Here is a 1,153,433-nt window from a genome sequence, read left to right on the forward strand (position 1 = left end):
GGCATCACACCGCTCCTGAAGCAGCTGCAGCTTTGTATCTCAGTCTTGGGGGGCTGAGTGTGTGCACACATGTGCACATACTTAGCCCCTGCCAGACTGAGATCGACTGTCAGAGGCTCTGTGATCAACCAGTCAATCGCGATCAACTGGTTGGTGATTACTGGTCTATATGGTTGCAAACTAGTTCAACCTAGGCAGGTTAGACTAACCTGCAAAGATTGAATCAATTCAGGCTCAGGCTTTTTTAATATCTGTCCCTAGCCATATTTAAATCACATGTAGACATATATATATATATATATTTACACGCACACACATACAGAGCCACCACCATGCAGAGGCCTAAGGGATGTGGATGACTATGTAGATGACAGGATGGCACTGATACAGACTTTTTGTTATGAATCAAATAGTGATATCTGAGTAATGCCTAAAAGGCCCCCCATTTCACTATATGTACAAGTTCTGTACATGCTTGTCCTAAACAAGCTTCCCACTTGTTTTGCCATCCATAGAAGAGCAAGAATCTTTTCTCATTCTATAAGAAATGGCCTAATTTGAGCTGTTACTTGCCTAAGGTAGTTGTATCTTTATTTTGGAGGGAGTGTCTGAAGAGCACTTACATAAGGGATAAGATAAAGATTGTGTTTGGGTCCCCACACAGGTTTTGAACCTGTTTGAACTAATAAACCTTGTTTTACTTATATTCCTCATGTCAACTCTAAACAAATAGTTTGTTTAAGATAAATAGTGTAGTTTCTCCATAGCCAGAAGCATACTCAAGGGAAATAAAAGGGACATTGATTGTGTTGATTAGTTTAGTGACTGGGAAGATTTGTTGGTGATAAGTCTAATAGATTGTAAGGTTCAAGCTGCCTTAAGTGTCAGACTGTCTTGGCAAATGATCAAGCTTCTCTGTGATTAAAACCTAAGAAATATTAACTTCTATCAAAGCAAAAATTACTGTCATTGTGTCCCCTGCTAAAAAAAAACTGTTAAAAGGCATTGTGTGTGTGCATGCGCCCAAACAGCATGCAAGAAAAAGATTTCTGTTGCAAATATGCTGGGAAAGGGCAGGTCTGTCTTTTTTTCATATTAGAAATTCAGCTTTTGAGAATGCTAGAAGACTTTTATGTTGAGGCTAGCACCAGTTAAGTTAGATCATAAACACTAAAGCCTGAGCAAGTAAAGTGAGGAGACAGAACTGTAATTTGGTTGTTTTAAAGTCTTTGTCTATGATTTTTAACACTTATGCTGAGTGATCAGTTGGAAGGAAGAATGTATTGTTAAGGATTTATCTTCCCTCCTTCCTTTTAAATGAGGCGAGAGAGAGATCATGAGGGGTTAACCTGAGGCCTGGTCTATAAAAAGACTTGAGAAACTTTCTCACCATCACTGTAGACATTTCAGCTCTAACAACAACAAGGACATTAGGCATGATATAGTGCATATGAGTTGTAGGCTGGGACCATCATCTTATAAATGCTGTGTCCATTAGCTCTGCCCTGGCTTAAATGGCAAAGTGGCTTAAATGGCTAGCTAGAAATTACATTCACGTTGACTATATATATACCACTAGGGGACATCATGACTGCTATAAGAGGTTGGTACTCCAGCAAATATATGTGAACAGCTTGTAGCTGTTCACATATATGAAACATGATGTGCCTGGGTTTAAGATTGACCCATACCACAGTACTCACAAGATAGTTTCACCCATACCACAATATCCAGTCAGAGCATTTTTTTTTCACTCACCACACTTCAGTTTGCATAAACCAAACAAAAAAAAAAGGGACCTGGCTTTGATTTCTCCCACCCTACAAACAACTCAGGAACCATTACTATTGTTGTTATTGTTGTTGCGATGACCATTGTTATAATTATTATTATTATATTATACTAATTAGTATTACTATGGCTATTGTTATTATTCCTATTGATGTTATTACTGCTAGGCATTAATAGTATCACTAATATCACTATGATTTATGCTATTGGCTATTGTTATTATTACTATCATCATTGCTATTATCCTTACTATTGCCATTATTATTGTTATTGCTATTGTTGTTGCTGCTGCTGCTATCATTACTATTACGATTGCTGTCATTGTTGTTGTTGGTATTTATGCTATTATTACTCGTATTATTGCTGTTGTGGTTGTTATTGGCAGCCTCATCATCACTGTCACTACCCGCATGCTTTCCCTGTGGCACTCATTCATTCAGTGGCCAGGGCTGCTGCTTCGACCAAGCTCCGCGCGCCGCAGGCGAGTTGAGGCGGGTTAGATCTCGCCCCGTCGCGGGCTGGGCCGGGCCGGGCCTCTCAGTGTCTCCCGGCAGGAGGCCCCTGCACCCCGGCGGGTGGTCGTCTCCACAGCCCCCTCAGCTGCGCCGGGGATCAGGTATGCACGCACCAGCAGTGGGCCGGCAGTCACAGAGCTCTTTGTTTTTGTTTCTTTCAAAGACTACGCGCGTTTAAAGTTAAACCAGCGGTGCTCTCAGCCATGGCTGTGAATCACGGCGGTTTGCAACCCCGTCCCTCCCCCAGGCAAAGCCTGGCGCACCGTCCAGGCCGTGACTGGGCGAGGGGCCGGTGAGTGCCGGCGGCGCACGAGCGTGCACGACCCGGGGTCGCCGGCAAACTTTGTGCCCTCCCTCCCCGACCCGGGGCCGCATCCGGCGGAGGGGCGGTGAAGGCCGGGGATGCCTTTAGGAGCCGGCGCCAGGCGAGGCGGAGCCGTGCGGGGGGCGGGGGCAGGGCCTGGCCTGCGGGAGCATCGCTGCGGGAGCGGCCGCGCTGAGGTAAGCGACCCCCGGCTGTAGGCGCTGCGCAGGCGGTTGCGGCCCGGGGCGGGGGCGCAAAGTTTGCTCGCGCCCTCTGGCTGCCCCAGGCCCCTGCCCGCAGCCCCAGTCCCTCGCCCGCGGCTCGACTCGTGGTGTGGGCTCGGGGAGCACCCCTCCGCCACCATCGCCCTCGCGGGGAACGAGAGCCTGAGCCCACCCCCAGCGCGGTCACGGCCGGAGGGGCGGCAGGGTATGGGGGGCCTCCTGTGAGCCAGGCCCGAGCGTGGATACTCAGGGAAAGCTATATGAAAGGGAAAGGGAAAGTCCAGTTTCCTCTCTCAGGATAGCAGAGCTGGGAGCCAGGCGAGGAACAGAGGAGCAAGATCTCTCTCACACAGTGTCTCCTTGGTGCCTGGTGCTCCTTGCCCCCCACCCGGTTAGCCAGATTTTTTAAAAAAGGGGCTCGGCTATAGCCTGGGGAAAGGGGCATCTCTGTTGGTGAGCATGGGAGTCAGGGCCTCTGAATCAGACCATCTCCTAGACCTTACATGCTGGAGGCTGCAAGAGAGAGGAGCAGCGGAAATGAAAAACCTTTTCAGGCCCATTCACTCTCACTTTCAGCATCTGCTCCCTGCCACTGCATGACAGCAGACTGGGCAAGAGGGGCTTATGCTCTGATCCAGTTAGTGGCCGTTCTTATTTTTTCTTCCTGGACCTATTTCATAATTACAACTGCACATGAAAATTGGAGCCTCTGCTGTTATGGCGTAATCATAAAGGAACCCGTTAGCTTTACTGACCACCCTGCTCAGTACAAGCCTGTCAATGTGAGAGGGCAACAGCGAAATGGGTAGAACAGGATCTGTGTTTCTGGTGATTTTTTTGTAGGTATGAAATTAATCTTCCACAAGATCATGAAACCTTGTAGTCTCAGTTGGTATGTCCTACATCACAGTGTCCAGCCTGGGAGGCTTTTCAAGACCCACTTTAGCTGCTTTCAAGAATTCAGTGGGGGTGGGGGGGATAATCAGAAAAACTGTTTTCCTTGTCAAAAAGTAAGAAATGGATTATGACCAAATGAGAACATCTTTCACTAGAAAGGGACATAATCCTGGTGTCCCCCACTGGACAGGAGTACTGCACATGCAATTGTTGTAATTAAATCTGCACTTTTCTAAGTAAAGTTTTAACTGAGGGTAGGAGATATGGCCTGGGATCTCAATGGAATGTAAACTAATGTAAAGTCCCCACTAAAATCAACACAGAACTTCTCTCATGTTACAGTGAGTACGGTTTTACTAATCCAGTTGTTCATTTACCGTGAAAACGTAAGCTAGTTGGTCTGAGTGCTAATACAGTATTACAGAAATGAGGGCAAGGAGAACCCTTGCTGGTACTGCTGCTGAACTCTCATTAATGTTGCCCTTTTTGCTGTTTTGTCCTGCCAGCTGTTTTGTGACCCTGGAGAAATTGTGGTGAAACCTACTTCTGTTTTTAAATGATCACTTCTCATTGACTTTCCTCTTGTTTCTTTGTAAATGTACACTGATGAGCTTTACAGGAAGCAAGCTAGAAGGTTAAAGAATGAATGCTCTCTGATTTACAATACAGACATAAAGGGAAGAGGTTGAGCTTTTTACACATTTTATAGTAAGTACAGGTTTAGTCTCAGATCCTGTAACGTATAAGTAACCTATACCCTGCAAGGGGCACTGCTGAAACCCATGAAGCCTCAAGTGGGTGAATGCATACAATACATCTCAGGATGGGGGCCCTCGTCAAAAACATCAAACAAAATGACCTGAAAACAAAACTGAAGTTCCTGAAGGGGAATTGTTGTGGTTCTGCAGCTATAACTGCTGGACAAGAAGGATTTATTGGCATTCTAGTACTACTAAGGTACTTGCTGCTCATTATCATTTGTAATGCATTTATCTTCACAATATACTTGTGAGGAAAGAACATACCGCTATCGCCATTTTTGCAGAAGAGGAACTGAGGCAGAGTGAAACTTTATAACTTTATAAGAAGCCATATGATAAGTGTGTGACTAAGCAAGGACTTCTAGGCTAGGACTCTAAAGATTGAGTTCTCCTTTAAACTACTTTGCCTTTATTGTCTGCTATATCTCCAGTTTCAGAAAAGAGGACATGATGGGGTATAATTTGATTGTGGGGGAAAGCAGTGACATACCCGTGCCCTGCCACTGCCCCTCACTCCCAAGTCACAGCCCCTCCAACCCTGCTGCCCCTTACTCCTGACCCCCAGCCCCCTCCCCCCCAGCTCTGTAATATCTCCTGGCTGCCCTGCCCCTGCCCCTGCAAGCACAGGCACTGGCCCCAGTGCCATTAGCCCGGCCTAGCCATGCAGATCCCTGCTGCCCCCAAAGGGCCCCTCTGTCCCCTTCCTCCACTGGAGGGGCAGGTACCTCTCTCACCCTGCTGCAGCCTCAGTGCCCAGACAGCCCCCCTAGATAGTCCCCAAGCCCTGGTCCTCCAACCCCTGCCCTCCAGACAGTTACCTGCATGCAGCTGCTGGGGCTGCTCCCAGCCCCTTTCCTGTATGTATGTATGTATGGTAACTCTCTTATCTGCCAACCTTTTGCCACTGTGCATGGAGCTTACGACTTGCCTCCTTGCTGTAGGCTGCCGCTCTCTAGCTCCTAGAGCACCCAAGCAGCCTACACTTACCCTTGTCACTGCTCCCAGTATTCTCTACAGTGAGGATAAATGTAGGCATGGTGGGAGGGCTGTGCAGTGGGGTGTAGCAGAAGGGAGGGGTTGCAGAGGACAGGTGCATACTGCTCAGTCCTCCATGCTCAAAAATCAGAGACAAAAAGACTGAGGACAAAGTATTTAAAAAATAGTTGCTGATCATGGATGTTATAGTTGGGAGCTGTGGGCACTTAGCAACTCCGGAAAGGTTCATCTACACTTGGACCATGTTGTCTAATGGAGACAAAAACAGATCCTACATCTCTCAATAGACACCCACATCCTTGGTTTTTTATATTATGATTTAATAAGGTCATGTCATTAAACAGTTATGCATAAGTGTGGGTTCAGACTGTGAATCCTACCTTGGTAGAAAGTAGTAGCTACCTTAAGGAATAGCATATATAGGAATGGCCACCTAACTCCAAGAGGGGGTGAAATTCCAGACCTACACACCTCTTTCATTCTTTCTATTGAATCGCGTATACAGGGGGAGGTGGGGAGAGGGCATATGTCTTGACTGAAAGGTGCATGAGGGTCTTTCTTCCACCTCTAGGTGCACAATGCTGCTTTGCCTCGGTCACACAGTAGGTAAATGGAGAAACCAAATCTTGAGAAAGTTGTGTTCAAGCCCCTGCATCCAGCCTTAGTTTTTAGGAACAAAAACATTTGTTGCCGAACTGTGAGACATTCTAGGTTTTGGACTTGCTGAACTTGTTTGAGAGCTTTGCAGTTGTCCTTTCCCAGGCATATTTTATAAGGTTGCAGCACCTTTGTAGTGGCTAAAGTGGATTCACAGGTTATTCCTGTCAAGAATATCCTGAAACAGTGGGAAAGTGCATATTATTCCAGATAAGTACAGTGTTTGTTCCCCATTTGATAAAAAAATTCAGCCTTGACACCAATTCCTTGCAATATTCAAAAAATGAACTTGTTTTCTTTTATCTCATTGTGTGCTATGTGGCCTGAGGACCATAACCAAAATTGATCAGGAGAAAATGGCATTAGAACAGTGCAACTTATTATTCTTTAGATGTTGATATGTTGTTTTAAAAAAATCTGCATATTAGCCCTATTTCTGCTCTCACAATACTATCTAATAGAATTCAGAACTGTACTAGACATATCACTGTACCATAAACAGGGATGGTTCCTGCTTTGAAAGAGCTTACAGTCTAAAGAGCTGATCCTGTACATGCTTACTTCTACTTACTGTGAATACTGTCACTGAAGTCAGTGAGTTATGATAATAAAATTAAGCATGCGTGCGAGGCTTTGCAGAGTTACTATTACAGAAATGAAACAGAGTGTGTGTGCATGCAGGGGATTTAAGACAGTCAAGGGAACAGGGGAGACAAGCCAATGTAGTAGCAATATTGTTTAAAAAAAAAAGAATTGGCGAGCATTTTCCAATTTTTAGTGAACATTTTCAACAAAACTTTGCTCAGTTCTGCTTTCAAAGGGTGCCTGCACTGCTTGAGGGAACAGAAGTCTGGTAGATTGTTTTCTTATTTTGTTTTCAATATTAAAATAGATTAATATTACAGGCATATTTTTTTTAAGCATGAGGAAGAGCTGGCTTTAGTGCAAGCAAATCAAACGTAAACCACTTTTCACATAATCTTTGACTTGTACCCTAAGAAAAATCGTCTCCTTCACAAGGAAAGTGTTTTCTGAGCAGGACAATTGCAGGCAGGACAAGATGGCCCTTGGCAGTTGCTTCTTTCCACTGTTTTTTGTCCTGTGTAAGTACTAGCATTTGTATGGCAGTGTTTCTTCGAGTTCCTGGTATAAGGATATTCAGTGGAAGGGCAGGCCCAGACACTAGTGCCTGATTTCTGAAGTGTTTAATACTCTGCTTGAAGTTAATAAAAGTGCTTAGCATCTCAGAAAAATCAGGCCCTAAGAATCTGAGGGCATTTGTAGATGTGCTCAGGCGGCAGTGGGGGGAGCTGTGCCAATTGAAAATTAACTAAAAACGCCTGGAGCGTCATGTATATTAGCATCCCCAAGCTGAAAAATGGTGGCAGGTAACTTTGAAATAAAGCTCCTAGAATGAGTTTAGTTCAAAGTGCCCCACCATCATTTTTCAGCTTGGGGACGCTGATACACATAACGCTGGACACTGCTGGAGCATGGTTCTTTCCATGCTCCAGCAGACTCGATTAATTGAGCCTGCTCTGACGCATTGCAGTTACAGCATATCAGCAGCCTCCTTGCTTGTGCGCAAGTGCCCCGAGAGGTCTCTACTCCACAACTATATGGCACAAGCATATTTAAAAATGCCAGATAGTGCCTCTTATTTGCAGATACTCCCAACAGCAGTGACAATGAGCCACTTAGGGCTTGTTCACACTTAGCTTCTGTAACCAATTAATTTGAATTTTGTGTAAAGTGCTGTACATCCACACCCAGGATTGCAGTGAAGCACCTCTCTTTTTAACATATACCAGGGGTCAGCAGCCCCCTGGCATGCATGCCAAGCATGGCATGCAAGGCCATTTTGCTTGGCGCACAACCACCAGCCCAGGCTCTAAGCAGCTGCTGCCAACCACAGAGCCCAGGCTGCTCCTAGCAGGCAGCTGGGAGTCTGTAAGCCCTGCTTCAGGCAGTCTGGGCTCTGTGGGCCAACTGCAGCTGCGAGGCTGCAAACAGCTGCTCCGGCGTGTCAGCACTCCTGCACTTACCAAGATGGATATCGTGGTTTTTCCAGCACTCTGGCCAAAAAATGTTGCCTACCCCTGACATACTGTTACACCCATCTTAGAATCAGGTTTATCTAACCATGGGATGAGTTTACTCACAAGAAAGTAAATTCAGATGCCTGTCCAACCTGAAATAATCATAGGGTATCTACCAGATCCTCCCACTGATCTGCCACCCTTGCTGACTTTGAGTAATCTCTGTATTGTAGTATCCATCCTTCACAGATGTTTAAAAGTTGACATGCAACCAGGTGCTGTCTTGCTGTTCCAGTTTGTAGGATCATTGTTAGAGTCTGGCCTTATATTTCACCATGGCCCCGTGGACTTTGTCTCCCTCTTGGTGGCCAAACTGAACACCACAGTCCCTTGGCATAGATCTACAAACAAGTATCACCGAAACAGCAGCATAGAGGGCACAGACAGGCCACTGTTCAATAGTACAGTAAGGCAAAAACACTTAATCTGGCCTTTAGAAATACTAGCTGCAATAGGAAAACTGCAGCTAGCATAGTGTATGTGGCGAAGCGGGTTTCACTCAGGATAGCCGTCACTGGCCTCCCACCTGCCTCTGGACATGCCACCTGCCTGTCTCACCCATCACGTCTTGTTGGAAAATTAGTGAGTTGTTAGATAAGGCAGGAGGCTGCCCATTTTTCTTTGCACCCTGATATTGGGGGGGGGTGGTATCTGTGCCTCTGTACCACCCCTATACCACAGCCCAAGCATCCAGATGTTATCAGTCACACCAGCCCCCCCACCACCCAGGCTCCAGACTCCTCCCGACAGGACCCTCCTTTGATCCCTCCACTCAGGCGGCTTACGCTGCCTCCATTCAGGCTGCCAAGCTCCTTGTAGCTGTCTCCCCTCTTGGCCGTTGTCCCCACTTGGGACCTGTGGCCGTACACAGGCCCTGGCCTCATCTCCAAGACCAGGCGGGGTCCCAGGCCCACAACTCTGGGGGCCACTCATGGTGGGTACCTGGCCCTTTTGACCTTCTTGGTCCTAGCCCCAGCATGTACCAGGCGAGGGGGTACTCTACCCCCAGCCTCACTAGCCCCACACTCTCTTTGGGTCCCCCTTCTTGGCTGTGGGGAGATGGAGTGACTCACACGACAACTGGTGCTCCAGGGTCTCACAGGGGGCTCTCACTCCCCCCCAGAGCAGCAGGTCATGGTGCTACTCTGAGATCCTCCTTGGGTGGGCTCAGGTGGCCGTAGCCATGCCTGGCCTCCTCTCTCCAATATCCTAACTCACCCGAAGGTGGGAGCTGGGGTTAAGGTGCCCTGACCCACCTTTCACTGGGGTGGTAACTGATCTGGCATTTCCTGGGGGCTCCTGCGCCACTGAGAGCCCCACCAGGCCACCCATTCCTGGCAGGGTGCAGTTTTAAGTTATGCCCAGGACCAGGAGCCAATGTTGTTGCCTGGCCTTTCAGCAGCAAAATGCCCTGTTTATATGGGCAGCCCTGGATCCAAAATGGCTGCCCTCATCAGGCACCTGATGGCTACTAGCTTCAGGCCCTTAAGGTGGCAGGCACCCACAGTGCCCTGCCACAGTACTAACGAAGAGCTGAAATTTGCTTGAGATACCACCACTCACCAACTGCATGCTGTGGACTCCCTGACTAATCATCAAGGCCAGTCTGTCCTTAACCTGGTGAACTTCCAAAGCTTACATAATCACAGAGAACCAAGACCACTCTGAACCACAGCCAGACAATTTGCCTGAAGCTACAGCTGAAGAACCAAAGTTGTAGAGGAAACCAAGTCCAGTAAGTACAGAATGATACATTACAGTGCAACTTTCTCAGAGGTGTTTGTGTACTGTAGAAACACAGCCATATTGATCCACCTACTCTCAGCCTCCACCTATAACAACCTCCCTGCTCAAAACAGCAGCTATATTATGGAGACTTTATAAACTTTCTGTGCTTTGCTTCTACAACTATGCAAGGACGCAAACTGTGAACAGGCTCATGGTGTGCCACCCCATCTACCATAATGCTTATAGGTCTCTCTTACCTGCAGAGTGACTTCCTTGTCTTGCCCTCAACGCGATAAAAGGTGGCAGCACCTACGTTAAACAAGATCTTTGAAGGAAAAACATTTCTTTTAGTACGTATAGAAAAAGAAAAGACAGAAAGTCAAGTTTCCAGATCCTTCAGATGATGTGAACAGCCTGCAGTTGTACATAAATTGTTACTAGCTTGCTTCTGCTTTACTGTCTAGCTAGCCACCAGGCCTTAGAACTTCCCTCTCTAGCCATTCCCTCACTTCACAGGCCCAAACATAAGCCACAAGGATAGACGGATGTTTATGCAACTCCTGGGAAAATGCCCTGGGTATGGAAATTCAAAATCAGGGGGAGAAGGAGGAAGTAATATTTAATCACTGTTGCATGGAGACTACAACTTTATCAGTAACATCTTTTTATTTTCTTTATAGCACCTGCATGAAGAAGAGAGTGAAAGGGAGATGGCTAGAACATCACTGATGTAGCTGCTGAAGATGGTAGAGAGGCCTTCATTAAGTACATGGCCCCAGAAGTCTACTGTCAGTAAAAATTATGATTAAATGCTTACAGTTTCCAGCATGGTATATTCATAGGTATTGTTTTGAAAAATACTAATTATGTCTTAACATTTGTGATTTTATGTCTCAGCATCACACTTATGAAATTCACATGACAGTTGCATGAAAATAAATACTTTGTTACAGAGAACACAAAAATAAGAGCAGGAACCAAATCTGATATCAGCTATGACTAAATCTTTCCATCAGTAGACATATGCAAAACAATGCATACTGCAATCTTGATAAACGCCTTATGCAGAAACATATGCATAGTCCCCAAGTTGTCCTTAAACTAAGTATGAGAAGAATGCATTGCTCACACTGTGCATATGAGTAGGTATGTTATTATTAAAGGACAAGAATCATCTCCAAAAGTGCCCACTTCCCTGCAGAAAGCTCTTTCCTCAGAAAGGTTGTGCAAAGCATAGTAAGATGATGCCATAGCAAGAGATGGCTCTCAGCCCTCAGCTTCAACATTAGGATTGTTCAGTCTTAAACCAGTCTTAGAAATACCATTGGGAAGGAACACTACAATGCACACGGTTTGCTCTGCATATTAACAGAGCAAGCACCAGGGGATGTCTGACCAGTCCAAACATCATTGTGTTGTGCAGCTGGCTAACAATGTTGTACACAGTCCTGGCCTTTGCAATACTTTTTGTGGATCACTTACCATTGACACACAAAACCTGCAAATTTCAAGTGGAGGTGTAAGCTTAAACTGAACTGTCACTGAAATAATTAGCATCTACAAATTGCCATTAGCTGTAGAGTTCAAATTCCTTTGAAATGAATGGGCATATTATTTCTTAGCTTTTCCTTAGCTATTGGAGAAGCTAAGACAATATTGCATTGATTCACATTCGGGGTATGTCTATTCCCAGAATTGCAATTGCAGCACATGTAGGCAAATGTGATCTGTCTAGCTCAGGTGCCAACTGCCGCAAAGCTTCAGTGGTATGAGCTGTGCAAGCCTGCCAGAAATTTTGGGTGATACTTGGGCACCAAACCTGCACTAGAGCCCTTACCATGGCTATGCTACTAGTGTGCAAGCTTGCTAGATGTGCCTGTAGCAATCACACCTCTAGATTGTGGTGCAGGTATAGTCTGAGAAGCGTATTCAAAACCGGAAGGCATATAAAATTGGGGTTTTCTCTGAACATGACTTTCAAAGGCTTTTTCAAGCTGAGGGTATGACCCTTCTTTACATCATACGTAAAGCCTGAAATGTTTTTTTCATTGTATGCTTTTCTTTATATCAGAATTGCAAATCTTGTCTAATAATAGGCATCTGTATGTCTCATGAAACAATAGTTTTGTGCCAAGTGAAGCATCAGCTCGCTAAGCATCTGCAAGCATGGCTGCAGAGCCTGATTTTTGAATGACAATCCTTTTCATACTTATGAAGTTTATATCTAACAGTTCTGAATGTAGTTCAGGGTTGTTCCCAAGGTTTCGTCTTCTCTGTGTGTTCTCTGTTCTCTTCTTTCATCAAAAGCCTTCATTCCATGCTTAATAGACTGTCTTCAGGCACACTGATCCCCTTCAGTCTTTTCCCAGTCACTTGGCTCAATGTTCATTGCCTTCATGAATCTTTTGCAAACATCTTTGAAACAGAGATAAGGACTCCTACATGGTATTCTCTTTGTAAATAGTCATCCATGCATATGATCCTTGGGTATATGGCATTGTCCATTCTCCACATATGATCATCCATTGAAGTTGACATTGAGTGAGAAGAGAATGGATGCTTGGAATGGTGGCGGTCTGGTGCAGTGCCTGAAGACTGGAAGAAGGCCAATGTGTGGTGCCTGTCTTCAAGAAAGGGAGGAAAGTGGATCTGGCTAACTATAGACCCATCAGCCTGACTTCTACTCTGGGAAAGTTCTTAGAAAAGTTTATTAAAGAGGCCATCCTTAATGTACTGGCTGACGCCAACATCCTAAGGGATAGCCAGCATGGGTTTGTTGTGGGTAGGTCTTGCTTGACCAACCTCATTTCCTTCTACAACCAGGCGATCTATCACCTGGACAAGGTAGAAGAGATTGATGTCATATATCTTGATTTCAGAAAAGCCTTCTATCTGGTATCCCATGATCACCTCTTGGCGAAACTGGCCAATTGTGGCCTTGGGTCCACCACAATCTGCTGGCTGGGAAATTGGCTCCGTGGTTGGACCCAGAGGGTTGTAATCGATGGAAGTCAGTCATCATGGTGCCCTGTGACCAGTGGTATCCCCAAGGCTCTGTCCCTGGACCCATATTGTTCAACATCTTCATTAATGATGTGGACATTGGAGTCAGAAGCGGACTGGCCAAGTTCACCGATGACACCAAACTTTGGAGCAAACCATCCACACCAGAAGACAGGTGGGTGATCTAGGCTAACCTCAACAGGCTCAGCAAATGGGTGGACGAGAAACTCATGGTGTTTAACACTGAAAAATGCAAGGTTCTCCACCTTGGGAAGAAAAACTGCCAGCATCCTTATAGGCTTGGCAGTGGTACGCTAGCTAGCACTACGGAAGACAGAGACTTGGGGATCATCATTGACCACAAGATGAACGTGAGCCTGCAATGCGATGCTGTGGCTACTAAAGCCACCAAAATGCTGGCTTGCATCCATAGATGCTTCTCAAGCAAATCCCTGGACGACATTCTCCCCTTGTACTTGGGCTTGGTGAGGTCGCAGCTGGAGTACTGCTTCCAATTTTGGGCTCCACAATTCAAAAAGGATGCGGAGAAGCTTGAGAGTCCAGAGAAGAGCCACGCGCATGATCAGAGGTCAGGAAAGCAGACCTTACGATGACAGGCTGAGAGCCATGGAGCTCTTTAGCCTGGAATCATGTAGGCTCAGGGGTGATCTGATGGCCACCTATAAGTTTATCGGGGTGACCACCCGTTTCTGGGGGAACGTTTGTTCACCAGAGTGCCCCAAGAGATGACGAGGTTGAACAGTCATAAACTACTGCGAGACCGTTTCAGACTGGACATAAGGAAGAATTTCTTTACTGTCTAAGCCCCCAAGGTCTGGAATAGCCTGCCAACGGAGGTGGTTCAGGCACCTACATTGAACGCCTTCAAGAGCAAATTGGATGCTTATCTTGTTGGGATCCTATGACCCCAGCTGACTTCCTGCCCTTTGGGTGGGGGGCTGGACTAGATGATCTTCCGAGGTCCCTTGCAGCCTTAATGTCTATGAAATCTAGCCTGAGTAACTTTGTCCTGCCAAGAAATTCCTAGCATGTGGTGATGGCAGCCTAAGTGGAAACTGTTGAGGTGCATTTCTTGAGTGGAGTTGTAGTCTAGGATGCACTGCTGTACAAAAGGATGTTGATGATGCAAGCATGTTATACTTTGACTTTTGTTGTAATAGTTTGTTGTTGTTCCACACTTGCTTGCTCAGCATGCTTATGGGGTGCAGACAGAAGTGCGGCTCCCAGCTGTAACTCAGAAGGATATTTGCAAAGCATTTTGAGTTACAGTTGCACCAGACTAAATAAAAGTTCACTGTTGGTTCCAGGGGGAAGTCTGCAGCTAGGTTCCCATACCAATGGCCAGGGCTCTCTGCACTGTTTTCAGAATAGAAAGAGGGAAAGACAGCGGAGGGAGCTTGTTCCTGGGGCTCCCCACATGGTGCTGGAGCATGGGGTGGGTGAATTGGAGGCCCCTTCCCCACCTGGGAGGGCTCAGATACAACTGACACACCTTTGTGGGGGGAGGGTTGAAAAATCCCCAGACTGAACTCTCTCTCCTCCCCTTCCCTCATCCCATTCTAAAAACAACAACAGTCTGGTAGCTCTGCAGACACAAGTTACAGAAGATGCGACATTTTGAAATGTCTTTATCTACTACCTCATGCAATGAGGGGTCAAATTTTCACCCAACTGGGCATTTTTTAAGCTGTTTGCAGCTAGGCACTTATGTTTGGTCACAGCTATAAACTGCGTTCTGTGGCCAGATAGGGTGAAAATTGTCACTTCCGTCTATATGTGTGATGCCTGATGCTTTGCTAATATGGGTATTCACTTCAGCCTCAAGTGACGTGGAGCCAAGGTAGATAAATTTACTTACAATATCCAATACATTTTCACCTGCTACTGTCTACTCTGTACTTATTGGAAGTTTCCCTGTATAGCTTGAAAACTGGTAGGATTGTTTTCAGAGGGACCCTGTAAAAGAAACTTGATTAACTGGTTTATTCAGAGCTCTCTAAATGTTGGGTCTGGTAATACTAACTTTTGAAAAAGCCTGGAGGAAAAGACAGACCACTGGTTAGGGGCAAAACTTTGAAGCTGGGAACCCAGGTTTAGTTACTTGCTGACAGAGACTTATTACGTAAACTTGGGCAGCAGTGCAGGACTTGGCTATGCTAATAGATTTTTCTACTTTAACCATACCAATAAGCCTCTCATCAGTGCAAATGCAATTATTCCTATTCTAAAACACTTGTACTTTAGTAGCCAAGCCTTTTCTGGTATAGGAAACAAAATAAGCTAAAGCAGTGCAAGGCACCCTTATCCTGGTGTAACTGCATTTATTCTCTAGAGCTTATAACAGTATTGATAAAAGATCAGATTCCCCAAGAAAAAAAAGTTACACCAGTATAACGTTTCTAAAGGAGACTAGGCTTTTGTTTTCCTGTGCCCTGGTTCCTTATCTGGAAAATGGAAACAGCAACCATTTAGGTGCTCTACTGAGGTGTAGTGAAGTGGTCAGATGCTATTGTAATTGTTGCCCATAGAAGTACCTATGATATTTAGGCAGTTACATTTGTGAAAAAATGTAATAGAAGATATTCTGGTTTTCTGCTACTCTGTCCTCTGTTGATACAAAACCCAGTGCCTTTATGTCCTCTGTTTCTCTCTTCAAGATAAAAATTGTAATATAAAAGCCTAAGTCCGTCTGTCTGTAATGCTTTATTTGCACTCTCTGGCTGATGGAAAGAGCCAATCAGAGTGCTCCAAGCATGGGGGAGCACCACCGTGATTGCAAAGCCATGCTGAGGACTGGACAGTGTGGGGGAGCCGAGGCCAGCAGTGCCAGTCCCTGCAAGAGGCAGAACAGTGGCAGCACGGGGCATTAGGTGGCGGCACTCCATTCCTCCCCCTTCCCGCCCCCCTATCATTCTTGAGGGGCAGTTGGCTAGTAGAGGACATAAAGGCGTTGGGTTTCATATCAGTAGAGGACAGAAGACAACCGGACTGTTCTCTCTGGTGGCCACCCTAATTATAATACAAGCCAGGAGGCCTATTCTTAATTTCTAGTTCCAGTTACCTTGCTATTGAGCTTGTATCACATCCCCATCATTTCCTGGACAGAGCAAGAGAGTATGACTTTTCCTTACACGCCTTTGTTATGACTCTGACTGAGAGTAAGCTATGATAGCACTGCTGATCTTATTGTAATATGACTTTCAGATTTTGTTTTTTCCATGCTAAACCAGTCTTACCTGGAGGTTGTAGGTTGCTTTGTAGGGTTGGATACAGGCTCAGCACTTCCCACAGTCATTTTCACCTTTGTGCTGCTCTTATTTAACACTATTTTACACTGGGTGAAAGACTGCAGGACATTTGAAGACCACTGAGAATCAGGCCCTGAAATTTTCAAACAGCCAAATATTTCTCTTCAAATCAGTAGAGCCTGTCTCAAACAGTTGTTTACTGTGTAAGTGGGTGTTGCTACGTACAACATTTATTCCTCTTAAAATGGAGTCTGTTTAATATTTAAGAATTTTAAATCTATTTTATTAAAATGCCATTCAAAGCAACTCCATTCAGGATTATACAGGTTTACAAGGACTTGTTATTGCCTTTTACAATTTCATATTATAGAGAAAATAGCAAACCCCAGGAGGGGATTCTTATGTCCTCTCTGTAACATTAAGTGATCTTTAGACTTATGAATACTCATTTGTTCTCCATACTTCTACATCTCTGATCAATCTTAGATTATCAAGTAAATTAGGAAATTAAAATATGAAGTTGTCAATGTTTGACATAGCAACATAAAGTTTTTAAATAGTGCTGTAGGTGCTGGTGGGAAAGAAACTCATACAGAAGAGTTTAAAGCTGCTGAGTAAGTCAGTTAGAATTCAGAAGTGTCTGGTTCCCAGTCCTAGGCTTAATATGCAAGATTATGTTGTCTGCTGAATTGAGAGAAGAGTGGGTGTCATGCAAGTGAGACTAAGAAGTCTAAATGTGGTGCAGTCATGTGGATGTCAAAGGCATAAAGGAGAATACAGGTGATCATTGAAGAGAAGCAACATGTTGACACTAGCAGTACAAGAGCTGTGGCTGAGTACACTTATACTATATAACACAGGGCCAGATTATATCCTCAGGCTATTTAGTCATTTGAAAAAATACTTTCTTTAAAAAACACTAAGATGAGCATTAGGTGACCTGCAGTAAAACCTCTTGGGGGTCAAGGTTTTCTTACTGGGCATGTCTACATGAGACCCAGTACACCATTCTACTGTGTGTTACGGCAAAAACCATGCTAATGCAAGGTAGAATTACTGTGCATTAGGATCACTAAAACTCCATGCACTGCACATTGAGTTTAGTACCTGTTATTATGGATACTAAACTTAATGCTTAGTAACTACGGTGCATTAGTACATGTGTAAACATGCCCACTGGTAGGTAAACTAGACATGGTTAGCTGTCAATAGAGTAAAAGTGTGACTTACCAAACTACCTCATGGTTCAGTGTTTTGTCTGTGGGAGGATTTTACAGCAGCATAGCTATCTTGTTAACAATACCTAGTTCTTATATAGTGCTTTCTGAAGGATCTAAGTAGCTTTATCTTTGTAGAATCATAGAAATTAAGGGCTGGAAAGGACCTCAAAAGATCCACTGAGTCCAACCCCCCCTGCTTTGGGCAGTAATACTGCTGAGATCAAATGATCCCAGCACGGTGTTTGTGCAGTGTCCTCTTGGAAGACTTCCAAGGTTGGGGACTGTACCACTTCCTTGGGAAGTCTATTCCAAATTCTGGCCACCCTTACTGTAAAGAAGTTATTCCTTGCAACCAACCTGAAGCCATTCTCTAACAGTTTATGGCCGTTGCTCTTTGTCCTCCCCCGGAAGTACCCAAGTGAACAGTTCTTCTCCTAGCTCCCAATATTCACCCTTTGCATGCTTATAGATGGCCACCAACTCCCCGCTCTTGAAGTTTTCTCTTTACCAAGCTGAATAGTCCCAGATCCCTTAGTTTGTCCTCATAAGGTTTGTCCTCCAGGCCCTTAATCATTCTTGTTGTCCTTCTCTGGACCTTTCAGGATTCTCCACATCTTTTTTGAAAGATGGACACAGTACTCTGGCTGGAGTCTCACCAGCACTGAGTAGAGTGGAAATATTGCTTCCTTATCCATCGGCTAATGCATCCTAGTATGCTTTTAGCTCTTGACTACAGTGTTGCACTGGTGGCTCATATTCATCCTGTGATCAACCATAACCCTGAGGTCCCTTTCAACCATTGTGCTGGCCAGGACATCTCCTCCTAACCTACATGCACGTGGCTGGTTACTTCTCCCCAAATGAAGCACTCTACATTTATACGTATTGAACTGTATCCAGTTCTGCTCTGCCCACCTTTCCAGCTTGTCCAGGTCTGCTTGGATCCACATCCTATCCCCTGGCATAACCTCTTTCCCCCATAACTTAGTATCATCCACAGACTTGGCTAATATGCTTTCCACATTTTCATCTAAATTGTTGATAAAGATGTTGAACAGCACGGGGCCAAGAACCAAACCCTGTGGGACATCACTGGTCACCTCCTGCCAAGACAATACAGAGCCATCCACTAACACTCTCTGGGTTTAACCTCTTTAGTCAGTTCCCCACCTACCTGACCATGGACTCTGCCAGCCCTCAATCCCCCAATTTTTTCTTAGAGCATCATGGGAGACCATATCAAAGACCTTTTTAAAATCCAAGTATATAACATCAACTGCATCTCCCACATCTAAGTGGTTCGATACTTGATCAGGTTAATGATTTCATTTTACAGATGACAAATCAAGGTGTAAGGAGGTCAAGTAACTTGCCCAAAGTCACTGAGCAGCAGAGCGAGAAATAAAGGCCAAGTCCAGAATACTAGTTCAGTGCTGTATCCATTTGGTCACACTACATCCTCGAAGACGCATCTCTTTTACACTGAGGAGAACGTGGCCTCACTGATGCAGTTAATCCTGTTATTTATTGACTTCATTGGAGTTATTCCAGATGTATCACTGTGTAACTGAGAAGAGAATCTGTCCCACGGGACATTCCTTCTGTTGGCCAACCTAACCTAGATCGTTAGATTCTTTTCTTTTTACATACAATTATTAGAAGAAATTTAGAAAATTAGTGTAAACCACTGTCTGAGTTAGATTCCAACTCTTTCATACTTATTTAAAAGTAACTTGCAAAAGGGCAGAGGAAGTACTTCTTGCATTGTTTGTCTTTATTAATGTACAAACAAGGCCTGAAAGGTAGCTTTCAAAGTCACTAGTTTTTATGTTATGTTTTCAAGTCCACTGTAGGCTGCAACACTTCTGTCTTGTGGTATATTTTCACACATGAGATTCAAATAGAACTATTTCAAAAGAGGGATTTTAAGTAAAATTCCTTAAAAACTTTGGTAATGTTAAAGTTATTATGTAGCCATGATGGTCCAGGAAATATGTAAGAAGCAAGGATTTTTGTGGGTGATACCTTTTATTAGGCCAACTGTGTGGTTGGGATAGACCTGAGGACTGTTACCCAGCAGCTTGTCTAGATGTACCCAATACATGCAGTTTGCCTAATAAAAGATACCACCTCCCAAAATTCTTTCCTGATTTTTCTAAATTTAAAACTGAGCAGCTTTGTTTTAATGGAAAAGCAAAAATCCTTTGTCCCCTTTTAAAAAGGGGAATAAAGCTACCAGAGAAGGTAGCTTACCTACATGGTTCTTCTCTTTTTGCTAGACAAGGTTAACGACTCTTGGTTAAATACACTAGTTATTCTCATGCTGGCCTTAGGTTATTTTGTGTGTTAATCCTCAGGACTTGACTTTTTAAAATTATATTTTTTTTGTCTTATAACTTTTCCTAAGAGCTGCTACAACAACAGTTCAACACTCCACTTTCCTAGTAGAGAATAAGCTGTGGCATAACAGGAATGCATTTACTGTAATGTAAAATTGTTTGATATATGTGCTTTTAGCAAAGAATGATTGTATATTTTAACTACTATGGACAGAGTAAGCAAGAGAGCATTCTTAAGATTTTAGACACAGCTGATATGGGGCATATATGCCTATGTAATGTGTATGTTGAATATTAATTTTGTGAATGCAGTATGATATGAAAGACCTTGCTCTGCTTTATGAGAGTATTATAGAAGCAAAGCATATTTTGATTATATTTCAGAAAAATATTCCTGTCAGAACAGGAGGATGGTGGAACAAGCTTCTAGGGAATCTCCTTCACTGGAAATTCTTAAGAAGAGTCTGGATAGGTATTTGCTGAGAAGACTGTAAGAATAGTGCATCCTGTGGGACTTGATGGCCCTAAGTTTCCCTTTTAGTCTTATGCATCTATGATTCAAAAGTCATATTTTGTCTTTGAAAAAACTTATGAACATTTCTTTCCCTTTGCTGCTCTTCCCATTTAAAAACATGCCCATCAGCTGTATTTTATATTTGCATGAAATAAACTGTGCTGCCCACAAGTTTTGAAGTTCCCATAATTTTTAAATTTAAAGTTTAAGCAAATATCAGAAAACCATCATTACACTGAGAGGTGGAGAGCATATCAAAGTTACTCTTTTAGCTCTGTGCAAAAATCATATATTGCAACAACAGCTCAGTGACATAGATCTGTCAAATTCTGCTGGTGGGAAATGACTCGCTGACTGACGCAAAGGTACAGCAGCAGTCATATCCTGTGTAACTCGTGCTGAAGATGGTTGCATGCTGGGTACAGAAGCTACAGAGATAGGTTAATTGCTGAATTACTTGCTATATATGCAGTACGTACACTTTAAGGAAAGATGCGTGTATTCATTTCTGAACATTAAGGCAATTATTTTTTTGGAAATGCTGCTTGGGTATCACAGAGATGGTTAAAAGAGCTGTGCCATTTCCTAAGATGTGTAAAACTCTAAATATTTCAGCTCAGATTCTCAGACGTCTTTATCTGCCACTTAATGTAGAATCGTAGAAAAGCAAAGCTGGAAGTGACCTCGGGGGTCTGTCTTGACCAGCCCTCTGCTTAAGGCAGGATCATCCCTGTCTAAACTATTCTAGTCAAGCGTGACCTCCTCTTAGTAATTTCCCAGAATGAAGACTCACAGGGTGGGGTCTTTAGAGGCAGATGCGATGTCTATAGGGCCCTGTAACCATGCCAGCTTCACTCTGCGGGCACCTTCTAGTCTTGTCTGCCACATCTTGTTCAATAATTGGTGTCTTAATTAGGCAGGAGGCTGCCCATTTCCTGCCCCAATGCCAGAGGGCTTTATCTGTGGCTCCGAAACCTTCCCTAAACCACAGCCCATGCCTTGCAGATGGCATCCACATGATGATCATAACCCACACCACAACTGGTGCTCCAGGGTCTCACAGGGATTCTAACTCCCTCCCTGGAGCAGCAAGTCATTGTGCTCCCTCGCTGTAATTTTTGACTCACATTCAGCCTTCTTGCGGTGGAGGACTTACCAGGGTCAGGACTCACCCCTAACTTCCTGACTGAGCCCTACTATGTGGCCTCAGGCTCAACTACGGCCTCAGGCATCCGAAAACATACCTTGGCTTACTCCGCACACATGGGGTTCCTACTGTGCCCACTCTAGAGCTTTTACACCATGGCCCACCTTGGGGTCTTCTCATCATCCTCATACTCAACTACTCACAGGGCTGGCCCTTGTGCTGCCCTTTAGGCTTACTTCCACTTTGGCCTTCCTCAGCCCCTCTCATGCACAGCCCTTCAGGCCTACTCCTTTTCAACCGTACTCTTTGTGGGGCTACCTACATCTCTGCCCTCTCAGGGCCTTCACAACTATCTCCAGCCATGGGCATCCAGGGTCTTACTCCCCTGAAGACTCAGGTGACCACAGCCATGCCTGGCCTCACTCTTCTACTGGAGTCTTAAACCCCCTAGGGCTCAGGTGGCCATAGCCATGCCTGGCCCTCATACCCACTGAGTTGTGAGGGCTAGGCATTAGTAAAGCACCCCAGCCCACCTTTCTCACTGGGGTGGTAACTGGCCTAGCATTTCCTGGGGTCTCCTGTGCCACCAGGAGCCCCACCAGGCCACCCATCCCCAGCACGGTGTAGTTTTAGGTCATGCCCAGGACCAAGAGCCTCCTAGCCATCCCCATAAGCTCTTGCCCTTAACTCTATGTCAGGAGTGGACAATTTTTTCAGCCAGAGGGCCACTTACCCAGTTTTGGCAGGCTTTCGAGGGCTGCCTGGGTAGCCCCACCTCTTAACAAGTACCCTGCTCCTTGACAGGCAACCTGCCCCGTGGTCACCATCTTGGCACCAGTATCCCAATGTCCCAGGGCCAGCACTGACAGGGCTTAAAGTGGGGCACAGGCTGGCAGGGGTCTGTGGAGCTGGGCTGGGCTGCACCAGCAGGGAGAGGGGGGAGCTAGCTTGGCTCCATAGAGACCCTGCCAGCTGGGACCCCGCGCTCCTGCCACCCTGCTCTAGGTCCCACCAGCACTGGCCCCGGGTCACTGGTGCGGGCCCAGTGTTCCCGCTGGCTCCCGTACCTGCTCACTCCAAGTGCCCCCCAGCCCCTTAGTACAGGCATGAGGCAACGCGCAGCCCTGAACCCCTTCTCGACGGCTGGGAAGAAGCTAGTGCTGAGCATGGGGAAAAGTGGCCCTTGCCTGCCCCATGGCTGGCACTCCCTGCTGCAGGTGCTCGCAGCCCACGTGGGGCTGTCTGGAGCAGGCACAGGCAGCCCCATGCAGGCTGCAAACAGCTACAGCGCAGAGCGCTGGCCATGGGGCAAGTGAGGGGTCACTTTTCCCCATGCTCAGCACCAGCTTGTAACCCGACCCTGCTGCCAGCCTGGGATCCAAGCTGGCTCTGGGCTAGCCCATCGGCAGCAGCAGCTAGGGCCCCCCTCCACCCCTAGCTTGCTGCACTGGCCAGCATTGGCTGCTGCTGGTCGTATGGCGCTTGTGCACTGGGCAGCTCAGAGGCAGTGGTGGCAAACACTGCCTGGTGCAGCAAGCAGGGGGTCCACAGCTGCTGTTGCCACACGCAGCCCCGAGAGGTGAGCCTGGAGCCAGTGCGGGGCCTGGGTTGGCAGTGGGGCCAGCTTACAAGGTGGTGCTGAGCGCAGGGGTGGGGAAAGCGGCCCCTCTCCAGCCCCATGGCCGGCACCCCACGCTGCAGCCACTCACAGCCCACGTGGGGCTGTCTGGAGCAGGCACAGGCAGCCCACGTGGGCTGTGAGTGCCTGCAGTGCGGGGTGCCGGCCATGGGGTGGGGGAGGAGCTGCTTTCCCCCCACACCCCATGGTCAGCTTTTCCCCGGGCCACTTTTCCCAGGGGTCCTCCCTGCCCTTCCCCCCATTCCCCCTTACCTGAGGTTCTGGCCAGGGCAGCTGTGTGGTCCCAGGCCACAAGCCCCTGCAGGGGCTGGGTGGGCCCTGCTGTTGTGGGAGCCCGCCGGGCTTCCCCTGGGTCCTACAGGCTGTATTTTGCCTACCCCTGCAATACGTGCTCCTGGGATATAGGAAACTGTCTAATGACCTTTGAGGATCTGGGTCATCATCCAGTTACATAGATTTCATTGACATTAGGGCTGGAAGGGACCTCGGAAGATCATCATATCCAGCCCCCCACCTGAAGGGCAGGAAGTCGGCTGGGGTCATAGGATCCCAGCAAGATAAGCATCCAATTTACTCTTGAAGGTGTTCAATGTAAGTGCTTGAACCACTTCCGATGGCAGGCTGTTCCAGACCTTGGGGGCTTAGACAGTAAAGAAATTCTTCCTTATGTCTAGCCTGAAACGGTCTTGCAATAGTTTATAACCGTTCGACCTTGTCATCCCTTGGGGCGCTCTGGTGAACAAATGTTCCCCCCAGGAACGGGTGGTTACCCCCTGATAAACTTATAGGTGGCCATCAGATCACCCCTGAGCCTGTGCTTTTCCATGCTGAAGAGCCCCATGGTTCTCAGCCTGTTGTCTTAAGGTGTGTTTTCCTGACCTCTGATCATGCGCATGGCTCTTCTCTGGACTCTCTCAAGCTTCTCCACATCCTTTTTGAATTGTGGAGCCCAAAATTGGATGCAGTACTCCAGCTGCAGCCTCACCAAGGCTGGGTACAAGGGGAAAATGACGTCCAGGGATTTGCTTGAGATGTATCTATGGATGCAAGCCAGCGTTTTAGTTGCTTTACTAGCTGCAGCATCGCATTGCAGGCTCACATTCATCTTGTGGTCAATGATGACCCCCAAGTTCCTTTCATCTGTAGTACTAACCAGCGTAGCACTGCTGAGCCTAAAAGGATGCTGTAGGTTTTTCCTCCCAAGGTGGAGAACCTTGCATTTTCCGATGTTAAACACCATCAGATTATTGTCCGCCCATTTGCTGAGCCTGTCGAGGTCAGCCTGGATCACCCACCTGTCTTCTGGTGTGGATGCTTTGCCTCAAAGTTTGGTGTCATCAGCGAACTTGGCCAGTCCGCTTCTGACTCCAATGTCCACCTCATTAATGAAGATGTTGAACAATATGGGTCCAAGGACAGAGCCTTGGGGACCCCACTGGTCACAGGGCACCATGATGAGTGGCTTCCATCAATTACTACCCTCTGGGTCCAGCCATGGAGCCAATTTCCCAGCTAGCAGATCGTGGTGGACCCAAGGCCACAATTGGCTAGTTTTGCCAAGAAGTGATCATGGGATACCAGATCGGAGGCTTTTTTCACGTCAAGATATATGACATCAGTCTCTTCTCCCTTGTCCAGGTGATAGGTCGCCTGCAACAAACTCATGCTGGCTATCTCTCAGGATGTTGGCGTTGGCCAGTCTATTAAGGATGGCCTCTTTAATAAACTTTTGTAAGATCTTCCCCAGGATAGAATTCAGGCTGATGGGCCTATAGTTATCCGGATCCACTTTCCTCCCTTTCTTGAAGATCGGCACCGCATTGGCCTTCTTCCAGTCTTCAGGCACTACACCAGAGCGCCAGGAGTTTTCAAAGATCCGTGCCAGAGGCTGGGCTATAATGCTAGCCAGCTCCTTGAGTACCTTGGGGTGTAGATTGTCAGGGCCGGCTGACTTGAAGGTATCCAGCCTCTCAAGGTGTTCCTTCACGAGGTCGGCATTGATATGTGGAAGGGGATCTCCCTCACCCGGACCTCTGTCCTGTAGTGGGCATGGGTGTCCCATGGAACTGATGAAAGACCGATGCAAATTACCCATTTAAAAGGTTGGCTTTTTCCTGGGCGTCAGTTGTCAGTTGCCCCATCTGGTTCAGGAGGGGTCCAGTGTCGCCCTTGCTTTTCCTCCAGCTCCCCACATATCTGAAAAAGGACTTTTTATTGTCCTTGATGCTCAAAGCTGGTTGGAGTTCAGTTGCAGCCTTGGCTTTCCTGGTTTGCTCCCTGTAGGACCAGACCAGTGCAGAATAATCCTCCTTGGAGGTGCCACTGACTCTCTTCTTAAGCTATGCATTAGAGATAATATTAATTTATCTAACATTAATAAATACAGGCAGTCCTTGGACTTATGACAGAATTGGTTCCTGAAAACTGCATCTTAAGTTGAAACATTGTGTCTTGGAACGAATTTTCTCATAAGAAACAATGTTATAAATGGGGGATTGGTTCTTGAACCAAGGCCTGATACCCTGCTTTCACCAAAAATACCCCAGAAGTTTACTTAGTCAATTATGGATGAGTAACATAGCTACATTAATGTATTTCTATTGTAAATAGCAATCATATTGATTTGGACGGACTTCTTTGTGGTGACTTCGCTGTACTTTTTGAAGGGCTTTTGGTTGGGCTTTTTGAAGGGTTCTTGGCTGGAGTCTTCTCAGGAGTCTTGGCTGCAGGTTTTTCTGGAGTCTTGTCTGCTTTCTTAAATAAAGTGTCCAAGGAAGTTTGGACAAATGTTCTCCAGGGAGATTGGCGATGTAGCAGACTTGTTCACTGGCATAGCATTGCATCAGATCAAACATTGGTAAGTCGAAACTGACATCATAAAGTTGAAACAGGGTGTCAATTTATAAAAGTTGTAAGAACAAAACATTGTAAATCAAAACATTGTAAGTTGAAGACTGCCTGTACCATGTAAAAACAGCCATAGTAACCATAACTTGAAACATTTCAGTAAGTTTATTTCTGTGCAAAGATTGATCCCAAATGAGACCAGGGAGCAACCAGTGAGCCTCACCCCGATTTTTTGGGATAGGGGCTCCAAACAGCATTAAGTTGGAGTGACAAGAAGTAAAGGAAGCAGAGGCTCCAGGGGATGCCCAATTCTGTGAGACCCTCCCATCTTGCCAGCCTTCCTTTAGCTGGTGGGGCTCCGATGAAACTGCCTGTTATCCCCATTTCCTTCCTTCTCCCCACTCGCTTCCTCCACCCCATTGTCTCATCCCACTTTACTTCTTTCTGGCTAGGGATCAATAGGAGCAACATTAAGAGCAGACAATCTGGGAAAGAGAGAGAGGGCATCCCTGTTCTCTCCCAGAGCAGCCCCTGGTGTTGCCTGAGGGAAGCATCCCCTGCTGGACATGAGACTTCAGGTGATGCTAGAACAAGCATGGCAGGATTGTAAGAGAAACTACTACCACTGCAGGGATGTTTGTCTCTCACTATCAAGATTGTATTTTGCTATAAAAAGTCAGACAATTTCCCTGCATCTCAGATACAGTCAAGGCTCTACCAGTCGGGGCTGGCCCAGGACCTTGAGAGAGCTTGCTTGATAGCACAGTGATCAAATCCCCATTGGTGAGTAGCCTTGAAATTGTAGTGATTAGCAGAGGCAAGGCTGTGGACAGAGAGTACGAAAGCAAAGGGAAAATTGAGTTGGAAGCACATTAGCTCACTCTGGACTGTAGGCCTATGTCTTTAGCAGACGTGTAGGGGTGTGCAGAGCCTGGGGCATATCAGCCTGTACAGGGCCTGTGCGGGGGGGCAGGGTGGCAAGTGGCTGGAGCACAAAGGGAGTGGAAAGTGGCCAGAGTGCAGAGCTAGCAGTGCACAGCAGCCATGCAGGCTGGTTATGCCCTTGGCATGTGCCAATGGTGCTTTCCTCAGGGCCTGTATGGCACTGTCCACGGGGCTCCCCAAAGCACAGGGCCTGGGGCAGCCATCCTGATTCGCCCTCCCAAGGGATGACTGAGCATATGCATCAAGTTTTCTTAAAGTACTAGATCTGGAACGGCCACAAAAAGCAGAGCAGCAGATCAAGCAGAAGGTAGGGAGCAGAGAGCAGACTGGTGGATCTGGCAGGGGGAAGGGATTGGAGTCACTCTCAGAGAGTGTCAAAAGACTAGCCGCAACTGCCAGTTCAGTGCTCCACTGTAGTTCCCTTAAGGAACTAGTCAAAGCACTATCTTAAACATTAGCATTTATTTTCAAGAAGTCACGAGGACAGGAGACATCACAGGGGACTAGAGAGAAGAACAAAGTACTTATACCAGTTCGTAAACAATTAGAGGATGAGATGACAACAAAACAAAGAAAAAACACCAAACAGATTTTTCAAAGATAAATCATATCCATTTAGTCTAATTTATCTCAAATCAGTCTAATTTATTTATTTGGTAGAAATTAGGCTTAGTGGATAAGACAGAAGACTAGATACAATATGCCTTGACTTTATGCCATAACCCTCTCTTGGAGAAATGAAGAAAAACACAAATGTTTGAAAAAACACACTCAAGAAGTAGTTACCAAGGTTTTGAACTGCACTAAGGCAGCATTTCAGTTTACACAGGTGTTTGTACTGGACCCTGTTTGCATTCAGTATTTTTATTAAAGACTTGAACATTGGAACGCAGAGCACACATTAAATGTGCAGATGACACCAGAGGAGAGGAAAGGTTTGCAAGCTCTCTGGAGGACAAGGTCCAAATTTAAAGTAACCTCGATTAACTGGAGAAATAGTTTTCCCCAACATGCTTAAATTCATAAAAGTTGCAAGAAGCTACATTTGAGAAGGAGAAATCAAATGCACAAATATAAAGAAAATTGGGAATAACTGCAGAGGCAGCTATATAGCAGAAAAGGATGTGGGGTTCGTAGTGAATTACAGACTAAATGAGAGTCAACAGCATGACGCAGTTATTAAAAAAAAGGCAAATCTCATTCTGGGATGTATTAAAAGAATGTTACATGTGACACACAAATGGTAATTATTCAAATCTGTTCAGCTGTAGTCAGGTCTCAGCCAGAACAGAGTTCCAGCTGTATAGACAGATAGAAAGGACCATGCCTTAGAGCAGTGGTTCTCAACTTTTTAGACTTGAGGCTTTAAGGCACCTTGTTTGCTTTAAGGCAGCTTGTTTGCTTTAAGGCACCCCTCCATAACTTTTGTAAATTGAGTATCACCCCATTTCAGAAACTAATTTATTTATTGCCATGCTTACCTTCATACACAGAGCACGGAACGGGGGGGCAGAGCTGGGAGATAAGCATGAGTCATGTTTATCTCCTCATCTTCTGGCGTCCTTTAAAAGATCTGGCAGCACCTTACCCTCACCCTGGTTCAGAAACACTGTTTTAAAAATCATAGGCGGCAAGGAAATTAGCAACTGTAGATATATTCTGGGTATGAGCACTTAGGGAGAGGCTTGAGTCAAAATGACACTCAGGTTCAGGTGACACAGGCCTCAGTAACAGGCATATAGGGATTGAGAAAGGAGGTGGTAAAAAAGCAGGAAGTGTAGTAGAAGGCACATATTAAGCAAATGAAACATCAGTAAGGACTTATCTACACTAGTATATTTTACTGCTTTGAGAATACTGATATTAAAAAAAAAAAGAAACAGCATGAAGGTGTGAGGGAGCTCCAAGGGTTAAGTGGCATTTTCACAAATGTTAAAGAAAAGGTAGTATCTTTTCATGTAGAGTTATCATCATTTTTGACTTGCAAGCCTTTTTGTCAGCACTTTTCTTTACCTTTAGCAGTAGTTTGGATCTATGCCTAGAATGAAATGAGAGCCCTAGATTCTTACTGGCGTCATTGAATGTTAAGGGTGTTCACCATCCTGTAAGAGGCGCTTGATACAATGCCTGGCACACTGCCCCTAGATTTTTGTGCTTCCTGAAATATAAGCAGAGGAACATCAAGTGCTTTTTTACTTCTTCAGTCATCAAAAAATGGTTTAGCTTTGTGTTTGCTTGTTTAGCATTATCTGTATAATGAATTGGCCATTAGCTTACGGAAAGGAAAGTTTTTCTCTTTATGAATATTTTGAATAGCTTGCCATTCACAGAATGCCTGCCCTGGGCTTCAGATAAGGAATCTGGGTTGATTTCCCACGCTGTTTCTGTCACTGACTTTTTCATTACAAGTTCAAGTATTGTCAGTGCATGCATGTGCTAAGACACAAATACTTTACAGCATGATACAGTTAAGGCTAGATAGTTTTATGCATAAATATCTGCCTGTCATACCTGGAAATTGGTATATCCAGACTGCCCCCACGTTGTTCTTCATCTGTATTTTATTGTCTCTGACTTTCCCAGTGTATCTTCAGTTTATCCAGCCAACCACTGAGTTCAGAAAACTTCTCCTCTATCACTTCCATTTTTTGCCTCAGCCATGGGAAGATACTGCCTCTGATGTTTTCTTCTAAAGTTATTTTAATTTCAGAGTTCTTGTTCTAAAGAGAAGAAGAGGTTAGTGTGGAAAGATTACAAGAAAGCACAAGATTACAAGATAGCACAAACATAAAACAGGCTTCTTCTGTATTTTTGTTCATCTTTGGCTAGTAATATTTTTGAGCCGCAATTAAAGTTTGAGATAACTGTCCTGTCCACTTCAGTGTTTTTCTACCGTTATTTTTCTCAGTCTAAGAGCTGATATTTAACCATTTAAAACAGAAGACATCTCTGCTCTGGCCCATGGTAAACCTTGCCCCCTTTGAAAATTTTTTTTCATACAAATGTTCATGTCTTCCTCTCCACCCTCTTTTCTTAAGATAATGTACATTTTGGACCTATCTTACTGAACATCTTCACATCTAGCTAACAACTAATTATGTTTACAGACATATAGAAGTATTTTTGTAGGTGAAGTGTGTAGCCCATTTCTTATTCTGTTGAAGGTTCAGGTAGAATTTGTTCTTTGTTAAAATTGCATATTGAACTATTTTCAAGAGTGAACAAGGTGGAAATGTTGTTTATCCGCCAACAAAAATTTCTACTATTTTTCTTAACCGTTTGTTCAGCTTGTATTTACAAGAAATAGATATTTGTGAGGGACATATTTTTTAGATAGGCCTTTGGATTTGCCTTGTCTAGGAGCTCCATTTAATTGGACCTCTGTTAAAAACGCCACTGGCTTCAGTTATGGCAACACACAATTATATTGGTTTGTCTTTTGTCACGCAGGAAGTTTGTGCATTAGTCCCCAGTAAGAAATAATGATAGGACATATATGTAAAGACATGGTTTAGAAGCAAGATTTATTGTTAGTTTTAGCAACTTGACATGAGTTAGTTAACACTTAGAGACACTGCAATCTGCACTTGAATGTCTGTATTAAATATCTTACAATATTTGTGTGCATGCATGTTTGTATGCCCCTACAGATACAGTTGCAGTAAGGTTTGAATCCTGCAATCACTGCCAGTCAAGACTAATCAGCATAAGTAAACTTCACTGCTTAAGTCTTAGCAAACTTGGGATCTAAGACAGTCCCCAAGGTGACTGGCAACTAGAACTACAGAAAACATGTATTTAAACTTACATTATTCCTTTGCCATCTGCACAGTAGAAGAACCTAACTGAATACACAAAATAAGTAACTAAAATGTTGGTATTTATAAAAACCCAAAATCCTTCTGAAAAATGACATTAAATATGTTACAGGTATAACACATATGGAAAGGTGCTGAAAGCAGGAGTTCTAAACATTTGCTATAAGACTGCAACCATGTTTGAATTAACTACATTTCCAGAAGAAATCCATACATAATGAATTAGACATCAATGTAAGTTAGTTACGCAAGATAAGGTACAATGTAATAATGAAGAAGATTGAAAGGTAATGTCAGTCTGAAAGCCAAACGTAAAATACTGCTTTACTAATTTATAAACTGCAATTGTAAGTATTTCCCAATAGTAGTTTGAAGTTGTTCCATATTCTGTTTATATGTGGGAAGAGGAAAATATTTCAATTTATATATCATCTTTTGACTCAGGTAAAAAAATCCCCAGGACTGGCAGTAAAGCTGTTCTACAAACACAATGCACAATAGGCAACAACAAACTAGCCCTTAGCTGTCATTTATAGTTTATTAAAATTGTGAAATGCAAATATGTTGCAGTGATTAATGATCACTGCTGCATACCCTATGAAATTTCACTGCTTATCTGATCCAAAACCCAGTCAGCTTTGGATCAAGTTTCATGTCAGTTATTTGGTTCTACAAAGGCTCGTCCCATCAGTAGGAGAATAATATGAATAACCTCATATCTTCAGCCCCTTGATTATTTTTTGATCCACAGGCCAGACCGTGAGGTCTGGCTGCTTTACACTTGGGAAGGAGGAGAGAATGGTGGCCTAAAGCCATCCTTGCATCAGCTCTGGCAACAAGTGAGCAGTTGAGCTGGCTACACTAGCCCTAGGCAGGTTGATGGTTCTTCTGCCTGATAAATCTTTATTATTCCTGTTACACCAGCTTTCTGGTGTCCTTTTTGTTACTAGAAAGGACATAAAGTGGCCAGAATGGGAGGCAATAATCTTACTGGTAGGAGGGGTGGGAGAAATAGGTGAAGAGGCAGGTGACACACAGGAGCTTCAGGGGATTGAGGGGGCAGCAGGAGCTGAGAAAGAGAAAACCAAAGGATTTACATTTAATGGCAACAGGACACCAACTTAACTTCTTCCACTTTTGTGCCTATGCTTTAGAAGGAGAAGAAGGTTTGGACTTTGCAGTCTCAGCACAACTGTTGGCCTGAAAACTAAATTACTGCAGTAATCTAACAGTTGTTTCATAGAAGGGTAAATTGTTTTGGTTTAGTTTCCACTTGGAGCAGATTGAGTGGACAGGCAGGTTAACAGGAGTGGATCTGCTGATACACGGTGGCCACATCTACACAAGACGCTGACTGTGAAGTAGCGTTGCATGGCAGAAACTGTGACACGATGCTACTGCACAGTAGTCTTGGGCTACTGCTCAGTCAGTGTCACAAAAAAGCTTTTCATTGACACTACTGCACAGTAACTCCAGTTACTGCACATTTAGTATTTGTACAGGCCAACAGCTATATAAACAAGTACTAAATAACTGTGTGGTCAGAGGTTTGTGTCGATGTGGCCAATTAATATCCCTTCACACACACACCCCCACAAACCAGTGTAATTGTTTCATTTGTCCATGCCTTAAGACTCAGCTAGGGAAAACATAAATGAAACCTGCAAGAGAAGTAACTGTACTGTTGATCAAAGCTTTGGGCTGTGGCTCATGTTTTAAAGAAACACAATATTGGATGGGCAGCCTTATAGAATAGAAGCTTTTAGTCTCAGAATAGCAGCAACTCTGCATGGTAGGAAAAAAATAACTTTCCAGTTCAGGTGAGGCAGCTAGAATCAAGCTGAAGTGAATAGAGCAGGAACTTTGTTTTGGTGTTTGCTTATTATACCAGAATCACTTTTTCTTTGCTGGCTAGGGAAGCATTTGTTAAGAATTCTAACAGCCGCTAATTCATTTTGAACAATAATGCTCAACCTTTTTGTCCACTGGGTCCGATTGGCAGTGCCTGGCCTCTCTGTGGCCCAGATCCAGCCGGTGTTTCAGATCCTGTGCCCAGGAACGCATAGCAGGCACAATCTGGCTTCATAAATGAGGGCAGGGGGGAAGCCAGCCCCAGCGCAGCCCAGCAGGGGGAAAGAGCTTGACCCAGGCCCCTAGAGAGGGAAGGGAACATGGCTTGGCCCACCGCCCACCCTGGCCCTCCAGGGTGGGGGGATAGGAGAGGCAAGGGGAAGGGGCCATGGCCAGGCCCCAACCTGGTCCTGTGTGGGAGAGAAGTGGGGTATGGCTCATCTCCAATCTGGAAGTGTGTGTGGGGGGCGGGGGGGACTCAACCCAGTGGGGAAAGAGGCTGCAGTCTGGCTTAGTCCATCATGGGGTTGGGGTTTGGGGATTTGGCAGTGGTGAGAGTGGCTGTATTAATGGCCACTACTTCCTCACCACCAAATTTCCTGACCCATGGGGCGCCCCACAGGCTAGATGCAAAGGCTGCAGCCCGTGGGCCAGAAGTTAAACACCCCGATATGGAAGAATTCTGCTGTGCATGGGCAAATCCTCCACTAGATTTTCAGATCTCTCTTGCATATAACTCTTGTAGTGATGCTGATTCAGGGAGTTAATAAAGCTGTTCTTGTTCTCCAGGAATTGTAATGACTGGTAAGAGGACTTTCTTTTAAATGCAGCTGTCAGCTGAATTCATTCTTTTTTAATCTTGCAGTTAACTATAGCCCAAAAAACTGGAGGCTTGGTTGCTTTGTTGGGGCACTGTTCTATTTGTTTCATGATGCCCCTCAAATGCAATACATAGAAAAGAGAGCAAAATTGTCATCTAAGTCAGAAGTTGTATATGGTGGTAGAATTGGAAATTTTATGGCTCAGCTTTATGTGGTCATGGGAAGCAAATGCCTGCTTAGTTTACATTTTTAGTTTGGACAAGCTAAGGCTGAGTAAGTAGCTGTAGAGAAACAACACAGAGGAGAAATCAGTGCCATAGCTGGTGATAATGTAGAGCAGGGGTTCTCAATTCCCTGGGCGGTGGCCCAGTGGTGGGCCACAGCACAGTCAGCTGCTGGACCAGAAGTGGCCGTGGACCAGCGAACCATGGCCCCCCAAGCGGGGCAGAGAGGCCGCGGCACAGGGTTTGCTCCCACCCCAGGGGTCGGGTATCCTTACCTGTCTTTTGGCTAGAAATTCCAGCCACGTTTGTCTGTGACTGCTGGGCTGCCGTTTGCCAGGCCGCAGCTGCTTTTGGGCTGTAGTTTGCCAGGTCACGGCATAAAAACTTTGGGAACCCCTGATGTACAGTATTCAAAGTAAAGAGATCATTTAAAGAGGCGTTTTCATGTGGGAGCTATCCACACTCACCCCTTGAAACATAAACCTCCTTAGGAAGAACTTGTTGGAAATATTAAATGTTATAATTTTTAAATGAACGGGATTTGTTACTTTGTTTTATCAAATTCAGCTTCAAATCATATGCTGTGGACAAGAAGTGATCCTAGAGTATCTCAGATCTTCGAGTAGCTTAGATCTTTTGAGTAGTCATTCTTCCTGCACACCCCATGGGGCCTACAGACTTCTAAATATGCAAAAGTGTTAGTGTAACACAATACACAGAATACTGAGAGGTGCTGGAGGGCAGTTTACTACTAAAAGAACTATTCTTTCTGCTCAGACTTAAAAATGCTTTATATTATATTACAAAAAGGTGTCTTCTGTCATAGCAGATTTAACATTCTGTACTAGCCTATTTTCTGAGTAAAAAACATACAGGATAGTTTTTTAGTGGTCAGTGTATAATCCTACACATCATTCTCACTTGGTTTTATGAAAAAGTGTCAATTTTAGATGCTTTATTTGGAGATTAATATTACTAATAATCTTAAACTACATTATAGGGAATCCACAGTGTTGTAGAATATGGAAATGGAAATACTAGGCTGGCAATATTTTAACCAAAGTGCCTGCAAACATAGATAAGAAATACTGAGGTCATAGTTTTGTTTTTTGGCAGTTTGTTAACTATTAAAGCCTCTCCACATAAATTTAAACAGAGAGGACAGGTATATTAATTACTACACAATTGAAACAGAGGTTTCTGGCCACACACAAATTATTCAAGTTGCTTTTGTTTTTCAAGTTGCTTAATAGCTCCGTTCTTACAGTAAGGTTAACAAACCAAGTTTGCAGCACTTTCAGTCTTTTACTTACAGCTGGGTCTGATAATGGAACAAGGCTGGCAAGGCTACCCAAGGATCTTAAAGGGGCGCATGCAGTCACCACCCGCATGGAGCTGATGCCAGAGCTGTGGAGCCCGGCACAGCTGTTTGCAGCCTGCCTGCTGCTTGCTGCAGCTGCCCAGAGCCCAGGCTGACTACAAACAGCTGCGCCAGGTTCCAGAGCCCCACCAGCAGCTCAGTGCCATCAGTGTGAGAGAAACCAGGGTTGTGCTGCCTCAGGCCCCCATCATTGTCCCCTCCAAGGAGCACGTGCCGGTACAGAGCTGATGCTGGATTGCTGGGTTGCTTGCAGCAGGGCTTGCAGCTTCCCAGCTGTCTGCTGGGAACAGCCTGGGCTCTGTGGTTGACAGCAGCTACCCAGAGCAGGGGCTGGTGGTGGCATGCCAAGCAAAATGGCCTCGCGTGCCATGCCCAGCATGCATGCCAGGGGTTGCCGACCCCTGCTTTAGACTCATCTGAGTATATGCCTTAACTATTATACTCATAGGTTTTCACTTTCAATTTTTTGTCTGTATTTTTAAGGCCTCTCCAGAATTACCATTTAATTTTATGTTAATATTTTGTTAGAGTGAAGACACCACGTGAACCTCAAAACATTTCACATGCTATGGCTGACCCTATCCGGTGGGCCAGATATCACTGGCAGCGTCTGGTATCTGCAGAAGGCCAGGATGGGAGCAACAGCAGCAGCAAGTCAAGTGACAAGTGCTATCCATCAACTAAAACCACTGGCAAACATAGGATAGTTATTCCCTGCTTGGGACACTTTAAAGAAGAGTATGAAAAGGTATCAAAATTGTACATGAATAACAGAATACGGACTACAAAGTACACTTTATTAAACTTCATACCACGGAACTTGTTTGAACAGTTTCACAGGTAAAGGACTCTTACGAATATTACCTTGAGTTTAGGTTATTTTTGTTTGACATTCATTTATCAATGTGTGCAAGTAGGATTTCTGAACTAACCACCTTTCCTAATTGCTTTTCTGTCAAGTTTGATAACAGCTTTGTAATATGATACAAATCTTTTGAATATCAGTTTGGGGATAACACATTTCTCCAGTTTTGGTATCTCATGCTTCCTTTCACTATTTTGGACTGATGAGATCCAATGAGATCTTTTCAGAGGACTGAAACAGAGCAGTCTGCTGTACCATTTCAGGCACATTTCTTCCCAATGTATTTGGTAGCTGTAGAATACATAAGTGGGGAAGTTGCTTCTCTCTTTCTTGAACTACCCTTCAATCTTGTTTGTAAGCAAGAGGCTTGGTGGTTTGAAGAGCCATGCAAAGGGGAGGTGGAAAAACTCACTAGAAGAGGTTTATGGAGGCCCAGAAGCAGTTATTTCATAATGCTTTAATCTGTAAAAAAAAGTGTGCCTTAAATTATCTTTATATGACTCTACAAAATGTACAGGAAAGGTACAGCTGTAATAATTATGATGATTTATATAAACTGATTCTTCTTCTCTTCTGCATCCTTTGTTACATCAGTTGCTTGTTTTATCCTTTTCCTGTCAGCTAAGACCAGAAGGCATAAATCTTGAGTTGTTTTCCTTCCCTGGTTAAACACAATATAAATGATTTACTTTGTCAACTGGTTTCAAGGAAGGCTGTGAATGAAAAGTTTGCTGTGGTATTGATGTACTTCTGTTCACAGATGAAGCACTATGTATTTTTCAATTGATGCAGAAATATTTCTTTTAAAATAATATTTTGACTATGCAGTATGTGGACAGAGAGCAGAATGCATGATCATAATGCTCCTTTGTTTTCCTTCAACACTAAGCACGATCTGTACCGGTAGTGGGCATATCTGGAGGTGTGAATGCTGTTGTCAATATGGTTGAAACTTCCAGGGAAGTGACTAAGCAAATACGTGTTCATGTTTCTGTATGAGGTCATGGATCTTTTTTCAGGAAATTTAATTAAATACTATTAGTGTAACCATGCCACTTTCAGTGTTGAAGTCAAGGATAAGTCAAGGCTGTCCAATGTCTGACGGTCTCTTGGGTCTGCCTCCTTAGGTGGGGGGCAGGAAGTGGAAGCAAGAGGAAGAAGTGGGAACCCAGAGATCCAGGCCACAGCAGGGGTCGTGGGGAGAGTGCCCAGGCAGGACCCCACATGCTGTGAGTTAATTGCTTGCAGCCTGCCAACTGGATGGCTCTGTTAAACCGATACGGAGACAAGTGTATTTAGCTAAATGTTTACATAATCTGGAACGTAAGAAAGCAATGTCATCTAATAGCATCTAATAGCATAGACAGGTAGTTAGCTGAGTTAGTCTGAAGTCAGATAGAAAGTAGTGTTGGGTGGCACCTTAGGCCACATTCACACAAGTAAGGACATGCGTTTGCTGCAGTACAGATAGTAGTGACACAAATTTGTGCCGCTACTTTGTGCTGCAGTGCTTGTCCCTGCTCAAGTAGTTTGTGTCCCACTACTCCATGTACTATGGGGGTGGGGCTGGCTGGGGCACAGGGTGCCTCAATGTGGGTCTAGCTGGGAGACAGCCCCTAAGCTGAGGCACCCTGTGCCCCAGCCAGCTGGAGAGCAGCACCCTGCTCTGGGGGGGAAATCCTGGCAGCAAATTTTGCCTCAGTGCACAGTTTAATGTGCAACACATATGATGCAGGGTTTAGCGTAGACAAGTGCAGGGTACTGAATCTAGGGAGAAGGAACCAGCAGCAGATCTACAGGCTGGGGAACACCCTTCTCATCAGCACAGAGGTGGAAAGGGATCTTGGAGTCATTGTTGACTCCAGGTTGAACATGAGCCGCCAATGTGAGGAAGCTGTCAGTAAGGCTAACCACACCTTGTCATGCATCCACAGATGCATCACAAGCAGGTCCAGGGAGGTGATCCTCTCCCTATATATATATGTAGCATTGGTCAGGCCACAGTTGGAGTACTGCGTCCAGTTCTGGGTGCCACACTTCAAGAGGGATGTGGACAACATGGAGAGGGTCCAAAGGAGGGCCACTCTCATGATCAGGGGACAGCAGGGTAGGTCATACGAGGAGAGACTAGAGGGCCTGAACGTATTCAACCTCCACAAGAGAAGGCTGACGAGGGGGATCTGGTGGCTGTCTGCAAATTCACCAGAGGGGATCAACAGGGAATAGGAGATGCCCTGTTCCCCCAGACACCGCATGGGGTAACTAGGAATAATGGCCACAAGTTGATAGAGAGCAGGTTCAGGCTGGACATCAGGAGGCATTACTTTATGGTTAGGGTGGCTAGGACCTGGAACCAGCTTCCAAGGGAAGTGGTGCTCGCTCCTACCTTGGGGGTCTTTAAGAGGAGGCTGGGTAGACACCTGATTGGGGTCATATGACCCCAGCATCCATTCCTGCCCAAGCCAGGGGGTTGGGCTTGATGATCTGTTTAGGTCCCTTCTGACCCTAGCTACTATGATACATGTGGTGCACGGTTTAATGTGCAACATGTGGTTTGTGGTGCCATAAAGCAGGTTGCAGTGCCACAAACCACATGTGCCTGTATGTCTGGATCTGTCCATAGAGACTAACTTGTTCAGAAAAGAATAAGATATGACAAAGCATCTGACAAAGTAGGCTGTCCCCTGAAAAAAATTATGACTTCCTGATCAAGTTAGTCTTTAAGATGCCATCCTCTCTTGCCTTCTGTCTAATAGCATGTTGACCTTTGCTGACCATAGGCTACTTACCTTACTTACCTGTAAATAAACAGGCTGTGAGTTTTAGGAACTGTATGGTCTGTGAGGAGCATGTTGTTATGAGATTCTGGGTGCACAGTAAAATCTCAGTTCAGTTTCTGTCTCCTGAAGCTGCATAAATGCCGTGTCTCTTTCTAACACACAGTACAAAACATGTTCTTGTTTTGAAGGTACATAGCAAACTGCTTTAACATCAACTAACGATCACTACCTGGGTTTAATCTCCTTTTTACTTACCTCCTTAACTTCATTTCCCTGCTAATTCTTATATCTCTTCTTTATTCCAGAGCTGCCAATTTGTATTTCCTATTTTTAGTTGTCCTAAACTGGGTCCCACTGGTGGAAGCCTTCCAGAAAGAAATTACAATGCTACCTCTAGTTGTGGTTCTCACAATTATTGCTGTAAAGGATGGCCTTGAGGATTACTCAAAATACAAGTTAGATAAACAGATAAACAATTTATTAACAAAAGTATACAGCAGGTAAGTAACAAGATTCTGTTCCTATTATATTGTTATTGATCAATAATTAAATATATTGATGCATATAAAAATCAGTAAGATTAAACAACCTTCAAAATGGCTTTCTGGATTGACCATGTGGACACATTCTGATTTTAGATTCAGGACAACTTATTTCAGTTTAGCCTACACTGAGTTCAAGTCAAATTAAGCTCAGTTGAAATAAGTCACTCTTAAACCAAGATAACAGAAGAATTCATAGTTACAACACATTTCTAAGAGTGAAAATATTCAAGTTGTAATAACTGGAGACTGGAACAAGAATAAATTCAACAATTAGACAGCTGAAAGCAATTTATGTCCTTTTAATACTTGCATATATTGTGGTGGTACCCACAGTACTACATATCCCCTATACCCCACTTATAGGATAAAAGTTGCCAAAAACTGGTGCCAAGTTGAGAGTGGTTTTGAAAGGATTAATACTGGACTGTACTCTCTCCTGTTCGCTGGAAGAGACAGAGAAACTGGAAGCCTTTTTCCAGCCTAGTTTCTTTGTGAAAAATCCAGCTGTAGGCCACAGCTCTGTAAAACTTTTTTCCTACATAATGTCTTCCAAAAACAAGGTGCATATCTTATTTGGGAGGCATGTGGTATCTAAGAAAATATGGTAATCCTTGTTTCCCATTCTTCTCTGTAGGTAGTTGAATAAATAATATCACATATCATGACAAAACAGTTTGCTTCCATGTACTTTAGTTCAGCTTGGGACTTGTTATAATTTTGAGTACATAGCGTTGAAAAAATGTTAACACTTAAACAGGTTTACCTCTTGCTTGAATCAATTTAGCGTGCATCAGTTAAGGTGCTAAATTAAGTGACATCGATTTAAAATCAATTTAGTTAAGCCAGCGCAAGATACCATTAATGTAGATGGACTAGCGAAGAGTTGCTTAAATCAGTCTCAACCGCTAAAATGGGCATGTATAAATACGCGCTTTAATGTGCATTAGCCTATTTTAATGCATATTGAAGCATCACAAAAAAAACTGTTTTCTTTAGCTAATGCTCATTAAGATAGGCTAATGCGCCTTTTTCTAATACCTCACAATGGAGGTACTAAATTTAATGCACATTACCCAAAGCACATTAATGAATGTGTGGATATGTCCAGTGTTCAGTTGATTGGAATTTTTAGGATCACGTTACAACTGGCAGAAACTTTGCAGTGGCTTTTTGCTAGATTTCAGGAGAGGACTTTTTGTCACTTGTTCTCAGGCCCTTCAAATTTCCTCTTCCTCAAACTATGGAAAGGGAAGATGCCGTCTGGTTACCATTCTTATAATATCTTATAAAGATGAAAACCCACAGTGTAGGATTTTAAAGAAAAGGGAATTTTATTCTTTCAAGATAATTTAAATAAAAACTGGGAATTTATTTGTTAAATTTGAATTCTTCAGTTACAGATGCAATTTTCTCTTCCAGTAGATTCCTCCTAATCTTCTAGCACAGGGGTGGCCAACCTAATAGCCGAGGCAAGTGGCACAGGCAACCTCTCTGTGTGGTACATAGCAGATAGGAGAAGGGCAGGCAGCACAGCAGTGGATTGGGCAGGAGGTGCAGAGCAGGGAGCAGAAAGAGCAGGAGGTGAGGCAGAGAAAGGGAATCAAAGGAGGTACTCAAGGAGGGTACGGGGTTTATTTGTGGCATGTCTACCATAAATCCTGACTTGCTCACTGCTTCAGCCAGTAATTATTACTGCATCACCAAAAAAACCGAATCATAGAATCAGTGAGTCAGAAGGGACCTAGACAGATCATCTAGTCTGACCCCTGCCATGGGCAGGAAGGAGCACTGGGGGTTGCAGGGGTCATAAGACCCCAGCCAGGTGCCTATCCAGTCTCCTTTTGAAGATCTTCAGGGAAGGTGAGAGCACCACCTCTCTGGGAAGCCTATTCCAGGCTCTGGTCACCCTTACAGTGAAGTAGTTCTTCCTAATATCTAACCTAAACCTATCCTCCCTCAGCTTGTGGCCATTGTTCCTGGTGACTCCAAGGGGGGCCCTGGTGAACAGACTTTCCCCGAGTCCCTGCTGCTGGCCCCTGATAAGGTTGTAAGCAGCCACCAGATCCCCCCTCAGTCTCCTCTTGCGGAGACTGAAGAGATTCAGGTCCCTCAGCCTCTTCTCATAGGGCTGGCCACGAAGGCCCTCAGCCACACAAGTGGCCCTCCTCTGGTCCTCTCCAGGTTCTCCACATCCTTCTTGAAGTGCGGCGCCCAGAACTGGACACAGTACTCCAGCTGCGGCCTGACCAGCACCGCATAGAGGGGGAGCAAGACCTGTCTGGACCTGTTAGTGATGCCCCTGTTGATGCACGACAGGGTGCGGTTGGCTCTGCCTGTTGCTTCGTCGCATTGGCGACTCGTATTCATCCTGGAGTCAATCCTGACTCCAAGATCCTTCTCTGCATCTGTGCTGCTGAGAGGGTCAGCCCCTAACCTATAACCATAATGCTGGTTCCGTCTCCTCATGTGCAGCACCCTGCACTTGTCCTTGTTGAACTGCATCCTGTTCAGATCCGCCCACTTCTCTAACCATAATAAGGAATTATGTTTTCAGCCTGAATTCACTAAATAAGCAATGGCTACACTGTTTGTTCTTTTTTTTTAACTGTCATATTCTTACCATCCACTAAACACAGATATTCAACACTGTCAGCATAGTCAAGTTGGTTTTGATAATTTTATGATAGGGAACAGTGTAGGCAAAAAACTCAGGGGAGACAATAATGCTTATGCTTTATTCCACCTCTAGTTATTATTTTGTTACCCTATTATCAGGGAAAAATGCAAAGGTTGTTTCCCTAAAGAGTTCCCATTGAATTCCTTGACCTAAGTCGTTTTCACATCAGATTTAATCATGGGTTTCCTTTCGCTCACTGTATCAGAGGTAGCTCCTTGTACTCATTTCCCTAAAGTCACCCCAGGCTACATCATTCATTTCATTACTTTTCCTTTCATATCTCTTTTGTGCTCTGCAGACCGTCTTTCATCCTGGCTTAAGAATTTAGAATAATCGATAACTTCTTCCTTCACCTGATTCTGCACTGTCTTTTGCATCTTGAGAAGTGGGCATAAATTTTAAATTAGTCAACAATGCTGTAGTGTTTAACAGGTTGGAATAATTAGGACCATGTTACAGTTGGTAGAAGCCTTGGCAATCGCTGCCCCCAATCAACTGAGCAAGCAAAGAATTCTGATTTGGTGAATATTTATATCTACTTTGCACTCACAGCCCCCAGTAAATGGCTGGGAATCACTCATTATCTGTAAAGTCCCCTTTTATCTTTCTATATCCATGTTATTCAGATATCTTTCCCAACTAATTTTTTTCAGGAATTGATCCTTCCAAGAACTCCTCTGTAACCACTTTTAGATGTTTGAGCCCTCTTTATCTTATAGAGTCTTAATTTACACAGTAATTGTGTAAAATGTATGGTGCATTAATATTTCTACAGTTTAATTAAAAAATGTATTAATTTTGGACATAAATATATCTCTGTTCCTGTGAGAAGTAAGGATTTTTTGTTATGATATCACTTATTGCAACCAACATTTGGGAGGGATGTTTGACAAGTTTTCAGGCTCAAAATGCCCTTCCTCATGTGACACAGACACATTTTAAAGCACATCTATCATTAGTGCTAAGAGATACATGCTTTTAATATAGTCTTAATATAGTATTTGCTAGCAGAGCAACATAACACATTTTCAAATTCATGGTATGTTGTGACTTGTCAGAGAATGTAAACATTATCAGAGCTATTAATATTAATGAGTCCTGTAGGGTACGCCTTGAGAATTCTAGACAGGAGCATGACAGAAAAATGGCTAAACAACTTCAGATGTTGGCTGGCGAGTCAATCTAGATTTGCTAGGTTTCATTTCAGAAATAGCACTGTGAAGATTCTTGTTGAGAAGATGCAATGCATCAAGGTGTATAGTTACATTTTGACGCTTATTTGCTTGGGATGCATTATTCCTCCACCAGAAATTAGCGTGGTTTTCACTATGTTCTGCAGCCCTTTTATATAACTGATTTTAGTTGTCAGTAAAATATTTAATTTCATGCTATTTGTGCCCTCTTGCTTCAGGCCTGCATTGTTAAAGATATACTAGCACCAATTTTTATGTATAAATTCTAATAAATGAAGCTTTCTTCTTATTGGGCAGAGGGTTTTTTATTATTGTTATTAAATTTGTACCCAATACTAGTACATAGATTTGACAAGCCAGATAAAACTAGCACATTGGCCGATCTCTTAGGGTAGACCTATCTTCAGCAAAATGTTTTTGCCATTACTAAGGGTAATGTAGCTCATCACCAAAAATGCCTTCTGTCTACACAGAGAGATGCCCACAAACATTCATTCAGGGTGCATATACACATTGCCGTATGGTGACGTAGTGATGTGCAGCGTTGCCAGGCAGCACACTATGATGATGTAGTGATCATGTGTGTCTGCATGTGATCACCGGCTACGTCACCATAGTGGTGTGCTTTCTGGGTATAGCGTGTTGCTGTGGCAGTGAAGCGGTGAAATTTAACCATGTGCTGTGCACATGGCACAGAAGCCACATGTACTGTGCCGTGGCAATTTTTCCATACCGCGACATGTAAATGCCCCCTCAGACAGCAAAATTTGATCCCATCAGACAATAGCAATACTGCCTCCACCTGTACTTATGCAGTTTACATTTGTTCCTCCAGGTCATCCAATGTTGCTTACTCCTCACTTGAAATCCGAATTTTGTTCATAATCCTAATGATGTTCCCAGTAATCAGCTCTGATTATATACAAGGATAGTGGCCTCAGGTGAAAACTAAACAGCAGGCAAAGATGGAAAGTTAATTATTGCTTATGATTGTTTTTCATTCCATAACAATGTCCAATTCTGAAAAGTGCTCAGAGCCATGAACTTTTATAGACTTCACTCTGGGAATTGTAATAGGCTGATGCTGCTTAATGCAGAGGTCAAAGAGATAAAGCAGCAGCATTTGTGTGTGTGCGCATGTGCATGTGTACACATGCACGTCTTTTTCTGACACATAATCACAAATTATTTTTCACTCACTTAAGTCACACAAAACAGGGCATTCTTAAACCAAAATACATGACTACACACAGATTTGCACCGAAGCAGTGAATGGTAGTATACTATATTGTATTTACATACAGTATGGATATTTCCAAGTGGAATTTTATTTTGAACATCAGTGAATTGACAGGTGACTGTTTTAACATATTGATAGGTGCCCATCCAACTAAGAAACAAGAACAGCTGTTCTGAAAGGGTAATTAGGAAAGGAGATTGAAGATTCGCCACTTCATTTTCATAGCTTGAAAGTCACATAATAGGTGAATATTACTTTCTCCTAGGAAATAAAAAACATAGAGCTAAATTCTTTGCTGACTTACATCCTAGGCAATGAATACAATGGTTTAAATTCTCATACAGAATACATTTACCCTAAGTTAATAATGTCTTATGAGCATTGATGGCTTAGAGGCACTTTTGTATATATGGATTTGGACTAAGTATTTTTTTTAACTGTGTATACACTTTGTACTGTAATCATCTACTAACAGTAAGTTCTTTTAGGCAGTAGAATTTTTTATTTTACTTTTTATGTATATTTCAGGAAAGAAAAGAAATACATAGATCAGTGCTGGAAAGATGTGAATGTTGGAGACTTCATTCGACTTTCATGTAATGAAATAATTCCTGCGGATATGGTGCTGTTATATTCTACTGATCCAGACGGGATCTGTCACATCGAAACAGCAGGACTTGACGGAGAGACCAATCTAAAGCAGAGGCAGGTGGTGAGAGGATTTGCAGAGCAGGTACAGTTGTGCATTTTTAATAATTTAAGATACTGTTAGAGTGATGTAGCTGCGATAGTCCAGAAATTATGAGACACAAGGATTCCTTGGGGTGATACTGTTTATTGGACCAACGATGTAGTTGGGATAAAGTTGGATAAGCTATTGAATGCAAGAGGTCTGACATTTGAAAGCTTGTCTAACTTTATCTCAACTACATAGTAAAAGATATCACCCTAAGGAATCCTTGCCTCTTGCATAATAATTTAAGAAAACTGGTGTTCCTTGCCCATGGATTCAATTAAAAAGCTTTCTCATTCATTTCATTAGTTGCTGAAGTGGGGCTTTTCTACACCCAGTTTACATACAAAATAACTTTAGTTTTACTTCTTAGTTACTGTGGGGCAAATTTGTGTGTGGACACACATTTCAGATTTAAGAATGTCTTGTTTTGAGTTACTTTAAGTGAGTAAAAAATAATTTTTTATTATGTTTCACTGTGAATCCCACTGTGGGTATACACATGCCTCAGGCATGTGAAATCAAAGTCTTTTTAAAGAGCAGCATGCTCTGTGCCTCCTTATACACTCTTACAAGAGGGAGGGAAGGTTAGTCATGACCCTCCCTTAGTTCCCTCTAAGTGCCTGTGGCAGTATGACAGAACCTGAACAGTGCTTAACTCACTAAGTTCTTAGCTCTGACTAAGTTCTTTCATATGTCAGAAACCCAGAAAGGTTAGGAAGTTTTATGATGCATATGATTGTTGTGAATATTAACCAATCTGCATGGAATACTTATGTCCCCCCTGTGTACAGCTCCATACATGCACCCTGTACAGAAATTCTGAAACTTTAGGTGTCTAGCCCTGCCTGCTTGTTCTCCAGTGAATTCTTGACTCTGAAAGATAGATACTTTAAGTGGAAAAGGCATCTGCTGTATCTGGTTGATATACGGTTATCTCCTAAGTGCCTTTAATTTTTGGCAAGAACAAGGCACAAATCACACAGTTGACATTTGCTTTTCTACAGTAATGGCTAAAGAGATATTCTGATCCTAAAGGCATGAGCTCTAGAGTATGGGTGTTGAACAAGTCAGTTTTATCTAGTGCCCCATCTAGTAGAAGAATAATAGCAAGGACCAGTGCAGAGAAGACCATGCCAAGAAAATTCCTGGCATTACCCTGGCAACAGAAGTCCCTGGTGATGAAGTCCAACACTAAGAGGGACTGATCTGAAAAGAAACTTAAAATGGGAAGCCAGGACTTCCCAGAAAGACTGACTACCTAAAGATTCAAAATAAAACCAGCTAAACTTGAACTTCTGGTGAAGAGGAGCCATTTTCAGTATAGAAACAAAGACTAACTCTGATCCCAGCTCCAGGAATCAGCTTAGTACTAATACCACTGAAAGAATCAGAAGCATAATTGTACCAAGACACTTACTGGTATCAGTACAGACACTAGCACGAAGAATGCTGAATACTCCCACTACAGCATGGTAATTTTGCCCCACTGAGCTTACTGGTATCCACCATCTCATGCAAGTAAGTCTTGCATTTGAGGAAAAGACCACTTTCTCCATCAGCTTCTCTGATTTATGACAGTCTACCAGAAACAGCTGAACTACAGGAACAACAGCATCCTGCTTCACTACAAGTGGACTTTTCATCTTTGTCTGCCAATTAAGTCCCTAGCACGTACTGATACGTCACTCCTTTGAACACTGCAGATATTCTAGAGATGGAGGCATCTGTCACATTAGAGAAACCTCAATGACTGTTTAACATTCAAAGCTGTTCCTATGCCCACCATGGGTCAGGACATATTATTTGTTCTTTCTTTCTCCTTTTTTTCTAGTCCCCTTGCTGTGGGACATAATGGAAAAACCTACAGTTTCTTTGTAACTTCTGTATTGCAGCTAAACTCCAAGCCCTTCTTAGGATCAACTGACCTATTCACAGCTAGGTCTGATAATGGAATAGGGCTGGCAGCCTGAGGCTCTTAAAAAGGCAGAACATCCTGTTCATATGTTTTCTCTTAGGTGAAGGATTAGAATAGTTTCCTCCATTATTCTCCTTAAGCATTGGTTCTTGGTTCTTGACAGGCAGAATGTATACTTTGAAATTGCTTACTATCCAGTCCATTGAAAACACATGGGAGTCACAGTAGAATATCAATTCACATTCTTTGGACACTTCAGAGGACAAAGGATGCTTATAAAACAGCTGGAAATTAGGACAGCACACTTAAGGGGAAACATAATAGCCATTCATTCACACCCAGATGATAAACTTATCAGGGCATGTATCAGCAAGAGCTTTCTGCAGCCCAGAAGTATCCTTTTCCCTGTTCTCCCAACCAGGACAGGAGAAACCCAAAATACCCAACTTTTAGGTTCACCTCCCCCAAAAGAGATTTAAATCCTGACCTTCCACTTTGTATAAGAGCAACCTAACCACTTTTTATAAGAGGAACACCACATACCAGATGGAGGTAAGAGTGCCTTCCTGTTGAGACTAGAGCCTAGGAAACCAAGAAAGAAAGCATAATGAATACAGGATGAAAATGAGCGAGAGGAAGCCTTACTGTTGTTCAGGGAGGATGATGCTACCCAATCAGGGGAGAAGTCCTTCCTTGTAATGTTGTTCATGCATATTGCATTGCAGTCATTGGGAACACTCCATAAACAGTACTGAGGGCAGACACCAGTCTTCTTTACATGGAGCTTCCCCTGTTTGCAGGTTCTTCTCCAAGAGGCTGGAACAGATACCCAATTTGAACTGTGCAGGCAGCTACACATTAGATAGCTAGTGGGTGAGCTCAGATTTAGCCCCGAGTGCCCAAACTTCTGCTTCAGAAAGGTACTTGGAGCACTAGGCTTCTCATTAGATGCCTTCCTGTCTTCTTCAGGCCTTTTGTTGATTTTTACCTGATTCCCTTGGTAATATCCAAGGTTAGGTGAGATGAGCTTATGAAAACCTTGATGGCTTCCTACTGGCTAAGACATTTCCAGGTGTCTGACCACTTGCACATGTCCTTTTGACTTCCTTTATGTCTTGTGTTATTCAGCCGTGATAACTCAAAGCCACAATCAACCAGCCCTCCCAATCTCATGATGACTTATAATGGCAGCTGAGCTTTACCGATAGAAACTATTCTCAGCAGATTCATAAAATCTTACAGAGCAGGAAAGACATTGTCTATGAAAACTTGCTCCTCCAAATAGAAACAGTTCCTCATATAGGCAGTCCAAAATAATTTGGACCCAGCTGAGGCTCTTATACCAAAAGTCCTTAACTACAGGCCACTGGAATAGGCTAGATTGGCATATAGTTTTTTCAAAGTCCATCTTACAGCAATATCAGTAGACCATGTTCCTATTCAGTTGCATTTAGTATGTTCACATCCTATAGTATCAAGGCTTTTCAAGGGCTTTCTTCATATTACACACGTCCTAGAAATCCAACTCCTGTGTGGAGTCTTACAATATTATCCTCCTGAGCGGATGGAGCCTCAATTGAACTGATCGATACATCACCCTCCCTTTATGATGGTCTTTCTGGTCTGCCATCACCACTGTGCAGGAGGTCAGCTGTTACCTAAATTACAGGTAGATTTGCAGGTTGGCTACTGGTAAAAGAGGCAAGAAACAGGTCTACAGCCTAACCTTTTATTGCTTGTGCCTCAAAACACAAACACTTATCCCCATCCAGATAGCTACCTATGACACACAACATAATTTCTTACCTATACCAGCTGGGGAGACTCAGGCAGGGGAAGAGGGTGGTAGGCAGACTGGCAGCAGGTCTTCTTGAATTTACTGGGTTCAAATTTCCCGCCAGCCTATACCTTAAATTTGTAGAGGTTCATCTTAATATTCTACTAGTGTTCTCTGATAGGTTTTATTTAAAATTCTTTGTTTCACTGAAACCTTTGGAATAGGACTGAGACAGTTTTCTTGTGGACATGAAAGATGTCTATTAGTTGCAATTTAGTTGGGATGTGCCTATGAAGATTACATTTCTGGAAGGAAGGATTCCTTATCTCCTTCCTTCACCATTATGGAATATTACTTGTCATCATCTGTTTTTTTTCTTCTCCAAAATTTACTGTCTTCTGTAAACACAGCTGCTTTGTTTTTACAACTTAAGAATCTTAACTAAAATAGCTCTATTATGGCAAAACAGCAGCTAAGATATGGTTACATCAACTACTATAAGCTAAGCTATCATAGGATATTTGGGTTATTTAATGCATGGTCTTCCTTTATAATGTTCCTTTAAGGCCTTGTGCTCGGTTTCATCACTTGTTTTAGCTGGATATGTTGATTGCATTCTTTACTTTGCTGATCAAGCTGGTTGTCACGTCTGCAAATGTTCACTCCACTGTCACTCAGAAATAGGTTTTGAAGCCTTCTGCTTACACACACTTCTGCAGTTTGGCCTCAGCCCCTTCAATTTGGCAACAGAACCCTGTGTCTGGGCCTTCCTACACATAATTACACAGAAAAGAAGGTCTGAGACCACATCCTAAATTTATCTCTAAGGTGGTCTCTGAGTTCAAACAAAGCCACGCTCAATATAATGAAAGAGAGACTATATACCAGCAATTCTTACCACAGTGCCACACGGTGTTAGCATTGTTAGGTTTTCAAGCATGATTCAAGATAAACCCACAGGTTTCAAATAGAAATTTGTAGTTGTGGCCTTTCTAAGTTATTTGCAATAGAAAAACTGCTCTATTATTTTTATGTAGGCAAAAAAAGAATGAAAACTAAGAACTGCCATTTGCCAAGGAGTGCCTTGAGTTTATCCAAATGTGCCTCCAAACTAAAAAGGTTGAGAATGACTGCTATATATTGTGGACATTCCCAGAGTTTTTCTCCATTATGTAGGGAAGACCAAATGCTTTAGCCTCTGTCATGTCCTTTTTCAGTCTGGCCCCTGATCACTTCTTAGCTATATCTTGCTGAGAAGACAAGCTGAGTCATCATAGAAACTCTTAAGTGGATAAAGTGATGTATCTCCTCCTGTTATTAACAAACTTTTCCCTCAAAATATAAAGGTACACTAAATTGGTTGCATGCAGTGTCTTTCACCTGCTTCAGAAATGTGTCCATATTTGATGCCAGTAAAGTGACTACATGGCATACTGACTTGTTTACATTACTCCTTGACATGGTCACCCGATGTGATGTCAAGCTGAGAACAGCACATCCAGCTCACTCTGATTAATGGGACTGACCACTCATACCCACTCAGAGGGGACATAGTGGGAACTACACTGATACCAACTTAAGTAGAAATAGAAATTAGTTGCTCTACAATAAATATGGTTTTTCTATGTGCTGCACTCCGTGTGCATCCCATGACCCCTGATTCTTGCAGTTCTCAGCAACATGGATTTCAAATTAAAAGGAAACCAAGGGAGATTTGTGGCTTCCCTGACCTTTAAGCCTTATACTTATGGAGTCACAAGGGGCATGTATAGCTTTGATGGACACTGTCATTCAGAAGACTCTAATCTCGCATGAATGATGCACATGTATACCTACACTGAGATCCTCACAGACTGCATGTCCTCCAACATCCACAGTTGCTATAGAGTAAGTAACTGTTTGTTTTTGTAGTTAACCCAAACTAAGGCACTCTTAAACAGTGTTCAGACTTTCACCAAAATAACTACAAGTTTGATAATAATTACAGGTTTGAACCAAAATTGATATAGTTATTTTATTTCCAGTTTGTAGATATACTGCCCCATTCATTATGTAATCACTTATACTTGTACAAAGTATGGATAAAACACTGCAGGATCAGCATGATAGCATTTGACAGCAGGGGTGTCAAAGCCATCTGATCTTGTGGGCCAAACGAGTGGCATGGGGCTGGTCCATGGGCTGAATGAGGCTCATGGAACCCCATCCAGATGCCTGATCCAGGACATGTGGAACCCACTTGGGCCAGTCCTAGATGCCAGCTCAACCATGTGCCGTGGGCAGTACAGCATGGGACCAAGATGCTGTCTATACCCAGTGAGTGCCATGGGTTATGCAGCCCAGAACTGGGACTGGCCCCATCGCCATGGGCAGTGCAGCCTGGGGCCGAGTTCCAGCAAGCACCACAGGTGGCTAGGACCAGTCTGGCACAGGTAGTGGGTCAACAGGGCAGCACTGGGGCCTTTGTGGGCTGGCTACAGGTCATGGGCCATATATTTGATATCCCTGTTTTACAGGATACTTTGCATTAATTTTGCATTAACTTTGCATAAGTAAGCAAGGGACAGGTCCGTGGAGAAGCAGGCCCTATGTGTGTAATTATTTCAGTTTGTAATATGACCAGAGGCATATATCTGAGTCTGAAGGCACCTTTGACAGTAATACAGTGCACACAATCTGTCAGAAAATCCCCAGCAGGCTGCCAAGGTTTGTGCAAACACAAAAATGCTAAGATTTCTGACTTTGACACGTTATGGATTTATATGTTAACTTCAAGCTTGGCATCCTTCTGATTTGGTAAAAAATAATTGTGAGAATTCAAACGTGTTTGAAAGCTTTCATTATGAAAGGCATTTTTAATGAATACTTTGAATTGTAAACTTGTACTTCCTGTATAGACATTCGAATCTTTCTTTCAAGGCAGAAGGCAGTTCAGACTAACAAGGCTAATTGCATCTTTCTTTGAAAAGGCTAATTACCTCTCTTTTTTTTTTAAGAGCAGTGGACTTTTTAGAGAACTCATGAGAAAGGCAATCTGTATAGAAATTGTTCTGTTAGTGGGCCAGATTTTCAGGAGTGCTGAGGGTTCACACATCCATTAACTTCAAGTGAAATTATGGGTGTGTGGTACTTCTGAAAATCAGGTCCAGTATGTTTTTCCTGAGTATTTGCCAGCTTTTATTCCGTATCATTTAGGGTATTTGCTGAACACACCCTTTAATTTTTTTTTATTCTTAAAAGTTCTACTTTTAATTCATTACTTGTACTTCTGTTTTTCATGATGATCATTACTCTGGCACTAATTAAACCTAGTCATACCTAGAAGTTTTATCATTAAACTTTCCTTCTTTTAGCTCAGCCTGCATCCTAGGTGTAATATCAGAAACCATTTAGTTTAAAAACAATTCTAGTTATATAGCATTTTCCATTTCACTTTCATCCATCACTAAAGAAATGCATATGAAAATAAGACCTTTGCTTTTTAAGAGTCCACTCAGTGCTTATTCCTCTTCTTCCCTCCCTCCCTTCTCAAAGATGTCCATGAAGGATCAGCAATATAACTGAAACTTTCCCCGACTTAATTTTGTATAGGCAGTCTTTTCCTTCACTTCGCATTCTAATTTAGAAAAATCCCTGCTTTTATTCCAGGTTGCAGTGCTTGCCAGTATGGACAACTGAAAGGTTTGAAGCTGGATTGTGAAACACCAATACCTGTATCTATGAATTCATTGCTTTTAACTTGCTATACCCCTGACCTGAGTTTTATGTTCTTTTCTGTGACTCCAGGTCTCTGAAATTGATCCAGAAAAATTTTCAAGTAGAATAGAGTGCGAAAGTCCCAGCAATGACCTCAGTAGATTCCGAGGCTTTGTGTAAGTAGGGGTGGGAACTGTTTAAGCTGCACCGTTCATTGTGGCAAATTGTCATTGTTCATTTTTTGAAGGCTTTTTATATTTATCTTAAAGATCACTTGTATTTACATCCCTTTGTCCGAATACATTTGCATCATAGGTTTTCTAGAGGTGGCCAAGCAGACATGGAACCCTAGGAATGTTTCCTGCACAAACAACTTCTGAATGGGGAAGCTCCTTGGCTAGTGTTTATTATAATAAGGTTTTCAAGAACTTCATTCATGCCATAATTCGTTCTGGCACCTCATGTCTTCAAAATAGTTTTTATATCTCTGTTTAAAGATCTGTGATATCTGTGCAATAGCTCTTTCCCTAATATTTGTTCAAAATCATTATCTGATTGGGGAAGCTTCATTGTGTAATGCTGAAAAGCCCAGAACTGAGAACGAAGAAATCTGATCTGTTCCTGATTCTGCCACAGGACTTCTGGGTTACCCTGGGCAAGTTAATCACTTTTGTAAAGGGCACAAGGATTTTTTTGTAAAAAGTACCATATAAGATACAAAAAAAAGAATGCAGCCTATTTGCATTTTAATATTAGAACACTACATTCCTACAGTGGCCCTCCTTACCAGCCTTTTTCACAGTTAAATTTATAAATAGAAGAAAAGTTATAAAAGATCAATCTAAAAATGCACATAGATTTCCTCTAGGCCTATCTCTGTTATAGTTAAACTGTCAGAGGAGCATGCTTATGAAACACTTAAGATTTTACTGTCTAGTATTGACAGGTCTTAATGGTGCATTAGTCATATCGTTTTTGTGTATGCCTGCCTTGGAAAGGGTGGGGCTGTAGAATGTTTTAGGGACATAGCTAACGTATTGTTCAGTAATATCTACATACAAGGTGAAATCATGTTTTAAGAGACTCAGAAGGTGACATGATGTAAGCGGGTTGCCTAGCCTGTTGACTTCTGCAGGTGGGTTTTGCTCCCAGAGGAGCTCCTCAACCAGTCCTCTGAAGTAAAACACAGTCTTTAAAGTTCCAAACAAGCAACAAATAAATAAAACAGAACTCTTCTTCCATGTCCCAGACACTAGGAGAGGAACTCTTTGGCTCTGGCCCTAGTACAACAGCCTGGCCCCTGTAAGCAACAAGCTCTTCAGCCTGCTTCCTTTTTTCTTGTGGACTGTTCCCTCACAGTTTGCGTCCTCTCAGCTCTCTCCTCTGGGCTTTTAAGCTCTCAGCATGTCAAGTGCTGAGTTGTTCTGAACATCTGGTACCCGCAGATATGCCCAGAGGCTGCTCTGACGTACTGTAGTTACAGCATGCCAAAGCAGACTCGATGAATTGTGCTGCTGCTGTGTGCTAATTAGCACACTCTAGCCATCCTCCGAATGTATCTCGTGTATCAGAGTCCCTGTGCTTCACAATGGCAGTGGGGGTGCTTTAACAAAAACTCATTGAATAAGCTTTAGTTAAAGCAACCCCCATCACCATTTTGAAGCACAGGGACACTGATACATGAGATGCTGCACGTGCTATATTTAGAGTGGCTCTTGGAGCTGCTCAAATTAAATCATCGTCCTCTCCCCCAGCCCTCGAACATGTGTAAAAACACCCAATCAGAGCTGCTGGTTCTGAATACTTTGAAAGGTCTGGCCCAGAAAGCTTTTAACATGCTTTGGGGGAGTCCAAGATACATGTGAAGTAAAACTAAATAATTCACTTCTTTTGCAGTGAACATTCAAACAAGGAGAGAGTGGGCCTCAGTAAAGAAAACTTGATAATGCGAGGATGCACAATCAGAAACACAGAAGCTGTTGTGGGCATTGTGGTGTATGCAGGTTAGTGAACCTGGTGGGTTACACAGATTTTCATGGAAACATAATTTCTTCAAGATGTCCTCTTATAGTGTTGCTTACCTACCATAAGAAGTAGTATGGTAACTTAGCAGATAAGTAAAAGACTTGCCTTCAACTGTTAACCAGTCTGGGGATGAACCCCTATGCAGAAGTCACTGCAGATCACATAGAAAACCCCATCTGGCCAGGCTAATTGAAAAAGAAGAGTGGGAAATTGAGTCTTAAATGTTTCGATTGTTATTTTGAATCTAGTACAAGTCAGTTTTAGCTAGAAGAACTGCTAATGGGTGGCTATTCAGCAGGTTATCTGAAATAAGAGTGTTCTGTCTCATAGTTTATACCTGCTGTGCCATCTCAGCTGGGCATGGTGGTCAGTCCAGATCCATGTAGAGAGTTCTCCCATGTCTCTTATCTCTCCCACATAGCAGTTAGCATAAACTGTTGGTAGACTCAGAAGAAAGCCTAAGGAGTGGAATGGGCCTGGAGACTGAATGCTCTTAGACCTTTCAGGGTCTTCACTGTTGCTGCCTTTTCTGTGTCTATTCTGTGACAGAGGACAAACATATCCAGAGCTCCCAATCTGGTACCTTTACCATATACTAATGTTTATGTAGAGAAAAATAATTCAGCTCCAGAGTGCAACTTTCAAGAGCTAGGAGGGAAATTACTGATTTAAGACACACATGGCCACACAAAGACTTATATTTTTGTTCTGTTTTGAGAGCAGAATTAATAAAATGCATTGTCCTAGCAGTTAATTACCTTGGCCAAGAATGCGGTCTGTGTTCAAATACTAATTAATTGATAAATACTAAACATTCACCTTTCTCTTTCTTCAACATATCTGAATTTTGGTTTACCTATCTGCCTGCATGTTACAGGTCATGAAACCAAAGCAATGCTAAACAACAGTGGCCCTCGTTACAAACGCAGTAAATTGGAAAGGAGGCTGAATACTGATGTCCTTTGGTGTGTTCTTCTTCTAATTTTGATGTGTTTAATTGGTGCTTTGGGTAAGTATAGTATACTTTACAAACTAGTACTTTTTTTTCCTGCCAGTTTTACAGGGCTTTATACTTAATGTTGTCAGTCAGCTGGGGTATTAGTATATACCCTCAGTAATCTAGGAAGCCAATTCTTTTACCAACCAATAATTTGTTTAAGAATGGATGTAAGACATAGGACAGGAAAGAACTTCGTATGTCATCTAGTTCAGTCCACTTCTATTGCAGACGTTTATATCATATAACCGGCTTCATAAATTTATCAAGCTCCATCTTAAAACTAATTTTTCTTTCACTCATCCTATCAGAAGACTGTTTCAAAAAAGTGACCTGGAAAACATTAAGTGAATTACTTTCAATAACAATAAACCCATGCCCTGAAAGTTGAAGACTGAGGCTTATCTACACTATAAAATCTGTATGCCAAAAAAGCATTTTCAACTTTAAAACTGTTGTACTGACTGTACGGCTGAGACACTGTTATTCAGATAAATTCTGGAGGCAGAAAAAGTGGTGTTCTTACCAGATACCTCAGAAACTGCCTTCTCTCCCTTATAACATCAAACCAGTTGAGACATATACTGTATTTGAGTTCCTAATCTCTAGTTTAATAGAGAGAAAAGAGGAGGGGTACTATTTCTCTGAAAAGCCTTCAAATCTGGAACATGCTTCTCCAATCAGTCTTCTTTTGATCTAACTGGTAGTGTTCCAGAGCTCATATATTTTTAGCTTTTTCAGGGAAAATGAAATGACAAAGAAGGAAAAGCCCAGTGTGTATGGTTGTGGAGGGTTTTGGTTAAAATCTGAGCTTGCACCCTGAGTCTGAACAGGACATTTTTTATAATAAATCAAAATAAGTAGGTTAGTTAAAATGGCACCTGAAAACTTCAGATTAGATTGAACAGACCTGAGTCTTATATCAGTAGCCCACTTGGATTAGCTGTAACATTTTTTAAGGTTGGATTTTTAAACGTTTCCTGATATAGCCAATTTTATAATTTAGATACAAACTGCTTTGCATGCATATTGTTTTACAAGCTGTTAAGTAGTCTTGGTGGGCTGTTAACCCACTGTTTCCTAAACTAAGGGAGTCATCCAAGCAGGCTAACCCAGGGTTGAGCCTTATTTGTTGTACCCAATATTGTACATCAGATTGTTGATTGGTATATTGTTGATGGATGAATTAAACAGAATTTTGATTGTTGATGGGTTAATTAAGTTTTCAAAGTGTTAACATGTGTGCTGTTGATAAAGCCCAAGAAAATCTGATTCACAGTTTAGAAGAAGACAATGTAGAGAAAAAGCGTTTTTCTTGAGAAAATATAAAAAGATAACATCTGGTAGCTTTAAACACCAGTACATAGTGATTGATACCTGTTCTTCTTTCGAGCGGTTACTGTGATACTCAACTATGGTCCAGCAGACATACAGCTCACTCATTTTCAATTTGTTACCATTTTTAAGGTCATGGCCTTTGGTTAAGTAGCTATTCAGAGATGCCTTTTTTTAATATTCCTGAGCCAGATGGAAAATCAACTCCACCAGCATTGGCAGGATTCTATATGTTTTGGACAATGATCATCTTATTACAGGTAACTTCAGTCTACCTTAAAGAACCTGGGACAATTCTCTTCTCATTTATACTTGTGGAATAACTCCTTTGACTTAATTGGAGTTACTCCAGATAAGCACTGGTGATTTGCACTAGTAATTTGACTTTAAATCATTAGCTGATTAACTAGTTGAATTTAATCCCCTCATTTTATTTTGACAGGTTTTGATCCCTATTTCTTTATATGTTTCCATTGAAATTGTCAAATTGGGGCAGATCTATTTAATTGAGAATGATATTGATTTTTACCATGAGAAAATGGATTCCACTATTCAGTGTCGAGCACTGAATATTGCTGAAGACCTTGGGCAAATCCAGTACATCTTCTCTGACAAGACTGGAACCCTCACTGAAAACAAAATGGTTTTCCGAAGATGCAGCATTGCAGGACATGAATACTGCCATGAGGAAAACAGTAAGAACTAAAACAATGTGTCAGGAGCCAATTATTGTATATCGCTACAGAAAGCAAAAGTTTAAACTGGGTGGGGTACATTTTTGTCCACTAGGCAGCACACATGTACAGTAGTTTGCATTGAAGGGCATATCAGCCAGCCCTATCAGCAGCTATACTTTGCCTAGTATTGACATCCTTACACATATATATGTTATCTCCTATGAGTCTTGTGATCTGTTTACAGGATCCATTATGCTAGTAGTCATGTACAATGCAAAAATATTTAGTGTGCAGTGTAAAGTGTTTTTCTCTCTGACCAAATGAAATCACATTAGTGCATTCTGCTTCTCACCATGTAGTTTTGAAAACTGTGTAATTAAGAAAGTGTGCAAATAACCTGTGCACTTTCCTATGTGACCAGACTCCACACAGCATTTTAGGGTACAAATCCTCAATTCACCAGCATGGCACAGATTTGAAATAATCTTTCTTCATTTTCTGGAGCATTGTTTAGACTTCAGTTCAGCATATACCTATCTTTAAGCATGAGAGTTGTCCCACTGAAATTACTTTGTTAAGTACTTTGCTGACTCAAGGCCCTAATAACATCTCTAGTTTTAATTCACAAGCAATTTCAGTGGAAAGCCTACCAGATGTGTATATTAATTTGATGAATTTTTATTAGGTTTCAAAGACCTGCTGTTCCACTGTAGCTCATTTTGTTTAACATGTTTGTTAACTGCTATATGAAAATAGGTGAAAACACTGTTAACTGATGTTGCAGTAGCCTGTGTACTGAATTTTCAATGCCGTGTGTCCAATATATTAATGAGATGCTGTATATATCTTAAAGTTACTGATTCCAGGGGTGCCTATAAAAACAAAACAAGATTCAACTCTAGGCAGAGCAGGAAATTACATATACTGTAGCCTTAGAGACACTTTTATTTAATTTGTTCAGTGATATATTCTACTATCTAGTTAGATCAGAACAAAAAAATACAGGAATGCAATGAAGTTCACTTACCTGGTGCTTGTACTATTAAGTAATACTGAATGTTATAGAAATATACTATTTAAGCAGTAGGCAAGGCTTATATTCTGCATAAGATTGAGGAGGACTGACGCAAGCTAGATAACAGCAATTAATGATTTGTAATGCAGTATTGGCAATCTAGATTTTACAGTTCATTATGATATACTGCTTGGTGGTCTCACTGACAAAGCTTCCTTCAAAGTCACAGGGACACACTCAATTAGAAGTCCTAACATAATTTCTGCATCTTTTGAGAATCTACTCCACTGTATAGAGTAGATATAGTGATGCAGGTGTTTTCTTTACATTATACATAAAGAAGACATTAAGGAAGAAAGGCAATAGGAGATGTAAAAAAAAAAACTTACAGAATTTTAAACTCCTAAAATAAAATAATATATTTGTGTTTTCAAAAAAAATTGACAGTTGACTACTTAGTACCTGTGCCCTGCTGTTTATTTCATTAATACCTAAAGGTTGCTACTCAAAGATTGAGACCCAGCACTATGCATCTGTTTGTTTGCAGTGTACATTTTGGTTTTTTTAATGTTAGCTCCATAAAATGCCATATGTTAACTATGCTTATGATTAGTTCATACTGTGTTCCCATGATTACAAAACAAGTACCTGGAAACATTTATACCTTGAATTGCTAGAGACTTTGTTTACCTTAACTTTTAACACAAAGATGGGAAGAACCCATAATTCAGTTCAGTTTTTAGAGGGATCTTTATGCAATGCTGCACAGGGTTTTTATTCACATATTTCAGATGGATAGAGTAACACTGCAAACAAGCTCTAGTGGTTTCCTTTGAATATCTGCCATTTTATGCAGACATATACTCTTTGTATATAATCATGTACATGCTCCTTCATTGCCCAATGTAGAAGATGAAAGAGGTGCATAGTAGCAGTGGCTATGCTGTTTATATGATAGTTACTTGGCAATATTTTAAGTCATGTTTCAGGACAACAAGTCCTGAGGACAAAGGAGAAGCAGGTGTGGTATATCTTGACACTAAAAGCTTTTGGTGATGTATCATGTGAAGCAAAGTAAAGAAACCTGGTCTACATTAAATGACTGTAAAGTGAGTGTATAACTGGTTGGAACACTATACCCAAAGAGTAATTATTAATTACTGGCTCATTGCAGAATTGAGATTTGTATTTGGTGAGGAGTGTCTCTGGTATCGTATATTATTCAGTGTTTCCTTTAATAACTTAAATGATGGAAAGAGAGTACATTTGTTATATATGTATGTGGTACCAACCTAGGAGGGATTTCAATCACTTTGGAGAGCAGAATTAGAATGAATAATGATATTAGAAATTTTGGAAATGCTCTGAAATTAATAGGATCCAAGTCAATAAAGACGGGTACAAAATACTACATTTAGATAGGGATAAACAGCTGCACAGATAAAAATGGGAAAAAACTGGCTAGGGAACAGTTCTGCAAAAATGTGTGAATTGCAGCTTGAGACATGAGCCAATATAGTCATACTGCAAACTGGGATTATGCCGATGCATTTGTATGAGACACTTTACTGCGAAGTAGTATAGTTTATTGCACAGTAATTGTGTGTCTACATGTGCACATGGTTACTGCACAGTAAACCTCACTAGTTTTGAGTAAATTTGCTACCTGAAATTGCAAGCCCAGGGACTCCAAGGCCTGTGCTCCGAGATCGCTCAGGAAGAGGGGACTGGGAGATCCTGATCTCCCCATGGTCATGGGGTCAGTGATGGGAGATCAGGATCTCCCAGTGCTGGCACCATGGTGGCAGAGCTAGTGCTGGGTGCTCCCTGCTTCCGGGCCTGGGGAGCCTGTTCCCCACCCAGCTCCACACTTAAAGAGTTGAGCAGGGGGACAAGCTCCCTAGCCTGTTCCCCCCCCAGCTCTATGCTCATGGAGCTGAGCAGGAACATAGCTTCCAAGCCTGTTCTCCACCCAGCTTCACAATCACGGAGCTGAGCAGGAAACAGGTTCTCTGGTCAGGAGCAGGTCCCAGCCACATGCCCCAATCAGGTAATCAAGGTGGGGGGCTTGGAAAGAGCTGCAGGTGTGAGGCAGGTCCCAGCCCCCTGCACCATTCACCAGAGGAGTAGCTTGCAGTGAGCCCCCAACTTCCAGCTAGCTGTCCCACCAGTGGACTGGGGCAGAGGACTAGGACCTGCCCCTCTCCTGCAGCTCTTTCCAAGTTCCCTGCCCCAATCAGGGAGCCAGAGCTGGGAGCTCCCTGCTGCTGGGGCAGGGGGACAATGTCCCTGCCCCAGCAGCAGGCAGCACCCTGGGGGCAGAGTGCAATGTCCCAGCCCTGGCCAGGAGACATATGTCTCCTGGTGCACTGCTCCCTGCCAGCCCCTGAGCTAGCACCCAGGAAGAACCTAGGAAGAACCTAGAGCTGCCCCTGGTAGTGGCCGGGGCCCATTGCAGGGCCGCAGGAAGTGGCAGCAGTTTGCTGCTAGGAGCAGCACATTTGCTCCCGCATCCCTTCATGTATAGACACCTGCCTGGAAGCATTTACTCATGACTAGTTTACTCACAAGTAAACTGATCCCAGGTCAAATGCATGCATAGATGCACCCTCTGGGTGTGTCTGCATGAGATGCTTAATGCGCAGCAGCCTAATAAAAGTGTGCAGTAGCGTGCTGGGCAAAAACCGTGCTAACACACTTCTGCACAGTAGTATTAGGTTACTACATAGTAAGCATCCCTAAAAAAACATATGCTGGCACTATTGTGCAGTAACTACTAGGGCTGTGTGAGATTTTGCCTCCAGTTTTCTTTCAACACTGTTTTGACTTGTTTTGAGGTTTTGAGGTATTGGAAAACAATAAAATCAAAAAAACCCAGATATTGTCGAAACAGTCTCAAAACAAAAACAAGTCAAGTCAAAACGTTTCACCATTTCAACGCTGTTTCGCTGTTTCACCCATAGGCTATAATGGGGAAGGATGAAACAGCCTATAACTTTGTCATTTCTGGCCTGATTTGGATGAATGGTACCCCCTTCTAGGGGCATGAAGTCTACCAAGTTTCAAGGAGATAGGTGTAGGGGGTTTGGGGAAACTGCACCCCAAAGTCTTGAAAGTAAAACTCACGTCACGTGTATGTGTTAAGCCACAGCAAGGTCAAAACTGCAGGCCTGCTAGCCCCAAGTCTGAGAGAATGTATATGTTTTAGTACAACATTTTCCCTTTAGTTTTCAGCATGGCTTCCCTCTTGTGATGAATATGATCAAGGTTTTACTTGCCACAAAAAGAAGGTTTCTGTTTTTCAGTTGTAGAAATTGATCTATCATTTTTCCCCCTTAAACATTTAAGCTTTGGGCAAAATTCACAGAGACCCTTAGAGTCATGTTCACAGTAGCTTTTGTACTTGTGTTCTCAACCTGGTATCATAAACGGGTAAATATCAGGTATATACGAGCTGATGGTCTGCTGCCATAGGCACCACAACTTACAGTCCCCTCCATACTTTTACCACACTCCACCTTACAAAGGTTTTTGCCCCCATTACATTAATTGGAAGGCTGATCCAGAAACTCTCTATTCTGAACCTTCTTATTTCCAGCCTAAGTTCATTCATGGCAGTCTATACCCATTAGTAATTGTAATAATATTGTCCTTTAGTTTAATAGCTTCTCCTTTCCTGATGCATTTATAGCCCTCTCAGCCTTTGTTTTTTTTAAGCTACGTAAGCCAACCTCTTCTAGTCTCCTTTCATATGGTAGGTTCTCTGTTCCGTTGATCATCCTGGTAGCCTTTGTCTCTACCTGTCCCAGTTTTAATTCACCTTTTTGGACATGTACAAACTATTCCTAATGAGGTCTCACTGCTACGTTGTACCCTGTCTCTTCAGATACATCTTAAGATTGCATTTGTCTTTTTGCAGGTGCATCACATTTATGGCTTATACTCATTGGGTGCCAGTTTTCTTTTGCTTTTAATAAAATGCATCATCCATTTTTAAATATACATGCTCAATTCCTTGTTTTAAGTTTGACTTCGGTTTTCCAAGCTTCCAGAGAGTCTGATTTATGGTATTGGACAAAAGATGGATTCTTTTTCATCACTGAACCATGATTTTGTTTGTAATTATCTTTAGCCAAGAGGCTGGAATCCTATCAAGATTTAGAAGGTGAGGATTTAGCAGATGCTCTGTGTAGCTCCTTGAGCCTCATGCCAAAACAGAAGGAGCACAGCTGCAGGACAGCGAATGAGCCTTTGAACAGCAAGTCTTTGAATCAGGCAGCTGCTGGCTGTTCTGCCTCAGGAAGGGAAGATGGAGCCAGTGACATTCCACGCTCAAGACATGTAGCTTTCAGCAGCCCTATTGTAAGTAGAGATTGATGTCATTTGATCTTAAATGTCCAAAATTCCTCATGAAGAAGGAATTAGGGGAGGCTCTGTTCCCCCAGGCACCACCCAGGGTTACTAGGAATAACGTCCACAAATCATTAGAGAGAAGGTTCAGGCTGGACATCAGAAGACATTACTTTACAGTTAGAGCTGCCAGGCTCTGGAATGGATTCCCAAGGGAGGTGGTGCTCTCTCCTACCTTGGGGGTCTTCAAGAGGAGGCTGGACAGACATTTGAATGGGGTGATATGATCCTGGCACCCATTCCTGCCCGGGGCAGGGGATCAGACCTGATGTTCCATTTACAACCCTTCTGACCCTAAGTACTATGATACTGCACGCTCTTGTGGAGGTTGGCTCATGTGTTGTCCTTCAGGCGTACTCCAGTTCAACCCTACTCAACCCACCCCCTGGGGCTGCTCTTCAAACCATCCCACAGCCCTCTTCAACCCCAAGTTACACCCAGTCCTTCAGGCAGTAAAGACATACCCTACTCTGGGCAGGCCTCACTACTGCCCCCTCTCTGGTGCCTCCAGGGTCCCATTCCACTGTGGGGGCTTAGTTGGCCACAGCCATCCCTGGCCCCTCACCTCTGCTGGGGACTTACCCCGCCTAGGGCTCAAGTAGCCATAGCTGTGCCTGACCCTTGTACCCATGGTGTTGTGGGAGCTAGGGGTTATTAAGGCGCCCCAACCCACCTTTCACCAGGGAGGTGAATGGAGGTATTTGGGTGGGGCTGCCTCACCATTGGTAGTCCCGCCAGGCCACCCTTCCCCGGCAGGGTGCAGTTTTAGGTCATGCCCAAGAGCAATGAGGCCTCCTCTGTCCCCATAGCCTCACCTTTACCTCCAGGGTATTCCAGGAGCAGCTCAGCCCAATGTTGCCTTGTTGGCTGCTCAGCTCAGAGTGCTGCTTCTCTGGCCTATGTTTGAAAACGGCCACTGCAATCAGCCACCTGGTGGCTGCCTGCTCCAGCCCTTAAAGTGGCAAGCACCCAAGGCTGTGCTGCCACTATCAGAACATGGACCAGGGACTTGGAAGTTCCAGCAAAGCAGGTTTAGATTGGGTATTCGGAAAACCTTCTTTGCCATTAGAACAATGAGGCAATGGAAAAGAGTGCCCAGGGAAGTTGTGGAATCTCCAGCATTGAAGTTATTCTAGAAGAGGTTGGATAAGCTTTTGTCCTGGGATGATGGATGCATAGCAATGTCTATATTCCACTATGGGTATTTCCCATGCTTCTGGGCTTTTCTGGTTGCCATATGAGGCCAGGAAGGATTTTTCCCCTGCCTGCTGCTCCATGTGTCAGGGGCTTATTTTTCACTTTCCTCAGAAATATTAGGTGTTGGCTGCAATCAAGGCTGGGGATTTTGACTGGGGTGTGCCGAGAGGTTCCTGGCTAGGTTTTGTTCCTCCACTCACGGTCAAACCAACTGTCATATTTGGTGTCAGGAAGAAATTGTGACTCATGATCAGACTGGTACAAACTGTGAGTTTTTGCCTACCTCTGTAACGGGGAGTATAGCCCTTTTTTTTGGATCTCTTGCACATAATTTAACAACCTGTGCAGCAGCATGACATTGGCCACTATGGTCCCTCCTGCTTTACCTGTGGTAGCTTAGGACCGGGTCACAACTGACTCTGTAGTGTTGCTTATAGGTTAGACAAAGACTAGACTTTTCTGTGCTTCTGTGACACTGCATTTTGTCTTATCTGTTTAGCTATGAATTTCTCCCTTGGGCAGAGGATTAGTATTTGCCTCTGTCCCACTTCAATCCTGTTTTAAGACCTGACTAACAGTCACAAAATGCTGAGGATGCCAGGATGCTGCTTCTTTTCTGAAGTGCTCAGCATCTATATAGAGGAAGTTATTTACACTCGTTTAATCCCTCAAATTATAATCTGTAATTGAGGTCACTGAAATTGAGGTCACTGAGATTTATTTGGCAAGTTTTATTCCGTTACCTACACAAGGTGCCAGTAGTAGTGAGGGCAGCAATCATACTATCTTGATGCATACATTTTAATAGCATTCATCAGTGCTGTAAAACCTTGGAATACTGAAAATGTTCCAGGAGCAATATATTAGGCCCTTGGGACCATATGCTAATGAGACACTTTTTTAATCTGATAAACAGGAGACTGATGTGGTACCGGACACACAGCTCTTGGAGAAATTCAGTCACGTTTCCTTTCATTCCTTTGAACAATCGGAAGAAACTGATAGAGAGCAGTCTTTGGAGACAATGTATATCACTGACTTCTTTCTGGCTCTGGCAATCTGTAATACCGTAGTAGTTTCATCCCCTAACCAACCACGTCAAAAGGTAAGAAAAAATTCTGTTACTCTGTGGCCAAAATTTGGGGTGTTGAGGCATATTTATAGTTTTTATTTTGCTCCCTTATAGTACTTCTTTCCATGGAGAGAAGAAAAAGAACTGCCATTTAAAAATGATCATTTTCTCCTTCATTGGTTTGCTGCTTTTGCCAGAAGGAAAAGAACACCTGTATTGTTAAAACTGCACAGCCCAGAAAGCTAATGCATAATATAAACCTAGCAAAGGTTTGCAGTGAGGTAAAGTTTGTCTGGAATACATTTGACTTTCACATATAAATAGTCCGTAACTTTTACAAGAGAGATGCTCTGAGACTAAATTGAATTTTCAGTTTTTATTATGTTCTAGTGATATTAAAATGCCCAATGTTAATACCTCATCCAGAATGAAAAATCTTCACCAAAGAAAACTGTAGCTATACCCTAGCATCATAAGAAAGTTAGGGAGTGCCTGCTTTTCAATTTTTTTACGGTAATAATAATAATAAAACATAGATTTGACACCTAGGATTTGTTGCTGCTCAGCAGCTGTTTTATGGGTAGTACTATCCTCCCTGTAGTAATGATCACTTTATACATCTGATTAGAATTGATCCTTAAAAAAAAAAAGAAGTTAAAATGAGGACAACCTCTGAGTGACCACATTTGAACTTCCTATAAAACCATTTGAACCATGATTGAGCCGAGTGATTACTCTAAATAAATGTTACTTATAAGAACCTTATTTCTCCTGCTAAATTGCGACTTTTCGGTGATTACTCCCATTGTTTATACAGCTTGGATTTTAGTGTTAAAACTGGCCAGCTAAATACATAGTTTGGTCTTTATAGATTTCATGGACACCAGAGCTGGAAGGGACCTCAGAAGATCATAGAGTCCAGCCCCCTGCCCCAGGGGCAGGAAGCCAGCAGGGATCATAGGATCCCAGCAAGATAAATATCCAAATGTCTCTTGAAGGCATTCAAAGTGGGTGCTTGAACCACCTCCAGCAGCAGTCTATTCCAAACCTTGGGAGCTCGGACAGTAAAGAAATTCTTCCTTATGTCCAGCCTGAAACAGTCATGGAGGAGTTTGTAACTGTTTGACCTTGTCATCACCTGGGGTGCTCTGGTGAACAGACATTACCCCAGATCCTGGTGAGCACCCCAATAAACTTATAGGTGGCCACCAGATCACCCCTGAGCCTGCGCTTCTCCAGGCTAAAGAGTCCCATAGCTCTCAGCCTCTCATCATAAGGTCTGTTTTCCTGACCTCTGATTATGCATGTGGTTCTCCTCTGCACTCTCTCAAGCTTCTCCACATCCTTTTTGAATTGTGGAGCCCAAAACTGGACGCAGTACTCCAGCTGCGGCCTCACCAAGGCCGAGTACAATGGGAGAATGATGTCCCGGGATTTGCTTGAGAAACATCTCTGGAGGCAAGCAAGAATTTTGCTTGCTTTACTAGCTGCAGCATCACATTGAGGGCTCATGTTCATCTTGTGGTCAATCATGACCCCCAAGTCCCTTTTGTCTGTAGTGCTAGCCAGTGTAGCACTGCTGAGATCATAAGCATGCTGCAGGTTTTTCTTCCCAAGGTGGAGAACCTTGCATTTTTCGGTGTTAAACACCATCAGGTTCTTGGCCACCCATTTGCTGATCCTGTCAAGGTCTGCCTGGATCACCCTTCTGTCCTCAGGTGTGGATGCTTTACCCCAGAGTTTGGTGTCATCGGCAAACTTAGCCATTCTGCTTCTGACACCAATGTCCACATCATTAATGAAGATGTTAAATAGTATAGGCCCTAGGACAGAGCCTTGGTCACAGCGCACCACGACGATTGACTTCTGTCAACCACCACCCTCTAGGTCCTACAACAGAGCGAATTCCCCAGCCAGCGGATCATGTTGAGGCCGAGGCCACAGTTAGCCAGTTTTGCTAAGAGGTGATCATGGGATACCGGATCGAAGGTTTTTTTAAAGTCAAGGTATATAACGTCAATCTCTTCTCCCTTGTCCAAGTGATAGGTCACCTGGTCGTAAAAGGAAATAAGATTGGTCAAGCAATACTTACCCGCAACAAACCCATGCTGGCTATCCCTCAGGATGTTGCCATCAGCCAGTCTGTTAAGAATCACCTCTTTGATAATCTTTTCTAAGACCTTCCCCAGGATAGAGGTCAGGCTGATGGGCCTGTAGTTAGTCGGATCCACTTTCCTCCCTTTCTTGAAGATGAGAACCATATTGGCCTTCTTCCAACCTTCAGGCACTTCACCAGAGCACCAGAAGTTCTCAAAGATCTGTGCCAGGGCTGAGCTATGATGCTAGCCAACTCAGTACCCTGGCGTGTAAAGTGTCAGGGCTGGCTGATTTGAAGGTATCCAGCCTCTGAAGGTGTTCCTTCATGACATCAGCACTGATGGAGGGTAAGGAATCTCCCTCACCTGGGCCTCCCTGTCCCGTAATGGGCAGGGGCATCCCATGGGACTGGTGAAAAACCAACGCAAAGTACCCATTTAGCAAATTGGCTTTTTCCTGGGCGTTGGTTGTCAGTTGTCCCAGGTAGTTTAGCAGGGGTCCAGTGTTGCCCTTGCTTTTGCTCTGGTTCCCCACATATCTAAAAAAGGACTTTGTATTGTCCTTGATACTTGTAGCTAGTTGGAGTTCTGTCGCAGCCTCGGCTTTCCTGGTTTGCTCCCTGCAGGTCTGGACCAGAGCAGAGTATTCCTCCTTGGTGGTGGATCCAGTCCTGCATCCTTTGTAGATCTTTCTTTTTAGACGCAGGAGGTCTGCTAGTTCCCTGGAGAGCCAAGAGGGCTGCTGTGCCCTTTTTCTGCTTTTCCTCCTAGATGGAATAGACTTTGCTTGTGCATCCAGGATTGCTCCTTTGAGGAGCAACCTCAAAGGGGTCCTGACCTCCCCACCCCTTTGGGTTGTGGCCCTTTAGCTTGTCAAAGTCACCTTTCCTGAAGTCGAGGACTTACGCATTGCTGACTGACTTGTCAGCTTTACGGTGGATGGTCAAGGTGATCAGTTCATGGTCACTGTCACCCAGCTTCCCTTCGATCATTAGGGCGCTGATTAGGTTGTCCCCCGTTGCCAGTACCAAGTCAAGCAGTGCTTTACCTCTTGTTGGCCCGTAGACTTCTTGCCTCAGATAGAGCTCATCCACACATGAGAGAAAGCTTTGCGACCGCTCAGATTTGGCCAAGCGCTCTTCCCACGAGATGTCTGGGTAGTTGAAGTCTTCCATGACAACCATGCACTGGAAGAATGCGGCCTCAGCCAATTCCCTGGCGAACTCCTGGTCAAGCTCTTGATCCCGGGTTGGAGGTCTGTAGCAGACTCCTACCATTGTGTCCCCTGTGCCGTGTTCCCCATGGATTTTAACACAGGGTGTCTCCAGTTGTCCACCCTGGGCACCAATGTCGGTGTGCAGGGATGCGTAGCTTTCCTTGACATAGAGAGCTACACCCCTGCTCCTTTTTTCCACTCGATCCCTCCTGTACAGGGTATAGCCATCTATACCTGTGGCCCAGTCATGGGTAGAGTCCCACCAGGTCTCTGTTATCCCTGTGACATTGTAATTATTTGTGTTAAGCAGGAGGACAAGTTTCTCCTGTTTATTCACCAAGCTCCTGGCATTTGTGTACAGGCAGGCAAGTGTCCCTTTGGGGGCCCTTGCCTTGCCTACAGCTCATTTCAAGGCTGGGGCGGTGGTGGGCTCCCTTAAGTGCCTTGGCCTGTGGGCTTTGCAGGGGTTGCTCAGCGGGCCAGCAGTGACGGTATTCCTCCCATCCCCCAGTAGGCTTAGTTTAATTTATGTTCACAAATGCTCAGTTTGCCTGGACAAATAGATCATTGTAGGCTGTTAATTGTCAGCACTGATGAAACCTTTTGCCCCATTCTCTGATCCTCCTACTAGAGCTCTAGCAACAGCATGGGAGACAGTGTGATCAAGCAGAAATGCAAAAGGGAAATATATTAAGAGAATAAAATATTTCCTTCTTTTCTATACATCTGATAAACAGAAAGAGGGACATAAACCTTCTCCTTTCTCTGGAGGATGCAGTGATAAACTGTATTGGGTTAATGATTTAGGGATTGCCTGCAATTTTACTGAGATGAGTATTGGATTTCTGCTGTGCAAGATACATTTACATGAAGGAATTCCTTGAATATTAGTGCTCATCAGAGACTCATTAGGTTTCTTTTCCTTACCCTGCATTGCACTGAGCCTGCAAAGGGACTCCATACTGAGCCTGTTTTAACCACCTATGTAGTCCAATGGATGATAATGAGTTGGATGCAAGTGAGGACAGAAATGAAGCTAGTTTTGCACTCCCCCCGCCATCTCCCTTCACAGCAACAAAGGAGAATGAGCTTTCTAGAAACTCATTTCTTTGATAAGTCTTTATTCCAAACCTCTTGCTAGTACCTAGAAATTATTAACAGCATACCTAGATAAGCATGCATATGCTATTTACATTTCTGATCAGAGTCTAGTAAACCAAGATAATAGCTCAAGCACCATGTGATATCTGGTTTTTCATGGAGGAGGGTGGAGAGGAAGAAGTAAGAAGGGAAGTGTGCCAAGTGTATAAGTTTGTGTATCCTTAAGTTATTTTTAGCTGCTTGTCACTTTTTGTGGAACAGGTTAGACCTCAAAGGCATCCTTGAAACTAGCAGAAAAGCACAGAAGCCTATTTGCTTTGACTTTATAAAAGATACAAAATATATCTTCCTCATTGTTTTGTTATTAATTCTAACTACTAGTAGTACATCACAACTATATATTAAAATTGGAAAGCATGTAATTTTACATGCTGCACTATTTTACAGTTGATGTTCTTTAAATATAAGTAGCTCTGGGCTGACCAAACTTACTTATGCAGTAATAAGTTATACTAAATCTTGCTAAATAATACTAAATACAATTGAGTAAATATTGCTAAATAATTTCAATGCAACCCCTCCCAGCATTAAAGTTTAAATAGGCTATTTCTTCAGGAAAGAACTCAACTACTCCTTATTGGCATAAAATATCTGTTGCTTTATGAAATAGATTTAGCCTATCTCTGTTTTCACTGATTTTTTAAAAATGTTCTTCTATTGCAGATGAGACTTGCACCCTTAGGTAGAATTCCTATTAAATCCCTTGAGGAAATAAAACAGATGTTCCAGAGATTATCCGTCCGAAGACTAAGCTCATCACCACTTCCAAGTGCAAAAGAATCCTCCTTCTCCGAGAGCTCTAATACTTTTGTGGGCAAACTTTCTATTTTCAGAGTGAAGCTGGCTTCAGCTGCTGCTGAGGGGGTTACCCAAATGGCTAACGTACCCCAGACTGTTGATAGGCAGCAAAGCCCCAAAGTACCTCCCCCTGGAGAACAAGATTCAGTAGATGTAGCTGCAGGCAGCAAAACCTGTGATCCTGAACCGTATCTTGAACAAAGTCCTATAACTATGCTCCGCTATGAGGCCGAAAGCCCAGATGAAGCTGCAATGGTTTATGCTGCCAGAGCTTACAAATGCACTTTACAGACAAGGACTCCTGATCAAGTTACTGTGGATCTGGGTGCTTTAGGCTCTTTAACATTTCAACTTTTGCACATTCTGCCTTTTGATTCAGTGCGAAAAAGAATGTCTGTAGTTGTTAGACATCCTCTCTCCAACAAAGTGGTGATATACACAAAAGGAGCAGACTCAGTCATCATGGACTTGTGCAGCATCCCAACAGGTATCTGCAGAACATCGGTAGTTCTTGTTAGTCTGGTATTTATTAGCCTTTGTTTTTTCTTTCATATTGCAATAATGTAATTGGATAAAAAGCTTTGTGTGATTTATAAAATAAGTTAATAAACAGAGCTGCCTCAATTAAGAGTTCACCTCTTCCTGTGTGATGGACAGCTGATACAGCTGAGAAATATAGAGAAATCAGGGATCAAGTCTTCCATGCAATAAAATATGCAAGAGGTACCTAACTTTAAGAACCTGTATAGATACATTGGAGCCAGTGGAAGTGTCTGCACGTGCTCCCCACAGCACAGTTGTTTCTGCACCATCATTTAGTACTTGCTTTAGGAAGTACTAAATGAAGGCCTAGTAACAGCCATTACTGTGCTGTCCCAGCGGCACATGGTTATTTTTAGCTGCTACGTCACCATAGCTCATCATTACAGTAATGTAGCATTGGCATCACAGTTTGTGGCCGCTGACACTATGTCACTGTAGCAATGACCTACATTGCCATAGCTTGTTGCTACAGTGACATAGCATCACATGTAGACGCCCCCAATAGGATTTTGCACATGCATAATGTTAAGGTACCTGCTTAAAGGCTTTGCTGAATTTGGACCCGTTAGTATGATACTAACACACTTTATTTTTAGTTATTTAAATCTGTTTAGAGTTAGACACTCCCTGGTCTTTATCTGTATGAATCAGTCTTACTTCACATAGAGAAGCTGTAATATTGAATGCTATCACCTGTTGCAGGACTGTCTAACTTCTAAGCAGCTGGGACACTTGTGCTGCACACTATGTGGGTGCCCCCCACAACCCTGCATCACACATCCCACCACTGCTGCCCTGTATGCCCACTCAGCCCTGAGCTCACCCTCAGTTCCCTGTGCCATGCCCTGCTGCATCACACCACCCTGCCCTCTGAAAAGTGCTTAGAAAGCCTGAGAATGGAGGAGGAGCCCGAAGACTCAAGATGCTGTTGCAGCCAGGGCAACAGGAGGGACTGGTGGCTGGGTAGGAGCCTGGAGGCTGTAACTTAACCCCTTGTGGACTACTGTTTGGACAGCCCTGACCTTTCACATCAACTCTGTGTAAAAACAGATCTTGTCCTCCCCTCTGATACTAAGCATATCTGTATTCTGGCTGCAGAGTTCTGCAGCACATTTTTGTGCCAACAGGAAACATTGGCTTCTGTAGAACAGTGGCATAATAGTTATTACCACTGTAGCGGTTAATCTATGCAGTATGGAAAACACCATTTTTATTGAGGGTCAATAAGAGTAAGACAACACAACATCATCCTGTCTATGTACATGAATAGTACATATCTAATTTGGATTTAAATTGGTTTTAAATCAAGGAAAGCTCATATCTAGTTTGGAAAACTAAGGTTTTTTTTTTTAAAAAGTGTTCAGTGTAGCATAACTCCTCGCCCATTGAAATAAGGGGAGTTTGCCATTCATTTCAGTGGCAGATAAGTTAACGCAATACTGAGTTCCTATTTAAATCCTTCCCTTACATTTTTTGCTAGAGTATCCCCTCTTTGCTAACCTCTGACAGGCTTGCACATTCTGACATTCTCTAAACATTCAACCTGAATAATCCTGTGCAAATATTTGTTAACATTGAAGTCAAATTTATTCATTTTTTTAACTTCGCTTTAGCTCTGCTGCTGTAAAATAATGCTAACAAGTGTGTGTCAACAAACTGTGTTTTACTTACTTTGTTATGTTTTGGATGTTTTTAGATGTTCATAGTTCTAAAATGAAACAAAAGAAAATTAAGGCGAGAACTCAGAAACATTTAGATGATTATGCCAGAAGAGGACTGCGCACTTTGTGTATAGCTAAGAGGGTAATCTTTTTGAACAGATTTATTGTTCATGAAATAATATAATTATCTGGATTAGGAGTGTTAGCTAGGAGACTGGCACCATTACTTCTAAACAAGTACATGCACATCAGAACTAGAATTTTAGTTTACTGTAGGTTGATTTCAGGAGATATCAGTAAGTTAACCTGTATTGCTGCATAACCACTAGTGGGTGTCATTGAAAAAGGATAATTAAGCAGGGCTCAGAAATTGTAATGAACAAATAATTAGCTTGGGTTTCTGTGTAAGGCATGTGGGGACTTAGTAGAGTTGGAAAAATGCTCACAAACATATATTTTATTAGACCAACTGTACAATTCGTCTAATAAAAGATATCGCAAAAAATCCTTGCCTCATATATTTCCTGGACCACTGTGGCAAAGCAGCAACACTCCAGCTGTACCCCAAAACATACATCATTTTTTCTGGTTTAAGATTTTAGTCAAACTTAGAATTCAGACAATCTCAGGCCAGTTTTGTAGCTTTGCATATGTAGTTCAGTGATCTGTAGTTTGGGTGTGACTTTGGACGAGATTTTAAGGTGCGTATTTCTTTGTGTTCTGTACTGCCTAAACAGTCTAGCTGTGACATGACAGTGAAATGGAAAGAAAATCTCTGAACTTTGTGACATTCTAGAATTAATTAGAGCCAAGATGTTGAATGCTATATATTTTGTTTCTCTGCATAGGTGATGAGTGATGAAGAGTATGCAGAATGGTTAAATAGTCATTTTTTAGCAGAAACCAGTATTGACAACAGGGAGGAGCTTCTGCTTGAATCTGCCACAAGGTTGGAGACCAAATTAACACTCCTTGGTAGGTAGAAAATGCCTACCCCACTTATGCTTTGCTATGCTAAACTGAATTTGCTTTTAAGGTGCATGTACTAGGAGTCTTTCTATTTATATAAGATTTATTGCTTACTGTTGAATTACCCTAAATCTCTTTGGTAACTATAGGGCTTACTACAAATTCCCTTGAGAATATGTCAAGCCTTTCTGATATTTGTAGTGTGCTTGAGATGAAGCCTATATGACATCTTTCTACCTCAGAATAGACCAGAGCACTTGGGTATTGGCAGCAAAATTATGCACATACTAGAAGGTTGCAGTGCATCATGAATTTGCATGCAAAAACACTTGCTGTTGCACAGACATTCTCTCTACCTTAGCACTCAATCACTGTTGCAGTGCTGGTGTAGTAGCCACAGAGGCACAGTTTGTATCTCTAGACAGTTTGGTAGTACTTGGCAGCCACAGTTCTATGCTAGCATACTAGTTCAGCTATGGAATAATTGGGGAAAAAACTCCAGTATAGATGCATTCAAAGGGGGAGGGAGAAAAATGTCCAAAGGGCTGTAGAAAGCTTAATGACTCCAGGCAACTATACACAAATGATCTTCAAGAAAAGATTAAATACCTGATTATAAGAATGGAAAAGCAGCTGTATTAGGAAGCAGACTAGGAGTGGCCTCTTCCTCCTTCCCATAAATAAGATAGTTGTGTCCAACTTTTAAACTTCTTGTTTTTGTATTTCCAGAACTTGTAGTTGCTTAGCTTTCTGTAGAGTTAAAGGCAATATGGTGCAGGGGCAATGATGGTGTTGGAAACCTTGGCTAGACCCACCCCATCTACAGCCACTGCATAGGTGAGGCACAACAGCAGTTTCTGATATGAGAAGGAACGCAGGCATTTTTGCCTCCTACCTTCTCCAGTGACTGGTATGGAGGAGGCACAGTTCTTTCTGTTGCTCAGATACTGCTTTAGCCAGTATCCATATGTTAAAATCCAAATCTTTCCTCTTGAAATCCTGCCATATTCCATTTAAATGCTACCAGATAGTTTAGTGTTTCCCATCATCACCCTTCCCAAGCTTATCAACTAATTCCTTGTTCCAGGTTAATTTGTTTCTATCTTTCTAATCATTTGGCTTGACCAACCTGCTTTGTATCATAGGTGCCACGGGTATTGAAGATCGCCTGCAGGAGGGTGTTCCTGACACTATAGAGGCGTTACGAAAAGCAGGAATAAAAATCTGGATGCTGACAGGGGATAAGAAAGAGACAGCTGTCAATATAGCATATGCTTGCAGATTATTGGAACCAGATGACCAAGTCTTCACCCTCAAATCACAAAATAGAGTGAGTGGAAAATGAGAAATGTTTTTGCCCGAAATGAGAGGCTACCCTGTTAACACACATGCACACACTCACACCCCAGCATTTTCTAAGACATGAAAACTGAAAAACTGACTCTGATCCATGCAGGAAACATTTTACATAGGTTTTCCAGCAATATAGGTCTTAATACTACCCCTAAAGGATTACTAATTATTTCAATTGAATGTATTGTCTTGTTTCTCTTGGCATTAGGGTAAAAAGTTGACGTACTTTACATATTTATAAAAGCTTGGTGAAAGCTAGAAGTTAAAGCATATTAATATTATAAACACCAGACTAAAATTATTGTCATGGAAATTGTACTGAAAGTAATTTTCCCCTCCTTTGTGTCATATCTTCCTTCAGCCCCACTTGATTAGCATTAATGTGCAAGGAATAATCTCATTAAGTAATATTGCACACAGTCTTTTCATAGAATTAATCCACTTACAATTTTAATGGAGAAAAAATCTCCTCCCTCCCCCCTTTAAAAGATATTTCAGTGGTTTGGTAAATAAAACAGTGTTAAAAAATGCAGCTGCAGTAGGAATCGGGGTTAATCTTGCTTGATAATTGTGCCCTCTGGTGGATGTATATAGCTATCTGTGTTTTGAGTCTCTGTTAGCTATTAAAAAGGATTTTTTTTTAAATAAATGCCAACTGTGGTAGGTAAAGGTGACCTGCAAAGCATGTGTGGGCAGAGGCTGGGAAGGAATTTTATGGAGAAAGATTTTTAATGAAGTTAGGAAAGATTGTTTTTAAAATCTTCCTTTTTCTCTTACTTGTATTTTACAGCAGAAAATCAGGTTGTCTCTACCCTGCAAGTCTCTCTGCAGTAAATAGATAGTTACTGTAACAACCAATTTATGATGGAAGGGGTTTGGTCAGATTTTGTGGAACATGTTTGATATTTATTTTTAGCACTTTTCTGCTTTCTGTGGTTAAATAACAATGTGGATAATGGGTAGAAAGAAATCACATTTTTGCCTTAGTTAAAGCGTTAGCCCTCACAAGAAACTGGCTCTCAAGTCTTCTAGCAGGGCAAGGGCAGACAGAACCTGACACTATCTGGTTTCTTGGTAAAAATGGAAGCAGGCAGAGCTCCCTTTCTGACAGAAAGACTGTTTTTTTAATAAAATGTAAAGTAGCACAAAAATGGCAAAAGGCCAATTCTTTTGGAACCCCTCACTGTGACCAGTATCCTGGATCTGAAATGTATCCATGAGCTTCTCCCTTTCCAGATTAAACACATTGAGAAAACAAACAAGTCATAATTGAGCCTTATTTATATTACCTAATCCTTATTATGATTCTCATGTTTTCATTCACTCATTCCAGTGTACTTCATTGCTTTTCCTCTTCACAGAACAGAATGTATGTCAAGCCATGCTTTTACAAGGTTAAGTAACAGACCCTTACCACAAACAGCACACCATATCCAACGTATTTTAAAAAAATTGGAGAAGATGAAGTCAGGTCACCTCCACACACATAAAGTCCCGTCATAGTAAAAGAAATTACCAATATGTGCAGTTTGTGGCCTTTTGCAAGTGTAATTTATAAACTGGAAGTGGACCTGGTTTCTGGTTATATTAGCCTCACTGCCTTTCTCTATGCCTTTGCCTAGGATGCCTGCGCATTGTTGATGAACAATATTTTAGAAGCTATTCAAAAAAGCATTGATGCCAAAAACAATCACTGTCCCAAACTTGCAAGTGCATCTCCAGGAACCTCCACTCCAACTGCAGAGTTCAGTGCTGGCCTAGTAATTGATGGAAAGACTTTGGAATACACACTGCATGAGAGTCTGCAGAATATTTTCCTGGAGCTCACAGGAAAGTGTCGAGCTGTTGTCTGTTGTCGAGTGACACCCCTACAAAAAAGTGAAGTGGTCAGACTCGTGCGAAACAATCTGAAAGTGATGACATTAGCTGTTGGTGAGTATCATCTCCCTTCACACAAAGTTATCTCTGCTCCACTGAACAATATAATCCAATTTGTTCACCTTCAACGTTCTGTTGTGTACTTTTGTTGCTCTGGCTTATACTCATGTAAGACCAGATTCTCTCTTTGCATAAGCTGATATAAGTCCATTTAGTTAATGGCATTGCACCCATTCTTTCTGCCAAAGGTTTGGCCCTTGAATTAGTTACTGGCAAACTCTTCTTCCTTTGCTCACAAGAACACAGAGAGTGATGTTTAGCCTTGCACCTTTTTGGTATATTTTTTTGTTAGGGGCATGTAATGGGCATTTTTATGCCATTCTCCAGTACAAATCCCATATTGTTCTGCAGGAGAAGTGGGAAAAGATCCAAACTCTCTTATATCTGACTAGCATTAAAAAAAACCTCACTGTTTTTCTGTTCCAGTGTATCAGTTAGTTTCTGAAAAATGTTAAAACTATTATCCAGTTGACAGTGCTTTCATAGGCTACAATATTGATTATAATGATACTCCTCTATATTCTGTACAGTTTTCTGGCATATTTATATTTTTTCACTACTTCCACATACAAGGCAATAGCCAACACAGTTGTTTCAATACTGCATTGAAAATAAGATAGTTTTCCTCTTGAATTTTTCCCTTGGAAGGTGATGGTGCCAATGATGTCAGTATGATCCAAATGGCTGATACTGGAGTAGGAGTCTCCGGCCAAGAAGGCATGCAGGTAGCATACACAAAAACAGCTGCAAATGACTTCGGACTCAATTTTGAATACATTCACAGTTCACCCTTGAGGCTTACACAATACATCAGTACATGGGGGGACTAGTTTGAGCTCACTCTCAGGCATGAATGTTCCTCCAGAAGTAGTCAGAGACTAAATGCTGTAGGGGCTCAAAACACTGAGCAAGGAAGTCTGTTACTCACTTTCTGGAGGACACAACAGTCTAAATTTAAATGGTTTCAGTGGAATTATGTGAGCTTAAGTAAAGGCAAAATGTAGGCTCTTGCACATAAGATGTTTGAGTAGCCCAAAGACGCTCATATCCAAACAGAGAATTGGGTAAGGGATTGCAGTAGTGTAGCATAAAATGCCCCACTGCCCCTTACTTGCCTGCATCTGATGCTCTTTGTATCTGATGTGCCACACATTCAGGAGCTCCTTCTTTTCTGTGTGTGTTTTGCAGGCTGTAATGGCAAGCGATTTTGCAATTTCCCAATTCAGGCACCTCAGGAAGCTATTGCTTGTCCATGGTCACTGGTGCTACACCAGGCTAGCCAACATGATCCTTTACTTTTTCTACAAGAATGTGGTAAGTGGCTTGGGTATATAAGGGAAAAGATACCTTGAGTATGAAAGGATACAATATAACTATTCTTGCTTGGTTTTAATTGTTGATTCCATATTTACTTGAGTAAAAGACAAGGTGCCCCCTCCTCCCCCCTCCCCCTTAACATAGGGAACAAAGCCCCTCATCTTAGAATCAAGTATGAGGTGGCATGGGGCAGGTAGCAGCTCCAGCTCTGGCCCCAGCACTGGGTCAGCACCAACCCCACTACACCTCCCCCACAGCCTCAGGCCCCCACTACCCCATCTCCCACCTACAGTGCTTCTCCCATCCTCCCACTCTTCCCCCCGCACCCACCACATTGGTTCTAGCGCTGACAGAATCCATCCCCACTGTAGCCTGGGGCTTGAGCATGGTCCCAGCCTGGTCCTGTAGCAGTAGCAAGACTTCAAGGGAGAGGAGACAAGGGTTTGGGGACCCAAGGCTGTGGAGGACAGAAGTGGCATGGAGAGGGAAAGAAGGAGGGGGTCAGGGCCTGAAGCTGTGGGGTATAGGCAGCAGGGGGAAAGCTGAATGTCTCCCCCCCACTTGCCCCACAGCCTCCACACTGCTTGCCCCTACCATTTGTCCCCTTACTGCCTGTTTCCCACTGCTCCCTCCACCCTTACTTCCCCCTTACTGCCTTCCCAAGGGCCCCCCACTGCCTGCCTCATTACTGCCCCACCACCGCCTGCCCTACTGTGTGCACCTCCACTGCCTCCCTCATTGTCTGTCCCCCAACTGCCTACAGTAATGGGGGGGGATAAATTTAAGTTAGTTTCTATACACAGAAAATTATAATAATGATATAGATTTTCCATGTATAGAATCTAATTAATGGGTGGGGGATTATTTTAGATTTGAGTAAATACAGTACAGAGCACTTGAAGAAAGTTGTGGACATCAAGTGATTCAGCTTTCAAGTTTCATCAAGAGAGCCTGTGCATCTGCTATGAGTTGAGTTCAGGGCTCCAGTTGCACTTAAAATCAATTAAACAGTGTATGTGTTACTTTGCAGGCATTACCAGCAGGTGGTAATGAGGTGAATATTTTAGTGAGTTACACATGTGGATGACAGGTTTTGAAACATTCAGACATTTACGAATGAGATTATTTTGACAGAACAGTGCTAGCATGTATTTGAAGAGCAACTATGTTTAATTCTAAAATAGTCCATGGATGAGATGTGTCATTTTTGACCAACAAAATCCTTGGCTGTGGGTTTTATCTTATTTATTTATTTATTTGATGTCTTTGAACTTTCAGGCCTACGTGAACCTACTGTTCTGGTACCAGTTCTTCTGTGGGTTTTCCGGAACATCAATGAGTGACTATTGGATTTTAATTCTCTTCAACCTCCTCTTCACTTCTGTGCCACCCATCATTTATGGCATTCTGGATAAAGATGTCTCTGCAGAGCTCCTCATGCAGCTGCCACAGCTTTATGTGACTGGTCAAAACTCTATGGTATGTTAATACTTCGCCTGAAGCAGGTTGAAACCCACAGAATATGAGCATTTTCCATTTTTTCCATTGCTTCATGTTTTTGTTAAGTCAAAACAAACAAGTTCAGAACCATCTTCCATATCTGGAACCATCTAGGCAAAGCTAAGTTATTTTTCAGACCTCCTACACTATACTGTGCTAGTCCTGTAGAGTGAAGAGATGATAAATTTTGGATAAAAGTGTGCTGGATGAATAATCTGTTACAGATGTGTTCTACCTTATTCATATTTATTGAGACAGCTATCAATAAGCACCCTGGAAACTAAGACCCAAATTCTTAAAGGGAGTTTTGCCTACAGGGCTTGAGGTTCTAATAATTTGGGTGGCCCTGGTAATAAGCATGGTATGAGAACATGATTAGAATTTACTGTGCCTTACACAGAATATCCAGATAAATCCTGGGCTCCCTTTTCTCTTTCACCTGTTTCATTTGCTCCTTCACAGGTCCCTCTGTATACACTGTTCTTTATATTTTCCTATGATGAAAATGAGAAAAATGACATTTGTCTGAAAAAATACTATTTTTAATTCAAAATCGGGAATTGTTTGGCCTCTCCCTGATTGCAGCTTTGCTTAGCATGATTTCATAGATTTCATAGACATTAGGGCTGGAAGGGATGTTGGAAGATCATCGAGTCCAGTCCCCTGCCCCAAGGGCAGGGAAGTCAGCTAGCACTGAAGGATCCCAGCAAGATAAGCGTCCAAATACTTCTTAAAGGAGTCCACAGTAGGTGCTTGTACCTGGAGGCAGTCTATTCCAGGCCTTGGGGGCTTGGACAGTAAAGAAGTTTTTCCTTATGTCCAGACTAAAACGGTCTTGGAGGAGTTGGTGACCGCTGAACCTTGTCATCCCTTGGGGTGCTCTGATGAACAGTCGTTCCCCCAGATCCTGATGCGCACCCCAATGCATTTACAGGCTGCCACCAGGTCACCCCTGAGCTTGCACTTCCCCGGGCTGAAGAGTCCCATAGCTCACAGCCTGTCTTCATAAGGCCTATTCTCCTGCCCTCTGATCATGCGTGTGGCTCTCCTCTGGACTCTCAAGCTTCTCCACATCCTTCTTGAATTGTGGAGCCCAGAATTGGATGCAGTACTCCAGCTGCAGTCTCACCAAGGCCAAGTACAGCAGGAGGATGACATCCTGAGATTTACTTGAGAAGCATTTATGGATGCAAGCCAGAGTTTGGTTTGCTTTGCCAGCTGCAACATCACACTGGTGGCTCATGTTCATCTTGTGGTCAATCATGACTCCCAAGTCTCTTTCGGTCATGGTGCTAGCGAACGTAGCATTGCCAAGTCTATTAGCGTGCTCCAGGGTTTTTTTCCCAAGGTCGAGTACATTACATTTGTCGACATTGATTGTCTTCAGGTTTATATATGCTCACCTTTTGAGCCTATCCAAGTCAGCCTGGATCACCAGCCTATCCTCAGGTGCGGACGCTCTACTCTAAAGTTTGGTGTCATTAGCAAACTTGGCCAGTCCACTTCTGACACCAGTATCCACATCGTTGATAAAGACATTAAAGAGAACAGGTCCAAGGCAGAGCCTTGGGGGACACCACTGGTCACTGAGCGCCGTGATGATTCACTTCCGTCAACCAGGAGCACTCAGCATACTATTAGTTCACCAGTTTTCCCACATACGAGGGCTGCAAACATCTTCAGACTGATTGTTCCTGATTCAAATGATGCTCCAGCAGCCTTGTGTCATTGAGCCTTGGAGTTGCTTTATTATGGGACAATATAGGGACATATTTTAAGTCAGTGGAGGGTGGACCAACAAAGGTGCAACGCAAATTAGCCCTGCAGCCTCCATGACTGCTATCTCCTTCCAATGCCTGATCTAATGCTCTGCTTTCTGCTTCCTGCCCTGTCAGCTACTACTGCCTGTGTCCTCCCCACTCTGCCATGTGCCACACACAGAGGCTGTCTGTGTTCCTTGTGGCATATATTGTTTTAAAGTAGTTCCTCCCCAGATATTTCAGTGTTTTACTTAGAATATTTTGTATCATTTGGCTAATCTAGAAATACATTTTGCAAAACCATATAGTCTCTTGAAGGGGTTATCACTGAAATCATTAAGTGGTATCCCACTTCATCTCTTGCTGTATTTGGAGGTTGGCATTTCTGAGTGAAAAGCACAACACACCATATTTCCATACATATCACTTCCCTGCACCCTCCCTTCCCCCCAAATAAATAAATAAGACAAGCACCTTGTTTTTTGGAAGGTAGAATGTAGAATTTTTTTTCCAGGGTCATGGATTAGAGGTGGCTTTTTTTGGAGACAGTGTACTACAAAGTGGCTGCCTACTTTTCGCTCAGCTGGCAAACAGGAGACAGAATCCACCATTAACCGTTTCACAGCCTCCCTTAAGTTTGCAGCAACTTTTGGCTGAGCAGATAGTCAGAAATGAATTCAAGCTATGGTTAATGGGATTAGTTTGTTCTTGAACCCCCAACTCCTTTCCTTGTTTTCTTTGCAGGCCTACTCACCTTTAACTTTCTGGATCACCTTGCTGGATGCCTTTTACCAGAGTATGGTTTGCTTTTTCGTGCCTTACTTTGTAAGTAATGATTTTCAACTATATTTATGCATTTTGATAATTTAACTATTATTTTTAATAAGAATCAATTTGGTTGCCCTGTTTCAAACTCATTTTAAAATAAGTATAATTATTGGAACTGCTTTGAACGTTATGTATATAAAACTAACCAATGTTGCAGCGGTTAGTGCCCTGGTACAATGCAGTATATGATATATTAGGGATATATGCAGAGAATATATCCAACTTCATACATCTCTTATTTTCCAGGCTTATTGTGGTTCAGAAATAGACATCTTTTCTTTTGGAAACCCTCTAAATATAGCAGCTCTCTTCATAATATTGCTTCATCTCCTAATTGAAAGTAAGACTTTGGTAAGTATTTCTTGCATGCTCTATAAAGGGTATAATTTTACCAGAAGGTGTTCAGTACTTAGTACAACTAAGGAAAAGGAAGAAATGTATATATGATATAGAAAAAAACTATTAAGCAATAAATACTGATCATTCTTTCCATGTGAGTAGCAAGTTACTCCTGTCACTGGCCTCATGGGAATACCATATTTTCTTGTGTGGAGCAGAATCCCAAATAACACACATATCTTGTTTTTGGAAAGCAGAACATAGAAAAAAAGAGTTTTCCAGAGTCATGGCTGACTGTGTGACATAGATTAAGTCCTCTGGGGAAGATAGTGTCCAAGAAGTGTGGCATCAGAACCTTCTTAGTGTGGCATACAGTCAGTCTCCTGCAGTGCCACACTCCCTGGATATAAAACATGTTTATGGATGTGCTCTGGGAGTAGGGGGAGAGTGGGGGCATCATACGAGCTTTAGTTAAAGCATTCCTGCTACCATTTTTTAGCGTGGGGACACTGATGCACATGATATTGGAGTCTGCTGGAGTGCAGTAATTACTGTGCTGCAGCAGACTTAATTAATTGAGTCTGCTCCGACGCACTGTAATTACAGTGCTTCAAAGTAGCCTCACTGCACATGTATAAGCACCCTTTATGTTTCTAGGAGGACTTAGTCTATTTAACACAAGGTTAGGCCCTAGACCCTTGCAAAGGGCTATAGCAAGACTGTTAGTTTTTTACTGTAAGTAGTTCTTTATATAAATTCCTGCAAATAAAGTGTTGTTTCTGCATTGCAAGCTTCATCATGATACTAACAACATCTTAGTTGCTGCTTCAGGCATAAGCTATTGTGCTAAGCCAATAGCTATGGCTGTGAGAGAGTAAACACAAAATTCTGCCCCTTCAGCTTGCTGAGCAGATAGAAGTGGCAGCTGTCTTAACAGCTGTATGACATACACAGTGTCCCCAGGAGTGCTTCTTTTTCAGCAAAGAAAAGTGTTTCCTCCCTTAAAACATGCAGCATGGTTTGGTGGGGAGGAAGGGCAAGAGCAGGGGAAGAGCTGTTTTTGTGGAAAGAAGTGCATGTTGTATACAAAAAATACAGTATTCACACAGCGAAAGTTAGCAAGGTCTTGCTCAAAATCTGTACGTAAACATGGAGAACCAGACATTATAACTTCTTTTGCCTTTGTGCTCTCAGCTTTTCCAAAAGGACATAACAAACCATTGATATACTCTGCTTTTACAAATTTCAGTGTCTTGCTTCCCATAGACAACAAAAGTAGATTGTTCATTTTAAGTGCAGGGAACTGATAGCCTGTTGTGTAGCCAAGCTGACAATTCAAAGGTATCTTTCCCTACTAGAATAAAAAAAACCATTATGCCAGAGAACTGTCATTGTAGTTTTTAATTAAATCAGCATTTGCTATAGGATAGTACGTGGGTTAAACCAGATCAGTTTTATATCTTTACATGGCATATATTTCTTAAAATAAACAATGGTGGCCTTATTAACATGTACATTTTCCTGTTTGGCCTAACTGGAGAAAACAGCAATCTGTTCAAAGAGGAAGTTGCAGGGTAGTGATTGTTTATTATTTTTCTATGCATTTACTACAGACTGTTTCTGAAATAGTTTCATAACAGATGAAATGTCAAGTTGATTCGAAAGCTTTTGATGTGAAGATTTGTGCATGTTACTAAGCCTTTTTTCCTCAATAGAGAGGGGCATGATAGGCCTCACAAAATAGCCTTTATTTAGCAAAGCCTGGATGGCATGAATGGCTCCATGCTCTGAATAGCAAAACATTACATAAATAGCCTTTTTTGGCATGTATGGATGTCTGCAAGCTGTCAAACCAGTGACAACATGGTTTCCATAGTAACTAATGTATTCAATTTAAAAAATTGAAACACCCCCCCATTCACAAAAGCATAACAATGATAGACAATTGTTCTATGTCTAATGCAAAATATGCAGTGGTAGTATCATGTGAAAGTTTTATTTCCACTTGTTTGAGAAGGGCATCTCTGATGCCTATGAGTAATGTTGTTATCTGAAGCACATGGCTTTAAAGTCTTCTACCATGGAGTCATGAATTTCCATGATTCCAAGAAAAATCTTTGCTTAAAAATGGATTAAATTACATGGCTACTTGTAAACTATAGAGGGAATGAACTGTTATCTCTAGGAATACTTGAGTTAAAAATCAAGCTTGTCATCTTCTCAAACCAATTTATGATCTCTAATGGAAGACCTGGTAGGGGTGTGTGTAAGTGTGTTTGTGCCTCTGTGTGTGTGTGTGTGTGATGTGTATGCCTATTGACACTTCTCTATTTGTAAGCACTTAGACCTGATTTTTCTTTCTGCCTGTTTCTTTTCCAAATTACAGACTTGGATACATGTGACTGTTATAGTTGGTAGCATCTTACTTTACTTTATCTTTGCACTGACTTTTGGAGCAGCCTGCAAAACCTGCAATCCACCATCAAATCCCTATTGGATCATGCAGAAACACATGACAGACCCAGTGTTTTATCTTGTCTGCATCCTTGCTACTTGTATTGCTCTGATGCCCAGGTACTTTGTTATTTTACAGTTGCAAGTTACTGGTATCAGTTAACTTAAATTTTGTTGAGGCTTTGGTCTTATAAATAGGACCTACTGAAATCGTGATTTCACAGCTCTTGCAAAAACCAGCATTGCCTGTAAAAGCAGGCAGTGCCTGTGAAATTCCCAAATCTGTGGGGGGAAAAAAAACAGAAAGCTTACTGAAAAGAAAATGATGGCTCCCTAGAAGGAGCCAGCTATCCTTGGGGTGCTATGGCAGCTTGCCTGGGGGGAGGGAGAAGAGGGAGCTGCCTACTTGAAGGGTTGCCGGCAAGATGCCTGCTGCCTTCGCCCCTGGCCAGTGGTTGGCTGTGAAAGGGTTGCCTGCCATGCAGCCCTGCTTTGTCCACCAGTTGGTGGCGAGGAACAGGGTTGCATGATGAACAGCCCTTACAGCCAGTCATGGCAAGGGTTGGGTCCACCAGGGCATCTCAGCCAATCGGGGTGGGGAAGGAGGGCTGCTGCACTCCACCCACAAAATGGATGCTGGGCGTATATCCAGCCTGTGAAATCAGCAGACAGCCACCTCAGATTTAATATGTTCCTACCTATAAATCAATCTGGCTTTGTGGAAGAGCTTATACAACAACTAAAAGTATAAAGAATATTGCCCAGCTTATTTATGAAAAAATAGGAGTCACTGTACTAGGGGCCCCTCTAGATGTTACACTTGGGCCATGATTAATCATGCAAACCAACCATAAAGATGTTTCACATACAATGTAGAACATTTTTATGGCTGGTTCATATGGCACTTTAGGTGAAATGTGTGGCACTTTCAGAACTGCCCCAGGGCTGGAGCCAACAATCAGTACCTGGTTTGTTGGCCACATTGGGTCACATTGGGTTGTGGACATTCAATCTTCTATTTGCTAGTGAAGGGCAAACACAAGATCATGATCCCAGGATTCCCCTGCACTGGCAGCTAGAAAGGGCTGTATTAGTATCTGATCCCTGATCCCAAAATTGCATCTTTTCCCATGTAGGCAGGAGACACAATTGTTGGGATTGGGAACCAGAGCCCATGGTGGCTTCAAGTGAACATGTGCCAGGGATCTAGGTAGATGTATGCAAATACAAGGATTTCCATAACAGGCTACAGTCTAAATCCTGCCCTTCAAGTTTAAACCAGAAGATATTTTACACTTTTCAGAGCTCCGAATTAGTCTCCTCTGGCACTTTACTGATAGAAATGTGCACCTGGGAAATTAGGGTGCTTTGAGAATTAGGTTGGAGTTTTGAGGATCTGAATTTTAGACTTAGTCACACACAATCTAATGGCAGTTGAGCACCAAAATCCCCCTTGTGAGTCTCAATCATTGAACCTCAGAACACAGCCTTATCAGCCTGATATTTTTATATGCCTAATAGCCCATGACTGCCAACTTTGACTCAGGTTTTGCAGCTGAATTGGCAGAGGGGGAGATGGGCCTGAAACTGAGGTGTGTAAGAATTTTCCATACTCTTTTCCCCCTGTGCTGTGCCTGCTTCTGCGTGATTGTTTCAGTCCTCAGTTTTGTTTTGTTTTTAATTTAAAAAAAGACTCTTTATGTAACTGCAAGAGCCTTGGAAGAAGAATGTTTTCAACTGACTGACTATTTCAAACACATACATATTCCACTTTTAGGAGTGTATTTTTCATGGTAAATTAAATGCAAAGCATTTAGATTTATAAATGAGGTTCTTTGAGTGCGTTTCAGTCTCCCAGTGCCAACACCCCACAAGAGTTACATCAGCTGTGCCTAATACAGACCCTTTTGTTCACTTAGTTAAGTGATTAAATAGAATTATGTCTGTTTACATCATGGGATAACTGTTACATATACTTTTTTCTTGCTTATTCCTATCAAATCCTACAAGGGGCCTGAAATCCATCACTTTCTGTGACTTTAAACCATGTTCATAATTTTGACGGATTAGGTAGAGACTAAGATTCTCGAAAGGGCTGAAGTTAGTTGAGTACCCATCTTCTACAGAACATCACTGGCAGTGCAGTGTCTACTTTCATTAGGGCCCTTTGAAAATCTTTACCACAATCCCTGATTGAAAACATTCCCCAAGCTAAACCTTCAACAAGGCCAATTTAAAAAATATATTATGCCAAGTTCTGTTCCAGGGTCATGCTTTGGCTTTGGAGTGTGCCTCTAAATCTTTGGATTGTTTAACCTTCAATACCACGCTTATTTACTCTTTTAAGGACCATAACACATGCAACAAAGAGAATTTAAAAGATATTTTGAATACTGTTGCTGGTGTCCCAAATACCTTCCTAGTTATTTTGCAGCTTCATCATGAGTGTTTTCCATTGAAGAACAGAGTGTTTGTACATATTAGGTCTGATTTTCCACAATAGAATCATAGAAAATTAGGGTTGGACCTCAGGAGTTCATCTAGTCCAACCCCCTGCTCAAAGCAGGACCATCCCCAACTAGACCATTCCAGCCAAGGCTTTGTGTAGCCAGGTCTTAAAAACCTCCAAGGATGGAGACTCCACAACCTCTATGTCAAGCACTTTGGAAACTGTTACCCTAACTTGTTCTGATGCAAAATTGTAGTCATCATTATTTGTGTGCGAAAGTATACCAGCAGAGAGAGACTTGTTTTCTAAGCTACTGCAGCCTTGAGATTGCAGGAATATTGCATACTCAGTACAAAGCAGAATGCCCCTTCTCCTGTCTCTAAATGCTGCTGTTCAAGCTTTTTAAGTAGTGCTGAAAACAATTTGAATCTGCTTCTAAAGGACTTATGTGAAACACTGGTTATATTCTAGGTATTTGTTCAGAGTTCTCCAAGGGACGTTGTTTCCTTCTCCGGTACTGAGAGCCAAGCACCTTGACAGACTGACACCTGAGGAGCAGAGGGAAGCAATTAAACAATGGAAAGATGACTGCGTTGTGGCTCATAGAGTTGATTTCCAGGGGACTTCTTTGTGTTCCAGCTCTGTGAAAGATGCTGCATCAGAGAAAAGGCAACACCAGCATGTCAGACATGTTGCCAATGCCTAAGACACCTTTTTCAGACCAGTCCAAGAGACAGTTTAGAAAGGAGGCTTGTTTCCTATCAGGTATTCAAGTATTCAGGATAAGCCTGGGGACAGCTTGAATTGCAAGAAAGCTGCACTTTTGAACTACTAAAAGAAAACCTATTCAGAAGCATTCAGAGCTAATAATGCCTGTGCCAGAGCTCTGGACTTTAGTTTGGAAGATGGCAACATTGAAATTCTTCTAACTAAAGCAGGTGCGACTTCTGCTTTGTGTGAACAGGATGTTGGAACAGATCCTGCAAAACCAGACTGTTAACAATTTAAGAATCCAAGAATAATAACAGTTGTGGTTTGCACTGCTTAGGAGTCTGTGTTTTTGCTTTGTTCCCCTCCCATTAACCCAGGTGAGGCACAGATTGCTTCAGAAGATTTTTTTTTTAAGTATGATAAGTAATTTGTTGAACAAAGATATAAATGGGTAGAAGCATTATACTAAAATCAGCTCTTAAAAAACTCGCACGATCTCTGGTACATGATAGTGCTTGACACAAGTCCCGTTGTGCTCATGGGTGTCAGTTCAGTCTCCCTTCGGTTTCCAGTTAGATCTTTGCCATGACACAAAGTGGAAATAATTAAAATAAGATCTTCCCATTCTACTGAGTCTCTTGCCTGGCCTCAGTCATGCCACTGTGGTGCGCAGCTCTTTCTCACTAATGACTGTGGCCATGAGAGTGTTGCCAACTGCCTGCAAATATCCCAGGATCTGGGAATACCTATGTCAAAAAAAAATCTTTGGTTTCAGATGCCGATGGCAAAAAGGTCAAAAGGCTAACATAACATATTTCGTCATTATAGTTCCGTATCCAACCCCCCCAGCCTAAACGTAAAACACATGCGCAGTCAATCTCGCATGAAACCTAAGAACACACAGAGTCTGTTCACAGTCATGATTGGCAGTCCTATAATTATTCAAACCTGGCCTGTTGTAATAGGCTACGCGGTAAACTATAACTTTGGAAAGATTTCCGCCTTCTGCGGAGACCTCCACACACACCCAGGAGACATAGTCAGTGATTTGGCCAGTCGCTGACCTCTCCCCACCTACGGTAAAAGTGTTCAGGTGTATCCGTTCTGCCAGCTCATTTATTCTTGCCAAGAGCTCACGGAAATCTTCAGATCAAAGTTACCTGTATGCTTTGCTTAAAATCTGCACCACGCAGTTTGTAATCTGTGCAGTGAGAACATCTGCAAGCTGAACTGAACCGCTCAACTTCTCTTTCTACACCGCTCAACCACAACTTCCTCCCTACGCTACAATCTCCTGTAGTGTAAGTAAAAATAAACTTTCTGTATAACCAAGATGCGTTAAACTTCCTGACTCCTCTCACTTACCCATCTACCTAATTACCTTACCCCACCCGCGTCCAGCCAGTCGTGCCGACCCAGGCTCGCAGGTCAAGGGTGCACCGGTCCTCGGATGCGACATGGCGTCACGAATAGGATCCAGGGGAGGCGAAATGGAGTCAGAGTTGATTCGCCACTGCCCGTGGCGTGCAGGAGACCGTGATTGTGCAAGCTCAGACGATCTGTGGGCACACATCGCTTACCACCACAGACGATCTGTGGGCACACATCGCTTACCGCCAAGCAGATGGTCTCGCTAACTCATTAATCACCGGCTATAAGTCTCTTGCCAGAGATAAAGGGGATAAAGGGGGCAGGGAATGGGCCATTCACTTGGCACTGAGCTCCTTCGGATGCGTTATGAGCCGGAAAGGAGTCACCTTCTGGCCCAGAGATGGGGTCGGGAACTTGTCTCTGGCGCGAGTGAAACCTGACCGCGCGGTGAACCCGACACCCGCCCAAGAGTTTGCTCACTGCATCCGGCACGTACGGGAAGGGGGAGAGGACACCCTGCCCGATAAGTTTAACTGTCCAAATTTGTCATCTGATTCACGCGCACACGAAGTGTTAACGCAACTCCAGTAAAACCTTGGAATTAGAGGGTCATACGGTGACAAAATGGACTGGTCCCAAATGGGACAAGGGGAAAATGATTAATGTCTTGTTCCGTACTGTGTCTATCTTGCTGCGTGAGGTTGCGAACTTCGACTCACAGCTGAGTACAGCCAGTAAGAAAGCTGAGGAACTGGTGATAAAATGCAGCACTTCACCACCGCCCAAAGATGGCGCCGAGCAAAAGCAGAAGTCACAATTAGAAAATGGCGCTGAACAAAAGGGGAAGCCAACGCCTGAAAATGGCGTCAACAACAAACAGCCACGCTCTGAAATTGGTGCCGAGCCGAAGAGGAAGCTGTACCCAAGCCTGGAGGAACTGACGGCGAACCACGAGACGTCATCGAATAAAGCCACACCTACCTCTGGGCAGGGCTATCCTCCTGTCACCGCCTCACTGACGAAGAGCGATCTGGCGTCACCAGATGTGATCACGCCTACCCCTTGGCCAGGTCGTCCTCCTACTCCGCCTACCCTAGCAACCGCACCGCCCCCTCCGTATCCAGAGGAACCTGATGGTACATGGCTAATTAAAAGCAGAAGTAAAGCTGATGAAAGGGAACTTATAACTTCAGCTCTCCCTGTCAGCGTAGTCAAGTATACTGCAATGGGGTGGACAGCCCCAGGCCACAATAACAGTCCACACCAGAACTCGAGCAGAAATGAGTGATCTTCGCAAGGAAACGGGAATCCAACCTGACGAAACCCCCATTGTTTGGCTGGGCCGCCTTGTAATAGAAGCAGCAAATGAACTCATCGATGCAGAGGAAGCTATTCACCTCGTTCGAAACACAGCCTGGAGTAGAGGAATAGTTACAGATCCACAATCCGTAACAGCATATGACCAATGGCCACTAGCATTGCCAGCCTTAGTAGTGGACGCAATTATGAGAAAAACATATGTCTGGCATGATGGTGGATCCAAACAACCTAATGCTGTCCATTTGATCCATGCCGTGATTGGAGCATCCTATGCCCAATGGAATCCAGTTACAAACCCTTTGAACCTAACAATATTACAGCAAGCTACAGCGTGGCCCCACTGTTACCTAGAAAACCCAGGCCAAGTCCCCTGCCTCCATCAAGCCGTTGAAGCAGCGTCTGAAGTATATGGAGGCCCACATGAACTAACTGTAAAAATGGTTCTCACTCCATCCATTAACACCCCAGTAACGAATATCTGGGCATTAGTATCCCGACTACGATCAGCAATGACCAGTAAGCCTACCCAAGTTCATGTCACAGCTTACCCAAAGCAAACACCATCACCAGAGAAAAATCGGTCGCCAAAGCACTTCCAGAGCATCGCCTCCACAGAGGTCGCCAGAAGAAAGAACCAGATTCGGATTCCTATTGAACAGCACCAGACTTAACAAAGCCCAACTACAAGCACTAGGGGATGAAGGGCAGAAGCTCCTTGCAGAACAACTAGGCTTTAAATACAACGAGCAGCCAAAAAACAGGACCGGCGGCGTGATACATGAAACTGTTACAAATCATGATACTCGCCCTTATACCACCCTCACTCTCATCGACCCAGCAAATCCTCTCAAGCAAGTGCGTGTGTCATTCCTGCTCGACACAGGGGCCCAAGTCAGTGTAATTACCGCAGATGTTCCTCATCAGGTGACGAAGAAAGTCATCATGATACAAGGCCTGAATGCTGTAAAGCCCACACCTGTAATTAACTTTCTAGTAAAAGGCCATCAAAAGATGTTAACTGGTGTTCTAGGGGGCATCAGCCTCCTAGGCGTTCCTGCAATCCGTGTATTAAAGCTTAAAGAACAAGTACTGCAAGCTCTCCCGCTCACCGTATCACCGGACAACCGCCACCGTCCACCTTTACGCAATGAAACTACTTGGCGATATCAACCTATCCCAACCAAAGCGTCATTACAAGTCTCTCTTCAAACCCTGCTATCCCGATTAGAACAGGAAGGCCGTATTGCACCTGTTTCCGAAAGTATTTATTTATCAGCCGGATGGGGCATAGCTAAGCCAAGACGTCCTGATGAAGCTCGACTTGTTGTCAACTATCGCATGGCGAACAAACATTGTGCATCTCTTATTCAACCGAACATTTCGGACCTTCCTCAACAACTATGCACAATAGCTGAGTACCAGAGTCAACCGTGGGTAGGAGTAACCACTGACATGAAGGATATGTTCTTCTCCATCCCCATCGACGATCACTTGGGAGTACTAAATATGTGTATCGATGGAAAAATGTACAAATGGAATGTTTGTCCTCAAGGCTACTGTAACTCTCCTGCCCTTGCCACTGAAGCCATGAATAAATGTCTCAGTGAATTCAAGCAAAATCAACAGTTCCCAGACGATATTATCCTGTGCAGCTACGTAGATGACATTGCTATTCTCTGTCGGGACAGTTCAACAGTTTCATCTTTAACCCAGCGATTGCTTGAACACCTTACAGCTGCCGGTTGGACAGTAAACCAACGGAAGTCATGCCTCGATCCTTCAGATGACATCACCTTCCTTGGAACCAAGTTTAAAGGCCCATGGAGACAAAATCATAAACCACCAAGGGAGATATTTTCACCATTTACAAACCGTTCTAATAAACCCCCGTCAAAAAAAGAATTCCAACAAATGCTGGGACGTATCAATTGGCTCTGACATTATGTCCAGCCCCAAGGACTCGCAGTGCTTGCCAAGCTTCAAAAGCACATTCGCCAAGCGGGATATTGCTTCCCTTCGAAACCATGGACCTCCAAAGATGACCAAGCCGTCCAAGATCTAATCACACAATGCGAAAACACCAAGCTTCATGCAATCAACCTAAACAACCACTTGACTGTTACTGTTGGCTATACGGATATGCATATTTGGGCGACAGTGCATGACCAACACCATCTTGTTTTAGCTGCTCACTGCACTCTACAAGATGCCCAACACCGCTACGGAACTGTCGGAAAAGTCCTACTCGCATCACAGTTAGCAAAGTCAGTGTCAAAAGGCCATGGAATCATTCTAGGCCCGGGAATGACACTTCTGACACAAATCGACAGTGACCGAGTAAATCCAGAATTTGGTGGCGAACCAAAAACTTGAACCGCTTTAGTCCTTGACCACCAGTACCATTGGTCTGCCTCATGGGAACATTGTGATACACCAGCACCGTGTGAAATTCAAGATCGCCCAATCTTATATGGTATCACAGCACCTGCCTGGATGGTTTCCGATGGAACTACACGACATGGCGGTCTATGTGGCTTCTATTGCCATGCCTGTAAGGAACACGAAATCCTAAAAGCTTTCAAGTCAGCACAGCTAAATGAACTTGTTGCGTTCTGCAGAGTCGTCAGACATTGTCTCGAACGACATAATGGCTGTCAACCAGTTCCCGTCATCGCTGTGGACTCTCAGTTCATTTATAAAATCATCACAGGAAATGGTAATCCAGAACTCTGTATCCGAACTTGGGAAAGCATCTTTGATATGATCACAGCTCTTGACCCACCACCACTCATTAAGCATACCAAGTCGCACCACCCTGACACAGACCCAGTTCATGCCGAAATTGACCAACTACTCCAAGAAGGAAGACAGCCCCAAGTATCTGTCGGTCAAGTAGCCGAATTGTCAGAAAAAAATCCATTCCTTCATTGGCTACATGAACACTGGGGGCATCCCGGAGTAAGTGCTTCCCACAGCCGTTGGTGCAAAGATACGGCTGAACCTCGGTCTGAAGGAACTCTGGACCCGTATAGTCCAAGCTTGTGAACAGTGTGCCAAAGAAAAGAAACACCCTGCTGCAGTAGAGCGAGAAATCTTTGCCAAAGAACACTTTGAACCTGGTAAAGTATGGCAGATTGATTTACTAGGTCCCTTGTCCGGAGCAAGGCGACACCCAAAAGGACTCATTGCTGTTGATCTTGGTACACAACAAGTGCAAGTTATACCACTGCAAAAAAGTACCGGCCCATCAGTCGTCATAGCATTAAGACTGTTAATCGCTCACTGGCAAGCCCCGGAAATCATCCACTCAGATGGAGGACTGCCCTTCACCTCCAAACTTATTAGTAATTTTGCAGCAGCCTTCAATATCCAATGGCATCATCATATCCCGTACCACCCGCAATCCAACAGTGTAGTCGAGCGCACCATTGGTCTTGTCAAAGAAAAAATTCGACTGTTAAACAAAGGTTCCTACACTGGATGGGACACAGTTCTTCCCGACGTCCTCATCAGCCTGAACGCTGACAAATCCTTGTGGGAACATCGGACGCCAGTCCCAGTCAAGCCACGGACACCTAAATTTCTCCCAGGCAAATTAGTTTGGGTTACAACTCTGAACCCAGAAGATAAACACCCAACACCAACCAAAGGCCAAGTTGTTCGCCCTGGACAGTATCCGAACACGTATCGGGTCATCAAGGATGTCAACAGCCCAACAGGACCCCCGTACCTTTTAGTGCATCACAATTGGTTATCTAGGTGCGCTGAGCAAAAAGTTACATGAATTATGTAATATTCTTGATACTGCTGTTTTTGTCATCTTTTGTAGGTAAACACCATGAGACCCATTGCGACCCTCATCATATGCTGTGTCGTGTGTTCCGTCTCATGTATGCTTCAGCACAACTCATTTTTAACGCTGTTGGCTGTTTCTACCACCGAATGCCATAACTTTGAAGAAACCGGAAACTCAACGATAGACTACCGACTCTGTGTCCCGAAACTCACAGCAGTGACGGACACTGGCATTGTCACCCATCTTGGACGACCATCTTCTAGTTTTAATATATCTCACTATCTTAATCTCTTTCGCTGTAATCTCCCTTCAGCAGACGTTTCGGGATTACCTTTTACTATTAGTGCTTTTGTATTTATCCCCACACTTAAATGGCCGTATATCTGTATTGGACCACGTTGTCCTGCCGATACCATTAACTGTTCTACCCCCATAATAACAATTCTTGAGGCACTCAACGTTACCCTAATAACTCTCTTTCACAAATTGCAGATTGTATCTATGTTTTTCAAGTTAATTGGACTGCTGGCTGAAACCGTTCCCTAACAGAGCCAAAAATGCAACACAATATACACATGTTATGTAGTATTCTTCACGCATTATGGCCTCAGTGTCCTACTTATGATCCGCTGAATCCCGAAGAAAACAACCATCCTAACTGTCATAAAACTAACAGTTCAACCCCAGTTTGACTAATAACACCAAATTATCTTGATTACGCTCAACGCCGTAACGGTGCATGCAAGCACTTCAGACCTAAACCTTGTCTGTTTCCCATCCCACGGCCAGGAGTTCTTTATACAGACCTAGCCATTCCTTGTCTTTGGAGTCACTTCAAAAACTCCAATAACTTTACTAAAACGACCATTAAAGAAGACTCACCCTCTTGTAATTACCCCATACCAAATGGATACTTACCCCCCGGTTGGGTTTGGTTTAACCTGAAAACCAATGTTACCAGCATATACCCCGTTCTTACCTCTGATGAAACTCTAACGCCTGTAACCTCCTTGTGGAGCCTAAAAGGACTCCAAGTAGGTCGGAAGAAAACCACCACCACTATTCATAAAAAGTCTAATCTTTCCCATACAAAGCAAGCCTCCCTCACACACGAACAAGTTGATTACGCCTGGACTCTAATGGATTCTTGGGACAAAGTAAGCATTTATTTTCCCTGGACGTATGGATCAAAAATGAATACATTCAAAATTGTTCTTTTAACTGAAACTGTTGCCAACCTTACCAACCTAGTCACTGAAGGGTTCCGAAATATTGACGAGTCATTCAAAAAAGTTCAAGCAGCAGTGTATTATAATCGATTAGGCTTAGATTATCTTTTACTTGAGCATGGAGGCTTATGTGCTATGTTTAAAAATGACTCACATTGTTGCCTTGAATTTACTCCCCAGGATGGAGGTAATTTGACCCAAGTCTTAAATGGTCTTGAAACGTTTTCTGCCCAACTTCAAGAAATGACCACAGAAAAAGATAGTTGGTTAAATGATCTATTCAATTGGTTTGGCTTTGATATCTCCAAATGGTTTTTTCCCATACTTATACCTTTTTCATATTAATAATATTATGTATTTTTTCTTGCTTTTTTAACGTAATCAAAAAACGCATAACCACGCTTTCTGCTTTTGTATATACACGCTTGCCAATTGTTTATGAACTTGACGAGAAAAATGACCAATTCTAAACAATGTTACCAAAGTTGCCATCGGCAAGGGGGCATGTCAAAGAAAAATCTTTGGTTTCAGATGCCGAAGGCAAAAAGGTCATAAGGCTAACATAACATATTTCGTCATTATAATTCTGTATCCAACCCCCCCCAGCCTAAATGTAAAACACATGCGCAGTCAATCTCGCATGAAACCTAAGAACACACAGAGTCTGTTCACAGTCATGATGCACCACACTCGTGGTGCTCTGGTGAGGTACCGGAGGACTGGAAGAGGGCCAACGTGGTCCCCATCTTCAAAAAAGGCAGGAAGGAGGACCTGGGAAACTATAGGCCGGTTAGTCTCACCTTGATCCTAGGCAAGCTGCTCGAGAAAATTATGCTGGCACACATCCAGGAGGGGCCAGCAGGCGACTGCATGCTTAGGGGCAACCAACATGGGTTCATCAGTGGCAGGTCCTGTCAGACCAACCTGGTGGCCTTTTACGATCAGGTCACCAGATCATTAGACGCAGGGGTAGCAGTGGGTATAATCTTCCTGGACTTCCGGAAGGCTTTTGACACTGTCTCTCACCCTGTTCTCATTAAGAAACTGGGGGACTGTGGTATAGACACCCACACAGTTAAATGGGTCGCCAACTGGCTGGTGGGCTGCACCCAGAGGGTGGTAGTGGATGGGTCCTTCTCAACCTGGAAGGACGTGGGCAGTGGGGTCCCCCAGGGCTCGGTCCTCAGGCCCACACTGTTCAACATCATCAGCGATTTGGATGAGGGGGTAAAAAGCACCCTGTTCAAATTTGCTGATGACACCAAGATGTGGGGGGACGTGGGCACATTGGAAGGATGCAACAGGCTACAATCAGACCTAGACAGGTTACAAGGGTGGGCGGACGAGAATAGGATGGGTTTCAACACTGACAAGTGCAAGGTGATGCACCTTGGGAGGAACAACCGGCACCATACCTACAGGTTGGGAAACTCCCCTCTTGTCAGCACGGAGGCGGAAAGGATCTGGGGGTCATCATTGACTCCAAGATGAACATGGGCCAGCAGTGTGGGGAGGCAGTCAGGAAGGCGAACCGCACCTTGGCATGCATCCACAGATACATCTCGAGCAGGTCCAAGGAGGTGATCGTCCCCCTCTGTGTGGCACTGGTCAGGCCACAGCTGGAGTATTGTGTACAGTTCTGGGCGCCACACTTCAAGAGGGATGTGGACAACATGGAGAGGGTCCAGAGGAGGGCCACTCGTATGATCAGGGGACAGCAGGGCAGGCCCTATGAGGACAGGCTGCAGGATCTGAACCTGTTCAGCCTCCAAAAGAGAAGGCTGAGGGGGGATCTTGCGGCCTGTTATAAACTAGTCGGGGGGATCAGCAGGCATTGGGGAAGTCACTGTTTCCCCGAGCACTTCCAGGAGTGACCAGGAATAACAGTCACAAGCTGGCAGAGGGTAGGTTTAGGTTAGATATCAGGAGGCGCTACTTCACAGTCAGGGCAGCTAGGGGCTGGAACCAGCTTCCAAGTGAAGTGGTGCAGGCTCCTACCCTGGGGGTGTTTAAGAGGAGGTTAGATGAACATCTTGCTGGGGTCATTTGACCCCAGTACTCTTTCCTGCCATGGCAGGGGGTCGGACTAGATGATCTGCTCAGGTCCCTTCCGACCCTAGAAACTATGAAACTATGATTAGCAGTCCTATAATTATTCAAACCTGGCCTGTTGTAATAGGCTACACGGTAAACTATAACTTTGGAAAGATTTCCGCCTTCTGCGGAGACCTCCACACACACCCAGGAGACATAGTCAGTGATTTGGCCAGTCGCTGACCTCTCCCCACCTACGGTAAACGTTTTCAGGTGTATCCGTTCTGCCGGCTCATTTATTCTTGCCAAGAGCTCACGGAAATCTTCAGATCAAAGTTACCTGTATGCTTTGCTTAAAATCTGCACCACGCAGTTTGTAATCTGTGCAGTGAAAACATCTGCAAGCTGAACTGAACCGCTCAACTTCTCTTTCTACACCGCACAACTTCCTCCCTATGCTACAATCTCCTGTAGTGTAAGTAAAAATAAACTTTCTGTATAACCAAGATGCGTTAAACTTCCTGACTCCTCTCGCTTACCCATCCACCTAATTACCTTACCCCACCTGCGTCCAGCCGGTCGTGCCGACCCAGGCTCGCAGATCAAGGGTGCACCGGTCCTTGGACGCGACAACGTAAACCTTTCCCTCACCCCTTCATCACTAACCCCTGCAAGGCCATTTTCAGCTGTGCCCACAGAAGCATCCTTCTCTTTTTCATGTCCTTTCTTCCCTGCTCTCATCCTCCCATAGCATCACCCGAGCCCCCTTTTCACATGGATCAAGACTAATTCTCATATATCTGTTAGTTGGCTGACAGACATGTTTATTGTTATGATTTTTCCCTTGGAGAAATTAGTTCTAGCATCATGCCCTTGACTCCTGCAGATACCAACTGGATGACCTCTGGCTTCTGAACCTGATACTGGCCATGATGCTGAGGCACAGGCCTCGCAGCAACCATCCTAAGCCCTCTAACGTTTATTTAAAGTGGCACTTCCCTGTGATCTGAGACAGGAGCCTGGAAGTATGAATGCCTTCACTTCCACACAAGCACTTACAACCAGCAAACTCTTGGGAGGTATAGGGGAAAGGGTGTGGATTCCTGCAACTATTATTTCAAGACCGTATATGGAGATTATGTGCTTTACTGAGTGGAACAGAATCACAAGCAGAGCTTAAGTGGCTGAAGCAGATCCCTTCTCAGCATACGCAGAAGGGAAGAGTTTGTTACACAGGGAGTAGTAGGATCTAAAATCCTCATACATGTCCCCAGATACCACTTACATGGCTAACTTTAGCTTCATAAGCACCAGTTACCTATCTAAGCTGTGGGTGGATTTCTGCTGTTTTAGGATTTATTAATTGCTAGCAGGATAATTCTAAGCCTGGTGCTGTTTTGCAAAAACTGACTGAAGGAGGTTTCTGAAAAATTGTTGCAGGGGAGGGCAGGAAATATGTCAGTAATTCTGACTTCCTGTGGGTGGCTGGAGCTTGGATTGTGGTTGCAGTTTGGTTGGATTATGAAGATAAATAAATCCTACTCTTCCTGATCTATTCAAAATCCAGCTAGACCAGACTTTAATCTCCCTAGCATTGTTTGGGAAAGCTGCCCCCATCGTATTGTCACTGATGAAGTCAATGGTGACAGATTTCCTGGAAAATATTAATGGAGATACATTAAAGGACTCTGCCCCTGTCCCTTCACAGCACCATCATTTTGCTAAGAAAGTCCATCTCCTGTTGCAACTTCAGGAGCCTCTGGGATTGGCAAATTAGGAGGACAGTTATTCTAGAGCATGGGTGTCAAACTCATCCAGCCTGCTGAGTTGGAGAAGGGGGACAGTGTCAGTCTGAGGCATGTGTTGCATGTGGTGCCTCTACTGGAGAAGCCTTATATGCTGGATCTGGTACAGACAGCCCATGTCTGAGGCCAGATCCAATAATGCAGAGCCAGTCTAGCACAGGCACCCCAAGCCAGCCCCATGCCATGTGCAGCCCATGCCAGACAGACTCTGCGTGCTGCATGTACTGGTTCCAGCAAATGCTGCATTGCAGGAGACAGCACCGTAGGTCAGACTGGATCCAGCCTACAAGCCATACTTTTGACACCCCTATTCCAGAGAAGCTTCCCACTAGTTCCAGCAAACCAATGTCTTCTTTGAAAAAGAAAAATAATAGGAGCAATTGTACCTAAAAGCAAACATGCTCTTAGCTTTATCTGTTAGACCTTGGTTTCATGCTTGTTTTCTACCTATGGCTGATTTTTAATAACACACTTACCATTGGAATATGTTCTCATTCAGGAATGTACATAAGCATGTGCACAAGTCAGTTTTTAGTCAAGGGATCTGAAGTTAAGCACTCATTTAAGAGCTCTCCTGTGTAATGAAGTTTTCCTGAATCATGGTCTATCATAAGAAGATTGTTCTACCATAACATTGCCCATTCATTTATATTCTATTGCCTGATTTCTCCTTTCCTCCTACACTGACTCGATATCCTGCACTGTACTGGCCAATGCCACATTTCCTTTTCCTTTAGCTAGTTCCCTATAGCTAGTGATTTGCTTACCCAGTCTCACTGGCAGCCATCTAATCCCTGAAGCCATCCATTCTGTTTTCTGCTCTTCTAAAATAGTAGCTTCGAGTAGACAGCTAGACAGGCTTCTCCTTGGTTCCAGCTGCCTTTACTGTCTCTTCTTTGTAAGAGACAGCCTAGACATCTATAGAGGGTGCTGGAAATGAGGAATAAATCCAGCAGCATGGAACAGATTTGGGAATTAGGTGCCTAAATATCTTTTGGGTCCTAGCAATGGGGCCTGTGGGTGGAGAACCGTGGGCATATGTTTCAGCCCAGGTTGACTAAAATACTGGGGGTTTTTAAGGCACACCAACTCAAATACCTTCTTAGTTATTGTTGCGCAGCTTCATTATGAGCCAACTCATGGAGCAATACAAGAAATTATGACAGTCCACTGGCACCTGTTGAAATAGTTTAATTCACTAACTGTAGCTACTAATAAATTGTTAGCACTGAGCCCATTTTTTGTTCTGTTGCCATCTGAAGGGTTATATTTGCAAATTGCCAAGTATGTGTGTTTATTTTGTGTGCATGTGTCTTTTGGGATGGGGAGGGGGAAGAGCTCTGTCTCTTAACTGAAGCATGAGTTTTCCACTTCACTGATCAACATTACTTTATTCACATCTTTTAAGGCCCCCAGAAGAATTTAAACAAACGCTGTGAGGTCTGAGCTAGCTGCTGCTTATCTGGCATTTAAGGGTATTCTAAGTTCATACAAATTCAGGTCACCACATGTTAGTAGTAACAGTTTTTTAACTGCCTTCTCAGAAGGTAGACAGCAATTAAGAGCAGACCTTTCAAGAAATGAATGGGAAAGTGGTGTCATGGTTAATTCTGTAGCAAGAAAACAGCAACAAATAAAATGATTAGGCCAAGCAATGCCTTGATCCCTTTAAAAATCTGATCTGCCATACAGGACACAAAAAACTTAGAAATCTTTTCCATCAGATAAGGTTTTTTTTAGCCCAAGGCATTTAGTCCCGTGATCAGCATTTATTGTGATAAAGGCAAAGATACAGCATATACATGTTATAAGGAGGCAAATATTGGCCTAGAACAAGACTTTTGTGACTGCTGAATGGTATGATGGGTGGTATAAATAATGCAAGCTGACAAAAACCACTACTGAGACCAAAGCAGGCTTAAGTTTCTTACAAAATGTAGTCAGTTCATCCAGCCTTAGAAAGTACAGATGTGTTTCAATGTAGTAACAGCAATTTCATTTGTAGAAAGCAGGGGCTACACATGTGCTGCCACTGATACTACAGAAGCAGGATCAGACCCCTGGCAGCAATACCCCTGGCATATGTTACAGTTAATCATGTCTTAGTGTTGTTACCCAGCCACATGTTAATGCAATGAATAGCCTGATAAAACAAGAAATAAGCCACAAAGTTATCACACAAAAAATAATTTTGTGACTGGTTCCTATTACCACATTAACTGAACATGTGGTCAGGCTGGGGCTCCTAGCCCTGGGTGCTTCCCTGTGGCTGAGAGTCCCATCAGCTGATCTGGGCTCCCAGCTACCATCAAGGCTAGACACTGTCAGCTGATTGGGGATCCCAGCCTCAGGGGTGTGTGGTGCACCTCCACAGTTGGGACACCAGATCAGCTGACGGGGCTTCTGGCATGGGCTCCCAGCCACAGGAACTTGCTACTTGCCAGTGCAGGGGAAGCTCAGAATCATGATCCTGGGCTCCCCTGTACTGGCAATAAGGTATGTTGGGACCGTATACTCAATCCTACAGTCACACCTCCTGCCATGCACATGTGGTCTGGAAGGAGATACCATTGTGGGGATTGCACCAGATCCCATGGTGCCTTTACTTGCATATCTGCCAGGGGCCCAAGTCTGAAAGCAGGCAGTTGGTCTAACCTCAGATGGGGAAGTTTAGAACTCAGTATGGCAAACCAAGCCCCCATATGTTTATAGCCACATAGTTAAATTGGTACACGTTTCTACTATAGACACCTGAAGACTAGAGACAGAAGTTACACATAAATTGGTTGAAGTCATCAGAAACTGATTTAAACCTGTAAGAGAACAAAACTTCAGTGCACATAAACTAGTTTCAACTGGTTTAAGCTAAACTTGGTTGAATGTAGTATGCTACCTAACTGATTTGGGTCAAACCAGTTTATGAAACTTGTGTCTCAGACCCCTTCCTGGTTCAAGTTAAGTCAGAGTCCTCCCGCATATCCTAGCACGCTTTCCATCCCTGGGCTGGGCTGTGCTGTCTTCTCCAGCAGAGAAGGGTTGGAGAGAGCAGGCACAGACTACATTCCCCTTCTCCCTGCACCACCCCCCCCCCGGGTAAACCATGGAAACTTCTCTTTCCCCTAGTACAGAGCTGCCTGCCTTACTAAAAACTTACTGTTGACTGTAACTGTGGAATACAAATCCCAGAGGAACCTGGAACCAGGAAGAGGAACTGATGAGCCCTGCAGAGTCCTGCTGCTCTGATTCTGGACTGCAAATCCCAGAGACCTCAAGGGCAGTAGGAAAAGGAAGTGAACACGCAGGCCAAGCTAACTACATACCAGAGAGTCATGGTCTAGCACTCCCCCATCTTCTGGTATGTGGCTGCATTTCCTGAATCAAAAGTGCATGACTGTCCAGTTGATTCTCAGTTTAATCTCTGCAGTTTAGACTAACCTGCAAAGACTGAATCAATTCAGCCTCTGGCTTTTTGACTGTCTCTACTTAGCTTAAATGGCCGCATCCAGATGTACAGACATGTGTGGTTTGTGATGCCGCAAACCTCTTTGTGGTGCCACAAACCAAATGCCCAGAACATTAAAATGTGCCTTGCACTGAAAATTTGTAGCACGGGGGCAAATTTTCCTACCAGGAAATCCCAGTAAAGCTTAATTCAGTAACTCACAGGAATCTGATTTCCATGATGTTGACAGAGTCCATGTTACTTTATGTGAACAAAGTTATTTTACAAACAACCTAACCTCATTGAGAAAGGTGCATCTTTAAATGGGATTCCTTTTTAAGATCCTCTAAAAGTCCCTAAGGAAGAATTGCGTTTTACTATTATTATAAATGCACTGTGTTTTTAGTGTATCATTAATACATTAGAATAAAGAGATGCTTTAAGAACAGAAGTATGAGTACTGCTTAGAATTAATACATTTCTAGTGGGATTTCTTTTCTTATGAAATCTAAAGATGCTTCCTTCCTCTCCAGTTATTTTTAAAGCTGTTCCTATAGCAACAATTTTTGGCAGTTAAAGGTCCAACCCATGTACAGTTCTGGGCTGCAAACAATTTGTGCATGTCTTCAACTGTAGTTAAGGCAACACAATACCGTAGCATGGGCATAATTATACCTGTGTAAAGGTGTTTATAGCAGGACAGAAGAATATATTATAACAAAATAAATACTTTTATAATGGTGTAAAATTACATCTGCCCAAAGGCATTGCACAGAAATATCTAAAGTACACAATCTTTCTGTAACATAACCTTAAAAGCCAGTGTTTTCTATGACAACTACTTCCAGAGGAATTATTAACCATCTTACAATTAGAATGTAAGAGATATTAAAAATATTAAAAATACTTTTTTTCCATACAAATACTAGTAATGTAAAAGCTCGCCCTCCCTGGTTTTGTTATAGAACCATGGGATAGTATAAGGGATGTTTTATTGTCAGCATCAACACCCTAGCGGAAGGAATGAGGTTGGTGAATGTAAGAGGCTTTTCTCTATTATAAAAGAAAATTAGCCACAGACATCCAATAAATTTTCCCCAAAATACACATGCACAGTATTTTAAACAATTTAACTAAAAGAAACTTTTCTTACCAGCTATGTCAGTATTTCAGACATCACCACTTCCTTGGGTTTTTTATTGTTTTCCAACAGTAACTCAAGTAGACATGATCTGGATTTTTTAATTTAAAAAATAAACCCTTAAAATTAATTGTTTGAGGTTTCTTTGCGTGGCATAAGTGCACAAAACTCTCTTCCTCTTTTTTGGTAAATCACTCCATTTTGAGATGTGGCTTTAAAAGCTTGTGAATACAAGTAAATCTACCTCCACTTGTATTTTGACCTTCAAAATTAGTATTTCTAGAGCAAATGTTAGAGTTTTACCATAAATATCTGAATAAAGGGAGCTAACCTTAATTTTTGCAGCAGTAGACACAGCCACTATAATATTTCTTAGAACAAAAAAAGTGTTTGCGGATTGGCAAGTCATTTATGCCCTTCATTTAATGGATGTCTCTTCATGACAGCAAGTTTCGTTCTTTACATGGGATATAGTTTGACTGTATTTCAGTCATCCATAGAACTAATCTGGGATTAGCCAGATTTCACCATTGCAACACAGTTTGAACATATGGCACCAATGGCCATCATCTTTTTACCAACTGTCTCACTATAACTTCTGATAGCAGTATGTCTTCATATTTGTTCACTGCTCATACCCCAGTTGTACAAGCAGTAAAACACAGAGGAAATCACTAAAGCCAGTTTTCTGGCCTGGTATATTTATTCTGTGATATTACCGTGAAATGAATAATTACTGCTACCAAAGTATTAGCTTTAGCCTTGCATTCTAATATAAAAATTAACAGCAGCCTTACAGCTTTTCAGTAAACCACAGAAGAGACAGAGTTAATGAAACAACTTGAGTAGATTCAAATCCAAAAATCCAAATAATAAAAGGATGGAAGGATTTCATGTACACAGATACATTTATATAGCAATATCTATTCAGATAAAATTATGGCTAGGGACAGACATTAAAAAAGCCTGAGCTTGAATTGATTCAATTTTTGCAGGTTAGTTTAAACTGACTAGGCTAAATCAGTATGTAACTGAACAGACATGAACAGACATCCCAGAAATACAGGCACATGCCTGTAGTGGCTCAGGCTAGAAGCCAGAGGGTGCTAGAGCAGCCCTCCCTACCCTTCCAAAGTGCTGAGCTGTGGGAGGCGTAGCGAGGCCCTGGCAAGACACTCTGATTAGGGGAGGGTTCCCTGCCCCCCACTTTGACCAGTCCAGCAGGGAATTGATAACTCAGTGTTTATAACCCCATTAAGAAAAAAACAGAGGGACATTACCAGCTACCTGTTGATTCTGCCTTTGTCCTGTCTGCCATAGCACGGACTATAGCCAGCATGTGGTCTGCTAGCTAATGTTGAGAGGTGTCTCTGTAAGGCAGAGGGGATGGGGGGAAATCACTGCTTAGCAGGGAGTGGTGGGAGAGGGAGGAGCAGCCTGCAGTCTCTGCCAGAGCTGCAGCTGAGGAACAGAGGGGAGGGGCCAGCTCTGCTGTGGAGCCCCACCCAGCCCAGAGAGCATGCTAAGATGCTGGGGGAGCCTGGTTTAGCTTAAACAAGCAAGGGGCTTAGGACAGACATTGCATAAACCGGTTTGACCCAAATCATTTAAGCCTGATACTACATCCAACCAGGTTTACCTCAAACCAGTTTCAGCCATTCTAAAACTGGTTTATGTGCACTGAACATCTGTTAGGTTACAGGTTTTAAAAAGTTTCTGATCACTTCAACTGGTTTGTGTATAATGTCTACCCCTAGCCTATATAAGTTTGTTTTCATTTTCAATTTTCCATGAAAGAATTAATCCAAAGTGACTGCAGCTCGTTATACTCAGTCTGCCCATTAATATCCTGTATGGGAAAAGTGTAGTACACATCTATAGTGCTTTCACATCTCTCTTGGGCAGCCAGCATTCTCTGGCATATCCTGTCTACCTGTGCTGCTCAAGCCAAACCTAGGAAAAAGGTGGTGAAGCTACCTCTGCTATTAAGGGCAGAGATCTCAGGATCTGCAGCTGGGGCAGATGTATGGGCAGTTCTCAAGAGCGGTTTCTGAACACTTTATAAGTGATACAGATGTACTCATGTATGTAAACATAGGTTCAGACTACACTGAAGATGTTTAATCAAGACCTGAAAACAATTCAGCATTGCAATGGTTATCAGTGGGGTTGCAAACAACTCCATACATGTATGCAAATCTGGGTTTAGAACTATTGGAAACAAACCCAGCTCAACTGCGCAAAGCTGTCATCTTGCCTCATATCTCTTAATGCATCCCCACCTTTCACTGAGTTCCCAGAAAGAATAAAACCATATTTATTTTAGCTCTCAGACAGTATTTGTAAAATTAATGTCCTTTTTTATTAGTATGACTAGATATAAACACATCTAGCTGGCTCATGTACCATTAATTCTATGTGGAGCTGCAGCTGACAGGAATAAAACAAGAAATGTGTTTATCACCTTACAAGGGGTTACAGTTTGTAGAGAAATGAAGAATAATTCTCACTGTCATAGGTATGAGAATACAAAGGGAGGCAATTAATACATGGGTAGGAGGAATAACTTTGACTTTAGCGTCTACATATAATAGTGTCATGTGCACACATAGAAAAAGCAGTATAAAAATACATTTATAAAATTACAAATATACTCTTTACATGGAATGTTGTGGCAGAAATAGTTGAGGGAAAATACTGCTTCTTTCTAAAGCCATTTAAGATATGGTTCAATACATCCTTTTTCTGTCAAAGATGGTTGCATTCAGTGGTGCCATCAGAGTCTAAGCACAGCTCACCATTTATGTCACTGGGGCAGCTGCTTGAAAACTTGGAGCAGGCAAGGCCCAATTAACTAGTGTGGAAATAATAACATTATTTCAAATAGTATCTCTTGGCAGTGCTCATATATATATGTATGTGTATATACACACACACAAACACACAAAATGGTCCTAAGTGTTTCCGTGCTTTTCACTATTCAAAGCTAACTCTAAGAACATAATTTGGTGAAATTAAAAATCAGGACAGGCTGCTCATGTTACAATAGCATCTTTTCTTTTCAATTAGATAAAAAGAGAAATCTTGTAAATTCTGTACTTCATAAAATGACATGCAGCTCTACTCTCTGCACTACTGTATGTTGGTCAAATGGCCCTTTACAATGCCATGGCCTGATTTTCAGGTGTTTTAAACTAACACGGGTCCTTAAATAAGCTACAACAGTTCCCATCAGTCAGGAATCTAGTCCCATGGGATAAAGATAGAGCAGGGTACTGAAACTATAATTTCCAGACCACCATATTCAAGATGTGGATGTCAGTAATCTACCTCATGTCACAAAGATTAGGTGCAGCCCTCAACTGGAAAAATTTAGAGAAGAGTAAATTCTCTTTTTTTACAGTTTAGGGGAGAGAAATACATATAATTTTCTGTTTCATAAACCCATGATATAAAAAGAAAATGACCATCGAGGCATCAGGTTCTGTTCTTGAAAGTACATCTCTAATTTGATAACAATTTAAATATAGTTTTAAAGCCTGTCACTATATATATATATATATATATATGAATATAGTGGACACAGGTAAAGAGCATTGTCTTTCACTTGTTATTTGAAGTGTATCAAAAAAAGTAATGCTCAATTTTAGAGGTAAATATGTAACTATAGCAGTAATTTGAACTATGCTATTTAATTGGAGTTGACAGCATCTGAAACAACCATTTATCAGCTGTCTAAAGGAACTAACCAGATATATGGGAATTCTACAAAAGACAGATTCTTGAAAAGGTCTCATTATGCTTACATGGGGGCAAGCTAGAGATAGTAGAAATGATAATGTTATTGCAGACCTCAGACTAGATTCACAGAGGGAACTTAAAGGTTGTATCACTGAAACTTAATTTTCAGTGTTCTGAGTGGGATCTGTGTGAGCTAGCCTATAAGAAATGCTTCACCCCTGGAAGATGGAAGTGGCTATCTCCACTTTTGGATTCTCAGCCATTGATCCTCTTCTGCCATTAATTGCTTAGGCCACACAATAGTTCCATGGATAGAGTACTCATTTAAGATAGCAAGAAGACTACTGTCTTATGATATGGAGAGCCCAAGTTCAAATACCCCTTCTATGTGACTAGTTTTGAGCCCAGGATCCTCCACACAGGAGCGTGCTCGATCCACCTTTTCTGTTTTGCATACAAAACATGCATTAAAACAGTAGCATAACTAAGGGTAGGAGAGCAGCACATCTGCCCCAGGCATCAATTTATAGGGAACTGCCAGAATGGTGGCTCCTGGGAAGCCCAGCTGCCAGTAGATGGGAAGTGTGTGTGGTAGCAGCAGCTGCTGCTGGCTGGTGTGTGGGGAGAACATTTCATGGCAGTACCAGCTGGATCTTTTGAGTCTGCAGTAGACTTTTTTGCTCAGCATCTTACCACCACCCCTGTGTTCCCTGGTCTCCACCCAGGGTGCCAATTTTGCTAGTTACACATCTGGCGCGGGCTGGCATCCAAATTTTCCTCCTCGTGTAAGTGCTCTACCTACCCAGCTATGAAATCATTCTCCATCTCAGTCAAAGAATGTTTAGTTATTGAGAAACAACTTAAAGAACAAATTGAAACAACAAAAAGAAATTTAAAAAGCCCAGCCTGTTGGTTAGGGCACTCTTCTGGAAAAGGGGAGATGGGGATTGAAGGCAGTGAAAATTTGAACTGGAGTTTCCCACATTCGAGTTGAGTAATCTAAGCAATTGGATAAAAGGGTGGCAGTGACAACTCATCACCAGTTCATCCCCTGCTGGTAAAGTATGCAGGGGGACACTGATAATGTTTAGGCAAGAGATAGGCTCCAGGCTGCTCAGTGTTATCAAGACTTACGCAGTTCTGTGCCAGCCAAGTGGCAGAAGCTTACTTTACTTGGACAACTCCAGAAGTAGGCAGGTATTCCATTTTAGATTAAGGCAACTAAAGTGGCAGTCTGATGCCTAGATCTCCCTCGCTAGCATAGCTCTTCGGCATCATTGCTGTGAATGTATTGACTTTACTCTTCATTGCAAGAATTGTGGGTGGAAACAGTATGTGCTACTAAGTGGATATTTTTATAGGTTTGCTAATCTGTGCTACAGCTTAATTTAGAGGTCTGAAAGGCAGAAACTGGCCAAATCTTCCTTTAAGCCTTTTTTTGTTGTGCTTAGAATGGTAGCACAACACAGCTAAAGGCGGAGTCAAAGGATTACGAACATATCAAACCTACCCAGAAGGTATCCTCAGTGGCAGAAGTTTACCAGTTCACTTATATTTCATTTTCCACAGCTCCACGTCAATAACACCTAGAGCTCAGAACTGTCCTGAGTTTCTTGCTTGCTAAATCTTGAATATTCAAGAGCTGAAGATCTTCGCCTTCTTCCAGTCAGCACAATTCTACACATCTGGAGTTAGTTTAGTAGAAAGGTGTGGATGTATATTTGTCTTTCAATCCATTCAACAAAGTGTGACACATTGCTATAAACTCCAGGTCCCAAAACTTTTGAAAAGCAGACAGAGCCCCAAGATGTTAAACCAAACAACGTCCAGCGTCCTGCAGGCTGCTCACAAACAAGAGGGCCTCCACTGTCTCCCTGCAATTCAAGAGAAAAATACAGTCTATGGAGGCTGCATGTAATCAGTGTTGTTAAGATGGAGGCTGTGTTTGAGTGTCTAGAGGATGTATGAGTTCAACTTAACTCAGTTGAAAAATCTGGTTTATCAGTTCAACCACATAAGAACATACAAGCTTCTCCAGTAATAGTTTGGTTGCTACATTTATAACAAAACTAGCTGTTCAAGATTCACACCAATTAAAAAAAGTCTTACTTAATTAACAAAAAGTAATTCTTAAGAGGCACCAAACAGCAGATCATAATCCGTTTTAAAGTTTATTGCACCATAAAAATGTATGATTACTTATTTAGACATGGACACTAAGAACATTAATCTATTGCGTCACCTTTGTATTTCAACAAGCATCCTGTACATACATTATTAGACTGTTTTATAAAAAAGAAAAAAAGTCAGTTTCGTGTTTCTACCCAGAAAGTGGCTTACCATACATGAGTCCACAGTGCCAGACTCATAGCCTGCACATAACATCCTGCTGGTGATGGTCTTCATGTCAAAGTATGACTGACATTGTTCTAGGGAAATAATGCGAACTTCTCCTTCTTGCAGTTTAAAAGGCACTGGAAAAAAAAGATTCTGTGTTAATCTGTGTATTGTCTTATAATAATTTATTTAGTGTTGTCTGAGATGGAAACATTTTTCTACTACAGAGACAGAAATATTACTTCAAAAGGGTCTGTTAATAAAAAATGATTAAAGAAACAAGGGTCATGCTCAGTAAGAAAGAATTCCTCCTCAGCTCAGAATACAGGGGAACAGTAGTAGTTTCTGAATGGCCACCAATGGGTATTCAAACTGCTTGAGCCCCAGAGTCAGAGGTGCATGTGTAGGGGGTGTTCAAGTTGTGCTCTGTTACTCACACAGGCATGAGCAGACTGCAGAGCAATCTGCAGGTGGCTGCACTCCCAATCAAGCACAACTGCCTGATTGGGAACAGGGCCAAGCTGTTTCCTATAAAAACAGGGCTCTGAGCAGCATGACCAGTAGTCTGCTGCAAGTAGCTGAGGAGAGTGCATCACCTGGCTGGAGCTGCTGCTCATAATGCCTTGGAGGTAGAGGGAAGGCGCTTTGGGGAAGGTGAAGGCTCCTGGTCCTGAGGCATGACCTAAAACTACACCCTGCTGGGGTTAGATGTGGTGGGGCTGCTTGTGGCAGGGCAGCTTCTAGGAAATGACACTCCTGTGCCCTCCCCAGTGGAGGGTGAGTATGGGTTGCCAGAAAGCCTCACCCACCACTGCCTGGGTGGGTGACCCTATGGAAGGGAAAGGCTAGGGGAGCACACCCTGAAGGCAAAACAAGGGTCCAGGTTCACTGTGAGTCCTGAGGCAGGGCCCAAGTTAGGAAGGGACCTAAGGCATCTTCTAGGCTTACTGCGAGTCCTGAGTTGCATTAAGGAATTAAATGTGAGGCTCCAGAGGGGTAGGCCTCTAAGCCTATAAGGGAGCTAGATGTAAGGCTCCTCAGGCAATGGGATTAAGGGGATTGAGGGGACCAAGAGAATCCTGAGCCGGGCATGGAGACCGAGTAAAAGATAGGCGAGTGGTTACCCCTGAGACAAGGGGATAAGCCAATGATTTGACCGGCCCCAGGATGCCTTCTTGTTACAAGGGGTTAGTGTATGTTCAGTTCAGAGAAATTGCTTTCAAGAGGAGACTGGATAGGCACCTGGCTGGGGTCTTGTGACCCCTGCCACCCCCAGTGCTCCTTCCTGCCCATGGCAGGGGTCAGACTAGATGATCTGTCTAGGTCCCTTCCCACTCATTGATTCTATGATTCGCCTCTACTGGCTAAATCAAGACTGGATTTGATAAAGAGCCTTTAGAAACCCTGTTATAGTGCTTTTAGAATGCATGGAAAGTAGCTTCAAGGCTCCTAAAAAGTAAAATGATCTTGGGGATGGATTTGACACAGTATATCTAAGAATGAGGAGATACAAGATCTCTTAGACCGTTTAGGTGCTAATGCAAGGTTGTTTCCTACCGTAAACCTTTACCATCACTCAAATCTGATGGGAGATTGGAAAGTACTTTCCACTATAGTTTTAACAATATGGAATCAAGATGAATACTTTCAGTTTTACACTTCTTCATAACCTGTTACTTTGAAATCTGTGGCATTAACAACACTGGAAAACACTGTGCTACAGAGGGGCTGGCTGGGGCATAAGGCAGTCCCCACACTGAAGAACTGTCATGCCCTAGCCAGCCCCATCAGCATTTACATCTGCTTTGCTGTGCAGTAAAGAACACCACAGTAAAATAGTACTTGTAATTTACAAGTAGTATTCTACAGCAGAGTTTATTAATTTACTGCAACCTAATAGGACAGCATGTGTTGCTGCTGAGACTTTACTGTAGACCTAGTTAGGCAGCTCTGCAGCAGCTTGCTCAGTGATGTTTACTTCTGTGTTCTGAGCTGTAGAAAATTAATTTTCAGTTATATAAAGGAATGGTTTGACTGATGTTGCATTATGTTTGATATGGCCATGGTAAGTCAAGAGACAGTGGAGGAAGGAAAAAGAGAGGAATCCCAGCCTTCAGACTACTCTCCCCTGTGAAAAGACCTGAAACTCCTGTGGATGAACCCTCTGTGGCTCAAGGATTAGACTCTTAAATCATCTCAAGAACCATCTTCAGTGAGTCATGGTAAAGATCATCCTTGAACTGAGGGCCTGCCACTGCCGATGAAGTGAAATATCATTCAAGAAAATGCTGTGAGTGATCTCATTGTCTGTAGAGCTCAGGATTTACACATTTCCCCTGGTAGTAACTCCAAAAAAAAAGGGAGGAATATTTCCCTATCTAAGGTGCACTAAATAGAATGTGAAAGGACAGCTGGAATATTTTATTTAAGCTGTGTGTGAATTTATTTTATTAATAAAAGATTTTATATAATACAAATTCTACTGTCACAGGACCCTAAAGTTATAAGAAACAAGAAAAAATGTTTCTGTCATAACCACTTATGACTGATAGAATGGGTAGCATCACAAAGCCACAGTGTGACCCTGAAAATTTTGTTGTCAACAAAATACCTATTTCTTGAGCCAACAAAAGAAAGCTTGAGCCTAAAGCCTTGCACTCAACTAAGAGCACGTTCATCTTCTGGTCATTTCACATACTCTCAGGATAGCTTCACATGCTTCTTAATCAGGCCACTGATTAGCCATGACAACATTTCCTCAACAGGAACTATTAGATACTCAGCATTTTTGGAAAACCAGCTATTTTGTCTAAATGCCCAACTATACTGAGTTAGGCTCCTGTTATTGAAAAATTAGGCTCTAAATCACAAAATCATAGATTTTGTATGAATGTTCTGATACATAACAAACCACAACAAGTGTATAATTAAAGGTAGGCAAAATGATTTGAAACTGGAAACAAGTATTTGATCAGGTTAGTAGAAGATTAACACATTCCTCCAAAAATCTGGAAAGAATTCATCTTACTTTTGTTGCCCATGTGTCCCCAGCCTGTGATGTAGCAGTAGGTATCCGGCTCAATCAACTGTTCCCTGCTTGGTAAGCAGACTGGCCTTACATAACTTGTCTCACTGATATCTTCATTTAGTTCTACAATGCTGATATCATAGTCAACCACTGCTCTGTTATACCGTGGATGCAAGATAATAGTCTTCACTAGTCGGGTCTGCATGAAAACTGATGGATGATCCAGATTGCTTATACCAAACACCACTTTCCAAACTGCAGCATTCTCTCTCCTTTGAAAGAAAGGAAAACATTAAATTCAAATAAAAAGTTATTTTAGCCACAGCTGTCTCACAAGTAGTCCTATATAAAAAAAAAAATAGAAATCATACTTTAAGAATCTATGTTAAAAACTAAGATCTGAGCAACAATGCAGAATGAATTTTATTAGTAGGTGTTTAGGATTGTGAATCCAAAAAGATGATAAAGCCAGTAGGGAAATACAAATTGGGACTAAGTGTATTGCTTTCCTCCCAATGAATTTAGGGTCACATCTTCCAAAGTTCATAGGTGCATATCTGCTTTGTTAAGCACCAGTGCCATTCTCAGAACCACTTGTTACCATACCAGTGAGTGTAAGTTTCTCCTGGTGGGTATGTGCAAAGCCATCTAAGTGATGATCTAATAGCTCCCCCGCTCCCCACATCCCCGACAGGTAACAATCTTCTCAGAGCCCTAGTTCAATGCGAAGTCCCACAATAGGTTGCTCCCAGGAACAAGAAACGTAGGTTCTCTCCCACTAGCTAGGGCTACCATCTTAGAGATAAAAAACATGGAATCACGTCTCTATTCTGTATGACCTGGAGTTGAGATATGAACTCACATCTCAGGTGAGTGTCCTAACCACTGGGCTAGACATCAGTCTATATATAGCCCAGTAAAGGATGGGCAAGTATGGCCCATCATGAAATGCAATGGCCTTACCCCAGGATGTGCCAAGTGCCCATTTCCATTTCAATCAAGCTGTTCAGTCAGTATCTTATACTATGAGGCCGTGATAATCCACTACTTTGGTTATTTTTTACTAATTGATTTCTATAAGCCTTTAAAACAACCCAACATTTAACTTTAAAGTTTTTAATGAAGATCTAGCCACTAATGCACACTAAAAAGTCAAGAATCAGAGATTTTTTTATCACATGGGGAGGCCTAGCAGGTCTATGGTGGGAGGGGTGTTGCCCAGATCAGATATGGACTAGCCAGGGTGTTAAAAATAGTTTGGTCAGTGTCAACAGAGATGTAAAAACAGTATAGCCTGGGAACTATGGACTGCTAAGAGTGGCTGGGCTTTCCCAGCCCCAGGGCTGTGCTGTGAATGCATTCAGTAGGCTGAGTTAACCTTTGCTAAGTCAGGTCAACCCCTTTGCTGATCTAAAGTTAGTTCACCTCAGATGAGAACTAATTTTAGATAGGGTGTGCCATTTTAGGGTGACCTAAGCCCTGTGATTGCTTGCACACCAGGGCATTTAGATCACTCTGACCTTGGTGAGAGCTATCTAACTACAATGTTTGTATATACCCCTTGTCGGGTGTGGTCTGAAAATGCCTAAGGCTGAAGATCACTTGTCAGTTTGACTTTTAAACAGTTACCCAAGACTGCATATTTCCATGTTTCCATTTTGATATCTGGATTTTTTTTCATGTGAGGAGGTAAACACAATAGAATCAAGAAAATCAAACCAATTTGAGACGCATAAGAATGGAGCCATAAAAGGATAAGGGCATGAAATCTCATGATTAGAGCTAGTGGTAAGTCACAGGCTCTGTGACTTTCTTGTGGCTTAAAATAAAAAAGAACCCTCAGCATTTACACAACAGACTGAAGAGGGTTTTGTACAACATAGCAAACTTTGCAGACACTGAGGCTTAACCAAAGCTACAGATAAGAAGGAAAACAACAGCTTTTTTTTCCCAGCAGCCAACCAGACTGTGGTTTTTAATCATCTTTTAAGAGTTTTGATTGCAAAATAAAGGCTATTTTCATAAAATAATGAGATACGCAAATGCTGACATTTCAGGCTACAATTATCCTTTTATTCCCATGACTAGTTTGTGACTTTTTTGTATATTTTTCATAACAAACTACTAAGAATATTTATGTTCTAGCATGTCTTACAAGCGTAGAGCAAGGAAAATAAAACAGGCCTGAGCAAGGAAGTTCACAGCTTGAACTTATTGTCCAAAGGCAGGGAAAAATTATTTAGTATTTTAGTTTTGATCTTGGATGCTTTTATACAATGGATTTCAAACCCCAGGGAATACAGCATTTCACTCCAGTAACTGAAGAGTATATGGATGATGTGTTCTACAACATTTCTCCCATCTCAAAGGTCTACGAAGGTATCAAACCCATATTTGTTATAATGCTTTCTGCTGAATGGCTATGATATTCACACTGCAGCCTGGATCACAAGCTTAGCTAAAGTGTTTCTACCTAACAAGTCTTTGGATAAAATAATACATATTCTCCACTTCCAAGAACATATAAAATATTTGTTTTACATTTTTTTTTAATTGAAACAATTTACCATAAAACAACCTAGCAGTTATAAACTGCAACCCCCACCTCCCCATGCATCATTATAACAAGGCAGTATTATCAAACACCTAAGGAAGGAGAATAGCTACTGTCATGTATGAAAGTATACTTTTAAAGAATTTAACAACCTAAAATCTTTTGGCTTATGAATCAATGCCACTATAACACCAGCAGAGGGAGCATAACACATTTCTTGTAAATCCTCAATGAAAGTTTAAGGTTTAAGGTGTGGAAGTTGAATAATCTGTTGTCTTCCCAAAAATTTGGGAATAGTTGGGATCTGGAATGAAAATGCCTTTTTAAATATAACATTCTAGGTACTCCCTTATGTGGTATAGCTCTAATCAGCAATAAATGACCTGCTTCAAATGGTTAAAGTCCTCCTGAAATCTACAGACTGGGAGGTTTCTTTCTACTAGATTGTCTTCTCATTTGTCACTAATGGGTGACACCTCTTACCTGTTGAATTCAAAGGCATTCCAGTGTCGCTGAGATGTTCTTGTAAAGCTGTAGAAACACTACAGCAATGAATGAAAACTACTGAGATGCTGTCAAACTCTATCAACTAACCATGAAGCGAACTTGTGTTTAAATTGTCCCTTTAGATTAAAAAAAAAATCAGTTGTTCACAAGTAATTTACAGAGGCTGTCAGAGCAGGCTGAAAAAGAAAAGCAGCTGCTAACAGAAAGAAAATTATCAGGTAAGAAATGTCTCCTGCTTCACATTTCTCTCCTCACTCATCACTAACAGGAAGTAAGCAGGCAGGGAATCACAGACCTAGATGGAAGATTACAGCAGAATTTTAATTACTACAGCAGAATACAGCTTCCCACCATATAAAGCAGATGCTTTGTAATTTAAGGAATTATTTGGGAACCAACCAAAAGTCCCTCCTACCTAAATGATGCTTCTGTGAAGGAATGGAAAGCTACTTTTTCCAAATACTTTCTTCCCCCATTATTATTAGGTACCTTGTAAAAGGAAATTTGACTTCTTTGCTGAATGATTTGCCAGAAACTGTGCAGGGGGACAGTTATAGGGCACAGAAAGAAAGCACTGCTGAGGAAAAAAGACCCAGCAGAGGTGTAACTGGCATGAACATCACGTGCCCTCTGCAGCTGGGGAGCACAGTGAGTGCCCACAGGCAGCGGCGGCAGCAAGCAGGGAGCTCCTGCAGGCTGCCGCGGCGGTATTGGCAGTGAGGGGGGATGATGAGCGCCAACCAGCGATCAGCAACCAACCGCAGATGCCATTGGGAGCCACTGGCAATCAGTGACCACCCACAGATGCTGGCGGCAAGGGGAGTGGTGATAAGCGGCAACCACCCACAGGTGCTGCCAGCAGTGTTGGTGACAGCCAACCTCAGGGTATGCACAGCCAATCTCAGGGGGTACATGTGCACCTGTGTGCACCCCCTACACATCACCAATGGTAACTGGTAAGATTTTCACCCTGGACCAGTGTTTTCCAAATCTGATGGGTTTATGTCCCACTCCTATGCTCCCCTACTATGGCTGTCACTGCTGCTTCCCTCATTGCCATGTGCTGAGTACCACCAATTCTCCTCACCCTGGCAACAGACAGCAGGGAAAAGAAAGAGAGCAACAGCAGCTACACTGGAGGGTCTGAAATACAGGGCTGTCCCTCAAAAACCCCAAAACCCCCATGCCCCAGAAGCAGCATGGTGTCCTTGTGCCTGGGTGCTGCTCCCACTGCCACAGTGCAGACTCCTGGGGTGGGGGTCCATTCTGGTTGGTGCCTCTGGCTGGTGTCCTGCTCACCCATTCCTAGTTATGTTACAGAGACCCAGCAATGAGTCCCTCAGGTTGGGGAGGTAAAAGAGAAAAGGTTCAAGCCTTGATTTTTCACATAACTTGCTCAGAAAACTTGCTTTTGCATTTCTGGGATCTTACGTTTGCAAGGTTTATCCATAAGCAGGCTGGAAGTGGTTTTCCCTCATGTTCTTGGTTGAGCCTCACCACAATGAGTTAACAGAGTCCAGTGGTATACCTATGTGACTCAAAGCAGAAGGAGCCTGCTCCAGAGGTGCTGTGTCAAAGGAACCTGAGGTTTAGACCCTCAATATCCTGGTGTTTTCACACTTCAGGAAAGGTACAAGAAGCTAAAAGCTGAAGTGAAGTCACTACTGCACAAAAAATAAAGTTATGAAGCAGAAATAAGCAACCCAGGTTTCCTAGTGCCATGACCTGAATGGTGGGGCATAGTCCTGGAGTGTCCATTAACAGCACAGAACCAACTCTGAATTCCACAGGAGAGAGGTGTCACCCATTAGTGATACACAGCAAAAGAAACAGTATAGCAGAAATGTCCTTAAACCCTATCTGGGGGAAAAGCATGCCAATGGATGTGACACAGCTCTGCTTGTCTTTAGAAGCGAAATTAACAGATTGTGGTGCAAAACCAAGTAAAGATGATAAACTTCAAGACCAAACATTGTTTCTTCAAAAAGGTGCTCTGGTTAGCATTAAAAAGCCATTGAGATCTGATCTCAAAGATGCACGTTGGGCACTCTAGTCTTCAAAATCCTTGGGGTATGGAAGCTCAGGTCCCAGAAGGTAGGAATTATTGGTAAATATTGTCTTTTTAATGGTAACAATCATATTGGAGGTAGCATATAATTTTCTTAACATTAGAAAAGGAAACTTCAGTACCTCAAAGAAATATTGAGATTATATTACATACACACACACGTGTGTGTGTGTGTGTGTGTGTGTGTGTGTGTGTGTGTGTGTGTGTGATCACTGTTAAATAGATGTATAACAGTGACTACTGCCCACCTGTTCCTAGCCATTTTTATTTTGGCACTCAGTGAGATTTATCAGTCTATTGCAACTATATGTGACGCATTAAAATGTCATTTAAAGAAGGTGAGATTTTTTTTCTGAGTTTCCCAGCTGAGTCAGAGCTACACCATTTACCCTCCATCAGCATCAGATACCATTTTCAAGCCCATATTATCTGTTGCTTTGGACAAGATCATAACCTATTACTATGCTTATTGGAAGTCTTGATATTTTTGCATGGAAGTTGTTTATCCAAGTAATAATTTGCACATTAATAATAAAACTGATTGAGCGCTGCTCACCCCTCAAAGCAATGGGCTACTGTCAAGACCCATTTCTTTGCAATCAAAACACAGCCACATATGTGCCCACTTGGCTCACTCTGCAGAGAGCACTGCCATGGCCACCGTCCTGGGCGGCTGGTTCTGCCACCAAGGATCCTCTTGTACATACGAGCTGCAGGACGACGGCCACAGTCTAAAAAGAAAGGAATGATAGAGTTCATTATCCAATACTATGATGCAGGCAATGGCCCCCAAAATATGTTCTGGAAAAAAAAAATTGCCAGTGGGTTTGTCCTGGGAAAAATACATAAAAATACAGAACCCGACATTTTAACACCATGCATACCAAGCTAAATTTGTTCCTCATTTCACTTCAGTGGATTTACTTCAAAGATTAACCAATCTGTTCCAGCCAGGTAGATGAAGAAATGAGAAAGAGTAAATTGGAGGAGTTTGCCTTTTTCTGTAAAGTGGAACCACCTGTCTATTCTTGAATAGGGTGATTGTTTTTATAACACACCTGTCAGCCACCATCATACAATAGCCCCCTTATAGTACTGGTCAGAACTGATCCTGAAGGACTAATGGTGGTAAACTCTTGTCCAAGGTTGGAATCCCAAATTGGAGATGTGCACTAGGGCTGTGCGAAGCTTCGGTAGCTGATTCAATTTGGAGGAGATTCAGCCCAATTCGGCAGCTGAATCTCCAAATCCAAATCGAATCAGGAGACCAATTAAAAGGTACAAATTGAATCAGAAGCCTCTCAATCAATTCAGAAGAGATTCAGCCATAGACTAAAGAGGCAGCAGTCCTCACCATGCTGAACACAGCTGCCTCCAGCTGCTAAGTCTGTTGTGGTGGGCAGAGGGGGGAAGGAAGGGGCATGCGGTAGGAGGGAGGGATTGGGAAGGCGGACAGGGAGGCATGGGATGCAAGTTTGGCAGTGGTGGGAGTGGGAACTATGTCCTGCCACTACTTGCCCAGCTGGGGCAGGGGAGGAGGTCTGATGCAGGCACAGCTCGCTCTAGGCATAAAGGGGCAAGCAGCAGCAGGGAAGAGCCCCTGCTCCCAGCGCTGCCATGCCCGCATCCTGTGCTGCCCAGTGCCAGCTGGGCAAACGGCTGTTGCACCTGCATCCTGGGCCCCCTTGCACTGGCTGAGCTGGCAGCAGCAGTGCCAGCAGCAGTGCCAGCATCCTACGCCTCCCTGTGCTGGCTGGGCAAGCAGTGGCAGCACTCACATGCTGTGCCCCCCTACACTGGCTGGGCAAGTAGCAGCAGGGCATCCCAGTCCCACCAATGCCATGCCTGCATCCCACGCTCCCCTGCCCCCCCACCCCCCCACCCTGGCTGAGCAGCTTGTCCCAGTCCCAGCCCCAATCCCTCCCTCCCCCATGACCCTTCCCTTCCCCCTCCGCCCCCTACAACAGATTTACCAACTGGAGGCAACTGTGTCCAGCGTGGTAAGGACTGTTGCCTGTTTAGTCTATGGCCAAATCTCCAAAATGGTGCCAAATCTTTGGATCCGATTCAGCTGAACTGAATTGGGACAGTGATTCGAATCTTCTAATCAAATCACTGCCCCTTCGAATCAGCCAAATCTGAATCCAAAGCAAATACTTGCTGCTTCACACAGGCCTAATGTACACCATATTACTGACTCAGCTGCAGCATACTACATTTGCTTTGCTTATGGAAATTACTAATGGAAAATACCTATTTGCTCATATACAGGGAAAGTTTATTGCAAGTATTTCAAGTGCTCTGTCCTTTCTCCTTTTAAATAATCACCACTTCCTTTGGAAGTTATACCCTCACCTTACAAATGTCACTGACAAGATATTTTTCATTACCCAGTTAGTCAATTACCATTATTTAAATGCTCTTAGCTCTTTCTTTTAGTTCCTTCTTTTAATTCTTGCTTTGGGAGGTGGCAAACTGTATTGCTTTGTTTTCATCCTCTTGTTTAAACTCTGACTGATTTAGAGAGTAAGCTAAAAACATCAGCTTCTGCAGTCCTTTTAGAATCAATCCCCTATGGGAAGATATCCTACTTCTGCACATATACAGGTCAGTTATGAAGAAATAAATTAGCACAATGCCTATTTTCAATCCTTGGCACATTCCTTGATATAACTTCGGAGGCTAGGATGCTTGTGTTGCCTTAAAGTTCTGTGCATGTATTGTGTGTAAGCAGGAAACACCCTAAAAGAGTCATGTGATATGATTTTTCTAGAAATAATAGTTAGTCAATTTGTTCCCTGAACTTAGGTCACACTGTTTAACTAATCTTTCTCATGTCGGGCTAGTTTATTTATTTAAAATGTTCTTCACAAAAGCTTTCCAATGTGGAGAACCTAACCTCATCCCAGCTGAAGAACTGCTGCATTTTCAAACCTATTAAATTTGCACAGTCTGCTGTGCATTTAAATTTGATCTGGACTTCCTTCATTAAGATTCCCTAAACCCTTGACATTCACATTAGCAAGTGGAGCACAGCTTGTATTCCCAAGTCAGGTGCCTATTCTTGACTCATGTCCAACACTGACAAAAGTTTAATTTAATTGCCAGAAACACGGCCACTGACAAGATCAATGCCATGAAGAACTTTATCCTTTTGTCATACTCCAAGTCACAAGGCATTAGGAAGGGGATGATACCAGTGCAAACAATTATTAAAATTGATTCTGAGCCAAGTTCTGATTTCAATCAGTCTAGTGTAAATCCATAGTAACTCCAATAAAAGCAGTGGAGTTACTTCAGACTTAATGCAGGTGTAACTTAATCTGGCACTGTTTCATTGGAATCTATGGATCAAATTATAGATTAAATTATAAGGTCCTTACATGGACAATTTTCACTTATATTCAAGAGAGTTTTCCTTGGTAAGATTTGAAGAATTCTAAAATGTGTAAAATACATATCCTACGAGTCTTACAAAGGGAGAACAAGTGTAGAACAACCCTGCTCCCCTTGAAATCAATAGTAAAACTCTCAATTAATTTACCAGGGCCTAGTCTAGTATCTGCAGCAGACAATAACGTAGCCGAGAGGTGAGAAAAACTGATCATACCAGATGTTGCAGCAAAAAGAGCTAATGCTAAACTAATGAGTGAGCAAAGGTAAACAAAATGTAAGGAGAAATACATATTAAATCTACCTTTTAAAATATATTCAAACACATGTTTAAAATTACATGCCTAGGAGCTCCACGGCAATTTGATTTTGTCTTACCTTCTTTGGTACAAAGAAGAGACACTTTGCTTCTGCTTTGACATGACTGCCTAAATGTCAAAACAAAAACATCATGAAAATCCTATATTGATCACGTTACTTACCATCAGAACTGTTACATCTTCCCAATACAGGTGCACATAAATCAGTTGTTAAAATTAACCCACACAGTATAATGTAACACAACAGCTCCAGAAATTGCCCTGGCTTCCACTTTGTTTCTGGAGGCAATTTAAAACATGAGTTTAGAGCTATAAGACTCTTTATGAGTTGGAGATTACCTCTTTTGGTTTTAACCCAACAGTTAAGCTCAGCTGGGAAGTGAACCTGACAATGCTAACTCTGGGCATCTGAAGGCAGTGTGAGAATTCTCTTTCTACATATAGCTGGAAGATAAAAATCTTTTAACTTTTTAAAATTCAAAAAACATTTTTCATTTTAAAAAAGGAAACTTTTGCCCAAAGAATATTGGTCTTTTGCTGAAAAACCTGAAAGTTTAAAAAAAATTCATGTAAATGAAAAATGTTTGTGTTTTTTTTACAATGAAAATGTTCCAGGGGTGAGAGGAAGAGGGAGGAGATTCACTTCTTGACTATCTTATAGATGTTTCCATTCATGTACCTCCTCATCTCATTGGTTTGATGAGACCTCTCAGAGCATGTAAGTTTAAGTGTATATAGGACTCTGAAGGATCATGGCCAAGTTGTTGCTATATATATTTTCAAATATTTATCTATGTTCCTTGAGAGGTTATGATGGACATATACTGTAGTAATGGGGAAAAAAACATAAGAAATGTTTGGATTCCACAGACAATACCACTTAAAATGTAAACTATTTTTCAACTAAAACTATATTAATGTATAAACTAAAGCAATACATAAATCAATGTTGTGCTCCTATTTTATAATCAGCCTAATTAACAATTATTAGTTAACAATAACTAGTAAAAATATCAACAATGCGGGCATGTGTGGAAAATAGAGAAAAAGAGCAAATGGAGACCAAGGAGCAGAAAAAAAATTTCACTCATGAAAAATAAATATGCCCTAAGCTACCAACATTAGTACAAGCTGTTACAAAGCTGCTTTCCATTGTTAAGTTTGAACAATGCTGCAATAATATTAGTAAATAGTACAAAACTGCATAATGTAATAAAACTGTACTGATGAATATTAATGAGGGCATGCTAACAATTTAAATTTGCATAGTACTTTTGAAACAAAAGGACCTCAATGCATTTCACAAGCAAACAAATACTTAAAATACTGTAATAAATAAATAGCCCATACAGGGCAAACCAATATGGTGCCTACAGATGTTAGGGGCTGCATTCTTAACAGATGGCACTTTATACAAACCACCATGGCTAGGGACAGACATTCAAAACCCTGAGCTTAAATTGATTCAGTCTTTGCAGGTTAGTCTAACCTGGCTAGGCTGAACTAGTTTGTAACCATTCAGACATCCCCTATGGACTGAAACAATGCAGGCACATGCCTGCAGTGGCTCAGGCTAGAAGCCAGAGCTGAGGAGGGGTGTGGCGAGGCCCTGGCAAAACACTCAGATTAGGGAGGGGTCCCCCCATTGCTGTTGATAACAGAGCATTGAGTTACAGAGCAGAGAGTTACACAGGGAGCTGTTAGCATTTAGCACCCATTCAACAAAACAACAGCCTAATTAGTTCAAGCTCTTCTTAAACAATTTTTTTCCAAGGAAGGAATGGAGAGACATTACCAGCTACCTGTTGATTAGTTCCTAAGCCAACACTGTCCTGTCTGCCTTTGTCCCATCTCCCACAGCACAGGCTGTAGCCAGCCAGCATGTGGTATGCTAGCTAATGCTGAGAGGTGTCTGTGTAAAGGAGAGAGCAGGGGGAATCCCTGCTTGAACAGGGAGGTGCGGGGTGTGGGGAGGGCAGCAGGCAGGAGGAAGCCAGGCAGATGCTGCTGTGTCTGCAGTCTCTGCTGAAGCTCCAGCCAGGGACCAGGGTGGGGGCCAGCCCTGCTGGGCTGGAGCAGAGAGCAGAGCCCTGCCCAGGGCTGCACAGCATCTGGGATACTGGGGGACTCTGGTTCAAGTTAAATCAAGAAGGGGGCTAAGACAGACATTGCATAAACCGGTTTGACCCAAATCAGTTAAGTGTGATATTACATTCAACCAGGTTTACCTCAAACCAGTTTCAGCTATTTTCAAACTGGTTTATGTGCACCAAGCATCTGTTCTATTACAAGTTTAAACCAGTTTCTGATTACTTAAACTGTTTTTTATGTAATGTCTGTCCCTAGCCCATGAGTTAAAAGTCCCGCCCCCAACCTAATAGATGTTTGCCTGTTGGGTCAGGGATCGAACCTGCTTACACCGGCCTCGGCCCTCTTGGCCAGCAGGCAGGGATATACCAGCAATCTCCAAAGACACTACCCATTTCCCCAGCCCCCCGCCGCCACCAGCTCTGGGGGAGGGAGCAACATCCAGCTGCTGGCTGTTTTGCCTGGCCTAAGCTGGAAGGGGGTATGGAATGGGTGTCCCCCACCCCCAGCTAGCCTGGCTAGAGTACTGGGGGAGCTGGGCCAGGCCCATGAGGTGAGGGGGTTCTGTTCCCCCCCCCTTCTGGGCAAAAGAGCTGGCAGCCCCATGCTGCTGCCATTCTCATGCAGTCCAGCCACAGATGGAGGGTTGGAGGGAAATAGAGCCCCCTCACCTAATATAGAGTTACCATACATCCAGGTTTTCCCAGACATGTCCTCTTTTGGAGTCTTCTTATGCATGTCCAGGCAGGTTTTTAAAAAAATATATCAGTAAATGTCTGGGATTTTGCTCTGTCTCTACCCAACTTGCCACAGCCAGGAGCTACTTGGGGCCTGGAGCAGGGAGGTCAGGGCGATTGGAGGCTGGGGCATCATGTGGTCTACATGCAGCCCCAACTGCAAGCAGAGGGGAGAGTATGTGTCTGTGTATGTGGTGTGCATATGCGCCTGCCAGTGCTGGAGCTGCAGCAGGGCAGGGACGTGAGAGAGCTGACTGCCCCTCCAATGGGGGACAGGGATGCAGCAGGGACCTGCATGGGCAGCAAGGCTTGTGGGGCGGTGGCAGGGGGCTGCAAGTCGGGAGCGAGGGGCACCAGCAGGGCTGGGATGGGGCAGAGGCTGTGGGTCAGAAGTGAGGGGTATCAGTAGGGACAGTGGGAGTGCTGCAAGTTGAGAGTGAGGGGCACCAGTATGGTCTGGGGAACAAGGTGTTGTTGGTTGGGAGTGAGGGGCAGCAGCAGGGCTGGGGGCCTGTGGCTTGGGAGTGAGGGGCAGGGGGAGGGCATGGGCATATCACTGCCCCCCAACAAACTGCCTCTCCCTCTTCTTCCCCACAATAGGTGTCCTCTTTTCTGAAGCTGGAAATATGGAAACCCTACCCTAATATCCCATCTGAGGTAGCTGCGGGGAGGGAGAGGAGGGGACGACACAAGGCAAGGAGGCTCCATTCCACACTTCCCCTTCCAGCTCAGGTCAATGACAGCTGGGTGCTGCTCCTTTCCCTCCCTCCCCTACTGACAGCTCTCCCCCTTGCATAAAAAATTAACCCTCAAGGGAACACAATTTCCCTAAGGTACTCTACTGTAGAGCACCTTAATCTAGTAGCTGATTTGAGAGGAGTTAATTTTTTCATGATTAGCCATTTTAAAAGCGCTCTACAGCCACGCACATGTGTCATGTCACATCTGTAGAGTGCTTTCAGGGGCCTGATTGCACAAAAAAATGTCACTTGTGTAAGCACTCAGTGTTACACTACTGTTTAAAACAAAAAGGTAAATGCTACTGCTTTTACTAAGCCAGAAAGTAATTTATCTGATGTGAATTTGGCCAGTTTGTATTCTTGGCAAAAAATGACCACCAGCGGTCAGACCTAGGCTGTATATATCATTGCAAGAGCTCTGTCTTAACAGGATGGGTTTTCAAATGTCTTCATGAATATAGGTACTAATCCAGCTTTGGTACAAGTCAGCACAAACCAAGGTTTACCAATATACTATAATATACTTCAATATTTCAAGAGTTTCTTAATAGTTACCATTTTCTACCATGTCTTCTGAGTGACCTGAGACTAATACAGCTAACTACCTACCTCAGCTGTTTTCTAGACATCTACCAAATGTCAGAGATAACTCAAATTTAAGAGTAATTAATGGAAAAGGAATTATATGCCAGAATCTCATAGTAAAAATCTGAACAACAAGCTTTAAGTGTTTCTTTTGAACACTTGAATACTGCCTTTTGAACATATACAAAGTCTGTTTTAAGGAAAGAAGACAGTGGTGTTCAAGCCTTTTTTACTAGCTATATTGTTCCACCAGTGTTATTCTTTCTGTGATGCTTTGAGTCAAATTCAAAGTTAATTTGTACTCCAAGAACCTTATTAATTTAAAAAATGCTACAGCTATTGTACAGTTGAGGGAAATATCTGTCCTTCTACAGCCTGAATATATAGATTGCAAAATTCTGTCCTCAGAGATCCAAGGCTAATATCAGCAAATATATTATGCTGTCCCTTACATATATGTAACTCTGAAGAAAGTTTTGAAAGCAGTTCTCTGGATAAAAGGACTGTGAAATATCATCACTGAGACCAGTCATGCACTTGAGAACAGAATTTCTCTCTAAACATTTTCTCTGATTTGTGCTCCCATAGCCAGTTTCCCAAAAGAGGAAAATATGAGATGAACGTGTGTAAAATGTACACTCTGCTATCATCATTTGTCAAGTTTCTCTCTTCAGAAATACTGATGCCTTCGTTAGCCTCTGCCAGACCTTTAGGCAGCATAGTAAAATGGCATCTGGCATTAGCAACAATACCTGTAAAAGCTATTAAACGTTAGGCTTGCAAGAAGAGTCATTGACAAAATAATGTATTTCTCTCCTTTGGATTATACAGTTTAAGCATTCTTGATATTTGTCCAATCATACAAGTTACTTTCTTGGAGAACAGAAATCAGTATCAGTATTCATAGTTGGATACAGAATCATAGAAAATGGGGGTTGGAAGGTACCTCAGAAGGTCGTCTAGATCAGCATGTCTCAGCCCAGTGGTTCTCAACTTTTTTCTGACTGGGACTCATTTGCAAAGGTCCATGGTCTGTCCCAACCCACACTCCCCTGGCTCTGCTGGAGCTTGACCCCCAGACCCCTGCGCCCTGGGCCATGCTAGGGCCCCTCACTCCCAACCTGCAGCCCCCTCCCCTCCCCACAGCCCTGCCGGAAGGATCCCAGCTGCCCCTGTCCCACTCGAGCAAGGAGTAGAGTGGCTTTAGTGGCCCCAGCTTATGTGAGCGGCAGCAGAGCGAGTCCAGCTCAGCACAGGCTGGAAGGAGGAGGAGGGAGGCTCCTGTGCTGCACCAAGCAGTCTGGTCACGGCCCCTCCCATCCCCTGAGCAGTGTCTTCTAGCTGCCCTGTCCCCATGAGCACAGGCACTGGCCCTGCTGCTGCCAACCTGCCCACACAGCTCTCTCCCCTGCCCCTTCCCCCACTGGAAGGGGAAGGTGCCTTCTCGCTGCCCCTCTGCTCTGCAGCAGTCTTGGCACCTGGGCACATTTCTCCAGTGCCGATTGGCCCAAGCAGCCCCTTGCAGGCTGGAATGCTGTCAAGGCTGCAAGGGGAGACCCATGCTTTCCCACGCTGATTTGTCCGTGACCCTTTCAAATATTCCCACAACCTACTTTTGGGTTGTGACACATGGGCTGAGACATGCTGATCTAGTCCAACCCCTACTCAAAGCAGGACCATCCTCATCTATATCATCTCAGCCAAGGCTTTGTCTACCTCCACCTCAAAGGATGGAGATTCCACAGCCTCTCTGGGTAACCTGTTCCAGTGCTTTACTACTCTCCTAGTGAGAAGGTTTTCCTCATATCTGACCTAAACTTCCCTTGCTGCAACTTGAGATCATTGTTTCTTGTCCTGCTACTTGCCACCGTTAAGAACAGTGTACCTCCACCTTCTTTGTAATTACCCTTTTAGGTAGTTGAAGGCTGCTATTAAATCTCCCCTCAGCCTTCGCTATTAAACCTCCCCTCAGCCCTCTGTTCTCCAGACTAAATAAACCCGGTTCCCTCAGCCTCTCCTCAGAAGTCATGAGCCCCAGCCCTGGAACCATTTTCACTGCCCTCCACTGGACTCTCTCCAATATGTCCACATCTGTTCTGCAGTGGGTGGCCCAATAATTGACACAGTACTCCAGATGTGACCTCACCAGTGTCAAATAGAGGGGAATAATTATTTTCTTCAACCTGCTGGCAACACTCCTACTAATACAGCCCAGTAAGGTGTTAGCCTTCTTGGCAACAAGGGCACACTGTTGGCTCATATTGAGTTTATTGTCCATTGTAACCCCCAGGTCCTTCTACAGTCTGAATACACAGACTGCAAAATTCTGTCCTCAGGGATGCAAGGCTAACTTACTTTGTCATTTTGAATGGGCATACTTCTCATCCTACACTCAACATAGAACATGGCTAATTCTGACAACCCCCAAGGGGGGTTATAGCTATTTTGAGCTATTTGGGGCTGAAGGCCCAAGTGGCTTGTCTGACTTGAGAAGTCTAGTGACAACTGCCATGACTCTGTTATCAACCATTTGCCAAATGCATGGTCAAAAATTATGTTGGCTTATCAGGTTTTCCTTTATTCTTAATTTAAAACTAACAGACATAAATTGTATTCTAACCTTCCCTCAGAGTTAGCTAGGTTCTACTCAACCTCTTATCTTCTGACTCAGGAGATGTCTACACTGCAAGAGAACAGCATATCATAAAAATACTAAATTCGCTTTAAATGAACTAGCTCAGGTACCAGAAGGTGGCTAGCCATAGATAGAGCTAAGCATAAACTAATTGATTCTGCCAAGAAACAAGCTCATTCACAGCAAGCTTTGCTATCTTTCCACTGTACTGCAAATCTTGAGAAGATGCCTTCTTTCCAGGGAACAGATATATTTCTGATTAAATGTTTTGTGAACTTTTCCAGTATTATTTATTACCTGGCTATTGATCCATCAGCTGGCTTTATGAGCTGGCATGACACTTTTTCTTTCAGTTTATGAAGCTGTCATTGTAACCTTTGACAGTTTAGGATATTGTTTCAGTGTCCTGGACCAATATCTTTGATATTGTCCTAGTTAGTTATAGCCTGTCCTCCCGACTTCCAGAAATATTTTCTAGAATTCACCTGTCTGCAAGGGATAAGGAGCAACTGCTTCTTCAACTATTTCTCTCCTCACTAATAGGTAGAATTCTCTTTCATTTGTTCTGGTTCTTAAAAACAGAAATCCTCTTTTATTCCTGAGCCTAATCAGAGAGTGACCTGAGGGGCCTTAGTGTCCCAGAAGGAGGGGTCTTCCAAATGCCCTGAATCTAGAAATGAAACTCCCTCTAGAAGCATAAATCTGAAAGAGGTGTCAAGAAGTGATTCAGTCCAACATGCTACACTGAGGCAGGATCAGGTAAGCCCCGTAAAGGTGTTTAATCTGCTCTTACAAAACTTCCAATGAAGGATATTCCACATTCTTAGATAGTCAGTTCTGATGTTTCACCACCCTAATGGTTAGAAAGGTTTTCCTAATATTCAGTCTAAATCTTTCGCTGCAAATCTGCTGATTTGTTCTTATCCTTTGGGACCATGGCAGACAACTGGTCCTCATTCTTTCAATAACAACGTTTACGTACTAAGAGAATGTTATCATGTGCCCATCCCTCATCTTCGTTGTGAACTAATACTCTGTTCCTGCAATCTTTCCTCAGGGTTCATGTTTTCTAAATCCTTCATCAGTCTTTCTACTCCTCTGGATTCTCCAGTATTTCTTACAGTATGGGACCAAACTTCTGAAACAGCAGTCCAGCTGAGGCCTCACCAACAAGTAGAGTAGAGCAATCATCTCCTATGCTTTATATGAAACACTTCTGTTATAATAACAGAAACAAGGAAAAATAGAGTTGTAAGGGAATTCAGGAGGTCATCCCTCTGCTCAAGGGAAGATTATGCCTGCCCAAATTCTCTGACCTACTCTTAAAAATTTCCTATAGCCATTTTCACCAAATGATTAACTCTTACAAACTAATTAATAATTTGCTCCAGAAACTTTCTAGGGATCAAAGTAAGCTGAACAGTCTGTAATTCTCTGTGTCCTCCTCTGTCCCTTTGCCCTCACCCCTGAAACTTAGGGAATTCCTCTGTCCTCCATTAGATATTTGTAATAACCCTGACTTGCACCCTCCAGAAGTACACTGAGGAAGCCTCTTCTAGGATTGCTTTTCCTTCTGGAGATTTCCATTACAAATGTGTAATGACCTTCCAATGTCCAATTTTTCTTTGGATATTTGGAGAAGGCCAAGGGCAGATCCTTGGGGCTGCAGTAGTGCAGGTACAGCACATAAACAGTGAACATTCTTCCCCCAAGACCTATGGTCTCCACTGTCCATCATAGCTTCTGCACTAGGTGAGCTCTCCACCACACCCCTCAAATCCTGGGTATGTTCCTGAAGGCAGCCTGCAAACTTCCAGTTGGTTAGGCCTGGTTCCACATTAGTCAGTACCATTTCAGAATAGCTCATTATATGAAATCCACCAAGGTATCCAGAACAGCAGATGCTGCAAAGAAAACCTTCCACAAGTGAATTTAACTTATGTTTGGAAGCTGTGGTCTCTCCAAATATAGGAACTCATCTATAGTAGTCCCAGTAAGGGAAACAGATGTTGCTGAAGGCTTTGCCTGATGTCCTTCCCTATTGGTTATTAAGGATCTCCCACAGCAATTGTCTTGTTCTTTTAAGAGTCTAACAGAGGTATCAACTCCCTTCAAAACTTTCTAACCTTTCCTAGACTTGCTCTACTCTCCTCCCTGATGAGGTTGTCCTAATTAGTAGCTACTGTGATAAGCAACCAGCTGGGGAAGATTTTTTCCCAGAGAAGAAGAGAAACAAACAGCAGTTTACTGTAGATGTAGCTTGCAGTCTGACCCTAAGATAGCAACAACTGGGCTTATTATAGCTGCTGAGAACCATGTGAGAGGTAGGAGAGGAGATATAGAAAAAGCATGTAGGGGACTGCAGACCTTTAGGAAATAGTTTTGAGCAGATGAATAGGTTACATTACTTGTTGTTGCAGAGTGAAATAGGCAAATTCTGTAATTAGGAAAAGACCTAGTATAGGCATACTTGTTTCTTTGGAGGCAGAGAATTATGGTAGGATCCTGGAACAATGGCCCAGTCACTGAGGCACTCTCAGATATCAGGTACTCTCTCTCCTGCAAGCTGGAGATGTGGAAACTTTCCCACAACACACACACACAAAGGAAGGACATTGTGCCTCAGAAGCCAGAAATTGTTTTTTGTTTTAAATAACATTTACATTATTACCAGTTTACTCCATATTTGGCATTCCCTGAGATTGGTATATGAAGCACAGAAATGCTAACCAATCCTACAGCAGTGTTTTCTGCAAGCATGACTGCCAAATAAGATTAAAATTGAAATAGACTTTGCAAACTAATGTCTTAGTACTGCAAAGGCACATGCAAGTATTTAACTTTATGCCAGGTGAGCAGTCTGCAAACAAGACTTTGCAGTATTCAGGTCTGAGGACCAACACCTGAAGATCCAACAAATTGCTGAGCTCCTCTGTGAGGTGCTGAGCAAATTTTAAATTAGATTTGATAGTCCATGAATTTTTATAATGCTTCCTTTTTCCACCAGTAACATCTGACCCCTTCCAAATCATGAATGGATGAGAGCTAAAGACATGTGGTTGTCGAATTCTCTTTGTATGGAATCATATTTATTTTTGTAAATGTAGTCATTATTTCATTAGCTAGCCAATGATACTCTGCTTAGAGTTTATCATAAAATGTATAGGCTATGAAAACATGATCAAACAGATAATTAGATTCATGAAGAAGATCCAAAAGGAAACTGAAGATGTTAACTCATTTTAGAATTTTTCTGATTAGTGTTTGGTGTTTGTATGCATGCATAAGCAGATATCTTACACATCCCAAACAAAGATGGGAGGTGCCATCCTCCCTTTCTAAATTCTCATCCACAGCATTGAAATACACATCATCTACATGCATTAGTTTCCTTACCCTTTCACTAGAAGTGCATGTAATGTAGAGGCATTTCTATTCTTCCAGTCTGAGTGCAGTTTTAGCCATTTCTGATGCTGTAGCTCTTCATGTTCTTGTACAATTTCTGTTGTAGGCAGCCCCCTGAAATGAAAAAAAAACCATTCATGAATCTTTAATCAACTGTGACTTTGACTACCCATACATTACATTATGGGAGAGAAAGACACTTTCATTCCTCCCCTGTACTCCAAAGACAGCCAACTGATTTACATGCGATTGAGGGGAAGGGGTTTGGTCAAAGTCATACATCCTAGGATTTTATTACTATTCATGAAAAATTTTCTAACAACTAGGAGCAGGAATGAAGGTGAGAAATGGAAATTTCAAGGGTTTTCGCTGATGGTATAAAATGCATATTTTTATATATGCTTTTTCATTCCTGCTCCATTTGGATTAAAATGTGAATGAGCATATTCAAGATGTTCTATCCATCAAGTTCTTTCCTCACGACTATTTTCCTAAATGTATCATGTATATGATTGTTTGCCTATCAGGACTGATGATTAGATGATGATCCAATTGCATTCATGCTGATCATGGGAACCTCCCCAGGAGAAAATTTTAGCCCAAAATCAAGAATCTCTTCAATGACACACAAGGCTCAATAGAGCCAAGAGTTGGAAATTGTTCAAGTTCAGTTTCTTCTTCTTTGCTCTTAGGGTGAGCAAAACTTTCTGTCTCTAAAGATCTCTGTTTGAAGGCTATTGATACAAAGCCTTCAATCCTCAGGCACAAATTAATGCTATGGTGCTATATATCAAGTGTTGGAACATCAGAAAATCATATATATTTCTCTTGAATTAATTTAGGATTTAGGAAAATAGTGTGATGACACTTAACCTCAAGAAAGATTCCTGTTAACCATTTATATATTGGTTAAATGAGTTCTGTTTATAGTGGGGGATACAGATCAGACATGTAAATAAATATCACGCCACTCCGTCCCAAAATATGAAAGCCTTTTACTGAAGGAAGTAGCAGATTCTCAAGTTAAACACAGCAACATTAAGATTATTCTTAGATTTTGATTTCAAAACTGTTGTTGCACCTGTGTGCTACAATGATAACTGTGTCAATCAATCAATCATAGAGAAGTAAGGCTGGAAGGGACTTCAAGAGATTGTCTAGTCCAACGTGGGACCAAGCCTGCAACCTTATTAGCACCAGGGTTTAACAGAGTTAAACTGTCAAAATAGGTAACTTCCTTGGTATATATATTTCATTGCTGTGAAGTTGACTATCATCAGCCTAAAAACTTGAGAGAAACATGTTTCTGAATATTTCCTATTCATATTTCAGTAGAACTGAATGGAAAATGTGAATTTTTTTGTAATTCCAGACTTTTCCCACTCTACACCAGGACAAAACTGAGTCCCCTTGAAGTAAGAGAGACAGATACTACCAGTCCCAGGATACCCAATAGCCCAGTGGTTGGGGCACTTACCTTGAACACAGCAGGGTCTGGCCCCTGCTGTAATGTATATTTAATTTTATATATATATATATAAAATAGGCTAGTTTCAACAAGAGAGACGTGTCTCAGCATAGCAAGGGCTAGAATGTGGGCTCAAGTCCATACTTTGAACCAGCCGGAGCAGAGAACTCCACTCCTAGGTAAGCATCCCACCACTGGGCCATAGGCTGCTCTGGAATGGGTAGCTCTGTCATTTTGACAGGATATTATATCCTTATTAAAACTGGCACGTACATTCCTATGAAAAGTTGCAGTTTGTATACACTGACAATTTCATATCAAAATTATTTTATTGGAAAATTCCTGACCATACTAGTTGCGAGGTAGTTTTTAAGTTCCCTCTAAAGCTCAGCTACAGCAGTTAACTGAGCCCAGTTCTGAAGTTCAGCCAAATGCTGATTCCCAAGCATTAACCTGAGTAGCCACTTAAGCTACTAAAAATATCCACAAGGTTGGGAGGGGAGAATGAGTGTTAAAAAAGCAGACAGGAAGTAACAGGGTACAGTCAAATCCAAGTCATGCCCCATCTCCTAGGCTAAGTACAGACAGCCAAAACAAAGCCAGAGACTGAATTTATTCAGTCTTTTCAGGTTAGCCAAAGCTGCAAAGATTGAACCAATACCCAAATGAGCAGACAATCACTCTTGAGTCAGGAAATACAGCTGTATACAGCCAAAAGCCAAGAGGTGCTACAGCACAACTCTCTGGCATGTAGCCAGTGTGGGCTGTGTATTCGCTTCCTCTTCCTGCTGCACCTGAGGTTTCTGGGATTTGCAGTCCACAGTCATAGCAGCAGGATTCTGCAGGGTTGCTCATCACTTCCTCTTCTGCCTCAAGGATTTGTAGTCCACAGTTGCAGCCAGTAGGGCAGGGCAGCTCTGTATTTGGGGGAAGGTGAGTTTAACACCCCTCCCTGGCCCCAAACCCCAGCTCAGATTTGCCTGGTGGGGCCAATGAGCTAGCCAGTGAGCCAGCCCTCACTGTGCCAGCTAGGGAGCAAAAAGGCAGGGCCAGACCTGCTCTCTGGAGCAGATGGCACGGCACAGCCCAGCCCAGCCCAGCCCAGCCCAGCCCAGCCCAGGCCTGCAAAGCATGCTAGGTGGGGTTCTCTGATTTAACTCGAACCAGGGAGGGGTCTGGGACACAGTATCATAAACCAGTTTCATAGAATCATAGGGTTAGGGTTGAAAGGGACCTCAGGAGGTCATCTAGCCCAACCCCCTGCTCAAAGCAGGACCATCCTCAACTAGATCCTCTGAGCCAAAGCTTTGTATAGCTGGATTTTGAAAACCTCCAAGGATGGAGCTCCCACTACCTCTCTAGGTAACTTGTTCCAGGGTTTTACTAGCTGCCTATTACCCTACCCTCCTTAAAACCCTGCCCATTAGGAAGAAAATTCTTCCTAATATCTAACCTAAACTTCCCTTGCTGCAGCTTGAGACTGTTGCTCTGTGTTCTGTCATCTGTCACCACTGAGAACAGTGTAGCTCCATCTTCTTTCAAACCCCACATCAGGTAGCTGATACTACATTCAGCTAGGTTTATCTTAAATCAGTTTTGGCCATTTTGGTACTGGTTTATGTGCACTGAACTTCTGTTCTGTTACAAGTTTAAACCAGTTTCTGATCACTTAAATCGGTTTATGTGTAACCTCTGTCCCTAGCCCAGGTCACATATTCTGTAGTACCAGGAAGACAAGGCTATGCTAAGATCTATGTAATATCAGAATACAGTTAAGCCTGCACATTCCCTAGGAATCTTCATAGCAGACAACAGAGCCAACAATTTTACTCCAACTGAAATAGAAGGATAACTGAACTTAATATTTTTTTTAGGAAGGAAGGAAGGATTATTGCTTAGGGCTAAATTCCCTAGTGGTCAAAGAAAACTAAATATTAATGCAGAAAGTATAAACAGAGGAAAAATGTGTTTGGGATATAATTTTCAGGCATCAAAATTGTGAAATTTAAGCCAACACACCTTAAACAAACAAACAGATGTTGCCTAGCCTGAATCTACTAGTAAAAATGGAGTCTTATTTCTTTTTTAAAAAATAAAATACATTTTTGAAAATTCACAAGGTACTTGGAAAGCAGCCTGCTCTCTGACACTGAAACAATGCAATGGGCTATAGCTTTAAGTATTTTAAGAGTGTTGAAATGAGAGGTGAACTCTCCTTTCCCCACAAGACATTACTAAGGTGTCAAGGGTCCAGGGAAAATAACTGGAAAGGAAAATTAAAACCCTGTTGTTATTATTACTGTTATTGTTTAAATGCTGACAATGCACTTAAGAATGATGTTCCCAGTTCAGAAAAGCACTCAAGCATATGTTTAACAATATATTCAAAAGTCCCATCTTACTTTAGTGTCACTGGACACCTATTAGTTAGACACAAAAAAGGAAAAGAGCAAGCACACTGGAACTTAAAAACAGAGATAGATGGTTCTGTACCAGTCATTAGGGGCCCAATCATGCATTCTTTCTGAACTCATAAAGTCAGGGGAAGTGTTGGGAGCATAAGAAATGCAAGATCTGACGCTAAGTGGCACAGAGGGACAATGAAGATGTGTAATAGGCAACGTGTTATATTTCAAAAATGTTGTTCTGGCTTTTCCTGATAAATGGATGTAATAAGAAAACATTATGGATTCTCTAGTTCTGCCAAAAAGGCTTTGAGATATCAAGAAAACATGCAACAGTCAAACTTACATTTGTTCCTTAATAAGGACTTACAAAATGAATGTGGACAGTCTATAATAGCAATGGTTTCTTTTTTATAGTAGATGTTAAGGAAAAAAATCCAATTAAGCCCAAATCAAACCTGAAGGAATAATTTGAAGATTCTAAGAAGCTATTACAAACTAAAAGCCTTTAAAAGTATAAAACATATAGTTGGCCATGCTCCTTAAATTGAAATCAGGTCTAGAAAAGTGTAGCTATTTGGATACATTATATAATCAAACTGATGCACAGTTTAGTTCCTTTTTAATCATCTTGCAGTTTCTAGAGTTTGATTTTATTTTCAAGCAATTGGTTGTGTATCGCTTTCCTTGAAAAATCATGTTTTTCAGATCTATTTCCACAAATAACTATGGAGGCATATGCTATGTTTAAACATATTTGAGTCACCAAGGTTTATGGGAACCCTTCCACGCTCAAGTTTATTAAGACTCTCTGGTTGACAGCTAGGGAGTCCTTTACTTGGAAAGATATAGGTAATATTTCTCAGCTTTACAATTAATCATTTATTAAATGTTCATGGTAGCTCTTATATTAAAAATCAGATTCCTTCATGGAAGAAGGACAAGAGGCAGATTAGTCTGGATAGGCAGGTATACTCCTCCTCATAACATCCACTCTGTGACTGCGAGAGACAGGATTTGGGGCTAGTTGGACCTGTAGTGTGAAGCAGTATGGCATTCCTTAGGTTCTTTGTCCATTTCTGCTGTTCTCACCAGAAAAAGCCAGAATCACACTAACAACTCCTTTATCAGGGCTTGATGATCAGTAAATATAGGGCAGGTATTTCTGAAGCACCTACTGTCATAGTATTACTGAAATGATACCACTTATACCTACCATTCTGTCTACAATGGACATTTTCAAAAATGGCCTAAAAATAAATAATATGGGATACTTACTGTGACTGTTAAAAGTTACTGAAAAGGCAGAATGAGATCTTTTGTTTTAGGGAAACTGCTAGGCCCTTATGGCACGGATCAAAAAAGTTCTTTTTTCAGTCAGAAGCATGCAAAATTGTGTTTTGCAGGCCTCAAAAACAATGCATAGATTTTAAAAATAAAAGTCATGAGGATAATTATTTTTCTTCTAAAAAATTGATATTTATGGTCTGAAAGAAAATCCTTGAAAATCTTTAAGAACAAATTTTGGCCTCAGTTGCAAAACTTGACAACAGTGCCTCTGAGTGCAAGTGGTCTATTCCACTAAACAAAACAAATCACTAGAAATTATGTCAAACTGGCTACTCTGCATCAGACTAATAGAAAGCTGAAAATAGGTTGGAACAGTTCCATTAGATGATATTTACACGTACATGTCTTCAAGCTAGGTAATATCTGTTACACTAATGACTTTGCCCATGAGTCCACTGAATAAGTTGCTATTTTGATATATGTGAATTGCAACATGAAGAAAAGGGTGAACTGCATAAATAGCTCCAGACTACTTGCAACACTCCCATAAAGAAAGATCCAGTAAGACCTATAAAATTAAGAACATACTACATCATGCTCCTTGTAAGGAATGAGTGAGTTTTCCAGGGCTGCTTTTTTAAAAATCTGAACAATAAACCAAATTCTGGATTTTAAAAATGGAAAAGGATGTAGATCATTTCTGATTGGTAAATCTCTCACACTTAGGAATGACATGGTGCTAATTCAAGACTAATTCAAGCCTTTAGTCTGCCTTCAATGTCTGCTTTTTAAGCATATTCCTTTTAAAGTAGCCTGAGAAGTAGTTTCCCTTGATTCACCGACTACAAATTGCTAATAAAGAACTAAACATGTTTTTTGGCAAACCTGTTGTAAGTGCAATCCATATGGAAAGGCTTTCAGCAGGACTGGCAGAATTAACTAGACTCTGAGGTCCTGACCTTGGATCCTGTGTGCTGCATGGCTTATTCCTCAGAGTCTCCTCTGGGCATATTAAACAATTATCACTCCATGATCTACTACCCAGGATGTGCATGGTGGATGCTAACAAGTATCTTTAAAACACTGCATTTTCCTCATTAAAAAGGCTTTTGTGCTGCAAATAGCTTTCTCCTCTTATATCCTCTTACGGTAAATAGAAGTCTCCTCTATTGGTTTTCAATATCTTCTCATTTTCCCCAACACCACGTACATGCACTGTCATATCTTGGTAGTTTTATTTTTGAAGAATCTTCTTTAAATATTTTGCCCAATTCATTATAATTTTGTGGAATGGATTTAATCTAGCATACCTTTCTCCAGATACCAAATATAAAAGAAACACTGCAGAAAAAATTAGACCTAAACCCCATGCAGCCATATGATGGACATGAGTCTATAATTACCACAAATACTGTATGATCTTAATGAGGTGACTGTAGCTTAACTTCATTTTGCTTTTGTAAGGAAAAACCTATTCCAGATTATATTATATAACACACTATTTAACATCATGGTTAAAGGGCACCATCATGCTTTGCATGTGACCAACTTTTTAATCCAGGCTCCTATCCCACAGAGCACACAAGCATACTTTTGCACAGGAAATCAATGGAACTATTCATAAAAATGAAGTGAAAAATATGCTTCAGGTCTTTGTGAGATTGTAGCACCCATTAAAACAGTATGCCCTGATTATTCTCTATGAAGTATCTTTAAAGGGCTATAAGGGCTTTTCTCTCTTTTACTAATGCTTACAAGATCCTTTCAGAGAGAAAAAAATTAGCTGTATAAATAAACAAGCCAAGTTACATAGTGGCATGTCTACACGTGAGCATTTACTTTGCAGTAACTGAAATGACTGCGCAGTAAATATGTCAACTTACCCCAACTTGAGTTTAAATTTGATACCTGCATCAGGCAGGTATCAGATTTACACCTGATTAGTTACTGCACAGTAACACTATGTATGTGGACTGACTTATGACTAACTTTAGTACCAAGTCAGTCCACACACAGTGATAATGCACTTTAGTGCCTGACAAGGTTTTTTGGGTAAATCTGATATCTTTTATTAGACCAACTCAAATAGTTGGAAAAATTCTTTTTTGCAAGCTTTCAGGTTTAAAAACCTTTCATCAGGCTGAGGAAGCATCTGCAGTTGGTGTGTGCTCTTCCTGGATGGAAGGAATAGTAAAGAAGCCAGAGGCTGGTATGCATGCAAGAAAGGCAATCAGTGAAGATGTAAACTGAGGATTCACTGACTGCCTTTCTTATATGCATACCAGCCTCTGGTTTCTTTACTATTCCTTCCATCCAGGAAGAGCACACACCAACTACAGATGCTTCTTCAGCCTGACAAAGGGTATTTTTACCCAAAAGTTTTCTAAAAAGAATTTTTCCAACCATCTGAGTTGGTCTAATAAAAGATATCAGATTTACCCAAATAACCTTGTCTGCCTATATCCTTATAGTGCCAACATGGCTACAACCTACCCCGCTTTAATGCCTGCACATATAAATGCAAGCCTATTCCCATTTACTGCAAAGTTAATTTAAGCCAGCATATAAATGCACGTGTAGACACGGCCACATATGCACAAAGGGTGGAATCCTCAATGCCCTTCTGGCCCTTTCCAGCAAGAAAAAAGATTAGAACAGTCAAAAGTAGGTCTAAAAAATATTAGGCATTTATACACCTACTTTATTGCCCCATGACCCACCAGAGATCCACTGCTTCCAAACAGACTCGATTAATTGAGTCTGCTCACCCACAATTTGAAGTGAACTGTGCTGCGCCATGTGCAGTTGTATAAGCGGTGAAATGCACATAAGTGCGAGAAAATAGTGGCGGTGTGCTTTTGAACTAAAGTACCTCCAGTGTGTTTTAGTTCAAAAGTGTGCCGCTACCATTTTCTCAGGGCTGATGTGCATTTCACTGCTTATACAACTGTAAGCATTGCAGTGCCTGGCACTGAAGCACTTGAATGTATAAAAATGTCCATTAGTTTCAAACGAAGAAACATCTCCCTTTGCACAAACACTACAGAAGCTGTAGCATAACTTGTGGTGGGTAAGTTGGGCACCAGCCCCAGGTGCCATCTTATCTATGGTGTCAGAATGGTGCCTCTCCCCTGGGGGATTTGATAATGATTTTCAAATACAAAAAGAGTTGTCTTTATTTGCTGTGTCCACAGGGGACAGGATAAGAAGAAACAGGCTTAAATTTAAACAAAGGAAATTGAAGTTGGATTTTGGGGAGAACTTTAGCTATGAATGCATTTCAGCATTGGAACAGAATACAGTGGAATCTCCATCCTTCAACATTTTTAAGTTCAGGAAAAATTGCTCATGTAGGTATAATAAATATCCTTAGTAAAGTTGTCAACCTGAAGTAAACTGGAATTTCTGAGCTCCTGACCAATTGGAGTGGCAGCCTAAAGAATACACTGAATCAGTCAGACCTTAGGATGCCCAAAGACACAACTAATGGGTTGTTTTAAACCATAGAAAAGTTTCTATCACTGGTGAAGTGTATAATGTCCACAACTACAGACAATGTTTTCAGATACTGTTTCCATTTTATTATTGACTTTAAAATGATGTTAAGGAACATTGGTTGACTTAAAACCTGAAGGCAAGTCTCCTGCACAAAATTTTCAAGGGCTTCTAAGTGTATAAGTCCCAATTTTTTAAAGAAAAATGGAGTTTGGGATCAAATGTAATCTTACACTGTCTGTAGACTTATGAAGATATTCTACTGTGCTTACTACCAAAGAAACGGAAGACAAATTCCATTTCCTTCTACGACCAGGTGACCTATCACCTGGACAAGGGGGAGGAGATTGATGTCGTATATCTTGATTTTAAAAAAGCCTTCCATCTGGTATCCCATGATCACCTCTTGGCAAAACTGGATAATTGCCTCAACCTCACCATGATCTGCTGGCTGAGGAATTAGCTCCACGGTAGGACCCAGAGGGTGGTGGTTGACAGAAGCCAATAGTCTTGGTGCGCGGTCACCAGTGGGGTCCCTCAAAGCTCTATCCTAGGGCCTATACTGTTTAACATCTTCATCAATGGTGTGGACATTAGTGTCAGAAGCAGACTGGCCAAGTTTGCTAATGACACCAAACTCTGGGCTAAAGCATCCAAACCTGAGGACAGGAGGGTGATCCAGGCAGATCTTGACAGGCTCATGAAATGGGCGGATGAGAACCTGATGGTGTTCAACACCGATAAATGCAAGGTTCTCCACCTAGGGAGAAAAAACCTGCAGCATGCTTATAGAATCGGCAGTGCTACACTGGCTAGCACTATGGATGAAAGGGACTTGGGGGTCATGATTGACCACAAGATGAACATGAGCCTTCAGTGTGATGCTGTGGCTAGTAAAGCAACCAAAACACTGGCTTGCATCCCAGAACATCATTCTCCCATTGTACTCAGCCTTGGTGAGGCCACAGCTGGAGTACTGTGTCCAGTTTTGGGCTCTACAATTCAAAAAGGATGTGGAGAAGCTTGAGAGAGTGCAGAGGAGAGCCACGCGCATGATCAGAGGTCAGGAAAACAGACCTTATGATGAGAGGCTGAGAGTCATGGGACTCTTCAGTTTGGAAAAGCGCAGGCTCAGGGTGATTTGGTGGCCACCTGTAAGTTTATCAGGAGTGCTCATCAGGATCTGGGGGAATGTCTGTTCACCAGAGCACCCCAAGGGATGACAAGATCAAAAGGTCACAAACTGCACCGTGACTGATTTAGGCTAGACATAAGGAAGAACTTCTTTACTGTCTGAGCCCCCAAGGTTTGGAATAGACTGCCACTGGAGGCAGTTCAAGCACCCACTTTGAATGCCTTCATGACACACATGGATGCTTATCTTGCTGGGATCCTATGATCCCTGCTGACTTCCTGCCCCTGGGGCAGGGGGCTGGACTTGATGATCCTCTGGGCTCCCTTCCAGCCCAAATGTCTATGAAATCTATAAACGTCAAGGTATGGGAAAAATTTAATACCATATTAACTGTATTTTATTGTGAGCAGTATCCCATTTGTCACAGGGCACTAAGGTGCCTGCTTCTTTGAGGGAAGACACTGCCTAGAGAGAGGGCCCTAGCAGTCAGGCAGAAACCCCACAAGTGCAGGTTACTGTGGTGGCAGGCTAATGAGGGAATTAGCCTGCACCTGCACCAAGTCAGCTGACCAGAAGAAGGCACACATAAACCCCAGGGCTGGGACTAGAGGGTTAGTTCTCTGACAACAGCCAAGGGGGAAGGAGCTGTCATAGAGGAAACTAACTTGAGATGCTTGACTTCCTGGTCTGCTTCTGGTAGGATTAAGGGGTATAGGAGCTCATAGGTACTGGTGTGGGGGAGGCCCAGTAAATTACGAGAGAAGCTTGCCTTCTAAAAGGGGACAGAGTGTGGATCCTATGTTACAGTTGTGTTGTAGCCCAGGGGCTTGTGCTTTCTGTTGTTATTTAAACCAGTGGACTGAAATGAGGCTACTGGGGAGGAGGAAGCCTTGTTGGGGCACACTACAGTGAGCAGACCCCAGCACCAGAGGGGGTGTGGAGACAGGGTGTGAGCAGACCCCAGCACCAGTGGGTGCAGTTACTGAGGCCAGACTAATCTGAGGCCTCAACACAAGAAGACAAAGTCTACATACCATCTAAGGGGCAGTTTTGGAGTCATGCATCTAGCCTATAAGGCCTGGGGTTATCATAAGGCACCTCCTGAGTGTGGGACCCAATAAAGGGGTCCAGCAATGCACAGAGTTTAGAGGAGACCATCAGGACCGTGGCTGAGCCTCAACTCTATGGCAGTTTCCCAATTAATCACTTATATCAGCAAGACATGGCAGACAAGGTCAGTAGGCACCCATAGGGCAGAGCTGGCACACCATGGCCATCCCAGGGATGGTTGTATCATGACACCATTCTGATACATTTTAACATTAGAGTCCAAAATATTTTTCAACACTCCACATTCTAGTTCCCTTCTGTCTTCAAAGCATAATTCTATTTTCTTAGGTGTTCTATGAAACTGCCCTTGAAACACAAGGCCTTGTTATATACAGAAGCCAAAGATTATTCAGTGTATGTAACAAATGCAAAATAAATCAGATACATTTTAGAATCTGAATAGAATGTTTCTTGATTATAATTTATATTTGAGATGTTTCCCGCTCTGGAACACACACATTTACAGAGGCAACGCCATGTAAGGCTCAGAACTTGAATTTCAAAGCATAATCTCAGGAGAAATTAATTTGAAGTCTGAATGAGGAAAAAATGAAATTTGACATGAAATGAAAACAGGAAATTAAATTAATTAAGAGTAGAGTTGAAAAGCTAGTCAACTGACCAGTCAAATATTGTCAACTGACCTGTCAATTGACTGCATATTTTTGACCAAAGATTATAGCAACTTTATCCCAAAAAAAACCCAACACTTTTTGTAGATTCTTGACAGAAATATGATTTTTTTAATTGTTTTTTTTTTTACATTTCCTAATAGAACATTTGTCCTTTTCCTATGTATTAATTAGACCTATTGGCAACTTGTTTGCAATTTTTGACTGATATTTGACCAGTCAATTGACCAAACTTTATTTCACTGGTCAGTTACCCAAACTTAATTAAAAGTAGTATTTAATCAACTAAAATATTTGTATTAAAGCAACTTTAAGTTTCACGTACAATGCATTTAATTACTATAATATACTATTTCCTGGCTGCTGTCCATTCTATAGGGGTCATAGCAATTTTAATATCACAGTTGCCTTATCCCACAAGAAATCAGGTAAAGTGTCATTATTGTCAGAAAAATGAAATATTCTTAGTATCTCTGTATTCCTACTTCAGCCATATTTTTCTTCACTTGTAAATAATGCTTTGTGATCTTTCAGGTTTAGTAAGTCACTGGAATCATAGGAAAGTAGGCCTGGAAGGGACCTCAGGAGGTCATCTAGTCTAACTCCCTGTTCAAGGTAAGGTCATTCCTATCCCAGTCCTGGACATGTGTCTATCTAACCTCTTCTTAAAAATTCAGAAACAGCCCACTCTCATAACCCATAGAACTGTGCCTGAAATATCAAACATACCCTAACTTGTCAAAGTAAAGCCAGGGACAGGAGTAATTGTTAAAATGTGCTTAAGAGATACAAAGAAGAAGATACATACTAGAATTTTCAGGGCTAGCCTGGGTATTTCTACATAGTGCTATATTGCACTGTGGAGGCATATCCTGAGTGACTTTTCAGGGATCTGATAGGAAGTTTATTGAAAAACAGAAAATTAAGCCCAGGTCTCTCAAATAACTTGATATACCATAACCAAAATACCACCCTTCTTCCTAATTATGTGAAAGTATCATTCTGAGGTATCAGACTAGCAAAACAAATTGAATTGCTAACTAGAAAGGAAGCCATTTGTAAAAAACAAAGACCGTCTAACACAGCGTAACTTCTGGATGTGTATCATGATAGTATTGGTATATATGTCTATGTATGCATGCATACATGACGGATTATGTACAAACTACCTCATATGCATGATTTCTTGTTTATTTGTGACTTTTTAACAGTCTCTTACAGTTACTCAATATCCTTTAAAAAATGTCAACCACAAGTAAAATGGCTGTAAACAGGTTATGAATATACTTAGACTGTAAATTAAAAGATTTATACATGGGATACTTGGTATGTTTTAAATATGTGGAATATTATATAGTCTTAAAGTAGGAACATGTTATGAGCAGTTGCACAGTAATGTTTACTACACATCCTACATGCACCACTTGTTTTTTCACTGCTAGAGGGCCATCAAACAGGCCTGCTGGCATGCTGTGCTGGACTTTATTTTTTCCAATATTCTGGCCAAAACCAGCCAAATGCAAATGAAAGTGCTGACTGGCTGACCATTTTGCTGAGGTGAGGGCACAAATTCCAATCCCTCCTTGGCCTAGCATGAGATCTCCTGTGTAATCAGGAACTCTAGTATCCCAGAATATGATGGAGTGGGGGGATGAGAGATAGTCATGAGCTTCATAAGCAACAATCTATTTTGTTGGATGCTAGGAATGGACTTAATGGGAAGACTATTCCAAAACTTCTCTGGTCTGAAGGGCTATGTCACATGCTTCACCGTGATAGTCCAGATAACAACAAATGTGTTTGTTAGGCCATGCTATCCTTAGTACACGCTATCCTTCTGTATTCATCAGCAGACTATTAAACTTTACCATAATGACATTTATTATCTGATCTTGGCATAGAAGGAAGGGAAACTATCCTGGTCAATTTCCATAGAGCTCCAAAACAGAAATACTTGCATAGAATCTACTTTTTGGAAAACCTGAACAGTAAATTGACTACACTTTTTCAGTACCATTTCATTAGCAAACTTGAATTTCAGAACACACAAAAATACTTTCTCCAGTATCAAGAGAAGCCTATAATGAGGTGTCTACTGTTATGATTCAGCAGGAAATATTCATCTTTAGAAATGTAGCATCTGCAACCTGTGCTGAATGGACCACTGGCTAGACCTGCCTGAGCATACCAACCTAATTAATTCCCTGTCACTGCAGGGACTTCAGAAATCAGTGGCAACTTGCTTTTTCCATTTCTCTACCTGCGGCCTACGATAGACAACCCAAATGTTAATGTCTAAGTCAAATTGTAGGACTTAATATGGGGTATCTGGATGAAATAAAATGATCTTTGATATACAGGATGTCAGATAAGATATTATAGAAAAAGTATAATGATCCCTTCTGGCTTTAAACTCCACAAAATCTAATACTCAAGCTATGGAAATATTTCTAGTCTGGAAACATTTCCAGTCCAAAATGTCTAACATTCTTTTCACGCTCAGGGAAAACATATGTATTGCTGAGAAGAACACTTAACATAACTTGAGTGGTCTAGTCCATTTACTAAAGCTTTCCAAATAATGCTTGGAATTTAAACAATTTTCAACAATGTAATAACACATCACTTTGTTACACTGTGACAAATTGTGGAAAAACACAATGTTCATGGAATTAATATTGGCTGCCAGCCAGGAAAGTGGCCTAAGGGTAGTACCATAGGCACAACAGAATTACCTTTTATGTTGCTCCAACTACTGGAGGTCACATTTAAAATGTTCATGCTTCCAACTATACTGATTTTTTGGAATCTGTCACTTGGAAATGTTATTTGTGTATTATAGATATCATTTGCTAAATTAATCCAACACACTCAATATCTTCATTATTATGTTATTCATTTGCTTCAGATTAATATAAATCTGAACAATTAGAAATATCTGGAAACAGTCAAAAAACACTGCTTTCAAGTTTTAAAGATGACATGGCATGGTACTTTTCATCTGGGAACATGCTACTAAATACAAGTATTATTTCTATCTTCAACAGCTTTATAAAGAAAAATACTGCATGGTACCTATCACAGTAACTGCAAGCTTAAGTTTGAACTTTTGAATCCAACATATATTATTTGCTCTAAAAATAGACAGGAGAGCTACTAAATCAAATTCAGTTATCATAAGCTATTATTAAATAGACTTGCATACACCTGGTGCTTTCTGTATAATGGCGCCATAAGACAGAATTTGTTTAGATCTTTAATTGCTTGAGGGAAAATTACAAAATATTTTCTCTTTAAAATCCCTTTAGGATATAGGTTATTATGAATGTGCATGCACAAGAAAAACCTGTTTTGCTCAATGTTGGTGCCATTCTGAAATGTGAATGTTGTGAGAGAAAATTATACCAATGTTTCCAGACTACATTCTATGTTCTAATAAAATGTACAATCCTTTCCAATTTGTGTCTACTCAAAAAAGGCTATTATCAATATAATATTACCACTCTTTTGGCACAGCCCATCTTACATCTAATAAGTGAAATAATTTCAAGTAGCATGAAATCCTGAAATCTTTATTGCATTATCTAGGCCAGTGTGGGCCAGTCTTTCTGGCAGAAGTGCCACAAATTAACGGCACACCATCCCTAAATGCCACTCTGATCCCATTCTCCTACTTGATCTGATGCTCAGCTTTCTACTCCTTGCCTACTGCTCCCTGACCAAACTGCTGCTCTGCTTCTGCTTCCTGCTCTATCTGCCACCGTGACGTTGGTCCTCTCCTTCAATCCACTGTGACATCCACAATCCATTTGTGACATGCCGCAGGTTGGCCACCTCAATTTCCCTGCCAATGTGGAAAATATTAGTATTGGTGATGTCTTTCCTAGCAGCCCAATTTATAAAAGAATTAAATATACTATATTCATTGAAGTTCTTTCTTTTCAGAATTAGTTCTGGTAAACACATTATATTCCTTGGGCAGCTTCTTTGTTTGTTGGACAATCTTTTGCTGGGACAATGGTGGCTCCAACATTGTAAAAGTTGAAAAATAAAAGAAAACTTCAGATAAATGACAGAACTGTCTCTCAAGGGTATAAAAGAAAAACACAGCTTTTGACTTCAGAACAATTATGAAGAGAAATTAGAATTTCTATTTAATATATTAGAATTACCATATTTTCTCACCCATAACCTGTACCTTTCTCCCCAAAACCAGCTGAGAAAAATTGGGGGGCACATTATATGCAAGGAAGAGAGATCCCCATAGGTACAGATATTTCACAGGGGGTGAAGATGCAGCAGTGTTAACTGCTGCAACTCTGGGAGCCATAGTAATGAACGCTACCACTGCTCCCCACCACTACCACCACTAAATGTCTGGACCTGTGCAGAGTTGCCTATGCCCCCTGTATCTGCATGCTAGATTGGACCAATATGTGGGGCTGGTCTGTGGCCAGACTTGGCATGATAGGTCCAACCTGGCACTTGGCCCCAAAACTGGTGTGCTGGGTCTGACCCTGAGCACTGGCTCTAGGGCTGCAGCTCCAGAGCCAATGCAGGGTCCCAGACTTGATGTGCAGCCATGGAGTCAGAGCATGGGGTTGAACCCAGTATCTGGCTCCACAGCCAGCATGCAGGGTCAGACTCAGCACGCAGTCCTAGATCTGGCATGCTGGTTTCGACCACAGGCCTCATCCAGCATGCGGGGCTGGCCGCAGACTCTCCAGTAGGCTCAGCTCCCTAGCTGCTGTCGCTCACTTAACTTGGTCAAAGATTTTTTTTTCCTTTGGACTCTCCTTTAATCAAAATACATATTTTATGCTGGGGCTTGCTATATGCGAGGGGGAAAATGGTATTATTAGAGGCATGCATGGGACACAAACTGAGTCTTAATCTTAAGTTTTTCAGTCTCATTAAATTGTTACCCACCACTTCAGCAGGCAAGCTGTGGGGAGGAACAATAGGAGAATCAACTAACCCATCTCCTGCTACCACAAAAGTCGTTGTGGTAGTACCAGAGAGCACCATACGATGCACAGCACAGACATGACACTCAGGGGCTCCCCAAGTCCAACTCTCCCAAAAGACATCTCTGGATCTACCCCGGAGTCGACATTCTTATAAAAGAGCTTTGAGACAGCAGAAAACATTTGTCTTACATGCTGCCTCAGAAATGACCTCAGTGGGAAAACCTCACTGAAAGGACAAGAAATTGTAAATTTCCACTTGCATTGTTTCAAGGTCATTGTCCCCACGGGAAGCAGAAATGCATCTTGTCCTTTGGTGAAGAAAGATATGCCATTTCAAACTTCCTGAGATCCAGGGATAAAATGTTGATTCAGAACCCTTTGACCTGAACATTTTTAATGTCTGTACTAGGTAACTCTGTTTAAATCTATAATTATTCATGATTCCTTGTATCAAAATCCATATCCTTTTTGTGTATTATTAACTCCACTTGTAAGGAGACAGACACATATTCTATAACAGAAATCCAGTATATCTTAATCTCTGTAACATTTTTTCTTCAGCAATTTGCTGCAGTTTAGAAATATACAGAGCCCAATAAAAGCAATCCGATTACAAATACTTTCTAGCGACATCGGCTAACCGTCTGGTCACCACAAACAATAAAGGGGTAGGTACTGGAAAAACAACAGGTGCTGGATTGATACTGCAAGCAATGATAGTCTCCCAGCTGCTCTTAACAGTATCAGTCTTAAGATTGCTATGTGAGCACTCATATCTGAAAGTTCAAATTTTGCTTTCATGAAATTTCTTCTATACTTGTTTCAAATTCAGCAAATTGATTTCTTAAAATACCTCCAGAAAGTAAAAACAAAAGGGGCAAGAACATCACCAAGATAAATCCATTTTTTTATTTTGGCAAATATACACAGAACATCTTGAAGTATTCTTCAGAATCTAATTTAAGCTACAGCAAGTTTTAGAGGACCTTTATGATTCAGATGTAACATGAGCACTCAGTTTGGGACTCCAAAAATTTTGCATGACACTTATTATATCCAAAACAACCAGAAAAATAGTTCCTTCATTCAAGCATGATTTAAACAGAACTCTGATTTTTATATGCATATTTGAAAGAGGAGCTGCTTTAAGAAGTGTAACAAAGATGACCTTTATCAACGCAAAGAGATTACTTATGAGCTTTACTGGACCATCAGAAAAAATATATTTAATATTGGTTTTCAAGATTCTGTGATTTATATCTGTCTGCTTCCTGCATTCATCCTTCTTCCATACATATTTAAAACTAGTCATATAAACAATTTGTGGGATTTTACATTTTCTTATATCCTTGATCAGCTCAAGTTGTTGAATAAAATATGAGTTTTGTAATGTGCCTTCATCTTTGCCTTAAGATTTAGCCACAAAAAGCAGTAAAGAGAAGGATCCAGGGACAGATCTCTTGCTACTGCTCTCAGGCACTACAGAGATCTTGACAGTGGTGGCAGGAATGGTCCTGAGGCAGTTTTATTGCCTAATTTCCAGGCTTCCTGCAGTAGGCACAGGTGAACACTAGGGCATGCTTCATAGCAGTACTCTCAGGAGTAGCAACTTTTTATAGCCACATAGATAGCTACTAGAGGCGTGTGAAGCAGGCCATATTTAATTCCAATTCAGCCCGATTCAGAGGACAGTGATTCGATTTGTTGATTGGGATCACTGTCCTGATTCAATTTGGCCGAATCCAAATATGAAGATTGGATGCTGACTTGGAGAATCAATGACTCAGCCATAGACACAGATTTAAATGTTTTTCCTACATACCTTGAGGTACCAGGTGTGGCTCGTGAACGCTGAGATGGCGGGGCAGATGGAGCATCCCGCAGGAGTGCAGGAGGGCCCCCTGTGTGCTTGGCGGCAGACCTGGAAGTGGACCGGAAGTATTTCCGGTCCACTTCTGGATCCACTGCTGAGTACATGGGGGACCGCCCCACCATCTCAGCTTTCGTAAGCTGCCTGGAACCTTAAGTATGTAGAAAAAAACATATAAAGCTGTGTCTATGTCTGAATCATCAAAGCTCTCCGAATCTATTCAGAGGGTTCTGATTCGATTCAGAGAGATTAACTCCTGCTTCAATTCAGATTTAGAGATTCAGCCACTGAATCGGGCCTAACCTCCACCAAATCAAATCAGGAACTGAAGCTTCGCACAGCCCTAACAGCTACTAGGTGAAACAGGATTTGATCCCTTATTAATAATAGACCAACAAATGTCTTCTAGCCTGTTCTAGATGGCAAAAAAGTGGAACTTCACCTCTGGAACATTAATCATGACCAGCAGACTTGATTTTAAATGGATCATAGTATGTCTTCAGATACTAGTCACTAAAACTACCTGCCTACCTAAGACCCTAGATAGATGGAGGGAAATATTACTGTGAAAAAGAAAGGCATCACAGATATTGGCACATTATTCTTCTACTTTTACCTCTTTATAAGAGCATTAGAAACAGAAAAGCTAAAATCCAACTTTTTAGCACAATATTTGATGATAAAACTTAGACAAGAATAATAAGCAGGGAGAAAAACACCACCAGGGTAACCAGTTGGTTCTGAGACAGCAAGGAACTGAGAAGAATAATTTGCATTCCAGAAGACAGCCTGGAATTAAACCTATTAGAAAATCACCACAAAGCTAAAACATGAAGATACCAATTATTTTTAGTATATTTGATTGGGGACAGTGTGGGATAAAATTATTACTAACTAGCAAACAACAAATCTTTTGATATAGCTGGTCAGAAGATTAAGGAGCACTCAGTAGCAGCACAGTCAAGTGTATCTGTACACAAAGATAACATGGTATAGTCCAAACACGGCCACCTTTTTGTCTCACTTTTTAAATTACAGTTGTAGCATGGTGGTTTACAAGTGCCTGAATCAGAATGAGTTTTCACTTGGCAAAAGTTCAAAGAATTCCATCAGCTCTTTCCTCTGGAAGACATTTCTGTACTCAGACTAATCTTGTGCAGGTCACAATGGCCAAGTATCATTCACAGACTCAAGTCAATTCCACCAGCCCAATCATCCTGGGAAATTCATCAATACTACAAACTACTGACCTTACCCTAAACCCATTTGACTGCAGGCCAGTTGGCTTAAATTTTCTTGCCACTCATCAGCACAAACGTGGTAATCAGTAGCTGACCTGTGAATAGTCAGGAATGTCAAGGAGCTCATGTTTTTAGACAGGCTGACTGCAACGAAAAAGAAAAATCACCTAAATATTATTTCATACAGTTGCTATTTTACTTGTCACATTGTAAATAAAAGAATATCCCCCAAAGTGCCTTCTAGTAATTATAACCTACTGGCACTGTTCTTGCCTCTGCTATTTTTTATTTTATTACTGGAAAAGATAGCAGCAGTGGGCAGTAGAATCTAGGTAGCCCTGGTCAAGATGATACATATGACACCAAATAAGAGAGACATCCTGAAGTCTAGAAGGAACTGAACAAGACTGAGTCACTACCACTTTACAGGAAGGGAGTGAAATAACTCAGACTGCCTTGTTCAAGTTTAACAGAAACTTACTCCAGAAGCAGTTTAATTAAAATCATTGAGATTGATGGATGTGTTCTTTCATGTAAGAATTTATATCAGAATGTATATGTATATAATAATGTATATTCCTCCTGGCACAACAGTATCTGAAATGGAATACACAAATGGAAAAAAAAAATCAAGAACTACTGCTTAAGAAAAAAATTAAGGACCATTCTCTGCCATTATTGTTGTCCCTTCTCTCCCTAACCCATGTATTGGGTTTCACACATGGGTGTACACATTAGAAGGCTCGAAAATGGCCAAAAATGCATTTGTGCATTGACATAAATTTGTGCCTTCTCAAGAGCTCTGCTGAAGTATTGGTGTAATTTTTCAAGATACAATATTGTTATTTAAATTTTGTTCCACGCCATTTCTTATTGAATCCTCACATGGATTGTTAAGCATATTCCCTTTGTATTGTCATGTTTTTGTTTTCCTTATCTAAGAATCAGTGGTTCCTCCATCCAGTTACTAAAGGGCAGGTGTTGCTTGGATATATTACTGCATTGACCAAGTAAGTGTGTGCACGCTGTAACCCTAAGCATTATGCATAAAGAATGTTTGGTTCTCAAAACCACAGAATCACACTCTCTTTTACATTAAAATGTAATTTTAAAAAGTAGCTGAATACTTATGAGGCCTGACTAGAAAAATTGATTAGTTCTAGTCATATCTCATATACAGTGGAACCAATTGCCAACTGGTAGAGAGAGGGAACATGGAACAGACCACAACAATCCACAATATCAACAACCCACACCCTGCTTCTCTTCAATACTACAGCTTTTATGAGCATAAAAGCTCATAGAAAAACATGAGAGACTCCTTCCTGGGTGTTGGTACTGTGGGTGGGATGTCAAGCTTCCTATTCTAAGCCTACACCACTAAAGACAAAAGAAATTAGAGGGTGTCTGAGACAAAATCCAAAAAGTACAGAACTGGGAGTTAGTCAGTTCTAGACTTGAATTTCTTCACTATCTGTTTTCCTTCTCCTACAAGTAAAGTTCGTTTGAGAAGTTCACTACAGCTCTACCTTACCATTCTCTGCTCTTCTCCCTCCTCCATCCTTTCCTGCTCCTTGGAATATGCTTATTCTTTCCAGTTAAACTTTCTGTTCCCTTTGCCCACTTTAGGGTTTGTACTTTCTTCCAAGTTCCAGCCTCACCTTGAAAATTAATGTTCTAAAACCCCTAAAATTTCCATCTACAACAATTCCAGCCAGATGTACAAACAACAACTTACCACAGTTCCATTCATCGGAGTTGTCACTGCAGTCTAGATGCCCATCACACCACAGGTCATGGGGCACACACTCATGATTAGCACATTCAAGCTCATCTTTCTTGCAAAATGCTGTCACGACAAATATAAATTTGAAGATGCTTCACTCCAAAAAAGGTATGACTATCAGAAAAAATGCATACTAAGATGGGGTAAAGAGACAAAGGGGACTGGTTCTATATATTAGATCTATATATTAGGGGGATAGACTCAGATACAAAATTGGCTAGGAGGTGGGAAAGATTCTATATATTAGGGGGATAGACTCAGATACAAAATTGGCTAGGAGGTGGGAAAGATTCTGCTGACATAAGAAATGGCTGAACCCCTCCCCGCCAGTTAGAAGCGATCTGTGGGAGGCCAGCGCAGTCCCGAAGGTGGGCACTGGTGTCTGGAAATTGTATAGGTTAGGAATGTGTGATTCAGTGCATTACTACTGGCCTAATTTCACCCATAATCCTATCATTGTAGAATCTGAGTCACTCGCTGTTTGTAAAATGAATCTCTATGTTGTTTTTTTGTGGAATTACACTCAAACCTAACCCAGAGCATGGATATGTCTAACAATCATACAGGCAGTCCTCAACTTATGGCGATTCGCACTTGCGGCGCTCCACTATTTACACCCATTTTATCACTTACGGCACTGGATCCTTGCACTTACAGCACTACAGGGAAATTTACTATGAGAAAAAGAGGGCAGCAAAACAATGATCCCTGGATCAGTTCCTCAAAAAGCCATCAAGTGGCCCTAAGTCTCCCCCAAAAAGTCCTTCTGAATTCCATGACCCTGATGAAGGTGTTTCTTCACCTTCTAATTAAATAACATTTTATGTGATTAGTTACTGAATTGCCCTGTTTAATCGATTTATATACAGTACACTTTAGAAAGCTTTGTACTATAAAGGGTATATCATTTATAGTTGATTTAAATATGGTGTTTATAGTCACTTATATAAAATGTTGGGCATCAGGCCCTTGGTCAGGAATGTAAGCCCCTATTATAACACTGTTTCTATGGGAAAATCAGATTCGACTTGCATTGTTTTGACTTATAGTGCCTTTTCGAGGAATGTAACCCACTGTAAATGCGAGGACTGCTTGTATGGTCTTATGTGGGCAGGTAACTTGTTGCAGTGCAGCTGAATCTGCTGTAACAGTCTCTTGCATCCACTCCATCTCATGGTAAATTGAAGTTAAATGGCAATGGCTTATAACCTTTTATTCAACAACAACCTATTGCACTTTTAGTTTCCCTTATTATGGAATAGGAGCAGACAGATGAAACAGTTATACAGGAGCAGCTGACATCCTTTTACAAGTGGCAAGTCCCCATCCCAGGAAAGCAGTAGGATCATTTCATTTTGCCACAACCCCAGATACTCTGTGAGCCTTAAACAGATATCCCACAGATCCTTTATTCCCCTCTCCCACATAAGAAATTTTGAACCTCCTCGACAGGCAAAGTACTTTGAGTAGATGTGATATCTTTTATTAGACCAACTGAATAGCTGGAAAAAAGTGCTTGGCAAACTTTCGGGTGCAGGCACCTTTCTTCAGGCATAGGGAGTTTTTACTGTTCTGAGACTCCAAGAAATGAGAGAAGCTAAAAGTGTAGTAGGATGTCAGTGAGAATGCAAATAGGTAAAAATTAGAAAGAACCTCCTTGAGACACTTAAAAGCCAAAAGTGTCATCCTCTTCTTTTTCCAGATGTGGAACTGAGTAATAGAGAATCTTGCTCCAGGTCACAGGCGAAGGGTGTAGCCAAACCAGAGACTGATGAGTCTCTTGAATTGAAGTACAGTGTACTAACCACACAAGGTCACCCATCAGCCAGTTCAAATTCAAAAAGGATTTTAAACCTTCCCTGAACCATCACAGAATCCCCAGGAAGGAAATACGTGCAACATCTCTGACTTTCCCTGGTGCACCAGAGCAGATCGGCACAGAAAGGTATAATTACCAAGTATTGTATAATCTTAATTAATCCATCTCAGAGACTTTGGCCCTTTGTTTTCATTCAAATGTTTATATATTTTATTGATTTAGAACAGGGGTTTCAAACTCATCCATCCCTGCAGGCCAGAGAAATGGTGTGGGGCCAGTCTCTGGTCTGGATCAGCCCCGCAGACCAGCCCCACCTTCTGGATCCAACATACGTCTTGCAGTGGCTGGAGCAGGCATTGGATGTGGTGCAGTCCTGCTCCAGCTCTCTGGGGCTGTGCTGCCCTACTCTTGAGACACAAGCTGATATGGACATCATGTGCAGAGCCATCCAATGCACCCTGCATATGGCCTGTGAATCAACTCAGAGACCCACAGACAGCATCAGCTAAATGATAAGGCTCTGCAGGCTGTACCTTTTACATCTGTGGTTTAGAAAGTATCTATCACTCTGCAAGCCAGACATTAACCTACAACATGTTAAAACAGAATTGAGTGTACATGAAAGCACTCATGATGAAAGGCACAAGGGACTATTAATTGATGCTGTCTACAGTGACATAAGCAGCCATGTTCTTTTTAAGCTGGGGACAAAGTAAGCCAGGAAAAAAATCAAGCAAAAGTTAAACCAGAATAAATCTTACATTGTCTCCTAATGAAGCTTCTTAACAGGCTCTGGAGGATCTCCATGGGGAGCCCTCAGCTGAGTAACCTTTTCTGCTATTCCGGTTTAACTCTGCTCCTTACAGCAAAAGTAAGGAAGGTTGATGTAATGATCGAGAACTAGTTTGGGACTCAGAAGACCCAGATTCAATTCCTTGCTCTGTCACAGACTTGCTGTGTGACCTAGGGCAAGTCACTTATTACTCTCTGTGCCTCAATTTCCTGTCTATAAAATAAGGATAAGGAGTTTCTCCTCACTACACCTCTCTGAAATCAGAAGGTAGATTAAAGGCTGTGTGGCTATATTTTAGTAGTATTGGGAGTAATATAAATAGGACTGGTAGAGAATGACTGTTGATCTGAAACACTGCAGTTAATTGCACATACATGTAATGCTTGCACTTATTTCTGTTTCAGAACACTCACATGTTTACAGACTATCTTGATTTGCACCTAGAAACAAGCAAACCAAACAGGTTTGAACACTGAAGCTACACACCCTGTTAGGGAAGAGCCAGTTTATTCTGTTTATGCTACACAACCATTATCCAGGCCTACAAGCTGAGGCTCTGATATGCTTCTATGAGTACTACACTGGGTATCATCATATTTCTCTGATACTCATTGCAACCTTAGCCGCAGCAAAGAAGAGAAGCCAACAGAAACATGGGAAGAAAGGACTCGAGCTGTCAGAGAGCAGAAATATCAAGGGGAACAGAGGCAGACTTGAAAGTTATAGAGTTATAGTGAAGTGTGAGATAATGAAGATCTGAGCAGCTGTTGACCACATGAAGAGAGTTGAGATACAGGGTGAGACAGCGGAGTCAGTAACCAGTGGGAATAAGGAGAAGCCAAGATGATTTAAGTAGAAAGGAGGAGCCAGGCAAGTACGGAAGAAGTAGACAGATGGACCCAGGGAAGCAGAGAGGGCATCAGAGAGGGAGGGGAGCAGAAAAGTGGAGGGTGACAGAGCATACAAGACAAAGAGAGGGACAGTTTGGTATAACAAGGGAAAGGTGCCATTCTGCCCTTAGCGGACATTCTCCAAGAGCTTATCCTGGATTCCAAAATCCTAGCCTCAAAGTGTTCCACAAATTGCAGCATGCATTAACAAGCTGTTGAAGCACTTACAGCAGTTCTTTTCATCCATCTTGTCAGGACAATCTGGAAAGCCATCACAGATCATGGTGTATTTGATGCACAACTTCTTGGCGGGACACTCCCAAAGACCTCTCTCTTTACAGCCTGAACAGAGAGAGCCAGAACTTTTAGTGATTCCATGTTGTGTTGTAGCATCCAGTCTCAATAGCCCTTTTCCACCTCCAAAATATGCTCAATTTGCAAGACACATTCTAAAAGTCATTAATTGATAATTATTGATGAGAAGGGAACAGAAGCAAAATTGTTATGATACAAGCATGTTCAAATGGGCATGGTACAAACAATATTCTACTATTCTTTGACTAGGAACATTCTTACCTTATTCATACCATATATCAATTGCATATTCATATTACACCCATTAATTTAGGACTTTGTGCTACTTCTGAAGTAGGGTTGTAGAAATATTTCTAATCCTGGATCCTGTCAAGTTTTATTCAAAACTAAAAGGACTATGTTCAAAATAGCAAGCTGGACCTTCTAAACCTGAAGGATCCTGGTCCTCAGAACACTTGGACTTCAGTATAATCTGTGTAACAGAGGGCACATCTACACATGCATTTGCTGCAGCCTAGATTTACTGTGCAGTAAATTACTGCAGAGCAAGAGTATTTGGGTGGGTGTCTACACATGTAAGGATTAAGGACCAGATTTGCTCCCAGTTCCTTGCAGCCCTGCAATGAGCCCCGGCCACCACTAGGAGAAGTTCCAGGCTCAACCTGGGTGCTAGCCCCCAGGGACCAGTCTCCTGGCCTGGGGGGGTGGGGGGAGGGCTGCCTGCTGCTGGGGTGGGGACAATGTCCCCCTGTCCCAGCAGCAGGGAGCTCCTGACCTTGGGTCCCCAATCAGTGGCATGGGGCTTAGAAAGAGCTGCAGGGGAGGGGCAAGTCCTAGCCATGCCCCGATCTGCCAGTGAGGCAGGGGTCTGAGACCTACCCCACCCATACAGCTCTTTCCAAGCCCCGTGCCTTGATCACCTGATCAGGGCATGTGGCTGGGACCTGCCCCTGACCAGGGCAGTTCCCGGGAAGCCCCAAGCTACACAGGGAAGTTTGCATGTGCAGCCCAGAGCTGGCTGGGGACTGCCCAAAACGGGACAATCCCCAGGCACCGCTGGGCTGCACTGCTTTCCCACATAGCCTGGGGCTGGCTAGGAACTCTCCTGGTCAGGGACAGGTCCTAGCCAGCTCCAGGCTGGGCAGGGAACTGTCCCCATGTAGGGAGCTCCCAGCTGTGCTCTGTGATCACAATTGCTCACTCCCAGCCCTAGTTCCATGACTGCAGAGCAGGGGCTGATATTAAGCTCCCATCCCCCACTCTGAAATTGTGGAGCAGGGACTGGAAGCTCCCTGCTGCCAGGGCAGGAGGACATTGTCCCCACCTGAGCACACAGGCAGAGGCTGGGAAGCTTGTTCCCTACCCAGTTCTGTAAGCATAGAGCTGGGGGAGGGAACAAGCTTCCCACCCTGCTCCCCCACCAGCTCCTTGCTCACAGAGCTGGGGGAAGAACAGGCTCCCCTTCCCCCACCAGTAAGGAGCTCCTAGTGTCAACTCCATGGTCACAGGGCTCAGGCTGGAAGACCCTTATCTCCCAGCAGCAGCTGCACAATCATGTGGTTTAGGCTTGCAGACCCTTATCTCCCAGCAGTGGCTCCATGACCACCGGGCCGCTGCTGGGAGAAGTCTAAGCTCCATGGTCATGGGGCTCCAATGCTGGGAGATAAGAGTCTCTCAGCCCAATCTCACAATTGCAGTCTCTCAGCCAATCCCACAATCCCCCGCAGTTACGGAGCCACTGCTGGGAGATAAAGTTCTCCCCAGCCTGAGCCCTGCAACCCCGTAGCCACTGCTGGTAGATAAGGGTCTCTCAGCCCCCCGTTCCCTAATCGGGATGGTGGACCGGGGTCTGGGAGATAAAGATCTGGGATCAGGGTGCTTGGAACTCCCTGCTGCCAGGCAGGGGGGCATAGTCTCTGCCTGGGCTCCTGTGGCAGAGTCTATCCCAACAGCAGGCAGCTCCCGGAGGCACGGAGCTATCTCCTGCCCCTGGTGCATGGCCAACCAGGAGCAGATTTTGATCCTGGCCAGGCATCTATATGAGCACTACAGCGCTGTTACTAATGCCAAGTAAATTTATTACTTGCATTTGCAGGTAGCAAATTTACTTGGTATTAGGGAAATTTACTGCGAAGTAAGCATGTGTACATGTAGACACATACTCTAACTTCTCAGTAAACTATCCTACTGGGAAGTTAAGTGTCTTGTGAAGACACACTCAGAATGTAGAAAAAATTTTTCCCAGAAGCACTGATGTAGAAAGAAGAGAAATGTTAGCTGTATTTGGCACACAAACATGCAAAAATTATTTTTGCTTCCAGAAATCTGATATTGTACCATGTCTCAAATGATAATACAGATTCACCGTTGCCAACTGTATGCACCTTCCTGAAGGTTCATCATTATGCAGCTAACACAACCAGTGTCTCCTCCAAGTGACATTAATTAGCTACACCGGTTTCATAATAAATCACAACAAACTCCTGTAAAACTGTGTCAGAGTGTTTTGATGGCAGATTCTTAGCCAAATGCAGCAAATTAAGAATGACATTCATAAAACATTTATCTTTCTTGTTTAATCTACCCTGTTTTCTGTAGGAATAATTAAAGCATTTTATAGCAACACCACAGTTTATGAACAGATAGATTACTTTCTGTTCATAATAGATTACTTACAGTAAAGTCTTGGTGCATCACTGACACAGTAAGACAGAGGGCCCGAATAAAAACAAATGATAATAAGCAAAATCCTGATGATTTACTCTGCTGATATTTATTTTAAAACAATATAGGTCTGGCTGATTTGTTTAATCCAATCAGTAGCTGATCACACTAGTTTTCACCATTAAAGTTAACCCAAGCTCAGACTCAGGTGGTTGGCCCACATGACAAAAACTGGTTTGTTTCTAGGAGGACATCTTTCAATGGACTGGAAGGGATAGTCTGGATTTGGAACTACCACACAGAACTGCAAGTCAGCCAAAGACAGCAGTTACCGAGTCAGCAAAAGGACATATAAGTTTCTAAGATTTGGATGTTAAGAGGTAAACAGATTTATGAAAGAATCATTATCTCATATGGCTACTGAAAGAATTCATTTGGTTTCATCAGTAATGGTAAGCCAGCATGCTGAACAAACAGCATTTCCCCTTCATTTGCATCTTAGGTAGTAAGCTCCATTAATAGTGTTATTAGCTGTATGCAGAAGAATAACTGGCCTTCCTGAGAGGTCAAGCATTGCTGGGAGGAAAATGAGCTTGATTATAATGAAAAGAATGAAGCATTATTAATTTATCCTCATTCTCTTATATTTAGCACTACAGCTTTGGCAATTATTAATGGCTGAAGTGATTATAAGTGGAGCCAAGAAAGCAATGGTCTGAGGCAGGTTATTATCACCACCCACATTAGGGTTAGTTTATGGTCCAGACTCAATTCCAAAGCAAGTGTGACTTTTGGGTTGGAGGTGCCAAGATCTCACAGGCTGAGTGAGATCTCCTATTGAACATATTTTCCCTCCAAAGATACAAGTCTGAGGATAGGGAAGAGGATGAGTAAATATACCTCCCTGCACCCAAAGAGATCTATCTTGTGCCTCCTAATCCCAACCTGGACCTTTGCATTGTAAAGAAGGAGGTGAAATCATAGAGAATTACGGCTGGAAAGAACCTACAGAGGTCATTTAGTCCAACATCCTGCCTGAGGCAGGATCATCCCTATCCTGACCAAATTCAAGGTCAAATTAAAGGTGTTTAATAGTTTAGGCCCAGGCTACATAGAAGATTTCCTGGAGTACCTATACACATGTTCCAATGTGTTCTGATTACAGTGTGTCTGAGCAGACTCAATTAACTGAGTTCTAATTAAAATGCTCCAATGTGCTGCAGTGTCCCTGTATATTCAGCATCCTACACTGAATGAGATTTAGTTAAAGTTCCCCCATGGCCATTTTGAAATGCAGGACACTGAATACATGAGATGTTGTGGTGTTTTAATTAGAGCAGCTCCTAAGAGCTGCTCTAATCCAAATGCCCCCCCTCTTCCCTCTCCAGAGCACATGTATACATATTCCTGAAGTCCTCATGCTGGAGCTGTGGCTGATGATACCTCCACTCCTTCATCGCAAAGGAACTGTCCATTACAAGGAGAAAATTAATCTGTGCAGGAAAAAAATACTTTGTTGGGGTTTTATCTAAGGCTGTGGAATGAATTCCCATGAGATTTACGAATTGCCTCAAATATCACTTTCAGTTCCACGTGCAAGACACAATTCTTTGACCTTGCCTTTAGTAACGATCACGTATAGATCATCAGGCAAGAAAATTAAAAATACATTTTAAAAAATACCTTTAACAAATTTTCCCCTATGACAGGAAAAAGGTAGAAGAAGGAGAAATGAATGCTAGTTACACTGCTTAATGTACTTCTGCAAGGCACTCAGATACTACAGTCCTTGGGACACTGTGTCAATGCATTAATGCTGTTTTTATCTTGAACAGAATAGAGGTGACCCTGCTAGAACAGAAGTTCTGCATGCAAATGTCTAATTTTTTATAAGTTTCTATGGAATAAAAATTTGTTATAACATATTTGTGGTGCTAATGTTTATGGAAATGGAAGTAGGAAAGCTATTCCATTTATACAAATTACATTTCAAATCCTAATTTTGATTGAAGACAGTGATATGTGTACTAGCTCTTCTTTGTTCTCTTTAAAATGTTATGTTAACTAAAATTTGGTTATATTTGGCATACCCATTGAAAACCTGTTGTTATTGGAGTCCTTAGAAATAATAACTATGACATTCTGGAGTCCTTAAGAATAAAGACCTCAGATAAAACATTATAGTAAGAGCGACAGTAACAGAAGGACAATGATGATTTTGAAAACTATTTCCTCCACTTTCATACCACTATTTGACACTATTCTACTACCTAAGGTATGGACAAAGACACATTTGTAACACAGCTTTAAAAAAAGAGGGAGGAGCTGCTGCTTTTACGTGTGTACATGGCCTTATAATATATCATTTATTTTAGACATCTAACATATAATGTATATCTCTATAAATACATCCTCTTTAATCGTAATAAATATTTAAAAAATAATAAATCTATTATATTCTGAACTAGCCACTTACACAAGGAAAGTTCAATGATCTTTGATATTTGTCCTGCACACAAAGAATATGAATGAGCCAGGGACAGCAACTTCTGGAACTCTAAAAGCACTGGCTGTTCTTCAGTAACAACATTATCCATGGTCAATGTAGTGTCACTCTGACAGCTGTAATTTTCTAGCAGAGGCAGTTTTCCATATTTATAGAAGCTGATAAGAATTCTGCTGATTGCCAGTGACATTTTGTCTAGACCAGAAAGAAAATCTTTCTACTAAAGAAATTCATTTTATATATCAAAGCAATATTTCATACTTTAAAGTCCAGGAGTATAAAGTGATTCTGAAAGATGTACAGCTATTATTGTTCTCAGGAATTAAGACCAAGTGGCAACAGATTTTGAACGGAGGCTAATCAAGAAAATTGATTAATATATTTTAAGGGCAGAAGGGATCATTGTGATCATCCTATCTGACCTCATGTGTATCCCAGGAGAACTTTCTTGAATTAATTCCTGTTTGAAGCATAGGAATTTAGGTTGTGCTAGGTCAAAGAGAAAAATAAGAATTGGTATAAGACAGAGGGTACTCAAGTATAAATGCAGGAGTTGGGAGGCCTGTACTCTGTAGAGACCTAGGAAAGTACGTATAACATATGGTATCTCTACCTATCAAAGGTAAGCTTCACTAAGTTGGACTGACTGTTAATCAGAGAAACTGGTGCGCTGTCCAACAACAGTAAACCTTTCGAAGCTTTTGACACTGAGCATGTATCCAGGTTGTGTTTTCTGCATGACCTTTAGGATCTGAAAGACAGATTGCTAGCACTGGCCTTTCAGAACATACTCCAGACTCCAGCAGTCTGTATATCAAAAGCAACAGCAACCAAATAGCACCCAAAAAACACTCCACACACCTTAGAACAATATGAAGTAGAGCACGCAGTTTAGAAAAATATCCAGTCTTGATTTTAAAATTTCTAGTGACACAGATTGCATCACAAGCCTTACAAAATGGTTTCAATGGTTAATTATTTTGCTGTTCAAAACCGTACCTGATAGAAAATTAGTAAATCTGCATTTATCTAGCTTCAACTACCAGGCACTGGATCTGGCTATCCCTTTGTCCGCTAGATGGAAGAGTACTTTATTATCCCTGTACAGTAACTTTCACACTGCGAGGAAGCCACTCCTAAACCTACATTTTTTTAAGCAAAAGCAGTTGAGCTCTTTTGAATCTTTCACTATGGGCATATTTTCCAATCTTTTAGTAATTCTCATAGTTCTTAAATGATTTACAATTCAGTAATACCCTTCTTGAATTAGAGGAATCAGAACTGGACATAGTATCCCAGTTGCAGCTGCACTAATGCCAAATTCTACATCCGTCAGATGTTAATATGGCACGACTGGGATGTGAAGAATGTTATGCCAGATCTCCAAAACTGTGCATCCAGCCATGCCATATGATTTTTGAAAGGGAGCATAAAATTCCTCAGATCCCATTCGCAGAACTGCCAGAGCCAAATCAGTTAGCCAAACCCAGCCCCTGGGGCTGCCCTCCTCCTTGGTCCTCATGATCAATTGTGGCATGGGTCCAAAACACATACCACAAGTTCAATTTAAAATGAGATGTAAACCAGCCACTGGTTTGCCATTTTATTGCACCTTACATTGGCTGAGCATGTGCCATGTTACAATTTATTAATTAACACATTAAGCATATAATAAATGTAACATCTGCCAGGGCCCTGAGATATCACTCCTCTGGATATTCTCCAGTGAATACAACCAAGAATCTACATTAATTGAAAATTAACTGGATCCTTTTCTACCTCCCAAAGGATTTGCTCATTATACCTTTGCCCCAACACATATCCTTGAGTTAAGTATCAAGAATTCTTTTACCATGAAAGAACCCATGAAAGAACCCTGCAATGTATCTGAAAATAACACTTGCAGATATATAAGTGCTATTCTTGTGCCTGCTTCTGCAGTCTGACAGCTGAGAAATAACATTCTTGATATTTGCAGCATAGGAGCTCATTGCAGTCACACAGGTTAGACTCCTATGAGGTCTTCAGCTTAGGTCTGTACATCATAAAAAGAATGTCAATGTGTAAAAACTGAAAAAATAATTTAATAATTTAGCACTTGATTTGCCACTGAATCCAGTTTTACCTTACCGAAACTCCACCTGGAACAACACAATGGGGAATGTTGCCTGCAACACTAGTTTTTTGCTGAGTACTAAATCAATATTCTTTGGGTGCATCTTCATGTTCAGGTATATGACTTAGATACTAACCATTTAGTTTAGTACTTCCTTCATAAAACACTAACTAAATGTGCAGTACCTAAACTTACTGTGCAGTAGCACCAGTGCACAGTTATTTAGTGACACTTACTGTTCATTAGCCTAATAACACTGTGCAGTAGGCTATTAGCATGGTTTTTGCCATGACACACTACTGCACAGTGTTATTAAGCCAATGTGCAGTAAGCGTCTTGTGTAGATGTGCCCAGTGTCAATTCTATAATGGGACTCTCACACTATCAACCTCAAAAATGATGTTGCCCTTCAGAAGGATGGCTGAGGCCTGCATTATTTTTTCAACAAATAATTAGGAAAAAAGACTAATATTTTGATCATTCAGACAGTGTGTTGAACTATATAAAGGACTGGAGCAATGCTCTTTTCTGCCCCTCCAGCTACACTCTTTCCAGTAGGATCTTTTAATGTATTTACCACAGCTGTCCTCGTCACTATCATCCTCACAGTCAGCCTGACCATCACATCTTCTGGAGGCCAGAACACACCTCCCAGAGCGGCATTTGAAATGACTCGGTGAGCACTCTGTCAATAACAACAAACATGCATTATTTAGTGTATTGAAAAGCCAAAATCATTACACAGTCCTTTTTATCATTGTGACTGAGGTTCTGAAAGGCTACAAGACAGGGGAAAAACTGAGGGACACTAATTTGGAACTGTGTAGAACAAGGTTCTCCAACTGGTGGCCCACAGGCCACATGCAGCCCATGAGAGGTTAAGCTTGAGGCCCACAGGCTCCTGCTCAGCTGTTACTTCCATCATTGCTATTGACCCTATGGTGGCCAGGATTTCCAGACTACCCCCTTCCTCCTTTGGTTTTCACTTCCTGCCCCTGTAGGTAGGGCAGGGAGCCACATTCAGTCCCGGGGCGTCCTTTTCACATGTTGCCATCTTTCAAGTTGCAAAGCTCACCACATTATTGGCAGATATTACTAGGCCAAAAACACAGATCCTCAAGTTACTTTACTTGCTAGTGTTGTGTTGTACAAAACAGTGTGTAGTGTACTGAGATAACAAACCACATTTAGTGATTACCTGGGTTCTTTTTTAAGATTATCAAAGTCCTTTAAAAACAGTTACGGATTAATTGACGTATTACCATGGTTATTCTTTATTAAATAGGATTGTCACAAATGCCTTAACTAATATAATGCAAAGGTACATGGATAAGTTATTAGGAGGAAAGCTAGCATGTGAATTTATAGTAAATCAGCTGCTCTGACAACTGCCCATATGGATGCTTTCTTGAGATAAGAATGAAGTAGTTTGCCCTTCAGTAAAAATGACAATCTACCTTACACTTATCACAGGGTAAAAATGTGCACTTGGGCAATTACTAGAGAATAGCTCTAAGCTTAACCTCTAGCTTTCCTATTAGTAATATGTTCATATAGTCATGCCTAAACTCAGCGGGGTCCAACCTTTTTGGCCAGGAATGCCACAATTAAGCCCTGCACCCTCCCATTCTGACCCCTTCCCTTACCTGCTTTGTTGCTCTTTCTGCTCCCTGCACTATCATTGTGCTGCCTGCTCTCTATCTAATCTGCCACATGCCACAAATCTCTCTCTAATCTGCCCATGCCACTTGTGCCTTAGCTCATTTAGCTGCTTGTTAAAAACTTGGCCATTAATTCATTGAAAGCTAGGCAATTTTGCTATTCAATCCTTCCATTACCTGCTTTTATTTTCTGTGATTTTAAACAGTTTCTTAAATACTTTTTATAACCATCTAAAGCACCATACCAAGAAAAGTTACTGATAAAATTAATGTGCTTGAGAAAATACAAATGTCTTCCATTTACTTTTAAAGAAAAGAACTGTGTTAACTAACCCACTTTAAACCCAGCTGTAAAAGTTACTGAGTTCACTAGGCATGCCATTTTGAATTCACAGCCTACTGTTTGGGGAAGTTAAATGATTCAGCATACTGCAGTATCCCTGCCAGCTATAGTTTGTTTACATGGGCAACCTGCCTATATTTCTGGACTCTCAAAAGGCTCTCAAAATCCTAATTTCTTTTGTTTTAGTTTCCTGCAGAAATATATATTACAGCATTTCATTTAAATGTTTCAGGGAAGACTTCTTTCTTCCTAATGAGCACTGGCAACCCATCCAGACCTTCCATCTAGACAATGTGAAATATGAGCAGTGAGTCTGCCTAAGGACAGCTTTGGTAGGAGTGCCTTCCAAAGCAATTAGGTTATTTCTAAAAGAGTAACTAGTATGACAAATCTCTCTTTTGATTTGTTTTACAAGGGTATTTAATTCATAGCATCACTAACAAGATAATAAGGGGGCAGACAGGCAGTCAGCCCAGTAGTGAGGATCTATCTAATTAATTTAGTTATGCAAGTGGACACATACATTTGGAACCCTTTCAACAGGAGAAGTTTCAAACCAGCAGCAGGTGGTATGTTCTCATTCTTATGTGGGAATGAGCTGAGAAGAACTCAAATATAGCAGAACTGGCTCCAGCCCTATTTCATCCAGGTTTAAAGATTGGAGAGGTGCTTTTGCTACATTTGAATCAGACAACAATTAGACTATACCAGTGGCAGCCCTTTTGAAAGAGTTCCAAATGTGTGTTCAGACCCTTAGATGTTATACCTAAATTAAGTCTCTTAGTAAGCACACACAATCTCTGTAAATATTTCACAGTAGCTTTGAGTATACAATTAAAAATATATCAGTTACTGCCTGCCATGGTGGAGAGAGTCACAAGGTAATTTATGCACTTGAAAATAAATGCATTATTATTCCAGAACTGGGTTTATCACTTGGATGTCTCATGCCACAAGTTTGATTTTCCTTCCCTTACATACTACCTTCTAGCTAAGGATGATTGCCTCTCCATCGCATCATATTGCTGCATGGCATAACTTACAGCTGAATTTATCTTCTAGTTTTTTTAGCTTCTCAGTGGGTGTCTACATGTTCATTAATGCACAGTGCCTACTGCAGTTTAAATTTAGTACTTGTATAATCAAGCACTAAATAAATGCACAGTAGGCTGCTGTACTGCACATTAGTCTATTGTATGTTTTTGTGTGATGTTTAATGCACAGTAGACTAATACCACTGTCCATTAGTGTATTAGCATGGTTTTTGCCATGTGCACTAATGCACAGTACTGCTCCTTAAACATCTCACGTAGATGCACCCAGTAGAAACTGTTCATACTAGTTTATAAAAGTGTGCATGTGTGTATTTATAATGGCTAAAGATACAGTTAGTGTGTGTGCATATGTGTGCAACTGCCAAAGAGCCAGTTTGTGTTTGTGTGTAGCTACCAAAAATCCAGTTAGCATGTGTGTGTAACTGCTAAAGGTCCAATTAGTTTATATGTGTGTGTATAACTACCAACGTTCCAGTTAACATGTGTGAGGGTCTGTATGTGTGTGTAACTGCCTAAGACCCAGTTAGCATATGTGTGTGTTACAGTGTGCATGACCATAAGCTGCACCTGACTAGCAGGCCTGGTGGCAATGTGGTGGGACTACTTGTGGCAAGATAGCTTCTATAAAATACCACAATGTTGCAACCTCCAGAGTAGGGCGAATATAGAGTGCCTCAAAACCCTAGTCGCATGCCTTGTGGATATTCCTTGGTTGGAAAAAGGCTAAGGGACATCACCCTGAGAGAAATGTGTCCTCACTGAAGTATTAGGCAGTCAGCAAGGGCTATAATATGTTGCTTTTCAGGAGAAACTACAACCATCAAGGCGCTGAATGTCTGGACTCAGTCTGGCCTTGTATCAATGGTCTAAAGTGGGGGTGGTAGGTCTAGGGCAGCCTCCACTCCTTTATACTCTTGCCTATATGTACACACTGAAGGTCTCGGTGTGATCTATACTGATCAAAATGATATATTTGAGAGAATGGTTACAACATATTCTAGCATGGGAAGCCAGCAGGAGAAAGGAGAAAGCAGGGAGTAGGCTTTGCTATTAAAAATAGCTTACTAATGTTCTTTGCAGACTATTCAATGAAAAAGTTGAGAAAGCAATTTTACATAACTCAGCTACCATGGCTTGGGAAAGCTTAAAAAACTAACATGTACTATCCTGCTATAACAGCGTTTGGCAAAAAATGCATGAAAAATGCAGAATTGATTTGAAGAGCACTCTGAAACCCTTCTACCACTGGTTGAGAACAAAAGAACAGAGCCAACTAACTATAAGAAATCTCCCAACATCATAACCCTGGAAAATCTGAGAAAGGCTCTAAGAGAAATGCAAAAGAAGGCTAAGAGGCATGCCCAAGATCTTCAGCTGAAACATTGTGAAGCTATTCAGAAAGCATTTGAAGCAGGTGATAGCTCTGGAATACACAAAGGCAACAAACAAGGAATTGGTCCAGTCAAGAAGAAAACAGCTTCGCTGAAAGACTTAAATGGAAATGTCATTACTGATAAAAACAACTTGAGCACTGGATTGAACACTATGGAATTCTATACTCAAGTGAGACTGAAATCAAACACAATAAGCTTGAAGGATTACTACAAGTTATGATGGATTTGGACAAAGAGCCTACATTTGAAGATTTGCAGAAAGCCATTAAATCAATTCTTGGATACAAGGCATTCAGCAATGACTGCTTGCCTGCTGAAATCTACAAATGTGCCAATAGCTAATTACTTCGAAAGTATATTAAGTTATACTGCTCTGTTGGAAAGAGGAAGTAGAACTGCAAGATTTCAAAGATGCTCTGTTTGCACAATTATACAGAAACAAAGGAGTGACAATTATAGAGGTATCTTCCTGTTTAACATAATTGGAAAGATTGCCATTTGCATCATGCTCCCTAGGTTGCAATCTCTAGGTGAAACAATCGATTCAGAAAGTCAATACAGTTTTCACTCACGATGCTCCACCATTGGTCAAGCAATTGCAAGAGAAGTGTAGAGAAAAACAAATACCACTGTACATAGCCTTCATCAATCTGATGACAGCCTTCAATACAGTCAACAGACAGAGCTTTTTTTTTCTTTACTGTATCTGAAGAAACTGGGTTATCCCTCCAAACTGCTGAACACCTTTTGCTCATTACATAAAACTATGAAGGCAACTGCAATGTGTGAAAACAAAGAATAAAAGACCTTTGGCATCAACAATTAGGTGAAAAGGGCGTTTCTTAGCCTCTGTGCACATACACTTTTTAACATCTACGTTTCATTCCTGCTTCTTCATACATTCAAGGACAGCAATGATGGCATTTACCTTTAAACCAGACTAGATGGAGGCTTGTTCAACATTGCAAGGTTTACAGTGAAAACCAAGGTGAAAGAACTGGTTCTGAGAGATTTTCTGTTTGCAGATGATGTGGCCTTGGTTGCCCACAGAGAATCTTTTCTGCAAAATCTCTTGAGCTGATTTTCTGGGTCATGCAAGAGCTTCAGGATGGCAATTAGTTTCAAGAAGACTGATCATGTACCAAGAAGGGGAAGAACCAATGCCTGACATCACTCTGGAAGATAAATCTTTTGATGTCATTGAAAGCTTTTGGTACTTGGGTTCTACAGTCAGCAGGGATCTTGACCTTCAGACTGAACTGACTAACAGAACGGGAAAAGCAGCTAAGAATTTTGGTTTATTACAGAAAAGTGCATGGAATAACAGCTAACTATCAGCTAAGGCAAAGATACAAATCTATGAGACTTGTCTGCTGTCATCCCTGCTTTATGGTTTAGAAACATGGGCTACATATGCTAGGCATATCAAGAGACTGAACAGCTTCCACATGAGATGTCTGCTTAAGATTCTGAAAATAAAGTGGGAAGACAGAATACCAAACACAGGGGTACTGGAGAGTACAGGACTGACATACTTAGAAACCACTATCAAGAAATAGCAATGGATCAGCCATTTCAGGAGAATGGGAAGAGACTATATTCCCCAGAACCTTTTGTATAGCAAGATTCAAGACAGCTCTAAAAATTGGGATTGCTTTCTATGGCATTACCATGATGCATGCAATAATTATATGAGGTTGTTCAACATCAACATAGAAAGCTGGAAGGAGTGCACAGAATCCCATCTGATCCGGAGGAAACAGCTGGACCTGGGTGCAGCTCAACATGAAGTGGGTTTGATCCAGAGGATCAAAGCAAAGTGAGAAAGAAGAAAGCAGCACGTTGTAAATTTGGACTGCAACTTAGACAACATATGGATCTGTGAAACTTGTAACAAGCCATGTTACTCTCCAACTGGGCATGTCAGCCACAAATGGATGCACCAGGTATCTGACTAAACCGTTTACATGTACACCAGGATCCAGAGGATATAAACTACTATTACTCTTTCATGTGACCTTCATATTGACCTATGTGCACAAAGCATTTGAAAGAAAAAACATGACCATCTCCCAAGTAACAGTAAATGACACCATGAACTCCTATCTTTCATCCGCAGCACAGCAAGTTTAATAGAATGGGACAAAAGGCTCAGATTTCTACAGTTTGTAATTAGTGCTCAGTTTGGTCAGGCTTAGACAACTATAATTCCAGAGAAGAATAATTAATTCTAGAAGCAGAAATGAATTACTGTAACAGGGTGCTGTTCTAAGTGCCATCTCACAGTAGCAGATGAGTGCTGAAAGACCTACCTCACCCCAAGTGCTGCAGGGAGGGCTCTCTGCACCCTGCCTGGCTGGAGCTGCCGTAGCATAGGCTCCATGGTGGCTGTCATTCTGGTGCCCCCTCTAAATCAGAACCTGGGGCTGGTGCTCCACTCACCCACCCACCCTTAGTTACTCTCCTGGGTAGTTTTACCCTTCCCTGAAATGAAAATTCTTCATTTTCTTATGAGATTCCTTCTACGTAGCTGAATGTAAAAGGAAAGCCCCCCCCAAACTTGATTTTGAATCATTTGTACAGTATATTAGCTTTTATGATAAGTTTTTCAGATCCATCTACATGATATATTGGAATCTAAAGGGAGAGAATAAAAGCATGAACTGAATCAGTAATTTAAGGCAACCTAGGAATTAATATTCAACCTCCAATTGTAAGTATTCAAACAAGTAACCTTCAACATCTTCATCAGGTGTTAGGCAGGTTTGGTTGTCTTGGTTTTCATTTGGAAACTGAGTGCAGTCTGTGTCTTCTGGCCACTGCAAGCCGACAATCCCGAGCACAGACTCACAGCGCTCCTTGGAATGGTCACACAGTGCCCTTGGAGACAAATTAGAAAGAGTGAATAATGCTGCTGGGAAGAAAACGTGCTGTGAGAAGGTTATCAATTATGACTGGAAACTAGGAATCCTAGCTCAGGATCTGAAAATGAAAAAGATTAACTTGTTGATCAGCTTCCTTACCTGGGAAAAAATATTAAAGGTTTCATCGTTGTTTAAGAAAATCACTGTAAAAAAACACTATTGCTTGAATCACATTACAAAGGTCAAAAAATGAGACTGTTGTTCCTTACCAACTGCTCTGAAGGAAATGTCAGAGAAGCCAGTTTTAAAGCCTAAGATAATGAACTCGGTTCTATGCAATGAGAAATTATTTACAAGAATGTATTGAATGAAGCAAGCCAGTAGTACCAGCAATAATAATGCTTTATGTCTACATCTACAACGAGGTTTTTCTCCAGAAATGCTCCAAAGAGCTGCACAACTGTCATTTATATTGTACCAATAAAAGCTATTTCTTCAGGTGCAGAAGTCAGCAGCCTTTGCACACTCCACAGCAACTGAGAGTGAATGTGAGAGAATGCTGTAGGCAGGTTATGGACTTTTAGGGTCTCTTCTGAGATGCACATACAAAATGGAGTACAGTGTCTGCAGCACAGGAAGTTAAAGATTTGAGTTAACCTGAACTTGTGTACAGACAGTCTAGTATTTCAAACATAGAAAACAAGAGACTTTCTAAAGAGTTTGATAAAGCTATGAGGTTTGGGGAAATCATTGCACAGAGTAACATGGGTTTGAGAATGTGGTCAGTTTAGCCACAACAACTTGTATCAGATCTAGCAATAGAAGCAAGAAAAATGTCTTCATTTTGAACTTTTTTTTTCCACCATAGAAATATAGGAATGTGTCATCATATCAGATTAGTTCATCTAGACTAGTATCTAGACTAGTATCGCATCTCTCAAAAATGGCCAGTACCCAACGCTTCAAATAAATAGGAAGAAAAGTCTTTAAGGGAAGTTTCTTCTTAACAACAGACAACTAGTGATTGGTTTACGTCTCAAATTGTGGGTTGATATATTTTTTCTAGCCAGTATAATTGCAGACGATGTTCTTATAATAATGAAACTGTCAAATCCCTTTTTGAATTTTGGGCCATGGGCACATGAACAAACTATTGTGAGATAGATAACAGCAGAGATTTACAGTTTACAGATTTATGGTAACTGCCTGTATGCCCACTCTTCCACTATAGTAAACAAAAGCTAAGCTGTGATAGTTTGCCCCTCTTTCATTAAGGAGTAAGCTATCTTCCATTTACCTTCTGTAAGAGCATGCCCACAGACAACTGCCACAGAGCAGCTAACACATCATAAATCCCCGCCCCCTCGCCCCATTTTTTTTTACCTTGTGTTGACTTGCTTGTGTGCCCATAGACTTATTAAGGATTTTACTCCAGTTATATCTTCTGCAGTGACTTCCACCACAGCTTGAGTTTGTACAGTATCAGGTATAAATGTAGCCTTAGATCTCATTTAATGTTCATTTTGTTTCTCCTGCTGAAGAAGAACAAAATGGAGAGTTCACCTCACAATTTACAGGCTTTTTATCAAGCCATTGCTTATTTGCCTTTTTCTTAAGAAAACAATCCAGATCATTTCAACTTCTCTTTGGATGGATGGCTGCTAATCAATGTCATCACTTCTCCTTCTCCTATGTCTGTATTGGAATTGAGGAACTGAAACTGAACAAACTTATTAAGGTGAGGTGTGTCTTCAGTAGATATGACAGGATAGCATTTTCAACATTGTCATTGGTCCCAAATTTAATTTGGTTTGGGGAGAATTAGAAATAAACAATTAATTTTTTTTCTGCAGCACATCATTCAGCCCTTTGTGTTAATAGTAATAGAGAAGACCAATTCATTACACTTGTATGTATTTGAAAAGAAATTGTAAGAATTGTCAGATATTCTGCAAAAAGATGTAACAATATCAGATGCATGTAGAAGGAGGGCTGAATGTGAGAGGGAACAATAGCAGATTAAGGCAAAGAGACTATTAATGTCTGTCAGACGGCTACAGAAATCTAACTCACTTATGTTATTTGACTGTAACAGGATGTTACCAGCCTGATTCACTTAGAAAAAGAAATACAGAACAAAATGTATTCTCTGCCCATCTGAAGTGGGATGCAGTGGACCATAAATAAATTAATTTTATATGAATGGCCTGAAATAAATTAGCTGTGTCATGGCCTGGCAGTGATCTGTTTCCCTCTAGATTCTCTTTTCCACTAAAAAAAATTGCAAATCACATTTGAACAACTGCCCTACATTGTCCCATGGTTTGTCCTAAATTCCCTTAATTTCTGTTCTGCTTATTTTCTGAAGACAGGCAGGCCAGTGAAAATAATAATAATAATAATAAACCCCCACAAACTGTAAATTTGAAAAGGTTTGGTCTAGTTAGTTGAAACATTGAGCAATTGCTGCCATCCACATCATCTCCCCGCTCTCAAAGCTTCAGCCAAAAAAGATACTTCCCAATTGTTGTCAGCAGTTCCTCAATATGACAATGACAGGTCTTCCAACAAATAGGGAAAGTCATCAGTGAGTCCAAAGGTGACTGAAGAGGACAGTGTGAAATCCACTTATTTAACTGGAGATGTGGCAAATAGTTCCAGGAGGAAGGAGTGGATCCTGGTGATGTCAGGTCATGGCTCTTTCCTTTTGTGTCTCATCTATCTGCCTAGTTAAAATGATCAATGCCTTGTCGTATATCATGGTACCACTGGAGATGATTCGTGCTTGAGTCTCCCAGGTTTTGCTGTTAATATTACATTTCGTCAAATTAGCCTTAGAGATGTCCTTGAATCATTTCTTTTAACCACCTCTAAAGTGGTCACCATTGGTGAATTGGGAATATACAGCCTGTTTCAGAAGCCAGTTGTCAGGCGTACTTATGACTGTGCTGTCCAACATGACTTCAAAGCTAATGGTGTTTGCTTGCGCCAAAATGCTGACATTCATTCTTCAGTCCTTCCAGCTGACATGAAGGATTTTCTGAAGACATCACTGATGCTGGCATTCCAAGGCTTTCAGGTGTTACCAATATGTTATCCAAGTGTCCCATACAACAGGGTAGGAATGACAACAGCCTGGTAGACAAACAGTTTGGTTTGGGTCCTGATGCCATGATCATAAAAGACATGACTTTGGAGATGTCCAAAGACACCACTGGCAGATTATATCGGGTATTGAATATCACTTTCTACACCAGTCTTGTCCAACATGTGGCCCTCCAAGCTGTTTTCTGAGGCCCTAGGTGCTGCGACAAGAAATGAAAGTAAACACTGTACTTTTGTTTCGGGGAGGCAATGTGATACTGCTTCCTGTGAGGTCTTTGAATATGGCTCGCTGGCCCACTGGGTGATAAAAAGTTCATGATCTGGCCCCACATTCAAAAAGGTTGGACACCCCTGTTCTACACTTACTTTTTAGGAAAAGTGGCTTCCCAGGTATGGGAAATACTCAACATTCTCCAAAGACGGTCTTCTAATTGTAAGATGTGGAGGAGTAGCTGGTTGGTTTGGCAGGGTTAGTAAAGTATCTTGTTTTTTGTGAAGTTGGTAGTGAGTCCAAACATACACTTCACAGAAGTAGTCCAGAGTGGCCTGGAGCTATTCTACTGAGTGGACACATACAAATCATCAGCATATTGAAGATCAGTAATGGAAGTTTGTTTATCTTGGATTTAGAAAGTAACTGGTTTATTTTGAAGAGATTCCTGTCCCATGATACTGGATGCTGACTTCAGATGGGAGTCTATCAGCAATGATATGCAAAATAGCCACACTAAAGATAGAAAAGCAGGTTGGTACAATCATGCATCTTTGCTTGACTCTACTTCTAATAATGAAGGGGTCCATTTCCAAGCCTTTATTTAGGATGGCTGCTGTCATGTCATTGCAAAGAAGTCTGATGACGGTAACCAGTTTTGGCAGGAATCCAAATCTCATCAGGACCTTCTATGGGGCTTTCTCTGTTGATTGATTCAAAGGCCTCAGTCAGCTCAGTGAAAGCCACATAAAGATCTCAGTGTTGTTTGCAACATTTTCTCCAGTAGCCTAGCAACAAAGACCATATCTACTGTACTTCCGACTGATCTGAAACCACACTGGGACTCGAGCAGAATCTCCTTGGGAAGAGGAGTGAGTACCACAGTAATTCCTCCAATCTGATCTATCTACAAAGTTCACTGCAGGGTGCTGAAGGAACCAACTGAAGAAATCTCACTGGCAACAATATTTGCAAAGCTATGGATGACAGAAAAACTCTCAGAGAACTGGAGATGGGATAACATAGCACCCATCTTTAAACAAAGGAAAAAAGGTTTCAATATCAACAAAGTTACTGGACCAAATAATAAAACATTCAATCTATAAACATCTAGAGGAGAAAGTGGTGATCACTAGTAGCCAACATGGATGTCTTAAGAACAAATCATGCGAAAACAATTTGATTTCCTTCTTCAGCAGGATAACTTGTTTGGTGGATGAAAGTAATTCAGTGAACATAATATATCTGGATTTTAGTATGACTTTTGATACAATCCCACATGACATTCTCTTGAGTAAATTATGGGCTATGGACTATCCAGTGGTATGCTGGCGTGTAATTAGCTGAATACCAACAAGCAGAAAGACAAAAATGGGAGGGCTTGCAAACACATTGGAGGGTAGAGTTCTACTCTCTAAAGGATCTTGATAACTCAGAGAACATGGCACTAGATAACAACGTGAAATTCAACCACAACAAATGTAAAATGCCAGTTGGGAGTGGGGAGGGGAAATGTACCAAGCTGTAATTGGAGAAACCAGGCTGGCAGTAGCACTGATGAAAAGGATCTTGAGGTTTTGGTGGACCCAAACTTAAAATGAGCAAGCAATGTGACACAGTTACAAAAAAAAATGTAATTTTTATCTGTACTAACGGGAGAATAGCATGTGAGGCTGGAAACAGAGATCATCTATGGAGCACATGATCAGCTATGCTGCAGTAGGTTGCAGCACAACTTGTAGCACTCCACAGATGTTTACAGACATTGCCAGATGCTGAGTCCTGACATGAGGTGCACTGAAGACACACCCAGCCTGTCGTGGAGGCACATCTACAAGCACAAAGGGTAACATTCCCATCAGGGCTCCTCCTGCCTCACCTACAGATGCCCCCTCCCCATGTCAGGGTGCAGAAACATACACTGGGGCAATCCCTCTGCAGCTGGTTTCTCCAGTGCACATCTGCAGGCCCAGAATGAGAAACTCCCTTAGGGGGTCCCCATTCCATGTTTGCAGCCCCTGCCTTGCACTGCTGCCATAAATGTGTGCCACGAGAATTCCTCTGCAGGCTTCCCCAGCACATGTAGAGTTGCTGCGCTCCACCATGGGGCATGTTCTTACAGCTACAGAGCTCCCACTTGTGGTCATTTACCCCAAGTCAGGGTGAAGCCTCAAAGTTCCCTGCATCCCTGGAGATGCCAAGGATACATCTAGGTAAGCAGGAAGCCCCATCTTTCCTCACTGACCCAGACGCACCCCCAGAGATCCCAGGGATGTGTCTGGGTCAGAGGGGAAAATGTGGCAGGAGCTCCCAAGGCTTGAGGGGCCTGATCTGGCCTTGGAATTCTTGGACTGCCCAAGACAGGGCTCCTCGAGCCTGTGGAGCCCCTGCCTGTGGCAGCTGGAGAGTACAGGGAGCTTCAGGCTATCTGCGTTCTTTTGCCATAAGCAAACAGATATCATATATAACTTATCACTACCTTCCATCATGGCCACAAATTTGAATATTAGGAGGCACAGATAGAAGAACAGCTCCTCGTTGTAACTTGTGGTGCTTTGTAGGAAGTTTCCTACAGGAATTCACTGTTGGGTCCGGGTGGTTGGGATCTAGATGCTGGCGGGAATCCAACCGCTATTCAGAGCTGCTGAAAGCCTGTAGCTATGCCCCTAGCAACAACCCTCCCCACTCCTAGCCCTGGCACTGTTTTCAGAATGGGAGTGGGGAAAGGGAATGGAAGGAGCTCATTCTGGGGACTCCTCAGCTGGCACTGGAGTGTGGGCTGAGTGGAGTGGAACCACTGAAAACCCAGAACAAAATTCCTCTGCTTCCTTTCCCCCCTCTCATTCTGAAAACAGCACTGGGGCTAGGAGGTGGCGCAGACACTCTATTTTGGAGCATCTTTATGCAATGAGGGTTCAGATTTTTGGAGGATCAGGCCCTCTTAAAGTGCTCTGCAGCTGTGCACTTCTGTTCAGTCATGCCTGTACACTGCTTTCAGTGGCCAGATCAGGCAAAAACTGTCACTTCTGTCTGACCCTTGTGATGTGACAGAAGGTAGGGATGTTTCTTTTCTTTTGCTCTGTGCTGCCATAAAAATGTTTGTGCTGACACAAAGGTGATGTCTATTTTTACCCTGAAACACAAGAATTCATAGCATCAGTCTACTTTGTACTAGTTAGGCCTCAGCTAGAGTAATGTGCGTAGTTCTGGAACTTCTGTATGGTTTGCACTTAAACTGACCTAACTAGGGATCTGTGTGTCAGGCCTGCACCTGGGCAGATTAAGTTAGATTGGGTGGCCATCTTTAACACAATCTAACCTTCTCCAACCCCCAAACTTCTGGGTGGTTGTTTTTAATGCAATCTAACCTCCCCCAGCTCCTCCTAAATGTCTATACTCTTCTCCCCCAAATAGTATATCCTGCATTTTCACAGGGGGGTTGAAACTGCTGCTCTTTGAGACCTCTTCTACCCCTACGATTCTATATTGCAGTGGAGAAAAACTGCAATCCTCATTGCCAAAGATGGCAGAAAGGTCAAGGGGAAAATGAGTATAAGAGAATGAGGATGATATAAGGAAGCATTTCTGATTATGTAATTGCTTTCTCTATTTGAGATTAAACATGGGACTTCAGTCACAAAGATTTTCAATCTGATTTACACCATGATCATTAAACTCACATAAAAATTACCAAGATATTTCCTTAGTCTCTGAAAATAATATTAAATCTAATACAAGGATTACAGTACACAAAGTGATAGGAACACCTTGAGAAAAGTTTTTCTGTTCAGGCAATGGTCACTGTTAGAACATTCTTTGTGTAACTAACCTGATTGTACAAATGACTAAAATCAGTTAAGACCCATTCACAAATATAAATAGTGTTATTTCCAAGTCTTGGAAAGCCAGTATAATTGGGAAAGCTTTTATAGAGATAGCAGATTTAATCATGCAAAGTGCAGTATAAGAGCACAACTATCTCCAAACATGGCTTAGCATCTTGCAGGATCAAATCCATAATTCAGAAAATATATACTTGTGGAAAAAAGTAAGAATGATGTGATCTGGGTAGAGTTTTTTTTGAGATACAAACCCTCCAGCCATGAAACACTATTTGAAATCAATGGGAATTTGTATACGGATGACTTTAAAGATCAGAGGCATTGTATATTATTCATGTCATCAGAGCAGAGCTAATGCCTCATTAAAGGTGAACAACCTGGCATAGAATTTGAAATGATAATTGGTGAATCAATAAATGGTCTCAACAGAAGTCATCTCAGGTCTTCATAAAACCAGTTCCCACATTTCTCATTACATGAACTGGTTCAAAGACTTTTACCTTTAAAAATTAAAGCATAAAGACCAAAGTAGTTCTAAAAACACCATAAATTAGGTGCCGTTTAAAATAGGGACATATGTTTTATACATAAGAAACAGAATTAAATGCTGACAGTATTATCTAAAGGAGAAAATGGGTATTAATATCATATCAGTATCAACAAACCATATCAATCAAATGGTCATGTTTTATAACAGAAGTAAGGTAACAATGTGAATTTAAGTCATGCCTATAAACTGCACTTTGATTTGGAAAGTTAAACACAAGGAAATATGCATTAGTGTAATGTAGCTTCATATTTACAGGATAAGACAGGTCAAGTACAACTACGGACGTGCATCATTCAAGCCAATTAATCACTGTTATCATTAAGGAAGGATGTGCTTGCTGAAGGCTGAAGCAGAAAATGTCCTAATTCATAGAATTTTCAGAGTAAATATTTTGCCTTTTTAAGAGTTTCAGACTGCAATTAAATGCTTAAAATGAATAGTGTACATGTCTATTCCTTGTATTTAAACCTTGGCTCTGTGGTATGAAACCTTTTTTATTATAGTTTCATAATTATTTGTCCATTCCTCTCTATTTAACTGGGGGCTGGTACATGCTCAGGGCTCCTCCAAACCATCTACTCTGCCAATTTGTGAGCTTAGCTTTACATGAGCAGGTGTGAATGGGCAGGGCTTAATTCTCAGCAGCCTGCCCAAGAACACCCAGAAGTCTGTTTAACCGCTACAACTGTGTCGGAAGTTCTCCAGTTAGTAGTCTCTGTGACTCCAGTCAAATATATCCATTAATTTTCTTCTTCTGTATTGTTAATGACTACAATAAATTCTACAAATCCCAATTTTGACCTCTTGCGCCACCCTAACTTCATAAAATCACTGCTTGCTCTCTAGCATGGAACAGAAAAAATAAATATTTGTGAAAATAAATATACTAATATTAGACTTATAAAGCTTCCTTTTAAAATAATTAAAACACTGATCTAAAACTAGTATTATTACAATTATTTAGATTATGATACTGCACCATATGTCTTAAGTGGACAGCCAGAAATTCACTGTATTGAAGCATATAAAATCTAACCACCTTCCCTTTACTTAAAAATCATTTGACTTTTAATAATTAGAATAACTTTTTTTTTTCCTTTTTTAAAATTTGCCTGGTTTTCACGTACTTGCATGTGGAAATAAAGGTTATGCTTGGTCAAGTCATTTTAATCCTGATCCGCTTCAGTCCCATTCTGTCTCTCCCGCACATGCATTCTTCTAACTTTCCAACTGCCATGTAGCGATGCTTATTTGATAAGGGAACAAGAAATGTCCTTGGTCTGATAGCCTAAGCACATTTAATTTGATACATAAGAATGAACTGAGGTGGCAAAACAGGGCTATATTTCTACATTACTTGCTCTCCAATTTTGGAAAAGTGACAATTGCCTTCAAATCCAGACTTTAATTCATTAGTCTCTGGCTTCCTTTGAATATATAAAGCTCTACTGTTATGAATACTGATACCTATAGCAAAAGGTATTCTTTGCTATATGGTTATATATCCTTTTTATTGGTACAATTCTAATCCAAATTAATGGAATGTGCAAGCCTGTGAATATTCAATATAGAATCTTTTAAAAGGAACAAAACTGCTATTTTTTTAAAATTTCACAAAATAATCACACATATACTAAATGAAATAATGAGGTGTAATTTTTGACTTTGTAAAATATGGGCTAAACCTGTTTCTCCTGAAATCAAAACCAAAATTCCAATTGCTTTCAATGGAAGCAGAGTTGGGCTTTTAAGAAAGATCCATGGGGTGAATGAAGATAGTCAAGAATCCCATTAGGAAGCAGTCATGTTACCTGCAGGGTGGGATACGCTGATTCGTTTGAGGATCACATTTTGGTACCAATATTGTACAGGCAAAAAACATAAGATACTTGTAGCAGTTGGTCTGAACCAAGGCTGGGAAAAGGGAAGATTCCCAGCTGATAGATGCTTCCTTCTGAGTCCTATGGCCCAAGTAGTTTGGGTAACTAGTGTAGTTGTATGGCAGGTTCATGCAGAGTTCCAGGGTAATTGGCTCACATAGACCTTGTGAAAGAAAAGAACATACATTTTGTAAAGTTAGATGAAACAGAACAAAATAATTACAAGCTTCTCATCATTTAATCTGGAAATACTTTCTCTGGCTTACTAAAGTAGGTCTTGCTTTACATCAGGAATAGTGTCAGGGATCTGGTGCAGTGTTATAAAAGTGGCACAAGCTTCTCTAACCTCTAAAAAAAGGTGCAGTTAAAGAAGACTATGCGTCCCAGAACACAATTCTTCAAATGACAGTCTTCATGCATGCAAAGAAAAGAGGCATTGATCGCTACAGTTAGTCAAGTATTCACAGGCTATATATTCGTGTTTAACAACGTCTTCTGTATCCTAACTTCTTGACATTCATTTTGAAAAGGTTACAAATGAGATTATACAGACAACCTTTATTATTTTTGACTAAAATATCATTTAAAAACACAGAAGTTACTGCACAGAACTATCAAAATAAATCTCAGACTGGAAGTGTTTTGCTACAAGTTAATTCCCTTCCCACCCCCCCAAAAAATTATATTTGTTACAGTACACATGAAAGTCTGCATAAGGACTGAGCCCCCTTCTGCCAAACACTATACAATGCATTATAAGAGTCAATGATTTTTCCATAGAGCTAACAATTGAATTAAAATACAAGAAGTAAGCAAAACACAGTAAGCACAAGGAGAACAAGGTACCAACTTCATTTGGATATGTAGACTAGCCAGATGGACTAAATTAACAGTTTTGAGAGTTTTTATAATATAAACTAGCCGCAGGGCTCAGTCCTCGGGTCCGCACTGTTCAACATCTTCATCAGTGACTTGGACAAGGGGGTAAAAAACACCCTGTTCAAATTTGCTGATGACACTAAGATGTGGGGGGATGTGGGCAGGTTAGAAGGGAGGAATAGGCTACAATTGGACCTAGACAGGTTACAGGGATGTGCGGACAAGAATAGGATGGGATTCAACACCGACAAGTGCAAGGTGATGCACCTGGGGAGGAACAATCGGCACCATACCTACACTCTGGGGAACTCCTTTCTCGTCAGTACAGAGGCAGAAAAGGATCTTGGAGTCATCATTGATGCCAAGATGAACATGGGCCAGCAGTGTGGGGCTGAAGTCAGGAAGGCCAACCGCACCTTGTCATGCATCCAGAGATGCATCTCGAGCAGGTCGAAGGAGGTGATCCTCCCCCTCTATGCGGCACTGGTCAGGCCACAGCTGGAGTACTGCGTCCAGTTCTGGGCGCCACACTTCAAGAGGGATGTGGACAGCACGGAGAGGGTCCAGAGGAGGGCCACTCGCATGATCAGGGGGTAGCAGGGCAGGTCCTATGAGGAGAGGCTACGGGACCTGAACCTGTTCAGCCTCCACAAGAGAAGGCTGAGGAGGGATCTAGTTGCCTGTTATAAACTAGTCAGGGGGGATCAGCAGGCATTGGGGGAGTCCCTGTTCCCCCAAGCACTACCAGGAGTGACTAGAAATAATGGTCACAAGCTGGCAGAGGGTAAATTCAGATTAGACATCAGGAGGCGCTACTTCACTGTCAGGGCGGCTAGGATCTGGAAACAACTTCCAAGCGAAGTGGTGCTGGCTTCTACCTTGGGAGTCTTTAAGACAAGGCTAGACAATCACCAGTGTTATTTCCTGCCATGGCAGGGGGTCAGACTTGATGATCTGCTCAGGTCCTTTCCGACCCTACAAACTATGAAACAACTGAGACTGGCTGAAATATAAATATCTCCCATTTAAATGTCCAGAGAACTCCACAGTTTTGTTTTTTCTTATAAGTCCAAAAAAAACTGATTTTCAAAACTAAAAGAAAATTTTAAAAAAATTCAGCTTGCATTATTTTCTTCATTTAGAGTTGAATCAAATTTATATAATTGTATCCAATAATATTTAAAGGCATGGAATTTTTTTCATTAAGAACAAAGAGTCATTAAAAAAAAAATCAATTTTCATCCAAAACTTAAGAACTTTGCTCTTCTCTAAAAACAAATGTGTTAATAACATTGGTCAGCTCAGCCAGCCAACTGGATAGCTATTATTGGTTGCCAATATATTGGGAGGCTTGATATATAACCGGGCCTTACGGAGGGATTTGAAGGAAGAGTCACGTGACTTAACCAACTGATCAACATAGTTAACCAATCTTGCCCGGTCCAAGGGCCAGCTTGCAGTAGGTGTTTCTAAGATCATTTCTTGTTCTCTCTTCATGTGAGTTGAACTTTGGCACGCTGCTTTCATCAAATGATGGGTGTTGGGTTATGAAGTGTAATCTAAAATATTCCTAATGTTAGAGCATGCTATGCTATTTGAGATGTCTTCCTTTCAGTATACACTAGAATGTGTCAACAGTATTTTTAAATGCCTAACTACATGCCACTGAATCCAGAGTTGTTGCTCTTAGAGTCTACCTATTTCTAGCCAAGTCTAGTTGTTTGCTTTCATGTTGACACAGAATACACTGGAACGATAAAAATAACTGTATGTGTTATACTTAAAATTTCAGCAGTAACATAGCAAATGTGGAGATTTTGGTTCATTTCTTATCCTCAACTACAGCTGAACTAATATGATGCTGGAGAAGTTTAAACATAGCTCAGACTTAGAATTGTAATCAGTACATGAAACCACACTCTACAAACCTCTCAAGCCATCATATTTGATTTTCTTATCATATAATATTAACAGTACAATATTCTCTGATAATGTCTATTCATAGCATATAATAAGACTACCAAGAAGAGAAAGTGAAACTAAATTCAGTTCCCTGTCCAGCTTCTATTTAATACTACACTTATCAAAACCAGTCTGGAGGGCCCAGAATAACAAAAGTGCATACAAGTGTTTCTTGGGTTCTGCTCTACATCTATATTAAGGTATAGATGTGTGAACAAACTACTGTGAAGTAAGCTAGAAAGTTTGTTGAACTCAGAGTGCATCAGCTGTTCTATGGTAATTGCCACATGCTTGCATTTATCCAACACTTAATGTAGTGTCATTTATTCTGCTTTCACTAAAGGTTGAGCTACCTGGCATTTCTCATAGGATAAAATGATTAATATGAACAGTTACTACAATAGTTGATGTTACTGTGAGGTAAGCTATTTTCATGTTCATGCGCCCCATAACCTAACTGCCAATTCTCTCTTTACTATCACTGACTTGCTCAAAAACCACTTCACAGTTTAAATGGTTCTTGATTCTTAATCATAATTAGCTGTGGCCAGCCTCTTCTCACTTACTGAAAGTTTTCTCCCTACCTCTGTCTCATTCCCCACACTTGCCCTATTTTCGGTTTCCTTGTGCCCACCTCCCTACACAGATCTCACCAGTTATTTGCATGGCAGGAAGCAGGAGATTTTGTGGGATCCAGCATCAGATACTACCATGACTATTGCTGTTGTAGAAGGAGCCCAGGATCATGATCCTGGACTCCCCCTGCATGAACTCCTGCTGAACAGATGGAAAATTCATCAGATGGCAAGACTTCCATCCGTGGCAATGACACATGTGCTTACAGGACTCCCACCTGTGATAACACTTGGTGCACCCCTGCAACTGGGAGACCATCAACTGGCAGGGCACCTTTTTTTTTTTTTTTTTTACACATGCAAATTAAAGCTGGACAGAAACCAGCTATAAATCTAGTGCATATTTTCCAGCTCTAACTTTATAACTGGTTGGACCTTCTTACGGTGCAATAGCTAATTTGCATGTGTAGCCAGTTTAAACTAAGTGAGAAATTAACCCAGTAATTGCATGATACATGTCATGTGTAGAGGAGGTCTCTGACTACAAAACTCCAAGTACACATCCCCCATCCACATGGTTGTTCACAATCTCCTCCCCTCCACACACCCCAAATTACTTATTTCCCACTCCCCTCAATAACCTACCTCCACACTTTCTATGACTGACAGTGCCCCATCTCTCTCAGAAAGTGGACTTTCCCAAAACATATTCCAACCCCTGACCACTCAATTGAATGTATTCATTTAGTTGCAGTACGTGAACTTTTCTTCACTTATTCCTTATCCATATACATGATGTACTAAGCTTTGTATGAAGCTTTGTATGAGTCTGGGATTCTTTGTGACAAAACCTACAGACATATGCAGGTAGGTTGCAAGTATACACTGGTATGTGCCCTCTAAAATTTTATGCAATACAAATTAAATCTAGGGTAATGGTTAGTATAGCATATTCATATTGTACTATAGGATTCTATCCATCTTCTCTTTACACATATGTAAATCCTGTTGGTTTTCATGTTGTTGGAAGAAATTAAAATTATAAACTGAAAAGACCCAATATCATAAAAAGTGAAGCAAGTGAAGACTAACTTCCTGTATTCAGGAACCTGAGGAAGAATGTCTTAGTTAGAAAGCTAGTTTAACTTTATCGCAACTACACAGACAGTCCAATTAAAGATATCACAGCAAGCAATCCTTGCCTCTTGCAAATTTCTGGACTCTTACAGCTACATCACTCTTACACTATTGTTATATGAATGTAGCATCTCTGTGAGTTCCTTCAAACACAGTCTCTGTGGAAACACATCTAACATTTGCACTATAATTATAAAATGGCATGGCTATATTATGCTGGTGTTGAGGTGATGTTATTGCTATGATGGTCCAGGAGATATACAAGGCAAGAATTCTTGTGGGTGATACCTTTTACTGAACCAACTGCATGGTTGAGATGGGCAAAGGCAAGTTTCCAAGTATCACAGCACCCTTCCTCAGGCCTTTCAGATGGTATGGACAGAGAAGCCACACAAAAAGTACCACACCAGAAAGCTTACCTTTGTCTATCCCAGCCATGAAGTTGGTTCAATAAAAGATGCACCCACGAAAAATTGTGCCTCGTGGCTATATTATGACAGGAGAACAAACTGATTGGAATTTATGGTGCCTGGAGGGAAATCAGTCCATACTAAATGATATAAAACACACCCCAGGCCTGATCAGGAATTGTCCAGCAAAAGAAAATAGTCAGTGTTCCAGTAGGTAGAGCATTCAGTTGGGATATGCAAAATTAAGGTATAGTCCCAGGTCTGATTCAGATAGAGCTGGACATTAACCCAAATCTCCTTTAATCCAAGTCAGTGCTTTTACCATGAGGCCTTTCTGGAGAAGTCTCTCTCAGACTCTCCCATTGAAGCTTTCATTTTGCATTCATTAAACAAGATAGTGAGAGATCCACCACAAAGTAGCCTAATTCAGATCAGGGACTTAAGCTACTTAGCCCAAGTGGACAAGGTTCTATGGGTAAATCTGATATCTTTTATTAGACCAACTAAATAGTAAGAGAACAATTTTTAAGCAAGCTTTCGGGTTCCCAAGTGAGCACTGTAATCAACAAGCTACTCTAGCATTGAAGTGTCTCTTGTGAGAAAAAAAAGAAAATGGACTTGGGTGTCTTCTGATAAAGAATAAGAATTTTTTCAACTATCAGTTTCCATTGGAAACCACTCTCCACTGAGCAGTAATGTAGCCTTTGCTTTCGGTATTTTCCAGAGTCATCATATAGGTGTGTAATGGGGTAGACACCACATTGGCAGGAAAGGGTAACAAGCTTCTGCAGGTCTCATTAGCCCCATTCTGCTACATCTGCAAAAGGGGGCTTGAAGGGCAGGGTTAAGAGCAGAAAACATGGCTGGATTGGATATTGGCCAGGAAAATGGGCAGGCTTCCAGCTCTTATGATGTGCGAGGAAGAGAGTTCTGGCTGTCCCAGAGACATGGGACTACTTGTTGTTATGTATTAACTGTCATGGACTTAAGAAATGGCCACCTGTCACAGCTACCAGAGGAAAGGCAAGCCTGATATGAGGTTCCTTTGGGAATCTGCTACAAGTGCATTCTTGTTCATTCTGGGTAAGACTGATGCAGGTGGTGCTTTGCCTGATGAGGCCAACAGCCAAATGAAGATAGGGATCCAGCAGTGGTTGGCAGTGAGCCCATGGTTGATCTTGTCACAACAGGTCAGATATGTTTCATGCAGTGGTGATAACTATGTCCCTTAAAATTGAACTTGAATAATACAATGCATTGAATAATACAATGCAAAAACATCATACTGATTCAATTTGCAGATGCTCAAATATAGAACTTATAACAAGGGTCTTACATGTAACATCTGAAACTTTTTCAGCCATAGCACATCAAAGTTTTAAGGTTCCTGATGAGCGAAATAGCAGCGGGGAAATGACAGATCGCCTTAAATCAACTATGACTAAACTCAATAAAGCTGAAGTAAAAAGATTTGGGTTTCAGTAGGTAGTATCTTCGCTCAGACACAGGGTCATTGGCACTGAGGCTACCAACACCAGTAACTGGAGAGCAGGGACCACTGCAACTATGCCATCCTAACCTGGGACCAATCATTCCTCTTCGGACTTCAGCCTTTCTTCACATATCACAATTATTCAATCCTGCAAACATTTATGCATGCAAATAACCTGAATGGAACTGCTCAAATAGGTAATGTTGAGTGAGTGCTTACAGGAGCTGGCCATCAAAGAGCAAATGACATTCTTCAAATCTATCTAAACAAGGGAAAAACTAATTTAGGGACTGCCTTTTTTCAGACCTTAGCATCCACAAATCTCTGTGGAGATCAACTGGAAGTGGGGATATGGCCAAAACAAGAACAGTTTGATTTAGTAAAGTTAATGCAATGCCTCATGGTCCCTTTCTCTATTATGATCCAAAGGCCTTGGACTGGAGCAAATTTCCCATGATGCATTACTTCCTCTCAGCATGGGTCCATCATAGAAAATATAGTCTGACCAAGTAGCACAGTTTTTAGAGGATAATAGGCACATGAGACATTGTGGCAGTACTACTGCACTCTTTTGATTAAAAAATCCTTTGTCATTTGTCAGCTACCTCCCCCTCCCACTTTCAGACCAGCTCTAAAAATCTTTCGCTCTACTGGTGGATGCTGGATTTGGTCCATACCAGACATTAAAAAAAGAAAGAAAGAAAGAAAGAAAGATACACTTCTATTACTTCTAATCACTTATGGCATTAAGGACCCGTTTCATATAGAATAAAATAGTCAATTATCAATCAGTAATGCTCTCTAAGGCTATCTAGCAAACACTGCTTAGGCTGCTTGCTGATGTAAAAAAAAGAAAAACAAGCTTTACCCGGAACAAGCAGCATGTTACTTTAACCTGGCTCCACAGCATTTGTATAGATTGGGCGCTTCAGCGGAGACTTTTTCGTGCTTTTATCCAATAGTTGATTCAATCAGCTATGAGATAAAAGCACCAAGAAAAACCCTGCTGAAGCTCCCAACCTATACTGATGTTGGGCAAGCTGAGTCCAACTAACATACCGCCTCTTCTGGGCATGCGCTGGGCTTGGGAGCATGCGGAGTTTAAAGTAAAGTGCCCTTTTGTTTTGTTTTTTCAACATCTGCAAGCAGCCTAATTATGTTCTAGCAATTCTGGATTAAGAATTGAAACTGACATTTCTACATCCCCTGACTTTGTCCTATATGACCTGCCAAAGTCACTAGAATATAGTTATTCATTAAAGCCTAGTCTTGGGGAGTGCTGAATAACTGCAATTCCTATTATCTTCCAGGGATGTGAAGGACACTTGGCACCTTGAATAATCAAAAGGCACAGATTAAAAAACAAGCCAACACACACCACCACAGGTGTCAGGAGGGAACAGAAGATTAATCACCTTACATATAAAAACTGATAGCAGGAGAAAAGGGAAGATAGAAAAGCTATAATAGCTCACATGGGATTGGATTCCCTATGGCTACGGACAGACATTCAAAAAGCCTGAGCCTGAATTGATTCAATCTTTGAAGGTTAGTCTAACTTGGCTACACTGAACTAGTTTGGAACCGCACAGACACCCACTCTGGACTGAGGAAATTCAGGCACATACCTGCACTGGCTCAGGCTAAAAACTGAGCGGTGCTAGAGCAGCCCTCCCTTCCCTTTTATACTGCTGAGCTGAGGGGGGTGTGGCCAGGCCCCAGAAGAATGCTCAGATTAGAGAGGGGTTTAAACCCCACCCTGCCTGCACAGGCTTTTCCTTGCTTGCTGCTCAATGGGCGGGAGTGTTGCAAGACACCAGCCCCTGGCTAGCACGCTGAGGCAAAGCAGGGGTGTGCAGTGTGTGCATCTGTTTCATAGATTTCATAGGCTTCAGGGCTGGAAGGGACCTCAGAAGATCATCCAGTCAAGCCCCCCCGCCCGAAGGGCAGGAAGTCAGCTGGGGTCATAGGATCCCAGCAAGATAAGCATCCAATTTGCTCTTGAAGGTGTTCAATGTAGGTGCTTGAACCACCTCCGATGGCAGGCTGTTCCAGACCTTGGGGGCTCGGACAGTAAAGAAAGTCTTCCTTATGTCCAGCCTGAAATGGTCTCGTAGTAGTTTATGACCATTCGACCTCGTCATCCCTTGGGGTGCTCTAATGAACAAACGTTCCCCCAGATACTGGTGGTCACCCCCGATAAACTTATAGGTGGCCATCAGATCACCCTTGAGCCTGCACTTTTCCAGGCTAAAGAGCCTCATAGATCTCAGCCTGTCGTCGTAAGGTCTGTTTTCCTGACCTCTGATCATGCACGTGGCTCTTCTCTGGACTCTCTCAAGCTTCTCCACATCCTTTTTGAATTGCTAGAGCAGCCCTCCCTTCCTTTGCACATAGATAAGCTGAGTGGGGCATGGCCAGGCCCTGGAAATACACTGTGATGGGGGGTGCGCACGTGTGTGTGTGTGTGTGCGCGCATGTCCCTCTGAACAGCCCAGCAGGGAATGTTTATCACCCTTTAACTCGGCATTTATCAGTCTATTAAGAAAACAGAGGGACATTACCACCTGGCTGTTGATTCTGCCTCTGTTCCATGTGCCACAGCTTGGAGGTAGCCAGCACATGGCCTGCTAGCTAATGCTGAGGTGTCTGTGAGGGACAGGGAATGCCTGCTTAACGGGAGTCGGAGAGGGAGCAGAAGCTAGGTCCACATTTTCAGCCTTTCTTCTAAATTTTTTCTTACCCACAGTATCTGAAAAAGACTCTTACAGGCACACCCCACTCACCCTATTTTAATTTATGCCTGGGGGAACTGTTATACGAGCCCATCATTCATTTACTGCTACAGTATGACTAGCTGCATTTTATCAGTGGGGACCAGTTTGGATTCATTAGTCATGCAATCACAGGTAGCAGGCCAGGCACACCAATAACTGATTAACAATCTCCCAGCAACAACTGTTCAAGGAATTACAAAACACAACAAGTGGCACAAGTGAACGTCTTGACGACAACTCAAGTGAATGCCTGCCAGACCCTGGAGCAGGGTAGAGCAAGAGAGGAAAATATACTAGAAAAAGGATCTCTAGGACCCACCAGACTCTTTTGGCCAGGAAAATAACTTTATCAGCTTGAATAACAAGGAGGAAAAGGACCCAATCTAGACTCAAGGCATGGTGTCATTCCTCCTGGGGTTGGGAGAAATAGGCCAGCAGTTTACACATGGATCATTTTATTTCATTTGTGCATATATTTAATACCCTTTCACTGCACTATAAAGTACTGCAATAGTCACCACAAACTAAGAACAGAGCAAAGAAAATATGTGTGGGAAAAAAAATCTTTAGGTTCAAGAGTCCTTGAGTATGCTAGTACAGTTACATTTTTAGTCACGAACTGGGATGACACATTTGTTTCTGGTTTGGTCTAATCAAAACCATTTCAAAACTTAAATATTAGACATGAAACAAGTAAGAATGAATGAAAATATTCTTTTCTGTATCCTGCAGTGCATCATCATAAAGGCAATGAAAGGGAAAACTACTGGAAGTGTACTCTAGGACAATGGTGTGAAGCACAGGCCAAACTTACTACAGTTTGTCTGGCTGTTCCTCATCTCACAGAGGGAAGAGATGCCACAAGAATCAGGACAGGAAGTACATCTCTGGTCTCCTTCCTGACAAGGAGTTTGACCTGAAGAAAATAAATACAAGCTTATTAACTGTCATGAGTTAGTGAATAAATGATAATGTAGTGGTGAGAAGATGGTCACGAATGTTGCCAGCTCCCTCAGATAATGGAACAAGCACTAATTGCTAGGTATCATCCACATTTCCAGTACTAAAATTATTCCCTGTGGTAATTACAGTGTACAAAGTTTGCACTGGCAAATACAGATAATGCTTTTAAGAACAAAAAAAAATGTCATGTTATCATTTCCTTCCTGCTTCTTTCCCTTTTCTTACTCCAAGGCATTCAATTTAAGCATTCAGGGTGCCTGTAGGCATGTGGGGATGCTGCTCCAATGCACAAATGTAATTACAGTGGATCAAAGTGGACTCAATTACTTGGAGCAGACTCAATTAGTCGAATAAGCTTTAGTTAAAGAGCCTTGGCTGCCATTTTGAAGTGTGGGACACTAAATAGATTTCATAGATTTTATAGATGTTAGGGATGGAAGGGACCTAGGAAGATCATTGAGTCCAGCCCCCTGCCCAAAGAGCAGGAAGTCAGCTGGGGTCATAGGATCCCAACAAGATAAGCATCCAATTTGCTCTTGAAGGTGTTCAATGTAGGTGCTTGAACCACCTCTGCTGGCAGGCTATTCCAGACCCTGGGAGCTCAAACAGCAAAGAAATTCTTCCTTACGTCCAGTCTGAAACGGTCTTATAGTAGTTTATGACCGTTCAATCTCATCATCCCTTGGGGCGCTCTGGTGAACAAACGTTCCCCCAGATACTGGTGGTCACCCCTGATAAACTTATAGGTGGCCATCAGATAACCTCTGAGCCTACACTATTCCAGGCTAAAGAGTCCCATGGCTCTCAGCCTGTCATCATAAGGTCTGTTTTCCTGACCTTTGATCATGCACGTGGCTCTTCTCTGGACTCTCTCAAGCTTCTCCACATCCTTTTTGAATTGTGGAGCCCAGAATTGGATGCAGTACTCCAGCTGCGGCCTCACCAAGGCTGAGTACAAGGGGAGAATGATGTCCTGGGATTTGCTTGAGAAGCATCTATGGATGCAAGCCAGAGTTTTGGCTTGCATCCATACACAAGATGCTGAGGACATTTTAATTAGGGTGGGTTTTGGAGCCACCCTAATTAAAGTGCCCTACCCCCATCCCTCCAGCACGTGTAAATATGACCCAATATTCTGTATTCTGGCTGGTGAGCAAGGAATGCTGCAAGTCGCTCCTGGAACTGTTTGTGGTGAGTAAGCAAGAACGTGAAAGTTGGATTAAAAAAAAGTCTTCTCCCGTCCTGAATATCAAAGCAAAAAAGCCTACTGAAATTATTGTGTGCAGGTGTTCAGCTGGTTTGCTTTTTATTAACAGACAATAAAACACATTCTAATAAAAGAATTGTAGAAGTTTTGCCTGAAGCTTCATTTCCCTGTATTGTCTGGTGAAAAAGTCCAGCAGTCTAGAGTCAGCTATTAAAAAGCCAATGCTAATATGTCATCAAAAAACTTCTGTCAAGTACATTGGTCAGTCAATTATGCTTCCCCTTCCATTTAATTGAGGTGTACCTCCTCCCCAAACCATTAACACTTCTCCTAATAACACAGGTCTGGACTGGCAGTGAAAGTCCCCTATTTTACATCTTTAGCTATCTTGCAAAGGTAATTGGGTTAGCTGTTCTTGATTTGGGGGAATTTTGAATTATTTCCATAGACATTTATCAGTCATCACAACCCCATTGTACCCAACACATACACAGTACAGGAACACCCTTTGCTCCAGTATGAAGTTAAGCATCTTGCCAATGAGGTAGCTAGATTGTTGGTATCTGTTCATCCCTTTTGAAAGTTCACTTCATGATAGATACTGAAGCAAGAGAGATATCTTTTATATCTTTGCCCCTGGTTCTAGAGTATGATATGGTGCACAGTTATAGAAAACAATCCAGTTATAGAATGCAACTTTCCCTGCCTGTCTTATTTTACAAGCATACTTAATTCTAAAAGGAAACTCACAGGGTGGGAAAGCCTTTGGAAGTTATCAAATATCTGTGAATTAAAACATGGTCTAAAGTCTTATCTTGACACCTCCTACCCACCACCCAGCAGAAGACTTTTTCTCAAGTTTTTAGAACACTCCATCTGTTGTATAGGACAAATTCTTTCTAATCATATCATAAACTATTCTGAATCCCTCTAAACACACTCTGACATATCTTCAGAAAGGATTATAAACTCAGTTGTAGGTACTTCTGTATTGGATTTCCATTTGCACAAAAAATGCCAGCAGTAATGTCAACCTATGCCATAATTACATTTCCTTAAGTTATGTAAGGAAAGGGACTGTTTTCTTCATTCAGCAACATGGTAAGACAATATTCAGTGGTAGAGTATATGGATGAAGTAGCAAGGTACTGGCAGCTCTCCCTCACATTTCTATTCTGATTTCACGTATGTGCTCTGTTTGCAGCTAAACCAACAACCCATTTAATTTTAAGCACCAATCTGACTGCCTCTGTTAGGTGAGCATAGACTCCTTGCACTGTATAAAAGCTTCCTTAAATAAAAATACGTTTTACGTTCAATACAATTGTAGTTGCTTACAGCCCCACATGATGTAATTATACACAAAAAGAGGGTTATACCATCGTTCCTCTGAAGAAGTTTCTGCATGATATTGCTATAAAACATGGGTGGATCTAGAATTTTGAAAAGGAGGGTGCAGATGGTGAGGTCCATAATCACATATAAAACAACTCTTATTTTTCTCTAGTTAAAATTAAACTAGAAGCTTCACTAATACATTAGGGGCAATGGGCACTATTAGTCAGTTAAAGACTGAAGGAAGAATAAGTATAACTTCATTGGAATAAGTTAAAAACAATCTGCAAGCCTGTGAAATAGGACCTTCATTACCAGGAACAGCTAGCACACAGCAGAATTGCAGAACAAGGGATAGCTTGATTGGTGGAACATCAAGATCATTAAAAAGAAGAGAGAGCCGTTAACACCTGTGGAATGAAGAGGTTGGAAGGGATCAAGTAGGTTATAATGAACCATGAAATGTATTGACTCCCTCAGTGCTGCCTAACTAGAAATGCTACTACCACTGCCAGGCAGTTGGTTTTAAACATGGGTAGAACAGGAATCAAAGGCTGGTGCAAGTGCACCCCTTCTGGATCTACTCCTGCTATATAATTGAAGGCTTCATTTAAAAAATAGTTCTAGGATGCATGCCTATGAAAGGACTTTGTCACCTAAAGAGAGATATAAGTGGAATCTGCTTAAGGATAAGAGTGCTATGCACAGAAGTCTTATCTAATACCATACGACTTTAAGCATTTGCTGGTAAGGTTATGCTTCTGCCTCTGTCTTGGTGGGGCAATATGGAATGTCCCAATACCTAATTGTGATCCTTAAATTCAGCATTTTTATAGCCAGCTACCATGAGGGGCACAATCTAACAGACATGTTCAGTGCACTCCCAACACACACTTACAGGATTTAGTTCAGCACAAACCACAGCTGCCACTGTGCATGTCACTTACAAACATGTCTGGAAGTGGTGTTTATCTAGTAGCTTAGTAGTTACAGCTGTTGCCTAGAATAAGTGAGATCCTTAGCCTGAGGGGATTTAAATCCACATGTCCCTCCCAGAAGAACTCCTAGCCAGACGGCTGTATTGTCCTGGGGTGGCAATATTCTTTTCTCTTCTTGAAGCTGTGCCACTTTGCAAAAACTTCAGGATTCAGCGGACAAGGGAAAGGAACCTTCTAGCCCAGTGATTAAAGCAGCTACCTAGAAGAGGGAAGACTTGGATCCCAGTCTCTGTTTCAAAGAATATAAGTGTTTTATGCAATGGCCACTTACATTTATGGCCTTTTGCTTGTTTGCCTCTCCCAGCACTGCTCCTTCCCTCTTTCTCTACCACCATTTGTATTCAAATCACTCACTCAGCTTTATACACTGCTCCAAACTTGTCCTTTCATAGCATCTGTTGAAGTGAGTTTGAGTTCACAAAAGCTTATGCTCTCTATCCATCTTATTCAGTAAATCTATAAGGTGCATATCTACCGTGCCCTCTGCCAGAAAGCACAAACCCTTATAACCAATATAAGACACTCCAGTCTGGGAGATAAGTACTCCTTAGAAAATGTGGAGTAATTATACACCCGTATAACTTACATGGGGCACGTCTACATGAGACATTTACTGCTGAGTTAACTCTGCAGTAAAACGTGAGGAACTACCAGTGCGGCCCTATGCAGCTGTAGTAAATTAATAAACGCCACTATAGAATAGTACTTGTCAATACAAGTACTATCCTGCAGCAGCATTATTTACTCAGCTGCAATGCACATGTAGATGATAACGGGACTGGCTGGAGCACGAGGCTGCTTCAGTGTGGGGGGGTTGCTTGCCAGCTAGCCTCCACTGAAGCACCCTCGTGCCCCAGCTAGCCCTGCTGCAGCACATTGAGCTGGGTCAGAGCAGCCCCAGGCTGACAGGCTGAGCCCTGGGTCCCCCTGTTAGCTGGGGTGCACTGACCTGGCTCCATGTGCTACAGTCCCAGGCAGACATGTAAATGTGGGATCTGGGAGCAACAAACTCCAGTGCAAACTATGCAGGAGTTTATTCAGTCAGATTAATAGTAGATGTACCCATGGCATACCAATGGTGTCTCTGCTCCCCTAGGATAAAACTGGACCTCATTTTTCCCCTGGAACAAAGCCTTTTATCCTGGGAACCTACAAACATCCAAGTCCTTTGTTCTGTTTTCAGTGGTTGTGAAATACTGGCAGTAACACTTTTTCCTGGGACAATCTAGCTAATTCAAGTTAATTGCCATTCATTCCAGGGACCAACTGTGTATGGAAAGGGCTATGCTGCTCCTATGTTTTGACTTGAATCAATCAGAACCAACTCAAATGCAATGTTGTTTTTACCCCTTGTCAGCTTCTGCTGGAGTAGCTAGCTGTTTACCAAGCAAACCGCCTCTTCTGTCACCTAGTGGCCAGATACTGTAATAATGCTTTCTGTGGGCAGCTGGCTTGACAGAATTGGTTGCATCTGCTCCTTATTACCTAATAAAATCCAGGGAAAATTATACTGTTGTAATCATGTGACATACCTACATTTTTATTCAGTCTATCCAAGAGAAGGGTGAAAGGAAACTTACACATGGAAAGGATGTTTGACACAGGGGCAGCTTTTTGAAAATCGCTGACAAAGTCATAGCAGGACCAGCTAAAAGTTGAAATTAAATCAAATCATCCTGGAAATAATCTGTAATTTCTTAGCTGTGACACAAGTCAATATTGGAACCATTTATCAGGGAGGTGGCAAACTCACAACCTCACTGCATCTTCAAAATGAGGTTAGATGCCTTCCTAAAAGACACGTTTTGGTCCAGTGCTTGGAAAAAGTCTACAGTTCACGTATGCAGTCTAAATGAGCACGGGGGTCTCCTTGTGGTCTTAGAATCAGACCTTATATCAGGCTGGTGGAAAAGCCTGGGAACACATTCTGCAGCTTGTTTCTCCTTGTACAAATAGCAGTCTGGTTTCTCTGGAAGAATTCAGCTTTAACCCAACTTCTTCTCTAAGCTGTAGGGCAGCAGGGCTCTCAAATGTACGAACTGGAATTCTGTCTGAAGGTTAAACTGTGTGTGCAAAGAGCTGGCAAAGTATCTCCAGTATCACACATGCCCTGATAAAGCAGAAGTTCTGCCAGGCCCAGTGGCGCATTAAGATTTATTGGGACTCTGGGCAAACAGAAAATTGGAGGCCCCCCACCAGGTATACTCTGCATCTGCCAGGGGGCTGCGGTTGGGCCTGCCCAGCCTCCTTGGTGCATCTGGGGTGAGTCAGGCAGCCGAAGTGAAGGTAGTTCCAGCACTAGGTTGCCCCTCCGCCCAGCGGGTGTCATGCAGCCAGAGTTGCAGTCCCCCAGTGCTGCAGGATGGGCCGGGGCCAGCTTTGGGGGGAGGGAGGGGCACGAGCTCCACCCCCCACTGCCTGCCCCGGCTTCTGCTGGCCTGGGTGTGGCAGGATGGGGCTATCCCATCAGTCCCAGTGGTGCTGGTGCTAGAGGTTGCCCATGGGACCTCCTGGCAGCAGATGGCCCCAGGAGGCCAATGCCACCTGCAGGGAGCCCCATGCATGCCCCTAGCCTGGGACTGGCCAGAGGGGAGAAGGCACACTGCCCTGGATGCCTGTGGCTAGGATGTCTGCCTGGACCATGCTGCCCAATTGGCAGGGGCCCCTGGGCTCAGCACCCAGGCCCATGCATTAATCCACCTCTGGCCAAGCCCATACATTAATTTAAAGAGATACTTTTCCAGTGAGTAAAAACAGACAAGAGTTTATAAAAGAAGATCTTCGCTCTGGATCTTCTGCACATCAGACAGATTTCTTCCCCCTGAATATTTAGGGATAAAAAAATGAACAGGGAACATCTTCTTATAATTTAAAGGCATCACAAGTAAATGTTGGGATGGGAAACTTTTAGGCTATTAGCAGATAGTCCAACCACTGATTATGTGAATAAAGGTCTCTTCTTGTTTCCTGATCAGCACCTTACATCTCAGTCATATGTGGGCTATTTACTAACACAAACAAATTTTATTTCTTATAGTCTGACAGAGGCAAAAAGTAGTGAAAGACAGACACCCACATGGATTTTGTTCTGTGTTATGTGTCAATTTTGTCAGCTAAGTTTTCTGTTACTGTGAAGGAATTATTGAAGAGGAAGAATACAGAGTTTGGTGAATACAACAGGGCTATTTTGAAAAACTTCTGCAAACAGAGTTATAAGCTTTAGTTTACCCATTCCCCTTTTTCTGGTCCCTTCCATATTACAGGTGCCAACAAGAGGAACCAAGGGACCTGGAATATAGACTGAATATAGGATACAGCAAACACAAACGGATACTAGATAAAGGAAAAAACAAGGAAAATAAACTGAATGGAGTTGCACATGTAAAAACAGGGCAAAATTTGACCCTAGATTTTTAAAAAGACACAATCAATAAACAGATTTGTTCAATGCAAGTTTGAGGCTACACGGTTCAATGTAATGCTATGCACAGATATCAAAGCTAGCTGTGGGTACCAGAAATGGTACAGCTATGTTAACACAGGTCTATGCCTGTGCTGATTAGCCTTCATTTTTAGCTCCTGCTATATTAACACAAATAAATTATTTCTAGTACCCATGCTACTGCATTGCCTGCATAGACATACCCCCACATTTACCATTTTTAGTGAAGTACGATGCCTTGCAATTTTGGAGGTTTTTTTCCCCCCATTATTTCTTGGAATAGAACATAAGTGGCAATGGGAAAGGCCAGAAGATTCAATAGAGGGAGGAAGGAAAGGAATAAAAAAGTTGAAAAGAGAAACCTGAGTGGAAAGAGGACAGGGATTCGTAAAGATACAAATGCTGTTAGAACTTTCTCACCACAAATTATAATTGGTTGGTGTACTGAAATATCAGTACTACTCTGTTTAGAAAATCAAATGTTGTGCTGCTTGCTCTGGTGCTCCTCTCCCCCACCCCACATCTCCCCAGAGGTAGCATAGATTTGTCAGGAGTACTCCAGAGAAAATTCTGCTTGCAATTTGGGACACTTCTTGTCCCAAAGTCACCCCTAGGTGAAGAAAGTCCAGTTTTCACCCCATATTCCCAACAAGGATTTTTCAGTATGGTGTGGTCACTTGTAACCAGAATTTATTATAAATAAATGCAGCATACCCTTACTGTCACTACAGTTCTCTTCATCGCTTCCATCCTTACAGTCATTATCTCCATCACACTGGAAAGCACTGGGGATGCACTGTCCACTTCTGCACTCCACAAGACCCTGGCTGTGACATGCTTTGGGAAGCAAAAACACAATTCAATCAATTTAGTTTTCTAAAGGTCTCATTTCTCTTAAGCATCATTTTAAAGCTACTATATGCGGAACATGTAGAACTGCTCACTTCCAAGGCTGCCAGGAACTTCCCATTATGAAGGTTCTGTTTTCACATGTGAACAACTGTGCCAAACAGCCCATTTGGGCTGAAATTTTACATGCTATGTGTTTGCCTCAGGCTCAATTCAACACTCAGCTGTTTTCTAGACAAGGATAAGGAAAATACTTATTTTTGTTCGTATTGAAAAATTCCAGTGACATTTCCTTTGAACAGCTGTAGTACCACCAAGGTTTTGAATTTGAGAAGGGACTGGCCTACATTTTATTGGGGAGTTCCTTTTTGCTGTCCCAAAGAAAATCCATCCAAACTTGGCCACGTTACATACCTTTGAAAAATAGTAGTTCCTGCATGTTCAGAAGAGACTTCCTTGATTTAGCAACTAAATTTTCCAAAGTCTGTCTGCACTAGATGTGTTCCAGCCTAGAGCTAAGCATAACTTTCAGTGCTCTGGGATGATGCGGGAGCTGCCAGGCCCTGAACTAAGAGGACAGGAGGGAGCCTATCTAGCCTGTGCTTTCATGTCCACCACCACCACCTCATTCCTTCACACACACACCCTGGAGCCATGTACCCTAGAGAACAAAGTTGCCTGTCTCAATTGCAAAGGGAATAAGAACAGGACCTATGGGAAAGGGACAGGAGAAAAGGATCGAAAGCTAGGGTAGAGTGTCCAAGGCAAGGAGTAGGAAGGAGAGTAGGAATAGAAGTCCAGAAAACTGAGGCTAGGACTTGCTGACCAACGAGACTGGGCCCGAGATAAAAAGCCTAGGGGGTGGTGCCAAGAACTGAATATGTAAGAAGAATGGGACTGAGATTGGGACCAAGTGTCTGGAGTGTAAGAGAGACAGGACTGGTTCCCAGGTCAGAGGAGAGAGAGGTAAAGAGGCAGAAGAGTCTCTGCAATCCCTCCAAAGGCTGAAATGGAACCCAAGATTGCCGAGCCTCACCATTTCACTTCTGTCAGCAAGTACCTGTGAAACCCACTGGCCCACTCCCTTCGTCTGCTCCATGTAGCGTACAACAACCTAGTCCTGTTCTCAGGTACTTTATTTGCTCAACAGAGACCTGTGTGGTGAGCCTAAAATTTCCAAGATTGCTGATAACCTATCTGGGTGTCACTATTACGATGCATAATAGAATTTGGATATTTTTCAGTTGCTTTTTCAAACCTAGAAAAATTACACATAAAACATGTTAAAAGAACATGATGGGTATGAAGTCAAGTACTCAAAAGGTATGAAATGCCAGAATTAAGGATCCCTGTGCAATCTTAATCGGGCTCTCCTTCTGCATATTCAGTATGGTAATTTTAATTATGCGATTGCATAGGCATTTCCTATCGTTACTTATTGAGCTTGGAACCTCCACTTTCCTTAACATATTTTTGGTACATGCAACTTTAGCATTTGTTGCCACAGCAGACAAAGGCCAAAATTATGGCTAGGGACTCACTGTGATTGGAGGTGCTACATAAACATACATGAGGACAATTTAAGATACAAATTTACCTTAGTTGAAGTATTTGAATTATATTGATAATGAACCAGCAAGAAGCAACAACAGAGCAGCTGTAGTTCGTTTGATAGAATTTTTAACAAGGCTTACCAGAGTATATTACCTGCAAAGACATTTGCTGCTTATCAAACTACTTGAAAACATACTAAGCTCAATTTTTTGTCTTTCCATTAATATTCTAAGCTTAACCCTGTTTTAAAAATTATTGGGAGATGCAAGAAATTGCTAACTTACAGCAGTTGACTTCATCTGACTTGTCCATGCAGTCATGGTCCCCATCACATACCCACTGTACTGTTATACATCTCCCCTCTCCACATCGATGTTGTGTTACTGGATCACAGTCTAAGTAAAATGAAGAAATAAGAACAAAAAAGAAATAGGGGGAAATAGTTAATTATTTGATGTTCTAGCAACTGGTCATTTTTTACAAACTTGGGAAGTTTCCCCAGTACAGAAGGTCATTGTATCAGCAGTTATTTCTTACTTACGCACCTGTACCTATGATAGTGAATGTCTTGAATGATGCAAAAACCAAGGCTAATACATTTAGATACTTAAGGTGTCACCTAGTACAAGATTCTAATGGTGACTGCTGTACCACAGAAAAACATTTTCCCCCTTATAATAGTGATTTAAGTTTACAGTAGCAAATGGGAAATATTTTTGTACTCTGTACAAAGCAAAATATTTTTATACTTTATACATAGACTTTTGAAAATTAAATTTAAAGTAGGTCAAGTATTTTCACTGGTAATTTCTACATGGAGACATCTGTATTGCAGAGTATTTGTATTCAAACTGCAATCCAAACAGAATTTCCAAGTGGTCTCCGGAACTGGTTCTCTACCAGTGGCACAGGATATCATTATCTGTCAAGAAATTATGACGACATGAGGTTGACAAACTGAGCAGAAGTTCCAGGACAGTACAAAGAACTGCTATTATTTTGGTAATATTTTAGTTAATTTTTGACATTTGACTCAATTTATAATATTGACTGGAAAAAATAAAAATGATTAGTCAGATGAAAGATTAAACTGAACCTGAAAGAGTAGTATAAGGAATACAATGTTGTCTGACTCTCCGAGGCTCAGTTGGTTCAAGAAAGGGACAACTTCTTGACAACTACTACTGTAGCAGAGTCTTGGGGAAAAGAAAAAACTGCTGGAAGTGCTAGCGATCTCCAACAAGGATTTGGCAGACTCTGTGACCTACATTACAAAGAAAATAGTTCATGATGTTGAAATAATGTTGATGCCCAGAAACTCTGCCAGCAAAAAAAAAAAACTCAAGGGTGAAGGATTTTCAAAGAGAGCTGTTCCAAGTAAAAGATAAGACATATGAGTATGAACATAGATACAGACAACAATGAAAAATGTGAGGCTGCTGTGAGGAAAAGTAGGAGATAATACTGTCTCTGGAAACTCTATTACTTCCTACTAACTGAGATAAAGATATTAGTTGAGAGATAGAATGGACATACCAAATGTTGGTTCCCAAATGGAAGTAGCTAAAAGTTCCCATCAAACAAAGTAATCATCAGTAAACAAAGTAAATTTGTCCCCGTCAAACAAAATATTGTGGATGCAGCTTTCCATTTAGCTACCCTTCTCAGCTAACATGGAAAGAAAATTTCTCCACACACCCACTACAAAACTGCGTAAAAATAAACCAATTTACCATGGACTGCATTCCCTTCTATATTAAATCATTACACTTTGACATGCTACATTTTGGGGGCGGTTTTCATAAACAAGTGCCAACAGGAGTCAGGAGACTTATTTGACTCTTTTATCAGATCTTGTCCACCAGTAATGTCATTTTTTGTCAAACCCTTAGAAAGGGTTAAGTAAATTAATACATTTTATATAAAAAATCCTGAAGTTTAAAAAGTAATCTCTATCAAACTGAGTTTTTACTTCCCTTGTTCTTTTATGTTATTTATTCAAGGAAGTTTTATTTGCTTCCATTCTTTTAAAAATGATTACCAACCACACCAAAGAACCAAGTGCTCAAGACATTGAAGTGGCCAGAATTTTTCTGTAAGAAACTGATTCTGCCAACACAGCTTACAAGGAGTAGCACTGACTTTTACCAGAAAACCAGTGGTAGCAGCTGCAGAGTAAATCCTAGACCCTGTAAACTTGAAAGCCTGTTCCACACTTTAAGTTATACCAGTTCAAACTTTGGTGTAGCTGCAGTTACACCAGAATAAAGATGTACAGAGATATTCCTCTTCCTCTGCAGGCAAATCAGGAAGGTTAACTATAATAGTACAGCTCATACATAACTTTGCTCACATGAGAAATCTCATCAAATGTTTAAGTCATCAGTCTACACATATAAGCAAAGTCACGTACACTATTAAGGTCCCTAGCAGACACGCAAGTGAAGGCATGTGGGGATCTGAGGTGAGATCCTCAATTGCACTTCCTGCCATACCATATGTGCATGGCAAGAAGCATGATTGTAGGCTCCAGCATCAGATCCCAGCACACCTCATTAACTAGTGCAGGGGGAGCCTGGGATTGCAATCCTGAGATCCCCCTACACTGGCAAGTAGCAAGCTCCCACAGTTTGAAGCCCCATCAGCTGATGGGGCTCGCAGTCATGGGAGTGCATGGTATGCTCCTGTGGCTGAGAATCCAGATCAGCTGACTGGGCTCCCAGCCAGGGAGGCACATGGTAAGATCCCACGGCTGGGAGCCTAGATCAGCTGAGGAGGCTCCCAGCCACAGGGGTGCACCCCACACACCTGAGAGCCCAGCCTGGCCAGACATTCAATTCATGACAGAATAGGAATGAGCTGCAAAGTTATTATACATTTTTTGTGTAATAACTTTGTGGCTGATTCCTTATCTGATCGCAACTTTAATTGCATCAGTGTATGGTTGTATAATAAAGATGTGACTGATTAACTGGTTATAAGCATAACGTGCCACAGACCTAAGTGCTTGCAGGATTAGAGCCTATTCCTTTATGTTTATTTGATATAGATATGAATATTGAATTGTTTAACATAGCTAGTATTCATTCTTGAAAAATAAAAACAATAATAATGATAAAAATAAGTAAATAGTTAATAATGGTCAGAGACTTTTTGTCATGTTTTGAATAGATCTGTGGAGGAAGTACCAATGCCAGAGAAGATAAATTTACAGCAACCAATATCCAAGATAATAAAACTTACTAGACAGAACAGAAAGGAAAGCTTCAATATTAGTTGCTTATACAACATAAAGCACAACAGGAATACAGGATGTGTTTGGAGCTAAACTAAATTTCTTAATAAACTTTTATTTTTCCTCCAAAAATGTTTGCCAATTTTTTTATTTTTTTGTTGTGATTAAAATCTTCACTTTTTCATGTTTGGAAAAATAAATAATGATTCAAGGAAAGCTTTTTTTTTCCCTATAGTTGTGAAATATTTTGGTTTCAAACTGTATAAAAATCTTTACTTTCTCTACTGTCTACATTTTTTCTTAGAAAAGTGAGATAAAGTGAAACAGAAGTTAGAAAGCAGTTTGTTCATTAAAAAATAACCTTTTACTTTTGTAAGATGCATTTTAGAGATTAGCATTGTTTTACTTTTTCTGTCTGGCAAAGTCAGAAGATTTTTTTCCAAATTTTCTTTTAAAAAAAAATCATGGAAAAAGCCATTGTTTTTCAATGTCAAAAAAAATTCACTTGGAGTTTTCCCATTAACATCACTATAAGCAGGAGGAGATTCATGAATAGACAGAATCCTGAAAGTCAACAGAGACTGGCATTTTAAGAAGCAGTGAAAGGACAATTGTCAACCAGGGCAATTCTGTTTTGATACCTGAATAAAAAATTCAGCTTTAATATTTGTTGGCATCCATGATATGCAGTCTCTCTAGGTTTCCCTTTGCCTCAGATATGTTCAGCTGAGCTACCCAGAAAGCTATCAACATATCTTGAAGTTCAGAATGAATAGCAAAATCAAAAACTTTTCAATAAATATGCTTCTGATTTTGCATAAAACAAATATTGTGCAAAAATGCCATTCCCTAAAAACACTATGAATTAATGACTTATCTATCCCAACATTTTTAAATTTGTTATGAAACCATGCACATTTTAATCTGTTTTTATTTTCTTAGTAAAGTGGACTCTTTGGGTGCATAACTTTCTGATGCATGCAAGGAAAATCATTTTCAGGCAAATAATTAGGAAAAACAGAGGCATAATGATGTAACTGGGTGCCCGAGGCAGCTACCACACATTGGGTCAATGGAGCCATCCCATAGCTGCTGGCACTCCCAACAGAACTGCAGGGTTGCAGTGACAGCTGACTCCTCTCCCTTTCCCCTGCACGTCGGCATACGGGGCAACTGCCCCAGTCACTCTGCACAAGTTATGCCATTGTAGAAAAGCATGTCACTGCCATTTACCACAGTTTTGTTCATCACTCAGGTCTCCACAGTCGTCATATCCATCACAGACCATGGTGTAATTGAGACATTTTCCTGTGTTACAGTGGAATACATCATCACTGCAGTCTGCAAAACAAGTAGTTTACAGCACATCAACAAAACATGATATTAAGTTCTATTTATATAGTAGCAATGCTGTGAGAGGTTAAACTAAATTATATGCATCAACACAGTGCTTTACGGTAGTAAACACACAGGTCCATTACTATATTCTGTGAACCCCTCGGCTCAGTAAAATTTAATGTGGAAGAGTAAGAAGGATCAAAAACCCTTTGTGGACTTTATTCTTTTGGTCCTGCTCCTTGCTTTCTTCATGTGCGATTGATAGCAATGGAGGGGAAAAAAGAACTTACATCATAGAAAAACTGTGGCATTTATTCCTTTTCGTGCTCCTTTCATCTCCTACACACTGCCAAGCCAATCCAAGGGAGCAATTTGGAAGAAACATCTTTGGACACTAAACTGAGAATAGTCAAAATGTATTCAAGATGTTCAAATAACAAGAGATATCAAGTAACTAAAATATTTATTCTTCAGATAGATTAAATAAGCTAGATAACCAGCTGCCAGATGATTTGGGGGCAAAAAGCATGTAATTTCAACCACCACTTCTGGACTAGTCATGACAAGATTTCATTGTATAACTGTTGTCTGAAGTTCCATCTATGGCAGCAGAGTAGAATGTCTTGCCCAGTCGTTCTCAGTATTTTTAGACTTGAGGCACTCCTTGGAAATACCAGTTCTTAGCATTTACTCATTCCTAATTACAGAAAAAAAATAAGCAATTTTCTGTTGGAAAGAATTTAGACACTATGGAGACACTCAAAACAGATACTATGGAGGTCTATTTTAAATCTCTGGGTTTATCCAGTGAAGGTGTGTACACACCTAACCGCTAATATTGCACGGCACCTCGTGGCACGCGAGATCTCATGGAACTCGAGGGTGCTGCAGCATCCTGACTGAAAAATTACTGGAGCTACCAAATAATACATGTGCTGCAGGACTATGCTCTGCTATGTACTGTACTACTGAAAAAACAAGAGTCTCTGTTCTGTTATGCACTATACCAATAATCAAACATACCACATCACAAAATTCTAATGTGATCAGATGTTCAAGGCAAAAAACTGGGATTGAGGATAAACTGTACAGTCAACCTTCAATAAATAACCGTACCCAATCTCACTGCTTTGGTATGCATTATCATGTGATGTATAAGAATGACACAGAGACATATTTTACTTTTTTATTTTTGCTTTTTTCATTGGAACTCATTATAACAATCAAAGCAATTATCCTTTTCTTATTAATATACTTCCAGTAACCATCCAGAAACTGTGTTCTGAGCATATGATGGCAGAGAACAACAAGTATCATGAGAGCAATAGATTTTCTGATTTCCATAAAACATTGTCATGGTATAAATCTTCTTTCCTCCCAGAAGTGAAAATAAATTGTGTTTACCTGAGTAGTAATTCTTCAATGGAGGTTGAGGAGGAATTGTGTAAGTCTGCCTGGTAAGAAGCAGTAATATCAACCTACTGCTGTTAAGGTGTCACTCATAAGGCTGCATGACCCTCAAGTACTTTAAAATAAACTACCATGAACTCCTGGGGTTAGCTCTGCAGCATACTAACTTGAAATGACACAAAATAATGGGTGAATTATTTTTTTTCATATTTGATGCTAGTACTAAGTTCACCCAAGTGCCTGCCAAATTATAACTCATGGGTAAGAAAAGGATTGAGAGTTAAAATAGAAATGTATTGTTTCTTCAGGTCCTAAGACTTTCCACTTCCAATTAAATAAATCCAGTAACCTTTAAAAATATGACCTACGTTTTGGGGCTCCTTCCATCCCACTGCTGCTAATTGTTTCAGCAGGCTCTCTATATGCCTGAGGTCAGGCATTACACTTTCTCCAGTAAAATGACATTGGCATATAATGTTTTGCTCCTGCAAGTGCCAATATTTTATTAGACCAACTAGATAATTACAAAATGATTTCTCTGTTTGCAAGCTTTTGGGCACATGCACCCTTGCTTAGACACAGGGGAATGCAAAGATTGTAAAATTTCTCCCAGGTGCAAATGAGGTAAATAGGCAACTTTTACTTTTATCTGAGACTATTTTGCATAAAATGAACTTTTCCAACAAGGAGATCTTACACCACCTTTCAGATCTCCTGTGAAATATGAATTTTCATTTTCACCTGGGACAAATTTTACAATCTTTGTATTCTCCTATGCCTGAGGAATGGTGTGCACGTGTCCAAAAGCCTGCAAATAAAAATTTTTTTGCAACCAGCTAGCTGGTTTAATAAAAGATGTTACCTCACCAAGAGTCCTGATTACTTGTGAAATGAAGCATACTTCAAGATTTTTCCAGCACTGCAAAAGCCTCTGGAAGAAGCAGCATCCACCCTCCCAGTATATGCCACAGAGAACTGCTCAATTCTTTATTCACAGATGCAAAACACTACTACCATTTTCCCCTTAGCAGAGGTTGGAAACTCATTACAAATCTTAATTTTCAGACTCTTCACATTATACTTCTTTTGTTCACTTCCATGTTTGACTGTGTTATGCACCACATGGATATTATAGTCTGTTACGGGCAAATAGAGAGTGGGATGCTTTCAAGGGAAAAAATATAGACCAGTTTTTAACTAATGCAATGCCAGTTGCAAAGGACACCGAGTTTTCCACATTCAAGCCGCTATCATGCACTTTTTTCATCTTGTTTCATCAATCTCTGTAAAAAAACAAAAAAACCCAACCCCACCTTCTCCAACACACTGGATAAAGAAAAGTATTGTGTAACTGGTTAAATATTTAAAGTTGCCATTATTTGAAGCAACAGTTGCTTTGGAAAATAATTCATTATCTGAGATTAGTAAAAAGCAGTTTAACTGAAAAGACTGTCAAAACATATTCCACCCTGCTCTCAGATTCTGCATTCCTATAATTAATTCTTTTGATTTAGCTTTGACTTTGAAAGTACTTTGGCTGTCAACTTCACCTCATGGTCAAGTAACGAGTAGCTGTGACGATGCACAACTGCATGCCACGTGCAAACTATTTTGGCAGCAATGACGTTGCTTTCTTCAGGGGTGTCCTCCACTGTGAAATATTTAGCCAAACTGCTGCCAAAATGTTTGGATTCATTGACATGCAATGTTTCTGTGTGTTCCCATGCACCTTGTGTTTAATAAAAGCCACATTGGGCATATGGTTCCTTGAGCAATCTCCAGATCCTGAGGCTTTGCAATTCACTCTCTAAATTCAGGTTCCAATAACAGCTCACTCCTCAAAGAACTTTTCTGTCTCTTTTGTAGCACGTCATTTCCCTTTGTAGTCAAGTGTTTGCTGATGTGCTTTGCTCTTCACTCATGGTCAAATTGATGGGCTCCTGAGCTGTGTTCAGATAAGCACAGATGTTTGGTTCCCTGGGAACAAGTAGCAGCAGTGCACCTTGCACAACAGCTAGTTGTCCCCAGGGAACACCTGTGCCACTTGTGCTTTAGTGTGCAGCAAGTTACCCCCAGGGGCAGTAGGGAAGTCTGTGCTCGCCCCAGCAGCCTTACCAGGGCACAGCAGCAGTGATTCTTCCATGTGGAGTATTGCTCTGGGTGGCCCGGTTCTGCTTTTCAGCGGTCCGCGCTGCCTGTGCATGCACTGCTCCAGTTTTTTTCCCCCGCAGGTTTTTTTGACCCCTGGGTGGTACCTGGCAGGGTGCAGCCTAGTTGGGTGGATCCAGCTGCTGAAAATCTAAGGAAAAGCAGCAGCTGCGAGAAAAGTAGCTTCAGAGGAGGTGCCCTAATCACCTGGGGATGGGGCTGCCACCATCTGGATTGGTCCAACTGGGAAGGAGCTTAGATGCCACAAAGAAGCAGTCCGGAGGGTCACGGGAGGGAACTACTAGAAATTAGGCTGAGAACTAGTAGAAACCTAGAGCTTAAAAGAGTCATAGCTAAAAAGCAGATTATTGTATCTGGAAAAAGAAACCAACTGCAAATAGAGACAAATGAATGTCTCCACAAGGTTTGACCAGAACACAGGACTCACGATCAAAACCTGGCATTCTTCAGATGAAGCAAGGACAAGAAGCAACCTTATCCTAAATCAGCTAAGTGCCCAAACCTAGGAGAGAGGTGGGATTTCAAACAACCCTCTCTTAAGGATTTCCTATTGGTTGGTTTGGGCTTCTCATTCACATTCAACCTGCTGGTTTTTCTGAATCCCATCCTATGTTCAACATAGCATGAGTTCTTCTGGAAATACAGTTTTCAGGAAGTGTGGCATCTCTAGAGGCTATCTGGATAGCCACAGCAGGAACCTCCTGGAATGACACAAGGTCAGCACCAATCTCTTTCTGGTGGGGAGGGATGTGGTGGGCTAGGCAGAAAATTGGGCGGGCTGCACTGTACATCTTCTGGCCAAACACATTTATTCATTTTTTTTTAACAATACCTATTTAAGGTGCCATGCCTCTGTGGGCGGTGGACAGAAGCAGGGCAGGCTCAGCTGTGTAGGGCGGGTGGTGGTTGCTGGAGGCTTGGATAGGGGAAGCACTGGGAGGGGTGGCTAAGGCAAATTTTGGGGTGGCTATAGGCCCCAAAGCACCCACTAGTGCTGCCTCTGGTGTGACAGAACATTACGCAGGCTAGACACAAGAACCTTGGTAGCAAGGCTGCTACCTCTTTACTCTCAATATTTCTTTATATAAGTTCCTGTACACAATAAAGAGTTGTTTGCATACCACAGGCCTCATTGAGATACTACACTAGTCACTGTTTGAACTCACGCACTTTACTCAGGTTTGTGAATTCCATTGCCAGTGCTGGGCAACTAAGTTAGGCATGGGTAACTAGCCCTTATATTTCTTTCTTTCCTTTCTCCACTATTTTCAGTCCTCATGATCAACCTGAAGGGCCTCTGTAATAAGGCTTGGTGTATAGGCTCAGGCAGACCACTCTGTAGCCTGCTTGCTCTTACACTCTCCTGAGAGTTACTTAAATCTGATTTAAGTCAGCTATGAAATGACTGCCCAGAGAAGTTTTCCATCTATTGATTCCTCTGTGAAATCCTATGAAAATATGAACTTTCATTTCTACCCAGGAGAACTTTTACAGTCTTTTCTCCAATGCCTGATGAAAGGTGTTTGTGCCTGAAAGCTTGCAATTAAAGAATTTGTTTGCAAAAATCTTGTTGGTCTAATAAAAGATATCATCTCTACTATGAGTCCTGGTTGCCTTTTCCTCTAGACCAATATGGCTACAACCTGGATACCTTAAATCTGATTTAGCCCTAGTATCAGTGTTACTAGAAAAAGAAAAGGAAATGGTCTCAAAGCTGGGAGAATGTGGTGAGCTTGTAAAGCTTCCCAAGGCTTTTTCACAATATTAATTAATTTCTTCTGACCCCCCCAAATATTTAATTTCTCCACTAGTTTTGCATTATCTAAGAAGTTTAGATCAAAATTTATGGTTTAACATGAAACACTAAACTTAAGGGCATGAAAAAAACCAAAATAATCCAACTATCCTGAATTTTCCAGCCAAGGGTATAGCTAGCTTTTACAGAGTAAAAGGAAGGGAGCTGCTAAATACCAAATATAGAATTAAATGAAAATATGTTAGCTCTGTATATGTTTCATATGAGCAGAAGAGCACCCGGCTGGCTTTATAATTCAAAATATTTGTCTTGAATCCGTAACAGCATGAACAAGCCTGGCAATCCTTTATCTTTCCCCACTGGTTTGTAATTTTGGCTATATCTATTTCTTATTGCTCCTCATGTGAACAAGGCAAAGCCATCTCTTCCTCACAATGGTTCTGTGGGGGTTCTGCATCCTGGCTAAATTTGCTGTTTGATTTTCCTTCATGCCCTAATTTATATTTACATTCATCCTTTCATAGCGGTAGCAATGACATTTAGAGAATGGCACAGCTTGACAACAGCACAGACAGTGTAATTTTAAAAAGGCAGACAGATGTCCTTGCATGACCTGAAATAAGCAAATATGCAAATTTTAAGGTCTTGACATTTTCATCAAGGTATTGGCAGTAATATATTAGACAGCTACATCATTTCAACACAATAACTACCACACTTCACAATCACCACTTGTAATTAGCAGAATTTAATTTTCATTTGGAGATGGTCCAAGCCTCATTTTCATAAAGCAAAAATTAGCTGAATTTTCTTCCTAATCCAAAGCTCCATTAAACCCAATTTTTTTTTTAAAGTTTTACATGAGGCTGGTCAACCCTACCAATTTACCAGCCCTTTGACCATTACAATACTTTGTTTCACTGCTGAAACACAGACCCTTCTATCCCTACTCCCATTCTCAATCTTCAAAGATGATGTTGGGGGTTCTACATTATTCATTTTAAAAAATGCTTAAAAATATATCTACATATTTTTACAAAGTTTAGTTTAAAAAGGGCAACAGCTATCTTACACACTGCAACTTTAGTCTTAATTTACACCAAAGCCAATAGACTACATAGGGTGTAAGTCAAAGCAGTTTAGGAACATGCAACCATAATATTGAAAGTGACCTCCAGGGCTACTAGGATAAGGCCCCTACTATCATAGACACTACATCATATAATGCTTTCTAAAAACTTCTCAAGCTTCACCTTAAAGCAGGAAGACATTTTGCTCCCAGTATACTAACTGGAACGTTGTTCTAGAACCTGACTGCTATATTTAGGAACTTTCATCTAATTTCCAGACTAAATTTATTCCTGGCCAATTTACAACCTTTTTTCCCCCATGCCAATACTGCCCTTTAGTTTAAATAATTGTGTTCTAATCCAGGTGTGTACCCCCAACAAATTTATAAACAACAAACATAGTCCCTTCAAATTTTTGTTTTACTGGGCTAAAGAAGCCAAGTTCTTAGTCTCTTTTCATAATACAGGCTCTTCATTCCCCTGATCATCTTAGTACAGGGGTGGGCAATAATTTTGGGCAGAGGGCCGCTTACTGAGTTTTGGCAAGGCATTGAGGGCCGCATAACAGGCAGCCAGAGGCAGATAAATATTAACTTTTAAAAGTTTTTAGGGGCCCTGCGGGCTGGATAGAATGGCCTGGCGGGCCGCGCCTGGCCATCGGGCCGCAGTTTGCCCACCCCGTCCTAGTAGCTCCAAGCACTTGTTTTAGTTTTAGTTCATGGGATTCCAGTGAGGTCTCCAAGTGAGACACAGTGCCTTGCACAAGCGCATTAAAACTTCCCTATCTGTACTGGAAATACCTCTCCCAATACATACTAGGATCATACTGGCAGCTCATATTGTCCTGTTATCAGTTAACACACTCAGGTCTTTTTCCCCCTCTGCTGTTTCCATCTGATGCACTCTCAACTTCTAGAAGAAGTATTTATTAGTCCCCAAATGCATGACCTTCTATTTTGTACTGTTAACTTTATCCCGGTTTTATTACTGCCATCCTCAAGGGTAAGATATTCCAGTCCTCCTCTGTATTTGTGTTGCCTCCCAAATTTGTGCTACAAGCAAATTTCATCAGCATACTCCTACCATTTGTGTATTCATGAAAATATTAAACAAGATCAATTCTAAAACAGATCTTTCTTGAACGTTCTCCGGTCTGACACATCACCTTTCAAAAGTACACATTGATGTCTTCCCTTAACCCAACTCCTCACTCATTTTTACAGTTACTCTTATTAATACCCAACTTCTTAAGCTTTACTAATAGTTTCCCATTTGGAAAATTCTTTACTGAATGACTGAGACCTGATGCATGCCCTTTGCCTGAAGAATTAATTGTCTCATCAAAGAAATCTTACAAGTTAATCTTAGAAAGTCTACTGATAGTAAAGCTGTGTTGCATATCAATGTGTTTGTCCTCTATTTGCTAAAGCCTTGCACACAAATGCAGTGAAATCTATAATCCTGTAACTATCCTGACCACTTTCTCCCCTCTTAAATACAAATACTATATTGCTATTCTCCAACCATATGGTACCACTCTGCATTTGCTACATTTGTATATTTACTATCAGACCTGGTAGTAAATATGCCATTTCATATTCCAGTTGTTTCAGAATTCTGGGATGAAATTATCCAGTCCCTTCAATCTGAGTGCTTAAATTCCTTGCATTTTGCTTCTACCTTCAATTGTGGAAATTTCCATGGTCTCATTCCCATTTTCCCCTTTGTGTTTGCCTCTGCAGTCAATATTAGTATGCTCATTGCAAACTGAGACAAAGTATTCATTTAGTTTTGGGGCCACACCTAGCTATCCTAATCTATAATCCTTCTGACTGGAAAAAAGTACAGTACCTGACATACAGAATTAAAAAAAAATCAAAGAGATTGGAGGATTTTGCCATAGCCTTAGTATTACGTGCATAATTTATACAGTATAATGGGCATGTCAGAAGGAGCCAGTGAGATAAAAGAAAGATAATGCACTGAACAATAACACACTGATAATTTACCGGAGGCAGGAAACTTGAAATTCTCTTGTATTCACCCTTATCCACCTTTCTTATACCATTCATTTCATGTATCTATATTTCCGATATAAATAATTTGAAACTGTAAAAGTAAAGAGACACTGAAATTGTAAAGTTTATTAAATGTCTGCTCTTACTCTAAATGGATACCACCTGAAAAATATGGTAAAAAACCCATGTTTCACTTCACTTTATGTCCTATGGGATCACCTGAAGCTCTGGTTTGCCATTAATGTAAACAAGCCTGATAAAATTTGCAATTAAATGTAAGTTCTTGGGATACAGACTGCCTTTCATTACACCTTTATATCACTGCCTGGCTCAGTGCAGAATCAGCTGTGGCTAGGGCTTTTGGGTGAGACTGCAACACAACCAACAGCAAAGGACAACTGTGAGAGCTGCCATTTCACCATTAATTTATGGGGTAGGACATCCTTAGCATGTCTACACTGTATGACGACCATGTTAGGGGCACAGCATGCCTTCTCTGTGTGCTTTAAATATGAACTTGATGATACGGTGTGGTGTGGTGCAAACCAGATACCATAAGTTTGCTTTTTCAGCCTTGATGTTGAGAGGCCCTTTCTGCATTGCAAACCGGACTACCCTCTCACCTTTTGAACTTAAGTAGTTCTCAGGAACAGACATTTTTCAAGCAAGTGATCAGGATAGATCAATCCTGGGCAAATACCTTCACCTAGTTAGAGAAATTAGCCAAGCCAGCGACAGGATATGGCTCCTAGGTAGCTAGCAGGCAAGACAATGTCCCTCTATTGCTCCAGCCATTTTTCATTGTTATTTTATTTAGTGAAGGTATACGAGGAAAAAAATTGCACTTTAAAAAATAATAAACATATAGTCTTCTGCTGGATTTAATTATTAACAAGTTTATCTGCTTTCTCTCATATGCTGAAGTAGGCAAAATGTTCTTATGTTTGGGTGGAAAATACATAGTAAAATTTTTAAATCTAAACCTAACTAAACCAATGTATTTTCAATTAAAACAGTAAACAATTTAATAGAACACTGATTTTCATCTTAGTTCTTATAAAAATCTCATATTTCCAAATTCTGCATCTTTTTCTGGTACATAAATTTATATCAGCAGAAACTTAGTGTTTTGAACCTAAGACAGTCCAATGCCTCCCCAAAAGGTGCAGTTAACACATTTTGAAGTCTACTGATTTGAATTCTGATGGGGTGCATTAATTAATTAATTTACAGAAAGCATTCCAGACATCTCGAAGGAAATGCAACCTTCTTTTAGTTTTATAAAGCTTTGTTGTGTCACTGTCTAGACACCCTGAGAACTGATTTCATTACAGTACATTAAATCAAGCAAACTGAAATCCTGCACATCCCCACAGTGAACAACCAAAGGAAAGCTACTTCCACAACAAATTATTAATCACTGTCACCAGAGCCTCATTCCTTCAATTGCAAAGCAAAGGGTCCATCATGTATAGACAAACTTACTTCTCCTTTGAGCCAAGAATAAATGGGCAGGTCTAGAAATGGTCACCAGTGTTTCACTGCTACAAACACTTAAGTTTGTAAGTAACTTTTGCTTATGTGAGTGTTCTTATGGTCTGCAATGGGACTGCTTATGTGAGCAAAATGGCACAAGTTCATGTTTAGATGAGGGTCTAAATCTATTCTGCATGTTATTACTAGCAGATTTTGTTTGCACTTACTGGATGCGTCTACACATGCATTAACATGCTTTAGTTAATGCTCATTAAATCTAGTATCTCTGGGCATTCGTATACATGCTTTCACCACAGTCGCATAAGCGCATGTTGCTGTATAAGTGGTGAAATACACATCAGTGCTGAGAAAATGGTGACGGCATGCTTTTTGAACTAAAACATATCAGAAGTGTTTTAATTCCAAAGTGCACTGCTGCCATTTTCTGTGTGCTGACATCCATTTCACTGCTTATACAACTGCACATGACACAGCGCCATGCACGTCATCTCACGTGTGAAGCAGACTCAATTAATCAAGTCTACTCTGACTCACCGGATCTCTGGCACATCCCAGCACAAAATGTATGTGTATAAATGCCCTCTATTTTGAGATACTAGGAAAATGTGCATTAGCCTGTCTTAATGCATACTAACTAAATAGTATGGGGCACCTATACATGTGCTCCAGGGTGGAGAAGGGAGCGCTATAATTAAAGTGGCTCTTTAAGAGTCGCTCTAATTAAAACACCCACAGCATCACATGCATTCAGCATCCCACACCTCAAAATGGCAGTGGGGAGCTTTAACTAAAGCTTGTTCAATAAGCTATAGTTAAAACATCCCCACTGCCATTTAGAAATGGAGGGATGGTGAATATATGTGATGCAGAGGCTGCTGCAGCACACTAATTAATCTGCTTCACTGTGTGCTAATTAGCATGCAGCCCAGCAGAGCTTCATCACTTGTATAGGTGCCCAGTTTTGAAGTGACACCTTATGTGCCTTAGCTTATTTTAATGTGCATTAACTAAATAGCACAATTTTAGGTGACACCTCCACCCAGTCAGTGATCGGCCACTGATGGACACCCAGAGGCAGGAAGCACCAGTCGCCCATGTCTGGATGTGCCCACATACTGCATCATTTTTACTAACTATAAACTAAGCCTGCATCTGCTACCCAAGGTTTACATTAAATCAAACTTGCCCAAGATAAAATAAGTTTTGGACATTTTAAAATTATGTTAATGTAAAAAGGCTTGCATGTATTGTTCTGGATCCCTGCAGACCCTGGAACACCACAAGACAGCACAAGCAGTTAGAACTTTGTTTAGATGAATTAAATTGTATACTACAAAGTCAGAATATAGCACATATTCTTTTGTTTCTGGTGACATCTTAGATGCATAGTTAATGATGTAATAATTCAAATGACCAGGATCACATCCAGAATTAATGGGATTATTAATACTTTTCATTATTATGCTAGCACTGGCAATGATTCCAGTTATTGCTGAGCTAAGTTTTGCACTTAAAGAAAGACTTGAACCACATCCTTATGGTTGATTATAGTATAACCTCCCCCAAAATTATTGCACTTACCTTAAGTGAAGAACAAAGACAGCCTTTGTCAGATACTATGAATAACTAACTACCTCTAATTTCAGACTAACAGAGTTCAGCTCTCTCTACCTTGGAGTGTCTCTTGAAAAAGAGGATGAAGACAAGTAGAGGAAGGTAAAAAAAAATAATCAAAGGTGTCTTCAAAAATCATTTAAATCTAATCAGAGATTATAAACACACTCACGTATATTGAAATATTGATGGCATGGTATTGCTATAAATAACAGTAACTCTGTTTAGGAAATGTAACTGTTCATTTCTGTATACTAACATGGTTGAATATCCTTTTTCTAAACTCAGGAATTCATGAGTTTGTAATGCTTGTTTTTGGAAGAATTACAACATCCCAGTAATATTTTTATTTTTAAATGTCTATGCTCTCAACCCTTTGACTGATCTTCAGTGGGATTTAGGTTCCTAAACCACTTAAGCACTTTTGAAAGTTTCATCTTACATTAAAATTGACTCAACACTGAGGGAAAAAATTCAAGGGAAAAGATGCATTTCATTACACGAGCTACCAACCTGAAGCCTCACTCCCCTTGGAAACAGGAGATAGCGGCTATCATGTGCTTTTTATGTACAGGCATACCTCGTTTTATTGTGTTTCGCTTTATTGCTCTTCGCAGATACTGCGGTTTTTTACTAATTGAAGGTTTGTGGCAACCCCGCATCTAGCAAGTCTATTGGCGCCATTTTTCCAACAGCATTTGCTCACTTCGCATTTTTTAGCAATAAAGTATTTTTTAATTAAGGTATGTACATTTTTTTTTAGACATAATGCTATTGCACACTTAATAGATTACTATAGTGTAAACATAACTTTTATATGCACTGGAAAACCAAAAAATTCATGTGACTTGCTTTATTGCGATATTCGCTTTATTGCGGTGGTCTGGAACCGAACCCACAATATCTCCGAGGTATGCCTGTATTCACAGGTAAAATTATCTGTAAACATTTTCAGAAGTAACTAGGTGATTTAAGAATTTAAATCTCATTAGTTTATTAGCCTATAATTGGATTGAGGCTCCTAAGACATTTGGTATTGAAAATGTTACCTATAATTTCTCCCTAGGAATCCAGAAGAGGCAAATGATTTTCAGAGAATCTTGAAGTGCACATTTCATATCTTAATCCAAACTTGGTTTTTTCCACAGTTTGAGTTAATTGGAACCCATGTTTTGGCTTGGCTCCATGTGTAGTAACTTCACTGCACACTTACTGTTCACTTACTTCCCCAACCTGACTCATTCTACTTTTAACTAGCATACATTTGTTCAGCTTTTCTACACAAGGTACCAGTTCTAGAATCTCCTCATCTGAAAAGTAAGACATATGCTTGAGTATGGAGATGTATATTATATTGGAGAAGGGAAACAACAAATGAAGATACCCTATATATTCCCTTTTCCATTGTACCCCATAATAAAAATTTATTTTTAAGGTCACACTCAGAGCTGGAGCATAAAACACTTTATAAGACGGTGGTTTTGCATATACTTTAGAACCGATGCTAAGGATTAAAAAAAAGCACACATTGAAAACTTACAAGTTCTTTCTTTATGAAAATTTTCTTTGTGGCAGAGGTTACTCAACTTTAAAAAAAGTCCAAAAATGACTACCAAATTGCCTTGGGTTTTTCTAGAAATCTTAGCTAATGAATTAACTAATGAAATAATTTTTTTAAATATAAAGTTAAAAGTACTAAAAATCCTTTTTGTGGTCAGGTTGGGCAGAGTTAAACACATTCATTAGCACCTGAAATAAATACCAAAAGTTGGTATACGCAAATGCTATGCAAAACTCTCATCCCATTACAATAGCTGACTTTCGTTTCTAGGCTTCCCCAAGAGGGTTCTGTGTTTGTCTCTAGAGAACACTATAAGGTTTAAGTGACATACTGCAGTGGGCCTCGTCGCTCCAGTCATCACAGTCATTGTAACCATTACACTGCAGTTTCCCAGGGATGCAGATTCCACTGGAACACAAGAAGCTCTCATCACCACCACATAGCACTGGAAAGAGAAGAGAAAGTGGGGAGGGAACACAGAATAAGCTTCTCAGATTTTTGTTTTATAAGCAAAATCTGCTTGGGATATATGCTTTACCGTACTTAAACATTCAACTTGCATTTAATTCGTAATCAGAGGTAGGCTAAGAATGTTGAGTTCTTAACCCGTTTCAAGCTTTGATGTTTGGTTGTGAGACTGAATCCAGGCTAGTATTCTGATTCAACAGTGCCAATAAGAGACTTTTTCTGTACGCATAGTTATATGATCCCCTTTTCTATAGGGCAAAGCTCTCACAAACATTGGTGAAATTATTCTCAAAATCCTTGTGTATTAGGAAGGTTATTATCATCACCCTGTTACAGAATGGGAGTGGAGACACTGAGACAACCAAAAGCAACTAAACAAGGCATTTTGGATGGTCCAGTGAGACATCTTAAAAGGGTCAGTTTTTCAGCAGGTGGGTAGTCAGCAGTATCTGAAAAATGAAGTCCCTTTAAGGTATCTTGAGATAGACACTCAGAAATTAAGACAATACAAATCACTAGTCATTTCTTTAAAATCTTGACTTACTGACATGTCCAAGGCCTTTAACAGGTGGTCATGAATATGTTCTGCACAATTTACTCAGCTCTGTTCTGTCTAGACGGATTTATTCTATTCCTAGAGTCTGCATTATATATATTACAACAACAACAACAACAAAAGGAGGGAAGAAAAAATGTATCCTGCACAAGGTTTCTTCCATGGTGATAAGTCCCACTATGTTCCTGTGTGGTTTCACATTTGCAGAATTAATACAGAAGAGATTTATAACTTGATCCCTTACAACCCGATTCACACTTATACTGGATGAATCTACATGCATGCTTTACTGCTCCACACTAAAGTGTTAGTCTACACATACTTTGGTATAGGGTGCAGTAAACTAATTAACTCTGCTGCAAGATAGAACTGTCAGGGACAGTACCATCATATGGCACAGTCATTATGTGCAATCAAATGCATGTGTGGATAGTGACTTCTGGGCACAAATGGTGCTCAGTCAACCCAGCCAGCTGGGAACCAGATGCCCATCTCTGCCAGCCCTCCACCACCTGACACCACCACCCAGAGCACAGGAGTGACACCTCCCCAGCCCCCTGACCTCTGCCAGCCCAGGGCTGCTCCACCCTGGCTCAAACTGCTGCTGTCCTGAGCACGTTTAGATGCTGTGCCCAGGAGCAGTGTACTCTGGCTCAACCCACTCCTGAGTTTATTGCATCATGTTAATTGCACATGTAGATGCACTCACTGAGACCAATGTGATAATTATGAGGACCTGCTTACTTTTTATTTGACCATACTGACAACTGTAAAATTTTTATCTTATCTGGGTTTCTATATGGCAGTCTAAGACCTTCAAGCTTTAAGAGCCATAGAAATAAAAGTATGATTTATTGTGTTCCCTCCCTATTGATTTAGCAATGCATGATTAAATTATATATGAACCTGAAATGAATTGTGGAATCTACTTGATATGGAACAACACACATTTCTTAATACTACCCTGTTACTAACAAAATACCTTTATATTTTAAAATATCTCCTTAAGTGGCATTTCATGCAGCGTTTGTATCCAGACACTGCAACAAATTAGATTCTGAGGACCTGATTCGTCCCTTATTTCTGTTGAATTCAGTGAAACAACATCTCTGTGATAGTGATGCAAAAAAGAAGAGAATTAAATGTGTAATCTCACTAGTTATTCTTTCTTCCTGTACCTAGTACATTAAATAGGTATTGGCTGCTATTTAAATTAGAGCTATGAGTGAATTGGTGTAGAGAATGCAAGAATTTCTGTGCTTTCATGCAAGACTCAAACACAACCTTTTTTCCCCACAGACAATAACATTATTTTAAACCTTATTAGAAAAGGAAGCACTGAAACATCTCGAGAAAATCAGTTCTCATGGCATTTCTAGCCTAATAGAAGCAAATAACCCTGAAAGTCAAAATTTCTATTGCATCTCTGCAAGGCTTCAATGTACTCTGTTGCTTATACTAGGTCCAGTCTCCTCTTGAATACCCCAGGGTAGAGGAGACCACCACCTCCTTTGGAAGCCCATTCCAGATTCTGGCAACCCTTACTGGAAAGAAGTTCTTTCTAATGTCCAACCTAAATCTGTTCTCCATCAATTTTGGGGGGCAATTGTTCCTAGTTACTCTAGTGGGTGCCCTAGTAAACAGAGCATCTCCTATTCCCTGCTGCCCTCCCCTGATGAATTTATAGGCAGCCACAAGATCACCTCTCAGCCTTCTCTTGTGAAGGCTGAAGAGATCTAGGTCCCTCAGTCTCTACTCATAGGGCCTTGCCTGCAGGCCTCTGACTGTATGAGTGGCTTTCCTCTGATCCCTCTCAAGACTCTCCGCATCCCTCTTGAAGTGCAGCACCCAAAACTGGACACAGTGCTCCAACGGCAGCCTGACCAGTGCTGCATAAAGGGGAAGCATCACCTCCCTGGACCCATTTATCATGCATCTGCTAATGCATGATAAAGTGCAGTCAGCATTGTGGATCACTTCATCACATTGACGACTCTTGTTCATCTTGGAGTCAACTATGACTCCAAGATCTCTTTCTGCTGTTGAGAAGGTCATCCCCTAGCCTGTGGGGGGGAGGTGGGGTGTTAGTAGTTCTTTTTGCCCAGGTGCAGCACTTTGCACTTGTCTTTGTTGAACTGCATTCTTTTCTAACTTAACTCTGTAACATAATGGACTATTTGGGATTTGGTCCTGATAAAAGGGATTTGTCTCCATGTTTCATGAGCTAAGGAAAACCAAATGTTGAATATTTCTGACCTCTGTAATCCAGTAGACTTTTGCTTCCAGTGAGGGTCTTTGGATAGACATAAAGGTATAGAGAGGCAACTGACCTCATCGTATCTGCCCCCAAGACATAAAACCTGTAGACACCATTTGAGATCTGCCCTGAAGTAACCCTGGCAGATAGTTTGGGTTTTTGTTTTGCCTCATGTTCCCACTTCCACATCAGTAGTTACAGGCCAGTTTTGTAGAACCAAGAGATTCGGATGGTTCTGGTCTGAGCACTCATTTTAACCAAGCTACTAGCTCTTTTCAGGTAGCAGCTATAGTTTATGGAGTGTCAACTGTGTGACAATATTTTTTATGTATAAAACAAAGAAAAGTTTACAATTTAAGGCCTGCCTCCTGTAACGTGTGCCTGCACCTCTTGAGTTAGAATTTTCTTGATCAAAGCTAATCAACTCCTATAGGTTCAGAAGCTGACCCAAAGCTAGCAAAATTTTGATATGAACTTTTCACATGTGAGGGGTTGTAGATTATCAAAATGTAATATTTTTTATCTACTGTTGAAAACTGCACCCTATTAAGCATCCTGTCCAAACCCCAAATATAAATTGGTATGCACAAAGGTGCATACCAATCTACTGTCGCAGAGCACGCAGGTGCCCTGCTCCTTAGAGCAGAAACAGCTAGGGAGAGAGCCCTAGCAGTGAGTGGGGAGCCCAGCTGCTAGTTACCAGGGCAGCCAGAGTCACAGGTGCTGGTTGCTAGGGCAACCACTGGGGAGTCAGCTGACAAGAAGGGGCAGGGCCTGGCACATATAAACCCCAGGAGTGAGACCAGGAAGGCAGTGCTCTGCTGGCAGCCAAGGGAGAGGCAGCTGTACTGGAGCAAGCAGAGTGGAGGAGCCTGATGGCCCGAGCAGCTCCTGTCTGTTGTTACAGGTAGAGAATTCCCTGGTAGGGATTGAATGAGATTTTTATGTTATAGCCCAGGGGCTTGAGTTTTCTATTTGTAGTTTCATAAGACCAGAGGATGGGGTGAGGCTATTAGGGGTTGGGGGAGGCCACAAAGGGGATCCCCGGCGATGTGGGGACTCCCAGCGCCAGGGAGGACACAGCATTTTTGGGGTAACTTGGCCCCAGCCCCAGAGCAAGGGGGGGCATGAGAAGCCCCAGAGCGAGGGGGGAGCAGCAGAGTGCCAGGAAGGCACAGAACGAGACGGGGCAGTGGAAAGCCCAGGGAAGATGAGGGAAAGGCCAAATTATAACAAGGCATAGATCAAACCATATCAGTATCATCTGTGAGGCTTGGGCTGTGGTGTAGGGGAGGAAAAGGAGCTGCAGATAGCGCCCCCTGGCATCAGGATGAATAAAATGGCCAGCCTCCCACTAATTACATCTATTAATTAATCAATTAAGATCAAGGCATGGCAGGCGAGTAGGCAGGTGGTTGGCCCATAACAGGAGAGTGGAGTCACCTATAGAAAGACTCTAGTAGAGGTACTCCTGTCACAATTACATTTGAGTATGTCAATCAGTACAGGACAATTCATAAAAATGTAGTGTATTTCAGGAGAAATCAATGAACAATTTATTAACTAAAACCTGCTCACTAAAATATGATTAACACATTAGTTGTTAAGCAATACTGTGTCCACTGAAATAATATTACTCTGTGTGTGTGTGTGTGTGTGTGTGTGCGCGCGCGCGCGCACGCACACATATAATGCCACCGAGGAAGAAGTTCAGTTTCAGAATTGCAGAAAACTAGACAGATATAAAACAAAAATAAAGGAAATGCCATAGGTATATCACATTCATAAGTATCAAAAACAAGGACTCCCTGTTCATTATTTCTTGAAGCCATTCTCAGATATGCAGCCTTTCCAAATCTGTTAGCATATCTTAAAGTTTGATGTTATATGGCACAGTATAAAGCAGAAACTGAAATTACAGCACATTCCACCTTTAAAATAGTGGATTTTGATTGACTCATAAAGAGCAATTGAACTTCAAATTTGCTAAGGCATCACATGATAAAATGTCCCTCTGAAGCATTTCACTTTTGAAGACTAGGGTAGACTTGCATTTCACACAAACTATGCTACAAGGAAATTCTGGAAGGAAGCCTTTCAAAACAATAAATCAATCCATGGACATGCACAAAAGAACTTGCAAACATCACTATTAAAACTTAACATTAGCTAACAGTTTCCATACCAGAATAAATTGGATGTAGTCAACACAACAGGGAAAGACTGTGCTATCAGATACCAAGGTATCATGTTAAACTATGCTAAAATGTTGACTTTTTAAATCGCATCTCCTGTACATTAATGGGTTTCACTAATAAGCAACAATTACTTAGTGCAGTACAAATGCTTTCCTGCGCTGTACATTCCAAATTTAGAAAGTATTTCAGGTCAAGTTGATATCACAGAGTATTGTAAAAGGGGTTCACTATATTTGGAAGTAATTAAATAAAACTGAATGATTTATTAAGGAAGACAACTATTAATAGGACTCACAAATCTAGACAATTAGATGAAACTTGATAAATTACCACAAACTAATGGGAAAATATTATTCAAAATTTTACCCAGTAAATTTGACAACTCCTATAACAGAGAGCTATTTGAAAACACTGCTTTGAAACTGGAATGATTCACAATGCCACACATAGGCCCCTATTAGAAAAGTTGTTAAATGCATTGAAAAACAAAGTACATCAAACCTTAATTATTTATAGTTTCCTGCTAAACAGCAGGTTCCCTTGTAAATATTAACCAGACATAACGTGATCTGAAAGATGGAAGTCAGACAGCTATCTTGCAATCAGAGATTCTAAAATGGAACAAACTCAGCATATCTTGTCTTAGGGAGGCTGAAAGTTTCTCAGAAACTCTCATAGAGGAACAATACAGACTGGTAAAAATATATTTGTTTTACTTGGGACACATACCCAATTATAAAACAATTTGTGACTGTTTCAATCCAAAAAAAATTTAGAATAATATCTAACAAGTAAATGACATAGCTCTTTGAAAAGATTCTTGCATCTGTAATCGCATGGATAGTTTCTTTCTTCTGGGAAAAAATAGAAATATCCCGCCAAAAAATCTCTGTAAACCTAACAAGAGTGGTGAAGCATATTTTGTAGTCTGCATTATATTTTACATCCATTATTGTTCTATCAGAATTATAAAACATATAAAAAAATAAAAATCCATTTAGTCCAGGAAACAACCATGGGCAGCTTATGGACATGAATTTTCATTAGAATACAAACTAATTCATATGGGAAAAGGCAAAAAACATGGAAATCAAAGTAAAAGTGATGAAATCTAGAAAACATTCATAACTCATCCAGAAAATGGCTTCAGAATATGAAAAGGAGGAAGATGGAAATAAATTAGTGCCTGGAATAAATCTGAAAAGCTTGTTTCTCTGTTCTCGGTTCTTAACAAAATAAGACATATAAAAACTATGATTTTTACTGCAAGAAAATCATGTTTCATATATATTAATGCATTCATTATTGAATTAATTTATTAAATAAAATGTATTAAGTGTAAAAACTAGAAATTATATTAAATCCTTTTTTCTTTAAATATGACACATTTTTTTTATTTAACTGTCTCAAAGTATTTTGCAAAGGATGGCAAGCTTTTGTTATCTTATTTGCACAGAAGGAAATTAAGAAAAGGAGAGATGAAGTGATGTGTCAAAGGCCAAATAGGAAATCAGTGGCTGAATACAAAGGGCTTTATGGAAGCTGTTTGGTAATTCTAAAACCAAACAGAAAGAGAAGGATTTAGATAACTTCCCCTCTTCTGTTGGAGTTCACCTGCTCACTTCGTAATGCAAAAGCACTGCTGTCAGATAAGACTGCAGGAACTTCTAAAATTGCTCTTGAATAGCAAATGTTTTTGCTTTTGGAAAATCAAATGGCAAGTATCTTTTAAACATTTCCCAGGGACCAATACTCAGATCCCCAGAAAAATCCTCAGACCCATCTCTTGAAGTAAAAAAAAAAAGAATGCTGCAGGTTTAACAATATACTCAGAATACTCTTAAAGATTCAAGAGCCGGGCCAACTATATTGTATAGGTTTCAAAATGGTATCTCCTTTATTGGTTTTGTTTGACATATTTATTTTCTTTAAAAAGAAAAACCAAAAAACCTGAGTGCATCCCGTAGTCTCCCTCACTGCAAAAAAATACTTCTCAGACTAGTAGTTTGAGGACATTTTTGTTCCCTCCACTATATTTCTAATGTTTTGTCCAGATTAGTTTTTATGTCATGAATGATGGAGCTTCCACCACTTCCTTTGGGATTCTATTTTGCAGCTTTATACATTATCTAACCTAAACCTTCTATATTTTAACATTGAACTTTTACTCTTCACCATAACCCAGTGTGCCACATTAAATAATTCCTAACCTTTGTGTTTCAAACATTTGTAGACTGCTACATCTCCATTTTGACATCTCTTAGTCAAGCTATTGATTTTTTTATTTTATTAACCTTTTCTCATAAGTCACTCTTTCTAGGGCTGCTTGTAGACACCATGGGGGTTTAATTTGGTTCATTTCTCCCTAAATTGAAATGGGAGAATTAAACTGAACTAAACCCCTGTACTGTTACACTAGGGTGGGGACCCAATCTTTACATGCCTCTTTGGTGGGGGGGGGGAGGGGGAGAAGCTTCCAGTGGGCGCCACAGGCATGGAGGGAAGCCCCCACCACCACCCCCACAGCTGCGGAAGGAAGTATCAGGCCCCCACGCAGCTCAGGCAGGCTCTGTGGAGGGGGAGTAAAAAAAAAAAAAAAGATCAGGCTCACTTCTTTTTGTTGTTGTTGTTCAGTGGAGCCTACCTGCATAGGTTGCCACCAGGTCCCACAGCCCCTGAGTTGCGTAGGGCCCGCCAAGCCCTAACCACATCGGCTTCCAGGGCCCTGTGCACTCTTGCACTTTGTTAGGTAGCAAACTAAAACACCTCAGAGCTGTTTTATCTTGCTACATACCAAAGTAATTTAAAGTGGAATACAGCACCAAACGTGCAAACCACAATGCCATTGAAGTGGTACAAAAAGGCATTTCAGCCACTTTAAAAGCCAATTTTGTGGCGTGTACAATGGCCCTACGCTCCTCAGTATTCCTGCTGCTCATCTCTGCAGGTTTGTTTGTTTTTTAATTTTGAGTCTTTTTGTTGTGCTTTTATGCATGCATCTGCTGACTTGTGAAGCCCAGAGGTTATGAGTACATAACCCATGTTAGAGAAATTACCACCTTTGCACTGTGACCTTGCAGGCCTCACAGCCCTTCAAGCATGCTAGTCTTCAAACCAGTTTACTACTACTTGTTCTCATTCTTGCTCTTGGTGGGAGGCTCAGTTCCACGTTGCCTTAATTCTGCTTGGCGGAGGGGAAGGCATCCTGTTCATCTTCTCTACTGCTCAGACAGGTCATTTCTTCTGATTCCCTTTTGTCTGGTAGACTGATAGCTGAGGCTTTATTGCCCTTTTGATTTTAGCCTTGCCTCTTGAGGTCCCTTCCAACCCTAATTATCTATGAACCTAGCTCAGTTGTGGGGCTGAAGAGGAAGTAGGAATATATGCAATGTAGTGGCTCAAAAAAGAGTCTGTGCTGAAGAAAACAGCATGCAATGGGCACTTTCATACATCTTGTTTAGATGGGCTGCACCCACCTAGCTTCGTTGTAGGTGCCCATCATATGAGCCATGTATTTTATAGTTATGCTCAATGTTGGCTACATTTAATCAACTTTATAGTCGGTTTCCATTACTGAAAATATGCTGTTTCTGGCAGGATTTTAATGCTAGATAACGTATTTAGTGAGGGTTTTTTGTATGCAAATATAAGGCAAGGGGGTTCCCCCCTCCCCACCATATTTACTGGAGGGAAAACCTCATTTTGTATTTGAGTAAATATGGTACTTTCTGGTTCTACCAGAATTTTTTTTATCCTCAGCTATTAATTGAAACTCTTCTTTATTCATCCTGAGGTAGCTTATTTGAAGCAGATAACCCCAAATACCCCCCGCCAGATTTGTGATAAATTCACTAGACTTGGAGACCAGACCCTGCATAATCTCTAGAGAACTAATACCACAGAGAAAAACATAACAGACGATTATTTTATTGTGTGTAATTCTGGCTTAACTATTTTATTTTTTCTTAGTGACTCTAAGAATATTGTTTTACCAGTTAAGTACAACCATTTTAATAAAAGAATCCTCTTCCTATGAACAAAACCAAATTTCAACTTCACCTTTGGATATTAATATGGTAAAGTTGCCCAGCAGAAGTTTGGATTAATTATCTTACTAAATCATCAGATTGCCAGACAACAGACATCTCTAAACACCATAAGGCTTATTTATTTAGGGTTTAATTTCTAGAATATCACACATTTCCAAAAAACAATTGATTATGATATATTTATATAAGAGCATGCCTTTGCCAGTGAAAACATGATTCTGAAGGTTTTTAACTACATTGCAACTGACAGGTTAATATGTTTTTAATTTAAAACAGGTGCCTAGTGTTTCCTGTCCATTCACTGAGATCTTGCAAGTAAGTCATTATCTGAAGATTTTACAAACAGATGTACTAGGAAAAAAGTAATATTTAATTTATAGAAGAGTAAGATCTATAGGCCCCCAAACAACTTTTTATAAAATGAAAATACTCATTATAATCTTTTGCCATATTTAGTGATTAGGGGAAAAAATCAGTAAGAATTGATTTAGGGTAGTTGTTTCTACCAGCAGACAATCAGAAGTACTACCCAGCTGAATAATTTTGAGAGCATGGAAATAACTTAAAATGAGGGAGCTTTTTGCACGCTAAAACAAACATGAATTGAAGTTAAGGGTTGTTCAGTATTCCCAAACTCAACACTAAATCAAATTAAAGGCTTAGCCTTCCACTATTTACTCTGAGCCAAATCATGCCCTACATAAAAACCTGTAGTGAGGCCAGGAAAACTTCATGAGTTTTAACTGAAGAATTTCCTATACATCATCCTGCTTGTCCTTCCCCCCACATTATCACAGAGTTGTTAGAAAGGGCCAAACCTTGCAAAAGCCATTGTAATATAGCCTGACATAAAACATACCTGGGAGCTAGAGGGAAACAAATCCAGTTACCAGGGTGTGAAGATACCCATTTTTTCACAGGCTATTTTTCTTGCAAGGATGCTTTTAAATGGGATGATTTCCATTATAGGCAAAACTGTCATTGGTTACAGTGGGAAAGCTGACTAAGCAAAGGCAGCTGGATCAAGCAGTGAACTGTTCTTATATAATGAGAGGTCCAAGGAAGGGTACAGATATCACCCACAAGGATTCTTGCCTGTCCCTTAGTCATAGACCATAATGACAACATCACCTCAACACTACCTTCTTGCATGATATTATTCAGAATTAAAACTAAAACCTAAAAACAGTTAAATAATAGAAATGTAATATACACAATTACAAACATCTAATATCATAAGAAAAATGAAAAGGTATAACATTTTGCCCTCATTACTTTATAGATTAAGCATGTATATCCACACAAGCAAGTCACTAATTCTTTGTATAATATATTCAGTTGTTAAAAAGTACCGTGATTGGTAACTGTTGACCTAAACACTCCGTGCACTTGCTGTTTCTGCAAGAAACACTGTAAATCAACTAACTCAATGGCATATAGAAGAAAATCCTCATGTAAATTCTACCCAAGGTCTGTATAACCAAATGCTGGAGATTAGAGAACAGCAGCTCAAAAATAAATATTTTCTGTGAAAGTTTTAAAAAATAACACTTACTTTCATACAAAGTTTTGCATGGGAGTGGAAATTCTATATTTGGAAAAAACTAAAACAGAATATATTAAAATTTTGAAAACAAGAATATGTTTGGGTTTTTTCTATTTTTTTTTCCAAGATTCTTTCATCTTTTTCTTCCCCTTTTCTCTATTACTTGTTTTCTCATTCTTCCCAAAACAGATTAAGATGGAAACAAATAAGAAACACAGAAATACCAGGGGAAGATGCAAATAAAAAGGTGGGGTACTTATAAAACCAAAGCACCACTTCGTTTCTATTTTTCAATTTTAAAAATGATGCAAAAACCAACTGGATTTATTATCAAGTCAAAATGTAAATGCTTCCCACCCTCTTTTTTAACATAGTATGTTGGAAGTCTTGAGAATTTTTCCAGAGTAATGCCAAAGAGCCTGGTTCCTTCCCAGGAAGATTTTGAGTCCATCTCATTGACATCAGTAAGAATGGCTCTGAACAAACACTCGTGCACCAGGGACTTGCATAAAGCTTTGAAACCTAAAATTCTAAATTATAATTTTTTCTCCTGAGATTTGAATCTGAGTTCCAAATTTCTTTCAATAATGTGTGTTTCAAGTTTCGGTTTTGATGCATCATCTACATCTTATTCAGTACATAAAACAGACAATACACCCTTCCCATGCTAGCTCAGTTCTTGTATTTATAACAAATGCTTTTAGCAAACTGGTCTATGCATAAATAGGTCTGCTTAGCTATATCACAGCTTGGTTAGGGTTGGGATACAGTACAGGCAGATAACAAACCGACTGGCTGCCAGTCCAAAGCTATATAAAGAAACAGTAGCTTCTCAGGAGAAAAAATTAACATTTAATCAAGTGACTAACGTGGAACATATATGGCTATGAAATTCTTTTATGCTATATAAGAAATCCTCAATACTTCTGAAAGGACCATGATTGGTCACTATATATATATATATATATATATATATATATATAAAAAATATATATATATCCCACATATTTTATCTCTCTCAGCTTTTAATATACTAGCAATCAATTTTTACTATCGCTTTGCATAAAGACATGCATCCAATTCAAATCAAATCAAATATGTGCATGTACACGTGCACACTCACACGCATGCACACACATACATGTGCGTGCGTGTGCACAGGATGTTTATGAAGTCCTTGTGCAACTTTAAACTTTAATAACTTTGGATGTACCCCATGATAGAAGAAAATTGTAAACAGCAACTGAAAGCATAATTCATTAAGTTTTAACACAATACAGCTCAAATTTCTAGGCTTCAGCATAACGGCCATCTTTCATGATACATCATTCAATCTGATTTTCCACCTCACAGAAAACATTTTCCAGTTGCTTCTGAGTGATTTCATGAATTGCATTTGTGATCCTTACCCTATGCATAGCTTACACTATGCTAAAAAACTTAACAAATTATGCTTTCAATTGCCATTCACAGTTTGCTTCCATCATGTGTATATCCAAAGGTATTAAAGTTTAAAGTTGCACCAGGACTTTATAAACACCCTGTATATATATACACACACATGTTCATGATTTGGATGTATGCCTTTATGCAAAGCCAGATGTATTCCCTCCTCCTCTGCTAACATATATGCCAGTAGGGGCCAACCTTTTTGGCAGATCTGGTACAGATTAAGCCTTGTACTCTCCTCCAGTGCCACTCTGATCCTCTTCCCCTGTCCAATCTGTGACTGCTCTCTGATACCTTCCTGATGTGTTACTCTGCTTTCTACTCCTTGTACTGTGCTCCCTGCCTAATCTGTTGCTTTGCTTTCTGCTACCTGCCTTATCTGCCCCTGTGCTGTCTGCCCCTTTCTGATCTGCCAGGTATCACACACAAAGGTTGTCCATACCACTTGTGACATGCATGCCACAGGCTATCCACCCTAAATATGTGCCATCACTTACTTACAGTGCCCCTCCATTGTCTATATTGGACAGATGAGGCAATGTTTATGTGGAAGGCTGCCCTGACATTAGTTTCAGTAAAACACAAAAGTCTTCAGCAAAGAAGACTTTAACCTCCCTGGAAACTCCATCACTGACCTCAGAGTGCTTTGATCTCTTCAACTCACCTTTGTTTCTCTCAGCAGTGACCCCTTTTTCCCTCCCCCCCCCATTATTTGTATTTAAATGACTTTCTATTTAGCACCCCTATGAATGGAGCGTCATTCATAGTATCTGATGAAGTAGGTTGTAGCCTATAAGAACGTATGCCTCTCTGAAGAAGTTAGTCTATAAGAAGCCACCCTGCCCTGCTTTCTCTATATCAGAAGTTTGTATCATAAATGCCTTACAACTTTAACCCTGGAAAAATCAGCATATTTGTTTCAAAAGATCTTTGTCTTGTTTGCTATCTTAAAAAATCTTTTATTTAATTATGTTTTATTCATGGTTCAGTGTTGAGAATTCTATTAAAATTATCATTTTTCATTCAGTAATATTAAATTATATATTACTTTTTTAAATATGTTAAAATACTTGATTCCATCAGACGTTTTTAGTTGAATGGCATTGATAAGTGTATGGAAAAAGTAACTATAACATGATCTTACCTATTTGGAGATCAGATCATTTAGATCATCAACATAAAATAAAAGGTAATTAAGAAACCCTATGCTCATCTTAAATAGCCAGGACAGTCTTTGTCAGGCAACATACTAGGACTCCGGAGATGTAGGGTCTCTTTCCAGTTGTGAGGATAAAAGCTATCAGTAAATGGGAGTTACTATAAGGGTACATACAGATGTTACATTTAGATTGACAATTAGATCAGGCAAAAAGTGGTGGGCCTGATCAAAGTTAATTCACCGAGGAAATAAACCAACTTAAATCAGGAATGAGTTACCCCAATGCAACGAATGTTTCTACATGTTCAGAGCGCTCTGGTTCTATGCTCTTTCTACCTCCTGACCCTGACTGGGCTCTTCTAGCCCCCCACTCCTCCCATCCCCAGAAAGACAATGCCCCCACTGACCCTCCCCTCTCTCCAAACCCATTACAAAAGAGCTATAAAATAATTCTGCATGAAAACAATGAAACTTTGGAGTTAGGTTGGAATAATTTAAAACTGCAAGATGTGAATAAAATATATTCAAAGACCTCAAAGGGAAGCTCTCAAAAAGCACTTCATCTAGTAATCCGGAACTGGAGAAAGGACCTTTCCTGTGCCTAAGAACAAAAAGCTGAATTTCTGACCATGACCAGCTATGCCATATAGAAAGGCAGTCTTTATTCTCCATATTTCTGATCAACCAGGAGTGCAATGGCTGTATCTAAAACATTGTCCAGAACTGGTCTTACCCAAGCAAGCGAAAGTGTAAGTTTTTTCAAGTGTGGCAAGTATATAGAGCTTCTATTTACCTGAAACAGCATTACAGATGCTGAGGAACTTAGGAAACAACTAGGTTTCCACAGTCCGTCTCCAAGGCCTAGCACATCGGTCCTTCCCGCTGAACTTTGGAAGTAATGAAAAATATCTTTTATAGCACCTTCATGTTTTATAACCAGCTGTTGACAGCAAGAAATATTTTTTATAAAACCTATTTACATATTCTGAATGCCTGGAATATTAAGTCACCATCCCCAAGAAACAAATCAATCTGAAAATTAGTAAATTGATGTATAATCTAATATGGAAAGATATGTTTATAATACAACATTTACATGAATTATTCAAAATTCTCTTTTACAAATTCCCAGGTGCACTCCCCATAAGCAACATATGCTCTTGATTTGAGGATAAAACTTGTACTAAAATTGTATACTATGACAAACACCTAATATAATATGGCATCTTTCTTAACAAATTTACATAATGCCCAGCTTTGTGGTAGCAAGGTGACCAGAATAGAAAAGGCTTTAAAACAGGTTTTGGACTCATTTTTGACATCTAACACAAAACCGAGTAAAGGAACATGTAGGCACATACTACCCTGGGAGAACACTGGAACATGTCAGTAAACATCTATTAAATGCTTCTTTACACTTTCTGAGGCATTTGCTTTGCCTCAGCCTTTATGGCCAGCCAAGTTTGATACCAACTCTACCCTCTCCATACTGGGGGACCATGAACACTAGAATAATACAGAAGTCCACAGACTACCTTCCACTTGGCCTAAAAAACCTGAGCATCTTGTCACATGGGACACCTGCCAAGTTTTACATCTGATCTCACAGTAAGCATTACTGTGCTGTATTAAAATTAAAATGTTTTCTGAGCAGTCACACAGCAACATTTACTATGAATTCAGCCCACTCTCTGGACACGGTTGCAGCCAGCTGTGCCCTGCCTCACACTCCTAGCCACTGTCCACAGCACTGAGCACCACGGTTTGCACATCTGCCTACGCGGACATGCAACCCCCAAGCCTGGAGCCCACACCTTCCCAGCCATGTAGCCAGCACTGCCCAACCTGGGAATGCCTGCCCCTGGCACGCCAAGGCAAAATGAGTCTCTGCTGCTGGTGGTGGGCAAAAGGAGGCATGGTGGTGGGCAAAATGGGCACTGTGCCCAAGAAGCCTTCCCTGCCACTGGATCTGCGGGTAGAGCCAGTCTTGAACTGGCTCTGGTGCAGTATTGAGGCTAGGACTAATGATGAGCTGATTCTCAGCCCCAGCCCCAGAACCACATAGGAGTCTTGAACTTGTGTTATCTCTGTGGTCCAGTCCTATGACAGCTGAGTGTATGTACCTAATATGATCTGAAAATACTCCTTATGTGAAAAAATCATAACTTTACTACAATATGATCATATTTAGCACATTTTACTGCTTGAATGCACAGAAGCTCATATTTTAAGTTCAGTTAGCATGTCCTAAGGATAATGTGTGAAAAGATAGGGGAAGGAAGGAATTGTAAACAAAAGACAGCATCATTATGCTCCTTTCTAAATCCATGGTGCAACCACACTTTGAATACTGTGCCCAGTTTTGGTCCCCACACCTCAAAAAAGATCTAGAAGAACGTACAGAAAAGGGCAACAAGGATGATTAGTGGTATGAAGGGGCTTTCATATGAAGAGAGACTAAAGAGCCTGATCTAGGTCAGGGGAGGGGGAGGGGCAGGCAGGATCAGGGAGCTAACACTATCCATGGAGGGCTTTCATAGATTTCATAGACATCAGGGCTGGAAGGGAGCTCGGGAGATCATCGAGTCCAGCCCCCTGCCCAAAGGGCAGGAAGTCAGCTGGGGTCATAAGATCCCAACAAGATAAGCATCCAATTTATTCTTGAAGGTGTTCAATGTAGGTGCTTGCAGGCTATTCCAGACCTTGGGGGCTCGGACAGTAAAGAAATTCTTCCTTATGTCCAGCCTGAAACGGTCTTGCAGGAGTTTGTGACCGTTTGACCTCGTCATCCCTTGGGGCGCTCTGGTGAACAAACGTTCCCCCAGATCCTGGTGGTCACCCCTGATAAACTTATAGGTGGCCATCAGATCACCCCTGAGCCTACGCTTTTCCAGGCTAAAGAGTCCCATGTCTCTCAGCCTATCATCGTAAGATCTGTTTTCCTGACCTCTGATCATGCGCGTGGCTCTGGTGGGGGGGAGGGGAAATCAGGAGGCTAGTGGGGGGTGGGGCTTGGAAGGATTGGAGTGGGGTTTGGCAGGATCAGAAAGGCTCTCTGATCCTGCCAAACACCCCTGGAGTGCCCCTAGAACCCTAATGTCACCAAACCACTCCTGATCCCACAAATGGCTCCTGGGGCTGGTTTTACTGACCTTCACTAGTGCCAAGTACCCAAATGAAGTAAGCTGGGGTGGGGGCAGGGGCAGAAGTGTGGATCAGGGGGTTGGCAGGATCAGGGAGGCACGCTCCCTCCCAAGGGGCTATCCTGAAACCCCCCCACCCCCAAATAACCCCTCCCAAGGAACCAACCCCCTACCAATCCTGCCTGCCCCTCCCTCCACCTGACTTAATTGATTGGCTCCTAGCACCAGAAAAAACTGGTAAAACCAACACTGCAGCTTGCAGAATATGGGGGTTTGGCAGGCTCAGGGGGAGTTGTCCACATGGAAGTGGACAGGCAGGCTGGGGGACTAAAGACTTACCAGCTTTGCAGGGGGGTGGGGGAGGAAAGGGAGGTAGGAAAAGCATAGCCCCTGGGCTGGAGCCAGTACCTGGGCTTTCCCAGCACCAAGGCTGTGCTAGAAATGTGTACAGACGTTCTGTTAGATTGGTCTAGTTTAGTGTACATCTGAGGTGCACTAAAATTAAATTGGGCCATTTTTTGACTGATCTAACCTTCCTGGAACTTCTATACAATTTGTACTCAGATTGGCCTACGTAGGGATCTAAGTGTAAGATCCGCACATGGGCAAACTAAGCTAGATCAGGTGGTTATTTTTAGCATGATCTAACCTTCCCCTAACCTCCCTGAACATTTGTACCTACCCCATGTGATACAGGCAAGATGCACCTACAGTCTGGCCCAATAAATGACAATTCTTGAGTGCAGACAGAAGTGCAGCTCCCCACTGTAACCAAGAATGTTTTTCAGGAGGTGTTCTGAGTTACAGTGATCCCCTGGAACAACAAGAAGTTCACTGTTGGTTCCAGGAGGGAGGGGAATCTGGCTGCTGGCTGTCAGCCTTCAAGGCTGCAAAGTTGTCAGAATGGGAGTGGGGAAAGGAGCAGAGAGACCCTGTTTTAGGGGTTCCCCAGCCATTGCTAGAGGGTGAGGTGGGTGAACTGAAGGCTATCCCCCACCTTGGGGGGCTCCAATATACCCACCCCACCCTCTCTGCAGGCTGGCAGAGTTCCAACCTGTAAGGGCTTGGGAGGGAGCAGGAGAAGGGCAGTCAAGCAGAGGGCATCATGTGCATGTATATGCACATGGCTGCCAGACAGCCTGGAGAGCAGCTCCCACAGGTAAGTAGTGGGGGGGGGGGGTGGAATTGAGGCCCCATAAGGAGCAAGGAGAGGGAGGGAGAGAGTTAGGCAGCGTGGGGGCTGGGGCCAGGACTGGGGCTGTTGCCCAACCAGGCAGTGCATGGGACTTGGGGCTGCAATGTGCAGCCGCAGGGCCCCGATGCTGAGCAGCACAGGACTGTTGGCGGTTCATCCGGGGGGATTGGGGGCTGTGGCCAGTTTTGCTGCTGCGCACAGTCCCAGGGGCAAAGGGGACCTGTGCCCCCCAGATCTGAGTGGCACAGGGGTGGGGCAGGCTGCCTGCTGTGGGCTCAGGCTTCCACCCTGCTCGCCTCCCTCAGGGCCTCCACAGCCTGCTGCTGCAGGAAACAGCAGGGCATCCAATAAAGTTGCTTGCCACTTCAAGCTCCATGCTGCCTGGCGACATGCTCCCTGCACACGCAGAGGTGTGCACAGGGGCAGAGGGGGTGGTTGCTTGTAATGGACACATCACCAGGGCTTTCCTGCATGGCCCCACTCTGCCCTGCAACTCTGGGAGGCCCTGGGGGAGGGCAGCACAGCAGGAGCCCGAGCCTGCAGTGGGCAACCCATGCCCACCCCTACCCCATGCACAGATCTGAGGGTCATTGGACCCCCCCCCCGGATTGCATGCTGCTGTGAAGAGCTGCGCCCCTGCTCGAACCCACAGCAGGCAGGCAGCAAGGCAGGAGCTGGGCTCTGGTCTACTGCAGCACCCGCCTTCTCCTGCCAGAGGCAGGGGGCTGCAAACCTGGGTCCCTGGCCCCATAGCCCTGGCAGCTGGGGGCTCCCTGCAGCAGGTCTGGGGAGAGCAGGAGCTGTGGGTGAAGGGTGAGGGGTACAAGGAGGGCTAGGGCACTGTGGGGTGAAGTGAAGAGCACAATCAGGGCAAGCGGGCTGTGGCAGGGGAAGTGAGGGGCATGAACAGGGCTGGCAGGGCTGTAGGGGCCTTTCATTTTAATAATGGGGTTTGGAGTGTCTATCAAAGAATTTGCTATTTTTTAATCAGAGAAAACCAGAATCCCTGTTTATTAGTTTCATGCACCCTAATAGGGACACATGTGTACACACTGAGACATTTACTGAGAAGTTAATTAGGCAACTGTGCAGTAAATGTCTCATGTGACGCACCCTGTATTATCTCCCGTCAAGGCAGTATTTTACTACCTTTGTTTTTAAAGCTAATTAATATTAACATTATACATTTACAAACCATCTCTTTCCCTCTCCCACCCATAAAACTAATGCAAGTTTGTAAAAGAAAAATAGTTTTCTTGATTTTAGGGTATCTTTTTCAGTGAAATTGCACTGTATATTCAGAACAAAGTCAAAATTTTGACTAAGAAATACCTGCCCAGAAGCAGCTGCTTTTAGTCACTCCAAGTTTGAAATGCTCTGTTGATTAAATTTATATGGATCCTGACAGGCCAGGCATCAAAGCAAAACTAGTGGGGAGGGCGTCTTCCTTATGCATCAGAACAACAAAAAGATCTAGACTAGTGTGATGTATGATGCTTGGGTTTGAAAACAGTTTGCTTCTGCAGCTTTATGCAGTCATCAGTATCTGTATTAGTGCCTAGGAACCACAGTCACATTCCAGGACCTCTTTATGCTGGGGACTGATACAAACACAGAACAAAAGGACAGTCTGTTGACATTGTCTTATACTTATATCTTGCCCATCTCTCTTAAAAATATTTGGTGTACAGAGGTATCTTGGTATTTTTTTATAGTGCAGTGCCTTGCACAGGACAAGATAATACAATCAGCTGGCAAAATGAAACTTCATAGCAAATAAAACTCAAAGCAGACTCAGATAATTTTAATTGTACTGAGAAAATAATTAGTATTGTTGAACTATAAAGCCGGACACACACATACACACAAACAAATAAGCACCTATATATATATCTATATCTTATATAAGATATACATCTATATATAGATATCTTGTTAAGAAAGAGAGATCTGTGTAAATCCAAGCTTTCAAAAAGGAAGGTGAAAGACATGGGCTGCAGGGTGACTGCATCCCCAGTTCCAGTCTTCCCGTCATCACCAGTTAAGCAGATAGTGCTAAAGGAGCAGCAGCAGGGACATTTAAGTCCTTCAAGCAAGTAAGAATTTTCCCTCCCTCCTTCCCTTCCCCTCTGTGCTCAGAGTTACATCCCCTCCTATCCCATTACTCCTTCCCCTACTGGAGACAGTGGTGGCAGCAGCAGTGGCAATGACAGCAGAAGGCAGATTCCCTTCTCTTAAACTAGCAGTGTATCAAAGCAGCTAAGTGCATGGCACGGTGACTTCTGGTCACCATTGCTGCCACAGTCACAGTTGTGATCACATGACTGTGGCAAAAGCTAGTCCCCCTTTTTCCCCAGTTGGTGCCCAGTTGCCCCTGTCATACCACCCTCAGTATTCCACTACCCTGCTCTGCTCCCAGGTTGGCAGGGAGCACAAGGGGACAGGGCAAGGAGGAGGGACCCACCTGCTGTTGCTGCTGCTGTCTATGGCTGAGCCCTGCTCCATGTGGAGCCCAGCTGGAGCAAGCAGGAGCGGCTCTGGGAGCCCCCCTCTCCCCACCCACCCCCAAAGCAGGCAATGGCAGCTGCAGAAGTGGGCAGGGATGGTGGGGAGGCAAAGGGGGGGAGTAGGGGAGGGAATGTGCTGCTGAGCACAGAGAAGGAAGAGAGGATTTTTACTTGCTTTGGAGACTTAAAAAATAAAGTCCCTAGGTCCTGCTCCCACAGTGGCATCAACTGAAATGGGAGTGTGTCTGTGCCACTGTACAACCTCCCCTTCTGAGATTTGCTTCTGTATATATTTCAGCTATTTGTTTTTTACACAGCCTTAACAAGGTGTATGTAACCAGCATGTGCCTGTCCTGAGCTTTTTAATGTGGAGTTCCAATTAAACACTCTTTATCCAATTAAAACATATTAAAAGCTCCCACGGTGGCATCTTCAAACATATTATAGAGTTCATTCCAATAACTTGTACATTTAGCCCCTTCAGTCCCCTGGGCATTGCTGGAGTCTGTTTATTTGCACAATAATTAAGTCCCACATTTTGCCAAGAAGGGAGCTTATTCAGGCTAACTGCTGTGGTTTTCCGAGTAAAGAATTACTGCAACTTTCCTGACCAAGAAAAAATTAAGAAGATTGCATCTGAATAACAGACTGCTGGGATAATCATAAGGTGAAAAGTTTACAATAGTATATCTTTACAGAATGGAAAATGAAATTCTCCAGGTTAGTTTTAATTATGAAAGTTTCACAGTACTTAACCATCACTCAAAATCCAAATGATCTAGTTGCAAATGCTCTAAATTAAAAAAGGTCTGCACAGATTTGCAAAACTTCATCAATGGTCTTTGCCTGGAGATAAACAGGAAATTGTGCCTTGCTGATCTTACTAGATCCTTCAGCAACCTTTGATGCAGTTGACCACGAGGTGATGATAAAGTGTTTTTACATGACCTGGTGGGTATTCATGGGCTCACTTGAAACTGTTTCTGGTCTTTCCTAGCAGAGAGGTCCCAGAGGGTGGTGATAGGCTAGACAAGACCGGGTCTAGGTAGCTAGGTCTCTAGGAACAAAAGTGAACCAACAGGGAAGGCTTGATGTTAGTAATAATAACCAGAATCCCCAAAAAGCGTCAGAGCTGACAAGGTTCTGTCTCAGGGCAGTCTACACAAAGCAGACACTGTTCCAAGAATGAGCTAAGAAATCAGTCTCCCTAATGGCTCTGAGGTACATATGGACATCATATTACAGTGAAATGAATGCAATAATCATAAATGTGTGTTTAAATTTGGCACAGCATTCTGGACTAACACTAAGGTGAGTGCCTGAAGAGGAGACTAGGATTCAGAGGAAGAGGTTGTGTTACAGATGTACCTAAAGGAAGAAATGACAGACTAAGAGAAGCTCAAAAGAAAAGGGACAGGTATGGGCACAGGAATAGGACACATCAGAGGGGCAGTGAGTGAGGCAGCTCCATAAAGCTAAGGCATCAAGAAGGTGAGTCAGGTTGTGTGGAGCCTGAAAAATGAAGATCTAATGCTTGAATTGTCCATTAAGGGTGATTAAAGGTAATTTAAGAAAGCAGGATATGGGTGAAATAGTGGGGTAGTATGATAATTCTACTGATAATTATATAGATGGTTTATAATATGGAAAAAGATACGGTTTACAAAGCAGGACCAAGAGGATTCCATGTAAGACATTGAGTAGAAAAGTAGAGGAGGAAGATGATTTTGGAGAAAATTTAGAGTGGGAACAGGGGTGGGGCGGGGAACCGGGCAGGGAGGGGAGCCCACCCACTGCTGTCTCTGACTGAACCTGGATTCCCATACATCCCAGCTGGAGCAGCTATAGAGTTCCTCCTTCTGCCCCTGGGTCAGATGGGAACAACAGCAGCAGTGTGCAGGGGGGTGGAGGAATAAGCTGGTGTGTCTCAGTATAGAGGGGAATGTTTAATGTTTCTATTGGATCTAAGCCAGAACTTCAGTCCATAGATTTTCCTCTAATTATAGTGAATTTTGATCATAAGAAAATTTGCAACAAAATGAAGGGCCATGCTGAGAGAATGGGGTCATACTGATTAAATGGGGCCATAAATGGGGTCATGCTGTGGAAAAGTTTGGGAAGCACTGCTATAGGGCATTAGGAGAGACATCTGTAAGCAAAATCAATAATACTAAGAGCTGTCCTGGAATAACCACAAATTGGAAATGCAGGGTGTGTTTTAAAAATGTAAAGCTTTATGTGTACATAAGCGTAGCAAGAAAACACTGAAAACTATTATTGTCTTTGACTTGAATTACATCTGTTGCACAGCTCTTGCCAACCTAGACCTAGTGAAGAACTAAAGTCTCAAGGCCACGCAATTTATATTTACAAATTTTTATCTCTAAAAAGTGTGCAACTTATTTTCTTGCTGCTGGCAAGAGTATGCAATCCCAAGCTAATTTGTTCCTGAAACTTACTGCCATTCTGTTCCTGAGAAATGTTGCTACAAAAATACAATGCAGAAATGAGTAATGCTAACTCTAGGATTCAAAAAGAGGGATGTGGGAGCAGTGACCGGCACACAGGGGTGGCTGCACTCTCCCACTCCCAGCCTCTCCCCCTGAACAAGGGCCAGAAGACCATGAAGCTTGGGACTTTTTTTAATGACCCAAAGCAGACGATAATCTCCCCTTTCCACTCTCCTTTTGTCACTGTCCCTTTCCCTCTCTACTCAGAAAGATGAGACTCACCCAGCCACCACTATCCCAGTTGCTCCTACCTCACTTCAACTGGGGCTGCAGGGCGCAGTTGCATGGGGCTCAGCTGGAGATAGAGGTGGCAGCAGGCAGGTTTCTCTCCCTATGCATGCTCTCTGGTCTGGCAGGGAAGACAGGGGTGGGGCGGGGAACCGGGCAGGGAGGGGAGCCCACCCACTGCTGTCTGCTGTCCCTGACTGGACCTGGATTCCCATACATCCCAGCTGGAGCAGCTATGGAGTTCCTCCTTCTGCCCCTGGGTCAGATGGGAACAACAGCAGCAGTGTGCAGGGGGGTGGAGGAATAAGCTGGTGTGTCTCAGTGTAGAGAGGAAGAAAATGGGTGCTGAGATTTGTATCTACTTTGGGAACTTAAGAAAGTATCCAGCTGCTTTTCCTGAAACAGTGCACCCATGCCATAGCACCCCCTCTGGATCAACCCCAGTGCTGTGTTACTTGGACAAGTACAAGTGATATCAAGACTGCAATAGGAAATGGAAAACAAGCTAAGAGCTTGTCTACATTACAAAATTTTACAGTGCTTAAATACGATCATGAAGAATTAGTTTAGATGACATGGTGCTGAATAAGATTTTTCCTAGATTATACCACTGATTTGGTCTAGCCAGCGCTCTACCCAATAAGTAATTTTTTCAAAACTGTTCAAGCCCATGGAAAGCAGCACAAAAAACCTACATTAGACATCTATAGTCATATCTTGGAAAATAAGCTGAGATCCGAAGAACCCGATTATTATTTTTATTGCCGCATTTATTAAGGCCCACAGGTGCTGCGATGTTAGGCACTGTACAAACAGCCAAAACTCGTTCTACAATGATGAGTTTACAGGATGTGCAGAAACATGGGCATGAAAAGCACCACTTACAGCTGCTGAGCATTGCCTTGGTGCAACTTTAAAAGATATAGACCTATGGGCAAGTGATAACATTGATTAAAAATGAAGCTGGGAGTATGGAAAGGGAAAACCAATCAGTAAGTCGGGTCAAGAAATACATCATCAGAAGACTACAGGTAAGTTTATCAATCTATCTAATGCCTTTGGGGAAAAAATAGTATCCTTTTGAAACCTGCCACCATACCACTATATTACCTCTGCTGCATCCATAATAATCACATCTGTCACACCACTTACTTTTTAAGCCTTTATTCTCCATATAATGCCTAGAAATGAGACTATGTGTATGCACCTTATCTGATCTGGGTTATTTTACTCTTTTCGAGCATGCATTACTCTAGTGCTCCTGCCCTCTATGGAGCACTGAAAATCAGGAGATGAGCAAATAGTTCTCCAATGCAGTGGGAATAAACCAATAACTCTGTGAAAATCAGGCAGTCCTCAGTTCTTGAGTACCTAATTTCCATGAATCGCCTCCCATTATCATCTCTCCTAGGTAGTCCAAGTTTTGATTCCTGTTCCCACGCCCAAGCTGGCTTCCCTGTAGACCTTCTAAAGTCCACAAGACACAGTGCAAACATCAGCGGGTCAGCAGCAGGAGTCGATCTGGAAATATGCTCTCCCCTCAGGTCCAAGTCAACTCAGGCAGCGTTTAACATATCCACAAGAAGGCAACTCTGAAACTGAAACAGGAATATAGGCGTGGAATCTGAGGGGAGCAGGAAGGATGGGAAGTTAAGTGGGGAGAATAACTGGGAAAGGTGGCTACAAAGGAGGGACTGAAAAGACTGGCCTAACACAAAAGCTCTGCAGGTACTGTGAACTGGTGCCACAGTGCTAGGGAATTTACAACTTCATAGTGCTAACCAGGAAGAGGTAAGGTGAAGCCCAGCTGCATATGTTGAACTATATGGACATGCAGCCATTTATAATCGCTACCTGATCAAAGGCTGCCAGTTCAGGACTGTCTCTTTTACAGGTTTCATTGTTTGAAATACAGGAGCATCTATATTTATTGTTGATTTAAAAACATTTTACAGTACATCCTATTTTATTATGAAACAACGCCAGGGCTCTCCCATGAGCTTCATGTTCACAGAAACCAGGGTGCTACATATGCTTTACTTTGCACTTAAATTACTGAAAACCAGTCTCTATTAATATCCTGGCCAGCTTTGACTTGCCAAAGCAAATCAGATGAGGGAGAGGGAGAATTAAAACCACCAAGATTATAACTGAAATATTTTCATGGCTAGGGAGGTGCATTTTCAGACCCACAGGAATCCTATTTAAATATTGTTTTTCCGAGTATATAGAAAAGGTGGAGTATAAGCCTCTAGTGGGAGGAACGACTGATGAAATGGGCCCACACTCCCTAATGTACTCACAACTAATCTACAAAACTAATGTAAATATTTCTTATTTCAAACCTCCACAGCTGAATTTTCACAGCTTTTATTTTTCATATCAGCCAATTTTGCTTTGCAGCCTTTGTGGACACATAGGGTGAAATAACGGAAAATTAAAAAGTAGATATGCTGAATTCCGCTACCATAATATAAGTATGTTTTATGAGCCTAGTCATCAGTGAGAGAGTGCTAGTCTTTTTAAGTGTTGTTTTCCTATGTAACAGTAAGTCCCTTGTCACATTCCCAACTCAAGTAACATTTTCATTTCAAACATTTCTGCACCTTAAATCTGTGGTATTTTTCTGTAATAGCCCAAAAGCTATCGTGACCTCACCATTATTGCACTGTGATATCATGGCGTTGTGTTGTTTGTGCCACTGCTGAGCAGCTATAAAATGGTGATACCATTGTGTTTAGTTAGAAAGTAGCCAGCCTACAAAGTGATACAGTTAGCATTCTCTCTCATGCCTTCTTCAGAGCAGTTGGCAGGGAAGGAAGTGGTAGAGAAAAATCTCTTTTCTGTTCCTTACCTTGTGGCAATTGTGAAATGAAAATGGCTTCTCTGCTCTTTCCATATTTTCCTAGGAGGAAGTTCTACTCTTAGGCAAGGTTTACTCCACAGTAAGGGTAGGCACCCCCTGGCACACGTGCCAGAGCGTGGCACGTGAAGGCATTTTGCTTGACATTTGCACCTCAGGGAAGGGGCCAGGCTGCACTGCCACAACAAGGATCAGGTGCCTGGAGGCTCCCCAACTGTCTGCCCCTGTCATGCCAACATCTTACAAGTTGACGTTGCAGGTGTTTTTGGCACTCTGCCCAAAAATGTTGCCGACCCCTGCTCTACAGACATCTGACAGTCTTCAGCAACTTTGGTCACTGGCACAAAGATGATTCCATCTTAATTGATACAGTTGTGCTGTCAAAAATTCCTATTCTAGGTACAGATATAGCAATGAAACTGAACTTTTGCTGGTATAACTCATTTCACTCCTGTGCATGGTTTTCTGTACTTATACAGAGGGAAGCTTTGAGGGTATAACTGCATCCACACTAGGTACAGCATATTGGTAATACCAAAGTAGTAAACTGCTCCTAATTTACACATAGAAAGAGGAAAGTAAGGCTGAAAGATTGCCTCTTACATGGATATGTTTCTCTGCTAGGTATTTCTCATTATTATAGGCATAAATCAAGGAAATTGGTAACTGCAGGGACCTGCAAAAAGTGATCTGGGTTTCAGGCAGACCAAGCTAATTGCATTTATGTACCATAAGAGAGCACTGAAAAGCAGTAAGAGGCTCCAGAGTAAAATCTGGGGATCACCATTATTAAGTAATAAAAATATAGAGGATATACAATATTCAGACACCATCATCCAGAAAACAAATGAAAAAAAACTTTTTAGGGGCTAGATTCTCTCTCACTGAAACTGATAAGGCTAACAGCCACCTTCCAATACTGCTTAACATAAAAAATAGTTAAGCCCCTCCAAATAACATGAATGTCATCACCAAAAACAAAGATGCCAGCAAGATACATGTGGGTGTAGGGAGAATCTGACTGGGAAACTCTAGAGACCTCTTTCTGTAAATACTGAAGGAAGGAATGGAGAAAATAAGCAGCTGAAAGCCGAGGACACAGGCACAGATGTACTAAGCATGTGACCCTGAAAAAAGCCCACAGAGGGCTTTTAGGTCTGAAAGAGGCTTGGAGCAGCGAACAAACAAAAGTGCCTACAGATGTTTGATTCTTCCTTGTTTAAGGAAACAGAACCTTATGCTTTCTTTAGAAACACAATTGCTTCAAAGAAATACCTGACTCCAATATAAATTTCTCCTCCTAACCACAACAACTCAATAAACTTCAGTCTTTAGTTTAGGTATCTTTTATTGAACCAACTGAATAGCTGGGAGAAGTGTTAGACAAACTTTTGGGCATATGCTACCTTAGTGGTTAGATGTGAACTGGAGAGCTAAGGTAAGGTAGTATATGCCCAAAATCTTGTCTAACACCTTTCCCAGCTATGCAGTTGGTTTAATAAAAGTTATCATAAAAAACCCTCACCTCTCCTACACTTTCTGGGCCATTAAAGCGATTACAGCTCACTAACCCCCCTACAATCTTTAGTTAATTATTTATTTTTAAAAGGGGCAAGAACATAAAGAACATTCAGTGTCGTGTAGGCCCTAAACATTCATCAGACTCTCCATACAAAAGCTGTTTAAATGAACATAAGCATATGCCCAAGCAAGTTTATCTTAGTCTTAAATAGCATCTTAGAGTTGTTAATGATAAACAAAGAGCACTGCAGTTTGCCCAGGTAGAAGCAGTAGCTCATACCAGATGTTTTCCCTAGCTGATGAACAATGAGCTTCCACTACATAATTTACCATCTGATCCACATTTCCTGCTAATCTAACAATCAGGCAGATGCCTTGCAAATTATGGAACATAGAGCATTAGGCACTATTGTATCAGACCTTTCTCTAGCTTTACATGAGCTGAATCTGCATGACTGAAATCTCTGAGATCTTTACAATTGCCTTCAATAGGCTCAGGGTCAGACCCCAAGGGCATATTAAATCCATCACATCAGTCTATGGGATTCAGAAACATGAAAGTAACCAGCAAACTCTGTTGGGTAGATCAGCTAACAGATCAGCTTCACAAGATTTAGAGCTTTTTAAATGTTTCTACTAAACATATTTGTCTAAAAGTCAGGCAAACTTATTTTTGTGTTGACCTCTGGCCTTTCTGTGCCTTGCACATTAAATCAATTATGCTAAAAGTACTGGTATAATCGCATACATTTTCCAGCAGAGCCTCACCCTCATTCAATATGAGAAATAAACTGCTTGGTTAATGAGCTGCTCTGTGCTAGTTTCTTTTTCCATATTTTTAGTGGGTGGTGGTGGCCCTATGTCTTGTATACTAACTACACATTGTTCAAACCCTGACCTGAAGACAGAATTGTAAAATTCCTCATTTCTATGGCATTCTTCACAGTAATATCTGAGTACTTCATAAAATTTGATGAATTTGTCTTGGCAGTGCCTCTGAGATAAGGAGGTAGCATTATTTCAATTTTACACAGAGGAATAGAAGGAACAGAGAGATTAAGTTCAAATGAATCTACTAATTTTGGGAGTCACGTTTCAGATACTCAAACAACACATGATATGTTCAAAACACAGCTCCCATTGACTTCAGTTGTATCTGAAGTGAGTGCTCCACCTTTCAGCAAATAAAGCCCTACTCTCTCAAGCTGGACATGCAGAAAATATGAAACAACCAAAAAGTGACCATGTTATAAAAGTATAAGTTAAGGCATCTGCCCAGCATCATATAAGAATACCAGTTCTCCAGGGCAGCATTCAACTGCCTTGACCAGGAGACCATCCTTTTCTTTTCTGCTACTCTCTGGTCTCAGTCATCCCACACATTCCAACATTTGCAACACAAGAAAAAGGACCCTACAGAAAATATTCTCCTTTACTGCATAACCTTGATTCATTCCCACCACATATCTATCTACTGCAGAAGAATGAAATAAGGGTCCTGTGAAAAAATTACATAAAGGGAAACAATTAAAGTTGTATAGGGAGCTCTGTGGGGATGGGGCGCAGCAGCCCTGCCCATGAGGGAATGCTGCCTGGCCATGGTGGGATGCTGGGCTTGGGGGGCTCCCAGCTTATCCTCTGTGCATGCTGGGAACATTGCAAGCAGGGCAAAGCTGCTCCCCTCCCCCCCACCCCCAGTTGCAGTAGGAGCCCCCCAGGCTCTGGGATCAGCCATCACAGGTGGTGCTCAGGGCCAAGCCAGCTGGGAGCCTGCAGCACAGTGACCCTGCACAGCACCTGCCCTGGCCCAGGCCCCTGAAGGAAGCTGCAGGTGGGCAAGGCCAGTGCCCAAGCAAGCCACTGCAGCTGTGGCAGCTGTTTATGAGAGCTCCTATGGCCAGGCCCTTATACCGGGGGCGGCTCCACCCTCCATGCACTGTGCCCAGCAGGCAAGGGGGCTGAGTCTGGAGTCAGAAGCCCCCGAGCTCTACATCCCACCCCAGCCAGGTGGCATCCCCTTGCAGGCATGGTGGGTTTGCCCCATGTGTAGGCTGCTGGGTGCTGCTGGGCACCCCTACCTGCCATGGCATCTATCTGCCCAAGCCCTGGGCACAGGGCTCATCCACCTGCTGGGAGCCTCCTGTGCAGTGGATCTGGTTCTACGAGAGAGTCTTGGTCTCCTTGTCCTTCCTTCTGGAATCCCTTTCTAAATACTAATATCTTCCTCTCTGTGTTTCCCTCCTCAAACTACCCTCTTCTCATGTCCTTATCCAGCCATTCCTGTCACCCACCAGCCTCCAATCATTCCCTGCTTCAGTTCCCATTTTTAGCCTCCACACCGTCTCCCTTCCTCCACCTCCTCCTTCTCCCTGGCTGCTTATTTCAGTCTCTTTGCTGTTCCAATCCCAATTCTTTCCTTGCATCTCAGGTGCTTGTCAGATCTATCTCTGAATGCCCCATCTCCCCTGAGACTAGCTCCTAGTCCAAGCTTCCTTGCCTCATCAGTCTAGTTTCCCATCTCCCCTATTCTCCTCCCACTCTGTCTCCTAGTCCAGGCTCTTGATTGGACAGTTCTCAGTCCCTCAACATTCAACTAAAACACTGCGCTGCGCTGTCTGAACACCTGCCAGGTAGTAGGTCAAGAACACAGGAGAGGCAGGGTCCTTATTCTTAATTCTGAGATCTGGCAAAGCATGTTTACTCCCATCACATCTAGGAGCTATGAAGAGATGGAACATGATCAGTGCACACAGAACTTAAGCAATTTTATCTGTTCAACTTCAAGACGTCTCTACTGAGCACATGACTTGCAATTTTTCAAAGGTTTATTATCTAGCCAAATTTAGGTACATTTTCACATTCCCTTGGTCAATCTCAAGTTCCTGCTCAAAAGCCTGGGGCCATTAGATCTTTTCAAAGTAAAGATCAAACAGCTTCTTTTTAAATGAGGCAAGTATCTTTGCTTATCCTCATATATATTCAGGTTTAGGTGGCATCTGGCATGGAAAGCTTCAATCCAAAAATTTAAAAAGTTAGTAATAATTTTCCTTATAAATAAAATTTCTGATAATGGAAAGTATCAACCAGCATTAGTAGTAGGTCTTAGTCCAGTCCAGCCAATATGTGTAAGTTCACTCCAGGGATATCTTGGATAAATTTAGCCTACAAAATAAAAAAATATTACACAAAATCTAAAACAGTCCGGTGGTTAAATAGGGACACATACATTGCTTTCCTTTCTCTTGCTGCGGTGAGAAGCAGACCCTCGTAGTGTTGTCATTTTCAGTTTTGTTTTGGAACTGGGAGCATTTGAGGAATTCTGGCCAAGAAGCATTCACCATCCCCAAGACTGGTTCACAACCTTCTTTTGCTGCCTCACAAAATGATCTGCAGGGCAGGAGTCCTCGACTAGAGGAAAGAAGGAAAGAACAAAGACACCAAGAATTATTTTTTTATCAGGGTATGAAATAAATTTCTACTTTTTTCCTTTTTTAAATTAAAAATAAACAAACATTTATAATAAGGTCATATTCAACATGGCAGTACAGGATAAAAGGCAAGTTATCTATAGTTTTAATTATTTATTGAAGGGCCTATTTACCCAGGCTTTGAAACTCCATTTAAATCCAAGTTCAAGGAGTTTCTAACTAAATTCAATCTTGTCCGTGCTGAATAGCTAAAATATGATAAATATGAGGAATGAGGCCATGAAGTTAAATAGTCTTTTAACTTGGCTTTAGAAATTACCTATTAAATAAACAGTTTAAAGAAGGTGCACCAGTCTTTCTTTCTCTCACAATAGGTATACAGATGAATATAAATATAAATATGTATCCCTATTTTATGTTAAATGTATATATGTATAGAACTATTGTCATTTGGCTTCCATCCTTTAAACATTTAATATGCAAATCACAGAAAGAAAAAATTTAAAATAATAAAATAATGGCCTAGTAGGAATTGTAAAATAAACAGAAAATATCTATCATTATATTTATTAATGATCCAGAAAAGGAGGTGATTAGTGAAGTAACAACATCTATAGCTCATTGATAAAAAAGTGCCGAGGAAAGTTTAAAAAATGGTTAATTGGTTCTTGCAGTAATTTTTTAACATGTTACTCATGCATGTAGTTTTGAAGTCCATGCCCAGGCTCTGCTCCGCCGCTGTCACCATCACCTCCAAGCCACCCAGGGGGGCAGAGGACTGCAGGGCAGCCTGGGTGCAGACTCCGAGCTGCTGCAGCAGGAAGGCAGGGCAGGGGGATGAAGGGGACGCACACAGACTCAGGGACATGAGCAGCTGCAGCCTGCATACAACCAGGAACGCAGCCCAGCAGCATGTATAACAATGCCCAGCAGGTAAGTCTATGGAGACAAAGGGGCATGGGGAGAGGGAAGGGGTGGGGGCAGATCAAGGCCCTCAGGGTGAGGGAGGGAGTGGGGCAGGAGCAGGTGGAGGGGATGGGGTCAATGGGGCGCTGGGGTGAGGGCAGGTTGTGGGATGGAGTGCAGGGGGTGTGTGGTTTCCCCACTACTGTGCACGTCCCCAGGGAGGCATGGGAGGCATGTACCCCCCAGATCTGTGCATGGGTTGGACTCAGGCTGGCGCTCTACAACCTGCTGCCCTTGCCCCAGGAGCCACACAATACCATGTTGTACCTCCTGTCACTGGGTGGGCAGGGGATGCATGGTACGACCAATGTGCAGCTCCCACGGCAAAGGCAGCAAGACGGAGAGCCCCAGCCTGCAGCAGGAAGCCACCTCTGCTGCATGCACAAATCTGGGGGGCACATGCCCCCCATGCCTCCCCCAGGGGGGCGCACAGTGATGCAGGTGCACACCCCCCACACACCCCTGGACAAGCCACCCACTGCTCCATCCCATGACCCACCCTGGCTCTGTGGCCTCACTCACCCTAGCCTCTGCCCTTGCCCCACTCCCTCTCTCACTGTGGGGGACTCAATTTGGCCCCCCTTATCTCTTTGTTCTCCCCCTGCTCCTTCCCCTCCACAGACTTACCTGCTGGGTGCTGCATTACACACTGCCAGACTGCATTCCTGTACCATATTTCTAGTTTCAAAAAAGAAGACACCTATGTGCGTGTATGGGGTGGGGTGGTAATATAATTGGAGGGTGGGGAAGGTAGTATGCCCATGCCCTGCCCCTGCCACTCACTCCCAAGCCACAGCTCCCCCAGCCCTGCTTCTGCCTTCACTCCTGACCCAAGGTACCCTGCATCCTCCCAGGGCATGCAGAGACCACCCCTCCCTAGTCTATGAGCCTCACACACATACCCACAGCCCCCCACACCTTGACAAATTCCCACACGCACAAAGCTTATACCCACCCACAACTATACAAAGAACCTGCATAATTTTGCATAATTTTGAGTTTTTCTGCACATAATTTCAGTTTTTAAGCTGTGCAATTAAAATTATGATTAATTGTGAATATTTTTTTTAAATCACACAACAATTTGCAATCAAATTTTTTAATCACTTAACAGACCTAAAAGTAAATCCTGGTTCATATGTCATGCACAATTTACACAATAAAACCAGATCCAGATTAGAAATTAGAGATTATAAATGACCATTCTCTGTACTTCTTACAAACTTAATTTATTGTATGACCTGTAGTATTTACAGTGCTAGTGATGTGGATCAAAATAGTTCAACTTATTAAAATATTGATTATCATCATCAATTACAATAACAACAATAATGCATCACTGACTCTCTAATCAAGACCAAATACCAGCAAGATCCCATAGGTGAAAAAGATCACTTTGTTCATAACCTGCAATTAATTGTTTAAAATAAACATTTAATTTCCTTATTAAACCCAGACTACATGCCACACACTTTCCCCCTGCCTCCTTCTCCCCACCCCCCAAGCAGACACTGGTGTAAGGTTGCTAGATGCTGAGTATGAACCGAAAATTGAACACATGCAGAACCTGAAGGGGAAAAAGTGTTAGTCCTACTTTTGATGGATGGAATAATGGACACTGTGAACAAAAACAGAAGGTAGGGCTGTCTACCTGACACACTGGGAAATTTACAATATTTAAAAAGAGTAGGAAAAGTGTCACTTGCAGTTTGGTCATTGACAATCCTGCAAATGTAGCAAAATTGCGTGTTGGGGTTGGGGTAAAAATCAATAACAGGCTAATAAAGTAAACCTGAAATGTATAAACATATAGTTCCAGTGTCAGTTGATGCATCTTTCAACCAGAGTTTTTTAATAAAGAATAAATTGTTGAAATTATTCCCTTTGATCATATTTACTGAAGAAGGAAGAAAAAAAATCATAACCAACTCTTTTCCCAAGAGGTACTTAGTTGACTGTTTTGACCCATGTATTAAAAGTTATCTTATTCTGATGGCAATTTGTGAAGCAAATCATACCAAAATAATGGAAATATTTCAGCCAAAGGCATCAACAGTAGACTAAAAAGAGTAAGATATACTGAATATGCTGAAACCTAATTCCATTGCTTTGGATAAATTGCAAAAAGCTGTTGATGTTACTGACATCTGGAAAGAAGTCCAAAAAACAATGCAGAAATATCCAACACCAAAAGATATAGACGGATAAAGCTCTTAGCCATCACCTCATTTTCTAATGGCTAATTTTCAACACAAGGTATTAAATTAAATGCCATACTGCTGAAGAGGAAGATGCTGTTCTGATGTGGGTGTCTAATAATTATCCATCTCTCACACCACACCAACCATTATATATTTCCAGGCTAGGGGTGACCCATTCAAGCAATACATGTTTGACACTGAAGTTTTAGACACACTAAAATCACTGAACTGGTGGAAGTCACTGGCTAAGCACATGGACTAAGGGTTGGCTGAAGTCCTAGGACAACTTTTGATGGTGATAGCCTCTCCCCCAAGAGTGGAGAGAGTATTTTCTTCATTTGAACCAGTTCATTCATAGTTGAGAAATCAACTGGGAACAGGAAAAAACAGGAAAGCTTGCTTTCCTTTTCTAATTTATGAATAAAAATGCAGTGGGAGAGTATGAAATCTAGTATCATGAGCAGAAACAATCACGTCAATTAACTAGAGTTAATACTTCCTCTGTTAAATGAAGTATGTCTACTTCGCATTTCACCCTGTTTTACTAAACATTTTTTTCTTATGTAAACAGCAAATTTAGGGAAACATTATTCAAAAAAGATGCTGCTTCAGTGTACTTCATGTGACATGGTGAGCTTTTGTGGGCCTGCTCTAAATTGGTTCCACTCTTTCCTAGAGGTGAGATCCCAGAAGGTGGTGATAGCCAGGTGCTTGCCACTCCCTCACAACCATTCCTGTGGGGTTCCACAGGTTTCCACCTTGTTGCTGCTCCTGTTCAATGTGTACATGAGGTTGCTGGATGAGACTGTGTGGAGATTTGGAGTGAGGTACCATCAGTATGCTGATGACACCCAGCTCTGCCTCTATTACATCTGTCCCAAGGTCCATAGTCTCACTTCTTTCCCAGTGCCTGGCTGCAGTTTGGGAATAGATGTGGATGAACCAATTAAAGCCAAATCCAGGTAAGAAAGGTGATGGTGGTCAGGGTGGGGGAATTGAAATATGCTGATGGAGCTCAGCTTCCTGTTTTCACTCAGATTCACAGGCTTGGAGTACTCCTGGATCCTCTGCTACTACTAAATCTTCAGATGGTGAAAGATGCACCTCATCACTAACACCAAATCCATCTGCTGAGACAGCTGTTGCCCTTTGTGGAAGACCTCCATGCTACCACATGGGAGCTGGATTGTCCAAAGCTGAGTCACCAGCTATGACTTATGGGACATGTACTTGGTTCCCTTGATGATAAAAGGTCTTCCTGCAGGCTCAGGCTCCCCTCTGGCATCTTCTATGGGGCTCCACCTCCCCTACACCTCACCTCTTTCCTCTCAGGTGTTCTGATAGATCACAGGCTGCCTCTGAGCATTTGTCATGGTCAGCTGGGGTGCAGCTGCACAAGGTCCTTCCCACGACCTCTGGCCATGCAGTACTGTAGTTGAAATGAAAAGGCTAAAGCAAACAAAAAAGAATAACTAAAGGTCCCTCAGCTAGGGTGGGGCAGAGCTCCGTTGCCCCTCACTGAGGTGTTCCCTCCTGAAGGTCAGAGTTTTGGGGGGTTTTCCAGCTCCCTTCCTTCTTCTCCCTTCTTTGGCACCCCTCCTTCTCAGAAGCTCTCTGCTAGTGCACTTCTTGTGCGGGCTCTAAATATGGGGGTACTGGGGTGCTGCAATGTACCCACAGCAAGGTCTTTCCCCAATGAGCCTCAGTTTGCTCTTCCCTGCAAGGGCCAGTCTGCGCCCAAGTGAGCTTTGGCTGGGTGAGAGCCACCTGGTCTGGATTCTTCATGTCGGACTGGGGCAGTACCCAGTCAGCAGCTTGCCTTGGCCAGCTCCCCCAACTTACAGGCCTGTCGTGGCATCCATGGCAATGGCCACAGCAACAGTGTCTGTGTTGGTGACGAAGGCTGCGGTGGTGGCAGCACAGGTGTCCGTGCTGGCAGCAGCAGCAGCATCCATGATAATGGCAGCAGTAGTGGCAGCAAGCCTCTGTTGTCACAGGAAGTGTCCGTTCCCAGCTTGGGTGCCCGGTGTCTTCCATACTGGCCCTGGCTCATGGGCAGTCTTTTATGGCATGACCGCTGTGCTATGCCACAATCCAGGCCTTGTTCATTTGCCTGCATGGCAGCAGCTGTGCTGCATGTGGCCCATCCACCTGTGCTGTGGGTATTAGGCAAGTCTGGTGGGGGCTTGCCACAACCTTGCATTCATATTTACATCTACCCACCATCATCCATACCTTCATGGCTTCAAAGCTAAACTATTGCAATGTGTTTTGTGCAACACTACCCTAGAAGACCATTCAGAAGCTGCAGCCAATGCAGAACACAGCAGCCTACCTTATAACAAGCATGAGTCACCAAGACTACATAATTTCAGCGCTCCAGAGTCTGAACTGGCTCCCAATAGCTTTCTGGTTGAAATTCAAGGTGCTTCTATTAACGTATAAGGCCCTAAAAAATCTGAGCCTTACGTGCCTAAGGAAGAGCCATCTCTCTTACACCTCACCATAATCCCAAAGTTCAGTGAAGAGCAACCTCCTGCAAGTACCATCAATGCACCAAGTCCACTTAATGAAAGTATATTGGAGGTTGGTCACAGAAGTTCCTCCTCAGCTCTGGAATTCTTTCCCTTGGGGCCTGCCAAAGGATGAGCCTAGGCATCTTTTAGAAGTGCTATAAGATGTTCCTATTTTGACAGGTGTTTAGCAAACAAAGCAAGGCTGGGATTGTTTACTGGGGTTCTGTTTTATGCTAGTATTCTAGTTACCTTCTAAATTGCTTTGTTCATTCTCCTGTTTTATAAGTTATGCTTCCCTCTTATTGTAAAACACTATGAGCTGGTATTGGGAAGCGCAGCATATACATCAAATAAATAATAAATTTAAGTCAATTCCAGTTTCCATCCAAAATAGCTCGATACACGTCACAAGAAAAAAAATTAATTGTCTAGAAAAGAAAAAAATGCATCTCATCATTTTCTGATATATAAATAAAACATACTGTCCTGTTTAGTAAAAGAAATATTGAATGCAATGGAAAGGCTATGTGTAGCTGCAAATCAATGTGTTAATAACTTTTACCAAACAAGTAGAATTAACTTTTCTCTAGGAAAATAGTTAAATGTACAGATGCAAAAGATCATTATGAATACATTAATTAAATGAAGAAATTCTGTTTGATAATTTAAGGATCACAAAGTCAGCAAATTAAATCATTTTGTTTTAAATTAACCCACTACAGCAACCATAAAGGAATGCTCATTTGTAACTGCATACAATAAATGAGGTGTTTCTTTTTCCTATGCAGGGGCTAACACTATGCACACATTTAAGCAATTATATAGCTTATATATTTAGATTCTTGACTTAAAAATCTATTTTGTAAGAAATAGAAAATGTAAACAATTTCTAATGTACTAGATGCTTAATGCTTATATTTGTTATTTGTGTCAAACTGCTTTTGCATAGCAAATGCAATTCAATTAAACACAGAAAATCAGCTTTGTAAACTGCTTTATGTTAGCTAGATAATATTAAAAGTGCTGATACATACAAACATATCATAACAGGTCCTGCATTTAAAACAAAATGCTTTACTAAAGGAAGCATTATTTATAGTTGGTGAATTGAACTGCTGGTTTATGATTCTATGTTCTTCAAATTTTTAGTAAATCTCAGTGGCTAATTCCTAGTTTTTCTTCTTAATTGGGAAAGAAAAATAAGCTCTAACACTTTTTCAGCTCCCAATCAGCTCCTCAATTCTAAATGAACTGGTAATTGAACTAAACTAAATTGAACAAGTGAAAAGAAGAAAATATATTCTCTGTATGTAAAAAAGAGGCTATAGTTGTCAAAACCCAGCTTATTACATCAAGATGCTTAACCAGGATTTTCTCATTCTAGTGCCCTGATTTGTTTAAAACTTTAATCTTCAATTAGGATGTTTGCTGCCAATTCCTTTTTAGACTAGTCATAGTAAGCATAGACCTTAATATAAGTCAAATATTAAATCAATTAATTTAAGAAATTTGCTGCAAAAGTCATTTTCCTAGCCATTACTTTGACGATATGACCCCTCCCTTTTGCTATCACACCAAACATCAACTTACTTGTTTTCAGTTTCAAGCCCTATTGCATGCTACCTATTACTTTTCACTCGGGACTAAAACATCAGCTTCCTCCTCTTTCTTTGGCAATACCTCACAGTCAAGGATGACTGTCTTCCATGAATGTCTTATCTTTGGGTCCAAAGATAGCTGATGAGGCTGATCCAAGATCAACAGACTCTGTTGCGACTCAGACACGTGTTTGGGTGCAGGGTGGGAGACTCCAACTTCTTGATTCAGTCTGCAACATGCTGTTTCTTCTGCTCCTGTTTTTCCATATCCTGTTGTTGTCTAAGGTTTCAAAGTACAGAAGACTCTTCCTCCATTTGGGATGGTCCTGGGCAATAGTCTCTCACAAGTTGTTGTTAATGCTTCATTTTTCAAAGTTGGCCTTGAAGACCTCCTTGAAGTGCTTTCTCTTCCCTCCTCCTGAGTGTATGCCTTGACTGAGCAGGGAAAATAAAACTTGCTTCAAGAGTCTGGAGTTGGATATCTGGATGATGTGGCCAACCCAATGGGGTTGATGGTGGACTATAATTGCCCCAGTGCTTGTGGTGTTTGCGTGTAAAAGGACACTAACATTGGTGCATCTGCCTCCCCACTGGATTAGAAGGATCTTTCCTAAGTAATGTTGATGGTTTTTCTCTAGTGACTTGAGGTGTCTCCTCTAAATTGTTCACATTTCAGCTCCATACAGTAAAGTGGGGGTCACAACTGCTTGATAAATGATGAGCTTGGTTTTAGATCTGACATCACAATCTTGGAACATCTGTTCCCTCAGGCATCTGGAGGGTGCATTTGCACATTTGAGGTGATGCTGCATTTCTTTGTTGATAGTAACTTCTAACTAATCAGATTTATAAAAAACTCCTATAGGTACGTGGCTGCTTTTTTTCAAGTTTTCTTACACCTGCTGCTGATATTGGCCAACATCAAAGGCAGGGAGCTAGACCAGGTTGACCTCTGGTCTGATCACATGTAAAATCTCTCTCCATTAGAGTATGATCTCAGGTCTTTCTAGGATTAAAAGCAGGTGCCATGTATCCCAGTTGAGAGTAGGCAGTTTCCAAAAGAATAAAATGAAAATATAAACCAATGGCAGAAATATGATATAGCCTTTAATGCTTATGCAGAAACTGTTACTAACTTAGGACCAAGCCCTGTCCATGCTAAGTCATGGGCACATGTGAAATTTCCCCCTAATAGTTACATTCCTAGGAACAAAGAAACATTCCTTTAACAAGCTGATTTCAATCAATTGCAGTCTCTGTTGAAAAATCTTCTGAAGCATGGCTTAGTTCATATAAATGCCTGGCTCAAGATGATCATTCTGCACTATTCCATGATTTCATTACAGTGGTGAAATCATGAGTAAGCTGAGAGTCTACCACAGACACATACCAGTAAACCTTTGTACCTCCTCACTACCACCATGCTAGTAGAAACAACTTCACAGCCACTCAGAACAGCATTAGATCCTTCACCAGTAAAGCAGTTAAAGATCTTATGGCAATGGAGGCAGTGCAGTTTCTCAGTGCAAGATTGATCACATCACCAGAATCAGCCAGAACTGCCCTCTTGCAAAAAGAACGGGAGAAACTAAGCAACAAAACTGTTGAATGGAGCCAGAAAAGAACTACCCTCAGTGAGGAGTTCACATCCATCTCCAACTACAAATGGCATACATGGCAGAGCCTGAACAGACTGAGAAGGGGTCACAGCAGATGCAACTTTCTCTTGAAATCATGGGGCCTCTGCCCAAATGACCAATGTGTTTGTCAAGAGAAGCAAACCATGGATCATCTCCTAAGAAGCCCTGTAGCATCACAATGTACCACACAAGACCAACACCAGAAGCAGTGGCCTGTGCAGAATACTGGGAGCAGACCATATAGAAAGATTGGATTGGAGACATGATGACGAAGAAGTGCACGGTCACACAGTTTATTTGGGGCCCCTAATTAAATCAGGGAATCCCTGAATGGTAGGGTGCAAGTGAAGGGAAGGTGGAGGAGGGCTGGTTAGAAACAGAAGTACACTAATATATTGGTCCATATTGTATTGGCACCAATAAAAAGAAAATTGACATTATTGGCAATCAGCTTTTTTTGGCTGACATACCCGATAATGTCACTGATAAATGCCACATGCATGCATGGCCAGGAATGCAGCCCAGCAGCTTGAAGAGCAGCATCTGGCCAGTAAGTCTGTGGGGGGAAGGAGCATGGGGGAGGGAAAGGGTGTGGGGGGGCAGATTGAGGCCCCCTGGTGAGGGAGGGAGTGGGGCTGGGGCTCATAAAGGGATGCACAGCCAGGCCAGGGCAGGGTGGGGAACAGGACAAAGCCACAGCTCATCCAGGAAGTGTGGGAGGCCAGGAGAGGGGGGCCACTCTCGCTGCTGCACGCATCCCCAGAGGAGACATTGGGGGCATGTGCCCCCCCAGATCTGTGGCCAGAGCAAAGGTGGGCTGCTACTTCATACTTAGGGCTGGGGGCTGCACCAGCCTCTTCCCGGCAGCGGGGCTGGGCCCAAGCTGCACTCAGGGTGGGTAGGAGAGGGGCAGGAAGCAGCGGCGGGTAGGAGCAAGGCTACAGTGAATTTGGGGTGACTGTAGCCCCTCTGTAGCCCCCCCTCACAGCACTGCTGCTGCCAGCCCCACCCCACCTGGCCTGAGTGCAGCCTACCCCTCCCCAAGAGGAACAGACTGACAGTTTCTGGCACCAAGCCTGCAACAGCAGCCTCCCTCACCTCGCACACAGACCCTCTATGACTCCCCTAGGGATGCATGCAGTGGCAGGAACCTCTCCCTGGATCAGCTGTGGCTCCATCTCACTGTGGCTCCATCTCACCCTCTGCCCCTCCCCAGCCTTGCAATGCTGTCCCTGCCCCAGCCCCACTCCCTCACTGCAGGGGCTTTGATCTGCCACCCCCTTCCCCATCCCTCCCCTTTGTCCCTTCCCCACAACAGATTTACACTACTTTCCAAGCTGCCAGGCTACATATCGGCAGTCAAACTGGTATCAGTCCATATGGCTGGTCAATAATCAGCCACTGGTATCAGTCCAAAACATTTTTATCAGTGCACCCCTAGTTAGAGGAGCTGCCATTAAGCATATCCTCTGTCCATGAAAGAGGATATCTAAGGAGCACTGAGGTCTAATTCAGCACAGGCTCTAGAATGGCTCCACAGATGCTCAATAGCTGCGTGAGAGTATTCTTTCCTCTTGTTCTTTTCACAAGAAACCAGTTCAGGTACTAGGGTGAGCACTACAGCAAAGCCTTGCCCTAAATAACTACAAATTTAGGGAACTTTATAGTGTTGAAGGGGAAGATATTGTTAATTATACAAATGGAGTTGTTAATCCCAATTAAGGATCCCACTGTGAAAGGGGTGGAGACTCAGCCCTCACTAACTGTAAGCCGACAGGCCAGCTCTAGTTAGTGAAATATAATTAACTAACAATAAACAACAGACATGATATAAAGGGGTAACAATAGTTATATTATCTAAACAACAGCAATGTAAACAACAACCAGCCAACAAACCCTAATATCAATAACTATACCAACAGCACTATTCAATAGCAACAATAATATAAACCAAAGCAATGCAATGCTATCCCAGAGAGGGCACTATAAGGTGTGTAATACATTACATGTACAGCTTCTCATATGCTTGCTGCCAGCAATCACTGTAGCAGCACCTCTCACACAGACGCACTGAGTCCCAGCAGCAATAACCCAGGCACTCACCAGGCATACTGCAAGCACTCAATCAACAATTAACACTACAGAGGTATCGGTCCCCCAGACCCTCACCCCGCACACACATCCATAAGCACGCAAAGAAGAGTTTGGTCTTCCAGGTCCTCTCACCTCCATGGAGTTACAGTCTCCTGCCCCTCTCTCAGCAAATGTACTAGGTGAAATTGCATGCTGCACACACCAGCACCCACACATAAGGAATACATTCATTCCACAGGAGACTCAGATGCCTCAGATCTGGTCCCTTTTATAACCTTCAGTCACACCACCTCTGTCCATCACACTCTGGAAGAATCATCCTCACAGAGGTATTGTCAATTGTCCATCAATCATCCAAATACCAATCAGAGAAGGTGACAGTTACCATCTTAGCATTTGACACCAATGAAGTTACAGAACACAAAACCCATGTGGGCATGTTCAGACCTCAAAACTGGTCATTACCTCACCATAGGTGAGAAGTTCATCTTCTCTGGAGCCTTCTGGCCCTTGAAGTCACAGAGCATATGCAGTTCTATGTTGACTATTTAACTTCTACTCAAAACTACTAACTGGCCAGGGGATGCACCACTTTGCAGCCTTCAATAGGACATAATCAAAAGAAAAAACAGGCACCTAAAAAGACCTGAGGAAACAGCACTTCCCACCAACTTCACTAGTTTCCATTTGAATGTAAAAGTGGATCTCAGTTGGTCAATTGCATTAAAATATTGTTTTCAGGAGGCCTGCAACCAAGCAGCTACAGTTGGTACCCAAATACTATTAGTCATGAGGCAACTGATGGAAGTTACAAAAAGCTTCCACTGGAGTCCATGCTTTCTTTTTTAGAAATATAAAATGTGTATTAGATGAACATCCCAGATTCCAGGGAGAGATTTTGGATTTCCCCTTTGACCTACTCAGCTGACTTGTCTTACTGAAATCAGTGCAATGGCATTTCTCTACATAGACACTAATTAGATGAATGTGCTGCCAAGTGCCCTTATGTTTACCATGCGTCCTGATTGGTTGCAGAGAAGCTGAAATTAGTGTTGAGATAAATGTTGTCTTTACAGATATTTTGCCAAAGTCATGCTAAGAACTTTTACATAACACTGAATATACTTTACACACTGCAGTTCTGAGGTTATCTCAAATATGAGATAAGAGCCCTTATTGATAAACTTGTCTTGTGGTTCCCAGTGTGACTATCTCTGGTTGGCAGCTTACTTGTTGTTTGGAAATAAGCACTTACATTCTAAAATAGTACCTTTCACTACCAGTTCATGACGTGCTGAAATGCAGAAAGTTTCAACACCATGTAAAAAGGCCTTTCTGACTATACACAGAACAACAACAAATGGCTTCCCCCTGCTGACAGTTAGAACTGCTGGCTATTACTAATCTCTTACTGTTGCCTGCAAGTGGTTCTAGCAGTTAAAGACCCACTATCTAAGCAGTAACACCTTTTTGGATAAAGTCATTCAAAAATAATTTTCCTGCTTCACAAAACCTATTTTTGCAGTGGGAGAAAGGGCACACCAAAGAACTTTTAGAGCCTGAATATGGCTTGGAAAATTCCCTACCTACCTACCTACAAGGATTTGGCAAGACAAGTAGTTATAATTTCCCTGCGAAGACTGTAACCCTGTCGGTTTCCTTTTTAATAATATCTAATATTTTAAAAGAGTTTACTGTGCATGATAATGTCTAGACAAAGTTTCACAGATAAATAGCCCTAGTTGTTCTTCTTTCATATGACTAAAGCAAGCAGCAGCAGAAAAGGTGTGGGTTAATTAAAGTTGTATGTTGAGGTTTGATAGCCAGTTGATGATGTCTGGGCCAGGAAGATGATGACAACCTACTCACGGTCTTCCTTGCTAAGTGCAAAAGCACAACAAACGTCATCACTCCAGGGGCCAAACTTCAATCTTCGAACTCACGGCCACAAATGCAACAGCAACATAATAACCATAATAACTTTCTTAAAACTAACCAGATGAGTATAAAATTATAATCAAGCCCCTAATAAGGATCCATACATACACAGAAATAAATAAGTGAAAATCTAGAAGCAATAGCTTAGCAGACATATATAAATGAGATGCCATGTAAGTAAGCCAGAACTCTGTTTTAATTCTTTTGCTGAACTTAGGCATTTAATTTATAAAGTCTGATCTTTTACATTCCAATTGTAATTTACAATATAAAACTATGATTGAATGGAAGGATAAGTAGCAAGTCTTAATAACAAGACTTTTCATTAACTCATTAACCATGCATTTATCTCACTGGCTTGATGGAACAGGTCTGCTGACTTCAAAATGCAATTTAAAGTCTTTCTGTTCCATTCAGCTTTATCCAGAAAAGGTGAAGGTAGGCTTATTAGGTAAATTTAAACATTTTTTTAAAATCTGTAGCCTATTTATTTCTAGCTAACTCAATTTATATAAAAATAGAGTTTTTTGAACTTTCACACTAAAGGTGCTACAGAAGTACAATATGTTTATATCTGACCTTAGCACCTAGTATCTGAATCTACAACCCTCAAAATGCTTCAACAATATCCCTGCCTTAAATCCATCCTGACAAGTTCTGTCAGGTATTTCTTCTGAGTGGGAAAGAAAATGACATTAAGCCTGGTACACAGTGAGGTGAGTATCTTGATCTTTCCAGGTATTATATATTGGTACAAATTAATCACTGGCATTTCAGTGGACACTATAGGAGAACTACTATAAGGGTGGCTGGATTTATGCACAAAGTATACCTTAAAAGATACATAACAGATGTCTTAAAAGCTTTGTATGATGGGTAACTTTTTTAGAAAATTGACATCAACTGGCAATCATCTCTTTTTGGCTGATAAAGTCACTGATAAATGCCACATGCATGCGTGGCCAGGAGTGCAGCCTGGCAGCATGGAGAGCAGCATCTGGCTAGTAAGTCTGTGGGAGGGAAGTGGCATGGAAGAGGGAAGGGACATGGGGGAGAGGCAGATCGAGGTCCCCTGGTGAGGGGGGGAGTGGGGCTGGAGCTTGGGCAGTGGTTGCACATTCATCTACAAATAAATGATCTTGTCATCTAAATGAATGAAGCATGCATATGGAAAAAAAAGTTTAGTTTCATTTGGTTAGTTTGTGTCTAATTTATGGTCTCTAGGGATGCCTTGACAAAGTAATGTTAGGATTATCTACCAGTTACCATAATATTTGGTCCAACTACAATATTCATTCATGCTTGATCCATAAAGCTAATATTTTGGACAGCAATCAAGTTTACTATGAATATATTTGCTTAACCTCATAAACAATGATTGATCTAAACAACGATTAGTCATCCTCATCTTGATTATTCTGTTTACTACCACTGAGAGAGCAGGCTTTTTAGAAATCAACTGACAAAGCCATTAGAATCTTTTCACCGTGTGTTTGGCCCAATCCAGAACATACAATAAGCTTACACAGGTTCAGGGTACAATTCTACTCCCAGTGGAATTCATGGCAAAACACTCATTACTAACAGAATTTGCAAAGATTTGGGCGTTCATCATAATTCTGTGGTTTGTTATCCCCACACCTTGAGATTCAAAACTCAATGATTTCTTTGTTAACTGCATATAATAGCCCGTCTTTATGAATCACGGGCCACCAACAGGAAAATGGTTTATTATCAGAATAAAAGAAATCCACTTTTAGGGCCCCTCTGCATAGGGTGACTATATGTCCTGGATTGCCCACAAGAATCCTGGATTTTGCAGGCTGTCCCAGCCTGTGGGTGTAAATTGAAGTAAAAGTCCTGGATTTAGATACTGCAGGCACAGGTAGAGGCTGCTGCTGCTCACAGTACTCAGCCTGAATCCTGCTAAGCAGCAGCTGGAGGCTGGGAGGAGGGCAAGCTGAGCTGAGCACCATTCCTCCTGCCTGGGGCAGCAATCAGCTGGGGTGCGGAGGGGTGGGCTGGGAGGTAGGGCCAGAGCCTTGGCTTTGGCACCTGTGCTGGGTGAGCCAGGATCGCCAGTTGCTGCCAGCAGCCTCATGCCCTGCTACTGAGGTCACTACTGCAGCCCGGGCTGCATATGGTTGTCCCAGCCAGCTGCCAACAGGGGAGGCTCCCAGCCAGGTCCAGCCTCTGCATATGGGGGATGGAGCCAAGCCATAGGCCTGTACACTGTCCTGCCCTGCCTTCAGGACTCCTGGGAGCCGCAGGATAGCAGCGGGGGTGTGCATGTGCTTGTGAGTGTGTGCATGCATGTGTGCACATTGTGGTGCCTCCATCCTGGATTTCCTGAACAATTATATGTTCACCCTACATCTACACTTGAAGGTAAAGGTGCAATGGGATCTACTGTGCAATCTGCACATGCATGGCAGAAGGCATGATTGTGGGATCAAGCATTAGATCCCATCACCCCTTATAGCCAGTAGGATCTAATGTGCTTCCCCAGTACCAGCAAGAAGCCCCCTCAGTTGAGGGGCTCCAAGCCATGGGGTCTTCCCACATACCCCTGGGGCTGGGGGATTGCAGCTGCTATGATTCCTTAGCCTTCGCAGTGTGTGAAAACCCCAGAGCTGTGAGATCATGGCTGCTGTGATCCCCCAGCTTTGGGGGTTTCATGAACCCCCAAGGCAGCCGTGCCCCCCACAACTGCCAGTATCCAGCTGGCTCCTGGCACCCAGCATCTGCAGCTGCAAGATGAAAGACTCTGGATCCCTGTGCTGCTAGGATGCAGAGTCAGCAACTGCTAGGGCTGAGAGTCCCCTCAGTTGTAGGATTCCCAGCCCCAGCTGAGCCTGGTGCATCCGTGCAGCTAGAAGTCCAGTTGATGTTTGTGTGATTATTACACTTAGAAAATATAACTATTCAATACACACAGGAGCGCTCAGTGCAGCAGCTCCCTAACTGCAGTCTCTGGAACACTTCACGGTGGTCTGTGCAGAGCTGGCTGCTCATATGGTGCTGTCTTCCCTCCTTGCTTCCAGCTGTCTCTCTTCATTAAAAGAAGCTTAAATATGCATTAAATATTCTCCTAAAGTTACTTTGTCATGTAAGGTAGTACTGGAGTTGCCACAAAGATAATATTCGATTATAGATGGTTTACATGATTGGGGTGGAAAGGATTATGGGTCAATACCCACATTGTCTGTAGGGTGACAGGGTATCAGACTATGAAAAAGTTTGAGAAACTTTGCTTTAGTGATTGTCAGAGTATGGATATCCCAGCTCCACGGAGAAGGAGGAACAGGACTAATACTTGTTCTGTGAACCCAGATAGTCAAAGCTGATGTCATGTTTCTTCAAAAGATTTCAGGTTCCAATGAAGATATAAAAAATAAAATTATGTTGTTACTTTTGCCTTGTCTTCATGATTCCACAAGAGGTCAAACAAAATTTATGGTTGTGAAAATCCTGAGATTAGATAAATGACATCTAAGTGCATTATCAAAAGAAAAACTGGTGCTTGGGGGAAAGTTGAGATTCCAGGCAGAAGGGAAAAAAACATAATTTCCTGATTCTGGTACAAGAGAGATTAGAAATCAGTTCAGGAATACTATTAAGGCTCACACAGAAGTAACAATTTTCACTTAATCTGGCCCCTGATAGTGACCTAACAGAAATGCACAGCTGCAGAGCATTTTACAAAGGCCCAATCCTGTGAAAATATGAATTCTGAAAGGGAGCAGAGGGAGTTCAGTCTGGGATTTTTTCAGCCAGTGCTGGAGGGTGGGGTAGGTGGACTGGAGCTCTCACAAGGTGGAGCAGCTCCAATCCACTCACCCCACCCTCCAGCGCCAGCTGGGAACCCCTAGAACAAGCTCCCGCCATTCCCTTTCCCCATTCCCAGTCTGAAAAGACCACCGGGGCTGGGAGGGAGGAGTGGAGAAGAGGGTCAATGTTTAGGGGAGACCACCTGCAGGCTCACAGCCAGCAGCTACATTCCCCAACCCCACCCCCTTCACACACACCCCAATACAACAGTGAACTTCTGTTGGCTCCGAGGAATCACTGCAACTTATAGCACTTCCTGCAAAGCACTATGGTTACTGCAGGGAGATGCTCTTCTGTCTGTGCCTTTAGGTTTTAAACTCATCTTAACCTGAAAAAGAGAGGCAGGGGTTTCTGATGGAAGATTGCACAGCATTTTCTTCATATATACAAGCAGAAGTGATTTAAAAAATGCCTCCCAACAGAGCTAAAACCACTTGTTTCTAGGTTGCAGCCAAACTCAGTATCTACAAAGGTGAGTGTAAAAAGTGCACTAGAACAGTTTTGCTTTTCTTGTAGCTAAAATTTACAAGAATTCGTATTAACCAAAATGATTGCTTATGTACCTTAGAATCGTATTTGGTTGTAACCAGTAAAAATGAAGGATTCACGCCTGGAGTAAAAGCAAGTTCCCTGGGCAAAGCATACACACCTACCCTGTCAGCTTTCAATTAAATGGCAACTTGGTGAGTCCCAAATGAATTCACAATGTCCCCACAATCAAAAATACCTGGTTAATATACCCTACATATAAACAGTTTTTCTTGTGCAGAGTAGTTAGGTCACTTCAGGCTCCTCCACACATGCAGGTAAAAGGTGCAAAGGGATCCAATGTAGGATCCACATGTGCATGGCAGGAGGTATGACTGTGGGACAGTAAATCAAATCCCATCACATCGTATTGCCAGTACAGGGGTAACCCAAGATGCGGCTCCCAACCACAGGGGTGCTTTTTGCACACCTGGCCCCTCAGGGCTGGTAAATCACATCAGTTGTGGTCTCTCAGCCACAGAGGTACATGGGGACCCCAAAAGCTGGGATCCCTGTCACCCAGGAACTCCCAGGCTCAGGGGTGCACATGGGGCCCCCTAACTACAAAGTCCAGTCAGCTGATGGGGCTCCCAGGCACAGGGGCCCCTGGTCACATGTTCAATTAATGGCAGGATAAGAAGCAGCTTTTGTGGAAGTTATCTTGTGGAATAACTTTGTAACTTATTCCTCTTTCCATCACACTACTAGTTGATTGAAAATGTGGCTGGGTGACCACTTAAGGCATGATTAACTTGTAAAGTATATCTTAAGTAATTTGTAGATGAGGACTTACTGCAAAGACCAACAGCCAAAAGGCTTTGTGTGTATTTTTCCAAAGAGCAAAATCAATGAGACTGCCCATACTGAATAACAAAACTACCCAATTCCAGATGTCTTGTACTGCTAACGCCATTTAATTCAAACATAAAAGTGAATGTGAGAATGTTGTAGCATGCTAATTCACCAGAGCTATTATTCAGTCAGGAGTGAGTTTAAACCAGGACAACTGGCCCTTGGGTAATTTGTGTAGCAAGTGTACCCTTTCTCCCAGGTCGCTTCCTCAAGCAAGCCATTTTAAAGGTATATCTGCCCAAGATCTCTCTCACACATCAAGCAAATTATCGATTCAGATCAGCCTAAAAAAATTTATTCTACACCAGCTAAACTCACCAAGGTGCATAATGAGGATTCCTTTGACTTCTGGAGACAGATTATCGTAGCTTACCTGAAGGCCATTGAGTTTTATAAGACAATATTACTACAGACCATTAGATAAATATGACAAACACTGAGAAGCTGCTGTTTGCAACAGCTCATCAAGCTACACATGGAAACTTCTTAGGTTCTTAAATAACACCAGACACTGTGTTCAGTGCTTCTCCCCAGATGGCATGCCAAGTAGCATCTCCAGGTTTTCATAGTACACTGAACTTCCTTGTACATTTTGGTGTACTGCTTAAGGGCTAACTGCTGGCTTTAGGTGCATTCTCAAGCTAGGTATGTTTGGATTACACCACACTGCCACACCTCTTTCTTATAGTTACTAACCAGCTATCTCCTTGCCTTGTAGGTAGTAATATGCTATTAGGCTTTTACTAACCCTCACTTCACACTGACTTATGTCCTCTGGCCAGCTTATGAGCAAGATAGTGTTAATACTCTACTACTCCTCTCTCCCTTCGTGGAACAGATGGTAAAGTAAGACAATTAACTCTGCTTATGTCTGTGTGTCCACACTTAAAGCCGTCTTACACATTTACAAGAGTCAGGAGTATAGGTTGTAGCCATGTTGGTCTAAGGACATAGACAGACCAGGTTCTTTGGGTGAATCTGATATTTTTTTATTAGACCAACTTAAATAGTTGGAACAAAAATATTTAAGCAAGCTTTTGGATTTAAAAACCCTTCATCAGGCTGAGAAAGTTTCTGCAGTTGGTGTGTGCTCTTCCTGGATAGAATGAAAAGTAAAAAAGGCAGAGGATGGGCTAGTACGCATACAAGATAGGCAGTCATTGAAGATGTAATCTTGTATGCCCAGAGCAGTCATTTTTGATCTTCTGTTTTCTGGTATCTCCAGGAAAGCAGCGACTCCCCCAGGAGAAATTGAATGTCTCAGTGCAACTGAAAGCGCTAATACAAAGAAATGTATCGTTGTCTTTCATGTCAATGAAACCTCCCTGTGGCAAATAGCTCTAGAAAGTGAAATTAGGGATCCTGTCTCCATGGGGTGGTATAGTCAGGAGGCTTGGGGGGACTCAGGGACCCAGCATGGTGCTGCAAAGTAGGAGGGGAGGAAATGTGCTGTGCAGCCCAGTAACATGTGATCCCACCCACTCAGAAGTTGGACAGCCTTGACTTAGACCAGGCTTGTCCAACATAAAGCCCACGGGCTGCCATGCAGCCCGCCAAGCCACTGTATCTGGCCAGCGGTGGCACCACCGCCGCAGAGTGCAGAGCCGTCACCACCACTGCTGAGCGTGGAGCTGCTGCCAGCGTGGAGCCATGGCGAGGCAAGGCAAGGTGGGCAGGGCCAGCTCGCAGGCCCCAGCCAGCAGCGAAGGGAGGGGAACTGCGTACCCCAACAGGGCCAGGCTCATCAGTGAGCCAGGTCCTGCCACCGCTGCCCCGAGGGCTGCGCAGCGCGGGGCTGCCACACCTGATTGGACGAGCTGTGGACAGTACATGCAGCTTCTTCTCTGGCTCCGCCCCTTCCCCCAGCACATGGCCGGGAGAGCTGCAGCATGGCCCACACCCTGCCCACGTGCATGGTGGACAGAGGCACAACATAAGTTGCCGCGCGAAGCTGGGGGTGCCTCAGGGACAGGCGGGGGCTGTGGGGCGCGCAGTTGCCAGAGCTGAGCTGGGCGGGAGGCAGGAAGAGCCTGGCCCAGAGGTGCTCTATGTCCAGCCGCTTCCTTGGTGGTTCAGGTTCTGCTACTGTATCCTGCATGGCTGAGGGTGGGGGTCTACATGCTGCTGGAACAGCCCATGCAGTGAGGGGGTCCTAGGGGCCCACCCCCACAGCATGCAGCCTGTGCAACACATGGTGGTGCCATCTGGGGCCCACAGCCTTGCCAGTTCTGAACAGCCCTGGACTAGCTTATCCTCTTCCACATCTCTACACTATATGCCTACAATTTCTATTTAATTAACCACAATGACCATGATCAAGTTAGTAAAGGATCTCAAGAATAAGCTAGTCAAGGACTGTTCAGATCTTGTGAGGCTGTGGGCCCCAGATAAAACCAGCACAGGCTGCACGCTGTGGGGGTGGGCCCCTAGGACCCCCTCACTGCACGGGCTGCTCCAGCAGCATGCAGACCCCCATCATCAGCCATGCAGGCTACATTTGCAGGACATGGACCACTCCTCCCCCACCACAGGCCTTGCACAGCAGTGGAAGAGGTGGCTGGCCAGGCCCATGCCCTATATATTAACTGCTTGCAGACCACATGTAGACTGTGGGTGACATCCTGGCCCTTTGTGGGCCACATGTGGCCTGCAGGTAGTCAGCTGGGCAGTCCTAATCTAATCCAACTCCCTACACAGAAAAATGATGTCCTATTCCTAAACCATACCAAACATGCATACTTTCTGAAAACTACAACTTGCGTAAGCACATTTCCATACCCATTTCATTGTCATTTCCTGTAACTTCATTGGTGTCAAAGGTCATGTGACATCACTTCCTGATGTGATACCACTTCCTGTGAGGTCTTTGAATATGGCTCGCCAGCCCACTGGGTAATAAAAAGTTTGTGATCCCATCCCACATTCAAAAAGGTTGGACACCCCTGACTTAGACCATTCTGCAATATTACCTAAAAGTATGAGAACTCTCTAAAAATCCTTCAAACCTAGTTGTACAGCCTGATACTGTTCTTAGTTTATTAAATCTCTTACAAAGAGAAAAATCAACATTCTTCAATGTTTTGCTATCCAAAAAATAATAGATTCTTTCAACTATGTGTCTTCCTGTTTTGAGCTTGGTTTACACAAGTTTACTAGAATCCATGGGTAATTCTGAACCAATTTTGCCCTAACAACTCTGGTTAATAGACAAAGGAAAAAAAAAACAGTCTGGTGCAACTAATTAAACAAAATGCATCACTCAATCTCCTAATTCTCTTTCTAAGAACAATGTTTTGCTTAGCTGAAATACATTACAATATTTAAATATTAACAGGAGGTTATGTTTCTTTTCTGTTCTGTTGTGAATAACAGTTTTAATTAGAGTAAACTATTAATAGGTGGTTTGATAAAAAAAACATGTAGATCAGAGGGAAACAGGATGACATAATACCTAGTTGCACAACAATTTATATGAGAGTAACTATAGCTAATGAGGACTATGTAGCATACACACTCCAAAGTAAAATATTAGCCAAATTGTGTCTAAATGCAAAGTGCAAGTTCAAAAAGTGCAAGCAAAAGCTCACAATATAACAAAATCTTTTTTTTCTGTCTCCTTTCCTTCCCTAAATCCCTAAGGCACTGTATTAAAACGGTCAGTATTAAGTCCAGTTTATTATTAAAAATACTTCTCTGCTTGTTAACATTTTATCTTCTTGTTTTGTAACACTCTCTCTCACACACACATACACACACACAAAAACACACTCCCCACATCCTTTCTCTGGTGTGGAAAAGCATTTTATGGTCAATACGTGACCAGGATGATCTTTAAAGCAGTACCCTTGCCTGGTTAGGGCTTAAAAATACCTACAGAGTTTGCAACTTATGGCTGTAAAATAAATTCAGCTTCCACACATGTTGGATCCATAAAATTATTAGAACCACCATGCTAGACTTTTCACTATTTTATATATGCTGGAGTCTTTTTCAGCCAACATTTTAATTTCTTTAGCTACATAAAACAACTATTACAGTGGGGAATAAGCTGAACATGAGCTGGGGAGCTGGGGGGGCTATGTTGCGAAGAAGGCTAACAGGATACCGGGCTGCATTAGTAGGAGTGTTGCCAGCAGATCAAGGGAAGTGATTATTCCTCTCTATTCAGCACTGGTGAGGCCACATCTGGAGTACTGTGTCCAGTTTTGGGCTCCCCGCTACAGAAAGGATGTAGACAAACTGGAGAGAGTCCGATGGCTATGAAAATGGTTAGAGAGCTGGGGCACATGACTTCTGAGGAAGCCCAGCTCCCTCAACCTCTCTTTAGTCTACAGAAGAGAAGACTGAGAGGGGATATGATAGCAGCTTTAACTACCTGAAGGGGGGTTACAAAGAGGATGGTGCTAGACCAGAGGTTGTCAACCGGGGGTACTGAAAAACATCATAGGGGCTATGCAGAACTCCACATGTGTGCATTCAGCTGCAGTGCAGCACTCAGGTGGCCTGGGGCGCAGCCCAGCCATGTGGATAGCAGCTGGGTCCAGCTGGTAAGTTCTGGTGGGAAGGAATGGAGGTGGGGCAGGGGCTGAGCCATGTAGGGGGGTGGAGGGAGCAGCTCCCACTGCTATATGCACCCTGAGAGGGCTGTGTCCCCAGATCTGCATGTGGGGTGGGGCAGGCTGGGGCTGGAGTATTGCCAAGCTCTTCCCAGTGTGGGGCTGGGTCAGGCTGTGCTAAGGGCAGGCGACAGCAGTGCTGGAAGGGAGTTGGAGGGGGCTACGGCCAATTTTGATGTGGCTGCAGTTCCACCTCCTCCATAGTCCCACTCCTGTAGACCCCCACAGTAAGGAAGGGAGTGGGGCTGGAGCAGGAGCTGGTGCCACCCAACTGGGACACAATGTGAGACACAGCCACAGGGAGTGGCAGCTCCTGCTGCTGCAAGTACCCTGGAAGGGCATAGGGGGCATATGCCCCCGGATCTGCATGCGGGGTGCAGGGGGGCTGTTCCCAGTGGGGTGTTGGGCCAGGCTGCACTGGGTGGAGGAGCTGAAGGGGCTCCAGCAAATTCTGGGAAAGCTGCAGCCCCTCCCAGTGCTGCTGCCACCCACCCCGAGTACAGCCCAGACCCCCCACCAGGAACAGCCCAGAGAAGCCCTAGCCTGCCCATGCCCCTCGTGCAGATCCAGGGGCACCCACCCCCCCATGCCTTCCCAGGGTGCATGCAGTGGTGGGAGCCACCACACTCTGCAGCCTCCAGATGAGCCTATGGGAGCAGGGCTATGCAGGTGGGGGGAGGAGCCACTCCAGAATTTGCCATAGCCCTCTCAACCCTCCTCCCAGGGCTGCCACTGCCCATGCTGGCCCAGTCCCCTGCTGGGAAGAACCCAATGCCCCAGCCCTCAACAGCAGTCTGACCACCCCACACACAGATCTGGGGGCACACGCCCCCTCATGCCCTACCAGGGTGTGCACAGAGGTGGGAGTTGCCCCCCACATGGCTCAGTCCTGGTCCCTGCCCCAGCTACACGCCCTCCCCCAGTGCTGGGGCCTCAATCTGCCCCCCCGCCCGAGAACAAGAAAAAAATAAAAGGGTACATAAGCTGAAACTTTGAGAAAGAAGAGATGCACTTGTTAAGGCTGAAGACTGCTGTGCTCGACTGTTCTCAGTGGTGGCAGATAAAGGAACAAGGAGCAATAAATAGTCTCAAGTTGCTGCAGGGGAAGTTTAGGTTAGATATGAGGAAAAACTCTCTCATGAAGAGGGTAGTAAATCACTGGAACAGGTTACCCAGGGAGGTTGTGAAATCTCTATCCTTAGATATTTTTAACACTGGCTAGACAAAGCCTTGGCTGGGATGATCTGGCTGGGGACAGTTCTGCTTTAAGCAGAGGATTGAACTAGATGACTTCCTGGGGTCCCTTCCAATCCTAATTTTTTTTATGATTGTATGACTATATGATATATTCTTGAGTAGTTCTGGATTTTTAAAAATATAGATATTTATTGTACATAGAAGCCATTCTATTTTCCCCTTTAATTAGGAGAGGGAGAAATTAGACATTCAAGAGCAGTCATCTTGCTTTCCCTGATCTGGCCTTCATCTGCACCATTACTGCTACCTGCTGGCACCATAGTGTAGCTAATGTTAAGATGGAAGACTCAATTATAATTCCCTTCTTTTGGTGCTGGTGCCTGGCAACCACAGCAGCCTCCAGCTGCCAGAAGGAGCAATTACAGGATAAGTCCTGTTTAGCCTCAACTGCCATAGGGTAGAGCATATAAAGGTCAGAAAGGAAAATTTAGAAGATACCAGCAACATTTTCTAACTTGTGCTCAACATGTGTGAATTGTGATCTTTCAGAAACTTATAGATGTTGGCAAATTCAGTTAGATTTTTATGGTAACAGCAAAAGGCATATCCCTTAAGGAGGGCCAACATCAAGACCATGCTCCAAAGCTGGAATTGCTAGCACTTCTTCATGGTTGCAAGCATTTTGCTTTTGTGTTTTTTTTTAAATAATAACAATAATAAAAAGAGCAAAGGACGTTTTCCATAGCCTCATTCTCAGAATCAACTGAACCATTTTAGCCTTTGGCAGACAACGAGCATGACAAATTTTGGCCCAAAGAGTTAATGTTTGGCAAAATCATAAGCAGCTTTAAAGTAGAATCCTCTCATGGAAAGCATTAGTTAGCCTCAAGGATAAGTGTTGCTACCAGCACCTTTGTAACATACATTAAACTTACTTGTAATTTGTATTGAACACAGAGAAGATAGGCTAAATAGATCTTTTTGGTTTATTGTTTGAAGTTGAACAATTCTAAAATGGGAATTGCAAGTCAAAGAATGCAGAGTCAGCATTCTCTGGAAACCATGTAATTGTAATCTTTTCATTAGCATATTATCACCCCTGTAAAACCATTATACTATGATAATGAATTTAAGTATGTTTTTAAAATGACATTATTCAGAAGCAGTCGATATTAGAATATTTGTCTTATCCCTGTAGATAGAGATGACACAGTTCAGCATATTACAAACGTGAGAAATTGTTAAAACCTAAGTTTATCTGTTCATTCCTTGAAAATCCAGACTATCTGGGACGTGTCCACATTTCTGACTTCAGTGTAGCATAGAGGTACCCACGCTGGCTTTAAACAAGTTAATTCAGGTACCAGAAGCAGTCTAACCACAGCAGCTAGCAGCTCCACAAAGGTTGGCAATCTTGAGAAAGAGGAATAGATTTTTCTCAGGTTCATATCAAATAATGCAGTGTGAGTACAGAATCCATTTCACAAATCATTTCACAATTAACTCACAGGCTCCTGAGCAGCAGTGGTCTCTATCCTACTCTGCAACCAGACCATGGATAGACTGTCCCACAAGACTTTTTTGCTGCTAATCAGAGCATCAGGGTTTGGGGATGTCACTGGAGCACAAGAGAGAAATATGACACAAATTAAGAACTGAGATAGTTCCAATGCAAAACACAGCTACTTACAATGAGCTTGGGCACCATTAAATTGCAGTAGAACTAGTATGTAGAAAAAACTGGATACACAAATATTAGGGGAAAAAGCTCTTAAACAGTTAGCAAGCAATCTAATCTCTTGTGGGTGGTGGTACCACAGCACTACAAATTCCAAGATCCTCTTGATTTGAGTAATGCAAATGGAAAGAAAACTTATTTTGACTTAGGGCTTTCCCTCACCTTTCTAGATACAGTCTTACACTATATACAAACACAAATTCATTGATGGGGGGAACTTACTATGAGGCACTATTGAGACAAAATGTATTGTTCCTACTGCAAGAAAAGGTATTTTTAAGATGTAGAGGAAGTTGATTTTACTTCTGCTTCACAATCATCTTCAACCTCATTATGTACCTCCCACATATATTTAATTAAACTCCTCTCATTTTGCATCCTACAAACTGACACACATTTCCATGGAAAGAGTCATCTGATAAGATCTCTGCTCAAGAGAAATGAGCAGTACTGTTCCCAGAGATTTCTGAAGAGGGGACAAGGTGAACTATTTGATATCATTATGCTGGCATCATAATAAAAATGTATAGCCAGTGCATAACCAGAGTATATTTAAGTTACTGTATAAACCAAGGGATTCTGAAAATAGGCACTAGCTTTAGCAAAAAATGACTAAAGATTTTAATTCTTTGTTTTGCTCCGTCATTTAACTTCTGTTTTGAGAGGGAGCAGTGCAGACTTTCATCTTAATATGTGTTCTTGCTCTCTCCCTACTCCCTTTCTTCCACTTGACTTTAAAACTGACAGTACTTGCTTCAAGCTGTTCTCTGTGCTAGGAGCTACCGATTTGGAGAAAGAAATTAAAAACAAAAAAAAGTATGTTTATTAATATGGGCCTTGTTCATGCAAGGGAAAATATCACAATAGTCATGGGATAAAGGCAACAAAGGAAAAATGGGGACAGTGCTGGCTCTGAAGTAGTCAGCAGAGGTTAACTCCGGAGGTAAGGGAGTTAGGGAACAGAAAAGTTGCTTAGTTCAGGTTGCTGGGAGCCATATTTCTTTTTTAACATATTATACATAAATATGGTATATACATATGTACATGTAAATATTTGTTACCTGCAAAAAATTAAACAAACATTCCAGGTCCAAAGTTAATAACTCAAAAGCTGAGTAACACTTCTGTGAACTTAATCTGACTTCTTATGTATGTACTGAACACAATACACATTTTAATTACAAGATCAGACCATCTTATTTTTCCCCACAGAACACCAAGCCTCATTTAATGCATACTGAATAACTTACTTTTCAATATTATGTTTTCTTCTCATTCAGTGTGCGATCTCAAGTCTTATTACTTACTACACTCTGGTCGGAAAAATAAATAATTACTGGTTTCTTTTTCTTTCCTGTTCTTTGTCTGTAAGACATCACTCCAGGCAGTGGCATAACTAGGGGTACAAGTGTGCTTGAGGTATGAGCCACATACTTAGAGGGTACCTACCATTGCTGACTGGGCCACTACAGCCACTGCCCCTTCACCGAATCGTAGAAAATGAGGGCTGGAAGGGACCTCAGGAGGTCACCTAGTCCAACCCCCTGAACAGGGCCACCCCCAATTAGATCATCCTTCTTAAAAGCCTCCAAGAATGGAGATTCCACAACCTCCCTCTCTGAGTAACCTGTTCCAGTGCTTTACTAGCCTCCTAGTGAGAAAAATTTTCCTAATATCCAACCTAAATTTCCCCTGCTGCAACTTGAGACCATTGTTCTTTGTTCTGTCATCTGCCACCACTGAGAACAGTCTAGTTCCATCCTCTTTCGAACCCTGCTTCAGGTAGTTGAAGGCTCCTATCAAATCCCTCCTCAGTTTTCTCTTCCCCAAACTAAATAAGCCCAGTTCCCTCAGCCTCTCCTCTTAAGTTATGTAAACTGCTGCTGCTGCTGCTGCTGCTGCTGCTGCTCAAGGGACAGAACTTGCTTGCTATGCCTCTGACCCCAGCATCCAGGTGCTTCAGGCATTAGTGAATTAGTTCTCTCAACACAACTGAAAGGGAGCATCATTCATTTTAAGGCAGCATATTGAGGTAGGGAGAGGTTAAGGTCAAAATATACACTCATTCTGGATGCTCAGTTAAAGGCTGCTGATTTTTCTGAGTATGAAGCACTGTACAGTCCTTTGGATATTCAAAGTACAGCTCCCATTGACCTCAGCCACAGCTGAGTACTTAGTACTTCTGCGCATCAGACCTGACAACCTCAAATCAGGCATCCACATAATGAGAAACACAACATTTGAAGCCCCCTGTAAAAAGGCTGGTTGAGTGACTTGCCAAGCATTTTCCAAGACAACGGTCAGTAGTGAGCAGGAATTCTTGACTTACCTTCCTGCTGCAGGCTTCAAATCCCTGTCCCTCCTCCCCACCAAAATTGTTCAAGGTGCCTGTGCAACAAGGTAAGCATAGGTACATTGGAGCTGGAAGTTGTAGGAGAAGGTGGAAAAGCGCTTCATAGGTCAAAGTGTCTGTCTGCTGTTTGTCCTACAGTCACATTCCTTCCTATAAAGCCTGATAATATTGGAAAAATTAAACAGAGGTAGATCAAGAAGGAGAAGCTGAAAGCATGCAAATCCATGGAAACTCAAGAGCATCTGGATTAGTGTACACAATGTCAATGTAATAGGTTGCTTATGCTTCTGCTATGTGAAAAAAAAAAAACCATGTAACCTATGAATGGACCAAACCCATTCACTATGTGCAGGGCTACTACTTTCTGGACCATTTTTTGTACAGTCTCATTTAATATATAAATCTGATATGGTCAATGGGCTTGTTTCGAACAAAAATGAGCCCAAAGCATTTTTATTATTATTTCCTTTTCCAAGGGATTCAACCAGCATTTATGAAGACTTTGGCCAAAAAAATAAAAAAGTAAGATTCCCTGTGGTGCTATTTAACCTAAAACCTGACTAGGAATGCCTAGGATGGAGCTATTTAGCTTTCCACTGTAAAGCCAACAGCATTTCAGCTCAGTTACATGGCTTAAATGAATGCCACAGGTATACTCTGCATGACCTCTTGAGTCACCTAAACAACCTACAACACATAAAGAAAAAAAACCTAAATAAACTCTTTCCTTCAGGCTTGGATTTATGAGATTGCAACAATAAAATAGGCTGTGAAGATTTTATTTTTCTTAAGGTAAGCTCCTCCCCACCCCACCTTCTTTACAGTAAAGAAAACATTCTGAATTAAAATGCCATCAGGTTTGATTCAAGCAAATTACTCAACCCCTCCCCCCAAGCTTTACATTGACACCCATGGGCGACTGGTGCCTCCTGAATCAGGGGGGCACTTGCCCCCCTCCCAGCAGCCGGTCAGTAACTGGGGGGGGTCCCCCCTCCAGCTGGTCATGCACTGACCTGGGAGCAGCATTCCCTCTCAGCTGGCTCTAAGAGGGAATGCTGCCCGGAAGTGCCAGGATGCGCCCAAAAGGGCCAGCACCCCCACTCCCTGGACAGCACTCTTGGGGGGGCACCAGCGCTCCCACCTGCCCCCCCCCACCTAAGCAGGGAACACCGCTGTGAGGGAGTGAACCAACACTCTCAAGGGGTGTATGTGCACCCCCGTACACCTCCTACGCGTTGCCACTGTTGAGACCAGACATTCTAGTTAATTTGGGAAAAATCTTTTATGCATGGGACATTTTGTAGGAGGTCGGTCCATATTTTTACTAGTCAATTTACCATAAAAGCATGAAGACTTATGTCAACATTTACCTTTTCATAGTTGCAATTTCTAGTTTTAAAACGGGTTAAGAAGCTGGTCTTAAATTTAAGCCATTTCCTTCTATGCGCCTTAAAGTTGTTCTAGATCTCATTTGATATGGTAATACAGTATCATGGGAGAGTTCAGTGGTCTAGTTCAGTAATTTCAGGTATTTGTGTTTACATTTTTCACAGGCTTTTCAATTTGGTTATTTGAGCCCCTCAGGGAGCTGTTAAAGGGGCTCAAATAAACCAAAAGCTGATCTTTTCAACATGTTATATCCTATGTGATTGAAATATTGCAAGAAAACTGTATCTCATGTAATCTTAGTTTAACAAATAGCTCCCTGAGGCATTTAAGAATACATATAAATAAACATACACATAAACAATAAAAAATTGGGGGTCTAAGGTTATCAGTGAATGAAACATTTAAATAATGAATAATCAATTAATGGAATATAATACATTCATATTTTAATAACTAAAATCTAATAAAAAAATTGTTCTCAGAAAATTTTACTTCCTGAATTAAGAAACGGTATATCTCTACTTCAGGAGCAGAAGACTGCCTAAAATAGTGAGAGAGAGCCTTTTTCGGCAAGCCTGCCACAAACTAAGCTCTGCATCTTCTCTGAGTGGCACTCTAATCCCCTTCTGCCTACCCTGTTGCTTTGCTTTCTGCTCCCTGCTTAATCTGCCATGTGCCACACATGGAGGCTGCCTGTGCCACTTATGGCAGTTGTGCTGCAGGTGACCTAAAAAATATGTCTATACCTGCAGTAATTACTAATTCCACAACATTAAAATTAAAAAAAAAAGGTAAATCACCCAGCTTGGGCCCACAAAATAGCAAATAAGTCACCCGATATGAAGATAAACTAAGATTCGGAGCTGGGCTATGATGACTGGTATGCTTAGCAAAACACCAAATATATATTTTTGAAGAAAAGCACCTTTCTGGGTCTTCCCTGCTATTCTGCTATCAGTCACCTATTTCCTCTTGGCACAGCTGCCACGTACAGTAGGCGCACAAGGAGATTCTTATTTTTTGAAACAGGCTCTAAAATATACTGGCATGATTTATGGTATCACATTGGACATTCTGTGTTCAGCCTGATGGGCACAGAGACTGCTGCTGGGACAATTTGCATGAGGAAAATAGCAAACAGCTTAATGAAGCTTATCTTGTATATGCATATATCTCAACAACAGAAACCAATAAAATGGAAACCAGCCTGAAATGCTACCCTTACAGCAGTAAGAAGACAATAGCTGTGACCATGAAAAAGTTGTTTATCTGGCAATTTTTGGACAGTACCTTAATGTGGGTCAATAAACTTCAAATTCTAAACTTCTTAAAAAATTAAAAAATACAAATGCCAAGGCACCATTGCCATAATGTAAACAGATTAGCAACTACTCTGCTAACCTAGTCTTGCAAGAATGTCATCTTCAGCCTAGGAATAAAACAGAAAACTCTTCCCCTACTCTACATGCTTGACTAAGTTATGATCTATACAGTCCTCTGCCATGCCATTCACCTTTGAAAGGCTTGTAAATATCAAGTACTAAATGTAACAGTTTAGGTGATCTGAAAAACATTTTTCTTAAAATTGATTTTACTCCAATTTTTCCTTCTTTATAATAGTATAAAGAAATGTTTTGTCCTTCTATTAACCCTTAAATCAATTATCAAGAATGCTAGCCACAGCCTCCCCTGGTTATACTGGATGATTTTTCTGTACAGGGTGGTTCAGAGATGCATGTTGTGAACCCTCACTCCTTGATTGAAGCAAGGAATCTTTAGATATCATTTCACCCAGGCTAAGGACACACATTCAAACAGCCTGAGCCTGAATTAATTCAATCTTTGCAGGTTAATCTAACCTGGATAAGCTAAATCAGTGTTGTAACCAGACAGACATCCCAGAAATGCAGGAAAATGTCTGCAGTGGCTCAGGCTAGAAACCGAGGGGCACTAAAGCAGCCCTCCCTTCCCCAGGGCTGAGCTGAGGGGGGCATGGCCAAGCCCTGGCAGGACACTATGATTAGTGAGGGGTCCTCCCCCTTGATAACAGAGCATTTATCAGCTCTGTTATCAGCATTTAATACCCCATCAGAAAACAAAGCCTTGCTCATTACAAGCTCTTCTTAAACAGCTTTTTTCCCAAAGGAAGGAATACAGGGACATTACCATCTGAGCCGTTGATTACCTCCAAAAAGCCCTAAGTGGACACAGTCCTATCGGCCTTATACAGCACTAGCTAGCTTACCACATGCTTGCTACAGTCTGTGCTGTAGGAGAGAGGAGGAAGGGATCTCTGCTTAAGCAGCAAGTGGTGAGAGGGGGCCAGGGGGGCACAGGGAAGCCAGCAGACCCTGCTGTGCCTTTAAGTCTCTGCTGGACATCTGGCCAGGGAGCAGAGGGGAGGGGCCAGACAGTATGCCAGGATTATGGGGGTTTCTGGCTTATTTTAAACCAGCAAAGGGTCTGGGACAGACATTGCATAAACCGGTTTGACCCAAATCAGTTAAGTCTGATACTACATTCGACCAGGTGCATCTCAAACTGGTTTAAACCAAATTGGTTTATGTGCACTGAACATCTGTTCTGTTACATCTTTAAACCAGTTTCTGATCACTTAAACCAGTTTGTGTAATGTCTGTTCCTAGTCCCAGGCACTGAATGGGTATATAGTTATACAGGGATTAACATAAAACAATTTTAAACAGACTGAACATCCTATCCCTTCTCATCCGTTCAGTCTTCAGCCTCTTGGCATGTCAGATTAATGGTTCTTGGTATGTCAAATTAATTAGCTCTTTGGCTTTATTGCCTTTCATGATTTCTGATGTAAAAAGAAAGAAAAACACCTCTTTCTTCAACATCCTGGTAGACACCATGTTTCAAAACTAAAAAGGTACACATCTATATTTAATGCCGCTCTTGATTTTTGAGAATTTAAAATATTTTTAAAGGAAAATTGAGTGTAAAAACTACATATGTAATATTAAAGTTGTGTAATTATATAAAAAAAAGACAGACTGATACTTAGATTCTCAGAACATATTAGACAAGTCTTTCTGCATAAATGCTGTTAAATATGCCACAAAAATATCCAAGACATAAATATATTTCTGATTTTTAAGTATATAGAAATAAGTATACTACAAATGTAGAACACAGCTGACTTGCTCTTGCATTAGACGTGGTAACTTGGTTTTCCTGACTTTGTTAAACTGCAATTGAATTCTTCACTCCTTATGCATTTTTATATAGTGTTTGCATACATGCACACATATTTACATATGTCACTCCTTTTGAGCATATAAACACTGGACAAATCTAGTAAAAGAAACCTCTTGATGCATTTCATTAAGAACAGAAGCCCTCGATGCATTGGGATTAGAATCTTATCATAACTGATGACATTATTAGAACAAATTATAAAATTTACAGCGACACTGATTATAATCATACCAAGTTTATTCGAAGAGGATTCTACTGCAGCTAGTTTTGTTTAGCAGAAATGCTAGGGATGTTTTTAACTGGCAAGAATTTTATAACAAAAGGTCACATGGTTAGCTCAGGCCTGCTTTGTTCTGATTAGATATGCAATATTCTACTATGATTGAGTCTAATCACCCACTGATTTTTGGCTCCCAAATACCTGTCATCACCATCACTGATGCACTCAGGAAGAGCCAGGCTACAGCCGAACAGCATGATGTGTTGATAGCAGCTGAGGCGATTGAGATAACTGAAGAACTTGAGAAACTTTTCCATTTCAATGCTTTTGACGATGGAAAGAACTGATGTTAAAGTGGTGTGATTATATGGCAGCATTTGGCACTGGCTGTAAGTGATATTTATGCAGGCACCTGTGAAATCAAAATAATTAAATTTAGAACATACAAATCAATTAAACTATTGTATGGTGGTACTGAGTGTTCACTAGCTAAAATATATTGTATAGAAACAATAACTGTTTCCTATACATAGGGTAATATTAAACAACACAATCAGATCACAGCATGGACATGGAGCAATTTTCTGAGAGTGGAAGAAACCTGGAAAAGTTTGAGTTTAGTTTATACAAGCATCCCAAATTAGCTACTTTCACATTTATCTGACCTTCTTTTCTGCTGGATGAAAAACTGGATGAAAAACTGCATATAATGGTCTCCCTCACAAGATACCTAGTAAAGCTAAGATAGACCGACTATGAAAGCAGCCTCCCCTGTAGCATTTGAACACAAAATCACCTGAAGCAAGGAAGAGAAGCAGCAAAGATTAAGAGTGGAAACAGACATTGCCTTGTGCTACCATAAGATTTTTATGGAAGCATAAGGGCCAAGCAAAGAAATGACCAGGCTCCGTGTTGCACCACAAATGCCCAAAATTTGTGGCCACAAAGGAGACAGTGTTAATTTGTGCCACTATTTAGCAGTCAATGTTTGTTTGCATTAAGGCACAAGAGCACAGGCAGCCCAGCGCTGCTCGTGCTCTCCAGCCTTCCCAGGTCACACCTCCATTGGCTTGAGGGACCCAATCCTGCATGCCCTGGGAATTTCCACACAGGATTGGGCCCCTCAAGCTATAGGAATGCCAGCCTAACGTTCCTCCACTTGAAGACACACCAATTTGACACTCTGGTGCAGTCCTGGGGCTGGGACCACCAAACAACTGACTGGCAATCCCAGCCCCGGGACCACATAGAAGCCAGTTTCCCTTGCTTAAAGAGAAATGCCCCAGGGGCAGAGATGCATCCTGGCACAGCTGATTCATCGCAGTTGGTGATGTCTACTTCTAGCTTAAGGCTAACTGGGTTCTGGCTGTTTCAAGATTTTTGACTTGCTATAAAGCTTCCCCACCCCCATCTCAACCTCACTTCTTAGCCTAACTAGTTCTCCTTTTCTCTATCCTTCACACATGCAGTAGGTTCTCTCCACCGTGAGGCATCAGCATGCTACTATACAGTGTGCTCTCAGGGGGTGCACATGCACCCCCTACACATTGCCCCTGCACATATATATATGTTATACTAACACTTTGATCATTCTATAAGGTGCAAATCAACCCTGCCTTCTACAGTATTAATAGCCAGAGCAGACTTTATTAAAAAGGGGGTATTTTAAGCCCCATTTCTCTTGGATTTTATCATGTCATTTCAGCCACGTAGAGTATATGTGGGTGCCTATGTGAACCTAAGATTCACAGTCGAAATTCTCCCCTGAAGTTTGGTATGTAAGCTGTCTCTTTGGCTAGATTGAGTCACTTTTTTCTTTTTAGGCACAGCTGCTAGTGGTATACTCCTTGTAGAAGATAGCCAAGACAGTTCATAAGAAAAAAAGTGAGAGATCCAGTGCCCATCTCAGCCTGATTGGGATTCATATCCACAGCTCTCACTTTCCAGGAGTGTCCTAACCACCAGACTAGAGGCAGGGCTAGTAGCTGGATTGCTGATACATTTTACACAAAACAACCATTAGATTAAGAAAAAAAAAAGAAGGAAAAAAATCAGAACCAAAACTTCTTTCCCAGCTGAGCTACAGGCATACTCGCACTTTCTCTTTTTCCTGGCTCTATACACCTTGTGTTCTTCTCCAAGCAGTTTCACTGGGAGAGAGGGATGGCACACCCACCACTCCCACTTACAAGGCTACCAACCTGTGGCAAGCAGAAATTAGTTTCACTTAAGTGGACTACCAAGGTGCAGCTAATGCAGCCTGCATGCCAACTTGAGCCCCTGCTCATGTGCAGCCTGCACTAGACAGGCTCCACACACCTGTATAACTATTGGGACATTACAACATATTACCTCCCTCCAGAAATAATATAGGGATAGGGAGACATCTGTGCATCTCTAGAAAGTGATTCTATTTTTATAATGGGGCGGGCATTAACAAGCTCAAAAAGGTTACAGAATTATGCCTATTCAATGGGCAGGTAACTAGTTACTTCCAAGCTGCACTTTGGTTATTCACTAGCCTGTCCTTTTGCCATAACAACAACATGATACATCAGGAAGTTACCAACAGTTTGGAGGTGCACTTCTGATTATGACTCATTGCATTAGAATTACAGTGTGCATATTTGAGTTACTCCCCTTGACACCTAAAATTGCAAAATTCAAAGAAATGGAAGTTCAATTACATAACCAAATAGCTTAGTGTGTTCGAGTCTAAAAGAAGTATAAATGTGACAACAGAGGGATTAATCATTCAGTAAGTATCTTTGGCTGCAAGCTATTAATCACAGAGCATGATTACAGCTGTTGTGTTGTGACATCACCTATCCCAGGTTTCTATAGCACTCAGCACTAAAGTAGATAAATGATTCTCAAGCAAGTTAGATCATCAAGGGTGAAGTGCCTAGTGGGCCCCTTAATCCTTCTGTATTTCTCCCAAGGACTGCACCTCTGTGGTAGGGTCATTTTATCTATATTAATTCTCTAATCTGGCCTTTTACACAAATCAGACTATTAACTTTCATCCATGAATTCCTACACTGAGCCCAGAAACATGCGTTTGAACTGAAGCATGTCTTTGAGACAGGCATGCAGTCTTTATGCTAGATGTTCTTTTACATAGTCAGGAATAGAGCCCCCTACAAGAAAAACCATAGGGAACATGCATCCCAAGGCGAACTGTTCAGAAGTTGCAGAATTCCCCCACCCCACAAAAATTCTCCAGATCTGGAAAGCTCCCATGCACTTGGGGGGGGCAGCAGCCCCACCCAGAATCCCTAGAGCCCACTCCCAGCCCTGACGCAACCTCCTTTGCAGGTCTTCTAAGGGTAACTACGCCCTTTGGTTTTCACGCTATTTCCTCCCTCAAACAGACACAAGGCTTTTTAAAGTATCTTTATCATCAATGAGCCAGAACCAGGAGAAGCACTCCCCCTTTATTGCTTTAGATAGAAACTGAGATAGCGATATAAGAAAGTGATCACGCTACTTTGAGAGGAAAGCACTAGTGACACACAAATAAGGTTTTCAAGTCCTAAATGAAAGCTATGATCCGCCTGCAATGTGCACTAGATAACAAAACAATCCTTCTGCATTCCATGTAGAGAAGCTTCCTAATGTTAAAATCACATTGGCAGGCTATTGATGCCAGTAGGCCAAAAGTATAAAGCCACATGACAAACAAGCATTTATATTTTGTTGGCTGGATGTTTAAGTCATCAAACAATTAGAGAGACAGATCTTTATTTCTTTAATAATATGAGATATTTTATATCCCTACATACTCAGCCTAATGTAGCAGGCTTTTGGGGTTTTTTTGTTTGTTTGTTTGTTTGTTTGGGGGGGGGGGAGGAGGGAGAAGAAGGAGAAGGAATTATCCTAGTGTTCAAGCATGATGGGAAAGGAGCGTACCAGGCTGGTATTTAGGAAGCAAGTTCAATTCCAGTTCAGCTAAACATGTCATGTGACCTTGAGTAAGTCACTAGCTCCTCTGTACTTCAGTACCCAATAATTCCATCCTCAATATAAGAAAAAAAAAAAACTTTTCAAAAAACACTTGAGATCCTGAGACTTGAGTTCTTCATATCGTAAACATTCAGGCTAGTGTAAAAGCAGGAACTTAGGTGCTTTAGAACAAATTATACCAGTACCTTCTTAGCTCACGGGGAACTTGTGAGGCACTTGGAGGCTATATTACAGAAAGCTTTAAAAGTATGCCAATAGAGGAAATGGTCACTTTCACCACAGAAGCACAGGAAGTGTCAACAGTATTAGTTATCCAACTCTGACAAGGATACTATGAGCATGCAAGCCAGAGAAACAGGTTACTATTGTATAGCCAGTATTGCACAGCAACACCTGTCCTCCTATCTCAACAGAGACCTCAAAACCCAGGACATATTCTTTACTAAGGGGCTGTGGCTATGATATGGTTCCCCTACCCAAGATGATCAGGCAATTACAGTCTGACCCCCCTTGAGGGAGCCTCTCTCTAGCATAAGCAATATGCCCAGTTCAAGCACTTTGTGCAGTGGTGCATCCTCACCTAGTGCCCCTCCTCATTACTGGGCACAACATCAGATTTCTGCATGCATCTGGCACTACCTGCTACCTACCACTTCAAGCTTTGCCTTGGTCTACATCTTCTGAGACTCAGTCTTCCCATAAGAGCACATACAGCCCCACCCCTTGCAGGGTTTTAGTATTCTTAAAATTCCAGAGGTCAGCAACAGCATCCCCAAATAATATTAGGGCTTGAAACCATAGCCCCTTCCCTTCCTAGGCTCTTCCTCAAATTAAAGCAAGCCTCCACTTTTCCCCAAAAGTCCCCCAGCAGCACTTATAAACACTCAAGAAATGCAAATCTTAAACAGCTTCCACCACACCAAGCTTCAGCTTCTCGCTCCCCCTGGACCTAACAGACCTACTTCCCTTGAACCATATCCCTATTCCCCAGGACTCACCACTCATTCCACTATCAACTATTCTTCTCCCTAATTCAGAGTTCTCACCTTGACTGATTTTCCTCAGTCCCAAGACAAGTCCTTTGCAGATGTCCCTGCTGATTCAATTATCTGCCCATATCCAGCTGCACCTCTGAGAACTAATTGAATTATCTGGCTCCTGTCAAACCTTCTGTTCTGCAGTGGGATTAACAGACCCTTTTTGTTTCCAAATTTCATGTGCTTCACATTCTCACCAAAAAAAGGCATTGAAAATACCATGAAATGTACTAGGGGCTGTATTATAACTGATTTTACCTGATACTGTGGTCAAGGTCAGCAGTGCAAAGTCACAAATCAGGAATAGATAGATAGATAAACAGACCAATAATCATTTATAGATTTACTGTATTTACTTAAATATAAGACAACAATATTTTGATTCATATATGGAAAATTTATAAATTTGTTAAAATTCTCCAGGTATGAAATCTAATTATTGGAGGCTTGCCTGGAATTGTACCCTCTTATTCCTAGAGCAAGGACAATAAATCTGGGGGGGAGTTAGGTAACCCCCTCCAATTTCTGACCACTGCAGCCTCTTATCTTCTTTACTATCCAACCTTGCTCTCTGTAAGCACATGGAAGTGAGAAATAAACTTAAAAACTTGTCCTTGAAAAAAGCATATGAGTAATGACAAATTACTACAGATACCTAGAGATTTAGCCATGCAGAATAGATACAGGGTGCATCTACACAAGATGCATTAAATGTGTATTAGCCTAATTTCATGTGCATTACAGGCACATGTCTACATGCACATACCCTTAATGCGCATTAAAAATCATGAAATTAAGCTAATTGCACCTGAATTTGATATCTGCAAATGCACATATCAAATTTAGGCACAGTTAAAGTGCATTAATGCACATGTAGCTGCAACCCTGTACTAACTTTAGTACTGGGTCTGCCCAGGCAATAGGGGCACCTGGCAGGGCTGCAAGGACTTGGCACTAACTTTAGTACCAAGTTCCTGCACATGTAGACACCTGTCAAAAATTGCTTAATGCACATTAGTTTAAGGTGCATTAAAATTGTCACACTTAAACACATGTGTAGACATGCCCATATTTTACCTTTTTGAAAACTGCTGCAAGCTTTAGTGCAGGTACTCCATGAATGTACTTTTAAACAGCACTTTTATACTTACAAGTAATATAATTTTTTTTAATTTAAATTTTCCATGGTCAAAGCGAAATCAGTCAAATCAACTCCAAATGCATAAGTCAGTCCAGAATCATAAGTGGCCCTACTACTGGCAAACATCCTCCACCCGTATCTGGGGCTTCAGATGTTCCCAACTCCTTTGGCAGGCATCCTATGTGCAAGCCCAAGACCAGAAGCTTGGGGTTTGGATGCCCCTGAGTTTTGCTTGCCCTCAGCCATATGGCTGTAGAAGCAAACTAGGGAGGAGTCTCCCATTTCCAGAAAGTGGGCATAAAGCCAAGATCTCTCCACTCCAGTGGCAACGCATAGGGGGTGTACAGGGGTACATGTGCACCCCATCACAGCCAGCACTCCCTGCTTAGGCAATGGGCAGGGGGGGACAAGCAGGAGTGCTCGTACCCCCCCTGCAAACGCTGGCTGGGGAGTGGGGGCATGAGGAAAAACACTGCTGGCACTTCTGGGAGCACTGCTAGCACTTCTGGGTGCCCTGCTTACACTTCCAGGTCGGTGTGATCAGTCACTGACTGGCTGCTGGGTAGGTATATGCCCCCCCGACTCAGGAGGCCCCAGTCGCCCATGCTCCCCTCTAGCAGCTAAGTGGGAGATTAAGTATGCATTACCTTTGCAGGTACTACCCCCATGCCAGGAAAGAGATTATCCCTGAGTGTGACTAGGAAAGCCACCTCAATGATCACAGTGTTTCCCCTGCCAGGTAAGCATAAGTACTACATAATCTAATGTAGTACCTATGCTAGCTAATACACAGAGAGTCGACACCGCTCAGCAAGGTGAGAATTCCTGCTTAGCAGGGGGTGGGAGGGGGAGAGGGTGAGAGCAGCTTGCAGTCTCTGCTGAGCACAAGCCAGGGAGCAGAGGGGAGGGGCCAGTTCTGCTGTGGAGCAGAGAGCCTCAACCAGCCCAGAGAGCATGCTGAGATGCTGGAGGTGTCTGGTTTAACTTCAACCAGCAAGGGGTCTGAAACAGATTGCATAAACTGGTTTCAGCCAAATCAGTTAAGTCTGAAACTACATTCAACCAGGTTTCTGTCGAACTAGTTTCAGCCATTTTCAAACTGGTTTATGTGCACTGAACATCTGTTCTGTTACAGGTTTAAACCAGTTTCTGATCAATTAAACCATTACGTGTAATGTCTGTCCCTCACCCAGGGGGTTTGCTAGCATTGCTGTGTCAGATAACTTTTCACACCTTTACCTAACATAACCCTGACAGCAAAATGTAAACAAAACACCATGCAGATTTTCTGTTTGAGGAAAGGCCCTATTAGATTATATACAAAAAGCTGAGAGTGTTTTTTGGTTTTTCAAAATGATGGAGAACATTTTGTAAGGAACATTTTGGACTGCCAGGGGAATATACTAGATAAGCCTTCTCCATCTCCAGTTTCAATGAATATTCCTCTCTCCTTTGGAGCCCTCTGATGCTTTGCCAAAAGCATTCCTTGAGATGACAGTTAGCTAATGGCAAGCATCAGGAAATCCATCTAAAATACACGCACACACAAATCAGAAACTAGGTTTTAAATCAAAACACTTGGAAAAACACCTTAGTCAAAATGATAAGATTACTGCCACTATCATTCTAAAATGAAGGGGAAAACTCCAAGCAATCAGAATGGACCAAAAGGAAGGGGAAAATGAGGTAGTGGTCCAGGAAGAGCTTCAACTCCAGTGCTTTCCCTCTCTAGTAAAGATCCTTTCATTAAAAGATATATGAAGTACATAAGAGTCCAAATAGCATTTATTTACTTTATTTATGGGATCTATATGCTGCTCTTCCCAACTAAGTCTCAAGACAATTTAGAGTAACAGACAGAAACAACACAAAAGAAAATGGAATAGAATATGAAACAAACAATTCCTTAAGCAGTATCCCAGCCTAACCTGGCTTGCTAAATGCCTACCCAAACAGGAATGTCTTACAGCATTTCCAGAACATGTCCAAGCTCAGGTTCTGGCAAGCCTCGAGGAGAAGGGAGTTCCAGGGCTAAGGAGTGAATACTAAACGTGAACTCCCATCTGTTTTTGCCAAGTAAACTTGGCATACTGATAGTACTAGCAGAAGTTTACTCCCAGCTGGTCTGTGGGATCATGATGAGGCACAGGAGACCGAGCAATTGGTAGGAACTTCTGTGTAGGGGAGAGTTTAAGCAGCTCTGTATGCCAGTGGGTCACTTTTGTCTTTCAGCTAAATGAGAATTTTCTTATCTGTTCCACTGGCTGGTGAAGAATAGTCTGACAAAGAGTTTTTCTCCCCTCTCATCTGAAGCATCTAAGATGTAAGCTAGATATTCAGCAATTCTAATTTTAGAAGATTTGAGCTGGAAGGGTCTCAAGTGGGGTTCTCTAGGGCACTATCTGCATCTTGTTCTGTATTACAAATAGAACACAGTAGGATAATGTCATACTAATGCACAAAAATAACAAAGCATCCTACTGGGATGTACAACCAGGAGAGTTGTATGTAAAGCTTATGAAACAATCCCCTTCTTCCAGCTCAACACTGGGAAGGCTTCAGATGAAGCACTGTGACCAGTTGGGTATCTCGTATCAAGAAAGAATTGAACAACTGGGGAAAGTCCAGAGAAGAGAAATGAAAATTATCAAAAGTCCTTTAAGCATGACCCAGGGGGAAGGATTGAAAGAATAAGTTTTGTTTAGTCTAGAGAAGACTGAGGGGAAACATAAGTCACCTCATTCTTCTGCAGAAAGGAAGGTAATAAATTGTTCTCCAAGTCCACTGGGGACTTGAAAAGAAGTAGTGAGCTAAACTGTAGAAAGGGAAATTTAGGTTAAACATAAGGAAAAATCTTTCCAATTGTAAGAATAGTTGAGCACTAAAATATGTTACCTAGCAATATGGAGGAATTACCAGGAATGGTTTAAGGCAGAAGGACACACCAGTTTGCTTCTTTGGATCCCTTCCAGTCCTATTTCTGTGATTCTGTAATATTATATAAAGCACAGACATTACACTGTGTTGTATCCAAGCTACAAACAGGGGAGTTAGCCAATTGGAAGAGCTGTCCTTCATATCAGCCATCAAAAATATTTTTTATTTTAAAAGTGAATGTGTACAACCGAGTATCAAAAACAATGCTTTTTTCTAACTGCTATCCTGTAAATATATGTTGGGATATGCAGCTCAGCTGGGTTCTTTCCCTCTCATATATTATCATGATTAATAACAAATTCTGCTTATTTATATCCATAGAGATCCATTAAAAATGGCAAAAGTAATTGTGTGAGTCATGTGAGAGGGTTCAGATCCTAGCTGTAGTATTATGCCCCTCGCTGATCAGCCACAAAAACCTCAATCTTAGGTATACAAGAACACCAGAATGGACTGGTAGAACACAGGTGTGGCCCTGCTGGGTAACACACAAACACACGGGCAGTCCAGTAAGTTTTGGAATAATTTGTTACACTGCAGAAGCCAACTAAGAAGGAAGCTCTTCTTGATTAATTTACTGCTCACTAACAGAGAGACTGAGAATCTGAAGATGGAAGGCAGCTCAGAAGCAATGATCGTGAAATGACCATTCAACATCCTAAGGAAAGCAGGGAAGGAAAGTAGCAGAATAAAAACACTGAACTTCAGAGAATATACTTTCATAAATACAGAGAACTGGTGGACAGGATCCCAGAGGAAAAAAATCCAGGAGCATTCATTGTTCCTTAAAGAAGCCCCTATTTAGGACACAAAAGCAGAAAATCCAAAGTGAATGGAGGACTGGAAGGACAGCAAGAGACCTGCCTGGCTAAACAGCAAAAACTTCAATGAACTGAAATAAAAAAAATAATACTCTTATAAAGAGCAGAAACTTAGCCATATTACTGAGGGTAAGCATAAGAGTATAACAAGACAACTAGGAAGGCCAAGTCATGAACTGAAATGCCACTAGCAATGGACTAGGCATGTGTACGAAATGAGAGCATTGTAGGCATTGAAACGAGAGCCATATGTGCAAGACACTTTAAAACAGGCTAAATGCTTTTGCACTGCTTTAATGGTGTCAGTGTTTGCACGCTTTGGCGGCGTATTCCACATTAATTCCAGCCGCTGTAGGAAATTCAGTGGCATAATGTGCCTTAAATGACTTGGTGCGCAGCAAATTAAAACTCCTTCAAGGAGTTTTAGTTTGCTGCCCCTACTGCTGCGGAGCAAAGCACCAGGCTCCGTGCAGCTCCATGGCTCCACAGAAAGCCCTGCAGGCAGCCTGACAGCAGCCCAGGAAGGCAGCTCTGCCCAAGAAAAGCAGAGAGCCTGATCTTCTCCCTCCACCTCCCGAAGCCTGCCTGCATGGGAGCCTAGTGCTTCCCTCCATGGCTGCGGTCCCCCCCAGGACTGTCTGAGAGTGGGTGCTGCCTCCACTGTTGTGGAGGCAAACACCAGTTCCCCCTGGCAGCCCAGGGACTGCTCCACCCACTGGCAGCTCGCCCTCCCCTCCCCTCCCCACTGGAGGGGCAGGTAAGTCAGCAGGCTGTGTGCACATTACAGGGGTTTAATCAGCCCCAAATCAAAGTGGTGTCTTTTAAAACCCATTGCTTCAATTTAGGACCCCTATTTCATCTAGACATGCCCAAAACAGCAGGAAGAAAGCATTCTATAAGTATGTCAGAAATAGGAGGAAGACCAAGGAGAGTGTAAGTCTCTTACTGAATGCAGAGGGTAAGTTAATAATAGATGACAAGCAGAAGGCTGAAGTATTTAATCTTTTACTTCAGTCTTCAGGAATCAAATCAGTTATCAGATGATGAGCACAGTTAGCAGCAAGGAAAGGGTAGGCAACAATCAGCATAAAGTAGGGAGAAATGGGTCAGAGATTACTTAAGGAGCGAGCTGGATGTTTTCAAATCATGAGACTGGAGATGCATCCTAGAGTGCACAAGAAATTTGCTGGAATAACTGCAGTGCCATTGGCTGTTATATCTGAGAATTCATGGAGGCCAGGTGAGGTCCTGGATGACTAGAAAAGAGGAAATATTGTGCCCATCTTTAAAAAAGGGAAGAAAAAGGATCTGGGTGATTACAGATCAGTCAGTCTATTTTCAATACCTGGAAAATTATAGAGCGTGTCATTAGGGCCCTACCACACATTCAGATTAAAGCTGGATAGAAACCAGCTATAAAGCTGTTATATACTAGTAGCTGATTGGCCCTTATTATAGCTGGATGGACATTTTTATGGTGTAATAATTACTTTTGCAAGTGTGGCTGGTCTTATTTTTCACATAAGGCCAGCCTAAATTTATTGTGTGATTAACCGGTTAATTGCATAATATATGTAATGTGTGTCGGGGACAGAATAAATCTACTAAGCACCTGGAGAAGAACAAGGTGATCAGTAACAGCCAGGATGGATTTATCAAGAGCACATCATGCCTGACCAATTTAATTTCCTTTTATGACAAGGTAAAACCTTCATGGATGGAGGGTAATAGTGAATGTGATATATCTTGACTTTAATACAGTCTAGACAAAAGCACTGTAAAATGAGTAGATAACTGGTTGGATTACCATGCTCAAAGAGTAGTCACCTGTGGCTCAACACCTCTTCTCATTTAGGCATCAAGTGGGGTTTCCTCGGGGATATATATGTATAACATCTTTATTAATGACTTGAAGTATGGGACTGAGTACATGCCTAGTAAAACTGCAGATGACCACAAGGTGGGTAGCAATGAAACACTTTGGAGGATTCCATTAGGATTCAGAATGATTTTGACAAACTAGACAAAATTATCTGAAATTAGTCAAATAAAATTCAGTAAAGACAAGTGCAAAGTACTTAGGATGGAACAGTCAAGTACACAAAAAACTAATTAGGAAATGACTGGTTAAGCTGCAGTACTGCAGAAAAGTGGATTATAGTGGACCACAAACTGAATATGAGGCAACATAAAAAACCCCCGAAGCAAAACAAAAAACCAATAGCATACTGGGATGTAATAATAGGAGTGTCACCTGAAAGTCAAGGAAAGTGATTCTTCCACTCTATATTCAGAATTGATAAGTTCTCATCTGGAATAATTAGTCCAGTTTTGGGCACTGCACTTCAGGAAAGATGTGGAAAGAATTGGAAAGGGCCCAAGGAAGGCAAAAAAATTAACTGGAGCTCTAGGAAACATAACTTATAAGCAAATGTTGGTAGAAGTAGGATTACTAAGTGCAGTGTTTCCCAACCAGTGTGCCGTGGCACAAAAGTGTGCTGTCAAAAATGAACAGGTGTGCCGCGGAATTTCGCTATGGCAATGAGCTACAATAGGTATGAGGATGGGGAATGCCTTAACAGGTGTGCCATGGAAAATTTGTATTAATGTAAGTGTGCCTTGGGCTGGAGAACATTGGGAGACACTGATTTCGTGTGGAAAAGAGAAGATGGGGGTGGGGATTTGATAACTGTCTTCAAATACATGAAATTATAAAGAGGATGGTGATAAAGTTCTCTGTGACCAAAAGGCACAGGACAAAAAGTACTGGTCTTAATATGCAAAAAGGGAAATGAATGTAACAAGTTGGATTTCTGAAGAAACATTCTTGCTGTGAGTGGTATCACTGGACCAGACTACCCAGAGAGGTTGTGGACTCTCCCTATCCTGGAAGTCTTTAAGTGCAGATTAAACAAACATTTGGCTGGGATAATTTAGATGGGGATGATCTTGCCTTGAGCACGGGAAGGAACTAGATGATATTTCTATTATTCTAACCGGGCTAGATGCTATGTCGTCATACTGACAGGTGACTAACTGTGACATCACCACTACTGAGCAGTAGCAACAAGCTATTGTGCAGTAGTTTGTTGCTACTGTGCGGTAGGGTCAAAAATGAACTGTGCGCCACTGGGGCTGCCCGTTACCAGAGGGTACTGAGCAGTCATTTAGCAAGTACTAAATCACTGTGCGGTACCAACTGCACACATGTAGAGGCACCTCTGTGTACATAACTTGATGTGAAGGCTTGTTATGTTGAGGATGCTTGAGAATGATTTTCAAATCTCATATTGAATTCATCACTTAGAAAAGTCCCCCTTCAATCATCTGATCACTTTCCCATGAAGCTATTAAGAAACTGGCATGGAACCTCACAATAGCATTTTATACAGAACCACACATGAATAAAAAAGAGCCTGTATAATTTCTTGGCCCCACTGAAGCTAATGGCAAAACTCCCATTATTTTCAATGGGGTCAGATTCATATTCTTCACAAAAGGAGGGGAATGACATCCAGGGTAAAGGATTCCTAATGGGTGAGAGGAATTCAGCTCTGGTAGTGACCGCAACAATTCTTCACTGGACTTACTAGGATTTTGATTCATAGACTGCAGTCCATAAATCCCTTAATATCTCTAGACCCTCAGGGTGACATTTCTGCTGAAACCCAAGAAGAGAAGACTGTGTTTGTTCAAACTCTTTAAGTAAAAGCCATATCACTGCAGAGACTGATTGCTCAGGTTGAATCAGTAAAATAATTTGAAAATTTCTCACACTTTCTTTTTAAAAACCTGACAATTGTTACTTTGAAATGCCTGCAGCAGCAATTCTCAAAAGTTATTTGAAACGGAATCTCCTTCCAACAACAATACTTTTTTCACAATCTAAACCCCACATGATTATCTGAAATAAATACAAAGCTGGCAAATGCTCAAGACCTCACTGAAAAGATCTAAACTCCATTTGGATTTATAAAGCCTAGTTTAAGAAATGCTGCTCTATCATATGAAAAGAGCTAAAGAATCCTATTCCTGTTTTAGTCTGTTACTATTCATATCTGAAAGTCTTACATACTTACAAATAGTCAGATCTTAGCTGAAATTTTCTATTTAAAAGAAAAAATACTTCCCCAAATTCATTATCTTCTTCCCAAATTTTAATACTTCATTTGGATTTCCATGACATCCGTACATTTTTCATTCCTGTCAAAAGAGGAGACAGTGAGATTTCCTGGCTTTCTTCCAGCCTTGAATTTCCCAGGGTGCAGATCACTTTGGACCAGATTCTCATTTCAGATGCTTGCTGCATAGCTCAGGAAAAGCCCCCTGCCGTGTGATTTTTCTTGTGGAGCACTGCAGTAAAAGCCACTTGCCTGAGATTAGAATTTATCCTTTGGAGTCACTCAACCAGCAGGGGGATCTGCAAGCTGTTTTATTCCTGAGTTAAAGTATCAGTGTTTAAATCAGCTGTATTACAGTGAAAGAGTAGTTCCTGCAATATTTTTCATATACACTGTAAGATAAAAATGAGCTGAGAATTTCACATTCCAGGATTCACAGAAACTGCAGGCTTCTTCAGAAAAGAAAACTGGTTGATGAGCAAACTTTATCAGGTTAATATTAAACTCTGAATGAATATTCAGGAAGCTTGCAAAGAAGAATTTTTCCAACTATTTGAGTTGGTCTAATAAAAGATTTACCCAAAGAACCTTGTCTATCTATGTCCTTAGACTAACACGGCTACAACCTATACCCCTGAATGCATTTTTATACATTTTTCTGTGTTAGTCATAATAAAGCTGTATATTTGTTCCCTTCTAAAAGACTTATAGCAGAAACTTTAACCCTGCCTTAAATTGTGTGTCACAATCATACTACACTTGTAAGCACTTGCCATTCTGTTACTATTCATATCTGAAACTCTTACATATTTCTGAATACAAAATTCAGTCCAGTTTAACAGAGACTGCCAACACTTGAATAATTAAGAAATAGCACCTTTTATGCTTTTTATGCTTTGGCAGTTGGTTATGGAAAGGGTATACAAACATTTAACTTGAAAAGCATTTGTTTTTAAATATGATCGTGTCACAGAAATGTTTACAAATACACCAACAAAAAGTACACAAAGATAAGAAATACTTTTCTAAAGTGGCTGTATTTTAAATTCATCAGTGTATTTTGCCAGACTTAATCGAGGTGAAGACCTCTTTGAATTGTAAGTGTGGGTATTCACATATTTTTGATTGATCATAGTCATCTTTTGCGAACCCCTCGAACCAAAAGTTGAAAGCCACTGCTCTATATGCAGGTAACAGCACAGAGAGAATTAGGAGTAAGGAATGGAGTTAGCTCCAGTTTCCAAAGAGGAACTAGCTCTTTGAAACTAAGGACCCTGTTACACATTGCACTTTGAGCTGCTCAAATGCTGATCTGTATTAGTGCTAGCTCAACTTTGCAGTAGTCGCACCTTAAGCTAAAACCCTTCTCTGACTGTCCCAAACTTGCATAGCTGTGACCTGCGACTAGAGGGCTGGCGAGTAAGGGCCCAGCTAGGAGCTACAGCTCTGAGTTGCTACTACAGAGCTGGTGAGCCAGGACAGGCTTCTTCCCCTGCTCTAGGTGGGAGGAGGGAGGAGAGAGCTGGGTTGGGGGCCAGGAGAACCATGGGGTTGGGAGATGGAGAGTTAATGGGATGCGGGATGAGTAATGAAATGAAAGATGGAAAGGAAATGGGGGTGGAGGACGTGTGGTGAAACAAAAGACGTTAGCCACTGAAGGATAAAATAAAAAGGAGTTAAAAAACAAATTTAAAAAGAAATAAAGAAGTAAATTAAAGAAGGTCTCATGTTTTAATACTTTGAAATTCGGGTGTTGGGGGTACTGGCTGTGCTTCCTGGGGTGGCTGGGAGGTGGGAGTAGTAAGGGAAAGCACTTTTGGAGGAACAACTACCCCTGCCCCAGGAAGTAAGCCACAGCTCATGTGGACCCAATTTGGCCCCCTGCCATGTTCCTCCTTCCCCCCACTGCCCTTACACCCCACTCCTGGACCTGTCTGTGCCCTGAAACCTAGGTAGCTGGCGTGTGCTCTGCAGGCTGTTTGCATGGGGTTGTACCCTGGGGGTGGGAAGGAAACACCCCTGGGAGTTGGCTTGGTGCTAGAACTGCCTCCTGGGCAGTAGAGTTCAGGGGGTAGAAAGTTTGTCCACACAGAGCAGGAGAGTGGGGGAGGGTCCATAGCATCCTGGGATTCTGGAGGACTACAATTTGGGGTGCACCTCTGTGGAGAATGGCCACATAGTAATGGAACATGAGCTGGATAACATGGATCAGAAATAAACCTGCCCCAAAGTGGTGTAAATTTAAGCCACCTAAAGTGTGCTTAAAATTAGTTGCAGGTGTTAATGTGTAGACAATCCTGGAGTTAAGAGCTCCAGGAGCCACCTAAACTTAATGTGTAACAAGGGTAGGACGTAGGACGTAGGACATAGACATGGGATGGGTGAAGTTGTTTACCACACCCAGTCTATGTTTATGTGGCTTACTTTAAGCCACTTAAAAGTAGCTTGGAAGTGGCACATGCAGCCATTTGCTGCTCCCAGAAGCATCATGGGGAACCCAATCTAAGTAACTCAGGGTGGGAGTAGGGGTAGGCAGGTCTGGGGAGGTTGGTGGATCTGTGGAGGGGAGGGGTGGCAGGTCTGCAGCAGGTCTGGGGGACTGCCCAGACAGGGCAGGGTGAGTAAGAATGCCACAGCCCAAGTGATGGAGCAAATTGCTGAGGTTTCTCATCCCCAGGACAGGGAACACAGGCAAGCATTCATGAGATCTGGTTAACAGTTTCTTAGATCAGGTTAACCCAATCTCGATCTAAGTTATTGCCCCTCCTCATTTGAACTGAGATCAGGTGTACCATTTTCTGGGTGATTCAAGCTGAATGCCCGCACGTTGTATTCTGACCTGTTTGCTTGTTTTTAAATTTTAATTAATTGAACTGTAAGAAGAAAAATGTGACTGAAGAGGATCCCAGGATGGGCAGACAGTGTTGTAGTGTTTATCATTACTTTGCTGCACAGTATTTCTTTAGGATCCTGATACCCTGAAATAGGTAAGGCATACTGTGACCTTCCTGAAGGATGAAGTCATCACTATACCAGACCACTGAAGTGCTGTCATGCCATAAAGTCATGCTTCAAAATGGTGAACCTGCTTTGGAACTTGAACATTAAAAATCTCCAGCTCTCTTCAAATTTAATCTCAATCACTTGTACTGATTTGAACTTGCTCGGTGGCATTTGTACAATCATTTGTACTTTCTTAGTAACAACTTCTCACTTTGTCTCTATGGCTTTTCTGCAGCCATTCTTAATAAGGAAGGTTTGTACCAAGACATGAATCTTACACTGCCATCTGAAAGTAGCAAACTTGGTGGAAAAACCTGCCTATTTTTGCTAAGAAATGCCATGGCTAATGAACTGCCACTAGGAGTAACTAATCCTTAGCCTTAGGACTTCTGTCTGGCAGCAGTTCCTACTTGACTACCATGTCATAGTGAATAGGGGTGAATAAAATAGTGAAGCACTTAAAATGAATAAAAAGTTAATAAGGAGCCAGTGTAGAGTGGGCAGTGCTAGTGGGATGTGTTGTCCTCCATTTACACTGTTATGGTGTATTGAACCAACTCCTACATCATTGTGGGCTTCTGTCCTAGACTCGTCATCATAGAAGTCACACCTGGAGTTGAAGAAGATATTCTCACCATATCAAAGCTAGCATCTAAAAGGAACCTTCAAAAAAGTTTTAAATATATCCGTCAAAAGGTGTCTAGTAAAACAATATGCCAGTTCAGCTATAATTTCAGGTTGACCCCTGTCTGTCTGGTTTTATCAATTATAAAAAGGTACCATAATATCTTGATTATGTGGTCTGGTAAAATCCTCATTTCCTCTAATATTTCCCCTTCAGACACTAGAAAATGTTTGTCTTTCAAACATCTGTCCTACATTTACCATTGTAAATAACAAGACAAAGAAACCATTTCATTTCTTCAGCAATGTCAAGCTCTTAGTGTTTTAAATTATTCCTGCCATCTGTTGGAGACCCCTGCTGTCTCCTTCTCAGACTTCTTTCTTATTCTGTATGTGCTGGAAATTTTTCTTTATATAACTTAACGTCTTATGTAATTTCATTTCCTTTTATTCCCTTTCTCTGCCTCCCCTTCATTTTCTATTTTACAATGTCAACTTTATTCTGTAATTCTTGCAGACCTCTTGTTTTGTATACAGGTATCTTATTTTCAGTTACATTTTGTATCTTCTTGTTCATACACTTTTTCCAATCATAAGGAAGGTTCTGGGTAACATAGGGCCCCTGCAGGCCATGCTAGGAAATCTGGTCATCACACCAGATGACAAAGCTAACATATTTAACAATTTCTTTGCCTCCATTTTCATGAGCAGGGACTGGAACAGCCACCTGCCCGGGCCCCCCTTAAACACCAGAGGAGGCGCACCTAGGCCAAGGGTTCGTGAGGAACTAGTCAGGGAACTTCTGGAGGGGACTGGATGTATTCAAATCAGCTGGTCCGGACAATCTCCACCCCAGAGTGCTGAGGGAATTAGCTGAGGTCATTGCAGGACCTCTGACACAGCTGTACGAGCACTCGTAGTGCTCTGGTGTGGTGCCAGAGGACTGGAAGAGGGCCAACATGTTCCCATCTTCAAAAAGGGGAGGAAGGAGGACCCGGGAAACTATAGGCCCGTTAGTCTTACCTCAATCCTGGGCAAGCTTTTTGAGAGAATTATTCTGGCACATGTCCACGAGGGGCCAGCAGGGGAGATCATGCTTAGGGGCAACCAACACAGGTTCATTAGCAGCAGGTCCTGTCAGACCAACCTGGTGGCCTTCTACGACCAGGTCACCAAATCCTTAGAAGCAGTGGTAGCAGTGACACTGGTCAGGCCGCAGCTGGAATACTGCATCCAGTTCTGGGCACCGCACTTCAAGAGGGATGTGGACAGCATGGAGAGGGTCCAGAGGAGGGCCACTCACATGATCAGGGGGCAGCAGGGCAGGCCTTATGAGGAGAGGCTACGGGACCTGAACCTGTTCAGCCTCCACAAGAGAAGGCTGAGGGGGATCTAGTGGCCTGTTACAAACTAGTCAGAGGGGACCAGCAGGCATTGGGGGAGTCACTGTTCCCCCAAGCACCACCAGGAGTGACCAGGAATAACGGTCACAAGCTGGCAGAGGGTAGGTTTAGGTTAGATATCAGGAGGCGCTACTTCATGGTCAGGGCGGCTAGGATCTGGAACCAACTTCCAAGAAAAGTGGTGCTGGCTCCTACCCTGGGGGTCTTTAAGAGGAGGCTAAATGTACACCTTGCTGAGGTCATTTGACCCCAGTATTCTTTCCTGCCACAGCAGGGGGTTGAACTTGATGATCTGCTCACGTCCCTTCCGACCCTACAAACTATGAAACTATGACTGCTGCTTATACATTTTATCCCAAAACTTTCTATTTATATTACATACTTTTTATTATTCTATTCAATTCAGGTTTCACTGAACACTTGCTGCAGATAAAATGACATAATTATGATTAAAATTATAACTTAGAAACTCCCTACCTACATAAATTATTCAAAAACAAATCACTTATCTAATTTACAATGTACTCTTTCTTGTTTGTTTACTCTTTTTATTCTTATCTTGGAACATAACCTAGAAAATTCCACTTTTGTTGATGGTCAGAAACAAAAACAAAAACATGTCTTTTGCAAGTCTGGGACACTTAACAAGGGAGTTCTTGATTCCCATGTGCATATTAATTAGCTTAGGGCAGGTTAATTGGTCCTGCCACTTGGTTGTGCTAATTAGCATTCCTAAAGTACAACATAGATTTCCTAGGCCACATCAATCGGAAGCAGAACCACGCTTACCATAAAGATATAGCTTTAGGGATATAAAGTGAGACTTGTGACCCATTGTCTCATGCACTGGTATCACAGACGCAAACCCCCTTATTCACTCCCCCGCCAAAAAAAAAGCCCAAAGAGCATCATTCACCTATTGCAGAGGTCCAAAAAAAAGCCAGCAGTTATGTTTATATTATAACCAATTTACTGAACTGTTTGATTCCTGCCAAAATTCTATCCACATATAAACACTGACCCGTTTCCTACTGTGCCTTCAGAAGCAACAAACCTATTGAAATCCCTTAAAACCCTGATACCGATCAAACTGCTGGCCAACAGATGCCTAGAAGTCAGGGCATATGTCACATGTATATGGTCTTCAATTAACTAAAGTGTCTGTAAGGGGCATTCTGACTCACAGTTCAATTTTGCAAGTGTAAATGCTTCACAGATTTCATACACTATGGAAGAACTTTCATGTAAGATGAAGTTACATTTATACAACCTTTTACTAGAAAAAAACTATTTCCTCCTTACTGTTTAGGATTTATACAGCAGAAACAGACCCCTCACAAACAATGCAAACAATGGTTCTCATGCTTCTATATGATTAAGTTAGGTATCCAAATACCAGAACAAGTAAAAGAAATATAGTTAAGGGAGCAATGTTCCCTTTGAATAGGGACCTTCAAATATTTTCCTGTTATGGACCACATCCTAACAGGCCATCAGACAGATTTCCTTTTCTCCCCATTTGTTATTCTGCAGACCATATTTTCTCCCCCTTCTAAATGCATAACAGCCCTGAAGGATCTATAGCAGTTGCTAAGATGGAAAAGTAACATTGAGAAAAGTACTGAATATACATTCAGCTTCTTTTAAATATGATTTAGCAATAGGTACAAGGATTTACTTACACTAGCTTAATGCTTTTCACAGCTGAAGCCATGTATTTAGGGATAACAGGATTGTCACAGCATAAATTTTGCAGTCATACTTTAGTAATCTACCAAATAACCCCAATCATTTGTAGGATTTAGTGATGCGAAACAGGTAACAGATTTTCCTTTGGTGTGCAATTGGAAAAAGACCCTGCTATATCACAAAAGCATTACAAGGTTATAATAGTTAATGCTCTCCTAGGATGTTAGCACTAAAACCTTTGTCTTCAGGTCTTATGTCAATCTTTAACTATTAGGGTTTAGGCTGAAAATTCATGAGGAACAAACAGACACCTACTCTGGTTTTTTTTTAACATTCCTCTAATCTAGGGCCTGCTGCTCTCAGACAGGATAAATGTTTAAATGGAACCCAGGTCAGATTTGTTAAACTGACTCTGTGTCCAATCAGGAATTGATGACTGAAAATTCCTTTTAGAGGTGGGTTGTATTACTTGGCCAATAATTTTCCAGAAATTATGCAAGTTTAGGTTAACATTTTTTTTTTTCAAATTCATGTTGATTTCAGTAAAATGTTTGGTTAAAAGAATAAAAAGAATCCAAAACCACTACTTTGATGCTATTAAAACAAAAAACTAATTCTTTGTAATTCAAGAGAGATGAAATTTAATGTTAAAGTGTAATATTTAAAAAAACTCAGATACTTCCTTTGACCTAAAACATTTTTTCAACTTTTTGTTTTGCCAAAAAATATTTTAAAAAGCATATATATCAAGGGCAGGCAATTATTTCAGCTGGAGGGCCACTTAACATGTTGTGGCCAGCACGGGTATCCCCACCCCTTGACAGGTGCCCTTTCCCCGGGTGGCTGTATTGGAACCAGAAGCCCTAACCCCTGACCTTTGCCATCAAAAGACCCTCGCCTTCCCCTAGAAGTACTTCTTTTGACAAAGGGGTTTGCCATCTTGGAACCACAAAAAAATATATATATTCTAAAAATCAAACATTACAACATATATTATTTTGATTTTAAAAAATATTTGCCCTGATTTATACATGTTTGCTTAGTGTACATAGAGGTGATTGCATAATAACTTAAAATTAAGTCTTAATTTTATATATGAGGAGGTATGGAGGGTGTGGGGGTGTAGGTGGGGGGGTACAGGATTTGCGACTGTGTCCGTGTATGTGTACATGGGGTGTGGATGTGGATGTGGGTGTAGGTGGCTGTGTGGGGTGTGGATGGGTATAGGGTTTGTGGGGTGCTGTGAGGGATGGGGGAAGGTGGCTGTGGCATGTGTGGAGGAGGAGGGAGGCTGCGGTGTGCGTGGGGGGTGGGGGGTGAGAGACCTCCCCCTACAAACTTTCTCCCCCTCCCGCACATGCCTCCCTCATTGCTAGTACTCCACATTTCCAGTTTTTACTTTCAAAAAAAAAAAAAATTCCAGGAATCTGTCAGGGTTTATTTTCCAAACATAAAAACCGGGTTGAAATCAAGATAAAAGGACGAAGGGCGGGGGGCGGGAATTGGTTTAAAATTGGGGAAAATAATAATACGTCCCCGTGGGGGTGAGCGGGGGCGGGAGCAGGCCGGAGCGAGGGGCGAGGGCGCGGCGCCGGGTGGAGGGGCTCTCGCTCGTTGCGGGCGGGCGCGGCGACTGCGGCTCGGCGCCCCCCGGGGGCGGCGGGCTGCGCCGGGCTGTTCCCGGGGGGCGCCCCCACATCTGCGCGCAGGATGAGAGAGGGCTGCTGCTGCAGGCTCTTCCCAGTGCTCGGGGCGGGCAGCAGCCTGCTCCCGTCCGGCACGCAGGTCCGGGGGCACACGCCCCTGGGGAGAGCCCAGCACAGCCCCCGCACCCCCAGGAGCCATGCCCCCCATGACTTTCAGGCCCCCCGCAGCTGGCGTCGGCCGCTCCCAGGGGCACGGAAGCAGGGGCTGGGACGAGTGGGAGCAAGCGACGGCCCGGGGGGCGCGGGGCAGCTTGGCGCACTCGCCCCAGCCCCTGCTGCAGCGGCCCCGGGGCGGCAGAGGCCGGCTGCCTGCAGCTGCTGGGCTGCGCCGTGCCCCTCGCCCCCACCCCCGGGCTGCGCCACGCCGCGGCCGGCCGCTGCGGCAGGGCCGGGCGCGAGCCGGGGCAGGGCCGCAGCGGCGCTGGAGTGGGCGATGCCGGCTGCCTGCAGGTGCGGGGCCGTGCTGGACCCTAACTCCCCTGGGGCTCCGGCTGCCCCCGCCCACCCCAACCCCTGCTGCAGCGGCCCCAGGAACAGCCAGCACCACGGCATGGCACAGCCCAGGGACTGGGGGGAGTGGTGTGTGGCCGCATGCGGGGGATGCGGGGATCCGATCCCGACCCGGCACCCGCACTGGCGCCTCAAGCCCCACCTGCGGTCAGAGCTGGGAGCCCCGCACCCCCAGCCCCGCGGGCCCGTGCAGTGGCCGGGTGCAGTGCCCGCCGCGGGGAGCAGGGCCGCGCTCTCTTGCCGCCCCCCCCGGCTCCCAGCACCCGCGGCAGGGCGCAGCCGGAGCTAGGGGTGCAGCTGGGACCCGCCTAGCCCGGGAGCGAGTCCCGCGGCCCCCCGGCAGAGCCGGGAGCCCCGTGCTCCCAGGCAGTGGCTCCAACCACCCTTCCCCAGCCCCCGTGTGGCCACACCCCCTCTCTGTGTGCAGCTGCTGCCACCCCCCTCCCCCCAGCATCCAGCCGGAAACCTGTGCCCAGGTAACTGGCACTTTTAGCCTACCTGCATGCCCCAGTCATTTCCCACTCTTGCCGGTTAACAGGGATTTTACTGTACCCGGTAAAACTGAGTGAACTGAAAAACAGGTACAAGTCAGTAAAAACCAAGTAACTTCAATAAAAAAAAAATCAGGGAATTTATTGGTGGAAATCGGTAAAAACTGAAAACATGGAACACTACTTATTGTGCACAGCCCTTGCCACTGGCAGCAAGGCCTCGAGCCACTCACGGCCCACGTCAGGTGGAGATTCCCAGTGGTGCTGGCCCCGGCAAGCCCCAGGACTGCACGTGGCCAGGCCACTGGCAGAGAGAGGGGTAAGACCAGCCCAGCTCCACAGAGCCGGCTGCCAGGGCTCCACACTCCTGTCGTTCCACCCTGGGCCCCCTTCGGCACTGGCACAGGCTCCACAATCCCGCTTCCCCCCACCTGCTGCTGGTAACCTGCAGCTTCCTTACCTTCCTGCCTGCCACTGCCCTCCCCACCCACCTGCCCACCGCTCCAGCAGCGCACAGTTCCCAGACGCATGGCCAGGAGTGCAGAATGCAGCAGGAGCCAGCCTGGCCTCCACAGTTCCCAGCTGGCTACTGCTCCGCCATACGGTCTTGGCCAGACACCGGGGAACTGCAGGGTGCCAGACCCAGTCCAGCCTGGCTGGCACCACACGGCTCTTGGCTACATGGCCGGGACGCATGGTGCAACAGAAGCCAACTGAGAAGCATGGAGGCCAGGCCGGGCTGGGCTAGTTTCTGCTGCCTCCTACAGTCCCAGCCATGCAGCCAGAAACTGTGTGGTGCTGGTGAAGCCAGGCTGGCTCCTGCTGCATTGGCAATTCTCCCCCTACCCATTCTTGTCCAAGTTGCCACTCTTGGACAGAGGGAGGGCAGGGGAAGCCCCATGGTCACCGGACCAGAAGCCTCTGCTAGGCAGAAGCTTCTGGTTGACAGCTGGGAGTGGGAGGTGCAGGGGGTGGGTAGGCCTTGCTGTTGCCACCACTGGGTCCTACTGCTGGCTGCTTCTGCCGTTAGCACCTTGTCAGCTTTTAGACAGGCAGCCACTGGCAGGAAATAATTTTCTAAATTTTAGAGGGGCCCCACAGGCCAGATAGAATGGCCCGGCTGGCCCATGGGCAGTATTTTTTGTCCACCCCGCTATATATACATGTAACTGTCATTCTAACAAGTTAATTTAAAGCATATTTGTCACTCCTACGTTACTCTTATGTTATCTCTTATTCCTCTATAACTAGTGAGTTCTTTTGAGGCACATTGGAGATGAAGATCTGCTGCCTGATAGTATCTGGTATACACTTAGGAATAAAACCAGAGAGCACTCTAGCCTACTATCAATTTTTGGCATTCCAAAAATAAGAACTTCCCACTTGTCTGTTTTTTGACAGGAGATGATCAGTAGGACTTCACCTTTCTTTTCCTCCCAGCAGGTTTCTTCTTTAACAGTGATTTGATGGCTTTTATAATTGCATGGTCAGGATCAACTGGGAAGTAGCTGATAAGCTAAAATGGAAGCATGGCTCAACTCCCCATAAAGTACCACCTAGTCGCTGGCTCCCGATAGGGCTTGGGCAGGAGCTAAGGTTCACAGACCAGCTATGTGCAGAAGGCAAAACTGAAAGTGCCTCCAATTTGGGGGAGGGGGGAAAGGGGGGAAATATAGCCTTAAATCCTAGTTTTCCTTAAGCCAGTCGTGAAATTAGTTGTTTTGAGCTGTAATTTGTTCCACATTCTGTTTGGTTTCGTCACATCTTCATTGTAGGTTGGTGTCATAAGGCATGTATGGAGCCACATTTCTAAGAAACTACTGTAGGACACAGAATGAAATGGATCATGGGGCCAGGAAGCTATATCCTACACCAAAGGAGGCTAGACTGCATATTGAAGGTATTCTGAAAGCTTTGTAACAGAAACCAAAACAACCAAAATGACAAGCTAAATGATAATTTCCAAAAGGTACACACACTCAAATGCAAAGCTTAACAAATATGTTCCCAATAAATTAAAATGAGGGCTGGATTATATTTACATTGCTTAATTTAATTATATATGCTTTAATAATTCCCTATTCAAAGACCAATATTTTGTTTAAAAAGATTCGCAGGAAAGGCTTATGGTGTGCTGCAAACAGGACACACCAAATAATCCGTATCTAAACAAAGGGTGGCGAGTCACAGGTAGCAGTGATTGCTCATCCTTCAGCAGCAGCCAAGACTACTTTTGCAATTATGTCCTGTAAAAGATTATGACCTTTCTTTCCATTGCCACCTCACCACCATAACTCATGTCTGTCTTACCTCCAGAGAAGACTAATGTAATGAGGTCTACTTGAGACTGCATGTTAAGTCTCTACAGAAGCTCAACACAATGCTGTAGCCCACATTGTAAGCAGAGCATTTCAAGCACATTCAACCTGTGCTTTGTAATCTGAAATTTCCCACTTTGGTGCGCCCAGGTGGAGTTTAAGATCCTGAGACTGACCTACAAAGCCCTAAATACCTTGAGCTTCTGACTGACCCGTCTTACAAATTGCTTCTTTCCCTTTGGCTATTTGCCACAACTGAGTTTTGCAGAGGCACTTGAGATGGACCCCACCGATATAATTGAAAAGACTCTATTAGCTGGCCAGTTTCTACAAAAAACTTTCCTTTGGAATGCTCTCTCTCTCTCTCGGCCTACAATATCGTAGCTTGTCTGATAGCACCTGTTACAAGATATATATTGCGTAATGTATAATATGACTTACTGACCATATCTCCATGAGACATTTATTGTGGAGTTACCTAATTAGCTCCACTCTAAAGTCTCAGCATCTACATGTGCAGCCCTATTAGGCCGCAGTAAACTAACAAATGCCTCTCTAGGTTAGTGCTTGTACACACAGGTACTATCCTATTTTGGCATTATTTAGAGTACAACCATGCACATGCAGATGCTGACAGGGCTGGCTGGGGCAGAAGGGTACTTCAGTGTGGGGGCTGCCTGCCAGCTAGCGCCACACTGGAGCACCCTCATGGCCCAAACCAGCCCCTCTGCAGCAGGTTTAGCTGGGTTGGAACAGCCCCAGGATGGCAGACTAACCTCTCCCCCCACCCCCGTGAGACCTCTGCCAACTGGGGCTGCTCCAGCCAGTTCAAAGTGCTGCAGTCTTGGGTACACATGCAAATAGCACACCTCGGAGCAATGAACTCTGGGGCAAACTATGCCTGAATTTATTCCATCATGCTAATTGCATGTGTAGATGCACTCATTGGGTTCTTTTTACTTTATGGAACTGCTACCAGATTTCTCAGGTCATTGTGCTTTGTTGGGTTGAATTCCTGAAAGGACTTAGTTATGGCCTAACTCTGATCTTAATGGCTAGATAGACATTCAAAAAGCCTGAGCCTGAATTGATTCAACCTTTGCAAGTTGGTCTAACCTGGCTAGCCTGAACCTGTTTGTAACTGGACAGACGTTCTCTCTGGACTGAGAAAATTCAGGCACATGCCTACAGTGGCTCAGGCTAGAAGCCGGGGGCACTACAGCAGCCCTCCCTTCTCCTGTACAGAACTGAGCTAAGGGGGTCGTGGCCAGACCCCCACAGAACAATCTGATTACAAGGTCTCCATGCACAGTCCCAGGCTTCTCTGTGCTGGCTGCTCAAGGGGTGGGAGTGTTGCCAGCCTCCAGCCCCCTGCTAGCACTCTGAAGCAAGGGAGGGTGAGGGGGAAGGAGGCATGCAGTGCATGCATCTGTTAAGAATATGCAGCTTTTCAATCTCTCTCTCCCTACTTCTTTAAACTGTCTGCAGCAAAATGACAGGTGACCAAGCCAGAAAGGGACTGATAACAGTGATTATCACCTCATCAGCAAAACAACAGACTGTCTCCATTACTTCAAACTCTTCTTAAACAGCTTATCAGCTGACCTGTTTATTAGCAGCAAATAGTCTTAAGCCCTCACTGTGCTGTCTGCCTGTCCCAGTGAAAATGAAGAGACACACACAAAGAGATACCTCTCAGTATCAGCTAGCATACCACGTGCCTAGGGTCTGTGGGGCTGGGATCTGTGCTGTAGGAAATGGGAGGGAGGAAGTGGGAGGGATCCCTGTTTAAGCAACGCACAGTGGTGGGGAGGGAGAAGCCAGGCAGACCCTTTTGTGTCTGCAGTCTCTACCGGAGCTCCAGCCAGGGAGCAGAGGGGAGGGGCCAGCTTTGCTGTGAAGCAGAGAGCTCTGCTCAGCCCAGAGAGCATGCGGAGATGCTGGGGGTGTTTGGTTATCTTAAACCAGCAAGGGGTCTGGGACAGACATTGCATAAACTGGTTTGAGTCAAATCAGTTAAGTCTGATACTACTACAATCAACTAGGTTTATCTCAAACCGGTTTCAGACGTTTTCAAACTGGTTTCAGCCATTTTCAAACTGGTTTATGTGCACTGAACATCTGTTCTATTACAGGTTTAAACCAGTTTCTGATCACTTAAACCAGTTTGTGTGTCATGTCTATCCCTAGCCTGTGAGCCTACAGTAAATTTGTTACTGACTTCACTAAGAGCAGAGTCTGGCCCATGCTGAACACTAAAATCCCACCCCTAATTATCAGACATATTTACAGCATTAAGGGAAGGAAACAACATATTTGGTAAGGAGTATATTAACCATATGGAGAAGGAAATAATACACAGCCTTCCTACAGAGTAACACTCTCTTTTCCAGGGTAAAATTATCGAGGGAAAAACTGTAATAACTCACTTACTACAGAGTATGTTCTTTACCTTAAGCAATTTCATTCCATGGGAGCAGCTTGCTGAAACAGCTTCCCATCCTCTAGTGGTAAGGCCCTGTACTATTGCCCACTGTCAACAACTAGCTTGGAAAAGCTGGTCATATGTCTGCTACTACAAAATGAATTTACTGCAGAAGAAAATCTGGGATAAGTAACTCCATAGTAGTCATGGTCAGTGTTCACATGCTTGGAGAGGTGGCATTTTGATTTTATACATATCAGTAAAACATAATAAAAGTTAAAATGAAGTGCAATATCTCATATTTGGGGGGCTGGAAAAATCATTTACATTCTCTTAAAATATAATTTAGCTACAAAATATCTTTTTATAAGCTAGCGTACATTTAAAAATAAAATCTCATTCTTTCAGATACACTTTGAAATCCCAGCACTGCAAGCTCTATTCTTTGCTCATATGGAGCCTCACCAAAGTCTGGGGTTCTGTTCAGACATAGAGATTGAGTCTACACCAGTTTGCAAGATTGGGGCTTAATGTCTTGCAAATATTCTACAGACTAGGATACACTCTGCTAACGATTCATGAATTATCCTTCAGATCCCTGAATCTTATTTGGCGCTGCTGTTTTGATCCAACGGTATGGCACCTTTTATTTGAAAAAGTTCTAGGGTTTTTCTGGAATCCTTGTACTTGCTCTGCTGACAAGCTCAAATATGATTGTTTGCACTACCAGAAGAACAGAACAGCAAAATGTTTCTCTTCTACTCCTCACATCAACAGAGCTACTAATTGAAATTTAGTGTTCCGCATTTTCAGTTTTTACCGATTTTCACCAATAAATTCCCTGATTTTTTTTATTGAAGTTATTCAGTTTTTACTCCTTTACACCCATTTTTCAGTTCACTCAATTTTACCAGGTACAGTAAAATCCCTGTTAAGTAGCATGAGTGGGGAATGGCTGGGGGGAGCCAGTAAGCTAAAAGTGCCAGTTACCCGAGGTAGTTTCCAGCCAGATTCAGGGGGTGTGGGGGTGTCAGCGGTCAGGATCAGGTCCCCACTCCCCCTGTTCACCACTCCCCCCAGCCCCTGTGCTCTGCTGTGCTGTGCCATGGTGCAGACAAATGGTGGTGGCTGTTCATGGGGCTGCTGCAGCAGGGGTTGGGGTGAGTAGGGACAAGTAGAGCCCCGAGGGGTTCAGGGTGCAGCACATCCAAGCAGCTGCAGGCAGCTGGTGTCAGCCACTCCCAGGGCCACTGCAGCAGGGGCTGGGGTGCGTGGGGACAAACTGCACCAAGCCCCATGCCCCCCGGGGCTCCTCTTGTTCCCACTCACCCCAGCCCCTGCTACAGCGGTCCCAGAAGCAGCCAACACCAGCTGCCTGCACCGCAGCACAGCGCAGCACAGGGGCTGGGGGGAGTAGGGACAAGCAGAGCCTCGAGGGGTTCAGGGCACAGTGCAGCCCAGCAGTGCCCCTCCCCCCACCCCTTCCCTAGTCCCAGCCTTACTCCCTCCCTCCCGCCCTGCTACAGGAATGTATTATTATTTTCCCTGATTTAAACCATTTTTTTTTCCTTTTCTTCCTTTTATCCCAATTTCAACCTGGTTTTTGTGTTTAGAAAATAAACTGAAAAATTCCCAGATTTTTTTTTTTTTAAATAAAAACTGAAAATGTGGAACACTATTGAATTTCTAACTGCTGAATCTGTGTTATTGATGTGCGAGTCAAAAACAATATAGCTTGACCTACAGATCTGAAAGATATGGCAGTCAAGACACCTGTTTCTCCCCCCATGTAAGAAAACAGATATAATCTGGAAGCTCATGCAGGTATAAACAGATGTCTTCTTTGGAGCAGGATCAGTTGTGCCTGGATGTATCCCAGCACAGATGATCAACTTCAGTGACATCTACAGATCTTGTGGGGGTGGCTGTCCCAGAAGGCTGGGGTTCTGCTCCTGCCAGGGTTTCAGGGGCCTTCTCCTGTGCAACAATGGCCCTCAGTGCTGTGCCCCAACTAGGGGTATGTCTGCAACCAAAAAAGATGACATATCAAGCTGCTGCACCCTGATTTGGGATTTGAGGCACAAGTCAGGGTGAGGCAGTACAGTATGTGCCCCAGAGAAGTGGCCTGTCAGGGAATTCCCTAGATGTGCCTCTGCAAATAGGGAAACTCAGGGTTTCCCCACATGCAGAGGCACACCGTGAGTTGGGGCACAGCAGCACAGTACGTTACGGCACAGTGCACCCTGATAGCCCCCTGGCAGGAGTATTCCCAGAGTGCATATCTGCAAACACAGAGGGGAACCACATGTTTGCAGACACATACACCTGGAATTCCTCTGCAGAGGGATTCTGGGGCTACTCAAGATTAATGTCCTGAAGCCCTGGAGGCTCCTTCCCCGACCATAAGCAAACAGACATTGGGCAGAAAAAGGGAACACAAACTATTACTAGGTACGATCGTGCTCACAAATTTGGGCATTTGTGGCACAACAAAGGGATATGACATCTGTTCACTCAGCTTTTATGCTGCCATAAACATTTTGTAGCCTAACAAACAAAGAAAAAACATGATGAAATCTTTCCAGTCGTTGCTTAGAAGACACCGTACTCAAATTATGAACATAATTTGCAGTTTTTAAACTCAGTATTTGTGAATGCTCTGACTTCAGCTGTTCTGCTCAAGACAGGTCTCCCTATTCCTCTCCTGTAATTCAGCTGCTAAGTAGAGAATGCCCCACTCAGTGTTGCCTTTTATTAAATCTTGTTATCTGTGTTAGGTATATCTCTGACAACAAGCAAGTAATTCTATAAACTTAGCCCAAGATTGCTTTTATTACAATTAAGTAGGAATGCATATAACATCTTCTAAATCTATTCAGACAAGAAATATTCTAATTGTCCACTCTGAGAGCAATATTTTATTATTTTATAGGTAGATATCAGTAGTTTCTTTCCTAGGTTTCATTATAAAATATAAAAAAATCAGGCAAGCAAATTTGTGCTTGTACTGGTAAACATTTACAATAAATATTAACAATAAATTAAGCCCTATAAAATTAAGCCATTTTATTACCACCTCAGATGTCCTGTTGCCATAATGTTTTGAAATATAATCCATCTTGATTTCAGACTTTCTATGCAAAATGCCAATATTTCTGAACCAGCAGCTGGTATATATCAATATTTTGGACTTTGTGACTGATTATAGATTTTATCTGTTTACATTAATGATGAACCTCTGTCCATATACTGGCTAACTGTACTTGCTTGTAATCCAGAGTGGATCATGCCAAGACATGAAGCAGACCAATACCAAACGAAAATTGCAGTGTACACAGTTGTCAGAAACAAGTTGAGTCAGTATTGCCAAATTATGTATCTAGTAAACTGATATAACGAGCAAAAAAAAAAATCCAAAGGCAGCAGGATAACCATAATGCATATGGTACTCTAGCATGAACTGCTTGATGACATAGCCAGATAATTCATTTTAAATGTTATTTGAGAGAGAAAAAGATTGATAGGTTTGAAAAGGAAATATGTTAATACAGTTCTCTGACAACTAACTTGGAGAACCTCTGATGTTTGTCCATCCCTCTCCTAAACTGTGTCATAGGCCAAAGCTGGCATGATTTCACATGCAATCTCTTGTTCACCATCAAAAATCAGATTATGAACTGACCATCTGTTTAAACTACAAGCCCCAGAATATAAAATTGTATACCAGATGCCCCAGTGCAAATGGAAAGATATTAGCCCAAGACTGAAAAACACTTTTGTTCTTTAGATGAAAATTAAAGGTGCTACATCTATAATTCTAGAAGCGCACGGATGTCATATAAAGACTGCGGAAATAGGTACAAAGCCAGGTTTCTTCTAATCTGGGAGACTTCTACTCCAAAGAAAAGCAGACTGCCAAAAAGAAAAGGGTTGTAGACACATGTGCAGGTGAAAATGTTAGTGTGAGGGGCGGTGTTACAGTTATGCATTCAGAATAATACATACAGAATATGAAGTCTGTTAAATATATTATATAGAAAATTGTTCCACTAGGGCATATGTAGGTAGATGATAGTCTACAAATGAAATAACCACAGTAAGAGGTCATGAGTTAGTATAAAAAATATAATTGAATTAAAGTCACAAGATTAGATGAAAGAAAATATATAAAAAGATTGACAAACTTACTTAAAATTTTTTAACTGACATTTTGATTTTTTGGCATGTTTCCAAGGGGTTTTTTTTGAGGAGGAAAAATGCCAGATATTAAAAAGGTTAGTAGGTGCCCCCTTTTAAACACAAACTGAAATGAGGAGAAATGTTGTATTCTAGCAAGTTTCAAGGACACAGGTTTTAGCCATGTTGGTCTACAAGCGAAAATATTCAGAATTCTTGGCAGAGGTTGTAACTTTTATTAGACTAACTAAGTAGTTGCAACAAAAAAAAAATCTTTATTTGCAAGCTTTCGGGCTTACGTGCCCTTCCTCAGGCCAAGGAGAATGCACAGATTGTAATATTTCTGCCAGATAGAAATGAAACTTCACATTGCACAGAAGAATAAAAAGATGTTATAGGTTCCCCTGGCTAGAAAAGTTCATTTTATGCAAATTAGGCTCAAATCTATTCCATCAACCTCTCCCCTGTGCAACAGAAAACATCTTACCAAGAAGGAAGAAAAAATTCTATACCCTGCTTGCTATCAGACAACCTGGAGGAAAACACACTGCTTGAACTTTTACCTCCAAAGTTGTCCAAGCTAAGGAAATACAGGTTGGATGAATGGATAAGGTGGATAGAAAACTGGCTGGATCGTCAGGCTCAAAGAGTAGTAATAAATGGCGCAATGTCTACTTGGCAGCAGCTATCAACTGGAGTGCCCCAGGGGCCAGTCCTGGGGCCAGTTTTGTTCCATATCTCCATCAATAACCTGGAAGATGGGATGAAGTGCACCCTCAGCAAGTTTGCAGATGACACAAAGCAGAAGAAAATAATAGATATACTGGAGGGTAGGGCTAGAATTCAGAGAGTCCTCAATAAATTGGAGAATTGGACTAAATAAATTTCATGAGGCTCAATAAGGACAAATGCAAAGTCCTGTTCTTAGGACAGAACAAATCCTATGCACTGGTAAAGGCTGGGGACTGAGTGGCCAGGCAGCAGCTCTGCAGAAAAGGTTCTGGGGGTTACAGTGGACAATAAACTGAAGATAAGCCAACAGTATGCCCTTGTTGCCAAAAAGGTTACCAGCATACTGAGCTGCATAAGTAGAAGCATTGCTAGAAGATCCAGGGAAGTGATTATTTCCCTCTATTCGGTATTGGTGAAGGAAATCTGCAGTAATATGCCCAGTTTTGGGCCCCTCACTAAAAAAATGCATGTGGACACATTGGAGAGAGTCCAGCAGAAGGCAACAAAAATGGTTAGAGGGCTGAGGAACATGACTTATGAGGAGAGGATGAGGGAACCAGGCTTATTTAGTCTGGAGGGCTAGGGACAGAAGTTACACCTAAACTGGTTTAAGTGATCAGAAACTAGTTTAAACCTGTAACAAAACAGAAGCTCAGTCCACATAAACCAGTTTCAAAATGTCTGAAATTGATTTAAGATAAACCTGACTGAACGTAGTATCAGACTTAACTGACTTGCATCAAACTGACTTGCAGTTTACAGAAATTTTTAGTTTCATAGTTTCTAGGGTCGGAAGGGACCTGAGCAGATCATTGTGTCTGACCCCATGCCATGGCAGGAAAGAATACTGGGGTCAAACGACCCCAGCAAGATGAGCATCTAACCTCCTCTTAAACACCCCCAGGGTAGGAGCCTGCACCACTTCTCTTGGAAGCTGGTTCCAGACCCTAGCCGCCCTGACCATGAAGTAGCGCCTCCTGATATCTAACCTAAACCTACCCTCTGCCATCTTGTGACCGTTATTCCTGGTCACTCCTGGTGGTGCTCGGGGGAACAGGGACTCCCCCAATCCCTGCTGATCCCCCCTGACTAGTTTATAACAGGCCACAAGATCCCCCTCAGCCTTCTCTTTTGGAGGCTGAACAGGTTCAGGTCCCATAGCCTCTCCTCATAGGGCCTGCCCTGTTGTCCCCTGATCATATGAGTGGCCCTCCTCTGGACCCTCTCCATGCTGTCCACATCCCTCTTGAAGTGTGGCGCTCAGAACTGGACGCAGTACTCCAGCTGCGGCCTGACCAGTGCCGCATAGAGGGGGAGGATCACCTCTTTGGACCTGCTCGAGATGCATCTGTGGATGCATGACAAGGTGCGGTTGGCCTTCCTAACTGCCTCTCCACACTGCCGGCCCATGTTCATCTTGGAGTCAGTGATGACCCCCAGATCCTTTTCCGCCTCCGTGCTGACAAGAGGGGAGTTCCCTAACCTGTAGGTATGGTGCCGGTTGTTCCTCCCAAGGTGCATCACCTTGCACTTGTCTGTGTTGAAACCCATCCTATCCTCATCCGCCCACCCTTGTAACCTGTCTAGCTCTGATTGTAGCCTATTGCACCCTTCTAGTGCACCCACATCCCCCCACATCTTAGTGTCATCAGCAAACTTGAACAGGGTGCTTTCTACCCCCTCATCCAAGTCACTGATGAAGATGTTGAACAGTGTGGGCCCGAGGACCGAGCCCTGCGGAACCCCACTGCCCACGTCCTTCCAGGTTGAGAAGGACCCATCCACTACCACCCTCTGGGTGCGGCTCTCCAGCCAGTTGGCGACCCATTTGACTGTGTGGGTGTCTACACCACAGCCCCCCAGTTTCTTAATGAGAACAGGGTGAGAGACAGTGTCGAAAGCCTTCCGGAAGTCCAGGAAGACTATGTCCACTGCTACCCCTGCATCTAATGATCTGGTGATCTGATCGTAAAAGGCCACCAGGTTGGTCTGACAGGACCTGCCACTGATGAACCCATGTTGGTTGCCCCTAAGCATGCAGTCCCCTGCTGGCCCCTCCTGGATGTGTGCCAGCATAATTTTCTCGAACAGCTTGCCTAGGATCAAGGTAAGACTAACCAGCCTATAGTTTCCCGGGTTCTCCTTCCTGCCTTTTTTGAAGATGAGGACCACGTTGGCCCTCTGTCCCAGCCCCCTTCCTGGTTTAAGTTAAATCACAGTATCTCAGCATACTTTCCAGCCCTGGGCTAGGCTGGGCTGTCTGCCCCAAGAGCAGATCTGGCCTTGCCCTTTGCTACCTAGCTGGAGAGGTGAGGGCTGGCTGATGGGGGGCCAGGGCAAACCCAGCTGGGGATGCAGCCTAGTCTGCAGAGGTGGGGATTGCCCCCTCCAGACAAACCCCAGATGGGTTCTGGGAGGGGAGTTTGTCACAGGGGCACTGAGGTGCCCTGTGACTTAAAGGATAAGAGGAGAGTTGTCAAGCAGCAGAGCAGCGCAGCTGCGGGTTGCTGTGGCAACCAGCCGGTCAGGTGACCAGAAGGGAGCAGGGCCGGGCCCTTTATAACAGCTCAGGTTGGAGCCTGTGAGCAGTTCCCCTCTGGCCACTGCATGAGCAGGAGCTCTGTGGTGGAGAGCTGAGCAGCAGAGCCTACGGTGGCAGTTTGACTGCTGCAATGATGCGAGGGGAGAGAGAGAGCCCTGAGAAAGGTATCGGTGAAAACCAGCATGGCATGTGGTTTGTGTTATAAGCCGGTGGGCTGTTGCTTGTGTTGTAGCTGCTTGGCTCACGGTTTTGTTATGATTACGCTGGAGGACCAGGTGAGGCTGTAAGGGTGTGAGGAGGCCTCACAGGGGGCTCCCCAGCAGCTTGGGGGGTCCCGGTGCTCAGTGCAGCACAGTGAGTGGTGCTCAGTGCACCACGGTGAGTGGTGCCAGTGGGGCACAGCGGTTGGCGCCGGAGAGGCACGGCAAAGGCCCCGCAGGGGGCAACGGGTGCGGGAGGTGCGGCAAAGGCCCCGCAGGGGGACAACGGGCGCAAGAGGCGCGGCAGAGGCCCTAGGTGGGCCACGTACTAGATCAAGCCACCCCAAGGTGGGTGACAGGTTTCATTGACAGGCACCCAGGACAGGTGCAGGCTAAAGAGTGGTCTGGAGAGTCCCCATACCAGCAGGGGAGCCCTAGGAACCAGAGGGGCCAGGTAAGGCTCCAGCCACCTGAGCCTACCAGGACACACTTAGTAGGACAACCATCATTGGCAGGGGTCAGCAGGGGCCAGGTAAGGCTCTGGCCACCTGAGCCCAATTGGATGGTCACCGTGGACAGGACTCAGAAGGGGCCAGGTAGGGCTTTAGCTGCCTGAGCCCAGTTGATATAGAGGGTTAATCCAGGCAAGGGGGCCACGCCCAGAAGGGGCGCCAGAGAAGGGGCGCGGATTGTGGGTTAGGCCCAGGGGCGCCAAAGAAGGGGCGCTGATTGTGGGTTAGGCCCAGGGGCGCCCGAGAAGGGGCGCTGGCTAGGGGTTAAGCCCAGAGATGCCAGAGAAGGGGCGCTGGTTGTAGGCCAGCCCAGGGGCCGCCAGTAGGGCGCAGGACCAGACAACGTCCAGGAAGAACTGCGAGGCTTGGGGCGTGCTAAAGGGGAGGTAGGAGGCACGCATTGCCCATAAGGCTGGGGTGTTTGTGCACCCCAGTTGACACCGCGCTGGTATCACCTCCATTCCAAGGTGAGAGTAGGCAGCCTCCCTTACTGAACTTATAAGAACAAAGACGTGGCGGGCGAGATGAGGGTGCTGGATCACCGTAATTGACATGGCAGGGGGCGCTAGCGAGATCACGGCCACTCGCAGGCCCCACTCCGTGACAGAGTTAAACACCTTTTCCCCTACTCAAACTTGCTGCTGGCTGCAGCTGTGGGCTATAAATCCCAGAGGCACCTGGAAGCAGGAAGAGAAAGTGATGAACAACCCTGCAGAGTCCTGGTACTGTGATTCTGGACTGCAAATCCCAGAGACCTCAGGCGTAGCAGGAAGAGGAAATGAACATACAGCCAGAGAGCCTTGCTTTGGCCTGGGCCACTGCAGGTTTGTGGCTGAATTACCCAAGTCAAAGGTAAATGCCTATTGACTTCTGTTTCAATTTAATTTGGGTATCTTAGACTAACCTGCAAAGCCTGAATCAATCAGGCTTTTTGACTGTCTGTACTTAGCCCTGAAGATAAGACTAAGGGTGACGATTTCTTTGCCTCTGTCTTCCTAAGTAGGGACCAGTTCAGCCACCTCCCTGCTGGGCCCCCCTCGGGCCCCGGGAGAGACACGCCTGGGCCAGAGGTTAGCGAGGAGTTAGTTAGGGTACTTCTGGAGAGGCTGGACGTGTTCAAGTCCGCTGGTCCGGACGATCTTCACCCTAGGGTTCTACAGGAACTGGCCGAGGTCATTGCGGGACCCCTGGCACGGCTCTATGAGCACTCGTAGTGCTCTGGTGAGGTGCCGGAGGACTGGAAGAGGGCCAATGTGGTCCCTATCTTCAAAAAGGGAAAAAAAGAGGACCCGGGAAATTACAGGCCAGTTAGTCTTACCTCAATCCCGGGTAAGCTCTTTGAAAAAATTATCCTGGCACACATCCAGGAGGGCCTTGCGGGGGAATGCATGCTCAGGGGCAACCAACATGGGTTCATCAGTGGCAGGTCTTGTCAGACCAACCTGGTGGCCTTTTACGATCAGGTCACCAAATCATTAGACGCAGGGGTTGCTGTGGATGTAGTCTTTCTGGACTTCCGGAAGGCTTTCGACACTGTCTCTCACCCTGTCCTCATCAAAAAGCTGGGAGACTGTGGTGTCGATGCCCACACAGTCAAATGGGTCGCCAACTGGTTGGAGGGCCGCACCCAGAGGGTGGTAGTGGATGGGTTCTTCTCGACCTGGAAAGACGTGGGCAGTGGGGTTCCGCAGGGCTCGGTCCTCGGGCCCGCGCTGTTCAACATCTTCATCAGTGACTTGGATGAGGGGGTAGAAAGCACCCTGTTCAAGTTTGCTGATGACACTAAGATGTGGGGGGATGTGGGTGCACTAGAAGGGTGCAATAGGCTACAAGCTGACCTTGACAGGTTGCAACGGTGGGCGGATGAGAATAGGATGGGGTTTAACACTGATAAGTGCAAGGTGTTGCACATGGGGAGGAAGAACCGGCACCACACTTACAGGTTGGGGAACTCCCCTCTTGCCAGCACGGAGACGGAAAAGGATCTTGGAGTCGTCATTGACTCCACGATGAACATGGGCCGGCAGTGTGGGGAGGCAGTCAAGAAGGCCAACCGTACCCTGTCATGCATCCACAGATGCATCTCGAGCAGGTCCAGGGAGGTGATCCTCCCCCTCTATGCGGCACTGGTCAGGCCGCAGCTGGAGTACTGCGTCCAGTTCTGGGCGCCACACTTCAAGAGGGACGTGGACGATATGGAAAGAGTTCAGAGGAGGGCCACTCATATGATCAGGGGTCAGCAGGGCAGGCCTTATGAGGAGAGGCTACGGGACCTGAACCTGTTTAGCCTCCACAAGAGAAGGTTAAGGGGGGACCTTGTGGCCTGCTACAAACTGGTCAGGGGGGATCAGCAGGTATTGGGGGAGTCCCTGTTCCCCCGTGTGCTGCCAGGAGTGACCAGGAATAACGGTCACAAGCTGGCGAAGGGTAGGTTTAGATTAGATATTAGGAGGCGCTACTTCACAGTCAGGGCAGCTAGGGCCTGGAACCGGCTTCCAGGGGAAGTGGTGCAGGCTCCTAGCCTGGGGATTTTTAAAAGGAAGTTAGATGAGCACCTTGCTGGGGTCATCTGACCCCGGTGCTCTTTCCTGCCAAGGTAGGGGGTCGGACTAGATGATCTACCTAGGTCCCTTCCGACTCTAGCTACTATGAAACTATGAGGGGGGATTTAACCAGCTACCTGAATGGTGGTCCCAAAAAGGATGAAGTAAGTATTCTCAGTAGTGGCAGATGACAGAACAAGGAGCAATGGGCTCAAGCTGCAGCAAGGGAAGTCTAGGTAGATATTAGGAAAAACTGTCATGAGGAGAACAATAAAGCACTAGAACAGGCTACCCAGAGAGGTTGTGGAATCTCTACCCTTGGAGATTGTTTAGACCTTGCTAGACAAAGCCTGGGCTAGGATAAAAGAATTCTGCTTTAAGCAGGAGGTTGGATTAGATAGCCTCCTGAGGTCCCTTCTAACCTTAACTTTGTATGATTCTATTATTTTAATTATGTAATGAATAATTAGGTGTTTGGGAACCAATCAGACTACATTTCTGGTTAATACAAAATGTATCTCACAAACCATGTTACTTTTTCCCCTCAATTATGCTAAATTATGCCTACATTCTCATATTAAAAGATAATATTGGAATAGGCAAACTGATCAAAGGCAGGTTTTCCTGCTTCTGAATTCAGAAGGAATTCACTACGTTTCTACTTGTAAATCATGATTTCTGCCACCTCAACTGCAATCTAATTCCAAACTATTAGCAAACAAAAAAAACTCTGAATATTCTAAAAACTATGTTAATGCATTTACTAAGGACAACCATGTTGATGAAAAGTTTCACTTCTTCATTTCTACTATAACATGGGGAACGTTGATTAAACTAAGCTTAATAGATAAATGCTAACCTTTGGAAGGAGAAAAATATACTCGGAAATAAGTATAACACACGACCAATACAAACAAGATAATGATTGTACTACTCTCTATAAGAGTAGCAAGCCCTAGACTGGGACTCTCAACCTGAATTCCACTCCTTTCTCTAACACATTTACATTTAGATGACCATGCTTAGCGCAATCTGCTTGTACACCCAGCCACTTATTCACAGGGCTTAACTCACCCTAAAAATGGCACATACAATCTAAAGTTAGCTCTCGTCAAATGAAAACCAACTTTAGATCGGCATGGACTAGCTTGACCTAGCGAGGGTTAACTTGGCCTACTGAATATTTGCATGCATTCTCCGTACAGCACTGAAGCTAGGAAATCCAGCCACTCTCCACAGCCCCAGGGCTGCACTGTTTTTACCCCCCACTCAACCATGCGATTTTTAGCGCCCCCAAATAAGTGGTTATTTCAGGGTGCTAACCACTGGAACCACCAACTCCCCTACCCACCCCACCGCTGGCACTAATGGTTACCTGCTATTCTGGAGTAGGTCTCTTTTAATATTTCTAGTTGGTGCTGTTCTGTTTTGCATAAAGGAAAAGATATTCACTGAGAAACAAGGAGAGACTGAATCAATAGCATAGTAGTTAGATCACTCATCTGGGATGTGGGGACCCAGATTCAAGCCCCTGGTCTCAACTGGGCAGAGGTTTCTTACATCCCTGATCATCAAGCTAGTGTCAGTTTTGGAGTCACTCTATCTAGCGAGAAATTCCATCTTGGAAAGAGGAAACCTTTCCTGATTAAAGTTCCATCAAACTGTAAAATGTTTTGGTTTTGACAAATTAGCATTTTTAATAAAAAAACAAATTGCCAAAAATTTATCAGCCAGCCCTTGTACTGACTTCCTTTGTCAAATGCTTTGAAAACAAGAACCATGCTATTTGAAAGCCAGAGCTTCTTCCATGTTGTTCTCCTGTGCCATTAAGGAAGCTGGGTCAGTCTAAATTTTTCCTTAATGATTCTATTAACATGAAAACCACAGAAATAAGAGCTAGAAAGGAAGATGCTATGTCTTTGAGATACGAATTAGATATAGTCCAGTGAAATTTAGATAGAGTAGGAGTATTCAGCTTTGAGCTAGATATGGGGCTGTACAGTCAGTGAAGTCTTTTTCACAAGGGAAAGTGTTTTTGCTATTTAGCAGACAGCAAGATAAAGAGAAAAGAAAACAGAACATTCTCAAGCATTTTTTAAATCTAATTCTTTGACTCTGTGTCTTTCTTTCTCAGACATTTTTCTCCCATGCAACCACTCACAGTCTCTTTCCCCTAAGCACCTTTGCAAGAGATGGAATTAAAACTATGTTCACCTGGGTCCCATCAACCGCTACAGCCCTACATAGATTCCCTGCTCATGCCTGGAGAACCTGTAGGCACAACTACTACTAGTAGTAGGCTGTTTCCCCAGATAACTGTCCCAGGGCCTTGTCATGGAGATTCAGAAATTCCTGAAATCCCTGGAGTCAGTGTGGTAGAGGTGATATCTTTTATTAGACCAACTACACAGTTGCAAAAAGGAGGAAAAAGTCTTTATTTGCAGGGTTTGGGGCAAACACACCCTTCCTCAGGCATAGGAGAACGCGAAGATTGTAAAACTTTTCCCAGGCAGAAATGAAAATTTGTATTTCACAGGAGAGCTGAAGGGTGGAGTAAGATCTCCTGGCTGGAAAAGTTCATTTTTCATTTTATGCAAATTAGGCTTGATAAAAGTTGAAATCCCTAGAGGCAAGAATGGTGGAGTTGCAGAGAGCTGAAGATGCATCCTGCAAATATGGATTTTTACCCAGTACTGCAGAGGTCCACAGCATGCCCCACTTCCTTCCCTGCTTTATGCCTTATCCCAGCAGTCAGCAGGGTTTTAGAGCAGCAAGCCACATCAGCCTGGCTCAGGTCCCAGGCAGGCCAATTGTCAGGATCTCTAGATAGTCAGACACAGCCAGGCCAAGCTCTTGAGCTTCCACACCTGACCTGAATCCCTGGCTAATGCAACTGACCCAGTTCTATGTGACTGGATTGCCTGCTGCAAGCACCACTCAGCCCTTTTAAATCCACCTGCAGCCTCAGGCAGCAGGTACACCTTGACAACAGTTACCATCTACTCCAGCAAGCCTCATGTTCATTGCTGTCTCTGGTTCTCCTGGCTTCTGACTCAGTTTCAGGCTTCTTGACCTTGCTCTTGGATCTCCTCTGGAACTTGGTACCAGCTCTCTGATCACTCTGGCTACTGACTTGTTTTTGGCTTTCCCTGACCCTGTTCTTGGGTCTTCCCTGGAATTCAGCATCTGGTGTTCTAATTCTTCTGGCTTCTGACCTCAGCTTGCACCCTGGACTACATCTCTTGGGTATAAGGAAGAAAGAGCAGAGTGGAGTTCCAAGTCTCCCTTGTTCCCCAATTCTGTATCTGGATTTCAGGTTTGAAATCAGAAATCTGCCTACAACTGGCTTACTAAAGCTTACAGTAAATCATGGAGACTTCAGAGATTTCCAGGGAAGCAATGCTGAAAGGAAAAGCAGTGATCAAGGTAGGGAGAGTAGGTGAGCAGAAGGAGTTGATTTTCAGAGGCCTCATGGGAGCTAGGCAGCCAAGAACCATGCAGAACTAATGCTCAGCAGAATCCTTGGCTTTCTTGCCTGTCGTGTTCTGTGGAGTATAGGGATTCTACAGGTTGTTTAGCAACAGAGCTCCCCAGTTCCTAATGCATGGCATATTTGCTTTTAATGTTAAGCTAAATTACAAAAAAGAACTCTATAAACTAGAACTAAGGCTGGCAAGTTATGTAGTAGTAACTTATGGTGGGGGTAGGGAAGCAAAGGAACCTTACAAAATGTTGCATTTACCAATGATCAAGCAAACCAACACAACTGGAAACACAAGTAATTCAGAATTATGATTTGAAGAAACTTTATTTTTGTTGTGTTTTAAAATTTAAAAAAAAACAAAGAAAACATGTTTACTTAATATATCCTGCCATCCCCCTGATCCCTCCCTCCAGGACTAGCTATATTCATATTGCTGCTTTGACTGGTTTGCTGCAGCTACTAAAATAGAGCATAACAAACTCAATTAGAGGGCTCAAGAATTATTCAAAGGAATAACAGTTTATTCCTATATTCCTGAAAGTTTTGGAATGCACAGTTAAGTTGATACAGACCAGCTTCAGCTGTACTACTAGTTCTGTACTAATGTCCTAACAAACCCCCCCTCCCAAAAAGCACACTTATTCTTAAAACACCCTTATCTATCTATAAAAGGTTCATTCTATCAAGAAGTGCAAAAACCTAGAATGCGATATTCTGTTAGCCATATTTCTAGGAAGTCTAGTTTTCTAAACCTGATGATTAAGTATTTCAGTATACTCACAGGGAGTTTGATATAATGTGGTTTATGTTGCAGTTAGTGAGAATTTACCAAGAAGACACCATGACCCAACAAAAAAATGTTTGGACCCTACACTACAAGGCTGGGGACATGCATTCAAAAAGCCTGAGCCTGAATTGATTCAATCTTTTGCAGGTTAATCTAACCTGGCTAGGCTGAACCAGTTTGTAACTGGACAGTCATTGTCTCTGGACTGAGGAAATTCAGGTGCATGCCTGCAGTGGTTCAGGCTAGAAGCTGGGGGACATGAGAGCAGCCCTCCCTTCCCTTGTACAGAACTGAGCTGAGGGGGGTGTGGCCAGGCCACCACAGGACCTCTGATTAGGGAGGTTTGCCTGCACAGTCCCAAGCTTTTCCCCACTGGTTGCTCAAGGGGTGGGAGTGTTGCCAGACCCTAGCCGCCTGCTAGCACTCTGAGGCAAGGGCGGGGGGGGCATGCAGTGCATGTATCTGGTGATGATATGGAGCTTTTCAATCTCCATCTCCCTACTACTACTGCAGCAAACTGACAGGCAAACAAGCCAGCAGGAGGCTGGTAGCAGTGATTATCATCTCATCAGCAAAAGATAGGCACTCTCCATTACTCCAAACTATTAAAAAGCTTACCCGCTGATCTGTTGATTAGCTCCAGATAGCTCTATGCAGTCACTGTGCTGTGTCTCTCTCCAGTTTCACTGGGACAGGAAGACACACTCAGACACCTCTCAGCATTAGCTAGCATACCACATGCCTAGGGGCTGTGGGGCTGGAGTCGGTGGTGTAGGAGACAGGAGGGAGGGGGACTCTCTGCTTAAGCAGTGGGGTGGGGCATGGGGAAGCCAGGCAGACCCTGCTGTGTCTACAAGTCTCTGCCAAGCTCCAGCCAGGGAGCAGAGGGGAGGGGCCAGCTCTTCTGTGGAACAGAGAACTCCACCCAGCCCAGAGAGCATGCCAGGATGCTGGGCATGTCTGGTTTATCTTAAACCAGCAAGGGGTCTGGGACAGGCATTGCATAAACTGGTTTGAGCCAAATCAGTTAAGTCTGACACTACATTCAACCAGGTTTCTCTCAAAACAGTTTCATCCATTTTCATACTGGTTTATGTGTGCTGAACATCTGTTCTGTTACAAGTTTACACCAGTTTCTGATTGCTTAAACTGGTTTATGTGTAATGTCTGTCCCTAGCCCAATGGTCAAAAGTGAGGAAGAGCATGTCAAACACTAAGCATCTGATCTTACTCAATGTTAAGTTGCCAGCTCTAACTTTTTCAGTTTTAGCAGATAAACTTCAGCAATGGCACATAGAGGAAATATTTCATTCCAGATCTGTAATGGGCCATTACATTTCTGTACTTCTCTTCCGTACAGTGATGGTGATCCACAATAACAAAAGAAGCAAATAAATGACCAGTTGGGTACAAGTGTTTGTATACAATTGCATTGTAAATTCATGGAAGAGAAGGCTAGTTTCAGGAAAACAAATTACACCCATTTAGTAAGCAGGCCCACAGTCAGAGTGTTAAATAAGATCTGTGAAAATACCACAGTGCGTAGGACAGAAACAAATCTGTCTCATTGTCTCTTCAGAGGAATTTAGATCTGAAAAAAATTTACAAATAGAAAACAAGAATTATTTGTGATATTAGGTATTTTACTGCTAAAGTTCTTTCAAAAATTCTCAAAGTGGTCTATTACTCATCTTCCATGGACAGATAACAGAACCACCTTTTGCAGAATATTTTCCTGGTTTTGTTTCACTCCAAGAAGAACAAAGAGGATGGAAACAAGTTCTTCTTTGTGGCTCTAGGGTACAGGCCAAAGGGCAACAGTCTCAAACTGCAGAAGAAAAAAGTTAGGCTGGAGATTAAATGGAAGACCTTTCTGACTGTGAGGGTGGTTAAGTACTGGAGCAGGCTACCTAGAGAACACCATGCCTGGAAATTTTCGTGGGCAGTTTACACGGACACTTGACTGGGATGGTTTTTCAGACCTGGCACTGGCCTTTTACAATATCAGCCCGAGCATAAAGACAGTCCCTATGGTTGCCATCGACAGCCCCTGCCTTGAACATCTTAGACACATCATTAATGACTTCCAACCCTTCCTAGAAACAGATAACCATCTCAAAGTATTCATGGGGGACAAATCTGTTCTGGCTAACAAGCAGCTCCTCAATCTCAAATGGCATCTCTCAAGCAACGGGCTCTAACTCCTAGTCTCACCAAGGCAATGGACCCAGATGCCTTCTGTGCCCTAAAATCAACACAGACCACATCATCACTGGACTGAATAACACCGGCTATAACATCTGAGATTCATTCACTTGCCACTCCACCAATTTACACCCTCATCTGCTTACAATGTCCCTGTACTGCCTACTGGACAGACTGGCCAATCGCTACGAAATGAACGAATACCACTTTCACATCAGCTGCAGAAAGACATGCAAACGTGTGGCAGAACTCTTCAGCCTCCCTGGACACTCCCTTGCTGACCAAAAGGTGGTTGTTCTCAAAGACCAAACCTTTAAAACCTGATTTGAATAGGAAATTGTGGAACAAGAAATCCTTCACAGACTGGATTGTTAAGTATGGTTTAAACAGGAACTATAGATTCTTATCCCATGACCTGGATTAGCTTTTGTGACTCCTTTGTTCCTATGGGTTTACTGTTTGTTTGTTTATTTCTTCCAGTACTGCCCCATCTCCCCACTTTTCTCTCCCTCTCTTCTCTCTCCTTCCCTTCTCTTTTGTATTCTGATTTGTCTCCTTCTTATAGTCTGCTTTCTGCACATCCTTTCACAGCATTTGATGAAGTAGCTTCAGCTCACAAAAGCTTATGCTATATATATATATATATATATATATATATATATATTTGGTTAATCTATAGCAAGGGTTCTCAACCAGAGGTACTTGGAAAGGCCCTAGGTACACACAGGTGGGTGGGGAGGAAATATTGGCACCCATCACCCCACACTGCTACCTTGCAGAAGCCATGCTGGGGCAGGGCAAGGGCAGCAGCAACACTTTGTGGGCTACACAGGCATTGCCTGACGGGCTGGACACGGGGGGTGGGGACAGGGAGAAGCTACCTACCACTCTGTGCTGCCACCCCCCTCTGTGTGTGGCCACTGCCACCCCCCACTCTGCATCCAGCCACCACCCCCGCCGCCCGCTCCACGTCCAGCCACATTCCACCCCCCCACACACATGCTCCACATCCAGCCGCCAGGGGTAGCTTATTGAAAACCCCTGGTCTATAAGGTGAACAATCTTCACTGACTTGGGGAGAGAGCCCCCACATCCTTCCAATCCTCCCCCAAGGATCTGCTAGCTCCCCAATCTGCCCACCCCTCCCCCCACCCCAACTTACTTCAGTCAGGCTCCCAGAACCTGTGAACACTAATAAAACTGGCCCTAGGAGTACTATGTGGGACTGGGGCCAGTTCATCAGAATCGGGGGGCTGGGGGGTTGGCAGAGAGGCCCCCCAAGCCCCCACACAGGCCCTGATAGCCCCCTGATCCTCTCAAGCCCTCCCACATATCCTACTTCCCACTGATCTTCCCAACTCCCCCAACCTCATTTATCCTCTGATCCCACTGCAAACCCCATGCTCTCCCAATCCTCTCCAACCCCCTTCCTACTAACCCTCCTCATCCCAATTTATCTTAAATTGGGTGGCCTTTTTTAACTTGATCTAACGTCCCCAAATGTCTGCACATACCCAAGGTTAGAATCTGCAATAACTCAGTTTCGGCCCTGGTAAACATGCACAATTGTCACACTCTGTCAGTTGCAGTCAAAGAAAAAATGATTTAACCTTGAAAGACATTCTGGTCTTTTACTCATCAAGGCTGATTATATGTTCTGGTGAGGAACTGATTCCTTAAAACATGAAATCTACAGGATGAAATTTTGCAAGAATGGGCTTCTAATTCATAGAATTCATGGGTTTAGAAAGCAGTCCAGTCATCATACCAAAGTCTTTTTTGTTTGTTTGTTTTAGTGGTATAATTGTGGAGTAAAATTAAAGATACTCTTACTTTTTTTCAGATCCATTTCTTGCGATGCAGCTGAGTGAGTAGGACTTAATGTTGGTAACACAGACATCCTGTCTGTGATCTGGGTGGAGGTGTCTGTGGACCAAAGAATTTCCTCCACTGTAACAGCAGATGATGACATGTTGTGTTCAGGGGCTTCAGTCAAATTATCATCATCTGTAGATCCAGAATTGAGCCCTGGGGCTTCTGTAACAGTACTCAGTGAAATTTCCTGTAGAGCCTCTCTAAATAAACTGGTATTTTTGTGCATTTTATCAACATGGGATAAAGGGCTTGTGGTCCAGTAGGACTGAGGCATGTTGAGATCCACTGTGGGGGCCACGCCTGAAATATTTTCAACCATATTTGGCAAAGGAATGTCAGACGTTGGGGTGTCACCATTCGTGGCTAGGATATCACTCCCATTTGAATACAAGCAAGTCTTTTCTAACACACCTGGAAGAAAAAAATATTGCAAAAATCATCATCACATTTGCCATGATTATTCCAAAGATTCAAAGGTTTGCTGATTCAAATTAAATTGCTAATCTCCCTCATAACTCATAATAATTATGAAAATTATGTTTTCTCTTTTAAAGTCTCTCAGATCGAATGCAACTACAGTAAGATTTTCCAAAAAGCAAACAAATAAAGTAAATAATAATCATCAAATTAAAGCCTCAATCACTGCATAAGTATCCTAATAACCTACTGTCTAACAAAGATAAATAATCCCTGCAGACTAAAAATATTTTAGCCTTACCCACAATTAAGTCACTGAGCTCAGATTATATAGTGGGGGAGGCATGATGTGTCCTTCATTTAACCATCATTGTAATAATTAGACTAGAAATATTTTTCCTTCCATAGCATCATTACTTGTCCTCCTATTGCCAGCTGAATCTTTTAGAAGGCTACTTTGTAGTTTCATAGAAGATATATTTTTAACTCGGTAACATTGTTTTCTATGTATAGTATTATGCAATTTAAATATCAGTGCTACAAATAGATTCATGGGTTATTTGGCTTTCTTCTCTGGCACTCAAGAGATTGTTTAAAAAAACAGTTTTATATTCAGTATTCAAGACAGTCAACATCACTCCTATCAGTTTGCAGTTTACTAACTTCCATTATATTTACCTTTATGTGTCTGATATTAGAAAATAAGTATTAGTTCATAAATCAAAATATGTAAATTGCTTTCCAACAGAATACTAGTGTACCAAGATGATTACATGGCTCTATATACATCAGAAAATTGAACTCAACAAATAAGAGAATCTGAAGATAATCCATAGTTGTTACAGAAGGATTTAATCATGAAAATGTGTTAATTATACACAGGAAAAACTGAATGTGCTGGAAATTATTAGATATATAAACTAATAACATATATAAAACTAATATTATAATAATGTTATAAATCTAATAATTTCTAGCACATTAGTTTCTAAATTAAATTAAAGTATATATAGTACTTTAATGTTTTGCAAGGAGTTGTGCCTTGCGGCTGTTTCTGTTTAAGAAACGATACCAATATCAATGCACAAATAGAAAAATATACTCCGAGCACATCTATACAAGATGCTATGGTGCCGTAACAACATGCTACAGTGCCACAGCATCTGTTAGCAAAAACTGTGCATCCGCTACTACATTGCTGTAGCAACACGCTCCTTTGCTATATAGCAGCCAAAAATAACTCTGCGCTGCCAGCCGAAAGGAAGTACTAAATGACAGCACAGTAACAACGGGGCCATACGGCCATGTGTAGATGAGCCTCCATTACAAATAATTAAATACAGTTCCTCAACACATCAAATAGTTAATCAGCTGTTCTTCAGCACACCACTAGCAAATATTTGTATTATTTATAGCCACTCTTATTGTCTTTTCACCAAATGCTGGAATGTGACAGTGCTCAGCAGCATGTATTCCACTGAAGAAGTCTTATTTCTGTACAGCTGATTTTACCATTCAGGTATTCTACAGTTTCAAGGTTATGCTGCCTTTTTGATCACACATCATGGCCATTCTTGTTTTTAACTTCGCTAGTTCAAACTGTTTCAGTATCAGTGTAGAGAAGAGAATGGATAATAGCTATGTGACAGCCTGCTGGAATATGGCAGTAGTCTACCTCCAATTCCAAGTTAAAAACAGTTTTCTGATGCATGTTATTACAAAACAGAGAAGTAAATGTGAAAAATGCCTTTCTCTTTACACACAATTGCAACAAGACTTTTCTTGTAAAACTAATATTTAAAGCAAAGGTTTAAAGTGTAGTTTCTTTTAACTAGGCTGTATACAGCAAGAAGGGAAAAAATCCTTTGGTTCTCTTCTCAGTTCTAGTCTTCTTCCTAGAGATCTTTCTTCCTTGACTCACTCAGCCCCTAAGACTACACAAGTCATCACAACTTGTATGCATTGGTACGAATTAAATCTTCATATCTGCTCTTTAAGCTCCTGAACTCAAGGCAAATACTGTGGTTCTTCTGATTCTGTCATTAAATCTCCTTCACAAGCTTTACCTTCACCTGTTCTCCTCCTCACCGCTCTCCCTTGCCACAGAGGGCAAGACATGTGGCAATGGCTATAAATCACAGGAAAGCACATATAGGTCAAACCTCGGGATGTTCAACATCACCTCAGCACTACCAAATCTCAGAAAAAAACTTCTTAACTGGAAGGGCAATCAAATAAGCTGCTAAAGGAAGCTATAGCATCTCCTTCATTGGAGGTTTCAAAAAGAATGGAGAGGTGTCCATTTGAGATGGTTCAGAAATAGTGAATCCTGCATCAGTGAAGACGGTTGGACTAAATGATCGTTATGGTCCTTTCTAACCTTATGATTAATCTCCAGGAACTTCAGCCTTCACACTGATAGGCTTTTTAACTCCCTTTCCATACACCTCTTCACCCTCAATCTAGGATCAATTTTAGCATTCACCAAAATGACAATCTTTGCCAAGTATTGTGCCCTTCTAATCTCTCTGCCACCATCTTCCCTTTTTTCAGTCACCGTGTCTTCTCCACAAAACTCTCCACCTGCCCCACATACGCAATGCATCAATGCCTCAGACTTCTCTACCTCTCTCAGCCCTCTTTTCCCTATCATCCCCTTTACCGGCCTTTCTCTTTCCCTTACACACTTTGGAGTTCAGCTAAATTACATGAAGTCAGACCACACAAGCTTTCGAGTGAAGAGCTAGACAGGAGGTATTTCTTTAAAGACACAACTATAAGTGACCTAAGATTGATTGCATTAATCTAAAAAAACTTGTGGATATCAAAAAGATTGCTAAAAGAAAAAAAGAACCAAAAAGACCAGGAATATGGAAGACTCATTTTCTTAATCTCACTTTAATTGTGTCATTTTAATGGAACAACTGGCATTAACCAGAGAAAAATCTGAAGGGTTATTGGGAAATAACAGGGTTCAGAGGAGAAACTAAGGTTTGAAATTTACCAAAACCTATATTCATTACAGACTCTTTTACTGTTGTTGTTGTTATTTAATATTGTTTACCACTTATAAATTTTTATGCTTCTTTTAGTGAGAGGACCCCAAGAAACATTATACCTGTATTTATGGTATGTAGGGCATGTCCAGACAAAATGCCTCTTACAGCATTTCAAAGGCGTTTGAGACGCCACAAAATGCATGCTGGGAACAAAAAAAAACCATTCCCCACGCTGATGTATTTGCAGTGCAGACTCAGAATTTGGCACCTGAAAATCAAGGTACCAAAATAAAACATGGGTGAAAAAAGCAGGGGAGGGCACAGTAGGGGGCTTTCTCGGTCCTTTCCAAAGCCATGTGCTAGCGGGCCGGGCCAGATCTATTCAGCTTGCACAGAGTCCAGGTCACACAACGCCGCATCGCCGCCAGCTGTGCCTGCAGCCAGACCATAGCTGCACTGGCTGCTGCCACTGGCACCACAGGGGGTGGGAGCAGTGGGGCAGGTGTGCAGTGGTCCTGCTCAAGCCCCTCCAGAAAAACGTGGTGGGACCCAACCCGGCCCAGCCCAGCACAGCCCGCTAGCGCACCGTTACGCTGGACCAGGAGGCACAGCTCCTATGCAAAGGCATGCTGGCTGCATCATCTGGGCTGGGTCAGGCCAGTGGGGTGCATTTTCCGTGAGGCGCAGGTGGCAGTGCACGGCTGCAGCACTGTGCCTACAACAGGCCATGGCGCATCACCGCCTGAGCCTCATGGAAAACGCACCCCACTAACCCAACCCAACCTGACCCGACCCAGGCCGCACAGCTAGCGTGCCTCTGCACAGGAGCTACACGCCCCAGAGCTGTGCCACCCGGTCCTGTGCAAAGGCATAGTAGAAAGCCACACTGGGCCAGGTCCTGCCACACAGCTCCTCCCCGCACACATCGTGGGTCCGGCAGTGCTGCCACTGGAGGCAGGACCTGGCCCAGCATGACACCTGGTCTCTATGAGTGGTGTGGGACCCCAGGCAACAGAACAAGTGGTCTGGGGCTGCCTGAAGGCACACGGCCCCATGCTGCACTGCACCGCACCAAGCTGAGCCAGACCTGCCATGAGCAGCACAAGTGGCACCAGCTTGGGGATGTGCCATGCAGCTGGGGGCTCTGGCTGCAGTGGGCCCTGAGCAGCAATGGCTGCTGCTGCGGGGGTGAGTTGTGGGCCCTGTGGGGAGGGGCTGGGACCCTGAGGGTGGCAGGTGGCTAGGACAGCTGGGACCCTGCAGGGGGGGACTGAGAGCTGGCAGGAGCAGGGGCTGAGACCTGGTGGGGAGGTTGAGGCCCTGTGGGGGGAAGCTGTGGGCCCTGTGGGGGGAGGGGGGCAGTCCATGTGCTCTGCGGAGGGGCTACACCCTGTGGGGGGGCAGGGGACCCACGCCTCCTGAGCAGCCCCCCCACACAGCCGCCCCAAGCCCACAGTCCCCTCACAATCCACCCACAACATACACATCCCCAAAGCCACCCCTAGATGTGCCTCACCCACATAACCAGCCTCAAACCACAAGCCCCATACCCCTGCAAACCTCACCCCCACAAACCCTACACCCATCCACAAACTCCTCCAACCCCTCCGCTCCAAATTGCTTTACACTTGTAAATATATTAATAAAACATTGCCCAAATATATCAATAAAACATTGCCCTCTCTCTATATAGTGGTGTTTCATTTTAATAGCAGAAGAACACTATTTTGGGTATTTTAATGAGAGAATTTGGGCTGCCCAGATGGCAGAGCAGGGGTACCACATCTAGGTCTGGCAGGGACACAGCCTTGGGGCTACAGATCCAAGTGGGGAGAACCTGTCACAGGTGGCAGCAAGTCACAGCCAGGCAGCAGCCCCCACTGCCAGACTGCTGCAGTGGGTAGAGGGTGCAGGAGCCACTCCAAGTCAGAGCTGTTGCAGCAGTCCAGCTGGCACAGGGTGCTAGTGTCCCCATTTATCAGCTGGACCGGCCTCAGAAGCTCCTGGGGACAAGCAGCCCTGAGCTCCTTGCCAGGACATATTTTTGTACTGCTGGGGCCAGCACAGGTGGCTGCAGATCTGGGAGATCTGTTGGGGCAGGGTTATTTTGCCCCAACAGGCACAACTCTCCCCACACCAAAGTGCTTATCCAGGCACATGTGCTGAGGCAAAAATCCCCAGCTCAAATTTCTGCCACTCATGTTTGTGCTACTGCAAGCGCACGTGCCTGCATGTGTGCATGCGCCCTAAGTGTCTGTTTTTCCATCAGTACGTATTCATCATTTTCTAGGAGTTTGGATTTGGAACACTTTGCTGTTGTTTCATTGTTTCACACACAGGTAAAAATTTCCAGCTCCAAATTATCTCAGCAGCAGCAGCCCCTAACAGATCCTTCTAGTCAGACCAGACAAGAAGAATGAATGTGCAGTGATTGTACAATTACAGTAATAATGTGACTTGCTTAAATCTTAGCAAATGCCACCTAGCCTCCTCAAAAATTATTTGTAATTTGTTGTAGGTTTCTTTTACTGTTATTTCTCTCAGACCAAGTAAAGGCATTGCCTCTTGTTAATTATTATAGTACTATGTTTCAGTTTCAGACTTAAGGAACATTAAGTTTAGTCTTTAAAAAAAATAAAAATGTAATTTTTTTCCCCAATGTCTCAGAACTCAAAAATAGCTGAAAGTATATTGTTTACACTCTCCTTCCTCTTTCTTCAGCTTCTGCCTCCCCTTCCTGCTCTGTCAAGAAAGCCATTTTCCAAATAATAAACTAAGCCTGGAAATTGCAACCAAGAAGTGGAATGGATCAAGGAGTTAGGAATTTAAAAGTATTAAAATGATTATTTTTATATATAACATTCAAATGCAGGGTGGGAACATTGCTGATGGACTGAAACCTCTGGCCTAGATAGATGTTTGGACAAGGGAAAAATAAAGTTATTCAACTGCCCTATTCTATTCCCAGTCAGGTTTTACTTCATTCCCAGGTTTAAGTAGAATTCTACAGATTTCTTCTCATCACTTAGCTATATTTTTCTAATACTTACTGATTTTCCTCAAATACTTGCATACTTACTCAATCTTTTTCTCTTTCATATATTCACAATTTCTAGTTCTCATTTTCTCCCTTTCTTAATTGATAGTATAATTGTAAAAGCCACTGTGCTGAGAATAAGTCTAAAGATACTATGCGATATACATGAGAATAGAAAGAAAGACTAGATAGTGGGAGTTAGCATGCCCTCACTCAGTGGCTTTGGATTCCTTAAAGCCTTATTTAAAAGTCCATGGTCCAAACAAAGCAAAAAGCAAAAAATTGTAAAACAAAAAACATAAATTAAGTAAAAAGGAAAGTAAGAAGGTTGGTATCATTGCTGAAACAAAGTAATGGTTCTTGGAATCATATTGTATGTACAGTTCCATATGTCCAAATTGTTGGGTTTATTTTCAACTTGAGCTTTACTTTAGTATTACTGAAGCTTCTAATAATTGCATCTTTTGTTTTATAACTCATTATAAGTTCTTATAAGGATTTTTATTTCTAAATAACTTGGTTATTATGTCAATCTAAATGGAATGCTTAGACATACCCAAACATGCCAAGTTAAACTAGAAGTGGGAGTTAACAAAATAGAGAGGTCTAATGAAGTGGAATCTATGAACTGATCAGATAAACAGAGAAAAGACATAGTTCTTGATTGACTACTGAAAATACTCAGTAGTAAGTAGTCAATAAGGCCCCTGGTGCACGTTATGTCTCTGGCATGATTAAGGTGTTAATCACACCAGAAATAGCAATTGGCCACACATGTTCCTAGAATTTATGGCACCATACAAATCACAAAACTGCCACAAAGATATTACTCAAGAAACCATAACCTGAATGTACAGCATGCCATGCAGGGACTGCCCCAGAGCAGTCCTGATCAGCTAATCAGTGGCTGGCAGGGAATGCCCCAGGACTCAAATCCCAGGGTGGTGCCTGCCAGTTGATGGGAGACCAGGACCTCACAGGGGCTCCAACTCCAGAACTGTTCCAATCAGCTGATCATTGTTTGGCAGGGACTGCCCCAAGGAATCAAACCAATCCCAGGTCAAACCCTAGGGCAGTCTCTGCCAACCAACTGCAGATTGTGACTGCCTCAGAACTCGAGTCCAGGGGCAGTCCTGATTTGCCAATGATCAGCTGATCACTGGCCAGCCTCAGAGACCACAGCAGGGCTCAAATGGGACTGTAGGTGCCTGGAGCCAGCCAACAATCAGCTGATTTTGGAGCACTCAACCTGCCAGTGCAGGGGGAGCCTGGGATCATAATCATCATAATCCCAGGCTTCCCCTGCACTGGCCATATGGAGTGATTGGGATCTGCTTCCAGTCCCATAATCATACTTCCTGCCATATACAGTAAAAGCTCCATTAGCCAGCCCCTTACAAACCGGCATGCTCTATTAACCGGCATGCTGGCTTGTAAGGTAAAGCACAACCGGAAGCGCTTCCAGTTTCTCTGAGCCCCCACAGGCCGGGGCAAAGCAGCCTGTGCAGGGCCTGCCTTCCTGGCTTGTGGGCGCCACGGGGCCTGCAGGAGGGGTGTCACCGCCCCAGATGCGGCGGGAGAAGCGGCGGCCCGACCCAGCAAGGATGCCTGTTCGAGCCGTTGAACTAACCAGCATATTTTGTTATCTGGCATCCCCCAGGCAATGCCAGATAACAGAGCTTTTAGTGTACTTGTGGCATGGCAGGAGATGCAGGTGAGACTGGGGATCAGATCCCACTGTGCTTGTAAGTAAATGTCTGTCAGGGTCCTAAGTCTAATTGGTATCTCTTCAGCATGGCCAGCTCCTATATGGAACTATGCAAAATGAGACACACAGGGCAAAGGCCAGAAGGCAGTTTGAAGGCAGGAATGTGAGGTAGCAATGGCTAATAGTCAATGGGTGGGTGTTGGCCTTTGTGCAGTGTTTAAACTAAAATCTGCCAGGATAGCAGAACTGCTGGGTATTATGGCTCCTTTCAGACTCAGTCACAAATGCAAAGGAACTCAATACTGGGCCTGGACCTTTTGAAATATTTAGATCATTGCAGCACAATTCATTTGGAGAAATGCACTGAGACCATGCAGAACTCAGCACAGAAAGTAGTGGCTGATTAGACAGAATGAGATCCTAACAAGAAGCATATAATCTCCTCCAAGAATTCCAGGGAGAAAAAGTTTCCCAAAAAACCTAATATTGCCCTGTAAGCCCCTAAAAAGCTGTATATTATTGTATATAATGAGACCCAGAATGGCTCCCACTCATTCAGGTGGAGGAGTTTATAAATACTCCTAAAACCACTGTTTTCATAGGGTCCTCCCCTTCTCCTGTGCTTGAGATTAAAGAAGAACCAAGTTTTAAGAGCTCATTGCAGGATTATCGTAGTAGCTCATTTTTGTGCTACATTGGCCAGGGTGGGTGGATGGGATGTGTGTGCACACGTACTAGTGGGGGAGGATAAGTTTGTTTGGGTTTTTTAATTAATATTGCCTTCTGAGGAGTTCATAGACCCAGAGGGTAGGTTGCTTGGTTCAGTTGTGGATTCATTTTGTTATAACTTAGGAATTGTCCAGTTCAGATAATCAGTCGCTAAACAGGTGGTCACTAGGTAGCCTAATTAAATGGTATTCCTATTACCTTGTCATTCTTGCTACAGTGTCCTAGACAACTTAGACTATGTACCTTCCCTAGCATAAATAAATGTAACATAAGCCAAAGAACATGACTTGTACCTCAAGCCCCTGAGTGCACTCTTGCAATCTACAGCAATGTTAACTAATCACTTTGTGTAGCTTAGCCTAGCTATACTGACTCTCCAAGATAAATACTTGTCTCAGCTATTAAGTCAATGTGTTCACATGCCAGACTACCAATTCTCCACTGGAGAACCAAAAAGATCAACTCTTTGTATAGCCCAAGTCAAACATCCATCTTAAAACAACACTTTTCTGGTAAACCGCATTTCCACCACTGCAGATATATTAACAGGGATGGGGACCTAAAATTATTGTAAAAATATCATTTTGCTGAAGGGCATCAAATGCATGCTATTGTGCATGGATACAATATTATATGTTGCTTGTCTGACAAGCAAATTCATTTGATGCGGTTCTGCCAAGTGGTCCTATGACAAAAAAAATTATATCTGAGCTACAAAATCGCTGAAGTATATGGAACCATTCTTTAGGCATGTCACAAGACCTGTCTTCATTTTTATTACATACAGTGATAATACATTAAACAAATACATAGTTGATGATTATCACAGGAGATGGTGGAAGACCACATTAAACAGAGTTTATAGGAAGCAAAATGCTGTATCTATGCACAATTTTAAAGATCCCATTTCTTTGAATCTGTTAATAAACATAAAACTATTTTTGTTGCACTTCAATAAATATCAAACGCTTTTTGTTTAAGGGTTTGCCATTACAAAGCATCTATGACTTTGTGGTATTTTGCCCCATTTAAATTGCTCATATTCAATTCAGAAATGAGTCAATTTTAAATAATAAGCCTCTGAGTAGGTCTAGGATATTTGACATCTCAAAGAAAAAGAATGACAGTTTTCCCTGATTCTTCTGACAAATATGCTTGTTTTCAAGCCAGGAATATTTGCGCAGAATGACACTACTCAAGGAGTAAGGAGCTATTCAATGCAAATAAGGGCTTTTGGACAGCACCCATAATTGTACACGCAATCTTAAATAAAAAATGATTTCCATGTTTTATATTTTAGTCTACTCTAAAGAGCTATTAAAAACCCTTTATTAATAACTGCTCATTTTTCTTGGAACTAATCTAAAAGAAATCCACTTTAAATGGCTTTACTTCTATCCGCTGATATTTTTAGGAGAAAAATGAACTAGTAAATGCAATATGTTCTATTAAAAATGTAAACATACCTATTGAAAGTAAAATGTATTATGTCTGAATTCCAAAAACTCAGTAAATAATGATACAGGAGTTCAGGATCAGGATAGATGCACATACTATAAAGAACCCAGAAAGCTGTTCTAAATAGAGCACTTAATTTTATTTTCTCATTTTGATGGCTTCCAAACTTCTGTCTCTGCTTATTTTTCTGTGTTATGAGTAAGAAGCATTCATACTGTATGATGAACCATAAAGTAAATTCTATCGAGTCTCTCCAGTTAAATTTAACTGTATGAACTGACCCTGTTGGATCATTCTATGAACATCTACCCTCCCTTTAAAAGTTACCTTGCAACTAAACATCCTTCAGGACAACAAGAAAATAAAATCCAATTTTGAGAGATGCCAATTGTTCTCAGTGCCCATTGACATCAATGGGAGTTGTAAGATACCAGCACCACATGATATCCAGCCCTCTGTTGCCTTCAGAGTGAAATTGCTTAGGTAGATCTACAAATCAGCCTATAAGGCTAGGGACAGACATTACATATAAATCAGTTTAAGTGATCAGAAACTGGTTTAAACCTGTAACAGAACAGATGTTCAGTGCATATAAACCAGTTTGAAAATGGCTGAAACCAGTTTGAGATAAACCTGGTTGTATGTAGTAGCAGATTTAACTGATTTGTCTCAAACCAGTTTATGCAGTGTCTGTCCCAGGTCCCTTGCTGGTTTAAGTTAAATCAGAGTCCCCCAGCATCCCAGCATGCTCTCTGGATTGGGCGGAGCTTGCTGCTCCACAGCAGGGCTGGGCCCTCTCCTCTGCTCCCTGGCTGGAGCTTGACACAGACTTGCAGGCACAGCAGGGTCTGCTGGCTTCACCGTGCCCTGCCCCCTGCCCCACTCACTGATGAAGCAAAGATCCCTGCCTCCTCTCGGCCACAACAGGGACCATAGCCAGCATGTGGACTGCTAGCTAATGCCGAGAGGTGTCTGTGTGTGTCTCTCTCTCCAATTTCACTGGGATAGGCAGACAGAACAGTGACCACTTAGGGAGTTTAGAGCTAATTAACAGGTCAGCTAGTAAACTGTTTAAGAAGTTTGAAGTAATGTGGAGAGTGGTTATTGTTTTGCTAATCGGGTGATAAAGACTGTTATCAGCCCCACCACCAACACCACCACCTCTGCTGGTTTGCTCGCCTGTCAGTTTGCTGCAGACAGTATGAGGAAGCAGGGAGGGAGATTGAAAAGCTCCGTATCATCAACTGATGCATGCACTGCACACACATCCCTTGCCTCAGTGCTAGCCCAAGGCTGGGGGCTGGCAACACTCCTGCCCCTTGAGCAGCCAGTGGGGAAAAGCCTGGGAATGTGCAGGCACACAACCCTAATGACAGAGTCCTGCCTGGGCCTGGCCATGCCCCCCTCAGGTCAGCTCCCCGCAGAAGAAAAGGGAGTGCTGCTCTAATGCCCCCCCTCCCCCCCGCTTCTAGCCTGAGCCACTCCAGGCATGTGCCTGAATTTCCTGTCCAGAGAGAATGTCTGTCCTATTACAAACTGGTTCAGCCTAGCCAGGGTAGACTAACCTGAAAAGATTGAATCAATTCAGGCTCAGGCTTTTTGAATGTCTGTCCCTAGCCTAACAGGCTTGAACAAAGAACATTCTCAATTTCCTACTCTTGCTTTCTTCTCTAATTTGACCCAGTCACTCAACAAGCAAAAACTTCAGATTAGTCTAAAAACCAGATTTCCTCCACAGGAATTCCAGCAGGTCACTGCCTCTACTTCAACATGTGAGAACATTTATTGAAAAGCACCCTCCTAACAGATTCACAAATGTGCAGTATGTCTGGCAAGCAATGGAGAGAAGTACAAGCATGGACAAAGAGTGGCAAAATTTTAAAAACTTTAAGAAATACTTTTCTGATTTCTGCAGTGGGGTCTTTAAACTAAATGTGGTCTTTTATGTACAGAATCTAAGAGTATTCTTACATGTGCTGTGGAATGCAGTGCTGAGCACTTTAATAGCGAGCCGTGCTAATTAAAAGTGCCTACGTCTCACTTGTGTCAGAATCCCTGCACTGAAAAGAATGGCAGTGGAACACTTTGAACTAAATCTCACTGAATGTGTTATATTTCAAAGCGTCCCACCACCATTTTTTCAATGCGAGGACACGCGGGAACGCTGATACATGTGACGTGGAAGGCTGCTGGAGTGCATCAATTTCCATGCTCCAGCAGGCTCAATTAATCAAGTCTGCTCTGATGCACTGGGTTTCCAAATATTCATTATGTGGGGTTTTTTGTATGCAGATATTATGATATTATATTACAACATATTATGACCCAATATTTCAAGGTGACTACTGATTTGGGGTGTCTTACTTTGTAGGCATCTTTAAAAGGTTTGATTTAAGAGGGTGAGTACCTAGGACTTCTGAAAATCCTAACATGGCTCAAGTAGGACACTTCAAATTACTAGAATAGATATGTACTTTTCCATCTATTGTTCTTTCCATAAAAGGAAGACTTAGCATATGAACATAGAATAATGGAGCTTGAAGAGGTTTTGTTCTTTCTTCACAAAAGGACTTTTTCATTTCCTTAGAAAAGCAAATCTAACACAGGTGAAAAATCAGAGTTGACAGCCCTGAAAACTTTTAAATACTCCATTTCATCTAGTGATAGATACAGCATTGATTACATGGATGCAATCATTTATACAGAGCAAGTTTACCTACATCTCGCCATAATGTACCTTACCCTGACCTGAAAGAAACACATCTAGCGCTGACCAGGTAATTCATGTGCCTTGCCCATGAAATTCCTGGCTCATCTGCTAAGGGTTCAAGGAAGGGTGCTAGTTAATACTACCAACAACAAATTGATTTCTCTAGTAGGTCTATGTGGAACTGGATTCAAATCATGCACTCATTTCATATACTGTACACACTCATGTCACATCATACCAACGTTACCCTGTAAGAGTCTGTTGCTACTGATCTGTGCTGAATTTCAATTAATAAACTGGACATAGCCTAATTCAACTCTCAGTATGAGTTATGTTATGCTGACCTTCTGCACACTTTAAGGATCTCCCTAGGATTTGTTCATTTATTTCTGTCAGACTTTAAAAGAACCAGCATGGTGTCATCAGTGAACTTAAAACAAAACCACTCTATTTTCTTTAGGAGAAAATAAACTGTAGCAGTCACCATAATTCCAAGCTGTAGGGAAATTCTAAAGGAATCTATGATCAGGCCTTCAGTAGAGGGAGTTAAGTTTGGGAGTCCTTTCTGAGAAATTTTCTTTTATTTTAACATTTTCTCTGTCTTCATAATTTATCTGTTCTTTTATTGTAAGTTTCCCTGATCCTCTTTTGGGGAGAGTGACAAATACATTTAATAAATACATAAAAATAAAACTATGCCTGGTCCAAAGTGCCAGGTCATCTCCTGCTCATGCTGGATTTATGCAGATATAATTCCATTGACATTAGTGGAGTCATCTGATTTTTAACAGTCACATAAAATAAGAACTCCATACCTCTGCCCAAGGGTGGGGAGGTGCTAGATTTCATAGACATCAGGGCTGGAAGGGACCTTGGGAAGTCATCGAGTCCAGCCCCCTGCCCCAATGGCAGGAAGTCAGTTAGGGTCAAAGGATCCCAGCAAGATAAGCATCCAAACACTTCTTAAAGGGGTCCACAGTAGGTGCTTGCACCACCTCTAGAGGGAGCCTATTCCAGGTGTTGGGGGCTCAGACAGTAAAGAAGTTTTCCATTGCATCAAGCCTAAAATGGTCTTGGAGGATTTTGTGACTGTTGATCCTTGTCATCCCTTGTGCCGCTCTGGTGAACAGGTGTTTCCCCAGATCCTGATGCATAACCCTGATGTACTTATAGGCTGCCACCAGGTCACCCCTGAGCTTGTGCTTTTCCCGGCTGAAGAGTCCCGTGGCTCTCAGCCTCTTTTCATAAGGCCTATTTTCCTGCCCTTTGATCATGTGCATGAATGTCCGCTGGACTCTCAAGTTTCTCCACATCCTTCTTGAATTGTGGAGCCCAAAATTGGATGCAGTACTCCAGCTGCTATACAGATACTTTCCCCTAAGGAGGAGATTGAGTGTGACAGACAAATATATCTACTTTCTATCTTCTTTCTCATTCAGTCCAGGGCAAAATATATGAAAGATTCAAATGGGAATCAGGAAAATAAAAGGGAGGTATCACATTTCATAATTGTCTGACTTAACTGATCTTTATCTGCTCCAGCTTGTTGTCATTTTATCAATAGAACTCAAATGTTAATTTTCAATCATTACACTCATTAGTGTAGTGTTTCGGCTTACCCATCACAAGCCAAATGAAAGGACCAGCTCTGACAAAGTCTTGTTGCAAATCACCATTCATAGACAGAGTTGAGGAAACAGATTCATGAATTTGCCAGAACCTTAAGTGCTAGCTAGTTAGATACTATTCAGTTTTATGTCTGCCCATGCTAATTACTTTGATTGTATGACATTTAAGATGGCTAGTATTTTTAGTACAGAAAAATGCAATAATTGTTTATATCTTTCCACACTTCTGCAATTTGAATTGGCAAAATGCTAAATTACAAATATGTAGTTCAAGTATTAAGCCAGGCAGTATCACTGATACAGGTATAGATATACTACTAATTCTCTTTTAATTCTAGAAGTATATTAGACTGAAATTGCAGCATAGTACTCACCTACAAAAGTAAGCAGGATCACCAACAAAAGGATAAGAGCACAGATGCATGGAATCAATATTAGTAGCAAAAGTCGAAGAAACTTGGCCGAAGCCAGCTTCTGAGAGCAACCATCCCCCATGTTATCTTCATCCGTTCCCAAGACCTGAAGCACAGAAGAGCAAAATGTTATAATTTTGGTGTAATTCATTAACTCCATATGATATGTTTAAAGCCTAGCACTACCCAAGGCACCCAACAGCAGTAGCACAAAGTATATGCAATAAATGTATTTAGGTCATAATTGAAAGACAATCCATAAATTTACACTAACCTGTCAACAAATATAAACAAGATACATCAGCCATACATTTGGCTCACACTTTGGTATCTTAGACGTTATAATTCTACCAGTATAACTAAACCTCTCTGCTGAAGTACATGAATGCCTAGGTGTAGATAAATGCATTGAACTCTGAGACATAAAATACAGACCAAATTGTAAACATTGCTTAAAATTGTAAGCAATGCTGCTTACCTTGCCCATGTGTGTAGGGAGTAGTCCTGTTTGAAAATTTAAGAGTTGCTAATTAGTGAACGGGCAAGTCAGTCTTTCCAGATGTATATTATCCAGGAATCTTTTAACCTATTATAAATCCTGTTAAACCCCTCAGTGCTTGTGTACCATGCTGTTTTCTCATCTTCAAAGCACTTTGAACTCCTACTATTTCTCACAGTACAATGCATTTAGTGGAGTCGCATCATACGTGCAGTACAGTGGAGTCGCATCATATGCACATTTAACTTACGCGAATTCAACGATACACGCTTGGCAAAAAATAAATAAAAAAATAACAATTTAAATAGTGCAGGTGATTCCACCCACCATTCCACTCAATGAGCATATGCCTCAGAGTGAGCATGAGATAGAAGATGTGAATCTGCTGTTCCCTCAGTCAGTCTCAGTTCCCGCATGCCTCTCATAGTGTGAGCATCTCATCGCGCTGAGTGTGATTCTAGTGTTTAAAGACACACATTTTTCATACAACAAGGCCCCTAAATGCAAGCTAACTACTTTGTCTGGTGCTCAACCAAAGAAACAGCAATGTGTTCCAACACTGGAGGAAAAACTGGCTGTGTTGGATTTATTGAGAGATGGTATGTCGGCCTCCAACGTGACACATAAATATTTTGACTATACACGATTTTCGCCTTACGCGCTGACTTTAGAACCTAACCCCCCGCATAAGATGTGACTCCACTGTACTCTCTAAAACTGCTATTTTTATTTCCACTATAGAAATTGGAAAAATGAAGAAATAGAAGGTTTAAACCAATTTTCTGAACTCAATGGCACTATTCAAAGTATAAAGTTAAATATATACAAAAAATCTTTGTAGGATTGAAGCTTAAATATGTAGTTAAACTGTCAAACATATATATGAATACAAAGCACCTTGTATGCCAAAACAGAATTCAGGGCTATGCTCCAGTCTACTGGAAAAATACTGTAATTTTTAAACAGCAACACAACAAATTATAAACATGTGTTTAAGAGGAAGATGGAACAGTTGTTCTGAAAAAGTTATTTTCCATTTTAAGTACATAATCCACATTCAAAGAGTATATTAAATGTCTTAATTTGTATTTACTTGCAAGATTCTAAGGAATATACCTCCTTGGCTTGCACTTGCAAGGAATCAGTTAGAAAGGCCAAAGCAGCATTAGAACTCAGGCTGGCAACAAAAATTAAGGACAATAAAAAGTCCTTCTTCATGTATATAGGGAGCAGAAAGAAGGCGTAGAGCAGCATAGGACCCCTACATGATATACAGATAGGAGGAACATAGCAGAGCTCTTCAGTGAGTTTTTTGCTTCTGTATTCTTGAACTCGGATCAACAAATTTCCCAAACGCATTACTGACAGAAGCAGGAGAAACACCAGCCCACCAACTGTCAGTGCCAACCTAGTAAAGAGACACTTGAAGGGGCTGGATGTGTTGAAATCAATGGGACTGGATGAGCTCCATCCAAGGGTGCTGAAAGAATTAGCCAGTGTCATAGCAGAGCCACTGGCACATCTGTTTGAGCAGTCATGGTGCCCAAATGAAGTCCCAGAGGACTGGAAAGGGGCCAATGTGGTCCCTATTTTCAAGAAGTGGAGGAAGGAGGATCCGGGTAACTATAGGCTGGGTAGTCTCACCTCTATCCTTGGGAAAACCCTTGAAAAAATTATCATGGATCACTTTTGTAGGCACCCAGTGGGTAATATAATGCTGAAGGGCAACTGTCACAGGTTCAGAGCAGGTTGATCCTGCCTGACTAACCTGATTTCTTGCTATGACCAGGTTACTAAAAGCTTAGATGCAGAAATGGAGGTAGATGTCATCTACTTGGACTTTAAGAAGGTCTTTGACATGGTATCTCATCCTATTCTTATAAACAAATTGAACAGATGTACCATAGATGACCAGAGGCAATGTGTAGGGGGTGCACCCCCTGAGAGCGCCGGTGCATCTGCTGACTGGCCGCGATTGCCACTTAGGCAATGGGCAGTGGGGGCAGGAGTGCTGGTGCCCCCCCTGCAACCACCAGCTGGGGAGTGGTGCGGCTGTAGTGATCGGACATTGCCACCCCCAGTCAGTGAGATCGGCCGCAGGGGGACCTCCTCCCTGGTCCCTAACTGGTCGCTTGGGGGGCATGTTCCTCCCCTGACTAAAGCAGCACAATTCACCCAAGATGACTAGACAGTCATGTGTGTGGCAAATTGGCTTAAGGGTTGTACCCAGAGAGTGGTGGTGGACAGGTCGGTATCAACCTCAAAAGATGTGGGCAGTGGGGTCCCCCCAAGGCTCAGTCCATTGGGCCAGTGCTGTTCAATATCTTCATCAGTGACCTGGATGAGGGCATGGAAAGCACTCTGTCCAAATGCACAGATGACACCAAACTATGAGGCAAAGCAAACACATTGATGGGAAGAAACCGAATCCAGGCAGACCTGGACAGGTTAGAGAAGTGGGCAGAGAACAATAGGATACAGTTCAATAAGGACAAGTGAAAGGTGCTGCACCTGGAGAGAGGGAATCACAAGCACAATGACCTTCTCAGCAGCACAGTGTCAGAAAGAGATCTCAGAGTCGTTGTTGACTCCAAGACGGATATGAGTCATCAATGTGATGAAGTAATTAGCAGAGCTAACCGCACTTTTTCACGTATTAGTAGGTGCATCACGAACAAGTCCAGGGAGGTGATGCTCCCCCTCTGTGCAGCACTGGTCAGGCTGCAGCTAGAGTACTATGTCCAACTCTGGGTGCCACAATTTAAAAAGGATGTGGACAACCTTGAGAGGGTCCAGAGGAGGGCTACTCATATGGTTAGAGGCCTCCAGTGAAGGCCTTATGAAGAAAAGCTGAGGGACCTGGACATTTTCAACGTCCACAAGAGATGGTTGAGATGGGATCTTGTGTCAGTATACAGATTCACTGGGGTGGGGACAGCAGGGAATAGGAGATGCTCTGTTTACCAGAGCACCCCTTGGAATAACCAGAAACAATAGCCACAAGCTGATGGACAGTAGATTTAGGTTGGACATCAGGAAGAACTCCTTTATGGTTAGGGTCACCAGAATCTGGAACAAGCTTCCAAGGGAGGTGGTGCTCTCCCCTACCTTAGGTGTCTTCAAGAGGAGACTGGACACCTGGACACTTTTTCCTGCCACTGGCAGGGGTCAGACTCAATGATCCTTTGAGGCCCCTTCTGACCCTAGCATGTATGAATCTGTGAATCTATAAATAATACACATTTGATAAGGTCATAGGCAATGTTCCCTCTAAGGAGTAATGATCCATGAGCATGCTGCCTCAGTCCGTGAGCATGCCGCCTTGGTCCGGCGTGGGACACTTATCGAAGGGGACTGGAGGCTGGGGCCTGGGGGCCAGTGGCTGGAGCTGAGAGGATGGAGGCCGGAGGCTGGGGCTGGGGGCCAGAGGCCAGAGGCTGAGGCTGAAGCCAAGAGGCCGGAGGCTAGAGCTGGGGGCCGGGGCCAGAGACTGAAGCTGGAGGTTGGGGGCTGGAGCTGGGAGCTAGATCTAAGAGGCTGGGGGACAGAGGATGGGGGCTGGGGCCAGAGGCTCCAGGCTGGAGGCTGGAGCTGGGGGATGAAGGCTGGGGCTAGGGGCCAGGGGCCGGAGGCTGGAGGCTGAGGCCAGAGTCTGAAGCCAAGGGCCTGGGGGCTGGAGCTGGGGCCAGAGCTGGGGGCTGGAGGCTGGACCCAGGGGTTGGCACAGACTCCGCCAGCTCTGAGAAAGTGCTCCACTTCCCCACATCAGGGCCAAGGAGTGCAGCACTTACCCAGAGCCAGCGGAGCCCGCACCAGGTCCCCGCGCCAGCCTCCATCCTCGCCTTGCCTCACCTCAGTGTTAGAAATGGAGTATTGTTATAATATTGTTAGAAATGGAGTGTTGTTAGAAATGCACAGTTTGCATCTCGCACCTGATAAGAAAAAACACTGCCAAGGACTTTTTTCTTAGCTAGCCTTGCCACAGTTCTTCTTATACTAAATCACAGACTCTTCCCCCGCCTCCCCCTAGCTTTTCTCATGCAGATTACAGAAGCTGGAATTCAACTGACTGTGTCCTTGAAAGGGGGGGGGGTTTAAACTCTTGGTGACCTAAAGAACTTTCTGAGCATGCGCAATTAGCTGATGCATATTTACTTCTCCGCCCTGCATACTTAAGTAGTTAATTATAATGTACATGAGATGGATGTAGTGATGTAACCACACATATGTTTGTATGAAACGGAAATGAGCTGTAAGAGTTCCTGTTTCTGCACACGTGCCCAGGAGGAAGAAGGATAAATACAGCCTGCAAAAATTCCTCAGGGGTTCGGAGTAATCTGAGTCTTTGACTCTGCTCTGACCCTATTTGCAAATACACCTTTTGTGCTGCTAATGAGTGTGTGTCTATGATTTTGGTGGCCTCCAAGAAACGGACCGCAATCTTTTGCAACATCAGGGAGAAGCCACTGCCTGCCCCAGTGAGGCTCCACCAGCTCCAGAACACTGCTCCACTCCCCGGCCCTGACACCACATGCCTCCTCACTCCCCAAGGCCGTATGGGGGAGGGAGCAGTGTCCTGGAACCAGCAGAGCCTCACTTGGGAGCAGAGCACTTCCCCGGAGCCAGCGGAGTCCGCGCCAGGTTCCCACCCCCACTTCTCCTGGTGCGCGGCCTTGAAAAAGCTGTGCATGGCCATGCTTTTAGTTGTACGTGGCTACGCATGCATGCACCTTAGAGGGAACCTTGGTCACAGGATTGTAAAGCTATTAATTTAAGACTGTCTCCCTTAAAGCTGACCTATCAATTGAACGCTTTGAGCAATTATCAAACTTCTTTTTCCAGAAAGTCGGCCATATTGAAGCTGGTCTCTTTTGTACTAGATGCAGGCAGTGACAGGACAAATGCATTCACTACTTGGGCAATATCTCATCTCAAAACAACAGATAGCTGCTCAGAGACTCTAAGGCCCTGGCAGAAATTCAGTCGGTGATCCCAACAGTTGGTAGCTCTCCTGACCAATTATTTGGTAGATCCCAGCATTTCTTGGTAGCTCTCCTGACCAAGAGGCCCTACCCCTGTGTCTTGCAGGGCTAGACTGCCTTGCTAGCTCAGATCGTGGACTTATATGCCTCTCATAGCCCTGTCCCCTTCTAGTCAGGAGACTACCCTGGGCTGCCTTCAGGTGTCTTCTAATTGGTCTCATTGGTGCCCCCTTGCAGTTACTAAGGCAACCTGTAGCAGGTGTGCTCTGCCTAGCCAGCAGTGCTTCCTCTTTGGGCTGCTTCTCTTGTAAAGTAACAGGGGGCACTTCTACCCATGCAAATGCAGCTGGATAGGTTTACATGTGTGCCCATTTCTGAGCAGATTTGTTGCTCCTGAAAGCAGTCTGCTCTTGCCCCCTCTGGCCCTGCACTGGCCCCCTACAGCAGCCAAGAGTTCTAGGATCCCCCCCGGTGCTAGCTCAGGTACTGGCAGGAATCACAGGGTCAAGAGACATCTGTCTCCTGGTGGGGACTAGGAGATTGCTCCCTGCTCCCAGGAGCTCTCTGCTGCTGGGGTGGGCTCCAATAGTGGAGCCCGGGTGGAAACAATGTCCCCCTGCCCTGGCAGCAGGGACCTCTCAGCCACAGCTTCCTGATCAGAGGCAGAGGGCTTGGAAAAAGCTGCAAGGGAGTGTGGCAGAGTACAGGTTGTGCCTGCCACTTTAAGAGGTTTTAGGCAGGCTCTGAGTAGTGGGCAGGTGTGACCTGGGCCAATTCAATAGCCATTGGATTGGAGGAGGGCTGAACAGCCTCAGTATTAGCCCAGGCCCTAGGAACAAAGCTGGCAGTTACACCTAGGGAGCCAGAGAAGCAACATCACTCAGCCTGCAGAGGGCAGCTCCCAGAACATCTGGAAGTTAGGGTAGGAACTATGGGGATAGAGAGGTTCCTGGTGCTACGTAAGACCTGACATTGCACCCTGCTAGGGTTGTATAGTGTGGTGGGGCTGCTTGTGGCAGGGCAGTCTCCAGGAAACGCCACGCCTGTGCCTTCCCAGTGAAAAGCAAGGTTGGGGTGTCATATAACCTCAGCCCCCACAACCTGGTGGATAAACCCATAGAGAAGACAGGCCTGAGAGGGCACGGGGGGGCATGCGCTCCTGGATCTGCATGTGGGGCAATGGCGGACTGATGCTGTGGGCTGGGGCCAGGGGCAGTGCCGGGCTCTTCTGGGAGGGGGGAACTGGCCCAGGGCTGCACTCAGGTTCAATGACAGCAGCACAGGTAGAAGGGCTATGGCAAATTTTGGGGTGGCTTCACCCCCCCACCCCATAGCCCCTCTCGTAGTGCTGCCAGCCCCCCACTGGGTAAAGCCTGGCACCAGCACCAGCCTGCAGAGGCAGCCTGCCCTCACCTCCCTTGCAGATCCAGGGCTACACATCCCCCCCTCCCATGGTGTGCATAGCGGCGGGAGCTGCCACCCCCGCACCCCCGGAATATGCTGCTCATGGCTATGCCCTGCGCTCCACCCCACCCCAGTTGTGCAGTGCCTGCCCCAGGCCCACTTCCTCCCTCACCACAGGGGCCTCAATCTGCCCCCCATTGCCCCTTCCCTCTCCCCACTCCTTCCCGCACAGCAGATTTACCAGCCTGACACTGCTCTTCAAGTCACCCAGTTGCATATCAGCAATCAGATCAGTATCATATCTGGGATGTGACTGAGAGGATTCCACAATTTATCTGGCCCTCCAACCACTACTCTATACTCCTTATCCACGTGGGCACAAATGACACGGCTCGGAGCAATCCCAGCTGGCTCATGAGTGGCTACAGGGCTCTGGGAGTGGGGCTCAGGGGGGTGGCAGCGCAGGTGGTTTTTTCTTCAATCCTTCTGAGTACGGGTCATGGGCAGAGAAGGGAGAGACAGATTGAGGCAGTAAACAGAAGACTACAGTGCTTGGTACCACCATCAAGGCTTCGGCTTCTACAACCACAGTCTCCTCTTTGGAGAGAGAGGCAGTGGTCTGTTGGGAAGAGATGGCTTCCACCTCACTCCACTGGGGAAGAAGCTCTTCTCAGACCCTGGGGGTTTTTAAGAGGAGGTTAGATGAACGTCTTGCTGGGGTTGTTTGACCCCAGTATTCTTTCCTGCCATGGCAGGGGGTCAGACTAGATGATCTGCTCAGGTCCCTTCTGACCCTAGAAACTATGAAACTATGAAACCTTTAGCATCCCCTGCAGTATCAGCCTTCTGAAATTCAACCGAGTCACCTGTACCTTCAAAATACCTGAGCAAAAGCCTTGCCTTGATGAGTTCCCTGTGCAGAACCATTTCTTTCTCCCAGCTGTCATTCATTGTCCTCCACCAGGTGCAATACATCCCATCTCTTTCTTTGCCACCATTCCAAATGTTGCAGCTGCCATCACCAGCACTCCAGCACCACCCACTGCCAATCTCTTCTAAGCCTTCCAGCCAGACCATACTATCATCCTGATCTTGGCCCACAGGCTGAGAAGTTAACTTTTTTTTAAAGAAATGTTTCGTATTCCTAGCCAAATCAGTCAAATCAAGTCCAAATCCATGAGTCAGTCCAGAACCATAAGTGGCCCTCCAACCGGCAAACATCCTTCACCTCCACCCAGGGGCTTCAGATATTTCCAAAGTCTTTTGGCAGGCAACCTATGTGAAGGCCCAAGCCTGAAGGCTTGGGGTTCAGATGCCCCCAAGTTTCACCTGCTGTCAGCCATATGGCTGCAGGAGCAAGCTAGGGAGAAGACTCCTATGTCCATAAAGTGGGCTTTAACCTCCAACACCTCAGTGGTGAGACATTATCTATTGATGAGAAACTACCACAAGGCTAAGCCACTGCTGCCCCAAATGTAGTGCCTAGTGTTCTCAGTTCCTCTCAACATCAACTCTTTTTCAAGTCAAGCGAACCATAACACCAAAAAGATGTTGACTTTCTCTTTACTCTCACAGCTGAGCAGCATCTTTCTTTCCCTTTTCAGCCTGCTGAAAAGAATAATTAAAACAGGGCCATATTACTTTTTAATGACTAGGCAGTATCCACTTTTTCCTACAAAATTAAATTTAGAAAATATGTCCTACGTTATTGTTAATCCATTTTCTTTTCATGTAAATTAAGAGTGCCCACAACATCCTTTTATTTCATGCTGCGTCACTCCTCCAAAGATTAACGGTCAACACCTGGTTCCAGAAAGTCAGGGTAACAAACAACATGTAAAAGTAGTAGAAGAACATGTAAGTTTAGAAATAAGAGGCCTGAAGGGCTGAATTCATAAGACCTGGGTAGTCAAGTCAGTCACTAGGAAGCAAGATTCTGAGCTACTGCTTAATTAATAAGATAGAAATCAGTGAGCCAGGGAGAACTGGACAAACTGGGCACTTGTACATGTGATGTCATTGTTAGAAATGGAATATTGTTAGAAATGGAGTATTGTTAGAAATGCACAGCTTGCATCTTGCGCCTGATAAGAGAGAAACACTGCCAAGGACTTTTCTCCTTGCCCAGCCTTGCCACAGCTCTTCTTATACTAAATCACAGACTCTCCCCCAGCTTCTCCCTAGCCTTTCTCATGCAGATTACAGAAGCTGGAATTCAACTGACTGTGTCCTTGAAAGGGGTGGGTTTTAAACTCTTGGTGACCTATAATAGTCTCTGAGCATGCTCAATTAGCTGATGCATATTTACCTCTCCACCCTGCATACTTAAGTAGTTAATTATAATGTACATGCGATGGATGTAGTGATGTAACCACATATATGTTTGTATGAAATGGAAATGAGCTGTAAGAGTTCCTGTTTCTGCACACGTGCCCAGGAGGAAAAAGATAAATACAGCCTGCAAAAATTCCTTGGTGGATTCAGAGTAATCTGAGTCTTTGACTCTGCTCTGACCCTATTTGCAAATACACCTTTTGTGCCATCTGATGTATGTGTGTCTGTGATTTTAGTGGCCTCCAAGAAACAGACCGCAATTTTTTGCAACATCATTACCACATACACATGATGAAAATGTCACTTTGTGTGGCTTAATGGCATTGCACTGTACACATGCAAGAATTTTCGAGGGTTTAAATGAGTTTGCATCACTGCAAACTAAACTACATCCCAATGTAGTTTAGATTGCAGTGTTGTAAATTGCAATGATGCAGCTGTCAGCACATATACCACCACCACCACCACCACTCGTGGGCCATGGGAGAGGCGGGCAAGCTCCACAGAAGAAAAGATTTAGGCCCCTCTCTGCTTCTGCTTTCATCAGGCTCCTGCAGCCAGCAAGACAGCTGGGGCTGCCCAGAAACAGGCTGGCCTGCCCCGGGACAGCATGGGAAGGCAGCAGGAGGACAGCTGCATTTGCTGGTGGCTGGTGAAGGCAGTAGGGATGGTGCACAGGGAGCTGGAAACCCAGGCAGGCTGCTAGCTGGCCAAGTGCTGCCCCAGCTCAGAGGTACCCAATCCAATTCTTCCCTAAGCCTGTCCAGGCTTCCAGCACCCTGTGCACCATCCCCACCACCTTCCCTAGCCACCAGCAAGCCCAGCCACCTTCCTGCCACCTTCCCATGCTGCCCCAGGGTCAAGCTAGCCTATTCCCAGGTGGCTGCAAGCATCCTGCTGGCTGCAAGACCCTGCTTTCAAGCAGAGGCAGTGAGAAGCCTGATTCTTGCTGTTGTACAGCTGCCCCTCCATGGCTCAGGGGTGAGCTGCCAGAAAGCCAAGAGGCCTGTGAGATATGTGGGCCCTGGTCCTTCCCTCCCCAATGGTGGCATCCCCAAGGCCTGCCCAGACAGGCTGCTAGTGGGCTGAGTGCTGCCCCAGCTTGGAGGTGGCACCTGACCTGATCCAACTGTTCCCTGAGCCCACCCACTGCAAGCCTGTTGAGCGCTGTTCCCCAGATGGGCTCAGGGAACAATTGGATCAGTTTGGGTGGTGCCTGCCTCCAAGCTGGAGCAGCACCCGGCCTGCTAGCAGCCTACTCAGGTGGCCCTGGCAAGCACTGGCACTGCAGAGGGAAGAACTGGGGTCCCCCGCAGGTCAGGGGCCACTCAGCCCACTAGCAGCTCACCACCCCGCCCCCACCCCCCACCGGCCATGGGCAGGCTCCAGCTCCAACAACAACAACAAAAAGAAAAGGAACAGACCCCTCACTGTATCATGATGGAAAAAGTGAAATGATGGATTTCAATTCAAAACCCACCATTTCAGTTTAGGGGATATAGAATAAAACCCAAAGGACTAAACCCCTGTCACACATACAAGCGCCCAATATTCTGAAGAATTAGTGTAATGACAGCAACAAAAGTAGACATTATTTGTCAGGTAAGAACTGTGTTAAACTAGAGTTAAGATTGAGTACACAGGAGTAATTTAAGAATAAAAATATTACATAAATATAATTAAAAAAAACAAAAGTAGAAAACAGAAGTATGAAATTCAGAAGTCGATGTGTTAAATTTGGAAGAAATCCAAACACGTTAACAGATGGAAGTGCACAGACAGGGCCATGCATCGCTTCAATTCCATTCTGTAGTGCTTGCAATAACTATTGAACTATATTTAGCACATTATCCTATTCATAATCTCAGATTAATGATGCACCGATAGAGATTTTGGGGGGCCAATACCAGTAGCCAATATTTAAGGAGGCATATTGGCCGAAACCAATCTGATATCCAATACAGCTGTCTCCAGGTGGTAAGTCCAGTGTGGTGGAAGGGGAGCGGGGAGGGAAAGGTTGTGGGGGGGCAGATCAACACTCCCCACAGCGAGGGAGATGGCAGGGGCAGGCATTGCTCAGGGTGGGGGCAGCTCCCACTACTTCTTGCACCCCAGGAGGGCAGTGGGAGGGGGCATGTGCCTCCGGAGCTGCATGGCGCAGGGTGGGCAGCAGCTGTGGGGTGGAGTTGAAGGCGGCACTTGGGTGGAGGATGGGTGTTCAGCCGGGGCTGCGCCAGGCACTGGGCAGTGGCATGGGGCTCAGAAGACGAGCTGCAACAAAATCTGGGTGGCTGCAGTCTCCTCCCAGCACCACTGGAGCCAGCTCTAAGCCCAGCCCCCAGCAAGAAAAACCCCGCACAGTACTGCCTCCAGCTCCACCTTGCAGCTGCCACCCACACCATGCTGCGCAAATCCACGGGAACAAGCCCCACTGCCCTCCCAGGGTGCAAGCAGTGGCAGGAGCCACCCCCACCCCATGAGCCTTAGCTCCACCCTATGCCCTCCCCACCCACCCTGGGCTGCCCCTACCCCAGCCCCTCCCTCACTGTGGGGAGCCTCGCACAGCACAGGAATTTATTGGCCAAATTATTGGCTCCATAGGGCCAATATCTAATTATAGACAATTTACTTCATATTGGTACCGATCCAGTATTGGACCAATGTATCGGTGCACCTCTATCTCAGATTAAACCTGTTTTTTAAACTACAGGTGACCCTTGCCATTTGTGGGGGATACGTTCTCATATCCCCCCCAAATGGCAAAATCTGCCAATAAGGCACTGTGGTCATGAACGCCATCTGCATTCGTGAACTCAGTGCCACGGGGTGGGGGGGGGCGTGGAAAGAGGGGTGCTCTGGTGATGTCCAGAGCACAGCGGCGGCAGTGGGAGTATGGCTGTGGGAGCCCAGTGGCAGCAAGTGCAGAGCTCCCAAGGAGCTCCTATAAGCGTATTTAAGAAGCAGGTTCGGCATTTGCAAATATTTCAAACCACAAGTGCCGAACCCACAAATAGTGAGGGTTTCCTGTATTAGGATGTTTTCAGCTTTCGTTCCTCAGGGTGTTGTTACAAAAAAGAGTTCTCATGATTTGAGTCCCTTAAACATCATTTTCTTAACATGTTTAAATTTCCATTGCTTTAAGAACTTGTACTTTTGGCAACTTTTAGATCTAATGATGACATGGGAGACAAAAAAAGGGCTTCCTTTCTGCTGTACTGTTTTGAAATGCTGTTTTGTCTGAAGAATAGTTATCTCAGTGAATAATTAGAACAGTGAAAAGGAGGAACACTAACTAAAGACATAACAAAATGTTCTCTAAACAATTAAAAAGTCAGTTCATTTTGTATCCTGTTTCCCACATTAAAAAAAGAACCTGAAAAATATGAAATGCTAAATTCCTGATTCTGAAAATGGGGAGCATAATTATAATATAAAAATAGAATTCTACCATAACAAAATATTTTTACTTTATTGAAATGAACCATTTGAACATTATCAACATGATGAGAATTAAAAAAAAACAATTACTTTTGAATTTTTCTTATCTAAAATTTCACTGAAATCAATACATTGCCATGCAACATTTTGATGAATATGAATTTTACAAGAGAAAACAGATCAATCAACAGTGGGCACCTATACACGAATGCAGAGGCTGCTCCAATATACTGGAATTCCAGACTGTCAGAGCAGGCTCGATTCATAGATTCAAAGACATTAGGGCTGGAAGGGACCTCGGAAGTTCATCGAGTCCAGCCCCCTACCCCAGGGCAGGAAGTCAGCTGGGGTCATAGGATCCCAGCAAGATAAACATCCAAATGTCTTTTGAAGGCATTGAAGGCATTCAAAGTAGGTGCTTGAACCACCTCCGGCAGCAGTCTATTCCAAACCTTGGGGGCTCGGACAGTAAAGAAATTCTTCCTCATGTCTAGCCTGAAACGGTCATGGAGGAGTTTGTAACCATTCAACCTTGTCATCCCTTGGGGCGCTCTAACTCAGCACCACAAGGCATTCCCCCAGATCCTGGTGAGCACCTCTGATAAACTTATAGGTGGCCATCAGATCACCCCTGAGCCTGCGCTTTTCCAGGCTGAAGAGTCCCATGGCTCTCAGCCTCTCATCATAAGGCCTATTTTCCAGACCTCTGATCATGCACATGGCTCCTCTCTGGACTCTCTCAAGCTTCTCCACATCTTTTTTGAATTGTGGAGCCCAAAACTGGACGCAGTACTCCAGCTGCGGCCTTACCAAGGCCAAATACAATGGGAGAATGATGTCCTGGGATTTGCTTGAGAAGCATCTATGGATGCAAGCCAGAGTTTTGGTCGCTTTACTAGATGCAGCATCACATTGAAGGCTCATGTTCATCTTGTAGTCAATCATGATCCCCAAGTCCTTTTCATCTGTAGTGCTAACCAGCATAGCACTGCCGAGTTTATAAGGATGCGGGAGGTTTTTCCTCCCAAGGTGGAGAACCTTGCATTTTTCAGTGTAAAACACCATGCGGTTCTTGTCCGCCCATTTCCTGAGCCTGTCAAGGTCAGCCTAGATCACCCTCCTGTCTTCAGATGTGGACGCTTTATCTCAGAGTTTGGTGTCATCGGCAAACTTGGTCAGTCCCCTTATGATACGGATATCCACATCATTAATGAAGATGTTGAGTAGCATAGGCCCAAGGGCAGAACCTTGAGGGACCCCACTGGTCACAGCGCACCACAATGATTGACTTCCACCAACCACCACCCTCTGGGTCCTACCATGGAGCCAAATCCCCAGCCAGCGAATCGTGGTGAGGCCAAGTCCACAGTTAGACAGTTTTCCTAAGAGGTGATCATGGGATACCAGATCAAGGCTTTTTTGAAGTAAGGATACATGACATCAATCTCTTCTCCTTTGTCCAGGTGATAGGTCACCTGGTCATAAGGAAATGAGATTGGTCAAGCAAGACCTACCCACAACAAACCTATGCTGGCTATCCTTCAGGATGTTGCCATCAGCCAGTCTATTAAGAATGGCCTCATTGATAATCTTTTCTAAGACCTTCCCCAGGTCAGGCTGATGGGCCTGCAGTTTGCTGGATCCACTTTCCTCCCTTTCTTGAAGATAGGCACCACATTGGCCTTCTTCCAACCTTCGGGCACTTCACCAGAGTGCCAGGAGTTCTCAAACATCCATGCCAGGGGCTGAGCTATGATGCTCGCCAGCTCCTTGAGTACCCTGGGGTGTAAATTGTCGGGGACAGCTGACTTGAAGGTGTTCAACCTCTCAAGATGTTCCTTCATGAGGTCAGCATTGATGGAGGGTAAGGAATCTTCCTCACCTGGGCCTCCCTGTCCTGTAATGGGCAGGGGCATCCCGTGGGACTGGTGAAACACCAACGCAAAGTAGCCATTTAGTAAATTGGCTTTTTCCTGGGCATCAGTTGTCAGGTGTCCCATCTGGTTTAGCAGGGGTCCAATGTCGCCCTTGCTTTTCCTCCAGCTCTCCACATATCTAAAAAAGGATTTTTTATTGCTGAAGATTTCCTGATGACACCAGTGCCACAGTCTTTGGTTCACTACCTCAATCCTCCTCTTCCTCCTCATCCCATAGCCTGAAAATAGGAGGATTGATGAAAACATCACCTGTCCCCCAACCCCTTAAGCCCCACTCCCAAATCCGTGTAGCACTTCATGACCTGGCTGGGATTACTCCGAGCCATGTCACTTGTGCCCATATGGATAAGGAGCATAGGGTAGTGGTCAGTGGGCTGGAAGAGCTCGGGGATCTTCTCCATAATGTCTCAGATTCGGGATCCTGAGAAGCAGCAGACTTCCTGGACTAAGGGGTCCAGGCAGCAGATTGCCCCTGCAGTCCCCCTCAGGATGGAGTCTCCCATGACAAACACTTTGCATTTTGTCTTGGGGAGAGTGGGGGCAGTAGCTGCAGTTGAGCCTGTGCTGCCTGTTCATACCTGTTGCAAAGCTCCATTGGGCCTTGGGGCCCTTGACCACCTAAGTCCAACCCCTTGACTGGACAGAATGGGAGGTCCCCAAGTCCTCCTTTGTCCTGGAAGGTGACCGTGGTCTACTGTCCACCTCCAGGGGGAGAAGGGCCTGAAAGTATGAGTTGGTCTCCCGCTCACCATCCCTGATAGCATGCAGTCTCTGGATTGTGGCCTGAAGCTCCTCCAGCTGGTGCGCTGGAGACCCCAAAAGGGAGCAGACTAATTGAGTCTGCTGGAGTGTGGCAATTACATGCTCCAGCAGCCTCCTGCACTTTGTATATCAGCGTCCCTGTACTTAAAAATGGCAGCAGGTGTATTTGAAATGAAGCTCGTTGAATAAGCTTTATTTCAAGTGCTTCCACCACCATTTTGAAGCACAGGGACACTGATAGAGGAGTTGCAGTGGCACTTTAATTAGAGTGGCTCTCAGAGACACCCAGTTAAAATGCTGCCCCCCCAGACCAAGTGTAAAAGTGCCCAAAGGTGTTAGCACTGTAGTGTGCATTCCTTTCTAGGCCCTACTTTGACCTCAGCTCTAGCTTTCCTCAAGCAAATTCCTTTGGGGCTGGCAGAAGACAAGGCAGAGTGGCACCTTAGGGTGTGTACAAACATTCACTGTACCTAGTCTACAATCATGCAACCTACTTTAAGATTCATGATTGAAGACCAGAAGCAGCATGCACAGGCATTCACCAGTGCCAGGAGCTGCACAGGGAACCTGTTTTAAGTAACTTGGGGTAACTAGTGTGTCAGGGCGGGGTAGGTGTTGGAGGGTTTGGTGGGGGGATGATGGGTCTCCAGGAGGAAAGGCCACAGGAGGTTTGTTTGCATGGGGTGAGGGGGTTAGGGAGTTAAAAATAGCACAGTCAGAGTCAGAGGGGTTAGGAAGAGCACAGTCCCAGGGCTAGGGTGAACAGTTGGGCTTTCCCAGTCCTGGGGGTGTGCTCTGAACACATGCAAATATTCACTGGATTCAATTACTGAGTTAAACCATTCCAGGTCTAAATTAGGGTATTTAGATCTACCTAACCCTAATTAGGTCAATCTGTGGGTGTGGACAGACATTTGGGGAAGTTAGGGAGAGGTTAGATTGAGTTAAAAATGGCCACCTGATCTAAAGTAAGTCAGGATGGGGGGGAATCAGGGGGTCAGGGGACAAGTGGAGTCCATGGAAAGAATCGGCATGATTGCGGGGGTTAGCAGGGTGTGTGAGGGGACTGGGCAAAATGGGAGGATTAGGGGGCTACTGGGGTTTGTTGGAGGGATTGGGGGCATCACAGGAGTTAGCAGGGTCCACAGGGAGGTTGGCTGGGTCTGTGAGGGCTTGGCAGGATCAGGGGAGATTGCAGGGTCCACAGGGAAGTTTGGGGGGACAGGAGAGCTCTCTCCCCTATCCCCCAGGATGAGGGACTATTTTTAACCCCCCTATCCCCCCAGCCTGCCTGCCCTTTCCTGCACCCCAGCTTATTTCTCAGTTCCTGACACAGGCAAACACAGCTTGCAGGATGGGAGGTTTGGCAGGCTCGGAGGGTGTTGGCTGGTCTAGGGGGTTGGGGTTTGTCCATCAGGGAGGGAAAGAACTGGGGGTTGGGGGGAGGGTGTTAAAAATAGCCCAGTGCCAGGTGAGGGCAGTAGGAAAAGCATAGACTAGAGCCAGAGGCTGGTCTTTCCCAGCCCCAGGGCTGCTCTGGGAACTGTACAAAAGTTCAGTTAAAACAATGTCCCTGGACCTTATCTAAATTAGACTACCTCTGACATACACTTAACTTAGATCAGGTCGGCTATTTTTAGACCAATGCAACTATCCTGAACTTCTAACTTCACAGTTAGATTTGCACTTAGATTCAATGTCTCTCTTAGTTTAGTATTACACAAGTGCGTTGAGACTAACTATACTTTAAAACAACTCAGAAACTTAAATATATGCAAAGGGAAGTAACTTGTGTCTTAAAAGGAGTTTTCCACCACCAAGACAAAACAGAAGTGCCCCATGATCAGCTCTAGCAGCTTGTGGGTCAAACAGTTTCCAGGATGTTCAGATTAATCTAGAAAGCTCTAGCTGTCTCTGTGGCTACCTAGTTGAAGGACTGCCCTTCTTACTATGCCATATTGCTGCAACTGTGGTCAGCAGAGCAATTAAGCTGTAGGTAATTGCCCTCTAGGTATGTCTACACTGCAGTCCAAAAGGTGTGACTGAAGTATGTATAGACAAACCCAAGCTACATTTAAACTAGCTAACTCAAATAATGAAAGCAACATAACTATCACTGCAGGAAGCTGGAGTGGGCTAGTTGCCCAAATCTTTACTTTGTATCTCAAGCATGTTTTGCAGCCTACTTTAAAGTACAGCCCAAACTGCAAGCAGCTACACCATTACTAGTGCATGAGCTAGTTTAAAGCTGAAGTGGGCATGTCTACCACAAATTATTTGAATTGCACTACAGATCAACCCTTGGTTTAAGAGAAGTAGTTCCTGGTATGACATTTCCTGTGGGACCTAATACTTTGAAATAAATGCATGCTCCATCCCACCCAACTGGAGTCAGGCTACAGCATAGGAACTATCTCTGTTTCCATGGTTTCAGAGGCAAAGATGACCTTGGTGATCAAGGTGAAGAGCATACATTCAGTTGAAGATCTGTGGCTGTGGTTTGTTTCTTTTCAGATCCTCACCATTTTTGGAAGAGGTTGCTGTTTTTTATATCTGGCCGCCCCAAGCCTGCAGGGTGGCAGCAGTGGCAGTGGAGAGGAACCACAGGGCAACCCCAGTGCAAACTCTGGGCAACTGCAGCCAAAAAGGCCCCAGAAGCAGAGAGCATACCCACAGGTAGGTCCTGCTTTTGCCTGGCACCCAGCACTAGCTGATGTCGCTCATCATGGGCAAAACTGATGCTCTCTGTCTCCCCCTTCTTCGTTCCTCCCCTTGTCTCCCCAACTGTCCCACACTTACAGCATGCCCTACAGCTTACTTACACCAGCTCCTGGCCTATGCACTGGAAGCAGCGCCGAGCAGGCATCGGCATCATCTGTGGATGCAGGCATCATCTTCCCCTTGGGACTCAGGGTGTATGCCCAAGCCCCTCCTTGGGATAGAAGGGCAGGCCAGAGACTGAACCTACTGAAGTCACCACCCACACCAGCTCCCCACTCCTCCCCTCCCTGCCTGCAACCCCATCCCACATAGGGAGGTTGGGTGAGCTGTTGTGAGGGCTAGGGGTGCTGCCCTAGCCCATGACAGTTCCCCAAAATGCCCTATGTGGCCTGCAGGCCCAAATAATTGCCTACCCCAGGCAAGGCCTATTCAGTTTAGAAAACAGACGCTTGAGGAAGGACATAATAAGGGTTTACAAAATACTAAATGGTAAAGAGAAAGTAAATAGGGAATTATTTCCTTTCTTTCACTATAAAAGAATGAGAAATCACAAAATGAAACTAGTATGAATACCTTGCTGGGGTTGTTTGATCCCAGTACTCTTTCCTGCCATGGCAAGGGGTCGGACTCAATGATCTGCTCAGGTCCCTTCTGACCCTACAAACTATGAAACTAGTATGAACTAAGTTTACAACTAACAGAAGCAAAAGAGAATTTACTCTCCCTTTCAGCATCCACCCTCTACCACTATAGTTTGACCCAGCATATGGCTGTTCTTATGCTCTAGAAGTTCAACATTTTCTTCAGCTGCAGTCAAGCTAAGCACACCCCTGCTCAGAATGATAGGGTAGATAGGTAGAGCAGCTTTGTCACTCGGGGTGTTATATATGTTAACCACAACCTCCTCTACACTTTTTAAGTGTTAGACGTCATGGGATCAGTTACCTGGAAATACAGATATAACCAGGAATGCTTCAAGTCATAAAATTTGATCCCATTAACTTTTCTATGCCATCTAGGCCTAGGAAGTATTTAAAGAGATAACTAGCTATAATTCTAGACTCTTCCTCTATCTTCAAGGCAGCTAGAAGTAACGGTGGATAATTTGTCACATCTTATAAGCTAAATTAGATCCGTTAACTATATAGATAGGGAACATCCAGCAAAAAAAATTTAAAACAGGGGGTGCATGGAGGGGGCAGGAGAAGGATCTATAGAAGACATGCATATTTTTGCACCAGATTGCAGCTAGTGCTTCATTCCTTTGAACTTTTGCCAGTACTCTTCATTAGCAGAGCTTGAAAAATCCACTCACCCACTCATCAGGAGAGAGTGGGAAGATTTCTCTGGTGATTGCAGGGGCCTAAGCCCTCAATTAATGTAGAATTTATGCTTAAAAATTTCAAAGCCTTATGGTTGCAAAGATAACATTTCAAATGAGAACTGAATGTAAACTGATACCATGCTATTTCCTAAACCTGCAAAGACACACCTCTAGCATCTTCTCTGCTGCCCATAGCTTTGCCAAGCCATGTAGAGTAGCAGTGATGATTCTCTGATCAGCTTCACTGATGGTTGTAAAAACGCTGTAGGCAGAAGACAGACTGGCAAGATTAGTGTCAGTTTCCTATTGCTGCTATTTAGGAATCCTAGAAGAGACAAGTGCTAGAGCTGTTAACCCAAGAAAACAGGCAGGAAGCAATAAAAAAGAATAAAGAGAACAGATTTTGATTCCCCATACTTACAGTGAACAGTGGCCTCAGACAAAGGAGTAAAATAGCAGGGACGCTTCCCCCTGTTCAAATAGGAGTCTGGCTGAGCAGAAGAAACAGAAATTCCCCTCAGACTTTAGATGAGATTATAGCTTTAATAATTTTATACAACGAGCAGCTAGAGCCTAGTATCCTGGTGCTGGTCTGTGAAGAATGTTAGCCTTGGCTGCTTAGAAGCTGGACAGCCCTGATTTATCCCATTTAAATTTCAGGAGCATCCACACAAAGGCGATTCAGGGAGGTGCAAAATTCTACAGGTGGCAAAAATCATTTGCCCTTTATGTTCACAGATTCACAGAAGTTTAGGGCTAGAAGGGACCTTGTGAGATCACTGGGTCCAGCCCCCCTGCTTTGGGCAGGAAAGACCTCAAGGGTCAAATAACCCCAGCAAGGTGTGCATCCAGTCTCCTTTTGAAGATCTCCAGGGTAGGTGCCTGCATCACCCCCACTGGGAGTCTATTCCAGAGTCTAGTCACATAAACTGTGAAGATGTTTTTCCTTATATCCAGTCTGAAACCTGGGAGTTTATGACTGTTGGTCCTGGTTTTCCCCTGGGGCACTTTGGTGAATAGTTGTTCGCCTAGCCCCTGATGTTCCTGATGTTCTAGAATTCTTATTTATTCTTCTCTTAAAAATAAACATTATTCTCCCTGCATAAAGTTTTCTAAATAATAAAAAAAATGGAATTAAGGTATAATATGTCTGATATGTATTGTTAAATTTATACTAATGATTTTTCTGTTTGGAAAATATTGGGTGTGTCTACACGTGCATTAATGTGCCATTGTTACTGCACATAAAGCTTAGTACGTGTAATAACAGGTACTAACACAATACTGCACAGTAGCACCATCAGTCTTTTAGTGACACTATTGTGCAGTAAACTAATTCTACTGCACATTAGCGTATTAGTGTGACTTTTGCTGTGATGTACTAATGAGCAGCAGAATTAGTCTACTGCACATTTAGCACCTTGTGTAGACATGCCCACTGTGATGCAGGAATGGGGCTGATAGCAACAAATCCATCCCAAGGGCAGGCTCTAGTTTAGAGGCAAAGTAATAGCTTCTCTAATTCTAGGAATTAAAAGCCTTGTTATATTCAGTCTGCACCCAGAGATAAACATGAGGTATCAAATGACACACAGGTTGTTAACTTATCTGTAAAGCTAAGAACTAAATAATACACTTTTCACTAGTAAAATCCACCTTTCACTCAGATGTCTTTACTCTCTGATCACTTTGTTTCAGTGGGAAGGACAAAAGAAGGGAACACTTCTGAACTTCAAAGCTGTCTTGACAGAAATTATCTAAAAGGTGATTGGAGAGCAAATCTATTTGCTGCTCTAAGTTAGGTAATAATAAGTTGTTAAAGGAAACTCAAAGTTAAATGTGTTAATAATGTACTTACATTCCTATTTTTTCTTTTTAAAAAGACACTTTCAAAATCTTTGCATTCATATGCAATCCCCAGAGAAAAGAACTTAAGTCCAAAATCACCTGAATGACATCAAGCTGACAAATCATTCTGTCAAAAAAGAAGCTCGTACTATACTTATGGCTTGAGTCAGGAAGTAAAACTATGATTTGAATTCCATCCATGGAAAGCATCCTTCTTCCTCCCATTCACACTTTCTTTAGGATCTACAAACAGCTTATACAAAATCCCCATCATAAGATGAAGAGGAAAGAAAAGAAAACCACCTGGGTGCTTAACCCTTTCAGACTGCTATCAACTGAAATTGTAGATATTCTGATTTCATAGAGATGGGAAAGTTAATACATTTCTAAGCAGTTGCAACACTATCTTCTCTTTTATTTCAGGTTTCTTTGCATGCTCTGGATGTCCTCCTTATACCAGTACATAACAGCTGAGTGACAACTGATTTGTGGCTGAAGACAGGCATTTACTATTTAATACGGTTGCTATTTATACACATTAGAAAGCTGTTGAAACTCAAATGCTGAGAAAAAAAATTACTTACCTGCTCTTCTGTGGTGATTTGAGATGTGTGATCCAAATAGATTCCACTTCTGGTGTGCCCCAACCAGACAGGTACATTAGAGCCTTTTGAATAGCGGTGCCCATTACAGTTGTTCCTACCACTTGTATGATCTTGTATAGGAAGGTGCACAGGCAGAAAGGTCAGAGTAGGCTCAACTGTCCCTCAGTTCCTTCACTACCAACCAAGGCATCCTGGTAATAAAAGAATCTCCAGAAGTGGATAAGGGGGACAGGCACGGAAGCCTGGTAGACAACATCTCAAAGAACCACAGTTACTGAAATTTTTTTCATAGATTTCATAGACATTAGGGCTGGAAGGGACCTCGGAAGATCATTGAGTCCAGCCCCCTGCCCCAGGGGCAGGAAGTCAGCTGGGGTCATAGGATCCCAGCAAGATAAGCATCCAATTTGCTCTTGAAGGTGTTCAATGTAGGTGCTTGAACCGCCTCCAATGGCAAGCTGTTCCAGACCTTGGGAGCTTGGACAGTAAAGAAATTATTTCTTATGTCCAGCCTGAAACAGATTTGTAGTAGTTTACAGCAGCTCGACCTCATCATCCCTTCGGGCGCTCTGGTGAACATACGTTCCCCCAGATCCTGGTGGTCACCCCTGATAAACTTATAGGTGGCCATCAGATCACCCCTGAGCCTGTGCTTTTCCAAGCTAAAGAGCCCCATGGCTCTCAGCCTGTCATCGTAAGGTCTGCTTTCCTGACCTCTGATCATGCACGTGGCTCTTCTCTAGACTCTCTCAAGCTTCTCCACATCATTTTTGAACTGTGGGGCCCAAAACTGGATGCAGTACTCCAGCTGTGGCCTCACCAAGGCCGAGTACAAGGGGAGAATGACGTCCCGGGATTTGCTCGAGAAGCATCTGTGGATGCAAGTCAGTGTTTTGGTCGCTTTACTAGCTGCAGCATCACATTGTAGGCTCATGTTCATCTTGTGGTCAATGATGACCCCCAAGTCTCTTTCTTCCATAGGGCTAACCAGTGTGGCACTGCCAACCCTATAAGGATGCTGCAGGTTTTTCTCAGAGTTCCTTTAATGGAGTCTTTTCTTCTATAAGTGAAATTTCCAGACTTTAGCAAACCCAAGATAAAAACTAAGCTAGCCAGCCAGCTTCCAAACTGTCAGGTACAATAATACTGCACTGGATGCAGGATCTGCCACCTAGCCTATGCAGTTACAACATGTTGAACTGGAAGTGTGGTGAAAGTTTGCATTGAAGTTCAAAACATGAATATACCAGAACTTCCTGAGCCATGTCATTTTCACTGAGACTGTTTCCTGTCTGAATTTCCACAGCTTCCTCGCTATTAGCAAAATAATTGAAGGGTGCTATGGATGATAGTACCAAGTGTTGCAGACCCCCCAGGAGCGCTGGGCACCCACCTGCAGGAGCCAGGGCACTGGCTGTGGGAGACCCTGGCCAACCCCCTCCTCCAGCACTCCCTGCTTCTGCCCACCTACCCCACTGCCCATGCACCCCCTACCCCCTGCCCACTCCCAGCACCACTCTCAGGAAACACACATGTTCAAAACAAAAAGCTTTATTTCCTAAACAGCACCCACCACTTTCCCCCTCCTCCCCAATACACAGAGCCCCTCCCTTCCTCCCCTTTCAATCAACAGAGCCCCTCTACCACCCTCCCCACCCACCAACAATAAAAACCCCACTTACAATCTGAAAACTATTTACAATATATCTGGGTTTCAAGCCCAGAGTGGATGGCTGTGGGGAGGCCTAAGGTGGAGAGCCTGAGGGCAGGTTCCCAGTACCCCAGCCTTGAGACATTTCCTCGCAAGTCCGGGGCTGCAGCAACCCCAGTGGCTGGTGGCCTCATGTACAGCTGGGTCCTTGGGCATGCAGTAGGAGTAAGAGCAGTGGGGCTGGGCCCAGAGGGTTGGCAGCAGGTGCCAGAGGACCTCATCCCAGGCCCAGACAGGGGCCTGCTGCGAGGTGGTGGGCAGGATACAGGGGCTTTGCAGTGCCATGGACAAGGGGGTATGGACACTGCTGCCAGGCCCAGAAGGGTGTCCAGGCACTAGGCACTCCTGCTCCAGGGCCTCCATTTGCACCCACTGGTCCCACTGCACCTGGTCCCATGCCTCCTCCTGAATGACATCCTCCTCCCACCAGGCCAGCTCCCATGCCTCCTGCTCCCCTGCCACTACCACCAGCCACTAGAGTAGGATGGTCTGGTCCCTAGTGTGCTGTTGGTGCAGTTAGCACATCCAGACAGCTCTAGTTGTGGGTGGCAGTAACACAGAGCCTGTAACTCCACGGGGCCTGGTGGGTTCTCCCCCACATCCAGATGTTGGCCCTACAGAGGCAAGAGACTGAAGCCTTTTGTGAGAGTTTCCAGCATTTCAGAGATAAGATGCTCTGCACCAGAGGCCATGTATTGCCTGGCCTCAGATTGGGGTTTGGCCATACACAGGTGCCCAGGGACCATAGCTAGTCTGCTGGACAGGCCCAGGCCCAGGAAGTTGCTGCCCAAGACCCTCATCCTCTGAGGCCAGCAGCCCACTAGGTGCTGGCTACAAGCAGCCTACCTCCCCTGCCCCCTTCCCAGGGCAGGACAGGCCAGGATGCTCCAGACCCTGCTCCCCACCACCACCCACACCTCCCTGAAGGCCAACCGCTCTACTACACTGCCATGCAACCCACGGTGCCCATGCTCAGGGCATGTGGGGCTCCCAAACAACTGGGACTAGGAGCTGGCTGCCCCCTGCAGGGAGGGTAGGGCACATCTCCAGAGAGACACCCTGAGGCCAGCCTCCCCCTGTGCTGCCACTGCACCCCAAGCATGCCCCTGTTGCACGTGCCCCGGGCAGTGTGTGATGAGCTGTTTTGTGCAGCCTGAAGGATGCCCAAGCCACTACACCTTGCTGCTGCTGATTCTCCTCATGCTCCAGGCACACCTGTGCTCCTGGTTCAGGACCCTGAGCTACAGTGGCACAGAGGGCAAGCCCAGCCTGCCCTGCAACCTCCGCTGCTGCCTGGAGGGCTACCTGCAGTGGCACTACATGTCCCCTCCCCCAATGCCAAGGAGGACATCGCTGCCAGCATCAATGCCTTCCTCAGAGTGAGAGGCCTATGCCTAACCTTCTGTGGGGAGGTTCGGCTCAATAATGTTCTGAACTGTGTCCGGCCTCTCTGCATGCTGTGGAGGGGGAACCTGGTGTCAGGGAAGTATAGGTGGGCCAGGCAGGGAGTCAGGGCAGGGACTGGGACCAGGACAGAGGCCCTCCCACCCAGTGTAGGAATTACCACCTGTCTGTGGTTGGCAAGGCTAGCAGTTCAGCGCAGGCCTCCTTGTCGGTGAGGACAACCGGTTGTGCCAGGTGTCCAAAGGCCACAGTGAGTGGCACACTGGTGGCTGGCCAGGGACCCCCCAATGCAGAGAGGAGCTGGTGCTGTCAGCCAGCAGTGATGTTACTGGCTGCTCCTTGTGGCAGGGTCTGAGTCTGAGCGAAGGGCAAGGCAGCCACCGACCAGGGCTCCCAGAGCTGCCAGTGGATGTAGCAGCCAGGGAGGAGGACAGGGCAGGGTGCTGAAGGCCCAAGGCCCATCCTCTAATCACATTTCACCAAAGGGGTCAGGGCAGGGTGGGGGTTCAGGCAGGTTTCCCCTGATGGTGACAGTGGCAGGGGTGTGGCCTGTATCCTGGGGTACCAGAATAGGAACAACTTCTCTAGAGTAGCTCAGGTTGTCACTCTTCCTTTTATTTTTTTAACATGCTAAAAGACTAAAATCTAGCCTAAGCTACACCTTCCTAATAGCTTCACTAAACAACAACTACAGTTAGAAATCAGATAGTTTAGGGAACCACATGTTGCACTCCTTGCTGCCATGGGTGGTAAAAAGAAACCAGGGGTCAGTTGGGCTTGTTTCATCCTTTTGGCCTTCTGGCAGGAGTGCACAGAGACATCCAGAGTGAGAGCAAAGCCCTGGTGCCAGCCAAAAATATCTGAAGTCACAGGGATCAGGTATGCATACACCAGAAGTGGCCAGCCAGTCAAAGAGCTCTTAACTCTTCATTTTTTGCTTTCAAAGACTACGCGCTTTTGAATCTTAACTAACTGGCAGTAGCCGTGCTATCAAGCATTGCTGTGAACTGTGGTGGTTTGCAACCCCTTCCAAATAGCACCTCGCCCCAAGGTGGATCATCTCCCCAAGGCAAAGCCTGGGACACCATCCAAGCCATGCGAAGCGACAGAGCTTTCCTAAATCCGTTTCGGATGAACAAGTCAGTGTTTGCTTTTTCGTCTTCTAATGTGTTAAAACCGTTAATTCTGTTCCTTTCCTGTTTGCTGATTGGAAAAGAAACCTCGGACTGAAAACAATACTTGGAAGGGACCTGGTGCTCCCCGGCAGAACAACAGGAACGCAATCTGCCGCTCTCTGGCACTTAGGGAGAGTCACCGCTAGGACACGGAAGCGCAGTGCTCTTCTCGAAAGGCGCAGCGGGCGGCCAGCCCCTGCACTGTCTCCTTCTGCCCTGCCGTCTCGCAGGGATCCCATATAAAGAACAAGACCACGGGCGGGTCCCGTGCGGCGCTCCGGGGCCGCCCCGCCTTGCCCCGCTCTCGCGGGCCGGCAGAGCAGCGTCCGGCCCGGGGCGAGAGGCGAGCGCTTGCCCGGTTGAAGCCAAGGGGAGGGGGCAGCCCCGGGCGGGGTCCCGGCGCCTCCCGCCGCTGTTTTTGCCGCGGGATTGTTGGCATCCAGAGCCTGCAGCTCGGCGGCCGGGGCCGGGGCCGGGCGGGACCCCGAGCGCGCGGCAGGCAGCGGCGATGTCCTGGCGGGGAGCAGGCGCCGGCCCCTTTCTCCCTGCCCGAGGCCAGGCCGATCCCCCCGCGCCGCCACTCTTGCCCGCGGACGGGCGGGGCGGCAGGGCCACGCTCCTGGGGACTGGAGCGGGGCCGAGGGGTCCAGCTGGGGCCACGTGGGTGGCGAAATCGGCCTTCCAGACTATTCAAGGCCGTGGGCCTAAGGGGAGACGCAGCCCGCCGGCCGCGCGAGCGGCCCCTCGCCCCTCACGCGAGGTCCCGGAGGCGCCGGGGCGAGGTGCGGCACAGGCTGGAGGCGCCCGAAGCGGGGCTACAACAGCACTGACCTCCCGAGTCCACAACTGCGATCTCAACCCGCGCCCCCGTGCATGAGGCAGCTGCCTGCTTCCCTCCTGCCCCCGTGCCCGTCCACGGCTGCTCCAGCTTGGCCCCTCCACTCCCACCTCAGCCCTGTCCCGCCCCACAACCAGATGGTTGTGCGCGGTCTTCAGGAGAGAGGCCGGGACCGTGCCCACGGCAGGCCGGCACCGCCGGACTCCGCTGTGGCCGCGTCTTTCACAACAGACGAAAAGGCTGTGGCGGTGTTTTCCCTCCTGTATAACGCCCTTGCTGCAGAGGGAGACCCGAGTTTCATCCCCACTTCCGTACATGGAAGGGGGGGCAACCCCCGGATTTCCCACTTCACAGAGCAGAGCCCTAGCCAGCAGGCTATGGGATAGGCAGGGCTGGAGTACACCCTACATCACTGGGTAAAACGCATCAACGAGGCTTAGAGCAAGCAGCACCAGCTTAGAGCAAGGTTAATGCCCCAGCAATTAGACTACAGTGTTGCTTATTGGTGTCCCTGTTCCCTGGCCCCATTAATCTCGAATGCTTGGCTGCACAGTTGCCAGGCTTCAGGAAGAGGGGTGGAGAGTGCCCCCACCAAGATGCTCTTTTGGGAGGTGGAAGAGGTGGATCTGAACCTGCACCCCGATCCCGCCATACTACGGAGGAAACTGAATCCACATCTCCCACTTCCCGTGCAATTGTTCTGTATAAAAGGTGAGTGGCATCCCCTTCATCTCATTTTCTGATGCTCCTTAGTTCCTCTCCCTTCACTGTTATGGCTCCATAGTAAAAGGAAGGAAGGAGTCTTGCTCAGTTCCTTCAAAGACCAGCCGTGTGTGCTGGCTCTCAGGATCCCGAGGGGATGGGAGCACCTCCCTGCAGCTCGGCATGAAGAGTCAATGGTCTGGGGAGGATTTCAGACACAACCCTATCCTTGCATTTCCTAGGCAGCTCCCTCTGTGGCGTGTAGGTTTTATGAAGGGTCTTTTTTAGGGACTTAATATAGGCTTCTGGCTTCCACTCTGGACTGCATGCCTAAAGATCAGGTGCTGCTGCACCTAAATTCAAGCTACTCACATCTTTAATTGCATCTGGCCCTGACTCCCTCAAAGCACTACTCCTGGATGACTGCAATATATCAGTAATGTGGAATATGGCATCCCACTTTCGAGGGAAGAAAGATTCAGTCAGAGACACAGTACCTTCCCAGAAACAACAGAGTTTCATTTTCCCAAAACACCAGGCAGAATCTGCATTAAACCTTGGCGTATGATGATCAGGGTGAGTCATCTGCCAGGACTGACCTGGAAACATAGGACTGCTGGTAACATAGGATTGACCTGCCACCGCAGAACTTGAATTTTGGACTGAAGCAAATTCATAATTACCTGATCAGACCTTCTAGGTACCTTCCAGTCTCTTATATCCCTGAGTGGATCCACACGGAAGATGATCTTTACCCTAATGCTGCTGTCTAAATCTGTTAGTCCGGACTGGATTAATTACTGGTCAGTGCTGTGACCAGACTCCTGGCATTTTTCCAAGAGCCACAGGTAAGGTAATGAGAGCAAAGTTGACTGACTTATTTTATAGTTAGTTACTATGGCGGAGCTTTCTCTCCGGCTTAGCCCATCCTTTGATAACATTCAGCACCTGGCCATACAAGTAATGACAAGAGATTATGTGCTTGGCAGAAAGTGGATTCAGTGCAAGAGCAGGACAGCGATATCCACAAAGGAATACAGTGCTAAGCGCTACATCCATTTCTACACGTCCTTTTCAGCTACAAAGTGCACCGCGCTCTATTCATGCGAGTCAGCATTTTTAAGTAAGTTACCAAACTTGCCTGTAGACCCGACTTTCTAGACATATGAATAGACACTGTCCAACAATAAGATATCAAAGTGTCAAATATATATTATCAGTGTTATATTGCTATAGCGCCTCACCTCCAGCAGGATTTCAGACTGTCTTTTATTTGTATTTCCCTATATATGCACTCACCCACATTAGGAATACAGTTACTTTGAGTTCAAACCCATTCTCTGCCAGCAATGTTTTCAGGAAAGAAGTGAATACTTTATTCAACTACAGCCACATGAGGGGCTGAAGAAAAAGGAATACAAAGACTAAAAATAAACTAGATCTCTGGAGTACTCAATAAAAAGCCCCGTGAATTTTTACCTACAGATGACAAAACGTAACCGAAGCTTTCATACACCTGAGATGCAAAAGAGGACTAAAAACTAGACAGGCACATTCCTAGAAAATGGTCCTACCAAGCATTAATAAAACACAAACCTTTTTTTTTCAGGCTGGCAAGGTGAACAAAACAGAGGGGTGGTCCATTGGCTAGAACTGACCATCCAAGTGCGGCTGCAGGGATGTGCTGTGACCTCCCTCCAGATAGAAAAGTTAGACTGGAAGGGAGTGAACTGGCTATAAGGCTAAACGTCTCGGGAGTGGTAAAGGGCGCAAGGAAAGAAGCACAACCGTGTATAAACGACTGTTTCTCTTTTCAAAGTTGTTCTAGTTGGAACGGGTTGTTCTTAACTATCACTCTGTGTACAACTTTACTGCTCCGGAGTCGCACACGGGACATAAACGATACACTCTTCCCCCTTCCCCAGGCCATGCAGAGACTCTTTAACCTTCTAAGTGAACGGCGTATTGTTGTCGGAAACCCCCCAAAACAGTACACTGTATTAACAGGAGTGTCTCACGCAAGTCAGGGGGAAAGAGTCCTCCACTCTATACTGAGCTGGTGAACCCTCCCCTCACCTGGAGAACTATGTCCATTTTCAGCATAACACTTCAAGATAGAGGTCAAGATAGAGGATACATTTGGAGGAGTTCAGAGGAAAGCCTCGAAATTATTAGACGTCTAGGAAATACGATATACAAGAAAAGGTGGGACTGGGATTACTTAGTTTGGTGAAGAGAAGGCAGGGGGCATTTATTAAACCTGCAGCTACAGAAGAGGGCCCTCAGGAAATGGTGAGTGATCAATCAGAGGTTTTTAAGGCCCAGGTAGACAAAAGCCTTGGCTGGGATGATACAGTTGGGCTGGTTCTGCTTTGAGCGGGGGAGCGGACTAGATGACCTCCTGAGTTTCCTTCTAACCCGCATTTTCCATGATCCTAACTATTCCCTGCATCCAGTAATAGGCTGGACTCGGAACAACTGAATACTAAGCAATTACTTTTTGCTCTGAAGGTGGTTAAGTGCTTTCAAGAGCCTGGCCGAGCTCTGTTTTGGGAGCTGGAAGTACAGTTCAAACTGACGCCTGTGCCGGGCGGCTCACAAGAGGGCTGCCGCAGGCGACCCCCCGAGGTCCTTCCCCGTCTCCTCGGTTGATTTGCCACAAGGCTTGAAATACCGCGCGGCGGAGGGTGCCTGGCAGCACGTCGTGCTTTCAGTCGGGAGACCCCAGAAGAAAAACCGAGGGACGCAGCCAGGCTCCCGGCCGAGGTGGTGACAGCACAGAGGCAGCGCGCGGAGCTCGGGCTATTCAGCGGCACATGGTGCCTCCGCCAGCCCGGCCGGGCCGGCACGAGCCGCGCGCTGGACACGGGCTCGGAGCCGGCGCCTTGGCGCGCCGCTCCCCGCTGCGGGGCCAAGGGAGGGCGCCCGGGACCCCTCGACACCAGCCACAGAAGCTTCCTCCTGCCCCCGAGTCGCCCCGCGGAGCCCGGGCAGGGGAGGCAGCCCGGGCCCTTGCCCCCCACCTGCTGCCCCGGCGCCGCCGCCGCGCTCCCCCTGGCCGGGCGCACAGCCCCGGCTCGCCTTACCCGCGCGGGGCCGGCGGAAAGGACCTGCCGGTAGCGCCGCTCCTCGGGCGGCAGAGCGGGGAGCTGCTGCAGGGAGAACATGCTCCAGCCCGGCTGCGGGGCGGGCGAGGGGCGCCGCGTTTTGTGCGCTCGGCCGGCTCCCCCCCGCCCCTCCCCCCGGCACCTCCCCGCCGGGCCGGGCCGCGGGCACGTGCGCGGAGCGGGCGCGAGGGGCTTCGAGCTCCGCTACTGCCCCCGGGCGCGGGGAAAGCCCCAGCACGGCCCCGGGCCCCGATGGACACGGCCCGGCCGGCGCCCAGCTGCCCCGGGGACAGCGGCTCCGCGTCGGGCTGTATGGACACCCCCTCCCCCCATATACACATACACACACACACACACTCTCTCTCTCTCTCTCTGTCTCTCTCTCCGTATGTAGGCGGGGAGGAGGGAGGTCTGGGTGCTTGTGGGTGTCTGGAGAGGGGCCATCTCAGGCTATGGATGCCTACGTGTGTGTTTGGGTCTCAGTCTAGGTGTCCGTGGGTGAGTCTTCGTGTATGTGGGGCTGGGTCTCAGTCTGGGCGTCTGCGTGGGTGTTTGTCTGGCTCCGAGAGATGTGTCTGTATGGTCTGGGGGTCCATGGCACTGTACGGTGGAGCACAGACATTGTTACAGCCACGTTACAGGACACGCCAATTAGGTCTCTAGGATCTGTTTTACCCTCTACTTAGAGGAGAAGAGAAGAAAAGAGAGGAGCATTCTGGGCTCCTGTGGATGGATTATATAGATGGAGAATGTGCTTTCATTTTGCTTGCAAAGACCAACAGGCATCCGTTGCTGTTCAAGAGCAGTTTTAGTGCTACAGCCGTTCCACCCTAAGAAAACCACAGGGGATTAAACCCCAGCAGCCAACCTTACAGCACTAGCTACTGCCCTCACTCCAGCTGCAACCTTGTATAATACTATAAAAATAGACCTAGGAGAGAAATTATATCTCCAGCTCTCTGGCAACCAATACCCTATCTTCAGCCGTCATCAATTTCCCTCTCTTTATGGCAATACCCAGTTTAGTTGTAATCAGTGTGAGACACTGTCTCCATTTCCTGGTTGCAGTACTACACTCATCAAATCATAGGAAAATGCTCCCAGCCCTGTTTTTAAACATGGACAAAAATCTCCCTTACAGAATTAAGATTAAAACAGAACTTGTGCTGCACAAACACTGGGATAAGAACCAGAGATACAAGTGGAATTGGTGACTCTGGGAGTATTAGCAGCAGCCAATTAGGACTGCAGTTCACTGGAATCAGGAATTACATTTAGCATTTAGTCAATACTTGCCCTGTTAGTACTATACAAACTACCTGTTCTTCTGAAACAGCTGGTAACCCCCACTTTACAGATAGGGAAGCTAAAGCAGAGAGGATATGTTCAAAGCCTGTATCAAATTAGGTTAGAATTCTGGATTTTCTGCCCCCCACCCCCATGCTCAGTGCTCCACACCAGTGATGCTCAACATTTTCACCCAATTGGGCCAGATGGACAGTCTGTCCACAGGCCAGATCCATCACTCAGGCAGGCACAGCAGGGCCCCATCCAGCTGTATGGGAGGCAAGGGGCAGTGGGAGATAGGGGGCAGCCCAGGCACAACCCTGTCCCACAGGGGGAAAAAGTCTTGATTGTGGAGGGGGGGCTTCCCCCAGACTTAGGAAGGGGACGTAGCCCAGGTCCAAACCCAAAAGCAGAGCCTGGTTAGGGTATCTGACAGTGGGGAAGGGCAGCCATATCAACTGCCACTGCTCCCTCCCCCACTAAATTTCCCAAGCTGTGGGGGCCCCCCCAAGAGCTGGATGCTATGGCTCTGTAGGCTGCATTTGGCCCACGAACGGGAACCTCTGCTCAAGACCACACTGCCATTCAGGTTGCTGTCTTATAATGATACCAGTTACCTGTACCTGAATTAAAAAGCATCAGAAACAGGTCAACACTTCGGTGGCATATCCTGCATGCCTTCGGACTATACAACACAAATCATATTTTAGCACCAGGATGGTCCCCATAGTTAAAGCTGGCCAAATCTTGTTAATTCAGTTACCAGGCAATATTCATTTAGATTTTCTCTTTAAATTTTATTGTTCAGAAACAAGTGTTTTGCATTCCATTGCTCAGTAGAATGGAAATATGAAATTATTAACTTTACATTTGAGAGGAACTGATATCATTAGCCAGAGAATGCAGATTGAAGTAACTGCCTGAGTCTTACACCTGCACTGAAATCCAGTGTCTGGAATGGCCTGTACACAAGTTTAAGAGGGAAAGATTGGAGTGGAGAAGGTTATCCAAACTAAGGACAAACGAGAATCAGACTGTGCCAAGCCTCTGCGTGTGGGTGTACAGCCTCTTCTCTCAACCCATGCACCACAAAACAGCAGCCATGCCTGTGTGTGAAAACTGGCTAGCACAAGAATATGCTCTGGTGGTATTAGCCACCCTAGAAATAGAGAAGCTGCAAGTTACTTCCCACATCTATGGAAGCTAGACATATTTAGGTTGGCAAAAAGCTCCCACTCCACCCTCTGAAAGGATGGTGCTTCCTGACAATCATGATGCTTTTATTGGGACAGTGCAAGTTTGCCCATCACCCCAAACAGTACACAATTTTAAAGCCCAAACTGAATCCAATGATTGATTGATTGATTGATTGAATGATTTTAGCTTTTGTGCTGTACATAGAAATTTTGCCCTCAATTCTTTAATGCAAGAGGAATGATGGGCTATCTGCATTTAAGTTTCATGTTTGAGTCAGTTGAATGGGTAATGAAAATAGGGTTGATAAGCTCACACTGGCAACAACGAGGCTGAAGACCTTTCATCTCCTCCCATTCCATCCACCAACACTAACATCCTCTTCTCTCCACTCGCTGTTTTGCCAATGCAGCGAAATTAATGCAAATATTTGCAACCTTCAAGTTGCCTGTTATGTTTCTTTCCCTCTATTTTCTTTTTTTATTAAATGGAACCATCCTACTAGCAGGTGTTTAAGCAAACATATAGGTTAATTTTCTTATTGGTAGGAATGGGATATTATAAATTTTTGAGATACAGGACAAGGTGACTTAACAGTACAAAACTGTTTTCTGCAGCATATTCTCCAATACTTTGTCCAACTCTTAAATGACAAGCAATGGAGTTGCTTCCACATCTCTTGGAAGACTCATTCCACAGTTTAATAGATCTCACAGTAAGAATTTTCCCAGTTTAAATATAACATCTGTCTTCCTACTTATAGCTCTGGCATTAACTAAATCGTCAGGAAGAAGGGCCAAAAGAAAACGGTAGTGAGTAGTAAGACACAGCACTGAACAAAATTACACTACTACTTCAATTACAATGTATGTCAAGGAATACTATTTAAAGTTTGCTCCTTTAATGTTCTTACTTGGAAACGCATGAACAAATCTACCAATATATATTTAATTTATTGGATTTTTTTTTATACAGACTATAATGTATGCAATGCTATAGATATGCTTGGCACTTCATGCAAGTGAGAGGTCCTTTGCCCCAAAGAGCTTACAGTCTAAGGATATAATCCCTTAAAATTGCCAAGTAATTCCAATGTTAATGAAAGATAAGGGTGCCTATTCAGAACTGGGTCTACCTTTAGAAGCAGCTTTGCACTTGCATACTGGCTAAGCATACTGAATTTCAAGACACATACTATGTCACTTTTTTTAATGTATGTAAAGTTCCATAATGTAAAGTTCTCAATATTTGTTTTATCACCACATAAATAATGTACCATTTAAATTGTGACAAATACCTAGTTTTAATTCAGTATTTTTCTTACACAGTAATTCTAAGTGATTCAAGTATACAGACTGAAAGATCATAAATGCATTATGTCTGTTTTATTTCCAAATTACCGTTGCAAATAGAAAAGTCTCACCAATCAACATTAAACTATAAGGAATTAACAGAAGGTGAGGATATAAGTGGAACAAAAGCCAGTAATCTAAACTGTGGATTGTTTTAACCCACACACTCCATGGTACAAGAAGCCAGGAATATCTAATTCAACAGGCACTGCTTGTAGTAGGCATACCAACTGAGAGTCCAGATGACTCTAATCCTTTTTTACAATTAAATTATACTTATTATTTTTGACATTTTGTCCATCTTAAGTTTCTCTGCCTCAGTATAGGAATAGTCCTTGCAGTGTGTTTTTCAACCAAGACAATTAAGAAATACAAATATTTAACATGATCAATAAAGATGCCAAATCATTTTCCCTCAAATATTTTTACATCACCTTGCCACAAAATATTCAAAGCAAGGAAACACCAAGGGATCTACTCAAAACATATAACGGAGGGACGGTTTATTTTCAAACAGTTTCTTTAGAGAAAGCAATTTTCTTCACAACAGGAGTGCTAATTGGCAGACAGAAACTTTAGGGTATTTGTTTTAATAAAGAAAGAGCCAAATGTAAACAAATAAAAATGAGCTAATTTCAGGCAAGGTAAAAACTACTTCAGCAAAGCCTCACTTCACATTGATACGATCAGTTCCACAGCAAATAAGAAAGACAGCAGACTACCCTGGTTTAAAGCCAAATCTTTCCCTTTTTTTAGATGCATAAGTGAATTACTAATAAATTGTTACAAGTGCTATTTCCTCATTGAATCAAAGACCAAAGTCTACATTTTCAGGCATGAATCTGGATTAAATCTTCCTCTCATCAGTGCTTTATGAAAATACTGAAGTACTAACCAGGAGAGAATTTTCTTCCCTTATGCCGTGAAATAAATGCATTTAAAAATGAAACCAGTGGAACAAAACAAGAACAGATTTCATAAGTCATTCATACCTAACATATTTTTCATTAACTGTACATACTTGCATTGCTTGCCATATAATGATGACCAGTTGTACATTTTTTTAAATTTCCAGTTAAAAAGTTAGCCAGTTAGAAAAAAATAGTAAGTGCAAACTGAAAACTGCACTGTTTTTCTGCCTCCTCCCACCCCAACATTCTCCAACTGTCAAGCCACAATTATAATTGGATATAAACCACCTTTTCCCATAACGATTACATTACCTTGAATTATAATCCATCCTATGAAAAAGACCAATTTTGAACCTAACTGCAATCCTTACTCACGTAAGTGGTCTCCTGCCCTCAGCGGGACTGATATATGTCTGAGTTATACATCCAGGATGTGGGAACAGGCCCATGCCCTTAGTGGAAGGTTAGGGGGAGAAGGGGTGGGAGAAACTGTTCAATTTAACACTGTTCAATTTCTGCTTTGCTTAAGTATAAGCATCAGAAGTAAAAAATATAGCACAGAGATAGACATCCTATTTCCTAGTTAATTTGTATTTCCTCATCTGAAACAAAGCTATTTCTCATATAATTTTCAAGATTAGTCAACATTTTGAGCATTACAGGTTAACAGCATCCTTCAGTTTACAACAACAAAAAAAACAAACCCCAAAGGCAATGTATTTAAGACCATCCATTAGGTAATGAAATAATGTTAAATGTTTTAAAGGTTAGCTGGACATTTCTAATATGACTAACAAGAACTATTCAAATGGCTTTAGAACTACAGCTGAAAGTTAAGTAACTTTCAGTCCATTTGCACTTTCATACATCTCTACAAAGATTCAAACTTAACATTTCACCTGAACGTTTGCAGATGCTTCATCTTCAGTGTCCCACTATCCATTTTGACTGATAACTTTGGAACAATGAGAAAATGTGCCCTTTTCCCTGGGTAAGACTTCCATTCCATCAGACTGCTTCCCAGGCGATCACTAATCAGCACAAAGTTATACTAAATGCTGCCCTTCAAATAGGTTTGATTTTGAGGCACAGCAAGATAGTATATACAAAGTAATAAAACAAGCCCATTTCACTGCTTGTGATGGATCTAGTTCAAAAGATTTCTTTATGAAGAAAGGTGACATTTCCCCCTCAGATTTTAAGGTTTTGCATTATCATCTGAAATTAGGCGATAGTCTAGAAAATTCATAAATTGTATCTTGAGGCCGTAAGTCACCAAGAAGCACAGAAGTTATTTTCTTTTGTGTGACAAGGTTTAACTAGTTTGAAAGCAAATCAACAGTCTTTTAAAGAGACAAATACTGTGCTGATTTTACTGCAAACAGAACTTGATTCAACTGTATTTTACAAATACCCTAGTATGTAGTAAAGCAACTAAATTAAACTATGCTAATATTATTAAGTAGGGACAATGAGAAATAATACCATATATTAATATAATTTGGTGAAATTGGGCAGGATAATATATGACATGAGCAACTGAATGTACAACTTTATATCATGCTACTTTGTTACTCGGAAGTTTTAATTCACATTTTTGTGCCACTAGTTAAGATCATGATAGGGTTCCTTCCCCACCCCCCTCCATCATGATAACAGTAAGTTGGTAGGAGAAAATATACAACATAACCATGAATCTGAAGCCCAGAGGGCAGGCTAACACTCTAGCAATACTAGTTATCTAATGCCCAAGTGAGGTATATTAAAATAGCCCTAAAGTTATTTCAAAGGTTGTAGGCTATGATCCAGGCAAGTATCACAACAGCAACTCCACATATTGGTAGCATGATGAAATGTTTATATTTTTCCCACACTGATTGCTCAGTTTCTGCTTCATCCCTTCTCCTCTTATTTTTCCGTCGTCCTTTTAACCTGTTTTCAAAAGCTTCCAGTTCAGCCTAATTAAAACAGAAAAAAAAAACCAGAATTAAATATAACACACATTAATATTTTAAACAACAGTGCACATGTTAGTTTATGATAAACTGTTTGTGCTAGGTATATTTCTGTCATAATGCCCTGTTGACATTCATTTGCAGCAACACCTGGTAAGAGCAACCACCTGTTACCAGCAACATTTTCCTGTCCCCATTAAAATTTACCTGAAGTTATCTAAACTAAAATCTTCCAAGTCCTGCCCTCAGCTGAGTCATATTAACAGCTAAACTCTCTGAAGATTCAGTCCTCACTAAACATGCTCAAGCATCTCACCAATCCTACCATGACCATGACTGGACATGTGCCATACCCACAGAATGAATAAGTACACCTTCTTGTGCCCAGGTCTACAGCAGAACGAATCCAGATGCTCTGGATAATGACTGCCCCAGGCCAGAGTGGGGTTGGACCCTGGAACTGAAAGCAGACAACTTGTCTTTTTTGGGGTGCAAATAGACATGGCATTTCTTCCAAGAGAAAGATTTTTGTCCAGGGACTCTACAGAGTGCCAGCCCCATTTGAAGTACCTTGTGAAGTATACGAGATAAAAATGTGCCAGCAGGTTCCAGTGCCTCCCCCGCAATGCTGTGTAGTCTACAAGTTAATTGCAGCTCAGTCAAATTAATTACCAGTCATTCCAGGGGCAAGTCTGTCAGGCTGCATGTTCTCCTTGGCCACCCACCGACAAAGGAGCAACAATACAATTTGTAAGGACATGTGTGGGCAATTCCCTTTCTGTCCCAGGTCCGGATTCATATCGGTTGGGACTACTTCAGAAAAGCCGTCTGTTTACAGCCTATGACTGCACCATGGCAATGTGAAAGAAGCAGCTGATATCTGTGGAGAATGACCTGGGGCAAGGGAAGGCAGTAGAAGATAGCAGACTGAGATAAGGAGCCAGACTGGAGACAGGAGAGACTAGGGAGGGAAACAAAGAGGACTACAAGCCAGCTGATTGAGGGGGAATGGGATCAGACCTGGAATTCAGGACTGGGCAGAGGGAGGGAGAGCGCAAGACTGGAACTAAAAGCAAATATGGGGACAACAAGGGAAGGACTGATGTATTTAACAATCACCTCAGTTTGCGGGGGGCACATTATGACTGGCTGGGCAAACAGACTGAGACAAAGCCTTGGGGAGGGTTAAGGCTCAGTTTAGAAGAGACTGAGGGAGGGAAAGGAAATAAATGCAAGACAATGAGCAGGGGAAAGCTGGGACTGGATGAGCTGCAAACTGGTACAAGAAGTGGGGGGAAGGAAACAAGGGAACTGGAGAGAGAGACAAGGACTGAATACAAGGTGAGGAGTGCAGGATTTAAGATGGTAAACCTAGAAGGGTAAACTAAGTCTGGTTAGGCAAGCAGACTGTACAGGATGAGGAGGAAGGAGATGCTTAAGGAATAGTGACTAACATTGTGTTGGCAAGAGTAGGACCAGGACAAGAAGCCAGAGGCAGGGTTGAGACAGGACTGAGGCACATTGTAGGGGATGTGGTTTTCCCTCTGGAACCTGTAATGGAACTTTGAGAGGCTCACTTTTCTTCTGCCATTAGTAACTGTCAACCCAAAATGTCTCCTCCCCTCTCCTCCCATCCCAGTGCTGGTTCAGAGAGGATGAAAAACTATCACTGCTTTCAGTAGCAATGGAAGGGGCACCAGTTTGTAACTACTTCTTCTTCACCCTGAGAGAGAAATTGTTGGCACTATCCTGATAACATGGAAGACTGAATCTCATGACTGTCAGGCTTGCACCAAGAAACAAAATTAACTTCCACCTCCTTGTCTACCTCCTCTTCCAGAAAAGTCAAACACTTCTGTTGAACAACCACCTGAAGAAGTATAAAGGCCAGTAGATCTATAGCATCTGCAAAGGGCTTCGTACACAATCTGGTTGGATTTACTTCATTTTATTCATAAATTGTGGAGGTCTACCAGACATACTGAACAGAAAATCTGCACAGAAGTTGAAAGTAATTTTAATAACAACAGTAATCATATCTAACGTAATGAGCACTGCATAAAATGTTTATCTGAGTTGTATGGGGAAAAAAGCAGAATGTAATCTAATTCAGGGGTTCCCAAACTGTGGCACACATACCCCAGGAGTATGCAAAACATCTCTGGGGGCTAGACAGGAGAAATTGTATAATGACAGCTTTAATTTTCATTATAATAATAATTGGCATTTAAGGGGTTACAATATAAAGTGTGTGCTAATAGGGATACATGGACAGACAGTAAATCTGGACGGGGGTACACAATAAGAAAAAAATTGGGAACCTGTGCCCTAATTCATGCAATTAAAGATAATTATGCATAAGTGTATTTAAATTATGGTTGCAAGGGAAAATGTAAATCTGACATTTGCTAACTTTTGAAGGCCTAACTTTTCAAATTCAACCATATTGTTTTAAGATCTTTTCTTTTCTGTTTGAAATTCCATAATTTTTCCTTAAAGAATAAAGGTAAAAACAAATGTCATTATGTGCAATTTAAAGACTCCTCAGTTGTAATCAGGGACTGACCTCTCAACACTCATTATTGCTACATAGCCTGTTACACTTGAGCAACTGGACTGGCTATGTTAATGGGCAGCAACAGAAGTCTTGAGCTGAACTGCCAGAAAGAGGAGGCAGATTAGCCACTCCTAAGAACTGAGGAAGCTTTAGCCAAATGTGGTGCCTCTCGGTTGCAAGAGGGGAGGAAGACGTGCTGAAGTCAGTGAGGTCAGAGTGGCTTAACCAGGCTCTCCCCTTCTCCCACCACTGGGAAGATGGGGGACCCCACCCCATGTGACAATATTCCAGAGGTACCATACACGAGGTGTAGGCCATCTCTCTTCCCACATATCCCAAATATTATCATTGGTACAGTGTGTGCCAATTTTGTTTTGGCATCAGCCTCAGAATTTTCATTTTCAGTTATAGTGGCAGGCAAGCAGGAGAGGGAAATAAGAGATTTTAAAGCACCTAGCTGTGCAAAAGCTGAATAGAATTTAACATGAGAAAGAAAAGGCATTTGCACAGCAATCCCACTGACAAATATCAGTCTCCTACAAAATAATGGTGATGCTAGAGTTTCTCAAATAAAAGGTCACAAAATCTTGTAATGCAAAGGTTACAACAGAAGTTGCTACCAGCTCTACATTGAGAAAGCTATTCATGAGCATGCATTAAATACAGTACAATACAAATTCTTTTACCTTGACAGAATAGGAACTAATTATTGCATCATCATGTCTCTGAGGAAAAACATACTGCAGCATACCTTCGAAAGCTTACAGAAGTTGTTTCTGCAATTGTGCTTGCACTTTTTATAAAAGTTTTATAAAATAAAGTTTTAAAAGATCCAAAAAAGCAATTGTATGCAAAAAATACCAAAGCAAATACAATCCATAAAATGAGACTGTCATCATGAAACATGATTTAATTAGCTAAACGCAATTTTAATACAGTTATAAAAGTTTGGTGATATGGCTTTGGCTGTATTCCATTATAAGTCACTTAGAACACAAATACAAATTTTTAGCTGGTGCAATAGATCCTAACTGTTACCAAAGACAGTGGGTATGGAGATGGACTAATCTTTGTACGTGTAAGCGTGCATAAAGTAACAGATTTGCTAAGAGAAATAGGTAACTAGACATTTGTTGGGGAAGCACAAAGAAAGTCATTAGTTGAGAGAAGAAAAGTTGGTACCTGTTGTCTTCGCTTTTCTTCTTCAACAGCAGCTTTGGCTTCTGCTTCTTTTAGCTGTCCAAACCCATACAAAGGACAATGAACAATTAATTTATAGGTTGCTAATTGTAGCAGAAAAGCTTAAAATATCATTTTAGCTTTTTCAACAAAGAGACTCAGCTGAAGACAATATTAACAACAACAAGCCAAACATACTCCTGAAGTGAGCTTCTAATGTACACAGATTGCAAAACATTTGGGCAGAAACGTCATTTTCTTACAAGTTGAGAAAGCATCTTGCACACAATAGATGTTTTGTTTTTTAAACAGAAAGAACTTCTGATTTTAAATATGAACTGAAACAGTCATAAAACACTACCCAGAACAAAACCAAATTTAATTTTTATCCAATAAACACTGGGGGAAAACATCAAAAGTGGTTACTCAATTTGCACTGACTTCCTCTCCTTTCCACTACAGTCTGTGTACAGAAAGACATCCTTGCTCCTTGTCTTTACCAAATATTAATTCATGCTGGGTATTTTAAACCCTCTGAACTGCTGAGTAGCAGTAAGTACAATGTTTCCAAAGAACATTTCATGCTTGGGAAGGACTGTACATAGGCATGGGATTGAAAAATATTAGACTCTATCTTAGGTGCAAAAAAAGTCTCATCATTCAGAAGTCTCCAAACACTATGCCTGTGACCCTCAGGATTTCATTGGGGTAGATAGCAAAGTCCTGGTGGCTCATGGGTCACATGTGGGCTATGAGGGATTTAGTTGTGGCTCCTGGACTGCTGCTTAACTGCTGCTTCCCCATCACTCTGGCTACAATACAGGTAAGATCTCTGGCTCTGGGCTCGCTCTCTCCTCTTCCAGCTACTGCTTCCTACCCTTCTCCCAAGTGCTGGGGCAGTGCCCACACAGAAAAGATGTGTTCAAGGCTGTGTGGTACAAAGGCATCTGCCTGGCACAAAACCTAGGGGCCTGTGGTCCTTGCTGGCGCAGCCCATGGTGCATGCAGCCCCTAGCTTGGAAGTTGGACAACCAGTCATGTCCTATATCAGTCAAATACTACTGTATAGAGTTATATAAGTACACACTATATTAACTACTATCACATTTATTATCTTTTCATATAATGAACTTCTTTTTATAGTACATATCCCATTGTTATAAAATGCATTAAATGCAAAACCTCGGTTCAGTAACAAGGATATAAAATATCAACTAACATTTAAGTAATTTTAAATACGTGCTGAAACCCTGAAAAATGAAATTACAACAAAAAAAAAACCAAATAAGTCTTTATTATAAGCAACAGCAATTCAGTAGCTCCAAGCTCTTTAAAGATGCAATGACATGTTGCAAAAGACTTCTGGAACTTTATTTTCAGTACTACTAGATAAAGTAAAAAAAACGATCAGGAAGTGCAAAAATTAAATAAATATAAAAGGAAAGTTTCTTCAGCTTGAAATCAGTAAGAAACTCACATTACAAACGCAAAGTCACTCTGTCAAAAAGTAGAGGCTTTAGCTTTTGCCAGCTTTTCTTGACAGACAAACCATTTCTAAATGAGACTTTTAGCACTGAAGCAACTTTATTACTACTCCGATAAAATTAAATGCAGATCTGCCTAAATCCCTGAAAGCAAGCACTACATACAGCTTGAAAGTAAGCTTGAATCAATGCACCAATAATTATAAGCTTGTATCCTGGAAGGGACAACTGATACACTAAACATTGTCCACACTAACATAACTTGTCCCAAAAGCTCATAAACTAAAAAGAGTAGAAGACTAAGTGGGGCTCCTGAATTTTCATTCTATAGCACTACTTGTCAACATATATTGAACTGAAATTTAATTAAAAAGACCTTTGTAGAGTTTGACAATATTTTAAAATTGTTAAAGCTTTTTTTGCCAACCTCAGCCATTTTCAAGGATCTTACTAAGCTGCAGAAATGTGGCTAAGCAGAAGACCTCAAAGATTGTTTCTGAGTGACCATGGAGTGAACCTTTGAAGACACAACAACTAGCTTGAACAGGAAAGTAGAGGACACCATCAGCTTGTCTAACTAAACGAGAAATGAGATGCAATTAAACGGAGCACAAAAACAAAATCAAAGCTTCATGTTCTAGCAACTGATGCAACTAAATGTATTACATGTTTTTTGCTATAAATAGATAGATTTTTAAGTTTCTTGATATATTATAAAAAAATAAAGCAGTTTTGTTTACACAAGATGATAAATTTGGGGGAAGAGAAAAACAGAATGAGGGGAGGTAGTATTTCATAATGGTGAAGGAAGGTGTGGCAGCTGAAGCTTATGTCTGTGTGGTGATAGTGCTTGCTGAACGCTCTATGAGGATTAGACCAGGCGTTTCTTGTTGTTTGTTTATGTATGGAGCTGCACGTTGCTGTTAGGAGTTTAATTAAAGCAAAAGATTAGTGAGGCCATGTATGTAGTGAGGCCTTGTATGTAGTGGCACAGTTAAAATTAACCTCATCAGAAAAATGCAATGGCTTGTACTGCTATTGATCAGTCAAAAGAAAAGCTCGTAGTGTAAGAATGTGAGTGGCTATGAGTCAACAGTGTAGCTCAGAAGTTATAAATTGGCTAGCACATCCAGAAAATAGCTGAAGGAAGGAAGATGCAGCATTGTAAGAGAATCTACTAATTTAGAAATAAGCTGCTGTCTTGGATTCAGTGGGCCCGGGGATCTCAAGGAGCCCAAGGACTTTATAGAAGAGGCATACATCAGGCATCAGAGGAGACTGCCGATAAGTTGCCAACACAAATTGTTATCGTCTGTTATTAATATCTTGTTATACTACATGTGGTTGTGTGTTTGTTAAGTCAATAAACCTTTCTTACCTTTTTGCTCCCAACCATTCTTTCAATCCCGAACCTTCCCGCTGGTGGCTAGGACAGAAGAAGGTAAGAAAGAACCCTTCCCTCCACAAATATAAATCCCGACTAACTGACAAAAGTTTCAGTAAATCAAAGACATTTAAATAAAGTAAATCAGAGATCTTTTATGAGAATGTTTATAATCAACCATCTATAAAAATTGGGCATAGGCTGGAGGGAAACTTGGCAAATTCAAGACGACCTGCTGCCAATCTACATGCCACCCTCCTCCCACCTCGAGTCTCCCCAGCCAGTATATGTGAGGATCTATGTAATTCTGTCAGGTAGCCAGATAGATTTTGGATAAGCGTTTGAAGTGAAAGCAAATAAACAGTTGGGCAGTAGACCTGCTTCTGCCTCTTATCAGTGACCAATCTGCAAGGTTATATATATATATATAATCTGGATAACAGCAGAGTGTTGGGGACAACTTCCTGGTGCAAGTGTTGGAAAGGTCACCTACAAGCAGTGCTCTTCTTGACCTGCTGCTCACAAATGGAACAATCAGTGGGGAACGTAGAACTGGAGGCAACTTGGGCAGCAGCAACCACAAGATGAGTTCAGGAAGGAGAACAGCAGAGAAAGGACCTTGAACTTCAGAAATAACAAACTTTCACTCATTCATGGAACTTATGGTCAGGATCCCTCCTCTAGGAAGCTAGTCTGAGTGGGAAAAGAGACCAGGAGAACTGTTTGTATTTTAAAGAAATCTTACTGAGGGCACAGGAATAAACCATCCTGATGCACAGGAAAACTAGCAAGTATGGCAGAAGACAAGCCTGGATTAGCAAGGAACACTTCAATGAGCTAAAAAATATAAATGAAGCTCACAAGAAGTGGAAACTTGGACAAATGTCTAGGAAGCAGTATAACAGTATTGCTTTGGCATGGAGAGTTGGAATCAGAAAAGCAAAAGTGCAACTGGAGTTGCAGCTAGCAAGGGACATGAAGGTTAACAAGAAGGGTTTCTACAAGTATGTCAGTAAGAGGAGGAAGATCAGGGAAATTTTGGGTTCCTTACTTAATGGGGGAAGAAACCTAGTGACAGATGATGTGGGAAAGACCGAAGTACTCAATGACTTTTTTTACCTCAGTCTTTGCAGGCACGGTCAACTCCCAGACCACTGCACTGGCAGCACAGTTTGGGAAGAAGGTGAGCAACCAACAGCAGCAAAAGAACAGGTTAGGGACTACTTAGAAGAGCTGGACGTATACAAGTCCATGGGGCCAGACAGGATGCACTGAAAGGTACTGAGGAAATTGGCCAATGTGACTGCAGACCTACTGGCCATTATCTTGAAAACTTGTGGCAACTGGGAGATGTCCCGGATGACTGGAAAAGGGAAAATATAGTGCCTGTCTTTAAAAAAAAAAAGGGAAGAACAAGGATCCAGGATAACTACAGACCAGTCAGCCTCACCTTGGTCCCTGGAAAATAATGGAGTGGGTCCTCAAAGTATTCATTTCTAAGCACTTGAAGGAGAAGGTGATTATTAGGAACAGTCAGCATGGATTCACCAAGGGCAAGTCATGCCTGACCAATCTATTTGTCTTCTATGAAGAGATGAGTGGCTCTGTGGATGCAGAAGAGCAGTGGATGTGATATACCTTGACTTTAGCAAGGCTTTCGATACAGTCTCCCACAACTTTCTCACAAGCAAGCTATGGAAGTATGGGTTGGATGAATGGGCTGTAAGACAGATAGAAAACTGGCTGGATCACTGGGCTCAGAGGACAGTAGTTAATGGCTCAATGTCTAGTTGGCAGCCAGTATCAAGTGGTGTGCCCCAGGGGTCAGTTTTGTTCAATATCTGCATCAACCACCTGGAATGTGGGACAGATTGCACCTTAGCAAGTTTGCAGATGACACCAAGCAGGGGTAAACAGTAGATACATTGGAGGGGAGAGCTAGTTTTCAGAATGAGTTTGACAAATTGGAGGACTGGACTAAAAGAAATCTCATGAGGTTCAATAAGGACTAAAGCAAAGTCCTGCACTTAGGACAGAACAATATCATGCACTGGCACAGGCTGGGGACTGACTGCAAGCAGCAGCTCTGCAAGAAAGGACCTGGGGGTTACAGTAGACAATAAACTGAATATAAGCCAGCATTGTGTTCTTGTTGCTTAGAAAGCTAATGGCATACTGGGCTGCATTAGTAAGAACATTGGCAGCAGATCAAGGAAAATGATTATTCCCCTTTATTTAGCACTGGTGAAGCCACATCTGGAGTACTGTGTCCAGTTTTGGGAGCCCACTATAAAAAGGATGTAGACAAGTTGGAGAGAGCCCAGCAGAGAGCAATGAAAATGGTTAGGGAGCTGGGGCATTATTCCTTATGAGAAGAGGCTAAGAGGACTGGTCTTTAGTCTGCAGAGGAGAAAACTGAGGAGGGTGGGGATTTGATAGCAGCCATCAACTACCCAAAGGGTGCTTCCAAAGAGGATGAAGCAAGACCAGGGGTGAGCACAATACAGCCTGTGGGCAGCATCGCGTCTGCCAAGGAATTCCATCTGGCCTGCAGAGCCCCTCCATAAATCCTGTTAGCCCTGGCCCTCGCTGCCCCTCTGAAAGCCAGCGCCTCCATGTAGAAGGTGCAGCTCTGGTTGCTAAGCAACCATGCCCCCACCCCAGCCTGGCCTTACCTACCCCCAGCCCCAAGCTAGATGGTGCTGGAGACAAGAAGCCTCTGCTTGGAAGAGGCTTTTGGTTGGCCTCCCCGAGGTTGCTTCCAGCCTGCAAGCGTGAAAGTTTACTTGACTGCCTGACCGGGCCAAGGACTCCTTTTGGAGGGGAAGGGGGTGAGACTACAGGGAGCCGTGTGTTACGGGGCTGGGCTATCCCGACATCACACACTGCATAAACTCACGAGCTGCAGCTATGGGACTGGGTCAGGCTAGCCCCTCACCCTGGCACCACATGCAGCCAGAGCCTCAGCTGGGAGCGCTATGGGGCTGGCCCTGCACGCTGCTACCATGTGCAGCCAGGGACTTGGACAGGAGCTGCATGTTACAGGGCTGGGTGGGGCTGGCCCTGGACGTTGCTGCCACCTGCAGCCGAGGACTTGGGTGGGATCACGGGAGCTGTGCACTATGGGGCTGGCCCCACTTGCTCCCACCACATGAAGCTCCAGGGACTCCAAGAACTATCTCCTGCACACCCCCCGCCCCTCAAGCACCCCTTCCCCAAACGCACCCAAACTCTCCCACGGCCCCCCCCCCCCACATTTCTACCCGCTACCCCCCACCACACCCATACACATACCAACACCCCTCCCACACCCCACACACACACACACCCTTACCCCACCACACCCCCTTACCCCACACACTCAATATACAAGAGTAAGATTGCATTTTAAACTATTATGCAATTGCCTCAGATACACTACACACACAAAAATCAGGACAGACATATTTTTTAAATAAAATTAAAATAAGTTATACTAGATGTTTGATATTTTTAGTATATGATTTTTCCAGTTTCAAGATGGCAATGCCCCCTTCCCAAAAGGAGTACTTCTGGGGCAAGGGGATGGTCTTCCAGTGGCAAAGGCCATAGGCTAGGGGTGGGATATCTGGTCCCAAGATGGCAACCAGTGGGAGAGGCACCTTGGAGCCCTTGACAGCTCACCAGAACTTATTAAGCGGCCCTCCAGCCGAAATAATTGCCTACCCCTGATTTAGACTGTTCTCTGTGGTGGCAGATGACAGAACAAGGAGCAATGGTCTCAAGTTGCAGCAAGGGAAGTTTAGGTTGGATATTAGGAAAAACTCTCTCACTAGGACAGTGGTGAAGCACTGGAATGGGTCACTGACAGAGGTGGTGGAGTCTCCATCCTTGAATGTTTTTAAGACCTGGCTTGACAAAGCCCTGCCTGGAATGATCTAGTTGGGGATGGTCCTGCTTTGAGCAGGGGGCTGGAATAAAGGATTTCCTGAGGTCCCTCCCAACACTAATTTTCTATGGTACTATGAAAACCATTAAAAAAAATCATAGATCTTACACATGCCCATGACAAAATGCAATATACATCATCCAGTGTACCAAATGCCATTGCTGAAACTATACAGACTGAAAATAAATTACCACTGCACTCCAGAATGAACTCAGAGGAAAATCATAAAGGACAGAAACAAATTATCACCAATGAGAAAACACTTATTACAGAACAACCATTCCATCTCTGACTTCACAGCTTGTCACCAATGGAAACCTACACAACGTCTTCAGAAACCTACACAACGTCTTCAGAAGAAAGACAACTTTACTGGATATCAAAACCCACAGATTTAACATAAGACAGTAGTTTCATGGCTTATTATATCTTGTCTGATACCTCTGCTACCCCTTCTGTACTCCAGATGTCACAGTGACACTCTCCCCTTTAAATGTCCTTATTAGATTACTCAACTTTAAACTGTTCTTCCCTTGGCCTATAACCATTTCTGATAACTTCTGTTTCAGTGTGCTGCCAATCTCCCTTTTAAAGTGATCACCTTCATTTACATAATGGGATGAAACAACAATACAGGAGCTGGTACAACCAGATCATTTGTATCCAGTGGTTTGCAACCTGCTTAAGTCATGGACAGTTGTCAAGTAAAGACTAGCAGCCCAGCTGATTGCTATGGCTTTTACTTCAAAGAGTGCCACTTCTCCAACTGGCTCGAGCTCATCAATGGTCCCATGCCCTTCCTGGAGATGTGGTGCCCTTTGAAATAAAAACTGCAATGAACAACTGGAACATCTCAGTGGTTCTTCATAGTTGTTTGCTACAGCTACATATAACCCAGTTACTTTGCATGCCCTCATTTTCATAGGATAAACTTAACCCTACAAAGTATCTGGGTTCTTCTGGATCAAACTGAGGTTGTAGCTACAGATTTCCTGGACCAGAAAAGGCATTTTGTGTCCCAAACCTTATTTAACTTTTTCTTTCAACTATCCAGTTGATCCAATAAAAGGAATTACCAAACAAATCTTGCTTCTCACATACCAAGTCATCCCCAAGTCATCACACATCTCAACCATAACAGTACTATACAAACTGTCTACAAAAAAAAAAAGGAACAAAGTGTGATTTTTTTTTTAAAGGAAAGCCACACTGAAAACAAGCAAACAGACTTGTCAGCCACATGTACTGGAAGTGTGGCATGAAAAAGCTTACTACTACCAAGTCTCTTGATCCTTTACTGCCACCTAATGGTAAGGCGGCAGATCTTGAAATAGCTGAGTTTAAAAGTATACATTCCATGAAGAAAAGGAGCAAAAACAGAGACTTGTATACAGAAATAGAGAGGGTCTCAAAACTATTAGCCTATTGAGGCTCAATTTGAACCAGTGAGAAAAGATTATAAAAAAATGTAGTCTGGTTGCACTTCTGTCTTCTCCACTAAGATAAGGCAGAAGAAGAAAAAAAAAGAAGAGCAGTTTCAAGAAAAAAACATGCATTCAAATCTCAAATTACCTCAAAAGTGCACATTCATTAGACACTATTATGTTGGCTAGTACAGTTAACACATCAGTGATTTTTGGAGACTGATGGTCACCTCTATGATCCCTTATAAATGGCTCAAGTTTTTAATGGGCATGCTGTTCAATCTTGATGTGCTGTACTGAACTATAATTACATGGATTGCACACAATAGGAGTTTAGTCTACCTTGCCATTATTGAGCCATCACAAACTGCGGAATATCACTTAGGAAGGAGAATTTATATAGCACTCTAAAACTTCAAAAAATAGACTAATTCATACTCTTATGAGAGACAGGTACTTGTAGTTTTGTGGCCTTGGGCATGAAAGAACCTATCTGTGATACTACTTGCAGTAAATTCCAGGAGTCCTTGGCTCCTGATTTCGTGTTCAATGCACTAGCAATTCTTCTCTGAAAATTACAATATATGTAAATGGGGTATACGTTCCCTAACATTTTCTTTATAATTTCCTTGTAATGTGTTAAGGTCTAGTATTTTTGTTTTTAAATTTAGGTCACTGAATTAAACCAGACCAAGAACTTGAGTGGCCAGATCACTTGTTGCCACTCAATGACCACTGGAGTTGCCAACACAACAGTATACAACAGTATGTATCTGCATCTTGGCTGGCATACATACAGACACATATTAGCTAAGCCTGCTTTTGTGTATTCCTAAAAAAGAGGTATGCAAGCCCCAACACCTGGTACCCACAGCCATACTTTTGCCACTACGACTTCTGGGAGCATAAACAATGGTTTTCAGTAATCACACCACCTGGCACTTCTCTAAGAATGTTTCCAATGTTCTCTGGGAGAACCTGTCGGCCCTTGTGCAGAAGTGGTTTTAGCAATGAATCACTTTACACAAGGCATTTCGAGCTCTATATGCTCCTCATTTTTGTTCTTTCACTTGGGAACTGAGCTACAGACCTCCTACTTATGGTTTAAATGCTTATTAAGTAGGGTAAATCTTCTGCAAGACTCTGGATGATATTTCAGCAGCTCTTTCTGAACCATGCAGAGGACGGAGGATTTTGAGTGGGTTATACTCATAGTAGAATGGAGACAACACATGCTGCAGATTCCCCATGTACATCTGGTGTGGGATAACTAGCCCATTGAGATGCAAACTGCAGCATTATGAAGATGTTAGATAACCAACAGTAGTTCCACAACTCTCATATGAATAAATGGGCCTTCTTTGTGCTTCCTAGGCCTCTGTGTAAGCTCTCTGTATCAGTGGCAAGGTGCACAAGTGAGAAATGCCCTATACATTCTAGTTGGCATGACTAATCTGACCCTTAAAGACTGCAGGAGTGCTGCTGTTGAATCCATGATGGTCCAGGGAAATTACAAATCAGCAAGATGCATTTACTAATACCTTTTGTTTGACCAACTATATAATTTGGGAAAGATCTCAGGTGAGCTTCTGGGCAAAAAATGCCCTTCTGGGCACAAAAAAGTGGGTACACAAGTGAGAAATGCCCTACCTGACCACAGTCAGTTGCCAGTGCTGCTGGAACTTCATTATCCCATACTTCTAAATCTCTAAGCAGCAAGATTTGCTTAGTAATAACTTTTATTGAACCAAGATATTACTGAGCAAATCTTGCTTCTCAGAGAATGGGCCCCAACAAAGTTTGAGAAGCCTTCAATGATGCTTATGTGCCCACTACTTCTCTACCAGAAAGAACATACAATTATCAGCCGCAAAGAAACTGAACGTCAATTTCAGACAACCCGGCAAAAAAAGGTTTAAGTATATATGTACCAGTTTTAGGCATGTGGTAGACTATGCATTTGGCAGACCAAGTGCAAGGCAGTGCTGTCTACAATACTATTTGGCGTACTGGTATGGTATGCAATTTTTGTTTCTGTGGTGTGCTATGTGCCCTGCAAAACATCTGCCAGATTATACCAAGAATTTCTGAATGAAGTAGTCAATAAAGTGATCGTTTGTAGGCCCTGTACATGCAGCCTACATCATGCCATTGTTGGACTTGGAACAGGTGAGTAATGGAAATAAATGCACCCTCATTTCAGGATGATTTGGGTATAAAAAAAAAAGGAAAGTCATACTGGGTGCATATACATATGCAATTAGCATCATGCAATAAACTTTGGAGCAGTTAGCACCGGAGAAAACTGCTCCTGGGTACAGCATCTGCATGTGTACTCAGGACAGCAATAATCTGAATCAAGGCAGAGCAGCCCCAGGCTGGCAGGGGATACTGGGGAGTCAGCCCAAAGTTCTGGGTGGTGGAAGGGCTTGGCTGGGGCATGAGAGTACAGAACATGCAGAGCCATGTGGCTAGGCAGCGGGCAGCCCCTGCAATTAAGCACCCTCATGCCCCAACCAGAACCTGTCACCATCTATACATGCATTTCAGCACAGTTACCTACTCTTCCATAAGACAGTACTGTCCCCGGCATCACTATCTTACGGCAGAGTTAATTAATTTACTGTACCCTAATACCGGCGCACATGTAGATGGGGATGCTTTACTGCAGAGCTAATTAGTCTACTCTGCAGTAAAGCACATGTGTAGATGCACCCACTGATGAGGAATGTTGTACTGTAACCTTTGCAGCATGCATGTATAAGTTATTGGCCAATAATTTGGTATTTCATATTATTTGGTTCTATGACAATTTAAAACTTTCATAGTTAAAAGCTCCCTAACTCTCCCAAGTACTCACATACCAAAGTCTATTCATTAATAACGTTAAAAGTATATAAAGAAAAAGAAAAATATGAATAAATACAACATTGAAGGCATATCAGCTTTGTTAAGACCAATGCAATCTTTGTACATGTACAAAGTAAAATACATTCCTAATGTACACAAAGTAGGATAACTGAGCATTTCAGACCCTTTTCCTTTCCCCACATTGAGAAGTACTAGTGGCATGAGAATACTGACATTACAATTACACACGCGGCCAGAGAATGTCACTCTCCTAAGAAACTGAAGTCACACTGGCAATATTCTAAATGAGAATCACCTATAGTTAGTAAAGGTCTTGTTCAGAATCCTTAATTACACAGCCAATTAGCGATACTCATCTATCATTTAATGGGTATACATGCACAGTAAGTGCACTGACCTCAGATTTAGTGCAGATTAACCTCAGTGTGAATGAGCTCCCAATTTAGCTGAATGCATTTTCAACCAGCTATTAAGCTGGTTCTATATCCCAAGCACAGCTATTCTAAATAATTGCAATAAATACAAAGCTAACCTTGCAGTGCTTCAAGTAAGCAGGGACAATTCTATCCATACATAGAAACTATGGTTAACATTAAGGCAGTTCCTTCAAAGAGGGTGATAGAGCCTTATCCTGTTTTGAAATCCAGGGTATCACAACTTGAACCAATTCTCCTGACAGAAAGAAGTCAGAGTCCGTGCAGTGAAATCCAACAATCTGCAGGGCTGGGACCTAATTTATTTTCCAAATTTCAAGGATACTATTTCTCATTCTGCAAAAAAATGCATGCTTTCTTTGGGGGATGGGTTTGAACTAAGTTTGCTATAAAATCAACTATATACAGACTCTGAAGCATTTTTCATTCCTCCCACAGATTTTGCCATTGGAAGCCAAATGGTGCTCCACTATTTAAGAGGAAAGAACCAGTTTTACCAACTTCCTGAGATGTACAAGATAAAGGTAGTGTATTATTTTAGCATAGCCAACTAACTAATCAAAGTATAGGCAGTCTGTCTACAGGCTATATGCAAACCTATTATTCCACATTAAACAGAAAGCAATAATCTGAAAAAGCAGCTGTTAAACATGCACATTTGATTTAATTATGTTCTATTTCTTGCTGGTACTGTCTTGAAAAATAATTTTGTGCTCATTTTTTTTCTTGAAGCAGTGAGAATATATTATAACCACAAGAGACACATTACCTCAGATGCTTTCCGTTTCATTTCCTTGCATAATGCGTCACATTCTAGTGAAACCTGGCCTTCTTGTACCTTGCTGCATTGCAATTCCTATAATAGGGAAAAACTACAGATTTAAATCATTTCCTCATATGAAAGTTTAAATTGTAGTTATTTTCATCATAAGACACTGAGAGACAGCTATTTGTTGAAACACAACCATAAAAATAATTATGAGACGCTTTCAAAACTATAATATTGCGCTTATAATTCAGATGCATTTTCATCTCTCACTCTTCCTGATAATAGTAAAGATGACAGCTTGAGTACAACCAAATGTTAACTTTACTCTTCCCTTCCTCCCCTACACTAGATCTTGCTTATCTGTTTACTTAAAAGTAAAAACTCTAATTGCCCTACAGTTAGACTCATGCAGGTCAGATGCCCAGCACTCATACAGAGCACCAATGACTTCAAAATGGAACTCCCGTTGGACTAGACAACACATTCACTGAAGCTGCGGGACAACTGCTGGGTCCAATAAAGAGGCTTCCAAGGAATGCATCTGTGAGATTTGCTACTTGTACAGTCCTTCCACTGACTAAGCAAGGACTTTCCTTGAAAGACACTGTAAAGCTATTTGAGGCTGTATTAACATTTAGCCCCTCCATTCCCTTCTGTGCAGTGACTGCAACTGTCTATAGCCAACAAAAAAAAAAAATCTACAAGCATTCTGTATCCACTTATTTCCCAAAAATATAAAGGCACACAATTATCCACAATGTAAAGCTTGCAAATCTTTAGGAAAACAAAAAGGGATAGCAGGGCTCAGTCTACTAACTTTCCTTTTATTTTTTATTTTTTGTTTTTTTAACATCTTCTGTTACATCTAGGGCACTGCTACAAGTTCAAAAAGAAGCTGGATAAAAACCAACTATAGAGTTGTTAGACATTTGTGAACACTAACTTCACAGCTGGGTGGCTGTTTTTATAGCTGAATAGTCATTTTTATCCTGTGATAATTAGTTTGCATGTGTGGCTGGTCTAAATTTACAGTGCGATTAACCAGTTAATTGTGTAATATATGTAATGTGTAGCAGGGGCCGCAGGGGAACATTTACAAATGTATTTACTTTTTCAAAACTAGTTTTCACAGAGTTTCCAAGCCAAACTGAATGGGCTAAAAGTGCGCACAGTGCTCAGATGAAGGGACAGGTCTATTTGAAACTGATAAAACTACAAATTCGACTGTGATTATGTAAGCAGTTTTGCACCATTCTGATGTCACAAACAAATAATATGCATCTGTATGAAGATGTAGTGTAGGCATCTGAACAAATAATTTAGCCAACACAAAGAAAAACAAACAAACGAGCCAAGTTAAGAGTGTGACCCTATGCTATGCTGGTAGCAGTGTCCTCAAACATACCCCCAGTATGTTACTTGAAGCACCACAGCTACACCTATGCAGTGCTGAAGGCCAGCTAACTGACACAGACCCAGCAGAGCCAATTAGTTGTCTGGCACCATATAGATGCAACTACACTGCTTCCAGTCCGCGGGCTATCTGTTGTTAATCTGCTTGGCACATTTGAGGGTGCTGTTGCAGGTCTAGACAAGGGAGTTAGTCACACACAAGTAGTCAAAATTGAGACCAATCATGATACTTAACCCAATGGAAAGGTTCTCAGCTTTCTAACATATGTGCACATGTGTATACAGGTTTCCCTTGCTTTATGCTGTACATGCATTCCTGGAAAACAGCACATAACTTGAATTCGTGTATAGGGAACCCACTTTACAATGTAACAATAGGGATACGTTCCAAGACCTCGACTGTACTGACCCCCAGACCCATTTCTACCACTTTTACAAGACAATTTTGGTACTCACCAACAGCAGACAGGCAGCTGCCGCTGTGCTTTGCACCCAGCTGCAGCTGCCCTGAGAGTGGCACTGCTGAGTTGTGCTGTGCTGCACCCCCCCGCCCACCTGGTGGCAGGACACATGTGGCATCATGCCACTCCCAGGGCAGTTGCAGCTCCAGAAGCACAGGCACCAGCTGCCCTGAGACGTGGGCTTCCACAACATGGGTCACATAAGAGTGAATTTACTGCACATATAACAATTTTTTGGTATAAAAAGGGTCATCACATAAGAGTGAATTCGTGCATACAGAATCCGCATAAAGCAAAGGAAACCTGTATATGATTCTGGTTCTCTGTTGTTAACTGGAGTCCAAGTGGGAATCTGGCTTAACTCTGAAATGCTAGGGACAGAAGTTATACATAAACTGGTCTAAGTGACTGGAAACTGATTTAAACCTGTAACACAGCAGAAGTTCAGTGCACATAAACTACTTTCAAAATGGCCAAAACCAATTTAAAGATAAACCTAGTTGGATGTAGTATCAGACTTAACTGATTCAGGTTATCTTTTAAACAGGTTATACTTTAGATTCCCACCAGCTGGCATCTGCCTCGCATGGAGGGGAAAGCACCCACCGGGCTTTTTATCCCTCCCCACAGCGGCTTGAGCCTGTCTGGGATCACCCAAACTCCACCCCTCCTCCAGCCATTGCCTCTGAGGGGCAGGAATGCTCTGCCCCCCCCACCCCCATACCAGCCCTCCCAGCCAAGATCTGCCAGGTGCAGAGACGAAAGCACCCACCTAGGGGCTTTTCATCTCCCCGCAGCTCAGAGCCCCACCCCCTCCTCAGCTGTCACCTCGAAGAGGGGTGGGAGGTGAGGGAAAGGAAACGCACCCCCCAGCCCAACAACAGCCCCAGCCGGGGGGGGAGGTAGGGGAGGGAAGTGTGTTCCCACCCCCTGCCCCACCACCACCCCACTTGGAAGCAACAGCTGGGGAAGGAGTGGGGCTGGGGTGATCCCAGCCAGGCTAGAGCTGCAAGGGCTGGAAAGCACCCAGTAGGCGTTTTCCCCTCCATGCTGGGCAGACATTGGCAGGGAGGGCCAGTATGGCGGGGCGCAGTTCCCACAGAGGGCTGGGGGGCTGGGGTGATCCCAGTCTAGCTTGAACTGCAGGGAGCGAAGAGCTCCCTGGTTGGTGCCTTTCCCCCCCCATGGAGCAAAGTCCTTTTTACAAAAGTCCTTTCCATTCCTAGAGAAAAATGTAGCTACTGTAACAACTGATGAAAATTGAATACGAAAAAAATGGACCACCTCTTTTTTCACATTAGCTAATCATGCAATCATGACTATGGTTGAGAAACATCTTAAGTTTCCGTAATATACCTATGCCTCCAGAGACGCACTTTTCTAGACACATTTTAAATACTATGCTGAACTCTTATGCTTCAGACATTTAGGCTGGTTGCACCTGAAAAGTTTTCATTTTTTTTTTTTTTTTTTTGGTCTTAGAAAGTGGGAAAAAAACTCTTTCATTCTTGCCTCTGAGTTTCTACCTTTAGAAACCTAGATAGGAGCTTCTGCTGCTTTCTTTCTAAAAGGAGAATGAAGACAATTTACTCTGAATTTGTGCTTATGGACATTACTGGGTCATTTTTTATGTTGAAGGCATGACGGTTGATTCAAGTCTTTAATTCTTTAAGGTCTTCCTTGTAACTGCATTTTTCTTGTTTTAGGATTCAGGAAATACTGTTGAAATCAGTCTAAGGCATATATCCAGGGCAAAGTGCTTCAATTATTTATGCTACTAATCTTGTACTAGGTGAAGGTAATATTGTTGTTACAGAAAAAACCTGCAACTTTTCAAGTTCTTTGACTTTCAATTGTTTCTATTGATTCTGGAAATTTTGGGGGACCTTGAATATAAAAAGAGATTGCACTTGAATGAAGTGTATATTGAAGAGATGCATGGAAGCCTGGAATAAGGACTTGCATTTTCATTGTGGCTATACTTCAACAGCATTAAAAAATAGCCCAAAAAAGAAAACCAATTTTCTGTTCTTCCACTTCAACAGGGTAAGTTTCTTCAACTTCCGATATGCCATTACATTAATCTGAAGGAACCTAATTTCTGTACTTTTCTAAATGTACCCCAAACCTTTCTCTCTTGTTACACAGCAAGTCTTGAATAAGTTTGGTTTAGATTTAAAAGAATTATCTTTCATTTGGGATCTTCAAATACTTATGCAGGTCAAAAATGCAGCTGTTTTATAACAGTGTTTTAAAAGAGGTAGAAAGAAAATATATGCATGGATGACTTAAGTCTGAAAATGAGTATCAGATTTCCTATTAGAAGCTCTACCTCATGATTCAAGATTTTAGATTGTATTATACAGATGAACTAGTTATGATATCATTTTACTCTAATATATGAACTCAGAAAGATCATCATTATTGTCACTGGACTTGCTATGGCTGCTATTTTGTTTTTAATTCATCTACTTGAACTTTTTCGAACCCATGGTTATCTTTCTCTGCTACCAGTTCAGAAACAGCTTAATTACTTCTCTCATGAAAATTCACAATTGTATGGCATCCTGACAGCTTTTAGTTCAGAGATGCACAACAGGAAATGCACTTGGTTGTTTGAATTAATCCAGCTGCTACTGGTGTCACTGTGAGCCTAACAATGTCTGCAACAGTAATTTGCTGCTACCAGTATCAATTCTCCTGATCAATCTATAAGAAACAGTTTTGGTAGTAAGAAATTTACTGGATTCTGAAGGAGCTCAGGAAAAAAAAATTTTCTTTGGTGTACTCTGTTAGGAAGCACACCTGTCTGATCTACTCCAGGCATTATGTGCCTTATGATCTTGAAAAAGGTTGATTAATAGGACAAAATCTGCAGCCAAAAGCCGCCTCCTGCAAGTACCATCTGTGCACCGAATCTGCTTGGCAAACGACATATGGGAGGTCATTCTCAGTAGTTACTTCTCAGCTTTAGAACTCCCTCCCCTTAGAGGACTGTCTGGACATCTTTCACAAGTGGTTTAAGACTTTATTTGAGAAGGTTTCTAGCAGGTGGGGTTAAGTTTTGGGGTAGTTTCTGGGGAATTTTTAAAGTAATTTATTTTATCTGTTCTTTGCCTTTTATTCCCCTGACCCTTTCTGGGGGAAGGGAGTATAGAAATGAAATAAATAAACGAGACAAGTCTACTGACTTTTGTACAGCTAATGAAAGGGTTTAAAAATCCTTTCTCCAGTCTTTATGTCCATTCTGCAAAATCATAGGATATCGATATCCTGGTTCACCATATCCAGACCCCTGCTTTGCAGGAAATTATACCATATAATACCTTTCATAAAGGTTATGTAACATGACCTTGAAACCAATTAGATTTCTTGCCCTTTACTTCTATTGGAAAGCTGTTCTAGAACTGTGATATTAATCTCCTTCTAATACCAGCCTACATTTATTCAGGGTCAGTTTATATCTATTTGTTCTTGCAGTAGCATTGTCCTAGAAGCTTAAATAGCTCTTCCGTTCTGATGTACTTATAAAAACCATATCCCTTTAGTGTTTGTTTTGCTAGGGGAAATAAGCTAATCTCTTAGACTCCTGGTGAGATAGGCTCTTCCTTCTGTTTCTGCTAATCATAATAATAGCGTCTCTCTGCGCCTATGCCTGTGAAAATTCATCTTACTTGAATGTGGGTGACCACAGTACAAAGTATTCTTACTAGTGACATGTACAAGGACATTAATGGTTCCCTGTCTCTGCTGGAAAAATCTCACTTGTCATCCTGGAATCACATTTGCCTATTTTTTAAGTAGGCACATTATATTGATGACTCACATTTGACTAGGAATTTCCTACATAGCATTGCAGTGCATCATCTAAACATACCAGCAGCCTTTTTTCCACTGCAGCCTCCAACTGATTAATTCTTTTTAACAGTCTTCAAATGCATGAGCTTCTCCTTTGTCCTATTAAATATTCTCTGACTTCTATTATTTCAAACTTCAAGGAGTACCTAATTCTTCCTCTATAGTACTTCAGTCATTCTCCTGCACTGGCAAGGCCTCCAAACTTAATTAGCAAAACTCCCATTTTGTGTCTACATCATTAATAACAATAAACAACATTAAATCCTAAAATATACCCTTGATGAGATTCTTAAAGAGTAAGTACTCCCCATTCAGACCAACAATTCCCTTTTAGTACAAAGTGTCATCTTCACTTTAGGCAAGCAAGGTTCTTTGGGTAGATGTGGTATCTTTTATTAGACCAACTAAATAGCTGGAAAAAAGTTCTTTGCAAGCTTTCTGGCTGCTGAACTCCAAGAGAGTTCTTGGAGAACTCGTAACATCAACAGTCACCCTTTTTCCTGAAAAAGGGTGTTTGTGCCAGAAAGCTTACAGAGAACTTTTCCCAACTATTTAGTTGGCTTAATAAAAGATATCACATCTACCCAAAGAACCTTGCCTGCATATGTCCTTAGACCAACACGGGTACAACCAACACCCCCACCCCACTTTTTCACTTTAGCCAGTTCCTTATCCACCTTGCAGTATCATATTAATCATATTAATCACCGTCTTCCCCGCTTAACTAAATAATTTCTCCTGTGGCACTGTACCAAATGCTTTTCTCCATGGAAACCAGCCACAGCAAAGGCTGCTGGGAAATGGAGCCTGGCCATTGGCCGGATCTGCCATTTTGCCCACCCCTGATTTATACCAAGAATAAACACCACCACATTTGCTTTTAGGACTTCTTTGGGACCTTGGCTGTATAAATGGATTTACAATTCAAAATTTAACAGATGTGCCTAGTCCAGTTTTAACAAAATAGATACTCTCCTAATTTCTGTTAGGAAAAAAATGTACTCCTTCCTCTTAAACTGACATAATTCTGTCCCAGATTATCCCGCTATTCTCCCAGGGGAGTTGCAAAAATCCACGTGAATCTGCAAAAAGAGAACTGCATGAATTACAGTACTTTTAGATTCTAGACAAGCAAGACTTAACATTCTTTAATGAATCCTTGGATTTCAGGAGCCAGATCTTCCACCAATTCAAGCTGTTGTAGAACCAATAAAGTAACTGGAGCTATGCCAATTTGAACCATCCAGAAACCAGGGTGGATTTAACAATACAGTAAAAACTCTCCCGGAAGTACAACCTGGAATTTACCTTTTTAATTCTCTTGCAAGGACATCTGAGTTTAACCTTCTGATTGCAATTTCCTGGACAGTCACCTGGATGGCAAGTATCTTTACATCGATGGCCACAGGGCAACTAAAAAACAAGAAGACCAATTCTCTGCATTACAAATGTTTGCTTTTTGTTACTGACTGCATTTTTAATTCCTTTTAAAACAAAAAAATAGAATGTAAAGTACTATTATTTTTAAGGACTCCATTTTCAAAGATTGATTAAAAGCATACTGGTTAGTTTTTTAAACACATTTTTAGTGAACACAACATGCTTCCAGCACACTGGAAAAAAGTAGGGGAATAACTAAAGATTGAAGGTATGAAATGCACAACAAAAAATCATTCATTAAATGATGAGAGGAAGAAAAAAGAAGAAAAGTTTCTCCTATGCTAATTTTGTACATATTTTAAGAATGTTTCGCACTATAAAGAGGCCAGACATAATACATCATGTCTCCAATTTAAAAAAATATATCTTTACTATGTGTTTTTGAAAGATTACCATATTTTTTATTTTTTCCAAGACAGGAAAGAGAACAACTTTTCTAGCCTAAGTAGAAATACTTTACTATAAACAATTTCAACACCATAATTCAACTGTTTAAGAAGATCCTCATGCTTTTACAGGACAGGGTTTTTATACTAATTATTTAAGTTTATTATTTTAGCAACTTTAAGACATCACTTATTTCTTACGGCACCAATTTGACTGCTTGCAATTTAGGGATGCACACAATACTGAGCTAGACATCAAACAATTAAGAAGAACTGAGAGGAGCTGTTTTGTTTGCAGTAAAGAACTATTTCCCATATCCATTACATGTACATGAAATGTTTGTATACCCCTGTTTTTCATCCTCAGGTACTAGAAACATTTATCAATAATCTAAAATGCTATATTTGATTCAGAAATTTATAAAGGAACTTTAATCCCTGAACTGTTTGAAGACTTATATCAGGAGGTACTTATGGTTTAAAATAAACACTCAGTTGCAGACTGCCATCAAGTGATTAATACCCCTTGGAAAATGTCATGAAAGCCACAACTTTAATATTTAGGATGCATGTTTTTCACATTTACTAGCAACTGGAAATGTATTTATATTGCATTATATACGACTAAAAAACTACAAAAATACTACAATGCATACTATTGTACAAGTAATTAAATTAAGGATTTTTTTTGTAGGTCGGCTAATTCCGGTTCACAGACTTATAAAGGAAATAATAATGAATGACTTACACTGCCCATAGATGGAGAACGTACACTTTGCAGACAGAATTAAAAAACCCACAAATCCAAAAAACACACTTTTCAATGGGATGTTCTACAACAAATACACCTGACACCCCCACAATGTCAGCCATACTGCTACGAATGCATTTATCTTTTTAATGCAGTATATTTTATTCAGGAACACAAGGCTGGAAAGGACATCCTGGATCATCAAGTCAGAAGCTCTGCTACTATAAACAGCATTCTAGCCTGCTCAAGCTTTAACTTCAAAGTTTTTGGTTGTTTTTTTTTTGTTTGTGTTTTTTTTGTGGGTCTTTTAATATATATAATCTATCTATCTATCGATGTTCTAACTGGAAAAGCTGTTCCATTTACAATGTCACTCCTCGATAATAAGCTTCCTTCTGATTTCCAGCCTGAATTCATTCGTGGCCATTTTATGCCTAATTAGTCTTGTGTCAGCATTATCTCTGAGTGTATACCTCTTTTCTCTTTTGCTGCTTACTGCCCTGTAGTATTTGTAGACAGAAATCATATTCCCCCAATTTAATTTTTATTCCTTTTTCTTCAGTCCTCACATTTGTCTGTAAAAATCTGTTCTCAAGTTTTCCATGCTACAGAGGTCAGCACCAGTGTCAGGGACATCAAGTGAAGCCAGTTAGCTATGTCAAATAATTGGTTTCCTTCTCATCCCTGAAAGCTTAGGCAGCTCACTACTGAGCACAACCTTGAAAGAGACATCTGTAGATTATTCTGTAATCTTTAACCAGTAGAGTATCCTCTTCTATTCCTTTTCCTGGAGTTGGAAAACAATCAAGCAACAATATGTTGACTTCATTTGCAAGCCATTATACGTGTCTAGGCCCATCCTGAACTATCAACTCTGGCTTTCTCTCCAAATTGGGAGAATTTATATGAAACACACTTCTTAGATACTGGCAGCATTAACAGGTGGCATGGGCAAAAACCAGCAGAGATTACCCTAGAATGGAGCATCCATATGGTACTGCAATGTACATATTAAGAGTATATACCATTATGCAGCACTGTAATGGAGTATCAGCTGAGGACTATAAAATTTCCTTTTTTTTTCCCCCTTTTCCTCTGGAGGCTGAAAGAGTTCCCCCTGCACAGCTCAGCAGTATCAAGGCAAAGTAGGAAGAAGTATGTCTCCAAAACAAAGAATGAAAAATTTAAAGGAATCTAATCATTTGATGGCGAAGAAACATTTTTAGCTAAATGCTATTCATGAGGAGGTCTGAAAGAAGTGGGTTTGCATACTTAAATAAGAGATAAGAATAAGGTTTCAGTGCTAAATAGGGTTTTTTATTAAGTCTCCTACTGTTGCACTGCCACCAACGCTGCTTCTCGGGTGGAACGACTAATGTAGACAAACCACAAACACTTTAACCAAGATGAGCAGAGTTAAACAACACAATGGTATAAAAAAGCCTTGCCAATGTTAGTAATGCTACTGTCTTTACCAGCAGGGCAGCTGTGCAGTGGGAGATTTGGGGGGGGGGGGGTTGTTTTGTTTCATTTCTTATATGAAAGCTTAGGTATATACACTCAAATCTAACTAGAATACAAAGCCTGTGTTCTTTAGATCCCCTTTCTACTACAGCAAAACCCTGTGGTTCATGATAATGGGACTAAACGCTGCCTTTACCTGACTACTGTAGTTGATGTCAAATGTTTTAAAGGAAAGACACCATAAAAATGCAACTATGGAAATAAGGCTCTAAGAAACTCCTGTCACACAGGCAACCAGTTCAGATCCCACATCCTCATCTCCGTCAGAAGCAAAAAGAGGACTGCTGCACTTCACAGCTCAGACTGAAAAAAGGCCACAGAAGCAGCCTTTTCCATGCACGGACTGGAAGGCACCTCTACGCGCTTGGCACTCATCTTTGGTGATCATTAATTTCATGGGATTTTTCCTCAAGTGCATGACTTGGAAAAAGAGAGATAAAAAGATTTTTTTTAACTATTTTTTAAAAAGAACTATTAATCTGCTAGGTACATCTCCTTATCAAGATTCTCTTACATATGCAAAACAGCTACCATTTATAGACATCCGTTGCCCTCTACCAGTAACTAGAAGACAAATATCCATTTGAAAAGTCTGTCAATAAAATGCAACTGAATGGCATTCAGAAGCCAAATAAAAAGACAGACTTCCTCCTTCAGCCCTACAGGTGGCGGGCCTTCAGTTTAAAGATGAAACAGGACTGTGTGGGAAAGCATATATTATCACTGCTTATGCCAAACTGTTGAGAGAACCAACTCAAGAATTTTTACAAGCACTGCATTCACTTTTAAGAAGAAATATTCAGCAAACCACCTGGATTTTCAAAATATAGTCATTCAACCAGAAATAAATTTTATACTTAGGAGTCATTTTGATTCCCAGAGATGTTCCAGGGATCAAGGACGGTAAAAGGAGCCTGTCCCCTCACAATCGAGTACTTAAGAGAATGAGTTTAGATAAATGTTAATAGCAATGTTAGTTGATATTGAAATACAAATTATATACAAATAAGACAATATATGTAATGCACTTCACAACAAATAATCAATAATTATTGGCAAATTTGTTAATATTTGTAATAGTATATTTAAGATTAATTTTCTGTTAAGTCCTAAAGTCCGAAAAGTCTAACAGGTGGCTACCCCATTAAGGAACAAGACTTTTTACCTAGGTTTAGAAAGTAAGTTTTAAAGAAGCACTTATCTTAGTTCATCTGCAGATGGGTTAGCTATTCAGGAAAAAATCTGGTTCAAGATGGAAGAGCAGTTTCCCAGGTGAACCTGTTTTTAGTCAATTACCTAACTCAACTTCAAAAGTTTTCTAAACAAGGCTAAGGAACAGAGAGCTGTACCAACCAAGCTATACCATAATTAACATAAATATACCAATTTTTAGCCCTTATATAAACTATGTCATGTCCTAAGCCAGATCTAACTGGTATAAAACCACTAAATAAACTCTAAGTGACCTTTAGCTGCCTTCTGACCTTTTTCTCTCACACTTTATAAACTCTTCTCACTTACAATATTTCTCACCTGGTTAATAATATTATTTGTTTCGTCCTCTCCTACCCAAACTCTGCAAGCAAATGCTATACTGTATCGCTATTGAGCAGCTCAGGACCAACTACAGCCAAAAAACAGAAAGAGAAGGTAGGATAGTTTTTTAAAATACAAGGATTATGGTGCTGACAAGTTACACTATATCAAAACATGGTGAATAAAATACAACTAAAAACTTATCTCTGTCATAACAAATACTGACTACACAGAACAGCAAAGCACATTAGTGAACCAATTTAAACAAAGATCTACCTATACGGTTATGAAGCTGCATGCTTAGAAAGGTCTAACTCTGGAAAATATCTTTTTCAGAACTGTCCCAAAACATTTAAAAATGTATTATGCATACAGAATCCGAGTAGTCATTACTGATGGAAAAACTACAGTTTCCTTTAACAGGATATTGGATTATAACTACCAAATAAAGAAAGTACTTCAAAAAGTCTAACTGGCATCTGTGACAGTATAAAAATCCTTGCTGTTCCCTAATGCAGAAAGGAAATCTGGACAAAAAGAGAGAGAGACTATGGAAGTCCTTTGAATATTTTGCACTACTGTAGCCAAAACAAAGTATGGAACCTGGCAAGACCTTATAGTTCCTGTTATATCTTTTAAGGCTCTAGACAATATAATTGTTTTTCATAATTCCCCAAAGTAACAGAAGACTTAAAATTCAGCTGTTATATTATACAGTCTCTTACAAATTTCACCAATCCTGAAGTAAAAAGACAGTAGTGGCTAAAGACTAGCACTTAAGAAATAAAATGCTGCCTTTCGATGAATTGCATTTCATTACTTTATTATTCTAGACTGTGAACTGCAATAAAGGCCATGGACAGGCATTACATTTGGAACAGGAAAAATGCCTTCCTTCTGGCACAAAAAGCCAGCATATAACCATTTAAGTGTTTTTTCTCCAGGAGATAACTGGCTCTTGTGGTTTGAATCATCTCAGGGCTCTGGGAAGGATCCAGCCATGGGCATCATCTTCCCCTCACTAGGCAGGCAACATCGGGGTGACCTGGATTTGGGCACAGGGTGGAGGGCATTTCCCCACAGCTCAACCCATCCTGGGGTCTACTACAGGTCAAGCTGTGCTGCCTACTACCCCTCACATAGACTGGGTTTGCCCTAGTCTGTGCAAGTGGCTGGGGGGCTATTCCCCACAACCTGAACTGACCCAGGGAGAAGTCCACAGCGGCTGCAGAAGAAGCATTGTGGCTGTAACCCTTCTGGAGCTCCAGTCATGGTGAAATGCCCCCAGACCTGGCACAGATGGCAGTCACCCTAGCTCTACAAGAGCGGGAGGTGGGGGCATTCCTCTGCAGCTTGCCCCATCCTGGGATGCCTGGGATAGGTCAAGCCATGCTGCCTCTTCCAGCTACTCGTTGTTTTGCGGGGGAGTCTGCAAGCTACTTATATATGGTTTCGCTCAAGAAGGGGGACCCAAGGAGCTGCCCTCTAGCCCTCCTGTCTGAACAGCTGTGTGACTCTCCACCCAGGGAGCTGGAATGCCTATATAAATGCCAACCCCACAGTTTCACAGTTAGCAGGAATCCAACCTCAATTATTTCACAATGCATTCTATTAATTTCCTGATGAAATGCCCATTGTGAAAACATTTTCCTGCTTCTCCCTCAGCTACTATGTTATCAGCATGCTCTGAACTTTTCATGATATCCTTCAGACAATATTTTCATTTAAATCATTCATCTCCTACTGTCTATTGCAGTATTTCGACAATGTGGCCTGACAAGAAGACTTTCTGCTCTAGAAGAGCTATGTATTACTTTCAGTAATTTAATGTGTTTTAAGTTGTCATGCTTTAAATTTCAAAATTTATCTAAAATTCCTCCAGGACTTCTGTTCCTTTTCCAAGTTCCTACTTGTAGCCTGTTCACTGAAATCATACATAAGATTTTCAATTTCATTCTGAGAAAAAAAATGACAGCCAGGTTTTCAAAGCCTCCAAAGCCATAGAGCCCTATTTGTGCCCATTACCCTTTAACCAGATCACTTAAACCTTGCTACAAAGGGGCCACAATTGGCTTAGTCCCTGCAAATTGCAGAAATTAAATATTCCTAAACTTGATTCTTCAATTTTACACTTGTTTTACTTACTCACACATCTTTTAAAAGCAAACAAACAAGTTACTGAGAAGCAGGGATCCTTATTTTCTCCATTTAAAAATGGCAAATTCATATATATATGAATAGCCGAAGACAGTATGTATGCATGTATGTATGTATCAACTGAGCACAGCGTTTTATTGATATATTTACAATTTTAAAGCAGTTTGGAAGCCTACCAATGCCTCAATCACTAAAGTAAAATAAATTCTAAATACCAGCCCTGCAAGTGCCACTCATTCCCCAACCTCTGTCCCCAACCCTGCTGGTGCCCCGCACTCCCCACCCACAGCCCTGCCCTCCCTCCACCCCAGCCCTGCCAGGGACCCGGGTCGAGTCCCCTGTACCCCGCAGCAGAGTCCAAGCCCCGGCTGCCACCCATGGCCCTGAGTGGGAAGCAGAGTGTAGAGCCCAGCTTCTCCTCCCCTAAAGGTGGCACGGCTGAGGCAGAGCCCATGGGGGATGGCAGGTGCAGGCTGCCCACTATGGGCTTGGGGCTCCCTGTCCTGCTGCCTTCCCCCTGGGGCCTCCACAGCCCAGCAGGCAAGACCTGGTATGGTAAGGCAAAGCAGGACTGGACAAGGAAGTTCCTTGCCCCTGTGAGCCCCACACCACTCTGGCAAGGCACCCCTGCCCACCTGGCAGCAGCAAGGGGCAGAACTCCGCGCTGCCAGAGGGTCAGTCTAACTCATGGCACTTTCTGTGAGGCACCATGAGTTAGACCAGACATCTGTCAGCACCCTTAAACTGGTCTTGTGCAAAGAGTTTGGATTGTTTTCTCCCATACTGACAAACAGGCTAACAACCTGGGTTGCTTTTTATATTAGGCAGAGGAAAAGGTAGGAGAGATTATTCCTTTTTTCTTCTCTGCTACCCTCCTTCTTTGTAAACAAAATAGCAATTTTGTTACATCTAAAGACACCTCCCAATGAAATACATATCTTGCTTTTGGAAAAACTATTTTTTCCAGAATCACAGCTGATTGTGTGACCAAGTAAGTCCTCCTGGGAACACAGAGCACCAAGGAAGTGTGACACCCATAAGTTCCTGATGCGATTTGCCTCATCCAAGCTATCTTCTCAGATGCCATACTTCCTGGATAGTCTAAGTTTCCAGGAGGACAACTTATTGTAGGGCACACAAGATTAGGCTCTAGCCCCTTGCAAAGGCAGTAGAAAGACTGTTAGTTCTTTCCTTAAGTAGTTCTTTATATAAGTTCCTGTAAATAAAGTGTTGTTTCCACATAACAAGCCTCATAAAGATACTACTAACAGCTCACCTGCTGCTTCAGGCACAAGTTACAAGGCTGAGAGAGGTTCATTGCAGGACTTTGCCATATTGGCAGCTGCATGGCACACACACTGTCTCCTGGTATGCCACTTCTCCAGGAAAGAAAGCAGCTTCCCTGCTTAAAATGCACGCTGCAGTGTTTGGGGGGGGGAGGGGAAGGTGTGTGCTGTACGTGAGAAAAATCAGTACCTACCTGTAATCTCCCTGCCTGTATCATCACTGTTTTTTCACTTTGAAAATCTGTATTGCCTATAGTGGGGTATGGGAGGAAGAAATTGCAACACGTAGCCCCCTCCCAGATATTTCCCATGCAAATACCTAAATTTATGAAAACAAGGAATGACAATCCAAAAAAAAAAGAAGGCAGATGAAAAACACTGCTTCCTCAGAAGGCCTGAACAAAGGATTACTTTACCATTGCAGATTACCTCTTTTGGACACTGATTTTGGCAAGAAGTGAGGAGGTCCTTCTCTTTCAAATCAGCACAAGTTATTTTTCTGTTAAAAAGAAAAAAAGAATTTGTAACAAAAAATAAATAAAAAACAAGTCTAGTTATTTAATATTTTTGTACTGTACACAGACATAGCCTCAGTTGCCACAGGTTTTACCCAACAGTAGCTTTCCCAACTAAGACTTATTTAAGAATAGTTTTTACTTTCTGCTGCATAGCAATTTATAATGACCGCAATCTTCACTAGCATTAGCCGCAGGTAGATTGCACTGCTTCAATAATGCAACAAGAAGTTTGCATGGGATATTTAACATATGCAATTCAGAACCTCCATGAGCAGGCATTTATTTTTCTTAATTCACCTCTGAAGCATATGAAACTTCCCCTTATTCCTTTTTTTTAGCCAGGTTTGGAAAGTTTTGTATTAAAGGCCGTCTGGCATTCTTTTCCCCTTTGGATTCATCTGCACCTCACACTGAACATCTTGCATTTCAGATAAAAGTTTGCTCAGGCCATTGATTTTGCTCTGTGGCACTTTTTTTTAACCTTTTTTTTTTTAACCCATTTTGTTGTTTGGAACTCCAGACTTTTACAAAGCATTTTATACTTGCATGCAACTCATTCAGGGACTTGAACGCATTTAATGTCTATTACTGATGACAACCTTCACTGAATAGCTTTAGGCTCTTACAAAGGCAAAGTCCTCAATCACAAATTGCACTTTGAAAGGAAAACCCAAAGTTGTGACACTTGCAGCATGTTCACCACAGCTGCCATACAGCTACCCACAGGAGTTCAAGTAATTCAGTTTTTTGGCCACAGAAACCCTCTTATCACCACCAGCTTTTCTCTGCTTTCCCAGAGGAGACTGTGAATAAGAGGTGGAACTGTCCCATGCTAGAAAGACATATCCATCCCACAAAAGCTATAGACTCAACTAGCGGACGTGGGACTTTTCCCATGCCAGCATGGGAACAAGCACGAGTGGCAGTAGGGTGCTTACATCTGATCTCCCACCCCACCTGCCTCTGGGGTGGGTCATTCCAGTCCGCAGCCAGAAAAGGTTGCCTCCTCTGATCTAGTCAGTAGATTTTTTGATCCAAGAGATACTTAAATCATTTTGATAACTAAAGGCTTTGTCGAAGATGCATTAAAATTTATTAAAAGCTTTTGGGAAAAAACAGCATATCCTAGAGTCCAGTGGGTAATACACCACTGGTTTCCATCTCACTCACAGGCAGTAAAAAGAAACTGAGAGTAGGTTGCACATGCCCCATCCTTCTTACCCTCTTACGAGAGCAGGAGGTGAAATGTGGTGTACATGCACCCCTGACAGACACTTCTAATCACTCAGGTGCTCCCATGGCATCCAAAAGGACACGTACATTAAGAACCATAAATCACAAGATAATTTTGAACTTGCTATTTTTAGTAGTACAAACCAGAATAGAATAACACAAACATATGTGCATCTGACAAAGTAGACTATCGCTTACAAAAGTTCATGCCTCTTCAAACCAGTTAGTCCCCAAGGCATGTGCATCCTGAATGCCCTCTGCCTATATTCAAGAGTTAATATCCCCCCCTCACACCAAGGTTTCCATAGATGTGATTAAATAGTCTCTTTTTGTACTGTGGAGACTTACTGGATGATGGTAGTCTAAATACAGCAGGTAAGAGAACTTTTACAAAGACTGCAAACATCAAGACTGGGGGGTAGGGACCCCTGTAAATTGCACTGGAAGTGCCCCCACAGCAGCTTCTTTAATCTTCCCATTTCACTTCTTGCTCCTCACTGCCCGGTTGGTGGAGGTTTTAAATATGCCACAGATTTTGCTTCCTCATTAATCAGCAGGGCCCCTCCACCGATCAGGAGCAAGGAGGGAAGCAAGCAGCAAAATGAAAAATATTAAAGGAACCACTGCAGGGGGCACTTCCAGCACAATTTATGGCAATCTCTACTGGGGGGAAGTGAGAGGAGAGCAGGGGGAGGGAGAACAGAGCAAGAAAACAGTTTATCCCAGAGATCTCTATAGGAGAAGGGTACAAGTATTGAATAAAAAGACATGCTTTGTGTCAGTAGCTGACAGTAGGTGGGTTATTCGAGTTTTTTTCTTTTACTTCAAAGCTGCCTGTAGTATTAGACAACTGCCTTTTTATCTCTTAAAAAAGAAAATCAAACTGGTGAATGGTAAGGTACAGAGCTACATTTCTCAAACATCTAAACCAGGGCTGTTCTCAGGGTGGACCTGGTCCCCGATGCTGCCTGTGGGTCTCAGACTGGCCCCACACAGGATACAGGATTGGTCTATGAGCCTGACCCAGCCCAGAGACAGGACCCACATGTGTCATATAGCTCACAGGGCTAAATGTGTTTGATACCCTTGACCTAAACCAGGGGTATGCAATTATTTTGGGTGGAGGGCTGCTTAATGAGTTCTGGCAAGCTATCAAGGGCTGCAAGGGTAGCCCCACCCTTGGGATCGCAAATCCTGCCCCCTAACCCCTGACTTTTGCCACCAGAAGTCCCTCCCCTTGCCCCCAGAAGTACTGCTTTTGGGAAGGGGGTTCACCATCTTGGCACTAGAAAAAAAATAAATTGTATACTAAAAATTCAAATGTGGCCAATAACATACTTTAATATTATTTTGTCCTGATTTGTGTGTGCTTGTGTGGTGAATATAGAGGTGATTGTATAATAGTTCAAAAGGAAATCTTATTCTTGTACATTGTAGGGGAGTGTGGAGGGCTGGGGGGCTCTGTGTGTGTGTGTGTGGATGTGGGTGGATGGGTATGAAGGATTTGTGGGTGGAGTGTTTGTGGGAATGTGTGTGTGGCTGGGTATGGGGTTTGTGGAGAGGGAGGGACCTTGGGTATGTAGCAGTGAGCAGAGCTCCCCCCAGAGGCACATGTGTGTGGGGGTGGGCAAGGGGGTGCGTGTGGAGGATGCTGTTAGTGGGTGCGGTGTTTGTGGGGTGTGTGATTGTGTGTGGGAGAGGGTGTGGTTGTGGGGAAGGTTTGCAGGTGGGGGGTGTGCATGGGACACCCTGCACACACCCCCCTGAACCAGTCAGTACCTGCCACTGCCACCCTGCCACAGCCCAAAGCCTGCACACCATTAAGCATCTCCTTGCCGCCGCCAGCAGCGCACAGCCCCAGTGTGCCTCACAACTACTCCAGACTCCCCCCCACCAGAGCAGATTAGCTGGAACCAGAGTATGGCCCTGACCTGGCCCACCCATGCTGCTAATCCATGATGTGTCCTGCCACCTCCTGGGCACGCAGTGGGGCTGGGGCAGCTCCACAGCTGGACTGACTTTCTAGGTAGCCCAGGCAGTGGTGGCTCCTTCCAGCTGCCGCCAGCCACAGCCATGCAGTATCAGCATGGACCTGCACTGCACAGCCCCAACCCCACACACCCCACACCTGCTCTGGGCCCAGAGGTGGCACTAACACAGCACAGATGCAGGGCAACCTCGCATGGGCACCAGGCGGATGTAACAGGAAGTGCCAGCAATGGGAGGGGGAGGGGCCACTTTTACCCTGCACTGAGCAGCAGCTTGTCCCACACTGTTGTGCTGAGCCTAGTACTGAGCCCAAAGCAGGCGAGGAGCACATGGGGTTGGGGCTTTGCAGCGTGGGTCCCCATTGGTACCACAGGGCTAAGGCCAGCGGTGGCAGCAGCTAGAAGGAGCCACCTGCCACCTGGGCTGCCTAGAAAAGCAGCGTGCCCTTTGCTGCATGTCCAAGGGTGGCAGGATGCCCCACAGCTGGATGGTGCCTGTGCCAGGGGACTGAAGGACTCCTTGTGGTTGGACAAAGATCTGCTGTGGGCTGGATCCAGCCCATGGGCTGTATTTTGCCCACCCCGACCTAAACTAATGCTAAACACACATATGCACGCAGAACCAACTAAATACTTTCATAAAGAAAACGAAAGACTTAGCTAATAAAGGGGCAGTCACAGTCTGGTCTCCAACCATAAGCAGTACTGGAAGAATCAAAACTGGATGTCTTTCTAAAAAGACATCTTGTTCCTCAACCAGAAGTTAATAGGCTTGATGCAGCACTTGCTGCAAGAGGTCTTATTACTTATGTTACAAAGGAGGTTCAAACTAGATGACTGTATTTGTTCCTTGTGGTTCTAATGTCTTTGAAAAAGTTTCTACAAACCTCGATAATTACAACTCTGCAATATGTTCTAGTGGAACTTGACTGATTACAATTCAAAAGAGCCTAATTTTCTTTTACAGCTATTTCATCTGGTCTTCTTATTTAATAAAAAAGAAAGAAACAGAATTGGCACAACAGGGACTATAATATTAGTACCAAATAATTAGACATGAGCAATTCATACCAGTAATAATATAAAAAGTTAATGATCTCTAAATCAAAAGTTACAAGCCCAAGAAAATTATTTAAAGCCCAAAAACAAAAACAAAACAAAAACAAAAACCAACAACAACATCAATAAAATAAAATAATAAAGATATGAAACTACATAATTTCTTTTAAAAAGTTACTGCTACTTACAGGATTTACTTTACATGCTGCCCTCTACCTGTTACCTCACTGTAATCAAGGTTAAGTCGCTAAATGAATATCATAATTGTATGATTCTTTCCTCCTAATATACTTACTATATCTGTATTTTAAAACACCTGACTGATGTTTGTATACCTAACATACTCCCATAATAATTCTGGAGATACTTTAAGGTCAGTAAATTAAAAGTTGGACCTATTTTTGTGTCTTACTGAAGAATGACTCAACCATTTAAAAGGCTGTCAGACACAAAATAACTATGGACAACAGTATAGTAACTAACAGGTGGGAGCACCCAATGAGATGGAATAGATTTTTTTTTATTTCTATTTCTTTGCAAGTTTACTCCAGAAGGGTCATAAATTCCCAGCATGACATAAGCTGGAAACCTCCATGCTAATGACTTCTGAGGACTGCTCCACCATGCATTAACAAGTGTTACATTCTGTCTGTGGCTTGAATTAAACAGTCCACTGGTTCCTTCAAGTGCCATTTCCTTTTCCTGAGCAAAAAGTTCAAGTACAAGCATAGGCTAAGATAAAAGCTTAACCCTACAGGGAGCTAAACTAAGGATAATGCTATTTCTGTAGAAACAGTCTCAACAAATACACCATATAATAAGAGCATCCCCAAAAAGCACTTAAGCTAGCAAGTAAAATTGAGAAGTTATCTTCAAAGAAGAATTATAAGATAAGTAATTCTTCCTTCCTTAAAGTTATCACAGTTCTCATTACTAAACACTAAACAGCTTCTGGAAAAGCCAAAAAGAAAACAAAGAATAAATCTGTGCACCGTATTTCACCTCCTGCTCCTGTAAAATGGTAAGAAGGATGGGGCAACTCTAACCTTCAGGTTCTTCTTTCTTACTCTGACAGCAAGCTGAAAATCTTGAAACAATATGTGGGACCATAGAGCAAGCAACCAGAAGATTTTGAGGGGTTTTTTTTTCTTTTTAAAAAGGACAGCAATAAATCTCTTGATGACCTGGAGACAGCAACACAGAAAAGCCTCACTGAAGTAAAAAAAAAAAAGCCAGCTGGACAAAATCTATTTCAAAACAAAAAACCACCCCAAATAAGTAAAAATTTGAAGTAGGAGAATTTGGCCTGTTTTGAAAAAAACAATACTACAGATGCAAATGAACAAAAAAACCCAAAACCCCCGGGAGCCAGTTCCTTCTCTAAGCACAAAATCCATGACATAGATTGTCCCTCACTGTAACATCCCAGCAAAAAATAATATAAGTTTTGCACAAGCTAGGTTACAGCAAAAAATTAATACAATTAAATCTGAATAGTCTCCAAGCCCTCTCAGGCCCGCTTCAAGAAAACCCTTATTGGCTTCAGATACAGAATATGAAAAACAGCACTAACGGGATGACCAGATATATGTATGTTGAATGAATGAGATACACAAAGGTGGAGATAAAACTCAAATAAGTCCATACCATCACCCTATATTAATAAAATCTGGTAAAAAGATAACTTAATCAATAAACTCTAAAGATACTTTGTGAATTCAAATTACTACCAGTCAAATAACAAACAATAAATAAATAATAAAAAACAGCTCAACCAAAGAGGTGAACAGCTCAGGGGAGCAACCAAAGGAAATTCATCAGCCAGCAGTCACAAATGAATAGGCAAGTAAAGGCTCTGCTTCCCCATTCATGCTGCACAGAAGACAGAACATGTCACTGGTTGAAGTCTAATGGGAGTAGACCATCTCATACTGGAAGGCTGTGACTCGAGAGTGATCATACCTATGATCGTAGTAAATGAAATCTTTCAAGTTTTCTAAGAAAAATGTCAATGTCTTAAAAATGGAAAAAGTTCAAAAAGGAGGTTCTCTCACAAGTTTATATTTGTATATAGCATAAGGAACTTATTACAGAACTTTAGTTTTAAAAAGGTCTTTATCAATACTGGTATTTTTGTATAAACACATGTATCCTAAAACTTTGCAAGACAATAACATCCATTTGTGTCAAAAATTCAACCATAGAAATCGTGTCTTTAACACAAAATGAGAGCCTGAATACCACTATATTAAACCGTGATAGTGAATCAGATTTGAAAGTACTGAAACTAAAGTGATATTTGTAATGCTGCTTTTTTTAAAAGGACCTCTTACTGATTATGTAGCCTTCAAATGAAGTTAAAAGAAAAAATGCATTACAAATGCTTCCTGCAAGCAAGTAGCAATATCTGTTTTCAGAACTGATTCCAAGCGTTATCTACTTACATGCACTCAATATACAGGTTTAAGAGTTTGCAGTGACACTTTATTTTCAGCATTTGGATACACGGTGGACACTCCCCAGGATGACATGGCAAGATACATCGGTGAGGACAGCCAGGTGGTCGTGGTTTGCTACACTCCTCTTCACACTGCAGACATTCTGGACCTGCCTAAAACAACAACAATTTTCACTAAGCAGTAGATGTCTGCTGATTGGACAACACTGGTTGACTCTCATATTTAGAAAAAGAAACTTGAGAAAAAGACAGAGCACATGAACAAGGCCATTTGCTTTTCTTCAGCCAGTTAGCCCTTCAGAAAAATAAATACTAAACTATGCTTTAAAGAAAAGAATTGAAGGAATGCCATGAGTGGGAGGTCAAAGACAGTCCTATATCCCCTCCTAGACAAAAAAAAGTCCACTTCAATGTTAACACTCTGGATAACTCCTGCTCAGCTTACTAATTCATTCCATACGAAGAACTACTTTAAATTTCCCTGGTTACAATGTTAAAAGTAATAAGTCAGGGGGTGGCATAATTTAGATTACAACTATAACATTTAACTTCCATTCTCCAACAATAAAGATTATCATGACACAACAGTCTGAAATACATTACATTTATTTTCTACAAAAGCTTCAAATACACGCATAACCACTTGCTGTAGTTTCAGTTCTGTATTCACACACTGATTTGCATAACAGCCTGGTAAATACTGACTTAGTGCTACATTTTAAAAGATACTGGGTGTATCTACATGAGACACTACTGCAGTGTTATTAGGCTACTGCGTCGTTAGTTGCCAGGCAAAACCCATGCTATTAAGCAACAGTAAATTAATGAACATGCAGACATACCCACTGGGCGTCTATACATGTACTGGATCCAGGAGTAGTTCACTTGTGAGTAAACTACTTGTGAGCAAATGCTCCTGGGCAGGAGTCCACAAGTCCAGGGAAGCAGAAGCAGATTTTCTGCTAATGGCAACAAACTCCTGGGGCTCTTTAATGGGGGTGCTAGCCCAGGGGCTGGCAGGGAGCACTGAACCAGGAGACAGCTGTCTCCTGGCCAGGGCTGGGACCCTGCTCCCTGCCCCCAGGCAGCTGCCTGCTGCTGGGGTAGGAGACAACATCCCCCTGCCCGGGAAGGAAGGAGCTCCTGCCCCCAGCTCCCTGATCAGGGACAAGAGATTTGGAAAGAACTGCAGGGGAGGGGCAGGTCCCAGCCTCCTGCCCCTATTTACCAGTGGGGCAGCTAGCAGCAAGCCCTCAGCTGGGTGAGGAACCCCTACCACCTAGCTGCCTCACTGGCAAATCAGGGCAGAGGGCTAGGACCTGCCCCACACCTGCAGTTCTTTCCAAGCCCTGTGCCTCAATCGCCTGATCAGGGCATGTGGCTGGGACCTGCCCCAATGGGGACAGTTCTGAGTGATTGTAGGGCAGAGGCTGGACAGCCTGTTCCCTGCTCAGCTCCACGATCATGCAACTGGGTGAGGAACAGGTTCCCCAGCCCCACCAGCAGGAAGCTCCCAGTGCCAGCTCCACAACCACAGTGCCAGCACTGGGAGATAAGGATCTCCCAGCCTGAGCTTTACTGTAATTAGACTACTTAACTCTGCAGCAGAGTCAACGTCTACAAGTGCACCAGTGTTACAACACAGTAAACTAATGAATTATGCTGTAAGCACCGTCAGGGACAATACTGTATTATGAGGAACTATTTACTGCACTGAAATGCACGTGTAGATGCTGACCAGGGATGTAAATTGCTCCCAGTCAGCCTAGCCAGCCAGGGGCCTGCTCTGCCTCAGCTCAAATTGCTGCTGTCCCAGGCGCACATGTAGAAACTCTGCCTGGGAGCAGTTTACTCTGGCTCAAACTGCTTCAGAGTGTATTGCTTCGCATTAACTGCACGAGTAGATGCACCCACTAAGAACTTGCCTTAGCCCAGTATTCTAGTCTATATTCAAGAATACCAGTAAAGTTCCCAGCCCTAGTCTACAGGACAGTTCACTGCAAAGCAAAATTAAATACATACATGCATCGTTCTGGAAATTTTTCAGGCCCCAATCCTGAGACCAGATTCACACAGATAAGCAGACCTGACTCATCACTGGAACTTCAAAGAGCACAGCACAAATATTTTTTGCACATGATCACAGCCCAATTCTCAACTATTCATAAATTGGTCAAAGCAGAAGTGTGTGCGTCGCTCTTCCATTAGGGCTATTTCCATGAAAAATTTCAACTCTATGCAGCTTACACTTTATGACTGCACAACTAGGCACATAACATTTTTTTCTCCTTTTAAATAGTAAAAGCTGTATTTCATCCTGTTCATACATAGCTAATCTGTTTTTGCTGAAGTTTCTTTTAAAGTGCCAGTTTTGGTTAAGCAAAAATTGTCACCCAAAAAAATTCCATTTCCAGAAAGCCAGAAGCAACTGGAAGCATAATGAAGACAGTTTCATAACTTAATCAAAGCATGTTAAAGCATAGAACAGAACAGATTTACACTATACGTCTCCCCAGCAAAATGTGAAGAAAACTTAAATTTGTAATGGGAAGGTATTGTTCAGTTACAGAATACGTTCCTTGCATATTTTTCTTTCCTTTTTTTAAAAAAGGCTGGCTTGTTAAATCTGTAGTTTAGTTTAATCTGCTAGATAGAACAAAATATGTATGCTGAGGGTCAAGAATGATTTAAAAAATAAACCTGAGAAATGAATTACTGATATCCTACACCATTTGTAATCTCTTTCTCAATAGAATTTTAATCCATTTTGGAAGAAAAAAATATTACATTAACTGAATGTGCATACACCAATAATATTATTAGATTAAAATGTGCTGTTTAGGACTAGGACAAAAAGACTCTGTTTGAGACCTGGAGAATAATCCTTAAAGGTTAAATACTTTTTCTTGTGACTGCTGTAACTAGGTTTAAAAATTATTCCAGTAGGGTTATTTACTTAGCAAATTCTAATCAACTTGAGCACAGAGTCAAGGAAACAGTGGTTTCAATGGTAAAGATAAATCTCATTACTGAATGGTAGCTAGAGACAGATATAAAGCAAAACAAAAAAAAGATCAGTATTGCTTTCATTCACACATTCAATTTTTACATTTAGAAAGAGTGTCATTATGTTGTCAAACTTTTACATTAATATAATTCTAAAATCTCTTAAACTGCATTATGAAAGATTAATGAAAACTCACTTATTGTTTAACAACATCCAATTGACAAAGGAATGGATGTATTTACTTCTATTATTTTCAGAAGCTGGCACCTAGCATAGAGGTTTCTTCTTATTGCCTCTAGCTAGCCATCAAAAAAGAGCACTCTACATTGTATATTTCCTAAATGGCACTCCCCATCTGCTGGCAGGTAGAATATTTGAGATGGACCTAAAGACATGAACATGGAGTAAAAAACGATGGGGCTTTACCATGCATCACATGTAAATACATTCAGACTAAGGAACAGGTGATGCATGGTAAAGCTCCCCCACTCCTTTTTCACTCTGCAGTAAGTTGTTTTTATGTCTATACCTTCCACCTCACAAACCTACGTTAAAATGTAGTTGATAATGTGAAGTCAATGACTGGACTTCTCACCAAAAGATCAATTCGAAGTTGGACTAGTGAAACACAGGCCCGACCTCCACACATTTTCACCAGTGTAACTAGGTGTTATTTTAAAACTGACTGACCCATGTGTGGATGGCTCATGAGTTTAAGTCTGGCTCACATTGGTAAATTATTACTTGTAAGATAAAGTACAATAACCAGCTTGATACCAACAGAAATGTGTTCAAATAAAAGATTTTTGATTTTTACAATCTTCCTCCAAGGTCAAAAGATTCTTTAGTGAAAATACCCTAAATTACTCTTTTAAATGTTAACAACAGGAAATAACACAGCCTAAATTTTGCAAAACATATAATTCAATAGAATTAAAAAAGGGCCACATACAGGCATTATGTTTCTACCAGGAGAATCACCACTCTCCCAGGAGAAAATACAAATATAGAAGTCTTCATTCAATTTCTCCTGGGGGGAAACAAGACACTTGAGAGATTTCCCTTGAGAAAAACTCTCTCATAAAAATGAATACCTATATACTTCCCTCCCGGTCTGGTCCAGAAAAGGACTAGAGCAGTGGGGCAATGCTCCTCATGCTTCCCTAGACTGTGAATCATCCTTGTCTGGGGAAGGTGTGGAGAACAAGGGGGTGGGGATAGGGAGTAAGAGGAGGAGAGGCGCAACTGGCTGCACTGCTCCCTCTCCTGGACAAGATTTCTAATGGTAGAAATTTCTCAAAAGTTTCCACCACCAGAAATGAATGCTTGTTCAAGGCCAAAGTTTTAAATGACTTACTTAAAGTTAAAATAGGAAAGTGGGAACAGAAAGTCCACTGGGATCTTCAATCAAAACCATGAAAATGCAATAAAAAGGGAACTTCCCCCAGTACACACACCTTACCTTCTGCTTGTCAGTGTTACCATTTACACTGGTAACTTTATGACATTCTTTCAAGCAAGTATGATTTCGACAGTCAAGGAGCCGTCCACAAAATCTTTTACAGGAGTAGGGTCCTACAGAGTGACATGGTAATGGACTCACCTAAAAGGTTTAAAAAAGGAAAAAAATAAGTGACTTTAACATGCAGAATTTTGATCTCTTCACATTTTTGTCAAAAAGCTCTAACATAGGAAAAAGTTCAAAATCAAATTTCTTTGTATGGGTGACAAAATTATGCCCATATCCGATGTATATTACATCCGAATGGCTTGCTTCTAATAAAACACTCCATCTATTTTTCTCAGATATTGAAACCCCAAAAAACCACTACTCCTACAAACTGAACTCCATATTGCCTTCCTTCACAGCTATTACAAAGTTAATTGTTACTGTACCTTGGCACGAATGTTAGAAGTGCAGTCATATCTAAGTCTGGCCCAGTTCTAGAATTAAACTACAGAATCTTCTTACACACGTATATATCACTGAAGCCAGTAATATGTAAAAACACAGAATTGTGAAGTGTACAACACCATAGAGAAAATGAAACAAACGTGCTCACCCACATTCAACAGGTCAGCAATATGGCTATAGAATTAGAATTTGAGCTTACCAAATTCTTGTCTTTGCAAACACAATATGTCCATGCACAACACTCTGCAACACTGTTACCTATCCACTAAGAACTGAAGAGTAATGGTCACTTCATGCATACAACTTTTGTTTGTACAACACAGACAACTTTCAATCACCACTTTTGTCAAGGATATAACAGCTAAGGATCATGAAGTTTATATTCTGTTATAAATTCATACATGTTAGGGGCTGGAAGGGACCTCACAAGATCATCGGGTTCAGCCCTCCTGCACTTCGGCAGGAAAGACTGCCGGGGTCAGATGACCCCAGTAAGGTATAGGTCAAGTTATTTTTTAAAGATCTCCAGGGTAGGCGATTGTACCACCTCTGAAAGGATTCTGTTCTAGACCCTAAGCACTCAAATTGTAAATCATATCTATTAACTTATGTGGTGGGGGGCAGAGGGAGGGGGCACATTAGAGAATAAATGGTTCAGAGAGGATCAGGCTTTCATGGGAAACAGCCTACTCATCAAATGTTAGCAGACAAAGTAGGTTATAACTTATGAAAGATTATGCCTAGCTGAACTAGTTAATAGGGGTGTGGCGAAATGGGCCATATTCAATTCGGATTCGGCCCAAATCAGGGACAGTGTTTCGATTACTTGCTTCGGATTGCTGCCCCAATTCGATTCAGCCAAATCCGAATCTGAAGATTTGATGCTGATTCAGAGAATCTGCAATTCGGCCATAAACACACCTTTAAATGTTTTTTCTACATACCTTGAGGTACCAGGCATGGCTCATGAATGCTGAGATGGGGGGGTGGATGGAGCATCCCACAGGAGTGCGCTTGGGGGGCCCCCCACACACCCAGGCAGACCCAGAAGTGGACCAGAAGCTTCCCCAGACCCAGGAGGCACCAGCCAGTGAGCCAAGGGGCGGTGGGGGAGGGCCCTTCATGCTCTCTGGCAGACCAAGAAGTGGACTAGAAGTGCTGCTGGTCCACTTCCAGCCTGCTGTTGAGTGTGCTGGGGACTCCCCCACACTCCATCTGCCCCAGCATCACAGCATTCATGAGCTGCTTGATACCTTGAGGTATGAAGAAAAAACATTTAAAGCTATGTCTATATCCAAATCATTGAATCTTTCCAAATCGATTGAGGGTTCCAATTCAATTCAGCAAGATCAAAGTGTCTCCTGACTTGGTTCGGCGATTCAGCCATCGAATCGAGCTTTGCACATCCCTACTAGTTAAGTTTCTAAGGTTCCACCATGCCCTGCCCTATGCCTGACTTCAGACTAACACAGCTAACTACCACTGTGGGGAGAGGTGGACACACCAGAGGGCACGGAACAACTACAGGTAGACCTGGACAGGTTGGACAAATGAGCAGAAAACAATAGAATGCAATTTAACAAGGAGAAATCCAAAGTGCTGCACCTAGGGAGGAAAAATGTCCAGCACACCTACTGCCTAGGAAGTGACCTGCTCGGCAGCACAGAAGCGGAAAGGGATCTTGGAATCCTAATGGACTCCAAAATGAACATGAGTCGTCAGTGTGACGAAGTCATCAGCAAAGCTAACTGCACTTTATCATGCATCAGCAGATGCATGACAAACAGAACCAAGGAGGTGATACTTCCCCTCTATCGGGCACTGGTCAGACTGCAGTTGGAATACTGCGTCCAGTTTTGGGCGCCACACTTCAAGAGGGATGTGGATAACCTGGAGAGGGTCTAGAGAAGGGCCACTCATATGGTTAAGGGCTTGCAGGCCAAGACCTACAGAGAGAGAGGTTGAGAGGCGACTTTGTGGCTGCCTATAAATTCATCATGGGGGCACAGAACGGAATTGGTGAGGCTCTACTCACCAAGGCACCCCTGGGGTTTACAAGAAATAATGGTCATAAGCTAGCAAAGAGCAGATTTAGACTGGACATTAAAAAGAACTTCTTCACAGTTAGAGTGGCCAAAATCTGGAATGGGCTCCCAAGGGAGGTGGTGCTTTCCCCTACCCTGGGGGTCTTCAAGAGAAGGTTAGATAGGCATCTGGCTGGGGTCATCTGAACCCAGCACTCTTTCCTGCCTATGCAGGGGGTCGGACTCGATGATCTGTTGAGGTCTCTTCTGACCCTAACATTTATAAATCTCCCTCTCTTCATTTAGATGCGTTTCAGGTCCTATGAAAGTCCCACCCCAAACAACTAGGGTCTCTAGTCCCACCCCCAAATACGATTTCAACTGTGTGTAAAATGGTGCTTGCAGAATCTTTATGTGACTCTGAAATCTGGGCAGATTGGAGACAGAACTGAAGACATTCTAAACAAGGAAAGCACCGAGAGGGGAAGGAGGTGATCAGGAACAGCCAACTTGGATTCACCAAGAGCAAGTCATGCCTGGTTCACGGTTAGGTCTCTGCTTAAGATGTAAATCTGTTATTGTCTGGAGGGCCTGGCTCCCCTTCCTCACAGCAAATCCACAAGGGTCCATTTGCCTTGCCATTTAACAACCATGTGGGGTGCTAGTTCTCAGTGATTACTATTCTTCCATCTGTTAGGCTTTGAGCCTCTCCCAAGCAAATGAAACTCATCATTTAGGGAGCAAGACTTGAGAATCATATCATATTATGCACATATAACATACAAGAAATGCCTTTTATATCAAGTACTAGAATGCATATAAACATAAGGATGACATGGTTGAATACCGCTTAACACCACTTATCCTCTGAGATCACACATGCCATATCAAGTTAAAAACAAAACAAAAAACCTCAAGAAAACATGCAAGACATCCCACAAATGCCACAAAAGTTTATGGGATCATAACAGGCACCAAGCTGGGTAGAGTTGCAGACAATCAGGAGGGCAGAGACAGAATCCAGAATGAGCTGGATAAATTGGAGAAATGGTACAAGATCAATTAGATTAAATTCAGCAAAGACAAATCCAGAGGCCTGCAGTTGGGACAACATAATTGCATGCACAAATACAGACAAGGAAAGGACTAGCTAGGCTGTAGTACTGTGGAGAAGGACCTGGTGGTTACAGTGGATAATAAACGGAATATGAGCCAATGGCATGCTCATTACAAAAAAGCCATCATCATACTGGGTTGTATTAATAAGCGTGTCTCTTGCAAATCAAAGGAAGTGTTTCCTCTGCTCTGTTCCACACTGAAGAGGCCACACTGTGGCCAGTTTTGAGCTCTACACATGAAGAAAAAATGTGGACAGATTAGAAGTCCAAGAGAGAGTGAACAAAAAATATTACAGACCTAAGAAGCATGACTTATGAAGAAAGGTTAAAAGAACTAGGTTCTGTAGTCTGGAGAACAGACTTGGGGGGGAGATCTGAACACAGGGTGCTGACAGACACAGTGGGGAACAGGACCCTTCCAAAAAAGGCTTTATGGGAAGCAGCAGCTTGTTAGTTACAACTGGCTCTGCAGTGTCTATATAGATCAGGTGCTTCAGCAGGGATTTTTGGTGCTTTTAACTAAGGCTGATTCAATCAGCAATTACATAATTAGATAAAAGTGCCATAAAAGCCCTGCTGAAGCGCCCTATCTATACAGACCTTCGGCAAGCCAGGTCCAACTGTAAGCAGCCACAGTCTTCAAATACCTGAGAGGTGATTATAAGGAGGATGGAGACAGACTTTTCTCTGTGGCTGCAGAGGAAAGAAGTAAGAACAATGGTCACAAACTGTAGCAGAGGTAATTTGGGTTTGAAATTAGAAATAAATTTCTGACTATGAGGGCAGTCAAACACTGGAGCAGGCTACCTACAAAAGTTGTGGAATCTCCATCTCTGAAAAAATTTCAAAAGCAGGCCTTTGCCTGGGATGGTTTAATCAGGGACGATTCTGCCATGGGCATGGGACTGGGCTAGATGACCGTATGAGGTCCCTTTCAGCCCCAGCTTTCCCATGATCTATGAAAATGAGGAATGCTCTGCTTAATGTTGGGTACAAGTTAATGGCCCAGGACAAGAAACAGAACAGCTTAAAGAAAGCATTCTGCCACAGAAACACTCTAATGGCTGGAAGATAACCTCACTTCTACTGTTGCAAGGATGATGCTTAAAAGTTTATAGCTTCAAGGAAGCTGATGGAATATAAAAAGAAGAAAGCTGATGAGAGCGGGAGGTTGTTTCTAGAAAACGGTTGGGTACAGAAAACAGCAAAGCCCTGTATTTTAAATAAAGATCTACCAGAAGTAAATGGCAGAATAATCGGACTAAAAAGAAAGGAGTAAGACTTTCAATTTCAGAAGCTCATCCCCATCTTCCCTACATGGAAAGCAGATTTGATAGCTGCAGCAGAGCATCTAAAAGACTTGCCTGGACCTGGAAGTAAAATCAAATGCAAAAATATGCGGGAAGAGTAAATACTAAGTGTAACAAAGTATGTAAGCAACAGAAGAGGGTTTTTAACAGTAGTATCCAGTTAATGTTAAGTAAGTAGATGGAACTCCATATCAGAGTAAAAGTAATTCAAGGTAAAGAAAAAGAAAAAAAAAATCACTTTTTTTTTTTAAAGATGGCATAGAAGAACTAACAAACAAAGGCTTTTCAGAACGATACTTTCTTTGCCTTTGTAAACTGTCTTTAGACGATTTACTAAAAATTGAATACTAAGGGAGAAGCAATATGCTAGGGCATAAGACCTAAAGATCCAGAATAGTTTCACATGAACTATGAATAAAAGCATGGTTGTTTTTGTTCATACAGGAAGAAAAAAACATTAAGAATAACTATATTTTACAGGAAAAACTGGACTCTGAAATACCCATTACTGAAATAAAAGCTAACTTAAAAAACAAATAAAACACTTTTAGTAGTTATTTACTGTTTTTAATGTTTAACGAACTGAAAAACCAAAAACTGGACCATCAATTTTTAAAAGATGTGTTCAAGTAACCTGCATAAATCTCTAGTTACAACCACAGATAAACAGCAAAACACAGATTTTTCTCTCATTAAAGGAGAAAACTGCAGGAAACTGTAGGTTTTCCTTTGCAGGCTGGCAGCTTCCAGCCTGAAAGGGGCTGCTTGGGCCTGGGGGCAGCAGGAGGAGAGTGACTGGAGGCAGGAGGAACTGCATGTGTGTGCACATGCAGTGGCCAGCATACAGCCATGCCGGGTGGTTGGAGCAGCCCCAGCAGCTGGATGCTATGGGGGGACAGGGGCAGGAGTTGGAGGGCCAGGGCTTCAGGACAGTCTGGAGGGCAGAGGTGTATGGGGGGTGCCTGCTGGCACTGGGGGAAGTAAGTCCAGGCAAGGGGGCTACAGCAGGGCAGGGGGACTGAGGCAGCACTTGGTACCACTGGCAAGCCCAGCTCCACAGCAGGGGAAGGGGGTGGGAGTCCTTGGGGGGAGACATGGAGCTTTGTGACACAAGCAACAACTGGTGCACCACACACTGCCCCACAACACTGGCTGGGCCTGGGCACGGTGTGGTGCAGTGCGGTGGGAAGGACTGGAAGAGCAGCATGAAGCCAAGTGTGGCTCTGGCCCAGTTCATTCTGACAGCAGCTGGAGGAGGGAGAGGGGCTCTAGGCGGTCTCTGTTCTGCCCATGGTGGCTGCCATTCGTGTAGGTAGTAGCAGACCAAGTCTGGCCCTGGCTGGAGGGAGGAGAAGGGAATGTCTGTGACACTCCCTGGCCTGGGCTGGAGCTCGCACACGGTACCAAGCAGCCTGGCCACAGCCCCCTCCCCAACTGGGCACCATATTCTGACTGTGTGCAGCCACCCCTGTCCCCAAAAGAATGGGTACCAGCTCCCTGTGCCACCCCAAAGGAGTCCCTCCAACTCCCTCCCTGCCACCCCCAAAGGAGTATTTGAGAGACCAGGCAGGGTTGGGGGGGCAGTTTGAGACCCCTTCCAATGAGGCTGGGGAGGGGCAGGGGGCTGCAGGTAGGGAGTGAGGGGCACCAGCAAGCATGTGGGATGGGAGTGATGAGCACTGGCAGGGCTGGGGGGGCTGTGGCTTGGGAGTGAGAGGCACCAGTACAGGCAGGGACAGGATACTGATATATCAAGGCTGCTCAGCACCATGAAACTGTGTGGGGGACAGCAACAACTGGACCTGTGCACTGGTGAGCGAAGGAAGCAGGAGGAGCTCTAATTTTCCATGATAAAAAAACCAAGAATCAAATGCCAAAATATATAGGTATTTAAAATTTAATTTATTATAACTTCTATCCCGGGGAAGATCTTAGAAAAGTTTATTAAATAGGCCATCCTTAATGGACTGGCCAACACAAACATCCTAAGGAATAGCCAGCACAGGTTTGTTGCGGGTAGGTCTTGCTTGATCAATCTCATTTCCTCCTATGACCAGGTGACCTATCACCTGGACAAGGGAGAAAGGATTGATGTCATATATCTTGACTTCAAAAAAGCCCTCAATCTGGTATCCCATGATCACCTCTTGGCGAAACTGGACAATTGTGGCCTTGGGTCCACCATGATCCGCTGGCTGGGAAACTGGCTCCATGGTTGGACCCAGAGGGTAGTAATTGATAGCAGTCACTCATCATGGCGTCCTGTGACCAGTGGGGTTTCCCAAGGCTCTGTCCTTGGACCCATATTGTTCAACATCTTCATTAATGATGTGGACATTGGACTCAGAAGTGGACTGGCCAAGTTCGCCGATGACACCAAACTTTGGGGCAAAGCATCCACGCCAGAAGACAGGAGGGTGATCCAGGCTGACCTGGACAGGCTCAGCAAATGGGCAGACGAGAACCTCATGGTGTTTAACCTGAAAAATGCAAGGTTCTCCACCTTGGGAAGAAAAACCTGAAGCATCCTTATAGGCTCGGCAGCGATACACTGGCTAGCACTATGAAAGAAAGAGACTTGGGGTCATCATTGACCACAAGATGAACATGAGCCTGCAATATGATGCTGCGGCTACTAAAGCGACCAAAATGCTGGCTTGCATCCACAGATGCTTCTCAAGCAAATCCCGGGACATCATTCTCCCCTTGTACTCGGCCTTGGTGAGGTCGCAGCTGGAGTACTGCATCCAATTTTGGGCTCCACAATTCAAAAAGGATGTGGAGAAGCTTGAGAGAGTCCAGAGAAGAGCCACGCGCATGATCAGAAGTCAGGAAAACAGAACTTACTATGACAGGCTGAGAGCCATGGGGCTCTTTAGCCTGGAAAAGCGCAGGCTCAGTGGTGATCTGATGGCCACCTATAAGCTTATCGGGGTGGCCACCAGTTCCTGGGGGAACATTTGTTCACCAGAGTGCCCCAGGGGATGACGAGGCAAAAGGGTTATAAAATCCTGCAAGACTGTTTCAGGCTGGGCATAAGGAAGAAATTCTTTGCTGTTCGAGCCCCCAAGGTCTTGAACAGCCTGCCATCGGAGGTAGTTCAAGCACCTACATTGAACACCTTCAAGAACAAATTGGATGCTTATCTTGCTGGGATCCTATGACCCCAGCTGACTTCCTGCCCTTTGGGCGGGGGGCTGGACTCAATGATCTTCCGAGGTCCCTTCCGGCCCTAATGTCTATGAAATCTATAACGATTGAAGCATTGGTAGGCTCCCAAATTGCTTTAAAATTGTAAGTATATCAATAAAACATGTTCAGCTGATATCTATATATAGTGGCATTTCATTTCAATCATGGAAAAACCTGGATTTGGGGTTTTTTTAACAAAAAAAAATTGGGATATTTGATTAGAGAATTCGCTGTTTTTTAAACAGAGAAAACCAGGATCCCTGGTTATGACAAATTTAGACAGTGACAATTAAACCCTTATAATTTTGGCACTTTCTGAAAAGCCAAACAAATGCCTTGAAGGAATAAAGCACATCTTTAAACCTTGATTAAATGTGTGTCACTGAAATACTATGATAGCATTTTGAAATTATGTTGACTGACATATGGACTATTCAAATATTAATGTAACCAAAGTAATTGACAAATTAAATCTATCTGAAGACATATATGAAACTTCTAAACCAAGTCTGGAATGAAAATTAAAGGTCAAGCCATTTAACACCAGGAAGTATAACAGGCACCAAATATGCAAGATATATGAGATACGATACTCCGGTTAAAGGTATTCTTGGCTTTGTTTCCATTTGCAGCATGCAGACTTTAATTAATGCATCCCAAAAGGACAGACTCCGAACAAACTGTTATTAATTTTCCAGATTCAACCATCAAATGACCTTAGACAACACATACGTCATGCTACACCTATGAGATATGAATTTTTATACCAATCCAAAGTTAAAAGCAAACAACAAGGCATAAGAGCTTTGATTTTGGCTGGCAACTATTATTTGTTAGGTGATTTTATTACTAGAGTATAACCTGACAATTAAAATTGGAATTCAACTTTGGGCTTTTCTATAAGCCTCAACATGAAAAATCTGTTAATTGTTCTTCATGTATTTTAAGACATAAAAATTATAGGAAATTAAATAATTTAAAAGGTAACACTAAGAACAAAGTTGCAAATGTTTAGACTAATATTCCATTATAGCCCAGAGGAAATCTTAATTTAAACTTCAGACTCTGATATTGCCGTATTCATATCATTTGGAAGTAATACTGGTAAAATTGGCTGTCCCAACTGATTGGAGTATTTACTACATATATGCAAAAATATGCAAAGTATATACACACCAGTTCCTCAAATAATTATAAAGGAAGTGCTAAATTGAAATTAAAAAAAAGCATCTATACTAGAGCTTAACATCCAAATAAAAATAATCACTTAAATCCTAAATATGAAAGATGTAGTTTTGATAGCACAAGCATGCAACTGTCAAACAATTTTTCATCATCTTTCTTACACATCTGGGGGGAGGCATCATTTATTTAAAGAGGCAAAGAATCTACAGTATGTGGGGCGGTTGTTTTGTTTTTAATTTTTACTTGAAAAACACATTGGTACAATAATAATAAGGTGCTAAAGCATGAGCTAGAAAGAACTTATGTGTTCTGAATGACACCGGTAGATTGGATTTGAGTTTCTACTGCTGATGGATGCTAGCGTGATAGCAAAATATTACAAATACAGCCATCAAGTGTATTTCTTTAAATTCCAAAAATAACTCATCTGAATATTTAATGTATTAATATACATCAGAAATACAAAAAGTGATATTCCAGATAACAGTCTACTTTCTCCTCTTTCTGTGAACCATTTCAAAGTTTAAGTTATTGCCAAAAGAAAACACTGCACTCTGCTGGTTGCAAGAGTGCAGATTTCATCCACAAGAGTATATGGTACAAATGCATACAAAGCATTTCAATACAAAGACACCCATCACTCCAATGCTCATTGTGGCTTATTTTAGCCTGGGCTATAGTCAGCACTCCCTTGTGACCTGAATGTCACTATTACTAGAGCAGCGGTAGGCAATGTTTTTGGCCAGAGTACTGAAAAACCCACAATGTCTACCTTGTGAGGTGCTGGAGTACCAGCATATCAGAAAAACAAAACTGCAGACAGCCCAGAGCAGCAATTTAAAAAAAAAGAAATTTTTTTAACAATTTCCTTGCACAGTTTATGCAGAGTCCCCCAAATTATGACAGCTAACCTAAAAATTTAAAATCTCAATTTTCTCATTTTATAGAGTCTCTTGTTATTGAACAAATTTGTCCAAAAGCAGTCGTACAAATTGGTAAAGCCTGCAACAAAAACACAACATCAATGAAACATAAGGACTTACTTTCTCAACACCCCTATTCTAAGAAAAGGGAAGGGATAGCAGTTATCCAGAGAAGTACAAGATAAAGAGAAAGGTAGCATTGCTTACGTAGCAGGACAAAAACAAAGTTCCAAGTTAAATGAACCAGACAATATGCAATCAAATACACTTGATAATTGTAAGTGGGTTGGCATACCTCTGGACTAGAGTGCTGGCTTTGCTTTCTTGGGAGCTCCTCAGTAAACACAGTCCTTGTACTAAGCAAGCAAGCAAACAAATTTTTCAGCCCTTCTCCAGGTGGTAGGAGAGGACCTTCTGTTCTTGCCTGTTCCTGGTAGCAAGCTTATAAGGGTTCTAGTCTGCCTCCTGGCCACAAACTGCTCCTTCCTACAGCTTGCCCCCTCTGCTCGCTCCTCTGGGGTTTTAATTGCTAGTGGGAATACTCCCTCATTACTTAACCAGCTACAGCTGGATTTCTACAACAGGGCTGTCTGCTCCTTCATAAAGGGCCAGACAACCCTGCTACAGTAACCCAAGCATTTCATCAAAAGACCAAGATATATAAAATGTGTTTTCATGAGTCAAGAGTTTAAACTTTATTCATTTGTAGATTGTTTGATCAATATTGTATATTTTCTACTATGGTGCTTTAATATTGTCCTAAAATAACTAACAGCACTCATATAAAAGCACTTCATGGATTATAATATACACCCAATTAAAATCAAAATATTTGTTTTTGCCAAAATATGCCACATTAATATTTCTCTTTAGAGTTTGGTTTTTTTTTAATCTCTTAAAACAGGGTTGCCCCATCTTCTCAAAAAATCAGGTACTGTGGAGGAAAATGAAGGAAACACATGCTATGCAAACTTCCTAGGCCCACCACCTGCCACGTGGATTTCCCCAGAACATGGGCTGAATAAGCTCTGCCTCCAGGGCAAGAAAAACAGAAGCCAGAGGAAGGAGGGAAAGCTCAGAAATACAGCAGCATAGGTAGGGGTGGAAGAAGCGGCAGCTGATAAGAGGCTGCAGGCCACAAGTTAACCACTCACCAGCTGCACAAGGGTCATGAGCTGCATGTTGGATAGTCCCGTTTTAAAGAATCAAAACAAAATAAGATGCATTTCATATTTAAGTGTCATAATCATCTCTCTGACTCACCTCATGCTGCCCAAAACACTCCCTGAAAAGGGGGAAAAAAAGAGAGAAAACCAAAAAAGCATTTAAAATACACTCCTTAAAGTAATAAGTATCCAAAGATGCATGTTCAATTCCCATAATCAAACCTGAACTAGCTCAGTACATGCTAGTGCCCAATCAGAAAGTAGCACCACTGTAAAGGCATTCTGTTGCACTCAGCTAAGCAGCTCAACTTTTCTGAGTAACTACACTGCTTCTGGTTCAGGAGCTAGCATGCACAGATGTAGCTGGTGTACATCTGGCCAACACTAAACTGTACTGTGTAGATCGGGGGTGGGTAAAATGCAGCTGGATGCGGCCCACCAGGCCATTCTATCCAGCCCACAGGGCCCCTAAAAAATTTAGAAAATTAATATTAATCTGCCCTGGGTTGCCTGTCATGCAGCCCTCGATGGCTTGCCAAAACTCAGTAAGTGATCCTCTGCCCAACATAACTGCCCACCCCTAGTGCAGACATACACTAAAACAGTATCAGTGTTTTACTGCAGAAAAATATCAATCAATTCATAAATGTGAGCCAAATTCAGAATGCTTCCATCATTGATGCACAAAATTTTTGTATCTCATTCCAATTATCTCAAAATTTAACAGTCACTCAGACGCAGAAACCTCCCTAGATATTACCTACATCAGTCAGAGTGACCATACATTTTAGTAAAGATGTGCCTTAATGCAGCTACTTTAATTCTTTCCTAACTTTTCCTTTCAGCAATATTCTCACCAGGAAAAACACGCTGGTCAGAATACAAGTCCACATCTAAGTCGCTCTTGTAGCATGGCCAATTAAGACACCTCCTAAATGTTCTAACCCCCCAAGTCAGTATCTTGGTCTTTCCAATCCCAGTGTTACTAGCACAAACATGACTCTAACAAATTCATAATGGAATAATGAAAGTCTGGCCTGAATAAAGATAAAGATTTTGGATGCAAGTGCTGAAATAAGTGTAATAATTAACAAAACTAAGTTAACTGGGCAAGAGGCAAGGTTTTTGTGAATTTTTTGGACCACCTGTATAGTCGGAAGATCTGTTACACAAGCTTTCAGGCAGCAAATGTCCTCTGTGTAGAGGCTCTGCATTTGCATGGAGACTTTCCTCTGATTTTTAGCTCAGCCTGCATCTGCCTTTTTCTTAGACCTGAGGAAAGGCACTTGATGCCCAAAAAAGCTCTCCCAACTATAGTTAGTCCAATAAAAGACATTACAAAAACCCTTACCTCTCATATTTCCTGGAGCATCATGCCTACAAAAATCACTCCAACTCTACATTAACTGGGCAGTAATTTTCCATACTCTCCTTAACTTTCCATAAAAATGAGTAGTACTACATTTTTCCTCAACCTTCTCCCTAGCCTCTCATGTTCAAAATATCCGAGCTTCATCAACAGAACAGCACCTGCCAAGCATTTCTAAACACATCTATAAAAATACACTGTGGAATAAAAAGGTAAATATTGTTTAAAGAATTATCCATTTAACCTCTTATAATTATGTTCGTTAAATGGTTAACTAGTAACAAAGCAGAATATGGCAGTTCAGACATACCTGCTGCTGATTAATCATTTAACTTTTCACATCCCTACTGTAGAAGCCCACTGACAAGGTGCATCTGACCCTCTTCTAGTGCTCTAGGCCACATAAAGGATAGCAACTCACCACTGCAAACAATTCACTCATAAATTGAGGATGGAGAGCATATAAAGGGTTTCAGCCCTGATGATGACCTATATGAGTATCAATATGATACCACTATGGAATATTTGATGTTCAGTTTGCTTTTTTAAAAACTTAGGCTTAGTGTGTATGTGACATCCTGTGTTAAAAGTATATTTCATGTTCAGTACTAAGGTTACAAAGATGAGCGCTCGAAGGTTAGGGAAATCCAGAATTAAGGCTGCCTCTACAACCTTAAATTTCCCTTGCATATATTAATAAGGATACAATCTAGTCACATGATCACATAGTTTTTTCAAGAGGGTTCTCACCTCATTCAGTGCACAGGATCAATCTACACTGACATTAGGTCAGAGCTCTGTAGTATTACTTTCTCTGTATTACCTTTGCATTCTTTACTACAGAAGTGAGAAGATGCATTAGAAATAAGACCTGACATTGACATAAGATTAAAGATAGCTTCAAATAAATACTGCCTCTGAGAACTAGATTCTATCACTGCCTACTAGTTCCTACACAGTTATAGGCAAGTCACTTAAAGCAAGCTTTTCACAGGTGGTCACTAATTGTATGCTTCTGATTCTGAATGCTTGACTCAACTTTTAGTACTAACATGCAGGAGTATGTAGAGGCACCTACAACCAGTAATAGTTGTTTCTGAAACATAGGAAATGCTAGCTATAATATCATAGGAATCTGAAGTGCCATACTGGGTCAGATGAATGGTCCACTACCTCAGTATCTTGTCTCTAACAATAGCAAAATCAGATGCTTTAGACGGAGAGCACTGAACAAAGGATGTCTAAAGTGATCCTTCCCCTGTCTATTACTCAGTCTGACATCCCATCACGTATTCTAAAGGAGTGCATCCTAAACATCCCCAAATCAGCCCACAAAACTAACGGATATATTTGATCATCTTTCTTCACCTTCGTTTCCCCATCTGGAGAACAGAGATGGAATCATAGAAAAATTAGGGTTGATAATTTAAATAAGATAATCCCCTTTCATCTCACAAGGATGTTTTCAAAATGCATTCCTCAACGTTAGCCCAACTGAGATCCTACAGTGATGAGAAGCACAGAAAAACTCATGAGAAAATGAATGATTCTTCAAAATAGGGGTTATATAGTGTGCTAAGAAAATGAAGCATGGGGTCACCTGCCAAACAATAAAGAACATGTTAAATAGATGCTTATTAAATGACCACGATCCAACCTGTGCACAGAATGAGGCAGAGGTTCCTGTGGAAAAAAGCATATGCATTTGTGAAATAAAAAGTTATTACAATATACAAGCAGGGAGCCAAAAATCGCTGCTGGCAGCATTTCCTTACTTTTGAGTGATTAAGTTCACAGCCTAATGTTCTCCTAATGTAATTTGTGTGCACGTAAATGTTTATTTCCCATTAGCCCTTTGATAAACTAAGCATACATTTCTATAATGCCTGCCGCTAAAAGAAATTCTCTGCCTTCAGGGAATATTCTATTTTCATTAAAAAATAGACAAGACTATAAAACAAGGTTCTGATGAAATTTTCTATGACAAAAAGCAGTGTATTCACATGCAACAAATTTGATTCACTGTCCCTTGATTCACTATGCAAACAACATTTGTTTTCATACTTACATAGGTATAGGCACCTGACATGGGGGGCAAGGTAATGCAGTCTGAATAAAAGCTGGTTCAGATGGCTGTTCCCAAGGTCCCACAGGCTGATGCTAGGAACAAAATAGACAGTGCATGTCCATCTATTAAAGAATTAGATCACTTGAAATTTTAACAAAACTAAAACCATCTACTTAGCTAAAAATATTTGTAACATTTGGTAAGATCCAAGTTTAATTTGGTCTCATTAATCTACTTTTCTCTTAACTGACAAAATTGTACTTACTAAACAGAAAGGCAATATAAAGGAGACCTATAATTTCATTTCTGATACAGCTAAGAATAGGAACTAAAGCCAAATGGCTTTATATAGCACCTTTAATCACTCATCAATCCTCAAATGCATCTTTCTTCCTAAGGTGTTCAGATGACCAATATAAGAAACACATTAGAGGCCCTAGCATAAGTGCCTGCATCTTGCATACATCTTCCATTATATAAAGATCGGAAATGTAAGTTGTTGCTGTAAATGAGTTCTGGGTTAAGTGTGGCTAAAGCAGAAGGTCCCAAAAGCTTGTTTAGGTGACCGCAATGTGAACCTTTGCAGACAATTAGTTTGGTCAGCAAAGGGAAGAAAGCAACTAACATGCCCAGCTAAACCAGATCAGATGCTTACCAAGCCAGTTTGCTTCACAAGGGCTTCATCATGACAAGACACAGGACAAAAGTGACCACACTTTAATCCCTTCTGGCAGGGCTGACGACATGGAGGGCATGGGCCAAAGTGACAATTGTGTTTCTCTTGGCTAGGATGATGGCAGGTAGGCAGCCGACTGAAGTAAAAATCCAAGAATGAATGCAACTTTGTGAAATAACAAATTACGTTAATTGAGCATTTGTGTGTGTTGACATATGCCTATTACATTTAGACCCAAAGTACAGATACAGTCACACATGACCGGACAAAGAGCCAAGATTCTTTTTCCTTCCAATCCTGAACTGCTAAAGAAAGAGGTCAAATAAAACTGAGTTAAGACAGTCTGTAGATGGGCCTGCTAGTGAGCTGGTTCAAATGTATATTCACATCCCCACACTCTACACAAATCCTGCCTCTGCCAGGATACAAGATTTCAAACCATTCCATATTAAACATATACAAGTTTTAACTCATTCACAATAATTTAGAGCGTTTTACAATTGTTTTGATACTACATCTTGCTGGTTTTTGAGCAAGAAGAAAACTATCAGTAGTCCACATTTTTCAGATACATCAGTCTACTAATCATGAGTATTTTTGAGATGAAGATTTGAGATCTCTACTTCAAAGGTATCTAAAGGCAGCAACACAGTCTTCCCTACATACACAGTAACCATTTTATGAACATGTCTTTGTTTACACCTGAAATCTCTACCTTCCTGCTCCGTCAAAGTCTTCTGCAAGGCATTACAAGATCTCTTCCTTACAGTACTACTCATGATATTTCCCAAACAAGTTAATGAGAGGTAAGCTACAATGCAAATTTACAGCACATCAGCTCTTCCACAATAACTGCCTTTGTTCATCCTCTTACTCACAGGTTGGTACCTTAAGTCTGTCTTCTTTACTAACCTGCACAACTCTCTGCATCTGGGAGGTTTGGTGGTACGTTCTCTGCCACATGGTACCTTTAAAACAGTTTTGCTGCAATTGCATTTCACATCTACTGTTTCTGGACATGGATAGCAACTACCTGAAACAAATATTAATAAAATGAGAGTCTAAATTAGGCACTGGTTCTGAAAATAATAATTAGCATCGTTTTAACTTTTGTAACCTTTGTGACTCAACTGTTTTCTTTACTTTCTTTGAAGAACCATCTGAAGTTAAATTTATATCTTAGCCAATTGAAAGTCTCAAGTACATGCTTGGGCAAATTCAAAATTCTGAAACAACATTAAATTGGGCTAAAGGATGTCATCCTCCCACTCTACTCAGCCCTGGTGAGACCACAACTGGAGTACTGTGTCCAGTTGTGGGTGCAACACTTCAAGAAGGATGTGGAAAAGCTTGAGAGAGTCCAAAAGAAGGCCACACACTTGATTAGAGGCCTGGAGACCAAGACGTACGAGGAGAGGCTGAGGGACTTAGGATTGTTTAGCCTGGAGAAGAGAAGACCTGGGGGGACTTGGTGGCAGCCTATAAATATATCAGGGGTGTACATTAATGCTTTAGGGAGCAACTATTCACCAAGGCCCCCACAGGAGGACAAGAAATAATGGGCACAAACTGACTGAAGATCACTTCAGACTAGACATAGGGAAAAAATTATTGACAAGTTGAGTGCCAAGGGTTTGAAACAGGCTCCCCCCAGAGGTGATACAGTCATCTACCTTGGCGATCTTCAAAAAACATCTTGACATTCATCTTGCTGGGGTCATCTAATCCCACCAGTCTTTCCTGCCTAATGATCTGTAAGGTCCCTTCCAGCCCCTAACAACTATGAAACTCTGAAACTATTCTACAGCTGCATAGCTGCTATACCAGTCAGACACAGTCCAAATTGTATTTTTAAAATGTAAGGCAGTATCAAAAGACAAGTCACCCAAACCAAAAGGCACTTGCAAAACACCATTTCTATTTCACAATGTCACATGCATCTGAAAACAGATCATAACCCTTCATCAATTTCTGAAATGTCAAAATAAAGAGCATCAATTTTCTGACATTTGTAAATACTATTTTACAGCTTTTATCCAGCAGATTCAGCATTTAACTGCCCAACAGCAGATAAGATGATCCTTTTTCACATAAGTTCTCCTCCTCTTTACATTTTTCATGCTGGGAAGTCCCATACATTTCAAAAGTTAAGGTTGAGATCAGCACAGATTAAAATACATGTTAACAAGTTCAAATTTTTATTTGTTTTCTATTTACAGCTCCTCTGTTCATTCTGTTTCTTCATCACGTACCAAATGTTAAGCTTCGTTACTGAATACCTGCTAACATCAATTATTTAAGAAAGCAGATTAAAGACAAGAGAACTCACGTTTTCATTCAATAGCTATGGTATGCCTCATTAAAATTATTTTAAAAGGTTTACTTTAAAAGTGTTAATGTTAGTAAAACTTTATAGATAACCCTGGCTTTTTGAACGGTACTTGAGATAATGTTTCTAGAATCAGGAGTCCTCTCACTGATAGGATATGCAAATACCCAGGCTTTCATACTTTTATATTACCATGTTTTCTGGTGTTTTTTGTTTTGCTTTTTTATAGAAGACAACACTCTATCAAACTGTCTAAATATGAACAAAGTTCTATTTAAAAAATGTACATGAATGGAAATAACTGCCTCCATTCCTACAAAAATCAAATAGACATTTCTTCCAAGTGTTAAAGAGAAACCAATAAGCAATGCCATGCTAATATACTGAACTACTCTGCCAAAGTTTGCTGCTCTTTCCCACTTTTCTTTGGCTCATTAGTACTATGGGCACCAATGCCCTGGTAGTTCCTCTTGGATGCTATCCTAAAAAAGGTTTTCATCATTTCAAAGTCCAAATCCAAGCATATGCTGATTTGCAGGGGAGGAACATGTAGAAGGAGACACTGTTAGCCAGTGGCAGAAAGCTGAATGTGAAAGAACAAATAAAATGTTTTAAAAATGGAAGCAATCTTAAAAGGAAATCGGGCTTATTTTTAGTATGCATACATATGACAAGTTTGAGGCATTTATATCTTAAAAATAGAGAGTATGCTCTAACAACTTGTTTTACACAGTGTATGAATGGCACATGTGATGTATGAAGTTGTGATATGCTAGAACCCAAACAGGTTAATAAGGTCACATGATGAATTGGAGTGTCCTCAGTTATTCTGTGCCTGTCTGTGCCTGTCTGCAATTAAGGATTGATATTATTTAAAGAACTGGCTCCTGCTAGATGCCCAGACCCTTCTTGAATGAAATACACATCCTCTACTCCCAATGAAATCAGTAGCAACAAAGGGCATTTTAACCCCTTTAAAAAATAAACTATACACAAGCTGCAGACAGCACTAAAAACATTTAAACAACAAAAGAGCAATCAAAACAATGAGAAAATGATCTGTAGGCAATCAAATGTTTTGCAATCAACACTACCACTGCTTTTTTTGAACAACCATAGCACCCCTCAGATATTCTGACAAAATATCACAGTTCACATTAGAGTCTGAATTTGCTGACGCATAACCATGCCCATCTTCTTTCCTAAATACACAGTAACTGTCCTATATCAAGCCTGAATGATAGCTGAGCTGAGCTGAGCCTCAGTGCTCTCTGTGGGACACATCACATCCTGAGGTAGTCTGACAAACTGAAAGAAGCTAGACAAATATAAAAGGAATTGCTAAAGCAAGAAAAAGTTGGCCAGGTAATTTTTATTGTTCTTTATCTCTTCCCTTTTTAACTGAGGTTTGAGGATGCTGGAGAAAACTTTTGCTAGTATCCGCCTTAATATAATCGGTAGATATTTTTTGTTTTCATTTACTATATATTCATCTCTAATGACATTAAAAGACAAAAAAGCCCTGCAATTCCTCTAGTGGAATTCACAGAGTCTGTGTTTTAGAACTGACCAAATTGATTTAGTGCGGCACTCTCTACATCACATATTCTCAACCATGGTAGCACAGCCTGGTTAAGGGATGAGGGCTGCTGTGTAATACTGACATTGTTAGGTGTGCAACTACCTACATATATTTCACACGATAAGCCCAGAGATTTCAAATAGGAAATCTATAAAATCCAAAATATCTTGACCTGTTGTGTTCTTTCTGAAAAAAAAGACTCACACTGTTGTTACTCTAGTTTTGTGAGTATTATTATTTTCCATAGCCAAAAAAAAATGTGAAAGCCAAGAGATGGCATTTTCTGAGGGTGACTTGAGTCTAACAAGGTTGATAACAGTCCTGTGCAAATAGGGAAGTATTCGATTTGGAATCAGATTCAGCTGACTTGGAGGACAGTGAATTGATTCGGTGATTCAAATCACTGTCCTCATTCAATTGAGCCTAATCAGAACCGGAGATTCGGCACTGATTCGGAGATTCAGATCCGCCGGGGGAGAGGCAGGCACAGCCAGGCGGCTGCTCCTCCAGCTGTGCCTGCCTCTCCTTGGGTGGTGGAAGCCCCATGGCTGCCCTGCCCAGCCCCATCCCTCGCCTGACCCCAGCCTCCTGGCATATTAAAAAAAAAAACACAAAAAAAACCCTCCTCGCACTCACAGGCTAAAGCAGCAGCGATCAAGTCCTCTGAGTGCTCATGGCAGAGATCCCACATGCAGCATGGGGCTTTGCGGAGCAGCAGGGATCACCCCCCCACACACCCAGCACCTGCATGACAGCTGCCCCATGGTGCAGGTGCAGCACGACTTGGCAGGGTGCCGCGTGCTGTCTGGGTGCTGGGGTGGCTCCAGCATTCACCCAGAGGCCACCAGCGCTCAGCCCCAGCGGCCCCAGCTCCCAGACAGTGCACAGCACCCTGCTGAGCCATGCTGCACCCATGTCATGGGACACCTACCGTGCAGGTGCCAGGCAGGGAAGGTAGGGCGATCCCCGCTGTTGGACACTGCATGGGGGGCTCTGCCACAAGCCTCCGGAGGTCCCAATCACCACTCCTGCAGCCAGAGAGTGAGGGGCTTTTCTTTTTTTTTTTTTTTTAATAGCAGGATGCTGGGGCAAGGCAGGGCAGCCATCGGGGGCAGGGTTGGGCAGGGTGGGGGGCAATCGGACAGCAGGAGCTGTTGGAGGGGCTCTGCCACATGACCCCAGAGCCTGCACAGCTGCTGCTGGAGCCAATGAGTGCAGGGCTTTTTTGTTTTGTTTTGTTTGTGATTCCCGAACTGCTGGGGCCAAGCCAGGGGGGGGGCAGGCCATCAGGAGCAGGGCTGGGGAGGGGATGGGGGTTGATCGGGGTGTGGGGCCTGTGCGGGGGGGGCTCTGCTATGTGGCCCTAGAGCCCCTGCTGCAGCCGGTGAGCACGGGGCTTTTTAAAAAAAAAAGTGTCAAGTCTGGGTTGGGTGGGGGTGGGGGTGGGGATGGGCAGGGCAGCCATGGGGGCTTCTCCTGCAGCTTCCCCCGCCTGTGGAGGGGCAGGCACAGCCGGAGGAGCCGCAGGAGAACCTGCAGCCACCTGGCTGTGCCTGCCTCTCCCCGGCTGATCTGAATCTCTGAATCTCTTCAAATCAATTTGGAGGCTTTGGATTCAATTTGGACCTTGTTATGGGTCTCCTGATTTGGACAATCGGCCACCAAATCAGGCCAAATCTCCTCAAAATCAAATCGGCGGCTGAAGTTTTGCACAGCCCTAGTTGATAACCACTCTTATGTTGGTAAGCCAGTCACATTATGTACATTGAGTGTACAGTCACCTGGGAAAAAGTGAACCTGCAATAACCTAATCAGATATACAATAAGCATCGTTAAACAGTGGGTTAAACAGTGGGTCAAACAAAAGTTACCAAGTAAGAAACTTCTGTACTTTGGTTTTCATTGTACAGACAGACATGATCCAAACAGCACTTCCCAACTCTTCACACTCCCCAAAAAGAGGTATTTATGAAGGGGAGGTATTTCATTAAGTACTAGGCAAAAAGCAAATACAAAGATGACATTCTAATGCCAAGGGGGGGGAAAAAAAAAAAAAGAGAAAAAAAATATTCCATTACATCATCATCAGTACACAGAATCCTTATAGCCATTCTTACCTCTGTGGCAGACTGAAGGACATTTGTGATTTCTACAGCCTAAAGTCCGTCCACATGCTTGATCACAAGGTGGACAGTTTCCAGGACAACACTACAAATGGGGAATGAAGGGGAAGGCAGGAGGGGAACATAAAGAAAAAAACACTGCATAAATACAGTACTTGTATAAACAAGTTTTCAAGTCTGACCTTTTCTTAGAGTACAATTTATGCAAGAAATGAAAGTACAGAAACTGCAGTTCATTTAACCTTCTTCACATCACAGCATGCGTAGAAATAAAAGACCACCTCTAGAACTAGTTGCAGCAATCTGTATTATGCTTCTGAGCACTTACTATAAAAAACCTAGAAAAAACATTTGAAAGCATCTCTTCATACATTAGCAAGGTACAGAACTTCCAGTAAAAAAAAAAAAAGGGCAAAAAACTGTTAAGTTGCTCAATAATGCCTGATTAAACTACTGTACAGTTTTCATGATTTGGACTGTCATTAGCCCAAGCCTGACCAAGCAGTTAGTTTCCAAGTCCTTCTTGTTCTGTACCATACCTCTACCTTCAGCTTTGAGTTCTGATGATCGCTCATTTGGGAATTTGTGGTCCCTTCACTGTGCATGGCCTCAAGTAAAAGAGCATTAAACACTAAACACTGTGCCAAGAATACACAGGGTTTTATAAACAACACACAGTTGGAACCCATGAACAGGAGAAGTACACCCCTGCCTCTCAGCTCAAAGTTTTTTCAAAGAAGGGACAAAGGTTAGTAGTAATAGCCTGGGGTTTGGGTTTTTTTTTTACTCAAGTCCACGTTTAACAGTCATTTTGCTCCTTTCCAATAAACACTAGATCATTGTTAAAATACTTTAAAAGCATGCTCATCACACTTTAAAACATTTTCTTTTACCTCAGTGACAAATTCAACATTTTATAAAGGCAGGTCAAATTGAAAAAAAAAATAGTGTACACGAGGCAAACACACAGACTGGGTTCAAATATTGAAACAGTTCAACACTACATGGTAGCAGTTTCATTCTATCACAGACAGCAGTTTGCAAAATGCAAATATAAGCATACCAGTTCTATTTATGAAAAATGTACCTGTAATACTTAGGGGATAACTAGGCAGACCTAAGATACAGATCCAAAGGAAATGGAGCCCCTTAATCTTTTTTATATTTATTCCATTCTTTAACTGAGACAAGGGAAGGGTAGTCAGGTAACCTAGACTATCCTAATACAAAGTTAGAGTTGCTTGCTTCACGTTTACCCATATTTTATCCGAGCTTTTTTTAAAACTGACCTATAGAGGCAATACATCTACTTCTGTGACTCTGGAGGTATAAAGATAATCTTTTCTCTTTTACTTTCATGGGGTTGTCAGTCTTTCATATCTGAATTAAAGCCTAAGCATCTCATTCCCCGCTCTGCTAGAGGAAAAGGAAGGGTAGGCTCCAGCCAGAGTTAAGCCATGTGACAACACTGTTCTAGTCCTCCAGCGGAGGGAGGAATTAACACCTGAGATTTCAAGAGTTTTTAAAAAAAAAGAGAAAAGAGTTTGAAGAAATATCTGAGAATTCTTATACAGCTTAAAGAAGCAGTTACAGACCTTCACTTTGCCTCAGATCACATTTCAAGAAAATACACAATATAGTTATTGTAATAATTTACTGCATTTAAATCTTTATAGAAATAAAAAGAATCTGTTCCCATTTATCCTGATGAGTTTACTTCGTAGTTTTTAGTTTTAAGAATCAAATTAGCAACAATTTTCTCATTTTCTTTGAAATCAGCCAGTAAAATTGTTACTTGAAACCCCTTGGTTGACCTACCTTAGCACTAAGTTACTCTAAATGCAAAACCTGGAATTGTTTCTATACGTGTTTAATTTGACTTCATGGATCTACACAGAAGATCTAACAGAGGAGGTTTAAAGAGAAAACTGCTCAAACTGATCTTTTTTAAAAATTCTGCTGCAGCTCCCAAGAGTTACATCCTCAATCTGGACAGAAAACAGGAATCCTCAAGTCTCTCTAAAGTACGAACTGGCATCTGTGTACTCCATCTGTGCAGCAATAATTATAGTTGAAAGCTTTCATATTCATATCTACTAGATATCCAAAATTTAAGTGACAACCAGAACAGCAGCTTTGAGCTAATGGATCATGAACACTATTTTTTTACTCATATTATCTACTTTTTCTACTGCAATGATTTCCACTACAATTTATCACTACTGCTATATTGAATGAAAATCACCTGAATCAAATCATACACATCAGTAACATACCTACACAAATTTTAAACACTACGGGATAGCACAACAAAGGAATCTAACATGCTCTTTACCTAGTGACATTGTGCAGAGAGCGCCGAAATACAGCACAAAAAACATTAAGTGTGCTGTATGTTTTCACTATATCACTCTCCATGTACTTGGTATATTCTATCAGAAATTGCCTCTTTACTTTAAAAAAAAGAATGCAGTTAGACTAATATTTGCATTTGCTATCACACTGCTCTTATTAGTGAAGAGGATGACTTTTGGGGGGAGGTGGGAGGAAAAAGAGACAGCCATTAACAATTCACAGAGAAATTTTCAGTTAAAGGTTAGTTAAAATACACTTGACAGGAACTGAAAAATTAAAGATGCTTTAACTGGAGAGCAGTTCCTCGAAACAGACTGATCCACAAAACACAAAGGCACACTTCAATATTAAGGAACTGGTTAATAGATTAGTCCCCAGACAAATAAAAATCACTTCTTAAAAAAGCTGTGGTGGCCTGAGAACTTAAAACAGAGAGCTCTGATGTTTATTCATACCTTCAGGCCAGGTACAGACATTACACTTTTACCAGTGTAAGTGAACAGAAACCAGTCTATACCCATAACAGAACAGAAGTTCAGCACACAAAACCGGTCTATATATGTAACAGAAGTTCAGCACAGAGAATAGTTTAAAATTGGCAGGACCCAGTCTAAGATGTGCCCTCCACCAAAGGGCAAAAGCTACTGATCTAAACTATGCCATTTACAGAAAACCGCATAACTTAGATGGATTCAACTTGAGGCTTTTTGAATGTCTGTACCTAGCCTGAAAGAACATACTTTCAAACAGAAGAAGTATATGTTTTAGAAAATGGATTTCTGGAAGCACAACAAACACGAAGTTGCATTTTTCAACTTTGGAATTTGCCACTGAATCTACCCTATACTGCAGACTTAATTCATTAATTAATCTAGTCCTTTCAGCTAGTTCAAATATAAAACATATGTATATTAAAGCAATATTGCACTCCTGAAACTGCAAATAAAAACCCAGCTCAGAGAGTCTCAGCTGTTCCACTGTATTATAGTTGGTGAGAACTCTGAAACAGCTAATATGCAAAGCCATTAGTGCTGGCTGTAGTGACAGACGTTAAGGATGTTGAAGGGGGCAGCTGTCAAAAGGCAACTGCAAATCAGAATAAACCCCTTCAAAACTTATGAACAACCTCCAACATTTTCCACAAAGAAGGGAAGATGGGAAATGCAACTATTCTCTAGTGCAGAAAGTGTCATTTACTTCTTGGATGTTATAAACAAAACTGGCTGTCCACTCCCTACCAGAGTCACAAAAAGGTCCTCAAAACTTCCATCAAGCTCTATAGACTGCTAACTTCTGCTATGACAAGTAATACAAAGATCTCTGATACACTGGTTTCTTCTTGCATCATTTTACAAACTTATTTCTATACAACACAAAATAAAACAAAAATTCATAAATCAGAACTAAAATTAGAATTTTACCAAGCACTACATAGTTATTTATAGATTATCTTTTACTCCTTACCTTTCTCTTACATTGGTGCTTTTGACAATCACGAATTTTTGTACACTTTGTCTCACATAAATATGGCTTATGGCACGGCATGAGCTTAGTATGCTTTCCACAACGACACTGCTTTTCAACTTCCTGGAGAAAGGGAATAGGGGGAAAGCACACATCCACAACTGGAAACTAAAAAATTTTCAACCAGGAAGCATAAGGAAAACATACAAATATTTATATTAAAATATCATTATGATGAATTATATAAACCTAAGAAGACATGGTCCCTGCTCTTGCCAGCTTGCAATCCAAAGAAACAAGGAACATTCCGAAGGCTTGAGGAGAGGGAATACAAATAATAAAATTAGATAAAAGCCTCTTTATTCCACCACCAAAAGGCAGCATAATGTCAAACAAAAACACGAAGAAATGGCCAAAGCTGCGAATGGCCTTAAAAGAGGACACACACACACACACACACACACACACACACACACACACACACACACACACACACACACACACACACTCTCTTCAGAGAAGTTAAAACAGTAATTGGTAGAAGTCTGCCCACCCCAGTCCCTGAAAAACGGATATGGCCACAACACATTCTTTGGTGATGTCCGTTTTTTTTCTCAATTTAATACAGGGAACCTAGTTCAACAGAACTTTCTCCAACCAAAACAAAATGACTCTCTCAAGTTATAGCTTCTGGCCTAAAATTCACTGTCAACAGTATTAGTATTTGACAATATTAGTGATTTACTCAGGATGTTCAGGTAGACTGCGTGTGCCACTCAACAAGCACTTTCTGGTTAGTTTCCACAGCTACCAATTTAAACTCAAACATGTTAAAATTGTATGCTTGAACTAACCTGTCTACATGTTTCACAAGGACCTCGATGACAGCGCTGTGAACATTTATGAATTCCACATTCTAGGACTTTGTCACAACTATCCCCACAAGTAGGAACATCTTCTGTACAGGGGAAAATAAACTCTAAATAAAAAAAAAAAATTACAAGGAGTTAAGTATCTGAAGAAAAATGTGCTCATCTAGGTGTGCCATCTGACCTGTAATTTGATTCTCTTTCATTTAAAAAGAAAAAGAAAGAAAGAAACTACAGAAATTATGCAAAGATATTGGATTAAGTTTGCACACTCAGTCAAGATCATATGTAATTAAGTCAGTGATAGAAAACTTACGGTCAAACAAATATGCTATATAAAATGAAATCTATTTCTTTGGAACATGCTATGTAAATTGCAGTGCAGATTCACAAATGCCTTGGATAACCATAAGTTGCAAAAAATATTTATAAAACTGAGTAAATATGTTCTGCTTTAACTTTATGTTCCTTAAACGCATCTTATCTTTATGAAGCCTAGTTAATACATCAAACAGATGTGTCCAATATGAGAGTCAGGAAAAAAAAACCCTTACTTGTCTTTTCACATGGACAGGACCGCTTCCCAGTTCGAGGACATTCTCCACAGGAACCAGAATGGCAAACTTGTTCACATGTGTGATTACCACAAGGCAATGTTCTTCTACATACCTAAGAAAGCAATCAAACATCAATGAGTAATTATGACAAAGTGAAGCAACACAAAAATTCAAGATTGTGAAAGGGTGACATTTTTTCCTCAGTATTGGAAAAATACGACAGAGATTAGTAGTCATTAATTTTGATACCATAAACTATAAGTTTACAGCAGTTGGGTGCCATTCTATAACAGCATTCAAGGCTGGCTCTCAAAATTTAAGATATTTATATTCTATAATCTACATCCTCAGTTTTAGGGCTAAACTACAAAAAAAAAATCAAATCTTTAAGAAGTGATAAGGGAAGCTGTCTTCCATTGTCGCTACCACATTCTTATATGCATTTGATACTTATTTAAGAAAATGGCAGAGGTTTATTTCCAGAACCTGTAAATTGCAAAAACAATGAGGATTCAGAAGGTGAAATTAATGTCACAGACAGCACAATTCCAGTGCAGTAAATTAAATTGGGGCTATTAACGTCACAGGTAAATTTGATCCCTGTGATGCATTTTCTTGGATATCACTTCTGCATATAATTTGTTTGTTTGACATACTTTATATAACTGTAAAAAGGCAAAAACCAAGCTTGCTTTAAATCCACAGATATATGAAGCAGCTCATCTTCTTAAAAGATGAGAAATGAGCCAAAAATAACAGCTTTATGAAACATACCTGGTCACACTGCCACAACGGGCTTGCACAAAGTCGTTCTGCTATCTGTCTACCACAAACACATCTTTGTTTACTGACTCGTGGACAAGGTTGACAATTTCCTAAAAAGAAATAATTAAATAAGGGTTTAACTGTGAAAAAGAGAGGCAAGAAACTGGTCAGGTTGGCTTGTTTTTCAAATAGTTCATACAGGCAAGTGCTCACTTCTAATGAATGATGCAAAGCCATTACTCTAAATTGTTTCAGAGCTTAGGTTTACCTGGATGACAAGGGTTCTCACAACTGTGCTGTCCACATGGCAATTTTCGGCCACATGGCAACTGACATGACCATTCTTTGGTACTGCACCTTCGTGGTACAGGCTTAGCCTTCTTGCAATAGCAGGTGGTTGTGACCATCTTCGGGCAAGGAGGACAAGGTCCTAGGTGCAATTAGAAGAAAACAGTAAGATAATTAAGATTTTATTGCTAGCTACAAATTGATCTATGTTCAACAACTTTTAATACCACAACACCCTGCAAATGCTTACTTTCATTTGTTGATTAAAGTTTTAAACCTACAGTCAGAACTGATTTTAAATATGACATTTTTCATGGCTCAGTCAAAACAGTTAATATAATCAAGAGTATGCAATGGATTTACCTGGGTGACAGAGGAGTAGGCATTTATGTCCACAAGGAGGTTTGAACTCCCTCTCACATACTTGGCCACACGAGTGTGGTACTAGCCATGGGTCCAATACTGGATCCTCCACTTTTCCACAGTAACAGTAGTATCTAGTAGGAGTTTCAGATCGCTTGTACTCAAACCTACATTTTGGACTAACAAAGAGAAGGAAAGAAAAAAGAATACAATACCTGTTGTAGTCAGTGATAATAAAGTTACCTTTATAAAAATCACACTAAAGTAGTTGCTACATACTAATTTTTAAAGCACACGTTCATTAGAACAATTTTCTTCAAAAGTCCAAATCCACAATTCCCTTTACAATAACACAGCCCAAACCCTGAAAGCAGTTAGAGTACTATTTACACCTTGAATACCTAAATAATACAAGTTTATTTAAAGGCATTTATGCAAAACTCGACATCTGAAAAGGACTAAAGCAAACATTTAAAATGTAGGAGTCTCACTAGAGCAGATTTCCAAGCTATTCAAAACAAGATTTAGTGATCTTAAAAAGCTGATTCCTCACTGATAAAAAGAAGCATCTGCTTCCCCTCATACTTCCAACTGCCTCATGTTCCCCCCACTGCTCCACTCCCATTTTCCTATAGACAAAGTTACAGCTGCAGGGTACTGGCAACCTAGGAAGCAGTACCTTAATTCTCTTACCTCTGGATTATTTTTTTAATTGTCTGTATCACCTGTTGATATTTCTTAGATCTAATTTTAAATTAGAAACACCTCATCTGACAGACAGATGCATATCTTGGTGGGAAAAATATTTGTACAATACACATACTCCCCAAGAACTGAGTAGAAAGATATAGATGAATAAATTAAGCATTTATGAAGAGCTGGGTGGGACAAGTAGTTTTCTAGCAATCAGTAGGCTTTGAGTAATCTAGTTCCCCAGCTGGCAAAAGCTGGGATAACTGGGATTGCAATTACAAGCTGCTTGCTGGAAACAGGCATGGTTTAGAGAGAGGAGCTACATTTTAGCAAGTAGGCCAAAGTGAGAGTTCTACTGTATTTCTTAATGACTATTTCCTCATATCTCTGTCTGTTTCAGTATACAGTTACCATTTACATCATTTTTGTTGCTTGTATAATAAATCTTTTTGCTATTTTGTATCCTTTACGGATTATATTACATGTAGTTTCAGGACAACTGACAACTACAAACTGCCTCTTCTCCAAAGGAGGAGACCTATACAATTTTACATAAACCAGACAGGGTATGATCCTGAAGATGGAAAAATCTCCTCTGCTAGAGTTGCCAAAACCTGGAGTGAGACAGACAGAGCCAAGGCTTACTTGACTAAGGCTGCTTGCAGATGTTTAAAAAAAACCCAAAAAACACTGTGCTTTATTGGAAGAAGCAGTGTGTTACTTCGACTCCACAGTGTCTGTATAAATCAAGTGCTTCAGCGGGGCTTTTTGGAGCTTTTAGCTAAATCTGATTCAATCAGCTATTAGATAAAAGTGCCACAAAAGCCCCACTAAAGCACCCAAACTGTACAGATGTCAGGCAAGCCAGGTCCAACTAACGTGCTACCTCTTCTGGGCACGCGCATCAAGTTTTTAAGTAAAAACTGTTTTTCTGTTTTAATATCTGCAAGCATTCGAAGATGTTGGCCCAAAAACAAACCTCAGCTTCTTAGTGGTAAAGTAACAGAAGAGTGAAGAGAGGTTTTGAGCTTAAAGGTACCCCAATGGTAATACCAGCACCCCACCTTTCTCACAACTTCCTTATTACAAATTGTGACAGCATAACTTCAAAAAATTCATTTAATGTGATTTTAAAATTTGGACGACACCATTGTTATATTTGCAGCTACAAGTACTGTTACTTTTTAAAATAAATCGGCTTTCAGGTATTCCACAATAAAGGCATCTTTTTATGCCTTATGCATCTTTTTAAGCATAATATTATACACTTACCAAGGCCATGGATAATCCTTCTTCCCAAAATCATCATCTGTCAAGGGAGACGATATGAGAAAAATACTGTCCTTAGCCCACTTTTGGATACAAGGCAGGTGAAATATGCAGAAACAGCCAAAGCAGCTCCAAACCTAAAAAACAAAACAAAACAAAACACATCTGTAAAGAGACGTCACATTTATCACTGATAAAAACATTTATCTTGGGACAAAGTGCAATTGTACAAACATCCACGTCCAATGTCCCAGGATAAATCCTAGAAAAGTTTCATAGTTTCTAGGGTCGGAAGGGACCTGAGCAGATCATCTAGTCCGACCCCCTGCCTTGGCAGGAAAGAATGCTGGGGTCAAACGACCCCAGCAAGATGTTCATCTAACCTCCTCTTAAAAAACCCCAGGGTAGGAGCCTGCACCACTTCTCTTGGAAGTTGGTTCCAGATCCTAGCCGCCCTGACCGTGAAGTAGCGCCTCCTGATATCTAACCTAAACCTACCCTCTGCCAGCTTGTGACCGTTATTCCTGGTCACTCCTGGCGGTGCTTGGGGGAACAGTGACTCCCCCAATGCCTGCTGGTCCCCCCTGACTAGTTTATAACAGGCCACAAGATCCCCGCCTCAGCCTTCTCTTCTGGAGGCTGAACAGGTTCAGGTCCCGTAGCCTCTCCTCATAGGGCCTGCCCTGTTGTCCCCTGATCATACGAGTGGCCCTCCTCTGGACCCTCTCCACGCTGTCCACATCCCTCCTGAAGTGTGGCGCCCAGAACTGGACGCAGTACTCCAACTGCAACCTGACCAGTGTCGCACAGAGGGGGAGGATTACCTCTTTGGACCTGCTCGAGATGCATCTGTGGATGCATGACAAGGTGCAATTGGCCTTCCTAACTGCCTCCCCACACTGCCGGCCCATGTTCATTTTGGAGTCGATGATGACTTCAAAGTTTCCCTGATATGAAGTAGTAACACTTTATCCCATAATACTGCAAAGTATATCTGTAGAGATATCCCAAAATTGCATCACAGAATCAATGCCAGAAAAGTGACACTGAATTCAGCCATTCACTAAACCCCAATAAGAAGGACAACGTGTTTACAAGCCAATCTTGGGATATTATTATTCCAGGACAAACACAAGCAAAACTAATCCAGAGACAAATGCAGTGTCTTTCTCCTACCCACAAAGAAAATATTATGCTTGCTCCAATTTCAAGTCCTGGGAAAAAAAAAGAATTTCTAAAGGGGTACCAACTTGAAATACTGCCAATTAATAAAGACAGAAGAGAATAAATGATGTTTCCACATACTACATATCAAGTTAACTTTGATTCTTTTACTACTACAGCTTCATACTTTCATAAGCTACGTTCCCTCTCCAATTGCTATGTAGATTTTCCTCTTGGTTATAAAAATTTAAATCAAGCAGTAAAAATGTTGAAACTATGCAGAAAGATACTGGAAAATATTTTACCCTTCTCTAATATAAGGTGTTATTTTCAACATTGTTGAAAAAGAGAAAGATTTTCAGACAGACAGATTTGTATTTGTGCAAGTAAATCTTGTGCAGTGTACCCGCAATGTGGGCTGTACACACCTGGCACTCCTCCCAATCAGACTATAAATCTGCCAAGATGGATATTTTATGTTAAGATTGTTAGATCATTTAAAGAACTGTATAAACTGGACTTACTGGATATGTGAAATCCAAATATTAAGCCTGAGTTTCCTTAATTTATCCCGTGACAGACAGTTATTTTAAACCGAGGCTAGGAAAGGCAAAGACTATTTTTCTAATCCCATGACAGACAAAATATTAAAAGTTTGTTCCTTTGGAACCACTAAAAAGGTCAGCAAAAACTCAGTGTGTAATTTCCAACATTAGAATTTAAAGTTTAAAATGTTATTAACATTGGATGGAAAATATTATAGATGCAAAATAAGTATGGTGATTTAAAAAAAATGCTTTTTAATGATTAAAGATTCAAAACAATACTGGGTCAACTGTAGTAAGAGAAATAAAATTTTAAGATCACAAAAAGACTTTGACAGCCCTTATTGTACTCCACAACTACAGACTTAGGTTTGGTAGGCATCTCACTAAACAAATAAATGAGAATGAGTATTTTAAGTTATACAAATAAAATAATTAGCTAAAAATGAAACAATATTTTTTGTAATATTGACTGCCTGTACCACTCTACAAATATTAATCCATGGCTCTTCTAAGACACATGCATTTAAACCTGTAACTTGCTTATTGGGCAAATACATTCAGATTGATAAAAATAATTAAACTGCCTCACAGACCACCGTAAAATACTTACAGCCTGATTTCTTTTAATCGAAGCAATACAAATCAAGCATGTCATAGCTCCAGACTGAAAAGCTTCATTCACATATTGCCTTGTACGTTCCAGTTCACTTGCATCTCCATCTTTAATATACAAAAAAACCCCAAGTTTAGTTGTAAAGCAATCAGCATCATAGATGGCTCACTCTTTATTTCCAAGTAAAAGAAAGCATCATGTGACCATCTTGTAAAATGTAACTACGTAAAGAAAAAAAGCATAATGGTTTTAAAACCTTCTGCCCACTGGGTAACTGGGTATAAATCAAGGGTGGGCCAACTATGGCCCATGGGCCAGATGTGGCCTGCCAAGGAATTTTATGCAGCCCGTGGCAGGTCTCTCAGTGCCACTGGGCCTGGGTGCTGCAGGCAGCCCAGGCCTTGGCATGTGAGGTCACTCCCACTACCCGTAGGCACATGGCAGGTGAGGGTGGCACAGCCAGACTCTCCTTCCCAGCAGCCCCAGCAGTGGCAGCTCCTTCCAGCTGCTGCTGCTGGTGTCACCATCACCACCAGACCCAGACCCACTGCCCGGGCACCTCAACCTGTTTGCCTCCCACCCACTACGTAGAGCACTAGTCAGATCGGGCAGGTGGGGTCTCCATAGAGACTGGCCAGGACCCCATGGGCACGGTGTGCTTAGTCGAGCAGACGGGATGGGGCCACGGGCAAACCAGAAGCAGCGTCCAGAAGTGGGACAGGAGAGTGGGGACAGTGACCACACAGGACCAGGGTCCAGGGCAGAGCAGCAATCCATTCCCTGCATGTCCCTGCCATATGGGGAGCAGATCACGGGTCCGCCCCAGGCCCCCGCCCCGTACTGTCACCACACCATGATCCCAACCACAGCCCTGGCCAGCCCACCCATCCCACTCTCCACCCCATCTGCCCAGCTGACCACACCCTGCCTGCAGGGGTCCCAGGACACTCTCCACAGAGACTCTTCTCATCTACCTGCTTCATCTGGTGCCTCTAGCAGTGGGTGCAGGGCAAGTGGGTGGGCTCAGGGCCGTATAGGCTCAATTGCTCCTGCCCCATCAGCACTGCATCCTCCTCTGCCTGCAACAGCTTATCAAAAGTCCTAAATTGCCCTCCAGCCAAAATAATTGCCCTCCCCCAATTTAAATACACAGCAAGTGCACAGGCTTTTACTTGCAGCTTTGTTTAGCTTCTATGGAGCTAGCAGGTCATCCCTCAACTGCTACTCTTCCTCCTGCTCCCCACCCCACCCTCTCCGCATTCACCCCCAACTTATTCCTCCCTATCGCTCCTTTTTCTGCAAGTGCTTGCCAGAATTCAGTACTTACTATTCCAAGGTAGGCCTTAAATCATACTCTTGTTGTTACCCCCTCCTTCTTGGCCTCTTTCATCCCCATCCAACACAACTCCTTTGCCCAACAAAAAATGAATGTAGGCACATGGAATTAAAGAATGAATGGAAAATAGCAAGATGTTGGGTCTCCCATGCATGAAACCAAGTTGCAAATGTTGTAAGACAATTTAGCAAGGAGGAGGAGTGTGTAAAGGCATTTATTATGTCAAAAGACCATAACTCTCTATTCTGCAGAGATGAATTTATTTCCCCTTCTGTAAAATAAAATATGCTCACCTTAACTGTATGGCTTTCTGCCTAGGTGGCATATGAAACCTTCTAAGGTTTGACCAACAAAGAAAATTAAGCATATTTTTTCAGCAGAGAGATCAGTCATATGCTATGATGAATTAAAATGTCTACAACAAATTCTAAAACATTCTGCAGCTATATTTCACTGCATTCTGCTAACATGTACGACTATATCGAGGACAGGGGTGGGCAATTATTTGGGCTCAAGGGCCACTTAGGGAGTTTTTGTGAGCTGCCATAGGCTGGGTCAGTACGCCTGTTCCCCCCACATAACTCACCAAAACTCCCTAAGTGGCTCTGCTCTACACTCAGCCAGGCAGCTGGGATGGGGCTGTGGCTGGGCAGGGAGTAGAACTTGAGAACAGGACAGGCAGGTGGGAATGGAGTCACAGGGCTGTGACAGCATGGGGTCGGGGCCAGGGCCCCAGAAAGAGCTATGATCCACTCCTCGCATGACCCTGTCTGCAAAACCAGCACCCATTGCAGGGATGTGTGGTCAGCAGATCACAGCTCGGCCCTGCGCCCCAGCTACACGCCGTCACAGCCCTGCAATCCTGCCCTGTGATCCCATCCCCATTTGCCCACAGCACCATCCCAGTGGCTAAAACCCCTTCAAGGGCAGCTGCAGCCTAAAAGCTATATTTTGTCCACCCCGATCTAGAACAACATCAAGAGTATTAGTCCCACTTATATATAGCTTATATAAGTAAATATATAAGTTATGTCTCTAATTATCTGTGTGTATTACAGGAAAGCAGTGCTACTGATGTTTTTTGTATTATAGAGAAACAGTTCATTACATAAAATACTTTACCAGTTTGATTAGTATAGGTTGTGAATGTTTTGGCCAAAATCTGCCCATGTTTTCCATCAATATCATCATCTTCGTCGTCATCATCCTCAGATGAAGAACTATATTGGTCTTCAACAAGCTTTTTTGCTGCAGCTTGATTAGCCTTCTTAATTTCTTCAAATTTCTTCTTTGAAGATAATTCTGTTTAAAAGAATATGAATCTTAATGCCATATTCAATTTTGCATGCTTTCAAGTGTTGTCTACCAGATACAAGTTAAACATTTTCAATAACTGTTTCTTCATTAGTCACTTCAGCATTCCACTGTATACAAGTAATGCATAAGCATATACGCAGTATGACTTGCTTTCATCTGTTTGTCAACATGAACATCTGTATCTTTGGAAACATATCTGTCAATCTTATTGTAAACTAGCCCAAGGCTCTTTTGGGAAGGTCAGCATAGAAATCTATCAAACAAACAGATACTTAAAACTGCTTCTTAAGAACCAGTTTTGCCACATTTTAACCAGATATATCCTATTTAAACAAATCCACTTAGCCCATTCCCACTTCTATTATTTTGATGCAACTTTGGAGACGCATCTATCAGTTTCCGATACCTTTTGAATTGGGATGTTTGACATTCCAACACACCCTTAATATGGTAGTAGATGCCATAGTAGATATAATCACTACATTTGACAACATAAAACCCTTTCCCCCCAGCTGTATACTTAGAATATAATTTCTTAGGACTAATTTATTTGATGTAAAGGGCAACGGTGGAAGCTATTACTCTGCTGAAAAAAAATCTTGCTTCTACATTTCTACAGAGAAAAATTAAATAACAGCTTGTAAACTTGTAACTGTAAGTAGCAGTGGGCTTAATAACAGATACTGCAGGCTTGTAAAAGCAGATGGAAAATCTTCAGACCACCCACCCAGTCTACTGTCAAGCCCCTAAACAGATTTTTCTCTATTGTGTTTGCCAGCATCTTATTAACTTTTCCACCAGTTCCCTTAAAAGACTATACCAGAATCTAACATAGCCTGCTATCAGGAAGTCTTTACTTTAAAATTTCTCTAAAAATCATCACTAAAATTGCAACTGAGCATTCACAAATATGATGCAAACCAGTAGCGACGTGCAGGGGATGTACAGGGTGCACCCCCCTGACTGGCCACACTCACCGCTTAGGCAGGAAGGGCAGGCGGGAGTGCCTCCTCTAAGTGCTGGCTGATTGCTGCAGCTATTCCCAGAAGTGACCGCAGCAACTGGCCACAGTGATTGGCTGTCACAGGATTGGCCACGGGGGCCCCCCTGGGCAGTGAGATTGGCCACAGGAGACCCACCCCTCCAGTCGGAGGGACTGGTCACGGGGGGGGGGGGGGGGGGGGGGGGGGGGGGGGGGGCACGTGCCCCCCTGACTAAGGCAACACCAGCTGCCCATGATGTAAACTCGCAACTTTGAGGTAAAAAATATATATATATCAATTTTACAAACAGGAAAACTAAGGTACAGAATATAATGGCTAGTAAGTGGTTTACAACTACTGCAGCCCCCATGGCACCAATGCTGAGCTAAAAGGCAAGCTAAGGATGTATGAGCTGGATGAATGGACTGTAAGGTAGATAGAAAACTGGCTTGACTTTCCATCTCAGAGGGTAGTAATCAATGGTTCGATGTCTGGTTGGCAGCTGGTATCAAGCGGAGTGCCCCTGGGGCCAATTTTGTTCAATATCTTCATCAACAACCTGGAAGATGGGATGGCGCACACCCTCAGCAAGTTTGCAGATGACACCAAGCAGGAGGGAGTAGTAGATAATACTGGAGAATTGGGCAAGGATTCAGAGAGACCTCGACACATCGGAGGATTAAACCAAAAGAAATCTCATGAAGTTCAATAAGGACAAATGCAAAGTCCTGCACTTAGAAGAATCCCATGCACCAGTACAGGCTGGGGGTTGACTGACCAGGCAGCAGCTCTGCAGAAAAAGACCTGGGAGTTACAGCAGACAATAAGCTGAATATGAGACAACAGTGTGACCTTGTTGCCAAGAAAGCTAATGCCACAGTAGTGTGCTGCACTGATAGAAGTGGTGCCAACAGATCAAGGGAAGTAATTATTTAGCACTGGGAGGCCACATCTGGAGTACTGTGTTCAGTTTTGGGTCTCTCACCACAGAAAGGATGTGGACAAATTGGAGAGAGTCCAGCAGAGGTCAAAGGAAATGGTGGGGGGGCTGGGGGACACAGCTTATGAGGAATGGCTGGGGGAACTGGGCTTATTTAGCCTGGAGAAAAGAAGATTGGGGGGGGATTTAATAGCAGCCTTCAGCTACCTGAAGTGGGGTTCAAAAGAGGATGGAGCTAAACTGTTCTCAGTGGTGGCAGGTGATAGAACAAGGAGCAATGTTCTCAAGTTGCAGCAAGTTTCGGTTAGATATTAGGAAGAATTTTCTCACTAGGAGGGTTGTAAAACTCTGGAACAAGTTACCCAGAGAGGTTGTGGACTCTCCATCCTTGGAGGTTTGTAAGGCCCAGCTGGACAAACCCTTGGCTGCAATGATCTAGCTGGGGTTGATCCTGCTTTGAGCAGGGGGTTGGACTAGATGACCTGAGGTCCCTTCCAACCCTCATTTTCTGCGATTCTATGAGTTGTTCTGTCAACCTCAGGCACTGGACATATAGCACAATGTTCCCAGTGGGATTTCTCTTTTACAACAACATCAGAAGGAGGGGGCAGGCAATGTGCAGCAGCTCTACAGCAGCAGTGCAGTTATTTCCAGATAAGTAACAGATACAATACTATCAGCGCAAATCCAACCCACCACACATGCGCCAAAAAGGGCACAGGCAGCATCTCAGTGTGGTACATGGCAGATCAGGGAGGGGGCTGGTTTAGGGCAGCAGATAGGTCAGGGAGCAGCAGATCAAGCAAAGCACAGCTCAGGGAGCTGAAAGCCGAGCAGCAGATGGAGCAGGGCACAGGGCAGGGAACGGAGAGCCGAGCCCGGAGGGGGCGGGGGAGGGAGCTGTTGCACTCACCGCCGGTCCCCAGGGGGCCGCCGCCGCCGCCGCCTCCTGTCGCGCCCAGCCCCGCCGCTCTGCCCCTCCCCGGCGCGGGCCGGACCCCGCCGCCGCCCGCTGGGCCCTGCGCCCGGCCCCGGCCCCGGCCAGCCTGGCGCCAGGCCGCCTCCATCGCTCGGCCCCGGCCCGGCCAGGCGGCAGCAGGCAGAGCCGGACGCAGCCGCGAGACTTAGCGCTGCCCGGCGACAGCAGGACTACGGCTCCCAGCAGCCCCCGCGCGGACGAATAGTCGAGTCATCAGCTGGGTAGAACAAAGGCGGAAGTGGCTCCTCGAGGGACTACAATCCCCAGCGTGCACCGGGCGCAGCGACGTCACGTGATTTGCTCTGAGCGGGAGGGGAGAACACGCATGCCCAAGGGAGGCGAGCGCCCTGTCCAGGTCCACTCTCCCGCTCGGGGCGGGGCGGCGGGCGGAGCCTGAGCGTTGAGTGACAGCGTGCCCATTGCAGCGCCCTTTGGTGTTGGAGCTGCGGCGGGATGAGCGCCGTGAGGCCCAGTTAGTGCTTTTCAGGGCACGTGACTGCGAGGCGTGAGCTGCTGTTGACCTGAGAGTGTTTGAGAGACCCTGTTGCATCAGCCGGGCAAATTGCAGTTTGCAAAATAAATGTGCACATTGTGTGTTTGACGCGTTTCAAATATAACTTGGCTGTACACACGCCTCAGTAAATACAGAGTCATCATATAAGCAGATGAGACTCTTAAATTCGATAATATCTTTTATTAGACCAGCAAAAGTTATCACATCTACTCAAAGAACCTTGCCTGTTTGTGTCTGTAGGCCAACACGGATGCAACTAAAAACCCTTGCAATGATACAAACATCATGGATTGTATATAATATATAAATATAGGGGAATAAATAAATTATATTTATGAATACAGGTTGTAGCCATATTGATCTGCAGGCAAAAGTAAAAAGATAGCACCTCCTGGAGTCCTGATTACTTTTGCCTGCAGACCAACATAGTTACAAAGTGTATCCATAAATATATAGATATATTTATTCCCCTATATTTATATGCACCTATAGATATAATTATTCACCTATATTTAACCAAACTATCCAGTCGATCTAATAAAAGATATTACCTCCCCAAGAGTTCTGGTTCTATATAATATGAATATATTTTATAAACCTGTATTTATTTATTATATACTATCCATGATATTTATATTATTACTCTATGTTTATTACTGTGTCTATATATATTCTTGATGTTTATTACTCATTTTTATTTCCATTTTGATAATAGTCATTCATACAAAATCTTATGAACGTAAATTTTCACTGTTTAACAGCACCTTTTTTTAGTTGTTATATATTTAATGTAATCATATTTTCAAAATTCTTTTGATCCAGGATCCAGGGTACCAGAACCCCGTGACCATAGTTTTAAATACTCTCTATTTGTTATTCTTGAAGTATTTACTTGTTCTGAGTTGTGGCTAATAAAATATAAAGGACCTAACTGGAGTCTTTTTATTTAGATATTTACATACACCTCGAAAATGTATTACTTATTACCAGATAAAATGTATCACATTTATTTGATTAATAAGTATATTGAGTCGTTAATGTTACTGTACATTTGTTTCTCTAATGCTGTTTTTCTCATGAAAGATATTATATCACCCCTATAAGAATGAAATCACATATAATCTGTGTTGAGTTGATGGGTTAACTGGTTGTTTCATTTGGGGGGAGTGGGGGTTGATTGTTTGCTTTGGATTTTTTTCTCTGTTTGAGAAGACTGTCAAAGTAGTAATGCCCCAAATTTAAATAGGACAAGTCTTTAGCCAGTATCTGGTTGCATCTCAGTAGTTAATATAATAGCAGTACAGTCTGTATTACAGTCATATACAGAATGTTTGCTTTGGAAAGCTTCTTGGTAGGTACATTCAGTGCTTTTGGCAAGTGAGGAAGTTTCGGTGGAATTTGAGTAATCAGAAATGATGCTATAATATCAAATGAAAAAAATGTAAGAAAATCTTGAGTCCCAAATGAAATTGCTGGAGTTTAGGGGGTTTCATTGCCATTCTGTGGGTCAGTCTACACGAGACACTTAACGTGCAGTAAACTAATTCTAATGCACATTAGCACAGACGACAAAAAACCTACAAATACACTAATGCACAGTAGTATTAGTCTACTTATTAAGCGTCACACAAAAAGCATGCTATCACACTAATGCACAGTACAGCAGCCTACTGTGCATTTATTTAGTACTGGATGATACAAGTACTAAATTTATTGCACAGTAGGCACTATGCATTAATGAACATGTAGATGCACCCAGTAAGTTTTAATTATAGGAGCTGCTTTAAAGTAAAATAATGAAAGCTGCTTGCTGTAATAAGCAAGGGAATATAGAAAGTGGACAAAAAGTATTCAGTTTTCAGACTAATAAATAAGGCTGTACTGAGTCATAGAAGAAAACCAATACTGAACAGTTACGTTTACACTCAGATTACAGTAGTAATAAAATTCCTATATCGACTGTAGTTATTGTTATACTGTAAAAGGAACTGTCAGAATTTTAACTGAAAATCTTACGTACCTTACCCTATCAGTCAGCATACAGATTCAAAATATCTTTGCCATTTAAGTGTAACCATTTCAGACGTTTCTCCTCTTTTGTTGATCATTAAATATTTTCTTTTTTCTTAGAATCTCGTGACTATAACACTGAAAGGGATTTTAAGAGCTCATTCACTCCAAGCCCTTGCACTGAAAGAGGATCAAGTAGATCTAAACCAGGCTGGTCCAATTTCTACATTGCTAGGGGCCGCACTACCTATCTGTTGGGCTGCATGCCATGCCAGCTTCACTGGCATGAACCACAGCCCCCACTCTGACCACATGTGGCACAGATGCCCCCCTGCTTTACCACGCCTCATGGGCACTCTGGGACAGGGCCAGGAAGTGGAAGCCAGTGGAGGGAGGGGAGCCCAAAGACTCTGGCTGCCAGTGAAGCTGGACAAATGGAGGGGAGCCTACAGACTACAAATTAATGCCTCATAAGCCACACTCAGTCCATGGGCTGTCACCTGGACAGTCCTAATGTAGACTAACTAACCTAGAAACACTTTTGTCTCTACTGCTTTTAAGACTTAGATGAAGGAAAGTCCTAGCTAGCCTGTTTCAGGGGTTTCACCAAAGTTTTTTTTCTCATATTCAACTTATAACTTCTTTATTGAAAATCATGTAGATTTCTTCCTCTTCTTCTTTCTAGGCATCCTTCAGAAAACAACTGATTGCCATCTTCTTTGTAACAATCTTATGTATTAGAAGATTGTTATGAACCTCTCAGTCTTCTGATTTTCAAATATTAGATTTAAAAAAAATCAACCACTATGTACACTCAGCAAGTTCACTGAAAGCATGTTCAGAAGATGTTTACTACACAGAACAGATAGTGAAAAACAGATTTGTCATACATGGCATTTACTTCAAAAACAAACTTTAAAAATTGCCTCAGTGCTGTGGTTATTTAGGCCATACATCAATTAGATTTTACCTATTAAGCACACATTTCCTAAAAATATTTGAATACCATTGTCACTTCTTTACATTTATGTCATTCTCACTACTAAATTCTAAACGTAAGGATTCTGAAACAAACACCCCAACATTTTTTGGCTCATAAAATTCCAAACCCACATTTGAAAATCAATGAAGAGCAAGTATATGTTTGTAATCAGCCAAACTAGGCACCAATTCTTAATCCTGTAAATACTTCAGACTGCACAAAATTTGACTCATATAAAACATCTCAATAACTTTGGCAGGATCATTCTTGAATAAAATGTTATGGATTTATTGAAATGCTTGTAGGATTGGGAGCTTTAGATACTCAAAAATGAAGCTTGATTTTTATGAGCTACAGTGCCCTAAACATGAAACTTTAAGTATATTCTAAAACTTTGACAGATGATCAATTTGAAAGGAATTTGAAAGGATTTTAATATTGCTAAAGTGTACTTATAAAAAGTTTTATTTCACTCTGCCAGGAAAAAAAACCAAAGACCATTAAACTTAGGTATCCTTGAGCAAATCCATGATTGTAAAAGTCACATAATTAAAGAGTATATAATATTATCTGTCTGAAATACACTAGGGTATGGCATTTCTAACATGAATGTGGCATTTTTGATTTTAAGTGAAAATTTTTTGGTTAAAAAATTTCTGAGATAAAGTATTTGTTTAACAACAGGGGCATCTAGTGGTAATAACTGATATAAATAAAACAAAGAAACACTATAGCTATGACATTAAGATGCCATCTACATATTACATTTATACCACCATTAATGTGTTACTTATGACATAAATGGCAAGGGTGCTACACATGCACCCAATTTAAGGCGCCATAAAATGCCAAACCAACCATAAAAATATTCTACATATAATGTAGAACATTTTGCTGAATACAAAATGCAGAATGTTAAATGTAGAACATTTTTATGGCTGGGTTGTATAGCACCTTAAATTGATTGAAGGTATGGCAGGGCTGGGTCTGAAAATCAGCTGATTGTTAGCCCCAGCACTACACTGGAGTCTATTTAAAATCCCAGTGCTGTCTTAGGGTCAAAGCCAACATCAGTTGATTGTCAGTCCCAGCCCTAGGCTCAAGACTGCACCAGGGCCAGTTCAAGGCCCCTGTGAAGTCCTAGGGCTGGAGCTGACAATCAGCTGTTGTCACCCCTGGCCCTAGACCTGATCCTAGACCTTTGTGGGGCAGGAGGAACCTCAGCACATACTGAATTCCACCCCCTCCTCCCCCACAACTGGCAAGTAGAAAGGAAGTGACTGGGATCTGATCCCCAATCCCAAAATAACACCTCCTGCCACACATGTGCGGCTTGGCAGAAGGTGCCACCAATAGTTTGGGATCAGTGCTCAGATCCTATGGTGCCTTTAAACAAATGTGTGCCAGGTGCCTAAATCTCAGCCTTTACTCACTAACATGCATTAACTAACCATATGGATGATTACACAGTCCGGTGCGTGACAAATTGGCTAGAGGGTCGTACCCAGAGTGGGTTGGTTGGTATCAACCTAGAAGGATGTGGGCAGTGGGGTCCCACACGGCTCAATCCTTGGATCAATACTCTTCAATGTCTTCATCAGTGATTTGGATGAGGGAGTGAAGTGTACTCTGTCCAAGTTTGCAGATGATACAAAACTGTGGGGAGAAGTGGACACACCGGAGGGCAGGGAACACCTACAGGCAGACCTGGACAGGTTGGACAAATGGGCAGAAAACAACAGAATGCAATTTAACGAGGAGAAATCCAAAGTGCTGCACCTAGGGAGGAAAAATATCCAACACACACCTGCTGCCTAGGAAATGACCTGCTCGGCAGCATGGAAGCAGAAAGGGATCTAGGAGTCCAAGATGAACGTGAGTCATCAGTGTGACTAAATCAGATGCATGACAAACAGAACCAAGGAGGTGATACTTCCCCTGTATCGGGCACTGGTCAGACCGCAGTTGGAATACTGCGTCCAGTTTTGGTCACCACACGTTAAGAGGGATGTGGATAACCTGGAGAGGGTCCAGAGAAAAGCCACTTGTATGGTTAAGGGCTTGCAGGCCAAGCCCTGCAAGGACAGACTAGGGCACCTGGACCTCTTCAGCCTCCGTAAGAGAAGGTTGAGAGGCGACCTTGTGGCTGCCTATATATTCATCATGGGGGCGCAGAAGTGAATTGGTGAGGTTCTACTCACCAAGGCGCCCGTGGGGTTTACAAGAAATAATGGCCATAAGCTAGCAGAGAGCAGATTTAGACTGGACATTAGGAAGAACTTCTTCACAGTTAGAGTGGCCAAAATCTGGAATGGGCTCCCAAAGGAGCTGCTCTCCCCTAACCTGGGGGTCTTCAAGAGGAGGTTATATAGGCATCTGGCTGGAGTCATTGGAACCCAGCACTCTTTCCTGCCTATGCAGGGGGTTGGACTTGATCTACTGTGGTCCCTTCCAACCCTAACATCTACGAATCTATGAATCATATAACACTACAACTTGCCTCACTGGCCGCATCCAGACGAGCATGCTCTTGCTTCTTCCCTGTCTCAAACCCCTTTGAGGTGGGGCAGGAGGCACATGTGGGAATGAAAAAATGTTCCCCACACTGCAAGTTTGCAGCCCACGCTGCAAATTAGAGAAAATTGGAGAAAATTAGACCTCTGGATATGGGGTCTAAAAAAACCACTATGTAGAAGAGCGGAGCAAGGCACAGTCCCAGACTGTGCCAGGAGGTCAGTCCTCCAAAAGAGACACTCAGCCAGAGCGTGTCTTTTGTTCTCCTGCTGCCTTGGCCACCAGCACTATCCAAGGTAAGTGTGTGTGGGGGGGGGTTCACGTGTGTGGGTGGGTGAGGGGTGGCAGGGGAATATGAGGGGTTTGGGGAGTGGTAGGGGGGATGTCCCCAGGGCTGCTGGGGGTATGGACGCAGCCCAGCCCCATGCCTCCCAAAGCCCTGTGACCTGCTCTGCTGCAAAGCCAGACTAGCGGGCTGCATGGGGCTGGCCCAGGTCCCGCCATGCGCCACCCTCCCCCTCCCCCCCCAAGGCACAGCAGGGCAGAGGAAGGACCTGGCACGGCATGCAAGGACCGCACGCTGCACCCAGCTGGGTCCTGCTGGCCCTAGGGGCCCTCTGCCGCCCAGCTGAGCTAGGCCCTTGGTGGCAGAACCCAGTGCAGCACGTGGGGACTGCATGCCGGGCCCAGCCAGGTCCTTCCACCCTTGGGGCCCCTCTGCTGCCCGGCCAGGCCATTCTCATGGTGGCAGGACCTGGTGCAGCGCACGGAGACCGTGTGCCACGCCCAGACGGGTCCTGCTGCCATAGGCCCAGCCCGGGCGGGCAGCAAGAGCCACCCAGGGCCAGTAGGACCCGTCTGGGCATGGTGTGCAGTCCCCATGCACTGCAGCGGATCCTGCCACCATGGGAATGGCCCAGCTGGGTGGCAGAGGGGCCCTAAGGAGGACCCAGCTGAGCCTGGCATGCAGTCCTCACATGCCGCACTAGGTCCTGCCACCATGGCCCAGCCTGGCTGGGCAGCAGAGAGTCCCTAGCCATAATTCATGGCTATGTGTGGAATGTATGGTTCAAGAGGCATTCCCAACATCACACAGGTACGCTGTAGGCGAGGCAGGGCCATGATCCAGTTATTTAGGATACTTGGATGTCTCATTTACTAAATACCTTCCAACATTTGCAAATTAGGCAGTCTTTACAGAGAAAACGCCTATTTACTACCATTTTAGTATTCAAAACAGTACATTTTTTCCTAAAATTCATCCTTGGCAATAGTTGAACTGTTTTAGGTAAAACTTTCAAAAGAAAATTGGGCCTGACCTATAGGCATTGAGAAAGGATAATTTCAGTTCAAATAGTTCAAGTATGTGAAAACTGAAAGCACCTGACAACTGGGTCTTAAAATGAAAGTTTTGCAACCTTATCTATAGGTACTACTATCGGCTCTGCCTGTAAAAATTATCACTATGTCCCCCCCACAGCAGATGTCCTTATGTAGTATGAAGACACTGGTTTCACTGTAACTCATCAATCCTTTTGCACCCATTTATCTTAGCCATATGGTCAGGCTTGAAGCTTGACTAAGATAAGGACGTCCATTACCTTAACTTCAAGGGACTTCCACCATTTGCACATCAAATGATTTACTTCCTACAAAACCCAACCTCTATAATAGAATTCTTCCAACCAAGACTGGACATCTGCATTTTGATACAACCATTCCAATATGACAAGTTACAACTCTGGCATTACTGAATAAGCTATACTTCTAATATTGCCTGTGACTATGGAGAAAAGGATCTTAGCCATTTCTCTATGAATGTCTTTCAGTGCCTGGCCCACCTTTGCCAATTACTGGGCACCTCTAATTAGAATCAGGATGCAACTTGCAGCTAGATATATTAGAGAAATGTTCCTAAATATAACATATACCTGTTGCTCTTCAAAATCAATCCCATTCCTGAATAGATCATTTATGATCAAAGCCTGCTGAAGACATAAAGCCGAGCCAATGACCACAGCTACTCATATCAAGCTGATTTCCTGTATACAGGTATATATAGCAGAACAGTATTTTTTTTTGTATCAGTGAGCTGCAAGAAAAATTAGATTTTAACCCAACAAAACTTACTATCCAATTTCTTACAAAAGGTTATATCTGATTCATCATTCTAGTGGTTGATGACAATATCCTTGAAAACACACAACTTTAAATCTAGACAGTCAAGATTCAGGAAATAAGTTCAAGTCACCAGAATGAGTAAAATCATATTCAGTGTTGAAAAGCATTTTCCATGATTCCCAGCTATCACCATTAGATGCAAGTCTCACTGCAAATGTTGAACGATTGTCATTACATAATACTCCAGGGTTAGTTACTGGACTGTATCTTATATATATCTATAGCTATAGATATAGATATATAATCAATAAATATATATTTAATATGCTTATTTGTATACAAGTTATTGTAGTATCATCATATATGATGCATACCTATACAGACTTCAGATAACAAATAAAAATGTTACCAAATATTTCCTTTTCCCCATATTTATATGAGAAGAAAATTATAAAAAATATATATTCTGTAGTATAACTTGACATGGGTGCCAAGTATTACAGTATGTAGATTAAATACATTTGTTGTATAATAATGTTATATAAAGAATAAGCTCATTAGCATTGTCTTCCATAAGTGATACATTATACTCCATCTTTAGCCTTGAATCTTCACCTTTTTTGTTCCTCATGCTTGTCACCTATGTCTGTTGCCTAACAGGAAATGAGAGATGTTGCATAACCAAATAGTTGTTTATAATAAAGAGCGATACCCTGCAAGGATTCAAGTTGAGAGCATGGGAACCCTTGCATGATTTGACTGTAGCTGCCAGCAGCAATCCCCTGTATTTATTCCTGTTTAGAACCTCCAGGTTCTAAGTCTTCTAAATCTGAAAATTCAAGCTCTGTGCTTTGTTTCAGGATTTTCTCAACTTTTGTCAGTCTCTTTTTCAGTTTCTGCTGTCCAGCATCATACTCAGCCAAAAGCCTTGCAAGTTTTGTTTGTAACCTGTCCACTGCCCCTTCAATAAATGTGACCTTCTCATTCACATCTTTTGGATCAGATCCTAAATTTGCAATTTCTAAATCCAGTAGGCCATCCTTCATCAGGATTTGTTTACCCTTCTCTTCCAGCATGGCCTTTGCATCTGGGTACTCTGTTAAAGCCTCCATGAGGTCATCTTTAGAGAGACAAAACAAGTCCGAGTACCCAATGCTTTTAATGTTGGCTGTTCTTCGATTGCCAGCTTTGCTACCTTTGATATTAAGAATGCTAATCTCCCCAAAGTAGCTGCCATCACTAAGAACCACAAATTGTGTAATTCCATCATCAGCTACCACAGCAAGTTTGCCTTCTTTGATAATATACATTTCTCGTCCAATATCCCCCTTCCGGCAAATATAATCTCCAGGACTGTAGACTTGAGGCCGGAGTTTTAAGACTAATTCAACCAACAAGCCAGCTTCACAATCTGCAAAGATCCGGACTTTCTTCAATGTATCCAGATGAACATTGATTGCAATCTCTGCTCTTAATTTATCTGGTAGATACTTCAAAACTTCCCTTTCATCCACTGCCTTTTTATTTGTCCACAGGTAGTCAAACCACTTGATAACTCTTTTTTCCATGTCTTTACTCACATTTCGAAAATGCATATACTGTTTAATGGCATCAATCCTTGCTTGAAACTCTGCTCTGGCTGCATTCATATTGGAAATCATTGAGCCAACATTACCAACAATAGTAGCAAAGATCAGTACTCCAACCAAGAAATCAGCAACTACAAAAAAGTATTCAGAGTCCTTTACAGGAGGAGGTGTTTCACCAATAGTGGTCAATGTTAGTGTTGACCAGTAGAGGCTATATACATATTTTCTAATCAGGCGAGCAAATTCAGGATCAGAAGTGTCAGGATAGACCCAAGTGTCCGCCCCAAATCCAATTGCTTTGGAGATTGAGTAGTAGACACAAGCATTCCAGTGAATAATAATCACAATGTACATGACAAGATTAGAGATCCTGAATATATTTGGGTAGTTTGTCCTTGTTTCTGTTCGCTGAAAGAACTCAAACATACGACCTACTCTAAGCAATCTGTTTAGTCTTAACTCTGGGTAGTTCAGCCCTAACTTGAAGTACAGTAGATCAGTTGGTACGACTGAGAAGAAATCTAGTTTAAATTGTAAAGATGCCTTATATTTCTCTCTGAGTTTATTTTCTTCTCTCACCAACAAGCCTTGCTCCAGGTACCCTAAAATTAAATATAAAATCTTTAAATTATTATTATTATTATTATTACTACTACAACTACTACCATTTTATGGTCTATTCTATTTCATTCTATTATAGGTAAGTGCCAGATCCATCTTGAAAATTATTTAGTCCAGACATCATCAGATGGTACATAAATTCCTTTTTTTAAATCAAGCTGGAAAAATTTGAACAGTTGTTGCAGAGGAGGGGTTTACATGAATTGACTGACTGTAAGTCCCTATATTTAATGTTTGGAAGTTGTTGGGACTAAGTCATAGACCTAAATGACTTGATTAAACAGAGCCATCCAAACTGCATGATCTGGCTGAGGTGTGTGGACCTATAAGCAGATGCAGAAGCCAGGAACCACTCCTCAGGGTGTCAGTATAGCTAGCACTTAATGTTCCCTGAACCCATCCTCTTCCTGCAGCCATTCTGCCTAGTAACCTTACTTGTCCTTTTGAGTAAAAAAGAGGACAGGATATGTGCTTCAGTTTCCAACTAGAAAGCCAGCTATAGGCACCCAGTTTTTAGAAAAATAATCTCGATCCTAATTTCTATAGAAAATAGAGGTAGATCCTTTATGTATAGCAACACTACATCCACAGCACTTTTGTAGACCATTGCTGTAGAACATTCCCTGCTCACCAGCTCCCATTCACAATGGAACAAACTCAGAAATTTGGCACTGAAGCTCCTGTGTGGGTTTAAGCACAGAAATCTTGAGAGAGGTAGTGGGATATACTCTCAGAACAGATTCACTCCTTCATTTCCAGGTTGGGACAAGTAGAGTGGGCACAGGCAGCTGGGGAATGTTTGAGAGTAACACTCTTGGCATGTTTCAGGTCCTATACTAGTTAAGTCCTTAAATTCAGTGAGCATAGATTGCAGCTGCCTTACGCAGTTGGAAAGGTTTACCTGTCCCTTATTGTTTCATAAATTTGTCCAGGTACAGTAATACCTCAGTTAACAAATTCTCTAGGAACAAAGCTCCTTTATAACAAAGTTGGCCATTTTCTTCCAAAAAACCTCCAAACCTGTGGCTTTCTCGTTTTACCAGGAAAAACCTGAAGATTTTGCAATGAGCTCCCTGCAGGCTGGCAGTTCCAGCCTGTAGGGAGCTGGGAGAGAGCGGGAGGAAGGTGGTAAGACAGGGGACGCCACATGTATGTACAGAACATGCATGTGGCCCCAGGCAGCCTGCAGAGCAGCTCCAGCAGGTAACTGGGGGGAAGAAAGGGATTGAGTCCCCTGTAGGCAGGGAGCAGGGCAGGACTGAGGCTGCTGTCCATCTGGACAGGGCTTGGGGCAGCTGCAGGGCCCCAGCAGGGAGTAAGACAGGGCCATGGGTGGCTCATCCGCACACTGCCAGGGGGCAGGAGGAACCTGTGCTCCCCAGTTCTGTATGCAGGGCAGGCATAATCTGCGGGCTCAGGTTCCCACTCTGCTTCCCTCCCCAAGGGCCTCCATAGTCCTGCGGGCACAAGCTGGTGCGGTTGGGGACAATGGGGATGCGCAGGGATCTCTCACCCCTGCAAGCTTCCCCCCGCCCCCACAACATGCTGCCCTGGTGACATACCTCCTGCACGTGCTGCTGCTTTGAGGGGCACAACCCCATGCTATTGCCCTCACTGCAGCCCTGCACGCAGGGGGTGCATTGCCAGGGCAGCACGGGGTGAGCAGCAGTGAGCAGCTTCTCCACATGGCTCAGCTGCTCCCTGCTGTGCCAGAGAGTACCCGTCGGGCTGCGGAAGTCCCAGGGGAGCTCACAGTGAGGAGCTCACAGTGGTGAATAGGCCACTGTGGCCTGCTGCCACTCCATTCAGGCCCACTGTTCCCTGCTGCTCTGCTTCACTCCCCCGGGGCCTCCACAGCCTGGCGGGTGCCACCCGATGTGGCAGGAACCAGCTGAGCCATGCAAAGAAGCTGCTCGCCTCCCTGGTGACACACCTCCTCCACAGAGGCCTCCAGTGACAGCAGTAGTGCGGGGCTGTACCCCGCAAAGCAGTGGCATGTGCAGGACGCACGTTGCCAGGGCAGGGCAGAGCTCACAGTGGTGAGGAGATCCCTGCAAGGCTCCGCTGCTCCCTGCCATGCTGGATTGTGCCCACCGGGCTGCGGAGGCCCTGGGGGAGGGAAGCAGGGTGGGAGCCAGAGCCCGCAGTCTGTGCCTGCCCCACATATGTATCTGGAGGTGCGAAACTCCCCCACCCCCCCAGGAGTGCGCATGATGGTGGGGAGCCACCCAGGTATCTACCCCTGGCAGCTGGGTGCCCCTTCCAGCAGGACTAGGGGAACAGGGGCTGTGGGTGGGGTGTGAGGGACACCACCGAGGCTGTGGGAGTTGTTGGGGCAGAGTGAGAGGCATGAGCATGGCCAGGGGACCTGTGGGGGGCATTTAACTGAGTATTCTAATAAAAGCCTAAATCTGTCTGTCTGTCTGTCTGTCCTTAACACTTTATTTGCAATCTGATTGGCTGACAAACAGCCAATCAGGGTGTGAAGAAGCATTCTGACAGAAGGCAGCCTGCCACCATGATGGTGGGGACACAGGGGATGGAGTAGGGAGGGAGCAAGGCCAGCACAGACGGAAGTGGGGGGTGAGGCCCGCAGGGCTGCCCCCCCCCGGCCTGCTCCCTGCAGGTAACACACAGCAAGGAGAGAATAGGCCCAGGCCCAACACAGAGGGGAGGGGAGCAGGCCCATGTCCAGTGTTGGGGGGAGGGGAGTGGGCCTGGGCCCAGTGCAGACGGGGAGTGGCCAACATGGGGAGAGAACGGGCCCAGGCCCACCGCAGGGGGGAGGGGAGTGGGTCCAGGCCCAAAGTGGGGGAGGGAGAACAGGCCCGAGCAGGGAAAAAGCCGGCCCACTGCAGCGGTCCACCCCCCACTGTGGAGGCCCTGGGGGATGAAAGGAGCAAGCCGCCTCCCCACCTCAAGCCAGGGCCCACTCCTCCTCCACTCCCTCCCCCATGTTGGCCTCTCCCCCACTCCTCCCATCCCTAATTGGGCCCAACATGGGCGGGGGAGAAGCAGGCATCCTGTGGTGTCAGCAGTGACCATGGGGCCAGGGGAGAACTGGGCTTGGGCCTGGGCCAGACATGGGCAGGGAGCAAACGCGAGCTGGGGAAAAGTTGGCCTGCCACGGCAGTTGAGGGGAGGGCAGCCTGGCCCAGCCCAACACGGTAGCTGTGGGGGGCAGGTTCCTCCCTTCCTGTCACTGCTGCGACAGGTCTGGACCCCAAGCAGCAGGAGGGAAGGGGAAGTGGGCCCAGACGGGGTGGGGGCCAGGGCTCCATCCCGCCCGCTTCCTCTCCTCCATCATTCTTGATGGGAAGTTAGCTAGTTCTATATGTATATAAGCCTCAGTCTGTCTATCTATCTGTAATACTTTATTTGCACTCTCATTGGTTTTCTGAAACAACCAGTCAGACTGCTCCAAGAGCATTCTGGACAGGAGGCAGTGGGGGCATCTCACCGCCATGATGGTGGCAACAGAGTGGACAGAGCAGGAGGGTGAGGCCAGCAGCACTGGCCTGGCTCCCCCAGGCCTGCTCCTTGGAGACAGCTGTAGCATGAGGTGCTGGCTGCACAGCACTGGCCTCACCCCCCCACACACATGTCAGAGCGACACTGGCCTTGCCTCCCCACCCCCACCCTGATCCTTGGAGCCAGGGGCCAGAGCACCCCCCCACAACAATACCTGGCAGGGAGGGGGAGACAGCAGGGAAGAGGGGAGGAAGGGAGGGAGGGGAGTGAGAAGGGGAGGGAGGCTTCTTAGTGGCAGTGCCCCAGCCACAGTGACTGCGACCATCACCACAACCACTGCTACCACCGCCACCGTGGGCAAGCTTCCCTCCCTCCCCCATTCTTGGGAGCTGGCAGTATGGCATTGAATGGCACAGGCCCCCACCTGAAGTGGTAGGGGGGAATGGGGGATGAACCGGACACAAAATGACAGGGCTGGGGAGCAGGCCTGGACCCAAAGCAGCAGAGGGGGAAGCGGGGGGAAGCTGGACCCCGACCTGAAGTGGAGGGAACAGCCCTGGATGGAGAGGGGGTGGGCAATGCAGGCTTCTGTCCCCACCTGCCCCCCTCCCATCATGCTTGACAGGCAATTTGCTAGTTTAATGATATTTTCCTACTGTCATGCTCCCCTCCCCCTTCTCTGAAGTCCTGGAATGCATCCCTATGCCTCCTATGTTATTTCTACCTCTGGTAATGAAGTTTCTGAAAACAAAGTGACGTCATGGAACACATCTTCTCCTTAACTGAGGTTTTACTATAGTGTGTCCTGATTTACAGTTCATAGATCATGCTTCTTGCACTTGTTTGGATGAAATTCAGAATGATATTTAGTAATGTGGGAAGTGCAATTTTATGTCTGTTTGCCCTTGGATATCAGCAGAGTCACCACAAAAAAAAGTGATGGAAAAGTCAATCCTCCTCTACTGGGGTTTCTATTATGGAAGTGTAGCTTTACTTTGACTAGATAGCATAGTTTAAGGACAGTGTCGGTGACTTGGGTTTCATGGTACTTTGTCAGCGGAAACTGAAAATCAACATATCCTGGACATAAGCAAAACGATGTTCTTTATATAGGATTTTCACATTCCATTTTACTCCTGTAGGAGCCATGCTTGAGCATAAGTGGTTGGATCATAGCCATCTTTTTCAGGCAAATTCCCAGTTATTTGGACTGGGACCTTCTTTATGGAATATTTAAACGAGGCTGTTTTAAAATATATTACAGATTAATTTATTAAATACATAATATGTAATGCAGTATACCACAGAACATATATAATGTCAAATATGTAGCGTACAATTCCAAAACTAGAGAAGCTGCATTTTCAATCAAATTACTCTTGTTTTGGAAACTCCTTTCTGCTAGAACTTAGGATAAGCATGTAATCTTAAGGCTTATCTCAGTGTGAAGTTCTTACCTGAATAAAGGAATCAGAACTTTTTCATCATAATATAACTACAATGGCAATTTAACTGACAATTTAAAATATATATTATATATATATATATATACACACACACACACACACACATATGTATATGTATGTATGTATAATATATGATTCCATATATTAATATAATACACATATTCCAGGAGACAATCCTTCTTTAATTCTTGTACTTCGCCTAAAATTAGTACACTGCTGGACATTTTAAAGTGCCTAATATAGATATATAAATGTAAGTAGATACCAGTGAGTATATTTACCTGTTCTTGTCCGTATAAACATGTCAGCAAGATAGATAATATCGGAAGAATAATCCAAAAGGAACCACATGGTTAAGTTGTCATTCTGAAGTTCATCAAAGCAGGCTCTAGATAGCAAAAGGGGAGAAACACACACTTGAAATAGACGGCAGCAGTCCCATGAAAGTCAGTGATTGATAGATTGAATGTTCTATATAATCAGAGGCCCTAGAGTTTGCCACTTATTTTACATATTCATTAAAGGTAATCTATCATATTTTATCAAACTTTCAAAACAAAATATGTTATCAAAACTTTATTAACATGAAAACAAATATGAAAAAGTGTAGTTTAAAGTTTTTGAGGAAAAAACATTTAAAGTCCTGCCTTTAAAATAGTTAGAACTTGGATTACATAGGTTTTTAGAAAAACATTTAACAGAAAAAGATTCATTTCAGTAACTATAGGAAGTGCTAGTTGTTATGTTGATAGATAAGCTTGTCTAACCTCTTCTATAAGAGTTTTTCAGTTTATAACTTTCCAGTTTTTTCTAAAATCTGTGCATTTTAGTCACAGAAAACTTAAGACTGAAGAATATGGAAGTATCAGACAAAAATAAAGTTATTCTTAATATTCTTAAAGGTAATTATTGAATTGGACAAAAGGCATGCTAGAAAGAGCCCTCAAAGTTGTGTGCGGCCTTTGTTTCTGAGCAGAAGAGCTTTTCGACTTCAATATCAGCAAAAAAGGTATATATAATAAAATACTGGGCTAATACACTATTTGCATCCATTCTACCCAAAAAACAGAATGCATTCCTTAAGGCAAACAGATATGGGCAACAGACAGCAAGAGAAAAATATGCACAGAGACTAAAATATCACCTAGCAATGATCATGGTCCAGTTGTACATGACAGGCATTGTGATACAGAACAACCAGTTGTAATACATATTTCCTGCTGGGTCAATAATAAAAATGTCTTTCTTCTCCCTGAACAGTAAGCAGAAAGGAAAGGGAGTATTAAGACATAAATAAAAATATGCACATTAAGTAGGTTATAGGTTTTAGGAAACACAAAATTGTTCTTATGAAGAAAGAAGATTAGCTTCCTCACTTAAATTTAGGAAGGACAAGAAATCAGTAGGAGAACATGACTGGGACTAAAAGCTAGTTCACATTGCTAAGGGAAACTGCCAGACCGCAACATAGAGAGATCCCTATACTTTTAACCTTCTTTAAGTAATTTATTTAATACTAAATTAATTATTCTGTCTGATAAATGATCCAAGGCATCTAGGCTTCATTATTCCAGAAAGTAATGATTTTATGGCTACCAGTATTTCAACGTTTTGGACTGATTATGCCTTCATATGCAGAAACTTAACAGGCTGTCACAACAAAGTGGTAAAACATATAAAACACATATGAAAATCAGTTTTGAAATCAGGCAAAGTGCTTTGTATTATTTTCTGTAAGACAGAGGTATTTTTATTTATACTTTCATATACTTGTTTAGTCTTATGAAATGGCAGATTAATTGCCACAATATTTGGCATTTCATGTTTAAAATATGCTGTTTTTAGAATCAATGTTTTGGGCAAGAAAGGGAGCAGAGGCATCATGCTGCTCTTCTGTCTTCCTTTCTCACCCTCTAATTCACGAAAGAAGTAGGAATAAGAGTATCCATATGCAGAATTATCGAAACAGCTCCATGGATTAAGATGTCCTAACAATAACCTGAATCTTCCTTTATTAGGGATATCATACACAGTTGGCTTGCAGAACACCCATGACCATTGATTCAATTCTATATCTAAGGCATTTTTTTAGAAAAATGCAATGCTAATCGGAAAACTTACTCTTCTTTCTTCTTATCTTTGTCTTTATCTTTATTTTTATCTTTTTCTTTATCTTTATTTTTTTCTTTATCTTTTTCTTTAGTTTTGTGTTTTTCCTTTTTTCCCTTGCTTTTTTGTGCATCTGGATCCTTTTTCTTTTTATCTTCAGACTTGCTGGAAAATGAATTAAAATGTATGGTTGTTAAAGAAAAAAACTGAATAGCAACTTGAGAAGGAATTCAGTCTCCTACAATGTAGTATCATTATTACTATATTGTCTCACCTCTTCTTTTCTTTTTTCTTTTTCTTTTTCTCTTCTCTAAGAAGAAAAAAATGTGACACTCATGAGAGGCATGTATTTACTACCAATGGCCTTTGTTGCTAAAATCTGTTGATTTTTGTAAAGCTAATGTTATGCTTACACATTTTAGCTAATGAATAAAACCAAAATCACTGTTTATAGTCTTCAAGAAGAACTACTTTCATTTAATATAATTCACATTACATTGGCCTTATAAATTATCAGACACTGTGCACATTATCTTTACATGTAAGTCATACATATGTAGAATTGGTTATTGAATACTTGTTTGGTAAAAAAATTGCAAGGGAAGGATTAGATATGTTTCTACCCTTATCATTACTATTTATACTAGTAACAACTTTATTTCTCCTTATACTTAAACTGTAAAATACTTACTCATCTTTATTACTGTTGTTGTTAACATTGTAGAGCGCAGTGCCACCATGCATATATGGTTTCCTTGGAAACAGTAAAATACAGTTGTTATATGGTATATGCTGAGTGAGAGGAGACCTGTAAAACAGTCTTCTAATATAAGATTTACATAAGCATGGCTTGGTTAAAGTTCCTTGCAGGTTTATTAATATCCATAATATGAGCTAGGTCCAGTAAAGAGACATGAAAAAACCCACTTGCTATTTTGATTATGTCTATATTTTCCATTATCAGAATTCCAATATTTCTGAAAAGAAAAGAAAGGGATGAGCTAGAACTTTTCAAGTCAACAAGAGTTTTGCTGTTGACTTCTATGAAGCCAGGATTTTATCCATATTATGCCTATATGTGCCTGTCACAGGGCTCTCAGATGCTCTGCAACTGAGAGCAGAAATGGCTTGGGAGAGACCCCTAGTGGTGGGAAAGGGGAAGGACTGCGCAGGTGCTGGTTGCAACCAGGGAAGCCTAGAGCCAGGAAGGGGCGGAGCTTAGCCCTTCTTAAGCCCAGGCAGAAGGCCAGGAGGGCAGTTCCCCTCCAGCAGCCGAGGGAGGAGGAACTCAGCCTGGGCGAGGGGAGAGCTCAGATGGTTGGAACACCCGGTCCCTGCTGGGGGTGGATGAGCTCTCTCTCGGTAAGGAGAGATTTCTATTTTTTTTAGACCAGAATGGTCTAGCTTTTATGTTGTAGCCCGGGACTTTACGTTTGTGTTTTGTTTGACCGGAGGACCGGGTGAGGCTGTAAGGGTGTGAGGAGGCCTCACGGGAGCTCCCCAATAATCTGGGGGTTCCTGGTGCCCAGTGGGCACAGCGAGTGGTGCCAGAGAGGGCACGGCTTTGCTTGGGGCGTGGTGGCCCAGCCCCGGCGTTGGGGGGGCAGCGAGGAGCCCCGGCGTTGTGGGGGCAGCGAGGAGCCCCGAGAGTGAGAAGGGGCGTCGAGGAGCCCTGAAGGCAAACAAAGGGCCGGGACCTAATACCATGGCCCAAGATAGATCACACCAGCACCATCTGTGAGGCTTGGGCTGCGGTGCAGAGGAGGAAAAGGAGCCGCACATGGCGCCCCCTGTCATCGGGGCGCACAAAAATGGGCAGCTTCCCACTAATTCCAAGCATTAATCAATTATAAGCAAGATCAAGGCATGGCAGGCGAGAATAAGCGGGCGGGCGGCCCATTGCAGGAGGGCGGAGCTGCACGTCCGGAGAGGCTCCGAAAGTGGCACTCCTGTTACAGTGCCATTAATGCATAGCAATAAATTCTGCACCTTATTGCTCCAGAGTTTATTGCTCCTGGGAAGCTCCTGGGTGGACCGTTTACATATATACCTGGACTGCAGCACACTGAGCCAAGTTGGAGCAGCCTTGGTTGGCAAAGGACCCAGGGGATCAACCTGCCAGCCCAGGGCTACTCCAGACAGGCTCAATGTGCTGTGGAGGGGCTGGTTTGGGTACAAGGTGCCTCAACATGGGGCTAGCCAGCAGACAGACCCAGCACTGAAGCACCCTCACACCCCAGCCAGCCAGTCGGCGTCTACATGTGTATTGACGTGCACAAAAAAACTCTGCATCAGAGTAGTACTTGTATTTACAAGTACTAGCCTGCTGCAGAGTTTATTAGTTTCCTGTGCCCTAATAGGGTGAATATGTAGATGTTGAGACATTTCCTGTGGAGCTAATAAGTCAGCTCTACAGTAAACATCTCATGTAAATGTGTCCATTGTCTTCCCTAATATATGCCTGAATATCATGGATCCAATTTTTAAATGCAGGTATCTTCATTTGGATATACAGGCTGGCCAATTTTATATGACTATAAACTAACTAAATGCTCAAGTGGGGGAAGGTGTTTTATTTAGGGGTCTGTGTTTGAAGACTGGTCCTTATATGTCAATATTACACCTAATAAAATGGGAGTTTATCAACATTAGATAAAAGAAACTTCAAGCTACCCTATTTTGGCCCCCACCAAAAGGAGATTCTCAACGGTACCCTTTAGCATTGCCCTTTGGCAGGGACTAAGACAGGATGAAGAGGTGTGATTTTTGTTTTATTTTGAACTATGTGTTCTTGTGTGGAAGGAGATGATGAATGGGTTTAGAGACAACCATAGCCCCTTTAGAGCGAAGAGGATGTAGTTTAGAAGGGTCAGTAAGGGGGTGGGGAGGACTTCCCTGTGTGTGAGGCAGGGGAATGAATGGTGATAGGCAGGGATGGAGGGAATAATAGGTCGGGGAGAACTGTTGTTCTCTTTAATGGAAGACTGGACTGGGAAGTGAGGTTGGGTTAAGTGGAAGGGGAGCAAGGTGCTCTATTTGGTCAGAGGTAGGGGAGCAGGAGTGGGTGGGATGGGGTGGGGTGGATTGTTTTTTAATTTGTTGAGTTTTCTTTACCTGGATAGGCCAGCGGGTATTTGTTTGTTCTTATTTTAGTGCTTTATTCTGTTTCTGTATTTATTTTTCTTTTTTATTGTAAGTTGCCCTGAGCCTTTTTGGGAAGGGTGGTCTATAAAACTAATATATAAATTAAATGCGTAAAGAAAGTGAGATACAAAAGAAAACAGATGAAAATACATGTAAGTAGGATCAGCTGGACAGATTCATAGAGTTGATATGCACCCTACAGAAGGAGGGCAGACATCTCATGTTTTCTTCTAACAGATCATCACAGTGATTTTGATCATTATAATTATTGGTCTATCTTAGCTGTGAACTTTGATTTTTTTTCCAGGAAAAAAATCTGGATTTAGGCAACTTTCATCTGAAGTCATTTTCTCCAGCCTTTTAAGGCAACCAAAATGGGAGGTATTCTGAAAATAGCTGGAAGTACTAATTATATATTTTAACTCAGCATAAATTCTTTGTGGAAAAAAACATTACATTGAATCCAAATATTTTTATTTGCTTAAAGGTCCTTTTTAATATCAACTTTATACTTGTAGATGAATGAAATCAGTTGAATTTATAAAAAACAGCCAGATCCAGCTGAAGAGGAGCTGCTAGATTATGGAAAGTTACAGTGGGCTTGTCTACATGAGACATTTATTGAGCAGTAGACTAATTCTACTGCACATTAGCGTGTCATGGTAAAAGCTGTGCTAATGTGCAGTAGAATTAGTCTATTGTTTAGTAAGTGTCACAAAAAGACTGTGTGCTCAGGTGCTGCCTACTGCACATTTAGTAACTCATAAACTTAATGCACAGTAGCAACAGTGCATTAATGTACATGTAGACATGCCCAGTGGTCCCTTGCTCTTCTAGCACTGGGAAAAATTACTGTGTTCAAAAGAACAGTCAGAGCTTATTAGACTACCTGCACATATGTTAGAAGAGAACATTATGGGGTTCAGATGTGGGAAGAGGCATTATGAACTCCTTCAATTGGCTTGTGAATAAAAGAAATCTCCCAACCTCCTCCCAAGAGCCAGATTAATGGAGAATACAGCTCCTTGTCTTCCTCCCCTCTTTTCTTTTCCTCAGTAATGTAACTGAGGGGTAGAAAGGTGCAAAGGCAGCTTGAATGATATCTGAGAAATGTTTCACTCTGGTAACGTTACTATGTTAAGCTAACTACTTCTGACAATTAAAGCTGGGAATATAAAAGATGCTAATTAAAAGCAAAACAACTAGAGTTTATTCTTCTGCTGATATGAACAAATATTTTAAAGTGCTACCAACTTGATATAGATACTACAGTGAAAGGGTAATGCTTCAGAGAGTTTCAATATTTCAATTTTCTGCCTGTTACTTGAACTCCCAGTGGCTCAACTTCAACAGGTGAAAGGAAGATGTCCCCACCTGCCCATTTTATAATCTGATGGTTAGCGCACTCCCTGGTAAGTGGAAGATGAAGGGTTTGAGTCACTTCCAAGTGAGAAAGACCTATAACCTAGGGTAAGAGGTGTGATGACAAGGAGCATGTGCACACATTCATGGGACTTGAACTATGATCAGGGATAACAACTTTAACCTATGATTTTTGTGAGCTAAGCTTTATACATTGGAGTCCCCTTCTCTATATGTAAATTATCTACAAACATTTGTAGATGTGAGGTTCACCTTTGCAAACGATAAAAAAGAGCTTATCAAAATGGAATTTCTAGGGTGAACATGCAAAAATGTTTACTCACTATTTAATTAATCTTATAGGTTCCTATCAACATTCTTGTGAATAAAAATAAACTATCATGACCTTCTGAACATAATCAAAATCAAAGGGTTGTAAATACTAAGAAAGTGGGATTTACTCACTAAAGTTGTTTTTGCAGTATTGACACTGCACAAGTTATGTTATGTTGCTGAATGGGAATGCTTTGAAATGTGATTTGTGTGCACCTTTTTAGCAGTTGAATCCATTTTTAAATAATCCATATAATCTGACAAAGCCTGTCACATTCTACCTTTCTCCTAATGAAAATTTTAAAAATGAGCTTGTTCTGAGGAGAAGAGCGAAGAAAACAACACAAGGATGAATATTGGTCTCTAGATAGTCCCATAGAAATCAATAAAAGCAAAATTTAGTAAGTTTAATTTACCTGCTTTCTCCACTCTCTGTTAGTTCTTTGTCCATGTCTGTGTCTTCTACTGTCACTGTGGGTATGTTTACAAAGGAGTGCTGGGTGTTAATCACACCTACCTTCATGGTTAGACAGATATGGCCTGGGATAAGAGAAAAAGAAGAATTTAAAAATAGAAAAGCCGGTTGGTAATGGGCAAGCATCAAAAGGAATCTCTTCACACTGTCACAAGCTCTCCTATTCGGGACAAAGTAGAAAATGTATAACAGAAATCAGAGATGTGCAATTTAACTACAATAATTTCTTTGCACCTGTATAAATCAGTGCATATCTGGAATATAGGATGTAAAAATCAATATAAAACAGAAAGGCCTCTGCAATAGCTGAAAATAGAACCATTTGACCAAATTAAAATTTAAGAATGTTTTTAAACTATAAAGCAATAATGTAACTTAACTGTAATTCTAAATATTTATATTCATGATCTACAATTACATACAAAAGTACACACCTTCTAAAACATAGTCTCTCGCTACACAATACTTACAGTATAAAAATCTAGCTTTATATAACATACCTTATCCTGTTCTCCTTAAAAGTGTAACTCTCACAGAAGTTGATAGTTTTGTGTATGTCAGCACTATAACTTCAGGGCTGTCTGACTTATCCCTATGAAAGTAGAAACAAAAATGTTAAGTATGAAAATATGATCAGAACTCACCCCTTTACAGTAACAAATTGCAAGGACATTCTAGATGGAGCCTTTCAATAGTCACTTACCCATACCTCGATTCATTCATAAAACTTCCCTTGGTGTTAACAATGGGAAAGTATTTTCTGAATCTAGGTTGATCTCATCTACAAAACACATTGCAACAACCAGACTCAACTAGGAGAGCAAAAACCAGAATCTGAGCCTTGATTCTCTGTCCTCTGACTCTTAAGAATTTGCCAATGGTCAACGTGAAAATTCCAGGTATGGCTGGATTTCAAATTATTTTGAACTGAATCTTGAAAAACCATCAACTTTCTGCTATCCAAGAAACTCCAAACCCGTGGGTCAGCATTGGATGGTTTGGCTTTGGAGTATTCTTTGGGAATACTCCTCGTGGAAAGAAGCAGCCACTTAACTCATCACATAACCTTAGCTAAATAAGGTAGAACCAATTTTTTAAACCAAGTCCCAAAATTTAGACACCTAATTTCATATTTAGGCACCTAAACAAAAGTGGATATTTGTGCCACTGTTGTTCTTAAAGAGAAACTTTCCATTGCTTAGTAGGAATACAGTTCCTACTCAAACTGTAATTAAGTCAAACTATTTCACATTCTACAAGAGGTGGTAGCCAGTGGATCATCACAGTAGTTGATCATTTATTCTTTCTTTTCCATTATTCCAATTCAGAAAGGAACTAAGGGAAAGAAACCAGATAGGCAGGGGCATCCTATACTTTGGAGTATGCTTAAAAGGTACATCCTGGCTGAAAGACTACTGAAATATGACCAGATTCCTAGCCACAGGAAACACTTTGGATCTCCTGTGCTTAAGCTCTTCTGCAACTCTGTATGGGGATGGCAAGTTTTAATGCATGTTAAATTGTAGATTTACCTTTAATTTACAGCTAAGAATTTATTCACCTAAACGTTTACAGTCACCTACCAGTTTAAATGAAATTTCCTTCAGGAAAGGTTTATCAGGTCTACAACTATACTTTTGGTCACGTTTAAGGAAAACCAATAGCTCTATGGTTCAGACATTCATTTGGGAAGTAGTTCACACAACTCCAAATCCTTGCTCTGCCTAATTCAGTTCAGTGGCTTGAAACTTAGCCTCCTATATCCAAGGTGAATATACTTTTCTAGGATGTCTTTCCCTGTTTTAAAAAGGGTTCTGAGTCATCCTGATGCTGAGTGGGAAAATTTTTGCAATTTCAAAAAATTTTGCATTGAGATTGAAAAATAGTTTCCTACCCAGTTGTACTTCAAATCATTTTACCATCTTGCCTTGGGAAAGCTGGCAACTAATAAATGCTAAAAGAGAGATGGCTGGTTGGGCTTCCTGCTTTATTTATGTGTATCTTAGACCGAAACCATCTGACTGTACACATAGCTGAACTGTGTAACTTGGTGTTTCATTCACTTCGATCATCCTTATCATTCTATTACTCGTTAAATTATTTGTTGGATCTTGATTTCAATTAGACTAGAACCTGGATTGTGTTTTCTATGCATTTCTACAACACCAACCACAAGTGTCTCCTGTACTTGACTGAGTCTTCTTGCTGTTATTATAATGCAAATAAAATATAACTTGGGCCTGTATACAAAACTAGAGACTAGTCTTGAGTGTCAGGGCTTGGAAACATGATACAATAACACCAGCATACCTAACTTAAAGGGTGCATCTACACGAGATGCTATGTCACTGTAGCAACGAGCTATGTCAACGTAGTTCATCACTACAGCAACATAGTGTTGGAGGGCACAAACCATGATGCCAACACTATTGCACAGTAGGATCAGAAAAAACACATGCATTGCCAGGACTACACAGTAATGGCTGTTGCTGCACAATCAGGGGCAAATGTACATGTGCCCACAGCATACAAAACACTGATGCGAATTACACCAGTGACTGGAGCAGATGAAGAACCAAGCTCTCCCAGAGTAGCTGCTGCAGTAGGAGCTATCATATCACCTTGCCTGTTCACACTGAGCAAACATCTACACTGGGATAGAAGCAAAGGCAAAACAACTAAAAGGTATAACTTACACAGATGTATTTTACCCCTGATTTTTCTCAGGGAAACTCTACATTAGATTCTAGTAAGTTATATCAGTTGAGGCTATATGCTGTGGGTTCAATCATTGTTTATATGAGCATAATGGTAACTTTGATTATTGTGTTGTGTGTCTAGGCCCTGACTCAGAATTTTGGAAAAAAGTAATTTCTACAGTTGAGTCAAATTATATATGGTAAATTTAAAATAAAAACAAGGTTGCCTTCTTTTCACTTGCACTGGTATAAATAAGGAGTGCCTCTATTGAAATCAATGGATACCTTTTTTAAACTGATGTTGATGGCAGGAGAGTTAAAGTCAGCCTTTTTGCCTGTGAAATATAGAGCAGAATCCTAGCCTCACTAAAGTAGTATAAATATTTAAATTAACCCCAAAGGGAACAGGTTTTCACACCTGATTCTTTCCTGCCAGGACAAAAAATGCTGAGGGAATTTTCCATGCTGGGTTTCATGCTGAAGTTAGGAACAAAACTCGGAAGACTTTAACAGAACCATGATTGGGCCCTTCATATGGGATCACTTAAGTTATCTCAAACACAATCTGGTGCATAGCTGAATAAGAAAGGAAAGAATATAGCTAGGAAGTAGCCTGGAGATTGGGAAACCAAAGATCAATTTGATGCTCTGCACAGACTTGCTAGGCAACCACAGACACATGTGAGGGGCGATTTTATAACAGGGCACTGACAGATATGGAAAAAAATGCCCCCTGCGCTTTACCGGGAAAAGCAGCATGTTAGTTTGACCTGTCTCCACAGCATAGATCGGGCACTTCAGTGGGGCTTTCTGGCGTTTTTAACTAAAACTGATTCAGTGTTTCAGTTCCCTGATTATTAAATGGAGTCAGTTGTACTTTTTTTTTTGCAGAGGTGTTGACTTAATTAGACATTGTGCAATGGCAATAGGCCATAAATCCATTAAATAGATATAGCAATAGTTTTGAACCAGGGTGCTGGGGTGCTTTCAGACCCTTTCAAGGGTGCCAAACAATATTAGCACTGTTAGGTGTCCAAACGTGACCCACAGAAAAAATCCAGAGATTTCAGCCAGGAATCTAGAGTGTCAAAAATATTCTGGCCTGTTGTGTCCTTCTGAATTCTTTGCAAAAGAAAATTGCTGCATTAATTTTCTGTAGTCAAAAACAAGTGCAAATTAAGAGCTGACATTTTCCGAGGGGGCACCTTGAATATAACTGTGGGGAGGGGGCTCATCTAAAAAGGCTGACAGCCACTGAAAGTATCACACAGACATGCAGAAGAGTGACTGACCTGTGCCTAACACACAGAGATTTGCAGTGGGAAAGGTAATTTCTCAGTTAATTAATAAATCATAAACCACAGTGCATTCTATTTATCAAATAATCTCAGCATAAAACAAAAAAGTTTTATATACTTTTTCAAACATGGTGTTAACACTGAGTCAGAGTATGTTGTTCAATGCCTCTCTGAAGAATTTTCAAATGTGTCCACAAGCAAAAATTCAATCAGCTTCTCAGCTTGGAGTTTAAAATACAAAAAACATTTAGCACAGTATGTAGCTGATAGACTTGAAATTGTCAGTGACAAGAAAGTCTTCTCGAAAGATTGGTTTATAACTGTCTGAGTTGCTATGGAAGGCAATAAACTACTGTTGCATGGATTAAGTGCCTTTGCTCTTCCATCTAGTGTGCTATTGGAAATGGAAGAACCACTGCAATGCAAGAGACTTCTTGCTGAAAGATGATATATATGTATTACTGTGTGACATTGAGGACATTATCGCCATAGGACTTATATATTCTGTTGGAGGGATAAGAGATGAAATCATGTTTCCACGGTCAGCCAAATAGGTAATGCACCCAGGCAATGTCGACATTTACTTCATCCCATAAAATAGAAAGATGAAGATTAAATCTCAGGTATTGCTGATTAATCTTCAAGGCCTTATCTATACCATGGTGACAGCAGATCCTAACATCATAGGGCCTGAGCAGGTCTTACCCACCTGCAACCCTAGGCACACTCCAATTCTCAAACGATGCCAACAAAGATGCTATCTCTGTACTTGCATTTGAGCCCTGTCCCTGATGTGGTTGAGACTGGCCAGTAAGGAACAATCCTGGAGCAGCCTCACCAGCATACTTTGAGGTTTAGAGAGTGACAGCAGGTGCAAGTGAGCAGGGTATTATTGGTGGGATATGCCCCCACTGCAGGAACCTTGTAAAAGGTGTGTGGCCCTTTAAAAGAGGCAGACAGACAGCTGTGGGTGATTATTAGCAGGCAATTAAAAGTCCAGGGAGAGAAGGAACAAGCAACTTGAGCTGAGGAAGGAGTGGACTGAAACTCAGAACAGCTCAGCTCTAAAAAGGTCTCTTTTATGATGCCTGAAGAAAAGCTAAAGTGTTGTTTAATGCATCTGTTTGTTAGGATGGTGTAGTATTGCTTTGTGATATGAAGACTGGCTGAGGGACTGACAAAGGAGCAAAGCCAAATAGCAAGGCTGCTTATGGACTATTGTTTGGACCATCAGGACTCCTAGGCCGCATCCAAATGAGCGCAACCATGCTCTATGTGGCACCGCAGACCCTTCTGTGTCACCACACATTGCACATTTAGGCATTTACCGTGCTGCTACCTTGAAGCATGGGCAAGTGGTTTTGATCCCAGGAGATCCCAGGGCCAAAAAAACCCATGCAGAAAAAAAGCAGGGCAGCACACATGGAGGCAGCGTGAGCCACCCAAAACCGGAACTTGGCCTGCCAGAGCTGTAATGCGGCTGCCGGTCAGGCTCCAAGCTGCAGGAGCACCACAGTTGCACTTTCCATAGGCCCCAGGGCCCCAGGCAAGGCTGATGGGGCTAGCATAGTTGCTGCTGGGCCCAGCCTCTCCTACCCCACTCCGAATAACCTGCCGTATGCCAGAGGGCATGCGCATGGACATTCCTCAGGGACAAACTATGGCTGAAGCCCTTAAGGACTGAAACTACTCCGGTTATGTTAGGCAGCTCTACCTCTACGTGTAGGTAGTATGTGGTGGCAAAGCAGTAAAGATTTCTTATTCTGGCTTTTTGTCCTTGTTTGACTCAGCTAAAAACTAGTACTTTTACCTTCAGGCTGGAAAGCCAAAATGGTCACATGATGCTAGCCATATCAGTCCCTGGTGTGCTGTTGCTTCAGGTATTTTAATTATGCTAGCCTATTGAGCTACACAGTTTGGACAGATGTTGGTTTCTCTCTCCCCTCACATGAGTGAGTGCCAGCAGTGGGTAGGGCTGACTGTGGCAGACTCCACCCTGATTCAATTATTCCCTGAAGAAACTACATTAAGATCCTCACTGGTATGAAACAGCTGTGCTCAAAACCAGCCAAAAACTCAGTACAGAATAAAGGCAAAAATATAGTTCACTTATCACAAAGGAAATCTCTTTTCCAACATAATTGGCTTGCTTAGCATGAGCACATTGCCCCCATGCAGGTAATGCTCCCAAGTACCAGCATTGCTGAGTAGGAATCATTTCTTTTGGTTTATTTTTGCCTTTGAGTATTACTTAGATCCACAAATCAAAAACTGACAACAGCTGAAATGCATAAAATGAAGCAATTGAAGAGGAACCTCTTACATCTTATATCTTTACATCCTGAACATAGTGTTTGGGAATACAGTAGCAGGTCTGCATTCCTCCACACAGGATTAATATAATCAAAGACAGAATTCATCGACTAATCTTTACAAGTCTAGCTACAGATCCTACAGACATCTTCCACAATGGATTTTAACCAAGACAGAAGCTTATGTCTGACCACAGGGAAAGGTAAAATATTACTTCAAGGGTTTACCTTTGGTTTGATCTGCTACAGTTATGTCTGGGGCACAGATTTACTATGTCTGACTCCAGTGCCCTCAAACACCATGCAGTTTTTGCACTTTCACCCTGGCTGGAAGTAATGTTGTTGAGTCTGTGGTGCAGAGGGCACGTTAATAAACCCTGATTCATACTAGAGCTATTCAGACCATCCTTAACACCATGTGGATGCAACTATATTGCTTCTGGTCCGAGCTCTAGCACATGTGGAACCACACTGTGTTTGAGGCCCAGCAAATTTGTGATCTAGGGATGTCCTACAGCAATTCTTGTTACATATGTTTTCTATCACAAACTAGATAAATAAAAACACAAATCCAAATCATTTTAGCAGTTGAAAAGCAAAGTCTTGGGCCTGGGATTATGAGTGGTTATGAATTATTTGGCAAGCCACTACCAACATGAGCAGCCACTACTGCGTTTTTTATGGTGATGCCCACAATACCAAGGTCCAAAGTGGTAGAGTTGAGCCCCTCCTTCCTAGTCCTAAGGGTCGCCAACTAGTTAACTACTCATTGCCTATGTGCAATGGTAAGAGGTATGTATTTCTCTTTTCCTGCCAGACGGTATGTTGGATGCCTGACTGAGCAAAGCCAGGTCTAATGCTGTGGTGAACAGGATTTCTCCCTTTGTCTATGTACAGAATGAAATAGAGGGACCTGGAGAGAGTGGTGATATAAAAGACAGTGTGGAAGTGGGCAGGGGAAAGTAGAGATCTGGGGGAAGCTAGGAATGAGAGGTGAGGGCAATGAGATGGGAATCTCAGAGACTCCCGCTCTGAGGAGAGAGGGGATACAGATACACCAAACTTCTGATAAAGGGAGAGACAATATATGGTATGGGGGAGAAATGGGACATCACAATGAACCCCTGTCATGGGAGGAATGAAAAGAATGGGGATGTACACAGAACCCTTCCATGAGATATGCTCACATAGCAAGGAAAATGAAGAACAAAGACGGTGGAGGACATAGGATTTGTACAGGGATGAGGAAGAATTTCCTGAAATCCCTGAAAACAAAGGGGCATGGAAGGGTGGCACACAGGAAGCTTGCAAGGGAGTAGAGGAATACAAGGAGCCTCTGGATTGTGCAATTCAGTTAGCCTACAAAATCTACCACGTGTGTAATCTCTGGCTGTGAAATAGGGTTGCCAATCTTTCTGGATTGGCCGGGAGCGTACCAGAATCAACACTGATCTCCTGGTGACTATTGAAAGCCATCTGGGAGACTGATATTGTAAACAGGTTGAACAATACAATTAATGACATTATATCATGTTGGGGGGAAAAATATCCCGGAATAGCTTCAGTCAGAGTTGGCAACCCTACTGTGAAAGGGTATAAGGACTGCCCAGTAATGACATAGAAAGTTGAGATTCCATATATTCATTGCAGCCAGGACAGTCAAAGAGCAGTGTGGATCAGGCACGCAATTAAGCCTCCTTTTGTGTGATAAGCTTGCAGAGAGGAAGGTAGGGCAAAAGCGGTATTAAGAGAGGCTGTTTTATGCTGCAGTTTTGTTTATGGATCTGTGAGACCCTTAAAAAAGGTAAGGAGGTGGGTGGTACCCAGTAAGAAAAAATAACTCTTTGGGCACCATGCTGGAGCACTTAGCTTGGATTTCTGCAGACATCTGTGCCCAGAATGTTCCTCTGCTGTACAAGAAAACAGAATTTTGTGCCTATTTCTGTAAATAAATGGATCACACCAAGGATTGCTCTGACTCTGTGTCACCAGTTTCTCTTTTAAACAGAACCATCACACAGGATTTTCCACTCCACCTAAACAACAGCTCTGGCTAATATCTTTAAAAAACAGCCAAGGTCAACTGGGTTCAGGGGCCCAATGACACTGAGATTGAAAGTAAAAGGTGGACAATACAGACACTTCAAACTTGCCCTCAAGCATTGGAATTGGGGAGCTTTCAACTGTATAATGCCCCTATGCTACCTGATTCCCTATGCACATACTGCTCCACAGAAAACAGATAGGCCAAAATCTATGGAGGCCCTGTGTGGCATAGGATACATGTTTATATGAGCTGCCTGCCATTTCTGATATTTCACTGGTCCTTACTGTGGAGCAGTAGAGCAACCAACCACATCTGAGCCACTGCTTTTCCAGTCTGATAATAAGGTTGGTGTAAACTTCCCATTACATTGGAACTGAAAGCGTTTGCTGACTTGGACCTCAAGCCACTTGGGTAAGTATGGATACTCAATAAAGCATGCAGGAAAGGGTTGTTTCCTTATGAGTCAACCATTATATATTGAACTAGCCTGCCTTCTCATTCAGTACATGTTGAAGAACCTTTTTGATAATTTCTAAAATTAAAGGACACATTTTTTAGACTCAGAAGCCACAGAACCTTATGCACAAATAGCAGAACTGCATGCCTCCTTTTGAAGCTATATTCCTAGTGTCAGAATGCTAATGTTTGTATGTGGGGGGTGCACTTGGTATGTAATGTAATGTACTTTTTTGTATGTAATGTTTGTATGTAGCATTTACAGGAAAAATCCTGGTTCTTTTGAAATCAGCGAAAAAACTCCCAATAATTCATAGGGCCAAGACCTCCCTGGTGCATATTTTTGCATGTACTGTATCACCAAGAGATTTAAGCAAAATATATTGGTCTAAATGTATTAAATTATAATAATGCAGCTTTTTCATCTCTTGTAGCTACAGTTTTGTTTAAAAATCATATATTATTCATACAATCACTCTGTTTTTTTATTTTATTGTAACCCATTACCAAACACCAAATTCTACAATTTAGGCAAATAGTGCTGATGAACTTTAGCTTTATAAATATTCCATAATTATTATTAGGTCATGTGGATTTTACCAATAATATTAATTTAAATACTGTTTTTAAAAAGATAAGATATTTATAAAAACAGCTTATTTCCCAAACTCTCATTATTTTTAAAACTCTTTTAGAAAAAAATATTTTTTGCAATCTAAAAAGTCTTTACTAAAGAGAACATTTTTGTACACAATTGCAAGGAATAAAAGATTAACATTCAGCTGCTTTGGTTTTTTACCTTGCCCACAAACAATAAACAAAATAATAAATATTCAGCTACATTACAAAAGTACAATGTCATAACAAAATCTTTTGCCCTCTAGAAAAGCAGGGTACATGTAGAATAAAGCAAATTTAAAAAAATAAAATAACACTATTCTAATGATATTGTTACGGTGGATGCTTACCTTTGTAATCTAATTTGATTCTCCTAGTAGTAAATGCAATCCTTTAAATCAGCAACATGCCCACACTGAATAAACACAGCTGCAATGAAAATCCAAACATAATTGGTATTTCACACAATAATTTCCTCATTGCTGTATTCTCAAACGGACAGTCTAATGAGTTGCTCTCACAAGTACTCCAAGGGTAGGACATGGTTATTAGAAGAGGATTTCCTTGACCTAGTGCTGGATTTTGAGATTTAGAGACAGTGACAGTCACCATTATCCCACACCTGAACAGAAGCTTATGAATACTATGAATGTGTACAAGATTTGACAAATACACACTTTGAACATTTTCTGTTCTCATAATAAAATCTCTGTTGGAAACATAATTACATAGCAATATTGTCTGGTGATACATTTGTGGTGTTGTTATTTTTCTTCTGATGGATATCTATATTATTTGTTATAGCTTTTTCACTGGAGTATTTATAGCATCAAAGATAGTATTTTATGGTTTATTTTTTCATACTTTTATCATATCACCTGGACTAGTAAAAACAGGTTTACTCAATTTGTAAACTCCTTAGCTGAACTACCATAGCCTTTGAAACAATATTTTCTTCCCATGTTGATGCTTAAGGAACTGTAAAAAGTTCTTATTCATTTAGTGAAAAAATATTATTGCTCACAGCTTATTTCTTGCCAATGCCAAGGAAAAACTGTTTATTTTAACTATTGGCTGGTAGAGAAAGGTCACTTCAGGTCACCTGGGGAAGGGTACCATGTGCCCTAAAGCTTGTCTAAGGTCTCTCCCAACTCTATAGTTGGCCCAAAACAAGTATAACCTAATTTGCATATTCCTGGACTGTCACATATATAGTACCACTCCAACATAACCATGAAATTAAAATGTCATCTTTTTCTCTCTGTCACAATTAAGTCACAGTTAAAGTCACTCAACTACTTTAACTTTTTTCCACAGAAGGTATAATTATGCAGTCCCCACAATAGAAAGTTCTTGAAGCAGAGAATATATATCTGGAACTTAAAGATAAAAGTCTTCACAAGAATGTAGCAGTTATAATTAAAAAAATAAAAGCCAAAGTATTATAAACCATGCAAGTGCATGGTTATACCTATAGCAAGCCAGACATTATCCCTACAGCAAGTCAAATATACAGACACACAATATAGTCACTCAAAATACCAAATTAAATAAGATGCAAATCATATGCCAAATTCAGTCTTATTTTGTCAGGATATAATGTCTTATTCCAGTAAAACTGAAAATTCAATTCCTATCAAGCACTGAACTACTTTTAACAATGACCCCAACTAAGTTCCCTTTTAAGAGTCAATAGCAGAACTCTCATTGACTTCCGTGGGAGCTGGATTCGTTCTAGAGTCCACATTTTCCCACAGGGATTTTTTTTTTGCATTGTTCTGTATTTCAGTCAAGTAACCTTGACTGATGGGAGGCAGTCACAGCAGTGGATTATTATTTTATTAGTCCAGCTTTAATCTATTTAAATATCTTGCTATGTCAGCTCATCTATAATTCTCTTTAATCCTATTAAGCCTACCCTAGTTAAAAGTTCTCATGAAATGAGATGTTATGCATATTTGCTTTAAGTCATTAGTTTTCATAGAAGGACCCTGCTCTGTAGTCACAAAAGGCACTAGAAACATAAGTTCTGTCCTTTTCTAGTGCTGGTGCTTATTCTACAATGGAAGCAACATTGCGAGAAAAGGCTCCAATAGCTGCTGGCCTACTTAACACGATTTTGTCCAAACCTGCTCTAAGCATGCTTAGATAACATAAACTTAAATGCATAGGAAGCCCCAGAAGTCTTGTCTATGGTGCAATTATTAGTGCTTGCAGCATCTCCAATAATACGTGGTACTGTATCTTTATTTTACTATAAAGGGGGGAAACAGAGACCCCCTGCCTCCTGGGCCCAACCTGGCTCCCCACAAGACCCCAGCATGGGTTGCCAGGCTGGGCGGCATGGTGGGGGGGCTCCACTCCTTTCCCCAACTGAGGCTCTTGACAATGGCAGCCCCACCTGCTGGCCAGAGGCATGCACACAAATGCAGGCTGACTCTGAGTCTCCCAAACCCAACAAGCCTATTGGGTTCAATGATGATCTCACTCATGGTGTTTTGTGTAAAGCACCATGAGTTAGAATGCCTCCCTGACAGGCTGCCTGCACTTGTCTATACGCCCCTGGTCTTCATGCTGTAATTTTGCTAAAGGACTGTGACTGTGGGAGCATCTACACAAGATGCTTTACTGTGCAGTAGAGCAAATTACTGCACAGGAAGTGTCCACATCTACACACGCAGACACTTACTGCACAGTAATTTGCTCTAATCATGAGTAAATTTTCTACTTGGAAATACAAGCTTGTCTGACCCCATGGAGCTTCTCCAACTGCTCTTTGTCTGCCCCAGCCCCTTAAAAGCCTGTGGGGACGTCAGGGCTCTGGGCCACCTGCTGGCCCCAGGCCAGCTACAGTAGCCCACACACGGGAAGCAGGTTTCAGGGATCTTCTGCCCTCCAGTTTCGTTCTGAGCTCGGCTTCCTGAGTGCGCTACGTCTGCCGCAAGCCACGTGGCATCTTGCTGAGCTGCTGCAGTGCTTCATGGAGGATGTTGTTCAGCTGGGGAGCCAGCTCCTAGAGCAGTGGTTCCCAGCCTCAGTAGACTCAAGGTCCCCCTTGGAAAATGCCAGCTCTTGTTTTTTGACTGAGACAAAATAATAGAGCAATTCTTCTGTTGCAAAGAGCTCAAATCCCAGCAGGTGCGAATGCTTTTAATACTCTAGATTCCTATTTGAAATCTCTGGGTTTCTCTTATGCATCGTATTTGCACCGCTATCCATGCTAACGCTGTACGGTACCCCATGGCACTCTTGAAAGGATCTCAAGGCACCCTAGGTGCTGTAGCACTCTGGTTGAGAATGGCTATCCTAGAGGAGAATGGCAGCACAAGGCACTGGGCCTTCTATCCCTTTGATGCTCCTTGGTGACATTTTCAGATTAAATTTTCTTCAGATTTTGGATCTTGGATATTCAGTGTTCCAATGGAAAGTTATTATTTTACATGGAAAGCAGACCTGTCTTGCGAAGGAGAATATGAAGCAGAAACCCCAGATTTTCCCCACTGATCAGCCGTTTCAACTGAAACTAATAAGAGATGAAGCTGATCTGACACCCAACGTGCCACAAACCTCAGAGCGGGCAGGATGAAGCAGAGGAAATGCAGCCACAGCTCAGTACCTGAGTCACTGCATGATCAAACTATCCCAAAGGGGACACAGTGCAACTTGGCTACGTCACAGTTCACTGGCTGGGGAATTGGCTCCGAGGTCGGACCCAGAGAGTGGTAGTTGATGGGAAATCAATCACTGTGGTGTGCTGCGACCAGTGGGGTCCCCCAAGGCTCTGTCTTTGGGCCTGTACTCTTTAACATCTTCATTAATGATGTGGACATTGGGATCAGAAGCGGACTGGCCAAGTTCGCCGATGACACCAAACATTGGGGTAAACTGTCCGCACCTGAGGACAGGTTGGTGATCCAGGCTGACCTTGACAGGCTCAGAACATAGGCAGATGAAAACCTGATGGTGTTCAACACCGAAAAATGCAAAGTACTCCACCTTGGGAAGAAAAATCCACAGCGTATTTATAGGCTTGGCAGTGCTACACTTGCTAGCACCATGGCTGAAAGGGACTTGGGGGTCATGATTGATCACAAGATGAATATGAGCCACCAATGCGATGTCACAACAGGTAAAGCTAGCAAAGCTTTGGCTTGCATCCATAGATGCTTCTCAAACAAATCACAGGATGTCATCCTCCCCCTGTACTCGGCTTTGGTGAGGCCACAGCTGGAGTACTGCATCCAAGTCCAGGCTCCGCACTTCAAAAAGGATGTGGAGAAGCTTGAGAGAGGCCAGAGGAGAGCCACGCGCATGATCAGAGGTCAGGAAAACAGATGAGAGGCTGAGAGCCATGGGACTCTTCAGCCTGGAAAATTGTAGGCTCAGGGCGGGACCCGGTGGCTGCTTATAAGTATATAAGGGGTGAACATCAGGATCTGGGGGAACACCTGTTCACCAGAGTGCCCCAAGGGACGACAAGGTCAAACGGTCACAAACTCCTCCAAGACCGTTTCAGGCTGGACATAAGGAAGAACTTCTTTACTGTCCAAGCCCCCAAGGCCTGGAACAGACTGCCCCTGGAGGTGGTGCAAGCACCTACTCTGGACTCCTTTAAGAAATGTTTGGATGCTTATCTTGCTGGGATCCTGTGACCCCAGCTGACTTCCTGCCTTTGGGCGGGGAGCTGGACTCGATGATCCTCCAGGGTCCCTTCCAGCCCTACTGTCTATGAAAATCTATGAAATCATACTGTGCTTGGTGCTGCAGGAACCTGCCAAGCCTGGCAGCACCCTGGAACATCTGCAGACAGCCTCTGGACACTGGGTCCTGTTCCAGCTGGCTCCAGGCCACCCACAGCAACCTGCCCAGACTCCACCACTGGTGCCCAGCACACCCTTGTCATACACCTGCCTGTTCCATGTCATGTTCCTGTGCTGGATGCTTCAGGCAGCTGCCCAGGCCCACCAGCACCAGCACTGCTGCACAGAGACCCAGCAAGCCATCAAGGGAGCCAGGCTGGCATCCTCCCTGATGCCACACGCCATCTCCTGGGGTCTCAACTAGTCCCAGGAAGAGATCATGGACCTCATCACACTGTGGGGTGAGGCCAAGGTCCTCACCCAGTTTGCACAGAGTGGGTGCTCCAACGCACACCTCTATGAGGGCCTGTCAGGCTGCATGTGGGAGCATGGGCATGACCGGTTGGCACAGTAGCACCACATAACGGTCAAAGCATTGAGGGCCCAGTGGGTCACAGTCACCGACCACAACTGCTGGTCAGGAGCCGCCCGTAAGTCCATGCCCTTTATGCGGCAGCTGAATGACATCCTTGCACCCTGGGACCCTGGCCTGAGCTATGCTGTCTACTCCAACATGGGTGGCCTGCCCAAGCCTCCACTGTGGCCTGGCACCTGAGGTGACACATCACCAGGGGAGGACCCCTTGGGCCACCAGGGGTCTGTCCCACTGAGCTCCCCACCTCTGGCCTCCCCCAGCAACTTTGGGAGCCCGGGCCAGTGCTTGCCCTACCAGCTCCGCATACTCAACCCTGCCCAGGTCAGGCCAGCCAGGGCACCACCAGCTGCCAGCAGTTCCAGCTGCTCCCCAGAGGAAGCTCCTGCCCAGCAGGGAACAACTCAGGATGCTGGGCCTGCCTGCCACACCCACCTGGTAAGCCCTGCAATGGGGGAAAGGCCCTCCCCACCCCTGCCCTGGCCCCTACACCCCTTCCCTGCCTGGTCCACCTGTGCTCCCCCAGGTCCCCGGAGCCCTGCCACAGCATGTACCCTGTGCCCCCGCAGGTAGGCAGGCACAGGCCTCTCAGACACCAAGGAATGCATTGATGCCAGAAGTGATGTCCTCTTTGGCTGCAGGGAGCAGGGACATGCAACCACAGGTAGCCCTCCAGGCTGCAACAGAGGTTGTGGGGCAAGGCGGGCTTTCCCTCCACACCACTGACACTTGTGCCAGGTTCACAGGTATGCCTGAGGCACCATGGCCAGCAGCAGCAGCAGCAGGGCATAGTGGGTCGGGCACCCCTCATTCTATACAAAAAGACCTCACAGCACCCAGGATACTCACAGCAAGGGTGCGGGGGGGGGATGCTGACCCTAGGGCGCCTCCCTGGAGAGGCCCCTTGCAGGGAAGGCAGGGACACCAGCACTGCTGCGTCCCAGTCATTCAGGAGCCTGCCACTTCCCCTGCCCCCGCTCCACACCCAGGAGCCATGGCAAAACCCTAACACTGTGGCTTGTGGAGACAGGGGAGCAGCCAGCCCAAGGCTTCCTGTTCCCCTGTCTTGAGGCACACTGAATCCCAGCCAGCCAGGCAGCAGCTGACTGGGGCACAGAGTGCCTCAGCATGGGGGCTGTTTGCTGGTTAGTCCTGTGATGAGGCACCCTGTGCCCCAGCCAGTCCCCCTTGCAGCACATGGAGCAATGGGACGTGTCCCACTGAAAACCACATGAACCGGTGCGTGCACTGCAGCACAAAGTAGCAGCAGAAATTTTTGCAGCTACTATTTGTGCTGCTGTAAACACATGCCCCTGTTCATGTGGATACAGCCCCTTTGTAGCAGAGGTTGTGAATGTCTCGAGACTATTTTATCAATGCTTGTAGCAGCAAGGCATTGGCCACTGTCATCCCCCTACTTTACCTGTGGCTGGCTAGAGCGTTGTGCCTTATTATAGTGTCAGGTTTGACTATGTAGTTTTATTATTAAGTTAGACAATGGATTTGGATAGGGTGGGCTTGGGTAAGGATGATCCTGCTTCTGGGCTGCTGGACTAGATGACCCTGAAGGTTACCGGCTCTGCTTTTCTATGCTTCTACAAAGCGCACCTGGAAGATTATTTGAAACTACAAATATCCACTCAAGACTGCTTGTCGCAGAGCTCTCAGGTGCCCTGCGACTGAGAGCAGAAACGGCTCGGGAGAGACCCCTAGTGGCAAGAAGGGGGAAGCTCAGCTGCCAGTCACCAGGACTGTGCAGGTGCTGGTTGCTAGGGCAACCAGTGAAACCTAAAGACAGGAAGGGGCGGAGCTTAGCCCTTCTTAAGCCCAGGCAGGTGGCCAGGAGGGTAGTTTCCCTCTGGCGGCCGAGAGAGGAGGAACTCAACCGGTACGAAGGGGAGAACTCTGATGGTGGGAACATCCCCTGCTGCTGCTGGGGTTGGTGTGCTCTCTCTCTGGTAGGGATGGATTCTTATTTGACCAGGACAGCCTAGCTTCTATGTTGTAGCCCAGGGGCTTTGTGTTCTTGTGTTTATTGTTTTGACCAGAGGACCGGGTGAGGCTATTAGGGGTTGGAGGAGGCCTCATAAGGACCCCACAGTAGTGTGGGGGTTCCTGGTGCCAGAGAGGGTGCAGCATTGTTTGGGTGCATTGGCCCCAGCCCTGGAGCCGGGGGGCCAGGGAGAAACCCTGGAGCTGGGGGGCAGGGAGAAGCCCCGGAGATAGGGGGCAGCAAGGAGCCCTAGAGCCAAGAGGGGGGCAGTGAGGAGCCCCGAGTGAAGGGGGCAGCAAGGAAACCTGGAGCAGGCACTGAAGTCCCAGAAGAAGCAGTGCGGGACAAGCTAGAGGGTGCCGGTAGGGGCACTGGCTGTGAGAGGAGCTAGAGGGCGCCGGCGAGGGTGCAGGCTGAGGGACAAGACAGAGAGCGTCCATGTGGTGCAGAGAGTAGGACAGACCTGAACAACATCAGATACATCTGCGAGGCTTGGGCTGTGGTGTAAGGGGAGGAAAGGAACCGCAGACAGTGCCTCAGGCACCAAGACAGAAAACAGGCAGCCTCCCGCTTGATTTAAGATCTTCCAATCAAGCAAATAACAACAAGGCGTGGCAGGCGAAAAGGCAGGCAGTTGGCCCTGGATCAGTGTTGCGGGACCACTAATAGATGGCCCCAAAGAGGCACAACTGTCACACTGCTGTTTATCAGAACTTTACTCCAAGATAAGTACTTGATATGAGCAATTAATGTGATTGATAAAGAGGTACAGCTAGTAAGAAAAAAAATCAGATCAGGAAAATAATGCCCAATGATTCTCAAAGCTTCTGAAAACGATAGAGGTCAAGAGCTGTGAAGCAGCTAAGTCAGGAGAAAAACTAGAGATTGACTTGATAGCCTTTTGTTGTCTTCTATAGATATTTCTATCTGCATCATATACTAGAGCAGGGGTCAGCAACCCCTGGTATGTGTGCCATTAGTGGCAAGCGGAGACATCTTTCCCAGCACGCCGGGAGGCACACAAAGAAATTGGGGGGGTTTGGGTTTTTTTTTTTAAGTTCCTGCTCTGGGCTCTCCTATGCAGCTCTTGGCTGCGGGGGCTGCCTGTCCCTTTTTCAGGCTCTGGGGCCCAGGAGCATGGCCCCCTCCCCTTGCGGGGTCTGCTCCCTACTGGGGTCTCTGGCGCGCCAGCTGGAGGAGCTCCAGGCCACAGTCCAGAGACTGCGTGCCATCAGGGACTGCGAGCAGGTGACCAGGAGATCTCCTACTGCCAGGCCGTTCTCCCCCGGGAGCCGCAGGGGAGAGCTCCGTCTCCCTCCGCGACTAAGGAGGACTCTGGGACCTCCCGCTCTGCCCAGTCAGGGGCATGGACCAAGGTGGTCAAGGGCCCCAAGGCCTGCCGCACCAAGGCCACTGCCCCGCCGGAGCTTAGCAACAGGTTCGCACCTCTTGCAGCCCCAGCAGAGCCCACGCAGTTGCCAGCTCCCGCAGGCAACCCAGCCTCGACCGCAGCTACTGGCCCCGCTCTCCCCAAGACAGAGCGTAAGGTGTTTGTTGTGGGAGACTCCATCCTGCGGGGCACTGAGGGGGCAATCTGCCGCCCCGACCCCTTAGCCCGGGAAGTCTGCTGCTTCCCGGGGGCCCGCATCCGAGACATTGCGAGCATTGCCCGCAGCTCCTCCGGCCCACAGACCACTACCCCATGCTCCTTATTCATGTGGGCACCAATGACACGGCTCGGAGCACCCCCAGCCAGGTCATGAGGCGCTACAGGGAGTTGGGAGCGGGGCTTAGGGGTCTGGGAGCTCAGGTGGTGTTTTCCTCGATCCTCCCAGTCTCGGGCTATGGGCTGAGGAGGGAGAGGAGGATCCACGCGGTGAACCAAAGACTGCGGCGCTGGTGTTATCAGGAAGGCTTTGGCTTCCATGACCACAGCCCGCTCTTTGGAGAGAGAGGCAGCGAGCTGCTGGGAAGAGATGGCCTCCACCTCCCTCCCCTGGGGAGGAGGCTCTTCTCAGCCAGGCTGGCTGACCTGCTCCACCGGGCTTTAAACTAAGCCCGCTGGGGGATGGGGGGACTACTGCCCCTCCTGGCCCGCTGAACGGCCCTTGCAAAGCCAGCGGACCAAGGCACTTAAGGGGGCACTTAAGGGAGCTCACCCCTGCCCCAGCCCTGGCACAATCTGTGGGCAAGGCAAGAGCCCCGAAGGGCACACTTGCCTGCCTGTACACTAATGCCAGGAGCCTGGGCAACAAGCAGGACGAGCAAAGAAATATGATATCATTGGGATAACGGAGACCTGGTGGGACTCCACCCATGACTGGACCACGGGTATAGAGGGCTATACCCTATACAGGAGGGATCGCGTTGGCAAAAGGGACGGGGGTGTAGCTCTCTATGCGAAGGAAAGCTACATGTCCCTGCAAGCTGATGTTGGCGACCGGCATGGACAGCTAGAGACCCTCTGGGTAAAAATTCGTGGGGAATTCGGCACAGGGGACACAACGGTGGGAGTCTACTACAGACCTCCCACTCAAAGTCCCGAGCTTGACCAGGAGTTTGCCCGGGAACTGACTGAGGCCGCTTGCTCCAGGACCTTGGTTGTCATGGGTGACTTCAATTACCTGGACATCTTGTGGGAAGATCACTCATAGATTCATAGATTCATAGATGCTAGGGTCGGAAGGGACCTCAATAGATCATCGAGTCCGACCCCCTGCATAAGCAGGAAAGAGTGCTGGGCCTACATTACCCCAGCTAGATACACATCCAACCTTCTCTTGAATACCCCCAGGGTAGGGGAGAGCACCACCTCCCTTGGGAGCCCGTTCCAGAGCTTGGCCACTCGAACTGTGAAGAAGTTCCTCCTAATATCTAATCTAAATCTGCTCTCCTCCAGCTTGTGGCCATTATTTCTTGTAACCCCCGGGGGCGCCTTGGTGAATAAATACTCACCAATTCCCTTCTGTGCCCCCCTGACGAACTTATAGGCAGCCACCAGGTCGCCTCTCAACCTTCTCTTGCGGAGGCTGAAAAGGTCCAGTTTCTCTAATCTCTCCTCATAGGGCTTGGCCTGCAGGCCCTTAACCATACGAGTGGCCCTTCTCTGGACCCTCTCCAGGTTATCCGCATCTTTCTTGAAGTGCGGCGCCCACAATTGCACGCAGTACTCCAGCTGCGGTCTGACCAGCGCCCGATAGAGGGGAAGTATCACCTCCTTGGACTTATTTGTCATGCATCTGCTGATGCACGATAAAGTGCCATTGGCTTTTCTGATGGTTTCATCACACTGCCGACTCATGTTCATCTTGGAGTCTACTAGGACTCCAAGATCCCTTTCCACTTCCGTGCCACCCAGCAGGTCATTTCCTAGGCTGTAGGTGTGCTGGACATTTTTCCTCCCTAGATGCAGCACTTTGCATTTCTCCTTGTTGAACTGCATTCTGTTGTTTTCTGCCCACTTGTCTAACCTGTCCAGGTCTGCTTGCAGCTGTTCCCTGCCCTCCGGCGTGTCCACTTCGCCCCATAGCTTAGTGTCATCTGCAAACTTGGACAGAGTACATTTCACCCCTTCGTCCAAGTCGCTGATGAAGACATTAAAGAGTATCGGTCCAAGCACTGAGCCCTGCGGGACCCCACTGCCCACACTCTTCCAGGTCGAAACCGACCCATCCACCACAACTCTCTGGGTGCGACCCTCCAGCCAATTCTCCACCCACCGGACTGTGCAGTCATCCAAGTCACAGCCCCTTAACTTGTTCACCAGTATGGGGTGGGATACCGTGTCAAAGGCCTTCCTGAAGTCCAAGTATACGACATCCACCCCTCCTCCTGCGTCGAGGCGTTTTGTGACCTGGTCGTAAAAAGAGACTAGATTGGTCAGGCACGATCTACCTGCCACGAACCCGTGCTGGTTTCCCCTCAGCATAATTTGTCCTGCCAGGCTCTCACAAATGTGAGCCTTGATGATTTTCTCAAAGATTTTGCCAAGGATGGAGGTGAGACTGACTGGCCTATAGTTACCCAGGTCCTCCTTCCTCCCCTTCTTGAAAATGGGAACCACATTGGCCCTTTTCCAGTCCTCCGGGACTTGACCCGTGCGCCACGAGCGTTCAAATATTCCCGCCAGTGGCTCTGCAATGATGTCGGCCAGTGCCTTCAGTACCCTCGGATGGAGCTCATCCGGGCCTGCCGACTTAAAGGCATCCAGTTCCTCCAAGTGACCCTGCACCACCTCAGGGTCCACGCATGGAAGTCTGGTGCCTTGCTGCTGCCTCCCTACACTCCCAGTGAGAGACTTGTCATGCCTCTCACTTAGGAACACTGAGGCGAAGAACTCGTTGAGGAGTTCAGCCTTGTCCCCTCTGTCCGTCACCAATTGTTTCTGCCCATTTAGCAGGGGTCCTATTCCTCCCTGGGCCTTCCTTTTACTCCCTATATATCTAAAAAACAATTTCTTATTGTCTTTTACTTGGGTTGCCATCCTCAGCTCCATGGTAGCTTTGGCCTGTCTAACTGCCTCCCTACAAGCACGAGCAGAAGAGGTATATTCCTCTTTGGTGATCTCTCCCTGTTTCCACTTTTTATGTGCTCCCCTTTTGGCCCTTAGTCTCCCCAGGATTTCTCTGGTCAGCCAGGGAAGCCTCCTGGCCCCTTTCCCTCTTTTACCTCGCACGGGGATCGTCTCGCTTTGTGCGAGAAGGATAGCTTCCTTAAGGCACAGCCACCCTTCTTGGGCTCCCATCATTTCAAAACTACTACTCTGCAGTGCATCCTTCACTAATCGCCTGAGTTTGCTGAAATCAGCTTTCCTAAAGTCCAGCACGTTCACCCTACTGGTTACCTTACCCACTCGACGCCTTATGTTGAATTGTACTTTTAGGTGATCACTGTCCCCCAGATGGCTACCGATCTGTAGGTCCCCTACTATGTCATCCCCCGTTGCCAATACCAGATCCAGTAAGGCATTCCCCCTAGTGGGACCATGTACCTCCTGCGTCAGGTGGAGGTCCTGTACACAGGTTAGAAACCTGTGTGAGCGGTGGGACTTTGCTGTCTGTGTCTCCCAGCAGATGTCCGGGTAGTTTAGGTCCCCCATGACCACCGCCTCTTTAGCTTTTATGGTCTCTGAGAGTTGCCTCAGGAGCCCCAAATCTATTTCTTCCCCTTGATGTGGGGGTCTGTAGCAGACCCCTACCACCAAATCCTTTTCTCCTTGCCCCCCATGTAGCCTAACCCACAGTCCTTCTACTTCCTCATCCTTTGATTCTGTCTTGATGAGGGTTGATGTATATTGCTCCTTAACATAGAGCGCAACCCCTCCCCCCCTTTTCCCCACTCTGTCCTTTCTGTACAATCTATAGCCCTCAATATGTACCGCCCAGTCGTGGGATGGATCCCACCAGGTTTCCGTCAGCCCCACTAAGTCGTAGTCGTTTAGTGCAACCAGGAGCGCTAGTTCATCCTGCTTGTTCCCCATGCTCCTAGCATTAGTATATAGGCACTTGAGCCCTGTGACTGGTGCTTTTGCTACCCCCTCGCTCCAAGTCCTGAAGGGCTTTTTGTCCCTAACCTTCCCGTTCCTTACCTGTGCCGTATTGCTGTCCACCCCCTGCCTTTCACGTTCCCAAAGCTCTCTTTCTTCAGGCTGGGCTGTCCTTGTGGGTGCCACCTGGTTTGGTGGTCCACAGCCTCCCCCACCCTCATCTTCCCCTCCCCCCGACGAGCCTAGTTTAAAGCCCGCCGGAGGAGATCCGCCAACCTGGAAGAAAACACACGCTTACCTTTGGGGGACAGGTGAAGCCCATCCCAGCTGAGCATGTCCCTCGTTGTAATGTGTGGGTCATTGTCCAGGAAGCCAAAGCCTGCCTCGAGACACCACTGCCAAAGCCGCCAGTTGGTCTCTCGGATGCAGTTCTCATGCCGTCTTCCACATCCGTTCACTGGTAGGATGGAAGAGAATACCACCTGTGCACCAAATTCCCTCAGCACGCTGCCGAGAGCCTGGTAGTCCGCCATCAGGTGATCGGGGGTTCTCCTGGCCGCATCATTAGTACCCACATGGACAAGGACCATGGGGTAGTAATCGGTGGGCTTGATCCTGGCCTGGATTACCTCCGTCACATCCTGAATCTTAGCTCCAGGCAGGCAGTAGACCTCTCGTGCTGAAGGGTCCTGGCGACAAATGGGCCCTTCCATACCTCTCAGGATGGAATCGCCTATGACGAGCACGCGTCTCCTCCTCTTCTGGGTCCTCTCAGATCTCTTGATCTGTTTGGAATGTGAAGAATGTGGCATTTCTTCCTGCCCAAGGGTTTCCTCCTCCCTTTCCATCTCCTGCAGAGTCAGCTAAATCTGAGCGGGCGCAAAGCTTTCTCTCATGCGTGGATGACCTCTACCTGACCCAAGAGGTCTATGGGCCAACGAGAGGCAAAGCGCTGCTTGACCTGGTACTGGCTACGGGGGATGACCTAATCGGCGACCTAGTGATCGATGGGAAATTGGGTGACAGCGACCACGAGCTGATCACCTTCACCATCCGCCGTAAAGCTGGCAAGTCAGTCAGCAACACAGAAGTCCTTGACTTCAGAAAAGCCGACTTTGACAAGCTCAAGAGGCTAGTCAGTCAGGCCCTCAGGGACCATGACCCCAGGGAGATGGGAGTTCAAGAAGAGTGGTTGCTTCTCAAGGAAGCGATCCTCAGTGCACAAGCTAAATCTATTCCAACACGGAGGAAAGGCAGCAAGAAGGTACAGCAGCCCCCCTGGCTCTCCAGAGACCTAGCGGACCTACTGTGGCTAAAAAGGAAAGCCTACAAAGGATGGAGGACGGGATTCACCTCCAAGGAGGATTACTCTGCGCTGGTCCAGTCCTGCAGGGAGCAAACCAGGAAAGCCAAGGTTGCAACTGAACTCCAACTAGCTTCAGACATCAAGGACAACAAAAAGTCCTTTTTCAGGTATGTGGGGAGCCAGAGGAAAAGCAAGGGCAATGTTGGACCCCTGCTAAACCAGATGGGTCAACTGACAACTGACGCCCAGGAAAAAGCCAACCTATTAAATAGGTACTTTGCGTCAGTCTTTCATCAGTCACACGGGATGCCCATACCTGCTATGGGACAGGGAAATCTGGGTGAGGGGGATCCCCTACCCTCCATCAATGCTGACCTCGTGAAGGAACACCTTGAGAAGCTGGATACCTTCAAGTCATCTGGCCCTGACAACCTGCACCCCAGGGTATTCAAGGAGCTGGCGAGCATCATAGCCCAGCCCCTGGCACGGGTCTTTGAAAACTCCTGGCGCTCTGGTGTAGTGCCTGAAGACTGGAAGAAGGCCAATGTGGTGCCGATCTTCAAGAAAGGGAGGAGAGTGGATCCAGCTAACTACAGGCCCATTAGCCTGACTTCTATCCTGGGGAAGATCTTAGAAAAGTTTATTAAGGAGGCCATCCTTGAGGGACTGGCCCAGGCTAACATTCTAAGGGACAGCCAGCACGGGTTTGTTGCGGGTAGGTCTTGTTTGACCAATCTCATTTCCTTCTATGACCAGGTGACCTATCACCTGGACAAGGGAGAAGAGATTGATGTCATATATCTTGACTTCAAAAAAGCTTTTGATCTGGTATCCCATGATCACCTCTTGGCCAAACTGGCCAGTTGTGGCCTTGGCTCCACCACGATCCGCTGGCTGGGAAACTGGCTTCGTGGTCGGGCCCAGAGGGTAGTGATTGATGGCAGTCAATCATCATGGTGCCCTGTAACCAGTGGGGTCCCTCAAGGCTCTGTCCTGGGACCCATACTGTTCAACATCTTCATTAATGATGTGGACATTGGAGTTAGGAGTGGACTGGCCAAGTTCGCCGATGACACCAAACTTTGGGGCAAAGCATCCACACCAGAAGATAGGCGGGTGATCCAGGACAAGCTCAGCAAATGGGCAGACGAGAACCTGATGGTGTTTAACACCGAAAAATGCAAGGTTCTCCACCTTGGGAGGAAAAACCTGCAGCACCCTTATAGGCTCGGCAGTGCTACGTTGGTTAGCACTACAGAAGAAAGAGACTTGGGGGTCATCATTGACCACAAGATGAACATGAGCCTCCAATGCGATGCTGCGGCTAGTAAAGCGACCAAAATGCTGGCGTGCATCCATAGATGCTTCTCGAGCAAATCCCGGGACGTCATTCTCCCCTTGTACTCGGCCTTGGTGAGGCCGCAGCTGGAGTACTGCGTCCAGTTTTGGGCTCCACAATTCAAAAAGGATGTGGAGAAGTTTGAGAGAGTCCAGAGGAGAGCCATGCGCATGATCAGAGGTCAGGAAAACAGATCTTACGATGACAGGCTGAGAGCCACGGGACTCTTTAGCCTGGAAAAGCACAGGCTCAGGGGTGATCTGATGGCCACCTATAAGTTTATCAGGGGTGACCACCAGGATCTGGGGGAACATCTGTTCACCAGAGCGCCCCAAGGGATGACGAGGTCGAACGGTCACAAACTCCTGCAAGACCGTTTCAGGCTGGACATAAGGAAGAATTTCTTTACTGTCCGAGCCCCCAAGGTCTGGAACAGTCTGCCAGCGGAGGTGGTTCAAGCACCTACATTGAACACCTTCAAGAGTAAATTGGATGCTTATCTTCCTGGGATCCTATGACCCCAGCTGACTTCCTGCCCTTTGGGCAGGGGGCTGGACTTGATGATCTCCTGAGGTCCCTTCCAGCCCTAATGTCTATGAAATCTATGAAAGTCGCAGCACCGCAGCAGGCCCCGGGGCAGAGCCAGGGGAGGGCAGGCAGGGAGCCTGCCTATGCTCTACTACCCCCACCCCGTGCTCCCAGGCTGCACCCTCCAGCCCGGCTGGCCCCTGGAGGGAGCTGCCCAGGCAAGCAGAGGCCCTGTCCCATGCCGGGCAGCACTGAGGTGCTGAGTGCTGGGGCCTGGCAGTCAGGACAGGGTCTAGGCAGCATGGGGGGAGGCGCCGCGGGCAAGCCAGCCCAGTCAGGCCCTTAGGAAGGTGGGGACTACCCTGGGGCTCGTGGGCTCGAGCTGTGGTGGGCGGGCAGGTAGGGGTGCCCATCGGCACCTGTGGTGGGGCCTGGGCAGCCCACACAGCTCCACAGGGATGGGCCGCAGCCACCTTGTGCACATGGGGATGCTGCCTGGCTGGGGCAGGACGCCATGCTCAGGGGGCTTCCCTCTCCAGGATCAACCTCCCTGCACACTGGGCACAGCACAGGCAGGGCAGAGCCATCCCCGGTGCAGGGGCCTGGCCATGGGAGCCCCCTGGAGCCTGGGAACAGCCACCGCAGCTGCCTCAGCCTGCCCAGTCCTGGCCTTGCCCACTCGCAGCTCCCCTCAAGGGGCCAGGCCTGGGGCAGGCACTGCACAGACCCACTGCTCTGCAGGCTCCTGGCTGGCTCGGCCCTGAGCACTGGCTGCGTCGGCTGTTCCCAGAGCCCAGGGAACAGCCTGTGGCTGCAGCTCCCACTGTACCCAGAACACAGAGACCAACCAGGAGCCCTCTGAGCCTGGCATCCTGCCCCAGCCAGGCAGCATCCCTTTGTGGGCAGGGTGGCTGTGCCCCATGCCCGTGGAGCTGTGCAGACCAGCTGGGCCCCACCTCCAATGCTGCTGGGCCCCCCCACTGTGGCCCAAGTAGCAGAACCGTGGAGCAGCCCCTGCTCCCCGCCTGACACCAGCTCGCTAGGCGAGGACAGTGAGAATAGATTTTGATGGGGCTAGTGACAACATGAGGGAGAACAGTACATACCAAAAAAGAACTCGGTTGAAGGGGTCTGAAGTGGTTCGGGAATAATTATACATTTATTTGGCTACCATCTTCCTGAGATATGTGGGTCACAAAACTATCTTGCCAGCAACTTGCCAAGAACAGTAGTGGAGGGGCATCATAATGAAAAAGCATAAGGCCATCTCTAGTGTGAAAAAATACTAAGCCCAGGTATCCAACAGATTTTTTTCTAGCTCTGCTAGGCTGTATATGTTAAGAATTGTATATGTTACAGTTTTATGTCAAGAAAGGAAAGTAACAGTAAAGAGAGGGAGATCTCCTTCAGTAAAAATGCCTCAATCTTGTAAGCTACGGATATTTATATAGATTTACAAGAAACATCTTTTCAATTAGACAACAAAAACTCATTGAAAATTGAGCTTTCAGTGGAAATTGGCGTTTGTTGTGGGACATCTCAAAATACATGTTGGTATAGCCAATGAAAGATATAAAAGGGCTGAGACAGAGATACACTGGTGAAATGTGTAGTGTTGCAATTCAGTCATCATGTATCTATACTAAGCAGGGCAAGGAATTTGATTCACAGCCATTGCACAGGATATGCTGACTGCCACAAATGACATTTTGGGGGGTTGTGTGGTATCTTGAATGTTTTCTTGTGTTTATTTCATGGTATGGGAGTTTGTACCTCGGTGGTGTCTCAAATCCTTTGCTTATTCCCCCTGCTCTGGGTGTCTCCCTTATTACTCACCTGCCACTCCTTGATGTTCAAAAAGTAAAGAAAAAGAAAAAGGGAGGTGGGAATCTTTTGTTACTAATAGTGATAGAGATCATGCCGCGCTGCCAGCTTAGAGGGAATGCTGGCTTGGAGTTATTTAGGAGGCTAACTGCGGGATATGATCCAAGGATTTGGATGTTCTGTTAGGGCTGGCAGAACCAGCTGGAATGCTGAACTATGGAAGTACTGGCAGGACTCTCAGGAGAACATGGGTGGAGACAAGAAGGTAAGAAACTTTACTTGTCTCTTTGTTCCTTTTGTGACCTGGTTGTAGAAAGCAACCAGGTTGGTCTTGCAGGACCTGCCTCTAATGAACCCATGTTGATTGCCTCTAAGAATAATCTCCCCTGCTGGTCCCTTGCAGATGTGCTCCTGGATAATTTTCTCAAAGAGCTTCCCCAGGACCAAGGTAAGACTAATGGGCCTATAATTTCCTGGGTCCTCTTCCCTCCCTTTTTTGAAAATGGGGACCACACTGGCCCTTTTCCAGTCCTCCTGCACCTTGCCAGAGCACCACAAGCACTCGTAAAGCTGTACCGGGTGTCCCACAATGACTTCTGCCAATTCCCTCAGCACTCTGGGGTGGAGATCATTGGGACCTGCTGACTTGAACATGTCCAGTCCCTCCAGAAGTTCCCTGACTAGGTCCTCGCTGACCCTTGACCATGCTACGCCTCCCCTGGGTCTGTCCAGAAACCCAGTGGGGGGGATGTCCCTGTCCCTGCTCAGGAAAATGGAAGAAAAGAATCTGTTAAAGAGATTAGCTTTGTTGCCAGGTGCTACCACCAGATTACCAAGCGTGTCCTGCAGAGGCCCCATGTTACTTTTTCAGACCTGCATTTTGCATACTGGTTCCTATTTCATCCAGAAGAACACAAAACAACAGCAGACTCTCTCCATACCTGAAAAAGGGTGTTTGTACCCAAACGCTTGCAATTTCTCCAACTATTTATTTGGTCTAATACATGATATCACATCTACCCAAAGCACCAGATTTTAATTGCATTTAAAGTGGTATAATGTGCATCTTATTGTATGTTTTCAGCAGAAATGATAAAGGAGGTAGTACTCAAGGAGCTGGTTAGCATCATAGCCCAGCCCCTGGCTTGAATCTTCAAGAACTCCTGGTGCTCTGGTGAAGTGCCTGAAAATTGGAAGAAGGTCAATGTGGTGCCTATCTTCAAGAAAGGGAGGAAAGTGGATCCGGCAAACTACAGACCCATCAGCCTGACTTCTATCCCACGGAAGGTCTCAGAAAAGATTATTAAAGAGGCCATTCTTAATGGACTGGCCGACGGCAACATCCTGAGGGATAGCCACCACGGACTTGTTGTGGGTAAGTCTTGCTTGGCCAATCTCATTTCCTTTTGTGACCAGGTGACTTATCACCTGGACAAGGGAGAATAGATTGATGCCATATATCTTGACTTCAGAAAAGCCCTCAATCTGGTATCCCATGATCACCTCTTGGCAAAACTGGCCAACTCCAGCCTCAGGTCCACCATGATCCGCTGGCTGGGGAATTGGCTCCTTGGTCAGACCCTGAGGGTGGTGGTTGATGGAAGTCAATTGTCATGGTGCCCTGTGACCAGTGGGGTCCCCCAGGGCTCTGTCCTTGGACCCATATTGTTCAACATCTTCATTAATGATGTGGACATTGGAGTCAAAAGCAGACAGGCAAAGTTTGCCGATGATACCAAACTCTGGGGTAAAGCATCCACACCTGAGGACAGGAGGGTGATCCAGGCTGACCTTGACAGGCTCAGCAAATGGGCAGACAAGAACCTTATGGTGTTTAACACCGAAAAATGCAAGGTTCTCCACCTTGGGAGAAAAAACCTGCAGCATCCTTATAGACTCAGCAGAGCTACGCTGGCTAGCACTATGGATGAAAGGGACTTGGGGGTCATGATTGACCACAAGATGAACATGAGCTTTCAATGTGATGCTGCGGCTAGTAAAGCAAGAAAATGCTGGCTTGCATCCATAGATGCTCTCAAGCAAATCCCAGAAAGTCATTCTCCCCTTGTACTCGGCCTTGGTGAGGCCGCAGCTGGAGTACTGCGTCCAGTTTTGGGCTCCACAATTCAAAAAGGATGTGGAGAAGCTTGAGAGAGTCCAGAGGAGAGCCACGTGCATGATCAGAGGTCAGGAAAACAGACCTTATGATGACAGGCTGAGAGCTATGGGACTCTTAAGCCTAGAAAAGCGCAGGCTCAGGGGTGATCTGATGGCCACCTATAAGCTTATCAGGGTGTTCACCAGAATCTGGGGGAACGATTGTTCACCAGAGCGCCCCAAGGGATGACAAGGTCGAATGGTTATAAACTCCTTCAAGACCATTTCAGGCTGGACTTAAGGAAGAATTTCTTCACTCTCTGAGCTCCCAAGGTCTGGAACAGCCTGCCACTGGAGGTGGTTCAAGCACCTACATTGAACACCTTCAAGAGAAATTTAGATAGTTATCTTGCTGGGATCATGTGACCCCAGCTGACTTCCTGCCCCTGGGGCAGGGGGCTGGACTCAATGATCCTGTGGGGTCCCTTTCAGCCCTAATTTCTATGAAATCTATGTTACTGTTGAGATATGTTATTGCTCATAAATAATATTTATATATGTGTTATTGTTCATTTTATTGTATTGTTTCAGCAAAAGCTGTGAGGGTTTGGGATGGCATGGGTGCAGATGCTAAGGCTCACAGCTACCCACCTAAGAGATCACAAGTTTGAAGCCGCAGCAGAAGCACTCATGGTGTAGCCTGTCAAATTCCAATGAAATCTGTGAATTCTGCTAAATACCTTATCACAAGGATATGAAAAAGCAAGCAAAAACTGTAAATATATTACCACAACTAGTGTTATCTTGGTTTGTAAATTACTCTTACGTAGAACCTCTCTTCCTGACTAGTCTCAAACTCCTTCACAGATGACCATATATGTAATATATACTCTTGACGGGAAACCTTACTTTATATGGTTGTATTGCTTTAAATAGCTGCTGTTTTCTTGCTCAAATTTATTTCTTGCTTGCTTTAACTTCTTAGTATCTTTTTTTTCTCTTCTGGATATCACCTACACAGTCCCTGTAATGATCTGAATCACCAGACTCTCTTCAAAGGACAGTTTCTCTTTTTGCCTCTATAAGTAGATGGCTTCCAACCTGGCTTCTACTACAGTTCTCACACACTAAATATGGTCCACGTGACCCCTTCCTGTAGTTTGCATGGGGAATTATGTAAGTGCCCACTTTTTTTTACAAAACACTACAATAATTATCCAGATAGATACTACAGTATCTTTTGAACAAGATACTTTATATGGAGTCTATGTTATAACCAGGCTTATACTGTAAGAGAAAGTATGAGTTTCTATCCAGGTATTTCAAATTATGTGTTGAAGACTAAATTTAATATTACTAAATGGTACAACTTTTGTAGTTAGGAACTGTTTATGGGCATGATTAAAATTTGCAACATAATTCTCAGCTCTGAGAGACTGTAGTTAGTTGCTTATGAGACTGAATAAGATGGGGTTGCTATATCATACAATTGCATCTTCATGAGTAAGAAAGATCAGAGCACTGGATTTGCATTATGTCACAACACAATTTTGTTATATTTTACCATCATCAATTTCAAACAAGAAAAACAAAATATAGGTTTCTGTCTTTTAAAGTATTGGGTAATAAAGGTGGAAAACATTTAAATATGATTGCATATAGCCAGATAAAGTAGGGTGAATTGTTCTGAAAAGTCTCAGGTGACATTTCTTGAAATTGAGCCTGAGTAATCAAGGTCTTTGCACCTTAACCAGGGGGCCAAGACACAGGGCTGCCGGTGCATCTTCTGTGTACCCACAAACTACAGTTAATGTAGCCATCACTCCTCCATGCCAGTTATGTATGTGTGGAATTTCTTTCTGTGGTATACTTAGGGAACCTGTAGCCCTTCCCCATATTCATTCCCACCAAGACCTGTCGTGCAAGTGTATGCCGTGCCCCTTTAGCTGGTAGCCCTCCTGCATGTGTGCTGTGTCCTCAGTCTCCTGCACACCCCTTGTGAGGCTTGAAGGCCCATCCTGACTTAGAAGAAATTTAAAAATCAAAGTGCAAGCCTGTGATTTCCAGTCTAAAGTTTGGGATTCTTAAGATTTGCCTGTTCCTTAAAAAGGTCACCCATGAAACTACCAGCATCAAGCCCTAGTGTGAAATCCTAGCCCCTTTCAAGTGAACTGATTTCACTGGGGCCAGGCTTGCACCCCTAAGACATGAACAAAGGCAACTGAGGCCCATCCTTGTATTCTCACTGGAGTCCACAGCAGGACTCCAATTCCTAACAGCCACATGCACGTTTTTGGGGTCAGATGCCAGCTCAGCCCCAAACATTCCCCGAGGGGGTGATTCCAAACCCAGATTTTTTTTATTATTACATTTTCTGTATTCCAGGCCAAATCCGCCAAAACAAATTCCAAAGCCGTGAGTCAGCCCAGAACAACAAGTGGCCCTACTACCAGCAAGCATCCTCCATCCCCATCAGATGTTTCCAAATCCTTTGGCAAGCATCCTGCTTGCCCAAGTCCAGAAGCTTGAGGTTTGGGTGCCCCCAAGTTTTGCTTGCCCTCAGCTGTATGACCCAGGAGCAAGCTAGGGAGGAGTCCCCCCTTTCCATACAGCAGGCATAAAGCCAAGACCTTCCCACTCCAGCAGCTAAGCAGGAGGTTTTACTACACATTACCTTGGCAGGTGCTATCCCTGTGCCAGGAGAGTGGTCTTCCCCCGGAGCAACTAGGAAGAACACCTCTGTGGTCACAACGCTTCCCCTGCCAGGCAAGCATAGGACTAGACTTGATCTGAGCCTGCAAGAGGCCCAGATACGAGTCTGTGCTTTGCCGGGGGAGCCCATCCCACCTGGCTGCTTTGGGCCTGGGCTCTGCGCCTTGCCGGCCACAGGGGCTTCTCTGTGTGTGGGAGGGAGGGAGGAAAGGTGGGCGCCTCAGGGCTTGGATGAGGCCCCTCAAGGGGATGCCTGCCTGGAGCGGCCCCCAGCGCCTCAGGGGCCGCGTGCAGCGAGAGGAACACGCCTAGACCCCACCCCCCTTCGCCCCCTGTTGCACAGGCGGGCATAGTTACGTCACAGTGGGCGGGGCGAGCCGGGATTGGCTGCTGCGGCCGAGTGGGAGGGGGCGGCGGGGCAGGTGCCCCTGGTGGGTTCCGCGGTGGGCGCGGGCGGAGCCATGGGGGAGCTCGTGGTGGTGCCGGACCGGGCGCCCTGCCACCGAGGTGGGCTCCCGCGCGGGGGAGAGCTGGACTGGCCCGTGGGGAGGGGCGGAGCCCTCTGCCTTGCGTGGACAGCCCGGGCCGGGCGGAGAGAGCAGCCGCACATCTCCCGCACGGCTGCTCCGCGCCAGCGCTTGGCCCGCTCTTTCTCTCTGCCAGTGTCACGCTGAAGTGGGTGGATGAGCCCAGATCCATTTACAACAGCTGGTTGGCGCTCCGTCCCGGGCGCGTTGGTGCAACTCCGCACTTCCATTAAATGGCAGCGGAAAGCTGGCGGTGCCCGTGGAGCGGGGGGCACCGGCGGGGAGACTCGACTCCAGCACAGCTGGGGAGTCTCCTGGCTTGGTGTTTTAGGAGTTGCCCTTGCAGCCGTTGGGTCAGTGGGGAGTGGGGCTGTCGGCTCCACTGCAATAGAAATAATTTGGTTTTTGGACCTTTTTTGGTGTTTACATATAATTGGCAGGTTTTTTTGTATTGCCTAGCGTGGTAAAGTGGCTAAAACTGACAAACCCTCACAGGTGTTTTGCTCCAACTTCTTATGTGTTGTGTATTGCCAACTTCAAACACATAGGCCAGCTAACCCCTAGTACAGGGCTTCCTTCTGTCAGAGTTGTAGTGGTTTACTTGGTCAGAAGGAGGTGAGAGGGACATCCCCTGTTGGAGCTGATGAAGGGAGTATCCAGCTCTTCTGACTCTGAAAGTAAATTGGAACTGTTTTAGAAGCTGTAAAAAACTTCCAACTAGGTCCTTGTGCTCTTTTACTACAGCTGTTTAGTTTTACTCACCAGACAAGCCTGCCCTTAAACAGGCTTATTTAGTTTTAATGTGCATCTTTAATATAGCTTCCTATTAAAAAAAAAAGAAAAAGAACTAAGGAATGGAGAGTATCCCTACTTGTCCTGTAGTGGCCAAATACCACATATCCTGCAAAGAAAGCAAGATGGCGAATGAGGGAGATGTTTCGCCTTCCCTGGTCAGTGTTTGGAGTGATGTTTAACTAATTCTGAGACATCAGGCAAGGGAAAATTGGTGTAATTTTGGGCCCTTGTTAATAAGGGAGAAGTAAAGTTGGTGGAGACTAAAACGGAAGTGTGGCTTCACTACAGATGTCTCTCATAAGAGTGTCAATCTCTCATCTACAGTCTAGGATAGTATTGCGATAAGCTTAGACCGATGATTGCTTATCTGAAAGTGACCAATGAATTTGGTCCATACTCCTAACTTTTTTTTGCTTCTTACAAAGTGCAAAGAGAGCATGAAAAAATCTTTTTAAAGTAACATTTTCAACTTAAGATACCAGAAATGCCAATTCATATTTCTCTGCATTTGTAGGAAGACTTTATTGAATGACTCGGAGAACTGAATTTGGAGTTTTCTCAGTACTTGAAGATTCAGCACCTCTGCTATTTCAATTCATGTAAAACCTTCATCTATCTGTTAAATATTAACAAAAGCAGATATATAAATATACCTTATGAAAAACTAATCATAATTAATCTGTTTTCACTCAACCTCCTACCCTCTGTTGCTATAGGTTGTGCCAAGATTATAAGTGGAATAAGGCAGCGTTTCTGTTCATGCGATCTGGTGGCACCTTGGGAAAGAAGGATATTTAGGAGGAGTTTTAATTGGGGAAGGATAAAGGAGGAGTTTTAACTCTGTGGAATTTTTCTGAGTGAAGTGGTTGTAAAAAGGAAATATGCAAAACTGTTGGCATAGTAAGATCACATGGCAGGGTAAGATTTCATAGACAGGGCTGGAAGGGACCTCGGAAGATCATCGAATCCAGCCCCCTGCCCCAGTAGCAGGAAGTCAGCTGGGGTCATAGGATCCCAGCAAGATTGATATCCAGTTTGCTCTTGAAGGTGGTCAATGTAGGTGCTTGAACCACCTCTGATGGCAGGCTGTTCCAGACCTTGGAAGCACGGACAGTAAAGAAATTCTTCCTTATGTCCAGCCTGAAACGGTCTTGCGGTAGTTTATGACTGTTCGACCTCGTCATCCCTTGGGGCGCTCTGATGAACAAACGTTCCCCCAGATCCTGGTGGTCATCCCTGATAAACTTATAGGTGGCCATCAGATCACCCCTGAGCCTACGCTTTTCCAGGCGAAAGAGCCCCATGGCTCTCACAGCCTGTCATCGTAAGGTCTGCTTTCCTGGCCTCTGATCATGGCTCTTCTCTGATGTGATAAAATGACCTTGTGCTTACATTTTTAGTGAAATTCAGTTTGTAAAAAATAGAACATCTTGAGTTGCAGCTACTGTAATTCTATACGAAGTGGGTTATCTTGGGTCCACTTACCTCTGGAATGAAGATATTGAAAGCTACTTGTATATTATTGAATGAGAAATAATATAGAAAGCTTTTTTCTTAAATGACCCAGTTCTTCAGGAGCGCTTTACTCATTCCTTTTTTTCCTTTTTTATTCCTGTGACCTTGTTCTTATAACAGTTTTTAAAGCTTTCTACTTTGACTCTATCAGCATAATATTTTTGTTCCTAAGGCAGTGTTTTCCTTTACTGATGGGAAATGCCACTCCTACTGACTCATATCACCCACAAGCTGTACTAAAGATCCTTTTGGCTTTCCTTACCTCTCAACTGCTTGCCAGTATCTCCTTAATTCAAAATGAAGAGCATCCATTTTGATTGTGCATTGTTTTATAATTTAGTTAGCCCTTGGAACTAATCTGAATACATAAGCAGTACATCTGTAAATGGGTATAGCAGTATAACTGCGTTGCACACATTACAATAAACTGTGGCATATAGCTAGCTATCCATTGTCTATGTCAGTGGGTCCCAATCTGTGGTCTGCAGATCCCAGAGGATTCATGAGGCCATGGTCTACAGTCTGTGGGTTGCACAAGGACTCTGAAATCCTTTTCTTCTTTTTCTTTTTTTTTAAACTTGATACACAAACATCACTTTAATGTCTGGAATAAATATTTTACGTTGTAGTTTTGAGCAAACAAGTATACCTGTGAACTGTAACATTTTTGTATGTGTTTTGAGTTTTTGTTTGCAACCTGTAAGATCATGGAATATTTTCCCCTTTCCAAATTTCCTTATCTTATTTGTGATGCTCTCATTTTTTATTTTCTCTCACTTAGGTAAAATAGGCCCTTAAATGACTTGATAAATTTTCTTGCCTGAACCAGAGCTCTCCAATTGGTGGCCCAGAGGTTGCATGTGGCCCTGTGCGGGGGAGAAGGGGATCTGGGCTCTGGACTTCTCCCTCTCTCTTCCAGCTGCTGAAGTCAGGGAGGGCTCTGTGTTGCCTGTGCTGTGTGCATGGCCAGGGGGAGAAGAGCCGGGCTGCCCAGGATGGGCATGTGGTCAGGAATAGAGCCTGACTGTATGAGCTGCCCAAGACAAAGGAATCTAGGAGGGCTTTAATGCATATTAATGTGCATTTGCTATTCAGAAAAATAGAATAGCTCTACTTCATGCTGTTTAACATCCTCTTAATAAACATCCACTAATAAAATGTGATCTGAGTGCAATAAGATGATTTCAGGTTGAAGTGGCAGTCTTACTTAGAAATTCCTTACAGTTATCAGTTTTATCAGAAATTATGACCTATATTTATGGAATGGAAAGTGAGGGTATCAGCAGCTTATCTGTTACTTTTTCAAGCTGAGAAGCCAGAACCTGTGTGGCTCACTCGTTTGCCTAAGAGCAGGCGATATGCTGCAAAAAAGTAGTGTACCCTTTCCTGGTGAAAAACTCCTAGGTAGAGAGACTTTACTGAGAAGAGCTAGAGTGACTGGCATTTGAGGAAGAGCTGTGAGAGTAGAAGAAGCTGAATTGGGGATTTTTAAATTCTATTTCTACTTGATAAATGGACTACGGCATGTTGTAGGATTTAGCATGGTGTGAAAGACACATTTCTCTGTAAAGGCAAGTTGTAGAATCCTTGAGGCTTGAGGAGAGAAAATGAAATGGTACCCCTGTGGTACTGCATTTACCATGAGTTTGTTTGCCATGCGCTTTGCCAATACCTTTTCTATTTCTTCTTTTCCCAGGTGCTGTGCTTTCTTTGGTTTGTCATGACTTTTTTCAAGCGTGGTGCAAGGTCATCAATGTATCAGTGTCTCCGGCTTCTTTCTTCACCTACCCAAATAGACACTCCGATGAAACAAACCTGAGTATTTCCACATCTGCAGAGAACAAATCTAGGCTCTTTGTAGGTGTGGTTTTGGCAATAGGTTCCAGTATTTTTGTTGGTTCCAGCTTTATACTAAAAAAGAAGGCCCTTTTGCAACTGGCTGACAAAGGAATCACCAGAGCTGGTAAGAAATACTTGTTCATCTTTGACAGGAAAAACAAAAACGGTAGTGTGAGTGATGTTGTAGTCATGATGATTCAGCCTGTTGTGAGCGGGAATAATTTCTTAGGGTGATATCTTTTATTAGACCAGCTATGCGGTTTGGATAAAGTTAGACAAGCTTTCAAATTCAGGACTTTCTTCTTGCATTTGAAAGGAAGGTATCTGATCATAGTAAAGTATGTATAGCAAGTTAAGTACAGCATACAGGAGGTGCTGAGAGGCAGACTCGGGGGGAAAAAAAATCAACCTTTTTCATTACTAACGAGTCAGATCAAGCCATTAATTATACATTTAAAAATATGCTTTACAGTGATCAGAAACGTTGTCTGGAATTATTAATGTCCTTGTTAGAAGCATAACCATTATTTTGCAGAGGCTACTAGATTTGAAAATCTCTTGGAAAGGTGGAAATGAGAATATGTGCTATGTCACAAGTATTTGTAAAATGCCGACCATGACTATGTCAAATAACTTTTTATCTGGCACCAAAAGATTTTCATTATATGTCCCTTTCTGTATGAGAGGAGAAAGATTTGGAGACTGTAATAAGTTATAAAAGTAGTTTAAACACACCCAGTTTTTGGAAGTGGGGGATGAGGTATGAGAAGTAACAAATAGTTTTTGTAAAATGAACTACTATCATGAAATCACTGTGAAGAGGCTTGGAGAATGAATACTGGGAAAAACCTAGCTTAAAAAAAAACTATGGTACAAGGAACATCACTATTATAGGGATGACATTTCTTTGAAAAGTACTCAGAGTTGTCCTAATTTGACTCCTATTGAAGTTAGGAGCACAATTATGTCAACATGGAATACTTCTGAAAATACCATCCTAAATTATGTAGCGTTACAGCAGCTTAAATCTTTTGTAGACTTTTGAATTTTTATGTATGATGTTCCACGTAAAATATTGAAATGTACTATTTTGGATGATGATAGAATTTAAAGAAAACAAGTTTTCCAGTATAATGTTTGTATTTTGCTTTTAAAAGTTTGGTTAGCTGTACTTTGTCTTTTGAAATATTTTACTGATCATATTCAGGCTGCAGTTTGGTATACATATACCTGCCTCTGCATATACTTTCCTTTTTAGCAAATGGATAATCTCAATCTGGTCTTATTTGTACCTGGAACTGGTCTTCCATGTATATACTGAAAAAATCCCGTTCAAGACGCAGCCCATTTAACAATAGTATTAAACAGTGCCATTTCCATGAGTTAATCAAAATTTGGTGATATACCTAACCTCCATGTGACATGAATGTTGCATATGCATGTTTAAATTAAATGAATGCTATACTGTACAGAATTTGAAACTTCAGTTGCATCTCTTAATGTCTAAGTGTCTTTTTAGATTCCTTCAATTCTTTTCTTCTAATATTAGTCTACTTTTTTTCCACTTCCCCCAGGGCAAGGTGGATATTCTTACTTGAAGGAATGGCTCTGGTGGGCAGGATTGCTTTCAAGTAAGCTTTGGACAAGAGGAAGAGGGTGAATCTGATCTCTCTTACTCAAACTACATGTAAATAAATCAAAATGCAGTCTTTGAAAAGGTTCTTTACATTTTTAATTTACATTTTCTTCAGGAGAGAAAATTAAGTAAGGATACTTCTTGGCAAAGCCTTTGTGCCAAATTTAATGCTGGTGCGTGTCAGGATTCCTAATCTGTATGAAGTACTTCATTTGCTTTGCAAACCTTTCCACAGCTTTAGTAAATGAAGGGGTTTTGTTAGTAGCACATTAAAGTTCCCTCATTTTTAATAGCGTTGGGGTAGATATCTGGGAATAAAAAGCGGTGCTTTGATGGCAAAGAAGGTATGTGTTTATCTGTTTGTTTTAGTAGTACTTTTTCAAAACTCCTTAATACTGCTTCTATTTAATTGTTTGTTTACAAAAATGATGGATATACTATGAATGGTTCTCTCCACTGCTGCCATTACTGTTGCATCTTAATATACCTATGCAATACTTTGAAAATGGCTGTTTCCTGGATGTTTAACTTTTTATACTGTCTTTATTTTGGTTATTTAGAAGTAGTTCTCAGTAATTCTAAGAATAGTAAATGTAACTTTAAATTCATCATTTGAGTAGTAGTTTAAGTAATAAGAAATTCTTTTACTTGTATTGTCCATCACTTAATATTTATAACCATGCTTTCTATTTTTCCGCAAATATTCTTCTTTTCAGTGGGAATAGGAGAAGCTGCAAACTTCGCTGCATATGCCTTTGCACCTGCAACCTTAATTACCCCACTGGGTGCTTTGAGTGTTCTTATAAGGTTGGTATGAATTGGAAATGCACACTGACACCTTTTACTGTATGCAAAAAAGGACTATGTTTTATTTTATGTAAGAAAGTTGCCTCTTACCGGTAATACTTAAGATATCAAAATTTGGTATACCTGAATTTCTTTGGCTCCCTTGCTTAAAAAATGAATTTATTTGGGGGTACTGCAAGCAGTTCTGTTGCAAAATATTTTTATATGTTCCAACTGTTTTTCCAGCAGTCTGATAAGTAGTTCCAAAATCAGTGCATGTTCATGGTATTAATCACGCTGATGAGCATATTGGTGATAAGTTTTTGGTTTTGTTGTCTCCTAGTGTTTCAAAAATGAATGTTCCCTCTACTTGTTAACAAACAGTAATGAACTCATTTTTAAAAATGCAATAGCATTTCATGTCAAAATGTATTTTTGAAAACACTTTCTTTTAATAGTGAAATTTTTTTATATTACAACCAAATGTTGTCAAAGCTTCTTTTCTAGTCAGCTTTGAGAAAAGGAAATGGAGCTCCTTATTACCATGTTTTAAATGCTTCTCTTGGAAACATGAGCACTTCTTAAAGAATAATTGCCTTTGCCATATGAAGAAATAAATCACTCCAAAGTACTTAGCAGATACCTAATCCAGTCTATCCTTGTCCCACAGGCAATACTGGTTGCAATTATGACAGTTTATCATTAGAGATTTTTAGACTTAAACACCACAGCACATGCTATGTAGTACTAGCCATTACATATCCCTGTTTGAGAAGATTGTCTTGTATAGTAAACAGCTTCTTAGTAAGCCTAGTTCTTATGCTTGAGCTTTTCTTATTACCATATAGAAGTAGGGTCGGAAGGGACCTTGTAGATCTTCAAGTCCGACCCCCTGCCTGGGCAAGAGAAAAACTAGGCTCAAATGACTTGATGCCAGGTAGGCATCAAGCCTCTTCTTAAAGACCCCCAGGGTAGGAGCCAGCACCACTTCCCTTGCAAGTTGGTTCCAGCTCCTAGCCGCCCTGACTGTGAAGTAGTTCTTGCGGATGTCTAATCTAAACCTAGTCTCCAACAACTTGTGGCTGTTATTCCTTGTTATGCCAGGGGGCGCTAGGGGAAGAAAGGTCTCTCCCAAACCCTTCTGGTCCTCCCTAATGATTTTTATACATGGTCACCAGGTCACCCCTCAGCCTTTTCTTGTGAAGGCTGAACAGGTTCAGGTCCCGCAGTCTCCCATTGTAGGGTCTGCCCTGTTGTCCCCAGATTATGCAGGTGGCCCTCCTCTGGACCCTCTCAATGTTGTCCACATCCCTCCTGAAATAGGGCGCACAGAACTGGACACAGTACTCCAGCTGTGGCCTGACCAATGTCGCGTAGAGGGGGAGGATCACCTCCTTGCCCCTACTTGAGATGCACCTGTGGATGCACAACAAGGTCCGGTTAGCCCTGCCGACCGTGACCTCGCATTGTCAGCCCATGTTCATCTTGGAGTCAATAATGACTCCAAGATCCCTTTCTGCCTCTGTGCTTTCAAGAAGGGAGTTTCCCATTCTATAAGTGTACTGCTGTTACTACTGCCCAAGTGCAGCACCCTGCACTTGTCAGTATTGAAACGCATCCTATTTTTGTTAGCCCACCCCTGTAGCCTATCCAGGTTTTGCTGCAGTCTTTCCCTCCCTACTAGCGTGCTCACCTCACCCCAAATTTTGGTATCATCAGCAAATTTAAACAGATTGCTTTTCACCCTGTCGTCCAAATCGCTGATAAAGAAATTGAACAGGACGGGCCCAAGGACCGAGCCCTGAGGGGCTCCGCTGTCCACTTCCCCCCAGGCCGAATATGACCCGTCCACTACCACCCTCTGAGTACAACCCTTCAGGCAATCTGCAGTCCATCTGACTGTGTAGGCATCAATGCCACAGTCGCCTAGTTTTTTAATGAGGATGGGGTGGGAGATGGTGTGAAAGGCCTTGCTGAAGTCCAGAAAGACTATATCTATGGCGACACCTGCATCCAATGCTTTTTTGACCTGATCATAAAAGGCAATCTGGTTGGTCTGACATGACCTGCCCCTAATGAAACCGTGCTAGTTGCCCTTGAGCATCATCCCTGAAGCTGGCCCATCACAGATGTGCTCCTTGATGATCTTCTCAAAGAGTTTCCCTAGAATTGAGGTAAGACTGACGGGCCTATAGTTGCCCGGGTCCTCCCTCCTCCCTTTTTTAAAGATGGGGACCACATTGGCTATCTTCCAATCATCTGGCACCTGGCCTGAGCACCACGAGCACTCGTAAAGCTGTGCCAAGGGCCCTACAATAACCCCTGCTAGCTCCCTCAACACCGTGGGGTGGGGAGCATCTGGACCCACTGATTTGAACACATCTAGCCCCTCCAGAAGCTCTCTAACCCGCTCCTCCCCAACCTGAGGTCTGGAGGTGTTCCCCTCGAGTCCATCTTGCATCACGGTGGGGAAGTCCCAGTCCCTGCACAAGAAAATGGAGGTGAAGATTTGGTTTCTCCTCTGGCGCGACCACCAGATTGCCCAGAAAATCCTACAGGGGCCCCACATTTCCCGGTGCTTTCTTCATCCTCCCTATATATTTGAAAAAGGACTTTTTATAAATCTTTCATCTTGGATGCTAGTCCTAGCTCTATGTCCGCCTTAGCTTTCCTGACAGCCCCCCTACAGGCCCAAGCAGAGGAGGTATACTCCTCTTCGGAGATAGCACCCCCGTTCCACCGGTTGTACGCTGTCTTTTTGGCAATCAGGCATTCCTGGACACCCTTGGTGAGCTAGGGGGGCTTTTGGGCACTCTTGCTCCCCTTGCTTCTTTTTGGGATGGTCACTCCTTGGGCCCTGAGTATCGTCTCCTTAAGGAACAACCACTCATCTTTAGCACTAAGCTCCCCTGCTCTCGAGAACCCCAGTGCTTTTCCCACTAATCTCAACTCATTGAAGATGGCCCTCTTGAAGTCTAGGGCTACTGCCTTGCTGCAGGTCCTTGACACCCTGCGCTGGATGGTGAATTCCAGCAAGCAATAATCGCTATCACCCAGGTGGTCAAGAACCTGGAGGCCCCTTACCAGGTTGTCGCCGCCCATGGCCAGGACCGGGTCCAACAGGGCATTTCCTCTGGTGGGACCGTGCACCGCTTGAATTAAGTGGAGGTCCTGTGTCTCGGCCAGGAACCTCCTGGAATGGTCCGACCTGGCTGACTGTTCCTCCCAGCAGATATCCGGGTAATTTAAATCACCCATGACAACTACATCCCTTGCCTTCAGTACCTCGGCAAGCTGGCCCGAAAATTCCCGGTCCAGCTCCTCCCCTTGGTTGGGGGGTCTGTAGTAGACCCCACCATTAGATCCCTCTGCCCACAGCCCCCTTGTATCTTGACCCAGAGCACTTCCATTTGCCCCTCCTCTGACCCCATTTTGCTGGCCGAGGATATGTATTGCTCCTTGACATAGAGTGCCCCAGCCTCCATTTTGAAACATTGAGAACACTGAATACACATGACACCACGGCTGCTGGAGCATGCTAATTAGCATGCTCCAGCAGACTTGATTAGTCGAGTCTGTCCCAAAATGTTTAATTAGAACACATCGGAGCAAATGTGGGGTACATGAATAGCACAACCTAATGAATTACTTTCTGTATTGCCCAAGTAGTCTGTTAGGGCATCTATACATTTCAAGTTAGTGCTGTACAATATCTTACTAGGGTGTGGGCAGCCACTATACTGACTGAAGAAGAAGGAGCAGTGAGGTTTAAATTCTATGCAGTTACGTAAGCATTGAGTGGATTCATCCAGGGCACTTTAAGAGGGGTAAGAGGAGGGGTGTTTGCTTCTACAATTTGGCCAGGTTTTAAATATTGAAATTGTCAAACTGTTTCTCTAAAAAAAAAATATATATATATATATATATATATATATATCCCCTGGCCATTTCAATTGGGTTATATAATTTTTAGTCCAATAGAAAATATTACTGGGCATGCATTTCAGCAATGGATAAAGCACTTCTAGATGGAGATGTATTTAGATATTGCACTTAGCACTATTGTATTTGAGTGCCAGAAAATCTCTAACCTGCCTAGTAAGAGAGCAGAGATTTCTTTTAAAGCAGTAGTATTTTTCTATGGCAGTAGTTCCCAATCTGTGATGCACATACCACCAGTGGTATGCAGACAACCTGTCAGTGATGCACATAAACAGATTTATTATAATTACTTTATATTTTTAAAAAAATGCTGGTAGTACTTAAGGTTGAACTGAAAAATTTTCTTGTGGTACTTAAGGTTATATTGTTTTAAATTGGTGGTGCACAATCTGTCGGAGGTTTGAGAACCACTGTGCTATGCTCCCCAGATGTTGATGTGCTGTAAGTATACTGCCAAAACAAAGGTATATTTAAAAAACTGGCAGGTGATTATATGTTTTGCTCTTGCTTGGATCACACATGAAAATGATCTTGCTCTAGTCTGAAATGATAAGGTCCAGGGGAATTTCATCCTGCAGCTTTAGATTGTCTTGGCTAGAGCCAATGGAAGAAAAATCTTTCTCAGTCTGGGACCACATATTATTTTATGACTCTCTTTCTGGGGCTTCTGTGTCAGTAATACTTGCCTCTGGACTTCATAGAGCTTTAAAAAGAAGTGACTGGAACAAATATTGCTTTTCCTGACTCTTCAGTTATGGTGGGGAATGCAAAGGAAAGAGACAGGACTTGATAAAAAGTGCTAAATCTTGCCCCATTTTCTGTCTGATCTTCATAAAATTAAGGGGGAAAATGTTTTGCAAAAAAAGTTTCTATTTAAACTGTTTCTTCTTTACATTTGACTTATTTCCCTATCCCCAGTCCAAAGTACCTTCTGAACTGTCATTTTAAACAAAAGTATTTTCACTGTTTTGTAAGGTGCACCTAAATCTGTTCCTTGTATTTTCTTTATCCAGTGCAATACTATCATCTTATTTTTTAAATGAGAAGCTGAATATTCATGGAAAGTTGGGTTGCATTTTAAGTATTTTGGGATCAACAGTGATGGTTATTCACGCACCTGAAGAGGAGGAGGTCACTTCATTAGCAGAAATGGAAATAAAACTACAAGATTCAGGTCTGTTACTTTAACCAACCCTATTTAATTAAAATTTTTGTGTAGAGGATTTCTAAGTATCTTTGCATTCACAGGTGTCAACAAGTATTGGAGGGTTTTACTGAGCTGTATTCTACCACCTCCTGGGTACGTCTACACAAGACACTGACTGCACAGTAACTGAATAATACTGCCCAGTAGCATGTCACAGCACTAACAGTGCTAATACAGTACTGCACAGTATTATTAGGTTACTGCATGGTAGCATCATTTAAGGCATTCACTGGCATACTAAATACACGTGCAATAACCACTGCACAGTAGTGTCTCATGTCAAAACACTCCCCGTTTAGTTTTCCTGCAGTGCAAAGTCAAGTGCAGTATTTCTCTGGCATCTTCTTACTGTAGCATTCCTTGAGGTTAAAATTCAGGCCACCATTGTTAGCAAACAAGACTTACTAAAACACTCTCTTTATATGTGTGCACAGAGAGAAATCTATGTATATGTTGATGCACCCTATGCCAATGTTAAGGTTCAACCTGGTCTGGTGTTTCCAGTCTGCAGATTGGGATGAGTATGCCTGAAGCAGAGAGCTATCTGAGTTGAGATGATCATCTTTAATTTATAATTTATAAATACTATAATGAGTACCCACTGAAAGTGCTATAGAAATATTTTATGGTTAAATCTTCAAAATGCCCCATGAGGTGCTTTAGAATAGATCATGTGAAGGTCATGTATAGCAATGTTCCTTTAGGACCTGCAGAAGAAAGACCTCAGTTCTTTTCTACCAAATATCAGCAAACATACTTTTAATATTTTCTTTGTATGTTTTTGGCATTTTCCAGTAAGCAAGAGTGATGCAATACATCTTAAAAATTGTATTTGAGATTACCTACAATTATTCTAAACTACTATAATTTGACAACCTTTTCCAGCTGCAGGCTGGAATGACCCACCTCAGGTCAGGGGAAAATGGGTGGGCACTATGATTTGCCCTCACCCAGCATTTCTCCCCACAGTGGCAAGGGGAAAACACCCACAGCCAAAGTCCTATGTCCATACGCTGGATCCAAAGGCTCTCTGGGATGGCGCTGACTCATGGGTCGTAGGTTGCCAACCCCTGATATAGATTTAAAAAAACAAACAAACCCTCATATATGGTAGTTAAAAAATGCAAATCTACTGGCTGTCTCTTGTCGTGTCTAATTGCATAAAATGTATAGACCTCCAAAGGACTCATTCGTTCCTGACTGACTAGTTGATCAGGCTTTTGGAGAATAGCAACTTTGGCAGAATTCCTTGTTCTTTCAGGGAGGTGTACAGGGAGCTATTCACCATCAAAATGTATTTGTGTGTGTGTGCGCCTGCGCACTGCAATTGTGAGGGAGAGGGTTAGCGAATTTGACAGATTATGCTGTGGAAGCAAGGATGGCCCAAAATGAGTAAGTGAAAAGTTCAGTCCTGATTTGTTCCACCAAAATGCTGTGAACTTGGTCTAGCTAATGGAAGGAAATGACCTTTGGGGATATGATGGGGCCACCTTCATGTTTTAAAATTGTTTTTGCAAGATTGATAACTTACTGATTGCCTTTTTTTACAAAATAAGGGGAAAAGTATATTTGTAACTTTTCGTGCCTTATACCATCAGAATGTTTTAAACATAAAATAGATGTTTTTCACTTTTTTTCCTCCCCTCCCTTTTTCCAGTGTTTATGGCATTTGCTGCTGTTCTAATGGTCATCTCCATAGTGTTGATTTTTGTTGTGGCTCCGAGGATAGGTCAGACGAATATCCTGGTCTACATCTCAATTTGTTCTGTGATTGGTGCCTTCTCTGTTTCATCCATCAAAGGCCTGGGCATTGCCATTAAAGAGATGCTGGAGCAGAAGCCAGTTTACCTACACCCACTAGTTTATATTTTGGTGGGGACATTGGTGCTGTCAGTCAGTATTCAGATCAATTATCTCAACAAAGCACTGGATGTGTTTAATACATCTTTAGTGACACCTATCTATTATGTATTTTTCACCATGATAGTTGTGACATGCTCCATCATATTGTTCCAAGAATGGAATAGCATGGACCTGGGTGATATCATTGGGACCCTCAGTGGATTTTTTACTATAATCATAGGCATTTTTCTTTTGCATGCTTTTAAAAATACTAATATCTCCTGGAATCAATTGATATCTGCTACCATAAAAGAATCGTCACTGCCACACCATGAATATGAAGCTCATCAGACTTTATTGGAGGACACATATGAGGAGGAGAATACTTTGTTTAATAGAAGACACATACAGGAAGCAATTCACCATTAAAAAATTTAATTACAAGCCAGATCCACTTCAGCCTAACAGAACACAATTTCCGTCTAGCCTTCTCTGCAAAACACTATGAAGTGAGCTAGCATTAGCTACGAAGTGATCTTCTTAGAGAAATAACCAACAGTCACTTTGACATTGTCCATAATGAACAGAAAGCTATGAATTACCGAATGGCACAAATAGAATTATGATGTTGTTGCCACTTATTCCTTGGCCAGGTCCCTAGCAGTATATTTGTTTCTGCAAGGTTTCTACATAGTATGACAACTGGAAATCTTTTTAAGTTGAAGAATTGGAGCATGTACAATTTGTATTAATAAAATATCCTTTTTTTCCTTTCATGATCCACAGTAATAAACAGCTTTACTAAGGTGAAAGACATTTTGCAGTGAAGGCATTAATTTATAGATATAATGATGTTTTCAAAGAGTGATATTCTTAACATTTGCCAAAGTAATTACATGTAACATTCTACTTTTGAAGGCTATCATTTAGTAGATATTCTAAACAACATGCCATCTTCCCCAATTAACATTGCTACAAAGCTGTTAATTTGTTAAATGAAATCTTCATTTGTGACCACCTACCACTGGACCTGGTACAGATAGTATGAAAACTTTTATAAAAATGAGTTATTTGGAAGCTAGTGCCCAATTATATATGTTTGTACCCATTAACTTTTATTTTGCATTATAATTTTATAATTTCATTTTAAGTGAGATATTTTCACCTTATCAAATTCATACACACTTTGCATACCTTCTTCCCTTGAAACTCTGGCCAGGATTTATCAAGAAGTCAAAAGGATTTTTTTAAAATGAAACTCTTCTTGATGGAAATGAAGACATTTGAAATAAAAAGAACAGTCATTTAAAGGAAGGGAAGATATGTGTATAAATAAACCTTTCAAAACGCACAAATCCCTTCCTTCAGAACCAAAAGATGGATGAATTAAAATCTGTATGTGATGCTGTCTGTTCCAAAATGGAGTTATTGGATTAATGCTTTGACTTGGATATGATATTTTCCTTACACCTAAGTTTGTTTCTACTAATTACCTCAACACATTGTCTTCTGCATTGTTGTTGGGTGAAGTCTGTGTTTATGTTCATTTCTGTATCTCTTTCTGCACCCCTAGATTCTACTACTAAATCCACGTAACTACACCTTAAAATCTGTATTTTTTAAATCTGTACTCCTCAGGAAAAGAATCATTTAAGTGTTTGTTAAATGTTCAGAAAATCTGATAAGTGGACAAGCTTAAGATTGACCTTTTATTTTCTTTGAACAAGCCATAAATAAGTTTGTTAATCATTTTGAAAACTATAGCAACATGAATGCAATAGTTAAAAGCAGGACTGTGATATGCAGTTTATATAATGGGTGATCAAAATAAGCAAATACTGTATTTTGTCTATCCCTTATGGTTTACAACTACTTTTATATTTGCCTCACAATTAAATATATTTACTTCATAAAAGTCTACTGTATGCCTTCACGAGCTATTATCTGTGCTACAAGTGTCCCTTAGTTGTTAACTGTGAAACCTGAAAATGACAACTTATCTGTTCACAGATTGCATTTTATTGCACAATTTGCATTTTACTCATTTACATCTCATTACTTGCTATACTCTGAGCCAGAAAATGATTTCAGCCATTCATTTGTGTACATCTTAAATAGGGTTAGGATGCTTAAGCTGTAAAGCACTTCATTACTGTTTTATATTATGGCTCCCTTGAATTCTGAACCACTTGGTCAGATATTAGAATTTAATCCATTCTTTCTTCTTGCTCACAAGTGATGTGGGTGAAACATGCAAAATTTTATGTACTAAAGGAATACCAAGAATCTTCTGCATTTTGGAGAATGAGGCTGTGCTCTTTCGCATGTCATATTTTTATAAAGCAAATCTTTGCGCTGGGGGCCCCAATCAGCTGACTGACACTCTGAGCTTGGGGGTTAACCAGAGGCCTTGATTTCAGTGCGCCCCTGAGGCTAGTAGCAGCAGTCAGCTGATTGACTGGTGCATGGGAAGGCCAGAATCAAGGTTCCCTATAAGCTGCGCAACTGCATGGCCATGCATGATTTAAAATCTTAAGTAAAGGCCAGATAGGGGTATGCATTTTTAAAAAATGCTAGGATTTTTTTGCATATATAAAATCAACTAATTTTTTAACATTCTTCTCCTTATCTGCTTGCTCATCTCATATATTTTTCATAGTTTCTAGGGTCAGAAGGGACCTGAGCAGATCATCGAGTCTGACCCCCTGCTATGGCAGGAAAGAGTACTGGGGTCAAATGACTCCAGCAAGGTGTACATCTAGCCTCCTTTTAAAGACCCCCAGGATAGGAGCCAGCACCACTTCTCTTGGAAGTTGGTTCCAGATCCTAGCTGCCCTGACCGTGGAGTAGCACCTTCTGATGTCTAGCCTAAATCTGCCCTCTGCCAGCTTGTGACTGTTAGTCCTGGTCATTCCTGGCAGTGCTCGGGGGAACAGGGACTCCCCCAATGCCTGCTGGTCCTCCCTGACTAGTTTGTAAATGGCCACTAGATCCCCCCTCAGCCTTCTCTTGTGGAGGCTGAACAGGTTCAGGTCCCATAGAGTCTGCCCTGCTGCCCCCTGATCATGTGAGTGGCTCTCCTCTGGACCCTCTCCATGTTGTCCACATCCCTCTTGAAGCGTGGCGCCCAGAACTGGACGCAGTACTCCAGCTGTGGCCTGACCAGTGCCACATAGAGGGGGAGGATCACCTCCTTGGACCTGCTTGAGATGCATCTGTGGATATGTGACAAGGTGCAGTTGGCCTTCCTGACTGCATCCCCACACTGCTGGCCAATGTTCATCTTGGCATCAATGATGACTCCAAGATCCTTTTCTGCCTCTGTACTGACAAGAAGGGAATTCCCCAGCCTGTAGGTATGGTGCCGGTTGTTTCTCCCCAGGTGCATCACCTTGCACTTGTCAGTGTTGAATCCCATCTTATTTTCATCCGTCCACCTTTGTAACCTGTCTAGGTCCAATTGCAGCCTATTCCTCCCTTCTAGCGTGCCCGCATCCCCCCACATTTTAGTGTCATCAGCAAATTTGAACAGGGTGCTATTTACGCCCTCATCCAAGTCACTGATGAAGATGTTGAACAGTGTGGGCCCGAGGACTGAGTCCTGCGGAACCCCACTGCCCATGTCCTTCCAGGTCGAAAATGACCCATCCACTACCACTCTGGGTGCGGCCCCCCAGCCAGTTGGTGACCCATTTGACTGTGTAAGTGTCGACACCACAGTCCCCCAGTTTCTTAATGTGAACAGCGTGAGAGTGTCAAAGGCCTTCCGAAAGTCCAGGAAGACTAGGTCCACTGCTACCCCTGCATCTAAGGATTTGGTGATCTGGTCATAGAAGGCCACCAGGTTGGTCTGACAGGACCTGCCACTGATGAACCTGTGTTGGTTGCCCCTAAGCATGCAGTCCCCTGTTGGCCCCTCATGGATGTGTGCCAGCACAATTTTCTCAAAAAGCTTGCCCAGGATTGAGGTAAGACTAACTGGCCTATAGTTTCCCGGGTCCTCCTTCCTCCCCTTTTTGAAGATGGGAACCACACTGGCCCTCTTCCAGTCCTCTGGCACCTCTAAAGGCTTTTAGAACAAGTCTTTCCTGTTGGGCCCTCCTAGTTAGCTTAAATTAATGCATGTTGCCATTTCTTATTATGGAAGCTAAGTGTTACTTAAAAATATACATATGTCATATAGCAACTAGGACTGGGTCTGGAACTGTGGCCGCTGTGACCATAGCTGTGTGGGCAGGCTGAGGCCAGAGCAACCATATGCCCTATTACAAGGCTAGGAAACCAGTATTTGTAAGCTGGTAAGTACTTGTATTCAGTTTACATATATGGAATTTATTAGATGTTTCAGGTGATCTCCCTTCCTCACCTCTGTTTATTTTAAAAAAGAAAAAGCCACAAAAACTTGTGGATAAAGTAGAGTTCATATGCAAACAAAATATTTGATACAAAAGTATGGAAATAAAGGTTAAGCCACCTGGATTTTGTAAGTACGTATTTATTTGTATATACTTTATCTGCAGCAATCTCTTTCCACCACCACAGCTACAACACACCAGATACTACGCATCACAGCTTTTAAGTCTGCCTCCCAAGGGTAACTATCTTTGCATCACCACTTTTACCTGCCCTGTCTCTTTTCCAGCAACCCCCTGTCTAATACAACCAGCTACCACACTAAACATCTACAACTGCTGACAGAAGGAAAAGAAACTGGAAAAGGAGCACATGCAAAGAGTAGTGCTTCTCAGCCAGGGTGCCAAGAGATGCTGCATACTATTAGCACTTTTCGGTGTGCAAATACATGATTCACAAGATAAACCCAGAGATTTCAAATAAGAATTCACAGTGTCCAAAACAGTCTGACCTGTGGCCTGAGTTCTTAGAAACAGAAGAATTGCAGAATTATTTTTCTGCACTCACAAAATGAGTGAAAGCTAAGAGCTGGCATTTTCTCTGAGGTGCCTTGAGTCTAAAAATATTGTGAACCATTGGTGTAGAGCGGGGTGTCCAACCTTTTTGAATGTGGGGCCGGATCACAAACTTTTTATCACCCAGTGGGTCGGCGAGCCATATTCAAAAACCTCACAGGAAGTGATATCACAGCAGGAAATGGTATCACAGCGGGAAGTGATGTCACGTGACCTTTGACACCAATGAAGTTGCAGGAAGTGACAATGAAATGGGTCTGGAAATGTGATTTAAAATCCAAAATAAAAACAATATAAAAGCAAGAATTAAATACCAAACACTTGACTAAAATAAGCACTTTTGCTTCTACTCACTTCTCAGTGAATGAAAGAAGCATAATGCAAGTTGACTGATCAAATGTGGAAAAGATATCAGCCAGAGTGGAAACTAATCAAAGCAACAAAATGTGGGCATTTTTGAGAATAATCTTCAAGAAGATTTAATGAATTAATAACTTGTTAGTAACACATCTGCTGCACAGTGTAAAAACAATGTGTACAAGTTACTCTTATTAACTTTCTGAAAACTACAATGAACACTGATTTCTTTAGTGTGATACCTGACATTGTTTTTGCTTGCACAAGTTATCAATATCTGCTGGCACACTTGATATGGTGATGCAGAGTATTCCAGATAAATGTCCATCTGTCAAAAATGATCTTGATTTTTGTTTTTATGTTCTTCATTCTTGACAAAAGCTGTTCACAGCAATACGTGCTGCCAAACAGTGCAATGAACCGAAGTGCATGATTCAATAGATTTGGGAAAGAGTGCCATGTAATATATTTACTATAAAATGTCAGTAGGTCATGTTCTGCAAAAGCTCTCTTCAAGGCACCGTTATTTTGGATGTTAGTTAGTTCCATTTGGAATGTGTCAGCAGCATTGGTGGCATCCGTTCCAAAAGAGTCTGCAAACAGCTTCAACTCATTGCTGTGTTCCCTGAAATCCGCAAATCTTTGTCTGAATTCATCCAGCAGACAGCCAATCAGTGCAGAATACTTGTCATGGTTCACAGTCTCAGCACATCTTGTTAATAGTACTGTGAAATAGGTGACATTCTTTGTATTCAGCTGTATCTGAAACAATTCCAGCTTATGAATGAAGGATTGGATGTGTTCATACAGTCTGTTGACAAACTGATCCTTCCCTTGTAGTTTTATATTCAAATCTGCAAGATACTTGGTGATGTCAACTAGGAATGCCAAGTCATTCAGCCATGCATCATCGTCCATGAAGCTAATATCTTTTCCTTTGTTCATCATGAAGGCTTTACTTTCATCAAGCAGTGACCAGAATCTGGCTAGTGTGGCTGCCCTGCTGAGCCAACGAACTTGGGAGAAATAAATAACATCATCATGGTCTGATCCTATCTCAGCCAGAAATGCTTGGAACTGTCTATGGTTAAGCCCCTTTGACCTTATGAAATTGACTATAGAAATAACCTTTTCTATCACGTTTCATCTCCAGGGCCTTTGCACACAGTAGTTCCTGGTGAATGATGCAGTTATGTGTGACGACATCCTGAGGCGCTGACTTGACCAATAAACTGACAAATCCATTGTGCTTGCCTATCATCGCAGGGACTCCATCAGTTGTTAGACCACAGAGTTTGTCCTCTGGAAGATTGAATTTCAACAAGACACGCTTTACTTCATTGAAAATGTCCTGTCCTGTCGTTTTCCCTTTCAATGGACATAAATCGAGCAGTTCCTCAACAACATGGAATTGTTTGGTTACTCCTGGTACAAAGATTGCCAGATGAGCTGTATCACTCACATCCGTGCTTTCATCAACCCCCAAGCTGTAAAACTGGCAACACTGTGTCTTTTTATCAGTGAAGCTTCAGTGTTGGATGCCATGTTATCTACTCTTCTAGCAACTGTCTGATGTGAAAGGCTGATATTCTCCACCATTGACTGTTTATCAGGGAATACCTCAGATGTAAATATGCCCAAGCAATCTTTCACAAATTCTCCATCAGACAGTGGTTTCCCTCTCTTAGCTATTGCCTCGGATATCAAGAAACTGATCTTGGTTGCTGCCTCAGAATTCTGCCTGGCAGCTTTGAAAAAAGACTGTTTCCCATCCATGCTCTGTGTTAGAGAGTTCACCTGATCAATTCTAATCTGACCCACCAGGCTGTCAAATTTCTTTGCATGTTTTGTACAATAATGTTGCTTCACATTGTACTCCTTGCAGGCAGCTACTTTCTCTTGGCAAGTCAGACACAGGATGTTCCCGTTTTATTCAATAACAAAAAAAAATCAGTGGTCCAACTATCTTTGAAAACTCGACATTCTGCATCATTTTTTCATTTCCTCCGATTCGCCATTTTGTGAGCGTCGTGTAGGCCCCATAGCTAATAGAGCCAACATTCATTTTAGTCATAAAAAAACTAGTTTGGAAGAGACAGGTGAAGTTAAAAACAACTCACCCATTCAAGATCACCATTTTATTACTATGTAATAATACTGTGGTATCAGTATGGACCCCCACCCATCAGGTATAGTCATAATATGTAAGGTACAGCCTGACATGTGCCAAGTGCAACCTCAAATGCCGATGGGGAGTTAGGGCAGGACTTAACCCACTCCTTAACCTACATCCTGCATTTTGATTTCAACCAAGCTAGAACTCTGCCAGCCTGCAGAGAGCTCTTTGCAAAACAATAAAATCCATGGGTTTCTCCAGGAAAATGAAACATCCACAGTTTCCTCTGGCAAAGGGAAATGTCCATGATTTTCTCTATTTTTCCTTGGGAAATGGTAAACCCGGATCCCTGCTAATCAGTCAATGTTTCAATAGGACAACCTGTTTCAATCTATCAAACCCTGTTCCTGTTCACAGAGAGAGTTCCCTCCAAACACTCTCTGCAGGGGCCTTAGGCTGCCAGCCTCCAACATTTTCCTTTCCCTCCCAGCATGCTCAAGGTCTCACTGACTTTACTCACCAAGAACACACATTTGTCCCTTGGTTGGGGGGCAAATCTTAGACCTGTTTCTGCCTTTTTTACCTCAGTCTGGCCTTTTTCTGCTCTATATCCTTGCTGTTCTCTTTTGAGAGTAGATTGTACAGTTGAGTAGATGCAAAAGAGCTCTGCTGCCTTGAACAGTCCCAATCAGCTCCTCTGTGCAGAAGCTGAAGAAATGGACAAGCAATCAACAAAAGTGATTTCCCTTGCTAAAGTCTGTTAGAGGGCTGTAGCTTCTCACTGGTTCCAGCTCGGGGCTCACTCTGAGTGGGGCAGGGCCCCACAGCTCCCACCACCCCAGCTGCAGGTGCCCATGCTGAGCAGCACTCTAGCTGCAGGGGCCCTGCAGTTCTGCAGACTGGACAGGGGGGAGCCCTGGTTCATCAGTGATTCACCCAAAGGCAGAAAGAGACCCTTACCTCATGTATTCACTCCTGCAACCTGTAATATCAGTCCAGCACATTCAGTTATCTCCCAATTAAAAAAGATGCCAACTCCAAATTCAAACCAACTGCTTGTCTCCTCCTCCTCCTCAACAAGGACACTTCCCTCTTCCCTTTCACAGCCCCCTTCTAAGTACCCAGTTCCCAAGGGCCAAGAGAAGAGCAGGGAGGGAGCAGAGCAGAAAGGTGGGGGGTGTCCTGGGTGAGGGGGGCAGGGGTTGTCTGTTTAGTTACTGCCTCCTCCACCTCTTCCATTCCCCATGGGCCGTGTGTCCTCTCCTGCTGTTCTCATCTCCCCTTTCCCCACAGGCAGGGAGAGGATCTCTCCTTTCATTTAATCCTAGCCCTTCCTCTGCCTGTTCTTGGCCCTGGCCTGGTGTTCCTTCCCCAACACTACTGCCTTCTTTCCTCTGATTCGGGGTATCTCCCCAACAGCTCCCTGACCCCTGATGCTGCCTTGTTTCCAGCCCCACTCCTGCTTGCCCCTCTGCCCCATCTCTGCTGTTGAGAGTGGGGCAGTACCAACAGGGGAGACATGCAGAAGGGGAGGGCTTTATGGGAGGAGGGGGCTGAAGTGACATCCGTAAGTTCCCGTGCAGAGCTGGGGGCCCTGGGCCAGGGCTGCGGAGCACAAGGTTGCCGGAGATGGGCTGGGCAGGAGGCAGGAGGAGCCCGGCCCAGAGGGGACAAATGCAGCCTCTGGGCCAGGCTCCTCCTGCCTCCTGCCCAACCTGGCTCTGGCAACCGTGCTCCCCACAGCCCTGGCCCAGCCCTGAGGTGCCCCCAGCTCCGCGCAGGAACTTACCCCATGCCTCCGGCCCCCAGGTGCCCCCAGCTCTGCACGCGGAAACTTACCTCCGTCCACCACGTGTCCACCATGTGCCTCTCTCCACCAGCCACGTGCCAGGGCAAGGGGCGGAGCCGAGGAACAGGCTGGACGTGCTGTCCCCAGCTCGTCTGATCAGGCGCGGCTGGAGCAGCCCCGCACCCTGCAGCCCTCAGGGCAGCGGCGGCAGGACCTGGCTCTGATGAGCCCAGCCCAGCCCTGCGGAAGTAAGCAGCTCCCCTCCCCTCCCCTCACTGCCGGCTGGGGCCCACGGGCCGGCCCTGCCCGCCTCGCCTCGCCTCACCGCTGCCACTGCTGCCGGGGCTTCATGCTCTGCAGTGGCAGTGGCGCCTCAGGCCAGATAAAATGGCTTGGTGGGCCACATGGCAGCCTACGGGCCATATGTTGGACAAGCCTGGTGTAAAGCTTCTAACGTTTTTTTTTCTTTACTTGTATAGTAGGGTGGAATCTGCTAGATCCATATTGGCCTGCAGTGACAAACATGTAGTGAATTATATTAAAAAAAACCAACTAATATCCAATGTACTATTTAAGCACATCACCTTTTTCTCCAGACTGTAGTGTACTGCACCAGTCAATACTGAGTGCTCCATTTTATAAAAAATTCATACTTCATTCCATATGAGTCAATTATAGGAGCAAAAAGTGCTATAGCTAGATAAAAAGTCTTTTAAGAATTGTGGAAGAAAAGAAGGATATCAAGTTTGCTTTGAAACTGAAATGCTTTAAAATTGTATTTGAAAGAACTGCCAGCTTTCCATAGAGGGTAAACTAAGTGATTTTGCACTTAATTATCGCTATGGGTTTTCATTAAATATTATACACTGTTATCATTAAGAGGAGTTATCCATGCTTATGCTAGAATTGAATTTGGTCCAAAGATGCTATTAACTTACAGAGTTCCAACAACTGTAAAGATGTTTTTATTAAGAAGGTAAAATGTAGTGAGTCATGTGGAATTATATCATTCTACAATTTTAAGATTTAAACATTTTTTCTATGGAAAAGTTACTATAATATCAACTATACACATGCATTAACTTAATTACATAATTTAATCACATGCTACAAATATATAGCTTTTTTTTTAGTGCTATGCTCTTTCTCCAAGTTCAGCTTAGAAGCAATCAACTTGTGTAGCCTTAATATTTGTCAATCCATATATACCATGGAAGAAGAAAAACAAAATCACCAATACAGTTGTTATCCACAGGGTACCAAGGACAACAAATATTGGTCACACAAATGCTTTATCTTTTTGCCATGACTTTGCAAAATTTTATTTGTCAGATAAATCCAAAGTTTCCATCTTCTACCTCTTTGGCTTGTCTGCTGGCCATTTTAGATATTCCACAAGAGGAAGTCAGGATCACTGCTGAAGGAAACAAGGGAGCTAGGCACGGATGTAGCAGCAAAAGCTGGAAAAGAGGATAGTAAAACCTTCTGAAGAAGCAAGAAGCAGCTTACTCAAGGTTGTAGTTGTCATTTGGTGCTCTGAAGAAATACAGGAATGAGCTCCATGTGGCAGGTGACGTTATCAGCTATGCAACTTCTACATTGTTCATAACACTGCATTCAGAGTAGGCTTAAGACCTTCTTAAGAACAGCTGTCTCTTCTCCAAGGAGATGAGGCACATTGGCTATGTCTTGTCTCTCTCTAAATGGCTGATCATCTGGTCAATTAGAGTGTATTTGTGATCCTGCATTTAAGAAATGTTCTTCACTTCAAGTGATGGAAATTTGTGTTGTGGTATCAAAGGTTATGTCTTCAAATGCAGCTCACTGCTCTGCAGAGGTTCACTACAGGTACTTAAGTCTCCCTGGTAGCCATCCAGCCCTATCTCCCAGTCTCAGTTATGCTAATTAACAAAATCAGTGGCACTGTTGCAGAATTTAGTATGCCATAAAAAGCAGAAGGTATCATTTAGGGCTCTGTGCCCCAAACCACAGGATAACCTGGCTTCTCCCTTATGGTGTACAAGACTTGATTGCCACAATCCTGGCAATTAACTGCTCGGCATATCTGGACTCAGTTTTAACTGAGTAATGTGGAAGCAAAAAAGCTTAAAAGCCCATTGCCAATCTCCTGATCTATTTTCTTCCAACAGACCAAAACTCTGGTAAACACTAACAATGGAAATTAACTGAATGTGCAAGTCATCAGTATCCAAACCGCTGCTGGGTATACCATAACCAGATAAGACGGATAACTATATCAACCATTCCATGGAGGGCCTTTATGTTAATTCTGTAAAAAATTCATTTGTATGGAACATCGGGTTATCCAGTCTCTGCTATATCTGTGAGGGTTTGTAATAACTCTGCAAAAGCAGGACGGCCTTCAGGTTTCTGAAAAGCAAAGCAGAAAACAAGTTTATATTCAGAGTTTGTAGATTCATAGATGATCTGGTGTAGTAGCAACCTTTTATTAGCACACTATCTAGAACAGTCAGGCATGTACATACGATGAAAGAAAAGCTATACATCTGCCACTTCAAGGAAAACCATGGATTTGGAGATTGGAGTGTTTTCTAAAATACCACCAAGACCACAAGGCATCTTGAAATGTAAATCTATTTCTTAAGCAATATTTATCTCGCCAGAGCACTTGCTGTGATAGGGAAGCACTGTGCCTCTGTGGAACACTGGGAAACATTTAAACAAGGAGGTAAAATAGTCAAATTGACTGATAAATGCAGGAATGGAAGTATTTTATATCTATTGTTGTCAATAATTAAAATAAACTAAAGCTTCTAAGCTTAGCCAGGATACATGAAAACCACATAAAAAATACTAAGTATGTCACTACTGTGTGTATAATTGACCTACTGTCAATGAATTGCCTTTGAGTCTTTATTTGGAATAAAAAACATATTTCACCATACAGAGCAGGAAGTAAGAGAAACAAACCTCATGCCAGCAGCTGTACATGACATTGTACACCGGAAGTGGGGCCAGATATGGTCGATAAAGTCTGTATCCTTCAGAAATCTCACGAACAACTTCGGCATTTGACTTATTGTCAAAAGGCATTTTTCCTTCTGTAAAAACTTCCCACATTAAAACTCCTAGGGGAAAAACCAACAGCAACAACCACAAAACTTAGAACTTTCTAAGTTTACAGAGCTATTTCATGATTTTATGAACAGCAACAAAATAAGCTATATTGGGTCCTGAATATTTCTCCTGAATGAAAATATTTTATTTCTGAACTGAATGGTGATGACCAAACCAAACCAATCCTCATCTAATATAAATCTGCATCACCTTTATTGCAGGTAAGAAGATGACTAAATCCAACTGCCCCAATATCAACAAAGCACTACACCCCATATTCCAAGACTTTCTTACAATTTAGGCATGATTAAAATATGAAACTAACTGATTCAAACTAGAAAACAGGTGGAACCGTGCAGCAAAATAATTTATCAGAGATGTGATTTCTCATGACTTTCTAAATAACACCAAGCAGCTTTTGACAATTGCAATGTGTTACGAATTAAACCAACTCACCAAATGACCACACATCTGATTTGGTGCTGTACTTTTTGAAATGAAAAACCTCAGGAGATGACCATTTGATTGGAAACTTTGCACCTGAAGAGCTGATATACTCATCATCGAGAACGTACCTAAAAGAAAGCAGATAACATATATTTTAACTTCTGTATTGGGTAAATGTTTTAGGTGAAATTTCTCTAGATGGGAAATTTTATGAGTACATACAATTTTTTTTAAAAAATTGTTGTGCCCCTGTCAAAATACCTGTTGTTAAGAATTCTAGACTAGATTAAAGGCAAAGATGCTTTAGCTACTTTTTGATTTTGAACTTCCCAGTTCTTATCCACCCCAGATACTACATAGGTATATCCATGCAGCTTGGGTACTGAAAACAGTATAGCCACATAAAAAGCACACCATCCCACCTGGTTTACTTAGCCCTGCTGAGAAGCAAGATATATTAACCTGGCTAGATTGTCATGCTAGCATGGCTAAGCTGCTTCCAGCACCAGAACTCACTCATTCAGAGCTAGTTCAGATATCTCTACACAGCACTACAACTGCTACATGAACATACCCAAAACATGATTTTTCTTACATTTATACAAGTTTTATAGTGATAAGTAATTCCACTGCTTTTTATAAGGTTAGGCTCATTCTCCATTCATTTGCATAAATATAAACCAGAAGTAATTATCTGTTATCCACAATTTTCTAATGTAGAATTTTACATAAATCCAAGAAGATTATGCAGTTGGGGTAGTATAGAACGGAAGCGGTTCTTTGCCCATTACTGATAGAACTTTGTACTAACCTCTTCTGTCAACAAAATTGTGCATGTTTCCTCACTAGCTAACTGCTTGGGAAGATAACACCGTGCCAGGACTGATTTAAATCTTGGGATTTGGTTGAACAGAACTCCCGTAGCATATTTTCACTACGTCTTTCTAAATAAAACTCTAGACATCCCTTAGAAAATAAGGAAGGTAACATCTCAATAAACTGGAGTCACCAAGATAGGTGAATATTACAAAAAATCTCTCTACTCTTGGAAAGTAAATCAACAACAAATAACTGTCTCTATTAAAAAGGTTTAAACAAAACATTATTCTGTCTTGAAACCGATTTTTGAGGCTTTTTTTGTATCTGACAAATCATGCCAGAGGCCACAGCAAATGAATGATAGACCCTGCCTTGTTCCATGACTAGTGTGAGAGCAGCGAATGTCACTACAGACAAGACTCCAGTCAGAGTTTGTGTCTTGTGTAGGCAACAACCCCGCACTGAATGCTGAAAAGGTAATTCTCTCCGGTCAAACCTGTAGAGGTTGTGCAAACCTCGCCTGGGCTGAAAATCTTTATAACTGACAGTGACAAAAACAACAGGGCCATTTTTTAAGAAGGAGCCTCAATTTGGCCCCTGTGCATGCCAGTATAGTGCACTGAACAACATTTGCATATTTTCTTCCAGTATTAAACTATACAAGTAATTGATAATCTAATAACTATGTGCAAAGGATTAGTGCTCCTGCAGATGCTTGCTCGATGCCATTGCAACCTTACCTGGTGTCTGAGAGAGTCCCCTGAAGCCAGCCCAAGCTTGGCTTCTAGAGCAAGGAAGCAGCCCAAGCTCCCCGGCCTTTTGATCTCCCACCTTCCCCAGTTCTCTGAGGCCCCGACTCAAGGAATGAGCATCTAGTTCCACTCTTCGGTAAAGGCATTTATGGAAGCAAAGACCACCTGGCCAGAGGTTCTCTGTCCCATCCAATGGGGTTAAGCAGCCCCTCTATCCCAACTCTAGCCTTCATGGTCCTGAGCACCCCAAATGCTACTCAGCTGTTCCCTTTCCAGTCTTCCCAGAACTCTTCCACTTCTCTCAGTCCCCAGACTCTTCTGACCAGGAACTGCCAATCTGCTTTTTTCCAGGCTGCTGTCCCACTATCATGTTTATGTCCTGGGTGTTAGGCATCTCATCTTTGTTTATCTCTCAGAAAAGTCATTCAAAATTCTCTTGATGCTAAAGGTACCATTTTGTCTCCTGAATATAGCCAGCCCTTGCACTTAACCTTTCATTCTTTATGCATAGGTTAATGAGGTAAGCTAAGTCCTATACAGTATTATAACAACGTGAACACAGTTAACACAGACATACCACCTGCAGGAACATACCACAAGAAGGAACTCCAGTGGCAGTATGTATAAGCAGAAGAACTGGTACTATTAATTTTATTAGAATCACTGATATAGGGGCTCTTGGAAGAGTATAGTTTTTTGTGCTAGAGGCCTCCACAATTTTGTTAGGCAAGCTCTGCAGCTCCACTATTTCATGACTGGCCCCTCTGGCCATTCCTGTTTCTCATAGTTTGTCAGTTGATCAGAATGAGTTTGGGCTCCAGAGAAAGAGAGAGAGAGAACTAATTTGTTCAGGGAGTGAAGCAGCCAGCGGGTAACCTTTCCTTAACAAGCCAACATTTCCTAGTTAACAGGAATAAAAAGTATGTTGGAATCTTTAGCTTAGCATGCTAAAACTAAGTTGACGTGATTGTCTATGATCTCGCCCCACTTTATTTAGAATTCATTTACCTCTCTTTTTCCAAGTCAGCATGATCTGACCTCCTGTCATTAACAGGAAACCCCCTCTGCTACTGCAAAAGCATACGCGTCTTCCTGCCTCCTGCCCACGCTTCCTGTGTGGGTCTATGAATCTTTTCTGACCTATCTAGCCTATATGGCTTTTAAAGGCCAGCTCCAATATATTAATGCTTTGGTTCTGCTGGTGGGATTTTCCACCTTCTGTTTTGTGCATCTATTTTGTGCATGGAAGTTGGGGGATTTATCTTCTCTCAGCTTCAACCAGCCCACTATCTTAAAATGCTCCCAACTGAATAAAGTGTCATTGAGGTTTATTAATGAACGTGCCACAGCCCTGATAGCAAACTGCTGATACCATACCTGCGGCAATAGTTGATGCTGCTATAGTTTCATAATGAGACCTTTATACGTTCATCTAGAATTAATACATTTCTGTACAGATAAATTCCCCAAACCATCATAGCAAACAATAAGATTAATCCAATCCATAAGTAATATTGATTTAAAACATTTCAGTGGAGTTTAATATTAAATACAGCTATTATATAGAATTTCTGCTTACCTTGCCATTCCAAAGTCAGATATTTTAACTATGTGTTCAGCATTGACTAAACAGTTCCTCGCAGCCTGCAGGAAAACCAGAAACATGTTTGAAATCTGTCCTAAAGCATCCTGATAAAAATGCAAAAACAATTATTCAGAAAAGGTTCATGTGCTTAAATGTCCTCAATGTGTACCTCAAAATACAATCAAATGAAAGCAAAGCTAATGCTTCAAGTCACTGAACTATTTTTTATACTACTAATAATGATGTTTACATTTATATAACACCTCTCAGACCAGCAACATTTACAGTATATTTCACTTACAAAGACAATGCACTGTGCAGAATCTATTCAAACTGAAATCTGTATTGAACACCAGAGTTAGTACCTTATTCTGAATGTGGAAAAAAAACAATAGCCACAGGTGAACAGGAGTCAGGAATTCATGGTTTACCCCTTAGGTATTGGAGCCATGACCATGGACTTGACTATATCCCTTCTTTCTAATTTCAGAGTGACCAAGCCTTAGGATGAACAATTTGCCTGACACGTATTGCACACAATGCAAAGCAAATGGGTAAAAATTCAAAGGATCTCTCCTCAGTTTTGCAAGAAGCCAATAAAGGAAGAAGTGTAAAAAGAAAGAGGTTTCCTACCAGTAGCCAGATAGCACTGAGTCAAAAATAAGGTGGAAACAGAAAATAAATGTCCCCCTCCTGCTCCCTCTCAGCCTAGAAGGGATGATGATGATGGAGGAGGAGAACACTTCGTTAATCTCAGCAACTGGAGAAAATTAGTCTTAGATCTTGGAGAAAATCATCAAGGAGCACATCTGTGGGGGGCCAGCAGGGGAGATCATGCTCAGGGGCAACCAGCATAGGTTCATCAAAGACAGGTCCTGCCTGACCAACCTGATTGCCTTTTATGACCAGGTAACTAAATCCTTGGAGGATGGTGTCGCCATGGACGTAGTCTTTCTAGACTTTAAGAAGGCCTTTGACACTGTCTCTCACCCCATTCTCATCAGTCCTTGGGCCCGCACCGTTTAACATCTTCATCAGTGACTTGGACGAGGGGGTTGAAAGCACATTGTCCAAGTTTGCTGATGACACTAAGATGTGGGGCGAGGTGGGAACACTTGAAGGGATAGAGAGGCTGCAACTGGATTTAGACAGATTACAGAAGTGGGCAGATGAAAATAGGATGGGGTTCAATGTAGACAAATGCAGGGTGCTGCACCTTGGAAGAAGGAATCCACAGCATACATACAGGCTAGGGAGTTCCCCTCTTGAAAGCACAGAGGCAGAAAGGGATCTTGGAGTCATTATTGACTCCAGGATAAACATGAGCCGCCAATGCCAGACCCCAGCCAGCAAGGCCAGCCATACCTTGTCATGCATCCAAAGATGCATCTCAAGCCGGTCCAGAGAGGTGATACTCCCCCTGTATGTGACAATGGTCAGGCTGCAATTGGACTACAGCATCCAGTACTGGGCACCACACTTTAAAAGGGAAGTGGCCAGCCTGGAGAGAGTTCAGAGGAGGGCCACCCGCTTGGTGAAAGGACAGCAGGGCAGGCCCTATGAGAAGAGACTGAGGGACTGAACCTGTTCAGCCTCAGCAAGAGAAGGCTATGGGGGGACCTGGTGGCTGCCTACAAACTCATCAGGAGAGATCATCAGCAAATAGGAAGAGCCCTATTCTCCCCAGCACCACCTGGGGTGACGAGAAACAATGGGAATAAGCTGGTGGAGAATGGGTTTAGGTTAGAGATCAGGAGACAATATTTTACAGTTAGGGTGGCCAAAATCTGGAACCAGCTTCCCAGGGAAGTGGTCCTTGCCCCTACCTTGGGTAAATTTAAAAAGAGGTTAGATGATCACCTGTCTGGGGTCTTGTGAACCCAGCACTCATTCCTGCCTGTGGTAGGGAGTCAGGCTAGATTATCTGTTCAGGTCCCTCCTGACCCTAGCTACTATGAAACTATGAAACAGGTGAGTGAGGTAGCAAGAGAAGGTAGGGGAGCCAGGGGTGGTCAGAGAAAGAGGTTTTGTTGAATAGATTCTCAAAGGGAACATCTACAAGAAACTAAATGCCTGGTGGACTATTTCTACTGCTCATTAACGCATCATGGCAAAAGCCATGCTAATGCACTATTATGCATTAGTGTCATGTGAAAACTGTATTACGAAGCATGAAATTAGTACCTGTTATTACAGGTACTAAACTTAATATGCTGTAATTATGGCACATTAATGAACGTGTAGATGCAGCCAAAGAACCACAGGATAATCTTAGTAGGACATCTTGCTCCTGTTACTGCAGTGTTTATGTTATATCACTGGTTCATTGATACATTTTTATGACACCTCTAGTCAAGTTATCATTCCACCCTGACACTGATTTTCTCTAACTTCACTCTCTCTCTAAGTGGTTTCCAAGTTTTTGTGACTGAGTATCTTTTACTTAAAAGGACGTGTAATGCAGTAATTTCTGTAGACATTAATTACTGCTGCTGAAAAGTCACCAGTTAACAGTAAACATTTACAGTGAGTAGTGTGTGTGTGTGAGTGTGTGTGTGTAGGCAGACAAGGTTCTTCGGGTGAATCTGATACCTTTTATTAGGCCAACTTAAATAGTTAGAAAACATTTTCTTAGTAAGCTTTTGGGTTTAAAAACCCTTTGTCAGGTTGAGGAAGCATCTGTAGTTGGTGTGTGCTCTTCCTGTATGGTATGAATAGTAAAGAGGCCAGAGGCTAGTATGCATGCAAGAAAGGCACTCAACAAGAACACTCCTCCAGAGAGGTAGATTGCACATTTGAAAGAGCCACCCAGATACTATGTGAAGAATTGCTGCAGTATAGAAGGAAACCCCCCACAAATCACACACCACTGATTATGATACATCACCCCTCCTCGAACCCAGATGTGAAATCCTCAAACAATTGCAACCCATACTAGGAGATGCAATTCTTAAAGGGATCTTTCCAGAACCACCCATCCTAGCCTTCAAACAAGCACCGAACCTCGTTAACCTCATCACTAGAAGCAAACTTCCCACGGCCCAAAACACACTGAATAGATCCAGACCATGCCATGACAAGAAATGCAAAACCTGCCAACACATCTCCACCACCCCCACAATTACTACATCCCACAACAGATCCATCACCATTCCTGGACCTTACATCTGCACCTCCAGAAATGTAATATATCTCACCCAATGCACCAAATGCCCTGATGGAAAATATGTAGGAGAGACCAAACAACAAACGCGTACCAGAATGAACGCACACTGGAAATCTGTTAAAGACAAGAATACCCAATTACCTGTGGGGGCACATTTCTCATAAGAAAACCACTCTGTCTCCAGTCTCTCAGTTCTAATCCTCAAAGGGAATTTACAAAACACTTTTCACAGACGAGCCTATGAACTTTACTTCAACCTCCTGGATACAAAAAAACATGGACTAAATATATATATATTGGATTTAGGACACATTATAACTTGCCTGACATCTGACTCTCAGGTACCTCTCCACTATTTACCTGCTACATTCATCCCCCTTTCTTCCCCCGCTCTCCACTCCCAGCCTGTCTCTCACCCACTGACTCCTCAGTTTACATCTTCACTGACTGCCTTTCTTGCATGCATACCAGCCTCTGGCTTCTTTACTATTCCTTCCATCCAAGAAGAGCACACACCAACTGCAGATGCTTCCTCAGCCCGATGAAAGGTTTTTAAAACCGAAAGCTTGCTAAGAAAAAATTTTCAAACTATTTAAGTTGATCTAATAAAAGATATCAGATTCACCCAAAGAAGCTTGTCTGCCTATGTCCTTAGATCAGGGGTTTTCAACTGGGGGTACCCCTGGGGGTACTTGGGATGGCGTCAAGGGGTACTTGGCAGCAGGCACCACCACCACTGGCGGCACTTCTGCTGACAGCACTTACTGCCTTCTCGAACAGCCACCAGGACTACACTGACCCAAAAAGTTTGAAAACCCCTGCCTTAGACCAACACGGCTACAACCTACAGCTGTGTTGGTTTAGGCAGAAGTTTTCAGGGGTGTAAAAGGTTGAAAACCCCTGCCTTAAACCAACACGGCTACAACCTACCCTATATATATACGGGGCTGTAGGTTGCAGCCGTGTTGGTTTAAGGCAGGGGTTTTAAACCTTTTTCACACACACCCACACACACATTAATACTTTAAATTTAATATTACAAAATCCACAAACTATAATAAAGTGAGTGAGCAGCTGAAATTTTGTATTTCCCTGCCAGAATCCAATTAATTAAAATAATACTGTGTTATCTTATTAGGTCCTACAGTGGTTAAACAAGGTACATAAAATACATCACTTGCCCACAAAATGAAATGCCGTGTCTATTTTATCATTACACAGTTCAAATTGCAGGGGAACTGCTATACTTACTAAATCACGGTGAATAAATTTCTTTCTTTCTAAATATACCATCCCTTCACATACATCCTGACACATACTCAACAACGTTTCTTTGTTAAGCTTCCCATGTCTTTGCCGAAGGTAATTGAGCAAACAGCCATTTTCCATGAACTCTGTCACTATGTAGAGAGGCTTGTGCTGTATGCATACTCCGTATAGCTGTACTAGCTTTGGGTGGGACAGTTTCCTGTTGACAAAACACATTTCAGTTAGTAGACATTTGCCACTAACAGGCAAATTACAGTAGTTCTGATTGCTAGAATATTTTTTTAAGTATTTTGCAAAATGTTCCCTTCATTGATAATCCACTGATAATTTATATATACTGTACAAAGTTTGGATCTTTCAATTCAGTTCAACTTCATCCAGGCTATGACTGTATGTAGCTTTGTGGAAGTGAATCTGGAAGAAAATAAAGTTCCCTTCACTCTTTTCTCTTTCCATCTCCTTGTACATGGCCCAGGCTCAGTCCTTGTCTTTAAGTTTCTAAGGCCCCTGACAGATATGAAAATAATGGCACAATTGGGACTGGAATAATTTTATGATGCATCCCAAACACCACACCTCCTGCGATAGTAGACTTCATGGAAGGAGATGCAAGGTTTGGGATGGGACATAAAATTCCTCTAGTCCCAGTCATGCCACTACTGAGCTGCCTCCAGCCAGATATAGCAAACCAAGCAGAAGGTGGCTCTGTTCCTGACCCTGGGCTGCTCTGTTCCAGATCTGGGCTCTCAGAGCCAGTCCAACAATCATCTGATTATCAGATGAGCCCTAGAATTCCTCCACTCCCCCAGTTCAAGACCATACCCCAACAGTCCTGGGTGGGTTCAAAACCTCACACTGCTGGGGTGGGTTAGTTGATTGTCAACCCACTCCAGGACAGCCCAGCTGCATGCATGACTTTGGAATTCATGGGACACCAAGACTCTGGCATTAGAGAGCCATCCTGAGGTCCCTGGGCCTCAGGACATCTACAAATCATGGGTTCAGCCCAGCTCCCTGAAAAATGGCATTTTAAGTGCCTTTCCTTTGACTCCCATGAACTGTATGATAACTGACATCCTAAAGGGAGTAGGGCTATGACCTCACCCTGATGTGCAGCTGCTTACATGAGGGAAATGCAAGAAGCAGGCCTACATTTTCCCAGTATTTGCAGAAACTCTTAACTGGGGATGGCACAATTGTTCTAGGACCAGTTAACAGTGCAAAACAGTCCCTATTCAGCTTTCTCATTCAAAAGAGCATGTGACCTAAAGATGCAATCTCACACCTAGTGTATGTGATGTGTGTACTGTGTAGTTAGTTCAGTTTCCATTGCAAACTCATTGCATAGCTTCCATGCATTGTACAACATCAAGCATATTGGTAGCATTCATTAAATAATGTTATACAAACTTCTAGTAGTGTCAGGTATTCCACCAAGCACAAAGCAGCTGTTGTACTCACATCATCACTTTAGCTTCCTCGATGAAATCATCTTCAGACATTGCACCTTCGTTGATTGCCTTAATGGCAACTTTGACAAGTGCTTTCCATTTACCCAGCTGAACCACTCCAAACTGGCCACGGCCAAGTTCTTTCATACAAGTCAGTTCAGATGGATTTATCTCCCACTTCTCTATAAAAGTGAACCCAATATGTTAAAGTAACAGGGAACATGTCAGATGTCCTAAACCCTAATTATGGTTCAGAAAAAATGCCGCATCTTTAGCATGTATATACAATAAGCCATTGATACTTTTTATCAGTATCAAAAATACCATGAATTTGCTATGAAAACTCAGCAATTCATTCATTTCATAAAATTTGTAAATCAATTATTTCATACATTAAACCAATGGTTTCAGAAGTAAATGCTAATAATTGAATGCAGGAATGCTTGGGGCCTGAAGGTAGGACACTTATCTAGTTATTTAACACACCTTGAAACATTACCATATGTGATGTCTATTACTTCTTCAGTTAATTGACTCCAGCATCATGCATATCAGCATCCCTGCACTGAAAAACAGCGGAGCTTTAGTTAAAGTGCCTCACTGCCATTTTTCAGTGCAAGGACACTGATACACATGATACTTAGGGTGCTTTAATTAGAGTGCTCCTCCCGCCTCCCAAAACACATGTATAAACTCCCTAAACACTAACCGGCATTCTCTGTTGTGCCATCTACACTAATTCTGCCTTACAGAAGTCATTTTTCTATAAAGTATTGAAAATGCTGGTGCTGCCCACATGCACAAGAAGGACAGGCAGATGATCCTACAGGTATATAAACCAAAATTCTTTGTACTGATTTTTTATGCTCTGTGAAATGTCATTCTTATTACTTAAAGTTGCATGGTGAGCAAAGACAATCATGATTACAAATGATATTAATCAAAATTGTATATACTTTCAAACCAGTTCTTATTATCTGGAACATAAACTTGAGTCTCAGGCCTTTTTTCATAAACTGTGAGAAAGTGTAGAAGCAACAGAGTGGGGATGCAGCTAGGCATCTGTGGAAAAGCTCAACTGCAAATGTGCAACTGCCCCAACTCTCCCCCAGCCAGTGTCTGGGATGGTTGCCCCTCACAAGTTATGCCACTGCAGAGACGCAATGGTAGAAATATGAATGAAAGAACGAATGTGACCATTCATTCGAATATGCACATGCATATATTCATTATTGCAGAGATAATTTCTCAATTGCCAACAGGATGGACATGGTTTAAAGTCATAGAGAGACCTAAATCTACCAATACAAAACCTTAAACTTTACCATAACCAAATCCTGCAGTTGCTGGTAAAGAGTTTCCCACTGTTCCAACTGGATATCGGAGGCGTGTGATGAGACCTACAGGAATCAGAATGGCAGTATTCCTTAGACCAGTAAGCTCCTTCACTCTGTCTCCATATTAGATTCCTACACCTAAACACATCTTTGGTGTCCAACCCCACATTTCTTATTCATTCAAAGTGCCTTTATTCTGTATTATTTGTGGATCTTTCAGATGTGTCCTTAGGAATAAGGAGAAATTGAAGAAGAGCATAATCAATACCTTGCTGGGTGGAGTGGGAACTCTGGCATCTTCCAGGACAGACAATTTAATGCTTAGAGGACAAATGCTATAGTTTCCACAAAAAAAATGTAGAATTTTTTTTTGTTTGCTCTTATTTCTATTAGAAATCAGATATTAGGATGACAGTAGTACCTCATGGCTCCAGCAGAAATCAAAGCCAGTCACTATACAAAAATGTAGTAGGCGGCAGTCCCTTTTCAGAGGGATTTCTTTTCAGATTTATAATTTTGTGTTTTAGGGGGATCAGTGTTATTATTGTGGCACTTTTACAATACCTTTTATGGTACCTTTTGAGCCTGATTCTCCAGCTTATTGTACCACATATCTTTCACAACTCTGTCTGACACTGCAGACTCCATCCCACTCCAACAACTGAACAGCCATAGAACCAAAAATGTCATTTCCTTTGGTTTCTTGTTTATTAATCAAAAGATTATTCCAAAATAACCCCATACTGAGCTGTATAACTAAAAGGCTAGTGCCTTTCACCTGTTGATCCTGCTCTTCCACTAATTAGATGCCCTGTTCTACTGAACTTTTACCTGATAAGTACTCCTGATAATATCTCTTCCCTCCTAGTTCACAGCCCTTCTCTATTTAAGCAAACTGTTTTCATTTATATATGGAATAATATGTTTTTGTTCTATATGCTAATTAGCTCAACTTGTATCTGCTTCTGCTTGAGATCTGAGGTAAAGCAGTGTGTGCTGGAAAGCTTCTCAAACCTCTCTCAACTACGCTGTCAGTCCAATAAAAGCAACCACAACAAACCCTAATTTCCTGTTCCTTTTGAAAACCCATTTTATATAAATTTGATTGGCTCATATCGTCCCCAATTTGAGCATGGTACAAATGTATTGATTTGGTACAAAGGATTGCTAAATATTTGAACTTCTTAACAATTCAAAAAAATTGATTACAGAAGAGTTGTTTCTAAGCTGTCAAAATCATATCTGCAATGAAGTGCAAATGTTCACAATAGATTCTTATTGGTTTTTATGTACTTACCTGCTGCATTATGCTGGTGATACTGAACAAGTTCAGGAATAGTTGAAAAAAGATATTCTTTTGCTACATAATACTTTCCTGAATGGTCTTTCTTAATTTGATAATGTCGGATATCTCCATTTTGGCTTCTGAAATTGACAGAACATTGGTTATTTAAAACATGAACCAGATTTGTATAATACAACACTGTCTGATTAAATAATGTTTGGAATGGGAATATACTTTAAAAACTGATTTATGGTTGAGCTAATGTTTACGTAAAAAAATAATCTTTCTCTGAATCTCTCCTTCCACTCTGGGGGGTATAGTCTAGGGTTGCACAGCTAAAGAAATGCATAAAACAAACAAGCCAAAAAAAAAAGAAAAGAAATAGTTGAGCTTTTGAGAACTACGAGGTAGAAAGCAATATATTCTGCTCCTCTTCCCAGACCAAACCATCATTTCACGACCAGTCTGTACCGTTATTAAAACATTTTGACTTTCTAGATGGTAAAGGAGAAGCAGCTACGGATATGATACAGCACTAAGGTGACTATATATATATTCTAGAACAGGCTATTAAATGTGAAGAGCAGATAATGTCTCACTACAGAGCTGCCTGGTGCACTAGGAAAGGGTATGTGGTTTTCTGGCATAAAACATTTAAATTGCAATAAAATCCCATTAAAAAAACTTCAGAACTGGAGGGCAGCTTTTCCCAAGTTATGCTGTCCCCTGATCTAGGAGCTGTCCCTCCACCTCAGCTCACTGGCCAAGGGTTCCCCCACTGTACCCCAGGCTTCACTGTGCCATGCCACCACCTGGGGCAGGCACAGAAAGGGGAACCCAGGGAGTTAGTCTGGAGCTCCTGGCTACCGCTTCAGTCAGAGCAATATAGGGAACAGTGGTTGGGTGGAAGCCCCTCATACGCCGCGTGCAATCCACAAGCCAGACAGCCCTGCTATGCAGTATTATATAGTGCACATGGCCAGGGCACCAACCAAGCAGCTTCTCACAAAGAATTTTAAATAAGACATCCTTTCATGACCTTATCTGAATTCCTAATCAGCAATCACTTACCCTCTAGGTCGTGAATATACAGACAGTGTGAGGGCTCCCTGTTGGCTTGAATCTCTGACAGTAAATGCACCTTCTTTGGACTGAAAAAAATTCAGATTTAGTTTATCTTTTCTTTTGAGCTTGACAGAAAACTTACATGCAACGTGATATTCAATTCATTATGAAATTCTGTGGAATATCTGATAAAGTAACCAAAGAAAACAAAAGAATAGTAACTAGTGACTCTTAAAATAGAATAATATAATTATGTTTCACTCTGTTGCACCAATATAGGTGAGGTCTCCATCTATAGTTTGTTTAAGTCAAAGCTAACAGGTCATACAAACCTATACATATTTGAAGGATTGCAATGCCAAGGAGAAAACATCTCATAAAAATATCTTGGAGTTAAATATATTGGATTATGAAAGCGGTGAAACTGTATCTTAGAGTCATTTAAACGTTAGTCCATGAAAATCCTTTGAAAATATTGTAAAACGGGGAGATGGAGTGGATTATATAAAAAACTTGTGATGTTTAGTGATTCTCTGTATTTTTGTGTGCTTGAAGTACAAGATGCTGTCATGTCCAATCCTGAGAAAAGCTCTGCTAATTCACTGTATAATAGTAATAATCTGAAGTCATGAACAAAGGTACCATTTTGTTAAATTCTGACATAGCACTTTTTGTAGGGATCCCCATTGTTTCACAAAAAATATTAACGTACCACCAATAAAAGTGTGAGAAGGAGCACAGCATGGTACATGATAGCAAGGGAAACATATATTTTAGTTAAGGGCACTAAGCAGACCACTACACTAATAAAAATATAAAGAGGATTTTAATGTTTAAATACAACAAATAGATTACAGCCTTTTGAAGTCTCTTCCAAAGGCACACCCAGTAAACTGCATGGAGCTCAGGTCTTCTAATGCAGAAAATGGAAAACCTAAAAAGGATCTGCTGAGTTATCAACTTCAAGCTCTAGGTACTCAAGATATTTCACATTTGGTACTTACATCACCAAGCCAGCCCTTAATTTTAAAGTACTCTGTCCTAAAACATGCAGAACAGCTTTAGATTTGATCGCTGAAATGTACATGGTGCCTCTCATCATACTGACAGGATCACATTCAGATTACTGGTAATTTATATTTATACATTGACCAAATTACCTTCTGCCGTAGTAGTTCTTCTGCCTGATTTCTGTTTATATTTTTTAAATACCACCTGTAATAAATACCCAAGAAGAGAGTTGATTTATGTGTTGATTTCAAGGTTGTCTTAATAAAATAATAGAGATTCACACCATTTAAGTGACACATCAGAATCATTATAACACTCTTAAACTAAAACCTTAGCTGATAGGCTGTTAAAGTTGTAAGTTAGCATCTGTTAATTTTAAGCCATTTGATTAGATATCTGCAGTTATAATTAATGTAGAAAGATCTGTGAGTGAGGAAATTCAGAGCTAATGATTAAAAATGTTGAAAAATGAAGACATTAAAGATTTATAGTTCAAAAAAGTCTGAATGCCAGACTGAAAATACTTAAAATCCCAACACCAACTTTAATTTTGCCCCTTACTGTCAGTTAACTACCATTACTTAATTGCCTTTCCTTGTGCCTATTTCACAGCCTGTCCAACATACACATTATTTTTAAATCTCCCCAGTAATAGCACAAGGAACTGTGTTCTCATGTCAATACCATAAGTTGTTACAGGGCCACATGCCCCACCTTCTATAAATGGACGTGTTCACAGTTGACTGACTAGTGTGTAAAATAAGTAGTCCTGTAATAGTCCATCTCTAGCTGAAATATTTGGGAATGTTTCTCTTCATCAGTAAATGACTCCAAAATAGGAAGTACTTTCAAAAGTCTGCTGGATAGTAGTTTGTATATACACAACAGGAAAAGAGTAGCGTGTAACAGCACTAGCGTACGGACCCTAACCAATCTAAACCATTCAGAAAGGAGGTGTAATAAACATTTTAGGTATACTTACTCATATGCTTCTAAATTACTTCTCTTGTTCTCAGTTACATAATTGCTGGGAATTAGGCCTTCATTCCTAAAATAAATATAACCAAAAGATTATGATATAATAGGATGTAAAGTATTTATTGGAATTCATTGAGCACAGGCATAGTTTGCAGTCTGTTTTCAGAGGTTCAAACTGGGCAATCTAACTAAAAGATACTTGTAGATTCAGGTTTTTTCAAAATATTTTTCTAGGAAATTCGATGCATTTCCAAGTGAAAACAATAACAAAATTGAATCAGTTTCTAGACTACTTTAAACTAGCCTATGAAATTATCTTGCATATATACAACAGGAAAATAGCTGTAAATAGACAAAGTTCAAGTTTCAATTTCCAGTTCTCATTCACATTTTCACAGTGTAGAAAAGACAAAAGTAATACTTGGAAACATAGCTAGAAACTACCTTAATGGCAGAAGTTTTACCACCCACATTATATATAAGTTCTGTTTCTATAAATTCAGATTGTCATGAAAGAAGATCCCCAAGTTCTGCTTTACACCTGGTGATTTTTTATTTGAATGGCAGATGCTGATAAGCCCTATTTGCAGGAATCATTCCCTGTAATATGAAACTTAGGAAATGAGTACTTGTGATGTTTTGCAACCAATTCTAGAGGACAGACTTTGGTTTACACCTTCAATTTTCAGTATTGCACTGATATTTAGCCAGGTTATCACCAGTTATTTTAATCCCACCATCTAAATGAGTGAGTTACCTTCTCCCAGGATGATTATTTATTGACTGCTGTTATGTTCATCTCTATATAATTAGTAGAGAAAGATATGGTCTATAATCCAAGGGCACATACAGACATTCAGGAAAGTTAGGAGAAGGTTAGATCATATTAAAAATGGCTACCTGATCTAACTTAGTTTGCCCAGGTACTGACCTTACACTTAGATCCCAAGTTAGGTGGACCTAAGTGTGCACAGTACAGAAGTTCAGGACAGTTAGATTAATCTAAAAATAGCTGGTGTGATCCAAGGTAAAAGTACCTCTGAGGTAGCCTAGCTTAGATTGGGTCCAGAGAGACCAACTTACCTTAATTGTACAGTCCCTAGTACATCCCTGAGCCTGGGAAAGCCTAGCTGGTGGCCCAAGCCCTAGGTCTGCACTTTCCCAACCCACTCCCCTGGCACCAGGCTATTTTTAGACTTCACCTGGCCCCCCATTCTCCCCTCCCATTCAGCTACTCCCACCTCCGAGCCCGCGAAACTCCCTGATTCCACAAGCTGCTCCTGGTGCTGGTTTTACCAGTATTTCCTGAGGAAGCCAAGGAAGTAAGTTGGGAGCTGAGAAAGTAAGTTGGGGTGGGGGGAGAAGTGGGCAGGATGAGGGAAATCAGTTCATGGGGGAGCTGTTTGTCTGGGGATGGGGAAGGTCAGGAGGCTAAAAATAGGCCCTTGTCCCTGGGGATGGGGGAGAGAGCCCTGCCATGCCTCCAAGTTCTCCTACAGACCTAGCAAGTCCCCCATATCCTGCTAAACCTTGTGGACCCTGGGGACTCTGCTAGCCCTGCCAATCCCTCCGATTCCCCCTGTGGATCCTGCCAATCCCCCCATGGACCCCACTTGTCCACCTGATCCCACCAGGGACCCAGTTTGTCCCCTGATCTCCCCCACAAATGCTGCCTGTTCCTCCCCCCAGAGACTGCCTGCCCCCCAAAACCACTACAAACCTCCCCACACTAACCTCATCCATCCCAATTTACCTTGGAGTGGGTGACCATTTTTAATTCAATTTAATCTCTCCGAAGCTCCCCAAATGTCTCTTTGCCCCCCCCCCAAGAGACTTCAACCTAATTTAGACAGGCTGCAATTCCGACACACAAAACATTACATGAACATCTAATGATTTGGTCAACAGTTTCATCAGAAGATGCAGGTATGTTGTACCCAAAATACTTTGTTTTAAGAGCTTTTGCAGAATGGGCACCTATACACAAACACTGAGGCTGCTCCAACGTCCTGGAATTCCAGCGCTTTGGAGCAGTCTTGATTAATGGAATCTGCTGGAGCACAGAAATTACCATGCTTCAGCAGCCTTCTGGGTCTCGTGTGTCAGTGTCCCTGCACTTAAAAATGGCAGGGGGGGGGTGGCGCTTGAACTAAAGCTTGAATAAGTGGCCTAAAGCAGGGTTCTGATGGAGCGGAGCAAGCCCAGGGCAGACCACCTATCTTGTTGGTGTGTCCCAAAGCTAAGGGGGCCAGGAACTCTGGGTCCCAAGCCTCAAGCCACTCAGCTGGGGAGTCTGTCAGTGTCAATTGCACTGAAGAGCCTGGAAACCTTCCTTATGACAAGAAATTTTGAAATGTTTTTGGTTTGGTCCAATTCAAAACAAAATCAAATTTCGAGGAAGAAAAAAAGCTAGAAAGAAATTTCCCATAAACTCAAAATAAACATAAATCTATATCTATTGTGTGGGTTATCAATGCAAGACTGAGTGGAGACAGTGTATTTAAAGGAGAGATTTGACTGAAAAACACAGTCATTTATGCAAAATCTTGTCAATTATTCCAGACATAAAGAGAGAGAAGACATGTAGAGCCAGGGGACACAGAGTTGTGAGGGAAGGACCATAAGTGAAGTTCAGATCTCAACTTTTTGAAGGACTTTGACTTCTGGGGTATTGTTTCAGGCCTATCACTAAGAAGTTTTACTGGTTTACATGTCTTGTTTAACAGGATAAAATTTTGCCTGCATGCAAGCATGTACTTCTGACTAATTGCATTGTAAAATGCTCTGTAAACCAAGCAATAAGGACCATATTCTCAAAGGAACTTACCACCCAACAATCCACTTGGCTTTCAAAATCCCATATATTTCTTTTGTTTATCATGGAGTGTGTCTGTGTGTCAGAGCCTTGATTCCTATTATTGTCAGTGAGATTTGCTGTATGCTGGACACTTTTTAATATCTGCCCACTTCATATATGTGCCCAACTGAGAAGTAAACTTAAAAATCTGATCCTAAGCTATCTGCATGTCTCTGTTATTTTTTTTCTGGGAGGAAGACCTTGATATAGCTGAGACAGAATATGCCTTCTTTCTCACCCATTTTGGTCTCTTGCCTTCCACCAGTGTGGATCATACTTCTCAAGGATAATGTATTCTTCTGACTTCCTGAGTGCCAAGTTAGAGGGTCCTTTGGCAAAAAAGTCATAGAGTGCAATGACTGTGATGTTCTCTTCATGTTCTTTTGAAGCCTGGGGAGGTAGTGGAGGCAGCGGCTTCCTCTTGGATTGCTGAACACAATCTCTGTTTTGCTATCAAGAGAACGAAGTATTACTCTTGGGTAAAGTTTCTTTCTGCATTGCTCATTTTATATTATTATTGTTATTGTTATTTCCCTTTTTATTACACTAAAAGAAACTGATCATGGTGGTTATCTCCCTCTGCACAGCGCTATCACCTGATCAGTTGCACTTGCAAAATGTCAACAGAGTACTGGTAACACTTCAGTAACTTACACAAACCAAAGTTTCATTGGAAAGGCAAACACACAGGGGCCAAAATAGATTATTTTCCCCCCACAAATGTGCTTGCAGTCATATTAATGTGGTAGCATGGGTTCTAGAGACAGGACAGGACAGAACAGCTCAGCTGAACTGATGTAAATCAACATAGCTCCATTGAAGCCAGTGGAGTTAAACCAGTGTGGAATCTGGCCATTTATCTGAGGGCACAAAGCAAGTATAAGAAAATTACATACATTCCCAACATATCAACATAAATATAAACACTTTCTTTTGCATGGACTGAAGGCCAGGTTTTGTGCTCATTTACACACTGTAAATAGGAAGGCGTGCTATTGAAATCAATAGCATCAGGCCAAATGAAAGTGATGCCATAATCCGTCCTTTCCTATCTAAGAAAATGCATTACTTCTAAATCATGACACCTTTGAAATGCTATTTAGAGTACTTACATAAAATCTGCAGCACCACAACTTCAAAAGACTTGGTAGGCATTTAGTTACCCCATTGTCTGCACTGCATTGATTCACTATATGGCTTTGGACCAGTCACTTAACCCCTTTATACTTCAGTTTCCTTTGTCCATTAAATATTACTTACTCTGTACTTCTGGGTAGATACATAGGAGAGTTGTTGTGAGGTATCACAATCCAGACTCAATTTTGTTCTCACCGCTCTAATTTTGAAAGACAAAAACAGTGTTTATGTGAATATATATCAAAATTCAGATTAGCTGTGGGAAGGAGAAAGGCATCCATGTTTTTCAAGTTTCATCAGATTTATCAAAAAATGAGGGTTTATATGTAATTATTTTGCAAGGCATATAGCTTTTGATTAGCGGGAAGGTAAAGTATTTGATTTACCTTTTTTGCACTGAACAGCAGCAGCAGCAGCAGCAGAAAACAGATTGGATGGTGTGAGCTGAAAAAAACATTTCCCATATTTTTAGCATTTTTTGGTTACTGAAATGAGGAGTAACATAGGTGCTGGGTTCTAATAGCTGGACTCGCTGTAAAACCTTGGACAAGTCACTGAGGACCTGATTGTGGAGCCCAGAATTGTACAGAGGAGGTATCTACACATGCACTTTATCACACAGTAAACTAATCTACTGCACAGTAAAGCATTACACTCTACACATGCAGGGCTGGTGTAGACTAATTTACAGGCCGTTGAATAGTCCTGTCAGACTCAGATACTATCTGGAAGCAGAGTGAATTACTTCACTTAAACACACATGTAGACAGTGACATCAGGATTAGTTTACTCTAGCTCAAATTGCACTGGAGTTTATTCAGTTGCATTAATTGCATGTGTAGACATACCCAGAATGAAATAAAAGGGGTGAATAAGAGGTGAAGCCAGATATCCAAAGAGAACAACATGTTCCACATCTGTGGAGCAGTCTCAATATCCAGCACAGCTGAGTACTGTCAGTTCTCTACTACAAAGGACATGGCCTTCAGCACTGAAAAAAGATCTAAGGAGGTGTATTAGATAGTTTCCCAAAGAGCAACCATTTTCCAAGTTTAGCTTTCATGTAACACATTCTCTACACAGTGGAGGGAAAGACTGCAGCAAGACCTGGATAGGTTACAGGGGTGGGCTAACAAAAACAGGATGCGTTTCAATACTAACAAGTGCAGGGTGCTGCACTTGGGCAGTAGTAATCAGCACTTATAAGATGGGAAACTCCCTTCTTGAGAGCATAGAGGCAGAAAGGGATCTTGGAGTCATTATTGACTCCAAGATGAACATGGGCCGACAATGCGAGGTCACAGTTGGCAGGGCTAACTGGATCTTGTTGTGCATCCACAGGTGCATCTCAAGCAGGGCCAGGGAGGTAATTATCTCCCTCTACGCGACACTGGTCAGGCCACAGTTGGAGTACTGTGTCCAGTTCTGTGCGCCCCATTTCAGGAGGGATGTGGACAACATTGAAAGGGTCCAGAGGAGGGCCACCTGCATGATCCGGGAACAACAAGGCGGACCCTACAATGAGAGACTGCGGGACCTGAACCTGTTCAGCCTTCACAAGAGAAGGCTGAGGGGGGACCTGGTGACAGTCTATAAACTCACTAGGGGGGACCAGAATGGTTTGGGAGAGACCTTGTTTCCCCTAGCGCCCCCAGGCATAACAAGAAATAATGGACACAAGTTATTGGAGAGTAGGTTTAGATTAGACATCTGCAAGAACTACTTCACAGTTAGGGCGGCTAGGAGCTGGAACCAACTTCCAAGGGAGGTGGTGCTGGCTCCTACCCTGGGGGTCTTTAAGAGGAGGCTAGATGCCTACCTCGCTGGGATCATTTGAGCCCAGTTTTCCTCCTGCCCAGGCAGGGGGTCGGACTTGAAGATCTACAAGGTCCCTTCCGACCCTACTTCTATGATTCTATGATTTTTATTGTGTTCCACTTTAGTTTGTTCCTTTTCTTCCTCCCTCTCCCCTCCTCCATCACCATTTTTGGCTGCTTATTTCCCCAACCCAACCTGGAATGATGATCCTTGTAAAAATTTTGTGTGTAAAAGATTTGGGATGACATATTTCAATTAAGTTTTATCAAACATTATTCTTTATGGAACATAAGTCTAGGGAAGAGAGGATAGTAGTGAAATGCTAGGCTCTTTTGGGAGGCAACTGGCTTGCCACTTATTTACTATATGGTCATGGACAAGTTACTGATATCTTCTCTCTGCTTTGTATTATCCACCTGTAAAATGGAAATAGGACATTGTGAGAATTAACTAATGTTTTTAAACATTAGTTTGGGCATCTCTAGCTATAGCATATAGGTACAATTATTATCATTATTAATAATTCAAGTATAAAAGGCTTAAAACCAAGACTTTTGACAGTTCTTTAAACCAAGAATTTACATCTGACCTCAGGAGGGGAAATCACATTTGTATGATATATTACAACTACTGGATTTATGCAATTCCTTATACACTGGTGGTAAATTGAAGGATACATGAGTGTGAAAAAGACACAAATGGGTCAACAGAAAAAATAGCAGCATCAGAGGTCTGAGCTAGGTTGCTTGGTTGGAATTGCTTGTGTGAGGGCTAGGCAGATGGACTGGGATTGGATGAGTTTTAAGATGTAGAGTCAATTTAAAGCTGGATGTAATCCTGCACAGTAGTACCACAAAGATCATTGAGAATGTCTGTACCCATAGCATTCTAAAAGTTTAAGTTTCTGTAGCATTTCTAGTGAAACCTGAATTTTTTGACCACTAAAGACCTGTGTAATATTTTACTAATTTACTAATCTTGCACTATAAAAAGAAAGGGAAAGATGTCAGACCATCAGGATGATAATATCAAAATTAGTTCTTAGTTGGAAGAGGAAGAGACCCATTATGGTTCATGCTTGTTTTGCTTTGAATATCTGCCCGTGAGGCTTGTGGGGACAATTTCCCTTGACAGTGGCATTCTGTGAAGAGTCTACAGCGTGGGATGTTGATGAGCCTATTTTAATCAGAAGCTCCTATCATAAACAGCTTGATAAAAGTTTCCAGTGACGGCTATGCAAAATATGGATATTGTAAATGCCCACATCAGCTGACAGTAACATTTTTCGGCTAAAGAAGTTAGATAGAAAAGCAAAGGTAATGTGATCTGTTTGTGCATAACTTTACATTGTATGTTAAGTGCTCTCCTAGCCATGTCAACCTGTAGCCTGTTCTGGCAGAGCTAAGCAGGAGGAAAATTCAATTGGTGAGCTGGTAGGTGGCACTCTGCCCTTCCAAGCAGTGCTGAATAAATGTCTGGGAAGGGTCATTTTTAAGGTATGGCCCTTTGAATGAGGTGGCCTAATTATTTTTGGTCAGGAGAGGGTTTATGCTGCTTTTCAAAAGAGCAGGGATGAGTAATTTCTAAATTAGATAATTACATTGTCACTTATCAAGATTTCCTCAGCTGTTTCAATAGGAGATGCAGACACTATGAGATGGCTGTATTGTGTTGCCATGTGCTGTCAGACACACTCTGTTCCATCAAAGAAGGGCCTACTTTTCCATGGTGGGTAAAATAGCCTCTTAGTGTTCCTTACTAACCCCTATGAGATTCAGTCATTTTTACAACTTACTTATCAGAGCTCTTAAGATTGGGCACTGTAGAACTTGTAAGTATTATTAAACCATCATTCTTATGTAGTACTGAATATCTGACTGGAACAACAAATACAGAGGAATTCATTCTGATGCTATAGACCTCTATCAGTGTATAGTGTTTTGATATGAGTAAGGTCTAGACTGTCAATCTACACATTTTCTGACTTAAGTAAAATTCAGTCTCTCTCTGCTAATGATTGGTACTTGAAATTTACTGGGTTAAGAGAAGCCTGCAATAAATTAAGCGATTATAGTAAATTTTATAGATTTTCTAATCATACATTTACTAGGCAGTTTCTTACAGTGCCCATGAATTTGTAAAAAGCAATGGGCTGAATCAGTAGGGGGGAGTTTCACTTGATATATTTTAGATCCCTATTCATACCCGAGCAGAACTTGCATCAAGTTTTGAGCTTTTAACTCAGAACAGGGTTCCTAGTCTTGGCACTGAGAGTCAGAGTGGCCCAAATGACTGGCTTCTGCAGAGAAATGAGCAGATGTGCTAAGGACAGGACAGTTCTGCAGCTGGCCACTCCCTCCCTTCCTCTTATGCTTACCTTTCCTGATTGTGTGCCAGGCTCACAACAAGGGTGAAGGCCTGCTAAACCCCAGATCCTTAGGTGTCTAACCTGCTTTTCCTTTAGATTAACCCAGCAAGGCTGCGAGGGGAACACTGGTGAGTGGGCACTGTCTCCATATATACTGCCCAGGCTTTTGCACCCTGGAGAGGTCACCCCAGCTTCATTTTATCTTTCAAGCAAGGATTATGATCAAGAGCCCAAGGAAAAGACAGTCTCAGTTCTCTGGAGGCAGATCTGTCTCTGCATATCTCTTGATTTAAACAGCTCCATCCTTTGCAGCCTGATTTCTGAAGTCGTTTTGTCTTCATATTGTTCCTTCTTTGAACCCAGTAGTAGTAATAAAGTTGAAAGCTGAATTATTCACATGCCATGTTTCTGTGGAGGAATGCACTGTTTGTTGAGGACAGTATCATGGAATGAGTTCTCAAAGAACCTTTAGTTTTAATTTTAAAAAAAACAGGAATTGAAGTTCTTAGGATATAATCTCATTTTAGTCAACTCCCTTAACCACAATACTGCCCGACTGTACTAAGTTACCTCAAACAAATGCCTATTTAATTTTGTAGAGTTGCCCCTTCCAGGTCACTGGGAAGTTTTTTAATTACACAGTACAAATGATATCACCCTTCTTTCTGACCCTCTTGAAATGAGAACTTTTAGTTCACAAGCCACTAAACCAACAGAATAGCCCATGGCTATTTTGAGATATAATGTTGGGATAAGAAGACTTAACTGATACCTGTAGAACTCAAACCCTCTTTGCAAATGTCAAATTTCTTAGTTCCCTGTGTGAGTAACTAATAGCCTGATTCATGTCACAGTCTCATACCAGCAACACAGGAAGTTATAGTCACCCAGAGCTGCCTTCAGGTATCATAGCAATACTGAATAAAGTGCTACAGGAAGCCTGCACTTCCTGACAGACACATATATAGACTCCCATGGCCATCTACCTCTCATTTTGTACAGCTGGGTTTTTTTTTCCTTTCCAAAGACAGAGAGAGAGAGAGAGAATTTGAAGCAAAAGAACCAACATACCAAAAAAAAAAGCAGATTCTGCTGTGAGCATGTAAATGAGAACAAACTTTGCCCATTATTTTTTATAGCTAAAATATTGTTTCTACATACTTTCTTCCTGGATTCAGGTCATCCATTGAATTCAGTCCAGTCCAGACCCACTGAAATCAATGGAAAGGCTCTCATTGATTTTAGTGGACTGTAGATTAAATCCCTACCAAACTAGAAAAAAAAATTTGTATATGCCAAACAAGTTTGCTGTATAGCAATAAGATATGGACTCAAACCGTTCTTCCCTGCCCCAATTACATTAGTCAAAATATATCATTGCACTTTTTGTTAACCTCGGTGGGCATTTTACATTTTTCCAAAGGGAATACATGAGGTGGCCATTTAAGTTTGCAATATTATAAACTACAGATATCATATGTGACTTTATTGGGTAGAAAATACCTTTACTTCTTTTCCTGCAGAGTGTCTGATCTACAGTCAACTTCTGTTAGGAACTAAATCTGCCTAAAGCTGCTCTGCTGCCAACCTGTTTTTTTGCAACTTCTTCTCTGTGTAGTACAACAGAAAAACATTGTACCATAAGCTATAGAAAAAAATGAATCTCTTAGGCCTTTCTCTTATCACCATGACATGGAAGTGATAGTGACAACATTTCTACCCTTGCTGCCAAAACATCCTTAGCCTATATCCTCGGCATAACTTGACTTAAAATTTACACCAGCTGAAATATGGCCCCTTGACTCCAGAGTTTGTCATGTTGTCATCATGGATGGTGGTGCTGAGAAATGGGTGACAAAAGATACGCTGAGGAATCTTTAGCTTAAATGTCTAACAGCTGCCATTGAACTAACCTGTCTTAGAAAGGAGCTGAAGCTGGCTCTAGCTATGTGGAACAGGAGTCTAGCATGCCAGGTGCCAGAGAAAGGGAGGAAGAAGAAAAGACAGGTTTATGATGGTGATGAAAATAGGTGAGCTGCTTGAAGAGAAAATGCAGAAATGTCCATGAAAACTAAGGGGAAATATAATAGCAATGCAGGAGCCCTTTGTGTTCCTGTTGCTATTACAGGCAACTTTGGTCCTAAAATATTAATCTTATAAAGAGGTTACACAAAATCTGACAACCTAATGATGCCCTTTCAGTTAACAGACCTACCAGGTCCATGGCCAATACACACATATGAATACATGCAATTCCGTTCCATGTCCATTTGTAAACTGCTCTCATTAAGGTGAATTGGGATGTGTCATCAGACAACCAGACAAAACAAAAGTCTAGTTAGAAATGTGTTTTTCTTATCATACATTTTTTATATTTTTGTTTGTCAAGTTTCTAAGGAGGGGTATGTGTGTGTTCATTCCTTCTAAAGCAATGCTAAATTGACAGCTCAGTTGCATTCTGATATCAAACCCTGAACAGTTTACTATTGTGAGCAGGTTGAGCTAGCCACATAAATTGAGTACATTGAGGAATATTAGACTTGCCTACCCCATCTTTACACATCAATGAAAAATCTCACCCTTTTGTAACATAGAGAATCCCCATCAGCTGATCATATATCCCTTAGTATTTATCCAAACTAAAACAGCAGTAAACACTGCCTGTTTGTAAATCAATAATGTAGCGTGCTTGTAAAAAGTATTTTTATAACCAAACTTTGAACTTTCATAAATAAAGCTTACAGGAATATTAGTATTTTTCTTTCAGTTAACTCTTTCTTAAGCTAACCTCTTCATAACCAGAAAGCTAGCTTTCATACCATAAAACTTATGCATTACATCTATGCTCAAAAGGAGATTTAAGGAGAGGCCTTTGGTTCCCATTCCCTGGTATTCCCAATCAATTGAGTTCTCCATCCTTGTACTTGTGAAGGTAGTAGCTTTGCTGAATCCATCATAGCAATTTTGTGATGTACTTTGGAAAGTTATCACCAGGAGTTTTTAACAAATAAAACCTAAAAGTACAAGAAAAAGCCACCTGGACTACGCAGTGATGTTTATACATCTCATTTGTTAGCTAAACTGCTATTACATACAACAGAACATAAAGAACAAAATCCATGGTTCAATTTACTTACAGGTAGAAAGGGTCATGTTTGATCGTCTGCTTGAGTTCAAATAAAAATGCTATCCTTTGTTCTTCAGTTGTTGCCTCAGTAAGACTAAAACCCCTCTAACTGAAAGCCTAGCTTTGATGCGTGGTATGGTACAACACAAGCATCACTTAACCACACCTACTTTCCTGTTTAAGAAGAAAAAAAAAATCACAGGCTAGATATAAATCTCATACCAGTGTAAATTAGGAGTCTATGTGCTGAAGCCCTGTTCCTTGTACCATCAAATTAGTTTTACAACTGAATTATTCAACTGAAATCAATATAATTACTGTGCTGTAAAAGGTGTGAAATTAGAAAGTAGCAAACATGTGCCACTGAGTTTGGAGTAATGTAGGTAGATTTTTGCTCCAGTCTTCAAACGAAATTAAGTTATAATGATAGGTGAAGAAGGAATGAAGTTGGAAAATGCTAACTGATCACATCCAGGAGAAATGGTGAAGATGGCATTTGCCAATTTCTCTTAAAACTAATAAATCAAACCAAAAAAAGTGGACTGAGAAGGAGTGATGGTCTGTTCCAGCAAACCAAATTAATATTTTGACCCATTTTGGGCTAGAAATGGTTCCCCCAAAAGTCAATCAAATTAAATTCAATATGGATAAGTGTAAAGTTCTACCTTTGGGATGGAAGAATTATACATACAAATATAGACTGGAGAATGATGAGCTAGGTTGCAGAAAAGTTGCCAGGGATTATAGGGAACTGTAACCTGAATTTACAGGTGCCGGCGTTACAGTGCAGCAATGCTGACTAAAGTTAGTCCCAAGTCAGTCCACACAAACAGGGTTACTGTACAGTAAGGCAGCTACACGTGCCTTACTGTGCAGTAACTACTTAGGCATAAGTCGCCATAGTTACTGCATAGTATGGGTGTAGACATGTGCCCATACTGCATAATAATTTTTGGTTACTGTGCAGTAACTGTGCATGTGTAGATGCACCCAGTGTGTTATTGTTGAAAAAAAATGAATAGCACACTGGGCTATATTAAGAGGATCATCACTTACAAATCAAAGCAATTCTTCTGCTTTGTTCAGCAGTGATGAGGCCTCACCTAGAACAATGTCCAGTTTAGGCACCACATGTCAAGACAGACATGGACAAATTTGATTCCAGCACAGAGTAACCAAAATGATTAGAGATCTAGGAAACAAACTTGTAAGGAAAGGCTGAAAGAGCCAACATCAGTCAAGTCTCAAAAAAAGAAGACTAAGAGGGAGGGATTTGCTCAATCTTCAAATACCTGAAGGGTGGTTATACATGAGATAGTGATACAGTATTTTCTCTAGCTGCAGGGCACAAGACAAGGAGCAATAGTCTTAAGATGCAGGAAGGAAAAATTAGGTTGGGTATTAGGAAGACCTTCCTCTCAGTAATGGTGAATAAGATTTGGAACAGGCTCCTCAAAGAGTTAGTGGAATCTCCAGCCTTGGAAGTTTTAAACAGCAAATTATACAGATATGTGACGGGGATATTTTAGACAAGTATAATTCTGTAATTGGATTAGATGGCCTCCTGAGGTTCCTTTCAGCCCTACTTCTCTGATTTTAGGTTAGTTGTCATTTCTTAACTTTCTTAACTTCAAGTGGATGACACTGAAGATTTATGATTGTCTGTGTCATCTTCAAGTGGAAGACACTGAAGATTTAGGATTAATTCTGCCTCTGTGCACCCATCTAGTATATTAAATGAGTCAGAGATCCTATGGAAAACATTTTTTTATTAAATCATGTGATACTATCATAACACTCATGCCCTGGAGACAGAATTAGATTTCACTATGAACTAAATTTGATGTTTCCTGAGTTTCACATACTCAAATTTGCAATCCAAATAATTCCCACCCTCCATTCCTTTTAATACAACTTCCTAATTTCTGGTGTATTTTTTTTTCTTATGTTTAAAAGGAAAATGGCATGTATCATTATAAGAGAGGCAAGAATGTATGATACCTTTTATTATATTTTATCATTATACCTGATTACAATCTACTTCATACTCACTGATCTCTCATGACCTCAGGTTTTTGCTGCATCTCTTGTCTATTGGCTACCCGATAGTTTTACGACCTGCTTTTGTTAATATATAGGAGTTTTATACCCAAGCTTTTGTTCCATCTGCTACTTAGCTGTGCTGTGTCTGCTTCTCTCCCAGAGGCCTGAGGGATACTGTGATACCCAAAAGCTTGTCTAAATCTATCCCAAACATGCAATTGGTTCAATAAAAAAACCAAAACCCACCCACAATAGTTCCTACCTCTCACATACTTCCTTGACCATCACTGCTACAACCATTACTTCAACACTACAAAAACATACATCATTGCAACAGCTCTACCATTTTACATCCTCAAATAAGTTTGACAAATGACAAACAAACCTGTAACAGAGTGCTATCACGTGAGCTATAGGACAGCATTAAGCAGCAGATGCTGGATCTTGGGGACTTGCATACGAAGCCTCATTTGGTGTGGTTGCTTGTGCCCCTCCCCTCCCACCACCTCCACCCCCTCTTCAAGAACTGGGGATAAGGTGACACAGGAACCATGTTTTGGATAACAATTAGAGAGGAGTGGTTTACATTCTGTCTTCTAAATACCACCCACAGCTGTTCTGGAGCACTTCAGGGCTTCCCAGTACAAAGAGGAGTAGTGCTGGCACTGCTGTAGTGGTGGAAGAGGTTTGGATCCAAGTCTTTCATACATTTGCGTTGACCTATTTCTTCACGCAGTCTAATTTTTTTTGAGGAACACCAACAAGGAAGAGGAAATATTGTTTCTAGTGTCTATCTCAGTTGAATTGGAACGGAATTTCATGCAATAATAATAAATTAAAAAGTGCTTTTCTAAACTAAAGACCTTTTCCCTGCTCAATCTGGAGACCTGAAGAAAACAATGGATTTTCAAAAATGCTTACAACAATTTTTATAGTGGAAAGCACAAGGCCAACTGATTAGGAATAGCTCCCCTTATAGTTGCTTGATTTAAATGTCCTGGATATGACCGTAAACTGCATCTGACTGGAGGGCCTGGTGGCAACGTGGTGGGATTCCTCATGGTGGGATAGTGTCTATAAAATATCTCAGTGTTGCAACCAGAGTAAGGTGGGCATAGGGAGCCCCAAAACCCTACCCTCCTCCACTGCCTTGCAATTACTCTCTGGGTGGAGAACAGCTAAGGGACAAAACTCTTGACAGAACGGCACCCTTGCTGAGGCATTAGGCAGTCAACAGTAGTCTTATCTCTTGCTTTGGCAGAAACTACAGCCATTAAGGCACTGAATGTCAGGACTCAATCTGGTCTTAGGATTCTGTCTCAATGGTCTCAAGGCAAGATGGTGGGTCTTAGGCAGCCTCCACTCCTCCATACTCTTGCCTAGGTATACGCAAAGGTCTTGGTGTGATGGTTGCAGGACTCTATACAAGCAGATTCATTGGGCACCTGACTAGATCATTTATGCATACACCACGATCCAGAGGATCGATGGTTGCCTACTCTTTGATTTAAAGTTGGGTTGACCTGAAGTTGTCTAAGCAATGAAATCATGTACCTCTATATATTTAGCTTTATTCATCACTGGTGCACTATGCTGAATCAATGGAGTCACACTAGCAAGGAGCTTATCTTATAGATTAATGTAATTTGATAAAATCAATAGCAAAACACTATTCAGGATTCCAAACAAACAGTTATTTGATTTATTATACACATGCTATAACATGGCATTTGCTTTTAAAAAATATTACACTTATTTCAGTCTATGAACAACTGACCAGGGACAGAATGATAAAAACCTTCCAGGTTAACACACTTCCTGGTATCTTGTTATCATTCACAGATGCTATGTGTCACGTTGTATGTGCAAATTACGGTAGGTTGAACCTGTTGTGTCCTAAAATATTCAAGAACCAAACACTTACATTTAATATAAATTAAATGTATATAGTCTATATTTACATTACATACAATATATAATTTAACAGTTAATCAAATGCACTGTTCTATAGTGCAATGAGTCAGTTGTGTTGTATCCTGAAATTTCTCATTATGCTTAGCCTCAGGACAGAGTCTGGGAGTTCTTTCAAAAACTCCCCAAAACATTTTTTGGCATAAAACAAGTTGTGGATCAGTTCTGCAGCAATTTCTTTGACTGTTTCAGTGAGCCAGTAGAATGGGTTGCAGATCATGCTTTTTTATGCACAAATGAAGAAGAAGCCAAGTGGATATCATGGGTTCATGGCATAGGAAGAACATTGTTTCAGTGTATGTCACAAATGTCCATCAGCTGCAATCAGAAATAATATTTCTGGCAAACCACTGGAAACATTCCTGTCAGTAACTGGCCCTTTATGGTAACTGTGCTGAGTTTTTAAGTATGCAGGTAGATACAACAACTACTGACTAGCAGCAAGACTAAATGAAACTCATGGATATGAACACTATATACATGATTTACATTTACTGGATTGCTCTGCATTGGCCACAAGATGTCTGTTCCTCCACCTATCAAGACCAATCTTCCACCTGTTCACCACCCCACTAGGAACTTGTCAGAGAAGGCACAGAGACTTGCCTACAGTGTCTCTGTGCCTTCTCACTGCTACAGCTGAGCATATTGTGCATGTTCCTCTATATTATGTGAGAACCCTTCCTCCATGGAGACTGACCAAATGCTAAGTGATTATCAAAGCTCTGCCTTTCCACAATTTCTTTTCAGCAGCTTGAAGGATTGAGTCCTTAAAAAGGGAAGGAAAATTTGCTGCATTTCTGAATGGAAAGTGGATTCTTTCCTGCCTCAGGGACTTCTTTTCACTCTGCCATTCCTCTTCAGAAAGCATCTTCACTCTCTGCTATCTCGTCAATTATGTGAAGTAAATCTTGAAAGGTAGGGCGTCCCTCTGGTTTCTGGAAATAACAAAAAAAAGGCTTCGTTGTAACTGGCAGGTACTCTGGTCACATCACAATTGTTTTATTTCAATGATAAAATAATATGAACAAATAAAATAAGAAAAACAGATGAATACATGAAAATATTTTGAGGAAAAAACTCATGCCTACTAAAGTTGTTTGTTTGGGGGTTTTTTAAATCCCATTGTGTACAAGTCTATTTCCCAATTATCTGAAATTCAGAACCTTGTGAAAGCTGGGTATAATACAGCATGCTTTTCCTAAAAAATAGGAACCAAAAGGACTATCATACTGGATATGACCTGTGGTCCATCTAGTCTGCTATCCTGTTTGATGAGATCCAGCACCTGATGTTTCAGAGCAGTGGTGTTCAAACTATTAGGGTGGTGGACTGGGTCCCTGTGACCCAGCCGCACTGTGGTAGAGAAGGTGGGGGGAAGAGGGGGAGAGGTGACTGCCAATGTCAGAGGAAGAGAGGGACTGAGAGGAAGAGCATTTACCCCACTCTTTCTGGTAAGAGTGCCTGCTATAAGGGAGGAGAGAGAGAGAGTAGGTATGGAGGGGGATCAGTAGCATGGTGCAGAGCAGTGAAGGGAAAAACACTGGATTGAGCTCCTTGGCACTGATCCCCTGTGCTGTAGGCTGGATCCAGTCTCTTTGGAGATTGGATCCTTGCCATGGGCGGCTTCAGAGCAATATGCAAGAAACTTCTCATTAAGCAGAAGTGGGAAAATCTGTCATTCCCATTAAGCGTGCTCCTAAACATTTAAGTTAGAGATTTTCTTGAGCCCTGAATCTTGAAACTGAATATCATTTCTAAAATGTGTTAGCATTAATTACCAAGTATTGTGGTCATCGTTACAGAGCCTATTACATTATAGGTCTCTTCCACTAGTAAGACACTGTAGTTCAAGTTTTTTCATTAGACTTTATTTGACTTTTAGTTACCCAGCCATCTCTATTAATCATTCAGTTTATTCCCTTGTTGCCTTTATATCCCTACTTGTATCTGGTTCTTTGCCTAATTACCACTCAAGTAATAAATGTGGCTGATCAAACTGTTCCTATCTTGTCACTCCAGCTACTCACTCTTATCCCCATACATGCCACTGCCACCAAAATAATCATCTTCTCAAAATGATCTGACCATGTGATCTTTCTCTTTGATTTCTTTGGTTGGATCTTCAGATACACCATGGGCATAGGCAAGTGTACACTTCAAGCAGTAGTAAAAGCCAAGGGGCAGCTGCTCCTGCTTGAGAGCACCCAGAAACTATTACATTGCAACAGCTACACCAGCGCAAGTAGGGAGCCATTGCCAAACAAATGCAGCAAGACTTCTCCAACTTTAACTCCAGGGTGAAGCAGTGTTGAAGTCGAGCTCTTTTGCAACAGCTATATGAAGGGCGTGTGTATACATGCAACTTATAACAGTGGTTCTCAAAACTTTTCAGGGTCAAGGCACCCCACCACCACTTTTCTGAACATGGTAGCACCTCTGGCTGAGAATCACTGTTAGTGCTGCCTCATCTTACCTGAGTGCTTCTAAGCTGAACTGTGCAACTGTGATGTAATAGCCCCCCACTGCATGGCCTACCCAGGGAGAGCTCTGCCGCGTGTGCGTGTTCCTCCTGCATTAGGGTTTTGCTCAACCTGAGGCAGGCAGGAGCTGAATGTGGACAGCACAGTTTCACCTGCCCCTGTCCCTCAGAAGAGCATTTGGGGGAAGGATCAGAAAGAGCTACACAGCACAAAGCAGCTTTGCTGCCTGCTTTAAGCTGATTAGGGGGCCCGAATGCAGGAGCAGTTTTACCTAGCCACTGCCCCCATAATGCCTCTTATGGGGCCCGTGGCTCCCTGGTTGAAAACAACTCTGCTATAATGTAAGAGCTGCTGTACATCTTGGAGCAACAGTTATTTTCATTCAACTATTCAACTATTTTCCTCACCCTAACGAAGCAGCCAAAGCAGACTGGCATCTAGGAGACAAACTGGCTCAGAGAGGCATGAGATTTTTGTAGGCTAACCAGACACCCTTAAAGGGATTACAGAAATTTCACCTTGTTCTGGACCTTTGATCTTGTATTTTTCTATTTCCTATCCCTCCCATTTTCCAATGTCAGCAACCTAACTGCCATGTTCATCTTTTCCCCCCAAAGTCATCATTTTTTACAGTGCCTCTATGCATAGGATACTCTGTCCATTCTGGTTTCCCAAACCACTGTTCTTCCTGTATTCTGTGACTTTCTAGAGGGGCTAGAAAGGTAGCCTTAGGGCTACCTCAGAAATGACTTAGTTGCCTTTAGAATAAAATGCTGTCAGAATTTTACAGTAAGGAGTCAGGTCCTTCAGCTGGATCAAACTCTTCGGTGAATAAAAATACAGAAATGAACAGAGATATAAAAGAGATACCTCATGCCAGCACATCATCATCACATCGTACACATTCTTACAAGCTAGTTTTGGCCGATACAGACGATGCCCTTGGCTCACCATCGTCACCACTTCGTAGTTTGTGTTCTTCTCAAAGGGCATTTTACCCTCAGTGAATACTTCCCACATTAAAACACCTGGAAAGGCATGAAAAGATTGTCAAGATAGTTAACAAAATTATGACTATAGGCACTCCCACATGTTCACATTAAAGCTGCAGAAACCAGTTTTAAAAATTTATTATACATTTTCAAGCACTAACTTTGTAGATGGTTAGCTCTTTTTATAGCTGGACATTTTATGGTGTGATAATTACTTTGCACATATGGTCAGCCTGAATTTATTGTGCAATTAACCAGTTAATTACATGATAATTACTTTGCATGTGTGGCCAGTCTAAATTTATTGTACAATTAACTACTTAACTTCATAATATATGTGATATGTGGCATGGGCCTTATAACAATGAATTTTCTATTCAAATGGAAAATTGTTGGGATTTGTTGTTATTGTGTTTTTTTCAAGTGTTCTGTGTTCCTATCACTCAGCAAACAAGACTTGCAGTCCTAATTTCAGTACAAATTAGTAATGATTCAGTGATTTCAGTAGAGTAACACCAGCATAAATCTGGGCAAAATAATTTTATTGGTCCTCTCCTAGGACATTTTTTTACTGCAGTGCTAAGGAATGCCGTACCAAATGACCAGACATCTGATTTGCTGCTGAATCGGCTATAGTTGAAGACTTCTGGGGGACACCACTTTACAGGAAATTTAGCACCTGAAGAACTTGTGTACTGATCATCAAGAACATACCTAAAAAAATGAAACAGACAAAACACGTTATATTCTAGTCTGACTCCATTTCTGAAAACATCAATTTCATGCATGCTTGCATTTTAGGAGCTCACGTTGCCACCTAATGGTTAATGTCTCAACATGTAAATAAGTGAAAATTACCAATTTCTTACTCAATAAGCCTGTTTCTCACTATGTTCAAATGCTGCATGGCATGCAAATTGAGGAGAGAAGGATGGAAAAGACCTGGCACAATGCACAAAGTGCCTGTGTACTGACCAATTCCTTCCAGTGACCCACTCCCCAACAGACACCAGGCACCACTTGTAGCAGCCAATGGAGCTGGTGAGAAAATGCAGGGAAATAGAGGAACCGTACTTCCCTGGGACATACTGCCTCCCAGTGTCCTGCTAACGAGATATAGCAGGCATCCCCTGCTTAGAAGGTAAGCTAGCTGGCATAATATGTCATTTCCTTTATTTACAAATACATATATTTATAAATAATTTTCTTTTTTATAATCCTTAACACTGTGGTCTGAATATCACCATCCAAGAGCTGAAGTCCACTGTGCCTCATGTATCAACAATTTCAGAGTCAGTTTATCATAAGGAAAATGGAAAAGGTGAAAACATTATGAAATCATTAATGTTCACTTAAAAAAAATTATTGTCACCAAAAATTTTTGCTCAATCATAGTTTTCCTGGAACTACATAAGCATTAAAGAGAACTTGTATACACAAGACCCACTTCATATATCATTAGTAGTCTCAAAAGTGGTGCAGAACAGAGGATAGAGCCTAGTCTGTATATCGTGTTCAGAGGAAATGGGAACTACAAAAAGCCCCATGTAACTGTTTGGGTACACTTAATATATAAAACATATGATTTTGCTTTTTCCACTTTAAAAAGTGCAAAATAGCCACAAATATTATGTTCATTTAATTTAAAAAATGTATATGCACATACAGACTTAGCCATACCTTGTCATTCCAAAATCAGACACTTTCACCACTCCCGATTCATTCACTAAACAGTTTCTGGCAGCCTGAAAAAGGAATAATTTTATACATCAACGATGAGGAAAAATATAAATAAGGAGGAGCTAAAATGAAATTATATTAGTTGTACATTACATTACATTCTACCATCTCTAAACAAACAGAAATCCCACTAAGTTTTATTGGGCTTCTGTTCAGCTTAAGTTGCATGATTTGGCATTTTTTGCTGTGAAGCCCAATTTGTAATTAATACTGAGAAACAAAACACTGTGTTCTATACACTGTGTTTCTACATGGGAGACCCTCTTCTTTCATAAACATCACACCTAGAAGCACATGACTAGAAGGCATGTCTTGCATCACAGAGGCTAGTCGCCTGCTATTCCAGCCACTTCATTCTTTTGTTTATATCAGCATAGATCAAAGTCAGTCAGAGTTAGAGCTACCCCAATGTAAACCAAAATTTATCTCAGAAATTATGGTAAATAATTTAACCCAGTCTTAGAGTGATGTTGTAGCCATGATGGTCCAGGAATTATGCAAGATGCAAAGGTTTTCTGGGATGATATCTTTTATTGGTTCAACTGCATAATTAGCATAAAATTAGACAAGCTTTTGAATGCATCTGAACTTTAGGCCAACTATGCAGTTAGTTCAAGATATCACCCAAAACATTTTACTTTATCATGTAACTCAGTAAGATTCTATCCATCACTATTTCTCATTCACTGAGCTGTAATTCTGGAGACTCAGTTCTACTCTGGCTTACTCTAGTGCAAGACAGATACAACTTCTGGTCCCTGCTGCCTATCTTTTTGGCATCTCAGAACCTACTCATTTCCAATTTTCCTTTCATTTAAGGTTTAACTCATGGCAATGATAGAGAGTAGTGGTATTGCGCTTAATTTAGGACCTTGTTACACATTGCAATTTTTGCTGCTCAAATACTGATCAGTGGTGGTGCTAGCTCAGGTTTGGAGCAGTTATACATTCAAGCCAGTAAGGGCCTTGAGGACTGAAAGGGAAGAATCCCCCAACCTCCACTCCCATTCTGGGCTTCCCCCTGCCCCCTGTGAGTCTGCTCCTTGGGGTTCCCTCCCTGCTCCCCTCTTCCCCCAGGGCTCCACCCCTGCCTCCCCAGCTTACTTGCACCTGCCTTCTGTCCTGTGGGGATGTGGGAGTGTGGGGTATTCACACTAATGTATAGACCAATGTGTAGCTACTCTAGGCCAGCACAAGCTGGGTAACACAGACCAGAAATAGACCTAGGCTGGAGTGGAGTAACTTTAACCTGCCTAAAGTCTATTTATAACTAATTTCACATGTTAATGTGTGGACAATCCAATGGTTAAGAGCTCTAGCAGCCACCTAAAATGAGCATGCAATAAGATCCTTACAGTTGTAAGTCACAGAAACATCCCATTCTACTCTTAATATGATACAACAGTTTGTTACTGTAAGAAAAGGACATAACTTGTATGCTTTGGGTTAAAATTTACCATTAATGTGATTGCCAATCATGTTAACACAGTATGAAAGATAGATCAATTCCTGTGATCTGAAATTTCCTTTTATATTTTATTTAATACCATGCAATAAATTCCATTGTGCAATTTAATATAGAACATTTTCAAGACACAATTCCATTTATTTTTACTCTGTGTGCTATATTTTTACTAACCGTTGTGCTACCATAAATCGCTGAATGATTCCTGTTATGAAACAAGATAAATAATAATCTTCGAACGCATCCAGACGAGTATGCATATGTGGTACATGGTGACACAGACCCGTCTGCAGGCACTCCCTGAGCTGCTAATTTGTAGAGAGGGGGTGTTTTCTGACACCAGGAAATTCCAGTGTCAAAAAAATCTGCACTAGAAAACAGCAGGGCAGTACATGTGGCAGCAGCGTGTGCTACCTAAAACCAGAAGCAGGTGGGCCAGAGCCACACTCCAGCTGCCAGCCAGGCTCTCTGCTATCAGATCACTACTGCTGGGGCCCCAGGAAGCTCCCAGGACCCCAGGTAAGGCTGCTGGGGCCAGCCCAGGTGCTGGCCCCAGCCACCCCTACCCCACCAGGGACAACTTGTGTGCATAAACAGGTGTTCCCCCGGGACAAGTTGCAGCAGCACAATTATATGCTGCTGATATTTGTCCCCAGGGAAACACACATGTGCTATCATCTGGACATACCTCTCAAGTGTAAATATATGTGCTACTGAAAACAAACTCTTTAGGCTACATGGAATTCTGAATAGTGATTAATAATACTGCGTTTTTGCACAGAATACGAAGTTCATCATATGAACTTTATTACAAACATTTCAGAGAGATTTCAGACCCACTCCTTATGCAGAAATTAACTTCTTATCCTAATTCAGAACAAACAATTAGTAGTATTTTGTTTAATTTTAACAGAAATAGTTAAATAATAGGGCTGGGGGATTGAGAACATTCTGAATAACAGAAATAGTTTGTTACCCTTGGCTTCTAATGTCCAAATATAAATTTTAAAAAAATAGTAAATAAATCAACATGGTGTTACCAGATCTCTGTGGATAAAGCTGTTGGTCTCCAGATACTCCATTCCTTCACATATATCTTGGCACACAGTCAGGAGGGCATCTCTACTCATACGTCCACGTTTTTGTCTCAGGTAATTCAGGAGGCAGCCATGTTCCATGAACTCAGTCACTATGTAAATAGGTTTCTGCTGCGTACAGACCCCATACAGCTGAACTAATTTAGGATGTGTTAGCTTCCTTTGAAGATCAAAAATATATTTACTGTTATTTACCCTGCTTCAAAAAAAGTTATACAGATCTTATGTGGACGTAAAAGTATTATATAAAAAACAGTACACAGCAGCAGTGGATCAAGGATTTCCCAAATGGGAGTGCATGGGCAACAACATGCACTGAAGAGGTCACTGCACCTCCCGCTCCCAGCCTATACCATCCCCACCAATGCAGGAAGACCACTCTTGGCAACCTCCAAGGATTTTAAATCCCTAAAGCAAGTGAAAATCCCACCTCACTGACTTTTCCTTGCTCCCCCATCTACAGCTGCTGCTTCTTCCCCTTTCCTAGGGGTGGGGGAAGCTTCAAAGTCATTCCTGCCTGCTCCAGCCAGGCTGCATGGGGGCTGAGGTCAGCGACAGTGGCAGTAGCAGTGATAAGCAGGAATGATGGGTGCCCCAAGCCTGTCAGTCCCCCAGGAGCAGGCACAGGGAGTGGGTCTCTGGCCAAAAAATCAAATTGCTGCTACTGCTGTGTCCAGCTCCTGTGTAGCTGGTGGAGTGGACACAAGTGGCTTTGAAGCTTACCCTGCCCCTAGAATAGCAGAGAAAGCAGAAGCTGAAAAGCGGGAGAGTGGAGAAGGGGAGGGATGTTCAGAGAGGACAGAGGAGGATTCCTAACTGCTTTGGGGACTTTAAAAAAAATCCCCAGAGACTCCCATATAGTGCAGTCCAATCCAAAAACTGCACAACTGCACCCACTCTGGATCTGCCTCTGGTACACAGTATCAGAAATCTGAAGTCTGCTATCTAAAGTACTTAACAATAACTTACATCATGACTTTAGCTTCCTCTATGAAGTCCTCCTCATACATTGCACCTTCTCGGATTGCTTTGATGGCTACCTTATACTGTGCCCTCCATTTGCCAAGTCGCACTACTCCAAAAAGACCACTCCCCAATTCTCTCATGAATGTCAGTTCTGATGGATTAATTTCCCATTTCTCTGTAAGAAAGAAAAACCAAGGATTGTTATATGTATATGCACACTGAATGTATGGTGATAGAATAAGGTGTTGAACTGCTTACAGATTGGGTATAAAGCTCCTTATGACCAGTTTGAAAGTGTCCTAGTTTTTATCACCTAAAGTGTGGATAAATTATGAAACAGCTACAATTTATTAGGAGCTGCTAATTGAGCTAGAAAAACCCTTTAAAAACAAAAACAAAAAACACAACACAACATTATTACATGCTGATATTGTATTATCAGACTTGGCTCAGCATGCTGCTATAATCAAAAACTGTGCCCATTCACTGAAGCTGTACAACCTGCCTAGGCAATGACTGAAATACTAAGGAGGAGCCAGAGCATTTAATTCCATTCTTTGTTTAAGAAATCAAGGGGCCAAATTTGAGGAGGGGACGTTTAAGAGCGGCAAGGTATGACCCTCTAATGGAAGCAAATATCAGAATGTCCACTGGGGCACTGAATACTTGTAGAGGGCCAGGTATATACTTTCTGAACCCTTCCATCACTTCTCCCTGACAATATACTTCGCTCACCCACCCTTGCATTGCTGTCCATGTTGTGGGTCCCCAAAGCCATCTTCTCTGGAGGGTTTAATGGTTGACCATGGAAACAAGTAAAATGCAGATTGACAATATGAAATCAAACTTCTGTTGTTTTTCATATGTCATGTCAGTTTAGTTTTATTAAATGAAATGCTGCCTAAAAAAGTTAGGTAATATAAGAGAGGTGTTGATTACCATAGCTGAACCCTGCAGTAGTGGGTGCAGGCTTCATTTTTGGAGTCACTGGATATCTCAGCCTTGTAACCAGACCTAAAGTTCAAAGAAAGTTCATAAATGGATCAAGTCCTGTCTCTGAAATAGCATAAAGCAGTGCAAAAATATGAATTATCCCCTATCCCATTTCAAACCCATGAAAGGATATTGATTTATCCTTTAGAAAGAAGACAGAATTGATTTTTTTTCCAATATAGTTTGTTTTTGCCATTTCTTAAATAAATTAAAAATGGGAATCACTGATGATGCTACAGCATCTGTAAAATTAAGAGCATGCATTTTGCTTGATAAATTAGCTACATTTTTATTTTTGAAATACTGAACATTTTACAGCTAGCATAGCACCAGTTTTTCTTGCACAAGATCTGCATTTACTGTAGTTCAAATGGAAAAATTCTGTAAAAGGTGTATTGTCAGAAGAGTTATGATTTTTACATACAACTCCCATTAGCAATAAAAGGAATCACGTTCATCCAGATTAGGGTTCTGAGTATTCTTTTAAAATGTATTATGAAAAGACAAAGACTATGATGATAAATGAAAAATAGATTAAGTAGAGGAAAGAAAGGAAATTAAAAAAAAAAGCCAAGGATTGTTATCTTTTGGAGAACCATGCATTTAGGCAATTACCTTGGTGCCAAATGTAGTATTTGACTGCAGAACTAGTTATATATTTTACTGAGAACAAAACTATGCATGTTTAATAGATAACAAAACATGTTTGGGTACTTGTCAGAGGGCCACTGGTCCACCTGAATTTAACGTTAAGATATTTCAAATCGAAACTGGGAGAGGGGATGACCACAGTCTGGAAACGACTGAAGAACATTAATTATTTCCATTTCCATGCACTGTGCCAGATACCAAAGTGCACACTTAATGACCAAGTGGATTCTGGCTGCACAGCCACAGGAACTTAACCACAGATGCCAGGACGATCTTTTTGTACCACATGGCTGGTGTTGGGTTTCCTAAATTAAATCACTTTCAGGGCTGGCAGAAGGGTTGTGCCTTGGACATCAGTGTACAAATTCTAGCTGCCATCTGAATAGTTTACTAACAGGCATCACCTAAAATCTTCAGGCTTATGCTGAAAAAAATCAGTGAGCAGTATCAATGGCGAGAGAGTGCACATCTGCTGTACTTCTCCGGCTTCCTGCATATGTCTCTATAGTTTCTGCCATTCTTTAAAGCAATCATTTAATTGGGGTCTAATGAATTTTATTCCCCATTCCTAAAATGGCATGACCTCCCATAACAGACACATACAGCAGGTAATGCAATTTTGAGAATAGGGCATAACATTCCTCAGACCCCAATCATACAACTGCCAGCTGCCACTGCATGGAAAGCCCTGCATCAGAAGCCCAAGGCTGTTCCCTGCCCAATCCTGATGGCAGGGCTCCCCCATGTGACAGGTTGTCTGCTTTGACTACAGCCCATGCTTAAGCAGGAAGGCACGGCCATTTGAAGTGGTATATGCAGATGGAGAGTAAGAAGCTCAAATCATGTCACATATCAGTGTGGGCCAACCCTTTTGACAGATGTGCTACAAATTAGCCTCACACCTCCCCCAAGTGCCAAGTCAATCCTTTTCCCTTACCCAATATGCTGCTCAGCTTTCTGGTTCCCAATCAAGCTGCTGCTCTGCTTTCTGTTTCCTGCCAGATCTGATGTTCTGCCTTATACTCCCTGCCCTATCTGTCAGTGTGCTGCCCATCCCCTCCCCAACATACCACATGCCATATGCACAGAAGCTGCCCATACTAAGTGTGACACCTATGCCACAGGTTGGCCACCTCTGCCATAAAGGTAATGCCTGACAAGGCTCTAAACCATAGCCAAGGCATCTAACCCACTGGGAAGGAAGCGGATAGGAGATATAAAAAGCAGTCAAAATTCAACAGAAAGAATATAGCAATGACTCCACATATTTTAGAACAAACCTTAAAAACTTGGAGTAGGAGGGCAACTATTTAAAAACTGCATCCCTTTCCTACCGAAACCAGCTTCCATTTAATTAAATCAAAACAAATATTTACCTGCTGCATTATGTTTATGATACTCAATTATCTCTGGTATGGAGTCAAAAAGATGTTTTTCTGCTAGGTAATACTGCTTCGGTGACATCGCTGTTTCTTTTATATGGTAGTGTCTTATTCCTGATGAACCTTCTCTAAAGAAACAAAAATTAAAATGCAATGAGAGGTACATGTTAAATAGGAAATGAAACAATGTTTCATATACTGGATGATAAATACTGTCCAGTAACTTTCATAAATTATACTTTATGTAGCTTTGCAAGATGGATAAATAGGAACAAATGGTATACTTCTGCTTTATACCCCATACAACAAATGCAGACAACCATGTGATTATGATCATAGCCTCACTCATCTGTTCCTGCTTTGTCTGTGCCCAAACCCAACTATTAGAATAGACAGAAGACATGCTCAGGGCCCCTCTAAGCTGTCTACCCTGCCTTAATGCTAGACTTGAGAACAGGGAAATTGGGCCAAGTGGGTTGGGTTTGTTTCTCATAAAGACAATGCTGCCTTTGGCAAGGAGGTGGTATAGACATACCCTCAGATACCCTTTTGATGTTAACACATTTGCACTACCCCCCAATGTGCAAATTTTGCATTAAAGACCAAAAACACCATAACATTAAGCCAAAACTTTGACAATTCATGTCTGAACTAGTAAGTTACCCAAATTTTAAGAAGGTTCTATGTAATTTACTTCCAACTCCAGTAAAAATGTGTTCAACACTTTGAAAAGGGAACCAACCTTAAGCATTCACTTTCTAAAATTCTGGTTTTGTTTCTCTGTTGAAGTCTTTCAGTCCATCCATCTATGCAAACCAAATTAAAACAAAAGAGGGCATGGCCCATTGCCACTGTAACTTACCCTCCAAATTTTGTATACAGGGACACAGTGTACAGTCCTGGCTGACTTGAGTCTCTCACCACAAAGCCACCTTCTTTATCCTAAAATTCAAATACAATGATGTTATGCCTCAAGCAGTTTACTGTATTTCTTCATAGATGTGCTCTCTGTTATCTCTGAGTCAAAGTTAAATGATCATCTTATTAATAAAATAAGGTACTATAAGTGAATGCATTTACCAATTTTGTGCTAGGTAAATGCATGTTCCAATAATGTAAGTACTCACCTCATTTCTAAGGAGTTGTTCTGCTTTGCTTCTGTTCAGATTCCTGCAATACCATCTGAACAAAAAAGATGACAAAAATCTTAAGTATTTAAAATGTTTTTTAATAAAAAAATCAAATAAAAACAAAGCATAATATACTTACTGAGAGAAGTTAAAGTGATTCAGCATACTGTGTGATATGTAAGGAAAAAACTAAATCTATTGAACCATAGTGAATTTGCAAAACAATGGTTCAGCCATTATCACATTCTGTAGTGTATAGGCAAAACAATATTCTAAAATTAATCCAGTGAGATCCTACAGAAGCACAGAATCCAATAAAGCTCAGGATATATAACTCTCTGCAACAGAAATACCAGTCAAGAACATGTTTTTTTAAAGATATCATTTCAATGCATGCCCTAAATAATGGCAATCTGAAAAATGTCAACTGCTTTTTCAAAACACTGTATAAGCCCTAATCATAGAGAGTGTGGACCAATATAGCAGTTATACCAATCACGAACTATGTGAGTGTAAGCTGTTCTAGTATCAAATATATCTGTTCTTTTGTCTGCTCCTACAGTCTGCATCCAGACAAGCACAGACATGTGGTATGTAGCACTGCAGACCCATATGCAGCGCCACACACTGCACAAAGTAGGCATTCCCTGAGCTGCTGCCTTGCAGTGCAGGGGATAGGGAAGGGAGAATTGACCCTAGGAGATCCCAAGGTCAAAAAACCCATGCCAAAAAAAAGCAGGGTAGTGCACATGGCTGCAGGACGTCCCACCCAAAACTGGAGCCTGGCCAGCTCCAGCTGCCAGCCAGGCTCCCAGCTTCAGAAGCATCATGGCTGTGGCTCCCCAAGGCCCCCAGGTAAGCATATTGGGGCCAGCACAGTTGCTGGCCCCAGCCTCCCCTACCCCACTTAGGGTAACCTGCTGTGCACCAGAGCACACTTGGCACAAGTGTTCCTTAAGGACAAGTAGCAGCAGCACAACATGTACTGCTGCTACTTGTCCCCAGGGAAACAAACGTGAGCCTGATTTTTAGCTGTAACTGATGTATGCAGAAAGCAAGTCAGGAGTCAATTAAATCAATCCCCTCTACCAAGCTAGAACAAGCAAAGGGCAGTTCAAATGGATGCCATTTTCAGATGGTCCCTAGCAGTTAAAGACAGCAGGGGATCAGTATGGCACAGAAGCAGCCAGTTACATCCCCTGCTACAATGGCAGTAGCTTGGGAAGTAACATTCAAGCTACATTCTACATCAGTTCTACAACACCAGAGGCACTCTTGCTCCCTGAATTGGTTACAAAATCACAAGGATAAGACAGGCATGTTGTGATATACTAAGGCTAGAAATAGATATCATCAAAAGAAGTGGATCAGCTGTACCAGGATACATCCTGCCACAACTGATCCATTTCACTGGGTGAAAACACACTTTGACTGTTGTCTTGCCCATTGATGCTGTGGGACAAACAAGCCATATGTTCTTCTGGAATTCCTGTGCAGGAGTGGGCCCCTCAAGCCCAAGGAATCCCTATACAGCTTTCCCTGCGTAAAGAGACACCTGAGGGAATCTCTGTACACAGGGGAAAATGGAGTTTCTTGTGCGATATTTATGGTGATACAAAGACAAGGAAAGGCACCATCTGTTTCTACCCTAAGTGGCTTCAACAGACAGGGTAACTCAATTACTTCCTAATCACTTTATCCAGCACAGATCTGGGCAAAATCAGAGTGACAGCTTCAAAAACCAGAGAACAATATGCTTTGGAAAAGAATTAGTAACCTCAGCTAACAAAGATTAACAAATACAACAACAACAAGACCCTGTCTTCACCCAGAAACTAGAAATGGGAAGAAGAAAGTTTTTTGGAGCAGAGCTTTGAAAATATGGAAATATAACATGTCTTTACAGACTTAAATGTTCTTTTCTTATGGTCTGAGTTGATTTAAAATGCAGGAATGCATATAAAACATGACAATTTTATGCCTGTTTTTACTCACGACCTGAAGTTTCAATATTAAAAAAATCATTTTAAAATCAGATTAGTGGTGACATTCATAACAGTATACATTTCTATCTTTCTGTGTCTTGTAATGAGCTCAAAATTACCCATGTTGTCCAAAATCAGCAAGAACCTGACATTAATAAAAGCCCAGTAGTACCTTCAAGACTGTTTTGGCTTATAAACTGATTAAATGTGCTAATATTTAAAGTATACACAGAGTTATCTTTTGAAGTTTGAACTTCTTGGTCTGGAATCTCTGGTCTGGTATGTTTACTTTGTTCAGTTAACAATCTTTGCTTGGGCACAAAGAAAAGAGAACACAGATTTACTCATACTGTCAGAAGACAGTATTTTCAGATGACCATCACACCATTGACTACATGCAGTTTCATTACAGATGAAGGTCATTTAATGTTTCTCTTAATCTATCAATGTTTTTGCTGTTGACTGACTGAAAACTACATCCTGATTCTCCTACTCACCTCACTGTAAATCAGGACACATACCTCAGTGACAACAATGCAGGTGAAAGGAAAAAACAGGAAAAATATGCACATTTAATATATTTTTCAGAAGGTTCATCTTTGAGCTCAATTTCATAACCTATCATTTATACAGAATTTTAAATATGGTTTCCTTGCATTTGCTAATATTTAATGTTTATTGTCTTCTATTTCCTATTTTTATGAAAGTTTTCACTTACTCATATTGGTCAAGGTTGTTGGACTTCTTTCCTGTCACATAATTGCTTGGAATGTATCCTATATTTCTAGAAAGAGAGAAACATTGCACAATAAATTTTAATCATGATATAATCCAAAAAAAAAAGTAGAAAATTCATGTTTTCATCTACTAAAAAGAAGTCACCTGTAATTATCTACCTCAGTAGTCTCCAAAGTGGGGTGCATGCACCCCACGGGGTGCATAAGACAATCCATTGGGGTGTGGGAAGAAAATATTAGAACTTCCATTTATTTTTATATAAATATAGATATATTGAGGGTGTGTGCTCAAAAACTTTTTACTGATAGGGGTGCGCGATCAAAAAAGTTTAGAGACCACTGATCTACCTTATTACTGATCAGTTTAAATTCTCATGAGAGAGAGAGGGTTTTTTTACCCAGATTTATTTTCCTTGCATCTAATGAAGTTACAATGTATACAGAAGTGTCCAGGTTTAATTTCTGAGCCTAACTACTCCTCCTGTACAAGAGCCAGTAAAGGGGAGCAATATGAATAGCCATACTAGCTCTCTACTTTGGCTGCCCCCTACTTCATCACAAGAAATAGTCTCTAAACAGTGCTGTCAGAAGAGATGAGGTACTTATTGTTCCTAAAATACATATTATCACAACCACCGTACTGCGATTTATTAACACAAAATTACCCTGAACTATTTTTTTCACCAAGGAACTGGTGAATTTTGAAGCATGAAAATTCTCATTAAGACCAGTGCAAGATGTCTGAAACAACTTCCAAACACATAGGGAAAGGTTTCTGAATTTTTTAACCTATAAAAATGAAAAAGTTGGTAAAATTTAGTTATTGCCTAACAAGAAACCTATGCATACAAATCCCCAACTCTACAGAATGATCCCAGAGTTAGTACAGATCCTCTTGGCTCTAGGGAGTTCTAGAAAGGCATAAGGTCCTGATCCATGCAGAATCTAGGATTGGAGTCCAAGATCAGATAAAGATCACTAAATCATACCCAATTTCCATGTCCATCATTCATGATATTATATATAGGACAAAACAACCTAAAATTATAGCCAGGGGTAGCCTTATTTACACCATGATGGGTGGAAATGCTGCTTACCCATGTTTATCTCTTGCTTTCCACCAATGCATGTCATTTTTCTCTATTATTGTATATTCTTCACCTTTTTCCAATCTTAAATCATGATGTTCTGCAGGCAGAAAATCATACATTGCTACTACTATTTCTTCTTCCTCTTCATCTTCACTTTGCTCAGCTGGGGGAACAGGTGGTGGAGGCCTCCGCTGAAAATGATATAAAATTATTAGTGTTCCATTGTACTCAAGCAAAATACTGTAACAGACAAAGACTAGACTAGTTCTGTGCTAGTTTAATAACCTACTTTAAGAAATTCCTCTAACCCATTCAATACATATTTTTAAGTAGGATTTTTTAATCATGTTAAATGTCAATTTAATTTTTAATTCACAGATTCATTATATAAGGGCCCAAACCTACAAATACTTATCGCCCACAGTAAAGCTTTGACATTGTGAATGGCCCAGGTTAATGTCAGGAGGGTTTTCAAAGTCATAATTGCTGTGGGCTCAAACCAATTCCTGCTACACTCAGTGGAAAATGCATGTATGCTGATACTCAGTATAACCTGAAGCTGGCCCTATGGCACCGGTTCTCGACCTTTTAAGACTCTAGGCCCACCTCCATAGATTTTCAGAATTTAGTGGCATCCCTTTTAAAGAGTTTACTTCTTAGAGTGCTTACTTTCTTGCACCCACAGCACCCTTCAAAATATCTTTCAGTGTAGCAAGGCAGGCAGCAGTGGATAACGTACCCCTGATAGCTTGAGGGAGTGGTGGTACAGTGCCCAGCAGTGGCAGGGGCTGCTTGTTGGGGCAGTTTGTGGAGATTGGGATAGGTCATTAGTATCCAGGAGGAGGCCCTTGTCCCTGAAGGAGGTGAAAGGGGATGACAATGGCCACTGGAGGCACAGACTGGTGCCAGAGCAGGGTGGTGGGGGCAGAGCCCTGCTGTACTCTGCTCTTTCTGCCTCTTCCTTGCCCCCAACTCCACATCTGAGGGGCTGAGCATGGCCTCTGCTGCTGTGGCTGCTCCTCTGGGGACCTGAATGCCAGTGACCAGAGCCTCCGTTCCCCCAGAGAGACGCTGGGCTAAAAAAAGCACAGCTCTATGTCAGAGTGCACCCCTTGAAACACGGGGGCAGTCAGCACAAGGTCTACCAGCGGGGAGGAGCTGCACTTTTCAGCTTAGCTCCTTCCCCTGCTCCTGAAGCTGAAATACTGCCAGAACGCTGGAACAGGCAGAGGATGCTTCGTGTGTGGATGAGCCAGCATTTACCTCCTCTCACAGAGGCCAGGTACTATGGCTTCCTTCAAAGGATGTCATGGCACCCCAGTTGAGAATCCCTGTTCTATGGATCTAAACCAAAAGCCCACTGAAGTCAACAGTGCTTTTATATTAACTTCAGTCAACACTTACAGGAATGGATCATCAACATAGAATGAATTTAGTATAATGGAACTAAATACTGTATTTAAAATATTTCTCAATCAACTACATTAAGCTATTCAGTGTTCTAAAAATTCTACCAACCGTATTTTTTATTGGTAGTGGAGAAGCAGAATTCCTTATACCTAAAAGAAACACAGTAGAAGGAATATGTTACACTTATAGATGGATTGATTAATGATCATTATAAAACATTTTTAAAATTCAGATAAAATGTTAACATTTTAGTCAGCCTTCTTGTTAATATAAATGTCACAGTCACATAAAACAGAACCCAGTTCTGTAAAACCATACTTAAGACAAAAGGCTAAATCTAGTATGGGTATCGATGCCAGATCTGAAAAGAGACTTGTATTTATAGTGCAACTTAGGAAGAATTTATGTACCTAAGCCCAAGAACAGGATTCACAAAAACCCCTGCCTACTCATTTAGACAAACAAGAAAACATAGGTGCTATAAATTCAGCTTCAGCACCATCCTCTTAGGTGTCCATTCAAATTTTTATGGCTGCACAGATGCCAAGCAGAGGTCCATGCCCTTTGTTGTGCTGCAAGTGCCCAAATTTGTGGCCATGACATAGGTGGTACGAATTTGTGCAGCTATTTTGCAGCAGATGTCTGTTTGATTTATGGCAGGAGACCATGGACAGCCCAGAGCTGCCTACATTCTCCAGCCACCCCAGGAAAGTGCTCCCAGGTCTTCAGGGACCTGACCCTGCACACAACACGCATTCTCATTCTCGGGGCATGCAGACTTCTGCTTCTGAAGCACCAGGAGCACCTGCCCAGCTTCTCCTATTTGCAGAGGTGTATCCCAAGTCAGACTCTCCAGATGCACAACTCTGGAAATGGGGAAACCAAAGGTCTCCCCTTCTGTAGAGATGCATGCTCAGACACCCTGATTTAGGGTGCATTTCTTCAAATGGAGAAACTCCAAGCTCCCCTAAATGCAGACAAACACCTGGGAATTCCCTGGGTGCTCCTCTGCTAGGGAGGAAACCTGGGGTTCCTCCATTTGCAGAGATGTATCCAAGTGTTTTCCCCTCCCTTCCAGATTGGGCCCCAGCCACTCCCAGGAATGCAGGGGCCCAACCCTGCAGGGAAACTGGTGATGCCTGGTTTGACCAATGAAGTAGACAATGAGTTCAGTACCCACAGCAATATCCACTCACAAGTATTGCAGGTGAGCGTGGTAACCCTGTATTCAACATCTGGCTTACAGTACTTGTTCAGAAAGTGAAAGAGCTTGGTTTTTAGCCCTCCTCCAACTGTGGAAATTCAACCCATATCTTTAACCTCATACGGAGGTGCCTAGCTAGTAGGCTAGACTGGGCTGAGCTAAGGCACCCTACATCCCCTGTTGAAGCTGGGCCACTGTGCAGGAAGGTATGCATGAGTCAGAGCCAGAAGGAGAACAAGCAAAAGAGAGGGTCACTATAGCTTAATGGTTACGGTATATCAGCATTTATCATTTCTCTGAGTAAGCAAAGTCCCATGTTTTGATCCCCTCTCCCAGGTCTATTTCTCTATTTTACATCTAATAGTCACTAGATAAAATACAGGAAGAGTCCTAGGAGCAGAGACAGGTTCCAAATGTGCATGTTTACATAATGCCTAAATTATACATGGTCAAACTATAACTAGGGAAACAGGACAAAATGTCCTTACATATATTGATACTGATTTTCTTATTTCATTTTCACACTGGTACAGTTATATTGGCTTGAGAACAGTTGTTCTTGATTTATATCAATCAGTGTCTGAAGTCATTTATTTGATCTGTAAAGCTGAATGAAACTTCACAGCTTTTTTTTTTTTTTTTTTTTAGTATAAAATGAAATTTTAGATCAACTGAAGTATTTTGTGAATACGTCAATTTTTTTCTGAATTATTTCAGCTGGAAAAACAGAATAATTTCAGAAAAAAGTCAGAATATTCCCCTCAACATTTTTTAATTATATGCCTTTTCCCCCCAACCCAATTTGAAATGTTTCAATTTGAAGTTTCCTTCAGTTTTAATAAGACAAGAGTTTTAACATGCACTTACTGTTTTCAAAAAGGTTGTATTTTTCACAGCCAGGTGCACATTTTTCTGTTTGTCTGCAACACTGATAAATCCCCTCTGTCCAGAATTTAGGATGATACTTTACCATTATGTTGTTGTTGTTCTTTATTTCTACAAAAAGTAAATGGTATATAATTTAAAGTACCAAACCTTTTCATAAGAATGATTTCATATTATTAATACATAGTACTGTAATACTATTATTATGGGGCATAACAATAACTTTTTTGTTACTTAAACTAGTATAACTATTTTTCAAGTATGCATTATGTGTTAACATGAATGTCATACAGTGATAAGAGAGAACTTCCTTAGGATAATAGAGCACTCAAGAACACTTTTAGGAGGCAAGGTTATAGCAAATTGTATGCTTAACAATTAACTTTAGTGGAGTTGGATAACAAAGCCTTGCATTTTAGGAAAGAACACTTGGTTTGTGAACTTGGGATAGGGACAGAAGTTATATCTAAACTGCCTGAAGTCATCAGACACTGGTTTAAACCTATAACAGAACAGAAGTTCAGTGCACATAAACCAGTTTCAAAATGGCTGAACCTGGTTTAAGATAAACCTGGTTGAATGTAGTATCAGACTTAACTGATTTGGGTCAAACTTCCACCCCAGATCCCTTCCTGGTTCAAGTTAAATCAGAGTCTCCCAGCTTCCCAGCATGCTTTCCAGCCCTGGGCTGTGCTGTCTGCTCCAGGAAAGAAGGGGAAAGTTGATTGGGGGGGGGGGGAGAGACTGCCCCTCCACAGGCAAACCCCAGCTGGGATCTGGGACCAGGGAAGGGGTTAAATTTCCCTTCTCCCAAGTACGGAGCTGCCCTGCTCTGCTAAAAATTTACTGCTAGCTTGCAACTATAGACTATGAATCCCAGAGGCACCTGGAAGCAGGAAGAGGAAGTGATGAGCAACCATGCAAAGTTCTGCTACTGTTAATCTAGACTGCAAATCCCAGAGACCTTGTGGGCAGCACAAAGCAGCAGCAGCAGCAGCAGAAAGTTGGTTATATTCCAGAGAGCTGTGCTGTAGCACCCTCCAGCTTCTGGCCTGAGCCACTGCAGGCATATGGCTGCATTTCCTGAATCAAAAGTGACTGTATGTCCAGTTGTTTCTCGGTTTAATCTCTGCAGTGTAGACTAACTTGCAAAGACTGAATCAATTCAGCCCCGGGCTTTCTGACTGTCTGTACTTAGCCTTGGTAGCAGGTATTTATATGTTTGTACTGTGCAATGACATCCTACTGTAGGATTTAGGTTGCTGGGTGCTACCATAATGCCAGTAATTTCAGGATAGCTTTAATTATGATAAGCATCATAGTGTAGCATATCATAAAATCGCATGACATCGGAAAAAGGCAATATAACTAAATGATTTATCTAGTCACAGTATAGTTGTGCAGTTTCTGAAGACCTTAGGGCCTCCATTCCAGAAACATAAATTTAACAGGCAAATAAGGAGAGAGACCAACAAGGATTATATCCTCTTTGTTCTCAGAGGGACCAACTTTATTGAACTCAATCTGAACTTTTACTTGTACTAACTATAAACAGCTTTAAACTATAAAGTTGTATGGTACTATAAACTGTGCTGTACTGTACTATAAACTGTTTACTTGTACTATAAACAGCTGTTTTATTTTAGAAAAAGTTCCTAAAAGAAAAAGTGACCTTCCAACTTGTGCCTGCTTTAGCAGAGACAATGGGAATGATGTCTACAGCAGTGAAAACCTTTTGAAACATTCTGCAGAGGCTAATTTTTCATTATGTTTTATAAATACTCCTATATATCTGTATGCTTTACTATACCTGAAATATGCGATTACAGAGTGCATGGTCTGCCTTGGATAATTTGGCATATGCTATGGTCAAACTAAGGGCCAGATTGTATATGTATAAAATTAAGGTACAACTGGAGTCTTACTGTTCAGGGTAGCACAAGGGCTGTTCCTTCATAAGGATGTGCAATACCCCCAGAGAGGCAGGGATAAGGTGGGCTAATAGTGCTGCAACCCTACTGAGCAGCTAAATAGTTAGAAGCTTACAGCTACTCCCAAAGAAGTTTGGTGGGCACCAGCAAGTACTCTGCCTTTATGTACTTGGGAACCTCATTAGTCATTCTGCTTCATCTGGCCCAATTGTTTCACACTGCCCCCAGTTCAAGGCTGGCTGCACTTTACAAGTATGACTGAGCCCTAGGTGAATGTAGTTATATTGAGAAGGCACACAGATATGCACTGATATAGGCTAACTAACCAAGTTACATACAGAGCACAAGCTTTCATGGGCTGGAGCTCACTTCATCAGATAATGTGTAGTTATGTGTCAGAGTACATGGTCACAATTTGTACAACAAAAATTCCCAAATGGGATACCCTTTAAAATGGGAAAAAATCCAACAGGCACAAAACTAGTAGAGCTAGATCCTATGTCTCCATCCCTTCACACCCACAGTGAAGCATATCACAGAAAAGTAGAACTGGAAGAGGCCTCCAAAGGTCATCTAGTACAGCCCCCAGCCTGAGGCAGGATCATCCCTATCCAAACCATCCTATAGAAACCCTTGTATAATCTATTACTAAAACTACACAGGCAACCTGTCACATAACCACAAGGCATAGCACCCTAACCTCCCACAGATAAAGCAGGAGTAATTAGGTAACCAGAGAAAATCAGACCCATATTTCACAGTAATCTTTTAATATAAATATATTTTACAATAATATTTAAGCATAAATGTATGTTGAATAGACGATCAAGAGCATTAACTAATATATGTAATATTCTCTAATAAAACTTAACAACTTGCACAATATCATAAGGCCAAATTCTGTTTTCTATTATGCTGTTTAAACTGAGAACAATTCCAGTGGAATTCATGAGGTTATTTCATTTTGGCAATGGTCCAGTTGAAAGCGAAATGTTGTTGCATGTGATGTGAACCCAGCTGGTATTGCCCAACACACTTATCACCCCAAATTGTCCATAATATATATTTTTTATAGTGTCACCTCTGTTTCAAATATTATCTTTAAGCAACCTTCATTACCTTCTTTCAGATTGCGCACCCATTGATCCCTACTTTGTGCACTGGGTGCAAAAATATACAGTGTATTAGAATCGTACACAACCTGAAAATAAGCAAAGATATACAGAAACAATTTTAACTTTTTTCTCAGTAAATAACACAGAATAAAGCATACATTTCTTTATTGTTTTTCCTCAGCAAAACCATAAGTGCAAAACCATAAGTTCTATTTACTTTAGACTGAGTAAAATGAAAAATATCAAAAATATGAAAAGTGAAAGAACCATCCTAAAACCATCCTGATGTGCAGGAAGACTAGGAAGTAGACAAATTGGAGGACAGGACCAAAAGAAATCTCATGAAATTCAATAAGGAAAACTGCATAGTCCTGCACTTAGGACAGAACAATCCCATGCACTGATACAGGTTGGGGACCAGGCATGGCTGGTGAACTCAAGATTGGTGGGGCAGTGGAGCATCCCATGGGAGAGGGGCAGGTGGGGTGGTTTAGAGCCAGCCAGGAAAGGGAAGGGGGGAGGCAGGGGGAGGAGGGAGGCAGGGCTCGCAGTTGGCCGGGCACTCCAGCCAGTAACAGGGAAGGCTGCAAACCTCCCCCACCATGGCACATTTCACTGTCCCACCAGTCTGACTTCACCAGCTGTGCTTCCTGCTGGGGACCAACTGGTTAGCAGCATCTCTGCAGCAAAGAACCTGGGGGTATAGTGGACAATAAGCTGAATATGAGTCAATAGTGTGCCCTTGTTTCAAAGAAGGCTAACAGTAGGGCTGTGCAAAGCTTCAGTAGGTGATCTGATTCAGAGGAGATTCGGTCCAATTTGGTGGCCAAATTTCCAAATCGAATCAGGAGACTAATTAAAGGGTCCAAAGTGAATCAGAAGCCTCCAAATCAATTCGGAAAAGATTTGGCACTGCTTCAGAGATTCTACCATAGACTTAACAGGCAGCAGTCCTCACCACACTGAACACACCTGCCTCCAGCTGGTAAATGTATTGTAGTAGGCGGAGGGGGGAAAGAACGGGCATGGCGGAGGGAGGGATTGGGGCTGGCTAGGACAAGCTGGAGCAGGGGGGCATGGGAGTGGCAGGTGCTGGGAGTGGGGGCTATGCCCAGCTGCCACTTGCCCAGCTGGGCATAGCCCCCACTCCCACTTGCCCAGCCAGGGAGGGGGAGCGCAGGATACAAGCACTGCCACCGCTTGCCCAAAAAGGGTGGGCGGGGGGGGCATGGAATGCAGGCACAACAGCACTGGGAACAGGGGCTATGCCCTGCTGCTGCTTGCCCCCTGCCACACCTGCATCACGCCCCCCACCTGCTCTGGCTGGGCAAGTGGCAGCAGGGCATAGCCCCCACTTCCAGTGCTGCCGCACCCATATCCCACACCCCCCCACCCTCTCCCTGAGTCCAGCACACCCCCGACTGGGCAGCTTTTCCCAGCCCCAATCCCTCCCTCTCCCATGCACCTTCCCTCCCCACTCTGCCTATCACAACAGACTTACTGTCTGGAGGCAGCTGTCCAACGTGGTGAGGACTGCTGCCTATTTAGTCTATGGTCGAATCTCCAGATTTGATTTGGCCGAATCAAATTGGGACACTGATTCAAATCTCCCAATTGTCCCTCCGATCTGGCTGAATCCGAATCCAAAGTGAATACTTCCTGCTTTTTCCAGGCCTAGCTGATAGCATATTGGGCTAGATTAGTAGGAGTGTTGTCAGCAGATCAAGGGATGTGATTATTCCCTTCTATTTGGCTCTGGTGAGGCCACATCTGCAGTACTGTGCCCAGTGCTGGGCTTCCACTACAGAAAGGATTCTGACAAACTCGATAGAGTCCAGCAGAGGGCAACAAAAATGGTTTGGACGCTGAGGACACAATTTATGATGAGAAAAGGCTGAAGAAACTGGGCGTATAAAGTCTGGAGAAGAGAAGACTGAAGGGAGATTTAATAGCAGCCTGAAACAGGGTTACAAAGAGGATGGAGCTAGACTGTTGTTCGTGGTGGCAGAGGACAGAACAAGGAACTATGGCCTCACATTCCAATAAGGGAAATTTAGGTTAGATATAAGGAAAAACTCTCTCACTAAGAGGGTAGTAAAGCAGTAGAACAGGATCCCCAGAGAGGTTGTGGAATCTCCATACTTAGAGGTTTTTAAGACCTGGGTAGAGAAACCCTTGACTAGGATGATCTTGTTGGAGATAATCCTACTATGAGCAGGGGGTTGGACTTCGTGACCTCCTGAGGTCCCTTTCAACCCTTATTTTCTATGGTTCTAAGATCAAACACTCCAATATAAGATTAAAACAATTTGTGTGTAATTCAAATTATGCACATGAATAACACATGTAAAATGACACAGTTCCACTGAAAGGATTATATTCTATTTTACATAAACTAAATGATTTTACCTGAAATGGATATTTGTTTTGACAGGGAATAACACCATCATTCTTCACAATCTCAACACATTTGATTTTTGCAATATCAACTGATCCCTTCCTGTATTTTTTCTGTTAAAAAATAAGAAAGAAAAGTAGTAAGATACAAGGGAAGATTGATACATTTAAGGCCTCTTCTCTCATTCATAAAACTAGCAGAGGAAGCCCCACCTCATTGCCATCTTTCAAAATTATGAAAGCCACCATATGACACCAGAATCTAACAAAACCTCAATGTCTAGCATATATCATTATTAAGATATTCAGTGAAGACACTTGATGCAGAAACTGTTCAGTTCTGAAGCTGTAATGCAGTTGTAACTCAGACTCACCATAAAAATAGCTACTAGAATCAGGAAATAACTCATACTTCTTAAGAGCTGAATCACATTAACAGGAAGGTCAAGAAGAAAGCACCTATGTGCCTATTTTTGCTCATCTGAAAAACTGGGAGTAGACAACATGATAAAATAAATGTAAAACTGCTCTAAGAGAATGAGTAGAGTTAGCCCCTCAAACAACACCACATATTTGTTCTCACTAACCTTAAATTATAGACATTTTAACAAAGCTGTTGTATCTCTTTTTCCTAAAATGAGTTGAAGGAAAACGACTGGGCCACATCTCACCCTGTAAGGAACAAGGACTAGTTCAGCGTTTTGCTCATAGAGGGCTCCACATAACTCTGATGAGCAAGTGAGCAGAAAGAGTTAGAAAAGAAAGTGGTTTGAATGATGGTAGGTAGGGATCAGGGACAAGTATAGCAAGAGAAGACTATGGGGAAAGGTGGGCAGCAGGCTGAAGGCAGCAGCCTGATGGTAGAAGTAAGGCTATGAACAGATGTTGTTTTGTCACAGGATTGGCTGTGCTGGGATGTCCTAAGATAGCTGATCTGATTAACTGGCACGTACAAACATCACCTGGGGCCACTGCCCAGAAGGATCAGGCCCCTGATGCTCTGGGGACTTTAGGGGCCTGAATCCTTTGGAACAACAGCCCTAGGTGCCTGGCTCCTACCCAGGCAACCCTGTCAGGTTCCCTTGCTCTGCAGTGTAAGAGAGACACCTGAGAATCACCTGCCCAGAGAGGCTGAAAAGCACAGGTAGCCCTGAGCTACAGGAATCATGCCATAAATTAGCAGGAATCCTCCCTGATAAAGTGCAACAAAACTGTTACAAGAAATCATTGCGCAAACATTTTCGAGCACTTGAAGCAGAACAAAGTTTCTTTCTCAACTTGTGCTCCCAGAAACATGTTTATGGCAGCACAAGGGTGATGTCTGTTTGCACTTTTAAACACTTAAAAAAAAAAAAAAAAAAAAAAAAACTTATCCTGAGAGCTGGGCCTGGAAGACAGAGGCCAGCAGCAGATTACTCCTGGCTGAAGCTGCAACCATAAAGGGAATTTTTAAAAAAAATTAGGCATAAGAGACACCACAGAACTGGACAACTGCTCACCAAACAGCTTATTCTACAGGTGCAGACGAAACATTTTCTTCATTTCAGTTTATTCAATTTAATCAATTCAATGGGGAATGTTGAAAACGGGCTGGGATTGAAAACAAAGCGAAGCCTTTTTTCCTGTTCTAATTTATGTCTAACAGTGAGATAGTTTCATAGATGTTAGCGGCTGGAAGGAACCATAAAAATAACAGACTGAGATTGAAAACAAAGCAAAGCCTTTTTTCCTGTTCTAATTTATGACCAACAGTGAGATAGTTTCATAGATGTTAGCGGCTGGAAGGAACCATAAAAATAACCAGTTCAATTCACCAACTACAGATTGTACTTAATTTGTTTAGTAAATCAAGTTAAAGGCAAAACATGTTTTGATAATCTTATTTTTCCCTTACATATATAGGGAATTTAAAGGAGTTGTATTCAAAATAGTTCTTTAATTCTTCAATAATTCTTTTTTAATAAATTCCAATTGCCATCCAAATACATGTTTTCAAAATCATAAGTAAAATAAATTGTTTAGTAAATTCATTATTTTATAATATAAAAAAGAAAACTGAAGAATGTCAATACATGTAGTTAAGCTATATAATTGATCAAATAAATGTATATACAACAGATATACTACCATATTTACTTGCATCTAAAATTACTTTGAATTTAAGATGACCCCCAGTAATTAGATTCTACATATGGAAAGTGGACACATTTGTTATAATTTTCTAGGTATATAATCTAATTATTAGAGGTTTGTCTTGAATTTGTCCCCTTCCCACTGCTACAGCAGGGGAAATCATGGCTGGAAAGGGGGAGGGGGGAGGAAGTCAGGTGGCCCTCTTGCTCTCTACTTCACCCCCCCCCCAACTTTTCCTCTGGCAGCCCCTTCCCCTCCCCTTATTGTCAGACCCTGCTCATGCTCCGTTCCCTCTCTGAGCATGTGGAAATGAGGGGCCAACAGAAGCTAATTTGAAGCAAGGGACCAAAAACCACTGACATAAACATACCTGTAGTCATTTGTATATATGTAAAATAATATGGGTACCTACAGACTTGGGTCATTCAGAACTGATGCATTTAAATCTCGTTTGCAAACTGCGACAAGTTTCAGCACAGGTATTCCATAAACATACTTTGAACAGCATTTCTGTACCTACTTATTTTTAGTACAAACCATGCATGACATTAGGCCAAAGACAAAAGGTTCATGACTTATCATAGAGTTATTGGCTGGGTCCCAGCAGAGTCAACAGCACTTCAAGCCCTGGTGACCCCACAGTCCAGCACTGCTCAGTATGTGTGTATACTCCAGATACCCCTTACAAAGGATTCATGTGCTAATTAGCCCTCTAACCATGAATGGAAACAGGCATTCTTGTCATGAATTCTGAGACTCTCCAAAAACTTATATGCAGATGAGGCTTGGGGCTGCCTACTCTGGCTCTACCCCATGAAAGGCAGGGCCATACCAGTCACATGCAACAGGCTGAGATGACAGAGCCTCTCATTTACATAGACCTTTAGTAATATTTGCTATTTAAAGCTGGTGAACAAATAGGGAACACTGGAAACAGGAAAGCAAATCGCTACTCAGCTGTCAGAGTAAAGAGGAAATTGAAATGCATTTGGTAAGTGTGGTTCACCATGACTTGAAAAAGGGGAAATAAGCACAATGGGTCCTTTTTCTTATTCAGATGGGATGCACTAACCTACCCTGCTGAAAAGTTCTCATTGGTATGTATGCCCAATATGGGCTGTGTGTTTTACAGGCACGCTGTGTGGGTTGCATTCAGTTAGCTTAACATTTCCATTACTGAGCACATGCTGTTTCTTGCAACAATTTAGTAACAGACAGGGGTGACATGTAGGAGGTGCACACAATGCACTCCCTGCAAAATGAGCCCAGACAGACTTAATTTATCCTATTTGCAAAAATAAACACTTTAAAAGAAGGGATTTTTTCTAAGTGTATTATTCAGCAGCTGTCACAGTGCGGTCTCTGATCTAAATGGGGTCCCTAGGTCCTACAAGAATAATTACATACAAAACCCTATCTAAAAACAACTGCAAAGTCAAGCACTCAAAAGTTAGGAAACAGCTAAGTTGCTTCCATGACCTTAGTTTGCCTCCTTACATGTGCTATGCTTTATGATAATCTTCTACTGTATGATCACATACCATATTTTCTTCACAGCCCTCCATCCTTTAGTAAGTATATTCTATATATTTTATATTTCTTTTAATCCTCATTGGGTAGCTTTATTTACTGCACACCATTCAGCACTGAAAATACAATTATTTGTACAATTGTACCTTTAAGGGATCAATGCTGTGGTACATGCAGGCTCTTGTCATGCAATTCATAAGGAGCTGAATTTGAGACAATAAATGAAGCAATCTCTGTCAAGTACCTTGTCTCAGTATACAGGGTTGTTGGTTGTAGCCATGTTGGTCTAAGGACATATGCAGGCAAGGTTCTTTGGGTAGATGTGATATCTTTTATTAGACCAACTAAATAGTTGGGGGAAGTTCCTTGCAAGCTTTTGGTCAAACACCCTTGTTCAGGCATTGGGAGACTCTGCTGCTGTTATGAATTCTCCAAGACCGAAAAGAAGCTAAAACTTCTTCAGGGCACAAAAAAGCTAAATCTTCTTTCGGCCACACACAACCTTCTTCAGGCATTTGGAGAACTTATAACAGCAACAGTCTCCCAATGCCTGAACAAGGATGTTTGTGTCCAAAAGCTTGCAAAGAACTTTTTTCCAACTATTTAGTTGGTTTAATAAAAGACATCATATCTACACAAAGAAACTTGCCTGTTTGTCTCACTATAGTTCCTCAAAACTATGGAGCATGAGGAGTAAAGAAGCAGTTACTAGCTCCAGAGTTGAGACTTTGTGAATGTGGAAGACATGTGAACGAGGAAGTTCAAAGAGTACTTAAGGGTAAAGTTGCACTTTACACTTACACTCAGGTCTCTCTTTATGCAAATTTGTTTGGTAAGAATTCACTTACATGTGATGACTTTATTTATACCAGAAACTTTGTGTGAGAAAAATCTGATCTTACGTGAAGTCAGCCAGCAATGAGCTCCCTGCAGGCTGGCAGAGTTCCAGCCTGCAGGGAGCTGGGAGGAAGCGGGAGAAAGGTAGTGCGACAGGGGACACCACATGCATATACAGTACATGTACGTGGCCCCAAGTAGCCTCCAGGGCAGCTCCAGCAGCTAAGTGTGGGGAAGTGGGGGAATGAGACCCCTGTAGGGAGGGAGCTGGGCAGAGCTGAGGCTGCTGTCCAGCCAGGGGGTGCTCAGGGCCCGGGGCTGCAGCGTGCAGCTGCAGGGCCCCAGCGGGTAGCAGGACGGAGTCCCTGGTGGCTCATGGAGATAAAAGCAAGCTATTTGTGGTTAACCAGAGTCCCAGGATGCACTCATCCCAGGATCCCTTTCCCCCTCTCCACCCAGAGCAGGGATATAGTCCAATTGTTCTGGCTGAACCACGCCCTTGTTCACCAACCGTTCAGTGGCAAGTCAGAGCTGTGCAGGAAAGTTATGGGTCAATACTGTTAAGTGCAACTCTCAGCACGTTTGAACATTAACACCACTTAACATTCTACAGAATTAGTATGGTCTAAGCATAATACGCAAATTCTCCCTTACTCGGTCTGTAAAGAATGAGTGCCGCTAAAAGGAAAGTAAGATAGTTAGAAATAGCCTTATATTGACAGTGGCTGTTTGCAAAGTATTTGATGTATTTAATTGTTTTCAGTTAATTCAGACAAGATGCTAAACAGGAAACTGTAGAATAAAATTTAAGGATCACTGCACTCCTCCAGATAAAACACATGACAGAAATATTTTTAAATCACAGGATGCAAAAGGAAGATGAAACTACAAGAGACAAGGATAAGATTCAGATGGAAAACGATCTTAATAAAAAGTGATCCAAAATGAATCTAATAAAATTCAGTAATAACTGGAGGAAAGTCCTACAGCACCTTCCTGCCAAAAATAAGAACACACACATTTCAAATCCCTGTTCTAAAGCACAAAGGCATTATATTTTCCAAAAACAATTCTTAATGCTAATTTAGCATGGGTTGAACACCATTTTCCAAAATTTCTCACTTTGAAATAGCCCAACTGTTTTTGCTAAGATTTTCAAAAGAAAGCCAGCCTAAGAAAATTTCAGCTTGAACAATTAAAAATTGTCAAACACCTGCCCAACTAAAAAGTATGTCTTCTGAAGGGAAGTATCTTTCTAAACCATGCGTAATAAAGTAATAGTTATATACCCATTGAAAACCTGAAGGTTAGTCAGCGTCTAAGACCTTTACTACCTTGTCTTACTTTTACTCTTCTGACTGTTACAAAGAGAACAAGGAGACAAATTATTCTCTGCTCACACTTTGCTGCTTAGCACCAGGAAGGAAGACAGGATGTTTAAGTCCAGATAAAGATATAAATATTTCCAAGACAAGAAAAACAACAGAAATAGGATTATGCTCACTAGAAATTATAACAAATGGAACAGTCATGCAGTGACATTACCACTTCAGTTTTTCACTATGAAGCTATTTGAAGCCATCCAGATTTTTGCATTTAGAGGAACCTGGATTTTTTTTTTTTTATATATACACATAATTCATTTTTATGTTCACACAATATACACATAGGAACAAATATGATGCATTACTTTGATTTCTTTTTGAAGCACCATATTTGATTGAATCCAAGATAAGGTCCCCCGCCCCTTCAGCATGGGGGAAGGGGAAGAGCCCCCTTGTCCTGGATTAAAGTACAAGGTGGTGTTTGTGTCGTCCCCCCCCTCCCCCCTTACTCTCATACCTAGCTCTGGCTCCATTCCCTCCTTGGGTATGAAGTACACAGAAACTCCACCCCCTGCTCAGGCAATCAGCAGCAATGCAGCTCAAGCCACAGGACAGTGGTGCGTGGCCAGGCAGATTAAATATGCTCCATGCCCCAAAAGGAAATGGAGCTGGAGCCACATTTGACAGTAAGCTGGGGGAGGAGGACTGGAGAGGCTGTGGTGAGCAGGCAGGGAGCCAGAGGCTGCAGGGGGAGGCTAGCTTCAGTGGGAAAAAAGGAGGGGGGGCAGCAGAGGGCAAGGGGGCTGCCTGCTTGACCACCGCCTCAGCCACCTGACTCCCTGACACTGTTTTCCCTGCTGCAGCAGTGGTGGGGGCCAAATAAGTCTACCCTCTGATATTTAAATTCTATATCTGGAAAATTATAACAGATTTATAAATTTTACACATATAAAATAAATTCAGGGTCATCTTGGATTCAAGTAAATGCAATACTTCTTCTGATAACAGACAGACCACTAATTCAAATATTAAAGCATGAAATCCACAGGCAGTTATGCGATGTGTTCAAATACATCAATAATTTCTATAAGGTTGTTCCTAGGTCAGGAGTTGGCCACCTATGGCCCAAAGATATGAGAAAATAGCAAAAAACACAAAACAAAAACATTAAACATGAGGAATTACATCCAAATTCCTTCTATTGTGTGTCAAAATACTGGTTCATCAACAAGATTTATTAATAGCCAGTAACATGCAAATTGCAAGTCCGTTGCTGTATCTCAGCTCACCTACAATGACTGCTAAATCTGTATGTCCAAAAGTAGAAAAGTGATTTAACATAAATTAAATTACAAGCTACTATGCTTTCTACTCTTCCCTACTGGTGAAGCTCTCCTAAATAATTTGAGACCTGATAGAGTCAAAATTTGGCTCCTAGCCAGAACCTACTCATAAGTATTCTTTTGAATTTGTGACCTTTATTACAAAGAAATAAAATTTCCCCTTCATCTAGTTCTATAAATTAGCATACTGAATGGACACTTTGAATAAAATCCTTTCAGAGGTTCTGTGACAGGCCCCCACCCGGCTTACCATGGCACTGCAGCCCAGGTGGCCAGGCCACAAGTGAAGCAGCTAACATTATGTAGCTGGAGACCCCTCTTCTAACTGGCATGGGCCCAGAAGCCACATGTTTAAAGCAGGCCCAAAGGTCAAGGCAAGTGCTGGGGGCACATCCCCAACCCCAGAAGACATAGCACTTCCCCTGATGGTCAGCAAGCCTGGGGAAGTGAAGTGTGCATGCTCCACTGAGAAGGCAACCAGAGAAAATCTGGGCACACTCCCTGCAGCTGGCTACATGTTTCAGGACCAGATGGCTCAGGCTGAACCAAAGGCTGAGAGCAATGCCAAGCCACTTGACCCCACTGATGGATGGCTCAGCCCATGCCTGTGAACTTGGCCACCGCCACGGTCAAAGGACCACCCGGAAATCAGCAGGTCAGGTGGGGAATGAAAGAATGCATCCCAGTAGGCCCTGCAGGCACCGGTCAAGGGTGAACCCCTGGCAGGATGGCCCACAGACCCTGTGCAATCCAGCAGAGTGGCTACAATCCCAAGGCATGCTAACAGGGGACAGGCGTGGCACTAGATCCCAAACAGGTGTCGTGTGGAATGCCCTGAGACCTTGGTATACCTGGTAGTCAGACGAGAAGGACCCATAGTGAGAGGCCAATCAGCCAGGAAGGGGACCAAGCAGCTAAGGGAAATGAAGGATATATGGGGCCCTCAATCCTGTGCTCAGGATTGAGCTACTCGGCACGGGTGCAATGTTGCCCAGCCTACCACTCACACAAAGCTCCTTTAAGTTATTTTTGTGCTGCAGTTTCCTAAGAGTGACAGAACCACGGCAAGACTCCTGCAGCGCCTTTTCTTGTCAAACCACCATGTAGATGATGAAACCTGCAACTACACTGAGGGGCTGCCTGGATCTGCTGTAACACCCAAGTGAAAAGGGATGGGGTATAGGCGAGGAGTGCCAAGGGAGCCATTAATGAGCCTATGAAGGAACCATGGAGCACGACCTCCAGAGGTACCATGAACAAGTCATGGCAGGAGAACAGGCTCAGGTGTGGCACAGCCCAGGTGGCATAGGGTTACCGTATTTCCACTTCCAAAAAAGAGGACACCTGTCACATGGCGGGGAGGTGGGGTAATATGACTGGGGGGGCAGTGATATGCTGGTGCCATGTCACTATCCACTCTGTTGCCCCTCACTCCCAAGCCACAGCCCCCTCCCCAGCACTGCTGCTGCCCCTCATTCCCAATCCACAGATCCCAGCCCTACCAGTACCCCTCACTCCCAAACCACAGTACCCTGACCCCCTGGTCCATGCTGGTGCCCCTCACTCCCAAACCATAGCTCCCCCATCCCTGCTGGTGCCCATCACTCCCAACCTGCAACCTCCTGGCACTGCCAGTGCCCCACATGCCCAACCCACAGTCACCTCACTCCCAAGCCAAACCCCCTCCTACACCCCTCACTCCCAAGGCACAGCCCCCTGAGCCTTGCCAGTACCCCTCACTCCTGACCAGCAGGCCCCTGCTCTTCTCAGCCTGGCAGCATCTCCTAGCTGCCCCATCCCTGTGAGCAAGGGTACTGGCTCTGGTGCTGCTGGCTGGGCCACACAGCTCCCCACTTCCTCGAAAGGATCCGTTTCCCCTTTCTCTGCTGGAGGGGCAGGCACCTCCCTCCCCAACACCTTGATGCAGCCCCAGTGCCCAGACTGCTTCCTCAAGCACCAACAAGTACCCATCCCCCCTGCCACCCACCTCCCTCCCCCCCCAGACAATCCCCACATCCTGGTCCTCCAACTCCAATCCCCCCACCAAACTTACCTGTATCCAGCTACCAGGTCTGCTCCCACCCCCCTGCCTGGCTACATGCTGGCGTCATGTGTGCACACCCTGCCTCCAAATCACCCTCTCCCCAGCTCTAAGCAGTTTCTTGCTAGGGCAAGCCACAAAGTGCCAGGAAAAATTCTGAAGCTGAGCTGACCAAAATTCAGGACATTTGATCATATTTAAGCAAAAACACCGAGGCCAAGATCAGAGGATACAAAAAGAGGACCATGTCCAGGAAAACCCTAGAATGGCAGGACACACCCACCTGCCTATATGGTGGACATGAGCCTGTCACAGGTTCACACACTACTTCCGTGTCTATTGAATTTTAGTGTTAAATAGTAACTATGGCTGCATGCAGACACTGGGGGAAAGAAAACCACACAAAAACCTGGCGCTTTACTTTAAACTCAGCACATTCCCACACTGACCCCTGCACAATCCCAGAAGAGGCAGTACCTTTGTTGAACCCAGCTTGATCGATGTCTGTAAGATTTGGCACTTCAGTGGGGCTTTTTTCGTGTTTTTTTTCTAATAGCTGATTGAATCAGCTTTAGCTAAAAGCACCAAAAAAGCCCCACTGAAGTGCCTGATTTTTGCAGATGCTATGGAGCTGGCTCCAACTACTGCTGCTCCATGTTTTTGGGGTCCCTCCCAAAGTCTGCAAGCAGCTTTTGTTTTCAAACATGTTCAATTTTCATGTATATACAGGTGCAATCCATCTCCCATTGAAGACAATGGCCAAGACAAAGGTAGCAGCACTGGGCCCAAAAAGCATGTTTGTTGTAAATCATAGGCTCTCTATTTAAAATGGATAACCTTACTCAAGATTCTGCAGAACTGATGTGATTACCTGGCACCCTTGCTTTTCCTCTAATCATTCATAAACCTAAGTCTGAGTTGTTTAGTGTCATTGTGAATAACCACACTGATCTGAAACCATAGGAGGAAGGAGAAAAAAATTTTTTGGGGGGTGTGCAATGGGGGGAGAGGAGCAGATTAGGGCTCTGTCCTGCACGGAGGAGGTATGGGGTGCATGCGTCTCTGGGTCTGTGTGGGGCAGGGCAGGCTGCAGCTGCAGGCTGGGGTTGGGTCAGTGCTGAGCTCTTCCCAGCAGGAGGGAGCTGGGCTCGGCTGTGCTTGGGGCAGGCAGCAGCAATGCTGGAAGTGAGGCTATGGTGAATTTTGAGGTGGCTGCAGTGCCCCATAGCCCTGCTCTCAGTGCCACTGTTGCCGCCAACCCTGAACACAGCCCAGCCCAGCCCAGCTCCTCACCACCCGGAAGAGCCTGGCACTGCCCCAGCCTCAGCCTGCATAGAGTGGCCCGCCCTTCCATACACCCCTGCACAGATCCAGGGCACACGCCCCCATGCCTTCTGGGGTACATATAGCAGCAGGGGACGTGCCCACCCAGATGAGCTGCTGCAATGAGCTCCCTGCAGGCTGGCAAAGTTCCAGCCTGCAGGGAGCTGGGAGGAAGCAGAAGGAAGGCAGTGAGACAGGGAACACCATGTGCATGTACAGTACATGCACATGGCCCCATGTAGCCTTGAAAGCAGCTCTGGCAGGTAAGATGGGGGGAAGAGGGGGACTGAGGCCCCTGTAGCGGGGGAGCTAGGCAGGGCTGGGGTGCTTGGGGCCACAATGTGTGGCTGCAGGGCCCCAGCAGGGAACAGGACAGAACCTTGGGAGGGGGAGGGCTGGCTCCCCATTGCTGTGTTCAAGTCCCAGGGGCCACGGGGACCCACACCCCCCAGATCTGTATGGGGGTAGCTGCCAGCTCAGGTGCTACTTTGAGGGGTGCAACCTTGTGCTGCTGCCCTCACTGCAGGTCGGCATGAAAGAGGCATGTCCAAGGGCAGTGCAGAGCTTTCAGTGGTGCAAAGATCCCTGCACAGCCCTGCACTGGGTTGTGCTGGCTGGGCTGCGGAGGCTTGGGAGCAGGGAAGTAAGGTGGCAGGGAACGGAGAATTAGCTTGCCCCACGCTGCCCCAAAAGGATCCAACCTGTCCAGATCAGCTTGTATCTGCTCCCTGCCCTCCAGCGTATTAACTTTGCCCCATAACTTGGTGTCATCTGGGAACTTGGACAGGGTGCTCTCCACATCTTGCTGATAAAGATATTAAATAACACCGGTCCAAGGACCAAACCTGCAGGACACCACTGCCCACCTCCTTCCAGGCCAAAAACAACCAATCCACCACCACTCTCTGGATGCGGCCCCTAAGCCAGTTGACCACCCACCTGACTGTAAGCGTCCACTCCACAGCCTGCTAGCTTCCTTATGAGAATAGCATGCAAAACTGTATCAAAGGCCTTCTTAAAGTCCAGGTAGATGGCATCTGTGTGCTACCTGGTCATAAAAGGTTATAAGGTTTGTCAGGCAGGATCTACCTGTGACGAATCCGTGCTGGTTTCCTTTCAGTATCATTTCCCCTGCTGGGCCTTCACAAATGCACTCTTTAATGATTTTTTCCAGTGTTTTCCCAAGGATAGAGGTAAGACTGACTGGCCTAAAGTTACCCGGCTCATCCCTCCTCCCCTTCTTAAAAATGGGCACCACATTGGCCCTTTTCCAGTCCTCAGGGACCTGGCCAGAGCACCATGAGTGCTCAGACAGTCATGCCAGTGGCTCAGCTATGACACTGGCCAATTCCTTCAGCACTCGTGGATGGAGGTAACCTGGGCCTGCTGACTTGTACCCATCCAGCCCCTCCAAGTGCTCCTTAACTAAGTCAGCACTAACCATTGGTGGTCTAGTGCCTCCCGAACATCTATCTATGTTCAAATTGTGGGAACTGTCTTGGCCAGTACTTAGGAATACTGAAGTGAAGAACTCATTGAAGAGCTCTGCCTTCTTCCCCGTGTCAGCCACCAACTGTCCTGATTTGTCCTGCAGGGGCCCTATGTTACCCTGCACCTTCCTTTTGCTCATATGTATATATAGAAGCACTTTTTATTGTCCTTGATTGTTGTAGCCAGCCTAAGCTGCAGTCCTGCCTTGGCCTGCCTAACTGATTCCCTGCACTGGCATGTTTTTAAGATGGCTTTTAAGGTGCCAGGGTGCAAGGAGCTAATGCCCCCACCCTGTATGAGGCTGCACAGGGAGAATCCATCAGCTCCTCACACCTTGGCATCTTGTTGTGCAGCCCACTACCACACATTCAAATTGAAGTGCTATACAAACCATTCAGAAAGATATTCCATATCTAAGTGGAACACCTTTATGGCTGGTTTGCCCTTTTATGGCATAATAAGTTGACTGAACATGTGACATGTTGCAATTTATTGCATGATTAACGTATTTACTGTGCCATAAATGTAATGTCTGCCAGGGGCCAACTGATAAGACAGTGAGTCAAAACCACTGAGGAAGCAGAGATGAGTAGCAGTTTGGAGTAAAAGGTTGTGTTCTGTCTGGGGAAGGCACTGATTCCTGGAGATCCATGAGAGGGGGCCTTGTGGCGGTGTAAAAATTCATAAGGGGAGAGCAACATGAAGGAGGCGATGATCAGTTCACCAGGGCACCCCCTGGAATGACAAGGAACAATGGCCATAAGCTACTGGAGAGAAGGTTTAAATTGGACATTAGGAAAAAGCTCTTTACGGTCAGGGTTACCAGAATCTGGAATGGGCTCTCAAGGAAGGTGGTGCTTGCCCCATCCTTGGGGGTCAAGAAGAGAATGAACAGGCACCTGGCTGGGATCACATAACCCCAAGGCTGGTGACTCTTTTCTTGCCTGCCAGGGGCAGGGGGTCAGATTAGATGGCCCTCTGAAGTCCCTTCCAACTCTACGAATCTATGAAAAAATTTCAGACAGGCCAAGATGTTAATTTTGAAAGAAGGAGATACGTCTAGAATGGAGAGGCAGATTTTATAAATCATCAGATTACAGCTAATAGTTGAAGTTGCTTTTGCAAATATGACTACAGAGAGACAAGATACAGTGAGAAAAAAGTTAAGAAATATGGGCAGTCCTTGACTTATAGTGTTTGAACTTACAGCAATTTGTACTTGTGGCGCTCCGCCATTTACACCCATGTTATTAATTACAGCGCTGGATCCTTGCACTTACAGCACTACAGGGAAATTTACAATGAGAAAATGTGAGCAGCAAAACAAACACCCCTGGATCAGTTTCTTAAAAAGCCATCAAGTGGCCCTAAGTCTCCCCAAAATCTCCCCAAAGAAGTCACAGGAGAGCTATTATCTATATAGGGCACTGTATTGATACCCATAGTGGACACAAAAAAACATGTTGAGTCTAACACTTGAAAATTAATTTCTAAATTAAGATCTTTACCATTGTTTATACCAACTTGCCAATGTTCATTTAATGAAAATCAACAAACCGAAAAAGCTAATTTGATTTGTGAGTGCTGCTACTTCACATACAGAAAAAAAGGAAAGCAAAACTAAGAACTCCCTCCTGCCTTACCACCTGGGTAAATTCACACTGTAATTTGATATACTGAAGACACCCCTGTTGATTTCCTTTGTTATTGTCGTTTCATTTTTCACTTTTGATTTTATTTTATTTTTGAGCCAATGCATCAGTTTCAAATTGTAGCAAAACTTAGTACAAATGTGCAGGAAAAGTTAAGGGCAATGTGTGGAGCTATAATTTACCGTGTGTACAATACAGTATAAATAGACCCCTGCTTATATGAGTTGCACAATTGCAACAACTAGCAACACCATAACCGCTTGTATTTGACTGATTGTCAGTTAGCGGAAAAGAATAAATTAGAGATATGTGGCAATAATAGTTAGGAAGTTGTGTCAGCACTGCTACTGAGAATATAGGGCTGATATCCTAAAGATATTTCTTGTTTAGTTTCATTTCTTATCATGGTCATTGACCTCAATTTGTATTCAACTTTGCTCCCAAGGTATGGCAATGAGTTCTTCTTATTTTTACCCCAGGCAGGTCACAATATCCCTTTTTTTTTTTGGCTTGCTTGTTCTTTACCCCAAAATTTCTACTAGATAATTCTGTCACCTGGTAACTGTCCTCTTTATCAGTCCCTTTCTTACTTCTTGGCTAGGGACAGACATTCAAAAAGCCTGAGCCTAAATTGATTCAACCTTTGCAGGTTAGTCTAACCTGCGGAGATTGAATTGGTTTGCAAGTGGATAGACATTCCTTTTTCATTCCAGAAATGCAGGCACATGCCTGCAGTGGCTCAGGCCAGATGCTGGGGGGCACTAGAGCAGCCCTCCCTTCCCTTTCATAGGGAAGCTGAACTGAAGGGGGGCAGGCCAGAGTAAGACTCAGGAGGGGTTTAAACCCCACCTTGGCCTGCAGGGGTCAGAGGGTGAGGGAAGAGGGAGCATGGCCAAACTGCTGCTGTGGTGGTGGTGGTGGTGGTGGTGGAAGAGGAGGAAGAAGGAAGAGCTTTGCTTGCCCCAGCTGCTCCTTGACAGCCAGGAGCATTCTGGGCACACAGTACTGCCCTGCCCCAGAGGGGGACTCTTTCTTCCTCCTCCCTCTTCCCCTCCTGCCACGGGGGGTGGGGCTCTGTGCAGACCCTTCCCCCTCCACCTACCCCTCCTGGATGCCATAGTGTCTCCAAACTGGCCCAAGTAGCCTGCTGCCTGACCAGGCACTGCCTGCATGAGCCAAGCAAGCTGCACTCATTGATGGGCTCAGCCTCCCTGTCTCTGAGCTGCAGCCACTGGGGATGACCCCACCCCTGCCGCCCAGCCAAGCCCTGCTCTGCGGCTGCCTCGGCCTGGGCTGTGGGGGTGGGGTTATCCCCAGCCGCTGATATGCTGAGTGACAACTGCTGCCTGCACACAGGGTGGGCCAGGCCAGGCCAATCAGTGCCACACAGAGCCCCCCCTTCCTGCCCTGTGGTGGTGGGGGAGAGGAGGAGGATGGAGAAGATTCCCCCTCCAGTACTGAACAGAGCCCCCTTCCTTGCCCTGCAGGGGAGGGGAGGAGGGGGAAGAGCCCCTCTCCGGGGCCAGGCAGCCTCCACTCCACCCTGTGGGGAGGGGCAGGGAGGAGGGGGACTGCTCCACTCCAGCTGAAGTCCCCAAGTAGGGGGAGGCAATTAACCCCCTTCCTGCCCCCCCAGCCTTAACAGGGCCATGCTGGGACAGCTGTGGTCCCTGCCAGTGGGGCAGGAAAAGGAGGGAGGAAATAAACCACCTCCTGGGCACCCTGACAAAGGCTGCTGCCCCTCCCCCTCCTCTTGCTGCTCCAGTGGCAGGACATGGCAAGATGCCATCCCAGCACGGACGGTTTAAGTAATCAGAAACTGGTTTAAACCTGTAACAGAACAGAAGTTCAGTGCACATAAACCAGTTTCAAAATGGATGAACCTAGTTTAAGATAAACCTGGTTGAATGTAGCATCAGACTTAACTGATTTGTGTCAAATGGGTTTATGAAACTTCTGTCTCAGACCCCTTCCTGGTTCAAGTTAAGTCAGAGTCCCTGCAGGTATGTTGCTGCATTTCCTGAATTAAAAATGAATGTGTGTCCAGTTGTTTCTCAGTTTAATCTCTGCATCTTAGACTAACCTGCAAAGACTGAATCAATTCAGCCTTAGACTTTTTGACTGTTTGTACTTAGTCACAAGGAAGGGAATGAAAAATTGGCCATAGCAGAGGCTGGCTACAGCAATTACATTTGAATAATCACTTATGATGATATTGTTTTTATGGGCAGAAGCTGTGCCATATACACTAATAATAGTAATACACAAAATATTATATTGTTGTATATAATGGGTCATAATGTTAATTACGTTCTCTGGGTATTACTTATATATGTTAAACAACAAAACATTTAATTGCTTTGCATTCCATGAATGGAGATGGAACCCATTATTTAAGCTGGATATTTTCTTTGTTTCCCTGCAGTGTAAGAAACAAGAATCTTGAGAATTTGAACAATATCACAATATATAAGAACATTCGGCCTGCTGGACATTTTGGATTGTGGGAAGTTTTTAAATAGTAGCTCTGTATGATCCCTCTCCTTTCATGTTGTTAGATGGGAAATAATCCATTTTAAAAATTATGATATTTACAATATAAGCAGATTCTTTTTTTTTCCTAAGGTGTATTGAGTCTCAGGCTGAAGCCAATATCTGGATCTATTATTCTTTGTGTAGATAACAGGGATATAACAACTATACTTATATTATTATTCTAATCACCACCATCTCTGTGCTGAGGTCATAAATACTCTTGTCTTATCAATATGGAAGTAGACCAGCTCTGTTGGGATCCTTGCATCAAGTAATCTAGTCTAATAGATTTCCAAAATCCAGGACTTGAAACCATTCATTGATGCTCACAGCCTTTCAAATAGAGGCCCCAAATATAATTTCTTTCCTATCAGTCCTCTCTCTGTAAGTTACCATGGTCTACAACCATTGAAATCTAAAAGCTGTATTGGTAGTAATTTCCTGAAGCCAAAACAAAAATGATCTGAAACTGACTTACCATAACATTAAAGAGAATTCAGACTTCCTTGTTATGAGGTTTTGAAAGAGATTCTTTTCTTTTCTGTGCTAAAGAAATTATTAAAGTTTGACTAGGGTAACTTTCCTGAACAGACGACTACATAACAAACCCAGATTGTTCCTTGGCAGCTATGGACTTTAGGACTTCACGCTTGGAAGTGCTCTTGATCTTCATGACGATGAAAATTCGTTAAACCTATGATAGACTCCTTGGTTCCTCTAAAGGAACCAAGTCACATTTCGAAATAGTAAATGTATTGCAATATATGATACAGAGATCAGTGGATCTTTCAGAAATCTTGAATGTAATGAGAGAAATTTGAACTACAGATACCCATGTTGATGTTTAATATAATATTTTACTACAAAAGTATCTTAAATCACCATAGCTATTATATATGCACAATAAGTAAAAATAGACCCAATGCGAGATCAGGAAGAGCATCACTAGACTGGCACAGAGCTTGGAAGGATATAGACAGCAAACATGGTGGAAAAACTCTTTTTTCCCATAGCCATCTTTGTGCCCTGGTTACATGGCCCAGAAAACATCTGTCCCTTCTCTCTCTCTGACTGTTCCGTAACTTGGACTTGAAAAATCTTTCCAAAAAATAGTTTTGAACAGCTGAACTTTCCAAAATGCCCGACTATAAAATGCATCCATAAACAAGTTCAGTATTGGGCTAATCATTTAAAATTTCAAGTCAAATATATACATTCAGTCAAACCAACACTTGTACTAAGTTTTAAAATGTATACCCTGGAATTATGCATTGATACATAGGTCCCCTAAAATACAAAGAATACTACCACCATTGCCAATAGTAGTTCAGTTCACATAAACTTTAAAAATGGCTGAAACCTGTTTAAGATAAACCTGGATGGGTACAGTATCAGACTTAGCTGATTTAGGTTAAACCTGTTTACAGTAATACCTCGTTTAACAAAGTAGAGGTGTTCCATGACCTCACTTTGTTATCAGAAACTTTGTTACCGGAGGTAGAAATAACATAGGAGGTGGCACAGGGATACATTCCAAGACTTCAGAGAATGGGGGGGGGGGGGGTACAGTAGGAAAATATCATTAAATGCTCATAAAAATTAGGTCAATTGTGCCTGAAAACATGAATTATGCATTTTCAATATATATACATATATTAAAAAAATACATTAAATAAGGTCTGGGGCCAGGGCAGTGCTGGGTTCTTCCTGACAGGACATGTGCAGCGGTGTGAGCCACCACCCCTTCCTCACACTCCCAGGATGAGCCACAGCTTTGTCAAGCGTCTCGCCCTGGCTGTGCAGGGCATGGCGGGGTGGGCATTGAGTTCCCGGGGGCTCCATCCCCTCTGGCCTGGTGGTGCAGCTGAGGCTAGCCCCGCTCCAGCCAGTGCAGAGAGGCAGCCAGGGCCAGTGCGAGTTTGGGGGACTGATTCACTGATGCAGGGGGGTGCTGGCTCCGGAAAGTGACCGGGGTGCAGGGTAGGGGCAGGCATACAGGCACAGTGGGTCCTGGGCCCAGCTTGGCTCCTCTTCTTGCCTAGTCCCAGCAACACCCACTGCCCTGGCTTGTAATGCGGAGCTCACAGCCTCTCTGTGTGGCCCTGCTGTTCCCAGCTCTGCTGGGTTATGCCCACCAGGCTGCAGAGGCCTGGGGGAGGAAGCAGGGTGAAGCGAAGAGTGAGCAGCTGCCATTCCCTGCTGCCCTGCCTCCCTCCCCTGGGTGCCTCTGCAGCCCAGAAGGCATGATCTGGTGTGGCTTGGCACAGCGGGGCTGCACAGAGAAGGTGCTCCCCGCCACTCACCCCATGCTGCCTTGGCAACACACCCCCTGTGCATGCCACTGCTTGCAGCGCAGAGCTTGCAGCTGCTCCACTAAACTTGGCTGTTCCTAGCTGCGCCAAGTCACGCCCACCTGGCTGCAGAGGCAGGAACAGGGTGGCAGGGAACGGCAACCTCCTAACCAGGAGGAAGTGCTTGACCATGAATTTGCTAGGGAACTGGCAGAGGCTGCAGGCTCTAGGTGCACGGTCATCATGGATGACTTCAACCACCCTGACATCTCATGGGAAGAGCACTCAGCCAAAATTGATCAGTCGTGAAGCTTCCTCACTTGCATTGATGAGCTATATTTGACTCAAAAAGTCTATGGGCCGACAAGAAGTAAAGCACTTCTGGATCTGGTACTGGCCAAAAGGGATGATCTAGTGAGCAACCTGAAGATCGAAGGGGAGCTTGAAGACAGTGATCTCAACTTGATCACTTTCTCTATCCATCGCAAGGCTGGCAAATCAGTCAGCAATGCAGAAATCCTCAACTTTAGGGAAGCTGACTTTCACAGGCTCAAGAGGTTGGTCGTCAAGGCCCTGAGAGGCCATGATATGACAGGGAGGGGAGTCTACAATATGTGGTCATTCCTTAATGATGCAATCTTAAAAGTCCATTCTGGCCTGCAGGAAAGGTAGCAAAAGGGCTGGGTGACCCCCATGGCTAAGAAATTAATAGATCTACCGTTATTTGAAAAGAGAAGCTTATAAGGGCTGGAAGTCAAGAAGTATCACTAAGGAGGAGTATGCAGCACTGGCCCGCACTTGCAGGGAGCAAACTAGGAACAAAGCTGAAACCAAACTCAAACTGGCTACAGGAATGAAGGACAATAAAAAGTCCTTCAGATACAAGGGAAGTCGGAAAAAAAACAAGGGCAACATTGGACCCTTGCTAAACCAAATGGGGCAGCTGACAACTAACACCTAGGAGAAAGCTGATCTCCTTAACAACTACTTTGCATTGGTTTTCCACTAGCCCAAGATCACCCTGCCTGACAGGATGCAGGGTTACCAGGGTAAGGGCAAACATATACCTATAATTGGTGAAGATCTTGTGAATGAACACCTCAAGAGGCTGGATATCCACAAATCAGCTGGCCTGAATGGAATGCACCCAAAAGTGCTGAAAGAGCTGGTTGACATCATAGCATGGCCAATGGTGAGGAAATTTGAGAATTCGTGGTGCTCAGGAGAGGTTCCTCAAGATTGGCCCTCTTCCAATGTGGTGCCTATCTTCAAGAAAAGGAGGAAGGAGATCCAGGGAACTACAGGCCAATCAGTTTAACCTCAATCCCTGGAAAGATCTTGGAAAAAATCATCAAAGAAACATTAACAGACTAACAGAAGACAACATTCTGAGAGAGAGCCAACATGGCTTTGTGACGTGTAGGTCTTGCCTAACCAAAAGAGAAGAGGTTGATATCATATATCTGGACTTCAAAAACGCATTTGACTTGGTCTCCCATGATGTCCTCATGGTAAAATTGGGGAACTGTGGCCTCAACAACCCTACAGTCCAATGGCTGGGCAACTGGATCCGTGGTTGGACACAGATAGTGACAGTCAATGGAACCGAATCAACATTGTGCACAGTGACTTCCCCAGGGCTCAGTACTCAGACTAGTACTCTTTAATATATTTATAAATGATCTGGATTTAGTGTCAGAAGCAGACTGGCTAAATTCTCTGATGACACCAAATTATGGGGAAGTGTGGTCATATTAGAGGATAGGCTGGCAATTCAGGCCGACCTGGACAGGTTCACAAGGTGGGTGGATCAAAACCTGATGGCATTCAACAAAGAGAAATGCAAGGTGCTCCACCTCAGAAGAAAAAAAACACATCATACTTATAGGGTCAGCAGTACTACTCTTACTAGCACCACAGCTGAAAGAGACTTGGGGGTTAATGATTGACCACAAGATGAACATGAGCCACCAGTGCAATGCTGCAGTCAGCAAAGCAAACAAAACTCTGCCTTGCATCTGCTGATGCATCTCAAGCAAAACCCAAGTCATCCTTGCGCTTTACTCGGCCTTGGTGAGGCCGCGGCTGGAGTATTGCATCCAATTCTGGGCTCCACACTTTAGAAAGGAGAAACTTGAGAGAGTCCGGAAGAGAGCCACATGCATGATTAGAGGTCAAGAAAGCCGGCCTTATGAGGAGAAGCTGAGAAGCATGAGACTCTTCAGCCTGGAAAAATGAAGGCTCAGGGGTGACTTGGTGGCAGCCTATAAGTATATGAGTGTGCATCAGGAACTGGGAGAACATCTGTTCACCAGGGTACCCCAGGAGAAAACAAGGTCTAATGGTCACAAACAGCTGGAAGACCATTTTAGGCAGGACATAAGGAAAAAAACTTCTTTTCCATCTGAGTCCACAGAGCCTGGAACAGACTCTCCACAGAAGTGGTGCAAGCACCTACTCTGGACACTTTTAAGAAACACCTGAATGCTTATCTTGCTGGGATCGTTTCCTGCCCCTTGGGCAGGGGGCTGGACCCAATGATCTTATGAGGTCCCTTCCAGTTCTAATGTCTACAAAATCTACAACAGAACCTTGCTGGAGCTGTGCACAGAAGGGCTTGGGAAGAAAAAAAATATTGTTTCATCACTCCACACAACAGCAAAGAGCCATTATGCCAGCCTCAAAGAGAACAGTTTCTGTGCCACTTATTCTCCTCATTTATGCTAGTGAATAGCTAGCAGAGTTGTATTGAAGCAGACTATTTTTTCCCCTATGCCCGTGCTATTCAAAGACAGGGAGGGAGCCACCTTTAGAGTACAAAGTGCATAGGCTCTCCCAATTCTGCCCTTCCCATAGTGCTGAAGGAACCCCACTAACAGACAGAGGGTTCTCTATACTCAGAAAGGATAATGCTGATTCATTAGACCAAGGGTAGGCAACCCCCAACACAGGTGCCAGATCGTGGCATGCATAGGCATTTTGCTTGGCACGCACTCTGAGGCAGATGGCAGGGAAGGCACCGGAGCTGCACCGCCACAAGGAGGTCCCCTGCCTTCCACTCCCGGCACCCCATCTTACAAGTTGAAGTAGCAAGTATTTTTGGCACTCTGACCAAAAACATTGCCAACCCCTGCATTAGACCCATAAATTTTATAAAGTATTTGATCTCATGAAGCACTATGCAAAAGGTAATCATCAACATACAGCCCCATCCTATGATTCAGAAGTCAAGGGTAGTCATTGTGAGCAACTAACAAACACCAAATGAATGCTAAAGATTAACTTTACATTCATGAGCATTGCAGATTGACCTTGCTAAGTTAGTGAATAGTAAAAAATAATATATTAACAAAATAACGTACTCTGTTTATGTGGTGGAACGATGGCCTGACTAAACCACTTAGCAGACAAGTTATGAGAATGTCATTTTAAAAGGAAGCTGAGATGAATACCACAGAGAATACAGATAAAAGATGAACTAAGGGATGGTTAGCAATGGCTGTAATTTCTATGCAAAGAAACATAGATTAGCAGCACCATTAATAACACAATCTTTGAATCAGAGTCAGTTTTATGGAAATACTGTTCATTAAAAAACAAATGCAAATATACCCATAGATAACATGACGTCTCCAAATATGTGCACTACTTTGAAAATACTGAGACATTTCATTAGCACAAACTAGCTCCTTTGCACTGTTCTAGAGACAGTTTATAAACCTAGCTCAAGCTACTGGCCTACCTTAATTTGAAAATTAAGTTATAAATCAACTGTTACCCCTAATTTGAGTTGCCTCTACACACAAACCACCCCACACTTAACTGAAGCACAATAGTGCTTTTCCCCTTAAGTTGTCAGGTGGGATAGGGTAAATCAGTGGTTCTCAACCTTTTTCCTACCGGAACCCATTTCCAAAGGTTCGTGGCCTGTCACAATCTCCACACCCCCCCTGCTAGCATGTGACCCACAGTCTCTGCCCCTCCCCCCGCCAGGCCATGCCAGTGTACCTCACTCCCAACCCACAGTCCCTACCCCTTAGTCCTGCTTGTGTCTCTCACTCCCAACCCACAGCCCTGCCCCCCCAGCCCTGCTGGAGAGGCCCCCAGCTGCCCCCATCCCCCTCAGACCAGAGCGCAGTGGCTGTGGCAGCTCTGGTTCATAAGGGTGACAGTGGAGCAAGGAGGCCTGTGGCAGCCCCCGCGCCATGCCAGGCAGCCTGGTCACAGCCCCTTCCAGCCCCTGAGCAGCATCTCAGTGTCCCCCAGCCCAGCCTTGCAGCTGTCCCCCACTGTGAGGAGCAGACGCCCGCCCACCACCATTCTCCCCTGCTGCAGTCTCAACGCTTTCCCAGGATAGCATTTCTCAACCCATGGCTCCTGGCCCTCTGAAATCTTCTTGAGACCCACTTTTGGGTTGCGACCCACAGATTGAGAAATGCTAATTTAGAGGACCACAATTTGTCAGCTGTGAATGCAGCTACTCTGTAGGGTGGAAGCAGGCTGAACTCCACTCAAGTCACTAAGTCTCTCCAATGGCTTCCCACAATCCCTCCTCTGTAGCCAGAAAGAACGTACATGGTTTCCCATAATTCACTGGGATAGAGCTCAGAGTGTCTTAGTTTTGTATAGTATCAAGAACTATTGGGCATGCCCCAACATAGGTGCTGACTTATTTTCGCTGGGGAAGGGAGGAAACCTAAGATGATGTGCCACCCCGTGGCACACCTGGAACAGAAGAGTAGAGCCTGTGTGGGGGGAGGAAGGGGCAGATGTGGGCTTCCTATTGAGGGCTTGGGGCTCCCCGCCCTGCTGCCCTCCCCAAGGGAGCCCCATAATGCCTTGCCATTGCAAGGCACCCTCTGCCCGCCAAGCAGAAGTGGGGGCACAACTCCATGTTGTCACCCCCACTGCTGCCAGATGGGCAGGGGGTGCTTCACTACAACAGTGCAGCCTGTGTGGGGCTCCCGGGGGAAGGCAGCAAGCTCTGAGCCTGCAGCAGGCAGCCTACATCTGTCCCCACCCTGTGTACAAGTCTGGGCAGCACATACCACACCCCTAAGACCTCACACAGGCATATAGCACCCCTATGTCCTGCTTCCCACAGCCCCTTGCAGGCTGGAACTCTGCCAGCCTGAAAAGGGAAACCCACCATTTCCCAAGTTTTTCCATGGTGAATGGAAAACCCAGATCCCTGCGTGATACTGGGAATCTGAGACAAATGCTGTCCCTGAGTCATGCAGCTCTGGGACCAGGATTTGATGTTCCTATTTCAGGACTGCCTCTTCCTGATGGGGGCTAGGGCCTGTAGGCCCCAACATACTCAGTACCTATGTGCCCAAATAGTTTTAATGCCGCACATGAATGCAGCAGCTGTGTGGATGCAGCACCTTGAATGTTATGCAAGTGCCTTTTCATAGTCACGCTGTGCAAAGTTGAGGGAGTAACTTAATTGCAAATAACAAGAGTTAAGTACAGTTTAGATGTACTCTATGCAGAAAGGTTTACAGCTGTTGTGTTCCATCACTGATACAAAACAACTGAGGGCATATTGATAAATCTCAGTTTTTAAAGTTATCATTCCTCTATAATTAAACAATTGAGTCAAAGTTTTCAAAAACTGTTCCTGCTTTGGGAATTCTGTTTCTGGGAGTCCAAACAGACACCTTGGGGCTTATTTTCAGGAGGTTAATGGAAAATGTGAGTATACAGCACTTCTGAAAATCAGGGCCAGGGTATCAAAGAGCTGGAAATACTAACTATGAGGCCCTAAACAAATTTAATGTAATTAAAAAAAAAAAAAAATCACTGGCCACTTTTGAAAGTTTTGGCTGTAGGGACCTGGGGTCACACACCTGTCAAACTGTTTCCATGATTCTAACATGGGACACTTACACTTCACTTCCCTTGAAATTAAATGAATTGTTTAGGCAAGGCTATTAAACCTCTATTTTAATTGTTGTTGATGAGCAAAGAATTGAAATAGGAAGATGTTGGGTGTTCCCCCTCTTGATTTTCAGACAGTAGCAGGCTTAGTGCAAAATACCAGCCTCAGCTAACCACCTGTATAAACAACTCTGCTATATTATTCTGTCAAGTCATTCAAAAGGAAGGTGCAAAGCAGTCAATTAATCCAGCTGCAGTCTACAGATATAATGCAGGCCCCCAGAAGTAAAACAAGGTCTTAAAACTATTAACTGCCATTTGACAAACAGGTGATCTCCACTGAAGCAAAAGTTACTTTACATATGCCAAAGCTGAATTTGCCAGCAAGTACTTAATTCAGTTTCAGCTGAATGTGACACTCTATTTAACATAAAGCTTAACAACAAAAATGTCAATAATAGACACTAAAATTAAGAATACATAGGTTCTACACATAGCTACAAACCTTTGTCCTTTGAATATATCACACAACTTGAGAATTTCCCAAACTCCTGTCATGGAAGTGTTTTAAATAAAGTAACAGTAAGTTTCCAAGTAGAAAGATCTTTTTTCTCCAGAAAGCTTTACCACAACCCTCACTGTGTTTCACTGTGTCAAGCTGATAATCCTGATAAGCCTTTTCTATTATATAGATGGGGGAAGGGAAATGTTTGCATATACATAAACTTCAATTACTTAGGCAAGACCAACTGCAGAAAATAGATCAGGTAAGATCACAGTTCCTAAGCACTGACTGCTGTATTTACTCATCTACATGGAACCACTTCTGTCTACTATGCACAACCAATACTTGAGGATACTTAACTATCCTACTAGCATTTTCTTCTAAGTATCTACAAAGTCTGTTTTCAGGCCTTGTAATCACACATTATGGAATCCTCTTTAAGCAGAAAGAAATAGTGAGATGTGTTAATCTAAAGTCAGGCAGAAGGCAGGATGGTAAAGCACCTTGTAGACTGACAAAATCAGAGAGAGAGAGAGAATAAACTTCTGCAAGCCTGAGCTCACTTCATCAGATGCTGTGAATGCTTTCACTTTTCCACAGCACCTGATCAAGTAGACTCAGGCTTACAAAAGCTTATGCTCTCTCTCTCATTCAGTAAATCCACAAAGTGCCAATCTACCCTACTTTCATTTTCTAAGAACACTGTACCTAGGACTGACTGGGATTTGTAGGATTAAAGATCCCTCTGTTTCTCACTGTAATGACTAAATTTATTCTCCTACTCCTGCAGAATGATTTAAGGGACGACTAAATTTCCTGTGTTGCTTGTTTTGTAAAATATTTACTAACTCCAGAATAAGGAACTTTATTTATTCTTAAAGGACAATGGTTTTCTTTTCTCAAGTCTTTTGGCATCAAATAGCTAAAGAACCACAGTCACCACAAACCCCAAATTTCACATGCATCCTCTTGTGACACCTGAAGCCAGAGCCACTCTTCAAATTTTGCAGTTAAATACATTCACTGCAACCAGGGGTAGCACCAGCTGCTTCCCAGTGAGGGGCTGAGGTGGGCTAGACAGAAAATTGGGGGGCTGCGGTATACAAAGGTGGGACACGGGCCCTGTGGGCCAGGAGCAGAAGCGGGGCGGGCAGGGGCAGCTCGGGGGGTGGGGTGCAGGGCTTGGACAGGTGCAGCACTGGGAGGAGTGGCTGGGGGGTGGGGAAGGGAGGGCTAAGGAGAATTTTTGGGTGGCTATAGCCCTCCCAGGACCCTGCCCATCAGCTGCAGCTTAACACTGACTCCACACATAAAACCCAGTAGGACTGTACAGGTTTCCACAAGTTACTTTTCCTTTCCAGAGCTACCTCATCATCTCACTAGCTCTCCTGCCATGCCTGGCACTGGTTCTCAACTATCACTTTTAGCAGCTGTTCACCCTAGATCACTGGTACCCAACCTTTTCACCCTGTGGGACAGATGGACAGGCCTGGCTGCAGGGCGGGTGTGCAGGGAGCAGTCCAGAGCTGATCTGGACAAACGGTAGGGACAGGGAGCATCCTGACCCTGATCCAGCCAGCCTTGGAGGGAGTAGAGTGCCCCCTATCTGGATGGGAAGGAGGGGAAGGGAAAGGAAGCAGCGCACTCCAATCCAGATGCATAGGGGTGAGGGCCCAGTCCTGATCCTGCTGCATCCCAATGGCACAGGCAAGGCTGGACCCTGCCACAAAGCGGTTCCACAGCTCCCCAGCTGCCAAGTTTTCCAACCTGTGGGCTGGATGTCATGGGCCTTTTGGCTGGATTTTACCTTCTGGCCAGAGGCCGAGCACCCCTACACTAAACGATGAGGTGCTTCCTCCAGTCCATGCCTCATTACTCTGTCCTGGTGTCAAACTTAAACGGCAAAAATCCTAGTCTGATGTTTCTGCTAAGGTTTATTCTGTGCAAACTACAGGAGCTTTTTAATAGCATTTCACAGCAAATGCTGCTACATTGCTAATTTTACATTATCAGCGGATAGTAGAATCCAAGTCCATCACAGATATATTACATCACCTTCCTTCAGTATCTAGGGAATATAAGGGTACAGACACATATACAACTTAGACCAGTTTAAATGCAGTTTATACCTGAAACAGACAGATACACAAACCTGTTAAAAGCAGGTTCAAAAGCATACCTCAAAATCATTATTTCCATGAACCAAGTTAACATTACATGTGGACACCAAGCACTCTATAACACTGGTCTGGTCAATCTTTCAGGCATCCCACACTGGATCACTCCTCCCCACACACTTCTCTCCTCCACTGCCATAAGTGGCCACGTTGGTACACGGCCAGAACTCTTCTGTCCCTTTTTTCCTTTTGTTGGCACTTTTTTCTTTTTCTTTTTTTTTTTTTTTATCCATGATCTGCCTTGCATGGCTTGGTCAATTAATTATGTTTGGAAAAACCAACTGTGTCTTCATTCTCTACTCAACTCCAGCCTCTCATTGTGCTGCCCTCCCCAGCCCCAGCCCCTGGGAGCCCAAAAACTTTAGTCCAAGTACTCCCCCACTCCTGGGTATTCCAAGTCAGGCAAGCACTCTGAAAAGTTTGGTTAAGTACAAGCTAATAAACATTAATAGAAATCATGTTTGAGAAAGAAGGGAAAGCACAAATGTAAAAATGTCCCCAGCCATAGGTCACCCACCCGTTAGGGCCCCCCAAAAGGGTAGGTGCACATACCCACCACAACTTACCCACTGCAAGGTAAGTACGACTGGCTGCTCATTCCCGTCCCCCCTGGTGTTGGACCCACAGTACTTCAGCACCTAAAAAGATGCCCGTTCTAACTGGAACCCTATGGTACTGTACATGTGGGCACTTCTCACCCATGACAATTATAAACTGGTTCCCAATTGGTAACATTCGGAAATGGTTCAATTATTATGCGAGTCCACACCATCAGTTGCATAATACAGACATCTAGAGCCATTTAAGGGGTTAAAATGTAACAATACATCAGAAACTTTCTTTATAATTACAGCTATAAGACAGCTGTTGTTATTTAAATAGCATCATGGTATGCTATCACAGATAGATCATAAAGATTAGAACCTGTGTTCTAGTCCCATGATCTAAGCCCATGGGTCTCAACCTTGGTAGATTAAAGGCACCCCACAATGGATTCAAGGAAGACTTGGACAATGTCAGCTCTTAGTTTGCACTCAATTTTCGACTACAGAAAGAAAATAAAGCAATTTTTCTGTTGCAAAGAACTCAGAGGCTGCAACAGGTCAGAATGTTTCTAACACTGGATTCCTATTTGGAATCTCTGGGTTTCTCTTGTGAATCACATTTGCACATCTAACACTTCTAATATTGCATGACACCCCACAACACCCTTGTAAGGATCTCAGTGCACCCCATGGTGCCACGGTATCCTGGTTGAGAATCACTGGTTTAAATGAACAAGTCACCTCCCACTGATAATTACTTATAAAATAGCTTATTAGAATCCATGTTAGCATTACACAAGCAACATTTCTCTAATCAGCAGCTTTTTATTCATATATAAATTTCCCTTTTGTCACCAGACACACCACATATGCAATTACAGTCTTCAACCATCGACCTCTGGGATGTATTAACTAATAATTATAACTTAAATGATTATAGGCTGACATGATTTTCCATGTAAGATCAGATCCAGGTTCCCTCATTCATTTATTTACTCAGTCATTCCTCAGACTGAGTAAATAAATGAATAATACTCAGACTGAGTAAATAAATGAAGTTAACGAGGGGGGAAAATAAGCATTTCAGGACACAGACACTGGCTGCATTGGGAGCTATGAACATGCATCCAGAATTGGGATTTGTCCTGAAGTTTGTAAGGACATTGCCTTTGACAAAGATTAGGTACCACTGCAGCTAGATGACTGGTAATTCACAGGACATCCTAACTGACATTAACATCACTCCTGAACTGTGGCACTATGGCAAATCCAACCAATTCCTTCATAAACATTCTTGTAAACTCAACCACATTCCTTAGATGCATACATGATTTTAGCAATAACCCTTCAACTATTCGGAGGTACAAGGGACTACTGTAGTTTTGAATAATAAGTTTCTTCTGTATGAACATCTTCATCCTAAACATATAATCAGCTATAGAGATCTACAATTTTTGCCACTGATCAGAAAAATAGACTTCTTTCCACTTCAGTAATTCAGTGACAGAGAGGCCATCTGATGTCAGTAATTTCTCTTTAACATAGCAAGTAGTATTGTCACCAACTTGGGTCTCAAAAATGAAAAATTGCTTCAGGTGCATCTATTGATTTGACTCAGAGTATTACAATTAGCATGTAAGGATGTCAGTCGAGAAAAACAGAAACTCCTCAGGCTGGCGGTAAAAAGATGTTACTTTCATCTTTGAGCCAGATTTAACCCAAAACAAGACATAAATCATTATGTAGCCATCCCAAGAGGATCCTGAAACAGCAGCATATACAGAAAAAGAAAAGAATTATCCATTTCTCAAGATAAGTACCCACACAGAGGACTCTGCATTCAGTGGATTTTTGGTCCTGGGTAGTAGAATTGGAGCTTGCTTCATTGCCTCCATGCATTGGCCTGGTACTGCAGTGCTTCCAGGAGCAGTGCACCCCCTTGGGGAACATGTCACAGTATCAAAGACAGAACTTAGTTACTTCTAGAGATGTCAGTTCCCTCACAGAGTAGAGCTGGAAATCATGGGCCTTAAAATGCCTGGCCATGGATGTCTACCAATGGACCCTTGAACAAAAAAAGGTTGAGAACCAGAGGAGTAGACCATTTGACAGAAACAAACCTAGAACTCAGGTACAAGTGAAGGCCTGAGGATGTAATCATTCTAGACTACAAAAGCATCCTGTGGCTGGAGCTAAATATATGTGGACAACAGCAATGATGATGTTTGCCCAGTTTTGTCAAGGACAAACTGTGTTTAGCTTCAATTGAGTTACTATGGTTAAATGATTTACACCAATACATGAGAAATAAATAACAATGTAAGGGCAAAATTCTATCAAACTAGCTAATTGCCCATCATGAATGACAGGAGAGGGAGGCAGGTGGGGACGGAGCACCTCCACCCAGTGCCCTGTGGTCCTACTGCTACACCTCTGGCCCCGTGGGCTTCCCCCTCGCCACTCCACCCTGCACCACTGCCAGCACTGCACCACCAGCATGCCGTGCCACTGCTGCCTCCAAGGAGCAGGGCCTGGGGGGAGTGGGGCAAGGCCAGCACTGCCCCAGTCTCTCAGTCCCCGCTGTCATGGTGGCACTCCCATTTCAAAACAGCTGGCCCCAACTCTGTCCGCTGGGGGTGGGGGGCACCCCTTGGATGCAGTGGCAGTGCCTGCAAGGAGCAGGACTGGTGGACCTCGCCCCCCTCCCCCCGCTCCAGCCCCTCAGTCCCCACTGTCATGGCAACGCTCCAATGACAGACAGAACTTGGTGGCCCACATGTGTTTAGTGGGCTAGGCCCACGGGTCTTTTTAACCAAATAGCGCAATGACAGACAGACAAAGGCTTTTATTATATTAGACTAGCCAATTGCCCATCCAGAATGATGGGAGGGCAGGAGTGGGCACAGACGGAGCACCATGCCACCCCCATCCAGGCCCGCTCCCCCTTTCCCTCCTGCTTCCACCCTCCCCGCCATCATGGCGATGCTCTGCTGTGCCCCCACCTCCTGTCCAAATGCTTATTCACACTCTGATTGGCTGTTTCATTCAGCCAGTCAGAACGCAAATAAAGCGCTATGGACAGCCAGACAGATTAAGAATTTTATAATATTAGAATATTGCTGGTTTCTCTTTACACTTTCATTAGCTACTTTCAAAAAAAAAAAAAAAAAAGAAGACAGACAAGTCTCCAGAAGAGGGAAACAAAAGGTTCACAGTGAACATGTTCAGAAGCAACTTTATTCATGGCATATGTGCACTGCAGCCTCATGGGATATTTTAATGTAGTTTTTCCCCCACATCAGAAAGCATGAAAAAGTGCACTGTTACTGCTGTACTCTGTCTCAGTTTCTGCAACCAGTTCCTTTCTTTCTATTGCTCTGTCTTCACTGCAGTGCTAGCGTTGGTGACTGAGACCCAGATGTAGGCAAGAATAAGACACAACACAAACTTATACCCAAATCTGAGTTCTCTCTGGTAAGTATTTGTCTGTAAACAGTGCTAGGCTTTTAGAAGAGTTATCCATAGCTCTTTACATGGCAGTAAACTAAGCTGCTTGAGTATTATTGCCTAGTGAATTATGGGAGATCTTGTCTGTCCTTCAAGAGACATGGTGAGGGGGGTTGCAAGAAGGCACTGGAAGGCTGTCAGCCCTCAAGTAATTAAGCCTGCATCTTCAATGCAAAGGGTGTCTGGGGTTTACCAGCCCAAGTGAAACTAGCTTTAACCCATATCCTCAAATATATCACGTAGCCCAGGTTAACCACTTCCACACTTGGGTAAAAGGGTTTTGTATATGGGACTGATGCAGAATAAGGTTCTTATAAAGTCACTCAAGGCTCTTAACTGTATGTAAGTCATGAGTGTGTAGAAATATCCAAGCAAGCTTTAAACAAGCAGAATGAATTGGGTTATGCTTACTTCCATGCTGCAATGATCAGATGGCTTCAGATAGTTCTATATGGTGCTGTTGCAGAACAGACATACCCACCTCTATGAGAAAGCCTGCAGGTATGAACAGAAGGCTTGATGTGGCAAAGTACCCCGTAAATAATCTGACACCTGCTGAAGCTTCCTTTCCTCGAGGGGCTGGAATTATTGTCCTACTTGGACAGAACTATTTAACTATTTTTGAGCAGAACTGTTATTGAAATACTTTTAGGGATTACTTGTTTAGATATTTATTTACATTTGTATTTCAATGGGTTTATTACCTAAATGTCTGTTAAGCTGTGCTATGTAAAGCTGTGTCAGAGAAATGATCGATGACAGCTCCATTCAGTGCCATCCACACTCTTGACACCTGGAGCACTCAGTTTCGATATTCAGCAGGAAGAAAGCAAATAATAAAAAGCAAGCATCTCTCTCAGCAAAGAACAAAGGCAACATAATATAAAACCATACATCTCCTACCTCTGCTCGACCTTCATAGTACGTTAACACTGACTTTGTAAGCACAAAAAGTCTCTCTTTATAATTTAAGGGAGAAGTCCTTTTCTTCTGTTGCGACCTTTTAATCAACATTTCCTCTAAGATAGTGTTCATATTCATTTCAGCCACTTGATATCACTGTTTCTAGCCATTGAATATCAAATCCTGTAAGGAGCAAAAAAGAAACAGTGGAGTGACAAAGATTGTTGCAGATTAACACAGACTGCTGCTACAAATTGTAAAAGAAACAGATGGCTCTTGCATGTGAAGCAACTTGACAGCTTAAGAAACAATAACTTATACTAAGCATTGTGGAAATAAAAAGTTAATTATTAGCCAAGAATGTTCAAATTTTGTTCAACTGAGGGCTACCCTACCACATTTTATATTGACCAGGGACAACCCTCATGTTGTAGGCAATGAAGGGCACTGCAGTTAACTTCATGCCAAGTATAAATGCCTCATAGATGGAGCAGGAGGACATGCTTAGGTTTACACATCTCCATGAACCACAGATGCATTCACCATGAACATCAGCACAAGGTTTACTGCAAAACCTTTTGACTCGCACACAAAAGCAGTGTATAATAATACTTTTGTTTCTATTGGTTACCTACAAAATATTCACCATAAACCCTGCAGGTAAATAGCTGTGCAAACACATGTTGCACAACAGGCAGTCTAATATCAGCAAGAGTTGCTTCACTACTTTAAAGCTGGTCATAACATAGTTTCAGCAGTTACAAAACAAAGTATAATTGGTCTTCATTTTTTTTGCATGACTCATGGCTCAGAAAACTTAGAACTTACATTAAAAAGTTAATGGTAAACTAATGCACAACGTAAGTAAAGTCAGGAATTCAAGATAAAACATGCAATCATACAATCAAGAAAAAATCATGCAATCAGTATCAATGTGTGTTGACTTTTATTACAGTTATTTGAGGTCACATCAGCAAAGCAATCACAATTCATCAAACACTTGCACACATTATTTTGTGCATGTGAACTGCATATGAAAATGTTCACATGAACAAACAGCAATATGCAAACTTGAAATACAAATCAATAGAAGCCAATATCTTGAAAGTTCATCTCAGAAATTATTTTGACTAAAATTGTCAAAACCACTAATGATTTGGTATCAAACTTAAAAAACCACACAGGCAGTTTTTCAGAAAGTGGCAATCATTTGCCTTATGCCCTAAAATGACTTTGATTGGACACAAATATTAGTGCACTGAATCTCTAGTCACATTTGAAAATATCAGTGAGCTCAGATGGTGTTGATATGAGAAAACTAAAACATCTAAAAATGAGTAGGCTTGTTTGAAACTAAGTGAAAAATGTCTTTTGTACATCTTGAAAATGAGCTCTCAGGATCCTTGATTATTGGTAAAGGGACTATCTAGCACCTGTTTATAAAGGAAAATGGAAGACCCAGAGAATAACTTTGATGGCTACACAGCTACTGGAATGTATGAATCAACTTCTAAGCATCTAAAGGATAACAAAGAAGTAAATAAACAACCAACATGAATTTCTCAAAAGCAGACCATGCTTAACCAATTTCATTTCCTTCTCAGAAACCGAAAGGAAATATGGATGGATGGGGGTGGGGAGAATACAGGATGCAATAAGACTCAGTATTTTTATACCCTCTCCCATGACATTTTCATAAATTAAGCAAATAAAATCTAGATCTGGGCTGTCCAACTGGCAGCCTGTAGGTGGTTAACAGGTGGCCGCTCTGACACACGGTAGGGCCACCACGCACAGCTGACTCAGCCCACACTGCCTGCACAGCGATCCTGGAGGGGCTGCCCTACAGCAAGTGATCTCTATGGTGTGCAGCCCCAGGAAATACATGCCACTGCTGGATGCACCCCTGGCTACAGGGAAGTTTAACCACCTTAGTATAGATGAAATTCCTGTAAAGTAGGTTCAGAACTGGTTGAATAATCATGCTTAAAAATAAGTGATGAAGAACTTAATATCAAACTGTAAGAAGGTACCGAGTGGAGTTCCCTAGGGGCCTGTTCTAGTTCTTCCACTATTTAGTATTTTCATTGAACTGCGTAACATCTTGAGATCCCTTCCAAGCACAGATTTACCATGAGGCACTAGCTACTGAAAATGTCAATTCAAGTTTAGAAAAGACCTAGGTAAATACAGTAGTTCCCTAAACCAGCAATGTTTCCCTCCTATCAATAATAGGCGTTTACTAGGGATCTGTGAAACGGACCCTATTAGATTCAGATTCAGCCTGAATCAGGGACAACTATTCAATTAGTTGATTCAGATCACTGTCCCTGATTCAATCTGGCTGAATCCGAATCTGAAGATTCAATGCTGAATCAGAGACTCAGCAATTCAGACATAGACACAGCCTTAAATGTTTTTTCTACATACCTCGAGGTACCATGCATGGAACGCGAACGCTGCTATGCTGGGGTGGATGGAGCGTCCCACACGAGTGCAGGGGAGTCCCCTGCATGCTCAATGGTGAACCTGGAAGAGGATCAGAGTACTTCCAGTACACTTCTGGGTCTGCCAGAGAGTGTATGGGGCCCCCCCCCCATCCCCGCGCCTCCTTAGCTCAGCAGTCGGCCGCAGGAGAATCCCAGGTGTCCCCCCAGACCCAGGAAGCACCAGTCGCTGAGCTGGGAGGGCAGGGGGGGGCCCCCCAGTGTGCTCTCTGGTGGACCTGGAAGTGAACCAGAAGCACTTCTGGTTCACTTCTGGGTCTGCTGCCAAGTGCGCGGGGAAGCCCCCCACGCTCCTGTGGGACAAACCATGCACCCCAGCATCACAGCATTCATGAGCCACCTATATACCTCTAGGTACCAGAAAAAAAAAAATTTAAAGCTCTGTCTGTGTCTAAATTGTCAAATCTTTTCGAATCTATTCAGCCACCAAATCAGACCAGATTTCTGCCAAATCAAATCAGGGACTCAAGCTCCACACAGCCTTAGTGTTTACAACCATCTAAAATTTCCAACATATGCTCCAATTTATCATGTGGAATATATAAAAAATAATCCACAGAGTGCATGTATATTTTTCCTGGTAACTTCTTGAGGAGGATATGATTACAATTATGATTTAGCATGTGTAAAGTGACAAATTTAAAAAACTTGTGCTAAAAATACTCAAAACCCGCAAATCTCAATATTAAAGTGAATTTTAAACAACATACAGGTCTTCTGGGTATATCTGTCTTAGTGCCTCTCTTTCTCCTTTAGACCCCAGTCCTTTATTCTTTTTGTTTTAAAAATTAAAAAGTCGTATGTAAAATTAATTTTCTGGTGACCGCACGTAAGGCTCCACCCTTCTCATACTAATCACTACTCCCTCACTAACCCATTTTTCTACCAACTCACATGCAGATACATTCCTATTCATGGGGAAATCTAGAACTTTGAAAACGTGTACACATGGAGAAGTGTATCATCACTTATAAAACAAGACATGGGTTTTTTGGGTTAAAAATAAGCTATAAACTTTACTAATAGGTTAAGTGTGTGAAATACCAGCACAGCTAACAGACAGCAAAATTGCAGACCAAAGGATAGCTTGATTGGTGGAACTATCAAAACCATTAAAAAGAAGAAAGGGTCTGTAGAATGATTATCTTAGAAGACAAAAAGTAGATTACAATTAAACCATGAAGTCAAGTGACTCCTTCCCTACTGCCTGACTAGAAATGCTGCTGCCACTGGATTTAAAATTTTGGGTGGACCAGGAATCAAAAGGGGGTGTGACTGCACCAGTGCCACCCACCCCCCCGCCACATCTGCCTGTTCCCATCCTTCCCTCCCCAATTCCAGTCTCTCTCACACATTTGCCCTAAGCTTTCTTTAAGTAAGCACTCATACTCTTTCTATGTGAGCCTGACAAGAATCACTGTTTGCCTCAAAGGCTATAATCCCAGAATTTTTGTCTGTGTTATTAGCACTTGAAACATAGAGGAGTAAAATAAGCAAACCAGGCAACAAAATTAACCGGCATTTCAGCACCCAGGCATGCTAAAATGTTACATCTCTGTGTCAAATAAACTCAGTCTTAAACCACAAATATTTTTGACAAATCTGATAAAGTGACTCATCACTTATTTTTTAAAACAGTCACTATCAAAATCTACTTCCCATGGGCAATTATTTACACTGAACTGTCCAAATTAAATGGAGCCATCTGCAGTTAGGAACCGACTCCCCTGTTTGCAAAACGTGACATGTAATCTGTATTTTTGTCACCACTTCCACTCACATAAAGGGAGTCAGTACAGTTAAAACCCTCGTGATACTGTTCTGAAACTTTCTCATTGCATTTCTAAAAATTTCTTAGAGAAGAATCCAACTTACCTATTAGGAATGAAAATAAAAATATCTGGACTTCCTAGTGGTTTATAGTGCCTCCTCCTCCAACTTCCTCCAAGCACTCTGCTAAACCATTCTTTACAAACTGAAACCAGCCTTCACGGGCACAATCACTCGGCGCTGTTCCAAGAAGCTGAAGGAGTTTCAGGGTGCCACCCTTTCCAAGCTCTCTCAATACCAGCTGTCAAGGATCTGCCCCAGTTCTGGCTGGTCTAGCTTTCCTAATAGCTATTATAATCTGATTTGCTGAGATGTTGAGTCTCCACAATTTGAGAGAGAGTAGATGTTCAGTACCTCCAGCAGGGGAGGGGACAGATCAAGCATTTGAGACTCTTCTCTTTAAATTGTCAGAGTTTAATACTGATGCAAGTTTCTCACATACACATTCTAATCTACTGCCATAGTATCATAACATGTCCATTGTGTTCCTCATGAACAGTTTAAATAGGTGGGAACTTTATCCCTTAGTAGGGATGTACACAACACTTAATATGTGCATACTAGTTTTCCTCTACAGAGCTCAAACCTCTTTAAAAAGGTTCATACTAAATTTCCTTTTTTCCCAAATGTGGAAACCAAGGTATGGAAGGCTTGGGTGACCAGTTTCATGTAACAGGAAGTGTCAGTTCTGAAACTTCATCTTCATTGTATTCATTCATTGACAGTTATAATATTCACAGTAAGCTAACTGATGGATGCTCATAAAGGTTCTTCTAGCAGTAGAGTTTCACAGTAGATGTTCCACTAAATAGCAAGGAGATAAAGAATCCAGTCTGCTCAACTTCTTTCTGCATCTGGTAGACTGAATAAGGTCTCATTTTAACAAGCAACTATCACTTTATCTAGCACAAAACTGCACATGGTTCACCAGGTAGTTTCCAAGTGATTAGAAAAGCCAAAACAAAACACCTTTCTGGAACCATAACAAACAAGCAGCAACAGAAAAATATTTAATCTTGAATGTCATTGTTTCATCTGTCAGAAGAAAGAAACTAAAACCAGGCTCGGAACTCTACGTTCCGTCTCCTCCTTAATCGAATTACCAGTAGTTCAGGTTCTGTGATGCAAAGCCTCCAAGCTAAATTGACGGGCTTCTATCCAAAACTATTCATCAGGCAGAGCCAGAAAATGCTTACATTAAATTTTTTTGACAGCTGCTTCTTCTCTCCTGCACAAGCACTCTTTTTTGTTTTGCTGATTGGACCCATCAGGCTGAATAACAATACTGTTACATTAATATAAAAATATCTAGCCTATTACACAGCTTAAATTAAAGCAACAATATTTCACTTTTTCAATTAAAAAGGAATTATTTTTGAAGTACCATTTGTTGATTAAATTTTTATAACACATACAGACATCATATTTTCAGGCCAAATCTGTAACCCATTCTCATAGTGAGTAGCATTTATTCAAGTAAGTAAACGCTAGTATGGGCTTATTCAGATGAGAAACTACTCAATATAAACCAACATAAAGAACACAAAAGTGAATTCTTCAAAGAGACGAAAAAGAATCTCTCTTCTAGCATAGAAGCAGTATAAAGATAGAAGTTGCATCTGACAAATGTTAAAAATATATATATTGTTAAAGAGAAGTTTCATGGAAATAAATATAGCAAAGAAACTCTAACCAAAGTCTGTCATATGATTTCAGAAGTGGAAACTGGAAAAAAATACTGCAAACAAGATTTCAAATGTATTCTAGTAGCAAAAAGGAGAACCAAAATTTTTTGCTTTATATCACATGATAGCAGACTCTCAAAAACAGCCCCACCTTTTCTGACATACCTTAGACTTTATTTTAAACAGGCAGAAATGTGATAAACATTTTCAAACAAAATTTCAAACTGTACTCAAGAGATTTGCAAAACCTTGATCTCCGTGCAAAAGTGGACCCTTGCATAAGCAAACTGGGTAATTAAATGCACAAACCATCCACTGTACAAATAAAATGGACTATCTGCTTCAGTAAATACTACCCAAGTGAAAACCCTTGACCTACAGCAAATTCTCCAAGCCAGATAGAATTTGGAGATGAAAAGTCCATTTTTTTTCTCCATAGGGGCAACTAATATACACAAGTGGTGGCATTCCAAGGAAGATCTGTTACAAATATTGGACATTGAGGTCCACAGTTTTATTTACTCTAGTATAAAACAGGAGTAAGTCTATTCAACACAAGCACCAAGGAAGAAAACTACTAGGCTAGAGACAGAAGTTAAACATAAACCAGTTTAAGTGATCAGAAACAGGTTTAAACCTGTAACAGAACAGAAGTCTAGTATACTTAAACCACTTACAAAATGGCTGAAACTAGCTGAAGATAACCTTGGTTAGATGCAGTATCAGACTTAACTGATTATGACCAAACCAGTTTATGCAGCTTCTGTGCCAGACCCCTTCCTGGTTCAAATTAAAAATCACAGTCTCCCAGCATCCCAGGATGCTTTGCGGCCCCAGGCTGTGCTGTCTGCTCCAGAAAAACAGGGTTGGCCCCACCCCCCTGTTCCCTAGCCAGAGTACTATCACTGCTCCGGCTGGCTGGGGGAGGGAGGTGGACATCTGGCTCTAAACCCCAGCTGGGGTCAGCAGGGGCAAAGCAGCCCTGTGTTTAATTACAATTGGTCATAAATGTATTCAGGTCCTTTATGAATCAAAATATACCTCCTGACTATGACTTTTTCCAATAGCACATTCAGTCTGACGGACTACAAGTACCTCTTGAATTCTTAGTGGGTTTTCTTCATTTTGCCTTATGGACAGTGAATTCTTTGGGCCAGCAACTGACTTAGGATTGTTAACTATCCATTTACAAAGACAGCTGGGGGAGGTGGAAGGGGTGGGAGAAGTCAGGCTAAAAATACCTGTTTGTAAAATACATTAAAAAAATTAATCAGTTTGTAAAAACACTAAGCAACTAGAACTTGACTGAAGCTCTGTGGTCAGAAAGAATCTGGAGGCAAACTGATGGACAGACAGAGCATAACAGCATAACCTGATGGCTGAGCAGGAGCGCTGCACCCTGCAGCAGCCTTCTGTCAGGGATCTGTATACCTAGACACCTACCCCCATAGTCATTGTTGTTTGTGCTGTCTGTAATATTGCTGGGTGACTTATAGCCTTCTTTTGGGGTCCATGCCTTGGTCCATGGCAGCACAGTGCAAAAACATTGCTGCAGTCAATGATTTTTTGCTGCAAACTTTATTGATAATTTTTTTTTTTACAATTTTTTTTGGTGTTAAACACCTACATTTAAATGCAGCCCTTCTAGCTGTAGCCTGGCAGCATAGCAGAACAGACTACATTTATATTATGTAAAATACATATCAGTAAAAACACCTCTCAGTAAAGAGTTTGGTGGTCATATCAATAAAAAAAAAAATTCTTGGATTGGCAACCCTGAATTGACCCTGGGTCTCTGATGCCATATAAAGCACAAAAAACTTCTGTACTAGAAAATAAATATACAATAACGCACTTTTAGTTTTCTACTAAAGAAGCCTTTAGTTTCATAGTTGTTAAGGGCTGGAAGGGACCCTGCAGATCACCGGGTCCAGGCCCCCTTTCACTTGGGCAGGAAAGACTGCTGGGGTCAGATGACCCCAGCAAGATGGACATCAAGACACTTTTTGAAGATCACCAGAGTGGATGATCCGCTTCTGGAGGGAGCCTGTTCCAAACTCTCAGTACTTGACTTGTAAAGAAGTTTTTCCTCATGTCTAGCCTGAATCAATCTTTAATCAGTTTGTGCCCATTATTTCTAGTCCTCCCCAGGGGGGCCTTGGTGAACAGTTTCTCCCTCAGGCCCTGATGTACTCCCCCAATCAGATTTTACTGTGAAGCTTGCTTTCAATTGTTGTATTCAAATTAAAACCCCATCTGTGTCTGTTTTTGTTTAACTGATCAGTTAAAAATCCAAATATTATAGTCTGGTGCATAGAAAAATAGGAACATGAAAAAAGTTTTTAGAAAGAAACATAAATTTAAAAAATTTAGAAGTCTCTCTCACCATGGTGATCCTTACGCTTCCTTGTGTTAGTGTTTCTGAACCAGTGGGCCGCAAGAATATCTGAAAGGGTAATGAGCAAGTCCCAGGAAAAGGTGAGGAAGAATGGGTTTCTCCTTGCAGGCTGGCAGTCTTCCAGCCTGCAAGGGACTGCTTGGGACAATTGGTGGCAGCAGGTTCACACGTGGTTGGCATGCAGCCAGGCAGGGTTGTAGGAGCAGCCCCAGCATCTGGATGCAGGTAAGTATATGAGGAGTAGGGGTTGGAGAAGCAGGGCTTGGGGACTGTCTGGGGCCTTGTGTATGAGAGTGGCTGGGTATGGAGGGGATGGGTATGTGTTGGGGGGAGTGCCTGCTGGCGCTGAGGGAAGGTCACCGGGTGCCAAGACTGCGTTGGGGGTGAGATGGGGAAGGTCCTTTGGGGTGGCAGGTAGCTGTGCGGCTGGGCTGGCAGCACCAGGGCCAGTGCCCATACTCTAAGGGACGAGGCAGCCAGGAGACGCTGCTTGGAGGATGGGTGAGGATGTGGCTAGGCTGCCTGGCATGCAAGAGCTCCAGCCCAGGGCAGGGGGTGCCACAGGCCTCCCCGTCTTCTCCCTCCAGCCTGTGCCAGGGTTGGACTTGCTCTGCTGCTGCTTGCATGAGCTGGAACTGCTGTAGCCACCAAACTCCAGTCTGGGCAGGACAGTGACAGCTGGCAAGGCTGGGGTGGGGGCTGGGGCATGAATGAGGGGCCCTGGCAGGCCCAGAGGGCTGTGGGTTGGGACTGGCCCTCAATGTTTACAAATGGGTCCCGACACATAAAAAGGTTGAGAACCACTTCTCTAAGTCCTCTCCTTCGAGTGGGTTAGAAAATGAATCTAGTACTTGTGGAAGTGAGAAATAATGGTACAGGCTTAAGGAACAGTGCTGGCATACAACTCTAGCACTAAACTTCAGACCACAACAAAGCCTTGTTTGCTTTTTCTCAAGCAAAGACTGTTAATCACAACATCTTGGTATTATGCACCAGTAAATTCCAATAAAAGAGACTCCACAACTTCCCAAATTCCACTCCCTCAGTTCTAATAGCAAAGAAGCTTTTCCTGATATTTGGTCACTTCCTCTATTGCACCTATATTGTAAAAGAGACCTTAGAGCAACATTGTAAACACAAATCATATATTGTATAGAGCTTTGGCCACAGTTCCCATGTTATAGACAGTAACAGCAGCAGCACTTGAAGGTGTCTATGAAGGTGAAGGATTAACATATTAACTTGTTTCAGTCTGGCTCCTTCCTGAATATGGACTGCAGCTAATACCATTTTTCACATATTCATCATATGCACCAAAATAAAAACATTGTGTATGGTCTTTAAATCAAAAATATGATTCTTCTTTACAAACTTCTTTGTGTCACTGTGTGTCATGCCAGTTGGGCAGACAAGAGGATTTGCCATGCTCACACTGTCATCCCAGTGCTGATTAGCTCTAAAATAACGTTCAAGACCCCATGAACGTCATTTACCATGAAGCAGTAAAAAGAAAGAAAAAAAAGAAACAAAAAAGCAAGCACTCCTGCTACTCAACCCCCAATATACTCAGGGACTGAATGTAACAAGCAACATAAGACAACACACATAGCCAAAAACTTAACTGCTACAACAGAAGTACCAGTTCTCACAAACAATGACAGGTTATTTCTGGCTGTGCACTGTTCCACAGCAACATAAAAGGCTGCAGTTGTCATATAATTGGAGAGCAGTTCTTTGTGTTCTGGAGTGTGGCAAAATGTACACTAAGCAACCAGCTAAAACCCAAGAATTCAGCTCATAGCTCTTACTACTGTTACTGTTTCTGTGCCTTTCACATTTACAACGAACCTATGTCTTGTACCTCCACTGCACAGCAGCAACATCACCAGTTTCATAAAAACAGGTATTAAGAGTTAATGCAAGATCATCTCGGGCAAAGCTATAAACAGAACTTCTCATACAGTAAAGTAGCTTTGTCATAGTTTCATAGTTTCTAGGGTCGGAAGGGACCTGAGTAGATCATCTAGTCCGACCCCCCGCCATGGCAGAAAATAATACTGGGGTCAAACGACCCCAGCAAGATGTTCATCCAACCTCCTCTTAAAAACCCCCCAGGGTAGGAGCCAGCACCACTTCTCTTGGAAGTAGGTTCCAGACCCTAGCCGCCCTGACCGTGAAGTAGCGCTTCCTGATATCTAGCCTAAACCTGCCCTCTGCCAGTTTGTGACCGTTATTCCTAGCCACCCCTGGCAGTGCCCGGGGGAACAGTGATTCCCCCAATGCCTGCTGATCCGCCCTGACTAATTTATAACAGGCCACAAGATCCCCCCTCAGCCTTCTCTTTTGGAGGCTGAACAGGTTCATCTCCCATAGCCTCTCCTTACCACAGTCCCCCCATTTCTTCATGAGAAGGGGGTGAGAGACAGTCTCAAATGCCTTCCGGAAGTCCAGGAAGACTATGTCCACTGCTACCCCTGCATCTAATGATCTGGTAATCTGATCATAGAAGGCCACCAGGTTGGTCTGACAGGACCTGCCACTGATGAACCTGTGTTGGTTGCCCCTAAGTATGCAGTCCCCCACTGGCCTCTCCTGGATGTGTGCCAGCATAATTTTCTCAAACAGCTTGCCTAGGATCGAGGTAAGACTAACTAGCCTATAGTTTCCTGGGTCCTCCTTCCTCCCCTTTTTGAAGATGGGAACCACGTTGGCCCTCTTCCAGTCCTCTGGCACCACACCAGAGCACCACGAGTGCTCATAAAGCCATGCCAGGGGTCCTGCAATGACCTCGGCCAATTCCTTTAGGACTCTAGGGTGGAGATTGTCCGGGCTGCTGACTTGAATATGTCCAGTCCCTCCAGAAGCCCCTTAACTAGTTTCACGCTAACCTTTGGCCCAGGTGTGCCTCCCCTGGGGCGCGAGGGGGGCCCAGAAGGGAGGTGGCTGTTCTGGTTCCTACTTAGGAAGATGGAGGCAAAGAAATTGTTAAACATGTTAGCTTTGTTTTCTGGTGTGATGACCAAATTTCCTAACGCACCCTGCAAGGGCCCCACATTACCCGGGAACTTCTTTTTGCCCCCTATGTATTTAAAAAAGAACTTCTTATTGTCCTTAATCTGAGAAGCTAGTCCTAATTCCATCTTTGCCTTGGCCTTCCTAACTGCCCCGCTACAACCCTGAGCGACTGCAGAATAGTCATTCCTGGTGATGACCCCTTCTTTCCATTGGGTATATGCCTCCTTTTTAGCAAGGAGACATTCCTGGATGCTTTTAGTGGGCCATGGAGGCTTGTGTGCTCTCCTGCTCCCTTTGATCCTCGTTGGGATTACCTTCCTTTGGGCTTGGAGGATCACCTCCTTAAGAAGCAGGCACTCTCCTTGGACATCTGGCTCCCCTCCCCTCTGGGACTTCAGCGCTTCCCCAACTATCCTCCTTAGCTCATTGAAGTTTGCCCTCCTAAAGTCTAGGGCTGCTGCCTTACTGCATACCTTTGCCACCTTGCACTGGATGGTAAATTCCAGCAGGCGATGATCACTGTCGCCCAAGTGGTCAAGCACCCGCAGCCCCCTCACCAGGTCATCACCCGTGGCCAGCACTAGGTCCAACAGGGCGTCCCCCCGGTGGGGCTGTGCACCTCCTGGGTTAGACGGAGGTCCTGCACTCTGTCTAAGAACCTCCGTGAGCAGTCAGACCTGGCTGACTGCTCCTCCCAGCAGATATTCAGGAAGTTTAGGTCCCCCATGACTACCACATCTTTAGCCTTCACTACCTCCGTGAGCTGACCTAAGAATTCCTGGTCAAGCTCTTCCCCCTGGTTGGGAGGTCTGTAGTAGACCCCCACTGTTAAGTCTCTCTCCCCTCGACTGCCTTGTACTCTAACCCAAAGCACCTCGTACCACAACTAATTACAGAAGATGGCCCCATTAGCCCAGGTGGCTCTGTGGTACTGTGACAGGAGTATCAATATCGGAGCCTTTCTGGGAGTGGCCCCACCCTCCTGTAATGGCCAACTGCCTGCTTATTCTCCTGCCACGCCCTGATCTTACTTGATTAGAAGATGGTTGTAATCAGCGGGAAGCTGCCCATTTCTCCACGCCCTGGTGACGGGGGCGCTACCTGCAGCTCCTTTTCCTCTCCTACACCACAGCCCAAGCCTTGCATATAGAGTTGACGTAGTTTGACCTGGGCCTTGTTATGTTCTGGCCCTCCTCTTTACTCCCGGGGCTCCTCACTGCCCCCTCTCTCGCTCGCTCTGGGGCTCCTTGCCACCCCCTTCTCTCTCTCTGGGACTCCTCGCTGCCCCCTAGCTCCGGGGCTGGGGCCAATACACCCCCAAACAAAGCTGCACCCTCTCCGGCACCAGGAGACCCCACGCTACTGTAGAGCTCCTATGAGGCCTCCTCCACCCCAGTAGCCTCACCCGGTCCTCCGGTCAAAACAGTAAATGTAAAACAAAGCCCCTGGGCTACAACATAAAAAACTTAACTGTCCGGTCAAACAAAAATCTACTCCCTACTAGAGAGTGAGGGAGCAGGGGGGAAGGAGGGCTCCCCAACCTCAACAGTGACCAGGGGATGCTCTCAGTCCCAGAGTCCTCCCCTCTGTCTGTCCGAGCTGAGTCCCTACTCCCACAGCTGCTAGAGAGGGACTGCCCTCCTGGCCTCCTACCTGGGCTTAAGAAGGGATAAGCCCTGCCCCTTCCTGGTCAGCTGGTTTTACCAGTTGCCCTGGCAACCAGCATCTGTGCAGCCCTAGTGACTGGCAGCTGAGCCTCCTCCTTTCTGCCACTAGGGGTCTCCCCAGAGCAGTCTCCACTCTCAGGCGCAGGGCACCTGAGTGCACTGCGACAGGTACCGACTAACAATCCCGCAAGAAGCAGTTTATAGGTGTTCACAGTTCCATTCCGAGACATGCAATTCTCTGGTTCAAACCTTTTAAATCTAGATATCATGGACATAATACCTACAGATGACTCGAACACAGACATTGTCACACCTGAGCTACACTATCTGTAAATCACTACACAACAATTTGTTCCTATCAAAGTAAATAATTCTGATGCTTACAGTTCCAGTAGTTGTGAAATACCCTGGCAATGTGCTTATGTTGTTTTTTTGTATGGGCTGATATATAGAGAGGATTAAAGTATGCTTTTCCAGTAAGTGAAAGAGGTCTATGGATTTAAAAACACTACTGATGACCCACATCAACGGGGGGGGGAGGGAAGACGTACATACCTATGACTGTATAAAAGTTAGCTTGCAGAGTCTGTGGTAATTTTTTTAAGGATTTTGTATTACTAAACTTTATATTTAGAAATGAATGTAGATGCCAAATGTAGATTCATTATACTGTATATTTGTGTTTTGTTAAAGTGCTTCCGTTTAAAATCAAGGTGGGGACGAAGAATCTGAGACCAAACAATGTGGGGGAAATTTGTCCAGTGTCCAGAAGCAAAAGTTCCCATCTACATGAGGCTTCAGAAATACCACTGCTTGATTTTTTTTTCCTGAAAGCAAACCTCCATTTTGGAAGGTACAACACTTGAACTAGATACCTGTAGGAACTGCCAGTGACCTGCAGAGCCTTTTACATGTAAGCCGCCAGTATGAATCCTACTGAACTCAACAGGGATTAAAAATTGTTCCTACTCAGTAATGCACAGTAGCTCATGTGTGGCAAGTTTGGTAAACCCTTGTTCCAGCTACTATGTCACAAAAATCACCATTGTGCTGTTTTCAGGATGGGTTTTATTCTCTCTCATCATTTTATATAATTTTATATTTTATAAATTTTATTATTTAAAAAATAAATTTTATTATTTATTATATAAAAGTATTATTATTTTAAATAATTTATAAATTTTATATAATCATTTTATATAATGCTTAGGATAATACAGCCACAGGCCTAGTTGAATCTTTTAGTGGAAGTTCCAGTAACAAGAGTCAGAATGACATTGATATAAATTGGGAATCATTGGCAACAGTGTAACTACACACATTTTTGAAGTGGGCATGGGATGCTTAAATGCTCAGAAAACACATTCAAAACTATAGGGCCATGTGACTAGAAGGACTACCCGTATCATGGAATCCAGTCTCCTGCAACCACAGGTAAGTACGTAACATTTACCCAGTAGGGCTGTAACATGAACTGAACTAATGTAGCTAATGTTAACACAGAGTGTAATAATAGTGAAACGTAACCAAGTTAGTCTTGTCCTGTAAGCAACTTGAAAACTTCATTTTGTATCCTTCTGCTTGACATAAGTAAATAAACTCTGCATGGCCTTTATGTAGGAGTGTGTGTGAAAGGGTGAATGGTGAGAGAATGGCATAGAGACAGGAAAAAAAAGATTGAACTGTTTATGTAAGCAACAAGATGCCAAATGTGTAAGTTACCAGTCAGTAAACTAATTAATGGATGGCTGAAGAATCCCTGAGGCCTAGGACACATAGGAGATAACGAGGAGGAGAATTGCACACATCCTGCCAGATGGGCAGCAAGGACACTCCAAGGCTGAGATAACAACTTTCACAACCAAATTGACCCTGGGCTGAGATGAGCAGAAAATGAATGAAGAACAACTGCAAAAACAGAAGCTGGGTATGGAAGCACATCCACATAAACTCAACCAGAAAGCACAAACTTGATATTTAGCTTTATGGAGGAGCGGGGAAGAACCCTAAAGTATACTATAGGAGGGGAATACTGCCCCTGCAAGTGCAAGAAATTAGCTAGGCAAAGTAAGCTACAGAGAAAGGTAAAATACCTTCAACACTGCTGGACAATCTAACCTGCATAAGAAGAGAAAAAACACCCTTTTCTGACCCTAGTGATCAAAAAGTGTAAATTGGTTGGCTGTAGATGTGTTTAATCCTAAACACATGAGCAACGCCTACCTATCTACCATGTACCGGAGGAAAAAAGGCAAACAAACAAACAAATACATACAATCCAGAAGCCAAGTAATGTATTTAGCAGAAGAACAGAAAACTCTCCATAGCTCCTGCTGGCAACAAAGAGAAGCCCAGAAGCATGGGATTAACAAAAGGCTGTTCCCAACAAATAGTGTAAACATTTAAAAATTCAAGAGGTAGATAAAAAGACAAATGAAGCAAAACCAATCCAAAACAGACTACTCATACCAACCTGCCTTACTTGTACAAAGAAAGCCATATAATCCTTTGTAGCCTGAAATAAAGCATAACTCCAACTTGTGTTTTGAGGGCAAGTGCCCTAAGATACTGCAAGCCTAGCACCAACATTCAACTTACACCAACCCTCAGGAAACTACCTGCCACCCAACCTGGGACTATTTTGTCTAGCTTTAACCTTTGCCCCCAACTCCTGTTCTCCCTGTAAGCCAAGTGAAAAATCCCCACACCACCTGATACCACATATGCAAACAACCCAGACAGCAATCAAGTTTTCTTTCAAGCTCTTTATGATAATATCAAACACTTAAAGCAGGGATGGGCAAAATGTGGCCTGGGTGCCAGATGCAGCCTGCCAGGCCACTCTATCTGGCCCATGGGGCCCCTAAAAAATTTAGAAAATTAATATTAATCTGCCCTGGGCTGCCTATCACACGGCCCTTGATGGTTTGCCGAAACTCAGTAAGCATCCCTCTGCTCAAAATAATATCCCTCCCCTGACTTAAAGCCACATGTTACATGCTCTAATTAACTACTCCAAGGACACCTTTATCTCCTCCATACATTTCTCAAGCTTCATCTTGAATCAAGTCAGATCCCTTACTCTTAACTACTTTGTTCAGAAGACTATTCCAAACCTTCACTTCTCTAATGGAAACAAAAACCTTCTAAATTTCCATTAACCTAAAACTTATTCATGACCAATTTGTGCCCATTTGATTTGGAACCAATAATGTCTTTTCATTTAAATAGTTTTCCTTCCCTGATAATCTGCCCTGAAATGTATTTATAAAGAATGTTTCAACTTTTTGTTTTGCTAAAGTATATGCACCAAGCTCCTTTAACCTCATCTCACAGGACACATTCTCCATCCTCTAATCATTTAGAGAGTCCTTCTCTGCATCTGTTCCAAATTAAATTAATCTGTTTTGAACAGAGGTGACCAGAACTGCACATAAAATTTTATGAGATCTTATCAATACTTGGTATTATAAATTAGTATTTTTTTAAGTCTCAATAAAAGGGCATGATTTTTAAAAAAAAAAAAAAAAAAAAAAAAGCTATCCACGGTTCTAAAAAAAAAAAACTGCTCTGCAGATGAGCAGAGCAAGGAACAGTTCAAGACCGTCCCAGGGAGTCAGTCCTCCAACAGAGATGCTCTGGTGTTAGCCAGAGCATCTCTTTCATTCTCCTGCTGCCTCAGGCCCTGTGCTGTCCAAGGTAAGGGGGAAGGAGGGACGTGCCCAGGGCTGCGGGTGGGTATGGACCCAGCCCAGCCCTGTGCGGCTCACTAGTCCAGCTTTGCACCTGAGGCACGCACAGAACCAGTGCCTCCCGGAGCTCTGTGACCCACTCTGGTGCAAAACTGGACTAGTGAGCCACACGGGGCTGGCCCATGTACTGCCACATGTCACCCCGCCACAAGCACAGCAAGGCAGAGGCAGGACCTGGTGCAGCACAGTGTGGTGTGGCACAGCACGCGGGGACAGCATGCCAGGCCCAGCCAGATTCTGCTGCCCCTGGGGCTGTTCCCATGAGAAGCTGCTTGCCCTAGGCTGTTCCCTGGGTCCTGCCAGCCCCGGGGCTCCTCGCATGGGTCCTGCCACCATGGGAATGGCCCGGCTGGGCAGCAGGAGCAGCCCCAAAGCCGGCAGAACCCATCTGGGCACAGCATGTGGTCCCCAGGCACCGTACTGGGTCCTGCCACCATGGGAATGGCCTGGCCAGGCAGCAGAGGGGCCCCAAGGATGGTGGTCCCCATGTGCTGCGCCAGGTACTACCATGAACAGCCCGGCCCGGCCGGGTGGCAGACAGGCCCCAGGACCCAGCTGGGCCCAGCACATGGTCCCCACATCTTGCTCAAGGTCCTGTCACCATGGACCAGCCCTGCCAGGCAGCAGAGAAACCCAAGGGCTGGCAAGACCTGGCTGGGCCCGGCATGCAGTCCCCATGTGCCGCACCAGGTCCTGCTGCCATGGCTCAGAGCGCCCCATTCCTGCTGCTGCTGCTAAAGGTAAGTTATGGGCCCTGGGTGGGGTGGCTGTGGCCCTCCAGGGGGAGCTGGGACCATGGGCATGGGGGGCTGGGGCCCTGTGGGGGGGCATTCTATGTGCTGTGGGGGGGCCTGCATCCTGTGGGGGCCAGGGGACCCACCCCTCCTAAGCAGCCCTCCCACAAGGTCCCTCACACCCACAGTCCCCCCAGCACCCCAGACCATCCCACACACCAACCCACATCCCTCCACACACAGCCTCCCACCTTCCCCCACACCCTTTCCCATCCTCTTCCTGCAAACACAACATCCCCCCATCACACACCCATCATGTGCAAAGAAAACCAAAAGTACACATCAACACATATAACTATTTAGAATTTACTTTATCATGATGATAGAGACACTGGTAGGCTTCCACATCACCAGGTACCAAGTGGCCAAGTCCCAGAAGCTCCTGAAAGCAAGTAGCCCTGAGTTGCTTGCCAGGGCAGCTTTTTGTATGGATGGGGCCAGCACAGGGCAGCTTTTTATACTGTTGGGGACAACACAGGTACTGGGCCCGGGCTCTAGCTCCCCCTGGCTGCAAATCTGGGAGGAGCCAAGCAGGGTTATTTTGCCCCAAGTGGCACAATTTGCTCCTCAATGAAGTGCATGTCTGAGCACATGCGCTGAGGCAAAAAGCCCTGGCTCAAATTTGCACTGCTTCTATCTGAGCTGCTTCAAGCACATGTGCTTGCATTGGTGGATGTACCCCAAGAGGCAGAACTTTGCTCTCTTGGGAACTGAACAGTATGTCAGTTGCTATTGCATACTAACCTAAGAACTCCAAGTCACTCAGAGGACCAAGCATTCATTTTATAATGGATACATAACAAGTTGGATCATTGTACTCAGAGTAGTTTGCAGTGGGTTAATGTCTGCCTATTTTGGAGGGAAGATTTAGTGAAGTTTCTCAGGGACCTGGTATTGTCTGATGATTTGAAGGATGGGATTGAGTGCACACCTGTTAAAATTTGCAAATGACAAAATTGGAGTTTCAGCCATATTGCTGAGTAAGATTAGGATTCAGACTGACCTAGAAAAATGGTCTGAGATTTATCAAATGAAATTCAGTATGAACTTGAAATAGAATAATTGAATGTACAAATACAGACTGAGGAATGACTGGCTACTGCAGAAAAGGACCAGGATGATAGTGGATTATAATCTGAATACAAAACAAAGAATCTGGGATATATGAACACAAGTATCCCTTTTCAGTCAAGGAAAGCAATTCTTCTGTTCTTTTTGATACTGTTATAGCCTCACTTGGGGTAGTACATCCTGTCTTGGGCACCATACTTAATGAAAGACATGAACAAACAGGAAAAATTCCAGCAGAGAGCAACAACAATTATTAGATATCTAGGAAACATGACTGACGAGGAAAAGGTGAATGAACAAGGATTAATCCGCCTGGAGAAGAGATATAGATACAATTTTCAAATATCTAAAGGGCGTTTATACAGAAGATGGTGATGGACTATTCTCTGTGGCCACAGGGGACAGAACAAAAAGCAATGGTCTCAAATTGCAAAAAGAGAAACTTAGGTGTGATGCTGAGATGAGCTTTCCCACTTTGAGACTGGGTAGCTAGTTCCAATGTTTAATCAGAGAGGTCATGGAATTGTCATCCTTGGATGTTTTTAAGAGCAGGTTAGACATACACTTAACTCTAAAATTCTTCCCCCAACCTTTTGCACATGGCTACTGATTGATTTCTATTGTTATATCTCTGTATACCTCCTTCTCATCTGAGATGGGCCAGATAGGGATTGGGTAACGAAAAGCCAACAAGCAGCTCAGTTGTGTGAAGAGCTGTTTCAGTAGCCCTGTGCAAAAGGTTGGGAGAAGAATGTTAGAGGAAGCAGGTTGTGAGAGGCTTTGAATGAAGCTTCATTTGCTTTAAAAAGGGGGTTGAGACAAGACAAGAGGCACGTGCGCGCTCATCTCGACATGCCCTCAATGTCTTCATTATGCTATCGTGGAATATTTGGATGTATTTTCACTGGATAATTATTGCTTCCTGGCATGCATGTACAAGACTGACTTCAAACCTTGCCTCTCATGCTCGTGCAGATACTGAAATGAGTGGGCCAGATGATTTTAGGGACAGGAAACACTACAAGTTCCTGTTTGCCAAGTTTCCACTACATCATTTCATCAGGATACGTCCCTTTTTTGTGAAATAGGGACTCCCTGCATATCCACTTAAATCTTAAGAAATAAGCCAAAAATCTTATATTTGTGAAATACCTGCTGTCTCCCTAATTTTCTGACACTCCAGGGTGTCCGTAACAGTATGCTTTTTCCTTCTCTCCCATGGAGATGCCAGTAATCTAATACTGATAAGATTAACATTGTAACCAGTTGATTTCACTATCATGTAGAGTGGGTTTAAAGGACAGTGCCACAGAGCTGATACACTGTTCTTTTTTTTTTTTCGTGCTCAAACACCACATCCTCCAATACCACATCCTCCCAATTTAAATCTAGTACAGACAGCTTCAGCTGAGAAAAAGCAACAGTATGGCCTGCTACAACTAACATCCTGGATTAAGCACTAGAACGAATATTAGGTTACAATATGAGTCGTAGAACTAATACTATTGTATATTAAGCATAAATTTAATCTATTATTTTGAGTTTTGTCTATTGAGTTTTACCATTTTAGCTATTTACAAAAGAATGTTTTTCCTTTTACTGTATACCTGAACTGTGTTCATTACAATTAGGATTACACCAAAAAGACACTAGTTAATATGAGATTTTTTTGGTCGTAAACTTTCACAATGCATTGCTTTTCAGGAGAGATACTTGGAGGAATTATATTTTTGTTTTCATTTTAACATTGTTACAGGATCTCTTGTGAGGAATTAACCTTAAGTTATGCCAGTGGTGAATCCAGATGTAGGACTGAAAAACCACATTGATATAAGAAATTTAAGTATTATCTCTGACAAAGATAAACATTCTTTTCCCTCTTAACCAGCACACGTTTTATGAAATAAAAGTGAGGTAGCCTCTTGATTGTGTGGGTTTTTCTTCTCCCGTCACAGAATCCTATTGTTCAAGGAAGTGACCATTTCTGACAAGACATTGAAAAAACATTTGCACTACAGTGGTAGCATGCTCTAGCCAGAACACTCCTAAACATACCCCTTCTACCACCTCCTACTGACATGCTTCACACCTGGAAACAGGCTGAGTGACCCTGCTCCGAGGATATCCATAGCAGCCACTCTCAAGCACACCAAAAAAACAAGGTCTCAAGGGATGCTACAGAGTAGCCTCCACAGCATATTTACAGAGTTGGATGGGAGGTGACCATATTATTTTAAAAGAAATCTAGGGCATGCTGCCTCCTCCACCAGGTCAACAGGCCTGGCTGCTGGGCCCTGCTGCAGCTACAAAACCTGCCAGCTCTTAAGATCGGTGCAGTAGGGTTCTGGGGCCCTGACATGGGTGCTAGGTTTTACACATTTCCCCTGTGGGAATCTGAAGTTCATGAGCTAATCAGTTTAGTGAAACTGGCTGTAACAGGATCCCACTGGGATCATCTATGTCACTCAACCTGATCTCAAACATTTGGTTTTTCTACTTTAAATGCTTATAAATTACTGGATAATAAATTACTGCTTGTGGGAACAGTATTAGACTGGGTTTATACTCCTGATATCATCCCTAAGAATTCCTCCAGAGGCTTTATTCTGTTGAATTATCTTCTCACCTTTCAAGGATATCACCACCCTACTTCAGTGCAGCAGGATCTCTGCTGTGTTAGCTCCATTAGAAAAAAATGGGAATACATTTCTCTTAGCCCTCTCAGGTCTGCTATTTCTCACACTTTCAAGAAACTCCCGCCTCTCCAATACAAAAAACCTTTCTTTTTCTCTCTTATAAAATTAATCCCAAACCCAGGCTTGTATTTCACTATTTTAGTTTTGGGTAGCATGTTATATCACATTGTATTTATCCTTTCCATGAAACATTGCCCAAGTCAGAACCTGAGATGAGCTGATTTAAAATTGCTGGCATTAGTATTCAGTTATCAGTCACCACTGTCTGTTTCCCCATCTCATTAAGATAGAAACTGCACATGTATTCCAGCTGAATGTCAGCTTTTCTACCCTACATATTTCTATGTATTCTCTTTTCTAAACAAAGCATGTGAAAAGACGGGATCAGAACGGTAGTTTAAGAGTGATGTTGTAACTGTGATAGTCCAGAAATTATGCAAGACAGGAAAGGAGATCAGAATGATTTTCTAGGCTAAGGAAGGGAATAATAAACGTGGGGAACATGTGTTAAATTGACATCCATTGTTCATTAAATCATAAAAAGTTTCTTGAGCCCAGATTCAGTGGTGAGGAGAGCATGAGAGATTCCTGGAGAGTTGTGCCTAATTAACAGCTACTTTGTTCCCATACATATTCATGGTCCATTGACTGAAGGGAATTAATGCATGAGATGACAGCACCAGAAACAGCTGATGGCACTGGAAAACAGACTGAAGGCATAGATGGATAAGCATCGCCTCAGGTTGGACAAAGATCTTGAAACACAGCGCAACAACTTTACTGCTGAAATGACAAAGCTAATTAAAAAGCACCAAGCAGCCACAGTAAAGGAGCCCAAAGTGATGGCTAATGAAGAGAAGAAGCTTCAACAACACATTCAGGCTCAACAGAAGCAGGAATTGAACAGCTTCCTGGAATTGCAGAAGAGACAATATAACCTCCACAAAGAGCAGTTCAAAGAGGAGCTGAATGAGAACCAGAGCACCCTGAAGGAGAAGCATGAGTGGCTTTTCAAGCAGAAGAGAACATCCAGCATTTCCAGTCAGAGGAGGAGGCCAACCTACTGAACCACCAGCAGCAGTACCTGGAGCTGAAATGCCTCCACTTCAAGCAGATAATGCTCCTGGGGCACCACAACTGGAGCAAGACCTTGCTTGGGAGGAGCTGGACAAGATGCAGATGCTGCTGTGCCAACACAAATCCATGCAGAATCTGGAGTTCCACCACCTCAGCACCACCCAGAAAATGCACTGCAAGCTAATCTACCTGCAGCACTAGACTGAGCTCACCAACCAGCTGGAGTACAACAGGCAGCATGAGAGGGAACTACAGTACAAGCATGTCATGAAGGTCAGCCCAAGAGCCTGAAGTCCAAAGAGCTATAGATCAAGAAGCAGTTCCAGGACACATGCCAGATTCAGACATGGCAGTACAAAGCCTTGAGAAACTATCTGCTGGAGACCATGCCAAAGAGCAAGCACAAAGCAGTGCTGAAATGGCTCAAGGAGGAGCAGATGTGCAAGCTGGCCATCCTTGCCAAGCAGTACAATCACAGCATTAATGAAATGCTCTCAACACAAGCTCTGCATCTGGACAAGGCACAGGAAGCAGAGTGCCAGGTTTTGAAGATGCAGCTGCACATGAACTGAAGCTGCTGAACATGTATCAGAGTAAAATCAAGATGCAGGCTGAGGCCCAACATGACCAGGAGCTGTGTGAGCTTGAGCAGAGGGTGTCTCTTTGCAGGGCCCTCCTGGAGCAGAAACTTGGGAAGGAGATGCTGGTGCTGCAGGAGTGCACAAAGCAGATATGGAGCCTGCTGGAGCAGCAAGCCCATGAGATCAAAGCCTTTGACTTGGAGAGCATATGGGAAGGTTTTAGTAACATGGTTCTTTCTAACCTCTCCCCCAAGGTGTTAAGCCACAACTACCTGGCTGGTCCCACAATCCAACAGGGGGTGCAGGACCTCATTGGGGTCATCCTATGGGTGGCCCACCACAAGGTTGGGGCCATCCAACACAAGGTGGACCCAGCCATGGGGTTACCCCTTGGGGCCCATGCAAGAGGTCTCTTGAGGTAGTGTGATAGGGGTCCACAACAGCCTCCAGGCTCTGAGGCAGACAGTCTCCAGGGGATGGACCGAGCAGGGCATGAGCAGGAGTACAAGTGTTACTTCACAAATATCCAGTGGTTCACACATGACTGGTCACAGGATGAACATAAGCCACCAATGTGATGCTGCAGCCAGCAAAGCAAACAAAACCCTGCCTTGCATCTCAAGCAAGACCCAAGAAGTCATCCTCCCACTTTATTCAGCCTTGGTGAGGCCACAGCTGAAGTACAGCATCCAGTTCTGGGCTCCACACTTTAGAACGGATGTGGAGAAGCTTGAGCGAGTCCAGAGGAGAGCCACGCACATGATTAGAGGTCAAGAGAGGAGGCCTTATGAGGAGAGGCTGAGAGGCATGGGACTCTTCAGCCTGGAGAAGTGAAGGTTCAGGGGTAACTTGGTGGCAGCCTATGAGTATATAAGGGGTGTGCATCAGGAAATGGCAGAACATTTTTTCACCAGAGCACCATAGGAAAGGCAAGGTCTAGCAGTCACAAACTGCTGGAAGACCATTTTAGATTGGACAGAAGGAAAAACCGCTTTACCGTCTGAGTCTCCAGAGTGGAATAGGCTCTCCCCAGAAGTGGTGCAAGCTCCTACTCTGGCTATGTTCAAGAAACACCTGGATGACTTCCTGCCCTTTGGGTAGGGGGCTGGACCTAATGATCTTGCGAGGTCTCTTTCAGCCCTAGCACCTATCAAATCTGTTAATGTATCTTTGCCACCTTGCAGGAAATTTCTGCTTCACCTTGCCATGCCAAAGTATTACTCTTGTTTAACCAGTTGAGCTCTATACTTTCTCTCCTTTTTTATAATGAAGTCTTTATACACAAACTTGTAGCATTTCATTTTTTAAACCAGAGTGTAAACTTCAGTCATAAAAAGGGAAAAGGAAAATAGAAAGCAGACAAAAGCAACAGAGAACAACCATTGATTCACTGAAGTTACAGACATCTTTTCACAATCCTTATGCAGACAGAACAAAGTACAAAGTTCTATTTCCTTATAAATAGAAAGTGTTTTGCATATTTGAGATAAATGTTTGCATAAAAATTAAAATATTTTTACATTTTACATTTAAGGCCAATCTAAGACTAACAAAATCCACAGGGGACTAGTCTAATGTAGAACAAAACAATGCACTGGGGGGAAAAATACAAGCTTTTCTCCAGGGGTGTAGGTTATAGCCATGTTGGTCTAAGGACATAGGCAGACAAGGTTCTTTGGGTGAATTTGATATTTTTTATTAGACCAACTTAAATAGTTGGGGGAAAAATTTTTAGCAAGCTTTCAGGTTTAAAAACCCTTTGTTGTTTTTTCCCATGCTTCTTCGAACTTCAGCAATGGTGAAATTTGCTTCTTCCTCATGATCTTATCATCAAATCATAAGATGCTGCAGTTTCATCACATCTACTTACTGAACAGAATATTGTAGAGCAACATACTGTTTTATCCATCTTAATTTTCAGCCATCATGAGTGACCATCTAGGTCTCTCAATGCTTCACATTACTAAATTCAAAATATGTAATTTACAATCTTCTTCTTGTCCTATCTCCAGTCCCCCCTTCCTATAAGTTCTGCTACCAATATTCTGCACAGGCCACTGCTTCTGGTGCTCATGTTGCCAAATCTTGTGGAGTGCATTGTGGAGCTATAGGGCATCACAGGAGATGATCCATGGTTTGTTCCTCCTAGTAAACACATTGGTCAGCTGCATAGAGGCACCAGGATTTCATGAGAAAGTTGCATCAGTTGTGACCCACTCTCAATCTGTTTGGGCTCCGCCATGTGTGGTATTTGTAACTGGAACTGGATGCTAAATCTTCACTAGGAGTAATTCCTCACTTCCTCCATTGAACAGCTTTGTCACCTAGTTTCTCCCATTCTTTTTGCCAGAGGGTAGCTCTGGCTGATTCAGGTGATGTGGTCAATTATACAGTAGAGGACAAAAAGCTATATTTCTCAGTGAGAGACAACAGAGCGTTTGTTGATGTCCATATAACAGATGGCAATCGTCCGACTCTTTCACCTGTCAGTCAGTGTCACCAGCTACTTTCCTCCTGATATAAAGGGGTGCTGTCCTAGTAGACTAGTTCTACATTAGATAGGTTCCTTGTATATTGTGTTAGTTTTAGATTGGGATTATAGGTAAAATGTAAAAATGTAAATTACAATATATGATTAAAATGTAATATAATAGATCAAAGACATAATTCTAGAGTCTTTTCAACTATTAAAAAAAAAATTATACCTTCACATCTGGGAGCAGGGGGAAAGAGATGATCTTGTTCATATCTGAAACACTAAGAAATAAGGTTTAACAGGATGAAACAATCTCATGCACTGGTACAGGCTGGGGACTGACTGGCTAAGCAGGAGCTCTGCAGAAAAGGACCTGGGGTTTACAGTGGACAATAAACTGAATAAGCCAACAGTGTGCCTTTGTTGCAAAGAAAGCTAATAGCATACTGGGCTGAACTAGTAGGAGTGTTCCCAGGAGATTGAGGGAAGTGATTACTCCCCTCTATTCAGCACTGATGAGGCCACATCTGGAATACTGTTTTGGGCCCCCCATTACAGAAAGGATGCAGACAAATTGGAGAATCCAGTGGAGGGAAACAAAAATGGTCAGGGCATATGACTTAAGAGGAAAGGCCAAGGGAGCTAGGCTTATTTAGTCTGGAGAAGAGAAGACTGAGGGAGGCTTTAACAAAAAAACTTCAACTACCTGAAGGGGGTTCCAAAGAAGATGGTGCTAGATTGTTCTCAGTGATGGCAAACAACAGAACAAGAAGCAATGGTCTCAAGTTGCAGAAAGGGAAGTTTAGGTTAGATATGAGGAAAAACTCTCTCCTAGGACAGTAGTAAAGCACTGGAACAGGTTACCAGAGAGGTGGTGGAATCGCCGTTCTTGGAGGGTTTCAAGACCTGGCTAGACAGAGTTTGGCTGGGATGATCTAATTGGGGATGGCCCTGCTTTGAGCAGGAGGTTGTTCTAGATGACCTCCTGAGGTCCCTTCCAACCCTAACTTCCTATAATTCTATGAAATCTAGGCTATGGCAGATAAGGGGGCAAGTCTTTGCCAGGAGACCTTCCTGAAAAAGATTCTACTAGCAGCAACTTCCCAGTTAGTTTGAGTGATCTAGTGTGGGGGACTGCCGATCACAGCTGTAACAGTATCACATGGGAAAGTGTCAGAGCCAGGTGCCTAGCCTGATTACACTGCTTTCATTTTCTGAATGATTTCAGCATGCAACCCAATGTTGAAAGCATTGTCTTAATGTAAAACCTTAGTGCACAGCATTATTACTTCTGCGAGACAGCTGAGTATGCAACACCTCCTTTCTTATAAGAACAGAGATATGAGTGAATATAACAATTGACTTGTTAAAATTAGAAATAGAAACCAAAGGGAAAACCCCTAAAAAAATAAGAAAAGCACAGCAGAAGGATTGACTCTGTGGGCCCTGCCACACATTTAAATTAAAGCTGGATAGAAACCAGCTATAAAAAAAACACTGTTACACATTTTCAAACACTGATTTTGTAGCTAGTTGGCTCTTTTCATAGCTGGATGGACATGCTTATGGGGTGATAATTGCTTTGCAGATATAGCCTGTCTAAATCTATGGCACAACTAACCAGTTAATTGTGTAACATATGTAATGTGTGGCCTGTAGGAGCCATAGCCATCAAGAGGAGCTACAGTGAGATGCCAAAGGTCACCTCAAGACTTCCTCCCTAACCAACTGTATGAGGGTAGAAGAATAGGAAAAAAAAAAAAGAGCAGGGAGGGAGAGAAGCCCCGAAACTGGGCAGATGAAGACAAGCATGCACTACCATTACAATCATTCATGTCAGAAAGACAGTTTATAGCTCCTTTTATCTAGCACACACACTACTTTCTGCTTGCCCTCCGTCCCTGTACAGGTCTCCAATGTGGCTGGGAGTAAGAGTATCATAAGAGGGGGACAGCAGTTCCCCATCCACAGCTCCAGTGCCCAAGGCAAGATCTAGATGACACACTTGAGGGTCTGGAACTTCTGGAACCACCCTTGAATCTGCTAAGTGGGAAGGGAGAAAAGCTCTGTCAGAGGAGTGAGTCAGGGAAGAGCCATCTAGAAAAGACAAGAGCGAGGGTGGTCCTCAGAGAAAAAAATGGGGGTGAGAAGAAAGTGACATCCACGGAGAAGGAAAAACACATTCTTGCCTGAGAGAAGCAGGGAGTAACCACTGGAGAAAAGGGTTACATGGTTTAAAGAGGAGGGTCACTCACATGATCGTGGGCAGCAGGGCAGGCCCTACGAGGAGAGGCTACGGGACCTGAACCTGTTCAGCCTCCACAAGACAAGGCTGAGGGGGGGATCTAGTAGCCTGTTACAAACTAGTCAGAGGGGACCAGCAGGCACTGGGGAAGTCCCTGTTCCCACAAGCACTACCAGGAGTGACCAGGAATAACGGTCACAAGCTGGCAGAGGGTGGATTTAGGCTAGATATCAGGAGGCGCTACTTCAAGGTGAAGGTGACTAGGATCTGGAACCAATTTCCAAGAGAAGTGGTGCTGGCTCCTACCCTGGGGGTCTTTAAGAGCAGGCTGGATGAACACCTTACTGGGGTTGTTTGACCCCAGTATTCTTTCCTGCCATGGCAGGGGGTCGGACTGGATGATCTGCTCAGGTCCTTTCCGACCCTAGAAACTATGAAAGAGAGCTAGAGAGTAGTAGAGCGAAAGATGGCATTCATACCACATAGGAAGTTACAATGGTTTTGTGACTAGCATGAAAGCAGTCTTCAAATCCTTGAAGGGCTGCTATAAAGAAAAGGGGAAGCACCTTTTCTCTCTTGCTGCAGAAAGGAGAATGCAGACTAATGGCTTGAAGTCACAGCAAAGTAAGTTTACACTGGATATCCAGAAAAAAATTGTCACTGTAAAAACAGAGAGGCAGTGGAATAGACTACCTAGGGAAGCTGTGGACTCCCCATCACTGTAGGCATTCAGAAAGAGGTTGGGCAGCAGCCAGGTGGGGATGATCAAGGCCTGTGCTATACCATGGGCATTTCCCATGCTTGTGGGCCTTCCTGGTCCACTCCCCCCCCAACACACACACTTTTTCTGCTATACGTGTTAGAGAGTTCTTAAGCCTTCCCAGAGGCATGGGGTGTTAGCTACAGCCAAGGTTGGGACTTTGACTGAAATGTGCCAGTATTCCTGTTGGGAGCAAAGCCAGAGGTTCCTGGCTAGAAGGCCTTGCCCCTCCGCTCAGAGGTTCCTGGCTACCATGGTTCCTCTTGCCCTTCCAGACTGATCCCCATATTTGGGGTCAGGAAGGAATCTTATCCCATGGTCAGATTTATATGGACTGCGGCAGGTTTTGCCTTCCTCTGTAGCAGAGGGCATGGCTCTCTACCTGCAATCTCTTGAGTGATACTGACAACATTGTATAGAAGCAGGACATTGGCTGCCATGGTTCCCCTGCTTTACCTGTGGCAAGTTAGGGTGTTAGGTCTATGTTGTGTCTGGGTTGACGGCAGTCTTATGTAGAGTTTAGATTATGTTTGAATGAAGTAATTTGGCTAAGGATGATCCTACCTCAGTCCAGGGGTTGGACTAATAATCTCTAGAGATCCCTTCTAGCCCTACTTCTCTATGACTCTATGGGCATTTTTACACATGTATGCACTGGAATGGCGTGAATGCATTTGTATAAATGGCAAACTGCACACCAGTACTGAGAAAATGGTGCCAGCACACTTTTGAACTAAAACACATAGATGTTTTAGTTCAAAAGCACACCACCAACATTTTCTGCACACTGATACACATTTTGCCATTTATACAAATGCATGTGACACAGTGCCAGGTGTGTCAGCTAGTGTGCGCCACAGACTCAATTAACTGAGTCTGCTCTGATGCACCGGATTTCCAGCGTGCCAGAGCAGACAAAGGTACATTACCTCCCTGTCCCCTTAAAGATGAAAATATACTAAGTACTAACAATAGAAGGTGACAATTTGTTAATCACTTGGTGAACAGTTGTGAGCACTAATCCCAGAAGAAACACAATTTACTCTACCATCACACTGTACAAAATGCAAGATTTTATACTCTACAGCATTTGTGTCCATAAGAATGGTCAAGCATCCACAGGGTAGCTTTACTTGAACTTCTTTCTATCTATGGTCAGACTTTTGGTCTTAAATGTTTTTGTTTGCTAGACTTCCAAGATGATGCTGAAGAAGTACTTTGGAGTTGAATTTTGAGATGCACATTAAATCAATTCAAGTCTGATATACATTTACTATACCAAACAGTTTACACCAAGAGACAGGTACATGAACATTTGGAAAGGAAGCCTGTGTTAGGGCACTATGTGAGCTCACCCAGCTACTACCCAGATGGCCAGTAATTAAAATTATTACATATAAAAGTATTCTCAGCCCTCCCGGGGAGGAGAAGGCAGGCCAAGGCTAACTGATTTGGTTCTTTCACATGCTTTTTCACTGTCGCATCCCAGAACACTTTGCTGAAGGGCAGACATTTCAAATCTTTCAAATGGCTTCTCTCCCTAAGCCACCAGCCTGCAAAACCACCAGGGCTCTGCCCCAGAGCATCAGGATCAAAGCATTTCGCCCCGGGACCTTAGAGAGGGGCGCGCTCCTTGCCCCGCCGTGCCGGGGTGGGTGGTCTCAGCAGAGTTGAGGCGAGGGCGGTACGGGATGGTCCGGCCGCAGGCAGGGGCTGCACTGCACGCCCTCTGGCGGGCGGTCCCCGCTTCTCCGTGAGCCTCTCTAGGACCCCGTGCGGCTGCAGCCCCTACACAGCCCGGGGACCAGCAGGCCACCTGCTCGCCGGCCCTTCCGCCGGTGCCCTGAGCACACGGCAGGGCTGGCAAGCGCGCGAAGGAGCCGGGCTGCAAGCCCCCCCGGCCCGCCCTGCCCCGCACTTACCTGGGCGGTCGGGTCCGAGCTGGCGCCGCTGGAGCTGGAAGGTGCCTCAGCGCCGAGCGAGCTGCGGGTCACCCCCGCCCCGGCCCGCCCCGCCCCGGCAGAGCCAGCCCCGCCCCGCCCCGCCCGGGGCTCGCTCTCTGCTCCGGCAGCTGCCCCGTCGCCCGCTCGGAAGGAGGAAGCTGCGAGCCGCGGGCCCGCTGGGGTGAGGGCCGCACGCGCCGCCTGCAAAGAGGAGCAGGATGTGCTGTCCCCTGATATGCCCGGCACCCCTTGGAGGGCACCATGTTTCTGGGTCCATGAAGGCAGTTTTCCTGAAGCGTTCCCGGGGATCACTGTTCGTCCGGCGTGGTTCAGTACCCGCCGAGGTGTTGGGGCTTAAAGCCCACTTTATCGAAATGGTTGGCTCCTCCCTAGCTTGCTAGGGCTGAGGGCAGGTGAAACTCCGCGGCATCTGAACCCCAAGCCTCCAGGCTTGGGCCTGCCCGTAGGACAGCTGCCAAAAGACTTTGGAAATAGCTGAAGTCCCTGGCCGGGGTGGAGGATATTTGCTGGCTGTAGGGCCACTTACAGTTCTGGACTGGCTCACGGATTTGGACTTGATTTGGCTTGGAACATGAAACATTTCTTTTAAAAAAAAAAGAAAAAAAAAGCAGGCTCTGTGCTGCAAGCGCCACATCAGAAACTAAGCCTCAAATGCGAGCAGCTCCCAGCCAGTCTCTGAGTTTGGGGGTGACAGTGTCTGAGCTTCTCAGCCCCTTGTGGGCTAAGATCAAGTGTGGGAAGTATCTGAAGTTCTGAACTAAAGCATCTAGGATGAAGGATGCTTGCCTGGAGGCATCCAAAATAATCCCAAGACTTCCAGGCTTGGACCTGCATGTAGGATGCCTGCCAATGGATTCGGGAGTATCCAAAGCCCCAGGGTGAGCACCTGGGACAGAGGATGTTCCCTGGTTGTCGTGCCAGACACAGTGTTCACAACGACTGAGTTCTCCTCCTGCTCGATTGATAGTGGGTTTTGGAACGACTGAGTTCCGCTCAGTCGATGACTTGGAACTGATCTGACCTGAAACATGAAATATATTAATTAAAAAAAAAAAATCCTGAGTTTGGAGACAGTTAAAAAGCAGGGTCCAAGTCCCAAGTAGTCATTAGGCTGGGATCTGGTCTCCTGGGTCTTTTTGTGCCAGTAGCAACAGCTCTCTCTCCTCTGGCATCAGGGATCAACTCCCAAATCTATGAGCCAGTGTCTGGTACTATCACTCTGTCTCTGTTGGGTTTGTTCAGGACTCTGGCCCAGGCTGGGAGAAGTTGGAGAGAAAAAAGGGTAGGCTCTTCCTGTCTGCACCCAGGGTGGGCACTGTCTGGTGTTCTCCACTGTATATCCCTCCTTAGCATACTTGTTTTGAACCTGTGACCTCACCCCCATCTCTGTTTACTTGTTAGTTGTCCCCCAAAATCAATTAACGTATACCTAATAGCCTACCCTTAATAACAGGAAGGGTAACCATTGCTCCATATATATGTCAAATATGTCACCTTATGTGTCAAATAGGCCTGTCTGCACCCAGAGCCCCTCAGACAGCAGTCTGATATGGGACAGGTCTGAAACTCTCTACCCTGAAAGTGTCTCTGCAGCCAGTATTGAAATCAGCCTCTTCTCAGGACCAAGTGACTGCCAAGTGACTAGCCATTTTCACCTGCACAGACCATCTTGGGGAGAAGGTGACTGTAAAAGTCTCTTCAAGGAAAAGTACCTTGAATGTTTTGGAGGGTCTGTCTACACAGCTGGGGGAAGGAGGAAGTCATTCAAAGTGAGAAGCTTTGTTGTTACTGCTTCCTACAAACTGGCAAGCAGTAACAGCATCCAAACAAACAATTAGTTTTTACTTTGCTACCTGTTATTGTTTCTACGGGAGAGTGGGATTTCCTCCAAAGTATGTGCTCAGATGGTGGAGGAGTATCCTGCAGTCCTGATATAGCTGCTTCTAAGTCCTGTGGGTTGCAGGACTGTTCCTGCAGTGTGTGTTGGGGTCTGACAGAAGGTGCATCTGCATTCTGGGATCCAATTCCAACCATCCTGTGATTTTTCTCCCACCAAGATCTGGCTCTTTGCATGGCTAGTCAACCAGCTGATCAGCCAATATGGACAAAACAGGGCTCGGTACTGTAACTATTGGGCATATGTAGCAGCTTATGCAGGTAGGTTAATAAGTCACTACTAGATGACTGCAGCTGCGCAAGCCAACCAACACACTACTGGGCAGCTTTGGCTGTGGCTTTGACATCTATGGTTACATATTCCCCTAGCCAGGGTCAGCAACCTATGGCCCACAGATGGATCCAGCACAGAAAGAGACTAGATCTGGCCAACAACCAGTGGGGCAGCTGGGAGCTCTTGGAGGTTACATTCCAGTAGTCCCAGTCCCCTCATCAGCTGCCTCTCCTAGGAGATATTATTGCTATGGGGGGAAGGGTGCTGGCATATCCAGCAGCCAGAGGGTTAACATAGCCCCTCACTGCCTTTCTCATTGCTGTTGCTGATTGAGGCTGGTGACACGAATTAGTGAACTTGCCTATAGGACTGAGCATCAACAACTGCAGTGGGGTCATCCTGTCTGACCCCCCCCTGCCCAGCAGTAGTGTCTCTCATGCAGGGTGAAGTAGGGTAGAGGGGATGGCTGATAAAGAGACCAGGGCTATGTCTTTGTTGGCAGTGCTCTGGGCAGGGAGATTTGAGGCAGAGGGATTGCCTAGGAAGGGGAGATTGGTGTCACACAGCAATGACCAGGTTGCATGTGGCAGTCTGCTGTTGTTAAGAGGTTGCAAACCCCTGCCCTATGCTACCTGCAGTGGCTCCAGGAGGGAAACAGGACTGAGGACTTTAATGAAGAGAAGAAAGATGAGCCTGAGTAGCTGTTTCAAGAGGGATTTCTGCCATATCTTCACACTGTGCAGAGGTATTTCTGAAATAAGTTGGTAGGAGAGAGTTGTCCTGCAGGCCTGGGATGACTGTTTGTCATTTTTCTGCCTCTGTGGCAAGATGGTTTTCCTCAAAGTAAGATGTGGCCTCTCTCACAAGGCATCACCATGTAGCCCTGTCCCAGGCTAGTTTTTCTCAATTTGTGGTGTCAATGCCACACTACTTAATGTTTGCCTTGAGGGTGTCCGACACACTGGATGCACACCTCGCTAGGGTTATTTGACCCCAGCAGTCATTCCTGCCCAGAGCAGGGGAGCTGGACCCAATGATCTCACAAGGTCCCTTCCAGCCCTAAACTTATGTGAATCTGTGTGAATCTGTGACTGCAGGACTTCAGGCTGAAAGGTTATTTTCCTAGAAATCTACAGGAAAGAGCTGCAGTACCCACACACCAACAGAAGAGCTCGTTATCTATTCAGTAGCATGTAGCCATATTGCTGTCCGGAAACTAGCCTCTCCAGATTTCTGTGCAGTAGCTAACCGATATGATGTGGGCTGGTTGATTGTTAGAGTTGTTGTGATGGGGAAGTGATTGTGATTAAGATGTTACTATGCTTGTGGCACTTCCAGACATTTGATGACTTTGCTATTGCAACTAATACAATGAACACTGATGTTCACATTCTCCCTTTTGCTCTGGGAGACTCTATTTACTTCTTATTGGCAATAAGCATCACAGAAAAGACCAGTTTAACACCATCTAAGCAACTGTAGAAAGACAATGAAAAGAGCCTTTGGGTAGTCGAACTGGTAGCTTTCAAGCAATGCCTGCCTCAAGTTTTAACTGCATGCTGTCTGCAGACAGCAAAAATGGTTGCCTTTCATCAGTTGAGGCAGGGAGCCAAAGATATTCAGAAAACTTTGAACAGCCTGCTAGACAGGCCTTCCTATATGACAGTCACCAGGAGCAAATTATCCTGGCCACTTTGAGTACCTACTTTGAAGAAAGGGCCTAAGTTTTGAGGTATGTACTTTACTTAACATCTTTTGTAGCTTGTCATGGCTTGTGGGGTATAGTACAAACACAGTTCCTCAGCCTGTTGGGTCATGGGGTTGTTCTGTTTTTGCCTAGTGGTTTCTGTTTAACATGCTCTGCACCCCTGTGAAGTGACGTACTGCTGCTTCCAATAGGTGACAGAAGCAGCACAGTAATTCACTGGTTTCTTTGTAATAAAGAATGCATTGTGTGGATGCAGCTCTTTGTATGCCAGTACAACTTAGTTAAATGTCAAGTAAACCCTAGAGGGGAGACGGATCATTAAATGAGTTCTTTTATTAATCTTGAACATTGTAAGAGAAGAGAGAAGAAAGAGACCACACATCAAGATGTTTACATTTCTAAAAGTATGGTAGATGGACTTTCACTACATCAGAATGCTTCTGGGCAAAAATAAGCTCCTTTGTTTTCTTTCCCTAAAATTGCAAATGCTGTGTAGACAATATAACAGTGACAGTTTGGAAAAAGCTATCCAAGGACATTTTGGATCACATGTTGTTAGTTTTTCCCCACACACAAACCTTAGAGTCACCTTTTCCCTTTCCTCTCTGTAATTGCTCAGGGATTCTGGGGGTTGGAACATGATGGCACCAATTACACATTTTTGTTGAGGAGATCAGAGCTGCCATATGGGAAGGAGTTATTGAGGGGTTCTTGAGGCAAACTGCTGCTCAGAGCAGGAGGAGTTCTTCAGAGCACATAGGAGTGGGGATGATGAAGTTTGAGTCTGGGACTACAGTGGAGCACCAAAGGGAGGTTGAAGGCAAGGTGCAACCTTGATGGAGCAAGCCTTCTGACAGTAATGTTTCCTGTTCATCATCTTCATTAGCTAATTCTGCATTTCCCTGTTCATGTCTGTGGTTTGCTAGGTCCCAGTGATCCCCTTCTCTGCTGGTCCTCTGGTCAGAGCAAGCTCCTTCTCTGGGGCTGAAGAAAAACATTCTGTACCAGCTCTTTGTCCACAGGTAAGCCCTTCCTCTTTGTCTTTTTATCCTTTTCCTTCTCATCCTTGACAGGTCTTCCCCAACCCCAACCCCAACCCTGCCAACACATGAGTCATGTTTCCTTATTTCTCAGAGATCCCCCAAAGTCAGTGAATATTTCTTCACTTGTTCTTTATTCTGCACTCACAATTTTGCCAAATTCGTGGTGATGGATGCCTCAGGTGAGTGCTCTGTTAAGGGAAGAAAAGTTACAAGTAGGCATTATTCCATGGTAGCAAATAATTTTCCCCCTTCTCCCATGCCCCACCTCCAGTTTAAAGATGTGATTCTCTGAGTCTCATCTCAGTCTTATTGGTAGGCACCCATCAATTCCCTGGATCATGGTACACATAAAAGGTCTAGTTAGATACCTGATGAATCTGTTTGTGGCTGACAAGACCAATGCAAGAGTGACAAAGCTTATTACAACTTTCACAGATCCATATGTTATCTAAGTTGCAGTTGGATGTTCCCTCCAAATCGGACAGGATTCTATGCGCTCTTACCAGGTTTCTACATTGGTGTTGAATGACTTCATATCATTTTTGCACATATAGTGATACTCCCATAGAGGGTGCCTCTTTCTAGAGCCATCTCAAATATTACTATACAAAATATGTTGGGGGATATGGTTTTGTCCCATTCTCCTGATGTAGCCGATCCGTTGCAACCTTTTCTTCTTGATAGTGGTTTCTAAGTGTGTCAGTCCTGCATGCTCCAGTACCTCTGTGTTTGGTATTCTGTCTTTCCACTTCATTTTTAGGATCTTATGCAGACATCTTATGTGGAAGCTGTTTAATTTCCTGATATGCCTAGCATATGTAATCCATGTGTCGAAACCATAAAGCAGAGGTGACTGCATACTAGTCTTGTAAATTCGCACCTCCACCTTAACTAATAGTTTGCTGTTTTTCCATGCATGTTTCTATAATAGCCCCAAATTCTTAGCTGCTTTTCCTATTCTGTTAGTCAGTTCAGTCTGAAGATTAAGTTCCTGCTGTAGAACCCAGGTAGCAAAAACTGTCAAAGACACCATGAGATTTATCATATAGATTGATGTCAGGTATTGGTTCTTTCAATCCTTGGTACATGATCACAGTCTGCTTGAAAGTAATTGCCATCCCAAAGCATGTACATGATTCAGAAAATCTGCCCAGATGCTGAAAATATTTAGTTGTTTTTCTGCTTTTTCTTCTATGTGCTTTGGATTTTAATGCAAGGAGCTTGTGTCTAACTTATGTGTTTATTGGTAGCAGGAGACCTATCTGACTGTTTGCTGCACAGGGCATATTAGATTGCATTTGTCTTTCATAGGTTAGAGGTCATGGGACAAGCAAGGCCTTGTTACAAAATTCACTGCATAATGCTCTGAATGAATACAATGTATATGCATATGCAGTGCATGGACAGGGTGGGTCTGAGGGGTTCAGGTTAGTACCTGCATATCTGCATTTGGAGGCAGCTATGATGTTGGAAGATCCATATTACCAAACAGCAAAGATGTCACCTATTCATGAAGGAAAGCTAGATATGCCTTGATATTAACCCCTATGGTCCTTTCACAACATTCTCTTTGACTGGAAGAAGAGATCCACCTATTAATAAATGAGACACACCCAGGCTCTGCAGTGCTGCTGGCAGTCTGAGTGGTTTCAAGGAACAATAGCCAGTAGCTGCCAGGAAGAGTGAGGACTCAATGTCCAGTTCTGTCCCTGCGTACTTGGATTTAAAGACCTCCTGGCTGTTAAGTGCATCTTCATGCATCACAAAATCCTGTCTAGTGTGTAACAGTATGGATAGGTGGCTCAAGCAGTGGCAGAGGTCCAATGTTTGTCATTTGCATTTTTATAAGCCATCTTTACATCCTTCATTTTGAAGTGGCATTAGATGAGATTATGGATGTTGCCCTGCTTGGTGATTATTACTTCAAAAATATCTGTGTTCTGATGTCTGAACTCCAAGGATACTTGATCCTTCCCTGCCTCTCCAAAGGGCAAGGAGCACAGCGCCAGCTGGACATATGACAAGGGGGCTTGGCCAAGGCTAGAACAAAAATGCTAAGTATGCTGACTCCAGGACCAGATAAGCAAAAATGGCCTGAACCTGGCTGCACAGTAGTATTTATACAGGGAGTTGACATCTTGGTAACTATGGCCTCAGAGCAGGTAAAGGCACACAGGTAAGCAGCCCAGCCAGGCCTGACTGGGTACAAAGCAGACTAGGAAGGCAGCTGGAGGAATGCCGGAAGAGCTTGCTGTGGAGACAGGACCTAGAGAAATACTACTATAATGTAACTTCCTTCAAGGCAGCTCTACCACTCCTTTTAATATAAATAAAACACCACAGTAAATTGCCAGTCACTTTGTAATCAGGAATGCCTTGTGTGGGTACAGATCTCTTTACATTAATGCAACTTGGTTTAGTATGAAGTAAACACTGTCATGTGGACCAGCTGTAAGATTTTTATTATTTTTAATCTTGAAGACAATAATGAGATGAAAGGAAAAGAAAGAAACCATATCTGGAAATGAAGACGAAAGCAAAAAAGACAGGAAGTGGCCTTGCAGCAGTGCTCTCAAAACTGCCCTAATTCAGTCAAATGTGTATCCTGTGGAATGACTATAAGGTAAATCCATAAATTAATGGGAAAGAAGAATTACTTTTGGAGCATTATGTTTTTTGGGCAACTTTTGCAGCTCAAACTGAGACTTTGGGGAAATATACTGCTAGCACTGCCTGAGTTACCTAATTTAAAGCTAACTGGGGATGGCTACATAACCTACATACAGTCACAGCTGTGACTGAACTGAACTATGTAGCAGATAGATGTGTGTCTGTCACCACCGCTCCCACCACCACCTTAGATTTCATTATAATCTACAACAGGGAGAAAATAATTGAAACATAAGTTTCAGTATCCCTTCCAAAATGTCTTAGTGCTATAATTTTGGCTGTTGTGTCCATATAAATATTCCATTCCTATTTTTTAATTTTGCTAAATCTTTCACCTCAGTAACTTCCAATGGCAAGGAGTGCCAGTTGTATTATACTCTGCATGAAATGTTTTTTCTAAAAACAGTTTTGAAGTTGCTAACATTTAATTTAATTATGTATCAGAGAATATTAGTATGTATATTTAAGCATTGGGACCTAGGAACTTCACATTATTGCTAAGGAACAGGGATATGTATGAACTAGGATGTAGGATGCCCTCAGGCAATGCTAGAGCCTCCCCTCTCATTGTTGGCCTGCCATCTGTATATCTAGAGCCAGCCTAGGAAGTAAACCAAGAAGTGCTACTTCAGGACAAAGAGAAACGGCTGACAAAATGATGCTAATATTTTAGGGATGAAACAAGCAAGCTTGTATAAGACACGTAAGGTCTACTGCCCTAAAGGATGATAGTTTGTTTATTATTAATTATGATTAAAGAAATAATTTATTTTAGGCCAAATTATGCACTTAGATAAACATCAATAAGAGCTGTCTTTATGTACTTGATTGTGAAATTTGGCTTTTATCACAGCTTTTTCTAATATATGAAGTCCCTCAGAAAAGGCTGAGGGCTTGCTGAAGCCTGCTCTTGGGAACATCTACATATCCACCTGCAATTTTTACCCATGTCCTCCTTCCCCTACTCCTACTCTTCCTTTCATTATGTTGCGTGTTGTTATTTCAGGTGTTCATTCTTTGGGATGGGGCTATATCATGCTACAGTGACACCTTGATTAGGGGCTCTGGGTATTAACAAAAATAAATAATATCAGTTTGCATAAAAGAGAAGAGACTACAATTAGGTATTTACTGAACAATAGAGAGAGGTAGTTGGTTGTGTTAGTGTGAAGTCAGGCAGAAGGTAAAGCACGGTGGCACCTCTACTAACTGGTTCAGAGAAGTATAAGTTTTCATAGGTAATGGCCTAATTCAGATGCTATGAAAATGCAACCCTTCACCTAGGAAATGGATGGCAGTAATAAGGATTTAGTTCAATTTAGAGGACTTTATATCTCAGCTTGAGCACAAACCCAGAAATTTGGGAAAATAAATGCCACCTGTGTATTCACCAGCATCTGACAAAGTATGTTGTCACCTGTATGAAAACTCATGCCTCTGAAACAGTTAGTCTCTAAGGTGCCACGGTCCCCTGATTTTTACCTACCAATATAGCTTCAGTGGCAAAACTAGTACAATCTTGTTGGGGAGTGCATTCTTCCTCCTTGATAGTACCCCAATAGAAAGCAGTTACCAAAAATGGGGAAGGGGATTAGAGAAGTATGATATTGGGTTCCTCTACACCAGAAGTGACCAAGGTACAGCCCGCAGGCAAGGTCTGAGCTGTGGAGTCTTGTCATCTGGCTCCACAGGCCAAATGGTGCAGCTCCATCTGCCAGCTTGAGGGCAGCAGACTGGCCCCATATGCCCTTCATCTGGCCTGAAGACCAACCCTGCATATCACTTTTCTGGTCTGCAGGGCCAGTTGATTTGAACACCAGTCTTTACATTAGCCAGCATAGATGAGTCTTAACTAAATACACTCTATACAAGTTCCTAGTAAGAATTCTGCCTGAGTCAAATTGCAACACAGCCCTCAGCTCTAGTTTAGTTTGAGTTGTGGTTTAAAAGTCACAGTCTTGTCCTGTTAAGGTAACGTGGTAAGCATGTTTGAAGAGGCAAGGTGTCCTTCCGGCTAAAAAGCAAGTTTAATAAATCAGTCTTTGGGCAATCACTGAGCAGGATGGAAGTAATAATTCATTTCTGAATTCTGCATATCTGGAATTACATCATTAAGTTTGCTCTAATTGCACCATATTTAAAATAAAACTGTTGAGAAAAGAGTTACACCCAGTTTTTGGTTTGCCCATAAAAGAAACTAAAACTGAAATCTAGGTGGACAAAGCATACTTTTAAATTTCACCCAGACTAAAACATGAACCCCTGTGTAGGTCAGGAACATAAAACAGGTAATAGTAAAAGCAGCTCTAACACTGAAATTAACATTTTTCTTGATGTGCATGATTATCTTCTCATTTACATAGGGTTGTAAAATGGTATCACACTGATGTAAATAGAAGGATGTTTTGGATTATTGTAATTAGAGAAGTGCTAAACCCAACCCCCCAAATTTAACAAGAGGGATAGGTTCTGAATGTATTTATACCTGTGTATATCTAATCTAATTTAACTGAATGCAGTGAAGTTTCTCTGAATTCACATTGTGGAACAGATCAGAAATGGCTTTTAAAATAAGCACTCATTAATGAAACTTCATTATATTTAGTGTATCTTGGCATAACTCCAAGACAGAAAATTAAATATCTTATGTCTGGCTGATTTCTGCTAGAATACAACCACAGTAACAGCAGTCTGCACTCCAAAGTAGTTTTGCATGTGACCTTTTTCCTTTCTTCATATATCCAGCCAGGTCAGCTTAGGTTAGTAACAATGTTTCTGTTTTTGACAGTCATTAATGTCACCATTCATTTTCAAAAGAATTGAAACCAAAGGGTGTTTTTACACGTGCTTCCGGGGTAGGAGGGACGTTTTAATTAGAATGGCTCTGAGAGCATCTCTAATTAAAGCGCCTGGAGTGTCTCATATATCAGCATCCCTGAGTTTCAAAATGGTGGTGGGAGTACTTTATGTAACACTCTCAAGAGTTAACTAGAGCAAGCTTTAGTTAAAGTGTCCCCACCACCGTTTTGAAGTGCAGGGATGCAGATACATGAGATGTGAAGGCTAGCTGGAACGTAGTAATTACCATGCTCTAGCAGATTTGATTAATCAAGTTTGCTCCAACACACTGTAGTTACAGGGCGGTGGAACAGTCTCCGAGCTCATGTACAGATACTCAAAGGTATTGATTTCATTAAAAAAAAAAGATCAAGTGCACTTGCACAAAGATTGACTGATATCAATTCTACTTCCTAAATGATGACAATTGGTTAAATGTGGCCACAAAGTCAACAGACCAATCTATGTCTAACTTGTCCCTCAGCAATTCCATTGACTTCTGAGAAATTAAATGGCCATACTTTTTGGTCCCCACAAAACTAGTCTGAGGGTGTTCTTGACACAGACAATTCAAAAGTTGTGGGTCAGAACTCTGTATCAGCTTGAGTCCTCTCTTTCTCACACTCTAGTATTTCAAAAGAATCCTAAAGCTGAGCTAAAGGGTCAGATGGGGAGTCTCCCAGTGGTATGAAGCCAGCATAAACAGCTGGTTTTGTGCCAACTAATCAATTGATCAATCACAAATGTAAGTTACACTTCAAAGCTGACAGAAATCGTTTCTCTTTCAAGTCCAACATTTTTTGCAGTTCTATTTGAAATAACCAGCATAAACTGGTTTGGATTGCAAACTATTGGGGCAGGATTGTCTTTCTAATGTTTGTACCTAACAATACGGCCCAGTTTTAGTTACAGCTTTTGGGTTCTACCCTAGTAATCAACAGGCACGTCTACATCAGACATTTACTGTGAAGTTGCCTGCAGCAAATATCTCACATCTACATGTGCAATGCTATTAAGCTGCAGGAAAATAATAAACTCTACAGCAGGGTAGTGCCTTGTAAATACAAGTACTGTCCTACTGAAGAGTTATTTAGTGCACAGTAACACATGTGTAGACCCGGGAGTAAATTGTAGCCGGTCAGCCCAGCAGCAGGGAGCCACACCCTTGCCTGCTGCTTAGCCACATGGCTCAGCAACTGCAGGAGCGTCATGGCCAGGCCAGCTCCTAAGCTCCCCAACAGAGCAACCCACTGCCTGGGCCTAACAACTGATGCCCAGGAAAAAGCCAACCTATTAAATGGGTACTTTGCATCGGTCTTTCATCAGTCCCATGGGACACCCATCCCCACTACGGGACAGGGAGGTCTGGGTAAGGAAGATCCCCTGCCCTCCATTAATGCTGACCTCGTGAAGGAACATCTTAAGAAGCTGGATACCTTCAAGTCAGCTGGCCCTGACAATCTACACCCCAGCATACTCAAGGAGCTGGTGAGCATCATAGCCCAGCCCCTGGCACCGATCTTTGAAAATTCCCGGTGCCTGGTGAAGTGCCCGAAGACTGGAAGAAGGCCAGTGTGGTGCCTATCTTCAAGAAAGGGAGGAAAGTGGATCCAGCTAACTATAGGCCCATTAGCCTGACTTCTATCCTGGGGAAGATCTTACAAAAGTTTATTAAAAAGGCCATCCTTAATGGACTGGCTGACGCCAACATCATAAGGGATAGCCAGCATGGATTTGTTGCGGGTAGGTCTTGCTTGACCAATCTCATTTCCTTCTATGACCAGGTGACCTATCACCTGGACAAGGGAGAAGAGATTGATGTCATATATCTTGACTTCAAAAAAACCTTCGATCTAGTATCCTATGATCACCTCTTGGCGAAACTGGCCAGTTATGGCCTTGGGTCCACCACAATCCACTGGCTGGGAAATTGGCTCCGTGGTCAGATCCAGAGGGTTGTAATTAATGGCAGTCACTCATCATGGTGTCCTGTGACCAGTGGGGTCCTCCAAGGCTCTGTGCTTGGACCCATATTGTTTAACATTGTTGCAGGGCAGTGGAGTGCCCTGTTCCTAAAGAAGGACAGGTGTGGGTTGCCGGGACAACCCCAGAGGTCACCTGACCAGAAGGGGGCAGGGCCTGGCCTTTATAAACAGCCTAGGTGGAGGCCAAGGGGCAGTTCCCTTCTGGCAGCTGTGAAGGAGAGAGCTCTGCCAGGAGTAGGCAGAGGTGGGAGGCCTGATGACCGGAGCAGTTCATGGGGTGAAAATACCAGGCAGAGGAGCCCTGGCAGAGATGGAAATAATGATGAGCCAGAGGGCTTTGGGTTTATGTTTAAGCCAGGAGGCTAGAGTTTGAGTTGGGGCCGATTGGCTGAGGGTTTTTGTTTGTTGTTACACCGGAGGGCCAGGTGAGGCTGTAGGGGTTGGAGGAGGCCTCATGGGAGCTCCCCAGTAGCCTGGGGGTTCCTGGCACCAGAGAGGGTGCTGTGTTTTGGGGGTTGCATAGACCCCGGCCCAGTGGGGCTGTGTTGTGTGGGACGAGGAGCCCAGTGCGGGTGAATGACCCAAGAAGGTGGGTCTGGGGGCCAGGCACGGCTACAGCCCCCTGAGCCCCAATCACGGGAATCGTGAGGCTAGGCCCCAGGGGAGGGCGAGAGCAGTGCAGTGAGCCCCAGGGAGGGCAAGAGCATCATGGTGAGCCCCAGGGAGGGCGACTGTATAGCCCCAGGGAAGACAACTGCAAAGTATTGGGATAAGCCCCAGGGAGGACGACGGCATAGTATTGGGATAAGTCCCAGGGAGGGCGCACATAGGCCCAGTGCGGGTGCAAGAAGAAGCCCGGAGAGGGTGAGAGACTGAGTAGAAGCCCCAGGGAGGCCATACGGGAACAAGGAGCCCCAGGGAGGGCATACTGAGAAGCCCCAGGAGGAGGCGAGCGCACAGAGAAGTCCCAGGAGGGGTGAGCACACAGAGAAGCCCCAGGAGGGGGCGAGGGCTCAGCAGGGCTAGCGTAACAAGGGTAGTTAGACCTAACAACGTCTGGGACATCCGAGAGGCTTGGGGCATGGTATAAGGGGAGGTAGGAGCCACGTGTAGCCCTGTGGCAGGAGTGCACAGAATCAGCAGTAGACGGGGTACCTGCGGGAGTATGCCCAAAGGGTACCGTGTCCAAGGGGGAAAAAGGCAGCCTCCCTTACAATACTTTCACCATCAAAGTCGTGGCGGGCGAGATAATGAGGGTGCATGGACACCCACTTGGCTCGGTAGGGGGCGCCGGGAGACATCACGGCCGCTTCTAGGTCCCCGCCCTGTGACAAACATCTTCATTAATGATGTGGACATTGGAGTCAGGAGTGGACTGGTCAAGTTTGCTGATGACACCAAACTTTGAGGCCAAGCATCCACGCCAGAAGACAAGCAGGTGATCCAGGCTGACCTGGACAGGCTCAGCAAATGGGCGGACGAGAACCTGATGGTGTTTAACACCGAAAAATGCAAGGTTTTCCACCTTGGGAAGAAAAACCTGCAGCTTCCTTATAGGCTCGGCAGTGCTATGCTGGCTAGCACTACGGAAGAAAGAGACTTGGGGGTCATCATTGACCACAAGATGAACATGAGCCTGCAATGTGATGCTGCAGCAACTAAAGCGACCAAAACACTGGCTTGCATCCATAGATGCTTCTCAAGCAAATCCCAGGATGTCCTTCTCCCCCTGTACTTGGGCTTGGTGAGGCCACAGCTGGAGTATTGCATCCAGTTTTGGGCTCCACAATTCAAAAAGGATGTGGAGAAGCTTGAGAGAGTTCAGAGAAGAGCCACGCACATGATCAGAGGTCAGGAAAGCAGACCTTACAACGACAGGCTGAAAGCCATGGGACTCTTTAGCCGGGAAAAGGGCAGGCTCAGGGGTGATCTGATGGCCACCTATAAGTTTATCAGAGGTGTTCACCAGAATCTGGGGGAAGGATTGTTCACCAGAGCACCCCAAGGGATGACGAGGTCGAATGGTCATAAACTACTGCGAGACCATTTCAGGGTGGACATAAGGAAGAATTTCTTTACTGTCCGAGCCCCCAAGGTCTGGAACAGTCTGCCAGCGGAGGTGGTTCAAGCACCTACTCTGAACACCTTCAAGAGCAAATTGGATGTTTATCTTGCTGGGATCCTATGACCCCAGCTGACTTCCTGCCCTTTGGGCAGGGGGCAGGACTCGATAATCTTCCAAAGTCCCTTCCATCCCTAATGTCTATGAAATCTATGTGCCCCCTTCAATCCCGGAGCTGCCCAGGCCACACTGCTACTACCATCCAGATCGCAGGGCTGACCTTGGCAGCTGCAGCCACATCCTGGAACTCCTGTGGTCTGCTGGGGGGGCGGGGTGAGGTGAGGCAGAGCAGGGCAGGAGCAGTCGTGGCCTAAACTGCTCATCCTTGGATCAGTTTGCTGCTGTCCCAGCCACACATGTAGATGCTGTTCCCAGGAGTAGTATACTGTGAAACAATTTGCTCCACAGTTTATTCAGTCACATTAATTGCATGGTGTGTAGACGTGCCCAATGATAAGTAGGAAATGCTAACATTGTCTATGAATGGCGTCACCCATTCCAGTCATGACTACAACCTAACCACAAGATTTCATAGTTGTTAGGGGCTAGAAGGGACCTTTAGAGATCATCAGGTCCAACCCACCCTGCACTTGGGCAGGAAAGACTGCTGGGATCAGATGACCCCTTTGAAGCAGGGAAAGAGGCACATGTGGGAATGAAAAAATGTTCCCCATGCTGCAAAGTTGCAATACGGGGAGAAAATTAGACCCCTGGATATCCAGGGGTCTAAAAAAAATGCTTTGCAGAAGAGCGAAGCAAGGCACAGTCCCAGAGTAGGGAGTTGCAGGGCTCCAGGAGGCACATACAGGACCTGTGCCTCCTGGAGCCCTGTGACCCACTCTGGTGCAAAGCCGGACTAGCGAGCCACACGGGGCTGGCCCAGGTCCCACCATGTGCCACCCCCCCACCCCCTCCGCAGGCACAGTGGGGCAGAGGCAGGACCTGGCGCAGCGTATGGGGACCACGTGCCATGCCCAGCCAGATCCTGCTGGCCCTAGGGCCCCTTTGCAGCCCGGCCAGGCCGGGCCCTTGGTAACAGGACCCCGCGTGGCATGTGGGGACCGTGTGCTGGGCCCACCCATGTCCTACCACCCTTGGGGCCCATCTGCCACCCAGCTGGGCCGACCCCTTGGTGGCAGGACCCAGTGCAGCACATGGGGACCACATGCCAGGCCCAGCCAGGTCCTGAAGCCCTTGGGCCCCATCTGCTGCCTGGCCGGCCCATTCCCATGGTGGCAGATGGGTCCCACCAGCCTTGGGGCTGTGCCAGGTCCTGCTGCCATGGGCCTGGCCAAGTGGGAGGAGCAGCCCCAGGGCCTGTCTGCTGCCATGGGACTGGCCCAGCCAGGCAGCAGAGGGGCCCCAAGGGTGGCAGGACCTGGCTGGGCCTGGCACACGGTCCCCATGGGCTGCACTGGGTCCTGCCACCAAGGGCTTGGCCCAGCCGGCCAGCAGACAGGCCCCAAGGGCAGCTGGACCTGGCACGTGGTCCTGCCACCATGGCCTGGCTCGGCCGTGTGGCAGACAGGCCCCAAGACCCAGCTGGGCCCAGCACGTGGTCCCTGCATCCTGCTCCAGGTCCTGTCACCATGGCCTGGCCCTGCCGAGGCGCAGAGAGGCCCCAGGTATGGCAGGACCTGGGTGGGCCCGGTGCATGGTCCCCATGTGCCGTGCCAGGTCCTGCTGCCATGGCTCAGAGCACCCCACTCCCACTGCTGCTGCTAAAGGTAAGTTATGGGCCCTGGGCGGGGGGGCTGTGGCTCTCCAGGGTGTCTAGGGCCCTGGGTGGGGGGGCTGTGGCTCTCCAGGGTGCCTGGGACCCTGGGCAGGAGGGCTGTGGCCTCCAGGGTGCCTGGGACCCTGGGCAGGAGGGCTGTGGCCTCCAGGGTGCCTGGGACCCTGGGTGGGGGGGCTGTGGCCCTCCAGGGGGAGCTGGGACTCTGGGTGAGGGGGCGCTGTGGCCCTCCAGGGTGCCTGGAGCCCTGGATGGGGGGGCTGTGGCCCTCCAGGGGGAGCTGGGGCCCTGTGGGGGGGAAGGTATTCCATGTGCTGTGTGGGGGGTCTGCACACTGTGGGGGCCATGGGACCCACCCCTCCTGAACAGCCCCCCCCACAAGGTCCCCCACACCCACAGTCCCCCCAGCAATTGCCCCACACCTACCCACACACCAACCCACATCCCTCCACACACACACCCCCACCTTCCCCCACACCCCTTCCCACCCCCTTCCTGCAAACGTCACATCACACCATCACACACCCATCATGTGCAAAGAAAACCAAAAGTACACATCAACACATACAGGTTTTTAGAACTGATTTTATCATGGTGATAGAGACACTGGTAGGCTTCCACATTGCCTTAACATTGTAAATATACCAGTAGTGCATTGTCCAACTGACCGCTCTCTCGCTTTCACGCTCTCTCTCTCTCTCTAGATATATGTGCGTGTGCGTAGAGTGGTCTTTTGTTTTAATTGTGGAAAAACATGGATTTTGGGGTATTTTTAAAAATGGATTTGGGATGCTGCTGCAGCAGTCCAGCTGGCACAAGGTAGTGTCCCCAGGTACCAAGCAGCCAGGCCCCAGAAGCTCCTGAGAGGGAGTAGGCCTGAGCTGCTTGCCAGGGCAACTTTTTGTATGGATGGGTCCAGGACGGGGCGTCTTTTTATACTGCTGGGGACAGCACTGGTGCTGGCCCCAGGCTCTAGCTCCCCCTGGCTGCAGATCTGGGAGGAGCCAGGCAGGGTTATTTTGCCCAAGTGGCACAATTTGCTCCACAACGATGCATGTCCCAGCATGTGCACCAAAGCAAAAAGCCCCGGCTCAAGTTTGCACCACTTCTATTTGAGCTGCTGCAAGCACATGGGATTGCTTGTGTGGACACACCCTCTGAGTCTTCTCTTCTCCAGCCTGAACAGTTCCAAGTCTTTCAGCCTCTCCTCATGTGACCTGGTTTCTTGGCCTCCATTCATGTGCATGGCCCTCCTTTGGACTTTCTCAAGCTTCTCCACATCCTTCCTGCAGTGTGGCGCCTGGACCTGAATGCAGTACTCCAGTTGTGGTCTTACCAAGGCCAAGTAAAGTTGGTGGACATATTTCCACAAGCAGTTAGTCAAAAATCACAAGGTTTAATGTAATATATCTGTGTATATATGCATGTGTTTATGTATATACAAGTACAAACACACACACATTTGTTATGTACCTCTTGATGGAAGAGTTCAAACAATTTGCCATAGTATTTATGGCAACAAACATTAAGATTTTATTATAGTGTCAAATGATACCACTCACTATGGACAAGGCTGCAAAAAGGTTTTCATTATAACCCCAACATATTCAGAGAACAAAGTCAGAAACTAAATAGCATCAACATCTTTTAAATTGTAGAGTTGCTTAGATGTTTCTTAGGAAATACAATTGTGCTGAGAATAAAAGGTATTTTCTAAACAATGTTAAACTCTTTGAAAAGACCTACAGTTTTTTCTAAAATCCTTTTTTGCTAAAATACTTATGAGAAAGGAAAGAGACTGCAAGAAATCCCCTATTATTATGTGTTCCTTTGTTCCAATACAGTCATATCATTGGTAATAGATGCCTGTCTCATGACTAGAAATGGACCAGCCCATTACTATCTACCAGTGCATTTGGCTTGTAAACAATAGTAGGAACCTAACCCATAGAAAATATCTCCCCCTTGTCAGCCTGCCACATTGTTTGAGCTGGGAAAGCTAGGAAAACAAACAGCAACGTTGCTTAAAAATAAGAGTGTGCTTTCCCTCCCTTGAATTTTCCACTAAGGGCTGACTTTGTCATTTTGGCACATCTTTTGAGATGTGTACAATAATATTTAGCTCTCAGACAATGTTTTTCATATTAGCAGTGATTTACAATTCTAGGACAGATTCAGAAAGACTGGTACACAGAAGTGCAAATTACATTCCTCTGCACTGGATATCAGTGTTTCTACCATACTGTGCTAAGGGAATTTACTGCTGTGGAAGACAGACTTTATTGCTATCCTAGCCCTTTCTCAGAGTTAACTTGATTCATATTTTATTTACCCATGGCGTCTCCACTGACTTCTTCAAGGATACACTGGGGATGTATTTAGCATTTTTTGTCTTTATTTTTACCACAATAAAGTCTTCACAAGTATTTACTCAACTCTCAAACAAACAGCATAACTATTTCACTTTGAAAAGTGCATATACCATTGATGTGCTGAAAAGACAGTGAAATCATGACATTGTTAAGTGCGGAGTTCTTTGAAACATTGCATAAGAATAAGCAAATTGGCAGAGGGATCCATGCCTTTAATAAAATGTGAACATCCGATCAGTGTGTTCTTATCATTAAATATATATGAAAATATTTTTTATTTCTTCAATGAGTTGCTCAAAAAGGAATCTTACAAAAAGTGGAAAGTTGGTTATATTACTGGAAAGAGTATAAGAATATTGCATGGGCATGCACAGAAAAAATTAGGAAGGCCAAGGAACAACTTGAGATGCAGCTGGCAAGAGACATAAAAGGCAATAAAACGGGATTCTATAAAGTATGTTAAAAGTAAGAGGTAGACTTAAGAAGCCATTAAGTTCTTTACAGAATGTGGAAAGTAACTTAGTTACAGATAATGCAGAGACGACTGAATATTTAATGCTTTTTTCACTTCAGTCTGCCAAATAGGGTGATGAGAATCCCATTCTCAGATGATGAGAATGGTTGCAGAAAAGATAGGGATGAAGACAAACAGCCTGGGGAGTGTAAGATGAGGAGGGCGTAGGACCTAAATCTCCCATTTCATGTGTGAGAACACTAATCTCTAATCATTCTACCACTCACAATCCTGAGAAAAAGGCTCTGAGTTCTGGGTCCTGAGTAGATGGATTCACCCAATCTGTAGTCCTGAGGCAGATATCTAATCTCCAGAGAGGGATGAGATTTCAGACATGCCCCTGGCTATCTGCTCAGCATGCAGGTTTTTGTGGATTGCCCTTTGACTGGATAGAGAACTTAGATGCCTAAATCCATTTCCTTACATCACCTTGCTGGGGTCAAGAAACCACAGGTGACTAGTAGATGGAACATGGGGGGGCATGTGCTTCCCCCCCACCCCCCTGTGATTGGCCCCCAACTCAACACTGCTCAGGATGGGGCAGTTTTTTTGCCACACAAGCCAGTGGTGTGTTGGGAAGGGGTGGGGAGGGGAGCACTAAGCCATGGCCCAGAAGTATAGGAGTGGATATGGGGGTTTGCCCCCTCCGCAAAAAAATTGTGCTCCCCCCACCAGACTCAGGAGGCACCAGTCATCCCTGCAAGCAACTAACTTTTAGGCCTTTCAGTGACTAAATTGGAGATGTCTGAGCCTCTTTGGTATTCCTAGTCTTGTCTCTCAGACCCACCATTCCTCTGGTCACCCTCATTGCCCTTTACTGCACCTGTTCCAGTGTGAATTAATCTTTCCTGAATATGCGTAGCCAGAATTCTACAAAATATTTCAAATAAGATCTTGCCAGTGCCTTGTACAATTACATTAATCATTCCATATCTACTGAAATACCTTGCCATAAACGAATTGTCTTTTTCATGACCACAGTACACTTCTGCCAATCCTGTGTTTGACTAGTACAGGTTTCCCTCGCTTTATGCAGGTTCTGTATGTGCAAATTTACTCTTATGTGATGACCCTTTTATACCAAAAATTCATTTAATGCAAGGTAAATTCACTCTTATGTGATTGGGGTGGTGGAAGTCCGCAGTCAGCTGCTTTGTGCAGTGCATTGTGGCAGTGACATGCACCAAAATATAGTCTCCTGTGTGGATCTGTGCTCCTCACTCATTGTCTGTGACACGTGTTTCTGTAGTTGCCATCCCCATTATGATAGTTCCCTGTGCTTGTGTGTACTGTCTGCTTTTGGTGAGTATCAAAATTGTCTTGTAAAGTGGTAGAAATGGTCTGGAGGTCACTACAGTCAAGGTCTTGGAACATACCCCTATTTGTTACATTGTGAAGTAGGTTCCCTTTATGCGAATTCAAGGTTTTCCTCAGTTTATGCTATACATGCGTTCCTGAAAAATAGTGCAGAACTCAAATTCACATAAAGGGAACCCACTTCACAATGTAAAAAATATGGATATGTTCCAAGACTGTACTGACCCCCTTGACTATACTGATGGGACATTGTGCCACTCCTGAGGCGGCTGCAGCTCCAGAAGCACAGGCACCAGCTGCCCTGAGCAGCAGCTGCAGGTGCTGCTACCAGGCAACTTCATGGCTTTCAGCTCCCGAGGCACTGTGCTGATGGGGCCAGCCCTGCAGCCTGGCCCAGGCACCACCACTTGGCTCAGCCTCCCCAAATAATTTTTTCTTCCTCTGCTTATGGTGTCACTCCCACAATGCACTGCACAAAGCAGCTGACTGCAGGCTTCCACCACACTGATCGCATAAGAATGAATTTATCTCGCATATAACAAAATTTTGGTGTAAACAGGGTCATCGCATAAGAGTGAATTTGCACATACAGAACCCACATAAAGCGAGGGAAACCTGTATATGCGAATCTTTCCCCTTTTCTGTTGTCCAGCTGGTGAGTCCCCAGTTTATTGCAGAGGTTCTGGTTAATAATCACTAAGTGCATTACCTTAGGCTTTGTACTATTAAATGTTATACCATTCCTTCAGATCACAAGATCATTTTTTTCTTCTTTATGATATCCCAATCCTATTCTATGGGCATGTCTACACATGCTGATTTAAGGTGCATTAGCCATTTTTAAGGTGCGTTAAGAGCTCAGGTCTACATGTGCACACCCTTAATGTGACTTAAAAATGGTGATTTTAGGCTATTTGTTCCTGAATTTGATACATGCAAAACCAGGTATCAAATTTAGGCATGAATAGCTAAAGTGCCTTAATGCACATGTAGATGTGTTAAAGCACATTAATGCTGTGTATGCTGCCTGACTTGGGACTAACTTCAGTCCCAAGTCAGTCCACACACCACATTAATGTGCCTTAGTGCGTGCATGTGTAGTTGCGTGCCTAAGTCACCTTAATTCGCATTAGGTAAATGTGCATTAAGTTTAGGTGCGCATAAAAGCATGTGTAGATATGCCCTATATGAACAGTACCTTTTAGCTGTGTGTCACATGACAGGTTTTTTAGCATAGTCTTATTTTTGTGCCCAGATTATTAATAGTTCTCTTTATAGCACAAACTACTGCTATTGCTTCTTTATACTATTCCTAGCCCACCTTATGATTCTTTTAATAATTCCCATCTTAATAATTTACCATGTGACACCATGTCATGTGCTTTACTAAAATGCAGGGGTATAGGCAGAGATAACAACTGTATTGGTATCAAAGGACACTAATACAGATTCAACTGTTCAATCTGTGTGGGTGTGTCCAAATAACCATGCACATACACTATGCAGTGCTGGTGACCCAACTGCAGTACTGCACACCGCATACACTGCACATGTAGACATTCCCCACACTGCTCATTTTCAGTGCCAGGGGAAGGGGATTGACACTGGGAGATCTTGGTGTCAAAAAACCCCATGCCTAAAAAAAGTGGACCAATACACATGGTGGCAGCACATGCTGCTCAAAAGCAAAGCCTGACCTGACAGAGCCACATTCCAGCTGCCAGCCAGGCTCCATGCTGCAGGATCACACATGACTGTAGCCACTGGAGGCCCCCAGGACTCCAGGTAGGGCTGCTGGAACCAGCCCAGGTGCTGGCCCCAGCCTTCTCTACCCCACCCAGGGCAACATACTGTGCACCAGAGCACATATGCACAGGGGTTCCCTGGGGACAAGTGTGCTGCTACTATTTGTCCCCAGGGAAATTCTCACTCATGGGGATGCATCCCATGATTCTGTAGTGATATAGCAAAGCTGCTCCAACTGCTCTGTTTCAGCCAGAGTCAAAGGTAGGACACTTAAGGTCACGTGTAATGCAGGATCATACACAACAGTTAGATCATACCAGCTGCTTTGCACTCCCAAACAACACTTCCCTTTTGCCTTGTAAAGTGGCTATAAATGTATGTGTGTCCACACCCCAGATAGATTAGATCTGCTGCACTTCCCTTTTTGAGAAGGGTACTTACGTTAGCAAAGAACTGTATCGGGTTAATCTGACAGGATCTGGCTTTGATAAATATTTAATTTTATTCAGTTTTCCAACTACTACCATGTGTGTTTATTATTTCCTTCAAAATGCACTCTCAAGCCCTGCATACAATGTGTCACAGAAATCTAAGCCCTTAGCTGTTGATTTGCAAAACTTTCCAAATTGTGCTTGGAAGCCATTGAGCTTGGAAGCCATTGCTTGCAATGAGTTGGGGGCGGGGGGAGGAAAAGGGGTCTCCAGTCAGTCAGCTAAATTACCTCTGGAGTGTCTTTCATGCATTGTTGCAGGGCACAACCAGCACTGGCAGCTTCACTTAAACAGGCAGCTGTTTCTGCCAGAACATTAATCAAGATTGGTGTTCTTCTGTGTTCTATCCCATCACTGCATTTGTTTGTTTCCACCCCGCTTTTTATAGGTCTCTTCCAATTCTGATACTACAGAAGAGTAACATATACTGTTAAGCAAGTTAAACCCTATTCTGCTGCTTCCTTTACTGAAACACATGGGGACAAATTCTGAAATTCTTAGTCAGGGAAAACCATCCTGTGGATAGATTCCTGAGCTGACCTAGGTAACATCAAAAGAGAGGGCTCAGTACTTCTCACGACCTTTGGCTCACTGACTTCAATCGCAGTTGACTAAAGGTTTTAGTTCCTTTGCAAAATGTACTGTGCAGATTGCATTCTTCTTTGCAAACCTTGCCAGGTTTTATTTCTGCAAGGCCAGCAGCTACACAGCAAGTGAGAAATAAGATGGCATGCTGCAGTTCAGTGGAAACTCAGGCCCATGGTATAGGTTGACAGGTCTGGAAAAAGCATCTTGCATGCAACACTCTCACAGGACACTGGAGAAAGTGACAGATTCCCTGTTGTTTTTCATTAATAGACCCCAGTGTCTGCTATATATTTTTTCTTCAAGCCCCACTGTTGGCTCATGTGGTTTTTAGCCATTGCTCACTACTGAGTGGTTTCTAAGTGGTTAGACCAATGCTCACCATAGAGCCTCTGACAGTCAATCCCAGTCTGTCAGAGGCTCCGCAATTGGGAGTGGCAGGACGCATGTGGCTCGGCTGAGCCATGCCCCCTGCCACCCGGGCTGGGCTGGGAAAGTCGGGTCAGAGCCCATGTGGCTTGTCTAGGAGGTGGGGCAGGGGGTGGGTCATGGGCCAGGGGGCAGGCCAGGCGCAGGGGTTGGGGCCCAGGGGTGTGGGGTGGGGTGAGGGTGGTAGGTCCTGGGGTGCCCTTTACTTACAAAAAGTGATCTTCACCATAAAAAGGTTGGAAACCACTGGGTTAGACAATGGATTTGTATACGTTAGTTTGGATAGAAATTATCCTGCCTTAGGCAGGTTTGGACTAGATGACTTCTCAAGGTCCCTTCCACTCTGTGCCCCAGCCAGCTGGGGAGTGGCACATGGAGAAGGTGGGGGGGTAGCATGGGAGTGCAGGGTGGGGATCCTAGAGCTGCTTGCTCCCATCTCCACACGCTGCAGAACCCCCAGCTCGAGGCACACTGTAGTATCTTGAGATGGGGGAACAGGCAGCCCCAGTCTGCCTGCTTCCCTGTCTCCAAGGCTAGGGACAATCAAAAAGCCTGAGCCTGAATTGATTCAATCTTTGTAGGTTAGTCTAACCTGCAAAGCTTAAACTGATTTGGAGGTGGATAGACATTCCCTTTTCATTCCTGAAATGCAGACACATGCCTACAGAGGCTCAGATTAGAAGCTGGGGGGGCCACTAGAGCAGCCCTTCCTTCCCTTTCACAACACTGAGCTGGGGGGGGAGGGCATGATCAGGCCCCAGCAGGATGCTCTGATTATCCCTGCAGAGAATAACAGTGTTTATCACCCATAACTCGGTGCTTATTACCCCATTAAGAAACCAACAAGGGAACATTACCAGCTACCTGTTGATTCTGCCTTTGTCACAACACAGACCACAGCCAACATGTGGTCTGCTAGCTAATACACAGATACTATTCAGCAAGGCAGAGGGGAGAGGGGAATTCCTGCTTAGTAGGGAGTGTGGGCAGGGGCAAGGAGCCTGCAAGTCTCTGCCAGAGCTGCAGCCAGGGAGCAGAAGGGAGGGGCCAGCTCTGCTGTGAAGCAGAGAGTCCTGCCCAGCCCAGAGAGCATGCTGGGATGCTGGGGGTGTATGGTTTAACTTAAACCAGCAAGGGGTCTGGGACAGACATTGCATAAACTAGTTTGACCCAAATCAGTTAAGTATGATACTACATTCAACCAGGTTTATCTCAAACTGGTTTTAGCCATTTTCAAACTGGTTTATGTGCACTGAACATCTGTTCTATTACAGATTTAAACCATAGTTTCATAGTGCTTAGGGTCAGAAGGGACCTAAACAGATCATCAGGTCTGACCCCCTGCCCTGGGCAGGAACACGTGCCGGGGTCATAGCACCCCAGTAAAATTTCTGTCCAGCCTTCTCTTAAGGACCCCCAAGGTAGGAGAGAGCACCACCTCCCTTGGGAGTCCATTCCAGAGCCTGGCAGTCCTAACTGTAAACTAATGTCTCCTGATAACCAGCCTGAACCTTCTCTCTAACAATTTGTCACCATTATTCCTAATAACACATGGTGGTGCCAGGAGGAACAGAGCCTCACCCAATTCCCGCTGGCCCCCTATGGTGAGTTTGTAAATGGCCACCAGATCCCCTCCCAGCCCTCTCTTGTGGAGGCTGAATAGATCCTCTCAATGCTAGCCATATCCCTCTTGAAGTGCAGTGCCCAGAACTGGATGCAGTATTCCAACTGTGGCCTGACCAATGCTGCATAGAGGGAGAACAACGCTGCATAGATTTCTGTTCACTTAAACTGATTTGTGTGTAATGTCTGTCCATGGCCTGTGTGCCTCAGCATGGGGGCTCCAGTGTGGAGCCCCTGCATGGAGCCCTCAGCTGAGGCACATGGAGGCATGTGAAATCCCCAGCTGGGGCATGGGGACCAGCTGCCTGGGGCACAGGGTGCCTCAAGATGGGAGCTTCATAGTGTGGAAACAGTGTGTCCTGATGCAAATCCCATGAACAAGGACATGCACTGTAGCATAAAGTAGCAGCACAAATTTGTGCCAGTACTATTTGTGCTGCTGCAAACACATGCCCCTGCTCATGTGGACGCAGCCTATGTGTTTGAGTACTCTAAGATAGAGATTATACAGTTTCCCCTTAGTTGAGAACCTTGAGCTTTTTGGCTGTGTCCAGATAAGCAAGCACATGCCTGTTGTGCCATCTCAAAGCAGTTTGAAACACTGCAGGAGGCACACTAGGAACAAAAAAATGGAGCGTGCCCTGAAGCAACCAGAGGTCAGGTCCACCAGAGACATGCTTTAGCACCCAGCCAGAGCATTTCTATGCCTGCTGCATATCCCTGCTGCTCCAGCACACTACCTCAGCATGCTGGAGCAAATAGAAGTGGGGCAAGGCTGGCAGCAGTGGCTTGGACCTAGGCTCTGTCCCCAGTAAGCAGAGGGGAACTGTGTGGACAGGAATGTAGGGATGGGGGGACCTGTGTGGGAGGAGTGGGTCCCATGCCCACCCCCTTAGTGCACAGCCTCTGCCGCCCCTGGTGACAACAGCCAGAAGCAGACTATTGGGGCGCTTATGACTTACTGTAGGAAGAGCCCCCAGCAGCACGTGGTCCTGCCTGAGACCCAGGGGCTTCATGTGGTGCATGGAGTTGGCCCTGTCCACTGGTGCGCACCTTCAGGCAGGAACCAACCAGCTCCTGCTGCCACTCAGGGCTCCCAGCACCACAGGCAGGAGATGTGCACCATCAGGCCAGGCCGCCTTCTGCCTCCATGGAGCTGGCTTGATCCAATGGTACACAGCTCCTGCATGCAGTGCTAGGAGCCCCAGGTCATGGCAGGAACCAGTCCAGTCCTGCCTGAAGATATGCATCAGTGGGCCAGGCCAGCTCCATGCACCACATGTTGCCCCTGGGTCTCAGAAAGCACCACATGCTGCTGGGGGATCTGCCTGCAGTGAGCCATGAGTGCCCCAATGGCTTGTTCCTGCTGGCTGCTGCCACCAAGAGAGGTAGGGGCTGTGCACTATGGGGGCAGGCAGAAGCCCCGCCACTGCCACACAGTCTCCCTGCCCCCACAATCCAGTCTCCCTGCCCTACACAGTCCCCCCCACAATCCACCCAAAACCCCCCCACAATCCATCCACAAACCCCACACCCCCCAAGCCCCCACAAAAGCTCCACATCCCCCCACAAACCCTACACCCCCCACAAACCCTAACAAACTTTACACTCACCCGCTAAACCTCACATCCCCAGCACAAATTTCACACTCTGCATGCCTAGCTGCCAGACAGGATGAGTCCTACCAGTGGGAGCTGTGGCTGCAGGGCAACTGACACTCTGCAGCCCTGCCCCATGCTCATCCCAATGCTGGGACATGTGGCCCCAGCCTGTGGGAGTTCCTGGCCCCAGGAACCACTTGGGAGGTATGATGGGCTGAGGAGAGGGAGAGGTGGAGGTGACAGCAGGGGGGTGTGTGAGGGAGAGATGAGGGTCAGGGATGGGGGAGTGCTCTGGGTAGTAGAGGCCACCAGAGCCGGACTTAGAGACCCCTGCCCTCCTAGAGAAGCTTGTGCAGGGGGAGGCCGGCCTGGAGGGAAAGCGGCTTGCCCAGCCCAGTCCCTGAGCCTCAGTTGAGGGAGCAGAACAGCAAGGGCTGGCAATGCTCAGAGCCACAAAGCAGCAGATGGGACCGCAGTAGATGGACCCATGTCCTGGTGCTGGGACAGAGCTACTGCCAGGAGAGAGTGAGTGGGGACAGGCAGGGGCAAGTGTCATTAGCATGCAAGGGTCATGGGCAGGGGCAGGGCCCTGGCATTGCAGTGGTGCTCAGTGCCCTACATCCTGGTGTGCAAAGGGGGCAGGGGCAGCTTTGATTTTTCTATGTTAAAAAACCAAAAGCAAATGCCAAAGTGTATAGATATTTAGAATTAATGTTATTATGGTAGGCTTCCAAATTGCTTTAAAATTGTAAATATATCAATAAGACGTTGTCCAACTGATCTCTCCATATATAGTGGTATTTCATTTTAATCGTGAAAAAATACAGATTTGGGTTATTTTAATGAGAGAATATGGCGGGGTTTAATCAGAGATTTGCAATTTTTAAACAGGGAACACCAGGATCCCTGCTGGTGAGGCAAGTGACAGGACCCGGTCAGAGGATCCTGGCTAGGGCCAGCACCAGGGACCCAGCTATATAACAGATGAGGTGGCTGTCCTCCTGGCCATTTGGACAGGTCAAAGTGGGCCACCACAACTAGCACATCTTCCAGGTGATAGCTGCCCAGAAAGCAGAGCAGGGGCACCAGAAGACATGACAGTAGTGCTGCATAAAGGCCAACTGTGCAACCATGGCCCACTGGCAGCTGGCCCAGAGGTGCAGGAGGTTCTGCTGCAGTGCCCATATCACAGCTCAGGTGACCATGCAGTCCCTGTCTGGGTGTGGCAGGCACGCAGCCATGGGGCCACAGGTCCAAAGGGGGCAGATGCTGTTGCAGATGGCAGCAGGTCACAGCCAAGCAGCAGCTTCCACTGACAGACTGCTGCAGTGAGTAGAGGGTGCAGGAGCCCCTCTAGGTTAGAGCTGCTTCAGCAGTCCAGCTGGCACAAGGGGCTAGTGTACCCAGATACTAGCTGGCTGGGCCTCAGAATCTCCTAAGGGCAAGTAGCCCTGAGCTGCTCACCAGGGCAGTGTTTTATACTGCTGGGGACAGCACCTGTGCTTTGAGCTACTGCAAGTTTACATGCCTGCATGTGTGGATGCACCCTTTGAGTTTTACTTCCACCTTTGATGTGGTGCTTTCCATTTCCATATCTTCATTCCCATTCCTTTGCCATGCCTTTGCCCTTGTGACCTATATCATCATCATTATTGGAAAGGAAGGCAAGATATTTATTTAGTTTTGGGGTCTGTAGTGCCTTTGGGGTGAGGGCTGCCACCCCAGCACCTGGTCCTCCCCAGTGGTAAAGCCCACCTGCTGTCTCTTTCCCAGCCCCACCTCACCTCCAGTCTCTCACCTACCACAACTTTGATGTTATTTTGCTTCTTGTTGGGAGAGGTGAGCCCTGGGACCAGAAGTAACCTCATTGGTTGTCTTGCCTGCCCAGCCCAGACAGCCCCCCCAACCTGGGGCCTGTGCTCTGCATTCTGGAGAATGCTTCTCCTTTATGGGAGTTCTTCCATAGGCTTCTGAGCATCCATTAGGGATACAGTTGTCACAGCCTTAGTCCCTTTTTTCTCTGGGAATACCTTTGGCTTTGGTTGACTGTTTAAAACCTCAGCTCCTGGGTACTGGCCCTGCCTTGGCTTCAGCTGCTCCTAGGGTTCCAATTTCAGCCCCTCTGTCTTGGGACTAACTTCTGGCACTTATACAAGGGGGTACCACCCAGATGTCCCTGGTCATGGTCTCCTCTGTTCCTGTAGCCACAACCCAGTCCTTCAGTCTCAAGTTCAAAGTGGAACAAAAGCACAAGCCAGCTGATTCACAGAACAAACGGTCTCCCTTCCGCAGGATAAATGTTGCCTACAGGCCCCTATCTCCATCAGAGCCATCTCACCCCAGTTTCCCTGGATGGGCTGCCTGCCTGCCTGCCAGCCCATTCATCCATCTCTCCATCTCCAGCAGCCCCTTCCTCCTCTGAGCTCCTCTCCCTGCTGCATGCAGGGACTGCCCCTTGCACAGTCAGAGACTGGGCTTATATTGCTGAGTCCAGTCACCTTCTGGCCATGTGACCAGATCTTCTATACCCAGGGACCAAGTGCAGCTAATTCCCTCATCAGCTCCCTGGTCTTTTTAGTTCCTGGCTCAATCTACCTAGGCTGTTACTCCTTGCTGTCCTTCCTGGCTTTGGGTTTCCAGCCCTCTCAGGCCTACCCAGTAACAGGGTCATAACTGAATCATCTCAGCCATATTCTTATTATGTAGCAATCCCATTTCCTTCCTTATTCTTGTTATGTATACGGTTGAAACATTTTCATTTCCTCTGTCAGGTCTCCTTCAGCTTGACTTTTTGTGTTTCTCACTTTACTTTCCAACAATTTTTCCTCATGTGTAAAGTTCATTGATGGGTAGCCTCTTTTTATTTTTCCTTGTAGATACAATCTCTCCTCATAGCTTATGTTCTTTGGGGTGGTTATTCATTCAGTTAAGTCTGGAGTACTTCTCAGCAAGCCTTTTCTATTTCTTTGGCATATAAATTCCAGATTGTTTTGAAACTATGTCTTAAAGAAATGCAAAACTTTGACTGTATTTAAGACCTGAGTTCCTCAATGTAAATACATTTTTACATCAAATAAGCCTTTCTTTTTTAACTAATTATTCAGCCAGTTGGTTCCTTGCTGCATGTTACTATTACTTATACAGCTCCAGAAATGCACCAGGCCCCTAACAGATAAATGGGAGGATGAAATCCCTGTCTAACAAGAGAATCTTTGCACTCTAATGAGAATAGTTATAGAAAAACAGATGAGTGAACAGTGACAAGCAGCATGACACATAGGTCACTATTTGTTTTTAGAGTTATTTTACAAACAGTTTTTAAAACTCTTTCATTTCTAATAATCTAAGTTTTTATTACTAACAGAAAATAAACATGCTTGTTCAAACTGTGATTTAGAAGGTGATTTTTTCTTTCACTCAAGTCAAGTCAGTCCCAAGGCTACACTGACCATTGGGACACCTTTGTTGTAGCAATAACTTTCCTCCATTCTTCTGGTCTTTTACACTCATACAATCAGTCAGTTTTAATCTTGTCCAGTCTTTGATGATGGGTATCCTGCTTGTCCTTGGTCTTCCTCATCTTCTTTATCCATCTACAGCACCCTGCAGGATCGTGTTGGTAAGGGTGCAAGGCTTTCTTGTGGTATGTCCAAACCAGTGCATTTTTCTTCTTATGATTTTGAGTAAGGGTTTGTATTTGCCAACTTCTTGTCTGATTTGAGCTTTCACGGATTAATTTGTTCCGTGTGCAGTGTAGGGTATGCATAGAAGTCTTCTAAAGCACTGCATTTCAAAGGTCTCAATTTGCTTTTCCAGTGCCCTAGTTGATGGCTAGAAAATGATATTTAGGGGTTTTCTTTTAGGAACTGGCTTGTAGATAATGTATATATTGCTTTAAAATAATGGTCCCAGGGAACAGCAAGGGTTAATTGGTTTCTAAAAGCCTATTTGTGACAAAGTTTTACACTCTTAGCCTTCAAGAAAGACGCCATGTCTGAGGCCAATGGATAAACAGGCTGGGAAATTTGAACAGTATACCCTAACAGAGATAAGAGACTGCAGCATTGGCTAGGTCACAATGACCAGCTGCAGAGCCCCTGGGATTTCCCGTTTTGGTGGACAGACCAAATTAGGAGGCTGGGGCATGCCCAAATTAAGACACCAGTAAATAACCAAACTAAGACGTATGCATGTGATGGCTTTCTTGGAACAAAGGAATATGCTGCAGGTAGGGCTGTGCAAGTCTTCAGATCATGCTTCGGATCCAGTGCCGCTTCAGACGCTTCGGCATCCAAAGCAGCATGCCCAGATCGAAGCGCAGGCTCAGGCAAGCTATCTGGAGAGGTTCGGAGTGTCCAAAGCACTTTGGATGTGCTTCAGATGCTTTGGACATGTTGACTTAAAGTTAGAAGAGGGAGGGGGAGCGGGGGAAGGAGGGAGAGTGTGGGGGGAGAGGGGGAGTGGCAGGGGGAGGGATTACTGACCTCTGTAGGTGGCCAGTGAGCAGGATTTCTCCCTGGTTGCCTTTCCAATGACAGCATCTGTAGGGTGGGACTATAAACAGCATAAAACCTCCTGCTGTGAGTGTGCCGAAAGGGAAGTTCTCTGCCCACTCCAAAGCTCCCTTGCCCCGAAAGCAGAGATAGGTTACCCTGGACCAGTGGGGTAAAAGTGGACAGAAAGTGGGGTGAGTTCCCAAGGCAAGCAAGATCACCCACAGTATTGGGGAGATGCTTGCTCTGGATAGCCAGCCCTTCTCCCTAGTTGAGCAGCCAGGGTTCAGGCAGTTCATAGCACTTCTGGCCCCATTTTACAAAGTGCAAAACACGCACCACCTTTAGCAGGGCGGTGGTGCCCTCCCTGTATGAGGCATGCAGGGAGTACTTGAGGGAGGAGTGGTGCAAGGCAGGGCCACTGGTAGCCTTGCACTTCACCTCCGACATCTGGAGCAGCCAGAGTGGCGATCACGCCGACTTCTCCCTCACGGGGCACTGGTGCAATCAGTCAGGCCGCTGGTGGGCTCGACTGCAGGCTGAGGTGCTGGATGAGTCCCACGTGGCAAGGGAGATCATGGGGGCCATGAACAGCATGGTGCAGGAATGGATCCTTGGGCAGGCTGAGCTCACACATGGGTTCATGGTCACTGACAATGGAGCCAATATGGTGCCAACTTTGTGGCACACAGGCTGCACCTAATAGTGAGGGATGCCTTAGAGGGGGACAGGGCTACCAGTGACAGCACCGCCACCAGTACTGCTACAAGCCAGCTAATTTCGAAATGCAGGAAGGTGGTGGGTTACTTTAATCGCAGCATTAAGGGGGGCAAGATGCTGTGAGAGAAATAGGCAGAGCTGAGCATCCTGCAGTTCAAAATCATGCAGGATGTGGAGACTCAGTGGAACTCCACAAACCTGATGCTCGAGAGGCTGGTGGAGCAACAGAAGACCATCCATGAGATGGCCTTCCTTGGGGAGATTGGGATCAGTGCCCCCCTGAACAGAGCTGAGTGGGGTACCATCTCCCAGATCTTGGTGGTCCTCAAGCCCTTCCTCGAGGCCACCGAGACCCTTAGTGCTGGCAATGCCCTCTTCAGCCAGGTGATCCCCCTAGTGAGGGAACTGGAGAACCAAATGGAGAAATACCAGGGGATCAGTGTGTTTCTGGCTGGGGCAGGCCACTGTTACCAAATGTGCAGGCACTGGTGAGGCGGCTGAAGGAAGGCGTCAGGAGACAGCTGGATCCCTTGCAGTCCAGTACTGTCCACTTGATGGCGGGCATGTGTGACCCGAGGATGAAGGGGAGCATTGCACTGGCAGCCCCAAAAGCCTTGATCACTGGATGCAGGTGCTGGTGAACAAAGTCAGGGAGGCTGAAGTGCAGAGGTGAGGGGATGTGGAAGAGGGGGATCCACTTTCCCGTGACAGCACTCCCAGCACTGGTGCCAGCACCAGCCAGTCTTCTCCACGCCAGCCACTGCCAATGTGGGCCCTGGGCATAGCTTCAATGCTGGGGTCCAAACGCACCAGACTCCAGCCTCAGACAGATAGCGCCAAGGCTTCGGTGGCTACCTATCTTGCTGAGGATGTGGAGCCACTGGACTGCAACTCCTTGGCCTACTGGGCAAACCAGAGTCAGATGTGGCAGGATCTGGCCACGGTTGCCCAGCAACACCTGTCCTGTCCACTGACCAGCGTGCCAAGCGAGAGGGTGTTCAGCATTGCTGGGGATGTTGTGACACCCCACCGCACCTGCTTGGATCCTACGTTGGTGGAGCAGCTGGTGTTCCTAAAGGTGAACCTCCCGCTGCTGGGGTTCCCCAAGCTCCACCTGCAGACAGACTGAGTGCCACCCTCCTCACTCTGTCTGCACCAATGTCATTTTTTGAATTTTTTAAAAGCTGAGTAATGCCCTGCTCTCAGGTGGAGGGGGCACTAACTGCATCACCAGCCAGCAGGGGAAGAACATGTGCCTGCTGAGCTCATTCCCCTGCCAGGACAAACTTGGAGGCATGGGATTGAAGCTATGGGGAAGAAGGAGGCCCCAGGTCCTGGGCATGACCACTAAAACTGCACCCTGCCAGGGTAGGGAGGCCTGGTGGGACTGCTGGCAGTGCAGAAAGAATACTGAAGGAGGGATTTTCAGAGCAGCAAGGGTCCCTGAGCGGGGAGAACCTGAGGCCACCATGGACAGAGGGAGCACTACCAGCCCATCTCACCCACCCCATGGTGAGGGGGGAAGGAGGGGAGGGCCTCAACCTCCAAGACATTCCAGCAAGAACCACAGGGTGAAGCTTGCGTACTGGCCAGATGTACCTTCCCTCTGTGACAGCCTTAGGACTGGGAGATATAGAATCAGGGGGTTATTTTGTTTGCCTTGCCTACATTATACTTATTTGCTATCACTGTTTAAAATTTGCCTGTTACTGAGTGGAAGAAGTCGTGGTTGGTCTGAGGGTTTGGGTCCTCTTGGAATAAGGTATCTGAGTTATAAATCCAGTGTCAACACTAGTGAGCGTCTAGGTCTCACAGCCCTGCAGAGTTGTCGAAATGACAGCAACATATAATAGGTGGAGATTCATTTTCATTGTGATGTTGCTGGTAATTCAAATTTTCTTCAGCTTTGCTAGTTGTCCAGTGGTGATGGCTATTTTTGTTTCATTCAGTAAGTCAATACTGAAAAAATTTAAATGTTTCAAGCCTCCAGTCATGGACTATAAAAAAGCCATGGATGCTGGTGAATACTCTTCCATTGTGAATAATAAACAGGGACTAACAAGTAAGGAACTGAAAAAGTCTTGAACAAATCCTGGTCTGAGGATAATTTAGTTAATTATGCTTTGTGTATTTTTGAAACATTTGAAAAAAAAGCAAATAATTATTTAAATACTTTCCTGATTAATATTATAACGAATAGCTCATCCAACTTTAGCTAAAATAGTCAACTGAACAAACCTATAATTAGAATCCAGATCCATTACCACAAAAAAACAAACGCTTCTACAATTTTGGGTAACATGACATTTCTGAAGCATAAAAATATAATAATGAAGTATGGTAGAACTTTTATCTTCTTTCTTACTTATTAATGGCCACAAGAGGGCAATCTTGTCATAGAAAATGATCTTGTGTTGTTGTCAAATGCAGTCAACATACAGGTTTCCAAGAAGATATAGCTGGTTTGAGTTAGTTCTAGACAGGAGATAATGTGGTCTTTGGAAAAGGGGCTTCTTGTCCAGCCTCCCACACTCATATTATAAGCTTAGATGACACAAAAGAATAGTATATATATATTCAAATCAAGTTATTAAACTTGGTTGAAAATTTCATTTTGTTCTTCAGAGTAAACATGTTAAGTTTCTAGCCGAACTAACTGATTTTTAAAAAACAATTTGGGGAGGTGAGGAGCTACTGTTAATCACAGTTTGACCTGGTTCAACTTGCATTGAAACTGGTGGAAAAAGCTGTTTGAGTACAATGAGAGATTGATCAATTCCTTATACAGTACTGTCAGCTAGGTGTCCAGTATAAAGAGTTCACAATGTATGGGTGTCACAGTGCACTCAGGTGCCCTGCGCCTGAGAGCGGAGACTGCTCTGGGGAGACCCCTAGTGGCAGAAAGGGGGAGGCTCAGCTGCTAGTCACCAGGGCTGCACAGATGCTGGTTGCCGGGGCAACTGGTAAAACCAGCTGACCGGGAAGGGGCAGGGCTTATGCCTTCTTAAGCCCAAGTAGGAGGCCAGGAGGGCAGTCCCTCTCCAGCAGCCGTGGGAGTAGGGACTCAGCTTGGACAGACAGAGGGGAGGACTCTGGCAGTGACAGCATCCCTCAGTCACTGCTGAGGTTGGGGAGCCCTTCTTCCACCCCCACCCCCCCCACTCCCTCACTCTCTAGTAGGGAGTAGATTTTTGGTTAGACCGGATGGTCTAGTTTTTATGTTGTAGCCCAAGGGCTTTATGTTTTATATTTACTGTTTTGGCCGGAGGACCGGGCAAGGCTATTAGGGGTGGAGGAGGCCTCATGGAAGCTCCACAGTAGTGTGGGGTCTCCTGGTGCCGGAGAGGGCACAGCTTTGTTTGGGGGTATATTGGCCCCAGCCCTGGAGCTAGGGAGGCGGAGCCACGAGAGAGAAGGGGGCGGCGAGGAGTCCCAGAAGAGGGGGCAACAAGGAGCCCCAGAGCGAGAGAGGAGGGGGCAGTGAGGAGCCCCGAGAGAGAAGGGGGCCTTGAGGAGCCCCAGAAGAGGGGGCCACGAGGAGCCCCAGAGCAAGTGAAAGAGGGGGCAGTGAGGAGCCCCAGGAGTAAAGAGGAGGGCCAGAATATAACAAGGCCCAGGTCAAACCATGTCAACTCCATCTGCGAGGCTTGGGCTGCGGTATGGGGGGGAAAAGGAGCCGCAGGTAGCACCCCCTGTCACCAGGATGTGGAGAAATGGGCAGCCTCCCGCTGATTACAACCGTCTTCTAATCAAGTAAGATCAAGGCATGGCAGGAGAGTAAGCAGGCGGTTGGCCCATTACAGGAGGGCAGAGCCACTCCCAGAAAGGCTCTGATATTGATACTCCTGTCACATTGGGTAGGCAGTAAGGGGAGGCAGGAATACTGTTTATAGAAGCATGTCTCAAACTAGAAGGCCTTACCTGGCCTACAGCTGGGAGGCTGGACAAGAAGCCCCTTTTCTAAGGAACACTTTATCTCCTATCTAGAAATAATGTGAATAGGGGATAGGTCACTCTAGGAACATCAATGTATGGAATTTTCTCAAAGGAATGCGCTGCACATCTATGAAACAAATGACTATTTCTCCACTGAACAACTTTCAAGATCTGTGGAAGTCCAGGGTCTTCAACTCAATTGCCCTGCATCTCTGCAGGCCTTTGGTCTCAGTGGTAGTGCAGCTGTGTTACAAGTCATGCTATCTATCAGCAGTTCAGGCGGTGACTGTACCCAGTTACCACTCACAGATTGGTCTGCCATCATGGAATCCCTCTGGAGTTGGTGGGTGCCAACTGCCCTTCCCCTTACATCCTTGCCTCCCTAGCCACAAACATGAATTCCCACTGAGTGAAAGGAGCAACGCAGCTCCTCAAGTTCAGAAGAGAGTGTCCTAGAGTCCTATACTCCTAAACTACAAGAAGCAGCAATCCTGCTACTTTATCTTTGTTAAGTCTCCCCCAAGTATTAATAGTTTGGTTAGCCAATAGGAAGTTCTCTTGTACTGCTCCATTATATCATACCCAAAGAATGATATAGGATCAGATTTTTAAAATGGGCATTAGGTGACTAAGCACTTCTTCAAGTCACACCCTGCACTAACAACATCTTTAGACACCCAGAGATTTAAAAAGCAGACATAAAGTTAGTCTTTGTTCACCGTTTACAAAATACCACTCAATTTTGCTTGTTTAATTAAGTTCCAAGAACATTTCTGGTCTAAATAAAAATAAAAGGGACATATTGTTATGAAACTGATATAAACACAAAATGTTACAGTAAAGCCTTTGTATTTCTGGTTTTAACTCAAATGGCAGTATGCTGTGTTGCCACTAGATGGTACTTGATTTCTTTTGTAATATAGAAATAATTGTGTGTCCACAGGAAAAAAGGTAGTATGCTGAAGACAATAAATAGCGAAGTTAAGTTCGCATTATAATGTAGTCTTTAATAATATAATTAAACACTGGCTACATTTACATGAGACACTACAGTGCAGTAGCAATGAGCTATCGCACAGTAGCTCGTTGCTACTGCGCAGTAGTGTTGGTGGGCATGAACTGTGATGTGGTGCTACTGCGTAGTAGTAATGGGCTACTGCATAGTAGCTTGTTGCTACTGCGCAGTAGCATCAGAGAAAAATCTTGTGGGGACACTACTGCACAATGACACCAGTTACTACTACACCGTCATTTAGTACTTGGTTATGTAAATACAAGTGACTGCACAGTAACAAGTGTGCAGTCCACTGCTTGTATAGACATGCCACTGTTCCTCAAATACTACATCATAATAATTTTCTACAATCATGTGTCCCAGGGACGTACAATTGGGGGAGGGGGAAACCACCTGCAGGCAGACCCCAGACAGATGGTAAAGAAAAAAAACTCACCTCTTGCAGGACTTCAAAAGAGCGAAGAATGCTGGGGAGACTCACCTGCATGGTTCATCAGCTGCGCTCATCTGCAGCTGAGCCCGGGTGACATCATCAGGAGATGCTACCCAGCAGAAATAAACGCCAGCCCCAAGAGCGCAGGAACGGTCATGCCAGGAACAAAAGGTGTGGCAGGGAGCCGCTGCAAGGGAGGCTCCTGGTACCAGCAGGGAGCCAAAGACCCGGCATGGGGAGGATCAGCTGCAGCAGCGGAGGCTGCAAGCTGTTAAGGCCAAAAGTGAGATCAGAATAAGGGAGGAACTATCCACTTACCAGAGGCAGGAAGCCCAAGCCTTGGTGAAGGAGTTTCGGGATGTGTTCTGCAAAGAACCGGGGTGGGTCCGGAGCACCTTCCATGTCATAAAGACTCCACCCAGGGCAATAGTGTGAGAGAGGTGGCAGCCCGTACCACACCTCCTCCTGGAAGCAGTCCGGAAGGAGACCAACTCGATGCTGAAGCAAGGGGTTATACACCTGTCAAGGAGCCTCTGGAGGAGCCCTCTGGTCCTGGTACACAAACCGGTGTGTCGTGAACGCAGCAGCGGTCAGTATCTTCCTCCTGGAATGCCTGGAGCAACGAGGGACCTCAGACAGTCTTCCTCAATGAAGGCGACATAGATGCTGAGGAGATCATCATCCAAGGGTCGGCCACAAAGAGATCCTGAGGCCCATCTCAAAGGGTGGCACATAGTTGGGGTGTAGGGGAGGTTGGAGTCCTGTGGACATCCACCAGGAGACATAATGACTCTGGAGGCACCCTCAAAAGAAACACCCTTCACTGAAGATCCATCTGAAGTCATGGCAGGCAAGTTTGGGGGCCACTCTGAAGCTGATCAAGGGACTCTCTGGGGCCTACACGAGACTACTTGGTGCACAAGACCAGCTTCCCATGCGAAGGCAGCACGAGAACGATCATCAAGCTGAGGCGGGCACACCATAGTATCTCAAAATATATTTTTAATTCTTTTCTGCTTACTGCATGTTCATACAGTTCACTAATGCTGTCACTAAATCTTCACTTAGTGACTTTCCTTCTGGCACCTTTCCTTCTTTGTCAGAAATCTTAATTTTGTTATCATTAGTGTACTTAATATTTTCAGTCAGAAGTATAGCCTTTTAAGAACAATTCAGGGGATAAATCAGTTCATCAGAGCAGAGGTATAGTGAGTTCTTTCAGCAGCTGGGGCTGCTTGGGGATAAAGGGATTATGCTGACCACTGAAGAACTGTGGGGAGTGGAAGGGGAGCAGAGGGGGAGCTGTGTCTTACCTGCCAGGGCACTCATCACTTGAGTGGCAACTGATGCCCTGTTTGCTCCCTGGGTGCTGGGCTCTGCCACCCACCAATAGCAAAGCTTCTAGTGGGGGGTGCCATTCCAACTCCCTGTCCTTCCTAGTTATAGCCCTGGGCCTGGGGTTGTGCTTGCCCTGCTCCTGTGGCTGGGCAGTGCAGGGCTGCACCTGACACTGCAAAGGCTCCTGCGGGGGAGGGGAGTCATACCCCCTCTAAGTCAATGCCCAGGACTGGTTCCCTGCTTGCTCCCCCTGCTTCCCCTGGTTAAGCTACTGAATTGGAGACACACTGAAGGGACTCCGAGAGGTCACATAATCCAAGCCTCTGCTAAATGCAAAATAATCCCTGTCTATACTGTCCCATACAAGTTTTACTTTAACCTGCACTTAAAAATTGCAGTGATATAATTCCACAACTTCTTTAGGTAATTGCTTCAATGTTTAACTACCCTTACAGCTAGAAATTCTTTCTAATGTCTGACCTAAATCTCCTTCTTGCAATTTAAACTCATTACTTTTTTTTCCTATTCTCAGTGGACAAACAGAATAATTCATTGCCATCGTCTTTGTAACAATCCTTGTTATAGCCAAAGATTTATCAAATCCTCCCTTAGTCTTCTTTATCTCTATATCATTGGTAGAGATATAATCTATAAACTTCAGTTCTTCCAAACAATTTCACAGACCCTGTGTTCTAGACCTCTCATATTTTTGTTCCTCTCCTCTGGACTTTGTCCAATTTGTCCATAGCTTTCTTAAACAGTTGTGCCCAAACTGGACACAGTACTTCAAGTGAGACCTCATTAGCTTCAAAGGGTAGAAGACTCAAATGCTTTGGCTTGTATAGAGCTCTCCTGTTAATGCATTAGCTTTTTTGCAACAATATTATATTGTTTATATTCAGCTTGTGATCCTCTGTTACCTCAGATCTTTTTTTGACCCATTATAAATCACCCCACAATGTACATGCAGACCCTAACACTGAGCCTAAGAGTACCCCTGTGCTGAGCTCCGTAGCCCCATGAACCCTGACCCTGGCATCTGCAAACCCAACCGGGGACCCCCTTGGCTCTCCACTTGGGCACAACATCATGGATCATGACCCTGGCACCTGCACACCACATTTCAGAAGCCAGAGCCAGACACCCTGCGACCTGGATGCCAAGTAGCAACCAGTGCAGGCATCTCGCCTCTGGTGGGTTGCAGGGGGGAGGTGCAGGGGGAAGCAGAACATTGGGACTGGGCCTGCACAGAGGTGACCCTGTGACCTCCCCAGTTCAGCTACTGCTGGCAGGTACCCAGGTTATGTGCACCTGGGGTGCTGCAAGCATTTTTTGGCCCGCAGCTACAGGGTCCCAGAGTACTAGGGCTGCAGGATGGTATGGGGTGTAGGGGGAGGCACTGAACATCCAAGCTGAAGCAAGCAGGTAGATGCCCTTGGAAACTTCGGGAGCAGGTGGGATGTGGTCAGTTGCTTTGGTGTTGCAAGTAGAGGACACTGGAAATTTTTAGGCCAGGATGTGGGATGTTGTTGGCATTACGGGGTGTCTGCTGGAAGCCCCTGGAAAGTTTAAGGTTGTGGGCTTCTTGATAGGGAGATGTGTACCCAAAGTTCTGAGCAGCAAACACATCCTCTTCAATAAAGGCATTAATTGAGGCAAAAGTCACCCAGCCCCCTCCAAAGGGTTAAAAGTCCCTTTGTCCCCAGTACAGCCTGCATGGCTGTGAGCGCCCCAAAGTTAGTTCAGTTGTTCTTTCTCCAGCCCACATAGCCATGTGCCTCCAAAGCTGCTTACAGTTTGCTCTCTTGATTCTCTTCTTCACTGGTAACTGCCCTCTTTTTTCTTAGGCTACTCTGTCCATTGTGATGTTTATTTCTCTCTCTCCCCTAGACTTTTCCTGAGCATCACCTACAAACCCATCCTGATGAAGTGTTAACATCGCTATTCAAGTCTTTTGATGCTGGAGGTCCATCTTGTCCTGTCTTGCCAAGGAGAAAAGCCAGCTCTGGGATTTACCAGAGGCTCTATTAACCCTCCATTCCTTGTGTACAGGATAGTCAGGCACACAACATTATTACAACATGAAACATTTAAAACAGAAATATTACAATAAAACCATAGTCCACCACAGCTGGTACATAGCTTGTTATTCTGTAGGTGCTTACAAGCTGACTATTTCATTATATGCTTCAGCATGTTTACAAATGTAAAAAGAATTCCTCAGATTTCTCCTTTTTTTCAATGACAAGCCTTGTATTTGTCTTTTTTAAGTCTTCTGGAATGTCACCTGAACTTTATGGGTCCTCTGGGATAATAGTTAACGGATTTGCAATTAGTTTGGCCAATTTCTTGAGTATTCTTGAAGGAATCTCATCAGGCGCTGATAATTAGAAAAAATCTAGTTTATCTAATTTGGGATTTATTTTTTCTTACTCTAGACTGAATATCTACTACCTGTCCTTGATACTAACTGGGCACATCTACACATGCAATTAATGCCACTGAGTAAACTCCAGCACAGTTCGCACCAGAGTTTATGGCTTCCAGGTTCTGTGTTTTCACGTGCACTCGAGACTATAGTACACTGAGCTGGGTGGGAGCATCCCTGGATGGCATGGGGCCCCAAGGGTCAGCCTACCAGTCTAGGGCTGCTCCAACCCAGCTCAACATGCTGTGGAAGGGCTGGTTGGTGCACAAGGGTGCTTCATTGCAGGGCTAGCTGACAGGCAGCCCCCCTCACTGAACCACCCTCATGCCCTCCCAGCCGTGTTAGTGTCTACATGTGCATTGCAGTGGAGTAAATAACTCTGCTGTAGGATAATATTTGTGTCTGGCAGTACTATCCTATGGCAGTGTTGATTAGTTTACTCCATCCCAGTAGCATACAGACCAGGGGCAGGCAATTATTTGTGTGGAAGGCCGCTTACCGAGTTTTGGCAAGCTGTTGAGGACTGCACAGGTAGCCCCACCCCTTGACAGGTGCCCCACCCCCTAGCCGCTATCTTGGGACCAGAAGTCCCACTCCCTAACCCCTGACCTTTGCCACCAGAAATCCCTCCCTTTGTCCCCAGAAGTACTCCTTTCAGCAAGGGGTTTTGCCATTTCGGAACCAGAAAAATACCAAATTATATTCTAAAAAGCAAACATTCATTAATTTGATTTCAAAAAATATTTTTGTCCTAGTTTACATGTGTTTGTGTAGTGTACATAGAGGTGATTGCACAATAGCTTAAAATGAAGTCTTATGCTTGTATATTGTGGGGGGGTATAGGTTTGTGGGGAGCTGTGTGTGTGTGGGTATGTGGGGTGAGGGAGCATGTGGGTGTGTGTCTGGATATGTGGGTTGTGGGTGGGTATGGGGTTTGTGGGGGATGTATGTGGAGGAGGGTGCTTGGGATGTGTGAGGGGGTGGGTGTGAGGGTCTGTGTGTATGGCAGTGTGAGGGCTATGGTGAGGGTGCATGTGGGATTCACCCTATGAACGCACACACGATCTGCCCCTGTCTGCACACATACACACACTCTGCCCCTGCATGCACACACACTCTGCTCCTGCCTGCACATACACACACATACACACACTCTGCCCCTGCCTGTACACACACACACACACACACACACACACACACTGTGCCCCTGCCTACACATGCACACACACACACTGCCCTTGCCTGCATCCACACACACTCTCTACCCCTGCCTGTGCACACACCCCTATACCGGCAGGCCCCATGCTCCCAGTCTGGCCATGCAGCCAGGAGCCACGTGGTGCTGGAGCAGAGCAGAGGCAGGAAGCAGGGAAATGGCTGGGGGTGAGCGAGACTGGGATCCTTCTTCCTGCTGCTAGCTCCCCTGGGTCCTACTGCCCTTGGCTCCTGTCATCTTTGACAGACAGCCAGGAGCAGATACATATTTTCTAAATTTATTAGGGGTCCTAAGAGCCAGATAGAATGGCTTGGCAGGCCAGATACGGCCTGTGGGCCGTATTTTGCCCACCCCTGACAGACAGTGATGTTTTACTGTGGAGCTAATTAGTCAGCTCCACAGTAAAGCCTCATGTAGATGTGCCCACTGTGTTTGTCATCTGACAGCTGACCTGTTTGTGAAGACTGAAGCAAAAAAGAAATAAGTATTTCAGACTTGTCTCCATTATGCAATAGTAGTGTCCTGCTCCCCTTCAGTCAGGGGCCTATATTTTCCTTGGTCTTGCTCTTACTTCTCACATTTACAGAATTCTATTTCATTATCTTTTATGTTCCTTTCTAGCTGTATCTCAGTTTGTATCTTAGCCTTCCTGATTTTGTCCCTCCTATAATTGGTACTCCTACCCTTAGTTATATGACCAAGTTTCCATATTTTGTGAGACTCCTTTTTAAGTTTTAAGGAATTGAAAAGCTTGTGATTTAACCAAGTAGGTCTTTTTTCTGTGTTTCCTATCCTTCCTTCACATGGTGTTAGTATAGTCTTATGCCCTTAATATTGTGTTTTTATGGAACAAACAACTTTCCTGCATGTTTTTTTCCCTTAGACTTGCCTCCCATGGATTATTCCTGCCAGTTCTCTGGACCTGTTAATGTCTGATTTTCTGAAGCCCAATGTTTTATCTACTGTACTCCTTTTTTTCCTTCCCTTAGGATCACAAACTCAATTGCCTAATGATCACTGTCATCCAAACAACTTTCCACTTTCAGACTCTCAACCAATTCTTCCTTATTAGCAAAAAGCAAAGTGAGAACAGCCTCTGCCAGACTGGTTTCTCTACCATCTGTACCAAAATGTTGCCTGCACCACAACCTAATAACTTTCTGAACTGTTTATGCTCTGCTGTGTTGCCTTCCCAAAATATATGACAGTAAAGTCCCTCATCAATACCAGATTGTGTGATTTGGCTGCTTCAGTTAGATGTTTAAAAAAATACCATCCACCTCATGTATGAGACACCAACTATGACATCATCTTGGTTATCTTCCCCTTTTTTAAAGCAGGGACTTTCTACTTCTCACTTCGTTCTGGCCTCAGTACAAGTTCTCCCACTGTTTCCAAGCTATACTGGGACAAGTGATATCCATCCCTTTCAACAGTCTAGTTGTGAAAACTATTCTACTAGAAAACTATTCTACCAAGTCTCAGATATTTCAATTAAATCATAATTTTGGCTGCTTCAGTTCTTTCTGCTAAACCCCATATTTTTCATATTACTATATAGGTATCTGAGATGACTAGCAGTTTGTGTTGATAACTTTCCTCTGATGACCTTACTACAATTATCCATATTTCCTCCAATCCTATATCCAGGATTTTACCCACCTGTGAACGTTTGTCACCAATCCCCATCAAAACTCATACAAAGCTAATTCAACTACAAAGTTTGGTGGCCCATATCTGGCAACAATTTTTTTATTAGTACGTAGTATATATTGTATACATTACCTGTGTTCTCCCTCTCTCTCTCATCTTTTGTTTTTATATATGGAAAAGTAATTAGGCAGAACATTTCTTTCAACATAAATATAAATGGAACCTTTCAGATCTCAAAGTTATGAAAACTGTTCATTTTAAGTATTTGTATTCCATACAAAATATGGTATCTTTTCCTCACAACAAAATATAAGTATGATAAACTTGGCCTTAGAGGCCCCTCAAGACATGATCTTTCCCCCTAAAATTGAGTTGGCTTGCTAATTAAGGTGTAGCAGTGCTGTATGCAATGTACTGGGAGACTTTTGGAGATGGTATAACAGGAAATTGCCTCATATGGGTGGTGTTTTATGGGTTTTATTCAATGAATATTACAACAGCAACTAAACTAATTATTTTATGTAAACATAAATCACTCTCTTCTTGACAGGTGGATAGCTTTCTTTCAGTGATCTGAATCACTTTACTGTGACTATAATATGTCTTATGCTGCACTCAGCATATTTATAAATTACGCTCTTTTCAAATGGTTGATGAACATGAAATACTAGTTCTTAACTTGAAGTCAAAATTGAAAGATTGCTTTTTTATTAATATAAATACTTGTATAGTCATACATAAAAAGGTCTGAATACAAACTTTTTAAAAGAATATTTTTAAGAACTTTTAACAGTCTCCTTTTTTCTGCTCAGCCCACAATGCTTTTAGATTTAATTGCTTCCAGAGGCAGAATATATTTCTATGTTCTAGTTTAGTTATGGAACTCCATTCAGGTCCAGTTTCACTATAGATGTGTACTATATTGAAACTAATGGGAGGATGGCATTGAAGTCAGATCTGCTCACATGATAGCTTCTTGCAGTTTAGGCTGTGTGAAGCTTTGGTTGCTGATTTGATTCAGAGGAGATTCAGCCTGACTCAGCAGCTGAATCTCCAAATCTGAATCAAATAAGGAGACCCATTAATCTCTCCGAATTGAATCAGAAGTCTTTGATTCGATTCGGAGAGATTTGGAGATAGTCAATGGTCCAGCCATAGACACAGTTTTATATGTTTTTTCTACATACCTCAAGGTACCAGGCACAGCTCATGAATGCTGAGATGGTGGGGTGGATGGAGCGTCCCATGGGAGCGTGAGGGGGGTCCCCTGCATGCTCAGCAGCAGACCCAGAAGTGGCCCAAAAGTACTTCCGGTCCACTTCCAGGTCCACTGTAGAGTGCGTGGGGGACCGCCTCCCCCACCCCCAGCTTGGTGGCTGGTGCTTTCTGGGTCTGGGAGGGCACCTGGGATTCCCTCCATGGCCAATCACTGAGCCAGGGAGGCGTGGGAAAGGTCCCCCACATGCACTCTGGCAGACCCACCCAGCACTCCCGTGGGATGCCCCACCATCTCAGCGTTCACAAGCCGTTACTGGTACCTTGATGTACATAGCAAAAACATATAAAGCTGTGTCTACGGCTGAATTGCTGATTCTCCAAGTCAGAATTGAACCTTCAGATTGAGATTCAGCTGAATCGAATTGGGACAGTGATCTGAATCAGCTAATCGAATCACTGTCCCTTGAATCTAAATCCAATTTTGAATTTCCAAAGCCAAATCGAATCCTGCCCACTTTGCACACCCCTACCTACCAGTTAAAAGGATGCTAAAAAGTCAAGAACTGGATGTGTTACACACTGATCCCTCTATATAATCTTGTGCCATTGAATGTAAAAGTCTAATGTTTCTTAGTAGGAAATTACCGAAAGGCATTTATTCTTTGAAGAAGTTGCAGAAGGCTGAGGCTCAAACTTTTCCAATTAAATATGTTTTCTCCTCTCTGATAAGATGTAGGTAAATGCAGGGAAATCTTGGTTAGGAAATACTAGCCTAGCTACAATGTTTACTTTAAGTAAGCAAGCCTATCTTACCAGTTTTCAAGTGAAACTTAGGAGGGACAGCTCCTGTAATTCTACTGTGCAAGCAAGAGTTTAATAAACACCTACATGCTGGCCAGAGCATGTATGGGCATGTTGAACACCTGTTTTTCTAGGGGTTGGGGAGCAACAGTTTTTCTATAAGAGTCTAAACAAAGCTTCTTAGAAAGAACTCCAGTTGTTCCATCTTGCAGCTAAATGTAGTTAAAAATAATTGCTACCTATTCAAGCAATAGAGTAACTAGGGATGGGCGAGTGGAGCACTAGCCCTGGGTGATGATTTAGAGAGGGCACCAGATGGCAGCCCTTGGAGACCCCACACCATGGGAGCTACTTCAGCCAATATGTGAGAAGCCCGGGTCACAGACTAGCAGCCACCAGAGTGTGAACCCATGCTACCATAGGTAAGACCAACCCACTGCTCTCCAGCACTCAGCACAAAAACCCTCTCGCCCTGCCCTGGGCACTGAAATAGCTAGGAACACCTCTGTGTTCAAGGAGTCTCCTAAGAAATATTCTACTGGGTGGGGGTGGAAAGCAAGACTGAGAGGCCATATTTTTCTGGTTCCATCAACAGCAAAGCTGTAACTGCCCTAAATTACAGTTTCCATGAGTACATTGTAGAGTGATGTGTTAGAGAGCTATTGCTACCCAACTTTGCCTCCCAACTAATTTTGCACCACAGAACTCCAACCATGCCTGCCTTGTTCTGCAGACAGAAGTGCAGCTCCCTGTTATAACCAAGAATGCTTTGCAGGAAGCATTCTGAATGATAACAATCCCCTGGACCAAACAGAAGTTCACTGTTGGTTCTGGGGGAGGGGAATCTAGCTGATGGATGCCAGCCTGCAGCTGGTTTCCCCTAACAATAGTCCCTGCTCCATGCTAAATTGCAAAATTTTCAGAACAGGAGGTGGGAAAGAGAACAGAAGGAGCTCCTTCTAAGGGTTCCCCAGCTGGCACTAGAGGGTGGAATGGGTTAATTGGAGCCTCCACCACCGCCGCAGGGGAGCTCCAATACAGCAACCTCACCCTTCAGCAGGAGCTGAAAACCCCCCAGACTGGACTCCCTCCGCTCCCTTTCCCCCACTCCCATTCTGAAAACAGTGACAGGTTGGCAGGTAGTGCAGACAGAAGTTTCAAAAGATGCTGTTTTTAAACATCTTCATCTGACCCCTCATGCAATGGGTGTTCAGATTTTCACCTGATTGGCAATTTTTGAAGCTGTCTGCAGCCCTGCATTGTACTTATCCATGGCTATAAACTGCTTTCTGTGGCCAGATCAGATGAAAAATGTCACTTCTGTCTGTACCCAAAAGATTTCCAGTGTCTCTAAGCCCAAGTGGGGAGTACAGAGTGGAAGTGCTGCTCTCTCCCTATGTGCATGGAGGCTTTTTTTGGTTCAACTTTTTCCCCTACTTACACAGCTGAAGGACAGCTTGAAGGTCAACTGTTCAAAGATATCAGTGACTGTTTTCATTCCACCTAAAAATTCACTCTCCCTGGTCTTATAGAAAAAACTTTCACAAGGGAATATTGTGGCAAGTATCATTCCTGGCTGCCAGCATAATCAGATAACAGCTAGATTGACTGGAAGAAGCATTAGGCATGAGTCCAAAAAGCAGTATTTGTGCCTCTGGAGCTTTAGCAAGACACCTTAACTGCTCTGTCGTCATACAACATGCCCAGTAAGCTTAAATATTGTCTCTTTGAAATGAATTGTATAAAATCCACAGAGGCTTCCTGTTGGGCAAGAACTTTCTAATTGGGCAAATACTGATTTGGAGTATGGATAGCTGGGATATCTATAAAAGCTTTTCTCACATGGTATACTGTTCTTAATGTCCACAAAATTCCCCTTCCACCAAGGCTACAAACTTGTGCTCCATACATGTGAACATACCTGTCTCTTCAGGCAAGAAGCAAAACATAGCACAATCAGTGCAGTTCACAAATGAAAACTCTGTTTTCTTGTTGCTGTGGCAAAGCTATACCTACAAAGTAAAGCTTCCTTGCCACACAAAACTACACAGAAGCTCCTAATGTTAGCTATTCCCAGCTTTCTGCTCTATCTTCCTAGAAGTTAGCCAAACTAAGTCAGCTCCAGTCCATGGTAGAGGGTTATCAACAAACTCACTAAATGAAAGCCATCCACCTGAAATGTGGTATTCCTTAATACTGGCCAAATCAATCCCCTCACCTTGAGCATAGACAGATGTCCAAAAGGCACCAAACTGCCAAAAGTTAGTGCTGACTTAGTTAAAAAGCACTTGGAAGGCCTGGATGGGTACAAGTCAGCCAACCTGGATGACTGTGTGGGAGCGGAGGAGCTGACGAGCACCAAGACGCGTAAGCACCCACAGTAACAGGCCGCCCGCGGCCCCGGTGGGCGGGGCACTCACTTACCTGTTACAGGTAGGGGAATGACACAGGTGGTATAAAGGAAACGCTGGAACCAAGGAGCAGGGGCGCGGAACCGGAAGAGCCGGGACGGGAGCCGGACGCTGGGGAGAGCCAAGAGCGGCGGATGCACGCCAGCACTCTCCACCCACGTACGTTCTGGGGCAGAGGTAAGGCCCCGAGAGACTGTGCGAGTCGGGGCTGTGACCCCAGACGCTAAAAACCGGACTGATAGGGCCAGGAGCGGCTGGCCCCAGCAGGGTGAAGGGGGCACAGTCGGACTGGTTAGCACGGCCTTAGCGGTGAGGAACTGGGCAGTCCTGGAAGGGACAAGGCCCCCTTCTAAGAGAAGGAAAAAGGGAGTACCCAGCGAGAAAGGCGGACTCTGATAAGAGCAAACACCAGAGCCCAAAGTCCACAGCTCCGGACGGGAGCGGTATTTGGAGTTCTACTTTTGTTATTGTTTTAGTTAAGCTTTGTGTTCCCCAAAAGAGGAGAGTTGGAGGATTGAAGCAGTTCACAAGTGGCGAACTCATACGGAGGCCCGGGGGAGGGTGTAGGGGTGGAAGAGGGCCCTCAGAGCGACGGACCCTGCGCAGCTCGAAGTCTCATTTTGGGACGTGCACGCATCGGACAATACACTGAACTGGAGAATCATCAAAGTTGTGGCAGGCGAGTTGGACATGTGCAGCTCCTGAGTGAGTACTCTACATTTTCAGGGAACCTAGTGGGATGGTGGCAGCCCAGGAGATGGACTGACTCATCCACATTTGGTGCATTGGCCGGGAATTATTTCGGCAGCGGCCTTCCTTGGGGGTATTGATCAGTACCAATGGAGCACCAGGCAAGCATAGCAGGAACTGAACCTTTGCACCAGTTAATGAACTTGATGGTGCAGGTGCTGCAGCAGCAGCAACAGCAGACTATGCGGCAAACCACTCTGCAAGAGCACCTAATACAGCAGCAGGTATGGGCTCAAAAGGGTTATGCAGAGTGGCGAATGCCAAAGATGACCCAAGAGGATGACCCGGAGGCCTTCCTAGAGATCTTTGAGAGGGCAGCTATAGCAGCTGGAGTGGAGAAGGCAAAATGGGCGGATCATCTGGGTACTCTATTGATCGGACAGGCTCAGGCTGCATATAGAGCCATGACTAGAGGGGACACGGTGGATTATGACAAGGTGAAGGTAGAAATACTTCTCCGACTGGACATTACTCCAGAGAGGCATAGACAAGCTTTTAGGGAAAGAAAGACGACTGAGATGAAAACCCCGCAGGTGTTGTGGCAGGCCTTGATGGATCTGCTGAACAAATGGCTTAGACCTGAGACAACTTCTAAGGAACAAATTTTTGATCAGATCCTCATGGAACAATTTATTAATGATTTAGATGATGATACTCAAAATTGGGTAAGATGTCATTGTCCGGCCTCATCTCTCGAGGCTTTACAGTGGGCAGAGCAGTTTGACACAGCCCAAGGAGATCGCCATAGAAATAAGGAACAAAAGGTACGGACCTCACTGCGAGGCGAGGCACGGAAAATAAGGGAAGCAAAAAGGGGAGCTTACTGGGCCCTACCTGTTTTGCGTGTGGGAAAAGGGGGCATGTTGCCTGGAGTTGCCCCCAGGAGGTACGACCGGTCCCATCTAAGGACTGGGATAGGCAGGATTACCCCCCGGTACTGGGATTCCTGCCAGAGGTAGAATCAATGGACTGTGGGGTAGGCAGCCAGAGCAGGGATAAAATCCAACCTTTGCCTGAAGTACAGGCATGGATCGAAGGGATCCCAATTCAGGCAGTGGTGGACATCGGCTGCGCCCAATCTCTGGTCCGACTCTCATTCATCCGGTGGGAACATGCCCCCCGATGTGCCAGAGTCAGCATGATGTGCAAAGAAGCTATGTTGAATGACGGTTGCTGATGGTACGAGTGAGCGGGGTCCAGAGGAGAATCCCCATAGCGTTGGAAGAAATCTTATATCCAATGATCCTGAGCAGAGATTGGCCCGAAATATTTGACATCATCGCGATACATACAAGGCCCCGAAACGAATGAGAGGGGCTGATGGGCACTAAATCCAGAATGCCTGACGACCTACAGATCGAAGAGTGGGCCCAGGCAGAACAGTTCCGGGAGGCACAAGAATCGGACCCGGAACTCCGATCCTTTTGGGAGGTGGAAGCGCAGAGAGACAGCTCCCAGGTAAGCACCTCTATACGCAGAAAAGGCGCCCCCAGAATAGAGATAAGGAATGGATTATTGTATAGAGTAAAATACAGAAAACTAGATGGGGAAGAAGTGGCACAATTGATAATCCCACACGCCTTCCAGGAGCAGCTTCTGTGGCTTGCCCATAAGCATCCCCTTGGGGGGCATTTGGGGAAAAATAAAACAGAGGCCCGGTTGACCCGATGGTGTTTCTGGCCACACATATATGAGGACGTGGAGCGATATTGCCGCACCTGCGAGGTATGTCAGAGAGTAAGCACCCATAAACCTCCAAAGGCACCTCTGCAACCGATGCCGTTGGTGCGGGAACCATTTTCCCGGATAGCTCTGGACATGGTTGGCCCACTACCACAGGGCGTGGCGGGGCATCAATACATTCTCGTACTTATAGACTATGCCACCAGGTTTCTGCAGTAACCGCCAATAAGATAGCGGAAAAGTTGATGAAATGGGCATCCAAGTTTGGGATTCCCCGAGAAATCGTGACAGACCAAGGGTCCAACTTTATGTCTGCAGTATTAGGGGCATTATGCAAAGCACTCCAGATTCGACATCTAAAGACAGCGGTATATCACCCCCAGACTAACGGGCTAGTTGAGAGATTTAATGGGACATTAAAAGGAATGTTAAGACGGTGTACACAGGCGGTAGTGAGGAGAGTTGGCCCTGTCAGCTACGAGATAGCACAACCCAGAGCCAGACACAAGCGGCAAATATATCTTATCAACCTACTGAAGGAATTGTGTGAGCCTGAGGGATTCTTGATCTCCCCTGATCTAGGGACAGCAGAGTTAGAGATGCAGGCTGAGAGCTACCTGGATAACAACCGGGAAAAGGAAACAGTACCGCTAGGGCAACAACTAGGAGCCCACCAGCGCCAGCAGCTAATGGAGTTAGTACAGGAATTTCAGGACATTTTTTCGGAGCAGCCAGGACAAGCCACCGGCATTGAACACGAGATTATTACCAAGGAAGGGCAGATAGCCTGAGAAAAGTGGCATCGTATTCCGTTCCATAAAGGTCCGCTAATAAAGAGGGAGATAGAGAAAATGCTAGAACAGGGGATCATAACGCCATCCTGAAGTCCATGGCATATCCCAACTGTACCCATGGAGAAGCCTGATGGGAGCTTAAGGCTCTGTGTGGACTTTAGAAAGCTGAATGCACTGACCCAATTCGATGCGTTCCCGATGCCGCATGTGAAGGAGTTGGTAGAGCGCATAGGCGAGGCAAAATTTATTTCAACACTTGACCTAAGGGCTACTGGCAGATCCCACTACGAAAAGAGGATCAAATTAAGACTGCATTCGGTACCTCTGGGGACTTTTTGAGTTCAAAAGAATGCCTCAATGGGGCAGCCGCCACCTTTCAAAGATTAATGGATTGGGCCCTTGCCCCCCACCAGGGGTATGCGGCAGCATATATTGATGATATTGTCATCTACACAGAGACCTGGGAGCAAAATTTACAGGCCCTCAGAGCCGTGCTGTTGGAGCTAAGACAAATAGGATTGACAGTCAACCCTAAGAAGTGCGCTCTGGGACAGCGGGAGACTAAATACCTGGGGTTCCTAGTAGGACAAGGCTGGGTACGGCCACTAGCGGACAAAGTAGCAGCTATTAAGAACTATAAACTCCCAGCAACAAAGAGGCATATGCGAGCATTCCTAGGGCTAACCAGTTACTACCGACGTTTCATTCCCAAGTTTGCGGAAATCATCAGGCCCTTGGTAGAGACAACGAAGGGTCAACGAGTGGGCGTAATAGAGTGGAATGAAGAACGGTGGAGAGCGTTTGACGAGCTGAAAAGAGCCTTATACCAGGAGGTAATTTTGCATACCCCCAACTTTGCCATCCCGTTTACGTTACAGACGGATGCATTGGCGCACGCCCTTGGGGCGGTGTTGTCACAAGTAGACGGGGTGGAGCGACCCATTGCGTATGCCACTCAAAAGTTGAATGACCAGGAAAAAGGGTACTCCACCATAGAAAGAGAATGCCTGGCCATTCAATGGGGGGTTGGATATTTTCGGTATTATCTCCTTGGCCGTGAATTTAAATTGATTACGGACCATGCTCCACTAAGATGGCTGCATACAGCCAAAACGGATAATGCGCGCATAATGCACTGGGCACTGGCTCTCCAGCCCTTCCACTTTCGTGTGACGTACAAGCCGGGGAGAACGAATACGGTTGCAGATTTTTTGTCCAGGTGCGAAGAAGAAGGACAGGAAGCTGGTATAGATAAAGTAAAAAGGGAGAAACGGATAGAAAGAATGCCTAAGGGCATCTTGAGGGGCAGGAAGTGTGCGGGAGCGGAGGAGCTGACGAGCCCTGAGACGCATGAGGTGGGAGCACCCACAGTAACAGGCCACCCGCGGCCCCGGAGGGCGGGGCACTCACTTACCTGTTACAGGTGGGGGAATGACACGGGAGGTATAAAGGAAACGCTGGAACCAAGGAGCAGGGGTGCGGAACCGGAAGAGCCGGGACGGGAGCCGGACGCTGGGGAGAGCCAAGAGCGGTGGATGCACGCCGGCACTCGCCACACACGTACGTTCTGGGGCAGGGGTAAGGCCCCGAGAGACTGTGCGAGTCGAGGCTGTGACCCCAAACACTAAAAACCGGACTGACAGGGCCAGGAGTGGCTGGCCCTGGCAGGGCAAAGGGGGCACAGTCGGACTGGTTAGCACGGCAGTCCTGGAAGGGATGAGACCCCAGGTGGGGCAGGAGGCCCCCTTCTAAGAGAAGGAAAAAGGGAGCACCCAGCGAGAAAGGCGGACTCTGATAAGAGCAAACACCAGAGCCCAAAGTCCACAGCTCCGGACGGGAGCGGTATTTGGAGTTCTACTTTTGTTATTGTTTTAGTTAAGCTTTGCGTTCCCCAAAAGGGGAGAGTTGGAGGATTGAAGTGTTTCAGAAGTGGCGGACTCACACAGAGGCCTGGGTGAGGGTGTAGGGGTGGAGGAGCCCTCAGAGCGACGGACCCTGCGCAGCTCAAAGTCTCATTTTTGGACTTGCACGCGTCGGACAATACACTGAACTGAAGAATCATCAAAGTCGTGGCAGGCGAGTTGGACTTGTGCAGCCCCTGAGTGAGTACTCTACATTGCCAGGGAACCTAGTGGGATGGTGGCAGCCCAGGAGATGGACTGACTCGTCCACACTCAGGTAGGCTCCGGAGCGGTGAGAGATGCGCGGGTGAAGCCTGCTGCGCCCCCGCTCCCCCGAAGCCCCCCAGACACTCCCTTCAGCAGCCGCTGAGCCCCCTGCTGACCCCCAGCACAGCCGGAGGTAAGCGGGCTTGTGGTGGGAAGGGGTTAACTCCTCGCTTGCTGGGAGGAGGCCGCTGCCTGGTGCCCGGCCGGGTCAAGCCCCCGCCCAGGCCCCTAGTTGGCCCAGCCCCCCAAGGAGCCACGCGACCGGAGCCTCGAGAACAGGCTGTGCAAACAGGCGCTCGAGTTAGCGCGGAGTTCACGCAGGAGAGGGCGCAGGAGGGCACGAGACCCTGCCTGTGACTCCCCCAGCCATACCCAGCCCCAGCTGTAGCCAGCCTACCAGAGGCATGACACAGATGGGCACGCGCCGCACCCTGAGGGTCCCCTCAGGCTCTGTGGCCCCTCCATTGGGCACCTCAGAGACGGCCGCCCAGACAGAGCCCATAGTTCCGGGCTCCACGCAGATGGAGCCCCTGGCTCTTGGCTGCGGGGCTGCCTGTCCCTTTTTCAGGCTCTGGGGCCCGGGAGCATGGCCACCTCCCCTTGTGGGGTCTGCTCCCTCCTGGGGTCTCTGGTGCGCCAGCTAGAGGAGCTCCAGGCCACAGTCCAGAGACTGCGTGCCATCAGGGACTGCGAGCAGGAGATAGACTCCTACTGCCAGGCCCTTCTCCCCCGGGAGCCGCAGGGGAGAGCTCCGTCTCCCCCCACGACTAAGGAGGACTCTGGGACCTCCCGCTCTGCCCAGTCAGGGGCATGGACCAAGGTGGTGAAGGGCCCGAAGGCCCGCCGCACCAAGGGCCCTCCCTTGCCGGAGCTTAGCAACAGGTTCGCACCTCTTGCAGCCCCAGCAGAGACTGCTCAGTTGCCAGCTCCCGCAGGCAACCCAGGCTCGACCGCAGCTACTGGCCCCACTCTCCCCAAGACAAAGCGAAAGGTGTTTGTTGTGGGAGACTCCATCCTGCGGGGCACTGAGGGGGCAATCTGCCGCCCCGACCCCTTAGCCCGGGAAGTCTGCTGCTTCCCGGGGGCCCGCATCTGAGACATTGCGGAGAGGATCCTGCAGCTCCTCCAGCCCACAGACCACTACCCCATGCTCCTTATTCACGTGGGCACCAATGACACGGCTCAGAGCACCCCCAGCCAGGTCATGAGGCGCTACAGGGAGTTGGGAGTGGGGCTTAGGGGACTGGGAGCTCAGGTGGTGTTTTTGTTGATCCTCCCAGTCTCGGGCTATGGGCTGAGGAGGGAGAGGAGGATCCACGCAGTGAACCAAAGACTGCGGCGCTGGTGTCATCAGGAAGGCTTTGGCTTCCATGACCACAGACCGCTCTTTGGCGAGAGAGGCAGCGAGCTGCTGGGAAGAGATGGCCTCCACCTCTCTCCCCTGGGGAGGAGGCTCTTCTCAGCCAGGCTGGCTGACCTGCTCCAGCAGGCTTTAAACTAAGCCTGCTGGGGGATGGGGGGATGACTGCCACTGCTGGCCCGCTGAGCGACCCTTGCAAAGCCAGTGGACCAAGGCACTTAAGGGAGCCCACCCCTGCCCCAGCCCTGGCACAATCTGTGGGCAAGGCAAGAGCCCCCAAGGGGACACTTGCCTGCCTGTACACTAATGCCAGGAGCCTGGGCAACAAGCAGGACGAGCTCGTCCTCCTGCTCAGTGCAAAGAAATAAGATGTCACAGACCTGGTGGGACTCCACCCATGACTGGACCACGGGTATAGAGGGCTATACCTTGTACAGGAGGGATCGTGTTGACAAAAGGGGCGGGGGTGTAGCTCTTTATGTGATGGAAAGCTACATGTCCCTGCAAGCTGATGTTGGCGACCGGCATGGACAGCTAGAGACCCTCTGGGTAAAAATTCGTGGGGAATACGGCACAGGGGACACAACGGTGGGAGTCTACTACAGACCTCCCACTCAAAGTCCTGAGCTTGACCAGGAGTTTGCCTGGAAACTGACTGAGGCCGCTTGCTCCAGGACCTTGGTTGTCATGGGTGACTTCAATTACCCGGACATCTTGTGGGAAGATCACTCAGCAAAATCTGAGCGGTCGCAAAGCTTTCTCTCGTGAGTGGATGACCTCTACCTGACTCAAGAAGTCTATGGGCCAACGAGAGGCAAAGCCCTGCTCGACCTGGTACTGGCTACAGGGGAGGACCTAATCAGCGACCTAGTGATCGATGGGAAGCTGGGTGACAGCGACTACGAGCTGATCACCTTCACCGTCCGCCGTAAAGCTGGCAAGTCAGTCAGCAACACAGAAGTCCTTGACTTCAGAAAAGCCGACTTTGACAAGCTCAAGAGGCTAGTCGGTCAGGCCCTCAGGGACCATGACCCCAGGGAGAGGGGAGTTCAAGAAGAGTGGTTGCTTCTCAAGGAAGTGATCCTCAATGCGCAAGCTAAATCTATTCCAACACGGAGGAAAGGCAGCAAGAAGGCACAGCAGCCCCCCTGGCTCTCCAGGGACCTAGCGGACCTCCTGTGGCTTAAAAGGAAAGCCTACAAAGGATGGAGGATGGGATTCACTTCCAAGGAGGATTACTCCATGCTGGTCTGGTCCTGCAGGGAGCAAACCAGGAAAGCCAAGGCTGCAACTGAACTCCAACTAGCTTCAGGCATCAAGGACAACAAAAAGTCCTTTTTCAGATATGTGGGGAGCTGAAGGAAAAGCAAGGGCAATGTTGGACCCCTGCTAAACCAGATGGGGCAACTGACAACTGACGCCCAGGAAAAAGCCAACCTATTAAATAGGTACTTTGCATCAGTCTTTCATCAGTCACATGGGATGCCCATGCCTGCTATGGGACAGGGAAATCTCGGTGAGGGGGATCCCCTACCCTCCATAAATGCTGACCTCATGAAGGAACACCTTGAGAAGCTGGATACCTTCAAGTCAGCTGGCCCTGACAATCTGCACCCCAGGGTACTCAAGGAGCTGACGAGCGTCATAGCCGAGCCCCTGGCACGGATCTTTGAAAACTCCTGGCGCTCTGGTGTAGTGCCCGAAGACTGGAAGAAAGCCAATGTGGTGCCGATCTTCAAGAAAGGGAGGAGAGTGGATCCGGCTAACTACAGGCCCATTAGCCTGACTTCTATCCTGGGGAAGATCTTAGAAAAGTTTATTAAGGAGGGCATCCTTGAGGGACTGGCCCAGGCTAACTTTCTAAGGGATAGCCAGCACGGGTTTGTTGCAGGTAGGTCTTGTTTGACCAATCTCATTTCCTTCTATGACCAGGTGACCTATCATCTGGACAAGGGAGAAGAGATTGATGTCATATATCTTGACTTCAAAAAAGCTTTTGATCTGGTATCCCGTGATCACCTCTTGGCCAAACTGGCCAGTTGTGGCCTTGGCTCCACCACAATCCGCTGGCTGGGAAATTGGCTCCGTGGTCGGACCCAGAGGGTTGTGATTGATGGCAGTCACTCATCGTGGTGCACTGTGACCAGTGGGGTCCCTCAAGGCTCTGTCCTGGGACCCATACTGTTCAACATCTTCATTAACGATGTGGACATTGAAGTCAGCAGTGGACTGGCCAAGTTCACCGATGACACCAAACTTTGGGGCAAAGCATCCACGCCAGAAGATAGGTGGGTGATCCAGGCTGATCTGGACAAGCTCAGCAAATGGGCAGACGAGAACCTCATGGTGTTTAACACTGAAAAATGCAAGGTTCTCCACCTTGGGAGGAAAAACCTGCAGCACCCTTATAGGCTCGGCAGTGCTACGTTGGTTAGCACTACAGAAGAAAGAGACTTGGGGGTCATCATTGACCACAAGATGAACGTGAGCCTGCAATGCGATGCTGCGGCTAATAAAGCGACCAAAACGCTGGCTTGCATCCATAGATGCTTCTCGAGGAAATCCCGGGACGTCATTCTCCCCTTGTACTCGGCCTTGGTCAGGCCGCAGCTGGAGTATTGCATCCAGTTTTGGGCTCCACAATTCAAAAAGGATGTGGAGAAGCTTGAGAGAGTCCAGAGGAGAGCCACGCGCATGATCAGAGGTCAGGAAAACAGATCTTACGATGACAGGCTGAGAGACATGGGACTCTTTAGCCTGGAAAAGCGTAGGCTCAGGGGTGATCTGATGGCCACCTGTAAGTTTATCAAGGGTGACCACCAGGATCTGGGGGAACGTTTGTTCACCAGAGCGCCCCAAGGGATGACGAGGTCGAACGGTCACAAACTCCTGCAAGACTGTTTCAGGCTGGACATAAGGAAGAATTTCTTTACTGTCCGAGCCCCCAAGGTCTGGAACAGTCTGCCAGCGGAGGTGGTTCAAGCACCTACATTGAACACCTTCAAGAGTAAATTGGATGCTTATCTTGCTGGGATCCTATGACCCCAGCTGACTTCCTGCCCTTTGGGCAGGGGGCTGGACTCGATGATCTCCCGAGGTCCCTTCCAGCCCTAATGTCTATGAAATCTATGAAATGACCTCCATCCACACGTACTGAAGGAGTTGGCCAGTGTCATAGCTGAGCTGCTGGCTCAGCTGTTTGAGCTCTCATGGTGCTCTGGCGAGGTCTCTGAGGACTGGAAAAAGGCGAATATGGTGCCCATTTTTAAGAAGGGGAGAAGGGAGGAGCCAGGTAACTTTAGCCCAGTCAGTCTTACCTCTATCCCTAGGAAAATACTAGAAAAAATCATCAAAGAGCATATTTGTGAAGGCCCAGGAGGGGAAATGATGCTGAAAGGAAACCAGCATGGGTTTATCACAGGTAGATCCTGCCTGACAAACCTTATAACCTTTTATGACCAGGTCACACACTGCCTTGACATTGAAGCTGAGGCTGATGTCATCTACCTGGATTTTAGGAAGGCCTTCAGCGCAGTTTCGCATCCTATTCTCATACGGAAGCTAACAGGCTGTGGAGTGGATGCTTACATAGTCAGGTGGGTGGTCAGGTCATTCTCGGCCTGGAAGGAGGTGGGCAGTGAGGTCCTGCAGGGTTTAGTCCTTGGGCTGGTGTTATTTAATATCTTCATCAGTGATTTGGATGAGGGTGTGGTGAGCACCTTTTCCAAGTTCGCGGATGATACCAAATTATCGGCCAAAGTTAATACACCAGAAGGCAGGGAGCAGATACAGGCCAACCTGGACAGGTTGGATCAATGGGCAGAATGTAATGGGATGCAATTCAGCAAAGATAAATATAATTACTCCACCTAGGAAGGAGGAATCCCCAGCACACCTATAGGTTGGGGGATGTCCTCCCAGCAGCTCAGAGCCTGAGAGGATCTTGGAGTCATACAAGATGAACATGAGCCGGTGGTGTAATGAGGCCATCAACAGAGCCAATCGCACCTTGTCATGTATTAGCAGATGCATGACCAACAGATTGATGGAGGTGATGCTCCCCCTCTATGCAGCATTAGTCAGGCTGCAGTTGTAGTACTGTGTCCAGTTTTGGGTGCCACACTTCAAGAGGGGCACAGAGGATTTGGAGAGGGTACAGAGAAGGGCCACTCACATGATTAGTGGTCTCTGTGAAAGACCCTACGAGGAGAGGTTGAGAGATCTACATCTCTTCAGCCTATACAAAAGACGGCTGAGGGGTGACCTTGTAGCCATCTATAAATTTATCAGGGGATGACAGCAGGGAATTGAGTATGTGCTGTTTACCAGAGTGCCTCAGGGAGTAACTAGGAATAATGGGTGCAAACTAGTGGAGAGTAGATTTAGGTTAGACATTAGTGTCGCGCCCCATAACACCGGTGCACCCTTGACCTGCGAGCCTGGGTCGGCACAACCAGCTTGGTGCGAGGAGGGGGATTTATGACCAGGCAGGTGGGTGATAACGGTGAGCAGGAGTCAGTATGATTTAAACACAGCGTGATGGTTTCACAAAAGATTTATTTTACTTACGCTTCTGATGTACTGGAGCGTAGGCAGAGGAGCTGATTGATTTATTCAGTTACAGCATGCAGATATCATGTTACCCGGCATTTACAGGGTGGGTAAGACAGTTGCTTCCGAGCGATTCATATAAGCCGTTGCAGTCTGCAGATTACCGAGAGCTCTTGATAAGAAAGATAACACCAGAGATAGAGAGATAAATGGGGATACGCCAGAAAGATAACGTAGGCGGAGAGAAATATTCGTGCACGATCTGTTCTTCTTGAGTGTATATGCAGTTCTCTGCTTTGGGCGGAAGTTCTTTCAAAGTTATACTTTTCACAGGTGACCAATTACTATATGCCAATTATAAATAATTAATGAGTTGGCACTTGTGCTTTCTTTGTTTGCTCAGGTTTCATAAAAAAGGGGGGTTATTTTTACTTGGGTGGTACTGGTTCTGTTTGGTCACAGGATGGCGCGCATAGTATATTTAATTTTACAACTTTACTAAAGTCAGCTAATCTCGTAACTATAGGTACTTTATCTTTTGTGCTGGGCCGTCAAGGTCAGTTTGTCTCTTTCGTATGAGAACTCAAGTAATTTGAAATGAGGCACAGACAGGGGTGTGTATATGCAACACTGTTAATACAGAGGGATAAATTACAACCACAGAGTTTGTTGTGTTAGCCTCTGACCATTTGTCATCTGACCTTTTGCCATCGGCATCTGAAATCAAAGACTTTGATCTTTGACAATTAGGAAGAAATTTTTTACAATAAGGGTGGCCAGAGTTTGAAATGGGCTTCCAAGAGAGGTGGTGGTATCACCTAACTTGGAGGTCTTCAAGAGAAGGCTTGACAATCATCTGGCTGGGATCATCTGACCTCAGTCCTATTTCCTGCCAGAGGCAGGGGGTCGGACACAATGATCTGTTGGGTCCCTTCCAACTCTATATTCTATGAATCTATGAATCTATGAAACAAACACTCAAAGCTGCACTCCTGAAATCAGTCAGACACCAAAGACAATGACTCACTCACTTACAAACCACATAATCAGTACACTCCTCTAATTGTATAAGAAAATGCCTCTTAAATACTGCCAAATAATCATCCTAATAGAGCAAGATCTTCATGGAAAAGAAAACAGCAGCATAAGAGGCCCTTGAGTGAATTTCACATTCTCAGTATAGGAGATCTTTTCCTCTCTCACACCTCAGTTCCACTGACCAAGTTTCTGAATGTATATAAATCTTTATTGAGCCCTAATGCATCACTGAAGAAATTCTGTATAGAAAAAAATAGGGAAATAAAATTGCTTTGCTGTTTTTCTTCCCCTAGTTCACGAACAAATGAGAACAGAGAGCTCATTAACTTGTGTCATAGAGAAGTAGGGCTGGAAAGCACCCCTAATACAACCTCCTGCCTGAAGCAGGATCTTCCCTATCCAAACCATCCCATAAGGCCATAATCTAAATACTACATAAGACTATCCTCCACCTTGACACAACAGACACCTAACACCCTAACCTGCCACAGGTAAAGCAGGAGAACCACGGAAACTAATGTCCTATAACCAATAGCCTATAATAAATCTCCCACCATTATATTCGTGCTGCATCTTTCACCTTTCATCTTTGCCCAAATGCCTTCTGCTTTGCCATCTTCTTCCACCTGAATTAGGAAACAAATATCTGGGTTCTTTAACGTACAAGGAAACACTGCCACCTTTTTTCCCAACCCTGCCCTTCCAAAACAGAATATAACTCTTGATGTTCACATTCCAGCATATTGGTGCTCTCCCATCAGGTCTCAGTGATAACAATCAAATCATAGTTCTTTTCACAGGCTGCAGCTTCCAAATCACCTTGTTTATTCCCCATACTTCTCTCATTTGTATATATGCATTGGATATATTTTGCATTTTGACTTCCTGCTTCCTTTTTGTGCCACTTGTTATAGTCCTGCAAATCTTTGGCCCTTTCCCAGGGTTGAGTTGCTTCTTTGAGTCCTTTCCCCTCTGGACTGCAGGCTTTGTTCCTGGAGGGTTTTGATCACTGTCCCCCGTGAAACCTAGTTTAAAACCCTCCTTTCTAAGTTGGCCAGATGTTGCCCAAAGATGCTTTCTGTTCTCATCAGATGGATGCCATCTCTTGATAGCAGCCCTTCTCACAGGAACGTCCACCCATTCTCAAAGAAGCCAAAGCCTTGACATTGACACTGCCTTCTCAATCATGCGTTCACTTCCAGGATACAACTGTCTCTGCCTGGACCCCTGTCTTCCATGGCATAATCAGTGTTCTCACTATTCTCAATGTTCTTTTTTGATAAGTTAAATAGGTTGACCGTATTGAATTTCTTTCTGAAAGGCGTTTTTTTCAGGCTTATAGTAAATTTTGTGGCTTTTTTTTGTACTTTCTTCAGTTTTTCAATGCCATTTTCAAAAGGTACACCTCAGAGGTATGTGCAATATTCCAGCATTGGTTTACACAGACAAAATCGCCTTCCTACTAACTGCACTGTTTACACATCCAATGATTGCATTGGCCTTTTTTGCCATAGCTTCAACCTGGGAACTCAGCCTTGTCCACTATGACTCCTAATGCCTTTTTTCAGTGACTGCTGGCCACAGTATAGATCCCTACTCTGTAGGTATGGCCTGGATTCTTTATACCCATATATCTGACTGCGTTTTGCTGTATTAAAAAAAATTGTTTGACCAGACACAGTTTATCAATCAGTCCAGGTCACTCTGTGTTGTCATAATTATTTTCCACTCTGCCTTTCTTTGTGTAAAATACAATTTTACCAGCAGTGATTTCACATCAACTTCCAGATTGCAGATGAAAATATTATTTGGATGTAGAACCAATCCTTGTGGAACCCCATTAGAAATCCTTCATTTGATGATGATTCCAAAATGAAAACTACTTTTTGAGATGTCAGTTACCTAGCTTTTCAATCTATTTGATGTGTGCTTTGTTTATATTGTATAGCGATGATGTCTTCCAGCAAAAAAGCACATAAAGAAGCAGATTTTGAGTCCTGCTTGGTCCTAAAGGAAATTGCCCTGACATCAAAATGGTGTGGGCCAACATATATGCATCTGTGATAGCCTGGTACATTGCTTGATGTTGGAGGTCTTCCAGGGAGAAGTTAGAGAGGATACAGGCTGCTCTGTGCTCCAGTGATTGTAGGTTGTGAAGCAGACGATAACATTGTTAGAAGTTAGAACAGCCCTTAGAGTGGTTACATCAGCATGAATTCCATTAATGTAAGTAGGGTCTAATTTCTAAGTGGTACATTTTCTTAATGACTCTTAAAAGATTATCTTTATCTCCCTAACTAAAGGAGATGCTTATAGGGAAATATATAATTTATTTATTTAGAAAACTTTAAATGAAGCTATCTTTCCAATGTTTATGAAAGAAAGAAAATGCCTAATATGGTGTATGTGTATAAAACTGAAGACTTTCAACACCCATCATTTTAAACTACTCAAGAGATTCTCACCAAACTCTAATTGTTTTCCCTTGCTCAAAAAGGTATACAGAATAAGCCAGATGTTACAACACATATCTATTTCTGAATTAATTAGAAACATAGGAAAATATATTTTCCAATTTACATAGTTTCCAATTTACATAATTGAAATGACTGAATTAATTTTGTTCAAGCTTTCTAACATGAACCTCCCTCCCACCCACACATTTTATTAAGAGAAGACATGGGATAATTTAAATGATAGAAGAAAGGCTATGAGAATGAAAGTTGGATTAAATGTGAAAAAGAGATTTAGTACATTATATCTTATTCAGAATAATTCTGGCATGAGGCTAAGGTATACTATACAGTAGTGATTCTTCTTTAATTTGTGTTGCATGCTTTGAGAACTTTTCATAAAAAGTGCTATAGAAGTTTACATTATTTTATTACTATTCTTAATTTGTTTATTTGGGTAGAGGTGGGATAGCATTCAGAATTTGCGAAAAAGTGAAAACCAATACTATCTGTTTTTTAGTAAGCTTTAGGAAAGTTAAAGCCACTATATCAGAAGTGGAACCCACACAGCAGGGATTTATAGATTCTAGTTATGAAACAGTGCATGTTACCATTTATGGAAACTGTATGGACTGCTAGCAACATTCAAGCACTGCTCTGTAATAATTCCAGTCTGCCCAGAAATTGTTGTGCTTTCTGATATGCTTTGGGTTTTTTTGAAAGTTTCTTCCTTGCATATACTTTATTCCTTCTTTATTACAGGAACCAAAGACAAGACCAGAAATATGGAGGATTCCCAGATCTGATCAGTGTCATAGCAGATCCCATGGTAGGTGGAAAGGGGGCTGTGGAGTGTAATGACAAAAGTGGATATGGAAAACAGAAAACAGGAAAATTGTCATCACCAGAAGTAGGACAACTTGAAGGTATCTTCACAGCTGGAAGTATCTCATTACTATCAGGTGCTGAGTATAACATCCTGTGAGAACAACTTGCACAAACCAACTAGAGCAGTGTGCTCAACCTCCAGCCCACAGGCAGAGCTGACCCAAGCAGGGTACGGGGCCAGGGGCAAATCAGCTCATGCAGGGCCCCATCCTCACTCCGATCCGGGCCCCAGACCTGAAGAAGCTGCCGCTGCTGGCAACAGCATCCACGGCAGGGGAAGGGTGGGTAGCAAGCAGCTGGGATGCGGAGCCATCAGTCCACCCACCTCCGTGCTGTTCCACCCCACTCTATGGGGCCCCCCAAGGTGTGGGGCCCAGGGTGGTTGCTCTTATTTCCCACCCCTGCCAGGGACAGTCCTGTCTGCAGGTCTCTCCATGTGTCAGGTAATTTTCCAGGAGGGGAGTGATGGCAGCATCAATTGCCATTCCCTTGCTGCTAAATTTCCAGACCTGGGGGGAGCCCTGTGGGCAGGATCAATAGATTGTAAGGCTGGAAGGGACCTTGGAAGATCATCTGGTCCAGCCTCCTGCACCAAGCAGGAAAGATATCTTGGGATCAGGTGACCCCAGCAAGGTGACTGTCTAGTCTCCTCTTGAAGATTTCCAGGATAGGTGATTGCACCACCTCTGGAGGGAGCTTATTCCAGAGTCTGGACACCCTGCCTGTGAAGAAATGTTTCCTAATGTTGAGCCTAAATTGGTCTTCCAGAACTTCGTGGCCATTACCCCTAGTTTTCCCCTTGGGTGCCCTGGTGAACAGTTGCTTATCGAGCCCTTGATGTACTCCCCTAGTGTAGTGATAAGCTGCAACCAGGTCCCCTCTCAGCCTTCTTTTCTTCAGGCTGAAGAGTCCCAGATCCCTCAGCCTTTCCTCGTATGGCTTACAATGTAAGACTCTGATCATATGCAAGGCTCTTCTTCAGACTCTCTCAAGCTTGTCCACATCCTTGTTAAAGTGTGGTGCCCAGAACTGGATGCAGTACTCCAGCTGCGGTCCCACCAGTGCTGAGTAGAGCAGAAGAATCACCTTGGTATTGCTAGAGATGCATCAATTGATGCATGGCAGAGTATTATTTGCCCTGCTGGCTACAGCATCGCACTGCCAACTCATGTTCATACTGTGGTCTATTATTACCCCCAGGTCCCTTTCATTCATGGTGCTAGTCAGGATGATGCAGCCCTGCATGCTAGATTGCCCTGGCTTATGGTCAAGCCAGCATGCAGAGTCATTCTGAGGCTGCATCCAATGCAAAGGTTAGTCCATATCTGGGTTTGGGCCAGTGCACGGCTGGATCTGGCACAAGGAGTTGGACCATGTGCAGGGTTGGCCTGGTGCACAGCAGGGTCTGGTGCATAGTATCACATCCACAGGCCAACCCTGCAAACCAACTGCATACTGTACTCAGCCTGCAAATTGCCATCGTATGCAGGATTTGGCTTGCAGACTGGCCCTGTGTCACTTATCTGGCCTGCAGGACCAGATAGGCTGAACACCACTGAGTTAGAGGAAAGGCTTTACAGACTGCAGAGGCAAGAATTAAGAACACTTGCTTAGCCCAAACTAGATGGACCTCAGACCAGGCCAAGAGTGTATCAACGATATAAAACAAATAATTTTTAGTAGAGTTTCCTGTTTCAGAAGAGTAGTGAGGATGTTCACCAACAGACAGGCAGCCAGCAAGACAGTCTGCCCCCTCCTGTAGCATGAACTAAGAATGTCATTGGAAGAGTAACTAAAATAGACTGTCAGGAGAGACTGTTTGGCAGTGAAGACCAGCACTGCATCAGGGTGCCATGCCATGGAACCTGGAAGGCTTCAGGGATTGGTGAAGGGAATGGAAGGGGAGAAATATCCAAATTATATTCATAGAAGTCATTTCTGATCCTGTCATGAGAGATTATGATGATTTTAAAGGAGGGTATGTTACTTTAAATTCCAATTGTTCAAATCAAGAGCAAGACCTTATAAAGGGGGATAAGGCAAAATGCTGCATTTATAGATTACATGAAGCAGATACATAAGCTTGGACACACCAGTCATACAAGCAGACATACACAAACATACATACAAACAGACATAGATGAATATACAGACAAAACCACTGTAGTAAGGTAGTTACCAGCAGAAGTTACTCAATGGTAGCACTGGATGGCCAGTCCAGGCTTATTAAGGGTGATAGGAGCAGGGGTAAACAGACGTGCCTGTGCTCCATGAGGTTGCAGAGACTGGATTCCGCATCTTGACTTGTCTGCATCTTACTTCTATTGGGATTTCAAGTCTTTGTTCAGCATTCAGGGGTTTTCCATGCTCAGTTTTTAATTAGAGGTTGTTTCTTCTGGTTATCTCAATTTGAGGTCATTCCAGTAAAGTTGGTATCTCCAAGTTGGTATTTCAGTCTTGAAGCATTGTGTAGTTGATATCTTTGCTTTGAAGCATTGTGTAGCTCAAATAGCAGGATATGCAAAATTCCTTCTTCTCATTATCTTCTTTGCACCTGATCACAGACGAGTTCTTCAGCCATTCATTAATTAGCTTAATTAGTTTGCTGTCTGGTAACTTATACATTGGCACCTTGTTGCTTACACAATCAGTTAAATTTTCTTCTGTTTTCATGAAAATAGTTACCATTTTTTCACCATTCACCCTCTCACACAGACTCTCACGTACACTGGGCATATGAAGTTCATTTACTCATGTGAAGCAGAGAACAAGCACAAAATGGAGTTTTATTTGTTAAAAAAAGACAATCATAGAGGTTTATCAATTCAATACTATTATCATATAAGCATAATAGTTAATATGCAAAAATTCATACTACAGGTAATCTATTAAGTAAATGGAATAGGGCTTTGTGGAACACTGGAAAGTCCAGGAGGGTCTGTATGATTCAGATGGCCTCTGTCTCTATAGAAAGAGCATTACTATGCTGTGTAACTAATCAGGAGAGCATTAAACTTACTACTTATGTGGAGAATGGTAACTGGGTAGTGAGGATATAAATACCCACCCAAGTATGTGAAGCAACATTTCTATCCAAGTATAAAAAAAGTCTGTAAGGGACCTATTTTTATCTTGGTTAGGTGTAAATGCTGGAATTCTAGTAAGAAACAAGTTGGAGATGCTCCTATATGAAATCAGACTTATGTGGCTGGTATTGAAACTTGGTGGAAGGGGCCTTATAACAGGAATGATGAGAGACAGATATAACAGGTGTGAAAGGGTGAGGGGCTAACACTTTAGTTCCAACTTCATTACTTGGTACTAAGTGATGAGCTGGAATTACAGGATCTTGGATGCTTTTACATTAATGTACCCTCTAACCACATCAAATGTGGGGTTTCATGTTAAATCTAATCTCACTATAGAATGGGGTGAACTGTTTTGGGGAGAAAAATGCTAGCATGGGTGACTTCAACTTGAAGGATACCTACTAAGTATCTTCTGCATCTGTTAAAACTTCTTTAGAGTTTCTAAAATAGTAAGTGGTGGTTTCTTAATGTAGAGTCATACACAGAACAAGGTGTAAATCTAGTACTGGACCTAAAACTGGCAAATAATTAAACATTGATCTAAAAGTTAGGGCTGACCTATATTGCCGGTATCACCATGATTTACCTTGTGCAAAAAATATGACACTGAGCAGAAATTTCTATTTTTCAAACTTTTAAATGGCCAGTTTGCTAGCAATTGCATAATGCTTTAAAACAGGACTAGGAACATATTAATGAAGCTCCAAATAAAAACTGGAAGTTGGTTGAGGATCTTGTACTGGATGTCCGAAATGCCACGACAGCACAGGCACAAAACATTAATGTTGGGCAAAATGGTTCTTTGAGCTAAAAGGAGAGACGGAAGCAGTGGTAAAAGCAAAATAAATAAATAAAAATCCCATAATAAAAAAGGGGGGAGGGGAATCAACTGGGTTTCAAATTCAAGTAGAATTCAGTATAATAACAAAGCTTTTTAAAACTTTCTAAAGAACCCTAATTTGGGCACAAGTCCATTGCTATTTCAGTATTTTAAAAGGATAAAAGGGGTGTCCTAGGGAAATAAACAGTGGTTAGCCTAAGGATAATGTGGTTGACATACTGGAATAATTTTGGCTTCGCAAACAATGATAGATTAATAGTATAATTAATGCCAGCCAGAGTATTTTAATGGAAGATAAATCTTGTTAGACCTTTTTTTTAAGAAGATTACATGTTTAGTTGATAGAACATTCTTGGATTTCTGCAAGCTATTTGATTGAGTACCACACAACAATCTGATTAAAAAGCTTGCATTCTGTCAGATTAACAAGGTATGGATTCGATTAAAAACTGGCTTACTGTTACTGCAAAATGTAGCTAATAGTGAGGTATTAGTTTGCAGGGCTGTTTCTAGTGGGATCCCACAGAGTTTGAATTATACTTTGATTCTTGGCAGGGCTCTGCAAAAAAAAATTGGCCAGGGTCGGGGATATGCACATGGCTACCTGCCAGTGCCGTGGGGCTGGGGACAGCAGTGATGGCTGCCACCTGGGCCACCAGAAGGAGCTGCAACCTGGGCCACTTAGAAAGGCAAGGAGCGGGCTGGGGGCTGACAGGCCGATGGGAGAGTTCTCGTCTCTTATGGGCGGAGAGGGGGGGATCAGCCCCTCTGAACTCTCCTGTAATTCAAACCCTGCTCCCGCAAGATTAAGGAAGAGCTGGTGGACTTGCCATAGCTCTGAGCCTTTCAGGTGAGACTGTTGTAGACAGAAGTGCAGCTCCCAGCTGTAACTCAGAATGATTTCTGCAAACTGTTCTGAGTTACAACTTACCCGAGACCAAACAGAAATTCATGGCTGGTTTCAAGGGGGAAGGAAATCTAGCTGTGGGCTGGGAGCCTGCAGCCAGGTTCCCTTAGCAATGGCCACTGCTCTCTGCCAGTGCTGGATGTTTTCAGAACAGGAGGGGAGAAAGGCAGCGGAGGGAGCTTGTTCTTGGGGCATCTGAGCTGGTGCTAAAGGGTGGGAGGAGTGAATTGGAAGCCCCCACCTTGGGTGGGACTCCAATATACCTGCCCCCTGCAGGGGCTGAAACCCTCCCAGGCTGAACTCCTTTTCCTCCCTTTCACCCCTCCCATTCTGAAAACAGGCAGGGAGCTTGCAGACTCAAATTCCAGAAGACGTTACATTTTAAAATGTCTTTATTTGATACCTCATGCAAGAGGGGTCAGATTTTCACATGATGGCCAGTTTTTAAGCCATCTGCAGCCATGCACTTGTGTTTGGTTGCAGCTATTAACTTTCCATGGCCAGATCAGGTGAAAATGTCACTTCTGTCTGCACTGGCTTTCAAAAGAGGCGATCCCATTCAGTTTCTGAGAGAAATGTTTTGACCTGTGCAGGAAGGGAGGAAGGAAGAGTGCCGGCTTCTTCCACAGGACCTGGGAAGACCAGTCCTGCTTGCCCTGCCACTGACAAACTGGCCATGGTTGCAGCTAATTTCCGGTCCAAATTTAGGCTTCCACCCATCGTCCCCCTAGCAGGGCAAGAGTAGTGCAAGTGTGTGCAAGCGTGAATGCAGACAAGGCTCTTTGGGTAGGTGTGATATTTCTTATTATATCTACTAAATAGCTGGAAAAGTTGTTCTTTGCAAGGTTTCAGGCACAAACATCCTTCTTCGGATATAAGGGGAGTCATGTGGGTGTGCACCTTTGCACACCTGTATATGTGTTAGAAATGGAATATTGTTAGAAATGGAGTATTGTTAGAAATGCACAGCTTGCATCTTGCACCCAGTAAGAAAGAAACACTGCCAAGGACTTTTTTCCTTTCCCAGCCTTCCCACAGCTTTTCTTATGCTAAATCGCAGACTCTCCCCCAGCTTCTCCCTAGCCTTTCTCATACAGATTACAGAAGCTGGAATTCAACTGACTGTATCCTTGAAAAGGTGGGGGGTTCGAACTCTTGGTGACCTATTGTAGTTTCTGAGCATGCTTAATTAGCTGATGCATATTTACCTCTCCGCCCTGCATACTTAAGTAGTTAATTATACTATACATGCGATGTATGTAGTGATGTAACCACATGTACGCTTGTATGAAACGGAAGTCAGCTGTAAGAGTTCCTGTTTCTGCACACGTGCCCGGGAGGAAGAAGATAAATATTCCCTGCAAAATTCCTTTGTGGGTTCAGAGTAGTCTGAGTTCTTGACTCTGCTCTGACCCTATTTGCAAATACACCTTTTGTGCCATCTAATGAGTGTGTGTCTGTGATTTTTGTGGCCTCCAGAGAAACGAACCCCTTTATGCATCATATGTGTGCAGTGGGCCTTAGCCAAATGAACTCAGCTGAAGATGACATTTTATATTACCTTTTTTCCCCTCAATTATTTTAATATGTAACATTAGCACAACTGAAGAAACATTTAGGGCTCTAGGCACGTGCCTCATTTGCCTGTCTTAATCCGGCTCTAAATCGCAGGCGCACCTCCGCTGAAGTGCCCACGGGGAAGGCGGGCCAGCGGTGGGAGCTGCTCGCACAGGGCCCCGCCCCTTGAACCAAGAGGAACCCTACGGCTCCGCCTATCGCCCGCCCCTATGAGGTCAGCGCCGGCCCATTGTCCCCGCGGCCCTTCCGGGTCGACCAGCCTCGTCCTGGGCCGCGGCCCCGCCCCCGCGCGCCTGGGCCGCGGGCTAGCGGAGGCGGCGCAAGATGGCGGCGCCGGCCGGATGTGCGCGCGCCCCGCCCCGCGCGGGCCGGCGGCGCAGCTGACGAGGCGGCGGCTCCTGGGCCGGGCCCAGCCCGGGGCGGTCACGGTGCCGGTGCCAGCGCCAGCGCCTACCGGCGCGGCCATGTAGAGGGTCCGGCCGTTCCCACCGCAGCGGCAACCGGCCGCATTCTTCCTGCGGCGGCGGGGCCGGCCCCGGCCATGGAGGAGGCAACCGCGGACGTGAGCGCGGACGCGGAGGTGCGGAAGCTGCAGGAGCTGGTGAAGAAGCTGGAGAAGCAGAACGAGCAGCTGCGCAGCCGCCACGCCGCGCCCGCTGGCCCCAAGCGGCCCCTCGCCGGCCCCTGCCCGGGCACCGCGGCCCCCACTCCGGGCTCGGGCCTGGACCCCGCGCCGGATGGCCGCTGCCTCAGCCCCAGCCCCGGCGCCGGGCCACGGCGGCCGCCCGCGGACGAGCCCCGCGACGGCAGGAGCAGCGCAGCTGGGGAGGGTGGCGGCAGCGGCTTCCTGGACGAGGTGGAGCTGCTGCGGCCGGACGAGCTGGAGCGCCTGGTGGGCGGCGAGGAGGACGAGACGGGCTGGTGAGCAACGGGGCTGGGCTGGGACACCTTGCTGCCCGGGAGTCAGGAAGGAGAGAGACCCCCGGCCGGCCGGCGTAGGACAGACCCTGGCGGGTGATCCTTCTTGGTCTCTGGGCCCTCTGGCAGGTGGGCTCGGGCGGGCTGAGCTGAGCTCCCCCTGGCCGCAGCAGCAGCTGGTTATGGCAGCAGGGTGGAGCGATAACAAAGGCCCAGATCCTGGGGCTTCAGGCTTTAATGCGGTTAATTCCTAGCCCCTGCGATGCATCACCTTGTGAGCCTGGAGATGCTGTCATGGGTGTTGCAGGGCCCCTGTGGTCTTAGCAGTGTTAGGTGTGCAGCCTGATAAACCCAGAGGTTTCCCATAGGAGTCTCTTGTGGTAGAACAATTCTACCCATTTGTGAGCTGAGTTGTCTGCAACAGCAGAGCTGTTCTGCCAGCTTAGGCAGTCAAAAACAAATGAAAGGTAAGCTGGAGGTCTCTGGGGGCAGGTTTATCTGGGGCAGAGCGGAGCCCAGACCCAAAAAGTTGACAGCTGCTGTTTTAATTTTATGTCTCTTCCTGTCATGATGCATTGTGTTATTGTGTTTGTCTTGCACATCTTGATTAGCCAGTAATTATCCAGGCTGACCAACTTCCTTAAGGTAATTGCTGCACTGCTCTGTGGTGATCAGAGCACACCCTTGTGTTTCAAAGGAACCCTTCTCAGTGGTTCTCTCTGGTCTTAATTTTGAGACTGTATCAGTGCAGGCCACAGTAGTGTGCTACCAGGCCTTCCAGTGTCCCGATGTTCAAGGGAGCAACATTGCAACAGCATGATTGGTACCAAGGGCACAGAGCAGTACCACCAGTATAGATGTGGGTACAGGACAAAATTGCAACCAAAATAACATGATTAGGGTGGCCTCAGAGCACCCTTGAGCAACTGTCAGCTTGCAAGTTAAGCTACTAACAGCTGCATTCTGTAGTTAGACCCAGTGACTAGGGGTGTGCCAAGAAAGACTGTGGACTGATATTAATGGCTGATCATTAGCCAGCCATATTGGCTGATACTGATCCAATTGCCAATATCTGGCCTGGCAGCTTGGAGAGCAGCGTCTGGCTGGTAAGTTTGTTCAGGGGAAGGTGCGGGGGGGTGGGGCAGATTGAGGCCCTTGTGGTGAGGGAGGGGCTGCAGCCGGGGCAGGTGCTGCACATATGGGATGGGGTGGGGAGCAGCTCCCACTGCTGTGCGCACCCCAGGGAAGGTGTGGGGGCATGTCCCTCAGATTTGTGTGCTGGCAAGGGAGGGCTGCCACTGGGGGCTGGGATGCTGCTGCCCCGCCTGGCTGGAAGGCAGCTGCACTTGGAAGGGAGGTTATGGGGGTGGGGCTACAGCAAATTTTGGTGTGGCTGTAGGCCCCCTTCCTAGTGCCACCACCTACCCCAAGCATAACCCCAGCCCAGTGTCCCGTCCTGTCCCCGCTCCCCCTCCCGCCTCACTGCCCCTCGCTGAGAAGAGACTGGCACAGCCCCTAGCCTGCAGTGGGCAGCCCACCTCCACCTCATGCATAGATCTGGAGAGCACATGCCCCCCATGCCTCCCTTGTGAGCGTGCACAGTGGTGGGATCTGCCATCCTGGCAAGCAGCCCATGGCTCTCTCCCATGCCCTGCCCCAGCCCATCTTCCTACCTCATTGTGGGGTCCTCGATCTTCCCTCTCCCCCATGCCCCTTCTTTCCTGTAGAGTTACTGGCTGGATGTTGCTCTCCAGGCTGCTGGGCTGCATTCCTTGCTATGTGCGTGCTGCAGCTGCACATATGCACGTGGCATTTATCAGCAACATTATTGGCCACATCAGCCAAAAAAAGTCAATAGCCTCAGCCAAAAAAAGTCAATAGCCTATAATGTGAGTTTTCCTTCTGTCAGTGCCAGTAATGATATGGGCCTGTAGTCTTAAACACAGGAGTGTGCTGTCTTGCATGCATCAGTTAGCTGGAAAATGTGTTAAGTTAGTAAGGTTCTTTGTGGACAAACTTATGCTATCAAGTTGCTGAACTGCTGATAGGGACTTGACTGTACCTGAATTCTCTTGTCTCATTTTCAGGATGCAGTGTTGTTATAGTTGTGATGGTCCAGGAAATAAACAAGAAACAAGGTTTACTGATTTTTATTAGATCACTATGGTTGTGAGAGATGGATGAGTTTTCAGGCACAAAGTACCCTTTCTCAGGTCTGGGAAAGAAATAGAGACAACCTAAGCTAAATAAGCAATAGGAATTGTTTTATCTGGGTTTTAGCTTAGGCTGTCGCTGCTTCTTTCCCAGGCCTGAGAAGGCATTTTGACCAATGAAAAAGTTTTGGGTACTAGTATGGGGTTGGCAACCTATGGCATGCGTGCCAAAGGTGGCATGCAAGATTATTTTGATTGGCACTCATAGGCAGAGGAAGAAAATGTGTTGTGGTGGGCTGAGCATGTGCCCATGCCCCTTCCCTTCTCAGGCAGGAAAGTCTGCAGGGAAAGGGGCGGGAGGCATTGCCCAGTGCTGCCCTGGCCCTGGTGGGCGCTGCACCAACACCAGCTGCCTCCCTGACCCAACACTGCCTGCAGGGACCCCAAACTGGGGTGGGGCAAGCCTTTGCTGTGGCACTGGGCTGGAGGGGATGGAGCCCTGCACCCACCCCACCAGGCCCTGCACAGCAGTGGTGGGTGGAGCAGGGCACGGGATAGAGCCGCAGCTCATCCAGGGAGTGTGGGCAGGGGCAGTGGCTTCCACAGTGGCACACGTTCCAGGAGGCACAGGGAGTGTGTGTTCTGGATCTGTGTGGGACAAGGTAGGCTGAGGCTGGGGCAGTGCTGGGCTCTTCCCGGTGTGGGGAGGCACATGCTGTGCTCCAGGGACTTGGGTGGTGGTACTTGGAGGGGGGTTGGGTGGGCTACAGCAAATCTTGAGGTTGGCTACAGCCCTCCCCTCTCAATGCTGCCACCACCCACCCTGAACATAGTCTGCCTTCTCCCCCATCACCCCTGCCCCTCCTCCAGGAAGAGCCTGGCCCCAGCCCACCCTGCCCTGCATAGATCCAGCAGCATGTGTCCCCTGGGTTGAATGTAGCAGCAGGAGCCACACCCCCTGATGACCTGCTTGGGGCTCAGTCCCATGCCTTGCCCCGAGTGCCTGCACCTCCCCCCAGCCCTAGCCCCACTCCCTTCCTCACTGCTGCCTGCATGCCTCTCCCCACCCCTGCTACAGCCACCGGAAGCTTGTGGCTGGGCTGCTTTGTGGCCCTACCACTGCTCTGTGTTGGGGGGGCTAAGCCCTGTTAGTCTCCCTTTCCACTGCTTATCCATTTTAATTTAATGTTAAATGAAGCTTTTAAAACATTTTTAAAACCTTATTTACTTCACATACAACAGTAGTTTAATTACATATAGTGAGAGACCTTATAAATGTTAAAATGTATTACTGGCATACAAAACCTTAAATAAGAGTGAATAAATGAAGACTTGGGGGTCAGCAGTGTTTCAGAAGTGGCGTGCCGTCTAGTAAAAGATATTGCTAACACTGTCCCCTCCATCCCCCCAGCTTCTAATTTTCAGGGGACTGATGAAATATCATTTGGTTTAAGAGAAATTATTTAAGTCTTCTAAGAGGTAATTTTTTTTTTTATTAAAATGAAGGCCAAGTCTCCTTCTATGAGAGAGAATTAAATTGTAGAGGTGTACTGATCCAGGGACAACAGGGCAGACCCTACAATGAGAGACTACGGGACTTGAACCTGTTCAGCCTTCACGAGAGAAGGCTGAGGGGGCACCTGGTGACCATCTGTAAACTCACTAGGGGGGACCAGAAGGGTTTGGGAGAGACCTTGTTTCCACTAGCGCCCCCTGGCATAACAAGGAATAACGGCCACAAGTTGTTGGAGAGTAGGTTTAGATTAGACATCCATAAGAACAGTTAGGGTGGCTAGGATCTGGAACCAGCTTCCAAGGGAAGTGGTGCTGGCTCCTACCCTGGGGGTCTTTAAGAAAAGGCTTGATGCCTACCTGGCTGGAATCATTTGAGCCCAGTTTTTCTCCTGCCCAGGCACAGGGTTGGACTTGAAGATCTGCAAGGTCCCTTTCAACCCTACTTCTATGATTCTATGATCAGTTGCCTATCAGGTCAGCACTGATAAGAGAAATGACATTATTGGATATCGGCTTTTTTTTGGCTGTTGTAGCCAATAATGCTTACCAATAATTATGCCTTCTGGCCAGGGCCCTGGACACTGCGGTTCCCTCTCCCCTGCAGGGCTGGGGCCCCTGGATGCCTGGGTTTCCTCTTGTAGATGGGCAGCATTCTAGCCTGCAAGGGGTCCTGCTTGGAGGTCCTGCGAAAGGGGTGCAGGGGGGCTCACATGCATGTGCACAGTTGCACCCATGCACATCGCCGGGAATACAGCTGGGCTGCATGGAGAGCAGCTCCCTACAAGTAAGTCTGTGGAGGGGAAGGAGCATGGGGGAGGGAAGGGGTGTGGAGGGAGGCAGATTGAGGCCTTCACAGTAAAGGAGGGAGTGGGGCAGGGGCTGGGGGTGTTGTCCAGCCAAGGTGGTGCATGGGATTCAGGGTAGGGAGCAGGACAGAGCCACAGGCAGCTCGTCCAGGGAGTGGGGGATGGGGGATGGCTTTCTGCTGCTGTGCACATCCCCCAGAGGAGGCATGGGGTGGCATGTGCCCCCCCCCATATTTGTGTGTAGTCTGGATGCAGGCTGCTCTCTGTGTTCAGAGCTCTCCATTCTGCTGCCTTTCCCTCTGGAGCTCTGCACCAGATGCGTGCCCCCTGCCCACCCAGCAGTAGTGAAGGTGGTGAGGACCTCCTGCTGCTGAGTGGGCAGGGATGTGCAGCTGGCACAGGGTTCCTGGGGTAAAGGCAGTGGGGCAGAGAGCCCTGAGCCCACAGTAGGCTTGTTGCCCTACCATCAGCTCAGCCAGGTCCTGCCCTTCCTGGGCCCAGGTTCATTCAGGCTCCCCTGCAGGACATAAGTTTCCCTTGCCCCTGGCAGCAGCAGCAGGAGGGGAAAGGACCCTTTTCCCCTTGCTCCCAGGACCTGGGGCCAGCTGTGGGGGAAGAGTTGCCTGGTTTCTGCAGGCCTGGAATAGTCCCATAGCCCTGCCCTGGGCAGAAAGAGGAGAGCAGGGAGCCTAGCCCAGAGACTCCTCAGACCTGAGCAGCCAGAAAGACTCCTCCTACCTTCCCCCTCAGCCCTTCTGGGCAGGCTCAGACAGCTGCCCCTTGGCACTTTCACATGTGCTCTGAGTGTGGGGGAGGGGGACGGTGCTTTAATTAGAGTGTCTCTCAGAGCTGTTCTAATTAAAGTGCTGCAACATCTCCTGTATCATCATCCCCACACTTAAAATGGTGGTGGCAGCGCTTGAACTAAAGCTCGTTCGACAAGCTTTAGTTCAAGCACCCATACCACCATTTTTAAGCACAGGGACGCTGGTACATGTGACACAGGAGGCTGCTGGAGCACATTTAAACACAACTTTTTTTTTTTAATGTCAGTAGTTTAAAATGTGTTGCACTATTAAGAAATATTTGTCATTGGATTGGTATCAGCCGATATGGTTGGTTACTGGTCAGCTGTTGAGATCAACCAAGAAAATCTTTATCAGTGTACCCCTAGTATTTAGCACAGGGGTGGCCAAAATATGGTTGCCATTAGGCCATTCTGTCCAGCTCATGGGGGCCTCTAAAAAACTTAGAAAATTCATATGTATCTGCCTTTGGCTCCTGTCAAAGATGACAAGAGCCAGGAACAGTAGGACCCAGGGGAAGCTACAGCAGACTCCTGCAACAGCAGGGCCCACCTGGCCCTGCCCCACCAGCCAGAAGCCCCTGCCTAGGGACTGTGGGGCTGTTTGTGGCTGCACCAGCGCAGGAAATTCAGCTAAGAGTTGGGGGCAGGGAAGGGCTGCAGGCATTTGCCCCAGTCCTTAGGGCCTGGCCAGTTCCTGATGAGCCCTACGATCTGGCGATGCAGCCGGGAGCCATGTGGTACAGAGCAGCCAGCAGGCAGGTGGGAAAGCAGCAGGGGGTGGGAAGTCAAAGCAAGCGGTGTGCAGGAGCGCATGGCCTGTACTGGTGTCCTTGGGCCAGCACCAGTGGGGCCCAGAACAGGGCGGTAGGAGTGCAGGGTGTGGGCTGGCAGGGGTCTGTGGAACTAAGGCTGGACTCCAGCAGGGAGAGGGGAGTACTGACCTGGCTTCATAGAGTTCTGCCACCCGTTCTGGGCCCTGCTGGCGCTGGTCCCGGGACACTGGCACCTGCCCCACACTCCAGCCCTTCTGCCACTGGCTCCTGCATTCCTACTTACTTCCAGTGCCCCTGCCCCAGCCCTGCAGTACAGGCAGGGATGCGCGCAAAGCCCTGATCCCGCGCTGCCTGTCTGGACTGAGCAGTGGGGGTGGGGGTGGTGCTCAGCATGGAGGGAAAAGCAGTCCATTTCCCCTCCCCTAGTCTCCCTCATAGTTGGTGCTTCCTGCTGCAGCTGCTCACAGCTTGTGCGGGGCTGTCCTGCTTCTCTGTCGCATCACCAGAGAGCAGACACAGGTAGCCCTGCACCAGCTCCAAGTAGCTGCAGCATGAAGCACAGGCCGTGGGGAGGGGGAGCATCAGCTTTTACACCACACTGACCACCAGTTTGTTTCCCCCTGCTGCTGCTAGCCTGGGCCCTGCGCCAGCTCCAGGTTCGCCTATTGAGGCTGAGCCACAGCAGCAGCAGCTGGGCAGAAACTGGTGCTCGGTGCGGAGGAAAGTGACCCCTCACTGCTGCTGGGCATTGTTTACTGCCCCTGCCCGCCTGGAGCTCACATCATGCTAGGCTGCAGTGCAGTTGCTTTGCCACCTCTGCTGCCCAGCATGGCAGCAGTGGCCATATGGAGCAGCTACAGGGCGGCACAGAGGCAGGACAGCCCTGCGCTGGTTGCAAGTGGATGCAGCACGAAACAGTGGCCATGGTGGGTGTGGGGACACACAGCTTTTCCCCCTGTACTGAGCACCATCCCCACCACCAATGCTCAGTTCAGACAGGCAGCGCAGGGTGTGCGGGGTTGTAGATGCAGGCCTGTTCCCCCCTGTACTGCAGAGCTGGGGTGGGGGCATTGGGAGTGAGCGGGCATGTGTTCTGGGGCCAGTGCCAGCAGGGCCCAGAGCGGGTGGCAGGAGCACAGGGTCCAGGCTGGCAGGGGCTTTATGGAGCTGGTTCAGCTCTCCCACTCTCCATGCTGGTGCAGCCCAGCCTGGCTCCACAACCCCTGCCAGCCCACGCCCTCTGCTCCTACTGCCCTGCTGTGGGCCCTGCCAGCGCTGGCCCCAGGACATTGGTGCAGGCCTTGCGCTCCCGCTCACTTCCACTCCCCTCTGCCATTTTCCCCAATTTCCTGCCTGCCCACCAGCTACTCTGAAGTACATGGCTCCCATACGCACATCCAGACATCCCACAAACTCCCATTGGCAATCACTTCTCCATATACAACATAAACACACACAAATCAGAACAAAAATATATTTTTAATTAAATTAAAATATTATTGTGTGCGTTTGATTTTTAGTATGTGATTTGGTTTTTTTTCCCCTTAAGTTGACAAACCCTCTTCCCCAAAGGAGTAATTCCAGGGGCAAGGGAGGGACTTCCAGTGGCAAAGGTCAGAGGTTACGGGTGGAGCTACGTGGCCCTCAACAGCTTGCCAAAACGCGATAAGCAGCCCTCTGCCCAAAATAATTTCCTGTCCCTGATTTAGTATGTAAAGACTATTTAATCTTTATCACATACTGAAGACTGTAAGTGGCACATATTTCATAATGGCTAATGAAACTAATGATAATCCACTCACCCACCCCACAGAAGTTGAAGGACTTCACAAAGGAAAATAGCGTTTTTCTCATTTTTACAGGTAACAAAACTGAAGCAAAAAGTGATTAAATGACTTGCCTAACTGGTCACTGGCAGAGATCGAACCAGGTTTTCCGCCTTGCAGTCCACTTGTGCCTCCTAAAATTTAATATCTACAACAAAAAAAGTGTTTATTCCATTAATATCATTTTTGCCGTCTTTCAAGAATTTTTGCTTTTACTGTAGCTATTACACTAAGAGATATTCAAATACTTACATTTTAGAATTAAAGCAAGTTTAACATGAAGTGTTAAGACGTCATGAAATTTTGCAGATTCCAATTTGCAGTACTACAAATTCTGTAAAACAAAATTGACCAACTTGGCATACTTTTTTGCTCATTCAGAATAATTATGTGAGATCACCAACACTAAGTTAATGGAAAGAGTTTTAAAACAGACCTTTAAATTTGACAGCATTTATCTGAAGTTTTGTACATTCAAAGGTCCTTTTAGACCAGATATTGTCTAACAGAATAAGAGTATCTCAAGAAATGGTAAGTGAGAGTATTACCCATTTGTTGAACTAGCTCAGCTGTTCCTGATGACTGGCACAGTATTTTTTTTTTTTTAAAGTAATGTATGAACAAGTGAAGCTGGCCCACATTCCTCTTAGATCATTTTGAAATAGCTACAAAAAGTCAATTAAATAAGGGTGCACCAATAAAGACTTTCTTGGCCAATAGCGATAGCTGACTGTTAACCAACATGCCGATCTGATAACAAACATTTAATAATAGTGCAAGGCATTTTAAATTACTGACATAAATGCACCTTGTTTGTTTGTTTGTTTTGCATTTATTTATATCATGCACACATGCCTCCTGTCTGCTGTGACCCACAATGGGGAAGGCAGTGACTACCTTATTCCCATACACGTTGCCCCCTAACCCATAGCTCCTATGTGCAGCCCCACTCTGCACACAGCTCGTGCTGCTGTCCTGGGCAGGTGTGGTGGACCGTCTTGTAGACAGTGGTGTTTGGAGCCCCAGAGCACACTGCTACCTGAGTGCCAGAGGGTCCCATGCAGCTGAGCTCCCACAGCCATCAGAGAGAAGCCACTTTTGCAAAGGTGCCCAGTAAAGCACAGTGTCCCTCACACAGTCCTTACCCCACTTGCGCGCAGCCCAACATTTCCACGGCAGCCCCAGCACTCAGGTGCCTGCTGTGCATGTGTCATTGCCATGGCAGCACCAGGAGCTGGTAATGGTCCCTTTGCTGAACACAGCCTCCTGTGACTGCTCCCAGGTGCCCCTTCCCCCTCCTGCTGATCACTGGGACCTATAGCCTGCTGCAGACTTGGGCCAGTGGTGAGGTGCAGGGACTGGACTATGCACACTACAGTGCTCTGGGCACACATCCGTAATTATCAGCTACAGTGACAAAAAAAACCAGTAGCCAATAATGTAATTTCTCCTTTTATCAGTGCCAATCCAGTAGTCAACCAATATTTTGGTGCACCCCTAAAAATGATCTCAGTTATAAGTCTGTTTATGCACCAGGTTATTTTAATTCTTTTTTTTCAGTTGCTTTTGATTTTTAATGAGACCCTTTTGTCACCAGTTGTCAAGGAATGTTGATAAATGAATAAGTAGTTGATGGTGTCTTAAAGCCAAACATGAAGGCAAAGATGCTCAAAAAATAGTTACATACATGAAACCTGTCATATACACAGGTCTGTATTAAAGCTACTGAAATACCTGAAATGATCCCTTTAAATATTGTATCATTGCTTTAAAACTTACTATAGCTAACACTGGTATCTAATTATATCTTCCCTACTACTGCAATCTTAGCATAACAGCAAACACACTTTTTATTTATGTAAATGAAGTCAGTTTGTTTTTTCTTACGATTCCAGTTTTCTCTAGGATGCTTTAACCTCAACTATATGTACTGAGAGCCTGTAACAAATTAATCAACTTTTAACATTGCACATCAAACATAATGTTCAACGTTATGAAAAGGTCTTTTAAATATTTTTGGTGAGAATTTCAGAAGAGTCAATTTATTTAAATAATAAGCTATGACATTTCATTAAAATGAAGTCGGGGGTGCCTTTATTTGTGCTTTATGAGTCAACAGCCTTTTGGGTTAAAGCAGGACCTATTTCTAGTAGTTCATGTGTCAGTTCTAGTCATCCATTCCTAATTAGCTAAATTACTGTTTTACTGGGAAATGATGTAGAACAGTGGTTCCCAACCTGTACTGTGGGATGGGGCACACGGAGCCAGCTGCTTCTCTGCCAGGGCTCCCCCACTGCCCAGCTTTAATACTGGAAGCTCGGCTGTGACCCCGGAAGCCGTTGACCTGGGCAAACAGATGGGGTCTGAGTGGGGGTCTCATGCGACAACCCTGCGGCCAACCCGCCACAGCCCAGTACCAGGCTCTGGCCTAGTGGTTGGGAATCTTTGATGTAGAATATAAATATCCATATGTCACTTCTAATAATGGGATTTCATCTCTCACTGCCTAGTTTGGTGATCAGTTTTAAGACTCAGAAATTTAAATGATGAATTATAAGAGTTGTGCTTAATGCCTTACAGGGGAAGAGCTACAATTAACTTGAACCTTTGAGATTCAAGTCTTTAAAACATTGCAAAAAACAATGCTACACATTCCCCTGCTAAAATTAATTGTGCAGTCAGATTTGGGCCCTTTGTTAAAGAAATTTATAGCGTCTGATCCAACAATTCCTACCTCAGGACTTGATTAAAAGATCTAATGTGCTGTTCCTCAACTTACATGGTAGGCTGAAAAATGTGAGTCTGGTTTGATTGGAAATCTCTAGTGCAGGGGGATATTTTTCTGATTGTAGGAAGCCTGTATCAAGAAACCTGAGAAAAGGGGAGAGGACTGTCTGAGAAATTGCTTAGATTTTGTCCTGCAAAAACTTTTCTTTTAGATTTAACAATGCTCAGTGGTAAATCAGATTAACTAAGTGGGAAGAATTCTAAGACATGGTTTTATGAATGTGATGTCAAACAGTATTCCTGCTGAATGAGAGCAATGGGGCTGCCATATAATGTTAACTAGTTACAGATGAATGATCTCCTTTGCTCTGACATCTCCTGTGACCAAGTTGGTTCCAAATATACTGGCACCTGGCTTTCCTTTTGGTTTAAACCAGCAAGGCTGAAAGTCGGGGGGCACTGGTGTGAGGGCAGCTCAGTGTCTCCATATACATTTCCCAGGCTTTTGCATCCGGGATGGGGCACTCCAGCTTCACTTTCAAGTGAGGATTACGTTTAGCAAGCTGAAATCTCACTTGGTGTAATTTTGTTGTCTCACAAGTCAGGGAGATGCCTCTACTGTTATGTGCCAATGCACATCTGATTTTTGGACCACATGAAAGTCTCAGTCTCTTTTGTTTGTAATGGAATTTTTAAAGAGATTTTTCCATTGTTCCCTCTATTACAGTGTTTCTAATGTGTGTTTTGTAGCCTTATTTGTTTTTGGCACTGTTAGGTCAGTGTGCATCTGCTCTCAAGTCTTTTTGAGTGAATTAGCAGCTTTCTAGATTGATAGTTAAGCCAGTTATTTCTTCTTAGAATAGTTATGTTAAACCCTATGGAAATTTTCTTGTAATTTTCTGTTATTTCCACAAAAGTAGCTGTAATAACTTTACCTGGGAAAGGTCTGTATACTCTCATAAGAAGCTATATACTTTTAATAGTGAGTAAAACGTTACTGGTTGCATCTGCTTTTTTGAACTAATCCCATGGTGGTTTTGTAATTTGGCAGGGAGGGGGTGGGAGGGTGTTTCTTCTTTCTGAAACTTCATATTCAAAAAGAAAACTTAGTGGCATGTTTATTTGCAGAATTATATTAAATGTACATATGTTTTAATTAGACTCTTTGGTTTTGCTACAGCTCATAGATATGTCCTACCTTTTTCTGTCAATATACTGGGGTAGACTGACTTGCTTAGGTTAATATTAATAACAGAAGTAGTGCTTTCATAAGATTCTGTTTTGGTACAGTCTGCCTGTGGCATATTCTCACTTAAATTTTAAAATCCCCCTACTCTCTGTTCTTTTAGTTTCTGACAATGAACATATTCTCTTTTTATGAAAGTTTCTCCTCCCTTAAGTCTCACAAGGTTGTCTCCTGATTTTCCTATTTTTAACCTTTCTTTGGTGTTTCTTAGGGGAAAAAAAATCTACTTTCTGAAACTTCATTGAAGTTCTTCAGGGCTTGTCCTTGGCTGCTTCGTGTTTTCACTATATACTCCTCCAGAATTTTTTGTTGTCTGTTCACACTTTAAATGGTCAGTTTAATGTTAGTAATAGATTTATCTTGTCATTTTTTACTTGTCTTTATCCATTTAGTTCCATATTTCACTGTCTCTCTGACTTAAAAACAAACTGACAACCATGGTTTGGTTTAACCAATTTCCTCAGGACCTCCTGTTCTTCACCTCCCTTCACTTGCCCCCATTCCCAAATATGTCACTGAGAGAGTCACTCTTTCCCCCTACTCCCCGTGCCCCCAGTATCAGTCAAACCTGTAACATCCTGCTCCCTCCTTTTTTCTTGACTTATCCATCTAGGTTGTCAGGATCTTGATATAATCTTCTAAATAGGTCACAACAGGTCATGGACTGTATTAGAGGCTTCTTTATAGATTAGTAAAGATTAAAGAAAACTACTCTATCCAATGGGGACTCAGTGCTCAGTCTGAAAGATCCAGTTAAGCATCTCTGTGATGCTTAGTTTTAGTTCTCAAACTATGGATTTATATCTCCAGAGATAACGTCCTTGTTAGCAGTATATGAAGATGAGAGATAACAGACCTGATTACCCACCCATCAGCTCTGTTGTCTCTCTGCAAGTTTGTGTACACAACAGAGACAAACCCTTACCTGCCTCTAAAACTGCAAAGTTTCAAGAAGTTAAATGAATAGAGGATGGTTGAGGTGGAGTAGATCTGGGCAAGGAGGAGGAGTCTGGCGATAAATGCAAGGAGGGAGGGGTAGTAGAAACAGAGAGAAACATTTGGAGTGGAATATTCAGAAGTCTTGAGGTATAAGTTTGAGTATAGCCTCTCCCTTAACTTGAGATCTAGTGAGGGTATGGTATAGTAGGAGGGAAAACCTACCATGGCAGCCAACTTTCCAGGCCATAAGAGAGAAGAAATGAAAGATATGAAGAAAACCCCAAGCTAATAACATGGCTGAAGTGCTCATTTGATGTCCTCCTAATACCATGCCTGGCAAAAATATAACCCAAATATCCATGATTAATCTAATGAATTGGAAATAGTTTGCCTCCCAATGACTTCACAAGTATCTGCTTCAATTAGCTGTGATAAATAAAATGCCCACATTATAATTCAGTTTTCTGATGTAGCTGCAAAATTAATCTGAAAAAATATCAAAATAAATTACTGCTTTAAAATGTATAGTGTGTACCTTCTACCAATGAAACCTACATCTCTCTCTGAGTTATGAATAATATGCATTCAGGTTATATCAAACAAAAATGCACTTTTTGTAGAAAACAATAATTCAGTCACGGCTTCCTGACCAGTAATTTAAAATCAAAATGATTTAAATCATGATTTAAATCAAATTCACCTGATAAAAATCAAGTTACTTCATTAGTGAAGTGGGAATTTTACAGGTTTGAAAGAGGTGTGGGAAGCCACATGATGCACACAATCAGAGCAAGCAAAGGTGAAAGGCTCTGTGTCCACTTGTGGAAGATCTTTGCTCTGACCAATTTTTTTTTTAAATAAATATGCTGAATGTGTCACATGGATCAGTTTCAAAATATGTAATGGAACATTTTGGAATTAATCCATCCTGGAACAGTGTTATAATTTTGCAGGTTTATTGTCTAATATTTCCTGGTTCTCTGCACGGTTTCTTTTTTTAAAAACACAAGTTATATTCTTTATTCTGTGCACTGTTTAAGATGGTTTAAACGTATATGATACTTCAGAAATATAGTAAGGCATATTAGCTATCCTGAGGATCTAAGAATGTCTCTACCTGGCAGTTAGAGAGAATGCAGTGCTGTGTATCAAGACCCAACTCATACCGGGAACTGGACACAATATCACCGTGTTAGCGTAGTGCTCCACCCAGGCTCATTTACTCTGCTGAATGATGTCAGTGCCATTCTTAGATGTTTTCCCAGAAGTAGGATGAGGCATGTTGGCTAGGTGGCAAAAAGGTTGTGACTTAGTTAAGACCACAGGGGTACCCTGTTAGAGCTGGGATTTGAGCAAGTCTTTTATGCTTAGTGTTGTGCTGTTTCACGTGATTCTGAGCTGTCTTTTTAGATGGCTTTGAAGGAGTTGTTTTTTTTAGTTGAGACTGTAACAGTTCTAGTCAGTTCAGTGGCACCTCCACTTCATACAACCACTGATTTGAGGTCCTGACAAGTGGAAAAAAACCCTTTATCAAGATTTAGACAGAACCCAAAGATAGCTTTTGGGTTGCTGTCAGTCATCTGACAAGTTTTGAAACTCTTGACCCAAGTTAATGCTGAGAAATTCATGTTTGCTTGTAAAGATAGCCTTAAAAATGTCTTTTCCTTTTTAAGCTGAACGTATAACTTGTCTGGGCTCTTGTCTACAGGCCTTTAAGCCTTTCAGTGCTGCCTTTAATCTGTGTTTGGAAATGAAGAAGATCTGAAGAAGAATGCACTGCATTTGAAAGCTTGTCTCTTACTCAAAGAATTTCTTGCATCTTGGAAATTTAAGTTACTTATAGTTATGTAAATTGCTTGTTTTCTACAAGCATCAAGTGGTAATGGTGCAGCATCACAGTTGGTTTCATAAAGGTAGAATAGAACATGTTCAGTAGTATGTGGTATTGTGCCTTTTTCACTCTTCCTGGCATAGACTTTTTGCGGAAAAGTTGATATGCAGCTTCACCTGTCCATTAGTCCGAATGGGACATTAATTATCCTTCTGTATCTGAAATAGTACATACTTTTATAAAGAACTTCTATTTTGGTTTTGCCAACTAAACACTTAAATTTTGCCCAAGTTGCATCAACTTTTGTAGTCTTGTTCCTTTGTACTATACCTATTTTATACATACATGGTAAATCTCAGTTTCATAGGAAAGTGTACATTTTTCTGTTTCATGAAAAAGGAATGGATAAGAAATTTTGCCTGACAGTACTGTATGAGCATAAAATAGAAAAAGCTGGTTAAAGCGTTTTGGGGGTGGGAAGTCTGCTCATTTACTACTGAGGAGGGGTTTTTTTAATCTTCCTTCTTCAATCAAGTTATTTTAGAGTTCCCTGCAAAGATTATAACTTTACAGTCTTCTCAAAATGTATATCCTTTAATCAGCTCCGTCCCACCAAGTTGTGAAGGTTGAGCAAAAGTTGCTTAATAAGCTCAATCTTTTCTTATAACACTGATGTCATTGGCTGAAGAAAAGTAGTAATTTTTGACCATCTGTTTTGTATAGAAGAGTGGCAAACTGAGCTATCAGATGTTCTTGAGCTACAGTCCTTAAGCTGGAATCATGTTCATTTGGAACGTAAAGGCCGTCATTAGATAAATAGTTCTTTTTCCATTATTTTCTGTAGTTCATATTTAGAACCTTAGTAGCAGTGAAAGCAGTTGTTAAGGTTGAGAACTGGAATTTTGTCATTCATTACTTTTTCCTGTTGGGACCAGATCATTAAGCTTGGTCTTATCCCAAAGATGTGATTTATTTATTTTTTCTTTGGGAACTATCTGGCCCAAGGACTCCCTATGTAGACTACAGGACTAGAGAAATAGTAATTTTTTCTTAGGAATTGTTTTCAGGAAAAATACTAAGGCTGCTGAAACTTTTTTGAGTCCTTGATAAAGAAGAGTTGCTGCTTCAATTCAAAGAGAAAGTTAGAGTACATGATGGAGCCTGGTGCTGCTGATAGGCAGTGATTTCAGCACAGGGTGTTAATCAGTGTTGTCTTATTTCCTTGTTCTCCTCCATCTGTTTGTATCATCTGTTGTCTCGTTTTACCCTTTGATTGTCTTTGTCCCAAATGATTTACAGTTCTTTGTTCTATGTTAATGTAGTGCCTAGCCCAAGGGGCCCTTATGTACATTTAGAGGTCAGGCACTAAAATAATACAAACAAACGCTGTTCTGTGCTCAAGGGAACTAAAAATATTTGTAGGCTTTAGCTGTTTGTCCTGGGTACAGCAGGAGTCGGCTCCATGCTCTGCTGATTAGTAACCAATATGCTTGCTACTAGCTACTGCTTGCATAATGAGTTGTACAAAACCCAGTCACAACTCATAGTTTTCTCTTTGTTTCTTTTAACTGTTAGAGATAATTATTTAACTATTAGGTTCTTTCAACAATTCCTTTTACCTATTATTTAATTTGGAAAGTATAATATAGTCAGGATTTTTACAGTGTAACGGTTTGAAGATTGAAGAAGTTTTTAAAAATATCTGGCCAGTGCTTTTCCCATTTGAAGAGTACTGAAATTGCTGCCCTCATTACAGCATGGCATCATTTAATACAAAATGTTTAATTCATTAAGTTGATAACCATAAAAATAACACAGGGCCTGTGGGGTACAGGAATACCTGAAAATCTAGCTCAGTATACTTCTAGATTATCAACTGAAATGCAATATAAATGTAACTAGAGGTGCACCAGTATATTGGTCCATACTGTATCAGCACCAGTAAAAGGAAAATTGACATTATCGGCAATTGGCTTTTTTTGGCTGATGTGGCCAATAAATACCATGTGCATGCACACAGCTGCAGCATGCATGCAGCCAAGAGTGCATCCTGGCAACTTGGAAAGTAGCATCCGGCCAGTAAGTCTGGGAGTGGTGGGGAAGAGGTATGGGGGATGGAAGGGGCGTGGGAGGTTGTAGACTGATGCCTCTGGGGTGAGGGAGGAAATGGGGCAGGGGCAGGCTCTGCCCAACCAGGGCAGGGTGGGATGCAGGACAGAGCTGGTGGCTTGTCCGGGGCAGGGGGCAGCTCCCATTGCTGCCCACCCCCCTGGGGGAGGTATGGGGGTTGTGCTTCCTGGATCTGTGCATGGGGTGAGGACAGGCTGTTGCTGTGCGCTCAGGGCCAGGGACTGCACTGGGCTCTTCCTGGCAGCTGTGCTTGGGCAGTGGTGGCACTGAGAGTGAGACTATGTGGGGGCTACAGCGGGGGCTTTAGCACCTCCCCCCACCCCTGTAGTTTCACTCCCATCGCTGCTGCTGCTTGAGTGCAGCCACAAGCACACAGTGGCAGCCTGGCCTAGCCCCACACACAGATCCTGGGGACACATGTCCCCCATGCCTTCCTTGGGGGACATGCGGTGTTGAGAGCCGCAGCACCCCTCTTCCTCGCCAGCTCTGTCCTGCACCCTGTCCTGCCCCAGCTGGGCAGCGCCTACCCCTAGCCCAGCCCCACTCTCTTTCCTCACGACAAGGCCTCGATCTTCCCCTTTTTCTCCCCTCCCTTCCCCCCCAACAGACTTACTGGCCAGGCGCTGCTCTCCAAGCTGCTGGTCTGCATATCTGCAGTTGGATTAGTATCGGACAATTTAAGGCCAGTCAATAATCAGCCTTTGGTATCAGCCCAGAAAATTCAGTGTATCCCTAAATGTAACATTCCCTTTATCTGAACTAGTCAGAAATATTGGTAAATACTGATTGATAACCTTTGAAGGTTTCTTACCATGTGAGTTAAGCTTCATGATTTTTTAGTCTGTATTTGCATGATGGTGATTTGTAATAGCTGTGCTCATGTCATAATTATGTTTGGAAGAGTTTGTAGGTACTGACTTTACAAATGAAGGAAGAGGGTAAATCATCTAATAGTCTTGACCCTCTGCTGCCCCCTCCCCCCTAGCTTTGGTGATTGAAAGCTATCTACTTTGTAATCTGGAGATGTGATGGCCACTTTCATAGGAATTTAAGGTAGCTCCAGTCTGACTAACCCAGGGACCAAGATTAGCCCAGCTGCAGCAGAATAGATTTCAGCCACTTGAATACTTCCATAGCCTCATGATTGGTATATGTTGTCACAGTTGCATATGAGCTGCAGTCACACCTCAGGTTTACAGTGTGGCTATATTTCAAGAATAAAAATACAGTATGTTTTTGGAATGCTAGATTATCTGTACTTTTACCTAATAGTGCATAATTTTTCTCTCTCTTAGGTTGTATACATCACCAAAGAAGAAACTGACCCCAGTGCAGAAATCTGTTAGTCCATTAGTATGGTGCAGACAGGTACTGGATTACCCAAGTCCTGATATAGAATGTGCTAAAAAATCACTGATCCATAGACTTGAGCAGACCATGTCAGGTAAGTTTGTACAAATGGTGCAGAACATAAAACCTGTTCTAGAATAAATACAGGCATCTGTATTCCAGGTGATCTGAGGGTAGAGGGATAGCTTCAGTCTTAGGTTTTCATTACATTTCTCAAATGGCGGTTGATGCTTTGTTCATGCTTTGGACTGGGTTGATGGAATGACAGGAAGGAGCATTAGACCAGATGAGTCATGATTCCAGTATTTTATGACCCGTGAGTAGTGATACTGTGGTCAGTAATTTTTTTGTTTAGCTTTTGAGGAAAAACCATGTTAAAATCAAACTGCTTTTCCTGGAAATTGTTTTATTCTTTGATTTAAAAGTTGAAATTTTTTAAGGTAGGTCAAAACCGGCTTTTCAATGCTGTCAGGATCACAAGCCCTCTCTCTATACAGGAATCTTGCAAGACAGACAGGTGCCTATTAAATAAGAGGTAAATGTATTGTGGATAAAGGAGACAGGGTTTAGAATTTTTTCCAGATATGATATTTACCACAGGCTTTTACCATAGAACAGGCGGCATGTGGTTCCTAACCTGCAGAAAGTGGAAGTTAAACTGGAGCTTCTTTCTGAAGCTCTCCTGCCTCAGCAACTCCAGTCTCACCCAGCTAAGAACCTCAGATCCCTGTTCCTCTTTCCCTCAGGTTCTTCAATTTGAGAATGCTCTGGTAATCCCTGACTTTGATCTTAATTCAAAGATTTTAACTGTCAGCTGATTTCCACTTCCCTTGTACCTCTAGACTTGCTGGGTATATGTCTCCAGCTGTTGCCTTTCACTCTTTCAGCTCAGCCCTGGATCCCCTCCAGGATGACTTCTCGACTCCCACAGAAACTGTTCTTACCAGACTTTTTATTTTTACTTTTGTCTGACTAAGATCTCTTCAGTGTCATCATCTTGTCTTTTCTTTTGATTTCAGCATTCCCCATTCACTTCCCACCTTTGACCATCTATCTTCCCTTTGTAGATGTGGGAAGTTGCATGGTTTTTCTTCTTCGGTTACCCCCATCCTCTTTTTTTTCAACTTTTTTTCTCTCATTCTTTTGTTTTTTTCAGTCACCATCTTTACACTAACTCACAAGTCTATCATTCCACTATAGACAGTCGTCTTCTTCCATTTCAGTTTCTCTGGTATCTCTTTTTGAAGGTGTGACTATTAACTTAAACCAAAAACTCCTCCACACTCTTCTGTTCTCGATTGTTATGCTATTGTGCCCATTTTGTGTGCCCTTAATATGAGAGTCCTTAGATATGTGAGCTAAAAAACAGGAAATAGTCAATCTGAATGGTTTTTCTACAGTGCTCCCCAATGCATATATTTGTTACAAAGCTGAGATTCTGAAGAATTAACTCCAAACTAGGACCATTATTTATTGTGAACCTAAACTTGGGAATTTGCAGAAAACTGCATGCTGTTGTACATGGTTTTAGCTGAATGCATGAGGCCTAAATAAGTACTTCTCCACTCAGAAATCCCCCTTGAGAGTCGTACGTAGGAATCTTTTCTGGGGAAAGTACCATGAAGTTCTGTAGAACTTAAGCTTTCAGTACAAATTGAATCTTTTAGTATGAGTCAAGTAAGGAAGGGAAGAAGTTTCCAGATATGACAAACAAATTAACAGTGTTTCTTTTCAAAGTGTGTGTGTGTGTGTGTGCGTATGTGTACATGCACATGCATCTGCACTATTGCTGTTCCAGTCTGGATAAGATACGAGAGAGAACTATGGCTGTGGATTTCACAAGAATGGCAATTTATTTTTTCATGCTGATAGTGGGGAAAAACCTATAAACAGCAGCAGGAACAGACACTGAAACTAATGACAGAAGAGGGTTGCTTAAACTTGATAGGTTTATAATAGCAAAGACACTTGCCCTTCAAAGCATCAGGCTAGCTGAAAAATTGTGTGGAGGCACTGTGATGGAAGGAACACTGCAACTGGTCAAGAAACAGAAAGAGGAGTTGCTGGGATGGTGATAGAGATCTGACAAGGAGCTGGGAAAATGGGTTTAGACCCCATGAGACTCAGGATATGGGCAAGCATGTGTTTTTTAGTTCCTTTAAAAGTAGAGGGAGAGATGTAGCTTGAGAGCTCACAGCAACTGTTATGATATGTCTTTTTATATATGCAGATCCTTTAGCAATGCAAGTTAGCTAATTAATCTTAATTCTGATCCTGACTAGAGCAGTGTTAAAGTTGAAGCAATATTGCTACCTTTCTATCCCTGTAGAATCATACAGACATAACAGCTGCATACAGTTTTAAGAATATCCTTTCATAGTAATTGTCTAGCTATACCCTCAGATCAAGAGACAACAGGGATGGATCAGATGAAGAGCCAGCAGTGGGGAAATGAGGATAGGCTGGGCAAGAAGTTGGTTTGGCCTGGAGAGTGGGACTGCAGTGATAGACATAAGGAGCAGAGGCTGGTACTGAGTAGGCAAGAAGGGAGACCTGATTAGGAGCTAGAAGTGGGGAGGGAAAGGAGTCAAGCTTAGAAGGAATGGAGAGAAGTCGCATCACTGGAGCAGCCCCTCAGTTCCAGGCTGTAAACCCAGAGGTCCACAGAGTCTGACCATTTTTTGGCTACCAGCAGACTTTGAAACTAGAGGTGTACCAATATATTGGTTGCATATTGGATCTGCACCAATAAAAGGAAAATTAACGTTACTGGCAATCAGCTTTTTTGGGCCAGAGTAGCCAGTAATGTCACTGATTAAATGCTGTGTGCAGGTGTTCAGCTGCAACATGCACGAGGTCAGGAATGCAGCTGGACAGTTTGGAGAGCAGTGTCTCCCTGGTAAATCTGTGGGCGGGGGGCAGATGGAGGCGAGCAGGGGCAGGTGCTGCCCACCCAGGGTGGTGAATACAACCTTACTGGCAGCAGGGTGGAGCTGCAGGCAGCTTGTCCAGGGGGTGTGGGAAAGAGCGGGGTGGCTTCCTGCCACTGCACAAATACCCATGTGAGGCATGGGTCCCTGGATTTGTGCATGGGGCAATGGCAGGCTGTAGGCTCAGGGCCAGGGGCTGCGCTGGCCTCTTTCCAACCGGGACTGCACTTGGGACTGTGGCACTGGGAGGGATAGCTACGGTGAATTTTGAGGTTCTTGTATCCCACCCCATAGCCACCCATCCCAACTCTGCTCACTCAAGAGTTCAGCCTAGCCCCCCTGCTAGGAAGGGACAGGTACAGCCCCTGGCCCCAGGCCTGGAGCAGGCAGGCTGCCCTCACCCCATGCACAAATCCAGGGTGGGGTACATGCATCCCCTGAGGGTGCACACAGTAGCAGGGAGCTGGCCCCCCTCCCCATGCCCCCTGAATGAGCTGCCCATGGCTCTGCCCCACTCCTGTTGGAGCTGCATTCACCACCCTGCTGAGCAGCCCCTGCCCCTACTCTACTCCCTCCCTCACCGTGGGCGCCTATATCTGCCACCCTCCACGCCCCTTTCCTTCCCCATACCACTTTACCCCGACAACCTTAACAGGAGGAGGCTGCTCTCCAAGCTGCTGGGCTGCACATTGGCTATCGGATCAGTATCGGCTTATATGGCTGGTTAATAAATCAGCATTATGCAGTGTTTTAAGGCTGTGAGCCAGATTGATCCAGTTCAGGTCAGAGTTGGCACCCAGCCACTGCTGCTTTCCCCAGCTGCACTTGCAGCTGGCAGGAGAAATCTGCTGCCAAAGCCCCGTGTCCACAGGCTGGATCAAATGGCTCCAAAGGTATAGGTTGCTGAGCCCTTACATATATCATACCATTTAGCCCTAGTAATGGGTCAGGATCCCACAAAAATGGCATCCTTGCCCCACAGACCTTTTTAAGTATAATATAAGAGATGAGAACTGTGTGCTAGCATGTGGGAGAGTACAAGGAGACAATATTGGTGAGCCTGATGGGCTGCTGACGTGCTATGACTACTACCCACCTGTAGCCAAGTTTTCTTGTAAGCAAAGTAGATGTAAAGAGGGAGATTGAAGGGAGATAATGTGGTAGCTGTACAAGTGTGCATGTGGTGCTCGTCCCAGCTATAAAGGGAGGCACCAATGTGTGTGTGAACTCTAATGGGGCTAGAAGACGAGAAACAGGAACTGACCTTCACACTGAAAGAGAAGTGACGGGTGTTGTATGTATAAATGACTTTCAAGGTAAAGCTAAAGCAGTTTATGCTTGATTTAATGGAGGATGTGGAATAAATGGAGGGATGCATATGAGCTGTGGCTTGAGCTACTACTGGTAGAGGTGCACTAATATATTGGTCCAATTTTGGATTGGCACTGATGTGAAGAAAATTGAGTGCGTCGGAAATTGGCCTGATGGGGCCGATAATTTGACTGATAAATGCCTGTGCATGCGCACAGGCGTGATGCAGCGCATAGATGGCCAGGAGCGCAGCCTGGCAGTGTGGAGAGCTGCGTGCAGCTGGTAAGTCTGTTGTGGTGGAAGGGGAGGGGGGAGAGAGGGGGTGTGGGGGTGCAGATCAGTGTCTCCAACAGTGAGGGAGGGAGTGGGGCAGCGCTTACCCCAGCCCCACTCCTCCCTCACTACAGGGGTCTTGATGCCCCTTCCCTCCCTTCTCGCCTTTCACCACAGTGTTAGCTTTGTGGCTAGAGAGGAAAGGCTAGATGCTAGAGTGTTATAGATGTCATGCCTGAAGGATCTGCGTGACTTCTGACTCTCTTGAACTCTGGACAGCAGGATCTGAAGTGATGCCTAGGTCACAGGTTTGCATAATAGGGTAGCGAAGGTGGTGGGGGTGATGTCCACAATGATTAAGAGAGAAAGTACTAGTGAAGGATTTGTAGAGGGTGATATAATATTAAAAGCAATGTTCAGGTAGGTTGGGTTTTTTGTTCAGCTCTGGCAGCAGTGAACACTGATAGAAGTGGCTGTACCCAGAGCAGTTTGTAGAAAGGGGATTGAGAGCACTGGCTGTGAGGTGGGGGGTCAGAGGGCAAAATATAGACCAGTGTGGGGAAGGGGGGAAGATTGAAAAGAGCAACCCCAGGGCTGGGGCCAGTGACTGGATTTTCCCAGGTCTGGGGCTGCACAGGGGAAGTGGACAGAAGCATTGGTTTGATTCTGATACTCCACAGATCCAGGTTCATCTTAAAACGGGTTCTGCAGTTTTTAGATTGGCTTGTGTGCATGGAACTTCTATTCAGTTACAGGTTTAGACTGACTGCCGGTCACTAAGACGGGGTCTGGAAGTGTAAGGTCGGCATCGGAACAAGCTAAGAATAAATTGGGCAGCCATTTTGAACCCAATAAAACTTCCTGAATGTCTATACTTAGCCATTAAGTGCCATGTCTGTCCCTTTAAACTAGAGCTAGCTTGTATGCCTAATTCCTGTTTTGTGAATTCCACACTTGCAGATAGACTTCTGAAATCCAGGTGTGGGAGCCTCAGCATTGCCTTGTTAGTGCTTTTGTGAATCTTGTTCTAAATGCTTTCCCAAGTCCCTCAGCATAAGAAGTGAAATTGAATCTGTTAAGGCACCTGGTCACTGCCTTCTACTACAACACTGATTTGTAGTTCCCATTATAAAAACCTGTTTTCTCTGCCTGAAAAAACCCAAAGGACCTGTTTTGGAAGAGTAGTGTTCAGGGATGTTTATATGACATTATGTTACACTTCATTGTTGTTGCTGTAAGATGATAATTGTTTTCCATATTTAAATAGTTGGTATAAAATGCACAGCTAAGACATGGTTTCTTATACAGAACTATGAATCTGTTCATGGCAAGAATTATTAGTATTCATTCATGGAATGAAAAATCAGTTAAGTGTAGGTCTTGTTTGGACATTGCCTTTACATTTAGTTAGCTTTGTCGTCAATGATGGATTTTTTTTTTTCCATCTCAGTTTTGATTACTACTGAGACTTCTGGAATAACTCTACCTGTGGGTGCTTTCTTTTAGAAGGGTTAGCTTTGATTCTGGAAATTGCTCCTTTCAAAAAAGCTAGCTTAAGCATGAGCTACTAATATATTTTGAACAATTCTGTTGAGAATCACTTTTCACATAAAAACATAGTGAATTCAAAGAAAAACTGAACTTCTGTCTTAACTGGATTTAGTTTATGTGGATTAGATTGTGAATGTTTTCAAATATAAGGTTATTTTCCATAGGTTAACTTTCAGTGGCTCTTTTTTTTTAATAAATGGCCTGCTCTTTAGGAAAAAACATGGATGATGCTATCAATGCTGCCTGGATAGGCTGCTTGTCTCTTCCCTTTTAAAGGATCATGTTTTCAGTTGCTTATAACTTTGCCAGACATTAAGCAGACAACATTATAAAAATACTTCATATATTTAAAGCATACTTCATGGCTTCAAAGTCTTCCACAGCCTGTAATGTTCAGTGCTTTGCAAGTGAGGCCCCAGATCTCAAATTAAAAAACAGAAGTTAAAGAACAGAGAATTTAGTAACCACAGATAAAAATCTGGTTTAAGGGACTTGTTATAACAACTCCTAATAATTGTGTGTCAGAGGTTGGGCTAGAATCTGCTTCCCCCGTGGAAAGAGTAGTGTGTGCCTGTCACAGTGTGTGCGCGCAAGAAATCTGCATTCAGTGTCCACAGTTAACTCATTCTGGCATTTCCTCAGTATTTGCTTTCCAATTCTAATTTTATAAGATTAGTGTAATAGTGTATGTAGTATATAAAAAGATACCCATTGTGCCTGTCTACTATTTTAGCCTTTCACATATGCCTAGGGCAGTGGTTCTCAACCTTTTGAATTCAAGGCACCCCTCATTGGTCTTGAGGTACCTCCATAATGGGTGTCACTCAGCTGATGACAAATTTCAAAACCTAATTTATATATTATACTGCTTAGGTCCTTGCAGAGAGGCTGGGCAGTGGGGTTGGGGAATCATTCAGGCCGGAGCAAGCTTGAGCCTGTACTTATCTGCTTATCTCCTCACCCCTTGCTTATCTTCTTGCACCTCATGGTGCCCTTCAAAGACTCTGGTGGCATCTGAGGGTGCTCTGGCAACCCTGGTTGAGAATCGCTGGCTTTTAGCGTCTTGGGGTTTACCTTTTGGTAAGTAATGGGAACTGCCTCTTTTGATGTGAGGAAAAAGATTCGGTTGGAGTAGAAGGGAGTTTAGTTTTTATATTTTGGACCCTTGCATATGTTTGGTACCAGGAGAGTGCTATGGTGATAAATAGCCTACTTATAATTCCAGTGGCCATCTGAAAATTTGTTTTCATTATACACAGTCCTTGTATCATGAAGTACTATCCGCTGAACATAGAACATGGAATATGTGTTTGCTAATTGGAAATACCTTGAGTATCCCCCTTAAAATACCCACAATTATTCTGAGTTCTGCGTGTGACATTTAACATTGTTTCCAAGTAAACTTAAGACGGAGGCCTTTCCATTGCATTTTCTCTATATGCTACTGACAGTTCGTACATTTAAAAAACGAATGCCGTTTTAATCCTGTGGCACAAGAGCTAGGGAAAATCTTTGTTTCCCAGTTTGAAAGAAAAAACATTTTTAATCTAGTGAAGGGATTTTTGGCAAAGCAGTGGCACACGTTTCAGCAGAGTAGTGCAAAAGAATTCAGCCCCTCGGCCAGGTTCACTGCCGTCAAGTCATACTGCTGTGTTAATTTTCTTTCAGTGTCAGCAAAATTTTAACATTGTGGGAAATAATTGAGGTTATTCTGTCTTAAAAACTTGCTTCCAGGAGTTTAAGATCCTGCATTTTCTAAATAGTCTGGTATAACTGAACTACAGGGTCAGATGCTCAAGTCCCTGGTAGTTTATTGCTTGCTTCTGGCCCTATCCTACTCCACAGGATGGGTATACAGGCTTAAAAAAATGTTGGCTGTAACCTTTCTTTGGTGAAGAGTATAACTGTCTTAGTAGCGCTCAGTTGAAATTAAGTTTAAGAGCCTTGAACAAGGCCTTAACACAAGAAGTTATAATAAGATCAGTGAGAACACTGTCAGAAGGTTTAGGTGTGAAACTTTTTCAAGCACAGCAATAGAAGCCTCACCGACTGGACAAAACATTAGAAACAATGTAAAACGTACCATGGAGGACCATCTTGCTCTAATGGGAGAATTATCTACCGCCTTTTCTAAAAAAGTACATATTCCTAAGTCCACATCCAAAACACTGTGGTAGCACACTCTAAGCCACTGTGCATTTTGTGAATACTTTAGACTAGTTGTGATGACTTTGAGATGTCCAACAGCGGCTTATCCTGATGATCAAAAAAAGGGTAGGAAGCAATAATAGCAGTTTAGTAAAAGCTTGATATTTAAACAGATTTTTACTTCAGATAGTCAGCTATCTAAATGAAGCATTATTTCCCCAAAATATTAAACCTTTGCTCCTTCTTAATTGTTTAAGCTGCACCAACATACAGACCTCCAAGGAACTCGCAGCTGCCACAGGAAGATCTTTTTGTCTAACATGACTACATGACGCAGCTTATTTTTTGCTATTGTGACAGAACTGTTGTCTTTGCAGACTGCTACTAATGGCATCTGTTGCAATTAAATTAAGGCTGTTTCTCTTGCCCCCCAGTTAGTTTTGGCTGGATGTAGGCTTTCCATTCCAAGGGCTAAAAGATGTAACCCAGCTTGTCTAGGAGTTTTAGAAGACACTGTTCATTATGTCTTAGAATGTTCTTTATATAATGACATAAGGAGAACCTGTTTATCACCATTCTTGCAGAAATTGATACGCTTTTAAAACGGAGAGAAACTAATCTGATTCTTCAGCAAACAGCTCCGTATTTAGCAAACCGTTTTGCAATTTTTGCTTATAAGGCCGAAGCAGTTAGAGTTAACATTTATCAATCATAAAGGATGACTAACACTATATGTGATATGATTGATAAATGTTAACACTATATGTGATTTTAGTGTGTCAGTTATGGATCTCTGTACAGCATTTTTATAGATTCATGATTTTATTTATTACTTTATTTATGCTACTAATGTTTTTATAATGGTTGGCTCTTGGCCCTAATTAAATTGCATTATACTACAGAATGATGAAAGAAATACTCCTCGTGTAGCTTTATCTAGACCTTCTTTTGTCTGTACAATCCAGTAGGTTGGTGAGTTTTGTCACCAGAGCTATATTTTGTCATGATCCTCTGTGGCCCAAAGATACTTCTTGCCTTTGGCTAGAATAGAAATCTTGACAGCTGACAACTTCAGTAGTGATTTGATAGTGCAGGTCATGCAAAGATTATTTTTCTTTTTGCAATAAGTGTTGCATGCTTTTGAAGTACTTTAAATCCTAGTCATGTTGCTTTTTGATCTTGATGATCTGAACTAAGTTTTCCTTTTGGATTCGATGGTGACTAGAGAATAATTTAAGGCTACTGTGAGTAGCAGTTGGGGCATTTAATGCCTATATAACTTTCACTTCTCCATCTTTAATCAAACTCAGATTGTTATTAATATGCTATCCCAGGGATTGGATAGGGAGGGGCTTGGATAACAGCTAGCTGAATTTAGCTCATGGAGAATGAGTTACCCTGGTCTGTTAAGGAAAAACAGCTTGAACGTAGAACTTTGGAGAGAGACCATGGTAACCATGGTGTCCTTTTCTTACTCATTTTCATTTTAACTACTTTTATGTCTAGGGTAGTGCAGTAGTTGTACAGAAGTAGCCAAAAACACTCTTCCTCTCTACTTTGACAAGAAGGTTGGGATCTTCTCTTTTCAATGGCACTTGTAGGTGGTTCATAGCTTGTCCATTAGTAGGGTTTAACACATTATGTTCTGTGTAGGATAGCATCACAAGCATACTGAGGTATTTCCATATGCAGTGTTTTGCTTAATACCCTTACCTTACATGTAAGATCAAAGCCATTACATACATCCCTGTGTGCAGTTAAAGGTGTTTCACCTATTTTACTACATCTTAACACTGTCGTGTGTGAACAGCTATGGCAGATGGCTCTGCCCTTTAATGGGAAGAAAGTGCATGTTCTTGGGGGTGAGTATTAGACTAAGGAGTCTCCTTCCCTTCTCCTTTTCAGTCCCATAGTCTGAGTTTTAGGGAAAGTTACTCCACTGTGAAGAGGTAAGTTTATCCAGAGTGAACTTAGATCTGTTGAGTTAGGTGGAGAAAGGTATTGGGGTCATTGTCCTATCCATCACTTTGGATAGACTTCGTCCTATTAGGACTCTACGTCCAGAAGCTAAATAGGCACTTTTTTATAAATCTAAAAAAAAAAATACATTTTTCTACTGACTGAAACTACTTAGATAAATTGTCTAGTAACTAAATCATGTTGAATGACTTGAAAAACTGTAATATGATAATCCTTACCAGCTCCTTTAATATGGCTTGTCACTTTTTTTCCCCCCTTTCAAGCAGTCCTCAAGAGGCAGAGTTTGTACAGTAATCCTTTCAGTGCGGTCAGTTACACAAGCCCTTATAGTCCCAACGCTAGTAGCCCCATCAGTAGTGGCTTCAACTCGCCTTCCTCAACGCCAGTGAAATCTGCTTTAATGAAACAGCTGGTACCTTCTGGTAGCTCAGGTAGGTTTTTGTTTTCAGGAAGTATCATGTTCTCTTGTGTTGGGCATTACACAGGCATGAAGAGTTTGTGGCCAAGAAAAGATGAAACTTGCCTTTGAGTAAGAAAATTGCATGATATTTCAAATACTGCAGAGGAAAAACACAGTAGGCTTTTTTTGAGCTTGAGGTGTTATAATGCTACTTTTGTTTGGATCTGTCAACTAGACAAATGTATTCTTTTTTTAGGGAGAAATGGGTCATATAAACTTGGTTGTAAGATTGTTCTGTGCACCCACAGTGTGTGCACACTTTTATTTTCATATATCTATAGATATAGATAAATAAAAGTGTTTTACGTACACTTATATAAAAATAATTTCCTATAGATTTGGTCCATTAGCTGACTAATACATGATGATAGTAGTTACTAAAGATTCATATAGCTTTCTGGAATATAGTTGTAACTGCTGTCTTCACTTGTATTGTTGCATAGCCTGTCGGTTCTCGCACATCAAGGCACTGGTATAAATGACAGCAGTATAGCCAGAACTAGTAAAAAGTTTTGCTCTGCAATTCAACTTGTGGTCCACAGCCTGAGACTATTCTTGGTACCCCTGTTATGTTTGTAATGTAATACATGCCCTTCTGGCATTACAAAAAGCAGGTTTCACATCTGTATGCTTACTTGGAGCACTGCAGAAATGGTGCAAGCACTAGGAAACTTTCTATTTGAAAGAGAAAATTCTCTGCAGTGCTGTTTGTCATGTCACATATTACATTTGTAGTTGAATGCAGTGTTATGGTGTGGGGAGGGTGGGGGTCTCGTGGTGCCCCAGCAATCTGTTGTGCTCTGCCTTTCCCTCCACTTCCCCACTAAGACCAAGGGAGGTAGAGGAGAGGGCCTCCCTGGCAGCCCAGGGAGCAGGGCTGCAGTCCAGCCAGGACTGGAGACCTCAACTCTGCTTATCATGGTTATGTGTCACAGAGCTTTCTGCCGCAGGCTCTGGGCAGCAGCACGTTCTCCTGGCTGCCCTTTCATGAAGGGTGGTAAGTTCTCAGAGCCCCAGTCTTGAGGGACCTGCAGCTCGGCTCACTGCTGCAGTTAGGATTAGCGATGCTGTCACTAGGACAGCAGTGGTGAGGGGTATCTGCTGTCCTAGCAGCAGCAGTGACAGGGATGGCTGCTGGTCCCTCTGGGACAGTGAGCTATCAGACAGCCTGCTGCTGCTCTAGTCATGAAGACAGGAGCAGCTTTCTTTGCCCTGGAAGTTGGCAAGCTGTCAGAAAGCTCACTGCTGCCCCTGGCACAACAGCATATTTTATGACAGCTTGTCACCCTGCATGGGAGGCTGAAAGCCTGCCCAGTGGTCCCCTTTCTCTGCTAGGGCAGAGGGCAGGGTATAGGGTATTTGGGGTGGGAGGGTGGGCAAAAGAGCAGACTTCTATCAGTTCCTGGCTGCTACTTTGTAGCACTCAGGCCACGGGACTGTACGCCCCTCATAATGCTGTGTTTTTGTAGTACTACAAATGCATGCATGTTCCACAGCCCCAGGGTGAGGTTGTGAATGGAAAGGTACTGGAGTGAGACTTTGTGGTCTCCAGCATATATGCAATTATTTGACAGAATGTTGCTTTTATCTTGGACACTGACTATTAGTTTCTCTGCTTTGGGGAAATTTGACAATGGGTATTTAGACTGCAAGTTGGAGGGTTTGGGTATTTTTAAGCATCTGTCGGCACACCCCAGGGTCTCTTTAGTTTAGTTAACTTGGGTAAAAATTGCAGCAAAGCTGTGACAGTATGGGTTAGATGCCGAAGTGTTTATTGTCCCCATTGAATTTGAACAGCCCACACTGAAGCTCATGCTTCCAGTATGTTTATTGCAGTTATAACCCAAACTAGCTAAGTTAGAGATCTGGGTGATCCTACACATCCTGTAGTCACATACTTGATTGCAGTACAGACATAATTAAGTAATGATACACCACAGGCACTAAAAGGGAGATGTAACAATAGCAGACCTATTTTGGGAAAGAATCTTTCAGGAAGCTAAGTTCTACAAATGTTGACTAATAAAACTGTTTTAAGCAGCCTTGTCTAATGTGCATATAAGAATAAATAGGTTTTTGAGATAATTACATGTTTAAGTATTAAATTCTAATGACTTTGTTTTATATTTAAGCTGTTAGGTATAAGTGTGTAATTTAACATGTTGCATATATCAAATATATCAGGAGATCTCTATTGTCTGAATGTGGTATTCAAATAAAGATTTAATATACTGACTGTGTAAACCTCTGGGATACCTCTTGGGTATCTTGTAAACATAAGATATAGCAGACAAAGATGTAAACAGGCAATACTAGGAGAGCAGATACTGCACTTTCAGCAAAGGCTGAAAGTTACCTGCTTTGAGCAGCGGACTGGACTAAATGATTTCTTGAGCTCCTTTCCAGTTCTAATTGTGTATGTTTTCTATGATTCTGTACCCTAGCAGTCCAGTGCAGATGCCCAAAGTGTGAACACCAACAAAAGTAGAAATAGATTAATCTTACCTACGTTCTGCTTGTGGGATTTTTGGGAGGGGGGTTGTACCAAGGTAAGACTGTCTTTGTATGAACACTGGCTCTTTGTTTTATTTTTGGGCTAACTTTTTCAATAAAATATTTCAAAATGGAAGTTGTAAATAATGTTAGTTATTTTCTTTCAAAACAGTACTTTAGGTGTTACTGATACCCAATCTTGCAGTTCTTCGCTTTTTTTGTTGTGAAGGGGAGCATGTAGACTTTTTCGTGTCTCATGGTGCACAGTGTAGTACACAGCATTACATTGTTTAGCTTGTACTTTTTCTTCTCTTTCTTACAGGTCATTTTAAAAGTTCAGCAGATAGAAATCCTCCACTAAGCCCGCAGTCCTCTATAGACAGTGAATTAAGTGCTTCGGAAATGGATGAAGACTCAATTGGATCTAATTACAAGCTAAATGATGTTACAGATGTGCAAATTCTAGCTCGGATGCAGGAAGAAAGTGAGTATTTTGCCTACAGGACTTTTCCTTTAATTTGCAGTTGTGGAGACTGACCGACCCTTCAAGGGTTGATGGGCTTAATTTAGTCATGTTCAACCTCCAGTCTGCAGGCTGGATATGGATATGGCCGCTGAAGTCACGGCATCTGACCTGTACAGCTCCCCAGGAGTCCAGAAATTTGGCAGCTGGGGAAGTTGTAGCAGTGTTAATTGCTGTCAGAACTGCAGTAGTTAATGCTATCACCACTCCCCTGCCATCAAATTTCTGGACCTGTGAGGAGCCCTGTGGTCCAGATGAGACAGCCCTCCATGCCAGTTAATGCCAGTGAGTGGTAACTCCATGGCTGGATCCAGCAAGCGAGTTTGGGCCATGGGCAGATCTGGTGCTCAGGGTAGTGCTGCAGGGGGAATCTAGTTTGTACCAACCCCACCTGTGGGATCCAGCACATGAACAGATCTGTCCCACTCATCTAGCCCACAAGGCCAGAGAGGCTAAACACCACTAGTTTAGTCCCACATGTGCCCACTCAGATCGTCTCCCCTGGTAGAGATCATAAGCGAAGTCATATGACAGGCAGGTCATGTGACCAAATGAAGCCTTCTAAGGTAGAGATAAAATGGGCTTGTACAGAGCCAAGAAGGAAGGTTCGGTGGAATATGGCTGAAACCTGCATATTTGTCAGCTGGGGAAGCTTGCATGATTCAGTGCATGGCTTTATGCAAGAGGACTGTGGAATCCCTTAATCAAGAGATGTGCTGCTGTGGGTCTTCTGCTGAGCTCCTAGGCAGCAGCGTGGGAAAGAATGGGACAGGAATAGGAGTTGCCACAGTCAATCAGGGAGATTGCCCTAATAGTTTAAGGCCATTAACTGCTACATGAGGAATCCAAGGCTTCAGATGATTCATTTTGCATTTTGGGAGAAAATTTCTTAAAAGGGTGCTTGTAATATTGCGCATGTGTTCTTGAAGGGATTGTGGAGGGAGCAGAGGAGAGTGTTGTATTGCAGTTGCAGAAACAGGTCTTTCCTGATAAATGACTGGCTGATCCTCTCTTTCCAGATTAGAGGCAAAGGAAGCTGTAGGATTTCTTATTTTTAGGGATAAAAGGAAAAAGAAATGTTGCAGTACTGGCTTAGGCATAGTTTCTTTAGGCAGTGATCAGAAGATGTAGTATCATCTTGGACCATTTTTGACTTCCCTGTCAAAATGGTAAGGTATGCATCTACAGCTGATTTAACTTGAGGGTACTTTTGGCACAAGTTGAGAGTGAGACTTGGGACTCAAGCCTGTGAATCTGTAATAAAAACGCATTGCCAACCTGTCCGTCAGTAGTGGAAGAAAGGAGAGGCATACTGATAGTTTACAGTGGAATAGCACAGGGTGCTCAACCTGTGTCCTGTGGAGTCATGACAACCAGCCCACAGGGATCCCCACAGGTTGGAAAACTTGACAGTAGAGGAATGATGGTAGCTGTGTGTTATGGGGTCCAGTCTCACCTGGGCCATTACCCACGCAACAGGATCAGGACCAGGTCCATACATCAAAATGGGACAGTGCTCCGCCCCTCACCCCACCTCACCCATGCCCTCACTTCCAGTCCAAGATTGGGATCCCGGCTGAGCTGTTCTCTCCTCACCCTCCCTCCATGCACATCTTGATCAGGGCTTCATTGGCCCTGCCTCTGCCCCAGGTAAACAGATAAGAATCAGGGTGCTGATTCTCTCTTCCTCCCTGACCCACCTCTTTTCCCCCCACCCCCAAGGCCAAATCCAGCCTGCAGAGGCAGCTGACACCACTCATTTGGTCCACAAAGCAAAAAGGTCAGGCACCAGTGGAATAGTGTATTCAAAAAAAAAAAAAAAAAAGGCTACTGGCTGGTATCCCTTGAAGATGCATGCATCTTAGGAGTATGCCTGTTTTGGCAATGCTCAAAGGCTGAAGAATAAAGTCCACAGAATGAGAACATGGGTGGAGGGAACAGTAATGCAGGCATCCTCAACAAAAAAAAGTTGATTTTGATCAAAGTTTTGTACTTTCATATTTTTGGCTTTCTCATGGAACCCTGAAAGGTGTTTATTATCCTGGTTACCCATCCAGTAGGGAAACAGTTCTCAAACTGTTGTTTGGTAATCTGTATAGAACTGGCTGATCATGTTGCTTTCCTTTTCTTTACAACTGCCAAATTATGTTTGTTTAGCAAGAGATTTTCCCATGTAATCACTGTAGTCATCACTGGGTGTAGTGGTGCTGATGGAAAAGGAGGTGATTCACAAAACAGTCTAGGATGCAGTCTGTGCTTGTTTGAGGGAGTGGGGAAGGAGTAAAACTTTGGGCTGGGTGTCATGGCTCCACAGGCTAGATGAGTGACACAGGTCTGTTCTGTGGGACCCTAGAAGTAGAAGGATTGAAAGTAAGTACTTAATTTCACATACATTATCTACTGTTGGATAATAACTTTTTATTGCTGTTGATCTGGAATGAATTTGAAGCTTCAAGTAAGGAGGAAATGGGGTTGCCAGGGGTGACAGCACGAACAGTTATATACCATGTCAAGTTTAAACATAGGTAAGCACCATTCTTTCTGATCACAGGTCTTCGACAAGAATATGCAGCTACTGCTTCTCGACGTAGTTCTGGTTCCTCTTGCAATTCTATGAGACGGGGTACATTTAGTGATCAGGAACTTGATGCACAAAGTTTAGAGGATGAAGAAGATGGTACACATCATACAGTACATCCTGCCGTAAATAGGTTTTCACCCTCACCACGCACTTCTCCGTGGCCTTCACCAAAACAATCTCCAAGGAATTCCCCTCGTTCTCGATCACCTGCTCGAAGCATAGAATACAGTAGAGCGTCACCCCAGCCCATGATTAGCCGCTTGCAGCAACCTCGTCTTTCACTTCAAGGCCATCCTACAGATTTGCAGACTAGCAGTGTCAAAAGCGAAGGTAAAAAGCTCTTAAGTCAAGTTAATTGGGTTTAGTACAAAAGTAGGACGTTAGTGCTGTAAATGAATTGTTATCACTTTGCAATCTTTAAAATAAACAATATGGTGTGTTGTTACTGGTGCATCACTTAAGCATCTAGGGGAAAAAAGCAAAGAAAGTTCCTCAATCAGTTTTGCTTTAGGCTTGCTTACAGTCAGATGACTTAATCAAGTAATACGTCTAAATTAGTTGCAATTAAACGCTAACTTGGCTATGCTCAAACGGACTGAAAATGCAGTGACTTCTTATTCTTTATTATGGCACAGGGTTATATTAAGATAGAGCCATCATGGTGCATAAGAGAAACTACAATATTTAATTATTAGTGTAATGCTGTGCACACCTCGGAATACATTTTTGGCCCTCTGAAAACACTGAATGTACTGTAAAATCCTATAGAAGGACTTGCGAATTGCTGGATGAAACATAGTGACACTAGCAGACTAATGATTTCTTTTTCTGTTAATTTAGAGGCATAATACATTTGCCACTCTACAACAAAATTGCTAAGTATTTGTTGAGCAGGAGAATGCATGCTCAGGGTGTTTAATATTTGATAAACAGGAAAATAGTCTATAGGACAGTAACACGAGGGAGCTCTCTAAATGTAGCCTTGCAAGCTTGACCACTTAAATTACGGTGCAGATTTAGCTAGCCAACATCAATTTTCATGTGAGTAGTATTTTAAATCAGCCAAGGTTATGGTAAATATAGTCAATCCCCTGCATCAAATCATTTGTTGTGGTGTCTTTTAATTTTTGATACAGAAAAACTAAGACGTAGTCTTCCAAACCTGTCCAGGACATCTAACATCCAAGCTGAGTCTGTGAAAAACAGTAGAAGTGACTCAAACTTTCAAGTGCCAAATGGAGGAATACCTCGCATTCAACCTCAAGCCTCAGCCAGTAAGTATCTTTACAGTGATATTGTAAACACATGTTATGGAATCAGTTGGAGAGAGGTGATTTGTTTACCATTTCATGGTGAAGTAAATCACTTCATGGAGAGCTTAGAGATACTAACCTTGATTTCTAAGCAAATCTGACATCAGATTGAATACCGACTAACACGACATTTAGCAAAAACAGATTGTTTCAACATTTAGCACTTCTCCTAAGTTAAAATGATTATATATGTGCATAAACTCATCACCTTTTCCATAATTTTATTTTCTTCCTACTCTAAAACCTTTATAGAAACTTGAAATGAAAGAGTTTCTTCATCACGTTTTTCCGAATCATGCATCAAATTACTTGTGATAGCTTGCTTGGATTGCTAATATTTTCGTCTTCAAAAAAATAAAAACAACATTATTGAAGTATTACATGGAACACTGTTTATATATAAAAATCATGCAATCTGCCTTTAAAAAAGGAATGCAGGCAGTCCTCGGACTTATGACACAATTGGTTCCTGAAAACCATGTCTTAAGTAGAAACATTATAACTGGGAGCCAATTTTCTCATAAGAAAAAATGTTATAAATGGGGGATTGGTTCCTGAACCAAGGCGCAATACACTATTTTCACCAAAAATACCCCAGAATTTTGTACTTGATCAATTATACATGAGTAACATAGCTACATTAATATATTTATACTGTAAATAGCAATCATATTGATTTGGACGGACTTCTTTGAGGTGACTTTGCTGTACTTTTTGAAGGGCTCTTGGCTGGAGTCTTTTCAGGAGTCTTGGCTGCAGGTTTTACTGGAGTCTTGTCTGCTTTCTTAAAGAAAGTGTCCAAGGAAGTTTGGACAGATGTTCTCCAGGGAAGTGAGTGAAACAGCGAACTTGTTCGCTGGCATGGCATTGCATTGTATTCGATCAAACATTGTAAGTTGAAACTGACATTGTAAAGTTAAAGCAGGGTGTCAATTTATAAACGCTGTAAGTGCAAAATGTTGTAACTCAAAACGGTGTAAGTCAAGGACTGCCCGTAGGTAATATCTCAATAAAAGGGCATGTACCAGAACATTATCCCTGTACTCCAGACTGTGTAGTACTGCAGAAATATTTTTAGTTACAAATAACTAGAGAAACTGTTCAGTGTTTTGTACTGTTGCAATTTTCTTTTCAGAGGATTTATGAAAACTGTCTCGGTTTCTTTGCTGTGTCATTATATTGTAGCTCACTCAACTGAGGAAACTTAACACTTCAATTTTTTAAGATGCTGAAAACCGAACTGTTATAACCTGTTAATCTTATTTAAAATGGTCTTATTTTCACATACGATCATATTTCTCTCTCCCTTTGCCATGTCACTTATGAGCAAAAAAAGTGGAGGGGAGGATAAATTGTGCAGATGAAGGATTTGGAAGTTTCATTACCTCTCCAATGAAGGATCCAAGTAACTATTTCTGTGCAGAAGCATTTCTGTGGCAAAAACTAGCCAGTACTATGTTAGTTGCTAATGGGGACATCCAGCAAGCAACTATAAAATGAAAGTTATATTTTGCATTGCAGTCTTCTCCTTTTGAAGGATCAACCACTCAGGAAGAACTCAGATGTAACTTTAATATTAGGCAGTGTGTAGTCTTTCACCTGCAACAACAACACTTACTTTAATTTTCAAATGTTCATACATGATGTGGTGGTCCAGGATAACGTATCTAGTCTGTAGGTTTTAATGTTTGGAATTTTCAGTGAAGGAAAACGCAATTAAATGCGTAGGAAGAACATAAATTGCAAATGTTGATAAAAGCAGTAAAATCTCATTTATGTTTGGCTTGTCAAAATTAAAAAAATGCTCTTCAAACTTATGGGTGATGCAAATTGGTTGAATTGTAAATAAGTAAAGACAATCACAGCACAACAACTGAGATGGTTGGCTTAACTGAACCTATTCAAATGAAGTGATACCATATACCAGTTGTGCATCTAGCAACAGGGAATATAGGACATAGTTACACAGTGGAGGTCTTGCTCTGAAAAGTAGTGGTTCTAACTTATTTGGCCAGGTACAGTTCACTTAAGCAGTAGTACCATTTTCACAACTTCAATTCTGCTGTTTGGTCTTGCTGTAAAGCCATGTAATGTTTAGTCACAGTTGGGTTTCAACTTCACTCCAGGATCCAAAGTAGATGGAAGCCTTTGTTGAAACAGTTTTGTCGATTAGTGACTGTAGTAAACATGAAAAATCATTAGGTTAATTTGCTTGTCTAATATGTGAACCATTTCAAAGAGGCTCAGAAATTTCCCCAGAATGAATGCCATTTACTCATAGTGTGGGTTTCCATAATTAAATCCCAGACTTCTAGCCTTTATAGGTTCCTTGCTGTTACCACTGAAAATACATTTTTAAAAGGTTTGTATACAAATACAGTATGTACTATGATATTTATCTTGTATGGACAAAATATATTTCCTTTTTTCCCTAAAGTCCTATATTTTATATACAATTTCCTGGAATTGTTTTTGAATGCTTTTTCTTTGTTTGTTTGTTTCATTGGTTTTATACGGAATGTGTTCACTTGGGACAAACACCCTGCTAACTTTCAGAAGTTTGTTTCTGTTTTCTTATGGCAATGAATTCCTTGGTCTTGGGATCCAAAGCTTTCGTATTTACCTGCAGATCTTGCATGAATTTAACTTTTGTGAGGTTACTAAACTTCCGTCTGAGGTCACTACCTTTTTCCTTGTCAATATCTGCTGTTCCTAAGCTAATTTGCCTGCTTATCTGCTGTGGCTGCAGTACTGAACATGCTGTCTAGATGCTGGCAATCAAAAATGATACGGAATGTGGTAAGACCTTTAAAGGTGGCAATTTCTCAACTATATTCAGTGTTGAATGGGCAGCTTTAGACATGTCTAATCCAAGAGTAGGTGGATGGAATGTGCCTCCAAACACACTTGTAATCATTCTAGAGCTGTAGAAGGCGAAGGAGTTGGTGTACTGGGTTAGAGGCAGACATTCAAAAAGCTGAAGCCTAAATCAATTCAATCTTTGCAGGTTAGTCTAAGCTGCCTAGATTGAACCAATTTGCAAGTGAATAGACATTCAGGAAATGCCTGCAGTGGCTCAGGCCAGAAGCTGGGGAGGGGGAGGTGTGGGAGCACCAGAGCAGCCTTCAGTTGCAGAGAAGCTGTGCTGGGGTGGGGGAGACATGGCCAGCCCCTGCAGTAGGTTTAAGTGAACTGCCCCTGTCCCACCAGCATGGACCTGGGCTGGGGTCTGCGTGGTGTTCCCCCCTTGCTGCTCCAGTGGCAGGAACAGGGCACAGCCAGACCCCCTGAGGCAGAGGGAGCAGGAAGGGGGTTAATTCCCCATTCTGCCCCCCGGGGAACCACAGCAAGGATCTGCAAGCCCTGACCACCATCGCTGATCGTTCCCTGTGCAGGGCAAGCAGCTCTTTCCCTGCCCCCTTCATTGGATGCTGGAGGGAAATAACCCCCTTCTGTGCCCCCTCACTTAGAAGGTCCCTGCTGGCCTCTGGCCACATCCCTGCCCCTACTACTAGAGTGGTAAGGAGGGGAGCGACTGTCAGGGTAGCAGCCCCTCTCTTGGTTTCCTGGGAGCACAAGCCTCTTCCCAGCAGAGGGGCTGCACTGCAAGGCGGTCAGAGCTGCCGCAGAGTATGTGGGGCGAGCAGTGGCACTGGGGCTTGGAGGGGTGGCCATAGCCCCCCAAGCCCTCCCTAGTGCCACTGCTCACCCCACACAGTCTGCAACAGCTCTGACCGCCCCATCCTGCCAGGAAGAGGCTTGAACTCCCCAGCATTCCAGAACATCGTCTGATACGATATTCAACCAGACTTATCTCAGACTGGTTTCGGCCATTTTGAAACTGGTTTATGTTTCAACAGAACTGAATTTGTTCTGTTGCAGGTTTAAACCAGTTTCTGATCACTTAAACCAGTTTGTGTAACTTCTGTCCCCAGCCCTGAAGTCCAAATTGTAATCTGATTGAAAAAATAACCTCTCTTTAAACATAGTTTAATCTTGTCTAGAATAAAGACTGCCATTCAGACTCTTCAGCTGTAGACAGTGATTAATAGCAATTATTAATCACTTTGATCACTGTTAATAGCTTTGAGAATGGGGTTGGACTAGATGACCTCCTAAGGTTTCTTTCAACCCTAATTCTCTATGATTCTACATTTATCATGCTGTGTCTATCTAAAAGTGCTCAGTTCCACGCATTTATTTGTGATTATTTAAAACTCTTGGTCTGGATCTGGTTCTTCCTTATGCTAGGTAGAAAAAACAACCCTCCCCCCCCCCCACTAAATATGTAAATAGATAAATGAATTTATGGGTTTCTTTTTTTTTCTTTTTCAGTGCAAGTTATAAGATACACTTGGGTTCCATCTGTCAAAGAACAATTGTTACAGTAGATTTTAGGTGTGTGTATCTGCAGGGAGTTTTATACATTCCAGTCATTTTCTCTCTCATGATATGTAAATTGAAAAGCTACTGGGTAAACTTTTTAAGGATGGCTTCATATAGAAGCCAAATATGTTGTACTAAATCAAGTTCATAGAATGTCTGCTTGAACTTATCTAGCAATGTTTTACATTTTAATCCATTGCTGCAAAATCTTAAAAGCTGTTATATACTTCTAATTCTTAATGGAGTGCAGCTTCTACAGCTTAATTAGTTGCCTTACTTCTGCTAAAGTACCTCTGATTACAAATAGCCAAGATGAAGCTGTTTAGAGCATACAGAGTAAAAATTCAAATTTTTGCTAGAAGCAATGGATTGGCTATATTACTGTAGATTTGGTTGATTTGATATATTGCTGAACCTAGAACCACTGCACATTAAGAATGCATCATCTTAAATACTATTTGTTCCATTTTACATGTATCTTTAATTTCTTCTTCATAGAACTAATATTGATAAAAATAAATAACATCCAATATAAATACATTTAGTACAAATAGCTGAAGAAATTTTGTCATTGTACTCGGTGTAGTCCCTTACATGAAACTGTTTCCTCAGCATTTACTCCTGCTGTAGAATCTGAAATTTATTTTCAGCAGTGCTTTAGCAGAAAAAAATGTGGTTAAATAATATTGATGTAACAAATATTGACCGAAATAATAAATCCGAATGAGATCAGAATGGCTAAATTTACTAGATCAAGATGATAATGGATGGCTTCCTTCTACCCAACTAGGTATACTGACTAAATAGTATACAGTGAAAAATTGGAAAATTAGATTTCTTAGTCATCTTCAAAAATATTTTTTTAGAATAAAAATACAAGAAAAGGTTCTTAACTGGGTGCTGTCTAACTGAACAAAGGACCAGGGAATATAACTGCACCTGTAAACAATCATAATATACTGAATATACTTATAAGCAGAGGCAATAAGTAAGGTAGAGTAAATTGCCCATTTGGTCTGTTACAGTATAATTCCCTATGTAAAGGAAAACATGACTGCGAATATTAAAAATTCTTGCTCATTTCTAGAGCTAGTCATGTGCCTTATGATATGTTTTGTATTACTTTTCTTTATGTTAATGGAATAAGTATCTATTGTACAACAGCTTTTTACCACCTAAAATAAGATTTTTTTTTTTTTTTAAAGGTAAGGACTCCTACAGTAAATTTGTATTGTGAAGTTGTGATAAAGCTAAGTTATTGTGTGTATGTGTAGTCCCCCACATCACTGCAAAGTGCAATTTAGATCCCAGCTGGTACAAAGAAGGCGAGTTTACTGTACAGTTGGCCAGTTAACTGAGCAGTAAATGTCTTGGCATCTACATATGTGCCCCTATAAGGGCGCACACAACTAAAACTCCACAGCAGGGTCTTGTAAAATACAGGTACAACTCTTCTGCAGAGCTTTTTGTGTGCAGCAGTATACATGTAGATGCTGCCCAGCCAGCCACTCTGCTGGCTGCTCCCCTCTCTCTAGGGTTGCAGAGCCCCTGTAGACCAGGGCTGGCTTCTCCTCCATCTCCACGTGCTGTGGACCCCCGCACTGGGGCGCTACATGCCTCAGCACGGGGGCTCCACAGCACACAAGGGATGGGGAGCAGCCCTGGGATGGCAGGCTGACCCCTTGGGACCCCTGCCAGCCTGGACTGCTCCAACCAGGCTTCGTGTGGTGTGTACGAATAAACTCCAGAGCAATTTGCTCCAGAGTTTATTGGTCTACATTAATTGCATGTGTAGACCCGCCCAGAATGACTGTTCTTACTGCATATAGCTACAAAGCACCTGGTATTATATTTATGACTACTATTTCTTTCATCTTTCATGGGGGAAAAACAGCAGTTAATAAACTTATGTTTACGACTAAAAAAGTATGAGACTCTTTCTGTGTTCCCCCTGACTTCCTAAATTGTTGTTAACTTTGAAGGGAAGAGAGCTTGTTGGCAGTAACTGCAATTTATACCATTTTATGTATTTTTTTTTAAACTGGGGAAAGTAAGATTTTTGAAAACGTACAATTTCTGCACTGTTATTTGAGTAGAGAGAATTTTTAAACCAACCTACTTAGTAGCAAGTAGTACATCTCCCCTAGCCCTGCCCCCACAGGTTTACCAGAATACAGCAACTTCAGATCAGAAGAGCATGTTCCCTTTCCTGTATGGGAACAGTCTTTACTAGTAAAAGCACTTTTGCACTGGCCTCTGGGCCACAGTGAGGGAGGCTCTATGTGTACGCGTCTGTTCAAGTATGCTAGTGTAATTAGTGGTGATTTCTTTATGAAGACAAGGCGCCAGTTCCACTAGAGGCTTCCCTGACTAGTGGAGGTAGCAGTGGAAATATACTAAATTCAGGAATCCCTGCTGTCTGTATGCAGTTTCTTGTTTGCCACCTGCTGCTCTTGGAGGTTTGGTTGGTAGTAAGGCCACATTAAGACACTTTGGATTTGATATTTCTATTTGATTCAAAACTTGAGTTCTTTAAATAAATTTGTGGGAATTCAGTTCCGTCTGTATTTTAAGTTTGTTAGAATGGAAAATAATATGCTTTCAAAATGTAGCAGTCTTACAGGACAGATTTGCATTTTTAGACCAGTTTTAGGCATCTGTCTTGAAAGAGTTAGGGCAGACTATTCATTTTGATGCAAACTTACCCATAGGGTAAATTGGACAGCCAGTCTTAGTTTTCATCTTTATACCTAATCTTGCCCTGAGGTTGCTGTAGCATGTTTACTGGTGGCTTGTTCTCTCTCTGGTGTTTTGATTATTTTTCCTTTCTGGGCTTTTTGCCCTGCAAGAAGCTTCTTTGGCGGTAAAGAATTTGCACCTTTTGCACTGCACGGTTTCTGACACCCTCCCTGTGCACACCTTTAATGCACAAAGCGTCACTCTAAAACAAGCTCCTTCACTTCTGGAGTCATAACAGCTTTGAAAACTGTTATGCATTTTACTAGCTCACTCTTTCCTGATGCTTCACTAGCAGAAGTAGTCCTAAAATCCCAAGTGAATTGAGTTTTCTTGTCTTCCTAGACAAATATAACACTTCTTATCTTTCAACAGCTCTGCAAAGGCAGAAAATTATGCCTCGTGCTGCCTTCAAAACCAAACAGTTCCTTCAAACTCCATCTACAAAAGGAGGTAATTACACTTCCAGCCTCTTATCAAGTTCCAACAGAACTCATAAAATTGTTCACCTCTGTTAAGCCTTCTTTCTGCCTTACAAATTAACAGATTCAAACAATGTTACATGTAGAAACTAACTAAAAGCAGAAATGGCTATATCGACATAGCATAATGTTGTTGCGTTTTAAGTATTTAAAAGAGGAAAAATCCACCCATTCCACTATGAGCAGAAAGCATTTTTTTCAAATATAGATCCTGATAGGTGATCCAGGGACTTCTCGTTTCTCGCATAAATCAGAAAATTCAGTTTGGATTTGTGGAATAGATGTATTTTAAATAGTACATTGTTTTTAGGAAAAAAGTCACTTTTCTCCCTTGCACTCACTCCTTACACTCCAGTATTATAAACAGAGGCTAAAAAGTTTGTTACTTTTGAACAATTGAAGCACAGAATGGTAGCAAAGCTCCAGCATTCTCCTTAAGACATGCAGCAAAAAATTGCAAGCTGCATTTCTCACAAATAATTTAGGGGAAATAGAATTTCTGATTTGATGCATCTAATGGCTGATCTTCATTGTCTTAAGAGAAGAGAATCATGTGCTTGAGTCACTTGCACCAGACTAATGCCTGTAAAGGTCTGGTGATCTTATACAAGATGCTCCTTCTATTCCACTATTAAGGTAAAACCAAGGAGTTGTACACACTTTTAAAATGTAATGAATTCTCTTGTCTCTAGTAAGATCCAGGAGATCCTACTACAAGACCATACTTCACCTTTAGACTAATCCTTTTAAGCTATATACACATTAAAGAAGCTGCTTTGCTGAAAGTTCTTATTTATATCAATGACAAGAATTTTTTTTATATATTCAACACTGAATCCTAAAACATGGCAATTAATATGCACAAACTGCTGATAGCTGTTACTTGTTGTGCTGTTCAGAAAGTTTTAATGATCTTGGTCTTCCCTTTTAATAGCAGTTTCATCAGCAGACTACAGTAAAATTTGAGCCAGATTCTTCTGGTTAATCACCAGTGTCTATAACTGACGCTTCAGATCATGTAGCAGCAGTATTAGGTATTTTTCTTATCTAGCCAGTCACCTGTTTTTTGGGGTGAGACTGACATCTGCTCCAGGACAGCTGTTTTCAGTTCAGTATTTCTGGCTGGCCACTTCTCTCATTCAAATGTTTGGAAGCTTTTTCTTGAGATATCTGGACAGAAAGATTCTAGAGTTGTTAGAACCTTTACAGGAATTTAATACCTTATTGGTTTGGATCAAATTGGTCTCTTCCTAATTAAACTTACAAATAAAAGTATTAAGCTGAGTTGTCATGTTCTCTGTTGCAGTCTTGACCTCTCTATATAATGCTGCTGTCTTCAGTTACTGAGAATATAGAATTCAGAGTGCTGGTTTTAGAGCTATTTAGGCAGGTATAATTTTATACGCTATACCATGTAAATGAATATTTTTGTTTGATATTTACAAGTGAATTTACTTCTTCCTTTGAAGAATCATTATTCAGTAACAGAATTTTGTCCTACTAGCCTTTTCTGTTGTTTTTGCCTGTACTTCAAAGGTCTTACAAGGATAAAGTCTTTCTGTAAACATTCACTGATTATGTAGTTCTCCAAGTGCTGCTGAAGCACCGCTTCAACATCTTTCATAGAAAGATTTCCGTATAACAAAGGATAAAATCATGCCCTGTGAAGTATGCCTAGTAACAGTTGTATAAATTCCATTTCAATTTGACTGATATGTTCAAAGAGCATTTGGCAAGTCAGTGGCAGTTAAGTGACAATGCCCAGCTTTCTACTTGCTCCTTTTCTGACCATTTGACCACGCTCCGTTCTTTCAGACTGACCTCTGTCTTCTGCTAGAATGGTGATGCAACTTTTTTTTTACCCCTAGATTTAGTGTTTGGGAGAGTATATTGTGCTCAGTGTAGTTAATCTGACTTCAGCATGTGTTCCAGGCCGTTTTAGCCTTACAGTAACTCAGATCTTAGATGTCACCTTTTGTCGCACCTTCCCTACTGTTTTAGTGGGACAAAAACCCTGCAGCCACACATCCAGGCCTTTTGTCCCACTAAAAAAAAAAAAAAAAATCTGCTCTCTCCCTGAAATGGTGGATCCACAACAAAGAAGAGTTACTGATTACAACAGCAACTGCCAACTCACAGGAAGGTTTTCTGCAACAAACTTGACACTTGGACAAGAATTCCTGTCCTCCAGTATCCCACAGTCCTCCAGGGAGTGGCTGGCTCCCTGTTGGCCCATGCACCAATGAGCTACCAGAGTACATCCCCCTGCCTGGTCCCATTGATCAGCTAGTTGATAGCACTGGACAGGTTGACTCTGTCCAAGATCCTGGGCCTGCTGCTTGCCTGGTCCTACCTGTCTGGCAAGACTGGGAAGCAGGGAACAGAGGAAGCCAAGAAGCAGCTGCCTGTTGCTCCCTAGATAGAGAAAGAGCCCTTGTGGCAACTTTGGGTATGGGCAGGTGTTCAATTTCAGGACTACAAATTTCTGGGACATTTTCAGTGCTAGAAAGTGTGTGTGGGGGTGGGGGAGCGGGGGTTAAAGGCATTCCAGCAAGCTCTCCAGCTAGGAGGAGCGAAGGAGCAATTCCTACCTATTCCTTCCCACACTGCAGATGGGCTGTCTCCAACCCCTCCACCCCTGCATGCAAATGAGCTGTGCCTGCAGGGGCCACGGCAGTGGGAAGAGCTGAAGAGCAGCTGTTCCCAGGGTTCCATGGGGCAGCGGGTAGCTCCAGTTGCTGCCCTGACCTGCAGGGACCAGAGTCGCTCTCCTTACCCTTGCTACTCCCAGGCATTCCCAACACCTCTTTAACAGTCCTGGGGTGTCCCAGTGATGCCTCAGAGGGCAACAATCTGCAAATCTCTGGACTCTTGGTTCGAAGTCTTAGTCATATCCTTTCTTTGTAGCCAGAGGTCTAACTTCATGGGTTGTTTCTTTTTTGTGGGTTTTTAATTTAAAAAAAAAGAAACTGAATTACTTGTTAATAGAACTGCCAGACACTGTCTTCCTCATTTGTTTAATTTGACTGCTTGGGTAAAAGGCCAAATCAAAATTAGTGATATAAAATTACATTTTTAATATATACCACCCAAACAGCGTATGTGCCCCATCATTCTGTGCTGAAAAAAGCGCCTCATTCAGCCTATGGCTTATTCTTTATGCTTCTGTCTTCAGGAAGTGCTGCTTACAGGTAAGTAGTCTTTCTCTTCTGAAAATGGCAGATTTAATTGTATTAAACACTACAAGAGGATTCTCCAAGCAAACCATTTCTGCTATGTTGAACAGAATTGTTAGGTGATCTGCCAGTAATGTCATCATACTGTTTGTAGTTCGAAGCTTATAAGAGTGAATTCTTTATTAAACCAAGTGTCTTGGTAAAAATGAAAGCAGTGGTTAGAAATATTTTGTTGTGTGGTACTGTGGTGACTTAAGCATTTTATGAATTCATGGCTCGGACTGGAAGTCTGTTCATAAAATACCACAGTGTTGAAGACCGTGTATTTGAAGAATGGAAGAACATTTATTTTATTGGCTAAATATCTTTAGTAGAACCTCATTAATCAAAAACGTACTTTTTCAAATTCCATTTTTTGCCTAGAAACCTTTCTTCCTGTTATGTCTCCAGAAGCATATATGCTGATGACCCCCCCCCCCCCCCAACAGGCCAAAATTATAAAGCTCGTTGACACAGGGCAAATGGAGACAGTATTATAATAGCCACGGCTCCAGGAGCTGCCACAACTAATGCTGCCTCCGCTTGCCATGATGCTAGATGTGGGGACTCCAGTGGGCTGGATCACACAGCTCTTGGACCAGATCCAGCTCACAGGGTATATTGCAGTTCCAGCTGCACCCCTGACTTAGAGCACTGTCCTCTTTCAGTGACAACCCCTCCACCCACCTGTGAGTTATCTCAATATGTGGCTTCATTCTCTATTCCATCCTGCTATTTATCCAGTGATTAATATCTTAAATTGATTCAGAAAGCCCTTACCCACTCCACCTCTAAAACTTTCCATTCCTATTCTTTCCCTAGTCATCCATTTTCAGTTTTGCTTTTGCCAAATTTTCTTTAAATTGTGAAGTCTATGGACTTTCTTAAGAGATGCTGTGCAAATGCAATGAGGCCCAACTCTGATTGTAGTCTGTAGTAGCGATGAACAATAACTTAGTCTAGTAATTTACTTGATGGAGGAAATACCAGCCAAATTTGTTTTTGAATGATAATTAGCTTATGATATTTCCTGAGTTAAGTGATAGTCTATAATGTTTCTCTTTCTACTTACTCTATTTAATTCCTTGAAAGGTGATAAGAAGGACTATGTTACAGTCGCCCGAGGATGTAGGGGGGCAGTCAGGAAGGCCAAGGCAGAGATGGAGATAGGACTAGCTTCCCGGATTAAGGACAATATGAAGTCCTTCTTCAAATACATAGGGGGTAAAAAGAGGGTCCCGGGTAATGTGGGGCCCCTGCAGGACACGATGGGCAACTTAGTCATCACGCCAGATGACAAAGCTAACATATTTAACGATTTCTTTGCCTCTGTCTTCCTAAGTAGGGACCAGTTCAGCCACCTCCCTGCTGGGCCCCCCTCGGGCCCCAGGAGAGACACGCCTGGGCCAGGGGTTAGCGAGGAGTTAGGGTACTTCTGGAGAGGCTGGACGTGTTCAAGTCCGCTGGTCCGGACGATCTTCACCCTAGGGTTCTACAGGAACTGGCCGAGGTCATTGCGGGACCCCTGGCGCAGCTCTATGAGCACTCGTGGTGCTCTGGTGAGGTGCCGCAGGACTGGAAGAGGGCCAATGTGGTCCCTATCTTCAAAAAGGGAAAAAAAGAGGACCCGGGAAATTACAGGCCAGTTAGTCTTACCTCAATCCCGGGTAAGCTCTTTGAAAAAATTATCCTGGCACACATCCAGGAGGGCCTTGTGGGGGAATGCATGCTCAGGGGCAACCAACATGGGTTCATCAGTGGCAGGTCTTGTCAGACCAACCTGGTGGCCTTTTACGATCAGGTCACCAAATCATTAGACGCAGGGGTTGCTGTGGATGTAGTCTTTCTGGACTTCCGGAAGGCTTTCGACACTGTCTCTCACCCTGTCCTCATCAAAAAGCTGGGAGACTGTGGTGTCGATGCCCACACGGTCAAATGGGTCGCCAACTGGTTGGAGGGCCGCACCCAGAGGGTGGTAGTGGATGGGTTCTTCTCGACCTGGAAGGACGTGGGCAGTGGGGTTCCGCAGGGCTCGGTCCTCGGGCCCGCACTGTTCAACATCTTCATCAGTGACTTGGATGAGGGGGTAGAAAGCACCCTGTTCAAGTTTGCTGATGACACTAAGATGTGGGGGGATGTGGGTGCACTAGAAGGGTGCAATAGGCTACAAGCTGACCTTGACAGGTTGCAACGGTGGGCGGATGAGAATAGGATGGGGTTTAACACTGATAAGTGCAAGGTGTTGCACATGGGGAGGAAGAACCGGCACCACACTTACAGGTTGGGGAACTCCCCTCTTGCCAGCACGGAGACGGAAAAGGATCTTGGAGTCGTCATTGACTCCACGATGAACATGGGCCGGCAGTGTGGGGAGGCAGTCAAGAAGGCCAACCGTACCCTGTCATGCATCCACAGATGCATCTCGAGCAGGTCCAGGGAGGTGATCCTCCCCCTCTATGCGGCACTGGTCAGGCCGCAGCTGGAGTACTGCATCCAGTTCTGGGCGCCACACTTCAAGAGGGACGTGGACGATATGGAAAGAGTTCAGAGGAGGGCCACTCATATGATCAGGGGTCATCAGGGCAGGCCTTATGAGGAGAGGCTACGGGACCTGAACCTGTTTAGCCTCCACAAGAGAAGGTTAAGGGGGGACCTTGTGGCCTGCTACAAACTGGTCAGGGGGGATCAGCAGGTATTGGGGGAGTCCCTGTTCCCCCGTGCGCTGCCAGGAGTGACCAGGAATAACGGTCACAAGCTGGCGGAGGGTAAGTTGAGATTAGATATTAGGAGGCGCTACTTCACAGTCAGGGCGGCTAGGGCCTGGAACCGGCTTCCAGGGGAAGTGGTGCAGGCTCCTAGCCTGGGGATTTTTAAAAGGAAGTTAGATGAGCACCTTGCCGGGGTCATCTGACCCCGGTGCTCTTTCCTGCCAAGGCAGGGGGTCGGACTAGATGATCTACCTAGGTCCCTTCCCACTCTAGCTACTATGAAACTATGAATCCACTAGCCTGTAAAATGTTTTCTATCCAAATATCAAGAAATAATTTAGTCAAATCTTGTTTATAGTATGAACTCATAATACATTATGGAATCGTATATAACATGGATCTAGATGTGTCCAGTACTAATGGATTTTAACCCCTCATGGCACACACATTAAGATGTCCCTTTGGCATATTGACACCAGTGCCAAAAGGCTCACTTGCATTTCTTAATGACATTGATAATTTAGTCAGTAACTGTTTCTCTTTGACAGATGACAACTTATAGCTAATGATCTAAAGTATCAACAGCACTCATAATGCATATGTTCCCACCCCCATTAAGTAACTGCCATTACAATAGCACTCTTGGGGGAGAATATACAGATGTCATTAGAAAAAAGTTAATGGTGTAAATGAAACCATTCTTGTGTATAAACCTAGAATAGCTGCTTGAACTATAGTACAGCCAAGGCATTGAAGTATGGCAGGTCTACGTGATAGGGAAAGAGCAAATTGGCTTAAGCGGGCTTGCCAGTTTACCCAGGTGAGGCTGAATTAATTACTTTGTGGGAAGAAGGCGGTATTAAGTTAGTGACAGTTGTCTGGTTTGGTTTCTTTTTACTTGATAGCTAAAATGGCGTAGTAATTTATGTACCAAGCAATAGCTTAAATGGCTTTTGGACCCTTGTTCCATACCCCCTTAGCTAATAGTCCTTATGTTGTTAGTAACTCGGACAGTAACGCAGTCAAATTATTACTCTGGTCTTTAATCTAATGCACTGAGTTAAGACAAAAGAAGGACAAGAGTAATCTTAAAACCTTCAGCTTGCTTGTTTTAGTTTGACTTTTTGTAGCAAAGTCACGATCCAGCAATAGAAATAAAGAATGTGTAATTAACCTTATTCATTAGTACAGCAAAGCCTCTCCAAACTTCCTAGTTTGTTTGTTTGTCTTTTAAAAAAACAAACTTGGTCATTTAGGAGTGCAGCACTTCTATTCAAACGTATCTGCAGCTATTTTGATAGTTTATGTATGTTTGCTGTTGACAAATGCTTCTAGTACTTCTCTCTTGACTAGATCAATCTTGTAAAACTAAAAACAGTCCTAATATCCCCAAAACATTTTGGCCTTTGTCATGAAAAGAGGGTTCTTGCTCCTAAGTCTAAAAAATTAATTGCTTGTCCTGCGTGCATTGAAGATCTTGTATGTGAACAGGTTTCTAAAACTCTACAGCAATAACTTGAGATTAGCAGGTCATCTGACTTCTGTTTCTCCTTGCTGTTTTAGCAGCCATGTTCCATTACATGTACCACATTGTAGTTTCCTTTTCTGTGTGAAAACCTATATTCTCAGTTTTTAAATGGCCCCCTGTACCTTTAACTGGATTTTTTGTTTGTTTGTTTTGGGATGTTTTTTCCTGTGAAAATGATTATTGTGTACTTTTATTTTTCCAGTACCTTCTCCAAGTAAATTCCGCTCCCCTGCAGCTCCGTCGCCTCTGGCTCTCCGGCAGCCAGTGAAAGCATTTAGTAACCATGGACATGGTTCTGCTACTGCTCCAGAAGCTGCACAGCTGATACAATGCAGTTCCTCGCCAGGACCTCTTGCAGCTCAGACTCCAGGCTCTCCAGTCCCTGCCAGCAGTATTAATAGTACTACTCTAACTAGACCAGCAGGGGCAACAGGGATGCGGAGTGGCTTACCCAGACCCAGTGCCCCTTCTGCTGGGGGCATACCAGTGCCTCGCAGCAAACTTGCACAGCCTGTTCGCAGGTGAGTACAATGGAGCATTTTTATTTAAAGTTCTGTATTCAGAAGCTAAAGCTTAACTCCTATAGATGACACGGGCGAACGGTATTAAACTGCTTAGTGTGCTCTCCTGTTGTGTGACAGTTTATACTCCCACCTTCCTTGACCAAAAAAAATGTTTGGATCAGAAGTAAAGCTGACAGCATGTTGGACCTTACAAAGGAGGTTGTTACTGAAAATTCATATTGAGTTAGTGCAGGACTAACTACACTTCTGGAAGTTTAAAAGGGAGCATTAATTTTCACAGCCAGCCAGCTACCTATTAAAGGTACCATATTAGACAGTTACTTAAGAAGAATCGCTAATAAATTGAGACAAATACCAAAGAAGATAAATCTTTTGATGTATGCTACCAAACAACAAAAACACTTACCTGCTGAAAGGTTCAAGCAAATCAAACGCTCAATGTTAAGATGTCCACAGTAATGTTCAGAGTAGTTCAGCCTAGATATAATGGTTGTTTTTATTCTGGTATGTATGATGTTTGTAGGATTCAATGCCATTCTTAGCTGAGTGTTTTAACTGAAAACAGTATTTTAGAGATTAGCTGTCAATTCAAATATTTATCAGCTGATAAAGGGCACAAAGCCATATTCCAGGCCTTTAAAAGAAACCAGAAAAGCTGTTTTCCCGAAGGAGGGGGAGGGGAGGGGAGAATACAGTTCAGCACCTGAACAAAATAGAAAACTTTCAATTCATTTCATAGATTTCATAGACATTAGAGCTGGAAGGGACCTCGGGAGATCGAATCCAGCCCCCTGCCCAAAGGGCAGGAAGTCAGCTGGGGTCATAGGATTCCAGCAAGATAAGCATCCAATTTACTCTTGAAAATTCAAACATGATGTTTAACACTAATATGCTTAAAGAGCTGGAGATCTACTGGCATGATAGGTAGGAAATTAAAAGTCTCCAAAAACAAGCATCTAAAACAAATTCTGGGCTTCACATGGGAGGACTTTACCACCAACAAGGAGATGCAAGAAATTACTAATCAAGTGTTCATCTCTGCTTCAGCTCAGTATCAATAAAAAATGCTGGTCCTCTGTGAGGACCAGTAGTTTTATGCCATGATATTCACATATGAAGCTGCAGAATGAAAACCAGCTGGTATGTGGAAAGGAGAGCCACCCCCCCAAGGAAGAACCTTAGGTAGAACTTTTTGCAGGGATGGCAGAGCAGTTGACCTCAGTGTGATACAGCAGTAAATGTATCACGGAATGAAAGAGCCTAGTTTTTGTCCTGTGCATCCTTGTTAGTACGAGAAGGATGAAGCAATGAATGCCATAATGTGTGCAGTGTTTGAATTGCATTTGTCCTTATTTTTTAAAAATAAGGCTTAATAATGTTAGTCTTTCTCACGGTACACTTAACACTAGTGAAAATATCTTCCCTACTTATCAGTCAGTATCAGTTTGATCTCACTCTTCAGTAGGGTGCCTGACTCCATTAAATTCAAATGGCTATCATAGCTAAGCTTAATTATAAAATTACTTCAGTGTTGAAGAAGTGCTGCTTATCTTTCAGGACAGTTCCCACTTCCATAAAGTACAGTAATAAGTTTCTGAGTCATTGTATAGATGGCCAAGTTTAACACTTAGAAACATAAAATTGTCATTATAGAAACCCTTGAATATCTCACTCCAGTACAAGAGTCCTGCAGAGATGCTCCTGGAGTGAAATGATTAAAGCATAAGTTTTAGTGATTACAGAAATTCCATTCTCCAGTGCCCAAGTCTGATAACTGAGGCTCAGGAAAGCTGAGTACAAGCCAAACTAAAATAAATCTCATTTTATTTTAGATCATTGCCGGCTCCCAAAACCTATGGCAACGTGAAAGATGAGAGTTGGAAGGAAGGCTGCTACTGAACTGCAAAGCTTAAAAATGCAAAGTTCCAGTGCTTAATGGATACTACTTTACCAGGCTAAAAAACAGCTTGATATGCAGACTGTTCAGATATGACATTCGGGATTTGGAAAATCCCAGACCTCTCTGTCTTTTTAATTAGCACAAATTGGCAGAGATTATAAAGCAGCACTTTAATGACATTTAACATCAGATATTTGATGATCATACAATCACTTTTATGTGAAATCGTTATTAGTTCTGGGGTTTTTTCTTGCTTGCTTAAAAGGTATCAATTTGAGCATTTATGACAATGGCCAATGTCTGGGCAAAAACCTAACTAATGCCAAAGAAATGCCCATCTTGAAAAACAGCAAGGAAAATAGCAAACTCAAACTGTCCAAAATTTCATTTTCAGTCAGATTTTTAATACAGTAGAATGATTCATTGATGAATATGTACTATTGAAACATTAACATGTTAATCAGAGCTAACATTCTGATTGCAATTAGCTACAGTCGTAGTTAAACACTGCTTTAAACAATTGCAGGAGATTCTGGTCAGGAAAGTGGTACATATCCTTCAGAAAGCAGTTCTCTGGAAGTTCACGGGAGACAGTAAATCGTAGTCGTGGCATTTTTTTATCATTAAAGGTTTGAATGTAGCAGACATACAGAAACTTGGATGGTATAGGCAGCATCCTTTTATGTTTGATGTATCAGTTTTATGTGCTCTAATGTTTTGATTGCCAAAAGGGCTTAGTATCAGTTGTACAATCTTTCTAAACCTTATAGTTCCTGGCTCAGGAAGGATGGCCTTTGCTATTGCAGCCACATTTTTAACACATGGCTCATTATTTGAGAGAACTTTTTATAGCAGGTTTCCTTAAAAGGAAAGCAGGCAGTACTATCCATTTGTTATAATATCGCACCGCATTGCTTATAGCCTGGAACGCAACTTTACATGCTAATAGCAGGAAACACAACTATGCACTTGTAACATACAAATTCTAAGGTAATGAGTTGTACTGTTGATGCCAAATGATATTCATTTAGGTAATGTTTCACCGTACGAGGGAGTTTTTGGTATCCTATTTTTTTACTTTCATCCATTTCTTAAATTGGTTTATTTTAAATTGTAAATATTTTTGCAGAGGATATTCCCCATGTTAGTATGTTAAATATGTACTTTGCCTTACATATCTGTATCTTGCATTCATGGTAACAGTATGAAACCTGCTACATATGTTTACAAGTTATTAAATCCCTCTAGTGGCTCTTGGACTTACCTGTCAACATTTACATTAAACCTACTTTTGCTGGCCCTTAGGCCAGCACTCAACAAAATGATCTATTACAACAGCATCCAAACAACTATTTTCTATTTTCAAAATTTGTCATGTAAAGATTGAAAATGTAATTTAGTGGGGTCAGTTCAACAGGAAGCGTTTTGTATTTGTGTGTGGAACCTTTTGAGGCCAAGATTTTTGTACGCATAGTTTACAGCAATGGCAAACTACACGCTGAAGCAACATGAAGGTACCCAGTGAGCAGTGACTGAAGAATACTACATTTCTGTTGGATTCAATGGTAGGTAGCCCTTAGCCCCTTTAGCAATTCACAGTGCCGCCCTTCATGCATGTTGACTCCCACCACGAAGAGGATAATTCATCCTGAATTTCTAGAGCACTCTGGAATTTCAGGCAAGTGTTAATATATATTACTGGATGAAAAGCCATGCAACACTACTTGAGTTGGAAAAAGCCAAACAGAAGTCGGTTCCACCTGCAGGCAGATCTTACACCAGTAATTAAATGACTTAATACCTTATGAGGCTAAGAGCCATTGTCTTTAGTGTGATTAATCTTTGAAGCCAGGGCATCAAATATATTGTAATTTAAATAGGAAAACTGCAGCAGGGGTTATAATGGAGCTGCCTTGCACTATTAGATCAGTACGTACCAGTAATCTAGCCTTTGTGCCATTTGCTGGCATAAAAAATGTATTTCAGCTAGTGGGTATTTCATGTAACTGCTAGGCGGACTAGGGGACTGGGTCAAAACTATCCACCCTTGCTGACAAAGGCCAACTTCATTTAAAATGCTGCAGACTTCAGTAAAGCCTAAAAGGAATTTTAATTGGTGATCTTTATTATGAAAATCAAATTGACTTTTTTAGTTTTGAAAATCAGAAAATTTTACATGAAGATATTCATGTTTAATTTTTTTAACAAGACTCCATCAAAGTGATTGTACATTATTTATTTTTTAAATTTCAGCAAATAACTCCATAACTTTAATATGTTGACCTTAAGTTCTGTAAGCCTCCTTTTACCTGCTGTTCTTTTCCCACAGAAATATAGTTAACTATTTCCTGAAAAAAGAAACTGTGTTTACTAGGAAGCCTTTGTGCATCACCAGTTATCGATATCAGGAAATCTTGAGGCTCTGTGTTTAGAGATTTTGCAGACGTGTGGAAATATGGATTTGATAAACTAGTGCCTATGATTTACTTAACTTATGTTTGATATAGTAGTAAGGGTTTTATGAATGTGGATTACTTTTTGTGCCAACAGCTCGGACTTGTCGTATGTATGTAGGCGGAAAGACTTATTCTGCTTCCAAAGTTATTTAATTTTTCTGTGTTTGAATGTTTTTGTAAGTGTTAAAAGTGTAAAAAGAAAAATATAAATATTCTTACCACAGATATTTCCTGGCTGGATTATTTATTCTGTAACATCTACTTGAAAAGTATCTTACTCCTTATAAAATTATATGAAGTTGCCCAGTCTTAGAAAATGGTTTTAAAAAATAGGGAGTATTAATTTTTTTCTCTGAAAACTACCTTTCTATTTCAGTAGCTGAATAACCAGCTGTATCCAATTATTGGTTCTTATAATTAATGTACTGAGAGGTCTGGGTAGTTCTGCATTTGGTCCTGTATCTTTCTTGTGGTTTTAGTTTAGTATATAGATGGAGATTAGCCTTCTGCTGGTTGTGAAAGTTTCTGTCTTTTACATTTCTGTCTTTGCATTGTCTTTTCAAATCACCTGAAACTAAATTCTGGTATTTACCTGGGTCTGACCTTCTGTATGTGCACATCTCTTCAGTGCGCAACCTGCTCTTCCTTTTCACTGTTGAATTTGTGCTTTGTTAGCAGTTTCAGAAAGCTCAATGAAACGTGTATTCATTCTGAAACTTGCTTGTAGGATTCAAGACCCTTTTTAAATTCAGGTAGCTCATTCTATATCCATGTCCCATTTCTTGGAACAATGCAATAGAAGCATTTCATCTTATGAATTTTTTTTTAATTCAGTAAAATCCAATCAAACTGTCATTTTACCCTGGTTAGGTTTAACTGTTGAACAACGCCTGGGAAATCTCTTGTTTTCCAAACTGCCTAAGATATGTTTACCTATGATCTTCAAAACTGCAAGTTGGGGCAGAAATGTACTTGTACCTATTGCAAAAGTGCCTAGGTTAGGTAATCAGTTCTCAAGGGAAACAGATATTGGATACCTCCTATTTGTGTTGCAGGGTTGCAACGTCAGTCAGTGTATGTATATATGCCTGGCTTCAACTAGGGGCTTATCTACTGGGGGAGAACTCTTATTGGGAGGTGTAGAAATATGGTTGCTAGTGGAAGGAAGTGAGTGAATTGTTTACTGCTCCCTTGTATATTCTACACTCTGCCTGTGGGTCTACATTCACTATCATGTCTGTTCTTGCTGCTGCTTATTTATAGCCAAAATCTGTTCCCGTGAGGTACAGAATGTTTAACTGTTAGTGGGGCAGCGATTTCTTAGGGTGGTATCTTTCATTGGATGAGCTGCTTACTTGGGGTCTTAACTCCTAGCTATCTTGTTGGTCCAATAAAATATACCACCCTAAGAAATCTTTGCCTCTTGCTTAATACCAGACTCATGGCGACATCACTCTAGCACTATTATGACGATCAGAACTGATGCTTCTGAGTGTGCTTCCACTTCAAATTAGAAGGTAAAGAGTTCTTAGCTGCTCTTAGCAAGAGTGTTTGTTAGCAAGGCTCCCTACCAGAACTGACATCTCTTGGAAGTCTGCCGAAAATCATCTTCAGTGTAGTTCTGCTTTGTCTAGGTGGAATCATTTTGCATTAAAATTTTATTTTACGTCATTCACCCCTTTGATCTAACTGACTTTAGTTTTATTTCCTTGTGTATTTTACCACTTTCCAGTCATCATACAGCATCTACTTTCTAGAAAAAGAGATGAAGTATGGACAAGATTAAACAGAGCTAAAGAGAAGCAGAAGAAGAAATAGTGGAAAAGAGCTGCTTGGCATTTTCATATTCTAAATATAAGTCAAGCTAAACTGGAAGGTTTAATTTTAAGTGTTGCTTTTCAAGCTGTGACTAAATTATTAGGAGTCGGCTAAAGTTTTATAAGCAAGTGCTTCTCTCCTTGATTTAAATACTTTGTGAAAATAAACTACCACTATGCCCAGTGCTATAACTTAGGTTTTTTCCCTGCTGCCTTCTATCCTTCCTCACACTTTATGCTCAAATAAGAAACTCCTACTTGGTACTTACTTCATTTAATAAGACTATTAAGTAGAGTGTTGGGCCAGCTCAAGAACTTAACTGGTCTATTAGACACACAGGTAGTTCAAGACTGGGAACCCATGAAGTTGCTTTATAAAGACAAACTTTCAAACCTGCCCCTTTCTTTGGTGAATTGCATCCTTCATATTATTTGGGTATTTTAAAATCCTTCACACTATGAACAGAACATACCTACGGCAGTGTTGCATAATTATGTACGAAACAGGAGACTGGAAAAACTGCCTCCCACTAGGCAAAAGAAAGAACCCATTCAAGAGTTTAGCTTGATTCAAAAACACCCAGAGCCTATTTCACACTCTGTGCAGCTATTCCTGTGAACAAGCATGAAATTAAAGCTTGAATAGCAATATCTAACTCATTGCTATTTCTGGACTGCTCTGAATTACACCAGAGATTCTCAATAAGAGTGTCATGGCACCCCAGGGTGCTGTGAGATCCTATGAAGAGTTCTGTGGGGCACTAGCGCCGTTATATTTGCCAATACCTACCCATGATAAACAAGATAGACATGGTGGTTTCAAATACCTTCAGATATATATTTCAAATATATTCAGGAATCTAGCATGGGGTTTTTCTGAGTTCTTTGCAATAGAATTGCTCTTTTTTCTATAGGCAAGAAGTAAGTGAAAACTATGCGTTGGCATTTTCCAACGTGTGCCTGAAATCTAAAAAGGTTGAGAACTATCAAATTATATAGTGTACTACTCCCAGTAATGAAGACCTAAAGACCAATCCCTTCTCTGATGCCTGTTTTCCTGACACTGTCCCATGAATGAGCTTGCCTCTACCAAACTTGTTTTTCCAAACCCCAACCAGCCATGCTTCATTCGAGCCCTTCCTCAGCATTTCGACTTGCTGCATTGGCCACAGTAGGTGAGACTCTGTGACCTGTCTCTATGACTTACTGCACACGAGCATGGTGTATTTCTCCATCTTCACTTTTTAATTGTTCTGGGCTGTTCTAGACCCTTACTACTTGAGGTCAACTAGTTTGTAAACTTGGTCTCTGATGCTGCCATGCATTTCAGTATGTCAATACTTCTTGTGAGGCAGACTGTACTTTTCTGGGTGCTTTGAAAATAACTGAAGTCTGCGATCACTAAAATTAAATTTAGTCTTTTGTATAGGGGAAGAGTAGGAAGTCTTGCCACTGGAAACTACGTGTACCATTCATCCTGTGAAGAGAGGGAAGTTTTGTAAACTTTAATTAGATTCCATTATGGGTAGAAACAGACTAATGAATTGTATGGTGTGACTGCAGCTTGCATAACTTGCTGCCATCCCCAGTCTTAAAAGATATGTGTTTGAATAGGGAAACAAAGAAACTACAGAGCAAATTAAAAAATAACCCTGTTGAGAAAGATGGGTTATAGATAATGACAGACTGAAGTGTGTCAGCTGATTGAGTTAAAAAACTAGGAAAACTAAGACTGTAAACAAGTATGGTAGAAATGCCCTTAATTTAAACATCACTGTTACATGCGTGTGCCCATCTGTATGACAGAAAGGCATATGCATGAAACAGCAGGAAAAAAATGGAATGAAAGACATTAGAGCTGTGTGAAGCTTCAGGTGCTGACTGGATTCGGAGGAGATTCGACCTGATTCAGTGGCCAAATCTCCAAATCCAAATTGAATCGGGGGACCAATAAGAAGGTCTGAATCAATCTGGAAAAGATTCAGAGAGCTTTGACGATTTGGGCATTCCCCGGTGGCTTCAGCAGGGAGCTGGACCTGGACTCCGAGCTGGTAAGTAGGAGGCAGGGGAGGAGGGCTGAAGGAGGGGATGGGACCATGGGGGGGACCCCCACCACGCCCCATCCCCTGCCTGTTCCCCCAGCTCCACCCCCCGACCCCCACCCACCCCAGCTCCTGGTGCTTTAAAAAAAAAAAAGCCCTGCCTCGCCAGGTGCTGCCAGGCGGGGAGGGGGGGGTGATCCCGACTGCCCCATGCTGCATGGGGGGACTCTGCATGAGTTCCCCCAACCCCTCCCACTGGCCCAGCACCCCCATGGCTGCCATCCCAACTCTGACCTTTTAAGGTCCAGAAAAAAATCTCTGGCACTCATCGGCTCCTGCAGCAGCCTCGGGGCTTCTGGGGGGGTCATGGAACATGGCGCAGGGCAGTGGGGGGCAGCAGGGATTGCCCCCCACCCAGCAGCACCTGGTGAGTCCAGGGTTTTGGGTTTGTTTTTTTTTCCTTAAAGGGCCAGAGCTAGGGCAGGTGGGGCAGCCATGAGGGGGCTGGGACAGTGTGGAGGAAGTGGGGGGCCAGTGCAGAGCCCACCATGCAGCGTGGGGCAGTGGGGATCGTCCACCCACACACACATCTGGCAGCACCTGGTGAGTCGGGGCTTTTTTTTTTTTAAAAGTGCCAGGAGCTGGGGCAGGCAGGGCAGCCATTGTTGGGCTGGGGGAGTGGACGGGGGATGGGGCCTGTGTGATTTGGAGATTCAGTCAAATCAATTCAGGACAGTGATTCAAATCCAAGGTGTGCCTGAAGTCTAAAAAAGTTGAGAACTACCAAATTATTTTCACTGAATTGAATCACCGTCCCCCGCATCAGCCAAATACAAAGCAAATACCAGCTGCTTTGCACAGGCCTAAAAGACTGCTCCTAGGTGCATCATAATGAATGGTCATGATGCTGGAATATGCCAATACCAGCGTGACTCTGACTGCTTTTGCCATAGGATCCATAAATGTCAAGTCTCATCATGACTGCTTGATTAAATAAACATTGTTTGCAAATATTTTCTTGCTGAACTGCCAGCCCTATGAATTCAACCTGGGATCTGACCTCACACTTGTACCACCTCCATGCTCCACCCAGCAGCACAGCTGGGCAGTGCACCCACTCACTTTTGCTCCAACTCCTGTTCCAGTTCCTGAAATGAGGTAATACAGCCACTTCATAATAGTGCTATGTACCTATTACCCTCCCCCGCACAAGCTCTCTGGCTTAGGCGTGCTTATTGGTGCACGTTCAAAAGCAAATGTTTATAGTTAGAATCAAAATATATTTTGTCATGCAGACCAATGCTCAGCCTGATGCTGCCATGTGTTTGCTCAACTCTGATTTGTCCAGGATAGCAAGGGTCCAATTCAGGCTGTCACCATCAACTGATGCACTTTTTGAAACCCTCTTCCCCCAACCCTTGCCCCTTTTTAGAAACTAAAGGGTATTAAAGGGTTTGTGGAAAGGATGCCTTTCTTAATGCTTTAATTTCTACTGCTTAAACTTTTCTTTGTACTTTTTCTGTATCTTAAACAAAAGGTTAAGAAGGTCTTGAATGGTGGTGATTACAGCTGAAGTGGCATGAAATTTTGGACTAGCCTTTAACCAGAAATTGTAACGGTGAACAATTAACATACTCTTTGTTCGGCCCAAGACCCACTTCTGTCCCCACATCAGTGCAATTTTACTCATCAATGAACGATTCTGTAGACTCATCAGTACTTGTGTGACCTTCCTATTTTCAAGTTATACCCATATGTCCTTTATAGAGTTGATTCTGCTGATTTTGCATGCAAAGGAACAGAATCTAATTTATTCCTCTGTTGCACTGCGGAGCCTGGTCAGGAAACAGGAAAAGATGGTTGGAAACCATTACTTTCAGGAAAGGAAACAAATTGTACTTTGAATATAAGGAGCACAGGCCTATTGGGAAATAAGTGCTTTTACATTGTCTTCTGAGCAAATCTGCATAAACAGAACGCTCCTGCCAAATTGAAAACAATGGAACACAAGCGCTGTGGAAGAGGGAGCGTTTTTGTCCTGGGTTTGCCGCTTAAAACGATGTGGTCACAATTCTCTAGATAACTGATACTGTTCAGGATAAATGTGTTCATACACAGACAATTGCAGACATGGTAGAATTGGTTTTAGTGCTCATTCAGCACCTCAGTCAAATCTCCAGTTCATGAATACCTTAGAAATCAACTTGCTTATTTTTTTAGGCTGGTCTTTGGGTACAGGAATTTCTTTTTTAAGTCAGAAATGTTCCTGTGTTTGAGCACTACTTTACTGCAGGTAAAGGATGTTACTTGTGCATGGCTAGAATTTGCTGTTGTCTCTGTCAAATGATCCCAAACTGAATATTGCTTTGGTAACACGTATCCCACAGATGTAAAAACCCACCTTCCACAAAAGTTCTGTGTAAAGCTTTGAGTATCTGGCTTCTGGTGATGCCAGTAAGGAAGGTACCACCACCACCATTTGCAGACCTGAAGTGAAGAATGGATGAGCAGACGCTACAGGATTACCAGTAAACTAAGCAGGGCCACCGCACTCGGGGATTACTCAGTGACAGGGAGTGTAAAATCATCAAATAGTCAAGCCACCTCCCAAAGGTACTGGTTTTTAAACAATGACAAAGTACAGAATGCTTCGGGCAGAGAAGAAGCCTGGTAGCTCTTGGTTACCAGGTCCAACCCCGATACAGAAACATAATGTGGTAAAATGCTAGTCAGAACAATGCTGCTGGCAGCAACAGGCAAACGGGTGTGGGAATCCCATGCATTCCTCCCGCACACAAAGAGGTGAATCTGATGCTACACTGGGTGTACTATGATGGCAAAAGCATCCCTAACACTGCACTAAAGTAGGTCTCCCCCCTGTTATGTACAACCCGGTGCCTTTTGACCTCTCGCCATACTTACTGAACAACTGCTGCCTTCTCCTAGTTCCTTCTGCTTGTTTTGATGTGAGGGTATTAAAAGTTGTGAAGTAGGTGGTAGCAGTTTTGCTGCTTGTCTTTAGGGAAAAAAAATGGGTTGTGTGTGTAAAGGTAGCTTAAAACTCTCCACTTCCCCACCTGTTTAGTTCTGACCACATACTTGTGATTAGTGCACTCTTAGAGGTATGCTGAGTATGCTAGACTGCATACTGCTGAGGACTTGCATGGAGCAGAGGTGGCCAATAGTGCTCACTTGTTCCTTATGCCAGCTGTGAGGGGAGCGGAGCAACAATCCCCACCCACCCTTCAGCTCCATGGGGGTGGGGTTTACACTGATGTGACCCTCCCTGTACTGGTCAAAACACCACCTAATGCCAGAGGCTTGACTCAGAGTAGCCCACCCTGGGCATGTCTACAAGTTCAGTAATGCACTGCACATTAAATTTAGTACCTCCATTGTGAGCCTATTTTGGTGTGCATTAACTAAAGAGCAGTTTTTATGATGCTTTAATGCGCACTAAAATAGGCTAAAGTGCATGTGTAGATGCACCAACTGTGTACTCAGGATTCACGTCCCCCTGCCCCGGCCTCTGACAGGGTGAAGAGGGCAGAAGGCTGTTTTCAATAAGCCAGATTATATGTCCCCCTCAAAGTCTCTGAAAGAAAACACTTGACCTTGATGAAATCCTTTCCTTTAGACCATAAGTCTCCTTTCCCCTCTCTGTTTCTGCATTATTGTGGTTGCTTCCTTGGAAATTAAAGTGAGGAGGCATCTGCTGCACTATTCTCATGTTAGGGTCTCATTTGACCCATTTGACATTTCCCACAGCACTGCCTTGCATGGCTTTAGTTTAGGGAGACTGGAGAAACCAGCAAACCTTGTGTATTTTAACTGACACCCATCTCCTCTCCTTCACTGGTAGGAGTCTAGAAGAAGTTCTAAGAAAGATGGGGAGAAGCCTCAAGAAAAAGAGGCACCCGATCCCACCTCTTTCCCTGAGCTCTTTAGAACTACTGTCCCCTCACAGTGCAATCACTCAAACCATGTGCCTGCAACTAGCGGTATCTGTTGTTTTCTGTCCACTCCTTAAGCCAAATACCAGATACATCTATGTACCAGAACCAGATGATACCTTGCACTCTTGTTATTGCCATCATGAACCAACTCATTCAAAGGAGTCAAGGTTCCTGCATTTAGATGCTCTGCCTGTCAGGTGCCTTGACAGTGGTATTAGTAAAACAGCTGCATGTGCATGAGCTTACCTTTGCAGAACAAAAGGTATCCAGGGAGGACAGCTCAGCTGCTAAGCTCACTAGCCGGGAGCAGCAAGATCCCACGGGAATGCTGCCCTCCTCCCGCCTCACTCCATCCAGCAATTGCAGCTGGTCACATTTTGAACCTTCCACAGCTCTGTTTGCAGGGGGTGTAAATTAAGGGCCCTAAGCAAGCTAATGTCAGATGAGGAGAATCTCTCATGTAAATGACACTAGTAGCTATATTTTTAAACATAAGAGTGCCCAGCTTTTGCCCAGAGTGGCCCCCACTCTGTACAGAGACACTCAGGACCATTAGTAAACTAACAAAGCTGAAGTCAATGGGTAGGACATACAATGACTTAGTTTGCCGTTGTTTAATCCTCCTCTAAGCCACAGTAAAATCAGGCCATTTGACTCTTAAACAAGATTATTCATGCAGGGACTTCAGAAGCTTTAACGCTGAAGCTTGTTTTCTCACCTTTCTTTGATTTGCCTAACATCTGTGAACAGTTCCTTATAGAAGAGTGCAGTATTCAGTGGAGCAGGGGCTAGAGCCTACACCTCTTTCTCAGGTAGGGTCCTACCTCCAGCAGTAGCCTCCTGTGTACCATGGCCCCAAAACTGCTTAATTCCATTGAACTGCTTAATTCCATGAACAGCTCCCAATATTGTCCCTTTAGCTTGTTCCTTACCCACCTTACAGTTTTTGCACTAATCCTCCTCCTCTTTCAGTTTAATAATTTTTCACAGGCACCACAGCAGGTGTTTTACTGACATCCAAAGAGATTAACTATAGATCTGCTGTATTATACATGTTCTCTTATCAAAGAAAGATACCAGGTTAGTCTGGCATGATCTACCTTCCGTAAATCCACATTGCATTTCATTATAATTTCCGTTTGCCACCAGTGTATTATTATTATTTCTTTCAGTATTTGTTGAGGGCAGATTCATGAGCAGAAATACTTCTGGAACTGCCACATAATCCCATACTGTTGTTCTGGGATAACATCAGCCTGATCCTGCAGAGAGCTTTGAATACAAGGACCCATTATACAGGGACCCTCTTGCAGAATATCACTGAAGTCAGCAAGTATTAGGGCCCACATAACTCATGCCTTTCTAGGATCAAGGTCCTAGTGCACCTTAATTATAATTGACAGTATTAACATTATTACTATATTATGAAAAAGCTTAGATACCAGTCCTACTGCCAATATTTTCTCTCATTTTCTTCATTCTTTTATTTTTGCCTCTGATAATATAAAGCTTTCTTTTCTGACTTTATCTATTTATTCTCTTATCCAGCATGTGTATATATTTAGGAAGTTTAAATACTATTCCATATTCCAAACACTAGAGCGTGCCCTTGCTTTCTTTCTCTGATTTCTCTCTCTCTGTTGTAGTATAATTCAGTTATAAATGCTGCTGTTTCACATTTTTTAGAACTTAATTGGTATCTTTCAAAACATATGCACCATTTTCTCATAATTCTCAAAATAATCTAATGAGTTTAAGATCTGCATTAATTTTAGGAGAGCTCCATTATCACAACTTGCTCTGATCTTGGATAAGGGAGCACCAGCAATGCATTCAGCAGTGTACAGGATCCCATAAACTCACGCCTTCCATTTGCACAGATGATGGATGATCTCATTTTAGAGAAGAGGAAGGATCAAAGGTCTTGGTATTTCTTCCTGCAGCTCCAGCACCCATCAGCATTTCCTGCTAGCAGCATGTAACATTAACAGCTTCATATCTGTTCCTGAGGTTGTTCTTGTTTTATTTTTTTTTTAGATTTGATTTAAGATTTGGACAGGGACTGCATTTTTTTTATTAGCTGGGAAAGTACCATGGAATTATATTAATAACATTAGTAGCATCACATATCAGGGTCTGACATTTTGTTGGCTTGCATAGCTCAGCATCAATTTGCTTCAAACCTGCCAAAATATTAAATGTAATATCTGATAAAGAGGACCTTATTCTGGTTTATATTTCTCAGCACAACCAAATCACAGGACTGAAGGGTACAAAATGCCTACAGTGTTCAGTCAATCCAGCTCAAGATCAGTATTGATTCTTTCTCCTATGAGACAAATCCTTCCTCTTCTTTTACAGCAGGTCATCTTGCATTTGGACTACGTGAGGGATTAGGATTCAGAGAGGCTGCAAGGCTTACAGAGTACTCAAGTGAATTCCTTGCATGTGATAGAAATGTAAGAGTGAGCCACTAGCACTGTCAGACATTTGTGTATGTATATCCATGGGTGTACATGTCTGCACACATGGATGTGTGCAGGGCAGGGGCACAAATGGCTTGAGGATTATTTTAGCTTTAAGGTTGGAACAGTAGTTATAAAGTGGGTCTATACTGCTCTGCAGTTTCAGGGATGGACTCTTCCTCTGAAATGAATAGCCTGACATTGTGAGCTTTTGACATGGGAATGGATCTGAACCTAAGGACAAAATGTTCTTAAGTGTTCCAGTGCCATACATTGGTCAGGAGTGGCTTAGTTAATCATCTGCATCATCCTCATTTAAGCACCTCCTGTCTCTGAACTCTGCAGCAATCCCATGATAGCAGTAAAGCACTCCCAAACAAACCCTGCCCAATCCTCTTCTGAGGAAGGGTTGAAAAAAGCTGCATGAGGAGGCTATGAGGAGACAATACAAAGTGGAGGATCCAGTAGAGAGGCAGTGGCTCCTGTCACTAACCACAAAAAAACAAAGTGTGCCTGACCTAAAGAGCTTGTACTTTAACTGGACACAGGGTGAGAGGCAAGAAGGATTATATTCCCACCCTTTGTTTAAAGATGGGAAACTGAGCCACTGAGTTTAATTGACTTACCCAAGGCCACACAGGAAGCCTGTGGCAAAGCTGTAAAATGACAACAGTTTTCTGGAGTTCTGGCCCAGGATCTTACCCACAAGGCCCTCCTTAAAAATAGTGGATAGATAACTGGCTCAATAGCCATAAGCAACAGGTAATTATTAATGGGTCCATGTCAGTGTTAGAAATATTATTAAAAATGCATTATCAATAGTGTTGTCCTCTGAATAAGCACGGCTGCCAGCCCTCCTTGTCTCCTTAATGAGAGAGGGAAGGGGGGGGTTGGAAACTGAAGGAAAAACTCCAAGAGCTCTTTGTACTAAGGTATCACTCTCTCTTTGTTCTGCAAATTTACTATCTCTTTGTTACACTAAATCACACTTTCTTTCATGGCTCCCACAGTTCTTAGGCTAAGATAAGAGTAATTGCCATTTTAGCCTTCAGGTTGAACTTTGAGTAACCTTGGGTCCCTTCTAAGCACGCACAATAACCTAATACATATTAAGTCTATCCGCCCCGCATATTTAAGTAGTTAATTATAATACACATGGGATGCATGATCTGACGTATTCTCATGTATGTTTGTATGAACCAGAAATGAGTTGTAAGAGTTCCTGTTTCTGTACACGTGCCAGAAGAGAGGGGATAAAAGCCTGCTAATGATTGTGCTCCAGGGCAGAGGGTTTTGATCTTTTGTCTTCTCCCTCTGACCCTATTTGCAAATATATACCTTTTGTCTCACCAACAATGTGTGCCTGAAGGATTATTATTCAATGAGCCTCCAAAGAAACGAACCGAGAGAGAGTTTTTTTTACCTCAGAATTGGCGCCCAACGTGGGGCATTCTTTGGTTGACTCCGGAGTTCGTCGGCACATCGTCTCTGCCCCCCCGGGGGGGTTGCGCGCCGAGCCTTTCTTTTTGGCTTGTCCTGAGGGGGGGCTTGAGGTGTGAGCCGGGACATCCGGAACACTAAGGGCTCCTATGCAAATTTTGGTTTTTTTGGAGTCTCCAGGTACACATTTTTGGATTTGGATCGAGATCTCTGGGGTATCTGAGTGAGTATACGAATTCCCTTTGCCCAATTTGGTTCTGGGTCCGGAGCAGGAGGTGTGCATGTTCTCATGGTAAATCATCTGCTGTAAGGGACTTTTTGGTATTTGGTGTGCCTTGGGTGCACTTTTGTGGGCAAAATGGGTACGGTTAGCTCCCGTGTAGAAAACACGGATACCCCTCAAAGGTGCTTATTACGTCATTTTAATAAATTTGCAAGGCCGGCCGACTACGGAATAAAAATGAAAAAGTGATTTAACTAAGTTTTGTCAACTCGAGTGGCCAACATTTGGGGTCCACTGGACCCCGAAAGGATCCTTTGTGCTAAAAGAAGTGATAGCTATCCATGAAATTGTTATGCAAAATGGGTATTGGAATCAGTTTCCTTATATTGATTGTTGGTTGTGGGTGGTTCAAAATCAGCCACCTTGGATTAAGAATTACTTAGTAAAGTCTCATGTGATGCTTGTTAAGAAAAAGACTCGGGGGGGCGCCTGTACTTCCTGAGTCTAATGAGGGGGTGGATTCTGAATTGGCTGAGTACCGGACCCGTGCTCCGGTTGCCCTGTCGGGTAGCGAAGATGAGTCAGACGCCTCCTCGGCATCCAGCCCTTCTGCACCACCGCCCCCTCCCTTAGAGAGACCACCACCGACGTACCAAGGCATACCTAATGAGTTAGAGCGTGAGCCTCAGCCAAGTGCCTCATCTGAATCAGGAAATAAGGGTTATTATTTGCGCAAGCCTGTAGAGTCACAGCCAGTGTTGAACTGTCCGATGCGAGAGGTTATTGGAGAAGGAGGCACTGCAACTTTTGTCTACACCCCATTTAGCACTTCAGATTTATTTAACTGGAAAAATCAGAGCCCCTCTTTTCGTGAAGACCCTGAAAAGATGAGGGATTTGTTTCGATCTATTGGGCAGACTCATCGACCCACTTGGGCTGATGTCCAGATGATGCTCCAGACCCTCCTAACCCCGGAGGAGAGGAGATTAGTGTTAGGTACAGCAGAGCGTATTGCGACAGCCAGAGTTGAGTTAGAGGGTGCTGCTGGTCATACTCTGCGTGATACCTTCCCTGTAGAAGAGCCGAGATGGGATAATCACACTGCAGAAGGCAGAGAGCTGAGTGCACGGTATCTGGGAATTATAGTGGAAGCAATGGGAAAGGCAGTGCCTCGGGTTACTAATCTGTCTAAGTTGTATGAAGTGAGACAGGGAAAAGAGGAGGATCCCTCAGCTTTCCTTGGGAGGCTGTATGAGGTGTTTCGCAGGTTTTCGGATCTGGATCCAGAAGCCCCAGATAACCAGCGCATGGTAAATCTTATGTTTATTGGTCAATCTGCTGCTGATATCCATAAGAAGTTACAGAAAACTGAGGGAGGTGCTGGGAAACCGATTTCAGAGCTGGTGGAAATTGCATATAAGGTGTATGGGAATCGTGAGCAAGTGCAGGAGCGCAAGGAGGATAAAAAGGCTCAGCGACAGATGGCAGCACTAGCAGCTGCTATAACTGGAGGGAACTCTGGAAAGGCTGGGATGCAGAAGGGGAAAGGAGAAAGAGTGGGAGCAGACGTTTGTGCTTATTGCAAAGAGAAAGGACACTGGAAAAGGGAATGCCCAAGTTGAAGGAGAAGAGAGAGAGGGAACCGAGAGGTCACCTCATGCGGGCAGAAGACAAGGGTGAGGATTCAGAATGAAGGGGACAGGGATCTAAGACCACTACCCTTCGGGTTGGAGCCCGAGAAGATCCCATGGTAACCATTAGGGTTGGTGGCAAAAACTTTGAAGTCTTGGTGGATGCTGGGGCTACATTTTCAATGATTCCAGAAAAAACCCCCTGTGCAGGAACTAGTGAACAGCATGTACTTGTAGAAGGGATTGAGGGAACACAATCCCGACTCCCTGTTTGTAAACCACTCCTCACCAAAGTGGGGGATCATTTGCTTGAGCACTCCTTTGTGTATTCTCCAAGTTGCCCGGTTGCACTCCTTGGGCGGGACTTACTCACAAAATTGCAAGCTGAGATCTTTTTCAGAGACGATCAGATGGTGGTCCAGCTACCTGTCAAGCAGAGCTCGAACTATCAGATGGCTCTCCTGGAGGACCGACGCCCTGCAGTAAGTCCAGAAGATCACATGACTGGAGTAGACCCCTCAGTATGGGCTGATGGAACCCCTGCGCGAGCTAAGTCCGTCTCCCCGGTAAGGATCGTACTCAAGGATGGGGAGGGGCCCGTTCGGGTAAAGCAGTACCCACTCAGCCGAGCGGCCAGAGCTGGACTCAAGCCGTTAATAGAGAAATACAAGAGGTACGGATGGCTAGTGGAAGGGTCTTCACCCTATAACACCCCCATCCTTGGAGTGCCGAAGGCAGATGGGGTCTCATACAGACTGGTCCAAGACCTACGGGCAGTAAATAAGAAGGTCCTTTCAGACCATCCTGTAGTCCCGAACCCTCACACAATTTTGACACAAGTACCGGGGGAAGCTGAAATATTTTCAGTGCTAGATTTGAAAGATGCTTTCTTCTCTATTCCCCTTCACCGAGACAGTCAAAAATTGTTTGCTTTTGAATGGGAGGATCCAGACACCTTCCATAAAGCCCAACTCATGTGGACAGTTCTCCCACAAGGATTCGTAGCAGCCCCTCATATTTTCGGACTTGCCCTTCAGAAGGGCTTGGAGGAGTGGAAGGGATCACACCCCGCAGTGACTCTCCTCCAGTATGTGGATGACCTGCTAGTTGCAAGCCCAAACTTGCAGCTCTGTGAGGAAGCCACCAGGTCACTCCTAAACACTCTGGGGGAAAAAGGATATAAAGTTTCTAGAGAGAAAGCCCAGATATGTCAGCCTGAAGTCACATTTTTGGGATATAAGCTCTCAAAAGGAGTCAGAGCCCTGAGTGCAGATTGCATACAGGCGATTCAAGGTCTAACCCCACCAAAGTCACCCAAGGAGCTACGAGCATTCCTAGGGCTAACTGGGTTCTGTCGACTATGGATACCAGATTATGGTGGGAAGGCTAGACCACTATATGACTCACTGACTAAGGAGAGTCTCACTAAATGGAAATGGAATAAAGAAATGCAGCATGCCTTTGATCTGCTTAAAGCAGCATTAACCCAGCCCCCTGCCCTGGCCATCCCAAACGTAAAAAGCCATATCGACTGTATGTTCATGAGAATCGAGGGGTTGCATCAGGGGTGCTGACACAGCCATCGGGCCCGACCTGGAGACCCGTGGGATATTACTCAAAGGTTCTAGATCCAGTTGCACTCGGGTGGCCAGCCTGTCTTCGGGCTGTGGCAGCCACAGCAGTGGTTGTTGAAGAAGCCCAGAAGATAGTCATGGGTGCGGATATGGAAATACTCACTCCTCATGGAGTTCCCCAGATCCTAGGGACTGAGGGAGGGAAATTTCTTAACCCCTCCAGACAATCACGGTATGAGATATTTTTGCTCTCTAATCCAGGACTTACTTTCAAACATACTACAGCCTTAAACCCTGCAACCTTGCTGCCGGAGCCAGGGAAACCGATGCATGACTGCCTTGAGGTCCTGAATCAAACCACACAGGTGCGACCTGATCTTGCTGAGGACCCAATTGAGGACCCAGATGTTGAATACTTCGTAGACGGCTCCAGCTCTGTCATCGATGGAAAAAGACGAACAGGATGTGCAGTGGTAACCTTGGATAAGGTAGTATGGAGGGAGTCATTGCCGAGCTCATGGTTGGCACAGGCCACAGAACTCACTGCGCTCACCCGAGCATTACAGCTGGGGACAGACCAGCGGGTTAATATATACACTGACTCTCACTATGCTTTTTCTACAGTCCATGCACACGGACTATTGTGGAAAGAAAGGGGTTTCATTACGGCCTCTGGGAATAAAATTGCTAATGGCCCCCAAATTATCAAGCTACTAGAGGCACTCCACCAGCCTAAAGAGGTAGCAGTCATTCATGTGCGGGCCCATGGGAAGGCTGCTGAGGAAAAGCATAAGCTTGGAAATGCAAAGGCTGATTCAGCAGCAAAGGAAGCTGCATTTATTGGGGGAGAAGCGGAGGAGGTATCCAAGCAGGCCATGTCCCATGCCATATGGCCAGACATCCAAGATTTAGTCCCACAGTAGTCCCCTGAAGAAGATAAATTTGCACAAAGAGCTTGTGCAGAAAAGAACTCCCAGGGGTGGTGGATAGTACCAGGAGGGAAAGTCATGATACCCAGGCCATTGCTTCGGGAGGTGCTGCAACAGCTCCATGCAAGAACCCATATGGGAGGTTTGGCCATGGGTGATCTAGTGATCCGCCAAGCAGTAGCTCCAGGGCTATATGTAGAAGCTCAGCGCATTGCTACCAAGTGCATCACATGCCAGAAAGTAAACCCCCGAAGGAAACCCCCTGTGCCAATGGGAGGTAGACCCTGGGCAGCGTACCCTGGACAGGCATGGCAGATTGATTTTGCCGAGCTCCCACGGTCCGGACATCACGGGTTTTTACTTGTCATGGTAGACCAGCTCTCTGGTTGGGTCGAGGCCTGGCCCACCAGGACTGCCACTGCGGCTACAGTAGTGAAGTATTTGTTGCAGGAGATCATTCCACGGTATTCCCTGCCTGAGTCCATTGAGTCGGATCAAGGACAACACTTTGTGGGAAAGGTGGTTCAAGAAGTCGCGCAAACTCTCAAGGTTACTTGGAAATTACACACACCATGGAGACCACAGAGTTCAGGACAAGTGGAACGCATGAATAGGACTTTAAAGACTTTGCTCACCAAAATCTGTATTGAAACACGTCTTAAGTGGCCTCAAGCATTGCCGCTCGCCCTTACTTGCATTCGAAACACTCCCCGATGGGGCCTTAAATTGACCCCATATGAAATTGTGTTTGGCAAGCCCCCTCGAGTCTTACCTCCTGGGATGCGAGAGAATGTAACTTTTGAATTAGGTAATAGTGAGCTTCATATGTACGTTATTGCTTTGCAGTCTGTCTTGTTTTCTCTTCACAGGTATGCAGCCTCCTTTCAGCGCCTGCCTTTAGACGTACCGGTACATGACTTCTCCCCGGGAGACTGGGTCTTGGTGCAGCGATGGAAAAAGGAACCTCTGACTGAGAGGTGGAGTGGCCCTTTCCAGGTACTTCTAACAACCCACACCGCTGTGAAGATCGCTGGCCATGACCGTTGGATACACCATACCCGTGTGAAACAACATCCACAAGCGTCAGAGGACAACAACTCCCAAGACGAACTCACTCCGGAAGCTGAGTCGTCTTCGGAACAAGAAGCCAGCAAGTGGAGCTGTGAACCTACTGGTGATCTCCAAGTGCGCCTGAGACGGCTTAATCAAAGTTCAAAAAATTAGTCCAGAAAGTAAAAGGGAAAATATGGTGGGAATTTTAATGTGCCTTGTTGTTATCTGCATAATGAAAGAAGCAGGATTGCATAGCCTTAGCCACTGGCCTATGCCCCCGCTTTCCCAAATTACTCCCCCAGGGACAAATTTGTATGTTGATATGATGGAGAGGATTGCAAGTACTTTTAATCTTACCAACTGCTGGGCCTGTGGGGGGCTCCGAGAGGCCGGAGAACAGTGGCCTTGGAGGGCTTTTCCTTTGGCCCCAAAATGGTTAGTCAGTGACAAAGCAGATGTTAAGAGTACTGGTCAAGAATGGGATGAGAACCACAGCTGGGATCTTTCCCAAGTGGCATTGGGAGAGTACTGTATTAGCAGTAATGGTACAGGAAGGAGTTTGGGACATAGTCAGTGTACATGAACATTAAAATGGGCCCAAGTATGCAGCAAGTATGCTGATCAATGGAATTCTGCTGCCGTTAGGCTCCCAATCTCCACACAGATGCAAAATCTCAAAAGGACAAGAATATTACCTTTCGATCCTGACCCTACCAGATGTCAGGCATATGAAAAGGCCCGAGGCGAACGATTTACCTACATCTATAAGTGGCAATGGGCACACCTGAATGGCACAGTGGCAAGGTTTAATGCATATTGGAGTGCCTTAAATGACACAAATGAAATAACCAAGTGCGAGTATAGGGATAAAGATGGCGTATGGAAATGTCAGTTTAAACTGAGTAACTATCACACTGGCCCTTTAGGGCATAAGGGCACCAAATACTATCCCCTTCTTTTCCACAGCCGTGACCCCCTAGCCTTGGGAGGGGAACACAGAGCCCTAAAAGGACATTATTGGATTTGTGGAAAGCGTGCCTATACGGTCCTACCACGAGGGTGGACAGGAACCTGCTATATTGGAGTAATTGTACCATCTTTCTTTTTGTTACCATCTGAGGTTGGAAATAAGCTGGGAGTCTCTTTGTATGATGACTGGAACAGGGCCAAGAGAAGTATTGATGTAAGTTTGACACAGGGTGGCTCCCAAAAGTGGAAGGAGGATGAGTGGCCTCCTCAGAGGATTATTGAGTATTATGGACCAGCTACATGGGCTAATGATGGGAGTTGGGGCTACCAGACACCAATATATATGCTGAATAGAATCATCCGGTTGCAGGCAGTCTTGGAAGTAATTACTAACCAGACCGCCACTGCTCTCGAGTTGCTGGCCCGACAAAGTTCTCAGATGAGGGAAGCCATATACCAAAATCGAATGGCTTTAGACTATTTACTCGCAGAAGATGGCGGAGTCTGTGGAAAGTTCAACCTTTCTAATTGTTGCCTCCAAATAGATGATAACGGGAAGGTGGTCTTAGAGATTGCCAAAGAGATTAGAAAAATAGCCCATGTACCAATACAAACGTGGGAAACCACATGGAATAAGGACTGGTGGTTTCAATTATTTGGAGGACCCTGGTGGAAAAAAGTAGGGTTTGTGCTTTTGTGTGCTCTAACTGGTTTGATTTTTATCCCTTGTCTCATTCCTTGTCTTACTAGATTAATAACCACCACAGTAGAAGGAATGCAGGTCGCAGCAGTCCCTCTAAAAGCACAGACTGTAGCAAAAGTCATGGTCCTCAGAAAAATTCCTTGTAATTATCTTGATATGCCCAAATGAAGTAAAGATCAGAAAGCATCTTGAGGGGGGAATATTGTTAGAAATATTATTAAAAATGCATTATCAATAGCTGTTAGCTCCCATCAATAGTGTTCTCTGAATAAGCACGGCTGCCAGCCCTCCTTGTCTCCTTAATGAGAGAGGGAAGGGGGGGGTTGGAAACTGAAGGAAAAACTCCAAGAGCTCTTTGTACTAAGGTATCACTCTCTCTTTGTTCTGCAAATTTACTATCTCTTTGTTACACTAAATCACACTTTCTTTCATGGCTCCCACAGTTCTTAGGCTAAGATAAGAGTAATTGCCATTTTAGCCTTCAGGTTGAACCTTGAGTAACCTTGGGTCCCTTCTAAGCACGCACAATAACCTAATACATATTAAGTCTATCCGCCCCGCATACTTAAGTAGTTAATTATAATACACATGGGATGCATGATCTGACGTATTCTCATGTATGTTTGTATGAACCAGAAATGAGTTGTAAGAGTTCCTGTTTCTGTACACGTGCCAGAAGAGAGGGGATAAAAGCCTGCTAATGATTGTGCTCGGGGGCAGAGGGTTTTGATCTTTTGTCTTCTCCCTCTGACCCTATTTGCAAATATATACCTTTTGTCTCACCAACAATGTGTGTCTGAAGGATTATTATTCAATGAGCCTCCAAAGAAACGAACCGAGAGAGAGTTTTTTTTACCTCATCAGAATGGCAGGAGGTTTCAAGTGGAGTCCCACAGGGGCCTGTCCTGGACCTGGTGCTGTTCAACATGGTTATTAACCGTTTGGACCCTGGCATAGGAAGCTTCTTGAACAAATTTGCTGATGACATGAAACCAGCAAGAATTATGAAGACACTGGAGAATGTGAGCGCAATTCAGAAGGATCTTGACAGATTGGAAAGTTGGGCTAGAGCTAACAGAATGAAGTTCAATGTGGACAAGTGCAAGGCACTGCACCTCGGGAGGAATCATCAAAAACACAAATATAAAATGGCTGACACCTGGCTGGATGGCAGCATTATAGAAAAATACTTAGGAGTCTTGATAGGTCATAGACTTGAGTCTACTGTGTGATGCAGCAGCACAAAAGGTGAATGAGGTTTTGGGCTGCATCAGTAGAAGCATTAGGTGCAAGGCCCAGGAAGTGATTGTGCCTCTGTACTTGGCACTGGTTAGGCCTCATCTGGAGTATTATGTGCAGTTCTGGGCTTCACATTTTAAAAAGGTTGTGGAGAAGTTTGGAAGGGTTCAGAGGTGGGTAACAAAGATAGTCAAGAGCTTGGAAAGTAAGTCATACGAGGAGAGGCAGAGGGAGTTAGGCATGTTTCAGCTTTCAAAAAAGACCTTAAGAGGGGACATGAAAGAAGTGTCTGAATACTTGAAAGGCTGCCTAAAGAAGGGGGAAAAACACTTTTTCTCTCTTGCTGCAGAAAGGAGGACACAGACCAATGTCTTGAAGTTGCAGCAAAGTACATTTAAAATGGATATCCAGAAAAACTTCTTCACTGTTTAACTAGAGAGGCAGTGGAATAGACTGCCTAGGCAAGTTGTGGACTCTCCATCACTGGAGGTGTTCAAGAAAGGGTTGGACAACCACTGGTCAGGGATGATCTAGGCTTAGCTATGCCTACGTTTGGCTATAGGGTATTTCCCATGCTTCTGGGCTTTGCTGGCTGCCCCCACGCCACTGTTCTCTGCTATTGTGTGTCAGGGTATTTTTAAACCTTCTCAGAGGCATTGGGTATTGGCAACAACGAAGGCTGGGGACTTTGACTGGGGTGGGCCAATGTTCTGGCTGGAAGCAAAGCTAGAGGTTCCTCAGGGTCAAACTGATCACCATATTTGGGGTCAGGAAGGAATTTAGCACCATGGTCAGATTGGTATGGACTGTGGGGGCTTTTGCCTTCCTCTGTAGTGGGTGTGGGTGTGGCATTCACTTAGGACCTCTTAAATGTATCTTGACAACATTGTATAGAAGCAGGACATTGGCTGCTGTGGTTCCCCTGCTTTATCTGTGGCAGGTTAAGGTGTTAGGTCTATGTTGTGTCTGGGTTAACGGTAGTTTTACGCTGAGTTTAGATTATGGTTTGTATGGGATGGTTTTGATAGGGATGATCCTGCCTCAGCAAGGGGTTGGACTAGATGAACTTTGGAGGCAAGAATGACTGGTGCCTCCCACAGCTGGGGGGGGCACCATGGTGGTGAGCAGCAAGCGGGGATCGCCCGCAACCACCGTCCGCACTGACTCCTAGGGGCTAGAGCCATATGGGCAGTTGGCTCATAAGATGCAGCCAAAAAAACAAGCTAGTGCAGTGATGCCCAGACTTGCACTGCTGGCCTCTGGGAAGCAATGAGTGGTGCAGGTCTGTCGACCGAGTGCAGTTGGTGGGCCCAACCTGGTGTGCAGTGCTGGCCCAGCTGACCAGTTATGTGGGGCTTGGAAATTTGGTGGTGAGGGAGCCTCTTCTTAAAGATCCCCAGGGTATGAGCCAGCACCACTTCCCTTGGAAGTTGGTTCCAGCTCCTAGCTGCCCTAACTGTGAAGTAGTTCTTACAGATGTCTAATCTAAACCTACTCTCTAATAATTTGTGTCCATTGTTCCTTGTCATGCCAGGGGGCGCAAGGGGAAACAGTGTCTCCCCTAAACCCTTCTGGTCCCCCCTAGTGAGTTTATAGATAGTCACCAGGTCCCCCCTCAGCCTTCTCTTGTGAAGGCTGAACAGGTTTAGGTCCCGCAGTTTTTCAATGTAGGGTCTGCCCTGTAGTCCCCGGATCATGCGGGTGGCCCTCCTCTGGACCCTTTCAATGTTGTCCACATCCCTCCTGAAGTGGGGCGCACAGAACTGGACACAGTACTCCAGCTGTGGCCTGACCAAAGTCGCATAGAGGGGGAGGATCACCTCCCTGGCTCTACTTGAGATGCACCTGTGGATGCACGACCATGTTAGTTAGCCCTGCCGACCGTGACCTTGCATTGTCGGCCCATGTTCATCTTGGAGTCAATAATGACTCCAAGATCCCTTTCTGCCTCCATGCTCTCAAGAAGGGAGTTTCCCATTCTGTAAGTGTGCTGCTGGTTTCTACTGCCTAAGTGCAGCACCCTGCACTTGCCAGTATTGAAACGCATCTTGTGTCAGCCGACTCCTGTAACATATCCAGGTCTTGTTGCAGTCTTTCCCTCCCTACTAGCGTGCTCACCTCACCCCAAATTTTGGTATCATCAGCAAATTTAAACAGGTTGCATTTCACCCCGTCATCCAAATCGCTGATGAAGAAATTGAACAGCACAGACCCCAGGACCGAGCCCTGGGGGACTCCACTGCCCACTTCCCCACAGGTCGAATATGACCCATCCACCACCACCCTCTGAGTACAACCCTTGAGCCAATCTGCAATCCATCTGACTGTGTAGGCATCAGTGCCACAGCTGCCTAGTTTTTTAATGAGGATGGGGTGGGAGACGGTGTCAAAGACCTTGCTGAAGTCTAGAAAGACTACGTCCACAGCCACACCTGCGTCCATTGCCTTTGTGACCTGATCATAAAAGGCAATCAGGTTGGTCTGACATGACCTGCCCCTAATGAAACCGTGCTGGTTGCCCTTGAGCATCATCCCTGAACCCGGCCTATCACAGATGTGCTCCTTGATGATCTTCTCAAAGAGTTTCCCTAGGATTGAGATAAGACTGATGGGCCTATGGTTGCCCGGGTCCTCTCTCTTCCCTTTTTTGAAGATGGGGACCACATTGGCTATCTTCCAATCATCTGGCACCTGGCCGGAGCACCACAAGTGCTCGTAAAGCCGTGCCAAGGGCCCTGCAATAACCCCTGCTAGCTCCCTCAACACCCTGGGGTGGGGAGCATCTGGACCGCTGATCTGAACACGTCTAGCCCCTCCAGAAGCTCGCTAAGCCAGTCCTCCCCAACCTGAGGTCTGGAGGCATTCCCCTCACGTCCGTTTTGCGTCACGGTAAGGAAGTCCCAGTCCCTGCATAAGAAAACGGAGGTGAAGATTTGGTTAAAGAGGTCTGCTTTCTCCTCTGGCACAACCACCAGATTGCCTAGAGGATCCTACAGGGGCCCCACATTTCCTGGTGCTTTCTTCATCCTCCCTAAAGATTTAAAAAAGGACTTTTTATTATCTTTCATCTTCGATGCTAGTCCTAGCTCTATGCCCGCCTTAGCTTTCCTGACAGTCCCCCTACAGGCCTAAGCAGAGGAGGTATACTCCTCTTTGGAGATAGCACCCCCCTTTCACCAGTTGTACGCCATCTTTTTGGCAATCAGGCATTCCTGGATGCCCTTGGTGAGCTTGGGGGGGCTTTTGGGCACTCTTGCCCCCCTTGCTTCTTGTTGGGATGGTCACCCCTCTTCACCTGATGAGAAGGGAATTCCCCAGCCTGTAGGTATGGTGCTAGTTGTTCCTCCCCAGGTGCATCACCTTGCACTTGTCAGTGTTGAATCCCATCCTATTCTCATCCGCCCACCCTTGTAACCTGTCTAGGTCTGATTGCAGCCTATTCCTCCCTTCTAGCGTGCCCACGTCCCCCCACATCTTAGTATCATCAGCAAATTTGAACAGGGTGTTATTTACCCCCTCATCCAAGTCACTGATGAAGATGTTGAACAGTGCAGGCCCAAGGACCAAGCCCTGGGGGACCCCACTGCCCACATCCCTCCAGGTCAAATAAGACCCATCCACCACCACTCTCTGGGTGCCACCCTCCAGCCAGTTGGTGACCCATTTGACTGTGTGGGTGTTGACACCACAGTCCCCCAGTTTCTTAATGAGAACGGGGTGAGAGTGCCAAAGGCCTTCCGAAAGTCCAGGAAGACTAGGTCCACTGCTACCCCTGCATCTAAGGATTTGGTGATCTGGTCATAGAAGGCCACCAGGTTGGTTTGACAGGACCTGCCACTGATGAACCCGTGTTGGTTGCCCCTAAGCATGAAATTCCCTGCTGGCCCCTCATGGATATGTGCCAGCATAATTTGCTCGAACAGTCCTCAGTTGCCTCTTGGTAACTTATTCATGTCCCTTTATCCACCATTTAAATGCTGCTGAGATTGTCAGCTCCTGCCCCCTAGCTGCTCTTTAAATCCACTGACACCAATATTACCTCAGCTCCTAAATTTCTGCCAGTAAAATCCCTTTAAGGCCTTAAGTTTCTGCTAGTGGGAAGAACTACTGAACTCCCAAGACTACTGTGCTGCTCAAGCCAGCTCATGTCTACGCCCTAATGGGATTCTCACACTTGGCAGCTCCTACCCTTCTCCAGCTCATCTTGCTTGTAGGGCCTAGTCTGCTAGGTACTTGGAGCATAACAACCAGATTGGCCCACAGAGAAGATGGCTGGGGACAGGACAGTCTGAAGCTGGCTGGCAGGTGGATGTGTGTGTTGTACAGCCCAGTGCTTAGGGCATTCCCTCACTGTTCTAGAGTGATAGAGCGAGGGAAAGAAGCAAGACACTGATTAACTAGCCCACTGGTCAGGGCATTCCTGTGGGATGTAGGAAAATAAGGTTCGAGCCCCTGCTTCCATGAGTAGTTAATTGTTTATTCAAAGCAAGAGAGCTTTATCAGGAGAGACTGGGAGACCTCACGTGAACAATACCTCAGAGCTGAGTGGCTGGGGCTGTCTTCTGGGAGGTGGAAGATCTCTGTCCAAGGCCTCACTCGAAATCAAGCAGAGTAAGGGTGTGAAAACAGATCTCCCAAGGGCAGGGTGAGTGGTCTCAGCACTGTACCAGCAGATCAGGGGATGGGTGCTTACCTGTCTTCTTTTCTCCAAGAGAAGGACCTGAAACCGGCTCAGGCACGTGTCTCTGGGGAGGTGTCATGGCTGAGAACCCCAAGCACAGACCGATACTTCCCTCTATCTAGCTTGCTTAGGCAGCTCTGTGCTCAGCCTGATGATATCTGCAGTGCAAATGAAGTTATACTGGAAAATGTACAGTTTTGGGTGTTTTTTTGTTCAGGGGCACAGGTTGGTTTTACTACCCCAACACACAACACACCCCAGCTGATAGTATACTGATTTCCTGCATTGATAAAGGGCTGCTAGGGTAGCCATAGCCTGGGTTGTTAAAGAGCATGTCTACAGACTTATAAATAGCAAGCCTCCAGTCAAATGTTATTTGTGGTGTCAGTGGACTTCAGGATTGTCAACCTGACATTAGGATTGTCTGAATCAAGCCTCCAAAATTCATTATATTGGTTTTAAAGCAGATTTAAAAATAAATAAATGATTGATTTTTTTTTTCTAGTTGTCTTATCTTTTGAGCCTGTGGGATACACCTGGGTCACATTTTAATATTTTTTTCTCAACAACTGCAAGAGTTAGACACATTTCTTTTTAATAAAAGCTGAGATTCTCATGAAATCACAAGATTTCATGAGGCAGGGTTTTAAGAGAGGGTCCAAAATTTCTGAGTTTAGTCAATGAATCCCCAAAAGTAAATTCTCTGCCCAGCTCCCGTAGGTAGAACTGGTTGCTGCCCCTGTCTGCATTCCTATCCTGACCCAGCGCGAAGAGAGGGAGTCTGCATGCCCCAGCACCAGAAAACAGCTAAAGAGAAGGTACTTTCTTCACTGTCTGAGGGAGACAAATTGGTCAATACTCTTATTCTACTGCTAAACTCTGTGGTATTACTCTGAAACATATTAAACATCCTTCATGTATATCAGAGATATTTAAAACACCCAGCAAGTTCCTAATGCCTACAACTGAAAAAATGAGATCCCGATCCTGCAATGAAATGCACACATATTTGTCCCTATTAATTTAAATGAGGATTTTTCTGGTCCCCTGTGGATTTCATCATGGAGTCAAGGCCTTTGCTTTCTTCTCTGGTGCCATGATTATTGCAGATGTCTAGGTCTGATCACATAATTCAGGTTGCATGATTTTGAGACCTACAGACACCATTACGATCATCTGGTCTAACCTCCTGTTTGACACAGGCCATAGCCTTTCACCAAGCAATTGCTGCATCAAGCCTACCAGCTTCCTAGAGCTTTTTATCATGTAGGAAGATATCCAATCTAGGTGCAAGGACTCATTGAATCACTCGGTGTGCAGTGCTGGGGTTTAATTACCCTAGCTGTTAAAAATAGGCACACTCTTCCTTCTCTGAATTGGTCTAATTTCAGCCTCCAGTCATTAGGATTTAGTACTGTATGCCTTTTGCTGAGGGACTGAAAAACCCTCTACTATCTTGTATCAATGAAACCAATAGTGCTCAACCTTGCCCTGTGGGTCAGAAGGGGGCGGGGGGGGGCAGTGCCTGGTCCATCCACGGGCCAGATCCAGCTGGTGGGCCCTATCTAGTGCACAGAGCCTGATCTGGCCATGTGGAGAGGGCAACCTGGCCCTAATCCAGCCACACTGAGGGGAGAGACAGCTCACCCCCCTACTTGGCTGAATGGGGAGAAGGAGCGTGGTGTGGCCCCAACCCAGCCCTGATCTGGCCACATTGGGCTTGGAAATTTGGCAACAGACAGGGAGCAGGAATTGGTAGTATTAATTGCCACTGGTCCCCTACCACCAAATTTCCTGACCTGTGGAAAGCCTAGCAGGCAAGATGCCATGGCTCCACAGGCTGAATTTGGCACACTGGCTGGGGGTTGAGCACCCTTGAGCTAAACAGATTGATACCATTAGTTCCCACTGTAGTCATATCTTTCCAGATCCCAGATCACTTTTACATTCTTTGCCAAACTTTTTCCAATTTGCCAAAATTCTTTTTAAAACCAAGGCACCAGAACAGGACAGTATCCCAACAATGGTTTTATTAATACCCTTTCCAGTACCTGGAGGTACCATTACCTCCCCACTCTAACATGGTATTCCTCTGCTTATCCATCCAGATGGGACAGAAACATATTTATAGTTCTTAATAAAGAATCCTCATTCTAAACCAACAAGTTATTTTTGCTCAGCAAGTCTGCTTCTGACATCCTAACAAAATTAAGAGCACATAAAACTCAGAAACAATACTTTTTCCTTGGCAATGATGAGCATCTAAGATTCAGAAGCAAAAGAACTGTTTAGACATAGATTTCATAGACATCAGGGCTGGAAGAGACCTCGGGAGATCGAGTCCAGCCCCCTGCCCAAAGGGCAGGAAGTCAGCTGGGGTCATAGGATCCCAGACATAGTTTGGAGATACCCTTGTTTAATCACATTTTAATAGGTGTGTATACAACCGATGTATGAATTAAGACTATTTCGTGATGAATAATATATAATATTGTGTATGATGTTTACACTCTAAATGTTCAAGTCCAATATTATTTTTTTGCCTGTCCAGATGCTTTGTACATTCTTTTCTTAACCAAGCATCAAAATCCTGACAAGCCTGTTTGCAAGGGTGGTTTATTGTTTTGTTTATGTAATATAATTTTTAGTAAACCTTTAAGGCCTTGGGCAGGATAGTGAATACCTCTTTGTTTTGTGTTTGTAGAGCACCTAGCACAGTAGGAGTCTTAGTCCAGGACTGGGGATCTCAGGAACTACTGCAATAACATTATGATAATTTAATAATAAAACAGCTTTTATTTACCTTTATAGATTTTCTTATATATCAGTAAGGGTCCTTAAATGTAGTTTACATAAATGAGTATTACGTTGTGTTATTCTTTCCCAGAAGAGTACCATCAACGTCTGCTCTGATTCAAAGAAAACCCTGGTTGAAGAGGGACGAAATTACTTTAAGGCTTGTCATTTAATGGATTTTTTTTTACATTGTTTTACAGAGACAGTTGTAGATGCTATTCAATCCATTTCTACATCTGAATTCAAACTATGACACTGAACAAAATAATCTTTGCCCTATTTTTCTACTTTGGCAGTTATCTGGCAACTCAGTAAATACAGCTTTTAAAGGTATGAAAGCAGGCAATAATAATATAAAGAATATTTAGAGGACTGTGGCAGGACGGTCCCTAGGGGTGCCGTGACCTCCCCCAGTGGCCTACCTACCTGTGCCAACTCGGGTCTTGAATGTACCCTCTGTCTCGCCCGCCACGTCTTTGATCTTATATTATCAATGGGAGGCTGCCTTCTTGCCCTCCTTGGCACGGTGCCTGCCTTGCTGTACCGGGACTCTGTCCTACTCCCTGCCACCCTCTCCCAGGACCTGCTCCAATATCTGCGCCCTCTCCTGGGGCCTGCTCAATATTCGTGCCCCCTGCCCTCACCGGGCTTCTCAATGGGCTTGCTCCCCTCTCGGGGTTTCTCAATTACAGGCAGTGCCCCACTGGGGTCTGCCTCCCGAACGTCCCGCAGTCACCCGCACTCAGGCCTGTGTTTTCCATGCTTCTCACGGTCCTGCCCTCACTGGGGCTTCACTCGCGCTTCCCACGCTCTCCGCCCGCACCGGGGCCTGTGTCTCGCACTTCCCGCGCTCTCCGCCCGCACTGGGGCCTGCCCGCACTCGGGCCCTTGCTCACGCTCCTCGCACTCCCCCGCCTGCACTTGGCCTTCTATGCCCGCGCTTCTCATGCGCCTGCCCCCACTGGGACCTATGTTCATGCCTCTGCCCGCTCTGGGGCCTCCTATGCCCGACTCGGGCTTCCCAGAATTGGGGCTCAGGCGGCCTTAGCCTCACCTGGCCCCCAGACCTGCCTTCTCGGGCCTATGCCCCACTGGGGCTCTTTCCAATTGGGGCTCATCTCAATATCACCCCTGCTGGGCTGGGGTCGAGATACCCCACTAGCTCAGACCCACCTTCCTGGGCCTACGCCCCACTGGGCTTCTGCCTACACCAAGCTCTTCCCGAAGCTGCCCACACTGGGCTGGGGTCGGGACACCCCCACAACATGGCACCCTCTATGGTGCTAGGAACTCCCCCTCTACCGGGGAGCTCCCTTGAGGCCTCCTCCATCCCTACAGCCTCGTCCAGTCCTCCGGTTCATAATTACCACTATCAACCCAAAACAGAAACTCAAAGCCCCTCAGCTACAACGTAAATCTTAAGCCAACCTGGCTAACCTTCTCTCATCCCTGTCAGGGTCCTCTCCACCCTGTATCCGCACGCTGGCGCATAACGCTCTGCTCTGCTCTGCTCTAACAGAGCTCCCTCTTTCTCTTAGGCTGCCACAGGGGAACTGACTCTGCCCTTAGCCTTCTCTGTTTATAAAGGCCAGGCCCTGCCCCCTGGTGGTCAGCTGACCCACTCTGTTGCCATAACAACTCCCACCTACTGCCCTGGTGAGTGGCAGCTGAGCCCATTTACTACTATTCAGTAGCAGCCACCCTAGTGCCCTGCTACAAGGACCATGCTGTGTCCATATTTATCACTGAGTTTTCTGTACTGTCTGTCCTTAATGTACTACATTTAACATTTATATGAACTACTTTCAAAATCTAGCGGTAGAAGTGGGAGTCAGTCGGCGCTTTTATCCACATTCTCATATATCTTAAAGCTTTATTTACCTCATTTATTTAACTTTATTTAAATGGTTCCCTAAAGACCGCAATATCAGAAATGTATCCATTATCTAAACTATCATCAATTCCAGTGTAGGACCTTTCAACTCATGCATATAATTGGATTTAAACAGATGGAACCTGCCTTCTGTCTCTGGGGTACAAATAACAGCACAAGAAAGTAATATCCATTTATCTTTGAATCCATTCTCTTCCTTCCTAGTCTTTGTCATCCCTTGTTCTTGACCTGTATTACTTATGTACATTTCTTTAAATACTAAAAACAAATGACCCATCAGACATATACACACTTCTGTTTCAGAGTATTTTCTTCTTTTAGACGCATGAAAGGGTTTCAATTTCCTAACATTTGCTATTATTACATGCCATTTCACCCTCCCAAGACACATCCCTCATTCCACTTGCCTCCATTTCTCTATTTCAGCTGGAGTTTGGAATGGTGAAGGAATGCATGATTGGACCTTTTCATTTTGGTGCAAAATTCAATCTTGTAGTTCCTCTAAAAGTCAGTGAGGTTCAAATTTATTGCTAAAAAAGTCATGTAGGCCACATGTCCCTTTCTTTGGCACATAACTGTCTTTACAAAGAGAAGAATTATGCCAAATACTTGTACTGTAATGAATAGCATTGTCTGACTTTTTTAAAGCTAAGCCCATTTCTTCAGTAGCAGGTGGTGACAAGAAATTAAATTAGATTGAAGGTGACACTAATTTTGGCTCCCCTGGACTGAGAGAAGCATTGGTCATTGTTTAATTTTCAAAAAATCATCCCTATTTTTTTCAATACCTCAACTCTAAAAACTGGATTGAATCAAAAGCTGTCAAAACAAAGAATGTCCATGGCTGATGCTATTTCTATTGAAGTGGATGTAAATCACTCCAGCCTCCATTATATGGGATTTTTTAAAAGAACAATATTAACTCGCTGCTCAAAGACATTTCTTAATTTCTGAAAAATATTGTTGATACAGCAATTAATAGTAACCGTTTCTACAATATTTGTCATCCAGCAACTGAGGTACATAATTGTCCTGTATTCCTCTCTGAATCCCAGGCAGAGCAGAGGCACAGACACCTTTTTTAATTGTGATTGACAGCATACTCCTGCATTTAATTTTTTTAAGTTTTGGAAACACAATACCTTAAGATTCCTGCCAGCACACTACTGCTGCCAATTAATTTAATGGAAACATGGCCATGAATTTAAATGCAGAGGGTCAGGCAGCTCTAAACATTTAAGTCCAATTATGAATTTATTGGAACACTGCAACCTGAATCACAGTGTTCTCATTTGCTGATTAATAGCGTTATTTTCAACATAAACACTGAGGAACATTGGGTATGATGATGGAGTTTTGTTTTTCAAATTTTGATTAGGTATATACAGCTGATAGGCTACTACTTGCTGTTAAGCAAGGTGCAATGGCATCCACTGCCCACCCAGAAGTACTTAAAAATCTATACAGACAGGATACACACAATGGGCATTGGCCAGCTTTGTTAGTTACACATGGCATCTAGATCCTTCCCTTCTCCCACAGCCTTTTTAATTTAATTAAAACTGAATTTATGAATGTTATAGTACTTTGTAGGAGGAAATAGGGACAAGCTAGAGTAACACAGATCTCCTGGAAGAGGTGAGATTTAAAAGAAGAACTTGGAAGAGAAGGTAACAGAGGCATTGTGGGCTAAGAAAAGAGGGTCTAAGAAAAGGCTACATGTGAAAGCAAAGGAGTGAAGAGGTGGAGAAGGATACAAAGAGACAATTAGTTTTGCCAGGTGGGCAAGCTGAAAGGGCGATCAGCACCAAGAGTAAAAGACCCTGGTGGCAGCCAATTTGTACAAGCATTGAAGAAGAGCACCAGGAGGCAAGGGGGAGCCCGTGAAGGGATATAAGGATGAGCTGGAAATGTTTAGAGTGGTGTTTCTCAACCTTTTCAGACCCCAGGCACCCATCATTAGACTCCTTAGAAAAAGCCGGCTTTGAGCTTTCACAATAATAGAGCAATTTTTCTGTTGCAAAAAACTTGGAAAGACCACCCCGTCAGAATATTTTTGGCACCAGGGATTCCTATTTGAAATCTCAGGGGTTTATCGTTTGAATCAGGTGCAGGTGTTTGCACACCTCACCTTGCTAATATTCCACGGCACCCTTGTTGAGAATCCCTGAATCCAAGCAACAAGTCAGGTAGAGGTTTGCTGTAGCAACAGCATTTTGGATGAACTGAAGAGGAAAGAAATGAGTACTGGATGGCCGAGGGGACTCCTTGGAGCAAGAATACAAGCATTAGAAGCTGTGATATGGAACTTCATAATGTCTGTGTCCCTATGGTTGGTTCCTTGCCGAGATACCAGACCTCCATCTAACCCAGGAGGTACACGGTCCTACAAGGGGAAATGCCTTGCTGGACCTGGTCCTGGCCACAGGCAGCGACCTGGTGAGGGGACTGCAGGTTCTCAACCACCTGGGGGTTAGCAATCATTGCCTACTGAAATTCACCATCCAGCCCAGGGTGTCAAAGGCCTGCAGCAAGGCAGTAGCCCTTGATTTCAGGAAGGCCGATTTCAATGAGTTAAGGAGATTAGTAGGAGAGGCACTGAGGTCCTGGAGGGTAGGGGAGTCAGGAGTCCAAGATGAGTGGTCGTTCCTTAAGGAGATGATCCTCCGAGTCCAAAGGGTGACAGGCCCAACGCGAATCAAATGGGGCAAAAGTGCTCAAAATCCCCCATGGTTCACCAAAGGCATTCAGGAATCTCTGAAAGCTAAAAAGGGGGCATGTATCTGGTGGAAGAGAGGGGCTATCACCAAGGAGGATTATACCTCCGTTGCTCGAGACTGTAGGAGGCTGTTAGGAAGGCTAAGGTAGAGCCGGAACTAGGAATAGCGACCAGGATCAAAGATAACAAGAAGTCATTTTTAAATACATAGGGAGTCCAGTTTTGGGCTCCACAATTCAAAAAGGATGTGGAGAAGCTTGAGAGAGTCCAGAGGAGAGCCACGCGCATGATCAGAGGTCAGGAAAACAGATCTTACAATGATAGGCTGAGAGACATGGGACTCTTTAGCCTGGAAAAGCGTAGGCTCAGGGGTGATCTGATGGCCACCTATAAGTTTATCGGGGTGACCACCAGGATCTGGGGGAACGTTTGTTCACCAGAGCGCCCCAAGGGATGATGAGGTCGAACGGTCACAAACTCCTGCAAGACTGTTTCAGGCTGGACATAAGGAAGAATTTCTTTACTGTCCGAGCCCCCAAGGTCTGGAACAGTCTGCCAGCGGAGGTGGTTCAAGCACCTACATTGAACACCTTCAGGAGTAAATTGGATGCTTATCTTGCTGGGATCCTATGACCCCAGCTGACTTCCTGCCCTTTAGGCAGGGGGCTGGACTCGATGATCTCCTGAGGTCCCTTCCAGCCCTGATGTCTATGAAATCTATGAAATCTATGAAATAAAAAGAGGGCACCGGATAATGTGGAGCCCCTGCAGGACACGCTTGGCAATGTTGCACCAGACAATAAAGCTGGCCTCTTTAACAAATTCTTTGCCTCCATTTTTCTGAGCAGGGACTGGGACATGCCCCCACCGGGATTCCTGATGGACTCAGGAGAGGCACCGCCAGGCCTAGGGTCAGTGAGGACCTAGTCAGGGAACTTCTGTTTGGGCTGGGCCGTTTAAATCAGCAGGTCCAGATGATCTCCACCCCAGGGTGCTGAGGGAATTGGCAGGGGTCATTGCGGGGCCCCTGACACAGTTTTATGAGCGCTCATGGTGCTCTGGCCAGGTGCCAGAATACTGGAAAAAGGCCAGTGTGGTCCCCATTTTCAAAAAAGGAAGGAAAGAGGACCCAGGAAACTATAGGCCCATTAGTCTTACCTCGGTCCTGGGGAAGCTCTTTGAGAAAATTATCCAGGAGCACATCCCCAAGGGACTACCAGGGGAGATGATGCTCAGGGGCAACCAACATGGGTTCATTAGAGGCAGGTCCTGTCAGACCAACCTGGTTGCCTTTTACGATCAGGTCACAAAATCCTTGGACACACGTGTCGCGGTGGACATAGTCTTTCTGGACTTTAGGAAGGCCTTTGACACTGTCTCTCACCCCATTCTCACTAAAAAAATTAGGAGATTGTGTTTTTGATACCTACACAGTCAGGTGGGTGGCAAATTGGCTAGAGGACCACACCCAGAGAGTGGTGGTGGATGGGTCATTTTCGACCTGGAGGGACATGGGCAGTGGAGTCCCCCAGGGCTCGGTCCTCGGGCCTGTACTGTTCAACATCTTCATCAGCGACTCTGATGAGGGGTGAAAAGCACCCTGTTCAAATTCGCAGACGATACTAAGATGTGGGGAGAAGTAGGCATGCTAGAAGGGAGGGACAGGCTACAACTAGATCTGGACACGTTACAGGGGTGGGTGGATGAGAATAGGATGGGATTCAATACTGCAAGTGCAAGGTACTGCACCTGGGGAGGAAGAACCAGCAGCATACCTACAGGCTGGGGAATTCCCTTCTCATCAGTGCAGAGGCAGAAAGGGATCTTGGAGTCACTATTGATTCCAGGATGAGCATGGGCTGCCAATGTGGGGATGCAGTCAGGAAGGCTCACCACACTTTGTCATGCATCCATAGATGCATCACGAGCAGCTCCAAGGAGGTGATCCTCCCCCTCTGTGCGACACTGGTCAGGCCACAGTTGGAGTACTGCATCCAGTTCTGGGTGCTGCACTTCAGGAGGGATGTAGACAACATGGAGAGGGTCCAGAGGAGGGCCACTCGCATGGGCAGGGGGCAGCAGGGCAGGTCCTACTAGGAGAGGCTATGGGACCTGAACCTGTTCATCCTCCACAAGAGAAGGCTGAGGGTGGATCTGGTAGCCATCTTACTGGGGGCACCAGCGAGGAATGGGAGAGACCCTGTTCCTCCGAGCACTACCCGGAGTAACGAGGAATAACAGCCACAAGTTGATCAAGAGTAGGTTCAGGCTAGACATCAGGAAGCACTACTTCACAGTCAGGGTGGCTAGGATCTAGAACCAACCTGCAAGGGAAGTGGTGCTCACTCCTACCCTGGGGGTGTTCAGAAGGAGGCTAGACAGTCACCAGGCTGGGGTTGTTTGACCCCACCATCCTTTCCTGCCCATGGCAGGGGGTCAGACTTGATGATCTGCTCAGGTCCCTTCCAACTCTAACAACTATGAAACTAAGAGATCAATGTAATACTAAAGGTTGAAGGAGTAGCACATCCTGCTTTCCCTCTTCTGTGGCTGTACCTCTGCAATCAGGCCTACCTGAGGTTATTTATGCTAGGCTCAGAGAAACAGGCCAAATTTAGCAGTATTAAGCAGCATTTCAATGTGAAAAGAAAGAAGAAGGAATACAAGTTGCCAGCTGTGATGGCAGGTTGATGGAGTTGTGAACAGTAATGGAGAAGGACCAGAATAGGCATTTTGTGGTGGTGGGTGAGAGAAGCTTTTATAACCACTTTGGGTTGGAAAAGGGGCACATGAGAACAAGTTATTTAACCAACTAACAAGAAGTGTTCCCCTAAAAACACTTTTCACAGGTGAGTATCTCTATTTCCATCTCTATCTTTTTAAAAGGTGTTATTTGGTGCAGGAGCTATATCTACCTGCACGTTTGGGCGGCACCTGCTTAACTTGAGAAGAAACAAGAAGCTACTGCAGGAATCACTGATGATATGTAATGGCACTGGTCCAGGTATTTCATTCTTGCTCTCTTGGTTCTGGATTCTGGTTGCAGTTACAGCATTCCAAATCAAGATTAACTTTACTAGTTTCAGCAGATCACCACTGGTATAACTCTGATCCTTCACATGCAAAATTAACTAAATGAAAATCCAGCTGCTAGAGTCTGAGGTGTTACTTGTATGAACCTCCTCCCAAATGTTACAGTTCGTAAAGTAACAAATCTGTAAGGGTCGCAGGTCTGCAGGCGCTTTGTGTTCATCATTCATCATCAGCTTGGTGGACATATGCTTGATGGCAATGCAAAGTGCTTAGTCATTACTCATGCTGCTGTCTGTGAGAGTGGATCATGAATCAAAAGCTTTGTACTCTGAGAAAGCACCAGTCAGGCACAAAGAAAGGATACCCAAAACATCTTTCATTCAGCAAAACTCTGATGGATGCTGCATCCATTCCCTTTCAGAAACCGGGTAATCTAGGTTGAAACTACAAGTAATAATGGAACGCATGCAAACCTTTCATAGGTTTTACCATGAAAGATCCTGAAAGCTCTGTAGATTTCTACTAATGATTTCTTTTCTACTAATAGAGAGAGCAGGAAATTGGGGTCTGTTCCCCTAACAATGGAGATTTCAGGCTATCCACAGGATGGAAGGTCTCTGCTCAGGTCCCCAATTCTCATAGCAACACAACTCATCTTCCTGGTGCAGCACTACTTGTATCTCAGATGGGGCTTGTAGATGCATAATTCAGCAAAGCTGATCAAGTTTCTACCATGACTGGAATTCTCCCCAGACACCATAAAACAAGCCATAAACCCAGCTATTGTGTGGCTCCTCTTGCTCCTCATCATATACTCTAAACGCTCAGTGCATGACCCTTGATGCATTTGGGACTTTCCACTCCATGTCCCTGATAATAGCAAGCACCCAAACAAACTAGGGGAGCTGAACAAGAGATGTTTCTATTAAAAAGAAAGAGTGTTTCTGGATTAGTGAAGGCAGTTAACAGAAACCAAATTTAAGTGAATAGGATTGCCTTTCCCATATAATGGATATGAAGCTCCCTCGTGGAATATTTTTGTCCAAGAGATTTACAAAGACTTTTTGCATAGAAAGCAAGTCTGTTTTTCAGGGTCAAGAATGCCATTCTGTTGTCTGACAATCTTTCATTTGGATTTTATTTTGATTCAGAAACAAATAGAACTCAAAGAGCACATCCCCACAAGTGGGAACTTGTGTTTCCCAGGGACAAACGGCAGTAACACATATTTGTGCTACTGCTAGTTGTCCCTGGGGTATGCCTCTGACATGCTCTGGTGCGTGGCAAGTTGCCCTGGGTAGGGTAGGGAAGGCTGGGGCCAGCACCTGGGCTAGACCCAGCAGCCTTGCCTGGGCTCATGGGGGCCTCTCAGGACTCCAGTGGCAGCAATCCAGGTGTGTGGTGCCTGGGTAGTAACCGGAGTGTGGCTCTGGCCAGCAAGGCTCTGATTTTGGGCAGCACATGCTGCTGCCACATGCACCATCACACTTTTTTCTGGCATGGATTTTTTTTGATATCAGGATCCCCCCAGTGTCAAAAAAACCTGCCACACTGCAAATTAGCAGTGCGGTGAATGCCTGCATGTGTGGCACGTGCAGTCTGCAGTGCCGCAGATGGGAACTGCACGTGTGTGCTCGTCTGGACACACCCAAAATCGCTATAGGGTGACAATGTGCATCTGAAAACTAAGAATGATTCTTGTGTGACGGGCTAGCTGGCAGTGACCTAGCCCAGGGGTTTTGAAAGGGCAAAAGATGATTGGAGGACTTGGGATTCCCTTTCTGCACCAATCAGGCCCCCCTCCCCCCATGTCCTGATTGATCCCTTGGGTCACCTGGAGGGAGATAAAAGGGGCAGCATGGGCTGACTCAGGAGAGAAACCAGTGAGGGACAACAAGGAAGGAGCTTCACAGAGCTGGCGAGAGCTGAGCCAGCAGGGCAGGAGCAGTGCTCTGGAAGAGCCTGGAAGAGCAGGACGCGCAGGCAGCAGTGGGACCCTCAGCAGTGCGGTGTGCAGCCGGCAGGAGAGGCTCCCCACCGGGCTCCAGGATCCCCTATGAGAGGCTGCAGCCAGCACGAGAGGCTCTCCAGCTTCAGCAGGGATCTGAGCAGTGACCTGAGAGGTTCCCAGCTCTGCTTCCAGCTCCTCCAATTAGAGGCCAGGCAGCTCAATGTGAGGCTGGAGCTCCAGGAAGGCCAAGACCCCTAGTAGGCTACAGCAGTGGTGGCTGTGTGGGACTATTCCTGCCTACCGTGTGAGAAATCTAGGTTCAAGTCCCAACTGAAGTGACTTGAGGGGAGTGAAATAACAAGAAGCAAATCTTCTTGCAGTGGAAAGGGGCTATTTTCTTCCCCCACCCCCTCCAGGTACCAAGACCCTGTTTCCTTGTCATTTGACATTTTGCATTTTGTGCCTTTTATATATTTCATCAACCCGTATTGTTTGTTCTGCTGTTTGTGTTTTATATTTTGTTAACCCTATTTTTTTTGTGTTAATGATTGTAAGTTTCTAAACTTTGTTGAATCCTTCCCCCTTGGGGCATTGTAGTGTCCACTATACCCTCTGATTTATGCCTGTTATGTTCCCAGTATTAAAAGGTATATGGTTAAGACCCCATTGATGGTCTGGCTCTGCTCTATAGGGGGAGGAGAGTCCCTACATCTCCCACAGTGCTTGTGCACCTGCTTTGATCCCTTCAGCTGGAGAGGGGGTACCTCTTGGAGTGCCGCCCAGGTTACATTTGTTTCCATGACTCAGCTTGCTCAGTTTTATAATATTTTTCATAAAGGTAAGAAGGGAGAGTTGACCTCCCTTCCTTTCTCATTCTTCTTCATCTGCCAGTCTGTTTTAAAGTTTTCTATACAAGCGCTTATCAGTATATTTACTAAGGAGTCATAGCATAGCATGGAAAAGGTGTCTTAACTCTCCTGTGAGGGGAAAAAAAATCAGAAGTAAAATCCATTTTCCAAGAATATTTGTATGTGAACCTGAAGAAAACTAGCAGCACATGGACAAAACCACAATTCTATGTTTTTTTCAGAAAAGCATGGATGCTTCCAGCCTCCAAAGGGCCCAGGTGCCTCCCTTAATAACTCAACATGCTGACTTCTATCTAGGAATTTAGCACAGCCTTTTTAGCCTATTGCTTATAATATAAATTGGACTTTTAAAAGTCTCTTCCACCTCTCCTATCCAAGTTCTGTAACTTGTTTACATACAAATGTGTGTTATAACTTCTATACCATTGACACTGTTCAAAAGTGGATTTAGGGCATTTACATTCTGACATAGAATTCAGCCGCTGCTAAAGAGCAATCCAATCATTAATATTTTTACAAGAATGTATTTCTAAGACAGCATTCTTGTCCTCCAGCAAATTACTGAACAGGATTTTTACCAGCTTATAAACTACATATCTACTTTCAGCACATTTATCTTACCAATGTTATTTTGATTTTGACAATTAATTTTTTACTTCCTTGTAAAAGGAAGTCAGACATTATAACTCTCTTCCCTTTCCTCTCTGCTCTCCCTTTCCACAAAACAGAAAATTCATGTATCTCATTAATATACAAATAGAGATATTGTGGTACTTGCTTTGTATGAGCCCAGTGTTACACTGGCATATGTGACAAAACTTAAATGATTTTCAAAATTGACCTCCAGAGCAAACATTGAGTAGTATAAGATGAAACCCTGAAAAATAAAATAGTCCAGCTAAATACACAATAAAAACTTGGACGGGCTTCTTACTGTACTTTCTAAATGTGAGAGTACCATTCGCTTGCTTCCAAAGCTGCCAATGCTTACTGCCTATGGAATTAAGAACACACAAGAAGTCAGTTCAGCCCTGGTCTCTGCAAGTCAACATAGCTCTACTGAAGTGAATAGTTCTGTCCTAGTTTAAAACAGGACTGATTTTGAATCTCAGTTGGTATAGTAGCTGTTATAAATGTTAATATGTATCTCAAGTTGCATTAACCTTTTATAACACAGTAGGATTCTGATAGCTAAATTCTTTTTACAAAAAAAAATTCACAGGAACAGAGACTGGAATTAGGCAGTGCACAAAACAATTGCAAGAGAGTTTCCGTATATCCAAGTTCATTGGATGTGGAGCTCAACTGTAACTAACCGTGAAGGTTATAATGTAAAACTATCTTTGTATGAACAGGTTTAATTTGAGGAGTCACATTCAGAGATAAGAAGGGAGTTCCCTCCTCTTCTTTTTAGCACTGTCTCGATAAGCAACCTTTTATGCCTTATGTAACTGACACACAGCTCTGGCGCTGTGTGTCATGAAAGTTGTAGTTGTTTCAGACATCCCAGAAGAGAAACTAGGTAATGGTTTACTAACAAAAAAAAAGTGTATAATAAGTAAGGGAAGAATATTTGGACCAAATGACCTCTGGAGGTCCCTTACAGCCCTACTTTTCTATGAATCTATGGTTCTAACATATAGATTGTATATATGAAAGATGAGAAAAACAGTATACACTAAAATTTGAAGCACTCTAAGTGCAAAGTACATTTTTCAGTACATGCAGATCTGCAGATTGATTAGTTTCAAATAATGTTGTTGGCTCACAGCCAAGCAAACATAGCACTGAAGTATTCCCCTTTACAAGCAAACTAAAGAACTGTTCCAACTCGGTACTCTCTGCTTGTTTAACAGGGATGACTCATTCGCCCTCTTCTTTCCTCAAGCAAATGATAAGAAAAAGATAGCAGAATAATACATACCTAGTGTACTAGCATTGGAGCATAAGTAAAGCTGAAAGAGATCCCCCCAGAGGTCAGTTAATACAGCCCCTCCTCCCCCCTGCCTGAGGCAGGATCAACCTTTTCCAAACCCCCAGCCATACAAATCCTTGTCTAACCTATTGCTAAAACTATACAATCCATCCTGTCACACAACTACCAAGGCACAGTACCTTAATCTCCCATAGATAAAGTAGGGGACAAGGGCTGTCAGTGTCAGACTGCTGCACGGGTTGTTAAAATATGCTGAAGAGAGCCGCCATACCCCCCTTTTCCTCCCACTACAGAGGGATTATGGCACAGTTGTTATGCTATACAGTGGGGATGTTAAACTTATACCCAAAGGGCTCCAAGAGGGACTTGGAATTTGGGACAGAACATGCAGGGGTGGGGTGAGCAACAGCTGCATTAACACCCTCCCCACATATGGCTCCAGTGCTACTTGCCTCACTGCCACCCAGGTCTGGACCCAGCCTCAAGGAGCTCCCGCAGTCTGGATCTGATGCAGGTGAATTTGACATCCTTGCTATTCATCAGATGCATGACTTTGCTATTAAATCCTGCTAACACACCCAACTTCTGTATGTATCCCAAGCCATTACAGAGGATTTAACACACTATGATTTCTACTGGTACACTACTAGTTTCTTCTGGAATGTTAGGAGCTAACTGTAGGGCTGGTTGTATGGTTTCAGGCTTCACCCAACGTGCTTCTATAAGAGTAGAAAAAGCTGAGGCTGTCTCACAACAGTATAATTTATTGTTTGGGAATGGAAGTCTCAAGCTGGACTCCCAATTTACTTTGGGCTTTCCATCATCATCTTCTATGTAAGGCATATACAGCTACTTAGGGAGTCCTTAGACCTGGAGGCACTTTGAGACCCCCCCAGTGACATTAAAGATGCAGCCTATTGATCAGTGGATTCACATCCAAGGTAAAAGGGGCCCCAGAGCCCAAGAAAATGAACAGATTTTAGAATGAGAGGTGAAGAAAAATGTTGGCGAAATGAGGCTTTGGAGGTGAGGAGTCAAGTAGTTTGTGGTCTGGAATTAGATGCCCCCCACTGGCTCTGGGGTCCGAATTCTGTGCTCTGCTTTGCTGTGCTTCGTGCACTGTGATCTGGGGCACCCCAAAATGCCCAGCACAGCTATTAAGAGAGAAGGGCCAGGACAGACTACAGCTAGCTTTTGCCTGGGTGGGGGCCATGTCACTATACAGACTGATCTTTCAATGCAGCTTTAAAAAATAGATTTCTTCTAACAGAACTGAGGAGCTTGCATAGCTCTCAAGGAGGCACAGACTCCTCCAGGCGAGCTGTGAATTTCAAACCATGTGTGCAACAGAGTAAAACACACTGCACTGCAAGGACTGCTACGTGCTTGCAGGGAGCGGGCATCCCTATTGAGCTCCCCACTGCCCCAGATGTGCTGCAGTTAATAAAAATCACATAGGTGTTCAGTTGAGCGTAACCTTCCCTTGCTTCAAAAAGGGTTAAAAATGAACACAGTGATTATAATAGGAACCAGCCCAAAACCTCCTCATGTCATGTATCTTCATCCCAGTCTTAATGCAAGCAGGTACCTGGCATTAGCAGGAAAAACCTTGAAGCTGCCTTAAGGTATATCAAGAACAGGTTGCAGTCACCCCAGGCTGCCTTAGGATGTGGACCCAGGTTAAACTAGCAAACAAACAAAAAATCAAGCCCTCAGATAAGAGGAAGGCTCCTGTTTGAAACATGTCGCTACAGGTGGTTTGGACTTGATCTGAAACAGGTCTGCCCCAGGGCCCTGGGGGACAGGAGAGCGGAGGGAGGGGACTTGGGGAATCCGCCCGCCCGGCTTTTGCAGCAGGTTCTTTTCTGAAGAGGCCGGCGGGGCGGGGCGGGGCGGGGCGGGAAGCCCCCGGGTTTGTTGCCGAGCCGCCGCTGCCCCCGCCCGGAGGGAGGCGGGGGGCGCGGGGTATGTAAGGCCGGGGCGCCGCCCGGGACCAGGCGCGCTGGGAGGAGAGCCGGGCCGGCCGGGGCATGGCGGCGGCGGCCGAGTGAGAGGCGCGGCGGCAGCCGGCGCGGCCATGGGCAGCCCGTGGCCGGAGCCCGCGGCGCGCTGGGCGCTGTCCCCGCCGCCGAGCAGCGGCGCGGCCGAGGAGCAGCCGCCCAGCGCGGGGCCGGGGCCGGGGCCGGGCTCGGCCTTCTGGGACACGGCGCTGAGCCGCGGGCTGAGCGTGCTGGTGGCGCTGGCGCTGTGCGTGGCCATGCTGGGGCTGGGCTGCGCCGTGCAGCCGGGGCAGCTGGGCGGGCAGCTGCGGCGGCCCGTGGGGGTGCTGCTGGCGCTGCTCGGCCAGTTCCTGCTCATGCCGCTCGTCGCCTTCCTGCTCGCGCTGCTCTTCGCGCTGGACGACGTGGCGGCCGTGGCCGTGCTGCTGTGCGGCTGCTGCCCCGGCGGCAACCTGTCCAACCTGCTGGCCGTGCTGGTGGACGGCGACATGACGCTCAGGTGGGGCCGGGCCGGGCCGGGCGGGGCGGGGCGGGGCGGGGCGGGGGGCTGGGGCCGGGGTCCCCCTGCCCGCGCTGACCGGCCTGTCCCCGCGCAGCGTCGTCATGACCGCCTCGTCCACGCTGCTGGCCCTGGTGCTGATGCCGCTCTGCCTCTGGCTCTTGAGCCGCGCCTGGATCCGCGCGCCGCTCGTGCAGCTGCTGCCGCTGGGCGCCGTCAGCCTGACCCTGGGCAGCACCCTGCTGCCCATCGGCCTCGGCCTCCTGCTGCGCTACAAGCGGCCCCGCGCCGCCGACCTGCTCGTCAAGGTACCGCCGCCGCCCCCACGGCAGCTCCGGGCGAGGGGACGAGCAGCCCCGGCGCCGAGCCGCAGCTCGGCGCCCTCCCGAGGGACGGGGGGGCCGCCGAGTTGGAGCAAGGGGAGCCCACGGGCAACCGCCTCGTCCTCCCAAAGCCAGGTCAACTTCATCCCCTCAGATGTCCATCACAGGTGCTCCCGGACACGGCAGAGGATGGGGGCTCATTCTTCTCTACTTGGCTGGAAACAGGCACAGTGCAGTGAGCCTGTTTTGGGACACGGGGGTGCCTTCAGCCTGCAAGGGATAGTAGGGGAAATGCTACTAACATGTGAGGGAATAACGTCGTCACGTGCATTTCATCCGAGGCTCCAGAGAGGCTGGAGGATCCAGCAGGATCAGGCAAACTGAAGTCAAGCAAAAAATGGTTGCAGGGAACAAAAGGAATGAATGACCTCAAGCATCTCGTTAGTGCATGAAACCGAGGGGAAGGGGAGGTTACAGAAAGGGGGAGGTATGAGGACAAAAGAAAAGCCCTGGTAATCCTGTAGGTAGAGAATTGCCAGAGTGAAGTGCTGTCACATAAAAGCCTTTAGAGAGAGAGAGTGCGTGCGTGCAGACAACAGTGATAGAGGAATGAAAATGCCTGTTAAAACATAAGCTTCCAAGCAAAACAAGCTGAAAGGCAAAGCAAAACAACCCTCAAAGAACTAGATAAGACTGCAGAAGCCTCTTGATGGCCCCCGTATGAACCAAGCACAGCAAGAGAACCGAGTTCAGCGGGGTCTGGGGATGGCAGGCACCCCAAAATGCACCCCAAACGAGAACCAACCCCAGACACTAAGTTAAAGTGGAGAGTATAATTGCCATTCAGTTCGGTGGAATCAAGACTTTGCTCAGATCATGTATAGTCTTTTTCAACTTTCAGAATGAGGAAAAAATATCTATCCTTTAAAAGCCTGGGTGCCTGGTACCTTTAATTCCCAGATTTCATGGCTGAGGCTTAAACTTAGCATACAACTCTTTCCACAAGATAGAATTTTTTTTTTTAAAACATCACCTTAAAAATGTTACAACAAAACTGTTTAGCTTGTAGGCCTTTCTCCTAGAGACTTAGTATCATTTAAAAACAAAAAACAAATGAAGTGTTTTTTCCCTTTCTTTCCAAGAAAGTATCTACTATGGTGTTAAAAACTAAATAAGGTCCAGAGTCTGACACTCCTGCTTACCTTGAGCCTGATGAAATTTTAGATGAGCCTCAGAGTTAAATAAGGATGGCCCGGTCCAGCCATGAGAGCCTGCAGACCTACAAATGCAAGGACATTTAGAATTTTTAAAAGTGGCATTTTCAATATTCCTCCTTCATTTCTTCTTTTTTTCTCTTCACTTACTGGAGGCATTTGCTGTAATAATCGTTTCTCAGACTTGACCTAATTTCTCTCCTCATTATATTAGTTTTAAATATCAGTGCATTTAATTGATTTGCTTTTAGTTACAGCTGTAATGTTTTTTGTCTCCTCTCTTTTCCCCCTCCCTCTGACTTGTATCTAATGTTATTTATTGCCAGGTTTCCCTGTGGTCACTTTTAGTCACGCTGGTGGTTCTTTTCATTCTGACGGGCACGATGCTGGGACCAGACCTGTTGGCGAGCATCCCTGCATCTGTCTACGTGGTTGCAATCTTGATGCCCATGGCTGGCTATGCCTCCGGGTACGGCTTGGCTACACTATTTCACCTGCCGCCACACTGCAAAAGGACAGTGTCTTTGGAAACAGGATGTCAGAACGTCCAGCTGTGCACCGCCATCCTGAAATTAACCTTCCCTCCCGAGCTCATTGGGAGCATGTATATGTTCCCCTTGCTTTATGCCCTTTTCCAGGCTGCAGAGGCAGGGCTGTTTGTGCTGGCCTACAAGATGTTTGGACAAGACACCTATAGGCAGGAGCTCCTTGATGAAGAAGATGACACAGATATTTCTTACAAGAAACTGAAAGAGGAGGAAATGGCTGACACCTCCTATGGCACAGTGACTGCAGAGGAGCCCCAGGCCATGTATGTGGAGCTGGCACAGACAGCGCTCTAGGCGGTGGGACTGTGCTGGGGGACACTTGTGTTGATGTGGTACGTGTGTATGTGCAGTGCCAGGACCCTGCAGGCAGCCAGGCACCCACCAGCCCAGCAGCCTCCCAACCGCGCCACAGTGACTGTGTGTTTCCTAGCATGCCAGCTGCCGCTGTCCCTTGCAAATGCATCCCCTGTTGCGTGTGTGTGTGTGTGTGTGTGTGTGTGTGCATGTGTCCCCGCTCCCAGCCTGGGCACCGGTGCAGCAAGCATGGCCAGGCACATGGAAGGGCCCCATGCACAGCCCTGGGCCACCCGGTCGCATGAGCCTGTAGCCGCAGGTGGGATGAGCCTGCACATCTGGAACAGACTTCCCAAGGAAGTGGCACAGTCCCCAACCTTGGCAGCCTCCAGAAGGACACTGGACAAGCCCCTTGCTGGGCTCCTTCGCTCTCAGCGGTATTCCTGCCCGGAGCAGGGGTGCTGGACTCCAGGTCCCCTCCGGCCCTTAATGTCTACGCCTGTCTGTGAGCGCAGGGTCAAGATGAGCCTGTTTCGCGTATCGCATGACCGTAGCGCGCCGCACTGTAACCCCGCTGCTGTGTACCCCAGTGCTGACCATTAAAGGCGCAGACCGCTCTCGCCTCTGGGCTCCGGCTGCGGCGGCCGCGTCTCCCCCGGGCCCGGGCCCGGGCACCTGCGCGCCGGGCGCCGCCCTCGCACCTGCTGCCCGGGCCTATTTAGGCGGGCCGTGGGGGCGGCCCCGGGCAGCCATGGCGGACGAGGCGATGGAGAGCTACCTGTACTCCGCCTACAACCCCTACGCCTACCGCTACCCGGCGCCCAAGGGCAAGGGCGGCGCGGGCGGGTGGCGGGCGCGGGGCGGCGGGTACGTGGCGGGCTACGCGGAGCCGACGGCGGCCGACTACTTCGACAACTACCAGCGCGCGCAGCTGCGGGCCATCCTGGCGCAGGTGAGCCCGGGGCTGACCCCGCGCCTGCGCAAGGCCAACACCCGGGAGGTGGGCGTGCAGGTCAACCCGCGCCGCGACGCCGCCGTGCAGTGCTCGCTCGGCCCGCGCACGCTGCCCCCGCCGCTGCCGCGCCGCCGGGCCGAGCCCGAGCCCGAGCCCGAGCAGGAGCTGGGCAGCCCCGCCACGGCCGGCGGCCGCCCCGTGCGCTTCCCGCGCACCATCGCCGTCTACTCGCCCGTGGCCTCGCGCCGCCTGCCCGCGCTGCTGCACGAGGCCGAGGCCGAGGCGCCGGCGGGGCCCGCGGGGCAGGGCGCCGAGGCCGAGCCGTCCGCCGAGGCGGTGCGGGCGACCTGGGAGCAGCCCCCCGACGGCGGCGGCTCCGAGCCCCGCGAGCAGGGCGGGGGGCCGGAGCCGGAGCGGGAGCAAGAGCCTCCCGCGGCCGCCGCCCAGGAGCCCGCGCAGGGCAAGGCGCGGCTGCGGTTCCAGGTGAGGCAGCGGGCCGGGGCCGGGGGCCGGGGCTGGGGCTGGGGCTGGGCCTGTAACGCGTGTCTCCGCAGTTCCTGGAGCAGAAATACGGCTACTACCACTGCAAGGACTGCAACATCCGCTGGGAGAGTGCCTACGTGTGGTGCGTGCAGGGCACCAGCAAGGTAGGAGCTGCCCCTGGCCTGGCTGGCTGGCTGGCTTGCAGCCCCTCACTGCCCTGCCTGGCCCTGCACTGACCCACCTGCTTGCCTCCCCCTCACCAGGTGTACTTCAGGCAGTTCTGCCGCACATGCCAGAAGTCATACAACCCTTACCGTGTGGAGGACATCACCTGCCAGGTGAGTGCCCTGCCCTGCCCTGAGCAGGGCAGCGAGGGAGAGGAGCCAGTGCCCAGTGTCACCCAGGGGAAGGGAATGAAGAAGATCTCCTCCTCCTTCCTGGGCTGGGGGCTGGAGTAGAAAAAGCTGCTGCTGCCGGAAGCTGAAGGAGGGGGAGTTAAAGCAGCCAGCTGCCAGGGTGCCCCGGGTTGCTGTGAGGCCCTCTTGAAGGGCCTTACCAGAAATGTGTGTGAAAAGATAAGCCAGGTGTAAGAAGCTGAGTAGCTAAGGGCAGGTTTAGACTGGCCACTGCCTGCCCCTCCAATCATCACAGGACTTGGTTCCCACCTTGAAATGGTGCTGTTCATGGGAAGCAAGTCATGAGTTGGACTCAAGGCATCCCTCTGTAAAAGGCTGAGAACCACTAGGTTAGACCAACAATAGTCTTCCCAGAGCAGGGGTTGGACAAGATGATTCTCCATGTTCTTTCCACCCTTATCTACTTGAGCTGAGAGCTAAAGTTTTTCTTCATTCATATGGAACTAGCATTGACAACTGTCAAAGAAACAGCTGGTACCACTAGCAGCAGCAGCTGACCCATAAAGATGCATGGGCATCAGATAGGAGGAATGGAGATTCCAACTTAAATGCTGCCCACAAGCTTGTGGGCCACTAGCACTCTCTCCCAGCCTTACATACTGATTTTTTTTTTTCCTTTTTCTTTTCTTTTTTTCCACTGTGGTCTGTATCCCCTATTTAAAACACCCCTGCTCCTTTCCAGAGCTGCAAACAGACCAGATGCACCTGCCCTGTGAAAATGCGCCATGTGGACCCTAAAAGGCCTCATCGTCAAGATCTCTGTGGGAGATGCAAAGGCAAACGCCTCTCCTGTGATAGTACATTCAGTTTCAAGTACATCATTTGAGAAGAATATTTTTGTTTAAAGGCTTCTGATCTAAATTTGCAAATAGAGCCAAGACTGTGGTTTCTTTTTGTTTGTTTTGTTTTGTTTTTTTCTTTTTGAAAGAATATATGAAATGGTGAGGTGTAGCTAGAAAAACCTGCAAATAAAGGTATTGCAAAGCACTCAACTGTCAAGGCAGGATGATGTTTAACTTGTGAAATGGCAGATGTTAAAAACAACATATCATTGTCTTGAAAATGAGGTCTATTGCCCATGGAAGTACTACTTGTCTTGTCTTGTGAGTGTTCATGCTAACAAGGCCAACTACTTCCTAACAGCAACTGAGCTTCTGCAAAGTCCTAAAGAACTTAAATTTTGCAGGCAGCTGTGCTTCTTTGGATACCTACAGGGATATGTCTCTGAGGTCAGTTTTTAAGGTCTGGGCTTACTCAAAGCAACAGGTATTGTGTGAGAACTAAAATATTCAACAGTGTCCTAGTATATAACATTACATTTTAAGCTTTTTCTACAGTTGCTGCTTATTGCAAATGGAAAGATTTGCCTGTTCCAAAATTACTAGCTCTCAAGTAAAGGTCATCCTTTTAAAAACTAAAACAAAACTAACTCCTCAGTTGGTCTTCCTGCCTTGACAGGCTAGCTCTGAGGATATAAACAAAAGAAAGCCACCCCCCCCCCCCAAAAAAAAAAAACCCCAAACAAACAAACTAGCTGTACAAACAGCTATCACTAGCTAATGGGATGTAGGGGGTCACTAAACCAAATAGTTGCAGAGGGTATTGAAGCACTAACTTTTTAGTACATGCCATCTTTAAGTTGAGTTCTCTTCAAAATTTATGCATGTCAAATGATGAAGGCTTCTGCTCTAAGTGTTGGCTAAAGACTTTCAGAATCTAACTTGCATGATTTGGTCTGCTTTTATGGTGCATATGGATCAGTTTTTGTAACTGGATAATTGCTAAACTTCTCTCCTATCTTCCTGGGGAAGTAACTTGTTTGCTTACGTTCTTGTCCACTTACCAAGCCATCTAGCTGATAGATATTGAATGGCTGAAAGTATAGTTCACATGGCACTTTAAACTTTTGAAAATCCATTGCACTAGCAAATTCACTAATATATAAAGTACTTCAAAATTTACTAAAAATTGCTAGCAAATGGCCCTCTTTTTTTTTTTTTGTAGATGGATTATGCATCCAACTCTATCCATCTACCTTAACTAGATTTAATAAGAGGTTACAAGATACTTGTCCCACTTCAGATCAGATTTTTGGAGGGGGAGAAAAGAGATTTTTATTTAATAAACTTTAAAAACATTTTTTATGGTTCTGTAGGGCTGTCTAGTATACACGGCTAAAGCTTCTTGCATAACTTCTGGTGGCCCTGAGCCCACTCTTTATTGCTAATGCAGAAACCTGCCTGTGTCTCCCCTCCCCTGTGACCCTCCTGTTATCTGTGAGCAAAAAGCCTCAAACTGCATGGTTTTTTTGAGGTGTGGCCTCTGTCACCTGGCACTGATGACAGAACAGTACAGTAGTTGAAGCACAGGAGGAAGCAGACAGTGGTGGAACCAAGGACTTGCTACCCTCAATACTGGCCTCAAGGTCTTACTGTTACAAACTTCAGTGATTTTCTGTGTAGGAAGTCGCATGTAACTCTTGACACATTACTCAACACTAATAAACACCATGAGCAAATATTGCATCTACTTTGACTAGCTTCAGTATTTAGCAGTAGTTACAATTTGACATGTAAAATGTGACTTGCCAGTTTGTCATAGCTGCAGGGAGGACATTTTATAATTTGATGTGGATGTTAAGGTTGATTAATTCAAGGGCACTGGGTAGCAAGCTGCTTTTTTGGGAGGGGTGGGATGTTGCGGGGGGGGCAGAAAACTAATGTGATGTTTTGGGAAGATGGAACGTATCTTCTAGATTTGGCTTGTAGGACCAATCTAATAGATTAATACTTTGAAGTAGGGCCTTCCTGAGGTGATGAGAGCCTTGAATGTGGCACATAAAACAGAAAGGCACTTCTCATGCCTGGGTTTTCCTGTTTGAAATGCTACAGGTAGAGGCAAACTAACTTGTGGTAATTGTGGCAGATGTGGACCTAAAGGGTTTGCATTTAAAGTTCAGTACAGAATTATCTTGTCAAGTTTCTTCCCTCTTCCCCCCCATTTTGAAACATTTTAGCTGTTTGTATCATAAACATAGCTCTTACTGTAGAGAGTAAGTAGAAAAAACTGTCCTTACTCCTGTTTTAAAGGATATCATTGTAAAACAGGAACTGTTTTCACTTCACAGTGCAACAGATATTAAAAATGGCATTATTCCCTCCTGTCTGGTTTTTGTATTGTTTAACTATATCCTTTATATTCAGAAGTTCAAATACCCTCTCCATTCATAGGAATGGCCTCCCAACATAGCTAGAAATATATGGGCCACAGACTTTCCAGTGTGTGGTTGTTTTTTTTTTGGTGTGGTACAATAACATCTTTTTGAGAGGTGGAGACTAGAAATTCACACAATGTTAAAGATCTAAGCACACTTTAGACTTGTATAAGGAAGTTGGGTGTCAGGGAACTGTAACTGAACAGTTTTTTTTGTTTTTTTTTTTTTTTAAATTGGCTTTTCTGGCTGCTGTTGCACACTTGATCCAATTTCTTTAGAGAATCATCTGCAATGACTCCAAGATCAAGGAGGAAAAAAAAAAAGAGAAAAGAAGTGAAGCCAGGTCAGTCCAGCACAATTAATGTATAGCTGAGGTTATTGTTCTCCGCACACTGCTTTCTTTCTTTCCTTCTTTTTTCCTGCAGCTTCTCACCATCAGCTGGATACTTCACTAGTATTCTCTTCAAACTCTTATTGAGATTTTATTCTGTATTCCCTCTTTTGGATCACTTAAGGAAAATGTTAAAGCTGGGCCTGATCCCAGATCCTGGACCTTATTGGATTTGTTTTTTTTTTTTTTTGTTGTGTTTTTTTTTTTTTTTTTTTGGGGGGGGGTGTTCCTTCCTTTCCCCCAATGAAAAATGACTGGTTATCCCTATCTTTCTGTTTTTCCCTCTTCTAACCAGCTTTTCACCTATGAGATTTTTGTGTATGGAAGGTCCTTTTCATGGCAACTCAAGTTTGGGGGGCTGTGAAAAGCTTTTTGTGAAAGCACTTGTTAATACACTAACTGTATCTTGGTCCAGATGTTTCTTAACACTAGCATCCCCCACCTTGTGGAGTTATTGCAAGTTCTTTGTTTGGTGTTTCTCTTTTTAAAAACAAAAAACAAACAACAAAACAAAAAAAACCCATCCCAACCCATAGTGCCACTTTCCTAGCATATCTGTCCCAGTGACTGACTGCTGGCTTTCCTATCAGTGCCCTTCTCCCTGTTTTTCCCCTCCCCCCACCCCACCCTTTTTGTTTCTAACAGCTTTTAACTAATTTGTCAGGGATATAAGTTAATGAGATCCCTGCTGGAGCCAATGAAAACATTTTTTTTTTTTGGTATCCTGCCAGCATTCTGGCACAGAAGCTGTTCATGGGCCAAGCTGGCCTGGTAGTGGATTTCTTAGTACCTGGTGCAAGTAGCAAGATGTGGGCCACAGGCCAGATATAGCTTACAGGGCTCCCTATATGCTCAGAAGACTGACCATGCAGCAAGTGGTGGCAGCTTTAATTGCTGTAGGTCTTGGAGCCACAGGAGCAGCTGCAGCTGCTGCTGCTGCTTGATTTCCCACTGAATTTCTGGTCTTGGGCTGGACCTGAGAGTGGAACGGTATCATCAGGCTAGTGGGACTGCTGGAAAGCTGGTGGCAGGAGAAGTAGCAGTTTCATAGATTTCATAGACATTTGGGCTGGAAGGGACCCCGGAGGGTCATCGAGTCCAGTCCCCTGCCCCAGGGGCAGAAAGTCAGCAGGGAACATAGGATCCCAGCAAGATAAGCATCCAACTGTGTCTTGAAGGTGTTCAAAGTGGGTGCTTGAACCACCTCAGGTGGCAGTCTGTTCCAAACCTTGGGGGCTCAGACAATGGAGTTCTTTTTTATGTCCAGCCTGAACCTGTCACAGTGGAGTTTATGACCATTCAATCTTGTCATCCCTTGAGGGGCTCTAGTGCAAAGTTGTTCCCCCAGATCCTGATGAGCACCCCTGATAAACTTATAGGTGGCCATCACATCACCCCTGAGCCTGTGCTTTTCCAGGCTGAATAGCCCCATTATTCTCAGGCTCTCATAAGGTCTGTTTTCCTGACCTCTGATCATGCGTGTGGCTCTCCTCTGCACCCTCTCAAGCTTCTCCACATCCTTTTTGACTTGCGGAGCCCAAAACTGGACACAGTACTCCAGCTGTGCCCTCACCAAGGCTGAATACAGCAGGAGAATGACATCCCAGGATTTGCTTGAGAAGCATCTATGGATGCAAGCCAGCATTTTGCTCACTTTACTAGCCACAGCATCACACTGAAGGATCATGTTAATCTTGTGGTCAACCATGACCCCCACGTCCCTTTCATCTGTAGTGCTAACCAGTGTAGCACTACCAAGCTGTACTTCCCAAATTCCTGGCCTTTGGGCTAGATGCCACAGCTCCATGCTCCAGACCCAGCCCTTGGCCTAGTCTCATACCATTTATTTGGCCTGTGGGGTCAATCAGTTAAGTACAACTGTGGTATACAGTTTTACCCAAGTCTCAAATAAAATGACCTCTGATCAGTCAAATTTGATACTGATGCATTATTTCTAATATGCCTGATACTATGGGGTTACAGGAGAAAGAAATGAAGTCAACTTGTATTTTAAGCAAAACTTGTCTTTGCTGAGCATCAGGCACTGGATTTGAGTACTAATTATTTCATTGCGGGGTGGCTACTACTATGAATGCAGTACTGGAATGCCTAGCTCAACCCTTACAAGAGGAAACTGAATGGCAACAGGAAAGATATACAAGGCAAGAACTATGCTCTCCACAAGAAACAAGAACAGGCTAATCTGTACCACAAAACAAAGAACTCAATAACTTGTTCCCCAAGCAGCACAAATATTTCCTATTGTAGTTACTAATCCATTGCTGCAAACCATAAAGAGCAGCAACTCTATAGCTATATCTGGGACAAGGCAGGACCGCTCCTTCTGAAGCAGGAGGTGGAGAAAGACTGCAAGGCATTGATGGCTAACTTTTGCTATGAATAAGCAACAGAAAATGCTGGCTCCAACTTTGAATTAACATACCCACAATTTGGCTTCCAGAAGCAATTTCCTACTGAAGAAGCACACTCATGGCTGCTTTTGGGATCAGATTAGAGGTGTGCAGAACCACAATTTTATCAAAGTGGATGGTAAAAAAGGGGAAGATCGTGCCCTTTGTACTAAGCAAACAACTGGTTTAATTTGGAAGTAAAACTTCAGAAATGAATGAACTAATTTAAAATTGAAGGGAGACAATTCAATACTTAATGAGCTGAAAAAAATTAAGCTATAAAAATAAACTACACAGCATGGATTTGTAAATCCCATCTCCATATTATATCACATGAAAGGCTAGTTGTAACATGAAACAGGTGGATAACGTATAGGTGTGAGGATTAGGTCTTACAGGTTCAAGTCCTGTAGCTCACAGAGATTAGACAGTAACAGCAGGGAAGGGATTTACTGGATTGTGAGAACTAAAATATTCAACAGTGCCCTAGGATGACATGGTGGTGGTGATAGCACTAGTTCTACTGTTAAACTGGCATCAGAGCAGGAAGTGTGTATGCAGTAGTTTATCTCTAGCTTGCTTTGGTCTGTCCCCCCACCTTCTGCTGTTTTCTAGTCTTCCTTCCCTCCTGCAGTGGTAGTACTATCCCTTATCAAACAGATTGTCTCAAAGGCTTTCCTCCTGGATTATCCTTACTACCACATTTTCTTTTCTTAGAAGCCATATGGGAGAAACTCACTGTAGCCTTCTATAGAAGATAGTTACCTTACCACTAGCCTATTGTTCTTGTGGTGAGGGTTATAAATGAACATGCTTTTGACTACTCTTTCATGCTGGCACAAGATTAATATGTTTTATACTCCAATTGGGTAGTATCACTTCAAATGTCTATTACGTGACTTTCTGGACCAACTTCTTCTCATGTCCCTGACTAATGAGCAGTTTTTCGTACAGATCAAAAGGCACACAACACTTCCATATAGCTAATGACAACACTTTAGAGATTACTTTACCTTTGTTACCAATGTGACTTCAGTTCAGACCCGTAAGTATACTTTTGTTCTTCCTGAAATAACTTGAAAGTACTGATCAAGGAGGTGTGTCACAGATTTTTTGGGTTGGAAGGGACCTCAAGTAGATCATAGAGTCTGAGCCCCTGCCCTGGGCAGGAAAGAGTGCTGGGGTCAGATGCCCCCAGCCAGGCGTCTGTCCAGTCTTCTCTTAAAGAAAGACTTTCAAGGTAGGGGAGAGCACCACCTCCCTTGGAAGCCCATTCTGGATTCTGGTAACCCTTACCGTGAAGTAAAAGTATTTTCTCATTTTTAGTTGGGGAAAAGAATTATTTGGAACACCAAAGGGGACATCTGCAGACAAGAATATGGCAACCCTGTAGTGTTCAATGAAAGTGCTAGAGTTCAATGTCACCATTTTTGTATAGAGAGACTCATAACTGTTCAGCCTAAAAAGCTGTCATGGGATGAGCTGAGTGACCTCACACGCTTCCCAAATCTTTATTCCTAATTCAATGCGATACAGTGCTGTATTTATCCTGTCTAGTTTGAGATATTGGGATGGAAAAAACAAATCAAGTACACTTGTTTGTATGCATGTTTATTGCATTTAAATGAGTGTATGTACATGCATTATATATGCCTTCAATGCTCTACAGACAAAAAAATTGAGCCATGAAGCATTTTCTTGCCTGGAACCGTAGACTTGATCAAGAGGAGATAGGCAGTTGTCTGTAAGAGAGAAACATACATAAATCCCAACCCTGAAAGATTCAGGTTGTTTATGCCCACTTTGTGATTAAAATGCAGTATTGTTCAACAGCATGATGGGTTTCATATTAAAAGGTTATCTGGCAGTTAAGAAGCACACATATATTTGTGTACCTCTACTTTTGTTTGGTCTGGAAGGCTGCTTATAGAATCAGATATCAAATTATCTCTAAACTTACTGCATGTAACTGGTATTTCTGTTAAACTGCAGCCACTCAGGAGGCAGAGAGCTGTACTATTTTCTGTTGTCACTACCACACTTCCAGCCAAACTAGTAGGTGCTACTACCATAATATCCTGAAGTGCTGTATCAGTGATGAGGAGGCAAGAAATTGGGTCTTGATGCTATAGCTTGAGATTCTAGATTGCCACAGTTTGACTAGTGAGACTGGTGTCAAAGTCTGATAAATGCTATATTATGTGGTTAGGGATAAGACTGGACTTCCACCCTCACTGGCTACTGCTTCTTTCAGCAGAACAAGGGCAGAGTCCCAACTCACTTTTGGGAGTTGAAAAATAAGGCACTTTTGATGACTGTAAAGGTATAATTCCTGTGAGCTATCTATACGCTGTAGTTCTGCAAACATTACTTTCCTTACCTTTGTATATTCCACAGACCCAGCAACTGGCTTACATCCTTGAATCATGCTGAATATGGAACCACTGACCCCTCACACCCTTTATTGTATACAATACCTGTTGTGGATGCCAGGTTATAGAATATCAAATAGGGTATAAAAGGAACACCACAGGCTCAGTGATTATATGAAACAGGATCTTTATCTTCCTTAGAACAGGAAGTAATTTTGTGGTTAGTAGATTAGACACTTGATGCAATTGCTGATAGACAGAAGCATTTTCTAGCCAGTGAAACAAGTCCTTTATTGCTTTATCTTTGCAGTAATCAGCATACCTCTCTGTCTTATGGAGAAGTTTGCTTAATTACTTTGCAACTTCACCAGGCTAACCTTAACACCTCTTAAGTTGCAAATAGGTTTCTTCTGGCTTCAGAATTAGATGAAGTGCTTGCTTACTGCTGGCCTGTTCTGGAATATTAATCTAAGACGGCTGCTAGGCCAGGGCAAGAATCTTGCTTTTCTTGAGAGATGTATGTGGAAGTGCTTGCTCTTGTTAGCAAGAGAAAGTCCATCTAAACTGGCATACCAGTGCCTCTGTTATGTAGACCTGTGGATGTGTTGTATAGTTCTGTAGTGTAGAAGAGATTAACAAGACAAACATGATTACAGAATGCTCTCTGCAAAACATGAGGTAATGTATGTTGAGATGTATTCCTTAGGGGGGCTATGAGAAAACACCCTGATGGGGTTAGGCCGTGGAGTCAATTCAGTCCAATACTTGCACATATAGGAGATTGACAAATTCTATTCAGATGGGTATGAACTAAGCATTAGAACTTAGATGACAGGATCAGTTATTCATGACAGACCATATTAAAATCTTATTGGGGTCTTTGAGAAAAAAAAATACAGAAGTCCAAATCTAGGGTTTGTTGATTCACTGTCAAAATTATAGAGCATGTTTACTACTAAGAGAGATTTCCATTTAAATGTTTACCAGCTTCTGAAAGGGACAGTATTGCACATCCCCCTAGCTTGCAAAGATACACAAGATTGCATATATAATGTTTTTATTTTACAAAAAAGGCTGGTAAAAGAGATGATGATGTAAATAAAAGTGTAACGCGCCACTAAATAAAACTACATATCCCCAAGTAAATACTTAAATAATTAAGAACACCATCTACAGTACCACAGAACCATCAAAATAATTCAGTTTTATCAGGGTCGAAAATACAGTGATTATGAATGTGCCTTGACCGGTTACAGAGCTTGTTAAGGTAACATAACTACTGTCAGCAGTCTAACAGCGTGCACAGTGCCTTCAATTAATGCATTTCAGCATAATTACATTTCTTGGGGAAGTGGACCCCACTATAAAAGGCAAAGCTAAGAATTTCATTTCTACATTCTAAACTCTGGAATTGCAGAGCTCAGTTTAAAAAAAAAAAAAATCACAGTGGGTAAGAGAGATGCATATAAAAATACTGGGTGTTCCTTTCAAATCATGGGACTACATTCATATATTTTCTTTTACAAAATGCTATTGGTTTCAGCAGACTCCAGTTCATTTTATGCTACAGACTTTGATGTTTAACTATAAGTATATTGCAGGTTTGCATGTTTTGGTAGTCCGTCTCTTCCTTCCTTTCTTTTTTTTTCTTTTTAAATAGTCCCACTTTCTTAGGTGTAATGAGTCATGAATATGCATTTAAATGCATTCACACTCCTTTCTTGAACTCTGCAGACTACACAGGCTGCAAGTCACATATTCTACTACCAATAGCCACAATTCCCATCCCCCCCATTAGCTTTGTACACCTATTCTCATATAACAGTGCATTGCACAAATGTACAAGAAAAATACTGGTTTTGCACTATACAGTTCCTAGAATATATACAGAATAAAATAAGTTAATTTTCTTCTAATGAGAGTTGCTGAGGGGCAGCATATATCTTTAATATACATTTAAAGTCTCTGCAGGCAGCTACTTTTTGGTTAGTTGTTATCAATATTTGTAACATAAGCATTGATCAGAGAACTGAGCAGCATTCCAATAAAGTTAACAGATATATTATTTCTTTTAGAAATACTGGGGAATCCCAGTTTAAAATATTATTAAATGTCCTAACATTTACACACTATAAGGATTAGATCTAATAAAATATTTTTTTTTTCAAAAATAATCTTGCAGTGCTCTTTTAGGCATGCTCAGAGACCTTATCAAACATCCATACCTTCAAAATGCAACTGTCATATAGGCATACATTCCAACTCTCACACATAATTCCTTGTTACAGACAAAAAAGAGCAAATAAAACATTGAGAACTCAATGTTTTTTTTGCAAAGTCTTTACAAGTCCTCTTTCTGCTTGTGTTTTACTGCACATTCTTCATGACTTTGCAGTGTGTCATTAGGCATTAGCTGATGATTATATTTACTACTGCTGGAAAGTCAGGAAGCCTTGCAGGTCTTCAGCTAAAATTAAACCAGCCTTGATTTTAGCCTCATCCCACCTGCTTTAAATTGTCTCAACATCTGGAGGTGATTTCTGCAACACCATTTTCAATTCTGTTTCTACAGAGAATAATGCATGCCTTTGCATTACATTTAGCCCTTTTCCTTTCATGTAGTTTGTGATAAAAAAAACCCCCAACAACTGCTGCCCACACCATGACTGTGTGGAGAAACAGCAGTCAATAAGATGTTAACTCCATCAGTTTTTGGAACTTAATTTTTTGACAAAATAATTTCTTGCTGTGGTAAAATTCTGCTGTCAGCTTTTTTTCCCCTCCTCTGTGAAAGGTGGTTGATAATATTCTGAGGCATCCTCAGCTTCAGTTCTTTTCCTAAATGACCACTGTTCAGAATCCAGTGCTTGCCATACTTCCCACTGGTTTGGCTTTTGCTAGGAGCTGATAGGATTGCACCATGCGCAGAGACTCCCGGATTTCTAAATTAAGTTCCATCAGTTTTGAGTTGGCTTCTGACATGTCTTGATTAGAGCCTACTACTGCAAAGCTACCAGTCTGACCCAGAGTCTGATGACGGAAATATATATGCATCAGTGTTTGGATTGGGTTGTCTTCTGAACTTCCAAATATGTCATTTGGCCAAATAGACCTGTAGGCACATAATTAAAATATTTAGTATTCTTGTCTTTTTAAGAATGCCATTTAGTCAAGAAAACTCATTTTCTTTTTAAAGAAGGCCTATACATGAGTGATCAACTTAAGGAAAAAAAAAAGGGGTCAAAGAATTCTCTAAGGTGGCAGTCCCACACTTATTAACAAGGTAATTTTCTAAAAGGTTCATAGTTATTGTTAAAGGACACAAAGAATTTCTCTAACAACAGGATCAGAACTACCGTTTTTAAAACGTTAAAACTGCATGAAAGAGAAAGGAAACAAAAACAGATCAGTGATGTCCTTTTCAATGACTACCATCCAGAAGGAGCTGAAAAAAAACCTGGAGCCAAGCCAATCCTTAAATTAAAAATGTCCATTAGCAAGCTGTACAAGTGTATCCCTGAAAGCATAATCTTTTAAATTGTTTCATATTATACCTGAAAGCCTTGACTTGTACAACAGCTGACACAAACTCCTTGCTTCTCAAGGTTTCAATGAGAGAATGAATGGCCGTCTCAGTGTTAGCTTGGGAAGGCTCTGGGATTTCAGTTTCTTCATTACCACCGTCTGAAGCAGATTCAGCCTCCTTCAGACAGCTCTCCAGCTGAGCAAGTTCTTCTGACATGTTTATAACCTAAAAAAAGACACTCGGGTCAGCTAGGTTAATTGTTGGGAAAGATACGGCTTTACTTCCTCTATCCTCAAGAAAAGTGTACAAGAGGATGCCTAGACCAGGATGCCATACGTGTCACCTGGCCCAAACGCCTACGTATTTGCATGATTAAATAGCCCAAGTATGTGCAATGAGCACTTGATCAAACCATCATCAGTTCCTCTTAGTTTTCTGGAATGCTTTTCAGAAAAATATAACCCTAAACAGTTGGAAAGCTACATAGTCCCCATCTGTGGCCTTTTATTAACTGAAATAATTGGACTCTCTGGGAAGAACAACACTAAAATTATGTCATCACATGTAAACAAAACCTGAGTATGAAGAAACTAAGGTGGAAGATGCATGTAAGCAGTGGTGATCCAACAATATGGTGCGACACTGCCAGCATTCTTTACTGTAGGACTGTTCCTGCTTTAGAGCTTGCATGTACTCTGCCCAGGGCCCAAACACAAAGCAAAACCAACCTAGTAACTAACTCCTCATGCTATTTCTCTAAGTTAAGGGAATAACAAGGCAAAAAACCTCACAGATCATGAATAAGACACTAGGCCTTTATTATGAACACATTTTGAAGAGGACTTGGACAGCAAATAGGGAAGATATGCATGGCAGTTACCATTACTTCAAATTGCCTGCTCCTCCTGAAATGCCCAGTTATGCTTTCAGCAGCAGAAACAGTTCAACTAGAAGACAGCTGGCCATATCAACAATATCCTCATTCCAGTCTCTACAAAGCAGCAAAGTACCTGGTCAAGTGAGAGACGTGCAGCATTTTGCCCCTCATTTCCCCCATACCTCCCAATCTATTGGGTAGAAAGAGATAAAGGAGCAACATTTAAACCTTGTTTTTCCTCCTGCTGCCCCAGGCAAGACTAAGCTGAAACTCCCCACTACCTTCATATATTGTGTGTGTGTTACAGACTGAGAGAATTTTCAAAAGCTACAAAAAAAAAAAAAATCACAGATACTAGAGTGTGTCATTAGATATGGACTGCCCAAAAACATATTCTGACTGTCCTTTAAGATGTGATCAGTTATAAAGGATCATGCACCAACAGTGCACAGCTGACACCTCAAGAATGAAAAAATCTTGGAGTGGAGCACACTAAGTTAAAAGCATGTATGTATACCTGCATGATGGATTCAATAGGGAGAGGGGAGACTGGAATTTAACAAGAAATAGTTACTGTTTTAAATTGCTTGCTCTTTGTGATATGCCCAGCTGTCCTTTCAGCATCAGCAGTTAAATGATCCTTCAGTCTCTCTAAATTCATAGACTTCACAGACATTAGGGCTGGAAGGGACCTTGGAAGATCAGAGTCCAGCCCCCCACCCAAAGGGCAGGAAGTCAGCCGGGGTCATAGGATCCCAGCAAGATAAGCATCCAATTTGCTCTTGAAGGTGTTCAATGTAGGTGCTTGAACCACCTCCAATGGCAGGCTGTTTCAGACCTTGGGAGCTCGGACAGTAAAGAAATTCTTCCTTATGTCCAGCCTGAAACGGTCTCTCAGTAGTTTATGACCGTTCGACCTCATCATCCCTCGGGGCGCTCTGGTGAACAAACGTTCTCGCAGATCCTGGTGGCCACCCCGATAAACTTATAGGTGGCCATCAGATCACCCCTGAGCCTGCGCTTTTCCAGGCTAAAGAGCCCCATGGCTCTCAGCCTGTCATCATAAGGTCTGTTTTCCTGACCTCTGATCATGCGCGTGGTTCTTCTCTGGACTCTCTCAAGCTTCTCCACATCCTTTTTGAATTGTGGAGCCCAAAACTGGATGCAAGTTCTCCAGCTGCGGCCTCACCAAGGCCGAGTACAAGGGGAGAATGACGTCCCGGGATTTGCTTGAGAAGCATCTATGGATGCAAGCCAGCATTTTGGTCGCTTTAGTAGCTGCAGCATCGCATTGAAGGCTCATGTTCATCCTGTGGTCAATGATGACCCCCAAGTCTCTTTCTTCCATAGTGCTAGCCAGCGTAGCACTGCTAAGCCTATAAGGATGCTGCAGGTTTTTCTTCCCAAGGTGGAGAACCTTGCATTTTTCAGCGTTAAACCAGGTTCTCATCTGCCCATTTGCTGAGCCTGTCCAGGTCAGCCTGGATCACCCGTCCGTCTTCTGGCATGGATGCTTTTCCCCAAAGTTTGGTGTCATTGGCGTACTTGGCCAGTCCGCTCCTGACTCCAATGTCCACACCACTAATGAAGATGCTGAACAATATGGGTCCAAGGACAGAGCCTTGGGGGACCCCACTGGTCACAGGACACCATGATGAGTGACTGCCATCAATTACTACCCTCTGGGTCCGACCACGGAGCCAATTTCCCAGCCAGCGGATCATGGTGGACCCAAGGCCACAACTGGCCAGTTTCACCAAGGGGTGATCATGGGATACCGGAGTGAAGGCTCTTTTGAAGTCAAGATATATGACATCAATCTCTTTGCCATTGTCCAGGGGATAGGTCACCTGGTCATAGAAGGAAATGAGATTGGTCAAGCAAGACCTACCCGCAACAAACTCATGCTGGCTATCCCTTAGGATGTTGGCGTCAGCCAGTCCATTAAGGATGGCCTCTTTAAAAAACTTTTCTAAGATCTTCCCCAGGATAGAAGTCAGGCTGATGGGCCTATAGTTAGCCGGAACTACTTTCCTCCCTTTCTTGAAGATAGGCACCACATTGGCCTTCTTGCAGTCTTTGGGCACTACACCAGAGCACCAGGAGTTTTCAAAGATTGGTGCCAGGGGCTGGGCTATGATGCTCACCAGCTCCTTGAGTACCCTGGGGTGTAGACTGTCAGGGCTGGCTGACTTGAAGGTATCCAGCTTCTCAAGATGTTCCTTCATGAGGTCAGCATTTATGGAGGGCAGGGGATCTCCCTCACCTGGACCTCCCTGTCCTGTAACGGGCATGGGCGTCCTATGGGACAGATGAAAGACCGACACAAAGTACCCATTTAATAGGTTGGCTTTCTCCTGGGTGTCAGTTGTCCCATCTGGTTCAGCAGGGGCCCAACGGTGCCCTTGCTTTTCCTCCAGCTCCCCACATATCTGAAAAAGGACTTTTTATTGTCCTTGATGCTCAAAGATAGTTGGAGTTCAGTTGCAGCCTTGGCTTTCCTGGTTTGCTCCCTGAATGACCGGACCAGTGCAAAATAATCCTCCTTGGAGGTGAATTCCATCCTCCATCCTTTGTAGGCTTTTCTTTTTAGCCTTAGGAGGCCTGCTAGGTCGCTGGAGAGCCAGGGGGACTGCTGTGCCCTCTTGCTGCCTTTCCTCTGAGATGGAATAGACTTAGCTTGTGCATTGAGGATCGCTCCCTTGAGGAGCAACCACTCTTCCTGAACTCCCCTCTCCCTGGGGTCATGCTCCCTTAGGTCCTGACTGACAAGCCTCCTGAACTCGTAAAAGTCGGCTTTCCTGAAGTCAAGGACTTCCGTGCTGCTGACTGACTTGCCAGCTTTACGGCCGATGGTGAAGGTGATCAGCTCATGGTCGCTGTCACCCAACTTCCCATCGATCACTAGGTCACCGATGAGGTCGTCCCCTGTAGCCAGTACCAGGTCGAGCTGCACTTTGCCTCTCGTTGGCCCATAGATTTCTTGAGTCACGTAGAGGTCATCCATGCACGAGAGAAAGCTTTGCGACTCCTCGGATTCTGCTGAGTGGTTCTCCCACAATATGTCCGGCTAATTGAAGTCACCCATGACAACCATGGTCCTGGAGCATGCGGCCTCAGTCAGTTCCCGGGTGAACTCCTGGTCAAGCTCAGGACTTTGGGTGGGAGGTCTGTAGTAGACTCCCACCATTGTGTCCCCTGTGCCATGTTCCCCATGGATTTTAACCCAGAGGGTCTCCAGTCATCCACCCTGGTCGCCTATATCAGCTTGCAGGGACATGTAGCTTTCCTTAACATAGACAGCTACACCCCCGTCCCTTTTATCTACGCGATCCCTCCTGTACAGGGTATAGCCATCAATAGCCGAGGTCCGGTCATGTGTGGAGTCCCACCAGGTCTCCATTATCTCTATGACATCATAATTCTTTGCATTGAGTAGGAGGACGAGCTCGTCCTGCTTGTTGCCCAGGCTCCTGGCATTAGTGTACAGGCAGGCAAGTGTCCCCTTGGGGGCTCTTGCCATGCCCACAGATTATACCAGGGCTGGGGCAAGGGTAGGCTCCCTTAAGTGCCTTGGCCTGCTGGCTTTGCAAGGGTTGCTCAGCAGGCCAGCAGTGACGGTAATCCCCCTGTCCCCCATCGAGCTTAGTTTAAAGCCCAGTGGAGCAGGTGAGCCAGTCTGGCTGAGAAGAGCCTCCTCCCCAGGGGAGAGAAGTGGAGGCCATCTTTTCCTAGCAGTTCGCTGCCTCTCTCGCCAAAGAGTGAGCTGTGGTCATGGAAGCCAAAGCTTTCCTGATGACACCAGCGCCGCAGTCTTTCGTTGACTACGTGGATCCTCCTCTCCTTCCTCAGCCCATGACTGGGAGAATCGACGAGAACACCACCTATGCCCCCAAACCTTTTAGTCCCGCTCCCAAATCCCTGTAGCGCCTTATGACCCAGCTGGGAGTGCTCTGAGCAGTGTCATTGGTGCCCACATGAATAAGGAGCATGGGATAGTGGTCTGTGGGCTGGAGGAACTTTGGGATCTTCTCCGCAATGTCCCAGAAGCGGGCCCCTGGGAAGCAGCAGACTTCCCGGACTAAGGGGTTGGGGCAGATCACCCCCTCAGTCTCCCTTAGGATGGAGTCTCCCACAACAAACACCTTACGTTTTGTCTTGGGGAGAGTGGGGACGGTAGCTGCAGTTCAGCCTGCGCTGCCTGTGGGAGCTGGCAACTCAGCAGGCTCTGCTGGAGCAGCAAGAGGTGTGTACCTGTTGCTAAGCTCCGGCAGGGCAGGGGTCTTGGTGTGGCGGGCCTTAGGGCCCTTGACCACTTTGGTCCATGTCCCTGACTGGACAGAGTGGGAGGTCCTCGAGTCCTTTGTCCTGGAGGGAGATGGTGGTCTACCCTCTGGCTCCGGAATCAATCTCCTGCTCACAGTCCCTGATGGCGCACAGTCTTTGGACTGTGGCCTGGAGCTCCTCCAGCTAGCGCACCAGAGACCCCAAAAGGGAGCAGACCCCACACAGGGAGGTGGACATGCTCCTGGGCCCCAGAGCCTGAAAAAGGGACAGGCAGCCCACGCAGGCAAGAGCCAGGGGCTCTGTCTGGGTGGCAGTCACTGAGGTGACCGAGGTGCCTGGGGGGGGAAAAGGGGGGCCACCCTCGGGGTGCCCATCCGTGTCATGGATTCATCTCCTTATGAAAAACAGTGGCTATTTAAAAAAACATGCAACTAATTTTGATTTTTTTTTTTAAATCTCCAACTTGAGATGCTTGCCTTACATGTAGTTGTGTTGAGGGCATATTATCAGTTTCTGGAGATAAAAGGTAGCCTATATTGATAGTATATAGTCCTAAGGCTGAATTGTGTTATGCTGATGGCTGATATTATTTGTAACATTCACTGAAAACTGATTATATAACCCTGTACATATTTGAAAACACAGGGGGTGGCAATAAGGGGCTTTTTAACAAAACTTTCTTGATTGGCACTGAAGTACCTCATTTACAGTTTGATTAGATTACACCAACAGTGCCGCTGAAATATTTTAAATCCTTGAGTCTTACGATCATTTGATTCCCTGAGTTCCTGTGCAGTGAAAAGACTAAGTGGTACAAGAATCAACAAAGACATACTAAAATGACTAAAAAAATAATTACAAGTTCTAAATTAAACCTTTTGTCTCTTGGCTGCAAATCAGCTTGTTACGCACCTCTGTTTTCAAAAAGCATGTCCCACTGCTTAAAAACATTATTAAACTACGTATTTTTAAAGGGATGTCATTTTAGAACATCAGATAGCTAAACAGTGCAATTTTCTTTACCTCTGCCTCTTTTTGGATTGTGTTCACTTGATTGATAAGTTTGCAATAGGCTTGGAAGAGAAGCAGCAACTGGAAATGCAACTTGTATAACCTCCGGCATAACTCCAGCTCCTGTAAGTGTAAAAAGCAACATTATTTTAAACTGAGGGGTTCTTAACCTACTACATGAGATACAGGCAATAAATTGTAGGCAGCTTGTTCAGCATAGAATTTGCAATATTAAAATAGTTATTTGCTTACTGCAGGGGCAAAAACGTCTAGAAGATTTACAAGCTAAATGTATTAAGAAGCTGATGAGAGGCAGATGAAAGCTGCATTCAGGACTAGATTTGTAATTAGAAATAAAGTAGTATATATGTTGCAGGTTAAAGGTATAACTTTTAAGAACAATCATTTCCAACAAGAAAATAAAAAGTAATTCAAATGACATTTGAAAAGAATGTTATGCTCCAGCCCAAAGAAGTTATTTTTATTTATTTTGGGTCCTGTCAGTTTAAACTCCAGCCTGACGCCAAAACAAACAATTGGGCTGATGAGCCTAGAATCTTTTCCCTCTTACCACATCATATACCTTGGTGCTTCGAATGTAATTTCATGATAGAAGAAGAGGAAACTAATATAATTCTGTTAAGAATAGTGTTTCCTTTATGATAGCTACTTATGATTTTAAGACATAGATATTCTTATTGGAATGAAGCGGCGACATTGTTTTATTTTATTATTATGTATTTAACGCACTAGTCAAAGAGGAGGCAATGTTAATATTGCTTTAGATTTAGACAAAAAAGCTAATAGGGTCATCTGCTATTAACTTGTATTACTACAGCATCCTATCATGTACAAAGAACCAACAGTTTACAGGTTAGGAGTATACAAAATTGAAGCACTTTTAGAATAGTCTATGACAAGACACTGCTATGTCACAAATGGACAAGGGACAAATGAAGACCAATTTGTTGACTAGCATGATTAAATATTTGATAAAGCAAGAACCATCACTTACTGCTAGAACTTCCATTTGCTAAGCAACAAGGTGAGCAGGTCACAAAAATACAAAGGAAGAAAAAGATCAAGAATTAGTATAGGAAGTAATTTTGATTAGGTAATAGATGTCCCAGGTAAACTGGAGGAAAACAGACATCTACCATTCTCAAAAAGTACTCTGACAATGTGGAAACACAACACAATTACTCTAGAGTGTACTCAATTTTTCCCCTGGAGCAAAAGTTAGGGAGGACACAATGCACAGCATTTACTCTGCAGAAACTGTTGTTCTCCACCAGCATGAAGTTATTTCTGAGAAAGTCAGAATAAATTTACACCAGAGAAAGTTATTACAGTATACATTTCATGCATCCACTACCATCATTGATTTTGCTTTGAAGCATTTGTTTGTTCAGTGCAAACCAGTTCTGCCCCTACCAGGAGCTATAATGGTGCCTATTTAAGGCAGTCGGATTGAGAGATCATGTCTGCTCCTTACAGTAGAGCAAAATCTGAGGTAAATGACTCCAGAGTAAATAATGTAATGTGTACTTGCAACCTGCACAGGCAAAATATTAAGCTGAATTCAAAGTAGAATTATTAGGCACTCATTCATATAGCTGACAAAAGGTAACTTTCACCCTGCTTTCCTACAGCATTAGCAAAAAATACAGTTCAAGTTAACAACCCTCCCTCAACCCACACTAGAGAAAGGGCCTGAGGCATAGATATATACATATTTAAATAAACTTCAAAACAAAGGCAAGTTGATATAAATATCTGACAACTGCCTTTTCCTGAATTCATACTTTTCAATGTGAAGTTGAGGGAGTTCTCATTAATTTAGGGGATTCCATTGATTTAGATTTTGAGTCTACTCAGGAAATCCTTGTCTTTGAATGTATATCTAGCACCTTCAAAATACTTCAGTGTAAAATTTTTCTCTCGGATTTTGCATACGATATTTTAGAAGAAGAACGGTTGGTGGGGAGCAGGGAGTACAGAGAGTCAGAAAAGCCTTTTAGAAACTAAATTCCTTGAGATAATGCCTGGTTTTACTTGTTTGTACAGTGCTGACCGTATTGGTGGCACTTAACATTAAAAAATTAGAAGCTTATATGAGATGGCACAATCAGAGTATGCCACCAGACAAAAGCAGTTATATCTTATTATTAAGACCATAATTACAGAACGTATACATGCGAATTATTCTGTAGTTGATACCGACCATCATGTAACAGTTCAGCATATAAAAAGTAACTAGAGAAACAGAGTGTATTTCCAGGAGACTAATCTCAGGTCCTGAACTACCAAAGTCAATGGGAGTTTTAGCACTGACTTTATTGAGCATAGGATTGAGCCTTTAGTAATCTGCAAAGAAGAGTTAATGTCATTAACTTCAGACAATTAAGTCTCAGCACATGCCAAGCAGGATCTGTTATTACTATTAAAAGGCAAAGATACAAGAAAAAGATGTCATGGATTTTTGAAAGGATGGACCGTTTTCTGAAAATTCAGATGAAATTTTACTGAAATAATGCACTGTTGGTTTCATGTTTACTTTAAAAAAAACCACTTTTAATAAGACTGCATGTTTTTCAAATCCAATGAAAAATTGCATATTACATTTGCTGAGTTTACAGACAGCAATGTGATTTTTTTTAAATTGCCAGTCCTGCAGCTCAGCCTGGAATCAAACAATGCAGATAATTTTTGCTGGCTCACACATCTGCACTAACAGTAAAGATCCTGTAACTAAATTTAATTACAATTCTATTGGTGATGCAGGAGCCCAAACTTAATTTAGCTCATTGCCTACTACCCGTCTTGACTGCAGAGCTAAAAATTAGCAGGAAAATCTTATTTATATTAGTAAACTAAGCATATCTATTAAAGAAGCACCATTTTTTACAATTAGAAAAGCACTTTATATTCTGTACATAAAAGTTGGTTACTTTGTCTATCAAGATTTCATTCTACTTATAAGGATTTCCAAGTCAGTCCCCTTATTTTCAATAATCCACAATGGCTCCTTCAAACCAGTATTAATTTATGTAAAAAGAAAAACCTCTGTCCTGTCAATAACTTGTGAAGTGCATTGGATTCAAGGAAGGATTGTATTTGGCTCTCCCATTTTTGTTTCTTTAGCATGATGGAATTGTAATACTTACTTTCTTCCAGGGTATGTTGGGAGAATTACTTGATGCTTATAAAGCATTTTGAAGACAGAAGGCAATACATAAATATTATTCTTACATTATACAGATTATGTTGTGGAGGGGGAAATACTGTGCAAGTAAATGTTTATTTTAAACAGAACACTTGCAAAACGACATTAAATCTGTGCAAATAGGTTTAATACACATTAAAATAATTATTTGTGTGTATAATAGAAACCCTTATGAATACAGGCTAATTCATGCACTTTATAGCTATTTTCCTAATGCATGGGCCATTTAAAATGGTGTTTTCCAAAATAAAGCAGCTGTATAATAACAATAACAAGGTGTCTCACTATTTTTGTTTTAAACAAATTAAGAAACAAAAATATCTGTAATAGCGTATTTGTGTGGTTTTTTTTTAAAGACAGACCCCCTTTTTTTTTTTTTTAAAGGCTAAACAAGCTAGCAAAAAAATTGATGATTCCTTTCTAGTCTGATCATTGCGTACGAAGCAGACTTAAATACTGAAAGTAGGATTTAATTGTTCTTAGTTTTTATTATTTTGGAGGAACAAAAATATTACCACTAACTGAACCATAAGATAGATTTTATTTTAAAACTGGATGGACTAAAAAGGATTGAATAAAAAGGAAGAAAATCGTTGCCCTCTCTCCACGTTTATCCTTAACTTGGATTCAGAAAACACCTATAATGATTCTTGGTATTCAGTGTCCTCATATATGCAAAAAGCATTTTACTTCAGTTGTTAGAAAGACAGCTTCTCTATTCACACTCACTTTTTAAGATACTAAGTTATGTGTATTGCACATGAACAGGTAGGGAAAAGCTTTAACCCTTTTATATATGTATTCATTATAATCTAAAAGAGCCCAGACAGCATTTGCTTCTTTAAAAACAAAAATAAAAAACTGTTCTGCTGAATCTCCCTATGAAAACATGATTTTAAGCAGCTCCAATACAGGTGCTATTAGTGATGTATAGTTGCATCTTTTATCATTTTTGTTATAGGATCCTAGAAGGCATTAAGTGTCTTTATACTGAATACTAACAATACAACATAAATCCATAGATTTTTTTTCTTTCTACAGCATATTTAGTAACAATACAGCATATGTTGTTTAAAGGAACAAAGATTTTCCTAAGTAGTTGAGTACTTCATACATTACAACTGAGAGTAGCATCAAAGGCAGAGGTGATCCTTCTACAATGTATTCATACACATTTTTTTCAGATAAACAACTCAAAGAGAGTCAACTGAAAATGATGGTGGGTTTCCAATTGGACAGTAATTTCCAAAAAGTTTGATGAGGTTTCTGCCATATTGCTACCTCGGCTCTCTTTGAGCCTTCCAAACACATTATTCTAGAAAGGTCATATGTATTTATATACTTCTAATTATATTAGATTTTGGGCAGCTCTTTTGCCAGACTGTTTATCTGAGTACAGAAGCAGAATACTAATCCCTTTTCTTCTAGAAACAGCTGCATAAAAGACAGATTTACTTTGGCACTCAGATGGTATCGAGTCTGCTTATCTACTTGTGTTATTAAGCTTTTAGAACCCAAGACTTGTTGCTCACTTTAATAAAAGGGAACCCTTTATTATTAGGCCAATATTTTATAAGAATCTAAGTTTCCAAAAGATAGTCTTATAACTGAAATGAAAAGCTCTGCAAAAGCTTCTCTGGTTTCTCTGCGAATATCAAAGAGGTTTTTGTGCTGTATATTTTTTCATTTTAATATGCAATATTAAAGGACTCAGACCTGACAATCACCTACCTGAGCATCTGTGTTTGTTCCATGAATGCCATCATCAGCACCAAATGTCCTTTTGCAGTCATCTAGCCACTACAAAATAAACATAAGCAAAATTAACCTTGAAAGACCAAGTAAACCAAAATACATGAGAAAAGTTCCAAAGATCTGTATTGCAATAAAGATCTTCTATGTCCCCAGATAATTTTTAATGAAATAACGTAATTAATATATTTGTATAGTCTTAGTCACATCTTGTTTAATACTAGTTGAAACTCCTTTCAGATACCTGATACTTCATTTCTTACCAGGACCATCCTTCCCAACAAATTCTACTTTGTTATGTTTTGTAGCAATTAGTTCCCTCCATTGAACTTTTCATACAATTTTCAATATTCCAGAGCAGGACTACTTGATATGTTCAATGTTAAGCTACAGTTACATTTGGGAAGTAAGGTTGGGAGGCAAAATGGTCGAGAAAAGAGGAAATCCTTTTACTTAAATATGATACAGTATTTTTTCTTCTACTCTGTTCCAGAAAAATCCATTACAATATTATTTCCCAATTCCTTTAATGACTTAAGAGGTACGCAAGCATCCCAACAGCATTTCTAACAAATTGCTGAACCAGAATCATAAAAGGCTGGAACTTTTGTATCTTTGAGAACTATTTTAGTAAGATTAGGAGAATTACATTATTTGTACAAGTAGAATATAATAAAGGTGCTTTATTGATTTCTATAGATTAGTTATGCCTGTTCTATACATCAAAAGGGTTACTATAAAATATACAATACAAACATGAGGGACTTATCTACACTGTACATTTGGGGTCCTATTGTAAAAGAAAGTAAACAGAAGAGAACAGAGAGTGACCAGAATAGTAATGAACTATGTTAAACTGCAAATTATCCTCTGAAACACAGAACAGAATCTACATATCCAAGGAAGTATAATTTAGTTTAATGTGTGCTTTCTATCATAAGTCTCACTGGAAATCTCAAGTGACCTTTTCCTAACCTTTGACTGATGCCAGAAAGGTAAAATAAAAATGTGATTTCCCATCTGCTCAATTTAATAAAGGCTATTTAGTGAATTAACTTGGCCTGTGTGCTTATCAGGAGGAGAAGTGGAATTCTCTAAACACTGTGGTGTCAGTTTCAATTAGTGATACATGGATACCAATGTACTTCTAAAATCTTGTCTTTCTTTGCATCTGACAGCACCCATCAATAATAATGGAAGTCTGCATCACAGCAAATAACATCAGAAACTAGGAACCTGATATTAACCTCTCACACCTGGCCTTGTTTTGCCATTTTTTTTATTTTAAAGAGAAAAACAATTTGGAAAAAAGTTTTTTTGAGCTCTTTAAGTTTTCCATGACACACCGTGCTGTTTTCTGTTATTTCTATTTCTTTGAGTCAGTGTCCCCCCAATATAAATATGAATACAGTGAAAGATTTGATACAGAACAGCCACTAATTCACAATGCATTTATATACTGCCTCATTCCTGCTCAGCCCAGGACAGATGCTAATAATCAAGCACTGCTCATTTGCTTTTGCTCCACGTACATCCAAACCCAACAGTTAAGTAGAGAATATAGTTAGAGGGGTCCTAGACAAAGAGCCGAAGGGCAGTGCTGGGGTAAGTGCTCAGGACCTTCAGACCTATCTTACTTTGCCTGAGGTCTGTACAAACAGGAGTGAGTGAAGTTTGTTTCTTGGTGGCTGTCCTAGGCTTGGGAGGAAAGCAGCATAGACACCACAGGTTCAGCAATACAAAGGTTCTTTGTTCTACTTAGGGAATACATGTGGGTTCTCTGACCTAGAAGCATCTTCCCCAGATATGCTGGTTTTAGGTCACCTATCCAGTTTTACATGGGTCGAAAAATGGGAATACTAGAGTTTCTGCTTGCACAAGACAGCATTATGGATGCTCTGACTTGCACCAGGGGCTGATTTAGCTTCAAAATAGGTGGCATACAGACCCATTTGCCTTCCCCATTTCAATTACACTAAGCGCAAATTCCTTGTAAAAGATAACTCCATTATCTCCTTAACTTTATGTTGCTTTGAGAGGTTAATACAAAACACCATATTTAGAAAGTCAAGTGCAATCCACATTTTTAGGACTGATTTTGAAGAAAAGTTACCAGTGAGATTATGCTTTTAAAAGTTAATCATGTGCTAAAAGTTTAGAGGTTGTTTTTTTTGTTTTGTTTTGTTTTGTTTTTTGGGGGGGGAGGAATGGTAGCACAGAAATCCAATACACAAATAATACACCATGCAGAAGATGCAGTATTATCAGATAAATACAATTAAAATATAGCCAACCAATTTAGTTTGCCCCTTTTCTATTTGTTTCTAACCAGAGGAGTGAAGTTTCAGTAGGTTTTTAAACTGGCTTTCAGACTGATATTACTACATTGTATCATCAGGGAACAGGACTTGATGCAGAAAGTCACTTCCTGCTTTGTATCCTATGTCTATTTCATTTGTTTCATTCAGTTTTCTTGTGCTGGATGTTTCCATATCAATGGGCTTCAGCCTTTGAGGAACTGTACTAGAATTGTATAATATACAAAGCTCAGAAAATGAAAAATGAGCAAATACAAGACATTTTAAAATACTTTTGTAAAGTTGTAAAAGAAAAAAAAAAGTCAAACGAAGCTTTGGTAGAAAATTAGCCAGCATTTCTAAATTAAAATTTAAACCAACTAAGAATAACAAAAGCTTAATCATCAAAATGTGTTTTTTCTTCCTTTCTAGATGCAAGTGATTAAATCAAAATTGCCCAAGGCTGTCAGTTGTTTCAGAACAACTCCTTTGACCCAGTGAAACATTTGTTCTGCCCTAATCATTCTCAAGTACTGAAGTAAAGGACAGGCTGAAAACAGTAACAGGTCCTCAGGCAGTCTTTTGACAGAATCACTAGAGAAAACATGTTGTGTGCTCCTACTATGTTATACAAAGGCCAAAAGTTCCTATCCATCAGATTCCTTTATACAAAAACAAAATGCAGACAACCCCATGAGAATTTATTTTAATCTCTGCAAAGAAAAATAGAACAAAAGTTCAAAAGCCTACTTGAAAATGTAACATGTATTTATAGCCAGAAAAGCAATTAAATTTAAAATTAATACCTTACAATAAGGAATTTTTAAAAATATATATGAGGTGCAATTTCTAGGAGAGAGACAGTCTAACAATGCCATTTTGTACAGCCATAGTTTATGGTATAAATGCATCTGGGTTAAGGTCTTTGTTCTGCCTCATATCTCCAGTGTAATCTTGGGCAAATTATTTAGCCTCCCTGGCTGGTTGCAGATATGGGGGGAAAAAATTATAACAAAACATGATGCTACACTTAAAAACTCAGCACATTGCTACGCTAAGCCCAGCACATGCTCAGGAGAGGCACTGTTTTGGTTGGACCTAGCTTTCCCAACATCTGTATCAACTGGGCACTTCAGTGGTGCTTTTTTTGTGCTTTTATCTAATAGCTGATTGAATCAGCTGAACTACCCAATCTATCTAAGCTAAAGAGCTGGATCAAAGTAATGCACTCCAGCTTCCAGTAAAGAGTCCCCCCCACCATGGGGTTCTCCCCTCACCCCCTATGCCTAACTCTTCTGTCTGCCAAATAAGAACAACAGCACTTCCTCAAATTTTTCTGTTATTTTACATGGCATGTGAAATTATATAATGTGTTGACATTCAGATACCATGGTAATATAAATACAGTATGAATCCTAAAAATGAGATTTTAATTGAATTGGGATATATAGTCAGTGTCACTGTCAGGTATTTACATATATGTATGTGCTCCTAATAATCTAATTCTATTTAGAATTTGTTAAGTTTTAAAAATGGAAATACAACACATTTCATTTAAGTTTCAACTTCTTTCTTCTTAGACTAAAGAGTATTAGGTCTTGTTCAGATTACTGTAACTTGCTAGTGGTCAAACAGTGGCTTAGGAGCTTCATATAGCTTCTAGGCAGTTAAAAATGCATCTACTGGAGAAAGAATGGTAAATAAACACATTTTCCCCTCTCCACTTATATTTTCTCTCTGATTTTTTCAGTTCTTATTTATTTTAAGAAATGATTAAAAGCAAACTATTACTTGTGCTGGGGTAGATTACTATTCAGGAGCGTGATCACCTTGAAATCTGCATTTCCTACAGCTCTCAGTTGTGTCAAAATTTTGGTTTGTAGCTAGAAGGGCTAGCTTGTATAACTTTTCCAATAAACCCACTTACATTTCCTTGCTTGAAAGATATGAGGCCAATTTAAAACTTACCTCCATGAAAGTTTACTACTTACTATGGTTGAAAATTATTCCTAATATTGCTGTAACTGAATAAGATGATGGTAAAAACCTCTTTTATTTTACTTTGTGCATCTGCAATAGCATTTTGAATCTGATCCAACTCTAACTAAAAAATCAGTGTCAGACTTTGTTGACTCCAGAAAAAGCTAGCTTGGGCCTTCTGAATTTAGTCATTTTCATTATTGCTTGTGTATATTAATTTTTCTTGAATTGGAAAGACTTTTATTAACATTTTACAGGAGACAAGAACTCTTATTAAAATTACTGACAGAGCTTTAAAAATATAAACCAACAATTTACATAATTCTCCTAAAAAGTAAGGTTCAAACTGACCAAGTCTCTCCCCAAGTTCAGACTGATCAAGTCCCATTAAGTATAAACGTATTTTATTCTGGAAACTGAATGACTTGAGATTCCATCAATAAAAAATGTGTAAAAACACAAGCACTATTTCATAAAATATTTCAAAGAGGTATTAAAACCGATTACATTTTACACGTGCCTCAAAAGCTTGATGCTTACAACTCAAACTGATGCCTTAATGTGACTCTATCAGAGAAATATCAAAACAGCAACCTCATACCATTTATGTTTCCAAACAGAAAAGCAAACCAAACCAAATTTAAAGCCAACAAGTCTAATTCACGCCTGAGGATATGCCAGGGTCTGCGGGTTCTCAGCAATGTTTACTTGAAACCAACTCATAAAGTGTACTTCTCTTCAACAGGCTTCTGTAGAACCCCAGGAGCCTTTTCGAAATGCCTTCCCTCAGTGGGCCTTTTAGGTGATGCTGGAGGCATCAAGTCTAGAGGTGTAGCAAGGTAGCTCTGCACCCAGGGCAGCCATGATGAATGGGGCAGCCCTGGCTGCTGCAGAGCTGATGGTGGTGGCTCTTTTTGCACACCACCCCCTCAGTTACACTGTTACCACATTCCTTTTCCACAGTAAAATCCTCATCTAGTGCAACAATCCTTACACAGGTTTGTACCAATTATAGCTCTCTTCATATCTGCAAGGGTGAATCTAGAGCCATGTTTTCTTTCATTTCCTGAAAGAGATGCCTTTTTTTTAATTTCCTGAAGTTTGTGTATTTCAGGAGTCAGTTAGATATCACTGGTTCACAAAAGCAAGCACTCAGCTTGCTGAAAGTTCAGTCTTGAATCACTGTGCCCTTTGCAAAAGTCTAGACATTAACATATACCTTAAAGAACAGAAACTATATCATCATAATGTTTAAATGTCATTTTATTTTAATCTCAACTGAGGGGCAAAAAAACCAGTACTTCCATAAAGAGAAAAAAACACCAAAAATCTCAGAAACATTTTTTTCCCTTTGACTATTCAGTCAATTTAGTCATTTCTGTTAAATGGCAAGAGTGAAAATAAGTGTAACGAACAGACCTACAGCAGGGGTAGGCAACCCCAAACAGCTGTCAGAGTGTGGCACACAAAGCCATTTCACCTGGCATGCGTTTCCTGTGGTGGATGGCACGGAAGGGGTTGAGGCTGTGCTGCCACAATAAGGATCAGGCCATTCGCAGCTCCCCCACTGTCCACCCTTGGCATGCCAACATCTTCCAAGTCAAGGGTGCGGGCGTTTTTGGCACTGCCCGAAACTTTGCCAACCCCTGACCTACAGCATAAAGTAGCTGATAAAATAAAGGAGACTTACCTGCTCTGCTGCCTCTCTTTTGGTATTATAGGTATCCAGATGTTCTTGGAGCTCTAGAACATTGAACTTCAATGTTTCTAGTAAACCACAGGACATCAGCTGAAATAAATTTTTTTTCCATAAGTAAATAAATAAAATACTTATTAAATAATTAGACCTCTTTTAGGAAATCACATAAAACTAGCTGTCCACACACTGGTAATACCTCTAATTATAACTTAAAAAATATTTGCAGTTAGATCAGCTAAGGCAGAGTGCCATTCAGAACCTGAAAATTAAATAGGGCTGTACCAAGTCAGTACTTGTGAGAGACTTCAAATGAAGCATCTAGGTCAGTGATTCTCAAATCAGGGTGTTATTCTATTCTAACCTCTGTTGTGGTTTTTCCAAAGTTCTTTGCAACAGAACAATAGTTCTATTATTTTTTAGTAGTCAAGAAACAAGTGACTAGGTTGAGAATCACTGATCTAGCTGCTACAGGAAATGGTGTTTCTGAGTCAAGCTTTGGGACTCCTCCCTTTAAAAGTTAGGTCATGTATGTGCAAAACAGCCTATAGCGGGGGCAGGCAAAACACGACCCATGGGCTGGATTTGGCCCACCAGGCCATTCTATCTGGTCTGTGGGGCCCCTAAAAAAAAATTAGAAAATTAATATGCATCTGCCCCTGGCTGTCTGTCAAAGATGACAGGAACCCAGAGTGGGACAGCAGGCGTACAGCATCGGGCTGCCAGAGGCTCTATGGAGCTGGGCTGCACTGCTCAAGTGGGGAGAGGAGGGAGCCAGTCCAACTCCATAAAGTTCCTGCCAGCCCCATCCCATGATCCTGCTGCTCCACTGAGCTCCACTGGCACTAGTCCCAGTGCACCGGTGCAGGATCCGTGCTCCTACCTAGCAGTCGCTGTGCTCTGAATACCCGCTTGCTACCCCTCCCTGCTGCCTGCTACTGCTAATTCCTCACTCCCCCCTACCCCCACCCCCGCACTCCAGCACCACGTGGTTTCTAGCTGCAGTGCTGGGACTGCAAGAGCAGCTGAGATGCAATGCTGGAGTGGCCAGGAAGAGAGCGGATGGCATGGACGACTGTGCCTCCTGAGTCAGGGGGGCACTTGCCCCCACAGCAGACAGCAACCCAGGGTGGGGGTGTCCCGCTGCACCCAATCCCACCAACCCGCCATTGGCACTTCCGGGTTGGCAGGATCGGCTGCGGGGGAATCGCTTCTCCTAGCGCACTCCTTGGCTGGCGCTCTCAGGGGGGACACCAGTGCTCTTGCCTGCCCCTTCCACTGCCTGGGAACACTGTAGTAACGGGATACACCAGCGCTCTCAGGGGGTGTACATGCACCCGTGTGCACCCTCTATGTGGCACCAGTGGGGGATGGGGAAGTGGCAGGAGAAGGGCAGCAGTGGCAGATGGAGAGGCAAGTGGCAGTGAGCAGGAACATGGGGCCTGCACCAGTGCCCCAGGGTCAAGAGCAGCAGAAGCGCAGAGCCCAGGCCTGCAGGAACGCTGGCAGGGTCTTTGGCTGCTGGGGGGGGGGGAGGGGCAGGCTGTGGGCAAACTCTCTCCCCCCACCCAAGCTACATCCCTCCCCAGCCATCCCCCCCACACACACAGCCCCTCACAAAGCCCATACCCACCCCACCACAAATCCCCCCCACACCCCCTCCCCCCCACACCCACAAATCTATACCCACTCTCCCATCCATACCACCCCCCCACAATGTACAAGAGTAAAACTTCATTTTAAGCTATTATACTATCACCTCTACGTACACTACACAAACGCATGTAAATCAGGACAAAAATATTTTCTGAAATGAAATTAATTAATGTTGTAGTACATGTTTGATTATTTTTCTGGTTCAGAGATAGTAAAACCCCTTGATGAAAGGAGTACTTCCAGGGGCAAAGGGAGGGACTTCTGGTGGCAAAGGTCAGGTGTTAGGGGGTGTGATTTCTGGTCCCAAGGTGGCAACCAGGGGGTGAGGCACCTGCCAAGGGGCAGGGGTACCCATACGGCTTTCAACAGCTTGCCAAAACTCAGTAAGTGGCCCTCCACCCAAAATAATTGCCCACCCGTGGCCTATAATAAAAGGCAGTGTGTCTACAGGGTACATACAGCTGCAGCCAACAGCTGCCCAGAACTACAGATGCAATTCAAGGGTTTGCTGTAGCCTTTATTTTAAAGGAAGCTGGTTGTCTAATCATGTTTGCTGGACCACTCATGTACTTCAGCTGTGCTGAGTGGTGGCCATGGAAGTAAAAGCTGCAGGCATCAACTGAGCAGCTCCTCTTTATTTGGCAACCCACTGCAAATTAAATGCCTTCAAATGATCCCAATAAAAAAATCTGGGTTTTACTGTCCTGCTCTTAAACATGTAAGAAAAAGCAGCAAACAGAAAAAGAACCGTGAGCCTTTGAGATGTGCTTTCCACATATATTACACAATTGGGGTGCATGTTCTTGAAATGAAAATCTTTTGGGGCTATACATGTCATAAGTATCCTCGGCTCCCTATTGGGGGTATAAAGGGAACAGGGGCCCAACTGTTCCTTGGCCCTTTCACCAATGAAAAATCCAAATATTAAAGGACTCTGAAGTAGCAGGGAAGGGGATGAGTCCTAGAATATATACAGACAGCTCAGTTCAAAGCAGCACAGTTACCAAAAGAGAAACAGATATTTACTGTTCTTTTAAGTGCTTGTCCATGTATATTCCCCCTCTGTGATCAATAAGGAATTGCCCAGTGGAATGGAAGTGCATGGCTAGAGTCTGTCTAAATAAAGACTGTATCATCACTGCATGAAAACAAGCATCAGATCTTGATGCTTGACACAGGGAATAGTGCTTCATAATGGTATTAACTGAATCCGAAATCACTGCTCTGCACATTTCTGAGATGGTTAATGCTTCTCAGGAAGCACAGATGGTGCTTGAGCCTTGGTTTGCTCCAAAGGCTCTAAATTAGATAGTTCATAACACAAGTTAAGGCAACTGGACACCTACTTTTATAATCTCTGGCTCAAAATATCTTACACTTTGAACCCATCTGTAAATGCTACAGAGAAACCTGGAGTGACTCTATAAACAGGGAAGTCCTATGTATACAGTACAACAGTGCTCTTGGGACATCCAGATCATGTAATTTAGCCTCCCACTGACTGGTATATGGTTCGGGAGGAAAAAAGTGTTAAATATTATATCTGTTTCAAACCTAAATCAGTGACCACCTTGGGCAAGAAACAGGTACACCCTAGGGATGACTTTATCCTTTTGGAATCTTTATAGGGAAGGCCTAGCCTTAAGGGCGTTTATACATGTGCTCTGGGAGTTGGGGGGAGGAGGACACTTTAAATCAGAGCAGTTCCGAGAGCCACTAATTAAAGTGCCCGGAGCATCTTGTGCATCAGCATCCCTGCACTTAAAAATTGTAGTAGGGTCGATTTGACTAAAGGTTATTTAGTTAAAAAGTGCCCCTGCTGCCACTTTTAAGCCCAGGGATGCTGATGCACAAGATGTTGGAGTCTGCTGGACCATGGTCATTACCACACTCTAGGAGACTTGATTAAAATCGAGCCTGCTCCAGTGTGCTCTAATTACCCAGATTATTACCCATGGCACCCAATGTGTCTGTATTTCCCCTATGGCTGGTATAGTTGCTTCTAAAACGGTGTGCACACACACGCATGCACAAATATTTACAGAATGATTTTCCATCTAGCCTTCTTCTATATTACAGCCAGGGGGAGATAGAAGGTCCTAACAGGTGGCTGAGCCACTCTGTGCCCATCATGCCTTCTGAGGGCATGAAGAATGGAATCTATGTGGACAGTCACACAAAGAAGGCAATGTTTATGTTTAGGAAAGAGATTGTTTGCATACTGATACAGTTATGTCTGCAAACTTCCCAGTGTAAAAAAGCCTTAAGGTACAAGACTATAAATATGAGGTCTTCAATCATGGATGCATTATTTAGCTTTCCAAATGAGTGAAACCTTAATAAGAACAATGAATTCAATTAACTGATGTATAATAACTATAGGCTAGTCTATTGTTTATATTTAACACACAACATTTATTTAGAAGAAAATATATTTCACAATTTTGTATAGTCAGAAAGGGATATAGTTTCCAACTGAATTCATAGTTATGTACTATGTTTTAATATTCTTTTGGTTTCATTTAAAAAATTTTTTTTTTTTTAACTCCAAAAAGCTACCTACTGCTAGAATTCGTGATAAGGGGAAAGGGGAAAAGGCAGACATATCAGCACCTCTAAAAATCTTTCACAAAAATATTATTTTGAGAGTAGTGAAATGCAATATTCTGTAATTTACAGAAAGAATAATAAATTGACAGATATTTCAATCTAGCATTGAATAACTGACTGCATACAAAACTTTACCGTTTCAGCGTCCACAAAGACCGTTGGACATTCTGAGCAAATCATCATCATCACTTCCAACGAACTTCTAAATTTTGTTCCAATGCGCTGTAGACTGTCACCAAGAAAACTTACTGAATCATTTGTTATAGCTACAAACTTTCTTTGAATCGTCTAGAATAATGAAAAACAGAAAAAAATATTTTGCATTATTATTTCTTTTTTCAGATTAAGATAACTATTTTCCTTATTCTGACAAAGAATATATATATAAACTATTCTTATCATCACATCACTTTTTTGTCATTAACATATTACAACACAAAATATCCTGGCAAAAAAGGAAAAAAAATAGTAAAAGGAAGAAAACTGTTCTCAAGACTATGATATTATATTATACCAGAAGCCTTTATTTAGAGTAGTAAATTTTGACATGTCATACTCCATAAGAATTAATATACTCCCGCACACATCGCCAAATTCAATATATATCTTTAGGGAAAAGTTACTTTAGAAAACTTTTTTCATTATTGTTTTTAGCAAAATATAACCCCTACAGCTTACAAGAAAGAGGCTTAGTTACTAGACGCAAACTCCTATGTAAAAAGCGCGAGTACTGTACATTTGAAAGTTTCCAAATGGCTTTTCTCTAGGCATACTGATATTTAAAAACAGACCATAAGGATGGTTTGGAGAATTACAGACCAGAAAATCTTGTATCTGTTGCTGGAAAATTAGTCAAAATGATAATGGAAAACAGAATAACCTTGAAAATCATGAAAAGACAGAATCTAACCCTCAGAGATTCTGCAGGTAAGCTGTGGATAAAATAGAGCTAGTTAATATTCATGTATTTCCAGTTAGTTACAACGGGTCTTTGAGAAGTATGCGTGTGGGAGGCTACTAAAGAAGTTAAAGGATCACAAGATGAGACAAAGTATTGTCACAGATCAAAAACTGGCTAACAAAAAGGGGAAAAAGTAAGGCTAGTCAGTCATTTTTCATCAAGGAATAAGATCAGCAGTGACAGGACAAGGTTCTCTAGTAAGTCTGCTGTTTTATATATTTATTCATGATCAAGGAGTTGGAGGAAATAGCGAGGTAGCTAAATCTGCAGGTGACAGTGTTATTTACTTTACTCAGGAGCAAAGAAGAAACTGATGAACTTTAAGAAGATCTAGACATGCTAGGTGAATGCAACTAGTTAATGTAATGTGAATACATGTGAAGTAATGCATATTGAAAGCAGAAATATGAGCTACTCAGGGTTCTAAATTAACTGAGAAATATGGGTGGCATAGTATTGGATGAAATCTCCTTAGAAGGAAATATTTTTTCACACAAAAGACGATTAAACTGTCTAACGTGACACCCAGATCCCTTTTGAGTTGATCTAGTAAATTTAAGCTTAAAGTCACAAAAATTTGTTAAGGACAAGGTTTAAGAAAACTTCAAAATCAGATAGGAAGTTTATATTCATATCAGTAATATCTAGAGTTATAATTGCAAGAAACATTTTGGAAGGTGCATTAAAATTTAGCGTTTCCAGTCTTATGCCAATTTTGAAATATTAGAGACTTCACCAAGCCCTACATGGATAATGGATTATTTCACATAGGTCTACTATGGGGCTCTTACACTTTCCTTTAAAGCATGGCATCAAAAAGATGACCCACAGTGCTGCCAACTGAATGCAGCATGTACCAGTCCTGGTCCCACATGCTGCGTGCAGTGTGCAGAGCCTGTCTAGCATAGGCTGGTTTGGGGTGTTTGCTCACGCTGGACAGACCCTGTGAGGATCTGGATCTGGGGCCAGATAAGCCCAAAGTTGTGCTGTATGTGCCAGATCCATTGTATAGGGATGATCTAGTGCGAGTGGCACATGCAGTGTATGCTCCAGACCGACCTAGTATGCTGTCCCAGGCTACAGTCAATTCACGCTGCACGTAGCACACAAAGACCAATTTGGTACTCACGCTGTTTTTGCCCTATGCACTAGAACTGAAGCCAGTCTGGATTGGGCCCTAGACCAATTCTGCATGCCAGATCCGGTGCATGGCTGGTCTGGTGTGGGTACCACACATGGCATGTGCCCCAGACCAGCCTCATGTGCTAAATGCCACATGGAGGTCCAGGGCTGATGAGCATACTGCAAGCAGCACTTGTGGCTAGTCCAGGCCTTGTGTTGCATGTGGGCTAGAATGAGCATGTGGAACAGGAATGGTCTGTGGGTCCAATCCAGCCCACAGTCCAGCCTTATGCCCATCATCCAGCCTGTGGGGCTGGATGCATTTGATATTCCTGCTCCAAAGCATTACTTTTCAACAAATGGACTGTGGAGATACTATGTATGGGTGGCAACAGTAGTTTTGGGGGGAGCTGCTATCATCCTACCAAGTGTTCCCAGCTCCAGGCTCCTCTGTATGTTACATCTAGGATGAGAAACAGTGTAGCTGCCTTAGTGCAGTCAAGGATGAAATTTATTAGCTTGAGCACAAGCCTTGCACAAACATGGGTACACTGCTGTTCCCGAGCTAGTGCCTTCAAAGGAAGGCCTGAAGTATTCCTGGCAAGTTAACCACAAGAGAAACTGGCTGTTAGGCTGGGGAACTGCAATATGGGAATATCAGCTGTGGGCTCAGAAAGGCTGAAAATCATTGCTCTGAAGTATCTGAGAGACAGGAGCCTGGGCTAGATGAACCTTTAGCCAGATCCAGTGCGTCCGTTTCTACATCTTTTGTATTCTTTTTATAAAAGCCCTGAAACACCATAGAAAACAAATACATTAGCAAATTATAAATGTAGCAAAATCAAGCACATGCAAGTTCAGAAATGTCAGGATCACGGCTGCTTGTCCAACCTTAATTAATTCTCCTGGCACTTTTGTATTTGATGAAGGCCCCCTGTACTCTACAACATAACAGCCATTAATTCCAGAGCAGCTATTGCTCAGTTTGGCAGCAGGAAACCTTCATTTTTGCTGTGATGTTAATTAGGATAGTTAGCTGATTTCTCAAAATACACTAATGAATCCTTCTCTCTAGATCTGCAAGGTCACTGTAAAAACAGCACTTAGCTGCTGAAGAGTGGAGTCACACTGCTACTGCAAGGCTGCTCCGCATGTACTAGTCACTGCAAGTGGGGCAGAGTCACACAGGGTTTAATGGACCCAAACTACTTCAATTCAGTCTTGGGTGGAATGGAGCTTTAGCAAGAGTCTGAACTGTGATGTCCACCAGGACACACCTTCACTGCTAACCAAAGGTAGTCCAACAAGCCTTGCTTTCTGTTTCACTCTTTCATGAGCAGCCAGGGAAGAGAAACTGCTGCTTATGCCATGCATTCCCCAGAGTGGTAAATGCAGCAGGAGGTCTTGAAGAAGCACAGAGAACCTGAATGGCAGAAGCCTAAGGGAAACAAAACAACAGACCTTGTGATTAATACTAGTAATTCCATGCTTTTTGCTGCTGAATTTGGTATTTTGACGATCACAGTGTATTGAGTACTGATATAGCTTGGTTAAGTAATCGTATGCTAGTCTGTCCACCAGATTTCAGCCCCATTCACTTCACAGGATGAATGAGGTGAGCAATTCCGATTCATTAATTAGAACTGGCTTGAAAATGAAGCAAGTATGTGTAGCATCCTAAATTCTGTGCAGAGAAAAGCAGAAAAATCATAGGGAATGAGGTAGAAAACTGCTGCAGGAGAAAGGATAGTTTCTTGTTCAGGGCCACTGAATGCAGACCTAACTGGCAACCCACAAATGGTTAAGTTGCAGCCCCTGGGCTCCCACTCAGCTGCCTCTCACCCCACTGCTCTGGCTGCAGAAGGAGCCAGGGTCTCTGGGTTTCCCCTCCCCCTTCCCTGAGGGTGGGGACGTGCAGGACAGAGCAGTCCACAGTGCTGAAGAAGCCCACACCTTGGGGTGCTTGAGAAGTGTGAATGAACAGGGGCAGCAAACAGGACAGTTTGCAAACAGTTCACTGGAAGCAAGAGGAGGAAGGGCATGTTCCCTGAGCAGTGGGGAGAGCTGCTGACTGGGTGATTGCTACCTGTGTCTGACAAAAGCCCTCGCAAGGGGATATAGCCAGTCCAGCCCCAGGAGGATATAAAAAGACGACTCCCTGAATGACCAGGGAACAAGCAAACAGGGGCAGCGACCAGGGCAGTTTGCCACCCCCCTCTTTGAAGGGGAATATTTAAGGTATTGGCGACGCATAGGGGATGCACATGCACCCCCTGTGAAAAGTGTTGCAGATGCTGCCGGCAGTGCCTGTGGGTAGTCACTGCTTGCCACCTCCCCTTCACCGCTGATGGCTTCTGCAGGTGGTCCCTGATTGCCGCTGGCCACCACAACCACCGCTGGCCACCAGGCAGCACTTGCCACTCCCCCTCCACCGGCACCACCACAGCTGCCCACAGGAGCTCCTTGCTCAGCCCACCCCTGCTGTGGCTGCTCATGGGAGCTCCCCGCTCACCATCACCACGTCCCTACCGCAGCTGCCCGGGGGAGCTCCCCACTCACCACCACCACGTCCCTACCGCGGCTGCCCGGGGGAGCTCCCCACTCACCACCACCACCACGTCCCTACCGCGGCTGCCCGGGGGAGCTCCCCACTCACCACCACCACACCCCCGCCTCTGCTACCTACAGGATCTCCCCACTTACTGCCACCACGACCCCGCCACTGCTGCCATCTGTGGGTGGTAACCATGCCCGCCGCAACCTCTGGGGGCACGTGGCATTCATGCTTTAAGGTAAGTTTTTTCTTTAATTAAGAGTAATCAACCTACGTATATTTAGCGTAGATAGCTAAAACTCACCAGTTAGACCAGTATTTAAGCCCCTGGTTTAACTAGAGTCCAGAGAGCGAGAGAGAGTTCGTTAGGCTGCCTGGAAACACTCTGGCCTTCCTTTACTGTAAAGTTTGTGAGACGAAGCAGGTTAGCAGGGAAAATAAAACCTTTTGGGACAAAGGAGAAGTGAACAGGGCAGCTTACAGGGGACTTTGCTAGGGAGGGTCTGCTTGGAGAAAGGGGCAGGAAGAGAGAGGAGGCAGATTAAGAGGGTGAGAGAAATGGTTGGATGATGCTGCAATGCCAGAGCCACTGCCAGCTCTTCCTTTGCTTGCACCTGTGAGGTGTCAATCAAGGCAGGACCACTCACCACCAAGATTTGCACTCAGGTCCTGGTTTGGCACTGTGGGAAATGCAGCTTGCAGGTTCCTTCCAGTGATAGCCACATGGGGGAGGGCCTGCAATGTGAGTGGTGGTTCCTAGTGGGGTCCCTCAGAGAGCAGGCTGCTGCCCACTCCCCAGTAACTTCCTGGATTGCTTGTGCACTGCTGTGTCACCCTCCCAGCAAATGTCAGGGTGACTGAAGTCCTTCATGAAAACCAGGGCCTGTGGTTGGGAAACTTCTGCTAGATGTCTGAAGCCTTATCCACCTCATTTGGTGGTCTGTCAGACCCCTACCACAACATCACCCTTGTTGCTTTCCCTTCTTACCCTGGAGCTCTGAGCAATCATTCACCTCTTCTACTTAAAAACTCCTCTTTTCCCTGCCTGTCCTTCCTGAACAGTTTATACCCATCCATGACAGTGCTTCAGTCATGCGAGATGTACCACCAAGTCTCTGTTTCTCTAATCAGGTCACAGTTCCATGACTATGTGAGGACTTCCAGTTCTTCCTGCTTGTTTTTCAGGCTGCATGCATTCATGTACAGACATCTGAAATAACTAATTGATTGCCCTACTTTCTCAGGAAGAATGAGAAGGCTTCCTTTGTTGCTCCCTTCTGCTTGTGCTTTCTCCAGATCACCTGCTTCCCCACTTACAGGAGGAGGTGACAAGGCTTCAAAGCATCCTCTGCCATGGGAACTTCATCAGTTTGATGCTGGAGGAGACCCCTATGACTGTGGATAAAGGATTGTCAAAGGTAGTACTAGAGTAGCCACAGAGGAGTACGTTCCATCAGTGGAAGAGACCAGGCCAGGCGTCCCCAAGATTGGGAGGATCAAGACCACTGTCACCAGGAGGAAGCGACAGGTGGTGGTAGTTGGCAACTCCCTTCCTCCAGGGATAGAGACATCCATCTGCTAGCCTGACCAGTTGTTTTGGGAAGTCTGCTGCTTGCCCTGAGCCAAGATTCAAAATGTTACAAAAGGATTAACAAGACTTATTTGGCCTGCAGACTACTACCCCCTCCTGCTCATTCATGTGGGCACCATGATACTGCCAGGGGTGAACCCGAGCAGATCAAAAGTGACTACAGGGCTCTGAGTGCAAGGGTGAAGGGGCCAGGCACTCAGGGGGTATTCTCCTCAATACTTCTGGTCAAGGGAAAGGATCTGGGCAGGAGTAGATGCATCCTATAGATCAATGCATGACTGTGCAGATGGTGTCACCAGCCAGGCTTTGGCTTCTTTGATCGTGGGATCAAAGAGAAAGGACTGCTAGGGAGAGATGGGATCACCTGATGAAGAGAGGGATAAGCCAATTTCCCAGCCAGTGTATCGTGGTGGACCTGAGGCTGCAGTTAGCCAGTTTTGCCAAGAAGTGATCGTGGGATATGAGATTGAAGGCTTTTTTAAAGTCAAAATATACAACATCAATCTCTTCCCCCTTATCCAGGTGATAGATCACCTGGTCATAAAAGGAAATAAGACTGGTCATGCAAGACCTACCTGCAACAAGTCCGTGCTGGCTATCCCTCAGGATGTTGCCATCAGCCAGTCCGTTAAGAATGGCCTCTTTTATAAACTTTTAAGTTAAGGAAATATGGATTGAATGAACTGCAAGATGGACAGAAAACTGGGTAGTCAGGCTCAAAGGGTAGTAGTCAATGGCTTGATGTGCAGTTGGCAGCCAGTATCAAGTGGAGTGCCCCAACATACAGTCCTGGAGCCAGTTTTGTTCAAGATCTTCATCAATGACCTAGAATATGGGATGGAATGCACCCTCAGCAAATTTGCAGATGACACCGAGCTGGGGGGAGCAGTAGGGTTAGGATTCAGAGAGACCTTTAAAAATTTAGGATTGGACCAAAAGAATCATAGGTTCAATAAGGACAAGTGCTGCACTTAAGATAGAACAATCCCATGCAGTGGTACAGGATGGGAACCAGCTGGCTAAGCAGCAGCTCTGCAGAAAAGGACTTGAAGGTTACAGTGGACTTTTACTTGAATATAAGCCAACAGCATGCCCTTGTTGCGAAGAAGGCTAATGGCATACTTGGCTGCATTAATAGGATGGTTGCCAGCAGACTGAAGGAAGCACCACCTCTATTCAGCACTGGTCCAGTTTTGGGGCACCCACTGAAAGAATGTAGACAAATTGGAGACAGTCCAGCAGAGGGCAATGAAAATGGTTAGGGGGTTGGAACACATGGCTTATGAGGACAAGCTGAGGGAACTGGGTTTATTTAGTCTGGAGAAAAGGAGATTGATGCGGGATTTAATAACAGCCTTCAACTGTCTAAAGGTGGTTCCAAAGACAATGGAGCTATTTTAGTGGTGGCAGATGACAGAACAAGGAGCAGCAATTGCATGTTGCAGCAAGGGAAGATTAGGTTAGATTACAGGAAAAACACTCACTAGGAAGGTGGCAAAACATTGGACCAGGCTCTTCAAAGAGGGGGTAGAATCTCCATCCTTGGAGTTTTTTTTTAAGACCTGGCTAGACAAAGTCTTGGCTGGGATGATATAGTTGGGGATGGTCCTGCATTGAGCCAGAGTTGGACTAAATGACCTCCTGACGTCCCTCACAACCCTAAATTTTTTTATGATTCTATGAATGGGGAACCCATGGCCAGAGAACTGGGTGCACAATGCAGCAGCAGGAGGAAGGTCATGAGGCATGCGGTGCAATGGGGGGCCATGGCTCTCAGCACTTAGATGAACAGCCCTGCTCTAATGAAACTCTGAATGGTCATTTTAGGGGACCATAGTCCCTCTGTAACTCTGGACAGATCACTTAAACCAGATTTTTTTCCCCCTTCTCATAGGTGATCATTAATTGTGTTCCTTATTTTTAGGAGCAAAATTTTAATACCTGAGGCTTAATATTCTGAACAGTTGAGTTCTCAGCCTCAAATGAATTCATTGGTAGAAAACAAAAGTTCAGCACCTCTGTCGCAAAGAGTTGGGAGTCAGGAGGCTCTGACACTCATTGCGTGGTCTTTTGGTTGTCCCTTGGCTTTTCTGTGACAATTTCTCCACCTACAAAATGGAGTAACTATTTTTCCTCTCCCAGTAAACTATGAGGATTAACACAAGTCTAATTAATTATGATTTGAATAGAAGAGTGATATGAACTCTGAAGAAAAAAAAAATCAGAACATTAGTGTACAAAGTTGGATGCCCACTCATTGAAGGAACCTAAATTAATGGGGACATTTGAAAAGTTTAGCATTAATCTCTCCCCAATGCTTCAGTTCCCTTTTTAGGGAAATAACTTTTCTCACAGAGCTATTATGAAGATAAATTCATTAATGCTTGTCAGCTTCAGATACTGTGATGATGACTATGACAGAAAAGCTCATGAGGAAATTAATAGTTCTGTAATTAGTACAGGGTTTGGATGATGTTCAGCAAATAATAAAGGGGCTGCATATTAAATTAAGAAGCTAAAAAGAAATAAAAAACAAATGCTTAATTTCCTGAGCAATATCCATCCTGGGCATTGAATAAGACAGATAACCCAAAGAAATGATAGCATATGACCATGAAATAAAATTATTTTAATCCAGTTTGCCTGTTTGTAAGTATATACCTCATCAGATTGTGCTAGCATAAGATATTCGAAAGATACAAGAGAAAAGATGCTTGGAAAAAGGAAATGTTTATCAGAAACCAACTGCTAGTGACTCACTGACCTGAAACAACCTTGAAAACACATGAAATGTATAGACTGCACAAGATCCATCAGTATCTGACAGCATTTGATTGACGTGGTAGCGCCAGGCCTCCTCTTCATCATCATAAGCAACTGGCTGGAAAGCTGCCAATATGGCAGAAAGAAAAGGTGAAGGTGGTGGAGAAGTCTGAACTTCTGGGAATCCATCCTGTTCTTCTTCATCTTGACTGTAAATAAAATGTAACCTAAGTAAGCTTGTCAGGAAATAATATGCAAAAAGACAAAAAAGAAACAACTTCATTTATTTAACTTTTTTTGGCAGGTTGAATTAGATCAAAGGTTCCAGTTGACTCACTAAAACTAAGGATCTGGAGATAAACTAAATGGAAACTATAAACCAGGGGTGGGCAAAATGCAGACCGGGGGCTGGATGCAGCCCACCAGGCCATTCTATTTGGCCCGTGGGGCACCTAAAATATTCAGAAAACTAATATGCATCTGCCATGAGCTGCCTGTCATGTGGCCCTCGATGGCTTGCCAAAAACTCAGTAAGCAGGCCACTTTCCGAAATAATTGCAACAAACAATGAAGCAAGAAAAGGTTAAAACAAGGCTTTTGCACATACAACATAAATGTTGACACTTACTCAAATAAATATCTAAGTAGTCTTTTAAAACAACTGGAGTAAATATATCTTATGCTATTTCTGTTTAACCTCTTTATCAACAGAATATTCAGAAAGGGAAATATTTTGTTGGTTAGAATAATTTAATGAACATTAAACTCCACTAATAGTCGATCATCCGTAAATTTAATTAATCAATAACTGCAAACACAACATCCTCAGATTTGTCTTGGGTTGCTCCCAAGTGTTCTCATTGAAGTGCACCAATTTTTAAAGGTAATTTTAAGTAACATGTACAAGTGGACAGAGATGGATTGGAACACATCTGTTTTTATAGACAATCAATTAAATGGACTTTTGTTCAAAGAGCAGTCTAAAGATATACTTTTTACCATATATCAATACTCAGACAACACTGTTACAAAGACAGATTAATTATGGCTTGTATTCGGTCATAAATTTAAATTTTAAAACTTTCTACAGTAGAAGGAATTATACTTTTAATAGAACTTTTTTCTTATTGCTTGGTCATTACATGACATACTTGATATTTTATTAGGATTTACAGATGTTATAAAGAACTTTATAAAAAAATTAAAGCTTGATTTGCTTCTACAATACCAATGCCCACTTCATAAGAGATCAAGCATGTCTTAAGAGAGAATATTGCATTAACATAAGTCACCTGCTTGCATATTTAATTTCTTCTTGATGCTAATAATTTTCTTGTTTGGTTGTATCATCTCTGTAGGCCAATTCCTTCCCCAACTCCTGCTTGTTTTTCTGTCCCAAGGAGAGCTTTGAAAAAAAACTTGTTTCGACCACTCCTCACAGAAATCATTTGTAACCCAGCACACTGAAATATATTGATTTTGTAGTACTTCCATATTTTGATTTCACTAATGCAATGCAAATTATAAATTAAATGCAAGCCTTTCTGAGCAGAACGAAAGCAAGCAGCTTCTACCAATGTTTGCAAGCAAGGTTTGAAGGGGTAACAAGGAGCGCCTTCACCAGAGCAAATTTTGAAAGGTGATTTTAATGCTTTTAGGACTAGAATGATTTTTAGTATAAATAACGGGTGCTTTCTGATTTGCCCATGAGAAATCAAAATGGTGCTAACCATCACCAGCTTTTAATTTTTGCAAACCATTTTACAGCAACTCAATATAAAGCTAGGAAGTCTCAACTGCTCCTTTAACCACCCCACCCCTGCAACTATAACAATCTTAATTTCCATGCTCTCAATCTGTGCCACCTTGATCTACTTGCAAGTTCTTAATCTCATAGGAGGGCACAGAGGGTGCCTGTCCTTTCCCATAAAAAGTCTCCCTTATCATATCTCTCTCACCAAGCATGCACTTAGACCTCGCTTTCCTCACTAAGATGCCTCCACTACTTCTCCCAAACTCCTAGCCTGGGTTTCAAGTTGGACAGACTTGTGAACAAGCATTTACTCTCTCTAGCGTAAGGGACAGACTTCCCCACTGTGCCTACCTGCCCCACTAACAGGGGATTGTGAAGCTCTTTTTGAGTTGAGCTTGATTACTAAAATATTTATATTTCCATTATCATGTTCAGAAGAGGAAAATATTCCTATCTTACTTTAATACTTGTAAAAAGAACCCCAACTTTGAAAGCAAACTGTTGATGCATCTCTGATGACAGTATAACAGATTCTGGGTTGAATTATCAGTGCAGCTTTTCGCAAGGGAAAAGTGGCTGTATTCCATCCTCTCCTTCCCCACTCTCTCTGCAACATACATTTCCCTGATTCTGGACTGGCTGGGGCCAGAATGGTTCCTGACATAACTCAGAACAGGTCCAGGGCTGTTCTATATTTTACTGCTTACAGCTTGTGGCTGCCACGAAACACTCCAGAATCCTACCTCCCTCCAATTTTTGACATGCCTTTTTTCCACTCACTATGGTTTGGTAATAATACACTGATTCTAATTCCGAATGAGAAGTGGCGGTCAAAACTTTAGATGAACAGACACTTGTCAGTCCTCAATATTTCCTGCAGGCTGTGTTCATCCTTAAACTTTTAACTGACAAGGGTGGAACCAACAGGTCCATTCCCCAAAAAGAAGCTATGCAAATTTTATGCTGATACGTACGTTTAGAAGTTTGATTATAACAAAAAGTATGAAAAATTCAAACAAAGAAAAGTTCTGCTTCACTTATTTGATTGAGGAGATAGAATATAAAAGGGGTACATCATTTCTGTAGTTAAAATCAAGTCCATTCTTACCTGGACAAACCAGAGAAGTCAGCTTCTTCTTCTTCGCATCTCTCATCCAGTTCTTTCAAAGCAAGGGTGACATCCTCTTCACAGACAGATTCAGAATAGCTTTCAGAAGCTTGTGGTTCTGACATCTCAGGAGCTTCTTCCAACTCCAGAGATTCCTGACAGACCAGGGGTTCTTGTTCTTGTAATACATATGACCCAGTATCTTCACTGGCAGTGCTAACCTGTTCTTCTTTTACAGCTGAACTGCCATCCTGTAAAATAAGGGTGTATTTTCACTGCTCTTAAAGAATGAAAGCACCTATACCAACTGCTAGTAAAGCACAATTGTAAGAACTTAAAAATACAGCATTTTACATCATCCAGTTTTGGTTTAACTATTCAGACACTTGGATGCTTTACCGTTTCAATAATTTAAAAGAAGTTATAATCTTCCTTTTTAATGTTTTCCAGCTTCTAGTTGGAATATGATTTCTAATTTTCATTCTTTATGGAGTTACTTATAGCAAATGTAGGTTCACTAACTTAATGCACTTAAAACAATTTTTGTCAAGAAAAAGTGTGTACAAAATGCTTTTAATACTTTTTCCTACAACAAAAATAATGTAATCAAAGGCTTACTTTTTCAGTAAGCAAAAAAAGCATGTCTGTCCTATGGTTGCACATAGGCATTAAACCAGGGGCAGGTAAAATCCGGCCTGTGGGCTGGATTAGGCCATGGCAGACACTATATCCCAGCAGCCCCTGGCCGTGTCACTGCAGCTAGTTTCCATGGAGACCCCAGGAGTGTCAGGGCTGTGACAAGGTAGTTTCTATGAAGACTGGTGCAGGCAGAGCTGGCAGGGCATGTGGCTGGGTGGGAAGCTGCTCTAGGGCAGAGCGGGATCTTGCAGCAGTGGCAACATGGGCCAGAGCTGGGGTAAAAGTGCAATCCACTGCCCGCACACTCTGGGCAGGGGCATGCAGATAGCAGACTGCAGCTCTGCTTCAGCTCTGGAGCAGCTCCCCACCCAGCCATGTGCCCTGCCAGTGCTGCTTCAGTCTGTCTCCATGGAAGTGGTAGCCCTGGACTGTCATGCCCCACTGTTTCTGGTTTCTCCATGGAAACCATCCACAACAATGTGGGCAGGGATTGCTGGGAAATGGAGTCTGGTCACTGGCTGGATCCACCATTTTGCCCACCCCTGCGTTAAATTAACTTTTGAAACAGCTATGAATTTTTCTTTTACGCTTTCTGCCCCTCACCCCCAACATCACCTCGCACATATGAAAAAAAATTGATTCTCAAATCAGAAATACCCAGTGGAATAGGAGTATAGCATAAAAATAGCAACAGAAATGAGACTCTGCACCATTAAAAACTGGACATATTTTAAAACTCATTTTTAGTAGTGAATCCTTAAACCTACACCTTCTATTGCTGCCCGACATGAGGAAAACACTAATATCAAATTATGGTGTTAAAACAACCCTTGTCTTTCCATTGTAGAACAATGGAATATTGTTTGTAACATGCAATTGCGACTCCAGGCAATGCTATCCTGAGACATGCTGTTCTCCCTCCACACGTGCTACCTTCCAAACCAGAAGCAGTTAGGTACAATAGTGTGAACACACAAACCAACAGGCTCTACATATGCAGTGCCATACCCAGTATCAAGACAAAATTATTTGCTCACATGTTAGTCCTGAGCCTACTTCACCCGCACAGCAACACTTATTCTGTTGGCTATGGCAACTAGCTAATGACATCACTCCTGAAATACCTGTTTTAGAAGATTTACATCAGGCTCTCCCTTGCATAAGGCAGTCATTCTGCCGTATGAAACAATGAACATGTTTACAGATGCCAGGCTTTAAGACAGCTGCACAAAATCATTAGGATCTAGACAGTGGTCCATCTCTCATATAAGTTTTAACACACAATTCAAGGTCAACAAGATGTGCAGCTCTACATATCACCTTATATACAGAAATTATCAATAGAGAAAATTATATGCTAAAGAGTATTTCTCACACTTGTATTATCCAGGTATACATTGTTAGTTAAAAAGCAAAGGCCATGATCTGGTCAGGTATTACCATCTGTAGCACTATATATGCCCTTGTATTACAAAAGTTGAGGAGACAGATGTGCTTGTCCTCCATAGCACTACCAAATGATGGAAGCGCTACAGAAACGCTCTTGGATGAAAGTGCTACACAGAATATTTATATAATGCCCTGTAATGCTACAGGTGATCTCTCATTCCTCAGCATCCCACAGCAGGCTGGACGGTCACTGAGTGCAACCTGCCCACTCCCCCATCACAAGGGAGGAGGGGCCATAGGCCTTGGGCACTTGATGTCACCTCCTAGTCACTGATGGTCTACCAGTCTGCTGCAGGAGAAGGAGAATTGGCAGCAGCCTTCTGGAAACAGCCAGGGTGGCAGTACACTCACTGCTAGCCTGCCACACCCCATCAGGGCAGATCTGCAGGAGGGTGACAGACTGTAAGAGCTTGCTGCAGCCCCAAGAGTGTCCAGGAGAGATGTAGCTCAGCTCCCCACCTGCAGGGGCAGCAGGCTGCCTGTGAGCAAGTTCCCCTCCCCAGATTCAAGAAACAGAGTAACAGGGCCAAGCAACCCTCTCTAATACTCCTTTGATTGGAGAGCATTCTGCCAAATGCCTTCCCAGCAACTCTCTAGTGCTTCCATTGGGGGTGGGAGGACAGGGCTGTACATCTGTCTCCATCTGTAGCACTAAATCAGAGATGGGCAAAATGCGGCCCCCGGGGCAGATGCGGCCTGCCAGGCCATTTTATCCAGCCCGCAGGACCCCAAAAACATTGAGAAAATTAATATTTATCTGCCCCTGGCTGCCTGTCAGGCAGCCCTTGACGGCTTGCCAAAACTCAGTAAGCGGCCCTCTGCCTGAAATAATTGCCCACCCCTGCACTAAATGCTACAATACTTGTAGCATTACACATGCAACATCTGTCCCTGGCCAAAAACGCACCATTATTCTGAACACTGAGAAGGACTCTTGTTCTTAATACTGCCTGCTAGTAATGTATGTTGAACATGTCTTACTAACATTATCAAGCCTGAACATTTCTAGATTTGTGAACAGAGAAATTATTTCAGTCAGGTAGGACAAAACAGATTATAGCAGCAGTGTTCAACCTTTTAGCCCTGTGGACCACACAAGTGGCATGGGGCTGGTCCACCGGCTAAATTAAGCACCACCCGCTTGTGGACCCACGTGCCAGGTTTGGGGCTTAGGGGTTTGGTGCCATCTCCTCCCAGTCCCCCACACCTGGATTGGACCCAGAGCCTGGCACAGCCGTGTATGCTGGGACTGGGTGCCCAACCCAGTGCGTGGGGCCCGGGGCTCCTCATATGCCTGGAAATTTCACCCAGTGCTGCCAAATTTCTGGACTCATGGGGAGCCCGGTGGGCTGGATGACGTGATGCTGTGGGCCAAACCTAGCCTGCATGCTGGAGGTTGAGCACTCCTGGATTATAGGAAACACATGAAAAATATCATAATTTATTATGAATCTTAATGAATTCTTAATGCAAGTAGCAATGCATATTCAGCTCGTCTCTTTTCCAAAAAGTTTCTTTAATTAGCTATCAGTTTTGGTAAGAAATTTCAGCATCTACATGACAAAAGCAAGGGACTCTGACTACATCTGAACGGCTGCAACAGGATGTTTTTCCTTAAGAAAACACTTTTTAAACAAAAATTTACTATTTCCTATGTATATTATTTCTCCCATATGCTACACTGACATACATCTTCTGTAAGAAAACACTTACTTCAATGATTTGTTGATAACTCAACTGGAGTAGGGAAACCATCTTCATTAGAAACAGACACTTTTCTGAAATCAAGTGCCTCTTACAAAGGGGTAGTAAGAGTCACAAAACTTAGACAAAAGATCCTAGTATCTTTTGAAACCTCTCAATATTATGGCCCTGACTTGTGAGCCAGTTTGGAACTTGGAGATTAAGGGGCATAAAAACAACTCTCCAGGTTTAGTGACCACTAGAAATGCACATTTGAGTTTTATAGAAAAAAAATATTTTTGAATGTTTAAATGGGGCTACAGCAAAATATATGTATGTGGGCAGATCCCACACTGCTTCTGACAGCAATTTTTTTTTTAGATATTTAGATGAAAATATCTAAAAATAGCTGTAAAATAAACTAATAAGATGTGATCATAAAATACTGCATTAGCATTCTGTCATTTCTTTTTTCTTATGCGTAATATACTAGCCCTGGAATTGAATGTGTGCAGGTGGACCCTAGTGTCAATTTCAGAATTTAATATCTTAAGATTTTAACTGGCACATTCATATTAAAAAATGCATCCAAAATAGTAGATGAGACTCTCTTGCAAAACTAGAATTTTAATTTAGACCAGTATGACTCCATGGTGCCAGAATTTATCATTTTTTATGATCAAGAAAAAAACATTTGAAATCCGATTATTCTTTTTAGTCCTATTTTTAAAAAAAATCCATTTATTTCTCACTGAGATTAAAGCAAATAATTGCCCTGATTTTCCTAGATACAACATAAAAAAGTCCAGCAAAATAGTAGAACATGCTAAATGAGGGGTCAGCAATGTTTTTGGGCAGAGTGCCAAGACCAAGAAACTTGCCTTGTAAGATGTTGGCATGGCAGGGGATCTGTGAGGGGCCTGATCCTCATTGTGTAAGTGCAATCCTGGCCCCTTACCTGCCATCTGCCTTGGGATGCACATGCCAAGCAAAATGCCTTTGTGTGCCATGCTCTAGCACCCGTGCTAGGGGTTGCCTACTCCTGTGCTAAATGGAAAACTTGGTATTACCCCCATTAGAAAATGGAAAATGATATAATCAGTGCAGTAGTTGACAGGATTCTTGCAGTTGACTTATTATGATTTTAAAACAAGCCTACATTACTCTTACATTGTGAATATTACTAGTACTGATTCTAAAGACAGCAGAAGGGGACTTATTTATGAATTCTAGTAGTGCTATTCTATGGTCTAGCACAGGGGTAGGCAACCCTCAACACAGGTGTCAGTGTGGCACACAAAGGCATTTTTCTTGGCATATGCGCTATGGGACGGATGGCAGGGAAGGGGTCAGAGCTGCATTGCCACAACAAGGATCAGGCTGCTTGTAGCTCCTCCACGGTTCCTCCCTGGCATGCCAACATCTTAAAATAAAAGTTGTGGGTGTTTTCAGCACGTTGCCCCAAAATATTGCTGACTCTTGGACAAGCACTAATGATTTCAGGAGTGGCCAACCTGTGGCATGCAAGCCACAAGTGGCATAGGTAGCCTCTGCACATGGCATGCATCAGACCAGGGAGGGGGCAAGCACCACAGTGGCAAATAAGGCAGGGAGCAGAAAACAGAATGGCAGACTGTGAAGGAAGCACAAGGCACAAAGCAAAGAAACAGATTAGGCAGGGAACTGAAAGACAGGGAGCAGAAACCAGAGGGGTTGATTGAGTAGGAGAAGGGGATTGGAGTGGTATTTGGGAAAGGTCTGAGGCTAATTTGCAGCACACCTGTCCAAAAGGTCAGCACTACTGATCTACTTGAACGAGTTGTAATCTTAGGCATTAGGCTATGGTCTTACAGCTGATGCAGCATGAGTGGGACTTCTTGTCCCTTCTTTACCTCTAATTAAACTCAACAGCACTTGATAAGGACATGGATCCACCTCAGTGGACCTACTTGCAGAACAATGATATTAATGTGCTAACTTTCATCAGCAGTCTTCTCACTTAACTGATCTCTCCACCAAAGAATGGAAACCACAACTAGCAGCTGCTGTTTATGATGCCATTATTTTCCCTGAATGGTGAAAGACTGTTTAAAAGTTAATATTAGGCCTAGATTATGTCGTCCATATCAAGGTTTTACCAAATAATTTTTAAACTTGAATAATGTGTTCTTATTTATTTTCAGGGTGGTTGCTAGTAATTGCATCATCAGATTCAGAACAGTGGGGAAGATGACAATGAATGCAAGTCCAGGGGATATGAAGGTCTTCAGAAAAGGAGTAAAGAAAAAGAAAAATGAGCTGCTGTTGAAACTGGGTCAAAAATGAAGGGCATGGAAGCAAAAGCCCTTGGTTTGGTGAATTCAAGATCATGAAGATCCAGATGAGCTAGGATCCTTTGCTATGGTGTACCTCTACCTTAGCACAGAGGAGAAAACAGCACCAATTCAAGAATACTGCAGCCGCCTCATCCCAAGATATTCAAATACAGTATCAGGAGACTTTAGATTTCAATAAGACTTGATGGAATTTGTGGTTGTTTTAAGTCAAGCAATGAATCATCTAGTACTTTTCCAAACATAGTGAAATTGCTAATTATACCAGTAATTTTAATTAGACCTAAACTATAAAATATAAACTAAAGTTCACATCTCATTCAAGAAAAGCCACCAGGGTAAGTCTTACAATCCTTATAATAATATTTTATAATACTAGTAAAAATACTAAGTATTGCAAGTGAATGAATGTTGTTTTATTTTAAAATGAATTTTAAGAGACTCAAAGGATTTTTAAAAATCTTAAATCAACTAAGAAACTGGAATACTCACAGATTTCTGGGCAGCCATTAGCGTGGTATCTGGTTTACTCCACATAGGACTTTCCATAAAATTATACCACTAGCATCTGTGGTCCTTTTTAAAAGATTATTTGATTGAACCAACTGCAAACACAGCTGGCCTGAGGTTTTAATCCCAATCATAGCACCAATCACATAAACCCAAAGAAAGCATAAAAGGAAAAAAAAAGTATTTGAAAGAAAATACTTCTACAGAAAGATTTCCCACACATCCAGGAAAGCATCTCACACATTAGTCTATTATTATTCTGCACCACAAAATGGTGATTAAGAGCACTTCATAAATATTTTTAACCTGTGGTAAATTTCCTGAGTCCATCATACGAGTTTCTCATTCCCAGGAAACTTTTAACACGTTAAAAAAAAACACACCGTAACAGGTTAGAAATATTGAAAGAAAATTGAATAATCAGTGTAACAGATGAAAATTCAGTTGAAAGGAAAGCAAAAGCTCCTACACAGTGCTAGAAAGAGCCCAAATCAGCCATGCACCAGCCCACATTTCTCCCCACCTCAGGCAGCTGGTTGCTAGAGTTATCTAAAGATGAAGCCTCCAAACTTGGGGTCTCAGCTCTGATTTGAAGCACCTCCTCTGTTCCCACACTGCTAGTGGAATCCTGAGACTGAAGTAATGAACTTGCATGATCGGATACTGTTTCATCTACAGCAGAATCATTATTTAACTAGGAGAGAAAACAAAAAGAAAATGTGAATTATTCCAGTAATTAATTGAGGGCATAAGTTAAAGGCAACAAAGAGTTACCTGCATTCATATTTATCCACATATCACAAAGTTCATATTAAATTAGCTGTACACTAACTATATCATTAATAACTGTGCTGGTGAAAGGCGCTGGACCAAAATCCCTGAACAATAAAGATCTTCAGCCATGGGCAATGATAGTGCAAGTTTGTGCATCAACATACCCCTACTCTGACTATCTGTATGGAATTTTAAAATTAAAATCTTTATTGCTAGTTTCTAATGTCACTTTTCCTATTATAAGAGGGCTTCTTTATGTCCTGTACTTGAGTAGGTCTCCTAAAAATGAAAGAAAAATTGAGGAAATTGGGATGAAAGGTTTATTTCACTGCAACAAAGGAGAGGGTAAGAAGTAAGGAGTGGGTTCTCTCTCTCCTCCCGGTCTCCATTACTGCTTTTGAGGTAATTCAGTTGACTAAACAAACACTTTTAATAACATTCTAATACTTTCACTAAGAACATTTTTTTAGTGAACCGATCTAAATTTAATCAATTCAAAGCTGGATTTGGTCTCTTCATCAATACTGTAATTAAAACTTGTATGCCAAAACAATGATTGCCCTTGCAAAGGGCTAAATAAAATCCACTTTGGGGTGCTGAAAAACTAAGATAACACAAACCAATTAATAAAGGTTCTGGAATATGTAGATGGTCTAGATTACAACCAGTACACAAATGCCTAAGATGACAAAGAGAACATTATGTTCTGGGCATGTCTATAGATGCAGTTCTGTGCAGAAAATTCAGGTGCATTAAGCCATGTCACTGCACACATCTAAACATGCGCCTGTCGGGAACAAATTTGCTCCCAACAGGTTGCAGCTGGTCCTGCCCTGTTGTGTCCCCTTACAGTAGCCAGGGGGAGCTCCAGGCTCCACTGGGTGCCAGCCCCAGGAGGGCAGAGGGTACAAAGGACGGTCTTGATCATTGCAGGGCAGGGAAGAGCTGTCCTGGCTGCTGGGCAGCTGCCTGCCAGCCACGTGGAGATCAGGACCTATCCTGATCTCCACGTGGCTGGCAGACAGCATCTGACCAAGCTGGGACAGCTCTCTCTGCTCCTGCTGCCCAAGTTGACTGGAAGCAATTTGATCCCGGTCAGCATCTACACATGCACTTCAGCACATTAGTTTAATGTGCTGATTCCTAGTACCTATATCTACAGGTATTAGAAAATGGCACATTAATCTACTGCACAGTAACTGCTGTGCATATGCAGAGCATGATGCTTTACTGTGCATTAGGATTAGTCTAATCTGCACTAAAATGTTTCATGTAGACACATCCTCTGTGTACTAAAAGTGAAGGCAAACTTTGAAAGAAAGTTAAATACTGAAGTTGTAATACAATAATGCTTTTAATAATTAGTTGGTCTAGATTCAAATCCTAGCATATTATTTTTTTCAGAAGCTTTGCTAAAAACTGTGGATTCATTTAATATAGTATTTTTAAACCCAATCCCTTGGTCAAACATATCCCTCCATTATATATTATTAAAACATTCAATCTGCTTTCTTAAATATCTTTCAGATATATCATTGTCCTTCATTGATACCAGCTTACCTATACAGTACAAGAATCATGCATTTTGCACTAGAGAAATGAAGTTAATGTACCGTCACTAGTTCCTTAAATCAGTGTTTTCCAACCTATGACTCACAACCCAAAAAGTGGATCGCAAGACTATATGAAAGGGTTATGAACAGACTTTAAAAATGCATCAACAAACTTTAAAATGGGTTCTCTTTTAAAAGGAGAAAAAACATGGGAAACCATAGCTTTTCCTTTGCAGGCTGTCAGAGATCCAGCCTGGAAGGGACTGTTTGGGACACCCCCCCCCCCCATGCCATATATACCTCCCCTCGCCCCACACCCTGTGGGGTTTGGGCCTAGGGGAAGGGGGCAGCAGGGCGGGAGTGAAGGGTGGTGGCCAGCGATATTTACAAATGGGTCCTGGTACAAAGAAAGATCGAGATTTACTGCCTTAAGTCATCCTAACCCTAAAGATGTGGTTTACAGATTTTCATATTTAAAAAATGCCAGATGAGTTTGTTAGTGATGTGTGTACAATCTGGGCATAACTGAAAGAGAATAAGACCATTTCCTTCCTATTAAAAAATTATGAGTGAAAATGGATAGTCTTTCCACATTACAAACATATTTAAAATATTCTAATAGATTTCACTTGTATGAATATTTAGACCTGCAAATAGTTGTAATGTAAAAAAATTACTTTAATCTTGTGCTAATTTGTATAACTGAGACATATGAACAGGAAGCAGTGCTGCATTAGTCTATTTTACGTTAGAACACTATGAAGAAAGGAATGGATTAGCAGTTTTAAAGGTGGGAACATTTAATTAGAATTCCCTTAAGGTTTGGGTTGCTGCTGTTACATTTTACTTTTTGATTTACATTATTTCAACTAACAATTGGAATCCAAGATTTCTTTTATGAAATATTACTTAGTAATTAATCTCTAAGGTACAATTTTCATAGGACTTTAAAATTTGTATTATATAGAATTAGCAATTTACAAAGGAAATACACTGCACTGGAAACTGGAATGTCAACTGTAATTTAATTACTGCTAAAAGGGGAACCGTTTTTTTGAGTGAGATTATTGGCAACTCACTTTACAGGGTTCAGGAAAGGCTCTCCTGGCAAGCTAAACATACTAGTCTTACTCCATCAGTGCCCTGCAAATAGGGGTGAAAGGCATGTATATTACTGCCCCCTAAAAGATTCAGGTGAAGATTTAAAGAGCAGATTTCAGTTTTTATAGTGATATAAAAAGCGTTCTCTGGAAAGATCAACTGATACGAGCACTTAAACCAGTGGTGCTCACGATTCTGCCCCCTCCAATACCAAAAATTAATTTCTTTTAGAGAGGAACAACTTACCATCTGTGATCGGGATAGTATCTGACTGGCAGTCAATGCTGCTTCTTCTTCAGAGGACTCATCAGTATCCTCTTGATTGGTTAAGTTCAAGCTGGGTGTGCTACCAGAGTACTGACATTCCTGAAGGGATGGGGTGTCTCCCTTGTCAATGCTGTCGAGCGAGCGCCTACGAACTCCCCAGTTAAAGTTGTCCATACTTTCACCCTGTAATAAAAAAGTTTCTGTTAAACTTCTCAAATAAGCAAAAATGAAATCAACCCCCATGATAGCACAGAAGAGACAGAAATATCAAACGCACCGTGAACAGAGTTTCAATCAGCCCTTCAATTTCATTGAAATTTTAAATTAAATTGTTTGTACTTAAAAGAATTAAAATATATGGCAAATACTCTGCAATTAGCATCAAATAAATTATAATTTTTTCTCTTTATATCTTGTAGTGGGAACTAGCTAAATATATTGTCTTTAACTGGATCTGTACCAATATTGCATATATTGACTACAAAATACAGACAAACACACCACAGACAACACATGAAACAAGCCAATGCACCAGGCTGCAACTTACCTGCAGCTCCTGGTTAGCAAAAAGGAAAACACACATAATTAGCAAGAACGAGGACAAACACTTAAAGATACTCTATAACCAGGGGAAAAGATTTATTATATATGGATTTGCCAACAGTAAAAGACTGATTCAAGCTCTGGAAAAAGCTTAAGTCAAAAGAGCTACAATTCAAAATTCTCTTTTTATGTAAAATTGGTTATGAAAAAGTTGGACAAAACATTTAAACAACATATGTATGGCACATTCTCTTTCATGTAACATGTAAAACAACTGTTTAAACAAGCAGCAAATTAAATCCTTGAACTTCAGCAAAGAAAAATTTTTTAAGTGACTATATATACTTGAAAAAATATATACAATCATGATTAAACTACAGATAAAGTGGTATTGTTATGAGTCATTACAAAGGCTATTTTATTTTCTTATTTAGGGGACCTATTTCAATATATGGATCCTCTATCCTCATTTTCCAACTGTAACACTTAGGATAGAAGTTTTCCCAAAGTAAATGAAATCTATATTTTAAACGCTACCTCTGCCCCAATCAAAGAGGACAGCTACCTCTACAACATTTCTACTGTAGTCAAACGTGGAAGTAGAAATTCTAGAGTTACTCCCACAGGTTGTCTCTTAGAGTGAACCACAATGTTAGAGTCATGTTAAAAAAAATATGAGAGCAGTGGGGACCAACCATTTTGGCAAGAATGCCACAAATCATCACCTACCCTCCCCAAGTGCCAATCCAATTTCTGTTCTCTACTGATCTGTTACTTTGCAGGGATGATTGTACCATGAGTAGGGGGATTGATTACATGATCTCCTGAGATCCCTTTCAGGATCCCTATTTTTCTCTGATTCTGTATATTGTAGCTTTTTTCTTAGTAGTTTGGTTTGCTCCAGAGAAGCAAAAAGAGTACTGGTATGCAAAAGAAAATAAAAGACTTGAGGCTGCAGCACTGAGACTATCCTTAAGCTAACTGACTTTTCCCCAACCTTTACTTTATGAGAGACTCTTAACATTGTTAACATTTATTATTAGCCAGAAACCATATAGCACATTTAAATACAACATTGTTTCCATTATAACATGGTAATAATTTAAAGATAAAGTTCTAAATCTGAAAATTCTGAGTTGCTACTAGTTTAACTCTCTAAATTGTGTATCAGTAAGTAATCAGTTATGCAAAATGTTATATAAAGTGGGGTGAACTGGACAACTCAGAATAAGAACTGGCTTTCCCTTAGCCTTATTTGTTATTAAAATGACACTGAAACCATACACAATAGTTCAGATTAACTTGGAAAAATAAAAGTCTTCCTATCCTGAAAGCCCCTCACTTAGTTATCAAAATTGAAGGGTCAACGGTGCTTCTACTGAGACTTGATGTTTCTGAATCCAGCTCTTCTGTTCATTTATGCACAGTTTATTTGAAGGATCAGTTAGAGGGTAATAGAAAAGGTTACAAGAAGCCTGTCTGGTACATATGGGCATGCTGAACTGTAGTGAAAATATAACGTGTGGGGTGGCTAGTCAGATCAGCCGAAGGGACAAATGCAAGATGTGGAAGGCAGAAGAAACTGAAAAAAAGCCAGGAAAGAACAAAACAAGAGCCTGCAAAGAGAACTAGACAAATGAGGAGTGGAAGGAGTGATTGTCTGAAAATTCAGGTAAGTCTCTATGATTTCTGGTCGTCTGATTCTCAAAACCTATCACTTCTCCCTGTATTAACTGAATACTTCTAAGTACTATAGATCAATAGGCCCCAATGGGGTAAATTAAAGAGTGCCAGGTTTCTTCCTCCCCTTCCCATCACCTTTTTGGTCAAACAAATTCTTTAAATCAGGTGTGTCAACTATATGGCCCATGGTTCGGATCTGGCCTGCAGAATCCCATCATCTGGCCTATTGTGTTGCCCAGGATCTTGGACTGGACTCGCATGCTGCACAAGCCATGCAGGGCCAGATCCAGTGCACACTCCACACACAGTGCATGGGGCTGTATCCAACATGTACTTCATACCACATGTGGGGCTCAATCTGGCACATGTGGAACACCAAGCCAGTTCCAACCCATGTGTGGCACATGGGGATGGTCCAAGGTGCTCACTGCGCCTACACAAGACCAGCCCTGTGTGCGATCTAGCTCATGGTGCCAGTTTGTGGGTCCATGGATCACACCCATGCCACTGATCCGTCCCACTGGTCCTGATAAGTGAAGACACCTCTGCTTCAAATGATGAGAATGCATACAGTGCCCAGAACTAGCATCATGAAGTTCCTGTGTGTAGCTGTGGCCTGAATTACTGCCACAGTATAAATAAAAATAATCAATAGTTACTATAATTCTAAAAACTTTTTGCTACCTAATTTTCTTACTTTTATAAATGGAAGAAAAAAAGTGGTGGAAAAAACCCCCCATGATGTGAATGGCACAGTTAAAGGACAGCTACTCCAATTAAAAATTTTTGCGAAAACAATGTAGAACAGTCTGATAGAGCACAGAGGATGTCTCCTATATATTTTATACTTCTCCTATTATCACACTTGGAATTTTGGAAATACATTAGTGTTTAAGATTAAACTGTATCCTTATCCTTACTGCCCTATTCCTTTCAGTAAGATTTTCCATAGCACCAAACACAGATGCTCACCTTATTCTTAACCAAGAGATCACTGCCTCACAGGGTTACTGAACAAAATTATGTGATGGCAAAAGAACTATTACTTTTCTTTCTCTGAAACACATTTTTGTGAAGTGAGTGGGCAAGCTGTGACTGCATTTGAGGTTGCAAAGTTCCAGTCAAGATTTCTTTCTGATTCCAAGTCAATCAATTTATAAGACCCTTCAAATCGGATGTAGAAAGGAACCAGTGACACTTTCTTAATACTGTGCATTTTAAAAAGCAGAATGATAAAATAAAAATCCCGAGGTCTCACCTCAGCATCTTCAAGCTCAACATCTAAAAAGTCAAAATCTTTAAAAACACCAAACTGCTGTTCACTGGTATTATCTTCCACAGCCACTTCCTCTTCTTGGATTACTTCTTCTGTTGCTGAAATAAGACTAGTTTGTTGATCCCCAACTTCTAAGTCTTCATTAGACGAAAACACAACCTACAGAAATAGATGAAAAATGTACATAAAATGACTTAAGTGATGTTAGGAGTTATTACATATGAAAATTTGTAAGAGATTTACCTCACTAGAAAACTTTAGTCCTTACCTAAGCAATCTCATTCTGCTGTTAATTTATACAGGTAAATAACAATGACAAAATTACAATAAAAGGAGGAAAATAACTCTTTGGAGTTAATTCCTATAATCACAAGAATAGTAGATTGTAAGGGCAGAGGGAATTTACTATGATAATCTAGTCTGACCTCTGCATGAGAGAGGTTGTATTATTTACCCTGCAATTCCTGTGGAAGTACAGCATAAAGTTTCGAAAAGACATCCTTTCTTGACTTAAAGACTTAAGGGGATAAAATAAATATCGATTTTTGACAAATGATTTCAATGGTTAATTGTCCTCATGGTTGAAATTTGCCCCTTATTTCCATTTTAAATTGGTTCAGCTTCAATTTCAAGCTACTGTCTTTTCTTACACCTTTGTTGTGCCACTAAAGAACTCCTGACTATGAGATACCTTTTCTCCAGATTATGATACAAGCAACTCTTAAAATTCTCTTTGATAAACTGAATAGATTGAGCATGTTAAATCTCCTACCAGAAATCAGGTGTTTCACATTTCAAATAGTTTTTATAGCTTTTTCAACACACCAAAATTTTGAATCCAACATTTCAATGTCCTTTCAAAAGTGTATAATAAACCACAGCTGAATACAGAAATCAAATGAAATGTGGAAAGACTACTCCACAGATATCTGACCACCTCTCTACTTTCATGCAATATTCGACTGTTTATACCATCCATGGTAGCCTGAACCAGAGTATGTAACTGGGTGTTCATGTTTGATTGGCTATCCACCCTGACAATTATGGGTCAACTGTATAAACACAAGAACAAACAAACAAAAATACATATAATTTAGATGGTGAAGTCCAAGATTATGCACTTTAAAAACACCATTCAATTGCTACTTTAGGCCCTTCAGGAATTCCACTCATCTAAAAAAAATACGAATAACGTATGACATAAGAGATTGCTATTGGACCAAACTAGAAGCATCTTGATGATGATTCATCATTATTAATAATTAGAATTTGAAACCTATAAGTTTAGCCAGTTTTGTTTTGGATGTTTCGTTTCTACTACCAATATCTGAATACTCAATCATCTTTCTGATTAGAATTTACAAATACTTACTGATGGATTCTTGGGAAGACCAGATTCTGGACCACACAGGGAAAGCACATTCATTAGCTTCTCTCTAGTTCTCCTCTGGAAAAAAAAAAATACACAGCATAAAATTTACTAGAGATACAAAATCTTCTAGCCAGACTGAAATGTAAAAACACATGGAACTTAAAAGTAGATACAATGCCACAAATGGGCAGTTCTGCCTCCTGGGCAGCAGCCACATACGGGACAATTGCAGTGGCCAGAGGACCACCAACAGCAATAGCTGTTATTTTTGTGTCCCCCTTAAGTCAGCACCTGGTGCTTTGCTCACCTCCCCTTAGTTATGCTACAGAATAGATATCAGATATGTTGAAGTCTCGTAAGAGATCTTAAAAAGAAAAAAAGATTTTCACAAAACATGTTTACCACTACAAAATAGTTAAATAATTTAGTAACAGTTAAGAATTTGTTATCCACACTATTTCAAGCGAATGTTTTCTCTCTCATACAATTACATCCATGTTACATACATTAGGCCATACTTTTTATTTAGTCATAGTAGAGCTTGCTGTATATACATATAAAATACCTGAGACAATTGCGGTCTCTTCCAGCTGACAGGGACCAATGCATTTGAATTAGATCCTGATGAAGTTGAAGACGTGCTTCGAGTGACAGCAATGGCTTTTGGTTTTCCATTCCTACCAGCTGCGCTGTGCTGATCACCATATTTATTCCCAATAATTGGGGTCTGCCACAAGAAAACACTAGTTAAAATATTAATATACAGCATATTGTTAATCTTAGAGCTAGTAAGTGGTATCACACTGAAACTTAACTTCAAAAAATCATTCTATAAAGAGCATCAAGTATGATAATGCTGAGTACCCATACATCATGGCTACAAGACAAAGTAAAACAAGGTACCTACTACCTAAAACACGGAGAGCCAGTATATATTTGTATCTTCTGAGGCCAGAGTAAGAATTTGACTGGACCAAAGTTTTGTGACCCAAGTTCTGTGCCAACTGGATTGTAATCTACATCACAAAATAATTTACATATAACTGACATCTTTGGCCCTGAAGACGCATATGTTTGTACATGCATACTATTATTTTCCCTGGAGAGCAGAAGCCCTTCAAGGCCAGAAGTGACAATTGGAAAAAAGCAGCAACCTTACCTAAAATTTAGCTAAATTGTTCTAGATAAGACTGGACTATACTGAATAGGATTTCTTTATCTGAAGTAACCATGGAATAATGCAATTCTTACAAATTTTGATGATCCTTATGGGTTTGTTCGTCCAAGTCTTTAAAAAAAAAAAATTGGTGAGCACTTTCTCACGTGGATAGCTCCATTGCTTTTAATGAGTTCACTCCCATGGAGGAAGTACTCAAAGAGGAAGGGCTGAACAGACTGAACCCAAAAGGAATACAAAGCTCACTTTTCAGTAGGACCTAATTAAGTTGAGTCTGATGAATAAACTACTTCGAGCTCAATATTAGTCAAGATTTAAAAAGTGCTTCATATTTCTTGTAATTGCAACCTTCAAAACTCTTGGATCATAAACACAATTGATAAAGAATCTCAAAAATGTACCTAGAAGTCACCATGTTCTAGCCACGTATAAGAATTACCTCTGATATATCAAAATGAAAATCTAATGTTTTCCCAGGAAGTTCCTTGGAGACATTATTAAAAATTTTTGTGAATGAGATCTCAGGAGAACCTATATCACCTCCATAAGATTTTGGAATATCATTAGGTACAACGAGACTTGCTGATCGAGATACCACCAGTTTCAAAATATTGAGGGCTTCCTTCCAGTATGGGCTCTAACAGAAAATAAAAAACAGACATATGTTACCAAATAATTCTTTCCAATAGATGCAGCAGTTTTAGAACACAACAGATTCTGTGCATGGTACTTTAGCTAGATATGGGTTTTTATTAAAGATAATTTAAAATTAGTTAAGCAAAATGTTTAAAGTCTTTCAGCATCAATCTTCATTCTTCTTAAAGATCCAAATCAGTTCTGAATCTTTTTGATCGAGCAAAACTAAATCATTCAAACACTATGTGGCACTACAACTGGCAAGTATCCTCCACTCCAGACTTTCCAGCCTGGGGCTTCAGATACTCCCAGATCCATTGGTGGGCATCCTATGTGCAGGTCCAAGCCCGGAGGCTTAGGGTTTGGATGCCCCCAAGTCTCACTTGCTCCTAACCAAAGGCTACAGGAGTAAGCTTGGGAGGAGTCTCCATTTCCATAAAGTAGTCATGTAGCCGAGATCCTTCCATTGGGCTGGCCCTGCATGCTGCAGGAGCTGCGCACTATGGGGCAGGGTGGAGCTGGCACCACATGCTGCCACCACGTGCAGCCAGGAACTGAGGTGGGAGCACGGGAGCTGTGTGCTGTGGGGCTGAGTTGGCCCTGCACACTGCCACAACATGAGGCCAGGGACTCTGGCAGGAGTGCTATTGGGCTGGGTGGAGCTGGCCCTGGACGCTGCTGCCATCTGCAGCCAGAGACTGGGGTGGGATTAGAGGGAGCCCCATGCTATGGGGCCAGGTAGAGCTGGCCCTGCTTGCTGACACCACACGCAGCTTCAGGGACTTGCACACTCCAGAGACTCCAAAGATCCTTGCCCTCCCTCCCCCCAAACAGAATTGTAGAACATATGGATCGGAAGGGACCTCAGGAGGTCATCTAGTCCAATCCCCTGCTCAAAGCAAGACTATCCACAACTAGATCATCCCAGCCAAAGCTTTGTCTGGCTGGGTCCTGAAAACCTCCAAGGACGGAGATCCCACCACTTCTCTGGGTAACCTGTTCCAGTGTTTTACTAGCCTCCTAGTGAGAAAATGCTTCCTAATATCTAACCTCAACTTCTCTAGCTGCAACTTGAGAATGTTGCTCCTTGTTTCGCCACACACATACAATTGAAGACGGGTAAAAGCTGAGGAGGATCCTATAAACAATGCTTTGCCATAAGGTATATGAACATGCAGACAGATCACAGAATTCAGATATCAATTTGCTTGTGCCCCGATATTTAAAATCAAGTTCATCAGCCAATTATAAGATGTTGGAATTTTTTGCCTCATAATTGTATTTTTCTTGTATACTTCATCTTGTATTTTAAAAATGCACACATTTTAAAATAAGAAGTACATGGATATAAAGTAAAGTGTTACAGTAACAATCTTGGACACTATCTAGGACAGTGCAGGTAAGCTGCAGGTTGGAATGACGCACCTTGAGTCAAAGGTGGCCAGGCACTAGGATCTGCCCACTGTCTGCACTTCCCCCCCATGACAGCAAAGGGAAAGCACCTGCAGCCAAAGTCCCATGTCCACAGTGGCCCACAGGCTACACAGTATGCCACCCCATCATGTAGGAGAGAGGATAGAAGAGCTCTCTATACATTTAGTTTGTGTATTGACTTGAAATTGGGGTTGGCCTTCTACGTGAGATAACTGAAAAAGTGAACTTTCTTCTGAAACAACCATTTTAAAATCAAGAACAAGGGCAGTCCTGCTTTAAACTGCTGCTTGAAGAAGGAAAACAGCTTGCTCAGATTCAAAAGTGCTCCAGGGAAGTGGCTGTGTTTTCCTCTATTTCAGAATTCAAGTGGCTTGGTAAGGCCATTTTTAAATCATCCAAACTGTTAATTTAATTTGAAAGCAGATTTACAACAAAGCAGCTGGAACAGATGGGGTTTTGCCACGATTACTGTTTAATTTATTCTAGTATGACTTTACAGCACTCCAGTGAAATGACTATTTTGAAAAGAAGGTGCAACTTCCACTTCTCAGGAGATTTACTTTAACTCAGTACAAGTTAGATTGCATTCTAAATATATTAAAATGCTTTATATTTTAAATTACATCTTCCCATCAGTTTCAATATCCCCACACAAAGAATGCTGAAAGCAATGACATACTTTTTTACATAAGGTCATGAAAAAGTAGTTCTTGAAATAAGCAGGAAAAGAATTTGAGTACATTACAGAAAACATCTGAGCTAAGTGCACTGTACTTAATAGTGATGCCCTTCCAAATATCGAGCAGTTCCAGCTTTCAAAATAATAGGGAGAAGAAAGAGGGACAGAAAAAGTGGAGAGGAAGAAGAGATCCACACACAGCTTTTACGGAGCTGCAGATTTTTGGATCCCAGCAGATGGAAAATCTTCTAGTCTTTGAAAATGTAAATCAAGGTACAAACTTCTTACTTTGAGGACCAGATATTATTTACCCAACTAGATTTTTGTGGTTTCCTTCTTGTACAAACATTCTGATTGAAATTCCTTTAATAAAGTCTATACTCAGAGATCAAAAATCACCTACAGGAGCTCAGAGATGAAGAGGGCAGATGTCAAGAAATGGAAACAACAGCTTCACTGAACATCCAGTTTTGGCTAATGTGTCCTGACAACAGTACAATAACTAAAGTACCTATCTATCAATAATAAAATGTCCAGAGAATACTACCCTTCTGGTTAATTACTATTAAGCCCGTTTGTGGAACTATATTAATGGAGCTCAGGAAGAAAGGAAAAAAAAATCAGAAATATGCAGACCCTAAAAGACTGTATGCTCCAGGCATTTTTATAAAATATTTTCACAAAAAGCTCAAAATTTCTTCCAGGGTTTATACTTTCAATAAACTACATTCCAAATGCAAAACAATGAATTACCAAGGATGCAATTATTGTTGTTTATTGTCTGTTTGTTGCTATGTTCCAAAGAAATGCACTTAGATTTCATTAAGCTTCATTCGATGCATCTGTGAGGAACATTACTATTGGGGCAACTAGTTCAATTGAAGACTGAACTGCAAAACTTCTCTCTGGAAATCAATAATTTTAAAGAAGAAATTTTCTGCAGTTTTGTAATAAATCGATTCCCTTAATCAGAAATTAGTGCTCTGATACCTGAGGGCTCAGCTGCTGTTAATATTTTGAATACAATGGCCAAAGCCTGGAAATAAGTAAATGTGTTTGCAGATAGTCTCACTAAATATGAGTTGTTGGAGATTTGATTATATACAAGAAAAGGTTTATTATTTTTAAAACAAACACTATCAAAATTTGCCTTCAGATTCCTATTAATAATAAATGATGTTACTGTACTTTAAATGGTCAAAATAGATTTAAAATTCAGCTGTATGAATATTTTTCTGGATATTATAAATATAAAAAAAATTCTGATTATTTACTTTTTCAGAATACGTACCTGAACATATTTACCAATAACCTTTATGATCTCCAGATTGAACTGCTTCACTGGTGCTGCAGACAGGTCAATATGACTAAGAAGACTGTAAATGATTTGCAGCAAAGATTGCTGCATGCTAGATAACCCTTTTTCCAACAACTAGGAAAAAAAAAAATCAAAATATGGATTGCAGATAGACTTCTTCATGACAGAAAAGATCAACAATAAGTGACAGATAACTCAGATTCAAATTTATTTTTCCCTGCACTGTTTTATATGGTAAGCTAATGGTTGATTTCAAAATGTCATGTTATAACATTTAAAGGAGGATACATTAGAGAACTGTACTCTCTATTCTAATATTTTTGTCTATATTCACATTATTCATTGACAGAACTTTGGCAATATTTTAAACATCAGTATATGTCAAAAACACCTTTAAGCAAAAGTTGTCAGCCTAAATAAAAGCTCTTCTCTACAATCATAGTTCCTGAAGCTCCCATTGTTTATAGTGTTTCTTTAATAGTTTAATATATTGTATGTAAGCAGGAGAAGCTGCAAACAAAGCTACACACAGGACTTAAGATCCAAGTTGGAAGTTTGGGTCATGATGTTGTCTTTTTATTATTGAAAAAAGTATTCACAAGTAAACTCAAAGATTCATTTAGGTAGTATAAATTAATTTTAAGAGACAACTTCTGCAAGCTCTCTATGCAGAATACTGCTTGTAGAAGCAATGGCAGTTCTGCACGTGGAGAGCATGTATTTTTCAAATTGCTTCGAGCCCACATCACACAACGACATGAATCAACCTTACCTGATTAAAAATGTGTACTTCCTGCTCAGGATGACTTTAAATTATTACTAAGTTGAAGCATACAATTTCTATGACTATTTGTTCTAAATCTCTTTTGTTAAAGTAAAACACATGCGAGTTGAACATTCAGGTTTGATACTAGTGAGAAAAGGGTACTAAGAGCTAGTAACAGACATAAATGGACAGAATAAAACATTTATTGCAAAATACTACTCCTAGAAAAACAGACCCACCATTAGATGGAACATTTCTAATTAAAAATTCATATTTACTACGTAAGGTGGTTTTAGCAATCCTTTTTCCACTGCCTAAAACAGATTAATATTACTTTACAGTATGAATGACTTTCTAAAATGTTTGTTCAGTTTTCAAGATAATTTAAAATATAAGACTTGCTATCAGCATGTGCACTGTTTAAGTCAAACTGTTTCAATACAATTTATTTTCAGTAAAATTTACCTCTGCAAGATAAGTTACAAGGCTAAATGTGGTATCTGAGAAGGAGTCATGCAAATATCTACACACTACATTGATCCAGTTAGAACAGTCTCTGGAATAACTGTGTGTGCTGTATAAACTCATCATATGAGCCAAATTGGCAAGGGTTGGTGACTTTTCCTCTGCACAAACCTGCAAAACAAAAAACAGATAAATTGTTTCTTTCATGTAATAAAATTATCTGAACTTACAGAGCAAGTAATTATTTTGAGACAATGCAATGATTTACTTTTCCCAAGGTTTTATGACTTACTTTTCAGTAACACAGAAGACAAAGCTGTCAAATATCTATATTTCACATTGTTATTTGAATACTTTAATTCACTGTAAATATAACAGAAAGAGTTGCTGAGAAGGTTTAAATATTCTGTTCTATAAAAACTGTGCAGGTTAAATGAAATAATAAAATCCCAGTGCTGGGTTTATGCCTGTGGTGATAACAGTCTTGGAGAGGGTTTCGCTATGACAGGGAATCATAGAATCTGGTCAACAAATCTCCTAACACAGGGGATTGGCAATCTATGGTCCATGGGCCAGATCCATCCAGCCAAGAGGGGGAATGCAGTTGTGCCATACTGCCAATCCACTCTGCAATGTTTCCCTCTGCAGCTTCTGAGCCCAGGCTGGTTGCTCAGGGGCTAGGAACCTGAAAGCTGGCCAGAGTGGGGGAGTGGCAGAGAATTCTGGGATGCAGTGAAGGCCAGGTTATAAGCTCCAGCCTACTCCAGTAAAAAGCTGCCAAACTCTTGCCTAACAGGGCTGCTCCCTCTAGATATGACCTTGTCTTCCATTCCACCACATCTCACCCTGCATCTTCCAAATTTTTGGATCCATGCAGCTTAGCTACCGGCTTCCTACACAGAAGTGGCTTGCACTGCTTCATATGTATTTCAAATGGGCTAACTGCCCAAATTAAATGTGTCATCAGCTTGCGTAATAATGGTAAAAAATCTGGCAAATAACTTCCTTGCTGGGTTAACTTTAAGAAATGACTTCATATCCATTCATTCAATTTATTAAAAAAATGACCTTTAAAGAGCTAAATCAAGGACCCAGTTGAAGGGGTCAACAGGGCTTCTGACAAATGAGCACCTTGAATCGATTTATGCAACAGATTTATTCTATTTCCTCCATTTCATACCCAGAGACAATATTTTGAACTTTGTCTTCTAATACTTTGAACTTTGAGATATGTCTACCAGGACGGTGTGAAGCTTTGTTCCCGATTCAACTCAGCAGAGATTCAGCCGAATTCAGTGGCCGAATCTCCAAATCAAATCAGGAGGACCCTTTAATGTCTCTGAATTGAATCAGAACTCTCCAAATTGATTTGGAGAGATTCAGAGATTTGGACAGAGACACAGCTTTAAAATGTTTTTTCTATATATCTCAAGGTACCAGGTGGCTCATTAACGCTGCGAAGGTGGGGCAAATGGAGCGTCCCACAGGAGTACGCGGGGCTGCCCAGTGCATTCGGCAGCAGACCTGGAAGTGGAACAAAAGCACTTCTGGTCCACTTCTGGGTCTGCCAGGGAGCACGCAGGGAGGTCCCCCCTCACTGACATTTGGTGCCTCCTAGGTCTGGGGGGGCACCTGGGGTCCCCCCATGGCCAATCATTGAGTTGGGAGAGCAGGGAGGTCACCCTGAGCACTCTCCAGTGGACCTGGAAGTGAACTGTAAGTACTTCCAGTCCACTTCCAAGTTCACTGCTGAGCATGCAGGGGGGACTCCCCCCATGCTTCTGTAGCACACTTCATCCACCCCAGCATCACAGCATCCACAAACCGTGCCTGGTACCTTGAGATATGTAGAAAAAACATTTAAAGCTGTGTCTATAGCCGAATCACTGATTCTCCGAATCAGCATCAAATCTTCAGATTTGGATTCAGCCAAATAGAATCACAGACAGTGATCCAATTCAATGAATCAATCCAATTCAATGAATATGACCTGTTTTGCACACTCCTAATATTTATGTCCGCAGGCAGTACTAGAATTTCCAGTATTCAGGGGTATGGTATGGACATGCACCTAAGCTTAGATTTTGCCTTTATATTTCTGGGCCAAAACCCCAGATCCTTCTTAGAAATGCCACTACTGAGTCAGTCATCCCTCATTCTGTATTTGTGTATCTAGTTATTCTTCCCTAGGGAGAGTGGCAACATGTAGGGGGTGCACAGGGGTGAATGCGCACCCCCCGAGAGTGCTAGTGCACGCCCCGACAGATCACACTCCCTGCTTAGGCAACTGGCAGGGGGGCAGACGGAACTGCTGGTGCCCCCTCTGCGAGCACCAGCCGGGGAGATTCCTTCGGCTCTGAGATTCCTTCAGCCACTTCTGGGAGTGCCACAGCCACTTCCTGGTAGGCGCAATTGGCCGCAGGGGAATCCCCCTGGTTGGTGAGATGGGCCATGGAGGGACCCTACCCCCTGGTTGCTGACTGGTGACTAGAAGGGAGGGGGAGGCATGTGACCCCCCTGACTAAGGTGGCACCAGTTGCCCATACCTAGGGATGCGAATAGACGTTGTTTTTATACTGCCATAACAAAATTGATGACAGCACAAACTTGAGCATGAAGATGTCATTGTCCTTTGGCACACACAGATGCCTAAATTTTGCCACAACAATGATCCTAGTCATAATTTGTGCCACCTTTTTTTTTGCAGTCAATGTCTGCTTTCTTACGGCAAGAGAATGCATGCAGCTACATCAGGCATTAGCTCCTGGAGCAACCAAGGGAAAACAACAGCCTTGGCTGACTTGCCCTGACACGGGGCACGTATCTGTCAGGCAGGGGGAACTTCAACTGTGGTCTCTAGACAGTTCTCCAATTCAACACCTATCCTCCAACATGTCTGCAGCCCTTTAAAGTTTTGTGTCATCTACAGACTTGATTAGGAGGCTATCTATTCTAGCATCCAAATCAATAACAAACATAAGAGAGAAAAATCAGCTGTGTTAATGTGATTGATGTCAGGCAAAGGACACACCAGGGTGGCATCTTAAGGAGTAATTTGCTCAGTAAGTCACAAGTTTTCATAGCCTACTTATGCAATGAATGTTCCTCCTTTTCCCCTTTTTCAAGGATGGGCACTACACTGCCCCTTTTCCAGTCCTCTGGAATCTCTCCCGACTCCTGCAACTTTGTGAATGTCACCAAGGGCTCTGAGATTCCTTCAGCCAGTTCCTTCATCTTCATATGAACTTCCAAGTAATTTGTATTAATCTCTCCAACTCTGTCTTTAGCTATCATGACTTTCCACCTCTCCCTTTCTCCTTCCATCCCCCTCCCTCTCTCTATACCCATATATTTTTGCCAAGTAACTGTTGAGCCGTTCCACCTTCTTTGCATCTTCTGTTAATAGCTTACCCTGGCTACTAAGCAGTCGACTCATAGCTTCCCTGACTTTCCTTTTCTGACAGATATTGGCGAAGAACCTTACTGGGAACAGCGGAGCCATAGGTTCTAACTCCTGTGGCCAGGATTACTTGTTTTTCGACCAATATCTATACAACTTAAAATGCATATATACTGCTAATGACATTTATGAAAGCCAGATTTCTGAAAGATACCCCAAAGATCTTTTTAAAATATTTACATACCTTTGCTATCTTGTCAGCTGTTTCTTTACAGAACTGAGTGGGGTTATCAAAATGTTGAATTAGATGAGGCAGTAAACACAAAATGTTAAGAGGAAATCCTGTATACAGAGAAAAGGTGTTGAAATTAAGTTAACACCCAGCAAACCTTCAGTATTTTGGAAACATTTATCACACGATTTCTCTAACCAAAGCTGTTCTATTATTTAAGACAGAAGTAGAATGATCATGCAGCCAATTAAACAAAATTACTAATTAACTCAGTACTCTTACTCAGAGCTTTGGCAAAATTCTTAACACAGTCTGCGAAAGTTTAGAAAAGTATCAAATGATAAAGCTATTATAACTGAATGGTTTTAGAAGTAAAAGCTGTATACAAGCCAATTTCTTTGGAAACAGGGTACCAAAATGTAGCATCCTATTCCAGTGTTCTTCCTTTGCATAATGTTTCTGGACAAAGGATCACAAACTCTTGCTACCTGACATAGCAATACTCATAATCACAATGAGGATATAACTGCAATCTTCACAGGAAGCTGTATATCACTCTTGAGTTTAAACATCAAAAGATTAAATTTACTTTTCTGTTCATTTATAGTAAAATACAGTATCATTATGTATAGATTTAATATATATACCTGCTAATTGGGAGGGATCCACCAATGAATGTTTGGAGACTGTGATGAGTTTACTGAGGAGGTGGACTGTCATTTCCTGTGTAGATGCTGAGGTAAAGCCCTTAAGGAAGAGCTGCTGAAGGCCTGGAAAATTATTCCATTTCAGTTTACTTTGCACCTTTTCTATTTTCTCCCGACTCTCCGATTTATCCAGAGGCAAGTGAATAAGAAGTTTGTTGAGCAGCCTGAGAGCCAGGAGATATTCATACTCATAATCTGATTCTAACAAGGATGATGCAATCCAAAATATAGTGGCCATCAGGTTGATGGGATCAGTAGTGGGCTGCACATCATTCATTCCTCCTTCTCTTAGAGAGGAGAGGCTTCTAGTCCTTGCTAAACTACCACTGTGGTTTATCCTTCCATCCATAATATCCAGTGTGTTGCTCCGTCGACGGTCACCTCTCCGGTCACCAATCAAACTCAGTCTCAAAGAGTTACTCCTGGTGTTGCTGTAACATCCCAAACAACTGCCACCACTAATAGGGCTTGTGCTTAGATTTATCTGTCCAGTGCTTTTCCTGTTAGCTGCATACTTGTTTCCCATCACAGGATCATGGTATGAGGTTCTACAGTACAATGCAATGAAATAAATTATTGCATATAATGTGTCATACTGTCAACCTCTACAGAGATAATCCAGTATAATTTATTTCAAATTTTGGACAGCAGCAGAGCATATAAACAGATCTAATTTTTCAGTATATAAAATATACCTTACCACAACCAGTGTTAGATCCTGGAATACACAACATACTCAAAAACATTTAACACCATTCTACACACAGCTTCTTCCAAAGCCTAAGTAAACAGGAATGGTTAGCAAAGGCACTGAAGTTCAGTCAACTTCATCTCAGCAGACAGGTGGGGGAATCAAATCAGATCTAAATCAAGTCTAGATATCAGCCTCTCATTGCAAATCAGGTCTCAATATATAAAGCCAGTTTGGGGCCTGAATCTGCAAAGTACTAAAGACTCTCAACTTGTACTATTTGCAGTATCCAGAGGTGAGTGAGAAAAATGTTGCAAGGTATTTCAAACACCAGAGTGAATACGTAAGAAGAGTGTCTCTACGACAGTCTCTTATTCTAACACTTGGCATTATACCTAGAAGCCAAACAGAAGTTAATTTTAGCTACAGATTAAAGATGTAATCTATTTATCAAATATTTCCAAATAAATTGGCAGCTGCGTTAGAGCATGTCTTTCACTAGAACATTTTGGTAATTTAGTTTGATTATGACTTCATAGAGACATTCAGTTTTTCCTGGGAGAGCCACTGCTCTCCCAGGACAAACCACAAGTGTGAGATGTTCTTCTAAAGTAAAAAACAGACCTTATGATGAGAGGCTGAGAGCCATTGGGACTCTTCAGCCTGGAAAAGCTTGGAAAATTCTCCCAGATTATCTGTATATATGTAAGCAGCCTGTGACACAGGCATGGGTTACTGGTAGAATTTTATTGAAAAAAATAGTGATCCCATTAATATAATAATGCTTGCCAAGGCATGTTTTTCTTTTAATACAGCAAGTCCCTTGGAGAACCAAAATGGATACAATCTCATTTATAATGAGTCAGATTATAGACAGTGTAGGGTTTTTTCTAAAGGGAAGTCAGGGGTTCAAAACTGTTTTTTACAACTTAAAAGATAACACATTTGGCATGCAGAGTAAGTGCTCTTAAGACGGATTTAGCGTCTGTCTTATTTAAAGAAATCAGATTCATAATTATTACAACTATAAAGCTATTTAATATTACAAATAGCACTCACCACTACACAGCAAGTCTTATGCAGAAATCTTAAATCACTTTTAAAAAGCTGGCCTCATTACCTCCATTATATTGACTGGGAAAAAGGCATAAAGACGTTAAAGGATTTACCCACGGTCACTTAGGAGCTGATCCTCAAAGGTGACGAAGTGCCCTCTTTTCCACTAATTTATTACAACTGGAGGCCTAATCAATTTCACAGAACTGAGGCATAAAGGGTCAGTGTCAGAGCAGATCTAACCGTTTTGCTTGACTGAGGCCCAAAAGATAGAAAATTGAACACAGCAGGATGTGTTTGTACTAGGAACAAACTGTTCTGAAAAGGTGATGAAAAAGGCTTTGACTATATAGTAATAACTAAATGTAATGATCCTAACCTAGCAGTTAAACTACACTATATATCAGTACTTACTGAGAAAGCGCAGAAAGAAGATCATAATGCTTCATGGTTTCAGCCAACGTATCAATGGCAGACTCTAGAGTTAGAAGTAACTCTATGACAAAACTCTAGAAAAGGGCACAGATTTACAACATCAGTGAAGACTGCATAGGACCAGTTAACCAGTGACGTAAAAACAGAACAAACTGTGTTAGAGATTAATCAATAAATACGGCATGGGATTTAATGCACAACTTTAATGGTGTAACTTCCATGTAGAGTGAAAAACAGCATCCAACAACAAAAATATCCAATTTAGTTTTGATTCTCTAGTCCAATACCACTTACAAGATTCATATCCAATTCTATTATCTCCCTGGATTCACATGCACTACTTTTAGACTCTCTTTTGTGTTGTGAATCAGGTTAGTTAATTTCTAATGCATACAGTGATACAGCTCAACTTGTTTGTTTGGCCACAACATCCCAGTAAAACTTAATATAAAAATGTACAACACAGTTCTCTTTCTTCTTAATATTGCATTGTTTTATTTTAAAATACTGCATCCTCTAGGAATCTGGTCAGTTACAAAGAGTATGTGTCCTGACAGGAAATGACTGTTTCTATTGAGGTATAGAAAGCTAAAATATTTGGAATATTTGGTCACCTTTGAAACTAATGTTAATGCAAAAATCATGATTTTTTTTTGTTTAGTGTTTAAGTGACATTTCAGAACTATTGTGTTCAAGAACTGAACTGATTATCAAAGAAATAATTTTAATCCCTCCATTTTCATTATTTAGAGAGAAGCCATCAAACAGCCTATATTTTTTACTATGTAATTAAAAAAAATACTATTAGAACAATAAAGAGGTTTAGCTTTCTTATTAAAAAGGGGAAAAACGGTAACTGTAAGATAGCTGCAAGGAAAATAAATTAACAAAATAAACAAATACCTGAGCTTCTTCTCCTGCATCTCCAACAGTTTCCACAAGTCTGGAGAGGACATCAGAAAGTGTGGAGGCGGTAAGAGGCTGCTTCAGAGCCCTAAATATCTGAAAGGATCTCCCAGCATAGTGTCGAGAGGAGCAAGAAAGTGCAGTTTGCAAAGCAACTTCACTGAGACGATGCTCCAACTGAAATCCTGCTATGACAGTAAATGAACATCTAGATGATAGGACAGGCTTTATCTTTTTTTCTTTTCTTTTTTCTTTTAAAGAAAACTAAATGTTGCAACTCTAACAAATTACCATTGTTATTACACATTTGTTTTTAAGCAGACAAATTCATTATAGTTACTTCTTAGTTGGGCATTTAAACTAGTTTGTTCTGCTTTTATTTTTTTCCTCTTTTCCTTGACAGGAAATCCTCACAAAGACCCATCTAATCACTTAGACATCTTTCCCATATTACTGAACAGAAATGTTAAGAGGGGGATAAAATATTTAAACATTAAATAGCCATGGTGGATTTGTAATATATATTTTTTCTTTCTCCAAGTACAGGTTATAATGACATCAGATTTTAAGAGTAAACCCTTATGAGCTATGTCAAATGAAAAGCATTTGAGCTGGAAACAGAAGGTCACTTTCTGGAAATTTATGTTTATTTCTAAGAGATTTCTACTTATTTTCCAAAGTATTCTTTATTTTATTGAAATTAGTATAGCAAAATGTTTTCTAACATACCTGAGCTTGATTGCTTAAATATGGACACAACGTGCTTTAGAAACGCAGTTAACTGCTCAGCACTCTTAATACTAGGGTTTTTGGCTGAAACATCCTCATGATTCCAAAGTGGACCCCTTTTCCTAAAAATAAAGCCAAACAAACAATGTGGTGGAGTATAAAATTATAAACATACAACTTCTTATCATTATTAATTGATGTGGCACTTTTCACCTCGAGAAATTTCCAAGGCATCTGTCTATCTGTAGCAGGGGTATCAATTTACTCGGCCCCATGGACTGGACAAGTGGCACAGGTCTGGTCCCACAGCTGGCCCTGCATGCCAGAACCAGCACATGTTCTGGAGTGGCTGGAGTGGATGCTGCATGTAGTGCGATCCTGCTCAAGCCACTCTATGGCTGTGCTGCAGGAGGCGACTGCTCTGCTAGAACCAGCATTGAGCTGACATGCTCTGAAGTGGTTGATGTGGTCCTGGAATAGTTGGAGTGGGATGCCTGGCACAACTGCCTACTGTCTGTTGGTCAACTCTGAGACTCACAAGGCAGCACCAGTAGCTGGATAATAGGGTTCTGTGAGTTGGATCCATCCCATGGCCCATATCTTTGACACCCCGATCTACAATGTAAGCGGGAAATCTCTCTACCCACAACAGTAATGCAAACTTCCCTGAAATAAAATACAGCAACAGTTTAATATATACTACACAACAATTAAGACAAAAAGTGAAGCAATATATTAATTCCAACTGAAATTGCAGGAGGAACTCAGCAAGGGGGAAATAAATAATGGCACAAAAGAGCAATTAATTATAACTAACACACTGCAGATTAGCCAGTGGCATGTTTGGTCAAAACCCTAAATCTCCAAAAATGCTGTTTGTCCTGCATGCTTTATGAAATCCAGAAACAAGCATCTGACCACTTGATAGGAGTCTCACAGGCTTATACAAACCTGAATGATCAGGGGTAAAAAGATTAAATCTATGAAAAGCTGCCAGGTTCGCAACTGAATTTCGCCACTAATTCCTGCCTTCAACACACTAGCTCTTTTCTGCTAGGTCACATGTAATCCATACAAACCCTGCTCCTCCCAAAAGACTTTTGAGACGCTTCCTGATCATACCTTTAAGCATCTTCTGGGGGGTGGGAAAACTGCAAGGTTAAAGGAGCTGCCACACTGCACTTCCGGTGTGAATTCCAATGGTCCCTAACCAAGAGCTATCTAGTTGGTCAGGGCAGGCCCCTACCAGAACTCCACCTGTGCAGGGAGCTCCATGAGTTCACCAGCTAGTTGGCAAGGGCTGTTTGCTGGAGCTGTGGTTGTGTCACACAGCTCCTGAGCCCAGGAAGTGAACGCCATTGATTTCCCTCCCCAGCTGCTTTCTCATGCCGAATTCAGTGGCAAGGAAAAAAGTGGGGCATATGGCAGTGGCACTCATCCCCTGGGCTATGGAGCTGCACAAAAGTGGCTCCAAAAGGAACCAGTGCCGACCAGCTGGTAAGCTCAGAGAGCTCACTGTACACACAGTACATCACCAAAGTGGGGTGAGACCATACTACTGTACCTCCCTAGATCCACCCATTTCTGTCTATACAAGGATAGGAAATAGGTTCTTTTTAGCATGCATCACATGCCTTAGAACAGTGGTGTCAAAGATATGGCCTACAGAGCACTATCATCAGGACTGCAGTGCTGCCTACTGCATGCAACACACAATGACTCTAGCCTATATGCTACATGTAGCTTCTGGTATAGTATGCCCCCTGCATGGGGCTGGTGTATGGTGCCCACACTAGACTGGCCCTGTATGCTGGATCCAGGGCCAGTTTGGATCAGGCCCAGATGATCTGTCCTTGTTGGATCCAGCACACAAAGCTAGTCTGGCATGGGTGTCACATGCAGTACATGCCCCAGACTGGCCCCGTGTGCCAAATGTCATGCCAGGCTGGAGCTGGCACACTCTACAAGCAGCATGTGGGGATGATCTATGGTGCATGTGGTGTCCACACCAGACCTGCTCTGTGTACTGGATCCAGGACTGGTCTAGATTAGGCTCATAGACTGGCCTCGTGCACCACATGCAGGGCTAGTCTGGTACAGGAACTACATACAGCATATGTTCCCAACTGGCCCCAAACTTATCTTCATATGTATTTTCAAGCATTAACATATGTAAATGCTTGAAGATGCATCAGTCTGGGATATACCAATGACTTGTACAATCTCAGGAGGAAAGAAAATGCCAAATTGCCTTGGGAATCCTGGGAAATCAAGGTGGACTGAAAGGTTTTACAAATACAACACACACACACACGTACAGACATGGGCAAAGAATATTCAAAATTAGAGTTAAACTTCTACTGAAGATAAACAGAAGACAAAACAGACAGTTTCATGTCAATGATATGATACCTCATCATGTTTCCATGCCAAATAACCTTTGATAGCAGTTGACGTTAAGCTATTACCTTGAGGTAATAAATTCGATGAGTGTTTTCACTTTTTCATCCTGTTCTACTGAAATATCAACCTCACTGAGGATGGTGGTGTGCAGATGAGAAATGGCAGCGGTGGTATTTCCTAAACTGATGCTAGAAGAGGTAGAACTTGAACTAAGCCCTGAGTCTGTCATTGGGGAGGGCTGGTAATCAGGTATAAAATCACTAACACCTGTTGAAAGAAAAGTGACTTTAAGACAATAATATTTTCATGTTAATCTTAAATTAACAATTAATATGTATACCAGACAGTGCATTTCACAAGCTGCACTTTCATTTTGTAGGCCAAGTCTGAGTTCGACTGATGAAGTTCTAGGGGTAGGTTTACATAAAACAGGTCTGTTTTAGGTCAAGCATTAATAAATTATATTCATTCCTCACCTCTCCAAGTGCCAGATTTAAAAAAGATTTGCAAAATATTTTTTTTCTGAAAGCAGAAATAGACCATTTTCAAGATGCACCAAAACTGAGTTAATATAGTATATGGTAATGTAGTGCCACCTACTGAACATGTTATACAATACCAATATTTAACAAAAATTATTTCTCACTTTCCCTGAATATATAATATAATCAAACTTTAAACTTTAAAAAGAAAAAGCATTTTATGGAAAAGAATATGTCTAGTAAAATGGACTGATTTCTCACATTGATTAAGCATTTTATACATATTCTAAAGTTTTTCATACAGCACTAAAGATGTTTTAATATTAAATTGTAAAATGCCAATGGGCTTACGTCTTAAAGTAAGAGTTTCTATAACTGGGGACAGAGACAGTATCTTTTTTTCCCTTTAAGGTACAAAAGTGCTATTTTATCTAACGAGCAAACGAGTTTCTTCTTTAGTTATCCACAGCCGTGTGTGGCAAGCTAGCAATTAATTCTCCAACTGTGCTATAACTGATGACTGTGTACAAAATGTTAAATAAGAACTGTATTCATCTTATCTTTTTGAAAAATTCAAGAGACATACTGTAACAAACTGGAAATGTTTGAGGAAGACATTACAAACATAGGAGATTAACACCAAAGTCAGAAGTGATTTTTTCATATCATCTCAACTAAAAGCATATAAACTACAATATACCTGTGAAAGTATAATCTAGATGTGTTATTTGTTTGACAGTGAGCACCCTGGGTTCGTTAAACTCTCTGTTTCTGAGAAGGACAGAAGCAACAGACTGGATGTTACTGTTGGAGCCCATCACTATGAGTAAATGCAAAAGCAGGCGTTTACAATGCTCATATACTTCGGGATGGTAGTGGTCAAATCCTAAAATTAAGAAGTAAATTAGACAGGTTAATTAAACACACAGTTAACTGAACATTACCTAAAACTGTCAACACAGTCAAAACGATCTACAATGTAATCCCTACAAAACACATTTTTATATGAAGTTATATAAAAACAACTGAAAATTTTTTACTGTATGAAAAAAGACATTTACAATACTAACCCTTCTGTGGTAACACATGATTTTTATTTCATATTATAATTTAAGTTCTGACATGAATGATGCTGAAAAGGGCAGGGATACCTGAAAATATTATTTAAGCAAAAAATCACTAGCAATAAAGAAAACTACTACCCAAAGAAGCATAAATCGCAAGGAGGAAAATAACAAACAAGAGTCAACACTAAGGACATGGGATGCATCTCAGCTTCACTGAACCACCTATGCAAGGGAGAGGAAAAAATGGCTCCAGCACAAAGCACTTCCTAAAGGGGTCCAAGTTCTTACATCTGTTTGTATTCCCTATCCATATGCAATTCTCAAGAAATAAGACTGCCTGGTCCAATGTACACAAGTAATGAATTACTGAATTTATTGAAATATAAGACAAGGTTGGGAAACTGGCATGGGGAAAAAAGCCCCATGTCTTATAATCACATCCAAGGAAATCCCACTAAATACACTTATTAAACTACTGGCAGAACCAGCATGTGCTCAGCAATGGAAACAAACTATGAAGCTGATTAAATGCAGCCAGCACTGAACATGACTAGAAAAACACATGGCCCACACTGGGTAAACATGCTGATAGGAACTTTTTTTGGGTGTGGCCCTTAAAAATATATGCAGTTGGTTCATTCCCTCTTGAGGGACACCAGGCCTGGAGGTAGTGCAATAACAAGCAGGTACTCAGAGAAGCTGGAGCAAGCTCCCACATTCTCCCTAGTGCCAAAAATGCTGATGGGAACCTTTATTTTTTGGCCCATAAAAAACAGGTGCATGTTCCCTCAGCAGTGAACTGCCACCAGGCCTGAAGGTACTGCAATAACCGACAGTACTGGGAGGGCTAGAGCCAGTCCCAATACCTCCCCTTGCTAAAACTGCTAGATTTGAGATCCTGATAGGAACCTTTTTTTTTTTTTTTTTAAAGGAAAATTTTTCATGTCCCAAGTCATATCAGCCAAATCAATTACAAATCCTTGAGTCACTCAAGAACCATATGTTGCCCTACTACCAGCAAGGACCCTCCACCCCTGCCTAGGGCTTCAGATGCTTCTAAATCCTTCAGTGAACACCCTACATCCAGGCCCAAGCCTGGAGACTTCAGATTCCCCCAAGTTTCCCTTGTCCTCAGCCATGTGGTTGCAGAAGTAAGAACAGACAAACATAAGCTATATCTTGGCAAAACATATAGCAATACCAATTAAGTGCAGTCCCTCTCACTGCCAACTCTTTTGACAGTCATGGTAAGCCACTACAGTGCATACATTCTAACCTTCTCCTCACTCCCATAGATAAGCTGTGGCTTCCCGCCCACCGCCATTTCCAAGGATTCCTGTTTCTTGCCCAGCCTTAAATCCCTGGCAAACATCATCAAATAGGACCCCAAACAGTTCACCCAGAACCCCTGTCATCCCTTCTCTCAGCCTGGCACATACAATTAGTGTGGCTCTGCCCTCCATAAGGTGAAGCCAGGCCAGGTTGCCTTGTACCTATCTAAATACAAATTTTTGGAAGATCCCAGGACTCATCATGACAAGACGACCCAATTCCAGTCATGAGTGGGGGGCACATGGATCTTTTGTGGGGGGGTTATCTGGAATACATATACATACTGAGCAGTGTTGAGCTGTGGGATCACCACGGCTTGAAATGCTATTAACTCTGCTGGGGCCTAGCCCAATGAATTATCTGGTAAATCACAAGCCTTTGGCTTTCCACTAATATCATGCATAGTTTACAGATGTCAAAAGAACAGTAAATGAACTGAGAATATAAACCCCAAACTGGGGCTTGGACTAAGGGACTGCAATTGGGTTATAGAATAGCAGCAAGTAGATACATACAGGTGCAGATATGTTTATTGTAACAGGTGCATGGTTTCTTAACGTGGTTTAAGGTGCATGGTGAAAAGTTTGTGCTAGATTTTGTGTGTGTGTGTGTGTGTGTGTGTGTGTGTGTGTGTGTGTGTGTGTGAGAAACCTAATTTTATCTCTCCCTCCCTAATTTTCTCTCTCTCTCTATAGATATATATCTATATAGATATATAGGTAATTTTACCTACCTCTATAGTTTGCAGATGTCAAAATGCTGGTTAAAATTCTGTTTAGAGAGTATCTATGCTAAAGCTTACAGCAGTTTAAAAAAAAAAGTAACATGCATACATTTTGGAAGAACTAAGTATATGGGTACTATAGGCAAATTGCTATAGCCATGTTTTATTTCAACGTTATTGTTTTCAAATTTGATCCTCAATTCTATGCGCTTAGGGATAGCAGGGTCTGATAGTATGGAGAGAGGGAAGGGTATGCCAGGAGAAATAGCTGGGGGGAAGCAGAGAACAAATGGGCTACCTGACTGCCTCTCAGATTTATTTTCCCCAAATAATTAGATTCTATCCCTGGAAATTTATAACAAATTTTATAAATACTCCATATATAGAATCCAATTGGTTTGTGGGGAGGTCATCTTATAATCATAGCCGTCTTCATTTTGAGAAAATATAGTTTATTTGCTCAGAGTAGTAAAAGCTTGGTAAGGCTGATGAACATATTCATTCTGCTGATAAGGCCTGGGTGACAAGAAGCTATAGAATATTATAAGGAAGGAGTGCAAGTAAAAGAATGTAGGAAGAAGCAAAGAAAAAAAAAATGCACCGGAATATCATTTTATCCTGTCACACAAACAATTGTATTTAGCCGTGGTGCAAATGGATGCAATTGCACTAAAGTTACTATATTTGCACTTGCTTACATTGGTGGCTGGATTTATCCTAAGCATCTGCAAACACAGCTTATCAGCATCAAATTAAAAAATGGAAATATTTCCCAAATGACTGGGAGTTTTTAATGGATTTCCCCCCAGATTTAACAAAGAACACCTTTCAAGTTATTCAGAGTCAGTTTTAAACAGATTGTCACAATGACCTAGAAAACTAATATTTCAAATACCAAAGATTTTCCCTCTGCTTTTGCTAAGATTTTTTTGATAAATGAACAAATATTAATCTTGTCCAACTTTGGGAGACAAGTTGCATCAAAGGACTCTTGCCATAATTTTCAGTTACTGTGATTTTCAAAACTAAATTTTCAAACTTTCACATGGCTTCTTTAAAAACAAGAAAAAAAAAGAAAAGAAAAAACCAAAAATCAAGAATTCAATGAGAACAGAGTTACCTATAAAAATTGCATGAAGCAAAAGATGCAGGTATCCTCCCCACTCCACTTTCACACTGTGGTCAACTATCAAGTCTGTCAGAAGGATCACTGCTATGTTACACCTAAGGACAAAACACCACTTTGTTAAGAGAACAAAACACAACTGAAATCTACTTTTTGAATAACTGTAGGTAGCTTAAAGATGTTTTTAATTATTAGTTACTGTAAAGACTATGCAAGTCCACAAATAAAATCACAATATACTGCCCAGTTAATTTGACAGGCTTTAGACCTTCCAACTGAAACATGGCTAAGAGATAACCTGCAGATTCTGAAATAAGTAATGCAGAAAATGAAACAATAATGGTTAAAAGCTGCTTATAGGACACCTACATATACAAAAAAATTGCCATATCGTCAATTACTGATAAATACTCACCTGTGAAGAGACATGCCTGGAGATGAAGTTTCAGGCAAATAATCCACCAGTGGTGACCAACAACCCCCAGTAGGTGGGAAAGGTAAAGGCTCTCCTTGATTATGCTCCATCACTTTCAGTCGCCAATTTGAATACAGAGGCATTGAATCACCTACCAAAATAAATCTCTTACTTTTCTGTTTAGATCTCTCCAAGCAAAATATTTAAATTTACTAATGGTTATTTTTACCTAATAATTTAATTTAAACAACACTAATTTAAAAATGTGTTAGGATTTGAAGTTATATATTCCAGTAAACAAAAGCATCCAAGTATAAAAACTATTGGGATAATGTTAGAAAAAAGTACAGTTACACATCCTTCAGTAACTATGTTCTTTAAGATGATGATAATGCAAGTGTGCACCTGCCTTGCATAAAATCAAATTCTGTTGAGTAGTATTGTCCATTGGGGTTGTATTTCCTAATGCTCCTATAGTTTGGCAGAGCACCAGTGATTTAGCTCCTTTGCAATGCAAAGCCCTTGTCAGCTAGGAACTCTGAAAGCAGGAAATGAGTTGTTGGATCCACAGTGATTTGAAAGTCTCAAACAGCCACAATTGCTATAAGATGAGTAACTTTGTTTCCAAGTTTGTGTCAATGTGGATCCTTCCCTGTACTTGTAGGCACTTTCCACAGCTTCTAGACAGAAGCAATGAAGCCACTTCACTTTGTAGCAGGTGCCTGTACAAAATCCCTTAAGAGGGACAAGGAAGGGTATGCGTGTACAAATCAATCTGCAGAAATGCACAGAATACCCATGGGCAATGACTCTTTCCCTTTTGTTGTCTGTAACGACTACCCAGGCCCAGTGGTAATGAACAAGGCAGTTCACAAAAGCAGATGCTGGTTCCAGATTTACTTCAGTGACACTGAAGAGACAGAGAAGGGCTATAAACTAGGAGTGAAATGGTTTACAAGCCTCCTCTATCCCTTCAAGCCAACTGTTTGCATTTACACAGAATCTTCTCTCCACTATTTAGCTTAGCCTGTGGTCTCCCTCTTTCTTAGACCTGAGGAAGGGCATTTCAATTTTATAGCTGGGACAATAAAACACTTCCTGAAACAGTCTGTATTAGGCTTCAGGGTACTGAAATGTTTTATTTTGAATGAGGCCTGCATTGGTGTCCAATCTGAATTCTGAGAAATAAAGCAAATTACTGACCAAGTCTTTGATATCCTAATTCATTCCTGCTATTATACAAACAAAAGGATGAAGTGTTTTCAGATCCAACAACTTTCTTCAACTCTGACCCTCTTTCCATTGAAGAAACTATTTAATAAGCACAGCATGGTAGCATATCATCTGAAGTTGCAGTGGAACTGATGGATATGCCTTCTGTCCAAATAAGACAAAGCAGGGCTTTGGCTTTTTCAACCATGGGATGTTCTTCCAAGAAGAAGGATCGCTGGGAAGAGATAGGATCCACCTGACAAGGAGAGGGAAGAGTATCTTCGCAGACAGGCTTGCTAACTTAGTGAGGAGGGCTTTAAACTAGGTTTGCCAGGGGATGGAGACCAAAGCCCTAAGGTAACCGGGGAAGTGGGAGACCTGGAGGAAGAGCAAGCAGGTCTTAGGAAATAATGCTCTCATACCTCCTGAGAAATCAGGGCAATTGACTAGTTACCTCAGGTGCTTGTACATGAGTGAATGGAGCCTGGGAAACCAGCAGGAAGAACTGGAAGTCATGGAAATATGACGTGGCCAAAACAACAGAGACTTCGTGGGAGCGCACATAGCTGGAGCACTGTCATGGATGGGTACAAACTGTTCAGGAAGGTCAGACAGGGCAGAAGGAGGAGGAGGAGTTGCATTTTATGGAAAAGAGCCATATGATTGTCCAGACCTCCAATATGAAACTGGAAATTGACCTTAACCCAGAGTCTCTCAGCAAGCCTGAGGGGAAAGCAACAACGGTGACACTGTAATGGGGGTCTACTACAGACCACCAGACCAGGAAGAAGTTGTGGATGAGGCTTTCTTTAAACAGCTAGCAGAAGTTTCCTGATCACAGGCCCTGGTTTTCATGGGGGACTTCAATAACCCTGAAGTCTGCTGGGAGGGCAATACAGCAGTGCATAGGCAATGCAGGAAGTTTTTGAAGAATATTGGGGACAACTTCCTGGTTCAAGTGGTGAAGTGGCAAATTAGGGGTCATGCTTTTCTTGACCTGCTGCTCACAAACAGGGATGAACTGCTGGGAATGCAGTAGTGGATGGCAACTTGGGCAGCAGTGGCCATGAGACAGCAGAGTTCAGTATCCTGAGGAAAGGAAGGAGGGAGAGCAGCAGAGTAAGCGCCCTGAACTTCAGAAGAGCAAACTTTGACTCATTCAGGGAAGGATCCTCTGGGAAGCCAGTTTAAGGGGAACAGGAGTCTGGGAGAGCTGGCTGTACTTTAAAGAAACCTTACTGAGAGTACAGGAACAAACTATCCCGATGCACACGAAGACTAGAAAGAATGGCAGAAGGCCAACTTGGCTTAGCAGGGAACCCTTCAGCAAACTAAATCACAAAAGGGTAGCTTATTAGAAGTGGAAACTTGGACAAATAGCTAGGGAAGAATATAAGAGCGTTGCTTGGGCATGCATGGATGAAATCAGGAAGGCCAAAGTGCAACTGGAGTTGCAGCTAACAAAGGGATGCGAAAGGTAACAAGAAGGGTTTCTACAAGTATGTTGGTAGCAAGAGGACGGTCAGGGAAAGTGTGGGTCCTTTACTGTAGGGCTTCCCAACCGCTGGGCCACATCCTGGTATCAGGCCATGAAGGGTTGGCTCCCAGGCCACGGCACTAGCTGCACACCTGTAGATGCCTGCAATGAGGGAGGGAGGGAGGGAGTCAGGTTGAAGCAGGCACAGGACGGGGCCACAGTTTGTCTGGGAGGCGCAGGCAGCTCCCGCTGCTGCGCGCACCATGGGAGGGTATGGGGGTGGGGTGGGGGGAGGGTGCCCCTTGATTTGCACATGGTGGGCCAGACTGGGGCTGGTGCAGAGCAGGACTGCTCCTGGGAGGAGTGCAGGATGGAACTGCACCTGGTCTGGGAGGCGCAGGTGGCTTCTGCCACCATGCACCGCTCATCCAGTGCTTATGGCTCATCCGTTCATATGGTGGCTCTCACTGCTGCTCTGACCGCTTGTCTGGGAGGGCTTGGCAGGACCTGTACCTTCAGATCTGCACAGGGCAGGCAGGGTGGGTCGGGGCTGCAGTCCAGGAGGGCAGCAGCAGCACTGGGAGTGGGGATTATGGCGATGGGTGGCTGCTATCCTCTTTATATGGTTCTCCAGAGCTGTTAATGTAGTGACTGGGAATTTTTGCCACATGAGGAATAGCCCTGCATGGCCCAACCATGGCACTTCTCCCAGGAGTTTATTTATAAGGGGCAGGGAGGTGAGCAGAATGATGTCCTTTCACCCCCACACCCTGCAGGAATCTTTGCTATGAGAGGTTCAGCATTTCATTCAGTAGCATATCTGGGTGGAGAGGAGGAGGAGGGAACAGGGCACCAGGAAGCCCTAGCCATGGGGGTTGCTGCATCTGGTGTCCCCCAGTAGCAGCAGCCTGAGCCAAAGCTGCTACAGCAGCAGACACAGCTGTCGCTTGAGTGCAAAGAGCAGGGTCAGGTAAGACTGTCCCTTCCCTGACAGTGGTCTGCCTAATACTTATTCCTCCTGCCCCAGACACAAAAGGAGCTAACTATTTCTCTGTACCTTTTCTGAAAAACCAGAACATGAATTTAGAGTTTTGGTGATAAATTATAAAGTGGTAGAGCCTGATAACTGTCAAGAAAAGGCAAAATGTCTATGTGATGCAGGGCAGCATGCACACTAGAAGCAGAAGCAGTATAGCCATCTTAGTGTGATGCTGCATCAGAGTTAATAAATACATGCTTCTATGTCTGATCTTATTAGGTGCATCAGTGCTGCCTATACTGCTTTCAGTTCTAAAGCTTGTACGAGCAGAGCTAGTATCTCAGCATAAGTGCTGCCTTGGGCCACAGTGACATATATTCAGTGTGCAAAGAGGTCACAGAACTACCAGAACTGTGATTTGCAGGAAGGATGAGAATGGTTTATTGGTGATTGTGGACAGGAGATTGTGGGTTAAGATGTATGAAGGCTAAGCTAGGATGTCAGATAAAAACTTTAAAATAAAATGAAATAATGCATAAACTTTAGAGCAACAGCTACATAGGTAATGACTGGAAGGTGCCAGAGGTTCAGCAATTAGGAAGAAAATTATATAGAAAGACTCAACAAAACTGATGGCTAACATTTCAGACATAGCCAAAAAACAGAGAACGCAGCCTCTCTCAATTCCTCTTCTATAGAGTATTCAGTTACTCTCCCAATACTACATCTTCTGCAACCTTTATTGAACAGATTCTAATACTTATTTGTGAAAATTCCAGACTATATTCAGTTAAAGATTTTTTAAAAATTACTTTTTTCCTCTTCGTATGATCCTCCAGAGCTGCTACTGTACCGAGATTCTAGCCTGTGGTGCTGGCGGTTCAGATTACTGTTCAATCCACTGTAGATGTCTAGATGTACATAGCTGCAGGAATGAACACACTAGTGCTAGTAACAGGCGTATTTTATAGTAAAATGATTTAACTATTCAGTGCCTTAGGAGTAAGGTAGCTCATTTCAAGGTAGCTATATATAATGCAAAAAAAGGCCATTCATAAAAAAAAAAAATATTTCATGTAGTAGCAAATTAAACTTCATCCCTCTATTAAATCTGTCAGGAACTGATTCCACATTGCAATAATACCAGTTTAGGCATCTCAACTAGACAGTCCACTGTGAAAATATATTCTGTCAAAACAAGTGCATTAATATGTAGCTGAATACAATGTTTATGTAATGTGCATATTCAATAATACATACATAATAAATGATGTTTTTGTAGTAACACCATAAGCACTTACTGACTTTCTTAAATGTTAATATTAGATCTTATTGATCAAAGATAAATATTAACTGAAATAAAACCAAGGTTAATCATTTCAAGGGAAATAAGAGAGTTATGAATTCAGAGTTTAACAGGCATTTTGCAAACCCCAATGAGCTTACTCAAGCTGATCTTACTCTTCATTAAAACAGTGAAGTCAATATTGACTTTTAGTGAAGAGCAAGATCAGCTTGAATTAGCACAGCTATTCATGACAAAAATCCTCATTTCCACTTCATGCTGTAAAGAAAGGCAGGATAATAAACCCTAAAAGCACAATTTCCAAAGACAGGAAGACTCCATTGGCACCAGCACTTAGGCTGCTTTCAAAGGACCCTGCAGTCCATATGCCCTGAAGGGCCATATCATGGACCAGATCACAGAAAGCACCACTGTAGCTACCTGGATGTTACTACTGAGAAAGGCTATGGGAGTTTAGCCAGACCTTCTGAACTGTTCAAGTTACTTTGAAGATCTCTACAGCCCACAAGGCAGCAGGGCAAGACAGTATCTACAAGCCATCTTTTATTTCCCCCCTCCTTGTGGATTTTGAGTTTGGTACTGTCCCTCTTAAAAGCACAATTCAGAATACTACAATGAATGTCTTCCCTAAAAATAGCTATAAATCATGGAGGAAGTTATACCTGTATGCGTATGAGCATTCTGGAATAAGAGTGTCCACACAGGACCTTATGCCAGTATACATAAATAGTTAAAATTCTTACAGAACAGGGGTTGGCAACACTTTTAGCTGAAGTGCCAAAAAACCTTCAACATCTACTTTGTAAGGTGCCAGAGTGCTGGCATGCTAGAAAAACACAACTGGGGCTAGTGGTAGGTGGCAGGACACACTGCATATTAAATCATACATGGGGTGGGGGGGTTGTTTTGTTTTTACAGTAAATACCAGCTTTTCTAAAAATTCTAAACCTGGTGACAATAAAACAAAACTTCATGCACTACCTTTGCTGTTGTGTATTCTTTTTTTGTTAAGCATGTTGTGATGAAAGAGAGAGAGAAAGAAGAAAAAGAGGAAGAGAAAATAGAGGGAGAGAAAGAGGGAAAGAGAAAGGAAAAACAAAAAAGAGAAAGAAAAAAGGAGGAGGGAGAGAGAATGAACCAGACACACATGCACGCACACTGAGAATGAGACACATGGAGAACCACACATGCACGCACACAGAGAACCACACATATGCACAGTAGAACCACGTGTGCAAACAGAACCAGACACACGTGCGCATACACACAGATGCCCAGAACCAGACACACAGATGCACATGTACACACAGAACCAGACACATGCGTGCAACCAGGCCGCTGGGCTGCAGGACAAAGACTGACCTGATGATGTCCTACAGTGGGAAGGAGACAGTGCAATAGGCTGGGAGAGGAGGGGAGTGGGTGCAGCGCAATCCCGGCCTCACTGCTCTCACCTTAGGCTCTCCTCAGCCAAGCAGCTTCGATGCAGCTGCAGCAAGGAGCCGAAGCGATGGTGTTATTCCCTGCCCCTCCAGCTGTGGCTGCACCTGGTACGGCAGGGCTGGTGGCTCCCCATCCCACAGAGCTCCCCTGTTCTCCCCATCCTTTGCTCCCCCATGTGCAGGCACATCCCTCCCTGGCAGCCTGTGGGAGGATGCATCAGGGCAGCCTAGGAAGAGTTATAGTAGGCGCTGCTAAGCGGGAGGAGGTGGGAGTGTTGGGGGCCTGCCTCATGGGTAGTGGTACAGCGAGAGCTGCAGAAGGGGCTTCTCCCCTGCACCCAGTGGCTTCTCCTGATGGCTCTTCAGGCAGCATCTCCTCCTGAGTCTAAACAGCCCAGAGCAGCAACTTTAAAAAATATATTTTTTTTTAACAATTTCCCCAGCACTCCTCCTGGTGTGCCAAAGAAAATGTCTCCATGTGCCACTAATTGGCATGCATGCTGGGGGCTGCCTATCCCTGTTATAGAATAAGAGTTCATACTCTCTTACTTATTACTGGTAAACAAACTGGTTTAATTATTCCAGTATAATTAGGCTGGTAAAGTTTCCTGTGCAGGCAAACCCTTAAGAATGCCATATATCTATCACATTGTCAGTGTAGTAGCATTATTTTAAGAGCTTCATCTCAACAGAAGTGCCACACAAAACTAGTGCTAATATTCTAAATATGAAAATATAACTTATTGATCTCTATTGTATATTGCTGATCAAATAAAACAATCAGAAAACTGTTGTATAACTGCAAATCTAATACTGTACACTGCAAACTTAAGGGTATATATCTATACTGCAGTTAAGATGTGACTGTCACAAAGACAAACACATATGAGCCTAGCTTTAACCTATCTAGATTAGGCAGTAATAACTATGTAGCCACAACTGTATGAAGACTGGTAATGACCACGGCACTTATTCAGCTTTTCAGGTGGGTTTTGCAGCCAGTATTGAATTTCAGGCTCTCATGGCTGTCCTGTTGCTGGTTCCTGAGTCAACCAGTTTAAAACTGAATACAAGCATGTCTACATAAGCAGCAGTCGCACCTTACTTGCAATGTAGACACAGTACAAGTCATCAGGATGCAGTTTAGTTGTATTAGTTACCAGGTTAGTTGCAATAGTAATCTAGGTATTTTTGCTTTAATACTTACTTCTCCTCAATACTGTCTTTAGCATGCTTATTTTCAGGATTGCCATCTGTGGGAGCTACCATTGTATTGCTGCTGGAAGTGGTACCTGTAAATTAAGGACAAGGAGAAAAAAAAAAGTTAAGAATAACTTGAAAAGGGAAGTCCCTTCCCTCCAAACAGAAAACAAAACAATACAAAAACAACCTTAAGCAGCGTATAAGGATTCTTGTGAATTAATTTGTCTGCAAATCCTGGGTCTATATTTTCTTTGAACTGGGCCCCTGTTATTATTTAATGCTATGTGTATGTTAGGTGCTTTACAGCTAGACAAGATGACATGGGTGAGATTGTGCGCTGAGCCTCAGAGAGGCAAAGCACAGAATTCATTCACTGTTCAGATTAAAGAGAAGTAGCTATTATGGTTGCCCAGGCTGCTCTGGAGAGCTCTCTTCCACAGAGCTCACTGTAAACCAGGATTATGCAGGTAGTATTTAAGTGTCCTTTTAAATCTTCAGATTCTTTTTGTTGGATTCAAGAGGAGCAAGTCCCCAGTCCCATTGGCCCCACCTTAATTTACCTATGTGCCCATGCCGTTAAATTACCAATTTAAAATAAATATATATAAGCTTATGTAAGATTTCCTGCATGTTCAACTTATTAAAAAAGAAAAAGAGTGCAAATGTTGAGTGTAGACGAGACCCAGCAGACAAGATGCATGCAAGATCGATGTGCGTTAAATCAGTAATCTTTTAAGGGCAATCTTCTATTTGTTAACTTTAGTGAGAACTTCAGGTGCACAAAAATGGCAAGGTAATAAAATGTATTTTTAATAAGAGACTATATTTTGTATCTATGTATACCGCTTTGTATTTGGGGTAACTAACTCACAATTATGTATTAACCTCTGAAACACAGTAATAACCCAGTAAAATTTCTTTTTACCTGAAGTGACAGAAGGAATTTTGTAACTGGAAGTGATGCGGTAATATGGTGGATTATCCATATGAGTGACTCCAGAGCTGACTGGATCTGTAAGCTGTAGTTCACTCACCAGTTCTTCCAATAACTGCATTGTTTTATCTCTACCCAAATAAACAATTACTTTCTTTACCTGCAATTAAAGAATGAAAGGCAAATTTAATGTCTTATTTTAGTAACTTATGTTTAAAAACAGGGGAAAAATACTATGAGAAGCACACCATAAGCCTTTCCCTTTAGAAACACACCATCTACTTCTTATCGTAAGGGAAGACTTGCATAACCCATTCTAGTTTAATAATACAGGCAAAAGCTATCTAAGCAGTTCTAGATTAATAACTGCAATAAATATTAGAACTATGACAGAGATAAGATGCTTTACTGAAATTTCATAAAAGTAAAAACAAATCTAATGTCCTTACTTGTAAGATGCTGGCTTATTAATATAAACACGTTTATATAATTAGATTTTTCACCATTTTTGCCAGAGTTTATATTTTTCTAATTCATTTTAAACAGAATATGAAAACGTGGTTTTTAACCAATTTCACTTTCAGGTTCTCCTGATTAAACAGAACAAGTATAAAGTGGTGGATGGACAGAGTAGACAACCTTCTATAACCCCTATGGCATTATGATCCATACAGTAAATGAAAAATTTCTTAAGATCATAGAAAAGCAGGGCTGGAAGGACCTTATGGGGTCCCCTAGTCCAGCCCACTGCTCAAGGCAGGAACATTCCTGACTAAACCATCCCAGCCAAGTGTCAGTCTTACTGGCTCTCGAAAATATCCAGAGATGGAAATTTCAAAACTTTTCTAGCTGGATGCAACGCTTAACAACTGTCCTAGTCAGAAAGTGCTTCCTAATCTCCCACCTAAATATCATCTGCTGGAATTTGAGGCCATTGCTCCTAAGTCTGTTCCCTAAAGTCACAGAAAAAGTTCATCTTTTCTCTGCTAAAAGCTCCTAACCACTTTTGTCACACTGTGCTGGAGTCTTACCAATCTGTTTACATCCTTCCTGAAGTGCAAGACACAAAACTGGACACAGTACTTCAGATGAGGCCTCACCTGTACTGAATAGCACAGAAGAATCACTTCCCTTGATTTGCAAGACTCTCCTGTTAATACCCAGCATACTGTGGGTTTGGGTTTTTTTTTTTTGTTTTTTGGGGGTTTTTTTGAGACCAAGAACAAACTTTTGGCTCATAGTCAACTGTTGGCTCATATTTAGCACTGTCCTTCTCTGAAGTACTACAGCCTAGCCAGTCATTCCCCATCTGTATTTGTGCATTCAGATATCCAATCCCAAGTGCAGGACTTTGCACTTGTCTTTGTTGAATCTCATCTGATTGACTGCAGACTCCAACCTATCTAGGTCATTCTGAATCCTAACCCAGCCCTCTAGAGTGTTTGCAGCTCCACCCAATTTAGAGTCATCCACAAATCTGTTAAGCATGTACTCAATCCTATGGTCTAAATCAAAGATATTAAACAATACTGAACCCAGGACAGACCCTGGGCAACCCACTTGATATCTACTCCCAACCACACATTGAGCCATTAATGACTACTTGTTGAGCATATGATCCAACTAGTCATGTACCCACCTTACAATACTGTCATCTAGTCTGTATATCATTAGCCTCTTAATGAGAATGTCAGGGGAGACCATGTCAAAAGCTTTACTGAAGTCAAGGTATATCACGTCTACTGTTCTCCTTCATCCACAGAGCCTGTCCCCTCATCATAGAAGGAAATCAGGTTGGTCAGACATGACATGATCTCGGTGCATCTGTGGTGGTTCTTCCTGATCACCTTGTTCTCCTCTTAAGTGTTATACAACAGATTCCTTGAAAACCTGTTCCATAATCTTGCCAGGCATTGAGGTCAGACTGACAGGTCTGTAATTTCACAGATCTATAATTCTATCCTCCTTACCTTTCTTAAAAACGGGCACTGTATTTGCCCTTTTCCAATCATAGGGTATCTTACCCAACTCTCCATGAGTTCTCAAGGATGATAGCCAATGGCTGTGAAGTTACATCAGTCAATTCCTTTAGTAACTCAGGGTGAATCACAACTGGCCCTGCTGCTCACTTGTTGCATTGGGACAGCTTGCTTCTGCATCCTTAATACGGCCTCTTTAAAGTGCAGCCAGCAGTCCTGGGCTCCTTTTCCCTTCAGACTTACTTCCCCGGGGAACTTGCCCACCAGCTCCCTGAGTTTATTAAATCTATTTTTCTGAAGTCCACTACCTTTATGCTACTGGTCTCCCTCCTTCCTCTTCTTAGGATCTTGACTCTGTCATGTCAGGGTCACTGTCACCCAGGTTACCTTCCACATTCACATTCTTAATTATTTCCTCCTTGCTTGTGAGCAGCAAGTCAAGAGCTACTCCACAGTTGCCTTCTCTATCATCTGAATCAAAAAGTCATCTCCAATACACTCTAAGAATCTGCCTACCTGTCATTCTTGAACAAGTTGTGCCCATCCATGACAGCACTTCAATTATGTGAACTATCCCACCGTATCTCTGTAATCCCAATAACATCATAATTCTGTGACTGTATGAGAACTTCCAAGTATTCCTATTTAATCCCCAGGTTTCTCATGTTAGTATATAAGCATTTCATGTATCTAACTGATTGTCCTATCTTCTTCCTGAGGACAGTGCTAAAGCTTCCACCATTGCTTCCCCTTACTAAGTTTTATGCAGGTCCTCTAACTCTTTACTTACCTCTTGGCTTTTCTATCATCCCCCAGTGAAGTTTAAAGCCTTCCTCACTAGATTAGGAAACCTGTACATGAAGACAGTCTTCCTTCTCATTTGTTCATCTAAAAGATGATACTACCTGATAATCCCTGGCTGACATGGTTCATTCAAGGATATTACCATGCACAGCACTACAGAGCAGGTGTTCCCTAGGAAGTCTTAAAGCTGATATAGAGCCATCTCCAGGATGAGGCTATAACTAATTTAATTATCTCCTCCATGGCTTTCCTTCTTAGGACATGTAAAAGAAACTGGGTACAAATGAAACTCTGACCTAAATTTCTGTTAAACAAAACATTGTATTTATTGTTGCCAAAATTACAAGACATTTTCCCTTTGAAACTGTGACAAGAAGGATCAATCTAGGCTGATCAAGAGAAAAATAACTGCATTACTTTTTCATAACAAACAACAGGTATTATCATTATCACAGGCCAACTAGGTAAAAATCAAAAGAAAAAAAATCAAATTCATATAAGCAAAAGTTTACTACCATCACATTCAGCCAAAAGGCAGAGAGATGTGAAGAATGGGAACAGAAAATGTAGTTGCTTGCTAGCTTTGTATCTACACATGTGAACACATACTGAAAAGTAGAAAACTTTTTAGAGTTCTCAGGTGTCATGATGCAATTCACTAGGGATGGACAACCTGCGTCACGTGTGTCACTTATGGCAGAAGGAGCCACTGAGTGGCATGCAAGGCCTGGCCTGGTAAGAATGTTATCGTTAACATGGCAGCTGTACCAGCTCCCTCTGGTACAGCAGGGGAAGCTCAGCCATAGAAGTTGGGCAGCCCTGCACTCTTGAGAGTATGGTGGGAAGGGGTTAAACAGAATCACATCATCCCCCCACCACCCTCCAGTATTTTTGTCATGGAAGGCACAGCACCTTACTCGGTAGTAAAGGGGAAGCAAACAAGGCACCAGGGACCACCCATGGGAACCCACCTTGTGGGTCTGCTGCAGCTAGCTATAGAGCTGGTAGCAGGATCAGTGGCCTATTTAGTAATCTTCAATGAAGAGTTGCTACACATCAAATCAAAACTTAAAAGTAAGGGTATGATGGAGGACTGCAGTTATCAAACACTTACATAAGGCAAGAGACTTGGTTCACTATTCACTCCACAGATGCTGATCAAAAAGTGCAGAATTATTTTCAGATTCTTTGGCCAGCTGTCTGCTAGAGTAGTCCAGACATTTTCTATCTCTGACCATGCCACTTCATCACCATACTAGAAAACAAAATTAGGATATCCTTATGTAAACTCTGATAACAATACCACAATAACTTCAGATTAAGGATCTTCCACTGAATAAATCAAGCAGGAGGTAGGAAAGGGTGACACCTTGGAGACTTAATTAGCTCAGAGGCAGCAGTGGTGGTGGCAATGGCAGTAGGGCAAGCAGCTGCAGACCAGGTGGCCTCTCACTGCCATGGCAGCAGGCGAAGAGGCAGAAGGATGACCTAGGGCTGCATGGGCACAATCCTCATTTGCTCCTCCTCCTTTCCCAACCCTGCTGCTGATGGCCATGTCCACAGGGGTCATAGGGCCTTGGCAACTCATGCCCACCCCGACCACAACCACTGAACTCCCTAGTATATTGGTAGCTTAGCAGGCCACACGGAGTGGCTCTGTATGTTTGCTTTAGCCATTGTCATACACCAAAGCTTCCATGTGTGCTCCTCCTCTAATACATTCCTCATGTTTACTGGAGGATCACTACAGCAAGCGAAGTAACAAGTTGTGTACAAAACATGCCTGCCAGCTATTCAAATTTGACTGGAACTTTTTTGAGTTTAACCAATGCATTCCATCTACTGACAGTCCTGACCAATGTTGTGGAGACTTGTGGCTGCCAAGTTCCAGAGATATTTAATTGTGAAATGCAACCTCTCCCTACTAAGAGCTAGTAATGCTAAAACTCACTCTTACCTTCACCATTTCCCTGTTGAGTCTGCTGTAATAGGAAAAGTAACTGATACTGGGAAAGTGTACAGATAACTACCAGCAACAGGATCTACAATTCTACCTTACTTAATGTTGTAGAGATTAGAAGAGAAAGGAGAGGAAAGATCCCCTCCACCCAACATTCACAGAACCTAGTGTTTCTGGGGAAGAGGACGGATGCAGTCTGGGATGCAATCAGTTTACTTGAAGGCCAGAAGGCAAAGAATGACTGAGGAGAAAATACAGCAAGAGAGGACACAAACAACAAAAAACTTCTCACAATCTGGGGAAACCAACCTGTTTTTCAATATTTTTATAATTATATGAACGGATCATCTGTTTATGTAGAAAGCTAAACTTTTGGACAGCGGTTTGGAACCACAGATCATTGAGATAGTCCAATTTAAAACAACCTTTCATGCAATGAATTTCATTTCATATTCCTCAGAATACACACAAAAGCTTTTTTTCTAGACACCTGTTTATGGACAAATGGTTTTTGAAAATGATTTTCGCATAAAAAAAGTAAGAATTTTCTGCTACTTAAGGCAACTTGCCAATGAAAACTAATTGGTATCAAGCACCCTACAGAGTATCTCCTCCATCTCTTGATTTAACAACCCAGTGAAGCAAATAATATGGAACACTATATGATTGATGTTTACCTTTGCTGTCATATACATCAGATTATTTAAAACCATAGCAGTAGCCTGTGGTGATCCCCAGCCTTCTCCTCGTAGCCAGCGTCTGCTGTTTACCATTAGCTCTCTGTCTTTCAAGGAATCATCTTCATCTTCATCTTGTCGTCGGATTGTTGGCAAGGGTTTCAAATCTACCAATTCAATATTGTTCATCCATGGTAGCAAATAATGTAGCATCACCTGTCTTCCAGCAGGGTGTGCTGTTTGAATTCTCTGGCTTACCTCTGTCATTTAAAGTAAATTGCATACATAAAAATGCAAATCTATAAATATTACTAGAAAGGCCTCTGTATGACATATTTATAGTTTCAGTAGTTTCACACTAAAGTTTTGTTTAAACAACTAGAACAACCTTTCCCCAATAATCCTAATAAAAGCAATGGATTTCAATTAAATAGATTATTTGCTAAACAAAATTACATTTTAAAGGTCAAATACTGCAGATAGTAAGTTTCCATTTTAAACTGTAGTAAAATGTTCTTTTAAATAAATGTGTGTTAATTAAAAATAAACAGAAAACCAATTAAAATGTTAGGTTTTCATATTTAAAGGATTAAAAAGAAATAAGAAACAGTTTTGTCATTTTTTTCATTTTATAAGTAACAATTTGTTAAACTAAGAGAAACTTCTTAGTATCTCTAAAATTGGCATGGGTTGAGTCTGCAGAGGCTTACACATACTTAAAATCAGCAGGTGAAATCCTGGCCCCCTTAAGTCAATGGCAAAACTCCCATTGACTTCAAGGTGGGCCAAGATTTTACTTAATATATGTAAAATTAAGCATGTGCATTAATCTTTCCAGGATTAGTGCTTTAACAAATGCATATGACTTCATAATTCCATCAATTCAAAGAATAGCTGTCCTTTCTCTACAGAAAAGTTAATAAAGCAGTCTCTTTCCTTAAGATAGTAGCTCAAAAATGTGTTAAGAACAAAATGAGTGTTTTACTGTGTAGTTTCATAATCTTTCTAAAGGATAAGGTTTGCAGAGACCTCAGACAGACTTGTTTGAAATCTGGACTCAAAAAATAAAAAATATATTATTTGGGCACTGCTCCCACATGCCAGGTTTCCAACCAGGGATAGCTCGCACATTCAGCTGTGCTCGTGAGTCTCCAGCAGCCTGGGGAGTCTGCAGTCAAGACTGGGGACTTTGACTAGGCTGTGCCAATGGTCCTGCTAGGACCAAAGCCAAAGGTTCCTGGCTAAAGGGTCTTGCTCCTCCCCTCAAGGTCAGCATCAATCACCATATTTGGGGTCAGAAAGGAATTTTATCCCATGGTTAAACTGATATGGACTATGGGGGGTTTTGCCTTTCTCTGCAGCAGGGGGCATGTCCCTCTACCTGGGATCTTTTGAGTATATACTAACAACATTTTATAAAAGCAACACATTGTCTGTCATACTGTCTCTGCTTTACCTGTGGCGGGTTAGGGTTTTAGGTCTATGTTGTGTCAGGGTTGATGGTTGTCTTGCAGAGAGTTTAGATTATGGTTTGTATGAAATGGTTTGGATACAGATGATCCTGTCTCAGGCAGGACATTGGACTAGATTGTCCTCTGAGGTCCCTTCCAGCCCTATTCCATAATAATTTTGGCTGCTTATAGACGTGGAAAAAAAATGACGCTTTTAAGTTCAGCGTGCTCCCATACCAAGCACAGTGCATACTTAGAAGAGACATCCCATTAATTGGACCCACCTTGCCCAACATCTGCATACACTGGGCACATCACCAAGGATTTTTTGTGCTTTTATCTAGCAGCTGATTCAATTAGTTATTAGATAAAAGCACCAAAAAGCCCCACTGAAGCACCCGGTCTATACAGATGCTGCAGGGCTGGGTTAAACTAACATGTCTCTCTTCTGGTAAAGTGCTGAATTTTTTCCACCCTCCTCTCCATGTCTGTCGGCACCCTTTATGACCTACAATACCAGATGTACTATGTTAGTCCATGTGAGCCACTGTTTAGGATGTTACAGTGATGCTCTTTTAGGATATATACAGCAAAGAATAAAATAAAAAGATGTGAGAGCTAGAGAGAACATTTTTAAAAGCATAGTAAAAAACGGTTTTAGTACCAGAGATAACACTTTCATGGCCTGGTTAGTCAGTCAGTCAAAACAACTGTTTCACTTGAAAAACACTGTTTCTGTCGTTTTATTCAGATTTGAAAAGGTAAAAATTGCCATATGATAAACTTAGCTTCCTCCACCCATAATTAATGTGCAGTACATTGGCTTTAGATGTAGTGACCTAGCTAGAGAAAGGATTTTAAAATTTTAAGGCATGTTACCACTATACATTACCTGAGAAGATGGCAAGAGTTAGCTCAGGATATGTCCTTGCCAATTCTTCTGACAACTGATAATATGACACAGAGTACAGGTGTGGCAAAGGAGAAGGCTGACTTAATACTCCATCAGTTCTCTGAACCTCCAGTTTGTGAGCATAACGGAACATCTTGGGTTCCAAGATCTGTAGAAATAAAATTCAAGCACTTGAAACTAAATAGAGTTATCATAAAAAGGTTTTCCTCTAACAAAACACAATATATATTTTGGGCCATAATTTAAAATGTTCTAGCTATGAAGGAGCCATAAATTCTTGGCTATCTGGGTTTCTTTGCATTAGAACAAGTCATAGGTATCATTTTCAAACATCTATTTTTAAGTGGTATTGCACTGAATATATATTTGCCATAATGAAGGTTGAAATGATAGAGCTTAATTGATATTTCCAAATCTTTTTTTCCTGATCAATATAGATCCTGCTCAAAATGACTTTGTGAGGTAATGCAAGTAAGTTTGAAGTGGCAAAACTGAGAGAAGCTAGGAAAGTTGCAGTTAGCACTGTTTTGCTTTAGTCTGGCTAGTTTTAAGTACGGACATTCACTTTAGGACGGATGGGGAGAATTTCAAAAACGCGGCAAGATCCTATTCCAACTTTTACAAACTTAAATGCAATCCTACTTCACACTGCTCAAGTCTCTGAAAAAATTTAATATCCCTACTTGTGTAACACACCTTCTCAGCCTTAAGACAACTCACAAAAGGCTGTGAGCAAGAGAAGTCGTTCACCTTTTATGTTAATTGTTTTTCAGGATACCACACAAGGCGCTGGAAAACTGTGCTACTGAGACACTGCTGTTGAAAAGAGCTAACATTCAAAAATTGCCATGTGTTTTCCACAACAAGCCATTTGAACAGTTGTATGCTCACTTTTTGTAGTGCTAGAAGAGAATATTTCTCACTACAAATGTAGTGCCTGTCCATGGCCTTAGGCACCTAATATGTGGGACAGAATATGGCCCTTGGTAAGCTTACCTCTGCATCCACTGAAGCCAACAATAAAATTCCTGTTGAATTCAGTGGGAGTTTTGCCAACAGCAAGCACTTTTTTTGGGAAATCTTTCCCCTTCCCCTGAGCTCTGTGGCCACACAGCTGCATATCACTAAATAAGATGCATCACACCTTTGTACAGCTCTTTCAGACTTTAGGAAAGGATACAAAGGAGTAAGTGGACACTGATACTGCCTACTGTCCCCTCTCCAACTAGTGCAAGGGAAGCAGGCAAAACACTGGCCACATGAAAAAGGCCAGAAGCAGACTTCTGTGCTACTGGAAAAAAATGAGTAACAAGGACAGAATTGTGCTTTCCTATGGGCTTTCTTTTCTTAAGGACATGTAGCACTGCTGTATGACACTCCATTCACACAGCTTATCAGAAATCCTCACTCTAGATTTTCTATTTATTTAAAAGAAAATACTATGGACCCAATAGGGCCCATATCTTCAGGTTGTATAAATAGCCATAGCTCCACTAAAGTTACTACACACCAGCTAAGATTTCATAGACATTAGGGCTGGAAGGGACCTTGCAAGATCATCGGGTCCAGTTCCCTGCCCAAGGAAGTCAGTTGGGGTCAGATCACCCCAGCAAGATAAGCATCCAAGTGTTTCTTAAAAGCATCCAGAGTAGGTGCTTGCACCACTTCTGGGGAGAGTCTATTCCACTCTGGATGGTAAAGAAGTTTTTCCTTAAGTCCAGTCTAAAACAGTATTCCAGCAATCTGTGATTGTTAGACCTTGTCTTCCCTTGGGGTGCCCTGGTAAACAGATGTTCTCCCAGTTCCTGATACACACTCTTTATATACTTATAGGCTGCTACCAAGTCACCCCTGAGCCTTCACTTTTCCAGGCTGAAGAGTCTCATGCCTCTAAGCCTCTCCTAATAAGGCATCCTCTCTTGACCTCTAATCACGTGCATGGCTCTCCTCTGGACTCCCTCAAGTGTCTCCACATCCTTTCTAAAGTGTGGAGCCCAGAATTGGATGCAGTACTCTAACTGCAGCCTCACCAAGCCAAGTAAAGCAGGAGGATGACTTCTTGGGGCTTGCCTGAGATGCATAAGTAGATGCAAGCCAAAGTTTTATTTGCTTTGCCAGCTGTGGCATAACACTGGGGGCACATGTTCATCTTGTGGTTGATCATGACCCCCAAGTCTCTTTCAGTTGTGGTGCTAGTGAGTGTAGCACTGCCAGGACTATAAGTATGATGTGAGTTTTTTTCTCCTGAAGTAGAGCACCTTACATTTCTCCGTGTTGAATATCATCAGGTTTTGATCAGCTCACCCTGCGAGCCTGTCCAGGTCAGCCTGAATTGCCAGCCTATCCTCTACTGCAACTGCGCTTCCCCATAATATGGTGTAATCTGCAAATTGAGTCAGTCCAAAGGACTGCACCAAGTCTTTAATATAAATGGAATAAATATAATGCACTTATATTTAATGCACGTATAGTCTCATGTTCATATAACATGTTACTACTGAAAAATAAATCTGAACAATACTAGAATTATATTTGCTAATACACAAGAGTAATTCATTTTAAAACATGAAATATTATAAAATGAATACCACTTACAAACCTGTAATAGTTGCATAGCAACTTCATAGATAGCCCTAGTTGAATCAGCTGCTTTAAAGAGTATCAGATTTAAGAGGGTCACTGTATCACACTGGTAATCCCTAGGAAAGAATTGTACATATTTACTTAACATATTTATATTCAGATAATTTAAATACAGATTAAATAAGTAAGTAAAAGGTATGTTCACTTAAAGTCTTGGATAATATAATGAATGCTTTCAAAAGTTCAACAGTGCAAAAAAAGTAACAGTAAAATGTACCATTTGGGGAAAAAAAGTTTTATATAAAATTACAAGTTAGAAAACAAGGTTGTAAGTTTAGGAAACCTTTCTATTACCTGTTTTGGAACACACTAGCTATGGCTTTAAAACAGCCAGCTGCTACCCGCTTGGAACCCGTGTAACACCGGTCCACAGCCCAGTACATGAGGTTACTCTGGTCAGGATTGAGCTCCAACAGCAGCATAACTGCTTCGCACCCTAACTGATGAACCTATATTAAAAAAAATAAACAGTTTCAATTACAAAAAAAGGTTAAAAAGGCAACAGTTTACAACATGTATTTATAAAAATTAAATAAATAGATTAATTTAAAAGCAAAAAAAAAATGTTTTAAATAAAAGAAAGAGGCCACTGTTTAAAATAAACATTAAAAAATTGAAGTGTTTATCTATTCCATATAATTAAATCTTATGTACATATAATTTCATATAACAATTCATTTCTCTTTATCCTTTTAAGCCCGTGGTTCTCAGCCTCTTTAGACTCAATGATTCCCTCCATAAACTTTTGTAAAGTGGGTAGCACCTTATTTCAAAATCAAATGCATTTATTATAGTGCTTACCTCCTTGAGGGGGCAAGCAGTGGGGGTGGGGGACCAACTAGGCAGGGACAAGCCTGAGTCTGCATCCCCTCACACCTTGCTTCTCACACTTCCGCAAACCCATCAAAGGATCTCACAACACTCAGGCTGAGAATCACCTAAACCCTATCTTCCTATTGTTTCTTATTTCACTTTTGTTCCATCTTAATCCGAGTTTGGTCCTGAAAGCATAGGATGCAGGACAGCACTTAGTTGTATGCTTAAACTCATTGACTGTAATAAAACTTAAGGGACAGGCCTACACACATGCTTATCTGCTTTTCTGCACTGGAGTCCTAAAATTGTAACCTCTGTAGTGCAGAAATGTAGTCTTTCTACATATCTCCAGAATGTCCAGCAAAAATGTCTCCTTTTGGCCCCCTGCACATATTACATTTAGCATGTGCATGATTAAAGTTTCAATCACATGATAAATAGTAACTTGGCCACATGTTAAAGCCAATTTATGGCATCATAGTATAGTAAATGTGCCACACGGATATTCTGAATATAATGTGTAACATCTTTGTGGCTTGTTTGTATTATGCCTCAAACTGAATAGGTGGCAAGTCAGGGCTGACCCAAAACAGATTCCAAACTCAACTGAGCACAGAGATCTGGCATATGAGACAGACCCAGGACATAGCTGTCCCCTGTCCGATCAGTGGAATCTGCCTAAGGGCAGCAACTGGGTGCTGCAGCCAGCACCCCCTCCCTTTGATCTCCAGAGGCAGACGGGGATAGAGGCACTGTAAGCCTAACATCAGGGAGTGTCTCCCCAGTCTGAGAGCCCCAGCTGCATGCCTGCATTTTTAAGTTCCAGGAGCACCTGTGGAAGTGGCAGCTAGGGAACTGGGAGCTCCCTGCTCCACAGCTGCAAGGGCACCTTCAAAGTGTGGGACATGGGCATCTGAGGAACCAGGAACTCCAGGCTCCCCAGCTGCTTGTGCCTCACACCATGTCCCAGTACACAGGGAGCTTTAAAGAATGCTACCCTGCAGGAGCACTTCTGAAAATTTCCTGGGTGTTTGGACCCAGACAGTGGGCAGAGGTTCCCTGGTCTCTGGCTCCCAGCACCCAGGGAGCTCTAAAGAGCAGGCTGAAGAAGCCTCTCCAGACTTCCCCACCATTTAAACCGCATGTCCAACAGCTCTGGCTGGGTTGCCAGAGATCAGAGGCTCTAAGCAGGGGAAGCCCCAGAGCCATCATGTGCAGGGTTTTGACAGCCAGTTGATTGTCAGCCTGACCTGGTCTTGAATTGGACCTGGGGCTGTCCCAGCTGGGGCCAATATTCGCTAATTGTCAGCTCACCAAGCTGAGGATCCAAACCTGCCCTGGTGCAGTGTGGGCTTAAGCCAACAATCAGCCGATTGCAAGCTGTAGCCCAAACCTCACTGGAGCCAGTCTGAACCCCTGGTATCGTCCTAGGGGCCAGAGATGACAATCAGCTAGACCTGCTAAACCTGCAGGCACTCCTCTTTCAACTTGTTGATCCTGGTCTCCTCCTGCACTGGTAAGTAGCAACAGCGTGATGGGATCTGATCCCCAACCCTAACAATCACACTACTCGCTGTGCACATGACATGGCAGGATATACCATTGTTGGGATTGGGATCAGATCCCATTCCCACATTAAATGAATGTTTGCCTGGGACCTTAGAAGACTGGCCCTGTTTAAGTCTCTGAAAGACCCACTCTTGCTGTGCTGCTGTTCATGATGTAATGAATCAATTTGATTTGTTTACACATTGTATACAATTTGCCTGCTGTTACTCCTATTCCCTTTCCCTTAACTTCCGTCTGCTTGTTCAGTGTGAGCTACTTGGAGGCCAAGGCCATCTTCCTCTAGTTTTAAGAATGCACATAGCACATAGTGGGCACCCACTGCAAATCAGTCAGAGTCAAGCTGGTATAGAGTATCTGTGCCAATTCAACTGACCACATTACCTTTTTATCCTGTGAGTCCAAAATATTATCCAGCCATTTGTATAAATAGCCATCTGATGAGAGTCCTACGTTATCTGCAACAGGGCCACAACACAGTACAGCAGACATAGCCTTCAGAAAGTAATTGAAACAATATCACTTTTTAATAACCAGAATAAGCAAGGTGCAGCTACATCCAACTCTAACATCTGCACAGACAGCACAACTAAGAGGAATTTTGTTTAATATCTTACACAGTAAAAGGCAAACCCAGTCCTACACATCTAAATCCCTAGGTATGAGGATTTCTCTCCCTTGAAAAGCTCTGAAAGCTAGCACACTACTTGGGCGGGTAACACGTTGCTGCACAGAGCTGACTGCAACAATAATGAAATTCTCTCTCTTTGAGAGACTGGCAGCTGTGGGCATGAAAAGCTAGTATAAACCTGTATGCATCATAGAATGTTGTTACACATTAATTTTAGCAGCTCCTGGAGCTCTTAACCCCTGGATTGATCACACATTTAAACCTGAAACTAGTTTTAAGCACACTTAAGGAAGTTTAAAGTTACATTACTCCAGGGCAGGTTTATCTCTGATCTGTACTACCCAGCTGATGTTCTATTAATGGGTGGCCACTCCCCACAGATGAGCCACCCAAGTTGCAGTCCTCCAGCATCCCAGGATGCAGTTCCCCCTCCCCTCCCGTTCTGTGTGAAAAGAATTTCCACTCTCTGAACTCTACTGCCCAAAAGCCAGTTCTGGCACCAAGGCAACTCCCCCTGTTACTCCCAGGGGTGCAACCTCATCCAAACAGCCTGCAGAGAACGTTCCAGCTAGCCAAGTTATAGAGCAAGGAGGGGACCAGGAGTGGGGTCTAGGGAGGGTGGGGGGAGTGAAACAAGGTAGGGGGTCAGATCAGGTCCCCATTAGCTGGGGCTCCCTTTCTGGGTCTGGGGCAGTAGCTCCTTCAAAAGTACCTTCTCTTACCACTCCCACCTCCCAGCCACCCTGGGAAGCATGACCAGCACCTTTCACACCCCAATTTCAAATCCCAGTGCGTTAAAACATGAGACCTTCTTTAATTTACTTCCTCTTTCTAATTTTTTTTTACTTCTATTTTATCTATCAGTGACTGACTTCCTTTATTATTCCTTTATTTCTTTACCTTTCCCCAGCCCCATTTCCTTTCCACCTCCCATTTAATTACCTACCCTCATCCCATTAACTTTCTGCCTTCCAGGTTCATGTCCCTGGCCCACCATCCCCCCTCACTCCCCCACCCCAAAGCAGGGATACAAGTCTGCCTTGGCTCACCAGCCCTCTAGTGGCCACTCACAGCTATAACTTCTAGTCTGGCCCCTGCTCACCAGCCCTCTAGTGGGAAGTCACAGCTGTGCAGGTAGGGAACAGTCAGAGAAGGTTTTTAGCTTTAAGGTGTGATGACCAGGGATCCTGGTTTTCCATTTGCTGCAGAGAAACGTTGATTTCCTCCTTTAAAGGAGAAAATCATGGATTTTTTCCATGATTCACAGTAATCAGTTTTCTTGCAGGCTGGAAGTAACGTGAGCACATGCATGTGGCAGCCAGGCAGCAGTGGAGAACAGCTCTCACAGGTAAATCTATGGGTTGGGGGCCAACAGGCAATACATCAGGGTGGCGGGGGCACAGGTAATGCGTTGGGGGGGGGGAAGACACATGCTCCCCCCAGATTTCTGTGCCCACAGCAATGTCTGGGACTGCAGCCTGGCCAGACCAGCTGCAGCCAGGCCCACAAAACATTGTGTTCAACTGACACGCAGACACAGAGTGGGTGGGTGGGTGGGTGTGTGTGGTTTCATTTTAACTGCAGAAAATGCAGATTTGGGGGGGTTTAATCAGAAAATTTGGTATTTTTTAATCAGAGAATTTATGAGAAATCCAGGATCCCTACTGATGACTGCTCTAAACTCAAGCTGGCACTAACACTGATCAACATTTGAGTAGCTCAGTACAACAGGGCCCGTAGAAATAAACAAAATTATTGTAATAATGGAAAAGCAGCAGGCTATTGGGTTACAGGGACAGGATTCCTTTAAACCTCCGTTTGGACAAATGGAATGGAAATGCAAACTGGCAAAAGTATTTAATGAAGTAAATAAATACAAGACAGAGATATATTTCCAGAATTCAGAAAGTATTAAAATACCTTTAATGCACAGTACTGGTGTCTGTTTATTTGCATGTTCCTATCACTGTATCTATCCAGGGGAGTGAACATGATGCTAAAAGGACCTGCCCAGTGACTGAACAACATAAAGAGACTGTGACGTAGGCTCTGCTGAGGAAAGACGCTTCTTCTCTGGTGCACTGTATATATAAAGAGAGAGAGTTTGAGCCATTTGCCTAAATTTTTAATTAAATGTACAAGACAAAACTGGACTTGAATTACAAGTTCATCAGGTATTAAAAGACAAACTGTTTCAATAATTCATAACAAGTTCATTGAAAATAAGTTTACAAGTAGTTTACCTGCATGGCACTGGTATATTCAAGAATACACCACAATATTCAATAATTTAGCCTTTATTAACCTAAGAAATGTGCTCAAATTTCAGCTTTTGTTAATAAGAATTTAAAAGTTATTATTTAAAATATTATCAGTAATAGCTTCTGAGAAGTTTATATCTTAAGTTTAAAATTCAATTTTAACATAAGTAAACTCATTTTATTTAAGCCTTTCTATATCTCTAGGGAAAAAAAGCATTTCTGGTGACAAACAGGAAGAACATTTTGTATTTCTGGTGTATTAAAAGGAGTCCTCAAAACTCATTAGGAGTACAATGCATACCTGGAACATTCTGAATGATATTCGCCACTAAGGCACTAAAATGGCATCGGATATCTTTCAATGTATCAGAGTCCTTTTCATTTTCTGCTTCTAGGAGTTGTCTAGTTAGGTCAACATACTCCAATAAAGTGTTGTTGAGGGAATGTGTTTCATTATCAAGGCCACCACTTGCACTTAAAATAAAAACAAAATATTCAGATTATTAAGCTAGGTGAAGATATAGTATATTTTAAAAGCAAGTTTCCAAAATGTAAAACATTCAACAACGTTTTAAAGCCATTTTTCTGAACGCAAATACTGGAAATATTTGTTCAAGGTACGTTTCTTTTCATGTTACTATTTCCTTATCCAGTACATTCTGGATCAGCCCTGTGCTCAGGGCCTTTGTGCACTGTGCCAGCTCAAGGCACAGCACATGGCAAGCACCCAAACTGGTCCAGGACTGCACCACAGGCAGTATCCATTCTAGTCAGTCCAGGATCTTCACTGCATGCAGCATCTCTCCTGGCCAATTCCGGATGCAGAGAGTGCCTGCTCCAGCCAATCCACAAACTATGATGCATGTGGTATCTACAGGCTCTGCATGCAACAGAGGTCCCAGATAAGCCAGGGCAGACACTACATGCAGTGCAGTACTGCATGAACTGAATGGGCACTGCACACATTGTGGGTCCCAGATCAGCGAAGGGAGAGACGGAGTGCTACAAAGAACATGGATCGTCAACTGCCCAGCATGGATACTGGAGCTGGGGGGTGGGCTCATGGGTCCAATCCAGTCTATGAATTGGCTCCATGCCATTCATGTGGCTCTGCAGGCCAAGTGATTTTGACTTCCTTGAGTTATAGTAACATATTAGATACAAGTCTATAATTACTGATCATCATAGCTAATGCATCTTTACATCAGTGTTTACAAACTTGCTTGCTTGTTTTATTTAAACTTTAAAGAAACCTTGAGGAAAAAGATTAATCACTATTGTAAAGAAACAATCTAGGTTTCATTTTACCGAGTACTGAAAAACAGGTTTAACAGGAAACAACATAAAAGAGTGCTGCTCAAGGGATTGTTCAATTGTACAAGAAAGATCATAGAAAAGTAGTTTTGGCAGAGACATCACAGGGTCGTCTAGTCCCTGCTCAAGGCAGGATTATCCCTGACTAAACAATGACAGCCAAGCATCTGTCTAAAGGATCTTGAAAATTTCCAGGGATGGAGATTCAAAAATGTCACTAGGTAGCTGGATCCAATACTTGATCACTATCCTAGTCAGAAAGTTCCTCCCAAATTGCCAACCTAAATTTCTTCTGCTGCAACCTGAAGTCATTGCTTTCTAGTTATATACCCTTTATCCCCTCTGTAATTACCCTTCAAAGGTATTTTGAAAACTGTTATCAAATGTTCCCCTCAATCTTCTCTTCTCCAATTATATGACCCTGACTCTCTCAGTCTTTCCTCCCAAGTCGTGCATTTCAGCCCTCTAATCATTTTTTTTTTGCTCTGCACTGTATTCTTTCCAAACTCTCCACATCCTTCTTGAAGTGTGAGCCCAAAACTGGACACAGTACTCCAAGTAAAAGATGCAATTTTATAAAGAAATAAATGGTATTAATTCCCATATTTTTCCATGAAAAACTGTCTTCTGATCAACTCGACACCTACCTGTGACTAATGACACCAGCATCCGCCAACAGTTCAAATATTCGTACTAGTTGTACTCGTAAAATGTCTCGACGCCTGCGTCGTTTCATATTCTGTTCAAAGGAGATAGCGTGAAGTTACATGAAACAGCAGAATGAAACAAAGTGGGGTATACAATTACTGAAACACATGATCATGGTTTTATGGGTTTTATTCATTAATAAATCGTTTTAAAAAAAGAAACATGGGGTCTTAACTGCACTCATTTTGGTACCACTATAGTTGTCAGTAGTGAGACAGACTTGCTTCTTCTCCCACCTCCCCCCCCGACCCATTTTTTTTAAAGCTAGATTTATTATGCAATTATAAAAGGTATAAAAAATGGGAACATTCATTCCTAGCTCAACACCTCAGATTCCTCTGAGAGTCCTCTGTGGAGGATATTAGTTTGGAATTATTATGTAAAGCTGCTGCTTCCTACTTGGAACATTATTTGTTTCTTCCAACTGTGACAAGAGATTTCCACTTTAGCCAATGGAGCCATATTATGTACTAGGCGTACTACAAAACAACCATTTGCTTTATAAATTGTAAAACGAACCTGTAAACTATTAAAAGATTTCTAAAATAATATGCTGTAAAATACAAAAGCAAAGGGTAAAAACAGAACTAAAAAGCATGAGAATACACACATACAACACTCGGGTCTCTTCTCTTCTCCAAGACTGTAGCCTCAAAAACCTAAAGCGTTTTGAAACTATCAGTTTCTGCAGGGCTTGAATCAAGCAGAAAATGACCAAAGCAAAGTAGCCAGGTGAAAACTGCTTTTCCTCAAAATAATTTATTTTAGGACAGATTTTTCCCTGTTTACTCTCAATGAAATTCGTAGGACTACTTCTGGAGGAAAGTACTACTTACTGTAATTACATTAACAAAATCTGGATCTTAAAAAATATAATCTTCTAGAGCCAGGTTTTGCCTCCCTTACTCATACTGAGAAGTACCTAAACAATTCAACATGCATAAAGATAGCTGAATCCAGACATCAGAGTTTAAACTCTTTTTTAGGAGTGGCTTCCCCCCCCCACCCCGTGCACCTTACACACATTAACTATATTATAAGGAAGAGAAGGAAAAAAATATTCTCTTATTATTATATGGAGTGAAAAAATACTCTTACTATTTAACAGTTGAGACTATCAATAATTTTACACTTTGAGCATGAGTCTAATTATTCCATTGCTATGCCAATTCCACAACTATCAAGTTTTATATGAACATCAATAGAAAAATTAAGTTTTTAGTTAAATTCTGACACGCTTATATTACATGAGGCATGTCATTACCTCTCATTATAAAGTACAGATATCAGTATGGCTATGCAGGGCTTTGAAAAAGAATTCTATAATGCTCTACAAGCTTCAAAATGTCTATAGGACCTTCCTATCAGCTGTGATTAGAAGATGCCAAATACAAAACCAAGGAAATCATCATGCAGGGTACTGATCAATGGTCTTCAGTCCTGCATTTCTACAGCACCTATCACAACAGACTCATGATATGAAGCTTCTAAATCAGAGCGTGACGGCCACACAGGGAGTTTTACTGAGCTATCATGGGGCAGGTCAGCAGCATGCCCCCAACCCCAGCAACTCACAAAAACTCCCTATGGGGCTCTGGGCTTTTAGGAAGCAGTGTTTAGGATAGGAACAGGACAGGAAGGTGAGGCTAGAATCATGGGGCTGGGTTGTGAGGTGATGACAGCTCGGGCCTGGGCCATGCCACGCCACAATGCAATCCCTGTGCACCCTGCCCAGTGAGGTGGGTGGGAGGCATATGTATGTGGGTACCAGGGACGGGGAGGAGGGGGGAAGGCAAGAGGAGAAGTCAGGGGGTGCATGCATCAGAGCTTGCTCAATTGGTGGGGCCTGTGGCTCCCCCACAGCACTCCACATGGGGCCGAGCCCCCTCCCCCAGTACAGTCCACACCTGCCAGATTGGCCCGGCCAGCCAGCACAGAGCTTCTGGTAGAGCTGTTCCCAGTGCAGCTACAGCCAGCCAGGTGTTGTTCAGCTCCTTCGCTTCCAGTGGGAGCCACTGAGCTGAAGCTTCCTGCCTCACTACCTGGAGTGGCACAGCAAGGGCAGAAGCGGGAAGAGGAACCACTGCTGGAGACAAGGGAAGCAGAGAAGCACCAGCCAGCTGCAGCTTCACTGGGAACAGCCCCACTGGAAGCTGCACATACCGGCTGGGGCCTCGGCTAATGAGACTGTTCCACTCCCCTTATCTCGTGGCAGCTTCTCCTGCCGCACTGCTCCAAGTTTGTGAGGGGCAGCTTCCGCCAGGTGGCTCTTGCCTCAGTGTGCCAGGCTCTGGCTCCAATCCTGGCTGCCTTCCACCCGCTCTACATACCCACAGGTGGCGGATGGAAGGCAGCTGGGAGCTGGTGCCAGTTCATGGAAATGGGAGACTCCTTCCTAGTTTGTTCCTGCAGCCATACAGCTGAGGGAGAGTGAAACTCGGGGGACATCTGAACCCCAAGCCTCCAGGCTTGGGCCTGCATGTAGGATGCCTGCCAAATGATTTGGAAACATCTGAAACCCCAGGTGGATGACTGCTGGTAGTAGGGCCACGTATGGTTTTTGAATGACCCACAGATTTGGAATTGATTTGGCTGATCTGGCTTGGAACACAAAAAAACTTAATTAACCCCCCCCCAAAAAAAACAACAAAACCAAACCAAAAACATTCCTTGTGAATATCCTGACAGTCATTCCCACTACAGGTTAACAGCTCATACTTCAACAAGCACAATATTTCCTACTAATATGCTACACTCAGAGAACCCCTGTTTTCAGGACTGGATGGATTCATTAAGCTTCTGTTTTGTCCATTATTTTCATATTGCAAAAATATTTATTTGTTCAACTAAATGTCTGACTACTGCAGCATAGTACATATAGTATTCTGACTGAATGTCACACATGCAACACAGAGAGAAGCAGTAGATAGACTGGATTTGGACTGAGTACTATGACATAAAAATACAAAAAAAGTTTATAATTTAACTTACTTGGTATTGTTAATATTAATCTCTATGGCAAGTTTGTCAAAATACATAGTTCTCCAAGGTTTTGGGTTTTGTTTTGTTTTGTTGTTGGGGGGGAGTTGGGTTTTCTTTTAATTTTTATTTTACATCTGCCTGTTACCTCTACAGGAATAAAAAGCTGTGATATTTGTGAAGAAATCCCCTCCCCACATCTCTGCCCCTCACTTGGGTCAGCCCAGGTGATCCCTCTCTCTCTTTGCTTTCTTCTTGGTTCAGGCTGGTCAATCAGGTGACCTGGCCAGGGGGAAGTGGGGGAGCTCACTCTTACTTCCAGTGAGCTTTTTGAAAACTGCAAGCAAGGACCTCAGGCAGCTGCCTGGCGATTTCTGTAAGTAAAAACCCAGATGCCTGCCAGGAGTTAGGAATTATGTATAGACCAGTTGCATCTGAAAAGGGTCAACATAGCCGAAATTCTGTAAAGACTCAAGTTGCTTTTGTTTGCTCTAAGTGTATTCTGACTGACTTTCTCCTTCTGCCCCCATCCCCCTTGTTCAATAAAGGGGTCAAGTTAAACAACCTTCATTGTTGTGCTGCTGAGCAGGGAGGCCTTCTACCCCCTTGCTTGGCCAGTGAAGTTTGTCTTTTTATTTTCCCCTCAGTTCTACCTGAGGTTATCTTGCAATGGTTTTGGACTGAAAGAAGCACCCAGAAAAATTACAGTGGGCAAAGCACCCCCAAGGTTCACAGTGTCCAAGTGCCCCTGGCTGCACAGACCCCTGCCAGAGATCAGTGCCCCAGTGGTGGCAGCATTACCCCAAGCTTGCAGATGGTCTCCAGGAAGTGGGACAGCCAGCTGTAGGTTCCCCAAGAGAGACTCCTGAAGCAACGTTTTGGGCCTGACACAAAATGGGTGGTTCTGCGTACTAGTGCCCCCTACTGTGCAGCCACAATATTCTATGTAAAATAAATTGCAGTTTTATTAGCCACCAACATTAAAGGAAGACATAACACAAATATATCTCATTACCTCTGGCCTTCTTTCAAGTGCTTCCTTAATTATAGGATGTAATTCTTCTATTAGTTCCCTGAAAGAAAATAAGCCAAATCACTGAATTAATGCTTCAGCCATAAACTGCTCCACAGAAGTCAACATTTTATATCAGATAGACAGACTCAACTTTACCTTCACTATTTTGTGACACAAATTAACATTTAGGAGACAGATATAGACTTTCTAAACATTATGTACAAACTATCATCCTAACCTTTCTTGGAGTAAATTATTAAAAAGGAATTTATCAACTATGACCACATCCTGTCATGTATTGAATGTGGCCATTTTTTAAAAATCACCTTATGCTGAAAACTGACTTCATGGGGGGGAGGGAGGGAGGGAATACGCATACCAAAGTTCTTTTTATACATGGTAGTGAATCATCTATTCGTAAACACTGCCTTAAGACCAGCCACAACATGGTGACAAAGGCTTGTCACTATGAACATTAGCTCAGACCTTTCTGAAAAGCACTGTTTGGAGCCAACATCCAACTCCCTATGCAGGCTGTTCTATAACAACTGTTGTTTCCAGAAGATGCTGAGTTGCCAGTGTAATGTGGTGATGGACAAATTAATTCTAAAAAGTGAATAGACTTTTTTCCATTGAAACTAGATGCAATACATAGCAGTTGCATACCCAATCAAATTTGAAGAAAAGTGGCTTTCTATTGAGGAAGAAATGCCTTGCAAGCCGGACAAAATATTTACGTGCAAATCTGACACAAGATGACATCAATTCTGAGCTAATCTAGATGAGATGGACACAAACTATGAAACTATACTGTCTATTGGGTCAAATGGATATCAGTACAAACTTCACTGTACTGCAATGCATTGCAACTATAAACTCCTAAGCCTAATCCTGAAGCACATCATCAGCAGAATGTGGGGTCATTTGAAAAAACTGTTTTTGTTCAGTGCTATCAAAGGCAACGTATTTGATCATGATTTTGGAAAAAAAATTATTTTCCTGCTCTGATGCTTGTTGAGTAATTAGCATTGGAAAATATTTTTTCTTCTTTCGCTGGCTACTTATAATTTACAAATGTAAATCTAACTAGGCTTCCCAGAGCTTTCCGTATGAATGGGTTTTACTATTATTTAAAGAATAAATACAAACTTGACAGGGAATACATCAAGTGAGCTGTAAATATACAGCACCTATATGAGGAAGATATTCTTAGGCAATCCTGGAACAGATATATATGATGTTTGGTTAGAAAGGTAACCTAAATACAGTGGAAAAGTAGGATCTGTAATGCAAGAAACTCTCTTTTACTGAACTTGGATAGTACAAAGTAAAAAAACAAAAGGAGTTAAGCTTTCAGGCTTGACATACCCATCCATCACATGTAGGAAAGAAGCACTCACTGTCTAAGCCAGGGATCGGCAAAATGCAGTCTGTGGGCCAGATGTGGGCTGCCAGGCCATTCCATCCGGCCCGCGGGGCCCCTCAAAAATTTAGAAATTTAATATTTATTTGCCCCTGGCTGCCTGTCATGAGGCCCTCAATGGCTTGCCAAAACTTAGTAAGCAGCCCTCCACTCAAAATAATTGCCTGCCCCTGGTCTAAGCTAAGTACAAATTAATATAACTGCTTTAATTTAATCTAATTACGGTTATAAATTTGTCCCTTTGAAAGGAAAGCATAGGTGTGGAGTCAAAATAAGTTAGCAGAGGGAGAGGTGAGAGAGAAGTTAACAAACCACAAAACCAACGTCTTAGAATCCATGGTTTCCAGAAGCCTAAAAGCTTGTCTCCTCTCTCACCTAACTACAAGTTGACCCAATAAAAAATGTTCCCACAATTCACAAACCTTGCTTCTCTCAGTTGCCTGAACCATAAGCTACAATACTACTACAAAGTGCAAGAGGCCATCAATCTGAGGCAAAATCTGACAGTTCTCACTGGTGATCAAGAATAATTTTGGGTCTAGAACCAGTGTTTTTCAACATTTTTAGACTCAAGGCACCCCTCAGAAAATTCCAGCTATGTTTTTACTCATTTTTGAATGAGAAAAGAGAGCATTTTTTCTGCTGCAAAGAACTCAAAAAGACCACAACAGGTCATAATGTTTTTATCACTATGGGTTCCTGTTTGAAATTTCTGGGTTTTTACTTAGTAAATTATGTTTGCATACTGAAGTGCCAACATTGTATGGCACCCAGTGACACCCTTGAAAGGATCTCAAAGCACTCTGTGGTGTTGAGGCACCCTGGCTGAAAACCACTGGTCTGGACTGTGGAACCTATTTTCTTAAAGATAGATGATCAAGGACTTGGAGTTCAAAATCATTTTAATGAAATGATCTTCTGTCAGTGTTTTTTGCCTTTAGTATTAGAGAGATTACCATATTTAAATACAAGACTAAGCAAAATTACATTTAAAATATTGAGACTTAAAAGAAAAAAAATTGTAAACCACTACAATATATGCTTTTAGTTTACATTCATAGTTGTGTGCATAAGTCAACTGCTCACTATTTTGGTGCACTTAGTGGTACTTTGATACTATGCCACCTGAAAACTACAGCATGCTAAGAACTACTAACATGTCTTAGGCTTCAAATATAGTCTATACATTAATTACCCTGGACTGGAATAATTTATGCTACTGCATTTTTTCTCCACTCTATTTTTTCTAGAGTATGGGTACTCAATCCCCAAGCTGCAGCCTGCTGACCAGCTGCAGTGGGTCAGCTGCTGGTCTGCAGCACGGTTGGCTGCTGGACCTGAAGTGGCCATGGACAAGCAAACTGCAGCCCCCTCAGAGCCAGGCAGAGGCCACAGCTCCTTCTGCAGGGCCCACAACAGTGCAGGGATTGGCTCACCCCTTGCCTGGGGAGTGGGGTGGGGTATTCTTACCTGTCCTCTGGCCAGCAATTCAAGCTGCAGTCAGCTGTGACTCCTGGGCCGCAGCTCGCAAGCCACAGCATAAAAACTTTACTCTCTAGAACAGGGGATCTCAATGCCAGTTTACCTCACTGTAAATGTATTATATGCACATTTGCATACCACACGTGTAAATGTGTTGTAAGCAACCTTAATCACTTATTTCAATCCTGTTAGATAGTACTTTAAGTGCATGTTTTTAATTTTAGTCCAGGACCTGATTTCTGATGATTTACTTCATAATCAATTAGAAATAAAGCGGTTCCATCAAATATTTACCTAAAAGCTCCTGGGTTGGTCCTGCCAAGTCCCAGCACAAGGGATTCGGTAATTTCCATGCTCTCAGAGCGCATCATTGGAACTATGTGCTTAAACAAGGATGAAGGGGACGGAATGCCAATAATCTTTAAAAAGAAACAAAACAAAGGTGTTTTCCAGTAAGCAGTTACATAATATCCCATGAATAGCATTTATTTATTTATATATAAAACAACATTTACTTGAAATAGTGCTAATAGAAAGGAAATTTATCTTCTGAGGGCATTACATCAGCCTTTATGTATCATATTTTCACACATTTATTAGTATTTTTCTTCTTTTCCTTTGTATAATCTCATTTCTAACTGTAAATTGTTGATAGATTCATAGCTTCTATTTTTCCTTTAATTTCTAAGAGCTACTCCTGTTAATACAGCTGTTGGCTTTTTTTTTTTTTTTTTTGTAACAAGAGCATGCTGTTGGCTCATATTTACCTTACAGTACATTATAACCCCCCACATCCTTCTCTCCAGTACTGCAGCCTAGCCAATTATTCCCCCAGTTTGTATCTGTACAAGTAATTATTCCATCCCAACTGCAGGACTTTGTACTTGTCCTTGTTGAATCTCATCTGATTATCAACCATGTTTCCAGTCTATCTAGGTCATTCTGGATTCTAGCCCTGGCCCTTCAGAGTATCTGCAACTCCATCCAATTCTGTGTTATGTGCAAATCTGCTAAGCGTACACTCAAATAGCATTGTTCAAATTTTTAATTAAGATGTTGAATACCTGACCCTAGAACAGACCCCTAGACAACTCCACTTGATATCCCCTCCCAATTAGCTATCAGGCTACTGATGACAACTTATTGAGAATGATGATCCAACAAATTATGTATTCACCTTACAATACTTTCATCTAGTCTGTATCTCCTTAGTCTGTTAATGAGAAAGTTGTGGGAGACTGTATCAAAAGCCTTTGTAAAGTCAAGGTATACCATATCCACTGCTCTCCCTGCCCATCCACAGAGCCTGGCACCTCATCATAGAATGAAATCAGGTTGGTCAGATATGAGCTGCCTTTGGTGAGTCAATGCTGGGTCTTCCTAATCCTCTTGTTCTCCTCTAGGTGCCACACAACAGATTCCATGAGTACCTGCTCCATAATCTTTCCAGGTACTGAGGCCAGGCTGACTGGTCTGTAATTCACCTCCTTCTTCCCTTCCTTAAAAATGAGCAGTATAGTTGCCCTTTTCCAATCATACAGCACCTCATCCAACCGTCCAAGAGCTGTCAAAGAAATTGCTCCAAAATTACTTCAGTACCCTGGTGCTCTTCCCATCTGGCATTGCCAACTTGAAAGTCTTTAAGTAATCTCTGGCGTGTTGTTCTATTAGAAAAGGAGTCAAACAGCCTAAACTATCTTGGCTGCCCATTAGCACTCGTCATCTGGTAGCTATCCCGATTTGTGAAGACTGAAGTAAAAAGGGCATTAAATACTTCAACCTTCTCTGCATCATCCGTAACTAGGATGGCTTCTGCATTCTACAAGGGACTTAAGATTTCTTTGGTCTTCCTCCTACTCGACATATTTGTAAAATCCCTTTTTATTGCTTTTTATGTCCCCTGCCAGTTGCTCTCAAATTATGCCTCTGCCTTCCTAATTTTCTTCTCACATGCCTGTGCAATACTCTTATACTTTTCCCTAGTTCTGCAGCCAAGCTTCCACTTTTTCTAGGATTCCTTTCTGAGTTTCATTTCATTGAAGACAATGCTATCTAGCCAAGCTAGCCTCCTGTTTTACTTCCTATTCTTATGTCACATTGGGATAGTTTGCTCTGCACCCTTTAAAGCACCTCTTTACATATGTATTGTCCATGTATATAAATAAATCTCCAAAGATCTTTTTTCTTGTTTTTAGTTTTCTATATAGAACATATGCATGCCACTGTTAGCAAAGGAAGTACTTGCAAGGAATGACCTACGTTTGACCCAACAATTCTAGGGGATTGCCTTTACTTGAATGAGATTTGGACAAAATATAGGTAGGTGAATGATCCACTTTAAATAAAAGTCAGTTAGTTTTGGTTAAAAAAAGGTGGAAATCTCAATGATAAACACTGTGTAAACAATGACAAATGTTATTTGGAGACTGTGGGCACTATCAATTAATATTTCTGTGTTCTGTACCCTTCTGGCTGGTGCTCTGCTAGCAAAAAGTCTATTGATAGGAAAATGGAACACAGAACCTGTAGCTAACAGCTCATAAGGTAGGCCCATTAACCTAATATTCTGTCTATAGTGCTGGTGTATGAATAATATATTTAAGCAAAGATCCAAGAACATTTGTGCACCATTCCTAATCATATCAAACCTGCTTCCTTGATAATGATTATGGTTCCTGAACAAATGATGTGCTAGAAGCAATGCCTTCCTTTTAAAGAATTTGACACCTCCTAGATACTTCATGCCTACATAAAATAAGACTGCCTCTCTTGTAACTGAGGCTTTGAGGGTTTCCTTTTTGTCTTGGGATTACAAATGCCTTGGATCTTAGTGTGGCATGAGGGTTTTTAGGTTGTAAGGCCTCTTCTGGGTATATTTTAGCACATATAGAAGAAATAGCTACAGCAGCATCAAGGCCTTGTTAGAGGGATGTATGAGCCACAAGTTTACCTTCAGAAATGTAATAATCCTCTCTGCTGCCCGAAGGAAAAAACTATACCTGAATTTCTCTACAAAACTTCCACGCAGAATCAGATATCGCCAGCAGGAGTTGGTAAGTAGTGATACAAAATAACTTCGTCCAAATATTTTTAGGGCTTCTCATTTGGTATCCTTTTTTGATGGTTTTGCCTTGCTCTTTCATTTGTTATAGAGGTAACTAATGGGCTCAAAGTGGGCTGCATATAAAATGCTCAAAGTCCTAGAAAGGAACTTTGCATCTATGAAGCTCTGATGCTAGTTACAGAGAAGCAGACATCTGCAAAGACATCTTAACCAACTGAGAATGTCTCCCATTAACAAGTATTGTGGAATGTCCACACATTTGTGAGACTTCCTTCTCCTACATCACATCACATTCTGCACAGCAAGTCCAGGACTTCTTTTAGTCATCAGGTATGAAGACAGAGGACACTGGAAGGACCTTATTCAGAAATGTTGATGAGACAGATGCTGAGTTAGGATGCTTTTCTACTTCAGGCTCCTAAGCAGAACTATGATCAGTTTATTCAGCTGGCAGGAAAACAAGTTGTAACACTGCCTTTGTAGTGGCAAAAGGAATCTACACCCAGAATGGAAAGTATGCACTGGTGTTCTGGCAGTTGTTCCCTCAGAGGCCAATAAAGCTAAACATGCCAGTCTTGAAGATAATTAAATTTGAGGGTGAGTCCCCTCTTCACACCTAGGAAAGAAAACAATATCAAACTATGCTGCTCCCCACAAACTGCCTTCATTGTCCTTTTTTCTTTAAAACTTCAAAAACTGCTAGGTACAGAAAAATTTGCATTTGATATGAAACAAGGATGAAGTAACTGGTGTCTGCAATTAGGGAAAAAATGCAAATGTCAAAAGTCCTGAAATCGTGATCGACTGCACTACTGGAACCAGATGAGAAGGGAATCACCTTTCTCTTAGGCTTGGAATTGTGTAATTCTAGTTGTAATCAGTAACATTACCAACATTCTAAACATAAAAGATTATAGTAACATAAAACTTTTTTCCCCAGGCAAATACCACAAGCATCAGAGAAATGAGGAACATCTTTCAAGTTCTATTCATTTCTACTTTTTTGAATTACTTAGAAACATGCAAAATTCCTGGAGGAACCTACTTTAGAATCAATGCTATAACCACTGTCAGGAGTAGACGCCAGCGTCTCAGGAGGGGAACATCTCACAGAACCTGCAGATGTGGAAGAGGCTGTAGAACTTGCTGCACTGCAGCAAAGAATCAGGTAGTTTCTCCAGAGCCCAATGTAGGAGTCACTGCTTGTAGTAGTATTTACTTTCTTGGCATTTATAGGGCTGCTATGAAAGAAAAAAAGGTAGATAGATATTTATCCAGTTAGAAAATATAACTAACTAATTTTATTCTTCACTGATTCTATATTGCATACATGGTCTAACTAAAAGACAAAATAGGATAGTCTGATTACATTATACAATGTATTATATAGCAAACTCAACTGGAAAAATGTATTACTGCTAAAATACAATATAATCAGAAAGCATATTTTAATCTTTATAGCATCAAATTTCCATTCCAAATCAAGTCATTTTAATTTTCTGTTACACTAGGTAAAATAATGAAGTTGGGCTAAACAGTAGGAAACAATAGCAATACTGCAGTGTAATTTCACTTAATTTAAAAAGAATATATTCAATATATTATATTATATTCAGTTAACTAAAAAAAACTTACTTTATGTCAACTTGAGGAGACAACAGTTGGAGTCTTGTGTAAGCAAACATCCAAGCATAGCTAACAGCTGTGGGGCAGTGTTTTGGAAGGTTTTCTTGTTTCATAAAACTGGAGAGGCTTATAATCCATGGATCTTGACCCTGGGTCACATGTGCAAATATCCATATATGTGATGGACTGACCACATCAAACTGATGGCTGATAGGGGAGGAGCTCCAGTCAGCTAACATTTGTAAATCTATTGAACTAGGGCAGTATAGTAAAGTAGTCTGTGTGTTTAAGTCAAACAAAGAAACATCAAGTTACTTTATTTGCATCACTGTCTAAAATTTTTGAAAAGCAAAACCCTCCCCACAAATTCCTACCTGATCCGCCCCAGTTAGATGTATGAAACTTTCCAGAATAGATGAGCTCAGTCTATCCATTACATCTATTGCCAACTCATCATCACCCTGCAAAGAAAAACACTATGCATGAGAATCTAGAAGCTGCCCAGAGAAGTCCCATCATGTAACTTTTCACTGAAAAGTTATATACAAAATGAATCATTTGCTGTTACCTTGGAAATTTCTAAAAGTGCAAACAAGGCCCTTATTTCTCTAAGAACACTGACAGCTAATCTTCTGGTTGCAGGCCTTGTGCTACAAAGAATGACCAATGCAAAGCCTTCTACCACATGGAATACATTGGAATAAAGGGTCCTCTCCAGGGGAAGGGTGTGGGCAGCTCCATTTGAAACACCACGCTTAAACAAAAAACAAAAAACAAAAAAAAAGTACAATCAGTTTTAAATACATAATATATACATTTTCACACACAACCATGTGTAGAGTGTCTGGGAGTGTGTTAGTTCAATTTTTTTGCAATAGTACAAGTAATTAATTCTAAAAAGGTCAGAGAGTTAGATATTAATCTAAACTTCCTTGTTCTCAAAATTTCATAACATTAACACTCATGAGATTTCTAGCTCTTCCTAATTCCAATCAAAATAATCATGAGAAAAGCTTTCCTTGTGTAGTTTTGGGAATTCTACTTGCTCTTAAGACAAGTGCAAAGAAATGCAACTTATTTTTAAATAATACACTAACCAGTCTCAGACTAAATAAAATTATAATAAGATCTGTACTTGTTTATTTCAAACTAGTCAATCATCCCTATTAATATTTCTGATTTCAGAATGCGACTTTCACCCAAAAAAGTGATAGTGATTTCTTAGTATGGAAGATTTATACCTACTTAACTAGGGACTCTTTTATATTTCAAAAATTGATTTTTGAAACACCAAACAAATTCAGCAATGTGAAAAAGATAAAAGGGTACGTAACTAGTATACAAAAAGAATAATCAGGTTACAAAATAACTACCCATCACATAGGAGACAACGAATTACCATTAAAATATTTTTATCTTTCAAAAATCTTTTTATTTGATAGGCATTCAGTAAAGAGAAAGTGGTAATTGTACAAAATGCATGCAGCATTATAATACCTGAGAATCTTGGGTTTTATTGTGCACCTGGGCTGCTTGTTTCCATTGATTTATTAACTGCACTAACATCTTTACTGCATTGTCTAGAAGTGTGGGATGGACATCAGTCACTTCACGCACAATAAAATTAACAAATCCTGAAAGAACATCTTCCCGCCAGTCTGGAAAATCAAGCATTAATGCCTGGAGAGTATTGAAAGCCAAAGCACGCAGTTCTTCATCCATGTGAATTGTCAGCCTGTTAAGGATATATAATTCTGTTAGAAAACTTGACCACCCCTTCAAATGCACTGGCCAAAGGCCTTTTAGCACTGGTAAACTGGTGTCAGTTTTTCTCCTTAGAAGGTACAACCTGGAGTATTTCTGTGCTGGAAGGCTTATTTCAGAACTATTTTCCAGCCTACAGGGCTGACTTGTTCCTGAATTAACGCACCTAAATCTTTGAAGCTGTATCCCAAACATAAAGCAGAATAGATTTGCACCTAAATCAGAGATGTATAGCAGAGCTTTCATAAGCAGAGAGCTTATTCTGCTCACACAGCATCTGATGAATTAAGTCTCTGCTTACAAAAACTTCTTCTATACAGCTGGGATTCAGTTAGTCTATAAATATATCCTGCCTTCTGCGTGAATTCAGACTAACACAGTTAACTACCTCTCTCTGAATCCAAGTGCCATATTGCATCAAACCAACAGTCCATCTAGCCCAGTACCCTGTCCTGACAGTGGCAGTAGATGCTTTAGAGAGGGAGACCATATGAACAGGGTGTGTCTAGAGCAGTGGTTTTCCACCTGTGATATGCAGACCCTGCAGCCTATGTCTACAAGGTCTGCAAAGATGATTATGATAATTCAAAAGTATGACCCACATTTACAATTCAAAGGGGTCTGCACCTCCATTTTAAATTTTTTAGGAAAAAGTGTTGAAAACCAGTAGTCCAGAGTGTTCCCATCCCTGCCATACCTCCTTGATGGCATCCACCATCATTGGTTTAGAGATTCATCCCTGACTGTTCTATTAAAATGCTATTAATGGAGCTATCATCCATAAATTTATCTAGTCTTTTTCTGAGCCTGGCTATAGCATCTGCTTCTACATCTCCTGCGGTAATGAATGCAACAAATACTGTATAAAATAGTACTTCCTCTTGGTATAGTACTTATACATGCTGTATAAAATAGAACTCTCTTGGTAGTTTTAAACCTGTCTCCTACTAATTTCAGTGAGTACCCCCTAGTTCTAGTACTCTGGGACTTGGTAAATAACAGTTCCCTCTTCATTTTGTCCATATCCTTACAGACCTCTATCACATCGCACAGCTGCTTTCTTTCCAAATGGAAAAGTCCTATTAGCTTCTTTTTTTTTTTTCTTTTTTTTTTTTTGTCTTTCCTGGTATGGCAACTGCTCCAGGTCCATGATCATTTTGGTTGCCCTTCTCCGTAACTTTCCTATTTCTACTACATCCTTTTTCGAGGTGCAGAGAGCAGAACAGCACACAGTATTGAAGTCATAGGTGCCCCAGGGATTTGTGAAATTGCACAATTATATTTTCCATTTTGTTTTCAATTCCATTCTTAATGATGCCCAATATTTTTTTTTTTGGTCACGACTGCACTTTAGCTGATGTTTTTCGAGAACTATCTACAACAACCCCAAAGTCACTTTTGGGTCATAACAGCTAATTCACAACCAAGCACTGAGTATAACTGAGAATATTTTCCCCATATACATTAGCTTGTACTTGTCAATGCTGAAGTTCATCTTTCAATTTTTTGCCCATTCACATACATAGCCCCCAAGCAGACTATTTAACAATATATGCTCCTACCACAGCAGAGTAGAGCAATAATATTTAAATAATTAAGGGTGAAATCAAGTAATTTTGAAGAGAAAGGACCACAATTTCAGGTGGGCAAACTTTTGTATGCGACTAAGCAATGCCTGCAAATACTTCAGACTTCTGAACAGGCATTAGAAGTTACTTTTTAAAACTAAAATCAAGATAGTTATACTTTTGTGCACATTTGGCTTAACTTGGGCATGTGCCAGACAGTCTCCTTTTCTGTCAATGGCCTTTTTCCACTGATGAACAACAACATATATCCTGATATTATACAAGAATCCATCGGCAAGTAATGCCTTCTAACTTTTATCTTGTAAGTAGGTCATGGACATGGAAGCTGTTCTTGATGATACCTTGCCCAAGTGAACCACAATAAACTCAGAGATCTATGTCAAGACTGTGAAGAAATTGGTACATTACATGCAAAGAGCCCATCCCAGCAGAGGTGTCCAAGGTGCTGCTTCTTCATGATAATGTTCAACCCCACCCACAGAGACAATTTCATTATTTAGATAAACTGTGCTGCTCCATCCTATGTATAGCTGGACTATTTAAGACCGACTATGAGTGTGATATTTTCAGGATTACAGTGAAGTACTAGAAGCCATGTGACAGTGGATAAAGCATGAGGCAAAAGAATTTTAGCGTCATGGCCTTTTTTTAACCAGGGGCTGTTTAAAAAAAACGCCATTGACAGAGACACTAACTCACAGCTGTGTTTTACAGTTTTTACGTGTCTCACAAACCAACCCATTGTTCCACTTAAGACTTCATACTCCACTGAATAGCTCTAAAATTTTGTTCCATGGCCATAGACTATAATGGATTCCTTCCAACACTTTTAGATCCCCAAGATGTGGGTTTTTAAGACCTACTTTAAGACTTTATTCCTGCTCCCTTGCAGCCATGCTTACACATCCTCCCTCTTACTAGTTCCAGGTACTTCCTGATCAGCTGAGCTAAATTTTTCTTCTTCCCCATCTTTTTCAATATATGCAGAACAAAAACATTGATTATGGGAAGGTAATTTCTGTTCTACTTCATACATAAACATTCCCCCTGCCTATAGTGCAAATCCCTCATTCAGCTACATCTCTGTTGGCAACTGTCAATCCTCTGGATTACAGTGTATGCACCAAATGTTTATTACACCAAAACCTTCAGTGCATACACCTAGGCAAGAGCATGAAGGAGGAGTGGAGGGGCCCCTTTAGGCCACTGAGACAGAGTCCAAAGGCCATGCCGAGTCCAAACATTCAATGCCTCAATGGTTGCAACTTTACAGATTTCATAGACATTCGGGCTGGAAGGGACCCCAGAGGATCAGAGTCCAGCCCCGTGCCCCAGGGGCGGGAAGTCAGCAAGGATCAGAGGATCCCAGCAAGATAACTTCTGTTAGCAGACAAAACAGTAACTGCAACATGGTATTTTATAGGAGCTACCCCACCATGAGTAGCCGTGCCACATGGCCACCAAGCCCTTCAGTTGGATGCAATTTATGGTCAGAATCATAAGCCCTGATAAATAATTGAGGCAGAAAAATAAGCTGTGGGTGGCACTCATACCCTCTTCACTTCAAGGAAATGAAAAAAATGGAAGAATACAGGTAAAGAGGGGTTAGCTAAGGAAGAAAGAGAGAAACAAATTAGAAGAAACAAAATTCAAGCCCTTCTCAACTCTACGGCTATACTTCGATAGATCTGATGATGTCAAACAAGAGAATGTTTTCACAGTGTAACCAACAAAAGAAAAAAGATGGTGATGAGAAAAAGTCATAGCTAAAAAGCAAAGGAACTGAAATATAAACTTCTAGTTTTCTGTAAATGTTCTCTCTTTAAAGGTCTGTTCTTCTGTGCAAGATCCAATCTTTCAGGTGTTTTTAAAATGAGATTAAGTTCTTCTCTACTGTTTTGTCTGCCAAGTGAGGAAGGATAACACTTTTAATGGAATACTACAGGCTAATACATTTACTATATTTTTGGCCTTGGGACTGAAGTTATACATATAGCTTTTTTAAAAGACATCTAGGTACAACAGTTAGAGTAATGATCCAGGAACTACATGAGAAGCAAGAATTTTTAGGGTGTTATCTTTTACTGGACAAATGTATAGTTGGGATAAAGTTAGTCAAACTTTTGAAAGGAAGGCATTCTTTTACCTACCTTGCTAGCAATTCAATAAGATCAGTCCTGCTCATGCCATCTGGAATCAATCTTGGGATAGCAGCAATACAAGTTCTGAACAAATCAATCTTGGGTTTTCTCTCACCCCTATGCACCAAAGAAAAGTTAAAAAAGGAAGCCTACTTGCAGCAATGCATCCCCAAATTTTTCAAAGCTCCGTTCAAAGCCCAGGTAACAAAATAAAAGTTTTTAATAATAATACTGCATTATCATCAGCAGCAGCATAATTGAACTGATTCGCAGTTTAATTTGATACTTTTGATGGCAGATTTTAGCATCAGAATAAAAATGAAAATGTTACAGTACTGATGAAGTTACCACTATATTTCATTAAGACACAGAAATTAATTACAAGGATATGGCAATAATTATGATTAAATCATAATATGATACATACGTAATCATGTCCTCGGGTTCCTTATTGGACATCTGCACACTAGTCATGCACATTGGCCTCCCAACTTCTTTGTCCAGATGTCTAAGAATGCTATCTAGTGCTTTTCTGACTTGAGGGTAGTATATTGACATTCCTGAAAAGTCAAAGAGTTCAGCATCACCTTTCAACTTTAAAATGTTATTTTCAACTTAGCTTTATGCCATATTTGATATTTCTTTAAGTTAAAACAGGTATCTTACTGTACAAAGTATTTAAATATCCAATTTCTTAACTGAATTATTGCACAAATATCTTCACTTTAAAATAATAAACTATATTATTATATAAAGGTAAATAATTATTCTTGGAGGAATGTGAGAAACTAAGTGGAATGAAATGGCATTTAGCTCTCCTATTTCTTCGGTCTTGATGACAACCTGGCCCTCAACAATAACTCAAATACAGCTCAATGTCTGCTCTGCTCTTAAATTATACATGCAGGAATGGTCATTTAGAGACTATTTTATTAGCAGGGAAATAACAGAAAACAACAGTTTCAACCCCAATCATTCCTTATGTCCCTGGAAACGGTCGAGTAACCATACTAGGATAGGTTTTGGGCTGCTTTGTGCTACCCATAAAGTGCAAAGCAGCTAGATAGAACTAAGGATGCGGTCCCTTGCACCAGATTTCATACACTTCTAATATACTATGAACATTTTTTAACCTCATTACTCTTACACACACCTGACTTTTTTTTTTTTTAAATGACAAGTAAATATGGAATACAAATTTATAGCTTTAATATAAGCAAGTACGTATACATGCATTTAAGCCATCTAGACACTTCCGAACGAATAGCACAGACCTATAACTTTTGCTTCTTCATCTGTCAGAGTTTTATTAAGAAAAATTTTCTTTACGCGCAGAGTGTTTCCTGAGGGAAGAACAACTCCTGTTGTTGGCATTGGTGGTTCACCATCTTTCTGCTGCAAACTATCTGCTATCACAAGGAAGACTCTGAGGCCTACATTCATCCTCTTTATTTGAGGAGAGAGAGGGAAGAGTTGTTAAAAAACAAAACAAAAAACACCAAACAAAAACAGGAGAAATTATAAAAAATTTTAGTCACATTTCCTATCTTGCTTAACTATTCACACATTTCGTTTTTTGCTTAGCTACTCATTATAACCTCTGCCCCCCCCCTTTATTTTTTATTTTTTGAAAAAGTCACTATTGTACCCTCTTTGAGCAGGATTGTCTCCCTTCTCTGTTCCTCAAACATGGCAACAATCACACAGAAATAAGCAATTATCTTTTCAAAGTTTTGCATAGTATAGATGCTGTGCACTGTATGAAAATGTTTCTTTGGGCGAGGATCATAGGGAATAACCACATCTACCTCAGTGAATACATTAAGGCTTAGAGGGACGGATCCTGAGGGGGTGCAGTACCACAGTCGCACAAACACATGTTCACACATGTGCACACACATGCACACCTCCCTCTCCTGCCCACTTTGGCTGTGTGTTACATGTGCAGTGAGCTTTCCAGACCTCCTGTGGGTCCCCTTATGAGTTTACAAGCTGGTGTGCCCAGAGTCCCTGCTTTCAAGCAGCTCTGGAGCCTACAGGTGTTTATTACTCCCCTCCCTCCTCCTCAACCCCCACTTAATTCAGCAGCAAGGAAAAGGAGGGGATGAGAAGCAGTAGCAGTGGCAGCAGCAACAACAGCTCCTGCTTTGATGGAGGCCAGCCACTCATTGCCTTCCTTCCCTTGCTGCTGAATTGAGGGGGCGGAGCTAATAGCAGCAGGTTTCAGAGCTAAAAGCAGAGACTCCAGCCGGCCACATGCCAGTGAACTTGCAGAGCTTACAGGATAGGGCGAGCTCCAGCAGAGTTCACTGATATCCAAGATCACAATGGAGGGTAGCAGCCACAGCCACACCACCAGTATGTCACACATGCGATGAGCTCTTTTCACTGTGCATACGTTATATTGCCAAAGGGAGAGTGGCTACACCCTTGGTTCTGTGATTCCACATCCACCTATGGAGGCTCCCAGTTCTTCTACCCTGTTATAACATGCTGAATACTAGACTTGTGCGAATAGGGAAGTATTTGGTTCAGATTCAGACGATTCAGACAGTGGATTTGGATATTCAGATCACTGTCCTGAATCGATTCGGCCAGATCAGCTTTGGAAGATTCGGTACTGATTTGAACAGATTCAGATTGGCCGGGGAGAGGCAGGCACAGCTGGGTGGCTCCTCCGGCTGTGCCTGCCTCTGCCCAGGTTGGGGGAGCCATGGGAGAAGCCACCATGGCTGCCCTGCCTGGCCCCAGCCTAGTCCTGGCACTTAATAAAAAAACCTGTGGCAGCTACCCCATGGCACGGATGCAGCATACCTTGGCAGGGTGCCATATGCTTTCTGGGAGCTGGGGCCACTGGGGCTGAGTGCAGCTGGGCTCCACTGCCCCGCGGTGTGCGGGGCGGCTCTGCCATGAGCCCCAAATCACCGCTGCTATAGCTCTTGAATGCAGGGCTTTTTTTAAGTGCCAGGAGGCTGGGCTGGGCAGGCAGCCATGGGGGCTTCTACCGTGACTCCTCTGGTTGTGCCTGCCTCTGCCCCAGTGAGAGGAGCTGTGGGGGCTATGCCTTGCTGCCGCTTGCCCCATTCCACCTGGAGCAAACCGTGCCCACATTCCTGCCCCCACCCTGCCCTGGCTGAGCAAGCAGCAGCAGGGCAGAGCCCCCACTCCCAGCGCTGCCGCACCCACGTCCCACACCTCCCACCCCTCTCTCCGAATAACACCCCCCGGGCTGGACAGCTTGTCCCAGCCCCAGCTCCAATCCCTCCCTCCCCTATGCCCTTCCCCAACCAACTTACCAGCTGGAGGCACTGTCAGCTGCCTGTTTAGTCTATGGCTAAATCTGCAAATTGGCTGAATCTTTTCCGAGGCTTTTCTGAGTTGATTTAGATGCTCTGAATCGATTTAAAGCTTTTACTTGGTCTCCCAATTCGATTTGGATTTGGAGATTTGGTCCCCAAATGGGGCCAAGTCTCCTCCAAATTGAATCAGCTACCAAAGTTTCACACAGCCCTACTGAATACCTGCCTTTAGCTTTTTACACATTTCTCTGCAATGAATAATGTCACAGTAACATAGCCAATGCTCAGTCACAAAAAAAACTTCAAATGATTTTACCTCTGGGTTAATAGTGAATGTTTTAGGTGATTTTCCAACACTGAGAAGATCAAATATTATTTCTTTCATTGCAAAATCCAAACGTTCCTATGAAGAAAAACATGACATCAGATTCTCTTTGTATTCACATGGATAACTTCAGCACCCACACAAGAAGCCTAATGTCTTGCTAGCCTATAAATAGCTAAAAAAGTTTTGAAAAATATTTCTCTTGGTTTATAATCCCTCAAAAGTCAGGAATGGTAGTTAGTGACTCAGTGAACTGCAGGAAGTAAAGGGATTGTCTCATCATTAATGTATCTGAATACTGTGCTGGAGGATTAAATTCGATCCCTGGCTCTGTCACAGAGCTCCTATGTGATGACAAACTTTTTTTTTTTCTTCTCTCTAACAGGTGGTCCCAAAGGAAAGGAAGAATAATCCAATGGCTAAGAGTGTAATTTTGTTAAGAGATGAGGGGTCTGCCCCACCTAACTCTCAACAAGAGTGTTGTAGGAGGTCCATTACATGAAAGATCAGGAAGCAGCCAGATACTATACTGTAACAGGGGGCCTGCTCAGGGCTGCTTTCCCTGCAGCCCGCCCACCTGTTCCTGAGCTAACCTCCCACATTCTCAACTGCCATGCCTTGATGTTAATTAGTTAATATATGTTAAATCAAGCAGGAGGCTGCCCATTTTCTGCCCCGATGCCAGGGGGCGCTATCTACGGCTCCTTTCCTCCCCTACACTGCAGCCCAAGCCTCGCAGATGGCATCACTACGTTCTCACTATCACCGGTCCCTACACTGGGCCCCACAATCCTCCTGATTGAACCACAACCTGGAATCCACTCATCAAGTGGTCTCATCCACCTTCATATTGGGCAGCATAGCTCCCTGACCCGCTTCCCCTTCCGGGTGTGGTCATCCCACCGGGACCCTCGGCTCTCTAGCTCTGGCCCACCTCCAGGCCAGTCAGAACCCCAGGCCTTCAGCTCTTGAGCGTTCCTCATGGTGGGCCCCCAGCCCTTTGACCCTTCCGGTCCTGGGCCCAGCATGGTCCAGTCAAGGGAAGTTCAGACAGGCATTGAGTCTATGTCCCTTTCCTCTCTCTGAGGTCCACTCTCTGGGCCCTCCAAAACAAAGGGTAACCCACCCAATTGTGGGGGCTAGGGGTTAAGGTGCCCTGACCTGCCTTTCACTGGGGCGGTAACTGGCCTGGCATTTCCTGGGGGCTCCCACACCACTGGGAGCCCCACCAGGCCACCCACTCCCAGTAGGGTGAAGTTTTAGGTCATGCCCAGGACCAGGAGCCTCCTGTCCATCCCCTACAGCTCCTCCCTTACTTCTAGATGATATCAGCAGCCCTCCGGCCAGGCGATGTTGTTGCACAGCCTCCTGCAGCAGAACTACCCTAATTGTATGGGCAGTCCTGAATCTAAAATGGCTGTCCTAATCAGGCACCTGCTGGCTGCTGCCTTCTGGCCCTTAAAGTGGCACGCATCAACAGTGTGCTGCCACAGTATTCCAATCTAAAACACTATATACGTTACTGCTCAAATACCATGGTAATGGTATGTTATAAACGCACATCGCAACATCTCACCACACAAAATAGGAAGGGCCATCAGGAGTCATTCAGTCTAAACTAAATCATGTTCAGATTTAACTGTTATTTAGGTCACTGGAAAATGGTTTTCAGTTTTCCTAACTGCCATTGTTCATAAATAGCCGATCGTTAATTGTAATTACTTTTAAGTTTACGTATCAATTTTATCCCTGATGTACCTCTGCTAATTTCAGTGCAACTGCTCCAAGTATAAATTTGGTCTTTTAAGCTTCTTTCAGAGGGATCTTACCTGAGCAATGAACTGAATAATCTTCACAAATATATTTAGAGGCGTGTCTCGAGGGACCACACTACGTGAGCCTTTTGGAAAAAGTGCTGATACAATGCTCATGAGACGGCTATAGGGATTTAGAAACAAACATTACTAACAAATCCAATTTCTGAGAAAAAGATATTTTTTCTTTAATAAAGATAGGTATTTTATAATTAAGTTGGAGTTTTTGTTCCACAATACTATATAGCTAAACAGGATTAAAAATGACCTCTCAAGTCATCAAATCCAGATCCCCTGCAATTTCGGGCAACCATATCATACAGTCTCTTTTATAAAAGTTATCAACTTTTACTTGGAAACTCAGTTAGGTTTTGTGCCTCCTTCATTTCTGTTGGAAAGCATCCCCCCTAGTGCTTTTGTATCATATGCCGTCCTAGATTTTATTTTTGTATGTTCAATAAAGCAAGTTCTGTTGGTCTCCACTATTAAGATAGGCTCTCTATTCAACTGACCATTCTACTAGCCCCTGTCCATACCTGTGTCAATTTAAATTACTCTTTATATAAAAAAAAATTTTAATAAATTATAAATTGTAACATACTTTTGTGTAAAGTGTACATACCTTTGCGTTACAGTGTTGCTTTCACATTTTATTCTAATAACATAAACCCACAATAATCTGTAGAGAGATTCCAGTGCAACTCGAGACATTTTTGGATCTTTGTTCTGTAAAACAAATTTAAAATGCAGTTAGTATCCACTGCTGAAATATTCACCCAAAAGCCTTACTTTATTCACTAGAGAAAATTCTAGTATTTTGAAGCTAATTTTAAATAGTTTTTAAAAAGTCCGATGTATTAAATATTTGAAATATCAACTTAATTAAAATATACTTCCCTTACTGTATGCATTTAAATACAAACTTCAGATTATTTTGCATGATTCTGTCAATTTGAGAGCAAAGGAGTAAGCTGATCCTTCCTTTGAGATGAACGTCAGGAATTTACTGCCTCGATTTCTTCTTCTTATGCCTACAATGCTGTTGAAAATGAGTACAGCTCTCCTTATGCTCACAAAGCACAGTTCAAATGCAGGGCTGGCGTCCAAACCTGCTCCTACAGTTTGACTTTATTGCTGACTTAACATGACTGAAGTTTGTTCCGTCCTTTTTCTCTTGACCTTGACTCTCAGGATTTCTGCCTGCAAAGATCTCCTGTCTCTATTACTAGTTCTTTCATTCTACTAAAGGGAACCCATATCCTTTGAACCTTGGCTTGACGCTAAAGAATTCTATCTTGCCTGGATTCCATTCTAAGACTACACGAGTCACAAGAAAAGCTCTCTCTCCTGACAGAGACCCAGGCCCTGAAGTTCTTTTAGAGAATGTTCATGGAACTGAGCAAACAAATAATAGATATGGCTTCCCATCAGAACCATGGAAAAAAGATGTGGATTAAAAAAGGTTGGAAAATAACAATTACAAGCAATAAGATCATGCATCATTCTGCTTAACTTGCATAGTGGAGAGACTGTAATTTTTAATGTTTTCTTGAAGGGAAATACAGGATATATAGGCTTCATTGAAAAAGTGTGTTTTAAAGGAGGAACTTGAATTAAGCTCAATGTATATAACAGATAACAGTTTTCACTTTTACCAACATTTACTTCAAGAGACAGTAGATCCTCATGTTCACTCAAACAAGTCTGTCTATTCATAGTTATACAGTCAAAGTCTTTAGCAAAAATACACACTATCTTGAATTTCCCTCATCAATGGCAATATAGTTCTTGAGTATAATATTTAAAGAAACTACCATTTTAAAAGGAAGGTGAAGTTAGAAGTTGAGAAAAACTTATTACTGGCTTCTAATGAGCGGATTAGGAGAAAGGAAGCAGAGATTCAAATAGCTGATGAACAATGTTCCAAATCTCTCTATTATTGATATCTGAGGAGATTTAACTTGTTGTAGCTATTTCCAACCAGTTAAGATCAAGATTTCCTTTTGTATGAACAGCAGACAAGTTGTGCATCTGCTAACATTGTATCTGTAGAATTAATAAGCACTCATAATTAAAAGGGTAGCATGTTTATAAAGGCAACACTGAAAAATCCAAGTCAATCTCAATCATTTTCTTTTATTGCTAAGCCTTTTTACACTTTCATCACCTTCCTATAAGCAGATGGCAAACCAACACATTTGCTTGGAGGAAATAGGTTTTAATTCTAATTACAATAAATTATGGCAATTATGGCAAAACGTCAATAATGCTTACACAATAGAATTACAGTTTCTTCTCCTTAAATCTGGATTTAAAATCCTGACACATTCCAGTTTTATCTAATACATGTTAGGGTTTTACTTGGAATACTTTGTTCAGTTATTTTGTTGCAAAGATAACGGTGTTATTCCCTAATAATCTTCTTAGGTTAATATACCAGCAAGGTATGACATAAACTGTCAAGAAATCTTACCAAAGTATTACCAAATCAAAAAACCCCCCAAATGTACACTGGTCTTATGTGACACGTTAAAATGATTCAATGATACAAATATCTCAGTGAAGGCAAGAAACAAAAACAGTAATTTTTTCATGTTAGTCAAATAGTAGTCACTTACTGAAAAAAGTACTTTTAAATACTGAAATCAAACTTTTCTTCTGAACTAAAACAATTTCTACTTTTTAAAACCTGCAAAACCAACAGTGTCAAAGTCTTTCAAGTTAGTTTTTCTGCAAATTATCATATTACATTAGTTCCACATTTGTATTGTGAAATAGGCTTCCAAGTCTGCTCACAGGCAAAACATTTTTATTTGTAATATATGAAACAGAAATAACCAAATGTCTAATGTAGGTATTTTATTCCCTACTATAAACATGCACTTATCAATAAACTGTGCTGCAAAATTGTTGCTCAGTCTCATAAATCTATCTTCTCTCAGAACAATTGGTACTAGACCATTTGTCAAACTTTCTCCCTTTGTCCTTCAGGGAAAAAAAACTCTGACCAGTTTAGTTACGTTTTGAGCTGTTGCTTCTTGATAGTGCTGAAGGCAGCTGTACAGAACCAAACAAAACACAGAATGCAACAAAGAACACAAGAACAAAATAGTGCAATTACAGGAGACAAAGCAACTTTTTACTGAGTTATTACAACATCTTAACTCACCTGCAGTGTTTCTATTTGTTTTCTGATACTGTTGTTAGATGGCATCTAAATAAAGCAATGTGAAACAGCAAAACATAACAAACATGAGAATGGGAGGCACATGCATGTTAGATGAAAAAAAAGCACAAAACAACATATAGCTGTATTCTAGGGACTCTATTCAGTAGAAACACAGTTTTGCTGACAACGGCAGTGAATGCTCCTTCAAATACCATGGCTTGTTTGCAGTGGACATTAATATTAATTCCATAAGGCAAAAAAAAAAAGTGTTCTCTGTCATCATTTGCTTCTACATGACATCCTTTTTCCATTTAGGAAGAACCTAGAAATCTTTCTCCCCCTAATGGTCAGCAGAGGTAACAGACTCCCCTATCCCCATACTTAAGGAACCTGCTTATCTTGTGATGAGTTTACTAAAAAGTGGCCAGAGCAGATCGCTATATTTTTAACCACTTTTTATCATCATGGTTGCAGACTACTACATTGATTCAGGGAAGTACTTGCGGGGGGGGAAATCACACAGATATATTTCTGTATTCTTAATTTCCACTGACTTTCTGCACAGACAGAACTGAAAGTTACTGCTACTGCCCTAAGCCCTAGATGTCCTGGGATCTAGCTTCTAGCTACAGAATACAGGCATACCTCGTTTTATTGCGCTTCACTTTATTGCGCTTCGCAGATATTGCATTTTTTACAAATTGAAGGTTTGTGGCAACCCTGCGTCGAGCAAGTCTATCGGCACCATTTTTCCATCGGTTAGCATTTTTTAGCAACAAAGTATTTTTTAATTAAGGTATGTACATTGTTTTTTTAGACATAATGCTATTGCACACTTAATAGACTACAGTATAGTGTAAACATAACTTTTATATGCCCTGGGAAACCAAAAAATTTGTGTGACTCGCTTTATTGCGATATTCGCTTTATTGCGGTGGTCTGGAACCGAACCCGCAATATCTCCGAGGTATGCCTGTATATCTAAGAGACCACTAGTTTCTCTGTGCTATACTGTCCCAGGTTCAATCATTGGACATTCTTAAACTGGAGCAGTAGAAGAAAGAGAGATTGCTGATAGGGTGCTTTCTGTGACAACACCACAGTACTGGAAAGCCCATGTCTGGTGTGAAATAGCCCAAAAGTTCTAACCTTTAAGGCACATTGCAAAGCCCATGTTTTTCCCTAACTTATGAGAAGCAAGCTTGTGAGAATAAATCAGTGGTTTGAAAATATTATTGTTTTGGTCTTTAATTTACCTAGTTTACCCTGGCCCCACTGGTGCTCTGACATAACCTGCTAAAACTCTAATGTTGACCATTATAATTTAAAAGATGCGAGGGACACCTAGAACAAATGGGTAAACCATCTTTAGTATTGTGCATATAACTTGGTAAATTCACACAAATATAAGTGTTATCATGAGGAGATCAGATAAAAATAAGGGAGTGAGAACTTGAGAGGAACTTACTGGGCAATTCATAGCTTCAAAAAGTAATGGGATTACTCATTATACACTGCTGCATTTTAATTAGCTCCAAAAGGCAAAGGCACAAATTTAGCCATAGTGAAACAGAAATATAGTTGGGCTGTAGTTTTAATGATTCACTCCAGTGAACTCCCAGTCCAAAGCCAGATACACCAAAAGAGTAGTGCAGGTTGAATGATTCCACACTCTACTTACACATCCTGCTAAATCAATGCATAGTAGCCCAAACCACAACATTCTGCAGAAGCTTATCTATAAAATTTCTGCTGAATAGAGCCCAAAGGTAAATGTGTTAAGCTGTTAGTATCTAACAAAACTATCCAAAATATTAAGTGCATGCTGTGCAATTACTAATTAAACTCCTTGGCACTGATAGTTTTAATTAATCCATTGTCAGCAATGGACATTAAGCCAGAAAAATCTAGTTCTCAGCACGTAAAGAATTAAAAAAAACTGATTTAATGTAATGAGCAAAATTAATAAAACAGAAATCAAAGCAGACATTGCAAGAGAATTGTTAGAAATATGTTAGATGAAAAATATACGAAAAACCAACAAGCAACAGAAAAGTATGAAAGATGTCATGAAAACAAATGACCCTTCACAGAGAGTAAAAATCAAAATAAATAAATAAATAAAAAAAATCGGTATTTCATTTTGGCAGCTTTCATCATGGATTTACAAATTTTTAAATAAGCAGCATGTAGACACCATTTGGAAACTGTTAAACGCAGAAAACCATTAAAAATGCTGAAGTGGATCAAACAATTGTATTAAAAATATCTAAATCAAGATATTAAATGGAATCATGAACTTTAATCAAAATTGGTAAAACATTGTATATTAAATAATTTAATTAACAAGAGGACACACATTTTCCAAGTATCAGTGATTTGTATATTAGATCAATCAAGTAGTGTTTAGAATTCTATCAAGTACTGGAGGGAGTTCAGGGAACACTAAGTTTAGTACTGAAAACATGCATAACTGACAGCATATATGAAAGGTTAACTGCCCTCTGCAACAGGGGCTAGCAACTTTTTTCAAGATGAAGGCCAGAACAACTTTGCTCCACTCTGGTGCAGGCCAGATAGCCATGGCAGCATATCAGCAGCATGAGGCTTTTTTTGCACACTCGCCTAAGGCATGCACTGGGAGCTGAACCCACACTGCCACTGCTTCTCTTAGCTCCTCATTTCCTGATGTGAGCACAGCTTCCAGCTGGAACGGAGTTGGCTGGGGCTGGGAACTGGAAGCTGCTTCCATGTTGCTCTGTTGGTTCTAGAATAGCATTTACTACAAATACTACTGACAGAGCTGTGCAGACAAACCAATGAAGCTAATGTAAAGACAGCAGAAAGGAGTTAGTTGTTACATTTCTTTTATGTGCCACGCCAACATCGGTACCACATAAAACCTCACAGAAAACGTCAATGTTGCAATTATTTCACAGTGTCCTTTAAACAAGTAATAACTTTATTTGGAATTAAAATACTGCAATTGTAAGAAACTGCTATTGATTTACAGTTCCTGAACTGAGAATGATTCTTACCTTTAAATGTGACAAACAGTTCTGCAGGAAAATGTGCCAGTTATTTAAAAAAAATTGTTTCTGACTCACACACAACAGGCAGGTGATCAATGGATACAAAGCCTGAGTAAGGGGGGAAAAAAAAATTGATCAAATTGCTCTTTGAGAAATACATACAGGGACAAAACAATCATCTTAGTAAAACCTGAGAAAGATTTGGATCATCAATAATATTGCCTTGTTTTCTGGTCTGCTTTCAGCATAAAATAAATTTAATTTAGTATATAGTCTGTAAGTACAGGAACAACACTGTTCTTTGTTTGCTGGTGTACCATAAGATCTGTTAACATGTAATAAGTTACTGAGCAGAATATATACTAGTTCTTATTATAAAAGCTAATCTCAATTACAGCCATTTTGATATAACATGAGATTTAAGTGAGAGCAATACAGTGTAGTTAAATAATAAGAATAATGCCAGTGCTTCTGAAAAAAATTCGAAAGTACCTTCTCAATGCCTACTTCGATAGTGATCCTACATCACTCTGGCTGTAAGTAAGAATGACAGCAGTTCATTTATTCTTGGAATCCCAATATAGGAATTCACTCCACTAAAAGTTCCCATACATGAAAATGAAGAAGAAACAGCCCTGGGCTGGGCTGTGCTGTCCGCTTCAGAGAGAAGGGTTGGTCCCACCCCTTTGCCCCTTAGCTGGAGCAGTGAGGACTGGCTGACAAGGGGGTGAAGATGAGAAATCCAGCTGGGGACCACAGCTGGGTCTGCTGGAGGAATTGTGGGGGGGGGGGGGGAGGGCAGGGCGAGCAGTCCCTACCAGACTTTACCCTACTAGAGTGGAGGGGGCGGCGATGAACAACCTGAGAAGGACTATCCCCCACCACCCCAGGTAAACCCCAGCTGGGGTCTGGGAGGGGCTTTAATCCTTCCCCCCTCAACTCAGTGTTGGCCACACCCCCTGCTCTCTGCTTGAGTAGGACACAGGGTACAGGCGGGCAACAGCCTAAGGGGGACTGCCCGACCCCCCATGCAAACGCCGGCTGGGGTCTGAAGTCTGGGGGGCTTTAATCCCCCATCCCCTGGCTCAGTGTGCTGGTGTGACCAAAGAAAGCACAGAACTATATTTACATTATAAAATGGCAGGAGACCAGCAGACTCCACTCCCACCCAACTCTGGCAGAGACTGAAGCAGGAAAGCAGTTGATAAGGGAGGGGGTGTAATTCCCTTCAGCTCCCCCAGGCTATGGGGGAGGGGGAAGAGACTGGGGAACCGGGGCTGGAGGGACTGGTCCACTGCCACCTGTGAGCACTGGGATCTCTACTACAACATCTAAGACCACATGCTGATTCCCAAGGACTTTCTGAATACCTGCCTGTAAGGGGACTTGTATAAGGCTTTCTCTTGTCTTCTTGGTTTACATTTTAACTCAGACTAAGCTGTGTGTGCTCTCGCTGTGTTTATTGGGCTGTATCTTAGCTTAGGCAAAGACTTTTGGTTGTTTTTTGTTGTGTGCTTGAGTTTGCAAATTACTGTGCTCAATACATGCTTGCGTCAGAAAAAGGACTATTCTTGTTCAAGCTTTTATGAATTCAGTGCCACTAACATTTTTCCCCACCCACCCCCTCCTCAGCCTGGCAGCCTCGAGCAGGGATTGGAGAGGAGGCGGCAGAACCCTGGCAGGCACTGTCCCCCCATCCAGGAAGACCCCACGGGGCTGTGCGGGCCAGGTATTGGATCTAAAGTCTCAACCTCCAGTATGCTAGCCCAGGGCTGTAGCCTAGTCACACTCCTTCCACTGGAGTGGGGGTGGGGGAGGCGGTGGGGAAAGTCTTGAAGCTTCAGTCCTTTCCCTTTGGCAGTGGCTTGTAGGCTGGGAGGTGTGATATAGCCCCCTCCCTGACTTATGGCCTGAGCCACTGCAGGCATGTGTCTGCGACTTCCGAATCAAAAGTGAATGTCTGTTCCCTTGCTTCTCAGTTTAATCTCTGCATCTTAGATCAACCTGCAAAGACCGATTCAATTCAATCTGGGGCTTTTTGACTGTCTATACTTCGCCCTAAACTGTAAGACTGAGATTAAAGATGGGGCAGGTTTAGCATAAACTATATGACACTAATTCTTGTGCCTCATAAGAGGGCAGGATTAAGTTTAAAGAACATGCAATGTTTCTAAGGCAAATCATTTGTCTAAAACCATAAAATAAGTCAGTCAAGTCAAGAGTTGAAATATTTCTTAAATACCAGTGAGTGCTTCTTTCTTGAGCTCAATTCAAAGGTAGTCTGATAGAGCATCTCTACAAAGTTTTTCAGACATGGTACATTGACTTCATTTTTAACAGCCTAGTGGAAATAAATATAAATAAGTACAAAGACATATAAAGAACAATGTTAAGATGCAATTAAGAACAATGTTAAAAACAACTGTGTGCACTTAAGACAGTTAAAGGCATTTAGATCACCTTTAAGATTAGTGAAGAGATATTCAAGTCCTTCCATCTGAAATGTATTAACAGCACATGAAATACAATTGTGCCATACAGCACAACATCTAGCAAAATGATGAAAATGTTGCAACTAAGGAGCGTTAGAAACATGTCACCTGAATTCCCACACTTAAAGCAAGTTAAAGTAGTAAATTAAACTATTTTATCATTAGTCAACACCAAGTTTTTGCACAATATACATTTTAAGGAGTTTGGGGTATTTTTTTCTTCAAGACATACTTACAGCAGCCACAGGGATGAGAATTTCCACAAACAAACCAGCAAGTGCATGCTTTATGTCTTTATCTTTTACTTCCAAGAAGTACTGAGCACATTCCTTTATAATGAAGAGTTTAAAAAAAAAAAAAAAAAAAAAAAAAGGATTTTCAGTTGCATAAAAATATGTGTAAGACAGTAGATGGCAACTAGTCAAAATTAAAATGTAACAAACGAAAGTTTCTCCAGCAATATTGTAGAGCTATTTGCAGTACTCCCACAAGTTTTTGAAAACTGAAAAGGAAATACCTCAGTAGCAAATACTTATCACTTATTAACAGATAATAAAAGGGATCATTTTCTGCAATGATTATTTTAAAGCTTCTGAAAAAAGCGGTTGTCTGTCTATCATTGCTAGCAATTTGCAAGGTAAAAAAAACAAAACCAAACTAACATTTATGTAGTGGTTTAATTTTTCAACCTGATTTACTGTCAATAATTGGTAAAATCATTTAGAGGAGAAAATGTGTGTGCACACAACACTCCAAAGGAAACCTAAAGCAGGGGTGTCAAACTGCTTTGGTCCCTCAGGCCAGATCCGGACCCTAGGGGCTCCCATGGGTTGGATCCAGACCCACCTCAAGTGGCAGGCTGAGTAAAGTCAGGAGGGTGCAGGATTAAATGTGGCCAACACTTGGTCCAAACTGCTGAAATGCATCCCAAGCATTGTCCCCATATCCCAGATTTTGGCAACAGACCCTACACCTTTGTTCAGCCTACCCTAAAATCCCTGGTCCCTCCTACACCTTCATACTACAGGAATCATCTTGTTATGGTCCAAATTTTCAGCTCCTTAAGAAGGCACTGTGAAAGGCCTTCTGTAAGGCCAGAGGCTCCAGCCTAGCTGCAAGTGGTAACATCAATTACAGGCTGCTCAAGGGGACTGGACCAGCTGAGAGAGATAAGCAGCCACAGGAAGTCAAAAGGCTTGTAGGCAGGGGAAGCCAGAAAGACAGGCAGACAAAAGGGGGAGGGGGAGAGAGTCCTGGCCAGAAGCTGCAATACCAGACCAGGGACTCAGGATCTGGGAAAAGACCCAGGTGCTGAGACTGGGAGCAGCAGCACCACATCAGGGAGTCACAGACAGCTTGAGAGAAAAGAATGAAGTGAGGAAGGAGCTTCTCAAATTGAAACGGAACCTTCTCAGAGGCTGAAGAGGATGCAGACCTGTAAGTTAACCCTTTATGGACCCTGTTTATATTGGCACTGGACTGACATGTGGGAGGATGCCTATGGGACAGTCATGCCCTGAGAGCGAGGGACTGTACCATGTTTAAAGACTGAGCCAATCCTAAATCCACTGCAAGCACTTACGTGTGTATGTAAGTCTTTACCAGGATTACAACTTAAACCAGTAATTGACTACCAAAAATATAACATTAGTTTTAAACAAGTTCTCAGTTACTAATACTGTATTCTTAAAAAGGTCTTTATATATGAGGTCATTAAAGATACCAAGAGTAAAAGAGTACCAAGTGGTCTTTGTACTTGCACTCTGATAAACTGAAGAAAGAAATCTGTTGATGAAAAGCAGCCGTAAAGTCTCAGATTGCGCTTCTACCATAGTATTTGATTTTAAGACAAGGTACGTACTCCCCCCCACCCCCATTTAACACGGGGGAAAGCCCCTCATCTTAGAATCAAGTACAAGGGCAGTGGGCAGAGGGGAGGGAGCAGAAGGCTGCTGCAACTTGGGCTGCAGCTCTTACCAAGAGTTGGAACTGTAGCCACAGCTGCTGCCTGTCTCTGTCTCACCTCCCTGCAACCCTCTCACCCCCCATGTGCAGCACCTGCCCCCTTTCTCCCTCTCATGCAGCCTGTGCCCCCCTCACCTGCCCTCTCCTTTGCTCCAAGACAGCAGGCTCTGTACAAGCTGCAAACTGAGGCAGTGAGCCTAGTCCCAGCCCGGCCCCACAGAAACATAGTGCAGACTGCATGGCTGCTAGGGGGAAGGGGTTGAGACTGGTGCCATGCTCAGTGCCTCAGGCTACAACAGGAATGGAGTCTCCTGGTGCAAACCAGAAGCAGCAGAGGGGGAAAGCAGAGGCTGGGGGTAAGAGGGGAAGAAGAGACTCGGGAGAGGGGAAAAGCAGAGGCTGAGTAGTAGGGCAGAAGGGGAGCAGATGCGAAGGGGGGACACGAGGCTGTTGGGGTGGCAGACAGGAGGCAGGCAAAAGCAGGGGACAAGCTGCTTGACCTCCCCATACCACCTGCATCCTGCAGCAGTGGGGGGATGAATTACTATATTAAATTTATAATTTTTCCATTCACAGAATCCAATTATTGTGGGGGGGGATCATCTTAAATTAAGGGTCATCTTAGCTTTCAGTAAAAGTGGTAATCTTGTTTATTATAGTATTGCTTAAAGCAGGGGTGTCAAATTTGCTGGATCCAGACAGCAGAACAAGCAGCAGAGGCAGCAGAACTGACAGGAACAGTGAGGCCAACAGCTACAGCAATGCTGGGGCAAGTAGCCATGGGGAGAGGAGTTAGTGACCCAAGCAGCCCTTGCTCATCCACCTGTCTGCTGCTGATGGCCTTGTCCAATGCTGTCACCTCACTACAAATTCCCTGGCCCACCAGGAGCACTGGGGGCTGGATAGAGTAGCTCTGCAGGCCATACATCTGATATCCCTGAATTAAGGACTAACACAAATTAGGGCCTACTGGATTAAGCAGCATACAAAGTGTTATAGATGGTTCTTTTCCCAAACAGCTTACAAAATAGACAAGATAGATACATGGAGTAAATGTGCGCATTTACCTGCATGAACTGAAATGATGCTTCAAAATCTTCTACAGGATACATTTTTACTCGGAAAAACTTCATCCCCATAATTAAGCTGATGATACTTTGTACTACATGAGGACTCTGTTCCTTTTGTCGCAGTTCCTTTAATTCAGTGACAAACTTCTTCCTAACAGCTTGAAACCTGAATAAGTGATACACATTGCAAACACCAAGTTTGTTTAATTAGAAATTATGTAAACCCATTATAAATATTTTAAATAACAACTTTTTCTAACTGATACAGATACTACATTTGTAGACATATAGGCAAGGTGGACACTGAACATTCTATGTCTTGTATTTAGCAACTACATGCCATGATAAATTAATATATTAGAGGATGTATCATGGTAGAATGATAACAACTGAAGGATGTCAGCCTTCTGTCCACTTTTATATACCTAAGACTGGTAATGTGATTTTTTTTTAAACTATCTTCTTGTTCCATACTTTTGCAACACAAGTGAGTACTTAACTATTTAAAAATATATATGGTATCTAAAAGAAAAAAAAAATCTGAGGCTCTTTCTCTGTAACTATATGCACACAGCACAGTTTGTTTGTTACTGGTTTGGATTCATTCTTTGAGGACTAAGAAGTATAAAAAAGCTATTTAACAGGAGTTGCAGTTCTTTGAGACGTACTGTTGACAAATACATTTCTGACTACTGAATGTCTCTCCCAACTTGACCCTCTGATCAGAAATGTTTTTGTGATAGCAGTACCTGTATAATGAACCCCAATCCTGTTTCTCACTTTGGTCCCAGGCTGAGGAGATAAAGGATATACTTTCTGCTACTTATTCTCCTTTCAGCTGCAGAACATAACTGCATCTGACTCTGAGGAAGAAAGGGCAGGGGAGTGGAGAGATCTAAATATGTGCATGGACTATACATCCAGGAATGCCAGTTACTGAGAACTCCCTTTTCTTCAAGAAACTGTCCACATACATATTTGACTTCATGAAAGAATTAGAAAGGAAAGAAAATGGAATCTGAATGCATGTATGGACAACAGATCTCTAAGAACTCCAGCTACTTGTAATTTCCTTTTCTTTTTCAATTAATGCCCACAAACACATTCCTTACTGGTGGGTAACTTAAATGCAATGCCCACAAAAACTTGGTGATAGGCCTCTGTGTCCCTATGCTAAGAATGACATGAGAATTATCCTGCCACATGCAGCAACAACAGTCATAAGGCTTCTGCAATGGCATGTTTGTAAGTTTGGTAAATGTACAGTCACCTTGCAGGTAGCATTTATGGGGACATCATGAAGGGATGGAAGTGATGTAGCCTCAGTGCTTATGAAATATGTCCAAGTCACAGGGGTAGCTAAACCCTAGCAGTATCTAGCATAACTAGATATCATCAGAGATCCAATTATACAGTCTCTGAGCCAAAACTGCCATGCCTTCTGATTATTCAAGTCGGTCCTCTGCAGGTAGTAGAATAGTGCCCTTGCAACATCAGAGAAGTATACGAAGAGCTCGACTCAACAGGAATGCAGCTTTGGGGAAAATCACTGGCAACAAGATCTGTTCATATTTTAACCAGCCTGGGTAGGAATTTAGAATGCATCCATAAAGTCACTTTGTCTTGATAAAGAATAGTGTAATTCACCACCAGGGCTCAGATCTTACCTACTTGCCTTGTGAAAATAACAACCACCAGGAAGGCTATATTCATGGACAAGGACTAATCAGAATGAAATCATGACTCAAATAATTGAATCATCAGGGAAATCTGGACCAAATTTAAGACAAACTGGAATAGGATCAGATAGTAGGATCCAAGAGAAGACTAATGTACATTAAGGCAGGGGCCAGGGACCAGACTGGGACTGATATTCTGAAGCCACTAAAAGGCAGCTAGAACTAGAAGCTCCTAGAACTTTGCCTTGGTCTGTAAATGGAGAAGGCTGCTTGTGCCAAGGAGTAATCCGATCGAGAGCTGATGCTGAAACCTGAGTTTGGTGACAAGGCCAACAGCACTGGAGAAGCCTGCATCAGAAGTGGGGACCTGAAAACAGACCCTGGGTCAAAAAGGGTACCAGCTCAGTGCAGGTGTCCACCAGATACACTCAGATGGCTTGACTCCAGGGAAATCATGGTGCTATTCTGTTTCAGTATCAGAGGGCTCCTATACACGTACAGGAGGCTGCTCCAACGCTGTAATTACAGTGCATCAGAGCAAACTCGATTAATCAAGTCTCCTGGAACGTGGAAAAACCCGGATCCCTGGTAATTATGTTTCCACAGGATTTTCCCCTTTGCCAAAGGAAACTGTGAATTTCTCATTTTGCCACAGAAACATAGCTCTCTGCAGTGTGACAGAATTCCAGCCTGCAAGGAGGCTGGGAGGGAATGAGAAGAGGGCAGTTAGGCAGAGGGTGCCATGTGCATGCACATGCACATGGCCACCAGACACCTGTGGGAGCTTCCCTGCAAGCTAAGTGGGCGGTGGGGGAGGACTGAGGCCCCTGTAGGTAGGGAGGAGGTTGGGTAGGGCTGGGACTATTACCCAGCTGGGTGGTATGTGGGGCTTGGGACCACAATCTGCAGCCACAGGGCCCTGGGGAGAAGCGGGACGGGGCTGTGGCTGACTGACTCATCCAGGGCATATGGGGGGAAGGCCAGCTTCCTGGCACCTGCCCATGCCCTACTCACAGATCAGCTGCCCCGCAGGAGTGCAAAGCTGCCAGCTCCTCTGAGTGAGCCTGCAGTGGGTAGGCAACAGGCAGCCGGGGGTTGGGAGCCAGGCTCCATTGCAGCAGCTGGTGGGAGCAGGAGGGCTGTGGACCCAGGTCCCTGGCCCTGCAGCCCTGGCAGCTGGGGGCCCCCTCCAGCAGGGCTGAGGGGGGCAGTGAGGGGCCTTTAATTTTAATCATGGATTTTGGGGGTTTAACACCAAAAAAAAAAAAAATCAGAGAATTTGCAATTTATCAGGAAAAGCCATGGTAATTACCACACTCCAGCAGACTCTAGCATCCCCACGCTGAAAAATGTCAGCAGGGGAGCTTTAACTGAAGCTCCTTTGACGAGCTTTAGTTAAAGCACCCCTGCCACCATTTTTCAGCACATGGATGCTGATACATGATGTTCCAGGTACTTTGATTAGAGTGGCTCTTGGAGACGCTTTAATTAAAATGTCCCCACACGCACTCCCAAAGCACATCTATAAATACCCAGACTGTCTGCAACAGTGGAGTAAAGGTGGAGTTTGGGAGCATGCTACTGCCAAATGCTGGAGCCAAATCTTCAGCCATTGGATCTAGACATCTGAGGCATGGTAATTAGTGAGCCCTCAATCACAGGGAACAGGGGCAGAGTAAGGTTTGGTGGCTCCCTGACAGCTTCAACACAACCCAACTGGCTGACAGTCTCCATCTCTGCCAGGCCTCTGGAACCAAAGCCATTGAGCCTTCCTTGACCTAGGTAGGCTGGGAGACTTCAGAGGGAGGCTGAGCCTCAATGGGATACAGTGGTGCTAGGTATGAAAGCTAGGTGGTATCAAAGAAGTCCTAGTGCCCAAGGAACCCTGAAGATTCAAGGTCTGATGAAGAAGTCATGAATGGGGCAGCAAGACATCTCCCAGTCCCGAAGGTTGCATGGAACCTTATCCCACAAAACTGTAGGGTACAGGGAAGCAAATAAGTAAATACGGTCGATATGTAACGAAAAATTAATTAAAAGGTAAGTTGCTGAGGAAAACCAGATACAAATTTCACAGGAAACAGAACATAAGCCACTTGGCACTTATCATCAAATGCTTGGTCTCAGCCAGGCAGTTGCAAGGAATTGAGGAGCATAAAGTGTGAACCCACCCTTTATCCCATTGACATGGGGGGGGGGAGGGGGGGGCCAAGGTGTAATTTATGGAGACTGTAGCAGCTACAAAAATCTCCAGTCAGAGGCTCAGAATGAGAGACAACCAACAATCAGGAATGTGTATGCAAACAACTGCTTGAAGGATGTAATTTAAGAAAATGGTATTCATAGGACAAGAAGGCACATATACATTTCAACAGCCCACAGCTTCACAAAAATAAAGCAAGAAAAAAAGCCTTGATATATAAATACATTGATGCACATATAATTCAAAACAGCTGGAAAAGTCATTTTTACCATGTCAACCTAGAAAACATGACTTGTATAATATAGTTGCAAAATCCCGTGGAAAACTGGAAATACATATATGTATGTTTAATAAAATGATGAGCGATAAGAGTAACAACTTGTAAACTCAAATTTTGTTTCAATATTCACTAGAAAGGCTTGGATATATACTCAAATTAATGAGGGTAATTACTATTAAAAAGCATCAGACTGGATCCATTTTCAGCAGAAAGATGAATAATTTAAGAAAAGACAGGATTGCAACAAAATAATCTGACCAAACAAGAAAAAGGGAAAGGAAGTACAACACTGACCAGTTAGCTACTATTAATAATAATTATTAACATAAACAGTAAATATTAAGGAAAGTTTGATATTTGGGGGGGGGGAGGGGTAGAAAATAAGAGGTAAATAATGAACTGACTTTGATTGAGCAAGAACTCCGGTCACTTCTGCATATAAATCTGCAATAATATGAACATTCCCAGTGTTGGTTCCTGAATACCTAAAGTGGAGTAAGGGAGAACAAGCATATTCTTAGATATTATTTAAGTATCTATGGTGTGTTCAGGAAGGTACAAAACATGGAGAGAGAGATGTCTGCCATAAAGAATTAGCAATCAAAATATAAAGATAACACAAACTGGACACAAAAGTTATATGGTTTTTGTTTTTATATTTAATCACTGGATTATTTAAAATGTGTGTAGGTCAGTTTGGGTTGGTTTAATACAGGGCTGTACTTTCTAAGCAGCCAGGGGCAGACATTGGGACACCTATCATTGATGGGGTTTAAGCTTCCTTGTAGCCTTAGGGTGCTCCTGGATACTCTGCTGCACCTGTATCTTTTGGTGGGGGTAGTGACAAGGTGTGCCTTTTACCACCTCCATCTGTGACCCTTTCCAATTCAGGTCTGGCCACCAACATTCTGCCTTCATAACCTCAAGGCCAGACTACTGCAATTTGCTCTATGTAGGTCTGCCCCTGAAGATCATCTAGAAGCTGTAGCTGGTACAGAACGTGGCAGTAAGCCATCTGACAAGGATGGTCTCCAGGAGCACATAACCCCAATGCTCCAGAGTCTGCACTGGCTCCCAATAGCTTTTCAAGCACAATTCAAGGTACTGTTTTTGTCCTGTACGGCCCTAAACAGTCTGGGTCCTATATACCTAAGAGACTATCTTCTCCCTTATGCTTCATTGTAATCTCCAGGTCAGCTAAGAGCAACTTCCTTAAGTACCATCTATATACCAAGTCCACTTGGCAAAAACAGGCAAAATGTTGTTTGCAGCAATCATGCCTAACCTCTGGAACACCTGCTTCTTGAGGCCTACAAGAGCCCAAGCCTGAACATCTTTCAGAAGCACTGTAAAACTTCCTTATTTGGGTAGGTATTTAGCAAGCAAAACTATAATAAGATAGTTTTTAGGGGATCTCTGTTTTATGCTGATATACTAGCTCTCTTTCTAGTTGTTGTCTTGCTGTTTTCCGGCTTTATAAGTTATCTGTTCTCTTTCTGTAAGCCACCTTGAGTCTCTGCTGGAAAGAATGACATAAATCAAATACACACACACACACACACACACACACACACACACACACACACACACACACACACACACACACACACACACACACACACACACACACACGGAAACTCAACTTACCCTTCCTTATGTTTAAAGTGCTTGAAAGCCAAGTTTAGAACTTCGTGTACTAAAGGATCTGGCACTGGATGAACAGGTATCTAGAATATAGATTAAATATTTCACTTTATTCTATATCTGTAAGCAGATCCCACTCTGACATACCTCTTAGAAAAACCCAGAGACTTAGAGGGGTGGGTCCTCCACTATTATAAACTGTGATAGTTCCACAGAACGTAGCTATAACAGTTTAAAATAGCTGAGGACCTGTGCCTATATATTCAAGCAATCTGACTAAACACCAAAAATATCAATTTTATGTACATTTGTATGATAGTCTCTTAAATTATCTGGAATTCTGGATTCAGGCAATCAAAAATGGTAATGAAAAATTCAGCAATCAAATCACTAGGGGCTTGCCATGAATAACTTATGAGTCTAGATTAGCTGTGTATCCTTCAGACCTCTAACTGATGTTGACTGCCAATTTCAGATTTAACCTCACATGCAGAATAGTCATGTCAGAAAACAGAACCCAAAAAACTGCAGTGTATAGGCTGACACAGCATTTAAGCTGACCTCAGTTTAAAAGTTAGGAAAGATAGGATTTTTCATAGGCATGGTGTACAAGCCAGGGCCAGACTCAACACTCAGCTGACACGGCCCCATCTCCTGAAAACAGTGTTGCCTGGGCTGCGCCAGCCAAGCACCAAGCCTGGCCCTGTCTGCTGTGAACAGCACTGCTGAACACCATGCCCAGCCCCGGCAAGTGGCATCGGGCTCAGTACCCAGCTCGCACAGCCCCATAGCCAGCAAGCTGAGCACCACTTGCAAGGGATGAAGCTGTGCCAGCTGAGCAGAGCCTGGCCCTGGTAAGCAGCACATCCCCAGTTAAGTTCTGAGTTCAGCCGCATCCCAGTCCCCTACAAGCAGCACCAGGCTCCCAGGGGATGAGGTTGCACCAGCCGAGTGCTGAGCCTGGCCCCGTCTGCTGCAAGCAGTGTTGCTGAGCACCAAGCCCAATGGCACTCGCAATCAATGGAGCTAGGCTCAGCAGCACCACTTGCAGCAGATGGGGCTGGGCTCGGCACTCGGCCGGTATAGCCTAGGCAGCACCACTCACAGGAGATGGGGGTGGGTTCAGCACTTGACTGGTGCGGCCGCATCCCCTGCGAGAAGCGCTGGTGCGGCCCAGGCAGCTCCACTTGCAGCGGATGGGGCTGCACCAGCCAAGTGCCGAACCCCAAGCCCAGCCCTATCCCTGTCTCTTGCAAGTGGCACTGGGCTTGGCACTCAGCTGGCATGGCCCCACCCCCATGAGCAGTACTGCCTTGGCCATGCTAGCCAAGAATTGAGCCTAAAGCTACTCACAGGGGAAGGTAGTATGGTGTATAAGTCAAGGTTGCATTTTCAGAGGACAAAATTGGACTCCAAAGCTTGACTTATACACCATAAAATACGGTAGCTCAAAAGATGTCATTCATCCATTCAAAGAGGAGGAGAAAAAAAAATAAGATCAGAGAAAAGGAATGTATACCCAGTTTGGTAGCATCACTCACATGAGATGAGCTAACATAACTAAGGCAGAGGTCGGTTTGGGGGGGGGGGGGGAAAATCAATCCCATATACATAGTTTGCCATTTGACTTTTTTTTTTTTTAAAAAAACTTTAAAATTGTCCCCCACCCCAAAATTATAAATGTGAATTTTTCTGGGGGAAAAAAAACTGTTGAATAAAAGTAGTTGTGGGAACATTTATTATTTTTTAAGAATTAGGCAGATTTGGTTACAGACCAATGCTCAGTGTGAATTTTGTTTTCAATTAACAGAACTGTATCATTAATATTTTGGAGGGGGCGGTAATCTACTATTATTATTATTATATTTCCTAATAGTCAGTGATTAAAAAGAATCAGTTGCATTTTTTTAAAAATCATTGTACAGATTTTTTTTAAAAATATTTTTCAAGGGGACAATATTCTATTTTAAATGGGTTATTTCTGCCAAGTACTTATTAGTATTTAACAATGCATTAAGATTTGTCTTCGCCTAAAAAGTACAAAAGAGAATTTTATGCTTCAGCTAAAGAGAATATAGCATTTATCTCTGTCCTAAAATTTTCTTCCTGTAAGGTTTTCTTTTATTCTATTTAATAAATGAATCATTGTGAAATTCAAATCAATGCAAATGATGGCATATGCTAACATATAGCCAGCCCCTCTGTCTGGCAAAATAGTATGCTGATGATTGCTACTACTATTATTGCTAATGAGAATTGACAAAATGATTTGTTTCCTCATTGTCACTTATCCTATTTGCAATTCTTAATCATTTTTATCAAAAGAAAGCTGAATAGCATTATATATATATAAAACCCCCACAACAGAAATATCAGCTTGCTTCCTGGGAATAATTAAGCAAGGAGGCAAGATGAAAGAATGCTAATTTATTAAAATTAGGGTTTTTTACTGTACAAGGATGTTGCTGGAAATGGATTTTTTCAGGTTAACTTTCTAGGCAACACAGTATGAAAGGTAAACTCCAGCTTTAAACCTTTAGAAGTAACACTCCACAAGAGATGATGATTTACCCGATTCCAAGACAACTCTGAGTTTAAGATCCATTCCCTCCCCCACCGCTGCCTCAGATTTCATACATGGAAAATTATAAATTTGTTATAATTTTCCATGTATAGAATCTAATTAGTGGAAAAGTCATCTTAAATTCATCGATATCACTGCTGTTGTTCAATAAAACATTTAACAAATGGAATCTTCTCATCATAACAGAACATAGTTTCACTGCTCTGTTTTTTCACTAAAACACCAGCTTATATTTATTAGCTTCAAGAGATTTGAAAAGAGATAGTGACAGTGATAGAAGTAGAAAGGGAGGGGAGGCTGAAAACTTTGTGAAGCTGAAAGGATTAATAGCACATCATATGACTTTATCTTATGGTACCCTGAGTTTTGTATGGAAGAGCCAGAAGTAGGTACATTATATGTTATAACAATTAAAAGCAAAACATTAACAACCATACAGCTGGCAGAACATAAAGCACTTACCTGCTTTAGAACTTCTATTAAAACTAAACAAAAAATGAAATCTACAGCTAAATCTCTCCTCTCAAGTAGATAATCTCTCTCACGCTGTTGCTCATCCCTAGAACAAGAAAGACTGATCGTAAGTAAGACTGAATATAGATACAACATAAGAGTTGCATGTTATTGGTCTTTTTCTTTCATATAAAAATCCCTGGGTATGCATCAAAAACACTGCATAGCTAGGAAAGAATTTGGGGCTTAGAAGGAGCTGGGATTATTTTTTCATTCTTTTTAGGGAGACTAGAGAACAATCCCCTTCTTTACCATACTGCTTCCATTTCTCTTTCCTTTTTAAAAGGTCTTATCAAATAGCTACAATAGCATCAGAGAGCCCAAAACCTTGAGTCTACCAACATTTGTCCTTATGTTAGCCTCAGAAATCAAACACTAGACTTATACCACCTCTGTGATTTTGCAATTGCTATTGAGAAACAAGTCCTGTCAACTCATTCCCATTTGACATGCATCATTTGCCAAAAACTATTGTGTGGTTGCTTTCTGGCATGTTCCCAGAGCCAGGCATCTCTTGTGAGAGTGGCACGAACCATGCCCAAACCTATGTTAAAAACAAAAACACATGTGGGACAGAACCAAAAGGGTGGTTTTTGTTTCTTGGCAGTGAACTTGGGATCACTGCAGAAAAGGTATCAAACCTGTTTCTTCCCTCAGGTTAAAAACAGAAGTCAAAAACCTTAACTTTTGTTGATCCAGAATAAGAAAGTCTTCTACTGCAACTTCCTGCTCAGGGTGAGATCATCCCCATGTAAACCACCCCAGATAAATATTTGTCTACTGTACACTTAAAAATTTCAAGAAGGTGGAGCTTCCATTATGTAATTTCACTATTTTAGTGCTTCTTCTTAACTGCCTAACTTAATCAAATGTGGATTTACTGGCGACAAATACAATATTCCTTACCCCTTTGATTTTGTGCTCGATCGAGGTCTGTATTCATAAGATTCATCTTCTGTTCCATTTTGACGCCTGTACCAGTCAAACAAGGTGCGTAATAAGGAGGGGAGACAGTGCTCTGCTACTGAGCTCATAGAGCTTATCAACTGGAAAGAAAATAAAGTTTTATTGGGTCGTGTGACAGAATGCTCTGAAGAAACTGAATTATTTTTGTTTTATTAATATTTTTGAACAATAAGAAAACAGAATCTTTATACGTCATGGTCACCCAAGATAATTTTTCTGAACACAGGAATTATGACAAATGTAATATAGGAAAGCAGGCATAGTGTTGCAAAGTTAATGTAAAATTATATAAGCAACCCTAATAAAACTCACTAAATGATGTCAGATATTGTATACATCAAATAAATGTTGCCATAAAGAAAACTCATGTTTAAAATACATAATTTTAAAACCAATAATGGACAAGCAATATTCTTCCTAAAGCTGTTATAAAAACTTACTAGTTCTGGGCATAGCAGCATGTTCTTTTGGTCACAATATAAGCTGAAATGAAACCATTTAAATGTTCTACTCCTCTCTAACATGACTGTTTCAGTAGATAGCCATCCACAGTGTAACTCAGCTATGTAACCACAACAATATCACCACTACCAGACACTTGCAGGCCTGCAGGTAAGCTCATGTAGACCAAGTATATTGTTTGCTTTAAGAAAAAGCAAAGATTGAATTCAGGAAATGTACCAAGAGTACAGTTAATAGAAACTATAATTAAAGTACAGCTGTATAACAACATCTGCATACTCCAGAGTTGTTCTAGCCTAAATTCCAGTTCAGATTATTAGTAGGAGAAAGTTTATTAGAGAAAGAAAAGTCTGGAGGCTGTGGCTGCTAACAGATGTTAAAAAAACAAAACAAAACAAAACCCCTCCCAAAAATACATGCTTTGCTGGAAGCAGCAGCATGTTCGCTTGACCTCACTGCAGCATTTGTATGGATTGGGAGCTTCAACAGGGCTTTTTTGGTGCTTTTATCTACTAGCTGATTCAATCAGCTATTAGGTGAAAGCACCAAAAAAGCCCCACTAAAGTGCCTGATGTATACAGATGCTGGGTAAGCTAGGTCCAACTAACATGATGCCTCTTCTGGGCATGCCCTGGTCTCAGCATGGGAGTGTACCAAGTTTAAAATCAAGTGCCATTTTGGGGGGGGAGGGGGGGATATGATGTAATGTCTGTAAGTAGTCTATGATAGCATAAGGCAGTTCTAACCTCTTCACTGCTAAGAAAGGAGCCAGCAAGGTCCTACAGAGGACAGCACTAGCTGAGGAAATGTAAGTTGCTATATAACATGCACCAATGCTTGGGCATTACCTGAGCACAATACAAGAATAAAGTTTCCATGAAAGCTTCAGTCACACCACAACACTTTGCTTCTATACTCTCAACCCCAAGAAAACCCAAATCAAGTCACTGACAGTATCATTATTTGTTTTCATTTGAGGGGGTTCTTTCCTACAGGTAAAAATCACAAACTTGTTCACGTGCTTCTGAAATATGAAAAAGGTAAACCTCCCAGGCTAAAAAAACCCAAAACAAACAAGACATCTATTTACAAGATTTAAGTGATATTTTTGGTTATTTGAAAGATAGCTTATTTAATGCAAGGGTGTGAAACATATGGCCTAGTTCCAGCCCAGGAAGGTGGGCCACTTAGCCTGTAGGGCTTCTTGTTGCCCAGATGATCCACCATCAGACCCAGCTCAAATACCGTTCTGCAGCAGCATGAGCCTCAGGCACCACCAACTAAGAGGAGCACCAGAACAGAGGCAGAGCCTCACCCTTTCTCCTTTTCCCTCCATGCTTCCTCTGCAGCTCTAGGGGCCAGGTGCAGCACTGGGCACAAGATAGGCAAGGAGTGGCAGAGCAGCAGCCACAGGGTTCTTAAGGAAGCTGCTGCTGCTGCAGAGTGACAGTGTTGGGTTAACCCTATTATTGCCTACCTTTTTCATCACAAAATTAGGTTTTCAATTTGCTACCCGGCACATGATTTGGCAGCAGCTGCAACTTTAACTCATGGTTCTGGCTGTGCCAACATTTCTTCCCTGCCCCACCAGTGGCTTGCCCCAAAAGCAAACAGGAACCAGCAGCCAAGATGTTAATGCCACCCTGTTGGGGACATCAAGCTACAGCACTAGGGTGAGTGGCATCAATGCTAACCTCTGTATTCTGGCTGCAGTGAGAAGCCCTGAAGTCTGTATCCAGCCGACCGATTAATTAGTCTTATACCCCTGAGTTAATGCAATAAAACTGTACTGAAAATTAAGAAAACTAAAACAATAAAAGAACTGCAAAGTTAAATTTCCTACTTCCTAACAGCATCGGCAGATATCTAAAATAATGAAAAACTAGCTTTAACAAATATGAAATGAAAATAAAATTTAATTGATTTACAATCAGGACACTTAAAAAGGGCTGTTTTTATGACAGATCTGTCCACTTTGCTGCTAGCTCCAATCTCATGTCTGTTGCAATAGAAAACTAAATTAAAAACCAAAAACAAAAAAACCAAACCTCATTTTGAGCTAACACTAGAAGTCAGTGGGGCCAAAAGGTTTGGTACCATGATACTAAGCAACTTAGTGACATTTTATCAGTAAATAAAAATATATTTTGCAATTCAATACTGCTTTTTACTCATGGAAAGAGATTCACTGGTCCCAGTATTGTCCAGAAATTCAGTTTGCAAATTTAAAATAGTATTACTATTTTTTTAAAAAAATAAAAGGCAATGCAAATCCATGTACCTAGCACAAAGAATTTTCCTGAGAAGGGAAACCTAAAGATATTTTGGGAATTGGTCCTACACCATTGGAGTCAATGGGATTTTTGTCAATTACTTCAACCCTAACCCATGTTGAGATTTTTTTTTAAATCACCAACCACAAAACAGACATAATAAAAATACTAATAACCATCTACATATGCTGAAATTCAGATACTGACAGGCACATGACAATTAAAAACACCTGAGACCTGAAGGCCTGCACTAAGCCAGGATCACAGAAGGCCCTGTATTTATTAAGCATCAAAATGAGGTCAAATGCAAAGACAGTCTTGATATATGTGAACAACAAAATATGATCAAGGATACAAATAAAAAGCAAAGCAAAGCAAAGCAACCTTTTATCCTCAGGTTGCTAAAAGCTAAACAACAGGAAAGAAGGGTGTATAGTTAACTCCATGCAAATTAAATCACTTATTTAAGGAAATTACATATTCATCACCTTCAGTTCAGATTGCTGTATTTCTCTGCATCTGAGAAAACCGCTCTAGTCAAAATAGTACGGAAAGCTAAAAGCTGGCCTTTCATGAGGGGTGTCTTCCATTTAAAAAGTTAAGCAGCACTGATCTAGACAATACTCACGCATGTTCTGCACATTCCTTTAGGTCCCAAACCACTTCTATTGTCAGTTCTGAGTTTTGGTCATGCTTTGGAAGGCCAAAAACAAGTCAGGACCCAGTAATATCAAGTAAGAGCTCTGTGTCTACTGTACCTCATGCAAGTTGCATACCTCATTCAATGCAACTGAGGACCTCCAAAACGGGAGCCCAAGATGGGGTGTTCAGAGTAAAGCAAATCTGGATATGGAACACATCACCACATGACATAGGAAGCATCATGGGCGAGATCTTTTATTGAACCAGCTGCATGATTAGAATTAAAGTTAAACATCCTTTATTCTCACATCATGGCTACAACATCAATTCAACACTATCAAACACTAGTAACCTAATATTTGACTGCCTTTAAAACACAATGCAAAACCTACCTTCTTCATAAAGCTTTCCTGACCCTAAGTGGCATAAAAAAGAGCAAGAAAAAAGGTAAGGTAGAAAAGTGGAGAGATAAACTATTCCCTCCAAAAGAGACTCAATAAAACATAAGAAGAAAGAGCAAAATACTCTAAGTTTAGCAGAGACACGACACTATAAATGTACTTGCATATGCACCTTATAAACTAACAAATCAGAGATGCATAAACTTTTGAGAGCAAACATCTCTATCCTGACCTCAAACTAACATGGCTAACTACTTCTGTACTTACATATGTTGCACTTCAATATTACTGGGACCAGCATTGCAGAAAGTACCAATAAGGCAAATGCGAATGAATGAAGTTTTGCATACATTATTTTGTAACATGTTTCCTAAGCAACACACATTTCTTAATTAAAATATGATTTTTCAAACAAAGAAGTGTAACAATAAATCAACTATATAAAATAATTCATAATGTAACACTGCTTCTCATCGCTTCTTCATAACATTTTAAATAAGAATAGGAATATTTCAATTTTGAAATTTAGTTTCAACATGTTAGAAATGCTTCCGTATAAATAACTGTCATTTCCCTAAACTGTACGCTTTTTGCCTAAACTTTAATTTTTTTTTAAAAGTTTGTTAAAAACCTCCAAGATATTTAAGAGAATAATCTTGTTTGAAACCTGAAGAAGTATTGCTTTTCCATATCATAGTCTTACATGCCTCTCAGGTACAGTTACAGCAAAGACAAATTCTAGTCATACTGACCAGCTAACTGGCTTTCCATCAGAAAGGCACAAACACCAGATACCATTTCCTCCTCACTTCGTGTTTGGATGATGACAACTCACCATCCATGATTTTTCCTGTTATTTTTCCTGTTCATTAGCTCCCTTGTGAACTTCTACAGTTCAATTTTTGCCTCATTCACAGCCTCACTGGAAAGCTCTGTGGCTTCTCCTCCCTGGCAGCTGATCAGCATTCAGGAGTGTGTCTGTTTGCTACCTCCTTCAAAGAATCATGAACTAAACATTTGCACTGCATAAGGAGTCACATAGTCTTCATATGCTTTTCAAATATCTCAACCACAACAGAATTTATTTGTGGGAGGATTTAACATACACAGGCAAAAATAAAGATACAGAAAAACAATGTTTAGCTTGCCACCAAATGGGGCACTCTTTTAAGAATCTTGAAGAGCCACAAATTCATCCAAGCCATTTTACCTTGGCCCAGCATCACATTACGTTTTCACTGCCTTTAAAACAGACTTTACTATAGCAAACTCTGTCCTGAAAACAAGATGGGAAAAATCAGACATACAAAAAAAAAAAAAAGTGATCAAAATAGGGAATTTGTGAAAATGTAATTTACCAAATTTGGTTTAGGTCTCAGTGTTCCAAAGAGTTTTTCTTGTATGCTTTTCTGCTCAATTCTGATTTCTCCCTACAAACATATCATTTTCTGGTAGCTCTTCAGATGTAGCTTAACAGATGGAACCAATCATAAATAGTAAGATTTCTAAATGGGGAACAGTTAAAAGTGGTTTATCACAGTAGTAGTATTTTTGTTAGGGTTCTTTCAAGGGGAAGTTTTAAACCAGTAATATTTAGCTTGAGAAAAGCATTAACATCAACTCTGGTGAAAGCACCAGAGAATGAATGCATTAGTTTGTACCAGATTTTTCAATTATCGTCTCATCAGCCCTGCATTCTTTACTTCCCTTTCTTTCTAGCCACTCACTGAGCTGAGTGATTATTACATTTCTGAAATAACACCTTTAAGGAGGCTTGGCACATCCTTTCTTTAAAACGTAAAAAGAAAAATAATTGATTGAAGTAATCTGCGTAGCAAAATAAACAGTTAAAAAACAAATGCACATTACATTCCCCCTGTCTCCCCACCCCAATACTACTCTGGCTAATGCTACCACAATTTTTGTTTGTAAGATTTTTTTAAATGGGGTGAATTTCAGATCTCTAAAGGCAAACTATTTGCTCTTCATAACCATCTTTTCAAAGCAGGGACAAGAAGATATCACTAAGAAAAGTGGTTTGTACTACTAAAAGGGCAAAAGAAAAAGAATAAACTCATCCAAAGTTCCTTGATCTTTTCAATGGGAAGGCTGCCACTTCCCTCCATTCTCTCCCATCTGACTTTTAGTGTCCTCTAATATCCATACTTCATATTATATTCAATTTATCTTTCCCTGTCCTTTTGTCTGCTCTATAAACTTCTGTGTTCTCTTTTCTCTGGTTTTTTTCACTCATTATCTTCAGCTTCTCACTTCAGCATAGTGCTGTCCTGAGTTGGAAGAGTTTAAAGACAACTGTATAGTTTCCCTTCTTTCTAATCCTCACCTAGTATACACTCAGCCTCCTCTTTGAGTTGGCTCACATTCTCCTCTTGTGCTGCAAGGCCTATCCCAAAGCTCTTCACGTTAAGCAGGGAACGACAGCAAAACTGGCTGCACCAAAGCACCTTCTGCATAGTGGAGGTTGGTCATTTCCTCACTTCTGAATAGTGTATTCTAGCTACCTTTGGGCTTTAAATCAAATTAGTATAACAGAATCAAAGCTAGGGCCACAAGAACATGGTCATACATCAAACTCTGATTAGCAAGAGTATACATTCAATTAAGCTCAGCTATATCAGTGTCCAGTACCACCAGTGCCTCTTGTACTCTGCTTGATCTTTCAGCTTTCCCTATTGTAATTCCCCACCACAGTTGACCCTCTGACATATGACCTAGGGAACTGTGTAAACGTTGGATACTATAATAAATAGGGACAGACTGTAAGTCAGTCCGGTGGGGCTCCATCCAGGCACAGATATACACATATGTAGAGGTACAAGAAGCAATGCTCCTGCAGAGACTAAACCCTGTGGGTTCCTAGCTAGAAGGTTTTGCCCCTCTGCTCAAGGTCAGACTGATAACCACATCTGGGGTCAGGCAGGAATTCTACCCCATGCTCAGAGCGGCATGAATTCGGGGTAGGATGAGGTTTCTGCCTTTCTTTGTACTGGGGTCATAGCCCTCCTCACTGGATCTCTTGAGCGTGTTTCAACAGCCCTTGCAGCAGGAAACTAACTGCTGTTCTCCCTACTTTACCTGTGGCAAATTAAGATATTATGCCTTGTGGGTGTGGTACAGTTGACTGTATAGTTTTAGTAATAGTTTAGACAAAGATTAATAGGATGGTTTGATTTCATAGATTTCATAGACATTAGGGCTGGAAGGGACCTCGGGAGATCATCGAGTCCAGCCCCCTGCCCAAAGGGTAGGAAGTCAGCTGGGGTCATAGGATCCCAGCAAGATAAGCATCCAATTTACTCTTGAAGGTGTTCAATGTAGGCGCTTGAACCACCTCCGCTGGCAGACTGTTCCAGACCTTGGGGGCTCGGACAGTAAAGAAATTCTTCCTTATGTCCAGTCTGAAACGGTCTTGCAGGAGTTTGTGACTGTTCGACCTCGTCATCCCATGGGTCGACCTCGTCATCCCATTTGGATAGGGATGATCCTGCCTCAGGGCAAGGGGTTGGATTACATGACCTCCAGAGGTCCCTTCCAACCCTACTCTTCTATGATTCTGTAAGAGCCAAGCTATGGTGGAATTGGAAACAAAGTTAATAGGCAGTAAACCTCTGCAGGATCACAGCCTTACTACTACTACGCTGGGTACAGTGCCTTTGAAATAAGAGAAGAACAGGTCTTACAGAACATATTGTGAGGTACTATAGAAAGCTCTATTGTTTAAACACGTTAGGTAACACTTCAACTATATTTTAGGTTTTCTATTCATGAATTTAAAAGTGCTGTATAAATACAGAGCCTTACTGAGATCATTATAATTACTGTATAGCTGAGGAAAACAAAAATGAGGTGTGAAATATATTGCCCAAGATTACACAAATTCTGCAGCAAAAGCTGGGAAAATAGAACCCAAATCTTTCAGCTGCCTGTCATATTTCTATATCCTTTTAGAACACTTTTGTTAAAAAAACCAGACTTTGTGTTAACCCCTAGTGATTATTTAACAAATCAGTACTTTAAAGCTCTAAATTATCTGAACAGTACAACTATCATTCTGTGCAAAGAGAGGCTACTGAAATTATATGAGGAATTCTTTTTAATGAAAATGTCTCCTACCTGGTCAAACTGAAGATCTTCACCTCTTTGAAGAGATCTGGATAAAAGCTTTTCCTACAAAAAGAACAAATACAAAGACTATGAATGCAGGCAATTAGCTACCAATGAGCTATTGTAAGCAATACAGGCAAAAGTAATTTAACATAGGTTAATTCCTGATATTTTACAAATTCACATTATGGGAACATAAGGAGACAAGTGGCAGTCTCAATATTTGCTCTATTCCCAAGCACTCAGAACAGATCAAACAGATTCAGAAACTATAATGGTGGTCTACCAGTAGCACTATACAATGTAGATAAAAAGGCTAGAATGCCTGAATTCCAGAAACTCAAATTCTCACTCTTCAAATGAGCAGGGGATTTTAAAAAGGTGAACACCACAGTGCTCAACAGCAATGGCTAATAGTGCATATCAAATTCGATTTTAAAGGAAATCCAGTGCTGCCCTCCCAGTTTATCCATGATCACATCATGCAGTTATGAAAAGAAAAGAAGTTGAAAGACGGGAACAAGTTCTTTATAACGCTGCGGACTGAACCACCACCCCCGCTACTTTTTCTCTTCTTCCCCGACATGAAAAGGAGATGCAAATTACTGTCCAAGTACAATAAAATTGAAAATATCAATAGGTACCATTACAGCAAAGATAACCTTGTAAAGTAAAGGAAAACTGCAATAATAATCAGATTAAAGCTAAAAATTGGTTTCAGTATCTCATGATTATCACCCTTATAAAAACACTGGGGTCTAAGAACAGAAAGCAACTATATTTGTGGTAAAATTAATTAATCAAAACCAAAATATACAAAAAAAAAATTAAAAAACTAGAAAGACAGTACCCATATAAAAACAAATCCATTAGAACTACACTAACAGCTAAATTGATCATGCTGATATTTACCAAAAATATATTTTTAAATCCCTTGCCACGATGCCAAACCAAGAAGAGAAGCAGTTGTAGCTTCACCACTCAACTTTATTAGGAGGTCTATTATTCACTATTCAATTTGCTAGACCAAAAGAATATTCCATAGTTATGACTGAGTGTACAATGAGACATGCACAGGATTTATGTTGAAAAAATATTCATTAGTTACAAAGGAACTTTAAGATTAGACACTTCTTTCTTTAAAAAAATAAACAAACCAATAAGACACCAATATCTGTAAACAATTTAACCTGGGATAGTTCTTAATATTCAATAAAGAAAGAAAAAGTATCCAGTTTAGTCATTAGGGAAACGTCAGCTGAATTTTCCAACAACATTAAAGACTTTAAATTAAACTAAAGTACACCCTCAAAAATTTTAGGCAACTAATTGCTGGGGGTCAACAGAAAGGAAACACTGTCAGCCTGGTGGAAAGTGGACTACAGTTATTTTATATTTTAGCCAGGACACATTTCAGCGAAAGACAAACTCCAGATCTAACTGACAGTGAGCAACATATCACAGAAAAATAAACTTAGCTAATAACATAGTAACTCCTATTTAAAACAGAATGAATGTATACATGTATGCCACACGTGTACACAGATCTTTTTAGCTGTACAAAATGACACTGGATATTTAAAGTTAATCTCTGGGATGGCCAACCTGAATTACAAAATTAGAAATCAGAATTGAGAAGTTCAGAGCTAGCACACACATTTTCAGTCAAATATGAACCTCTTGGCTATCACTCTAAGCTGTTAGAATGCTCAAGAATTCCCCACTGCATAAGGAATAGACTTACTGGATTATGAGGCCCCAGGCAGATGTTACTCTGAAAACATGACTAACCAGTTAATTATGCCTTAAAGCCATAGCTATTATACAAAATGTGTGTAATAACTTTTAGGCTGGTTTCCATACTGCCTTAAATGGAACATGTGGCAGGGTGGATGGCACTGATGTTTCCAGCTGGCCTTGGTGTGGTCCCCAGCAGCCAACTATCAGCTGATCATCCACATGATCAGGACTGTGCTGGGCAAGCAACACCCACTGGGTCTGAATCCTGCTGACAATCAGCTGATTGTCAGTTGGCAGGGACTGAACTACCATGGCTGTCATTCAATGGCAGATCAGGACTGCCCTCAAGGCAGTTCAGTCCTGCCAATGAAAAGCTGCTTGGGACCACTCTTGGGCTTGAACATCAGCAGATCTGCTGGTTGGAACTACTCTGGAGCTTGAGCCCTGGAACAGTCCAGCTTATCTGATCATTGGCAGATAAACTGGTCAAAGACCACTCTGGAGTTTAAGCTCTGGGGCATATGCCCTGGGGCAGCGTCAATCTGCTGATCATCAACCAGCTCTGGGGACTGCACAGGGGGCTGGAACCTGCCAACAATCTGCTGATTGTCAGGCACCTGATTTTCAGCTTGCTGCTACACTGGCAGCCCCAGGATTATACTGAACTGACAAGTATGGTGCAATTGAGATCCAATCCCTAGTCCAAATACCATGGCAGGAGGTGCAATTTTTGGGATCGCAAGTCAGATCCCATTGTGCTTTCACCTGAACATCTGTCTGCCTTAGATGCTGTTGACTGGATGGCTGTAAGAGCCAAAATCGGAGCAACCTACTATGAGATTCAGCAAATGTGGCTTTAATCTACTGTTTAATAACCTTTGCTAAAATTGCTGAACACAATCCAGAGAGCCCAAAAGTGTTACAATAGAGTACTGTAGGGCAAATTTATTCATTTAGATTTATATCCTGCTCCACCCAAAAGGCTCAGAGCATCTTACACTAAACAGACAACCCATAACTTGCAGAATTCCTTCAAAACGCAAGAACGGCAACTGCCCCATCCTCAACCACTACCTCCCTCCCCAAACCCCACACAGACAAACCCTCCCTCTAATCCCGATTAGCATACATCCAAAAAAAAAAAAACCTTTTTTCTACCTCCCCCCATCCTTCCCATTCAACTCACCCCTATACCTCTTCACCTCATCCCCAGGAATATTCCCCATAATCCTCCTCCAATGACCCCATATAAGCCTGAACCCCCTCTCCTGCAGAGGAACTGCTGCTGTCACTCCCCTCCCCCTGCAAAAAATGCCTAACTCCTTCCCCTTACCCAACAAAACCAGAGTTCTAAGAGCTCTAACAAAAAACAGAACAAAAAGGGAAGACCCCCAGTTACTGCCAAAGAGCACCATTAAGTAGTGCCTGCACAGGGAAGCCTTCCAGCTTTGTAGGGTCTGGAGACTGGTCAAGATGTGCCTCGGCTGGGCCCCAGCCCTCACCCAGCGTGAAACACAAAATGGTTTGCTGTAACAAAATTATAGGTAAATACAGTTTCTCTCCAAAAACATAATTATGGACAAAAACTACTATGCAAAGATAATGTAGAGATGAAAAATGCAAAAAAGATAACTTAACAAGTAGTATAACAATACTACAGCCTGAGACGTAAGGCTAACACCTACTAACCAAATTAAGCAAGGCTCTGTTGCCAGAAGATTTAAGACAAAAGGAGGGAAAATTTCTCCTATGGAAAAGAAAAAAAAAACTTGAACAAACAAGAAAAGTAATGTATGGGTTTTCTCTTTTTTTCCTTTTTAAGAGAAGTATTTTGGGTGAAAAGAGCATCTAAAGAAGAAAAGGGCTGACTTGTACAGGCCCTTACTCCCAGTACAAAATACATGCCTTTAAAATTACAGACATCAGAAAGCAAATGTGTAGAGTCTATGAACCCTGACAAAAAAGTCGAGAAAGTAACTTAATAGCTTCCTTCCTAGAGACTACAAAATAATGTAGTTGCCTTGGCAAAATTAATAAACTTATCTGGATCTCTGTTCACCAGGAAATTTAGAACAAGCACCATCAGAAATGACCACTAAAATTGTACTGGATCATCTTTGCTTCATAGTATACTTCAGAAACTAAGCATCCCCTACTTGGCCCAGCCCCCCAGGGAGTGACAAGAGAAGTAGTGGGGTACTCACCAGTCCCCCTCCTGTAGGGCAGGGCCCCCCAAATCCCGGGCAGGGCCCCCCTGGCCTGAGAAACCAGAGTTCCCCGACGGCAGGCCCACTGCGCATGCGCGCAGTTTAAAAGGGCCCGCCAAACGGGAAAGAAAAACAAAAAAACAAAAAAAACCTCAGTTAGGCTCCGGAGTGGTTAGAGTGGTGAAGCCTGCTGCGCCCCTGCTCCCCCGAAGCCCCCCAGACACCCCCTCAGCAGCCGCAGAGCCCCCTGCCAACCCCCAGCACAGACAGAGGTAAGTGGGCTCGTGGTGGGAAGGGGTTAACTCCTCGCTCCCTGTGAGCAGGCCGCTGCCTGGTGCTGGGCCGGGTCAAGCCCCGGCCCAGGCCCCTACTTGGCCCAGCCCCCAGGGAGCCCCGCGACCGGAGCCATGCGAACAGGCTGCGTAAACAGGCGCTCGAGTTAGCACGGAGTTCGTGTGGGAGGGCATGAGACCCTGCCTGCGACCCCCCCTCCCCCCTCCCAAGAATAGTCAGCCCCAGCCGTAGCCAGCCTACCAGAGGCATGACACGGATGGGCACGCGCCGCACCCCAAGGGTCCCCTCGGGCTCCGCGGCTCCCCCATCGGGCACCTCAGAGACGGCCACCCAGACGGAGCCCATGGTTCCGGGCTCCACGCAGACGGAGCCCCTGTCTCTTGGCTGCGGGGGCTGCCTGTCCCTTTTTCAGGCTCTGGAGCCCGGGAGCATGGCCACCTCCCCTTGCGGGGTCTGCTCCCTACTGGGGTCTCTGGCGTGCCAGCTGGAGGAGCTCCAGGCCACAGTCCAGAGACTGCGTGCCATCAGGGACTGCGAGCAGGAGATAGACTCCTACTGCCAGGCCCTTCTCCCCCGGGAGCCGCAGGGTAGAGCACCGTCTCCCTCCATGACTAAGGAGGACTCTGGGACCTCCTGCTCTGCCCAGTCAGGGGCATGGACCAAGGTGGGCAAGGGCCCTAAGGCCCGCCGCATCAAGGCCCCTCCCTCGCCGGAGCTTAGCAACAGGTTCGCACCTCTTGCAGCCCCAGAGACTGCTCAGTTGCCGGCTCCCGCAGGCAACCCAGGCTCGACCGCAGCTACTGCCCCCGCTCTCCCCAAGTCAAAGCGAAAGGTGTTGGTTGTGGGAGACTCCATCCTGCGGGGCACTGAGGGGGCAATCTGCCGCCCCGACCCCTTAGCCCGGGAAGTCTGCTGCTTCCCAGGGGCCCGCATCCGAGACATTGCGGAGAGGATCCCGCAGCTCCTCCAGCCCACAGACCACTACACCATGCTCCTTATTCACGTGGGCACCAATGACACGGCTCGGAGCACCCCCAGCCAGGTCATGAGGTGCTACAGGGAGTTGGGAGCGGGGCTTAGGGGTCTGGGAGCTCAGGTGGTGTTTTCGTCGATCCTCCCAGTCTCAGGCTATGGGCTGAGGAGGGAGAGGAGGATCCATGCGGTGAACCAAAGACTGCGGAGCTGGTGTCATCAGGAAGGCTTTGGCTTCCATGACCACAGACCGCTCTTTGGCGAGAGAGGCAGCGAGCTGCTGGGAAGAGATGGCCTCCACCTCTCTCCCCTGGGGAGGAGGCTTTTCTCAGCCAGACTGGCTGACCTGCTCCACCAGGCTTTAAACTAAGCCCGCTGGAGGATGGGGGGACTACTGCCACTGCTGGCCTGCTGAGCGATCCTTGCAAAGCCAGCAGACCAAGGCACTTAAGGGAGCCCACCCCTGCCCCAGCCCTGGCACAATCTGTGGGCAAGGCAAGAGCCCCCAGGGGCACACTTGCCTGCCTGTACACTAATGCCAGGAGCCTAGGCAACAAGCAGGAGGAGCTCATCCTCCTGCTCAGTGCAAAGAATTATGACGTCGTTGGGATAACGGAGACCTGGTGGGACTCCACCCATGACTGGACCACGGGTATAGAGGGCTATACCCTGTACAGGAGGGATCGTGTTGACAAAAGGGGCGGGGGTGTAGCTCTATGTGAAGGAAAGCTACATGTCCCTGCAAGCTGATGTTGGCGACCGGCATGGACAGCTAGAGACCCTCTGGGTAAAAATTCATGGGGAATACGGCACAGGGGACACAACGGTGGGAGTCTACTACAGACCTCCCACTCAATGTCCTGAGCTTGACCAGGAGTTCGCCCGGGAACTAACTGAGGCCGCTTGCTCCAGGACCTTGGTTGTCATGGGTGACTTCAATTACCCGGACATCTCGTGGGAGGATCACTCAGCAAAATCCGAGCTGTCGCAAAGCTTTCTCTCATGCGTGGATGACCTCTACCTGACTCAAGAAGTCTATGGGCCAACAAGAGGCAAAGCGCTGCTCGACCTGGTACTGGCTACAGGGGACAACCTAATCGGCAACCTAGTGATCGATGGGAAGCTGGGTGACAGCGACCACGAGCTGATCACCTTCACCATCCACCGTAAAGCTGGCAAGTCAGTCAGCAACGCAGAAGTCCTTGACTTCAGAAAAGCTGACTTTGACAAGCTCAAGAGGCTTGTTGGTCAGGCCCTCAGGGACCATGACCCCAGGGAGAGGGGAGTTCAAGAAGAGTGGTTGCCTCTCAAGGAAGCGATCCTCAATGCACAAGCTAAATCTATTCCAACACGGAGGAAAGGCAGCAAGAAGGCACAGCAGCCCTCCTGGCTCTCCAGGGACCTAGCGGACCTCCTGCGGCTAAAAAGGAAAGCCTACAAAGGATGGAGGATGGGATTCACCTCCAAGGAGGATTATTCTGCGCTGGTCCGGTCCTGCAGGGAGCAAACCAGGAAAGCCAAAGCTGCAACTGAACTCCAACTAGCTTCAAGCATCAAGGACAACAAAAAGTCCTTTTTCAGATATGTGGGGAGCCGGAGGAAAAGCAAGGTCAATGTTGGACCCCTGCTAAACCAGATGGAGCAACTGACAACTGACGCCCAGGAAAAAGCCAACCTATTAAATAGGTACTTTGCGTCAGTCTTTCATCAGTCCCATGGGATGCCCATGCCTGCTATGGGACAGGGAGATCCGGGTGATGGGGATCCCTTACCCTCCATAAATGCTGACCTCGTGAAGGAACACCTTGAGAAGCTGGATACCTTCAAGTCAGCCGGCCCTGACAATCTGCACCCCAGGGTACTCAAGGAGCTGGTGAGCATCATAGCCCAGCCCCTGGCACGGATCTTTGAAAACTCCTGGTGCTTTGGTGTAGTGCCTGAAGACTGGAAGAAGGCCAATGTGGTGCCAATCTTCAAGAAAGGGAGGAGAGTGGATCCGGCTAACTACAGGCCCATTAGCCTGACTTCTATCCTGGGGAAGATCTTGGAAAAGTTTATTAAGGAGGCCATCCTTGAGGGACTGGCCCAGGCTAACATTCTAAGGGATAGCCAGCATGGGTTTGTTGCGGGTAGGTCTTGTTTGACCAATCTCATTTCCTTCTATGACCAGGTGACCTATCATCTGGACAAGGGAGAAGAGATTGATGTCATATATCTTGACTTCAAAAAAGCTTTTGATCTGGTATCCCGTGATCACCTCTTGGCCAAACTGGCCAGTTGTGGCCTTGGCTCCACCACGATCTGCTGGCTGGGAAAATGGCTCCGTGGTCGGACCCAGAGGATTGTAATTGATGGCAGTCACTCAACGTGGTGCCCTGGTACCAGTGGGGTCCCTCAAGGCTCTGTCCTTGGACCCATACTGTTCAACATCTTCATTAATGATGTGGACATTGGAGTCAGGAGTGGACTGGCCAAGTTCGCCGATGACACCAAACTTTGGGGCAAAGCATCCACGCCAGAAGATAAAGCGGGTGATCCAGGCTGACCTGGACAAGCTCAGCAAATGGGCAGACGAGAACCTCATGGTGTTTAACACTGAAAAATGCAAGGTTCTCCACCTTGGGAGGAAAAACCTGCAGCACCTTTATAGGCTCAGCAGTGCTACGTTGGATAGCACTACAGAAGAAAGAGACTTGGGGGTCATCATTGACCACAAGATGAACATGAGCCTGCAATCCGATGCTGCGGCTAGTAAAGCGACCAAAACGCTGGCTTGCATCCATAGATGCTTTTCGAGCAAATCCCGGGACGTCATTCTCCCCTTGTACTCGGCCTTGGTCAGGCCGCAGCTGGAGTACTGCGTCCAGTTTTGGGCTCCACAATTCAAAAAGGATGTGGAGAAGCTTGAGAGAGTCCAGAGGAGAGCCACGTGCATGATCAGAGGTCAGGAAAACAGATCTTACGATGACAGGCTGAGAGCCATGGGACTCTTTAGCCTGGAAAAGCGTAGGCTCAGGGGTGATCTGATGGCCACCTATAAGTTTATCAAGGGTGACCACCAGGATCTGGGGGAACGTTTGTTCACCAGAGCGTCCCAAGGGATGATGAGGTCGAACGGTCACAAACTCCTGCAAGACCGTTTCAGGCTGGACATAAGGAAGAATTTCTCTACTGTCCGAGCCCCCAAGGTCTGGAACAGTCTGCCAGCGGAGGTGGTTCAAGCACCTACATTGAACACCTTCAAGAGTAGATTGGATGCTTATCTTGCTGGGATCCTATGACCCCAGCTGACTTCCTGCCCTTTGGGCAGGGGCCTGGACTCAATGATCTCCCGAGGTCCCTTCCAGCCCTAATGTCTATGAAATCTTTCCATGATCTTGACCATATGTGATTTAAATACGCACATCCACACACACGCCCTAATGTTTGCAACTACATACAGAGTAATCAAAACAGCAGGTATTAAAATATTATATGTTCCTACTCAGAGTAATAAACCAACTACACAAACAAGTTCTTTTGATATATAAGCAAAACTTTATCAAGTAGTAGATGAGCCTTTGGTCAAGAGAAGCAGACGTTTCGAGCTACAGCTCTAAAAAGGTAGTAAATTCCTCCAATGTGGTTTTGCTAAAGTTGTTTGTTACAAAAGAGCCAGGCAGAAGTCACTGCTGTCCTTGTACATTGCCACTTTGGCTGGTGTAAGTAGTATAACTTGGAACAGAGCAACAACCCTTGATGGCAAGGAGCAGCATGGTTCTTCAGGGTGGGCCTCCCTACCAAGTACCTGCCACATTTGCCTGGCACAGCCTGGGCAAATCTCCCTTCCCAAAAGACTGGGCTAGGTGATAGCTCTTCTGGGTTGGTTTGCCAGTGACGGAAATGGAACTGTTTGACGTTTCAATTAATACTATTAAATAAAGTTCTGTCTAAACTTTGACCCTTTCCCCTTGTAAGAAAAACACAATTATAGACTTCTGTACAGGCAAGAAAGATCCAACTGTTTGTTTTAGAAAGCCCAGTTAAAATTTTTCCACAGGTTTCTGGGTAGAGGCCAATGTTTCCCCTAAGGTGCAGTGATCCGTGAACACACTGCTTCGGTCCTGCCTCCCCCTTTCGCTGAGTCTAATAGACTAGAATCCTCATATAGTGGATCCTCATGCAATGAATTTTGCAATAATTCTCCAAGCACAAGACTGGGGGCTGGGGAGCGGAGCAGTTCCCCAGAGTCAGTAATGGAGACTCCCCATTCTTAGCACCTTACCTGCCTATGTCTTTAGACCAATGCAGCGGTATAGTATTAAATTGTATGCAGCTTGGAGAGAACCTTGGTGGAGGCTGAGCCAGATTTAGAAAGCTTGTATACCCCTTAAATTTGAACCTGTCCTTTGCTGCTGTCACCCAGTGCCTGGAAATAGCAATGTCGCTTGAAGGCTGTCTGCTCTATTATATGTTTTTAATTTAAAAATACAGAATTTTGTAATAGACTTACTTGTCCCCACACTGTATTGAAAGAGAGCTTTTTCTAAATGGTGATTATTCCTTCAATTGAATTTTTTCACTGCAGAACTGCTACATATCCATATTGTACCTATAGTATTCATTAATTAATAAATACAACAGTATTTACTAATTAGAGAAGAGCCTGGAGGCCCTAATCAGGATTCAGAGCAATGTACAGTAGGTCCAGCAGAAATATATATATTGGTCTAGAGATTAAAATTCAATTTTATAATGGAAGAGATTTTAAAAATCATGGTACAATGAATGGTTTATGTTCGTCAAAACTGCTTCAGTAGTTTTCTAAAAGAAAAGTGGTAATAACTTGCATATTTTAAACATTACAATGATATATAAAGAGGGAGAAAAATACTTAACCTCTCTTTTTCTACTTGCACAGGACAGATAGTATTTTCATTATGGCAAAGAACATACATTTTATACCATTTTTTGTTTTGCTTTGTTGGACCTGTTTTATTTCCCATTTCTTCTACATGCAGCACTAGCACCACCAATAGTTGTTTTTTCAGCAGCTCCTCTATAAAGATGTGCATTGCAGATGCCTTGAAGGTCAACAGAGTGAGTTTCTTGAGAAATCCAGAATGCCAGTGGCAAGGTTTGCCTGCTAGCAGAAATCACACAAATCCCCCATGAGCTAGCTGTGCCTTCTGCTGATTAGTGCAAGTCACAGCCACCTCTTACAGGGCTCAAACAAACCATATTTTATTTGGAGTTTTGCTTTAACACAAAGTTCAGTTCCCTCTGACCTTAACCCTGAACAGATTAACTCAAAAGAAAATAACATTGCCTGTTTCAAGTTTAGGCCATAAAGGTTCTCTCAGCTTTTACCAGTAACTACATCTTTCAACCTCTCCTTTCTCACTCCTTTAGGGCCCTTCTTAAACTCTCCCAGCTGAGAATCTACCCAGGGGTCCAATTCCCCCACTCCCCAGCTGCATATAATTACCAAACAGAGCCAGCCACCCCTTCTGGATCCTTCAATGGTTTCTGCACCCTATCACACCCATCTATGTACTAATCAAGTTATACTGACAAAGGGATTTTTTTTATTATTTTTATTTATTTACAATGTTTAGGGGACACAGACAAAGCAGTTTGTAGTTTTCATTTACCTTGGCTGGTCAAGGTAACCTCACACAATTTTAGCACATGTACACCCTTGTCCACTCCTCAGGTACTCCCCCAATCTTCGGCTCTTCTGGAGTCTCACTCACTCTCAGCCCTGCTTTCCCTGGACCCTCTGACCACACTCCCAGTCCTTTCCAGGCCCAGGGCTCATGGATCCCCTGGTCCCTACTCTCTAGGCAGCTGCACCCACTCTCAGGCCCTGCTGGACTACTAGTCTTTTAAGTAAGCCTTGCCTTCCCTTGTAGGGCTCCAGGCTAAACTGCTAGGACAACTTATGGCAGGCACTGGAGTCTTGTCTAGACTTAACATAAAATGGGGCCACCTGTCCATATAACTAAGCCCTTCTCTGCTCCAGTTACCTTCCCTTGTTCCCTGCATTGCAGACCTCCTCATTCAGAGCTATGGTCAGTTCAGGAATCCTGCTGCTCTGTTCTCACTCCAGGGCAAAACTAACTGACAGAGGCAGGCTTATATAGCTCAAGTCTGAGCCCTCTTCCGGTCAGGTAGATATTAGCTCCCCTTTGCCACCTGCAAGCAGCCTCTGAAGTCCCTTAAAGGAACTGGCACATGCAAGCACCCTGCTACATTACCACTGTAATGTGACATGCAATTGATTTTTTCTAACTCTGACCTATGGGATGTGATGGGACAAGAGGATAAAAATAAATCCCCTATTAGCATTTTTTAATATCAGAACCTTACAATACACTACACTACACTAAATAAAGCATCTTCCTTCCTCAGTCAGGTACCCTCTTTCTGGCTGTCAGTGCATTCTTAGAAAAGTTTCCATCTTTCTAGCTAGTCTAACTAGTTTCTGCTATAAAGTGTTACATTGGAATTGTTTTCTGATTTCGCTAAGCAAAAAAAAGGGGATACATTTGGTATGATGCTTCAGTACAAGTCTTTTTTGTCGGGGGGGGGGGGGGGAGTTGTTTGTATACCATTAGGATTCTGCTTGTGCACTTGCCAAGCTTTGTTATCCCCTTAAAGAGTGACAGTATTGACAATTCCTACAGTGAGAGCAGATGTTCCCTTCTGCTATCACAGTACTCAATACAAGAGTTTCACAACTTGTACTGTTAGGCCAGCCAGTATGCTCCCATTACTCCATTTGCTTCCTCCTCGTCCTTCAAGGGCGGACACTTGGGAGGGTAGAATCCTTTGTTAGTGCCACGGCACCAGCAGAACAAGCACTCCTCTCATTGCACACCCGTTGCAGTTTAGCTTCTCCTGCTGTAGGCCAATTTCTATTAAATTGTGAAGTTTCATAGTTTCATAGTAGCTAGAGTGGGAAGGGACCTAGGTAGATCATCTAGTCCGACCCCCTGCCTTGGCAGGAAAGAGCACCGGGGTCAGATGACCCCGGCAAGGTGCTCATCGAACTTCCTTTTAAAAATCCCCAGGCTAGGAGCCTGCACCACCTCCCCTGGAAGCCGGTTCCAGGCCCTAGCCGCCCTGACTGTGAAGTAGCGCCTCCTAATATCTAATCTAAACCTACCCTCCGCCAGCTTGTGACCGTTATTCCTGGTCACTCCTGGCAGCACACGGGGGAACAGGGACTCCCCCAATACCTGCTGATCCCCCCTGACCAGTTTGTAGCAGGCCACAAGGTCCCCCCTTAACCTTCTCTTGTGGAGGCTAAACAGGTTCAGGTCCCGTAGCCTCTCCTCATAAGGCCTGCCCTGATGACCCCTGATCATATGAGTGGCCCTCCTCTGGACTCTTTCCATATCGTCCACGTCCCTCTTGAAGTGTGGCGCCCAGAACTGGACGCAGTACTCCAGCTGTGGCCTGACCAGTGCCGCATAGAGGGGGAGGATCACCTCCCTGGACCTGCTTGAGATGCATCTGTGGATGCATGACAGGGTACGGTTGGCCTTCTTGACTGCCTCCCCACACTGCCGGCCCATGTTCATCGTGGAGTCAATGACGACTCCAAGATCCTTTTCCGTCTCCGTGCTGGCAAGAGGGGAGTTCCCCAACCTGTAAGTGTGGTGCCGGTTCTTCCTCCCCGGCACTTATCAGTGTTAAACCCCATCCTATTCTCATCCGCCCACCGTTGCAACCTGTCAAGGTCAGCCTGTAGCCTATTGCACCCTTCTAGTGCACCCACATCCCCCCACATCTTAGTGTCATCAGCAAACTTGAACAGGGTGCTTTCTACCCCCTCATCCAAGTCACTGATGAAGATGTTGAACAGTGCGGGCCCGAGGACCGAGCCCTGCGGAACCCCACTGCCCATGTCCTTCCAGGTCGAGAAGAACCCATCCACTACCACCCTCTGGGTGCGGCCCTCCAAGCACTTGGCGACCCATTTGACTGTGTGGGCATCGACACCACAGTCTCCCAGCTTTTTGATGAGGACAGGGTGAGAGACAGTGTCGAAAGCCTTCCGGAAGTCCAGAAAGACTACACCCACAGCAACCCCTGCGTCTAATGATTTGGTGACCTGATCGTAAAAGGCCACCAGGTTGGTCTGACAAGACCTGCCACTGATGAACCCATGTTGGTTGCCCCTGAGCATGCATTCCCCTGCAAGGCCCTCCTGGATGTGTGCCAGGATAATTTTTTCAAAGAGCTTACCCAGGATTGAGGTAAGACTAACTGGCCTGTAATTTCCCGAGTCCTCTTTTTTTCCCCTTTTTGAAGATAGGGACCACATTGGCCCTCTTCCAGTCCTCCGGCACCTCACCGGATCACCAGGAGTGCTCATAGAGCCACGCCAGGGGTCCCGCAATGACCTCGGCCAGTTCCTGTTGAACCCTAGGGTGAAGATCGTCCGGACCAGCAGACTTGAACACGTCCAGCCTCTCCAGAAGTACCCTAACTCCTCGCTAACCCCTGGCCCAGGCGTGTCTCTCCCGGGGCCCGAGGGGGGCCCAGCAGGGAGGTGGCTGAACTGGTCCCTACTTAGGAAGACAGAGGCAAAGGAATCATTAAATATGTTAGCTTTGTCATCTGGCGTGACGACTAAGTTGCCCATCGTGTCCTGCAGGGGCCCCACATTACCCGGGACCCTCTTTTTACCCCCTATGTATTTGAAGAAGGACTTCTTATTGTCCTTAATCCGGGAAGCTAGTCCTATCTCCATCTCTGCCTTGGCCTTCCTGACTGCCCCCCTACATCCTCGGGCGACTGTAACATAGTTGTTTTGGATGGGTTTCCCTGCTGAGTAGAAAGCACTATTGTCTCCTCAAAACAAAACAAAAAACAAAAAGCTGTGGACTAAACCCACTTTTCACAGAAAAATAATACTAGGGATCAGAGCCAAGTACAGGAAAATCTGGAGACAGCATATGTATTATTAAGAATGAGACCAGCATGGGGACTAGATCACACAGAGAAGTCTGACAGTAACAGCAATGCTTACTTATGGCCTGCTTGTGTGTGTACGTACATCACTGTTTATAGTACCAAGCAGCGGCAGGAACTATGAAAATAGATAACAGTGAAAGAATTTTGATCCAAACATTTGGTGGGTAGGACAGTTAGCTGGGTAAATGGACAAGCTCAGCTTCTTAAATCTCCCCTTCCCCCAACAGGTCATCACAGCTGCATAACCAATTTATACTACAGCTGTAAACCACTAAACTATACAACAATAATGAAAAATAAAATGATGTATGCTAAAATATTTGTATCCTTATTAAAATGACACAGGCCCTGAGTTCTCCCCTGTCTTCTCCCATTCCAAGGGCTCCATGCTCCTCCTCTAGACGTCCCAGAGCTCTATAGCTCCTCAGTCCCCCAACACACCTGTTCCTTCTGCAAAGACAGCTGTCCCCTCCATGGAGCCCTTAAAGTACTTGTGCTGCTATCATTTCCATCTCTGAGGCTGACTCATTATATTTAAAATAAATGCAGATATACACTTACAATCCATCACTATTGTAGTTCACCTGAATATCTAATAGAGAACTTACTTTTTTTTGAGAGAGAAAAATCAGAATTGAACACCTGATTACTGTAATCACTTTAAATTAATCTTGCCACACCAAAACAATTTAAGCACTTTCAGCATTACTTTGAGTCTTCAGGAACCATATTAATATCGTTTAAACAGGGCTAAATGAGCTAGTGGTATTTAAATGAAGGGGGCAAAGCAAAGCCTACATGCCACACATAGCAAAGCTCTCTAACCCCCTTTGTAGTGAAGATGAAAAAATTGAAGCAACTTGGGTCTACACTCCTCTGGATGGGTTTAGGAGCTGAAAACGTGATGAGGAAGAACCTGTATGGCCTCAAAGGTCAGATTGTTAATACAGATTCTGTGAACTCAACACCAAATGGCACAAATGGGAGTTTATATAGACCCTTAGAGAATGGTTTGGAAAAGAAAAAAGAAACCATTAACTACACTGTTAGAATTCTTGTAAATGTCACAGTTGATAGTGATATAGTACAGTGGTGCTCAACCTCGCTTCAGTCAGTTGACTTCATTCAAATTACCCTTAAAAATTGACAATCTCCACTATGTTGGTTTTATTTATCAAATTAAAATGGTACATATAAACTCTGGGTGCATTTTACAAATAACTAAGATCACAAATGCTAAAAAGTCTTTGTTGCATACAGCAATACCTGACCCAGTCTTACAAAATCAGAGCAAGATCAGAACAGTCAGGCTTTCAGAAATAGCTCCCTACCCTTTCCTTTCATCCCTGTGTAGAAGGGACAGGGCTTTCTGAGCATGCCCCATCTACAGGCAAAGTCGGATAATCTGAAAGTACAGAGAGTATAAATATAAGTTACCTGCAAGCTATGAAAGAAACATATCCACTTCCTCTAGATGTTGTCTACTTCTACAACTGAACGTAACAAAACTTAAAATTACAGTTTTTACATTTGCCAAGCAAACCTAATTTTGCTATGTACCCCAAAATGCTTTATATCAAACAACATAAAATTTTAAAAACCTCAAGAAAATACACCATTTTATAATGGTATACTTTGTTCATCTCTCTGCTTGTGAACAAACTAACATCCATACACCTGTGTATTCAAATGCAAAAAAGGAAGGGTTTTAATTACTGGTGAACAGGAGCTTTAAGAATTGAAAACTTATAAGATCTTGCAAATACTAGACTTTGAGCACCCATTACTGTTAAGAAAGTTTGCTGCTTCCCCAGATAGGATATTGGTAGCTACTAGTTTGCTTGAATGGTGCATATTTCTTAGCACAACCTCCTACTGCTGGTCAGTTCATTTTACTATCAGTGCGATAGTGATTTATGATCTAATGTACAACAAACAAAGAATTGTAAACTTATCTATAAATGGAGACATATGAAAAGTTCTCCACCCTATATAAAACACTATATGACTAAGCAATTAAAAGAAAAGGCAGCTGGAAAACCATTTCCCAGAGAAACAGCAGTGACTTTCCTGTAAGACAAAGCCTCCATAAATGGGCTAACATGATACAATAACCTCTAAAGTCTACATATTTACTGTGAACAAAGCAGGTGAACAAATATTGGTTTTATTATACCTGTTTTACTTGTCAAAAAAATGGAAGCAACCAGGCAAACAACTCTGAATATCCTAATTGATTATCCTGTCAAAATCTAATGGCTTTCAAAATACAAACAAAATCTCCACAACCTGCTTTTCTTTCTTTAATCAGCAGAACATCACCTTTTTCTGATAGCAAAAAGAGGCCAACACTACTATGTCAGAAAATCTTGCTAGCTGCTAAAAATTTCCAGCTGTAATCTATTTAACACATATAAAACCAGATCTAGATCCTTATATGCACATTTGTACCTGTGAATCAAAACACTTATTTCAGATGAATAATATTTTACACCCACTTTCAACAAGCATGGCCATCAAACCTAAGCTTAAACCAGTGCAAAATAAGGCACACAATGTTTCCTATACAGTAGATACAATGGCAAACTGGCCTGAGATGCTGAGTTCTCTTAACTCAAAGTCAGAGCAATTACTAGATAGAGTGTTGGTGAGGTGGTCAAAGTGTTGTCTATTTGATTATTTTCCATTACTGGGACTGGAATTAGCTTGAATGAAAACTTTTATTTTGTAAACTCTGAAAGATCATGTCAGACAAATACACCGGCAACAATACTGATATTTAGAAGATTCCTCAGAAAACCCTTATTTGAAAATTTCTAATGCTCAGGCAGAATTGCTGTACAGTTATGATAAAATCAGGAATAACAAATCATAAAGGCAATATACCTCCTTAACAAGAGGCTCACAGTACAGAGAATCTATCACCATCACATACAAGATGCTGATTAGCCTTACTCTTGCAACTGAGAGCCCTTTAGGCAGTAAGAACTGGCACATTTATTTCACTCCCTTTAGCATGGAAGAGCTATGAGAAGTATGTGTTAAAGCCCCTTATAGTCCTTAAAACAGGCTGAAGGATGAGCAGTTCCCTCACTCCCTTCCTTTTCTCGTCAAACTGATGCAAGTTTGATATCTTTTTCAAGCCTAGCATTAGTTAAGGAGTTACAACCTTTATTATTTTCACAGAGTTTATTATAGGTTTTTAAATCATGTTGGGTAGCAGTTTTCAAAAACATTTAATTCTGCCACTGAAATCCATTGGTTTTAGTGTCCCACTATGAGAATCTTAACTCTCATGCTCTGTTTCTAAATACAGATCAATTTGAAGTTACATATAATCAAAATAGAAATAGTTAAAAGGTGTATAAAAAGGTGTATAAAAAGATATTAAAAATGCATAAAAAGATATATCTTAAAAAATCTAGAACTCTTGGTTCAGAGACGATACCTTTTATTAGACCAACTAAGAAATCGCAAAACAAAATGTCTTTCTGCAAGCTTTTGGGCTCACATGCCCTTCATCTGGCTCAGGGAAAATTAAAAATGGTAAAAAGTCCCCATAGGTAGGAAATAAACTTCATTTCTGCACAGAGGGTGTTGAAGATGGAAGTCTGTCCCTCTGGGCCACACAAGTGTCTCTGAGAGTTGCTCTTTCTTGGGTAGATCAGGCAGGATTACATCCCTGTTGGTGTCAGATGGCATGCAGGGAGGTTTAGAAATCTTTCTTGCTGTTTAGCAATGAAGTTTAAAATCCAAAATCAGCTACAATTTGGCATCTTCCACGTTTCAAGGCACATGAGCCCGAAAGTTTGTAGAAAAAGACCTTTTTTTTGCGATTTCTTAGTTGGTCTAATAAAAGGTATAATTCTCTGAACCAAGAGTTCTAGATTTTTGCATTTCTTTTCATCTCAGAACCAACACAGCTACCAAATACATCCCTAAAAATATATTTAACATTGGATTTTTCAACTCCAGATACCTTTGTGCTTCAATGATTAAATCTATAAACTTGATAAGCAGCACATATTTGCTAATGTTGACGAACAGACTTGGATACTCATACCCTTCCTGACAAGCCCATCCCAGCAACTTTCTCTGGGGAAAAAAAAAAAAAAAGAAGATGCACTACTGAAAAAGCACAAGGACACTGGAGATGAAGAGCATCAGAGGTATTTGTACAAAAACTATGACAGAAATTACCAATTAGACATTATTTTTAGATCACAAGAACCCTTTCGCATTTATTCATTATTTTTGGGATTTGAATGATATATTCAAAATTCTGTTCTAATAAATTATGTAATTAATTTATGAAAACCCAACAGTTTAATTTACTACAAGATTACTTCAATTAACTGAAACAGTACAATGAGAAAGACTGTCCTCTTTTAGCTTACTGCATTCCTAGCAGATTAACAGAATTTGAAAAGCAAGAAGGAGCAATTATTATCTATCCTAGTTCTTCACAACCTTTTAAGAGACTTGAGACACCCCCTCCATAATTTTCATGGAGTGGCACCCAATTTCAAAAACTAATTTATATATTACAGTGCTTACTGCCTGGCAGAAGGGCTGGACAGTGAAGGTGGGGATCTCAGGGACAAGCCTTAGTTTATCTGCTTATACTAGGCCTGTGCTGGTTGGGAGTGATCCAATCCAGCTTTGGATCCAGCCGCTTCGGATGGCAGGGATCCGATCCAGAGCTCGGAAGGCCCTAGGGGGCATGTGGGGGTGGTTAGGGATGGAGTGCCACCACCTACCAACCCACCATCCTGTGCTGCCACCTCCTAGGAACGGGGGAGAGGGGGAGAGAGTGGGGGCAAGGGCAGTGGCACCCCTCTGTGGGCCGCACAGATACCAGCCAGATGGGGGGGGGGGGGGCCAGAAGCTAGCACATGGCCACCACCACCCACCACTGCACACAGCCACTGCTTTGCATTTGGCCATGCCCCCCTCTCCAGCTGCCAGGGGTACACTTCTTAAAAAAGGTTGAAACCCCCTGTGCTAGCAGAACACCCAAGACTATATATAAAGTAGACACTGTGTTTGCAAACAAACCTCCTTATTCATTGACTAGAGAAGCAACCACAATATGTATATATTCGTTTTGAATACAGCATTTTATATCTTTTAACTTTATGATCTTTATGTATAAGAGACCAATCTAGTAACTTACAATGTATACTAACATTTACAGTACTAAACGTAGGGTAGCTGAAAAAATTACAAGTTATTTCCTCTTAATCTGCTACTTTCAGCCCTTTCCCTACTTCAAAAACCTAGCAATATTTTTAATTTTTCTTTCAAAGGATAAAGTAACTAAATCAAAAAATCATCTCTCTTCTCTAGGAATAGGTAAGAAGGTCACCAAAAATAAAATATTTTGAATTAATATTGAATAAGTGGAAAATCATTAAAACCTGTCTTAGTTCAAACATATGCTAAGTTGCTTCATGCAATTTAAAATCACCATGATTGCATATTTGCATGGTAAATGAATTACTATTTTTATATTTTGAAATATTCTTCAGAGCATTTTAATATAAGACTCTTTCATGGAAATAAAAATGTACACAGTACCTTGAGGAAATAGATTAATTTTGGCTAGCTCACTAAACAGCTTAGGGGGAAAATATCCATTAACTGCTTTTGTTTATTTACTTTTACACTAGAATAACTAAGAGCAGAATGTGTCTCTTTTAGTTCATCAAAAAGTTATTTGTACTGCTCATTTCTACTCACAACATACCATTTGTATGTTTGTCCATATTACTTCAACTATCATCTCTACACTGCTGACTTGCAACTGCAAATTTTATATCTCCATTCATGGCCTGCCTCCCTACATCTAAAACCAAATTTCACTGTCTCAGCCTATGGAGACAATTTCCTCGTGATGCTGAATTATCAACTTAACACAGCTAAAACTAAAATCTTAATCATATGTTGTGGTTCTTCTTTACTCACCCATTCCTGCTACTGATAATACCACCATCACCTTTCCTGTCACTTAGATTTATATACCAGGAGCCATCCATGACTTCTCTCCCAAAGGCTAATCCAGGCTCCGACAAAACTTTGAAAGTTTTTTAACACTGGAAGATAGAATCTTAACTGTATAACCTTGCACTAAGATGTGGTTAGCCACATTAGTCTAAAAATCAAGCAGCCAGGGGAGGATGGCACCCTAGGGTGTGGACGCACATAACTGAACCATTCCAAAATGTCACTGATTGGGGGAAAGGAGGAAGGGGAAGGAGGAAGAGGAAGTATGGATCTAGTCACATGGATTTTAGATAGCTTTTATTGAACAAAGCAAGACAGCCTGCTGATAAAAAATACCAACAAAAGGAAAGGTGTGGGAAACAGTAGATTTCTGGCTATGTACCAGTTACAACAGTTTGTGTTCAAGACAGTGAGGAGCAATACACCCTGGGATACCTGGAGAACCGACCACTCCCGAGTTGCAGAACACTTTGGTGTCCAAACAACACTGAACCAGGTCAAAATAGGACCAAATTTTCCAAGTAGTTTTTAAACCATAACAGGGAGATTTAAACTCGTTTAACAGACTTGTAAGTGTCCACTTCAAGTGTAAAACACATTTGAACAGTTTTAAGTGTCCGCAACCTTAGGATGTCTTTACACGTGCTAAAAGGGTGGCAGGGGAGGGGCACTTTAATTAGAGCAGTGCCAAGAACCACTCTAGTTAAAGTGCCTGCAGTGTCTCATGTATTCAGTGTCCCAAGCTTCAAAATGGCAGTGGGGTGTTTAAACTAAAGCTTGTTTGAGGAGCTTTAGTTAAAGCACCCCCACCAACATTTTCAAGTGCAGGGATGCTCAATACACAAGACACAGAAGCTGCTGGAGCATGCTAATTAGCATGCTCCAACAGACTCAATTAATCGAGTCTGCTCTGATGCACCATAATTACAGCACATTGGAGCAGCATCCCCACACATAGACAGGTACCCTTAGAAACCAATAGGTTCAGAGATGCATGAGTTTTCGTAGGCAACAGCCTACTTCATCAGATGCAATGAAAGGACTTGCAGAAATGAGGAATTTAAAAGAAAGGGACAAGGGATGCAGGCATTGCTGACAATGACAAAAACTGGGATTACAGCAAAGCAGTTAACACTTTGAGAATCATTGCAAATATTGCACAAGAGATCATCCAGGTTTATGGATTCTTATTATTTTGCCCAGATTAGCTGCTTACTCCTGCTGTTAACTACAATGTCTATCAAGGTGTTAACTGCCTTGTCTAACCCTTTACTATTCATCCCATCCAGGAAGAGCACACACCAAGTACAGATGCTTCCTCAGCCTGATGAAGGGTATTTGTACACAAAAGCTTGCAAAACACATTTTTTCCAACTATTTGAGTTGGTCTAATAAAAGCTATCAGATTTACCCAAATAACCTTGTCTGCCTATGTCCTTAGACCAACACAGATATAATCTATACCCTTGTTTATCCCTCTTGATTTATAACCAAGGGATTTTTGCCCCCTCTCAGCAGTCCCCTCACCCCCAGCCTTTCTTTTAAATTTCTTCTTTCTAGGAATCTTTTCATAGGGTATGATTAATTGTGCTGCTGCCTGTGAAACTTCATGCCTCTCTGAACCAACATTAGTTAGTCTCCAAAGGCATTTTTACACTTGCTCCGAGGGTGGGGTGGCACTTTAATTAAAGCAGCTCTGAGAGCCACTTTAAAACGCTGCCACATCTCCTGTATCAGTGCCCTGCCTCCATTTTTAAGTGCAGGAAGGCTGATACATGGGAAGCAACAGGATTAATCAAGTCTGCTCCAAGGCGCTGAAATTACACGTGTATCACCTTGTGTTTCTGCACCCCAAGATGCCTCCCTGTCCTGCCTTCTATCTTTACACTAAAACTCTTCTAGACCATGGGCATTTACTTGTCCTAAAAACCACAGCCTCCCCATTTCCAACTTCTCTATCACTTCTCTACAACCTGAAGTGCAGCTGTTAGTAATACTGTAACCATTCTGACCAAAAGCTCCATCCCCACTTAAACTTCTGTGAGCCCTCCCTTTTCCATTGCATAAAAAAATTAACAGTTTTTTTATCCTCACCTTCAAGGCATGTCATAAACTGCCAAACATGGCCCTATATTTAATGTACCCATATCACTTATTACAACAGCATCCATACAGCTTCCTCTACAGGTAAATGACAATAACCTTTAGGTTGACCCAACCATACCATTAACATCCCTGTGTTTTCAAACTGAATCCTTCTTCAACAGCCTATTTTTTTCATGATGTTTACAGGAAATGAGTCAATGTTGGTGTGGTAGGATTGTCAGGTACACATAATATGTGCTTCTATATATTCATTGAAATATAGCACATATCTTAAATAAGTATACTGTATGTAAGCTATTTTAAAATTGTATGGATTTTAATTACTTTTCTCAGGCATATGTTAAATTTTCTGGGGAACTAACAATAAACCTGCCTACTCATGTTGTACCCTGCTCCCTTTCACTTTTCTAATATAAGACTGCTTTTCATTGCATATTTGCTCAGTACCTAATGAAATGAGGCCACTAGAAACTTTTGGCATTGACACATTACTTGTGCAACTTACATTAATTTACTTGTTTCCACGGCCATTCATTTATTTATTTTTAAACAGATTTTCTTTTCAGCAGCTGTTTTCTGTTAGTCTGAGACAGAGGAAACTGGGAAAAGAACATTACAAAAAATAGGACACAGTGTCAAAATAATTACTACTGCTGATTAAAATCTGATTCATCCTCTCTGAATGCATCAGGATGCGAAAGACATTAATATGTTTTGTCCTCTTCCTTACTGATATCACTTTCTTTGTAGTATAGGGCAGATAATCAGGATTGAAATAAAATACAATAAATTATGAAAATTATTTAATTCAAGGCCTCCCATACAAGCCAACAGTACTTGTAAGACCAGAAAAACTCCTCATTTTGAAGTTCTCTTCAATAACATTGACTCAGGGATGAATCCATACCAATCTTTTCCTTTGTAATGACATATAACTCAAATCGACATACAAAAATAAATGGTTAGGTTTTCCCCCAGTTTCTTATGCTGTTTTCTATAATATGAGTTTCCCCGTTTATCTTTTAGCCTCTTTCAAAGTTTAGCTCTCTATTTTATTTCTCCTTTCTTTATTAAAAAAAAAATAGTATCTGAATGACTTTGTACGTTACTTCCCTTCATACCACAGGACACTTCTATTTTACATATGGTTAAAATAAACAAACATACTCTGAAAATAAGACTGACTACATGTATTCCCCATGTTTCAAGAGTAGGATGTAATTAGATTACTGCCAAAGTAAACAAAAGCAGAATGTAAGAGGATAAAATAGTCCAAAATAGGCCTATGTAAAACAGACCTTAAAAATATAGCAAAACAGGACTAAAAGAAGCCTCTTCAGCCACCAACTCCAGTCCCTTGCATTTGCAGGTAACCATTTACTCACAGAACTTTCAAAATTGTTGTTTCAAAAACTTTCACACAATTAAATGCACAGCATTCTAAACAGCTGCATCACTATAATATATCCTGTCGGTAAACACAGGAAAGATGGAGGGTGCTGCCATTGCAGCAACAAGCAAAACGCTGGTTAACTATATGCTAAGAGCCAAAAAGGACCACATGGAAAGGGACAACAAGCAATGCCAATCTGAATTATATGAACATTTCTTCCTGACCCCAAATTTTGTGATCTGTATGACCCTGAGAGGAAGAACAAGACCCTCTAACCAGGAACAACTGAGATACCACAAGGACCATCAACATACCTCAGTGAACATCCCCCGCCCGGTCTTAGCTGCAACCAACATCTCAACACTTCATAAGATGGAAAAAAGAGTTCAGACACCAGTTACATTCACAGGAGAGGAACAATCCTTTCTGGCTCTGACTGGTGAGCAGCAAAAGTACTGAAGGGTAACCAGAACCAGACGGGGGGCATGGGATTACCAGGCAGCTGGTTTCATGTAGATACTCAGTACATATTTACCTTATGCCTACCACACAGATGAGAAATATAAAAGTACTGCAACTGATTGGTACTGGACCAGGCCATGACTATAGAGTTAAATTGCCTAATTCATTCTTAAGACATGTGTGGAGAGGCGGGGTGGGGAGAACGGCCTTTTCTGGTTACTTTAGTGATTTTATAAAATTTTGGTTTGATCCAATAAGAAAGCATCATATTTATAATGGAAATATCATTTATTAGAGTCCAAACAAACATTCTGCACAATTTGCTAATAAAAATATGCCTTTTTCCAAGTTTACCTCCTATAACTTGTGGCCAGCAAAAATATACATTTGCCAGAAGACAAGTTTTCATAAGAATTCAAAGGTAGGAAAATGAAAATCTCAGGGATTCTGTTCTCCCATTTTTCTCTTTGCAGCTATAAGGGATATGATCTTCCAACTGACTCAACTAACCTCACATGCTTAACTTGCCAGGCATGCAAATCCTACTAGAGGCCTACCTTCACCTTTAGGCAATTAATTTACTTCTGCACCTGGTCCTAACACCCTCAACTTCTATTGAAATTAAATAGGCTCAAGCTTCACAGAAAGCTGAAAAGAAGATCAATCTTTGCAATTAAAACAATTATTGTACTAGCTGGAGAGAGAGAGATCAAAAAGAATGGTAATTCTTCATGATGTTGTAGCCAATTTGGATCCCAGTGGATTAGCATATGTACCTCATACATTCAAGACTGTATTTTTCTTAATCAGCAGTATCTGTCAGAAGCAAGCATTCACCCTGTCTCTCTTTATATTCTCTGTACCACAGGGTAAAAACTATTCTCTCTGAGTAGGCCTCCATATGGATTAAATTGTAGATGACTGGCAAATACTATCCTTTTGCCAATGAATCGGAATTTAAAGTTTTAGTTGTATTACTGTATTTTCTTGCATGCCACATACCTCCGGCAATTCCCTTCCCAATAAAGACATGCACCTTGTTTTGGGATGGCAGAATGAAGAAAGATTTTTCCAGTCTTCTGTACCACAGCTCAGGCTCACCATGGCTGAATGCTCCCAAATGCATGCATTGCACACTCTCTCCAAGCTCCACAACTCAATTTAATCCCATGACAGCCACTTTCAAGCTGGCCGCAGTGTTTAGCTGAGCAACACCTGTAACACGATTAAAGCTTGAACTGTGGAGTTTGCAAGGAGAGAGTGAGTGACCTGAACAGTGGACTCCAACCATTTTACACATATCCAGAAAGGGAATGGTTTCATATTGACGTATGCTTGAAGGAAGTTTATCTTAACATTTTAAAAGTATATGAAAAAAATTATTCAGAAGGAGGCAATCATGGATTTATTGAATTTAACAACTTAGTATTAAAAGGTAGTTCCATAAAGAGCTATAAATACAGCAACTCTAAGAGGCCTAATGAAGAATGTCTTGCATTCAAAAGCTTGTCTAGCTCTATCCTAAACATAGAGTTGGTCCAATAAAAGGTATCACCCTAAAAAATCCTTGCAATTCTCTAAAATATTTTTAAGCTTCACTGTAGCTCAATATGGTACCACTTCTGAGCAGAAGACAAACTGAACATAAGTTGACTACAGCTCACCGTTAAATCCACCTATCTGTGGACAAATGCATATGAACTACCCCATTGCAAGTCATGCTCAGAGACACTGCAAGGTGAAAGACTAGGTGCATTTTGCATCTCCTGTTCAATTTTTGGAAGAGAAGTCACTGAGCTGCCAACAGAGACCTACTGTGTCACCAGTTTTCAAGCAAATAAACATTAATAATACCTGACAAACTTTGATCTCCAGTAGGTTTTTGTATTTACTCAGCTTGCAATATACACATTAGCCATCTACTCTTTCAACTGCTAGCACCATTCTACACAAAATAACAAGTCACCTTGAAAACACATCTTCAAAACATTCTTCTAAAGGAATTTGGAAAGAAAAAAAATGAACGTAAGGCTCCTTTTGATTGCTTTGACTTGAATTTTCACTTTTACAAGAATTCAGAGTTCTAAAAAACAGAGTTTTGTTTATGAATTGTCAGTAACAGTTCTGGTGAAACTTAGTGAAGAACAATCCTGTTTGTAGCGAACTGTTCACTCCAATATCCCAAATAATCTTTTTGAAAATTCAACACCAATTTTATATATGAATTTTATATTCATCAGCATTTTTCACATAATTATAAACAATGAATTTTTATAGTTTAGAAAAGCATGATCAGTTTAGTAGCGACTATGCAAAATGACTCACCAAGGGTTCTGCCATTACAACTTCAATTTTCTTTTCAGCTTGAACAGCAAACTCAGCAAAGAGGCTCTTGATGACATACTCGCCAGGTTTGACATCTGGATCAATAGTAATATTAGACATGATGACACTCCTCTTTTCCCAGGTGGAAGTGATGCTGGGAGATATTCTGCGTTTATTTACACTGCTGGCTGGTGCTGAGGCTACAGAAAGATAAAAAAAAATTAATAATAAAGCAATAAAGCATCGAGGTTTTTAAAGCATACCACACCATACCCATGCATATGTGCACATGCCTGCAAACTAGAAACAGAAAACCACCAACTCTCACCCTCTAAGAAACAAGGACAATACAACTTCTGGTTTTTGTTATCAACGAAATATAAAACCATTTTAATGGGGCATTCAGAATAATGAGGGTTACTGCACTGGGTGGCTCAGGAGACTAATAATAAAATTTAGGGTCTTTAACTGCTGAGCTGGGTTACAGTTGTACTGTCCATCTTGAAAGTGACTAAAAGTCCTAACATTATTTGATTAACAGCCAACCATGAAACGCAATGTAGTCTATTTCCCTTGAATGTGGCAGACATTGCCTCATTTGAAGTTTCCTAAGTCTCCTTCTGATATCAAACACCTATCAAACTGCAGTGCCCAAAAGCATAATGGAGAATACGACCATGTGATTGCCCTAGTTTACTACAAAGAAAGAGGAGGGAAATAGAAATTTATCACAATGCACCTGCTCAATGGCAAGACCCTGCCTCCTTTTAACTTGCTATAATCTGACTGTCCATACTCCCAAGTATGACCTCAGATACCTATTGTAACACCAATTCTGTTCTCATTCAACAGTTTGCCATCACCAAGCAAGTTTATTTAATAAAACTAATGTTCCCTATTGTATCATAAGCCCGTCACTTCCATCTGTCAGTATTACATCCCTCTATAACTTTTAGAGTCTGTTTTTCATTCTCTAAACCAAATATGCCACAGTCATGTCTCAGTGCACAATTTAACCAAACTTTTTTTACTCTCCCCTCAAATGAAAAATCAGTTGGGTTTTATATATGATATCTCATAGTTTCTTATTTCTAGGGTTGGAAGGGACCTGAGCAGATCATCGAGTCCAACCCCCTGTCATGGCAGGAAAGAGTACTGGAGTCAAATGACCCCAGCAAGGTGTACATCTAGCCTCCTCTTAAAGACCCCCAGGGTAGGAGCCAGCGACACTTCTCTTGGAAGTTGGTTCCAGATCCTAGCTGCCCTGGCCATGAAATAGCACCTCCTGATATCTAGCCTAAATCCACCCTCTGTCAGCTTGTGACCGTTATTCCTGGTCCCGTTATTTGTAGTGCACAGGGGAACAGCCTGCTGGTCCCCTCTGGCTAGTCTGTAACAAGCCACTAGATTCCCCCCTCAGCCTTCTCTTGGGGAGGCTGAACAGGTTCAGGTCCCATAGCCTCTCCTCATAGGGTCTGCCCTGCTGCCCCCTAACCATGCAAGTGGCCCTCCTCTGGACCCTCTCCATGCTGTCCACATCCCTCTTGAAGTGTGGCGCCCAGATCTGGATGCAGTACTCCAGCTGCAGCCTGACCAGTAAATAGCACCCTGTTCAAATTTGCTGATGACACTAAGATGTGGGGGGATGTGGGCACACTAGAAGGGAGGAATAAGCTGCAATCTGACCTAGACAGGTTACAGGGGTGGGTGGGTGAGAATAGGATGGGATTCAACATCGATAAGTGCAAGGTGATGCACCTGGGGAGGAACAACCGGCACCATACCTACAGGCTGGGGAACTCCCTTCTCGTCAGTACAGAGGCAGAAAAGGATCTTGGAGTCATTGATGACAAGATGAACATGGGCCAGTAGTGTGGAGATGCAGTCAGGAAGGCCAGCCACACCTTGTCATGCATCCACAGATGCATCCCAAGCAGGTCCAAGGAGGTGATACTCCCCCTCTATGTGGCACCAGAATAATTTTCTCAAAAAGCTTGCCCAGGATTGAGGTAAGACTAACTGGACTATAGTTTCCCAGGTCCTCCTTCCTCCCCTTTAAGATGGGAACCACATTGGCCCTCTTCCAGTCCTCTGGCACCACACCAGAGCACCATGAGTGCTCATACAGCCGTGCCAGGGGTCCCGCAATGACCTCAGCCAATTCCCTCAGTACTCTAGGTTGGAGCTCGTCCGGATCAGCTTATTTGAATACATCCAGTCCCTCCAGAAGTTCCCTAACTAGTTCCTCACCAGCCCTTGGCCTAGGTGCACCTCCCCTGGGGCCTAAGGGGTGCCCAGAGGGGGAGGTCAGTCCCTGCTCAGGAAAATGGAGGCAAAGAAATCGTTAAATATGTTGGCTTTGTTGTCTGGTGTAACGATCAAATTTCCTAGCGTGTCCTGCAGGGACCCCACATTACCTGGAACCTTTTTTTTGCCCCCTATGCATTTTAAAAAAGGACTTCTTGTTGTCCTTGATCCCAGAAGCTAGTCCCAGTTCCATCTCCGTCTTGGCGTTCCTGACTGCTCCCCTACATCCCCTAGCAAACGCAGTATAATCCTCCCTGGTGATGGCCCCTTCCCCTTCCATTGGGTGTGCACCTCCCTTTTAGCTAGGAGACATTCCCAGATGCTTTTGGTGAGCCATGGGGGCTTTTGCACCCTCCTGCCCCCTTTGATCCGTGTTGGGATTACCTCCCTTTGGGCTTGGAGGATCGTCTTCTTAAGGAGCGACCACTCTTCTTGGACACCTGGCTCTCCTCCCCTCCAGGACCTCAGTGCTTCCCCAACTATTCTCCTTAGCTCACTGAAGTCCACCCTCCTGAAATCTAGGGCTGCTGCCTTGCCGTAGGCCTTTCCCACCTTGCACTGGATGGTGAATTCACTATCTAACACTAAGTGCAGTATTGAAAAACAGGTATTACTAGTACAATAAAAGCTTTGTAATCCATCATGAAAGGGGTAAGAGGGGGTGCTGGTTATATAAATATTCTGGTTACCCGAGGGCAGGGGGGTTTTGGCTGAACATGGAGCGGGTGCTGGGGGGCATGATGAGCGGCAGTAGTGCAGGGTGGTGGCAGCAGCGAGCTTTCCCCACCACATGCGTGCTGCCACCCCCACACGCTTGGTCTGGCCAGCTGGCCAGACATTCCAGTTACTTAAATGCTGGTTAATACTACTTTTACTGTACTGATTAATAATAATCAACATTGATCACCACATTCCTGTTTTGCACACAATAGTTTTCAATGACTCCTGTGAACTCACTGTTATACAAGGGAATAATCTGAACCAATACAAGGATATTCAATAACAGAAGTAGAACTTTTTGGGGAAAGGAAAGTTGTGCTGATAACAAGGACTCATTTTCTACAATTAATCATACACAGGATATTCTCAGTCTATATTTTTACATTTAATTATGTATTCCCATATATTTAGATAATTCTTTATTTAATCTATTTTTTTTAGTATTATAGCCCAGTTAGCTGATTTTTTTAAACTCTAATTTTTATTTGAACATCTGAGAGCAAGTTACTAACTAATCCTTTTACCCTTGTATCATCTGCATATGAGATTACAGTAATATTCTTCTAAGCTATAGTGAAGATACAGATTTTTAGTGGGACCAGACTTTTGGTAACCTCCCCAATATCCTCTTTCAGTTTGACTCTGAACAGTAACTTTTTTGAGTATCTTCTCACCAGTTTTACTCTATTACATTTTTATGTAAGACAATTGTTTTTATTTTCCATATAAAACCATCAACTGAAACTGTGTTACAGCTCTTACTAAAAATAACATCCACTGTATTTCCTTTTGTGCTGGATCATCATTTATACTATTACTATCCCACTCAACTTCCCTCCCCACTGCAAAAAGCAGGTATTTTCATAAACTCTCCTCCCATGCCCACCTCCCCAAGCTCTTAGAGCCTACAGTTTTACTTGCAGGCACTTGCTAAATAAATCTGCTGTTTTATTATACTGTTCATCCGATAACTTTTTTTGTGTGGCTGTGTGTGAAATGAATTGGCTACATCAGTTCATTTCATACTGGGCTAGTGTCCACCTAATTAATGTCATTTGCAGTCTCATTGGTAAATTCAAGATTCTACACATATACATATTACTACTTCTACCCATTCACCTCTCTCTCACTAGAAATATATTTTTAAAAAGCTCTAAGAACCATAATTAAAGAACACTTGAACACAAAAGTGAGTGCACCATGTGACTGGTCTTCAACAACTATTCTTAGAACTGTAATTATATAATCAATTCTACTAGTCCACAAACAAGGAAATAAACAAAAATAACCATGGTTATATTCAGCATTTAGACACACAAAGGAAAAAATAAGGTTGATTTGCCAAATGGAAAAATATTCAAAGTAATAATATTCTGAGGAAAATATTATTTTTAAGCACTCAGAGTTGCTAATGAGGAAAAAATAACCTTTAAATAACTGTGTCAACAACAGGCTCAAAGCACATTTGCTTATTAGGTTTTTCACCCTCTTCACAAACATAAGATATTATCATTACTCAAATTTAAGACTTCCTTGAATTTAAGTCGACTCCCCAATAATTAGATTCTATATATGGAAAAATTATAAATTTGTTGTTATCAGAGGTTTGTCTCGAATTTGTCTCCCTCCCACTGCTACAGCAGGAAAGACACCAGCTGGAGGTAAGGTGGTCCCCTTGTCCTCTCTCCCTCACAATTTCTTCTCCTTGCAGTTCCTTTCCCCAGTTTACTGTCAGACCCTGCACCCTCCCTGAGCATGCAGAAGCGAGGAACAAATCTGAAATCCAAAGGACCAAAAAATAGACTTTTAAAGAAACATACTATAGTGATTTGCATATAGGCAAATTACTATGACTATATATAGACTTAGTTCATCCAGAATGGATGAATGTTACATGTTTTGCAAACCGTTAGAAGTTTCAGCACAGGTACTCTATAAATACACTTTTATACCTCATTTTACATAGCATAAGCTATGCATGATATTAGTCCAAAGCCAACTGCTTGCAATTTACCAGACAATTCATTGGGCTGGGCCCCAGCAGAGTCAACAGCATTTCAAGCCATGGTGACCCCACAGCTCTTCACTGCTCACTATGACTGTACACTCCAGATACCCTACACAAAGGATCTACATGCTAATTAGCACCCCCTACAGCTGCAACCAGATGCTCTTATAACAAGTACTGAGACCCTCCAAACAGTTATATACAGACAAAGCTCAGGGCCACCTAGTCTGGCTCCACTTCATGGAGAGTGAGGCCACACTAATCACATGAGACAGGCTGAGAGAGGTAGTGACAAAGCCTTTCATCTACATATTGGTCTGGTGATGTTTGCTAGACATTTAAGCTGGTGAAGAAACTGGAATGACTGGAAATGGAAAAGAAAGATCCTGCTCAGCTGTGAGTGTGAAGAGGAAGTTGAAATTTTTTCAATGTAGTGACTCACCATGACTTGAAAAACAGTTGGCACTGAGGGGGGTCTGAGCAGAATGGGCACTAAATATTATTCCGATGGGTTGCACCAACCTAGCTTGCTGGTAGATTCTTCTCAGACCTCACAATCGAGGACTGTATTAAAATGGGGCTGAGTGAAATGTACTAGTACTACAGGAAGACAGAAGAGGATGACAGGAAAGAGATGGCACACTGCATGTGGGAGAAATGACTGACATAGACTTTTCAGAGGCAAGCCCTCTGAAAACAACTAGTAGAAAGACAAAGGTGATGATAACGACTACGACAATGTATACGACAACCACAAGCAAAAACACTAGAATAATGATTGGTGTGCAGTGCAAACTGTGTAACGGGACTAAAACAGCTTAACTATGTTTTTGGTCTGTCAAGTGAACCACAGTGGTGCACCGCATGACAGATTGTTAGAGGTACAATTATATATAGTCTATAAAAGAAAAATAACATGCATATATAAACATCAAGTGCGCGTGCACACGCACGCGCACACGCACTTACTTGCAAAACCCCTGTGGGTGGTATGGTAACCAGTAAAGCCTGGAAACGTGAAAAACCACAACACTGTCCACTCAAGCTCTGCAACCTGGAGACAGCAAACAACTCTATACATCACACCCTCTTGCCAGAGAGCCAGAACTTCCCTTGCTGTCAACCTCTCCCCTCCATAAACTTGTCCCAGCTCCTTTAAGTCTCTTTTATTAACTACTTTGTTTGTGGAACTCTGCTGAATTCTCCTGCTGTTGACCGTGGTTCTCTCCAAAATTCGCCTGTAAAGTTTCTCTCATAATCACTTAACATCTGGACGGCAGAAGAATGCCTCTTGGACTTCCAACTGTTGCTCTTTATAGTACTCTCCAGGCATAGAAACTCCTAAATCAGTGGTCACCAACCAATGGATCTCAATCCACCAGTAGATCTCAGAGCCTTTCGGAATCTATCCGAGGCTGGGGTGGGAGGCTGAGTGCCCGCGTGCATGTACAGGAATGCCCCAGACCAGCAGGTCAGTCCATGGGGAAGGGAACAGACACTTTTGCTAGCTGTGCTTGGTCTCTTCTATTTCGCAAGCTTGAAAATTCTTTGGTTCTTTTCAAAATCGTAAAAGACAATGCAACTGCCATTGTCCCCAGCTGATCTGTGGCATCATCAGCTGTTCTACGAAAGGGAAATTAGTGGAACAACAAGACCATTTAAAAAGGACTACTGTTAACATCTAGAGTAAAGAACAATGAAGCTTTAAGCCAAAGGATGCTCTAAGAGTCCCAAATAATAATGCAACAGCTGCTGCACTGTGGAATATGAATCAAAGCAAGAGGCAGAAAACGAGCTTCCTTGCTTAATATATGCACTCTAGTCTGGGGTGGGCTGACTGGGACTTCCTGGGGCATGATGGACTTCACCTCTCAGCGAAAGGTAAAAGTATTTTCTCCAACAGGTTGGCTGATCTCCTACGTTGAGCTTTAAACTAGCTCAGACAGGGACAGGGAGGCAGAAGGAGAACATCAGGAAACTGCAATCCATGAGACATCCAGCAGTATAGCATGGCTAAGCAATAAGCAGGTAAGCAATAAGGGACTCGTTGGGCATCAGAACTGGGGGGAGGGGGGAGGGAAACACAACAAAGGCACTAGTCACAGGGCTCAAGTGCCTATACACTAATACTAGGAGCATGGGGAACAACCAGGATGAACTAGCACTCCTGCTTGCATAAAACACTTACAGCTTAGTGGGGTTAACAGAAACCTGGTGGGACTCTACCCACGACTAGGCAGTACACATTGAGGGTTATAAGCTGTACAGAAAGGATAGAGTAGAAAGGAGAGGGGGAGGGGTTGCGCTCTATGTCAAGGAGTGTTATACATCGACTCATATCAAAATGGAACTGGAGGAAGAGAAAGTAGAAGGATTTTGGGTTAGGATACATGGAGGTCAAGGGGAAAGGGATTTGGTGGTAGGGGTCTTCTACAGACCCCCACACCAAGGGGAAGAACTAGATTTAGAACTCCTGAGGCAGCTCTTGGAGACCATAAAGACTAAAGTACCCTGACATCTGCTGGGAGACAAGACAGCAAATTCCCATTGTTCACACAGGTTCCTATCCTGTGTACAGGACCTCCACCTGATGCAGGAGGGAGATGGTCCCACTAGGTGGAATGCCTTACTGGACCTGGTATTAGCAATGTGGGATAACATGGTAGGGGACCTTAGTCACCTAGGGCACAGTGACCACCAAATAATAGAATTCACCATAAGGCATAGAGTGGGAAAGGCAACTAGTAGGGTGGAAGTACTAGATTTTAGGAAGGCTGACTTCAGCGAGCTCAGGAGTTTAGTCAATGACACACAGCATGGTGATGTCTTGGGATTTGGTCTGGTTTAAACTGAGGAACAGAAAGAATTATTGCATACCAGATAAATAAACCACAACTTCAGTACACTTCAGATGTGGAAGAGAGTAGAGTCTACAAAGTTTTAAAAATACAGTGATCTAGATAAGCACTCCAGTACCCTGAGTTATCAGTAAGTATCACTAGAGAAGGTAAAAAGTTAAGGAGTTTTCAAACAGCAACTTCTTGAAAGTTCACCTTTGTCACTCAAATGTCTACAGCCACAAGACTTCTGAGCATAAAGGTACTGTTTCTTCCAGGACCATGGAAGGATTCTCCTGAGGGTCAAGCAATGCAAACATTTAATAGCAGCTGCACAATTGGCACTCTTCACATCTCACAAGAAGACAGAGAGGGACAAAGTTAGAGCCTTCAAAGACCTATGTAACAAAGCATAAAAACATTAAGAACACACCTAATACCCTCAGGTGTGGATCCAGAGAGGATGCAGCGGTGCAGCCAAACAACCCTTTCAGCTGATGATGCCATGGATCAGCTGGGGACAACGGCAGCATCAGGCAAGGGAGTGGAGGAATAGAGGGAGATGGAAGGACATACTGCTTTGCATGGAGGAGAAAGGAGGAGGAAGGGAAAATTGAGGGATTTTTAAAAAGACCCCAGTTGCTGCTCCTGTGGTACAAACTGCCTAACTGGGTGACTGCATCCCTGTTGCACCAGTCACTGCTCCCACACAACCCCATCACAATTTCCTGGATCCACCAAATACCTTTATTATACAAAGACAAAAGCACAAGTTCATAAGAACTATTGTTATTTATTTTGAGGAACACAAAGAAACGTGAAAAAAGAGCATATCAGAACAGAGTGTTTATAAATATTTGCCTTCAGAACACAGTATTTTTCTCTAAAAATTACATGGCAAATGCAACTATTTTCTAAAATGTGTTGGCATAATTGACCCAGTCATTAAATTTAAAGTGTAAAAGTACATTAAATCTCAATCCAAACTCAATTATGCACTAGCTACTAGTGACCCCATAACTTACAACAATGTTAATGGCTCATATTACTGGCCTCTGTGTCAAAAATGGTAATAGTCTTGTTCTACTTCTAACAACAAAGTAATCAGTAAAAAATTTAAAATAATTAAGAGGAGGAAAAACAGGAAGACATCTTCATCTCTACTTCCTGCTCTTGATTATTTAAAACTTCCTATTATTACTTTATTATCAAGAGAAAATGAACATTACCATTTATGACCATGCTTCCCCACCCTTGCCCTCAGGTGGACAGACTGTACCACAGAAGCAGTGACTGTGGTCTATTTTTTTAAGTAGGGTTACCATACGTCCAGGTTTTTAATCAGACAAATCCTCTTTCTGGGTCCTCCCATCTCAGTTTGGGCATTTTATTTATTTATTTATTTTTAACTTGAACAAATGTCTGGGATTTTGCTCTGCTCCACTGATGGGAGCAGGGAGAGGGTGTTTGGAGGCAGGGGACACCATGTACATGTGTGCACACACAAACATGTGGCCAGCATGCAGCCAGGCAACATGGTGAGATCAGCCTTGGCAGCTGGATCCAAGTAAGCCTACGGGGGTTGGAGGGCCAGGGCTTGGGAACTGCCTGTGTGTGTGTCTATATATACACCCTCCTGTCACTGCTGGGGGAAGCTATGTGCTGAAGCTGCTGCAGGGCATGGGGGAGGCATCTGACCTTCCAGCAGTGGGAAGGGGTAGAGGGGCCCTTTCAGGGGTGGTATAGAGCTCCATGGCCTGGCTGGTGCCCATGCCCAGAGGACTGGGGCAGCTGGGAGACACTGCCCAGGGTGGAAGGTGCCACAGGCATCCCCTCCTCCTCCCTCCAGCCTGTGCTGGGGCCAGACTCACTCTGCTGCTGCCCACACAAGTTGGAACCACTGTGCTCTGGCCCAGTCAGGATGGGGGAGTTGTGCACCCCCTCCAGCAGGACTGGGGGGAGCAGGAGGCTGCAGATCATGGGTGAGAGGCACTACAAGGGCTGGGGGCTGCTGTGGCTTGGGAGTGAGAGGCACCAGGGAGGCCAGGGGGTCCATTTACTAATGAAGGCAAGATGTGCACTTGCAATACAATCTTGTTCCAAAAAAGTTTGTGTATTTTAAATTTACATATTTAAAAAGCATTTTATTGCAAGGATTAATAAATTCTGCTCTCTTTAGTTCTTCTAAAAACACACCTGAAAACTGCATGCACTCATCTGAGCCATATTAAAGTATTGAATATAGGAAGTTTACAAAGTCTGCAACATGCTAGAGAACAATAAACAAAATATTGGCTACAATTTTGTTTCTAAGCATGAAGTAATTTTGTTCTTCTTCCAAGAAGATTGCTCTTTGTCCATCCAGAAAAGAACATCTCTTGTCCTAGAAAAGATTAAACCTTCACTACTACATTCATAAACTCTCCATCAATAATATCTGCATTTTTTCTACCTATAAATGCTACAAATACAGAATCTCAAAGAGAATACTGCATTTAAAATTCTAATGATATTTTTAAAGTAAATAAATGCTATAATCAGATACCAAATGTGTTTAAAGTATTACATTATGAAATCTGGAACTAAAAACCATATCACTCACAATAGTTCAAAAACAAAATACTACATTCATCATCCCTTGAACACACGGAACATTATTCATTTTAAACAATACACTGTTTGTTTATTCTGTTTTCATGCTTTTGCATTGAGAGCTGCTACTATGTGGGAAATCTGTAAGCAAGTGTCCCTGTAGAGCAGAAGAAATTTCTGTAAAAAACCCCCCAACATTTTGGTTGCTAGGGACACCGAATTGTTTGGATAATTTCAGGGAACTGTAAAACAATATATAAACATAATTACACAGACAAAATGCCATTAGGTTAAATATAAAGGTATCATTAGTTACAACCTATACTCAACAAAGATCAGATCTTAAGACAAATATTCCCAGCTCCTCCACTCCTGGCTTTTAAACAACCCCCTAACCTTGCCCAACTCACTACCAGAAGCAAGCTCCTCACTACTCAACGATCATCAAATGGGATACAGCTTTGCTTTAACAACAGATGCTTAACTTGTCAATGCATCTCCACTGCTACAACAATCAATACCCATCCCCCAATGAACACATCAGAATCCATGGATCCTACACATGCATTTCCCAAAATGTGATATCTAATCCAACGCACCAAATGCCCTCATGGTAACTACGTGGGTGAAACTAAACAACAGCTATACACCAGACTGAACTCTCACAGAAAAATATATAAAGAACACCACAAATGTCACTAGGAGCACATTTTTCACAGAACAACCATTCCCTTTCTGATCTCATGATACTTGTGCTCAAGGGAAATCTACCAAACACCTTTAAAAGGCAAGTTTGGAAGCAAAAAATCATTAACTGGCTGGACACTAGGAACCAAAGACTGAACATGGATATTGACTTTATGGCACACCATTATCTGCTTGACTTCTGCTAATTGTTCCACTGCTACCCTTGGGAATTTCTCCCCTCTCCAATTTCACAGATCTACCTGTTGTTTTTAACCCTTGTTTTGTATCCTTCCCTCCTTAGACCTGATGAAGAATGCTAGCCATACAGTTAGTCCAATAAAAGATATCACCCCCAAAAATCCTTGCCTTTTACATTCCGCTAAATGATGATACAAGACCACTGTATACTGAATTTGAAGCCAAATTGTTGTATATGAAAAAGACAGCAAACACCATTACAATATAAAGTGATCAAAAGGCCTTGATAAAGTTTAAGGGTTGAAAAACAAAATGAAACATGATACCCTCTAATGTGCAGATTCACAAATCCACTGTGCACTCTCCCTGTATATATGGCCACAGCTCGGTACAAGTTTTGAGTTCATGATTAGTTTATTTCAACTGAATTACTTAGATGCTTTAATAAAACATGTGCTCAGTACTTTGCTGGATCCAAGTCTATACCCACTCAGTCCTTTTGACCAAGCAAGCACAGAAATATAAAACAAATCCATTTTGGGAGACTGTTGTTTTGTTTATTTTTATGTATAATAGTTGACTGATCAAAAAGAAGAGTCACCTTGACCTGGTGAATGGTACCGAACAAGCACTCTTTTGGTTCTATTGCAGAATTGAAGCCGCTTTATTTAAAGAAAAAAAAGCTAAATAAAGGCAAATTTACTCTTCTTCACAGAGGCCTGTGGAAAGAAACAGAGCAGTTTCATGAAGCATATGAATTTCACCTGTAGAACTTCCTTCCAAAATTTCTGTGGGAGGGAACTGAAAACATACCAACGCAAAACACCTTTTCCAATTAAAAATTTGCCCATGCAGTCTATTCTTACTAAGACTCAGAATTCTACTGCCAATACTTTGGAGCTGAAATATGGACCGATGGTTAAACCTGTTTAGTCATCAAAGATATTCACTCGCTTGTATCCAAAGTTAAGATATAATATTTTTAATTCTATTTTGTTGAAACAAGTTTAACTTAAAAAAAAAAAAAAAAAATCAATATATATGCACTCTGTCCTCCTAACATATGGACTGAGTTTTGGTTTGCATCAACTACCGTTAAGGCACTTATCTTATTGGTTTTAAAAGGAGCCCAGCAGCACAACATGTCCCCAATATTAACTGGGGCATAGCAATGGTTACATTCTAACAGCAATGCATAGACAAGCCAGGAACAATACAAAGGTAGCAAAAGTGCTGGAACTTTATCCCTGGATAGAAGTGTTACAGTTGCAGCTGTTCTGCTACATTTAAATTGTTCCTGGCTTGTGCACATTTAACTGAGCTGTCCAACTTCTGTGCAACTGGAGTCCGCACTCCAGGGGCCACCCTCTGCAAGCTACTCCCCCATGTGCACAGCCTAGCTCCTCCCATCCCCACTCCCAACCACCATGCAGGCAAGCCTGCTCCTCACAGCCACACATTCAGCACCCACACCCTCAGCCCCCTGCTGGCCACACATATTGCATACGTAGTCTATAGCACAGGCAGCATGGCTTGCTCCTTTTCTGAGTGCACAGTGCATGCACCCTCACCAGCACCCTCCCACACCATGCAAGCAGCACCTGCAACCTGGGCCATTCCCAGTAAACCACATGCCCCCAGAAGCAGGGCCAAGAACCCAAAGCCAGAGTAGGAAGAAGCAGCTCACAGACCCTGGCTGCCACTGCTGCAAGAGCAGTGAGTGGAATGGCAGCTAGACTGAGGCCTTTGGGTTGCATGTCACCACCTTGTTGGACAGCTGGACAGCTCTGGTTCACAGCAAGAATTGCTCTCTTTTTATTTAAGTGGCTCCAAATGTACCCACGCCTATACCCTTTAGATACTATCATAGCATAAAATGTATATTATGGAATAAAACAAAGCAAATGCCTGTCCAGGATAGACTTCAGTAAGCTTTAGATCATTTGGCCTAGTCTTTCTTAATCTACACCTATAAAGCCCTATTGTGCAGTTAGGTTAAAACAGGATGTAGGTAACCAATGGCATGTGTACCACAAGTAGAACTGGCAGCCTGTGTGTGGCACACAGCAGATCAATGAGAAAGCAAGCAACACAGCAGCTGATAGGGCAGGGAAGAAAAAGCAGAGCAGATCAGGCAGAGGAAGGAGATTGGCATGACTCTCAGGGAGGACGTGGGACTTAATTTTGTAGCACACCTGACCTAATGTTGGCCGCCCACCACCAGGTTAAAGGAAATATAATTTGAGGTACTGGTAATGAGAACAGCAATACCATAGGCAAGAGATTTATAGAACTATGATAAAGGTTAGTACATGATATAGTAACAAGGAAGTGAAGAACTGGAAGGCAGTTCCAAACTGGTTGTAACTAGTCTAACTGCAAAATGAAAAAATAAGAGATTTTATTTCCACATTAGCATTAAGTCCACTCTGTATTATCAATTTACTCAGAACTGTGCAACTTTGAAGTGGCTGGGGTACACGACTCAAGGACCACACACCATAGGGGCAGCACTAGTAGGGGCTATGGGCTCCCCAGGCTGCATGCCCCATGCATGAACATTAGGGCTGACACTCCCCAGCCATGCTGCACCAGGTGAGTGGGTAAGTGCTCCCATGAGTGGCATGGCACCCGCCTCATCTTCCTGTATGCTCACCTGTGGCACTATACTCTACAGATGCTCCAAGCTCCTGGCTCCCCATACTGCCCCACTCCCAGGGGCAGGAACATACAGCAGAAGCCAAGAGGAGCCCTAAGACTCCAGCTGCTTCTGCAGCCCAAGTAATAGGGCCAGTGGTAGCCAGGTAGGAGCCCAAAAGCCATGTTTACCCTCCATAGGCCGCATGTGGCCTATGGCCCACCAGTTGGACAGCCCTGAATTGGGCAATAAAAAGGGCAAATTATCCTTAGTGGTAACCCTAAATTTGTATTTGAGTAGAGCTCCCACCTTTAAGTGTCACATAATCCTCTCTTTCAGGACTTTTGTTTCTAAATATTTGGGTGAGATCTGGGCCACATGTCAGTGAACTTAATATTTTAGAATTTAGCAAATTCAGAGATTAAGATTTCTTTTTCTCTCAGGAACTATAATATTTTTCTCTTTTAGGTTTCTAACCATTTAATTATTTATAACCAGTTCTCCAGAATCTATTTTATTATACATAGCCATTTATTTCCCTTTTTCACATTCAAGAATACCCTACTAGTTTAAGCCGTAACAAACACAAGTTCTATATGAATCACTAATATTGCACAGTTCCATATTTACTTCCTGTACATACAAGTTTAGAGCTTTATTAAAGCTTTCATAGGATCATTCTTTTAGACTAATTATCTTTTTGGGACAGGACCCACATTAGTCCCTCAGGGTAGAGGTAGACAACTTCTGAACGACTTCAAAACACAGCTGCACTTTGAAATATTTTTTAAATGGAGGCTTTTAGTTGTAGATACATCCTCTTGTCATGCCCCCTGCCTGAGGTGCTTCAAAACTGCTGTGGCTGTACGCAGTGGCATGCTCCCAAGCCAGAAGGTACCAAAGGCTGCTCATTTTTCTGTTTTATTTTAAAACCAGAAGGAAACACTCCCCATAAAACAGCCGTGCCTGCAAATGCTTTTCTTCAGTTAGGAAAAGAAAACAAAATAATCAATAGATTCTGACAAGAGAAAAACAAATAAATCCACTAAAATTCTTTTTTTTTTTTTAATAAATGCTTAAACAACTTCCAGATTTTATAATAAAATTTAGATTATGTTCTCAAAACAGTAGTTTGACAGCTACACACTTGATTTTGTCCTTTTTTGAAAAAAATGCTTAATGCTATAATTCTCTTTAAGTACTGTAAATGTGGTAGCTATGTCGTAAATTGCCCTTTTCTTTAGCATTTCTGATAGGCTTATGTACCTGGGTCTGGCTTTCAATTCAACTAGGCCAAGAACATTAAACATCTATGGCCTGTAGGCTGGATCCAGCCTGTAGAGGTGGGTCATCTAGCTGCAGCTTCTTGCAGAGTGGACCATCCAATTCCACAGGCTGGATTTGGCCTATGGGATTTGTCACTGCAGCTGCCAGTTTCAGCCGTTTCCATGTGGTTCCCAAACCCAGGGAGTTAAACACTGCTGGAGTGCCTCTCACCTCCCTGTATGCGCCCCCCACTCCCATCCACCAACCAAAATCAGAGTTCTTCGTTACCCCTCAAAACAAAAATCAGTGGTAGGGGGAAATGGTGGTGGGGAAGGGGTGCAACTACTGTTTCATTAAGTCCCTATGTTAACCACACTGAAACAGGAGTTCAAGCTGCTGTGGTGATTAATGCTAATGCCCACAAGTCTTCTGACCTGCTGGAAGCCATGGAATGACCAGAGAATTTTGACACTTCTGCACTAAGCTATAATACTTAATGGCTCTGCCTAAATGTTTATGTTTTTTTTATATATATATATATATATATATATATATATATATATATATTCGTAAATATCTGGTAAAGGAATATCCAAGTAAAGCATTACGTGCATCTAAACAACAGTAATGATCAGAACTATTTGAAGAAAAAACAAATATACAGCTGAAATTACAGGGTTTAAACAGTTTAGAATACAAGTAATCAGGAAAACTTGTATTGTCTCATACATTTCTCATATCTGTTCCTGCTACAAAATTAATTGACTGCTATGTCATGTACCATTTTCAAAGGAATTTGCAGCATTTTATGTATGTCTCTCAATGATGTTAAAAGCACCGATTTCTCTGCAGTTAGCAGCTTGTAACAAATTATGTTTGGAACACTTAATTAACAAAGCCAATCATCATGTTTGTCAGGATGTAAAGTAAGAAATATACAGATGCAGAACTGTCATTTAATAGGTAAACCATCTGAATAATACATCACATGAGTAGGAGCTAAGTCTACACAGTTCTGTTCCCTGCTGTCCTACTGACAATGACTTTGATCAAGAGGAGTAAACAACAGTAGCTGGTAGGTCTTATTTAAATTTTACATCCGTTTATTACACCTCACATTTTTATGAGATAAATCATTAACACTATGCTTCAGTTTGCTCATTTGTAAAACGGAGATAAGAGTATTTATGTATAAAAGGCCTCTCAGATCTTTGGATGAAAGAAATTCAAATTTACAGTGTATAAACAATTTCAGAGAATGTCGTCAATTGCATGAGTGCTAGATTTTGCATTTCTAGCTCTGAATTAGCTATAATGTGTTTAAGTGGCACATAAGCACAAATAACTTCAAACTAGCAATCCATTTTAGGAGTTTTATACAGGTGAATTAATTCCATGACCAGCAATGAGATGTAGCTAAATACAGAGAAAAATAATGATTTCTTTATCAGTGTACTGCCACAACACTGTATTTAGATGAAAGGAGTAGCTGGTGAACAAGACTAAAATTTTCTAATGAGAGAGATCTTGAGGATGTTATGGTAAAAGAAAAGTATCTTGTCTAATATATTTTGGAGTCTGATATTATGTCAACACAATTAGAGTTACCTAGGGTTCCCTCAAATACTAATTATTCTACTATTTTATCACAGAACACGTCTTTATACAACAGGGAGAATGAAAATCTATTAGATATCTACTTTTACTAGCTCTCTCTCAAGCATGAGATTCTCTCCAACTTTTCCCTCATTTCTCTTCTCTCCATTTCCCATATCTTGTTCCATTTCCTCTCTGAAAAACAAGTATCCTGACACAACCTTATGCATTTTTTTTTAATTTATTTAAGCCAGGAATGTATATCCTTTTCTCTCATATCCCAAAAGTGAAGTAAACTAATTTAATCGCTGTAGGCAGGTCCACACTCCACTTGCTTCAAATAAATCAAAGGAAATAATAGGAAAAGTCAGGATTCATTAAATAAAAAAGGTATTTTACTACACGTATTCTTTAAAATTATAGGGGGTTTTTTCCTCTTCATTTGGACAAATAAAAATTAATATCAACTTTTTATTTAAAATTACAACTTTATAGACTCTACCCATATAAGATTTAGAGGAAATTCTAAGTAATCATCTCTGAATTTGCCACCAACCAACTAGTCTCTTTCAGACTATGGTAGTCTTAAAATACATTACCTCTTGCAACTAAATCCAGAATGGAAATTTTTTTTTAGAACACCAAGTGGATTTAGTCTCCAAAAGACTCAGAGTGGCTTCTGTTCTTACAGCGCTATTACAGATTGTCAGACTATAGCATCAGACTTTTAATTTTCAATTTTGTAATATTTTCTAGAATTAGTTCAAATAACATCCATTCTTTAAGGAAAAAAAAACCTATTTTTCTTCTAACTTCAGCGATAAATAACTCTTTTTCTTTTTCAAATGCTTATCAATATGTTCTTCAGCCATGTATGGTAAGCCTCTGGTCCCAAAGACATAGACAGAAGTTCTTAGCAGCTCTCTGAAGGAGTCTTTTCTTGAGATTTCTTGACACCTTCTCACTCTCCAATTTGTTTTTTAAATTCTTCTTCAGGGGAACACAAAAGAAAGAGAGGATACCCCTAACATAACAGTAATACATTTCCAGCTGCAAGCCTGCTTTTTCTTTTTCAACATTCTTGGTGCCCACAGAAGTGACACCTAGAGAGAGTGGGTAGCTCCTAAAGAGCACTCTATTATTAGTTCCAACCCAAACCCCAGAGACACACCAGGAAGAAGATGTTAATACCCCTCATACCTAGGTACCTGATACTGAGGGAAACAAAAACTGGGTTAGAAATTTAACTAATTAAATCAAACTGGCCCTGCTAATGTTTGACAATCTAAGTTACAATAGTTCCTCCAAGCCTATTTTCTTAGGCTGGGGAGCAGCAGAGTTCAGAAAGCCTGAATAGTCTCCTGGAATGTGGAAAACAAAGACATTATTAAAGTTGCAAAACATCAATGTAAGAGCTACCCTTTGACAAGACTTTCACTTGGATTCAGAAAAACTGAAAACAAAATGATCCACTTGAAATAGAAAGTAAATGATTAATAGGTTAGGCTAATAAATCTCAACTTTTTTCTTTACAGAACTGGATAACTGGCTGTCAGTTTGTCTAATTTACAAACACTAAATTCAGAAATCATCCAGAAAAATACAAAAGAAGTACTCGCCAGCAGTTGGCAACCCCTGGCATGCGTGCCAATGCGAAGCCATTTTCCTCAGCATGTGTTGGGGCTGGGGTGGGAAGGAAGCAACTGTTTGCAGCCTACCAGCTGCAGCTGGCCCCGGCTCTGGGTAGCGGCTGCCAGCCGGGAGCCCGGGTTGTTCCCAGCAGGTGGATGGGAGGCTACAAGCCCTGCTGCAAGCAGCCTGGGGCAGCAGCTACCCCAGAGCCTGGGCCGGCTGCAGCCAGGAAGCTACAAACAGCTGCTGCCTCCCTGCCCTGGCCCCAGCGGGCACAGTGCCGGTGCCTGCTGCCTTCCCAGAGCCCAGGCCAGGAGATAGCTGGGGCTGGGGCATGGAAGCAGCAGCTGTTTGCATCCTCCCGGCTGCAGCTGGCCTAGGTTCTGGGTACCTGCTGATAGCCCAGGCTGCCCAGAGCCTGGGCTAGCTGCAGCCAGGAGGCTGCAAACAGCTGCTGTCTCCCTGCCCAGGCCTGGGCCCCAGACTCCGGGGAGGCAGCAGATACCTGCGATGCTCTCTGGTGTGCTGTACTCCCTACCACTTTTGTAGAGCAGCACGTGGAACCCGGTGTGGCAGGACACAGCAGATGGTGCAAAAAACTGCCTGCTGTTCGGAGCTCCCTGTTGCCCTGGCCACACTTCCCCTGCAGGCAGGGGCAGCAGTGGGGGGGCACAACCCTGTGTGCTGCCCACGCTGCTCCCATGCACACAGGGGAAGTGTGACCCAGGCAGCATGGAGCTTTCTGCAGCAGACAACTTCCCTGTGCGGCCCCTCTGTGCCTGAATAGGTTTTAGGTGGCAAGTTTTTATATAAATGATTTGTGTCTTACAGGGTATTAATTGGTATCTTCATCTCAGGTACTGAAAAAAGTAAATACATGAGTACAGAGTAATCACAGATGAAGGTGGAGAAATATGTGACTACCAACACTGGAGAGCTGGAGCAAAAGGCTGAAGAACAAAGTACACACGTTGGGAAAGTGAAATGTTGAAGCAGGAAGGCTCACTTGAAAATGTTAAAGGAATAAATTTCTAGGTCCAAAATGCATTGAGCCCTGCCCAGTAATTCCTGATTATGGCGTGACATCAGGAAATCCTAGCCGTTAAGTGCCAAACCATTAAAATTGTACTGTTTGATATAATTAACTTCCTGGAGCAACTGCCAACGCACATCATACAACCTCCTTATGTAAACAGCTTTCATGAAGAAAAAACTATTTTGAAAACAAAAATCCTTCTAGCTTGGCAAAATATCAGAATTATTTTCTAGAATCCTTCAGGCTACAAATGTAATTTGGCAAATTCTGCTTCACCATTAGCACAACCTAAAAGGATGTCTCAGCATGTGGAATTTAAATGCATGCAATTAAGCTGGACAACACCTTTGTAATTAACGCTATGGGTTTCTTGGAGATAGAAAATTTGCCAACCAAGTTGAAATCTTTTATCTGGCTACTCCTTTTACAGTGGGTTTCTTGCCAAGATTTAACCTGGACTATTGTCAAACAGCAAGTAAAACAGGCAACCTCTACTATTGTTACTTGATTTCAACAACAAAACATATAGTAGAAGTATATATCCAGACATCGTAATAGCCTCCAAAACATTAAGGTATAACAGCTGTCCATACCTATAAATACTGCAACTTAAACAAATAGCAAGAGTCATGGATTTTACACTAACACTTTCTCAAAGCTATTGACAGAAAAAGTATACATACAGAAATAAAGTTTATATTCTTTTCATGATACCTTTACAAAAACAGCTAAAACAGATTATCTACTTTACCCATATATAAGAAAAGCATTAATATTACCTAAAAAGGTTCTCTCTATATTTCATATTCATCTATGTCTAGGAACAACAGTGACTGATACTACCTTAGTGATTCACCAGAAGTAATACTAGCTTAAACTTTTACTTGATTTGAGGGAACTAGTGCAAGGTGTCACCATTGTAAAAACAAAACGAAAAAACCCATGATGGAGCAAGTTACCACTTGCATCACTGGCAAACTAACAGTAACAGTGGCAAACTAATTTTTTAAAAAGTAGAAGTAAATACCAGCATAAAATTATTTTAATTTTTTCAGAGTGAAGAGTCCATGTTTATATTGTCATAATATTGTAGAAATCTTTCAAAGTAATCAAAAATTTCCTGCTTCATTAGTTTTACACAGGTCTTAATATGTTGGCAAGACAACTCAGCACCTTTCTCCCCCTCCAGGTCAGTAGATTTCTCCCTGGAATAGCTGTATGGACTTGATAAAAGCGTCCAAAAGTTGTACCAAACATAGTTAGTATAATTTAGGTTGAGCTCTTTTTTCAGGCATTCTGAAAGATGCTGAATTCTCTTTCCATCTCAAAAGGGGTGTTAATTCAGTTGATAATATAAGAAGTCAAAGTTGGTAAAACTCTTTCATTGCTGATCAAGCAGTAAAAAAGAAGAGGATGATCTGTGAATATCCTATTAGTATTTACATAATCAAAATGGGAATGAGATTTTGTTTTGTAAGCAAGTATTTGGTGCCATGAGTGGCTACTTGTAAAAGGAGCATTCATATTTTCATCTTTTCACCCCAACTAATCCCTGCAGCCAAAAAGTAAAGGAGAAAAGTTGAGCTCTATGAAGAGCAAGCAAACACTGCAGAAACAAGGTATCCACATCCAGAGATGTATCCAGAGAGTGTAGCTGCACCCCCACCCCCATCACCCCCCTTTTCTGACTATGCTCCAGGAACACCAGCCAGGGACTTCTAAAAGTTCCCAAAGAAGGTAAGAATCCCCCCCACCCCTTTCCCCTTGTGCTTAGCAGAAAATCCCTTCTCCTCCCTGGCCCTGGCCCCACCCCTCTCATCACTGCCTTTCCCACCAGCCACTGCTCCAGGGACAAAGGGAACTCCCATCCCATTCCAGCTGGGCTGCATGAGAGCTGGGCTCAGCATGGTACAGTGGCAGCAGGTAGGCAGGTTCCCCTTCCCCGACTGGTCCCTCTAGGTGTTCCCCACCAGCCTGGGAGCAGGCAGGAAGAGAGGGAAGCTGAAGCAGGTAGGGAACAGCAGGTGGGGGTAGGGGGAAAAAGTGAGAAGGGAGGGGCAGATATACCTCTGAACAGGGAGAAGGGAGGGGAGGGGGAAGAGGAGAGGGAGAGGGGAACAGATTTTTACTTGCTTTGAGGGCTTCAAGGCCCCACTTCTGCTCCTGTGGCATAGTCTGCCCACCTCAGTGAAGGAGTGGGGAGGAGGCTAAAAGCAGGAGACGCAGTTACCTCTGCAGCACTGATCACTGCTCCCACACCCTGCTCCCCCTTTATAATATTCTGGATCCACTTCTGTCCACACCCCAACCCTGAGCAACACTTTATCCCCAGTTTGGGATAAGATGGCTTTCCTACAGGCTAGAGTGATGCTTTAGCTCCCTATGACGAAAGCTATATGCAAAGTCAGACATCTCAGAATAAGTTATACCCAATTAATACTATTAAATTTTTCTTTGTAAATTTATCAGGGCTAGAAGCAAACAGATTTTGATTCCATGGCATGGTTTGAATTTGAGTCTCTAGCCATGACCCTGGTGCTTGCAAATTTAAATCCAGATGAGTCTATGGGTCTATCCCAGGGGCAGGCAATTATTTCAGGCTTACTGAGTTTTGGCAAGCCATTGCAGCATGACAGGCAGCTAGGGAAAGATAAATATTAATTTTCTAAATTTTTTAGGGGCCCCACAGGCCAGATGGAATGGACTGGCGGGCCACATCCAGCCCGCAGGCCACATTTTGCCCACCCCTGGTCTACCCAAGCCTCACTAAATAGGAGACATAACTTAAAATGCAACTCCAAATATTTATTTTCATGTTTTAATAATCTACACAATCTATTTCAAGTGGCTTCTCACTCTTGTTTCTCAAGTAGCAGAGATTATTTGTAGGTGAACCAGTAACTGCATAATTATGCATCTACGTATCCTCCATCAAGTCCTCCTTACACGGTGCCAGAAATGTGCATAGCTCTTTAATATAAATATAAAAGATTCTAAGTTAAGATGGAGAATAGAGAGGAAGACAAGACAACAAAGTGAAGACAAGACAGAAATGATAACATGGTTTGAACCCATTTTGGGAGGCTTTTGAAGCATCTTTAAGTTCACGTATTTTTTAAGTTCTTCAGATGTGATACATAATATTAGATCTATTTTTGGATGGGATTAAAAAACTGGCAATTATTGCCATACAGGAAATTTTGGTGACATAAATCAGTTAGCATATAGTCCATTTTATAACCTTTCCTCAACCATTTAAATTACAGTTTGACCTTTGACCTTCTTCCCTCACAACTGTAGAGCCTACATCAGTGAGGCTAATGGACAACTCTGACATTAACTACTATAGAGAAATTGGGAAGCGCCTCACTCCTCACTGTTAAACTGAAAAATGTTATCCAATTCTTTCCATATAAGCGTCAGAAAAAAATGTGTACACTAATCCCAGACTTCCACGTCTGAATAAAATGTTAAAATTCCTCAAATCTATACTAGTACGTAACCCTGAAAGACCTATCATATCTAACTGTAGTACCCTCACTAAAGAATTATCAAGATTCATAGACACTATCCTTGAACCACTTGTCACTAAAAGGACATTTTTCTACAAGATTCCACAGGCTCTTTCAATAAGCTCCGAAACATCAACCACCTTCCGAAAAGGCCATACTTTCAAACATGGTTGTCACCACCCTGTGCAGTCATCTTCTTCATCATCAGGATGTGACTGCCTGCCTGAAATACCTAGAAAAATATGGACTACGCTCAGGTTTACAACCATCAAGTATTGCACAAATCATCCACTTCATCCTCACCCATAAATTTTACTTTCAACAATCAATACTTTGTCCAAACCATAGGCACAGCTGTGGGCACAAACATGGCCCCTGCAATGTACCAATCTCTTCATGAGTCACCTAGAAGAGGAATTTTTAGAAAACTGTCAAACCTGTACTGTGCAGGATTTTCATCATCTGGACCTAACACCTGGATTTGCACCATAGGGTCAACAACTAATCGCCCTTCTAGCAAATTCTCTCTGGAATACTCCTACATCAACATCAACTTTCTAGATACTATGCTTCACACTTAAGATGGCACCCTTCAAAACACTATATATAAAAAACCCCACAGAAGATCATACTTATATCCACAAAACCAGCAATCATCCCAAACAAATCAAGAAAACTTATCTATAGCTGGGCCTCAATCTAGTGCACAACAGCTTCCTAAAATAAATCTCACTTCCAGTGAAATATACATAAACATATATAAATCTCCCTACCTAAATGATGTAATAACATTTTCTTGGGCTTGTGACACCCAACATATCAATGAAGCCAGTGTGTGCTGGACCTGCTCTTGTGTGAAACTAGGTTCCAAAGATGCTAAATTAATCTTTCTTTTATAATGCACCATTGTATTTTAATATTTGGTCTATAAACAATATAAACAAATTTAGATGCATTTTTACACAGTCAATTTAAACTCTACAAAACAAAAGCTACTGCTTTGCCCATTGCCATGGAATTCTCCAAAGAATAACTCCACTGTCATCGAATTATGCCACAGAATCTAGGCTCTCTTTTAAAAGATTTTTAGTCCTTATAATTACAAAGGAAAAAAGTTAAAGCAGTGTAAGCAATGCAGGGATGTCTGCCTACTCTGCAGACAGTCGGAAACAATAGCTTTGAGAGCTGTGAATTGCCCTTCTTTTCAGTGGGTTAAGTATGAAGCATAAATGACAATTTAAATGTCACAGAATTAACCGTCAGAATCACAGTTGATCATGTCAACAGAATTTTCCAGTTAATAATATCATCCCAAACTAACTCTGCCAAACAAGCCAAAATCTTCACAGTTGCCTCTTTCAGAGATGATTCACTTGTTTTCAGTTGTTGATTTTCTTCTTTGATAAATTTTTATCCAGAAGGAAGGAAAGCCAATGATACAAAATGATACGGGTTATTTACATTTAAATATGAATTTAATACTTAAAACAATACTTTAAAACATAAGAAATGTTCAATATGCAGTGAGATCCATCAGAAGCATAGCCTGGGAGATGGTGCTAACCTACCCAACATCCTCTATAATGCTGTGTATAAAACAATTCAAGCAAAAAAAAACCACAAAAAAACCCTGTCATTTCATGAAATGCCTAGAGAATGACAGAAATGTCATTTACCTTAACTAAATGTACACACTGCTGCAACTCTCTAGAGAGGAAACCAGAAATGTTTAGGTTACTAAACATTTTGCTGTTACTACATCGTGTATTTTTTAAAAACAACTGTACCACATTTTATTTTAGTTCAAGCTGAATATTGAACTTGGACTCATTTTGGTAACATTTAGGCCCCTGGCAGACATTCATTTAGAAGGTGAAATGGGATATGATCCTTACAACAATCACGTGCATGGCAAGACACATGATTTTGGGATCAAGGATCAGACAGATCCCAATTGCACTTTATTTGCCAGTTTAAGAGGAGCCTGGAATCATGATCCTGGCCTCCCCCTGCACCAGCAAGTTGAAAGCTGGATGTCCAACAATCAGCTGACCGCCAGCTCAGTGGAGACTGCATCAGGGTCACACTTCAAGACCCCAGTGCAGTCTAAGCACCCAGATGACAATCAGCAAACTGTCAGTCTGGCAGGGACCACGCCATAGCTGGTTACACATCCCACTGCAGTCCCTGAACCCAGCTGGCCAGAGCTGATGGCATGGGGTTTAAAGTTTCCAGTGGGATCCTCTGCTTCTCTGGTCTGGTCAGCCCAGACAGTACACAGCATGAGAAGTCCTTTGCCTCCCTCCCTACCCCACTTCCCCAGCCTCTGGCAGGACTGAGACTTAAGGTGCCATACAAACAAGCTATAAAAATGTTCTACACACTGTATCAAGCAGTTTAATGGCTCATTCTCCAGTTAATGGTACTTTAAATCAGGTGCACATGTGGCACTCTTCCTATTTATCCTGCAATTAACATGTTAAATCATGGCATAAATGTAATGTTTAGAGAGAGGCCTTGTATAGATGCATAGTTTGCTATATACAATGGAAAATCTGGTTATTTACATAAGTCTACCATATTGCTTATTATCTCAAATGTCAAATATGCCTACATTAGCAGATGTTTTGAGGAGTAGCTATCAATTATGAAAACTTCCTTATTAAGTGCCCAATTTAATGTGTCAGGAACCACTAACAACTGGTGGTGGCAAGGCAGGATATTCTTTTTAACAGCATCAGCAATTACACAGACTAGGGACTTGAAATGGCCATCAATGGCAACAAATTGGTTTGGGATGGGGGAAGGAGACGGCATGCTTTCAGAGTACGTAGGTTCCTCTCTCATGGAGAATGCGGCTTTTACAAGAGGAAAAAAATAAACAGAAAATCTCAAACAGGCAAGTATTATGACTGACTAAAATGGAATTCAGAGCCCATTCTGAAAATGAATATTGCATGAGATCCAACACAATCTTCTTACAAAATTAATTTAAGAGACGGGTCAGTCACAAGCACCTGGAGTTCAAACTTAAATGACTGGCTGAGGAAATGATCACTAGGAGTAATCCAATGCAATTATTCTTAACTAGGGTGCTGTGACACACTGAGGTCCCTTGAGATCCTTTCAAGAGTGCCACAGGGTGCCACCCATTGTTAGGTATACAAACATGATTCATAAGATACACCCAGAGATTTCAAATAGGAATCCATAGTATCAAAAACATGCTGACATGTTGTGGCCTGAGTTTTTTGCAACAAGAATTGTTCTATTATTTTTCTGCAGCCAAAAAAGCCAAGAGAAAGCTGGAACCACGTATTTTCCAAGGGGTGCCTCCAATCTAACATGTTTGAGTACCACTGCTTTAAGTAACATGATACTGAATGGAAAACTGCTTACAGAGGCTCAAAAGAACAACCCTCCTTCTTCTTTACGTCTAAAGAGAATGGTGATGACATCCCATGCCAGAGGAGGTTGCGACTGGCAGGTACATATGCCTTAAGCAAATGCAGAACTGCTATATCATGGGATGGAAAAAAGACAAAGAACACCACAATCAGAGGAAGACATACTACTGTTGGCTAAATCAATGATGAGCCAAGTAAAACAAAAAGCTGAAGATTATTCCTACCTTCAACAAATGGTTAAGAACCTTGGTACCTAGACATGTACACGTGTCTAGGCCACACTAGGCTACCTATTTCATTTAATTTGTCAGAGTAAGCTTTTTTTTTTTTTTTTAGGACATTTGTCCGCTTTGTAGCGTGATCAGAAGGATCAGTCTTGTTCCATGCCACTAAGCCAGCCAGCATACAAACCACTGATTACAGTGATTTCAGATGCAGGTGGCATACTTGACCTATATCTTGCAAGAACAGCTCTGGGCACACTGGAGTATGCTGAGATGCTGTGTGGATATCTGGAACGGGTCAATCATCAAGAATCGCTTCAAGCAGAGAAAGTCTACAAGTTTAGCCTGCTCCCATCTGACTTTCAGAATTACCTGGGGATGAAAAAGCACATTAGAGGCCTTGATTACATTGTAGGAGGAAGGTATATGGGCCTGACTTCAAATTTGTGCTCTCCCGGAGCAGTTCAAGTAGTGAGCTGTTGTATTCAGTGGTCAAACCCATATCTCACAGGTGTCCCCCACTGGCAAAAGTATCAGCAAAATAAACACTTGTAGCAACCAGGTATGACTGACAGCTAGGAAGTCTACACATTGTCCCTGAATCCCAATTAAGTGAGGCACCATTACCATGCGGGCCATGCTATTTCCAGAAGTTGTTTGTTTCCATGCAGAGGAGGAGGAGAGAAGGTAAAAGAGATACTCCATTGTTTATGTAGTAAATGCCAAACAGCGTCTGTCAAGGCTATATCACTCATTTGTGGAGGACCTAAAGGAATGCTACCCATGCTAGTCCGATAGCTCTGAATGCTAAATGCTGTTACGCAGAGGCACACATCCTGCGGGAAGCCAGATCTTCTGCACTGGTAGATTATCCACAATGGGCTTTGCAACTTACCCTTGATATCTCTCTACATGTTCACGTAAAGGCATAATTGTATGGCAGGAGGCACTGTGAAATCACACATTAGATCCAGTTGTGCCTTATTGCTGGTTCAGGGGGAGCCAGATTCTAGGCTCCTTGTGCACTGGCAAGAAACAGGCAACCATGGCTAGAAGCCCCCTTTGCTGATGGGGGCCATATGCAGCTGGGGCCAAGAGACCCCACAACTGACAGGGCTCCTGGCTGCTACTGCACCTCATGCACAGCTGGGACAAAGAGACCCCACAACTGATGGGGCTTTCCTTGTGTGAGAGGCAGTCAGAGCTGGGAGTCCCATTAGTTGCAAGACTCTCAGCTCCAGCTGCACACTGGGGACTTCAATCACCCCCGAGCCTTGGGATCATGGCAGTCATGATCCCTAGTGCTTGGGGGTTTCATGCTGGACAAGGTGCATCCCTGAAGCTGGGAGCTCTGTCAGGGTGCATCCCTGCAGCTGTAGGGAAGATCCTGCTATATGTGAAAATACAGTTAGTACACAATTTTCAGGGTCTAACTTTATAGCTGGTTGGAGCTTTTTATCATGTAATAGCTACGTTGCACATGTTAACTGGTTAATTGTGCAACACCTGTAACGTGTAGAGTGAGCCTGACTAACAACTTGACAGGAAACGTTAGGTGAAAATAGATGCATTTCACTTTTCAACTTCAGATGCTTGCAGGAAGCATTTCGTAGCCTTTTCCAAGAAAAAAACCATATTTTAAGCATTCCCTCAAGCAATTTCAGCGTGCTGAAAAGGACCTTGCCAATTGCATAATTCCTTAAGATAAGCTTTTCCTCTACAAAAAAAAAAAAAAAAGTGTTTAACGTACCCATCATGTAATGCATCTATAATACTGAATGTCAGGGAAACTTGAGTTCTTCACCAATGCTGAAGAACTCAAGAAACTTAATTCTTTCTCCTCTCATTCCCCAAATGGGCTGAGTATTGCAAATAGATCTACATTAAAAACTTAAGAGTTGAGAAAAGAAGAGGGATACAGAGACTGGTTCCAAACAAGGAGGAACCAGACTACAGCTGGGGCCACTGTCCCTTTTGCTTCCAGAAGAAGGGACAGATGCATGATAAGAAAAAAATGGTTATATACATTTGCTTATATACCTACATAACTGCAATCTGTAAACTTAAATTGGTTGGTAGAAATGTGAGACACTATCTAGTGGAATTGAAGAAAGATTTTGTTCTAGAAAATAAAATAATATCAGAGTTTCAGGGTGGGGAGGTCTCTTAATTCTGATTTTTTAGATAAAGTAGTTCTGTACGCCATTAACAAACACATCCCACCACAATTTAATAGGCAGTTTAGTTCTGTTCACCACACTCTTAATATTATATATCTATATTTTTTATAAACAATATTAATACTATATTATACCAATATACTTTTTCCTCCTACCAAAATATATCTGCACTGGTCTATAAACAAAACAAATCTGCCTTATACTGACAATATAATGAAATACAGTAATATTGGTTTTGAAATCCCACCAAATTGCTAAGACATGACTAACAAAATAACGATAGGTAAGTGACTATTCTAACTCTTACAAGCTATGTTCAGAATTCAAAATATATCCTACAGGAGAATATTTTAAAACCTGGGAACTTCTGATCCTGCACTACTGAAGTTAATGAGGGTTCAGGGACTAGCAGCAAAAGAATATTTAAGAGCTTACCATAAATAGATATGGGAAGCACGTCAGAAGAAAGGTATTTTTCTGTGGGCAACTAGATTTGCAGTTTCCATTTAGAGCAAACTCCTGTCCTATTCAGCAGTGATTCTCCACGGGCCAATGGCATATACTCCAAGCAGAGGGTCAGAATACAGATAAGATACCTAATCTTCTGAAGAAAGACTCAGAAAGACCTGTAGCACCTGTACGTTCCATAATATTCCTTACTACTGTTCCAGAGTGGAGGAGTGCCTGTCCTCTAGCACCTGCTGCTGACCACAAAATTAACATACAACATGAGCAGTCAAGGTTCCTAACTATTCTAGCTGGTTATCAAAATCTTGATGCTGACAGGAGTTGCAGGATACAAAAAACTTGTGAGATGCATTTGTTGCAGTCAGTGATCTGTTTGCAGTGCTGTAGCTCAAATAATAATTTGTTGTTAAATGACTTCTAATAAAAAGCAAGACTTGAAGAAAAATAGAAAATAAGAAGCTAACAAAATATTTATTTCTCTCTATACAGCTACTTCTCTTACATCAGGAGTTGCATTCAAACTGTTCATGAAACACAAGAAGGCAAAGGACTTGGCCACAAACCTGAATTTATGATGCACACTTCTTCAGTCTCAAAAAGAAATGTTAGAGTATCTTGCCTCATCCTTGCTCTGATATATTTTTGTCTAGCTTTTCCCCACTCACCACACTATAGGATTTCAAACTTGATTTCACCCGCTTAGAAAAAAATCTCTCATCTTCATAAACATGCAGAAGTTAAAAACATAACCTCTATGTACTGTAGGAATATCCACCATTGCATTTATCCTCGCCTCTTATTCTATTAAAATACATCTGTTATATTTAAGTGAGTGTAGAGTTCATAAAAGAAGCCATTTTGACAATCCTTGAAAATAAAGTGGTCTATTTATCCTTAAAGTAGGTATGGCACAGTGAGCAAAGAAACAATTTCTCCCATAAAGCCTGCCAAAGGTGTTATTTATTTACATTGCGGTAGTGCCTAGAGGCCCTAGTTGGCGGTCAAGGCCCCAAGATATTTAGCACCAAGCAGCAAACAATACGCTTTCTGATGCTGACACCAGGAATGGGACCAAATACAAAACCATTAAGTAATAACAACCCTTGGCCACTACTCAGGTGAGTTCCACTGAAGTCAGTGACCTAGAAATTAAAGCTTTTATCCACACTGAATTACCCGTCTGGTTTCCTCAGTGATATAGTACTAAGTGTTGCACTAAGAAATTGTTTGAAAAACAAAATAAAAGACCAGCTACAGTTTGATGACTTTCCCAAAATATTAGCTGCTTTAGTCTTTTTTTTTTAAATCTACTTCACCACTGGAGTCAATCTCACCAGGCTTGCTATACCCGTAAGAAAGAGCTTTGTTCCCTTACTACTGGCAGTAGAAAAAAGAGAAAGTAGTTTGATAAGCACTGTTATGCTACAGCTACAGAAGCATATAAAAAAAACATACTTCCCTGTAGCCTGCATAAATTATTTATCAATACTCTGCTATTAGGGGCTGCATTTATTTGATAAAAGTGTAGACCATAAAAGTGTAAGGAACTTTTGACAGAAATTATTTAGGACAGGCAAAAATAACTTTTCTTGATCTTTGGACAGCAGTTTTTAAAAGCAAACAAAACAATAAGAAAGCATATTTACCATTAACTCAAATAATCTCCATACAAACTAGTTTTTAAATGCAGAAAAGTTTATGATATCTCTTGGCACTTCACCAGCACTCTGTGTTATGCCCCAAGTCAGCCACACAGGTGGCAGATGAGCAAACATCAAATGTAGCCAAAAAGGAAACCAGAAAACAAAAGCCGTATTAAAGGGATGAGAGGAGTTCCTCTTACTGCATCAAAACGTGGCATTTCTATTGGTTAATGTAACAGTGAAACAGACCTAACTTGTCCTCATTGGGCCATTCCAGTTGCACAACAGGGTCACAGAACAGGCTTAATCAGACTCAGGTTTTCCTCTACGCATTAGCAGTCCTCCAATGTGGTTACCAGCAATGTACGATCTCTTTGCCGCTAGTCTGCATCCCTCATAAGGTGTTTGGACAGAGCATCTAAAAACATTTTACATTTAAGCTCACAGTCCAGAGCCAAATGGAGTCTGGCCTGCAGAGATCTGCATGTCCTTTGGCCTGAATTCAAGGAATTAAGTAGCATAAGCACAATAAGAGAAAGGTCCTGATTCTTTTTTATACTAATACCCCTTTATACTGTCAGAATGAAATGAAGGGGTCTTCTAAAATTAAGAATAAGGCCCAAAGTATGTCAAACAAAATAAAAGCCTTAGACTTGAAGGAAATTTTTAAAACTATAAACTGAAAACAACTAAAAAAAATACCACCTCACTTTATATATTTAGAATCAGCAGTACATTTCTTCCTTCCTAAGCATCTCCATGCATATTATTACAGGCTCTTTCAGCCCTGCTCTCTGGATGGGCACCAGATTGCTGTGAATAGATTCAACTGCTGAATCCAAACATGCTTTTAAGACCTCTATCGAATATAATAAAAACAAGTTTATCAAAATAATTGACACAAATCAGAAGCACAAACACTCTCTCTTTTACGAACTCTTACTAGGGGCCTACTTTGCGGTTTTGCAGATACCATGATTGGTATCTGGATTGTCCACAAAAACTGTGCAACCAACTGAAAAAACATAATAAAAATAAAATACTGGCTCTCTCCAGTGGGAGCCAGTGGTCCTCACTGCCAGAAAAAAAAGGAAGTGGCTGGCAAAGCAGCAGCACAAAGGGCAGCTGAAAAGATGGCAGCTACCCCCTCATTCCTCCTCCACCAATCAGTGCCAAGGGGCAGGGAAGCAAAAAGGGCAGCCAACAATCAAGATGGCAACTGTCCCCTCATCCCTCCTCCCCTGCCCCCAGGTCTCTCCACCAATCAGCATAGAGGGGTGGGGCTGCCGCAAAATGCCTGCAAAAAAAGTTCTGAGTGCCGTGAAAAGCCCTTTGTCTTCCTGTGATTTAGGAAGGTCCCCAACTATTATATACACCAAGAAAATTACGAACTCCATTTCCCTCAACCTTATTTCACCACACTTGTGACTCCTGGGTTTAGTCCGATTCCTTGGGCCAGAAAATTCTGATGGACCCGACCGTTTTGCTTTAGTTTCTTTAGGCAGCTTCCCTGTTTTGAAACAGTCTAATACTTTTCTTCCCTATATACCTATCCTAGGAAATTTCTAGGTTCCAGGCATCATCTCATCCTCTCTTCTTCTGTGCAGAGGCGTTCAGAACCAATGCGTCTGCAAGTAGCAAACTACAGAAGAAAGATATTCATACTGATGGCCCTTGGTTACTCTGCACAGGTTCCTGGACACCGTTTTCTAGCTGGTGTCAAAGGCCCCGATTAAAAAAAAAGAATGCTCCAAGCCATCATTTAAAAATGAGCACCTGAAATGCACCATGTTTTTAAAGTTGACACAGACACACCCCGCAAGCTGTCACAAGTATCAACATGCCAAATACTGAGGTAAGTCTGACTTTAAATAGCTGGATGCAATAAATAGAGGGAACAGAACGGAACTACCAAGTAAAAATGTGGATTATAAAAGCTTCTTTTATTTCAAGAAAGCACTGGACTAGTACAGGATATGACTTAGCAAAAGACAATCTATTTAGAGTCACAGAGTTGGAGGGGATGTTTTAAGACAGCAATATTGTACAGGAAAAGAGCAAAAGCTAACCACTCAGTATGCTCATACTTGTCCTAAAGAGAATAAAGAATCTTCCATAAAGAGAGTCAATCATTTTCCTTATTAAAGCAAAAGCTATGGCATTTCTGGAAAAGTCAACTATCTTTCATAAGCAGCTGGAACCAACAAAATCTTGATTGGAGAGAAGGTTTCTAAATGTACCACTCAAGGAATAACATACATCAGTCTCGATAGCAAATACTAGAATGGGTAGATATAAACCTTAATTTAAAAAACAGCAGGACAAGCTTCAGTCTTCCCAACTCTCGCCTTCATCTTCACGTTCAATATCTAAAAATAAATTCATCTACTGACACTCTGGTCATATGCTACTGATTACACAAGTCTGTTCATTGGCTGCTTCTTTCTATCTTGTATTAAAACTTCAAGCCCTTATTTTTAAAGCTCTGCACAGCTCTTCCTGGTTCAACTCACTGGATCTCCCACTGCTGTCAACTTTGTCCTCTGCTCTTCATCCATTCTTCTTATCTAGATGCTTCTTAATAAAAAAACTCCAACTTCCCCCTATTTACTGTTTACCAGATACCTCTATAAAACTTGAAGTTACCTCTGCCCTACTACAAATCCCTCCTTCCTTCCTCAACATCCGCTTTTACCACTAACCTCTCTCTTCCTATATTATCTACTCCTTCCCTTTTCTTCTTTTCTAGTTTCTACTTAAATTACAGTTTAATTTACACACCATCTAAGTTATTTTTCATTTTATTTCAGCTATAATTGGTGCTTTCTATACCTACTGTGTTATCTTGTGTTCTGCGTTTTATTTATAAATTCTTCAGAGAATGGAGAATACATTTTAATGCATATTAATAGGCACACAAAATTATGGGTTTTAAAAAAACATTTATCACAATAATTCTTACTTAACTAAAAATTGGTCAGAAAGGACAAGAAAACTTTATCTGAAACATTTTTAAAACAAATAAACTTAGATTTCTTTCTATTTTGGATCTCCAGTCTTTTCTTTTAGGCTGTAAGTAAAGGACTTCCAAACTACAAAGAGTAGCAACTCTTGCTGATGAACACAGTGCTTCTGCAGTTATACTGAGGGTCAAATGTCAAGATTCAGTAAGCTGTGGACAGAGGAACAAGATGAGAAGGTAATGGAAAAAGAGAAACCACACAGGCTGCCAAAGAAACATACAGCTAGATACAGGTGTGAAGGGAGTGGTCCCAGAAAAAACTAACAGCTGTAAGCAGCTCCTGGCTACTTGTCTACATTACAAAACTACTGCTCTATAGCTATGCCGCCATAGTCCCCAACAGAGATGCCGCCATAGTCCCCAACAGAGTAAGCTGGCAGAAGCACTTTTTCAGATAGCATAGTTTCTTTGTTTCCACAAACAATATTAGCTCTACTAGCAGAAGTCCTTTTCTGTGGGCACAGCTGTGTCCAAACCAGGTGGAATCTTTTCACATCTGTACACAACAAAGCTATACCAAGAGAGCTTAGTAGTGTAGACTAGTTGTAGAGTATAGTTAAAGTATGGTTAAAGTGGCCTAACTCTTCAACTCAAGACCTACAGTAGATCTGGATTTGTTTTCTTATTTGCTTCCTTTGTTTTGCCATCAGAAAGAGGAAATTGGGTTTGACTTTCTAGCTTTTCTTCTCCTTTCCTCCATCAGGGTAAAGACAAAAAAATGGCTGAAAAAAATGGAAAGAATCTGGTTAGACTCAGTCTCATTTCCATCTCATGCTGATAAACGGCACAAAGGAAGGGGTACAAATAAGGTAGGCTGACATCTATACAGTGTCATGCACTGGGTTTTCAGAATGAAGATATGTTGTGCATTAGGTGTTTCAGCTGTCTAGGAACCACAGGTGCTAGGTGATCTACAGACACAAAATAAAAAGAAAGAAAAAGTCCCTGCTCAACAGTGCTTCCATTCCAATTTATAAACATAGACAAAAGAAACAAATAAGGCAGAAGGATGGCTGAACTAGGAAAAGAGAAGAAGAAATAAATAATATGAAATTCCTTGGGTAGTACTGTATGTATCCATTTCTTGCATCTTCTGTCAAATGACTTTAAACCTCCATAGATGAGCGATAAAATACCCTTCTAGTCCAGTATTGTGCTCCTTCATAGCTGTTTACACAGGAAGCTTCAAAAATAAAATGGAAAAATATCCCAATAACATTTATTCTAAATTATGCCAGATAGGAGGAACTGGGTATAGGGGAGACACTGTTACAGAAAATCAAGCAGAAGCAGTAATTTCTTTATGAATATTTAATTTTTTAAAATACCAGATAACTTCATTCAGGCCCCAAAGCAAAATCTAATTATTGATATTATTCTAGTTCAAATAAATATCTTTTTTCATGGAATTCTGATCAACTCTTCAAATTGTGCTAACACAGTAAATTCCAAAGGCTATGTGCATACTATGTAAAAGGACATTTTTTATTTTGAAACTTGTGTGTCCATCTATGTACTAATTTTTGTAGTTGGGAAAGTAGGGTGGAACTTCATTATTTTATAGGCCTGCCATACTTCCTCTTATTCTTCTACTTTCCAAGAGATATAATCCTATTTTAGAAGCTTTCTTTGTGTGTAAAACCAGCCTCACCCATATATCTTTTTATGTACAAGTCCCTAGACCTTTCCTGCTTTAGCTATGCTTTTTACAGTTGTCAACATCAAAGTCAGACTGGAAAAAATATTTAAAAGAAGGTGCATGGCTGAATTTTATATCTACATTAGAAAACAACATGGAAAATGTTCTCTCCCATCACTAAAACTGAAGCATGGTTAACTCCTTAACAATTACTATATTGTTAGCAGACCTTTTTTTAATTAAACCACAATGACTGCTTGAGCTGTCTTCTGAGAGGCTGTGGTCAATTATAATTTTATTTATGTTTAAATGTTTATTTCTTCATGTATGCATTAGTTTTGCACTTCCTCTGTGTAAATTTTGGATGATTCCCCTACTGCACAATCATTGTTTCACTTCTTTCATCTAGAATGCCTCATAACTGTACAGTTTTTAGTAAGCCATACTGTACCATAAACAACATTTTTAAATTATCCAATCATCTGCTCAATTCATCCTCCATGTAATTAATTTACTGGCTTGTGCCCATTGTATATTAGTAGCAGTTCTAAAGTATTTGGAGAAGACCAGGAGAAAAATTAAGAACAGACCAATTCTTTGTCTCTGTCTTGCCTAACAGAGTTTAATTTATTTTTGTAGCATCAGTCTCCCAAGAGAAGAGGAATTAATAATTCAAAGCCAGCCTCAATGAAAAAAAAAATGCAGCTCCAAGAGGGACTTCTTGTAGTATACCATACACAACTGCTCTTTTCCAAGTCCTCTTCTGACTGTGATCTTTTACACACGATTAAACCTCTAGTCCTCTAGTATGAGAACCATTCCCCTTTAAATACAAAGACACTTTAGCTGTAGTGAAAGATAGAGTCAGCAGGAAAAGGGTGTTTGAAACATGCTTGTTGAAACTGGTTTGATCTAGAGCTTTCCTGAAGTCCATGCAGAGTATGCAGCTTATTCTAGTAATGACAGTTGACAGTATTTTGCACTCTGAGCACTTTTGCCTTTTAATAGTACCCTTTTTTGTACTTTGTATATCAGAGATTCAAAGCTAACAGTTATGGACTTAACAGAAACTGTATTTGTATAACAGACCAACCAAAGGAAAGTTCATGGTACAGATATGCCTTGTTAGTAAAAAGTTGAATGAATTAATTTCTCAATGTACTGGGTAGACATGCATGTGAAATTACATGTGCATTTAGCATTAAAAATACTAATGCTATGGTTAAGAAATCATAAATGTGTATTTTCTATATTAATGTTAGAAAGATCTTGAAAGTCAGGACCAAATGTACCTACACTGACCAGTTATTATCAAACTCCCAACTAAATATCCATTGAGTCTAAAGGTTCTGTATCTGAATTAACAAAACATAAACTGTTTATATATGCAACTAAGTTAGTGCAGGGGTTTCCAACCTCTGGCCCATGGGACAAAACTGGCCTGTAGAGCCATGGCATCCAGCCCATGGAGATCCCCAGGGGTTGAGAAACTTGGCAGCAGGGGAGCAACAGAAACTCGGCATGGCCATACCTAGGCCGGCAGTGAGATCAGGGCTGGCCCATCCCCTGCATGTTCAGAGCTAGCCAAGCTGCTTTGCCACTCCCACTGCCCCACCTGGGGATACAGATCATAGTCAGGCTCCACACACCCCCACGGCCAGATCAGGACCCCACCGCACCAGCCCCATATGCCAGATTGAGTCCACTGGTCAGACCTGGCCTGCAGATGGATCTGGCACTGCTCATCCAATCCATGGGGTAAAAATACTGGGGACCATTGCATTAGGGTGTAGAGAGGCTTAAGACAAGTGGTATGCACTTTTGCAAACACGGTCTAGAATCTTTAGCCAAATCACCCCTTCAATGTCTTCATACCATCTTCATACCAAAGACAAGACTGCTCAAAAATCAGAGCTAGCTTTTCATAGCTAAGAGTAAAGACAAGTAGAGAGAGAACAACACATTATACATGGCCTAGGATCAACCAAAATTAAGAGGGGTAAACAAATCATAAAAGGACATTCTTTCTGAGGGAGTCTCAAGTTGTGGGAGAAAAAGAGGTATTTTGGAAGGGTTTGGCAATAGAGACATTCAGGGGATGATATGGCCGATTCAATTGACCATATGACTCAATTTTGCAGCTTTCTGATGGATTCTAGTATAGCATCTTCTGGAGGGCCTACCTGCAACTTCAGACGCCCTACTCTACATTCTAGTCATTGACCTCTTAGCCTCTCTTAGCTTCTCTGCAAACAAATTTCTTAGGCCTCTGTACTGAACTGTATCCATGCTAGAAGCTAAAGTAAATCTGAATCACTGGCTTTGAATAGGTGTTCACTTCTAGCGGGGGAAATTTTACAGAAAAAATATTTCACTAAAAAGCATTCTGGAAGAGGGAGCAGTGCAGGATCTCTGTACCTTGCCCAGACTGGTGATCGGTCCAGGGAAGTCTGGGGAGCAGGCTATTACCACTCGTCCTGGTTTCAGGAGACTGGAGTAGTAGAGCAAAGCCCCTCCCTACTTCTTAGAACAGCCCCCCTTTCAGCACAGCTAACACAGGGTTCAGAACATGTTGCATAGGGGTATGCGGGGGGGGGGGGGGGCCACAGTTCTGCCCTATGTGGCACTTCAGAGCCGGATAGTCCCTGGTCTGGGGAAGGAGGTAGGGAGCATCACTCTGCTGTTTCCCCTCTCCTACAAACCAATCTGGGAAGTAAGAAGCAGTGCAAAGCCCTGAGCCCTAGGCAGTCCCTGCTGCTCCCCACTTCTCCTGCAACAGACTGGAAGGGAAAAGAATGTCTGTTCTTCCAAAAGAAATCCTTTAGCAAAGTAGATCTTCCAGGCTGACACCTGAATGATCTTCTCCCAGAACGGTCATGTTTCCCCACAAAAGAAACTGAATGAACACTTGTCATTCCAACCAGAACAGTGAGTCTCCAGGCAGAAATGCAATGCTTATATGTGGCCACCAAGCAGTGCCCAGGATTTGATATACCCCAAATTACACTGCTTACCAGAACAAATGCAGTGGTCAATATTAAAAGGAGAAGAGCAGTATTTATTAACAGGAGCCCAAGAGTTTCTTTCACAAAACCCCTTGCTTTAAATACTGGATGAAACGGTATCATCAGAACACCGAGTGGTAAGTGTTGTCAAGGCTTAACTTTATAATAGCGCCCAACATAAATCAAGAGGGACAAGAAAAGGTCAGTAGAAGCACTGCAGCTTAGTGGAGAGGTAATCAATTGTGTTAGCCTGAAGCCAGACAGAAGGGAGGGCATGGTGGCACCTTAGAGATTAGCTCGTTCAGAGAAACATAAGCTTTAATATGTGACAGCCTACTTTGTCAGATGCAGATACTTAAGCATCTAACAAAGTAATCGATTGCTAACTAAGGCTTATGCCTCTCTGAACAAGTTAGTCTCTAAGGTGCCGCTTCTTCTACTTTCTTCTATAGTTAGCGGGAAAACTGAAGAGCAAAGTGCAGCTTGATCGATCAGTCTGGATCCCTCAGAAAGCAGGCCCCGAAACACCACAGTTAAATCTGCAACCAGGAAAGACATTCATTCAAATAAATCTATCTGGAGTAATATTTTCCAAATTTAATGCAACTTTGACTCAACCTCCTTTGATACTGAAGGCTTCAAAAAAAAATTCTGATAGAAAGTAAAACGCCTCTCAACAAATAGAATACGCACATTTTACTAAGCCTGCATACAACAAGTTTTCAGAATACTGTTCAAAATTAATACAGCCAGAGGGAAGGGGATTTTAAGGATAAGAAGTATATATTATTTAGAAAAGCTCTAAAGCAATATTCTGGAAAACTAAGAATTAAATTGATCAAAACAAAAATGTTCAGAAACCTGTATTACAGAAGTAAAACAATACAAATACAATATAAATTACAGTTTGCAAAAGAATGATTGTGTACTTTTAGATAATTTAAATTTCAAACGTCTTTAAGACAACGACATGCACAACCCAAAAAGTAAAAGCAAAAAGTGGCACAATAAACAAATTGAAAGTCATCAAGATGCTGTACTGCCACTTTTTACCATTTCTTTAATAGTATATTTTAATCTTGGGCTGGGAGAGGAAGAAGATGAATAATTTAGAATCACAGACTATTTTCCAGATAAATAATATTTGAAGAGAGAAATATAAAATGCTGTGAACTGAAGTTATATAACAAAGTTTAGGAACCTTAACTTTCATCCAACTGTGCCTCTATAAAACATTTCTTTAACAATAAAAAACAAGCACAGAAGTCATATGTTTACACCGTTCACCATAAATCAAAAATTAAAATATATCCATATCTATCATTTTGGTATATTCCTCTCACACGCAGACACTGCTCCCCAGCCCCCCAGGACCAATAAAAATGCAGATGAATTAACTTCATAATTTTTCTTATACCATTAAATTGATTTAAACAACAAAAAAAGTGATGGGTATTTGATCAATATCACTATATCTACAATGACAGCATTAAAAAATGTACTTATATGACAGCCTTCAAATATCTAAAGAGCAATTACAGAGAGGAGGAAAATGGACTTTTCCCTGTAGCCCTAAGGGACAGGACTAGGAGCAGTGGTCTCAAGCTCAAGCAAAGGAAATTTTATGTTGGGATTAGGTGGTCAAGTATTGGAACAGGCTACAGAGAGAATCATGGAATCTCCATCCTTGGAAATCTTCAAGAACAGGGTAGGTGAACACTTGATTGGGACTGCCTAGTTAGGGATGATCCTGCCTTCAGGAGAAGGCTGGACTACATGATCTTGCAAGTTCCTTTCCAGAGCTACTATCCTACAGTCCTACATGTGTTCTACACTAGGGAAATAATTTCTTAAATAGTACATTATCAGAACTTATTAGTTTGGGAGAAAAGAAAACAATATTCAGTTCAGATAATCTTACAGTAACGCGTAAGAGTTTCTCATAAAAGGATCTTTAACCACATTTATGTAATTTGTTTCACATAAAGATCTCTTTGCTACAGACAGAAATATGTCTTAAGGAAAACTTCAAAACAGCTCCCAGGATTTCATACAGCCAGACATCTTGAAAGTTAGGTCTCCAACTATCATATATGTTTATTCACAGATCCACAAATTAATCATGTATTCTCCATTTTAGAAATGTTTCAAAGGAGTCTTAATACAGTAAAGTTAAGTGAATACAGTAAAGGCCTGAATTCACCACGATGCTTTAGCAGATGCCTAACTTTAAGCATAATGGTTATTCCATCATCATCGAGGATAAGTTGACCTCAGTCTTGTACATGTTTAAGAACCTTGTTGAGTCAGGCTGAGAATCAAGGGAACTGTTATGAAAGTCTAATGAACTGCTTATAACATTATAGGTGGGCATAAAAAAATCACCTTAATTACCCATAGACTGTTAGGTGTGTCAGCCATGTCCAAGACAATCATATGATTTTGTTTATCAAACTAAAACGCAAACTATAGAATAATGGCAGAAATGTATGTATGTTAATAACCAAGAGCACTGACGTATGAACCTGGTAGAAAGAGCAAGCATTTAGCATAAACAAACATGCATGACTGATCATACCCTGTGGTGAATAAAAGCTAATCCACAACACCTTAACCCTCAGTGAAAGAGGGCTACCACCCAGCAGCTGTAGTAAATACCCACCCCACTTTTAGTTGGCTGAAACGTATTCATCTGTTTGGATCCACAGTATTCTAGCTACACTTGCAATTTTTATAGCGTATACAGATTTTAATAAGAAAAACTGGAGGAAATACAGCTACATTATTTTTCTGGCTTTAAGTTTCTATTTATTCCTAAAGACACTCTGACACGTTGATTAATATACTACATGCAAAAAGCACAGAAGACTTTCTAGAAGGCGATGATGGATACTATAGTTGTTTACTGAAGTGTTACTATTCTTGTCCATAGAATATACACTACTGAATAGAATGCATCTTCTTTTTTTCAAATAACCTGAAAAAAGTTTAATTAATATTTTTTCATTGAATAAGTATCTTTTCCTTTTTGTACACTGGTATATATGATTTTGTTTTCATCTAACCTGATGAAAGATTTTAAAATAATGTAAATAGATAAAAACCTGCAACCTAACATGGAGGCACTATGCTTAAAAACTTGGTATATTTGTTACAAAAACAGAAGTCATGTGCACAAACAAAACAAAATTGAAACAAACCCAAGTCAAAATCCACTGTACAACCAAACAGTGATAAATCATAAGCATCTTTAAACTTATTTAAAACTGTTACACTGTGAATATCTGAGGGTTCTTTGTGCAATATGCAACTATTTAACATCAAAAGGAAACTAGCATGTTTCTATTGCCTTTGTAATTTTAGTAAAGTAAATCAATCTCTTAAATGACAACATCCTCACTACACAGCTGGTTTAACAGAATGTTCCTGACTCCATTTAAAAAGGAGTAATGCCTAAAACTGTTGGCACAGAGACAACATCCTGAATCTAGGCCATATGAATGTCACTTCATTGTTGTTACTGAAAGAAAAAAGCTCAACTATAATAAAACCTTAGCCAGCACTGCAACATCATTCTGCCAGCTAAGCAAGCCCTTAAACCAGAATGATGAAGCTTTGTTTAGTTTCCGCTATATATTCAACGTTTAAAAATACTTGGGGGGGGGGGGGGGGGGGGGGGGGGGGGTGTGTGTGTGTGTGTGTGTGTGTGTGTGTGTGTGTGTGTGTGTGTGTGTGTGTGTGTGTGTGTGTGTGTGTGTGTGTGTGTGTGTGTGTGTGTGTGTGTGTGTGTGTGTGTGTCTCTCTCTCTCTCTCTCTCTCTCTCATGTTCCTTCAGATGACTAAACTCCTACATTCTCACGTGTGGACCCTGCAGCAACAAATCTCATTCTGATATCCTCCATCTTCAGAGTTTACTGAATTACCAAACATATGCACTTGATAGAAACAGAAAACAGCTAATGAAAAACCTGCATGCTCTGCACATATTGCATCATCTAGCCAGAATATTTAAGAAAAACAAAACTGCTATAGCTTTCCCACTTAGCTCAAGTCACTGAGCTAGCAACATGAATTACAATAAAGAAATTATTAGAGTCTTTCTTTAAGGTTTGCTGACAACAATCATGCATGATGTAAAGATGAAATAACATGACCTGCAAGCACTAAAAATGTATAATATGCAAACAGTTATAAAGTCAACATAAACAGAACTTTTGAGGATTATCATCATAATGAAAACACAGCTAAATACTGAAAATCCACAGATATAATATAGATTGTTTAATATCCGGATGACACTTGGAAAATGAAGTCAATAAGGTGTTTCCCCTCTTGTGCTTACTACATAACAAAGGGCGTAATAGAGGAGATACAGCATGATATAAAACCCTCTGCCCATAACCTTATTTTTAAGGTGCAACAACGATACAATCTGGGGTTTAGTTCCTCTATTTATTTCTCTGATTATTTACCGGAAGTCTTCTTTCGATAACATTTTAGGAAGCAGGTATATCAGGGATCATTTCAATGGAAGCAATATTCAGTAATAAAATAAATCTTAAATATTTAAACCAACTATTTGCATGTTATTCTGAAGACTTCTGCTATAAATGAGGGGGAAGGGGAAACCTTCTATCACTTCATAGTTTCAGATATACTTGAATCTTAAAAATCAAAAGGACTGACAACTGTAAAAGTTCCATTCTGAGCTCTAATTTAGTAACATTTCAGTCCACTTATTTAAATACAGCATAGGAACACATCATCTGGATGCAAAGCAAAAACATGCATATTAGGGATAATTTTAAACAACACTTTGCTCCTTTAAAAAAAGGGACTTAAATTTAAGGACTTCTTAGTCCATTAAATGGGCACTGGAGATTTTGATATACGATATAAAATAATTTCAGCTTTAAATAAGCTATGAATAGGCATGTTGAATCAATTTATATATATTTTCCTAGTGTAGACTGACAATACAATAAAATGGTTTTGTGTTGTTTTTTTTTTTTTTAATTACAACGTCTTGTAACCACAGATATAAATCTATTCCATTTAGATACGATAGATCATTTTAGATAAAGTGATCTAAAATCATTTAGATTTAGCACCATAAAGATGATGATGTATCAGGTTCCAAGCAGCAGTGTTGTCAGGTGAAAACTTGGCACACAACAAATCCTTAAATTTCCCAAATATGGCTTAAAATGGAGATGTCAGATTGCTCTTAAAATCCAATCCCTTTTGGGACTTTCAGTCTTGATAAACAAGGAAGCTAAATGTGTAATGTATAGGAATACTTAGGCTTGCAGTTCATTTAAAAGTTACTTTGCTTATGTCATTCTCTCCCACCCTGCAGTTACTTGACTATGCTTATGCTATCACAGCCTACATAACACAAGATGCAACTCCCTGACTTGAGACCCCCTACATTAACTATGCATAAAAAGGGTGAGTTGGGGACTGTGACAGCCTTAACCCAGTACTGTCTTGCTTTTGTCTGTTCATTTCAGACAGGAAACCACAATAAAATACAACTTGGAGCATTTGAAAGACAGAACATTTAAGATTAGTTTGTTGTAGATTAAAAAAAGGATTTCTAGTCCAAACGTAAACCATATTAATTTACAGAAAAAGTTATGTCAACTGTAACATTATTCACCGTCTGTGAACAACAGATTTTGCTTCAAAAGAACACTTTGTTCTGGCAGAACTATGGAATAGTACTGGTGTTATAACTCTGCAGAGACCAGGATCTATCTGTCACCTCCCTTAGCCAGCAGAGGTTGCAAAGAACTTCAGCGGAATGAACAAACATTATCCAGGGAAATTAAATAATGGTCCTTTCCCTTACATGAGAATGGGGAAGCAGGTAATGGTTTTATTGTCACTTATATTCTACATATCAAGTTGTATTATTCCATACGATCATGCAAAAAATGCTTTTCACAAGCTTAGCCTCTACAAATCAGCATGCAAAAATAACACTCAAATCTTGTTCTCTCAGGAAAAAAGATATACTTACTGCTACTGCTCCAAGACTTTAACAGGGACTTTATGTTAATTTCAAAAAACACAGAATCCTGGAGACTCAACATTTTGCCTCAGGCAACTGCAGCTGCAGCAGCAGCTTTGGTTCTGTTGATCTGGCTTGTCAAACTGTTGTCCCTTCTTTGCTCACAGGCAGCAGAGTTTTGGCCCACAGTGTCGCTGTTTCATTACCATGCAGTCTCTTGAGTGACGCACGACTAGAGTAGAAACACTGCTGAATGCAGATGAACTCTTCAGTATGAGGGGTGGAAAAAAAAACCCAGCTTACAAGTTTGTCATAAGAGTACCCTGAAGGGCATCTTCACCTTTATGCAGATACGCGATACCTCCACAGACTAGAAAAAATAGTAAACACAGAGTCTTCAGTTTGCAGCCTGAAGTTTAGTGCTTTGTTGTTAGTAAACACAAAAGGGTGGAACTCTGAACTACAGGCTTCAACTTCTTCCAGTAGCTCAAACTGGTACTAAAGTAAAAACAGATTAACTGGAACAAGAGCTTCATGACTCCTCCTCAAAGAGCTGATAAAAACAGTGGCACTTTATTCTACCCAGCTCCCTGTATAGAAAAGCTTTTCTCCTATTTGCTGCCTTCAAAGCAGGATATTCTTTCTCCAGCTCCGTACAGCCACTCAAAAGCGGTGATTTCTCAGCATGCCAGTGAAGATGCAGCCCCTTAATCCACAGAAGATAATGCTGGCTAATGGAAGGGGAGGATGATGTAATGAATATCAGTGCTCCAAGCCTGTATCAGCTCTCTAAAATTCTTCATGTCAATGCAAAGTTTCTTCCTGCATCTTAAACTCAGATTCCTAATGTCTCATTTCCTAATTGCAGAGCCGACTCAGGAACGATAACTGCATTATAATAATGCAGTAACTTTAAGAGAGAGAGGCTCAGATTAATAATATATAGTTCCTTTGCACATTGTCATATTATTCACACTAGAAATTCTCATATAAAGCTGACAAAAAAAGATCTATTCATCCCAAAGAAAAATGTTTAGCTTACAGCAGCCATGGAAGATAAAATAAAAAACTTCAGCTGGAGCAGCTTTATCATTTCAAAGACTAATAATGACAAAAACACATACAGCCATCAACTTCAGGAAAAAGCCATTTCACATCAAAATTGGCAAGACTAATTTAAATAAAAATATTTTCATTTTTACTGTGAATATGAATATTTAGTTCAAGTGCCAATATCATACATGACTATTTTGTCATTCACTTCTCACTCTAAACTTTAATATAAAAATTGACTTGTGAATTTGTAAACAGAACTAAAGATTTATGATCTACTACCTGCCTTGAAATATTATTTAGGCAAGGGACCAAAAACTAAAGGATAGACAAAAAATGGTTGAAACAGATATTTATTTGCTCTAGTTATATGCTTTAAGTTTAATAAATATTTTGAATATATTATTTTCCACTTTAAGTGTGAAAAATACCTTTAAGAATATTTAAAAGCATTTCAAAATGTAATATGCATGTGTGTTTGCATGCATATGCATAAAATTATCATCAGAAACAATGCTTCATAAGTTAGTTTAAACAAACTTAAATAGTATTTAACTTTTAAAATTAGAAAGGATCAACATAAAAGTAATCTGACCTCCATTATAACAAATTATTCAACAATACTCAAGAAGCATTCTAGGCATAATACAGAACAGAATAAAATACCAGAAGCTTTAAGGGGTATAAGTGAGATAATAAACAGCACTTAAGAGGAAGAAAGTGTTACAATAATAAAACTATAGGGTTATTCAAGTCATACATATGCGCATATTTACTCAATTTATTTAAAGCTATTTACTCTTAACAATTCTTAAGCAAATTGCTCTGACATGACTTTGCAGTTTCTATTTTTTGTTAGTGTTTGATAAAAATATTTAGTGGTACCTCCAAGACAGTGATGGAATATTTTTTCTTTTAATAAACTGATGAATATTTGAAGATTCTAGATTCCCACATTGTAACAGGCAAGCTCAAAAGCAATAAAAAAGGCACAAAAAAGTTTCCCAACATGTTTGCAGATGCAATAAATACTTAAATGCTTATTTATATTGGGAAGGATAATCAGGCTGTATTTGTAGAATAATTTAACAAGTGAATAACAATGTGAGAGATAACACATCTATACACCAAACTTCACTAGTAGAATAACCCAGGCCCCTTCTAGACAGTTCATAAACCACTATCTAAATTGCTTTGCAAACGTGTTTAGTTACACTGGTGACCCTCCAGTTGCCAACATATTTAAATAAATTAAAATTGTTATACACAAAGTGGACCAGTTACTAAAACTGTTAAAAAACACACCACAGAAAAAATTCCATCTTTAGATAAACCAGCGTCACTTTGTACTTAGACCAGGCCAATTTCAGATATCAAGAAGCAGGGGTACATTTTTTTTAATGTACCTCTGATCCTGAAGGATCTGCAGAACATGAAAATTTAGACAATGATGTACATCAAACAGTTCTCCTAATAGGAAAAGAAATTAAATCTCCTTTATCTAACTCTATCAAAGTGCTACAGGCCTTTGCACATGGGTTCATCCTTGAAATCACATCACAAGATCAGATCTTATTTTTGTTTTCTTAATATGAAAGCTAAGTTTTTTTAGCTCTTTGGTTATGAAGAACTTGTGGAAGTGACTTGCTAACTGGTATGTCTGTCCATCTGCAGACCTCCTGAAACAACCAATCCAAAAAGTCCAAGCTCCTCCAAAGCATCTCAGCTGAGTTTTTAACCTTAAAACACCTAGTTTGGCAGGAAGGGTCTCTGCAGGGAAATCTGCTAAGTGTCATTATAGAAGAGTATTGCATGAAGCCAGAGAGGAACACAGAAAATCCAGCCCATCCCACCCATTTTGACTGAAGATTTCTTTTTCTTTTTAAGACTTTTTGTTGGTAATACAACTGTATGGTGAACACAAAACTTTTGTATTTGGCTGGGAAAGTTCATACCAAATTTGCAGGACATTAAGTATTATAATTTATCTCTTATCTAGCTCTTATGTTAAACTTCAGAAATCCTGTCAAGCCAGTGCATTAAAAAAAAATCATTAATAAAAATAATCTGCTGCCCAATCATGTGGTAAGAGCCAAAAGACAAACATACAACAATAAATTGTATTTTGGGATTTGGATGTCAGGTTTCTGTATAAGCATAGACTAAAAACTTACTTATTTTTTAAAAATACATGCCATAATACCATATGCAAGTCAGATGACTTGTGGAATAAAGTTAGAAGAAGAAAAAAGGGAATTTGGCAATTCTACAATATTCAGCTCAGTTTTCAATGATCTAAATTCACCATTTTAGTCACAGGCAGCACAGGAAACAGGAAAATTAACACCTGTTATCACCAATGTGCATTTGGCAAAATTAATCTTAGGGTATGAGCATATAAACAAGGTAAGACAGGGTTTGAACTTACATCACGCCATAATAATTACCCCCACTTTCACTGAGTGGTAATTTTAGTCACATTAACAATGAATAAAGCAGATGGTTACTGTGGAGCTGCTGATGCACTACATTTACACCCCATGATACCCTGCAACAACTTGTTCACGTACTCATGCCCTTAGGGCAGTAGTTCTCAACCAGGGTGCACCACAAGACCTTTTAAAGGGTGCCAGGTGCTACAGCATGAGTGCTAGAATTGCTGATGCAGCCTCTGGCACTGCAACGCGGGTGAAACTGCCGTGATCCTGTTACGCAGAGCTTGACCATGAAGCAGTTGCAGGCAGAAAAGATTTTCTACCTGCATGAGGCTTATCTGATGAAAGCAGGAATGTCTGCTCTGACTGCAACCCTCCACTTTCCTCCTTGAAACAGAGGCCCACAGGATGTTCCACCTAGCGGTGGCAGTACAATTAGCCTGGACAAAATGCAGGAAATACAGAGTAATCTCCAGGCTGTGCCAGGTTAGGGTTACCATATTTCCAGTACCAAAAAGAGAGGACACCTGTGGGCGGGAGGGCGGGTAGAGGCAAAGGGGGAGCAGTATATGATGGGGGCCATGCCCTGCCTCTGCCCCTCACTCCCAAACCCCCGCAGCCCCCACCCTGCTGGTGCCCCTCACTTCTGACCCGCAGCCCCTGCCTCCCCAGCCCTGCTGTACACCCCCCACCCATCTGTGTCTCTTATCTGGGGGTTTGCTGGGGCCTGTGCACAGACCATGTGACCCCCAACAGCCAATCACCTTGCCCACTACTCCCAGCCCCAAGCAGCCAGCCTGGGGAAGGCAGGGGCAAAGCAAAAACCCAGACATTTGCTCACATTTCAAAAACCTGCCCAGACATGAGGACAGGGGGCCAAAAAAATGGGGACATGTCTGGGAAAACCCGGATGTATCATAACCCTGTCCCAGGTGAACCACTCATCCATGCACTCCTGTTTCCCGGACTGTGCAGGGCCAGACTGGGAAGGACTGCAGACACTAAGAAATATTCCCTGAAAGACCAGAAGGGAATCTTTGTATGTACTCAAAGACAGAAGCTTAATGTTTTAGGATGAAAAAGTAACTCAGTGGTATAGTCAACACAAGAACCAATCAAGTTAATCATAGGCAATGCATGGGGGGAGGGGCACAGGATGCATTTGCCCTCCTAGATTTCTGCAGTGGTGGCAGGGCATGGGGCTGCAGCCTAGCTGAAGCCAGGGCTGGGCAGCAACAGGGGCAGCAGCATGGAAAAATGTCCTCCCCTCCCTGTCAACACTTGTGTCATCTATGAATTTAACAGTAACAACTTTTGTTTAGAAGCAGTCCAAGTATTATGTTCCTGTGTATAAAGCACTGTTTGCTAAGAAACTGTATGGTACTTGCACTGAGAACAGCTTTTAATAGCAAATTCAGGGTTTTACATACAACATACTTGAGATTTAACTCTGTATAATGCTGATGTTCTAGAGTCAAAATTCTAGTCTATGCGTCCGATGAGATGCAGGAAAAGAAATGTAACAACATTATACATGATTCTGTCTCTGCATTTCCTGTATCCATTGCATAAGCACTTGGAGGGTTATCTGGAAGGCTATTTAGGTGCTAAAAGATGCAGATAGGGACCCAATAGGCTTTTCAAATGCTCAGTGATGCCTAACTCTCTTTGACTTATTCCCGAAAATGTACATCTCTGCATTTTTAAGGAACCAAAATCCATTTTAAAAACTGGCTCTTAGACCTGAGCACATTACACTAAAAGCAAAAGACTAAGATACCTGCCAAATTATTTACATTTTGAATACTGCTTCTAAATATAAACAGCATCCATTACTTATCATTCTTCTCTTCTGTGCCAGTATGTGAGCAGAATAGGCCAAGTAATTATTGATAAGGAAATCTAAACCAGGCTGTTCCCAATAGTTTAGCATAGGTAACCCTGTACCTGGGCTCAAAACCTCGCTCCTATATGAAGCCCAACAGGGAAGCATTTCCACAGGGCATATACAACTGTATTCAGAAATCCCACAACCCCTATATTAGCTCGTATAAAACACAAAATTATCTCCTTTTACATCTTCAATTATTTTCCTTACAGCTTTCAAATAATTCTCTCTCTGTTGGAATAGTTAATGTAATACTACCATTTTCTCTCTCATAACAACATTTATATCTTACCTCATTTTTCCCCTCCAGTTTCCAAACTTGGATGTGTAGTAAAAGAATACAAAGTTTCTTCTCCTCCCCCCAGCTCTTTTAAAAAATTTAAAAAATAAATCTGTGGTATTAAGTATTGATTATTCTGAAAGTCTTGTCTCTCGCACATCATTAAAATGATTGAACACCGTCATAAATATTGCATTAAAAACACACAACTAAAACCTCTCTGACAAGTTATGTAATCTATTTGGTCATTTGTTACTGAAAACTTCTAAGAAACTTTCAGCACCACTTTTCCTTCATCTTCAAAATAATAGATTGCTATTGAAAATGCATTCAAAGCAAATAATACTGTCCAATATAGAATGTTACTTTTATAAAGTTAAATATGACTATGAATTTTCCATTAAATGCTGGAGCTCTATTGCAAGCATCTAGATCTCACCTTTATGTGATTTAAGCTTTATTAAAATGTATTTAGATTAAGGCTAAAGATGCAGCTGTTAAATATTTAACTTTTGTAGTAAGTTAATATTATCTTGATAAAACAGTCAGGTGTTGAAAGAAGTGAATAATTTAGTTTTAAGCAAATGCAATTTCTAGGGACCTTTTCCAGGTCTGAATCACTGAATATTGTTGTCAGTCAGAATCATTTGATACAACTATTGATGTTCCTTTTATGTCATTAAAATAATATTAAAAAATGGACAAATAGTTTACACCTTGACTGAAAACTCTACTACTACCTACTTGGAATCTGTGACCATCCTAAAATGCCTAAAAAGGAACAAAGTTTTCCACACTAACAAGCTGCTTCTCAAAGGAAAGCTAATTAGTAATAAATAACATGAAAATCCCCTAATATTTTCCACAGTAGGCAGTTTCAGGATGACATTTATCTTTTCTCTTTCAAAGAGGAAAACTTAAGGTAATGTAGTAGTCCTGGATTGCCATCAGATCTGAATGTGATAAATTTATCTTGATTTTTGCAGTTACTATCACATAGATACTAGCTGTAACAGGATGTGGCAATTCCCTAAATAATCCCAACTCCCAGGCATGGAACAGATCCATACTATGTGTCGGATGCAAATATACAGAAACCAGGAGCATAAGTTGTGCTGCGCAATGAATTCTTTACAGAGTAGTCCCCCACAAATAGCTTGCAGGCAACATGTTGCCTTGTAAGACACTCTGACCGTCTTATTACAACAGGAAATGTTGCTTTCTGAAGAGAAACATAGAATGGAACATGCTCTGGTCCCTGTCAACTTGCATAAACTATGATGTCCAGAGCATGCTACTTACTCAGGATTGCCGTATGTGCCAGCAGTGTGAGGACAGCTGTTTTAGAATGTAGAATATTAACTGAATTAACTGATATTTTTCTTGCTCAGCATGAGAAAGGACATACCCTTATCCCACAACCTGCTTGTGCTTAGATCAAATGTTTACACTCAATATTTGATCTCCATTTCAGTTACCAAGGCTCACACACAATTAAAGGTTTAATTTGTTTTGATAATGGCATTTATTATATACCTATTCCTGAAGAACAACTGATATTATGAGTATTGTTGTAACAGAACTAATAGCAAGAACAAAAAACTTACTTCAGCTCAAACCAAGACAGGAAAATATAGGTAAATAAATCAATATTTACTGCATTTCAAATTAAGGTATTATATCAATTGGCTGAAGTCTGATTTCTGGACCTTTATTAATAACTATGCTGTTGCATGGAAGAAAATGTAATGGAAAAGGAAGAGGGACAAATAGGAGAGATCAATAACCTAATGGCAATTCTGAATGCAACAATGAAATAACACACAAATAATAAGCAAGAGCTACTAAAAGTTTGTTACTACATAAAACCCACATAGTATCTATATATTCATAGAAGGACTCACTGGCAGTAGTAAATGTTCCAATTCAAGGCACAATGTAGCAATTTATAGTCCTAAATGTTTATCTTGTCCCATGAAATGCAATTAAAGTGCAACAGCTGTTTTCCAGTGTTTTTTCCTTTTTGGTCAGCAGCTATTATTAGTTGAGATGCTTTAAACTGTTGGATGATTTGAGGAATACATTTCCTGATTTATATATGAGTGCATTCCCCAAAAAGCTGAGTACAAACATTAACAAAATCAGCTTTTTGATTTTTCAGAATGTAGAAGATAAAAGGATAATTTTCCCCTTCATCTACCTACCTTCCTGTGGAAATGTATGACAAGAGATGCACTTCTGAATGCACCAGAAGTCACCAATCCCATCTCTTTAAATCAAAGGAGTAAGACAAAATTATGGACCATTGTCAAAAATACTGTGCCATCAGTGGCTAGATTTTGAAATCTCATGTTTCTTAAGCTTGAGCTGCCAGGTGATCTCCCGAGCCCTTGTATCACACAGGGCTGAACACTCTCTAAGCAGGTAGCGTAACCATCTGAACAGCCATATGAATGAAAACCTAATGGTACAAATATGGGAATTCAACTATATTCACCTCATATTACTACAGTCTTATTTAATGTCAGGAAAGAGTACAAAGCATCTCATAAGACCAGACCTTTTCATCCAATCAGTTATAAAGATTATATTTACAATCAACTGCAATGAACAACAGTTTATTTGGTCTCTATCAGTTTTAAACTTCGCAGTATTAATTGCAATGTACTAATTTGGGAGAGAACATTGGTGGATAGGAGTCCCAGAAATGTTGATATGAAAACTAATTGACGTTGAGTGGAAGAAACGCTGTTAAGGGAAAACTACAATATTTTTTCTCTACATGGAACACTATATAAGGCTTACAGGTCTCCAGACTTCTCTCAACAAATACAAAATGGACACTTAAACTGTGATATTTTATTTAACCACAGGTCCTAGGGAAAAACAGCCCAAAATTAAATTTAGAACTTTTTACTGGTTAATTACCCATCAACAACTAATACTGTATGTACTCAAATATACAATGAGGTTTCTTTCCATAAATCAGCATGGGCAAAAAAGTTCCTTGTCTTACATTTGAATACAAGGAAACCTCTTATATACATTGTCCTTCATATACTGCTTCCAAAAGCAGCACATGCTAAGCATGTGCTGCTTAGTAATGGAAACCAGCTATGAAGGGGATTAAAAGCAGCCAACACTGAGCAGGCCTATATAACACACATGGTCCATATTGGGCAAACATATTAATGGGAACTCACCATTACACTAAATACATTTAGACTTCCTCTCCACTCCCACAGCTGAGCTATGCTTTTCTTTCCTATTTACAATTCCTGTCTCTTCACCAGTCTTAAATGTCTGGCAAAAGTGACCAAACAGGGCGCCAAACAGCTTACTGGAAATCTCTCTGTCACCCCCCTTTCTCAGACTGGCACATATTATTAGTGTGGCCCTGTCCTCCATTAAGTTGAGTCCAACCAGGTTGCCCTGCACCTTATCTGCATATTATTTTTTGGAGCATCCCAGGACCCATGACAAGATCACCTAGTTCCAGTCATGAGTGGGGAACTAATTAGTACACAGATGCTTTGTAGGGGGGATCTGGAGTGTATACACACACCCCCACACTGAGCAGTGCTGAGATGTGGGACCATCATAGCTTGAAATGCTGTTGATTCTGCTGGGCCCCAGCCCAATGCATTACACAATAAATCAAGCCTTTTGGCTTTAGACTACTATCATGCGTGGTTTGTATTATACATAAAGTAGATACAAAAGTGCTGCTCAAAAGCGTGTTTATGGAGTACCTGTACTAAAACTTGCGGCAGTTTCAAAAAAGGTAAAATGTATCAATCCTGGATGAACTAAGTCTATGGTCCCATAATAATTTGTCTATATGAAAATTACTACTGGCATGCTTATTTCAAAGTCAGTGTTTTCAAACATGCCCCTCCCTTCCATGTACTCAGGGAGCAGGGTCTGACAGTAAAGTGGGGGCAGGGAGGAAGAAGGGCTGCAGGGGAAAGATGGAAGAACAGAGGGCAAGGAGACTACCTGACCCCCCCCAGATTTATTTTCCCTGCTGTAGCAGTGGGAAGGGGAAAAATTCAAGGGAAACCGCCAATAATTAAACTCTATACCTGGAAAATTATAACAAGTTTATGTATTTTCCATATATAGAATCTAATTATTGGGGGTCATCTTATATTCAGGGTTGTCTTATACTCAAGTAAATATAGTTTGAAATAATTTCTGATAAGTTGACCACACACACACTTTTTTTTTTTTTTTTTTTTTGCAAAAAGTGGTAGGCTCCCATCAGCCACTTGGCCTCTTGCAGGCAAGGTCAAGTGTAAATCATTGAACTGGTCTGGTACCCGAGCCGAAATGGATTTTAATGGTATTGTGAAGTGGAGGATGCACCCCTGTCCAAATGTACTCTGGACAAACACCCTAAGAGGTCTTGCAATTAATTAGCTTCCAGTGGGTGGATCTCAGCTACGTGCCTGCTTTATAGAAATGGGGGACTCCTCCCTAGCTTGCTCCTGCGGCTATTGACTGAGGGCAAGCGAGACTCAGGGGCATCCAAACTCCAAGCTTCTGGCCTTGGGCCTGCATGTACGATGCCTCCCAATAGATTTGGAAGCATCTGAAGCTGCAGGCTGAAAAGTCTGGGGTGGAGGATACTTGCCAGTTGCAGTGCCACATATGGTGTCTGAACAATTGAGTTTTGCTCGATTAAAAGGATCTAGAACTGACCTGGCTAATTTAAACTGGACTACGAAAAAGTTTCCAAAAGAAAAAAAATAAAAATCTCAGGCTTTTGATCAATATCAAATGTAGTGATTTTGGCACCACTGGAGAGTATCAGCGCTGAGTATACTCTTGCTGGTGAAGGCCTGGTATTGCAGTACTTCCTGGTCCAGTGCCAGTTCCCTGTGGAGATAGCACCCTCCTGGGTTTTGTTATGGGTTTTTTTGGAGGGTGGGGGTGGGGAGGGAGGTGGGGCTGTTTTTTAAAGGGCCACACAAAAAAAAGTTCCCCATCAGCACGTTTGGATAATGTGTTTTACACAGTCATGCTCAGTGCTGGCTGCATTTAATTAACTTCATAGTTGATTTCTACTGCTGAGCTCATGCTGCTTTTGGCAGCAGTTTAATGACAGACAATGTATTTAGTGAGATTTCCTTGTATGCAATTACAAAATGAGGGGCTCCCCGCTCCCATGTCAACTGGGAGAAAAAAAACCTGTCTTGTATTTGAGTAAATACAATAACTGTGACCAACAGTCTCAAGCCTTCTTTTGCATAAGTAGAGTTTATACTTGAAAAGGAGGCAGGTTATTTAAATTGTTATAGGCCTATCTGAATCCTACAGGCTAATTCATGAAAGACCCTCCTTTCTTTTAATAGTCACATACTTTCATTGATAGATTAAAGGTTTAACTTATTTAAAAAAATAAAAATCGACATTTGGCATCTTAAGTATTCAAACTGAAAAAAAAAATGCAGAAAAATAAAAGAGAAAATAGATTATAACACTGCCCCTAACCTTATACTTTAAAAAAATATTTTGAAGGCACTTTCTTACATTATTGTCACCAATTTATCCAGGGAAAAATCTTACATTTTCTCTATTTCCATTTGGGGAAATGAACTATTTTTACAGAAGACCCTCCTGAAAATTAGTAAGCCCTGGTTTTAAAATGTACTTCGGAAGAAAACACTGTTAAATAAAAGGATGAGGTACCATACCTATGAAGTTTCTACTCGTCCTGCAGGCAGGAGGTACACTGGCATTGTTCCCACAAAGTATCTTACCACATAAGCAAATATGGACTTCCAAATTACTAAAGGAAGACTAATTCACCCAATGAAATTGCCTTAGAGCGTGGGGGCAAGGTTTCCATGGAGTTCCTGGCAAGACTTGCAGCTAGGCAGGAAACTGCTCGAGGGCCAGGGCTGGAGCAGAGCTGCAATCTGCTGCCTGCATGTCCCTGCCCAAGATGCGTGGGCAGCAGATCACAGCTCTGCCCCGGCTCTGTACCATGCTGTCACCACCACAAGACCTCAGTCCCGGAGCAGCTCCCCACCCAGCTACATGCCCTGCCAGCACTGCTGGGGCCCATCTCCATAGAAACCCTGGTCGCACACTATCACGGCTCTGCTGCTCCTTGGGTGTCCATGGAAAATTGGCTGCAGCGGGCAGGGGCTGATGGGAAATGGAGTCTGCTGCTGGCCCAATCTGGCCTGCAGGCTGGATTTTCCCTGTCCCTGCCTTAGAGGCAGATAAAAGGCAATGTAGTTCTTTGCTAACAAGAATCTCCACTGCTTTCACAGAGGGGTAGGAGGTATAACAGTGACTGGATGGGGGTGGGAAGCATTTGGAGAATAACTGGGCAAAATCTTAAACATATCTAAGGAGTCAAAGGCAGCTGTCCTCCCAACAGGAAGTTTATGTTTGAGATCCTTCTGGACTTTTCAGTGGGTCCTGAATATGCAAAAAGAGAGTTGACAGGATGATAAATGCTGGGGGGGGGGAAGGGGGGGTGTTAAACCAACACATTTCTCCTAAAAGTAAACAACCATTCATGACCAAAATTATAATTGCTGTGTGCTTCTACCCAATGCAGATTAAGAGAAAGAAAAATATTTTCTGTAAAAAAAAGAAATAAGGAAGTAAAAATATTTTCTTTAAACAAAATCAACAAACAAAAAACAAACAAACATAAAATCTCCATTGGTGCCGTGTTAGTTCAGTCTAGTATTTCCTTAGAGAAAAACATCTTTAAATGTGAGAAGAATTAAAAGTTTAGCACTGACAACACACGCATGCCTCATTGGAAAGGGCATTATAATTTTGTACGTTTGACCCATATGACCTTCTGCCTTGTCCTGACTTGAAGGATGACTGAAGAAAAACCAAGGATAAGCAGAACATAGAGAAAATGTATTGATAAGGAAAGTCTGCCCGAAGCAGGGGGTATAAGAGGAACAAATACCATAACTGAACCCTGATTTTAGCCATAAGAGAAACGGAAATCTATTCATCAGAAAACTAATACAGTGCAATTCTATCAAGAATGCCAAGAATGATGCTGTACAATCTTTCTAATTATAATATTTTCAGAGCATTAGATATGGAGCAAGAGGCTACCGGAATAGGAGGTCAAGTAGAAAAAGAAGGGATTTGAAAACTGATTAAAATTCTTATTCCTGTTCACTTCCCTTTAGGAGATTAATACATTTTACTTCCCTTATCAAATATAACGTCTTCCATTGGGCACGACAGTTTTTTTTCTATTTAACAAAAGATTTCAACTCTATATAAACTAGAATCATTGATGTCACTAAAGCTCCAGAATCCGAGTTCTGTATACTTAATTGCAAGTACAGACTGCTATTGAATTATCAGTTTGATACTAGAGCAGTTAAGGCTTCTCACTATGGATCCAGAAGCATGAGTTGGAGCCTCTCTCTGGACTTGCACTGAAAATTATCCTCAGCCAATACAGCTGTAACTAGATACCTGATCACAACAGTTTGGGAGTTAAAACATATCTGGATAAGTTAAATGTGTGAGTGTGTGATATTTTATTGAACCAACTGTATGGTTAGGATAGACTGAGACAATCATAGAATCACAGAAGTAGGGTCGGAAGAGACCTTGTAGATCTACAGGTCCAACCCCCTGCCTGGGCAGGAGAAAAAACTGGGCTCAAATGATCCCAGCTAGGTAGGCATCAAGCCTCCTCTTAAAGACCCCCAGGATAGGAGCCAGCACCACTTCCCTTGGACGTTGGTTCCAGATCCTAGCCAGACCATTGCATTATCAGAATAATGCAATACATTATTCTTCAGTTTTTGAAAGCTTATCAAAGTTTATCCCAACTATACAGTTGGTCCAATAAAAGATAATTACCCACAAAAATACTTGCCTCTTGCATACTCCCTGGACCATCATAGCTACATCACTCCAACAATACCATATCTGGATGAGATCACTCCTTTCTGTGCCACGAGCTACAGAAACTGGTATGTGTCTTAACCATTCTACCCCAATCACCAAGTCTCAATTCAGGTGGACTTTTGACTCCTTTCGTCTTAAAAATATATATAAAATTTACAGATTTCCCAAAAAGGGGAAAAAAAAAAAAAAAAAAGTGTTTTGCTTTGTAATTACATTCCAGAACCCTATATTCAAAAATCAGGTTATATTTTCGACATTAATAGTGGTTCTTTAAAAATACACTAAGATTTCATTGATATGCTCTGCAAGTGATTTACCTGTTTCTTAGACCACACACAAAGATGCAACAGGAGTTGCATATTTGGAATGTATTTCAAAATATACAAGAGTCATAGCACGAATAAAGAGAGAGGCTTATGCTCAAAAAGGGCCTACCCCCTTGAAAGTGCAGCTTAATTACAGAAGAATTTACATTACTCCAAAACTATATTGTTTATGCTCTACTCACACAAGAAGAAACATTATCTTAGCAGACTGTTTGCCTTAGTTCTTTTTAAAGAATCAGTGAATTCCGTACCACTTTCCAAAGGCAAGTCTTATCACCCTCCATGGAGACAGCTAATCTCCTTTTGAGTCTCTCTCTGTTCTAGTTACTTGAAGATTTCCCCTCTCCCTACTACTTATTTTCTTGAAGAAGTGCTTTTTTGTTTTGTTTTGTTTTCTAGTTTCCTTCCCTCTTCCTGGCTGTCCTATTAAAGCTTAATATTTAAAAACAAAAAAAGACAGAAGAAGACAGGAAGGTTCAGTTCTTTAATTTACAAAATGATATACTAAATGTTATGACCTACACTCTTTTGCTATTGTCTAATGTCTGTTCTCTTCAAAACAGTTCTTCAGTGTAGTTTCAAAGGCTTTGTCATTGTCAGCTGAAAGAAAGGTGACAGAAATCCTTTCATTACTCAGACATGTGTTACTTCGCTCCTATGTAGCTCAAAGCTTCCTAGGTATCTTTAAGTCTCCTTCAGCACCGTTCTGACTTTCAGAAGTTTTTTTTCCTTCTAGCCTCCATGATCTAGAGCAGTGGTCTCCAAACTTTTTTGATCGCACACCCCTATCAGTAAAAAATTTTTGAGCACATACCCCAATATATGTATATTTATAAATTATATACATGTACTACTCGCGTACTGTACGTGACATGTAACCGTCTGACATACAGACCAAGTGAAAGTGCCAGTGTTAATCCATATATTAAATATTAGGAAAGCTTAATTTTTTTTTTAAGATAAAAAATAAATATAAAATAGAAGTTTTAATATTTTCTTCATGCACCCCAATGAATTGTCTTGCACACACCCCACTTTGGAGACCACTGATCTAGGGGTCAAAGCAGAACATGGGCATTCTATTCTGACTGGCAATTTACTCTCACCCCGTTTCAGTTTATTAGCTATAAAACTGATATACTACTACTTGCATAAAGGGTGCAGTGTTGCTTACTGAATTAGATGCTTGCCAATACATGGTAATAAAAAGGACTATATAATGCTAGTGCAATGGGGTTTTTTTTTTAACCTTTACACTGGATGTCTCCAGCTGCATATTGCCACATAGGAGATCAGAGACTGTGAAATACTTATGACTTTATTCCCACCCCTCACAGAGAAATATCATGAAGCAATATGTTTGATCAGGAGAGAACAGCAGTTGTTACCTGGGAAGAGCAGTTATTTCTAGATTTTTTTGAGATGCATCAACAGTGACCTCAAAAAGAAGCAGTAAGCTGCAACTACATTAAGTTCCAGCCTTAGAGAAGATTTAAAACAGGGATGACCAAAATGTGGCCCATGGGCCGGATGCAGCCTGCCAGGCCATTCTACCTAGCCTGCAGGGCCCCTGAAAAATTTAGAAAATTAATAGTTATCTGCCCTTGGCTGCCTGTCATGCAGCCCTCAATGGCTTGCCAAAACTCAGTAAGCAGCCCTCCACCTGAAATAATTGCCCGCCCCTGGTTTAAAGAGATGGCTGGTGTCAAAGCATAAGAGTATGAAATAAACAACAAGAAAATGCAGAATTCCCATTGTTAGTTCACCCAGTTTATTCTTCAGCCAAAATCCTGAGTCACTAGTAAGGGAAAAAAATTACTTGGCATTCACCCAAAAAGGAGGTAAATCTATCAAATGTAATTAGTTAAATGTCAAAGGTAAAGAAGTCAAAAGCAAACATAGGAAAGAATTTTCAATAGTACTTCTAAAGCTATCTTTTAAACATAAATGTATCTAATATTCTTCTCACCTTCAATATGCCAAACCAATAAAAAACAAAAAGTCAGGTCAGGCATCTTCCTAGTACAAAAGAGCATGTTCTCATATCATAAGATTTCACAAATATTTACAGTATAACTCACATTCATCTTATTAGACTGAATCTTATACATGCATTTAATTCTAATCCTGAAAGTGAACAGGAACCCAGTACACATCTTAGAACTGATGGTATGTATTGTTTACTCAGACTACTCAATAATCAGACTTCTATTAACTGAAGTTTAATGTGTGGTTTTTGTAAAGAAACTAAGGAAGCAGTATGAACAAATAGTTTAGCATTTAGGGTGTTTTAAAAAACAAACAAACTGTCATACACATTTATTTTGGGTTCTGTCAGCTAAATTTGGTTCTTTCCATCTCTTAGAGAAGTTCTACAGGCCAAACTAGGCTCTCCACAACCCGTGTACACCTCCACCATCATTTGCAACAGCTATAAAAACTCCAGGGGGTACATATGCTTATCCTGACCTTCAGAACATAATAAAAAAATAGAATTCATTCTCCTCAATGTTTGTCACCTCTACTACAGATGTTTCTCTTCTTTTAAGTATCATTTATTTTACTTGAACTGTAACCAAGCCAGTAACCATCAGGGTTCTGGAATAGATACAGTGTCCACAAGTTATTAGAATCACACTGGAAAAAAAAGTATTTTTGATCTAGAAGCCAAGATTACTTTGCTGCTACTTATTAACAACTGAACAAAGTAAAAAGCCCATGGAGTTCTTTCAAAAAACTCTGTGCAGTCTTGGCATTTCACTGTATTCTACTCAGTATTTCTAATAGTGGAAGAGAAAGTCGTATTATGGATTAAGCTGTAAGATTTTAATTCTAATACATGGCTGATTCTATTAAGCAAGATACTAATAGCCAACAGGAACGGTCTACATTTTCTGTTAATTAACTTTGTCAAAGCATTCTGTTTTTTTCTCCAAAATAGAGAATCATCCATTTAGAAGAGATCACAGGGGTCATTTAGCCCAAGCCCCTGCACAAATTCAGACTACGCTATTTCTATAAATGCTCATTTCATTAGAAAGGAAGGTAAACATGTTGGATCATAACCAGACCCTCTCATGATATCCTTTAAATTCTCCAGAATTCCTCCAAGGAAAATAGATGCAATTTTTGAGAGTACTGCTTGTCCTTCCCACCCGCCTTGTAGTTTACTAGTGAAGAACTTGAATTTGGCACCTTTAAATATGGAACCTGGACAGCCTTCTTAGCAGCTTACGAGTAAGCACAGATCTCTTAATCAATGCTTTACTACCAAAAACATATCCATCTCAGTTCTACTACCAGAACTGCTTCTAGAGAAATGCAATTTATGTTGATAAAAGGTGACAGCTTTAATATACAGAAGAAACGTAACCATAAGTGAGTAATGAGAACACCCCTAAGCACAGATAAATTCAAAATCCTTAGTACAGCTATTATAGATTTGATTTATACCAGTTCACCATTGTTAAAACTGTACCATAAAATCAATTCCTCTGCCATGCAATGTAAGTGAAGCATATTTCTGCCTATGGAACTGGATGACTTGTGAATTGTAGCTGTAGCTATCAATTGCCTATGTCATCTAAGAACTAAGAAAGCTGACCTTTGTAACAACGTTGTACAGTAACAGAAAGAGTACAGAATACAGACAAAAAGATGAGGGGAAAGTACCATTTTCTCTTTAAATCACATATTAATTTAGGTAAAATTTTCTTCTTTAGGATTTCCAGTTGATCTTGGCTTTGTACGTCTGCCTTCTGGGTTGGAATCACTTGGAGACCGAGAATGTCTTGATACTGGATCTTATACCATACTAGGCATCCTGTCAGCTATTAAATAATACAGTCATTTTGTAAAACTGGGTTCTCTATCAGTTCTTCACTGATCATATACAAGTATTTTAGAAAGTTATGTTTTTGGTTTTCTTTTACTGGAGTGATCTTACTAGATTTATATGAAACAGGTATTGAAGACTATTTCTGGAAAATATGTGAAGAAATATTTATTAAACATTTAATAAATCTTTATTATTTAAAGATGTATTCAAATATTTATTAAACCCATTAAGTTTAAAAAATCCAGACACTTCTAAACCCTGCCTTAAAATCAAGAAGCAAAACATTACTAATACACACTTAAAGGAATATTAGTTACTGTACCCTAAAAGAAAAAAAATACTCATTACTTAAGCTCCATTAAAGCTCACAAAATATTTTGCTACATTCACAGAAAGAATGAGTCTCCATCTTTAAGTGTTATCATCAGCACTGTTATTGGTTTATATACCCTTTAACAGTTAATTTTCCAAACCTAGCAGGACATCTAAAATCGACATTCATTTATAAGACACATTAAGCAACAACATTTTGTTTTTCAAAAACAAGAATAGTACCTGTAAAATTTCAATTTCTATCCACATACCTACTAGTCATGTGTAGGATAAGCAACCTCACTATTAGATAAAATGTTCAAATTTTTAAAACAACTTTATTACAAATGTTCTTGTAACTGCTGATATTAATACATATTTTCCTAAGGGTTACATGTCTATTTTATTGATCGTTTTCATTACCTGCTTTGATGGACACCTGCCTTCTATTATATTCTCCACTGGTAATGCACCAGCTCTTTTCCCTGTTCTAGAAGAGCACTTCATTCCATTACCAGGATACAAAAATAGAAATAAGCAGATAATTTAAAGAGGATTCAGCTGCTATTTGCTATTGTAAAAGCATGATCCCAGAACAGACTATAAATCTGCATTTTGTAAATGATGACATCACACTATTCAGTGATAATAGTCATGTAATACCAACTTGAGGAAATTGCTTCTAATGACAGCCAGTTGGCAGACATTTCACGAGTCAGAATAAAGAATTACTCTTCAACAGCCGGATTAGACTATTGTATGCTTGTCGTCCTCATTTGTTCAACCATCAAGTACAAGGTTAAATGAAGGCCTCTTCATTTTCACTGCTGAAGATAACTTCTACCTGCATGATTTCCTTTCAATTTAATGCAATAGTAGTGCTGTTTTATCCTAACAGGAGCATCATCTATTTTTAAACAAGCAGCTCACAGGTAGATATTGATATAGACTGCCGATTTGACAATTATATTGTACAATGGGATAAAAAAAATGGTACTTTGATAAACTTTACACTAATGTAAATTGCGCCTTACAGCTACAGGATCTTTGTCAGCTACTGCAATTTTTAGGGCTAACATTAACATTTATTTTATTTTAAAAAAAGGAAGGCTGCTGGAGCACCACAGATCCCTTCTATTGCTCCTCCTTTTGATGTCACTCACATTTTAACTTTCCAAGATCTCTAATTTAAAGAATTGTTCTTTCTTCAAGTTTACTTCCTCCACATTAATAAAACCCCAAATAACTTATTTCATTTCTATTTACTTAGAGTTCATATTTCTCCACCTTTATTTAAACATTTTAATATTATAAATAGCCTAAGTCTGGCTGTAATTCTTCATTTGCGCTCATTCAGGGGAAAAGAGGGCCTGAGTGGGGGAAAACCCGGCCTGCAATAGTAGGGGAACAGCAGGCCCGGCCCAACAAGGCCGTGGCAGCGGCTGTGGGAAGGAAGGAGCAGGCCTCCTCCCCCCACCCCCCCTCAGACCTGGGCCCACTCCTCCCCCATGTCAGCCCCAAGTTTGCTCCTTCCATCCCCCCATTGTCACCAGTACGGCCCAGGCCCCCCCCCCCCCGCAGCAGCCCAGCTTCTCCCCACCCTCAGGCCCATGCCCGCTCCTCCCTTTTCCCCACCACAGTAGCGGGGATGGGGGGAGCGGTCCCAGACCCCAAGCAGCAGGAGAGAAGGGGCAGTGGGCCCAGATGGGGGGAAGGGGGGCCCAGGGCTCCATCCCCACCCGCTCCCCCCTCCCCCATCATTCTTAACGGGCAATTAGCTGGTTCATTTATAAAGCTCATGAAACTTGGTAAGCTTTCAGGAGCCTGGCAGTAGTGCTCTGCTATACCAAAAAAACCAAACTACATTTGTCAAAGTTCTTAATTCCCCAAGATATCAAAGGAACAAATTCAACTTTAGAACACAGGTCTCTGCTGTAAATACTCTGAGGAGTTACTGAGAAACAAACATTGAGGCTTCTTTAAGAGTTCTTAAAAGTAACACCTACACTTTATTAGAATGATGCTAATTATAATAGAGGCAAAGAAAAAATTTTCTTCCTTTCCTTATTCACTACTCTCCAGATGCTTTTACCTAAATAGAGAGGTAGCCTAGACACATGAAGACCGATTGCCTCATTTCAGAAGCATTCAGAAGAAATCTCACTGGTCAGACTATAAATATTAAAAAACAAAAAGTAAACTCATTAAGATGGGTATTGTTCTTTTTACATAAATCAAACATTCGGTCTCCAGGCACCACCCTAAAACAAACAGTGATATTTTTCACCTCGTATAGATTTTGCTTCCTAGGTTTGCAAAATATTTGCTTGTGCTATATTGCAGATATGAGGTTAGTAGCATTTAAGCATCATTAGATAGGTCAAGGTGCATCTGGTAAGGATACACCACACCTATTTTTAACTGTACAAGCATTTAAGTCAGGCAATCAGCACATGTACCTGTACAAACGTCTAATTCAGAACAGGTGTTCTAGAGGTGGACAGAAAGTAGCAGAGAGACTTCCATATTAGTAAGTTGATATGTATCATTACATATGTATTAAAAGAGCATTATGTGGTCATGGCAAATTATACCTTGTACATCAGTAGCTCTCAACCAGGGTGCTCCAGTATCCTGAGGTGCCTTGATCTTTTTCAAGGGTGCCATACAATATTAGCTCTGTTAGGTGTGCAAACATGATTCAAAAGATAAACGCAGAGATTTCAAATAGGCATCCAGTGTCAAAAACACCATGAGATGTTGTGGGCTGCATTCTTCGCAACAGACTAATTTCTCTATTATCTTTCTGTAGTGAAAAAATGACTGAAAGCTAAGAACTGGCATTTTCTGATAGGTGCTTTGAATCTAAAAAAAGTTGACAACCACTACTGTAAGATACTACAAGAAATATTTGGAAAAAAACCCAGCTCTTTATGATAAAGGTTAAAGATAAATATATTACAGTTAATACAGATGAACCAAACCTGCCTATTGAAATATTTATAAATTTGTACCACAGTGTAGTATGCAACAACAAATTATAATAGTTCCTAGAGGATTCAAGCATGGATACTGAGTCAAAAGGGACACAAACTCAGCTAACTGTACCCCACGCCTTCAGAAGCTACCTGTTGAATTTCTGGTTAGAGCCTTTCACATATTAGCAACAGCAGTTATACAGCAATTCTGTTCTGCAGCAAATGTCAGTGGCCCATGATGCTGCAACAGGTAGTACTTTCTAATTTGTTGGGCAACTAGACAACTTGGCTAACAAAACTAAATTGTTCTCTACTTCCATGCAACAATACCAAATAGCCCAATGTTAAAAACCCAATCCCACATTTTGCATTATGACAGAAACATGGCACAATTCTTGTTTTGAAAAAGCCCTAGAAATAAATCCAGAACTTGGAGCCTTCAAAAGAAAGGGTTCTGCTATGCTTCACTCATGGACCTCTTGAGTTCAGCCCTTGGGAGATGGACAGCAAAGAGTATTATATTTTGCAGCTGCCACTTCAGGCACAGTGGAAAGGCTAACTTAATGATAGCCAATTTTATCCAGAGCCAAATGCAAAACTAGCAGGCAGCACTCACCGCTATGAACTATTTGAAACAGTTATAGAAATCTGCATCTTTATTTTTTTTAATGGGGGAGTGTTTAAAATATTTGAACATTAACATATTGAATGTGTGATATGAAGACTGTTCAGCCTTTTAAAAAAGGAAGTAAAAAATATAACACTAGTATAAATAAACATGCCATTGTATACACAAAAACACAATCAGTACTGGTATTTATATTTTTATATTTTTAGGAGATCTGAAATCTTCAAAAATAATGAGGAGAAGGACTTAAAAATAAAAGCTCTCAATGAGAAAAAAGGCAGACTTGGGAGACTGCTGCTGTACACCTTTTAAATGTTGTTTAGGTTTTCAAGTGTGGTATAATTACTTGCTCCTACACTAAAATAAATAGGACTCTAAATGGTACTGAACTCTGTCTCAGTGTAGGATCAGAACCATGCTGTTTGATCTGAAAACTTATTTTGAAAATGGATATTCATCTTGAAGTACTGCATATTAAAATGTATAGACAAAAACCCTGGCTATATGACTGCTTTAAAATAACAACATAAATTATTAATAGTTTGAACATTAAGTTGAAGAGAAGCACCTCGAAAGTAAAATCTGTAATAAAAAAAATAATCTCAGAAAAACAAAAAACCTTTTTCTAATGCTTAACAACTATTCAGATTAACCAGAACATCTGTAAACTGATAAGAGTTCCTGAAGTTTTACTTTACCAAGGTGACGATGTGGAAACACGCTGCAATTGGAAGGCAAAAAATCTGTCTCTTCATCCTCATCTATGGTCTGTCCTAATGAAAGCAGGCTGACCCGTCTCATCTTCAGTAGCCTTGGGGAGCTTTCACGAGTTGTATCTCCAATATCCAGAACCACATCTCCAGAAATGACAGCAGGAACAACTTTTTTAAAAAATTCCATTTTTCTGGAGCTCCTTCTATAGTCCCAACAGCAATTAAATTCAGCAATTTAGCTTCATACAATGCACCCAGGTACTTGTACTAACTTCCTTGAAGAGACATTAAGGTGGACTACTCAAACTACTTTACATAGTGATATCATGTTGAACCTGGGTGGTGCCAAACACTAGTACGTCAGCTGCCAGCTGCTGGAAGGCAGATTTTAAGAGGCGTTTACTGCACAGACTGATAAAAAACCAAACAACAAGCCACTAACTTAAATATACAATGTCTGTTAACTGCTATAGAGTAATGTTTAGCACTGCAATTACTTTAAAAGGAGATGAATTTATAATTATACATTAAGTTCTTTTTTTCTTTATAGTTACATAGCTCATTTTAATTAAGGGTGCAGGGAGGAGTATTCATCTGCATTCAAAGATAACACTTATCTTTTAAAAAGTCCACTCACCAGCTTTACAAACAGCATTACTAACTTCAGCATTACATGCCTTAAACCAGTTATACTCTCTGTAGAGTAGGCAACAGCATCAACAACATTTTATTATGCTAAAGTATATTTTAGCAGGGTTCTTTTACCATTCTTATCACCAGAATACCTGAGCATCTGAGTACCTTAAGCAATGTGACTACACATCTATTCACATGCTGTTTGATCACTCATCTCCTCCTCAGGGGGTAAAGCATGGGCAACTGAATGCCCTGTTTTGGTAGGCTTTTAGGGTGCTTTAAAAAGAGAGAGAGTGAAAGAGAAGGGGAGAGAGAGAAGTGTTGCTATGTATTTATGTTAGAGAAAACACTATCAAAGGAATGGAGACTTATTTGGAGGAGAAGGTCTTAAGAACTATGACTGAAGAATCCCTTTGCATTTCTTAAAATACTTTTTACAAGCTGGATTTAAAAACAAACAAACAAACAAACAAAGCAATATACGATTATATCTACAAAGTAAAATAACCTAAAGCTAAAATAATAGGTCTCATAATATACTAAGGAATAAGTTCTCGCCCTTCCCATGACCTTGAGGAAAATATCAGACATCATTCAGATATATTTTGTATACTACTAGTTATTTTGAACCTCTGTTACTGAAGAGGCAACAAACTTTTAAACAGCTATTTTCATCAATAAAGCAACTCATTATCCTAGTCATATTTTCAAGACACCTCAAAATCATTCATACTAACCATGTTCAGCTTTTAATACATTGCAGTAACTATATTTTATAATGTACTCTCTTTGAGACCAGACATTTTCTTATTTTCCTTCAAGTTTAATTCAAGCATCAAACAAACAGCACAGCCTGCTTCATATATAAAATTCTAGTCTTTAAAACTGAATAACTGATTACATGGGTGTTATTAAGCAACTGTAAAGTTAAGGTACCATCTTCTATATCTCAGCCACAAAGAATTTCATAGTACATAGATATTAAATTAAGCTAAAAGTTAATACACCAATATATCAATCGATATCCAGTCATAATATTAATGAATTCTAAAAAACGGTTTTCCAACTTTCAAATTCCAGTGAAGCAACTGAAAATGTAGATCTTTAGAAAAAAAGTGTCCCCATTAAATATGCTATTGGAATTAGCTCAATTATAGTCTGTATTTTTCTATATAAAATTAAATCCAACTTTTGATAGTACTAATATTATCACTCACACAAAAAGTGTGACCTCCCTCATGAAAGGATTAGTGATATGCTGCAAAGAACTGAAAGTAGTTGCACGAATAGGAAAAAACTGCAGAAAAAAAAAATGCTCAGAAAGAAAAAAAGCATGTAAATTTCAGGTGTCTCCATCCTAACCTGAAATAATTAAATAGATTAAAAAGTGCTGCATAGAGAATTGGCAATTATAGGCCAAGGATTTCTTAAAATATAACCAACTTTTATATCCCTAGGCTCAGATGTGTTTAGATTACTATTTTTACAATTGCCTAATGAAAATATGACCCTCTAAACATTACTATATATAAAGCATCTCTGGGTGCTTTTAAGTTACCAGCTCACATTCTATTACGTGTGTTACTCTCAAGAACATCAGCATCACTCTGAAGCAGGAGGGATTTTTTCCTATCTAAAACAAAAAATTTGTGCCCATAAGAGCACAGTGCACCAATAACTTTTTAGAATAAGTTCAAATGCATTTGTGAGTCTAGCTGTGTTTCCTGCTTCAGACAACATTCTATCAGGAATTAACAGACAAAACTAAAATTATTAATAAGCCATTATAATTAATTTGAAAGTTCCCTAGTGGTGTGACAAACATATTAAATGTCCTTTTTAACAGACCTACTTAACACACCAAGTACATAAAATGCCCTTTAGAACTTACCGCACCTTCAAAGTCAATTCATTTATCCTGATTTTGTGAATCTTGGGCTGATTAATGAGGAAGAACTTCTGGACCTAAACCAGAGTCAAATGAACTGCTTCATCTAAGGAAGAAAAATAAATAAAAAAAAAAAAAATGTTGAGCTTCTACTGTTAAATATTTATACTGAATAGTCAGACACTAGTCTGAATATTTGCATTTCTGCTTTCTTTTTAAGTTAACCTAGCATTTAGTGTATTGGATGCTAGCATATTAGTCAACATAATGGATGCTAGCATATTTGCCATGATACAAACAAAGACTTAAACATGTGACAACCTTTCAAAAAATGTAAATTCACGTGTGTAGCCTCCAAACAATAAATAAGCACCTTGCAAACACAGGTAGAGTAGGCAAATGTATAAATTAAGCAAAAACTAGACTTTAAAATAAAGTTCAAGTTAAGGCAAAACAGAGTGCCCGATACCCTTGACTATTAAAAATTAAATTGCTCAAAAAGGTACTGAAATAGAGCTCAGGTGTTTTAATAAGAAGTCAAGTTGTAATGTCCTCTCCAGTGGTTCTGTACATTTGGAAGGAGAGAACAAATCAAGAATCATATTATCATAATATCCTAAGAAAATTTATCCACTGATAATCAAGTAGAAAGCTTTCCTGCACAAACAAGAACCTAGAACAATTTTCTACAGAATATAAACTGCAGGTTCCTGTCAACTTGGCTGTATGTACAGTTTCTAACACTTTGTACATAAACTGACTGTGGATGAATTTAGGCTGGAAATCAGACCATCATTATTACCATCAGCTTTGTAATGGCTACCCAATAAGAACGGCAGCAGCAAAAACCAAAAACCTTCAAGACAGACCTTGATCAATTTATGAACAGGATTGCGCGGTGTTTAGGCCCTACCTAAATCATAGAGACTGCCTCTGTTTTTCATAGTCATGGCATGGTTTCTGGAGCCATTTTCGCAGCACAGCATGGCACCTCCCTCTTCACCCCCATACCTTTCATTGGCTATGGGGTCCTGGAAGTCCCACCCCACCCTGGAGATTGCCAGATGGCCATCTGGCAATCTCCAGCGAGGGGCAAACTTCCAGGACCCCTTGGCCAATCTCCACCCCACTTAACCTCTCCCTCCTCCCCATACTCCAGGATGCCAGGGTTTCCCATGCTTTTCTGTTTGCAGCAGCTTTTCCCCCTCCCCCACCCCACCCCCCACTGGTCACTGCCGTTTTTGTATTCTTTCACATGGACTGGGATTTTTTCCACAGGGGACCCACCAAATTGGCAACTTCCATGGAAATTGCATGATCATGAATTTGGTATGTCCGTAGCAATGTGGTTTGTTTGTAATAGCAGAGAACTGGATCTGATAATCCAGGAGATCCCTTCCAGTCCTAGTTTAAGAGTGTGCAAGGGACAGAAGATAGAGGCTGGAGATTCCATGTTCCCAGTCATATGGTTGTATATGCACTGCAGTCAAGTTTAAGACTTATACTACATTTATATTCAATTGCCACAATCTTCCTATAGAAACTGGTAAGTAATAGTACCCTGATTTTACAGATGAGGACACTAGTACAGTTTAAGTAGCCTAACCACAGCTAGAGAGATACCACATTAGGGCAGAAGTTATAAAATGTCTGTATGTTTTTACTCTACCGCCAGATTAGTTCACTAGGCTGCATCACTGAACTGCCCCTCCTCTATTCAATACTTAACATCATGTTATTGAATTGCTTCCCCTTTTGGCTAGAGGTCAGGCTATATTCAGCAGAGAAGCCAATTCCAATGCATCTCTAGTGCTGCACACTCTCCTAGACTTTCCCTAAAATTCAATAATGACATGCAGCCCTAGACAGGATCAATCTACACATGAATAATATTGCTTCTGGGGGCTTTTTTTTTTTTCTTCTACATGTGCACCCAGGACCGCGGCACACTGAACCCAGGTGGTGCAGCCCCAGCTGGCGGGGGGCCAAAGGTCAGCCTACCAGCCCAGAACTGCTCCGATACAGCTCAACATGGTATGGAGGGCCTGGCTGGAGCACAAAAGGTGCTTCGGTGCAGGGCTAGCCAGCAGTTAGGGCTAGCCACACTAAAGCACCCTCATGTTCCCAGGCAGCCCCATCCGCATCTATACCTGTGCTGAGGCGGGGTGAATAACTCTGCCATAGGATGGTACTTTTATCTGATAGTACCAACCTATGGTTGAGTTAAATTAGTTACTCCAGCTGGATGGCTCCACACATGTAGACTAGTAACACTTTACTGCAGAGCTAACTAGGCAACTCTGTAATAAGCATCTCATGTAGACATGCCCACAGGTCCCCAGAGAACAGCCCTTGCAAAGAACCAGTGAACATCTGAGGGGACAACTGCCAACTTTTCAGATCAATAAACCAATACACACTAGTGCCCAATGCCCCTCAAATAGGTCTAAGGGAACCTGTAGACACCACCCAGTGAAACTGCCTGCAGCCCCACAGTCTCTTGGGTTCACCCAAGCCAGCATTTCATTCCTGGTCTGGCAGATGGATAGCTTAGACATAAGCCAGACCAAAAGTCTCCCTCTGTCTGAGGAAGGGTGTCTGTGCCTGAAACCTTGCAAATAACATTTTTTCCCCCATCTATTTAGTTGGTCTAATAAAAAGAGATCACACATCTACCCAAAGAACTTTGCCTGCCTATGATTTTAGGCAAACACAGCTATAGCCAACAATGCTTGAGTATTAAAAAAATTGGACAGATGCTGCCATACCTTCACCCTTTAGGCCCTTGCTTATACTGCTATTCACAAGTATAGAATGCTCACTCTGAAATTGAAAAGGATCCCTACAGCAGTTTCCCTGGTCATACTGGGAAAAGGAAAGAAACAATGACAAGAAGAGGTTTCATACTAGTTTTTTCTCCCCCAAATCTTGAGAGGGGGAACTTCCCTAAGTTAAATGATGTGTTACTGTGGTTAGTGGTATGGTTTCCTCCAGTACGGGCTGAATGAATGGACTTTAAAAAGAGGACAGAAAACTGGCTGAAGCATCAGGCTCAGAGGGTAGCTATCACTAGCTTGATGTCTAGTTGGCAGCCACTATCAAGTGGTGTGCCCCACGGATCAGTCCTGGGGCTGGTTTTGTTCGATATCTTCATCAACAACCAGAAAGATGACAGAATGCACCCTCAGCAAGTTTGCAGATGACACCAAGCTGAGGAGAGTAGTAGATACACTGAAGGGTAGGGTAGGATTTAGAGAGACCTAGACATCTGGTCTACAGTGCTGCCTGAGACACCTGGACAAACTGGAGGATTGGACCAAAAGGAATCTCATGAGGTTCAACAAGGACAAGTGCAAAGTCCTGTACTTAAGACAGAATGATCACATGCACCAGTATAGGCTAGAGGTCGACTGGCTGAACAGTAGCTCTGCAGAAAAGGAGCTGGGGATTACAGTGGACAATAAGCTGAATACAAGCCAACTGTGTGACCTTGTTGCCGAGAAAGCCAACAGCATGCTGGGCTACATTAGTAGGATTGTTGCTAGCAGGTCAAAAAGAAGTGATTCTTCCCCTCTGTTCTACACTGGTGAGGCCACACCTGGAGTACTGTGTTCAGTTTTGGGCCCCCCACTACAGAAAGGATATGGACAAATTGGAGAGTCCAGCAGAGGGGAACAAAAATGGTAAAGGTGCTGGGGGATATGACTTATGAGGAAAGACTGAGGGAGCTGGGCTTATTTAGTCTAGAGAAAAGACGACAGAGAGAATTTAACTTCAGCCTTTAACTACCTAACAGGGGGCTCGAAAGGGGACGAATCTAACTGTTCTCCATAGTGGTAGATGACAGAACAAGCAGCAATGGCCTCATGTTGCAACAAGGGAAGTTTAGGTTAGCTATTAGGAAGAAGCGTCTCACTAGGAGGGTAGTAAAACACTGGAACAGGTTATCCAGAGAGGTTGTGGACTCTCCATCCTTGGAGGTTTTTAAGACCTGGCTAGACAAAGCCTTGGCTGGGATGATCTAGTTGAGCTAGCTGAGGATGTTCCTGCTTTGAGCAGGGGGTTGGATTAGATGACTTCCTGAAGTCCCTTCCAACCCTAATTTTCTATGATTCTATTAAAAAATAAAAATCACATGACAAATTGCACAACACAACAAGTCAAAGACTGCAGTAAGGAGCTCCAGGGTCAACTTTGCAATTTAAATATTACATACTTTAACAATATTATATCAAGAGGTTTACTGAATAATACGAGCCTGTTCAAATTAAAACAACAAAAACAAAAAAACCTTCATTTAATGATAAAAAGACAGGGAGAATTGTTTCCTTCCTCAAAACAGGGCCAACTATGATCTCTGATTTAAATATGCAAACTCTTCACAATCAAAACACCATGGACTCTCCAAACAATACAAAATTATCATTCTCATTAGATCAGAATAGTGGTGTCCAACTCATTTGGCCCCATGGACTAAGTGAGTGGTACAAGACTGGTCCACAGACTGGATCCAAAACACAGAGCCAGATCATTCCACAGAACTGGAATTGGGTGACATCAGCATTTTATTGCTGTTGCTCTTAGAGCCATGGAAGCCACCACCATCCCTCCTGCCAATAAATTTCTAGCCCAGCAGACAGCACTGTAGACCAGATGCTGCAGTTCTGCAGCACAGATTATGGGGGTGGGACTCTGTATGAATCCAAAATTTAGTGACAAGATATGCCTCAGCAGCATTAAATTGCCATGGCTCTTGGAGCTGCAACAATTAGCTGCCCCAAATTTCTGGACCTCTGTATCAGTGACATGGGCTCCACAGCCCAAGTCTTGTACATTCCTAGTCTAGAATGAATGAGTAATACCTGAATGATGGTTCAATTACCCTACTCAGAAAACTGCAAAATTACAAGATCTGTATTACCATCTCTCTTCAAATACAAAATGACCTGAAATTTAAGATGCACCCAAATTTTTTTTATTCTTAAATTTAACAAAAAAAATAAAGCAACACAAAAAACATCCATGACGCATACAAGAGCTTCTCTCTCTCACACTTCTTTCCCCCCTCAATTTAAGATTCAGGAAATTTTTGGAAGAACGTTTTTCCTTTTAAAAAGTGTATTATATTCAAAGGAATATAAAATGCAGAAAAATGCAATTACTATTTAACTCAAAGTCACTGTTAAACTGTAACAAATGCATACATGATATCTCCAATATGTTTTTCCTAACATTAATAAATACACACATTGATTGAAATTTATTTTGACCTAACTGCACTGAAATGTATTTTAAGCATAGGAGTTCAGGATACAGACTCAAAAATCAGAACTTCCCAGTCTTTAAGACTAGGCACAAACATTCAAAAAGCCCAAGGCAGAATCAGTCTAAGTTGCATAGTTTTCTGTAAGCAATGTAGTTTAGATTGGTAGTGAGCAGAATCCTTTGGTGGGGGTAGGGGCAATCACAGACTAACTTCTACCAGTTTTAAACCAAATCTGTGTGTACTAAACTTCTGTTACAATTATGGACCAGTTTTGTGTGCCAAACCACTCTTCTGCTCCAAGTATAAACCAGTTTACGATCACTTAGTGGTAAAACTATAATGTCTGTACCTGGCCTACAAGTTAGAGGCTACTAGTGGGACAAGAAGAGTGGAAAAATCCTGATCATACATTGTTCACTTTCCCTTTCAGCATTCATTCTCTGCCACCATGTGACAGAGGGTACTGGGCAAGATGGACCTAGGATCTGACCCAGTAAGTGGCAGCTCTTGTGTTCTCCCTGTAGAAATAAACAAGTAAACTTTGTCTCACCGAAAAACATTTTTTAAAAATCTAAACAGGCACATCCCTATGTGAAGTATACAAAATTAGCTAAAGAGAAAATATAACTAAAAACTGTCTGCACGAGAACTTTGAATATTCTCATAAATAAAAAATGGACAAGCAGAAATGCCTGGTAGATAACACATCTGGTTGCTCAAATATTTGAGGCAGGTATGTGGATTATTAATAAATTTTACTCATTTCACATGTGATATGGCACATTTTTCCTATAATACTCAGAGTGCATGATGTTATGATAAAAGCTACTAAGAACTTCCTTAAACATGGAACAAGGGATAGGGTGGAGAGAAAAGAGGATGCAAGGGAAATCACATACACTGCATTTTTAAAGAGGTAGGGCATTTAGCCCTATTTATAAATTAAAGTTAATTACATAATAAAAAGGTTTTTCTCCCCTTGTTCAGTGTGTTGAAAAGAGAAAATGTACATTCAAAGAATATGAAACAAAAACCAAGTCACTGTTACACAAGTGTTCCATTTCTTAATTAAAAGAATATATTCTTCCCTTTTCTCCCATAAATGGAATGAAGCTAAAGCAAGTAGTTTGGTGAGAATATGACATTCATGGCATATTCTCCACAGCCCTGCAAAGTTCCTTCACTGACGATAAGTGCTGAGCTTCCATAGATTTTGAGAGTAGGACAATGCTGAACTTGGCACCACATGCACCAACCACCCCAAAAGCTAGCCAATGGATACTAATGCTTGTTCATTCAAATCCTCAAATTTTTCCAGACTACTATTGTGTAATCACTAGTCATACAAGGTCATCACAGTTCCCAAAAGTATACAAGTCTGGGTAGCCAGTGTACAAGGGCTAGGACCTTAAAATATTTAGGAGATGAACTATTTTAGGGCTGAACTGCTTGCTCCTTCCACAAAATAACAGAAATTCTTTGCTCAGGAAAAACCTTTCCATCACCAATTCTCATGTGAAATATGAAACATAACAAGAAGCATAATTCAACATCCTGCTTGTCAGACACCTCTGAGGTGAACAGGCTGCTCCAATTTTTATCCAGGCCTTATTTGCATAAAATTAAAATTTTTCCAACCAGGAGAATATACACTACCCTGGAGCTCTCTTGTGATAGATGAATTTTCATTTTGACCAGGGAGAAATTTTACAATCTTTGCATTCTCTTATGCCTGTGGAAGGGCATATGTGCACAAAAGCTTGCAAACAAAGAAAAAAATTGCAACCGTCTAGTTGGCCTAATAAAAAAAAAAATCAATGTTTAATATGGCAAGGGAGAGGATGAGTTTGGGAGAATGGCCTATTTTGTATGTATGGAGATTTACAAAATTAGTTTGCAGGAAGAAGGTAATCAGGGCTCCAATTAAACATAGCGACATCAAGTGAGCAATCCAATACACACAGTTCCACCTTGAGCTCCAGAATAGGAAAACCTACAGGGGCTCAGCATTTGGGATATGCAGAATGGCTCATTTTCATTTCAAATTTGGCAGTTTTGGCGTTTCAGATAACTGCACCATTTTGATTCAGCTGAACCTGTTGCAGTTTCAATGCTGTTTTGGAGATTCGGCAGCTGTCACATCATGCGGACTCAGCACGGCTTGGCAGGGTTGTGTGTGCTGTCTGGGAGCTGGGGCTGCTGGGTCCAAGTGGTGCTGGGCTCTAGCTGACTGCTGGAGCAGCCCCAGCTCCCAGACAGCACATGGCACCCTGCCGAGCTGTACTGCACCCATACAATGTGACACTTGCTGCACAGGTGCCAGGCAGGGGGGGCAATCCCCACTGTCCCCCAGTGACCTGTGCTGGGGGCAGGGGGGTTCTCTGCCAGGAGTGCCCAGAGGCCCCATTCGCCACTCCTGCAGCTGGTAAGTGCAGGGCTTTTAAAAAAAAAAAAAAAAGTGCCAGGGTGCTGGGGCCAGGCTGGGGAAGGAGGACCATCAGGGAGCACAGGCTCCATGGCGGGCTCTTCCAGGAGGCCCCACCACCCCTGCTAGAGCCAATGAGTGCAGAACTCTGGGGTTTTTTTATGCCAGGAGGCTGGGCCGGGTGGGGGATGGGGCTGGGCAGAGCAGCCATGGGGGCTTCTCCCACGGCTCCCCACCCTGTGCTTGGCCATGCCGAGCAGACTCAAGTGCTGGCACTGGCCCCAGCCGGCAGAGGCAACATGTTGTCATACTGCATGCAGATCTAGGGACCCACACCCTCCAGGAGGGTTGTGGGGCTATGCCAAACTCCTTCTGGGGGTGAGAACCCCTGGATCTGCACACAGCAGGCTGCTGTCCCACCCCCACAGCACTGGGATTGGAAGGGACCTCAGGGACAGCTCACAAACACTGGCCAGCTATAGTCCTTCCGTACCTCTTCTCCCTCCCTCTGCTTTAGTTTGTTTCCCTGCAAGCCAAGCTCCAGAACTTTTCAGAATATTACTGAAATGTTTTGGATGGTTTCATTTCTGGAGATGTTTCAGAGCCTTCTATTTAGTTTCGGATTTGGTATTTCGGGTGTCAAAACACCTCAGAAATGAAATGGCTGCTGAAAATTTCACACAGCCCTACTCAGCATACATCTTCAATAAAGGAGTTTTTGCAGGGCCTTAGAAACCATGCCATGAATATTGTGCTTTCCTGGCTACTGGCTTTTTCTTCCATAAATAGAAAGAAGCCAAGGGGAGAATGTTGTAAATTTTCTTCTAGTAGGAAGGCCCACAAATCCTCTCTTTTTAATTTCATCTTTATACAGCTCGTCAGAACCACTAGCAAGCAAAAATGTCCAAAGTTCTTATATATCTAGTTTGAATTAACTGCTTTCCACTTCTCCTCTGTAGCTTCCAAAGTTGGAATATCCCCAATTCCCTCGGCTGACAGGAGGCTAACTCATCTATGTCAACCTCCTGATAATGAGGTTCTTCTGAGTCAAGGTAGTGTCAAGATGTAGGACATATCTTGCAGTACAGATCCTCTGTCAGTTGGCAGAGCCCCCTAAATGATATACAGCGTGTACCAAGGTGTTCCATCAACTTTGCTTGTGGTACTCAGGTTGATGGTAAAGCTAAACCAACAATAGCTCCCTTCAGTCAGCGTGGAAGCTTCTACACCAGGGATTTTTCTACCATAGTTACCCCAGCTAACGCGTATGACTTTTTCCTACACTTCTTACTGACATAACTATAATAGCAAAAAACTTTGTACCGCAGATCAAGCCCTAGATCTGTAGTAGCACTACCAAGCAAAAGAACCTAAGATACCATTAAAAAAAAAGAAAAAAAAAAAGGAAGCAACATCTGTAGTAGATATTAGTTGTGATAAATATATGTCATTCGTGGCTTCTAGCTCATTTTGTAGCAAAAAAGAACTCAATAAGAAGAAGGATAGACCCCAAGGAAGTTAAACACAACCAATGAGAAGTGTTCTAAGGAAACATGCTGAAACAATACTGGTGAACAAGTTAAGGGGCTGTGACTTGGATTACTGCACAGTCCGGTGGGTGGAGAATTGGCTGGAGGGTCGCACCCAGAGAGTTGTGGTGGATGGGTCGGTTTCGACCTGGAAGAGTGTGGGCAGTGGGGTCCCGCAGGGCTCGGTGCTTGGACCGATACTCTTTAATGTCTTCATCAGCGACTTGGATGAGGGGGTGAAATGTACTCTGTCCAAGTTTGCAGATGACACTAAGCTATGGGGCGAAGTGGACACGCCGGAGGGCAGGGAACAGCTGCAAGCAGACCTGGACAGGTTAGACAAGTGGGCAGAAAACAACAGAATGCAGTTCAACAAGGAGAAATGCAAAGTGCTGCATCTAGGGAGGAAAAATGTCCAGCACACCTACAGCCTAGGAAATGACCTGCTGGGTGGCACAGAAGTGGAAAGAGATCTTGGAGTCCTAGTGGACTCCAAGATGAACATGAGTCGGCAGTGTGACGAAACCATCAGAAAAGCCAATGGCACTTTATCGTGCATCAGCAGATGCATGACAAATAGGTCCAAGGAGGTGATACTTCCCCTCTATCGGGCGCTGGTCAGACCGCAGCTGGAGTACTGCGTGCAATTCTGGGCACCGCACTTCAAGAAGGATGCGGATAACCTGGAGAGGGTCCAGAGAAGGGCCACTCGTATGGTTAAGGGCCTGCAGGCCAAGCCCTACAAGGAGAGATTAGAGAAACTGGACCTTTTCAGCCTCCGCAAGAGAAGGTTGAGAGGCGACCTGGTGGCTGCCTATAAGTTCGTCAGGGGGGCACAGAAGGGAATTGGTGAGTATTTATTCACCAAGGCGCCCCCGGGGGTTACAAGAAATAATGGCCACAAGCTAGAAGAGAGCAGATTTAGATTGGATATTAGGAGGAACTTCTTCACAGTTCGAGTGGCCAAAGACTGGAACGGGCTCCCAAGGGAGGTGGTGCTCTCCCCTACCCTGGGGGTATTCAAGAGAAGGTTGGATGTGTATCTAGCTGGGGTAATGTAGGCCCAGCACTCTTTCCTGCTTATGCAGGGGGTCGGACTCAATGATCTATTGAGGTCCCTTCCGACCCTAGCATCTATGAATCTATGAATGGCCTTTAGACTGACCATACCCAAGTTCTTGAAAAAGGATAGTCATTTTTCCCTATCCATAAGTTTACTGTTACTAGCATGAAAGAAAATAATTGATTGCAGCTGAGCCAGAGAGCAGTGCCTTAATGTCAACAATCAAACATATTTAACAAATATAAACTATTTTATGTAATCTATAAGAGGGAAATAAAATTTGAAACCTGCAAAATCTTTCATCATCCTTTTCTCATCTATACTTGGGGAAGACAGGTAAACAGACAACCTTTAGAAACAGGAGGCTATAGAAATTATGTTGCTGATACATTTCATGACAGATTTTGTTTGAATGAAAAGCCAAATAGACAGGAAGTCAAAGAAATCCTAATCTGTAAATGTCTTATCACAATGATACCAATTATACAAATTTACTACTGTATTTTTATTTATCCAGTAGCAACTTTGGACCATTTATAAATCAGATGACTAATAGCAATCAACATAATTTATAAAAACTTTTCCCAAACATGATATATTTCCAGAAACTTCCTTGTAGCTTAAAAGTTCCACTACACGATTAAATATCTAAATTATTCAAAACTGGAGCATTTATCTGCTTGTTTCACTGAATTTATTGCCTGTCCATGTAAAGTACTTTTTGCAAAAGTAAGAAATCTGTCAAAGTGCTATCAAACTCCTACTATAAGCCAATTAATTAATCACCTTCTGACTTGTTTTTGGCAGTATTTTTGTATGAAAAATCCAAATACATTTTGACCAATACTAATTAATGAAAAATAACTATCATAAATCGCAATAAATTTAAAGCCATATATAAACATATCTGACCAATCCAAATTTTGTTTCTTACATCTCTGGAAAAAAAAAACAAAAACACATTAACTGAACCTTCAATCAGCTCTGCAATCACTCCAGTTAAAAAAAGAATGCAGACAACCCGTCTGGCAAAGTGTTTTACTGAAGTTGAGATTTACATGCATGTTGCTGCTGAAACTGTCAAATTCCACTCAACAACGATGGGAGAATGTCAGCAGCTCTTGGGGTGCCTTCAAGTCCATCACCAGAGCCTGCAAAAAGACACTGATTCTCTACCAGGAAACACCAAGACTGGTTTGGTAAAAATGACAGGGAGATCCAACAGTTGATCCACCACAAATACAAGGCCTTTTGTGCTTGGTAGAACAACATCAACTCCAAGCAAAAGAAACCAAGTCCTCATCTTGGCAAGAAGTGGCCAGCGGTGTCCTTCAGGTGCTGGTGCTTGGTCCAGTACTTCTTAACATCTTCATCAATTAATTGAATGGGGGGGGGGGAGGTGAAGAGCTCAATGGCCAAGTTCGTGGATGACACCAAATTATGGGGACGCATGGTCACACTTGAAGATAGGCTGCAGATACAGGCAGATCTAGACAAGCTGGCAAGTTGGGTGGATCAGAACCTGATGAAGTTCAACATTGAGAAATGTAAAGTGCTCCACCTGGGGACAAACAATCCGCTACACACCTACAGGTCTGGTGATGCCGATCGGACCAGCACTACAAATGAAAGAGAGCTGGGGTAATAATACACCACAGTATGAACATGAGCAGGCCGTGTGATACTGTATCCAACAGGGCAAATAATACTCTGGTGTGCATCAATCAATGCATCTCCAGCAAAACCAAGGAAGTGATTCTTCTGCTCTACTCAGCATTGGTGAAGCCACAGCTGGAGTACTGCATCCAGTTCTGGGTGCCACACTTTAGCAAGGATGTGGAAAAGCTTGAGAGGGTCCAGAGAAGGGCCACGTGTATGATCAGAGCCATATGAGGAAAGGTTGAGGGACCTGGGACTCTTCAGCCTGAAAAAAAAAAAAAGGGAAGGCTGAGAGGGGACTTGGTAGCAGCTTATGCTACATCGGGGTGTACATCAAGGCCTCGGTGAACAACTGTTCACCAGGGCACCCTTGGGGAAAACCAGGGGTAAATGGTCACAAACTCCTAGAAGACCGTTTCAGGCTCAACATTAGGAAAAACTTCTTCACAGCTAGGGTGTCCAGACTGTGGAATACGCTCCCTCCAGAAGTGATGCAATCACCTACCCTGGAAATCTTCAAAAGGAGACTAGACAGTCAACTTGCTGGGGACACCTGATCCCAATCATCTTTCCTGCTTGGTGCAGGGTGGCTGGAACTGATGATCTTCTGAGGTCCCTTCCAGCCTTGCATTCTATGAATCAATGAGCCAAGGCAGAGGGCCAAAGGAGGACCTGAGATATGAAGAACATTGATGGTGGGACAACAAGGCAAAGGAGAGAGTCAACATCTTGTTGATGTCCACCATATACATGTATTTTTTCAGTGCCACCAAAGGCATCTACAGTCCAAGCACTTGGGGAGCAACCTCCATAAAACCTAAGAATGGACATGTTATCAGAGAAGAGGGAAACATCAATGCCCATATTGGAAGAAGCATTTTGAAGACCTTCTTAATTGAGACTATTGTTGATGAGAGTGCTCTCAACTCCATCCCACAACACCCAAAGAGGTCGCAAAAGATCTCGGAATCCCCCCAAGCTTTAATGAGGTTAGGAAAGCCATCAAGCAGATAAAGAATGGAAAGTCACCTAGAGCTGATGAAATCTCCGCTGAAATCTTCAAGCAGGGACAGGGTGAAGAGGAGCTCACACCACAGTTCCACACTCTCATCTTAAGCATCCGGAAGAAATCCCAGATGACCTAAGGGATGCCATGATCATAACAATCTTCAAAGAGAAAGGAAATTACAAAAAGAGATCACCACAGGAAAGATCACTGCGAGAACCCTCCTGAACAGTTTCCCTCCACTTGCCAAAGAGCTCCTCCTAGAATCTTAGTGTGGGTTCAGGGCATCAAGAGGCACAACTGACATGATCTTCACTGCTCGGTAGCTGCAGGAAAAAAGTGCTGAGAACAACAAATCTCTCTACATGGTCTTCTTTGCCCTCACAAAAGCCTTCCACTCTGTCAACCCAGAAGTGTTGTGAAGGATCCTTCTTAAGTACAGATGTCCACTGAAATTCAGTTCCATACTTTTCCTGCTCCACAACATCAGGCAGGCAGTGGTTCTCAATAACAGATCTATCACAGAACTCTTTGAGGTTAAGACAGGAGTTGAGCAAGACTGCATCATCACTCCAGCACTCTTCACACTATTCCTTACTGTGCTGCTACATCTAACTACCAACAAGCTTTTAGTCAGAGTGGATCCAAACTACTCAATGGATAGAAGGTAAACTGTTTAATCTCAGCCAACTCTGAGCCAAAACCAAGACCACCCCAACCTCAAATTCTGGTACACTGATGATGTTATAGTATGTGTTCACTCAGAAGCAGACCTTCAAGCAAATTGTCAATGTCCTTACTGAAGCATACAAGAAAATGGGACTGATGCTTAACATTCAGAAGACTACGGTCTTAATGATCAACAAGCTCTTAATAATCCAACCCTGGGTCCAGTAATTCAAATTCAATGAGACTCTGAAGAATGTTGAATATTTCATGCACCTCAGAAGCCATCTCTTCCAGAAGACTGACATCAACAAAGAAATCCAGCATCACCTCAAACATTCTAGTGCAGTCTTTGGACAGTTGAGGAAACAGGCATTTGAAGATGACAACATTAGATGCACAACCATGCTCACAGTTCATCATGATCCCCACCTTACTGTGCAGAGCTGAGATGTGGACAACATACAGGAGACAAAGGCACTAGAGAAGTATCATCAATACTGCCTGCAGAAGATCCTTCAACTCCAGTGGGAACACAGATGCACCATTGTTAATCTCCTCTCACAAGCAAACACCACGGGCATCAAGCTGATGATCATCCAACATCAACTTTGCTAGGTTTGCCACATCATTGGGATGTCCAACTCCAGGCTTCCAAAGGAAATTTTATTCTCCCAGCTCAGTCAAGGTGCACGCTCAGGAAGAGGGCAGAGAAAGCACTTCAATGACACCCACAAGGCCAACTCGAAAAAAATTCAACATCAACTCGTGAGACACTACCACCCAGGACTGACCCAAATGGAGGAAGATTCTGCTGCAAGGTTCTCAGTACTTTGAAACCTTACAAAGACAACAGGAGATGGAAAAGACTGAGTGGCAGCAACAGGTGTGGGTTGCAGACCAAACTAAGAACCCAAAGCCACGCACCCCATGCAGAAACACGCGTCTAAGCTGCAACAGAGAGTCTGTCAATTCCAGATAGGCCTTGTCAGACATCTTTGGGCCGACAGATAAGATGATCATGGAAGACAATCATCCCTTACCAGGAAGGACTGCTGATGATAACAATGACATCTTACTCACTGCATATATTTTTTTCATTTAAGACATTAAATAAGTCAGTCACAACACATACATACGAAAGGAAAATAAAAAGGCAAGACAACGAAGAAGCTGAACCGAACATGGTCTACTCATTTATGTAATAAAAAGCAACCTGTTAAATACAAAATAATAATTAAGAAATTTTATATTTACTATACTTAAGCAAAAAAAAAAAAAAATCAACGACAACTGAGTTTAAGATGAACCTTCAATAATTAGAATCTATACATGGAAAGTTTAAAATTTAATTACTGGACAGTCATCTTAAAATTTATCCCCTCACAGCTGCAGCAGAGCAAGCGGGAACAAGAGGGCAAGCAATGGGAAAATCAAGTGGCCTGACCTGTGCCTCTTGCCCTCTCTGCACCTTGTCCCCTGCTGCCTGTCCTCCCCTCCGTCCCTGATGCCTGTGCTCTCCACTGCCACACCTTTCCACCTTCTACCTGCACCCTATTCTCCCAGTGTCTGCATCTCCTGCTGCTTTCCCCCCTGCTACTGCTGCTAACCCTCAGTCAGGACTCTGGCAGACAGGACATGGTGACTATCTACCACACAGCCAAGCAGCAGGGGTTGTGGTAGCACTGAACCCCCTTGCCACATTTGCAACTTTGACTCTGACTCTGGGTCTACTCCCCCACCCCCATATTGTACTCAAATTCAAAATGAGGGGCTTGTTTCCCACATGTTAAGTAGGGGGAAATACCTCATCTCATATTAAATTAAATACAATAAAGTGTCTGATTAATAACAGTTGTCTTGAGATTTCATATGATGAAAATGCTTTGCCTCCTATATCCATTACAAGTGGTCAAATATTTCAAAAGGCTCTATCTATTTTGTAACTTCCAGTAATCTTATTTGGATGATGTTCTAGTCAACCTGTCACTGAATGACCACTACTCCCAAATGTCCCCAAAACCCTATGCATCTCAATAAAAATTTTCCAGCCATATACCTTTATTCCCATATTACATTTTTTCCAGATAATTTTAAATTCATATTATAGCATGCCCAATGAAACAGTCCCCTGGTACAGAGGCAGAAAAGATGATTTTTAAACAGAAACACAAGCAGTAAAAATCATTAAAACAGCAATTAAATAGTAGCAAATTCATCAATACTTGTAAAAAAGTCAAAGGCAAGCAGATCTTTGTCCATTAATAATACTTTTCTCAGTTTCAGTGAGCCAAATTCAGAGGTGATGTGCAAAACGATGTAGTTCAATAGACAGAAGGGAGAAGCGTTATGATCACTACTGTAAGACTGTAAAACAAACTTTCTTCAAGTTTCTTAAGTTGTATGTGAGATCATAATAACCCACACCAAATCTGACCTACTTCCTTAGCTTATTCATCAAGCTATACATAAGGAAGAGAACACAGCAGAAATCTTATTGTAATCATTAATGACTGGGGGGCAGGGTAAGGAAATCACCATTATCTTTGTCCCGGGGAGACGGGGCGGAGCTCGCCCGCGGAGGCGGCGGAGCCCGAGCGGGACATCCGCCGCTTGTTTACACCAGAAGCCGGTGCCCATGCCGGCGGCCGGGAGCCGGCAATAAAAACGGCTGGCCGGAACAGACGGGGCAGGAGTCCGAAGGGGGGACTCGCTGCCGCGGAGACAGAGGCTCCAGGAGGAGAGACGGCAGGGGGCCCTGCACCAGGCAGGAGCGCGGACCCCGACGGGGAGTGGCCGCGAACCCCGCTGGAGGGAAGGACAGCGGCGGCAGCCGGACCCCGAACCCTGAGTGGGGAGTGGCGGATTGGCCCGGAAGACGAGGATTCCAGTGACGGGGAGTACTGGGACTGCGCCCCGCCTACACCCGGAGTTTACAGGTCGGGAGCCGGCGTGGGGGCCTGGGAGGGCACCGACGAGGCACCATAAGTGCCTGGACCGGCGCCGGACACCAGCGGCCAGGAACCCGGTAGGGAGTATCCCCAGGAGGACCCAGGTCGAAAGCTGGGGTGCTAGCCAGCTAAGTTTCTTGCCCCGGGCAAGGGATCCGGTGAGGAGCATCACCGGGAAAGCCCGGGCGAGGGCCGGGGTCTCGACTACAGGAGACCCAAGGGGGCGTGAGGCCAGGGTGTTAGGGTGTGGCGGAGCCCCGCAACGTGACCATCGGGGATCCCGGGCTACGGAGAACCAGGAGCCGTCCCACTGAACCTTACAACAAGTCGTGGTGGGCGAGAACAAGGGCGGGGACCTGATTAACCTACATCTGCTCCGGACCAACGGCGTCCCAGGGGAATAGCGCCACCCTTCCACCGTGAGCCGCTGTTCCAAAGGGGGTTCACCCTCCCCCTCCTCTAGCCCAATGGTCACAATCTTCAACTCGAACTTTCCTTCATAGTCTCCTCTAATACAAGAGAATAAGGAGAAGTTCAGAGGACATACTTAGTTTCAGGCACCAACAGAAATCTGAAAGCATATTCTATGGTGATCCAGACAAGATAAATGAATAAGCTTTCTTGTATTATACAGGATTTATCCATCCTTCTCAGCAGTTAAATCATTTTTGTGCACCAGTCCTAGGGTTCACAGAGTCAAGGTATGTCAGGCCAGTACACAAGCTTCATTCTGAGGTTTTCTTTTGAATGTCAGATGTCAGCAGCCTGGAGGTTGGTGGCTGAGGTGTGCCCCCCCCTTCCACTGCCAGTGGGGTGGATGAAACAGGTTGGTGGTGTGCACTTTGTCCATGGTGGCCTTGGGCTCCCCTTTCAGGGACCTTGCTGCTCTGAAATCCCTCCGTTTGAATCTGTTTCCCCCTCTATGATGACTTTTCATCTTTGGACATTGTTGACTGGTCTACCTGTGGTCGTCATACCATCCATATTCTATCCTGTCAGCATATTCCTTTATTTTACAAACCGACCATATACACACATCCTAATTTGGGCTGTACCAGTTTCTCCTAATGTGGTCTATCTACCAAAACCAGAAATCTTAAGGGCCCTGCAGTTGGGCACTGTAACCTGGCCTATGCGGCACAGTCTCTTATCTCATTATGAAATACCGTGGAACATGTCTTCAATTTCCCAGCCTGCGTCTGCTTGCCTGTGTCAGCAACAGTGGGCCTTGAAGAAAGTCACAAACAGGTCTTTAGAAATTAATTAACACTTGCCATTGCCCTAGACCATTGTTCTAATGCATATCTACTTGACCCACATGCCAGTTCCTGAAAGCAAACCTCTAAATACCGTTTTTTAGCCATCACTTGGACCACAATTTTACAAGGGTTTTTTCACAAGTCATCTCTCATTCTATTTAATATTACACAACAGGATTATGTCAACTGCTCATATGAAGAGCACTATTAGTGAAATATGTTAGCAGTCTTGCAATGCAATTTATAACTTGGGAAGAAAGAAACAGCTAAAACTATACCATTAGCTAGTATTGTTTGTCTACCTCTAAATTGTGTATTTGAATCTCAGCAATCACTGCAGACTTTAGAACCATCTTAATCGGCTTCAGAGGTCTACAGCATTACATAATCAGCCTTTGTGCTTTTCTCCAATCCCCACAGCAATCAAAGATGACAGCTTCAATGATCCATTTTTTACTGACAATCTCTTGGGAATCTGTGACATAGTGAGAGTCTCATAACAATTATCTTGTCATTCTTGACTAACAAAGCATTATCAACCGTTACCAACTTAATTTTCAGATTAATTTCCACATGGAACCAGTGGAAGACAATCCATATCTTCAAAAGAAAAATCCAGTCCAAGAACTGAGTGTGTGGGGCAAAGCAATCCCCTCAATTCAAGATGGGGAGAATCCAAGTCTCAGGACAGGTCTTGTTCAAAGAATTTATAAAGATGGCAACTGCTATTGATAACTAAAGGTTACCGCCTACTCACTGATTAGATGCATTCAAATCTTGTATGTATCATTTAGTTTAATAAAGAATTTTTGTTCAGTCACTTGGACATAAAATCAGAACAGAGCAAAATATTCAGTAAAATCATCCTGCAGTATTTCAGGAAATGCTGCCCTCACTGATATATTTAGCATTTTTAAAAAGCTATGCAATTCATCCTTTTACCCTTTCAGAAAAAGACCATCTTGCAGAATACAAGGAAAGTTATTATACACAAAACCCCAAAGTTTCAACATGGGAAGATATTATAGGATCATACCCTGAGTTTGTAAAAACCTAACTCCCAGCTTCACTATTTTTGTCACGAGTGGCTTCCTTGGGGTGAAACTGATTATAGGAGATGAGAAATTAAATGTGTGAATACCTACCAATCTACTGGTTTCATTCATAACATAACAGATGCAAGAATTTCTGAAGTAGCATGTTCCCCAAATGTCTGAGTATTGTGCTGATTAATTCTTGGTTATAACCCCATACAAACTTGAACAAATTGCAGAAAGGAAAATGCAGAGACTTTTTAACTTAGAACTCTGGATAACTGAACAGATTTGCACAATTAGCTGGTATATAGCACATGCTCTTACTATACAAATTAGCTGTTTTTATTTTTAGACAAGAAATTAATTTGGGGCAGAGATAGCCTCTTCCTACATATTTACAAAGCATGCAGCACAATGAAGCCCACTTTACCAAATTAACTGTTTGTACTTTTGCAGTCCCCAAAGAGTCATTGCATGAAATTCTTCTTTACTGGCTTCTACCTTAATCAGTTTTCCATCAAAAAAGGAGTATTTTTATTTTAAGCCTACACTCAAGGGCAGATCCAGAGGGATAACCACTCCTGGAAGCCATGGCTGGAGTGGGCCAGGAGGATTCAGGATAACAGAAGCAGCAGACAGGTTTCCCTGTGTCTGGGGCAATATGGGGTGGGGGAGGAGGGGTGAAAAGGTGGGAGGAATGGGAAGGCATGGAAGGGGAAACACCTGTCAGCATGGCAGAGAAGGGGGATGGGTCCCAAAAGCAGGGAGGCAGAAGAATGGGCCAGGATTTAAAAACTCCAAGCTCCTGCTTCGTGGTGTGGTCTACCCATCCCAGCTGGGGATGGAAAGAAGCTGAGAGCAGGGGGATGCAGTCAGACTTACAGTGCTAATCACTGCTCCCATATCTCCCTTTTATAAATCCTTGGTCCATCTATGGCAGGGGTAAGGAAAATATGGCCTGCAGGCCGGCCATTCTATTCAGCCTGCGGGGCCCCTAAAAAAAAAAAAAAAAAAAAAAAATTAGAAAATTAATATTTATCCCCCCCCCACCCCACCACCAGCTTGTCACCTGCCCATGCAGCCAGCCTGGGCCTTGAGCTGGCTCTGGGCTCACCCATCTGGGCTGCGCACAACAGTAGCAGCTGCAGCCCCCTCCCCCCCTTGCCGCACTGGGCAGCATTTGCCACCTCCACCTCTGTACTGCCCAGCGCATGAGCTCTGGGTGGGCAGCAGCAGCAAATACTGCCCAGCCTGGCATGTGGGGGAGGGCCACAGCTGCTGCCACGGTGGCACAGCCCTAACAGGTAAGCCCAGAGCTGGCGCGGGGCCCAGTTTGGTAGCAGGAGCAGGTTACAAGCTGGTGCTGAGTGCAGCAGGGGAAAAGCGGCCCTTTGCCTGCCCCATGGCTGGCGACCCACACTGCAGCCACTTGCAGCCTGCTTGGGACTGCCTGTACCTGCTCAGCACAGCTCCATGCTGGCTGCGAGCAGCTGACCATGGGGCAGGGGAAAGGCCACTTTTCCCCACACTCTGCACCAGCTCCTTCCCTGCCAGCGAGCAGGGGTCAGGGCTGCACATTGCCCCCTGCCTGTACCATGGGGCTAGGGGGCACTGGGAATGAGCAGGCAGGTAGCCAGTGGGAGCACGGGGCCCACAATGTCCCTGAGACTAGCACCAGCAGGGCCCAGAGCAAGGCAGCAGGGGTACAGGGTTCCAGCCAGCAGGGGCTCTATGGAGCCAGGCCAGCTCCCCCCTCTCCCTGCTGGTGCAGCCCAGCCCAGCTCCAGACCCCTGCCAGCCTGTGCCCCACTCTGGGCCCCACCGGTGCTGGCCCTGGGACATTGGTCCCAAGACACTGGGACCAAGATGGTGACCAGGGGGTGGGGCACCTGTCAAGGGGCAGGGCTACCCTCGACAGCTTGCCAAAACTGGGTAAGGGGCCCTCTGCCCAAAATAAGTGCCTGCCCCTGGTCTATGCCTACAATTATTACTCCTCTAAAGTAAAGTAGCTGACTGATTTACTGGATTTGGAAGACGAATTACAATCCAGTCTTTAACACCCAATTGATGAAGTCAGTTTCTGTACTGCCAAGAACTACAGTGAAAGTAATGGAAGGGGTTCTCACAAGGATGTCACAATAAGTTTATTGTAACTGAGTATGGAAAGTATACAACTTTATCAGTAAGTGACTGACTAATCGCATTCTTCTGGGTCTCTAAATGGTAATACTGTAGGCTCCACACTCTCCTTTGCAAAAGACAGGCAGATAGCTACATTCAACCTCAACAGTGAGGAAGAGTGTTAGAGTAACCCATGCTTCAAAGGTTTCCTGTCCACAAAAAGAAATTTAACAAAATTTGATCATCTAAAGGTAAAAATGGCTAATCCTTATTAAAGACATCTAATTTAGTTATTTTTAATGGAAGTCTGGAGACTACCACAATCTTTTCCAGAAATAAATAATTGAGGGGCTTCAACATACATAGGATTAGGAGGGACTCTCTTGGATGATCAGGTCTCATCCCCTAGATAAAGCAAAGTGTCTTGCTAAACATGTATTTTTACATCTTTTTCCACATATTTTATAATTTTTCTTCTGGGTTACAAAACCCATTATAATGGCATGCAAAGGTCCAGAATCTAAAATCAGAAGCTTATCATATAAACAAATATAGAGATACAAAGCAAGCAAGTGTCCATCCTGAACATTTTAATTACAACAAAAATTCTCAGCCATTTCTCTTTAAAATTTTTATTGATTAAATATTAGTGCTTGCTTCTTTATCCAAGATTAAATATCTTTGAAGTTTGATTTTAACTCCTCATTTTAAAGATCAACAATTCATTTGGGTTTTTAAATGGACTCTCCCCAAATTTAAATCTTGTCTGTAATTCTTTCTAACCTTGTCCCCAATTTCAAATTTAAAAAGCTGGGAGCTGTGCGTTATGCTGACAACTGTAATTACAGATTACAATACACCATCTGCTAAAAAAAGTGCTTTATAAATGGTATTGAGCTGTAATAATCTTCTCAATCAAGATTCACCTGCAAAAATCTAGAACTTTGTGCTGATAAAGCAATGTTCTCCATGTGTAGCCAGATTTATCAACATTGTGCTGATTTTATTTTTTAAATCAGGAACTGCTAGATCTAGTGAAAGCAACCTACAAGTTTCCATTCAAAAATTTAGGGGCAAACTGCAGCGTCATGTATCCCATACTAATATTGATTTCTTAGATAAAAGTATACTAGGGTAAGAAAAACAAAGGGATCTTGTTACTGAGAGAGGATGAAATAAGATGCTTTGGTGATCAAAACAAATCTGATCTACATAATATGGTGAAAAATAGAATCAAGTTAAACTACAGGCTATAACATCATCCCCCCCACCCCACCCCCAAAGTACCCTAATTTATTACGGCAAACATTAAAATATCCTAACCAAAATACAAATGATATTTTGTTTTTATCTTTTTATACACTTTTATTATTTATATGGTAGCATCCTTAGTGTATTAGATGTTATTCATACTGAAAAACTTAAGAACATATAATAAAGGATAGCATACAGATGAAATTACATTCTAATTTCTGTTGTAAAACTTTGATTTTAAAAATAAATGTTGCCATTACAGTTCACAGTTCCATATCCATCATTTGAAAGATACAGTGGGTAAATAGGTACATTCCTGAAGGCCTTGTAAAGAAACAAAGTGGGGGGTGGGGTTTCCTTTGTGGTGACTTTTCTTAAAAAATAAATAAATAAATGCACAAATATATTCTTAGCTGGAAAAAGTAGCTTGTAATATTTTTTCATTTTACCCTCGTCTATGAACATATGGCAGGGGAACATGTAAAGAGTATTTGACTTACAGAATATACTTCTTTTTTTTTAATAGTTTAATCATGATTACTATGCTTGAGTGAAATAAGGCAACAAGAGATATTATACCTGATGAACTTGCTAAACAAAGTAAATGCACACACACACTTTTTTTTAAATCAACCACACCACTTCCACACAGAATGTCTGAACTGAAGCACTAATTAGGAGAGCATTTCCATTAAAAGATACAAAAGGAAGCTGGTCATTACTCTCCTACAAAAGTAAACCTCTGCCTTAAAAACAGTAGGTATGACAAGGAACTGTGGTTAAATGAAAAGGGGAAAAAACAAAACAAAACAAAAAAACCCCCCCACACACACAAACCAGATATAATAGGCCAGAACAAATCAAAGTTGTGCCTATGAAACTTCTTAACTTATAGAAACTAGAGACAAAAGGAGCTTGCCATTTATGAAAGCTTCTAGATCAAAGAACCTATATTTCATCATTACATGAAGCCAAGAAAGCCTCACCAATTACTATTTTTCCAGGACAAAGGGGAAAGCAACACCACATAAATGTATGAGGACTACCCTGGATGAAAACAACCAAGAACCTGTAAATAACCTACAGTGTGTATCCTCTCTCCGAAAAAGTTTTACAGGCTGACCTCTGCTGGTAAACTGACCACAGTGCTCAAAGGCCTGTGTGTTTTTTAAAACAAACCAACAAAGAAACAAACTATAGGTCTTTTGGGTTCACTAATTTGAGAGAATAATTAAGAACACTTTAATTTTAAAAAAAAAAAAAAACAGAACTTCAAACAAAGTTGTTAATGCTTAATAAATAAGTCACCTAAATAAAAAATCTCTGGAATCTATTATTTCTGATACAGCAAATGTTTTTGAAATGCTGAAATAGTTTGCATTACAAATGGACTGTCTCAAGATGAGAAGCAGCATAAACTTAGTTTACAGACACAAAGGTTGATTTCATTCAAGTGTCTCTCTCGCTTCAGGAAGACATTTAGTTTCTCAATAAACTTCATTTTTCCATGCAAAAAGATGAGGATAAAAACCTAGGTAAATTATTTAAGCTCTTCTTCAGCAAAAGGTCAATATACAAGGAAACACCTAATATATATACATACACTTATTAGATGAAAATATATATAATATTAGATGAAAAATGTCTTTTAGCTATACTGACTCACAAAGCATCATTTTGAAGTTGTTCTGTGCATTTAAACAACATGCATATACAACCCTTCCCAGACCACCATCACATGCTGTTTCTGGAAACATAGGTATTTGGGGCAGTTCCACCTGCCAATGGCAGCGCAGAAGCCTGGAGATCTTTTTCCCGTTTCCCCACCCACTCCATACTACGTGTGCCACCACTGTCACCAAGTGGAACCATCTTGCACATTTCTGTTTCTAGAAGAACCATATGAGGCTGGAGCAAGAATACCTGCAGCAGGAGTGGGTGCCCCTAGCTGCCTGAGGTTTAACTGATAATGAACCTGTTATCCTATTAAACCTATCAGATAAACCTCAAGCTGACAGAAGCACCTGCTCTGGCAGCAGTTGCTTCCTGATCTGGCTCGCATGAAACATGCGGAATAGTTTCATCTGAGCACAGCAGTGCCATGCCACAGCCCTGAAAGTGTTTTGCTGCACCCAGTTAAGAACCTAACATTTTAGAGTATTCAAATAATCAAGGGACCCTGTCATCTTGAAGTCTAAACGATTTAAAAAGTTAAAATAATTCCAGGTACTAAATTTAACTCCAAATTCCATACTAGTTTCTCTTTCTTTTTACATTTTTTCATACTTTTAAGGAGAACACTGCTTTTCTGCCCACTGTTAAGCAACAGAGGAAAACAGCTAACTGGCTACACATAGAGAGACCCTGTGCAGCTATGCAAAGAGTGCTGACAAATGTACACAGCAAAATGAGGGACAAGGGAGATGTTCTTACTAATATCACTCAGTAGACTCATTTGACAATCCAAGATACCAAAACACTTGGGATCTGAAGAAAGTTTGTCCATAAATTGTGCCACTCTACTCAACTGAAAGTCAATATTGTTGTAGGACTCCTCTTACTTAGTACCAGGAAAAAACAGTGGCTGTTGGCTCCAGAATGGGCTCAGAGACAGATTGCAGATTTCTGTAAGCCCAAAGATGCTATCATAAAGGTACTTGAATGAACCATCTTGAACGTGCCAGCTCCAAAGCAACAGATATGCAGTCTTCCAAATAAAGAGTAAGAGGAAGCCAGGGAATCACTACTAGGAATGGGAAAAATCTTCAGGAACTGGGCTGCAGCTGAGTCATGTGAGGATGAATGCTCCAAGGACTATTGCAGCTCAGTTTCTAGACAAAGCATGCTTACAGATCCTGGAGTGGCATGCCTGGTAATCTGAGAAATTACTGATTCAAGTTTGACTGAATGAAAGAAATCTTGTTGGGGTGGGAGATCCTTCAGATTCAGACATTCCTCAGTTTCTTTCAGTTACAAGTAGGGGTAAACTGATAGAGATTGAGGGCCAATACCGATAGCTGATATTTAAGGAGGCATATTGGGTGATACCGATCCAATACAGCTGCCATCAGGTGGTAAGTCCAGTGTAGTGGAAGGGGAGGGGGGAAGGAAGGGGCATGAGGGGGCAGATCAATGCCCCCTGCAGTGAAGGAGGTGGCAGGGGCAGGTGCCTCCCACCCAGGGAAGGAGGGCACGGGACAGAGGTGTGCAGCTCATGGGGTGGGAGCAGCTCCTGCCACTGCTTGCATCCCAGGAGGGCATGTGCCTCCAGATCTGCATGGCATGGGGTGGGTGGCAACTGCGCAGTAGAGCCAGAGATGACTGTGTGGGGCTCTTCTTGCCAGGGCTGGACTCCAGCGGCACCGGGAGGTGGCTACAGGCACCTCAAATTTCACCACCGAGCCCTGTACCACTACCCACTGCAGTCCCAGCTGAATGCTCTGCCTCCACCCAAGCACCAGGAAAAGCTGGGGCTGCAGTGGGAGGTGGCATGGGGGTGGAAGCAGAGCTGTGGCAAAATTTGGGGTGACCGCAGCCTCCTCCCAGCACCATTGCAGCCCGCTGAGCCCAGCTCTGGCAAAAAGAGCCCCGCGCAACGCTGGCTCCATCCTGTAGCTGCTGCTCACCCCACGCCACACAGATTCAGGGGCACATGCTCTCCCGGGGTGTGAGCAATGGTGGGAGCTTCCCCCACCCAGCTAGGCAGGGCCTGCCCCCACCCAGCTGCCCCCAGCCCAGCTGGGCAGGGCCTGTTATCCTACCTCAACATCAGGGAGTTGATCTGTCCCCCCACATCCCTTCTGACTTAACAGCTGGAGGCAGCTCTTCATGCTGCCAGCTCTGCTCTGTGCCGAGCTGCAGCTGCATGCAGCATGGGCATTTATCGGCCCCATCGGGTGGATAACTAATATTGACTATTTTATTTATATCAGACCAATGTATCAGTGCACTTCTAGTTACAAGTGTTCTCTGGGTAAACCTTTTTCAGAACACACATAGACAGCTCACTCCGAAGAGGTATGAGTGTTCCTGTGGCAAAAAAACAAAACAAAACAGGTGTCCCTTTGGTCTTACGGATATTCCCTCAGCCATAGCGCTGATGTTGCCAGTTCAGGGCAGCTAATTATTAAAAATTCCAAGTCTACACTTTTGGTCAAAGGGCTAATAAAAATTAAATAAAAATAAATTCAAGCCTCACTACAGGAGATCTACTACCACTGTAACTACTGAGAGACTGTAGGACATCAAGGTTGTTCTGGCTTGTCGTCACATGTAGGAAGGAATGAATTGGCAGTTAGGCTTGCTCTACCCTTTCAGCTATCAAGCACATACACAATCCCGCTGGCCACTGGTGGTTAAAAGGATTCCAAACTTCAACAGAAGAGGACATAGTGAAATAAATCAAAGTTAACTATTAGCAGTTCATTTTTTTCTATTTTCAAGTAGAAAAGACTTTAGCCCATTTAAAAGACTATTTTAGTGTCATCTGCTACGTTATTTGTAAAGTCAATAGGTATGTACAACAACAAAGAATAGATGTATACTCTACTTGTACCTTAGAGAGGCAGTGTCAAGACTACAGGGATTATGAAAGAGTTTAACACTTCATCAAGTACTGTCAAAGAAGCAGCATACAGCAGAGTGTAAAGTGGAATGAATGATATGAATATAAAAAGTGGGAAGAGAGAAGTGAAGGGGAAAGGGAAGGTAGAGGGGGCAGTCCTGGAAGAGACATACAAGCAAAGATCCCATAGGAACAAAAGGGATTATAAAAACTAATCCAGAAAATAGGATAAGAATCCATAGTCCCCATTTAAAGTATGCTTAACACAATCTAGTCTGCAGGTGATTTCTTATACTACAATTTTGTATTCAAACTGCTTTTAAATTGTTTGCTGCACAAGAACAGCAATCCTGAGGTCAGCAATGGAGTGTCCAAGGAGGTTACATTGTTCTGTCAACTGACTACCACAGCTACCGTCACACCACCAGCTTTCACCACCACCACTATCTAGCATACCACTAGATCAATTATCTACAGCCAAGCTCTATGTTACAAACCTATGGGGAGCCGCTGTGCAAAGTCTGGTTCAGCTGGGGACCACAGCAGCGGCATGCAGGTTCCTGCTTCCAGCCTCTGCTCTCTGCCAGTAAGGGAGGAGAGGAGGGGAACCAGGCAGGGAACAGATCCTGGAAATGGAAATCCACATGCCACTGATGCTGATCCCAGCTCCTGCACAGCAGCTCCCAATAGCTCCCAGCTGGAGTGGTCTGATTCTTGTGCTTAATTTGCCCCAAGCTGGTGGTGGGGGGGGGGGGGTACAGATTGAAGACCCAGCAGTGAGAGAGAAAGTCGGGCTGGGGCCGAGGCAGGCGCTGCACAGCCAGAGTGGGGTGGAACATAGGATGGAACTGCAAGAGGCTCATTCAAAGGCCACTGTGTGTGGGGGGGGTGGCTCCCACCACTATATACACCCTAGGAGGGCATAGGGGGCATTTGCCCCCAGATCTGTGTGCGGGGTGAGGCTGAAGGCAGGCTGCCACTGCAGGCTGGGGCCAGTGGCAAAGCTGGGGCCAGTGGCCCGGCAGGGGGCTGGGCTGGGGGCAGGCAGCAGCGGCACTGGGAGGGAGTGTTGGGGGGGCTACAACATATTTTGGGGTGGCTGCAGACCCCCCCCACATAGCCCCTTTCCAGCACCACCACTGCCTGCCCCAAGTGCAGCCTGACCCAGCACCCCCTCCCCCAGGAAGAGCTTGGTGCAGCCCCGGCCCCAGCTGGGCTTGTTTCCCCGGTAGCAACTCCTTCCAGCTACCACCACTGCTGAACCCACCCCTACTGCCCAAGCACCCCAACCCATCTGTCCTGCACCCACTGCTGGTGGCAGGACCCACGCAAGTGGGACAAGCAACTAAATAGATGGGATGGGAACACAGGCAGGTGGGGAACCATGTTCAGGAGTGGGACAGATGAGCGAGGCCAGGATCATGGGGCAGTGGCAGCATGGAGCTAGGGCAGAGCTGCAATCTGCTTCCTGCATGCCCCTGCAATAGGTGCAGGTTCCACAGGCATGGGTATGCAGGGAGTGAACTGTGATTCTGTCCTGAGCCCTGGCCCCATCCTGTGATCCCAGGGGCTCCTCAGAGACTGCCCAAAACCTGCCCAGGTAGGGCTAGCAGCCAGGTGGACAGAAAGAGGCTGCTTTGGGAGTTTTGGTGAGATGCTGCACTGGAAGAAGGCAGAGGGAGAGGGAGAGAAGGGGTCAAGGAGTGGTGACCCAGACTGTGACAGCTCAAAGCTCCTTATGTGACCTGCAGGTCCAAATAGTTGCCTACCTCTGCCCTACAACAAGACTTGTGCTCTAACAGCTAAGGTTCTCCTGCAGCACAAGTAGTAAATACTGCTCCGCATAAGCAGTACAGCTAACAAATGGGGATATTATTGAGGGGGGGGAAGATATTTCCAGGAATAGCACGGGCAGAAATATGTAATCCCCAGGAAGTGTCAACAAGAAGACATCTGAAGCAGGATTTACAATGGTGACATGGCTGGGAGGTGAAAAGAGAAAATACGGTCAGCCAGAAAACTGACAGCTGTCAAAAAAATAACCGCATTAGTTGTGACAGTAAACTGTATCTACCCTAGCACAGAAGTCAACAAGCTTCTATGCTGTATGGGATAAACCAACAAGAAAGCTACCTTGGTTTCCTTATCATTTTACTTGTTTGTACAAGCACAAACTGAATTTCTAACAGATGAAGAAACATTATAATTTATTTATTTCTCTCCAACATAGATAACACCTTAATAAAGGTAGAGGCATGTAAAACCAACTGAGCCATGGCAACACGGAACTACAGGCAGGCTAATTTATGTATTCCTCAATTAACTTGCTTGGAGCTCTATGCTGCATAGTTAGGGGTGCTTCTCAGTGCATACCTCAAGAAAACAGATGCCAACATCAAGAGCTGGGAAGAGTTGGCTGCTAACTGACTCCAAATGGTGCTGCAAACTTAACCAAGTTCTATTTCCACTGCCTTTGAAGCAGCCGAAACAGAGCAGAGGAAGGAAGAAAAAAAGAGGAATCCTAGCCTGAAGCCTACTCCCCACCCCCACCTCCCTAGTGGAAAAAAGCCACAACTTCTGTGGACAGATTTGTGACAGAGGATTGGACTCTTAAGTCACCTCAAGACCATCAATGAGCCATGGCAGAGATCATACTTGAATCATGGGATTGCCACTGCCGACACATCTGGTAGTGAAGGTAAGTGATTGGAAACTATTTGATGCATCCCTGTGCTACACTGCAAACTGGAGCATAGTCATACCAACATTGTAGTTAGTTATCTAAAGACAGAAGACATATATGAAGAAAATGCATTTTTGACAGATTCACCAGATGCTAGCCAGAAGTCATTGCCCATCTTCTAAAACCTTTAATGTCTCTCTTTCTTCTTTACATAAAACAAGCTTAATCAAACATTCAATATTATGCAAAAACATCATGTCTCTGGAAATTAGTGAGACTCAATCCATGTTACCTACTGGCTGCAAGAAGAGAGGACCACTTTCTTAACTTAAGGTATATCTTTAAGAAAGTGAATGGACATTATTCTCATGGGCTAGGTACAGGACATTCAAAAGGCCCAAGGCAGAATTAATTCAAGTTTCAAGGTTTTCTGTTAGCAGCAGTTTAGATCAGTAGCAAACAGAAGACACATTTGCCTTTTGGCACTGGGGGCTGGGGGAGAGCGAGGGGCACAAATCTTAGACCAGATTCTGCTATTTTTAAACAAGTCTACACATGCCAAACTTCTGTTCTGCTATGGATATAGGGCAGTTGTGTGCGCCAAACTTCTATTCTGAACTTCAGTTCCAATCACTTATACTGGTAAGTATAATGTCTGTACCTGACCACACTGAGAACAAAAAGCATTATCTCAGTGACTAGATACTATAATCATCTGGGTTTTCCAAAATAAAGGTGCTATTAATGAAATTCTTGCTTAAAATAAAAAGGGACCTCAAGAGGTTATCTAGTCCAACCTCCTGCTCAAAGCAGGACCATCCTCAACTAGATCATCCCAGCCAAGGCTTTGTCTACCTGGGTCTTAAAAATTTCCAAGGATGGACCTTTCACAAGCAGCGCTTCACTATCCTCCCAGTGAGAAAGTTTTTTTCCTAATATCTAAGCTAAACCTTCTTGTGGCTCCTGTCAAAAAATGTGGCAAGCCAGGGGGGCTGCCGTTGTGACGCAGCCCCAATGGGCGAGCCCAGAGCTGGCGTTAAACCAGGTTACAAGCTGGTGCTGAGCACGGGAAGAAGCGGGCCCTCACCCACCCTGTGCCTGGCACCCCACGCTGCATCCGCTCGCAGCCCACATCCTTTCTATGGTGGGGGGCCCAAAATTTGACACACTATTCCAGATCTGGCCTCACCAGTGCCAAATAGAGGGGAATAATCACTGCCCCTCAATCTGCTGGCAACATCCCTACTAGCGCAGCCCAGTATGCTGTTAGCCTTCTCTGAAACAAGGGTGCGCTGTGACCTCATCTTCAGCTGATTGTCCACTGTAACCCCCAGCTCCTTTTCTGCAGAGCTGCTGTTTAGGCAGATGGTCTCCAGCATGTACTGGAGCATGGGACTGTTCCATCCTAAGGGCAGGACTTTGCACTTGTCCTTATTGAACCTCATGATATTTCTCTTTTGGTCCAATCCTCCAATTTGTCTAGGTCTCTCTGAATCCCAGCCATACCCTTCCAGCATATCCACTACTCCCCACAGCTTGATGTCATCCACAGACTTGCTGAGGGTGCACCCCAACCCATCTTCCAGGTTGTTGATGAAGATATTGAACAAAACTAGACCAGGACTGAACCCCAGGGCACCTGATACTGACTGACAACTATATACTGAGCTACTGTTTGAGCCCAATGACTCAACCAGTTTTCTACCCACCTTACAGTTCATTCATCCAACCCAGACTTTCTTAGCTTGCTTATGAGAATGTTGTGAGAGACTGTAAGAAAAGCCTTGCTAAAAGTCAAGGTATTTCAGCTCCACTTCTCTCCCCACATGGACAGAGCCAGTCATCTCATCATAGAGGGCAATTGGGTTGGTCAGGCATGACTTGCCCTTGGTGAATGCTCACTGACTGTTCCTAATCACCTTCTCTTCCAAGTGCTTAGAAATGGACTTCTTGGCCACCTACTTCTGACTGGGCAGTAGACATAGAGGACTATAGGTTGTTTAGAAGAAACAGGAAAGGGAAAAAAGGTGGGGGGGGTAGCACTCTATGTTAGGGAACAATATACCAGTTCTACCTTCCAAATGTGACCAGAGGAAGGCTTAACTGAGACCCTGTGGGTCAAACTTCAAGGAGGGCGGGGGGAGAGGGACCTGGTAGTAGGGATTTACTACAGGCCACCACATCAGGAGGAAGAGCTGGATCTGGAATTTTCCAGGCAGCTGGGGGAGGCCGTGCATGCAAAGGATGTTGTGGTCATGGGTGATATGAACTACCCTGACATCAACTGAGAAGAGCAGTCAGCCAGGTCTAGCCACTCACGAAGGTTCCTGACATGCGTACAGGACCTACACCTTGTGCAGGAGGTACTCGTCCCCACTAGGGAAAACATCATACTGGTGTTAGCCTCTGGGGATGGCCTGGTGGGGGAGGTGCTAGTACAAGGGAGGATAGGGGACAGTGATCATGAAATGATCCAGTTTGCTATTCAGAGAAAGGTGGGGAGGGTAAGTAGCACAGCGCAAATGCTTGACTTTAGGAAAGCCAACTTCGATGTGCTCAGGGCAGTAGTCAGGGAGGCACTCGGAGCTCAGGGGGTAGCTGGTATGGGGGTCCAGGAGAGCTAGGAGGTTAGTCCTAGTCAAGGTAGGAGGGTAGTCCTTCCTCAAGGAGGCTATCCTTGGGACACAGCAGGACACAATTCTTCTGCGCAGGAAGGCGGGAAAAGGGTCCAAGAAACCTTCTTGGCTGAGTGTGGATACCCAGGCTGGCCTGAGGGCAAAGAAAAAAGCATACTGGCAGTGGAAGCAGGGGGCAGGGACAAAGGAGGAGTACATCTCCCTGACCCTAGCTTGTAGGGATTTGGTGAGGAAGGTGAAAGCAGCATTGGAGCTTAGATTAGCTTCTGGGATTAAGGATAACAAAAAGTCCTTCTTCAAGTATATAGATAGCAAGAAGAAGTCTTGGGGTAACACTGGATCCCTACGAGCCAGGGCAGGGCAGTTGGTGACAGACACGCAAGAGAAGGCAGAACTCTTCAACAAGTTCTTTGTCTCCGTGTTCCTATCTGCTGACAATGGCGTGCTCTCAGGTCATAGTGTAGAGAGGCCCAGGAAGGATGCAAGTCCCCCGACTGTTAGTTCAGACCTAGTTAAGGATTACCTGGAGGGCTTAGATGTGTCCAAGTCAGCGGGCCCAGATGACCTTCATCTGCAGGTGCTGAGGGAATTGGCTGGTGTCATTGCAGAGCCATTGGTACTGCTGTTCGAGGACTCCTGGTGCTTGGGCCAAGTCCCTGAGGACTGGAAAAGGGACAGTGTGGTCCCTATTTTCAAGAAGGGGAGGAAGGAAGAGCCTGGCAACTGCAGGCCAGTCAGCCTCACTTCTATCTTGGGGAAGGTCTTTGAAAAAATTATTAAAGGGCCACATTTGTGAGAGCCCTGCAGGGGAAGTGATGTTGAGAGGTAACCAGCATGGGTTCATGCCAGGCCAATCCTGCCTCACTAACCTGGTCTCTTTCTATGACCAGGTAACAAAGAGCTTAGATATGAAGGAGGAAGTCAATGTCATCTTCTTGGACTTCCAGAAGGCCTTCGACAGTGTCCCACCCAATTCTGGTGGGCAAGGTGAGGGACTGCAGCATTGACGAATGCATGGTCACGTGGGTGGCAAACTGACTCCAGGGGCACACCCAGAGGGTGGTGGTGATGAACGGGTCGATGTCGACCTGGGAGGGTGTGGGCAGTGGAGTCCCCCAGGGCTCGGTCCTTGGGCCGGTGCAGTTCAACATCTTCATTAGCAACCTGGACGAGGGTGTGGAGAGCACCCTGGTTCAAGTTCACTGATGACACCAAGCTGTGGGGTAAAGTGAATCCACCAGCAGGCAGGCACCGCATCTAGGCAGACCTGGATAGGTTAGAGAAGTGGGCAGATCTGAACAGGATGCAGTTCAACAAGGACAAGTGCAGGGTGCTGCACCTGGGGAGAGGGAACCAGCATTATGGCTATAGGTTAGGGGCTGACCCTCTCAGCAGCACAGAAGCAGAGAGGGATCTTGGATTCAGGATTGACTTCAGGATGAATATGAGTCGCCAGTGCGACGAAGCAACAGGCAGAGCCAACCGCACCCTGTCATGCATCAACAGGGGCATCACTAACAGGTCCAGACAGGTCTTGCTCCCCCTCTATGCGGTGCTGGTCAGGCCGCAGCTGGAGTACTGTGTCCAGTTCTGGGTGCCGCACTTCAAGGATATGGAGAACCTGGAGAGGGTCCAGAGGAGGGCCACTCGTATGGTTGAGGGCCTCCATGGCCAGCCCTATGAGGAGAGGCTGAGGGACCTGAACCTCTTCAGTCTCTGCAAGAGGAGACTGAGGGGGGGGATCTGGTGGCTGCCTACAACCTTATCGGGGCAGAGCAGCAGGGACTTGGGGAAAGTCTGTTCACCAGGGCCCCCCTTGGAGTCACCAGGAACAATGACCACAAGCTGAGGGAGGATAGGTTTAGGTTAGACATTAGGAAGAACTACTTCACTGTAAGGGTGGCCAGAGCCTGGAATAGGCTTCCCAGAGAGGTGGTGCTCTCACCTTCCCTGGAAATCTTCAAGAGGAGACTGGATAGGCACCTGGCTGGGGTCTTATGACCCCTGCCATCCCCAGTGCTCCTTCCTGCCCATGGCAGGGGGTCGGACTAGATGATCTGTCTAGGTCCCTTCCAACTCATTGATTCTATGATTCTACTCCATGTTTTTTTTCAGGGAATGAGGTGAGGCTTACTGGTCAGTAGTTCCCTGGATCCTCATTCTTCCCTTTCTTAAATATGGGCACTAGATTTGCCCTTTTCCAAATCATCTGGGATGTCTCCCAATTGCCACAAGTTTTCAAAGAGCATTATATCTTGGATCTTGCCAGCCAGTGGCTCGGCAATCACATCAACCAACTCCCTCAGCACCCTCAGGTGCATTGCACATACAGCTCCATGCACTTGTACAGGTTCAGTTTTTTTACGTAGTTCTCAACTTGTTCTTTCATCACTGCTGGCTGCTGACCTCTCCTACCCAAACTGTACTGACAAGTACAGTATGCTGGGAGTTGACCTTATCTATGAAGATTGAGGTAAAAAAAGGCATTGAGTACTTCCATCTTTTCTGCATCTTCTCTCACCAGACTGCCTCCCCCATTCAATAAGGAACCTATACTTTCCCTGATTTTCCTCTGGTTGCTGACACTTGTAGAAACCCTCCATGTCCCTTGCTAACCACAACTCCAAATGTGCTTTGGCCTTCCTGATTTCATCCCTGCATGCCCAAGCTATACTCTTATACTCCCCCCTAGTCACTTGTTCAAGCTTCCACTTCTTTTAAGCTTCCTTTTTGTGTTTTAGCTCATTGAAGACTTCCCTTCTCAGACAAGCTGCTCTTCTACCATACTTGCTAATCTTCGACCGCAAAGGGATGATTTGCTCCTGCACGCTCAGAAAAAAAAGGTTTATTTCAAGTACACCCAGGTCTCCTGCCCTCCTTCCTCCTCAGATTGGCTTCCTAAAGGAACCTGCCCATCAGTTCCCCGAGTTGAAGTCTGCTTTTCTGAAGTCCAGGGCTAGTGGTCAGAGGGCTGGATGAGTTTTGGCAATTCCTCTGTGACACCTCAGATTCAGGCTCTGTGCAAACAGCAGACCTCTGGCAAACAGCAAACCTCCCAAGACAACAGGTCAGGCTGGCAGATAGAGACTTCTATTCCCTGAAGAGAGAAGTCTTGAACTACATTCATTACTTTCTGTTGGTCACATGATCCTCCCAGCCTTGGGGATGCCTGGCCTGGCCTCTTCCAATGTAATATGCTCCTCTTTCTCTGTTGCTAGGGCTCCATATCTGTTTTTCAGGCAAGCTGCTACAGGTGGAGATGAAGACTTCTGCACTGCCTCTTCCTTCTCTAGCACCATCTCTGGTGGTCCTTCCTCTGCAGTCCTAGAGGTCTCCTTCAGCACTGAACCTATTAAATCCTCATGGCAAAAGATGCTTCAGAACCCTGCCATCTCCTCCTGTAGTTCTCTTGCTTGCTTCAGGAGGGACACCACTAGGAGGCTCCACTGACACTATGGGAACTCCCCCACCTGGCTGTCACTAGAATGAACCTGCAAGTTGCAGTCTCCACAGAACCAAACTGGGACCTGGGTGGAAGCCTGGATGGTGAGAGGCCCTGCCTGGACAGACAGTTCACAGGTGCAAGCTGGCAGTCCTTGTAAGCTGGCCTGTTCATTGCTCCTTGGTCCCAAAAGGTTCCCTTTCCCCTGCTTCCTCTCACCAAGCTTCCAGCAAAGGAAGGAGAGAGAAGGTTTCCAGGTAAACTCCCTAGCAATGCCTCCCTCACTCTGGACTCAAGTTAAACAAGGGGCTTAAGTATTGGTCTACCTTCTGAGTATTAGCTACTTATGCTAAATATATTTAAGTCTGTTAAAGAAAGAACTTACCTTAATGCTCCCCTTTAAAAGCAGGGGGCCGGCAAACTGACCTGCAAACTGTTTAGCAAGCTACTCTGTTTGCTGTCCCTAATCACTCAGGAAGTCTCCTTTTATACCCTGCTAAGCCTGGACTGGCTCCACCCCTTTTAGGGCTTTTGTCAAATACAGGCAGCAATTACTCAGGTAGCAGCTCTCCCAGCCGCTCACAGCATATGCCCAAACACACCAGTCCACCAAACAAACACTCAGCAAGTCAAACACAGACAGCCCTAGCCCAGTTACCTTCTTGGAGCAGGATCTGGTGCATGGCTCCTCTTCCCCTTCTCTTCCCCCTTCCTCCTCTAGCTCCTAGTGAACTGCTTGCAAATTGCCCTGCTTACTCAGTAAGTATTTTTAAAGGTCCTTTGCAAGTTGGCTGCTTCTGTCAAGACTGGAAAAAATTCCAGAGTTATCTTAGAGAAGACATAGTTAGTGCCTAAATACAGGTCTACCTTTCTACATTGTTTTCTTTTTCTTACATTAGTTATAATACAATTCATCCATATGAACTCAACTGTCTCACCCAGTTCAGAAATCATTATTCATGATAGAGATGTCTTGGCTGTTCTCCAATTAAGACAGAAGAAAAAAGTAAAAGAAAGTTTCTGCAACATCCTGAACTTATAGGAACTACCAAGTTTTTACTCTTCTAAATAGGATTATGCTGCGGATCCACACGAGAAGCATTTTCATTCCTGAGGATAATTTTGAAAGGGTTCCACTTTTCTCAGTAAAAAAAGGCTGCAAGTGAATGCACCCCCAGAGCGCACACTGCTTTCCACTCCACAGCATAAGCACTTTGTTTCCTGTGTCTCCCTCTTAACACTTACACCCTGTTTCTTCCAGACGTGTATCAAAGAGTTCCATGTTTTTTGAAGAACACCTACTTGCAAATGTCATAGATTTTGGGAGTTTTTTGTAATGGACAATAATGCTCTACATAGCTTTTTAGCAGACATTAGGATCTATTGTGCACTAGAAAAATTTCACAGGTTGCTCAACCGGAGGCCCACAGGCCAAGTGAAGCCTGTGAATCCATGGCATCTGGCCCACGGGGCTCCTGACAAGTCAGAAAGTTTGGTGGTGTAAAAGCAGTGGCCATTAATACCACCACCCCTCCCCCTGCTGCCAACTTCCCAAACCCTGTGCAGCAGATCAGAGCTGGGCCATGCCCCCTCTCCTGCACAGCCATTCTGGGGCATCACCATGCCCCTTATTCTTCACATAGCTGAACTGGGGCTCGGCCATACCCCCTTCCCTAGTGGCTAGGCCAGCCCCTTTACCCTCCTCACAGCTGGGCTACAGCTAAGCTGCCCCCGTCTACCTCCATGCAGCTGGATGGGGCCCTGCCATGTACACTCCAGATGCTGGATCTGGGCCACTCACAGACCAGGCACTGCCCATCAGTGAAAGAGGTTGAGCAACCACTATGATAGCCAATAGAGCTATGCTGGCAACAACTCAATATTAAGTTATATTGGCAAGACCAAGGGTTTAAGCACAGTTCTGCTGACAGAGGGTTTCTTCTGGCTTCACTAATGTTATTCAGGGAGATGGTGTAACTACATCAACTGAAAAAAAAGATATTTTTATTTTTTAATATACAAAGCTACAGCTAGAGCTACAGCTAGATATAGATAGCGAGATATCTCTGTCTGTCTTCCACACCTCCACAAGAGGGCTCTGCAGCCATAGCTGACTGATATAGCTATGAGGCAGCATTTCTATAATGTAGAAAAACCCAAGATCTTTGTAGACTGGAAACAGTGACAGTTAAAGGTAAATAGGAAAATAAGTAACTATAATAGGGTGAAGTTGGTAGCAAGATGAATTGTACCTAATATAGCGATAATCATTTTTTTTTTAAAAATAAACCCACAAGATCCCTGTACCACTTAAAGTTTTCCATTATTTTTTTCCTCTCAGTCTATTCACAACTCCATTGCTCAATGTTTTCATAAGGGAGTGAGTGGCTCTAATATGGCACATGACTAACTAGAAAAAGACGCTTTTCCTCAAGGAAAAAAAAAATCCATCATCTTACTTCAGGCACTATATTTTGTTTCTTCTTGCTACTTCTTCAAAACCAGGTCTAAAAAAGTAATCTAGATTGTATTTCTTTTTTTGTACCACACTACAAAAAGTTACACCTGTGAACAATCATAGGTGTAGAGTGTCTTGTTTCACCTGCAGAACTGGTGATGATGTATAGAGGCCAAGGGGGCCGAGAAGGAAGGGAAGACTCTCCCCACCGTAACTTTCAACGCTCAGATGAGTTTATAGAGTTGACAGAGAAACGTGCATCTCTCTTTACTTACTTATGATTGGAAGATCATTTGAAAAATAAAACATGAAACTGCCCAAGGCTAACTGCTTTCCAGATTCAAAGTATGTTGTAAATAAGTGCCATCAGATTACAGAAAACAAAAATATTTTCCTGTGCTTTTATATAAAAGTTTCCTGCAATTTTGTGTTTTTACGAGCTATAGGAATTTATTTCTTGTTCCAAGGCACAGTGTGGTGATCAGTGCTCTTGGACACGCTGTCAACCTTCAAGTCCTTCAATAGGTCAGAGTTCACGTTCTTTCCAAATAACGCTTTGCCCTGAAACTCCTCAACTATATTCTAAACACAGCTTGGTAGCAACTCTACATGCTTTTAATGCCAACATTATTCATTTTCAGTGATAAACTTCATTCTTGGAAAACTGTGAAAGATAACCTTTTCAGGTATTCTAAACTGGCTTGCAGGATAAAACCACAACATAGTTTCAAACCTCCCCTCCCCCTCACTGCCCACAAAATTTACATTCCTAAGTAGTTCAGTAATAAGTAGTTCAGTAATTGTGGGGTACTATAAATACCACTGCAAAAGGTATAGATTGCTAGATTACTGCTGTACAGGGCTACTGTATGCAAAAAAAAAAAAAAAAATACACAGTATCCTGATTAGTGAAGAAGGCTAAGAAACATTTATAAGAAGCTGCTGAAGATGAACAGCAGCTCATAAGAGAGCTCACCTTACATGTAGAAAAAATAAGTTACTAAAATGAAATATTTGCTCTTGAAAAAGAGAGAGAAATAAATGTACACTTGTAAGGATTGCCCCCTAAAACCTAATGATTAATAATAATTCAGGTGCAAGCAGCATTAAATCACTACAATCATCTGAAACCAGGACTACTGAGACTGCTTAGGCTCTCTGAGGAAAGCATAAATTTGGGCCTGCAAAAGATGTACGTCTACTTCTCCCTATTTGCAATCCTGTATGTCCAGCATGTTTGTCAGAAAATGGAGTTACCCTTTATCACTTCTTTCAAAGGGAAGAGGAGAAAGGAAACTGTGTCCTCTCAAAGCTTTCCAAGCACATATTTTTTGAAAAATTCTACTAAATAACCTGTCAGTAGATGTCAGGAACTATGATACAAACCATCAGAAACAAGTGCTTAATCAGCAATTAATCTTAATTCTTGGCCACAGAAAGTAAAATTTCATAAAAGCAAGCACAAACATGAAAGACTCTGTTAAAACCCCTTCTGGTTCACAAAATTTGAGCCTTGGAGCCAAGGGATTACAGAATAAACTGTATAAAAATTCCCAACCCTGACCACTCTTGTAATATCTCAATTTATAACCATAAAAAAGCTAGTCCATATATAGTGGGCCATACAAACAGCAGCTTCTTTAGATAATAAAGTTTGCTGTTGCCAATTTAAACAGTATTTTCCAGTGAGACAACCTGTGTTATCAGCAAGGATCCCGGTTTTCTCCTTCAAAAGAGAAAAACCAAGATTTCTCCTCTGAAGTGGGAAACTGCAAGTTTTCCCTTGTAAGATGGCAGAGTTCCAGCCTGCAAGGAGCCACTTGGGGTGGGAGGGGTGGGGGGAGTGCGAGGAGGACATTTGGAAGCAGGGGCACCAACATGTGTGTGCACATGGCCAGCAATACAGCTAGGCAGAGTGGCAGGAGCAGTTTCACCCAGGTAAGTCTATGGGATGTGGTGGAAGGGTCAGGCCCCACTGCTCATCTCAGTGCTACCTGCTGACAGCAGCCTTATGTGCTCACCTGCTGGGAGAGAGCAGGGGCCGGGGGTAGTGTGTTCTGCAGTCCCTGCTTCCACACCAGGGCCCCAGAGCAGCCACTGAGCTGGCACCAAGTGACCCAGAACAGGGCTCTCAGCCATCCTGCCCCCAAGCTGGGTGTGCCGGGCACTGCCAGCATGCAATGCTGGAGGATCCAGGTGTTTTCCCTTGGACTCTGGCCATGGGAGCGTTGCCATGTCCTTCCCAGCAGTGGGGCTGAGGGCAGCTCAGAACAGGACTAAGGCTCCGGCACTCTTGCCCATGCCCCTCCATTAATTTGTCGGGGTAAGGGCAGCCACTACAGGGAGCTCCCACTGCCTGTCCCTGCATGGACAGAAGGCAAGCATCAGCTGCCAGCAGTCCCCATACAGGCTGGCCCAGGGAGGGATCTCCCAATGGGGAGCTGGCAGGTGCAGGTTTAGGTGGTGGGGGCGCCCTGAGCTCCTGGGGCCAGATCTTCCCACAGGAGGCATTGGCTGCAGGGAGCTTGCAGCTACTCCGCTCTCCTCCCCACAAGGCACACTCACAGGAACTCTGCTGCTTCCTTTCTTCCCTGAACAAAAAAAGTGGGGGGGGGGGGGGTGGAGGACCAGGGCTTGGGGATTATCCTTGCATCACTGGGGCTGGGGACCAAGCTCTGGCAAATCCATACTGGCCCCCCTGACAACACAGGGTGGCCAGACATGGCAGAACTTGGCACATAGCCCCAGTGGTGCAGGACTAGTCCAGACCATCAGGGACCAAGCTCTGATGAGTCCAGACCAGCCCTGCACCACTGGAGCAAGGATCACACTTCAGGAAACCCCACCTGCTCCCCACACTGAGGAGTGGGGGGGGGGGCACGATTAGGAGGCTGTGTCTTGGGAGTAAAGGGTACTGGCATATCAGAGCTGCTTAGTGCTACAATGCAGCAGGGGGGACAGCGGCAGTTGAATCCACATCCTGGTAAGCGAAAGGGGCAGGAAGAGCTGATTTTCCACGATAAAAAAACCAAAATCAAATGCCAATACATAAAAATATTTAAAATTTATTTTATTATAATGCTTTAGGCACTGGTAGGCTTCCAAATTGCTTTAAAATTGTAAATATATCAATAAAACGTGTTGAACTGATATCTAAAGTGGCATTTCATTTTAATCATGGAAAAATGCATTTTTCAATCAAAGAATTTTGGAACTTTTTAAAATCAGAAAATATTGGATTTTTAACAGAGAAGACCAGGATCCCAGGTCATCACCTTTCCCCATCTGAAAAGAAGGTACACATTCACTTAAATTTACAGTTACTGCTTAGGAAAAAAAAAATCTGAAGACACACATTTCTTCACTGCTTAATATTTACAATCTATTTCGTTTTCTGTTAAATGTTTCTCTTCACTCAGTATGCTCAGAAGGCATGTCTAAAATTATTTTTAAAATTGTATAAAGGGCAGAGGCAGGGGCCTGAGCATGGCCCACCCATGGCCTGCCATACGGTGCCAGGCAGCCTGGGAGACAGCTGTTTCTGCCCAGCATCCCCCACAGCACCTGGGAGATACAGTCCAGCCCCAAAAGCCCTGGCCAGGCCATGCTGAGCCCCAGCTTCCACTGGTGGGTAGCATCCAGGGGGTGGACTGCATCACCCAAGCACCAGGGGGGACACTGGCAGAAGTAGCCCTGCCTGCCCAGAATCACATAGCAGGCCCTGGCCAAGCCACACTCAGGCCCTGACAGCTCCAGCTACCACATGGTACCAGGAGGGCAGGCAGGGTTGCTTTTGCCCAGTAGCTGCCAAGGCCTGAGTGCAGCTCAGCCAGCCAGCCTCTGCCACCAGGGAATGGAGCCTGGCCATGGACCTCCATGGTATCCTATCACGAGGGCTCCTGGGAGCTGTGGGATTTGAGGGGGGGGGTGAGGAAAGGGGGCAGGGTGTATGAGTACATACCAGGAGCTTTGATGGCAGGGTAAGACAGCATGGAGACCCATAGCTAGGCTCCATTCCTTCCCCTCAACCCCAGGCAGGTGCTGACACTGGACTTGGGGCGGGTGCGCACACACACATGTGTGTGTGTGTGGCCCTCAAACTTATTATGTGGCACTGCAGCTCAAATAACTGCCCATCCCCTGGGTTATGGGGACATAAGCAGAGGAAAGCATTTAAATAATCTAGATAAGTTAGGTAATATAAAGATTCTGAACATGGACTTACCACTTAGAAGCCATTGTTGATCAATCATGTAAGTTATCACTTTACTATCCTTTGGATGGATTCATCAAGACATTTTTCCCCAGGAGCTCAATTTGTGCTTTAAAGGTTGTGAGTAGACACAAAGATGTAAACAGCTATGAGTCACCTGGTACGTAGCAGAACACTGGTAAAAGGTCTCCAAATACAGTACAAAGACAAGAAGTATAAAAGGCTGAAAGAAAAAAAGAAGGAGGGGGAAGTTATATTACAGAAGTTGGTGAGTTAGAGACAGCTAATCACCAGAAGTGGCCAAGAGTTTCCAGCAGTTTTCAAAGAGCTTTGATATATTTTAATTGAAATTAAATATATTTTTTACAAGTCGTAAAAATCTACGTACTGATATACAGAATTGTGAATTTATCCAGAAGTGGCTTATTCAATTCCTTTCCTGGGACAGAAAATTAAACATTAATATTCTTATAGACAGGCTATTTAAGGTATTAGATCTCAGAGTATAATTTAAGATTTCATTTCACATTTTGTATATCATATGCACATAACTAAGTAGGCATATTTGTTTCACTCGTATGAAAGAGCACACTACTAAAAAAAATTTCAGAAAGATTCATACTGGGAGGCTTTGGCATTAATAGCACTAAAATAACTGGCAAATTGACCATTTTAACTGTAACTGTACCTCCTTAATGAGACACTAAAAGCATCCCAAGCTCAACTTGAGACTTGCATACAAAACTTCCACTGTAGGAAAGTTACGTACTTGTTGCAACTTGCCCAAGCTGCAGGCTTCATTTTTTGTTTTCCTGCTGTACTACCAAAATATAGCAAACACTTCAATATATATAGGGGACTTATAAGTTTTACCCTGGAGGCAGATCAAGCAATTCTAGCTGCTTCAACAATTCAAGCCTTAACATGCAATAGCAGGCTACGTCTTCTACATATTTAGTTCTCAGAAGAACAAAAGATATGAAGAGCTGCAGGCATATAAACAGACCTGTACCCAGTTTTAATCAGTGTTCTGATGCAATAAGAATTTACTGGTTTCCTTTTAGTGGTATACAGTGGGAAACCAGTTCAACCATGGGAAATACCACTCCCTTATTAAACATCATCTGTGTTTTTAAGCACAATTGGTTCAACTTCCTAATTAGCATTTTCCAGCATTAAGATAAAAATCTTAAGTAGCGCACAATAAATACACAAGCAAGCTACATCCGGAGGACTTAACATGATTTCAAAGAAAGCTTCTGGTGAGGGGAGGAGTGGAAAGAAAAGATGTTGTGGCAACGTCTGAACCAGCATAATTGCTGTTTCTACATAAAACCTTACATTGTATTGAAGTTTAAAATAAAAAGGCAGTCAAGCTATTACCAATATAAAATGTTTTTTAATCAAGCCAAGAGAAAAAATGAATTATACTAAGTGCTTATAAAAAACATTTAAAGGACACTATTTCAAAAATGTTAAGTTTGTCCGAGATTTTTATTACTAGCCTTACACCACATACAGGGCAACTAAATCTCTTTCAGAAAGAGAGTCTAATTTTTTCAGTAACTTGGCATGTTTCAACAGAACTTACCTTCAAATAAGTTATATCATTTTTCTCACAGGTCATTTAGAGCCAGATACTGAAGATGGTGGCAAAATCCCTACAAATTTTTGGCAGCAGGAACAGACAGTCCTTAAGTCTTGTCTATGCTAGAAAGTTATACTCGTTTACCATAATTAAGTCTGTTTTAAAAAACAATTTAACTGGTACAACCCCCTGCATGGATGCCAATTTCAGTTTGGGAGCTACTTTTATTGTATTTAAGTCAACTGGAAACATTTAAGCTAAACTGAACAAAATATTCTCAATATTAAAAGAGCATCCGTAACAGGATTTGCAATTATTTATTTAAAAAGTCACACCTTTGGTTATTTTCTCATGTGGGTAAATCCTTAATTCCTTCAGTTTGTGAGACTGCTTTAAACTTTATTTTACATTTTCTTGTCTAAGTACAGCAACTGCATTTAGTAAAATGTGTGATGTAAAGTTTATATAAAATCTATGCGTTTGTCAACAGGACAAAAATTATATAAATAAATATTTGATATTTAGAAATGTTTCTTAGGACTTGATTCATATACTCCAGTTTTGACTTCCTTTAATTCTAGTTATTTTTTTCTTAGGTTACCAAAAAACCCACCAAATTCATCTTGATACAGATTATCTCAGGCTCTTAATGGATTTGCCTATTATCCCAGATAACCAGATACCAGCAACAGCAATAAGGAACTTCTCAGCAAACCCCTTCCTTCCAGACAGGGATCTGACTCAATGAACTTTGTATTTATTCATCACTTTCAGACTGCATTACTGTCACTTACTGGACAACAAAAAAACAAAGCCCAGAATAACAGACTATCTGCCTAGCATGAAAAAAAAATGTCATTAGGGACATCATGTTTCCCAGACCTCTCCATTCATGACCCTGGGACATGTATGCATTCCTCTGGGACAGTATCCAAGACCAAGTTATCTTTTCTGACAAGTGGGAGTAGGCAGGCTTAGAATAGTACCTGCCATCTTGGTTGAGCACTTCTCCAGTGGCCAAGTCTTTAGCACCAGTGGCTTATGAACTGGAAGCAAATGCTCCAGGGAACAAACAAAAAAGTGAGGCTACACTGGGGTGGGCAATTATTTCAGCTGTAGGGCTACTTCATGAGTTGGGGTTGCTGTCAAGGACTGCAAGGGTAGCCCTGGCCCTTGCTAGGTGCCCCACCCCTAATCACCATCTTGGGATCAGAAGCCCTACCCCTAACTTGTGACCTTTGCCACCAGAAGTCATTCCCCCCACATACACACCACCTCCTAAGCCTCCAGAAGTACTCCTTTGGGAATAGAGGATGTAATCTTGGAACCAGGAAAAAAAAAAAAAAATCAATCAATTTCGAGAGAGAACAATCTGTGGGCAAGGCAAGAGCCCCCAAGGGCACACTTGCCTGCCTGTACTAATGCCAGGAGCCTGGGCAACAAGCAGGACGAGCTCGTCCTCCTGCTCAGTGCAAAGAAATATGATGTCATTGGGATAACGGAGACCTGGTGGGACTCTACCCATGACTGGACCACGGGTATAGAGGGCTATACCCTGTACAGGAGAGATCTTGTTGACAAAAAGGGGCGGGGGTGTAGCTCTCTATGTCAAGGAAAGCTACATGTCCCTGCAAGCTGATGTTGGCGACTGGCATGGACAGCTAGAGACCCTCTGGGTAAAAATTCGTGGGGAATACAGCACAGGGGACACAACAGTGGGAGTCTACTACAGACCTCCCACTCAATGTCCTGAGCTTGACCAGGAGTTCGCCCGGGAACTGACTGAGGCCGCTTGCTCCAGGATCTTGGTTGTCATGGGTGACTTCAGTTACCCGGACATCTCATGGGAAGATCACTCAACAAAATCCGAGCGGTTGCAAAGCTTTCTCTCGTGTGTGGATGACCCCTACCTGACTCAAGAAGTCTATGGGCCAACGAGAGGCAAAGCGCTGCTCGACCTGGTACTGGCTATGGGGGATGACCTAAAATCGGTGACCTAGTGATCGATGGGAAGCTGGGCAACAGCGACCACGAGCTGATCACCTTCACCATCCACCGTAAAGCTGGCAAGTCAGTCAGCAACACAGAAGTCCTTGACTTCAGAAAAGCCGACTTTGACAAGCTCAAGAGGCTTGTTGGTCAGGCCCTTAGGGACCATGACCCCAGGGAGATGGGAGTTCAAGAAGAGTGGTTGCTTCTCAAGGAAGCGATCCTCAATGCACAAGCTAAATCTATTCCAACATGGAGGAAAGGCAGCAAGAAGGCACAGCAGCCCTCCTGGCTCTCCAGGGACCTAGCGGACCTCCTGCGGCTAAAAAGGAAAGCCTACAAAGGATGGAGGATGGGATTCACCTCCAAGGAGGATTACTCCGCGCTGGTCCGGTCCTGCAGGGAGCAAACCAGGAAAGCCAAGGCTGCAACTGAACTCCAACTAGCTTCAGGCATCAAGGACAACAAAAAGTCCTTTTTCAGATATGTGGGGAGCCGGAGGAAAAGCAAGGTCAATGTTGGACCCCTGCTAAACTAGATGGGGCAACTGACAACTGACACCCAGGAAAAAGCCAACCTATTAAATAGGTACTTTGCGTCAGTCTTTCATCAGTCACATGGGATGCTCATGCCTGCTATGGGACAGGGAAATCTGGGTGAGGGGGATCCCCTACCCTCCATAAATGGTGACCTCGTGAAGGAACACCTTGAGAAGCTGGATACCTTCAAGTCAGCCGGCCCTGACAATCTGCACCCCAGGGTACTCAAGGAGCTGGCGAGTGTCATAGCCCAGCCCCTGGCACGGATCTTTGAAAACTCCTGGTGCTTTGGTGTAGTGCCTGAAGACTGGAAGAAGGCCAATGTGGTGCCGGTCTTCAAAAAAGGGAGGAGAGTGGATCCGGCTAACTACAGGCCCATTAGCCTGACTTCTATCCTGGGGAAGATCCTAGAAAAGTTTATTAAGGACGCCATCCTTGAGGGACTGGCCCAGGCTAACATTCTAAGGGATAGCCAGCATGGGTTTGTTGCGGGTAGGTCTTGTTTGACCAATCTCATTTCCTTCTATGACCAGGTGACCTATCACCTGGACAAGGGAGAAGAGGTTGATGTCATATATCTTGACTTCAAAAAAGCTTTTGATCTGGTATCCCATGATCACCTCTTGGCCAAACTGGCCAGTTGTGGCCTTGGCTCCACCACTATCCGCTGGCTGGGAAATTGGCTCCGTGGTCAGACCCAGAGGGTTGTGATTGATGGCAGTCACTCATCGTGGTGCCCTGTGATCTGTGGGGTCCCTCAAGGGTCTGTCCTGGGACCCATACTGTTCAGCATCTTCATTAACAATGTGGACACTGGAGTCAGGAGTGGACTGGCTAAGTTCGCCGATGACACCAAACTTTGGGGCAAAGCATCCACGCCAGAGGACAGGCGGGTGATCCAGGCTGACCTGGACAAGCTCAGCAAATGGGCAGACGAGAACCTCATGGTGTTTAACACCGAAAAATGCAAGGTTTTCCACCTTGGGAGGAAAAACCTGCAGCACCCTTATAGGCTTGGCAGTGCTATGTTGGTTAGCACTACAGAAGAAAGAGACTTGGAGGTCATCATTGACCACAAGATGAACATGAGCCTGCAATGCGATGCTGCGGCTAGTAAAGCGACCAAAACGCTGGCTTGCATCCATAGATGCTTCTCGAGCAAATCCCGGGACGTCATTCTCCCCTTGTACTCGGCCTTGGTGAGGCCACAGCTGGAGTACTGCGTCCAGTTTTGGGCTCCACAATTCAAAAAGGATGTGGAGAAGCTTGAGAGAGTCCAGAGGAGAGCCACGTGCATGATCAGAGGTCAGGAAAACAGATCTTACGATGACAGGCTGAGAGCCATGGGACTCTTTAGCCTGGAAAAGCGCAGGCTCGGGGGTGATCTGATGGCCACCTATAAGTTTATCAAGGGTGACCACCAGGATCTGGGGGAAAGTTTGTTCACCAGAGCGCCCCAAGGGATGACGAGGTCGAACGGTCACAAACTCCTGCAAGACCGTTTCAGGCTGGACATAAGGAAGAATTTCTTTACTGTCCGAGCCCCCAAGGTCTGGAACAGTCTGCCAGCGGAGGTGGTTCAAGCACCCACATTGAACACCTTCAAGAGTAAATTGGATGCTTATCTTCCTGGGATCCTATGACCCCAGCTGACTTCCTGCCCTTTGGGCAGGGGGCTGGACTCAATGATCTCCCGAGGTCCCTTCCAGCCCTAATGTCTATGAAACCTATGAAATATGCTAAAGGTCAAACATATAGTATAACATTTTATTTCAAAAAAAATATTTTTGTCCTGATTTACATGCATTTGCATTGTATAGACAGAAAGGTGATTGCATAATACCTCAAAATAAAAAAGTCTTACTCTTCTTTAGTGTTGGGGGGAGGGGACCCCTCCAATGGTACACAGCCCCTGTTACCAGCAGCAGAACCAGCAGCAGGCCCTTGGGCTGCTCCTGGCCATGTGGCTCTGGCTGAATCCTGGGAACTGCACATGGTGGCAAAGAGTCGGCCCAGCCTGGTCTACTGGCACATGCTGTGAAACCAGACCAGGCTGGCTCCATGCCAGCACAGAGTTTCCAGCACTGCAGACAGGAGCTGCACACCATCTGGCCAGGCCAGGCCAGGCCAGCCCCATGTCTCCAGACAGGAAGTCCTTCTGGCCTGATAGCGTACAGATTGAGAGCCAAGAGGAGCCACGCACCATCAGGCCAGATGGGCTCTGTGCCTCCATGCACAGCTCCCGCCTGAAGTGCTGGAAGCCACATGTGGAGGCATGGAGCCAGCCCAACCCAATGGTGTGTACCTCCTGTCTGCAGTGCCAAGAGCCCCACGTGCTAACACTGAGCCAAGCCAGTCCGGTTTGAAGACATGTCAGTGGGCTAGGCCAGGCCAGGCCAGGCTGGCTCCGTGCCACCACATGCAGCTCTCAGGATTCAGTTGGAGGGGCATGCAACCGAGCAGCTCTACCTGCAGTGGGCCAGGGGCACCCCAAGGGCTTGTTGCTGCTCTTGGCAGCAGGGGCTGTGCGCCTTGGCAGGAGAGCCTACATCCACCTCCACCCCCGCTCCACCCCCATTCCCCATCCCCCCACAAACCCCACACCCACCTCCCCTTCTGCAGGCAGGGACTCACCTCCCCACTCACCAGCTGTCCAGTCATGTGCCATCATGCACAGTTCTTCCACATGGAGGGTGAAGTACCAGAAGCCCCACAAAGGTGGAAGCATGGAGCCCGCCAGGGTCCAATGGTGCACAACCTCCGAAAGCCTACCTTCCGCTGGCTTTCAGAGGGGCAGCCACGGTAAAAATGGTTGGTAAAAGTGGTCTTTTGGAGGGACCCCCATGGGCTGGACAGAATGGCCTACCAGGCCAGATCCAGCTTGTAGACCATATTTTGCCTGCCCCTGGGCTATACCATTGGTAGAGCCCCCTTTTCCATCTCGAGTCCTAGCCTTGAAGACTGAGAACTCAATCATTTATAAAATTGTCCTGGCCTTAGTTGGAACAACTTGGTGCAGAAATGAAAACTAAAGCAAAAGCTATATTCAGAATACTATATAAAAGGTAAGCTTATAGAAGAAGTCTCCTTGCAGTAATAAGAGAAACAAGTAGGTACGTGACAAAAACCCACATGCAAGCTCTCTTCTAGAGGGTGTTTTTACATCCATTCCACTGATGAAGGAACACAAGCACCAACTTGAAATGATAAAGGTAGATACTAGGAGTCTAAATGACTAACAGAGCCCTGGAAAAATAAGCATTAAACCATGATGCTCCTACAATCTAGTAGTAGAATTAAATACACAGAACTATCCAGTATTTTTGTTTGTTTTTTAAAGAAATCTCTAGTAAGGACTATGTAGGCTGTCACCTGAAGCGCTGGTGTGGGCTGTGAAGAGTTGTAATACTGTCTCCAAGCCACTTAACAATTCTTTAAAAAGAAACATCGTGACCCATCATGTTTTCTGAAAAAAAGCATGTGCACACACCTTACAAATAAACATCAGAACTATTCTAGGCCTGCCTACTCCCATATAAATGAAGTGACAGAACTATAAAAGGAGATGGCTGCTGAGAGAACTTTTCAAGAAAGACCTCATGGCCAGCCCACATATTTCTAATAGTTAATCCCTTGCGTCTGGGACCAGTGCATGAAAGACACAACTGGTATTCTCTGCTAAATGGAAAAAAAAAAAGTTACTAGCTGAGGCAGAGTAGGTCCTTTCTGCTATTAATAGATTTTACATTTGAGATTAACCTTTTTCTTCCGATCCTGACAGCATGCAGAGAAAGGATATGTCCTCCTTTTTGGGATATCAAATCTTACTGAAAAACTAGCTAGCTTAGGAACCAAATTAACTTTGAAAGCCCCGAGTGTCTTGTCCAGGCTGAAGGTAGCCTTCTTAGTTTTTCTGAGTCCTGTCCAAACTATATGACTGCTTTTGGAATTAAGATTATAGAAGTTTGTGGGAGACCTAAACATGAGGTAAATGGGTATGCTTATGCATCTTTTTTTAGTGTCTGTACACCACATTTAAATCATTTTGTTATGCATGCTTGTGCTCATTTATTGTATTTGGTGAAGTCTTTCATTGTATGTGTGGCTTCAAGCAGCGGGCACTGCAGCAGGTGTTGCATAGTGTGAGGTTCTGTGCCAGTCACAGGTGGCTGAACCAATAGTATAACCCCACTTCATTAGTTCCTTGGAGTATCTGATTCCAGTACATAGGTGGTTGAAACATCACTGCCTTTGCCATGGTTTGTAAGCCCCTGGTGGTAAAGACCTGGACAGCAGAATGTCCATTTTTTCCCCACTATCAGTTATTTTTTTCAACTGCTCATTTCACATCTGTAGTATGCTTATGCTAGAAACTGGTGATCCTGAACTCTTCTGGAATAAAAGTTTAGAACTTTTGTTTTATCAGTGTTGCAGACAGATCTATGAATGATCTCATCCCTTCACTGAAGACTTGATCATTTATAAACTGTCTGCTAAAATGAACAGCTGGAACTAGGGATGTGAAAGGTTAAACAATTAATTGTTCAACTGATTAGTGCAGTGATAACTGGTTAGTTTAGTGCTTATGCTTTAGCTCGGGTAGGTGCAGTCTGGTGAGGGGGAAGCCACATGGTACCCCAGCAGGAATTAGAAGGCAGCAGGGCAGGCAAGTAGGAGGGAGTGAGGGGGAGAAGCAAGGGGTGAGGGGAACTAGGACCCATAGCTTAAGACAGTGGTTCCCAACCTTGTGGTCTCAATGATAAAAAATGGGGTCACAAAGTTGATCATAGGTGTTCTCCTTTAAAAAAAAGTAGAAAACAGTGGGTTCTCTCTGCAGGTTAGCAGAGTTCCAGCCTGCAAGGTGCTGCCTGGGGCTTGGGGGGGAGTGGGAGGAGGATGATCAGGCAGGAGGCATCACGTGTACGCATGTGGCCACATGCAGATTGCAACCAAGCAGCGTGGAGGAGCTCCCGCAGCTTCCTTCAGGTAAGTCTATGGGGGGGAAGGCACATTAAGGCTCCCACAGTGAGAAGGAGGAAGGCAGGCAGGCAAGGCTGGGGCATGGGGTGCTGCCCAGGTAGGCCAGTGCATGGGGTGGGAAAGTGGAGCCTAGCTGAGGGAGCAGGGCGGATCCTTGGGTGGCTCATCTGGGAGTGGCAGGGCAGCTGGCTCCCAGGCAGGAAGGCATGGGGTGAGGGGACACATGCTTCCCAGATGTGTGTGCAGGGTGTGGATGGACTTCCCACTGTAGGCTCAAGGCTCCCCACCCTGTTACCCTCCCCCTGGGGCCTCCACAACAGAACTGGATGGGGAGACTCTTAATGCCAGGAGCCTCACACCAGCCATGCCGCCATAGCTAGGGTGTCCCCTGCGTATCCAGCAGCAGCAGGGGACAACTCCATGCCACCGCTGCTGCTGGCTGGGCAAAGGGTGCCTTGCCATGGCAGCATGGCCAGCATGGAGCTCCTGGCAGTGGCACCAAGCCTCCCTGCCATTCCATGACAGGTCCTGCCTGCTATACCACACAAGCCCTCAGAAGGAAGGCACCAGGGAAGGCAGACCCAAGCCCACAGTGGGCTCACATCCTCAGCCCCCTCCCCTCAACAGGCCATGCTGCCTGGGGGGAAGGATCTCAATCCATGGAAGGGTTGGTTGCCATCCTGAAGCTTCATCTTATAACGTTCAAGTCCAGAATCACAACCAGCCTTCATCTGCATCTTCTTTTTTTCCCCTCTTCTTACAAATCAGAAAAGAGCCCCACAGACATAGTACATTCCTGTTGGAACTTTTACTACAACCCAAAAGGGAATTAATTTCCTACTGACACAAATTCTTAATAGGAGCCCCTGAAAAGAAAGGAGGAAGGGACATACCGCCTAAATAAAGGCTGGGAGGCTTTCCCTCCTATCAACTATCCACCTATCATCAACTCACTTAAACATGGGAGGCATGGCATTCTTCTGACACCACCCTGCCTAAGCTATTACCCACCTGCCCCCACATAAAATAAATAAATAAGTAAATAAATAAAGGTCTGCCCAAAATGCCAGATAGATTAGGTGTGTAAAAGTGAAAGTGGTACTTCAATTCTATTCATAGACCAAACACAATATAGTACACCACAGGGTGGTTCAGAAGAATCCCAATGTTTCAATCTTTCATTGACTACAGACACTATGAGGAACACCAGAGCTGACTGAGTGTACGCTTGCTCAAAACCAAAAATGGAATTATGCAACAATTTTTTGTACATTGGAGAAAAGAATGCATATAACAGAATCAACGTTACAGAATCTAGACCACCTTCAACAGCATCTGCTGAACTCTAGCCAACACTGTACAAGCCATTCAAGTGCTTCTGTAACCTCATCTAGATCATTTTTCTAGAATCTAACAAAGCTGCTTTCTGCAACATGGAGCACGCCAGAGACCAAAACAGCAACAGCATGCAGACTCCTCTTTCCCTGCCTGGCTCCTTGCTGGCAAAGGAGGCGAGGGAGGAGGGAATCTGGGCAGGGAACAGAGCTGTTGCTGCAAGCAGCTGATGCCATCCCTGCCCAGCTGGGCTCCCTGAATAGCCCTTTTCTCACAACTCCCAGATGACAGGCAATTCAAGACAAGACTTTTTTTCCCTGCCCAGTGAATGAGGAAGAAACCCTCATCTTAGAATTGAGTAAATACAGTACTACTTTGTAACTATCCTTTACTGATGGAGCTTCCATAAACATAAAAGAACAGGAAGTAGACTGTGCATCTGTCTAAGCTTTAATTACATGGCCAGATCCACATTTACAGTGACACTCCCCCACCTCACCATCATCTGCCCGACTACTCAATACATTATAAATGGGACAATATCATTAATGTCTTTGGCTGTAGGACCTATGATTCACAGAGTACAGCACCAGAAAGGTATACAGTGAAAGAGGCACAATTTTGCACTGCTCAAAGGAGACAATCCCCTTTCATTGCTCAACTCCAAACGAAGTCAATGCAATCTGCAAACGCTTCTGCAAGTTTTGATCTTACTCGGTCTCCTTCATAAAATAACAAACCTGACACTCAATACTTCCCTCCCTTCTTACCTTTATAAGAACAGTTGTTTGAGATGTATTCACATACCAATTTCAATTAAGGGTGTGCATAGCCACTGTACTTGGGCCAAAGATTTTTTGTTACCAGTAGTATTAGCACATGCTTCGTGCATCCCACATGATTGCAAATATGTGAACAGGTATGATCACCATAGCTCCTTCTCTTATTCTTCTGAACCAAAAATTGATATTCAGATTTTCAAAGACATAGGGAGAGTGTGAAATGTGTATGTGCATAACACAGACCCAAAGTGCCACAATAAAGTTAAGTAACTATGTCTTCATGTGACTGCACACATGCACTATGGGTGACTCCTAAGTAGATATCTATGAACACAGAGCCTACTGAAACATCAGCTGAAGGGCTGACTTGCCAAAGTCCATATCAGACAGAGATAGCTGGATTACTGAATACCTTACATTATACTCAGAATGTAAGAAAATTCTTTCCTCTGCCCTTCCTAGTTTTTTTCCCCCCCATAAAAAAAATATAATCCTGGGCAAATCTTGTGTCTGCTTTAAATGAAATTCAAGAAGTGAGGCAGTTTTGGGTGAGATCCCTCAGATGCATCATGTTTGTGATCCAACCTACCACCAGAGCCTGAAATTTTGAAACACTTTTGCCTGTCATTGCTGTCACTCTTGCCTGTCACCCAACAATGCTTTTCCTTAGAACATAGGGAAGAAGCAACTACGGGTGCACTGATAAAAGATTTTCTTGGCCAATACCGGTGGCCAGTTAATAACCGGTCATATCGGCTTATAGCAATCCAATAGACGATGTACAGGAACGCAGCCCAGCAGCCTGGAGTGCCCTGCAAGTAACTCTGTGGGGTGGAAGGCCCCATGGTGAAGGAGGGAGTGCAGCAGGGGCAGGCACTGCCCAGTGAGGGCAGTGAATGGGACCCAAGGGCCAAGAGCAGGACAGAACCGTGGACAGCTCATCCAGGGGAGTGGGGGAGAAGGGGTAGGCAGCTCCCTACTGCTGCATACACCCCAAGGGGAGGCACGTTCCCCGCCCCCCGATTTGTGTGCAGCACAGAGCCGAGCTGCCTGCTGCAGACTTGTAATCAGGGCAACACCAGCCTCTTCCTGGTGCAGGTGCCTGGGCTGGGGTTGGGCATTGGCGGAAGCGGCACTGGAAGCAGGGTGGCTATAGGGATGGGAGGCTAAGGTGAATTTTGGAGTGGCTATAGCCTCCCAAACTCCCCCCTTAACTCTGCTGCCTTCCCCTTGGGAGCCTCCTGCTGTGGGCTCCAGAGGGAAAGACGGCAGAATGGACTGCCCCAAAGAGGGGCAGTGCTACGGGGGGAGGGGGGGCGGAGCTTGGTAGGCTATAGCCATGCCAAAATCCACCCTAGCTCCACAAAAAGCCACCCCTCCCTGTGCTGCCACCATAGCTGAGCCCACCCTGCTCCAAGCCCAGTGCTGGCCCAGCCCTGCACCCCCCCTCACCCCAACCAGGAAGAGGTTGGTGCTACCCCTGGCCCCAAGCCCACAGCAGGCAGCTTGCCTCCATCCTGTGCACAAGTCAGCCCTATGCGCTGGGGCAGGAGCCACCTGGGGCTGCAGTTTCCCCCCTCCCTGGAGTGGTGCAGTAGAGGCAGGAGGGGGAGCAGAGCAATATCCAGATGGCTGTAGCTGCACTGGAAGCATTCATCAACCATGGAGGAAAGGAAGTTTGTTGAACGCATCTAAATGGGTACAAGTCCACAGGATATTTGACAGACTGGTAAATAAAGCTAGCCAGCACTGTAAAACTCTATGTAGTATGGGGGGCAGGGGGCTGGTCTGTATAATGCCAGCAACATTAGGCAAGACTGCATAGATGTCCCTCATTCTGCATATAGTAGTTCTCAAGGAAACAAAAGCAGCCATAGCAACTCTGCACTGAGAATGCTACCTAAAACCTTGGTATTTGAGATTATTTAAAATAATCTGCTTTTGTTTTTGGGTCAACTAGCAAACAAATTAAATGTGCCCAACTCAGTCCGAGTGATTCCTTCAACAAGCCCTTGTCTAGCCAATCATTCAGGTAATCAACCATTCATCAAGATTGATCCTTAACAGTAAAAGGAGGGAAAGCATTATCCATAACAAGGATTTACAGATGTAAAAGGAAAAACTCTTGGAGCAGATGAAAAACTAAAACAAAGTACATAGTATTGTTAGTGGGAGCCCTTCATAGTTGATATTAACTATGTACCATAGCCTGGCTGGACTACCACATAGAAATATGCACCTTAGGTGAAAGAGAGGCATACCAACCACTGAGACAGGGAAGGAACAATAGAACCATCTGGATGTAATAACACACAAAAACACACACATGGTACACTTTCTTAGATTGGAAAGAAATGGATCTCTTACCATTTCTCTTCATGAGAAATGAGGAAAAAATGGAGAACAGAATCCTGTTCCTAATGGTATTGCAGAATTTCTTCTAGTGGATAGATTGCACTTGTAGAAGAGGGTTCCTTGAATAGGTCTGGGGAAAGTAGACAGAATATGAAACTGGTGTTTAAAACATACACATACCATACAACAACCAGGACCTGCTGAAACTGCAAGTCTCCAGACCCCAGTAGAGGGCAGACAGAAATTTCCAAAGCATGTAAAGAATTTTGCAGGGGGTAGCACAGGAACAGGGAGTCCCCAGGCAACTGTCAAAATGGCTGCTTTGCAGAGAATGGTCCTTGATAAAATGAACCAGCAGGTGCTGATGGTATGCTGCAGCTCTTGTGAGATTTGTGCAGGTGGGTAGAAAAAACACCCATCCTGGATCCAAGGTTTGAAGTGCCTCTTTGTCAATGCCAGTGGATAGACTTCTAGGAAGTGCAGGCTGGTCTTGGAGTTATTTAGCATTTTCAGTACATAATTCATCTTCTCAGGAAAAAATGGGGCAAGTTTGTTGGAGAGTATTAACTGTTTCTATGTTCTTCAGGATTCCTGACATCTAAGCCAGCAGGACTTGTGCAATGAACTACAGCAGTCATAGGAGCAGGCTCCTCTGTTCTTAAGGCATGCTGAAATAGGATTCTTATGAACAGGAGTATTTTGCCAATACAAGATGACAATTTACATTTGGAAATGGCCATTTGTATGACTTGCATTCAAGAAGATAAGCTTCTTCACATCCTTATGCTTCTGAGTGGACATGATAGGAGGGAACATCTGTTCATAGTTCTTGCCACAGCAGATTGAGAAGAAAATGAATCACTGCATTGGAACCAGATAAGTGTTCATCAAACTTGTTGGAAATGGGCAAAAGAAAGATCAGCATTTGCCATAAGATTTTACTTTGATAATGAGAGTTTTAGTAATAGAAGCATATATCTTATTTAGAACAGCTGCTTTACAAACATCCAAGAGTTTGTCCCAACTTCTACTCCAGACCCATTCATTTCTACTTAAATCCACAATTTTGTGACTCCTCTCTTCATGAAATCCCAAAGCCCCCAGAGATGGGAGTTTGAGTCCTTATCTGCAATCTCATCTTAGAAAGAGGACAGAATGCAGGCTGGTGCCTCTTCCAAAATTCCTCCTGCAGCATCGTAAGGCCTCTCCAAGAGGGGGCAGCAATGCCTCCTTTCTTGGCTAAGATGGTGACTGAGATCTAGGTTTGGACCATTAAAAAGCTGATCTTATACCCTGAATATTCCAGAGGGTTCAATATAGCCAACAGGAAATATTGTGATATAAATGAAGACCACTGTGACAGCACCATACAGAATAGGTTTTTCCTATCATATCTTCTTCATAATAATGAAGTCTATCCGAGCAGTCTCCAAAATCACAGAGGAATGTACTGGCCTCAGTAGTACTAGGTATCCCAGTACTGGAGTTGGTAGCAGAAGCAGTCAGCATGGATGATTTTATACCTTTATGCCCTTAACGGTAAATAGACACATACAGGGTATGTGTCCTAAATCAACAGCACTACTAACAAGGTATCTGGCTAGAGTATTTATGCTCCTGGCCCTGTACTGAAGGATTTACAGAACTTAAAGTACATATTTTATTAACAGCAAATTGAATTTGAGTCTTGTGGGGAAGGAAGGGTCTCATAACTGATCCAGAATTATGTTTCTTTAAGCCAACTGTCATCAAATCTTTAGTGTAGGGAAAATGATTTACACATTGAACATCTTCTCCCTCAAATATTCTTCTCTGAAGCAAAAAAAAAAAAAAAAACACAAAACAACACACGATGAAAATATTCATCACTATAAAAATACTGTTTGAAACCTGAAGAATTCTGAATCATGCTTAAAACTCTAGAAGATTGTGGGAATCTTTAACTAGAAGGGAATGATAATATCCAGAAGACAGTTACTCAAAAGAAAGCAGAGTTCCAACTTTCAACAAGTGCACCAAAAAAATTAAGAAGCAACTGGGATGACCACATCCCTGAAAGCCACCACCTCAATGCCAGCAATGGTAGTTTCATGCAGTCATACAAAGGGAACAATGAAATGTGACCACCACAGGAGAATTCAGGGTGAAAATATTCTGTTTAGAAAAGCAACGTGTAGACTCAGGTCTTGCTTTCAAATTGAAGGAAATCCAGAGGACATTTTTAATCATGCTGGAGGCTGTGGATACTCACTCAGTATCTCCTTGATCACTTGAGCAGAGGCTCAACCCCATTCAAGAGCCAGAGCTCAGTATATATCTCTTTCCTCAAGATACTCGATAGCTTGATGCCTGAGCTAATTACACATGGTGAGAGCTAAATTCTGACTCATTGTACAGTACTTAAGCCAATATGGTAACTGTCCTTCCAGGTTTACCATAGTAGATGAATTAGCACTCGCAGAAGTAGTACTGCAAAGTCCTGGTCATTGCTGGCTTCCACTTCGATAATTTATACTTCAAAAGGTCATGGGATCAACTGCATGCCAGACTTACTCATGTCTCTTTATGATATCTTTAGTACATGGAACATAATCCTAGACCTGCTTGTGTATAAGTGCAGATGGTGTGGTGCATTATCCCATACAACACAGCACATATTTTTCTTCAGGTAAAAAGAAACTTGAAGCATTACTAACATACTAGGAGCCTAGGGCTACATTACTCTGTGTAAAGTTGAAGCCAATACAAATACAGCTTCATTGGATTGAGTTAAAAACAGTCTGTAGGGCTGTAAGATAGGAGCTACATTACCAGGAACAGATAAACAGACAGCAGAATTACAGAAGGAAGGGTTGCTTGATTAGTAGAAGAATGTCAAGAGTATTAAAAAGAAGAGGGGAATCATTAACACTTAAAAGAATAAAGAATTTAGAAGGAATCAAGTAGATTTTAATGACCCATTAATTCAACTGAGGCTCTCACAGCTGCCTGAACAGAATGCTGCTCCCACTGCCAGGTAGTTCATTTTAAATTTTGTGTGGGGGAGGTGCAACTGCACCAGTGCCCCCCCATGAACCCCTGGGGATATATGTATATTTGACTTGAGGAAGATGATACAAATGGCCATGACCATGTAAGAATGGTCTAAAGTTAAGTCTTGTTCCCTTCTCAGACATAAAAGTGGAAAGAAAAATAGAAGCCATTTATCAAAACGCTTATAAGCGAGCAGATATTTTGAGAAGGCTCTTTAACAAGAAGGGAGCAAATGCTGAGAAACCAAGTAGCCCTTAAGAAAAACAAAGGGAAAAATAGACTAGCAAATGCAAAAGAGCATTAAGACAAAATGCTGAAGTTCTCAGACAGCTGCCAATATGCTGAAGGGGAAAAGGAAAACAAATAAGCATGACAAACCCAGCTCTTCTAAAAATCATGCCTCTAGACTCACAGAGCTAATGAACAATAAATGGGATTAACTTCAGGCTATATAATTGCATGTGGGGTTCTGGACAGCATTTTAGTGGTGGACAGAGTTGAGTTTGAAATCTTCCGTTCAGTGTTTCACTTACTGTCAAAAATAGAAGTTTTTCTAGAAAGTAAACTGAACTGAACATTCAAAATTTGACTTCTCATCTCACTAAAGAAAAAAAGGCATCT

General features: G+C 43.0%; 11 protein-coding genes, 2 long non-coding RNA genes and 2 pseudogenes across 25 annotated transcripts; 9 read left to right on the top strand and 6 right to left on the bottom strand.

Moving 5' to 3' along the window:
• The first annotated feature begins 2,514 nt into the window (after positions 1–2,514).
• On the top strand, positions 2,515–98,491 carry ATP10D (ATPase phospholipid transporting 10D (putative)). Its single transcript, XM_090035878.1, has 24 exons — positions 2,515–2,807; positions 10,653–10,814; positions 35,519–35,830; positions 38,941–39,135; positions 44,819–45,023; positions 52,505–52,590; positions 54,311–54,417; positions 55,317–55,448; positions 56,904–57,031; positions 57,214–57,466; positions 62,596–62,825; positions 64,987–65,175; positions 70,279–70,900; positions 72,653–72,759; positions 73,466–73,592; positions 74,732–74,916; positions 76,562–76,871; positions 77,526–77,602; positions 78,066–78,191; positions 79,473–79,673; positions 82,199–82,279; positions 82,529–82,633; positions 85,008–85,195; positions 87,996–98,491. The coding sequence occupies exons 2-24, from the start codon at positions 10,774–10,776 to the stop codon at positions 88,228–88,230; spliced, it is 4,242 nt and encodes a 1,413-aa protein (XP_089892004.1). The 5' UTR covers positions 2,515–2,807; positions 10,653–10,773; the 3' UTR covers positions 88,231–98,491.
• Positions 98,492–101,550: 3,059 nt separating this feature from the next.
• CORIN (corin, serine peptidase) lies at positions 101,551–376,349 on the bottom strand. 3 transcript variants are annotated; one of them, XM_090035879.1, is made up of 22 exons: positions 376,263–376,349; positions 345,454–345,598; positions 330,352–330,804; positions 283,347–283,557; positions 250,045–250,226; positions 219,501–219,614; positions 205,970–206,077; positions 201,786–201,896; positions 199,813–199,935; positions 191,968–192,069; positions 181,853–182,084; positions 172,204–172,349; positions 165,594–165,701; positions 157,644–157,757; positions 153,866–153,976; positions 152,142–152,271; positions 132,503–132,625; positions 122,380–122,429; positions 119,165–119,339; positions 113,480–113,751; positions 110,455–110,588; positions 101,551–109,988 (listed from the first exon to the last, which is right to left on the bottom strand). In XM_090035879.1, the coding sequence occupies exons 1-22, from the start codon at positions 376,341–376,343 to the stop codon at positions 109,806–109,808; spliced, it is 3,408 nt and encodes a 1,135-aa protein (XP_089892005.1). In that variant the 5' UTR covers positions 376,344–376,349; the 3' UTR covers positions 101,551–109,805. The 3 variants fall into 3 exon arrangements, with proteins under 3 accessions (XP_089892005.1, XP_089892007.1, XP_089892006.1); XM_090035881.1 differs by lacking the exon at positions 330,352–330,804; XM_090035880.1 differs by lacking the exon at positions 191,968–192,069.
• Positions 376,350–378,346: 1,997 nt separating this feature from the next.
• On the bottom strand, positions 378,347–463,748 carry NFXL1 (nuclear transcription factor, X-box binding like 1). Of its 2 annotated transcripts, XM_090035882.1 has the most exons (22): positions 463,505–463,745; positions 460,474–460,653; positions 458,013–458,122; positions 455,694–455,827; positions 453,729–453,907; positions 453,346–453,507; positions 453,087–453,187; positions 452,310–452,424; positions 451,741–451,865; positions 450,887–451,009; positions 447,062–447,152; positions 441,946–442,066; positions 441,013–441,169; positions 440,358–440,449; positions 437,018–437,039; positions 425,550–425,690; positions 421,067–421,233; positions 414,254–414,323; positions 406,053–406,157; positions 399,013–399,099; positions 386,722–386,775; positions 378,347–382,985 (listed from the first exon to the last, which is right to left on the bottom strand). In XM_090035882.1, the coding sequence occupies exons 1-22, from the start codon at positions 463,656–463,658 to the stop codon at positions 382,812–382,814; spliced, it is 2,664 nt and encodes an 887-aa protein (XP_089892008.1). In that variant the 5' UTR covers positions 463,659–463,745; the 3' UTR covers positions 378,347–382,811. The 2 variants fall into 2 exon arrangements, 1 of the variants encoding a protein (XP_089892008.1); XR_016440703.1 differs by lacking the exons at positions 378,347–382,985; positions 386,722–386,775 and having other exon boundaries at positions 414,241–414,323; positions 463,505–463,748.
• Positions 463,749–472,319: 8,571 nt separating this feature from the next.
• CNGA1 (cyclic nucleotide gated channel subunit alpha 1) lies at positions 472,320–518,394 on the bottom strand. Its single transcript, XM_090034699.1, has 10 exons — positions 518,190–518,394; positions 496,062–496,140; positions 486,782–486,873; positions 486,223–486,346; positions 481,659–481,721; positions 481,242–481,277; positions 480,980–481,132; positions 480,003–480,110; positions 479,140–479,246; positions 472,320–473,902 (listed from the first exon to the last, which is right to left on the bottom strand). The coding sequence occupies exons 4-10, from the start codon at positions 486,327–486,329 to the stop codon at positions 472,500–472,502; spliced, it is 1,977 nt and encodes a 658-aa protein (XP_089890825.1). The 5' UTR covers positions 486,330–486,346; positions 486,782–486,873; positions 496,062–496,140; positions 518,190–518,394; the 3' UTR covers positions 472,320–472,499.
• Positions 518,395–518,644: 250 nt separating this feature from the next.
• Positions 518,645–534,203, top strand: NIPAL1 (NIPA like domain containing 1). Its single transcript, XM_090035884.1, has 6 exons — positions 518,645–518,734; positions 522,761–523,027; positions 524,478–524,534; positions 525,256–525,346; positions 530,281–530,441; positions 532,132–534,203. Exons 1-6 carry the CDS (start codon positions 518,689–518,691, stop codon positions 532,743–532,745), a joined length of 1,236 nt encoding a protein of 411 aa, XP_089892010.1. The 5' UTR covers positions 518,645–518,688; the 3' UTR covers positions 532,746–534,203.
• Positions 534,204–542,504: 8,301 nt separating this feature from the next.
• Positions 542,505–564,221, bottom strand: TXK (TXK tyrosine kinase). The gene is made up of 14 exons (XM_090034700.1): positions 564,151–564,221; positions 563,888–563,963; positions 562,866–563,077; positions 559,775–559,840; positions 558,942–558,996; positions 557,788–557,867; positions 556,729–556,856; positions 555,420–555,494; positions 554,105–554,276; positions 552,626–552,842; positions 548,203–548,267; positions 545,062–545,180; positions 544,459–544,616; positions 542,505–543,897 (listed from the first exon to the last, which is right to left on the bottom strand). The coding sequence occupies exons 1-14, from the start codon at positions 564,219–564,221 to the stop codon at positions 543,829–543,831; spliced, it is 1,563 nt and encodes a 520-aa protein (XP_089890826.1). The 3' UTR covers positions 542,505–543,828.
• A 10,583-nt stretch (positions 564,222–574,804) lies between these two features.
• TEC (tec protein tyrosine kinase) lies at positions 574,805–663,393 on the bottom strand. 2 transcript variants are annotated; one of them, XM_090035886.1, is made up of 18 exons: positions 663,243–663,393; positions 632,767–632,949; positions 600,758–600,859; positions 598,353–598,434; positions 595,285–595,413; positions 593,322–593,362; positions 591,810–591,994; positions 590,694–590,759; positions 587,988–588,042; positions 587,723–587,802; positions 586,855–586,988; positions 584,774–584,848; positions 583,838–584,009; positions 582,812–583,028; positions 580,247–580,311; positions 579,162–579,280; positions 578,486–578,602; positions 574,805–576,029 (listed from the first exon to the last, which is right to left on the bottom strand). In XM_090035886.1, coding segments are annotated over exons 2-18 (1,779 nt in total). In that variant the 5' UTR covers positions 632,905–632,949; positions 663,243–663,393; the 3' UTR covers positions 574,805–576,027. The 2 variants fall into 2 exon arrangements, with proteins under 2 accessions (XP_089892012.1, XP_089892011.1); XM_090035885.1 differs by having other exon boundaries at positions 578,445–578,602; positions 663,243–663,391.
• Positions 630,155–630,296, top strand: LOC149870249 (U2 spliceosomal RNA; annotated as a pseudogene).
• Positions 654,847–656,261, top strand: LOC149870250 (serine/threonine-protein kinase TAO1-B pseudogene; annotated as a pseudogene).
• Positions 663,394–666,093: 2,700 nt separating the features above from the next.
• Positions 666,094–704,746, top strand: LOC149870251 (uncharacterized). The gene is made up of 3 exons (XR_016440704.1): positions 666,094–666,199; positions 668,089–668,184; positions 704,059–704,746. It is a non-coding gene; the product is annotated as an uncharacterized LOC149870251 (long non-coding RNA).
• Positions 704,747–730,364: 25,618 nt separating this feature from the next.
• Positions 730,365–790,742, top strand: SLAIN2 (SLAIN family member 2). 5 transcript variants are annotated; one of them, XM_090035888.1, is made up of 9 exons: positions 730,365–734,916; positions 752,963–753,111; positions 763,477–763,641; positions 766,486–766,647; positions 769,238–769,597; positions 770,404–770,541; positions 778,078–778,155; positions 785,838–786,156; positions 787,992–790,742. In XM_090035888.1, the coding sequence occupies exons 1-9, from the start codon at positions 734,537–734,539 to the stop codon at positions 788,056–788,058; spliced, it is 1,818 nt and encodes a 605-aa protein (XP_089892014.1). In that variant the 5' UTR covers positions 730,365–734,536; the 3' UTR covers positions 788,059–790,742. The 5 variants fall into 5 exon arrangements, with proteins under 5 accessions (XP_089892014.1, XP_089892013.1, XP_089892018.1 ...); XM_090035887.1 differs by having other exon boundaries at positions 730,366–734,916; positions 763,474–763,641; XM_090035892.1 differs by lacking the exon at positions 763,477–763,641 and having other exon boundaries at positions 730,366–734,916.
• A 41,681-nt stretch (positions 790,743–832,423) lies between these two features.
• Positions 832,424–835,841, top strand: SLC10A4 (solute carrier family 10 member 4). The gene is made up of 3 exons (XM_090035894.1): positions 832,424–832,934; positions 833,032–833,242; positions 834,798–835,841. The coding sequence occupies exons 1-3, from the start codon at positions 832,513–832,515 to the stop codon at positions 835,311–835,313; spliced, it is 1,149 nt and encodes a 382-aa protein (XP_089892020.1). The 5' UTR covers positions 832,424–832,512; the 3' UTR covers positions 835,314–835,841.
• A 10-nt stretch (positions 835,842–835,851) lies between these two features.
• On the top strand, positions 835,852–839,833 carry ZAR1 (zygote arrest 1). The gene is made up of 4 exons (XM_090035893.1): positions 835,852–836,751; positions 836,823–836,915; positions 837,015–837,089; positions 837,850–839,833. Exons 1-4 carry the CDS (start codon positions 835,858–835,860, stop codon positions 837,991–837,993), a joined length of 1,206 nt encoding a protein of 401 aa, XP_089892019.1. The 5' UTR covers positions 835,852–835,857; the 3' UTR covers positions 837,994–839,833.
• Positions 839,834–844,791: 4,958 nt separating this feature from the next.
• FRYL (FRY like transcription coactivator) lies at positions 844,792–1,091,686 on the bottom strand. Of its 5 annotated transcripts, XM_090035895.1 has the most exons (63): positions 1,091,441–1,091,686; positions 1,024,458–1,024,657; positions 997,995–998,048; positions 990,023–990,162; positions 989,066–989,162; positions 986,023–986,102; positions 984,780–984,860; positions 980,211–980,379; positions 977,415–977,507; positions 976,929–977,027; positions 974,693–974,794; positions 971,655–971,699; positions 969,108–969,211; positions 968,501–968,609; positions 966,663–966,749; positions 964,322–964,493; positions 963,475–963,607; positions 963,057–963,164; positions 959,051–959,288; positions 958,122–958,307; positions 957,928–958,014; positions 957,563–957,831; positions 956,973–957,168; positions 953,158–953,282; positions 949,959–950,016; positions 945,904–945,995; positions 944,244–944,416; positions 943,602–943,762; positions 941,435–941,545; positions 938,963–939,117; positions 938,625–938,724; positions 936,005–936,173; positions 933,662–933,921; positions 932,139–932,279; positions 928,233–928,401; positions 927,312–927,396; positions 924,169–924,281; positions 919,689–919,839; positions 919,268–919,371; positions 915,725–915,910; positions 914,608–914,809; positions 912,140–912,261; positions 911,408–911,598; positions 910,484–910,578; positions 908,263–908,870; positions 907,628–907,725; positions 903,984–904,154; positions 902,726–902,866; positions 899,125–899,322; positions 898,074–898,235; positions 897,509–897,583; positions 896,119–896,295; positions 892,614–892,817; positions 889,463–889,633; positions 882,326–882,576; positions 879,466–879,673; positions 870,609–870,761; positions 866,202–866,300; positions 860,214–860,282; positions 856,272–856,289; positions 855,269–855,379; positions 849,110–849,306; positions 844,792–848,667 (listed from the first exon to the last, which is right to left on the bottom strand). In XM_090035895.1, the coding sequence occupies exons 1-63, from the start codon at positions 1,091,640–1,091,642 to the stop codon at positions 848,409–848,411; spliced, it is 9,384 nt and encodes a 3,127-aa protein (XP_089892021.1). In that variant the 5' UTR covers positions 1,091,643–1,091,686; the 3' UTR covers positions 844,792–848,408. The 5 variants fall into 5 exon arrangements, with proteins under 5 accessions (XP_089892021.1, XP_089892025.1, XP_089892023.1 ...); XM_090035899.1 differs by lacking the exon at positions 971,655–971,699 and having other exon boundaries at positions 911,408–911,595; positions 1,091,441–1,091,685; XM_090035897.1 differs by lacking the exon at positions 971,655–971,699 and having other exon boundaries at positions 1,091,441–1,091,685.
• Positions 1,050,782–1,054,937, top strand: LOC149870256 (uncharacterized). Its single transcript, XR_016440431.1, has 2 exons — positions 1,050,782–1,050,973; positions 1,054,255–1,054,937. It is a non-coding gene; the product is annotated as an uncharacterized LOC149870256 (long non-coding RNA).
• Positions 1,091,687–1,153,433: the final 61,747 nt, after the last annotated feature.

This window comes from Crocodylus siamensis, chromosome 2, assembly GCF_052110815.1.
Source record: "Crocodylus siamensis isolate JL-2025a chromosome 2, ASM5211081v1, whole genome shotgun sequence".
Taxonomy (NCBI): Eukaryota; Metazoa; Chordata; order Crocodylia; family Crocodylidae; genus Crocodylus; species Crocodylus siamensis.

What these genes read in the sequence shown, in the direction of transcription:
- ATP10D (XM_090035878.1), top strand. Translation starts at nt 10,774, where the DNA reads ATGATTAAATGCTTACAGTTTCCAGCATGGTATATTCATAG. An exon ending in TTGTTTGAACAGTTTCACAG is followed by an intron (nt 35,831 to 38,940) that starts GTAAAGGACTCT and finishes TCTTTATTCCAG; the next exon opens with AGCTGCCAATTTGTATTTCC. An exon ending in TAGCTTTCAGCAGCCCTATT is followed by an intron (nt 62,826 to 64,986) that starts GTAAGTAGAGAT and finishes TCTGATAAACAG; the next exon opens with GAGACTGATGTGGTACCGGA.
- CORIN (XM_090035879.1), bottom strand. Translation starts at nt 376,343, where the DNA reads ATGTTCTCCCTGCAGCAGCTCCCCGCTCTGCCGCCCGAGGAGCGGCGC. An exon ending in ATCAGTGATGGTGATGACAG is followed by an intron (nt 250,227 to 283,346) that starts GTATTTGGGAGC and finishes TCTTTCCTCTAG; the next exon opens with TCGAGGACTCCTGCCCTGCA. An exon ending in GAGCGACGAGGCCCACTGCA is followed by an intron (nt 206,078 to 219,500) that starts GTATGTCACTTA and finishes CTTGTTTTGCAG; the next exon opens with ACTGCAGTGATGATGTATTC.
- NFXL1 (XM_090035882.1), bottom strand. Translation starts at nt 463,658, where the DNA reads ATGGAGGCGGCCTGGCGCCAGGCTGGCCGGGGCCGGGGCCGGGCGCAG. An exon ending in TTGTGAAGCAAACTGGCTTG is followed by an intron (nt 440,450 to 441,012) that starts GTAAGCATCTGA and finishes TTTTGTTCCTAG; the next exon opens with CATCAGCCTGTGGGACCTTG. An exon ending in TGAAACGGAAAGCATCTGAG is followed by an intron (nt 386,776 to 399,012) that starts GTAATGTGTCTC and finishes GGGTTTGGACAG; the next exon opens with CTAAAAGAAGCAGAAGCCAA.
- CNGA1 (XM_090034699.1), bottom strand. Translation starts at nt 486,329, where the DNA reads ATGAAGGTAGGTGTGATTAACACCCAGCACTCCTTTGTAAACATACCC. An exon ending in AACAACAGTAATAAAGATGA is followed by an intron (nt 481,278 to 481,658) that starts GTAAGTATTTTA and finishes TTTTCTTCTTAG; the next exon opens with AGAAGAGAAAAAGAAAAAGA. An exon ending in TGGACCATGATCATTGCTAG is followed by an intron (nt 479,247 to 480,002) that starts GTGATATTTTAG and finishes TTTGCTATCTAG; the next exon opens with AGCCTGCTTTGATGAACTTC.
- NIPAL1 (XM_090035884.1), top strand. Translation starts at nt 518,689, where the DNA reads ATGGGGGAGCTCGTGGTGGTGCCGGACCGGGCGCCCTGCCACCGAG. An exon ending in GTGGGCAGGATTGCTTTCAA is followed by an intron (nt 524,535 to 525,255) that starts GTAAGCTTTGGA and finishes TCTTCTTTTCAG; the next exon opens with TGGGAATAGGAGAAGCTGCA. An exon ending in GCTTTGAGTGTTCTTATAAG is followed by an intron (nt 525,347 to 530,280) that starts GTTGGTATGAAT and finishes TTCTTTATCCAG; the next exon opens with TGCAATACTATCATCTTATT.
- TXK (XM_090034700.1), bottom strand. Translation starts at nt 564,221, where the DNA reads ATGTTTTTTTCAGCTCACACCATCCAATCTGTTTTCTGCTGCTGCTGC. An exon ending in AATTTATTCACCGTGATTTA is followed by an intron (nt 548,268 to 552,625) that starts GTAAGTATAGCA and finishes GTTTTCCTGCAG; the next exon opens with GCTGCGAGGAACTGTTTAGT. An exon ending in TGTACAGCTGCTGGCATGAG is followed by an intron (nt 543,898 to 544,458) that starts GTTTGTTTCTCT and finishes TTTGCTTTTCAG; the next exon opens with AAACCTGAAGGCCGTCCTGC.
- TEC (XM_090035885.1), bottom strand. Translation starts at nt 632,904, where the DNA reads ATGAATATGAACACTATCTTAGAGGAAATGTTGATTAAAAGGTCGCAA. An exon ending in AACAACTCCTTAGAAATGAG is followed by an intron (nt 587,803 to 587,987) that starts GTGAGTACTTAC and finishes TTTGAATTTTAG; the next exon opens with GATAAAGAAGGTGGCTTTGT. An exon ending in TACTGCAGGGTTCAGCTATG is followed by an intron (nt 584,010 to 584,773) that starts GTAATCAACACC and finishes TCTTTCTTACAG; the next exon opens with AGAAATGGGAAATTAATCCA.
- SLAIN2 (XM_090035887.1), top strand. Translation starts at nt 734,537, where the DNA reads ATGGAGGAGGCAACCGCGGACGTGAGCGCGGACGCGGAGGTGCGGAAG. An exon ending in GAGGAGGACGAGACGGGCTG is followed by an intron (nt 734,917 to 752,962) that starts GTGAGCAACGGG and finishes TCTCTCTCTTAG; the next exon opens with GTTGTATACATCACCAAAGA. An exon ending in AGCTCGGATGCAGGAAGAAA is followed by an intron (nt 766,648 to 769,237) that starts GTGAGTATTTTG and finishes TTCTGATCACAG; the next exon opens with GTCTTCGACAAGAATATGCA.
- SLC10A4 (XM_090035894.1), top strand. Translation starts at nt 832,513, where the DNA reads ATGGGCAGCCCGTGGCCGGAGCCCGCGGCGCGCTGGGCGCTGTCCCCG. An exon ending in GACGGCGACATGACGCTCAG is followed by an intron (nt 832,935 to 833,031) that starts GTGGGGCCGGGC and finishes GTCCCCGCGCAG; the next exon opens with CGTCGTCATGACCGCCTCGT. An exon ending in CCGCCGACCTGCTCGTCAAG is followed by an intron (nt 833,243 to 834,797) that starts GTACCGCCGCCG and finishes ATTTATTGCCAG; the next exon opens with GTTTCCCTGTGGTCACTTTT.
- ZAR1 (XM_090035893.1), top strand. Translation starts at nt 835,858, where the DNA reads ATGACCGTAGCGCGCCGCACTGTAACCCCGCTGCTGTGTACCCCAGTG. An exon ending in AGGCGCGGCTGCGGTTCCAG is followed by an intron (nt 836,752 to 836,822) that starts GTGAGGCAGCGG and finishes GTGTCTCCGCAG; the next exon opens with TTCCTGGAGCAGAAATACGG. An exon ending in TGGAGGACATCACCTGCCAG is followed by an intron (nt 837,090 to 837,849) that starts GTGAGTGCCCTG and finishes GCTCCTTTCCAG; the next exon opens with AGCTGCAAACAGACCAGATG.
- FRYL (XM_090035895.1), bottom strand. Translation starts at nt 1,091,642, where the DNA reads ATGGAATTTTTTAAAAAAGTTGTTCCTGCTGTCATTTCTGGAGATGTG. An exon ending in TTCTCATCCCTGTGGCTGCT is followed by an intron (nt 977,028 to 977,414) that starts GTAAGTATGTCT and finishes TATTTCCACTAG; the next exon opens with GCTGTTAAAAATGAAGTCAA. An exon ending in AACAAATAGAAACACTGCAG is followed by an intron (nt 969,212 to 971,654) that starts GTGAGTTAAGAT and finishes TTTGTTTTACAG; the next exon opens with AACAAAGATCCAAAAATGTC.